The sequence below is a fragment of the Topomyia yanbarensis genome, chromosome 3, assembly GCF_030247195.1.
Source record: "Topomyia yanbarensis strain Yona2022 chromosome 3, ASM3024719v1, whole genome shotgun sequence".
NCBI classification, from domain to species: Eukaryota; Metazoa; Arthropoda; class Insecta; order Diptera; family Culicidae; genus Topomyia; species Topomyia yanbarensis.
The window spans coordinates 257075339-258110338 of record NC_080672.1 but is presented as its reverse complement, the minus strand read 5'-3'; the positions used below and the strand labels follow the sequence as shown (position 1 = coordinate 258110338).

At 39.3% G+C, this 1035000-nt stretch overlaps 2 protein-coding genes across 2 annotated transcripts; both read right to left on the bottom strand.

Annotated features, from left to right (window-relative positions):
• Positions 1-230465: 230465 nt before the first annotated feature.
• On the bottom strand, positions 230466-938663 carry LOC131688858 (uncharacterized). The gene is made up of 15 exons (XM_058973432.1): positions 938631-938663; positions 830333-830360; positions 674321-676869; positions 560140-560447; positions 456257-456428; positions 386980-387115; positions 386166-386309; positions 385783-385983; positions 356686-356754; positions 335426-335535; positions 318108-318322; positions 304843-304981; positions 271834-271939; positions 254323-254482; positions 230466-235913 (listed from the first exon to the last, which is right to left on the bottom strand). The coding sequence occupies exons 3-15, from the start codon at positions 676057-676059 to the stop codon at positions 234568-234570; spliced, it is 4845 nt and encodes a 1614-aa protein (XP_058829415.1). The 5' UTR covers positions 676060-676869; positions 830333-830360; positions 938631-938663; the 3' UTR covers positions 230466-234567.
• LOC131687883 (uncharacterized) lies at positions 883720-884094 on the bottom strand. The gene has a single exon (XM_058971973.1). It carries the CDS (start codon positions 884092-884094, stop codon positions 883720-883722), a length of 375 nt encoding a protein of 124 aa, XP_058827956.1.
• Positions 938664-1035000: the final 96337 nt, after the last annotated feature.

Genomic DNA, 1035000 nt, shown 5'->3' with positions numbered 1-1035000 from the left:
GCAGTTTATGCTACATTGCGGGATTGTGTGCCTTTTAATAGGGTGGCGCACTTATCAGCTTGCGGTTTATTATGCTAGATTTAGATCAATACTGCTTGTCTAAATTCACACGATTAAGTTTAGGTTATAGATTTTAGGTGTTTAATTAATTCAATTAGGCTTAATTACTTTAAATTTGGGTTTGGGTAGTTCATTAGAATTTCTCGAAAAATTCAAGCATCAACAGTCCTTAATGCTGATTTGGAGTTGCCTTCCATCGAGGTAGGAACGAAACCAGCGCAGAAGTTGTCCATGAATACCGAGTTTGTCCAGCTTCGCTATTGCGATATCATGATTGATTTTGTCGAAGGCCGCAGATAGATCCATGTAAATAGCATCGGTTTGCAATCCGTCAGCGAATCCATCCATTGCATATGTTGTGAACGAGAGCAGGTTAGTCGTTGTCGATCGTTTAGGCATAAGTCATAATAAGTTTGTTTTCAGTCCGTGCGACAAAGAACAGTGGTAATCCGCGTTCAATGTTATCTTGCGCATTCTCTGCCTCTTCGAGGTTTTGGACTTTTATCTTCTCTTGTGCGTGTGTTAACCGTTAGGCCGCATTCATCAGCCTTTTGTTCGCAAAGTGAGGATTGAACAATAACCAGCTATATAAGCTGGACTGGTGAGTCGTGGAAAACGAATATGCAGATAAGTGAAATCAACCTTTTTTGATACATTTACGGCTTTTTCCCGTCTGCGCGGGTGCTAACCCCGTGCGTTGACGGTGTCGATGGCTCCTTCCCCGGATGGCCAAATGGAGATCGAGTCGACTCCTAAGGCTCTTCTCCGACCCAAAGAATATCCAGAGATCTCTACTGGTCCCTTTCTGGTCTTCTTTCGGTCCAAAACAAAATCGTTGAATCTATAACAGATTTCAAAAGATCTGACGGAATGGTTCTTTGCTGTGGCCGAAATATGAAAGGTCCGCTCAGACAGGGTCAGGGTCGTGTTGACTAATTCAAAGCAGGCGAACGATATTGCTTGCTGCGAGCATTTCACGAAGTACTATTATGTGTATATTCCAGCTGTAAAAGTACAGTCTGAAGGCATTGTTCCCGATGAGAGTTTGACGTGCGAGGATCTGCTGAAGTACGGGGTTGGCCGTTTTAGAGACCGCTTGCTTCAGCCAGTGAAAATACTTGAGTGCAAGCGTTTGCACTTAGTAGTAGTTGCGGGAGATGGTTCAAAAACATATTCCCAATCAAACTCTTATCGGGTGACCTTCGCTGGTACCGCTTTGCCGAACTACATCCTTTTACACAAGATTCGTCTGCCTGTGCGTCTGTTTGTACCGCGGGGCATGAATTGCACCAAGTGTAAACAATTGGGTCACACAACTACCTATTGTAGCAATAAGGCCCGCTGTGGAAATTGCGGGGAGAATCATCTAGATGATTCGTGCAGTAAGAAAGCCGAAAAGTGTCCTTACTATGCAGAGAGTCTGCATGAAATCTCGCTATGTCCCGCGTACAAACTACGCGGGGATAAACTGAAACGTTCCCTTGCGGGACGATCCAAACATTCTTTCGCAGAAATACGCCAGCATCCTCAACAAACATCTATGCTTACTTGCCTCCTAACGAGGGCGAGGCTGGTGACCCACAAGACGGAACATCTACTAGAGTGCCTAGAAGTTATAGGTAGAGGAGGAACATTTCCTCTCCTAAAGTTCCTTGTCCCTTGACGGGGCTCCGAAAGTGACATCTATTGAAAGTGTTGCAACCAAACCGAAGCAAGTAGCTCCTGGTCTCGGAGGATTAAACTCAGAGGAGGAGTTCCCAGCACTTCCCGGAACATCAAAAATCCCAAGTGTTCCTCTGTTATAGTTCGAGAATAATCGCGGCACTGGAATTATCAAACTCTCGGACATTGTGGACTGGATAATAAAAACTTTCAATATAACTGATCCTATTAAAAGTCTGTTGTTAGCTCTTCTACCTACAGTAAAAACATTTTTAAAGCAGTTGACTGCTAAATGCGATTGTATCCTTCGATGGCTAACTCATCGAACGAGGTCACGGATTTGAACACTGTTCTACAGCAGAATTGCAGAAGTATCATCCCGAAAATCGATTCCTTCAAAATTTTAATAAATAGTTTGAGTCACGATGTATTTGCATTATGTGAAACTTGGTTAACTTCCGATATAGATCTTAACTTCCACGACTTTAGTATTATTCGCCTGGATCGAGACACCCCTATGGAGGAGTGCTTTTGGGGATCAAAAAGTGCTATTCCTTCTACAGAATTCACCTTCCCTCGATAACAGATATTGAAGTTGTCGCTTGTCAAGAAACAACCAAAGGCAAAGGCCTTTGCATAGCTTCCATATATATTCCACCCAACACCGCGGTTGGGCACAGACGGCTACAAGACATCTTAGAATCCCTGCCAGCACCACGACTAGTTTTAGGAGACTTTAACTCTCACGGTACAGTATGGGGTTGCCTCTTTGATGATAAACGGTATTCCTTAATTCACGATCATTGCGATAACTTCTATTTGACAATTTTAAACACGGGTGAAATGACACGGATTCCTGCTCCTCCTGCGGTCAAATTGCACGTGGAAGGAAATTCCTGATCCCCACGGCAGCGACCATCTGCCGATCGTAATCTTAATCAATAACGGTTCAAGGCCATTGAAATCAATCAATTTTTCGTATGATCTCACACGAAATATCGATTGGAAGAGCTATGCTGCCGCAATATCCGACAACATCGAATCTACCCAAGAATTTCCTCCGGAGGAAGAGTACAGCATTTTGGCTGGCTTGATTCTCGACAGCGCGAATCAAGCTCAGACTAAGCCAGTACCCGGCGCGAATATACAAAAACGCTCTCCTAATCCGTGGTGGGACAAAGAGTGCTCAGACGTGTACGCGGAGAAGGCCGCCGCGTATAAGATTACCCTCTAGCTATCGACAATATGCGACGTAAGAAACGCGAATGAAGAGTTTGATCAAAGCCAAAAACGTAGTTACTGGCGCCGGTTCGTTGACGGACTAACGAGAGAAACATCGATGAGCTCTCTTTGGGGCACGGCCCGGCGTTTGCGAAACCGAAACAGTACTAACGAGAGTGCAGAATATTCAAACCGTTGGATATTCGATTTCGCCAAGAAGGTTTGTCCGGATTCTGCCCCAGCAAAGAAGATTTACCGCACCGCGTCCACTCACGATAGCGCGAACGAAACACCTTTTTCGATGGTGGAGTTCTCATTTGCTCTCTTGTCGTGTAACAATAAAGCTCCAGGACCAGACAGAATTAAACTCAACTTGTTGAAGAATCTGCCAGACTCTGCCAAGAGACGCTTGTTGAACTTATTTAATAAGTTTCTTGAGGCTAACATTGTCCCACGCGATTGGAGACAAGTGAAGGTCATCGCCATCCAAAAACCAGCATCCGACCACAATTCGTATCGTCCGATCGCAATGCTGTCCTGTATCTGGAAGTTGTTCGAGAAAATGATCCTATTCCGCCTCGACAATTGGATCGAAGCAAATGGCTTACTGTCAGATACACAATTTGGCTTCTGCAAAGGCAAAGGGACGAACGATTGTCTTGCGTTGCTCTCAACCGAAATTCAAATGGCCTATGCTAGCAAAGAGCAGATGGCATCAGTGTTCCTAGATATTAAGGGGGCTTTTGGTTCAGTTTCGATCAACATTCTTTTAGAGAAGCTGCACCAGCATGGTCTTTCAGCGACTTTAAACAACTTGTTACTAAACTTGTAGTCGGAAAAGCACATGCATTTTTCGCATGGTGACTCATCGACATCACGATTTAGCTACATGGGCTTTCCCCTGGGCTCATGTCTAAGCCCCCTGTTATACAATTTCTACGTCAACGACATGGAATGATGTCTTGACAATTCCTGCACGCTAAGGCAATGTGCAGACGATGGCGTGGTGTCTGTTACGGTATCCAAAGCTGTCGATCTACAAGGACCATTATAGAATACTTTGGACAATTTGTCTGCTTGGGCTATTAAGCTGGGTATCGAATTCTCCACGGAGAAAACTGAGCTGGTTGTATTTCCTAGGAACCATCACAACTACAGCTTCTATTAATGGGTCAAACTATCGCTCAGGTCTTCACAGTAAAATATCTAAGGGTCTGGTTCGACTCGAAAGGTACTTGGGGATGCCATATTCGATATCTGAAACAGAAATGCCATCAAAGGATCAACTTTATTCGTACAATAACCGGAACATGGTGGCTCTGCCCACCCAGGAGACCTAATTAGGTTGTATCAAACAACGATACGATCGGTAATGGAATGTGGATGCTTCTGCTTTCGCTCCGCTGCGAACATACATTTCATCAAACTCGAAAGAATTCAGTATCGTTGTTTGCGTATCGCCTTAGGGTGCATGCAGTCGACCCATACGATGAGTCTCGAAGTGCTGTCGGGCGTTCTCCCGTTGAAAAATCGATTTTGGGAACTCTCATATCGATTGCTCATTCGATGCGATATCTTGAACCCGGTGGTGATGGAAAATTTCGAAAAGCTTGTTGAGCTCAATTCTCAGACCCGTTTCATGTCCCTGTACTTTGACTACATGGCGCAGAATATTAACCCTTCTTCTTACTATCCCAACGGTGTAAATATAAAGTCTTCTGCATCTACTGTTTTTTGACACAATTATGAAAGACGTGTGGTCCCAATCATTTTTTATAATAAATTCCGAGAAGTCGACTGTTCTAAGATGAACCTCTAAGAACTCTAAGAACCTCGAGGGGTCCACTGGCTTCGGTATTTTCAATCAAAAGTTCACCGCCTCCTACAAACTCAGTGACCCTGCTCCAGTTTACGCCGCAGAACTAGCTGTCATTCAGTATACCCTTGGAGTCATTGAAACATTACCCGCAGGCCATTACTTCATCGTTTCGGATAGCCTCAGTTCCATTGACGCTATTCGCTCGATGAAACATGGAAAGCACTCCTCGTATTTTTTGGGGAAAATACGGGAGGTACTGAGTGCTTTATCTGACAACTCTTTCCAGATTACCTTGGTGTGGGTCCCTTCTCATTGCTCCATTCAAGGCAATGAGAAGGCGGACTCCTTAGCTAAAGTGGGTGCCCTAGAAGGTGACGTTTATGAAAGACCAATTTGCTTCCACGATTTTTCAGTATTACTCATTAGAGAACCCTCGAAAGTTGGCAAACTTCTTGGAGCAGCGGGGAGCTAGGAAGGTGGCTACATTCGAAAATCCCTAAGGTATCGACGAAACCTTGGTGCAAGGTGGATGTGGGTCGTGACTTCATTCGTGTGATGTCCCGACTCATGGCAAACCATTGCGAGCTGGACGCACATCTCCGGCGTATTGGGCTCGTGGATAGTGGTATCTGCGCTTGTGGCGACGGCTATCACGACATCGAGCACATTGTCTGGGCGTGCACCGAGTACAGTTCCGCCAGGTCTCGGCTAATGGATACCCTGCGGACCCGAGGAAGACCAACCAACGTCCCGGTTCGAAATGAGCTGGAAAGCCGCGATGTCCTCTGTACGTTCCTTATATACACCTTTGTGAAAACCATCAATATACAAATCTAACCGCCCCTTTTTATTTTCCTTATCATTCTCAGAGCCCTCTTCCACCTGTATCAAAGCATCTCTATCGAATGAGTCAACAAACACGGGACCTACAGAACGATCATCACATGCTTTACTCGAAATGTTGCCGATCCACATCTGAGCCGTACTACGAAATCGTCTGGAGAAACCCCTGCCATCTTGAGGAGTACTACCCGGCTGCTTAACTATTATATTATAAAATAACGTTGAAAATGCCCAACTCTACTACCCACAAAAATAACTCTAATTGCGAATCTTTACAAAATTCAATCATGCCCTCTAGTTATTCCTACTTTTAAGACAGTTGTAAAAATTTTCCCCCTCTGTTAAACATTATTTGCTCCAATAATCTCACTGATAAAAATGTTAAACCATTGCCATAAAAACTAAATGACCTCCCTAATCTTACGAAAATCATATTATCCCCTTGTGTAGATATATAAGATAGCTATAAAATCTCATTAGTTTCATTTAAAAAAATCGCTATGTAATCCCCTAGTTTTAAGTAGTTTAAAATGTAAAACAAAACCAAATCGGCACCTTTAATCTAACGGAAACGTGCATTATCAAATAAATGAATTGAATAAAAAAATATTGCAAATTTGTGGCATAGTTCAAGTGAAAATTTCACGACCTTGCGCAGAGTTGCATGAAATTGAAATGATTAGGTATATCTGCTAAATATTCAATAATAGTTTATGATCTTGGGAACTATTTATCTAGTCTGTTTTTATGATTATAATCAAGAAATAATAAACCATCAATCAGTTCTTGTCGTATAGTCGGATCCTGAATAATGTCAATCTATGACTAAGATCACGAGCTTATGCATAATGTTCACCCACATTTTTCCCGAAATCGACATTTGTGCATTTTCATATAGTTCAAAGTTTTCCACTTATGTCATTTGCGAAATTTGAAAATAATTTTTGGATTTTATGCTATTAGTCAAAGTCGACTTATATATATATATATATATATATATATATATATATATATATATATATATATATATATATATATATATATATATATATATATATATATATATATATATATATATATATATATATATATATATACATATATATATATATATATATATATATATATATATATATACATATATATATATATATATATATATATATATATATATATATATATATATATATATATATATATATATATATATATATATATATATATATATATATATATATATATATATATATATATATATATATATATATATATCTTCTATTTCAGACTTCGTTTGAGAAAATCGGTTCAGTTATCACCAGAGAACCGAACCGATGTGACTTTAATTGTGGAATATGGCCGGAATTGTCGATAGTGGACAATATATTCAAAGAATGTTTGATTGGCAATCAGTGATCTAGACGTGCGAATCGAAGTAATTTGGTGACCATTTCAATAGTTTTTAGCCTCGGAGGTATTACGATTGTACCGATTTATATGGGAAATTCCAGGGTAACCTTACTAACCAACTTGTAACTCCGAAACAAAGAGTCACAACCGAATGAAATTCAGCTGCAGTCAGTGGTATTACTGTATATTTTGTAGATACCCAGTTTTGAAGAAAAACTATTGGAAAACACCAAAAATTGCACTTTTTGCTAAATTTTAATGGCTCTACCGCTCTTATAATCCAAAATTTGTACAAACTAACACACCAAACTTCAACGGGCATGAATTTGAAGTTTCAAGAACTTCAACAGACATGAATTTGAAATTTTACCCAAAATCAGCCTTTTTTTTTCAAAAAAAAAAAAAATCAAAAATTGCGGCCAGTAGTGAGCGTTCTAACAAATTCACTCCGAAGAAGAAAGTGGTCCTATTACCCTAGCCTTTCATTTAAGAAGTTAGCACGATGATTTTTTTAAAACGATGTTATTTTGGGACACCTTATTATGCAGGTAGATGTAGTTGTCTCAGTTTGATAAGCTTGTTTTAGACTAGACCCAACCATGTGAGCTAGTATAAAAACAACAGAAATTCAATGGACCTCATTATCGGTTTTAGCTAGTTTATCATTAAAAATATTTCAAAATACGGAATGTTTTTCATTGACAATATATCGCAAAATTATAAATGTCTTCTTGACTGTCGAGCTTCTATTAAAAACTTTGCGTTTTCTTGTGAAGTGTAATGTTGTGGTAAAATGTTTTGCAACAACATTACACTTCACAAGAAAACGCAAAGTTTTTAATCCTTGATAACGGTGGAATAAATCCATTGAAACGTTGGAAGTAAAAGCAATATTGTTGTTTTCGCTGTCTAATTTATGACTGATTAGCCGAAAAACTCCTCATAATATTTCAAAAATTTTCAATCATGAACGATTTTTGTAATATGCAATATAATATATTATTTTTAATCTCTTGAGGTGCCAAACTGGATATGGAAATTTTTTTCTGAGTGCTGGTTGATTAAATAGAATAATATTAAAAATTATACCTTTAATCCGAAATTTAATTCAATAATCAATTAGAATGTCAAATTAATGACATATTTTTTGTTGAAATCAACTAATTATTAAAACAAGAATTGGTTTCGTTATTTTTTTCGTCGAATGGCTTTCAGTGCACAGAAGACGCAGACGAGTAATATATTCGCGGCCAGGATCGAATAGTTTCGGCTGGAAAGTTTCTATGGCGCCAAATACCACATGCGCTAAAAAATTGCACGAAAATATAGTAGAAATTGCATATATTAACCCTATAGAAAACCTGTCAACGACACTACGTGAGCTAATAACTGCATTCAATGCAAATCACAATGCTGCGAAGTGGACCAAATGCCAGTTTTGATGCAGTGTTTATAAAAGTAAAATCGATACCAAAGAAAAAAGTGAACGCAGGTGCCTTCATAATTGCGTTTCAACTCAAAACCACTCTACCCATGAGCTGTCAGGCTCGCCCAGTTCTTTGTTTCAGCAACCATCGACCACTGCAGGGATTGAAAATTGCAGCGTTCTCCGTTACTCGATTAAATTGAACGTAAAATTGGAAAATACTCGACCAACACCACAGTAACGGAAAGCTTATCAGCAAAATAGATTCCGCTTTATGTCATCCATGGAATGACGCCATTGCAATGCATTGTTCGCGACGTTGCAGCATATTGCTGCCTGTCCCAGTTCGACCATTGTTGAGTACACTTTTTCGTGCAAACAATCACCTTTGATAGACGTGTTTGGTGTGAATGGCGTTTATACAATTTTAACGCTTTTTCTTGAAAAGGGCGATACTAGCAGTGACACCATTCAAAGAAAATCAACAGTGAATATTTCCAGACTTGGTTTTTTTTTACTATTTAGGAACTATTGTGTTTTTGCCTTTCTCATAAAAAGGGCAATCACTCTGAAAACCGCCTTTTTAACCGAGGCCCGGAGGTCCGAGTCTCATGTACCATTCGACTCAGTTTGTCGAAATTGAAAAATGTCTGTATGTGTGTGTATGTGTATGTGTGTGTATGTGTATGTGTGCGTGTGTGTTTTCAAAACTCACTTTTCTCAGAGATGGCTGAACCGAATCGCTCAAACTTGATTTCAAATGAGAGGTATAACGCTCCCATAAGCTGCTATTGAATTTTTTGTCGATCGGACTTCCGGTCCGGAGTTACGGGTTGAAGAGTGCGGTCACCCAGCAAATTTCCATATAAAATGGTAACACCATGATGTCCAAATGGTGTAATACAAACTAAAAAGGGTGCAAAATAACTCGGATTTGCGAGTCTAGATCACTAATCATCATTCTAAGCAGCTTTGACCACATTGGCCACCTATGACGGTTCTTGATGCCACCAGGTACTTTCCAAGATCGTAAGTTAATCTCACACCTTTTTCTCAGGGAATTCTTGACCGATTTTTATAAACTTAGTTTCAAATGGAAGATACAATACTCCCTTGGAATGTTATTGAATTTCATTCGTATCTGACGGTTGGTTCCGAGGTTACAGGTTGTTTATTGCGACCACATAGGAATTTCCCGTATAAACCGGTACAATCGTAATACTTCAAAGGTTAAAAATCCATTTCTATTTGCAGGTCTAGCTAACATCATTTCTATTTACAAGACTAGATCACTGATGGCCAATCAAAGATTCTTTGAATATAATGTCCACTATCGACAGTTCCGGAATTTTTGGGTTCTGGACGTATTCCAGAATTAGTCACATCGATTACTCGGTGATGACTGAACCGATGTTCATAAACCAAATCTCAAATGGTGGGTATAATATGCGGTTGGGTGTTGCATACTCCATCAGCCTCCTCTCAGCTTCCCCTCACACCATCTCTTTCTACATCAACTCAACCCCCCCCCCCCCCCCCTCCCCTTTGAGCTATATTCTCTTCATCCGCCATTTATATTTTTAGAGCATTTCGTCGCATAGCCATATATTATAAGTGAATTTGGAGTCGCTCAGCTCAAATTCGATATCGAAAAGATCAGATCAATTCATCTTATAGTGATAAATTTATTTTGTCACACATTTTGTGATATAAGTTTTGCCAATAGTTGGTAATGAATACGAATGAGAACATAAATAAACTAACGACTCTCCGATTTCATTATCGTCAATTCGGTTCTTGCGGATTAGAGTTCAACGTACTTTAGTGAACTGTAACTTTTTTACAACAAATTTTATATTAGATGATAGAATCTATCTACATTCTTACTCTAATATTAAAAGAGGCCTTTCTATCACTTATGCGCAAATTAAGAAGTATTAATGCCTTGTTAGTTTAGTGTCGACTATCAGAGATAGTACTTCATCAGCCTTCAACTTCGCAAATTCTGTAGTATAAGCACTCAAGTTAACTAGCAGAATTTTCATAATAACTTGCATCAACTTTTGACAATTCTAATACAGTGATGATCTGTTTTTAACAGCCCTTTGGTGAGTTTTAGGTTGTTAAAACGGGGATATTGACAAAATCTGAAAATATATTTTTCTTTCTTTTTAACAACCGAAGTTCTTAAAATATTCTTCTTTAGTCCCTAGATGTAGCTTCATAACACTTTCCGATTATTTAGTTTAAATTTCGCTTATAGGGTCAGACAGCGCAAAAAAAAATAAAATTAAAATTTGGGTTTTTTTCATATTAAGGATCCAAGATAACATAAGAAAAATATGCTCAAGAAAAAATTTGGTCGAATTCGACTTGGTTCGTCTGCTAGAGCCCATCAAACTACAAACTATCAATTTTCATATGATGCTGACAAAATCGTGTAATCTATCAATCGTACAATGTAATGGTACAACTACATGACAACAATGTTCCATAAATACCTTCTCGTTTCATTGCGACTGTACTCTGCGCAAAATAGATCTTTGTCACACACGTCCATAACGAACTAGTCCATTGTTCACATTGTTCTTTCAAATTGATGTTCCTTTGGGATTTCAAACAACTCGAATAATTAAAAATCATATTCGATTTTCTGTTTGCTTTCGTCCATTTCTGGAAGCCAGTTTATAAAAGGAGCAAGTTATTTTAAATCTTCAATCTTTTCCTCCTACACTAGTTATAACACTATCTGTTACTTGCATGGTCTTGTAAAATTTCGGAGGGGGTCGAAAAATTTCGACTTTAAAATGTTCATTGTACAATACGTAATATGTAATATCCTCATTCAATTGAAATCGGTTTTGGCTATCGAATCTGGTTTGGAATGATTTTGAACTTAGAATGAATTTACATGAGAATTAGATTAGAGATGGTCGGGTTTCAATTTTATAGAACCCGAACCCGACCCGAACTCGAGCGCTTGAAAATATAAAAACCCGAACCCGACCCGAGCCCGAAATTATAAAATTTGAAAAACCCGAACCCGACCCGAGCCCGAACATTATAAAACTAAAAAACCCGAACCCGACCCGTACCCGAGAATGAAAATTTTGTAAAACCCGAACCCTACCTGACCCGAGAATTTTAAAATTTGAAAATCCGACTTGAACCCGAAAATTTAAAATTTGAGAAGCCCGATCCGAATCCAACTTGCTAATACGGAGTATCAACCAAAGATCTCGAAGATTTTTAATTCTAGGCACCCGAGCTGGACCCTTGACTCATCTAAGAATAGTAGAATCACTCGAATCTGAAGTAGCACCTTAAGCATTGAGTTATATCTGCATATGGCAAAACAAATCACTGCCGAGTAGAATCCGCATTTATATTTACTATTATTGAACGTCAAATTTGTAACGTTCTGAGAAACTTATAAATCGTTGATATCTTAACCGGAAATGAAGTTAAATCGGCGGCTAACTCATTGGGAAACAGAAAGCTTAATGGTCACAGTTTCCAACAGCCTTGCCCGTCGTACTTAACCAAAATTTCTGATTTTTTATCAGAAACCATTCCTGCAAGGCAGTTTAGTATAATTTATTACATGTATTAAATTAAGCTATGGCAATTGGCAATTCGTATTCGACAGTTTACATGACGTCACCCACGTTACTGGTTGGAACGGTCAAACCTGTATCGAAGGGTATCAATCATTTTCTGACGTGTTCTTGATGTCCCATCATTAGCGTTAGGACGATCTATGATTGGGTATCTAAGTTATTTTATTCTTCAGATTATACGCGCCAATAGAGATGCTTCGTCATCTCCAATGGAGCTTTCGAAACGACTCCAAACTTTTAAAAATCCGTTAATGGCTTCAACAGGACACACCAAATTTTTGCGATCAATTCGTTAAGTTCATGGAAATTCATGTATTTTCATGAAGGAATCCGGATCATGCAACAGCTCAGCCCGGGAACAATCTGACAGAAAGTGCTTGTTTCATATATGTACCACTGATTTGATAGTGGTGCTATTATCCCATCACCATATGAGTGTCATGAACAACGAAACCTGGCGGAAGTGAAGCTTGGTTGAGGTTTGATGGAACAAAGGTAGGCTCTAGAAAGTAAATTTGGCCAAAACCATCTCCTTTTAAAAAAATAATGTACCCTTTTTAAATTTGAGCCGCCATAATGACACCAAAGTACCACCAAATTTATGAGTTCAAATCCTTAACCGTTTGCGTTATTGTTTTGTCATGTGTGCATAATTCAAAAAAAAATATTAACTAGAAAATGCGTTTGGATCGGTATCGTATTTTTTGCTTTTGCGAATGAAAGAGTCAAAACACATTCGTGAATATGATTTGTATATAGTATGCAAGACGCATCATTCGATTCGTTATCTTCTGCAGCCCAGGCTCTGGAACATACTTTATATACACGTACAATGCACCGGCTCTACCTATTCCTGTGTCATCTCTGTTACTGCATATTGCTGTATTTTTAACGTTTGTATTGGCGTTTGGTCTTCAAAAAAGCATCGGAATAAATATACTTTTTGACCGGTTTTTGGAAAAAAATTGTTCAAAAGGAAATTTAATAAGCTTTACAACGTCGTATAAATGGTCAAAATCGATTTGAAACTACCGGAGTTATAGCAATATGAAGAAAAAAGGGAATTTTGACGTATTTTCAAAACTTGTTCTATACAAAATGAAATATTACATAATTAAATAGTCAAAACATATATTTTTAAACAGGTTATTTTACGAATGATTTTAGAATAAAACTAAACAATTTAATTATAAATTTATTAAAAATTAGACATACTAGAGCGCTTTTAGTTCTGGGGTACGAATATACCCCACAAAACCCTTTACGTAGAGAAAAAGCCGCCGCGGCCTAAGTATCGGTTTTAAAGTACCTGTCGAAATTTATATTCCATTATAGAAAGTTGAACCGATATTTTCCAATAAGTTCCTGTTGACTTGGTTTATTACTAATTATCATGAAAAATAAATCGCAAAGAGATTTTAGATGTGAAACACGTATTCTTGAATGCTCTTTCATGAATGTTCGTTTAAAAAATTATATAATTCAGGGAGTTTGCGAATCTGAAGAGACGGAATTTTATGCAAGAATGAAAAAATACAATATTGGAGCACCAGAAAATACGACGAATTCTAGCGATTCAGAGATGCTAACATTTGGTACGGTTATATGTGTCATCCATTCGTATTACGAAGTATAATTCACTATTGCAAAAAGACTGTGTTTTGTGTATAGACGCTAACAGTGTCATGAAATCGATGGGTTGTTTTGTTCAAAACCCGAACCCGACCCGACCCCGATAATTTGTAATTTTAAAAACCCGGAACCCGACCCGAGTCCGAAAGTCCAAAATTTCAAACACCCGGACCGGACCCGAACCCGAGAATTTCAAATTTGAAAACCCGGAACTCGACCCGAACCCGAGAAGCTTAAATTTACAGAACCCGAACCTGACCCGAAACCCGTCGGGCTCGGGTCGGGACCGGGTTTCGGGTCCAAAAACCCGAACCCGACCATCTCTAGCCTAGATCCCTAAAGACCAATCAAAGTAGTTTTGGCCATATTGGCCACCACTTAGGGGGGTGGAGATAGCGTAATTGGTAAATTGATTGCCGGGGTTCAATTACCAATCCCGCACATAGGGTTAGAGATTTCTCTAAAGAGAGGCGAATGACCCTAACGTTAAAACCTCTATAATCAAAACAAAAAATATTGGCCACCTATGACGGTTCTTGCTACTCTCGGGGAACTATCAAAGTTCGTATGATAGTGTCACACCTATTTCTCAGCAAATTCTTGACTGATTTTTAAAAACTTGGTTTCAAATGATAAACACAATATACCCATTGACTGCTATTGTATTTCATTCAGATTTGACTTTTGATTCCGGAGTTACTACGGTTACATAGGAATTTAAATCGATGCAAGGTACCGGGCATATTCCAGATTTAAAGTCACATCGGATTCGGTGATGACTGAATCCATCTCACAATCTCTTTTACAGGTGTAATCCCTTCTCCCTCCTACTGCATTCCAAAATATGGTAACACGAAGACAACATTCAATTCATGCTGATTTATCCACTTAAATATTATATTTTTTGTTCCAAGGACGTCATCGTCAACATGTTCTAAACTATATTTCACCCTAAGGAGGAAAATTTGTTAAAAACCAAAACATGTTGCTCATCAGGTTCGTGGCACTCGTGCCCTTGTAAATATGTGCAAAGTGTAAAAAGAATGTAATAGACATTTTCACAAATATATTGAATATAGCTATTGGATAAATGAGCAAGGCACAATTACATCAATAGGTGAATTAAAACAGGTTTTTATCCTAGATTGCATGATTCAGTGATCGAAACCCAAAACTTCATAAAGTATTTGAAATTATCAAATTAAAATTTGTTTTTGCTATTTAAATCGACAAAATGATAGTATCGCACCTTTGGCGATTATTTACTTTTTCGGACCCACCTATCAGCATTGAAGTATCGCCCTTACGTTTTTACAATAACTACCTCTTTTCATTACCGATTTCGCCCGGGTTTTTTCAATAGCGATCATTGTTACTATTTACAGCTGGTATTAGCTTGATAATCTTAAAAAATACGAAAAAAACAGTTTCGCCTCTAAACTGCTAGCAAGAAAAGTATCGCCCTGTTTGTTTGCATGGAGCGTGGAGGGCGAAACTTTAAATAAACAAACAAAAATACAGTTTCGCCCGTTGTATTTTTTGCTGTAGTTTAAGAAAGCAATATCGTAGAATCCAAATTTTTAGGTTACTTTGTTGCGTTTCAAAGCCTTCATTCCCATGTATGAAAAAAGCCTTATATTTACATTTGTAAGTATCGCCCTTTTCACAAAAAAGCAGTGATTTGATTTTTATTCTATATTTGAACACTTTGATTATTCTGTGGGCATATAGCCTATCACGATGAACGAAATAATTAGAAAAAACTCACTACATGGGCTAATTCGCATCCCTAGCTGTTTCCTACCTATGTTAATACTACTATTAGGATCGACGCTACTTTATTCCTTCAATTACTCATCGCTTCGAGCGTAAACTCGAAACGAGTGCCCTAATTTTCGCCGTACCATTTTAAGGATTTTAGCTTGAAAAAGCGGCCATCTTGGAAAACGAAAAAAGCAATTTTTTCTCACACCATTGGAAAAATCTTCATGAAGATCAATCAGGAATACTCTACCAATGCTTCGAATACATTGTTTCATTTTCATGAAGATTTTTCTAACGGTGTGAGAAAAAACTGCTTTTTTCGTTTTCCAAGATGGCCGCTTATTGAGGCGTTCTCAGTTGAACCTTAAGTTAATTCCAGACGCTGCTTTAACTATTTCAAATGGGGTGGGTGATAAAGGGCGAAAATAGACTCATTGTACAGATTGTTGTAGTTTTTTACAAGGTTTTTGCTCGGTTTTTTACACGGCTTTTGACGTAGGACTGCGTCTTTGTTTTCGATACGTGGGTGTACTTTGCAAATTCTTCAAACATGGTATGTAACGAAAAGTGGTTTAATTTTTAGCGCATATAATTCAGCCACCTCACGAATTTTTTTCAAATTTTTTGCTCATCGCCCCGAGATGCTTCTAAGAATAGATTCAACCTAATCAAAATATAGTGCATTTATACAAAGAAGATAGCGCTTCCCAAGTCCGGCACAACAGATTTGTGTACCTAGGGCGCTACGCTTCTATGAATGACGTCATCATCGACTATTTATAGAACGGATTTGGCCGGACAAGCTCAGTTGCCTGTTGAACGGCAGGCGGAGCAGACAACTGCGCTGCGTGTTTTCACAGCCAGTGTAGCTGAGTTAGAAGTCCGTTATACTGGCTGTGGACTCCACAGTGTGGAAATACGCTACCTTAAAACTTGGCCACTGGGGTATGTTTGATCAATTGAGACTTTTTTCAGTAACGTACGATAAGATGATTCCCTCTAACAAAATCTTCAAAACAAAATACAAACCATATTCTATTATATTAATATTCTTGTATATTAATGAAATCAACCAACTTCAACTGAACTGATTACTTTTTTAGAAAACGTAAATATTTTTGTTCAATAATTTATTTTAAAAATCCGAGATTTTTATTGCTAACTATTTTATTTCGACTATTTTCCCGAAAAAGTTCGGTAAAAGTCGGCCTTATTCTTCCAGCCAATTTTGTTTTCTTACGAGACGACACAATATCGGGCCATAAAATCGCCTGCAGAATTTCATATTCACACAACATTTGGAGCGTTATTTCTTATTTCGATACACATATTATGCCGATCAAAGTTACCAAAAAAAACCTGTTTTAATCCACCTAGCGGTGCAATTGTGCCTTTCTCATTTCTCTAAACTATGGCACGGGGGCTTTTTATGTTCAACATAATTGTGGAAATGTCCATTACATTCTTACACAATGGCATGCCAGCCACGAACTTGATGAGCTACGTGTCGACGGTGAAACATTTGAAACAAAAAAATATCATACTCCAATAGAATAATCAGCATTAGATCAATGTTATCTGCTTGCTAACTCATTTTGTCATGCGGGGGTGGGTATGTGAGGAGGACGAAAGTCCCATGAACGAACGACTCCCCAGCTTAAATTGGTATGCTTTGTGATATAGTGGTGGTTTAAAGATAATGGGGTTGAAAGGGAGGGGTATGAGGGCTGGATGGGTGGTGGTCTGAGGGGTGATTTAAGGAGATTTTTAAGGGAGGGGAGTGAACAGTAGAGGGGGAGGTGTAACCCCTCTCCGTAAACCATCAACTACGCCCCTGTTAAAATCCAGAAACCTTCTGCGAGTCGAAAAAAATTTAGGATTAGGTTGACGTTTTTCACAGTGATTGCATAACCTTTCTATATGAGAAAGGTAAAAATGTGCCAAAATCGAAAAAAGTGAACCGTCGTCAATTTTTTTTCGAGTTTGCATCAAATCTCGACGTTTCATGCACCTTGAATACATTTAGCATCAAAAATAAAAATTCTATTTTTAATTTTTCCTATATTTTATATGAGAAATTTCTGTGTGGCCGCACTCTTAAACCCGTAATTCCGGAACCAGAATTCCGATCGATCCAAAATTCAATAGCAGCCGATGGGACGGTTGTACCTTTCATTTGAGACTAAGTTTGGGCAAATCGGTCCAGCCATCTATGAGAAAAATGAGTGACATTACTTGACACATACGCACATACATACACACATACACACATACACACACATACATACACACACACATATACAGACTTTTTCCGATCTCGACGAACTGAGTCGAATGGGATATGACACTCGGCCCTCCGGGCCGAGATTAGGTTGACGTTTTTCAGAGTGATTGCATAACCTTTCTATATGAGAAAGGCAAAAATGTGCCAAAATCCAAAAAGGTGAATCGTCGTCAAATTTTTTTTCGAGTTTGCATCAAATCTCGACGTTTCATGCACCTTGAAGACATTTAGCACCAAAAATAAAAATTCTATTTTTAATTTTTCCTATAGTTTATATGAGAAATTTCTGTGTGGCCGCACTCTTAAACCCGTAATTCCGGAACCGGAATTCCGATCGATCCAAAATTCAATAGCAGCCGATGGGAAGGTTGCACCTTTCATTTGAGACTAAGTTTGGTCAAATGGGTCCAGCCATCTCTGAGAAAAATGAGTGACATTATTTGACACATACGCACATACATACACACACACATACACACACATACACACACATACACACACATACACACACATACATACACACATACACACACATACAGACTTTTTCCGATCTCGACGAACTGAGTCGAATGGGATATGACACTCGGCCCTTCGGGCCGGGATTAGGTTGACGTTTTTCAGAGTGATTGCAAAACCTTTCTATATGAGAAAGGCAAAAAACGAATGAAAATTTACAACAAATTTATTTTATTTTTATAGTAAAACGAAATCAATTACCAAACAATTCGGACGTTTTCAATCTATGGGTACCAGTACTTGTTTTAAAAATGCAAACAGTTACATTTACCTGATTTGAAAAAAAGTTATTAGACAAAATGTAGGAAAATTGATCAATGTTTTCCCGTTTTACGGTATCCAGTGCCGTTTAACACGCGACTTAGCTTGTTCTTTTAAACACTATGCTTTCTTTTGTGTTGTCCTCGTTTCCACCACACTTTTATGTTTAATCTCGAACACAAAATCGCTATCACAGACGGAAGATTTTTAGCATTTTGATGTAAATTTCACAGATTTTAGGAAATAATTTGATTTTTCACAGATTTTCCGAAATTGTTCACAGATTTTTTTTCCTGTTTCAGTTATCACAGATGACAAAAACATATTTTTGACCGAAACGTAGATTTCAATGTGGCATCCCTGCTTGTTAGCGATTGCATGCGCAACTCGAAAAACCGTTGCAAAAACGCATCTAAGTCCATATATAAAATTGTTTTTGATTCTTGTATATTTATAGTTTCGATATATGATTAAGACCACTGCATTAATATAACTAGAAAGCTTGGTCTATATAAAATGTCTAAAATTTGAATTTTCTTCACCGGTCCGGGTTTTTTACCACACACAATTTCACAATTTTTAAAAACTGATCTTGTGCTATAAAGATTTAGTTCCAGATATTAGTTCGGTCACGGTTTTCTGTCTACTTTCTTCAAATCTTCTCAAATAAGTTTTATCGGATTCGATCACCTACTACAAATGAAATGACCTGATAACCAAGAAGGTTTGGTTCAAAATGTAACATTCGATGTTGATTGGTTGTGCTTAAATATACGTAAGAAATATATTTGATTTATCATTACTCTAAATGTACTAAGACAATACATAATTTATATTAAGTAGTATAGTCCTACGTCTACAACTCGTGCAACCCTATATGGCTGCCCGTTTTTTACTTAGTTTTTTATTTGATTTTGAGCCTTGAATGAAAATCCACTCGATGAGTTCTAGCAGACAAACCAACTCAAATTCGAGCAAATACATTCATGAGCACATTTTTCTTATCTTATAAATGCAAAATATTCATAAATGGATGCATCTTTTTGTTTTACAATGGATATTTATACTGAATAATCACAGCCAGCTTGAGTGTTAAAATGACGTCTGACGTCTGGCAACTGCATATTTGTCAATCAAATTCAAAAACACTCCACGTCTGGCTGTGTTATACAGAATATCGCAGAGCCGACAGTCACCATTTTGTATTTCAAAATGCCCTCAGACATTGATAACTATCATGCGCTCGTTAGGCCCGCTTTGAAAATATGCATATTGATTAGGTTATAGAAAATTCCTTTAGATCGGATATTCCAAATGGCCTCAGAAATCGATATTTGGCGTCTACTCGTCAAGCCCGTTGCAAAAATGCTTATATTTAGGGGTTTTAGAGAGCTCCACCGAACCGGAAGTCGCCATCTTTGTTTTCGAAATGGTCTCAAATATAAATATCTGGCATCTAGTCGTCAAGCCCGTTCCAAAAATATGATGGGGTTTTAGAGAAATCCACTGAACCGGAAGTCGCCTTCTTGGTTTTCAAAATGGTTTCCGTCCGGCTGTCTTCCGACATCGATATCTGGCGTCTACTCTTCAAGTCCGTTCCAAAAATAGCCTTATTGATTGATTGTATTCCACTTAACCGCAAGTCGCCATCTTGATTTTTAAAATGGCCACAGACATCGATATTTGGCGTCTACTCGTTAATACTGTTCCGAAGACAACCATATTGTTGAAGCGGAGTTACCTCGTACCTCTTTTCGGCAACCTTCGCCATTAATGTTGTAGGTTAAGCCAATCACCACGTAATATGACTGAATAACTCTATTCGGAAATGCATTGGACACCGCCCTTATGGACAAATAACTTAGGTTATTACTAAGGAAGAAATAAAATTAAAGATCAGTTGAAACCAAACGTTCAAGTGTAAATGATTACGATGACAGCCCATCAAACTGGATCTCAACGTTTTATGGAGGCCATACTAAGCACTTCCGGAGAAAATGCGCCTCCAGATCTGCCGATCAACTTGTCTACCACCTCAACCTCGTCGTCGCCGATACTTCTGCTTAGACGTTCGCTGTCGCGCTCAGTTCCGCCCAGGTATCTGCTACGCCGCCATGATTTCAAAGCCAAGATCTAAAACGTCGTGTTAAGGTTGATCCACAATAAACATAATCGATTACATTCGACACAACTTTGTGATTGTCCAGTTCGTTTAATTTGTTGGTATCATGGCGAAAAGTTTTTGTTATTCACTTACATGTTCAAAACAACACTTGTCTTCACTCTTCGGTCCAATTTTTTCACTTTTCGACAAACATCTAAAGATCGAGTTATACCGTACGGTGTATGATTAGTGCAGAACGAGCTTCAAGAAAATGCAGAACAATCTGAACTGTCAGTGGGGCCCATAATTTGTGTGCCCGCTGAGATGTCGACTTATGCCAGTTCAATGCAAACGGGATAGGGGTGCCATATACGTGGTTCCGCCAAACAGCATGTACTTCGTGTTGGGCACTCGTCCTACTCATGTTACGTCGCGTTTTATTCGGGACCGCGTGAAATTCGCTCTTCGCATCAGATTTTCCAGTGCAGTGGTTTTCAACCTTTTTCGTTTCCCTTTTGTTTACCATCATTACCTTGTCAGAAAAAATGATTTTCAGGTGGATGAAACCCATAATTTCCAATGCGAACAATGTTCCTGAGCACTTTCAGTATGCAGCTCAATTCTTGACACACTGAAACAATCTAGGGGAAGATGGAGTAAATGCACCCCCGAGGCAAAATGCACATCTTATTTCAGTCCAAAGTTGCTGAAAATTTCTGGAAACAGCCGGAGCTCCGTCATAGTAAACATACGCCGCCAAAGTTTCACAATCGTATATCAATGGCAGCCCGAAATATAAACTAAAACAAACTTCTCGAGTAATTATTGTGGCTCGTGCAATAATGATTTTCAACTTATATAAATACTGTTTTGCCTATGTATCAGGACATCCTGCGCTATTTTAGCTATTATTCTTTATTCTGTCGTACTTTATATGAAAAATCTTCTAAATAATCTATACTATAGTACTACTACAGTTAACTCTCTCTATGTCGATATTGAAGGGACCATCGACATAGGGAGAGATCGACATATAGAACACAATGATTTTCTTTGAGACAAACTTTTTCTTCAGGACATCATAATGTATACCGGGAAATGAAGATAGATGCACGTATTGGGGGGAGTAGGGTAGTAGACGTCGAGGTAAAGTGCACTCGCACTGCAAAACATCAAGTTTGCTGTTTGAGAAGGAATCCCTTATTTGCAGTTTATAATTCTGCCCCACATGTAGGGGAGCATGGGGAGACGACCAGATTTTCAGCTAAACCTGCATAAATCTCTAAAAAAGTTTTCAATCCTTCCAAAGTCATTGAGATATAATGTAAAAAGGTTTCGAGTTCATAATTTTTCGCGGAATTTTTAATTTACTTTTTCAAAAATTATAAAAGTTTGTCTGAGATCGTTTTTACATTTCTTATAAAAGAAATGTATAGAATTCGCTCAAACTTTCAAGATTTTTTCCGAGGCCCGGAGGGCCGAGTCTTATATACCAATCGACTTAGCTCGACGATTTGGGACAATGTCTGTGTGTGTGTGTGTCTGTGTGTGTGTGTATGTAACGGACAAATTCTCATTCGTGTTTCTCAGCAATGGCTGAACCGATCTTATCCAAACCAATTTTAAATGAAAGAACTAAAAAACAGTATGAACGCTATTAATTTGTTTTTGATTCTGATGTTTATTTTCCAAGATATGAATGTTTGAATGCGTAAAAATGGCGTTTTTTGCAGTTTTTTTCAATTATCTGCCGAAACTGACATGACAGAATTACAATTCATATGTTTTTAGACAGCTTTAACGAATACCTTTCGAACAAGCTATAGATTGTTGAAATCGGACTATTATCAAAAGAGATATTAAACATTAAATACGGACGAAAGATTTTTATCATTTCCCATTGCCAGAAATATGACCAAAAACATATAATCTATTATTAACGCCAAAACGGCTTATTTTAGGTCAATTGTATCTTCGGATAATTTAATGGAGGTAATATGCCCTTTCTTTTGGTATTGTGCTGTTGCTGATTAATCCCCCTATGAATGAGATATTTTCACAAATTTTCTTGGAAGTGATTATATCTAAATGATGCCTTCAGCAAATTTGTAGCTCTTACTTTTGCGAATAACTTTACTGAAGACTTCAAATATCTATTTTGAATACTTTAAAAGTTATGGGTTGTTGTTTGTTGCTTACTCTTTGTTGGCTATTTATTGTTCAATATAGTAATAATCCATTGAAATAAGCCAAACATTATTTCGATAAAACGAATTTTTTATTTCATTTTTCTATCTACAACCGCTAGAAATAATCACCGAACACTTCCAAGTTGTCTGGAAGGAACTTGATAACTTATCAGTGTAAAAATGTTCATTTGTGCGAACCTTCTGACTGCAATTTTTCTAACTTATAACCATCGGATCGATCTGAAACATATCGAAAAAAGAAAAGCGAAATAAATAACCCCAAGTAACGGCATAGCCAAGAGAAGGTTTTGGAGTTTAACACCATACAACCCCCCTCCCCCACCACACCCAAAAAAAAAAATATTGGATTGAAGTTGAAAATTTATTGATGCAGACTGATTTAATTCAATAATACAATAACAATTATCTGATCCGTAGATTGATAACCTGTTGTTGTAAACATCATGAGGACTTTTGATAAATTGTCGGAATGGGGTCCTGATATGTAACTGATCTATTGGTCTTGATTTCACAGTTGTCTAATAGCATCAATATCAAATTCCTGCCTGAAAACATTCCAATAGAAAATTCCAGAGTTCTGTAATCAATAATAATCCTCAGATTTCTTTTCAAATTGAGCTCGCTTTTGTAGAGATGTACTGTAATAAGGGTCTTTATTTAATAGAAAGCGAAGTTAAAATTGATTTAATGTCTATGAAACATAGAACTGCTCACCAAAACATTGCATAACTTTCAACATTTGCTAAAAATGTTCTTGCCTTTCTCATTCACTCTAAAATTCGTCAATCTAATCCCGACCCGGAGGGCCGAGTGTCATATGCCAATCGACTCAGTTCGTCGAGATCGGAAAATGTCTGTGTGTATGTATATGTCTGTATGCGTGTATGTGTATATGTGGAAAAAAATTGACCTCTGTTTCTCAGAGATGGCTAGACCGATTTGCACAAAGTTAGTCTCAAATAAAAGGTACAACCTTTCCATCGGCTGCTATTAAATTTTCTATTGATTGGACTTCCGGTTCCGGAGTTACGAGTTGAAGAGTGCAATCACACAGCAAATTCCCATATAAACTGAAATGAAAATTTTTCAAAATCAAATTTGTATTTTGGATGCCAAATGACTTTAAAATGCATGAAACATTAAAATGCATGACAAAAATTGACTTTTTTGGACTTTGGATGATACCGGCCCGGAGAGAATATGCAGTGAGGGGTTGCTACTTAAAATTAAAACTAGTTTAAAATTTGTTAACAAGTTGAAAATTTTCGGCAGGACCCGGATCTCCCGGATCTTTCTCCATAATCCGCCGCTGGTTTCAAGCGATGTTTCAGTATCACATAGTATCTCAAGATCGTAGCTGTCGATCCGTTGTATGTATGTGCAAATCGTACTGAACATGTAATATTCATTTCCAGCATTGTATTGAACATAACCAGCCATGGAATCGTAGTCTGGACAAATTAGACAAGCACAATTGCACCACTAGGTGGATTAAAACAGGTTTTTATTTTGGGAATGCGTCGAGTTGAGACGAAAACGTAATATGATTAATAACGAGGATAACACTTTCCGAATGTAGAGAGAAATTTATGAAAAATGACGATTTCCATTCGACTCTAGCAGGTCCTGATCGATTTTGATGGGCATTTGATTTTTGTTGTATGACCAATTATATGTATAGGTCAAATGTTCAAAAACAGTAATTTAAGGTCAAGATAGCATCATTTTGAAACCGCCAATTTCGGAAGTTTAGTATCTTCAATGAGTTTTACAAACGTTAAACAGCGCATCATTTGATAAAATAATTTTGACGATATATCGTCCAAGAAGTATTTATGGTGAATTTTCTCGGGTTAATATTCATGACAAGTCTCAACAAATTCGCTAAAGACACGAACTCTGTTACTATTTTCTGAAAAATTAATTCTGCATAATTTTATAACTTCAAAAATTACGGTTTCGGAATTATGCCGTTTGGACAGTAAGATCGATTTTCACCAAACCCCCACCAAACCGAATTTCTGGCTACACCGCTGACTTCCAGTAAGTAAAAACAAAGTCGTTCTACACTCGTTCACAAGAAACGTCTTCGAATGCTGAATATCTATTATAATACATTAAAACCCCGATTTTATCAGCCAAATATGAACATCTGTTTGATGGGCTCTAGCAGACGAACAAGACTGAATTCGAGTAAATCCTTTCTTGAGCACGTTTTCCTTACATTGGAGATGGAAATATGTAAAGTAAAAAGTTCATCATAATCAGAAATAGTTATCAGACTACATCAAGGGACGAGAAGAATATTTTAACAGCTTCAGTTTATTATAAAGAAAAAAATTTCCCGATTTAGTCAATGTACCCATTTTGTCAGCCTAAAATACACCATGAGACTGATAAAAATGGGTCTTTATTGCATGTATTATTCACTGTGTTTCACATTAATAGGTATATTTCACTTTTGGGGATTTTTTATTGCATCGAACTACAACAATTTTTAGGTAGTTTTCAAGGGGTTCTTCCAAAATTTGGCGAACCTATTCCAATTCGTATACCAATTAATCGGTATACTTAAGGGTTTATATGTTGCAGATAGAGAAAATACTGAATTTTTTTTTTCCTACACAATATTACGAAAGCAATTTTTCTTAATAAGTTTGTGAAAATTATAAACTATTTGAAATTTTTAAATAGTTTTATTTTTTATTTAACCGTGATTTTTTAATAAATAGTGACCATCGCTTCACAACGTAGTCTATTTCTCATGGCTTGCGGTGAGCACGATCTCCCGAATTTCTGAACTGAAAATTATGGAATAGAAATTAATTTTTAGTATTCTTTACAGATTTAACTAGCCGCGCAAATAGCTCTGAATTAGACCCGCTGGTGCCCTAAGACGATTTCGCTAGATTTTCAGAGCACTGTGCACCCAGTGTATTAACGCAAGTGACGGAAGGTTATCGAAAAGTTTCGCGAAAATGAAAATTTCAGTAATGATGATGATTTTCCCAAATGGTTCGTTTTCGAGAGGTTTTTATTTGTTCTTTGGCATTAGGATTAGCGATAATAATTCAAATCAAGGATACTACTGGGAAGTCACCTTTAGAAAAAGTCGATGTCGAAGTAAAATTTGGAACTATGCACGCATGCACTTCAGAGATAGCGTGATATCAGGAGCTGCGATTTCATTAAATTTTCTTAGTTCTCAGTCGCGTTGGAAATTTGAGTAAAGTATAAACTTCAAATCGATTAAAAAAAAATCGATTTTTTTGGCTCAGTACAATATATAAATTTAGTTTTCCCACCACAATTTAGATATTTAGATATTTTATGGGCCATTTTTTCGCTTTCCCATTGATTTGGTTTGAGATTTCTAGCACTGATGTTGTCCTATGCTGATTTGAGCGATTCTGTGAGTCCTGCCACTATCCCATGTAATATGTGTTATCAAAAACATCGCGAAGCATCACGTTCTAAATGTTCTCAAACGATATAATATCCGAAGAGAGTGATAAGAGTTATAAGAAATGTCTCATCACACTGTTAGGTGGATTAAAAGCGTTTTTTTGGTAAAGTCTCCCCACTGCGGGGAGACGACCAAGGCCTGAGGAGACTTGACCAAGAGAATTTTGAAAAATCAGAACAAAAAATAATGACAAATAATACTGTAATCCTTTTTTTTCCATATTATCGAGGTCATTAGGTAGCAGTAAAAAATATAAAAGGGTTGCATTTCATAAATTTCAACTGTGTTTAATGCATTTTCTTTTAAGGATTAACTGTACTGCTTACATTGCATATTAACACGTCACGAAATTAGCCATATTACTACTAATTTTGTTTACTAGTAGAAAAAGATAGACTGATTTTTGATGTGGGATTTTTTGTGACGTGATTAACACTAACAGTAGGTACGACAGCATAGTAAATATCAGAAAAACTTCTTCGGCTCATTGCCACTTGGTCATGTCTCCCCATAAAATCTTGGTCAAGTCTCCCCAATATTAGTTATTGCGTTCAATCTCGTGCAAATTTTAATAATAACTATTTCAATGTTCCGATTTATGTAAAATCATTTCACTAGTTCATAAAGTATAAAAAAATGTATGAGTACTTTAGAAGTAATTATTTGGCGAGTAGATATGTCCATACAAAGTTTGATACACAATTACATTATTTAACGCCAATTTATTGAATACGGAGTATTTTATATAAGGAAAGAATTTTTCATTCCAAACTTCAAAAATTACCTTGATGGACCAAAACTACTATATTTTTGAATTTTTTTAAAAAACCTAATAGAATACGTCACAGCCAATAATAGAATTCTGCGCTTGGTCAAGTCTCTCCATGTTCCCCTAATTGAGATTGTTTTGACCACGAAGAATGATTTCCGTGCTACAGATGGCTGCATTTTAAATATTTTTATAGCACTTTTAAGTTAAAATTTTGAACCTAAAAATTCATAATTTCTAGAAAACCTCGATATATGCAGTTTAAGATAAATTCGTTTTACAAATTTTCGTAGGAAAACATTGAATATCCACATTACCCCAAATCATGTCTTTAATAGCCCCTACATGCAGATTATTGATATAGGACTTAGCGCCCTGATCGCCAATTTTCATTTCATTATGTATATGCTTTGTGATGTCCTGAGAGAAAAAAAACACATCGACATAGAGAGAGAATAATTCAGGCAAATACAAAGCTAGGTACATCGAGATAGGGAGATATCGAGATAGAGAAAATGTCGACATAGAGGAGTTTTTATACGTGCGATCTGAAGGGACCTACGAAATAATCGAGATAGAGAAAAATATCGACATAGAGAATATCGACATAGAGAGAGTTAACTGTATAAGGGACCAATTCGGATCTAGCAAGGGATTATGAGCTATATAACTTGAACGTGTCATCCGATCCACAATTAAATATTTTTTCCAGAAAGCCTGGTAAATTGCGCACATTTTTTTCCAAGGCGACTTTTTCCGATCTTTTACCGTATTGTATATAAACGGTTCTGCACAAAAGTACATGAAAGGTCCGAATTACCCCAACACTGTTCCAATTCGGATCACCCATTTATTATCGATTTTTTTTAATAATAATTCCTATTTTAACTTAAGTTATTCCTACTTGATTTATTGTTTTAGACAAAAATGTGTTTTGTGAGAAAAACATTGTATAAGTCAACAGATGTAACAGATAGAAATAAACTTTCATCACAACAAATGTGTATTTTCTTGTACTGGACAAAATCTTGGAATAATTTGAAATTTAAAAAAACCTACTAGGAAACGCGGTTTTGAAAAAGTAATTTTGAGGGATGTATCATAGAAAACTCAACAAAAGTCTATTTAAGTTAACAGATAGATATAGGGTCTCTTTAGCAAAGTTGTTTCATATTGTATTTCCTACAACTTTGCTGAATCATTTTTCTTTATTTCATAAATGACCAAACAAAAATTCATATCTCAGTTTTGGGGTGATTAATCACCAAACTAATACTACTGTAAAATGGGAAATATTTAATATTCAAAACTTTGCTGAAGATATTATAACTAAAAAATCGACTTTTCGAGGTCAATCGAGGTTTCGATCACGTTTTTGCCTATTTGGAAACACTGTGCACAGGTGCGTTCTGCTCCGACAATTTTTAAAGAATAATTTATTATGCTTTCGAAAAATTTAATATTTTTCAGGGTTTTTTTCAATATTGTTCGAATCGTTATGATTGTGATTACAAAGTAAAATGTTTCTTAAATGATATCATTAATTTAATTCAACCAATTTATTGTCTATATTATCTAAGTTATGATCATATTTCTTTAGGGTGTGTGTTTTACCCCATCATCCCATATAAAGACACACATCCAACAAGTTATCCTTTATTAAGAGATATTCAGAGACGCCATCTTGACCCAGCGAAATTGTCAAATTCCAGTCGAGCCAAGCTATCTCTATTTGGGAACACTGCTAGTTATTAGCAATGGAATTGAAGGTTGCCATTTTGTCTGCTTTTCTCTCTGCATAACAGTTTAATTTTTTAAGCTATACGATACAAGTGCGTGGAATGTGTCTATGTTTAACAATTTACTACTATTAATTTAAATCAATCGAGAAAACGAAAAGAGGCGACCAGTAATAATAAATATATTAAACTACGATTTTCGTGCTCATTGTCTCAAAATCCTTGGCAACTTCCTAGTGAAATATGGGAAGATTTTTTTTTCTATATTTAGAGCATTGCTAGATTTCATTGATCTTTCGTCATAACTTTGCCAACTGTCGAAGGATTCCCATTAACATCAATGTCCCGACAAGAGTTGTAGCGTCCGCATTATTATGTCCAATTTATTATTTTTTTTTACTCGCTTATATCCTACTATCAGCTTCGCATTAATTATTTTCATGTTCAGTGAGCTAAAATCCTTCGAAAAATCATAGTTGGATGCGCGAATAAACCGAAGCTTCTGTTCTGTGAACTCGTGATATTCGCTGTCTCACGCGGCTCTCCACCTCCAGTCCGTAGCCGCATAACTCACGGCATCATTCCGCGTTAGTATGATAGCAGTCAGGTTTTTTTTTATTAATGTGCCTCTACTTCCACAATTATTTGCGGAGCATACAATGCTGATGCAGCAACCTGGGGCAGCAACCCCCACAAATTTCACATGCACCGCTGAGTCCAATTTCAGCGAATTATTTCCACTCATCATTATTCGGTGTACTCGTTATCATCTATTATCCCACCTACATGAAGGCACCCTATTATTGGATTATATTACTCGCTGATGCCAGAAACTGATCGTGCACCTTCGCACACATGAGGAGATGAATACGAGAGCTTAAATGAGCAGTGAAGTACGCGTGGAAGCCAGGAAAATGCTTCAGCTTTGTTGCGTTTTGGACGGCACCAATATCACCAGAACCAGAGCACAGCCATCACGGGAGCGAACATGTGAGCCATTAGATAACGTTCGGCATTAGTGGTCCTTAATATGATTGCCTTGAATACACAGCACCGTAAAGTTTCATAGAAAATACGAATATCCATTATAATGAAGCGCTTAATTCTAAAAACTCCAATGTTACAAGGGGTCAAAGTCTGCTTTCTATTTCCCGGTTAGTGTGCTTCCCATGCTCTGCTGCGTCATGGTGTTTCTCGGAGTTGCCAAATTGAGCATGTTTCCTGGTAAAATATCTAATTGAAGTTTCCGTTGTTTCCATTATAGGTGCAATGATCCTGCCAGACCCCGACTTTATCAGAATTTTTCAGTGGGGATACTTGGCCGATAAAAAAACGATCACATTAAAACTTTCATAAATTTTGAAAATCAAATTGAAAATTCCGCAAAAAATCATGAACACGCACAATACTATTGCACATTACCTATCAATGGTTTTTGATGATTGAAAGACTTGTTTAGGCAGTTACGTAGGTACAAGTAAAAACCTCAAGTCCCCTCATCTTCCCTTACATTATTCACAGGTTCAAACTGAACACTTTAATTGCCTCGATCCACTATATGTCAATAAATCTTATAGTTTGAAAGCAAAAGAAGGCCCCTTTTAACAGAATTGAAATTGGAAATGCATTTGCCGTGGGTTCGTTTGAGTATATCATTTGACCGTATTTTGTAAATTGGGTTTAATACTTCTCATCAGCGTTTGGTAACCACCTTGAATGGTGATATTGACGTTTAGTCCAATATTGCAAACAAAAAAAATCAACGTCTATTCTATTCGGTAAGTTTTTAGTCTACGGATCATACAATAGCACGCTATTACATTGTCCCGCTTAGATTTGTTTGGAAATACTTGATTATGAACAGAACAACATTCCTGAAGTGATGAAATTGAACAGATACGACTTTTAACCTTGAAAAATTCCACATATTCTTTTCCAAATAACATGTTACTGCGCCAAATCTTGCTTGTTTTGAAATCAATCGATATTACGTTAGTTATTTTTATATGGGTTTTAACCATATTGTCATTCGTCCTTGATTTTATATTGATTCTAAGAGCGTGGTTTACCTTGAGATTCCCTAGTGTTTCTCCTAGCATTTCTTCCTGGAGGAATAGAAATAACGGTTCTTTGTAATATCACAGATAACAGTAAATGTGTAAATACCCGCTACTGAAATTCCGAATAAATTAGACGTCTGAAACACGTTTGGCAAACGTTTGCAGATGGCGCAGTGATCGATACAATGCAGTTAGAGTGCAGCTGTCAAACACGTGTAGCAAACAGCTGCGCAGATGTCAATAGTGAAACACGGATTTCCAACGTTTATCAATTTGAAAGTTTACACAGGTTTTTGAAGAAATTTTGTTCTAGCCTAAAAGTCTGTTATCTGTGGTAATATTATCTTGTTTTATTAGAATTGTTGTTAAGATTGTTTATTTATATTGTAGAACTCATGTAACGGGGGGTAAGACGGACCGACGACTGAATTAGGTTACAGCCTTCACTTATGCGCTAGGCAAGCTTAGTCTTGCCGTGAAGGAGCGAGTTATGACGCTAAAAGTTCATCCCGTGCCCGGCTGGGAGACCTCAGGGCGAGTTTTTATTGACGACAACCGAATTCGATCGAAATATCAGCGAACACCAAACCGAACGAATGACAAATTGTTTCAACCTACAGGGTGGATTGGTTACCGCTGTGGGATTCCCTCTCCATAGCCTATTCTACCGATTTCAAACCGTGAATGAATGAAATCGCCCCAACATCTAGACCGAGGATCAGCAGAGTAACGCAAAGGTTTTACCACCAACGAAGCGTAATCGGTCAGCTTAGTTTTGGCTATTATTGTTGTGCTCGCTTGCTGATTGTGTTTTGGTGATCTTGTTGGCTTCTGCCTGAACCGGAATAATTTTTATTAGGTGACCTATGGAGACTTTGAGTGAAATGTGGCTTACTTGGTTACAAAATGGCCAATCGGTGGCGAATATTGGCCTTGGTTGGTTCCTACAATTTTGGCCGTAGCTCTACCTCTTCTTCACCATTCACAATTTTTATCATTTTCTCCTAGCTTTACTCCTTACTATAACACTTCTCTTATTTCACAGTAACTTCCTCTACTACCCTTACTTTTCTATTTTAACGATTTTCGGGCTAACTTTTCCCGAACCTTCCTTGTCTGTGGTCAAGATTGTAAAAGACGACTTCTTCTCTATTGGTCTTCAACTGGTTATTCGATTTTCCCGATATCATCCGTTCGACTTCGGGGGCCGACATCCACTTACGAACGTCATCTAAAGTCGCGGAGTTGTCTCTACCTGGCGTCTTGCAGTCGTAGGCTAAAATCAGAGACCCGGAGCGCGAAGTTGCAATTATGAAAATTGTAATTCTAATTCTAATCGGTTTATAATTAATTCTGTAACCTCAATAGACATTTAGATTGTACTCGTTCATTATAACTGGCTCGGAAGATCTTGAAAAAATTTAAATTTTAAATAATAAAAGCAAACTTCCTACTCAGACGACGCCGGTGGATAATTAATAATTCTGACATTGATTGTGTTCCGAATGGTTTATGCCGAAATTTCAATTAAAATGAAAGAAGCGATTTCGAGTCTGAATCTTTTATAATGTTTGAGCAGGAATTCCAGCCAAGCAAATTCCAACGGACGTTACTAGGGTATATAGAACGAACACATGACATTGACACAAATTGAAAACAGTGCGATCAAACGTATTAGTATGAAATATGTTCTACATGTCTTTATGTAAATTTATATATCGCACAACAATTTAAAAACAATTATCAACTTAGCTATGAAATTTTTGGCCAACGTTTTATTCTTAATAAGTTGTATCTGATAAAAATTATCAATTTAGGCCCTCACAATTTTTCTTGAAAAATTAAGTCACCTCCCATACAAAATCTTTGAAAAAATCAGGGGCCAAACATTTTTTTTTCTAATTACCGAAATAAAAAATTGTCACGTTTTATAAATAAAACATTAGCTTTCATAGAATTTTCGTCATTGAAAACTATTATGGTAGTTGAGGAATTCCACGAAGATCCGTCGAGAATCTTTAAAATCGTGACAGACTATCTTAGCTTCCAATGAAACTTTACGCATTTCACCGGCATGGAAGATTAAACATTTTCCATTATCAGTAAGATTATTTTGACTCAAGAGAAATTTTTTAAAAGGGCGTAGACATTTCTACGTGTATAATTTCAATTTTTTTTGTTGACAAACCTATTGTTATTGATGCAAAAATGCGAATAACTTCTGAAATGGTCGTAATAAAACAAAAGAATTGTGTTTGTTAAAACAAAATTCAAAATTTCTCGAGAAATACCATATTTTAGAAAATTTTTGCTATGAGCATTTTGATTTAAAATGACGCTTAGAAACATATTCGAAAATAAAATTGTATTTTGGATTGCAAATAGTATGAATTATAATAATATGTCAAAAGTTGTTGTCAGGAATGAAAGTATTTAAGTATTTTATATTTTTTCAGAGTATATATTTTTCGTACAGAAAGTTTTGCTGTATAAAATACAGTAAACGAACAATTTTTTTTAAATAATGCACGTAGAAATGTCTTCGCCCTTTTAAAAATTGCTCTTGTATCAAAACATTGCAATTTCAATAAACCGAACTCAACTTCAAAGTTTCGTTCGAATCGACAATAGTAATTTGTAATTTGTAATTTTATTGAGCACGATAACCTGTTAGTACAGACTTTGAATCAGGTCAAGGAAGTTATATTAGTCATATTTTGTGGTCCGAATAAAATCGTTGATCCGATATAACATCAAACGAATATGATTAACGTTAGAGGTCGTGTTCTGGCATCACTGCACCAATCCTACCGTATACTGAGAACCTTGGGCCGAATGACAGCAGTGTGACACTAGGACAAGAGGCGGGAGCTGACCAGGTGACACAGCAAGTCGATAAGAAACGTGTAACAGAAAATTGCGGTTAACATCATTTGTGAGCAGATTAAATTTTAGTATTTCATTATTATAGTTAAATATTTCTTAAAAACAATTAATTTATAGGTGTCGATTTATAGATATTAGTTATTTACACTATTTGAGGGGAATTGAACTAAGGAGAAGACTAAATGTAAGCAAATTTACGCTATTCTGAAATTAACCTAACCTAACAATAAAATTGAATTATAGCTTTGAGCTACCGAGAAACTAATCGTCGCTACGAAGAATTCTTCATCCCTTCGAACAATCTCAAAGATTTACTCCAATATGGATGATTTGGAAGCGTGTGTATGCGGCCGACCAAATACAGCCGATGTTGGAATGGTAGCATGCGATACCTGCAGCACTTGGTATCATTACTCATGCGCCGGTGTGACACCTGGAGTGGAGAAACGTCCCTGGATGTGCTCAAAATGCCCTCCAAAATCTCCACCACAGCCTCCGACCACGGGAGCAACGAAAAAAAGGACGACTAAGAAGTCTTCAAAACTGGAAGGCAATGTTGACAGTCGGAGTATTCGGAGTGGCTTTCAGCTAGCAATACCCGGAGGAGTGGCTGGAGCGGTTTCGGAAGGAGCGACTTCTATAGCGAGTGAATTCACACCGAAGAAAAATCCTGATACAGCAAGATTATCCAACATCGACATAAAATCGTTCGCATCTAGTACACGTATTCGAGCGCAGCAAGCGCTGCAGCGATTAGAAGATGAGCGTCTGCTAGAAGAGCGGAAACTGGCAGAAGAGCAGATTCGTCTCGACGAGGAAAGGGCACTGCAAAAAAAGGAGCGCGACCTCCGAGCTAAACGAATAGCAGCACATGAAAAATACCTTAAAGAAAAGGGCGAATTGGAACAAAAGCTCGAAGATGATGACGGAAGGACACGTATGAGCGAGTTCAGCGGAGCCGATAAGGTGAAAGGATGGGTCGAGAATCAGCGCGGGAAAATCGAACGTCACATGGATAAAACCTTAGTGTCGGATAATGATTCGTATGATTCCGAGGAAGAGGAGAGATCCACTTACTCGCGAACCCCCAAAAATAATGCTTTGTGTGCAGCGGGACCGAACAGAAATCAAATAGCTGCGAGGCAAATTTGGCCTAAAGGTTTACCCACGTTCTCAGGAGAAGCGGAGGAGTGGCCGATATTTTTAAGCAGCTATGAAACTGCCAACGAAGTATGTGGTTTCACAAATGTAGAAAATTTGATTCGATTGCGTGAGTGCCTCCGTGGTCCTGCCCGTGAAGCAGTAGTCTCTAAATTGATGTTTCCTCACTCTGTACCATCTATTATTAACACCCTACAACGGCTGTATGGGCGACCAGAATTGCTCGTAAAAACATTACTGGCTAAAGTACGGCGAGTAGAAGCCCCAAAACCTGAGCGTCTCGAGACATTGATTAGTTTTGGGATGACAGTACAGCAACTGTGTGATAACCTTGAAGCGGCGAAGTTGCAGGAACATCTATCAAATCCGACAGTACTTGAGGAACTCGTGGACAAGCTTCCGGCAACTATAAAGCTGGATTGGGTACGTTTCAAACGCGCAGTCAGAAAGCCCTCATTAAAACACTTCGGTGAATTTATGGATATGCTAGTTACAGACGCGAGCGAAGTGACTACGCTGATACAGCCAAAATGCGATTTTCCGAAGCCAGATAAAATGAAAGATAAAGGTCACTTTCATATGCGCAACAACGTAGACGAAGCAACGAACAGCGAGACGGAGAGGTACCCCTGTCCAATATGCGGGCAAAAGGATCACCGGGTTAGAAACTGCGAACAGTTTAGGCGATTGAATTTGGCAGAACGCCTGAGAATAGCTGAACAGTTCAAATTATGTGAAGTTTGTTTACACAACCACGGTACGTGGCCGTGTAAGTCAAGATACCGATGCAACGTCGGTGAGTGCCGTGCACGTCATCACCCGTTGCTCCACCGAGCAGAATATGCTAAACAAGCGAACACACGCAGTACCTTGTCTGAGTGCCACACTCATGGGCAAAACGATAAAGCAGTATTGTTTCGAGTGGTGCCAATAACATTATATAATGGCAATCGTAGTTTGGACACATTCGGATTCCTTGACGAAGGCTCGTCTTTGACTATGGCAGAATCGAGTATATTCCAAAGTCTTGGCATTCCTGGAAAACCTGATCCTCTACAGTTAGTGTGGACATCAAACGTTGTTCGAAATGAAAAGTCATCGAAGCGAGCTGACATAGTAATTGCTGGCAGAGGTCAACAACAGCGCTTTATTTTAAAATCTGTCCACACTATTGACGAACTCAATCTACCCACGCAAAGTCTACCCATCCAATATTTAACGCAACGTTTTTCCCATCTCAGGAATATCGCCGTGGCTGGGTACACTGATGCAGTACCAAGAGTGCTTATCGGTTTGGATAATTTGGAACTGTTCGCTCCACTCGAAAGCCGTACTGGTAAATCGGGAGATCCAGTTGCTGTACGATCGCTGTTAGGTTGGACAGTGTATGGACCAAACGGGACACAGCACTCAAAGCAACAATATGCTAACATGCACGTTTGCAAATGCGAATCCGACGAAAAATTAAATGAAATGATTCTACGGCGGTTTGTTTTGGAGGATATTGGGGTATCTCTGGTCCCATTGCTAGAACCAGCTGAAGAAAAGAGAGCGCGAGACATATTAATGAGGACAACGATTAGACTAAATGGAAGATTCGAAACCGGGCTTCTTTGGAAAACCGATGATATACGGTTCCCTGATAGTAAACCTATGGCAATGCGAAGATTAAGAGGCTTGGAGGTTAAACTGTCGAAGGACCCCGAATTGCGCGATAACGTACACAGACAGATACGGGAATATGTTCAAAAATGCTACGCACACCCGGCAACTACCGATGAGCTTGCTAATGCAGATCCGGACCGAATATGGTATTTACCACTCAACGTGGTTGTTCACCCAAGGAAGCCAGACAAAAAACGGTTGGTCTGGGATGCGGCGGCACAAGTCAATGGTGTGTCACTGAACTCCCAACTCTTAAAGGGTCCCGATCTACTCACATCATTGCCAGCGGTAATCTGCAAGTTCCGCGAAAAGCGCATCGGATTTGGGGGTGATATAAGGGAAATGTTTCACCAAATCCAGATCAAACTCGAAGATAGACACTCCCAACGATTTCTCTTCCGATTCGACCCTAGTCATCCCCCTGATGTATATTTAATGGATGTTGCGACCTTTGGTGCTGCCTGTTCTCCTTGTTCCGCTCAATATGTGATGCACCAAAGTGCCGACGAATGTGCCCACATGTTTCCTGAAGCCGCGGCTGTTATTAAAGCTAGAACTTACATGGATGACTATTATGATAGTGCTGACACCCCAACAGAAGCAGCTGAACGAGCGATCCAAGTCAGAACTATCCACGCACGAGCTGGTTTCGAGATGCGGCACTGGGTCAGCAATAGCAGTGAAGTTTTAATGAGACTCGGAGAAGTTGATGAACAAAAACCACTTCCGTTAAGCAGTGAACCTGAAGAAGGTTGGGAACGAGTCCTAGGGATAATGTGGGACCCAATTGGTGATAGGTTCACGTTTTCCACTAACTTTCATCTCGACTTGATTCCGTATATTGAAGGAAATCTCAGACCTTCTAAACGGATAGCGCTCAGGTGCATAATGAGTTTATTCGACCCATTGGGATTGTTGGCACCATTCCTAATTCACGGGAGAATGTTAATTCAGGATCTTTGGAGATCCGGGATACAATGGGACGAGGAAATGCGGGATCCAGAATATGAGAAGTGGATGCGTTGGACGAAACTCCTCCCTGAGATTAGCAAACTACAAGTGCCTCGATACTATTTAATGGATGTTGCGACCTTTGGTGCTGCCTGTTCTCCTTGTTCCGCTCAATATGTGATGCACCAAAATGCCGACGAATGTGCCCACATGTTTCCTGAAGCCGCGGCTGTTATTAAAGCTAGAACTTACATGGATGACTATTATGATAGTGCTGACACCCCAACAGAAGCAGCTGAACGAGCGATCCAAGTCAGAACTATCCACGCACGAGCTGGTTTCGAGATGCGGCACTGGGTCAGCAATAGCAGTGAAGTTTTAATGAGACTCGGAGAAGTTGATGAACAAAAACCACTTCCGTTAAGCAGTGAACCTGAAGAAGGTTGGGAATGAGTCCTAGGGATAATGTGGGACCCAATTGGTGATAGGTTCACGTTTTCCACTAACTTTCATCTCGACTTGATTCCGTATATTGAAGGAAATCTCAGACCTTCTAAACGGATAGCGCTCAGGTGCATAATGAGTTTATTCGACCCATTGGGATTGTTGGCACCATTCCTAATTCACGGGAGAATGTTAATTCAGGATCTTTGGAGATCCGGGATACAATGGGACGAGGAAATGCGGGATCCAGAATATGAGAAGTGGATGCGTTGGACGAAACTCCTCCCTGAGATTAGCAAACTACAAGTGCCTCGATACTATTTTGGAAGCGCTCACGCCAACCAATGTAAATCCTTACAACTACATATATTCACAGACGCCAGTGAAACTGGGTACGGATGCGCAGCATACTTTAGAATTGTAAATGGTGATGAGGTGGTGTGTAGTCTGGTGATGGCAAAAGGTAAAGTCGCACCGCTTAAGCATCAGTCTATTCCCCGACTCGAATTACAAGCTGCTGTGTTGGGCGCTAGGATGCAAAAATATATATGCAATAATCACGCATTAGAAATCCGCGAAACCTATCTTTGGACTGACTCGACCGTAGTACTTTCGTGGATTCGGTCAGATCATCGGAAGTACAAGCAGTATGTCGCTCATCGTATTGGGGAAATCCTTTCGCTAACAAAACCCGAAGATTGGCGGTGGGTGCCCTCGAAGGATAATGTGGCTGACAGCCTAACTAAATGGGGACGAGATACTGAGCCAAATTCAGAAGGAAGGTGGTTTAAAGGTGTGTCATTTCTGCACCTTACGAATGAGAACTGGTCTCGGCGAACCGTCGTCACTGAAGACACGACTGAAGAACTACGCGCAACATTTCTGTTTCATCATATTGCTCTGCCAGTATGCCTAATAGACGTAAACAGAATATCATAATGGAACGTTCTGGTACGTACGATGGCATTGGTTAGAAGGTTTATCACTAACTGTCGACGACGAATGACAGGACTACCAATAGAAGCTGTGAAAGCCTCGAATCTACAAGATCAAAATTTGCAACATCTAAAGCCATCAGTGAGGGTCGACATACGTCAATACGAATATATTAAAGCGGAACAGTATTTATGGAGGATTGTACAAGGAGACTATTACCCGGATGAAGTTAAGGTATTGATAAATAACCGGGACCACCCAATCGAAAATTGGAGCAAACTGGACTCCTCTAGTGAGCTTAGCAAATTAACTCCGTTTGCTGACGAGTATGGAGTCCTAAGAATGGAAGGTAGAACAGCGAACACGGCCTACGCAACGTTCGACGCTAGGTTTCCAATAATATTGCATAAAGACCACGTAATCACTCATAGACTCCTTGAACATTATCATCATCAGCTCGGGCATCTAAGTAAAGAAACGGTGGTAAACGAGGTACGTCAGCGGTTCGAAATTAATCATTTGAGATCGGCCGTAGAAAAAGTGTTCAGAAACTGCCAGATGTGTAAGGTGAAAAAGTGCAAACCTAGTTTTCCGAGGATGGCCCCACTTCCAGAACAGCGATTAACACCCTATGTTAAACCATTTAGTTACGTCGGAATAGACTACCTGGGGCCACTGGAGGTGACGACTGGAAGGCGAAAAGAGAAGAGATATATTGCTGTATTTACTTGTTTGGTCGTTAGAGCTATCCACCTCGAAATTGCATATGACCTATCTACAGCGTCATGTATACAAGCTATTCGGCGATTTGTTTGTACGCGAGGACCACCTATAGAAATCTTCTCCGATAATGGCACTAATTTTGTTGGGGCAAGTAGACAGCTAAAGGAGCAGATTAACAAAATCAACATTGAATGTTCCGCGACCTTCACCGATGCGAGAACGAAATGGTCCTTCAACCCTCCCTCAGCACCTCACATGGGCGGTGTATGGGAGCGCATGGTGAGAAGTGTTAAAACAGCTATGAAAGCATTAGATGATGGGCGAAAACTAAGTGATGAGATATTACTCACAACTCTAGCAGAGTCAGAAAGTTTCATAAACTCGCGTCCATTAACTTACATGCCACAAGGTCCAGGTGTCGGAGAGGCACTCACACCCAACCATTTTATCCTTGGAAGTTCTGCTGGAACCCATGATCCTCTAAGGGTCCCGGTACGACTAGCCGAAGCACTAAGAAGTAGTTATCATAGATCGCAATACCTCGCAGATGCGATATGGAGTCGCTGGCTGAAAGAATATTTTCCCACCATGAACAAACGGTCCAAGTGGTTCAACGATACTCGGCCGGTGAAAGTTGGTGATCTGGTCTACATAGCGGAAGGTCAAAGGAGATCATGGCTTCGAGGAAGGGTCGAAGAAGTCATCAAAGGAATGGACGGCAGAGTGCGACAGGCTGTTGTGGAGACCGTAGTTGGAAAACTGAAAAGGCCGGTTGTGAAACTTGCAGTGATGGAAGTAGGTGAATCCAGCGATCACCCACAGGAGGTTCCCATGGATTCACGGGGCGGGGGATGTTCTGGCATCACTGCACCAATCCTACCGTATACTGAGAACCTTGGGCCGAATGACAGCAGTGTGACACTAGGACAAGAGGCGGGAGCTGACCAGGTGACACAGCAAGTCGATAAGAAACGTGTAACAGAACATTGCGGTTAACATCATTTGTGAGCAGATTAAATTTTAGTATTTCATTATTATAGTTAAATATTTCTTAAAAACAATTAATTTATAGGTGTCGATTTATAGATATTAGTTATTTACACTATTTGAGGGGAATTGAACTAAGGAGAAGACTAAATGTAAGCAAATTTACGCTATTCTGAAATTAACCTAACCTAACAATAAAATTGAATTATAGCTTTGAGCTACCGAGAAACTAATCGTCGCTACGAAGAATTCTTCATCCCTTCGAACAGGTCGTTTTACTATTCGTGGAAGGAAGGACTCACCTTGTAAAACAAACATCTCATGGAAAAGCTAATACAGAACGATTCCTGAATCGATTCCATTTCAAATGCAACAGTCGATAGAGACAGAATCGGTTACTGCATTCCAAATTTATTTCGATAAGAAAAACAATTTCAAACTCCTGGCGATTTTTGAGTTGTTCAGTATTCAATATAAATGAGATTTGCCAAAAGGCTTTTGACATTTAAAGATTTCTTATAGGTTCGTAGTGTTCAGACCGTAGTTCCGCAGTCATATGTGCGATTCGTATGAACATCACCAGCAATCTTCGAAGATACTGAACCTTGCATTTGAGACAAAGTTTGTAAAAACCGAAGAAGCCTTTTCCGAGGAGCCGAAGAAACTTTAATTCTAAAATATTACAAGAAACAGGATCTTGCAGGATTGTCGGAATGGACGCTGGATTCAAAGAGTCTTCGACTGGCCATCAGCGATCAAGAAGGCTCTAGCAATGCTAATTTTAGATCTTACAAACAAAGCTACCATCAGCACTTACCGCAGGGAAAGCCGGGAATCCATTATTGATGTCAATTTTTATAACCTCAGAATGACAGGAAAGATGAACTGAAGAGTGCGAGGAGATACCCACAGCGACCATCAGGTGATCTGCACAGCATTGGTAATAGGACATAGTTTGAATAACCTGGGAGACATATAATCGAGTGTAGTTGGAAAATAGCAATGTTTCACAAGGACGCGAACGTCGAAAAATTTAAATTTGAGGGCATCCTCTTCAACCTAAATGCGAACAAGTTGACAGCAGTATTAACAAGGGCGTGCAATGTGGCCAAATCGAGAAATGAAAAACCGAGAAACGGTCGTCTGGTGCAATACGACGATTACCGATCTACGTATAAGTTATCTCCAAGCTTGAAGGCTCATTAATTACGTAACAAAAAATTGCCAAAAATTGACTACCTTCTCTCCCCATGTAACAATTTGTCACAAATTTCTCTGCCCCTAGAGGTGTAACGATTGTCGGTTTCGCTGATGATGTGGTGTTCCAAGTAGTCGGGGAATCACTAGAAGATGTGGAGGCACTCGCCACGGAGAAGAGGCACCAGTGAGCAGGTTAGTTTCACCACAACAACAAGCGAATTGGAAATTTCGACAAAGGAACATTCTGTTTGCAATATCTCGTGATGTAAGGATAACTTTCTAAGATCAAGAGCTAGCCTGTGAAGACCAAATAGTTTTCAATTCTACCACTAGGTAGTGTCAGTGATCGTGCTATTTTTTCGCTATATATAGCCTATATCTCAAGACTCAGCCTCCCACGATGTAACGCTTTGACACAGCCTTGTGGGACAAAAGGAAGAAGGAAAGGAGGGACTGTTTTAGGAGTCTCACCCAGTGTCAATGCACTTATGAAGGATCCCGGAATTCGCTGGAAATTTTGAACATAAAACGCAGTAATTGATTTGCTTTGTCATTAGTCGCTGATTACTAATCAGTGATTAGTATAAATTAGCCTTCACCAAGAATAGCGTACAGCGAATAGCTCCAGCAATGTTGTAGTTGATATTGAGCATGTCCCTTGTACGACGAAAGCTGATGACAAAACATTTCGCAACACTGAGGATCAACATGTTTCTTTGACACCAGTTGTAAAATGTATCAATGAGACACTGTATCTCATGTCAATCGGTTTCATTCCTTGTGGCAAGAAATCTTTTCAAGTCATCGCCGAAAAACAGTTCCGTTGTAGTTATCTTTCGTGCTACTTGTGATCGGCTGGTGTAGCTGCTTGAGGCGGAGTTGAACTTCAGGTTCATCTCCCTTAGATACAAAATTATATAATGAAATTGCTGTTACACGATGCGGAACAGCGTAACATACAATTATAATCACCGCAACATTTCTTTCGACAATGCTCGCATATGCACTGCAGCGGTTATGACTTTGCACGATTGTTGCAGTCTCAACTACGAACCACTATCTACAAATTAATTGACAGAAAACGAGAAACACACCCCCACAAAAACACGAATGAGGCAGTGCAGTGTTTTTCAGCATAACAATGCGGATAAATTTGTTTCTTCTAATCTTTCTCAACTTGTTTAGTTGGATCGTTTCAATGCACTTTGCAGGAAAGTAGGTTTCCGTATTCCATGAATAGGGGAACCCGGACCTAGTCGGTAGATCGCTGTTGGCACGTCAGCAGTAGCAAACCACCTACCACTGCAAGAGTGATGCAATGGCATAATAAAAATCTAAAAAAATCTTAACACGCTTTTTTAATTTTTTTTTAAATATCGTAACTATTTTTTCAATGTCTATTTTTTGCGAAGAAGAATGAAATTCTTTCAATTTAACGAGATCTTTAGTTAGCGTCGTAAAAAAAGTTTAGCTCACACTCTTTTTATATTTTTTAGTTTTACCAATAAATTTACGCGACTACTTAGCTCCACATTTTAAGCTTGATGAAATCTGTTCTCTCCCCAAATAATCTCATATAAAATCCTTCAAATTTTCCAACCGACAAAATCGGTTTGCATCGGCACAATCAGCCGACTGTACAACCAATTAACTGGCCGATTGTTGCGCTGACTCTATATATGGGTGACAACTGGTTAAATATGATCGACGAAATCAGTTGAAATCGGTTTATTTTAACTAATTAAACCGGTCGATTAGTTGGTAGTTTATACGACGATCAACATGCAGACGTAAATTGCTCACTTATGGAACTCGACATAATCGATTGATTAATCAGATTCGTTGGGGAATGGGGAATTGTTATACATACTGCGGTGAGTCTGTGCCAATAAAATTCGAAAAAACTTTACTTTTCTAGATAAATTAATACTTGCGATACGAGTACTAGTATCAATTTGCAACAACCGACGGACAGGTTAAGCGATGAAAGAAATGCAACAAAGAAGGACATCATTCTATTTCACTGTGGCCGAGATAAAAGTAACAGCCGTTCGATTTTTACTATTACTTGACGATTCTAAATTAGTGTACCTATAATGCGCACGCGCCTCAAGAGCCACCATTTCTCTCACTTGCTGTTATCTCACTTTGGATCTATTTCTTCCAAATTTGGATGTTATCAATCAGCCCACCACGATTTATGATGTAAGCTCCAATCGCTATCCTGTTTCCCTACAAATCAAGGGCAGTATTGTGTGCAGAGCGTACCAGGCAAGGTAGGACTAGCACACTGTAAACTGGGTAGAGTTCGCTCGTAGAGTAGACCAGCGTATTAAGGTTCAACTTAGCGGACATCTTGAAAAACAAAAAAACATTTCTCGATACTCTCGAAGTATTTCAGCAAAAAAATAAGTGGGTTTCAGTTCCTATGTCGGTGAAGGCAACCAACAATAGTTCTGGATGTGGGCCACTAGGTGGGTGATTACAATCCATTATTTTTCTCCGGATAAAACCAGCCTAGAGACCGTGTGGGATCAGGCGGTTAGAAATATTTCAGCCATGTCATTTAAGGCGACCTTAAGCAGGGGTCCTCAAATCTAGGTATTTCTCCTTGCCGATAACTGAATGGATCGCAGGACCAAAATATATCGGTCACGCACGGAATGTCATGGGTCTTAAGTCAATCTCTGCCCATAGCACGTTTGTCTCTTCATAAATTGTGGAATTCAAATGATGAGAATCTACCTAATTTTGGAGTTCGCTATAGACGATTATAAACCAACGTGTTTGGTATCTTCTTGGTACAACAAGTGCTGTTGATGAAATGTGTTGTGCTGTAATCGAGTATGGTTGGAGTAGCACAAATTAATCTTCAGCATAAACGTACAGCCACTATGGATCTATCCCGCTTTGTGCAGGAAGGAACTTCCTTCCTTCCTTTCCTTCCTTCAAGGAAGCTACCATAGTTTTGGTTCAAGAACCGTATTTCCATAAGGGGAACTTATATGTTGGAAAGCTACTTAACCCCGTCTTCGAAGCTTTCAACAAAAATGGCATGACAAATCCACGTGAAATGCCTCGTGCATGTATACTTTCGAATAGTGCTATTGACGCATGTTTTATATCCGACCTCACAACTCGCGATAATTGTGCTGTCACGATAAATAGACTGTTGATAACCTAAACAAGAAATACGTCTATTGTTCGGCATATTTGCCGCTTAAAGAACCATCACCTTCTGATGATTTCAAAAGGGTTGCATGATATTGTGGCAGAAATGGGTTTCCCCTCATAATCGCCAATGATGCAAATATCCACCACATAATTTGGGGCAGCACAGATGCCAATTTTAGAGGCACTGAATTAATGAAATACTTAAGAAGTACAAATCTGCACATTCTTAATGCAGGAAACTGTCTAACATTTACAAGGGCTGGCATAGAAGAGGTGTTAGATGTATGTCTCTACTCTGATTGTATTACGCATGAGCTGGCAAACTGGCTCGTACCAAACGAGCTCGAACTGTCGTTATCTGACCATAAGTACATCGTCTTTGATCATTTAAACGTCTCGCTAGATATCGTAATCTACGAATTGGGATTTCTATGAAGAGGGCTTGGCGACTAGTTTTCAGGTGAATAGACGATTGAATTTCCAAGGGACTTGGATGAGGTCGTGGAAAAAACAAACTCACTCATATCAAAAGGCTTGCCCGCTTCGTGCTATGCGTGCTTCTAGAGGAACACCTTGGTGGAATACCGAACTTGTTCGGCTCAAAAGGTTATGTAGAAGAGCTTGAAATCGCAGACGTAGGGATGGTCGGAGGCATTTAAGCTCGCTTGCAAAGCATACAGAAATGCCCTTCGGTCCTCTAAGCGAAGCTGTTTGAAAAATTTCAGCGAAAATGTTTCAAATCTCAACGAGGCTTATTAATTATGATTAAATTAAGATACTTTCAAAATCGAAAGATTTTCACATTGATTAGAGCTGCTAATGGAGAATATTCATCTGACGAAGATGTAGTATTCAACTGTCTTTTTGACACACACACACATACACACATTTACTTAAGATGAGTATACAGTTGCTTTTAGAATTTTCAATGCGAGAATTTCCCTTCGCGAGGAGTTGCTGTCTGGCTAAATGGAACGACAAGTTGAAGAATACGTAGTTTGTTTTACTGTAGTTTGTTGTACGGTTCTTTATTGGAGGTCCGAACCGGTTTTGGTGTTTATTATCGTGAAATGAGATTAAACCAATCTCTTTCGCTTGGTAGATACTGTACCGTATTCCAAGCAGAAATCTTTGCGATTCTGTGTGACGCACAATCGGCACTTCAACAGGGAATTTTCGTTAAAATTATTTAGTTTTGTTCCGACAGTCAGGCTACCCTAGAAGCACTTAGTTGGACAGATTCGAGATCGCAATAAGTAATCGCATATCGACCTCAAATCAAACACCTAGCATTTCAAATGCTATCTAGCTTTTATGGGTACCTGATTATTCCGGTATTACTGGAATGGAACGGCGGACGTATTGGGTAGTGGTATTACTGGAAATGAAAGGACAGACGATTCTACCACTGTTGATAAGTCGGATAAAGCACAAGATTCGCTCTAAGGATGCATTCGAACAAGCCAACCATTGGCCTAGCTTGCAAACCTGCGGTCAAACAAAAACTTTTCTGCCGGATGTGAGTTCGATAATATCAAAGAATTGGTGCATTTTTACAAGCTCGGTTGCAGTATTGTAGTCAGGACTCTGACTGTTATTGCAAGTATGACATGACAACTATTCAGCGCGTTGAGTATTATTCGGGTGATCTTTGTGGATCCGATTACGGAACCTCATATCATTTGATATGAAGCTGCCCAGCAGTAATGCAATTGCGTATGCGGATTTTTAATTCTACGTGCATAGATGAACCTATGCACAGTAGAGTCGCTGGCAGTTGAATGGGAAAACTTCAAAATGATTTAAACTAGCGGGTACAGCACTTTTTGAGTTCCTTTTGTTGTTTTTGTTTGTAAAGGTTTACACAAGCACAAGTGCACAAGCCCCCTCTTGTTTGCATTTTCTGATTATTATTCAGCAATTCATTTGGAACATTTCATTCAAAAGTACCAAGGCTCTGCGATGACTATATCCTCATTTATTTAAGTTTAAAGTATCGATGTCGTGGTGTACTGACAGTGTTGGAAGAAATAATGAATTTCTGCATTTGGATTGAGCCATAAGTGTTAAAATCGTTATAACTACTTTTTGAAAACTCATAACTAGTTACCATCTTCGTTGAAATTGTTAACCAAGGTATGAACTATAATTTTATAAAGCTGGTTTTTCATACTGAAAAAATAGCGATCTTTATTAACTTAAATGCAAAATATTTACTTTCCCCTTATAAAATCCCATAAAATTTGAACGCAATGTGCAAACCCGGGAAGTAACCGACTACTACCAAATTTTGCACATGCATTTGGGACCACAAAAGGAACTCAAAAAGTACTGTGCTTAAAAATGTCATATGTCGAGCCACTCTTATGTACAGGTAACAAACTCAAGGATGTGCTATTGTTCCTAACCCAGTGTGTAAAGTGATATTGACCTTATCAGTAGAGTTCATTAAATGATGTCCCACATCAAATTGCATCACGGAAAAAAACGCTGTAGAAAATATCCCATTGGGTATTTTCTCTTGAAAATTTGGGTAAGTAGTTTAGAGTGTATTGTTTACACTGTATTTTTATCGCTGTAAGATTTTTCGAAAATTGGAATGAATTGATTTTGCACAACTACATACCTGGAAAATCCTTAACTCTCTCATTAAGACATCGGAAAACGACTCGGAAGTAAGTTGTGATCAAACGTTACTACCAAACTCGGAGCATCGAACTGAATAAGAAATGCGATCAAAATGGATGTTCTATTAGTGATCAGGATCAGAAGCGTATAGTGAAAGCATTTGAGTAGAATTCCAATGCTTCGGTCAGAGATGCGGCCAAAAAGTTTGAAGTCACGGACTCGGAAACTCTACACCCAGATGCCGAAGCCTCAATGTCTTATCATGGATAATGAGGCTTATTAACAACTAGTATTTCAAATGCTAGTTATGTTGGTATTTGCACGACGTTATTGCGTTCCTCCGTTGTGTCTCTGAAATCGTGGAATTTTCGGTGTTACGGAGCTTTTAAAGTGTTTGAGTCAAAGCATCTTTTAGTTTGTGATCCTGTTCACATGTTCTAAATGAAACATTGTTGGGTTATTAGCTGAATTTAGTGATTTAAGTAAAATCGAACCGTGATCGTGCTGTAGTAATAAAGAGATCTGCAATTCAGAACAGTCATCACTGCTACCTACACATATAAAAGATTGCTAACGAAATAACCGCCAAAATCGACGAAATGAACTGTAGTAAATGTACTTCATACATTTCACCTATCGAAAATAGCATTATGTATGGTGGTGTTTGCCCAGAATAGTATCATCCAGAATGTGTTGCATTAACAATTGCAGAAGCGTTGAGCTGTAATAAGCATCAAAACATCCAATGGATGTGTTCACCGTGTACGGAAATATTGCACGATGTTTATCGTATACAAACTTTCCGCGATAAGCGTGAGCTGCTGTCCGATGCCGCTGCTGTCATTCCTACCCGTGCTCAATCTATTGCTATCCACACACAATCGCAAACAGATGATTGTGGATCGAGTTTGATCAATGAGGTGTGTGAAATGAAGAAACAAATTACTGATATACAGGAAGCAGTAGCTGAAATTTCTCGCTCGAGTGTTGTCTGCACGTGATGACACACTTCCTACAGAATCCACTCCTTTATCTTCAACGAGATTGATGCAAGGTGCTGGAAAGGTATCTAACCATGCCCACCACACACTGCCCAATACTTCCGAAGTACCTCTTTGCTGGTAGTTTTTCACACGAGTAAAAAATACTGTGAGCGAAATAGATATAGTAGATATTTATTTATTTATATTTATATTTAACAATTTACGTCCATCTGACAATGAGTCTTAATGAACTAAATTACAAATAGTTAACCTAAAGTGATAACAAACGATTTCTAAACTGTGCAGAACTAATGACGAAGTCGAAGTTGTTGGTAAAATCGTTGAAGCGACGGACCATTGCTAGTATCGGGCTGTTGGCAGCGTAGTTAGTGTTACGCATTTCAGTCTGCAGCAGTGTTCGAGGACGAAGGACATGGGTTGGTGCGTAGAGGTTAATTTGTGATAGGAGATCGGGAACATCATATTCGGCGAGAAGAAGCTTAGATACGAAGGTAGCTTGCGACGCGTGTCTACGATCTTCTAAAGTGTGCAGTCCTAGTAATCGACAACGGTCTTCGTATGGCGGCAAGTTCAGTGGATCATTCCAAGGCAATTGACGTGACGCATATCTCATGAATCTGCGCTGGACGGCTTCAATTCTTTGACTCCAAGTTGCTTGGTAGGGGCACCAGACAACGTTTGCGAATTCCAACTGTGAGCGCACCAGCGAACAATACAACGCTTTGAAGCACAAAGGGTCCCGGAATTCGTTGGATATTTTGAACATAAAACCTAGTAGACGATTAGCTTTGTCAATGATCGCTGAGAAGTGATGGGTATACGTTAGCCTTTCATCAAGGATGACGCCCAAATCTTTTACATGATCAACGCGTTGTAGCTGAGTTCCAGCGATGTTGTAGTTGAAAGTAAACATGTTCCTCGTTCGATGAAAGCTGATAACAAAGCATTTAGCAACACTAAGAACCATCATGTTTCTTTTACACCAACTATAAAAGGTATCAACGAGATACTGTAGCTCACGGCAATCGGCTTCTTTCCTTATAATTAGAAATATTTTCAAGTCATCGGCGAAGAACAGTTTTCCTCCACGCATTAAGACGAAAGCCACATCATTCACGAACAATGAAAACAGTAGCGGACCAAGTGTGCTACCTTGAGGAACTCCAGAATGGTTGGAAAAGGACTCAGATTCATTGTCACCAATTTGAACAACGACTTTACGGTGAACAAGGTATGATCGAAGCCAACGGCAGAAACGGGCAGTGCATCCAAGTTTATCAAGCTTCGTTAGCAGTATCTCATGGTTAACAGTGTCGAAAGCAGCCTTAAGATCTGTGTAGATCGTGTCCACCTGCAATTGTTTGGACATTTGTTCCGTGCAAAAGGATGTGAAGGAGACCAGGTTCGTCTCCACCGATCGACCGGGAAAGAATCCGTGCTGACAAGTGCTTATGTAATGTTTACTAGCAGAGAACAGCACCTCGTTGACAAGTGATTCGAAAAATTTTTGACTCGACTCTCAGCGAAGTGATTCCCCGGTAGTTCTCGATGTTGCCTTTGTCACCTTTCTTGTGTACCGGAAACATGACTGAACACTTCCAATCATCGGGGAATTTTTGCTGCTGAAATGACGCATTGAAAAGGTGCGTCAGTGGAATCGCTAAAATATCCGAACATTTTTCAGAACAGCTGAAGGCATTGCACTTAGTCCTGGAGCATACGACGATTTCGTTTTTTGTATTGCAGAGTGAACCGATTGTTTGGAAATGGTGAATACATCCATATCCACCGCACCAACGGGAACATCACGGGACGCGTTTTCGAGCTCGATGGCAGTTGGCGCATCAGTAGTGAAGACACTCGAGAAGTAACTGGCAAATAGGGAACACTTTGTCGCCGTCGTAGTCGCTACTTCGCCATTGTAAACCATCCTAGACGGAAGACCCGTTTCCTTCCTCTTCGTATTAACAAAAGTCCAGAAGCCCTTCGGATTTCGTCGTAAGTTTTGTTGGATGCGGTTCACATATCCTTTGTATAGCAATTTATTATAACAGCGGTACTCATTACTGGCTATTGCGAAAAAGCGCTTGAGAATAGGGCATCGTCGATTTGTGTACGCACGTAGAGCTTTGGCACGGATGCGTTTCAGATTCCGAAGTATTGCGTTCGAACAGGGAGGCTTCCTGGGAGGTTGATAATTTGGAACAGATTTTTCAACACAGTCAAGGAGTAACCGATTGTAGAGATCAACTGCAACATCTACATCCACTTGATCAAGTAGTACACTCCAGCCAATCAGCAACAGTGAGCGGCGTACAGCTATTAGATCAGTTTTGCGAAAATTACGACGATTCACAGCTAAAGCTTCTTCATATAGTGGTGAACTAATGGCGGAAATGGATATTTCTAAAGCGGGATGATAGTTATCCAAAGGAACGATCGCACTGGAAGCTTCACTCACAGAACACTCAGGCAAAGCATTCTCATTGACGAAGACAAGGTCAAGAAAACGAGATTGATGGTTGGAAATCGTGCTTACTTGACTTAGTCCGTGAAAAACTATCCCGTCCAGAAGTAAGCGGCTGGCAGGATTTGTTGTCGAGGATAACGGGTTAGGGTAAGCGTACCCACGTCCAGAAGAAACCCACATGAGTCCTAGTTGGTTGAAATCGCCAAGGACTATCATCACATCGTTTGTATCTGCCTGAGAAGAAGCGCGCTCTATGGAGTCTAGGTGGAACTGCGTAATAGAACAATCAAGTCGTTTTTCTGGAGGAATGTAAACAGCTCCAATAAAGTAGTTCTTCGTTTGCGTAGTAATCTTCGTCCAAACTGCTTCAATGCTTGATGAACTATCCACACCAAACTCACAGGAGGCAAGTGCGGAAGAAACAGCGATTAAAACTCCCCCGCCGCGACCATGGATACTGTTACGAGCACCTCGATCCGCACGATAAACCGCGTAAGAATCCCCGAAGAGCTGCATCGATGTAATACGATCATCAAGCCAAGTTTCCGTTAGAACGAAAATATCGTAGTCGCCGTCAAGATGGTTGCTGCTTCACTCTGGCATACCGCCAAGGTTGTGAAAAAACTGGTGCCCGAATGGAAGGACGAGACGATGATGCCTTTTATTTCGTTTAAAGTGGGAGTCGACGCCAAACTAAAACGAACTGCATTATGTCTATCGACATGGCCACGGGGGATCTGCTTTCGAGAATTCCATGATCGACATGCATTATGGGAGCCAAATGTTAATCGTTTACTGTAATATTTGTTACTGTTTTCGTAATCTGCTGTGTAAAGTAAAATGTTATTGTTATGAATTGTTTTATGTTGCTCTTAGACCTATGAATTCCAGTGTAAATTTGTATTTTAGGTTAAGTTGTAGTCTGAATTTGCTGTCGCAAAGACGAAATAAATACATTACGTTAAGGCGAGCTTTCGGCAGCTTCAGGGGCTATTGTTCTTTACCGCCCAGTACAAGTTTCATTTTTTTTTTTTTTACCATTTTTTTGTTAACCATTTTTGTTAACGACCTATTGAGTTAATTTGTCAACAGTTTTTTCGGCATTTAATTAGCAAGGGACTGGAAGGTGAAGTATATTTTTTCAATATTTAGAGCCATAGTACTCAAGGGAGAGCAAGGTGTTGAAAGGAGAAAGTTTAGAAAAGCGTGGAAGGATCATATATGCAAGCTTAGAGCTCACCGGCGACTTAACCCTTTGTCTGCTACCGTAGTGGTCAAGGTCTTTTGGCATTAGAAATGCGAATCACCTGAGTCTACGGCATGTCCGAACAAGCGTAAAGTAACTTGTTACTTCATGCTGTCGGAACCGTCGGTTCCGACAGCATGAAGTAACAAGTTACTTTACGCTTGTTCGGACATGCCGTAGACTCAGGTGATTCGCATTTCTAATGCCAAAAGACCTTGACCACTACGGTAGCAGACAAAGGGTTAAGTCGCCGGTGAGCTCTAAGCTTGCATATATGATCCTTCCACGCTTTTCTAAACTTTCTCCTTTCAACACCTTGCTCTCCCTTGAGTACTATGGCTCTAAATATTGAAAAAATATACTTCACCTTCCAGTCCCTTGCTAATTAAATGCCGAAAAAACTGTTGACAAGTTTCATGTTCCGCAGGAAGTAAGGAAGCAGAAACTTTCGAAGTTTGCCAATAAATACATGATTTGGCAAACGATTTGGTCATGTAGTAGACGGTTCGTAACTACCGTGACTGCAAACGGAGATATTCACCTCAAGGAGTGTCTACAGAAGCGCCTGCTGTCTCTGTTGAAGCAACACGAGGGCCCTATGATCTTCTGGTCGCATTTAGCTTCGTACCATTATTCAAATTTTGCCCTGGAGTGGTACGAAGCCAACTGGGTTACTTTCGTACCCAAGGACATGAATCCCCCTCCCCTCTTCCCATCGTAAAATAGTAGGCAAGTATGAAGCAGGCATTACGGTTGCACCGCAAGGAGGCCAAATCTGAGGAAGACATGAAGAAAAAGTGGGTTTTCGTAGAGAAGAAGCTGCAGCCAGATGTTGTACAGAACCTAATTAGTGGAGTTAAGCGTAAGGTGCGAGCGTACGGTTATGGTATTAAAGTTGAATGAAATCAATATGCCAAAAGCTTACTAATGCGTTATATTTTATTGTCTGAAAGATTGAAAAGGGTCGGTTCACTAGGTAATTTTACACGGGGTTTTTTCGTGATGCTATTAGATGTAGGACACTCTTTATTCGTTCGGGAGTGTTGCTAACAGTGAAAACAACCACCTTGAAAAAAGGAAAATCCAACAAATGCGTTGTTAACCGCTATGTGTCCGACGCAGTACCCGGGTACTTTTTTAGGTTTCAATTAATGAAATTCTCATGTTTTATCCATAGCTGGAAATTGAAACTTTGTGACATCTTAGAACTTCACTAAGTTAAGCTTTTCGGTTAATAATATTTTTGATTTAGTAAGAGGGGGGAGTGAGGAGGGGTTCCTGAATTGTTTTACTACGTAACAGGCCGACGCACAGTGGCTGGAGGCTGGCCAAAACCTCAAAAAATTATTTTTGAAATATTGATATTTTATATTTTTTCTAAATTTCTCATGTATTGAATGGTGTATATTCAAAATTTTGTGATTATTGGCTAAGAATACGATTTTTAAGATGAGTTTAAACGTAGCAAAGTCCGGACTTTTTAATGATTTTCATTTCCGAAACCACCATTATTCTGTTCACTTCAAATGCATGTTGCTCTTTTGATTTTGGTCCGATTTTAGCACAACTAGTTTCATTCTGTAGAGGAACGAAAAAACTTGGTTAGTGAATAAAATACATTTGGTAACTTTGCTTGGACTTATGACTTTTTAGTTTAAATATGTTTGAGGTGGTCAGATCAAAAATACTTCTTTCCCTAATGTATTGTGTAGAAATTTCGGAATCATTTCGGAACGGTCACATAGTACACATTCTATGGGAAATAACCTCTACTTTTCGAATATCATGGTCTCGTTCTGCGCCTACGTGCGCAAAAAGGTTTAAGGAGATTTCGAAGCTTTGTTGCTGATATGGAGCCGCATGGTGTTTTGTGTAAAATAGTTAGACAATCTACAGTAAACCAACACGTTATACAATGGATTTAAAGTAGTGTTCTTCATTTTTTATGATATTGCTGACATTGGTGTACAGTAATGGAAAATTTAGCATGAAAACAGGATCTTAGTTACAAGAAAGGTTCAATGACACTGTATGGAAAAATGCATTTAATATTTTTCTACTTTTGACATCAAAAATGAGCTCAGCACCTCAAAATTAGCTTAAATTGTGATTTTCAGCCAAATTAGGTAACATTTGAGGTTTTGACCGACTTTTGTTTGAAGACCCACCACTGTGCGACGCACAGTGGCGTAACTATATCAAATCCGTGGCCAAAATTATTTCACATGTTTTTAAGCTTTTTTATACGATAACAAGTGATGAAAAATGGGTTTTCATGATTTTAGACAATTTATGACCAAAATATGAAAATATTAAACCTCCTTGCAGTGTGATGCAAAGCCGAAAATAAACGAATTCCACGAGCATTACTATTTTTCAATGAAAACGTGTTTTTAGAGTAATCTATCAGTTTGAGGAAACTTCGCATTGAGATTAAGTCTGTTTCAACTGTTTTCATAAATTAAAACATTCTGTGTCAAGTTCATATGTTTATTTTGCTTTTCTGGTTTTCTTATAGTAGAAAAAATATTCTAGTTTTTGTAAATTCGGTAATAGAAATCTATCCAAGTTATTATCGTATTCTATCTGGATTATTCACGTTAACACTTGCAATCCGGAGACAAGGAACTGGATTGAGATTGAGATTGCATAATTTATTTGATGCTTCGCTTACGTTTCCAAGGCAACTTGTGTACGTTACGTTTCATATAGCAAGGTTAGTGGAAGTTATATTTCACACTCTTTTATATGAATATCGTGGTCATAATAGCTCAATTTGGTTAATGGACGCAATCTAACAAAAAATAATATGAGGGACTCAATTCATTCTTGTCATATAAGCTTGAGCTTGTGCGACCACCCCTGGCCGCTACTCCGTTATCGATCTGGACTAGCTGAAGTTGCACAGGACATAAGTAGATTATTATATTTGGGAGTAGCGAAACATCATTCATTTGTGCAACTCCTGGTAATCCTAAATTGTTACGTAGATCGCGGGAGGAAAGTGAAGGAATGGTTAGTCCGATACTTGCTTTTGCTAGAGGCCGCACTACAGCGCACTCCACAAGTATCACGGGAGGAGGATATTTGTTAGTAAGTAGAGACGTTGGATACAACTTCTTCTTTACCGACCCCAGAGAGGTGACTTCACTTCTGGACTAGATATCGATCCATCAATTCATGGACCGGGGACTAACCGCTTTACTTCCCTTCTGAAGGAAGAGGTCACCACAGATTTTTTCACCTCAGAAAAATCTTAATGACCTTGGCTGGAATTGAACCCAGGCCAACTGGAATGAGTGGCGGTCACGCTTACTAATCAAACACCGGCGCCGTCTCAAATTAATCTTTTCATATAAGATCTTTTAAATAGCCTCAATACTGATTTTTTTGTATTCTCTTAAATTTGAGCAAAAAACACGACATTTTCAAACAGCTGTAATAAACCGAATGGGATTAATTGGGAATGTTTTCTTCGTGGAACAGTGAGAAGACACTCCAAATAATCTTCTCCTTTTAGCAGATTTACCCGACATTGCCCGACAAGGTAGTTTTTTTTATTAATGAATATGTGTAAAATTGAAAAAAGTGAGCACTTTTATAAAACCTACCCAAAAATGACAAATAAAAGCTAAAATTGACCCCAATTGATTGTAGTTGCTGGAGTTTGCTATGAAAAGTACGATTTTGATTTATATATTGACTTTGGGTAATTAGTTTTTGAGCAATCTAAAAAAAAAATAGGTATAATGGCTTTTAAGCTAATAAAATGTGAAAAAATCACTGATTTCAAATTATTGCATACCAAAATTATCAAACGAAAACGCTTTTCTTTTTAAGCTAAACGTTAGAGTATGTTTCGAAAAACAATTTAAGCTTAAAATATGGACAAATAATCAAAAACTATATTTTTTCTATTTTGGCCAGGATTTGAAGTTAGTTACGACTTTGTGCGACGTGGGTACCCGGGTACCCACAAAACTGAAATGCAAATAACTAAGGTAATTTTTAACCGATTTTGATACTTTTAAGTATTTTGGATTCAGGAACTCATACACTTTTAGATTTGGTGAAAATGAATATGGTTACTTGATTTGGTTCCCGGGAATCCGGATTTCCGGAAGCTTGTTCCGGTGTTGGGATACTGTTTGTGAATTTCAATGAAATACTAGCAAAATGGGTATCAACATTCTTGGAATTGCATCAGTAGGTTGTATCTCACGGTTTTGGGTCCATTTGGTGATTTGATCCCGGAACGGACATTCCGGAGCAGGTTCCCGTGAGGCCGTGAGTGGCCATTCCATTCCAATTCCACTTTTCAAATTGCCTTAGGGTCCCTTATCAATAAATAACAAACTTTCGAGACAATTTGAAGAGTTTTGATACTCATATTGCTAGGACATTATTAAAACTTACAAATCATACCCTAGTACTGGAACACTACTCCGGAAAATCCGGATTACCAAGAACTAGATCCGATCATCCGGTTCTATTCTACAGAATCAAAAAGTGGACGAGTTTCTGAATCCTAAACATCTAAAAGTGTCCAAATCGGTTAAAGCCAACCATAGTTTGAGCATTTCAATTTGTGGGTACCCGGGTACCCTCGTTGGCCCGTTAAAGGTGTTTTTTTTTTGTTGGACACATAACTGTTAACAAGATGAAAAAACCCATGTGTTTTGGCATGAAACTACAACGGATACCTAATCTCCCGGAAGTCGTGTAGTACACAACAGTACGAAATGATAGCGAGCTTGTGTTCGACCGAGAGGGGACGCCTAAATGTAGATGATTTCGTTATCACGCGAGCTCCGTAAGGTTAAAACATTTCACATATACTATCTGGAAATATAATTAATTGCGAAATTGTTGAGCACATAAATAATACAAAAAGTACGAAAGGAGGAAAATTTACATTTAATAAATAGAACTATGTATTGGTTATTGGACAATAAATTTATTAATTGGATGCAATGTAATTTATTTACATAATTTAATATAAAACAACATAATTAAAATTAAAAATCACTGTTATTTAAAAAAAACAATGATTTTGTAGTTTGATGTAATTTATTGATTAATGATTGATATGATATAAGTCTATAAAAGCTATTATGGTTTCAGATATGCAAAACTTCCCCGCGCGTGCCTGCAAAATCGCTTATAACTCTCACAAATCAAAATTAGTTTCACCATGAACATAGTGTTTTTCGCATCACGACGAGAGACAGATCAACCTGTCAAATTGAAACGCAAATAAAAGGAATCGCCAACTCACCCTACCGCCAACTAGCCTCGAGCTTTCCTACCAATGTAGAGTTCCATGGTAGATAGCGATAGGAGTGGCAAATATACACCAGTCGTAACACCAACACAGCTCGCGAATGTTATGTCGAAAGCTCATTATCACGGCACGTACGTGAAATATGCTGAAGCTGCAGGATAAAGCAATTAGTGCCTTCACAGTTCACTCCTAACTTATTCGGCAGCGAAGCGTATGTGTGCATAAGTACTAGCACTGTCAGATGAATGTAATTGATATGCAAAATAATGCAATCCTGGAACTGGGTAATGAACAAATAGCGAACATTCCGTGGAACGCCATCACACGGTTGATGGCATTATGATGTCGATTTGTCTTACGGCACAGTGAATCTTGAATTAAAATATAGTTATGTCTAGCTTAATGATTATTATATTGTTTCAGCGATATATCGCTGGAAAGCATTTTCCACAAATTTATCTACTGTGGCGGAAACCGTGTGGTTTTTCAAGTAGAAAGCACAAGCATTTTGTTATTAGAGCATTTTTAATGCAATTCGATATACTCAACAAAATAGTGGGTAATCGTTTCACGAAACAGTGCAACCCTGTTCGACTACAACGAAATTTTGCGCACGGTTTGGTTATGAAAGATGTTATATTTTTCAGCGACTCTCTTGACTCGAGATTAACGTTTATTTTTTGCCATATAGATAAAAAAGTTTCCTGAAGAGAAATTGTGTTCATTTTTGAAATCAGGTGTTTCGGGTAAAGAACGGTCGATTTTTCACCGAAAATTAAATTTATGTCCCTCTTTTTCAAATTTTGAGAAAAGTTTTTCAGAAGATCAAAACTTGACTAACATATCGTTCGAACAATAAAAAGTTACAGCTAGGTTCCCCATAAAATACGAAAGGCTCTTTCGGTTTCACCGCACGAAGCGCCTCGATAGAGCTAAGGCTGTCCGAAATGAAGGCGTCTGTGGGCGTCTTGCTAGTAGTAGAGCTGAACAATATCAGTGAAATCAGTTGATAGCTGATATCTTCTCGTTTTGAGCTATCACCTTTTCGGACGAATATCAATTCAACACTAATATCATTTCACTTACTGAATGATAGTCAAGCAAGAAAATTGGAAAACGATGTTGGTGGATATAAGATGGAATGTTAAACCAAGGTTGGACTAACGTCGGACCAAGATCGGGCAATATTGGACCGACATCGGGCCAATATCAGACCAACGTCGGGCCAATATTGGGCTTGTATCGGACCAATGTCAGACAGTATAGTATATAAGCAATTAATATTTGTATAATGTAGTCTACAATTGATTGACGAATAAATAAATAAATAAATTAAAAAAAAAAAAATGTCAGAACGATATCGGATCATTGTCAGACAAACATAGGATCAATGTCGAACGGTATGTTGTTTAAAATATCACTTCGCTGGCAGTCAATGTCACTGCAGTGATTGATGCATTCAACTGAAAATTCAGTAAAATGAGTGATGGTTCAGTTTGTTCGCATATCAATTTCACGTGTTCTGATACAACTGAAATGATATTGTCCAGCAAGTTGCTACTATCGATGATCCCAAAGGGAATACTGAATAGCAGCTAATCTGCGATGTAAACTGAAGCAGGAATATTGAGCTTGAATGAAGCGGTGATATTATCATTGGAGATACCAAGGCCAGTGCACCCATCGAGACTTGATTAATCATTGTAAGATATTTTGTCACGGTCGACTTCTCGAGATTTACTATAAAATATATTGAGGATCACTCGCGGGCGTGTATGATCCGGGATTCCATGAATTTCTTTCTTCATGGATATAGCAAAGAATGCAGTTGAATGAGAGGTATCTAAGAAATAGATACGGTTCGGATTATTTGAAGAAAAATTGATGGTTTGTGAATTGTAGTCGAAATGCAAGAATAAAAATTGGGTTCTAAGAATTAGGATAGACGACTCTTTAAGTTGTCAAACACCAACGGTTACAAGATGTCGCATTGGATGAGCAATCGATATGAGAGTTATCAAAATCTAGTTTTCAACGGAAAAAACGTCTGCCAGCTCTTCTAGACTCATTGTATGGGTCGAGTGCATGCAAACCAAGGCAATTCGCAAGCAACGATACTGAATTCTTTTCAATTTAATGAAGTGTATGTTCGCAGCGGAACGGAAACAGAAAAACCTGTACTCCATCACTGATAATATCGTTGTTTGGTATAACCTGATCAGGCCTCCTGGGTGGAACCCCCCACTACGTTCTAATTATTGTCCGGAAAAAATTTATGCTTTGTTGGCATTTCTGTTTTAGATTCCTAATGACTCATCCCCAGGTGCCTTTAGAGTTGAACTAGACCCCGAGTTATTTAAATGTGAAGACCTGATTGATCGTAACACCCATTAATCTTCCGGCAATCGCGCTAGTGCACTGAGTGCACGTTGCTCTGAAAATCTAGCCAAATCGTCTGACGGCAGCTGCGGCTGCTCGTTCAGTGAGTCATTTGCGCGACTTCCGGAGGAGGGTTCATAGAAGCTGGAGTTGCGCCGACTCAGGCTTGCTAGAAAATACGACCAGCTCCGTTTTCTCCGTAGAAAAGTCTATATCCAGCTAAAGAGCCTAAGCAAATAAATTGTCCAACGTATCTTGTAACAGTCTTTGTAAAACGGCAGCTTTGGACTATTTAACAGAATGGCGTCTGAATGTTGCCATAGTGTGCTTTAATTGGCAGGACAATCGTCATTATCATTCACGTAAAATTTGTAGGGGAGGGGAGTTAGACATGAGCCCTGGAGAAGACCCATGTAGCTTTATCGCAATTTTGCAAATTTAAGATTAAGAGAAACGAAAGCAATGAAATTGAAAGGCGGATAGGCATTCTAAAGCGAATCAGTATCGAACTCTTCACATTTCCTTTCGATCATGTCCATATGAGCCATCCTGGTCCTAGTTTTCCGTTCTAAGTTTATAACTGATTCGCTCTAGAATACCTATCCGTCTTTCAATTTCATTGCTTTCGTTTCTCTTAGACTTAAATTTGCCGAAAATAGCCAACAAAATCGATACAATTATTTTTTTTATAACTAGTAAAGGTTCTTTGAAAAAAGAATTAAAGAACTTTCAAAGCAATAAGAAACAAATCGAAAAGATGAAAGGAGTACAGCAATGGTAGGTTTATTGTATCTTTATTTATCCTATTTCTCAGACTACCTTTAAATAAAAGCCTTTTTCACATATTTAACAAATTTTTTCTCTCTCATTTTCATTTTTTTTATAATTTTTTTTAATTTTTTATATTTGATTGACATGATTTAGTTAATTTAATATATTTTGTAATAATATTGATTTAGTTAATATTATTAATTTAATTTATACATTTCGTTCGTTTTATTCGTTTCCTTTTTTTCGTATTATTTGTTTTATTTATATTATTCATTATATTCACTTAATTAATTTCAGCTATATTATGCATTTCGTTGATTTCTTAATTTAATAATTTTAATCATTCATTGACATTTTTTATGTATCAAAAGATGAATGCGCAAGTAGTTATATAAGAAACGTCTCATCTTACTGCCGTATGGATTGGGTTTTTTCATTAACGGTATAAATCTTGTTCAGAATACTTACATCGTCTTTCGGTGGATTGCACAACTGGCAAAAATAAAGTTCCAGATTTTCTCTTAACTACTTGTAGATGGCAATACTTTTCAAACTCACTAACTTGGACAAATAATGATATAAAAAGAGCCTTGCTTTAATGGTTCTTAAAACTTAGAAAAAGTTCAATTATAACTACATTTAGTATTTCACTATTATGAAACATTTTTAAAAATCAATAAGTTTCGATACCCAAGCGTTCAATCGATCACTATTTTCACTCTCCTTCTGCTTCCAGAAATCAGCAGTAATGTTAGTGTATGAAATATATTTCGCTCAAAACGCACGCAAATATTAACTCGGAAGAAACCGGTGCTATAATGTAAAAAATGGATCCCTCTTGGATGCTGGGAGTTTATCGTCTAGCTAGCTTATTTATGAACAGGTCAACGTCGGGTATCGTGAATTTATGACATGCTCTGCCATCTATTTCAGTTTGTTGGCTTTAATATCGTTGTTTATGCTACGTTATTGCGACTCAATGTAATACGCTGCGCTTCACTAAATAATGGAAACGAATCCTTTGACTAAAAGGTTGGAAATCTATATTTCCTTTCATGTATGCAATAGGAACACAAAAATTTTATTTTTTATTTCGAATTTTTGACAAATGTGCCTGTTGCTAAATTTCACATTATTTGGACAATGATTGAACTTTTTGACATTGTCACTATGAGAAACTATGTGGGATAATTAATTCTCAGAAAATTAGAAAGTGTATTTTTAATGGAAAAACATTTAGATTGTAAATATATTGGTCGCTAGAAGAATACGGGAAGTTTTAGTTTTGGGATACTTTATCCCCAAAATCCCCTATTTTCTATAATTTCCTACCCCCCTAATCAGATTTTAGTCCAAGTTAGAAACATTAGAAGCTTTGCGAATGAATAATCGTTATGCTTTCTCTTATTTGGTACAGTGCTCTTTGTGGTCGGTTTCGGAAGCTCTTGAATGCAATTGGCTTACTATGCCTTTCTCTTAGGATCTCGAAAATTTTTTTTAAAAAAAGTTAATGTTTTCATTATTTGCCACGTGAAGGATAAAAAAGAGAATAAATTCTGCACAAAAGAAATGAAAACCCGAGAATTATGATCACAATGGCCAAACCTCTATATGTGCAGTACAAACAGATGAACATGAAGGCTTTCAAAATTAATCCAGGACTTTCGGGCACGGATGTGGGAAGATGTATGGTCTGAATCTGAACAAATTCAATAAATGCATCTAAAAGGATGATGAAAAGTTTGCCAAATTTGAATTTAAACAACTTCCGGGATAGAAGCTTTATGTTGCCAAAAATCACCGAGGTATTCCCAAGGAGTATAAAATTGTTGTTGCGGACAAGTTTGACGGAAAAAGTGTAAGATCTGGCAGTAAATTTGCAGTTTTTCCGTAAAATTCCGTAAAATTCCGATTGTCATCACAACCAACAATATAAACCGATTTATACATCAACAATTGCTTGAAAAGCGTTCAGTAATTAATTAGGCTTCACTGGGACACTCAAGTTTTTGCAGGATTTGTCGAAAAACCACTATAGTAAGAATGCAACGTACGTTGATAACATCATGAGTTCCATATCATCGGGAGTTTATAAAAACGGGTCGAATCTGCATTCGTAAAAAAATTACAAGTTTACGAATTATCTGGGATCGAAAAATGATCAATTTTATAAATTTCAAATTATATTGCAAAAACGTGAGAATTATTTTGCTCCAAAAAGTTAATTTTAAAGTCTTTTTAAGATGGGATGATAATTTTTAAGCTAATGGAAAAGGCTGCGCACGCCTATGGTAGAGAAGTATTCACAGGGCCAATAAAATTGAAAATGAATGGAAAATCATTGAGCAGCGCGGCTGTTTGAATGAATGATGCAAACGAAAAATTGCGAATTGAACATAGGACATGATTTGAGATTTGTTCTTCCTTCAAGTTCAAAACAACCTGTTGAAAATTTACAGCCCTGTCCCGGTTTCTCATCTTGCTGAGACCAGAAGCTAGGAATTGCTCCGCTGCTATAGCAAGGCAAGTAATCAAATTTACCCAATGCATTGGGCCATTGACTAGGTTTTTCAAGCAAAACTACTCTGAACATACTTCTTACTGTTTATGTAAGCTTGAAAACGCAAAATATGTCAACATGTGACCTAAACTGGCCACTACAAAGCAGATGATGCAGGGTGGTGCAGGAAAAAGCAACAATACGAAATGAAGAACGTTTAGTTATGAAAATCCCGCAAACTAGAAGGTGAATGATTTTGAATCATGGTTGTGGTAGATTGAACTGAAAGTTGGCATTTGAAAATGAAAATTTGTATCACTGATTGGGATTGATGTTACCATATACCGGTTTTTGTCATCCGAAAGGTTGTTTGGAGATTTATATGGTTCTTGCAACGATCACTCCATTTTTAAGAGAAAGAGACTTTTGTCAGGATTTTTGTCAAAGTTTGTGGTAAAAATTAAATCGAAACAGCTAATCACCTTACATAATGGATTTGGATCTTCTTTAACTTAAATGAAAATACATTTTATCATTCTAGTATAGATGTAAAATATGAAAACATCGATTTTTTATAATTTTGTTCAAGGCGAAATGATTATTAGATTGAGTCTGGGAACGAAGAAAGAATATTTTATAAGCTCTGGCCCGGATAATGTCAGCCTAAACCTCGTCTTGGTGCTGACAAAATCGGATCATTACTGTATACACTGTATAGTCCATAAGTGTTCAACCGTATATCTGCTGCATACCCTCCTACATGATTGGTAAAAAGCAAAAAAACTTCGACTGTTCAATTTAACCGTGTTTCCCGTTTCGACCAATTGACTCTTTCCGGCTTTCTTTTTGCTAACCAATGGGGCAAACTGTCTGTTTCAATTTCGCTGGTAGATTTATAACAAATCGTTTTCGTTTTTTTGTTTTTTTTTTGCGCTTCGCAGCAATTGCTTCCGCTTGGTAGTGTAATACAATTTGCAGTTTCTTACACCAATAACACCAGTAAACCGTAATGCAAAGTTTTTATCAATATTCTCCAGATAGAAAGGTTGTACATTTCGGCCATAGATGGGAAATCGCTTCCAAGATCTCGGATGAGGGTAAAAGTTATGATTTGCTATACTCGAAATATGCTCCGGGCATTCTAGTATCGATCGTTTATGTAAATTGAAGTGGTCGTTTACTGTAAACGATTCTATGAGAATGTACATACATGCAAAATTCGAAGCTGTTTGTATCAGGAAAATGGAACCAACAGAAAGATAGTTCTGCCAGTTGCACTCCACAAAACATGATACTTCGTTAGATATCACCACCCTTGATGTTTCGTTGTGAATTTTCTATCATTTTCAATCGGAAGCGTTTTTATTTCTAGCAACATTCTCCTAAGAGATACATATTTTCAGTCCTTTCTGTGTTTCTTGGAATATTGCAGCATGTGTACGGTGAAAATATGTTTAATTCCATATCGCATTCCAATCGACTATGAAAAGGCTTATTGCTGGCAAATGGAATGTGATTTGGTTTTATGTTCAGCAAACCTATTTGCAATTCGTTTTGAATAGAACGAACTTGAAAGTATCGTTTTAGCAGGAATGATTTCAGGAATGGAAGATTGTTAGATAAACATTTACAAAGGGATCTCTTTTCAGTTACTAACACAGGTAAGCGGCTCCTACTTGTTGATAAAGGAGGTCACGCCTTTCTAACGAAATATATTTTATTCATGATTTGGGAAAAGGAATTTCGAAATTTTGGAATTTCTTCTCATGGCAATGTTCATACGCAGAATGGCTTTGAAATCATTTTCTGTTGTTTTTGGTTATTGACAGAATCAGTATTGGAGTAAGCACAGAGAACAAAGGTCAAGCTTTTAACTAGTGCAAAAAGTTAGGGTCTAATCAAAAGTAATTGGGATACCCGCCATTTCTTTTAGTAGGTGAGTGTGACTGAATTGACAGCTGAACACGTAGAGATTTCAAAATTGCCGACATAATCAGTTTCGGGTTATTAGATCCTCAACCTGTACCCGATCCAAACGGTTCCCTGTATTCAATATTCTCGGGTTCGAGTCGGGTTTCAAAACTTTCTAGTTCGGTTTTTGAAGTTTAGAATTATCTGGTTCGAGTCGGGTTCTTGTTAAATTAAACCCAAACATTTTTGCCGCTGTTTAATTCTATACGCTACATTTAGCAATAAATCGCTTGAATTTGTGATCTTTCCTGGCGTCGAAATATAGCATTTTTGCATTTATTGATAAAATTCTCTATGTTCAGATTCACAACCTGCTTGAATTGAACACACGAGACTGCAAGATGTTTTTAACATCGAAACCTTTTTATGTTTTACATTTCTTACAAAAGAAATGTATAGAATTCGCTCAAACTTTGAAAACTTTTTCCGAGGACCGGAGGGCCGAGTCTCATATACCAATTGACCCAGCTCGACAAATTGGGATAATGTCTGTATGTGTGTGTGTTTTTAGTAAAATTAAAAAAGCTTCAAAAGCCTGGCCTGTAGTGTATTGGCACTGTGTAGGACTCACGACTCACCTTCGTGCCTAACCACTAAAAACATGCCTTCCCTTCTTTCCCAACGGAACCACGTCATCGTATTACTTCGTGGGGGGGGTGGGTTCGTTGTGCTTCCGTCGTTTGGTGCATGGAGTGGCTCGACCTATGAGCTTTGATTTAACTCTCGACTCTTCTCGTGCTTGTTGTCTCCATCTATCCACGTCGCCGTTTAGCTCTCGTCCCCGTGAGCGGTTTAGGTGCTGATTCATTGAGCCATTTAGCTCGTGTTTCCGTGAGTCATTCAGCTCCGACCTTATCACGATCTACTTGGATAGTCCCCAACGATGAACTCACACTCCTCCGACCGATAGTTCCCCGACGGAGCAATTTCCCCCGACACCGATACCCGCTTCCTTGAGCCATTTAGCTCCCAGCGTTATCGAGATGAACTCGGATATTATCCTACTCCGACTGAGAGTTCCCCGGCAACGGAATTTCTCTCTGTACCGGTGTTTGTCTCGTGAGCCAATTAGCTCCCCTTTTCGTCACGATTCTGTCGGGTAGTCCACGGCGGCGAATCTACCCTGCCGTGAATTCCCCGGCGGTAGATTGCTCCCGACCCGATGTTCCTTTCTGTGAGCCATTTAGCTCCCCGCTTCGTCGAATCGGTCTAGTACCCGGCGTTGGAGCTAGCCTACTCAACGGGCCAGCCAATAGGTGCTGAGGTCCATCCAGCGATTCCGGGTGGAGCGTAGCTTCCGGTTCACTGGCGCCCCAACGACCCACTGCTAGCTATTCGACACGGTCTACTCGGTCTAATCCCCGACGGTGGATCTAGTCTATTCACGAGCTACCCGGTAGCGGTAAAACCTGAGGTCTGGTTCGCTGGCGCCCCGACGACCCTAACCTAGTGCTATATCGCGTACTACTCAACTGGTCCCCGGCGATGGACCTAGTCTACACCGTCGGAGAGTTCCCCGGTGGCGGAATTTCTCCCGAAACCCGATTGGTGGTTTCCCGGCGGCATTCTAACCAGTGGTGCTACTTTGCTGGTCCCTTCGCCACTTCCTCTGCAGCTCGGAGAGTATACTCGTAACCACTCTATTGACAGCGTGCCAGATACGCTCGTCGCGGCACATCTCTTCGACGATATTGTCCACTGTCACACCAGGCATGCCCCTTCGGACTTCCTCGAATCTAGGGCATTCGAAGACTACATGTTCCGGCGTCTCTTGCACGTTCACACTCCGGGAAAATGGGTGACGAAGCGTGTCCAAACCGATGCAGGTACTTCCGGAAGCATCTGTGCCCTGACAAAAACTGCGTCAAATGGAAGTTTATCTCTCCATGTTTTCTATGTACCCAAGCAGACACATTTGGGATGAGTCGATGGGTCCACCTTCCTTTCTCCGCGTTGTCCCACTCTTGCTGCCACTTAGCCAACGAGTTCACTCGGACCAGTCTCCTTGCATTACGTTCATTTCTCCGCTGGTAGCATTCCACGTCCTCAGCCAGAGAGATGCAGATGGGAATCATCCCGGCAATTACACATACCACCTTCGACGATATCGTTCTATACGCACTCGCGACACGAACAGCCATTAACCGAAACGTGCTTGTCAACTTCGTCCGGTTCCGTTTTGAGTTCAACGCCAGCCCAGGCCGGTACTCCGTACCTCAGTATTGAGAATGAGACTCCCGCCAGGAGACGTCTCGTGCTGTGTGTGTGTGCGTGTGTGTGTGGGTATGTATGTATGTGCACTAATGTCATGTAACTATCTCAGTAACCGCTGAACCGATCTTAACGAAATTAGTTTCAAAAGAAAGGCCCAACGTTGCCATTTGACACTATTTCTTTTGTTTTTCGATATGTCGTTTACCTTCTGAGATATGGATTGTTTTGTCAAAACACAAAGGGGTTTAAAACCAATAACTTTCGAACAAAGCAATGTAGTCGTGCTACATGCACATAATTAGAAAGCTTGTAAAAATACCTTTCGAATAATTTGTAGATTGTCAAAATCCGTTCACGAACGGCAAAGATATTAAACATTTTGTATTTTTATTCCTCGCTTATAAATTTCCACTAACTAAAAATGAGATCGTTACATATAGAGTATTGCTTTACGGGGGTTTGAGGGGCAAAACTAAACCGATTTCGAATATCGGGGTATGAAAACACATCTGCGTGATCCAAGGAATTCGACTCCGGTAACATTTTGTGAATTTACTTTATAATTAACTCTTTCTCAAAAATGAATACACAAGTATACTTCAAAGACAAAACAATGTGTAAATTCACTTCAAAATAAAAATTTGTCCGTTGGATTAAGCATTGCGTTCAGTCGTGAAATAGACGTTGGATGGTATATGAATGCACAGATCACCAAGAAATCCACCTAGTAGTGAGAAAATAGTTTTCTAACATAATTCATATTAATATTATGCTAGTAGCCTCACCGAGAGCAACTGTATTGTTGAATAACAAAATTCTAGTGAAAATGTATCTTCTTTTGCAAGATTTATGTTATACTAATTATGGCGTAAAAATTATCAGTTGATTTATGTATAATAAAAATGTAAGGAATCAAAATTTCTCCCTATATACAAAAGATAATGTCACAGCATTAACCATTATTTACCATTCCTCATTTGCCGCGCCTCCCCACCCACGATCTCGCACCAATCGTGTTCGTGACAACTGTCACGACTCAGATCTATTCTGATATTTCCAAATTTATTTTCAAGATGTGTCATAAGATCTTCAACTAATCTGAAACATTTGTTAGTATCCAAGCTAATTTAATCTTGCGATGTATTGTTCAGGTTAAAAAAAACAAACCCATTTTTGTCCTCTGTTTCCATTTTAGTGTAGAACAGAGTCACTTGCGGAAACAAATTAAATATTACATTATACTTGAAAAAGAAAATATTCGTGGTCCTGGCAAAATTTGCAAAATATTTGTATTATGAGAAAACTATAATTAATTTATGTTCAAACCCTGCCTTCCTCTGAAGATGAGGGGCTATTCCTTTGAAACGTTGCACTAAGGAGAGTCATATGACCGAAAACTACATTAACTCCAATTTAATTGAATTATATACTGAGCGTTTGTATATAGACGAATTTCGCGACAACTCTAACAAATGTTGGCAGCACCCTCTCAGATTTTAATAAGACTTCCTGTACATGAGAACTTTGTCACAAAAAGCCGCTTTGCATAGTTTGTTTTTCCAAAAATGTCTGTCTTTTGAAAAAATGGCTATAGTCTAAAAATGACAAATCTTATAAAAAACTGTTGTAGGAGTGATTTTCACAAAATTAGTCAAATTTTTAATAAAAGTATTGAAAAAAATCTTCATTGACTCCTACACTGAAAAAATCGATTTTAACCCTTAAATGCGCAAACAATTTTTTTTCAAATTTTCTGAAAATTGTCTCACAGCTTTTATACGTTACTATGATAATTTTGAGATGGTTTTCGTAATGTTGTTTTAAAACAACATTGCGCATTTAAGGGTTGAAAATTTAAAGTCGATTTACAAAAAAACCCATTTATTGAAATTTTGTTCCAAGATAGGTAATTATATTTCCTACCGTCAAAATTTTAAGTTGGGCACTTTTAAGGAAAAAAAAGTTATATGAAAAAAACTTTTCCTTGTCGAAACTGATTTTTTTTCTTCAGTGTATTTTTATCGAAAACTAAACCAATGAAAGTCATAATCATCTCAGAATCCATTTTCCCAACTGCTAGTTGCCTGATACATGCAAAAAGTAACGAATTTGGTATATATTCATAACAAACTTGAATGAAGACTGACAGACTGGAAGATTGGAAGACTGCCATGTTCATTTGTTCATCTCAAAAATTCACCCAACTTAAAAAAAAAAAATGACAGATAAACTGATTTTTTTTACGCTGGACACCTTACCCCCCTGTATTTTCTCGTCTACACTAAGAATCCGCTAGTAACTCGGGTGCCAAAGGCCATTATTGAATGCGATATTTACGAAATTTCTCCAGTTGTTCTTAAAAATTACCACCAATTGACCAAAATTCGAATGGAAATTTTTAACTCGTAGTCACGGGTCACATTCACCTAGAAATATTTCAAAACAATAAGTTGTGGTGAATATGCTACAAGAGTACACAAACAGCAGTGGTTGTCGATGGTTTTTTGTGCATTTCATTTCAATTTAAAATTGTAAGAAATGTAAAAAGATATTAAAAAAAGTTCTTTATTATTTTGGCCGGTGTTGTTTTTATTTGAGTGAGGTTCTTTAGCATGGTTCACTTCCATAAACAGAGACGATGCTTGTGTGAGGTTGGTTTTCAATTGAAGCTTAACAGGTAAAAAGCGAAGACTGCATATCAAGAAGACTGGCAACTCTGTCCAGAAACTGGAGACAGGAACAGCAACGCCACTTGCAGGTAAAGGTGGTACTTCCCATAGTGATGTGATAGTGATTCCTACCTTTATACAATAGAGGTGCTGTAACCTCTGTCGCTTCTCATTTGTATGGGGGAAGGAAGGAGATATTAGTCTTCTTGATATGTAGTCTTCGTAAAAAGTTAAATGACCAGAAGCCGTTGTTCAATTGACAGTGAACTCCGAAGACTCAAATAAAGACGGCAGCACAAGTCAACTGATATATTGCCGGTATGCTTACAGTTTCACTTTCAACGTATGCTTTCGTTTGAAATTGTTGTTTTACCGCTCTTCATACAAGACCATCTATTCCGGTATGTATGTAAAATTCTAACTCAATATACTTTGAAAATCAGTGATTCATTACTATCATCTATTGTCATCTTACCAACTACGTTATTCCACCCATTTCCAGCAAGCATACCATTCGTAAAACTATCATATTTACTGCTGATTGCACTAGAATGAAATATGTCTTGTACACTATGAATCGGTCGCCTAGTCTACCGAAAGAGAAGCTCAAGTCCCGCCGCAATAGTCCATTGCTGGGAAAAGATAGCAGTAAACTTTCTACAAAAATTGTGCCTGTGGCTAAGAGTATTACTCTTTGGCGGTAGGCTTCTTTCAGGGCAGTTAGGGTAAAGAGACTATTTTGGCACTATTAAGAAGAGTGCCGCACTAGTTCATTACATGCGCGGCCTACAATCGATGGAATGCGTATACTTTTGAAACTATATATTTGCTTCATTCATAAGAACCCATATTATAGAGAAAATGGTCTGAGGAACAAGAAATACCTCCGTTTGAGCGCAACAAAAACTCGCAATACAATTTGCGAATGCTTTGTACAAGATGGCAGACGCTACTCTAATCAATGGCACCAAATCGGTTAGATGCAGTGCAAAAATAGGTTCATTAGTCTACTTCCTAAACCGATTTTCCTGGTTTACAGTTTGTGCCTTTTCCAAACTTATTATTCACAGCTTTCTGAATGTTCTACCCGTGAATGGGCGGGCGAGCTGGTCGACTGATGAAATATCACAATTTGCACCATTCTGCTAGTCAGTTCGGGTTTTCAGAGCACCATCTGCAACCGGATTCGGCTTTTTTCGTCTGCTGACAGGAATAATCCCAAACATCAGCAATAATGACGTTTAGTGCCAAGTTGAATCTATCCCGTTTACCATCCGAATACAACCCTTTTTTTTCGTTTTCCGCTGGATGCTGTGGATCATCAGAAAAAGGCACGTTTATTCATTATAACAACCATCACACTGGCAGCCGGGAGTCATATTTCATACCGAATCTACTGACCGGGCGGGACAATGCTGTACGTTCTACTATATATGGGGATTGTGTTTCTTGTCACCGCTGAACTAGCCCGAAACAAGGGTTTCAATTCATTATCCCTATAGCAAAAAGTTTACGGAACCGTTTTTTGTGAGGCATTTGTGTGAATGACGAAATACTATTTATAGAAGCACACATTTTGACTATTTCATCCAGGCTTCCAAATAATTAGACGCTATAACTCACCGTAAATAAATCATCGCTATTCGAGACCGAATGTGTATTCTCAAGCCCCAAGCGAGAAGGACTGTAACACAAGCTATGCAATTGCCATTTACTCCAATATTTGGCTGCAAAGTATCTAACAGCCAGTTTTTCAAAAGTGGCCACTACTTTGTTCGAGAAGTTGTACTGATTTTACCCGATTTTAATGAAACTTTTTGCGTTTGTTTATGCATGTCCTGTGGCCGAATATTAGCGTAGTATTTAAACGGGAAGTAAGGTAAAACGGGCATCGAAAATTAGACCGTAGAAATTGAGCTAAATTTTAAAATCTCTTTAACTCTGGTTCAACTTCATATAAGGTAATTCTATTTTATTTCATTGAATGGGCTTTTGGACGGGTTAGAATATACCTTCCAGCATTGAAAATGTTTTACGTTTAGCATAAATTATCATATATCAGTTAATTGAATTTATTATTTTGAGGTGATGACCTCGAGTGGTAAGATCGTGAATGTTTGAACTTCTTTTTATGTTGTAGAATTACTCTGGAAGTTCATCAAACTTGATCGACATTTTATTCTGCTGTGTTTACTTGAAGAAATCTTTCTCTCGTTTATTTTACGAGCATTTAAGCAGCGATGAACCTTTCCAGTTGGTTTTATAATCGGTACAACATTCGAGCACCAACCTGAGTGGGATCTCTCAATTATTCCAATCGATAAATAACATCCTCTCCAATTCATCCGTTACCTTATGTTGCACCTAAAGGGAAAGAGAATACGGATATTTGCGTACTGCCGTTTTTCTTTCCCATTCTTCGGCAATCTTGATCTCGTGTTCGATCAGAGGTGTTACAGTTTTTGACATAGGACTATGCCTTTGTTTTCGATATGGGGGTGCACTTTGCACATTCTACAAAAATGGTATGTAACGAAAAGTGGTCCAATTTTAAACGCTTATAATTCAGCCATCTCATGATAAATTTTCAAATTTTTTTGCGCATATCGTCCCGAAATACTTCTAAGAATAGATTCCAATAGATAAACCCAAATATTTTTGATATCATGGCATTAAAAATTTAAATAATGTGCAACCTAGTCAAAATATCGCGCATTTCCACACAGAAGATAGCGCTTCCCACTTCCCATTTAGAACGTTCGTGCATACAAGAAAGCTACAAGAATAGTTTTAATCCCTATACAACCTAATCTTTGGTTTTAGAGGTACTGAATTTGGATTGCTTATTATAGATAGTGGGGTATCATATCGCTCCATTTCAATATTTGTAAAATGTAATTTATAAAAATTAAATTTTATTTTTACGGTAAACACATATTTGAGGCCTGGATGTCGGTAGATCCCACATAAATACCCCAACATAATCGGATTTAGCGAAGTATGCTTAGATGTCAAGTCGGTCTACTTCAATTCATTTAGTATTGTGAATTGCCGTATAATTGACCGGAGCTGTTACTCTTCAGTCGTTCTAAACAATTATGTTTTCATTCATGTAACTTTGAAACTCTGGACGATAATCCCCCTGCGAGAAGCGAAACAATTCTTCACTACCACGGTCGTCCATGCTGCCACCATCAACTAATAATCATTTTTACATATAATTATAAAATCGCAGATGGGTGGGTGGGTGTAATTGTCATTGAAAAGAATATTATTTTAATTTAACTCATATCTTAGTCCATCGAATTTAAACACGCAATGTGTACCCAACAGATGCTTTGACTTTGTGTGTAGCAAGAGCGAATGTGTAGGTAGGTATATCTAATTTGTTCACCTGCAACAATAGCAATCTGTGCTTTCGTTGCGCAAAGACGAAAACTTTCTTAGCAATAAATTTACGCGGATCGATGGAAAGCACAACGAAAGTTTATTATTTACGTTCGATCAATTCATTGATTCATTTCCACTTCACGTGATTTATTTCCACTCAGCATATCCCATTTTGATTTTGCTAATAGGTACATACTACAAAGCCTATAAACGAATGAATACACTGCCACTCGAAAACCGTTGCAAAAACGTACCATATATATAATTGTTTTCGATTCTTGTATATTAATAGTTTCGATATATGATTAAGATCACTGCATTCGCTACATTTGTATGCGTACTTTGGGAAAGTTACGAAAATGACAAAATATAACTGGAAAGCTTGGTCTATACATGAAATGTATTGTCTATATTGTCTAAAATTTGATTTTTCTTCATCGGTCCGGATTTTTTACCACACACAATCGAAAAGTTTTTACAATTTTTAAAAGCTGATCTTGTGCTATTAAGATTTAGTTCCAGATATTGGTTTTCGGTCACGGTTCTCCTTTCTTCAGATCTTCTCAAAGAAGTTTAAACGGATTCGATTACCTACTATAAATGAAATGACCTGAGAACCAAGAAGGTTTGGTTCAATATGTAACATTCGATGTTGATTGGTTGTGCTTAAACTATACGTAAGAAATATATTGTACTAAGTAATATTTTTTTCATTAAGTAGTATAGTCCTACGTCTTCAGTTCGTGCAACCCCATAGGGCTGCCCTGCTGTGAGTTGATTCAACTTCGACTCGGTAAACGAGTTCCGGTTCATCTCGTCTGTGGCAGTAGCAGGTATTTCGAGAGTAGCGCAGTCGCTCATAGTTGGTCATATTTGAGATTTCTGCCAAAAGTCCACACGAAGTATGCAATTAGCAGCTAGAGTTTTAACCACTAGGGTTTGGATTATCTTAATGCGACCTGTGAAATTGAAAGGAATGTAAAGCTGACCCAGTACTTCTAGTTTTGACCTATTCGAAGAGCACACCACCGCGGGTCGGTTCAATGGTCTCAGCCTTTGATTGTTAAGTTTGCGGAAAAGGGGGTGGGTGTAGCGTAGTTGGTAAATCGATTGCCTTGTAGGCAGCGCACTTGGGTTCGAGTCCCGACACCGCACATAGGGTTAGAAATTTTTCATCAGAGATTTTTATTTCGATTATAAAGGTCCCGCCAACTTGAAAATGAATGATTAAGGCAGGCTTTGAATTTGAAACATAGTTGGGTTTGATTGAGCTGAAAGTTGGCGTTTGAAAATGAACATTTGCACCACTACATCCAACTCATCTCTGTAAAAATAGAAAAACATTCTACACTTCTATGGGGGCCATACACTAATTACGTAAGGGCATATGGGGGGAGGGGAAGTTTCTAAATATCTTACAAATTCTTATCCGACGGGGAGCGAGGATTCGTCCTTTCTTACGTAATATCACAGTGGCGTAGCCAGAAATTTGGTTTGAGGGGGGGGGCGGTTAGGGTTGACGAAAATCGTTGATTTTTCGAAAATGCTTCAATATATTGTAAATTTGATACAATATTGAAAGTTCACAAACAAAAACCGTTCAGTGGTTACCATTCCATTCTAAAAATAAGAAGAAAAAAAAAGAATACCGTAAACCGGGGTGATATTGATCACTTTTCGAAGTAATCATTGCATATTTTTAGACGCAACACATTTTTTTCAAGTTTAATATTTTTAAACCATGTACTGATGTAAGGAGAACAAGATTGGATGGTTTTACCTAAAATTGTCCGCTTAGGTATTCCGGGGTGACTTTGATAACCTGCATGTTCACCCACATTAAGTTATTGATGTCAATGTTTTTCATTCAAATGTTTGTTTAAACTAATTCTGGAAAGATACTCATTGTTCAATAGATGTTAATTGGTATTATACAAAGTATTTCAATGTACTGCAAAATTCGAGTAACCAAAATTTATAATCGTATAATTTGTTTTCAATAAAATAAATAAAAGATTCTGAAAATTACACATGCTCAAATCTGAGATTTATTTGTTTTATAAAAAATAGACACTATATGAATCTTTGTAAAAATAAGGATCAGTCAAATTTCGGTTTTTTGTAGTTTTTGTACCCAAAAACCGAACAATATACTCAAAAAGTATAACAAATCAGTATTTTATAAGTTTAGAGTAAAAATCATTTCAAATTAAAATGATTCGGTAGACTATTCTGGTTTAATAAGTGATCTACGAAAAAAGTTTCGAGTGATCAAAGTCACCCCGGTGTCAAAGTCACCCCGGTTTACGGTACCTTCAATATCTTCATAGAGTTTTAAAATGGAATATATCTTACGATTAACATCACAAGATTTCGAAACCATCAACATTTTGAGGCAAGATTTGCTGCCTTTCATTTGAGTAATTACAGTTACAAGGGTCAGCTCTACAACTGAAATTATTGCAATTAGTCTGATTGGATTTCGATGGAGCAGTGCTGCCAGGAACAGTTTACGTTGATGACGGAAAATGATTTTTTCATATATCTTCGTTATGTTGCAATATTATTGAAAACTGATAAAACTTATTAACCATACGAAAATAGGAATTATAAATTGATTCAAATTTTTTAAAAAAGTTGAATATTTCGTAAATGATCAGGAGGGGGTTAGCAAGGTTCTGAACTCGTCCACGAACAGAAAAACAATTTGTTGAAGTTCACAAAAAGAAAGAAATAATTATCTTCCAAAATTAAAGCGTAATGCATGAGTTACGAAAGCAAAACGATCACAAAACAAATGATTTTGTTCTCAGCACTGTTTAGGTACATATAAACGTGGTATTTCCAGAATTCATGGCAAAATATAATGGTGGTATATCTCTTATGTATCTGTGGTTGTAACATAATATGGCACATCTATCGTACTTTGCTTCAAGCTCACTTTTATCAGTAGATGAATCACGAATATACGAATGGGTGCTGAATTAATGAAAATATGACAGTGGAAACCATTGCTGATTTTAATTATGCAACATCTGTTATGATAAATTTTCCGTCAAACTGGTTTGAAAATAAAATAATTTGAATGGCGCAACAGCTTCACTTCGCTTATTACACGTAATAATTAATCCGGCTTTTTCCACGTCGATCGTTTGATACAAGAGTATTTTCCTATTGTGAAATACAGCAGTAATCCAGCGATCTAAGAAATTTCATGGAGAATAAAATGGAATCAATGTTAACGGTAATTCAGCTTATAGTTTATTTGAAATATGAGTGTAACCAATGAACTGAAAAAAAAATTTGGAGCGAACGATTTTGGAAAAAAAGATCCCATATTTTTTACTTACTTCTACTTGCAAACCAATCTGAGTCGTGTATAGACCAGCAAAACTACAAAACATTCCATTGCACGATTTGCTGTTGAGAATGCTGGCATTAAATCCCGATGACCATATTTCATTCAACTCAAGCGTTGTCGAGTCTTGCACAGTCTGGGCTCAACATCTTCGAATAATTTACATTTTTCTTCTTGCTCTCGGGCTACGAAACACTGCTCGCTTCGATCGTGACCGTCGAAAAAGTTTCTGTGCTGGTTGGGAAATACACACGGACTGTTTATGTTCGTGATTTAATTCGTTTTCCGATTTTGTACAGAAAAAAACTACCATAAATCATACCAATGCTCCGACCACTGGGTATACCATCGAGCAGCGATACTTCAGTGTTGTATTTAGAGGAAGTGTACCTAAAATGGACACTTCGGATAAGGTACATTTATTCTGCTTTTTCAATTTCAGAGAAATTTTTCAATAATCAATATAATTTTGTTACATAAAGATATAGAACTTAACTGTCTTCGACAACTTATCGTATTTTTGAACGTTGCAGAAGACACCAAACCTCTATGATGCGAAATACAAAAGTTAGCATCGCAGCGCCACCTATGCGGTGAAAATCCAAACTAATTTACATCCTCAAACCAGTACTAATTTTCATTGAATGATGTTTTTACGTACTACGTATTGGACAATGTTCATTTTAAAATCTAAATTTCGAACCCCTTCCGAAATTTTTTTCTGGATCTGCCCCAGTTTCAGGCTCTTGGTTTATTTTAGGCTAAAAAAATGTGGACATTGACAAAATCGGAACGTACTTTTTTGAATGTATCGAAGCTGTAAAATATACTACTTTAGTTCTTAGACGTAGTCTCATAATTCTGTCTTATTCTTTAGTACAAAGTTTCTCTGAGAAGGTTTATTAATGTAAAATTGAAAAAATAGATTGTTTTGTTTATGGATCCTGAAGATAAGAAAATTATGCCCAAGGAAAGATTTACTTATAATTTGCCTTGGTTAGTTTGCTACAGCCCATCAAGCATGCTTTCGATTGAGGCTGCCAATATGCAGTCAAAAAGCTGACAAAATCTATGGGCTAATTTCGGGAGAGATGCCGTGTCGGGTGACATACCGCACTCTCTGTATCTCGTATATAGGGTTACTTTTATATGGTAATATGATATTATGAGTTTGTCTTTCAAAGAATTACAATACTGGAGATGTAAAATAATCCATTTGATTAACTCACCCAAATTTTATTAATGATTTTATGCTTCCAGTTGCATTACAGAGTTCCGAAAATTTTTCAGCGCCTCATTAAAATTTCGTTTTTTTTAAACTGTTCGATTTTTTTTTGGTAAATCATGTATTGGTTGAATAGCTGGATGCTTTTAAAAGGCATTCTGATCACGAGCACGGTCTTCCATAATTTCAGAGGAAAATGTCGTCGTGCGGCATCTCTTCCCTACAATTGGGAGAGATACCGCTTAAAAATTGCGGGTGAGATGCCGCACTCGATGGAGGAGGATGCGTACCTAATTTTTTTTTACCTCGGAATGTCATTAAATGATCATTTGCGTCAGGTATAGGTTTCTTATAAGGTATATCCACAAACTAACGGACCTAACACAGTGACATATAGGATTATGAATCTATTTATCTACATTTTTAAACGGGCGCTGTGTATTTAAGTATTAGTTGCTTCGGTTTAATCTTTAAAGTTTCAACACTAATTTTCGTGAACGCATTGATTTGTAGTGATGTCAATATTGGGATAAAAGCGAAAGTTTCAACGAATTGATGCTTTTTAAAAGTAAATCTTTCAAAAACGAACCTAAGTTAAAAAACCGCTACCAACACATAGATATATATCGCTCGTAAAAACATACAGATAAATAGTACCCTTAATTAAGTTACTCAAACTTAACCGTTACACAAGGTTGCGAAAGAAAAATATTTTTAAAATGTTGAATAAAAAAATGTTTCTAGAAATGGGAGTACTCCTTTAAGAAAAGTGAAGGTGCTAGCCAATTTATAGGTTCTCGGTTCATCTCTTCCCGAATTACCCTAGCTGATACAATCGGGTCTTCGCAGTGAGGCTTCTAGAATGACGATTATAATATTTTTTCGGAATTTTCTCGATGTCATTCTATTAAAAATTCAATTGAATTTATTTTGATCATTACCCGGATAGAATTTTACAATAGCATTTACCCTACAAACAATCATAAAACAATAAATATTATAGTTATTACTGTTTCAACATTGTTCGATGCCAAGTTCTTACAGTAGATTTACAATAAAATTTCATGTAACAATAAATTTCACTGTTCAGTAAAAAACTGATACAGTGCATTCACATTAAGTTTTACTGTTTTCGAGAAAAAAAATGTATGGAGAAAAATTGTTTTTTTTAATGTTAAGATACATAACCACCCCCCTTTTTCACTGTAAAACTCTATTTTACATTTAAATTTACTGTAAAACGTTAAAGTTTATTGTTTATGTATTGTAGCATAACACTAAAACTTACTGTAAATTATTGTAAAATTACTGTACTGTCACAGTGAAAATCATGGTTTTGTTACTGTACATTTCTATTCGGATAAATCTTTGAAACCGGTTGAGGTTTGAAGTTTTGAATTTAGAGGAGTTTTATGAGAAAACTGCCGATCACAAAATATGACCATTGCCGATTTGAACGAAACTTTGCAGTTGTCTTAGCTTCAGGAATCTCCATGATTTTTTCTGACAACTGCAATATTTTGATACAAGAGCCATTTTTCAAAAGGGTGTAGACATCTCTGAATATTTTACTTTCATTTTTTTATTCGCTTACCGTACTTTAAATAGAAAAATCATCTTAGAACGAATTACAGGGAATCAATACTATGTGGTATGTTGAACATGAAATGGCAACCCTGTACGCGTGCACTCATCCCGGAGTGCGAGCTCAACACGCTCAACATTGGAACCGTTATTTACAACATCCTCTTTTGGCTTCCAACCTTCAAGCAGGTAAGACGTGCGGAGACATAGTAGGCTGGGCGGTCCATTTTCCGGTACCGATTAGAGAATACACAAATACTTCTGCACGAAAAGATATACTCTAATGATAATGTTGTGTCATTTTCACAAAAACAAAAAAAAATATGTTAAGGCGATATTGTAAACCATTTGAAAGCTACCCGAAACCTGGCTACAAAGAACTGCGTTAAGTTGTACACCGATAGAAGTGATTATTTTAATATGCATTGCGATGAAAACTGGATAAACAATTGTGTTGGTTTAGTCAAAAAATCAATACCAGCCTATGATTGTTATTAGAATATTAGAGATTATCGTTCGGTTTGACTCAGTCGTCTAACATCGGTATGGGTCTGATCATCCATACCGCATTGTTGCGTATATGTAGGTTCTGTTGAAAAATTCTCAACATTAAAAGACACAAAATCTAGCCTTCAGAGAGAGAGAGAGAGAGAGTTTCAGCTTCTGTGTACGAAATACAAATAAACATATGATTTCGGTGGGAATTAATGCCAGGAAAATATTTCTACCATGAGGAATCCATGTCGGGTACAGTTCCCCTACAACTTGAGACACGAGCTCAAGTTTTGCATGAATAAAACATGAATCGTCAGTAATGTGTAAAATTATTTCTCTCCTTTGACGTGATGTTGATTGCGGTTAAGACAACTGTTTTCCCAACGGTTTTGCAAATAACATTACCTGCCTTCTATTATTAAATGGAAATGCTGTGGAAATCTACTAGTGCACGTTTTACCTACATGAGACATATGCTACGAGAGTTGTTGTGATTGAAACATTTTGGAAATCGTGCATTCAATAATAATAACCCAAATTTTGTGGCTTTCAAATCTAATATACTGGTTAGTGTTCGATGATTATATATATTCTTCTTCTTCATAATCACATATCGCACTGCATTTTCAAATTTATAGACTTAGATTTTTACTGTTTTCAACCTGCTGAAAGATGGAAGCATTGTTCGGCACCAGAGTTAAAACAATCGAAACTTATTTTTGACGCCTATGAATTAAAATGATGCGACACGCGATGAAAAGAAAAAATATTCATTCAAAAATCTTTGCTATTCATTCAATTGAACATCACCCAATATGATCGATTTTTATTCAATGAATTCGAATATATCTGTCTGCTACTATCTATATTTTTATTCAGCTCGTTTATTTAATAAAGCACGCTTACGTTAGCTTGAAATTGCTAATTTCTTTGTTTTACGTTTGAAATTTATTAAAACTAGAATATTATATTTATTGTAATGAAACTACGAGAATTTTACATCTATCTTAAAGCTAGGGGTACGTATCGATGTATAAAAGGGGATAGCATAATTTTATTAAGATTAGGGGAGTCAATAAGAGCTATTATTGTGAGTAGTAATAAAGTTTGGTTTTTCGAGTAAGAAAGATATTAGAGCACTTAATTATGTTAAGGAGAACAATTTTAATACGATTTTAAAACTGGGAATACCATTCGGTATACTTGCATGGTAGGGGGAAGCAGGGATAGAATTTTGTTAAGAATAAGGGGGTCAATTAGCAATATTTCTATGAGTAGTAGTACAGAATGTGTCAAGTTTGCTCGCTTTCGCGACACCGTTTCCTCGCTTGGATGTGTTATCGCTGCTATCGCTGGGAAAACGGATGACGTCTGCGCTAAACTAAAGGCAGAGTTATCAAAAAATAACCAGCAAATTTCGCACCTCGCCAGAAAGGTTTCAACAGCCACTCCAGTCCGGCCAAATTCCGGTACATCTCGACCACCTCAGAAACGTCGTCGCGAGGATGGCCCTGATCCGAGCAGTATTCTTGTCGGCGGTCGAAAGCTAGTCGATAATAGCAACATTCTCACGGTTCCACCTCTGGATGTATCTTTCCCGCTTTCATCCCAGCGTTAGCAAGGAGACAGTCGAAAAAATGTCCAAAGAAGGGCTAAACTGCAACGAGGAAATAAAGGTTATTCCGCTTGTTAAAAAGGCATAGACGTCAGTACTCTGAACTTCATATCTTTCAAAGTTGGAGTTCACCCAAAGTACCGTGAAGCAGCTCTTAACCCTGACACATGGCCGCAAGGCATATTGTTCAGGGAATTTGAGGATAGCCGTACCCAGAACATTTGGTTCCCACCGACTGATTTTCCTACGCCCTCGGAAGCCGCATGTATTCCGCTAAGTCAACCCGGCCCATCAACCCTACAGAGGACTCCGTAACGATTGGCAATGCCACTATACCAAGCTACACCGCCATTGTGAAGGAGTGTCGACGCTGATCGCATACTGGGACGCAACGCAGTTGGTATAATTGTTACGTATTGTTTTCGTAACGTTATTATTGTGGTGGTGGGGCCACACTGTACTCACCAGCTATTAGGGTCGTTTCACGGTTGTCTCCTGGAGAAATTCACACTGGGCGGACTTTTCTTCCCACACTATGGTCACTGAGCGAATCGTAATATCAAGCGGAAACAAGTACCGAAAAGGACTACACTATAAACAAAATGGACGACACAGCTTGAATATTCAGACCATACACTTTTTATTTATTAACACTATTTTTTTTTATCGGAGCCAGAAGGGCTATTGAAAACAGTCAAATTAGTTTTACTTGCGCTTTTATTTGATGAAATTCTCTTCTAGGTACAACGTTGCGGCCGTGATGACGTTGGTCGACTTGCTGCTGGCTGGATGCGGGGCGGGCTTCGATGTTGATGCAGGAACTGACGGACGATGGCGACGGGGGACTCCAGACGAAGCAGCAACTCGGCCTATTTGTAGCGGAGGCCTGCGTTTCACTATTGGGCCCGGAGAGTGGTACAATGCGCACTTTATCTTCTACACGAGTGTCTAACACTAAGTCGAGTGGGATGTTTAGCTTTTACGGTCACTACCACCAAAACCCTACCGGTACTTAGGGAATGGTGTCTTCAACGGCGTTCTTTGACTTCGCCAAACACTGACCTTTTGTTGCACTCGCGACGTACTCGTACTTCTGTAGTACTATAAAAACCGGTAACCACACTTATCCCACTCGACTGGCCGAACAAAACTTTGCGTTCGTGTGGCGGTTCTGAACGGCGGGAAATTAGATCCTAAGGATCGACTGGCACAAATACCGAAAACTTTCAACGAAACGCGCGGTCACTTTGTGGTCGGTGGCTATCGCTGCTGCGGGTCTTCACTCCTCCGGGCCGGTTAACTATTAGAGACCGCATTACTTTTTCGCGGTAGATTTTATCCTTGCCCTGTCCGTTTTCCAAAATATACCCACCGCGCCTCCTCGCATCCCACCCCGCATTTGATGACGGTGATGATGAGATGACAGGACGATGACGGTTGACATTTACAAAAATTTTATCGTTTTGGTTGGTGTCTCGAAATATGCTCAAATTTTAGTACAATGTATTGACATGATTAACGTGCGGTACTTGTTTCCTTGATTTTTTTATAATGAACAATTATAACGAATATAATAACAAAATGAATAATAAATACACAAGCAAAATAAATAACAAATATAAATAAATAAATAAATAAATAAATAAATAAATAAATAAATAAATAAATAAATAAATAAATAAATAAATAAATAAGCACATAAATATATAAATAAATAAATAAGTAAATATATCTCTGAACAAATAAATAACGAAACCTACATTTGACACCAACCTGGGCTATTAAGCAGAACTTAAACGCGACTCAAACATGCAAGCACGGAGTAGTAACGGTTTGACGTTTAAATTCAACTTAGACATTTACGAACAATAATTTCAAAGTATAAACAAAGAACAGGCGTCGTCAAATACACGCGATAGACCGTACACTGTTATTTATTTATACGACAAAAAAAATAACAATATTTACAAATATATACAAGCTGGGCTCAGTGACCAAAGCGACGATATTGTGACCTAAGAAATCACAGGTCACAATTTTCCCCGACTCGGGTAAAAAAAAACCCAAATGGTTTTTTTTTTAATGAATGCCGACTTCTAACGCGACTACTTCTTCCCGAGTGCCAGTTTTAATTTCGTGGAATGATTTTTCCAAAGGCCAGAGGAATCTGTCCCACGAAATTACGTGACGCTGAGGAAGTGAGCCTGCCCGTTTTTAGTCTCGCACACTCACCGATTTAGCTGTCACAATCAGGTACGATTCAATCCATCCATCAATCCCAAAACAACTGTGAAAGTTTCACTGTCAAAATTGCCTATAATGCGCCAGAATAAAAGCCGTTGCTGCATTGGCTGAGTAGAATTATTGATCGGATACGCTTCAAATTGCGGAAAATTACCAGAAAGAAATCAGACGGAATTTGACATTTCTTTCTGCTACCATTACCGTCACAAGGGCTATCCTTGGACGAAACATCTAACACTACCGCTTACATACCGCACACACTCACTCAGAATTCAATTTGCTAGCCTTTCATTCCTCTTCATTTACTCTCACATTCATACCATAAATAACACTAAACACTAACTTTTAATTATGCTAGGGGCCCCTAAATTTAAATTTGTGCTTTACCGGACTCTTTTTCAAGAGTCGGAAAGACTATTACTTTTGTGAAATGGTTAACTCATTGCGAACTTCTTTTACTCTCTCGACATGCGAGAGAAAACTAGCTGAAGTTACGCAGAATTAACCAATTCACACTTAGAGTGTAAAGTCGACTTAAAACTGGCGGCGGGCAAACGTAACCCCGTCGTAACCCAGCACAACCCTGTCGTCAGATTGTCTATTATCCGATCTGTCACAGCTACTCATACTCAGCTGACTAATGTTGATTGTTTATGTAGTGATGAAAAAAAAGGATGATTCGTGATGTGGGTAAGTATTTTTGTTGCTAATTATGTTTTTTTTGTTTTATTTTAGATATAACGTCGAAGTTTGCACCGTTATCTTTGAGATCGGTGGAGGATACCGGAGGACTCTGAGTGTTGGTAGATAGTGCAGCTGCCTTTTCGTTTTATTTGGACGTGCGAATAAAGTGTTTCAGTTTTTCTTTTTTTTTTATACTTTTTTTTTCGAAATCGTACAGCTGCAATGCGGAAATGATGCTAACCAGGTTTTAGATGGGCAGCCGGCCAAATCCCTAAACATTTGCCCTTCAAATCTTCCAGCTCATAGGAGGACGACCCAATTTTCGCCTTGATGCGGCATGGGAGAAATTGTTGGCCGTACTTGGCATTGTAATTCTGGGCCGCACTTGACGGTTTCATATTTCTCCGATACACCAACTGGCCGTCTACAAACGATTTGGAAAATTTTCTGTGACGTAAGTTATAGCGATGTTGGGAAGCATTGTGAGCTTTCACCAGATTTTTGCGGACAAGGTCGTAGATTCGCTCAAACATTTTCGATCGTCGTTCTTCCATCTCTTCCGAAGTCAGCTTTACATCGAGACGGGTGAGTAAATGATCGGTGCCAACTTCAGAGTACTCGTGACCGTGATTAATGAAGTATGGTGTGAATCCAGTCGACGAGTGAACACTGGTATTCAAAACCATCTCGATCTCCGACACACGAGTGTCCCAAAGGCGTTGGTCCTCCCTCACGTATGTCCTGATAGCAGCATTGATTGTTCGGTTGACTCTTTCGACCGGGTTTGCCTGTGAGTGATATCGTGAGTTGAGCCAGTGGGCAACTTTGAAACGATCCAACAGCTCCTTGAACTCTTTGGAAATGAAACTGCTTCCGTTGTCAGTGATTATCACTTCAGGAACCGAGTTTCTCAGGAACCATTGGTCTTTCAAAATCGCACACATGGGGGCACTACTGACATTCCTCACAGGCTGAACCATTACCCATTTCGAAAAGTAGTCACAAACTACCAAAATGTGCTGACTACCGCGACGAGTGCGGGGGAGAGGGCCAATGAAATCCGCTGATACGATCTGCCAAGGGCGGGTGGCAATTTTCATGTTTCCCATGGCAGGTGCAACAGGGACGGAAGAAGCTTTGACTTCCTTGCACATTCCACACTGTTGAACGTACCGCCGTATTTCAACTGCCATCTTAGGCCAGTAGAATCTTTGACGGATCCGTGCAAGGGTTTTGTCGTAGCCTGGATGAAAGCAATCGTCGTGGTACTGACGAAGAATATTTGGAACTTCGGTGGGCGGGGGAATCATTTTCCACTCGAAGCGAGTATCACAGGGATTATCGTTCACGGTGATAAACTTAAAGAGTTTACCATCGTCGATCTTGAAATCTACAAAATCATCGGGCCGGCGGACCACTTTGTCGGACATTGACGCGTACCACGACGATTCTTGAACAGCTGCGATGCTTCGCGAGAGGGCGTCCGGAACCACGTTCTCCTTGCCCTTGCGATGCTTGACGGTCATATCGAATTGCTGCAGATTCAACGCCCATCGGCTGCATCGTGACCCGACCTTCCATTTTGTACTGAGTATATGGGTCAGCGCGGAAGAATCGGTTATTAGGGTGAAGTGGTAACCCTCAATATACCCACGGAATGCATCGATGGCGAGAAGGGCTGCAAGCGCTTCCTTTTCTGCGGCATGGTAGTTCTTCTGGGGCGTTGTCAGTTTATGGGAGTAGAATGAAATGACCCGCTCTACACCATCCTGTTCTTGTGTGAGAACCCCAGCTACCGCCACGTCACTAGCATCTGTTTGGATACAGAACTCCTTGCTGAAATCAGGACTGCCCAAGACTGGTGAAGATATCAGCCGCTCTTTGATTTCGCAAAATGCCTGTTCGGCGTCATCGTTCCAACGGATGGTTTTCGTTTTGCTTTGCAGAAGGTTTGTGAGTGCAGCGGTCACCCCGCTAAAGTCTAAGATGAAGCGCCGATAGTAATTAGCCATTCCTAGGAATCTCCTTAGTTTTGTTACGGTATTGGGCCGTTCGTATTCGACAATAGGACGAACTTTTTCCGGGTTGGCTCGAAGACCGTCTGTATTAAGGAGATATCCCAGGAAGGGAATCTCAGACACTCCAAACTTAGACTTTTCTAGGTTTATGCTTAAGTTTGCTTCCCTTAAGCGACGTGCAATCTCCACTAGAAGGCGTTCATGGTGTTCGAATGTCTCCGTCACCACAACAATGTCGTCGAGATAGACGAAGACGTACGGTTCAAGCATCCCGTGGCCCAGGACATTGTCCATCAGTCGTGCTAACGTAGCAGGACTGTTGATCAACCCAAAAGGCATCCGTGTGTATTGGAATAGCCCTTTGCCCTGTACACAAAAGGCCGTGTACTTCCGCGATTCTTGGTCCAATGGAACCTGGAGAAACGCTTCAGACAGGTCTATCGTGGACAGGTATTTAGCCTTGGGAAGTTGACCTAAGATTCGACCGGGATGAGGCAACGGATAAGCATCCCGAACAGTCCGCTCGTTAATCTTGCGCGCGTCCAAACAGAGCCGAACTTTGTTGGGCTTGATGACCGGCACGCAGTTAAGCGACCAATCCGAGTTGCTCCGTTCCAAAATCCCTAAACCCAACAATCGTTCCAGCTCGACGGCTACCAGATCCTGCGTCTTCGGAGACATCACGTATGGAAACTGGCGGACTGGTGGTTTATTTTTCCATTCCTCTCCCAACACGATACGATGCTGAGCTCGGTTGGTCAGGGTCAATTTCCCTTCTTGAGCAGGAAGGAAAAGTTTTTTGACGTTCTCGATCACCATAATTTCATCATCGGTCAAAATATTTGCAGAACTACGGTGTTCGGTAATAGATGCCGACGCCGTGGACTCAATCCCTCCACAGTTTTGCATCGCGGGCTGAATTTTGAATTTCCTCCAAAAATCCATTCCGCAGATACAATCTATGGACAGATTTGCAACTACCAAAGTAGGAACTATTTTTACACATCCTTGGAAAGCAAATGGAAGATGAGCCTGACCTTGAATTTGCAGTTCGTCTCCACTTGCAGACCGTAGAATCACGTTTTTGGAGGGACGATGCAACTTTTTGAATTTTAATTTAGAGAAAAGAGATTCGCTGAAAAGCGTGTGATTGCTACCGCTGTCCAAGAGAGCCCGTACCAGGTAACCGTAAATCTTTACGTGTGCGTACGGTCGGTTATCGTGGGGGACAGGGTAGGTAATTTGAAGAATTTCTGTAGATTCAGCGTAAATATCTCGGGTGGCCTGTACCCAGTAAGGGGGAGGCGTACGTTGAAGAAAACGGTCTTGACTTACGCGTTGGGTGTCTGCGAACGACGATTTTGGTTCGCGTTTGGTCCGTTTTTTAAACAAAACGGGCAATAGTTAGTCGGAAAACCGCGAAGACCGCACGTACTGCAAAATATGCCCCGGGGCTGTCTACACATCGCTACGTGATGACCAATCCTCCCGCAATTGTAACAGGTATTGGCCGGTGGGGGAATGTGCGTGTTTATCAATTCTTCCAACGTGAACTGTGGACGAGAATTGAACCCAGATGGCACCGCGACCGGGTCTGGTCGGGCGGTATTTTGAGACGAATTTTGACTCGTTTGGGTGTTCGGTAAGGATTGGTTGTTTTTGTTGAGAAGTTGATTGGGACGAGACGAATTAGTGGATGTGTGTGAATTGTTTCTATTTTGGTTGACCTGAGACACTGCTGCGGTTTGATCTATCACCTGTTGAGTCTGGGATTGGTTCTTGTTTTTTTTCTTCGAATTGTTTTCAGAGCTTTCGACCACTTGGACATTCCTGTCCGTCCCGAAAACCCTGTTGTATGCCGAGAAATTTAATGCATCTAATTTCTGTCCAGCAGCAACAAGTGTTTCAAGGTCGACTATCGGAATAAATGTCATTTGTCGCTTGTAGTCTACTCGCATATTCTGCTGTAGAATTTGTACTTTTTCGTAATCGGGAATCTGAACACTCATGGTTCTGAACAGTTTTTCGATTTCGAAATAGTACTCGTGGAAGGATTCATGTTTTTGTTGACGACGCTGGTAAATTTTCATTTTGATCAACGCGTCCAAATCAGGGTGCATGTAGGTGCGTTTTAATTCAAATACCAAATGCTGCCAATTCATCAATCTACCAGTGGTTCTTTGTGCCATATACCACTTGAGCGCTGAACCAACAAACAAATGCACAGCCGACTCGAAAAGCTCGACCTCCGACACATGCTCAGCTTGGGATAAAGCCTGTACAATTTCCAAAAACTCATTTAGCTTCAGCCCTTGATCGTCACCACTGTATTTAGTGATGTTCCATTTGGACACAGGAAGAGTGTGACGGTTGTGGTACGGTGCGGGGTACGGATTGTGTAGAACACCACTATACATGGGAGGTGAATTTCGTTTAGGAAAAGATGGGATAGCCGAAGCATGGTTGTACATCTCGGGATATGCTCCAGTAGGATTAGAAATTCTCGTCGGATGATAGGGAATATTGTATGTATTGTTGGGAATTGGTATATTGTTAGAATGTAATGTACGATCTGGGATATTTTGAAAATTATGGTAACTAGATGAAGTATCGAATGAATTGGAAGGCTTTGTTGGCGGAAAATTATAGTTTTGAAATGTTCTGAAATTTGTATCGGGGTGTTGTGAATATGAAGTAAATTGAGCATGATCGGGAAGAGTTTGAGTTACAGCATCTTTTACTTCTCTTCGTCGAGCTAAATCGGCTTCTAGATCCGTAATTCTCGCTTGCAACGAATGGATCCAATCAAGGTCATCCTGACTAAGAACGGAAACTCTCGGTCTAGGATTTTTATCTGCTTTGTCTGCATCCAACAGAGCTAAAATATCATTTCCCTCTTGCTGATCACTCTGCAAAGACGAAGCAGAACCCCGAAAGAAATGTTCAAGAACCTCCGCTAATTCAACCACCGTATTTTGCAATTGACTGTGCAAGTTGGGCGACCCCCGCGAGTCCCTCAACACAGTCACTAAACGCATACCGACGTGTACCATTCTAGTGGAACAAACCTTCTTTTCCTCATCATCCTCCTGTTCCAAACACGATTTCAACTCGGTAAACTTATGCGTACAAACCTCGACTTCCACAGTAGGATCACCCACTACTCTTCGTGGGCATTTTCCCGACGGATCATCCCTTTCCACCTTCAACTGGTCTCGCAGCCACTTGCGTTTTCGTGAGCGATCGAGACCGATAGACAAACTGACAGAACGGGCAGTCAGTTCATAATTCAGTTCATCGTCGGCTAAAAACTCCACACTCATATCAAAATACCAACCTTGGATTAGCTCACTAGCTTGATCGAATGTGAGCTGTGCCATTGCCATTGTATAAAAAGGCAAAAAATAACAAATTTATCACAAACCACAAATAGTTTTAACACCCGCTAGAAAAGTAAACAAAAACCCGACAAGAAACAAATGTAATGGTATTCGTAAATGTCAAATTCAATCCGATCAATGCTACCTGTGTATGAAATATGTTCAAAACAAACGATCAATTTTTCTACTCAAGCACTAGCAAACGACGGCGTGCCAGATATACAATTTTTCATCACTCGCAACAATTCGCAATTCCACTAATCACAATTAAATTTCAGAATCAACTTCCAGATTGGATATCGACCCAATGACTTCGCGATTAATGAAGTGAACAATGTGAATTGAATTTCTCCGGGAGACACAACGAAAAAGGGATTTGCTTCTGGTCTTGGAAACAAATCACTTTTTCTTTTATTTTGCGTTGGGCGCCAATTGTTACGTATTGTTTTCGTAACGTTATTATTGTGGTGGTGGGGCCACACTGTACTCACCAGCTATTAGGGTCGTTTCACGGTTGTCTCCTGGAGAAATTCACACTGGGCGGACTTTTCTTCCCACACTATGGTCACTGAGCGAATCGTAATATCAAGCGGAAACAAGTACCGAAAAGGACTACACTATAAACAAAATGGACGACACAGCTTGAATATTCAGACCATACACTTTTTATTTATTAACACTATTTTTTTTTTCGGAGCCAGAAGGGCTATTGAAAACAGTCAAATTAGTTTTACTTGCGCTTTTATTTGATGAAATTCTCTTCTAGGTACAACGTTGCGGCCGTGATGACGTTGGTCGACTTGCTGCTGGCTGGATGCGGGGCGGGCTTCGATGTTGATGCAGGAACTGACGGACGATGGCGACGGGGGACTCCAGACGAAGCAGCAACTCGGCCTATTTGTAGCGGAGGCCTGCGTTTCACTATTGGGCCCGGAGAGTGGTACAATGCGCACTTTATCTTCTACACGAGTGTCTAACACTAAGTCGAGTGGGATGTTTAGCTTTTACGGTCACTACCACCAAAACCCTACCGGTACTTAGGGAATGGTGTCTTCAACGGCGTTCTTTGACTTCGCCAAACACTGACCTTTTGTTGCACTCGCGACGTACTCGTACTTCTGTAGTACTATAAAAACCGGTAACCACACTTATCCCACTCGACTGGCCGAACAAAACTTTGCGTTCGTGTGGCGGTTCTGAACGGCGGGAAATTAGATCCTAAGGATCGACTGGCACAAATACCGAAAACTTTCAACGAAACGCGCGGTCACTTTGTGGTCGGTGGCTATCGCTGCTGCGGGTCTTCACTCCTCCGGGCCGGTTAACTATTAGAGACCGCATTACTTTTTCGCGGTAGATTTTATCCTTGCCCTGTCCGTTTTCCAAAATATACCCACCGCGCCTCCTCGCATCCCACCCCGCATTTGATGACGGTGATGATGAGATGACAGGACGATGACGGTTGACATTTACAAAAATTTTATCGTTTTGGTTGGTGTCTCGAAATATGCTCAAATTTTAGTACAATGTATTGACATGATTAACGTGCGGTACTTGTTTCCTTGTTTTTTTTATAATGAACAATTATAACGAATATAATAACAAAATGAATAATAAATACACAAGCAAAATAAATAACAAATATAAATAAATAAATAAATAAATAAATAAATAAATAAATAAATAAATAAATAAATAAATAAATAAATAAATAAGCACATAAATATATAAATAAATAAATAAGTAAATATATCTCTGAACAAATAAATAACGAAACCTACATTTGACACCAACCTGGGCTATTAAGCAGAACTTAAACGCGACTCAAACATGCAAGCACGGAGTAGTAACGGTTTGACGTTTAAATTCAACTTAGACATTTACGAACAATAATTTCAAAGTATAAACAAAGAACAGGCGTCGTCAAATACACGCGATAGACCGTACACTGTTATTTATTTATACGACAAAAAAAATAACAATATTTACAAATATATACAAGCTGGGCTCAGTGACCAAAGCGACGATATTGTGACCTAAGAAATCACAGGTCACATAATGGAAGCACTCGATACCCCCGCTACAGTCGAGCCCTTGCAGCCAGCGTTCAGCAGTCGTCCCGGTCCTGTATGTGTGGGTGGAGAAGGGGTCTTCCAAGACGCCTTTCTCGGCAAGTATTATACAAATTGTAACGATACAACGGTTAAACCGATTCACGCTTCTAGTTCATCGTCCAACTCTCGCCGTAAGCTACTACCGTCCCATTCCTGCTCTCCGCATCGCTCCATCGAGGTTCAACACATACTGGGACGCACCGCAGTTGGCACTATGGAAGCCCTCGATCCCCCCGCCACAGTCGAGCAATTGCAGCCAGCGATCATCAGTCGTCCCGGTCCTGTGTGTGGGATGGGTGAAAGGGTCTTCCAACTCGCCACAAATGGCAAGTATACATCTGATCAAAACACTTCAAGCGCTGATGTATTCTTCGCTTCCAGTAATTTGCCTTTTGCTCTAACATCTTGTGACCAGATGTCAACTATTTCTCTCGCCGATGATGATCGCTACATTCTGGGGCGCGATGCAGTTGATTCGCTCTCTACAGAACCTGATTCGTCATCCAATAACATCGAGATTTACTACCAGAATGTTGGTGGCTTAAATTCATCAACGGACAGCTATTTGCTCGCGACCACGGGCTACTGTTATGACGTCATCGCCTTAACCGAGACGTGGCTCTGTCTCGCCAGGTGTTGGGTTCAACATTTGATGTCTTCCGCTGTGATCGCAATGCCCTCAACAGCCACAAGACATCAGGTGGTGATGTACTCATCGCCGTTCGCCATGGTATAAAAGCCCGAGTGATCAACGATGAGCGGTGGGAGAGCTCCGAGCAAGTGTGGATATCAATGAAACTTGCCGATCGCAACCTCTTCCTGTGTGTCGTGTATTTTCCACCTGACCGAATTCGTGATTTCAGCCTAATCGATGTACATCTTTCCTCCGTTTCTTTCATCACCTCGATCGCTGCCCCGTCTGATAATATTGTTATACTGGGCGACTTCAACTTACCTGGCTTGACCTGGTGCCCAGCAAGTAAAGGATTTCTACGATTGGATATCGAAAAGTCTGTGCTTATCAACAATGCCAGTTGTATCTTGGACAACTACAGTAGCGCAACTCTTCGGCAAATTAATAATATCATCAACGAGAACGGACGTACATTGGACCTCTGCTTTGTAAGTGCCCGGGACTACGCTCCGTACTGCTGCGCCGCTCCGACACCTTTAGTCCAGTATGTGCGCCATCATCCTCCACTACATCTTGTACTCGCTGGTAACCTAGGAGTGAATTTTGAAGACGTCTCAAACTCTATCGTCTACGATTTTAAAAACGCTGACTACGACAGCATCGTTAGCACGCTGTTGGATATAAACTGGGACGAAAATCTTAACAATGATGACGCGAACGACGCAGCGATGACGTTTTCTAATATTCTTAACTACCTAATCGACCGTCATGTGCCAAAACGAACAGTCAGCACAAATCAACACCCTCCCTGGCAATCAACAGTGCTTAGACGATTAAAAACTGCCAAACGAGCCGCATTTAAAAAGTTCTCGAAGCATAATACACTTGCATTACGAAACCACTACTTTCAACTCAACCACGAATACAAACAGCAAAGCAGACGTGCCTTTTTTAGATACCAGCGAAACGTCGAACGTCAACTGAAATCCAAGCCCAACTCGTTTTGGAAATATGTGAACGAGCAGCGAAAAGAATCCGGGTTACCATCTTGTATGTCATTAAATGGAGTTTTAGGCACCGACACTAAGGAAATTTGCCAATTGTTTTCCGGCAAATTTTCAAGCGTTTTTTCCGACGAGAACCTTTCGCCACAACAAGTCGCTGCCGCTTCAAATCTAACTCCTTCTCTAGGACGAACCATCAACCGAATTTGTGTCGATAATGCTGCCATTCTTGCAACAAATTCCAAGCTGAAAGCATCTAGTTCCCCGGGCCCAGATGGCATTCCTTCGATTTTTGTCAAAAAGTGCATCAGCGGGCTTCTTGAACCACTTCGGCTAGTCTTTGTGTTATCACTCAATACTGGAATATTCCCTTCCTGCTGGAAAGCAGCGCACATGTTTCCAGTTCACAAAAAAGGAAACAAATCGAACATTGACAATTATCGGTGAATCTCGTGTTTAAGTGCAGTATCAAAACTGTTCGAGCTGGTTGTCTTAGACCCTCTTTTCTTTCACTGCAAACACTACATTGCAGACGATCAACACGGCTTTATGCCTAAACGATCGACAACGACTAACCTGCTCTCGTTCACAACATATGTACTCGATGGATTCGCTGACGAATTGCAAACCGATGCTATTTACATGGATTTATCTGCGGCCTTCGACAAAGTCAATCATGATATCGCAATAGCGAAGCTGGACAAACTCGGTATTCATGGACAACTACTGCGCTGGTTTCGTTCCTAGCTCAATGGAAGGCAACTCCAAATCAGCATAAGGGACTGTCTATCTACACCATTCTTCGCTACATCCGGCATCCCACAAGCAAGCCATCTCGGTCCAGTGATATTCCTCCTCTACTTTAATGACGTCAACATCAAATTACAAGGACCCCGCCTTTCTTTTGCCGACGACATGAAAATTTTTCAACAAATACGGGATAAAACCGATGCCGAGTTTCTTCAGAGGGAACTGGACAGCTTTAGTACGTGGTGGTATCTAAACAGAATGGTTTTAATCCCGAGCAAATGCTCAATCGTTACGTTCACGCAGAAACGCCATCCGATTCAGTTTAACTACCATCTCTTCGACTCGAGTATTCCAAGACACTCTAACGTCAAGGATCTCGGAGTCATCATGGATTCGGCACTAACGTTCAAACCACATACATCATCCATTGTGGATAAGTCTTCAAGACAGCTTGGGTTCATCTTCCGAATAGCGAAAAACTTTAAGGACGTATACTGTTTAAAATCTCTATTGTGCGCTGGTTCGCTCAACACTGGAATATTGTTCTGCTGTTTGGAACCCTTACTACCAGAACGGTGTCGACAGAATCGAGGCCGTCCAACGCCGGTTCATACGCTTTGCACTCCGACATCTTCCTTGGCAAAACAGATTTCAGCTGCCGAGCTACGAAAACCGTTGTCAGTTAATACAGCTCGATACTCTAAGCATCCGGAGGGACTGCTCTCGAGCCCTGTTTGTCTCGGACTTACTGTCTGCCAGGGTGGATTGCCCTACAATCCTCGGACGCCTCGATCTTCAAGCTCGCGTTCGAGCTCTGCGCAATAACTCTCTTCTGCGAGTCCCGTTCAGGCGAACTAACTATGGGCGCCAGAGCGCTGTTACCGGACTCCAGCATGTGTTTAACAGTGTGGCGACGGCGTTTGACTTCAACCTGACAAGGAATTCGATAAAAACTAAAATAATTCGTATTCTGAAATGTAATTAGTTTAAGTAACCACCATTGGGGCCAAGGGGTCTGTTGGTGACGGTACAACAAATAAACAAATAAACAAATAAACAAATAATTTTAAATAGTTGCCAACTAGTTTCACAACAAATAAATAATTCAAAATAAACAAACTCTAGAAACTAAATTTGCCACATCCCAATCTAAAGGAAAATAAAAAGTAGCTTGTAATTTTTTACTCTTGCTCAAATCTGAGATTCATTTGTTTTATAAAAAATAGACACTTTACGAAACTTCGTAAAAATAAGGGAAAGTCAAATTTCGGTGTTTCGTAGATTTTGGACCCAAAAACCGACAAATATACTCAAAAAGTATATCAAATCAGTATTTTATAAGTTTAGAGTAAAATCATTTCAAATTAAAATGATTCGGTGGACTATTCTGGTTTAATAAGCGATCTACGAAAAAAGTTTCGAGTGATCAAAGTCACCCCGATGATCAAAGTCACCCCGGTTTATGGTACATGATAAGAGAGCAAGTGTGAACTTCACCATCGAAAAAAGTGTTTCGTACGCGGTATCACAGCAGCGCAGTAGATATTCTGTTCCGGGTGGAATCCTTTCAAATTGCCTTGGTGAAATCGAATAAATAGCTGGTTGAATATTCCACGATCTCGTTAGTACTATTTCGGTTTCGCCGTCGGGCCTTAAAGAGTGCTTGTCGATGTTTCTCTTGTTAATCCATCAAAGAACCGCCATTAACTCAGTTGTATGGCTCTTCATTTGCGTTTCTAACGTCTTGTACTGTCCATAGCTAGCTGGTAACCCATCATTCTGGAGGATCTAGTACGCAGCGACCTTCTCTGCGTACACGTTTGAGCACTCTTTGCCCACTACGGGTTGGGATACCGTCTGCGAAAGTTTAGTCTGAGCGTGAATCGAGGTGTCGAGAGTCAAGCCAGCCAAGGACCCCTTTCTCTTCCTCCGAGGGAAGCTCTAGTTTATTTGTTTATTTGTGGAGCAGGGAAAAGCCCGCTGGAGTGAAGCTCATTGTCGCCTCTTCTCCAGTAGGTATTAAACCTTCTCATATTTTCATTGTCAAGAGGCAATATGCTAACCATAATGACAAAAAAGCTAATTACTATATAATCCACAGAATATAAATAATATACAATGATAGAACATACAAGTAAGTTCAGTACCTATTAACTATGTCTAACACAAACTCGAAAAGTGAAACTTGCTTAAGTACTACTTACAACATAATACAAAAATTTTATAAACGAAAGCAACTAAACAGTGGATATGACTGGCTTGGGACAAATTAAAGTCGAAGGCATCAAAGAGTTGATTTAAAATACGACTCATACTGGCTATGGGTTCGTTATAGTGTGGATTTGATTTTGCCAGACATCACGGACGTTGTATTCGTTATCCCTGAACCATTAGCAATAGTAATTACGGTTGGTAGATGGTCGCTGCCGTAGGGATCAGAGATTATCTTCCACATGCAATCTAACCGTTGCGATGACAAGTAGAAGAACAAATCAAAGGTTCTGTGGCGTGCTGGGGGGGGGGAGGGATTGTGGCATTTCACCCATGTTCAAAATGGTCATTTTGAATTATCACAACGCTCGTGGAGTGAGGTAGTTCGATTGTCATCATGAAGACAATGCTTCGGGAGTTAAAATCATCTAAAACTAGCATCGGTGCGGAGAGGAGTTCCGCAATATCGCACAGCCGTTGGGTCCAACTGAGGCTCTAGGAGGAAAGCAGGTGTAGGTGGAAGCAATGCTACCGAGATGAGGTCGACTCTATTGAAAGAATAGCACTTGTTGATCCTCGAAAGTACTCCTTAGTAAGCGATCTTCCCGATTCAAGCGAATAATATTGAAATTGTGACAGTTGGGGTTTATTTTTGAAGTGAGTTATGTTTCGCATAATGTAAATGCATCGCACGTCAAATTACTTATTGAAATGTTAAAAGAATTGTTTTTCGAGGTAACGCGTCTGTAATTTCACTCTAAAATATTGATCAAATCTGTGACATCGTTCAAAGAATTAGCTATGGAAAGATACAATCGCTGAAAGGGGGGATGCATTTTGCAGTCAACTGCATAAAGAATGTTTCGACTGCGCGGAGAAAGCTTATCAGGATGCGTTTGAGAGGGTCTCACATATTTAAAGCTGTGAAAATACGGTCCACAATATCAAAGAATTTTATAATACCAGCACTGGTTTCTTTCTCTGACTGAAATGAGGAAACACTTGAACTGCTTTTCTGAGCTCAGGTTTGTGAGACCAGTAGCTGTTTGCTTCGGTTTTTTACTTCCTCGATCTGTTACTTTTGGACACCTTCTGGCCTTTACAACGAAGTTTGGGAGATGAAATGTTGTTCCTTTTTCTTTGGCTTCGAGGTGCAGAAGGAGATGTTCCCTCCTGGGGTTCGTCAGAGTCGCGTTCATCAGTAGACAAGTTAGTATAGACATTCGTAGAGACCGGCTGCGTAGCTATCTTTAGCAAAAGATTGGTTAGAGTGTTTCTGGAGAGAACGCTTCAGTTTCTCTTCACGCTGTTTGTACACGGGACATTTAGGGATATTATTCACAGTAGAGACACTAGTCGACATCCCATCCGCAGGAATCATCGACATGGTTTCCTCCGCATATCCCAGCAATGGCAGGCTGCGTGTCCCCATTGTTTGCAATTAGTACAGTTCATGACCCGTAATGAGCCCTATCAGTCCACCCCTGATTCGATTCCTAGTCCCACTAGGAGTACTCCCAAGTAACAATTTTGGTTATATTGAAGTTTTATAGCGTTTAATAAAACTAATACAATTTAAAACCTCCCATGCTAACTTTATGGTCTTATGTACTTCCTGGAGGATGCTATAAACCCATGTTATGACAAATTGGCCCAGTTTTATTGTAATCAGTAGAACTTGTTATGCAAACTATCATATGAGTAATAGTTTTATTACAGTTCTATTCTACTCTATTAAACCAACAGCATAAATCCTTCTCCTGACCTAGCAGTGTGCAAAACCACTATATGAGCGCTATTTAACCATCATAAAACTGTAAAGTCTTCCTGAAGAAGTCCATAAAAGTTCGTATGCTATCCATGTTAGAACTTTCTGTTTTAACCTGAATTTTTACACTGATGAGATGTATTCAATAAAATTTTATCGTGGTTTTATCCCTTAACATCGCATGATGCCAATCATCGAACAAAATGCCATATTGTAAGACATACATTTTTTCAGAATAGTGAATAAAAGAATTTTATTATTGTTCATAACACACCCATGCGTGTTTGAAGGCATGCCGTTAAGGATTTATGGTGAAACATCATGAAAGAGCAACGCAAAATAAATGCGCCCCATGAATTCTACTAAAAAGAACATTCGGTAATATTTTTCTGCAAATATTGAAACAACACTTAACCAAGTTTTAGTAAAAAATGTTAAATTTTTTGTTAAAAAGTGCAGATTCTTTCAAAAAAATGTCTCAAAACGTTTAATTCCACCCTTCATACGAACAAGAAGGCGTATATTTGAGAAATTTTACTTCGCAATTTGCTATTTTTGCTTCAAGGCGACATTTTTTTAATAAAACTTGGTATACTTGAATAATTCTTTCATAAGACAACTTCTCCTTAAACGGTCATAACTGAGCAATTCATATAGCAAGCGTGATTATCATGGCACTTCTGCATCTATGTTGTTCTCGCACAAACAATCGAAAAACCTCTTGACAGCAGTTCAGACAGCTTCAAGCTGAAATTTATTGACGTAATTTATATGCTTCTAATGTGTCGTATTTCAGGAACTTACATTTAGTGTTTTTCTATTGTCCAAGACCTTCGTGCTTGGGAACTTACTTCCGTTCAACCTGTTGTCGATTATTGGCTCTGAAATTCATTTCAATAGTGTAACAAATTCATTTTTGTATAAACTAAACCTACAATTAGCGAAACTCACTGTCCACTCAACAGATCCTTTTCCAATTAAATTGGAAATTATAACTTGTAACTATAACTCGCTTCCTGACTTTTAAAGTAAATCCTAATAAATATTCAAACAAATATAATAAATCAAAGGGTTTTATATAAATTTTACACTTAATACCGCAAATTCAATATCGCCTCGGGCTTCACCTTGTTATTCTTATTCCTAGATTTGCTTGACAGTAGAATTGTCATTTCGGTGGACGTCCGGGACTAACACCATGATTTACAGCTATGTGCCCATTGGTTGTGCTTAGGGTTGCGCTAACATCCTCCTTCCTGTGTAGTTCCGGAGGTCCTAACGAATCCCGTCTAGAGTTTACAGCATCCAGTACATCTAGCTTAGCTATCTTAACCGCGGGACGAGACATCATCCCATTTGCAGTACGAATAAGCGCTTGTCTTACTTGGCCATCTGGTCCAACAACAACGTTTACTATTCGGCCTCGCAACCAACCGTTCCGCTTGTTCTCTTCAATCACGATTACCAGGTCGTCCGGTTTGAGGGGTGTTATTGGTTCAAACCATTTCGTGCGTCTAGTTAGCATCGGAAGGTATTCGCGAACCCATCTTCTCCAGAACTGGTCAGCGAGGTATTGCGCGAGTTTCCAACTGTCTCTTAACGTATTACCGCTAGCAGTGGCGTTTTTCTCTTGTTGTACCACTCCTTCTATACCGTACAGAAGGAAATGATTAGGCGTCAATGCTTCTTGCTCTGACGATTCAAGTGGAACATATGTAAGAGGCCTAGAGTTGATTACCGCCTCCGCTTCCAATGCGACAGTTTCCAAAACTTCATCGCTTGGATGACGAGGATGATCTACTATTGTTGTCATCGCAATCTTAACCGAACGAACCATGCGTTCCCAGCACCCTCCCATGTGGGGCGTTGACGGGGGGTTAAAGTGCCAGTTGGTTTTAGCGTTAGTGAATGTGTCTGCGCATTGTCGGTTGATGCTTTGTATCTGCTTATTTAATATGTTATTGGTGCCAATAAAATTGGTTCCGTTGTCTGAATAGAAAGACATTGGTGCCCCCCTTCGAGCGACGAACCTTCGTATAGCCATCACACACGATTGAGTTGATAGACTATGGACGATCTCCAAATGCACTGCTCGTATGGTAAGGCAGGTAAACAGTGCCACCCAACGCTTTACTAAACTACGGCCTTGTTTTACCATTATTGGACCAAAATAGTCGATTCCTGTGTGGGTGAATGGCCGAATGAAGGGGGTGAGACGAATTTTCGGCAGGGGAGCCATCATCGGCGGGCTTGGCCTTGCCTTATAAATCCGACACCGTTGGCACTGTCTAGCTACCTTTTTTATTTCTGTGCGCAAACGAGCTATTCGAAATTTCAGTCGCATTTCGTTGAATACGGTTTCGTTGTACCCGTGTGTATACTTGCAGTGGTAGCTATCAATGAGGAGAGCCGTTAACTTATGATCTCGTGGTAGAATTATTGGATGTCTTGCTCCGAATGTGAGACACGGAGCGTGTTTTATTCTACTATTCATCCTTATAACGCCGTGTTCGTCCATCATAGGTGATTCTTGGTACAAGACGCTTGAAGAATCTATTTTTCCTACCTCATTAGGGTGTAATTGATTATAACGCAGAATCGCATATTCATCTGGGTAGGCCTCCATTTGAACTTGTATCCATAAAAGATTTTCGGCATAACGTAATTCCTCTCCTGTGAGTGGACCTTGCATTGGTTTCCCACGAAACAATTCCACTGCCCTGATAACATAACCAGTAACTCGCAATAATCTGATCCACTTTGAAAATCTGGATACATCTATTAGCGGTTTCTTCATAAACTCACGGTGTACCATTATGGGTCGCAGCTCCTCTTCAGTAGATAGTTTCCTCTTGGGTTCGGAGGGCCAATCATGTTCTGTTTGGTATGCAAAATTTGGAGCCATGAACCACCGGCTGTGATAATCTAAAAGAGGACCACAGCCCCACTTCGTAGCTTCATCAGCCACATTATGTCTCGATGGTACATATCGCCATTCATCGATGCTCGTCGCGGTTAATATCTCTCCCACACGGAACGCCACAAACTGGTGGTATCGACGAGAATCGGATCTTATCCATGAGAGGACCGTAGATGAATCAGACCAGAGGATCCGTTTTGATATAGGTAGAGTTACAGATTTACAAATGTTATTCATCAGCCTGCTGCCGATCATAGCTGCTTGCAGCTCCAGTCTCGGGATAGTGAGCGGTTTAATTGGCGCAACTTTGGTTTTCGCTGCTATAAGTGCACATGAAACTATTCCATTATCGACAATGCGTAGATAGGCGACGCTGGCATAGGCGATTTCACTGGCATCCACGAAGACGTGAAGCTGTATGTTCTTCAAAGAATCCATGCTCGCGCCACCGAAGTAATAACGAGGAATTCTTATTTTATTCAATTCAGGAAGAAGGCTGCTCCACCTGTACCAGCTCTCGTGTAGGTGTTCTGGAATCGGTTCATCCCAATTCGTTCCAGACCGCCAAATATCCTGCATTAGTGTCTTCCCATGAATGATAAAGTGTGCAACTAACCCCAGGGGGTCGAATAACGACATGACAGTCCTTAAGACTTGTCGTTTCGTGGGTATAGTTTTGATGTCGTCCCTTGAGGTATTTTCGAAGGTAAATGTGTCGTCTGTAGGGTTCCATATCATGCCAAGAATTCGCTCCGTTTCATTACGGTTGTCTAAATTCATTGATTTATGAGATTGACAAACCGATTGGCCTAATTGTTTTAGAACTTCATCGGAATTTGAAGAGAAATTACGGATCTCGAAACCACCTTGCGCATGTACATATTTTACTTCGTTACACAACCTAACCGCCTCCTCTACTGTATTCTCGCTGTCCAAAAAATCGTCAACGTAATGGTTATCAGTGATGGCCCTCACTGCTCTCGGAAACTTTGACGCAAACTCTTGGGCATTTTTGTTTTTGACATACTGTGCGGAGCAGGGGGAACATGTCGCGCCGAAAGTAGCCACATCCATCACAAAGATTTGCGGTGTCTGTTCCGGTTGATCTCTCCAAAGAAATCTTTGTGACTGTTTATCCTTCTCGCTTATTCTATTGGTGGAACATTTCTTTAATGTCCGCCACTACAGCTATTTTACGTTGCCTGAAACTCATCAGGATTGCTGGCAGCGACGTTATCATATCCGGTCCTTTCAGCAACATATCATTAAAGGAAGTACCGTTCACTCGCGCGGCTGCGTCCCATATTAGACGCAATTTCCCGGGTTTTTTTGGGTTAGTCACTACTCCGAGGGGAAGATACCATACACGATTGCTAGGTGTCGATTCTAGCTCGGCTTGAGTGATTCGATGTGCGTACATTTTAGTTTCATACTCGGCAATTTTGGCTTTTACTAATTCCCTGAGTGGTGGATCACGAGATAAACGCCTTTCTAGACATTTCATTCGGCTTACCGCCATGGGGTAACTATCTGGAAACGAAAAGTCGTCGATCTTCCACAATAAACCTGTTTCAAATGCACCATCTACTCTTCGTGTGGTTTTCTCCAGTAATTCCTGGGCACGCTTTTCGCATTCTGCTATGGGTTTGATTGTAACGCTTGCCTCCTCGACACGGAAGAACTGTTTCATGAGACTGTGCAGCTCTCGATTTTCTATGTCTGGTTGAGAATGAGTGTGTAGCTGTTCTATGGTTTTATTCTCCCTTGATTGTCTCCCATATACGCACCAGCCTAAGCGCGTTTTCACGGCTACTGGATCATTTTCATCGCCTTCGCGTGTCTTTAGTGTTGTTAGCAACCGAACATGCTCAATGCCTATTATCATTCTTGGTACTACGTCGGAATAACCGCGAACTGGAAGACCTTTCAGGTGAGGATAAATCTTTTTTAGTTTTTCGTAATCGAATGTTTGACTAGGAAGTTGCAATCTGTTGACAGTTCGAACGTTGTTTAGTTTGAATCGTTCTTTGGCCGGACAGCCAGATAACACTATTGAAATTCGCTGAGAATCCTTCTCCTCACGTGTTATGTTATCCGTCCAACTTAACCACAAAGAATCTGCTGGGCCAGATATGCCTAATTCTATCGCAACTCCAGCCTCTAGGAGAGTTGATGTAGAACCTTCATCGAGAAAGGCATACGTCTCAATTCGTTTGTCTTTCCCCTCGATTACAATCGGTAAGTATCGGAACAGTGAGTAAGGCATTGAATAATGGTGGTTTTGATGAACTACACAGTTGGCAGTCGTATCTCGACTAGACGTGGTTGCGTTTTCAGCAAGCGAATGTAAGAGTGAATGGTGATGGAAACGACAGCCTTCTATTCCACATTCTTTACCTGAACGACAAGGCCATTTGCGATGTGGTATCAAGCAGCTTCTGCACAGTCTCTTCTGGCGCAGAGCCTTCCACCTGTCGTCAATATTCAAGGCAAGAAACTCTGGACAACTAGCGATTTCGTGGCTCGAGCTCTCACAGTGTGCACATTTTTTGTGCAATGGCTCATTTGCTGATGGCTCCGCTTTAATATTTGCTTTCGTCTCCGCGGAATGTATGCACAAGGTTTGGTCGCTGATTGGTTGTGCTCTGTCTAAATCAAACACGGCTTCTGTCGATGCTTCTTCAGAGTGCATATATAGACGACCAGCTTTGGTGGACTTAGATTGGATGGATGGAGTATCGCTATGTAACTTTCCAGGAAGTGTAACATCCGAAGCAATGGTTACTAGCTTTCCCATAAATAGACTAAATGCTGCTAAGTTGACCGATGGACATGTATCTTTGAAACATGACCACTCCATTTTCAATTGAGGAGGAAGTTTTTCGACCAGCTCATAAATTAGCATCGGGTTGCTCAGGTGGTCTTGAAGATTAGCTATAGCCATATGGTCCACAAGATTCTGCACTGCAAGTCCAAATGTGATGATTGATGAAAGATTCTCGATCTTCGGTGCCGGTACAGAACGTAATCGGTGGAGCAAAGTATGTATTAGGACTTCTGGTCTACCATATAATCTTCGAAGCGTCTCGATAACGTGTGGTACTGACTCCGGCATCAATAAACGGCTTTTAACTGACTCGAGCGCACAGCCCTTCAAACAGCGTTGTAATCGGGCTAGATTTTCAGCATCTGTGAAACCACACGCCTCTGTACTGTTATGGAATGAGCTACTAAATAGGGGCCAATCTTGAGGGTCTCCGGAAAACGTGGGCAGCTCTCGTGGCATAACTTGCCTAGCAGCAAGTTGTGCGGGTGATGGTCCGGAATTTTGAACAGGTGCGTTGGATACAAACGGTGGGTACGCCTGCGAATTAAGATTCGGTGCACCTCCTGGATACTGCGATAGATTGGAAACGCCGATTCCGTATGAGTACGGTCCTGGTGGATATTCGTCACGGGGAGCGGGTGTTTCGAATGCTGACATACGTGGAACGCCGCTTTGCAATCTTGCCGATGAACTAACGATCGGTTGTGTAAATGAATTCATTGATGGCCAAGTTTGCGTGTTTACGAATGTTGTGTTGGCTGTCATCGTGTTTACCGCACCGTTCCTCGAATAATAAAACGGTGGAGCACGGCTGACAGATTCGTTCGAAAACGGTGCAGCTTCATTTAGGTAATGTAAATTGGCAATACATACTGGTATATGTGCTTTCGATACACAGGTCGATACATTTTCGATAGGTGCTATCGTCAAAGATACTGGGTTTGGAACATGTGTATTTGTCAGTGATCGTATTGCTGGTTGTGCACTTGTTGGATATTGAACGCTTGTTGGGTACTGCATCGAATATTGTCGTTCGAGTTGACACGAATACAGACGAGGAGGGTTCGCGAGTGCGGCTGATTCTCGTATGTCTTGTTTAGTGTGCGTTGGGAAATACATCGAATTGGATCCATACAGCATTGTTCCTGAGCCTGTTGTAACGTTTTGCGCTGAGAAATTTTTCGGTGGCACACCTATGACGTGATCAAACGAAACTCCGGGAGTCATGTTTTGATAATGTAAACCAGCGGAATAATTCTGAGCCGCAATGGCAGTGGTAGTCCCGATATTTACCGGTACAGTTGAAGCAGAAGCCTGGTTTAAAAGTGGAGCAGAAGATGATTGAATGTTGTTCGGCGTTGATGTGGATTTCGGCGTGCTAGTGGCCTGAGAAGTTTGCGTTTGGGCAACTGTTGCTGTAAAATAAACTTTGGATGCCGGATAGGTAGTTTGGTGGGCACCTGTCTTTACTTCGCTGTTTGACAAAACTTCTGCTGGTTGTCGTGTTTTGTCGAGTTGCGCTTTACTAAGCCACGTTTGTACCTTGTTTCTGGCCGCCCTACTACTCAAACTACTTTTTCCACTGGCTCCGTCTTCTAATTCTCCCATTGCAGCAATGGCTAGCTCATACCTCTTGTTCAGAAACATCTCCTCTACTTGGAGCCGTTTCTTGCGCATATTTTCTTCTAACTTGGCTTTCCTTTTTCGATTTTCTTCCTCTTCAACAAGCTGCTGCTTCGCATTTTGCTCTTCATCCACCAATAGTTTCAACTGTAACCTCCGTTGCTCTTCGAGGAGCTGTAAACTCAATTCAGCTCGCGTGGATCGTTTGCTTGCCCGCGAACTAGCGATCGAAATCTTACTGAATGAATCCACTATGTCTATACATTCATTACATTTCCAACTACGATCTGGGTTAGCTATCGAGTCCGTAACCCCTGCGCACATGAAGTGCATCCAACAATCACATTTATCGCATGCGACCATGTTATCCTCGGAGTCGGAAAGATCGCACTTCTTGCAATGTTTTGCAGCGACTTGTTCCATTGCTTAGACAAATTATCCGGCACGGTTGAAACGGGTTCTACTAATATATTATAAATCTTGAAGTTTGTTCTCGCACAAACAATCGAAAAACCTCTTGACAGCAGTTCAGACAGCTTCAAGCTGAAATTTATTGACGTAATTTATATGCTTCTAATGTGTCGTATTTCAGGAACTTACATTTAGTGTTTTTCTATTGTCCAAGACCTTCGTGCTTGGGAACTTACTTCCGTTCAACCTGTTGTCGATTATTGGCTCTGAAATTCATTTCAATAGTGTAACAAATTCATTTTTGTATAAACTAAACCTACAATTAGCGAAACTCACTGTCCACTCAACAGATCCTTTTCCAATTAAATTTGAAATTATAACTTGTAACTATAACTCGCTTCCTGACTTTTAAAGTAAATCCTAATAAATATTCAAACAAATATAATAAATCAAAGGGTTTTATATAAATTTTACACTTAATACCGCAAATTCAATATCGCCTCGGGCTTCACCTTGTTATTCTTATTCCTAGATTTGCTTGACAGTAGAATTGTCATTTCGGTGGACGTCCGGGACTAACACCATGATTTACAGCTATGTGCCCATTGGTTGTGCTTAGGGTTGCGCTAACATATGTTGAGAGTGACAAGTTTTATGCTGGACTAAATCACAGCTTGCTGGTTTTGATTATTTTGACAGTGACTTTGTCCAAGATGGTAAATCGAAGGAGGGGGTTTTTACTATGTAACGGTGCGCTTGTCAAATTTGAGTAGCGCAATAGATTAAAATACACACACTGAATTCTCGCCATCTCTACAGTGTGTTCACCATTTATTGTCAGCGTCATTCCAATCGAGCACGAGATTTGTCAATAGTCCTCGTTCGATAAAGATTCGCAGATATTTTCTTTAAATTATGTTCCGAAATCTAGGGACAGATCTTGAGATGCATTTTGAAGAAACAACGAAATTAAACATTTACTTTCCATCGAAATAGGAATTTGAAATGCATTTTGCGTTGCGTGTAAGACGTCAAAGCCCTGCCACAAACTAATTCTACTCCAACAAAGTTTCGAACGAAGTAGATCAGCGTAAGACGCTTGTTGAACAAATGTTTCGGCAAAAGAGTGAAAGTTGATGCAATAATGGAAATGAAATGCGTTTTTTCAAATTGGATTCAAATTTGTTATGCATTTCTAGAATGATCTGACCCTAGACCGAAATGCATTTGTATGAGCTTATTGTTTATAGTACTAAAACGCAGATGGGCTTCCTTTTTTGTAATATAATGTGAGAAGTGGTTCTTAAAATTGTTGCAACGGCTGTTTTTGTCGGCAAAGTCAATTTTTGTAAACAGCCAAAAAACAAATCATTGCAACCCTCTCGTGATTGACAACTGCAACAGCACGCACAAAAAAGTTCTCACCTTTATTTACCATCTTGATAATCATCCTGGAAAAACGAGAAAAACAAACCAATCCTCCAGTTAGTGGTTGTTCAGAAATTCTTATTAACATGCAAAGACGAAATAATCCTGACTTGGTTTGTCTTCTGCTTTGGGTCAAAAGAAATTGAGGAAGAATTCCATTTCCAAATGGAATTTTCGAAGTAACTTAGTTGCACTACAGTTACTATATTACATGCAAATGAACAATTAGATTCGAGCTTCTGATGACATTTTTATAAATCCTTAGTATGCCTTTCATAAGAGTAATTATTTTAAAGAGGTTTTAATATAGATATTCCAAAACCTGAATACGTGCAATAATCTCCGATAAAACTATCTTATAACTTAATTTCTTGTTGTATGTTAGTTTTATTCCAGTTTTAACAAAGTATATAGAACCGTTTCACAACCACTATATAAACTTGTAACCTAAAGCTTTATCGTGGAAGTCATAACATAGTTTTATAGTGAAATTTAGGAACAAATGAAATGACATCTGCATAAAACCAAAATAAAATCACCGGTTTCAAGGATTCCTTCATAAAACCAGGATAAAACAATGATAAATCCCCGAGGCATTTTAATTGTTACTTGGGCTTACTTCAAATTTGACGCAAATCGAACAAGTCTAGCTACCGGACCAACGTGCCTGAAGTTTGCATGGGATTTTTCGACAATTTAGGGATAATCCATAAATGACGTAGCAATATATGGGGGAGGGGGGAGTTTTGCATTTTGTGATGATGTGTGACGACAGGGTGGTAGGAGGTCATGTCATGCTACGTAGCTTTCTTAAAGGGGAATAGGGGTTGACTTAATGTCACGACAACCTTACCCATTTCATCTAACTGACATCGATTTTTTTAATTTTTCACGGGGACAGGGGGATGTTTACCGTCAAGCTACGTAATTACCAGGGGGTATTTGAAGGTTTGTTACGAAATGCTACTATGGGGGAGGGGGTGTTTAAAATCACTCAAAAATGCTACGTCATTTATGGATGATCCCTTTCATGGAGAAACCCCTCCAGCACGCATTTTCGCCGCTAGGTGGCACTCTATGCATCGTATTATTACTGTAAGTAAAAATAAGAAAGATAATTTAACCAGAGACTAATTGAGACGGAGGACTCAAGGATTTCCCATGGTTCAAGTAGTACTAGCACGGTCCCCCGAAATGTCAAAGAAAGATCGGTACTCAGCACTCATTCCCTTACGTTATCATAGTATGCCTTTGATATAGGCAATCGTCTTCGCGTGACTATAGTAACATTAAACAATAATAAAGAGGTCAGGCAAGTAAAAATTTTCTGCACCAAATGCTTCACATATTGTCAGGATCAAATACAGAAGAATATTAATTTTGAACTTCATTTTAGCCGACGAAGCGGTGTTTCTTAATTAGTGAAAAATTTTACACGGTGAATGCAGTATCGATTTTATGCATGGGTGCCCTTAGCGATGGCCAGGGACCCCGCACTAAGGACGACACTATTCATACTAAAACTTGTAATCGGTGGCCAAAACTTCCGCAATTAAGCTGTGCCGGAAGCAGAACAAAAAGCATTCAAACTGACAATTAAATCTTTCACTCGAAAGCCTCTTACGGATTTGGCCAGATGACAGCAAAAGAGTATAACTACTAGAGGGAGCAAAGTGCTACTGTCTCAATGTATTCACGGACTTAAACATGGAGTCTCGCTCTAACATATTGTATCCCATTAGTTTTACATGTGTGTATCCGGGACAATATGTGTCTAGCATATGTAAGAGCGAGATGATAAATTATCAGCGTTAACAGTGACATGCGACCTCTAGTAGTTATAATCTCTTTTGACACAGCTCTTCATCATATTTGGATCATATTATAGAGAAATCTATAAGGACAAATTTCTCTGAAAGTAACTTTTGCTAGGCCTAACACCTTTATGACCGGTGAAGCATTTTACACTATATCCGGACTGTTCTAAATGGACTGGTGCAGAACCCACAATATTGTTTTTGTATTAAAATGGGTAAACCAACCAAAGAAATATATTTACATTTCCCAATATCAAATTCATGATGACAATAGATTCTGCATCATTGTATATTTCGTTTATTCAACAATATACTATACCAGAACTTAAGAACATTATTGAGACTCAAAATACAATCAGCCCTTTTTAACGAAGACAGATTGCCTTTAAAGATGTATATATGTTGGATAGAACGGTTTGCGGAGAGTTCGGTAACCAAATTGCTTTAATGAATTGGTTACAGAACGGTTTGCTGTTCAAAACACCAGTAAAATTTTACTGTACCCAGTAATTCAAATTCAATGTGTATGAAAACACTTTAGGCACGAGTCACAGCAGATCCATCCAATTTCTGCTTCAACCTTTTTCGCTTGTTTGATTGTCTTCTTTGTCTTACTGGGTGGTTCCTCAAAACCACAGGCTCCACGGACGTCTGCAGTGATAACGATGACCAACACGCTAACGATTCTATTTGGAATTACTGCTACCCCAACAGAGACGAATGCGCGACACTTCAAATATCACAAAACTACCACTTTATGGAAAAAATGAAGGCGAAAACTCTTGATTACTTAATTAATCCGCTTGATAAAAAGTCGTCGTATTCCTTTGAAAATAGAGGAATGAGAATCAAGACGCAAAATAGGATAAGTTCGTCATACGGTTGACTTTGACTTCGGTTCGTTCGAAAACAACGGAGATTTTTCAGTACTTTAACTGCTACTCTCAGGAATTCGTTGCGTCAGTAATAAACAATAACTCTAAATACCATCGAACACTAGATTAAAATTATTAAAAGCTTGTTGTGCCAAGGACTGAGTGAGGTGAGTGAAGTGACATATCGAGGGACCAAAGTAACTCATTCTATTACACTGTGAACCATAAGTTTTCAGGGATTTCTTCGGGAGTTGGGAGTCTCGATTAGTCTCTGATTTAACTGTCTACAACTTTGGCGACGACTGCTAGTCAATCCGGCTTTGTTAAACGAAGTATTAAACTTTTAACGAAGTTATGTGTGAGTCAGTTTGCATGGAGCTTAGCAGTGCCTGGTGTGTATCGGTAGGTACTCGATTCCCACCAACTATACATTTTTGTGAGATAATGGTTAGAATGGTTATCATGTACTACATGATACGAGTTATGTATTGGTTAGAAAATTTTAATTCCACTTGTGACTGCATAGAGGGCGCTAGCACTAACTTTTCAATCGTGAGAGATAGGAATTAGATGTCTTCTACAAAGTTGTAGAACAGACATTTTTCAGTAATTCTTCCGAGCATCTCGATATTCTATCTACCTTATATGAAAAGTTAGTGTTGCTGCCCTCCTTGCGGTCTCAGGTGGAACTAAAATTTTCTAACCAAAACGTAATTCGTATCATGTACTACAATTATACAATATATTTTCTGGAAGCTACACGAGGGTTGAGCTTGAAAAAATGAAGTGGAAGCTTTTCCGCTTTGTAATGTTAAATCGTTTACGGGAATCTTCTGGTTTAGCTTGAATGAACGAGATACGAAAGGAGCTTGAAATCTGGTTGTTTTCGGCTTATTGAGGAAACACAGCGGCTGCGGTTTCCTGACGGTTACCAAACCTTTTGCATAGGAATAATCTTTGGCTTAAAACTACAAGTATTAAGAACTGTTGAGCTGCGGTATGTACAGTTAAAGACTGCAGTGGATCTTTTCACGAAGAAGTGAACAAGACTCAGGGCTCGTCCCTTGAAGTTCTTTCGCTATGAGTTACTATGTGCGGAATTTCGAATTGAACTGGTCTACTCACATTGAGTTCATAATCAAGAAAGAGTACATGGCCTTTACGAAAGGGCTTATGCAGTGGTGTTGGGATTTCAAACCCAAATATTGGATTTATACGAGAATTGTACGTTTAATAAGTGTGATGACAGTGAGAAGATGTGTAGACTAGGTCCACCACCGGGAACCAGTTGAGTAGTACGAGACGTAGCGCCGGGTTCGGGTCGTCGGAGCGCCAGTGAACCGGATGTCAGGTTTCATCGGAATAGCCGGACCGACCTTGCCACCCTATCGGGTAGCTCGTGAGTAAGCTAGATCCATCGTCGGGGATTAGAGCGAGTAGATCGCGTCGAATAGCTAGTAGTGGGTCGTTGGGGCGCCAGTGAACCGCAGGCTACGCTCAACCCGGAATCGCTTGATAGACCTCAGCACCTACTGGCTAGCCGGTTGAGTAAGCTAGATTCACCGCCGGGGACTAATTCGGGACGAAGTGGGGTGCTAAATAGCTCATGGAAACGAACATCGTTATCGGGAGAAATCTACCGACGGGGAATTCACAGTAGGGTACATTCCGGTAGATCCGACAGAATCGTGACGAAAATGAGAGCTAATTGGCTCATGAAACAAACACCGAGAGAAGTTTCGTTGTCTGTGAACTCTCAGTCAGAGTAGGGTAGTTCACCGCCTGATAATCTCCAAGTAATTTCGATGAAGGTGGGAGCTAAATGGCTCAAGGAAGCTACGGGTAGAAATTACTCCGTCGGGAACTATCGGTCGGAGTAGGGTGAGTCCACCGTTGGGGACTATCTGAGTAGATCGTTATAAGGCAGGGAGCTGAATAACTCACGGAAACAGGAGCTAAATGGCTCATGGAATCAGCATCTAAACGGCTCACGAGTACGAGAGCTAAAATGGTGAAGTAATAGCTTGTGGCAAGAAGCGAAAGGGCAGTCGAAAATGAAATCATAGCTCAAAGGTCGGGCTATTTCGTGGACCAAGTGAGGATCCGCGATAGAGCAAAAGAAGGAGGTGTGATGAAAGCACAATGAGCTCCAAACGAAGTGGTACCTTGTTGTAGTTCCGTGGGGAAGGGCGAAAAAAAAGAGTAAGGAGTGTTGTAGTTATTTTTTTTTGCATTTACATGAGTGTCGTTAGGGACGTTTCGATAATAAAATACATCGATACTTAGAATCGATACTGGTATCGAATGCAAGTACTGATACTTTCGATATAATCGTAGTCGTAGTATCGATACTTGAAAGTATCGCCATTCGATTCCGCTCTTTTACCACAGACTAACAGACATAACACTATGAGTGAATTCCCACAAAAACATCGATCCGGCAATTTTCCCAGAACACTAGCTCCACCTTTTATGCACAGTCCCAAACACTCATTTGCTGATGGGTTACTACTCAGGTTTGGGAACAATTTTTCACTAGTGGTCTATCCCCCATCTGCTTGTTCATAGGTCAGTGGCGCCGTAATTTCAAATGTGGGCACAGTCCCAACTACAAATATATTTAAAATGACCGTTAAAGCGGGCGAAGCATTGTTTTCGAGTGTTATGTCTGTTAGTCTGTGCTTTTACAGTAGCTTAATTCCCTGAATTAGGTTATCTGCAGACCGTTGTTTGGAAATTCAGTAGTGGGTTTTGTCAGTTAACGTTTTGCTCTGCTCCTGGGAACAGAAAAACCCATTCGACAAATATATTTTATTGATCTGATTCGTTTGATGTTGGATCCAGTCGACGATTATGTCAGACGTCGAATGTCAGAAAAGATAAACAATAAATAATTTGGCTGATCAGAAAGTCTCATGGACTGTCAAATAATGGGCAATGTTCGGAATCGATGTTTTCATCAAATGCGATTGGTGCTCCAGTTATTGTAGCAACTCAAATGTAACAACCGATTCCGCAATGGTTTAGCCTGAATAGGTTATCACATTCCACTCGGAAATAATTCCAAAATCGTTCATAATTCCGAATCGAATACTTCCAACTACTGGTTCATTCGATTCTTTTCGATATCGTGAAGATTGTATCGATATCAGTAAAGTATCATGATTGAAGTATCGATACCAAAAAATCGAGCATCGGAAACAGAAGTATCGATTCCGTACTAGTATCGAAAATATCGCAACGTCCCTAAGTGTCGTTCCTCGTTCGGCCCCTTATTAAGACAGCATCTAGAATACACAAACCGTCAGTCTACCGTCGTTTTCGTTTTTGACTGTGCACTACACCGGTGTAGTCGGTGCTACACTCATTCAAACTCAGGGTGTAATCAGTCTGTCTCTTTTTTGCACTACACTGGTGTAGCACCAGGAAAAAACGAAAACGCCATTAGTTGCATATAGTTTCTATGGAGTCATCCACACACAAGATCAACAGCACGTTTTGATGTGGGGGACATGTGAATGTGCACACAAGAAATGCTTTCAACTTATCCTGACGGAACGGTGATGTGACGATGACGTTCTGTTCCGTTGATGGAATCTGATGTATCGTGTATATCGTACTTTGTGGAACGGCGGTCCGAGAAATTTCGACGATCGGTTTTAGGGGATGTTTGGTCCATCTTTAAATGCCTGCTGTTTGTTTTTGGGATGTCACTTATAGACCCTCCCCCCCCCCTCCCCCTCTTCAATTCAACTTCCATGCTTTTCCTTCTCCATTCCATCCAATCAAGGAAATAATGAGAAGATACGGCAAAGCAAAAAATCTCCAACTACAGACGTGAAACGTACCATTTGAGCCAATACATTTCTGATCCCTGATTACTCAGGATTTGTACATGATCTGATTTTGATTTCCGAGTGTCATGGATGATATTTTTAGGAGAATGAAAATCGTTGCCTCCAGCGTTACACGTATGTATAAGATTAGAAAACAAAACTATAGATCCCAGTGCGTCAGCTGTTTGCTCGTAATCTACAACAAATAACAACGACCTTTCAAACACGTGTCATTCTGGTGCACCCAATACCGTCGAGTCTGTGTCATTCATTTCACAACAACTTACGAAAACCAAATAAATGAAACTATTACATTTCACTGCCCGTTGGTCATGTTTGCACAACTTAATCGTTTGACTTGGATGAATTTCCAAAGTGCTACTATGTTTCATTATGCACCGCAGGTATCGTTCTGGTTGGGTGGATATGGTCTCATATCCTGTGACATATTGGTCGTTACGAATGTATTCGAAATAATTACTGGCGCAATGCACATTGTTTGTGGGTGAATCGCACATTTAAATCAGTCAGTCTATCGGGAAATGTTAAGTCCATGAACACAAACTAATGTTGCTATTACAATAACCCATAAAATAGCCACCTCCAATGGTCATATTGGCAATCAATATGACCACACGATTATGAGCAAGAGCAGTAGGTACCGGGTGAAATCCGTTCCAGTTCCATTGCTTCTCGTTTCGCAGCTATTTACTATAATGGGAATTGTTGCGTTTTGGTGGTTGAGTTAATGGTCTTGCTTGTTGGTTGATGGTTAAATCGAAACATGCCGAGGACAATGAAACCGCACCAGATCGCATACATGTCCAGGATGTGTCAAAATAATTGGAGGGGAAATTATCGTAGTCCGGTGGGTGGTGGGAAAATCTTATGTCGGTGCATGATTTATTGATCACAGGTGAGCAAGTCGTTTGCATAAATCTCTGCAATGTCGTTTATCTATTACCTTGGCTCAAATTACAGTACGGGTGCAGTGGGTAGAACATGATGCACGGAATTGGTAGAATAATTTAGTCATCATCTCAAAGATATGCATATTATGACACACAAAAAATAAACCGTCTAAATCAATAATGTTTTGTTCATAACATCGGACAAAAAATAATATTGAAATATGATGAGGAGGTTATTCATCATGATTGCTGCTTACCGTGGCGTTAAAGAGATTTTTACTTTTCTTGTAAAGATACGGAAACAGCTTATGCCAATCAACAAATTGAAATAATTACGCTGTGTTGTATGGGATAAACCAAAATGATCCTTATTAGCAAGTGTAGCCCAGAATACCAAATACATTTTGGGATCTTGATTTCTCACAGTATTATTACGATTTTAATATGGAAAGATCAAAATAATTGCAAAAAATATCGTTTTTGTCTACACTCAAAATGCACAAACAATTCAACCTGAATATGTAGGAATATTTTCAAAGCAAACACTTGGAATCCCGAAAAAAATATTTAGAATGATTATGTAATCATTTTGGAAAACGATTTCTTAACGAGTCCCGGAGGGCCGAAAATCTTACATCCATCCACTTACTTCGTCGAGTTCGGTAAATGTGTGTGTATGTTTTTTTACTTGGTGGTAAAGCTTTCACGTTGGGTTCGTCGCGGTTGCGGTAATTACCGCAACTGCGCGGTATTTACCGTACCCGCACCGCAAAATCTGCGGTGCGGTGAGATGCTTTTTCCCGCAGATGCGGTGCGGGAAAGAGCTTTTACCGCGCGGTTTTACCGCAACCGCAAAAAAAATTGATAATATGATAATTTTGATTATTCTAAATTGATAATCAGACTGCTATTACGAAAGAAGCTGTGTCCGAAATATTTTGACGCTATTATTTTTACGACATATTTTGGACTAGTTATTTTATACTTCTAAGTAAAACTTCACAAACTAATCATTTCAAGTACATAAAATGCAAGATCCAAATAGAGAAAAAATATTAGATCATTTAAAAACAATAAATTTGTACTCTTAAATCCAATTTAAAAGTGCATCACTTCTCCCGATTTCTGATGGAAATCGCGAAATTATGAATCGTTTTCGATATCAATTTTTCAACTGTGAATTTTGACTAATTTAAAGTAATTAGAGATGAACTAATTATGCTGGGACTTAAACACAACCCACAGATTCAATGTAAATTCAATGTGAATTTATCTGCAGTCAATTTTATTGGACTCTTTCTCAAAAAGTATGCTACATAACTTTTTTTCGCGTACTTCCATTCAAATTTACTATAATTTTCTACCAAATTAAGTCCTAATATTTTTCAGTTAAGCTTCAGCTTTTTTGAAGCTTTTTTTTGTCAAATACCACAACGCATTTCGCTTGATTCCAAATCCAGCTGGTCGAGCTAGTTCACTGGTCTCATAACCGCCATGTTAGTCCTACACGGCATGATATTCTACATGAGCTCCTCTCTACGTTGAACCAAGTGGATGATCTGGTCGATCCAGCGATTCCGGTTGGAGGGTGGCTTCCGGTTCACTGGCACCCCGACGGCCCTATACTGGTGGTTTGTCGCGTTCGGTGCTACTTGGCATAGTCCCCGACGGTGGAGCTAGCCTGCCTCGGCGGAGAGTTCCCTGACGAAAGAATGTCTCCCGCAACCGTTGATGGATTATTCTGGTTCTCATTACGTTTTCGTTTCGTATTCGAATCGAGGGCATTCAAAGACCACGTACACCGTACGGATTTGACTTGGCGTTGTGGTAAAGTTCTTCTAGAAAGGCTTTCCCAACAACATTTCGTGGTTTTTTAAACGTTTTAACAGTTGCTTTATTCAGCTTTACCTGAACATTGGAGGTATACGTGTAATCATATATCGTTTATTCCACCCTTAAACATCCGGGATTTGGAGAATTTATTCAGCTTGTCAGATTAAGACACATTAAAGAACAATTCTTCAGCACCTTTTCGTTACCGCTATTCAGCTGAGAAAATTATCATTAAAAAATTATTAAAAAAGACATTTATTTCAAGTTACACACGCTATCAATCTCTTTGGAAGCCATATACTTTTATTAGTATTACGTTACAATTAGAGAAAAATTGTATTACCTTGTTGGAAGTCGTATCACGTACCTGGATCCGAACCAGCAACCTGTTGAATACTAAGCACTTGAATAGAGTCTGTACAAAGACTACACTAGCCTTTAATAGATTTGAGTGAATCTAGTTGGCTTTGGTTCGAATCCCAAACTACGATAATTTTTTTATGCGATAATTTTTAGAACATTCGGAAATTTTAAATTAGACAATTTACTAATTTCAAAAACTAATGATTGTAGATGTTTTTGTATCCAAGATGAGAACTTATGGATGTCACAAAACTTTTAGACAAGTAAAAATGAGTGTCATATGAAAGTGGTGGTAACTGAATGATGGATTGAAGCCATTTATAATTCTAAGGTGGCAATCTCCTTGATTTATTTGCCATACCATTTGGCAAATGGTCCATGGAAACAATTCTAGTGTCAAAAATTTACAGCATCGTTCGAACAAAAATTTTCTCTTGTGTTCAATAAGTAAACAGACCATTTTGAATCAAAAGGTGAATTTATGTAAACAAGGGCGCGTAAGATTTGGCAAGCTTTTACATTGAAAAACTGCAAATCGTTGGTTTCACATGCTGAAAACTCACTGACTCCGCTAGCGAATGACGGATCTCAATAGTAGCATGTCTGTAATAACATACGTACATGCAACTATTGAGAACCAGAGCTACAGGTCCAAAGCCCTGGTAAAGGAGGATGGTTGTGATGATCCGGGCCGAGATCACCACATAAAGCAAGGTAGGGCATAACCCCAATTCCAAGGCGTGAAGCGACCCGTGCCGAGGGATGAGTGATCGAGGGGGTGAAAAAGATGCTCGATCGTTAACGGAGCCTGTGGGGTACCTGGGCAACCCCCACAGTAAGCGTCCCTTACCACGCTAATGCGGAGCTCTGGCGTGGCGGACATATATTTCTCGCGCTACTCGTGGGATTATACATGGAGATGAATAAAAATAAAAACAAACAGACGGAGGTGCCAAACCCTTTCGCTAGAGGTGGTTTGGCGAGGTCTCCCCCCCGTGGGGAGAGTAGTGGAGCGATGAGTGCTGCACCCGAAAGCACCAGTGACCCCCCAGCAGCGGTAGGCAATATCCCTACCAATGCATCGGAGGGGCCAATAGCTGCGATGCGCAAAGTAGCGAAGCAACTCGATTCTATAATCGACTTCGCTAGCGCAAAGCAGAACATAGCCAAGGAGTTGAAGTTTTCCCTCGAAGGGAAAAGGAAAGGGCAATCGCAAGACGGCATCGAATGCGAAGCGCCCTAGGAAGTCGCCAGGCGAGGGTGCCAAAACCGACACCACTCGGCGTGCAACCGTCAAGGTCAAACGCCGCCTGGGTGAGGTAAGCGAGGGCGAGAGTGACCTCGCTGTGGAGAGCGATGGTACCAGCAACCCGGCACGACCGGGGCAGGGGGGCTCAAACCCCTGGACGCTGGTCACCAAGAAAAAGCCGGCACCGAAACCGGAGGTACCGCGGCCTGTGAGGAAGGCCAAGGACAGAGGCGAAGCCTTGTGGTTAAAAACCGAGAGGTCCTTGGTGAGGGCGCCCAAATCAGGTCGCTAGGTGCGGAAACAACTCTCCAGTGCAAGCACTTGGACGAGTTCACGACCGCAGAAGACGTCGTCGCAGCCGTCAAGGAGCACTGCGGCGTCACAATCGAGCGGGCCTCTGTGCGATTGAGGGACGGACCCTCTGGCACCCAAGTAGCCTACCTCAGGCTACTGAATGCGGATGCCAAAAAGGTAACCGAGAAAGGGAAGCTGAAGATCGGCTGGTCGGTATGCCCTATTAGTATACCCCAGCCGCCTTCAGTGGACAGGTGCTATCGGTGCCTAGAATCCGGCCATAAAGCTTACGAATGCAAAGGCATAGATAGGAGCAAGCTATGTCGTCGCTGCGGCGAGGAGGGGCATAAAGAGCGGGGGTGCACTAAGGCATATAAGTGCCTTATCTGCACCGCTAAGAAGCAAGCCCATAAACATGCTATGGGCGGACCTTCGTGTCCCTTCGGCGAGTTAAATAAGAAGAAGCCGTGAGAGTCACACAGCTAAATCTTAACCATTGTGCAGCAGCCCAACAGCTGCTGTGGCAGTCGGTCTCGGAGTCGAGGACAGATGTCGCCCTCTTATCAGACCCGTACAGCATCCCTGCCGGCAACGGCTATTGGGTGTCGGACGGGTCTGGAATGGTGGCAATCTGTACAACGGGAAGGTTCCCGGTTCAAGAGGTAATACACCCCTCCGCCGATGGTGTGGCGATTGCCAAGATCAATGGTGTGTTCTATTGCAGCTGCTACGCCCCACCAAGGTGGCCAATAGAACAGTTCTACCAGATGATCGACAGGCTCTCGTCGGACCTCGTGGGCCGGAAACCGGTAGTAATAGCGGGAGACTTCAACGCTTGGGCAGTGGAGTGGGGCAGCCGCTGTACAAATAGCAGGGGTCAAGCGCTAATGGAAGCGTTTGCGAAACTCGATACTGTGCTAGCTAATGATGGCTCCGCTAGTACATTCCGTAGAAACGGAGTGGAGGCGTGGATTGATTTGACCTTTGCCAGCCCGAGTCTGGCTCCAGGCATGGAATGGAGGGTAGACGAAGGCTACACCCATAGCGATCATTTAGCAATCCGCTTTAAGATCAACTATGGTGTGCAGCATCCGAGGGCGGGAGATCCCTGTCAGGTACGCGGGTGGAAGTCCAATCACTTCGACAGCGAAGCTTTCACCGCGGCCCTGGGACTGGAGGCCAACACCGACAGTCTAAGCGGGGATGCGCTGGTAGCTGTTCTATCACGCGCGTGCGACGCCACTATGCCGAGAAAAACACTGCCAAGAAACGGTAGATGCCCGGTATACTGGTGGAGTGCCGAGATTGCAGCTCTACGGTCAGCCTGCCTCAGAGCTAGACGTAGGATGCAAAGAGCTCGCACCGAGGATGCAAGAGAGAACCGCCGTGAAGTGTTTCGAGCTGCGAAATTAGCCCTTAACAAGGCTATTAAAAGCAGCAAGAGAGCGTGTTTCGACAACCTGTGTGAGAGTGCCAACGCGAATCCGTGGGGTGACGCCTACCGGATTGTGATGGCCAAGACCAAAGGGGGCTCCTCACCCCCAGAACGGTCTCCGGACCGGTTGGAAACGATTATCGAAGTACTCTTCCCGTCTCGAGCCACAAGCCCCTGGCCACCTGCACTACGAGACAGTGCGGGCACGGTCGAAATGGTGGCTCCAGTGACGAATGAAGAACTACTCGCAGTGACTAAATCCCTAGCAATGAACAATGCTCCAGGGCCGGATGGAGTTCCAAACAACGCTCTCAAGGCAGCGATCATAGCGAACCCGAACATGTTCAGGCTAGCTATGCCGTTTCCCCGATAGATGGAAAAGGCAGAAACTGGTGCTGTTGCCGAAGCCCGGGAAGCCGCCAGGCGACCCATCGGCGTACAGACCAATCTGTCTGATAGACACGACTGGCAAACTGCTTGAGAGGATCATCCTCAACAGGATCACCCCGTACGCGGAAGGTACGGACGGTCTGTCAAGCAACCAGTTTGGCTTTCGGAAGGGTAAGTCCACAGTGGACGCTCTCAACTCAGTGATAAATACTGCCGAGATAGCGATCCAACGAAAAAGGCGAGGTATTCGATACTGTGCGTTAGTGACACTTGACGTGAAGAACGCATTCAACAGCGCAAGCTGGGATGCCATCGCGCTCTCGTTACACCGGCTTAGCCTACCGGTGGGTCTGTACCGGATCCTGGAAAGTTACTTCCAAAACCGCGTACTGATATACGAGACCGATGCCGGTCAGAAAAGGGTTCCGATTACCGCCGGAGTCCCGCAGGGCTCGATCCTAGGCCCGGTGCTATGGAACCTCATGTATGACGGGGTTCTGAGACTGAAGTTCCCTCCTGGGGTCAAGATCGTCGGCTTTGCTGACGACGTAACCTTGGAGGTCTACGGGGAGTCAATTCCTGAGGTAGAACTAACCGCAGAACACGCGATCAGCACGGTGGAGGAATGGATGAGCGCGAGAGGCCTGGAGCTCGCTCATCATAAGACGGAGGTAGTTATCGTCAACAACCGCAAGTCGGCACAACATGCAGTTATCCATGTGGGAGAAGTCGCGATCACTTCACAGCGAAGTCTGAAGTCTCTCGGAGTCATTATAGATGACAAGCTGACCTTCGGCAGCCATGTCGACTATACGTGCAAGAGAGCGTCGACTGCTGTTGCGGCACTATCGAGAATGATGTCCAACAGCTCAAAGGTGTGCGCCAGTAGACGTAGGTTACTGGCAGGCGTTGCCGTATCTATCCTCAGGTACGGCGGCCCGTCATGGTCAAGAGCACTGAGGGTAACCAGTTACCTACAGAAACTGGAGAGCACCTACCGCGTGATGTGCCTCAGAGTGATATCTGCCTACCGCACGGTATCACACGATGCATCCTGCGTGATAGCGAGCATGATGCCAGTCGGGCTGGTCATTCGGGAAGATGAGGAGTGCTTTGAGCTACGTGGAAATAGGGGAGCCCGCGAGCGCACCAGGGTGACCTCGGTCGCCAGATGGCAGCGTGAGTGGGACAACTCCTCGAAAGGTAGGTGGACCCACCGGCTGATACCTAGCATATCGAGCTGGGTGGGAAGACCCCATGGGGAAGTTCACTTCCACCTGACACAATTCCTGTCAGGCCATGGCTGTTTCCGTCAGTACCTCCACAGGTTCGGGCACGCGGAGGTCCCAGTCTGCCCGGACTGCCCAGGTGTAGATGAAACTGCCGAACACATACTGTTCGTATGTCATCGGTTCGACGTCGAAAGAAGAGCAATGCTTGACGTCTGTGGCTGGGACACAACCCCGGATACCCTTATTCAGCGGATGTGTCAAACGGTGGAGAAGTGGAACGCAGTCTCGGCTGCTACCATCCAGATTGCCAGTAGGCTACAGGTAATCTGGCGAACCGAGCAACAGACGGCGGGCACGGCTAACTAGTGATTGGTTAGCTGGAGCGAAAAAGGCCAAGCGCAAAATAAGAGAGTGAATGGTCTGTTCATGCCGAGGTAGGTTGGCGCAGCGAATGGCAACCGCGTAAGGGGTAAACCCAGCCACCCCGAAGCAAGACAGAAGAGTGAGTGTATAGGCGTATAAGTGGACTGCCTCATGCCAAGACGGGAGGGTCGTAGCGTAGTATGTTGGAACTAAGCTATCGATGCCTCATGGCGTGGCAGAGGAGTGAAAGGGTGAGCATCCAAGTTAGTCTCACATTGCATGTTAAGGGTGAGCATAAAAGTCAGCCTCACAGGTTGGTAGAGGCTAGCACAAAAGTCAGCCTAGCAAGGAATGAAAAAAGTGAGCACAAAAGTCAGCCTCGCATGGTATGTCAGAAGTGGGGCCTAAGAAAAATGTCCCACATGGGATGCCAGAGGGAGTGACAAAGGTACAATAGAGTGGCACGATTGAGAGTGAATCAGGTGATAGGGTGAGCACCCAAGTCAGCCTCACATGGATGGGTAGGGCGAGCACAAAAGTAAGCCTAGCAAGGAATGAGTAAGGTGAGCACAAAAGTCAGCCTCATGTGGGAGTGTTTGAGAGTGAATCAAAGTGTGATTGAGAGAGCACCCAAGTAAGCCTCATACAGGATGTATGATCGCGCGAGTGAGAGTGAATGAGTACATTCAGTACAGCCATCCCCCCAGAAGTAATACCGAGAGGTAGTTCCTGGGAGGAATGATGGCGGAGCCCAATGGAGTTTAGTCGGTATTAATGGCTGGTCACCATTCGAGTCCGACACGCCCCCAGTGCACCCCGTGTGGTAGATTGGACCCTACCGTTAGCACGTGTACTGGGCTAGGACATAAAGGTCTTCTCCATTGTAAAAAAAAAAACATGCTGAAAACTCAGTAGATATAAAACAACAAAATAAATTTGCTGTTGTTATTGCTTCTAAACCATAATATATGAAAACATCTCGATTGGAATATACCGAAACACTTAGAAAATATACTGTTTACTTTTAGTCTTCCATGGTGATGAAACCCGTAAAGTTTCATTAAAATCTAAGATGGTCGGGCACGATCTTCATGGAATTCCTCACATGCCTTCAGCCTATCTTTTCTGGACAACATAAACCTAATAAAATTATTTATCTTCACAATAAAAAAATTGTGCATATTACCAAATGCTCGTTTCCTAAAAAATATGAAAAATATAGGTTCCCCCCTTTTGGAATTTAGCAATTGAGATTATAATCATGATTTCCTTATGAAACACTATACTGCATCAACGAATGTAACTTGAATATTTCTGAGCTGGGTCTTCGAAATACGTCTGAAATAACAATTCATATCGTAAATATAATAAAATGATTATCATATGGTCCTCTAGGGAGAAGGCGAAGAATGTACTCTTGAATGCTGAAAACGATACCAGGTTGAATCCAGTGTTCACTAAATAGATAAACATTTTTGTTTACGGCAACGGAATTTGCTTCTGCATCGATTATGAAAAATTTTGCTTTTGAAATGGTGAAATAGTCCCACCTGGTGTCTCATTCTAAACCGGTAAACAATGTTGGTAGTCCCCTGCATAAATAATGGGCTGTTAGAGTAAACCGTTCGATGACTTTGGCGAACAGAGTTCCCCCAGCAAAGTAAGTGCCATTGACAAATCAACAGATGTTCCTCGAAGCTGAGTGTTTCCCATATCGTTTCTAAAATGTTTCGTGTTATATGGTAAAGATGCATGACACCTTACTAGTCAAAGGGATTTTAGTGAATATAAATATCAAACAGCGGAACAAATTTGTTGATTCAGCTACACTACTTTGTTTATTTGAATAGTTAGGTTGATAGAGAGTTCTGTCATCGTCATGTTCTGTTCGAGTAACGATTGAAAAGGAGGAATATCTTCTGACAAAATAGCGTTCTCGATCTCATTAAGTTTTTTTTTCTACAGATTGACGGAGCATTTTCAATCAATTTCTAATAATGAGTCAGTTTAAAAATGACAGATTTGACAAACTGCTGTATTTTATCAAGCCACATTACCTTATAAACCTGAAGCATTACTCACAGTTATTAGTTTACCACAAGGATATCATTTCAATCTTCACATCATAGTACTGCAAACACTGGCTGGTAGTCGAATGTTTTTTAGATCAGTGCACCATTACGCGTATAGATTTTATTCGAGCAAACAGAAAAAAATTAACTGCAATAACACGTAAAAGCAACATTACTGACGGGCCCTGGAAATACTGGTCAGATTCTTATTATGCTAGTATATAGTGCTTGTAGAGGTGTGGTATATTATTTTTATTTTCTTCATAATACATATTATGTGAAAACAAACTAAAATTCAGAATCAACTCACTTTTGCTCGATATGACCACCTTTTACCTTGATGACGGTCTTGCGACAATCAAAACACGAATCGGAAGTTGCCCGAATGTTTCGGCTTTCATTGGATTTGCGTCTGATGAAAACGAGAGCTAGAAAAGTCGCATAAAAAACCGCAAAAAAAAACTTCTGTGTATTTTTCCTGCTAACCACCAAAAATTCAAAAGCACCAGTCACTCTCGCGGTGGAGGATAAGGTTAATGATAATTGCTCTCGTCTACAGAAGAGAAGAAGAGTGAAGTAAGCGTAGCAGAATAGCGTAGTGGAAATTAGGTTGGTTCCATGTTTTTCGTGTTACGTTCGAAACACTTGGTGGATGTATCTTAGCAAGAGGTGGTACCCAGTTAAACCTTTTCCGGAATCGGTTCGGAATTCTAAATGGAGTCAGTATTGATTCCTACTCAAATGCGTTGAATAGAGATAGCAGACACTGCTCTAACTACTGTGTTCAAAGGGGTGGAATAAATACAGGTGCTAAGATGAATTAGAGCGCAGGAGCCCTAATATCCTGCAAATATATGAGGGATGAATGCCACATACCACATTCATTTCGCTCCTGTTGTAAATTTCGTTGGCAACAGTTGTAACGCAACGGCGGAGGATAAAATTTTTACTAAGTCACACACAACACACGATTACTTTTTAGGTTAGAATTTAGTTCTGTAAGGGTTCATTTTTAATTCAAAGATGGTTTTTAATTAAAACGTTGGTTTAGAAGAAAATAAGAATAATTCAAAAGATCTTCAAAAGAACTAAATTATAGAAAATACTGTTTTAAAAGCTCACGTCCACTCTACCTCAATAGAAACCGCGTGCTATTTTGGTGCTCGTGTAGCATAAACAAGATCTTTTGTTTTTCGAGTGATCATGTACTTGAAAACTAACTAAACTACTACCTAATGAACTATGCTTTACAGTTTGCATCGCTTGCTCGGGGCGAATCCTAGACCTCATACCCTTCCCAAACACCAACTCCGCGGCACCTATGAAAGAGTCTGATGAGCCGTTTACCTTCCGTTAAGTAGGCGGAGCATCAACACTTCTCGTCTATCTTATCCTTTATCTTGTTACCGATTATCTGGTACGGCTCTCTTAGCCCTCGAGGATTGTTCTCCGAGACCCAGAAGGGGAATCAGTCTAAACCCCAAGCTACTGGTCAGACCAACGGCAGCCGGCGGGGCGGGCGCGAAAGGCCTCTTTTGGGTCCTCGAGTCCCAGGGTCGTTAAAGAGGTGGTGGGGAGGCGTTCGGACTTTGTTAATAACGAGATTCGGGGGTTAGTTTTAAACGTTCTATTACTCACTCTCAAACTCCAGATGACGATGACTTTATTGGTTAATTGTTGGGCACGGCGGCGGCCGTGACGGTGTTGAAATGGGTCGATGGCGGCGGAGCGGGATGCGTAGCGGAACGGTTACAGACGGCTGGCGGGTGAGTAGCTTTGGTCCTTGTAGCGATGGCCACCGTAGCACGCGGCGGTGCAATGTGAGGGCCTACGCTGGGTGGCGGATGGTTGCTGCGAATCACGACCACGAGGCGAACGGGTTCCTCCAGAGGCACCAATACCGGGTAAGTTGACGACTCCCGGGACACAATCTAGCACGGTCCGCAGACCACCTCGTCCTTGGCGATTAGCAGATGGAAGTTTTGGCGAAATTCGCCACCGGGATCTGCGACGACGGTCTCCTTTACTCGTTAGCCGTTCTGGCACAGGGCACGATTACGGCGAGAAGTCTCTTTGTCCGGTCTTGGCTAAACTTCACAATTACCAGTGAAGTGACCGGGGCATTCAGCCTATCTAGCCGTCCTGAATATGCACTTAGCGCAAAACTTTGACTCGGTTGGTAAAACGATGCGTTCACTTCCACGGTCTAGATACAAGAGCTCTACGTCTCGTTTTCTTGGCTCCAACTAGGCTTTCGATCCTCTCCTTTCAGTCCTGTTCCCCAACCAGCATCCGGTCCACTTGTCTAATTTTCCTCTCATATCATCTCACTCCCCGAAAGCCACCTGTTGGGGTTTTTAATTTTGCTTCCCACTGGTTTGCATCGCCGTGAGCAAATAGGGTTCTAAAACCTCATCCCTACTCCCGCGCATACAAAAGCGTTGAAAATTGCTATTCTGTTTTCTTGCAATAATTTTGGTAAATTGTAACACTTCATGGTTACAATCCGCCTGTGGTTGGTGAGAAAAAGAGATATTCACACAATATTTCTTTTTCAATTAAACATGCTCACTTACACATTGCAAATCGAACTTGTGCATCCACTCATCTTGTGGTCTTATCAAATAAACGCACGTATAGACCGATTTTGTATAAACATTTCTTCCAGGACAAACTTTCCGAACACTTAATATATCTACAACTTTTTTTTCGAAATAATGACGATAAATCACATGCATTCAAGAAAATAATGGCTTAACCTATGGGTTTTGAACTTAACGCAACAAATTACCTAACACTACAAAATTTCCACTTAAACCTAATATATTTATCTACGTAACCATGCAATAACTATTTACACACGCAACGCACGCGACGAGACGGCGATTCTAATTTGCGAGACCGATCCGATTTTGCCAACGGTTTAGTTGTAACTAAGGATATCGATCGAGTCTGAATTTCTGCCTACCTACTTTGATCTTCGTTCTACGATCGAACGCGAGACGATCTTTTCAAACTCAGACGAACACTGAGAAAGTGATTGCGATGAATTTTATTACCTGTAACAAACTGCTCGAATTCAGAATTTTCGAACCATACTCTATTTCTTCGGTTTCCCTATCAAATCGTACCTACGAAAGTATTTAGTGGAGTTCGGTTATTGATCCGATTTCAGTGAGTGATCGTTTGTCGAACCCGTCGGTTCATGATCCACGCACATGAATAATTTTGGGAAGGTGCACCTATTATTACTCGGATCTGTTGTCGCCGTTTGGACAGTTCGCGATATGTACCGATGGAAATTATGCTGCTTTTGGACAAAAAGAGCCATAAATGGACTGCGATACCAGTGGGAGCTAGATTTCATTAGATCGGTAAGTATCCTATTTGATCATTAGCGACACGAAACGACCATGAGCTTCTACTGAATCCTTTGTTCTTTCAGGTCTGACCAGAGACTAGGAACGATGGGTTTTACTGGAGCTATGGCCGCCAACCTTTTACTATTCTATTGTTGGAATTTATTTAAGCTGGTTTGATTAAATTTGCGGGCCAGACACCTATGTTTCGGCCAGAAGAATCAACCAGCTCGTATGACGAAGAGCCATGTTTTTTCAGCACAGTGCATGGTAGGTATTGACTTCCTAACTTAGCATTGTAGTGCTCACTGGCACTCGATTGCTTCATGTTGCGCTTGTATACTTTATCTCCCACATTCAAGGGCTTTGCTGCCTTACAATGGCGCAAATTGTAATTCCGGCTTGACGCATCATATGCTTTTTTGAGGTTTTTTGATACGAGATCAAATATTCTCGGATTATATTCTTTAATTCGATTCATTCTTGCTTCCAATGACTGTTCATCGTCGGTTTGGAAACGATGATAGTCTTCCCCATCCACCATTACTTCGTGTCCCTTCGCTACGAAGAAAGGTGAATAGCCAGTCGCCGAATGGACGGTTGAGTTTATGACTCGTTCTATCTGGGACAGTTTAGTGTCCCACGACCTTTGATCTTCCCGAGCATAAGATCGGATGGCCGTATTTATCGACCGGTTGACACGTTCCACAGGGTTAGCTTGGGAGTGGTAGCGGGACGTAAGCCAGTGCTTCACTCCAAAGCTTTCGAGGAACGCGCCAAATTCTTTCGATGTGAATGTACTGGCGTTGTCGGATAGCAAGATTGAAGGGACCGAATTACGGAAAAACCATTGATCGCGCAAAACGGTTTTAAGAGAAGAGACTGAGATGCTCGGAAACCCATGTATTTGTGTCCACTTACTAAATAGGTCCATCACTACGAGGATATACTGCTTACCAGACCTCGTTCTTGGCAAAGGACCAATGTAATCAATGGCTATTATGTGCCAAGGCTGGTTGGAAGTGCGCATATCACCCATTAATGGAACCGTGGGAACATTAGATGGTTTAATTTCCTTGCACACTGTGCACTTTTGCACGTGTGATCGGACGTCGTTTGTTAGTCGGGGCCAATAATACTTTTGACGTATTTGGCTTATAGTTTTGTCGGTTCCAACGTGCATTGCATCATCGTGAGCAGACACAATAATTTGTTTTCTGGATTCAGGCGATGGAACAATTTTCCAATTAAATCGGTGATCAGATGGATCGTTAGAGAAAACAAATTTCATTAATTGTTTCTCCTGTATTCTAAAGTCAGAGTAATCTTCAGGGGAATCTTCCACCTTTCTTTTTAAAGTGTTGTACCAAGACGAATCTGATCTCAGCGAGATTGCAGCCACACTTCGGGACAATGCGTCTGGCACTACATTCTCCTTTCCCCGACGGTGAAGGATAGTGAGGTCAAATTGTTGTAGTGTCAAACTCCAGCGACTTAATCGCGACGATGTCTTCCATTTGGTCCGCATAATAAATGTTAACGCAGATGAATCCGTCACCAACGAGAAGTGGCTTCCCTCAACATAACCCCGAAAATGCTCGATTGAAAGAAGGGCCGCTAATCCTTCCTTCTCTGTTGCATGGTAGCTACGTTCGGGAGTGGTCAGTTTTTTTGAATAATATTCTATCACATGCTCCCGACCATCTATTTTCTGGGTTAAAACACCCGCTATAGCCTGATCGCTTGCATCGGTATGAATAATAAATTCGTGATCGAAGTTGGCACTTGCGAGGATTGGAGTGGTTATGAGCTTTTCCTTGATATTTTGAAAAGATTCCTCCGCTTCCGAATTCCATTTCAGATTCTTCGTTTTCGATTTCAGAAGCTCTGAAAGGGGGGCGGTGATGTGACTATAATCGGCGATAAAGCGCCGATAATAGTTTGACATGCCGAGAAACCGGCGAAGCTTTGTTATGGTGGTGGGTCGCTCATATTCCACGATTGGCCTGATCTTATCCGGGTTAATTTGTAAACCACTGGAAGACAGGATATATCCCAGGAATGGGATTTTCTCCACGCAGAAGTGCGATTTTTCCAATTTTACTGACAAATTGGCATCTCGTAAACGCCTTGCAACCTCATTGAGCAGACGAATGTGTTCTTCACACGTCTCCGAGACTATGATGATATCATCTAAGTACACGAAGACGTTTGGTTCCAGTACACCTTGCCCCAGCACTCGATTCATTAATCGGGCCAGCGTGGCCGGACTGTTGATGAGGCCGAATGGAAGCCTGGTGAACTGGAACATCCCTTTCCCTTGTACGCTGAATGCACAATATTTTCGTGAGCCACGAGACAGTGGAATCTGAAGAAAAGCTTCTGTCAAATCGATTGTGCTGAGGTAACGAGCTCGTGGCAACCGACCGAGGATGCGTCCAGGGTGGGGTAAGGGATAAGCATCACGAATCGTCCGCTCATTAAGTTTGCGAGCGTCAAGGCATAATCTGATGTCCCCCGAACTTTTTCGAATGGGGACTATATTCAAGGACCATTCCGAATTAGACTCCTCAATGATTCCACGGGCCTGTAGGCGATCTATTTCTGCGAAAAGGCCGGCCTGAATTTTAGGAGCGATTGGGTAAGGATATTGTCTGACTGGTTTAGTCTTTTGAAATTCGTCTCCGAGAATAATCTCGTGCTCGACTAGGGGTGTAGTATCTAAATTTTTATGAGAAGCCACCTTGAAGGTCAGCTTTACTTGTTCTAAAATTTTCTGCTGGGCTTCCGTCAAGATTGGGGTTTCCACCGTCTTTGGATGACGACTAGTGGAGAGAGGAGATATTGCAAATGTGGAGACTATCGGTCGAATTCCATAGACTCGCCAAAAGTCGATTCCACATATGCAATCGATTGCTAAACCAGGGACATAAAGTGTTGGTATCACTCGAGTTTTACCCTGGAAGGAATATGGTACCAATGCTTCCCCGGCTATTTCCAATGTGTCCCCGCTGGCTGTGACCAATTCTATGGGTTCGGCAGGATGCCGCAGACGAACGCTGGAAAATTGATTATATATTGTGGAATTGATGATGGTCCTGTGGCTTCCACTATCTAGAAGTGCACATACAGGAACACCAAAAATGGATATTTTTACATGCGGTCGATCGTCTTCCCCATCCGGTGAGGTAAGAGTGATCTTATTGACTTGAGGCTGTCGGGTTTCCTGTTGAGTGTCATCAGATCGAGGCTCATAGCGGTGGGCCAGGTCTGAGATTAGGTTTTGGAAATTTTTATTTATTGGCGCTTGGTAAGAATCCTGCGACTTTAGGACTCCCTTATTGGGTTTTTTGAACAATACGGACAGCTTTTGTACTCTACTCCAGGAAATGCACAAATTTGGCAAAATAGTCGTCTCGGAAGGGGACATTCACCGGTTTCATGTTCGTTTCTGCAGTTGAAACACTCCCCATGTGGGGGTGGGCGATAATTGCTCACGAGTTTTGTGAATGGATCCCTCGACCTTCGAGAATCACTTTTAGGTGGTTGTTGATCTACTTTTGATTTAGGTTGTTCGCTCGGTTTTGATTCTGATTTGGGTTGTTTCGAGGTGTAGTTTGACTTAGAGTTCTTGTCGTTTTTGGCGTTTTGATTAGTTCTCCCAGCCTGATGGTGTTTGTTGGAGAACACTCGTGTGTTCTGTGGACTAACTCTTCCATTACTAAGTGCACAAGTCTCCTTTTTCGGATTACCGAAAACTCTCGCAAAGGCAGATGAATCTGCTGCATCGAGATCGTGGCCAAGATTAACCAGCGTTTGGAGGGAGGTAATTCGTTTTCCCACTAACAACTTACGATAATCAAACCTCAAATTCATCTTAAGTACTTCCATCTTGTCCAACTCAGACATGGGTTGACTCATGCTACGGAAAAGCTTTTCCATGTGCAAATAATATTGCTGGAAAGTTTCATTCCGTTGTTGGCGGTATTGGTAGATTTTTACTCTTAATACTGCGTCTAGATCGGGGTGGCGGAATGCCCTTTGCAATTCCTCAACCAGATGGTTCCAATCTCTCAGTCGATTTTGGCTTCTAGTTGCCGTGTACCAACTGAGGGCAGGTCCATCAAATAGATGAATTGCGGAATCAAATAAGTCCTCTTCTGAAACATGTTCTGAGAGAGCCATCTGATTCACATTTTCAAGGAACTCGTTCATCCCAAGTCCTTGGTCATCGGCTTTGTATTTTTGAATCTTCCACTGCGATACTGGGATTACTTTCCGAGGGTGGAAGGCAGACAGGCGTCGTTCTCCCTGATGAAAATTATGATATTCCGAGGACATCGGCCGAGACGTCTGAGTACCAGAAACGGGTTGGTGCGAACGATAGAAGGCTGTATTTGGGAAGTTCCAATGCTCCGGCACTGGTAGAGTTTCGGACTCTGACCACCGGGGGTACTGCATGGCTTCAAAAGTTCTTCTTGAATCTACCGCACTAGTGTTCGGGTTGGATGAATGACTATAAGACGACAATACGGGGATAGCCTCTGGAATTGTTGCAGAAGGTACGGCGAAGGTGATTGTCGGCTCTGTTCGAATCGGTTCGACAGTCGAATGCGTACCGAGACAAAAATCTGACAAAAAGGGATTTGTTGTGTTGAACGGATGGTTACTGGTACCGGACGTCAGTGATACGGGTGTTTGAGTAACCAGTGCGGTGCCAGAGGATTCGTGAATCGCAAGGGCCGGGAATGGTATGCTTTGACTGATGGCCGCTGTTACATACGTTGAAGACCTGGAAACAGGTCGTGTAACAGTAGCCGGAACAATAATATCGTTTCGATAGTATTTACTGGAAGTCAATACAGGGTCGACAAGTATGGCCGAAATATCAAACTCGCTTGATGCACCCGACTTTCGGGTTTGAAGTTCCGTTTTTATCTCTCGTAGTTCCAGCGTCAAATCTTTAAAAAGATCTGCAACATCTTTCATCGCGAATGTAAAGTCATGCTTCGTCACATACCTTGACTTGGCACGCTTAGGTTTCGTGCCAGTGCAGGGCGCTGACTGAGGTGTTTTCAGTGACGGCGCCCCCAGTTGAGATTCATTCCCACTTGAGGGAGACGAATCGTCGTCGGTGACAAAGCCATTCTCGTTCCCAAAATGCTCTGAGAATAAGGCAATCACGTCTTGAAAAGTCTCACTGCACTTCGAAATTAACTCTTCACTGCAACGGTTTTTAATTAATGCCAGACGGTGACCTAAATGGAGTAATCTAGCTTTACAGAAATCGCTGTTCTTGTCTCTAGTTTCTAGTGTACGCTTTATATCTCGAAATTTTGTCAAACAATAATCAAGATCCATCTCTGGATCGTGATCAAAATTCAGAATAAGTTCATGACCCTCCCTCTCTTGTTTTAGAATTTCGCTCAATCGGCGTCGACGTTTATACCGGGACTCGTCATCGGCGATCACGGTATTTCGAAGAAGCAGCTCATAGTCCAGCTCACCGGGTTCGAGATGGTCAACGCGCAGGGTACGGTACAAGGAGCAGAAGGACTCTTCGGAAAATCGCGGCATTGTAATGATTTAGTCACGTGTTAAGTTCACGAATATGGACTGAAGAAGGAACGATTTATACCGCACACAAATAAAAATGGCGTTCTTTATCAAAACTTCAGGTATAGTCCGATAAGTCTTAATAGCATGTAATTTACTTTACACCTCAAAAGGTTCGCGAACAATACCGAAAGTGTTCGTGCCGTTTCGCCTAAGAATATCTCTACTTTATCAGCCTATAATGTGCTTTCCTGCTAACGAACGTGAAATAAAACAATCACACACCAGTTCAATCCGAAAACACTTTTTTTAAGTGAGGTTAACCAACCAGGGCGAATTTTTAATTAAACTTGCGAGAAAATACAATTTTCGCGAAAGCTCCCCCACACCTCAAAAGAAAAAATATTCTAGGAATATTTTTACTTGCTGGGAAACTCCCAGGATTTTAGTTGGGCGCCAAATGTTACCGATTATCTGGTACGGCTCTCTTAGCCCTCGAGGATTGTTCTCCGAGACCCAGAAGGGGAATCAGTCTAAACCCCAAGCTACTGGTCAGACCAACGGCAGCCGGCGGGGCGGGCGCGAAAGGCCTCTTTTGGGTCCTCGAGTCCCAGGGTCGTTAAAGAGGTGGTGGGGAGGCGTTCGGACTTTGTTAATAACGAGATTCGGGGGTTAGTTTTAAACGTTCTATTACTCACTCTCAAACTCCAGATGACGATGACTTTATTGGTTAATTGTTGGGCACGGCGGCGGCCGTGACGGTGTTGAAATGGGTCGATGGCGGCGGAGCGGGATGCGTAGCGGAACGGTTACAGACGGCTGGCGGGTGAGTAGCTTTGGTCCTTGTAGCGATGGCCACCGTAGCACGCGGCGGTGCAATGTGAGGGCCTACGCTGGGTGGCGGATGGTTGCTGCGAATCACGACCACGAGGCGAACGGGTTCCTCCAGAGGCACCAATACCGGGTAAGTTGACGACTCCCGGGACACAATCTAGCACGGTCCGCAGACCACCTCGTCCTTGGCGATTAGCAGATGGAAGTTTTGGCGAAATTCGCCACCGGGATCTGCGACGACGGTCTCCTTTACTCGTTAGCCGTTCTGGCACAGGGCACGATTACGGCGAGAAGTCTCTTTGTCCGGTCTTGGCTAAACTTCACAATTACCAGTGAAGTGACCGGGGCATTCAGCCTATCTAGCCGTCCTGAATATGCACTTAGCGCAAAACTTTGACTCGGTTGGTAAAACGATGCGTTCACTTCCACGGTCTAGATACAAGAGCTCTACGTCTCGTTTTCTTGGCTCCAACTAACGATGGAGATTGGGGCGGCCGGCAATGATGGCTATTATGCTGTTGAGGTTTTAATATGAATCGGATGAGTATGAATTCCTACTTACCATTTCCTTAGCATTTTTTGATAATCAGCAGTCCAACATGATGACGTCAGCGTGCAATTCGCCAAAATCATCGTCAATACGCAACGCATAATGATTTTTATTTGGAATCTGGCAAAAAATGAACACGCTTTATCTCCTTTCTAAAAAACTGAAGAATGAGATTCAGCGGTCAAAAATAATGTTTTGGAATAGCAGTTTCACGAATATCTACGACAGTCTTATGATTTTCTGAGAAATCGAGGTGGTCCGAATTACCCCCACGATCTTAATAGCCCCGGGTCCCCCTATTCTAAAAAGTAGAGAATGGAGGAAATTGTGTAACCCGATTGGCAGGAGGAATGGCATTCACCATCATTACGTTCATCCGTGCACTCGCATTCCTGTTTGGCGCTCCTTTGCCTTCGGCTCTGTATCTTCAAAAGTACATTGAAAAGGTTTTCTGAATTTATTTCATAATGGTATCCTTTTTTTTTTTTTTATTCATTTCGTTTATTTGATAGGCACAAATGCGTTAGCTTGGCGGTGCCAAATGCTTTTGTTTTTACATTTGGATATCTTAAAACTAGGAGGTTACAATGTTGAAATATTTTTTTTTTACAAAGGAAAAGAAAGTTTACAGCTATCTTAAGACTAGAAATAAGATTCAATATACAAAAGAGGGCCAAAAGATTTTTTTATGAAAAAATTTAAAACAAGGGATTCACTTTGATATACAAGAGGGGGAGTAATAGTATTTTACGAAATATTTTACGGTTATCTTAAAGCTAACAATATAGTTTAGTACACAAAAGGGGGGAACAAATATTTATGAGAAATTTCACAGAAATCTTAAAACTAGGGATTCAATTCTATTTACAAGATGGAGGACAAGAGTTTCAATAAAGAGTAAAAATTATAGCTATCTTAAAACTAGGAATACAGAATACTAATTTGAATTTTTTAACTAAAACTTATGCTTGGTCAAGATATTCAAAGGGTGGCTTATTTCCGCATCAGTGTAGCAGCAGTTGTATCAAGGACAGGGGAGAGACAGGGAAAGAAGAGCAAAACTTGCAACTTTCGCTCGAACGGCGGGGGGGGGGGGAGGGGGATCAGCGAATCAAATTTGCGCCTCAGTATAGTAAGTCGTCGAGTACCGGATTGGCGGATGGTATTCTTCGGACCCGCGGGGAATCCTTCAAAAGTCATCGGACCTCGAGTCGCTCTCGCTTCAGTTTCCTTCTATGCAGGCGTAGTGGTAAGGGCGATGGCGGTTACATAGTGGCACTCTGGAGCTGATCGGTTCCACAAGGCAGGAGGAAACTCTAAAAACGAGAAATAAAAGAGAGGGGCTAAATTGGGATATTTATCGTTTTTATGAAGGTATAAATAAGGGACATATAGGGGAAATCACGAGTTGCCAGCATATCTCGGACTGGTACATTGGGTGGTCTACCTCGGGCCCGAAGGGATTCCTTTAACTGAGACCTGGCGTCACAATACCCGGCGCACACCCAGACAACGTGTTCGATGTCGTGATAGCCCTCGTCACAAGCGCACAGACTACTCTCCGCAAGCCCAATACGCCGCAAATGCGCATCCATGGTGTAGTGATTGGACATAAGTCGGGACATTACACGAATAAAATCCCGACCCACATCCATCCCCCCGAACCAAGGCTTCGTTGATACCTTTGGGATAATCGAATGTAGCCATCGTCCAAGTTCCCCATTGCTCCACGAGGTTTGCCAACTGTTGAGCGTCCTCTGACGACAAATACTAAAAAATTCGTTGAAGCAGACTGGTCTTTCGTATATGTCACCATTTAATGCGCCCGCCTTTGCTAATGAGTCGGCCTTTTCATTGCCCGGGATAGAACAATGAGAGGGGACCCAAACAAAGGTAATCTGATAAGATTTTTCAGATAACGTACACAAGGACTCCTGTATCTTCCCCAGAAAATACGGTAATTGCTTTTTAGGCTTCACCGCACGAAGAGCCTCGATAGAGCTGAGGCTGTCCGAAACGATGAAGTAGTGATCTGTGGGCAGAGTGTCGATGATCCCAAGGGTGTACTGAATTGCAGCTAACTCTGCGACGTAAACTGAAGCGGGATCATTGAGCTTGAATGAAGCGGTGATAGTATTGTTGAAGATACCGAAGCCAGTGGACCCATCGAGATTTGATCCGTCAGTGTAAAACATTTTGTCGCAGTCGACTTCTCGGAATTTATTATAAAATATATTGGGGATCACCTGCGGGCGTATATGGTCCGGAATTCCACGAATCTCTTCCTTCATGGATGTGTCGAAGAATACAGTAGAATCAGAAGTATCTAGGAAACGGACACGGTTGGGATTGTACGAAGAAGGATTGATGCTCTGTGCCATGTAGTCGAAGTACAAGGACATAAAACGGGTTTGAGAATTAAGCTCGACGAGTCTCTCGAAGTTTTCAATTACCAACGGGTTCAGAATGTCACATCGGATGAGCAATCGATATGAGAGTTCCCAAAATCGATTTTTTAGCGGAAGAACGCCCGCCAGCACTTCGAGACTCATCGTATGGGTCGAGTGCATGCAACCCAAGGCAATGCGCAAGCAACGATACTGGATTCTCTCCAGTTTGATGAAGTGTATGTTCGCAGCGGAGCGGAAACAGAAACACCCGTACTCCATCACCGACAATATCGTTGTTTGGTAAAACCTGATCAGGTCTCCTGGGTGAGCACCCCACCATGTTCCAGTTATTGTTCGGAGAAAATTGATCCTTTGTTGGCATTTCTGTTTCAGATACCTAATGTGACATCCCCAGGTACCTTTAGAGTCGAACCAGACCCCGAGATATTTAAATGTGAAAACCTGGTTGATCGTTGCACCCATTAATAGGAGCTGGAGTTGCGCCGGCTCACGCTTCCTAGAAAAAACAACCAACTCAGTTTTCTCCGTGGAGAACTCAATACCCAGCTGAAGAGCCCAAGCAGACAAATTGTCCAAGGTATTTTGTAATGGTCCTTGCAAGTCGGCAGCTTTGGGCCCTGTAACAGAGACCACCCCGTCGTCTGCAAGTTGCCTTAGGGTGCATGAATTGGCAAGACAATCGTCAATGTCATTCACGTAAAAATTGTAGAGCAGGGGACTTAGACATGAGCCCTGGGGAAGACCCATGTAGCTAAATCGCGATGTTGTTAAATCGCCATGCGAAAAGTGCATGTGCTTTTCAGACAACAGGTTTAGCAAAAAGTTATTTAAAATTGGTGAAAGACCATGCTGGTGCAGCTTCTCTGACAGAATGTTGATAGAAACTGAGTCAAAAGCCCCCTTAATATCCAAGAAGACTGATGCCATCTGCTCTCTGTTAGCATTTGGATTTCTGTAGAAAGCAACGCAAGGCAATCGTTCGTCCCTTTGCCTTTGCGGAAGCCAAATTGTGTATCTGACAGTAAGCCATTTGCTTCAACCCAATTGTCGAGGCGAAACATGATCATTTTCTCGAACAACTTCCGAATACAGGACAGCATTGCAATCGGCCGATACGAGTTGTGGTCGGAGGCTGGTTTTCCTGGTTTTTGGATGGCGATGACCTTCACTTGCCTCCATTCATAAGGGACAATGTTACCCTCAAGAAACTTGTTAAATAAATTCAACAGGCGCCTTTTTGCAGTGTCAGGCAGATTCTTCAGCAAGTTGAATTTGATTCTGTCTAACCCTGGGGCGTTATTGTTGCACGATAAGAGAGCAAGTGAGAACTCCACCATCGAAAACGGTGTTTCGTTCGCGGTATCGTGAGAAGACGCGGCGTGGTACGTTTTCTGTACCGGGACAGAGTCCGGACAGATCTTCTTGGCGAAAGCGAATATCCAACGGTTTGAATATTCCACGTTCTCGTTGGTACTATTACGGTTACGCATACGTCGAGCCGTACCCCAAAGAGTGCTCATCGCTGTTTCTCTCGTTAACCCGTCGACGAACCGGCGCCAATAACTGCGTTTTTTGGCTTTCATTAGACTCTTCATTCGCCTTTCTAACGACGCGTACTGTTGATAGCTAGCGGGTAACCCGTCTTCCCGGAAGGCCTTATATGCAGTGGACTTTTCCGCGTACAGCTCTGAGCACTCTTTATCCCACCACAGGGTGGGAGACCGTCTATAGGTATTCGCGCTGGGTACTGGTTTAGTCTGAGCTTGATTCGCACTGTCGAGAATCAAGCCAGCCAAAAACCTGTACTCTTCCTCCGGAGGAAGTTCTTGAGTGGATTCGATTTTAACGGATATCGCGGTCGCGTAACTCTTCCAATCAATGTTTCGTGTGAGGTCATACGATACATTGATTGTTTCCGATGGTCTTGAACCGTTAGCAATTGAAATCACGATAGGCAAATGATCGCTACCGTGGGGATCAGGGATCACCTTCCACATGCAATCTAACTGTAGCGATGTCGAGCATAGCGATAAATCCAACGCGCTTGCGCGTGCTGGTGGTGTAGGAATCCGCGTCATTTCTCCCGTGTTTAAGATGGTCATGTTGAAATTATCGCAAAGATCTTGGATTAATGTTGATCTATTATCATCATGAAGACAGCCCCATACCGTACCGTGCGAGTTAAAGTCTCCCAGAACTAGCCGCGGTGCCGGTAAGGATTCCGTGATATTACAAAGCGTTCGGTGCCCTACCGAGGCTCTAGGAGGAATGTAGATGGAAGCAATGCAAAGGTCTTTACCTTTGATTAAAACTTGACAAGCGACAATTTCAATGCCTGGTGTCGAAGGGAGGTTAATTCGGTTGAAAGAATAGCACTTTTTGATCCCCAAAAGTACTCCTCCATAGGGGTTTTCTCGATCCAGACGAATTATATTAAAGTTGTGGAAGTTGAGATTTATATCGGAAGTTAACCAAGTTTCACATAATGCGAAAGCATCACATTTTAAACTATTTAGTAAAAATTTAAAGGAATCGATTTTCGGGAGGATACTTCTGCTGTTCCACTGTAGAACAGTGATCGAATCGGTGACCTCGTTCGATGACTTAGCCATCGAAGGATACGATCGCTGCAAGGAGGGGCCATTTAGTAGTCAACTGCTTCAAAAATGTTTGCACTATAGGGAGAAAACGTATCAGAAGGCTTTTAAGAGGATCAGTAACATTGAAAGCTGTGAAAATTAAGTCCACTATGTCAGAAAATTTCATTAGTCCGCTACTGGACTGAGTATCTGTTTGAAAAAAGGGGACACTTGTGGTTTTGGATGTCCCTGGAAGTGGTGGGTACTCCTTGTTAGAATTAATATTTCCAAGTCCTGGAGCAAATTGCTTCGGCTTTTGTGCATCACTTCCGGTGGATTTATTGGTTGTAGATGGCGCACTCTGAGTGGACGACACCTTGGCACCCTTACGAGGCAATGTAGGGGAGGCTGGATTTCTCCTTTTCCTGGATTCCCCTGGGTTAACCAAAGATGTTCCCTCTCGTGGGTCGTCAGATTCTTGCTCAACGTTAGCCAAACCAGCATAGGGATTTTCGGACAGGACAGATGGCGAAGCATTCTTTAGCATTTCTGCATAAGAACGCCTTGAGCGTTCCTTAAGGGAGCGCTTAATTTTATCCCCGCGCTGCTTGTACGCAGGACATGATTTAAGAGCATGTGAAGGGCCCCCGCAGCAAATACACTTTTCAGTTTCTTTGTCGCAAGAGTCATCCTCATGCTCTCCTTCGCATTTGCCGCATCGTTTCTTATTTCCACAATATGTGGCTGTGTGGCCCAACTGCTTGCAATTGCTGCAGCTCATGACCCGCGGTACAAACAGGCGAACTGGTAGGCGAACCCTGTCAAGGAGGATGTAGTTGGGAAGAGAGGACCCGGCGAATGTCACCCGAAGCGAGCCTGATAGAGAGTAGGTAGTCTTACCTCCCTCGGTGTTTGCGGTATACAATTGTTTGCATTCTAAGATCTTAATCTGTTCAAGAGAGGGGTCCTTAAAGCAGCCAACCCCGTGCTCCAACAGTTCTTCGCATTTCAGGCCCGGTTCGGACACTACCCCATCGATTTCACAGGCCACACAAGGCACGTACGCTTTAAATTCCCGCGTAAAGCGCTCACAGCAAGCAATCGCGTTTGCCTGGCCGAGATCACTCACTAGAACACGTATCTTGTTTGCCCGAACACGTGTTATCTGAGTTACGGCCGGGTAATTAGCAGTCAGATCTCGAGAAAGTTTTAATATATTAACCGGTTTCTCTCCGGTCCGAAAATATACCACCCATGGCCCAGAGGAACCTTCTGGGTACTGCTTTATACGGGGAGCAATGCGAGTATTAGGGGGATCAGGGACTTCCATGATTACATCAGATGGTATTTCGCCCTCGGCCATTTAAGCACGAGGGCAGAGCGTTATATAAACGGGAATGTGTCTTATTATTTGATTACAAGGTAGAGTAAAAGTAGGGAAAAGGAAAGAAAGCAAACGAGGAAAAAAAAAATAAAGCAAAACTTATCTGCAAACAACGTCGATTGTTCCGCACCAGCGAAAACAATGTACTGGATTTACTGTCGGCACCAGCAGAACGGCTGCTAACGAACGAACAAAGGATGACCTTGACTCACTAAAATTTACACACCGAGCACCACTGTGAAATATAACGATCCGTTCCGTTCAAAGGTTGGGAGACGTATATGATAATGGTATCCTTGACAGTTTACCAATTAATTCAAAATATCGATTCAAAAACTAATATTTTAACAAACGAAAAAAATCGAAATAAAGTTATGGTATCTACAATATGAAGTCGATTTTTTTAGTTATAAAATAAAGTTGTATTTTTTAATCGCATAATAATTGAATTAGGCGAATGAATACAACTAGTATTATTACTGAATTTGTATGAATACCTAAATTTTTCTTCCAGCATCCATCCGGTTGCCATTGCTGACCTCCTCTCGTTGGGCCAAATGACACTAAAGTTCATCAGGTTCTTCTCTATATTGCTCGGAAATAAATAGAAAGATTAGTTGTCCATTTATATCAATTAAAATACATTCAAAACTCAAACGACCCTTAAACTGTAATCAACTGGCGTCACCTGCTAGGCTACCATCTTTAACCATTGCGGTGAAACTAACTTTAGCAGAACTTCTACATCGTCATAGGGGTCGCCGTGTAGCAGCAACAAGAAAACCAAAATGTCCAAACATTAAGCAAGTGTTATGTGCACCATTCCGGGACGCAGTTTCATCAGTCGTTGACCCATTATCATCACCATCATTATGATCATAATCCAAGCCGGCCCTATTGGTGTTACGACTTTTGCAGTTTGCTAAATGATATCAAAGTGGGTGTACGTGCTTTCGGGGAAGAGATAAAAGTGGATGACATCCGGTTGGCACTTTCGCTCGGTAAGATTATTATGCCTCAGGTATTTTGCCTATCAAGCGCTCTCATGTGATTCCGGTTGGTATAATAGTAAGAAAATCTATGGTAGATTAAGTGATTAGTGGTTAGTTTGATTAACGAATATAAGACTAGATAAGTTTGTAAATAATTGAGCAATTGTTGCATTTGTTATAAAATTACTGCAAGATCTACAAGGAGACTATCGAACAAGTTTTAAAAATACATAATCAAAAAATAAATTATAAATTGAACATGAAAAATGTATTATTCACTACTAGATGAATATGAGCCAAATTTTGCTCGGGACAATTATTGTTGTGTTGTTATGGTCACGTTTATAACTATTGGAGAATGAAAAACTCATTAGTATCAAATTTGAAAACCAATCACAACCAGCCAAATTCGTTAACCATTTTCTCGGTGCTAACTAATAAAAACCTCTATATACATATTGAAGTTTATACTGGAACATACGGTCGCAGCCTGTTCGACACGCGAGAATTTTGCAGTTCTGCACTTGATGTGATTTCGAATTGAAACGTAGCCCAGATGGACCGTGCTAAATTGCCGCCGCAAATATTCGGATAACTTTTGATGCGTGTGTCGGACGGAGTAAAACCCGCCGGAAGCAACCAACTAGCGAATAGCACGTTCATTCGATTCGTTTCAACAGTGGCCAACAATTACATACCGCGCGTGAAACTACTGGCAGGACACAAGCTGTGCGTCCGAAAGCGAGTCAAATCACCACCATATGCGGATTTTATTTGACAGGCTAACAAAATTATTAAAAAAAAGTGCAAACAGGATTTTTGTCGCAATCAGCATGGGACTGTTTTTTTTTTAAATGGATTTTCAACTATTCGTCAGTAGGGGAGATCCACGAGAATTGGTACAGCCTTTTGTTTTGTAATTGAAATCTACTGAATCTGTTTTTTATTTGATTCATTAGTTGACATGGCTCAATGCAGTACTAATAATTACAATTGTTTAGAAAAATTTCAAGGGTATTAAAAAAATTTTAAAATTAGATTACACATTTTTTCCAGTTCGTTTATATGACACAAAACATTGTAGCTTAAAGGGATTTTTTATTCTTTTGGAAGCATTTTAAGGTTTTTTGTGAATACTTGCATAAAAAAATCTTCTTTTTTAAAATAGTTGGTTATTTTAAGATGAATATTGATTAGTCAAAGTCACTTTGGCCACATTGCACAGTGCTCCAGAATGTAAATTTAGCGACATTTTTTGCTAAAATTAAAAGACTTAGCCTTACAATAGGTTCGACAAAGTTGTTGTACTTTGCAATGCCCTTCTTTTTAATTGTAGCAATATTTAAAATCTTGTTTTGGCAATATTTAAAGTTGAACTTTTTAACGGTTCGAGATAGAGCTTGACTATCTTCGCTGAAGTTGTAGAACAACACATTTTGGACAAATTTTCTGAAACACGCTAGCTCTAGCTTTTTTACCTACTTTAAATTGCACGACAAATCCAAATATAAGCTTTAGGGTGTCCTTAAAAACCGGTTTTATTCTTATATATTTTGTAGTTTTTATCATTATCTCATTTTTGTACGTTTTGCTACTAGGTCCGGTCTGATTTAGCACCGACCATGTAATGATCAATGATTGGCTGAATTTTAACACACATGTCGACTATGCCTGCGAGAAGGTGACCAAAGCTATCAACGCTTAAGTCATAATTATGTCAGGCAATGCTGGGCCAAACAGTAGCAAGGAACACTTTCTGGCTAGCGTATCATCGTCTATACCATGCAAGTACTATAGGTGACAGGGGGAGAGCGGAATACGGAAAATACTGAGAGCTAATTCGATCTTCAAATCGTCGCAAAAATTGGTTTTGGCGGAAAATGGTAGTTACGAACACAGGCGCATACATTATACCTTCTACTTGGCGCAGTTTCTTTTTGGACATAATTGTTTTATTCCTTACATCGGATCAGATACGCGGTGTCCCCGAAAACACTGGATCGTATGATGCTCGTCTATGCTAAGTTCGGAGCAGTGCGAACATGTGGATGAGTCACTCCAAGTCAAAGTCCAAGATAGCTACACTGACTACTACGAGGACATAGATGAGTAACTCCAAGTTAATTTGAAATCCTGCGAGGGTGATTGTGAGAGGATGCAAGTCAAGTTATTGGGCATCTCCAGATCGGTTCACGTCTCGACGGGCTCCGACGAGAGTAGCAGTCATAGTACTAGTTACACAGAAAACTGGCGGGTGACTAGAAATCAATGCGACCTAAGTACGCATATGGGTTAAGTAAAAACATTACGAGTTCCGACATTGGTATCAGTCGCAGACGGATTGATTACGCAACGAAGGTTGAACGGGCACAACGTACGCAGAGGAATCAACAGGTTCGACGTGCACGAAGTCAGTGAAAAAATCTGTAAGGATTATTGTGGAGGAATACGAGTCAGGGTTTTCGGCATTTACGGATTACAATTTACAATTTACGTTTACGTTTACAATAAAAACTGCTGGAGATTAATGTAACGCCTGAGACAGTTCAGTGGATGAAAAGGTAAATGATAGGGACAAGTGGAAAATGAGTGAGGGAGGCCGAGTACTACCGGTTGAGAATCAAGATGGTCTGTTTCCATCCAAATCTCGAGGAGAATAGTCGACGATTTAGAAAAAAAACCGAGTGCACCATAATCGAAAATTTTATAAATTTTATAGCGCAATAATTACAAGCGCAATCGTATATCTGTCTAATTCGACTAGGCCTGTGATCCAAGAAAAGTCCTTTGTCGAACGCCACCAAGATTCCCGTGGTGAACTCCGTTGGTCCTCAAACCTTCGAAAAAGGTATCCAATGCCCAGGAGCCCTATCGGATACGCGAAGTACCCACCAAACGATCAGCATTCATCCACCGACAGCATGAAGCCGCCGACGATTGCGATCATCAGGAGATACGGTGGTCGTCGAGCATTGCCGCGCCGTGCAGTATCGGTAAGGAAATCACGTGCGGGATTGTACACGACCCAGGACGAACAGAGAGCTGACATCGGCCGGCCCCAGAACATTAACACTAACACACACACATGTAATATTAAAGGTATGAATAAAGTAGGATATTGTAATCAGCTTGTATTGGTTCCATACACTTTTCACAGCCTTGAGTCCCTGATTAGCGATTTCCTCCTTGAATAAAGCCGACCTTGAGACAAAAGAGACTCCAGCTTAGGGGTGGGCGTAGTGTACTTGGTAAATCGATTGCCTTGTACGCAGCGCACCTGGGATTGAGTCCCGACCCCGCACATAGGGTTGGAAATTTTTCATAAGAGATTTTTCTAACCCGAAGAGGCGAATGACCTTAAAGTTAAAACCTCTATAATCGAAATTAAAAAAAGACTCCAGCTCGAGCTAGGGCAGAAAGGAGGTCGTTGTGTGATCCACCCTCAGGTGACCTGCCGTGGCTTGACCAGTAGATCGAGAGCTTAGAGAAACCTAAGCGGTCCTTCCGACTGCCACCCTAACAAAAATCGTGTTTTGAAGTAATTGTGTAGTCGTTCTTTATTTGAGAAACGTAAAAATAATTTTATATTTAAAATTCTTTACCTCAGGAAAATGGACTAAGTTAGGTAAGTTTATACATTTACAACAAACAATATGTCCTTCCGGTTTCAGCTCTAACCAACATGAAATTCATCATTGTGATACAGATCGATACCTGGATAAATAACACGATAGTTCGATGGAACCCAAATTGAGGAGGTGATGTAGGTGTTTTATAAGCGATGTTTACACGGCGTGTTCTGCATATTGTCCCAAAAGAGATAGTGAGAAAGTTGATTTCGAGATCCTGGTACGAAGAGAAAATTTCATCTATTGCGAAGCGACAGCAAACATTCCCTTGGGGATCATCCATAAATGACGTAGCATTATATGGGGGAGGGGGGAGTTTTGTATTTTGTGATGATGTGTGATGACGGGGGGTAGGGGGTCATGTCATGCTACGTAGCTTTTTTAAAGGGGAATAGAATAGAATTTTTTAAAAATTTTACGATGACGAGGGGGGGGGGCAGAGTTACCGTCAAGCTACGTAATTACCAGGGGGGTATTTAGAGGTTTGTGACGAAATGCTACGATGGGGGAGGGGGGTGTTAAAAATCACTCAAAAAATGCTACGTCATTTACGGATCATCCCTTGCAACGAAAATATCTGACCAACGAACGGATGGTACCAAAAACGTGACATATCATGTGGAAAGTTTCAATAACGGAATAGACACAAGATGCTTCGCTAAATGGCATCAGTGGTGATGGCCGCAATAGTATCGCCTGTTGGTGTCTAAAATAACGCTACCGTTGTTTCGAACCAAGAAAAGAACAACTTGGCAACGAATTTCCATTAGGGTAAACACTGAAAAATAATGTTCTGGGACAATGAGTTATACGATGGACGATAGCGACAATGGGTATTAAGATTGGGTCAATCGGCACTGTTATTTCTATTTCCTGCAGTTTTGCCCGCGCAGGAATAGTTCCAGCTGTAAATCGACACTTATTCATAGTTATCGCGAGAAAAGGGAATGTAAATGGCGATTGGTTTGTATTTGCAGTTGCAGTTCTCTCTCTCTCTCTCTCTCTCTCTCTCTCTCTCTCTCTCTCTCTTCGCAATTCAGTGAAAAGCATAACAGCTATATTTTTGAAAATTTGCCAGCAACCACATATATCTTTTGAGCTCAGCCATCTGCCAGCACTAACAGTAACACTCAGTCGTATTCTGCAACGCGCGAAATGATTTTTCGAACAAATGAGGATTGTTTGAATCCGACCCCCGTTTGGTTTGGCTGAGTTTTAATATAGGTAGGGTGGGTGCTCCTATAGTTGAGGTGTACCAATAGTTGCAGTAGTGGGTTATACGTCTAACTAAGGTACCAACCATCTACAAATATTTTTCATCGCACTAAAATTATGCGACAATAAAACTTATCCTTGAAATTTGCTCAAATAACTATTGAAAAAAAAAAAATTTTTTTCTTTGAATTTTGAGCTCCCTTGCACTTATAGTTGATATATTGTACCTATAGTCCCATAAGAAATCAATGGGATTTGCAACAATAGGAACCGAAATTAGCGATTGCACCACTATTAGTACATGTGTGCCTATAGTGGTACAAGCGGTTTTGAATACATAAATTGGTTATTAAACCATCTTTATATTTTTACTATGAAGTAGGGGTTGAAAGCTTTCGTTTAATGTATTAACATTGCCATTAACATTCATCGATTTTTTAGCAAAAGTTTTCCTTAAGTATGCAACTAATGGTACATCCACCCTATATATTTATAGAAGCGGCCAATTTCTTTATGCGAGACTATACTATTAGTGTCCTAAAGGGCACGCAAAATGTAACACTTAAAATTTGTTTTTCTGTTTACGTATCAAAAATATTTGGAATGTATTTTTTCATACATGACAGTTTTTAGATTTGGTTAGATTATTTTCTAACTTAAAATAAAGTATATGCTAACAGGCTGTTGTTGCAAATAAACATACAAATACAAATACAAACAAAATACAGATCGCGAGTGCCGAAAGAAGTAAGATCTTATTAGAAACGTGTTCTGTCTCAGACTAGCAGGTTTGCAGCTTGCGCGATATTTTATCTATTAAAAAGTTGTATTTAAATGTATTCAAATTTAAGAAAAGTAAGTCAGTTTTTTGAAATTTCCTATATTGCCTTGATACCTTATATGAATTTGAATATCTTACTTGAATTTGATAACATATACGCAATTAAAGTTTACGCTTGTCCATGGGAAGAAGAGTGGGGGTATTGGAAATGTCCACAATGAGCTGATAGACTCGGTATTCTACTACTGTACTACTGTAGTCATATAGTTTATGTTTTTTATATCGATTATAGAGGTTTTAACCTTAACTCTAACCGATTATTGAGAATTAGTCTCAAGCGCCATTTTGAATTCTGAACCATCGATTTCCGTTGTCTACTCTTCAACCTTATTGCGAAAATGCACATATCGTTGAGGTTATGAGAATTTATCGAAACAGGAAGTCGACATTTTGGTTTTCAAAATGACCTCCGACATCGATTTACGTCATGTACTCATCGACTCCATTCCAAAAACACTCAACTTTTATCATTTATAGTTATCCAGGAGTATGTTAATCTGTATAAGGGAACCTGGGGCCTAATAACCGAGGGAGTAATTCGCGATTTCTCATAAATTTGTAAGACTTTCTGACTGTCATACCTATTCGTGTAACCGATATTATAAAACATAAATTTTGAGAGCTGAATCTAATTATTTGGTATTTTTAGAAAGAAGATACTACGTGTTTTATCTTTTTACCAAAAATCATAATAACCGTGATTAAAGCAACAAATAAAGGTGCAAAAAATAACAGGTAAGTGTGTTGGAAAGCTCGAGGCTTCTATTTTATGGTATGATTTTTGCTTTGGTGAAAGAAAACAGATATTTTTAAGACGCTCACCACTTTTGTGCGAAAAGAGCGCACGTGGCGCCCTATTCCATCAGCCACCGTTCAGTGGCTTGCGGCAACGCATACGATTGTACACGACACAGCAAAGAAAATACATGATGGGCCAATCGACAGCTGTGACTAACCAGATTAGGTTTTGTAATGCAATTTATCTTAAGGAGTTTCTCCAATAAATATTTGGTAAGTAAACATAATTCCATTGTAAAAAAATGTCGGTCTGAATTTCCCCGTAGAAGGCTCATACGAATTACTCCTATATTTTAAAAGAATGGAAAAACGTAGAGTTTTGCTAATCGTCGCCTAGTGCTGCCATTGAGTGGTTTAAATGAACTTTTAGGTGTGTGTATACAATTCATTTCCCACTGACCGGCAGTGCTTTTATGGAAGAAACTTGTCTGCATATATGTAATGATATATTTGTTTTCATCGATAGATGTACACATGTTTAGCCCTGGAAATGAAAGGCGACAGCTCTACTGTACATCCAACGAACCATTCCAAGAATGCCTGTTCCAACACGTACATTCTGAAGCCGCCTTCATATACAATAAGCCCCGCGCGAATATATCCACGTATCAATTGGATATTTGCAATGTATTCGTGCTTACAGAATGAAAAATATTTTTGATTTTTGCTCGTATTTATTAAAAGGAAAATATTTGGGAAAGTATTTTTTTTTGTTGGAGATGAACCACTGGGAAAGTATACAAGCATTGAAAAATGACCAAATGCTCACCAGCAACTACACTTTTCTCGTGAAATTTCAACCTACTAACACGTAACTCAAAAGGAAAAACGACCTACTAAGCGATTGACTTAATTTTCCGGTTGAATATACTGTATATTACTGTAAAACTTTAAAAAATATTGGACGTTAACAACAGCACGTCCGAGCGAGTGGCCAGTGTTGCCAATCCATGGTTCAAATGAACTTTTAAGGTACCAAAATGTAGCTGAGGTTTCAAACAAACAATTAGGATCTTTGGCCGATAAATTCTTTCACATATCCACCCAAAAGGGCAATTTGCTTAAGTAGGTCCGAATAGCCCGAGTTCCTCTACAACTTCATACGGTACTGCACGTACTAAAAGTTTTCTTTACGAACTTTGGTCGTAAAAAAGAGAGTTCGTTATTGCGAATTTAGTTCATAAAAAAGTTACCGTTATCAAATAGGGTATCAAATAGATGGGATGAATAGGGGTGCTAAGATGATTTAGGGAACTGTTACCCTATTACGTGAGAAAAGAGTTCGTAAGTGGAGATTTCAGTATACCTGTTAAGAATCTACGCAAATGGAATATAAGGCACTTCATTTCAACCAGAATGGTTTTCGATGCCTTCAAATGTGGCACGCCCAGAAGACGATAATTAGAGCGTTGAGATGAGAATAGATGCACAGAGTAGAATATCTGTTTTTGGGCGTCTGTCTTCCGGATCGGTTTTTTTTATATTTATCTTTCTTAGTCCTAAATCTGTTTCAATGTAACACTTTACACTTCTGATGTGTGGCTTGTAAAAATGTATTACGATTGGGTTTATTTTTCCGCCGCATCTATTTTTATGGTATTTTCGCGTTGGTGCTAAACATTGAGATGTGTTTGTTTTTGTTATTTTAAGTCCATTTGATCTTTCATAAGTCATTGAACTAGTCGGCATAGCTCCAGTAGAGGGTTATACGCCTATTTAAGGTAGGCACCGACCGTCATCAAATATTGTTTGAATAGTACATCACACTAAAATCATGCGACACAAACATGCTTCAAGGTTCAAAGACCTTTGGGTGAGCGTGTATAAGAATTGAACGCTTGATAGAATGCGTCGGAAAAAAAGAGTTCAGTTTTGCCATCGGTTTACCCATACAAAACCTATTCAAAAAGAGTATCAATCGATTCGTTAGATCATTACAATTCAAATGATACAAATTATGCTGGGGCACCCAACACAACTGCGTAATAAAGAAACCACAACCACTTTTTCAAAAGCACCATTCCGCCCGGTCAATTGCTTTTTTCAACAACTATTTTGCATATTTTGAATCGTGATAATCTAATAAATCGATTGATTCTTCTGCACATAATTTCTCCTATACATACTACCAAGCGTTCGATTCTTACATATGCTCAAAGAAAGTAACTTGAGCCTTAACAATAATTGAAACAATTATTTTTCTTTGAAATTTGAAAGTTGAGCTAATGTTGCATGTTCCAACATAATAGCAGGTCGGTGAAAGTAGATCTTTTCATCGATCGAAAAGTTCTCCTTAAGTATTCGACTCGGCATTCGGTATTCGGCATGTTTTATTCATAGGTACATCCAGCAACCTTTTGTGAGCTTCGCTAACGGAAACGACAAACGTTCTCGAGAAAATCTTCCACTCTATTCGTAGAACTTAGAGCTTTATTGTTCGTTCGCATTTTCGCATCTTGTGACGCACTGTGAAACTTATTCAACCCTTTTCGCTTGGTGCGTTATTCATGGTTAATGAGTGAGCTCAAAGTTTTGGCTACTTTGTGATCCACCGTAAGATAACTACCGTGCGAGGGAACGAAATTTTACAAGCTTGGTCTCAAGCTTCACATACTTTGCACAAGATGCTCACATTATGGAATAAAGCAGACCCTATTGAATGGAAAATAGAAAATACATAAATCATCCAGTTATAATTGCACGTTAACTCTCGTTCAAACATGGGATGGCACATGCGAAAAAGGTCTTCATTTCAATCTAGGTTTTGATGTTATTTTACCAGGAAAAATTGGCTTATAATGTAATTTCAGGAAAAGGTTGATAAAATAACCGTTTCGCGAAGTAAAGATTTGTGTCTTTTTACAATATTTTTTTCTGAATACCATGGATTCTCTTTTTGCAGAGCTTTAATTCGCGACATAGTACTACAGTGAAGACCCATTTTTATCAGCCCCTTGGAGAATTTTAGGCTGATAAAATGGGGACATTGACAAAATCGGGACATATATATTTCTTTCTTTTTAATAAACCGAAGCTCTTAAAACATTCTTATTTAGTCCCTTGATATAGCGTCATAATCCTTTTTGATTTTTTAGTATAAATGTCCTTTGAGGGGGTCTGACACAGCAAAATTGAAAAAAAATTTTTTTTTTGCGCATTTCGGATCTCAAAGATAAGAAAAATGTGCTCGAGAATGGATTTAATTGAAGTCGTCTGCTAAAGCCCATCAAACTTCCTACTACCATTTTTCATGAGGCTGGGTCAAAAAGCTGGCATAATCGGGGGCTGATAAAATCGAGTCTTCTTAGTAATAGATATAATGAAACAACACGATTTTGAAAGTAAATTATGAATGATGAAAAAGCCACACCTGAAAAGAGAAAAACGCGCAAAAAATGTATTCGATCGTTCATAACAAAAAAATCGCATCCTAACCTTCCGTCAGTCGTGCTAGTGCACTGAGTGCACGCTGCTCCGAAAATGCACGACTTCTGGAGGATTAATGTTGTGTGTAATTTTTTCGCGATCCAGTCCTGTCTCAATACATATGTTTGGGCTCCGCTTGAATAAAACGAATTAAGCGCTCTGTCGGTTTTATGCGTTATTCCCGGTTTTCGTTAAGATTCTGACTTGTGGTCCACTGCACAGTGGGGCCGGGCCGGTCAAAACCTCCAAAATTTATTGAAGATTTTCATACTTTTTATATTTTTTCCTAAATGTACATTACCTAAAGCTGCATTCGCCAAATTTTTGAAGCAATCGATTGAAAAATATAAGTGCTACATTTTTTTATACCGCACAGGGTCTTGAAAATCTGCAAGAATTTGAGTGACAAAAAGTTTTTGTTCATTCTAATTCATCTCACTTTAATAGGTACTACAATGATAATTTAACAACACATATTGGCATTTCCAATAGAAAATCATCTTAGGAATTCAATGGTGTATTTCGATTTGAGAAATAATGATTATTTAAAAAGTTATTAATAAAATCAATATAACTATGTTGTTCAACGCGGACTTATTTACATTCAGAGTGTCATCTCTTTATCGGTAAAAGCGTGTTAAAGGATCTGAACTAGTACAACTGACGTAGAATTTTATCTAGTTTTCAAAAATCATAGTGCCATCTTGCTCCGTTTTGCGCCGAAGGTTGATATTTGGACATTTGTAAAATTAGTTTTTTCATGGAGACGCATGGTATTTCTTGATTTCATGAAGTTTTGCATTATTATTCACCGGTGGATTTCTTTTTCTGAACGCTGCTTGTAAATTCAGGGTTTGGGGCGATTTTCTTGATACAAATATAAGTATGCCTTAACCGTCTTGCAACTATGACTCGTGTTTCTACATTTTCACAGTTATCTGCAGTATAGAAAAATACAAATATATGGAAGCCAACGAGGCAAACTAACTGCAACTATTATTATATCTTTCCATGAATCCTATCTCTTTGGTAGGTATTGGTCGTTAGCTTTACTGGTGGCCGATGAAAGGTAAGTATATGAGTGTGGGAAGTGTTCTTTTTTACCCGATTTTTAGTTATTGGCCAGTAATGCAACATTTATTTTCAAGTGAAAACTCCCTATTGAATCTATCACAATCAACAATCAAATTCAAAATCTCTATCAATAATTCACTTTCAAATTGACGAGAGTTTCAGGCAAAAACGCTCACGCCTCTATTTCAAAGCATACAAATACAGTGCAAAGTATGCTCAGGATATTTTCGTACGAAAAACCAAGTCAGTACCCACAAGGAGAGATATTCATATCATCATTGGAATTGAAAATCAATGGAAAAGTATTGAGAGGCTTAGCTGCAGTATGCATCGTATGAGCAACTGTGAATAGAGCATAGTACGGCATGTTTTGAGAACTTCATCATAATCAAATAAACCTGTCATCTTTTAATAGCTTTGGCGATAATTATAAATAAATAAACCAATAAAACAAAAATTTAAGGCATTCTATCAAATACCTTAGATATGCTATCTTTTACAACTATTCTTAACGCATACGTTTATAAATCAGTACATGAGGATTACCTCTTAAAGAGCTGTGAAGGGATGATTTTTTCTACGATGATGTTCAGATTGGACTGAAGATCTACAAACAAATTTATAAAATTACATCATTTTTTATTCACCAGATTTCGATAAATTGGAACCACCCTAGCTAACTCGTTACTAAGGACTACCCTAGGAAATCAAAATGTTTCTGTTCACTTACGATGTATCTGTTTTGAGAAGTTAATAAAATTCACTTTTGCGAAATTTAAAAAAGGCTTTTAGAGCAACCTAGGCTGTTCAATTTTCATTTTAGCATCCTAATTTAATCAAAATCGAGTTCAGCGCACCAAAATTACCCTTAGATGATATTTTCAGACATTTTAAACTACTTTTGAAGTTTTGTCCAGCTTTTGTATGGAGCGGATCCACTGTGCTCTGTCATCCACCTCTGGTATCTGTCGAGGGCCTTTGTGATGGTCGCGTCTTGAGACTAATGGGTATACACTCAGTCTCAAGACGCGATGCGACAACCCAGAGTTTTGCATGTTGATGAACAAAATGTTTTCACGAACGGTTTGCTAATTTTCTTGCATCACGACGATCACTGACAACTGTAAAACCTAGCGGATCCAAACAATACACTCTAATGGCAAACTCAGTGACGGTATCGAAGAGTCAATAGAGACAAAAATCAATGATACGAGCAATGAACGACAACAATTGACCTCATCACAAGATAGAAAAACATTTTTTGTGTTGCTTAATTTTTAGTATTCAGAACAACAAATGACTGAAAAGGGTCGGCAAAAATACAGCGGTTTCCCTGCGCTCCTCAAATCTGCCAAATGCAATGGAACCAGGTATCTGCTACGCCGCCATGATTTCTATACCAACATCTAAAACGTCGAGTTAGGGTCGATCCACAATAAACAGATTCAATTTCACTCGACACATTTTTTTGATAGTCGAGTTCGTTTAATTTGTTGGTGCATCATGGTGTAAAGTTTTTGTTATTCACCGAAATGTCCAAAATAACACATTTCTTCAATTAGCTATCCAATATATTCGTTTTTTAACAAATGCCTAAAAATTGAGTCATGCCGTACGGTATCTGACTAGTGAAAAGCGAGCTTCGAGCAAAACAAGCAGAACAATTTGAACTGTCAGTGGGGCCCATAATTTATGTGCCCGCTGAAATGTTGACTTATGTCAGTTCAATACAAATGGGATAGGGGTGCCATATACGTGAATGGAACACTCAAGTACGCTCAAGTATTTCGCTCATCAAACCCGACAACTGCAAAAAGGCCCCCACCTTACATTTGCAAGAAAATGTATAACCTCACTTTTTGACAACTCAGAGCTTGTTTATATGGACTTTGAAAATTTTTGATTCCACCCAGTACTAGAAACTCGGTTCCCACTGGCAGCTTGAGATGCTCCTTTTGCCCGTAAACTCATCTGCGCTGCCTATGCCAATTCAGCTGCTTCATATGAAGCACGTAGGTCTGCAGTTTTACGCCTTTTGGATTGTTCACTCGATACTTCGAAATGCTTAAAAGGACGGCCTATTGACACAGTTTCCTCGCAATTTATTGAAGACCCGGCTGAGCTTGTCGCTGAATCGATAGTATAGTTTCGGCAAGCCTTTTTCTGAAAAGATCTTCAATAAGTAAGTATAAAAGTGCACGAATTTCTTTCAAATTCATTGTTCTATTCATTTATCATGAAATAAATTTTATATTTGTGCTAAAAACTTTTAAATTCGAATTCTCGGTGAACTATTTTTAAAACAAGAGGTACATTTTTACAAATTATAACGTATTCAACTATTAAATTAAAAATATGAATGCATACCTTTAGCGTGATAGTTTTCTCTAGCCATTCCACGTTACTCAAAAATCGACCAGTTGTACTGTTGCAGTCACTCCATTTTTTCATTTATGTCAGTGTCAATCTCAATATTTCTGTAACATTTGCATCGATCTAATAGTTGATTAAAATCGAGGCTGATTGTTTTGGGTATTAAATGTTCTCGTACCCCTACTTACTTCTTGTATTTTTGTATATTGCAAACAAAAAAAATTCAACAATGCGCACGGAATTAACTTTTCTTTATAACGAATAAGGTGTTAGCGGGTCATACTGCCCCCATTTTTTGCTCAGTTTTAACACACATTTTCAGTCAGATCTATATGACCCTGTACCCAAATTGTGTGTTAGAGTTTCAATTTTCAGTTTCTGGTAAATATTACCGTTTTTGACCAGGTTGGCTAGCGGGAATCGGTGCCGAATGGGGTCATGTTTAGCATACATAGAAGTATGCAGAACCGTCATCATAAATCACAGTTTTATTGACAAAATACTAATAATAAACATAAACAAAACATAAATAAGAATGTATGCCAAATTTATAGATGATACGACCGATCTTGGATGTTCCGGATCTCGATTCCTATGTCGATTCCGGCATCTATATATCACAGATGTTAACCATCCATATACAATGATAAGCCTCTTGTGACCCTATTAGCAAGGGCGCCACTCTAATTCGGCAATCACTTGGCTTGCAATCTATGGAATTCGTACAAATTAATATCTTCCCTTTGTATTCGTCCCTAAGAAACGGCATAATAACGAAAAATCGCCTGATAGCGAAAAGAAAACCCGACTCGAGTGCCGCAATTGTCATCTTTCCATTTGAACTAAGATGTTGAATAAAAATGGCAGATACTGCTTTAATGAACTGCTTCACATGGGTGGCTGATAGAGCAGACTAGTTTTCAACAAGCTTTCGTAGTCCATCGGTTTAAATCTGACCTCCGTGGCGGCACTGTTTCTTCAACTAGAGAAAGTTATTTGAATAAACTCCCTGCGGGCCCAATTAGGTAGTATTGTAGAAAGGATCGTAGCAGAATTAGACATAAAGCTAGCAATAGCAGCATAATGATAGCTACAGAAAGTTGGCGGAAAATCGCTACAAACACGAAAAAAATCAATTTGCACGTTTTAACTCGCTAGGGTAAATGTGATTAATACGTCCTACCGTTTTACTTTTATTTGAAAGAGGAGATGAGTAGGGGAAAAAAAGTATTCATCAAACACGTAGCCAGAAAAAAACTTTCGGAGGGGGCCCGAGAGTTTGAAGTAAAGTAAATTAATGTTATAAATTTAAAGGTTTCAAAACATCTTTAAAAAACGGCGTTCTAATTGGGCGGTGTTAAGTTAGGCCGGACATTGTATTGAATTTGAGAAAAACGAGTTTAAAGTTTGAATTGCAGCATCCTTTACGTTATAATTCGAAGTTCATTTTTGTCACAATTGTTGCTTATTATAACATATTTGAAATCTGGTAAAAGTCAAATGTAGTCGAAGAAATTCTTGATCTAGTGCTATCATTATCTCAGTTTTAAGATTTTGTGATTTAGTCCGGTCTGACTTAACACCGACCAATTGAGTGCCGCTCTTTTCATTCCTAGCCACAAGCTGCGCGATTCCGACAGAGCTTTTACTCCGGGACTGGTGGCAAGCTGCATTTGGAGGTGCAGGTTCTAACGGAAAATAGCAAAGTTAGCCCACTGAATTCATGCAGATAAATATTATTAGGTATGCTAAATTTTTGTTATGCCAAGTGTTACTGCAGGAACGTGGAACGATGTGAAAATTCGTTCACTGCTGCGGCAGCGGCTAACTGTTGATCCCAAAGTACTCCAAACCATGTGTTCACTAATAACTTTGATGGATACATGAAGATCACAAAGCTTAGTAGATGCAAGAATAAGTTTTGATAATGTTCAAAATGAATTGTTAATCGATCTTTAATCTCTGTTTAAATTCACCTCGGAAAGAGAAGAATTAAAATAATGACAACCTGTTTCATGTTTATTAGAATATTTCAGTAGTATTCCTACTATGGCGAATATTATATGAATTGCTTGGAAAAAGCTATGGTATTTATATGGGAAGGTGAAATCAACCACCGTTGCCACTAAAACCAAGTGCCTGTAGAGCACAAACCTGCGAGCCTGCGTTTGGGAGGAAGTTTTTATCTTTCGCGTTTTCTTGAGGTTCCGCTTGACGATTGCCCAATATGTATGTATTAGGCGGAACTCTGATGTATTAGGAGGGTTCATGTTCTTGGGCCCCACATGGATGTTGTTCGCGGTATGCCATTCCATGCCTTTTGTTGCCATTCCATGGCAATTCCCAAGTAACATTTGGGGTTATCTAGCACACTACAAGTGTATTCAAAGTTTTAAGAGCAACTTCAAGAGTACCATAAAACTTGACTTGTTACTTGGGTGGCAAGCTGCCAAATCATTCGTACCGTAATTCTCAGACAGTTCGGGTGTATTTTTATTTTTGGGCGATGCACAATTAGACGCTTTGTCTCGGAGTTGCTTTGCGGCTTATTCTCAAGGCCAGTTCTCAGTTTTTGATCCGCGCGTGAGTATTAAACAATGGTCATAGCGCATAGCAATCAAACGGTTTACAATATCGCCCTGATGTCAAAGGGAAAGTTACAGGAAATGGGCTTTTTGAAAAACGTATTGTTGTTGAAGGAGAAACGTGAATAACATACGAAAAGGTCGTAATAAAATAAAATAATTTTGTTGTTGAAATAAAATTTAAAATATCTCGGAAACTACAAAATCTCAGAATTTTTTTGTTAAGAGCATTTTGATTTTGAATGGTGTTTAGAATCATATTTAAAAATAAAATTTTATAAAAACATGTCAAAAGTTGTTTTTAGGAAATTAAAAGCTTCTGCATGATCCAAATACACTAAAAAGTTTCTTTCACATCTTTTAAACGATAAATATTAGATTTTTGACATTTTATGATGGGGTAACGCGAATAAGTTATAAAAAGAGCATAATTACACGAATTGATTATTTTTGTTGGAGCGAAGTTCCAAATATCTCGGAAGCAATTGCATTTTGGAAGATTTTTGTTAAATGCATTTTGACTAGAAATGATTCTTAATATATATTCTGTAACAAAGTTACAGTTTTGTTTGCCAAATAGTATGACATTTAAAAACATGTGTAAAGTTATTGTTAGAAAAACTTTTTTACCGATAATTTCTCCATCATACACTTATATTCAAAATGTTTTTTTTCTCTAAATGTTTTTATTGACAAAATATAAAACAATTTAAAAATGAGTGTTCTTGCAATTTAAATTTTTGGCACAAATGACACAACATTTTTTTCAGTGTATATTTATCCTTCCCTTTTCATTCCCTGTAACTCGTTCTCAGATAGTTTTGTTGTCAAAAGTTTCATCGGAATCAAAAATGGTCGGTCACGATTTTAACGATTTTCGGACGGATGTTCGTGGATATCCTCAGGAGATGGTTCAAAACCATACCCCCAATCAAACTCTTATCGGGTGACCTTCACTGGATCCGCCTTACCGAGCTACAAAAGGTTCGTCTGCCTGTCCGTCTGTTTGTACTAATTGTAAACAGTTGGGCCACATAGCAAGCCCATTGCAACAATAAGGCCCAGTGATGACAATCGGACACTAAGAATACTGAAAAGTACCCTTACTGTGCAGAGAGTCTGCATAAGATCTCGGCATGTCCCGCGTACAAACAACGCGGGGGATAAACCAAAACGGTCCCTTGCGGGACGTTAAGCGTTCATTCGCAGAAATGTTGAAGCTACGCCACCACCATTAACCACCGCTATGCTCTCTTGCCCCCTAATGAAAGCGAGGCATATGACTTATGAGAAAGAACATTTCCTCTCCTAAACTCCGTTGTACGAGCCAGAACGTGTCCCTTGGAGGGGCATACATACAATAATTTGTGATTAATCCACTTTTGATATTATTTGACTTGGGCCGTTCTTGCACTGAGCCCTTCAAATGTACATCATATACGTGTTTACACAAAACACATATATACAAACATTACACACACGTATGTTACATAACATTCGTTAAAATTGGTTTTCGCAATAAAGAAATGCAACAAAAAAGGTTTTCTTTTCCGCCCAACCTACTATATATAGTAGGTGTATAAAAGTAAGTTATAATAAATCCACAAACAAAAAAATCGTCATGTGCATCATTTACAACAATTTGGTTACTGCTATTTTACATGACTGTAGCTGGATTTAAGTTTTTGTAATGAAAAACATAGAGGAAATACTCACCGAACACGAGACGTTATCTCTTTTCTTTGACCTCTAAGAATCGAATCAAAACAAAACATAAACACCGATTTATACACTCTAAACTATTTTGAAATATTCTGCAAGAATATACGCGCAGTATATATATGTTGGGAACCCCAGGACTGCGTTATTATTAGGGTATTTGGACTTATTTTAGGCACCCACTATATATAGTAGGTTGCGCATTAATGGGTTAATATTTGATCCCCCATGTATTTTGAATTGTATTCTTAGTTTAAAGTAGTCTAAAATATTCACTTATTTTAAGAGAGTCCAAAAATTTCTCCTGAGTTTTTAAATGTAGTTTTAATAATCCATTATTGTAGTCCTAGTTTTTTTTTTAAATTTATAATGTAAAATGCAAAAATTGACACCTTCAAGCTCAATAAACAGTCTGAGTAACAAAAGACCCCAAATACGGCTAAAACAGACCGCAGCAATAGTGTCTTGCCGATTTCCTTTGCTTATCGTCGCGATTTGGAGTTACCACCTTCTTGTAAGTCGACAGTCCGGGTCGTTTTTAGCACGATGCACGGTTGTAGACGCACTCTCAGATTGCTTGCGACATCTCGGACGGAAAGGTTGGGGTTCCATTTGAAACAACTTAGTTAGTTAGTCTTTTTGTCGTTTTGCGGTCTCCAGCTTTCAATTTACCACCTCCCCCCCGATTTAGTCTTCCTGGCTGCCTACAAACGTGTTACAATCACTTCTATTGTGTTGCATAATGGCCCCTCTCTATACAAAGTTGTAACAAAATTATAAAAATTGGTTAATGTGGCTAAAAATTAGGGTTTTAACAAATCTTGGGTCGCCGAAGCCATTTCCGTTATCAGTTTTGAAATTCAATAGTTCTTTTTTCGACTATTTTTATGTAAACCCATTTGAAGGCGTTGGTCGTTAAAGGGTTATTATACACATTCATAATAACAGCCATTAGATATCAGGAATGGTTGACAAAACTAGTCAAAATTTTCAGTTACATGATGTTGTTTAGGCAATCAATTTGTAAGAAGACTTATGAGCTAACTACAGGGTGTCTCCATATGGGTATTTTCAAAAACATAGATATAAAAGTTTCGGCGCAAAAATGCGATGAGGCCTGCATACCTCGAATAATACAATAAATTTTTAGTCGATTTTATGATAAGTGACCTATGGGAGACCATCTTAAAAATTGTAACAATTTTTTGGCTCCGTTGCTACTCTTGCTATTTTACATCCGAGGAGCATATATCCAAATCTCATACACTTTTAAAATGAGGAATGTGCAGATTGTCTTAGTGCACGATGAAAAACAATGCGTCAAGTTGAAGTTGACCAATTTGCGATCGTAATACCCTTTAGTTCTTTCTGTCTATTTCCACGCTGTTCACACTAGCAATTGGAAGCTGTTGATTAGCGTAATGCATTGACAAAAATGGTATTTTCAAACTACTGATATTATGGTACTGGTACTTAGGAACGAAACATTGATATTTATGTACGATAAGAACCACTACGACCAGTATTAAGATCTATTGTTGTAAAACAAATACTAATGTTGTAAAACAAAACTGTTCGTATTTATTAATTAAAATAATTCATCTGACAAAAGAAATAGTCTTAATGAATAGTCATAAAAATAGCAGTCTGCGAAACTTTCTGTGCGAACTTGGGCGATGGTTCACCAAACTCGAACAAATCCTCGACCGTAGAGAAAGTTCGAATACATGCGGTTATCGGTTCGTTGAATCCAAACGTCGTGCGGTGGAATCTAGGTTGTAGTAAGCCAGATGAGCGTAGAGAGCGTTGTGAGGCACGAAAATCAAGAAGGGACAGGATCTTCGGAGAGTCAATTTCAGCGTTAGGAATCTTTGCTACGAATACTACTTGCTGAAGCTGTCTGCGTTGTTCCAGTGTGTCGAGACCGATCAAGCGACATCGAGCAGGATACGGTGAAAGATCTAGAGGATTCCGCCATGGAAGGTCACGGGCGAGTCGGACAAATCTCTTCTGCACCCGTTCAATCCGTAAGTTCCATGTAAGCTGATGGGGGCTCCAAATCAAAGAAACATTTTCCAGAAGTGGGCGAACCAGCGAACAATACAACGCCTTCATACAATACGGGTCTTTGAAATCCCGGCCGATTTTAGAAATGAAGCCGAGTTGTCGGGTTGCTTTAGAGATTAAAGCTGAGCGATGCTGATTGAATGTTAGCTTCGTATCCTTTGCCCATCGATTTGGTAGTCGTAACGTATCGGACTGAACATGCGGTGAAAAGTTATGACTTGGCATTTTGCAACGCTAAGTATTAAGATCAAAATAGTCTCATAACCCCATCATAATCTCCCAACAAAACAGTTATGGTAATATGAACATCATACTTGCATGGTCATTTGAGAAACTGGCGGACTATGGAGAAAAAAATGCCACAGTGTGCTCCTAGTATAACGGCAGTGGAACTGCAGCAGGAAATGTTTACAATTCTTCGAAAAGGTTTAGAGGGAACTATTCAAAAGCGAATTTAAGGCGTTAACCAAGAGAGATTTAAACAAGATAGGACTGTATGTTACCATGCATCCAATGCTATGTTAGTGCTAGTGAGGAGGTTGCGGTATTCGAAAGAGTCTGAGGATGCATAATATCCTTTCATGTTTGCTGCAGAGTGTATGTCAACCAAACAACGCCACTACCATTCGAAATTGATGCACACTGGATCACTGCATTAATGTTGTGCACTTTTCGGCAGCAGCTTTGACCTTTTGGGGGAAGAAAGGTATGAGGTGGTGGTGTGTCATCAGTACATGCATTGTAACCGCATGAAACCCAAAGCGACGAAGCAGTTTATGGCGAAACTATCAGCACACCGAGTAGCTGTGAGATACTTTCCGATAACGGGTGTCGATTATTTCGGACCAGTTTATGCGACCAGAGTACCAGCGAATGGCAATTAAGGTGTATGTGGTCGTTTTTGTCTACTTCTCCACAAAGGTAGCTCATTTCGAGATGATTCACTACCCATTGAGAGCGAGTTTCATCGTGCACCGTGTGCCGAAGTAATCACTTGACTTAATTTTATGTAATATTCAAATAAACAGCTTAGTTTGGAAAGAGTCGTTTGAAGCGTAAATGAAGCGTTTATTATGCCACCTCGATTATCCAATCTACGGTAGGCAATTTGTGGGCCAAATACAGGGAGTTATCAAGCACTTTTACGTAGTTTATTTTTTTCTATGAACTGCTTAAAGCAACAGGCGCGGAAGTGACCAGTGCGCGTCCCGAAATTTTACAAAGTTCGCAAGCGGTGATAATTCTACCGCTGAACGAATATTTGCACAACTCTATTATGTGTGAGCATTCAATTAAAATATAAATCAGTTCGAAAATACACCCGATGATAAATAATTATAAATCAATTATTTATTGTTATTTGCAGGCAAATTCGGTGTATTGCCTTAAATATACTGCGAGAATACGCGACCAACAGCAACAGCGAGGGTTTTCTGTCAGCGAGTGTGCATCAAGTAATGGTGCATCCTTGGGATGGGACGTGCAAAGTGAATTAAAGTAACTGTCACCGCGAACCGGCAATGGCCTGTCACTGCGAACCGGGCCTTTCTGGATGATTTTCAATTTCTTGTAATAAACAGTGTCGTGGTAGTATCGTAATATTCTGGCTATATACAAGGTGTTTTTAGAAAATATATTTTACATGTTGCTTAGATGCATGTACATTAGAGTGGCCCAAGGTTGTATGAAAAAAGCGCAAAGTTTGGAATTTCAAACCTTACCCCCCAAAATGATAGTTTGGGTCCCCAACAAGCTTTCCTGAAAATTTCAGCTCAATTGGTCCACTGCAAGGGGTTCCGCAAACTGCGTAAAGTTTGTATGGAAAAAAGAGACCAAATGTATGGAGAAATGCATCAGTTTCACATTTTCAGCTCTAGGTGGCGCCGTAATCGATGAAAGTCTTTCGTGTGAAAAAATAAGAATCTTCATGTAACAATGAATCGACTCGTGAAAACCGGAGTTCAATCCGATGTCAGCAGACAAAGTTATAAGCGCGCAAAGTTGAGGGTGTCTGGTACTGCAGTTGGGGGGGCTCTGTCGAAAGTGCTAAAAAACCCTTGCTTATGAACGCACGAATTACATGAGGTAGAAACACTCGATTACATGGTTTTACAACTTCTAATAACTCAAAATGCTGGCTATTTGGAAGAGTGGTACCTTCGGCAAACTGGACAAGTATGTCAAGGGCTTTCCGGTAAAGACCTGAATAATTCAGAATTCTCTCACTAGGTGGCGCTAGAGCGAATGAAAATGCCCTATACTTTTTTAATAGTGCTATAGCTCGTGATCGGGAACACTTGGCTGACCGTAGTCTTCTGCAAAGTAGATCATAAGGTCAAGGGTTTTTCGACTGAGAACAGTTTAATTCAAAATTCTTTCTCTGGGCGGAGTTGGAGTGCCTGGAAAATTCTTACACTCCCTCATTTTATATTAAGCCATATCTCGTGATGGGAATCATTTAATGGGGCGGAGTCTTCGGCGCAGTAGTACAATTTCATAATTCTCGTACTAATCGACGTCGACATTCGACGCGCTTCGATGCGCTGTAACTTTCAATCTGTTTCTTGTATCTCTTTAAAAATTTGGGAAAATATTCTTAAGCTGTTGTACTTTCAGATGAAATAATAAAAAATTTCGATTTTCTGAAAAAGGGTATGTAACCCCTTACGCATTGTACAATGATCACTTGGTCGGTGTTAAGTAAGACCGGACTAAAGGACATTGTATTGATTTCGAGAACAACGAGTTTAATGTTTGAATCGCAGCATACTTTATATTTTAATTTGAAAAGAATTTACGCCATAATTCTTTCTTATGGCAACATTTTCAAACCTGGTAAAAATCGAATGTAGCTGAAGAAATTCTTTATCCAATGCTACGTTTTGTGACTTAGTTCGTAGTTAACACCGATCATTTAAAAATCAAAATTTCAGACCCCGTATAAAACCTTTTTGGTGCCATACATAAATGACGTAGCATTTTAGAGGGTACGGGGGGTATACCAAATTTGTGACGAAGTGTGACATGGGAGAGGGTAGTGTCAGAAGTAGGGTTCGCAGTACCGACCCTTCTTGGCGAGAACCGGTACTACGGTACTGAAGCCCTCAGTACCGGTAGTACCGGTGAAGTACCGGTACTCGATTTTTTTTTTAAATATTCGAAATAAGCTTCAAAGTGAAATTGAATGCTCAAATTGATGACCTTATTCTCAGATGATTGATTTGTGCTGATCAAAAAAGTATGTTTATTGTTTTCAATTGATTCGGATTGGCATGACTCATTTCAACAGAAAATATGTTTCGTATGCGACACCTTCTTTTATTTAGAAATCTAGGCCACTTTGAAATCAATAACTGCTAAGCGGTGCGATTTTTGTCGACTTCAACAGATGGTAAATGTAAGAAACACTATTAACAACAGTAAATCAAAGCGAGAATGGCAGTAAATCCGAGCAGGTTATTCGCAGTTCCTCTCTTGATTTTCTGTAAATTGGTTTCGACCTGCATACCAAGGCTTCTTGCTTTCCCGTAAACTATGGAGTTTTGCTGAATTTTCTGATAACCAATAATTACAAATCGCTCCATTTGGAGTAGTTCACCAATTCTAAAATTGTTAGCTATTAAATCGCTATTCGTTATATTATAAATAAAGGTTAAAGAGCAAACCAAAGACACGACTTGACCACGCGCCACCCAGTGAATAATGAAACCTATCAGAATGTCGCTAATAAAAAAATTCAAGGCAAATTTTTACGTACGATTTGAATATATTGAAATTTAGTACAAAATCGTTTAAATTTAATTCCGACAAAATAAAGCAGGAATTTAAACATACCGTTCAGTACAACGGGAGCTAGTAATGTTTAACTTATAGAAGGTAATTAATATAATTATAAGTCATCTTGCGACCGATATTTTGAAACAGGTACCATACAATTTTTTTATGAAAAATATGTGGACCCTAGAGAGTCCACATATTTTTCATAAAAAAATTGTATGGTACCGAAAATACCGGTACTGGCTTTTGTTCAGTACCGGTATTACGGTACCAAAATGGGTCGGAATTCCCGGGATTTTCAGTACCGGTATTACCGGTACCCAGGGCCGCCGAGAGGGGGGGGGACCGGGGTGTTTCCCCCCGGGCCCGGAGTTTTGAAGGGGGCCCGGATTTTTAACAGAAACTAAAATTTTGACAAATACTATTTCGACAAAAATTTATTTGAGAATGCAATTGAAAATTCAATATCTTGTGCATGAGGTAACTAGAATAGCGAAAATTCTAAACTACTGCATATTTGATATCAACTATATTTATACCAACCCAATTCTCGCATCGAAACAAGATCAGACTCGAGTGGGCATAGCGGAATTTGTACATTGAATGTCATGTACGCAGTTCACCTGGGTTCGAATCCCAACACAGGAATAGAGATTTTTTATAGGAAAATTCTTAATCTGAACTAAGAAGCGAATGACCTTAAGATTAAAATGTGTATAATCGAAACAAAAATATGATCAGACTTGTAAGGGTTAAACAATTAAATGGTTTGATTAGAAGTCATGAGGTTGTCTTCAAATTTCGCCAATATGAAATCGATTTTTAGCATTGAAAATGCTTTACTCCACTATATGGGGCTGAGACTAGGTGTAAAACTAAAATCTAAAACTCGATCCGCGTCGCGAAAATGTGGCATAATTTTAAACGACTGCAGCGTTGTTAATTGTTGATGGAATTGCATCATTTACATACCAATCGATTCAGAGAAGTCCAACTTGAAAAATGATTGCAACTTTAAATTGGTATTTCAACTGTACACTATTGAAAAATTCGTATTATTGGAAATGCTTTGGAAAAATGTAAGAAGACATACCAAGTTTTCACTCACATTTTATTAATTGTTGAAAGATTTTCATGATTCGAACACCAATCGATTTAGAAAATTGGCAGTAAAAAATTGTTATCAAATTTATCTGTGTGTTTTATTAGCACACTATTGAAAAATCCGTAAATCCGCAGGGAAAACATATACAATTTTCACAAATGTGCGCAACTCTTTCCTTAACACAGACCTCATCTCGACACTCATAAACGTCTTACACATTTCATCGCATGACATAAAAGGAATGTTTCTGACCGAATTAATTCACTGCCATACCTACTCTGCTGATGGAACAAGGTAGGTTATTGCTACTGCGGCTGGTAGGATCTCAGATACATCTTTCATTTGATACGAGCCGTGGAAGGGGAGCGTTTCTGTGTGCTGGGAGGATTTTGCTCGCATTTCCAAGCGACGATGGCGGAACAAATGGCGAATTGCTGGTTTATGCAGTGCGTTTAGTCGTATCGGCAAGTCTCAAATCGTTTCATAGGATTCTCGTCCTGTATCACAAAACAGTTATTGGAAAATCGTCCTTATTATGACGAATATATAATGGAAAAAGAATTGATGAAGAAAATTCCGTTTATTAATTTGTATTAAGTTTGTGCTTGTCGATTCTGTATCTTTACCAGTAAATTATAATATAAGCAAATATTATTCAAATTAATAATTTACAAACTAGAAGTCTTTTGCAAAATGAAAAAACGTGGCAACCATGCCACTAAGCGAAAGCCACCCCAAAAAGAATGATGAAAATATTTTTATTTGTCGTACAAAAGGATGGCCTTCTATCTGCACCAAAATTTATTTATTTATTTTCGTCAAGCATATGTAGACTACATAGAATGGTTTTACAATATTTACTTATATACTATACATTATTTCTACGGTTTAGTTCAGATTTGATTTGTTTTCTAGACATGGAAAGGTCAATTATTACACAATTTTCATTATAATGACGCATCATTCTATTGATGGGGCTATTTTTAGCATAGTTTGTCCTAAAAGATTGTTCTTGGAATAAATTACGAGTTCTTAGTTGTCGGCTAGGTACATAAAATTTTATTTGCGAAAGTAATGATGCGGATTTTACACGTTGAGAAATAATGTCGTTGATAAAGTAAAGCATGGAAAATTCGCGGCGTTCTTTGAGTGTTTGTATATTAATGAGCATGCAACGTGCTTTATACGATGGAAGGGGAAATGTCGTCCAGTTTAGTTTACGAAGCGCGTACAAAATAAATTGTTTTTGGACTGATTCAATGCGTTCTTCGTACAGGACAGTGTATGGGTTCCATACTATGCTGCAATATTCCAAAATTGGCCTGACATATGTATTGTATAATGATTTTATTGTGTAAGGGTCTTCAAAATTGTAGGTGAAACGTTTAATAAAGCCCAGCATACTATTTGCTTTATTTATTATTGTATTATAATGTTCAACAAATGTGAGCTTGGAGTCTAAGATTACGCCTAAATCTCGTATAATTTTGCATTTTTCTACAAGTTGATTGCCTAAGTGTATGTCTATGGGAACATTTGAAATTTTTCTGCTGAAGGTTATTGAGTTGCATTTCTTTACATTAAGTTGGAGTAGACTTTTGCTACACCACGTGTGGAATATATTTATTTCGTTTTGGAATATTTCAGTGTCTTTGACATTTCTTATTTCCATGAAAAGTTTCATGTCATCTGCATATATAAGCACTTTAAGATGTTTGAGTATAATGGTAATGTCATTTACGTACAAAATAAAAAGAAGAGGGCCTAAGTGGGAACCCTGGGGTACGCCAGTTGATTAAAGAGATCACCTTGTTTCAGTGCTTATTTGACAAAAAATGTTCGTGTGTGTACGTAGCAGAAGCGAATCGCCGGCAAGGTTCGAATCGTTTCAAAGGATTCTCGTCCCGTATCACAAAACATAGTTATCAGCAAACAGTCCTTATTAGGACGAATACATAATGGAAAAAGAATTCAATTAGAAAAATCCTTTCATTAATTTGTATTAATTGTGCGCTTGTTAATTCTGTTCAATTCCCTAGTAACAAATTAGGTTTTAAGGTTGTTTTATAGCCACTCATAAAACTTATATTGCACTTGTAGCGTGCTATAAAACTTCAATTGTTACTTGGGTTACCAGTGAATCATAACATAAACAAATATTCATACATTATACAAAAATCCCTTTTATTAGCTTGTCTTAAATCTGTGCTTGTTAATAATCAATTCTGTATCTTTATCAGTGAACAATAACAATAAAAGTAACAACAAGTAACAAGTAGTCGTGTCTTGTAGACAACCCTCTATTTTTTTTTGATTTATTGAATTTCCAATCTTCGAAAGCGTTGGATTAGTATCGAAAGTAATTATTGAAAAAAAAACCCTGCTTAGGGTTGCCACACCGGTTTTTGGAGACGAATTTCGTGTCTTCGTTCAGGTAAATCCGAATTCGCCCGGAAGAATCCATTGGATTATTTTGCTATTTTGCGTTGCCCTTTTCTTTACCAGGAATCGTCCAGCCCTAATTGTTAAGGAGGGCCCCTATTGGTATTGACAAAAAATATTATAAAAGTGCCATTTGGGTTTACTTTACCCCACTGAACCTTCGGTTCAATGGATCATTGTTCCTCACAAAGATTCTCGAAAGAAACTGAAGTGTGATTTCACAACCCGTGTTTGTTTATTGAGGAGCAGAGCAAAGCTCGCTCGGGTTATCCTTCACAGCGAGAGTGGCTGGTGCTTTTAGATTCTTTGTGGGAAGGAAGGAGAGCGAAGTACTACACCCAACTACATAAATCGACAAAACTGTTAACAAATGCAAAAACATACAACTAAATGTGAACGGCACAGAAAGGTGGAGTGCTTTAGCAAAACATTACACTCTATGGTGAATGTGAAGAAAATAAGATATATTTCCTCCTAGTGCTACGAGCTGCATAAGAAATAAAACAGTGCATATTTAGTTGTTTTTAAGCGTTTTATACAATAAAAAGCAATGGAAGCGCTCCAAACTTCTGTCGAGTGATCACTTTAATTCGAAATTGTAATTGATACCCATGTGTCTCTTGAAGTCTATCCCCTGCACAGTAAAACTCTACTGATGAAAGTACTACTAGAGGCGGTAACCCTACCTCTATTTGAGAGCTCAATTGGTCAAATGAGTCATCAAAAACTCTTGATATACCTAAATAATTCGAAATAATCCAAAAATTTAAATTTAAAATTTAATATATTTTGTTTGCCGTTCATTGTTACATAATCCATAAAAAATCATATTCAGATACGAGATGATACCGAAACATTTTTGTCTAGGAGTCGTAGTCAAATGAAGTGGCTTTTTTCGAAGATTTTCTTGCAAGGAATGGAAAAAAGATAAATACGTTTTACAATTCTTTCAAATACGGCCTTTTATCAACATTTTCATTATAACAGCAAATTGCGTACACAACAAGCCCCTTTTATGAGGAATATAGTGTTAATAGTTTTGTTTTGAATTTTATATGTCATAGAGCATGAAGAGATGATCTCTCAGTTCACAATCTTGCAGCTGCCAATTATTCTAAGAAGCATACGTTCAACTAAATTACTAAATTGTGTTTGATTGATTTCGAACAGAAAATTTAACTCTGCTACCAAACTAAATCAACTAGTTAGCAAGATTAGCTAACTAATGTAGCAAGTTAAATCCGCATACAAAATCTTTTCGTTTTGGAGGAGCGAGCGTGAGATTTTGAACGTCGCTTCCTGAACGTAACGATTTTATTTTTATTTTTGAACTATTTACTAGAAATCAGTTACAACATTCTTGTAAAATATTTTAAGGTGTGCTAACACACCAACACAAATAAAGAATAATTCATGTTTTTATACGATTATGAATGTTTTCGAAACCAGCATAGCGTAAAATCCAACCCCAACCCTTATTTGAAATTTGATCCATGTTTCTCATTTTTTTTATTTTTGCATGGATTTTTTTTATTTTGTTAAAATTTCATTTATCTATTTTTTCAATTTGTTGTTTGTATTTGTATTTCTACAATTTTAAGATTCTGCCTTTTTTATCTATTTCCATTCTTTTATTTTAGCCATCTTTTTACGTTCCTTACATTTGCTTTTTTCTATTGCTATCACTATCACTTACTTTAATTTATAGTTTTTTCTCTGTTATTTCATTTTATTCACAATTTTTCGAGAAAATTCTGCTTTCTTTATTTCATTTTGCTTATTGTTTCATATTTTAATACCCTGCTTTTTTATTTGTTTCTTTTTTCATTCCATCCAATTTTTAGAATTTGTCTATTTACTACTTTTATTCTTATCATAGCCTTTTCTATTTCCGTTTTTTTCATATTTTTTTGCATTTCCATAAGCAATTTTACTTATTCAAATTCATTCCAATTTGTCTTATTTTTTAATTTTTTACCTTTCTCCTATTTTCTTCCTTATGTTTTTAACTTTTCGTTTTTCGTAGTTTTTTTTTCCAATTGATCGTTTAATATAATTTTATTTATTTCTTATACCTTTTTCTTAAGATTTTATTCGTTATTGTTATTTATTTATTGTTTCCATTTAACCTATTTTGAAAGTACTTTTTCTGTTGACCATTTTCTTGTACGTTTATATTGATTTTTTTTTATTTTCCTAAAAAACATTTGATCTTTTTTTTTGCACTATGCGCACTTTTCCTTGATTTTACATTTAGTTCGTTGTTTTAATTTATTTCAAATTTCATTTCTAGTGTTTTTCTATTCTTTAAATAATTTAATTCATTTTATTCATTTTCTTAGTGTTAATTTCTCCATTTTTTGTGTTTCTATAGTATACCATGTTGGCTTTTTCCTACTATCTTTGTTTTTCATTTTGTCTGTTTGCTCCGTTTTTATTCATTATCCAATTTTCTTTACTTTTTGTCTTTTTATCATTCCACTTTTCCAGTTTTTCAAAATTTTCCGGTTCGTTCATTTATTTTAATTTCTCTATGGTTATTTTATTCTTGTCTTTTATATACACTCCTGTAATTTTATGCATTCTTAACGTTCTTTTTACTTTTTCTATTGCTTTAAATATGTCTTGTTTTAAATGTTAAATAAATTTTATTATTCTTGATTTATCGAGTTTTTCAGTTTTATGCATTTTTTATATTAATGTTTGTATTCTTTTTAGTAGTTTTTCTTTCATTTTTATTTATTAATAAATTTTTTTCCACTTTCTTATCGATTTTTCATTATTTTTAACATTTGTTCAATAATGTTCGAATATGTTTTTTTCTAGTTTCCTGTTTTCTTTTATCAAATTTTTATAGGTTTTATTTTGGTTTTTCTAGATTAAACATTTTTTGACAATTGACATTAATTTGTTTATTTGGTTGATTTTGTTGTTTTTAGCTCTTTTTTACATTCTTTTAATATTTAGTTTTCTTATTGTTTTTCTTTTATTTTATGTTTCTTTGCCGTTGATCGCCGTTTAGATATTTTTAATTTTTGTAATAACTACATTTTTAATCTTTCCATTTCCGTACTTTTATAAATACTATTGACAAAAATGACGCTTTTCAAAGTCACCTAAACTGTCGAAAAGGTATTTAAAAAAACTCCCACAGTAATGAATTTCAAACATTAACTTTTTTGTACTGTACACAGTGGTGGGGGCCCGTACGTTGGACCCCCTGGGCCCGTATTTTCTCTCTGCGGCCCTGCCGGTACCACAACCCTAGTCAGAAGTTGTGCGACGTAGCATTAAGTTTAATTGTTTTTAAGAGCTTCAAAACTCATTGATTAGAGAAAACAATTTAATGTCCCTCCATTCCCAAGAGAAATAAATCAACTCTCACACAATTTAATTTTCATGTGGTTTCTGATGTGGCAAATTTTACGATTCGCGGAATCGCATTTTCGCAAAAAAAAGAAAAGATGCGGAATATCTTGCATATTAGTGAGCTTATGTTGCAAACTAGTAGATTTAGTTTGGTAGCTGAATTAGATTTTCTCTTCAGATTCAACCAAACATATTTTAGTAATTTAGATGAACGTGTGCTTCTTAAAATCATTGGCAGCTGCAATATTGTTAAGTGAGAGAACTTCTCTTCATGCTCTATGACATCCAATTCAAAACAAAACTATCAACACTAGGTATATAGTTGTCATGAAATGGGCTTATTTTGTACGCAATTTTCTGTTGCAATTAAAATTTTGATAAATGTCGTCAAACATGTTGTAAGGATATGTATTTAAAAGAATTGAAAAAAATATGTATTTTTTTTTCATCCGCATGCCGTGTTGTGCACAGGGGTGGGGTGGTGGTGTTGGGAAATGCTACGTTATTTACAAGGGGGAGGTTAGAATTTTGTGACCAAATGCTACGAGGGGGGAGGGTGGTGTAGAAAACCGTCGAAAAAAAGCTACGTCATTTGTTTACGGCCCCTAACTTCACTTCTAGAGCTGATCCTGGTAACTGTTAACACTCAAATTAAAGACAACAATCACGTTAATGAGCCTTACTTGTTTTTATGAGCAAATCTCGCCTCAATCAAAAGTTATAGCTGTTTAAAAACGTTGTTGTCCACAAACAACATGGGCATGAATGGGTTAAATTCACACAAGTTACTTTTCACGCGGTTTTTGATGTGGTGAGTTTTACGATTCCCGGAATTACAAGCTCGCAAAAAACAACGAAACATTTTGTATGCGGAATTAACTTACTACATTAGTTAGCTTATGTTACTAACTAGTAGACTTAGTTTGGTAACTAAATTAAATTGTCTCTTCGGATTCAACCAAACAAAATTTAGTAATTTAGATGAACGTATGCTTCTTAGAATCATTGGCAGCTGCAGGGTTTTTAACTGAGAGAATTTCTCTTCATGCTCCATGACATATAAAACTCAAAACAAAACTATTAACACTATATTTGTCACGAAATGGGCTTATTTTGTACGCAATTTGCTGTTATAATGAAAATGTTGATAAAAGCCGTCAAACATGTTGTAAGCCGTCAAACATGTTGTATTTAAAGGAATTGAAAAACATATGTAATTTTTTTTCATCCCCCGGCCGCGTTGCGTAAGAAGGAGGGGGTGTAGGGAAATGCTACGTTATTTACAAGGGGGAGGTATGAGTTTTGTGACCAAATGCTACGAGGGGGAGGGAGGGGCCAAAAAATGACGAAAAAGCTACGTCGTTTGTGTACGGCCCCTATGCTTTTTTCCTCGCTGGTTCTTTGGGCGCCCCACAGAGGAGTAACTGAGGTCGAATCCTGGGCAAAATTATTTACTGCTGCTATTTCTGTTATTATGCCTTAATATGAACAAAAAATAGACAATAACTTGTTTTTGGAACAATTTGGCATCTATCATCCTATCAGTGCAGAGGTCAATTTTCTATATACTTTCGAATACTAGTAATCTCGAGGAAATCGTAAATACATTTATTTTCTGGTTGCATAAACAAATGATCAATGGAAAAGGAAGAGGGGAAGGGACGTCTGTGCACGTATTCGTAGAGAAATATTTTTCCAAACATAGTATTTGGCCCTACAGCATTTCGGTGTACCCAAATCAGCAAAAATTTCAAAATTTTCAAATCGCTAGGAATTTGTGGATCGGACAAGTCCGGAAGAGTTCTTATGTTTTTTAGATAGCTGGAATCTTGTTTTGTAACACTGCTTCAGCAAAGTTGCCGGATCTAGCCGTATAATATAGCTTTTTTATCAAGTTTGGAATAAAATGCTTAAAAAACGTATTTTCTAGAGTTGGTGCAATGCACAGCAACACTATTATTTTCAGTTAGTTTTAGGCTGAAGTTATACAAATGGTTGTGTTCAACTGCGTTTGTAATAATATTGTCTTATTTAATACAGTCATCATCACTAGAAAGCGATATTGCTGGATATATAATGAAAATGATTAAAAAACCCTTTAAAATATCACCATTTTGCATCAATGCAAAAATTCTTTAACAATTTTCGACATGTTCATAATTTTGCCACGTTATACAGTAGGCTACTAGGTATATAAAAAAATATAACGAAACAAAAAATCTAAAAAAAAAAAATTGTTTTTTATTGGCCAGGAATTTGTTCTAGGTATTCCTCTATGCGCCCTGCTGGTGGATGCTTGGATGTCTGAAAATGATAAAAGTATAATAGTTTTTTCAATTCAATGCGTATTGATGATCTTTCGACCTTCGTGGATTGTGAAAACGCTTGTAGTGAATTCTGATGCCAACGATGGTTCAACATCTGATACTTCACAATCTTTCTGCCTTTTAATCGTTGCCAGAGCGGTCCCTGGTCGTCCTTTTTGTCGCTGCATGATCAGAAATTGTTTGTTTTTCTCGTTCTGTATCATACCAAGCGCATCGTGATGAGCGATATCGAACAAATCGTCCAAATTGCTTCCGATTATTAGCTCCTTTACTCTCTGGTGCGAACTGGCATGCAAAGAATTTTTCTTCAAAGCTTGTATTTCCTTATGCAATCTCTCCAGTTTTACTACTGTGTTGTAGTCCTGTTTCGTTGCTATACCATACTTACTCCAAAGCTCCTTCACTTCTTCCATAACCATTTTTGCGGCTTGATGAACGCTTTCATGCTGGTTAATGATTACATGCTCTAATCGACCCAACACATCTCTCTTTGACGGTAGTTTTGCTCCCATTAGCTTATCTACTGGTAAACCCGTACCGAAATACGTATTCGTTCTCCGTTTAGACATTTCCATGCAACCACTTATCGTAACTTCTTAAAATACTTGTAAATTTATTTCACACTCAAAATCCTAGCCTACTGCGAAAGTTGTTTCATCCTACTTATAGTAGTCGAGCATTTCATGTATTCCGATGCATGGTCGAAAGACAGTTAGTCGTGCTTCCACCCGAATTACCTAGCGCAGCATTTGTTCTGACATTTCTGCACATTGAATTTAATTGTGATATTTAGAGATCAATTTAAAATGCACAATCAGGAGAGAGAATGTATTCTACTTATATGTTTGTTTATTTTGCGTATTTATATTTTTTTCGTGGTTTAACGCCTCTTACTCCCTATCAGCGGCTCGAAATGATATAAACTTGAAGCCGAGTTGAAGTCATACGAGTTGTCAAGCTGCGTTTCTCAAAACTCAATGATTTTTTTCGAAATTACCAGAATATCCGCGAATTTCCTTCTGAAAGATCAATTAGCAGATTTTTTAGAAGGCAGGAAAAAAAATTAAAGCATTACTAGTAGTGAACGATTGCGCGGAACGAGGTGTTAAATTGATCCAGGAGTATTGTGGAAAATTGACGAAAAATGAAGATCAAGTGCAATTCCTGCTGCAAGTAGTGCAGCAGCATAGACAGACTTTTCCGGAGACCACACGCACTAAAATAAAGGAAGGTTTTGTAGCACAATAAAATTAATAAAAGTAAAATAGATGTGTAACTCTGGTGAAATGTTGAGAAAAAAAACCACTCTACATCTCCACCGGATAATTTCACTTGAGAGAAAATAAGCCAAAAAGAAAAAAAAGTCGATTAGTACGAGAATCATGTTCACCATTAGAAATTGTACTACTGCGCCAAAGACTCCGCCCCATTAAATGATTCCCATCACGAGATATGGCTTAATATAAAATGAGGGAGTGTTAGAATTTTCCAGGCACTCCAACTCCGCCCAGAGAAAGAATTTTGAATTAAACTGTTCTCAGTCGAAAAGCCCTTGACCTTATGATCTACTTTGCAGAAGACTACGGTCAGCCAAGTGTTCCCGATCACGAGCTATAGCACTATTAAAAAAGTATAGGGCATTTTCATTCGCTCTAGCGCCACCTAGTGAGAGAATTCTGAATTATTCAGGTCTTTACCGGAAAGCCCTTGACATACTTGTCCAGTTTGCCGAAGGTACCACTCTTCCAAATAGCCAGCATTTTGAGTTATTAGAAGTTGTAAAACCATGTAATCGAGTGTTTCTACCTCATGTAATTCGTGCGTTCATAAGCAAGGGTTTTTTAGCACTTTCGACAGAGCCCCCCCAACTGCAGTACCAGACACCCTCAACTTTGCGCGCTTATAACTTTGTCTGCTGACATCGGATTGACCTCCGGTTTTCACGAGTCGATTCATTGTTACATGAAGATTCTTATTTTTTCACACGAAAGACTTTCATCGATTACGGCGCCACCTAGAGCTGAAAATGTGAAACTGATGCATTTCTCCATACATTTGGTCTCTTTTTTCCATACAAACTTTACGCAGTTTGCGGAACCCCTTGCAGTGGACCAATTGAGCTGAAATTTTCAGGAAAGCTTGTTGGGGACCCAAACTATCATTTTGGGGGGTAAGGTTTTGATTTCGAGATTTATGCCATTTTGGGCCAGTCTAATGTCCATGCACAGAAACAAATATAAAAATACAACGACAGCAAGTGCAATTTTATTATTCTGCTCAACAGTTATGGTTAATGTTGTTTTACATAGCACAGAGAAACGATAACATAATTCATGTCATATATGAGCTCTATTATTTTCGGCACAAATCTGTGCCTCATCGGCAGAAATCTATGCCGCATCGGCACAGCACTATCATCGACATTTGCTTGAAATTATTTTGCAAGCTGTTTTTTCCCTGCAAAATAACATCAATATCGGGAAGGAAAAAGAAGACCGTCTTCGCATGTCCCGTCCCAGGGTAGTACTACTCGTACTACCCACGTCATCCGCCGGCTTTGCACTGGACCACACCTCTCACTTTCTCATAGCATCTGCAATGCTGCTGAATAGTGTAAGGTAGGGCAAAAGTACGCACCAAACCGTTTTCGACACATAACTATTGAAAGAAAAGCACAAGAAAATCGGCATGATTACAAATTAGTACCTTCATCGCACACCTTCAAAATGTAGTACTGTAGTTTTGTTTGTAATTCACGAAATAATTATTTTCTTATAAATGCACAAATGCGCACTTTTGCCCCATGGTCGGGCCAGAGTGTGCACCGATTTATGACCATCCATGAATTAAAAGAAGATTCTCGTTCAATTGACCAAGAAGTAAACAAAATTTTAAATTTTTTAGGAGCCAAAGAAAAGACATAGAAGGAAACAGTTTTAGGATTTTTCGTCTTTGTTTACAATTTCAAGACGAACAAACAAAATGGCGCCCGTGGTGACGTTATGTCTAAGGTTAGGTGCGCTTAGAATTTCCAAACTGCGTACAGCCTGCTGCCTCAGGATCGATTTGAAACACAAAGCTGATAGTAAGGTTCCAAAGTAAACTAAATTTATTGGGGGAATGACCTAAGAACGGGTAAAAAACTTCAAAGTTGACAATGATGCGATCTCAAACTTTGAGATCGATTTTTGAGCCCTTTTTCCATTTTAAGGTTTCACTAAAAACAGTGGATTTAAAAAAATTGTAGATTTCGTAGATCATTCCTCCAATGAAAAAGGTTTTCAGTCAGAAGATGAAGTCTTTCAATTGAACCGTTTTCAAATGAGATTGCACGATGTTTTGAAAATTCATGTTTTGAGATACACGCGTTTAATATTTTGATAACACTTTCGATGAATTATTCGTGGTAGAACGTCAATATTTTGTAACAATTACATGGAATTATCGTTCATTACGAGTCTGAAATCAGTTTTTCGAAATTCAAAATGGCCGATGTGTGATTTATAAACACGAATTTGTGTTAATATGTATGAAATAAAAAAATACAAATGGCGAATCTTATATGGCGGACTAAAATGCGACTGAAAATTTGCCAATTTTTTCATTTTCACCGTTTAGTTTATTGTGGTTGTTTGATAACTCACGATTAATCTGCGATGTGTCTACAGATCAAGCCATGAAATGCGTTCTCGAGACTTATACACACATACAGTGCAACGCAAAGCATTCTGGAAACGTGCATAATGCCATGAAAAGGTTTCTACCTAAGGCTTTCGTCTCGAGCCGAGAGCGTCCCATGGCGGCCAGGACGCTGTTTCGAATAATAGCCTGTAGAAACTTTTTTGATGCGTGGATCGAAAAATCCGTTTAACCCTCAGGTAGGCAAATCTACTCAATATGTATTAAATAAACATGATCTGGCAAGTATTCAAAGAATATTGGAACCATTTCTTTTGATAAAAAACTGTCGAATATGATATAAATATAATAAAAACCGAAATCGGCATTCATGTCTATCGCTGATGTTAAATTCGGCATGTAGAATATAAGGTTTTTGAGGTGAATTTTAACTTTCTTTTGAAAATGGGGTTACATCATAGTAATTCAGGCTATTACAGAAATTTCAGGGCAATAAGTAGGCATCATGACAAAAGGGCTCAATCGGCACGGCTGTTTAAACATAAAATGCCTTAGTTGGTGAAATGAACAGGTAGAAGTGGGGGCAATATCAACAATTTTAACACTCCAAGTACCAAGCCTCAAAATTAGTCGGAACGCTAACTTAAAGCTGCTATATCTTCACTGTTCTTCAACAGATTCTAAAAATTTTGACAGTAATGGATAACCCCAAGTTTGTAGATGTGTTTATATATCACTAGATTGAAAATCGGTAAATATTACGGCCAGAAAATTTAATTTTCACGTGACAAGTTTTTTTACCAACAAAATATCCAGTGTGTATGCAATTCGCATGTCCCGCTGGGACATCAACATTGCTCGAAAAATCAATATTGCGCATTGCATACATAGAGGACATTCTATACGAAACAAAACATTGTCACTAGGTGTTCATTTTACCCACACGCTATAAACATGTCTCATTTTTGGACATGTTTTGAAATCAAGAATAATAGTTGATAAAACAAGATATCGGGTTCAATTCCTGATCAATCCAGGGTATTCCCGGAAAGGAATATCGCTGGATTGCCTTGGGTTAGTGGTACGCAACTTTCAATAAAGGGGCCTGATGTGGATGATATAACTCGATTAGACTCTGCACTGCCACTAGGTTCGTCACTTCTCACCTTAGCAGGTGGTAGTACCGATGTCTTGGTCAGGCGGGAGGAGTCTTACAGAGAATTATCAGAAATGGAAGCTATTGGGTTCAATTCCCGATTCTATCAAGTATCTTCCCGGAATGGAAATTTTCTTGATGGACCCTGGTTGTTGATGAAATATTCGAAATATATCTGGTTACGTTCTTTTGAAGGAAAGGCTATGTCTGTAAATTGAACCAGTCCGTTTTTTTGTTAACTGGTCTTGTCATGATTTAAAATATTTATTTATTTATCGCACACATCAACAGGCCGCACTCGGCCCCAATGATGGAAACTTAAACTAATTACATCTAAAAAACTGCAGGAATCGCTTTCTTAAAGATATCCGAGACAAATGAAAGTCGAACAGGTCCGACACACGATTGAAGAGGCGTTGTAGTCCCGTGATAGCAGCATTAGCTGTTTGAATAGTTCGTCGAAACGGCACGCTCAGAAGAACGTTTCCGCGTAACGTTCTGGACCTTGCTTGGATGTTGACTCGCTCTAGTAAATCTGGGGAATCGATGCGTCCTGACAGAAGGTCAGAGATCAATAAGGCTCTTGCAGTTTCTCTACGACGCTGAAGGGTATCGAGCTGGATGAGTTGACACCGACTCTCGTAGCTTGGTAGACGAACAGGATCGCGCCAAGGCAGGCGTCGAAGAGCATACCGTATAAATTTTCGTTGAACGCCTTCAATTCGATCGCTGCTGTTCATGTAATTCGGGTGCCAGACTGCCGAAAAATACTCCAGCGTGGAGCGCACTAAAGAGCAGTAGAGGCTTTTGAGACAATAAATGTCTGTGAAGGATTTAGCCGTACGGAAAATGAAGCCCAGGCTTCGTGATGCTTTACCAACAACATACGAAATCTGATTCTTAAATTCTTAACTCTTAAAGATCCTTAACGCAGCTCACCCGGGAAACAAGGGCTCCAGACAAGTTATATTCAAACTCAATGGGATCTTTTTTTCTGGAGAACGATATCACAGAACATTTCGCTGGATTCAGAATCATTCGGTTGTTTTCACACCATCTACTGAAAGTGTCAAATTGCTGCTGCAAATAGAGGCAAACAATTTGCATATGGCTTGTGAATCATGACCAGCCTCACCATTCAAAAGCATTGTAGCATTTCGTAATGCTGCTCTTTTTGCAGTTTTTAGCTGACGTAACTCGGCTGTCTGCCAGGGGAATTGATCACTTCGTTGATTACACTTTGGGACACGACGATCGATAAGGTAGCTCATTATATGGCAGAACGTTTCAGCGGCGGAGTTCACATCATCCTTGCTTAGCACAGAATCCCAGTTAATGCTTTGTAAAATATTCAGAATGCTGCTATAGTCGGCCCGCTTATAATTGTAACACGCGGTGGGCGCGTGGCTCGAAAAGCTCATAGGCGGTACGTCCTGGAGTGTAAGATGTAGAGGCGGATGGTGGCGAACATACTTTACTAGCGGGGCGAGGGCGGTGGAAATATGCGGCGATTGATCTCTGGCATTAACGAAGCATAGATCTAAAACCCGGTCGTTCTCGTTCGTTGTGCTGTTAATCTGCAGAAGTGTAGCCGTGCTATAGCCATCCAGAAGAGTAATGCGTCTGGGTCGGGTTGTAGAAATCCGTTATGAACGGAACGCCACTTTACTGTAGAAAGGTTGAAATCGCCGAGAGTCATGATTTCGTCAGTGAGTTGCGCCATCGCGGAAACAGAAGTCAATGATTCAGAATGAGAATCAACTAGTGCAGAGTCTCGAATTTTATCGGGAGGGAAATAAACCACACATATATATAATTTCCCAATTTTATCGCTGCCCATACTTGTTCGATGCTGCTCCAAGCATCATTTGTTATATGTTGAACTTTTAATCCACGACGCACAGCGAGCAAAACACCGCTTCCGGAGGATTTGTGGCTGTTGAGAGGGCTCCGATCACATCTGAGAACCTCGTAGTCAGAGCAAATCACCTGGCTGGAAAGAGTCTGCTCACTTAGCCATGTTTCTGTCAATGCGATAATGTCGTAACAGCAGTCCGAGGTAGCTAGGCGATAGGAATTTGCACAGGAATTCATGCCACCCACATTTTGATAGTATAAGTGGAAGGGCGACGATTTTAGACACGGAAGGCTGACCGGCACTCCTTGATTCTTTCGTCTGGAATGCGCACCGGGGCGACTGGAATGACTGCTAACAGCAGAAGGCGCGGGTGAACTGCATGAATTGGTAGCACCCGTGATGGAAGTTGGAGTGCTCCTCAGGAGGCTTCCAGCTGACGGCTGACAGCGATGACTTATTAATTGACAGTCGGAAGCATTCGAGCTAGAACAAACATTTCCATCAGGAAAAACGGTTGATTCATCAATATCATTTTTAAAATACTTGCCAAAGAGGGCAATTAGGAAGTCCCCCTCTCCACTCCCAGACACAGGACCGGGACGACTGAAGATACTGCTGACTGCCAGAGGCACGACTGTGCTGGGAGGATTGGGGGATTCCATATTGCTTTCTACGGTGCGTCCCGGATGCCGTTGATCTACAGGCGAATTGTCGGTGCGCAGTCTAAAATAACTGCTATTTGCGATGGATTTATACCAGTCGAGGTGTTTTCCGAAACCCCTGCTTCCCGTCATTAGTACGTTCTTGCCGATAGTCGATGAACTCGCGGAAATACATCCCATCCGGCCAGGTTTCGGCATTGAGGGCCATTTCACGAAGTTGAGGGTCAACACCAATTTTGAAAGAAATGAAATTAAGCCCGCTCAAATTTGCGTCTTTTTTCACTAACTTCTTCACTTCGACCGGATCGTCCGTTGAAAGGCACTCCTTAATCATAGCACCAACCTCAGCTTCGGAAACGGTGGTAGCAATTCGCGACAAGTAAATCCAGCATTTACTAGTATCGGGTTGAACAGTGATTGTGGGTACCTTTGCTACATCACCCTTTTTCTTGCCACACGTTAGACTGGACACATCGGATTTAGAAAGAAATTTATCACCCTCCGTCTCGCGAGGACGTTTGGCTCCAGCTCTATTTGGAACGGGCCATGATATGGGAGTTGCAGGCAATGTCGTTGCAGATTCCACTGATTTTCTGGTTTTCTACATTTCAGCCTTTAATGCTTCATGCGCTGTTTTATGTGTGTCGGTCAGCAAACGGAACGCTTCACTCAATGCTGTAAACGCTGCATTCACTGCGGAGGATTTCATCAAATCCACACAGCTGTCGCATTAGGCCGGGATTAGGTTGACGTTTTTCAGAGTGATTGCATAACCTTTCTATATGAGAAAGGCAAAAATGTGCCAAAATCCAAAAAAGTGAATCGTGGTCAATTTTTTTTTCGAGTTTGCATCAAATCTCGACGTTTCATGCACCTTGAACACATTTAACATCAAAAATAAAAATTCTATTTTTAATTTTTCCTATAGTTTATATGAGAAATTTCTGTGTGGCCGCACTCTGAAACCCGTAATTCCGGAACCAGTATTCCGATCGATCCAAAATTCAATAGCAGCCGATGGGAAGGTTGCACCTTTCATTTGAGACTAAGTTTGGGCAAATCGGTCCAGCCATCTCTGAGAAAAATGAGTGACATTATTTGACACATACGCACATACATACACACACACACATACACACACACATACACACACACATACACACACACATACACACACACATACACACACACATACATACATACACACACACATACAGACTTTTTCCGATCTCGACGAACTGAGTCGAATGGGATATGACACTCGGCCCTCCGGGCCGGGATTAGGTTGACGTTTTTCAGAGTGATTGCATAACCTTTCTATATGAGAAAGGCAACAAGTACTGATATCCATAGATTGAAAATGTTGAAATTTTTGTGTTTTGCTCTGAAAACCGACTTTTTAATGGAGGCCCGATTCAGTTCGTCGAGTTCGGTAAATGTCTGTGTGTATGTATGTGTGTGTATGTGCGTCTGAGTGTATGTGACCAAAAATGTCACCCATTTTTCTCAGAGATGGCTGAACCGATTTCGACAAACTTAGTCTCAAATGAAAGGTACAATGTTCCCATAAGCTGCTATTGAATTTCTTATGGATCCCACTTCCGGTTCCAGAATTACAGAGTGATGAGTACGATCACGCAGAAAATGTCGATTTTAATAAATTCTGCAATGAATGTATAAAGGTGAAAATGTTTCCAAAATGTAAGCACAACTGCTTCTATTTGTAGTATTAGGTCACTAACAGCCATTCAAAGTCTCTTTGGCCACATTGGTCACCATCATCGGTTCCGGAAGCCCCAGCGGAAGTATCTAAATTCAGAATGACAGTCACATCGATTTCTCGAAGATGGCTAGACCGATTCAACCAAACTTAGTCTCAAATGAAAGATGTTGCGCCCCCGTAAATAGCTATCAAATTTCATTCCGATCCAACTTTCGGTTCCGGAGTTACGGGTTGTGGCGTGCGATCACAAATCGCTTATATGCTTCCGGAAATATAAACCGCATATGTAATTGATGCCAAACATCTTTAAAAAGCATGAAACGTCGAGATACACTAACCCGGCGTCTCAATCACTTTTCTGAGATTCAACCCTTCAATCACCGTTACAATTTCATCATTAGAATTGATCAGCAAAACACGTCCACGCGACCCACTGCACTGCTCATATCAAATTACTTCGATTGGCAGGCCTAAATCACTGATGGCAAATCAAAGATTCATAGAATATGTTGCTCACTATTGATAATTCCGTGTTTCGGGCATTTTCCAGAACTAAAGCCACTTCGATGATGACTGAACCAATTTTTAATAATCTAGTCTCAAATGGAAGGTACAATATGCCTTTTCCAACAATAATAGATTTGACAAAATTATAGAAGTTTGAATCAAGCGTTTTGGGGAGCAAAATCTGCTCGACATTTATTTTGCACCATTTTACGTTATTGACCAATACATCGTTCGCCATTGCCACGTTCACTGTTACATCGTTCGCCTCACGTTGTTCGTCTTACGTCGCTCGCTATTACATCGTTCGTTATCATTACATCTTACATCTTGCTATTACATCATTTCGCGTTGTTGTAACCAGTCGTGTAAAATGTAATAATACAATGCTGAATTGAGGACTCATTCGTGTAATATCACAGATTTTTTTGCTGTGTAGGCAACTTCAAGGCCCGATATTGTGACGTCTAGAAAGAAAACAAAATTACCAGCTGAACTTTATCGAACTTGTTCGAGAAAATCGGTTAGTTTAGTTGAAGTTTATTGATTTCATTAATAAACAAGGGATTGTTTAAACAGATTAAAACGATGCAGAAAAGTTTAATCATTTTCAAATTAAATTTATGATCATACAAGATACTGACAAAAAGAATCATTGCCGATGGATGCAGAACATTCGTAGAACATGGTTTGTTTTTTGTTTTGATGATTTTGTTAGAGGAAATTATACACTGAAAAAAGTCTCATTTCATCAAAGTTTTACGGTATGAGTTGCAACCAATTGAAAAGGTCGTATATTCGGTTTGTATAATTATTTTTATTTACTTTAAAGTGCAGAATGTATGAAAATAATCAAAAATTCAGAAATAGTTCACTTTTGTTTGATATGATTACATTACCTTTTACATTTACTATGGCCTTGAGACGGTCAATAAACGAAACGAAAGCTGCTCGAATATGACTTGCCGATATTTTGGCTCATTCACGGACTATGGCTTTCTTTAAGGGAGTACCGGAGTGGGAAATGAGCATAAAAAGTAATAAAATAAACCAGCATCACTTGACACGTTGCGCAACATACTAAATGTTGTAGAGTATGTCGTGGGTAAAAAGAGCAAGAATGCAACAAGTATAACACATTTTTATCAGTGGTATAGAGACCCATGAATAGTCTTCTTTCGTAAATGCAATATGCTCGATAACATAGTTTCATTTATCTGATCTGATTAGCGTTATTTTATGTTTCTATACAACAAATCAATAAAATACACACCTACTACAAGGTTTCAACTGTTCAGAAATAATCCAGCATGCTTCTGATTTTATGAAATATGAATTGAATTGCTTGCAAAAAGTATGTCGTTATGTTATTTAGGAATCAATATTGTGATGATGGCGCCCTATCAGTGCTGGCTCCTAGGTAAACCACTGGTTATACAAACCGAGTATTATATGTATGCAATGACCAGGCTGGATTCATCGATTTAGTAGAGTCACTTCATTATACAAGGTTCATCTGCTACATAGTATATTATAACAGAACCCAAATAATCCGCCAATGTATGAACTACTCCAGCAGCGATTCTAAGTAAATCATGATTGCTAGCAGGAAAAACAATTAGGTATGGTGTATCGGTCAGATAGATAGTTGATCTACCAAGTTTGGAACTATCACAGAGATAAAGCAAAGGTTTGATTCACCAATTCCATTGTGGAACTCCAATCTTCTCCTGACAATCCTATTGGCACTAAAACACATACCGATTTCACCTCGTGGCAATATAAGATCATTTTCCCTTGATGCCATCAGACCAGGAAGCGTACACTCTTCGTTTTAGCACCTATACGTCTTCTGAGTGTCCTAGTAAGTATATCGATACACTGCCTATAATCGCAAGTCAGTCCCATGTAGATAGGGGATCTCGTAAAACATGTGACTGTCTTGCGATTATAGGCATTTTTAATATAACTCTTATCGAATATAAACGATTTCATTTCCGAAGACCATGTGCCCACTTTTCAATTTGCTTAGGTTAGCTTAGGTATACTGCCCGTAGTGGCACTTCGTGATTGCCCGAATGAGTAAAAATGCACAATGAACCAACAGTAGTCATGTGCCCAGTTTTCAGCTTGACCCACAAATTTGCAACGAAAAGGAGATGCATTTGTGTAAAAAGAAAGTGTGGAAAACTTTGCATTCATCGGGAATGGTTTATGTTCATATTGATTTGAAGCTATCAAATCTCCATAATTCATCAGAGTTTTTACATACTCAGATCGCTAGGAATATGCTAATACAGAACAATCTTCAAACAAAATGTTGTTGACAATAAACGCCTAAATGTATACTTAGTACATGTTGCGCTAATGTTGTTCGCAATCTGAATATATTTACGAAAACTCGCAGTACAATATAAAATATATTATATACGTCACAGAAAGATAGCCTTTGGTCAGAAATTTGTGGCACTCCATAGTCCATTGACCCAACTTAGTATGGAATGACTCAGTATAGAACGACTGTAAGAGACAAACTAGTTTCTCTGCACAAGCACATTGTTGAGAAATCATTTCTAAACGGTCAATGGATAATATTTGTTGAAAATGTAGAATTTACTTAGTGACTTTTACTTATGAATTGTTACATTGATTTGGAAAACAAAATAGATAATTCGTTTGGTTTATGGAACAATAGATAAACTTCAAATATATGTTGTTGACTAACATCTGCTGATTTTTCATTCAGTTATGACCGCATGTTATATATCATATATGAAAGTGGGCGAAGCGGCTTAGGAAGTTCATTTGAAATACTTGTTGCTACCTACGATATTGATTTGTTTTCTTCCGTAGTATTTTCAAATGTATGTCATGCCTTTCTTGTATGCAATCAATACAAACCTCAATTTTATAACCCAATCCTTGCAGTAATATCTTACATAGGTACGTTAGCGCGTATTTTCATTCAACAAAATATTTCCACAAATGAGTATTGTAGCAACCTCGAAAGCTGCAATTATTTTTTTTTCTATAGGAAAATCCTTATTCCTTGAATAAGGATTTATAATTACGGTCACGTATAAAACATGAACCAGAACTTCCTATAGACACTGTTTAAAAAACATATTGGAATATTAAGTGAATATTGGAATATTCTTTAATCCTTTATCAATAAGTCTGAGGAACATAGGATCAATCCGAACTTACACATGAGATTGCACGGAACCATGCCATTGGCTTGGTGAGTCAAGCATCAAATAGTCCTTGGAACCGGTGTCGCTGGACAGTCTTGCGCGAATGTTTCACCACCATCAGAAAAGGGTCAAGTTGTCAAACTTGCGTAAGATCCCAAATATCGCAGGCTACTGCAGATTTCCTTATGGAAATATTCTTGAGCCGAAAATCTGTAAGCTTCGCCTCCCTTCAGAATATTCATTACCTGGCATGGAGCAATACGAGGGAACCCAAACTAAGGTAATTTTGTGCGATCTTACAGACAAAGCACGCAGAAGCTCCCATAATTTTCCAGAAAATGTGGAATGTGATTTCAAGGTTTCATCGAACGGAGAGTCTCTATTGGGTTGAGGCTGTCCAATAAAATAATAATCTGTGGGCAAAGTATCAATAATCCTGAGGATATACTGCATAGCAGCGAGTTATGCGCCGTAAGCTGAAAAGGGATCATTGAGTTTGAATGAGGCGGTGAGGTTTTGATTGAATATACTGGAGCCAGTGGAGCCGTCGAGGCTTGACCCGTCGGTGTAAAACATATCGTTGCAGTCGACTTCTCGAAATTTACTATGAAAGATGTTTGGGTTCACTTACGGACGTATGTGATCTGGGATTCCACGAATCTTATCTTTCATGGATGTGTCGAAAAATACAGTTGAATCAAAAGCATGAGAGATTGACACGTTTGGGAATTGATATTTTGTGCCATGTAATCGAAGTATAAGAATGAGCATTCGATATGAGAGGTCCCAAAAATTGATTGTTCAGCGGAAGGACGCCCGCCAACACTTCTAGACTCATCGTATGGGTCGAATGCATGCAACCCAAAGCAATGCGCAACCAAGAATACTGAATTCGCCCCAGTTTGGTGAAGTGTATGTTCGCAGTGGTACGAAAACAGAAACACCCGTAATCCATCACCGACAATATTGTAGTTTGGTACAGCCTGATCAGGTCTCCTGAATGGGCACTCCGCCATGTAACGGTTATTGTACGGAGAAAGTTGATCCTTTGTTGGCACATCTGTTACAAATCCTTAACACAAGAACGTTACACTTACTTTTTCTACCTTAGAACATTGCACTGGGTACAAACGTACCCCAAGCGTTCGATTGCAATTTTCGCAGGGTAAAAATGCAAACAAAAGAAATATACATGTTTTATTATGTGGAATTTATTGAATCAATGATACATAAATTAGGTTGAACAAAAAAAGTGAAAAAATCGCGCTTTGACTTTTTTCACAAAAATTATTATAAATTTGCGAATTTTCAACCGATTTGAAAAAAATCAAATGATTCTAGTATAACGGTATACAATGTAATTTCGATATTTCTGAAAAAGTGCAATTATTTGGAAGAGTGAAAGTTGAAAAATCGGGTTTTGGAAAATACCACGAAATGGAGCGGAAATTGAAATGAAAAAAATATTTCTGACCAGTAATACGTTGGTAACACACAACGTTACTGTTACAGCACTTACTGTGCGCAAATTATACTTGCGAACCATTGTTTTGTAAAACTATAAAAAATAAAAATCAAAACAATAATAAACAGCGTAAATGAGAATGAATTTTTTCTACTTCTAAACAAATTGACAAATTTCCAAGATATCTTGCAATAGTCCTTCCAAATCGACAGCTTAGGGACCTGTAATAGAGACCACGCCGTCATCTGCAAGATGCCTAAGCGTGTAGTAATCGGCGAAAGATTCGTGAATGTCATTCACGTAAAAGTTGCAGAGTAGGGAGCTTAGACATGAGCCCTGTGAAAGAGCCATGTAACTAATTCGGGACTACGCGAGAAATGTATGAATTTATCAGACGACAAGTTTGGCAAAAAGTTGTTTAAAATCGACGAAAGACCATGATGTTGCAGCTTCTCAGAAAAAAATCTTGATAAAAATTGAACCAAAAGTCCCCTAATATCCAAAAAAAACTGATGCCATCTGCTCTTTGCTAGCATAGGCCATATGAATTTCCGTTGAGAGCAACGCAAGGCCATTCGTCATTCGTCGTCGGAAGCCAAATTGTCTATCTGATAGTAAGCCATTTGCTTCCCAATTGTCAAGACGGAGTAAGATCATTTTCTCGAACAACTTTCGGATGCTGGACTGTAGCAATCGGTCGATACGAGTTGTGGTTTTCTTGGTTTTTGGATGGCGATGACCTCCACTTGCGTTTTTTGAGCTATAGTGTCTTCAGTTATGTTCAGAAAAGTTATGTTGAAAAAAGTGATTTTCAGGGGTGTATCATAGAAAACTCCACAAATGTGTATTAAAATCAAAAGATAGATACATAGTCTCTTCAGCAAAGTTGTTTCTTATTATATTCCCTATAACTTTGCTGAATACAGTTTTTTATTATTTTCATAAATGACCAAATAAAAGTTTGTTTCTCAGCTTTAGAGGGATTAATCACCAAACCGATAGTTTAAAAAGATGGGGAGTATTTTATAGACAAACTTTGCTGAAGACACTATAGCTCGAAAGTCGTTTTTTCGTGGTCAAAACAATTTCGATTACATTTTTACTTATTTGGAAACGCTGTGCATCGCCTACTGATGATTTTAAAAGGGTTGTATCATATTGTGGCAGAAATGGGTTTTCTTTAATAATCACCCACCACATAATTTGGGGCAGCTCAGATATCAATTTGAGAGGCACCGAATTAATGGGATACTTATATTACATATACATATTATATTACATAATCACGTTGAAAATGTCCAACTCTACTATTACTCATAAAAATAATTAATCTCTCCGAATCTTTACAAAATCCAATCACGCCCTCTAGTTATATTCTTAGTTTTAAGATAGTTGTAAAAATTGTCCCCCTTAGTTAAAAAATATTTGCTCCAATAATCTCCGTGCTAAAAATGTCAAACCATATTGCCATAAAAACTAAAGAACCCCCCGAATCTTACGAAAGTTATATTACCCCCTTGTGTATATGTATAAGATAGCTATAAAATCTCAGTTTTATTTGAATAAAAATCAATATGTAATCCCCTAGTTTTAAGAGATTTAAAATGTAAAACAAAACAAAATTGCCTAACGCAAACGTGCCTTATCAATTAAACGAATTGAATAAAAAAGCAAATTTATAGTAAACAATTACAAAAAAATCTATTTTTTGTTTTAATTCTTTATTTACTTATTAACGAAATTTCACTGACCAGCAACCATGACATAGTACGAGATGACTGTACGATGCATTCCACTTTCCATTGCTGCGCAGACACGTTTATGGAACAAAGATAGTCCACGACATCAGCTGATTTTCTCTAGCAAATATATCATACGTATATTCAGTGTTCCGAAATTTCAAAATCAGTTACCTATTTCTGCCTTTATTTACCGAAACCGACATTCAGATTCAACGCCTCCCTCATGCATTTACTTTCCCACTGACTGAAATTTCATGCAGAATCGAATGCTTGAGTGCAGAGGAAATATAAATTCATTCACCAACCAAAACATTCATTTGTTATTATGTCGACAGTTTGAAGGTAGAATTTAGCATCTTCTACATTTTCGAGCATAAGTGAACTGCGTACTTTATATCTGGGTGCACCTTCGATCAATAATCCCTCTCAGAGCTAGCATAGAAATAAAATTCACTTTGCTTCTGAAACTGAACATGTCCGTACCTGAAAGCGCTGCGTCGGGAGAACGAATGACGATGGAAACGAATCAAAAATTTCATTCATCGCAGCGGGCGTGAATTGAATTTCGTTTTCTTTCAAGTTCATGCAGCTATGTCAATTTTTTTACGCTCTGCGTATATTTATACAACTATACGAGGAATAATTTTGGAAACTCCGCAGCCCTATAAGCATGTTATAGTTCATACTGTGTTGCGTTTCGGCTTCGCCTCATCGGAAACCAACACTAACTTATTGTCGGAATAGATTAGCGCCGCACAGTGGCGGGTCTTCAAACGAAAGTCGGACAAAACCTTAAATGTTACCTAATTTGGCTGAAAATCACAATTTAAACTAATTTTGAGGTGCTGTGCTCATTTTTGATGCCAAAAGTCGTAAAACATTAAATGCATTTTTCCATAGTGTCATTGAACCTTTCTTATAACTATGAACCCATTTTCATGATAGATTTTCCGTTACTGTTCACCAATGTCAGCAATATCATAAAAAATGAAGAACACTACTTTAAATCCATTGTATAACGTGTTGGTTTATTGTAGATTGTTTAACTATTTTACACAAAACACCATGTGCCTCCATATCAGCAACAAATCTTCAAAATCTCCTTAAACCTTTTTGCGCACCTAGGCGCAGAACGAGACCATGATATTCGAAAAATGGAGGTTATTTCCTATAGAATGTATACTATGTGACCGTTCCGAAATGATTCCGAAATTTGTACGGAATACATTAGTGAAAAAAGTATTTTTTATTTGATCCAAACATACATATTTAAACGAAAAAGTCATAGTTCAAAGCAAATTTACCAAATGTATTTTATTCACTAACCAAGTTCTTTCGTTCTTCTACATAATGAAACTAGTTGTGCTAAAATCGGACCAAAATCAGAAGAGCAACATGCATTGGGAGTGAACAGAGCAATGGTGGTTTTGGAAATGAAAACCATTAAAAAGTCCGGACTTTGCTACGTTTAAACTCATGTTAAAAATCGTGTTCTTATCCAATAATCATAAAATTTTGAATATACATCATTCAATGCATGAAAAATTTAGAAAAAATATAAAATATCAATGTTTCAAAAATAAATTTTCGAGTTTTTGGCCAGCCTCCAGCCACTGTGCGCCGGCTTGACGCAAATCCCTTAAAACTAAAACACACTTTGTGTTTCAATCGAACGACTGATCAAACGTGATGTCCCGTTCGAGCAGAAGTTCTGTTTATGCCGATGAGACAAAATGTTATAGTTTATGAAGCAGACTTATTAATTTTATGGTGGAAATCATTCACCTTAAAATATTTTGATTTGTTTGGCAACGAGGTACTTCGCGAAAATCTGTAAAAATGTTTCGATTTTCGGCGAAATTGATTTCCAAAATTGAGCTTCGTATGAAATCGTAATATATTCCATATCGTTTTCGTTATGAATAAATAAAACGACACATTTTTTAGTTTTTGTGCAGTGCAAGGCCGATTGAATTTTTTTCTGTAAATCAGCATCATTGATCGAAATAACCCCATTTTTCTCTTGCAGTTTAAACTTAGATGATTTCCGAATAGCCTCCTTTATTGTGATAAATCCTTTTAGTTTTATTTGTTCGATGTAAAAAACTTCCTCGCCGTCGTCGCTTATACCTAGTTCAGAATAAATTTGGGTTAAACATATTTAAATTTATAATTATTATATAATTATTTACTATTGATTACAAAATTTCGCGACAACAAATCTTGAATTCTGAACAATATATCGATGTGATATTCACTCTATCGGATTCCCCAATGTCTCAATTAGGGAATGAAGTATTTTGGTGTGGATCTGAGCTGCCGTTTACTAGCTAGGGCGATCGGAACACAGCGCTGTCCTGTTTTGCCATACAAAATCAGAATTTTGGATTTTGACTATTGATGTTCAAATTTATCGACAACACGCCGAGACTTATACTGAACCAATCTATGCGGAAAAGATCTCAAAAATTGCGTAATATACTAACTTAGGGAATGAGTCATTCTGGAGAAGAAATTTGCTATAGTTTTTGTGAAAAATGAGTTTAACCAGCACAAGGTCGCCATCGGATTTTTTCCGCTCCGGTACTGCCTTAACGCCTCAAGGCTGGTGTATTTTCTACTTCGCTCTCCAGAAAGGTCCAGAGAGAATAATCTGTTGGATTTGCATCTGCGGTGAATTCGAAAGCTATTGTGTGATCTAGGAGAAATATGGGAAAAAACGACACCCCACAACTTTCCCTAGAAATCAAATTTTATTCATTTCATAATGACACTTTATTATTAGTACGATTATGTAGAACATTTGAAGACAAATTGGATTTACGTTAGTACGCCGAATGTCATAAAATAAACAAAACTTACGACAGTTGCTTTTATGCCCGTCTGGATGTAAGATTTTGTTGGTAGATTTTAAGGTTTTAAACTTTTCAAATCACTACTTTTTAGTACCCATTATTATCGGCCTTTTGTATGATCAACTGGGTGCATTGAAAACGAGTTTCAGGTATTCAATATTTTTTTATTGCTTTTTTGAAAATAAATGTTCGCTGTTGGGGTAGAACACGCTGTTAAGATGGTCGTGTTAAATTGCGATTCGTTACAAAAGGCTGGGGATCTTTGTGACACTTCAATTACACTATTAGCACACTATAGTAAAAGCAGAAATGCACAGAAATACTTTTATTGTGTTTATTTCTTATAAGTCTCTCTGAAAATCAATGATTAGATTTTTTGCTTATCAGATTCTAGCTTCGAGCTTTTGCTATTTCTGCAAAAAGCTCAGCACACCGAATTTCTAGTGTTCTCTTGGTTTGTCATAGCCGAACTTTATCACAATGAGACAATGATCTTTTGTATACCCCGGTAGATCGTTAATGATCAGAGTCCCGAAAAATCTAAGTCTGAACAAAATAGTTTTCCTAAGAAGTGCGTGTCACTTATAAGCGAATGAATCCTATTAGCAGAACGCTTGCAAATCTTCTCGTGCGAAATAAAATAACACTGAAGATTGCAATGATGTGTGTAAGGATTATTTGGAAATATCCATACCAAGAAATAATCCTATAGTATAAAATACTCTTTGTTTATAGCACTACGCTTTCGAACTCTCTTCTCCTCACTACATGATGAAGTTACAAAAAGCACATGTTTGCATCGTAAATACTCACACTTTATTACTCACGCATATATCATAATAATTTACATTTTTAATAAAAAAGTGGATAGAAAATAAATTAAAGGGGATGTCGATTTTTCCCATATGGGGTGTTGGTTTTACCCGCAGTGCCTAGAAGAAGTCACTATGTTTTCCTAGTTTTGCAGCCAATAATTTTTAATGAAATTAATTTTTTGAAGCAAAGACAAAATTAAGCCTTGTTAAGAATTGTCTGAAGAAGAATTCTGCGTAGAAATCATAATTTTATTGGTTTTGTGGCAACTCAGAAAATGTGTTAAGCTTAGGGTGTCGGTTTTAACCATAATTTACCTAAATGAAGGTCGGAACGTTGATTTTCAGTCATTCCTGGCTCACTCGTGCTTTGTGAGACGGTGTTGGGTCTTGGGGAAACGTCCATGGTTTGCGAACGAAATGTTTGTCTGCCCACGGTTTTCAAAGCTGCCTCCAAAATACTTTCTCGATAATATGTCGCTTTTATTTTGACGCCAGGCTCGATGAAAACGATTAGAGAGAGGCAATCTGGGTTTACAGCGGACCAAACCATTATCTGTGAAGGGTCGTCACTCACCTGGTAGCCAGTCGATGACTCAAATCTCATATAATTGGTTGGTCAAGTAAACTCTATCGTTTTGAGAGTTTACGAATTGCTTAATTTGAAAAAAAAAATCGTGAGAAAACATGATGTTCCGAATTTAACCGCTTTTTTCTCCTTCTATCGAATTCCATCACATATCACTTTTTTGCGATCATTTATGGTAAAATGCTTTTGTAAGTTTGTTAACAACCTACTCTGAACTGTTATTCAACCATTTTATAGACAGCTAATGCCAGTGCCAGAGCAGCTGCACGAACGGTCTGAAGTTGGTTACACTTCAAGTTCCGCTACTAATTTCCCTAATTTCGTAACCAACATTATGGAGTACTGTTTAAACATAGTTCAAATGTCTATTTTTTCTTAAGGGAGACGTTTTAAAACATTTTACCCTACCGGTTCTCTATCACTCGAAGACGAAACGGCTCGAGGCGTTGTCGAAGGGACGAAGGCCATTCATTATTTACTTCGAATTAATTAGCATGGATGAGAATCCTTTTCCCCAGAAGAATAAAAAATCTTTTCTTTGGCTCTGCTTTATCGAATGCGCGTTCGGAATTCCTCAAGTTCAATTTGTTTCTTCCCCCTTTCAATTTGACATGCAATCGCTATTTGTCCACTTATGAGAAAAAGAGCAATAAAAATCAAGCAGGACTTACAATGGATCAGGAACTGCTTAAATTTAATTTAATCCTCTGCTGCTCGGCCTCTCAGCCCGGTCGCTCGGTTGGGAAAGGAAAATCGTTGTAAAACATTTAATACACAATTTCATCTTAAGGAGGGAGGTAAGGGTTTCAGCGTAAAAAAAAGACTTTTTCCGCGATTTTTTAGAAATTCGGGTGAAGCGAATTGATTAAAAGTTTTGTACTGTAAAACGGGATATCTTTGGTTACCGAGGTAAGTTTCAAATGAGCCTTTTTCAGTAACGTATGATAAGATGATTTCCTCTAACAAAATCGTCGAAACAAAAATGAAATATATTCTAATATGTTCAGCATCCATCGGCCACGATCATTTCGTCATTTAATGTACCTTTTATGGATACAAATTCAAATGGAAAATGATACTACTCTCATGCAACGTTTCAATCTGTTCAAACAATCTCTTGTATGTATATTAATGAAATAGACCAACTTAAACTGAACTGTTGTTTTTTTTGCAACCTTAAATATTTTCGTTCACAATTCATTTTAAATATCCGAGATTTTTGTTGTTAACTACTTAATTACTACTATTTTCCTGATGAAGTTCGATAAAAATCAGCTGTACCGTAAAACGGGGTATCTTTGATCACCGTGGTAAATTTGATTAAATGAGACTTTTTTCAGTAGCGTACGACAAGATTATTCCCTCTAACAAAATCATCGAAACAAAATACAAACCTTATTCTAAAAATTTTGAGCATCTATCGGCAACGATTATTTCGTCATTTATTGTACTTTTTATGAACACAAATTCATATTGAAAATGATGCAACTCTCATGCATCGTTTCAATCTGTTTAAACAATTCCTCGTATATTAATGAAATCAATCAACTTCAACTGAGCTGATCACTTTTATAGAAACCGTGAATATTTTTGTCCAATAATTCATTTTAAAAATCCGAGATTTTAGTTAACTATTTAATTTTTACTATTTTCCCGAGAAAGTTCGATGAAAGTCAGTTGTATCCTTCTAGGCTATTTTGTTTCCGAGACGACACAATATCGGGCCATTAAATTGCCTACAGATATGCAACTTACAACACTTCGAGCGTTATTTCTCATTTCCATACACATATAGTCATTCGAAAAACTTTTGAAATAGTGATCAATGTTCCCCCATTTTACGGTACATTGTAGTGTATCATTTCAATAACATTTTGTAATTTATCTATGCAAAAATAACAAGCGACGCGGTGACGAAACCTTTTGTAAAACGTAATGTGTCCAGCGTCGATGGATTCCCTGCTTGTGTTATTAACGTTGCGTCATCCGGAAACTGCACCGTGTAGTGTTCTAACTGAGCATGTTCGAAGAGATGATGGCCGTTTTGATTGCGTTGATAGTTGATAGTTCGTGCTTGGGGTTCAGATCCCCTTCGATGACGAATTTTGCGTTGCTCACTGAGATGTTTGTTAAGTCTTTCTTGAATTGAGCCGCTTTCCCGTTACTGGAGTAGCATTGGCGAGGACAGTAGGCTGCCACCATTCTATTACCAGTTGACGCGTGTACTTCGACTCCCACTGCTTCAATGACTGTCGTTTTGAATTGCGGTAGGATTAAAAAACGGATGCCTTTATTCACGATGATCGCGACTTCACCCCTCCTGGCGTTGATGCGATCAAGTCGTATGGTGTTGGAGTTTGGTAACGCGGATTTATCGTTGGCCGGTAGGCATGTTTCTGTTAGCAAAATTGCGTCGATGTCATACCTGCTGCTACTGCTAACTTTTTTGGTTCTTACTGAGCAAGCGTTCCAGGTTGCCACCTTTTGAGCGTCAAACACCATATCTAATGATGAATGTACCCTGAATCTGTTCAGGTTTGCTGCGAAAATGACGAAGAGCAGTTGTCATGCTCACAAAGATCTCCATCAACTCTTCAGCCGAGAGAAGGGACGGTGCTGGCTCGATGTCCAGGGGGAGAGCCAATGACCAGCGACGAAGCTTGCACCGGTAGCATTGGGACCACTGGACAGCGGTGGGAAATTTTCCTGGTTAAGGATTGGTGCCTTTGCCTTGCGTCCAGGCTGATTTGTTTGCTGATGCCTGTCTTCTAATATATTTATACGTCTCACCTTTCGGGCACTGCTTGTCCGATGCCAGATGTGTACCTTAACAATTGGCACATTTGTAGGCGACTGCTCCTTCAATCGGGCAACCAGGCACGCACAAGAACGGTGCTGCTCAGTGTCCTATTCCTGTGCACTGGCTCATAATGTGACAGAGCTAAATTCATTGAGCTAGTGCTAGTAGGATAAAAAACAACGCATTAGTGAGAGTAATGATGCCAGCATCATTTTTCAGCAACTTGTCACACATTTACCAACGAATATATCTTACTTTGTCCTATTCTTTCGTTCACACTACTGTACCGTTCTAGATCATCGGACTAGATTACCGTGCCAGCTCATTGAGTTAACTCGTACTAGCTCACTGAGGAAGCTCACCATGCTTGCTCGTTGTGCTAGCTCTTCGAATCCTACAGCTCGAGCACGAAGGTTACCTAGCACGAACGGAATCAGTGCTTATTGCATTTGGTTCGTTCAAAGCGGCCGCTCAGCTCGTGTTGTCGTTTTTGCTTGAAGCAGGAATTAACTCAGTTTCTGTCACTGCTGTTAATCCGTTTGTTTGAAGCCAGTTTCGAACCTAGGTTATGCGCCACTGCACTGAAAACCGAATTGGGTTCCAACCTGAAATATCCTGCACTGATAACTGAGTTGGGTTCCCGCTGTTTTGCGGGAACCCAACTCAGTTCCATTAAAAACGTTTGTTTGAAGCAATTAACCTGGGTTAGTGTCTAGGTTCTCAATCGAAAACGACATTAGGCTCACGTGCTGTGCTTGATGCACCCCTGCGGGCAACTGGATGTCCTGTGGTTTATATTGCAGAAATTACAGCGAGAGGCCATGTTGCAGGTTTTGGTCCAATGTCCAAAGTTTAAGCAACGCTGACATTGGGTGACGTTGCGTCCGCCACCCCGATACGGTTCCCAACGTATACGATAGCACAGAGCGTGCGAATAGCTCGCAGAGCATTGAGTGTGACTGTTCCTCTCGAAAAGTGTACTACACACCAAAAAAATATGAATTTTATCGTTGACGTAATTGTAAGCATGACATAATTTAGTAAACCGTAATTCACAAAATGACGAAATATAACCGCGCTCCGTTTAATTTTACATGAAACATATACTTTACATGCGCAATGACATAAAATTACATGCACTGCCATTTAGAACAAACGCCATATGTGGGGTAAAATTACATGATTTGCGAAATTCAACGTCATGTAAAATTAAAATGAAACGTAAAAGTAAGTCATTTTTGATGCTCGTATATGTCAGGGTTAGGAGACGTAAATTTACACGATTTTTTCTAGGTGTGTAGAAATAGGTGATCTCGAAACATCTGCTTTTTTCCGTCGCAGCATTCGAAAAACATTAAAATGTTCTCCTAACTCGCTCTTGATTTCCTCTGGATCAATTCCCGGTAAGCCCATAATGACGACTTTGAAAGATTTTCCACTGGGGATGTCGTGAGAGAAAAACTCCGCTTTGCAGCCTCTCAGCCAGCTTATGGTTTTGGTGTAGTCAGCTTTAGTACGAACCATCTCTTTGATTCCGATTCGACACAATTTGAATTCGGCAGCGACACCGGCCACCTTCAAGCCATGAGTGATCTGGTCGATTGGAATGAGCTTTACCATAACTGGCGGTAATTTCACCTTAACTACGTCTACAATGGAATCACCGAAACCATTCAACGTGCTTGAACTGATTGCTGTACCGTTTCCAATCACACGGCTAGACTGGATTGATGTACGGTTACTTCTGACGGATCCTGCTCCGTTATCCTGGACGGCGACCTCACGTTGCCGTTTTTTCGGTGTCGTAGTGATTGGACTGCTTTCGACTGGTAGTCCACTACCCTTTGGAACGGCAGGACTGAGTCTCTTCTTTTTCTTACGCTTGGTCACGCTGGTGCAAGAAAACTTTCGCAATTTATGTTTCAACTAGTAAAAGTAGCTTGCCATGTAAAACACATCCACACTTTGGGACAGACCAAATACTTATCAGCTGACAATTTTTTTTTCTTATGTACTATTTTTATACGTGGCGAAATTCCTTGGATAACAAAGGGGCAGTCCTAGCGATGCTCGCTGCTTGATTGAATTGTACGGACTAATCAGCGCAGATAGTTACCACTTTCACAAAATACATTTTTTCGTTATCTATAGTAGACATACATTTTATGGAATCAAATTCAATATACGTGCACATATTTACAATCAGATACAAAAATATAGCTATTTCGATTAGTACAAAGGTAGTTATTCGCATTTCAAGACTGGGAAAATATATCATCAGAAATTTTTGAAATAAACCCCATATTGAAACGTAAGAAGTATCTCAAAAACTCGATGTAGGGGTTAGGTATTTTCTACGTAGAATGTCTCTAGTCTACACACATACACAGCCAATACATGGAAAATTGCAGGATCCTGGAAAATTTCAGAAGTTCGCCCGCAATTTGTCTTGTCATTATTAATGTTTGTGGCACATATTCAATATGACACAAATATTAAAGCGGCCAGGCCAACTGTACAGCGTACAAAATAAAGATGTTTCAAAATTACACGACAATCAAATTATTCATTTAATGAATAATTTAATCAATGGATTATTTTGAACCTTGAATAAGGAAGAAACGTCGACACCCGTACACAACCGTTTCAATTTGATGGAGATTTGATAAATCGTTGGGAGTGACTTTGCTAAGAGGGTTAATGTCACTCCTTTGGTCCTGAGTTCCTGGGATGGGGCTGAGGTTATTAGCCCTGTCCTGGCTGATGAGCCAAGGTTATAGTGCCTTTACTCGTTCTCTGAAATAATGATAGAGAAAATTGGCCGAAACGGTTAGGTATTGCTAAACATAAAGACAAAAGGCAAAAACGCCTAAACAGCTCTGAGAGCCGAAAAAAAAATCCAACGAAAACACTTCCACAAAAACAGCACAAAAAGATAGTGCTAATATAACACATAAATGATATCTATCAGAATGTCCATGTCTACTTTTTGTCAAAATTTACGTAGGGGTGCCGACAACCGACCACTTTCCCCTATAATGTTCAATAAAAGCAAGATTAAGCCCCAGTCCGACCTTAAGGACCGTAAAAGATTTCACAATCATCGTAAAACCGTATACTGGTGTTAATGTCCCATAAATACACTAAAATATAATTAGAACGGGCTCACCGGTATGTTTGTCCAGTCCTTCTGAAGCTTTTTACGTAATTAATAGGCTTGATGCTTTGCCCAACAATTCGTGACAGCTCCTTCGTCTTATGTTCTCGTGACGTCGGTTCGCAGCTACACTGCTTTGTAGAAACACTCACACCGAGAAAATGTGCCATCCGACCGTGCAATGCGCTGTTTCTTCAGAAGTAGGAATAATCGCAACAAATTTCGCCTTCACAGTCTTTACGTATTTCTTTCCTCTTTTCACGACCGCATTTCCGGTCTTCTGTAGTTCAGCATCAGACTGTTTTCCGTCGATCCCTGCCCTGGTAATCTACACACCAAACTATTAATCCTGGAGGTTTCCAGCGTCGACTCCATCAAGATTGAAAAAGGCTCGATCGGACAGAAAGGATACCAATGCGATTGTCAACATCGCTCAAGGAATAATATCAAATAAAAATACTGGGATATTCAGGGACTGATGGTAGAAATCAAAATAACCGAAAAAACTTGACGGGAGAAAATTTTTTTCACGTCTTGTGCCAGTGACTGCTATGATCTATCCTAGGTATTTTCTACGTAGAATGTGTATGCACAGTTTAAAATAAATCGGTTAAGTAATTTTTGAATGGCAGTTATAATGGTCATCGATATCCACTACAGCGTGGAAATTCGTATAAATCTCCTCAACCTTTATCCTGCCTTGTTTTGATGCAATAAAATCAAATGGAATGAACGATCTTAGGTTAGCAGGCCTTGGTTGTTGGGGCAGACAATCAAGCTTTGGTTTTTTGGAAGGAATGTAGATGAGAGCAGACGCAAAAGCTCTGGTTACGACCAACTGGTCGAACGTAGTAAAGTGAGAATGACAATACCTACCACAAGAAAAAAATTGTAACACATCGAAGCATTTGTTGACTAGAGATGCGAGATCTAATAGGTTTAAAATGTAAGAAAGATCCTTGTGTTGATCCTAGGCAAATTTGTCATCATGTAGTTATATTTGTATAAAGTAAAAAACAGACAGTTGTTGTTTTGACAGAATATATTTTTTACAACGTTATTTTCTCTCTCATTCAAGTCCGTGCACAAATATAGAATCACTCATACTCTGAACTGAGATCGGCATTTGAAGCAACGCTTTACCTATAGTTTGAGTTGAATCTTATATTTATATACGTCGCTAAATCGATTTATTTACAAAAAATTTACTATCTCGTTGGGCTGGAGAAGTGACTTATTTACATTGGTATTTCACTATTTAGCTTATTGGAATATCTCTCTCTACACAAAATACGAGTACTACATGCAAGAATTAGTTGCGATTTTTTTTTTCGATTTAGGATTCTATATTGCAATTATATTTCAGTAGTAAAAATAGTTTTTTTCTATTTATAATTCACATTTTATAAAATGAAACAAATTCAACAGCACAGCAATTATTTCTATAGACGGCAGCAAAACTTAACATGACTTTTCTCATCTCATATCAACAGCGATTAAAGCACAACCAAGTTTTTCTTGAAATTATGTGTCTGCAATTTTATTTGAGCTTCTACGAATAGTTTAGTCCTACAGGTTCTAATTCTTTAGAAATAATGCGCTAGATTCAAATGTTCTGACGTTTCGTTCTAGTAGTAGTTAGATATGTATCATTCAAAACCATTTTTTTCTTTATCAAGACTGTGCTGTTTTCGCAGTGAACGATTTTTTACTCGGCGTTGATAAAATCATTCGGGTTACCATTAGATGAAGATTTTTTCTTTAATTGCTTAATATTGGAACTGTTTGAGTTTGGTTTATAAATAAGTCGATGAATACAGGATGTAGTTAAAGTTTGGAATCGAATGAAGACCGATATATATTTTTTTTTCAATGGTGTTCTTGTCTTTGTACAGCCGGTCCGGAAACATTCATATTTAAGCATTTTGGGGAAATGTTCGTATGTTGATCGCCTGTGTCATAAAATAAATGTTACGTTAAAAATTGGTTTTCCGTCTAAGGCTCACAAGGTACAGATAATAGCAGGCCAACTCAACCTTCTCCTTCCGAGGTTCTATTTCATACTATTTTTGCTCTAGAAGTTCAAAGACATCGTAATCTTGAAAATAATATTCTTATGTCGCTAGTGTACCTCAATTTATTCAATTAAACAAATGAAAAATATTTCGCAATGAATATAAAATAAAATATATTTAAAGCCATTGAAATTAAGGTAAAAACCTTTGATGCAAAATGTTATGCGATTAGAAAAGTTGAATTTAATGTTTCGGACTCAACTCGTCAGTAATTAGCACTAACTTGGGCCCAGCTAGAAGTCAACTTCAAAATAACACCACAAGTAGTGTGACTGGACCTAACATCTAACTAACCCCTAGTTGGTGTAAGAAATTCAGAAAATGCAATCCAACTCGTAAGTTTTGTGTTGCACCCTTATGTATAAATTGTTTCAATCCAATGTTTCTCCCTTAAGAGTGTAAATTTTGCACAGTTATGAAAAATTTCTAATTTACTGCTTTTTAATCGAGACCCGAACAGAAGAGTCTACAATACCCTGCGCTGAAGTTGGATGTTTATGAATGTGTGCGATTTTCACAATCCGTAATGTAAATAATGTTATTGTAATATCTATATAAGCCATTGTATAATTTTATTTGGATCATAGTAGGGGGTACAGCTATATAAATTCTCCAACATCTTTCCGAGCGGTCAAGGGTTGTTTGTCAGAACGTCGACATTTGAGAATACGTGTTGTAGTTGACTACGAATAGGACTTTCCATATTTTGCGTAGTCAGTTCTTGTTATGCAGCCTAAGACGCGAACTTGCTCTATGCAAATCGCCAATACTCCCTGTTGCTCTGGGCGTTGAATGAGGTTAACTATCATGAGCACGATATGTTTGAGAGGAGAATTCTTCACTTAAAACAGAATTGCGGTGAATGCCGCAGAGGCATGGTCCAAAACGCGGTACCAAAGATACAGATCACGGGAAACTACAGCGCCCCGATAACATCTTAGTGTGGATGTTACTCTTGAAGTTTCTCTTGAAAATGAGATTGCACTCCTAGTGTGCTATACAACATCGATTGCTGCTTGGGATTGCTGGTGGAATAGCGCAAAAGACAGAAGAATCACCAGCGGTAGCGGATCAAGGGAGAGGACCCTGGAGGTCCGGGAAGCCCATGAAAATTTTAACTTGTTGGGAAATTTTAATATAGTTTCAATTTTGAATTTGTTCCAATCTCAAAACCATTCAAAATCAAATTTGACCACGAATACTGTTGATCAAATACTGTCAAATCCGCCGCAGCAGCCGCCGAATGCGAACAGATGGCGTTACTGGAGTGAGCTGAAAACGCACAAAAGACACTGAAGGCAGAGATAGCGAAAGCGGAAGCCTACCGGATGCCGAAGGTTGACCGGTTATCCGGCACTGTAAAAAGTGAAGAAAAATCAAGAAACCTAAGAAGGTGAAGGGTAGCGAAACTGCCGACAAATGGAGAGTGGATGGCGAATCGTAGAAACCGTGGAAGAGAGGAGGAAAAACAGAAAAAAATGGATAAAACGAAGAAAGCAGACCGCGGCACATTCTAGTCGTCAAGCAAACGACGGCGTGACGTACGTTGCGATCCTCAGAAGGGCGATAGTGCTGAAGGAGCTAGGGAAAAATGTAGTAAGAACCAGGCGCACTCAGAATGGTGAGATGCCGTTCTAGCTGAAGAAAGATGGACCTATCGAGAACTTGTAGTATAAGCAGTGGGAGGAGAAGCGAACGTGAGAGCTCTAGTTCAAGAAGCGGTAGTCGAGTGCACGAATCTAGACAAGATCACAACGGAAGAAACAACTATTGTGGCAGTTAACATCAAAAGCGAAGTGTGGCGTTGCAATTATTGCAGAGCCATATCACGTTCCTCCTGATAACGGTAAATGGGTAGTAAATAGTGCAGGGATGGCGACAAATCAAGTGATCAGAGCAGTATAATGGGATGTTAGTTAGTCGGACGAACGCCGGTTGTTATAGGAGGAGATATGAACGCTTGGGACGTGAAGTTGGTAGCAAGCTGACCAGCGCAAGAGGTTACAACCTTTTGGAAGCCCTGACGAAGCTGGATGTAAGGTTCCGCTAGCCCATTCCGTAAAGACAACAAAGAATCCATCATCGACGTAACATTCTGCAGTGCATTGCTGATTGATAGCATGGTGAAATGATGAGTCAGTGAGCAGTACACACATAGTGACCACTAAGTGATCCACTACACCATTGATCGGCGAAATTGTTTTGTAACGCGGAGAGTGAGGATTAACGAGCGGAGTGGTAAGTAAAGGACTTCGACAAAGGCTTTTTTGTGGAAACACTGCGTGCTGATAGCGCCAATTCCGAATGCCGATGCACTGTCGGACGCATTAGCGAGGGCATGTGATGTAACAATGCCGAGGAAAATGGAGTCCAGGAACTGCCGACGTCCGGCGTATTGGTGGAACGAAAGGCTCAACATACTCCGTGCTGCAAGCCTAAAAGCCAGAAGACGCGTTTAAAGTGCAAGATCTGAGCCCGTCAGAGAAGAGTATAAGGTAACATTCGGGCGGTTAGCGTCGTTTTAAACGCAAGATAGTGCTTAGTAAGTCCACCTGTTACTATAAGCTGTGCAGGGAAGTAGATGCTAACCCTTGGGGCAACGCTTACCGTATTGTGATGGCGAAGATCACGGAGTCCAACGACGCCAGCTGGAACGTGTGCTGACAAGCTGAAAATTATCATGGAGGGACATTTCCCGAAACAGTACCCAACAACATGGCTACATACGCCGTACGTTGATGCAGACGATCGAAATGCTGGTGAAAATCGTGTATCCAAAGACAAGCTTCTTATAGTGGCAAGAGGGCTGAAAGCGAAGAAAGCTCCCGGTCTAGACGGTTTCTCCAACGTAGCACTGAAGGCCGCGATCCTGGCGTTTCCGGTCTTTTTCAGGATAGTTCTACAGAAATGCCTGGACAAAGGCTACTTCCCGGATAGAATCCAGAAGCTGGTGTTGCTGCCAAAACCAAGGAAGCGATCAGGAGATCTAGCATCGTACCTAAATGCCTGCTGGATATTCTTGGTAAATTTCCGGAAAGGGTCATGCTCAACAAGATGACGAAAGTGAGAACGGACAGAGACAGTTCGGATTCCAGAAAGGGATATCGACGGTAGACGCCATCCACACAATCGTCGCGAGCGCGGAGAATACGTTGAAGCAAAAGAAAAGGGGTAATCGTTACTACGCTATGGTGACGATCGATGTTAAGAATGCGTTCAACACTGCCAGCTGTATGGCTATCTCTGTAGCGCTGCGCAGAATGCGGGTCCCGAACAATTTGTGAAAGATTCTGAGAAGTTATTTTCAGAAGCGAGTAATGGTCTACGAATCGAATATCGGGCAGGGATCGATTAGGGTCACGGCGGGAGTACCTCAGGGCTCCATACTAGGCCCAACGCTCTGGAATATAATATTCAACGGAGTGTTAACACTAGAACTGCCCAGGGGAGTTGAGGTCCTCGGTTTTGCAGATGATGTTTTCCTGATCCTTGATACCTTTGAGGAGGTGTAAAAAATTTAAAGGCAGAGACAATAGACATAGTGAAAACCAGGATGGCTGACGCCAAGTTGCCTGGCTCACCACAAGATGGTCAGCAACCTTAAAAAAAATCAGCGTGTCGTGATCAGAGTCTGGAGACACTCAATCTCATCAATGAGTGCGCTGAATCACTTGGATTCAACAACATGTGAGAAGGCTGCGATAACAACTAACGCATTGGCACTCTTTTCTTCTACACTTATCATAAAACATTAAATCAATTCATTTCTAGTAAACTAACAGCTCATTTTAACATACTTCTGTGTTTTCTTCACCAATTCCTCATCAAACAATTGAAGGTAAATCTTCAAAATGATGTGCCGCTAAAGGGCTCTCCTAGCTGCACATTCCAGTACCGAACTCACCAGACTGAGAGATAATCGGTCAATAATGAGACCGGGAGAAATGGTAACCCGATGATTTTCCGTTTCCCGTTCCGATTCCACTTATGCATCTTTTTGCGATTCTCGTTTATCAATCAACCTCATCGTCATCAAAACGATCAACAATAATATCGTTGCTGTTTTTTATTCACCGCGACTTTTGATGATCATCCAATTGAAAATAAAATTGTGCAATAAAACTCAAATTCAATTTACTGTCTACCAAACAATGTCGCAACCATCGGAAAAAAAAACTCCGGAACGCAGAACCGTTCAAATTGAATTAATCTCATATGCCGTGTTGTCTACCGAAATCACGTGCACACCGCCGGAAATGCTGCAATTAGTGGATTTTGCTTTTGTCCGGGATCCCGCCGGAAATTATGTATTTTTAAATGATTCCGAGTACGTAATGTCATGTCGCCGTTCACACGCAACCATCACAACATCATCAATCAAGGGGGTACAGGAGAAAGGGGAAGAATGAACATGTACAACACCACCTACATGAATGTGAGTCTGGCGTGATTATCGGATTAACCAACAAGCGCCCAGGCTCGATTTTGGATCCACTGAGCTGGAACGAACACTTTTTTTCCTGTTTCAAATGATCCGATTCGCCGGGCTAAGCTGGAATAACAAAAAAACCTAAACACAGTAGTTGGTAAGAAAGGTACTAAATCATAGAATAGGGAAAAGTTTAACCAACTGGAGTTTGATGATATCCTGTATGCTTTTGAATATTTTTCCGTCCTCGTCGATAGATATCATCCGCAGCGGAAGCACGTATAACCAGGGCATGTAACAGCGGCGATGGGATGCTACATAGGCGTATGAAGCGCGGCTCAATTGTTTACCGCTGTCTAGCAAGGGACAGCTGGAAGAACGGAAGGGAAGGGAAAATCCCATCTTGCAATCCTCCTCTTCCCATGTAGCACGGAAACGGAAGGAATTATGGTAATCTTTTGGTTATCAAATTGCTATCTGCTGCGTCAAATGGTGTCAGACTAGCATGAAAAAGATTTCATGGATCGATGGACGCTGAGGTCGTCGTGATTTATTAATAAATTGATTGCATGAGCCAGTAAATCAATTATTTTGGAGAAACGAAACCGTGCTCCGCCACACTTGGTGTGAATGTCCGAACTGACTGGGGCAGCATCAGAGCCAATTTGAAAAGTTTTCAAGCTGCGGATCAATGTGGCTTGACACAGAAAACATTATTAACCAGATTGAAATCTGGGTTTGACAATCTGTCAGTGAATCTGTTTGTTTGGGTAACTTATTCACTACGAAGTTAGATTCGAGCCTTAATGGAGACCGACCAGCTAGAGCGAAAAAGACCCGAGCAAACGAAAAGCTCATAATACCCCCATATTCATAAGGTTTGACATGGGTGTTTGAAAAGGGTGAAAACAGCATCACCATGGTCCGGTAGATCCCATAGAAAAACCATATGTTGGTATATTTATGGATTATTGAGATTATTTTCTGTTGTCTTGATGGTGAATTTTGGCACGGACCATGTTTATGGTCTTTTAGAGGGGTTCTATGGTGATTGAACCCATGAATGATTTAGGGGAATCGATGGATGTGTTATCAGAGGATGCCAGTACTGCATGCAAATCGGAAAAATCTCAACGCTATGTGTCGAATTGATGTTATTGAAACATGCGAGCTTGATTAAAAAAAACAATAATAATATTCAACAATTCAGGGATCTGTGAAAACAATTCGACAAAGACCTAAAATCGGTTAAAAACCATTATTTATGGTAAATGTTTGGCAGAAAAAATCGTCAATTTTCCTGTTATTAAATTTTGTTTTCTTCATGTGATTATATTTATCTTTATATTTCTGATGCTTTTGAGGCTCATAGGCGTCAATAGAGTATTATGTAATGGAAAATTCCTCATATTTCTGACCATAATTATTAACGAGCAACCTGCGAGAAAGTGTTTCATGGCACCAGGGTCAATAATATAGGGTCAAAGGGTTTTTCAAGGGTTCCCCGCGTCAAATTTCATCAGGGAAAAACGCTGTAGAAAATAGCCTAATGGATCCTTTTCATATAATAAAATATAACCCATTAGTAAGCTTTTGGCATATTTATGTCGAAGTATGTGTGACTTCTATTAACAATGTAAAAACAGATTTTCAGAAAAATTTTCAGGAGCATCCGACAAATCAAAATTCTTCAGTTTATTTCTGACAGAGTGGTCAATATGGAGCACCTAAGAGACTTAAACAAATATTGGGCAGTTATGCATTTTTGTGAGTCATTGGATTGTTGCTAGTCGAAGGAAAAGGATGTTGGTCATATGGTGCAGTAAGAAGAAATCAAAATTTTCGTCGCCCATTTATTGCTGCGCTCTTTCGAACGAATGTGATCTACATTCTCAATTACGACAGCAAAATCTAACGAGTATCGGATTCGGTAGAACATTTTATATACGATAAACTACGCTTTGTTTATGCATTTTAACACACCTTATTGCGTTGATTTTAAGGTAAACGTTAATCACTAATATTTGGGAAAATCACTTCTCGGTTGCAACACTATATTCAGTATAGAAAATGCGAATAGATGTCGGTTCGGAGTGCACTCATAAACTAGCTCATGTTAATATGTGACGTAGTGTAAATTTTCACAGCACTAGCAAAACGAACATGTCCAAAACGGTAGGTGGCCTACAACCAGGGACACTATCCGGATATATCGTAAACCCGGGTGATTCGCATTCGATAAAAATGCCAAAAACAGCCCAACTTCTTCGGTATAAAATAAAGCGCTAGACCATCGGAGAGCTTTAAGCTTACTCACATGACCCTTCTTCGTACTTCGTATTATACTTGCTTTACCATGAGTAGTGCGGCTCAAAATAAACTTTTCATATCTTCTAGTCACATGCTAATTTAATGCCGTTTGAGTATAAAATTGAGAAAAATGGCCCAGTCAGTAAAAAAGAACTATATAAATTCTCAAAGGCTGAAGCCAGCTGTGGTTGCAATTGGTTACTTTGAAAAGACAATCTGTACGGTGCTGGTGTCACACATCCGACAGACGCTGTTAGGTGAACAGAGATAAGAAAATGTTCGTCTCGTTTCATCTACATATTTAAATTTGTCTAACCAGGACACTGAATAACGTGCAGAGAAAGCTGTACGATAACCACACCACAGGTAGAGCTGAGCTTATGTCACACTCATTTTCTATCTTCGTTTCTCATCTGATTTACCTAACCTCCTCTCGTTTAATTTTACTCAACCTTGATGGGAAAAACTGAAGAATTCTAGAACAAAAAAAGCTTTTTTGCCTCAAACTGCCAAGAGCTTAATTTTTTCTTCTTCAATGAATAATTTGCGTCCTGGGGCTAAAATTGTGGTTCAACGGCAGTTTCGCAAATTACCTTCAAAAATAAAAAAAAAGCCAAAAATATTATCCTTTTGAGTTATTTAGAAGAGTCTCAAGAAGGTATTGTTTAGCCAGTGCTTCAGAAAATTTATTCCATTAAACATTATTGGTTGCTAAAAAGTGACGTCTACGAGACAAGCGGGGCAATCGACATCCCATAGGGGTAAGATCAATATCCCTTTTGATTAAGTTTCTCTTCACTTTTTTGATTGAGAATTTGATGTGTGTGTGTTAGTAATGAAATGTTAGTATGTGTGATGCAAGTATGTGCCTTTTGTAGCTTCAGTAGATAGTACGGGATAGAGCGTTCTAATGTGTGTGATGTTATAAATAGATATGTAGACTATAGGTCTATTTCGTAGCATCAATATTCACTGATTAGCTTCATAGTTACCTTGAACATTATTCTAATTTGTCGTTCCTACAGCACTATATCGGACGCGGGACTATACACCCAAAATCCGATGGGTTTATTTTTATTACTTTAAGGCAATATTCTATTGTCTTTTTGGTAACAGACCGTACAATTGCGCATTGCGGTATTAAACCCATATTACAGGTAATAAACGGTGGAATGACGAACTTTGGTAGCTGTATATATATAAGCATAACACAATCAAACACTTTTTCAGTATGTATCAACCTCGGCTCTTTTCGTGTGTAGGATAATTTGATCGATTTCTATGGTAATATTAGTACCGAGTCAAACCAACTGGAAGTCTGGCTGATTTCGGCTGGAATTCAGGACGGAATCTGCCCCTATATTGGCAGAAATCAGCCGGAATTACTTATTTTTTGATTAGGTAGGTTGGAAGAGAAATAAAATTTTTTAATCGATGCGATTGTACCGGTCTGATCTAAGCCCAGACCCAGACTTCGAGCAAGGGACAGACCACGGACCCGTCGAGTAATACGAACTAGTTTAGTCTAGATCAGAACCAGTTCCCAGAACCGGACCATTTCCCGAATCTAACCCATCCCGTTTCCCTTGATCCAGGGCCAGACTTGGCGCTTAGATCCACACAAGTGTCTGGATTCGGTTCAGATACGTGGATCCAAACCGCATTTTTTTCTTATTACCGTAAAAGGGGGCAAACTGCTGGGCAGTTTCATATCAGATGATAAAAGGTTCCGTAATCGGATTCACACAGATCAAATGGCCTAGCGCGCTGAATAGTTACCATGTGACAATTGAGTCTACAGTGGCCGGTTAAAACCCTGGTCAGCATGCCGTAGAGGAGTTTCGAACAATATAGGAGATTTTACGAAATCACTAGGTATGGTTGTTTTAGAAACGCTTTTGATTGGCGACACGTTTTGTAGATTTCTTCAATAATTGCGGTGCTCGGACAAAGCCCAGGACCAGATTTTTTCTTTTATCCTACTTGTCGCAATTGCCCTGAGCACTGACGACGGCCATTTATTTTCAGTAATACCGGAATGTCCGGGCACCCAGACAAGGTAGATAGTGTTGACAACGCTTAATCCTGCGATTTGGGTTCGGCACACAATCATTAGCTTGGAGCGTGATTTGTCTGAGCTAAGGGCCTTAACTGCAGCCTGATTATCGGAGCTGAAGTTTATAACTTTGCCGGATTAGCTCTGTTGAACGGCTGATTGTATCCCGAACATAATCGCGAAGATTTCTGCTTGGAATGCAGTACAGTATCTAGCTAGCGAGTGAGATTGTTTCAATCTCATTTCACGACAGTAGATATCAGCACCAGCACGTATCTCCATCAGAGCGCGGTCAGTGTAACAGGCTACTTGCGTTTGTTGTTGTCTCTCTATATAGCCAGACAACCACTCCTCTCAAGAGAGGATCTTCATATGGAATGTCCTGTAAGGAAAACTACATGTGAGTATAATATCGCAGGGAGCAAGAATATCTTCTCCCCATGTAACCATTTGTGACCACAATCGTGTATGACTGGTAGCAAGATCAACATGGTAACTGTTCAAAATCCCAGTAACCTACAGTCTGATTGCACATTGCACGTGATAGTCAGTATTGGATGTACAATTGTAGTCTAAATCCAATCGATGTATTTGGGTTTGAGACCCCAGATCTTTCCAAAAGTTCGCCTGTACTGCCCATGCACGCTTTCTTGACTCCGAACACATTGTGAGCCGACCAATTCAGTTTGGAATTCAATAAAACTCCACCGTATTTGACTTGATCTGCATACAGTAGCTAGGTATCAAAGAACTGCAAGGGTCGAACCTCAGTTGTTATTCGCTTCCTCGTCAAAAGAACCATTGAAGTTTTGTTCGGAATAAGTGTTAATTTACCTTGTCGACATCACTGTTCGACAGCTCCTAATGCTTGCTGTATTAAGTCAAAGATTGCTCCGATGCAAAGTCAGTCAGCATTAGTATTAGGCAATCGTCAGCATACTTGTAGGACGGAAATCCAAGCTCATTGAGTTTCCGCAACAAGCCATCGGCTACCAGCAATGCAAAGGTGACAGAACGCTCTGAGGACAGCTGCAAATACCCAACGTCCTTATCTCTGTCTGTCGCAGTGACGAGCAAAGAATACGGTTACAAAGCATTGCGTTTATCCAACCCGAGATACCTCATGACTGCGTGTCGCTTCCAGAATAGACTGGAAGGACACATTGTCAAAAGAACCCCCAATATCTAGGAATATACTCAAGCTAGATTGCTTGAGCTAGAAGTCCTTTTCAATGTTGTAAACAACATCGTGAAGCAGAGTGATCGTGAATTTCCCACAGTGATATGCATGTGGCATTTTGTGCAGTGGATATTCAACTAAACTAACATTCCTGATGTGATGATCGTTTATGCGTTCCAATGCTTTTAGGAGAAAAGAACTTCAGCTGATAGGCAACTCTTGGCTTCTTCATAGCTTGAGCACCTCCCATTGGGAATAAATCCAACTGTCATTTACCCGGTAGCAAGACTGGAAAGCATAATCTTTTTCAAGACATGTTTGAAAATGTTAAATCCCTTTAGTAGCAGCACGGGAAAGATTCCATATTTGCCGGGCGATTTGTATGAAGCAACCTGCCCACTTGACCGTTTCAGTGGTAGCCAATGTGAGAACCAAGAGTCCCACCAGAATGAGATCTGTGGATTCGAGTCGATACATCCTGGAAACACCGACACCAGTTTGAGCGATTCGTGATCTGTTCTATTCCTATAAGAGCTCATTACAATCACTTCATACTTTCTTTGGGTCCCTAGCCACGCACAAAGTTAAGGTAATGAACTAGTCGATAGTCTGCCAAAAGCGAGTGAAAAAGAGCCAATTTTTGATTTTCAGAAATCGATATTAGATTTGAAAGCCATTGTGAAAAGAAAGTTGAGGTCACATGACTGAAAAGGACTGGTATATCACAAAAGGAAAATAAATTGAAACTAATTAAAAGCGTCCTATACAATATTTTTAACACGGATCTTCTGTCCGTAGGCTGCAAAATGTGACTTTTCTGCGATGATACTAGCATTTCGGCTTCAGCTAAGAGCCTTAGAGTCATTTACAGTCGATTGCAACAATATTTTCAATGATTGCCTAAAACTGATCATTGATTGATCAATTTCACATTGTTACTATGTTTTAATTGCCACAATGTTCTACTATATCGATTTTGTAGGCTAAGTGAAACGAAAGCAATAAAATTTAATATTGAGAGAAAGACTACAGGCCACAGGAATGCTGTGATTTGTTAAAACTATCTTTTGCCGGCTATGCATACAAGAGATGAGAAACATGGGTATGAATTATCGTGATTGCTGTTGGCCTAGATCATTTTCAATTGTGTTTACCTGTGCTCAAGTGAATCTCAGAGGAACTATTCCACTAGATTATACTTGCCTTATGAGTTGTACCGACATGTTTACAATCTTCAATTCAGTACTCCAACTAATTGCATTGTCAAGCACATGGAAAGATCAAAGACTAGCGAGAACAGTTGATTAATTAAGTACTAGTATAGAGGAAGTGCGTCGAATTCGGGCACACAGGGTTTCAGTATAGCATAATTTTAAATTAATTTTGCTAGCACCAAAAAACCCATCTGAACCACGCGTCATAAACCTGTTACGGTAGCTATGTCCAAACATAGAGATGCTGATATAACCACATTTTCCTTTCAGATTCAGACACGAGCTTTTTAATTTCTGTTGATTCATTTTATTATTTAAAGAATTCTCCACTACATTGTTAAAAAGGTTGATTATCTTTCAACATTTGCTAGGTAAGTTAAATTCATTAAAAAGTGTTTTGATGAGGGTAAGATGTACCCAGTTGAAGAGAAAAGTGTTTACGTATTAATTTTTGATTGGATTTAGTACAAGCTCTCAATTATATCATGCTATATAAAATTCGAGCGTATTAAATTACCATCTAAAAATTCTAGAAAGCTAAGACGTATTTTCTTCAACATTGACACCTGAGGGATAACGTTAGTTTTTTTATCAAATATCTTTTAAACGTTAAATTAATCAAGACTACTCATTATAACCAAGTGTTCACCTTTTCCCCATTATTGATGAAATACAGTATTTTTGGGATTTTTTTTTTAATTCAAAGGTACAGGCGCCTTTTCTAGATTTCAAGGGAAACGTAGCTTTAAGAAACACTAATAGAACTATCATTTCTGTATGAAAAAGTATTATTTCGCTATGAAAAATTGAATATAAAGCTTAAATCATCTTGAAAAAGGTATCAAATCTTAAGGTGTCCGTCTAGGGCACAGTTCCCCTACCCAGTCATAGCCTCGTTGTTTTTGTTTGTTCTCTCCCGGTAAAAGAAATATCAGTACCCTTTTTCATGCAGAAAAAGATGTTCGGTTGCTTCGATGAAAACATAACAAATAGTTTTAGTTCGTACATTTGAATTTTGAAAAAAGTGTTTCATCTATCACATATTGGGGCGTTATCAATTTTTCAGCAGTGGGGCCTATTCTCACCATTTGTCAAATCTCTTGGTTACGCTGAAAAACACCATTATTATTAATTCACAATTAAAGTAAACTTCAAATGTTAGGATAGGGCTAGCGTTATAATACGCGATTTAGAAATCCGGCTGATCTAATTATTGCCCTATTTCCACCATACCGAATCAGTAGTGCAGCCAAATTAAAACGAAAGCGCAATTTTTGATATAGGTAACAAGGTGCTACAGAAAAACAAACAATTATAATTACAACTTTTCAAGTGATCTAGTATATGTTAAGTAAGTCTAGTCAAATACAGCACAACAAGTTATGTTGAAACCTCTTTTTCTATCCCGGACGTCAATAACCCAGTAGTAACTGCACAAAATATACGAAAACAAGACTTATGGTATGGATCCGCGTATTCGTACCAGGGGTCCGGATCCAGACACTAATCACAGAGTTCAGACGACGCTTTATATACACCATACCGTCTATTTAACCGTTGTGTGTCCGACGCGGTACCCGGGTACCTTTTTAAGTTTCAATTAATTAAATTCCTATGTTTTATCCATAGCAGGGAATTGAAATTTTGTGACATCTTAGAACTTCACTAAGTCAAGTTTTTGGGTTAATAATATTGTTGATATAGTAAGGGTGGGAGTGAGGAGGGGCTCCTGAATTTTTTTACTACGTAACAGGCCGACGTGGGTACCCGGGTACCCACAAAACTAAAATGCCCATAACTAAGGTAATATCCAACCGATTTCGATACTTTTGGCCGTTTTGGATTCAGGAACTCATCCACTTTTGGACTTGGTAAAAATAAATCGGGTTACTTCATTCGGTTCTCGGGAATCCGGGTTTCCGGAAGCAGGTTCCAGTGCTGGGGTACAATTTGCGAACTTCAATGGAATACTAGCAATATGGGTATCAAAATTCTTGGAATTGCATCAGTAGGCTGTATCTCGTGGTTTTGGAACCATTTGGTGATTTGACCCCGGAACGGACATTCCGGAGCAGGTTCCCGTGGGGCCGTGAGTGGCCATTCCATTCCAATTCCATTTTTCAAATTGCCATAGGGTCCCGTAACAATAAAAACAGACTCCCGAGACAATTTGAAGAGTTTTGATACTCATATTGCTAGGATATTATTAAAATTTACAAATCATGTCCTAGTACTGAAACATTACTCCGGAAAATCCGGATTACCAAAAACCAGATCCATTATTCCGGTTCTGCTGTACATAATCAAAAAGTAGACTAGTTCCTGAATCCAAAACATCTAAAAGTGTCCAAATCGGTTAAAGGAAGCCATAGTTATGAGCATTTCAATTTGTGGGTACCCGGGTACCCTCGTTGGCCTGTTAAAGGTGTTTTTTTTTGTTGGACACATAACTGTTAAAAGAACTGTAAAGTTAATTCGGTAATAAATACACATTTTTTCAAGAAAAGGTTATGGCGAAGCAGCAAATGTTAGAAATTCCATTAAATTTTCATATAATACTTGAACACGACTAGAAGAAAACCAGTATCTAACAAATTATTCCTGACAAGTTTAATGAGATGTGGTGTAGCAGCGAAAATGAATACTTTATGATTTCCGTTGCTATGAAAAAATGTCTTCTCATAAAGGATGTTCAACTCCCTCCACAATCCTAAGTTGGTTGGTCGCATATCACAAACCATGGCAACAACTCTAAGATTTATATCCTCCAACGCAGCGATGCTGTCTTTGCGCAGTCGAAGTCGTAAAGAATAATCGGCTTCTAGTTTTTATATAAACCACGAAACATCGCTTTCTGGACATATTTTGACGGGCTTAGTATCTTATAAGTTCGCCGTTGATATTCGTATACTGATCGTACTTTCACTTCATCACATGACAAGACACTCACTCACTCTTTCTCGTTGTATGCAGTCGATCGTAACAGTGCAAGAACTGGCAGTAAAAGTTCTCTGGTGAAATTAATTTTTTCAGCCCTTTCAGCGACTTCCTTTCGTTGTTAGATATCATTTTTCTTCTATGAACGAATGTTTCCGACTGGAGAAAAAGGACTCGGAAATGTACTTTTTCTGCAGCATTCGTTCGAAAAATTCAATATTTCGCAAAATATCCCTAAGTTTGTAATCTTTTTCTAAAAAGTGATCCGAACATATTTTGGCCGCTTTTGTGTTTACTTCCTACTCCGTATGTTTTTATCCACAAAGCCCACATCAAGGAGTTTGTATTCTCAGGTGATACGATCCTCAAAAACGCCGATCAGCCGTGTTGGCTTTAGAAACGACAGCTAACAACATTGTTTACTAGTTCTCCTCATATGTTTGCTTGGGTGGTGGGTAAACAAAGTTGTTCGCTGTCACACCCCGCAGTCTGCTGCACGCTTACCTCACTTCTCACCTAGTTACGGCCAATCACATTAGAACTCTAAAAACCTTGGCCCACATCTTTTTGCTTTAGGAAAGCGAAAAACTTTTCTTTTAGAATGATTTTATCGTCCTCACAACTTGTACATCCTGACACAAGACACCTCACCATTTCATAATTGAATTTAAAAGTCACAAACTGATCCGATCACGCGTATGCTGCAAAGCAAATAAACGCCTACTATAATAACGCTAACGATCTCTATGACTTTGTTCCTGTTTTATTTCGACTTATATTTAGTCACATTTCCTTTTTTCTTTTTCACGACATTGAATTAGCTAGAGATTACTGGGTGGGGAAAGTTATGAAAATTTAGAGCCATAGTACTCAAATGAGAGCAAGGATGTGAAGTATACAGATCGAAAAACTAGAAGTGGCAGGGTAATTAGAAACTGGCTTAATATCGTACAGGCTCTTCTTTTGTCTTCTGTTGGTGGGGGTTGAGCTTGGGCAGCATAACTACGAATTACTGAAGTTCGCCACCATGCTTCCTGGTAATGACAGACTTGTTCCTCTACAGCTTGAGCTAATTCGGACGAGTCTTGCTACCGGACCAATGTGTCCAAAATTTGCATGGGATTATTCGAAAATTTATATGCATATTACATGCACTTGCATTTTCATCGCTGGATGGCACTGTATACATCAGTTTATCACTGCAAGTGAAAATAAGAAAGATAATTCTATTGTTTACAGCTTTGTCGAAGACTGCAAATCAATCCGACTTCGTTGGGTGAAGGTAGTAAACTTTTAATGTCTGCGTCAGTTTTACTTGGGCGTGACGTGACTCGTGGCAGGCGATTGTTTGCGACGAAGTTTGCGTTGGACTGCATTTCGTTTTCGGCGAAGGGTTTGCAGTACTGCGCGCCGGGGAAACAAACTGTCGGTTTACTGGGAGTAACCAGTCCTGAATTATTTTGCAGAAGTTTACAGTCATCTGTATCGGAGCGGGTGGGCGTAGCGTAGTTGGTAAATCGATTGCCTTGTACGCAGCGCACTTGGGTTCGAGTCCCGACCCCACACATAGGGTTGAAAATTTATCGTAAGAGATTTTTCTAACCCGAAGAGGCGAATGACCTTAAGGATAAAACCTCTATAATCGAAATAAAAAAATCTGTGACTCTATGATTGTGCGAAGCTTGGGAAACCTCAAGGCAGCTCTCTTGATAGATTTCGGCCTTCGCAGCGTACTCGTTTGCCATGGAGGGCCGGTTTGCTGATGGTGAACTTTCTTCGGAACGTGCCTGTCAATAACGTACACCAGAACGTTGGAAAAAGTTTGCACTGCGGCTTCGAAATCTTCGAGTTCCAAAATATTTTCCCAACCTATGGAAAAAAAGATGGGTGGGTAATGTCTGTGACATAACCGGAGCGTCGTGACTTCACTTCGAGACGTTAATTTAAATCTAATGATATTCAACGGAATCACGTTTGAATGGGAAATTTTCAAATAATTCTCTATGGTAATAATGGTGGTTCTGAAAAGAACCTTTGGTTTCGGCGTTGGTGTTGATGGTGATGCGCTGGATCGTTGGATGCTGCTGACTTCTGTTCACTATGCTCAGGCTCATCTGTTGTTCATGAATGCGATTCTGATATGATTGGTGTAGGTGTAGGTCGTCAACCGGTTATAATTTTACTGTGTTGTATATTGCAGATTACATATTAAATCACTGGATCAATCAAACAAAGTATTGGTCTGTGATATGAAAAGTACGAAATATATCTTCGGCTTTCTATATTAACGTTTTTAACAAACACTAAATCAATGCATGTACCTCCAAGTGTAGTAGCTTGTGAGGGATCAGAGATAAGACGAAGCTTGAGGCATTCATTCATGAAATGAACAAATTTCATGTTTTCCTGCTTTGAAATGTCTATATTAAAATCTCCTGAAACAACAATCGGCATATTTTTCCGAGCATACGGAAATAAATTACGCGTTACGAAAAATTGCTTTTCTTTTAATGTTGTATCTGGCGAAATGTACACAGCAACCAGCAACGTTTTAATACCTTTTAGCATAACTTCCGTTGCACAAATGTCTCCGTTATTATCCGCCAAGGACAAATTCTCGTCATGCTCTTCACTGACTTGTTCAATTTCATGAACAATAGCCATAGTAGATGCAGTAGTACGTTGATAAATTGCAACACCACCAGCTCTAGAATGGGGACGCTTGGATTCGGCGATACAACTGTAACCGATTATATCCACAGCAGAACAATTGTTCAACCAAGTTTCACTGATGGATAAAATGTCAACTTTGGTAAGCAAATTATCAGTTGATATGTCTGAGGAATGAGCATTCAAGCTTTGTACATTGAAACTTATTAGGCTACAACTATGATCTGCCTGTTCAATGAAATCCACTAATACGCCACTAATCGTCGGCAACTGATGATTTGATAGACGTTCTAGCTCTGTTCTCAGCTCAACAATACGGGGTGTATTACTACTCTTACAATGATTAAATTTAAAATTGTTTTTCGAGTTAGTTAAATATAGACCATCCATTGATGTGACTCGCGACAGCCCAACATAAACCAATTGTTGTTCTAGACTTTTGTCGTAGTCAAATACAACTTCAGAGAAGGTACCTCCCTGCGATTTGTGTACTGTAAGTGCACATGCACTAACAACCGGAAATTGAATACGTTTGCAAGTGATGCTACCAAGCTTAATGCTAGCTGATCGCTTCGTAAGAGGAACCCAACCAAACTGCAGTTGACCTGGTTTAGAATACACTAAAGGACGAGATTTAATTTTCAAAGTGGTACCAATAACATCACTTTCGAATTTCATCCAAAGTCGGCTAATATGTTCACCGGAATCATCTTCGCCATGTTCGATAAATTTGAGTTCCCCTATAGCACCGTTAACCATTCCATCTTCAACGTCAATGTTGGTGGTGATCATATAGGGCATTCCGATTGTCAATCGCAATAAATATGGTAAACCACCTGTTTCCACAACGCTCATTTTATGAAGTTTACTACGAGCGCTTGCTAGCTGTTCAGCGTTCCTGTAACCTGTGAAAACATCGTCCACAATGAAATCATGCCCCTCCCGATCACGTAATGTTTCAGTATTATACTTTTCTACGTCTATATTACGATGAAAGAGACGTATTGCGTTCGGTACATTTTGTCTACACCAGTCGACTGTTCGAAATCGGCTCTCAATCCGCTCAGTTTCAGAGCTAGTAAGGGCCTCGCCATTACCAATTTTGGTTAGTATGGTGGAAAATTCAACATCGGTTTAACGCATAACTTGCACTAATGGAAAGAAATTTAAGGATTGCCATAGTACAGGCCCTTGAAAAGAATTTCGACATGGTTTGAAAACTGGTCGAGCATTAACAGGTGGCAATTGCCGAAGATCACCACAAAATATAATGTGAATTCCTCCAAACGGATCATCAAAGTTACCAGTGATGTCTTGCAATCGAGAATGAATGGTATTAAGTACATCTGCACCTATCATACTCACTTCATCAATAATGATTGCTTTTATTCCTGCGAAAACATTACGATATAGTTGAAGAGTTTCAAATCCAAGTTTCGAATTATGTCTACGCGCCATTGTAATACGAAAAGCGGAATGAACTGTAGTGCCGCCAATAGCTACCGCTGCTTTTCCTGTGGAGGCGCAAGCAACATATGCATTTTTTAGCGAATTATGGGATTGACTGAAACGATTATACGTCTCCATCAAAATACGAAGTGTGAAGGTTTTACCACATCCTGCAGGACCAGTGAAAAATATTTGCAAAGGTATGTTCATCCCGTCGAAACTATGCAAGATATCAATTAAATGTAGAATCAAATTACGTTGTTCTACATTTGTAGCCCTCACCATAGCGCAATACTCTAACTTGCTCATAACATTGGTACGTTTCTTAACAACCGCTGGTAGAGCACCAGTGGGCAACTGTTCGATATCATCATCGTTCGGCTCCATGACAATAGCTCGAACGAATTCGTTGTGTTTATCGTTGGTTTCATTTTGTAGATCGTCAGATTCAATTTCTTCGTTTATACGAAGATATTCTTCGACGATATGCTCGAGATTTATATTGCAATCATATTCTTTCAGTTTATTCAATATGAATGCCTCATTTTGGTCATACCATTCAATAAAGTTGTTGCGATCGAGAATATCGCAAGTTTCATTCCGGAATGGTTGAAACAAAAGAACCATTTCACGCTTGAAATCGTGTAATTCGGTCATTTTATATTTTCTCCATCGCACTATTCGAGGGATATTTCGCCGTTTATAAGTGTTTATACTACTTCTATCCTTAGTATAACAAGATACAAAATCAGCCAAACAAATGTCGTCAAGACCCTGACGCTTTTCATACTTTTGTATTATGTTAAGTGTCCACACATCGGTCGAGTCATCATTAATACCTTCTTCGTCCATTCGTTTTGTGTGTTTTCTTGATTTTATTCGTTCATGTGGCCACATTGTTGGTATAAATTCAACTTTTCTGCTGGCTTCTGACATTGGCTGTCGCAGTAAATACCAAGCAGCTTCTTGGGCACACATTTCTACTGAATTCAGCATTTTAATACTGACTTTCTTCAGTAATGAACAATAATCTTGGTCAGGGTATTCTTCTTGCAGCTTGATTAATTCGAGATGCAAGTTACTAATGCCTCTGTTTGTTTTATTTACATATTCCACAACATACGCAGCACATGAATATTCGTCCATGATAAATTGAAGATCCATGTTTGAGAGTAGTTGGTTAGCAACCCATGGATTGTAAGGATTAGTCCATAGTTCTTCCATGGATCGCTTCAAGAGAACGGGTGGGTCTTTGTAAAGAAGCACGAATAACATCCAGGTAGTTATCGTACGAACAATTACAATCAGAAAGATATTCATCCAGTGTTGTATACACCTTTATGTTCAATCTTTCGTGCATTTCCCTACCTTTCGCTTTTAGTTGGCTACGACGCGAATTAGTCGATTCCATTGGCAACAACATTCTAGTTCGATCCATTGGCCAATAAGGGATGTTGAATCGACATTCTTTGTCATTTCGCTTGTAACAAGTGAATGTATGTTTATGGATTTGATTTCCATTGGTACTAACGGAACAAAGTAAATTTATAAGTTCCACAGTAGCGGGCATGTCCTCTGAATGTATTTCTCGAGGATCATTTTTCAACCATAACAAAATGTGAGCATGGGGACTGCCACGGTGTTGAAACTCTATTCGTTTGAAATAATCAACAACATAGTATTTGCCAAATGGGCTAAATCTTGATGAGGAAAGTATATTTAATAAAGTTTCAACTAACCTATTGAAATAAATGCAACAGGTAACAGGATCATTATTTACGAGCATAGTTCGCTGAAGAGCAGTTAATTGCTCTATAGGATCGCTCAAGTCGATAGTATGTTCGTTAGCGAGTTTATATAAAATTCGCAACAAATTAGGCCATCGAGTTTCGTTGGCACTCAATGTTATGAACATTGTTGGCTTTCCGAGTTGGCGAATCATTGCAAAAACGTCATGTTTGCGTTGTTGCCAATATTGAACTGAATTTGGAATAGACTTGAGGAACGACAAGTTACGCTCAATGCAGGATTCCAAGAATTCTCGGTCCTTTAACATTCCACGGGTTATATTTGCAGTTCCTACACATTTAAATGTGTTTTGCAAACCTTCAGAAACGCGTAGCCGTAGTATTTTCATAGCCATGTAAAGCAAATGTTGTGGTTTTGCGCCTCGTCTGTCGCGGCGTCTAAGTTCACTAGTAGCCATCATAAATGGCGTAACATGAACGTCGGTATTGAATGAGCGTGGATGTCCAAAATAAATGTCAGGAAAAGAAAGTTCTTCTGCAAATTCATCAAAAATTAGGGACAAAGGTACTCTGTTCTGAGCGGGTGCAATCTCCAAACACTTGTCTTCGTTCCAAAGCAAAGTTTGTTGTTGCCCTATCAAAAGCTCATAGTCGTTTGTGGAATCGACCGTTTCCAACTCACTGTCAGCTTCAAGTAGCCTTGATGATGATTGATCAAGACCATTCAACTGACCTTGATCGATAACTATGCCGTATCTACGATATAACGGAGTGTCAACGAGATACTGAAGCCACTTATAAACTGTATCCTTCTTTATAAACCCATTCAAATAAGAAGATTTATGAATAGAATGCTTCTTGATGCTAACATTAAAGGCATAATCATCATCAATGTTCCTTGGGAGCACGCGAATCATTTCAGGTACATCCACTGGTACATTGATGACTTGTCCCATTATTGAATGACTACCTGCAGAATGACGCAAACGTCGGATCTGCATAAATGGTAATCTAGGGGAAATCAATCTTTCACTTATGGGATCAAGTGAAGGTAAACCCGAAGGACGATTAGGATATATAAATCCATTCGTTGAAGCCAGTTTAGGTACTACCCCTCGATTCAAACTGCTACGGCAAGTCTGACAAACTCTGAAACCCTCCACTGACTCAAATAATCCCATTGTTAGAAGTACATTTTCTTCTGTCCTGCCGACATTTTTCAAATCACTTGTAAACCATAAACGGTCGCAAACACTACACGCTACACCAAAATCATTACCAGTAAATCGCTTTTTAAACTCTCTACTAGCCCTTTCATAGTTACGCGTCATATCTATAACAAAAGTAGAGAAAGAAATAGTATTGAAATGAACACTGAAGTAGTCACACTAGTATTTGAGTAATTAAGCTATAACACCTTCTATCTAATGTAGCATGACATTTGTGCTAGTTGTCAACTGATGGTAATCATCGTGCTGGCAACAACTACCATCATAATGTAAACCCATGCCATCTTCTGGTACCAGCTGCTGACAAGCGTTTACATTATGCTGACAGCATGTTGGTTGCGGCATGCTGGCACCAGTAGATGTAAACTGTGCATAAAGCAATATAATGTATTAAAATGTTGAGATTTCATATGGTATAACAATAATGTACATGAATAAACACTTTTTATAACAAAATTTACTCATATAAGTATGCATTGACAAAGGCTGCGGCCTGATAGCGATGGAAGAAAAGCGAAGTGAATCATAGGAGACAAAATGTAAGTTTTCAAACATTCAAACATCTCCATATCGCTGCAGTCTAGCGCAACCCTTTACTTTGAAAATCTGAATGTAATGAGTCTATATATATATATATATATATATATATATATATATATATATATATATATATATATATATATATATATATATATATATATATATATATATATATATATATATATATATATATATATATATATATATATATATGTATATATATATATATATATATATATATATATATATATATATATATATATATATATATATATATATATATATATATATATATATATATATATATATATATATATATATATATATATATATATATATATATATATATATATATATATATATATATATATATATATATATATATATATATATATATATATATATATATATATATATATATATATATATATATATATATATATATATATATATATATATATATATATATATATATATATATATATATATATATATATAAACGAAGTTGGCGTACATAAGACCGTGCATTACCTAAGAACGACTTGATGAATTTATGCTATTTGTTATTTGTTGTGTTGGTATCGTGAATGCTCGAAATAAATTTCAATCATGAATACTCTTTTGGCCAGGCGAAGTTTACCAGATTAGTTAGTAAAAGTGTATATAAAAGAATTCTATCAAAGAATTCAGTAGTGAAATGCGCTTCCAGTAGAGCTGTATTAAGGCTCAAGCAACTTTCTTTGAGCATGTCAAAGAATTGAACGCTTGGTGGTATGCGCAGGAAAAATTGCTTACAGCTTTGCCGCTGGTTTATCTACATAAAGCATTTATTAAACTCTAAAATAAGAAAATCAGTCAATTTTTAAATTATGACAATTCAAATCATACAAAATAGTTGGTGGAAAAATAATTGACCGGGTGGAATGGTGCTTTTGAAAAAGTGGTGGTGATTTATAACAATATAAGCGCAATTTATCTGTTATAGACCCAATCTATATTTTGGCTTTTTGTAGAACCGTTCGAGGCCTTGTTATATAATATTATCACAACTCCATATAAAAATTCAAATAAATCGAAAATTGACCAAAGTATCCATTGAATTTTTGAAATTGATGAAATATTTAAGCGGATTCCTTATATTGAAAAACCGTACGCACTTCTACTTAAATACAAAATATATGAAATTTGTTTTACAAGTGGTTGAAAATCCTTGTAATTTAAAAAAAATCTAAAGTAAAATGAGTGCTTTGGTCAATTTACGATAGAACTACTAATAAATTAAATAAAACATACCAGTATTGCATCCAACCGAGCCCCGTTCGTCAATCGCACCTAGATCCGAGGGGCCGCTTGACACCTCTACAACTGCTGCTAAGTGACATCCTCCTCCTGTTTCTTCTGTCACTCTCTCTGCTGCTTCTTCCAACACTCGCCTCGAAAGGCCACTCGATTCGCCTGCATCACCATTTCGCCTCAAAAGACGATTCGGTTCTCCTTCACGCACTGAAGAAGTCTCCTGACGCTTCCGCTTGCGGTGGTTCGCGGTATACTTTGTCTGCAAATGCCGAGATCGTGCCATTTCTAACACTTTTGCCAGACAATTCCAAAAACGGATAGTTATAAGACTGGTGCTCGTTATTATATAGGAAAAGCTATTACAACCAACCGAATAAAGGCGTGGTTTACGTTGCAAACTGAGTATTTTGGCGCGCTGCGAATAACCAATCAGATCATCGATTTCTAAAGCTTTAATGAAATGCAATTACTCCCATCATCTTTGCTAATTATGCATACTTTAAATGTAATTGCGATAATTAGTTAAAATTGTCTATCATATAGTGCAAAAACTCCATTATTCCGTTTAGTTTGGCGGTAGTTATTATCATTTATCATTTAACACTGTCTTAATGTCAAAAGAATTTCAACATAGGATTGTGATTATTGAAGTTACGAAAAGATAAATGAAAAGTACAGAATTAACAAGTGCAAACTTAGTACTAGTTAATAAAAGAAACTTTCTAATTAAATTCTTTTTTCCATTTTGTCTTCGTCCTGATAAGGACGGTTTGTGGATAACTATGTTGATACAAGACGGGAATCTTTTAAAACAATTCAAACCTTGCCGACGATTGTTTTTACTGCGTACATCCATACCATCTTTCCCCTTTCGCAGCTCACATCGAATGAGCACGGTTTTCATCATGGTGTTCCTATTTATTGACTTTACAATGCAGATGGAAGGACGTCCTTTTGTTCGATAAATGAAAATATTTTCATCATTCGTTTTGGTGTAGCTTTCGCTTAGTGGCAGAGTTGCCACATTCACTGATTTTCTTGGAAGGATTTGCAAAAACCTTCGGGTTTGTAGATTAGAAAAACATTTTCTTATGATTCACTGGTAAAAGTACAGAATTACCAAGCGCAAACTTAATACTAGTTAATAAAAGAAACTTTCTAATTAATTTCTTTTTCCATTTTGCCTTCGTCCTGATAAGGACGGTTTGTCTATGTTGATACAAGACGGGAATCTTTTAAAACAAACATACGATCTTTCCCCTTTCGCAGCTCACACCGAATGAGCACGGTTTTCATCATGGTGTTCCTATTTATTGACTTTACAATGCAGATGGAAGGACGTCCTTTTGTTCGATAAATGAAAATATTTTCATCATTCGTTTTGGTGTAGCTTTCGCTTAGGGGCAGAGTTGCCACATTCACTGATTTTCTTGGAAGGATTTGCAAAAACCTACGGGTTTGTAGATTAGAAAAACATTTTCTTATGATTCACTGGTAAAAGTACAGAATTACCAAGCGCAAAATTAATACTAGTTAATAAAAGAAACTTTCTAATTAATTTCTTTTTCCATTTTGCCTTCGTCCTGATAAGGACGGTTTGTAGATAACTATGTTGATACAAGACGGGAATCTTTTAAAACAATTCAAACCTTGCCGACGATTGTTTTTACTGCGTACATCCATACCATCTTTCCCCTTTCGCAGCTCACACCGAATGAGCACGGTTTTCATCATGGTGTTCCTATTTATTGACTTTACAATGCAGATGGAAGGACGTCCTTTTGTTCGATAAATGAAAATATTTTCATCATTCGTTTTGGTGTAGCTTTCGCTTAGTGGCAGAGTTGCCACATTCACTGATTTTCTTGGAAGGATTTGCAAAAACCTTCGGGTTTGTAGATTAGAAAAACATTTTCTTATGATTCACTGGTAAAAGTACAGAATTACCAAGCGCAAACTTAATACTAGTTAATAAAAGAAACTTTCTAATTAATTTCTTTTTCCATTTTGCCTTCGTCCTGATAAGGACGGTTTGTCTATGTTGATACAAGACGGGAATCTTTTAAAACAAACATACGATCTTTCCCCTTTCGCAGCTCACACCGAATGAGCACGGTTTTCATCATGGTGTTCCTATTTATTGACTTTACAATGCAGATGGAAGGACGTCCTTTTGTTCGATAAATGAAAATATTTTCATCATTCGTTTTGGTGTAGCTTTCGCTTAGTGGCAGAGTTGCCACATTCACTGATTTTCTTGGAAGGATTTGCAAAAACCTTCGGGTTTGTAGATTAGAAAAACATTTTCTTATGATTCACTGGTAAAAGTACAGAATTACCAAGCGCAAACTTAATACTAGTTAATAAAAGAAACTTTCTAATTAATTTCTTTTTCCATTTTGCCTTCGTCCTGATAAGGACGGTTTGTCTATGTTGATACAAGACGGGAATCTTTTAAAACAAACATACGATCTTTCCCCTTTCGCAGCTCACACCGAATGAGCACGGTTTTCATCATGGTGTTCCTATTTATTGACTTTACAATGCAGATGGAAGGACGTCCTTTTGTTCGATAAATGAAAATATTTTCATCATTCGTTTTGGTGTAGCTTTCGCTTAGTGGCAGAGTTGCCACATTCACTGATTTTCTTGGAAGGATTTGCAAAAACCTTCGGGTTTGTAGATTAGAAAAACATTTTCTTATGATTCACTGGTAAAAGTACAGAATTACCAAGCGCAAACTTAATACTAGTTAATAAAAGAAACTTTCTAATTAATTTCTTTTTCCATTTTGCATTCCTCCTAATAAGGACGGTTTGTAGATAACTATGTTGATACAAGACGGGAATCTTTTAAAACAATTCAAACCTTGCCGACGATTGTTTTTGCTGCGTACATCCATACGATCTTTCCCCTTTCGCAGCTCACACCGAATGAGCACACTTTTCATCAAGCTGTTCCTATTTATTGACTTTACAATGCAGATGGAAGGCCGTCCTTTTGTTCGATAAATGAAAATATTTTCATCATTCGTTTTGGTGTAGCTTTCGCTTAGTGGCAGAGTTGCCACATTCACTGATTTTCTTCGGGTTTGTAGATTGGAAAAACATTTTCTTATGATTCACTGGTAAAAGTACAGAATTACCAAGCGCAAACTTAATACCAGTTAATAAAAGAAACTTTCTAATTAAATTCTTTTTCCATTTTGCATTCGTCCTAATAAGGACGGTTTGTAGATAACTATGTTGATACAAGACGGGAATCTTTTAAAACAATTCAAACCTTGCCGACGATTGTTTTTACTGCGTATATCCATACGATCTTTCCCCTTTCGCAGCTCACACCGAATGAGTACGCTTTGCAGTCTTCGATGTTTTGGTCGCATTTTTAGTGGCAGTTACTACCGCTTTTTCAGTGACTGCGTTTCTTAGCCTTTGGCTTTTTGGCTTTCTCACCGCCACCACCTCCACCAACGTTTTTCTGCTTCTCTCCGATGGTAGCTGATTTGATTGATCGTCCGATGCAGCTTCTCACGACCACGCACGTCTGTTATGCACTGCGTCTTACACACGTCTGGTTTTGAGAAAAGCTGTGACACCCCTATTTATAGGTTTTATCATTAATGTTGATTCTCATTTAAAGTAGTTTTTGAACTATTTAAACAAATTTTATATAGCAAACAACGTATCGGTAGCAAGCGTTGAACGTTTTCCTTCCGATTTATGAAACAAGATTGGCAATCCGTTTAGTAGAAGAAAAGTTATTAAGGTTCAAAATGTACGTAACGCTTTCGCTAATATGCACTACTATCGCTTTCTCGCTCGTTCTCGTGGCGTGCATGAGCCTTTCCTTTCCGTTCGGCTTCTAATGGCATAACCAAAACTAATATGCCGGCTTTCCCCCACCAACTGCTCTCGTCAAGCAACCCAATACGAATAATCAAAGGAACAAACATGTAGTGAACCTATATATAAACTTTTCATTATTTTATTGTTCATTTGCTGCACCATTTTGACGGCTCTGTGCGGGATGGGCTGAAAATTTTCACTTTTCCGAGTCGTTTTCGAAAGATTTTTCAAAACACTATTTTTCCGTTGATAATGAATGTCCTACATATTCCAAAATTTAATACAACATTGGTACAAATATTTTCGACAAAATGCCGAAGAAATTGATTAAATCCATTCAGTACAACAAAAGATATAAGCGTTCAAAATCTTACATCATTTTTCTGCCGAAATTTTGAAAAGGGGCCCCTATATTGAAAGGTAAGTCGTTAGTCACGACAAAAGGTCTGCGATACTGCGATGGTCGGCTTTACGGAAGTCGCAGGAGACAGAAAGAAATTTCGAAATCATGCACCACAAACCTATTAATCGTGGCGATCAATGGAGGATGATGTGCCACTGGTTTTACTAGAGGGAGCCATCACTATTGATGTGGCGGAAGCCTGATCGCTAGCAAAACAAAGATCGAGATTTGTCGTAACGTAGCTGAGCTATAGCTGTCAAGTAGTCTCGCTACACTTGGGTGGAGAACGGAATGGCTCGAATCCTAATAAAGAAATCCGTTGGGGATGATTTCCATGAAATACTAGGAAGATTAAAATCTCCTAGTACCAAGATGTCACGAACTGCATTAGCGTCTTCGAGGATAGTAAAAACTGAGCTGCATACGACGCACACAAGTACAACTTACGGTCGCAAAGCTAGATAATCATGCAAACCTGCTCTAGCCAAACCCAAAAAATGTTCTCGACAATTATCGACTGCTACTAATACGCCATATTCGGTGGATTTTCGGCTATTGCTAAGGCTCCGATCATAACGAAACACCTCTTATCTAGTGCCGAATACCTGAAAGCGTCAAATGATGACCATGTTTCGACGAATACGAAACTCTTATCGGAGACTGCAAGGCGGTATTGCTCAACGATTGAGTTTATACCACCAACATTTTGGGAGTATAGCAGTAGTTTATCCCGTCGTTGACCAAGGCTGTTGCTTCGAGGCAAGGAGATCAGAGACGCATTGTATTAGCTTGAGGTTGGTTTGCAGAAGACCCCTCGTTCCATCTCTACCGCCCGACCGGGACGGCTTTTTGTTGCTGGTAGGAAGGGCTCTATTATGATGGCAGTAACAAAGGTTCGACAGACGGAAAGTGTGCGTCCCAGTGACCGAAGAGACAAGATTACGTGAGATATGGATGCAGCGGGACTAAGTGCCTCTTGTAAACAGCTGCGGTTCGCCGGCATATGGTGCTGATACGACGCTGCTTTCCAGCGCTTGAATTATTCAGAATGGATGGATACTTGCCGCAGTAGGAAGTTTGGAAGACCTTTTCTTCACTCCACAAGCAGCAGTGAATACAGCTATCCCATTAACGAATGTTTTGACCGCTCGAAATAGAATTCACGAATGAGTGCTCTAGTGGGCAAGAACACACTTTGAGTGCAGTGTCGTTTAGTTCGCTCGGAAGCTCAACTCGGAATGAAATGAAGTCGAGTTTCGTGATATCGGTATTTTTTATGACCCAATATTGCTTTCGATTTGTCGTTTATTCCTAGGCATTCTTGGGCAATAGCAACAATCTCCTCCACTGTATGGCTCGGGTCGAGGCGGCTCAGATAGACCCAGAACTGATAACCAGGAACACAAGTGCGGAGGAATCGCATGACTAGCAACTGGAATTCATGGTTGCTTTCCATGCGCCCCATGTCCGGGTTTTGTGATCTCGTCTCGCTGTGGCACACAAATTAGAGTGTGGGAAACACGCCATTCGCGTGCAGATGGCGCAGCGAGCGCATTCAATTTTGTGGAAAACTACACACAAGTAGCGGCGTTGTAAACAACATCACAAATTGAGCAGATTTATTGCACAAAATATTCGATTTATCTCGATAATTTTTCAAACCAACACAACACCGTCCAGGAGATTAATGCGGGAAGCAACCTTCGATCCTAACGGGAGTAAGATGAATATTTTACACATTAAAAACACTTTGAGGTACAGAAACTCACGAGCAGTACTTCAGTATGCACATGTGATTGCAGTATCAGCTTCGTGAAGATATAGTCTCAAGTTTTTTTTTTACCTGGCGAATCAGAGTCGGTGGTTTCCTTTGCGAACAACCACATTATTGCGGGTAATTACGAGTAATCAATCCTCGATCTAGCCATCTTCGGGTGCCTTAAATAAAGTGGACAATCCAAGCTTCACGCGGCGTGACTCACGTTTGTTTCCTCGGTGGCAGACTAGGCTCGGCTGCATTCATTCTAACATAGTTCACACTCTTCGCCTTAGCTACTCTGCAGTCCTTGGCTTTGTGGTCTTTCGCACTGTACAAGTCCAAAAGTCACAGACTAATAAACTGATACCTCTATTCAAGATATGGAGCTTCAATCATTGTTGCAGCGTGAAATAAACAGTGTTTGACAAGGAATCATGCTTTTAAAATGGTAACGTGATGTAGTTTCCATAAAGCTTTAAAACGTTTGAGAGGCCATACACGCAAACGATTAGTATCATATTTTGTATAGGTACTAACGACTCTACATGAAACTCAGCAGCACCTGGTGAAATGTTTGTTAGGGTACCTGTTCCCCAATTCATCTTAGTACCAATATTTATCCCACTCATTCAAGCACATTAGTGAAAGCAGTGTCTGCTATCTCTGCTCAACGCATAAGCTTAAATGGTGGGATGAATAAGGGTGCGTTGCACTCGACTTCTCACTTCACTCAAACGGGAGTATTTTAAATTTTGCAGGCCAGATTTTTCATTGTATTACTTCGAATAAGGGCTCGTCTACCCTAGCTGGTGGCACACGTAACCCTTCATCGCTGTTTCCCCAACCGACCGACCAACCTAACCTATCTAATATAGATTTGATTGTAGAAACTCTGAACATCAGTTAGTGTCTTCAACCAGCAGAATTGTTGGCTGCCGAGACTGGAAAGCCTCAAGCTTTTGAAGAACCCCTTGAAATGTGAGACACGAGACACAATGAACGGTATAGTTAGTAAAGATACCGATAGAACAATAAGCTGTGGTAATTGAAAATAAACGGCGAGCCAGTGCATACTAATTTTGTCGTCTCTTTATGGCATCCGATACGGACGAAGCCAACAAGACCGAGAAAGTAAACGGAATCATCGGCTTTGACCTTATTTCCATATCAATTCGAAAACAATAATATACGATTGGATAGCTCGTTTGCTTTTATATATACGTTCAGCCAGTAAACGACAAAAGATCAACTGGATATTAAGAAACCGATTCTGAGTTTGCAGTAGGCTTTGTGTCCCCGGATGTGAAAGTTTTTTTTTTCTTTTTTCAATCCAAACTAAATAAATCCACCGAGGATTTTAATTGTCATCCGACTGCCATGTTCCATACAGTTCTCTCGCGTGTACATACTTGCAAATCTATCGCAATCAGCATACTTAAAACAGCAATTAATTTAATTGACAGACTTTGTAAAGCTCCTCGCTGAAGACATTTTCAGTGGCAGTCATGCGCTTTCCTCGAAGCGACAGTGGGAATCTTCGTCTTGTTGAAGTTGTAAAATACGGTATAAGCTTACAAACGAAAACCGGACACTTTTTCCATTCTTCCGTTATCCCAGCACAGCTATTTAGTAGAAGGAAATGTTATTTTTACGAACGACGTGAGCGCACTTTGCAACTGAGAATACTTGTCTATAGTAGAAGTGTTTTATCTTATTTTATGACTCCCCAAGGTTCGATTCACATTTTGCTTAGTTCGAGTTTTGCAAAAATCGTGCGGAACCCACCCTTTTGGGCAACAAAACGGCAAGGATGGAATTTACGATAATGATGCGTTACGTGCGACCGGGACGACGTGACTTTGTGAATATTGATTGATAAAAAGAGAAAAAAAATGAAACCAACTGAAACTCCAATCGTTTACCGGACAGCAGGCAGATGCTATCGATGATGACTGTTGTGGATTATATACAAATTTACCCAGACGTACGTGCGTATGATTTATGCGACCCCATCGACATGATTTACTGTTATCCGGATTAAAAAGATATTACGGTCCATCGTAGGAGCATGTGTTGAATAGCAAAGTTTTCCACTATTTGCAGCATTTCCGATTCAGTCAAACATGTGTAGAAGAACCAAATTTAATCTACTTACCGTTATCCTAGAACTAGTTAAACGATTTGGTTTAATATTTTTTTTACCAACTACTTTAAAAACGAAAAGTTTGAATAATTTCATTCTTACAATTTACAAAGATAATTCCACCAGCAATTTAACTAGCTTCGAAAGTTTCTTCGCCACGATGGTCCAACCCTTCCCGTTTCGGGGATGGTGAATCACAATTGGTTTCGGAAAATCCTACCGATTCTAGCAATCTCAAACGGAAACCTCTTCGGTGTACTTCGATCTGTCGTTCAAATCGATAACCAACCTTTTCTCCGGGGATTTTTTCTTCTTCCCCAATTGCTGACTGCCGGTGGCTGAGGAACTGGTCGGGTTAGCTTCAGGATCCGCGTCGCTCTGGATAGGCGCTATTGCGCTCGAGGAGGACGTTGCTATCGTAGTTGGTGTGCCCGATGAACTACACGATGGAGTTGGTGTGTTGCAGTTGTTGTTACCAGTACCGGAACATACTGTAGTGGTCGTAGTGGTGGTACTGGAGGTAACTATTGTGGTACTGTAGCAAGAAAAAAATGGCCGTGATTGGTCGACCATTGGCGGTAGCTGTATCGATTCCGCGTTTACTCGTTTGCTGCGTGATCGATTCTCGTTCTCCAGATTGTGCAGTGCGGTGGTCAGTGCAGTTCTCATTAGGAAATTTTCTTTCAAACTATCTATTTTGTTGTTGTGGCTAGCGTACAATTTGTTAAAGTTCTCCAAGTTTACATTCCTAAAGTTGTTTTCGTCCACACTGAGAGAAGAAGCCGTCGTCACTAGGCCACCTCCACCCGAAGTTGGCCGCTGATTTAAATGATTATCTACGCTATCACCGTATGTGGCCAATGTCTGTTTCTGTTTTTGCTGTTGATGCAACAGGTTATCACATGATTCGAAATTTTTCACTCTCAATTCGACGAATCTATTACTACTACAACTACTACTACACTTTTCTTCTGGCTGACTGCCGGAACAATTCCGATTTATTCCGCTGCAACAGCTTGTACTGGTCAACGCATGTTCCGAGATTTGCTTCACTAGAACTGCCCTCGTGTGCCCTTGGTCACTATCACAGACATCAGCATGCTTAAAACTACAAATGGTTTTGTTACAGGAATACGTCACTTCATTACCACGACACTCACATGCTTCCCTTCTATCCTCCACCTCATCGTCACTACACATACACTTTAGCTGAAGAATGTCCGAGTGGAAGTTACTACTGTCTATCGATCGAGCATTATGAACGGAATCGTCCGTAATCAGGATTCGTGTGTTGGGCTCCAATGCACCGTTCCCGTATTTCCCGTTCGGAAGCGTATTAGTATTGGTGCCTTTGTCCAACTTCGGTTTTCTGCTTTCCGAGGCAGCCATGATTGCTTTCATGGTTCCCCCGGTTGGTGGAGGAGGTTTTAGTGACGGGTTTTTGCATGTCTCCATCAAACTAGCGATCGTTGCCACTGCCACTCCCCGTTGAGGAATCCGATCGTACAGGCGCTGCAGTTGGTTGTACAATTCCTTGATCTCCTCGGTGGCTTCCTCCTCTGTTAGGCGTCCTTCGTTTGCTGCAAAGGGAAACAAAACGATGAATTTTAGAAATAATTCACAATATCGTTGAAGAGATCATCATGTTTTTTTTTATCAGAAATAGATTGTTGATGTGGTCAATATGACATTCTCCAGCTCCCCTAATATCAAAATGATTCTATTTATATTCAAATGGCTGTATAAACTCTTGGACTCGAACATTTAGATGATTAGTGGTTAAAAGAGTGAATATGAGCACATTGACCACATAAGACGAGCAGAAGTGGCGTAAAATTGTTACGATCAAAGAGGTCAACTTTAACTTGACGCATTTTTTTTCTAATCATGCTCGTGCATTAAATAACCTGCATAAATTCTGCTCGCCCGTCGCGAAAATTCGAACACTGCACGCCACACTGCCGAAATTGTTGAATGTGGTTATATTAACTGTCACCAACATTCGTTTGGTGACACTCGGACCGATAAGTCGATCCTTCCAGTCCGTGTAGTGCAACGTTTTAAAGAATAGTACTACCACTCTATTAAGTTTCTCTTGCGCATTCTCCGCCTCGTCGATGTTTCAGCAGTTCCCTTTTTTGTATGTACGCGTTTACCGTTATTCAGCCAGCAGATCAGTGACGTGTTCCTTTTCTAGTAAGTCGCTTGTATACCGTTATACAGTTATATCAGTCCCCGATTTTGTCTAGCCCCGATTTTATCAGCTTTTTGACCAGATTTTGTGAGTCTTATAGAAAAATTGATAGTTGGTTGTTTGATGGGCTCTAGCAGACGAATCAAGTTGAATTTGAGTTAATCCTTTCATTAGCATATTTTTCTTATCTTAGCGATTCGAAATATGCAAAAATAAAAACGGGCCTTTTACAAAGAGGTATGGAGTATATGTTCCATCTAATCGAGTTAAATGTGATGGGGTCGTCTCCGATTCGAGTTAGAATTGCGCGTATCTGCTGGCACATCGAGTTGGTTGTGCTTAATGACTAAGTCAGTGAAGATACTGGACTGCAAACGTTGGTATTCAGCATCAGTCGCAGCTGACGGGGAGATATGCCAACTCAGATTCTTATCAAGTGACCTTCGTCGGTGCTACTCTACCTTACCATCTCTTTTTGACAAGGTTCGTCTACCTGTTCGCCTTTTTGCAGACGGGATGCCGGAAAGTGTCTCTACTCTACTGCCGGGAAACCCACATGATCTCCCGACATGTCCCGCGTACAAAACAGTGCGAAGAGAAACTGAAGCGTTCCCTTCAGGGACTCTCTAAGCGTTCATTCGCAGAAATGCCGGTCTTTACGAATATCTATACTAAATTGTTTTCTATCGAAGGCGATACTTATAAACTCCAGGAGGGAACATCTTTTGCTGCACTTAGATGTAATAGAAAAAGAAGGAACATTTACTCACCTAAGCTTCGTTGTAAAGCCGCAAAAATAACAGCTTTTGAAAGTACTGGTGCAAAACCGAAACAATCAGCTACTGGTCTCAGAAACCTAAGATCAGAAAAGGAGTTACTAGCACTTTCTTCGGTAACTAAAATCTCAAGTGCCCCATGTCCCAACCAGAGAAAGAGACCAGTGTTGGTTTAATAAATTTCTCTGATATTGTGTACCAAATTTTTACAGCTTTAAATATTTGTGACCCTCTTAAATGCATCTTGATAAGCTTTCTCTCCACAGTAAAAACACTCTTGATGCAGTTAACTAAAACATGACCATCCTTTCAGCGATTGTATCCTTGGATGGCTAATCCATCGAACACTTCAGAAATAGACCTCAACTTCCACGGTTATAATATTCGTCGCTCGTGCTATTGTTTCAATCGAATTGACCTTCCCTCGACACCAGCCATTGAAGTTATCGCTTGCTAAACTAGACCTTTGTATCGCTTCCACCTACATTCTCCCTAGAGCCGCAGTTGGCCACCAACATTGTGGAACTCCTTCCCTCACCGAGGTTAGTTTTAGGTGATTTGAACTCCCACGGCGTTGCATGTGGTTGCCTTCGTGATGATAGTCGATCTACATCACTACACGAACTTTGTGACATCTTTTATATGACCATTTGACTGCCAAGAAAAATAATGATTTTTTGGCCCACCCCTGAGTCGATTTCTAGTCCCACCAGGAGTACTTGCACCAAATTTGAAGCAAATCGGACAAGTCTAGCTACCGGACCAACGTGCCTGAAGTTTGTATGGCACTTTATGAATCGTATCATCACTGTAAGTGAAAATAAGAAAGATAATTGGAGTAAATACTCCTGGTGGGACAAGAAATCGACTCAGGTGTGGGCCGATAGGGGTCATTTTTTTCTTGTCACTCTAATGACCATTTTGAACACTGGTAAAATGACACGGAACTCGGCTCCCCCTGCGCTCCCGAGTGCCTTAGGCTAGTCCTTCTGCTCGCTCCATATCGCTGCGGTTAGATTACATGTGTTACCGTTAACGGAATCGCGGATGCTTTCAGCCCCCAAGGATGGACTTTGCAGTTCCTGAAGGGAACTCGCTTAAGCCCCAGCGCATGGTATAGGTGTCGGTAGGCCTCTTTTTGGTCCTCGGGTCGTATATTTTTGTGGAAGGGGTTTTCGGATCTGGCCGAAGGGTGTGGATCGAATTTAATTTTTTTTAGATTTATTCACTTACTCTATTCAATTGTTCAGATTACAAATTTGTGGTGATGGGACGGATGGGCTAGTTGGGGCGTGGTGATGGCGATAGGATGTCTCTGGCGTCAATATTTCTGCTACGGCGGGCCCTCGAGTCACGCGGTCATCCTTGGCGTTTAGCGGAAGGAGCAATGATCGACACACGGTCGATGAAACACGCGACGATGGCCTGTTATCTCTTTTACGGTTAGACGTATCAGCACTGATCAGGGCGAGACAGGCAAACTGGTCTTTGCTGGTCCTTGATAATTAACCGGCGACTTCAGTCAGGCCGGCAACCAGGGCTAAACAAGCCGGTTTCACCACTTCTGGTTCACACTAATATCTTGAACTTTTTAGATTTAGATCCACTCGCTTCCATGGTTGAAACCCCAGAGACCGTCTTCACATCATGCAGCTACCACGAACCTCCTCATCTCAATTTCATGGCGTTCCTTCATCCTCTAAACCATCCCAATGCAGCCAACCATAGTTGACTCCTACCAGATTTCCCAAATTCCGCCCATTGAAGTTGTACTTACAAGGCTGATAGGGTTTGGTTTTATTTTTATATAATATTGTTTGCATCGGTATAGAACCTTGCACCAGATGAATTAAAATTTCATCTCATAAATATTTATTATTTGTAACCAAGCGGTTACACATGTTGAAGGTAAGCGACCATCCGCCAATCGTAATTACTATTGCTAACGGTTAAAGGCTACCGAATACAATCAGTGTTTCATATTACCTCGCACGAAATATTGATAGAAAGAGCTACGCGTATACGATATTCGACAGAATCAATTCCACCGCAAGAACTTTCTCCGGAGGAAGAGTATGGATTACTGACTGGCTTGATTCTCGACCGCGCTTTGCACGCTCAGATAAAACGTGTGCCAGACGCGAATTCTTGCGGACGGTTTCCGTGGTGGGACAGAGAGTGTTTGGTTCGACGTATGCAACACCGAAACAGTACTAACGAAACTGAAATATTCAAACCGCTGGATATTTGATTTCGCCAAGAAGGTTTGTCCGGATTCCTCCACGGCCAGGGGCGGCGAAAAACTTTACGCCCGAGTGGGTAGAAAGCGTAGGGTGAGGGGTCCATTAGTAACGATTTTTCCCTTTTCGCAATGCACACGCTTACATTACATTCACATTAAATCACGTTCTTTTATGCGAATGGAATCTACCGCGCCGCTTCTCGCGATACGGCGAAAGAAACACCTTTTTCGAAGGTGGAGATCTTCTTTCTCTTTCTGTAACAATAAATCCCCATGGCCAGATAGAATCCTAATACTTAATACCTTATATTTCATTAAGACCAGCAAGGTCAGATGATAAAACAAATAAATTTAATTTGTTGAAAAATCTGTCAGACGCTGCCAAGAGACACCTGTTGAATTTATTTAACAAGTTTCTTGAGGTTAGCATTGTCTCATGAGGGAACTGTAGGTCATCGCCATCCAAATGCCGGAAAAATCCGCCTCCGACTACAACTCGTATCGACCTGTCGTGTACTCGAAAGTTTTTCGAAAAAATGATCTCGACAATTAGGTCGAAGCAAATGGCTTACTGCCAGATACACAATTTGGCTTGCACAAGGTTAATTTTAACAAAGAGCAGACATATCAGTTTTCTTAGATATTATTTTGGGGTTTTGATTCAGTTAACATTCTTTCTGAGAAGCTGCTAAATTTGCTGTCTGAAAAACATAGGATAAGTTTCGTCTTTTTTCGTTACTTTCGTTTGGTGGTAAACGGAAGCCGACATCTTGGTTTTCAAAATGACGCCAAGTGTCCATGTTTGATTCCACTCGGGACCGGTACCGGAATGGTCATACCGAGGTTCAGGGAGCTTTGGACCGTACGGTTGAAAGAACTTCGCATTTCGTATAAATTTATGAAATCAAAAGGTTGTAATGATAGAGAAGTATACAAAGTTTTTAAGGTCTACGGGAACAGTTTACCGGTGGTCAAGATTGATCTAATTCATGTCTATTGGGAAGAAGCTATGGAAAATAGTCACATTTCAAAAAAATACTTTAATTTATGAGATGGTTCTTCAAAACTCGTTCTTCACCACACTGGGATGCCAGATATAGCTCAAGAAAATTCGAAATAATTACCGAACCGGTCAACGGATTTGAATGCTAGTAAGTACACAGAAATTAGACTAAATTTCAGATCTTTTGAAGCAAGTTTCATCTAAATCGATCAAAAATTGAAGAAATGAAAGCAAAATTAAAATAAAATTTTCACAAAAAATTAACCTGGTACTGTAAAGGTTAAACACGGATGAAGTGAGATGGATTCCACCAGCGCATGCATATGGTACAATCGAATTACATGTGAAAGGTAATCCCAAATTCCCACGGTAGCGACCACCTGCCTCTAGCGCATTTCAATGCTAACGGTACGAGACCACCGGAAATGTCTCCAATGATCTCATACGAATCATTGCTTGCAAGAGATACGCCCTCGAGATATCACATGTAATCGAATCAAAACAAGAGCCTAAGGAAGAGTTCGTGGTTGTAACTGTCGTGACAATCTCTCATCTCGTGGTGAGACAAATAAATAGTGCTAAGACTTGTACGCTCCCGACTTCCAGGAAAACGAAAATGAAAAGCTAGATGAAAATAAAAAAGGGGGCTATTGACGCGGATTCGTCAACGGGTTAACGAAAAAAAAAATTCGATGAGCACTCACAATTTGTATCGGCCAATAGCAAGGTGGTCGTATTCGAAAGTTGTTCGAAAAAATGATCCTATTCTACATCGACAAGTAAACAGATTTCTATCAGATGCTCAATTTGGCTTCCACAAAAGCCTAGGAACGAGCGATTGCCTGACGTTGCTTTCACCAGCAAAGGAGTGTTTTTGACTCAGCTTCTATTAACTTTTTTTTGAATCAACATGGCCTTCCACCGATTTCAAATATCTTGTTATCTGAGAAGCTCATATGTTTTCGCAAAGTGATTCAACAACAGCAAGAGGTCTTCCCCAGTGTTCATATCTCAACCCCCTATGCGACAATTTTTAAGTGAGTGACATTAACTAATGTTTTGTCAGTTCCTGCAAGCTGCAGATGACGGGCAATTTTTTTATTTACTACTATATTTTCAAGAAAGTGTGATCCAGTGCAACTTCATCTTCTATTGATGGGTCAAACTATCGCTCAGGTTTTAAGGTTTAAATAATTCTGGGTTTAGTTCGACTCCAAATGTACTTGAGGATGTCACCTTGGGTATCTGATTTTCTTTTCTTTTTTCTCATTCTCAGAAGTCCCCCTTTCTGGACTCCCTTCGGGCCCGAGGTAGACCACCCAATGTCCCAGTTCAAGATATGCTGGCAAATCGAGATCTTCCCTATATGTCCCTTATTTATACTTTTTTTCCTTTTTTATTAACGACTTATAGTGAGTCAATCTTTTTCCTTTTTGCCTTTCTCATATAGAAAGGTTATGCAATCACTCTGAAAAACCTCAACCTAATCCCAGCCCGGAGGGCCGAGTGTCATATCCCTTTCGACTCAGTTCGTCGAGATCGGAAAAAGTCTGTATGTGTGTGTGTATGTATGTATGTGTGTATGTGTGTGTGTGTATGTGTGTGTATGTGTGTGTATGTGTGTGTGTATGTATGTGCGTATGTGTCAAATAATGCCACTCATTTTTCTCAGAGATGGCTGGACCGATTTGCCCAAACTTAGTCTCAAATGGAAGGTGCAACCTTCCCATCGGCTGCTATTGAATTTTGGATCGATCGGAATTCTGGTTCCAGAATTACGGGTTTCAGAGTGCGGCCACACAGAAATTTCTCATATAAACTATAGGAAAAATTAAAAATAGAATTTTTATTTTTGATGCTAAATGTGTTCAAGGTGCATGAAACGTCGAGATTTGATGCAAACTCGAAAAAAAAATTTGACTACGATTCACTTTTTTGGATTTTGGCACATTTTTGCCTTTCTCATATAGAAAGGTTATGCAATCACTCTGAAAAACGTCAACCTAATCCCGGCCCGGAGGGCCGAGTGTCATATCCCATTCGACTCAGTTCGTCGAGATCGGAAAAAGTCTGTATGTGTGTGTGTATGTATGTGTGTGTATGTGTGTGTATGTGTGTGTATGTGTGTGTGTATGTATGTATGTGCGTATGTGTCAAATAATGTCACTCATTTTTCTCAGAGATGGCTGGACCGATTTGCCCAAACTTAGTCTCAAATGAAAGGTGCAACGATTCACTTTTTTGGATTTTGGCACATTTTTGCCTTTCTCATATAGAAAGGTTATGCAATCACTCTGAAAAACGTCAACCTAATCCCGGCCAATTTTTTTTTCGACTCGCATAAGGTTTCTGGATTTTAACAGGGGCGTAGTTGATGGTTTACGGAGAGGGGTTACACCCCCCCCCCTCTACTGTTCGCGCCCCTCCTTTAAAAATCTCCTTAAATCACCCCTCAGACCACCACCCCATCCAGCCCTCATACCCCTCCCTTTCAACCCCATCATCTTTAAACCACCACTATATCACAAAGCATACCAATCTAAGCTGGGGAGTCGTTCGTTCATGGGACTTTCGCCCTCCTCACATACCCACCCCCGCATGACAAAATGAGTTAGCAAGCAGATAACATTGATCTAATGATAATTAGGCTAATGGAGTATGATATTTTTTTGTTTCAAGTGTTTCACCGTCGACACGTAGCTCATCAAGTTCGTGGCTGGCATGCCATTGTGTATAAGTGCAAAGTGTACTAAGAATGTAATGGACATTTCCACAGTTATGTTGAACATAAAAAGCCTCAGTGCCATAGTTTAGAGAAATGAGAAAGGCACAATTGCACCGCTAGATGGATTAAAACAGGTTTTTTTTATATTGTAACGACATATAATTAGCAAGGGACTGGAGGGTGAAGTATTTTACAAATATTAAGAGCCATAGTACTCAAGCAAGAGCAAGGATTTAAAGTAAGAATGTTTAGAAAAGCGTGGAGTAGGGTCAATGAACAAGCTTAGAGTTTCCCGGCTACTTAACTCTTTGCCTTCTGCAACGCAGGAGTCAGGAACTTTTGTCATTAAATGCGAATCACCTGAGTCTGTGGCATGTCTGACCAAGCGCGAAGTCAATTTAATAACTTTTACTGTCGGAACCGACAGCATTAGTTATTAAATTACTTTCATAAAAACGATAAATATCCCAATTTAGCCCCTTTCTTTTATTTCTCGTTTTTAGAAATTTCCTCTTGCCTTGTGGAACCGATTAGCTCCAGAAGTAACCGCCGTCGCCCTTACCACTACGCCTGCATAGAAGGAAACTGAAGCGAGAGCGACTCGAGGTCCGATGACTTTTGAAGGATTCCCCGCGGGCCCGAAGAATACCATCCACCAATCCGGTACTCGATGACTTACTAGACTGAGGCGCTAATTTGTTTCGCTGGTCTCCCGTTTGCGTGAAAGTTGCAAGTTGTGCTCGTCTTTCCCTGTCACCATCTACGCCTTCTCTCCCCTGTCTTTGATACAACTGCTACTACACTGATGTGGATATAAGCCCCTCTCTGAATATCTTGACCAAGTATAAGTCTTCGTTAAAAAAATCAAAACTATTGTTCTCCATCTTGTAAATAGAATTGTATCCCTAGTTTTAAGATATTTGTGAAATTTCTGATAAATATTTTCCCCCCTTTTGTGTACCAAACTATATTGTTAGTTTTAAGATAACTGTAAAATATTTCGTAAAATACTATTACTCCCCTTCTTGTATATCAAACTCCCTTGTTTTAAAATTTGTCATGAAATTTTTTTTTGCCCCTCTCTTGTATATAGAATCTTATTTCTAGTCTTAAAGTAGCTGTAAATTTTTTCTCTTTTTTAAAAAAAAATATTTCAACATTGTAACCTCCTAGTTTTAAGATATCCAAAATGTAAAAACAAAAGAATTTGGTACCGCCAAGCTAACGCATTTGTGCCTATCAAATAAACGAAATGAATTAAAAAAAGTCCTCTTTTCCTGCTGTACCGAATATCACCGATAGTTTTAAGAGTCTCCGTCGTATAAGCCAACGGCTCTCAACTTTTTTCGTACCACGGACCCCTTATAAATCATCCTGAGTTTATGCGGACCCTCTCTTCCCTGGTTCTGGTGCTGTTGCTACTTCTCTGATATTCGGAAATGAACCCCCTTCTGCATGTCTTCCCGAAGCCCTCCCTTACAAAAGGCACTGTTTTAGCATTCAATGGATTTTCTAGGATCTGCTCCGGATGCTTGTAGTTTTGTTTGTTTACATACTCCTCTATCCAAACATGAGCCACGTCTGAAAAAAATGGTTCTTAGGGGCAACTTGTGTAAAGTTTGCTTGACGGAATGATCATTTTTGTTTGAAAATTCCAAAGCGTGGAAACGTTGTTTATGCGGATATTTTTGTATGATAAAATTGTAGTGAAAATTGAAGTATTTGAAATATTTTGTTATAATAAAAAATGCATTTGTTTGCATTACTCAAATCCGAAAATACAATCCATAGTTTGCACTGCATTCCTGATTCAGCCATATAGTTCAAAACTTCAACTGCCATCTATTGTCCACTTCTCGTAAAAACAAACAATAATGCAAAATCCAATTTGTTAAAATTGCTTTTCAAACATGATTCAGATACCCTAGAAAGAACTCGATGCTGAATTCACGTTCGTGTAATAAATTGAGTTCTTGTTTGCGTTCCTGGAGCATTCTCTCAAAACTACTACGTGCCACCTGGACCCAAAAAAAATACCATATGACATAGATTAAAACTATGCGCATCCCCTCCACAAGGTTGGACATATTCACTAGGTTGGTACTTGCAAATAAAAAAATTGAAAATTAAACTTCACTCCTGGTTGGCACATTCCCGCTGCTGGTGCGTTCAGATAGCCAAACATACCTCGCAGCTCATGTGAGCAGCCGTCGAACTTTCAACGCTATATCAAGCACACTAGATTGAATTAATTTGAATTGAAGCAATTCCCGCTGACATGACATACGGTCAAGTGTATACCGTCGATCCTCGCCCACGTGACCTTTTTTTTGGTTTGAATATATTTTAAACCTTGAAGCTTGCAACTTTGAAAATTAAATAAAAAGTTTAGAATAGTCTCTTCTATCATACGGTCAGGATTCTGCTGCACTTTGGAACATAAATATCAATGTTTGGTCGAATACTGATCTAACTATCAATTTTATAGTAACTGTTTATGTACACACTTTTGATTTAGATTTTTTCTTGATTTTTTTATAATGATAAAGTTTTATACCAATTAAGTTATGCAAATATTAAAAAAAATTAGTGATAATGACATATTAATGAATTGGAAAATGTACACTTTTATCCATCCTTACTATAGAAAGTAAGTAGTGTTGTATAAAATTATAGTACACTCAGGCAAAAAATACAGCGAATTTCATAGGAATATCGTAGAATTTTTAGCCACAAGTTGCACGTATGTAAATCATAAGATTATCTTATGAAACGGTATTTATTTGGTCAAATCGGTTTTCTATGATTTCATGTTCCATAAGGCATCTTTGAATTATCATAAGACAATATTATACATTTATTTATGTTTATGAGAATCATAAGATGCTCGTATGAAACTCGAACGACTGGCATATGCAATAACTTGTAAAATGTTAAGGTAATCATACAAGTCGTATGTTTTTCATATTAATCTTATGAAAACATAGTTTTGTTACTTTTCTACTCATCATACGATGAATCTTATGAATTTCGCTATGCATTTTGTCTTAGTGTATATTACCCCTACTAAAAACGTGCACCCCTGCTTAACCTAAGTTATAGGGTTACGGTTGTGTACAAAGAAGTATACTTGACCGCATAAACTTTTTTCTATCGCATATAGGATTCCAAAACTATTTTTGCCTGAAGCTGATTTGGGACAAGAAACACAAAAAAACCTGCTTTGATCCCAATACAATTCTTCTATATTTTTTACAATAGTCCGATTTACTGGAGTAGGTTAGTGACATTCGTAATTGAGAGGATTTATCAGTTTTCAATAATATTTCAAAGCAAAGAAAATATTTTTATTTAATTTGTTTCGGAACGTTTGCGTTAACTTAAAAGTGCTAATTTTTTTGCTTTACATTTTGAATTTCTTAAAATTAGGTGATTACACATTTAAATATTATTTGTTTTTGCCTTTCTCAATAGAAAGGTATTGCAATTGCTCTGAAAACCGACTTTTTAACGGAGGCCCGGAGGGCCGAGTGACATATACCATTCGATTCAGTTCGGCAAATGTCTGTGTGTGTATGTATGTGTGTATGTATGTATGTGTGTGTATGTGCGTATGTGTGTGTATGTGACCAAAAATGTCACTCATTTTTCTCAGAGATGGCTGAACCGATTTTGACAAACATAGTCTCAAATGAAAGGTGCAACGTTCCCATAGGCTGCTATAGAATTTCTAATGGATTCGATTTCCGGTTCCGGAATTACAGGGTGATGAGTACGAACACGCAGAAAATGTCGATTTTAATAAATTCTGCAATGAATGTATAAAGGTGAAATTTTTTCCAAAATATTTGGCCACATTGGCCACCATCATCGGTACTGGAAGCCACGGCGGAAGTATCCCAATTCAGTCACATCGGTTTCTCGGAGATGGCTAAACCGATTCAACCAAACTTTGTCTCAAATGAAAGGTGTTGCGCCCCCGTAAATGGCTATTTAATTCCATCCCGATCCGACTTTCGGTTCCGGAGTTACATGTTGTGGCGTGCGATCACATAGCAAATTGCGATTAAAACCGATACTCCGATGAAAGCAAAAAAGGTAAAAATTTCGCTAAAATGTCTCTCAAACAACTTAAATTTGCTGTTCTAGGTCACCGACGGCCAACCAAACTTTCGTTGACTACATTGACCACCATAGACGGTTCCGGAAGTGCCCGGGAAAAGCGGCCATCTTTCAAAATTGACGTACTCACATCAGTTTCCCGGAAATGGTTGGGCCGATTTTCACAAACTTAGTCCCAAATTATAGTATCCCCACAGATGTCTATAAAATTTCGTACGGATCGCTTGGATGCGTCCGGAAATATAGACTAAACCGTCCGGTCACATATGAAATTCCCATATAAGCCGGAACTCAATTTTTTTTCAAAGGGTGGACCCCATGAAATTTCAGAAATCGAATTCGTGTTTTTGATGCCAAACATCTTTAAAATGCATGAAACGTCGAGATTTTATGTTATCTCGAAATTTTTTTTTATGAAAATCGACTTTTTGGGACTGCCGATTTCGCACCTTTTTTCAATTTAATATTAATGTAGCTGTTTTTTTCTTTTACAAAATTTTAGAACTCGAATAGTGATTTTTTTTCTTGTATATTTGTCATGTCATGTATAATAATAAAATGTAATATATTCATTTGAAAGCTTTTAATGAATATAAACAACGCAAACATTCACGTGTTCATGATTGAGAAAGGCACAATTGCACCGCTAGGTAGATTAAAACAGGTTTTTTATAATGAAACTAAAGACAATTTTCAGCTATGTCATCTGTATACAAGGGGGGATAATATAATATTCGTAAAATTAGGAGGGTCATTTAGTGTTTTTTTTAATATAGTAACGCACTTTAAGAATTTTATCAAGGAGATTTTTGGAGCAATTAATCAACTAAGCGGAGCATATGACTATAATAACTAGAGGGAATGATTCAATTTTATTAGGATTTGGGGGGGGGGCAATCAGGACTATTTTTATAAGTAGTAATTCTGTAGGGAATTTTTAGGCGAGATTATATATATTTAACAACTAAAACTAGAAAAGACAGGGGAATAGGTACGCAAATCCATGTCAGCCTACCCGTGCTTAGGAAATGCCTACAGAAACATGTTGTCAGATGATTTAGTGATACAAAACGCATCAGGGGACGGGTATAGCGTAGTTGGTAAATTGATTGCCTACGCAGCTCACCTAGGTTCGATTCCCAACCCCGCACATAGGGTTAGAAATTTCTCGTAAGAGATTTTTCTAACCCGAAAAGAGGCGAATGACCCTAAGGTTAAAACCTCTATAATCAAAATAAAAAAACGCGTCACGTAGACCCAAGATAGGAAACGTATGTGTCAATGGGCCCATTGTTCTGCGTTCCTACGAACCGCCGAAAACATTTTGGAATGAGAATTCTAACCCAACGCACGCACTAGCATAAAAATAAATAAATTTATACCAACGAATCTTACAAGTATCACACACCAGTTACTCCCTGCTATGTTGAACTCAATCTAAACCCATCCTACTCACCCATCCCACCCACATCACAAATCATCGTGCATACACGACTCGAATCTATTGCATTTGGCACCGTGTACTGACGTTTGAGGCCATAAAGTCCAAAGGGTGGAGCGTCATGACGTTCGGGACATTATGACGCAGCAGATTGTGTAATTGCTACCGAAAACGGATGTGTGTCATTATGTCCCGCATTTTACGACGCACATTTTGTACATCATAATATCTATGACATTATGACACACCTTCCATTTCGGATCTTATGTCGCAGACAGCATCCTGGACACTGTGAAGCATAATGTGCGTTATAACGTCAGGGACATTGTGACGAACGAAGGTGTGTCGTAAAGGCCGTAAATAAAAATATGTCTTAAACTCCACAATAGATTAAAATGTATGGGATATTATGACGCACCATGCTGCGTCATAATATCCAAAAACGGGTGTGCCGGATATTATGACGCACGTTCGTCTTCGGGGATACTGTGATGCACTTAAAGTTTCGGATATTATAACGCATAAGAACTCCGCCATAATGTCCCAACCCTGTATGACGTGGGACGTCCGAACGCATTACCTGCGCGTCAAAATATCTGAAACAATGAGTGCCTCATATTCTACCGGACTTTATGATAAGATTCCACTGCGTCGTAATATCCCAATATCAGTGTGCGTCATAAGATCTCAGACATTATAATGCAAGGCTACTGACTTCGAATCTTATAACACATTCCTGCTTTCGGATTTTATGACATTATGATACGCCCTGCTTTGGGACTCTATGGCCTAAGATATTATGGCGCAGTATCTGTGCGTCATGACAAACACTCATTATTGGATTCTATAGTGCACCCCTTGTGCGTCATAACGTTCCAGACGTTATAACACGCCCCCTCGGGAAACCTTATGACCTGGGACGTTATAACGTGTGCCTGTGCGTCAAAATATGCGAAAATATGAGTGCATCATATAGTCCTGGAGATTATGATGCTATACCTTTGCATCATAATATCGTAATACAAGGGCGCGTCATAAGATCTTGGACTTTGTAACGCAGTACCTATTTCGGGAATTGTAACACAAGTATGATTTCGATTTCGGATGTTACGACCCTTGTGCGTCATAATGGACACTGTGCCATCGCATTTTCGTACTCAATATAGTCATGATGTTGTTCATTTGGCATGCGAGCATCGAATGATTCAAACGAACTCGCGGTATCTTCATTTATAGCTTCAGGTATATGATTGAGTGACTTAGGTGGTCCCTGTTGTCGACTCTACCCGGGACAGGCTGCCTCATGTATGGGAGTTTTTGCGATTTCCGAGATTTATTATTTTAATGGATTTTTTTAAATGCCAAAACGTTGTGGTTTGTAACTAACACAGACGTCAAAACAAAACATCTGGCAGTTGCATGGGAAAAAATTAAAATAATTTAATCTTGCGGGCACAGAACTTTTTGAGTTCCCGTCGTGGTCCTAAATGGTTGTGCATAATTTGGTAGCAGCTAGCTGTTTCCCGGGTTTGCGAATTGCGTCCAAAGGTTGCATGGGATTTAACATGGAAAAACCAATAGCGAAAAACAATATTCATTGTTTTTCGCTATTTTCCATTCGCCGAAGAAAAGATGTTCATTGTTATATCGCATAAAGGTTAACATTCACACTTCAGCGCAAATGTAAAATTATCTTAATGTGAAATCACCCCATTTGCACTCATCTACCTGTTGTGGTTGCGGTCTGGTGCAACGACGTCCTACAGTTTATTTATATGCAGCTATTTTGCGACGATACTGTTTCGCTATGCTTATGCTTGTTGGAAAAGCAGCTAAGTACACCGAGAGCAATCTGTGTGCAGCAGAAACTCGAGCTCGGATTTCCCATTTGTCGGGTGATGACTAGATTTATGTTTCAGTGAAGGGTAACGAGAAGAAGGTAAATACTGCAGAACCTTGCTTGTATTAGGAAGATAAACTGTCAAATATAAATATTTTATCCGAGCAATACGATATCACAGACAGACAAGTGACTGTGTTTGCTCACCAAATTCGTGGGAGGATTTCTGCTCCTAGTTGGATTTTAATTATGTGTCTAAATTTTACCGGGAATTTACCGACTCTGGTTTATAACAAATATTTTATCGTTCGAATGCTGATTGAAATTTATTATTGAGAATTCTGGCAGCTCATTTACAACCACAGATGCAAAGTAAAACCAAAACAGTTTCGTTTGTTTTTTTTCACGCAATACACGAACCTCAATCGGTGTTTACATAGCAAAATGTTTTATTTCTCACGAAATAATTCGGAACCATTTCTCTTTTAATGGGAATGCAAGTCTAGTCTAGTTTTAGAAGCAAATATTTAACTCGAACATATATACTACATTAATTACCACTAATGGATTTGACCGTAGGCTAGGGTAACCATACCATATGACTAAAAATGCAAAACAGTCGTAACCGACTTTTCTCAAATGTTGCAAACGTATCCTAGCGACTGGTTTGATTTGATCTTTATGAAGATCTAACATTCGGTGTGGAAAAAAACTGCTTTTTTCGTTTTCGATTTTGGCCCATTCTCTCTCCAACCTTAACTCATACTTTGACTGGAATCTACACAAGCTTGAAAAGTTTTTCTTATTTTTGTATTGTGCTGCTGCTCCATCAGACATAAAATAAATTTTAGAAAAGTTTGTCAATTGTTTCATAAAATTTATCAGTTTTGAGAACTGCAGTCTTCAAGACTTCTTGTCTTCCAGTCTTTTAGTCTTCCAATCTTCCAGTCTTCCGATCTTCCAATCTTCCAGTCTTCATTCAAGTTTGTTATGATTATATACCAAATTTGTTACTGATACTTTTTGCCTGTATTAGGCAACTAGCAGCTGGGGAAATGGATTCTGACATGATCATGACCTTCATTGGTTTAGTTTTCGATAAAAATACACTGAAGAAAAAAATTCAGTTTGAACAAGGTAAAGTTTTGAAGTAGAATACTTCTAACGTTTCAATATGGGGTTCCGTTTCAAAAATTTCAGTTGAGAAATTTTCCCAGGTTTGAAATGCGAATATCTTCCGTTCTACTGGACGAAATCGCAATATTTTTGCACTATCTGATCGGAAATTTGTGCACGTATTTCGTATTAAATTTCGGAATTACTGCGACTACTATAAATAAACCGAAACAAGGATTTTCATAAAATCCTTCGAAAACAGCGAAGAAAATGCGCAATTTGCCAGCATATCCCACGCAGAGTCGTCAAAAAGGAGCATGTAAGCGTTTCATTACATACGGGAATGTTTTATATACAGGTCACGCGAGCTTGTTTTCTATCAGTGGGTCCTCGCTTACCACACGAGCAACATGCTCGTCCGGACGGTACTAAGAGCGGTATCATGTTTGCGTTCCCGTACCAAGCGTCATCGCAAGGTTCTTCGTGATAAAATCTAGGGAATCACCAAATCCGCAATTTGGCGTCTGGCTCGTCGTGGTGGTGTAAAATGCATCTCCGATTTAATCTTCGAATGCTGATCGTGTACAGGAAAATGTCACCCGAGATGCCGTGACCTACACTGAACACGCCAAGCGCAAAACCGCAATGAATGTCGTCTATACTCTGAAACGGCAGGGACGCATTTTGTATGGATTTGGAAGTTGAAAAGGTAGAACTCACTTGTATCATTATAAAAAAGGCCCTTTTCAGGGCCACCAAAATCATTTCAAAGAATAAGTTTGCATTTTCTGTTTCATGGACTGTTTCTTCCTGGAGAGCAATTTGGGTTAAATCCTAAATTATGATTTATTTCAGTACGCAAATTGCAAATATGGTCAGAAAGAAACTGGAGTGAAGTGGAAAACATTTTTACTAGGCGCATTCAAAAAAGGTTTCAATTCTCAAATATTTTACCAAAGTGCCGCCTCTCTTTACCCTGAGTGTTCGATAATCTCCGTATTGGAAACACAATTTCAATTTTTTTCAAATAACTTTTTTTCCTCAAAAGTGCCCAACATGAATTTTTGACGGTAGGTAGGGAACATAATTATCTATCTTGGAACAAAATTTTATCCAAATTAAAATGGTTTGTTTTGTAAATCGATTTTAAATTTTTAAAATCGATTTTTTTCAGTGTAGGAGTCAATGAAGAATTTTTTCAACATTTTTATTCGAAAATTTGACTAATTTTGTGAAAACCACTTCTACAAGATTTTTTTGTAGGATTTGTCATTTTTAGACTATAGCCATTTGAAAAAAAAATTGATATAAAAGTTTGGACCTTTTCAAAAGACAGTCTAGATCATTTTTGGAAAAACAATATATGCAAGGTGGCTTTTTGTGACAGTCTTCATGTACAGAAAGTTTCATTAAAATCTGAGAGGGCGCTGCCAACAATTGTTCGAGTTGGCGCGAAATTCGTCTTTTGGAGAACCCGATCGGGTGTATCAAGAGAGTAAACGTGCAATATTGAGATTATTTTACATCAAAATATACTAACAAATTAAACTATTAATATTATAGTTAAAATATTCTATAATAAGAAGTGTGTTCTACGTTAACAGTTTGTGCAACCCCATTGGACTGGCCTTTGTAGTTTTTTTAAATTTCATGTGTGTCTTTTTTGAGCAAGAGACGAATAAAGATTGATACGGTTTTACAGATGCTGGGAATGCGTTCATACTCTGTATTATTGAACTTTTATGGTCCGTTGGGGTACACCTCATTGTATTTCAACCCGTTTTTTTTAAAATGACATGAAATTATGTACACCAATGTCGTAACAGTTTAATTCATGGAGAGACAATAGATCTACGGAATAGCAAATTTGTTTTCATTTCGTGGACCATTTTGTTAAATCAAATCTATGTCATTTAAAAGTTTGAACAATATTCTATCGATGATTCATTCTGTGACATAGCGTTGATAGCTTTGCTTCGATTTGAAGTTATTTTTATTATGTGTAGCGATGAGCATTAAAATATTCATTCACAATTCATGCACAAGATTTTCAGGTAAGTTCAGCTAATAGTATGGGACTAAATTTAAGGAATGAATATAGGTTTTCAATTGCACAGTAAAACTCCCAAAACGTCCACCTCGACTTCCAACAAAATATTTTCTGATCGTTCCCATTTTTGCCACTCGTCGAACGATTTTTTCCTAAAAGGCAGTTGTCAACGATACACGGTTGAAAAAACTTCAACCTAGCAAACGATACCGTCCTAGCATATTTTTCCCGTGACGCCTGACGAAATACCATCAGGGCTGGTATTGTATTCAATCGTGTTCGAGGCACCGGTTGGATACCTACTGTTCATGTACACCCAGCCATTTAACACTAGATTGCTCTTACGGATCATTTTCAATCCATTTATCCCGACTGCTGGAGCCATTGTATGGACGCGTACGGGTATCGCATATCGTTACACATATACGTATATAAAGTGGCACACGCACACCCAAACACATTTCGTGGCATGAGACTTACCCGCATTTCCGCCCAGTTGTGCGGTCGACGTCGTCACGCTGCTGGCATTGGCGAACGTTCGTCCGTGAGTACGGCTAATGAATTTTGCACCAGATGGCTTGATGCCGAGCCCGGTTGAGTCGTCCTGGTGCTTACCACCGCCCCGGAACACGAGGTAAACCTATTTTCGGATGCCAAAAACAAAGAAGATAAATTTTTGAAAAGTTAGAGCTTGGTTTGACAAACGACGTGTAGAATGTAAAAGCAAAAGTTTGCTCTATTCCCCATTGTTCACCGCTCGGGATCGAGGCCGCTGCTGCTTTTTCGTTCGATTTTCCCGGCAGAGGAAAGGTTCGTTGGGCACAAGGTGTCTGACTTTGGGACTGAGCTAAATTTAAAAAGTTTATTTATTACTCACGCGGTAGCGTAACTCATGGTCAAGTTCAATGTATTATGCTTGAAAATATGTGTTCAATAGCACGGAATTGGAGCTCATGGGAATATAATCTGCGCTTCGAAAAGCTAGATTTGGAAATTCTTCATGCGAGCAAATGATAGGATGAATTTATGTTGCAAAGTTTTTGTCCCATTGGTGGAAAACGGTTTTTACAATCACTTGGCGTAGGGCTTATGTCTTTCTTTACTATATATAATGGGTGTCATTTCAATATTGTCAAAATGTAAGTGTTACACTTCGAACTAGTCTCCGTCGCGGTAGCGTTAAGGTTGAACAGACAGACAACAATCGAAAGCGAAAAAAGCAGTTTTTTCCACATCGTTTGTTAGTTCGTCATGAAAATCAATCGGCTTATGTAGAATATTTTACAGAGCTGCTGATTGATTTTCATTAAGATCTAACAAACTTGGAAAAAAACTGCTTTTTTGTTTTAGATTTTTGTCAGGTTCTCGGTTCAACCTTAATTTACTTCAAGTTTACCTTTTTCTATCATACCTTACTATCATACATTTCATAAATGAAGTTGCAGATTTTGATCTTTATTATCCAATAAAAATATAACTACAATTCCATATCAACTTTTGAATAGGGCTAAAGACATTTAAAATTTGTTCTACCAAGGGTAAAGATGTTGATTCATGTGTATCTTTCATGAAATTTAACTCGACAGCGGAGTAATGAGCGAAATAAGTTTGTTTACAAAAATCGCATTAGCCCTTTTGAAGAATTGATATTGAATTATAAGTTAAGAACTTGCATAGTCAGAACTTTACATTGTCAAAGATATTTTTTTCTGAAAAATGTTTCATTCAGTTGGTTTCTTTTATTTTAGGCAATGTACCACTCTGGGTAATTGTCACGCCGGAGACCAATTTGTTCAGCTCTTGTCACGAGATTTTGGCATTCTCTTCACCTTTCCTACTTTACCTTGTCCAGACATAGCAAGCGTTTGTGTGGTGTAGAAAGCACGAATGTAACACACGAATGATGCCGCACACGTAAACGACCCACAGTTTTGTACTCGGTTCATTTTATTTTCGAAGCGAAAGAGGTTGGCCATTGAATGGAAACAAAATGACGCGCGCATTTCTCCTCCTTGTACACCATACTCACAGTGTGTGCTGTGTTTAGTCCAGTGTTCAATGCAGAAGGGGCCGTCCATCGAACGAAAACAGTTTACTTCCATCGTCAAAGACGAAGAGCTTTGAACGAAAACTGGTCTGGCTCGCATGTGGTGGAATTGTACGGACCACTAATGGTGCAGATAATAACTGCTTTTACAATATCCATTATTTGAGCTTTTTTCAGTGATTGTACATTCTACAGAATTACTTATAAACTTGTTGTACATATTTCCAATCAGATAGAGCAAAAATATATTTTTTTCTCAAGGGCGGATATGGCCGCCAGAGAGTCAGACAGTACAACGATGGATCTGTCTTCCGGTTTCTAAACCAAAACAAGCGCGATAGCCGACGCTTCGAGAGAGAATACCGAGCATAGCGCCGGTAGACGGAAGGAGAGCCCTTCCCCTATTCCGCTCACTCCTATTCCGAACTCATCACCAATCTTGGAGCCAGTGATGAAAATCCGCACGTGATTCTTGTACTTGGTAGCCATCAGTCGGTTATATTTGGCCCTGGTCTCACTTCTGACAGCACCGGTCCTCAGCTCTATAGGCAAGCTTGTGTTCAGATTAGGTCCGCGGTCGTGCCAGGCCAGTTGTTGTAGTACTCTATGATGCCACACTGTATTATAATCCTTCGCCATGTCGAGTATAGCGATATCGGTGTGCAGGCCGTCAGTTATGGATAGACGCACCACCTCTCCAAAGCTGGCGAGATAGGCACCTGATCCTGCTCCATGTCGGAACGCAAATTGTCGTTGATCCAAGAGTTCACGCTCCTCCAATATGTGCATGAGCCGTCTGTTGATCATTCGCTCGATCGTCTTAGCGAGGCAGAGGAGCAGGCTGATTACGCGGAAGTCATCCGGTGTTCTGTTCCCCCGGCATCGCTTTGGGATAGGAATTTCTAGAGCTTCCTGCGCATAGGCGGGCATCGGTTCATTACTCCAAATGCGGTTAATGCTTTCCAATATCGCCCGCTTGGCTACCGGCGGAGAATTTTGCAGTAGGAGATAGGCATCGTCGTCCAGTCCGGCAGACCTGCCGTGTACCGATTCCAATGCCGCATAATGTTCACATCTGATGAAAGGTCGGTTGTACACTTACCATGAATCGGATCCGAAGCGAACGGGGCTACTCTCAGTCCTTTGCTTGATGCGTAGGAACACAGGTGGGAGGGCGGCGTCTGCAGACAGGGAAGCGAAGTGCCTGGCTAGCTTGTTACCGGTAGCCGTGGGATCGAGCGTCGTATACCCGTTGACGGTAATGGCGTAGCCACTATGTCGCTGCTTTCCGTCTAGGGCGTTGATTCTCCGCTAGAGCTCTGATGTCGAGGAGTCTGGGGAAAAACTTTCTAAGAATCTGGTCCAGCTGGCATTTTTTGCCTCTTCTATGGCTTTCTTGGCCTCGTTTCTGGCCTTTCAGAAGTCATCCGCTCGATGGCTTTGGCGAGCGTCGTCCGCACATCAAAGCGTCTGTATGGTTTGTCGGTGAAGATTCTTTTTCTGCCTAGTAAAACTCTGGTACTTTCTGGTTTACACTTTTACTGTTTATTGGAGCGGATTCTAGCAGACTATCAGACACGGAGGACGGTTAGCGACCGAACTTGGACTGTATTGTAACGTGTATAGACGGACTAACGGAAACGGAATAACGAATGACTGTACTAACTAAACTGTATTCACAAAGTAACTTAAAAAAGTATAAACGAAACGGAAAGAACGTATAAAACGTAAAGAACGTGAAAACGTGAAAACGTATCTGATCTGGTGTGAGCTGGGCTTATATAGTCCTGATACACTTTTGGACGAACGCTATTGGTTCAACCGGAAACCCTTTTCTGACCCGGAAACATATACTGACTTGGCAATACTGCCAACAGAAGCGTAAATTATGCTTACTACAACTACACAAGATGAATCTAATCTAAACGGTATACAGATTGCACATATGCTATGTGTACAGTGAAACCCTATTATTCTGACGACAATAGATTAGAAGTAGGCGCAAACATACCGCCCGCCTTGAAAGACTTGCCTTTCAACTATACTAACCTGTACTATTTATGCTGATTTCTTTGCAACTAAGAATCTATCTTGCTGACACTAATTCTATCCAGGTGGTACACTGTAGTTATTGTTGATGTCATCACAGATCAATTCGAAGATGTTGATTATGCCGCCTGCCTTGCGATCTGATGCTCGATGTTCAGTGGTGTACCATGGGCGTCGAGGACGGGAGACTTGAATTCGACTCCGTCAATTGCTATGCAGCCGGCGTCGATAAGACAAAACCCGAGCGACTCCGCTGGTCTCACCACTCGTAGTCTGCTTGTGTTGGTTAATGATTGTGATGGTTATATGCTGGACGCTGTAATCATTGGACCACGTTGCCGATGTTAGCTGTGACGCCTGTCGTATCCACACGGTAGCGAGCTGACGACCTCGCATGCTATATGTTGAACTCCGCTCAGTTTCATACTGGACGGATTTGGATGATTTGATGATTCAAGAATCTATTCGCAGTTGATTCCATCCGTTGGCCACCTCCACCCCTCGCAGTGAAGATCCATGTACTGAATCGACAGTGATTACGTAGTTCTGCTGTTTACTCCTGTAGCCTGATGTGTCGTAATCTGCATCAGTACCTGTATGGGAAAGTGGATCAATTCCTGTTGTATTGGTACCGATTGAAAATACTTAGCTTGGGTTTATGTTGGGATGGCAGTTCCAGTCACTTCAACCAGAACCGCGCCATCCCCAGTTGCTTTGTTGCTGGCACCTCGAAGCCACTTGTAGTGTGTGGCTGTAATTTCATGAACCTTATGTTGTGCTTGCTGCTGAATGTTGACTGGCCCGTGGCCATCGAGTGGACGAGGAGGAGGGGTGGAGTGGTAGCATTACATTGTTTCTGATTTCCAGGTGTGTTAGGTGGATTGGTAACTTGATGAGGTACTTGTGCTGCTGACGGGCTGACGTTGGTATCGATGATTTAACGGGCTAATGCCGCCAACTGGCTGACGACGTACTGAATGATGGAAGATGGTTCATTCATCTAATCAGCGGCTCTGAGCCGCCGACTGGCTTTGTATTCGATGTTCTGGTTATCCTGTCCAGCTGATTGGCTGATGACGTTATATTCGCTGGAATATAAGAAAGGGTGCTTTTTAAAGAATAAAAAGTTATAATAGAAGGACTTCCCTGGAACGGAGGCCTCGTGGCCTCCGCGGTCGCTCTCGGCGATGTTGACTGCTGCGACGACTGTGCTGAAACTTGTCCAACTAAGTAGGACTGATACCTGATCTGCCTCTTCTCCTTGCTGTCCATCTGCTGAGTAATTCGATTTCTGCTGATTTTCCTGCGCTCGATGGTATATTGTTGTGCTACGACGATTTCATGAAGGTTCCAATGGTATTGCCCACGAAGAGATCAGAAGGGGTTCAACCCCAGACTTGTTGCTGTATACAATGGTGCTTAGATTGGTTGCTGTACTACGATGATTTTCGCGAAGGCTCCAGTGAAAGTGTTCACTGGACTGTTGCTGTATTACCTTCCGAAAGAGCTCCGGCGGGTCTCGATCCCCGAACTCAATCCCAACGTTTCCTCTGTGTTGGAATCATCAACAGTAGCTTGTTGATGCGATGTTTACGTTGGCGGTATTGGGGGTGCATTTCCAATTTACTGGAACTCAGTCCAGCTCCGGTACACATCATGTGCAACGGACTGCAGGGGCATTCACAGCCGAAATAGTTCGACACCGAACCTGGTTGAATTGCGCTAAATTCAACCCGTGAAAATGCACCCGAGATGGGTGAGGACAAATACCACCAACGCTGTAGTACCGTCTGCATACCTTCTTTTCTTAGACCAGTCTGTTGTTTAAACTGGTATTGACCTTGCTTGGTTTCCAGCGACCTGAACTGTAATGATGTTCAAACAAACCGAAGACCGAAGTTCGTTAACAAAGTTGCAGGTACACTTTCTTCCTTATGACTCGATATTGGTAGCATCTGATGTACTTGTTTCTTCCGACAATAACTGATCCTTGATCCGATTGTATTTGTTTCTACTTCAGTGTTGTTGAGTTGGTTCGAATGTGAAACCCATTCTGATTTGCTGCATTGTATAGGATGGACTCACTGCTGGATTGAATTGGCTGCTGCGAGCCTTTTCACTGATGCTTCATGACGACTTTGTGCGCTGTATTTCAGAGTAGCCGACGAAATGAACAGAATCCTGATCCACCGTGCGTGGATTAAGGTGCTACCTGATCCGTCTTCGCATGCGGCGAAGAATTGTCTCCCAAAGATGGGCAGACAGCCGAGCAATCATTCCCGCGAATGTCCGGAAAAGATTGTGCTTGTTATGTGAACAAGCCCGAATGACTTACTGGCGCGCAGCGCAGTAATGTCATTGCCATTCTGCTGAATGGACCTTGATGTAACTCCTAATACCATAGGAGCGCCTGACTTATTGTAAGCAGGCTGGATGTCATGAAGCTGCAACGAATCGACGACCGAAATTCGTTGCCGTAGCAGAAGGGCCGCTCCCCTGCCTGCACTATTCCAACAGTCTCCGTTTACTGACGATGTAATTAGCACGATTTCCCAACAACAATGTGCACGCGCTGTGCAACCGCAGTAACGCTTATTTATCCATTCTGGTTAGAGTGAACCGTATCCGGAATACCACTTTTGTAGGGCTGCCGACCTATACAGATCGGCCTGCTAGGACTTCATGAAATGTTCTCACTAAACGTTCTGACTTTTATGTATTGAAAACGTTATCTGTATATGTCTATGGTAATGACTTTTTACGGTCAGTAAATTGAAGTTCCAAAATCTTCGCACTTTAACTACTGGTACACCGATTTCTGTTTAGAACTGCATATGCATTTCTATACTGCTTACGGTTTTTCCACGACTGTTTTGACCGCAGTATTCTGGTACCGGAATTTGTCCAAGGTGTCGGATGTGGGCAGCACGAAACACACAACCGAGTAATCATAATTCACAATAACATCGAATTACAAAATGCCGTAGATGACATGCCCAATCTGATTAAACGAAGGCTCCGTCTTAAACGTACAAAATGCACTCGATTCCGATCAAATCACACGGTCGAGCAGGATGGCTGATTACTGTTGTTATTCGTTGAGTGATACCGTTTGACGTGTCTTAGATAGCTGTTCTGTTATACTGAATTTCGCCCGGTAGATCGGGTCAAGACGATATAAATTGCGGGTGGGCACATTTGATTACGAAACTTTATATACTGATAATTTAACTGATTTTTCCCACTGTGGCACTTGCAATTTCCGTGCCGCATGGTTACGACCAACTTGGAATGCAATGGCGGCGTCGCCATTCTGTTTTTCAGCAGTTTTCACGGTGGCATTTTCGAGTCACTTTTCACCGATCTGTTTTTTCTGTGTACCGTACATAGTTTTTTCGCCGCTTTTCTGATTACTGCAGCTAACACACCGAGACAGATTTCCACACCACACAGAAGAGTTTATAGTGACGCGCGTCGCCAACACTGGCTTCTTTTCGCCAACCGAATACGAACGGCAATGAAGGCTGATTTATCGCTTTGTACTGACCGATTTTTTCTTCTTTTCTTTCGCGTCGCGATCGCGGGGAACCAATACATTTCCGAAATCTTACACCGACGATCCGGCTCGAAGGACCAAAATGTTTTCGCACATCAAAGCGTCTGTATGGTTTGTCGGTGAAGATTCTTTTTCTGCCTAGTAAAACTCTGGTACTTTCTGGTTTACACTTTTACTGTTTATTGGAGCGGATTCTAGCAAACTATCAGACACGGAGGACGGTTAGCGACCGAAATTGTAACGTGTATAGACGGACTAACGGAAACGGAATAACGAATGACTGTACTAACTAAACTGTATTCACAAAGTAACTTAAAAAAGTATAAACGTAAAGAAACGGAAAGAACGTATAAAACGTAAAGAACGTGAAAACGTGAAAACGTATCTGATCTGGTGTGAGCTGGACTTATATAGTCCTGATACACTTTTGGACGAACGCTATTGGTTCAACCGGAAACCCTTTTCTGACCCGGAAACATATACTGACTTGGCAATAATGCCAACAGAAGCGTAAATTATGCTTACTACAACTACACAAAATGAATCTAATCTAAACGGTATACAGTACACATATGCTATGTGTACAGTGAAACCCTATTATTCTGACGACAATAGATTAGAAGTAGGCGCAAACAGTCTTTCATACCACCAGTGCACCGCCTGTCGCAGAGGGTTCCCACTTATCCTGGGAATGCAAGAAACGGCAGCCTGATTTAATTTTTAGCCCGCACAGTGACACGACCAGTGAAAAACCCCCACAAATCAATGATTTGTAATTCTTTTGTATTTAGGGTGATGAGCCTATTTGCGCCATGTTTCTATTATCACCCTACCCATTTGAAGCCGTTGGTTAGAGCAGTGTCTGCCATCTTTGTTCAACGCATTGAGTCAAATGGTAGCGCAACAATAGGGGCACTCGATTCGAGTTTTCATTGTGCTCAAACACGAGAATTTTACTATTTTCAACGCATTTGTGTTATTATATTGGTTTTTAACAACGAAGCAAAGCGGTTGATGTCATTTTTTACGCATTCCATTGATTGTAAGGCAAGAAATTACCGAATTAGTGAGGCACCTTGCTTAGTATGGTGAAAATAGGCTCATCACCCTATTTAATTTTTCTCTTAGCTTGTGTAAAATCATCTCAAAATTTTACGATAATCGAATGAAAAATGAATTTGCAACATGTTGTTGAAGCAAGTGATGTCGAGGATTTCTGTTCAATTCAATTCATAAGAATTGTTCGTACCTTCGTGCTTCCAATGGTGATATCTCAAGAAATACACGGCCGATTAGAGTAGCTTTGAATTCTCTAAAAAGAAAAATGAATGTAAGCTTTTTGTACAGAAATCATTTACGTTTGTTCTGCATCAAGAAAAAACAGTTGAGAAATTCAATGTCATATCAGTAATTTATCTTTATACGATTTACAATCTAGGAGGTGGTCTCCCATGGGTTACTTATTATGAATCTGACTCAAAATTTGGTGTAGTGTAAGAATTTAAAGGCTTGCACATCTTTGCGCCGAAGTTTTTATATCTATGTTTTTCAAAATACCCATGTGGAGACGCTCTGTAGCTCATAAATCTTCTTACAAATTTGTTGCCTAAATAACAGCGTATTACTGAAAAATTTGTGTTTTTTTCTAGTTTTTCTGCTATCCGATGTGAGTGGCTACTATTTTAACGTGTATATAATCCTTTAGCAACCAATGCCTTCAAATGGGTTTACATACAAGAAGTCGAAAAGAAGAATTATGGAATTTCAAAACTGATGGCAGAAATGGATACAGTGACCCAAATTTAGTTAAAACCTCAATTTTTAGCCCCATATACCAATTTTTATAATTTTTATGGAGACGTGTGCCGGGGAGTTCGTTCGGGGTGTAGAACTCCTCCCGATCTATGAGATTGTCGACGGTCTCCTCGTAGCGGGTCCTGTCTGCCCGATCGTAAAACCACCAGCGTCTTCGGCGGTTTGTTGAAGGTGGTGTATCATTGTACGTAACCTGGGTTGGGAAGTGGTCACTAATGCATGGTTGTTCAAGATTCTGCTAGCGCCCCCGAGCAGATTGAGACGTCGATGGTGGATTCCATCTGTCCGCGGAGAAAAGTCGAACTGCCACCGTTGAGAACTACGGCGTCATTGTTTTCGAATACTTTGGCGATGTTGTTTCCTCTCATGTTTCATGTTCGCGAGTCCGTTCACATCTCCCATGCTCAATGAGCTTCTTAAGTTTGTTGCCCACATTCAAAGTACTGACGGGGATATAAAGGGACATAACGGTGCACTGAACTGGATATTCGATCCTCCTGGCGACGGCAATTAGTTCGTATCCAGAGATATCGGTCGGGATGGCACATCGATTCTGGTGGTCAGACCTACCGTCTGGTAGATCTTATCCCCACTGCACAGTGGTCCCCCCATAGGCCAATAATACAACAAAATATGTTTCGGCAAAAGCGTGTTTTTATTTCGCGAATATATGGTTATGGATGTATATTTTATTGTTGCAAACTTGATTTTACCAATAATGAACTGAGTTTTTTAGTATATAGAAGAATGCATAGGGTGGTTCGTTATGTACCGATAATTTAACTAATATCGATAAAATTTTTTGTCGAACTATAATTATCAATATCAATATTTTTATCACACAACATTACTATTAGTTGTGTATTTAGCGGTAATTATCGGATTTTGGTGAATATGGAGTGCAGAAAAATGTGTATATTTGAATAAGTATTCGAAAAATTTAACTAAAAATATTGAACCTGGCTTGAACTAACTTTTTCCCTGGATATCCCTCGCCAATTCTTTTTGAAAATGATCATTAGGCTATTCAGCTTCACTTAAACAAGGGTTCAGCTGCGCATCTCTGCGCCCAGAATGCCTAGAGAATTTAAGATGTTGTATATGTTTGACGAGATAATACAAGACGAAAAAATTGATTTCATATTTTAAAATTATATTGTTCTATTATTTCTTCAGATCTTGGAGTTTTGAAGTATAATTCCTATTTTTCCAAAATTTCTTTCTGATCGGATCATTACAATTTGAGTTATATTAATTTATAGTACGTTACTTTTTGAAACACATGTCGGTACGGAATATTTGATGTACGAGGTAAATGGCTTCGTGCCACAACCATATTCTCCAGCACGTTTTTTTTGAGAAATTCCTTTGCGATTAATGCGATATTCGGAGTTACAATCAGCCAATAAATTCGTCAATGTCAAAGTCATGAGCTGTTGCTTTTTTTGAAATAGTTGGTACCCAAATGAGGGTATTTCTATTTATGCGGGAATTTTTATTTTCGCGGTGGGTAAGCTCTTTTTATTCTTATTAACCAACTTAAAAATTACAATTAATTTCAAATTTTGTCGTGAACTTGCTATTATAGTCTCGAACAACATTCCAAAATTGCTGATTGGTCTGTGAGTTGGTTTAGAGATATTATGCTTACCAGAAACGTTATTAAACTATTGGCGTTCCAGCAAAAAAGGTGCAGTTTCTAGAATTTTCAATGAAAAACCATGAATTTTTTTTACAAGCTCATCGTAATATGTTCTATTTGATTCTCTGAAAAAATGCTAGCGCAAAAATAATAATTGATTTATAACAATGATTAGTGTAATAAGAAAGGCTATATCACACTGTTAGGTGGATATAATCAATTTTCTAATGCGAAATTCGGATTCAGCTACCTAAATTTTACTAAATAAGTGTAGTTTTGTATCGATATTTTGATTGCATATATTTATGACCGCCTCCCTTAAGGAATCCGGTTTCCAAACTATGATGCTGAGTTCGTCTTATCACGGATGTGCGTCTCCTGCAGCGCCAAGAAGATGGGCTGCATCCTCACAATGAACCTTTGCAATTCACCTAGGCATCATTGCAGGCCATTTGTGTTCCACTGGATGGACAGTGTTATTGCTTTTGTCGTCGGAGCAGAGGAGTGGAGGTAGCCAAAAATCTCTGACGGCGTTGTTGTGAGAATGTCTGTGGAAGATATAGGGGCAGCAGATGGTTCCGGGCATAGTGTACCAAATGGCGAGCTTATCCGAGGAGAGGCCGGGTCTCCCGCACCAGCAGCCGGCAGGGGAGATCGCTACATGGAACGTCCCCGGTCAGGGCTAGCAGTTGCTGCTGTTGGCGGTCTGTTTGCTAGGTACTTCCATGCTATAAACCTTTCCGCTGGCTGTACCTGTTAGCGAAAGTTTTCCGGTAGGTGGTTTCGTTTGGGGTTAAGTGTGTTGGTTTTTACCCGGGTGGTGCCCAGCGCGCCCGCACAAGCAGCCGCCGAGGGGCGCATCTCTACATGGCGGAAGATCCCACGGTAAGGGCCGGCACGTGGATGGGGGTGTCATGGTTGGTGATGATGACAGAGGTACTGAGGTCTGGTTTGGTTGGTGTGGTACTCTTGTTGGATGGTTTAAATAGTACCGAGCAACCAGGAACCTGTAGTCTGTAGGTGCTTGTAGTCATTCCGGATGAGAATTCTTCCCGGTAGCCCGCCGGGTGCAAGGGGATCGGGAGACAGGAACTGGTTCTCGCTGTTGTTGAACTGTTTATCTGAGGTCGCTGTGTTGGTGGATTTTCTGTTTTTTTATCTGATTTATCTGTGGTGAGTGTTTGTGAATCGATAAGAAAGTTAGGTAGTTGGTAAATCAATTTCCTTGTACGCAGCGCACCTGGGTTCGAGTCCCGACCCCGCACACAGGGTTAGAAATTTTTCATAAGACATTTTTCTAACCCGAAGATGCGAATGACCTTAAGATTAAAACCTCTATAATCAAAATAAAAAAAGAATGCTAATTGGGGTATTAATGATACTTCCCTGTGGGGTTTCCAATGGTCCTGTGTTGACAGCCGCCGGGGGTGCATTGGATGTGTCCGGAACTTCCCCGGACACAGGTAGGCTCCGTTTTATATTACAGTCTAAGTTTATGTTGTTTATTGTCATCCCAATTAATATTCTGTCGTTGGTTCAGAGTTATTCGGAAATATCGAGGGACACTTGGGGCACGGGGTTTTGTAGTGCTTCGTGGTCCTAAATGTTCCAAGTTCTGATTAATGCAGGGCTATTGTTGCGGGAGCTCGATCGGGTTATCTTTTGTGTTTTTGGTGGAGTTGGATCTGTGGTGCTTTTTATCGGGCTTCTGGATTTTTCCCCATCGCATGCTCAGCTTCGGCTTTTTTGTTGCTTACGTTCGTCACGTAGTCTGGGGTCTCGCTGAGTAGCGATGCTCGTGCTGGCTTTGTTGGCGTTTTCTTGATCTCCCTTCGCTCCAGTGTGTTAGTTGGTTCTGTTCGTTCCATTCATTACTTCACGTAGTTGTTGTTTGGAAATTTTGAGTTTGCGGATTGCATCCGTCAAGTGATTTTTCAGACGTAGTATCTCGACGTCCCGGTCGTTTTCTGCCTTTAGTTTTATGATTTCCATTTTTAGTTTGACGATAGTGCAGTCTTTCTCGTCTTCTCTCGAATCCGTGCGGTCTCGAGTCTGTTTGGCGTAGCTGGATCCCCTGCGTTTTTGCGTGAATAGAACTGGAGACTTTAGATTTAATGATGGCCTCTTCCTCCATATATAGAGACACTTTTTTGGTTAAGTTGGGTGTTCGCCGGTGCAATTTATGCACTTTGAGCTGTTCGTACATGGGTTGTCTCGGTCGGATAGGTGCTGCTGACTGCAGTTTAGGCAAGTTTCCTTGTTGGGGCACACCCTCGTACCGTGCCTGTATATGCTACAACGGTAGCATAACATAGGAGAAGGGCACTAGAGTCGGACACTGGTGCGTACCAAACTGAGATATATGTATTCGGGAAGGACTGAATCGTGGAACGATATCACCGCTAGGGGGATACTGCTTAAAACTCCGCTGTAAAACTTGGTGATCCTACGGACCGATGCATCTTCTTGGCATTTTAGCTTCTTGAGAAGTTGGTCATTGGCTATGTCCTTGGTGTCGATGTCGTAGATCACACCATGGGTGATGCTGAGCGTGGGGTGAGAGACCACCTTAACTTTTTAATCCTCGATTAACTCGTTCATGTGCAGCACAGCGCAAAATAAGCCTTTTTCGAGGTCGTTCTTAAAATCAGGCTTCTCTGCCCTCATTAGTGGCCGTAACCACTTTTGAAGGATCACATCCTAGTACGCCATGTACCGATTTCAAACTCGTGAACGGGTTTGTAGTCAGTCGGGCATTGGACTCACCGTCCGATGGTATAGCTCTCAATAGCGGAGTCTGTTTATCGATTATATCACCTGAGTTTAGATACTTAGGCGTGCGCTTTAAAGGGGGGTGTTGTTCCTCTGTTCGGGGGGAGGGGGATCCCTCATTGGGTTGGGGGGTGTTTGTGACTCGTCGGTGGGCACTTTGGGAAAACAACACAAAACACAGCACTACCCCGTCACCGATGCATCTAGTGGAGACGGACGGTGGTTTTTACCCACCGATGCGCGTTGTGGAAACGGACGGATGTTGACCGTTTTTCGGTTATATTGATTTGATAGATGTTATGAGTCTATCACTTTGCTAGAAATATTCTACTTCCTTTAAAGATGACCTAATATTACTGCCTTTGAAGGCAATCAACACACTTAGTTTTCATTACTGGGTACGGTAAAAATTTGTAAATCACCCAGTAAAATAATTTCCCTATCGACTCCACAGCAATTAAAATATAAACTAAATGTCAAAAAAACCGTTCAGTCAGTAAACTTTTTGGTAAATTCCTGATAACAACAACAAATAAATACTGACTTGTTCTGTAATTCGAAGCCGAACTACGACAAATGTTCAGTTAAAGTTAAGTAAATTTTCTGAAGAATTATGATGGAAAAGATTCAGTTTATTCAGTAAAAGGGTGTAGATGTTTCTGCGTTCATTAGTTTCCATTTTTTTGTTCTATTACTGTATTTTAAACAGCAAAACTACCTGGGAACGAGTTACTGGGAATGAAAACTTCTTTACAAAAAAATATACACTGAAAAAAATGTTGCATAAATTTTCACAAAAACAAATGTTTGTGGTAAATACTTAAATTGCAAAATTAAACCCTATTTTTGCCGTTTAATATTTTGACAACAAAAACCTAAAGAGAAAAGAAACATTTTGAATGTGATCGCATGATGAGGAACTTATCAGTAAAAAAGTTTTTCTAACAATAACTTTACATGGTTTTGAATTTCATACTAATTGAAATACAAAACTGTAATTTTATTACATTTTAAATCTAAATGAATTTAACAAAAATCTTCCAAAATGCGATAGCGAGATATTTGGAATTTTTCCCCAACAAAAAACAATCAATTCGTGTAATAATGCTTTTTTCGAAAGTTAATCGCGTTGCCCCATCATAAAATATCAACAATCAAAAGTTTATCGTTTAAAAGGCGTAAAAGAAACTTTTTTAGTGTATTTTGATCATGGAGAAGCTTTCAATAAAAAAGATTTACTACCAATTTGTGACATATTTTCCTAATTCATACTATTTGTAGTCAAAAATACAATTTTCATTTTGAATATGATTCTTAACTCCAATCAAAATGCTCATAACAAATAAAAAAAATACTGAGATGGAAGCTCTTGTACTGATTGAGGCATTTTGTAGCAATATACCTACTTTTTTACGGTAAAGCATGCGCAAATATTTCCATTCTTTACTATGATTAAACTCAATTTTATCACAAATGATAGCGTTAGACATAAATGGAGATTTTAACTTTTATCACATTTATATCATTGCACTATATTTTTGTTTCTGAGGAAACCCCTAGTCCTACGTGCTGTCCCGCAAGAAAAGTAGTTCTGAAAAACAATCAATTATTTATTAGCTCTCAACAGCTTAATAAAAATTCCTTTGCTTGCAGGATTCCACTAGAGGGTTGCTTAGAAACACAAATAGTCCTGTCACTAAGTTAGTGTCGGATTCTGATGAAACATACTTATCTTCTGATTATAGGTTTTGTGCACTTTACACGCAAAGATTGTTGTAAACAATTTTATTCTCCCTGCAGAAAAAATTGTTTTAACCCAAATTTTCTCCACTAAGGAGAAATATAGCATAGTGACAGGTAAGGTTTCGGTGAGATTCGTACTGCATTTAACAAATATTGTCGTGAGTTTGCAAGCTGTTTATTTTATTCCCTGATAATATTACCCACTTCATCCTCTGAGATAAGTACTGGAACTAACACCCGATTTGCTTGCATCATTGACATCGGATTTACAATGCGGTGTAACCAGCCTACTCCTCTATTAATTTATTATAATTTAATCAAATCGCCATCGATTTATATTGCCCTCAGAAAACATGAACTGCAATAGGACACATTAACGGATGATTTGATAGTATTAACGAGATTCCCGAAAGGTCTGCCCCCTACTTGGAGATTTGCATATTAAACGGCTCACAATTTAGAGACGCAACACCCACGGTCTTAGTACAATGCTCAAACTTTTCTCACAGGAAACCCATTTCTTGTTGATTTCCTGTATGTATAAGAGACAGCTAGGTGTATAACGGCTGGAAGGATTACGTATGGATCATTGGTCACCAAACTGCGGCACGCGGGGCGCATTCTTGAGATGCTCTTATCCGTTAGAACGCCGACCACGCTGCTCTAGATGGACTATTAAAATGGACCATGAATAGTCGCTCGTTTAGTGCAAATAGAAATTGTTTTATGAGGTGTGAGACATACGTCCATAAAGCCCGGCAAAATTATGGGACCTCTATTTGACTTGCGAAGGCCATTAAGCTGCTCTACGGATTTCATTGCGTGATTGTAATTATCTCCAGGAAAAAGGATGTACATTTTTCTCGGTTGATTAATGGTTTTGTAGTAGCATTAATGTTCCAGCGATAGTGGTTGAACTTATAAGGCAGTACATATTTCGATAGCAAACCACTAATAAAATTATTTTGTATTTATTCAGAAGAAAACTTTGTTCTAATTTACCTGAAAGAACGCTATACAATCACAAACCTGATTAGCTGACCTAACAAACTGTTATCAACCTTCTAGTGTATCACAGCCATCGATGGCGTTTATTTAATGAAAAGATTGATTTAAAACATCAGGTCCATGTTCACTCTATTTTTTAGGTTGTATTTGGGATAAAAACAATTGAATTTTTGTGTCTAATTTGCCAAAAAAACTACTTTTTGTAAACAGTTGCGGAAGAACAATAGAATCAGACAACTATGGCAGAAAAAGATTTATACTCACAATCGACATTGATGTGCATCACTTGGGGCCATCTCAAGTACCAAATATATACACTTATTTCGATATACTCAATAGGAAAATCGCTAAACATTTGCACGATCTGGGAGGAGAGACGTGTTAGACGTTGATGTGTTCCTGTTAAGGTTTATCAATAATTAAGATTTATGCAACAATGTGTAAGTTTTAAAGAACAATCAAGTACATTGAATATAGATGTCAACAATTACCATATAATTTAAACAGTAGATAAATGATATAGCTTTCCCTTCTTCACACATTTGAACATATATTGTGCATGAAACTTCATATTTGCTCGGTTAATGTTTTTAATAGCCTCATAATTCATATGAGTACAACCAATGTTGTAAATGTGGTATGTTACAACGGTCGGATAATAGCCCTTCCCACTTCATAGCAGCATTGATAATAAATTTATAATAATGAAGCATTTTACCGTTTCCCACATACAACTTATACAAAAGTGAAATATTTGCATCATTTAATGAATGCCTTGTGATAATTTATGAGTAAATCCACAGGACTAGCTTGTTTCGCAATTGTCTACCTGAGGTATTTACAGTCAATTAAATCTTTCAGTATTTTTACAACATCCACAACAAGATTATGTTTGTATGCATTTCGTCACATCACAAAAATAGCATTACCTCTCAAATAGATATTTGGCCTTTTGGGTTGCCATAATCCCTGTTATTGGGAACAAAATCATTTTCATTCAGCTATGGTTGCAACAGAGAATTGAAAAATAATAAAAAGAAATCAAACAGCCAAATCGGATTTGGGAAACACAATTTTTCCAAAAAGGATTATTTTGAAGCCCTCCCGCTTGGCCTACTCCGAATGTGGGAGGGGTGGGGGTAAATAAATGCGCGCAAACCTGCATGTAAGGGCTTTATTCCAATGTCTAGGTACTTGACACAGTCTACTTCGCTTCCCAACATGGTAGGCAGGCATTACAGCAGCGCTCAGCCTCTACGGTTACTCGGTGAGATGAGTGCAGTTCAAACAAGCCCCGAACTATATTACGATGGAGGTTGGGCCGTAAAATGGGGAAAGAATGGTAGCAAAACCACTTACCTTGCTGCCGAATATCAGCCCCAAGAGAAGGGTGACAGTAAGCTGTGTGTGGCAGAAAAATATGATGTACAATAAATCTGGATTAGCGGGCGATTGCAGGAACAGCCTGAAAAGAGCAACAAAAAAAATGGTGTTAGGAGATTGTGCGAGAAAAGTTTTGTGCGGAAATCAGGAAGCTACGAAAAGCCTGCTCATAGAGGACAGGCGATTTCGCAATTTTTTTCACGTACAATGCTGTATTTTGTATGTAAACGAAGTTGAGTCAAAATTTCTCAAATGGGCATTAGTTCATTAGTAACTAAACTTGTGGTAAAAAGTTCAGAAATCGCTGAGAAAATTGAGTGACATTATTTGATACACATTTACATACGCACACGCGATCTTGACGAACTGAATCGATTGATATATGACACTCGGCCCTATAGGTTTAGGTTGAACAGTCCATTTTCGGAGTGATTGCATAAAGGGCGAACACGAAATTATTGCGACACATTCAACAGGGCATAACTTTTTTACCATTGGGTAAAAATCAACCAAATTTTGGACACTTTCTCATTGATGTGTACTGTTTACATGCTGTCAAACTCGAAGTCGTGTTTTTCGATTCAACGAAAATGGAGGTGAACCGACGCGAGTCGAGAGAACAAATTCTTTCCAAACACCTGGAATTTCCTGACCTGTCGCACCGGCAGTTGGGAAAAATGTTGAACATTCACTATTCAACCGTCTCCAAAGTGTTGAAGCGGTTCCAGGATCGGTTGACGTTGGACCACGGCAAAGGAGCTGGAAGAAAACCGGAACCGGAGAACAAAAAGACGGAGCGAAAGGTGAAGCGGATGATTAAAGCAAATCCCAACGTCTCTAGCCGTGATTTGGCTAAAAAGATCGGCATGTCGCAGAGCTACGTCCAGAATGCAAAGAAGAGAGCTGGACTACATACATACAAGGTACAGAACTTCCCAAACCGCGATGAGCAGCAACAATCGACGGCTAAAACTCGGGCACGGAAGTTCTACGAGAAGATGCTGACAAAATATGGCTTCTGTGTGATGGACGACGAAACGTATATAAAAGCCGATTTTAAGCAAATTCCGGGGTTGGAGTTTTTCACCGGCAAGAGCAAGTTCTATGTTGACGAAAAATTTAAGAAGAAGGAAATGTCGAAGTTCGCCTCCAAATATCTCATTTGGCAGGCCATCTGCTCTTGCGGACTGAGGAGTGAGCCTTTCGTGACAAAGGGCACAGTAAATGGCGAAATCTACAAATCTGAGTGCCTCGAGAAGCGCCTTTTGCCGTTCTTGCAGCAGCACGACGAAGCTCCGCTATTTTGGCCAGATTTGGCATCATGTCAAAGACGAGAAGGACATGTTAAAAAAATAAAAAAAAACTGAGAAACTGGTACCGGATGACACTGTAAAGACTTTGATGGAGGGCATAAAGCGTAAATGCGTTCAATTTTTCACTCAAGGCTCCATCGACACAACTCGTAGCAGAAACGGTAAGAGGAGAAGCGAACGTGTTAGAAGCGTGTTAATTCAGGAAGCAGTGGTCGAGTGCAGGAATCTGGATGAGATCACAACGAAAGACGAAGTGAGGAGCGTCCTAATAGAGCAATGTAACGTTGAGAAAGAGCAGATGTAAATTATGTTAAGGAAGGCGTATAGTGGCAGACAGATAGGTTATCGCCAGCCGCAGCCAACCAGTTTATGTGGACCGGTACTATCAAAGTCGGATGGTCGGTGTGCTCGTTACGATTGATCTCTAGAGCTAGTGTTTCAGGTGCCTGGGTTTCAGCCATCAAGCAAGAAACTGTAGAGGGCCGGACGGATCTGATCTTTGCAGAAAATGTCGGGAGAAGGGACACATTGCTAGAGACTGCACAATGCAACCGAAGTGCTTGCTCTGCACAAATGAGGGCGGAAAAGACCATATGGCGGGGGGTTTCTTATGCCCAGAGTGCAAAAAGATGATGGATATACCTCAACTTAATCTCAATCATTGTGATATTGCACAGCAACTGTTGTGGAAGTCAACAACAGGAACGAAGTGCGAATATCAATGCTCCTCCACGATGCACACCAGAACAGTGCACCCGGATGCTGGACGCACTAACCGACTCGTTAATCGGGCGAACGCCGGTTGTTATAGGAGGAGATCTTAACGTTTGGACCGTGGAGTGAGGTAGCAGGCTGACTAACACAAGAGGTTACAGGCTATTCGAAGCACTGGTGAAACTGGACGTAAGGCAATGCAACGCAGATTCCACTAGCATATTTGAAACATAATAACAACATGAAATATTATCTTGTGATGCCAAATCAAGTCAAAGGAAACCGATTTGATAAAAAAAACGCTTTTAATCCACCTAACAGTGTGATGAGACATTTCTTATAACTCTTATCACTCTCTTCGGATATTATATCGTTTGAGAACATTTAGAACTTGATGTTTCGCGATGTTTTTGATAACACATACTACATGGGATAGTGGCAGGACTCAGAGAATCGCTCAAATCAGCATAGGACAACATCAGTGCTAGAAATCTCAAACCAAATCAATGGGAAAGCGAAAAAATGGCCCATAAAATAGACATTCCAACGAATTATTGTTAATGCTCTGTTAATAAAATATCTAAATTGTGGTGGGAAAACTGAATTTTCCTAAAGGGGTTATTTATTTATCATTCGCATGTATGAAAAAAGCCTTATGTTTACATTTGTGAGTATCGCCCTTTTCACAAAAAAGCGTTGAAATGAAATCGCAGCTCCTGATATCACGTTATCTCTGAAGTGAATGCGTGCATAGTTCCAAATTTTACTTCGATATCGACTTTTTCTAAAGGTGACTTCCCAGTAGTATCCTTGATTTGAATTATTACCGCTAATCCTAATGCCAAAGAACAAATAAAAACCTCTCGAAAACGAACCGTTTGGGGAAATCATCATCATTACTGGAATTTTCATTTTCACGAAACTTTTCGATAGCCACATGCTCAGTCTACTAGTGATGTGTGCGGGGACCGTCTGTTGTAGATCAGTGCGTTGTTTTTTCCGTCTGAATGTTCAAACCAACTTGACTAAGATAATATTGTTCGTGTTTTTTGCCCAGAAGATGAAGGCATAGACCTTCGAAACCAGGCCCGTAGCCAGGATTTTGTTTCGGGAGGGGCTTAAAAATTATTGCATAAATGTATTAATTCTGATGACTTGAAACAATCACTGGAAACTGAACGTAATTATGAAAAGTTCTTAGTGAAAACAATTCCAAAAATAAGACAATAGACACTAAAAACTCTAATAATATGTTGCCTGTTACAAGAAAGGTTATAGTGCATCGACGAATTAAATTTGATTATTTTTGATTTACAAGTTAGAAATTTCTCTAGTTACAAAAATGAATAGTCAAGAGCTCAAAGTATTAAGGGCTGCTTGAAAATGATACGCTGCATGCTACGCTGCTTGAAAATGCTACACATTCGATACACCTTTACAATTTGTAGAAGACGCTAAATTGGAATGAGTAGAAAAATATCCAAAAACCCGTCTCATGAAACTTTACACGCATTTGCTAATCAGAAGAACGAAACCAACGTCAAGGTTGTCCCCATGAATAGGAATATATCAGTGTGAAATCAAAGTTTACCGTTGCAAAGAATGTCCGAACAAAGTGAATGTCGAAATTTGCTTCAAATCTTCTGATAAGGCAGGCGATTTGTAGATGCAGAAAATAGGTTCAACTCCTATTTTCATGATCAGGTTTCTTTCTACTATTACTAGCTCTTTGACTTCATCCGAAGTTTGCGTTAACTCGACTTTATGAAATTTTCAATTTAAATGATACTGATCATGTCGTAATCAAAACAATCCTGAAAAAAACACATGTTTTTTTCATTTGACTCTCATAGGTAATGGGTTAAAGACTATCTTCGACAACATTATCAGGCAACTCAGAATAACTATCTTTTTATCTATTTAAGTTGATTCTTTTTAGGTACTTTTTATATCATTGTACTTATGAATTAAAAATATCGTAGACTGATTTTCCTAGATCCCTAAAACTATAGTAAAAGTCAAAATGTAAAGTGAGTGCAAAAACTACTGATTTCACTACAAAGCAAGAATGCCTTAGCTCTATTCACTTTTGACAATCTTTCAAAACCGTTGTAACTTGAGAAGATTACCTAGATTAAGTAAATATTATATTTGAACATTTTGGTTTTATTTATTTATTTGAAGGTTTTATTTCGGAATTCGTGGGGTTTTGGACAATGTCAAATATATATTTCAATGATTTAATCTACTAATGGAAACTACCCAGAATTTAATCTACTGAGCGAAACTGCTCAGAATCTATTCACAAATCGAAAGAAAATTACTTAGCACTGATTACTCAATGCTTCTAATTTACATAAAATTTGGTAAATATAACTTTGATGACACCACCAAAATAACTAGAGACTATAAACATAGATAATAATTTCAGCATCACTTGCTTCCGACACATGGAAGAGAACACATCGCACTTGCACCTAATTTGCCGAGGCTTTCTTTTAGAGTTGTCTGTTTTAAATTACAGCAAATTATCCGTTTCCTGTAAAACTTTTGCAAAACTCTTTGCCAATTCATTAAACAAATATGAACACTAATCTGTTTAGTAATAGGTTTGTTTGTGAATAAAAATAATTAGCTCTTGATTTTTTTCAATCATCATCAAGATTGGAAGAGATGTATGATTTCTTGAAGAAAGTTGTAATGTTTGTCTGATTACATGTTTGTTTTATCACTATTTGGGAAAAAGTTTCAATTAAAGTTGTTGCACCTAACGCAACGAAGACGAAATGAGAAGATCAGAGCGCAATTCGGAAAGAACTCGTGTTGAGTGTATAGTAAAGATAGAAGAGTGATCTTGAGTCGATTTAGATTGGTTGATTTTTTCCTCTCTTTGCTCTTTTATTTAAGATTATCTCTCTCATTTTATTCCACGACGAGCAAAAACGGAACGAAAGACTGTCACATACTTAAGACATGAAATCGAAACTGTTATCCCAACTTATTGACTTATAGATTCAATCAGTCCCAACATTTTAGTCCCTCTTCGTGATTGCCTATTATTTTACCACTTTTTGCCCGGTCCACTTTTAAAAGAATTTTTTTTGCACGTTTGTCGAAGATATCACGGATTTACGGATTAACAGTGTATTAGTACGGAACGAATTACTCGTAACAATGAAATGAAGCGTTAATAAAAATGGTATTGCGTTAAAATGACGCGAAATGAAAATTCTATTCTCGTCTCAATCGTTCTCAGATAAATTGAAATACTTTTTGTGTAGCGCAGAGTAGTGTACAGAGAACAAAGTGTACAGTGTGCACTGACCTAATACAGAAATTCAAAATTGTGTGCAATTCAAAAACTTATCATTTAAAAATAACAAACTGGGTCGTGGGTCTTTTATATATTTCCTTATGTAAACAATAAAAATAATATAACGAGTTTATGTGGTTGTCCTACAGATCTCGCGCAAGCGCTTAGCCATTGCACTTGGAAACCTGTTTACGAGGCGAGGAAATATTTTTTTCCTCACCCACTATGTCTTGGGGGGGAGTAGTTCATTTCTATCTCGCTATTGTACACTTCCGTGTCATCATCGTAGTTGCTGCCTTTATGTTCGCGAATATCTTCCATGCTTTTCGCCCTCAATAATTGCCCTTCCAAATAGATTCCATTTCTCCCAAATGTGATATTAATCTGCGAGTAAGCGGTATCCGATCTTGTAGCGGAACATTCATTTTCTCATAGTCCATATACAGAAGGATCTTAATTATAGCATTGTCACACACAACCTTGTGCTTTAAGTTGTGCGAAATGAATGGTTTCGTCTGCACTAATTTGTTGAGCGCTAAATGCCTGCCATGGTAGAACTGGATAGAGCCGGTTTCCGAAAGTCTAATCTCTATTTACACCTTCAGGATGCGAATGATCAATAATTTTATAATCACCGCATTTGGCTGGAGCACCAATTCTTGCTTCTGCTAATCACTAATCTCGACAGATTATTACAGCTACAATTAAAGTAACAGTCTCTTGTATTCTTCAGACAAGGCACACAATATAAAAGTTACTTTTTTGTTATTCGCTTCGCACTGGCTCGAGCAAAAGCATAAAGCACACTGAATTTCGTGACCATTGCCTTCGGTGGTTAGAAATAGCCTTCTTTAACTTTTTCTCAATAATTTGTTCAAATCAAATATGCAACAAGTTTTGTTAAAAGTCACCGGTTTTTTAAATTTATTTTTGAAAAATTTCGGGGGGGGCTTTAGCCCCCTAGCCCCCCCTCTGGCTACGTGCCTGTTCGAAACGTTGGTAATAGACGCAATAAAATATTATTGTAAGAAATCCGTGACCAAACGCCATCTCTCATTACTGAAAACAAAGTGGTCGTTCATCTTTCTATCATACATACAATGGATCGACAGCCACGATCTTGAGTTATTATGTGATACTGAAACATCGCTTGAAACCAGTGGCGGATCATGGAGAAAGATCCGGGAGGTCCAGGTCCTGCCGAAAATTTTCAACTTGTTAAGAAATTTTAAATTAGTTTTAATTTTAAAGTAGCAACCCCTCACTGCATACTCCCTCCGGGCCGGTATGATTGACGATTTTTAGAGTGATTGCATAACCTTTCTATATGAGAAAGGCAAAAATGTACCAAAGTCCAAAGAAGTCAATTTTTGTCAAACATCTCAATGTTTCATGCATTTTAAAGTCATTTGGCATCAAAAATACAAATTTGATTTTGAAAATTTTTCATTTCAGTTTATATGAGAATTTGCTGTGTGATTGCACTCTTCAACTCGTAACTCCGGAACCGGAAGTCCAATCAATAAAAAAAAATTCAATAGCAGCCGATGGGAAGGTTGTACCTTTCATTTGAGACTAACTATGTGTAAATTGTTCCAGCCATCTCTGAGAAACAGAGGTCACATTTTTTTCCACATACACACATACACACACATACATACACACACAGACATTTTCCGATCTCGACGAACTCAGTCGATTGGCATATGACACTCGGTCCTCCGGGTCGGGATTAGATTGACGAATTTTAGAGTGAATGATAAAGGCAAAAACATTTTTGGCAAATGTTGAAAGTTATGCATTTTTTTGGTGAGCAGTTCTATGTTTCATAGACATTAAATCAATTTAAACTTCGCTTCCTATTAAATAAAGACCCTTATTACAATACATTTTTACAAAAACGAGATCAATTTGAAAATAAATCTGAGGATTATGATTGATTACAGAACTCTGGAATTTTCTATTGGAATGTTTTCAGGCAGGAATTTGATATTGATGCAATTAGACAACTGTGAAATCAAGACCAATAGATCAGTTACATATCAGGACCCCATTCCGACAATTTATCAAAAGTCCTAATGATGTTAACAACAACAGGTTATCAATCCACGGATCAGATAATTGTTATTGTAATATTGAATTAAATCAGTCTGCATCAATAAATTTTCAACTTCAATCCAATATTTTTTTGGGGCTTGTGGGGGGGGGGGAGGGGTGTTGTACGGTGTTAAACCCCAAAACCTTCTCTTGGCTACGCCGTTGCTTGGAGTTATTTTTTTCGCTTTTCATTTTCCGATATGTTTCAGATCGATCCGATGGTTATAAGTTAGAAAAATTGCAGTCAGAAGGTTCGCACAAATGAACATTTTTGTACTGATAAGGTATCAAGTTCCTTTCAGACAACTTGGAAGTGTTCGGTGATTATTTCTAGCGGTTGAAAGATTGTAAAATGAAATACAAAAGTCGTTTTATCGAAATAATGTTTAGCTTATTTCAATGGATTATTACTATATTGAACAATAAATGGGCGACAAAGAGTAATCAACAAACAACAAGCCATAACTTTTAAAGTATTCAAAATAGATATTCAAAGTCTTTAGTAAAGTTATTCGCAAAAGTAAGAGCTACAAATTTTCTGAAGACATCATTTCGATATAATCACTTCCAAGAAAATTTGTGAAAATATCTCACTCATAGGGGGATTAATCAGCAAAAGCACAATTCCAAAAGAAAGGCCATATTACCTCCATTAAATTCACCGAAGATACTATTGACCTAAAATAAGCCGTTTTGGCGTTAATAATAGATTGTATGTTTTTGGTCATATTTCTGGCAATGGGAAATGATAAAAATCTTTCGTCCGCATTTAATGTTAAATGTCTCTTTTGGTAATAGTCCGATTTCTACAATCTATAGCTTGTTCGAAAGGTATTCATTAAAGCTGTCTAAAAACATATAAATTGTTAATCTATATTGTCAATTTCGGCAGATAATTTCAAAAAACTGCAAAAAGCGCCATTTTTACGCATTTAAACATTCATATCTTGGAAATTAAACATCGGAATCAAAAACAAATTAATAGCGTTCATACTGTTTTTTAGTTCTTTCATTTAAAATTGGTATGGATAAGATCGGTTCAGCCATTGCTGAGAAACACGAATGAGAATTTGTCCGTTACATACACACACACAGACACACACACACACACACACACACACACACACACACACAGACATTGTCCCAAATCGTCGAGCTGAGTCGATTGGTATATAAGACTCGGCCCTCCGGGCCTCGGAAAAAATCTTGAAAGTTTGAGCGAATTCTATACATTTCTTTTATAAGAAATGTAAAACGTCGTTTCATGAAATTATCTTACGATTTGCCTTAACAATTCTTGTAGCAAAAAATTTAAACGATATTCTTGTTAATTTCTTTATTTTTTTCGCCTGAGTGTAAAAGTTGCACCCTGTGAACAATCAAACGTTAAAAATAAAATATCAAGCATAATTAATTATACATTTTGGTTTTGTTATGATAAATTCGCAGCCGTTCATGACAATCGGCAATAATAGTTACTTGATGACAAAAAGTGTATTACGCTCGTAATAGCATTGATCGGATTGAAACCATGTTTAATCGATTTGAAAATCGGCAAACGTTCAGGTCAACTTTATACTTTACTGGTTTTTATAGATTCCGCGAATCGTTGTGTGCGACGCTCTTAGTGTGTGTCTCATATAATTTTCTGTTTTTTACTGGTCTGGCGGTTCAATGCATGGTTTGGTCGCTTTCATACCCAGCGGTCAGAGGAATTGTAGCGCTAACCCTGTAGACTGTAATTCGGCTGAAAAGTCTGTAGAAACAGAAGGTTTAGTTCCTCAGTGAAATGTAATACTTTTCGTAACAATTCTTTTCTAAAATAAAAACAATGTCGTTTTCTCCCATATAATCACAGCATGAGCACTGAAATGAAAAATAATTGTTATGGTCCTGAACGAAATGTTTAGCTGATAAAATGGGTGGAACTGATAACGGTGGTGCATTACCAAAGCAGCTATTTTGACCTTATTAGTGAGTGTGCTGCACTAGTTCGTAGATTACTTGGCCTATATCCCTGGTTTGAGACATGTATTGATTTTGGGCCCAAACTTTTATATAAGTGGGTGTTAATTCCAGAGATATAACCAGGGAGGAGAATACACTTTAGGATGTTAATTGAAATACAACGAGGTTTACTATTTTTGGATAAAGCGTTATTTGCGTAACGATTCCTTACTCACTCAATACCTAATATATCGCAGCGGCGTGTTTGATGGTCTCTAGCTGACGAACCAAATCAAATTTGAAGGAAATCACTTTTAAGGACCACATTGAAGGAATCCAAACAAACTGCAACAAATATATGAAATGTTTATACCCTCTTATAAATAGGAATTCTAGGCTCTGCCTAAAGAACAAACTATTAATTTATAAACAAATATTTAGAGCGGCAATGCTATATGCTGTGCCAATCTTGGCAAGTTGTTGTGCTACTAGGAAGAAAACCGCTTCACAGGATTCAGAATAAAATTCTGAAAATTATTTTGAAGCGTCCTCCCTGGTTTAGCACAAATGAGTTGCACAGACTCGCAAACATAGAAAGATTAGAAATTATGATGAACAGTATTATAAGCAACTTCCGACAAAAATCACTCTCTTTATAGTTTATAAGTTAGTTTATAAGATTTGTTTAGCTCCTTATTCACAAGACAAGTAGGTTTAAAACATCCTACTGAGAAAAAAAATACTTAACTGCGAAAGCATATTATATCTTAATAATAATAAATTACTGAATCATGTAAACACTAGGGATGAAAAGTCACCACTTGTGGCTGAACACCCAATATACTAAATTAGAAATGTAATACAAATAAAAAAAATATAATCAAATAGAAAATAATATAAAAAAAAATTTAAAAAAATTGAAGGAAATGCTTTCATAAGCATATTTTCGACTCAGTTAAAAAAATCAATTATGTTAAAGTTGGGAACTACATTGACAAGATTCTTCGATGAATAAATTATTCGTTCAAAAAAATTAATCGTTTACGAGGTTTGTCCCCTAGGTGGCACTCTTCAATAACCGTGCATATGAACACGCCAACCATAAACTAATTACCGATTACAAACTGCAACAGCGGTTGAACATTTCTAAGTAACATAACCCTAACTTTATCTTCACGCCCCCGCAGGCGGCTTGTATGATTTATGAAGACAAACTATAACAACTCTATTGCACGCGATTGAAATCAATCCGCCTGTGATGGAAATGAGCTCACGAAGAGCTACTCCACATGTTATTGCGTGAGGTCAGCTCCTTTCTCCATCACCGGATCGTGATGGAATATACCTTTTGGATTGCTATTTGGCCGGCGTGGCAGTAAAACGAAGTTTTTTTGCGCGGAAAAATTCAACAACCGTCATCAGTTCCATAATCGTCCAATTATAGACGTGCATACAGGACTTCGACCTTTCGAATGAGGAACCTTGCTTCAGACTAAAATAAAAAATAAGAAATGGTAAGGTAAAATAGTATTTACGATGCAAATTTCCGTTGAAGTGAACTCAGAGAATAAATTACAATCACTTATCAAAATTAAGATTGAATTAACTTAATTTTCCATATAAAATCAACTTTCAAATAAATCAAACTTATACTTTTGTATTCCTTCTGGATTTTATATCAGGGTCGACGGAAATTTACATGTATCTATCATAAATCGCTGACGTTTAATTTATTAACTTCGGAAACCATGACGGTGCATGAGTTTGTACAAGGTTTGTGAAAAGGTTAAAAATGCTCTTGAGTTCTATTAAAATATTCAATTACATCGAAATATTTCATTTTTCAAGTTTCGCCTTAAATTTACGCGATTGAGTTTAAGGCGTGTATATCCTTCCGAAGGCATTTTAGGCAGTATAATTGCAAGAAGAACCATGCTTATCATCTACGATGTGTAATTTTGTACATACAGATCTAAAAAACCTCGTCAAACATGCATAGAAATATATATCCAATTACTGCTGCTTGAAAAATCACCTGTAACGAGCAGCACTCATTAAGTATAATGAAACATTACGTGCGAAATGAAAATAGCATGGCTAAAAGTGTAGAGCTGGAAATTTACAGCTCCGTGTGTAATTTTCATATCGCTCGTAAAATTCTGTTCTATATGATGGGTGCTCTTTGTTATAGCAGATTTAACGAAAATTTACAGCTTTCTTCGGAACTGTGTATAATATACACTCTATATGCTTGATCGTTTTAATTGCTTACAATACAACAGTAAATACAAAAAAAGATAGCGGATGGTGTTTGGATAAGTATTTGAGCTAATTCAATCGAGTTTGTTTGGACGAACCGGCTGGCTGTGAGCTTCTGATAATAGGTTACAGTTGCTGCATCAATTGTGAAAATAGCAAATTACATAAATAGCTAAACATGGGATAAAAAAAAACGACAAACGATCCGTGAACTTCAGATCATGAATGGTAATGTTCTTCCAATGCACCTGAAATTAATGCAGAACATAGAAGATCTGCAGCTAGTAATGTTCTATGCTACAACGGCAACCGTTGGATGTTTAGGATGCCGACTTACACCTAGAGGGGACCTGCCTCACCATCACCGGGAAAAGCGGCTACTTCCATGGTAGCGGAGCTTGGAGAGTCGGATCTCGAACAAACGTGCCGCTATTGGAAGGCTGACCGTTTACAGAGACGACAAAAGGTAGGCTAAATTTTGTCGTCATGTGGCTGCGATCTTTGCTCCTACTGAGCTTTGCATGCTAGGAACATACCAGCTGACGGAAAAACTCAAAACACTAGTAGACCAATTGCGTGTGTTATTAAGAACGCTAAGGCAAACTGATTCCGCGATGCGAGGACAATAAAATTGGATGTTCAGTGAAGGAGCGTTCTATGACCACGTCACGAGAAGTCCGATTTCAGCGAAGGTCTACCGGATATTGGCGATGTCGCTAGTTTTTGAACCAGTATTTGGGAGACATCCGTATAACATCGCGAAGGGTAACCATAGCTAAGGTGAGAGGAGAAATAAGCAGGTGAAGAAATTGACGAGATGTCGGCTGTCTCCGTCGAAACCAATGATGTACACGGGGCTAGGCGGAAGCTTCGGAATATATTGGCTTGGATGGCACTTTCAAATGTTTTGGTATAAGAAGCTGGCCAACGTACACTCCACGATGGCTGATTGTTTTAACACTGGTGGCTACAAAATCGACGAAGGTGAGATGATTCTGGACATGGTTCGTGGCGAATTGTATAAGAATCTCGGATTACGGTAGCTCCTCGGGATTCGCCACGCCGACATCAAGTTTGAGCTCCGAGATAAATTCTTGAATCGAGTAATAGTCTTAAAAACTTTCCTGGACACGGGGAATAAGGTCATCACAATAACCATGTTTGCTGTTTCCGTATTGACCTACAGATCCGACGTCATCAAATAAAGCCGGACTGGCCTGGAAGATCTTGAAAGAAGATTGAAGAAGGCGTTTAGACAAGCAGGAATGCACCATATTCAGTCGGTGGTGGAGAGATTCATATCGCCACGGAATGAAAAGGACAAGAAATAGTCGACATCCTGGCACTAAGAGTAGCGCAGGTGCCACAATTGCAAGAATACTTTGTGGAAGTGCTAACCAACATGGAGTATATCAAGCAGTTTTTTTCTGCGGACCGCAACTATAGTGCGCTTCACCTAGCGCAAGCGAACTACAACCAAACAGCGCTCTCAAGGCAGCAATCCCAGCGAACCCGTACATGTTCCGGCTAGCTATGCAGAGATGCCGTTTTCCCTATAGATGGAAAAGGCAGAAGTTAGTACTGTTGCCGTAGGCCGGGATGCCGCCGGGCGACTCATCGGCGTACAGACCAATTTGCCTGATCGACACGACGGTCAAACTGCTTGAGAGGATCATCCTCAACAGGCTAATCCCGTACACAGAAGGTACGGACGGCCTGTCAAGCAATCAGTTTGGTTTTCGAAAGGGTAAGTTCACGGTGGACGCTATCAACTCAGTGGTAAAGACCGCCGAGATAGCGATCCAACGGAAAGTACGAGGTATTCGACACTGTGCGTTAGTGACACTTGATGTGAAGAACGCATTCAACAGTGCAAGCTGAGATGCCATCGCGCTCTCGTTATGCCGGCTTAGCCGGCCGGTGGGTCTGTACCGGATCTTGGAAAGCTGCTTCCATAACCGTGTATTACTATACGAGACCGATGCCGGTCAGAGAAGCGTTGCTATTACCGCAGGAGTCCCGCAAGGTTCGAATCCGAGGCCGGAATTATGGAACCTTATGTGTGACGGGGTTCTGAGACTAAAGTTCCCTCCTGGTGTCAAGATCTTCGGCTTCGCCGATGACGTAACCTTAGAGGTCTACGGGGAGTCAATCCCCGAGGTAGAATTGACTGCAGCATACGCGATCAGCACTGTGGCAGAATGGATGAGCACGAGAGGCCTGGAGCTCGCTCAACATAAGACGGAGGTAGTTATCGTCAACAACCGTAAGTCGGCACAACATGCAGTTATTCAAGTGGGAGAAGTCGTGATTACTTCAAAGCGGAGTCTGAAGATTCTTGGGGTCATCATAGATGACAAGCTGGCCTTCGACAGTCATGTCGACTATGCGTGCAAGAGGGCTTCGACGGCTGTTGGGGCATTATCGAGAATGATGTTCAACAGCTCTAAGGTGTGCGCCAGTATACGTAGGCTACTGGCAGGCCCGTCCTGGGCGAGAGCACTGGGAGTAACGTGTTACCTTCGGTAACTGGAGAGCACCTACCGCTTGATGTGTCTCAGAGTGATATCCGCCTACCGCACGGTATAATACGATGCATTCTGTGTGATAGCGAGCATGATGCCAGTCGGGCTGGTCATCCTGGAAGACGAGGAGTGTTTTGAGCTGCGTGGCACTAGAGGAGTCCGCGAGCGTACCAGGGTGGCTTCGGTCGCCAGATGGCAGCGCGAGTGGGATAACTCCTCGAAAGGCAGGTGGACTCACCGGCTGATACCTAACATATCGAGCTGGGTGGTTAGACTTTATGGGGAAGTTCACTTCCATCTGACACAATTCCTGTCAGGCCATGGCTGCTTCAAACAGTACCTCCGCAGGTTTGGGCACGCAGAGGCCCCAGTCTGCCCTGACTGCCCAGGTGTTGACAAAACTGCGGAGCACATATTATTCGTATGTCCTCGTTTCGACCTCGAAAAAAGAGCAATGCTTGACGTCTGCGGCTGGGACACAACCCCTGATACCCTTATCCAGAGGATGTGTCAAGCGGTGGAGAAGTGGAACACAGTCTCGACTGCAACCACTCATATTCCCTGCAGGTTGCAGAGAATCTGGCGCGCCGAGCAGCAGACGACAAGCCTGACTAACTTGTGATTGGTTAGTTAGAGCGAAAGGGCTGAGCGCGGAGAAGTGAGTGAATGGTCTGCTTATGCTGAGGAAAGGGTGGCACATGTTCGTATGTATGGACTGTCCATGCCAAGATGGGAGGGTCGTAGTGTAGCGTAGATTGTTTATACCTATCGCTATTGATATCTCGTGGCGTGGCAGAGGAATGTAGCGTGAGCGTGAGTGCGAACATTAAGCGAGAGTGAGCGAGTACATTAAGTACTGCCATCCCCCAGAAGTAATGCCGGAGGGTAGTTTCTGGGGGAAAGATGGCGGAGCCCAATGGAGTTTAGTCGGTATGACACCCTGGTCGAGCACTACTAAGTACGTGTACTGGGTAAGAGCGTAACTGCATTCTCCATTGTAAAAAAGCACAAGTCAGCCTAACACGGTATGCAAAAGGTGAGCACCCAGGTAAGCCTCACATGGTATGTCAGAAGTGGGAACCTAGAAAAAATTCCCACATGGGATGCCAGGGCGAGTGACAGGGTGTACTAGAGTTGTATGACTGAGAGTGAATCAGGTGATAGGGTGAGCACACAAGTCAGACTCACATGGAGTGTCAGAGTGAGCGTCAGGGTGTGACATAGCTTGCACCTAAGTAAGCCTCATACTGGATGTGTGCGTGCGTGAGCGAGAGTGAGTGAGTACATTAAGTACTGACCCCCCAGAAGTAATGCCGGGAGGTAGTTCCTGGGGGAAAGATGGCGGAGCCCAATGGAGTTTAGTAGGTATTACCCGTTAGGTAGTTTAGTCCTGGTCGAGCCCGACACTCCAGTACACTTCCATGTGATATCTTGGCAACTACTAAGCACGTGTCAGTGCGTAAATGCATTCTCCATTGTAAAAAAAAGAGTGAACTACAACCTTGACTGTAATCTGCAGGCTGTGTAGGGAAACATTGTCGAGAGGAAGCAGAAAGCTGTACACGGGGTCCACTTCCACCAGTTGGAGCAGCCGTACGACGACAAGGCTGCATCGAATCTGTGGCTCGAGCAAGGTTAACTTTTTTTAGTGATCGAGGCCGACATGATAGCCATCCAGGACAGGATAATGCCGACGAGGAATGGCAGGAGGTATGTTTGGCACCAAGACGTCGAGAATATATGCCGGATGTGTCATTCGCCACTCGAGATCATAGACCGCATTATGGTATACCGAACGTCACAACAGCGTTACTAGGATTTTACACCAGTAATAGGCGCTGCAACATTGTCTTTTGGAAGAGACTGTGCCGAACTACCTTTATCTGCTTATTCCTGTTCTGGAAAATGCCCTTTTCAAGCTGTATTGGGATCGCACCGTTATATTAGACCAATTCCTACACCACAATCGACCAGATATGACAAGGGACGACGCCTAGTCGACGTTGGACGACGTCAATAATCTGTTAGAAACTCACGGTGGAAACTTTCCAGATATCACCCACTGGCCGTACAGTTGAAGGAAATGTGGAGGTTGGGTGCGGCTCGGAGAATTATTCCTGTCGTACTATCGATGACTGGAGTCGTTTCGAGAAAACTGCTGGAGACGCTGAAGATAATGAACTTGGAGAAGAAACTGGCTGCTATCCAGAAGTCGGTGATAATCAGCATCGGCATATTGCATCCAGAAACGTCACTCACTGATAGCGGTGAACCTTCTCAGATCACTCTGAGAACGGAATTAAATTCATTTCTGAGCAGGTTTAAGTAGGCAGTATCAGCGGAATCCTTACAACTCAGAGCGATCTAAGAGAGTTCACTCAAAATTGCTACAAATTTTATCGCCGCAAATTGCAACAACAAAACGCGGCGCGCGCATTTATGTGTTGGCGCTAACACATACATGCGCCGCGCTGCGTTATGTTGTGACAATTTACGGAGGTGAAATTTCGGGCCATTACTAATTAATACAGTGTTAAGAGAACTCTTAATTGCTTTTTATTTGATAATTCTTTATTTTTTTCTTCATCTCTATTATCTTCAATTCCATATGTGAGGAAAATGCGCGGTCTGGCGGAAAACGCGTGGTGGCCCCTTAGGTTGCTACGGCTCTGAAATTGACGTTTTTGTGCAGCTTTTTCATGCAAGCGCTCACTGGAATGCCCAGATGTTCAAAAAAGTTACGCGGACCACCAAGCCTCAAAATTAGTTGTAACGCTAATTTGAACTGCTATAATTCTATCTTTCTCCAACATATACTAAAAATTATAACACTCATTAATAACAAGATGTGTTCAGATGCTACAAGATTGAAAATCGGTTATTATCACGGATGGAAATTATGTTGTACTTTGACAAGTTTCTTTTTAACCCTCTAAATATACTGCTTGCGGCAGCATATTTAGAGGGTAAAAAACTTTACGCATTTGCCATAATATTAACCGATTTTTAATCGTGTGACATCTAAAAACATCCACACAATTTGGGCTATCAACAAGTGTCAAAAATTTACGATCTGTTGGAGAACAGGAGAGATACAGCAACTCAAAAAAGCAATGCGACTAATTTTGAGGCGTGAACATTACTAATTTTGCACGTTCTACAAAAAGCTTCGTCACCGAGTCGCTTGTGGATATTTTTTTTGAGACTTGTCCTACTGGAGCTGTAGAGCTAGGTTCTCGGAAGGACTCCCCGTCAGAATCACACGCTTCAATTGCAGGCAGACAGGGAGACAGGCAATGCCGCCCACTAAAACACTGCTTACGGTCACTTGTAGCGGGCCGTGATTCTGAATGTGATATTCATTGTACGATTCAGATATGTGCGGGCGTAGAGACTTCGCGATCTCGTGTATCATCGCGAACGGCTCGAGCATTTGTACGTTAACTTGTTCAATCGCTTTTGCGTTTGTATGTCGCTTATACTAACTTGTATGTAAATTCGCGTGAATAAATTCTATTTTATAACCGTTTGTCTTTCGCATCTTTGCGTGTGCTCTTGGATGATCGAGCGCGGACCGTGAATCTAATACTTAATTTTTGGTGTACGGCTTAGATGCTAGAAAAAAGTGGGTTCTTCCATAGCACTAGAATTCCCGGTCATGTTGCGATGGAAGGTTTATTTTTTATTTAAGTTGCTAGGACGGAGGTAAACGATTTTCGGACATGACAGATTCATGATCGCGCGAACACGGACTTTTGCAGGTTCGCGTTTGAGACCGCGTTTAAAACGTTTACCTTATTACAAGGGTGTTATCATTTTTGCAAGATCGCGAGTTTAGGTGCCGTGGATGGTCACGAAGGGCTCAAGCATTTGTATGTCAATGTGTTTGTCGCGTGTATGAATTCAATTTTATAATCATGTGGCGTGTATTCTTGAATGATTGCGCGTGGACCGTCAATCTGATGCTTAATTTTTATGGTATGGTAAAGATGGTAGAATAGAGTCAGTTTTCCCATATCACTAGAGTTCCCGGTCATTTCTCCATGAAACGTGCTGTCTAGAGAACATGAGCGTCATTTTTTTTGATTGATCTAACTGAAGGCTGCTAGGACCGAAGTTAGACTTCCGGAAGTGACCGTTTCATGATCGCGCGAGTGGTGGGTTAATGTTTGAGAACGCGTTTGTAAGTTTGGTGCTACAACGTTTACTTAACTAGCGGGGTATTTTAGTGTTGGAGAAATTACGCGCGTAAATATGGGTAGATGATTACCAGCGCGCATAGGATTGTAGTTGCGCGTTAGGATAGGCAGGTGCAGAGTATTAATAAACACAACGCATAAAAAAGCCAATAAGCCCTCTTGGTCTTCTCGATGCACCACTATGGAGATGTAATGCAATAGCTATCTTAAAGCAATTTTCTGTTAGTGGTTCTTTAGCACTGATGCACGCAACATGTTTGATGCTGTTTGCAATACCGTTAAAACCCTCAACCTAGGGAAGGGAATGACACTCAGAAAAAAATTACAATTATGCATCATAATTAGGACTGACTCAAATTACTGGAGCTTTTCAACGTTCCTTAGAAAAGTTCTTGGAACATGCAACAAACAAACTAGGATGAAGCAGATCGGTGAATGAGATCCTTTTTCGTCGCATTTCTAGTAGGGGAACTGGTGGTAAGCCCGACGCTGTGGGTAAGCCCGACACCTCACGACTTTTTCCAGATATCAAATTTTAAATCATACAATAATGATGGGGTATTTTTAGTACGAATATTTTGAATATTTCGAGACACATCGATGCTACATAGGTTCATCAAACGTGAACGAAATAAACAAAACATGCTAAAGCAAAGTTGATGCGCACTTGGATGTCATTTTAAGGTTTTAACAATACACAAGTTTTGAAAATGACCAGTTTTTTTGTCGCACATTCTAAGCTTCTTTCCATATCATTATTTGTGTATGTTGAAGATAAGTTTGAGTCAGTTTTTAATTACGTTTACAAAAAACGGTAGAAAAACGCCAAGCAGAACAAACCTTGCGAATCCGGATTCGTTTCTCGGTCATTGATCCGTAATACTGCTGGAGAGCTCGCTTGCAGCAGCAGTATGGATGGAACAGTTATGGCAGTATCCAATTCTCACGCATCGAATAGAAGAGGATGTCGCTTTGACGTAGAAAACTCTTAGATTTATTATCGGTGAGCTCGTTCTGATTTTATTTAATTATTCAAATATTATGAATTATTGCCATGATGTTTATTCATTTCATTATTTGGGCAGGGAGGGTGTATAAGGGTATCATAGGAATTGTGTCATGGATTAGGGTACGTGAATCGCCTGTCTCTAGTTAGAAGGTAATAATATCTGCACTGACTTCCTAGTTCTTCGGAATTATGTAATTACTGTCAGTATTCCTATCTGTCGTGGCATTGTAAGTTTGACGCGCTCTTCTTACACAAGCCATAAGACAGTGCCTTAACGATTATTGTAAATGCGGTTATTCAAACTTCTGGATTTTATTGTTATTGTCTTTGTCCCTGTGGAGTGCGCATAAAAACTTCTGCTTATGGATCGAACTCTTTTTGGCCCTTCATTCAGCGATAAATTGAAAATCGTCTGATAGCAAATTTTGACTTTGCTGTTAAAAGCAACTGCAGCCACTGGAGTAGCCCTTGCACTGATGGTGGGTTCGCTACATCATCATGTTGAAGATAAGTTTGAGTGTTTTAAATACAGTTAGTTCAATATTTAACAAAAAATGGGCACTGTTGGGATAAGACCAACAGTTTTTGGGTGGGGTAAGATCGACACGGTGTTTAGATGGTTGAGTTAATTTTTGATTCGATTTAAACGACTGGGAATGTTTGTTGTGCTCAATTATACCCTAATCATGACATGTTAATAATTGAAATAAACGGAACCCCATTTTTTGCATTTATTTCTTGTCAGTATTGCCACAAGCAGACCAAAAGAATTAAAAATTAAGTAGTGCTTGATTCAAAGTTATATTATAAAACGAAACGAAAAAGTAAAATCTAATTTAAGATTCTGACATGATATTGAAGCACAATTTTCATCGACCGAAATATCATAACACGGATTGAATAGCTAACTACGAAGCGTACATTACTTCTAAGTGAATAAATCGTAGTAACAGGTGATACATTATGCTTACAGAACTGATCTGACACCTTAGAATAGTTTCACAGGTAATAAAGATCGAAAAGATTACCTGAGAAAAACTATACCATTGCAAAAACCAAGCGTTAAATATTATTTATTCATAATACCACGCATTCGAATGCTTTTCCTCTTGCTACGCAATGAAACTCCAGAAAGCAAGCATTTGAATCACACATACTAATGTACACATAATTACACTATATCACACATACACAACAGATTCTTCAATGAAAAAAATTGGACTAAAAGAAAGCCCCTTTGGGATGTCGATCTTACCCGCAGCGTTTTCAAAATGTCATTTTTCTGGATTTTATGGCAACCAATAATTTTCATGAATCCAATTTTTTTAAACTGATAAAATTGTATCTGGTTAAGAACCGGCGAAACAAGGATTATGAACAGAATATGCGATTTTAGGAGCTCTATGGCATTTTAGAAAAATGATTGCACTTAAAGTGTCGGACTTGCCCCCGGTTCCCCTAATATTGCTGAGAAGTGCCAAGTTATTAAAATTCCATTGTAATAATGGCTACCACGGTAGAAATTGTTCAATAGCAAAAGATTTAAACTGCTATCGACCAGGTCAATTCGGTTTCATTCAGTGCATTAAATTGGATTAGCCTCAAAATACTATTCGCATGAAATCACACAGCAACGTAAAGATTTTAAATATCATGATTATACCATGCCTTGGCAAAGGTTTATGGCCGGATTCACGATTGTGAGGGCCCTAAGGCCAGAAACATGCGTGGAACAAACAGTCCTAATAAAATTTCAGAGTAGAAACACAAATCGCTATTCAAAAACCTAAACGTCTTTCCCCATTCTCTTCTATTTCCATAACCTATTCCAATTATTAAAAACAAATAACTAAGTTAGCTAAGTTATAACAAGAAAGTTCTCCTTCACAAGTACCAACCATGCTACTCATTTCCATTATGATTGCGACTGTGCTAGCCGTGTAATCATTGCACCACATCATTGATCTAATGACAACATGGTTATATGTGTAATACACAAAAGGTACCGGCACAAGTTAATTGCCAACATAGATCGCAGAGAAGTCGATTCTTCGCAAACCTGGCTCCGATTGAGATTTTATTAATGCCCATGAATCCTTTGTGCGGTTGCTGGTAATTGTAGACCATTATCCCATTATTGTGTGTGGCTATTCCGATTGCCCCTGCTCCAACAACATATTCTCCACTAGCACAGAATGCTATTCAATCCAATGAACGTTTATTTGTGGTCGTAACGTTCCTAACACTTCTCCTTATCCCATTACAATTAATCTTTAGCCTTTTATTCTTGACTGGGTCAAAAAGCGTCGGTGGATGTTCGAAGCATCCCAAACACGATCAAATATTTACAACCATATTCATCGTAAATCCGTTTTTTTTCATTCACTGCCTTCTATTTTCTGGCTCAATAAGAATTTTCCCATCCACTAATGGTTTCCTCGATTTATGTGCTTACAAGGCAAGCAGCAGCGGTGGAGGCGCTGTTTGCGCATTGGTTTTTCGCCTTTGCTCCTTGTATGAACTACAATATCTTTGTCGAACATCTGCTTTATGGAATAAAAGGAAAGTGGAAACTCTCCAACTCCTCGCCCCCCCCCCCCCGTGGTTCCCCGCCAACCACACACCAGCTGCAACGAAATGACAATTACCTACCAGCAATGCTATGTTGTGTAGCTTGGATTGGTTTTATTCCTGTTCGGAGCGGAAGCGAGAAACTATTTTCTCCCTTTTAGTTGCATTGCCACCCGCACCCAAACACCCAACGAGTCCTAATGGAATTGTAAATTCAATTTATGCAATGCAGTTCGAGAGAATGGGGATGGGGGAAATGGTGAACGCGGTGTTTCTTTCACAGTTGTTTTAAAAAAAATCATCCAAGCTAAAGCGTCGCTAGATTCAGCCCGTTATTCTATAGGGGAACACGGGGAGACTTGACCAAGTGCAGAATTGTATTATTGGCTATGACGTGTTCTATTAAGTTCTTAAAAAATTTTCAAAAATATTTTTGTACTTGTTTCGATTCCTCAAACTAATTTTAAAAGTTTGGAATGAAAAACCTTTCCATATAGAAAATGTTCCGCAATTAATAAATTTGAGTTAAATTATGTAATTTTTTATTAAACTTTGTATGGACATATCTACTCGACTAATAATTACTTTTAAAGTAGTCATATACCATCTTATTCTTTATGAAGCAGTGAAATGATTTTACATAAATCGGAGCATTGGAATAGTTACTAATAAAGTTTGCACTGCATTGATCGTAATAACTAATGATGGTGAGACTTGACCAAAATTCAATGGGGAGACTTGACCAAGTGACAGTAAGTTAGTATTAATCACGTCATAAAAAAAAATCCTAACTCAAACATCAGTCTATATCGTTTAGTACGAATAAACAAAGATAGAAGTAATATGGCTGATTTCGTGACATATGAACACGCCATGGAAGCAGTACAGTTGGTCCTTTAAATGAAATGCAATTAAAAAATCGCAATTAATGAAATGCAACCCTTTTAAATTTTTTACTGCTACCGAAGGATCTCGACTACATGAAGAAAAGGATAACAGTATATTTTATGTCATTATTTTTTGTTCTGATTTTTCAAAATTCTCTTGGTCAAGTCCCCCGCAGTGGGGAGACTTAACCAAAATAAAAAGGCAGTAAAATTTTCATAGCATTTGAAAAAGTAAATTAAAAATTCTGCGAAAAAATCATGAACACGTACAATACGTTTGCACAGTATATCTTAATGACTTTTGGAGGATTGATTTTTTTTAGAGATTTATGAAGGTTTAGTTGAAAACCTGGTCAAGTCTCCTCATGTTCCGCTACCTCTGGGTAGACTTAAAAAAATCTATGAAATTATATTTGGAAAACAAACGAATTGAAATCAATGTATCCTGTATATAAAACAAAATATGCAATTAAAGCAATGAACTCTGCTTATTCTTTATGTTATTTCACAGCTTTATGTGGATTTTCCAGGAAACTGTTGGGCAAATGATTTGTTTCGCCATTTTAAAGCATTATTTAAATAATCGCATTAAGGCCAATATAGATTCACAAAACACATACACTTTTAAACCGATGTCAGCCATATACTTCGGTGTGCTGTTATACACCTCTGGGTTAATTTTCGAGAAAATAAATGTTAATAAATGTTTCTGCCTCTTTAAAATCATGATTGTAAAACAAATATTCGGAAACAGAACTAACCTAACATGTACCACCGAAACTACCGCTTTGACGTTCTGCATTTCTTGGTCGCTTCTTACAAATATATTTAAATAAAATTTCTTTTAAAAAATAATATTAACCAGATACTCTAGGAGTACAAATATTTAAGGAAATTTTCTGAAAATTTTATCTGAATCAAAGCTCTACAACTAGAATTATCAAGGGGCAGGCATAGCGTAGCCGGTAACTCGATTGTCTTCTACGCAGCTCACCTGGATTTGATTCCCAACACCGCGCAGAGGTTTGGAATTTTTTCTAGCCCGAAAAAATGAGGCGAATGATCCTACGATTAACACATCAGTAAAAAACAATAGTTACAATTAATTGTAGCCCGCTCCTGCAATACTCGATTATTCCGCAATCTCAGGAACCAATGTACCGATCATTTTAATATTTTAAATAATCGTTCCTAATTGCAACAGTTGGTTCGTGAACGAAAATATTTTTATTTGAAAGGTCATTTCTATGTTTCCGACTTCAAATTTGAAGCCCAATACTGGCCACTGAGTTAATACGTACCCGTTTTGTGATCAAACTGCACTTTACGAGTATTAGCACCACTTTCTTGGTGAGCTATTCAGCTCTCGACTTGTTTGCGAACTACTCGGCGAACGTCCTCGACGAAGGACCTAGCTTACTCCCATGGAGATTTCCCCGGCGAGAAAAGTTCTCCCGCAACCGAGTCAACCAACCAGGTGCCAAGGTCAGTTCGGCGATTCCAATGGAGCAGGGCATTCGGTTTGCTGGTGCACCGATGATCCGCGACTGGTGTTGTATCGTCGCGGTCTACTCAGTCTAGTGCCCGGCGTTGACTCTAGTTAGCGCCGACGGAGAGCTCCCCGGCGAAAGAAATTTACCCGATACCGATCCTTCTTTGGTTCTCGCTATATTTCTTTCGGGCCAACCAGTGCCGTGGCGGTGAGGCGATCCCTAGTGGAGCGTGGCGTCCGATTTGCTGGCGTCCCGACAACTCATACCAGGTTCTCTGTCGCAATGTACTCGTTTAGTCTCTGGCCTACTCCGGCGGAGAGTGTTTCGGGACTAATTGCACTCTATTGACCGCGTGCCTGTGTTTCCATCGCTTGTCCGGGATGATGTCCGGTCCTCTCGTTTCACGCAAGCTTCAAGCGTGTCACTTCGAACCTCGGGCATGCTCGTTGATGTTGCGTTCCCGAACCGATGAAGATACTTTCTTTATCAGCCGTTCTATTACCCCACGTCGACAGGTTTGGGATGAGCCGGTAGGTCCAGCTTCCTTTCTCTGCATTCCTGCTGTCACCTCGCCACTACCTTCCTCACGTTTCTGGTGTTTCTTCGATTGTAGCACTCGATATCTTCCTCCAGGATGATGCAGATTGGGATCATACCGCCGGTAATGCATACTGCTTCCGACGATATTGTTCTGTACGTACTCGCGACTCGTACGTCCATCAACTAGAACACCCTGTTCTGCTTTTTGCGGTTGCGTTTGATTTTCAGCGCCACACTACAGACAGAAACCCCATATGGTGGTATCCATGACGAAACACTAGACAGCAGACTTAACGTGGTTGATGAAACTCAACCGGTCGGCGATGATCACACCTAATTACTTCATTGCACGCTTCGACGCGATCACGTGCCTCCGACGTCGATCTACATCCGCTGAACCGCTTTGCAGTTGCTGACTAACAACACTCTACCGGCTCTAACGGCATCTATACTTTTCAATCGTTCCCTCGCTGAAAATAGTTTTCCTACTAAGTGGAAAAAGGCTGTGATTAGCCCTATCCACAAAACCGGTAATGTACACGATGTCACAAATTACAGAGGGATTTCTATTCTAAGCTGCCTCCCAAAAATCTTCGAGAGCATGTTGTTAGATGTTATCTATCCCGCCGTAAAACACATCATCAGCTCCGATCAGCATGGTTTTGTGAGAAAACGCTCTACAACTACTAACCTCATGAGCTGACAAGATGGAAAAACGACAACAGATCGATGCGGTGTATGTTCATTTTTCGAAAGCTTTCGATCGTGTTCCTCATCAACTTGCTGTAGAAAAACTAAGGCGCAATGGATTTCCGGACTGGCTGACAAATTGGATCTCATCGTACCTTTCAAATCGCAGTGCTTCTGTGCGACTTGGAACTACACTCTCAGATCCATTGCATATTACATCGGGCGTTCCTCAAGGAAGTCATCTTGGACCTCTTCTTTTTGTACTTTTCGTGAACAACCTCTGCAGTGAATTGTCGTCATCTAAAGTCATGTTTGCAGATGATTTGAAAATGTATCGTGTTATAACAACTATGGTGGACTGTTGCGCATTGCAAATGGACCTCGAAAGGGTTATGGATTGGTGTGACGGAAACGGCATGACTGTGAACATTCAGAAATGCAGCATAATTACTTTCGCACGAGTTCGATCGCCCATTGTTTTCGAATACCTGATGTGTTCTGCTCCTGTACAACGAGTCGCATCAGTCAAAGATCTAGGTATCACTCTCGATTGTAAACTACGGTTCACCGCACATGTTTCTTCTGTCATAGCTAAATCCTATGCTGTACTCGGACTCATCAAGCGCAACACTTGTGATTTAAATGATGTTTACTGTCTTAAATCTCTATACATCGCACTGGTACGCAGTGTTCTGGAATACGGAGTTACCATTTGGGCCCCGTATCACATCGTCCACATTAATCGTCTCGAACGGGTACAGAAGAATTTCATCAGGTTTGTCCTTCGTCGGCTGTTCTGGCAAAATCGATTACTGCTACCTCCATAGGAAGAACGCTGCGCTCTCATCAATCTCTCCACGCAGCGAAATAGGCGAATTTTTCTGCAACGACTCTTCATCTTCGACTTGCTTGCCGACAACATAGATTCCCCTGCGCTGCTAGCAAAGCTTGATTTCAACGTTCCGGGAAGGTCTTTCCGGAGAAATGATTTTTTTCCGGCGCTCAACACATCGCACGCTATACGGCCAGGATAATCCGCTAGATGTTTGCTGGCAGCTTTTCAACAATGTTTATCATCTCTTTGATTTTAGTATAAGCAAAGAATCTTTCAAATTACAAATAGTTAGTTTATAGTTAGATTATAGTTATAGTAGTCTGTGCGATGTAATATTTTTAGTCGAAGACAATATACAATACAGACAATACAAACACCTCCGTTTTGTCGTGAGCTATCTGCAGCTTGACCCCGCTCATTCAGTTCTCGATCGCGTCTATTGTCTCCGTCACCGGCACCACCAGCTCTTAAAGTTTCTCACCCATCACCTTTAAATACACGTCATCCGCGAATCTCACGATTTTCACTTTCCTGAGCAGCTGCAGTGTTAAGCCCCCGTCGTACGTTTCGTTCTAAAGAGTTGGACCGACAACGGAGCCCTTAGAAACTCCCGCTGTGACTTGCTTTGACTTCTGTCCTTCGTTCGTCTCGTACAGCAGCATTTTGCTCTGGAAGTAGCTTTTCAGCATTGGGTCTGGATAGTCGAGGACCGTCATTCTGTGCAGCGCTGCGTCGATGGCTCTCTAGTTGGCGCTGCTAATGCATTCTTCACATATCTATCGTAACCAAAGTGCAGTATCGATTTCCTCTTCGCTTCCGTTTAGCTGCCTTCTCAACACTCTCAAGCACTGTCCGGATTGCTTCCAGTGTCCTTTGCGGAATCCAAACTGCATCGTGGACAGTCCGCGCTAATCCTTCATGCATTTTGTCAGCCTGTTAAGAATGATTCTTTCCAGCAGTTTTCCGAGCGTATTCGGCAGACATATGGGAAATAGCTAACATTGACATTGACATTGCACATCAATAACGATAGACATCAAGACCGTTTTCAATGACGCGAACAGTGATGACATTGCTGATTCATAGCAGTTATTTCTAGAACCGGAATACAAGCCAAACATGGAACATATCTTAATTTGAATCGCTTCAGCAGGAGGCCATATCCTTGGGCTAACACCCCAGAAAGAGACGTGCAACGGCGTTCTTTCACTAAAACTGCTTAGAAGTTTGGGTGCTTTGTGGATAATGTCGAATTTATCCACTTGGTGCTTTTACTTCCAATAAACCTTTTTTTATGATAATAACTATAAATGGAACACCGTTGTGCGAATCGTGTGGTTTTCAAACCGAGAATTTATTTTTAACAGATAGGGTAGCGGAGCTATTTCTAAATTTATAAAACTGGATCGTAGCGCATGGATAGCCTGTACTGCTCTAGCACTACTGTTAAAATTAATATCGAATAAGTAAGAGTAAGCGCTAAAATACGATATCTTCCCTGTGCTGTATTGATAGCTATAAATTATTGAGCAGTTTGTTGCAAGACAGAACGATATTTGTAAAGCAGGTTTAAGATATCATCGAATGGTAGAAATAACCCCCAACTATAAATCCAATTCTGATTGCAGTATCGTCCATCGTGTTACAGACTATTAAAAATTGGTTATCTAATCGATCTGCTAATGCTTTTTGGACCGTGCAGTGCATAAGTTTAGATTTTCGGAGTATTTAGCTGATTGAATCGGCACCGAAACAAAGTTCGTAAACAGGATGCATGACTAATTTTGGCAGTAAATAACATGTTCTAGAAAAATTACACTAGTCAATCATATTTGCGATAAAAGTTATGTGGTTTATTTCCTGTCATACTGTATGGTAGTTTTGAACTGTATAATTAAAAAAGTCACCTTTATTTTTGATGACTGTTGCGGCCACTACGGAAAACTGCCGCATACATGTTTTACCATGTTTAAATCCAACGGTGTCACCCCCACCTTGATTTTACTTTTCGGCTACCTAAGTAAAGCATGAGGGGTTCTATTAATGTCCCGTTCGACAACGTCCCTCACTAAATAACCCAAGGGATTGAGACCGGGACTACTTGGAAACCAAATCACGTTCTTCCAAAAGTCCGGAACATTTACCGCAAGCAATTTCTGCATTTTTTGTACCATTTTGAGAAGATGTTCCATTTTGTTTACAGATGAAACGACGCACTATGGGGTAACTAGGCCTAAAACCTGGACAAAATTATTTTCTGCTGTTCTATATATTCTTTGCAATTATAATTCAAGAGAAGCTTAAATATTTGATCTTGAGCACATTTTTCATAAAAAATCCACCTAACAGTGTGAAATTTGTTTTCTTCTAATAATTCTTCAAAAACTCAATCTAAATGAAACCATTGTGAATGATGGCTATAGTAACATTCGAAGGACGATTTTCTAACAAATATAATTTTCTAGATTATATTTGTTCATTGGAGACAATACATAAATTACCTTGTTTTATTGATGATCATTCCAAAACTTGTATGTTATTTTTCTCAAAGCAAAAAGTAATATTTTGAAAGGAGACGATATTTAACTGATTACTACAGAAACAGCTGCTTTGTATGCATGCATTCAATATTACAGTCACAATAATGCTGTTCGTCATTGTGTATGTATGTTTTGTTCAAAGATTGAGGTGTGGATGTAAATGACCGCCCAAAGAAAATATTTGTGTCGACATAGATGAAAAATTACTAGGAGAATCTCATTCTCATGGTAAATAGTAAATTCAAGAAAAAGAAAACACTTTCAGTTTATCAACTATGAACAAAAGCAATAAAAAACTTTTTTCGGAAGTGCTGCTGTATACTGAAGAAAATGGGTAACGTTAACATTTCTCGATGACTCTTTGTTCCTCATCTACAAGTTCTACCGCTGGTTTGAAAAGGTGAGGAGGGAGGGAGGTAATGGTTTGTCATCGAAAATTTATGACTATTATAAACGGTAAACAATTTACGAAACTGATAAGAAATCTTAGCAGGCGATTCAGTTAAATAAGACTTATAGTTGCTTATAATGTTTGATAAAAAGCACAAACATTATGTAAAAACTACAATTTTCAAGTTGCTCTTAAACCAACGGTCGGACGCGGTCGGATGAGTATCCACTTGCGATGGACTGACAATAGCCGATAATTTCGAATGCTTTCAACCTTTTATCTTAATTTGACTTAATTTGATAACTTTTTCAATTGCGAAATAGTACTAAAATCGCAAAACAAACAATTACCTTTTTTATCAAAACAAAATAGTTTGCCTTTTTTATTTCGATATATCCAGCATTACAGTAGTTAGAATAGGTCATTAGCATCGTTTCCTAGTATAATAATACTACATTGATTGTATTGTTCAATTTTACTAGAAAGTGTTTCCTATTGCCTGATTTAGTAGAAAAAATGTGTTTATTTTTAATAATGTTTGACCGTGTGTCACAAATTTAGACCAAAGTTTTTAGTTATCATTTCAATGGTACACGATGTAGAAAATATTGAAGAATGTTTAAAAAATATAGTTTGATTAAAAAGTTAGAAATTTTTTTTCCCTATTTTGTCCAACTTTTTGTTCTAGCCACCTTATAGTGCGACGGCTAGCAGAAACCATCCGCATCCATGGTACAGAAACATCCCACAGAACTTTAAAGTCTAAATCGACTGTCATCTTCAATCCCTGATTAAATAAATGTGAAGATCTCTAGAGACTATGCCTAGAAGCATCACATGAGGCGGAAAATTGATTGGCACGACGATATAAACCTGACTACTGTCTAGTTATAGTTACTCATTCATCATAAAAATGTTAAAGGATTCTCCTGAAGTGGGTGCTTCAACCAACTCAGGTGCTTTTTGGCTTTCTACAATCGCCGTGATTTGGTTTTAGTATTCATTAGTTGGCCTCTGCGTAGCGCATACGACTTCTATCGAAAGTTTTTCGTCATAACTCGCCGGATTGACCCAATTACCCATGCCATGAACCTCATTGACATTACTGGATTCTTTTTAATCATATTTTTTGACTCGGCACTTGTATTTCATCCGGGCAGATGTATACGTCAGTTTATCACTTTCCCAAGCCTGTTATTTCCGATCCATTTATCGACCGAACTATTTGATTTACGCTTGCACCGGCGTACAATCAAACAACAACGTCTTACCGATTGCTTTTTTGTTTCGAAACCTTTGGGGCCATTGCCCGTTGGTAGAACCACCCAGATAGGGAAAGATAATATTATAGCGATTCTTATCTTATTGGTGCAGAAATAGCTATGATAGTCCTGACAGGTAGCTGTTGACCGCTGGAGATAACGTTCATTGTGGCTGCTTTAGACGAAGTTCCAATGACTGATCGCTTGGTGACTGGCAATTCACAGTCGAGTTGGGACCCCATCGGTTCCGTATTTCAATCCAGTGCCCAACAATGCCGACGAAGCATCCGTCGCACCGACTTGTGCGGCTTTCTGGCCGGGCGCAAACTGTGACTGAACTTAACACACGGACACGGTTGAAAAAGAAATGGCGGCTTAACTTCACAGTAATTGGCAAATAAGCCACATGTTTTGAATCCCTTACCTACAGCAACTTTTAACTTTTATAATGTTACCTTTTTATCCTGTTTTACTTTGTATGTTTCGTGCGCTTCCGTTTTTAGCTTTTCTCACTTTTACTAGAGGAGAGTGGGCACACTTTATCCTACTTTTGTTTTTTTAATAACTTTTCAATGAAATATAAATTTTAGTTAAAAAATTCGCCATTTTGTAGTCAATTCGAATTGTAAGAGCTATGAATAATGCGTAAATCCGAATATTATGTTCTGTCAGCAATATGAACAGTTTTGAAAATCTTGATCCCCCGCCTACTAGGGCTTAAGAAACAAAGCACACTATGACCTATAGACACGAAAGTTTAGCTAACCACCCATCTTGACAAATTAATTAATAAGACTACCTTTTTAGATACACGACAAACTTTAACCGCAGTAGAAAGTCAAGACAAGTATTTCCGGTAAATCAGTGCGGTTTAACTGGATTTTTCAATCTTTAATAACTTAACTTTTGTCTTCTGCTAATGAGGGTCGAGCTTAGGCAGCATAACTACGAATCACTCGAGTTCACAGCATGTCTCATCGCATAGACAGACTTGTCCATCTTTACCGTGAGAACCGACCAAAGGAAAACCACGCAAGATCACCACTGAAAACCTGTCGATGATTAGCATCAATCAATGATGATTGCTGCTGTTCATCTCTGTAAAGATGGACAAGTCTGTCTAGGCCAGGAGACATACTGTGAACTCGAGTGATTCGTAGTTATGCTGCCTAAGCTCGACCCTCATTAGCAGAAGACAAAAGTTAAGCCCGTAAGATATTAAGCCTGTTCTAATGAGCCTGCCACTTCTAGTTTGCCGATCTGTATACTTCACATCCTTGCTCTTACTTGAGTACTATGGCTCTAATTACCATTCCATGTCGCTAAAATGTAAAAAGGAAAATGTGACTAACATAGTCGAAATAAAAAAGGAAAAAAGTAAAAAGAACATTTCTAGCTAAGTACGACTATGATACCGAGAAAATTTAAAGTTTTGCAATATCATTCGATCTGACATTTACATTGTCTAAGCCTGGCAGCCCCTCTAATGGCTGCAAGAGAGATGAATGACATGTTGCGCGACATCATTCGCTCTAACCGTTGTGATTGAGTACCCTAGCTGAGAGCGTACCTGCGCGAGTGACTTCTTCATATAGTAGACGAAAACGTCAGACATGGAGGTATCTTTTCATTGTGGAAAAGCCAACAATTACCACTGTAATCAGCGGTCATAATGCTTTTGTTTAACAGATATGCACATGCCCACACTATCCTGCCAGAACTGTTTAATAGCATTTTCGTTTTTGACAGTGCACTCCACCGGCGTAGTCGGTGCTCCATTCATTCAAACTTGGATGTAATCAGTCTAATTCTTTTTTTTCACTACACCGGCGTAGTACAAGGTAAAAAGTTTTTCATTGTTCTTTCAGCCCCCTGTCATGGAAGACGTCTCTGTACAGCCAGCATCACTGCCATGAAAATAAAACAATTTTCGATCGAATCTTGAAAAGCTGTATTTGGTGACTAAGTGTCGATTTTCTGTATGATACGGTATTTAATTATCCCGCAAGATGAAAAACGTCGATTTTTGTATACCTCCAATCCCGCTAGAAAGTAAAACTACATTGCCAAGCATGGTTTAAAATGGGCATTTCGTGATCTCAATAGGTCCTGGTCAAACGCGGAGCACACGGTCGGTTTCTTATGTTTGATCTGACAGTCTATAAAACGTGCACAATCAATGAAAACGATGGTGGATATCAGTAAACAAAAATCAAAAAGAAAAAAAAACTAACAACCTTCGCCAATAGCTTCAAGGATAGATTTTCTCTGGAAACATATCTTCGTTATCCTGTCCGCAATATCCATATCCAGTGGACTGAATGCATACAAGTTTCCAACCACGAAGAGATACACAGCACATATAGGAATATGTAGGAGAAGCAAACAAATTGTACTTACATGGACACGTTGAGGAAGCACGTCAGAAGGAATTCGTTGTAGATTGCCATCGAAATGAATCGACTTTCATTAAACTCGGACGGAGCCTTTCGCACCATGATGCACAAGCGGACGCCCCACGCCAGGAACAGCACTTCCACTGTTGTTATTGATGGTAGCCAGTGTTGACGTCGTTACACGTTGCGTAAAAAAGAACAGTGGTGATAGACAGAAGCAGGGAAAAAATGATAGTATACAGTGTTAGTAAGAATGAGGATGATATCTAGGAAAAGATATAAATTATGATATATGTTCGCTACAGCAGCGCAGCGCAATGATTGCATCTAGTGAGCGTCTCAGGAAAGATGGTATCCTGTTATTAGACGTTCTTAGAAGATCCTACACATATACAAGGCGAACATAGTCGTTACTGAACATCCGTTTGGTTGAACAAATCAAATTAACAATCAAATTCAAACACTCTTTCAGTAAATGTAGAGCAGCAATCAAACAGTAAGCTGGCTTTTTTTCAAGGGTGAACGGAATCAAATCACATCACTTTCAAATTGCTGTAACTTTTTTTCTATTGATATTTTGGGTGAAATTAGTTTGATGTGTACTGTTTATATTGTGTTTTACTAGCAATTGTGCAACCTTGGGAGGGGAAGTCGGAAGAACATCAGCGGCGTAAGCAAATTCTGTCCACGATAATTCGTGTTATAGTATTGTGAAACACAATGTATTGCTACAAAGTCCCTCGTCAACAATTAACCTTATTCACCCGTAACGTGCCTGTAAATTTTAGAGTGAGAGCAAGGGTGTGAAATATAAAGATCGAAAAACTAGAAGTACAGGCTTATCTTTTGTCTTCTATTGGTGAGGACAACAATCCATTTAGTAATAGTGGAGTTATAATGATGATATACGTTTGTTCCGAATCAAGAAAAAGCAATTAAGAAATTCAGTAATTTATCTTTATACGTCTTCCAATTTTTGAGATGGTCTCCCATGGGTCACTTATCATGAATCTGTCTCTAAATTTAGTGTAGTTTCAAGATATATAGTCCTCATCTTGCGCATTTTCGCGCCGAAGTTATTATATCTATGTTTTTGAAAATAGGAATATGGAGACGCCCTGTAGCTCATAAAGCTCCTTACAAATTGGTTGCCTAAACAACATTATATTACCGAAAAATTAGCGATTTTTACTATTTTTGTCATCCATTTATGCCATCCGATGTGCTCGGCTACTACGATTAACGTGTAACCCAGTGGTTTTCAACCGAGGGTGAATTCACCCCCAGGAGTAAATTGGATGATTGTTAGGGGTGAATTATGCGGCACAAATTTTAACTTGTTATCCAAACATTCCCGTCGGGTATTTGTCTTTATATATTGTTTCAGTGTGTCAAGAATTGAGATGCTTACTGAGAGTGCTCTGGAACAGGTTTCTTATTGTAAAATTATGGCATTCATCCAATTGAAAATCTTTTTGCCTTTCTCATATAGAAAGGTTATGCAATCACTCTGAAAAACGTCAACCTAATCCCGGCCCGGAGGGCCGAGTGTCATATCCCATTCGACTCAGTTCGTCGAGATCGGAAAAAGTCTGTATGTGTGTGTGTATGTGTGTATGTATGTGTGTGTGTATGTGTGTGTATGTGTGTGTGTGTATGTATGTGCGTATGTGTCAAATAATGTCACTCATTTTTCTCAGAGATGGCTGGACCGATTTGCCCAAACTTAGTCTCAAATGAAAGGTGCAACCTTCCCATCGGCTGCTATTGAATTTTGGATCGATCGGAATTCTGGTTCCGGAATTACGGGTTTCAGAGTGCGGCCACACAGAAATTTCGCATAAAAACTATAGGAAAAATTAAAAATAGAATTTTTATTTTTGATGCTAAATGTATTCAAGGTGCATAAAACGTCGAGATTTGATGCAAACACGAAAAAATTTGACGAAGATTCACGTTTTTGGATTTTGCACATTTTTGCCTTTCTCATATAGAAAGGTTATGCAATCACTTTGAAAAACGTCAACCTAATCCCGGCCCGGAGGGCCGAGTGTCATATCCCATTCGACTCAGTTCGTCGAGATCGGAAAAAGTCTGTATGTGTGTGTGTATGTGTGTATGTATGTGTGTGTATGTGTGTGTGTATGTGTGTGTGTGTGTATGTATGTGCGTATGTGTGAAATAATGTCACTCATTTTTCTCAGAGATGGCTGGACCGATTTGCCCAAACTTAGTCTCAAATGAAAAATGCAACCTTCCCATCGGCTGCTATTGAATTTTGGATTGATCGGAATTCTGGTTCCGGAATTACGGGTTTCAGAGTGCGGCCACACAGAAATTTCGCATAAAAACTATAGGAAAAATTAAAAATAGAATTTTTATTTTTGATGCTAAATGTATTCAAGGTGCATAAAACGTCGAGATTTGATGCAAACACGAAAAAAATTTGACGAAGATTCACGTTTTTGGATTTTGCACATTTTTGCCTTTCTCATATAGAAAGGTTATGCAATCACTCTGAAAAACGTCAACCTAATCCCGGCCCGGAGGGCCGAGTGTCATATCCCATTCGACTCAGTTCGTCGAGATCGAAAAAGTCTGTATGTGTGTGTGTATGTGTGTATGTATGTGTGTGTGTATGTGTGTGTGTATGTGTGTGTGTGTATGTATGTGCGTATGTGTCAAATAATGTCACTCATTTTTCTCAGAGATGGCTGGACCGATTTGCCCAAACTTAGTCTCAAATGAAAGATGCAACCTTCCCATCGGCTGCTATTGAATTTTGGATTGATCGGAATTCTGGTTCCGGAATTACGGGTTTCAGAGTGCGGCCACACAGAAATTTCGCATAAAAACTATAGGAAAAATTAAAAATAGAATTTTTATTTTTGATGCTAAATGTATTCAAGGTGCATAAAACGTCGAGATTTGATGCAAACACAAAAAAAAATTTGACGAAGATTCACGTTTTTGGATTTTGCACATTTTTGCCTTTCTCATATAGAAAGGTTATGCAATCACTCTGAAAAACGTCAACCTAATCCCGGCCCGGAGGGCCGAGTGTCATATCCCATTCGACTCAGTTCGTCGAGATCGGAAAAAGTCTGTATGTGTGTGTGTATGTGTGTATGTATGTGTGTGTGTATGTGTGTGTGTGTATGTATGTGCGTATGTGTCAAATAATGTCACTCATTTTTCTCATAGATGGCTGGACCGATTTGCCCAAACTTAGTCTCAAATGAAAGGTGCAACCTTCCCATCGGCTGCTATTGAATTTTGGATCGATCGGAATTCTGGTTCCGGAATTACGGGTTTCAGAGTGCGGCCACACAGAAATTTCGCATAAAAACTATAGGAAAAATTAAAAATAGAATTTTTATTTTTGATGCTAAATGTATTCAAGGTGCATAAAACGTCGAGATTTGATGCAAACACGAAAAAAATTTGACGAAGATTCACGTTTTTGGATTTTGCACATTTTTGCCTTTCTCATATAGAAAGGTTATGCAATCACTCTGAAAAAAGCCAACCTAATCCCGGCCCGGAGGGCCGAGTGTCATATCCCATTCGACTCAGTTCGTCGAGATCGGAAAAAGTCTGTATGTGTGTGTGTGTATGTGTTTTTTTTTTTTTTTTTAACAATGGAGAAGACCTTTATGTCCTAACCCAGTACACGTGCTATTGGTAGGGTCCAATCTACCGCACGGGGTGCACTGGGGGCGTGTCGGACTCGAATGGTGACCAGCCATTAATACCGACTAAACTCCATTGGGCTCCGCCATCCATCCCCAGGAACTACCTTTCGGCATTACTTCTGGGGGGATGGCCGTACTTAGCGTACGCTCTCACTCGTGCCTTACATTATCGCACACTCACTCCCATCTTGGCATGGGTAGACCATACCTTCGTCTATCATCCGCCAATTCACTCACTCTAACTCCTCGCCTGCTGCTCGGCGCTCCATGCTCTCTGCAGCCGGCAGGCAATCTGAGTGGTGGCAGTCGAAACTGCGTTCCACTTCTCTACCGCTTGGCACATCCCCTGTACAAGGGTATCAGGGGTTGTGTCCAAGCCGCAGACGCCTAGCATAGCGCCTCTTTCGACGTCGAAGCGGGGACATACGAATAGTACGTGCTCCGCAGTTTCGTCGACACCTGGGCAGTCTGGGCAGACTGGGGCCTCAGCGTGCCCAAACCTGTGGAGGTACTGTCGGAAACAGCCATGGCCTGACAGGAATTGTGTCAGATGGAAGTGAACTTCCCCATGGGGTCTTCCCACCCAGCTAGATATGTTGGGTATCAGCCGGTGGGTCCACCTACCTCTCGACGAGTTGTCCCATTCGCGTTGCCATCTGGCGACCGAGGTCACCCTGGCACGCTCACGGACTCCCCTATTGCCACGCAATTCGAAACAATCTTCGTCTTCCCGGATGACCAGCCCGACTGGCATCATACCCGCTATCACGCAGGATGCATCATGTGATACCGTGCGGTAGGCAGATATCACTCTGAGACACATCAAGCGATAGGTGCTCTCCAATTTGCGACGGTAACTGGTTACTCCCAGTGCCCTCGCCCAGGACGGTCCACCGTACCTAAGAATAGATACGGCGACACCGGCCAGTAGCCTGCGTCTACTGGCGCACACCTTGGAGCTGTTGGACATCATCCTCGATAATGCCGCAACAGCCACCGAAGCCTTCTTGCACGCATAGTCGACATGACTGCCGAAGGTCAGCTTGTCGTCTATGATGGCCCCAAGAATCTTCAGACTCCGCTTAGAAGTTATCTCAACTTCTCCCGCTTGGATAACTGCTTGTTGTGCCGACTTGCGGTTATTGACAACAACCACCTCCGTCTTGTGATGGGCGAGCTCTAGGCCTCTCGCGCTCATCCATTCCGCCACTATGCTTATCGCGTGTGTCGCCGTTAGTTCTACCTCTGAGATTGACTCCCCGTAGACCGCCAGGGTGACATCGTCGGCGAAACCGACGATTTTCACACCCGGAGGGAACTTTAGTCTCAGAACCCCGTCATACATAAGGTTCCATAGTACCGGGCCCAGGATTGAACCTTGCGGAACTCCTGCGGTAATAAGAACACTTTGCTGACCGGCATCGGTCTCGTATAATAGTACACGGTTCTGGAAGTAGCTTTCCAAGATCCGGTACAGGCCCACCGGCAGGCCAAGCCGGTGTAACGAGAGCGCGATGGCATCCCAGCTTGCGCTGTTGAATGCGTTCTTCACGTCAAGTGTCACTAACGCGCAATATCGAATGCCCCGCCTCTTCCGTTGGATCGCTATCTCGGCAGTCCTTACCACTGAGTTGATAGCGTCCACCGTGGACTTTCCCTTTCGAAAACCGAACTGATTACTTGACAGGCCCTCCATACCTTCTGCGTATGGAGTTAGCCTGTTGAGGATAATCCTCTCAAGTAATTTGCCCGTCGTGTCAATCAGACAGATTGGTCTGTACGCCGATGGGTCGCCAGGCGGCTTCCCGGCCTTCGGCAACAGTACCAGCTTCTGCCTTTTCCATCTATCCGGAAAACGGCACTCGTCAAGGCATCTCTGCATAGCCAACCTGAACATGTTCGGGTTCGCCATGATTGCTGACTTGAGAGCGCTGTTTGGAACTCCATCAGGCCCTGGAGCTTTATTCACCGCTAGAGAATTAGCAACTGCAAGTAGCTCTTCGTTCGTCACCGGGGCCACCATGTCGTCCGTACCCGCCGTGCCTTGCGGCGCTGGGGGCCAGGGACTTATGGTTCGGGACGGGAAGAGTACTTCGATAATTCTCGCCAACCGTTCTGGCGACCGTTCAGGAGGTGAGGAGCCCCCTTTGGTCTTTGCCATCACGATCCTGTAGGCATCGCCCCACGGATTCACGTTGGCCTCCTCGCACAATTTGTCAAAACACGCTCTCTTGCTGCGCTTGATGGCCTTGTTAAGGGCCGATTTCGCAGCACGAAACACTTCACGTCGTTCCACTCTACCCTCCTCAGTGCGGGCTCGCTGCATCCTACGTCTAGCTTGTAGGCAAGCTGACCGTAGGGCTGCGATCTCAGCACTCCACCAATATACCGAGCGTCTGCCATTTCTTGGCAGGGTCTTCCTCGGCATAGTGGCGTCGCACGCGCGTGATAGAACAGCTACCAGCGCATCCCCGCTTAGACTGTCGGTGTTGACCTCCAGTCCCAGGGCCGCGGTGAAAACTTCGCTGTCGAAGTGATTGGTCTTCCACCCGCGTACCTGACAGGGATTACCCGCCCTAGAATGCTGCACACCAAAGTTGATCTTGAAGCGTATTGCTAGGTGATCACTATGGGTGTAGCCTTCGTCTACCCTCCAGTCCATGTCTGGGACCAAACTTGGACTGGCAAACGTTACGTCAATCCACGACTCGACCCCATTCCTACGGAATGTGCTAGCGGAACCATCATTGACTAGCACTGCGTCGAGTTTCGCAAGCGCCTCCAGAAGCGCTTGGCCCCTACCATTTGTATAGCGGCTGCCCCACTCCACCGCCCAAGCGTTGAAGTCACCCGCTATGACAAACGGCTTTCGTCCCACCATGTCAGACGAGAGCCTATCGATCATCTGGTTGAACTGTTCTATTGGCCACATAGGTGGGGCATAGCAGCTACAATAGAACACACCATTGATCTTGGCAATCGCGACACCCTCCGCAGAGGACTGTACTACCTCCTGGACCGGGAACCGACCCGTTGCACAGATTGCCGCCATTCCAGACCCGTCCGCCACCCAGTTGCCGTTGTCGGCAGGGACGTTGTACGGGTCGGATAGAAGGGCGACATCTGTCCCCGACTCCAATACCGACTGCCACAGTAACTGCTGAGCAGGTGCGCAGTGGTTAAGATTCAGCTGTGTGACGATTGCCATTACTTCCTCTTTCCCGCCTCCCCGAAGGGACAAGCAGGTCCGCCCATAACATGGTTGCGGCCCTGCTTCTTGCTAGCGCAGATGAGACACTTGGGTGCCCTCTCGCATTTCAGCGCCTTGTGTCCCTCCTCGCCGCAGCGACGACACAACTTGCTCCTGTCTGGGCCCTTACAGTCGTATGACTTGTGGCCTGGCTCCAGACATTTAAAACATCGGTCCACTGAAGGCGGCTGGAGTATGCTAACTGGGCATACTGACCATCCGATCTTCAACTTCCCTTTGTCCGTTACTTTCTTGGCTTCCGCGGCCGGTAACTTGAAGTAAGCTACCTGCGTGCCAAGCAACCGCTCCCTGATACGTACAGAGTTCTGATCGATCTCGACGCCGCACTGCTGCTTAACGGCCGAGACGACGTCCTCTGCGTTTGTGATCTCGTCCAGTTGCTTACACTGGAGAGTCACTTCCGCTCCCAACGACCTCACCTGAGCGCCGTTTCCCAAGACCTCTTGGGCCAACCTCCTATACGTTACTCCATTGGATTGTGATCCACGCTTCAGCACCAAGATCATTTCGCCATCTTTGGTGCGTCTGACGCTTCGCACATCCTGTCCTAAATTCGAGAGGCTTTCGGCCGCCCGCATCGATTTTAGGACATCCGCATAGCTGCCCCCGTTGGTTTTCACCAACAGGGCCTCTCCTCTATCCCTCGCCTTCTTCTTAGCGGGTCGAGGTGCGTTGGACTTCCGCTCCCTGCTAACCACCTGCCATTCGCCATCTTGTACCGATGGCGCCGGCAGGCTGGTGCCAGGTCGCTCCGCCGTGCGCGCCCGATTGGCGGCTTTCGCCTTTTTAGGCTGGGAAGTCGCCTTCTCGGGACGCCGCCCTGCGGGATCCTTCGCACCCGGATCCGCACCACCCAAGCGACGTTTGGCCTTGTTGGTTGCCCGTCGTTTGGCATTGCTGCGCGTGCCTACATTAGGCCTAGGCCGCTTCGCAGTCTCCCCCTCCATTAAGCGTTTGGTGGCCGATAAGGCGAAATCTATCGCCTCCTGCGCCATCGTCGCTCCGCCATGGAAGGAGAAGGCCTCGGTTTGGATACCGCGGTCGGCCTTTTCTCTTTCCGTCCACCTCTTCATGTAGGCTACTTGTTCTTGTCTTGCGACTCGAACAGCCTGACGAAGCACCAGCAGGTTCTGTTTTAGATCCTTACTGATGTTACTCCTCCCGCTCGTGAATTCGATGATGCTATCCAGCTGCTTGGCAACTTCCTGCATCGCAGGTAGTGGTCCGCCAAGCGTGCTGGTAGTATCATCTCCTACCACCTCCATTTCACCATTGGTGCCGTTATTTGCGGCCACCTTCACTCCGCTGTCAGCCCCTGTTGGGGGAGACCTCGCCAGACCCCCTTTGGCAAAGGGGTTCAGCGCCGTAAACACTTCCGCCTCCTTATCGCATACTTTTTTATTGTTATTGCAAAGACTCATATTAAGACCCACGAGTTGCGCGAGAAAATAGGTCCGCCACGCCAGAGCTCCGCATTAACGTGGTAAGAGACACTTACTGTGGGGGGTGCCCAGGTACCCCACAGGCTCCGTTAACGATCGGGCATCATTTTCACCCCCCCGATCATTCATCCCTCGGCACGGATCGCTTCACGCCTTGGAATTGGGGTTACCCCGTTTGGTGGGCCCATATCACCGGAACGGGTGGTCCGTAGCGCTATTGTATGCCGGCAACTACACGGCCCCCCTTCCCTGTCAGCATACGACCATAGTCCCAACGAGTTGGCTACCCGAACATTCCTATGGCTACTCGTATCCCAGCCGGTTCCGCGGGGAGGTAGAGATAGGAGTTCCTGGGCAAGAGGCTAAGGACCACTGTGGCTAACCACCGGGTCTGTATTGCGCATTGCCCAGGCATTTGCCGGCCTGTGTGTGTGTATGTGTGTGTATGTGTGTATGTATGTGTGTGTATGTGTGTGTGTATGTGTGTGTGTATGTATGTGCGTATGTGTCAAATAATGTCACTCATTTTTCTCAGAGATGGCTGGACCGATTTGCCCAAACTTAGTCTCAAATGAAAGATGCAACCTTCCCATCGGCTGCTATTGAATTTTGGATTGATCGGAATTCTGGTTCCGGAATTACGGGTTTCAGAGTGCGGCCACACAGAAATTTCGCATAAAAACTATAGGAAAAATTAAAAATAGAATTTTTATTTTTGATGCTAAATGTATTCAAGGTGCATAAAACGTCGAGATTTGATGCAAACACGAAAAAAATTTGACGAAGATTCACGTTTTTGGATTTTGCACATTTTTGCCTTTCTCATATAGAAAGGTTATGCAATCACTCTGAAAAACGTCAACCTAATCCCGGCCCGGAGGGCCGAGTGTCATATCCCATTCGACTCAGTTCGTCGAGATCGGAAAAAGTCTGTATGTGTGTGTGTATGTGTGTATGTATGTGTGTGTGTATGTGTGTGTGTATGTGTGTGTGTGTGTGTATGTATGTGCGTATGTGTCAAATAATGTCACTCATTTTTCTCAGAGATGGCTGGACCGATTTGCCCAAACTTAGTCTCAAATGAAAGATGCAACCTTCCCATCGGCTGCTATTGAATTTTGGATTGATCGGAATTCTGGTTCCGGAATTACGGGTTTCAGAGTGCGGCCACACAGAAATTTCGCATAAAAACTATAGGAAAAATTAAAAATAGAATTTTTATTTTTGATGCTAAATGTATTCAAGGTGCATAAAACGTCGAGATTTGATGCAAACACAAAAAAAATTTGACGAAGATTCACGTTTTTGGATTTTGCACATTTTTGCCTTTCTCATATAGAAAGGTTATGCAATCACTCTGAAAAACGTCAACCTAATCCCGGCCCGGAGGGCCGAGTGTCATATCCCATTCGACTCAGTTCGTCGAGATCGGAAAAAGTCTGTATGTGTGTGTATGTGTGTATGTATGTGTGTGTATGTGTGTGTATGTGTGTGTGTGTGTGTGTATGTATGTGCGTATGTGTCAAATAATGTCACTCATTTTTCTCAGAGATGGCTGGACCGATTTGCCCAAACTTAGTCTCAAATGAAAGATGCAACCTTCCCATCGGCTGCTATTGAATTTTGGATTGATCGGAATTCTGGTTCCGGAATTACGGGTTTCAGAGTGCGGCCACACAGAAATTTCGCATAAAAACTATAGGAAAAATTAAAAATAGAATTTTTATTTTTGATGCTAAATGTATTCAAGGTGCATAAAACGTCGAGATTTGATGCAAACACAAAAAAAAATTTGACGAAGATTCACGTTTTTAGATTTTGCACATTTTTGCCTTTCTCATATAGAAAGGTTATGCAATCACTCTGAAAAACGTCAACCTAATCCCGGCCCGGAGGGCCGAGTGTCATATCCCATTCGACTCAGTTCGTCGAGATCGGAAAAAGTCTGTATGTGTGTGTGTATGTGTGTATGTATGTGTGTGTGTATGTGTGTGTGTATGTGTGTGTGTGTATGTATGTGCGTATGTGTCAAATAATGTCACTCATTTTTCTCAGAGATGGCTGGACCGATTTGCCCAAACTTAGTCTCAAATGAAAGATGCAACCTTCCCATCGGCTGCTATTGAATTTTGGATTGATCGGAATTCTGGTTCCGGAATTACGGGTTTCAGAGTGCGGCCACACAGAAATTTCGCATAAAAACTATAGGAAAAATTAAAAATAGAATTTTTATTTTTGATGCTAAATGTATTCAAGGTGCATAAAACGTCGAGATTTGATGCAAACACGAAAAAAATTTGACGAAGATTCACGTTTTTGGATTTTGCACATTTTTGCCTTTCTCATATAGAAAGGTTATGCAATCACTCTGAAAAACGTCAACCTAATCCCGGCCAATTTTTTTTTTCAACTCGCATAAGGTTTCTGGATTTTAACAGGGGCGTAGTTGATGGTTTACGGAGAGGGGTTACACCCCCCCCCTCTACTGTTCACTCCCCTCCTTTAAAAATCTCCTTAAATCACCGCTCAGACCACCACCTCATACCCCTCCCTTTCAACCCCATCATCTTTAAACCACCACTATATTACAAAGCATACCAATTTAAGCTGGGGAGTCGTTCATTCATGGGACTTTCGCCCTCCTCACATACCCATCCCCGCGTGACAAAATGAGTTAGCAAGCAGATAACATTGATCTAATGCTGATTAGGCTAATGGAGTATGATATTTTTTTGTTTCAAGTGTTTCACCGTCGACACGTAGCTTATCAAGTTCGTGGCTGGCATGCCATTGTGTATAAGTGCAAAGTGTACTAAGAATGTAATGGACATTTCCACGATTATGTTGAACATAAAAAGCCTCCGTGCCATAGTTTAGAGAAATGAGAAAGGCACAATTGCACCGCTAGGTGGATTAAAACAGGTTTTTACAGGGTAATAGGATTACCACCTTTGGTAAGCTTTTCACTCGGAGATTTTTACTGACCTGCGATAGGTTTTTATAGAATCACTTTGACCTTTCTGACTTATTTGCTGAGTTTAAATTAGACAAGTATAAACTCTTTGATTCTTTTTGTAACTCGTCGAGGTATCAATCACCAAAATTGACTCACATTGAGCTTGACACGGCTAACGACAAAAATCCAAAAGCACCGTCCACTCACGCTGTGGAGGAGCAGTCGAAAAACCATTGCGCTCTGCCACAGATAAGTACCGTGAAGCAAACCCCCTGTAGGGTTGCTACCCCTCCGGGTTTGACCCAGAGACTTCAGATTTTGGAGAGGATGCCAAGGCCTCCGAGTTTTGCATCGATTTCTCCGAGTATAGTGATACGATGAATAATTTTAACTCAATATGTTCAAATGAGTTCCTCCGGTGTTAATGATGACTGCTCCATAAGCGCACCTTAACTGTTGGCCAGGTAGAAAAAATGTGCTACTTTGTTGGAACCTTCCTAGCGACTGTGATGACGAATAACCGAATATTTTGTGCCCAGTAAAAATTTCGGAAGACACCGCAGTGTGCTTCACAGATGCTACCGCTTTCCTGCCTGCTTCACGGTACTTAGCTGTGGCAGAGAGTAATGGTTTTTCGGCTGCTCCTCCACAGCGTGAGTGGCCGGTGCTTTTGGATTTTTTGGCGTTAGCCAAAAAACCTCGACGAGTTACAAAAAGAATGAAAGAGTTTGTACTTGGCTAATTTAAACTCAGCAGATAGGTCAGATAAGTTCAAAGTGATTCTATAAAAACATATCGCAGGTCAGTAAAAATCTCCGAGAGAAAACCTTACCAAAGGTGGTAATCCTATTACCCTGTAAAAAAAAAAGATTTCCAATTGGATGAATGTCATAATTTTACAATAAGAAACCTGCTCCAGGGCACTCTCAGTAAGCATCTCAATTCTTGACACACTGAAACAATATATAAAGACAAATACCCGACGGGAATGCTTGGATAACAAGTTGAAATTTGTGCCGCATAATTCACCCCGAACAATCATCCAATTTACCCCTGGGGGTGAATTCACCCCCGGTTGAAAACCACTATTGTACAGTACTCATGAAAATTATCATGAAAATCAATAATGACTTGCAGTGACAAAAAGTTTGCTTTACTTTAATATGCGCTCCCGTATTACAATAAAATGTTTTCGGAAGTGCGTAGGAGGATTTCTACTTTCAACATTTCGAAATGTCAAGGGCCTAGCTTGACCTTTTCCAAATATTAGTAAACAAATTATGTCAAAAACTCTACTCAGTTTGAGGAAGGGGCTCCTTGAATGATTCGGAGTGGTGACAGACGTTTTAGGAAATGGTTATATTGTGTTGCATAAGTTTGGAAGAGAACTGTTGAACTTTTTTGAAAAATATTGGAGGTTACAGTCCGGCCCGATTGAAATAGTGTTTTGGGGTCTGCATTACGTAAAAAAACGAGTTCAAAAAAACTTCTGAAAATTGTCATAGATAACGCTCAAAATTTCTTCTTTCACGGTATAGTTGAACAACTAGCGTAACAATATTGTATAATCACTTTGGATATTGCAGCAAAGTTATGAACAACTAAACACGTACCAAATTGGGTGAGCTTACAAGCAAATGCTGTGACCGCACGTGAGATGAACCATATACGTTTCTATTTTGGCTTAGTTCTCATGCTCTAACCGGACAATGTACCGGACATAACAATAACCGACCAGGTAACGCCATTTACGTACAGCATCACCTATGCCACGCGTGCTGTTCTGTCGCATGCAAAGCAATTAGTACGTTGTACCGATGTAATGTCCAAAACTACACAACTGGCCCAGTTCCGTCCTGCTGGCTGCATGTGCCTCGTTATATTTCATTATGATGTTGTACTTACTCGATGTGAAGGTATGATCCCACCAGTCGGTTTTGCAGAGGAAGGCCTTTAGATTGTCCGCCGTGCGGCCGACAATTACCACGGGAGGCGCCACAAGTGTCCTCACCAATAATGCGATTCCGACGAAACCGCACAGGACTCCCAGGCGCTTGAGCAGATATGCATCGGTGATTTTCACCGCTTTCGCCGAGCGGACCCGGAAGATGACAGATATCCTGAAAATAGCAGGAAATGATAATTTCATTCTTCACGTCGATACTGGTTACTTGGTGGTACTAGGATTTATGTAGGCAGCGAACAGCGAACGATATGCGTTTCAACTGTAGTCTGAATTCTATGGGAAATTAATTTTGAATTTGATTTGCTAGTCCCGTTAAGTTAGACATCCCGGAAAAACTCACTTCCATACTTGATGCTAGAAATCTATCACGATAATATACCCTAATTCCGGACAAACGTCTGATATATAATGCGCTCAGCTTCCTTACTACAATTCAAAGCTGTAAAATTCGACATATGAACATAACATGATTTATATTGAATTACAGTATTTTCTCTCTAGCAGCGGTTCTAATTTTTTCGCCATTCTCATACACCTGCACCTAATAAAAGTCCGCAGAGCCGAATCTCATGTGTCATTTGACTAATGTCATTTTTAGCTTGAGGCTGAAACTGACTCGCTATCGTAGCGAACTACATCAAACCATTTGGTTGAAGCCAGTATGTGAGAACCAGGCGCAATTCCATTACGAGGATGATTTGAAAAGCCCCGGGCCCGAAAATAAAAAAAGCACATACCCAGAATGTTTATTTTTTATCGAACGAAATATTATTGGTTTTTAATATGCCCAGTTCATTTGAAAACCAAATCCCATCCATCCATCCCAATAGAATTTTTTGTTCCAGTCCACAAAAAACTGAGAAACGGTGTATTTGACATGTTCATTCGGTGAAAATTTCTCTCCACTGAGGTGAGATTTGAATTTGGGTAAACAAAAAGAAATCACATGTAACCGGGGCGGGTGAATATGGTGCATGGTCGACGATTTGCTATCGTAGTTTGTTCAATTAAACGTCTCTTGCAACCGAGGAGTTCCACGAAGATCTGTCCGAAAATCTTTAAACGTTTCACCGGCATAGAAAACTAAACATTTTCCAGAGTCAATTAAATTATTTTTACCCAACAGCAATTTTTTTGTGAAAAAGTCTATGTAGCATTTTAGAAAAAAAAATTGTTCTGAGAACGAGTTCCAGAAAATGAATACTTCTATATGAAAAAATATACACTGAACAAATACAACATTTTTCACAAAAACAATAATTTTTGTTAAAAATTTAAATTGCAAAAAACCCATTTAAAAAAAATTATAAGAAAAAAAAATATTGTGAATGTGATTGCATGATGGAGAACTTATCGGTAAAAAAAAGTTTTTCTAAAGCAAATTTATGCATGTTTTTAACTTTCATAATAATTGACAAACAAAACTGTAACTTTATTACAGAATATAATTCAAAATGTTTTTTTAAATCGAAATGCATTTAACAAAAATCTTCCAAAATACGATAATTGTTGAGATATTTGGAATTTTGCTCCAACAAAAACAATTAATTCGTGTAATTATGCCTCTTTGAAAGTTATTCGCGTTAACCCATCATAAAACATCAACAATCTAATGTTTATCGTTTTTAGACGCAAAGCAAACTTTTTCAGTGTATTTGGATTGTGGAGAAGCTCTCCATAAAAAAGTTTTCCTAACAAACAACTTTTGTCATATTTTTTTTTAAATTCATGCTATTTGCTATAAGATTCTAAACGCCATTTTAAATCAAAATGCTCATAACAAATTTTTTTGAAATGTAGTAGTTCTTGAGATATTTTAAATTTTATTTTAACAGCACAATTATTTTTATATCGATTTTATCATAAGGTATTCGCGTTTCTCCATCAACACCAATAGATTTTTCAGAAGGTCCATAACATTTTCTGTAACTTTCCCTTTGACATCAAGGCGATATTGTAAACCAACTGAAAACAATCAAAATATGATTCAACTATATAGTTTAATAACACTAGGTTACAAAGTAAAAATAAAAATCTGAACTTTAATATTCGAACACCATTTCTGATGTAAAATTTCATGCTGAATCCGAAAATGAGGTCCAAAAAATTTACAATAGAACAGTTTTCGAGTTACAGTAAAAAAATGAATTTCATCTTTAAAATTAAAAGTGCGGTCAGTAAAATCCAAATACTTTTGGTTGTAGTGCATCGATATGAAATATTCTAAAATTGAATTAAAGGTAATTGAATGCACTTTTGATCGTTAGAACGTTTTGTTTTAGTGCGACTACTGGTTCTGGCGTAATCTATGAATCTATTGAACTGTTTCTTAATTTTTCGTCATTTTTTGAAGAAAAATGAGCGTTTGGTGCCTACTGAGCCAACAATAACCAATGAAAATAAGCATTAATTAGTTTAAATCGGATGGAAATTGTGAAAGTTATTCAATTTTGGTAGAATGGAGATTTTTGAGTTTCTCTGGGTCAACTTACTGAACCGTTTCGATTCCAATTTTTTCTAGGCTTTGTTTCATAATATATGAGGGACTCTCTGTCAATATTCTGTAATACTTTTAATTTGTTATCCTTCACAGAACATCCAGTAGTAATTATGTAGGACATCAAATAATACTTATTTTAGGTTTAAAATCTCAAAATCTGAACTTCAGAATGATTTGAAGAACGTAGAATATTTTGTAATTGCACTTAGATGTTTTACGCTATATATTGTAGTATATTGGAATTTTGTGAACCAGCACAGCAAAATTGGTACATCGTAGAAGCCAATGTGAATCCCATATAATTTCAAATTATAAACTTCAAGACGTTTTAATAACGTAAAATAAATTGTTAGTTGAACAAAACGTGAAGAATTCGGTGGATAAGTCATCATTCGTGAAGCTAGTGTCCGAATTTAACATTTTGCACCGTCAAAAGCTTCCGATATGTGTATCCAGGCGTTGTGGAGCGTGCAGTTTACAACGTTTCTTGAACATATGCGATTCTGTATGACACATTTGAACATTATGCGTATTTTTTAATGCCAAATTTTTGATGACATTACTCCACTGAGCCTGAACTTATTGTTTTAAGAAGTCTTGAATCATTTGGATAAACGAGTTCGAATATTACCCCACATTAAATTTTCTCAAATTTCTTCCACTTACTTTTTAAACAGAATTCTGACAGAGAGTACCTCATATATTTTGAAACAAAGCCTAAAAAAATTGGAATCGAGACGGTTCAATAAGTTGACCCAGAGGAACTCAAAAATCTCCATTCTACAAAAATTGAATAACTTTTACAATTTCCATCCGATTTAAACTAATAAGTGCTTATTTTCATTGGTTGGTAGGCTATTATTTTTCATAAAAATATATTTTTTACGATTGCATTATCTTGCCCAAAATATTGATCAAACGCTCATTTTTCTTCAAAATATGACGAAAAATCAAGAAAAAGTTCAATAGATTCGTAGATAACGCCAGAACAGGTAGTCGCACTAAAACAAAATGTTCTAACGATCGAAAGTGCATTCAATTACCTTTAATCCAACTTTATAATATTTCATGTCGATGCACTACAACCGAAGATATTTGGATTTTACTGAAGGCATTTTTAATTTTATAGGTTAAATTCATTTTTCTACTGTGACTTGAAAACTGTTCTACTGTGAATTTTTTGGACTTCATTTTCGGATTCAGCACACGATTTTATATTGAAAATGACCATCATCTTATTTTGTTCAGAAATGCTGTAAACTAGTGTAATCAGACCCCACGATTGAGTAATATATTGATTGTATCGCATTTTGGCAGATTGTTGTTGAATGCATTGTGATTTAAGATGACATTTAGAATTACATTCTGTAATAAAATTACAGTTTTGTATGTCAATTACTATGATATTTAAAAACATGTGTAAAGTAATTATTGGAAAAAACTTTTTTACTGATAAGTTCTCCATCATGCTATCACATTAAAAATGTTTCTTTTCTCTCTAGATTTTGTGGGAAAAATATAAATTTCTTTAAAAAATGAGATTTTTGCAATTTAAATTTTTAACAAAAAAATTTGTTCTTGTGAAAAATAACACATTTTTTCAATGTATGTTTTTTGTTGCACAGAAATATTCATTTCCTATAACTCATTCTCAGATAGTTTTGTTGTTCAAAATACGGTAATCGAACAAAAAAATTGAAATCAATGCACACAGAAATGTCTATACCCTTTTGAAAAATTGCCCTTGCATCAAAATGTTGCAATTGGCAGAGAAAATCATGGAAAATCATAAACCGAACACAACTGCAAAGTTTCGTACGAACCGACGATGGTCATATTTTGCGGCCTGCCGGTTTCTCATGGAATCCCTCAACTGTTTACTCGTCGTTTAAAAAATCCTATGATGTCGCTCGAAAAACCTTACTGAATATTTTAAATGTCTTAACACAAGCTTAATGTTATGTGTTCGTTGATTTCCAAGTTGCCCTTTCATTCTGGGAGGTGAAAATGTCGCGTTAAGGACAACAGAGCAAAATATGAATTTTCCTGCCACATTTGCATTTATTAAAAGGCCTGATCTCAATTTCAAACTTTAGAGCATCCATATGTTCTAGAAATACAATCTTCGTTATATACAGAACAATACTGCATATGTATTTTGGTTTTCGAATTTTCATGATTTTTTTTCAAGATCAGTTCATCAGTGCTCGGAGTACGGCTATAAAGCTGACACATGCAGGAAGTCCCCATGCTGTGCGATTTGCGCCGAAGAGCACGAGCACAAAGAGTTCAGACATCCGAAATTGCATTAATCGTCACAATGCAAATGTGACGAGAAAGCTCGAAGGTCAAACCCAAGCTGATCATGCTTCCTGGAGTTCTGAGTGCTCCTTGTATCAAATTCGACTTAGACAGTCACGCCGCACCATCGACTACAGTACATAGCAACTAATGCAACACGGCGAAGCCGCGCTGGTTTCCAACCGATGTAATCAGCTGGATCCCGCCACCGGCGCCTATCTGTTTTCCATGGAGCCTGGATGTTATGGCGGCGACCTCTCTCGGTCAAATAAAACTACACTGATAATATAAATTCGTAAATATAATGAAATCGATCATAAAATGCACGAATTCATTCGTCGTTTTCTGCAACGAAGTATTTCGTGCATTCTAAATAGGGACCATTCATAAATTACGTAACGCAAAAATTGCCCAAAAGTGACCCCCTCCCCTCCCCCTATGTAACAAATTGTCACAATTTTTTCCATCCCCCCCCCTCCCCTGTTACGTAACAAATTCCAAGAAAAAATTTTTTTTCTACGATGAAAACATGTTACGTAACGATCCAGTTAACACCCCCTCCCCCCTATGTCACAACTTGTCACAACTTATCGTACCCCCTCCCCCCTAAAAGCGTTACGTAATTTATGAATGGTCCCATAGTAGGTTTCGTTCAATTCATGAACAAGAATGGAACGACATCTTTCGTAAATTTTACACGTTTAATGTATACTGCACGAATGTTATCGTTGATAACGACATTATTTTTCGTGAATGAAACGAAATGTTTTGTTTATTTTAATAAACGTTTGTGTATATTACGAACGATTTCGTTGGTCGCACGAATTAATTTCGTTTATCTTAGAAAAGTGTTCGTATTTATTATCCTCTTATTGTTTTCAGTTGATCTTTTGGGATCGATGTTTGACAACATAGATTCAAAAAAAAAATCGACGCGATTTTATTGTGGTAAGAAAAAATGGCCGCTTGAAGAACGAAAGTTTTCGAAAAATTTTGCTTATTTAGTTTACATTGCACGAATGTAATCGTTGATAACGACATTATTTTTCGTGAACGAAACGAAATGTTTCGTGTATTTCAATAAATGTTTATGTATATGATGAACGATTTCGTTGGTGGCACGATTTCATTTCGTTCATCTTAGGAAAGTTTTAGTATTCATTAGCATATTATTTTTTCAATCGATATTTTAGGATCGATGTTTGACAACAACGATTTTTCAACTAACTAAAAGGATCGATTTGGCAAAATCGATTTTAATTCAACCTGCTCCCTCCTATTGATGACTAAAAAGATTGTGGTGTGAAGGAATGACCGCGTGATGAACGAAAGTTTTCGTAAATATTACATATTTATATTTACATGAATGCTATTGTTGAAAACGGCATTATTTTTCGGGAATGAAACGAAATGTTTCGTTTATTTTAATAAACGGTTGTGTAAATTACAAACGATTTCGTTGGTCGTACGAATTCATTTTGTACATCTTAGAAAAGTTTTCGTATTATTAGCCTCTTATTGTTTTCAGTCGATCAGTCCATTTACATTGCACGAATGTAATCGTTGATAACGACATTCTTTTTCGTGAACGAAACGAAATGTTTCGTGTATTTTAATAATCGTTTATGAATATTACAAACGATTTCGTTTGTCGCAGTCGATCTTTTAGGATCAATGTTTGACAGCACCGATTTTTTATTAATTACAAGGATCGATCTGGCAAATTCGATTCTATTTTAACCTGCTCATCATTATTAAGGACTAGAAAGATTGTGGTGTGAAGAAATGGACGCTTGATGAACAAAAGTTTTAGTAACTTTTACTTATCTAGTGTACATGGCACGAATGTTATCGTTGATAACGACATTATTTTTCGTGAATGAAATGAAATCATTCGTTTATTTCAATAAATGTTTGTGTATATTACGAACAATCTCGTTGGTCGCACGAATTCATTTTGTTTATCTAAGAGAAGTTTTCGTATTTAATAGCATATTCTTTTACATTGCTCCGGCAGAGAAAAACTCAAAATTATTCATGCAAAACCATGGAGCGATGGCTCAACTGAATCCGTACTGCTCCGGATTCTGGATCAACTAGAAGCGGAAGAAGTTTAGAAAATCTTCCTGAAACCGGCAGACACGGATACGGCTACTAAATAGTCAGACCGAGACCGTCGTGATCATCAATAATTATCTGACGTATAGCAACAATGACTTCATATTGAAGCTCTGTTGACGTTGACGGTTCGACGAATGGTGCTCGTAAATATTATAAAGATATTCGTATATAGCAGCGAACATTTCGTTTGCCGAACGAAGCTGTTTCGTAATACGCCAACGAAAGTCGTTTCGTGGTTTTCACGAAAAACTCGTATTAAAAAATAAATGTGTTTCAGTAGAACTACGAACGATTCATCATATGTACGAAAAATTCGTATATTTTATGAAAAGTATCTGTACGAAACTAATGCATAGCGATTTACGAATATATTCTATCAGTGTAAGGAGGGTATTTCTCCTCCCGAAGCTATTCGAGATACTGCGCACCCTGAATTTGTTGTACAATTGCAGTTTGCCAACCAACGTAAAATAAGCTTGACTCCATCACCGAGGCTGTTCTGTTTGCCACGGGACTTGGATGTTATGGTGGCGACCTTTACTGGTCAGGTAAAGCTGAGGAGGGTATATGTCCTCCCGAAGCTACTCGAGATGCTGCGCACTTTCATTTTGATCGATTATTGCAACTTGTCAACAAACGTAATCAGGTCGATTCCGTCACCGACACCTATCCGTCTACCACAGAACTTGAAGGATAAGACAGCGACCTTCTCCGGTCAGATGACAACGCTCAAAACTAGTCAGATCAACTCGAAGGACATGGAACCCCTGTATCCGTTTACACAGGTAAATACAATGAATGTATACATTCTTCCGAAGTAGGACATACAGATGCTGCCTCCGTGAAAATTCACCCCGATTACAGGCATTTGTTTCCACTACAACTTGATCTACCGTCGTTAAACCGTTAGGAGGCAACTTGCAGGGACATCTTAAAATCTACTATCAGAACGTGAGACGACTACGCACAAAAATTGCTGTTCATCGCTGCTTCAGTTGTTGATCATGATGTTATTGTTCTGACCGAAACGTGGCTGAATGATCAAATCAACTCGCTCCAATTATTTGAGTCAAGGTACTCGGTACATCGCAACGATCACGATCCTAATAGTGTAGGGAAGAAACTTGGTGGTGGTGTGTTCATTGCAGTCTCGAACCGACTCTCATACAAATTAAAAAATGATACTCACAATCTCGAAATGGATAAATATTCGTTGCCTCAATACAAGTGATATCGAAATTATTCAGAAGCACATATACTCCGCACTTGACATCGCAACTTCCATTGAACCCAGAACGACACATATACTATTTGGTGATTATAACCAACCTGGACTTCATTGCAAAAGTACCCCCCCCCCCCCCCCGGGTATGCATGCACAGTACTATCTTACTGGCTGGAATGTCAGTACTGAACAGGCGAAATCAAATCCTGAACCTCCTGTTTATAAATAAAGAAGCTCCAATGAACTGCACCGTTTCAGAAGCACCGGAGTCGTTAGTTGCTGTAGACGTACATCATCCTCCACTTTTAGTAACGCAGAGTTGTCCGCAGCTGATCCTTTACGACGAGATGGAGGATGTTAGGGAGTTCAACTTTTCGAAGACTGACTTCTCTAGATTCCATAACTCACTACAGACAATCGATTGGGAGACTTTCTTGATTTTCGCGATCGATGTAGATGTTGCCGTAGAAAAACTTTCACTGGTGCTAAAACTGCTTTTCAGTGTACATGTCTGCACCTCGTCCCAGATCAAAACCAGCATGGTCCAACAAGCAGCTACGTAAACTGAAAAGATTGTGAGCAGCTGCGCTTCGACATTACACTAGGCGACGAAACTACAAAAAGGGAGTTAACTGTAGCTCTAGTAACAGCTACAAAACATATAATCGCTTTCTCTACTCAAAACACGTAGCACAAACCCAATCCAACCTAAAACGAAACCCAAAACAGTTTCGGTCTTTTGTAAATGAGAAACGTAAAGAAAATGGGCTTCCTTCCAGTATATTCCTCGCAAATGACACGTCCAACGCTTCCAGCGGCATCTGGAACAAAACATTTCTCGAGTGTGTTTGAAAATAAATCGACTAACTCAACTTGGGTGGATTGTGGCCTTCAAGATGTCCATACATTCTGACAATCTGGTACGACACTGGTAATCGAAATTATGCTACAAGCACCAGGATCTGTGGAAGCACTGCGTGCATTCTTCTAACTTTAATGAGAGTTAAATGCCAAGGATGATCACCAGTTTACTTCCTTTATTTTTTTCTAGTATACGTATAGTCGAATAATTTACCTCGAAAATCCGTAGTCCCGTAGAATTCTTGCACAAATATCTATATTAAGCTGATATATACGGCTAACAACATAAATAATAAACGAATACCATCTAAAAATACTATGAAAATCGACTAGAGCCAAAATAGGTACGTACATCTAAATTTAACATTTACCCTTCCCATTTTCTTTTTAATTTCTCGGCGAAAACAGCTTAAATTAATAAAATAACACAACAAAAAAGTTTGACCCGATTATCTGGGATGAGATTTTTTTAAATCCCCGGATAATCAACTCTAACCTGTAATTGATATATGTAGACAATTGCTGAAACCTATGGTAAAGTGAATTGCCCTGCTAGTTTAGGTACTCACGATAACAAAATCATCCTGCGATATACCTCATTGTGAACTGATTCAGTAGAAAGAGGTTTTGCCGACCTGACCTCAATAACGAATACAAAAGAACCCTCATTAAAACTCGACGTCGATTTGATTTTCCGTCAATTACTGCCACCTGAGAGGTTTTTTTTTCCTCGTGGCTTTTATTCCCGTGGCTTTCCCAGCTCATGAGGTGATCTCATCATTATTTAACATTTTTTCACGTTCGTCACGTCTACTGCCTGAATGGTTATTGATTGCTTTTGTTCGACCGGAAAATAAGCCGTTCCATTGAATTTGAAATGAAGGTTGAAATTATTTGTTTTGGAACAATAGGTTAATTTTTATTCCAAATTCTTTAAATAAATATCAGGTCATGCCATTTGACCGACTCCAGTAATTCTGAAGTTTCGATTTCTGGTGCGCTCTTAGGATTACAAGCTTTCTCAGAATTTTGCTAGACTTGTGTTTAGTATTCTGATACAATCCTTCTCAGGATTTGGTAGGAACCATTTTCGGGATTCTGGTGGAATACTTTTTCTCATTCCAATGGAAATCTTCTTTGTATTTCCGCGTGATCTTACTAGGGATACTGATGAAATATTTCTCAGGATTATGATAGTCTTCGGATAGTATACTGATCTGGATTTTGATAGAATGCTCGGGTTTGAATATTACTAATGTTTATGATTTATTCAGGATTCTGATGGAATCGAGTTCCTAATTAACCTTCAAAAAGGCAAGTTAAAATTGTGACTTCAAGAAGAATCACTCATAAGACCCAATGGAATCAAAAGCCTCTTTTTATCGTATTATCAGTGAACGAATCGAAAGCCCGAAAACGCTCGATCATTTGTATTTCAAATTACAAGTCCATTGAAACTAGAGAACTATAACTAGCCGGGCCTCTGGCACCCCTTGCCTTTATGAGGGTTCAATCTTGCGTATAGCACCTAATGAAAATCCTGCTCAGAATTCCGATGGAATTCTGTTCAGTTTTGTTTGCGACGTAGTCTTGTTCATAATTCTACCACTGTTCATCGCAACATTCTGATGGAACACTTTTCAGAATTGTGACTGTACACAGCTTATTTTTTATATATTATTTTCTATTTGATTATTTTGTTTTGTTTGCATTACATTTCTAATTTAGTATATTGGGTGTTCAGCCACAAGTGGTGACTTTTCATCCCTATTGTTTACATGATTCAGTTAATTATTATTAAGTTATGATATGCTTTCGCAGTTAAGTAATTTTTTTCAGTAGGATGTTTTAAACCTACTTGTCTTCTGAATAAGTAGCTAAACAAACCTTATAAACTAACTTATAAACTATAAAGAGAGCTAATCGTTACAATTGAAGATTGCAACGATTTTTGTCGAAAGTTGCTTATAATACTGTTCGTCATAATTTCTAGTGTTTCTATGTTTGCAAGTCTGTGCAACTCATTTGTGCTAAACCAGGGAGGACGCTTCAAAATCATTTTCAGAATTTTATTCTGAATCCTTTGAAGCGTTTTCTTCCTAGTAGCACAACAACTTGCCCAGATTGGCACTGCATATAGCATTGCCGGTCTAAATATTTGTTTATAAATTAATAGTTTGTTCTTTAGGCAGAGCCTAGAATTCCTATTTATAAGAGGGTATAAACATTTTATATATTTGTTGCATTTTGTTTGGATTTCTTCAATGTGATCCTTAAAAGTGAGTTTTTTATCGTAAATCAAACCCAAGTATTTAACTTGATCTGACCACGTTAAATTCAAACCATTAAATTTAATAATATGGTTATTATTTGGTTTAAGAAAATAAGCTCTTGGCTTATGCGGAAACACAATCAATTGTGTTTTTGCCACATTAGTGGAAATTTTCCATTTTTTCAGGTAATCATTGAAAATATTCAAGCTTCGTTGCAGTCGACTGCAGATAATACGAAGGCTCCTCCCAGTGGCTGAGATGCTAGTATCATCACAGAAAAGTGACTTTTTACAGCCTGTAGGTAGATTTGGAAGATCAGAGGTAAAAATATTGTAAAGTATTGGTGCGACGCTTGATCCTTGAGGGACGAATGCTTTAACGGGTAGCTTATTAGATTTACAATTCTGATAAGAAACCTATAGGGTACGGTTAGTAAGATAATTTTTAATTATCTCTATTATGTAAATTGGAAAATTGAAATACCAAATTTTGGCAATTAAACCTTTGTGCCAAACACTGTCGAAAGCTTTTTCGATGTCTATAAGAGCAACTCCAGTGGAATAGCCCTCTGAGATATTTGCCTTTATCATGTTAGTTACTCTCACAAGTTGATGAGTAGTTGAATGTCCAATACGAAATCCAAACTGCTCAAGAAGAAAAATAGAATTCTCATTGATATGTGACATCATTCTAGTTAGGATGATTTTTTCGAATAATTTACTAATAGAAGAGAGTAAGCTAATTGGTCGATAGCTAGATGCTTCTGCTGGGTTTTTATCTGGTTTCAAAATAGGAATAATCTTGGCATTTTTCCATCTTTCAGGGAAGTATGATAATTCAAAACATTTGTTGAATACTTTGACCAAGTATCTCATGGTGATTTCGGGAAGGTTTTTAAGAAGAATGTTGAAAATTGCATCATAACCTGGAGCTTTCATATTTTTTAACTTTTTTATGATGGATTTGATCTCATCATAGTTTGTTTCAACAATATCGTCTAGAGACAATACTTGATTTGAAACGTTTTCATATTTTTGTAAGACTCGCAACGTTGAGATTAAAATTATGGACGCTTTCAAACTGCTGAGCAAGTTTTTGAGCGTTTTCTTCGTTTGTAAGATGTATGTGGTCATCTTCCTTTAAAGCTGGAATTGGTTTCTGAGGTTTCTTAAAAACCTTAGAAAGTTTCCAGAAAGGTTTAGAATTTGGCTTGATTTGTTCAACCTCTTTCGCGAAATTTTCGTTTCTTAAGAGTGTGAATCTATGCTTAATTTCTTTTTGTAGATCCTGATAGATACATTTCATAGCAGGATCACGAGAACGTTGATAATGACGTCTTCGAACATTCTTCAAGCGAATCAGAAGTTGAAGATCGTCGTCAATAATAGGAGCATTAAATTTTGTCTGTGTTGTTGGTACTGATAAATTTCTAGCATCAACTATAGAATCACTTAAATTTTGTAATGCCGTATCAATGTCAGCTTTATTTTGTAAATCAAGGTCATGATTAAAATTATTCTCAATATAAGTTTTGTACCTTTCCCAATTCGCTTTGTGATAATTGAACACTGAGCTAATGGGATTGGAAACAGTTTCTTGAGAAAGGGAAAAAGTTACTGGAAGATGATCAGAATCAAAGTCAGCATGTGTAATCAATTCGCTGCAAAAGTGACTTTGATCTGTCAAAACCAAATCAATTGTTGACGGATTCCTTACAGACGAATAGCACGTAGGACCATTCGGGAACAAAATTGAATAATAACCAGCAGAGCAATCATTAAAAAGTAGTTTACCGTTGGAATTGCTTTGAGCATTATTCCACGCTCGGTGTTTGGCGTTAAAATCGCCGATTATGAAGAATTTCGACCGATTTCTTGTAAGTTTTTGTAAGTCTCCTTTCAAGAAATTCATTTGCTCGCCAGTGCACTGAAAAGGCAAATAGGCTGCAGCAATAAAAATGATACCAAGATCAGTTTCAACTTCGATACCCAAACTCTCGATCACCTTGGTGTCAAGAGACGGCGTAACGGAATGTTTGATCCTGCGATTAACCGCTATTGCGATTCCTCCGCAAAATCCAACAATTCGATCAAATCGATGAATAACAAAATTAGAGTTACTCTTCAATTTAATATTTGGTTTTAAAAAAGTTTCGGTCACAACGGCTATATGCACATTATGTATCCTCAAGAAGTTCAAAAATTCGTCTTCGCACGTTTTTAATGAACGAGAATTCCAATTTAATAAATTTAAATGATTATTTAAAGTCATTGTTAAACTTTAATTCATTACAATTTTGTTAACAAATTCCCAACCCGCTTGAAAAGCTTCAAACATGGAGGTAGAATTTAACATGGCACTCATCATAGGTAACATAGTCTCCTGTAGGCATTTTAATTTTTCTTCCGTTACGCTACCTAGATCCATTGGACTAAAGGAAGCGTTGGGTGCAAACGAGATTGAGGGCGTGGTAGTTGTAGCCGTTGTTTTGGCATTGCTACCTGCCACTGAAGCATAAGATGACACACCATTGTAGGATGGTGTGACGGAGGTAGAAGAAGTTGTTAATCTATTTTGAATCGGATTAACACGTTTGGGCGTGTTTTCTTGAAGTGTACCTGAAGAAGTAGGTACATTTTTGATTTGTTGTTTTTGTTGTCTAGAACGAGAATTTATAATTTTTTCTCGAACAGGACAACCCCAGAAATTCGATTTATGATTTTCGTTACAATTAGCGTATTTGAAACTTTTTGTGGTTTTTTTCACCGGACAAGTATCTTTCGTGTGCGATTTATCACCACAGATCATACATTTGGAATCCAAATGACAATTTTTTGTGCCGTGCCCAAAGCCTTGGCATCTACGACACTGGGTCAGATTTTGAATTCTGCCCCCATGTCGTCTATAATGTTCCCACTTTACTCGCACATGGAACATAAAACGTTCTTTTTCAAATACTTTCAAATTATTAACCTCATTACGGTTAAAATGAATTAAATATAGCTCCTGGATAATTCCAGAGCGTACTGGCGTGTCATCGCCTATAGCCTTTCTCTTCATAAGAATAACTTGTGAAGGAGAAAAGCCAAGTAAATTTTTCAATTCGTTGGGTATTTCATCCAAACTTTGACCTTGAGGTAGCCCTTTCAAGACAGCCTTGAATGGTCTATCTGTCTTGAAATCATATGAATAAAATTTATATAACTTCTCCGTAAGATACTGGAGTAGTCGTTTATGGCCAATCAATTCCTCCGCTGTAACTCGACATTCTCCTCTTCGGCCAATCTGAAAAGAGACTTTTACGTCCGGAAGGAACGTCGAAAGCTCAGTTCGAAAAGCTTTGAAGTCGGAGATCATCACTGTTATAGGCGGAGGAGATTGCGTTTTCTTCTCATTGGCATTATGCGCAATGCGAGTAAATTTAGAAATTTCATCAGCTTCACATTTGGATAAAACATCGAATGAGTTGCTGCAGTCAATTGAATTTTCGGGTGGAGAAGATACCCTTTTCCGTATAGCTTTATTTTTTGGCACACGGCGTTTCTGGGAGGACCCAGGCATGTTAGAAGAATTAAATGTTTCTTTAGGCTGAATTGTTCTTGAAAAATGTTTTAGTCTTGAAAAAGACTGATTGAGTAGAAAAAGTATGTAGTCTTGAAAAAGACTAATTGTCGAAAAAATATAGGTAGTCTTGAGAAAGACTGATCGAGCGAAAATATAGAAAGCCTTGAGAAAGACTGTTGCTGTTGAAAAACTCTAAGTAAACCAGGAGTTATCAAGATTTGTGACCGGTTCGAACGAAGGTTCAAGCCGGTATGATACACAGCTTATAATTCCAATCGAATCTTTAGAATTCTGATGGCATCCCAAACATATTTTTCTTTACATTAGAATTCTTGGCAGAAATTTATTAAATTCCTGACTATGATTTCTTTAGAAACATGAGCAGAATCCCTCAGAATTCTGAGCAAGCTCTTGCTGGAATTTAGAATAGAATTTCGTCTAATTGTTATGCAGGACTTCGTGATAAAGAAATCGATCTCTGCAAAATGACATTGCATTTGCCAAAAAAGTCGCAGTTTGATACTTAAAGCTTACATTCCACGATCGAAAAAATCGAGATTTTTATTGATTATACTAATTAGATCAACTATCTAAGCATGTATCAGAAACATTTCAAAATCGAAGATGTGGTAATATCTGTTAATGTTTTTTAACATCTCGGACGGGTTATTCACATACATGTTTGTATATTTTTCTTTTGGATTGTATTCAAACATCAACACGGCATGCATGTTTGTTATGAATATTTTCCAACTCGATCTAGTCCCCTGCGGTGGAACTAGCGTTCTCACGGGCTTTCCGATAGGGTGCCATGGTCTGTCCGACGATTCCGGGCAGAGCATGGCATCCAGTACACTGGCATAAAGTGCACTTTATCAAGTATTTCGATTTGATTAATCGATGAAACAAAGGATCAAAATACGTCAAATAAAGGTAAAATGGTCTGAAAAATCCGAAAATGATATAATTTTGAATAAGAAAAGGGTCGGAAAACAATCCCGAGCAAAAAACCATAATAACAAAAAATACAAACAATACGGTATTGTTTCGCGGATTTGAAGGATTTCCAAAAAGTTTTTATAACAGGTTTATAACGCTATGTTAGCCCAACATCTTATTTATTTAAGTCTATTCAAAAATGGATAGGTGCGAAAAATTGTAAAGTTTTATAGTATAGTAGTATATTGAATGTAAAATATAATAACATTTTAGGAATTGATCGCAAATCCAAAGAGAAAGTAATGAGAGAATTTTGAATTTCATCCAATTTCGGAAGGTTAATTCACAAAGATAGTTTTATCTCACTTTCCATTGAAGTAGGAAGCAGATTTTAGGTAGTAGGAAGCAGACATTTTTGCCAATGTTCTTCTAATATATGGTCGGTGTTAAGTCAGACCGAACTAAGTGACAATATATTGATTTCGAGAAAATCGTGTTTAAAGTTTGAATCGCAGCATCCTTTACGTTATAATTGGAAATTTATTTTTGCCATAATTCTTGTTTATTGTTACTTATTTCAAATCTAGCAAAACTCGAATGTAGCTGAAGAAATTATTTATCCAATGCTATCATTATCTCATTTTTTTATATTTTGCGACTTAACACCGACCATATGTATTAACAAACACTGCAATCATTGAAGTCGATATACATAAAATTGACTTCTCGATCAAAGGGATGTTCGATTGTGAAAAAAGTTATCTAAATTTAAATATTAAACAATACATACACATAACCAATTGAATTTAACGAGCACAAATACATCATAAAGTGAAAAATTATATTCTGATACCAATTATTCATAAATGTTAAAAAAATTAGTTTCCTAAATCGACGAACGAATGAATAATAGTATCCATATTATATAATCTTAGATATTTGCTTTTTCAAAATAAAAAGTTCTAGACCCTTAGGGAGAACAATTCAAAACTTGTTCCGTTTAAAAGAGAAGCAAGTTTCTGAATAGTGAGTACATGAGTGATTTGTAGGTAGTACTATTGTTCTACCAGAGGCAAAAAATATACCGATTAAAATATTATCCAAAATTAAAGTTTGAATTAACCCGAAATTGGCTAAATATCGGTCATTGGTGTCTTCGGAGGTATTTATTGACGTAACAAGTCCCTCCTTCTGATACTGTATGTCCACAGATTCATCCCCTTAAAAATGAGATTGAAACGCAATCATTAAAAATAATCATCCAAATGTTTAAAAAAAATAATAATTGTTCTAGACCCCCGATAGAACATTTCAATTTTAGTCTCAGATGAAAAAGGAGTATCTAAGCTTTCGATTAGTGAGTAAGCGATACTGATTTTTTTTGTCTAAATATTGTTCTACCAGAGACACCGTGACCACATAAAACATCATACGTTATAGAACACAGTGATATATTTAGGACACAGCACTTACCTCCAGGTTTTCAGCATCAGCGCACCGTATGTCAACGAAAACCCAATTTCACGTAGCCAAACTCGGGCAGTGCATGTATAGAGTGAGGGTGGTGGATACATCACGATTGACTGAAAGTACAAATATATAAATAGTATTTAGTAAAAACATGGATGAAACAGAAAGATGAATTAGTCAAATAGACTTTCTTTATTCACTAGATTATCGCGTCTGAATTTATTTCAGGAATTAAATTTCCTGCAAATTTACACGAGCTACAAATTTAAGACCTTATTTCTCCAACTATATTAAACTGGTATCAACAACTTGATATAGTGATTTAGCAACAAGACGTTAATTTGCTCAATTCAATATGTAAATAGTGGCTTATCCATAATCTTAGATAGCGGGGGGGAATATTAGAAAATAAAAATCCGGCGAATACAACAGACGAGCTAGTACAATGAGTGCTGTGTGCACGCCACTCTAAAAGTCCAACGAATGCATTTTTGAGCACCAGTAGCTTCTTGTTCAATGAGTCATTCACGCAACAAAGATTTCAACAGTGCTCGGAAAAAAAGATCACAATTTCTTGAACTGAGCGATTTACGAAAACCGTGACGTCGTTTCTGAAACTAATGATAGTAATCCTCATATTCATGAAACTATTTGTGTTTCCTAAAACTATTTCGCGCCGAATATATACATAGCGTTACATTCGAGAGTTTGAGTTGTTTAGTTTTTGTTATGACCCATGCTCATGATTTGGGAATACACAGCCGACAGTTAAACGATGCTTATAATTGCAGGAGCTCATTCGCGATTTTTGTGATTTCTCAACACGTTACCGTGATATTATATTTTTGAGTTTACTATCGTATCTTTCGATTATACTAGCGTAATTTAAGTTCATGATTGCAGGATCTTAGTCGCGATCTTCGTAATGTTTATTCACGTTATTCTGATATTTTAGTCACGAGTAGAGTGATTTATGTTCATAAATTCATGATCTTAGTTGCGATGTTTGATATTTTTATGAAGAGTGGTGTGATTTATGTTTTTGATTTTTGTATATTAGTAACGATTTTTGTAATATATTTGCACGTTATCTTGATAGTGTATTCTAGAATCTTCTTTCAAATTTTACACGTGATGTGACTCATGTTCATAATCTGTTATTTTTTGGTTCTTGTTTTTTTTTGCTCGGAATAACGTGACAATACGAACAAGAACATAAAAATGTGACTGATTCGCGGTATCTTGTTCTGTCAACTATATCACGAACACAATTTGTAGCTCTATTATGTATTTTTGGAGCCCAGCGCAGTTTTTTTCGGTTTCTAATATCTACTGTTCGTACCTCTTACTGGTCGCCAGCAGCTGGACATATCGTCGCTGTTGTGCTATCTTATGACAAGCGCCATTTAGCACATTTCGAGAAAAACGATTTTTAAAGTTTGAGATTGAATATCTTAAAATTTATAAATATTAGAAGCTTTTCGAAGAAGGCATTCGATGCTTCAATCTTTTCTGAAGTAAACTCTCGATTTGCGCGAAGATCGGTTGACTATATTTACAGTTTTTGTTTAAAATGTAAACCAAAGTCGCTCACATACGTGTCATAAGTGTGTATTGATGATAAAATATGTATGACGTGTCACAAATGTGTACAGAAGATTTCATATAAAAATGAATTATAACTGATTCGTAGAATTATGCGTTATAGATCACTATGTCCAATATTATACTTTCCCATGCGCTAGCAGCAATATCAGGTTACAAAATGATGGTATTAGAACACAAAGTTTTTCCAATTTTCCTCCTTTATTCAGGAAAAACGATGAACAAAAATTGGTTTCATTGACAATTTAGAGACAATGTATATCAAACAATGTTAGTGTTGACAGGTGACTAGACGAAACAAATGTTCTTCTTGCATAATCCATCACTACATTTCGGTATACTTTCCAAAACAAGTGGAAATCTCAAAAGGAAATCTGTTCAATAATCATGAATATATAAGCCAACCATTCCCAGAAAAAAACCATGGTAAGAAAAGTTTTGCTCCCGAGACAAGAACCTAGCTAATGCTTATGGTTGATCTGCATAGGAATTACCTATGTCATCAGAGACATCTGTTGGCTTGCTATAAGCTTTTCGGCTTATAGCAAGCCAACAAACTAAGAATGTTGTCTCTTTTTTCTTTGTCATAAGATAGCACAACTCGATCACTCGAGACATTGGCGCTTGTCATAATCGTGTTTCGCTATATCTCAGTAACCCAGCAGAATTTCAAAATTCTGAAAATGCGACATTATGGAGATTTTAAAACTTAGTAACATGGCATATCTAACTCAGTTCACCCCAAAATGGCGTTTGTCATAAGATAACAGCGACGATATATGACATGTCATGGGTTAGTGCGTGGAACAAAAATGATTGTAGGAATAATACTCCAAATTTTGCGAAATAGTTCACGTCAAAATTTCATTACCACGTTGCATGAAATTGATTTGGGATATCTTCTAAATATCACAAGCACGCAAGATAGATCCTAAGTCATGCACTAGGAATCATGAACTAGTTCACGATTCCATGAATAATATTTTATGTTTTAGTTAACTATTTCACGAGCACAAATGGTAAGTCGTGACTATTAGGGGAGCCAGGGGCTAGTTGGCGGTTGGGGTAAGCGGCGGAATCCCTTTTTCTCCGTTTCTTTAGACATATAGCGCTGGCTATCGTTGTGTACCTCAAGTGTTATGAAACCCATTATCAAATGCGTTTTTGTTGCAACACATTTTGTTTCGTAGAAGTTGTGGGCGATATTGTGTTTTCGAGCATACCAAGTAAATTTTCTAAATTTTAAATGCTTTGTGTTATTCACGTTAACTTTCAATCTATGTCCCAAATGGTTATATTTTTCGATAGTACTTTAAAAGTATCCGTATAGATATTTATTTATTTATACTGGTCTTCGATTTTCTCGTACAGACAGCTCCTTAATTAATAATTCTATGTTTAAAGGTAGTCTTAGTAATGTTAAAATCATACTTGTCAGCTACATCATTAAAATTACGACAGCATATATTGAACGGATTGTTTTGAGAAAAAAGAGTACGATACATCGGTAACCGAAAGAAATCAGTTCGTCTGGTGGGTCTAGGTGGTACGTTGAATCGGAGCTGGCTCAGCAACTCCGGGCTCTCTATATTGTTTCCCAGAAGATCGAATACGAAGAACCGTTGCAGCATTATCCTCCGACTTGCAAGAGTTTTTTTTTTTTTTTATTCATTTCGTTTATTTGATAGGCACAAATGCGTTAGCTTGGCGGTGCCAAATACTTATGTTTTTACATTTTGGATATCTTAAAACTAGGAGGTTACAATGTTGAAATATTTTTTTTACAAAGGAAAAAAAAAAGTTTACAGGTATCTTAAGACTAGAAATAAGATTCAATATACAAGAGAGGGCCAAAAGATTTTTTTATGAAAAAATTTAAAACAAGGGATTCACTTTGATATACAAGAGGGGGAGTAATAGTATTTTACGAAATATTTTACGGTTATCTTAAAACTAACAATATAGTTTAGTACACAAAAGGGGGAACAAATATTTATGAGAGACTTCACAGAAATCTTAAAACTAGGGATTCAATTCTATTTACAAGATGGAGGACAAGAGTTTCAATAAAGAGTAAAAATTATAGCTATCTTAAAACTAGGAATACAGAATACTAATTTGAATTTTTTAACTAAAACTTATGCTTGGTCAAGATATTCAAAGGGTGGCTTATTTCCGCATCAGTGTAGCAGCAGTTGTATCAAGGACAGGGGAGAGACAGGGAAAGAAGAGCAAAACTTGCAACTTTCGCTCGAACGGGGGGGGGGGGGAGGGGGATCAGCGAAACAAATTTGCGCCTCAGTCTAGTAAGTCGTCGAGTACCGGATTGGCGGATGGTATTCTTCGGACACGCGGGGAATCCTTCAAAACTCATCGGAACTCGAGTCGCTCTCGCTTCAGTTTCCTTCTATGCAGGAGTAGTGGTAAGGGCGACGGCGGTTACATAGTGGCACTCTGGAGCTGATCGGTTCCACAAGGCAGGAGGAAACTCTAAAAACGAGAAATAAAAGAGAGGGGCTAAATTGGGATATTTATCGTTTTTATGAAGGTATAAATAAGGGACATATAGGGGAAATCACGAGTTGCCAGCATATCTCGGACTGGTACATTGGGTGGTCTACCTCGGGCCCGAAGGGATTCCTTTAACTGAGACCTGGCGTCACAATACCCGGCGCATACCCAGACAACGTGTTCGATGTCGTGATAGCCCTCGTCACAAGCGCACAGACTACTCTCCGCAAGCCCAATACGCCGCAAATGCGCATCCATGGTGTAGTGATTGGACATAAGTCGGGACATTACGCGAATAAAATCCCGACCCACATCCATCCCCCCGAACCAAGGCTTCGTTGATACCTTTGGGATAATCGAATGTAGCCATCGTCCAAGTTCCCCGTTGCTCCACGAGGTTTGCCAACTGTTGAACGTCCTCTGAAGACAAATACTAAAAAATTCGTTGAAGCAGATTGGTCTTTCGTATATGTCACCATTTAATGCGCCCGCCTTTGCTAATGAGTCGGCCTTTTCATTGCCCGGGATAGAACAATGAGAGGGAACCCAAACAAAGGTAATCTGATAAGATTTTTCAGATAACGTACACAAGGACTCCTGTATCATCCCCAGAAAATACGGGAGTTGCTTTTTTGGCTTCACCGCACGAAGAGCCTCGATAGAGCTGAGGCTGTCCGAAACGATAAAGTAGTGATCTGTGGGCAGAGTGTCGATGATCCCAAGGGTGTACTGAATTGCAGCTAACTCTGCGACGTAAACTGAAGCGGGATCATTGAGCTTGAATGAAGCGGTGATAGTATTGTTGAAGATACCGAAGCCAGTGGACCCATCGAGATTTGATCCGTCAGTGTAAAACATTTTGTCGCAGTCGACTTCTCGGAATTTATTATAAAATATATTGGGGATCACCTGCGGGCGTATATGGTCCGGGATTCCACGAATCTCTTCCTTCATGGATGTGTCGAAGAATACAGTAGAATCAGAAGTATCTAGGAAACGGACACGGTTGGGATTGTACGAAGAAGGATTGATGCTCTGTGCCATGTAGTCGAAGTACAAGGACATAAAACGGGTTTGAGAATTAAGCTCGACGAGCCTCTCGAAGTTTTGAATTACCAACGGGTTCAGAATGTCGCATCGGATGAGCAATCGATATGAGAGTTCCCAAAATCGATTTTTTAGCGGAAGAACGCCCGCCAGCACTTCGAGACTCATCGTATGGGTCGAGTGCATGCAACCCAAGGCAATGCGCAAGCAACGATACTGGATTCTCTCCAGTTTGATGAAGTGTATGTTCGCAGCGGAGCGGAAACAGAAACACCCGTACTCCATCACCGACAATATCGTTGTTTGGTATAACCTGATCAGGTCTCCTGGGTGAGCACCCCACCATGTTCCAGTTATTGTTCGGAGAAAATTGATCCTTTGTTGGCATTTCTGTTTCAGATACCTAATGTGACATCCCCAGGTACCTTTAGAGTCGAACCAGACCCCGAGATATTTAAATGTGAAAACCTGGTTGATCGTTGCACCCATTAATAGAAGCTGGAGTTGCGCCGGCTCACGCTTTCTAGAAAAAACAACCAACTCAGTTTTCTCCGTGGAGAACTCAATACCCAGCTGAAGAGCCCAAGCAGACAAATTGTCCAAGGTATTTTGTAATGGTCCTTGCAAGTCGGCAGCTTTGGGCCCTGTAACAGAGACCACGCCGTCGTCTGCAAGTTGCCTTAGCGTGCATGAATTGGCAAGACAATCGTCAATGTCATTCACGTAAAAATTGTAGAGCAAGGGACTTAGACATGAGCCCTGGGGAAGACCCATGTAGCTAAATCGCGATGTTGTTAAATCGCCATGCGAAAAGTGCATGTGCTTTTCAGACAACAGGTTTAGCAAAAAGTTATTTAAAATTGGCGAAAGACCATGCTGGTGCAGCTTCTCTGACAGAATGTTGATAGAAACTGAGTCAAAAGCCCCCTTAATATCCAAGAAGACTGATGCCATCTGCTCTTTGTTAGCATAGGCCATTTGGATTTCTGTAGAAAGCAACGCAAGGCAATCGTTCGTCCCTTTGCCTTTGCGGAAGCCAAATTGTGTATCTGACAGTAAGCCATTTGCTTCAACCCAATTGTCGAGGCGATACAAGATCATTTTCTCGAATAACTTCCGAATACAGGACAGCATTGCAATCGGCCGATACGAGTTGTGGTCGGAGGCTGGTTTTCCTGGTTTTTGGATGGCGATGACCTTCACTTGCCTCCATTCATAAGGGACAATGTTACCCTCAAGAAACTTGTTAAATAAATTCAACAAGCGCCTTTTTGCAGTGTCAGGCAGATTCTTCAGCAAGTTGAATTTAATTCTGTCTAACCCTGGGGCGTTATTGTTGCACGATAAGAGAGCAAGTGAGAACTCCACCATCGAAAACGATGTTTCGTTCGCGGTATCGTGAGGAGACGCGGCGCGGCACGTTTTCTGTACCGGGACAGAGTCCGGACAGATCTTCTTGGCGAAAGCGAATATCCAACGGTTTGAATATTCTACGTTCTCGTTGGTACTATTACGGTTACGCATACGTCGAGCCGTACCCCAAAGAGTGCTCATCGCTGTTTCTCTCGTTAACCCGTCGACGAACCGGCGCCAATAACTGCGTTTTTTGGCTTTCATTAGACTCTTCATTCGCCTTTCTAACGACGCGTACTGTTGATAGCTAGCGGGTAACCCGTCTTCCCGGAAGGCCTTATATGCAGTGGACTTTTCCGCGTACAGCTCTGAGCACTCTTTATCCCACCACAGGGTGGGAGACCGTCCATGGGTATTCGCGCTGGGTACTGGTTTAGTCTGAGCTTGATTCGCACTGTCGAGAATCAAGCCAGCCAAAAACCTGTACTCTTCCTCCGGAGGAAGTTCTTGAGTGGATTCGATTTTAACGGATATCGCGGTCGCGTAACTCTTCCAATCAATGTTCCGTGTGAGGTCATACGAGACATTGATTGTTTCCGATGGTCTTGAACCGTTAGCAATTGAAATCACGATAGGCAAATGATCGCTACCGTGGGGATCAGGGATCACCTTCCACATGCAATCTAACTGTAGCGATGTCGAGCAGAGCGACAAATCCAACGCGCTTGCGCGTGCTGGTGGTGTAGGAATCCGCGTCATTTCTCCCGTGTTTAAGATGGTCATGTTGAAATTATCGCAAAGATCTTGGATTAATGTTGATCTATTATCATCATGAAGACAGCCCCATACCGTACCGTGCGAGTTAAAGTCTCCCAGAACTAGCCGCGGTGCCGGTAAGGATTCCGTGATATTACAAAGCTTTCGGTGCCCTACCGAGGCTCTAGGAGGAATGTAGATGGAAGCAACGCAAAGGTCTTTACCTTTGATTAGAACTTGACAAGCGACAATTTCAATGCCTGGTGTCGAAGGGAGGTTAATTCGGTTGAAAGAATAGCACTTTTTGATCCCCAAAAGTACTCCTCCATAGGGGTTTTCTCGATCCAGCCGAATTATATTAAAGTCGTGGAAGTTGAGATTTATATCGGAAGTTAACCAAGTTTCACATAATGCGAAAGCATCACATTTTAAACTATTTAGTAAAAATTTAAAGGAATCGATTTTCGGGAGGATACTTCTGCTGTTCCACTGTAGAACAGTGATCGAATCGGTGACCTCGTTCGATGACTTAGCCATCGAAGGATACGATCGCTGCAAGGAGGGGCCATTTAGTAGTCAACTGCTTCAAAAATGTTTGCACTATAGGGAGAAAACGTATCAGAAGGCTTTTAAGAGGATCAGTAACATTGAAAGCTGTGAAAATTAAGTCCACTATGTCAGAAAATTTCATTAGTCCGCTACTGGACTGAGTATCTGTTTGAAAAAAGGGGACACTTGGGGTTTTGGATGTCCCTGGAAGTGGTGGGTACTCCTTGTTAGAATTAATATTTCCAAGTCCTGGAGCAAATTGCTTCGGCTTTTGTGCATCACTTCCGTTGAATTTATTGGTTGTAGATGGCGCACTCTGAGTGGACGACACCTTGGCACCCTTACGAGGCAATGTAGGGGAGGCTGGATTTCTCCTCTTCCTGGATTCCCCTGGGTTAACCAAAGATGTTCCCTCTCGTGGGTCGTCAGATTCTTGCTCAACGTTAGCCAAACCAGCATAGGGATTTTCGGACAGGACAGATGGCGAAGCATTCTTTAGCATTTCTGCATAAGAACGCCTTGAGCGTTCCTTAAGGGAGCGCTTAATTTTATCCCCGCGCTGCTTGTACGCAGGACATGATTTAAGAGCATGTGAAGGGCTCCCGCAGCAAATACACTTTTCAGTTTCTTTGTCGCAAGAGTCATCCTCATGTTCTCCTTCGCATTTGCCGCATCGTTTCTTATTTCCACAATATGTGGCTGTGTGGCCCAACTGCTTGCAATTGCTGCAGTTCATGACCCGCGGTACGAACAGGCGAACTGGTAGGCGAACCTTGTCAAGGAGGATGTAGTTGGGAAGAGAGGACCCGGCGAATGTCACCCGAATCGAGCCTGATAGAGAGTAGGTAGTCTTACCTCCCTCGGTGTTTGCGGTATACAATTGTTTGCATTCTAAGATCTTAATCTGTTCAAGAGAGGGGTCCTTAAAGCAGCCAACCCCGTGCTCCAACAGTCCTTCGCATTTCAGGCCCGGTTCGGACACTACCCCATCGATTTCACAGGCCACACAAGGCACGTATGCTTTAAATTCCCGCGTAAAGCGCTCACAGCAAGCAATCGCGTTTGCCTGGCCGAGATCACTCACTAGAACACGTATCTTGTTTGCCCGAACACGTGTTATCTGAGTTACGGCCGGGTAATTAGCAGTCAGATCTCGAGAAAGTTTTAATATATTAACCGGTTTCTCTCCGGTCCGAAAATATACCACCCATGGCCCAGAGGAACCTTCTGGGTACTGCTTTATACGGGGAGCAATGCGAGTATTAGGGGGATCAGGGACTTCCATGATTACATCAGATGGTATTTCGCCCTCGGCCATTTAAGCACGAGGGCAGAGCGTTATATAAACGGGAATGTGTCTTATTATTTGATTACAAGGTAGAGTAAAAGTAGGGAAAAGGAAAGAAAGGAAACGAGGAAAAAAAATAAAGCAAAACTTATCTGTAAACAACGTCGATTGTTCCGCACCAGCGAAAACAATGTACTGGATTTACTGCCGGCACCAGCAGAATGGTAGCTAACGAACGAACAAAGGATGACCTTGAATCACTGAATTTACACACCGAACACCACTGTGAAATATAACGATCCGTTCCGTTCAAAGGTTGGGAGACGTATGACTTGCAAGAGTTGGCAAACGTAGAAGATTGCATCGATGTTCATAGGGCGTTAGACGAATAGGATTGAATATTACAAATATCCACAAACAAAAGTTATTTTTTAAAGAGTTTTCTATAAAATATGCGGTTGGGGTGCACACAGGACAAGTTGGCGGTACTACTTACAATGCAAAAATAGTCATCAATTTTTTTTTCTAGTAATCACTCCAAAGTAAGAACATCTTTTTCTTGTGTATCTCGTCAATGCAGAAGGCATTTACTTCGGTCAATCACCTGAATAATTTCGAAAATTTGCTTTTGAATATGAAGTAAGCATCAAAGTCAAAATGTCTGGGTATTGAGACTGGAATATAATATTAAAAGTTCAGTTATATCGTTTTATGTAATGAAAGAAGAATTTTATTTTTCGTTTCATGACGCAATTGTCAGTTTAAATCGTGGAAAAAGAACAGCTATTGCTAACGCTTCGTTGATGACTTGCCTAAAACACAACCGAAAGAATTCGGAATCGAAGCATACCTAATGGTTGGGAAGAGTTCTCGAATCGTTGGATTTTAATTTTGTCAGAAAAGTTTGTCCACAACATGACCCTGCGCAAAATATCATTCACGGTGCTCCCAAAAGTAACGTTTCCAGCGTTTCACTCTTGACAATGATGGAATTTTCAATTAAACTCCTCCCATGCAACAATAGTGCTCCGGGTCCGCACAAAATTAAATTCAACTTTGTGAAAAATCTGCCTAAGCTTTGAAAAAGACGCATGTGGAATTCGTTAAACAAATTTCTTGGGCAGAATATTGTCTCCTGTGACTGGAGACGAGTGAAAGTTTTCACCGTTCCTAAACCCCAACCACAACTACGATTACAATTGTAATTGTTGGAAAAAATTAACCTACGATTTCTCGACAATTGAGTTGATGCGAGCTGCTTATTAACAGATAGCCAGTTTGGTTTTCGGAGAAGGCACAAGCCGCCGGAGTACCCAACAATATCCAACTCATTTGCGTAAGAAAAAATGGTATCACAGCTGTGTTCATAGGCATAAAGGGGGAATTCGACTCAGTTTCCATTGATGTTCTTTCGGAAAAGCTACTTCAGTATGAGCATCGCCAATATTGAATTTATTCGATTTATTGTCGGCAAATTACATGTATTTTTCGTATGGTGATTTGGCTACATGCAGAAGACCCTACATGAAGCTTCGAAAATTTGCACATTTCCAACAATTTTTATATGAATGATATTGAAGACATCTTGCAGATAATAGAGTAATTACTGTTGCGGGACCCAAAGCTATAAATTCGCAAGGAAAATTATTGTAAGATAGCTTGGAAAATCTATTAATACAATATTAATTCATCAAAAGGGCTAAAGAGATTTTTGAAAACAAACTTGTTTCGCTCATTATTCCGCTGCATAGTAGAATTTCATGAAAAATGTACATTAATCCACATCTTTCCCTTCGTAGAAGCAATTTTAAATATTTTCTGTGTTGAAATTATAGAGAATTAAGGGGGGCGTCCGCTGTAATCGACTTCTGTTTTACTCGCTTACTTGTTAGTATTAAACCTCTAAAAAGGTCTCCCGCAATTTCGGTGGCCACGCTGAACTTTTTTTGTTTTAAACAGCCATGTATTGCACGCGGGTATTTGCTATAACACACACAGATTTCAATCTATCGGCAACAATTTTCGAAAAACTGACAGCGATAAAAATACAGTGTAAACAATACACTCTATACTACTTCTACCCAAATTTTCAAGAGAAAATACCCAATGGGTCATTCTCTACAGCGCTTTTTCCGTGATGCAATTTGATGTGGGACACCCTTTAATAGCGTTTTTCTCGAAACCGCCTTTTTTAAATTGGGGAACACTATAACTCTAAAACTAATCAACGAATTGACTTGATTTTTTTATGAGGATGCCCAATATATGTAGCCTGTCGATGAACCACAGAAAACCGAAAACTAAATTTTTCTTCTTATTATTTTGAAGATGAGCGAATTTCATAATAAAATATGAGATTTTTCGGTTTTATTCAAGCTATTTTCCGAAACTCGAGCTTTCTTCTATTGTTTTGTAGTTCATCGACTAACTAGAAGCCTAAGCTTTACAAAACTTGTTGAATTTCATTTCGTATCAGACAGTTTTATCGAAAGTTATCGTGTTCGTCGCGGCGCTCCTCGACTTGGAAATGGTTGGACGTCTACTCTTGGAATGCTTGTATGTGTGGCTCTGTGTGACAGAAAACATTTTTTCTTCGTACACAATAAATGTATAAAATGATCCTAACATCACACAAAAGTTCCATTGTTGCCTTGCCTTCAAAATCGTAAACAAAATAACTTTCGGTTTGAGCACTTTACACCAGACGCTCCCCTTAAGAAAAATCAGCAAAACAAAAGTTTGTTGACAAATCTTATTAGCTCTTTTCTAAAGTTATTTTGGGTTTTGAAGCGGGGTACAGATTTCCCTACGAAGAAATTAAAGTTGAGGAAGCTTCATTTGGCTCAGCTTTTGCTTCAGTTACTTGGGAGTAGATCGCTCTACCAGAAAAACTCGGGGATAGGCTTGGCTCTTAAGGCACATGGGGAGGCTTCAGTAGATATCCGATAAAATGCCAACAAAGAATTTATTTAACGATTACTACTAGATCTTGGTGACCTGCCAAGATTGTAATAAACAACGATACTTCGAGTAATTGAATATGGGTGCTTCCTTTCCCGATCAGCTACTATCGGGGACCAATTCTGGCATCTCTTCTCTTATTTACTTATTCGATGTGAAGTTATGAGCCCACTGGTAAAATTTTGAAGAACTTGTCGAGCACAATTAAGGCGCTGTGCCTATTGAAGCTTGATAACACTGCTCAATACTTGTTCGGGGAGCAGATAAAACGAAAACTACCCTAAGTTTGGAGTCCCTGAAAACCCGATTAAGACATGTTTGAAATAAAAAATTGATGCGGAGTTTCATAGTTCAAAAGAAAAATTTGAATGGAGATTAGGGATGTTTAGTAAGGAAGGTCCTATGGCCATATGTTAATATCACATAAAACCATGTAGACATTTTTTGCTTCGAAAAAGGAATCGACTCAATTTCTAAGCTTGGTTGAATGCTGTGTTTGAATTTAATTTTTAATATATAAAAAATTCAAATGAAAGGTTTAAAAACAAACAAAAATCGACAGAAAATTTTGTTCTGCTCCCAAGCTTAGTTCGTTGGGAAAATTCGATCAAAAATGCCCATTTTCATCTAAAAGATGTTATTTTTATTAAAATTTCACAAAACTTTGGTTTTAAACTGTGCAGTCCCGCTCCAATTTTTTTTCAAAAATTTCTTCGCGATGATTTAGTTGGAACCCTAAATCCCTTCCATCTTTTTATTTGTTCTGCTCCCAAGCCCAGCTCGATGGGAATTTTTTTGCAAGCGTAGGGCATTACAATAAACTTTTCGATCTTCAAACCATTTTTTCAATACACAATCCATGGAACTAAAAAAAATTGAATTTGTTTTTGGCGGTTTTCGTTTGTTTTGACACTAGATGCCGATGTTTCATACTATTTTTAGACATATTCCGACAAAAAAAAATCGATTTTCAACATTTTATATACTCCCCCTCCCCCCCTTTGGATTTTTTCTTATATTATGAAATCAATATTCAACTGCCGCATCCCCTTAATGATGTCCGATTGAGCACTTGAATAGGTTACTTTTTCGATGCATTAAGCATTTTATATAAGACTTTTGCGAAAATTTAAGATGACCATTTTCATTGATGATTGATATCTTCCCTCTTGGACACCCCTAGCTCTCCATACAAACTTTGGTTTTAAACTGTGAAGTCCCGTTCCAATTTTTTCAAAAATTTCTTCACCAGAGGTTTCCTGGGACCCCAAACTTTCGCCATTTTTTTCGTTCTGCTTTCAAATCGTGTGTTGAACAGCGTTATCTAGATTACAATATGCGACATCTTAAATTAAATTATATTAAATTGAAGCTGGAAGTATTCTTTCATGAAATTATAATACAATATAAATAATCCTAAATATTTAGAAACAATTTAAATAATATAGGGGAACCCGGGGATATTAAGACAGTGGGAGTAATTCGGACCCCCTCGATTTCTCAAAAAATAGTAAAACTTTTTTAACTTTCGTACATATTCGTGGAATTGCTATTCTGAAACATTAATTTTGAGAGCTGAAATTGATTCTTTGTTCATTGTAGAAATAAGATACAACGTGTTTCGTTGTTTTGCCATTCTCAAAACAAAAATCATTATAATGAAAAAACCGTGATTAAAGCAACAAATAAAAGTGAAAAAATAAAAGGTTGGTGTTTTGGAAAGCTTGAGGCTCCTATTTTATGGAATGATTTTTGTTTGGGTCAAACAGAGATATTTTCGAGACGCTTACCACTTTTGTGCGATATGAGCGTACGGGGCTATTCAGACCCCCTATTCTGTCAACCACCGTTCAGCGGCTTGCGGCTGCGCACACCATTACACACGTCACAGCAAAGAAAATACATGGGGCGCCAATCGACAGCTGTGACATACCAGATTAAGTTTTTGTTAAGAATTTTTTTTTGCTTCTTAAGGAGTGTCTCTTGTAACTACTTCATAGGTAAACATAATTTCATCGTAAAAAATTAAAAATATAAAATGATGGTCCGAATTACCCCTACATTGTAAAAGGCTGAAAAAACGTAGAGGTTTGCAAATCGTCGCCAAGCGCTGTCATTAAGTCATTGAACTTTTCATGGCACCAAAATGTAGCTGAGGTTTCAAACTAACAATTAGGACTTTTGACCGGTAATTTTTTTCGCATCTATCCACCTAAAAAGGCGATTTGCTTAAGTAGGTCCGAATAGCCCCGGTTCCCCTACACGAATTTGATGGATAGTGGAAAAGTGAGGTTAATGAAATGTGAGTAATAATGTTTATTTGAGATCCAATTAACTAACTGAATTCCATAGCTTTTAGCTAAGTCACCCCTCATAAAACGTGCGTAACTGCTTTGATCATCCTAAGCTCTATCTCTATCTAACAACCATCTCGGGGTTGTTCATATGTCGTTCTATTTCAATAAGTAGTATTTCTAATGCCTCTGGGAGTGAAAGTATTTCTGGTCACTTCTGTTCTGTTTGCCTCCTCTTCCCTAATCCCTTCCAATCACAAAACTAATGAGGCGATATTGCAATGTTCGTAACACTGTAACTGATGTAAATGTAAATGTATAAAATGATCCTAACATCACACAAAAGTTCCATTGTTGCCTTGCCTTCAAAATCGTAAACAAAATAACTTTCGGTTTGAGCACTTTACACCAGACGCTCCCCTTAAGAAAAATCAGCAAAACAAAAGTTTGTTGACAAATCTTATTAGCTCTTTTCTAAAGTTATTTTGGGTTTTGAAGCGGGGTACAGATTTCCCTACGAAGAAATTAAAGTTGAGGAAGCTTCATTTGGCTCAGCTTTTGCTTCAGTTACTTGGGAGTAGATCGCTCTACCAGAAAAACTCGGGGATAGGCTTGGCTCTTAAGGCACATGGGGAGGCTTCAGTAGATATCCGATAAAATGCCAACAAAGAATTTATTTAACGATTACTACTAGATCTTGGTGACCTGCCAAGATTGTAATAAACAACGATACTTCGAGTAATTGAATATGGGTGCTTCCTTTCCCGATCAGCTACTATCGGGGACCAATTCTGGCATCTCTTCTCTTATTTACTTATTCGATGTGAAGTTATGAGCCCACTGGTAAAATTTTGAAGAACTTGTCGAGCACAATTAAGGCGCTGTGCCTATTGAAGCTTGATAACACTGCTCAATACTTGTTCGGGGAGCAGATAAAACGAAAACTACCCTAAGTTTGGAGTCCCTGAAAACCCGATTAAGACATGTTTGAAATAAAAAATTGATGCGGAGTTTCATAGTTCAAAAGAAAAATTTGAATGGAGATTAGGGATGTTTAGTAAGGAAGGTCCTATGGCCATATGTTAATATCACATAAAACCATGTAGACATTTTTTGCTTCGAAAAAGGAATCGACTCAATTTCTAAGCTTGGTTGAATGCTGTGTTTGAATTTAATTTTTAATATATAAAAAATTCAAATGAAAGGTTTAAAAACAAACAAAAATCGACAGAAAATTTTGTTCTGCTCCCAAGCTTAGTTCGTTGGGAAAATTCGATCAAAAATGCCCATTTTCATCTAAAAGATGTTATTTTTATTAAAATTTCACAAAACTTTGGTTTTAAACTGTGCAGTCCCGCTCCAATTTTTTTTCAAAAATTTCTTCGCGATGATTTAGTTGGAACCCTAAATCCCTTCCATCTTTTTATTTGTTCTGCTCCCAAGCCCAGCTCGATGGGAATTTTTTTGCAAGCGTAGGGCATTACAATAAACTTTTCGATCTTCAAACCATTTTTTCAATACACAATCCATGGAACTAAAAAAAATTGAATTTGTTTTTGGCGGTTTTCGTTTGTTTTGACACTAGATGCCGATGTTTCATACTATTTTTAGACATATTCCGACAAAAAAAAATCGATTTTCAACATTTTATATACTCCCCCTCCCCCCCTTTGGATTTTTTCTTATATTATGAAATCAATATTCAACTGCCGCATCCCCTTAATGATGTCCGATTGAGCACTTGAATAGGTTACTTTTTCGATGCATTAAGCATTTTATATAAGACTTTTGCGAAAATTTAAGATGACCATTTTCATTGATGATTGATATCTTCCCTCTTGGACACCCCTAGCTCTCCATACAAACTTTGGTTTTAAACTGTGAAGTCCCGTTCCAATTTTTTCAAAAATTTCTTCACCAGAGGTTTCCTGGGACCCCAAACTTTCGCCATTTTTTTCGTTCTGCTTTCAAATCGTGTGTTGAACAGCGTTATCTAGATTACAATATGCGACATCTTAAATTAAATTATATTAAATTGAAGCTGGAAGTATTCTTTCATGAAATTATAATACAATATAAATAATCCTAAATATTTAGAAACAATTTAAATAATATAGGGGAACCCGGGGATATTAAGACAGTGGGAGTAATTCGGACCCCCTCGATTTCTCAAAAAATAGTAAAACTTTTTTAACTTTCGTACATATTCGTGGAATTGCTATTCTGAAACATTAATTTTGAGAGCTGAAATTGATTCTTTGTTCATTGTAGAAATAAGATACAACGTGTTTCGTTGTTTTGCCATTCTCAAAACAAAAATCATTATAATGAAAAAACCGTGATTAAAGCAACAAATAAAAGTGAAAAAATAAAAGGTTGGTGTTTTGGAAAGCTTGAGGCTCCTATTTTATGGAATGATTTTTGTTTGGGTCAAACAGAGATATTTTCGAGACGCTTACCACTTTTGTGCGATATGAGCGTACGGGGCTATTCAGACCCCCTATTCTGTCAACCACCGTTCAGCGGCTTGCGGCTGCGCACACCATTACACACGTCACAGCAAAGAAAATACATGGGGCGCCAATCGACAGCTGTGACATACCAGATTAAGTTTTTGTTAAGAATTTTTTTTTGCTTCTTAAGGAGTGTCTCTTGTAACTACTTCATAGGTAAACATAATTTCATCGTAAAAAATTAAAAATATAAAATGATGGTCCGAATTACCCCTACATTGTAAAAGGCTGAAAAAACGTAGAGGTTTGCAAATCGTCGCCAAGCGCTGTCATTAAGTCATTGAACTTTTCATGGCACCAAAATGTAGCTGAGGTTTCAAACTAACAATTAGGACTTTTGACCGGTAATTTTTTTTCGCATCTATCCACCTAAAAAGGCGATTTGCTTAAGTAGGTCCGAATAGCCCCGGTTCCCCTACACGAATTTGATGGATAGTGGAAAAGTGAGGTTAATGAAATGTGAGTAATAATGTTTATTTGAGATCCAATTAACTAACTGAATTCCATAGCTTTTAGCTAAGTCACCCCTCATAAAACGTGCGTAACTGCTTTGATCATCCTAAGCTCTATCTCTATCTAACAACCATCTCGGGGTTGTTCATATGTCGTTCTATTTCAATAAGTAGTATTTCTAATGCCTCTGGGAGTGAAAGTATTTCTGGTCACTTCTGTTCTGTTTGCCTCCTCTTCCCTAATCCCTTCCAATCACAAAACTAATGAGGCGATATTGCAATGTTCGTAACACTGTAACTGATAGCGTTTTTGATTTTTCCTGGTGCTACACCGGTGTACTGAAAAAAAGAGATAGACTTATTACACCCAAGTTTGAATGAGTATGGACTACACCGGTGTAGTGCACTGTTGAAAACGAAAATGTCACAAGAATCGACTACGAAGGCTGTCGAAACAGATGGTCAGGCTCCGCAACGGAACGCAGCACCAAGGTTTTGCGTTTTGAGAAGTCTGTTGTTTTCTCGGCAACGGAATAGCAGCCGTGCAAACTCGTTACTGTGACACTAATCTCGGACGAATTCGAATAATGTTCCATGGTCCCACTATTCCTGTGGGTATTCTATAATAATTAATTAGCTATTTGACAACTACGTTGTTACAATGAAATTTAGCATCCTTCATCTTGTTTGTTTTTAGTTTGTTTTATGTTTATGCTGCCCAATGGGTGCAAGCTGAGCTCTGTATGTGACTGTGACGAAGGGACTCCAAAAGCCGGATCTTAGTAACGGTGGCGCTTGGAGGGCAATACAGGAAAAGTCACAATCAGAAGAGAACAGTGATTATATGTTGCCCAAAGCGTGATAATGCTTTTCTTCTTGTCATTACAAATTGAATTCAACGTTTCTGATCCAGCTTTTATTTTGTCAGTTCCTTATGTATCTGTATTTGAAAATACATATGGATAACCAGTGCCAGATCGGCGTATTACACTCCCGGTAAACTCTCCAACTTCATAGATTCGATGAGATGAAATCGAAAATAAATTCCTGTTGAAAGTTACCATCTTGTTTTGGGACTTACCGGGAACCATTGCTAGAGAGACTTAAAAACTTTTATCAACAATTAACAATTTGTATCGGTCAACTAAGCGAGTACGTCAGCAAAACCAACGAGATCCCAAAGCAAAACAAGGATACCACTATACATAGTGTAACACACACAGCAAGGCAAAGTTTTAATTCCATTGTGAAAACTTGAATTTTGGCAGAATCGATTTCCCCCAGGTCCCAGTACCGACGAGTGAGAAAGAAAACTAAAAAGGAAACTTTCTCGTTATTCCTTTTGAAAATAATGTAAAAAATCGTCTTGTTTGAGTTGGCTCCCATTTGAATTCATTATCGATATGGGAAATAGGGAACCATTTGGTTACTTTCGGTAAACTACATGATGTTTTACAGTTTGCAGTATGGTTAACTTCACCGCAGTACCTGAACGGCATTAGATTATTTTGCTGCTTGCGGGATCTGGACGGAAAAACAGCAAACGAGTTTTGTTGCACATATTTTCCGAGCAATGCAAGATAAACTTTGGCCGGCAACTAACGAAAATAAATCAATGACTGTTGACTGACCACAACTGGGTGTGTATGGTTTAGATTTACATGGCAGACTAGCTTTGCATAAGCTGGTGGAACCATTGCTATCGAAAAATTTGACCTCAAATCTAATGCAACATGACGGAACTTTTGGAGTTAACTAGAGGGATATTTGAGTGTTTTGAAAGTTTACTAGATGTTGGCAATCAGTAAAATGATATGATATTTGGTTTGGTTATTCTACGGATTGGCTTGTAATGACCTACGCCCAACCGTGTACTGAAATTATACTATCGTTTGTGTTTGAAACCAATGGTTCAAAACCAAATATTTTTATTGAAAGTGAGTTAAAGCAGAAACCAAAAGTTCCAATCGAACCCAAAACATACTAATTCTAATAGAGCGGTGAAAACAAATATGGCAGATTTAGGAAGTAACGCGTGGGGAGTATTGAGATTGAAATAAAAAGAAATGCATTTAATTATATTTACATACCACAAACGAAATTGTATTCGTATGAAATCAGTCGTGATTTGCTGATTGGACTACCACCTCTGTCCAACTAAAAAATGAGATTCGCTAGTTGTACTGAAACTTATAAATAACTAGTAAAACGAGATGTAAGTATTATAAGGGCATCTGTTCACATCTCGATATGTTGTCCGTTTGATTGTCAAAGTGAATTTGACACATTCAGCTGCTTTTAGTTGGATGATGGTGCAACTTGCGGAGGCTCAAGTCGACTGCGCCGGTGGTTGAGTGGTACGCGTAACCGCCACTCAACACAGTTGGTTTTGGTTCAATCCCAGCCGAGGTCATTGAAATTTTACTGAGGTGAAAATGATGGATAGGTAATGTCTAGGAAATAACCGGAGTGTCGTGACTACACGTTTGACTTGTAATTTAAATCGAATGATACTCAATAAAATATGTGGGAATGTTTCAAATTACTCTTTTTAATAATTATGGTGGTTCAGAAAAGAACCTTTGTTGTTGGCGACGGCGTTGATAGGTGATGCGCTGGATTCGAATATGATTGGTGTAGGTGTAGGTCGAGAACCGGCTATAATTTTATGATGTGTTATGTTGTAGATTTCAAATTAAACGACATTTATCTATACTGTTTGGCCACTTCGCAAGAGATTTGAGAGATAAATTGAGGTTTCTTTTGTACATAATAAGAGAAAGTTTAAAATTTTGTATATAATTCGACCGTCAGCAGCAGTGATGCTATGAAAAGTGAAATTTTCATCAATCTTCAGGGCATCAATCGGTTTTTGCTTAATAACTTTTTCCACAAGCATCAGATCGTTTCGCAGTCTTCTAAACTTTGTTTCCTTGTCAAATTATTTTTTGGTGTGTAGACTTATTACACCCAAGTTTGAATGAATGTGGATTACACCGGTGTGGTGCACTGTTGAAAACGAAAATGTCATAAAAATCGACTACGAAGGCTGTCGAAACAGATGGTCAGGCTTCGAAACGGAACGTAGCACCAAGCTTTGCGTTTTGAGAAGTCTGTTGTTTTCTCGGCAACGGAATAGCAGCCGTGCAAACTCGTTACTGTGACACTAATCTCGGACGAATTCGAATAATGTTCCATGGTCCCACTATTCATGTGGGTATTCTATAATAATTAATTAGCTATTCGACTACTATGTTGTTACAATGAAATTTAGCATCCTTCATCTTGTTTGTTTTTAGTTTGTTTTATGTTTATGCTGCCCAATGTGTGCAAGCTGTATGTGACCGTGACGAAGGGACTCCGAATGCCGGACCGGATCTTAGTAACAGTGGCGCTTGGAGGGCAATACAGGAAAATCCTCTTCTCTTCTAGACTTTGTTTCCTTGTCAAATTTCCTATAAAAATCAGACACCAATTTAGTTTCAGGAAGTAATGGGCGACTCTTGGAAGAATTATTTTGCAAAAGACGATTCTTCCATACGATATCCCATGTAAACTTTAAACCGTGGGCGCAAAAATATAGTTTCACTGATCGAGCTAAAAATTTGCAGAGTAGTTCTGGGAGCTACATGGGACCCAAAAAGTTACTCGGAGCGAAATTTTATTTTTTAATTTTAATAATAATTTTAACCATGTCCCACTCTGATGCCTATTAGACATAATATGCATTCGACCTATTGTCCATTCGGCCTAATGCCCATTCGGTCTAATGTATTGTATTGTATTAAATTGTTTATTGGGGCTTTAACCTAGATGGGTCATTCGCCTTGTCGGCCTAATGTCCATTCGGCCTAATGTCCAGTCGGCCTGATGACCCAGCATCGTTTTTTATAAAAATGTTATTACGTTATTAGGATGAAACGAAAAAACTTACCGTGCAGTATATACAAAAAGCCCCGAGCGCAATGACTCGAAGCAATGCAGGACTGGCAGCACGAACCACCTGTAATTGGGAAGATCAATAAATCAACCATTAATATTCAATCACAATATAACATGATTTTTCTAAATGTAATGTGTGCCAAATATATAATAAGACATCTTATTATATATTTAGTAGGCGACATAACAAACATTTAAAGACTTTTGTTTTCAATAGGTCCAATCTACAAAAGAGAGCCTCTCTTCGTTCACTTTCTCTTTTGCGAATTACTCGGTCACCTTTCTGATTTCCCTGAACTGTTTGCATAATAAGCTAGTAAAAACCTTGGTCTTTCTAAACATACTGATTAATGTTTAAAAAGGTTTATGGTTTTGCAGTAATAAACGAAAGAAAAAGCGAAAAGAGGGCTCTCATTTGCAGATTGGACCTAATGAAAAAAAGTCTTCATTTATTCGTTCATGTTTCTTTATCATCATTGTCATAAACTAAGAAAAGTTTTACACAATTTCATGAAGAAATTTTAAAGCATTTTCAAAGAACTAATTTATTACATTTTCGGAACTTACTCTTGTTTAACTAGTGTGGTTTCCCCAGTTGTAAATCGGGCTTTGTTTTCCTTTCCTCCTACGAAGAGCTCCCCGGCAGTGGAAGATCTTCCGAAACGGATGCTACCATGGCAGGTCGGTCCTGCGATTCTGGGAAGAAGGTGACTTCCAGTTCACAGGCGCTCCGACGGCCATTTGCCGGTGCTACTTCACGATTTACTCGTACCAATTCCGAGAACCAGTTACTCCTTGGAACTAGTTGGTTACTCCCCGGAACTATTCGTTGGTTACTCGAGCTTCTTCTTCGTAGTCATCCTGAGCCTTGGCGTGGTCAGCCAATGTGGAAATAATGTTGCTACGATGACTCTCATCCTCTTCGGGCACGCATCTGGTGGTACAGCCGGTCCTCTTATATTCGCCATGGCAACTTTCTAGACATTGCCCCACGGATTTGAATTAGCATAGCGGTAAAGCTCCTTGACAAGCTTTCTTACTAATTCTGATTTCCTTGTTAAGTGCTGCTTTTGCCGCCCTGGTCTTAGAGCTGCTCTTTCAACGACGTTGTGGGTTCTCTGAATTCTTTCCCGGGCTCGGTGGCAACATGCTCGTAGGCCAGTAATCATCAAGTTTCACAAGAAGACAGGGCGGTGACTATATCTTGGTTTGCCCTCTCTTGGCATGGTTGCATCACATGATGTTGCTAATACCATTATCACTTCATCTGCACTGAAGTACAGGAAGTACAGGCAATTGCACAAAAATCTCAACGCTTCATCGAAGAATCTGTTGTCGAACTTTGTTGTTTCCCACCTCTGCTCATTTGATTGAGTCACATGCGATTCCGACTGTCTATTGGTGGTCGTTGTGGGTGTACTCCTTGTACACTCTCTAATTCAAACATCCTGTCAGCCCGGGGTTGCAGAAGATAACGTCAATAACCGATTCTCGACCTTCCCAGCGGTAGGTGCTGGTTGGCAATATCTACGTTCAGCTTTGCAAGCGCCTTACGTAGAATACTCCCCTTTAAGTTGGTGAAGCGGCTGCCCCATTCTATTGCCCAAGCGTTGAAATCGCCGAGTATGACAACTGGTCTCCGATCGATAAGCTCTTCTGTCAGCTTATCGAACATTTCTATTAATCGGTCCATCGTCTACCATGGAGGAGCTTAGCAGCTGCAGAAACAGACTCCATTGCATTTGGCGATAACAAACCCTTCGTCTGCGCGATAAACTACTTCCTGAAATGGAAATTTTCCGTTGTCCAAATCGCCTTTTATTTTGCGTTATCTGATATCGCAGGCCGAGACACGGTATGCCGCCGAGATGATAACTACATCGCACGTAGATTTCGCTGCAGATTACCGCAGCAAGTGTTGTCTGTCTCGCAGTGACTGAGGTTGATTTGATATGGCTTCGTTGCAGTCGCCTGTTGGAAGCCCCAACATCGTTAGCCTTCTGTAGCGTGGTTGTTACCTTTTTCGTTTGCACAGATCAGGTATCTCGGAGCCTGTCTCTAGTCTTTTGCTTTGTGGCCTTCTTCCCCGCACCTTCTGCGTAATTTGCTGCTGTCAGGTCCACCGTAGTTTCTAGCCAGGTGGCCGAACTCTTGGTATTTAAAGCACACTTCCGATGACCATAGCGATCAGCAAACTTTGATCGTTCCAGTTTATAGTACCGTATTTGCTGCTTCTACTGGAAGCCTATCCGAAGCTGCTTGCGTGCCGAAAGGTCCCTTCCTCATCCGGATCGTCATCTGCATTTCTCCAAGCTCGCACAGTTCTATCGTAACTTCTCTTAGCTCTTCATTCGAGGATACTTTATCCAGATCGTTACAATGGATGGTTGCCTCCGGGAAAAATGCTCTCATTTTCACCCATGACTTTCTCGGTGAGCTCTTTATAAACATAGCTATTTCGGATCCTTTTTCAATTCAAGGATCTCCGGTGCGGGTGCGCCTGAATTTCTTAACGTCTGCGCCCAGCTCCTTGAGTGTCGAATTTATCCGCATTGCGCGCAGTACCGTCTCATGCGAGTCATCGTTAGTTTTGACTATGAGTGCTTCACCTTTATTTCGTGGGTGTTTTGCCCACTGTAATAGCTGCTTCGTTCGCTACGCGTACCACGGTGCCGAGAATCTCTTTGTATATCTTGAAACCTCCTAGTCTCACATCACCTGGTGAAGCTCTTGGTCCCTTCGGCGTAGAGAACGACGCGGTTTCCGCTTCCTAGGGTTAGTCTTTTGTCTCGAAACTACCACTATTTGCCTTATTTCCAAGGACTTCTTCGTCTTACTTACAAAGACTTTCTGGTTAACTACGCTTTATACTCCAGGTTTCTCCATTCGATGACGGTCAAACCGAGGTTTACTTGTATATTCAGACACAATGTCTTAATGTCTTTGTGCACATTGCTCCAATTTTCGACGAAGTTGTGCAGTTCGTCCAGCAGTTTCATAGCTGCCATTACACTCGACAAGCTTGATACTTTCAACCAGTCACTGCTCTCATGCGTTTGCTGCTTATATTGAAGCAGCGATTGCGGCTGCTGCAGCTGTTGAGGCTACTACTCCTGTTTTTGAAGCTGCGGCTGCTGTTTCTCCTGGTGGGGCTGTAGTTGATTGGCTTTTCCGAGGTGGTGACTGCGTTAAACCACTTTTGGCAAAGGGATTTGCCGCACCTACTCCATATGTGTGCATTCCATGCTTATTTCTTTATTCAATTGGATCCCAACTCCGGGTCACTATCTCCATTAGTTGTACGTAGTCGCATCTTGTGACCCCATGATTATCTATGCAAGAAAGGAGGCCATGCTAGGGTTAACATGAGGACCCGTATTCAGAGCCGGATCGGCGCAAAATCTATTACCACAAACTAATTTGTGACGAGTTGAAAACGTCACGAAACGGAGACTTGCTAAGGTTTTAATGGGACAGAGGAAGGCGTGCTGTTAGCCCTCTCACCATTCCAAGTGTTATCCTTCCTTACTCAGGGAGTAGAACAGTACACCTGTCAGCCCAAAGTCACCGTTCAATTTGTGATCCGTGTCCTGTTCGTGGACGTTCGCCATGACCAGTATACCGTAATCAGACTGTTACTGGCGTCGATCCTAAAATGCCGGTCGGCACTCCGGTTGGGTTAGGGTACTTTTATTGCCAAGATATTTGATTGGTAAAATCTTGGGATCTTAGCAAAAGCGCACAAACTCTTATCGTCGTTGCTGCGTTAGGAATTATGGTCTTTTATAGAGGTTTAACAGAGCCCAATGCTGCACAAACCCCACCATATCCTAGCAAGACTCCTCAACTCACAGTAGGTTCGGAAAGGGAGGGGGGTCGTTAAGCTTTCGTCGCACCTCTTCCTTTTGCTAATGATTCTATGAGCCATTTAGCTCTTGTTCCCGTGAGTCATTGAGTTTCCAGCCTTATCACGATATAATCGGATAGTCCCCGGCAGAGAACTACCATACTCGGGTAGTTCCTCTCGGTACCGATGTCTGTTTTGTGAACCAATTAGCTTTCATTTTTGTCACGATATAGTAAGATAGTTCACGGTGGTGAATCCCCGGCGGTAGATTTCTCGTGATACCGATGTTCGTGTCAGTCCCGTTCTACTCGATCTAGCTAACGAGCGTAGCTAACGGTTTACTGCCGCACCATCGGCCCACTGTCAGCTATTCGACGCGATCTACTCGCTCTAATCCCCGGCGGTGGATTTAGCCTTCTCACGAGCTACCCGGTAGGGTATCGGTGTCGGTTATGTGATTTCGCTGAAGCCTGACTTCCGGTTTCCTGCTGTGTGTGTGATTGTGCGTCTATGTGTGTATGTATGTGACCAAAAATATCACTCACTTTTCTCAGAGATATCTAAACCGATTTTCACGAACTTAGTTTCAAATGGAAAGTACAACGTTCTCTTCAGCTGTTATTGAATTTCAAATGGATCCTACTTTTGGTTCCGAAATTGTGGGATGATAGTACGATCACTCAGCAAATCCCTATTTCAATGTATTTTGCGATGCACGTTGAAAGGTGTTCTATACAATGTGAACACAATTGCTTGGATTTGTAGTTCTAGGTTACTAAGAGCCATTCAAAGTCTCTTTGGCCAAATTGGCCACAATCGCTCGGTTCCGGAAGCCTCGCATAAACATTCTAATTCAGAATAACAGTCATATCGTTTCTCAGAAATGATAAGACCGATTTGACCAAATTTAGTCTCCAATAAAAGGTATGGTATCCCCCTAAACTTCTACTAAATTTCCTCTTGATTCGACTTCCGGTTCCAGAGATGTGGAGTATGGTTACGTACAAAATTCCGATTCACACCGATACCGCGGAGAAGGCAAAAAGATAAAAAGCAACAAGTAGGTCACTTCCGGATTTTTCAGCTTTTTTATTTCAATTCGCAATTATTATTTTCCAACAAGGCAAATAATTGTTTACATCTCTCTCTCTCTCTCTCTCTCTCTCTCTCTCTCTTATCTTCTCGCTATCACAACGTACGTTTATATGGTTACTAGTCTTCGTCGCTGGATCGGTATAAAAATGCAGTTGGTGACAGAATCATTCTACGACGAATAATCTGCTAAGATAACACACTAATTGGCTAAATTTAGGGAATCACTAACCAATAAATATCAATAGCAACTAAGCAATTCCTATCTGTACCGCAAAATGTTCAATTTTCAGATAAAAGTAATATTTAAGCAATAGCAAGATACGTTACTTCTTCACATCCGGCTCATTAGCACAAGGTTGCTGATGAAAGAAGGCGTGTTCACCGTCGAAGGGGTGCGGAGCAATAATGGAGTGATCGATGTTGATGGTCAAAATATTAAATTTGGATCGCTTCCACTTTGTGTCTTGTTATTTTTAAGAAAGTCCGATTATTCGTGAGATGGTGTGCGTGGCAACAAAAGTATAATTTAACCTGCTCTTCCCTAAACTAATTCCTGGTTCCATTGCATAGTTCTATAACAAAGCGGTCGATGTCCCGTGCATAAAACGTAGCTATGAACTAGTATCAAAGTTAGTGTATGTAATTGAGTGAAAAATCATTACAGCTAGAACTTCGGTATCGTGATATGAAACGATGGCAAACTATGAAAATTGTGTAACGTATTTGTCTATGGTAGAATAGAAACATTTCCTCGAATGTTGCAATTCTGGACAATAGACAATAGTAGGATTAACGCAAAATTAGTTTAACGGAGTGAAATAATTAAATTACACACCCGTAAAAAAAATTCCAAACTCAACCCTGAACACGAAGCGCTTGTCCGCCGCGCCAGGAAGCGAAAGGTGAAAGAGGAAAACATCAAAATTAATGATGCCTTTTGTCTTTCTCGCGTGGGAAAATAGTAATGAAGAAGGCAAAGAGGCACAAAAGTAGAAGTTATGTGGTCCCGCTGGGATTTATAAGAAAGTTTTCCAAATAAAAGTTAGTCTCGTTAGTTAGGAAGATATACTTCCGCTTGACTTGTATCATTTCCTACTGATGATGAGGAGTTAGTTTCCACTGTGTCGATGAATGCGCGGTTCAAGAAAGTCTCAAGTTTTAGTGGTGAGAATTTGCATCCCGGAACGAGCCGGAAGTTTAAGCTCAAACCTGCAGCATCTTCTATAAATGTGGAGGGGCAAGGATGTGGATACGAAACTAAATTGGTCGAATCTGAACAGACTTCGTTTGAGGTGTTGAATACTCTTTAAAAAAAATTTAAAAAAAATATGCAAGTTAACAAAAAATCTTCGACTTATCCCAATAATCGGGTATCTTAGCATTTCTTAACAAGTTTGTGTCTAATGGGTGTGCGAAAAAAAGTTCGAATAAATTTATGTGAAAATGTTCATTTTTTATGCAGGCTAATTACTGTAATTACCGCAACCGCGACAAACCATAATTAAATGCATTCAAATATTTAAGTTTTGAATTTTTCAAAAACTACGTGTTTCAGATTAATAGTTGTAAATTGCAAGAAAGCTGTAAATTTTTCTATGATTGATATCTCCTAGTTATAACAAATTTATAATGCGAAGCAAAAAAAATGCGCCTTTAAGCTAACACAAATGCACATAAAATGCACATAAAATGACGGATTTTTTTCACAAAAATAACATTTTTTATTAGATATGAGTAAAAACCCCTTAAGTGCAAAATATATTTTAAAGGTGTGCTACCAGGACTTAAAATATCGGTAACGTCGTTACAAACAGCGAAAATAGCGATGGTGCGAGTGTACTATCTTGTGAAACTCCAGTGTTATCCAGTGCCAATACAAACAAAAACTTGGCGATGATTGAGATGTGATCGAAGTCAGTAACAGAACATATTCGTTTCTGCTATCAGGACCTTTGTGAGACACTCCTGCTTATACAACTTCGACTCCATCGTGTTGTGGGTTCTGAAAAATTCGGTTTTGAGTCCACAGCCACTAATTCTTTGTCAGATCATCAATTTCCGGGCGAATTTATCGGCGAAAATAAACTTGGATTTACTGGAGACATCGCCTCGTGCTGCGGCCAGAAAAATATGTGTCCAGGAATCTACAGAAACGGCGATGTTCAACTTTTCGACCAGGTCGGATTGTCGGCGATTTCTTTTCTCATGTCTACCGAAAAATTTTCAATAGTACGCGTGTCAAGACGACACTCCACTGAAATACGTGTATTTTTCAAAGAATTCGCTATCGAAATACTTCCTAGAGGTGCTGCTACAGAATAAATAAAGAGTCCAAATTCTAATGGCGTTTTTGGTTGAGGCGAAATTTACTTAGGTTCTAACCCCAACTGCTGTTAAAATGTTTGAACTGACAGCGCACAGGGTCAAAACAACATTTTGAGGTACTTGGTTTATTCGAGTCGAAACTGTCCATATTAGCGATTTTAAAAATTGCACAAAAACAAAATAAATTAGCATATCTACGATGTTTGTATGTGTAAAGCGCCATATTTTGGCAACATTATTTTTGAAAAAAATTGAAAGTCTATAGAAAATTTATCTTTTAAACCTGAAGAGATAGCGCTTGACTGTCTTCGACAAAGTTGTAGAGGAGAGTATTTTTATAAATTTTGCAAAAGACATGTTGTCACTCACGGTAATCGAGTTACAATACGTTTTCTATGATGAGCTTCTTAAATCCCATCCAAAATTTTCATTCGTTTTATGATTTTTGAGAAAAGATGGGTGAAAGATAAATATGCTTAACCCTCCGGAAGTCGCGCTTATGGCCCACTGAACGAGCAGCCGCTGGTACTAGATTTTCAGAGCACCGTGCACTCAGTGTACTAGCGCGAATGCCGGAAGGTTAAAGATCCTTTTCGATTTTTTTTGTTTTCGATGAACATATGAGTCCCAATTATTGATATTGAGTTTTAACTTCTAAGAGCCGGAGGAAGTCGAAAAGAAATTTTCTCATGATACTAAAAATGCTTTTAAACACTAAAGCGTGTGTCGATGTTGTAGGGCGCAGGAAAAGACCGTTTTGATAGCGAACTTTTCAATAGGCTTCAACTGTAAATTATATATAATTAGTACAAACTTTGTTACAAAACTATCTTCACTTACAATTTGGTGTTGAAATTCCTTTTAACGCCCTATGCTAACTGATTGCCTCGTTCTCCCGGCGGACCTTACGGCGGGGTATACGGGTGGCTGATTAAACATAATTAATTATTATTTCTTCTTTCCTTTCAGGTATTATTTAACTTACTTTTATTTTACAGGTATCAGAGGACCGTTCAACTATTAATCTACTTCTACTACAATCTTTATTTTCTTCACTGTATAGTAATCTTTTATTTTAAGAAATAAACTGCTAAACTGATCTCCGTTGATATCCGTTCACCTTCACGTCTTATTTGGAATAGACCGATTACAGAAACACGCGGTCTTACCGTTGACAGTTCGGTGACGTACCTCCACTGTCATCAAATGACGTCTGTCACCCACTGACGCGGCGCTTCACTGTTGTCGTGTTGCTTTTGACGCGGACGCGTTGCCTTTGCTAGGCCGTGTTGCCAGCTCGACGGTTTCTGCGTTGACAATCTCCCCCGGGTGTAGTCCGGAGCAGGGATGCCAAAGGTACTGGTAAACTACATTTTTTTCGGTATATTTACATTTGCACAAGCCGTACAGCCCGCTACAGCGACGCATCACTACAGCTCTTGCCAGAAAGGTAGCCAAACTGAGTACATTTTCCCGTAGAGCAGTAGAATACATTTTTGTTTTGCTGCTGTACTCCGACTGCTCGGTGAGAGTGTGGCGTAGTAAAGTTTGTTCTCTCGCTTTGTACACTTTTCTCTGCGTAGCCAAAGGGAGAGGTTCGCACACGAAAACGATGATGCCGGTCTTGGCGTAAACGAACCGCATTTGTTGCTGCCGTTTATGATTGAAAATATTGAATAGATTAAAAATATTAAAAAGTGTAAAATAAGGAAAGAGAAGCTGTACCGCTCGCGTCTGGTGGCTGTACTGGGGGCAGTATTTCTTTGTCATGTTACTGCTTTACTTACAGACTGCCGTACAGCGCTGGGCGTCCTGCAATAGCGAGCGACAGCAGCGTCAAAAGAGAAATGAGAATGTAGGCAGAAAAATTACAGCCGCAGAAAAGGTAGGCATTTTGCATCCTTGGTCCGGAGTCCACTGGAGCTCCACTCTTCCTCACGTCGAGCACAACCAACCGCGACACCGGTCGAACACAGGTCTTGTCGCCTATCTTCACGACCGCTCGTCGATTTCTGCCGTCCGCATGCTGCTTCAGGCAAACTATTCGCCCTCGCTCCCAGCCATTCCGTCTCGTCGGCTCCGCGACCATTACCAGGTCGCCTGGTTTCAATGATGGTGTCTCGCTGAACCATTTCGGTTGCCGGCGGATCACCGGCAGATATTCCACCAACCAGCGCCCCCAGAATACATCTAGCTGATGCTGGATGTGCTCCCAGGAATCCCCCAGGATTCGACACCGAACTGATTCGCTGATCTGTCTCGGTCCTTCATCTTCGTCGTTCATTTGCTTCATCCCATTCGAACTTAACAACAGGAAGTGGTTCGGGGTGAGGGCCTCGGTCTCCTCGCTCTCCAATGGCAGATACGTCAGAGGCCTTGAGTTTACGACACTTTCAGCCTCCACGACCAACGTCTGCAACCCTTCGTCGTCAAGCTTCCCCTCGGAATACGCTTCTTTCATTGCAGCTTTAACGGACTGTACTAGGCGTTCCCACGCTCCGCCCATGTGTGGCGCTCCTGGTGGTATGAAGTTCCACTTCGTGTTTGCACTGGTAAACGTTGTGGACAGTCCCTGGCTTATCTGGTGCTGCAGTACTCGATCGGCTCCTTGGAAATTCGTTCCGCTGTCGCTGAAAAACTCGGCAGGTGGTCCGCGCCGTCCGACGAATCGGCGGACGCACGAAATACAGGACTCTGTTGATAGTGTGTATGCGATTTCTAGGTGTACGGCACGAATCGTTAAGCAGGTGAACAGTGCGACCCATCGCTTTACATTGGATCGCCCCAACTTCACCAGCAGTGGTCCGAAATAATCCACCCCTGTGTATGTGAAAGCTCGCTCGTGATGGGCTAAGCGGGCAGATGGCAGTGGTGTCATTGGAGGGATCATTGGTCTAGTTCGCCGTATTTTGCAGGACGGGCATTCTCTGGCCACTTTCTTGACCACCAATCGAAGCCTCGGGAAATCGCTGCACCAGAAGTTCCGTGACGCGATGTCTTCATGGTAGAATCACGGGATGGCGCACGTTGTAGGCGACGTTCTTAACTGCCGCGATTCGACCCTGTTCGCGTAGCAAACCATTCTCGTCCAACTTCGGCATCATTTGGTAGATGGAACTGTTTTTCCCGATGACTTCCTGTCCGGTCTCATTGGGCGCTTTGTTTGACAGCGCTGCAACTTCGTCCGGGTAGTGTTCACGTTGCACCAACTTGAAGATGGGTTCTTCAGCAGCCTTCAGCTCCGACTGTTGCAACTGTCCACTATATTGTGGTTGTTTCTTCGATCCATTGTGCAGAAAACGGAGAACGTATGCGGTTGTACGTTGCAACCTGTCCCAGGAAGAGAATCGGTCGAAATCTATCGTTGGTTCAAACTGTGATGTAGTGTCGATGCGCGCATTTCTTCCGTGGTAAGCATCACCGGTTCTTTGCGACAGGTCCAATCTGCTTCCAGGAGATTCAGGAAATGCGGTCCTTGGAACCACTTGCTGTCGTGGTTGAAGTACGGTCCACTACCCCATTTCGTTGCTTCGTCTGCTGGATTGGATTTGGAAGGTACCCATCTCCAGTCGCTTACCGAAGTATGCTCAAGTATCTCACCTACTCTACAGGACACGAACTGTCGATAGTTTCGAGGGTCGGCATTAATCCAGGATAGCGCCGTTCTGGAATCGGTCCAGAAAACCGTCTTGGAAACTGGGACGTCGAGGTTTTCCTTGACAAATTTTGACCACCGTACGCCCAGTACACACGCCTGCAGTTCCAGCCTGGGAATAGACCATGGTTTCAGGGGAGCGACCTTTGATTTTGCCGCTACTAAGCTGCACTGTGGTTTACCGTGTTCGTTGAAGGTGCGTAAGTAGATAGCGCACGAATAGGCTACTTCGCTTGCGTCGACAAACACATGCATTTCAGCCCCGAGGTAGGTCCTTCCCGTAGCGTTGGGGAAGTAACATCTGGGAATTCGGATCTCTGCGATATGGTTGATCATCTCGATCCACCTCTGCCACTTCGCATAGACTAAATCGCCTAGTTGTTCGTCCCAATCGGTGCCTTCGCGCCACAGGTCCTGGATCAAGACCTTTCCGTGAATGATAAACAACGAGAGTAACCCCAGTGGATCAAACAACGTCATGACGCAACGTAGAATCTGCCTCTTCGTCCGTCGGGTTGCCATGCGAATCAGTGTTTGTACCTCGTCGCTCATTTGAGTAGAGAAACTCAGTTCATCGGATGATGGGCTCCAAAGTATACCGAGCACTCTCTCGGTTGTCGACCCGTCGATCAGGTTCAGCTGCTTCTCAGTTCCATCTGGTACTTCGCCCAGTTGCTCGAGGACCGTGCTGCTATTTGACCGCCAGTTGTGCAATTTGAAGCCTCCTTGGCCGTGAATGTATCGCACGTCGTTTGCTACCTTTGTCGCCTCTTCTGCGGATCCGAAACTCGACAGGTAATCGTCAACGTAGTGATCGTGGACGATCGCTTTCGATGCCTCAGGAAACAGTTCAGCGTGCTGTACTGCGTTCCGATTTTTGACGAATTGTGCCAAAGCTGGTGAACAGGTGCTCCCGAAGGTAGCGACATCCATCAAGTAGATCGTAGGTTTCTCCGATGGACAAGCGCGCCACAAGAAGCGCTGGGAATTCTTATCTTCCTCTCGGATACGAATTTGGTGGAACATTTCCTGAATATCCGAGCTGACCGCCACCCCATACTGTCGAAAGCGGAATAGCACGGCTGGAAGTGACGAGAGTTGATCCGGACCTTTGAGAAGAGCGCTGTTAAGTGAGACTCCATCGACTTTGGCGGCTGCATCCAAAATAACTCGGACCTTTCCTGGTTTCTTAGGGTTTATTACCGCTCCCACCGGGAGGTACCATACCCTTCTTAGGTTCGCTGCATCTATCTCCGCTTTCGTAGCCCTGTGCGCGTAACCCTTTGCCTAGTATTCGCACATCTGTCGATGGAGGTTCTCTTTTAGCAGCGGATCACGATCCATTCTGCGTTCGAGACATTCTAGACGACGTACCGCCATCGTGTAGCTGTTCGGGAATTCTACATTGTCTTCTTTCCACAACCAACCCGTTTCGAAACGGTTCTCTACTCGTCGGGTTGTAGTTTCCAGGATGGTTAGTGCTCGTTGTTCTTCCTTAGACACTGGAATGTTTGACGGGCGCACGCCTGCTTCTTCGATGGCAAAAAACTGCTTCACCGTATCGTGAAGTTCTTCGTCGCAATCGCACCTGCTTACGTGGAAATTATAAGCTTCGGTGTCACCGCTTTCTCGCGGACCGTAGACACACCAGCCCAATCTGGTTCTCGCAGCTATCGGACCGGTACCATCGCCCTCTCTTACTTTAAGTGGTAGCGCAAGTCGTACGTTGTCGATTCCTATGAGGATCTTAGGCTTTGCGTTATGGTAGCTGCTAACCGGAATCCCCCTAAGGTGCGGGTGTTTTGTCGCTGCTTCTTCCACCTGGAAACTCTGACTCAGCAGATTGAGACATTGAACCGTTCTTGCGTTCACTATCTTGTGCCGTTTGTGCTGTCCTTCCTGTCCTTCAGCTGCGATCTCGAAAGTGATGCGTTGCGATTCCTTTTTCATGCGGGAAGTGTTTCCCGTCCAGCGTAGACACAAAGGCTGAGGGCTACCTTTCAGACCCAACGATACAGCCAGATCATGTTCCATTAGTGTCAGATCTGATCCCTCGTCCAAGAATGCAAAGGTATCAATCGAGACGTCGCTTCCATGTAGGATCACGGGAATTATCCGAAACAGCGTCGACGAAGTCAGAAGACGGTGGGTGTGATTCTCCGCCACTAATGCATTCGATGCTGGAGCTTTTGGAGGCCCACGTAGAGAGTGAAGCAGTGGATGATGGCGGAACTGACAACCCTCGATATCACAACTACTACGAATCCGACACGCCCTGCGTCCATGGCTGAATAGACAATTCTGACAAAGACCTAAAGCTCGGACTCTTCTCCAGCGGTCGTCGACGTGCAACGCTTTAAATGCAATACACTCGCGCACTCGATGACCAGTTTTGCTGCAGTGTGCGCAGTCAAACTGTTTCGCTGCGCCGGTTAGCACATTCATTGACCGTACAGAACTGACTGCTCCTTCCATCGCGTGAGTGTTCACGAACGCTTTGTTCTTCGGACGATCGCGTGGGTTGTTCCTTCTGGACTCAGGTTCGAAGGTTACTACGCTCGACGCGTCCTGCACCACCGACGTCTTGTAATCGCCGAAGGTTTTTAAATCGACGACTTGAAAACTACGCTTATATCCTGCCCACATCATCCTTTGATCTGCGGGAAGCTTCGCAACGAGTTCCTGTAGTAGTGAAGGATTCGATAAATGAGCGCGTTCGTTCGCCGCTTCGATGTGGTCGCATAACGCTTGCACCGCCATCCCGAAATCGATGAGACCTTCCAATCTGTCGGACCGTGGTGCTGGGATGTCTCGCACCTTGCGTAGCAGAGCGTTGATCAGCAACTCAGGACGTCCAAATCGCATACGAAGTGTCTCGATCGCTTGGGGCACCGCTGCTGGTAACACCAGCCGACTACGTACTGTTTCAAGCGCAGGACCAGACAAACATTGTTGCAGGCGAAGCATGTTCTCACCATCCGAAAAGCCGCAGGCTTCTGTTGTGTATCGATAGTTTGAAATAAAGATCGGCCAATCCGCTGGGTCTCCAGAGAATCGGGGAAGTTCCTTAGCCAGGGACTGCCGCGCTGCTAGCTGCTGCTGCGTTGGACCTCCTGGAGCTCGAGGGGGAATCACTTGGTCTTGATACACATTTTCTGACGGACGAGGGGGCAGGGGGAATTTATTGAATTCAACCGGGTATATGGGGGAATCACGCATTCGTTCATCGGTTTTATTCTTATATTGACTCTTGGGCAGAGTTAGTATTTGTGTTACACCCGGGCGCGCGTGAAAAACTTGCTGCTGCTCGCGGGGAACTTCAGGAGGTATTTTACTATTTCCCGGATGCTCGAAATTTCGCGACTGTTCACGGGAAATTTCATACATATTGGCAATATTGAGAAGTGTATTTGTTTGCATTTATTGAATAATTACTCAAGGCTTGACGCTTACCTGGGGGTTCCATATAGCTTGTGTTTAGGTGCGCATTTTTACTGTAGCTAAGACAACTGATCTAGATGAAATTTTTATGTTTAAGGTGGGTTTAGATCTTTATACGTGGGATATACAATTGCGCGCGATGATTGTTACAGTCAGCATTCAGATCCCAAGCCGTCTTAGCGACCAGACGCATTTCTGGAATAAAGTTTCTCCGTAATAGAAATCTCCATTAATACCCAATAAAATGAGTTTCAATTTATAGAAAATAAATTAATTTCGTGGAAGAAGAGTTCCTACCGTTTGTGATATGCGGTTTTGGTGAAATATTCGGTGGTTTATTGTTCGGTACATTTTTGGAGATAATCGGTGTCTGCGAGTAGCATATCGGACCCAAGACCCCTCGAGCTCGGTTTCCGACAACGCTGGCCACTAGACGTAACAGCTTGGATTGCTTTCCGTTGCTGCGATTGTTTGACTTACCGCTGCCAAACTAGTATGGCTTACCGGTTCCCTCACAGGCCAGCGACGATTCATTGGGTCGATTCCACCTACTGCTTCAGCTTCGGAACCATTTTTAGACCGAATTCGTTCGTCCTCCGGGACAGTTGCTAACGTTCGGCCCGCCTTGGGAATGGCGCCGGTCTGCTTCTCCATGCGCGGCTGGCTTGCCGCTGGCTTTGGTAGCTGCTCCGTCACTGTACTACTTGCTTCCGGTTGTCCGACTCGTTCGCACATTTCCGCACTTGATTGAAATCCCTCAAGTAGGTTGCGGCACAGTTCCAACTGTGCTTGTAGTGCTGATAGCTGTTCGTGTGTCGGTTTTGCTCGTCTTTCGCATTGCTCCACTCGGTTCCTGAGTTCCAACAATGCATCCTCATATTTCGTTCCCTGCGGTAACTGAGACGCAGACGGCTTCAACACTGCTAGGGGAATGGTTACCATCGGTGACGCTACCGATCTGGGTGTACCCGGCGCCGGTACCGAACGACGAACAGATGATGCTAGTGGGGCACCGGGGGGAAGTGGAGTAGAAAGACGCTTACTTGAAGTAGGTGAAGCCGCTTCAGTGGTACCAACTGCGCGCTGAAACACCACTGCGATGGCTGCCATTTTCTTCTCCTTCCAGCACTTTGTCGATGAGTTTTTGTTGCTCATCAAGATGGCGGCGTTGCAGCTCTATTTCCGCACGTTTTCGTTCTAGCTGCTGCCTTTCCACCAGCTGGCTCATACAGACGGAAAGCGCCGACGCTGCACTGGCACGACTGGAGCCGCTCTTCAATGAAATTGCATCCTCTTGCATGGAGGTGCAATCACCGCACACCCATGACCGGTTCATCACACTCGCATCCACCCCGGCGCATGTATAGTGCCACCATCCGTCGCATTGGTCACACTGGACCATATTGTCCGCACTATCCGGACGTTGGCAGGCCACACAATTGGATTCCTCTTGTTCCAACTCTGTTGTATCTCCAATTGGCGTCTGTTCGGCCATCTTACCTCAAATTTTGAAGATTGTCGAGGTTGTAGGGCGCAGGAAAAGACCGTTTTGATAGCGAACTTTTCAATTGGCTTCAACTGTAAATTATATATAATTAGTACAAACTTTGTTACAAAACTATCTTCACTTACAATTTGGTGTTGAAATTCCTTTTAACGCCCTATGCTAACTGATTGCCTCGTTCTCCCGGCGGACCTTACGGCGGGGTATACGGGTGGCTGATTAAACATAATTAATTATTATTTCTTCTTTCCTTTCAGGTATTATTTAACTTACTTTTATTTTACAGGTATCAGAGGACCGTTCAACTATTAATCTACTTCTACTACAATCTTTATTTTCTTCACTGTATAGTAATCTTTTATTTTAAGAAATAAACTGCTAAACTGATCTCCGTTGATATCCGTTCACCTTCACGTCTTATTTGGAATAGACCGATTACAGAAACACGCGGTCTTACCGTTGACAGTTCGGTGACGTACCTCCACTGTCATCAAATGACGTCTGTCACTCACTGACGCGGCGCTTCACTGTTGTCGTGTTGCTTTTGACGCGGACGCGTTGCCTTTGCTAGGCCGTGTTGCCAGCTCGACGGTTTCTGCGTTGACAGCGTGTTTTACCATATGCAAAAAACCTCAATATATTTTGCTATCCCGCGTTCGAGAATAGAATTTTTGAAAATTAGTAAGGGAACGTGATAATGGAGCGAGCGAGTAAAGGCGCTTTAACCTAGGCTTATTAGCCAGATCAAGGTGAAAATACCTTTGTCCCATCCCAAAGGACCAAAGGAATGACATTAACCTTTCTTAGCCAAGTCACTTCCAACGATTTATTATATCCCCTTCAAACTGAAACGGTCGGTACGGTTGTCCTCGTTTCTTCCTTCTTTAAAATTAAAAAAAATCGTTAATTAAATTATTCATTAAATGAACAATTTAATTGCCGTCTAATTTTGAAATATCTTCAAACACAATTCTGCACAGTAGGCCTGGCCCTTTTAATATTTGCGACATATGAAAATATGCTTCAAAAATTGACAAGAAAAACACTACAGAATAACTGCAGTGTTTTCCAGGATGCTTTTCAATACTGGCTGTGCAAGCGTTAGAATAGAACAGAATAGAATAAAATTAGTAAGGAAACGTGATAAAAACTCCAATGCATATTTAAATTATGTTTCGAAAGTTCAGTTATAGGGGAGGGCCAAAAATACAAAGCGGGCGGTAAACTGAAACCCCGCCAAGGGCACTAGAATTCCACGGTATGGCTCTGCCAATAGTGTTACAAGCTGTCGTGGTTCGAACAGTGAGACAACTTATTTCGATTCCTCCTCCGCTTGTAGCGGCGAGAAAAACTTCCCGTGTCAGATCACGCGAGTCTAATTTAATTGTTGGCAATAAAAGTTTCACTAGACAACTAATTGAATGCTCCATTCATGTCGGGAATGAGGATTAGTTTTTTGAAATTATTAGCGGCACCGAGACTTTTTAAGCTTTTTATTTCAATCTTACTCGCAGAACATATTGCCGGGTTTGTATGGAATGTTATCAAGATTGAAAGCTCAACTTATTTCTCCGTACTTTCGAGAACGATCTAATAATGATATAAAAATATGTCAGAAGGCATCGCATTTCTTAGAAATGCAGCAGCGACTAGACTAGGTATGAAGGATGAAAGGCAAATTAATCAACTCTGATGTGGCACAAGTGCACTTGCAGGGACGACAGATATTTCTCATGAATGAACGTGATGGTAGCAACGTTCGTATCTGAAACATGCCACTTGCAGCAAAACGCTATTGCTATATAGCAAACTGAGCTACACCTGAAGCCATTGCAATAGTGAAGAGCACATCTTCCGGGTGGCACCATGCCTCAATTTGCACAAAAACAAAATAAATTAGCATATCATCTTATGCCCCTTGCTGATGGCGTTATTTTCAGCCAAAAGCTGCTGGCAGGATGGCAGGTGTTGCTGGAATTGCAATCCGACACTTTCATCCCTTTTATTCCGTCGGAGCACCACGGAGCGGCCACTGGCTGATGGGATGCATTCAGTTGGAAAAACATCTTTGTCCTATCTATGTAGGTAGGGTTGGGATAGCGAAAGCACACCGGTTTAGAGAATTGAGAAAAACCACTTTGCGCTCGTTAGTCGTCGACGGAGAAACAGAATGAGAAGGTGTATTGCAGTACATATTTGAAATTGATTATGTTGGGTGTACGATGTTTTTTTTTTCGAGCACGCACGGCTGCAGGTTTGAATAGTGGATGTTTTCTCATTTAATTGCTGTTTGTTTGTTAGAATCTAATACGGATTAAATAGATAAATGAATATCGTGAAACCAATGAAATTATTTATCTCTTATCAAACAAACCAGTACAACACCTGATGGACTGAGGTATCGGCGGTAATGCAAGTATCACGCACAGAAGTTTTATACAATTCCAGGTACATCTACCAAAAACTAGTCACCAGCGTTAGTGAAACAATCCAATTGACACTAAGAATCTATCCTAATTGGAGATTTACCACAGTCATCTTGCAAGATCAGGTGGAATTGTCAGAATTGGATTTCATCCAATTTGGCTCGGATGTGCCGAAAAATGTAAGTTGCATAGAAATGAGAAACTTTTCTACCAATCCGTTCTATTTCGAACATTCCTCGCTTTAATCACGCATTTGTTTACTTTACTACTTTACTAAGAGTTGAGTTAAGGTGGGTAAATTGTTTATCTTCTGCGCTGTTTTCAGCTTGTCAACATCAGACGAGCGAGAAGTACTCTAAGATCTTTTGTTCGCAAGTGTGCACGAATACCTTGTCTAGCACTAAGAGAAGAGACAGCAGGCTTCTTGTTCATCTTACATTTGTATACTGGGTCCTGCAGAAAATGTAAAGACAACAAGCAACCATCATTGTCAGATTCCTTTTGCTTTTCTCAATAGCTGATGGCACCTAAACTAAGAATTCGGTGCGTCGTTGGAATCCTATTATTAAAGATAAGTGATTCTTTTTAAATTCCCCACTACCCAAACGATACCCAAAACACTCGAATTTTCCATTTGTGGTTCTCTTTTGATTTAAGACTTGCTACCTTTTTGGACCTGACAGAACTCTTTTTGGCTGTGACCGAATTATCAAAAGTCCGCTCGAATAAGGTAAGAGTCTTGTTAGCCAACCTAAAGCAGGCACTCTATGCGGGACTATTATGTGTATATTCCAACTGTAAGGGTTGTGATTGAAGGAGTCGTCAACGTTGAGATTTTGACACGCGCGGATCTGCTTAAGTACGGAGTTAGCTGTTTTAGAGACAGCTTACTTCAGCCGGTAAAAAAATTGATTGCAAGCATTTGAATTCAGTATTAGTTACGGTGGATGATTCGAAAACAAACTCCCAATCAGGTTCTTATCTAGTGACTTTCGGTGGAACCGCTTTACCGAACTATAACAATATACACAAGGTCCGTTTGTTTGTACAGGTGGTAAAAAACTTGCACTAATTGTAAACAATTATTGCTTCTACAAGATTATCTTTCCCTCGATAACAGGCATTGAAGCACTTGTCAATTGAAAATTAACGGCACCTGTGCACAGTTCAAGGCCATCGAAATTAATCAATGGTTCGATTAAAGAACTATTGATTGTAAAAGCTCCGCAATATCCTAAGAGTTTAAGATCTTGTTTAACTTGATTTTCGATACCGCGATTCAAGCTTAGATGGAATGAGTAGCCGGCGTAAAGATCCAAAAACGTTCTCCGAATCCATGACGGGGCAACGAGTGCTTAGACGCAGAGAAAATTGCCGCGCGTAAGGTCTACCGGGTCGACGGGTTACCGCTAGCTATTTACACTATACGACGTTAGAGAAGCGATTGAAGAGTTTGATGAAAGTCAAGAATCGTAGTTACTGGAGACGTTTTGTTGACAGATTAACGAGAGAAATCTCGTTGAACACTCTTTAAGGTACGACCCGACGTATGCGAAACCGAAACAGAGCTAACGAGAGCATGGAACATTCAATGCGGCATTCGATTTCTCCAAAAATGTTTGTCTGAATTTCGACCCGGAACACAAGATCTACCGCACCACGTCACCCCATGATAGCGCAAATCGGAACACTTTTTTCGATAGTGGAATTCTCATAATGTGTCAATAAAACGCTAGGGCCAGACAGAATTCGACTTGTTGAAGAATCGGTAAGACTCTGTCAAATGACCCCGTTCAAATACCAGGAAAACCAGCCTCCGATCACAACTCATATCGACCGATTGATGCTCTCATGTATCCGAAAGTTGTCCGAGACAATGATTCTGCTTCGTCTCGAAAATTTAAGTCGAAGCAAATGGCTTACTGTTACACAATTTGACTTCCGCAAAGGCAAAGGGACGAACGTGAAATCGTGCTGATTTGATAACGTGCGCAGTTATCAACAGAAATTTAAATGGCTTATGCTCGTAAAGAGCAAATGGAATCGGTTTCCTTTGACATTAAGGGCGTTTTAACTCAGTTTCTATCCTTTCTTTTTTAGAAACTGCATCAGCATGGTCTTTTAATAACTTTTAACATTTTGGGCCAATTTGTTGTCTGAAAAGTATAGGTACAGCTGAGATTCAGCTACATGGACCTTTCTCAGGGCTCATTGTCTATACAAATTTCACGTCAATGACATCAATGAATGTTTTGATTATTTCTGCACGCGACGGTAATTTGCAGACAACGGTGTATTTAGTATCTTTAGACAATTTGTCTACTTGCTCTATCAAGCTGAGTATCGAATTCTCCACGAACAAGCTGAAGCTTCTATCAATGCTCCAAACTGTAGCGCAGGTCTTCACAGTGAATGATCTCAGCATCTGGTTCGACCCGGAAGGCACCCGGACTGCCACATTAGGTATCTCAAATGTAAGTGCCACCACAGGATCAATTTTCTCCGTACGATAGTCGAAGCATGGTTTGGTGGCCACCCAGGAGATTTGATCAGACAGTATCAAACAACGATACCGTCGATGATGGAATACGGATGTTTCTGCATTCGCTCCGTTGCGAATATACCTTTCGTCCAACTCAAAAGATTTCAGTATCATTGTTCGCATATCGTCTTAGGGTGCATTCACTGGACCATAAATCTCGAATTCCTCTCGGGCTTTGTCCCGTTCAAAATTTTTGAGGACCGATTGCTCATTTGAAGTGATATCTTGAACCCACTAGTGATTGAAAACTCCGAGAGCCTTGTCGAGGTCAATTTTCAGACCCGTTGTATTTCTTACATTATTTTGAAAGCACTGCTTCCTTCGACACATCCATAATAGATAAGATTCGTCCGGACCACATACGCCCGCAAGTGGTCCAAACACTTTCTGTAAAAAAATTCGAGAAGGCTCTATCATGTTTTTACTGATGGATGCAATCTCGAAGGTTCCACTGATTTCGGTATTTTTAATCAAAAGTTCACTGCTTTCCGCAAGCCTAGTTACCCTCCTTCAGTTTAAGCCGCTATGCAACATACTCTTTGCGGTCGTCGATACTTTGCCCACAGACAAATACTTTGTCGTTTAGGATAGCCTCAGATCCATTGAGGCTATTTGTTCAATGAAACAAGGTATTTTTAGAGAAAATACGGGAGCTACTGACTATTTCATCTGAAAAATCTATCTAGGTTACGGCAGGCGACCTCCTTAGCTAAGGTGGGTTCTTCAGAAGCTGACATTCAAGGAAGACCAATTTGTCTCGGAGAATTTTTCCGTGGTGCTTATCGGAGGACTCTTGAAAGTCCGAAAACTTCGTGCAGCAATGAGGAACTAGAAAGACGACTACATTCGATGGCGCAGAAGGTACGGACGAATCCTTGATTCAAGAGGGTCGTGATTTCATTTTTGTGATATAACGACTGCCATGTCAAACCATCACAGGCTGGATTTTCGTTTTGATTATGATTCTTAACGCCATTTCAAATCAAAATGTTCATTACAAAATTTTTCTGAAATGTAGTAGTTCTCGAGATATTTTAAAGTTTGTTTTGACAATACAAATATTTTGTTTTATTACGATCTTTTCATAAGTTATTCGCTGTTCTCCATCAACAATATGTTTTTCAAGAGGCCCATAAAATTTCCTGTAACTTTTCTTTTAAACTACCTTGTACCTTGTACCTTGTAGGCTACAGCATCATCTCGCCAATGCCAGTTCACCCGTACTTTTCCATTGCGTATAGCCAACGTGTTCTTGGCCTCCCACGAAGTCGGCGTGCTATTCCTGTCTCTCTGCTGAATATTGTTCTCACAATTCTTTCTTCCGACACTCGTACCACATGATCAGCCCATATCAGTCTGCCGTATTTTATCTGTTTAACAATATCCGCAGTTTTGTATACTTGATAAAACTCATGATTCATGCGTCTGTGCCACATTTTCGCTGATCCCGCCGAATATTGTCCATGCATCTGAAGTGCTGCGTGGACAATATTCGGCTCGAAGACTACGAATGCTCTCCTATCTGCCTCTCTCGATGTTCATGCTTCGTGGCCATAAAGAGCAACAGGGAGGATCAGTGTCTTGTGCAATATGCCTTTTTACCTCACGGGAAACATCGTTGTTGCAAATCAAAAGTGTACAAAGATAAACGAATTCTTCGTCCACTTCAAACACGTCACCATCAAGCACTATCGCGGAACCAGCACCACTGGACCTACCTCTCTCCTTATCTGCGACCATGTACTTTGTCTTGGCTAAGTTAATAACTAAGCCTCCTCGCTGTCTCTCTCTTAAAAGGCAGGCAGGCCTCTTCCACTGTTCTACGATCGATTTTAATTACATCAATATCGTCCGCAAAACCATGGAGCATTTGCGGCCTTGTGATGACAATTTCGTTCCTTTGCACGCCAGCTCTCCTGATAGCTTCTTCAAGAGCAATATTGAACAGCAAATTGGAAAGTCTTGCTTAAATCCATCTAAGGTCACAAATGAGGTTGAGATCTCATCTGCCAACCGAATAAAGGGCGAACACGAAATTATTGCGACACCGAAAATGTCATGCCAATTTTCTTATAATGTTTAAAATCAAACCAAAATTTTAGGGTAGTTTCATATATATATTTACTTCAAAAATCAAAAGAAAAGTTAATCGATGGAGCCTTGAGTATAAAATTGAACGCATTTTCGCTTGATGCCCTCCATCAAAGTCTTTACAGTGTCATCCGGTACCAGTTTCTCAGTTTTTTTTCCATTTTCTTAACATGTCCTTCTCGTCTTTGACTGTCTTCTTGCTCTTCCGAAGTTCCCGCTTCATCATTGCCCAGTACTGCTCCACCGGGCGCAGCTCCGGACAGTTTGGCGGATTCATGTCCTTTGGAACAAAATGGACAGAATTGGCCTCATACCACTCCAGGACACTTTTAGAATAGTGGCATGATGCCAAATCTGACCAAAATAGCGGAGCTTCGTCGTGCTGCTGCAAGCACGGCAAAAGGCGCTTCTCGAGGCACTCAGATTTGTAGATCTCGCCATTTACTGTGCCCTTTGTCACGAAAGGCTCACTCCTCAGTCCGCAAGAGCAGATGACCTGCCAAATGAGATATTTGGAGGCGAACTTCGACATTTTCTTCTTCTTAAATTTGTCGTCCACATAGAACTTGCGCTTGCCGGTAAAAAACTCCAACCCCAGAATTTGCTTAAAATCGGCTTTTATATACGTTTCGTCGTCCATCACACAGCAGCCATATTTTGTCAGCATCTTCTCGTAGAGCTACCGTGTCCGAGTTTTAGCCGTCGATTGTTGCCGCTCATCGCAGTTTGGGAAGTTCTGTACCTTGTATGTATGTAGTCCAGCTCCCTTCTTTGCATTCTGGACGTAGCTCTGCGACATACCGATTTTTTCAGCCAAATCACGGCTTGAGACGTTGGGATTTGCTTTAATCATCCGCTTCACCTTTCCCTCCGTCTTTTTGTTCTCCGGTCCCGGTTTTCTTCCAGCTCCTTTGCCGTGGTCCAACGTCAACCGCTCCTGGAACCGCTTCAACACTCTGGAGACGGTTGAATGGTGAATGTTCAACATTTTTCCCAACTGCCTGTGCGATAGGTCAAGAAATTCCAGGTGCTTGGAAAGAATTTGTTCTCTCGACTCGCGTTGGTTCACCTCCATTTTCGTTGAATCGAAAAACACGAATTCGAGTTTGGCAGCATGTAAACAATACACATCAATGAGAAAGTGTGCAAAATTTGGTTGATTTTTACCCAATGGTAAAAAAGTTATGCCCTGTTGAATGAGTCGCAACTTTTCACAGAATCGTACGCCGCCTTAAAAACAATGAACAGAGTGTGAGTCTGCACGTTATTCTCCCGGAATTTGTCTAGGATCATCCACAGGCTGAACGTCTGATCCGTCGTTGATCGGCCTCACGAAAACCAGCCTAGTATTCGCCGACAAAGGACTCCTCAAGCGGTCTCAGTCTGCTAAACAGGATACAGGCGACACTATGTTGTACGCCAAGTTCAGAAGAGATATCCCCCTGTAATCAGCGCTCTCAAGTCTGTGTCCTTTCTTGTAAATGGGACAAATGAGTCCATTCAGCCAACTTCGACCAGCCATATTCTTTAAAATAATTCGGTGGATTTTTTGGTGCAGTTGCTCACTACCTTGTTTGAGAAGTTCAACCGGGATCTCGTCGTTCCCTGCAGCTTTACCGGTTTTCAGTTCACGTATAGCGTTTTTAACCTCGTCTAGTGTTGGTGGATCCACAGCTTGTCCGTCATTATCAATGCTTATCCTGTTCCTAGATACACTTTCACTTCCGCCATTCAACAAAATCTCGAAATGCTTCTTCCACCTGGCAGCCACCATTGTTTTGTCTGTCAGCAAATTTCCCTCTCGGTAATTGCCCATAACGGCACTGTCGCTGATTTATGCCGCGTTCCGATGACAGTTGCATAAAAACTCCGCTTATCATTCTGGTCCATGTTTTCTTATGCTTCAGCAATCACACTTTCTTCGTGCTGCTTTCCCTTTCACGGTGGATTATTTTCCCGGCACTTCTCTCTTCCCCGTACCGGTCTCTGTTGAGGTGTGTACCAGCCACTAGCATCCGGCTCTTCTCGTTCGGCACTCTTCATCGAAACAACCGCATCGTTGGCGTTAACCGTTGTGTCTCCGACGCGGTACCCGGGTACCTTTTTAAGTTTCAATTAATGAAATTCCTATGTTTTATCCATAGCTGGAAATTGAAACTTTGTGACATCTTAGAACTTCACTAAGTCAAGCTTTTGGGTTAATAATATTGTTGATATAGTAAGGGTGGGAGTGAGGAGGGGCCCCTGAATTTTTTTACCACGTAACAGGCCGACGTGGGTACCCGGGTACCCACAAAACTAAAATGCCCATAACTAAGGTAATATCCAACCGATTTCGATACTTTTGGCCGTTGTGGATTCAGGAACTCATCCACTTTTGGACTTGGTAAAAATGAATCGGGTTACTTCATTCGGTTCCCAGGAATCCGGGTTTCCGGAAGCAGGTTCCTGTACAGGGGTACTATTTCCGAATTTCAATGGAATACTACCCAGGTAACCAACAAGCATTAGTGTATGCAGTAAAGTAGCGTAAAATTTGCATTTCAAATGCTTCTTGCAGTACGATAGCATTCGTTATGCATAACTGTTGTTAATCAGCTTGTTAAACTTGTTAAAAACTTCTTGCCAGTAAGCAGCATTCTGAATGCACAACAGCAGTAAAAAAGCATTTTCATAGCACAGCAGTAATGTAGCCGTATATTTTGCCAAAGGCGATTTTTAAATAGCATTTAAAAAGACTTAAGTGCTTATCAAGTAGCCGTTAAGACGCATTCAGCATGCTTATTGGTTACCTGGGTAGCAATATGGGTATCAAAATTCTTGGAATTGCATCAGTAGGCTGTATCTCGTGGTTTTGGAACCATTTGGTGTTTTGACCCCGGAACGGACATTCCGGAGCAGGTTCCCGTGAGGCCGTAAGTGGCCATTCCATTCCAATTCTATTTTTCAAATCGCCATAGGGTCCCGTAACAATAAAAAATAGACTTCCGAGACAATGTGAAGAGTTTTGATACTCATATTGCTAGGACATTATTAAAATTTACAAATCATATCCTAGTACTGGAACATTACTCTGGAAAATCTGGATTACCAAAAATCAGATCCATTATTCCGGTTCTATTGTACAGAATCAAAAAGTGGACGAGTTTCTGAATCCAAAACATCCAAAAGTGTCCAAATCGGTTAAAGGAAGCCATAGTTATGAGCATTTCAATTTGTGGGTACCCGGGTACCCTCGTTGGCCTGTTAAAGGTGTTTTTTTTTGTTGGACACATAACTGTTAATGAGATGTACCTCGTCGCTGTTGTGCTATCTTATGACAAGCGCCATTTTGTACATTTCGAGAAAAACGATTTTTAAAGTTTGAGATTGAATATCTCGAAACTTATAAATGGTATAAAAAATTCAAGGAAGGCAATTGATGCTTCTGTCTATTCTGTTTTAAACATTCAAATTTTACAAAGATCAGTTGACTATGTTGCGAGCTTTTAGTATAAATGTAAACAAAAGTCGCACTCACACGTGTCATAGATGTGTATTGATGACAAAATTTGTATAGCGTGTCATAATCGTGCATGGAAAATTTTCTATAGAAAAAAATCTTCAACTATCAACTTTTATTCATATCTTTGGCTTCATTTGGTCTATAAACAATCAGTGAGATGCATTTTGAAGGAAATAAGTCAGGGAATCTAGCAAAAATAGTTATTTTTGGTTACAGTGTTGCCAAATATGCTATATTTCCAGTTTAAAACTTAAATTGCATTTTTTTCACAATTCGCGCATTTTTGTTTTGAAAATGATTATGCCATTGTGTTTCTGAGATAGTTTTACATATAAAAAACATCTTATTCATCAAGATAATTTGAGCCAATCCCACTACACAGTCATTTGAAGCAAAAAATTAAAAATTTCTCACACATTTCTCGCTATATCTCAGTAACCATGCAGAAAGTCGAAATTCTGTAAACGCCACTTTGTAGAGATTGTTTAGATTGTTTGTTTAGTAATGTGGCATATCTAGCTCAGTTTACCCCAAAATGGCGTTTGTCATAAGATAGTACAACAGCGACGACCTATCACCTCTCGCGCCGTTATAGTCACAACTTCGTGGACAGCCTCCCACATGCTGTTGACATTGTCAGGTACATTGGTCTCATCTATACGCTCATTCAGCGGATACTCAGTTGCTACACCTTCAGCCGAAAGACATTGGACATATTCGTCCTGTTATTTCTTGGACTCGTGAAGCTAGTGTACGAATCTTTGCTACTACGAGATAACGATCAGAGTCGATGTTTTGGCGTCTGAAGGTCCTCACATCAATAACGTTGAAGAAATGACGTCCATCTACTAGTGCGTGGTTGGTTTGGGAAAAAGTACTGCCACTTGGGTGTCTCCAGGTGTGTTTTCGGATATCCTTACGTGAAAATTACTAATTTTCATCCTCCTAGCAGTAGAGAAAGCTACAATCCGCAGGCCATTATCATTGGTAGCAAAATAAAAGCTCTGCGTACCAATAATTGGTTGAAAGAACTGCTCCCTCCCAACCTGTGCGTTAGCACTTCCGATGCTTATTTTAACATCTTGTCTTGGGCAATCTCCGTAGGCTTTATCTAAGCTCCCATAGAACGCGTCCTTCATATCATCGGGCTTTTCGTTAGTTGGCGCATAAATACTGACAAGGCTGTAGTTGAAGAACTTGCCCTTAATTCTTAACACATAGATTCGGTCGTTTATCGGCTTCCATCGAATAACTCGCTTCATCTGCTATCCGATCACTATGAAACCAACACCATGTTCTGCTCTTTCACCACCACTGTAGCAATCACAATCGGGTCCACTGCCCTGAATTAGCGTTCTCCGGTTTTCGGCCATCGTACTTCCGGTATTGCTGCCATGTGCACGCCAACTCTACGCAGTTCGCGAGCCGGGAGCCCTACATGTGCGGATTCATTCAAAATTCATACGTTCCAAGAACCGAGTTTTTAATCGTTATCCTTTATTCGATGCGGAGTCGTTTGCCGTAGATCCAGTTCATTTTTTGCTCTACTTTTGCCTTTCTAAAACTGTCAAAATATTATTCAACCATAGGGTCTGATTATTAAACTATATGTTGGTTGTTTTCATGTAGTTTTCAAATGGTTCACAATATCGCCTTAATGTCAAAAGAAAAGTTTCAGGAAATGTTATGGGATTTTCGAGAAACTTATGATTGTTGATGGAGAAAAGCGAATAACTTATGAAAATATAATAACAATAAATAATAAAAAAAAATTGTTGTGTTCTTAAAACAAAATTGAAAATATCTTGAGAACTACTACATTTCAGAAAAATCGTTGATTCTCCCCACATACATACAATGGATCGACATCCACGATCTATGAGATGCTAGCGGCGGATCAAGGAAGAGGATCCGGGCGGTCCGGACCCTGCAGAAAATTTTCAACTTGATAAGAAATTTTTAACTAGTTTCGCCGGGATTAGGTTGACGATTTTTAGAGCGATTGCATAACCTTTCTATATGAGAAAGGCAAAAATTTTAACATAAATTTTTATTTTTGTGAAAAATGACTCAACATTTTTTTCAGTGTATATTTTTTTCGTACAGAAGCAGTTATTCCCTGTAACTCGTCCTCATATAGTTTTGTTGTATAATATACGCTAATCGAACTTTCCTTTTTTCAAAAATGCCACATGTGAACACTTTTACGCCCTTTTAAAAATTGCTCTTGAGTCAAAATAATCTTATTGATTGTGGAAAATATTTGGTCTTTCATGTCATTGAAACGTGTAAAGTTTCATCGGAATCTAAGATGGCAGGTCAGGATTTTAAAGATTTTCGGACGAATCTTCGTGGAATTCCTCCTCGCATTTCTTTAATGGTGCCGTTTCGCACCAGAACTAGAGACAGCTAGAATAGGGTTAACCCCCGAGTTTATAAGTGGAGTGTACTTAAAGTTAAGTCTGGTTTTTTTATGTTTGAGATTCTCCCCGTCAGTGGATTCAGTGTTTACCTAGCAGCCCAGTCAGCTGTTACGTACTGACGAGAAATATTCGAAATACTAAAATCCTGACAACTTAGGTGATAATAGAAACGGGATGAAAACAAGCTCACTACCCGAAATCAAACATCAGTCTGAATCAATCTCCGTTCACTCACCTTGACTTGTTGGTAGCGAAAAGTGAATAGTGCCGCGGGTGGTAGCAAGCCGATGACTGTGCAGGCTAGCACCAGAATTCCTGTGCGCATTGTCCAGTTGAGAGCAGCCACGCACGGTGAGGCGTCCAAGCAAGCATCACACCCCTCGGCGCACTGGAGGCATTCGTACGATGCTGGGACATTGTAGCTGCTGAATTCGTTCTACGAAAGAAAAGCAAGGTTTTACTAATAGTATTAAATCTTATCCTCATCTGCACAACAAATTGTCTCTACCAGCTGTGATTCCACCGTACGGAAAACAAAACCAACATTCAAACAAAAGTAAGCGGGACCTCGCATATGATAGACGACCGCTAATTTACGGCAAATGTTTCACTACTTACCAGCATTAATTTTTCATACTCCTCCTCGAGTGTCGTTCCGTTGAACCACTTCTGCTCGTGACTGGTGTCTGGAAAGTAGAACCCTTTTCGGCACACGCACCGATAGGATCCACGACGGAAGCCTAGTCCAGGAATGGGCGTGCACTGCAGGGAAGAGAACCCGAAAGCGGGAAAGGAAAAACAATTCCATGACTTAGAAGCAATTGGAAACGGTAAATTGTGGTGCACGTCTGGGTGGTGAGAAAACAATGACTTGATACTGAGTGAAATTAGTTGACGCAATGAAGATTTATGGTGCAAAATTTATTCTCACAGTTAGCCAAGCTTGGGCAAGCAGAGTAAGCATTAGAAGTCACAAACGTTGGATGTAGCTTTTAAAGGTGAATTTACTACATATTGTGTCGGAGATTGTTTTCGCCCAACGTAATGTGTCTCAGTGACTAAATTCTGTAGTTTTGCCATATACGGAAAAGGTATGGACAAAGTTTTATGTTTTCGTATCGGTTTGCAGTGTACATTCGCAGTTGGGTAATACTTTATCAAACTAACTTTTAATTGAACTATATTTGAGCAACATTCCGCTGTCCAACAGCAATCATGCAGGGGGCAATTCGGAAACAAACCGAAGTCAAAAAGCTCCATATGTTTATTTTTTTAAATGAACCACATCCTCTTCAACTCGGCTTGATTCACCTAACAGTGAGACGAAATCAATCTCACAACAAAGTAAGTATTAATTGTATCTTGGACTGAACCATTCATTCGTGTAAACCGAAAAATAAAACTGTTCTCTTAAAACTCGTGCAACACTTACCTCCGTCGTTCGCTGTTTGCATTTATCCGTTCCGGCGAAAATGTTGAGCGGTTGCTGAGTTCCGGCAGGAGAACTCCTCTGCGGGCACTGATCGATATCCACGCGCCGCAAATCAATATCGATGCCGGATGTTCCTCTGAAACAAACAACAGAAATTTATCAATACAAAACTTTTACACCAGCTTTGTGTATCTTTCACTGCGTCAATAGCAATTACACTGCCTTTCCATGCACGATCAATTAATCGCACTCTAAATTGTCCCCGATTTTAGGTCATTTTTTTCCTTTCTTATATTTTATAATTTTAACTGGATTCTACATTTTGTCAATAGAAAAAAGAAACACGAGAACACTCTTTCTTAAAAATATCCTACCTAATTTGTTTTCAAATCCCGAAATTGATGCATTTGGCAAACCCCCACAATTCAACACCATTTAATTTTGACAAGTACCCAGAAGGCTTGCTGAGTGAAGGGCAAAATGTGTAGAAGGTTTCTCATCCAAATCAAAACGGAACCTTCCCTGCTGTTGGCTAAATCTAGTATACTCTAGTCTCATACACAGCCAATACATGTAGGGATCCTGGAAAATTGCAGACGTTCGTCCACAATTTTTCTTGTCATTATTAATGTTTGTGGCACATATTGAATATGACACAAGCATTAAAGCGGCCAGGCCAACTGTGCAGCGTACAAAATAAAGATGATTCAAAATTATACGGCAATCAAATTATTCATTCAATGAATAATTTAATCAACGGATTATTTTGAACCTTGAATAAGGAAGAAACGTGGACAACCGTACACAACCGTTTCAATTTGATGGGGGTTTGATAAATCGTTGGGAGTGACTTTGCTAAGAGGGTTAATGTCACTCCTTTGGTCCTAGGCTCCTGGGATGGGACAGAAGTATTTAGCCCTGCCCTGGCTAATGAGCCAGGGTTATAGCGCCCTTACTCGCTCTTCCCTGCTGTTGGCTAAATCTTTGTAAAAAACAATCATAATAATGCTCGATGGTCTAATTTTGGATGCTTCCAGTTTTCCCTTCAGTTGAACATTTCGGACGAACAGCGGTTGTTGTAGGAGGTGACTTTGGCGCTTGGGTTATGGAGTTGGGTAGCAGGCTGACCAATGAAAGAGTTCACAGATTGTTGGAAACCCTAGCGAAGCCGAATGTAAGGCTGCACGGAAAGCAAGAAATCAGCTCTAGTGCTAAATCCATTTTCTGTTTTCAAATTAGTTGAATTTAACAATAAAGTCGCAAAAACAACAAAATGATTAGTTAAAATTTAACTCATATATTTCTGAAAAATTTCTTGTTTTCAAGAGAATGTTTTAGCTGAATCAAATCCTGGACACAATCCAGCAAAACAAAAACTTAAGATAAATTTTGCGATTTCAACGTTGTTTTGAGTTGAATTCAGGAATTAAAACAGCATTTTCAAGTAAAAAGGTGAAAAATGTCATTCTATTATTCCTGAGCTGTGTAGATCTGCTGTAAGATTGTAGCACAGAAAATAACAAGAACCTCTAGTGAAATTTGTAACTAAAAACATTATTAAAAGCAGAAAAGTTATGGCTTCTGTCAATTGAGTTGAGCTCACATAGTAACTTGTTTTCTGAATAAACTCAGTTCCAGTGTAAAAGGATTGTTGCAAATAAGAGATAGTACCGGATTACTACAGTACAGAACTACAGAAGTAATTACTGCATTGTATTACCCAGGAAAAGTGTTTAATACTTCGTTTTGGTTGAAAATAATGGTAAGATTTGATTTCTATGTCTATGGAGAAAGGTAGAATATATAATTTACCGGCTCTAAATGTGAAAAATTTCGATTATCGCATATGAAAAAAACTAAGTAATTTGTGAACATAGCTCAGCCCTTTCTATCAAGATTTTTTTTTTTATTTTGATGCCTGCAAGATTAACCATTTGACTAATAAATACCATAAATACCTCAGCTATCATCAAATTAGTTTGAGTTTTAGTAATGTACCCTTCATGGAAAATCATGATCCAGGGGTAAAAGGAAACCGTCTGGCGACGCGGATACGATCTGAGCGTTGTCCATTTTTATTTTAAGACTCGTGAGAACTAGCAAGCAGTATAGCCGTTCTAAGAATACCTAACCCATACATATATGGAGTCCCATAGAATATAGGTCAAATATGTATATAATGATGAAATACTTTGTAATAAATCAGTAAACAGTTGTTATAGTTTTCTTGTAGATGTTACTAAATGTAATGTTCCACGTAAATTAAAACTTCTACTACACCTGCGTACTTACAATCTATCAGAGAAGTAGGTAATCTGCAAGTGTGATTTACTATCGATACTAATAACTGAGTTCAGTTAAAGACTATCCTTCTGAGGTAAACCACAATGATTCGTTTGATTTTAATCTGGAAATAGCAAATTACTTTATTGGGTTATACAAATACCTGCAGCTTTTATTAGTGTCATACAGCGAGATGTGTCCAAAGCCATTGAAATTTTTCATGTTAGAAGCGCCCTGTGACAGCAATCGTACAATAATTTATCAATATAGCGATGTAGATTTGAGTCAAAACTTGTAATGAACCTCTGATCTGTCTACTTATAGCTTGGTACTAGTTTACATGAAATATCTTGGTCCGTTTCTAGTTTTACTCATTCTTGGCCTTTCCATGTTGGCCAAGCAAATATGCCCACAAATTGGATGTCCTGATCATTGCCAGCATCAACATCGTCTGACTGCGCATCAAATCTAACGGTGTTTATCACGAAATCTACAGCTTCTGTACAGTTTCCGGTTTGTGATATTCATAGCTAACCTTCACCATCCGCATTTCTAGAATTCTATGGTGATCAACGATTCCTAGGGTACGAAAATAAATATCTTTTAACTGTTAATATTTTCAACCGGGCCATCAGAATCTGCCGCGGTGTATTCAGTGTAGCAAATAATGTTAGAACAAATCCGGCTAACATTTTGAACTTGTGTGCCTTTAACGATTCACATCAATCACTGGCAGTGGATCAATCGAATCCTCGCTGTTGTATTCATCCGATGCAACTGGTACCTGCTGACCTAAGCCACTGTTATGCGAAATCTTCGGGTATTTATTGAAGTGTCTGATAATTCAGCGAATCAGATGGTATCCAACCAAAGCTTTTGCTTCGAATCGAGTAATTCATTGGGCACACCCGGCTCGGCTCTTTGAATAGCAGTTCCAGAAGCGTAGATGAATATAATAAAGTTTGGACGTTTGATGAACCGTTCCGCCAATGCGAAGGATGTGCTATGGTATTGGTATTGTAAGCATGACCTGGGAGTAAACCAATTACGCAGTTCATACTGGGGTCGAAATGTGTTTAAATATTATGGAAATTCTCAAGGCAACGAGTAATCCAACTCGACAAATCGTGGGAGAAATTATTCGCGCCCACGATCTCCAACAATGAATATTTCTGCGATTACTTTTACAGGCTTTAATTTCTGAACAGGTTCATCTATGAAAAATACCATAGTTGCAGCCTTTCATTTGCCAAAGAACATGTCCAATATTGTATATAACTTCGCACTGTCTTCCGCAAGACAGTCATTTAATATACGACTGGCCAACTGAAGCTCACGTCCCGTGAAGATGCTACGTTTCCTGTTCCAGACAAATCATAGTCAGACAATGCATAAATGGGTTATCAGCATGTTACTTACTGGATTTCCTCAACAATATTCGTTTTCGCGTATTCACAAGGTTATCCGGTTGCGGCTCTTACACATTCAATATTTAGGTCAATACAACCTACAATAGAGTATTGACAAAAGTATTAATGGTTATGGAAAGAAACTTAGATTGACGACGTGCTTTCAAATGGAAATAGCGTATTGAGAATTCCATCAATCCGTATCTCCGTCATGTACGTCAATATATTGAACGTGTGAAGCCCAAAGGCGTTGTTTATGTTTAAAGGTGCGCCGATAGTGAAGCCAAATCTCCCTAGAGTCTGTGAATTATTAAAGTCCCGTACAGAGAAATACGCAACACTGCATAAAATGATGATTACTTTTTGTTTCTGGCAACCACAATTTCTGCTTTAACTTTGAGTGACATCTAACGAATAAACTCAAACGGAGTGAATTGAAAAATTACTGCACTTGAGCAGTATCTTTTCAATTCTCTCCATATGAATTTATTGTGTAATTCAGATGAAGTCACTCAAAGTTACAGCAAAAACTGTGGTTGCAAGAAACAAAAAAGTACCCAGGTAACCAATAAGCATGCTGAATGCGTCTTAACGGCTACTTGATAAGCACTTAAGTCTTTTTAAATGCTATTTAAAAATCGCCTTTGGCAAAATATACGGCTACATTACTTCTGTGCTATGAAAATGCTTTTTTACTGCTGTTGTGCATACAGAATGCTGCTTACTGGCAAGAAGTTTTTAACAAGTTTTTTGGATGCTGATTAACAACAGTTATGCATAACGAATGCTATCGTACTGCAAGAAGCATTTGAAATGCAAATTTTACGCTACTTTACTGCATACACTAATGCTTGTTGGTTACCTGGGTAGTCATTGCTAACGACGCTGAACCCCTCTGGATATAAAGACTCGCCATCTCTATCATTTGTTTGCCATTTATCTGTCATTGTCATTCCAATCGAGCACTAGGCCTGTCAATAATCCTCGTTCGAGAAGGATTCGAAGCGATTTTCTTCGGATTGACTGTTTTGACAGGTCTCGTCCTCGATTGGAATGACACTGACAGATAAATGGTAAACAAACGATAGGGATGGCGAGTCTTTATCCAGAGGGACTCAGCGCCTTTAGTCATCACTTTATGCAGTGTTAGGCAATCCTCAGTACGGGACTCTAATAATACACAGACGAGTGAAGCACACTATACACTTTCCATTCGTTCCAATTGAATTCCCCAGCAGGGATACCAGATATATTTTTGTCAAGGTTTTCGTAATGTTTACTAGGGTTACCAAATGGGCTGAAAGCGAAATAAGGACATTTTGAATTTTGACCGAGACTAACAAATTTTACTAATCTTTGACTAAATGTGTTTGGTTGAGTGGTGTTAAGAAAAGATTTCCAATATTTTTTTTAGAACAGCGCTTTTTTGTTCTTCTGGGGTGCTAAGAAACTATGCAGAATATTAGGTCGTGGCATACCGTGTTACATTTGAAATTTGTATGGATATTATTGCGAGAAATCCTATATTTTTCATCTTCATTTCCGAAAATCAAAGTTTTTCCTTAAGAGAACTTATTGATTAAAATCCATGAAGTTACTAAGAAATTTGCCGACTGTGCTAAAAAGTGATAGCTGTTTAAAATTCGATGGTTCGAATTAGAGGACAAATTTTTTTTCTGTCAGCGCTCAACAAGATGAGAAACATGAAAAGTATTAGTTTGTAACCTTTCTTCAGGCAATAAAATTTTTGGCTGAACTAAACTTTTTGAATCATTAATATGAACATAACAAATCAAAAGACTCTAAGGAAGTGAACAACTAAAATGCCGAGTAAAATGTTTCATTCGCTTGAGTGAATTTAATCTAATTGATTTCAAATATAACATGGATTGAGATTAAAACTAAGGACATTTGAAGTAAAATTAAGGACGCTTTCCCAAATCATTGAAGTTAGGGACATGTCCTTTAAAATAAGGACGGTTGGTAACCCTATGTTTACACATTTTAAAAAATGTCTTTATTTGTCTCCAACTCAGTCAAAGCCGTTAACTGGTTCGGAATACTGAATGGGTTCAGTATAGATACCAGATCAAACAGTAACAACCGATTCAAACTCAGTTTCAGAAGCGGTTGTTGCAACAGATTATGAAACAAAACTGTAAGATGTCTTTTATCTACTGGAAATTCAGTCTCCTGGCAGGATCGCCAATGTGAATAATCGCCAAACTTGTAGAATCACCCAACACGCTCCATGATATTTTATTAGGTCTTACCTTTACTGGTACCAGCGAACGAATGAGGAAATTCGGTTGATCGTTGCTATTGAACTAAATAACACGAGCATAGTAACGGAGACGCATGGTAACATGTTACATTCATAATGGTGCACTGCAAATGGATGCACGGAACCACACAATGAGCTGGAATCAATACTGAATCCTCTTAGGACTCCGAATTGTTTGACCTAGAAAACATTGAAAGAGAACTGCGGAGACTCCATTTTGGATGGATTGGATTCTAAGTTAGCTGTCAAAATCCAATCGAACACTGTTTTTCTCTCCGCAGTTCTCTTTCTAGAGTTTTTCTACACACCAAAATTTGGTTATCGATTTCAGCAAAATTTTGCTGAATTTTCATCAATTGAAAATACTTAGTACTCGGAATTATAGTCACTATAATAAGAGTTAGGTGTAGAAAATAGCTGGAAAACTGGCGCTCCTATTTAAGAGATAAGAAACTGAAATTACATAATGTTCAAGTCTAGCTGAATATTTTTATTGTCAACATTGTTGTTTGCACGTATAGTGAAACGAATTCGTGTCACTTAAAAATAAACTTTATTTTCGTTTTTAAAAATAAACTTTATTTTCGTTCCTTTATGCTCGATAACACAAGGAAAGAATGAAATATTTATGACCATTTGTAATACAACTACGACCTGGATCCAAATACGTGACATAAGGCTCGAGTGGCTCCGGTAACAAAAATTGTGCCAGAAACCATACAGATTTCCAAATAAAGTTCTAAATCGGTGCGCGAAAATGTAAAAAAAGTCTTAATATAATGTTATGTAACAATACAGAAACAATAAACTTTTGCGTGTCAAAGTAAAATCGACTTTCACGGTAAAAATCCGATCTAGTTTGCCTAGCAGCAGGATAAGACATTTCATGTTACTTATTGTGCTTATTTATTAGTTTGCAGAACTCATGTGAAGTACGCATCCATATGGAGAAAGGGAGAACACAGTCTCGAGTCCTGCACGAATAAAATGAATAGATTGTAGTAATCACAGCAAAATAAATGAAATTAAAAAAAAGTTATATAAACAAAGTGAGTAATATGAAGAAAAATAAATAAAATAAATATATTCATAAAATGTGGAATGGATTTTATAAATCAAACTAATAAAATATATAAAACCAATAAAAAATTACAAAAAGAGCAAAACTAATGAAATGTGCAAAATCAACAAAAGCAATCAAATGAATGTAGTGGGGGTTTGTCCTTTGCCGAGTTGGTAAATCAATTTGCCTTGTACGCAGACCACCGATTCCCAATCCCACAAATAGCGTTAGGTTTTTCTAAAGAGATTTTTCTATCCCGAAAAAATAATATCTAATCAAACAAAATCAATAAATGAAGGGAATGAAACGATTTAAATGTATAAACGAGTAAAATAACAAAATATGAATAAAGCTAATTCCATAACAGTTTTTGCAACCGACCGAGACGGTTGTGCCTCCAGGTGGAAGGATTTGTTCTCGAGAGAGTGACGGAGTGCGAGACGCTGTATGCGTTATTGTGGGAGAGAGAGAGACCAGTTTGTTAAGTGTGAGTCGACAGTTGATACGTCGGAGGCGTGGTCAACGGCATCCTCGACAAGTGGTGTTTTGACAGCAAACCGCGGGTAGACGAATTTGCCTACCGCGGTGGCAGAGATCGACAGTGGTCGTGCCTGTACACACAGAAAAAAATATAGTGTATTGGTGTCGTCGGGCAATTCTAATCGACGAGAGGGAAGCGTCACAGGTAGACCCATTTGCTCTATTTGTCTACCGCAGAAGTGGTACGACGAATAAGGAAAACAAGTGGCACTGAAAAGTGTCGCATCGACAGTGGGATTTTCGCAGCAAGCCACAGGTAGCCACATTTGTCTACCGAGGTGGTGGAAACGGAGAGAGCGCGCTTGTGGTGGTGATACCGACGAGCAGCTTAATCGGAGAGAGTTTTGAAGTGTTGCAGGTAGGACTATTTCTCTACTGAAGAAGCAACGCGACGAAGAAGAACAGCAGGTGTCACATTGTCAAACAACGGGCACCGAGTTTACAACGTAACACATGAGGTGTGTTCTACAGGTATAACAGGTATATTTTTCATTCCTTCTTGTGATAGTTTTTCTTGCTAGGTAAAATGGATGAAGAGATGGGAGAACGAGTAACAGACCCTCCCCCTAAGCCTTATGCTGAAAATGTAAATCCGACTAGAATTAAAATTTACCCAGAGTCGTCAACGGGACCATGGATTGTATTTATTAGGCGTAAAGTAAAGGCGCTAAATATTATTCAAATTTCTAAAGATTTGACTTCGCGATTCTCGGATGTAAAAGAGATCGTCAAAGTCAATAAAGATAAAATACGCATTGTCGTTGGTAGTTTCAAACAAGCCAATGCAATTGCTTCTTGCGAGCTTTTTACGCGTGAGTATAGAGCGTATATTCCTTCAAAGGAAATTGAAATTGATGGGGTCATCACAGAATCGAGTTTGACTGTTGATGACTTAGTTAAGCATGGGGTTGGTCGTTTCAAAGACACCATACTTAAAGACGTAAAAATACTTGAATGCAAGCAATTGCATTCAGTATCACACGAAGGAGATAAAAAAGTTTATCGACTGTCTGACTCATTTCGAGTGACTTTCGCTGGGTCTGCGCTGCCCAACTATGTCATTATCGATAAGATTCGTCTCCCTGTTCGCCTTTTTATCCCTCGTGTAATGAATTGCCTTAATTGCAAACAGCTTGGCCACACAGCCACTTACTGTTCCAATAAGGCACGGTGTGGCAAATGTGGGGGTTCTCATCAAGAGGATACATGTAATGAAAATTCAGAAAAATGTTTAATGTGCGGAGAAAACTCACATGAGGTCCCTGCATGCCCCATTTATAAATTGCGTGAGGATAAAATTAAACGATCCTTGAAGGAGAGGTCTAAGCGCTCCTATGCAGAAATGTTGAAAAATGCTACCCCTAAACCCATCTTCTTAGAAAACACTTACACATCTCTATTTTCGGAACAGTCTGACTCTGACGGAGCGTGCGAAGGTACATCATTTGTTTTACCCGGAAATTCCAGAAAAAGAAAACAGTCTTCTTTTCCCAAGCTGCCAAGCAAGGGCCTTAAAATTTCTCCACCAATAGATAAACTGCGCCCAAAACCGAAAAATTCCGATTCAAAACCGAAATCAATTCCGCCCGGTTTTGGGAACGTACAATCCAAACAGAACACCATTACTGGAAATAATAAAATTTCGACTTCCTCTGAGCCTCAGCCGGGGGTAGGATTATTGAAATTTTCTGAAATTGTTGATTGGATTTTTAAAGCATTCAATATTTCTGAACCACTAAAGAGTATACTTTCAGCTTTCCTCCCAACAATTAGAACATTTTTAGAGCAGCTGATTGCTCAATGGCCCATCCTTGCAGCGATTGTATCTTTCAATGGGTAATTCACCTCCTCCAATGAAAGATTCCATCACTGTTTTACAGTGGAATTGCAGAAGTATCATACCTAAAATTGATTCCTTAAAAATTTTACTGCATAATTTAAAATGCGATGCTTTTGCTCTATGTGAAACATGGCTTACCTCAAACATTAATTTCAACTTAAATGATTTCAACATTATTCGCCTAGACCGAGACACCCCGTATGGAGGAGTGCTTCTAGGAATTAAAAAGTGCTATTCTTTCTATAGAATTAACATCCCCTTGTTTGCGGGCATTGAGGCTGTAGCTGTCCAAACGAACATTAAAGGCAAAGACATGTCTATCGCTTCTATATATATACCTCCCAAAGTTCAAATTGGACAACATCAAATTTTTGAGGTAGTGGAATCCATGGCTGCTCCGCGTCTGATACTGGGAGACTTCAACTCGCACGGAGTATTGTGGGGTTCCCTCTACAATGATAATCGATCCTCTTTGATTTACAATGTTTGTGACGAATTTAATATGACAGTTTTAAATACTGGCGAAACAACACGCATCCCCAGACCTCCTGCACGTCCAAGTGCATTAGATCTATCTCTGTGCTCGACATCACTTCGGTTAGACTGCACGTGGAAGGTTGTACCTGATCCTCACGGTAGCGATCATTTGCCAATCGTTGTTTCAATTAACAGTGAATTAGGCCTTACGAATTCAATCAATGTTCCTTATGACTTAACACGAAATATTGATTGGAAAACATACGAAACATTAATTTCCACTTCTCTTGCTTCGACAGAAGAGCTACCCCCTACCGAAGAATATGAATTCCTAGCGGGTTTAATTATTGAAGCAGCAGAACAAGCCCAAACGAAATGCAATCCTGGAATGACAATAAATAGACGGCCCCCTAATCCTTGGTGGGACAAAGAGTGCTCTGATGCATATGAAGCTAAACAAGTTGCCTACAAAGAAATTATGAAACAGAAAGGGGGTATACGTGAGAACTTTGAAAATTATTTCATTTTGCAAAACAAATTTGACAGTATACGTCGTGCCAAAAAATCTAGTTATTGGAGACACTTCGTTAATGGCTTGTCAAGAGAAACATCAATGAGTACTCTTTGGAACACAGCCAGAAGAATGAGGAATCGAAACGTGACTAATGAAAGCGAAGATTTTTCGAATCGTTGGATATTTAATTTTGCCAAGAAAATTTGTCCCGATTCTGCTCCTGCGCAGAAAATCACTCGCGATGCTCCCACAAGTAACGATTTCATAGATTCGCCTTTGACAATGATGGAATTCTCAATTGCACTCCTCTCATGCAACAATAATGCTCCGGGACTAGACAGAATTAAATTCAACTTGGTGAAGAATCTGCCTGACCTAGCAAAAAGACGCTTGTTGAATTTATTCAATAAGCTTCTTGAGCAGAACATTGTCCCGCACGACTGGAGACAAGTGAGAGTTATCGCTATTCCAAAACCGGGAAAGCCAGCCTCCGACCATAACTCGTATCGACCGATTGCAATGCTATCCTGCATCAGGAAATTGTTGGAAAAAATTATCCTACGACGTCTCGACAATTGGGTTGAGGCGAACGGCTTGCTATCAGATACCCAGTTTGGTTTTCGGAGGGGAAAGGGAACGAATGATTGTCTGGCGCTACTTTCGTCAGAAATCCAACTCGCTTACGCAAAAAAAGAACAAATGGCGTCTGTGTTCTTAGACATAAAAGGAGCATTCGACTCAGTCTCCATTGATGTTCTCTCGGAGAAGCTACATCAATGTGGTCTTTCACCGATATTAAATAATTATTTATACAACTTATTGTCAGAAAAGCACATGCATTTTTCATATGGCGATTTGGCAACATTCAGAATAAGTTACATGGGCCTCCCACAAGGTTCTTGTTTAAGCCCCCTTCTCTACAATTTTTACGTGAATGATATTGATAATTGTATTGTCAGCCCATGCACTCTAAGACAACTTGCAGATGATGGCGTGGTTTCTGTTACAGGACCAAAAGCCTTAAATTTACAACAACCACTGCAAGATAGTTTGGATAATTTATCAAGTTGGGCTTTGAAGTTAGGCATCGATTTCTCTACGGAGAAAACAGAGTTGGTTGTTTTTTCAAGGAAGCGTGATCCAGCTCAGCTTCAGCTTCAGTTGGTTGGTAGAACGATAGCCCAAGTCCTGACTTTTAAATACCTTGGAATTTGGTTCGATTCTAAAGGCACATGGGGAGGCCACATTAGGTATCTAATAACGAAATGCCAACAAAGGATAAATTTTCTGCGAACAATAACTGGATCATGGTGGGGTTCTCATCCAAGTGACATGATAAGATTGTATCAAACAACAATACTTTCAGTAATGGAATATGGGTGCATCTGTTTCCGTTCAGCTGCGAACACTCACATTATTAAACTGGAACGGATACAGTATCGCTGTTTACGAATTGCCTTAGGTTGCATGCAGTCGACCCATACGATGAGTCTTGAAGTACTAGCGGGAGTTCTTCCTTTAAAAGACCGATTCTGGGATCTTTCTTCTCGTTTACTTATTCGATGTGAGGTTATGAACCCACTGGTAATTGAAAATTTTGAAAGACTTGTCGAGCTTCAACCCCAAACCAGATTCATGACAGTGTATTTCAATCACATGTCACAAGAAATAACGCCTGCTAGGTATGTTCCCACATACGTCAATATACTAGATATTCCTGAATCCACTTTATTCTTCGACACGTCCATGCAAGCAGAGATTCGTGGAATTCCGGATCATCTACGCTCGCGGGAGATCCCTAAAATATTCACAAGTAAATATCAACACATAGACTGCCTTAAAATGTTTTACACTGATGGGTCACGAATCAGTGAGGCCACTGGTTTCGGTATTTTCAACAATAATTTTTCAATTTCTCTCAAACTTGCAGAACCCGCCTCTGTTTATATAGCGGAACTAGCAGCAGTTCACTATAGTTTGCAAATAATTAATACTTTACCCCCGAACCATTACTTTATCCTCACTGATAGTCTCAGCACAATTGCAGCTCTACGCTCAAAGAGGATTGATAATCACGATCCATTCTTTTTGGGGAAGATACGAGAATCTCTGAGTAACCTGACAAGAAAATGTTATAAATTTACCCTAGTGTGGCTCCCCGCCCATTGCTCTATTGCGGGCAATGAGAAAGCTGATAATTTAGCCAAGATTGGTGCACTAGATGGTGAAATATATGAAAGACCCATCGCTTACAATGAATTTTATAGCGCTTCTCGACAGAGGACACTTGCTAGTTGGCAAACATCTTGGGACAATGGAGATATGGGACGATGGCTACACTCAATTACCCCTAAAGTATCAACGAAGGCATGGTTCAAAGGATTGGATGTAAGTCGGGACTTCATCCGTGTGATGTCTAGGCTCATGTCCAATCATTATACTTTAGATGCGCATCTCCGTCGTATTGGGCTCGCTGAGGGTAATCATTGTGCTTGTGGAGAAGGTTACCATGACATTGAGCATGTTGTTTGGTCCTGCACTGAATATCGTGAAGCCAGATCACAATTAGTAGATTCTTTACAAGTCCGAGGAAGACCAATCCATGTTCCTGTTAGAGACATCCTGGCGTATCGCGATCCTCTATACATGGAACTTATCTATCATTTTCTAAAAACAGCGTCTGTCAAAATTTAATTAAATTCATCTCCTCATACTCTCATCCAAGGCTAATCATTCACCAATTAAAGGAACCTAGAATATTTAGTTTTTAAATTTAGACAATAACAGAAAAAAAAGTAAATAAATACACCCGAAAATACTAGATCAGTATGAAATACAACAATGTAAGGAAAAAAGCAAACAATAAAGTGATTTCAGTGTTAGTTTTAGACAAAGTACTAGTATAGTTAAAATTAGTCTTAAGGATTTTTGTAACGTGCTATGTAAAAAAAGAAACTGGCGTAAAAAGCTATTGCAAATGCCGTGTCAAATAAACGTATGAAAAAAAAAAAAAAAAAAAAAGCTAATTTAACGGGTAAAATTAATTAAATGTTCAACATGAATAAAAGAGATAGAATCAATTGTGTGAGTATTGAAGTCGAATGAATAAAAGTAATGAATGAAATGAATAATATGAGTAAAATGAATCAAAAGAATTAACGCAATAAATCGAATAAAAAGTGCAAAATGAATTAAAAATCAACTAATTGAATTAAATACATTAAATGAGTCAAATGAATGAAAGGGCAAAACAACAACAATAATAAAACGCATTAAATGGAAACAAATGGAAAGTTATATAAATAAAACGAAAGAAAGCGATGTAGTAGGTGAAACAAATAATATGAACATTATGAAAAAAATATAATGCGCAAAATTTATATAATAGACGAACATTTTCAATAGACAATACAATTTTTTTGAAATTTCAATTGACAATGTTTTTGGCGGAGCCTTCTGGCGGCCATTTTCATTAACAATCGCACACTTTTTAAATTCTAAAAAATTAAAGCTATTGCGCCGGGATAAGTACAGATTACTTTGAAGTATTCAATTTAAATTCCTTTTTAATGCTTTAATTTATAATGAACAATCTTCTAACTTTTTCACGCGCATCAATTATCAAAATTCTTTTTCTTCATTTTTTCTTCATGTTAGTTTGGTTTTAACTTGACAAAATGTGCCTCCACAGGTCTATTACTACACTGAAAATAATCGACACGATAAAACCATAGTCAATTAAACATCACTTTCATGTGCGTTTTCATGTTAAAAAGTAAAAGAAATGATTTCCCTTTGAATTTCACATGGAAATCTATTAAAACGCATTTCATGTGGTGTTTTAAATTAATTTCAAACAAATTTCATGTGAATACGACATATTTATCCATTGAATGTTCATGGCCATGCTATTGAGTCGTAAAGTATGAACATTCCACATGTCTTTCGCATGAAAAACATGTAGTGCATTTCCACATGTAAAACAATTGATTTCGCCGATTCTTCTGCCAATGAAAGCTATTGGCGATTTGCGGCAAAACCAAAATTAGTCATGCGACACCTATGATTCAGCTCATGAACTGGCAAAGTGATACAGTTTGCTTTTTTTCACCCGTAAGTGAGTCGTAGCTTACAACAAAATCTTCATTATCTTCTCGGAAAAAGTTTACCACTGCCAAAATATGAATCAAACGAGTAAGAAATTAAGTTTTATTTGCAATTATTCTGAAATTACAGTCATTTGCAACTATTTCACTCATATATTTCTTCGAAATGTAATCGGGGTATTATTGTGGTTATAAAAAATCGTTCCATAAATAAAGTTCCAACTCGAAACCGAGACCCAATCAGTACCAATGTCGAACTCCTTCATATTTTGAACTACGTAGGAGATTCAGTGAAGACTATCGGAGAGAAGGATCGGCTGTGCATGATACAAAGCTGACACTTTCCTATTAGCCGGATATATTCTTTCCTCGCCTGATCTGGAGAGTTTCATGAATTTACACCATCTCATGAAGGTTTAGCTTAACTTAGGACGAACGGGAAATGCTGTTGCGGCGGCTACGGTGCTCAACAAATTACATTTCGAAACAGCGCGCATATAGCTCTGCGAATAATGTTAGAAACCACTATGTTTTACACTCTTTTCGCAAGATGTTTACTCATCATCTTATAAAATGATGGTTTTCCTTCATTTTCATAAACAATTATCAACAAATTGATCGGTAATTTGGTGTTTAAAAGTCATTTTTTACCAATGTTTACATAAAATATATGCACTATGACAGAACAGAATAAAATCAGCAACACTTTCCTTCCAGCGCTATCTGCGAGCGGTTTCAACATAGAATCGCCAATAAGTAAAACGATGTGATATTCACGTGTAATTCATTTCGAAATTTTAGTCAATAGTATTTCTTATGATGTTGATGTGCTTTTCACACTATGTTCGCATGAATTCCATTTGAAAACCATATTTCCGACACTCGAATGGATATTCAAATGGCAACCGTGTGCATTTCATGTGTTTGTGGATTGAAATAATTCAATAGCTTTGCACATGATGTTAACGTGTAAAGTTTTTTCAGTGTAGGGAGTCTCTGATCTAGTAAATGTAAGGGGAGCTTAATAATTCCATTTCCAACTTGTTCCATTCTTGACATTGTCAACGACCTTTCTCTGAACTGACTGATGACCTTTCTCTGAAAGTCTGAACTACGGGAAGTGGAAAACAGGAACGTGGAAATCAGTGTTGCCCATTCACACATTATTGTAATTTTGCATATAGATATTACAATATTTAAACAGATTCTTTTTAACACATGACAGATTTTTGCAGATGTTTGTCAATAAGGCCATTACAAATATTTTTTAAAAATTATGTCACCCCCCCCTTCAAAATCGCTGAAAAAAATCAGGGGGCAAATAATTTTTTTAAATTAACCAGAATTCAAAAAATTGTCATGTTTTATAGAACAACAATAGCTTCCATAGAGTTTTGCTTTTCGTAACTGAAAACTATTATGGTAGTTTTAGAAATTACCATCCCATGATAATTTTTATTTTGACCATTCTCGGGTAAATGTGAAGTTTAAATGAGATCATCGATCCAGTCCAACACCAATTGAAACGTTTGCTGGTCGCAGAAGGAAGGACCCATCTGTGTATTATCAAACAAACATCCCGAGCAGAGTCTGATAACAAATTGAGAACTAAACTTGATGTTGTGATGTAGTAGGGAATGATTGCTCAGGTTGTTATCATTTTGGTCGTTTTAACGGTTAAAAGATCAAAATCGAAAGCAGAAAAATTGCACTATGACATCAAACAGAAAACTATTCATGCTATCAGTGAAAGCAAATTGAAAACTCATTGAGATGGTGAAATATTTCATTGATAACAAAATAAGTAATCAATTTGATGAAATAGAAACAAACATTTTTTTCTAAAAATGTAAGCACATCAAAATGAGATCAAAATATGATGTTATATCTGAAAAAGTTTAAACTGATATCAAAATAAGATTTCAATTTGATGCTTGATATCAAAATATGTTGTCTATTTGCTGTAATTTTGATGTTGGACTTTGCTCGGGATCTCATGGAAAGGCTAATACAGACCGACTTCTGAATCGATTCCATTTTAAACGCAACAGTCGATAGAGACAGAATCGATTGTTGCATTCGAAAATAATTTCGATACGGAAACAATCTGAATTCAAATCAAACTCCTGGAGATTTATATGTGGTTCAATATTCAATATACATGAGCCTTACCGAAAGGTTTTTGACATTTAAAAATTTCATATGGGATCGTAGTATTCATACCGTATATCCGCAGCCATATGTGCGATTCTTATGAACTTGATCAGATCAAAATCTGCTACTAAACCTTCCATTTAAGGCTAAGCTTGTGAAAATCGAATAAGCCGTTTTCCAAGAACTCGAAGAGACATTAATTCTGAAATATTCCAAGAACCAGAAACATGCGAAATTTTCGAGATAGACGCTGGAATCAAAAGAACTTTGTCTGGCCATCAGCAATCAAGAATGCTCTAGCAAAACTAAATATAGATCTTACAAATAATGGTATCATCGGCACTTACCGCAGGAAGAACCGGGAATCCATTATCGATGTCAATTTTTGTAGCCTTGGAGTAACCGGAAAGATGGACTGAAAAGTGTGCGAGGATATATCCACAGCGACCACCAAGCGATTTGGTACAGCATTGATAACAGGACTATGAACTACACATGAATATGAATATGTAGGAGATATATAAACGAGTGAAGATGGAAAACAGCGATTTTTCACAGGAACGTGTCCGTCGAAGAACTTGAATTTAAGGGTATCCTCTTCAACCTAAATGCGAACAAGTTCACGGCACTACTAACAAAGGCGTGTAATGCGACCATACCAAGGGATGGGAAACTGAGAAACGGTCGCCGGGTGCAATACGACGATTATCGATCTACGTATAAGTTGCCTCCGAGCCTGGAGAAGAAGTCGGAGATCACTTCTCATCTCGCTCAGTTCAGAAGCTAGAAATCGCTCCGCTGCAATAGCAGGGCAAGTAATCAAATTTATCCGCGCGACGCTTGGCAAAAATTGATTCCTTCTGCCTAGTGTGTGATACGTGAACAAACAATGAGTGATAATGCCAAGCAAAAGTATATCACGATGCAGGCAAACTGTGTTGCTGTTGACTACACGAAATATCCGGTAATACCATCAACTCATGAAGGGGAGCAAATGTTGAAGGTGAACTTGAAGTTCAACGTAGCTTGCGGTACTTTATGCGGTGCAATTCCACCATTTACGTCATGCGGTACTGAATATGTTAAAAAATATTAGTCAATCAGAATCATTCGCCTCCCAGAACAACATGAAACACATCATCGAATGTAATAACATTTTATACAGTATCCCAACGTATATAGATGTTGACAGCATTGAAATAAAGATACATGACCTGGCACCACGTACTAGTTCCTTCGCTATCAAACAAATCCTGTCAAAATACGGAGAGGTGAATAGTGTTAAGGAAGATAGTTGGAGGAACTACTTCCCAAGACTCCGCAACGGAGTTCGTGTGGTGAGAATGCGTCCGACAAAACCTATTCCCTCTTACTTGACTTTCACATGCAAATCACCTGATGGTGTTGAATATTCTCAACGAACACTAGTCACGCACCCAGGACAGATTCCTACCTGTCAATATTGTGATCATCCGCTACACCACGGGAAACCTTGCGCAGAGACTGCTAAAGAAATTCCACCTGATACGACCAAAGCCGGTATACAATCATTGTATGTTAAACCACAACCAGTTGGTAAACCAAAGGCTGCAGACCGGAAATTCACAAACACCCAACAACGATCTGCCCCAGTACCACTAAACCAACTGCCGTTACCAACATCGAAGTAACAACGATTACAGCAAATGTTTCCAAACCAACAACCAACACCACCAATAAGGAATCTAATACCGATGAAGAAGGATTTACAATAGCGACCCGTAAGCACAAACAACAAATAAGAACATCCGACGATGAGCAAGATGAATGCAGTACCGATGATGACATGGACGTAAACGAAAACGCGAGAGAAGACGGACCAAATGATCCCCAAGGTGCGCTCCACGGCTCAGTTGTGCTCACGCATTGTGCCGTGTCAAATATATTTAAAATTAAAAAAGAAGTCAGAAAGCTCGAGGGAAGCGAGCTGCAAGAACCGCTCTCAACAAAGCAGTCAAGCTGTACAAGAAAGCCTTGCCACAAAGCCAACGCGAATTTCCTTAGGAGAGACCTACAAAGTTGGCATAACAAAGATAAAAGGCTCAGTTGCACCACCTGAAAGGTGCCCGGAAAAGATGGAGGTCACCATCGAAAGGTTTTCCCCCACAACATGAATCTATTTACGCTGTACAGTGAGGAGGATGATCACAAAGATGAAGATCGATTTACCAACAAACAGCTTATCGAGATGGCGAAAGCCATAAAAGTGAAGCGATACATAAGAGCCCGGATATGTTCAAAACGATCCGATAATTGGAAGCGACAAAAGCTGATGTTGCTTCCGATGCCGGGACAACATGGAAATCTTTCAGCGTAGTCAATATATCCCTTGGTAATGTTAGAGAGAAGGAGTAATCCTGAACAAGCTAACGAAGTACGCGGACCGTGAGAACGGCATCTCATGTAATTCGGCTTCCTTATAGGCAGGTCTACAATGAAATCCATCCAAACGGTTGTGGGAGCTGTGGAGACAGCAGAGATAAGGATTTCGTGGTGGTTCCCTTAGGCGTGAAGAATGCTTCAATAGTACTAGCTGGGAAGCAATCGCCCATTCACTGTACAGCATGAGTAACTCTGCAGGATATTATAGAGCTACTTTCAGTACCGAACACTGATCTACGAGACAGACAAGGGGGAATCACAACTACAACTGACGTTCCTCGACTCGACGCTGTGGAACGCAGTGTACGATGGAGTATTGAAGCTGAACCTTCCCAGAGATATAACGATTTTCGGCTTCACGGATGATGTGGTGTTCCAAGTAATCGGACAATCGCTAGAAGAGGAGACACTCGACACGGAGACGATTGCCCATCATAAAACAGAGTTGGTGAAGACTAGCAGCCGAAAGACAGCGCGGTCGGAAAATATATCATCGACTTGAACTTTTAAAGTCACGACGATTATGTTAAGGGGAAGGCTGTGAGAGCAACCACAGCTTTGCTTGAGGCGCCAGTGTAGTGGGCACCACGAACCAGCGGAAATCGCTGGACCGAAGCATGTGAGCAGACTAGTTTCACCGTCAGGGACAAGATCGAGTAGATCGAGTGAAGCACCAGCGGTGGGTCGTCGAGTTTTCAACGAACCGGAAGCAGCGAACCAGAAGCTACGCTCCATCCGGTATCGCCGAACCGTCCTCGCCAAGTACTGGTTGGCCCTTTCAGTAGGATTTATGGACTATGCGAGTAGATTGCGACAAAACTGGGAGCTAAATGACTCGCGCAACAGGCATCGGTATCGGGAGAACTTCCGACGAGGAATTGAGATGGCTCGCGAAAACAGGAACTAAATGGTTCACAGAAACGGGTGCCAAATGGCTAACGGAAGTTCACCACTGCGATTAGCCGGATATGTGTTCGGAGCTAAACCGCTCTAATGTATCATTTTGTCTTAAGACTGAATCAGCCTCCCCACGATATAACGCTTCGATGCAGTCTCGTGGAACAAAAGGAAGGAAGAAAAGTGAGGACTGTTAGTAGTGGTTAGGCACAAAAGTGAGTCCCACCTAGGGCCAATGCAGTTTTGAAGCTATTTAACCATACTATAAAACATACAGACATTTTCAGATATCGACGAACTGAATCTAGTGGTATATGACACTCGACACTCCGGGTGTAGCTTAAAAAGTCGAGTTTCAGAGTGATTGCACAGTCTTCCTTATATGAAAAACCTTTGACCGATTTTCATGCCTTGTGTGTACAGTCGGTCCTTATGCCGCCACAACGGAACGAAAACTATTCAAGCAACCAAAAGTTAATACCTTAATGTACTCTTAAATGTTTACATTAAGTTCATAGAGAACTTTCAAGCTTTTATTGGGAATTTAGAAATTGCACTGTTCGGAAAATTATTTAAAACGAAAACTTTAGCATCCCTTTCCTATGTGAACTTTTGATTGATTCAGTAATGTTTGCTTGAATTTTTCTAGTAAAACAAATAGCTCAACCTCGAAATCACCCTGCGGAAACGTCCACGAGAACAATCGAAAGAAAATGTAAAAAGAAAAAAAAATTGTGTTTATTAAAATAAATATTTATTTTTTGTTTGCCCCCCCCTTCAGAAAAAAATTTGTACTTGGACATAATTTTTAAAAAAGATTTGTAATGGCCTAATTCGATGTTTCCATGGTGTTTTCAGAAATATATCACACAATCTGTTAACAAATCTTATTCTAATTGAAGCATCACTGATGGTAAAACGACTGGAATGCCGATAGAAAAGTGGCACCACTGTTAAAAATAATAACATTACAATTTTCTCACAATTTCTCCAAATTATTGTGCTCTTAGTTGACAAAGGTAAAATTTCCAAATTTAATACTCAATTATTTTAATAATTTATATTTTCAGAACGGTTTATAAGGGAATGTTTTGGTGTTGATTATCAGATAAGTACATAACACTATTTGCGAAAAAGATTGATTTCTTTGTTTAAATTCTATTTCCAGCATTGATGATATATATGAAAAGTATAGCACACTTCATCACAAGTGTTTCTTAAATTAGAGACTACTGGTACTACGCATCGAACAAATTTTAAGTGACAGGCGAAACACCATCCAGATGCAAGTATTTTCATTTGTTCGTTGTGAGATTATCACTGGGTAAGCTTAGTGATGTTAAAAGGTTATTGCTGACAATTTTACATTGGTCTTAAATTTTTGAGGAATAGTTAATGAAGGAATTATTACTGCTAAGGATCATAGCATAGAATTAGTCAAAGATTTAATTGGTAAATGTTCCCAATCGCGATTTTTTCGGAAAATGGGTTATTGGCGAAAACAAAATGTCACTGCCTAATGTGGCTACGCAACATCGCTGCCGCTCTGTCAAACCTACACTAGGGATAGCCCCTATGTTTGAGTATACCAGGCAAACGAGTGAATCACAGGTTTGTTTGTACTTCCAACGGCGAGCCATACACAAACTCGTCTGGCGGATACTCAGCGGTTTGCGCCGCTTCGGATCCTTGAACTCGGCTATGCGGTCAAGCCGAATCACACTACCTTCGCCCTAAACGTTTCTTTCTCATGCGCAATACCTTTGTTAGTAAGGCTAGTAAGAACAACTTATTTTTTCAGATTAAACCACTTTAAAGCTTTCCGATTTTTTTCAAGGATTGTTATAAAATAGGAAATTTAGAACCTTTTCCAAAAAATTCAATCCATTTTTCGAAAAAGCTGCAATTTGGAACATTTACCTTTTAATTTTCAGTGGCACGAAATAGATTCGTATGGCTTGCATTAACAATCATAACGGATCTTGTTTAATTTACGTGTTCTTGTCAGATATATGCTTGAGATTGATGCATAGACATGTGTATGTTCATGTGCATATTTTACAATATTCAATTAACTTGTGAAATGATATCGCCAATAAAATAATCCACTGAAGGTTGTACAAAGGTTTTAGTAATTTATCTGTCTGAGGATTGTATATTCCTTAAGCATTATCCACAAAATACCTTATCTTTATTGTGTGCGCCATGTCTTGTTCTTGCCTGATAATACATACCGAGACGCTAGTCTTATAAATCAGTTTTTATATTCAAGTTTCGGCTTAAATAGATTCATTTTGATAAAAATGATAGCATTACAATTGTCCTGTGTACTGCAAGTCGCTCACATTTGTCGAAAGAAAACAGGCCCGTAGCCAGGATTTTGTTTCGGGAGGGGCTTAAAAATTATTGCATAAATGTATTAATTCTGATGACTTGAAACAATCACTGGAAACTGAACGTAATTATGAAAAGTTCTTAGTGAAAACAATTCCAAAAATAAGACAATAGACACTAAAAACTCTAATAATATGTTGCCTGTTACAAGAAAGGTTATAGTGCATCGACGAATTAAATTTGATTATTTTTGATTTACAAGTTAGAAATTTCTCTAGTTACAAAAATGAATAGTCAAGAGCTCAAAGTATTAAGGGCTGCTTGAAAATGATACGCTGCATGCTACGCTGCTTGAAAATGCTACACATTCGATACACCTTTACAATTTGTAGAAGACGCTAAATTGGAATGAGTAGAAAAATATCCAAAAACCCGTCTCATGAAACTTTACACGCATTTGCTAATCAGAAGAACGAAACCAACGTCAAGGTTGTCCCCATGAATAGGAATATATCAGTGTGAAATCAAAGTTTACCGTTGCAAAGAATGTCCGAACAAAGTGAATGTCGAAATTTGCTTCAAATCTTCTGATAAGGCAGGCGATTTGTAGATGCAGAAAATAGGTTCAACTCCTATTTTCATGATCAGGTTTCTTTCTACTATTACTAGCTCTTTGACTTCATCCGAAGTTTGCGTTAACTCGACTTTATGAAATTTTCAATTTAAATGATACTGATCATGTCGTAATCAAAACAATCCTGAAAAAAACACATGTTTTTTTCATTTGACTCTCATAGGTAATGGGTTAAAGACTATCTTCGACAACATTATCAGGCAACTCAGAATAACTATCTTTTTATCTATTTAAGTTGATTCTTTTTAGGTACTTTTTATATCATTGTACTTATGAATTAAAAATATCGTAGACTGATTTTCCTAGATCCCTAAAACTATAGTAAAAGTCAAAATGTAAAGTGAGTGCAAAAACTACTGATTTCACTACAAAGCAAGAATGCCTTAGCTCTATTCGCTTTTGACAATCTTTCAAAACCGTTGTAACTTGAGAAGATTACCTAGATTAAGTAAATATTATATTTGAACATTTTGGTTTTATTTATTTATTTGAAGGTTTTATTTCGGAATTCGTGGGGTTTTGGACAATGTCAAATATATATTTCAATGATTTAATCTACTAATGGAAACTACCCAGAATTTAATCTACTGAGCGAAACTGCTCAGAATCTATTCACAAATCGAAAGAAAATTACTTAGCACTGATTACTCAATGCTTCTAATTTACATAAAATTTGGTAAATATAACTTTGATGACACCACCAAAATAACTAGAGACTATAAACATAGATAATAATTTCAGCATCACTTGCTTCCGACACATGGAAGAGAACACATCGCACTTGCACCTAATTTGCCGAGGCTTTCTTTTAGAGTTGTCTGTTTTAAATTACAGCAAATTATCCGTTTCCTGTAAAACTTTTGCAAAACTCTTTGCCAATTCATTAAACAAATATGAACACTAATCTGTTTAGTAATAGGTTTGTTTGTGAATAAAAATAATTAGCTCTTGATTTTTTTCAATCATCATCAAGATTGGAAGAGATGTATGATTTCTTGAAGAAAGTTGTAATGTTTGTCTGATTACATGTTTGTTTTATCACTATTTGGGAAAAAGTTTCAATTAAAGTTGTTGCACCTAACGCAACGAAGACGAAATGAGAAGATCAGAGCGCAATTCGGAAAGAACTCGTGTTGAGTGTATAGTAAAGATAGAAGAGTGATCTTGAGTCGATTTAGATTGGTTGATTTTTTCCTCTCTTTGCTCTTTTATTTAAGATTATCTCTCTCATTTTATTCCACGACGAGCAAAAACGGAACGAAAGACTGTCACATACTTAAGACATGAAATCGAAACTGTTATCCCAACTTATTGACTTATAGATTCAATCAGTCCCAACATTTTAGTCCCTCTTCGTGATTGCCTATTATTTTACCACTTTTTGCCCGGTCCACTTTTAAAAGAATTTTTTTTTGCACGTTTGTCGAAGATATCACGGATTTACGGATTAACAGTGTATTAGTACGGAACGAATTACTCGTAACAATGAAATGAAGCGTTAATAAAAATGGTATTGCGTTAAAATGACGCGAAATGAAAATTCTATTCTCGTCTCAATCGTTCTCAGATAAATTGAAATACTTTTTGTGTAGCGCAGAGTAGTGTACAGAGAACAAAGTGTACAGTGTGCACTGACCTAATACAGAAATTCAAAATTGTGTGCAATTCAAAAACTTATCATTTAAAAATAACAAACTGGGTCGTGGGTCTTTTATATATTTCCTTATGTAAACAATAAAAATAATATAACGAGTTTATGTGGTTGTCCTACAGATCTCGCGCAAGCGCTTAGCCATTGCACTTGGAAACCTGTTTACGAGGCGAGGAAATATTTTTTTCCTCACCCACTATGTCTTGGGGGGGAGTAGTTCATTTCTATCTCGCTATTGTACACTTCCGTGTCATCATCGTAGTTGCTGCCTTTATGTTCGCGAATATCTTCCATGCTTTTCGCCCTCAATAATTGCCCTTCCAAATAGATTCCATTTCTCCCAAATGTGATATTAATCTGCGAGTAAGCGGTATCCGATCTTGTAGCGGAACATTCATTTTCTCATAGTCCATATACAGAAGGATCTTAATTATAGCATTGTCACACACAACCTTGTGCTTTAAGTTGTGCGAAATGAATGGTTTCGTCTGCACTAATTTGTTGAGCGCTAAATGCCTGCCATGGTAGAACTGGATAGAGCCGGTTTCCGAAAGTCTAATCTCTATTTACACCTTCAGGATGCGAATGATCAATAATTTTATAATCACCGCATTTGGCTGGAGCACCAATTCTTGCTTCTGCTAATCACTAATCTCGACAGATTATTACAGCTACAATTAAAGTAACAGTCTCTTGTATTCTTCAGACAAGGCACACAATATAAAAGTTACTTTTTTGTTATTCGCTTCGCACTGGCTCGAGCAAAAGCATAAAGCACACTGAATTTCGTGACCATTGCCTTCGGTGGTTAGAAATAGCCTTCTTTAACTTTTTCTCAATAATTTGTTCAAATCAAATAAGCAACAAGTTTTGTTAAAAGTCACCGGTTTTTTAAATTTATTTTTGAAAAATTTCGGGGGGGGCTTTAGCCCCCTAGCCCCCCCTCTGGCTACGTGCCTGAAAGAAAAGGTCAAATTATTTAAAAAAAGTTTAACATTTTTTTTACTATATAAAAATATGAGATATTGTAACTAACTATTAGGTTAATGCAAAATAAAGATACGAAATAACTTACATTATATACAAATAAAACTGCTTTTGCAAGATTGATGTTGAAGCGTTATTAATCAACAAAAAATCGAGTGCCCAATAAATAGTAGATTTCAACAAAAAAAAAATGCTAAATTCAAAAACTTGTTTGTTGCAATCAACAAAAAATTTTTACTGAATTTAATAATAACTTTATACTATTAACTATACACTATAGTTGAAATCAACAAAAACCAATACTGAATACAACAAGGACCTTTGTTTAAATTAGCAATTGGTATTAGTTGAATTCAACAAAATCTGTTGCTGAATTCACCTAGCTTAGTGGTTAAATATACGAGAGGTGTGTCTTGGCTAAAAGTGACAGCACATTCCATTGGCAAAAATAACTAAATAAAAACAGTAATTTCAACCAACGTTTTAGCTTTATTTAGCGAGATGAAAAACAACAAACCCAATTTAGCAAAATGAGAATTTTATTAGTTGTCTCAAATAATAACTAATTAAAATCAGGAAATCAACTAATGTTTTCGCTTTTGAGCTGAATTTTCGTTCTCCGTGTACTCAATGAAATATGTGGGAATGTTTCAAGTTATTCTTTATAATAATTATGGTGGTTCTGAAAAGAACCTTTGCTGTTGGCGTCTGCGTTGATAGGGGATGCGCTGGATTCTAAGCTCGTTGAGACATTCATTCATGAAATGAACAATTTTCTTGCTTTGAAATATCAACGTTAAAATCTCTCGAAACAACCATTGGAATCTTTTTCGTACAGAAATGAACACGCTTAGCGAAAAACTAGGGGCGGGTAATGTCCGGGACATAACCGCGATGATCATATTCTTAAAACTCTGCTTGTATCTCTTTCAAATGGCTAAATTTTACGCATGTTCGATTCACCGGGCTCAGCGAAATTTTCCTGTGGATCCCGTTCTATAGTATATTCAGCAAAAGAGATTTATTACCGAGTTCTCCGCGTTGAATACAGGTCAATAATTTCATATAATGATTTCAACAAGCAGACAATGTACAATGTTCCTTACACATATCTTAACATGTTTGAACAGGTGAACATAGCTCTAATCGCAATAGAAAATTTGTTAACTGGATTTTTATATAGAAAAGTATATCAAAACCAAGGAAAATTAGTAGTATTTTTTCTTGGTTTTGGTATTCTTTTCTATATAAAAATCCAGTTAACAATTTTTTTATTGCGATTAGAGCTATGTTCACCTGTTAAAACATGTTCAGATATGTGTAAGGAACAACCTGTGATAATATGTGGGCATGTAGGGTCTATCAAATCAGAGTGTAAGTGATCTTCCCATGGAAACATAGCAAAAACACGATTTTTGATTGGAGACACCTCTAAATCATGTCCAAATTAAGCCATTTTTGGCAAAAGTTCTTAAATTCACACCTAGAACAAAAATTTGAGCTGATCCATGTATATTTCAAAACTTTTTCAAAATGTGGAGAGGTCTAATGTACATGTATGACAGGTGGGAGTGTTCTGAAATGGTTTTAGTGGTGGTAACAACATAAAATCATGTATTGGATATTTTACAATGATTCTCGTTCACCCTGCAAAACCACGGGGTTGGCAGCAGAGGGTTAAGTTGTTTGGAAAAGATGACAGTTAATATATGATAACTATAAATATAAAATTGTTCTATAAATTGCAAAGTTATTGCCGCGTTGACCTGAAAATTTGTCATTTCATTCATAAAGGAACAATCGTTGAAATTATGTCAATTTATGCTTTGCAAGATTTGAAATAACTTCGAAGTGTGGTCACGACACCCCTGTTATGTCATATACATTACCAACCCATCTTTTTCCATTTTGCCTTCGTCCTGATAAGGACGGTTTGTCTATGTTGATACAAGACAGGAATCTTTTAAAACAATTCAAACCTTGCCGACGATTGTTTTTACTGCGTACATACATACGATCTTTCCCCTTTCGCAGCTCACACCGAATGAGTACGCTTTGCAGCCTTCGATGTTTTGGTGGCATTTTTAATGGCAGTTACTACTGCCTTTTCAGTGACTGCATTGCGTTTCTTAGCCTTTGGCTTTTTGGCCTTCTCACCACCACCACCTCCACCAACGTTTTTCTTCTCTACGGTGGTAGCCGATTTGATTGGTCGTCCGATGCAGCTTCTCACGACCACGCACGTCTCTTATGCGCTACGTCTTACACACGTCTGGCTTTGAGAAAAGCTGCGACACCCCTATTTATAGGTTTTATCATTAATGTTGATTCTCATTTAAAGTAGTTTTTGAACTATTTAAACAAATTTTATATAGCAAAGAACGCATCGGTAGCAAGCATTGAACGTTTTCCTTCCGATTTATGAAACAAGATTGGCAATCCGTTTAGTAGAAGAAAAGTTATTAAGGTTCAAAATGTACGTAACGCTTTCGCTAATATGCACTACTATCGCTTTCTCGCTCGTTCTCGTGGCGTGCATGAGCCTTTCCTTTCCGTCCGGCTTCTAATGGCCTAACCAAAACTAATATGCCGGCTTTCTCTCACCAACTGCTCTCGTCAAGCAACCCAATACGAATAATCATAGGAACAAACATGTAGTGGACCTATATATAAACTTTTCATTATTTTATTGTTCATTTGCTGCACCATTTTGACGGCTCTGTGCGGGATGGGCTGAAAATTTTCACTTTTCCGAGTCGTTTTCGAAGGATTTTTCAAAACACTATTTTTCCGTTGATGATGAATGTTCTACATATTCCAAAATTTAATACAACATTGGTACAAATATTTTCGACAAAATGCCGAAGAAATTAATTAAATCCATTCAGTACAACAAAAGATATAAGCGTTCAAAATCTTACATCATTTTTCTTCCGAAATTTTGAAAAGGGGCCCCTATATTGAAAGGTAAGTCGTTAGTCACGACAAAAGAAACGAGGACAACCGTACCAAAGAGAATAGTGAAAGAGACGCAGAGTGAAAATCAGTCAAAACGGCAACACTCCCTTTACGATGATTTCAACACTAGAATTTGGCAACCGTTTCCAAAGGCAGCACTTTAAATGACTCCTGTAATATTTTGAAAACAAACCTTTTGTCGATCGTTGGATTTGTTTATCAAACGATGTGCATTTTGAAACAAAGAGATGAAATAATTCTAAAGCTTGTTTTTACTCATACATAGACTCTAGAATGCACCTTACAATCACGATTGCACTAAATTCTGACGAAAATTCAAATTTCTTTTTTGATGGATTTACAATACTTATCTCCTCCAACTCAGGCATGAGTAATGTTTATTTACATTGCACGATTGGTCTGCTCAATAAGGTATTTTTGGCTTCACACTATTCGTCTCTTTCCCTATTCTCTTTGAACCGTACCAACCAGAGATGGGAATTATCATTCATTCGCATGATTCTTGGCGAATCCGTTCATTGCTTTGACAGCAGCCAGTCGTTCATTCACGATCCGACTAAAACTCTCTAAATAACACAACTGAACGTAGGTAGAGATGAACTTCCGAAAAAGTGAGCCAGGTAAAAGAATGACACGTACTATGTTGAATGAAGAAGATTGTGGTTCTTTATTCGCGGATTGAATCGGAAGATTGAATTGTAAACATTCACAAGTGAATCAACTTTTAGTTCACAAATGAATGTGAGATTGTATTCTCCAGTTGGGTTAGGTCAACTTTATGCTGCAAATGTGCACTAAAATCAATATTGGGAAGTATATAGCACTAGAAACCACTTGAAATTGATATTGTTATATGCACGGAATCGTTTATTAAAGTTATTTCTGGGCAAATGCATGCTTGTACATGACATACATGAAAATTGTATAATTAACAATTTCGTATTTTTCAAATAATCCATGTTACGGCTCCGCGGTTAGGTTTTCTCGTTTGGCGGTGCTGGTAAATTCATTACTGCCTAGACAGCAGGATGCATTTTAAAAATGTTCCTTTTGAAATTTTCGAGAATTAGCGGTGCTTGCTTATATTTGAAATTCTCATCTGCTTTGCAGTGGAATTTTCTGGCCTCCTCCTGGATAACTTGCAACAGGATCTTTTTCTGGGTACAGCGTCGTTTCATTCTAAAAATTGTTTTTTTTTCACCAGCGCATTGCAAACTACTTACTTGAGATCACCAAGTGAAAATTTCAAAGGTCTATATACAAGAACGACAATTTTTTTTATTAGAGCGATCTGGTGAATGTTTTGAAATGAATCATTGTGAATGAAAGAATGCATTCATTTGCGATCCTTTCTGCTTTCATTCAAAACACTATATATGTGATGAAGAATGAATCATTGGGTGAACACTAACATTGCCGTGCGCTGTAACATTTTTTCAGTTTTTTGTTTTGTTTCTCGCTTTCGCACGAACGCGTAACTCTACACAAGAAGGGTTGCCGAGATCGGGTTTCACAGTAGGAGCAAGTTGGTGGATGATTTCAATTTGATCGTTTCGTGAAATGATTTTTCCCATGCCTGGTACCAACCGTTTCCGTTTGAATGGGATATAATAAATCGTTGGGAGTGACTTTGCTAAGAAGGTTAATGTCACTCCTTTGGTCCTTTGATATGGGACAGAGGCATTTACACCTTGCCCTGACTGTTAAACCTAGGATAAAGCGCCTTTACTCGCTATGGCCACAATGACATAATAATTTTCAGAAGAAAAATACATGTGTTGCGAGAAATATGCAATTTTTTCTTTTAAACTGGAAATATTGCATGTTTGGCAACAGTGCAAGCAAAAATAACCATTTTTTCTAGACTTCTTGACCAATTTCCTTTAAAATGCATCCCACCGATTGTTTCTATACCAAATAAAGCAGAAGATATGAATAAGAGTTAATAATTGATGGGTTCTTTGTATGGAAAATTTTCCATGCGCAATTATGACACGTCGTACAAATTTTGTCATCAATACACATCTATGACTCGTGTGAGTGCGACTTTTGTTTACATTATAGCACAATAGCAACGATTCGTGCTCGTGAAATAGTTCATTAAAATATCAATTTTATTCATGTATTCGTGAACTGGTTCATCATTCCTAATACAATAGTCACGTCGTGCTCGTAAAATATTTCACAAAATCATGAAATATTATTCATGGGTTCGTGAACTAGTACATGATTCCTAGGACTTGACCCAAGACATATCTTGCGTGCTTGTGATATTTAGAAGAGATCCCTAATCATTTTCAATTTCATGCAACGTTGTCATGATATTTTCACAGCAACTGTTTCGCAAAATCTATAGTAAAATCTGTTATTGGTAGAATCATTTTTGTACCATGCACTGTTCCATATATGTCCAGCTGCTAGCGACCAGCTAGAGGCACGAACAGTAGATATAAGAAAACTATTAGGACCTAGAACATCGTTACTCATTCAAACTGCGATCATTGCGATACACCAAGTACAAAAACCGATAATTACAAAAAAATTGCAGATCCCGATAAGGTGAAAAGAAATTACGAATAACATAATAAAACTGCTGATGTCATGAAGATCATTCACATCGCTCCACGTATAAAATTCGAAAAAAAGCTCTAGAATAAAATATCATGATAACGTGCAAATAAATTACGAAAATCGTGACTAAGATCCTAAAATCAAGAAAATAAATCATACTATTCGTGACAAAAAGATCAAAAATCGTTACTAAGATCCTGAGATCATGAACATAAATCACTTTACTCGTGACTAAATTATCACGATAACGTGAATAGAAATTATGCAAATCGCAACGAAAATCCTGAAATCATATATATATATAAATCACATTACTCACACAAAAATCGTGACTAGTATCCTGAAATCACGAGCATGAATCACTCTACTCATGACTAAAATACCACGAAATAGAAATTACGACAATCGTGACTAAAACCCTGCAAGCATGAACATAAATCACGCTAATCTGATACAAAAATCCGATTTACTCATGAATAAAATATCACGATAACTTGAGAAATCACAAAAATCGCGAATAAGCTCCTGCAATCATGAACCTCGTTTAACTGTCGTCTGTGTATTTCCAAATTGTGAACAAGGTTCATAACAAAAACTAAACATGTCCAGGGAACAGCAACAGTAACGAATGTAACGCCAGGAATATATTCGTCGAAAACTAGTTTTTTGGAAACACAAATAGATTCATGAATACGAGGTTTATTATTCACAATTTCAGTAACTTAGTCACGGTTTTCGTAAATCGTTCAGCTCACGAAATCGTGATCTTTTTTTTCATGAATTTATGAACACCATACCATACTATACACCATTGGTTGGTGGAACCGTACTGCAGACTTCGACAAGGACCGAAGCACTTCGTGCAGACTGCACCGTTCCAATTTTGAACGCCAATGAGGTGTTGGAAACGATGTAAAAATGCCGAAGTAACTGGAACCGAGGAACTGCCGGCATCCGGCGTATAGGTAGAGGAAAGGCTCGGTGTCCTCCAGGCTGTCTGCCTAATAGCCAGAAGAGGCGTTGAGGGGGGCGTCTGGTGTAGAGGAAAAAAAAATCAACTTCTTTTTTATCCGCTTAATTGTAGTATTGAACGTCTAGAAAGGTCTCCCGCAATATTGGTAGACACGCTGAACTTATTTTGTTTTAAACAACCATGCATTCCACGAACGTATTTGCTATAATACACGCAGATTTAAATCTATTGGCAACAATTTTCGGAAAACTAACAGCGATAAAAATACAGTGTATACAATACACTCTAAACTACCTCTATCCAAATTTTCAAGAGAAAATACCCAATGGGTAATTTTCTACAGCGTTTTTTCCGTGATGCAATTTGATGCGGGACACCCTTTAATAGTATTTTTCTCCAAACCGCGTTTGTCAAAACGGCGAACACGATAACTCAAAAACAAATCAACGAATTGACTTGATTTTTGTCGTGACTAACGACTTACCTTTCAATATAGGGGCCCCTTTTCAAAATTTCGGAAGAAAAATGATGTAAGATTTTGAACGCTTATATCTTTTGTTGTACTGAATGGATTTAATCAATTTCTTCGGCATTTTGTCGAAAATATTTGTACCAATGTTGTATTAAATTTTGGAATATGTAGGATATTCATTATCAACGGAATAATAGTGTTTTGAAAAATCTTTCGAAAACGACTCGGAAAAGTGAAAATTTTCAGCCCATCCCGCACAGAGCCGTCAAAATGGTGCAGCAAATGAACAATAAAATAATGAAAAGTTTATATAAAGGTCCACTACATGTTTGTTCCTATGATTATTCGTATTGGGTTGCTTGACGAGAGCAGTTGGTGGGGGAAAGCCGGGATGTTAATTTTGGTTAAGCCATTAGAAGTCGGACGGAAAGGAAAGGCTCATGCACGCCACGAGAACGAGCGAGAAAGCGATAGTAGTGCATATTAGCGAAAGCGTTACGTACATTTTGAACCTTATTAACTTTTCTTCTACAAAACGGATTGCCAATCTTGTTTCATAAATCGGAAGGAAAACGTTCAATGCTTGCTACCGATGCGTTCTTTGCTATATAAAATTTGTTTAAATAGTTCGAAAACTACTTTAAATGAAATCAACATTAATGATAAAACCTATAAATAGGGGTGTCGCAGCTTTTCTCTAAGCCAGACGTGTGTAAGACGCAGTGCATAACAGACGTGCGTGGTCGTGAGAAGCTGCATCGGACGACCAATCAAATCAGCTACCATCGGAGAGAAGAAGAAAAACGTTGGTGGAGGTGGTGGCGGTGAGAAGTCCAAAAAGCCAAAGGCTAAGAAACGCAGTCACTGAAAAGGCGGTAGTAACTGCCACTAAAAATGCCACCAAAACATCGAAGGCTGCAAAGCGTACTCATTCGGTGTGAGCTGCGAAAGGGGAAAGATCGTATGGATGTACGCAGTAAAAACAATCGTCGGCAAGGTTTGAATTGTTTTAAAAGATTCCCGTCTTGTATCAACATAGTTATCTACAAACCGTCCTTATTAGGACGAATACAAAATGGAAAAAGAATTTAATTAGAAAGTTTCTTTTATTAACTGGTATTAAGTTTGCGCTTGGTAATTCTGTACTTTTACCAGTGAATCATAAGAAAATGTTTTTCTAATTTACAAACCCGAAGGTTTTTGCAAATCCTTCCAAGAAAATCAGTGAATGTGGCAACTCTACCACTAAGCGAAAGCTACACCAAAACGAATGATGAAAAGATGGGTTGGTAATGTATATGACATAACAGGGGTGTCGTGACCACACTTCGAAGTTATTTCAAATCTTGCAAAGCATAAATTGACATAATTTCAATGATTGTTCCTTTATGAATGAAATGACAAATTTTCAGGTCAACGCGGCAATAACTTTGCAATTTATAGAACAATTTTATATTTTTAGTTATCATATATTAACTGTCAACTCTTCCAAACAACAACCCTCTGCTGCCAACCACGTGGTTTTGCAGGGTTAAGGAGAATCATTGTAAAATGTCCAATACATGATTTTATGTTGTTACCTCCACTAAAACCACTTCAGAACACTCCCACCTGTCATACATGTACATTGTCTGCATGTTGAAATCATTATATGAAATTATTGACCTGTATTCAACGCGGAGAACTCGGTAATAAAATTGTTTTGCTGAATATACTAACGAACGGGATCCCCAGGAAAATTTCGCTGAGCCCGGTGAATCGAACTTAATGCGCAAAATTTAGCCATTTGAAGGAGATACAAGCAGAATTTTAAGAATATGAGCATCGCGGTTATGTCCCGGACATTACCCGCCCCTAGTTTTTCGCTAAGCGTGTTCATTTCTGTACGGAAAAGATTCCGATGGTTGTTTCGAGAGATTTTAACATTGATATTTCAAAGCAAGAAAATTGTTCATTTCATGAATGAATGTCTCAACGAGCTTAGAATCCAGCGCATCCCCTATCAACGCAGACGCCAACAACAAAGGTTCTTTTCAGAACCACCATAATTATTATAAAGAATAACTTGAAACATTCCCACATATTTCATTGAGTATCATTCGATTTGAATTACAAGTCAAACGAGTAGTCACGACACTCCGGTTATGTCCTAGACATTACCCACCCATCTTTTTTATGAGGATACCCAATATGTATAGCCTGTCGATGAACCACAGAAAACTGTATACATTTTTTTCCCCGTATATTTTTTTGAAAAATGAGCGAATTTTACAGTAAAATATGAGATTTTTCGGTTTTCATGAAGTTATTTTCCGAAACTGGAACTTTTTTCTATTTTTTGTGGTTCATCGACTAACTACAAGTTTAAGCTTCACCAAACTTAGTGAATTTCCCGTATCAGACAATTTTATCGAGAGTTATCGTGTTCGCCGCGGCGCTCCTCGACTTGGTTGGACGTCTACTCTTGGAACGCTGGTATGTGTGGCTTTGCGTGACTGAAAATATTTTTTTAGTACACAATGAATGTGTAAAGCGATCCTAACATTACACAAATGATTGATTATTGCCTTGCCTTCAAAATCGTCAAACGAAATGACAAAACCAGCCAGTCATAGTTTGAAGAATTGAGAATAGCACACTAGGTGGATTAAAATAGGTTTTTAGGTAAAAAAATGATGAAGAGATTTTGTTTTGATTTAAACATTTATAATTTTGCGAAATATTTATTTTTCCAGAAAGCTTTTGTCGTGCTATAGCCAATGGAATTACCATTATAGAAATAGTTTCAACTATTCTAACCTAACAATTTAGAACTGGGTGATTTGGATATTACCAAATTATACTCACATTCTCAAAGTATAATTCAGAGCCGTTTAGTTTGGTATATAATCTAACTTCCCCAAAGTGAGAATAGAATAATACAAAAGCACCAGCGACTCTCGCTGCGGAGGATAGGCTCAGGGATATCAGCACTACCTGGGAATCACACTGCGGTGTCTTTCAGAATTCTTTACAGGGAGCGAAGAATCCAGTTTTTCGCAACAGTCGCTAGGGAGATCACTGCAAAGGAGCAAAGCTCACCTTAGTAGCCTATATCTAAGGACCGCCAAAGGAGCAGCAAACCTTAACACAAGAAGAAATCGTTAGCTGTTGACACGGCCGGTTTAATTAGATCAACCGCCATCCTATCTAGCAGCAGCTGCATATAAGCATCAGCAATAGTAAGATGATTTGATGGAATTAAGGAAATTTAACTTTTTCAAACTTTGTACGATGTAAAATAATAAATTTTAGCAAACGGCGGAATATTTTTTTTCTAAAATGATGGACAAAATTATTTGTTTTTCATACAAATTTCGAAATAGTTCATGGCATCTTGGCTACCTTGAAACTAAGGGATAGTCGAGCAAATAACTTTTAACTCTAGAGCGGGCCCGGATAAATTGATGTAAAACACGGAGGTCCAGAGATCACCCTCAAAATTCAGAGTCTCCGGGTCAAATCCGAAGAGGTGGTAACCCTAGTCATGATTGTACATCGTTGCTGTTGTGCTATCTTATGACAAACGCCATTTTGGCGTAAACTGAGTTAGATTTGCCACATTACTAAACTGAAAATTCTCTACAAAATGGCGTTTTCAGAATTTGGAAATTATGCTTAATTACTGAGGTATAGCGAGAAAAATTATGAGAAATTATCAGTTTTTTGCTACAAATCACTGTATCTTGAGACTGGCTCAAGTTATATAGAAGTTTTAGACGTTTTTATATGTAAACATTTTTGAGGAACACAATGGAATAATAAAAAATATACATATTTAAAAAAAATATGCAGTTTTAGCTTTTAATTAAAAATATTGCATATTTGGCAACACTGTAACCAAAAATACTATTTTTTCTAGATTCCTGGACCGATTTCTCTTAAAATGCATCTCACCGATTGTTTCTAGACGCAATAGAGCCGAAGATATCAATAAAAGTTAATAATTAATGCTTTATTTGTATAGAAAATTTTCCATGTACAATTATGACACGTCATACAAATTGTGTCATCAATACACACCTATGACACGTACTAGTGCGACTTTTGTTTACGTTTTTAATAAAAACTCAATGTAGGGTTAATGTGCTAGTGATGGACTCTGCAGTAGACGGTGCTAACAATTTCAAAGAATTTGTATAAATCCAGTTGTACTTTTAGTGTAATATTCTATCAATTGATGATACCAAGTCTTTCAAACAGTATAATGCAAATTTAAAGCATTTCAACTTGATTCCCTTCGTAAAATTCGATATTTCGAACTAGTATCCATATCCCTATAATGGACCCGTTTTCGTATTATGGACCCAGGGTCGAATATGCGCATTATGGCCCCGGGTCCATTATACGCATATCCAACAATTAATACATAAAATTGTATTTTTTCAGTTTTCTGGTAATATCAAGAGTCATTTTAGCACAGCATTATAAGAAACATTTAAAAGATGAAAAATAACAAAATTTTGTTATTCTTTCCTTTCATTAAATATTTCAATGCCACTCGAAACCTTTGACTAAAGAATTAACTTTTTAATTGATCTGATGCTGATTTCAAAGGCGAACATTGCCTTTATATCAAGCAATGTGATTTGTATGACGCTTATGAGTAAGGTGATGAGGTCTGCGTTACAGAAAGTCTTACACAAGTTTGCGAAAATTGTAATTGGGAATTGTTTGAATTGATTGGTGGTCGAATTATTCCATCAATAATGCAGTGGATTTGCAATATTAACAAGTCGGCTCTAAACATGTTCAGTGTCTAAAGACAACGAATATTTTGTCATTTAATAATATTTTAAGATACCAAATACAAATTAAAAACGACACAACATCTTGCATCATTTTGATCAGTTCATACAATTGCTTGTACATTCATGTATAGCTATATCTGAAGCGTTTTGAAGAAACCGTAAGTATTTTTAGCTGACAGCGCCCATGATTTACATTTACATTTACATTTCCACTATTTTCCTGAAAAAGTTCGATAAAACTATTTTGTATTTTTAGTTTTGTTTTATTTCGGGACGTAACAATAATGGACATGAAATTGCCTGGATATATGCAATATATATTATCTTACTTTAAAAATGAAATGAATTACAGCTCGTAGATTTCAAGAAAGTTATTCAAAAGAAATTCGAAACAGTAATCAATGCTACATTTTACGGTATTTATTTTAGTATTCCGTATAATCAAACTTTAGTAAAGCTCCTTGAACGTTTAGCACCACCTTTTTTCTAATTCAATATATTTATTCTATTACTATTCAATAGAAGGATATTAGTGAATAAATTGCAATCATTCTGCAACCCTGTGCACGACGAACTTGCTAAAGTATTGCTCCATAATTTAATTTTTCGTGGTTATTAAGTAATCTTTCCGGGCTGTCCATCTCACTATTTTATTTGATTCTATGGTGGGAAGCGTGGACCTTTTCTTGTTCCTTCAGGCCAGTTTTTCCATATTCTCCGCGATATTTCTCAGTAGAGCGTGATACATCAAATTACCTGCCACGCTCGAATGAACTTTTGCATGGCAGCCTTCATGTATTTGTACCTACTGTTATTAGTTTTTGTCTATTGATTGGTGTAGGAACCACAAATTTTGTTGATCCAATACTGAGAAGCTGCAAAATTTTCAATATGATGGTTTCAATCAATGTTACACTGAATCCTCAAAATGTTGATAACTCTTTTTAATTCTATTAGTTGCTATTACAAGTTACTAGTTATATTAATATGTCAGGGGTTCATAATCCGCAGATACCTAGTTTCACTTGTTCCCATAATGGACCCTAGAATTTCAACATAAATTTTAAATTATCTTAGTCTGTTAGATTTACATCGCAAAAGATTGTGATAGTGTTAGGTATTAATTAGTAAAACACTATCTTTTTCGTACGTAGTTTATTTGTATCAGAGCGAAGTGTTCTTTTTATAATAGTAAAACTATCACTTACAAACCCTGTGTCATGCTACACTGGATTGAAATTGAGTGCAAATATCAATTTTGCATTGAATTATGGTGAAAAAACACATTCTAATTTCTGTCTAAGTCTCAAAGCTGTCTTTTAACCAACAGTATACGCTAAAAACAGTTATTAATGAGGAATAAAGGCCAAAAAAGCGTCAGGGGGTCCATTATACGCAAAGGGTCCATTATAGGCATACAAACCCTAATTAATTGATCTTTGTAATATTTTAAAAACTAATACAGAATAGATAGAAGCATCAATTGTCTTCTATGACTTGTTTTTACTATTTATAAGTTTCAAGATGTTTAATTTCAATCTTTAAAAATCGTTTTTCTCGAAATGTTGCTAAATGGCGCTTGTCATAAGATAGCATAACAGCGACGACATGGAAAAAACGCTCGAAACAGCTCATGTGTACAACCAGAAAACAATAGTATAGGTAGCATCCGCAAAGAACAAAAACCTTTCATTGGAATCGTTTTACTTTGACAAATGGGTTATTGAAGAATTCCACTAACTTTATCATTTATCATTGGTAAAGCTATAGGAGAAGGGGTAGTCAGCATATTCTCTTAATCAATTCAAAGTTTTTGTCCGCTTGTACATCTTGTAAATAAAGCTGTTTGAAATAATGGGTTCGAGATAAGCGGCGCCTCAGCAGCTTTATCAAATCGACAAAGGAAGACTTTCAGCTACAACCAGACTTTCCCACAGCGTGGTTTGTTTACATCGACGATAAACACAAAAGTATTCTCAATAACAATTTTCTACTTTTCCCCGTAAACTTTTGTTACAAGCCTCGGCAAAAGAAACCACTTAAGAAAAACATACATTTCATACTTGATTTCAGGCGACCGATTCACCGACATTCTAATGCCAAAAAGTGGTCATTCAGCGGAAAAGGCGGTAGATATCTCTGCACATTATTTTTTTTCTCTCTCTCACAAACATAGTTGAAGTGGCTCTGGTCATAAATAATGGTCTCATTTAACAAGTGGAACCCATACTACTCACTGGGGCTTACGTACGAAACCATGTCGAGGAACTGAAGGTTGTTTTATCGCTGTCGTTCCCCGGGCAAACAATCAAAGGTATGTTGGCTGTGCATGTCTAGAACAAAGGAAAAGAGATCTTTGTTGATTCTTCGTGGTCGTGGTGTCCCTTCCCACCACAACCCGGTTTAGTTTTCGTCGTCATCGAGACGAAGCTTAGTCTTTGGACCATGCTGTTGGTGTTCCACGCACTACTGCTCAACAAGAAGGACACGTCAGTCTGGTTTCCCCTGAGGTATAATTAACTTTGTTTTCTTCTAATCTGCTTACATCCAATTTCCAACGAGAGGATCATAAATTGTGGTAGCTGTGTATGTACATGTTTACGTTTAAGTACGGCTCCGATGTACTGTTGAAGTTGCTGTCGAGAGCGTTCGTTACCTAATCCCTAATCAATATCGCCACCAAGTGGCAGTTGAGACGTTTCAATCTTTACAGAGACAAATTATGCCAATTTTGTCGGAAGAGTAAGTGGAAGTGTAAGTGGCTACAACGGTAATGCGTATTCCTTGGCGGTGTATTATCTGCTTGAGTCTAAATGCGAGCACGGTTTCACTCAAGAATGTTGGTTATTTATTCCGGATAACGGGAATCATTTGTCCGAAAAACTCAGCATTTACCTATTAGGATGAGAAAAGAAGGAACATTCACAAACTTACGATTTTGTTGGCGAATAAAACAAATACCCAGTTATGGGAATAAGCTATAGCGTTAGTAAGTATGCTTCACCGCGATCGAAAAGATAGGACTGTAACCAATTATTCAGCCATGTTGGAAAGTCGCTATTGCAAAGGATTTTGTTGAAAGCTTTTAAAAGACTTTATAAATTGTGTCCACCCGATGACGAGGAATAAATCTTTCGTTTAGAAGCGGAAGATCTGTTTTCAACATTTTGATACTCACACAGATTACATCCCACATAACGTAGACTAGCTTTTAAAGAGTCTTATCTCCTCGTTGGAGTGGTTTAAACTCCTGGAAGCCGCATAATTGGCAATATCGTGAAGAGTTCATGATTACTAACAGGAATATGCTGGGGTGAGCGAGAATTGAGAGACATTGGGGTGCGGAATGACTTGCTACGCGACACATACTGATTCTAGCTTCAAAGTGCAAGAAAATATTCGTTTTTCTAGCCGCTTTGCGCATTTTTTCTGAGGTTACAGCTACTAGGAGAAAGACTGAGACTTTTCCTGTGACTGGGGGAAGCTTTCAATCGCTCTCTTACTTTTGAATCGTTGCGCTGGATGGTCAATAGTCCAGTTTAAGTAATTGGCTGTTTTTGTGGTTTTTGCGTTGGCTGTCGTTCTGTCTGTTGAAGAAATTTGATGTACCGTTCCAAATTCCGTCGTTGTGTCGTGCGTTTCTCGGTTTGTGAAGTGTGAAGAAGTGGACCCTAGAAGCGAATTTTCGCCTAGCTCTGGATCCTGGCAGTAGCGAAGAAAATGCGCAAAGACCGCTCGAGGACGTATTTGGCGGTCCGTGGTAAGTCATATTTTTATTTCCTTTGTTTCTTGGTTTTCAGTATTTCAGTGTGTTTTTGGTGGTGATTTTGGGCATTCCACGGTTTTACCAATAAGTAAATAGAGCGTGAATCTGCACGGAAAGATAGAAATCAGCTCTAGTGCTAAATCCTATTTCTGTTTTCAAATTAGTTGCATTTAACAACAAATTCCTAAAAATAACAAGCGATTTAGTTAAAATTCAGCTTTTATTTTTCTAATTAAGTTTTTGTTTTTAAGAGAAGGTTTTAGTTAAATAAAATCCAGGACACAATCCAGCAAAACACAAACTAAAAATAAAATTTGCATTTTCAACTTTGAACAGTTTTTGCTCATGTCAAATTCACTTGAGCGAAAAACATAAATTGTTAGTAATTGGTGTTGTGGCAGATTTTTGCACGAAATATTTTGTGAATTAACGTTGTTTGGTTTTAGTTCAAAAGGATTATTGTCAATAAGTAGTGCACAGATAAAATGAGAAGTTAATGTTGCATGAAATTGTCCACGAAAAGTGTAGTATTTTGGTTGAAAATGGTGGTAAGTTTTTATTTTTCTCTTATATTCTGGCCTGGTGGAGTGAAATTGTGGCAATGTATGTATTGTCAAGAAAGAAGACTTAATGTCAGTGAAACAATTATAGTATCATCGCATAATGTATTTATTTAGCATGTTTACGTCCGTTTAGTTCCCTACGTATAGGATGTGTCAGAGGTGGATGTTAAGCGCCATTTTGAAATCCAAGATGGCGACTCCCGGCTAATCAAAATTTTTTGCAGCACAATCAGCATAGGAATTTTTAAAAATGACTGACGAGTGAGTGTCGATGTTTAGCGCCATTTCAAAATTAAAAATGGCGATTTTCGGTTTAATGAAGTTCGGAAAAACCTAATCATTATGGTTATTCTAGGAATGGTTCGGATGAGTTGTTTCCAGATACAGATGTTTTACGCCATTCTAAAATCCAAGTTGGCAACTCTACACGCAGAAAAATTAAGCATATTTAAACCAAAAATATGTGTTTTTGAATCCTATCATTTATTGTTTATTACTTCAAATAATAAACTTATTGGTCTGAAAATATTTTTTTTATCGCAACAACAATAAAATTTTGTTTTCAATAAAATCATTTTTAATTTCAGTAATTTTGGTTTAATTTCAATAATATATTTATTAAAAAAATGGAATAATATCTTTTTTGAAACAATAAATAAATTTTATTGAAAAAATAAATAAATTTATTGTCTCTCGACCAATAATTTTATTATTGAATTTAATCCATATTTTTATTGAACCTACAAATCTTTTTTTCTGCGTGTAAGTTAAGTGAAATTCTATAATCTAATCACAATTCTAATTTTTTTCGAAATGGAGGTGACAAATAGGTATTAGAGGTCGATGTTGTTTGGGGTTTTATGTCATTAATCCAGAAATTATGACAGATTCAAATAAGGAATATTTGTCAAAGTTTGTAGTTTACTACGAAAAATTTTAAATTTAAAAACAGAATGGCTTAAATTCAAAACTGACATTTGTTGAAATCAACTGGGGAAGAAACTAGATTGAACAAAACAAATTCCCTAAAATTAGCATATGTTTCAGGAATTCAACTAAATAACTAGATAATTTTAATGCCAAAAAGTTTTGAATTTAGAGTATATATTAGTTGAAATAACAGAAAATAGCACTAAATTCAGCACAAAATTTAGTTGAGAAGATGGAGAATGTGTCTCCGCTAAAAATGACAGCATTATTTTCTCGCCAAATCAGCAGAGAAAACAGAAATTCCAACTAGCATTTTAGCTCTTTTCAAGAAGATCGAGAACAACTAATCAAAATCAGCAAATTGAGAATTTACTTAGTTGTCCTAAATAATAACTAATTCAATTCAGTAAATCAACTAAGGTTTTCGCATCTGAGCCGAATTTTGGTTCTCCGTGTGAATGTTCCCTCCTGGGGTAAAAGTCCGGACAAATTAATTAGAAAACCGCTAACACATCTAAAGGCGCTAAAGTGTTAGTGGGTAAGGTTCGCGTCATCTTTCCATTAAACTGGCAGAGCGATAGGCCACACGTAGTATAGTTACCATATTCATAGTTAGGCGGAGACACTGTGCGGAGCTAATTGAACATGTCAAATGCCGGAGCCAATCGAGCATGATGTCACATAACATGCTCTTTTCGGATGCTTATGGAAAAGGTATTGTGATTATGGTTATTAATTATTTTACTTTTTCCTTGTGTTATCAAGCGTAGAGAAAAGAAAATGAACAAAAAAAAAATCTGTAGCACCAAGACATGTTCGTACAAGTTAGAAACCACATCATATCATCGGATTCGTGCATGTAAAGTTCTTGCTGACGACATCAATAATGAAACTATTAAGCTCGAGCTTGAACATAAGGTTTTACACCAACCGACATAACCCCGCAAATTGAGCCGGATGAACTTCGTTTGACAATTCTCGGTGGTTTGTTTACATGTGGGTTACGTGAGTTCGAATGTATCAGATGAGCACCCGTTGCACTCACTCTCATGCAACTGACAAAGTAAACAAACCACCGAGAATTGTCAAACATAAACTGTATTCATCTTGAGTTCATTCGTGTCGAGTAGAACTCAATTTGCATGGGATGCCAGTGTTTTCTTCCTGGAATAAGAGCTGCCAGTTTTCCGGCTTTTGTGTCCGCCTAACTATGAATATAGTAACTATACACATGTAGCACGTCAATGCCCCCAACATCGAACGAAGTGGATCGGTGTAAGGCGTTTGATGCAAAAATGGGAATTAAATGCATTTTTTTTAATTCGATGCAAATTTGATGTACATGTCTAGAGTGATTTGCTCCTAGGTCCAGCAGGTCTATCCAATAACTATCCAATGCAATTAGTAAAGTGTCTGAAAACGAAATTTCGCAAATGGTCTGCCATTCTATCGGTATTAACAGTGTCAGCGATATCGAAAGGACTAAGCTTTATTCAAAGTGGAAGAACAGCGATTCGATTGATTAATTATGCGTCCTTGAAAGCTGTTTTGTGCTCGATAGTTGGAAAAATAAAGCTTTGCAACCGTCGTCGTGGCCTAGTGGATTAAAGTTCCGAGAATTTGTTAGTTGCGAAACTTAGAATCCTTAGATTAATGGAAAAATGTGTACCTGTATCGTTGTTGTAATATGCCGGTGTTTCAAGTCATGATGATGTAGTTTAATTTTTTATTGTTGATAACATATATGTACTATAACATGATTTGTATCATACTTTTTTCTGTATAAGCAATATTTTCAAGAGGTCCGTTGGAATAATAAATACAAGTACTAATCGATCACGTTTCTACATACATTGGAATTATGTTCGTTTCTATAGTCGGTGATTTAATATCAAATTATTGAAACGTGCACTTAATGCATTACACGACTGTCAAATTACTGGATATGCACTTACTCGTCGATTTTATGTACAGATAATTGATTCCTATGAGCCGAACTTATTATTTACTGGTATTTTTCCGCTCCCGCATGGTAGGCAACTCCCGAATCAATATGAATTTTGATTTTCCTCCTCAGGCGCATTTTGATTAAATTAGTTAAACTTCAAAGCTCAGTTTCGTACGCAAGTATGAAAAAAACGAAGTTTCGCCAACTGCATTTGTGAACTGATTGAAAGAGTGCCTGGTACGTTTACCTGTCTTTATTTGAAAAACCTGAAATCTACTAAAAAATGAGTGGTTGCATAAAATGGAACAGCATGAACGCCGTACACTATTCTAACATATGTATCATTATTTTCCATAAAGCTTAGTAATGTTCTTTGTGTTATTCCCTTTCTGAGAAATTATCCATATTTTCACTAGCTTGTAAAAAATGGAAAATAATTGCAATTTCATTATTTAATAATAGGTTGTTGCTAGTTGCGACAACCAAATCTCAGAAATGTAGCTTATGTGATGTTGATGCTCGCTACAACTCTGAACTAACAACTAATATCAACTCTTTAAAATCGTTGATGATCGTTGTTTCATTGTGATCAGATACAGACAATATTTACTACAACGTGTGCATTGCTGTGCTTACAACGATATTCATATTTACAGTATTACCGCCTTGACTAAACCACAAAGCCAATACTGCCGTGATACGTACAATAGTCCCGCCTACATGGGGGCCGTACACTAATTACGTAAGGCTTTTTTAGAGCTTTTCAACCTCCCCCTCCCCCAGATAAGAGTTCGTAAGATTTTGGTGAACTCCCCCTCTCCCTACATAAGATCTTATCATGATTATCGTAATTAAAAAATCGAATTGTTAATTCATCATATATTAAGATAACGAAAACGATATGTATAGAATTATTACAAGAAAACTCATGACAAAATTTAACTGTAATCATCTGCACAATTTTAATTGCTTGCGAATCTCGCCCAGTAGAAAGAATAACTGTTGTCAGATATTCAGTAACTCCAATTTGGTCCACATGATCTGCTTTGCTATATTCCACTTTTTTTGTTGGAGACGAACCACTGCGACCAGTATTTTGATCTATGTGCTATATTCCACTTCTTTTGAATCTATTTTCTTGACATGTAGAATTTAAAAGAGTTTATAACCTCTTCTGGCATGAATTTATTCTGAGTTCCAGCTGTGACGCTTATCGTACGCATAGCTCCGAGTTAACTATCTTCGAATTTTCTTGAATTAAAATACAGTTTACACTCTGGCAGTGTTTCAAATAAACCACACATTTCACATCAAGGAGCCTGTTTCCAAAGGAGCGGTGGAAACCAATCATTATTATGCACGTTTCTGGGAGTGAGTAAAAAAATCAAAGCAATCCAAGTGGGTTTTGACTCTTAGGTTTTCACTCCTGGTTTTGGCTCCTCCTGTCCACTACGGTTTGTGATTCTTGTTCTGTCGCCGCTTATAGACCGAATTTAATTTTAAACTTTGTTAACTGGTCTTCAAGATTTGTATGTTTTTTTTTTCTGAATTATCCCAGCAGTAGGTACAGGCTGCGCCAGCTGGATGTATCCTTTTACAACATTGAACAACTTCTCCATTTTTAGCCGTTTTCACAAGTAAACAAGTTTTTTAGGATATTTTATGCCATTTAAACCAAGTTTACTATACAACGTAGATTATATAACGACCCCCATTTAATACATAAAAAGCAGCTCTTTTGCGGGTATTTTGCATGACATTGGACAGCATATCGGGCTCAATCGCAGCAATTTCAGCTCGTATATTAGCTTTGAGTTCGTCATACCTTAGGTTTGCTAGAATACACTTTACTTTTCAAGTAACCCCGCAGAAAAATATCTGGCGCCGTTAAAGCCGGAGAATGAGGAGGTCATTCCAAATCATCATTTTTTGAGACAACGCGTCCTGGGAATTTGCTCTGCAAGAGCTTGATTGCGGTGTGGCAAGGTGCCCCGTCTTGTTGAAAATAGAAGTTCTAAGTGACAAAGTGCGCCAAAATCCAACGGTAGCGTCCGTTGTCGATGGTCTCTCCCTCTTTGAAAAAATAAGGACCCATGCTTGTTTTGGAGTACACTCCGGCCAAAACAGTTACTTTCTGGTCGTGCAGTGGTGTTTGATGTATAACGTGTGGGTTCTGTGTCCCCCAAATTCGAAAATTTTGTTTATTTACTCCGCCGGCAAGGGTAAAGGGAGCCTGCCATATTTTTTACGATAAACGAACAGTTTTAATGTAAAGTGCCACAATTTCAGCGCGTTCTTTTGGTGTAAATCGACTTATAGCTAAAATGGCCCTCCTTCGAGGTCTATCGAAAAGAAGCTTTCGCCATGAACTGTACCAAGGATCTGTTTTGCTTTTGTGCTTGATAAAATGAAAATTGAAAATCTAAATTGAGCTCCGGCTTTTAAACTGTATGCTGCAATTATAATCTAGTAACCTGTTTTCACTCCTTGGCGGTTTTCACTCCTCAGGAGCCAAAAAACCATGAGTGATGAAATCATGGATTTTAATGATTTGTCAAACTATGGTTTTTTCAACGCATGCTGATTGGAGTGATTTTTGAAACACTGCACTCTGGAAATATTCGACATTCAAGATCTTTGACAATCGCATGTTAGAACATTTTTCAGATAACTTGTGGGTTTAAATCGAACGTTTGAAAAGGACAAAGTCTAACAACACAGATGGTATCAACACTTCTTAACTTGTAAGGCATATTGTGACTCCAGTTCCCGAACAGAACAATGTACAACCAAGAGCCAAAAAATTACTCATATTGTTTGATATACAAGGATCAGGCATTACATTTATCCTCTCGCGGAGAGGATAAGCAACGTTTTCCACCATTGATGATAACTTGTGGATTTGAAGCAAGGATAGAATGCCTTATACCTATTCAGTGTCTATCGTTAACATAGTATGCGTGTATTTTTTCCTATATTGTTGGAGGAACGATTTTAATTTTTCCTTTTTTCGTTTATCGCTTCCTTATGGATCTTATCCTCCTTCCGTAAGAGATGATAATTCTTATTCTCCTTCCGTAAGAGATGATAATTCTTTATCATCAGTCTAGAGTTGACGATAAAGTCAAATAACGCGCAGTATTGTGGACTAGCTAACGAATTGAATTTTTTAGCTCATCTGATAGTAGCAAGGTTTTGCTTATCTTTGTATATTATGATGTCATTTTCGATGGCTGCGCACCGGAGTAGTTTGCCAATGCAAACTGTAATGTTATTCACTTCTGCTCAAAAGTGCACAAGAAATTCAAAACCGCACTGGTACCCATTAATTCATATTTTCCAATCTTCCGGGAGAGAGGATAAACTGTTCTCGAAGAAAATGGGCTGCTGATAAAATCAACTCTCTGCATGGAAGGCAAAAATATTTCTCGCTTGCTTTGGACGGGAGGATAAGATACTTGGTCGTTACCATGGAGTAATAACATGCGAGCGACCTAACTGTATCCTACGTGTGAATGATAATTTTAACCACTGACAAGGATTATATGGTACAAATGAAAACAGTTCCCTTTTCTTATTAAAAAGAATATTTTCCTTATGGATTTAATTTTTTAAACTTGTTTTATGATATTACGTAATAAAGGACAAACCCTCTCTCCCCCTCAGATAAGAATTTGTAAGATATTTTGAAACTCCCCCTCCCCCCATATACCCTTACGTAATTAGTGTATGGCCCCATAGAACCTTCATAGCAAATGGGACCGCTAAGTTATCCGCAGATGAAGCAACGGGACACACGCCACATAAAATAGTTACTGTGGATTTTGTTCCCACTCGGCAACAGCAACAGCCTGTGAATAGAACCAAGTCCCGAGCAAATATTTTTTTTTGTGGCCTGTATCCTGTCGTCTCGTCTACGGACAGCTTTCTGAGTGGCACGACAGTACATTGTGCTATGTTATACGATGGTTTCATTCCATAATTTAGTCTGTGGGCTCCGGTGTTTAGATTTGTACTCAATCATTTACGTATAGTGAAATGGGTTTCCGGTTCAGATATTTCAGGCAACATGCATATTCACAGCAGCTGCACACGCGCTTCATGCAAATTTTCATTTCAACTCGGAATACCCATGATGAGCGCGGGCAGTGGTCGGATATAATATATAACATTTCAGGATGGGGAGTGGGCGTAGCGTATTGGTAAATCGATTGCCTTGTACGCAGCGCACCTGGGTTCGAGTCCCGACCCCGCACATAGGGTTAGAAATTTTTCCTAAGAGATTTTTCTAACCCGAAAGAGGCGAATGACCTTAAGGTTAAAACCTCTATAATTGAAAAAACATTTCAGGACCAGGGATTAAAACATGGCTAAATTACTAATTATATGAAATAGTGGTTCATACCACGAATTTAATCAGCACTTAGCACCGCAACCAGTTGCAACAGCTATAGAAAATAGATTCCCTAGGAGTGAAAAGCATGACATGTGGAAAAGAGTAATCTGATTATGGCCCTTTAAATACACCTGTACATTAGGGTGGGACAAAAATTAGATTCCTGCTACGAGCAACTTTTTGGATATCTTTCGGGTTCTAGAACAACTGTTCAAATTCTTAGTTCGATCGGTGAAACTATATTTTTGCGCCCACGATTTGAAGTTTACATGGGTTTTCGCATGGTGAAATTGTCTTTTGCAAAAACAATTCATCCAGGGATCGTCTATTACCTCCTAAAAATAAACCGATATGTGATTTTCATAGGAAATTTAACAAAGAAATAAAGTCTCGAAGATCGCAAAATGATCTGATGCTTGTGGAAAAAATTATAAGGCAGAAACCGATTGATGCTCTGACGATTGATAAAATATTCATTTGTTCTAGCACCACTGCTGGTGGATCTCGACTTAGATGCAATTTTCTTTTACTTGCTCTTATTGGGTCCAAATTAATAACCTGAGCTATTTGGTACTACCACAATAATTTTGTGGGATAAACTTTTTGTACACAATAAGAGAGAGTTAAAAATGTTGCATATAATTCGTCCGCGATTCTATGAAAATTGAAATTTTCATCAATTGTTAAAGCATAAATTGGTTTTTGCTTAATATCTTTATCCATAAGCGTCAGATCGTTTCACGGTCTTCGAGACTTTGCTTCCTTGATATGAAGAGATGGCTTTTTGGTCACGGTTTTCATACGACAATATCTATATTTCGTCTAATACGTTGCTTCCTTGATAAATTTCCAATGAAAACAATCTATTGATTTATTTTTAGGAGGCAATGGGCGGCTCATGGAGGAGTTATTTTGTAAAAGTAAGTTATCCCATATGAAATCCAATGTAAACTTTAATCAGTGGGCGCAAAAATATAGTTTCACCGATCGAGCTAGGAATTTGCACAGTTGTTCTAGGGCCTAAATGATACCCAAAAAGATGCTCAGTGCAAAATTTTATTTTTTTCGTACAACCGTGTCCCACTCTACTCCGGCAGGATCGACGGAAGCCTTGATGGGGTATAGTTTTCGTGTCTGTTCGACATCTGAAAGAGCCAAATACATTTTCAAAGGGGTGAGGGGTAAGGTAAAAAGCAGACATTAAAAACATGTTGTGGCGTTACAGAGAGTGTTTGTATTGCACTTTGAAACCAAAAATCCCATTTTCGCGAAAAAAAAAATTCAGTTGATCTACTATTATGTAAAAAATGGAGGGAGAATGTCTAAAAAAGTTTTTATTTTAATTAGTTCAGAAAATAAATTTCGTATATCACTTATAGGTGAATTAATCAGTGAACGTTATACTCCTGTGGATGCACAATCATAAGGGCAACGACTTCTCCGAACAAAAGTTATAGTTCTAAAGTTAACGGTTATCTTTTTAGGTTGTGTCCAGCATACGGCAACTGCGCGTCGCATCATCGCTGTTGGCTCTATGATCGGGTGGATTGGCCCACCTACGAAGATAACGTTTCGGATGCGTCCGTTTAAAACCGTGACTATTCGCAAGAGGAACTTATAAAGGTCATGACACAGGCTGCAAAGCTATTGCAACCAGTGGAGCACCACCAAACCGACCGTATAACTTGTGGCCTGAACCCAGAAGTAGCGAGGGCAATCAAAGATCGACGAAAAACTCTTTGAGCTCTTAAAAATACCCCCCTTGACCATCATCGATGAGCTAAGAGATCGTCGGATTTTCCCCGCTTCAGGAACCGGCCCACAGTGGTTTAAAACGCGAAAAACGTGATCATGTTGAATCACTTCGAAATGGCTAGTTAGAGCGATTTGCTACCATTGGAAGAATTGATGGCAATGAGACGCCCCATCTTTTTAAGGCAAAAGTTTGATGATTAATCCTCCTGTTCAATACTCACCTTTAATCCACAACATTAACCTGAAACGAAATAAAATTTTATACATTGTACATACCTGTAAATACTTACCTAGCCCTAAGAAGAAGTGAACTAATCATAGAATTTTATAAACAAAAATGCAATGTCGAATACTTACCATACTATTCGCACTAGGGTTCGTCGCGGTTGCGGTAATTACCGCAACCGCGCGGTATTTGCCGCACCCGCACCGCAAAATCTGCGGTGAGACACTTTTTCCCGCAGATGCGGTGTGGGAAAGAGCTTTTACTGCGCGGTTTTAAAGGGCGAACACGAAATTATTGCGACACCGAAAATGTCATGCCAATTTTCTTATAATGTTTAAAATCAAACCAAAATTTTAGGGTAGTTTTATACATATATTTACTTCAAAAATCAAAAGAAAAGTTATTCGATGGAGCGTTGAGTGTAAAATTGAACGCATTTTCGCTTGATGCCCTCCATCAAAGTCTTTACAGTGTCATCCGGTATCAGTTTCTCAGTTTTTTTTCCATTTTCTTAACATGTCCTTCTCGCCTTTGACTGTCTTCTTGCTCTTCCGAAGTTCCCGCTTCATCATTGCCCACTACTGTTCCACCGGGCGCAACTCCGGACAGTTTGGCGGATTCATGTCCTTTGGAACAAAGTGGACAGAAATGGCCTCATACCACTCCAGGACACTTTTAGAATAGTGGCATGATCCCAAATCTGGCCAAAATAGCGGAGCTTCGTCGTGCTGCTGCAAGCACGGCAAAAGGCGCTTCTCGAGGCACTCAGATTTGTAGATCTCGCCATTTACTGTGCCCTTTGTCACGAAAGGCTCACTCCTCAGTCCGCAAGAGCAGATGACCTGCCAAATGAGATATTTGGAGACGAACTTCGACATTTTCTTCTTCTTAAATTTGTCGTCCACATAGAACTTGCGCTTGCCGGTGAAAAACTCCAACCCCAGAATTTGCTTAAAATCGGCTTTTATATACGTTTCGTCGTCCATCACACAGCAGCCATATTTTGTCAGCATCTTCTCGTAGAGTTTCCGTGCCCGAGATTTAGCCGTCGATTGTTGCCGCTCATCGCATTTTGGGAAGTTCTGTACCTTGTATGTATGTAGTCCAGCTCTCTTCTTTGCATTCTGGACGTAGCTCTGCGACATGCCGATCTTTTCAGCCAAATCACGGCTTGAGACGTTGGGATTTGCTTTAATCATCCGCTTCACCTTTCCCTCCGTCTTTTTGTTCTCCGGTCCCGGTTTTCTTCCAGCTCCTTTGCCGTGGTCCAACGCCAACCGCTCCTGGAACCGCTTCAACACTCTGGAGACGGTTGAATGGTGAATGTGCAACATTTTTCCCAACTGCCGGTGCGACAAGTCAGGAAATTCCAGGTGTTTGGAAAGAATTTGTTCTCTCGACTCGCGTTGGTTCACCTCCATTTTCGTTGAATCGAAAAACACGATTTCGAGTTTGACAGCATGTAAACAATACACATCAATGAAAAAGTGTGCAAAATTTGGTTGATTTTTACCCAATGGTAAAAAAGTTATGCCCTGTTGAATGTGTCGCAATCATTTCGTGTTCGCCCTTTACCGCAACCGCACCGCAAAAAAAAATATTAAGTGATAATTTTGATTATTCTGAATTGATAAACAGACTGCTATAATGAAAGAAAATTTAGCTGTGTCCGAAATATTTGGACGCTATTATTTTTACGACATATTTTGAATTAGTTATTTTATACTTCTAAGTAAAACTTCACAAACTAACCATTTCAAATACATAAAATGCAAGATCCAAACAGAGACAAAATTATTAGATCATTTAAAAACAATAAATTTTTACTCTTAAATCCAATTTAAAAGTGCATCACTTCTCTCGATTTCTGTTGGAAATCGTGGAATTATGAATCGTTTTCGATATCAATTTTTCAACTGTGAATTTTGACTAATTTAAATGAATTAGAGATGAACTAATTATGCTGGGACTTAAACACAACCTAAAGAATATAATTATCTTCATCAAACCAAACGAATTTGGAGTAATTGGCAGTAAAGGATACAAATGTATGCAAGCGTCCAAAATAAGGAGGGGTCCAAATTAGAATGATTAATCTATCATTCGTTCATCAACATTGTATTTCTATCTTCTTTGATTACTGTGTAATTTCAATGTGAATTTTTCTGCAGTCAATTTTATTGGACTCTTTTTCGAAAAGTATGCTACATAACTTTTTTTTGCGTACTTTCATTCAAATTTGCTATTATTTTCTACCAAATTAAGTCCTAATATTTTTCAGTTAAGACTATTTTGTAGCTTTTTTGCTAAATACCACATAGTTTAACTCCCGTTCACTTCAATTGAAGTTTTTGCCATTGACTCTTTGGGAAAATATTAGAGGAAAATACATTAAATGCTAGAACTTTCGAACTAGCCTTTAGAAAATTACACATCATACATTTTTGAATGAGAATACATCTGTTTCTTGAAGAATGCGGAAATTAGAGTTTTGGGATATTTTGTCCGTAAAACCCCCTATTTTTAAAAATCATTTCTGCTGTATGCTACAAATCATACATTTTTTGCAGTTTTTCTAATGCTCAATAATTCTGTACCGGTTGAGACTGGATTCCTGATTAGGTATAATGTATAGAGCAATTTTTTAGTCAAATATGGCGTCGTTCTTATTGATAAAATGCAATATGTTTTTATTTTACTGTATTGGAATATATGCGCTACTATATAGAAGTACTGCTATTTTGACTTTAAATTTTTTTTGTGAAATTCCTTGAAGAATGAAAGGTGGTTTACTACGTAAATGCGAAAATCATCCATTTCATTTTCATATGTCAAAAACATTGGAAATATGAAATTTTAAAGAAAAAATATGCAACTTCATTTCTTATTACATTTTTATTCCACATTTTTCAATTAACTGAAGGGATGCTAAAATAAAAGTTTTCCTACTACTGCAGTAGAACGTTTTTGAATGTATAATGTTTGCCTTAAAATGTACGGAATTTTATTAACCCTTTCATGCCCAACTTTTTTCTAGTGCATGTAGGGTATCAAAACTATTTTTCCTTGAAAACAGTGGAGTCAAGAAACACGAAAAGCCTTTTTTATAAAGATAGGTACTTCCCTTGCAGTGCTAGAAGCTGCTCAATTTTTACCTTCTAATGCTCAATGCAATTCTTCTAGAATATCTACAGTAGTCCAATTGTGTGGAAAACGTAGCCAAAGACAGTCAATATTAATAAGTTTTATCAGTTTTCAAAAATATTGCAACATAACAAAGATATATGAAAAATTCATTTTCCGTCATCAACATAAACTGTCCCTGGCAGCACTGCTACATTGGAATCCAATCAGACTAATTGCAATAACTTCAGTTCTAGAGATGATCCTTGCAACTGTTAATACTCAAATGAAAGGTAATAGTCACATTTATTAGCATTACTTGTTTTTGTAAAGAAATCTTGCCTCAAACAAAAGTTATAGCTGTTTAAAAACGTTGTTGTCCACAAACAACATGGGCATGAATGGGTTAATAGAAAATGCAAAAGTTGATTTTTTTCATAAAAATTCTGAGGAGTCTCTTAAAGTTAAATTTCGTCTGAATAAGAATAACGTTTTATTATATATGGCTACACAAATGTACAATTTTTCAACACTATTTTTAAAAATATAAAATTTTTACCGCATTTACCGCATTACCGCGCGGTGCGGTGCGGTAAATAAAGTGGAAAATATACTTTTGCATATAAAATATTTAAAATAATCCATAAAGAATTGTAAAACGATCCATAAAAAAGTTGTCCATGTTCCATAAAACAAAACTGAAATTCCATAAAACAGTGTGAATGATCCATAAAAATGGGAGATTTGACCCATAGATTATGTAAAATTGAACCATAAAATGGTCGCAAGAGAGCACTAAAATAGTAATAAAAGAGCAATTAAAATCAACCAATGCCCCATAAAAGTATTGGAAATGTTCAATAAAATGTTAAATTTTGCGCCATAAATTAACTGACATTGATCCATAGGATATTTACAATGTACATTAAAACACGTCGATATGTTCCATAATATCGACAAAAATGTTCCACGGTATTACAAAATGGAGCAATAAAATGTTAGAAAAAGTTCCATAAATTTGATGAAAATGTTTGCTAAATAACTTTTCTTGGTCCATAGAAAATGTAAAAATGAACATTAGAAATGTTATGTATTAATTCATATATCGAACGTTAAATTATGGTTCATGGATATTTACAAAACGATCGATAAGAAGAAAAAATGTAAAACGATCAATTAATATGTGCTTATGCACCAGAAAAATTAAATTTAATGAATTCATGCGAATTTTTTGCTATTCGAACTAATAATAAAGTATATTACATTTGGTTGAAATTCCAAACTACAACAAACAATGCATACATTATAGTTAGAAAACTTAAGCTTCCGTATCCCACTAGTCAGGTAACTGACCTTCTAGCCTGAAATCATTGTGGACGCTATTTTAACCTAAATAAACCGAATCCGAGAGCGGAAATGTAAAATTATTAACCAAAGTATGGTAAACTGAAAAAATAAGTTGTGCTAAATAATACTCATAACAGTGACAGTGTTTTAACAAGTGAGCTTATACTGGGAGCTAGTGTGATTGGCCTTCAAATCCTTGGCCGCATATCCGAGGCCAAGGATTTGAAGCGGCGCAAAGCCGCTGAGGATCCGTTGGACGAGGCATTGATTAACCCGTAGCTGGAATTGTAAGCGAACCTGTGATCCTCTCGTTTGGCCGGTGTACTTAAACATAGGGGCTATAGCTAGTTAAAAGCCGACTGAGCGGCAGCGAAGTGGGACAGTGCACTAGAAAGCGATGTGGCGTAGCCACATTAGCCAGTGTTCGTGTATAAAGTGTCCGTTTTCGCTTCAGATAGTTGGTATTTGCGACTCATGCCTGCCTGTATCAGTGGTCTAATAACTCTCTGCGCGCTAATGTCATAGATACCCTGCCCTTTAAAGAGTTGCCACAATGTATTCAAGTTAGCGAAGGTCAGTTACCTGACTAGTGGGATACGGAAGCTTAAGTTTTCTAACTATAATGTATGCATTGTTTGTTGTAGTTTGGAATTTCAACCAAATGTAATATACTTTATTATTGGTTCGAATAGCAAAAATTTCGCATGAATTCATTAAATTTAATTTTTCTGGTGCATAAGCACATATTAACTGATCGTTTTACATTTTTTGCCTTTCTCAATAGAAAGGTATTGCAATTGCTCTGAAAACCGACTTTTTAACGGAGGCCCGGAGGGCCGAGTGACATATACCATTCGATTCAGTTCGTCGAGTTCGGCAAATGTCTGTGTGTGTATGTATGTGTGTATGTATGTATGTGTGTGTGTATGTGTGTGTGTATGTGACCAAAAATGTCACTCATTTTTCTCAGAGATGGCTGAACCGATTTTGACAAACTTAGTCTCAAATGAAAGGTGCAACGTTCCCATAGGCTGCTATTCAATTTCTAATGGATCCGACTTCCGGTTCCGGAATTACAGGGTGATAAGTACGAACACGCAGAAAATGTTGATTTTAATAAATTCTGCAATGAATGTATAAAGGTGAAAAATTTTCCAAAATATGACCACAACTGCTTCGATTTGTAGTATTAGGTCACTAACCTCCATTCAAAGTCTATTTGGCCACATTGGCCACCATCCTCGGTTCCGGAAGCCCCGGCGGAAGTATCTAAATTCAGAATAACAGTGACATCGGTTTCTCGGAGATGGCTAGACTGATTCGACTAAACTTGGCCTCAAATGAAAGGTATTGCGTCCCCGTAAATGGCTATTTAATTTCATCCCGATCCGACTTCCGGTTCCGGAGTTACAGGTTGTGGCGTGCGATCACATAGCAAATTGTGATTCAAACCGATACTCCGATGAAAGCAAAAAAGGTAAAAATTTCGCTAAAATGTCTCTCAAACAACTTAAATTTGCTGTTCTAGGTCACCGACGGCCAACCAAACTTTCGTTGACTACATTGACCACCATAGACGGTTCCGGAAGTGCCCGGGAAAAGCGGCCATCTTTCAAAATTTACGAACTCACATCAGTTTCCCTGAAATGGTTGGGCCGATTTTCACAAACTTAGTTCCAAATGATAGCTATAATATCCCCACAGATGTCTATAAAATTTCGTACGGATCGCTTATATGGGTCCGGAAATATAGACTAAATCGTCCGGTCACATATGAAATTCCCATATAAGCCGGAACTCAATTTTTTTTCAAAGGGGGGACCACATGAAATTTCAGAAATCGAATTCGTATTTTTGATGCCAAACATCTTTAAAATGCATGAAACGTCGAGATTTTATGTTATCTCGAAAAACTTTTTGGGACTTTGCCGATTTCGCACCTTTTTTCAGTTCAATATTACCGTGGCTGTTTTTTTTTCAAAATTTTAGAACTCGAACTCTTTTAATGAATATAAACAACGCACACATTCTCGTGATTCATAATTGAGAAAGGCACAATTGCACCGCTAGGTGGATTAAAATAGGTTTTTTTTCTATTGCTTTAAATATGTCTTGTTTTTAAAGTTAAATAAATTTTACTATTCTTGATTTATCGAGTTTTTCAGTTTTATGCATTTTTTATATTAATGTTTGTATTCTTTTTAGTAGTTTTTTTCATTTTCATTGATTCTAAAATTTTTTCCTACTTTTCTATCGATTTTTCATTATTTTCACCATTTGTTCAATAATGTCCGACTTTTTTAATCTTCGCAATATGTTTTTCTAGTTTCCTGTTTTCCTTTATCAATTTTTTATAGGTTTTGTTTTGGTTTTTCTCGATTAAATATTTTTTGACAATTGACATTAATTTGTTTATTTGGGTGATTTTGTTGTTTTAGCTCTTTTGTACATTCTTTTAATATTTAGTTTTCCTGTTGCTTTTCTTAATCTTTTGCCGTTGATCGCCTTTTAGATATTTTTAATTTTTGTAATTACTACATTTTTAATCTTCCATTTCCTTACTTTTATAAATACTATTAACAAAAATGGCGCTTTTCAAAGTCACCAAAACTGTCGAAGAGGTATTAAAAACTCCCAAAGTATAAAAAACTCTACCGTTTTTTCCTTCATTGGCACTACAAACAACTAGAGCAAAAAAATGGTACATGAACAAAAAATTTCAGTGTATTATACATAATATCAGTGAACTCCAATGGATTTCAAACATTGACTTTTTTGTACTCAGACAATACCCAGTGGTGGGGGCCCGTACGTTGGACCCCCCGGGCCCGTATTTGCTCTCTGCGGCCCTGTCTCTGGTGGTACTGCTCTAGCAGAGTTGTATCAGTCCCAGTTACTGGTCTTCCTTGTTTTTGTGAGTAAATTCTGCCTAAATCAAAAGTTTTAGCAGTTTAAAAACGTTATTGTTTACAAACAACATGGACATGAAGGGGTTGATGTGATTTATTCATATCTTAATACAAAATAGATTGATTTCAAACAAGAGTATTTAGCCTATTTTAGAGATGTGCAATTTGTTCATTCCTTCATTCGATGTTCATTTGTTCTGCATCTTTTGTTTGAGTCAAGATTTCTTGAGGTATATACAATAGAATAAAATGTTGATCGAGTTTTATCAGCTTCCAGAATAATTAAAAAAAATTTCTAACATTCGGTGGTAAGAACCAACCGAAGCTGTCCCTACCAAAAAGTTATTTCCTTAAAGGATACTTCAATATGATAATTTATGCCTATAGTCCATTATGCCAATCGTCCATTATGCCTAACGTCCATTATGCCTAGCGTATATTATGCCTAACGTCCATTTTGCCAAACGTCTTTATGCTTAACGTCCATTATGCCAAACGTATTTATGCTTAACGTCCGTTATGCCTAACGTATTTATGCCTAATGGGGTACACCCGTATTAAAAGGTCAACATTCAAATTGGCATGGACTGGTACTTGCATACTGTGTTGTGTTGATTGGGGTGTATTATAGTGTATCCATAAATACCGAAACACGGTGTTCCTAAACCGTTATTAACAAAAAAATGACCATAAATTTGTCATACGGCATTCGAAAGATACAGTATCCAAACATCTTCTCAGTGAATTTCAAAATGATCCATCGAGAGATTCGAGAGAAATTGCAATTTGAAGTTTTATGACACGTTTCATAAGGCTACCAGCAAACACCCACGGGTTTGGTCCTATCTCTATAAACAAAAAATATTTATCTACTTAATTAGTACATGGCATTAAAAAGATATAGTAATTAAGTATATCCCCTGCAAGTTTGAAAGTATTTCATTGACGGAATCGAAATTTATAACGGTTTGGATGGATGCGGTCATAGATGAGTTTTCTACCAGACTTCAAGCGTGAATCCATGTTTGTCCATTGACTATTTAGATCGTTTATACGTGTCGCGGTCTTTGAAGGAAAACCTTACCATTTAATTACATAAATATAATGTGAAAAGGTGTTATTTATATGGTGCACTGAAAAAATATGAAAATAGGGTTGTCTACCAAACGTTTAATATAATGTGTAAATTAAAAAAAAAATGGATGAAAGTTGGAATGTTTACTTCAAAAGGCCATATCTCAATGGTTTGTTGACCGATTCTAATTATTTTTTCATTATTGAACAGGTAGACGTAGGGTTCGTCGCGGTGCGGATGTGGGCGGTAAATGGATTGTCCGCACCGCAACCGCAAAAAAATTATAAAGCCGCACCGCTTACCGCAACCGCAATTTATTAACCGCACCGCGCGGTAATGTACAAACCATATATAATAAAATGTTATTCTTATTCACACGAAATTTAACTTTAAGAGACTCCTCAGAATGTAATGTTTATGGAAAAAATCAACTTTTGTATTTTCTATTTATAAAATTCCGTACATTTTAAGGCAAACATTATACATTCAAGGACGTTCTACTGCAGTAATAGGAAAACTTTTATTTTAGCAACCCTTCAGTTAATTGAAAAATGTGGAATAAAAATGTAATAAGAAATGAAGTTGCATATTTTTTTCTTGAAATTTTCATATTTTCTATGTTTTTGACATATGAAAATGAAATGGATGATTTTCGCATTTACGTAGTAAAAACCACCTTTCATTCTTAAAGGAATCTCACCAAAAAAATTAAAGTCGAAATACCAGTACTTCTATCCCAAAACTCTAACTTCCGCATTCTTCAAGAAACAGATGCATTCTCATTCAAAAACTAAGATTGCTCCCTTTAAAAATGTATAAAGTGTAATTTTCTAAAGGCTAGTTCGAAAGTTCTAGCATTTAATGTATTTTCCTATAATATTTTCCCAAAGAGCCAATGGCAAAAACTTCAATTGAAGTGAACCGGAGTCAAACTATGTGGTATTTGGCAAAAAAGCTTCATAAAAACTACAAAATAGTCTTAACTGAAAAATATTAGGACTTAATTTGGTAGAAAATTATAGAAAATTTGAATGGAAGTACGCAAAAAAAGTTATGTAGCATACTTTTTGAGAAAGAGTCCAATAAAATTGACTGCAGAAAATTCACATTAAATTTACACAGCAATCAAAGAAGATAGAAATACGATGTTGATGAACGAATGATAGAATAATCATCCTAATTTGGATCCCTCTTTATTTTGGACGCTTTCATAGATTTGTATCCCTTACTGCCAATTACTCCAAATTCCAAATGATGAAGAGGGTTGTGTTTAAGTCCTAGCATAATTAGTTCATCTCTAATTCCATTAAATTAGTCAAAATCCACAGTTGAAAAATTGATATCGAAAACGATTCATAATTCCACGATTTCCAACAAAAATCGGGAGAAGTGATGCACTTTTAAATAGGATTTAAGAGTACAAATTTATTGTTTTAAATGATCCAATAATTTTGTCTCTATTGAGTTCTTGAATTTTATGTATTTGAAATGGTTAGTTTGTGAAATTTTACTTAGAAGTATAAAATAACTAGTCCAAAATGTGTCGTAAAAATAATAGCGTCAAAATATTTCGGACACAGCTAGATTTTCTTTCGTTATAGCAGTCTGTTTATCAATTTAGAATAATCAAAATTATTACTTTATCATTTTTTTTTTGCGGTGCGGTTGCGATAAAACCGCGCGGTAAAAGCTCTTTCCCCCACCGCATCTGCGGGAAAAAGTGTCTCACCGCACCGCAGAGTTCGCGGTGCGGGTGCGGTAAATACCGCGCGGTTGCGGTAATTACCGTAACCGCGACGAACCCTAGGTAGACGTTTCATCGTTAATTTTCATTAAATAATATAGATAATAAAATAGAGTCATCTACATCAATAAATAGACAATATAATTGATCTCAACTATATATTATCATTATTTAGTGAATATTTTTGTTTTAAAAATAGCGGCCTATCCATTTTTATATACTAGTTGATTGCAATTGCTGTATAAACATCTGAATGTCAAATTCTCATGATAAGTTTAATTCGACAATAAAACTGACAATAGTTAGAGATATGAGCAGATGAACTTGTACTAATAACATCCCCTTTGACCAGTTTTAACATCTGTCAACCCAACCAGCGAATCACGATTGTACAAAATTTCCAACAAAAACCGTAGCACAACATAAATTGATCTGGCTCAGCAAATACCTTCATATTTTTTAAATTTATAGTTTTATTTTTCCATGATTTGTAGTTTGCGTTCGTTGCATTCAACTAATGTATAGAAATTGATAGGTTGTCTTTATTAATATAAAGATATTCACTAAATAGTGATAATACCTATAGTTGAGATCTATTATATTGTCTATTTATTGATGTAGACAACTCTATTTTATATTCTTCTTATTGAAAATTAACGATGAAACGTCTACCTGTTCAATAATGAAAAAATAATTAGAATCGGTCAACCAAACCATTGAGATATGGCCTTTTGAAGTAAACATTCCAACTTTTATTCTTTTTTTTTTTTTAAATTTACGCATTATATTTAACGTTTGGTAGACAACCCTATTTTCATATTTTTTCAGTGCACCATATAAATAACACCTTTTGTACATTATATTTATGTAATAAAATCACTCTGAAAAACGTCAACCTAATCCCGGCCCGGAGGGCCGAGTGTCATATCCCATTCGACTCAGTTCGTCGAGATCGGAAAAAGTCTGTATGTGTGTGTGTACGTGTGTGTATGTATGTGCGAATGTGTCAAATAATGTCACTCATTTTTCTCAGAGATGGCTGGACCGATTTGCCCAAACTTAGTCTCAAATGAAAGGTGCAACCTTCCCATCGGCTGCTATTGAATTTTGGATCGGAATTCTGGTTCCGGAATTACGGGTTTAAGAGTGCGGCCGCACAGAAATTTCTCATATGCACTATAGGAAAAATTAAAAATAGAATTTTTATTTTTGATGCTAAATGTGTTCAAGGTGCATGAAACGTCGAGATTTGATGCAAACTCGAAAAAAAATTTGACGACGATTCACTTTTTTGGATTTTAGCGGACAATCCATTTACCGCCCACAAACCCGCCCGCGCCGAACCCTAATTCGCACAGTGCGCCTACTGTGTAAACCTTCAGCAGAAATGGATTCTGCAAACCATAACATAGCTGTCAAGCAGCCGCAGCATAAACACACATAGACAAATGTACACAAAAAACATACAATAAAACAGATAGTAAAATGCAATCATTCGTGTCGGTCGCAGAAAAATTGATTCCGAGTTCTTCCATTTCGCGATATCCAAAGTTCCCTACAAACCCGTTTAACTCGTGTGCGATCTCCAGCGGAAAGTGCAGTGTGCGACGAAGATCGAGCAGGTGAAAATAGGAGCAAAAGTTTTCTACGAGAAAATTTAAGTTGTTTGAGAGACATTTTAGCGAAATTTTTACCTTTTTTGCTTTCATCGGAGTATCGGTTTGAATCACAATTTGCTATGTGATCGCACGCCACAACCCGTAACTCCGGAACCGGAAGTCGGTTTGGGATAAAATTCAATAGCCATTTACGGGGACGCAACATATTTCATTTGAGATTAAGTTTGGTTGATTCGGTCCAGCTATCTCCGAGAAACCGATGTGACTGTTATTCTGAATTTGGATACTTCCGCCGGGGCTTCCGGAACCGATGATGGTGGCCAATGTGACCAAAAAGACTTTGAATGGCTGTTAATGAGCTAGTACTACAAATCGAAGCAGTTGTGGTCACATTTTGGAAAAATTTTCACCATTATACATTCATTGCAGAATTTATTAAAATCGACATTTTCTGTGTGATCGTACTCATCACCCTGTAATTCCGGAACCGGAAGTCGGATCCATTAGAAATGCAATAGCAGTCTATGGGAACGTTACACCTTTCATTTGGGACTAAGTTTGTCAAAATCGGTTCAGCCATCTCTTAGAAAAGTGAGTGAGATTGTGTTCGCGTACACACACACAAACGCACATACACACATACATACACACACATACATACACACATAGACATTTGCCGAACTCGACGAACTGAATCGAATGGTATATGTCACTCGGCCCTCCGGGCCTCCGTTAAAAAGTCGGTTTTCAGAGCAGTTGCAATACCTTTCTATTGAGAAAGGCAAAAACTTTACTGAAGGTGGTAATAGTCTATCTTTGATAATCTTTGAGATATAGACCATTATTAGAGAAAATACCTAAAAAATCATTTTTTTCATTATAACTTCTTTCCAAGATTTTTTGGAAGTTCAAAATGTTCTAAAAACTGTCAGAATTAATGAGATACAAAATTTTGGTGAAGGAAGCAACTTAATATGTTGAGCAGTTTCTGAGATATTTACGGTTTTTATTCAAAAAATGGCCTACGTTTCACTCAAATAACCTATGAACGGGCAAAAACGGGTAGACCACTTAGTATGCATTTCAAAGTACAAAAAGATGCCACAAGATTCTGTATGAGTCACTTGTATCCATGGCTCTGGTAGCAGGATCTAAAGAATATGATTTATTAGTCTAAAATGATGATACGAAATATATTCGGTGAACTGAAGAGATAAAGTGGTACTATCTTGGGCAAAATTTTGAGGAATATTATCGCAAGAACCATTGTCAAAGACAGTGGCCTATCTTGACTTTTTTTAGATACAATGCATTGTTCGGTGGTACAGAGAGTAATGCGCTGTCTTATGAGCCATATAGTCGAATCCTAACCATGAACGATTTTAAGTATAAGTAGGCGGTGCATTAGCCCTGAAATCGGCTGCAAAGTTTGTCAACACAGAAGGTTTAGTTCCACAATAGAATGTATTATCAGGCCTTGGATCATTAATACACTCAAGTTTTTTTTTACGCGGTTTTTTTTTGCGCGGTATTTTTTTACGCGGTTTTTTTTACGCGGATTTTGAAATTTACGCGGTTTTCATTTACGCGGATTTTGAAATTTACGCGGTTTTCATTTACGCGGATTTTGAAATTTACGCGGTTTTCATTTACGCGGTTTTTGAAATTTACGCGGTTTTCATTTACGCGGATTTTGGAATTTACGCGGTATCCATCAATGAGGTTCCCTTTATCGCGGATTCTTAAATTTAAGTGGTCTTCATTTACGCGGATTTTGAAATTTACGCGGTTTTCATTTACGCGGATTTTGAAATTTACGCGGTTTTCATTTACGCGGATTTTGAAATTTACGCGGTTTTCATTTACGCGGATTTTGAAATTTACGCGGTTTTCATTTACGCGGATTTTGAAATTTACGCGGTTTTCATTTACGCGGTTTTCATTTACGCGGCTCGTATCCCCCGCGTAAAAAAAAACCTGAGTGTATAAGCAAATCGTTTACGTTTGCCATGAACGACTTGACGGTTGAATTTGCATTGCTATCAATAGCCTTATTCAAATTTGTTTTTTGTTCGCCATCGCGATTACTGCATATACAAATCTTTCGAACTAATAAACTAGTTTTGTTGCTTATGAAGTCTGACGTAACACTATACAGTGACAATGCTAAACAAGTAATCAAAGCATGCGCGATTACCAAATGAATCGCTTTTAGTAGGTTGTCCATAAATATTGTAACGCATCTAAGCAACTTGTAAAGATTGAAAACCGGTGTCTTTGGCAATGTTTCTAAGAACAACATTCCCCAACACTTTGCCGAATGTAGTACCACTTTATCTCAACAGCTTTATCGAATATGTTTCGTATCAACATTTTAGACTAATAAATCATATTCTTTCTGCTACCAGAGCCATGGATACAACCGGATACAAGTGACTCATACGGAATCTTGTGGCATCTTTCTTGTATTTTGAAATGCATACTGAGTGGTCTCCCCGTTTTTGCCCGTTCATGAGTTATTTGAGTGCAAAGTAGGCCATTTTTCGAACAAAAATCTTAAATATGTATGAAACTGCTCAACATATTAAGTTACTTACTGCACCGAAATTTTGTATTTCAGTAATTGTGACAGTTTTGTAGAACATTTTGAACTTACAAAAAATCTTGGAAAGAAGTTATAATGAAAAAATATTTTTTTCAGTATTTTCACTAATAATGTTATATATCTCAAAGATTAATTAAGATAGATTATTACCACCTTCTGTAAAGTTTCTTGTAGATAAATTTACTATAACTTTTCAGAATACACCAACTCTCTATCTCTAATAGTACGAGAAATAAATTTTGAATCTCACTTACAGGAGGATTAATCATAAAATTTTTGACTTAGAAAGATGGGGCATCTCATTACCATAAATTCATCCGAAGGTAGTATATCGCTATAATTAACTATTTCGAAGTTATCCAAAACCAAGATGGAGAGAAAGGTGGGAACATTTGACACTTTTGAGTGTATTAGTATTATACTTGCAAAATTAAGTATGGCGGCCGGGGCCCTTGAACATCCGAACGAGCACCCTGATTCTTTGGCGCACGATGAAAAGTGAGAAAAGGTCGAGCTTCACCTCGGATCTACCGATTAGAACACTTATGGACGCTTTTTACCTCGAAAAAAAACCGATTAAATTAATTATGACCGAACCGAAATAAAACTTATGACAACAGAAAGGCCCACTGCGTCATTTGTTTGTGCTTTTCTTCTTCGTATCCTCTTGTTTTTCGGCTTGTATGTAAAAACCCTTTTTCCTTCGGTACTGTGGGTTTTCCTTGGCCAACGTAGGTTAGTTCACTTGCTTCTTCGACCAACGCTTCCATAAAATCACCGAAAGTACGCAGCGTTACGTGGCTAGCCCTTCTCTTGTAGCGAACCCACTCTAGCTTAAAAGAAGCAGATAACTTCTCAACCAGTTCTTGTAGGAGCGTTGGATTACTAAGATGGTCATGTTGATTGGCGGCTTCGATGTAATCACATAGTTGTTGCACAGTTAGTCCAAAATTGATGAGAGTATCTAAGCGTTCCGTTCTCAGCGGATCTACCTTTCGAACTTTCGCGATCCGCGTACGTATAAGAAGCTGGAGTCTACCGTAAGCCTTACTTAGAGTATCAATAATTTTTGGTACATTCCTTGGAAGCAGGAGTCTGCTACGCACGGCTTCTAACGCTGATCCTTTTAAGCTCTCTTCGAGTCGAACTAAATTCTCCACATCAGAGAAACCGCAGGCGTTGTTTGAGTTTTAATAAAAACTGATAAAAAGTGACCACTCCTCAGGATCCCCAGAGAATGTGGGTAGCTTTTTTGGCCAAATTTGCCGAGCACCAATTTGATCAGATAATAATTCCTGCGCATGAAGTTCTTCGCTAATAGATGATCTGATTTGTGGTACGTTTCATGTTATAACCGACGTTTTCGATATTTTGCTGTTATGGTGGTTTTCCGAAAACACAGAGCCGATTGATTCAACTCCCTGCTCTGCTAATGTGAGTAGTTGTGCTTGCGAGTTCTGCGCAGACCCTACATTGGGACGACGCAACTGCACCTCATTGTACAAATGAGCCCTCGCAATATGCGAGGAACGTCGGTTAGAAGGTATTGGATCGGAGTGATACTTCGGCAGTAGATTGGACGGCCTGTTCGAAAGTTCAGGATTACGCAACGGGGTGCTCACAGTCAGCCTTTGAATACCGCCCTCCACCGTGTCTTTAGGTTTAGAGATAGCACCGAGATTCTTAGCCTTGAAGACTTCTTTTCTTCCTTTATCGGCTCTTGAATTCACTAGGTGTTGCTCGCCCATGCCGCATGCTACCACGACTCCCATCATGCTCCATCATAACCGATGCTATTACATCGTAGCGCTTTCTCATATATTCCTGTTGTAAAGCCCATACCTCATCTAAACGCTGCAATTCTAACTCCGCTACTCTCAGTCGAAGTGAAATCGCATTTGATGCGATTGACATGGTTGGTTTCAGTAGTTCATCTGGAACATTCGTGTCACACGTGTTACAAACCCAAGGCCGCTTCTCGAGGGACTCATCCACTCCAACGCATTGAGAATGATACCACGCGCAGCATTTATCACATGCAATCATGTCACGATCTAACGACAGAGAATGTCCGCAAGCTCCACAAACACCACAAGTGTCGACCATTCCGTCAGCCGTAGCCATCGTGAGAACTTCTTCCGAACTATTCTAAAATTCTTTGAGAATTGTTCGGGTTAAGAAAACTCCTGTGTAGCATTTCTGGGTGAATACGCTCAAAGCTAAAATTTATTAATTTCATGGATAGGAATTCATTTTTGAGGTTATACAAACTTACAATTTTAGTTTTCTCCCAAACGAGGTTAATCAAAAATTCTCACTCCGTATCGATAGCTGCCTAAATACTGCTGGAAACTACATATGAATTCAGTAAATGTTAACAAGTTTTAACACAATTTGCTTACATGGATCGAATCAATTTGCACTCCACGTTGCCTGAACCACAAATATTTCAAGATCCTATAATAATAGTATAATTAGGTTAAGTTCACTTTAATTATACCTATTTTACTTACTTTCTTCTAATAAGTTAACTTTAAGACAATTTGCATGAGTATACTTTAGATATAGTAGGATTAATGTTAAGATATATTAGACTACACGCTGTGCTTCTTCTACTCTAAGATAGGAATGGTATGGTTATGTGGTTGACAGCTCACAATTGGCCTTTGTTGCAAATCGAGGGGCAATCCAGCGGCGTATGCCCAGCGGTTTTAACAAAGGGTATTACGTATTGTACATTGAACATTTCAAAATCGAAATTTTGGACCCCCTCCGAAATTTTTTTCTGGATCCGCTCCTGGTTCGAGGTGTTTGTTAAAAATGCTGTATTTAGAACCGAATGTGTCCGTGGTAGAGTCTTGTCTTTAATTTTTTCACTAAAAATACCGTACCTCCTTCCTCCTTAATTGAATCACTCGTTACTCTACAGATTTATTGCAAAATCATCCAAAAGAACTGCGACTTTTTCGTAGTCAAAACACAATAATTACGCATTAAGTTTCTGTTTTATATATAAGCATTTCAACATCACTATTTTACTCAACACATAGGTTCAATATTGCTTTCGCCGGTCCCTAATGAGGACATGTTTCATGTGTCTTCCAAAAGTTTCTTTTTATCCAATTAATCATTATCAATATGCATTTACTAGTAAGAAAATTGTGAATACGCACGTGTTCGCTTAACCAATGAATTGCGGTGTAATTACGGTAAATTAACTCTGCTCGAAAATTGAAACAGCAATGTGCAATTTCCTTAATTAAATTGTTAGATATATAATTCAGTATCTTGAACCCAATTCCATCTACTTGCACAACTTTTCCTCCCTATGCACTAAGCATCCCCAAACGCATTCTCCTACAAAACGTAGAACTACGTTTGCACTCACATTGGCTAAATTTCCCGCTGCGGGAAATATTGGCGATAGATTATTCGTCGTATGGCATGAGATCTGCGTTCCTGGAATTAATGATTCAGTCATACCATGCGTCACTGTCATGCAGAAAATTACTAACGCTCCAAGGCACCGAATTCCGAAACATCGATCATTTTTTCTTCATTCGAACAACGGCAAAATCCTCCCCAAAGACGTTCACTTTATTAACGTAAACCCACACTGGTTCGGCCAAGTCGTCTATCTTCAAGTCGATTGACATTCGCCGAGGTCCCAACATCGTTGGCCTGCAAAACCATTAACCATGATTCGGTCGCGTGATTGACGCTGCAACAGACAACGCTTAATTGAAACGGGACCGGCGGGGCTAAACTTGGAAGAGATTGCCTATTCACGTTTGACTCCCCCGGTGGCGTCAATCTTCCATACAAGCGTTCGGTTCGAACAGGGAGTGCGGAATCACAATTTCGAATGACAATTTACCGATTATTTACTCACTTGAAAAAGTACGTTCCGTTCTCGAAGCCGAAAAATGGCACCGTGTACGTCAGCATCCAGATGTTGCCGCCACCGCAGTCGTAGTATGGCTTGGACCAGCGACCGTCCTCGTATTTCACCGACAGGATTTCGTCCGCCTGGCGTACCGAGTTGTTGGAGTAGATGTGGAATGCTGTCGGTCCCAAAATGGGGGGGGGGGGTGTGCATGAAAAGAGACATGAGAAACAGATATCGGAATTATTACATTGCGTTGGCTGGATTTAGGAGACGCTATTTAATTTATTTTGCAGGCAAATCGGATGTATTTCCTTTGATATTCACGATAGCATTGAATGGACCAGGAACCGGAATGGTTGTGGATTGTAGTGTCATTGATAGCCAACTAGGCTTCGCTGGTTGATTTTCAATTCTAAGCACTCAAATTTTTTGCTAATGTTGGGTTTTAGAATTCATTAATCGGATATCAGATTTGTTATCCAGTATTTATTTCTTCCACGGTTTTGATTATAAATCTGTTTGCAAGCGAAGGTCGTTAAAGGATTTATATACTTGCCGAAAATTGAAGCCTGATGTCTGATAGTAGAAATAAATTCCGAAACTATTAAAAATCCAATATTTCAAAATATGAACCTAAAGTGTACAAATAACTTTGAGCTACATTGCGGTATCGAGTTTTAAAACAATTCCCATATGTCTATTATTCTATAAATTATTGATGTAACTTGTTTTTTGTGAAGTACCGTAAACCGTGGTGACTTTGATCATCGGGGTGACTTTGATCACGAAACTTTTTTCGTAGATCGCTTATTAAACCAGAATAGTATACCGAATCATTTTAATTTGAAATAATTTCTACTCTAAACTTATAAAATACTGATTTGTTATACTTTTATATCGTTCTGTTTGTTGTCGTTTTTGGGTACAAAAACTTCAAAAAAACCGAAATTTGACTTTACCTGATTTTTACGAAGCTTCGTGAAGTGTCTATTTTTTATAAAACAAATAAATCTCAGATTTGAGCAAGAGATTGGGATATGCTAAATTTAGTTTTAAGAGTTTGCTTATTTTTAATACATTTTTTGTGAAACTAGTTGGCAATTATTTCCAATTATTTTAAGCTAAAATTCGCAACATTTTTTTTATTGTTCAATATTACAACGTGTTAAAATGGATGAAACTTTTTGTACATTGATAAAACACTGAAACAAAACATTTTTAGCAGTTTTAAAGGTTTTCAGAACCTTTTATTCTAGTTGGACACAAATTATACGAATTTTTGTTACTCGAATTTTACAGTACATTAACACTCGGAATACCAAGGGGGTAAAAAAATGGGAACGCTTACTTTGACCGGTCATATCTTAGCCGTTACATAATCGATTTTAAATCTGTCATCACCAATAGAAAGGTATGTCTTTTGTGAATACGTCGAATTAAAAAATAGAAGAATAGAGTTGTCTACCGTAAGTTACAGTAAAAAGAGTATAACAAAGTCAGTGAGAAAAAAATGGGAACGCTTCTTTGACTTGCCATATCTTAGCTGTTTGCTCACCAATTTTATATCTCTCTTCACCATTGGACAGGTAAATTTTTTATAAAAACAGTGAATAAAGAATGATGGAAAACAAATTTGTATAACCGAAGTAATTGTAAAAACAGTAATTGAGAGTCAGTACAGACGAAATGAGTTTTCCTGTTCAAACAATCGTATCTCGACCGTTTGTCAACCAATTTCAATTTTCCTTACACCAATGCAATCCATAGAGCTTCTAGACTTGTAATATATGCAATTAAAAGTAGATTTTCAAAAATTACTATACTTTTCGAGTTTTTAGGAGATAGGATTTTTACAATGTACGTGGCATACGGTTGATTGAAATTCTTTGCGACTTGTTAGTTTTACGGTTTGAAAATTACCTGTTTACTCAATAGTTCTACATATTATACATGGATATTATTATACCAAAATGTTTGCACAAACGTGGAGAAACAGAATATTGTATGTAAATTACTAAATAATAGAGTGTGTTAGGACGATTCAGTAAATACGAAGAAGTTCAGAATTTTAAAATATAAGTCATATAACTTTAAATTTGAAGCGATGACCTATACATTTTAATACACCAATCTGTTGTAATTTATGGCGGCTACAATTTCTGAAAAAACACATTTTTATATTTTCTCAAAAAATAGCCAAAAGTACGTAGAAGTACAGAAATTTCATTTAGTTGGCAAATAACGTCGAATTCAAAGCGATGGCCTATACCTTTTTATATACCAATCGATTGTAATTGATTTTAGTTACAATTTCTGGAAGAAATTTTTTTATATTTTCTCAAAAAATAGACAAAAGTACGTAGAACTACAGTAATTTCATTTAGTTGACAAATAACTTCAAGTATTCAAAGCTATCACCTATGCAATTTATACACCAATCGATTGTAATTGATTTTGGCTACAATTTCTGAAAGAACAAATTTTTATACGTTCTCAAAAAAATAGCCAAAAATACGTACAAGTACAGAAATTTCATTTAGTGGGTAAATACGTCGAATTCTAAGGGTGTAGCGATCACGTGTATCAGAAGTCAAAATAACTTCCAAATTCAGTAACCCAAGTTCCCTGTTGCAAATATGTGTTTACTTCTTCCATTCCGTAGGAGGAAGAATGAACACTAGGCGGCTAAAACATACTATCCGCTCGCGCACGCACGTTTTTTCTCTTTCCCAATCTGTCTCACGATTGCACAAACTAGAGCAAGTGGTTGAGTTTCGGTCGCCAAACGGACCTTGTTGTCGTTGTCTTATCAACCGCCCGACCAGAAAAACTATTTGAACGCAAGTGAGGGTATTGGCGCGTAATGATCTGATGCAAATGTTTCGAGAGGGAATGAGATAGCGATTCAGAATCAATTGTCCAAGAAGTTCGTTTTTCGAAATACGAGTTTTACTTCGGTAAAATTACGTACTTCCGGGTATCTAAAACCAAAAATCGTTTATCTGAGGGTTTTAGGAATAGCTTCTCATCCATTTCAATCTAGACTGTGAAAGAGGCTAGAGTGCGTGTTAGTTAAATTTGTCCCGCGGTGTCGAAAGGTTTGTCTAGCTTAAAAATGTGAGATGCCTTGCCGATTAGTAATTTTCTGTTCTTAGGTGTTGCGTGAAAGTTAGCAGTAGGAAGTGCGGAAATTTGTGTGCGTTAGGAAACCGAATAAAAAGGTAAATTAACAATTGGTGCTTATAAAAAAGAGACAATGCGTTCACGGTGTCGATAGCCGTGCGACGGCTTTTATTCTCCTATTTAGTTTGGTGCTATTCATCGGCTCACCACACCGCCCCTTCGACCACCGACGCGGTCTATACACAAGTGCTAGCTTTGGAAATTCTGGCGCTTCAGCCAAAAATCAGAAGTGCGACGATTTCTGCAACGCTTTGCTCACTGGAGCTGCACGTCACAACCATCCGGTGTGCACGTTTTTTGTTGCTGGCAGCTTGTCCGGCGTACCGACAGTGCCAGCAGTTATCTAATCCCGTACGCAGGAAGACATCCGGAGATCCTTAATCGCCGCCTGCGCAGATTCATCACCGCCCGTGTAGATACATCGCCGCCACCGCATCGCCGCATCAGGACAGTCTTCGCAGTAGTGCGAATGTGAGTGGGCAAGCAACGAAAAAGACTGTAAGTACACCTACCACAAAATCCATGCGCATGGTGAAAGTTTAGCCGATACACGCACCCGGCAAACAAAAGTTCGGCAACATTATGGCACGTTAGCCCGGTAGGAAATAGCGATCGCTCATCCGCACACAGTAGGGAACAGAAATAATATATGCAACATCGCAGAAAAATCCTAGGTTAAGTTTTTGAAAATGCCAGTTACTTAAATAAATTAGTCATGTTAATTGTTCTTCCGGTAAATAATGTTTTAGTGTTAATGTCGTCATGTTAGCCAAGTTCCCATAGAGATTACGAATTTGAAGAGGTATCTCATGTTTCGCGTCGTTGTAGTTTTGTAGTTTTTTGGTGATATTTACTCCAAGTTGGGCTACTTGGGAATCTTAGCCCCACCACTCGTATCTCTTGTACGCTTTATTGTTTGGTTTTTGAGGTATTCTTCCAGTGATGAGACAATACGAGTGGTATTCTTAGGTATTTTGGGATAGGAAAGCGAACTTCTTTGGGTTAATTCGTGGGTAATTTGATGCATGAAACTGAGTACCTCTCGATTCAGTTGCGTCTGCTAGGTCGTTCCTCCAAACCTTCACTATATCGACCCGCCCTGAGGCTGGGTTTCTGGTCGGGCAACCCTAAAGTACGACAAATGATCCTCGAAACAGATGGCGCTTAAGCCATTTGTTCGGAAAGGTGGGACGATTGGGCAGACTGTTTCCGTTGCAACGTCGTGCGCGCTACAAGGGTTGATTTATACTTTTTTATACACCAATCGATTGTAATTGATGGCGGCTACAATTTTTTGAAAGAACACATTTTATATTTTCTCAAAAAATAGACAAAATACGTAGAAGTACGAAAATTTGATGTAGTTGGCAAATAAGGTCAAATTCAAAGTGATGGCCTACACTTTTATATATACCAATCGATTGTAATTGATTTCGGCTACAATTGTTGCAAGATAAACTTTTCATATTTTCCCAAAAAAACGACAAAAATACGTAGAAGTACAGAAATTTCGTCTGAATGGCACATAACTGCAAATTCAAAGGGATGACCTACACTTTTTATATACACACCTGTTGTAATTGATAGCGGCTACAATTTCTGAAAAACACATTTTTATATTTTCTTAAAAAATAGCCAAAAGTACGTAGAAGTACAGAAATTTCAAAATATAAAAATTGTTCTTCCAGAAATTGTAACCAAAATCAATTATAATCGATTGGTATATAAAAAGGTATAGGCCATCACTTTGAATTCGACGTTATTTGCCAACTAAATGAAATTTCTGTACTGCTACGTACTTTTGGCTATTTTTTGAGAAAATATAAAAATGTGTTTTTTCAGAAATTGTAGCCGCCATCAATTACAATCGACTGGTGTATTAAAATGCATTGGTCATCGCTTCAAATTTAAAGTTATATGACGAATATTTTAAAATTCTGAACTTCTTCGTATTTACTGAATCGTCCTTACACACTCTCTTATTTAGTAACTTACATACAATATTGTGTTTCTCCACGTTTGTGCAAACATTTTGATATAATAATATCCATGTATAATATGTAGAACTATTGAGTAAACAGGTAATTTTCAAACCGTAAAACTAACAAGTCGCAAAGTATTTCAATCAACCGTATGCCACGTACATTGTAAAAATCCTATCTCCTAAAAACTCGAAAAGTATAATAATTTTTGAAAATCTACTTTTTATTGCATATATTACAAGTCTAGAAGCTCTAAGGATTGCATTGGTGTAAGGAAAATTGAAATTGGTTGACAAACGGTCGTGATACGATTGTTTGAACAGAAAAACTCATTTCGTCGGTACTGACTCTCAATTACTGTTTTTACGATTACTTCAGATATACAAATTTGTTTTCCATCATTCTTTGTTCACTGTTTTTATAAAAGATATACCTATCCAATGGTGAAGAAAGAAATAAAATTTGTGAGCAAACAGCTAAGATATGGCAAGTCAAAGAAGCGTTCCCATTTTTTTCTCACTGACTTTGTTATACTCTTTTTACTGTAACTTACGGTAGACAACTCTATTCTTCTATTTTTTTAATTCGACGTATTCACAAAAGACATATCTTTCTATTGGTGATGACAGATTTAAAATCGATTATGTAACGGCTGACCGGTCAAAGTAAGCGTTCCCATTTTTTTAGACCCCCTTGGTAGTCCGCGTAACTTTTTACCCCCTTGGTATTCCGAGTGTTAAAATACTTTGTATAATACCAATTAACATCTATTTAACAATGAGTATCATTCCAGAATTAGTTTATACAAACATTTAAATGAAAAAAATATTATCCGGCGATGAACTGCACTACTACGACCTAGAGTTCCCCGGCAGCGGCATTTCTTTCGGTACCGGAGTTTATTTCGTGAGCCAATTAGTTCTCATTTTTGTAATGATATAATCAGATGTAGTCCTTGGTGGTGAATCTACCCTACTGTAAATTCCCCGGCGGTAGATTTCTACCGATACCGATGTTCGTTTCCGTCAGCCATTTAGCTCCTAGCTTCGTCCCGATCTACTCGATATAGTTCCCGACGGTGAATTTTGCCTACAACGGAACAAGCAGTAGGTGCTGAGGTCTATCCAGAGATTCCGGGAGAAGCCCAGCTTCTGGTTCACTGGCGCCCCAACGACTCGCTGGTAGCTGATCGACACGGTATACTCGGTCTAAACCTCGGCGGTGGATCTAGTCTACTGATGAGCTACCCGAAAGGGTGTCGAGGTCGGTTCCGCGATTCCGGCGAAGCCTGACGCAGCGATGTCAGATCTACGGAAATCTCCGTAGATCTACGGATTTGTAGGTTTTCTACGGATCTACGGATCCGTAGATAACATCTACGGAAATGCAATTTTTTCTACGGAAATCTACGGATTTATCTCAGTGTACTTTTGAAGAAGGTTGCCAATGATCGACAGTTATTTTTTCTATTGGAAAATCATCTTAACAAAATGGAGAATCCGCAAAACCACATTGTGCGATATTAAATACCAGCGATCGAAAATTCAACTCGAGAATATGGACCCTGCTTTATAAAACGCCTTTTAAAAGTTATACCCCATTTCGGCGATAATGAATCGGGAAAATTATATGTAGTTCAAATCAATAAATCCAGTAAAAGTCGTATTGAATAGAATTTAATTTATAGTCTCATCTGCAAATGATAAATTGTTTATTTCATAGAATTCAAGCAACGTTTTCTCCACTCTGAATCGATATCTTGGATCCTGATAACTGTTTTAATTCGTATATTTGATTCGTGCACGTAGCCTGACAGCTGATTTGTCGATCGATTGGCGTTGGTTCAGGTAAAAGCGAAAAGGACACTGAGTATCGTGACAGCTGTCTTTGATAGTTGGAAATATTGGTTGACCAACCTCGGCGCGGCCCGATGTAAATATGAATATCTGTAGCACTTTTTAAGACGAAATGCTATTAAGAAGCACAACTGGAAATCCCGAATGGCAAAACGCAATCCAAAATCAGCTGGGTATTTCTCTGATGTCAATGATGTCAGGACCTTCTGAGAAACGAACGTCGCCTCTGACCATGTTCTGGTGGTATGTGGGATTTGTACTAGACCAAACTAGAAGGCGAATGCTCACAGCGGTTATACGTCAAAAAGGAGCGATATGGTCGTCCACATCGTACGAATGAGGGTACAACAAAAATGAGGAAAGCTTTGCCATGAATGACACGTGAAAGCGATCAACAACACGAGAAGGAAAAACTTTTATTACTAAAGCAATTAGAGTTATCTAAATCTGTCCAGCAACCAACGTCACGTTAAAAGGGAATATGTGTATTGCCAGATATAACGTTAATCTCATTCAGCTTCAACATGTTCGAAATTTGGCTCTGGTATGCATACCTCGTACCTAACTAGATCAATTTATCTACAGTAGCAGCATGACACATCTTTATGAACAGGATTAAGTTAAGATTAAGGTCCCCGTCTACAAGGAGGGCGGTGCAATCGACGGAAGACTACATGATTTGTCTCCTGATGGCGTTATCCGTAGATTCATGTCGCAAGACGACGAAGTTGTTGCCGATAAAGACGTGTTCAGGAATTTGTTCCCCATTTCCTACGCTGTCCGGGTTGTGAGAATGCGGATAGAACACTCCATTCCTTTCTTCGTTACCCTGGAAAATGTAACCAACTGGCACATATAACCAACAAACTGTTACGTTTCAATTCTACGAACAACTATGGAAAACAGTGGTATAAAATCTCTCTTTTGTTGCCCATTTCTGCTGCATTAACCGCAACCAGGATTCAGTTTCAACGCCTTATTCATTCTTTAATCTGCATCTTGACTGAAGTTTAAAGTAGAGTCTAAAGCCTTCAGCTCGGAGGCAATATTAATGCATTCACCCACCAAAACATTCATGTGTTTTATATGAGCTCTGTGAAATTAAAAGCAGAAAGTGGCATCTGTTACATTTTCGAGAAAAGTGAATTGTGTAATCTATGAAGTTGAATTTGAATCGAAAATAACTGAATGAACGCGCTGCCTCAAACGAACTAAGGACGAGGCAAACAACTGCAATATTCCCTCCAGCGCGGCGGGCATATATTGAATTTTGCCATAACCAACAAAAAAATCTCGACTTCAACGCCGAAAGCAAAAACGCAAGCAGTGGTCCAACCAGCAACGACAGCTAAACCAGAATCTTATATTGAATCATCAACGATTACATCCAGTACTTTTAGAGCAACAAATAGCACCGCCAAACAAGATGCAAATGGTAGATAAAGATTCATCAAATTGCATCATGAAAAAAACGCTGCACAACACAACACATCGGGATGTTTTCTCTTGAAAATGTGGGAAGAAGTAGTTTATAAAGTATTTATTACATTGTGTTTTTATCACTGTCAGAACGACGCTGAATCCCTCTGGATAAAGACTCGTCACGTCAATCGTTTGTTTACCATTTATCTGTCAGTGTCATTCCAATCGAGCACGAAACCTGTCAGTGTCATTTAGTTGGGATAAGATGGCGAGGCTTTATTTAGTAATTCAGCGGCTTTAGCTGTCAGTTTTTCGAAAATTGGAACGAAAAGCAACGTCGCGAATTCATTTTGCGACACCCATCGGGACATCGGAAAACAATTGGGAATCGTGCAATCAACCGTGAGTCGTATGATTAAAAGGTACTACTAAACTGTGAGCATCGAATGGAAGGAGAAATACAGGCAGAATGGATGTTCTATTAGTGGTCAGGATCACAAGCGTGTAGTGAAAGAGTTTAAGCCAGGTATCTGGCATCCCTATCTCTATATACAGCGTTTGACAATAGGCAACATCGTTTTTCCACCGATCGATCGGGGTCAGTTTGACAACGTCAAAATCGCTTGAAATGTCATAAGCAAACGACAGCAGGAGTAAACAAAAGCAAAATTTGTACTCTTTTCGAAGCGATAGAAACCTGATAGCCATAAATAATGATGAATAACGTAAACTTCAGGATTGTTGTTTAAACAAACGGAATGGATAAAAATGGACTAAATTTTACGACTGCAGCTGCTCAAACATAAGCAAAAAACTCTGCAAGCACGAATGCAGAAACATTTCGGCGACGGTTTTTCACTGCGATTTTCATCCCTCCGGTCAAAAGCTACACGTATTCAGTAATAAATTGCGAAACAAAATTGTCCAAGGTAAGTGCTTAGATTATGAGTGAAAATTTATTATTTATGGCGGAAACAATTAGGAAAATGCGGCTCAAATCAAAAACAACTGACGACGGATCCGGCCAACGAAGACAGAATTTTTGGACTACTTAGCAAATTGATTGCGATAGAGATGGCATTTATTGGCGCCCCAGTTGTGGAATCTATATCAACGTGTTCTCGTAGATTAATCCCAGTGACTGATAACCGCATCCATATCACCAAATGTAGGAGTACAGCAAAACTTGTCCGGGCATTTTCACACCTACTGGAGTTTCAAAAGGAGGAATACGGATCAAACCAGGAAGTAAGCCGCCTCACGTCGTTTTGCGTTGCGTTGCATTGGCGAAAAAGATTTTTCGACTGATTTGGTTATCTGAACTGCAGCAAGATTCGCTTCCTTCCGGGCCAACAGCTTTTCAAAAATCAACAACGGCATAATTTTAGGTGAAATTAAACGTGCGGCCTTGACGAAGAAATGGGCCATTAGTTTCCGGAACATGTTCCAACTATGTATTTCGTGCTACGAATGTACGTATTTGTATGGTTGTGTTAATAGTTCCACTGTTCTTTTCCGGCCGACCGGAATTGATGAGAGTGTGGAAGCACATGCACTGTCCACACCAGCATCACGAGATATGCGAGCAACTTTGAAACAGGACGATTTTGAGTTTATTATGGGCTTGAGGGAGGCAACGAGCGCCAAACAGGATTTGATGGATATAGCACCAGACGGAATTGAAACATTCTTGAAAGAAGTTCAGTAATTGTGATGGATGGTAAACAAAATGTAGGGGAAGCAACGATGTAATTGCATACAATTAATTCAATAACAGTAAATCGCGGTTGCGAACTGAAAAAAATAGTGCAGCAACTAATAATTTGAATGCATGGATTGGAAGAGCATAATGCTAAATGTTCACCATAGTCAACGAATAACGTACAAGTGATATTTTTTCAACGTGCCATAAAAAAACATTTGTATGTAAAAATGTTTATTTTGAAGATTAATACCAATAAAGATCGGTAATGGTACTTGTACTCATCAGTTGAACATAAAAGTGTGCCTTATTTGTTACAAAAGCTGAACGAATATCTCACATAATCAGGTTAATTTCCGCTAAACAATATCAATTTTGTTAGTTTTTGTCTGTTCGTTGGTTTGGATGATACCATCGCCTTGCAATACAGCTTTATCCGGATGTTGAAATATATTTCGGCAATTCGATAAACAAAATCTCTCTCGTAACACTCATGGTACTCTGACCTTTCGAATATGTATTGGAAACTAGATGTAGTACGTGAAACTGTTGTGGACATCAGAAGCTCGTAATAGTTTTGAATGTGCGCATTGTTGATTTCCCCTATAAGTGTCTAAAAGTGACCGTTAGTTTTGATATGCATAAATTATCATTTCAGATCTCACCTTAAAACAAAATTCGGCAACTTTGCAGACAGTAACAATAGATTTCATTCCATCTTGGGCCAAATTTTGAATACAGCGTTGACATTGAATGCTCTCTACTAGTTTCTTTCGAACATCAGAGGCACAACGCGTAATTGAAGCATGTATAAATGAATCTCTCATAACCGTTTCAACGCTGGTTTCCTCCAAGATCAAAACTATTCTCGCATGCTCAACGGGATCGATCGATTGTCGAAGCTCAATATCTACCTTAGGCTGTTTAACTGCTACCAATGTTGTTGTTTCTGAGAAGTTTGTACAATTTGCACTAGTTGAGCAGGTAATATCGTTGTGTGTTATGAGTCGTTTATAACTTGCTTTGAATTGGCACGCATTAGGGTTATTGTTCGATCCACCCTTCGCACGAATTGCACCGAAAAATGTTTCTAAATGATCTTGGCTTAATCGGTAGGTGTACAAATCTTTAATAGCACCTTGTTGACAATATTCATAAAGACCCCGAAAGCTGTAAATTGCTACCAAAAACCCCAGAAATCCAGTCTTTCTTGGTGAGTTGAGAATAGAGATACCGGTAGCTAATTTGATTGATTTGATATACGTTTCGGCGTATGAAAACGCTGGCCAATACACATCAATATTTGCATCAGATAATGGTCTTTTGAAATGTACAGCCGATTTATTCATACTATTTCCTATATCGAATAGATCGTTGAAGAAATGCAGAAATTCAGCAGTAGCGGTACAACCCACAAACTGTTCATTAGAAGATGCAAGATACTCTAATGATATAGCTACGCTATTACTGATGGTTTGTACTGCCAGCGAAACTTTCATTTTTGAATTTTCAAAATTAATATGCTTGTCGCTTAGTTTGTTCGATAGCTTGATTCCGTATAAATTCTGATACTCATTTAGAAGGACAATATGATTCCAGTCAACAGTTCCGTTCATTGTGAAGAGTTTTTGCTGTGAGTGGAGAGCATTTCTAACGAGCTTTATCATATGAACTATATCGAGGAGGACGTACACATTGTAGTCTGCACATGGATGTTTGAAGTATGTTACTAACCCATTTTGAGAATCGGTTCGCAAGTTGCATCCGAGAGCATTTGCAGTAGATATATTTGTTCTGGTGCCATCGAAAGTGAAGGCAACTATTTTTACTCCAACATCATGAAGATGAGTTAGAATAGTTTGGATTAAACTTTTTTTTTCTTGAGCAGTAATCCCATTGATTAAAAAATAACCAATTGGGACCTTCCACGAACTTTGTATTCCGGAAACCATGAATACGAGTGCCTCTTTGGCCACTGGCAATTGATCCGTGGAAACTCCAGCAAACGAATGAATCTGAGCAACTCCCTCAAACTTTTTGGTATATTCGTTCCATAAAACTTGTTGGCGTATAGCCATTTCATCCATAAGCAAACAACCTATCAATGTTTCTCCTCGAGTAGCCATCTCCTCTGATTTCGCTTTTAACGCTGCTATAGTTTCGCTGGTTAAACCAGGCTCTCCTCCAACGTTCACATACCACCTTGAAATTGTTCTGGTGCATGGAAGGTTGTTGCCAAAACATCTCCGCACAAACTCATACGCCTTAGCTGAGTAGAAGTGCAATGTGGTTGCGAAACTACGTAAAACTTCGCTATAAGGTTGGCCTTTCTTTCTATTTTGCAGCTCTCGGAAAAGAATTTCATTGTTTGAGTTGTTCTGTGAGTGGATAAAATAATAATAAGTTTTACTATATCTATTGTTTAGGAAATATTAACCTTTAGAATATTTCCATACGAAGGAGTGATTAGTCGTTGATCTTCAAGTTTGGCCAATAGGTGCTCCATGCTTTGAATTTTGTCCCGCAATCGCTTGTTTCTAGCCCGTAACCGCTTAATCGTTTTCTGCGATCGACGAAGCTGTGACGTAACTTTCGGGAAAGCCAGGGACATGTCCTCAGTCGACAAATCAACTCCCTTGATGTCACCGGCATATCTAATCCGTCTAAATATAAAAAACGTGAAGTATTCTCTGGATCCAACGTATATCAGAAGTAGATACCTTTTATACTGTTTTATGTGCCGTTGTGAACGCAAGCTTACATTTACTTTATTAACCTCGGACTCGAGAGGGTTCGTGGGATTTACATTAAGTGAAATCGACGGGGTATTTCCGGTATTCCCTATAGTTCCCTTAACTTCGGACATGCCACAGTTATTTTTTTCACACATATGTTGGAAAATATATTTTATTTGAATGATAAAACTCAGACCCCATAAGCATTTCACCTCTTAACACTCAATGAATTGGTTGAATTTGTATTTCTAGTGTATTTAAAATTTTGAGATCCAAAACGTCCAGAATCAATAAATCTACAATCCAAAAAACAAAAACGATTTGTTTGAAAAGTTTGTTTACTTCATTTATTTACAAACAACGTTCTCATGTTGGCTACGATAATATGACGTCATGTCACCCCCCTGGTTTAAGCGTAATCCAATGCTTCGGTCAGGGTGTGCCTAAATATTTGAATCTTTCCAAGTCTTTGGTTCAGAGAGCCAAAGGCCGGGAGAAACAAAGTACAAAGTGCAGAGGACTCCAAATCGTGACGAACGGAAAAATTTGGTGGGAAAGTCATGGACGTGAAAACTGTACACCCAGATGCTGACGAAGCCTCATTATATCACCATGGATGATAAGACTTGCGTCAAGGCGGGCATTCTGTAGTTTCCGGGGCAACTATTCTTCACCACCCAGCACAAATTTGATGTTCCGGAGGAAGTAAGGAAGCGGCAAACTTTCAAAGTTTGCCAATAAATACATGATTTGTCGAGCGATTTGCTTTTGTGGCAAACGGAGTAAGCCTATTCTGACTACCGAGACTGTAAACGGGGAGATCTATCTCGAGGAGTGTCTTCAGAAGCGTCTGTTTCCTCTGTTGAAATAACCCGAGGGTCCTACGATCTTCTGGCCGGATCTAGCTTCGAGCCACTATTCAAATGTTGTCCTGGAATGGTACGAAGCCAACGGGGCTACTTCCGTACCCAAGGAAATGAACCGGAACTAAGGCACATCGAAAAATACAGCAGGCACTACGGAAGCATCCCAAGGAGGTCAAATCTGAGGAAGACATGAAGAAAAAATGGGTTTCCGTACAGGAGAAGCTGAAGCTAGATGTTGTACAGAAACTAATGAGGGGAGCTAAGCGTAATGTGCGAGCGTAAGGTTGTGGTGTTGTAGTTGAATAAAATAAATACACCAAACTCTTTTTTTGCACGGGGGATGCGTTCCGTGCAAAAAAAAAACCGTGTAAAAAAAATCCGTGTTATTTCGAGAAACCGTGTAAAAAAAATCCGTGCTATTTCGAGAAACCGTGCAAAAAAAATCCGTGCTATTTCGAGAAACCGTGTAAAAAAAATCCATGTTATTTTGAGAAACCGTGCAAAAAAAATCCGTGTTATTTCGAGAAACCGTGCAAAAAAAATCCGTGCTATTTTGAGAAACCGTGCAAAAAAAATCCGTGTTATTTTGAGAAACCGTGTAAAAAAAATCTGAATTTTTTATTAACAGCTATTTGGTTATCGTATTTAACAATGAATACTGTTGGACATTTTAAATGCACAAGGGGGCTGTCAATGTGCCCAGTAGAAGTTTTTTAATTTTTCGAGGAGTTTTTTTAGAAAGATGTAAATTTTTTTATTCGTTAAAAGAAGTTATTGTCCGTTGAAAAGCAATAGTTAAAATAGTAAAATGTTTCAACTATTTAGAGTTTGTTAACTTTTTGTAGATTACACTGTGCTACAGCGATTTTAAATTTTTAAAATGAACTAGTATAGCAAATGCGATACAAAGTAATGTACACACGAAATTTTGAAGCAAAAAAACATTTTTTTGGGACCTTTGTCACAACAAAATTAGCTACGTTGTCATTTTCAGCCGATTTTCGGTTTTGTAACATTTTTTTAACGAAGAAAACTAGACCTTTCGAACAGTATGCGGTCATATACAGTTTGGTACGAAACATTGTTCAATTCTGGGACAACAATATCAAAATTGTCATTTTTTGCGATTTTTTCATGTAAATGGTTATCTTCTCATTAAAAGAATTTTCATGAAAAGTAAAAAAAAAATCATATTGATACAAAGACTCTCTTGCGCAATTGAAATGTCAGAAATTGTCAATTTTCAACGGCCTATTGATTGGCTTTTACTTAATTAAATACTCTTTCCTGATAAGAGGCAGCAATTGCCATTTTGCAATGTTGACAGACCCCTTCTTTGCAATTAAAATTTCCAAAACTGCACTTTGATGAAAAATTCTTTCCTGCAAAGCTGAAAATTCGCTACTTTACACTTAGCGAATCTAGTTTTTTTAACGACTGCAACCTGTGCCTGGGTGGATATCGGTCCGTCCCGCGAGGCAAACTTTGCAAAATCGTACGAAATGGCGACTATCTGCCAATTAAACACCGATCTTTAGGAGGACGATAAAGTTTTGTGCATGTGTGTCTCAAAAAGTGTGATGTCCTCTAATTTGTCTAATTCTGAAAAATTTTCTCCTGTCAGTGCGTTTGAGTCGTCTGTATCTATACTAAACCAATTTAGAATTAGAACCGCCTTTTGTCTTGTACCTATTCTTTTCTTTCGTCTCCTAGGTCTGAAGCGGATCAATCGACTATTAATAAATATGATAAAAGATGCCAGCAGTATTGGCCCTTATTCGCAAATACTTTATTCACTACAACTGTGCTATATTTCTTCTCGATCTTATAACAGAATTTGAAAATTTCTGTTCTAAATAGTCGATATTGGTAGTTGTTATGATGTACCAATAAGCTAGAGTAGTGACAATATTTTTCAGTTCCACAGATAGAATCTCCCTTTATTGGATACTTCAGAGTTATTCGCATCTGCTCTCGGAGACCACCAATCCTCCATTCTGCTCGAACCGAATGCACATTTATACCACTGAGCATTCAACTCGAACATATCACACCGAGGAAGCGATTTGTTATTTCCAAGAACCAAAGCTCGAGTAAAACAATCAACATTCTCGTAGGTGCCAGTCCTGCACAACTTCTTGGAACCAGCTAACATATCCAAGCTCGACAGCTAGCAGAATTCACATATATCTCCGCCCAAGCGAAGTGATCAGTTCACTTGTAAGTCCACAAACCAGTCATCCACATCCACAAACCAGTCATGAACACATCCGTACCAACGAGAATTGGTCATACCAGACGAAGGCCACAGGTCCAGCACCAACTTGTCCCATCTCAGTAAAAAATAGACTTGTGCCTGTTCTTAACTCTTTGAAAGCTCTATTTAACAAGAGATCACTAATTGGTTGATAAAAAGAAACATCAGTCGTTATCTACTCAGACCAAACAATACGTATTGCGTATCCCTGCATATTAAAATCTCCGCTATCAGTGTCTAGCTTATCAAACTGAACAAGCAAAATTAATATACTTTGTGTAGTGGCACTACCCGGGGGAACTTAGCCATATACCAATTGCTCCATTGCCAATGCGATGTGATATATGAATCGGAATATTATTTGATGATATCTAAAAAGCATACAATCCTAGAAAAACCATTGCCCAAAATTATTGATTTTCAACTACCATAACTTGAATTTTGAATAACAACTCATTTCCTAAAATTGAAAAATACGCGATTTTTACACATTGGCAGATCATCCCCATTTGCATTGCAAATATCCAATGCCATTTATTTTCATCTGCCGTTACTAAATGCCTATTAATTTTTTTTTTTGCACGGTTTCTCGAAATAACACGGATTTTTTTGCACGGTTTCTCGAAATAACACGGATTTTTTTTGCACGGTTTCTCAAAATAACACGGATTTTTTTTTGCACGGATTCTCGAAATAACACGGATTTTTTTACACGGTTTCTCGAAATAGCACGGATTTTTTTTGCACGGTTTTTTTTTTTCACGGGATGATCAAATCATTAAACTTGTATATCGAAATAAGTATTTTATACATAAAAATCGTATTATTTTGCAAAACCGTGCAAAAAAAGTCGTGCAAAAAAAAACCGTGCAAAAAAAGTGCGTGCAAAAACAGAATCCGGTGTATGCCAAAAACTTACTAATGGGTTATATTGCATTGTCTGAAAGTTTGAAAAGAAGCGGACAAACTTGGTAATTTTTTACAGCGTTTTTTCCGTGGTGCAATTTGATGTGGGACATTTCGGAAGGTTTCACGACCGTAGTCAGCAAATCGAAGAAGCATACAAAGCCAACCGACCGTTAAATTCTAAGCAACTGCTGCGTTGTTAGCATGGACGAAGTGACGATCAAAGAAGCAGACTGAATGACCGTCAGGCATTGCTACAAATGCCCCCCACAAAAAAGCTCCGCGCGCAATAGTTAATTGTGCGCGAGGGAAATACTACTAGCCTATAGAAAAAATCTTTATCTTTATTTGTTGTAAATATATAAAAGGCAATGGCTCCGCATTGAATAGCGTCATATAAACGAACAATATAACAAAAATTGGGGACAGCACAATCAGCAATAAGTGTTAAGAATAAGTGGCCAGATGGCAATAACAGAATCCCGTTCGAACATCTAAAAGACGGGAGTGACAAGCAGGACGAAGCAATCCACTGCATGATCCTCAATATCGCATAACAATCCTCAATATCGCCTATGGATACCCTGTTCTGTTTAAAAGACTGCGCCCGTTGGCTGAATCGGGTGACGGTGAATACCAAAACAGACGATTTACGATGGACCAGACGTTTACTCTGCGATATATCTTCAAATTTCGAAAATACGACAAGCGGACTCAACATCAGTTTGTGAATTTCCAGGCAGCGTACGATTAAGTGAAACGAAACGAAAAGGACAGATAACGATGGTTAAAAAAGAATAATCAGAGAGATATCTCACATTAAATAGGTTGAAACCAAGCGATGGGATTTCAAATTTGTTGTTTCATATAACGCTCGAAGGTGCGATACGGATTTGTTGTGCAAAGGAACGGAACTAATATCACGATATCTCACACTTACTGGCATAAAAAAATATTTTGAAAACATGTATTCTTACTGTAGAAATAACAAGAATGGTTCCTGAACGAACAACATGAGCGACGTTAGAACCCTCGACTAGACTGAACAATTCTATAGATATTGTCAAATAAAATTTTTGGAGCTTTACAAGGACAATGTGGACTAAAAAAATACTTTTCATCCATTGTGTAATGTAATTTTAAGAAATTTTTCAGCATTGCTAATTTTTAGGTTACAAATAGGCCTTAACAGTGCGTCTTGAATAAGTCGGTTGGACTGCTATTTTAAAATGCTTTTTACTGAGAGGAATTCCACGAAGATCCGTCCGAAAATCTTTAAAATCGTGACCGACCATCTTAGATTCCAATGAAACTTTACACGTTTCACCGTCATGCAAGACTAAATATTTTCCACAGGTAATAAGATTATTTTGACTCAAGAGCAACTTTTCAAAAGGGCGTAAACGTTTCTAGGTGTATGAATTTCAAAATTTTTTTGTTCGATTACTGTATTTTATACAGCAAAACTATCTGAGAACGAGTTACAGGGAATGAATACTTTTGTCTGAAAAAAATGTTGTGTCATTTTTCAAAAAAACAAAAATTTATGATAAAAATTTAAATTGCGAAAAAACCCATTTTTTTAAATTTTTTATATTTTGTTACCAAAAACCTAAAGAGAAAAGAAACATTTTGATTGTGATTGCATGATGGAGAAAAAATCGGTAAAAAAGTTTTTCTAACAATAACTTCCTACATGTTTTTAAATTTCATACTAATTGACATACAAAATTGTAATTTTATTACAGAATAAAATTCTAAGCACCATTTAAAATCAAAATGCATTTAACAAAAATCTTCCACAATGCGATAGTTTTCGAGATATTTGAAATTTTGCTCCTTCAAAAACAATTAATTCGTGTAATTATGCTCTTTTTAAAAGTTATTCGCGTTACCCCATCAAAAAATGTCAAAAATTTAATGTTTATCGTTTTAAAGACGTAAAAGCAACCTTTTTAGTGTATTTGAATCCTGGAGAAGCTTTCAATAAAAAAGTTTTCCTAACAACAGCTTTTGACATTTTTTTATAATTCTTACTTTTTGCAGTCCAAAATACAATTTTCTTTTTGAATATGATTCTAAACGCCATTTTAAATCGAAATGCTCTTAACAAAAATTTTCTAAAATGTAGTAGTTCTCGAGATATTTTAACTTTTGTTTTAACAACACAATTATTTTGTTTTATTACGACCTTTTCATAAGTTAGTCGCGTTTCTCCATCAACAATAATAGGTTTTTCAAAAGGCCCGTAAACTTTCGTGCAACTTTCTCTTTGACATCAAGGCGATATTGTAAACCATTTGAAAGTTACATGAAAGCAACCAAAATATATTTCAACCATAGGGTCTGTTGATTAAACTATATAGCTGAATCATATGTTTTTTTTATTTTTTTGAAAAATGACACAACATTTTTTTCAGTCTATATTTTTTTCGGACAGAAGTATTCATTCCCTGTAATTTGTTCTCAGATAGTTTTGCTGTATAAAATACAGTAATCGAACAAAAAAAAATTTGAAATTCATACACGTAGAAACGTTTACGCCCTTTTGAAAAATTACTCTTGTATCAAAATATTCCAATTGCCAGAGAATATCATGGAGATTCATACAGCGAACGCACCTGCAAAGTTTCGTTCGAATCGACGATGGTCATATTTTGCGGTCGGCCGGTTTCTCATGGAATCCCTTTGTGTATTGAAAATGCTGCTTACTAGTAAGAAGCATTTGTAGAGTAGGTACTAAATGTCAATTCATTAATGAAAATAACTTTAACTTGGAATGGAGTTTGGGCACACAATCCCTAAATGGGGTGAAAAACACTATTGAGTTCTGCAAGATAACGACATGAATGAACTCTTGCTGAATGAAGTTCACGTTTGACAATTCTCGGTGGTTTGTTTACTTTGTTAGTTGCGTGAGTTCGAGTGCAACGGGTGCTCATCTGTCACATTCGAACTCACGTAACTCCTATGTAAACAAACCACCGAGAATTGTCAAACGAAGCTCATCATTTTGTGGGGTTATGCCGGTTGGTGTAAAACCTAATTTGTAATACTTTTGTTTCTTTGTTGTGTGCAGAGCAAATCTACGGATTTAATGTCGCGAGAATCTGGCATCGCTGGCCTGACGTCCGCTTCACTGGCGTCCCGACTACCCAAATCCGGTGCTACGCCGTGTAATACTCATCTGGTCCCCGGCGGTGGACCTAGTCTACACCATCAGAGAGTTTCCCGGCGACGAAATTTCTCGCAAAACCTGATTTTTGGCTTCTCGGCGGCTTTCTAGCTGACGGCACTACTTTGTTGGTCCCTTCGTCACTTCCTCTGTTGAAAGTATCCCAGCTATGTTCGTCGTGGCACATCTCTTCGACGAAATTTCTCGCAAAACCTGATTTGTGGCTTCATGGCGGTTTTTTAGCTTACAGCACTACTTTGTTGGTCCCTTCGTCCCCGCCCCAATGTGCGGGATTGGGAATCGAACCCAGGTGAGCTGCTTACAAGGCAATCGATTTACCAAAAACGCTATTCCCGCCCCCCACACCATAACATTTTGAGAGTTTCTTCGGGAGCTAGTGGTCTAGATTCGCCTCTCAGTCAACACTTACTCGTATCTGAGAGCATCAACGGAAAAATGCGTTTAAAAGAAAGAAATTTCTTTTGAAAGCATTTTTGAAAAGATTTGGCATCTTTCCATTGTGTCTCGGATGTGTAAATATAAAATTTCTAATATCGTTTTTGTACCACGAAACGTCAACCCTTCAAATAATCAGGAGTCCCACTTTATCGTATGGTTTGGACCATCGTGATGGCTACATTGTTGAGGTCTTAAGAAGGTTTGTAAAACGCCAATAATGTGTTTGGAAGTGAATTAAGTCCTAAACTTAATAATATGGGACAAAGAAAAGACGCAGTGAACATATCGTTTACAGATTACAATAGTAGATTGATTTCTATAATACAAGGCCTTTTTTGGAGGTAAGCAGTTTCTGGTTTATGCACGGCTAAGCTCATCTTCAACACACGAGCAGCACTGGTACTTATTTTCAGGAAAGAATTTTTTTCCAAGTAGACGTACTTTATTGTGTTCAAAAGGCCATATAGTTGAACTTCTATTGCACTATCATCCATAGATGTAGATGGAAATCTTGTGTTTGACATTTTGCTGTTTGTTGTCGTGTCTATGATTCTTTGTAGGGGACTTGTGGGTAAAATTAACACGGGGGGGGGGGGGATAAAATTAACAGGTAGCCAAATCAAGTCAATGTTAGTTAAATTTAGAACAAACTTCACAGAAACGTGACCTGCCAAGTATTCAAAGGATATTGAAATAATTTCTTTTAATAAAAAGCTGTCGAATGTGAAATAAATATGATGAAAACCAAAATCGGCATTCATGTTTGTCGCTGATGTTAAATTCGGCATGTAGAATATAAGGTCTTTTGTGGTGAAATTTTAATTTTAATGTGAAAATGGTGACATTAAAATTAAAATTTCACCACAAAAGACCTGACAGTAGTTGAACCTCTTGCAGATATTTCACAGTAATAAGTAGGGATCAGGACAAATCGGCTCAATCGGAACGGCTGTTTGAAAATAAAATGTCTTAGGGGGTAAAATGAACAGGTTGTAGTGGGGGTAATATGAACCATCTTGCTGCTCCAAGTACCAAGCCGCAAAATTAATCGCTAAGTTCAAGTTGGTATATCTTCACTGTTCTCCAACAGATCCTTAAAGTTTAAACACCTATGGATAGCCCCAAGTTTGTAGATGTGTTTCCATGTCACAGAATTGTAAATTGGTTAGTATAACATGAAAATTTAATTTTTCCGTGACAAGTTTTTTTGCCTACAAAATGCCCTGTGTGTATGCAATGCTCATGAGCCGCTGGGACATCAGCATTGCTCGGAAATTGCTTTTCAACGCTAAGCATTGCATACATACAGAACATTTTGCAGGTTACCAGAAGGTGTTCATTTTACCACCAGAACATGTTCATTTTACCCACACGCTATAAACATGTCTCTTTTTTGGACATGTTTTGAAATCAAGAATAATGTTTGAAAACTTGTGTTTATGTCGAAATATTTTCACCAAATATGTACAAAACATATCCAACAAGAAACGTATAAGGTGATTGTAGTATATCAATCACTTATTAGTTAGAAAATAATGACTTTGCTTAACATGTTCATTTTACCACCAGTTCCCCTAACAATAATCTATGTGGTGATTTCCACGTTAGATAACTTTATGAGCACGCGAATTGTCACACTTTTCCTCAGTATAAGCTAAGATGTTCAATCGCCAATGTATAAGTATAAGATGTTCAATCGCCAATAGTTCGACGGGTAGGAAAGCGTTTGAAATCGATCAATTATTGTTCCGCAGTCACAGGTTTTTTGTTCCTTGAATTCATTCACCTCTTCAGAAGCACTATAAACTAGAATAATATGACTCTGATCACCAGAAACAGCAACAGATTCAACATAGTTTGGGAGTTCTATTGAGGAATAACACAATGAGACGACGAATATAAAAGGATGGTTGTGGCGGACATAGCGTAAATCGATTGCCTTGTAAAATGAAAAATGTAAAATAATCGAAATAAAAACCTGTTTTAATTCACCTAGTGGTGCAATTGTGCCTTTCGCATTTCGTCGCTGTTGTGCTATCTTATGATAAGCGCCATTTAGCACTTTTCGAGAAAAACGATTTTTAAAGTTTGAGATTGAATATCTTAAAATTTATAAATGTTAGAAGCTTTTTGGAGAAGGCATTCGATGCTTCTATCTTTTCTGAAGTAAACTCTCGATTTGTGCGAAGATCGGTTGACTATATTTACAGTTTTTGCTTAAAATGTAAACCAAAGTCGCTCACATACGTGTCATAAGTGTGTATTGATGATAAAATATGTATGACGTGTCACAAATGTGTACAGAAGATTTCATATAAAAATGAATTATAACTGATTCGTAAAATTATGCGTTATAGAACACTATGTCCAATATCATACTTTTCCATGCGATAGCAGCAATATCAGGTTACAAAATGATGGTATTAGAACACAAAGTTTTTCCAATTTTCCTCCTTTATTCAGGAAAAACAATGAACAAAAATTGGTTTCATTGACAATTTAGAGACAATGTATATCAAACAATGTTATTGTTGACAGGTGACTAGACCAGGCCCGTAGCCAGGATTTTGTTTCGGGAGGGGCTTAAAAATTATTGCATAAATGTATTAATTCTGATGACTTGAAACAATCACTGGAAACTGAACGTAATTATGAAAAGTTCTTAGTGAAAACAATTCCAAAAATAAGACAATAGACACTAAAAACTCTAATAATATGTTGCCTGTTACAAGAAAGGTTATAGTGCATCGACGAATTAAATTTGATTATTTTTGATTTACAAGTTAGAAATTTCTCTAGTTACAAAAATGAATAGTCAAGAGCTCAAAGTATTAAGGGCTGCTTGAAAATGATACGCTGCATGCTACGCTGCTTGAAAATGCTACACATTCGATACACCTTTACAATTTGTAGAAGACGCTAAATTGGAATGAGTAGAAAAATATCCAAAAACCCGTCTCATGAAACTTTACACGCATTTGCTAATCAGAAGAACGAAACCAACGTCAAGGTTGTCCCCATGAATAGGAATATATCAGTGTGAAATCAAAGTTTACCGTTGCAAAGAATGTCCGAACAAAGTGAATGTCGAAATTTGCTTCAAATCTTCTGATAAGGCAGGCGATTTGTAGATGCAGAAAATAGGTTCAACTCCTATTTTCATGATCAGGTTTCTTTCTACTATTACTAGCTCTTTGACTTCATCCGAAGTTTGCGTTAACTCGACTTTATGAAATTTTCAATTTAAATGATACTGATCATGTCGTAATCAAAACAATCCTGAAAAAAACACATGTTTTTTTCATTTGACTCTCATAGGTAATGGGTTAAAGACTATCTTCGACAACATTATCAGGCAACTCAGAATAACTATCTTTTTATCTATTTAAGTTGATTCTTTTTAGGTACTTTTTATATCATTGTACTTATGAATTAAAAATATCGTAGACTGATTTTCCTAGATCCCTAAAACTATAGTAAAAGTCAAAATGTAAAGTGAGTGCAAAAACTACTGATTTCACTACAAAGCAAGAATGCCTTAGCTCTATTCACTTTTGACAATCTTTCAAAACCGTTGTAACTTGAGAAGATTACCTAGATTAAGTAAATATTATATTTGAACATTTTGGTTTTATTTATTTATTTGAAGGTTTTATTTCGGAATTCGTGGGGTTTTGGACAATGTCAAATATATATTTCAATGATTTAATCTACTAATGGAAACTACCCAGAATTTAATCTACTGAGCGAAACTGCTCAGAATCTATTCACAAATCGAAAGAAAATTACTTAGCACTGATTACTCAATGCTTCTAATTTACATAAAATTTGGTAAATATAACTTTGATGACACCACCAAAATAACTAGAGACTATAAACATAGATAATAATTTCAGCATCACTTGCTTCCGACACATGGAAGAGAACACATCGCACTTGCACCTAATTTGCCGAGGCTTTCTTTTAGAGTTGTCTGTTTTAAATTACAGCAAATTATCCGTTTCCTGTAAAACTTTTGCAAAACTCTTTGCCAATTCATTAAACAAATATGAACACTAATCTGTTTAGTAATAGGTTTGTTTGTGAATAAAAATAATTAGCTCTTGATTTTTTTCAATCATCATCAAGATTGGAAGAGATGTATGATTTCTTGAAGAAAGTTGTAATGTTTGTCTGATTACATGTTTGTTTTATCACTATTTGGGAAAAAGTTTCAATTAAAGTTGTTGCACCTAACGCAACGAAGACGAAATGAGAAGATCAGAGCGCAATTCGGAAAGAACTCGTGTTGAGTGTATAGTAAAGATAGAAGAGTGATCTTGAGTCGATTTAGATTGGTTGATTTTTTCCTCTCTTTGCTCTTTTATTTAAGATTATCTCTCTCATTTTATTCCACGACGAGCAAAAACGGAACGAAAGACTGTCACATACTTAAGACATGAAATCGAAACTGTTATCCCAACTTATTGACTTATAGATTCAATCAGTCCCAACATTTTAGTCCCTCTTCGTGATTGCCTATTATTTTACCACTTTTTGCCCGGTCCACTTTTAAAAGAATTTTTTTTGCACGTTTGTCGAAGATATCACGGATTTACGGATTAACAGTGTATTAGTACGGAACGAATTACTCGTAACAATGAAATGAAGCGTTAATAAAAATGGTATTGCGTTAAAATGACGCGAAATGAAAATTCTATTCTCGTCTCAATCGTTCTCAGATAAATTGAAATACTTTTTGTGTAGCGCAGAGTAGTGTACAGAGAACAAAGTGTACAGTGTGCACTGACCTAATACAGAAATTCAAAATTGTGTGCAATTCAAAAACTTATCATTTAAAAATAACAAACTGGGTCGTGGGTCTTTTATATATTTCCTTATGTAAACAATAAAAATAATATAACGAGTTTATGTGGTTGTCCTACAGATCTCGCGCAAGCGCTTAGCCATTGCACTTGGAAACCTGTTTACGAGGCGAGGAAATATTTTTTTCCTCACCCACTATGTCTTGGGGGGGAGTAGTTCATTTCTATCTCGCTATTGTACACTTCCGTGTCATCATCGTAGTTGCTGCCTTTATGTTCGCGAATATCTTCCATGCTTTTCGCCCTCAATAATTGCCCTTCCAAATAGATTCCATTTCTCCCAAATGTGATATTAATCTGCGAGTAAGCGGTATCCGATCTTGTAGCGGAACATTCATTTTCTCATAGTCCATATACAGAAGGATCTTAATTATAGCATTGTCACACACAACCTTGTGCTTTAAGTTGTGCGAAATGAATGGTTTCGTCTGCACTAATTTGTTGAGCGCTAAATGCCTGCCATGGTAGAACTGGATAGAGCCGGTTTCCGAAAGTCTAATCTCTATTTACACCTTCAGGATGCGAATGATCAATAATTTTATAATCACCGCATTTGGCTGGAGCACCAATTCTTGCTTCTGCTAATCACTAATCTCGACAGATTATTACAGCTACAATTAAAGTAACAGTCTCTTGTATTCTTCAGACAAGGCACACAATATAAAAGTTACTTTTTTGTTATTCGCTTCGCACTGGCTCGAGCAAAAGCATAAAGCACACTGAATTTCGTGACCATTGCCTTCGGTGGTTAGAAATAGCCTTCTTTAACTTTTTCTCAATAATTTGTTCAAATCAAATAAGCAACAAGTTTTGTTAAAAGTCACCGGTTTTTTAAATTTATTTTTGAAAAATTTCGGGGGGGGCTTTAGCCCCCTAGCCCCCCCTCTGGCTACGTGCCTGGACTAGACGAAACAAATGTTCTTCTTGCATAATCCATCACTACATTTCGGTATACTTTCCAAAACAAGTGGAAATCTCAAAAGGAAATTTGTTCAATAATCATGAATATATAAGCCAACCATTCCCAGAAAAAAACTATGGTAGGAAAAGTTTTGCTCCCGAGACAAGAACCTAGCTAATGCTTATGGTTGATCTGCATAGGAATTACCTATGTCATCAGAGACATCTGTTGACTTGCTATAAGCTTTTGACGTAGGACTACGTCTTTGTTTTCGATATGGGGGTGCACTCTGCAAATTCTACAAAAATGGTATGTAACGAAAAGTGGTCCAATTTTAAACGCATATAATTCAGCCATCTCACGATAAATTTTCAAATTTTTTGCACAAATCGCCCCGAAATACTTCTAAGAATAGATTCCAATAGATAAACCCAAAGATTTTTGATATCATAGCATTAAAAAATTAAATAATATACAACCTTGTCAAAATATCGCGCATTAACACACAGAAGATAGCGCTTCCCAAGCCCTGTACGACGGTTTGGTGTACCTAGCGCGCAACGCTTCTAAGAATGACGTCATCATCGACTATTTAAAGAACGGACTTGGTCAGACACGCTCAGTTCCCTGTTGAACGGCTGGCGAAGCAGATCACTGCGCTGTGTATTTTACAGCCAGTGTAGCTGAGCTAGAAGTCCGTTACAATGGCTGTGGAGGGACGCTACCCTGTGTCGTCCAACAGGCGACCGCTCCAACTGCTTCCTAAATGCCGCTGTAATGTTGCCAGTAAATTTTTGGTTTAACTAGCACATGTATTTGCTATTTGCGCTTGAAATTAAGTAATGTAGTGGTAGTAATAAGCTTCCCATTTTGGTTTAAACGCAAGGACAGTTTTTAAAACAGGATTTGATTAATTAGTTTAGCTCATCTAAGCAATTTTATCAATTCTGTAATTTAAAAGGAATTTTACGGAACCACTTGCAACTGGTATAATCAACCTGCACAAAGTGTTGCATAACGCAGGGCTGTTTTTTTGGAACAAAATCATTCAGCCCTTCGCTATGCAAAATCACGATATTATGACAGATGGGCTAAGCGCGGCCGTTCGTTTCAATCGGGAAAGGCCGCGTGGAATTTTGGTGAAATTCGCTAAATGTATCGTGGTGGTACTAGTTGTCTCTTTCGCTCTACTCATCATCATCAGCGTTAACTCATTTTGCATTGTACGCTTGGGTTCAATGTTTGTTGCGAATGTGTTGGTAGGTAGGGGAACTGGCGGTAAAATGAACACGTTAAGCAAAGTCATTATTTTCTAACTAATAAGTGAATGAGATATTACAATCACCTTATGTTTCTTGTTAGACATGTTTTGTACATATCTGGTAAAAATACTTCGTCATAAACACATTTTTTCAAACATGATTCTTTATTTCTAAACATGTCCAAAAATGAGACATGTTTATAGCGAGTGGGTAAAATGAACATGTGGCGGAGGTAAAATGAACAGCTTCTGGTGACTTGCAAAATGTCCTGTATGTATGCAATGCGCAGCGTTGGAAAACATTTTTCCGATCAATGCTAATATCCCAACAAATCATGAGCTTTGCATACACACAGGGCATTTTGCAGGCAAAAACAATTGTCACGGAAGAATTGAATTTTCATGACGTAATATTAACCATTTTACAATCCTGGGGTTAACCATAGGTGTTTGAACTTTTAGGGTCTGTTTGAGAGCAACTAGAAAGCTTGTTCTATACATGAGATGTGATTATATTGTCTAAAATTTGATTTTTCTTCACCGGTCCGGGTATTTTTTCCCACACACTAAGTACTAAGAAAATAAATATTTTACATTAAGTAGTATAGTCCTACGTCTACAGTTCGTGCAACCCCATAGGGCTGCCCCTTGTAGTTTTTTTTAAATCAAGTTTGTAAACATCGGTTAAGAGTTTGCTGGCAAATAGGTGTGACATTGGCTCGGGAACTTGGCGAGTTCCTAGGGGGCATCAAGATCCGTCATAGGTGACCAATGTGGTCAAAACTACTTTAATTGGTCATTAGTGATCTAGACTCGCAAATCCAAGTAATGTTGAACGTATTTGTATATGTATTACATTATTCGGACATCATAGGGTTACCAGTTTATATGGGAATTTGCTGTGCACACTCTTCAACCCGTAACTCCGGAACCGAAAGTCCGATCAACTAAAAATTCAATAGCGTCTTATGGGAGCGTTCTACCGTTCATTTGAAACTGAGTTAGTGCAAATCGATTCAGCCATCTGTGAAAAAATTGAGTGACATTATTTGACACAAACATACATACACACAGACATACATTTTGCGATCTCGACGAACTGAATCGAATGGGATATGACACTCGGCCCTCCGGGCCTCGGTTTGAACATCGATTTTTGAGTGATTGCATAGCCTTTCTTAATATGAGAAAGGCAAACGATGGTTCAATTTCTTAGTTTCAGTATAATAATATAGCCAGGGACTGTACAAAATTGGTAAAAAGATTTCCGCTCCGTATAATGACAGTCATTACCGTTCAAAAATTATCATTACATGTTTTTTGAAATTTTGAGGGTATTCGGTGTGCCATACTGCACATAGAACACGCGTCCAACGCCGGGTTGTGTTTTGGGGTACATGTTAGACTGTCCAGCGTTCGAATGTTGAATTCGGAAATACCGACTCACTATACTACTGCTCCGATATGTACTCAACTGCTACGAGTAAAAAACGAAAAACTAATTTAAGTCGATGTAGAAAATCTCACGATTACATTGTGCCTATCAAATCAATCAGAACCACGAGTAAAACGTTAACCACTCCTGCCTCTTCCACGAAACAGAATTTCAATTTGGAGTTGAAGCAAAATCTTCGTAACCGGAACAACGTAATCATTTACGAGGTTTGGTAAGTTTTCCTGGAGCCTTTCGGCTTTAATTACCTTTTAATATCTTAATGCATCAACCTTTCACAAAATCTCGTACAAATCTCAGAAACAAATAGTAGTTATCTCCTCCACCATCGTTGTACTTTAGCACACCCCCCACCCGTTAGAATCCTACTTATCTCTATTCAACTTATTAGATAATGAAAAGCGACAGAAGTGTTCCAAAAGTTTATCGAGCATTCGAGTGAACTCGACTTTCTTTCTGATTTTCGCACGTACGCATGTTTCTCCCGGTCAGTGAAAATCCTCGACAAACTCTAAAGATAACAATTGTTTCTCTAATCAACGGTTTTAAGTCGTTGGGGTGGCATTAGAAGTAGAACAAAATGAGCCCAACAATCAAACTACGTAATATATTGATCAGCCAATCAAATTAAATTAATGTGAGAAACACTCCGGTTCATTTAGTGCAAGCTTGATTCTCCTACCAATACCAATTAATTAAAGCCAACCAATTGCACAATAAAATTGATCCTACCTCGATAATTGTTATTTATAAATGTTCGCTACATTTGCACTCACTTACCATTTAACTTCATTAAGATATATTACGCAAAGAAGGGAGAATCCATTTAAATTGCCATCCGTTCACGGCAACAAAAAAACTCGTTGTCTTCAGACTCGATGCCAACCCGGATCGGCATATATATTCCAATGAATGGTACTGATTCAGGTAGAACCAGATAACGAGCACTCCTTTAGCCCCCCCCCAGAGGACGTGTAAAAATGTCGCAATGTCCTGAGGACACCCAAGCTGACATGGGTATACAATATAAATATGATTATGAGAAAAAGTTTAATTACCAACGTCGGTAATGATTGTCGTAGCTGTTCAAAGGTGCGAAAAGAGGTGTTTTCCCCATGTCACTTTCAGGTTCACCTTTTCGCCCAAATTTGGTCCTGTTCCACATCAGCCCCAGCAGAAGCGTAGAAGGCGTGGATTTTCGGGAAATTATCCAACAGCTGCAGGGCTCAATGGGATTAAATGTGAATTTGCGCACTAATGACCGACACAAATCACAATATGGAAAGGTCTGCAGGAATGATAAAGCTTTCGTTGCTGGTTCAGTGCCATAATGTATTTTATTACACTATGAACTGGGCCAACATGAGCGGCTCATCACAATGCAATGTCTTGGGTAATTAAATTTAATGAGCAAAGATTTATCGCCTGATAAGCAAGCGTATTGAAATTACGCTTTGCTTCATCACATGAAGCATACTGATGTTATGATTAGGAATCACAATTCAGCGGGTTGCCATTGAATAAGTTGTATTAACCCATTGTAGGTTCAATGAGGGGCCGTTCATAAACCACGTAGACTCATAGGGGGGACGGGGGGGTCTAGCAAAAGTCTATGTTTGTCTACGAGGGGGGAGGGGGGGTCTTTGAAAAAATCTACATGGACTTTTATTTTTTGTTATTCTTGTATTACTAATTATAAATAGGATTTAAAGAGAGTTGTATTCAAAATATCGGTCTATTCAGCTAGGTGTATTTATGCAGACACTTCAAAGCTAGTACAATGTTGAGGTAACTACTCGTTAAGCGACCGCTCAACCCAGAACCCACGATTTTTTTTGGACCACCACACACGTTGTTGTTTCTTGCGTATATTTTGACATAGTTTTGATCTAGGAATAATACAAAATGACAGTTCTAAAGGCGATCGCTCAAAATACCTCTCGACGGAAGATTTTGACTGTGTAATCATCTGAGACACCACTAGTTAGCAGACATGCATGGACCATTAAATGCATGAACCATAAAAAGTTCAAAAATGGTCAAAGTTAAGCATTAAAACCATCATTGTAACAACAAAACACCCGATTTTTAACAATAAGTGGATAATTTTTTTTACTTTTTATAAATTGATTTCGGTGGTTAAAGCAGTAGTGTAGTTAAACTTCTACAACAAAGTGTTTAGTCGAGTTAATCAGTTTCTCTTGCAATCATTTACACTGATTTCAAAATCTTTAAACACCCGTTAAATTTTATGTCTTGACCCTACGGAACTCCGTGCAAACCGGAGTTAAGCTTTGATATTCTGCAATAATACTTTCAGATGACATGGCTATTAATTACAAAAATAAATATTTTTGGGAAGATTTGAAAAGTTTCGTTCCCTTAATCAAATAAGACAATTTAGATTACCTTATTATCTTAGAAATATTGAAATTTGTTCACGAAAAGTGAAATTTGTGTACATGTTTGGTTTAATATTTTAGTCTAGATGATAGTACACATCGACAGTATTATTTTGTAATTGTTTCTTATATTTTAACAATTTTGAATGTACCCGTAAGGCCCAAAAAGTGTTTAGCAATTCTGCATTGCAGTTCGGTCTTGACCATCGTACGAGACAGTCTACTTCTATTGGTTCTGCTTATCGACACATCAAAGGTTATCTCTCTATTGTTTCGAAAGATCTATACATCCAAACAAAAGGTTATTGTTTGCTGCTGAAGTTTTTTTTTTCACAACCGTGCTGACGGGTAAGTGCGAGAAAATGATCCACGATCCGGGAGGAGGAGGGCCATCTACATCATTTGGCTCTCGATTCGAGTGGTTAAACAACGACGAAATCGATAATAACGACACACCTAACAAAAAACAAAAAAACGACTGGCAAATCGAGAAGCCACGAACGAGACGCAGTTCACCAAATATCTTAGGATAGATGGAAAAAATAATGGCCCCAGATATCTAATTCTTTCGCGGGTAGATCCAGACACAAGTATGAAAAACGTTTCCCCTTTTTTCATAAAGAAGGCGATTTATGCAATTACTCCGAATGTGAGGATCACTAGAATACAAGACGGAACACTTCTGCTGCAAACGGTGGACAAACAACAGGCAGATAAATTATTAAAGCAAAGTTTATTAGGAAACCAGATAAAAATTAAAATTACCGATCACCCCACACTGAATACTACGAAAGGAACAATCAGCTGCTACGACCTTAAATTCCTAACGGACAAGGAAATTCTAGAAGGATTGAGTGACTCCCATGTCGTGGGGATCCAGCGAATAAAACGAAAGAACAGTAATAAAGAATTGGAAGATACTTCAGTATTTGTACTGACCTTCAATTTAAGCTATTTACCAGATTCAATCGATATCGGTTTCTACCCATGCAGAGTAAGACAATATGTTCCAACACCGATTAGATGCATGAACTGCCTTAAGTTTGGACACAAAAAAGATCGTTGCCGTGGAAATAGGATCTGCGCCAACTGTGCTGAGCTCTACCACGATGAAACTAAGTGTAAACAAGAAGAAAGATGTGCTAACTGTCGTGGCTCTCATTCCGCATTAAGCAGAGAGTGCCCTGTTTTCATGGATGAATTCGAAATCCAACGAATTCGAGTCACTGATCGCGTTAACATGAAAGATGCGAGAAGAAAACGAAGGCTCCAGGCCCCTGCCGTATTCGTTCCCCAGCTGAACCAAAGCTTCTCCGAGGTCGTGAGGCACCGCTCCAATGATATGAACGTTCAAAGCTTCAAGCAGCCCCAGTCACAAAATATCCCGGACCAAACACTCCATCATCATAAGAAACAATCACATGGAACAACACCACCATCAGGATTACATAAAAATCAAGAGACGCAGATACGAAGTCCTACAGACAGAAACAACCAGCTACATCAGCCGATCACAAGTAACACGATCGACAACTACAGCGACCAGCCGATCCAACAAAATGAGAAGACCCCGAAGCAACAAATACAACCCCAACCCAACAAGCAATCAGACGGAACAACACTACGACCAGAGATAAGACAAGAGACGACAACAACAATAGCAATGAGGTGCGAAACGGACAGCGACGATCAGCTATACCAACCGATTTCGAATACAACTAATGGAGTAAACACACACGAACGAACGCAAGGTACGGACAATGAAAGCACATATGACAGAGATAGAAATATAACTGAAACCATTTATGATAGTACGATAACGATGAACCCCTTAACTACACCAGCAAACAGTTTTGACACAGTATACCAAGCAGTTAGAAACTCAATATTCCTCAATGACCCCCCCGATCAATGAACGCTACCGCTAGGGATACTAGCTCACCACTAATTTTTATCTTATGAACCCTACAATTATACAGTGGAATACGAACGGCTTCTATAACAAATTCAATGAAATTAAGTTATTGGTCAATGAACTCAATCCGTATGTGCTATGCATACAAGAAACACACTTCGATCACTCGAAAAAACCAACTTTGAAAAATTTCTGTATCTATTATTCAATTGATAATTTCCACCTCCGCGCTTCTGGAGGCGTAGCAATCTGTGTCCACGAGAACTATCATTCTATTGAGATACCTTTAAACACGAACCTTCAAGCAGTGGCAGTTAAAGTATTTTACCCGTTAGAGTTGACTATATGCAACCTGTATTTACCGCCTAACACAGACATAGCCAAATCAGACATTCAAAACCTTATCAATCAACTAAATCCTCCTATTTTATTCACTACGGATGCTAATGCACATAATATAATGTGGGGCTCTCAAAAAGATGATTGTCGCGGAAAACTCATTGAATCGCACATTGAAGATAATGATCTAAATCTTTTAAATGACGGTTCAAATACACATTATTCCTTGGCGAATAACTCATATTCAGCAATCGATCTTTCCTTCGGGTCTCCTTGCTTACCAACACATTTTAGATGGACCATACATTCAGACTTATGCTCTAGTGATCATTTCCCAATTATTATCTCACCACTGAAGTGTTCCTTGCAAATAAGCAGACGCCCGAGATGGATCACGTCAGCCGCAGACTGGAAACTTTCCAAGATCAAATATCGGCAAATATTGCTCCAGAGAACGATGTGAAAATTAAAGTCAAAACGTTTTCTAAAACCATTGTTAACGCGGCTCAAAACTCTATCCCTAGAACCTCGTCAACTGTCAAAAGAATTAAACCCCCTTGGTGGAATCAAGAAATCGCACAGGCAATTAGAGAACGGAAAAAAGAGTTACGAAAATACAACAAATATATGACTACAGAAAATGAGATGTCATACAAATTAGCGAAGGCCAAAGCTCGTAGAACGATACGTGCAGCGCAAAAAGAATCCTGGCAGAAATTTGTTCCCTCAATTTCCCTGAATACGCCTTCTAAAGAAATTTGGTCTAAAATACAAAAAATATCCGGAAAATTCGCACCCCAATTCATAACTTCTTTGAAGATCGATAACTCAATAATAACAGACACCCAAAGTATAGCCGAGGAATTAGCTAAATCCTTTGCATTTACGTCCAGTTCTCAGAATTACACCGCACAGTTTCTTCAGTTCAAAGCACAATCGGAAGAAGTAGACCCTATTGGAATATTGCCAGATCGGTGCCCAGAACTCAACCATCCTTTCACCATGAATGAACTAGACAATGCTCTGCAAAGCTGTAGTGGATCTTCCCCAGGACCTGATAATATTCAGTATGACATGATTAAAAACCTTACTGTTGACGTAAAATACTACCTCCTAGAAATGTATAATGAACTCTGGACATAGCAGAAATTCCCCAAAGAGTGGCAAGAGTCTTTGATTATCCCAATAAAAAAACCTTTTAAAAATGCATTGAATCCTTCCAACTACCGTCCAATCTCCCTAACATCATGTTTGTGTAAAGTCATGGAGAGAATGATAAACAAACGTCTTGTATGGCATCTTGAATCACAAAATTTTTTCGATCCCAACCAGTCCGGTTTTCGAAAATACAGAAGCACACTTGATAGTATAGTTTCCCTCGATTCCGCCATCCAAGAAGCATTTGCTGCAAGAGAGCATTCAGTCTGTATATTTTTTGACATAGAAAAAGCCAATGACATGACATGGAGGCATAACATAACCAAACACCTATCGGATCAAGGCGTCACTGGAAATATGTTGGCATTTGTTAAACATTTTCTGCAGAATAGAACCTTCAGAGTTTCATTGGGAAATACATATTCATCCGTTCACACGCAAGAGAACGGGATACCCCAAGGGTCAGTTTTGAGCGTTACTTTATTTTTGGTAGCAATCAACTCAATAAAATCATGCTTTGCTCCCCCTATCCTCCGCTTGATTTTCGCAGATGATTTGGTAGCATTTTTGAGAGGGAAGTCAATGATAGAAATCCAACAAACTTTACAGAACCTGTTAAACCAACTTAACACATGGTGCATGGAGACGGGCTTCAAATTTTCGGTTTCCAAGACCAAAATCATTCATTTTTGCAAATTGACCAGCTGCAATTCTGATCCAGCGCTATATTTAAATGGGCAAAAAATTGAGGTCGTAAATACCCACAAGTGCCTTGGTATGATATTCGATAACAAATTGAACTGGGATCGCCATATACGACAGTTGAAGGCAAACGCGCTTGGCGCGTTAAAAATTTTGCATACACTGTCCAATACAAATTGGGGAAGTGACCGAAAAACACTGCTAATATTACACAGAACACTAGTGGTCTCTAAACTTGACTATGGATCCGTAATATATTGCACAGCTAGGAAGACGTTATTAAACCAACTCAACTCAGTCCACCAGCAAGGAATTCGTCTTGCAACGGGAGCTTTCCGGACAAGTCCCACAACAAGTCTGTTGGTAGATGCTGGAGTAATGTCGTTGAAATTACGAAGAGACTTTCAAACGTTGACATATGGTATCAGGATCCTATCGTTAGAAAACCATCCCCTCCACCTAATACTAAAGAATCAGATCAATAATTTCAAACAGACGAAAAAACGTCACTTCGCTGCTCGCTTCGATACTACTCGACAACTATATAATTTAAACATATCGAATATTCAAAACAGAAATTTTCACGCTATTCCGCCATGGAGCGGTCAAAATATACGAATCGATTACTCGTTGACCACTCATCGCAAAGACACTACACCGTGTGCGGTATTTAGATCAGAGTTTAACAGAATACGTGAACGTTATAAAAATTATTATTTCATCTATACTGACGGTTCGAAAATTGGGGAATCAGTTGGATATGCGATATAGAAAATAGAATTTTGAAAAATCATAACAAAATATAATGACATAAAACATACTGTAATTATTTTTTTCCCTATTGTCGAGATCCGTAGGTAGCAGTAAAAATATAAAAGAGTTGCATTTGATAAATTTTGATTTTTTTTAAATGCATTTCTTTTTAAGGATTAACTGTACTGCTTGCATTGCATGTTCACACGTCACGAAATCAGTCCTACTATTGCTAACTTTGCTTGCAAATTTTAAAATATAAAGACTTATGTTTGGGGTGGGATTTTTTTTATGGCGTGATTAACATTAACAGTAGGTACCAAAGCATAATAAATATTAGGAATTTTGTATCTTTCTTCAGCTGATCGCCATTTGGTCAAGTCTCCCCATAAAATCTTGGTCAAGTCTCCCCAACATTAGTTATTGCGTTAAATTTCATGCGAATTCTAGTAATAACTATTCCAATGTTCCAGTTTATGTAAAATCATTTCACTACTTCACAAGGATTAAGATGGTATATTAGTCCTTTAATAGTAATTAGTAGTCGAGTAGATATGTCCATACAAAGTTTGATAAAAAATTACATCATTTATTGCAAATTTATTAATCACGTAATATTTTCTGCAAGGAAAGGATTTATCACTCCAAACTTTGAAAATTACCTTAAGGGATCGAAACAAGTATAAACATATTTTTGAAAAAAATTTAAGAATCGAATAGAAGACGCCATAGCCGAAAATAGAATTTTGCGCTTGGTCAAGTCTTCCCATGTTTCCTACAGCCAAAATTATGAATATAAAAGGAATCTACCAAAAGTTTGTTCAATCTTCACGGCTGAACTGATAGCAATTGAAGAGGCAGTGAAATCTGCATCTTGCTACGACTTGTCTTTATTCATTATAGTATCAGATTCCTTGAGTGCTCTCAGAGGATTGGAAAATTTGTTTTCCGAAAACCCAATTGTGCAAAGAATTCACGACTTGTTGAACTCTCCCCAATATAAACTCAAAAACCCAGTTTTTCTTTGGGTGCCTTCGCATAAGAAAATTGAAGGAAATGAGAAGGTTGATCGTTTGGCAAAAGAATCTCTAGATGAGCAGGAAATGCAGGTTGCAACAACAACTTACGATGCCACTAAAACCGCGAAAGCTATAATCAAATTGAAACGTGATAACGAATGGTTAGATGTCACCGACAATAAACTTAGAAATATCAAAGCCATAACTCAAGAATGGATCTCCTCTAATCGGAAACATAGAAGAGAAGCCGTCGTTCTTTCACGATTAAGGATAGGGCATACCAGATTGACTCATAGTTACCTATTTAACCAAGACCCTCCTCCTCATTGTGAAGAGTGTGACGTACCACTAACAGTGAATCATTTAATGTTCCTTTGTAAAAAATATCAGCTACAGCGAAATACTTTCAAAATAACAGAACAGGCTTTAGGAGATAACTCACAAATGATTGATAGCGTCATGGAATATTTAAAAGAGATCCAATTATACTCAGAAATATAAAAGTATTTATTCGCACTGTAGGGAATAGCGAGAGTTTAATGATATTTAACATATTGTAAGCAGATTCCATTATATGTTGTATTTCTAGTAGTTTTTAATTAGTATTAGTTTCAACTTTGTATACAAAAGTAATCAGGCGCTGATAGCCTATGAAGTGCTGAGTGCCTTTAAATCATATAAATAAATAAATAATTCTGCATTGTTGGTGTAGGTCGCACTTCGGTCAAAATTTGAACTAGTTATAGCAATATATCTGTTTACATATACTTGAGTGCCTAACCTTGAAAAGAAATATTCCGCTACACAAACGTTGGAAAGCATCTTGAATTGGCGTCAATTAATTTGATCAGTCATAGACAAAAAACCTTTCTTTAATATTTAAAAAGCTTGAAATAAATCTGAATACTAATTTTTATTTGAACATTATAATGTGCTTTTTGCTAACTTCACATTTCCCGCGAATAAAAAAAAAATTAAAAGTCTACGTATACTTTTGGGATGGGGGGGGGGTTGGTTAGTAAAAGTCTATTATGGTCTACTAGGGGGGAGGGGGGGTTAAAAATTCTCAAATTTCGGTCTACGTGGTTTATGAACGGTCCCTGATGAAGGCTAGTACAAAATGATGTATTAGATGGGGACGAAAAGTGTGTACGTACGTTAACGCGCTTTACAACTGATGTTGCCTGATGATGACAACAACAGAACATCAAGAAAAAAAAACGACACTTGCCAGAAGTTTTTGACCGTGCAGCAATGCGGACGTGTGGCGACAGCCGCTTTGATCCTTCTGGACTGAGATGCAAACAGAATGAAAGTGTGGCAATGCGAAGCACTCGTACGGGTTGACAAAGAAATTGGCTGGAAACGTGCCTCCCCCGTGCGCACAACAGTGCGGACGTGCAATGTTTCAGGAAAAAACTACAAGGGGCAGCCCTATGGGGTTGCACGAACTGTAGACGTAGGACTATACTACTTAATGTAAAATATTTATTTTCTTAGTACTTAGTGTGTGGGAAAAAATACCCGGACCGGTGAAGAAAAATCAAATTTTAGACAATATAATCACATCTCATGTATAGAACAAGCTTTCTAGTTGCTCTCAAACAGATCCTAAAAGTTCAAACACCTATGGTTAACCCCAGGATTGTAAAATGGTTAATATTACGTCATGAAAATTCAATTCTTCCGTGACAATTGTTTTTGCCTGCAAAATGCCCTGTGTGTATGCAAAGCTCATGATTTGTTGGGATATTAGCATTGATCGGAAAAATGTTTTCCAACGCTGCGCATTGCATACATACAGGACATTTTGCAAGTCACCAGAAGCTGTTCATTTTACCACCGCCACATGTTCATTTTACCCACTCGCTATAAACATGTCTCATTTTTGGACATGTTTAGAAATAAAGAATCATGTTTGAAAAAATGTGTTTATGACGAAGTATTTTTACCAGATATGTACAAAACATGTCTAACAAGAAACATAAGGTGATTGTAATATCTCATTCACTTATTAGTTAGAAAATAATGACTTTGCTTAACGTGTTCATTTTACCGCCAGTTCCCCTACCTACCAACACATTCGCAACAAACATTGAACCCAAGCGTACAATGCAAAATGAGTTAACGCTGATGATGATGAGTAGAGCGAAAGAGACAACTAGTACCACCACGATACATTTAGCGAATTTCACCAAAATTCCACGCGGCCTTTCCCGATTGAAACGAACGGCCGCGCTTAGCCCATCTGTCATAATATCGTGATTTTGCATAGCGAAGGGCTGAATGATTTTGTTCCAAAAAAACAGCCCTGCGTTATGCAACACTTTGTGCAGGTTGATTATACCAGTTGCAAGTGGTTCCGTAAAATTCCTTATAAATTACAGAATTGATAAAATTGCTTAGATGAGCTAAACTGATTAATCAAATCCTGTTTTAAAAACTGTCCTTGCGTTTAAACCAAAATGGGAAGCTTATTACTACCACTACATTACTTAATTTCAAGCGCAAATAGCAAATACATGTGCTAGTTAAACCAAAAATTTACTGGCAACATTACAGCGGCATTTAGGAAGCAGTTGGAGCGGTCGCCTGTTGGACGACACAGGGTAGCGTCCCTCCACAGCCATTGTAACGGACTTCTAGCTCAGCTACACTGGCTGTAAAATACACAGCGCAGTGATCTGCTTCGCCAGCCGTTCAACAGGGAACTGAGCGTGTCTGACCAAGTCCGTTCTTTAAATAGTCGATGATGACGTCATTCTTAGAAGCGTTGCGCGCTAGGTACACCAAACCGTCGTACAGGGCTTGGGAAGCGCTATCTTCTGTGTGTTAATGCGCGATATTTTGACAAGGTTGTATATTATTTAATTTTTTAATGCTATGATATCAAAAATCTTTGGGTTTATCTATTGGAATCTATTCTTAGAAGTATTTCGGGGCGATTTGTGCAAAAAAATTGAAAATTTATCGTGAGATGGCTGAATTATATGCGTTTAAAATTGGACCACTTTTCGTTACATACCATTTTTGTAGAATTTGCAGAGTGCACCCCCATATCGAAAACAAAGACGTAGTCCTACGTCAAAAGCTATCCATTTTAAACCCGTTTCACCTGCTACTTCCCTAGAGCACGAGTTCGCGTACTCGTATTTTTTGCGAATGGGATACCGAAATCGTGGTAAGAAACTATGCGGGCGTGTGTCGGTTTTGAAAAAGTCTCGTTTTTTCCTGTTCTACCACTCTGTGCCACAAGGTGATTCCCCGTTCCAGAGGCTACGACTGCTGAAGGATCAGCAAACGTGGTGCCTGCCGTCCTCATTGAAAAAAAATCGGTGGAAATTGGCCGGCAGAAATTACTAGCAAATGTTGACCCAGCAAAACCGCCGAACAAGTTTTTTGTTGGATCACGTAGCGGTGCTAATTTTCGCGGTGGAGAACGTACCGGAGCCACGGATAACCATTGACCGTCAGAGAAGCTTACCAGCGAAGAAGTTATGACTGTCATTGGGTAAATTAGCATCTTATAGTGTCACTCAATTAACTGAACCGATTTACACAAATTGAATTCCGAAGGATCGGTTTAACGCTCCTAAAGCTGCTATTGAAGTTTTAGTTGATCAGATTTCTGGTTCCAACTTCCATATAATCTGGCAGAACCATGATGTCCAAATACATAATACAATAATACATAATACATAATACATAAGCAACATAACCTTGATTTGCGAGTCTAGATTAAGAAAACGCTTTTAATCCACCTAACAGTGTGATGAGACATTTCTTATAACTCTTATCACTCTCTTCGGATATTATATCGTTTGAGAACATTTAGAACTTGATGCTTCGCGATGTTTTTGATAACACATACTACATGGGATAGTGGCAGGACTTAGAGAATCGCTCAAATCAGCATAGGACAACATCAGTGCTAGAAATCTCAAACCAAATAAATGGGAAAGCAAAAAAATGGCCGTTAAAATAGACATACCAACGAATTATTGTTAATGCTCTGTTAATAAAATATCTAAATTCCTCAATCAATGCATTGTGGAGGGAAAACTGAATTTTCCTAAAGGGGTTATGTATATTGTACTGAGCCAAAAAATCGAATTTTTTTTTGAATCGATTTGAAGTTTATGCTTTACTCAAATTTCCAACGCGACTGAGAACTAAGAAATCAACGCTTTTTCTTGAAAAGGGCGATACTAGCAGTGATACCATTCAAAGAAAATCAACAGTGAATATTTCCAGACTTGGTTTTATTTCCTATTTAAGAACTATTGTGTTTTTTACATCCTAGATTGCATAATTCAGTGATCGAAACCCAAAACTTCATCAAGTATTTGAAATTATTAAATTAAAATTTGTTTTACATTTCTTATAAAAGAAATGTATAGAATTCGCTCAAACTTTCAAGATTTTTTCCGAGGCCCGGAGGGCCGATTCTTATATACCAATCGACTCAGCTCGACGATTTGGGACAATGTCTGTGTGTGTGTGTGTCTGTGTGTGTGTATGTAACGGACAAATTCTCATTCGTGTTTCTCAGCAATGGCTGAACCGATCTTATCCAAACCAATTTTAAATGAAAGAACTAAAAAACAGTATGAACGCTATTAATTTGTTTTTGATTCTGATGTTTAGTTTTTAAGATATGAATGTTTGAATGTGTAAAAATGGCGTTTTTTGCAGTTTTTTTAAAATTATCTGCCGGAATTGACAATATAGATTAACAATTTATATGTTTTTAGACAGCTTTAACAAATACCTTTCGAACAAGCTATAGATTGTTGAAATCGGACTATTATCAAAAGAGATATTTAACATTAAATGCGGACGAAAGATTTTTATCATTTCCCATTGCCAGAAATATGACCAAAAACATGTAATCTATTATTAACGCCAAAACGGCTTATTTTAGGTCAATAGTATCTTCGGAGAATTTAATGGAGGTAATATGCTCTTTCTTTTGGTATTGTGCTTTTGCTGATTAATCCCCCTATGAGTGAGATATTTTCACAAATTTTCTTGGAAGTGATTATAACGAAATGATGCCTTCATCAAATTTGTAGCTCTTACTTTTGCGAAAAACTTTACTGAAGACTTCAAATATCTATTTTGAATACTTTGAAAGTTATGGCTTGTTTTTTGTGGATTACTCTTCGTCGCCTATTTATTGTTCAATATAGTAATAATCCATTGAAATAAGCCAAACATTATTTCGATAAATCGAATTTTGTATTTCATTTTTCTATCTACAACCGCCAGAAATAATCACCGAACACTTCCAAGTTGTCTGGAAGGAACTTGATAACATATCTGTGCAAAAATGTTCATTTGTGCGAACCTTCTGACTGCAATTTTTCTAACTTATGACCATTGGATCGATCTGAAACCTTTCGAAAAATGAAAAGCGAAATAAATAACTCCAAGCAACGGCGTAGCCAAGAGAAGGTTTTAACACCATACACCCCACCCCCCCCCCCCCCCCCCACCACACAAAAAAAATATTGGATTGGACTTGAAAATTTATTGATGCAAACTGATTTAATTCAATATTACAATAACATTATCTGATCCGTAGATTGATAACCTGTTGTTGTAAACATCATGAGGACTTTTGGTAAATTGTCGGAATGGGGTCCTGATATGTAACTGATCTATTGGTCTTGATTTCACAGTTGTCTAATAGCATCAATATCAAATTCATGCCTGAAAACATTCCAATAGAAAATTCCAGAGTTCTGTAATCAATCATAATCCTCAGATTTCTTTTCAAATTTTCAGCTTTTTTCCTACACAATATTACAAAAGCTTATTACACAATTTTTCCTAATAGGTTTGTGAAAATTATAAACTATTTGAAATTTTTTAATAGTTTTATTTTTTATATAACCGTGATTTTTTAATAAATAGTGATCATCGCTTCACAACGTAGTCTATTTTTCATGGTTTGCGGTGAGCACGAACTCTCGAATTGCTGAACTGAAAATTATGGAATAGAAATTAATTTTTAGTATTCTTTACAGACCCGCTGGTGCCTTAAGACGTTTTCGCTAGATTTTTAGAGCACTGTGCACTAGACTGCCCAGAAAAATGATGAATTTTTGAAAACTCAATCGGCCCACCCCTGAGTCGATTCCTAGTCCCACCAGGAGTACTTGTAACAAATTTGAAGCAAATCGGACAAGTCTAACTACCGGACCAACGGGCCTGAAGTTTATATTGGATTTTTCAACAATTTACATGGAGAAAACTCACTAGCTCGTATTTTCGCCGCTAGGTGGCACTGTATACAACGTATTATCACTGTAAGAGAAAATAAGAAAGATATTTTAATTATCTACAACTTTGTCGAAGACTGCTAGTAAATCCGGCTATGTTAAAAGAAGTTATTAAACTTTTAACGAAGTGATGTCTGAGTCAGTTTTGCATGGGGCCTAGCAGTGCATGGTTGTGTATCAGTACTCGACTCCCGCGAACTATATATTTTTGTGAAATAATGGTTAGATTTAGCCGAATAGTATGTTTACAAGAATTATAGTAAATAATACGAGTTATGTTTTGGTTAGAAAATTTTAGTTCCACCTGTGACCGCCTAGAGGGCGCCACTACTAACTTTTCATAGAAGTGAGATAGAGTATCAAGATGTTCAGAAGAAATACTGAAAAATGCCTGTTCTATAACTTTGTAGAAGACACCAAATTTCTATCTCTCTCCGTTGAAAAGTTAGTGTTGGCGCCCTCTATGCGGTAACAGGTGGAACTAAAATTTTCTAATCAAAGCATGACTCGTATTATTTACTATAATTCTTCTGAACATACCATTGAGCTAAACCTAACGATTATTTCACAAAAATGTTTAGTTCGTGTGAATCGAGTACTGATACACAACCATGCACTGCTAGGCCCCATGCAAAACTGACTCAGACATCACTTCGTTAAAAGTTTAATAACTTCTTTTAACAAAGTCGGATTTACTTGCAGTCTTCGACGAAGTTGTAGACAATTCAATTATCCTTCTTATTTTCACTTACAGTGATAATACGATGCATACAGTGCCACCTAGCGGCGAAAATGCGTGCTGGTGGGTTTTCTCCATGTAAATTGTTGAAAATTCCCATACAAATTTCAGGCCCGTTGGTCCGGTAGTTAGACTTGTCCGATTTGCTTCAAATTTGGTGCAAGTACTCCTGGTGGGACTAGGAATCGACGCAGAGGTGGGCCGATAGGGGTCATTTTTTTCCTGTCACCCTACTGTGCACCCAGTTCATTAACGCAAGTGACGGAAGGTTATCGAAAAGTTTCGTGAAAATGAAAGTTCCAGTAATGATGATGATTTTCCCAAACGGTTCGTTTTCGTGAGGTTTTTATTTGTTCTTTGGCATTAGGATTAGCGATAATAATTCAAATCAAGAATAGTACTGGGAAGTCACCTTTAGAAAAAGTCAATGTCGAAGTAAAATTTGAAACTATGCACGCATGTACTTCAGAGATAGCGTGATATCAGGAGCTGTGATTTCATTTCAACGCTTTTTTTTGTGAAAAGAGCGATACTTACAAATGTAAACATAGGGCTTTTTTCTTACATGCGAATGAGGGCTTTGAAACGCAACAAATTAACCTAAAAATTTTGATTCTACGATATTGCTTTCTTAAACTACAGCAAAAAATACAACGGGCGAAACTGTATTTTTGTTTGTTTATTTAAAGTTTCGCCCTCCACGCTCCATGCAAACAAACAGGGCGATACTTTTTTTGCTAGCAGTTTAGAGGCGAAACTGTTATTTTCGTTTTTTTTAGGATTATCAAACTGATACCAGCTGTTAATAGTAACAATGATCTCTATTGAAAAAACCCGGACGAAATCGGTGGTGTAAAACGGTAGTTATTGTAAAAAACGTTAGGGCGATACTTCAATGCTGATAGATGGGACCGAAAAAGTAAACAATCGCCAAAGGGGCGATACTATCATTTTGTCAATTTCAATAGCAAAAACAAATTTTAATTTAATAATTTCAAATACTTTATGAAGTATTGGGTTTCGATCACTGAATCATGCAAGCTAGGATGTCAAAAAACACAATAGTTCTTAAATAGGAAATAAAACCAAGTCTGGAAATATTCACTGTTGATTTTCTTTGAATGGTATCACTGCTAGTATCGCCCTTTTCAAGAAAAAGCGTTGATTTCTTAGTTCTCAGTCGCGTTGGAAATTTGAGTAAAATATAAACTTCAAATCGATTAAAAAATCGTTTTTTCTGTTTCAGTACAATATATAACCCCTTTAGGAAAATTCAGTTTTCCCACCACAATATAGATATTTTATTAACAGAGCATTAACAATAATTCGTTGGTATGTCTATTTTATGGCCCATTTTTTCGCTTTCCCATTGATTTGGTTTGAGATTTCTAGCACTGATGTTGTCCTATGCTGATTTGAGCGATTCTCTGAGTCCTGCCACTATCCCATGTAATATGTGTTATCAAAAACATCGCGAAGCATCAAGTTCTAAATGCTCTCAAACGATATAATATCCGAAGAGAGTGATAAGAGTTATAAGAAATGTCTCATCACACTGTTAGGTGGATTAAACACGTTTTTGCTATTGAAATTGACAAAATGATAGTATCGCCCCTTTGGCGATTGTTTACTTTTTCGGTCCCACCTATCAGCATTGAAGTATCGCCCTTACGTTTTTTTTACAATAACTACCGTTTTACACCACCGATTTCGTCCGGATTTTTTCAATAGCGATCATTGTTACTATTTCGCCCGTTGTATTTTTTGCTGTAGTTTAAGAAACCAATATCGTAGAATCCAAATTTTTACGTTAATTTGTTGCGTTTCAAAGCCCTCATTCGCATGTATGAAAAAAGCCTTATGTTTACATTTGTAAGCATCGCCCTTTTTACAAAAAAAGCGTTGAAATGAAATCGCAGCTCCTGATATCACGCTATCTCTGAAGTGTATGCGTGCATAATTCCAAATTTTACTTCGACATCGACTTTTTCTAAAGGTGACTTCCCAGTAGTATCCTTGATTTGAATTATTATCGCTAATCCTAATGCCAAAGAACAAATAAAAACCTCTCGAAAACGCACCGTTAGAGAAAATCATCATCATTACTGGAATTTTCATTTTCACGACTCTTTTCGATAGCCTTCCGTCACTTGCGTTAATGAACTGGGTGCACAGTGCTCTGAAAATCTAGCGAAATCGTCTTAGGGCACCAGCAGGTCTAATTCAGAACTATCTGCGCGGCGAGTTAAATCTGTAAAGAATACTAAAAATTAATTTCTATTCCATAATTTTCAGTTCAGCAATTCGAGAGATCGTGCTCACCGTGCTCAAGCCATGAAAAATAGACTACGTTGCGAAGCGATGGTCACTATTTATTAAAAAATCACGGTTAAATAAAAAATAAAACTATTAAAAAATTTCAAATAGTTTATTATTTTCGTAAACTTATTAGGAAAAATTGTTTAATAAGCTTTCGTAATATTGTGTAGGAAAAAAGCTGAAAATTTCAGTATTTTCTCTATCTGCAACATATAAACCCTTAAGTATACCAATTAATTGGCATACGAATTGGAATAGGTTCGCCAAATTTTGGAAGAAGTCTATAAAATAACCCCTTGAAAACTACCTAAAAATTGTTGTAGTTCGATGCAATAAAAAAATCCCCAAAAATGAAATGTACCTATTAATGTGAAACACAGTAATAATACATACAATAAAGACCCATTTTTATCAGTCTCATGGTGTATTTTAGACTGACAAAATGGGGACATTGACTAAATCGGGCAATTTTTTTCTTTATAATAAACTGAAGCTGTTAAAATATTCTTCCCATCCCTTGATGTAGACTGATAACTATTTCTGATTATGATGAACTTTTTATTTTTGCATATTTCCATCTTCATGATAAGGAAAACATGCTCAAGAAAGGATTTACTCGAATTCAGTCTTGTTCGTCTGCTAGAGCCCATCAAATATATGTTCATATTCGACTGATAAAATCAGGGTTTCAATGTGTTCTAATAGATATTCAGCATTCGAAGAAGTTTCTTGAGAACGAGTGTAGAACGACTTTGTTTCTACTTACTTGAAGATATTCGGTTTGGTGGGGGTTTGGTGAAAATCTTAATGTCCAAACGGCATAATTCCGAAACTGTAATTTTTGAAGTTTTAAAATTATGCAGAATTAATTTTTCAGAAAATAGTAACAGAGTTCATGTCTTTAGCGAATTTGTTGAGACTTTATTGTAGTCATGAATATTAACCTGAGAAAATTCACCATAAATACTTCTTGGACGATATACCGTCAAAATTATGTTATCAAATGTTGCGCTATTTAACGTTTGTAAAACTCATCGAAGAAATTGTCGGTTTCAAAATGATGTTATCTTGACCTTAAATTACTGTTTTTAAACATTTGACCTATACATACAATTGGTCATACAACAAAAATCAAATGCTCATCAAAATCGATCAGAACCTGCTAGAATCGAATGGAAATCGTCATTTTTCATAAATTTCTCTCTGCATTCGGAAAGTGTTATCCTCGTTATTAATCATATTACGTTTTCGTCTCAACTCGACGCATTCCCAAAATAAAATCCTGTTTAATCCACCTGTTGCGGCGAAAATAATTATTAGTAGTTTTAGAACCACCATATGTTTCACAACACAGTATCAGTTGTCTTCTCGCTCAGCCGTATGATAAGAAGATACCTTTCTCATTGCGCTTTACCTATCTATCGTTACACATATAGATGATAAGCAAAAAGGCCTTTTGATTGCCGATCGTATGATCGTGCCACTGAAACTTACTACCTACAGATGTAGAAAATATCAGAGCAGTTAGTCAGTAATAAAACGTTATCGAAAGCAGTCGAGTCTTTCTTAACCGATTTATATTCGTTACATTCTTTCTCGACAATAAAAGAGTTTTGATATCCACTAAATCGTGCCGCGTGTGATTTGTTCCGCCGATATCACCTCCCTGCTAGAAAATTCCCGGTACGTGGACACATCAAAGAACTTGCATGAACACCACCTACTGGTGCAATTGTGCTTTTCTCATTTGTCCAGACTGCGACGATTCCATGGCTGGTTATGTTCAATACAATGGTGGAAATGAATATTACATGTTCAGTTCGCTTTGCTCATACATCCAATGGATCGACAGCCACGATCTTGAGATCAGGGTTGATAATTCGGTAAATTCAACGTTATCGTTTCAACGCGATATCGTTGAATCGATAATTTTTCCGTTGAAATCAATGGCGATAATTTTGGCGTTAATTTCATCGTTTATCGCCAACGCACTTCGATGAATGTAACGTTAACGTTATCGAAAATTTTGCGTTGATTTCTATTTTGAACCCTTATTGATCGGTGCTAATGATTAATAGATGTATACTTACGGTATTTTCATACATGGAGGATTTTTTTTAACATGGTAAGCCGAGCAAACCTAATTTGGTAGGCGAAACTTTTATGAATGGTCTTGGCGTTATTTTAGTAACTTCAGTGAGAACCAGAGTGAATTCCGAATTCACAGGTAACATAACTTTCTAAATTTGTGAGACTTTTGTTCATACCCAGCTGAATTACTTGAGATATGCAGACTTTTAATAAAGATCCGAAACAGTTCCTCTTTACAATTGCTAATGTAGGGCACCTCAAGATAATACCATCTGAGATACTATACTGAAGAAAATATAGCTAGATTACCCAACATGCGGTATATTCGCTTGATATTTTTAAAATGAAAAGAACATTAAGGTTGATATTTTGAAATTGGGCCTCCACATTAAAACTTTACAAGGTTCCAAATTATATATGTTTATGTTAATATTTGAGCTATGAGAAAATTACCATGAATAACGTTCCACTATAATACTAGTTGAATATACCTTATACTAAGAACACCCTACACCATCCCTCCATGACCCTGCATTTCAAAATATGTTAACATGAAGACAACATTGAACTCATGCCGATAAAGCTAATTAGATATTAGTTAGAAGTGTGCATCGACATATTACTCATCAAGTTCGTGGTAGTCGTCCGCTTGTATATAAGTGCAAATTGTAATAAGATTGTATATTTGCATTTGAATTTAAAAAAAGTGCTAATCTGACAATAAGTTTTAATGAACTAAACTAAAAATAACACTAGTTTACAGCATTTCTAAACACTTTAAGCTGGTGGTCATTTTCAATGTAAAATCGTGTGATGAATCCGAAACTAAAGTTCAAAAAAATTACAGTAAAACAGTTTTCGAGTTAGACTTAAAACTGAACCTTTAAAATAAAAAGCACTTTTAGTAAAATCCATATATGTTCGGTTATAGAGCGATGATACGAAATGTACTTATGTTAAATTAAAGATGAATGAATGTACTTTTGGTAGTCAGAACATTTTGTTTAAATGTGACTAATGGTTCCAACGTTAGTTACGACTTTGTTGATCTTTTATCTTTATTTTTCCTCATTTTCAAAGAAATATAAATGTTTCGTCAAGGTTTTGGGCGAGATAAAGAAATTCTAAAAATCATATTTTTATTGAAACTTAAATCTTACTAAAAACCAATAAAAATAAGCTCTTATCAGTTTAAATCGGATGAAAATTGTGAAAGATATTTATTTTTTTGTGGAATGGAAATTTGTGAGTTTCTCGGGGTCAACAAACCGTTTTCCCAATTTTTTGTTTGTTTCATAATATATGAGAAATTCTATGTTAAAACTCTGTAAAATTAATAAAATGAAGAGTTTTGAGAGAATTTAATCTGTGATAATATTCGACCTCCTTTATCCAAATGATTTAAGTCTTCTGATAATAATAATTCCAGGCTCAGTAAAGTGAGAAGTCAACAAAAAATTGGTGTTAAATAATACGCATACTATTTTCATATGTCCAATAGGATCGTATATGTTCAAAATTCAGTGCTGCAGTCTCCACAATGCCCTGATATACACATCGTATAAACTTATGACGGCGCAAAATGGTAAATGCTCTAGTTTTACAAATGGTGACTTATCTGCTTTTCGTCATGTTTTGTTCTACTAACAATTTTTTTTTATGTTATTAAACCTTCTAGAAGTTTGTATTTTGAAAAATAATAGTGGATGTACATTGCACAGTGGTCCAGAATGTAAATTTAGCAGGAATTTTGATATTTTACTGAAACTAAACCACTTAGCCTCACTAAATCTTTGGAGAAATTTTCGTAGTTTGTGAGCTTTGTTTTTGTTAAAACCACAGAACCACACTGACTTTACCAAGATAAAAAAATTAGCTTTTCAATCATTCTAGCTGGAGTCAAATGACCTACAGCGAAATTGTACAACGAAAAAGTTTGCTGAAGACATGTATGCACTAGCTGTCATACTTTTCATCTTACAACAAATTTAAAATCGAAGGTTAGGGTGTTTCTTAGAAAAAACTATTTTATTCAAATAACTTTTGCGGTATTGATTTAAAACAGAAGTAGGGTGGGTGCTCCTATAGTTGAGGTGTACCTATAGTTGCAGTAGTGGGTTATACGCTTAATTAAGGTACCAACCATCAACAAATATTTTTTATCGATTCATCGCACTAAAATTATGCGACAATAAAACTGTTATCCTTGAAATTTGCTCAAAAATTGATTTTCTACGGATTTTGAGCTCCCTTGCACCTGTAGTTGATCTAATGTACTTATAGTTGCAAGTCCCGTAAGAAATCAATGGGATTTTCAACGATAGGAACCGAAATTAACGATTGCACCACTATTGGTACATGTGTGCGTATAGTGGCACAAGCGGTTTTGAATACATAAATTGGTTATTAAACCATCTTTATATTTTTCCTGTAAAGTAGGGGGTTGAAAGCTTTTGTTTAATGTATTAATATTGCCCATAGGTCTATTCATCGATCTTTTAGCAAAAGTTTTCCTTAAGTATGCGACTATATGTACATCCACCCTAGTCTTCAAATAACCTTAAGATTGTTTTAAGGCGAATAATTTGTTTTATGGCACCACATATGTAACTATTACCGTTGAAAAGTGACTTTTTCGCCAAAAATGGGGCTTTTTGAAATAACAATATAACTCATTTGGGCAAACAAAAGATAATTATTTTTCAACTATAAATAAGGTCATGATTAGAGTTATGATTGAGCAAAAAATGGCGAATACGTAATTTTTTTAAATTTCATAAAATTGAGTTAAAATAATCTATTTTTGACATATTAAGTGCTCATATCTTTTGAACGATAGAAGCTATAGTTTTGATGTGTTAAAAGAAAATGTTCGTCTTCAAAAGTTTCAAAAACATCAGAAGGATAGTTTGGAAAAAATGAAAACTGAAAAATTCATATTGAAAAAATTGTTTTTTCCTATTGACCCTTTGTAATATGTTTAAATTACTTTCACGGCGGACAAAATAAAATATATACTTTCGTTTTCATGATAAAATATTGCACTTTAAAATGCTCTACTTTTATTTGAAATAGTTGGTAGGGTGGTTCTAAATTTATTAAAATCAGAAAATTAACTTTTTAATGGTTCGAGATAGAGTTTCGCTGTCTTCCAGAGAAGTTAGGAAATTAAAATTTAAAAAAACTTTGTCGAAGACCCTGAAACTCTATGTCAAGTACTTTTCAATTTATAGGAACTTTTCCAAAAAAAATAGAGTGCCTCTTAAAAAAATTGTTTTCTTTGTATAACTTTTGCAGTTTTGATTTCTCATTAAGATACTTTCAGATATTTTGAAGGAGAATAATTTGTCTTGATATACCGAATCTCTAGCTTCTCTCGTTAAAAAATTATGTATACTTTTTACTAAAAATAAACTATTTATTGAGTAAATATTGCAAGATATAAAAAATATCGTTTTTGCCATTTTTTGGTGATCTATACACTACAAAACGTGCTATTTCATATGGCAGCAACGGTATTTAATGTTAATTGCTCTAATCGAAGACAATGCTATTTGAAAAAGTTATATTTTTTATATAAAAGTTCTCATATCTTTGAAACGAAAATAGTTTAGTAGTTGGGGTTTTAAAGCAAATTTTGTGCCCCAAAATAATCTTCAAGTTTCCGAAAGGGTACTTTAGTATAAAATAAAAACTACAAAAGTTATAAAAATAAAACCGTCTTTTTAAGAAACACCCTAAAGATTACATTTGGATTTCTCGTGCAATGGAAAGTATAAAAACTGTCTTTAGCAAATTTGTCTAAAATGTGTTGCTTTACAACCGTAAAGCCGTACAAAATTGCATACGTTGCATACATTGAGTTTTCGAGATAAATTTATAATTAAGTGTGTTTTTTGCCAATTGTAAATAAAAACTCCGCATTTGTATGAGCAAACACCCTCCTTACCAAAAATTAAATTAAAATCAAAACCCAACGTTTGGGTTAGGCTTTTTTACATAGAATGTGTATGAAAGAAATCGGGTATGTAGTTTTTGAATGGCAGGTAACACCGCAAATCATGTTTCTTTTTCAAAGAGGTTTTACAAAAAAGCTTCGTCACCGAGTCGTTTATCGATATTTTTGCATGGTAAAATTACAGCATGTTGTTGAAATGATACGCTATAATGTACAAAAATTTTGATCGATTCGCTTCACACACAGAGTTCTAAAAAATCCCAAAAAAGTGTTTTTTTTCACACTGAACCACAGAAAACTAAATAAAAAAAAATTCTTATTATTTTGAAGCAAAATGAGCGAATTTTACAAGAAAATATGAGATTTTTCGGTTTTCATGTAGCCATTTCTCGAAAGTCGATCTTTTTTCAATTTGAGGTTCTTCTACTAACTACAGATCTAAGCTTTACAAAAATTATTGAATTTCCCGTATCAGATAATTTTATCGAGAGTTATTGTGTTCGCCGTGGCGCTCCTCGACTTGGAAATGGTTGGACGTCTACTCGTGGAACGCTCGTATGTGTGGTTCTGTCTGACTGAAATTTTTTTTTTATACACAATGAATGTATAAAGCAATCCTAACATTACACCAAAGATTCATTGTTATCTTGTCTTGGAAATTTACACGTGGACTTTTCATTATACTTTTGTCTATTATAAGAAAATGAGCGCTTACCTTAAATTTTTTGCCTTTCTCATATAGAAAGGTTATGCAATCACTCTGAAAAACGTCAACCTAATCCCGGCCCGGAGGGCCGAGTGTCATATCCCATTCGACTCAGTTCGTCGAGATCGGAAAAAGTCTGTATGTGTGTGTGTATGTATGTATGTGTGTGTGTATGTGTGTGTGTATGTGTGTGTGTGTATGTGTGTGTGTATGTGTGTGTGTATGTGTCAAATAATGTCACTCATTTTTCTCAGAGATGGCTGGACCGATTTGCCCAAACTTAGTCTCAAATGAAAGGTGCAACCTTCCCATCGGCTGCTATTGAATTTTGGATCGATCGGAATACTGGTTCCGGAATTACGGGTTTCAGAGTGCGGCCACACAGAAATTTCTCATATAAACTATAGGAAAAATTAAAAATAGAATTTTTATTTTTGATGTTAAATGTGTTCAAGGTGCATGAAACGTCGAGATTTGATGCAAACTCGAAAAAAAATTTGACGACGATTCACTTTTTTGGATTTTGGCACATTTTTGCCTTTCTCATATAGAAAGGTTATGCAATCACTCTGAAAAACGTCAACCTAATCCCGGCCCGGAGGGCCGAGTGTCATATCCCATTCGACTCAGTTCGTCGAGATCGGAAAAAGTCTGTATGTGTGTGTGTATGTATGTATGTGTGTGTGTATGTGTGTGTGTATGTGTGTGTATGTGTGTGTGTATGTGTGTGTGTGTATGTATGTGCGTATGTGTCAAATAATGTCACTCATTTTTCTAAGAGATGGCTGGACCGATTTGCCCAAACTTAGTCTCAAATGAAAGGTGTAACCTTCCCATCGGCTGCTATTGAATTTTGGATCGATCGGAATACTGGTTCCGGAATTACGGGTTTCAGAGTGCGGCCACACAGAAATTTCTCATATAAACTATAGGAAAAATTAAAAATAGAATTTTTATTTTTGATGTTAAATGTGTTCAAGGTGCATGAAACGTCGAGATTTGATGCAAACTCGAAAAAAAATTTGACGACGATTCACTTTTTTGGATTTTGGCATATTTTTGCCTTTCTCATATAGAAAGGTTATGCAATCACTCTGAAAAACGTCAACCTAATCCCGGCCAAAATTTTTTTTCGACTCTCATAAGGTTTCTGGATTTTAACAGGGGCGTAGTTGATTGTTTACGGAGAGGGGTTACACCCCCCCCCCCCTCTACTGTTCACTTCCCTCCTTTAAAAATCTCCTTAAATCACCCCTCAGACCACCACCCCATCCAGCCCTCATACCCCTCCCTTTCAACCCCATCATCTTTAAACCACCACTATATCACAAAGCATACCAATTTAAGCTCGGGAATCGTTCGTTCATGGGACTTTCGCCCTCCTCACATACCCACCCCCGCATGACAAAATGAGTTAGCAAGCAGATAACATTGATCTAATGCTGATTAGGCTAATGGAGTATTATATTTTTTTATTTCAAGTGTTTCACCGTCAACTCCAGTTCGTGGCTGGCATGCCATTGTGTATAAGTGCAAAGTGTACTAAGAATGTAATGGACATTTCCACAATTATGTTGAACATAAAAAGCCTCCGTGCCATAGTTTAGAGAAATGAGAAAGGCACAATTGCACCGCTAGGTGGATTAAAACAGGTTTTTTTTTCAATATTTTGAAATAGTCAAAGTGCTTATACCAGCATAGTGTGTGATGTTAACTATCATCAGAAAAAATCAGAGAAAATCGCGCGAAGCAAAATCCGAGAAAAAAAATTATGCCTGACTCATTTGATTCAATCTTCCGTGACTTGGCTAAATACCACTCATTTTGGATTTGAAAGCTTGTGGTGCAAATTAAGGGCCAATTCGAGAATCCATAGGTTACTTCAATTTATAATTTAATTGCTTCAATAAGATCCTAGAAGTCCGTTGAAAGAAAAAAAAAACTAAAAAAAAAATAAAAATTGGTAAATAGTGTTAGTATGATGAATCTTTTAAACGTAAATATAAAAGATCATAATGTCGTTCAGAAATGAGATATTCCCATGGAAATTTCCCAAAAGACTAAAGTGTATGATATTCTATGGTTGAATTTTGGACGATTTTCATTAAGTTCTTCTTCGCCATAGTAGTCTAAAACATAGGAAAATTTTCTGAAACCCCATTTTCTATGAAATCACCGAAAATTTTTTAGAAAGTCCACGTTGGCATCGCAGGAGGGGGGAGGGGGTAGCAGTAGAGGAATTGACCACGCTTGTCCACGAAAGGGCAGAAAGGGATTGAAAACGAAAGTTTTTTGTCCACATGGTATATGAACGGCCCCTAACTGATTTCCCGGCGAGGTTAAACTGCAGAAGATTGAAGTACGAGTAACTACACTCTTAGCAAAAATGAAAATTACATTTGACGTAAACAACATAACGACGCATTTTTCCATCCGATATTAGGATTTTACATGCTATGGTATGTAAAATTAAATATTGTGACTCTTTTGATGTAAAACTTAGGCTGAATGACCTAGGAAAAGCCGAACAACTCACATTTTTACATGTAATTACATGTAAATTTATGTGAATTGGGACGCTCCTTTTATGTGTATCTGGCAAGACGTAAAGTTACACAACTTTTTGTACGGTGTAGCTCATCGGGTGGAAAAAAGTATATCACCATTCAAATGATTCATGCACTTGATAAAACAGTATATTGTTCCCCGTTAAGCAGAATTCTCAGCTCTGTTCAACCATATTGTATATACGGTGACGAGTCCATTTTTGCCAAGTTTCTATTGTCACCATACCCATTTGAAGCCGTTGGTTAGAGCAGTGTATGCCATCTTTGTTCAACACATTGACTCAAATGGTAGCGCAACAATAGGGGCACTCAATTCGAGATTTTATTGCGCCCAAACACGAGAATTTAACTGTTTTCAGCGCATTTGTGCTATTATGTTGGTTCTTAACAACGAAGCAAAGCTGTTGATCTCAATTTTTAGGCATTTCATTGACTGTAGTCCGCGAAATCAATGAATTAAGGGGGAACCCTGCTTAGTATGGTGAAAATAGGCACTTTACCCTAGTGTGCATGATATTCCGTTTGATGTTTCTTCCTGAATCCCTTCTAAAAATACCATCCGGATAATGTTATTCCACTGCATGGCATTACTGCTAACATCTGCTTGAATAAGCAGGCATGACAGGCACTCGTAAAGAGAATCATAAACAATCACTTTCAGTCTGCCATAATATTGAATACACAATAAAACGACACAGTCGTCTGCTTACATGATCTGCCACAGGATATCCTGCCCGTCGCGTGTCGTCTTTCGGGTGACTGGATTTCCAGAGAATTTTGTCTTGTGCCACTAGAGATAGATGGGGTAAACGGCATTCGCGGATCCTACTTTTTTCCAAAAATGGCTGGTAGTGTCTAGAAAAATCATGCCAACTGCAAGTTTGTGAAGTTCTGAGAGATATTGCTTGCATTCTGCCACATTGTTGAGGTACATTTTAAATCACCTATATTTTAAAAAGGAGTTTGTTTTTTCATGTTTTTGGATATTTCGAAAATCAGTATGATCGCGGTTACAAAGAAAAACTTGGGTTATGGTGTTAAGATGTACAATTTCCTTAAATTTTACCCTTTCTTTCCCTGATGTCACTGCCTTGGCCTCGGCGATGGTTGTCGAAGAGAAAACACCAACAGCTTCCATGAATGCATATACAAGCTACTTTAGTAAGACTATTAAAACAACGATAAGGGAGCTCTTTCGCTTATGTGTATTACAATAGAAGACAATCAACATTCAAAAATGGAAACAAGAATGGAATCCAGATCACATAGCATAATGAGCCAATTGTAGCCTACGGTGAACCTATATCGTGGCTGTTGTGCTATCTCATGACAAACGCCATTTTGGAGTAAACTGAGTAAGATATGCCATGTTACAGAATTTTTAAATCTCAACAAAGTGGCGTTTTTAGCATTTTGAAATTCTACTAGGTTACCGAGATATAGCTAAACACGATTATTGTGTTATTAAGTGTTGGAGATATGAGTGTGCTAATTCTGTGCCCACCACTGTATAGCGTAGTGTCGAAAATACTTTCGATTGTTTTCTTAATATTTTGTAGTGTATTCCATTGAAGTAAGTAATAACCGCGTTTTTTACCTTCTACATAAAGTAGACAACTTTCTCACGAACGCTAGTTTCAACAAACGTCAAATACCAAGTAAAGTTAACGAGTTGAAATTTTCAAGTTCGTCAATTCAGTTTTTCTTTCATGCAAAAATGCAGGTCTTCAAACAGGACCCGGGCCTCCGGGCGACTGACCCCTCTCTAATCGGGCCTGGTCACAACAAACGCTACGACCAATTTAATTGGTTGAAGTAGACTTATTTCAACAGGTTTTGTCAGTCACATTTGACCGGATGTCGCATCGGCAGGACGCCTTGTCAAACCCCCATAAGAGTCGGTGCAACAATCAACCGATTAATTGGTGGTGTAGTCGGCCGATTGTGCCGACGCAACCCGATTTGGTCGATGGGAGAATCGGGAGAATTTTCTAAGAGGGTTCAATCAAGTGAACCTTGACGTACTTTATGAGGTTATCAGTTGATGTAAAGCGGAAATATAGTTCAGATGATATCGCCAGAAACATGTGATATTTATGGTGCATATGAATACTACTGAAACGAAAGTGGAGTAATTCTATTGGGTGACGAGGTGTACCAACTGATTTCTTGGCTCACTAGGGTTCGTCGCGGTGCGGATGTGGGCAGTAAATGGATTGTCCGCACCGCAACCGCAAAAAAATAATAAAACCGCACCGCTTACCGCAACCGCACTCTATTTACCGCACCGCACCGCACCGCACCGCGCGGTAATGCGGTAAATGCGGTAAAATTTTTATATTTTTAAAAATGGTGTTGAAAAATTGTACATATGTGTAACCATATATAATAAAATGTTATTCTTATTCACACGAAATTTAACTTTAAGAGACTTCTCAGAATGTAATGTTTAAGAAAAAATCAACTTTTGCATTTTCTATTAATAAAATTCCATACATTTTAAGGCAAACATTATACATTCAAAAACGTTCTACTGCAGTAATAGGAAAGCTTTTATTTTAGCAACCCTTCAGTTAATTGAAAAATGTGGAATAAAAATGTAATAACAAATGAAGTTGCATATTTTTTTCTTTAAATTTTCATATTTTCAATGTTTTTGACATATGAAAATGAAATGGATGATTTTCGCATTTACGCAGTAAACCACCTTTCATTCTTAATGGAATTTCACTAAAAAAATTAAAGTCGAAATACCAGTTCTTCTATATAGTCGCGCATATATTCCAATACAGTGAAATAAAAACATCTTGTATTTCATTAATAAGAACGACGACATATTTGACGAAAAAAATTGCCTATACATTACATCTAATCAGGAAGTCCGGTCTCAACCGGCACAGAATTATTGAACATTAGAAAAACTGCAAAAAATGTATGATTTGTAGCATACAGCAGAAATGATTTTTAAAAATAGGGGGTTTTACGGACAAAATATCCCAAAACTAACTTCCGCATTCTTCAAGAAACAGATGTATTATCATTTAAAAACTAAGATTGCTCCCTTTAAAAATGAATGAAGTGTAATTTTCTAAATGCTAGTTCGAAAGTTCTAGCATTTAATATATTTTCCTCCAATATTTTGCCAAAGAGCCAATGGCAAAAACTTCAATTGAAGTGAACGGGAGTCAAACTATGTGGTATTTGGCAGCAAAAGCTTCAAAAAAGCTACAAAATAGTCTTGAATGAAAAATATTAGGACCTAATTTGGTAGAAAATTATAGTAAATTTGAATGGAAGTACGCGAAAAAAAGTTATGTAGCATTATGCTATATTTCACCCTAAGGAGGAAAATTTGGTAAACACCAAAATTTCTCACTAGGGTGAAAATTTGTTGGTAAAACCATTCTTTGCACTTGAGGGCACAAATCCTTATTTCTTACACAGTTGCGTTTTGGCTTCGCCTCATCAGAAACCGACACTAACTTTTTGTCGGAATAGATTATCGCCGGCTTGACGTAAATCCATTAAAACTAAAACACACTTTGTGTTTCAACCGAACGACTGATTAAACGTTAAGTCCCGTCCGAGCAGAAGTTCTGTTTATGCCGATGAGACACAGTGAAGCCGAGACTTGTCTTGGCTTAGCAGGCCTATGCGAAAGCACTATGCTATATTTCACCCTAAGGAGGAAAATTTGGCAAACACCAACATTTCTCACTAGGGTGATCACGTTTGATCACGTGTTTACCAAATTGATATCGAAAACGATTCATAATTCCACGATTTCCAACAGAAATCGAGAGAAGTGATTCACTTTTAAATTGGATTTAAGAGTAAACATGTATTGTTTTTAAATGATCTAATAATTTTGTCTCTATTTGGATCTTGCATTTTATGTATTTGAAATGGTTAGTTTATGAAGTTTTACTTAGAAGTATAAAATAACTAATCCAAAATATGTCGTAAAAATAATAGCGTCAAAATATTTCGGATACATTTTCTTTCATTATCAATTAGAATAATCAAAATTACCACTTTATCATTTTTTTGCGGTGCGGTTGCGGTAAAACCGCGCGGTAAAAGCTCTTTCCCGCACCACATCTGCGGGAAAAAGTGTCTCACCGCACCGCAGATTTTGCGGTGCGGGTGCGGTAAATACCGCGCGGTTGCGGTAATTACCGCAACCGCGACGAACCCTATGACTCACGACATGACACAGAATTCCAGTTTGTGATGTGCGTAAGACATAGAGGGTGGTATCTTGAAAGGGATACACATAAAATCTGTTATAAAAACCTCTATTCCACGAGCAATAAAATGTGAAGGTAGTCAAGATACAATGTATTTGATGTTATTGAAATATTGTGTCCTGGTATTTGATTACGAAATTTAACCAAAACATTACCAAAACCATTAATTACCAACCAGCTATTATCTGACAGATATGAGGTGCATTTTTTTCGCTTTCAAGTGTTAAATAGGATTGGAATTGCAAATTTCCCTGGCATTTTAAGACAAACAAATCTATTGCCGAAGAAGTTCAATAACGCTGTAACGGTTGAGATTTGATGAATTTATTTTTTTCCAAAATATGATTCTCTCTCATTCCTCAAAAGCTTCTCAAACGTGAACCAAGCGTTTAGTATATGAAACGCAATTTTATTTTAGTTTTTACAGTCGGTAGAGTTAGTGCATTTAGAATAATTTATTAGATACCCTTTCGTCGGACAGCGACCAACAAAAGACTTTGGTAAGATCATATTTTTAAACAGAATTTATGTTGTTAGGTTTTCTCTAACAACAAAATATCCATTAAGATCAACGGTCGAAACATCTGGTAGTAAGCAACCATTGTTGTGATTTTGAACCGACTTCATATTTCGAACATTAGCCACCATCCCAGTCGTAATCTAGATGGCATTAAATCGAAGTTTAGGGCCCGCTGTGTTTGTCTGTACTTTGTTTGTGATACAGAAAGCAAAACAGAGTGCGAACAAAACAATGTTAATGGTTAGTTGCTAGCGCCAGGAAATAAACCGCATATGGCTCCAATGATTTGTTCCCTTTGGTCGGGGAGTTTAGAAAAAATCTCGCAAAAGACACACAGCACAAACGATCGCATACCTACGTGCTGTTTTATCAGCAAAAAAAAAAACTGGATTAGCCGTCGGTTCAGCAAGACGACGATAGTTCAGAGTAGCACAGCAAAAACTGAAGGCACGTAAAATAGAGGAAATGATCATCGTCCTTTGCGATAACAAACTCGTGCGAAATTGCTTTATTATGCCAAAAATCCAGTCACGTTGCTCGAGAGGTAACGAATAGTATCTGATTATCTTCGTTATGTGGAATCATTATGGATTATGAAAAGTGTCTATGTTAGAAATTGCTTGTGATACGTGTAATGTTACAAATTACGAAATGGCGTAATTAGAGGAAATCGCTGAGGTTTTCTTTCAATTACTAGATTTTGTTCTCAACGTTATCATTATTATCTGCCTCGATAAATTAAATACTCTGTTAAAACTCAGTTGCAGCCCGTAAAATATGTATACCGTACACAATAAAAACTTAGAATAATAGTTTGGTAAAATAAAGAAAGATCTCATCATTCATCATAGTTTGCTGTTTCCATGAATGAAAGTATTATATGCAGTGCTATGAAACATGACTCTTTACATTTTATTCAACTTTTCAGTTTTGTACTCACATGGTTTAAACGATACAGAAATTTATCCGTGATAATCCAAGTAGTTTCAGCCTGACATAATTTTCAAAAAAAAACAGTTCGAAGCACTAAAGTGGCTAAAATTTTCTCTAAAAGAAGCGCCTGATAAAAAAAGCTCTTTTGTGTCCGATTGACAGCCATGAGGACAAAATATATCTACACACCTAGAAAAAATAGTGTAAATTTAGGTCTCCTGACCCTGACATATACGAGCATCAAAAATGACTTAGTTTTACGCTTGATTTTAATTTTACATGACGTTTAACTACCTGAATCATTTAATTTTACTCCACATATAGCGTTTGTTCTGAATGGTAGGAAGTGTAATTTTATGTCATTGCGCATGTAAAGTAAATGTATCATGTAAAATCAACGGAAAACGGTAATGTTCCGTCATTTCGTGAATTACGAGTTGTTGAATTGTGTCATGTTTGCAATTACGTCAACGATAAAATTCAGATTTTTTTAGTGTGTATAACGAGCAGAACAGTAAAAGAAAATAAATTACTTAAAAAATACGTGCCATTCCGATAAAAGCAAAGCTATGCAATCTATGCACTCCAAAGGGTTCAGAATAGAAGTCGAATATCAGTCGGTCATTTATTTCCAATCAATGAACGATAAAACTTCCCGGAAGTGAGATGGGAATCCGTCATTCTACTCCTAAGCTCGGCAGTACCGTCGTAGTAGATGGAAAGTTCTTTCAACATCATCGGTTCAGTTATATCCTTCTAGTGAATAAACGTCCCAGAAAGAAACCAATTTGTAAAGGAAGCAGTTTGTTCTCATGCTATACGGACAATTTGCTGCACTTAGGCGACGCTTGCAATTCCTTCTACTTGCGCTCTTGAATGCCTTTTGTGCTATGCGAAAAAAAATTCTTTTATGACTCCTGCTCACGTAGCAACTAGGGGATTAAGGTTCAACTGAAAAAGCATTATCACCTTTGAAAACAAAAAATGCAGTTTTCCGCTACCTTTTACAGAATCAATCAATATGTTCGGGGCCTTGCTAGAATACTACTGATTGATTTTCACGAATATTGTTCCAACGGTGTGCGAAGAAACTACTTTTTCCACTATTCTATATTCCTCCTTGGTGGAAAAAACTACAAGAGGCAGCCATATGGGGTTGCACGAACTGTAGACGTAGGACTATACTATTTAATGTAAAATATTTATTTTCTTAGTACATTTAGAGTATTAATAAATCGAATATAGTTCTTACGTATAGTTTAAGCACAACCACTCAGGAATCAGGAATGTTACATATTGAACCAAACCTGTTTGGTTACCAGGTCATTTCAGCTGAAGTAGGTGATCGAATCCGATTAAACATATTTCAGAAGATCTGAAGAAAGAAGACTGAAAACCGCGACCAAACTAATATCTGGAACTAAATCTTTATAGCACAAGATCAGCTTTTAAAAATTGTAAAAGCTATTCGATTGTTTGTGGTAAAAAACCCGGACCGGTGAAGTAAAATCGAATTTTAGACAATATAATAAAATTTCCTGCATAGACCAAGCTTTATAGTTTTATTTTGCTATTAAGGTATCTTGGCTAAAATACGCATATAAATGTAGCGAATACAGTAAATAATCATATATCGAAACTGTAGATATGCAAGAATCGAAAACAATTTTATATATGGACTTAGATGCATTTTTGCAACGGTTTTTCAAGTGGCAGTGTATTCAGTTATAAATAGGCTTTGTAGTATGTACCTATTAGCAGAATCAAAATAGCATAGGCTGAGTGGAAATGAATCACGTGAAGTGGAAATGAATCAAGGAATTGATCGAACGTAAATAATAAACTTTCGTTGTGCTTTCCATCGATCTGCGTAAATTTGTTGCTAAGAAAATTTTCGCTTTTGTGCATCGAAAGCACAGATTGCTATCACGCAGGTTACGAATGCAACCGCTAACAAACAGGGATGCCACATTGAAATCTGTGTTTCGGTCAAAAATATCTTTTTACCATTTATGATAACTGAAACAGGAAAAAATCTGTAATAAATTTCCGAAAAATCTGTGCAAAATCACAATATTTCCAAAAACCAGCGAAATTTTCATCAAAATGCCAAAAATCTGCCGTCTGTAAAAAATAATCTGTGATCGAAAATTGTGAAAAAATCTGTGACATCACAGAAAAATCTGTGAACATGGTAATACTGCTAACAAATTAGATATTCCTACCTACACATTCACCTCCTACATTGAACCCAAGCGGCGCACAAAGCAAAATGAGTCAACGTTGATGATGATGGGTAGAGCGAAAGAGACAACTAGTACCATGACACTACGTTAACCGTGTTTGCAAATGAAGCTTGAATATGCAAGCGATTTTGGGTACGAATAAAATAATTGTGTTCGAGATTGTACATAAAAGTGTGCTGGAAATGAGCACAATACAAAATAAAGTGTTTGAACGGACAAGCTCAGTCGCGTGTTGGACGGAACTGGGTAGCGTACCTCCACAGCCAGTGTAGCTGACTTCTAACTCAGCTACACTGGGTGTGAAAACACAACACAGTTATCTGCTCCACCTTTCGTTCAACAGGCAACTGAGCTTGTCCGGCCAAATCTGTTTTTTAAATAGTCGATGATGACGTCATTCATGGCGTAGCGCGCTAGGTAGACAAATCTGTCGTGCTTTTTTTTTAAAACCGAGCATTTAAAAATTATTGCAATAAACGATAAATCTACCATAAATTCTCGGCAACCGGCTGCCCAGATCAATAAATATATGATAACACTTCAGAGAGTTTATGTATCACTTTTGTCCCTCTTCCTACTAACAAAAACTCCTTTCCGTGGCAAACGTGGGGATGCAGAGGTATATACTAAAGACGGGCGAGTGAATTGTGAATCGATAAAAAGAATCGACTCTTAAAAAAGAGTGAATGAACCACGATTCTTTTTTAAAGAACTGCTATTCACTGTATGAGTGACAATTTATTATAAACTTAACGAGATCCAAAAAGAACCGAATGAGTTTGCCATGATTATGAATCCCTCTAAAATAAACGAACACGATGAATTGTCGTACACGGAATAAAATATCAACTCATAGCTAATTTATTTAATAATAGTTGTAATTTCAAAGGAGAAACCAATCTTGAAAATGGCAGAATTTTTTGCAAAAAATAAAATTTTTTATTTCAAATGAAAAATTATCTCGAAAATTCAACGTAGGAAATGTGGGATGAATGGTTGCTACGTATACTGTAGTTATCAATTACAGGTATGTTTCTTTACGATGAAGCGTTCATTTTTGACATTTTTTTTATGACAACAATGACTTCAATTGTTCTGGTGTGAATTTGGTTATTTTCAGTGGTGTGTATGAAGTATGGCGAAGGGGATCAAATCTCCACGAATTTGAAGGGATCAAGTGAACCCATAGCATCTATTTCAGCAAACTTTAGTAAAAATATAGTTGAACAAAAGAATCAGCTCAATCATAACGTATTCATATAATTGACATTCTCCTGTAATTCTGTATGCAAAAGTAGAGTATGTAGTGGGTGATTTTATCAATTTTATAAAAGTTTGAAAATTTGAAAAATAAATCTTCTTCAGTTCTTCTGAGACCTTTTTTTAAATCGGTAAAAATTCGGTTACACAAAAGTCCAATTTCTTTTTTCTGTGTTAATGAAATTTATGTTTAGATAAAACTACGCAACTTTATAGTATATTCGATTAATGTATTCTGATCCGCCTTTGAGTTACAATGATGGGATCAAGTCTCCCCGGGGATCAAGTCTCCTCAGTCTCCCCTATAGAACTCTCTAAACGTTAGAAGATGGATAGCTACTCCCAGGCCCCATTCGTTATTTTCTGTGCTCATGCTCATCCAATCTGTTAGTTTGAAACAATTTATTTTATTCTATTAATTTGTAACATGTAAATTAACATCTGCTGACCCTGACATATACGAGCATAAAAAATGACATAGTTTTACGTTAAATAGCATAATTCATGTAATTTTCATGCACATATGGCGTCTGGTTTAAATGTTGATAAAGGTCATTTAATGGCACTGCGCATGAAAGTTGGTTCTTTCATGTAAACGGAAACGGAACACGCAACACGGCTATATCTCGTCATTTACATCAACGATAAAATTCATATTTTTTGGTGTGTAGAATTCTCTGGCGTAACGGTATTAAGATCAATAAGCGTAATTAGTTACACGGTGCTACAAAATAAAAATAATTGAATGTACTTTTAAAGTGATATAGTAAAGGTTGTAGATCTGGTCAAATATAACACAAAACCATGTTTGATCAATTTAATATACCCTCAAAATCTTGATTTATAGCAAAAAACCTGTTTTAATCCATCTAGTGGTGCAATTGTGCCTTTCTCATTTGTCCAAACTACGACTCCATGGCTGGTTATGTTCAATACAACGGTGGAAATGAATATTACATATTCAGTACGATTTGCACATATTTACAATAGATCGACAGCCACGATCTTGAGATGCTATATGTCGACACTGAAACATCGCTTGAAACCAGCGGCGGATCAAGGAAGAGGATCCGGGGGGTCCGGACCCTGCCGAAAATTTTCAACTTATTAAGAAATTTTAAACTAGTTTCAATTTTAAAGTCAAAAAAAAAATCGCCGGGCCGGGATTAGGTTGACGATTTTTAGAGTGATTGCATAACCTTTCTATATGAGAAAGGCAAAAAGGTGCCAAAGTCCAAAAAAGTCAATTTTAGTCAAAAAAATTTTTTTCGAGATTTCATCAAATCTCAACGTTTCATACATTTTAAAGTCCTTTGGCATCAAAAATGCAAATTCGATTTTGAAATGTTTCCTTACCTCCCCCTTTGAGAATTTTTCATTTTAGTTTATATGGGAATTTGCTGTGTGGACGCACTCTGTAACCCGTAACTGTGGAACCTGAAGTCCAATCAATAAAGAAATCAATAGCAGCCGATGGAAAGGTTGTACCTTTCATTTGAGACTAAGTTTGTGCAAATCATCAATCAGTCATCAGTCATCTCTGAGAAATAGAGGTGACATTTTTTGCCTTTCTCATGTAGAAAGGTTATGCAATCGGTCGGAATTTCGACTTTTTAACTAAAGCCCGCAGGGCCGAATCTCTTATACCATTCGACTCAGTTCGTCGAGATCGGAAGAAGTCTGTATGTGTGTGTGTTTGTGTGTGTATTTATGTATGTTTGTGTGTATTTGTCAAACAATCTCCCCGATTTTCTTCAGAGATGACTGGACCGATTTGTACAAACTTAGTCTCAAATGAAAGGTACAATCTTGCCATCGGTCGCTATTGATTTTTTTATTGATCCAATTTGAAGTTCCGGAGTTACGGGTTGAAGAGTACGATCACACAGAAAATGCTCATATAAACTGGTACCACCATGATGTCCAAATGATGCAATACATATTAAAATGTGTGCAACATTACTTGGATTTCCGTATCTAGATCATTAATGACCCATCGAAGTCGCTTTGACCACATTGGACATGGCTGGCTGGCTCTTGAGGCCCCCGGAGAACTTACCAAGTCCTAAAGTTTATGTCATAACTATTTCTCAGCGAATTCTTAACCGATTTTTACAAACTTGGTCTTAAATGTAAGGTACAGCATTCCCATTGTTTGCTATAGAATTTTTAACTGATCCGAGTTCTTGTTCGGGAATTACAGGGTGATAAGTACGAATACGCAGCAAATCATGATTTCAACATATACGGTGATGAATGTAAAAAGGTGAAATTTTTTCCAAAATGTTACCACTACTGTTTGGATTTGTAGTTCTAGGTCACTAACAATCATTCTAAGTCTCTTTGGCCACATTGGCCACAATCGACGGTTTCGGAAGCCCCAGCGGAAGTTTTCAAATTCAGAATAGTTACATCGATTGCTCAGCGATGTCTGGACCGATTTGATCAAAATTAGCCTCAAATGAACGGTTTTGCTCCCTAAAAAGTATTATTAAATTTTATTTCGATCCATATTCCGCTTGCGGAGTTACGGGTTGTAGAGTGTGGTCACAGAGAAAATGTTATTGGCGGCCCATCGAAATCTTGTTGGCCACATTGACCACCGTAGACGGTTCTGGAAGTTCCCGGAAAAATGGAAAATTCAAAATTAAAAAACTCACATCAGTTTCTCGGAGATGGTTGGGCCGCTTTTCACAAGTTTAGTTTCAAACGTAAGGTATATTATTTCTATAGACTGCTATGAAATTTCGTACGGATCGGTTGTATGGTTCCGAAAATACAGAATGAATCGTCCGGTCACATAAGAAATTTTTAACGCCAAATGGCCTTAAATTCATGAAATGTCGAGATTTTGTTATCCCCAAAAAATGAGAAAAATTGACTTTTTGGGGCTGTTGATTTCGCGCATTTTTGCTCTTCTCATAGAGAAAGGTTCTGCATCGAGCGAAAATTTCGACCTTTTAACCGAGGCCTACAGGGTTGTGTCTCTTACACCATTCGATTCAGTTCGTTGAGATCCCAAAGTGTCTGTGTGTATGTTTATGTCAAATAACGTGACTCAATTTTCTCAGAGATGGCTGAACCGATTTGCACAAACTTTGTTTCAAATGAACGGTATAACGCTCCCATAAGCTGCTATTGAATTTAGTTGATCCGACCTCCGTTTCCGGAGTTACGGGTTGAAGAGTGCGGTCACACAGCAAATTCCCTTATAAACTGGTAACACCATGGTGTCCGAATGATACATATTCTAATAGGTTCAACATTACTTGAATTGGCGGGTCTAGATCATTAATGACCAATCACAGTAGCTTTGACCACATTAGCCGCCTACGATGGTTCAAGAGGCCCCCGAGAAACTTGCCTAGCTACTCAGCTAATGTCGCACCTATTTTCTAGCGAACTCTTAACTGATTTTTACAAATTTAATTTCAAACGAAAGGTATAATACTTCCATTGACTACTATTGAATTTCATTCAGTACTGAGCTTTGGTTCCAGAGTTACAGGTAGGTTATTACGTATGGCGCCGGTGGTTGAGTGGTAAGCGTAACCGCCACTCATTCCAGTTGGCCTGGGTTCAATTCCAGCCAAAGTCGTTGAGATTGTTCTGTGATGTGATATTAAGCCACCATCAGCTCAAGGTTTTTCCAATGGATGCGGGTGGACTTACGGTAGCCCCGAAATAGTTGATCGTGAAACCTTCGCATTAGTGCTGTTAGTGAAGGGGAATCAAAAGGTTCGAACTGGTCCGTAAGCAGAAGCACTTACAAGCACCATTCCAGTCCATTCCAACAATAATACTCGTCATTTCGCTATACCTGCTTTACCCACCTGATGGTTTGTTTAGAGAAGCATCATACTCATATTAGACCTTTTGAAGAAAACAAGTTTTCTTCAGGTGACTTAAGCTGGCTATTCACGTTCCTTCGTCCAGTCCTTAATTTATGTGATACCCTGATGCTGATGCCCCTGTCCGGAATCCCTCCCAAAGCAAATCCCGCCAGTACGCCTAACGTTCCTCTCAAATAAAAACGCAAGAATTATACTGCAATGGATGTAGGAATATAATAAAAACAATGTACATGACGATATAGAATAACCTTTATGAATATGAATTTGGAAAATAGCTTAAATGCCATCATTAAAATGAATATGTACAACGACTATAATAAATGTAGTGAATATTACGAATTTTGTGTAGCAGTCATAACCACTGTAACGTGTGCGGATGGAAAAGGGCCTGTACTAATCATTGAAAGTATTTCCATGGTAGAAGTCTCACTATTACAGCCATTTGAATAACTCAACTATTGTGAAGCAATATTGTTAAAAAATATTTAAGTGCAATCCAATTACTATATGCCGTTTCCTCTTAAAGACCCCTAGTGACATCCACTCCATCATCCAGCATTCCACTCGTACGCTGCCCTAGTACCATATCTCGTTTTCCAGGCAATAATGTACCATTTAATTTAGTATATAGCACGGTTATGTATTTAGGTCGGTGAGATTTTTCTGTGGTGAAAAAATCTGTGGTGGATAGATATCTAGTCCATATAGTGGAGTAACATCTCTGGCGTCGGTAAAGAAGAAATAGATCCAACTTCTATACTCGTACAAACAAAAATATCCTCCTCCTGTGATACTTGTGGAGTGCGCAGTAGTATATACGGCCTCTAGCAAGAGCAAGTATCGGACTAACCATTCCTTCTCTTTCCTTCCGCAATCTACGTTCGGGCCGGGCCGGCGCCGGTATTGATCAATTACTACTAGGAGTTGCACATGTTTCGCTACCCCCAAGCAAAATTATCTACTTATTCCCTGTGCAACTTCAGCTAGTCCAGATCGATAACGGAGAAGCAGCCAGGGGTTGTCGCACAAGCTCAAGTGAAGTTACAGGTAGGTTATTAAGGTCACATGGGAATGTCTCATATAAACCGGTACAATTGTAATACCTCATAGGTTAAAAGTCTATTCATATGAACATCAAATTACTTCGCTGGCCTAGATCATTGATGGTAAATCAAAGATTCTTGGAATAAATTGTCCAATATCGATAATTTCGGAAGTCCCTGGTTCCGAACATATTCCAGAACTAAAGCTACTTCGGTGATGACTGAACCAATTTTCACTAACCTAGTCTCAATTGGAAGGTATAATATGCATTTGGGTGCTGCACCATCCCATCCAGCCCTCCCCCTTCTTCCTCCCACACCCCTCGCAAATCTCTTTCGTACTCCCCCCATCGCAGACCAACCTCACACCCACATTCCCTTCACCCATCCGTATACCAAAATACGTTAGGTTGTTCCCAACATTACAAAATGTGCTAACATGAAGATAACGTCGCACTCACGCTGATTAAGCCAATTATCCTTTTTTGATTTGTTTCAAGTATGTTAGCGTCGACATGTAGCTCATCAGGTTCGTGGCAGTCGTGCACTCATATATACTTACTAACTGTAATAAGAATGTAATAGATATTTCCACAATGTTATATTGAACGTAACCAGCTTTTAAAACATAATGATAGCTTTAATAAATGAGAAAGGCACAATTGCACCACTAGGTGGATTAAATCAGGTTTTTCCACATACACACACATACGCACGCACACATACAAACGGATCGTGATAAGGCCGGGAGCTGAATGACTCACGGAAACATGAGCTGAATGGCTCAGGGAATCAGCACCTAAACGGCTCACCACAGGGACGAGAAATAAACGGCGACGTAATGGATGGAGACAAGAAGCAGGAGAGGAACCGACAGTTAAATCAAAGCTCATAGGTCGTGCCACTCCATGAACTAAGCGAGACTCCGAGATAGAGCAGCAGAAAGAGGTGCGACGAAAGCGCAACGAACCCCCCCCCCCCCACGAAGTAATACGATGACGTAGTTCCGTGGGGAAGAAGGGCGTAAAAAGTAAGGAATGTTTTTAGTGGTTAGGCATGAACGTGAGTCGTGAGTCCCACACAGTGCCAATACACTACAGGCCAGACTTTTGAAGCTTTTTTAACCTTACTATAAAAAAACATACATACACACACACATTTTCCGATCTCGACGAGCTGAGTCGAATGGCATATGACACTCGGTTCTCTCGGCCGGGATTAGGTTGACGATTTTTAGAGTGATTGCATAACCTTTCTATTGGCAAAACGATTCTTTTGTCAAAAGTACTATGCGGTTTTGGGACAACAATATGAAAATTACCATTATTTTTCTATTTTTTCATAAAAAATATGAGAATTGCCCAACATTTTTATTAGCAAGCGTCTTTGTTTTAATAAAAATCTAAGGAGAGCATTAAATTCCGTATCAAACGACCTATTTATGATCAAAATCGGTTGAAAGTTGGTAGAGTTATTATTTTTTTCACAAAATAGAAACTTGCTCGCATGAACTTTTAAGGAGGCGGTTTCACATAAAATTAAAAAAAAAAACGATTTTTTTACTCGATTTCGTATATATTCAAAAGTATGTATGTGAATTTTGAACTTGGATAAAATAACGGAAGATATAATTATAGCATCTTATAGTGCGAGACAATACCTCACTAACTCCTTAGGGATCATCTATAAATGACGTAGCATTATATTGGAGAGGGGGGAGTTTTGTATTTTGCGATGATGTGTGCCGTCAGGGGGGTAGGGGGTCATGTCATGCTACGTAGCTTTTTTGAAGGGGAATAACTAACATCGTTTTTTTTTTAATTTTACGGGGACAAGGAGGAGGAGAGTTACCATCAAGCTACGTAATTACCAAGGGGGTATTTAGAGGTTTGTGACGAAATGATACGATGGGAAGGGGGGTGTTAAAAATCACTCAAAAATGCTACGTCATTTATGGATGATCCCTTAATAGATCATAATTTGGAAAAATATTAATAACTCAGCCATTTCCAACAGATTTTGATCAAAAAATCTGCTTCCAAAACACTCAAAAAGTCTGTTGAAAAAGGATCACGCAAAAAAAATTATTGCCGGAAGTTTCGAAAAATCGTTTTGCCTTTCTCAATATAAAGGTATTGAAATTGCTCTGCAAACCGACTTTTTAACGGAGACCCGGAGGGCCGAGTGACATATACCATTCGATTCAGCTCGTCGAGTTCGGCAAATGTATGTGTGTGTATGTGTGTGTGTATGTGCGTCTGTGTGTGTACGCGAACACAATCTCACTTTTCTCAGAGATGGCTGAACCGATTTACAGTCCCAAATGAAAAGCGCAACGTTCCCATAGGCTGCTATTGAATTTCTAATGGATCTGACCTGCGGTTCCGGAATTACAGGGTGATGAGTACGATCACGTAGAAAATGTCGATTTTATTAAATTCTGCAATGAATGTATAATGGTGAAAATTCATCCAAAATGTGACCACAACTGCTTCGATTTGTACTACTAGGTCACTAACAGCCATTCAAAGTCTTTTTGGTCACATTGACCACCATCATCGGTTCCGGAAGCCCCGGCGGAAGTATCCAAATTCAGAATAACAGTCACATCGGTTTCTCGGAGATGGCAAGACCGAATCAACCAAACTTAGTCGCAAAAGAAAGATGTTGCGTAAATGGCTATTAAATTTCATCCCGATCCGATTTCCGGTTCCGGAGTTACGGGTTGTGGCGTGCGATCACGTAGCAAATTCCGATTCAAACCGATACTCCGATGAAAGCAAAAAAGGTAAAAATTTCGCTAAAATGTCTCTGAAACAACTTAAATTTTCAGTTCTAGGTCACCGACTGCCAAACAAACCTTTGGTGACTACATTGACCACCATAGACGGTTCCGGAAATGCCCGGAAAAAGCGGCCATCTTTCAAAACTAGCAAACTCATATCAGTTTCTCGGAAATGGTTGGGCCGATTTTCACAAACTTAGTCCCAAATCATAGCTATATTATGCCCACAGATGTCTATAAAATTTCGCACGGATCGCTTATATGATTCCGGAAATATAGTCTGAACTGTCCGATCACATATGAAATTCCCATATAAGCCGGAACTCAAAATTTTTTTCAAAGGGGGGACCTCATGAAATTTCAGAAATCGAATTCGTATTTTTGATGCCAAACATCTTTAAAATGCATGAAAGGTCGAGATTTTATGCTATCACGAAAATTTTTTTTTATGAAAATCGACTTTTTGGGACTTTGCCGATTTCGCACCTTTTTGCCTTTCTCATATAGAAAGGTTATGCAATCACTCTGACAAAACGTCAACCTAATCCCGGCCCGGAGGGCCGAGTGTCATATCCCATTCGACTCAGTTCGTCGAGATCGGAAAAAGTCTGTATGTGTGTGTGTATGTATGTGTGTGTATGTGTGTGTGTATGTGTGTGTGTATGTGTGTGTATGTATGCGCGTATGTGTCAAATAATGTCACTCATTTTTCTCAGAGATGGCTGGACCGATTTGCCCAAACTTAGTCTCAAATGAAAGGTGCAACCTTCCCATTGGCTGCTATTGAATTTTGGATCGATCGGAATTCTGGTTCCGGAATTACGGGTTTCAGAGTGCGGCCACACAGAAATTTCTCATAAAAACTATAGGAAAAATTAAAAATAGAATTTTTATTTTTGATGCTAAATGTATTCAAGGTGCATAAAACATCGAGATTTGATGCAAACACGAAAAAAATTTGACGAAGATTCACTTTTTTGGATTTTGCACATTTTTGCCTTTCTCATATAGAAAGGTTATGCAATCACTCTGAAAAATGTTAACCTAATCCCGGCCCGGAGGGCCGAGTGTCATATCCCATTCGATTCAGTTCGTCGAGTTCGGCAAATGTCTGTGTGTGTGTATGTATGTGTGTGTATGTATGTGTGTGTGTATGTGCGTCTGTGTGTGTGTACGCGAACACAATCTCACTCACTTTTCTCAGAGATGGATGAACCGATTTTTACAAACTTAGTCCCAAATGAAAGGTGCAACGTTCCCATAGGCTGCTATTGAATTTCTAATGGATCCGACTTCCGGTTCCGGAATTACAGTCGATTTTAAGAAATTCTGCAATGAATGTATAATGGTGAAAATTTTTCCAAAATGTGACCACAACTGCTTCGATTTGTAGTACTAGGTCATTAACAGCCATTGAAAGTCTCTTTGGTCACATTGGCCACCATCATCGGTTCCGGAAGCCCCGGCGGAAGTATCCAAATTCAGACTAACAGTCACATCGGTTTCTCGGAGGTGGCTAGACCGAATCAACCAAACTTAGTCTCAAATGAAAGATGTTGCGTCCCCGTAAATGGCTATTAAATTTTATCCCCAACCGACTTCCGGTTACGGAGTTACGGGTGGTGGCGTGCGATCACATAGCAAATTGTGATTCAAACCGATACCCCGATGGAAGCAAAAAAGGTAAAAATTTCGCTAAAATGTCTCTCAAATAACTTAACTTTGCAGTTCTAGGTCACCGACGTCCAAACAAACTTTCGTTGACTACATTGACCACCATAGACGGTTCCGGAAGTGCCCGGGAAAAGCGGCCATCTTTCAAAATTTACGAACTCACATCAATTTCCCGAAATGGTTGGGCCGATTTTCACAAACTTAGTCCCAAATGATAGCTATAACATCCCCATAGATGTCTATAAAATTTCGTACGGATCGCTTATATGGGTCCGGAAATATAGACTAAATCGTTCGGTCACATATGAAATTCCCATATAAGTCGGAACTCTAATTTTTTTCAAAAAATTTCAGAAATCGAATTCGTATTTTTGATGCCAAACATCTTTAAAATGCATGAAACGTCGAGATTTTATGTTATCTCGAAAAAATTTTATTTATGAAAATCGACTTTTTGGGACTTTGCCGATTTCGCACCTTTTTTCAGTTCAATATTACCGTGGCTGTTTTTTCTTTTACAAAATTTTAGAACTCGAATAATGATTTATTTATTTTGTCATGTGATGTATAATAATAAAATGTAATATATGCATTTAAAAGCTTTGATTGAATATAAACAACGTACACATTCTCGTGTTCATGATTGAGAAAGGCACAATTGCACTGCTAGGTGGATTAAAACAGGTTTTTTGTTATAAATATAAAGATTTCGGGGGCATGCAACATTTTTCATACATTGTTTTGTGTTGCATTTGATAAGATCTACAACCTCTTGAAAAGTACAAAATCACTGTAGCACCCTATTATCTTTCGGTCGATACATACTCATGGACTGTGTCCAATTGTTGTTTATGGTCATTCAAAAACTTTCTGAAATACAGAACTTAAGATCTACAAGTACAATATATAATATGCTCCCTGGGTTGCTACGGCTCTGCATGCAGTAATCCAATGAATGATATTTGATACTCAATATTGCATATGTGTAAAATGTATGGTTTTCTTAAACCGCATCTTATATCTTTATATAAATAGAAAAATATGATTCATAAACAAAACAAAACGCAATGGCAAAACGTATGTGGATTGTCTTATGATATTATTATGTAAATTTTCTTTGCGTTTAACAACAAGGCCCATGGTGATTTCTGCCAAATCCCATAAAACCACCATAAGATGCAATCAGTAGAATGTAGTACAAACAAGAATTTCTGCCTACCAGCGAACCAGACGATGCAGGTCTCATTTGTGGCTATGCGCCGTTTCGTAAAATTTTCCAATCCGGAGCCGGTTTATATTTATTGGCACTTCCCGTTGTTGTGGGAAACTGAAAATATAGCAATCCAACGGTGAAAAGCTATAATTCCAAAAAATGTCTATCGTTGGTTGCGGTATACCGCTTTTTACTAGGGTTTATGGTCAATAAATGTCGGAAAAACAGCAAGCGATTTACCAAGCAATCTCACCTTTGCCACAGCCGTCAGTACCATTTATAAATATACCTATGTACAAGGGTCCTTGTTGCTATTCCCGATCCATCCGTTCCGCCAAGTAAGGCGCAAAACTGTCAATATGGCGATGAGGGTTTTCCCATTTCTTACAATATTCGAGCAGCCACTTAGAGGGTGTGGAAAAACCGGTAAACACACTGACACTAAACATAGCTCGCAATACCAACGAAAAGGTAGCAAACCTACCGGTAAATTGCCAAAGTGTGCCCTTTACTACAACTTATCTGTGGCGGTTGTAAAACATGTACCATAATAGCAGCCAAATTGCTCCATACTTTCGATTTTCCCGTTTCGGTGTTTTTTTCCTTCTCTCCCCCACCCGTCAGCCGATTTTATAGGCAACCATATGCGATAAATATTTGCTGCAGAGCGAAAAGATGGATAGCGGCAAAAAGGGTGCTAAAGCGCCAATCGGGTGCGAACATTTCGCCAGAGGTTTTCGGCAACGGGAGCAGAAGGACGCAAGCAGACACGAAATATCGAACCTGCATTTACTATCGCTCGTGGATCGTGGTGGTTGCTTATTTCGAAGCATACAAATCTAGAAGTTGTGGATTCAGTTTCTTTGATGATTGGCAAACAGTTTGGAACTCGAGAGCTGTATCGAATTCGCTGCGATTTCAAGCGTGTCTAATTAGAATATTTGTTTGATCCTTTGATGTAGGATTTGCAAAAGTGGGTGCGATTTTTTGGAATGTATTGTGTGTTAAATACAATAGAATTGAATAGTAGAGTTCAGAATGATTTCGGAGACAATTTTTGGCCCTGCCTAACGTATGCTGAATGAAATTTGGACAACGCTTCCAGCATTAAAACAAAAATGCAACCGGTTGCAAGGCATCATACTAAGCGTCATACTCTAGGCACACTTATTTTAAACATCCAGTGTTAATTTCGACCCGCTAGGAGATACCATGTGAACGAAATGGCAGCGAACGCCCAATCTGGCACCTAGCTATTATGCCAAAAAAAAGTTTTGGCGCATTGGAGGATTACGACATACTTTTTGTACCAAAGGCTGATAAACCTCCAAATGTACCAAAATTTCGCCCAAATGAGGATTTCTGGAATAATTTGAAGCAGAGAGTATATGCCAATAATTTTCGACCTAAAACAAATAAACGTGATAATCAAAATTAAGAAAGAAATTAAGAATATGCCAACATCAATTTTTTTGACTCCTTTGCAAAAAGTTCCTGCAAACTATCATAAAACTTCTCGAATGGGCTCATTTTTTTTCTATATTAAGTTAATAAGCTGACAAATGTTTTCATACAGAGAGAACATTTAATAAATGGTTTTCTACAAAAAAAAAATTGCCTTTTGAATTTTGTCCAAATTTTATTCCGCATACGTTAAAAACAATTGCATTTTTTAACGTGAAATTATTCAAGCCTGACAACTGTTTCGTAGTAGCGGCTTACGCAGTACCGATCATAGTAGCTGGAAAACAAGAAATACATCACAAAACACTGCATTCTATACTAGGACGGGTATGGGGAATGCCGCCACTTCATACAATAAGCGAACTGCACACCTGGACCATTACCGTGGTATGAACGTAAAATAATACCGTGACCTTCGGTGCCAGACACGTAACGGAATTTTTTAGAAATCCATGCAGGTATTTCCGAAAAGTCCGTTTTGATGATTATGTTCTGGTACAACATTTACTACACAGCCATTCAGTCATCAAATTTAAAAACTGATCCAGCAGCAGTGATATTTGTTTACAGTATTTCAGTTTTTCGAATCTCAGCAAACAAACGCTACTTTCACTGAGATCTCAATAAACAATAATTTCCCGAGATCTCAGCTCAGCATGTCTTCACGAAGCATAAAAAAATTCTGATATTCGGCAGAAAAAAATAAGGTGTATATGTTTTAAAATGAGTGTTACTTGAAACGTTATCATATAAATTTTAACATTACCAAACACTAAACAACCATTTCCGCTATGGATGACGCCGTACTTGACTCTTTAATTAGGTGGGTCAAGGAAAAAGGAAACACACACCTAGGTCAAACCCATTTATTTTAATAGAAATAGAGTACGTCTTAAATCTTGGCTAACCCAATGGACTTTAATGGCTGGTAGAGTACTCTCGCTAGTTGGTGGCACTGCATTGGATGCACCGCCTTGGTCGAGCCGTTCGTTGCTCGTTGTGACACAGTTGCCGCCAGAAGGAAAGCTAAACCACCGTGCACATATGCTCGCATGGGGCGGAAAACCACGAGTCAGTAGAGAACGGTTTCTGATAGCGGAAAGAGAGGCTTAAAAAATACTTTCGTTGCATGTCTTTCACTCTTCGAACGCAGACAGACGGTAGCGTTCCATGCAGTGCAACGGAAGGAGTCTTGCACCGGGCAACCGGCAGTGATCATGGAGAAGTAGCTTTGCTATAAAAAAGAGATTCTATGAGAAATCCCTTTGTGATACTTGAAGAGATATACGCGGACGTCTTGGGGAGGGGAAAAGGGGACACGGGGCTGGTATAAGTGATACTTTATCTTCTTCCACATCCTAGTACGAACATTTACTTTAATGTTTAAACATTATCTCTGTACCTCACCTCTATGCTCAATGGTGTTGCAATGAATTTTATAGTTAAGATGAATCGAATTTTCTGATAATTGAAACACGAGTAAGAGAGTAGAAAATAGCAAATTTACTTGAATTCAGGAGCTTTTGGATGGAGCGGGTATCAGTAAGAAATGTAACATTCTTTAATTTCATACATTTGACATAAAGTGGCAAAGTAAGAACATATTTTTTGGGCAATGGACGTACTACTTGGGTAATACGGGTACTACCAGCTTAAAGACGGTGTGGTATCTCAAATAAAAATTTATTCACTGGGTTTCTCCATCCGTGTAGCAGAGGGCGACATAAAAAAGATTCTATTAGTTAAGATACTTAGTGGCTGAAAGGAGTATAGTATGTCAGCCGGGAACGGAGTATCATTTTTTGAAGTAGAATATTTCTAACGTTTTAATACAGGGGCCCGTTTCCAAAATTTTACTGGGGCAGTTTCCCAGTTTTTAATGAAGAATGACTTTCGTTGTACTGAACGAAATAACGAAAATAATGTATTTTGTGAAAGTAGTAATTATCTGTGCTATGATTGGTTCATGCTATACAATTTGCGCGCGAACATATTGTAGCGTTGTTGGTACCGCCCTTTTTCATATATACGAACGGTGCCTTAAAAGCCATTTAACTGTTTGAGAATAATTCAGTTTGTGGGGAAAGATGGAGCAAAATGCGTCTATTAGTTTTTTCAAACATTGCAGAAAATTTGTGAAAAACAGTACATAAATGAAAAAAAATCCAGAAACGTTTTACAAAAAGCTTCGTTAGCGAGTTGCGTGTCGATATTTTTAAATAGAAAAATTACCGAAATGTTATAGAAATGGTCCATTATAATGTACAAAAGTTTTGATAAATTCGCTAGACCCAAATTTCTAAAAAAATCGCGAAGGAAGCATTTTTTTCACGCCAAGCCCTTACCCCCCCCTCCCCTCTTACGAAAGCCCATTTTTTATGTCTGCCTCATATTTGACATCCTTGGGATGCTTCCGTAGTGCCTGCTTCATAATTGCCCAGTATTGTTCGATGAGCCTTAGCTCCGGTGCGTTGGGGAGTTCGTCACTCCCTTGGCTTCGTACCACTCCAGGATAAACACGAAGCTAGATCCGGCCAGAAGAACGTAGGGCTTGCATCAGCAGAGCAAGCAGATACTTCTGTAGACACTCCTTGAGGTAGATGTCCCCGTTTACAGTACCGGTAGTCACGACCCGCGCTCCGGAGTCCGTCTTGACGTAAGTCTCATCATCCATGATGAGACAAGGAGGCTTCGTCAGCATCTGGGTGTACAGTTTTCGGGCCCGTGACGCACACTTGTGATTCTGATCAGGCCCGTAGTCAGGATTTTGTTTCGGAAGGGGCTTAAAACTTTTTACATGAAGGTGTTATCTGGAAACTGAATATAATTTTAAAAAGTTATTAGTGAAAACAGTTCCAAAACTAAGGCAGTAGACAATATGTTATCTGATACAAGAAAGGCTGTAGTATATCGACGAATTATTGCTTTTGAATTAGATTTTCTCTGGTCTGGTGGGTGCCACTATCATGCAACTTTGTTTATTTGTTTATTTGGAGTAGGGAAAAGCCTCCTGGAGCTGAAATTCTTGCAACCTTCCAATCTCGCTCTCCAGGCGGCATAATACCTCCTCATATCATGCAACTTGGAGACAAAGTTTTAAAGCTGCCCAGCGCAGATTCATATGATATGCGTTAAGTCAATTGCCTTCGAACAATCCGCTAAACCTGCCAACATACGAAGGCCGTAGTCTATTATTAGGATTACATACTTTAGAATATCGTACACACGCGTTACAGACTACCTTCGTGTCGTAGTTTCTTCTGACTGAATATGATGTTCTCTATCTCCTATCATAAATTTAAATTTAACCTCTGCGCACCAATCCGTGTCCTCCGTCCTCGAACACTGCTGCACCGCAACACTAACTACGCTGCCAACAGACCGATATTAGAAATGACCCTTCACTTCAACGACTATATCGACATCTTCGACTTCGTCATTAGTTCTACACAGTTTCGTAACCGTTTGTTGTCATTTTAGGTCATTTCTTTTTAGTTTAGTTCATTAAGACTCAGTGTCAGTTGGACTTCAATTATTTAAATACAAATACAAGAAAATGTCGAAATTCCCTACAAATCACCTGATCGGGCAGGCGATTTGTAGAAATGGCTTATTTATATTATTTTCAATAATATAATACATTAAAAACTATGTTCGGCAATATGATCAGACAGGTGAGAACAACTAATTATTTATTTATTTACATCATTAGACACGCTGAATTTTCTAGGCAATTAAATCCTTGAAACTACGGCAAAAGATAATACAGTAATTTTGCTTGTTAATATGTGAAGTGTGTGCAAAAAAACTACTCATTTCTCTACAAAGCATAAATTAGAACATTCGCTCTTAAGACTTACAATCTTGCAAAACCATTGGGACTCGATAAGATTACCTTGATTAAGCAAATATCATATTTGAGCACACAAAGCTTATAGGATTTATTTCAGAGTTCATGAATTTTTGAACAATACCAAAAATATGTGTCAGTCCTTTAGTCCGGAATTTTATCTATTAAAAGACTAATCACTAATCGGAAGGGAATCCTTCCACTGATTGCTGTTATCTTTTGATTCACGTAAGTTTTGTTAAATGTAACATTGATGACACCACTAAAATAACTAGAAACTATAAATATGGGTGAGTTCTTTAATTTTAGTATCAGACTTGCTTCCGACAAATCAAAAAGAACACATCGCACTTGCTTCTCTTGTGCCGATAAAACTTTCTTTAGATTTCTCTATTTTTAAATTACTGCCATTTATCCGATTCCTGTGAATCTTTTGCAAAATTTTTGCCAGCCTCAGTATGCATGGCTTACTGTCTAGTTCCTTCTGGCAGTTGGATTTGCTATGAGTTAGTTGCAGTTACACTTTGTAAGTAAATTGACACTAGTCTGCTCAATAATTAGTTCGTTTTTAATTAATTTTTTTTACACTCATTGAGATTGGAAAAGATGCATAAATTCTTGATATCGTTCCGCCGAACGATCTTACACCGCAGAAGGGGGTGCTGGGTCTAGTTAGAAGCATCCTGCGGTACAAGCCACTTCTAATTCTAGACTAAGTATAGTTTGTGGCACCTGCGTTACAAATACTACATGCTATAGCTTAATAAGCCGAGAATTCCTCGTCCAGTTAGTATCGTTCTGCGTAACAAATCAATACTAATTCTGGTCGTAAGACAATTTGCTTCCCCGCTTGCGTTACAAACAAGGAAGTAATTTGACTTGGGATTTATCAAAGTGGAAAAACCAACGAAGAACTCCAAGGTCTGTGCACGAAATAAAGGATTTGTGACTGGAGTGAAGTACTACTCACGATTGCTCGTTTTCAACATGACTTTATTATACATTTTTTTTGGTTTATATACCTACTTTCCTAAAGCTAGCTATTAACAAATAATCGATTTTTTGAATCGATTTTATTTGGTTTTGTTTTGGTACAGAATGTTAACAACAAATCTTATTGTCAACTATGCACAAATGTTTTATTATCCAAGCCACCGCGCGAAGGCAAATATCGATATAATTACTGTCCTCGCTGTGCACTGTGACCGGCAACGGCACCGAAAATGGCGATGAAGCATATATGACCCTTGCGTGAGCGCGCATTGACTCATCGTTGGGCGCATTCGAATGTAATTTAATTAATGATTTTTCTTCTGCCTCTTTAGGTCAGAACGAACTGTTCTATGTCGCGGCGGTTTGTTTTGATTCTGCCGAACGGTTTTTTTGCTCGCTGCGAACAGCTGTTTGTGATGTTGCGTCGGCTACACTTGAAAAAAGCTATAATGCTTTTTGATTACCGGTTTGTTTTACCAAAATTTGGGAAACAATTTCAACTATTTTTTTTATTACAGAGGTTTAACCTTAATGTCATTAGGCTCTTTGCCGTTTTTTCACACCGAATTGAGCGGATTAGAGCGCAATCCCGACAGCACTCGTTCTGAGTGCATAGAAAAGATGGAAGAAATGCTCTTGAGGCGACTTAGATTAGCTGATTTTCTTTTTCTCCTCCGTGATTTCTGATCATCTCTCTCATTTTATTCCAAAACGAACAAAAACAAATCAAGAAACTGCCATATAGAGTAGAGTGGGGTCAAGTAGGTCAGTTTTCTTTGGCGAGCTCGTGCGATGGTATTTTTGCACTGATTTTGACTAACAAGCACTTGTTGGAAAGGTTATACATCTGGCAACGTTTGGCAATAATGGTTTTATGCCTGGCTAAGTATTTTTCAACCTAAATTCAATAAGACGAAGCTACTTTTTCGATGTTTTTATAATCTGGGGGTACGATATGTCACTATATTCGAGGTTAAATTAAACAATGTACACGCCTAGAAAATCACCGGTTCAACTTTTATTCGAAGGGAATTAATACTGCATATTATTTAAAAATCAAATTGGCGTCTTCAGGTAAGAAAATGAGATGTTGCAAATGATGTCAAAAATCATGAAACTGCGAAAGAAAATATTGAAAAAACATGTTCCTTCGGCAGCTGCGTCTGCAGGGGCGGCGAAACACTTTACGCCCGAGTGGGTAGAAAGCATAGAGTGAGGGGTCCATTAGTAAGGATTTTTTCTCTTTTCGCAATGCACACACTTACATTACATTCACATTAAATCACGTTTATGCAAATGGAATTGTGGTACATCGATGTTTTCAAATGTGTGTAGTGCGAGATACATGCGTTGCACATCTAAATTTTTTGAAATGGTTCAAAATTTCGAGTGGGTAATTACACACTCGGTTATTTTCGAGTGGGTAGTACTACCCATACTACCCTCGCTTTCCGCCGGCCCTGTGCGTCTGGCCAGGCTTGTTATTTGCTCGCACAATGAGCCACAAAGAGCGAAATACACCGAATAAAAATAGAGCAGCATAAAAACACTGCGACGTGCAGAACGACCGCACAAAGAGAAACTTGAAAACAAAAAAGAGTAAGATCTGTGCACCAAGAGCTGCACAATTTCGTTCAAAGAGTCACCTTGAAGAGCCACTTTTTTGTGCCTCCCCTCACTGGAAAGCAGGTAAGAAGGCGAATCAAACTACAATTCAGATAAAGTTTGATCGGAAGAACGTTTTAAAAATGTTTTTGGTTACCTTCTCTACTCACGTGCGCGTGGGACCAAGATACACACTAAAGAGCCTCTTTATTTCTACTCTTTGTGGCATGCAGCCATGGCGTAGAATACACGTGTGGGAGCAACACGCATCGGAGTGAAGAGGTTTATTGTGAAAGAGAAGAGCGGTGGTTCGCATGAAAAGTGCAAAGAGCGTTTGTTATTCTTCTCTTTATTTGCTCTGAGGTGCATAACACCCCGCGTCTGGCTTTGTACTTATGAATGACTTCTTTGGTATCCTCGCCGTCGCCAGAGTGTGTAATTGAAGTTGTTAATTCCGGCTCACTTTGTTGTTTAGCTGACCTATCGTGCCCCCAAACGTATGTTTCATGTTGATGTCCGTAATTTTTTTCAAAAAACGAACGCAATACTCGTGTTCAGCATTAATTTTTACGTAAGAAAAACCCCACTTGACATGTTATTACATTGATTAAATGTACTGTACTGAGGGTGAAAGACAATGCGTTTTCGCAGAACAACACGCGAAAACGTAAACGACGGCGTAACTAATACACCTGATCCATGGTAACTGCCGATATGACTGTCGTCAACGATGTTCTCTACCGTGTATCTAATTCACACAAGATGAGCAACCTCTGCAATAATATAACTTTATCTTTGCTACAATATTTGCAGAGCCCTATATTATATTGTTAGCCCTATACCTATTGTACCCCCATACCTATTTAACCGCATTCTACTCTACTAAAGATATGAAATCAAATTTAATGGACTTATAGATTTAACCAGTCACAACATTCTAGTCGCAGTGCTTTAATACGGAACGAATTCCTCGCATGAAAATAAAATTGAATGTCAATAAAAAGATATTGCGTTAAAATGACGCAAAAACAGAAACTGTCGTTTCGGCTATATCATTCTCAGTAAATTGAAATATATTTTTACCTAATACGCTTGAATGTAATTACTAGTAATTATATTAAGAGTACAAAGTGCACAGATCTAACACAGAAATTCAAATTCAGTTCAGTTCAGTTAAACAACTTTGCATTTAAATTGAAAATAGAGTTGCCAATATCAAGTCTTACATCTAAGTTTTGTTAAATGTGGCAATCACTTGGGATGAAGCGTTCAATTTTGATGAGTTTTAGATCTGAGTCGTCCATAAAACTTCTACCATTTTTTAAATAAATTTAAAAATTCGTTTAGTGGACTCAGTTCAATGCTGTAGCAAATCGGAGCAGTGGTTCTTGGTTTCTTTCTATCTATTTTCATCAATAAAATAATAAAACGAGTTTCAATGGTTAATATTGGCTCTTAGGCATTGCACGTGAATACCTGTTTACGATGCGTGGAAATATCCTCACAAACTGCGTAAAGGAGGTCGTCCATATCTATCTCGCTATTGAACCCTTTCCGTGCCTTTATTTTCGCGAAGAGATGAGTTCTTCTTTGCTTGTTGCCTTTACGAGTGTGAATTTCCTCAATGATTTACTGGCTGTAGGTTTTGAGATACTTGACGCAGCTTTTGCCGTTGTCAATATTGCCTAAACAGGTGCCACAAATTTAATATTTTTGGTGTTCAGCGGCTTCTGATGAGGGTAAACCATAATGTGCCGTTTTTTACAGAACTATAACGTAATAGTTTGTCCGTGATATGTGCAAATAAAATACTATGTGTGATTGTACTATCGCATTATGTTTTGTACTGCATTCCTCCCAAATGAGACATGTATCTGCAAGTAAGCGTGTAGCGGTCATGTCATATTCAGCAATATTTTTCAAATTTTGTAGAACCGGTCTGATTTGTTTGCGCCAAGAGTTAGACAACCTACCGTTGATCGACTCTTGCGCAACACCCTAGCAAATACTCCTCTCCGCGAGGGGAAGAAATTAAATTGCCTGTTGAGATTCTCCTGAAGACGAAAACCATGACGATCCTTCGCTTGGAATGCATGATGGAAAGGGACAGATAGAGCCAAAGGTTAGCTGACAGAATAAAACAGCTAGTAGGGTCGTTGATTTCCGAACTTGTCCGAAGAAATTTGCGGGAAAATACGCGCTTCCTGTAAGTACGTACGAAATTACCTTCCCTAATCTGAGGATTAACGCTGCTAGTCCATTTCGTCCCAGTCCGCCAAACGTTTTGGAAGCTCGCGTGATTTGTCCGGTTTTAGTTTGTCCAAAGTAATTAATGTGACGTGATAGTACTGTGAATTTGTCTAATTCTTTGCTCTCCCGTCCAAATAGCTCAGGTCAAGTTGCAATTGAGTAGATATTGCGTGCATAGGAAAGTGTGTGCAGAAGAAATAGCAGAAAGGTAAATGTGCTCAAAGTTTCGTGCCATTGACCCCCACATGTGCTAATGACCCTGTTGTGCAATAGCCACACGGCACTTTTCATTTCGCACAGATTCTACGAACGAGAGGAAGGAGAGAGGACAAAATCACACGCGCGCAGGTCCAAACGCAGGACGAAGTTGAACCCGACACCGATACGCCGCCGGAAGGAAGAACGGTCCATCGACAAACCGTTTCCTTCAGCCACCGGAAAACCATCGCAACTTTTCCGGCCGATTAAAGCATCAGCAGCAACAAATAACCGCTGGTCAGAAACCGGCGCGGCGATCGATGTGATCGCCCATCATCGCCCGTCATCGCAGCAGAACGATCGACAGCAGCAGAAACCAACAGCAGCAGATTGGGTGAGTCGTATCGTTCTTGCTAATTAACTGTGAAGGGTGGCGTCCGGGGAGGACGCCACAGTGATTTAATCCGGAAGAGCGCAAAACGCTCGAGAAGTCGTCCGCGGACGGCTAGAATTAGGGACGCGTCCATGATTTGAGGTTGTGTGTCGGCCATTACGTTTTAGTCCGTCATTCACGAACGCCACACACAACCCATTTAATTAGTCACCCGGGTGCAAAGCAATAGCTGATTGATACGCTGGAGCCGTGAGGTGACGTCACCGAACTTTGGGAGGATTTTGGAAATGAGAAGAAAAGCACAAGCAGGTCAATGAGCACAGTAGGGAGAGAGTACACGCACACCATCAGAAGATAGGCCTAGAAAGTTAAAAGCTAAAAAAATACAAACATGAAATAGAACATAAATCTGCCGTTTTGTACCGTAAATAAATGTTGTTTAGTGTAAATGTAGCGAATGTTTTGTAGATTCATGTAGTACTCCCTTATGGTTTTAGTCTCGTTCTAGTATGGTTACGTCACTTCGTTCGGTGTAGGTTTCGTTTCGTTTCACTGTCTTCCGCTTGGCGGAATTTGATGAGTGGTGAAAGCTTCGCTTTCAGTATGTTTGGGCCACCTGGCGGTGAGTGGCTACAGTTCCAGTGATGATAAGTTAGGTATGGGGAGCTTCTTACCGCGAATTATTTGAGGGTGATGAGGTTTTTGATGATTGCTGCTGCTGATAATAGGGTCGTCTACCCGACTTTTGGAGGCTAATTTTTGATAAGCCTGTCTGGTTCGATCCTGATTAATTTCTTTTAGGTGAATCTTCTTCAGGGACTCGCCCTAAGAAGAGTCTCATCCGGGCAAACAAATCTTGGCGTGCAGTCTTCCTACGGGAAGTGGCGCATAAGCTGCACGCTTGCTAGGGATCGACCAGGGCTGGCTACAAGCGGTATCCGATCTTGTAACGAACATTGATTTTCTCACCGTCCACATATATCAAGCTCATAATTAAAGCAATGTTACACACAACTAAGTGTTTTAAATTATTCAAAATGAATGGTTTAGTCTGGGCCAATTTGTTGAACGCGATGAGCGCTAAATAACTGATATGGTAGAATTCGACAAAGGTAACTATCGTAAGTGTAACCTCCATTTTTACCTTCAGAAAATTTTTCTCATTACGAATACCAGGTCTGATGCGAGTCATCAATGATCACAGTATTTGGCCGGAGTACCATTTCTTTCTTCTGCGACTTACTCATCTCGACAGATTACTAGGGCAAGAAGTATAGTAGCAGTTTTCCTTGTTCTTCAGACAAGGCACACACTATAAAAGTAACTATTTTTGTCGTTCGCTTTGCACTGGCTCGGGCAGAACCATAAACCACCCTGAGTTTCGTGACCGTTGTTTTTGGTTGTTGGAAACAACAATCTTCTTTAACTATTTCTCAATGATTTGTTCACAACAAACGAGTTTCAAAATGGTTAAGTCGTTGATAATCAAGTTTTTGAAATTTATTTTCAAAACATTTCGGGAGGGGGGGATCTTTACCCAATCAAATTTTTAAACAATGCATGTCCAGAACCGTACTTTTTCCTGTTAGGGAAAACTTTGCTACTGCGACCACTACTCAGGTTATTTTTTGTGGCTGCACCTGTTTGTGTTTCTCTTTTTTCGAAAATGTTCTTTATTTGGAAAAAAATATTCGAGTACCGTTATTTTATCGGTACTACCGGTACTGAGGGTCACAGTACCGAAGAACGTTAAAAAGGGTCGGTACTAGGAACCCTATATACGTGTGTAAAGCAGACGCCATTTGCAATAATAAACGATTGCAGCATTTTCTTCTGTTATTCAAAGAATATGCTTGAATATTTCAGATTTCGATGTACGTGTACTGTTACTTCGGTGTTTCCAGGTTTTAATACAACCTTTTAGAAGGTAGCAAAAACTGCATCATTTGTATCACCAGGCTACAGTGCATTCTACTTCATTTCGGTTATGTCTCTGACATTACCCATTGATCTTAGGAGGAGGAGCAATAATTTGGACAGTATCTCCGTAGTGATCGCATGTAATTTCACATTTTCGTAAAAATAATTTAAAACAATATATTGCGCTCCTTGTTCGGAGCGGATGCACTTTTATGTCTTCCACTTAGCGATTCCAAGGTCTGCTTTGTTTAGCATCTCTTGTGAATTTGGCATGGTATGAAAAACACTAAATCTTGATTACCACATCACCAGCAGCTATCCCGTTTTAAAACGGTTACAAACTGTCGAATGTAGGATAAGTTATAAGCAGCAAAAACAATAGAAAGATAAAGTGTATCCATTTCATCCTATGCCACGCGCTGGTGCAGTGCTATGTATGAAACAAGAAATTACCCGCTTCCGGGCGTGAAAGATTACTTCCTTCCGCTGTGGTTGAGGCACAAACGATGAATTGTTCCTTCAGTAGTTTCGCAGTAGTACTTGTCTAAATTGAATTTCGCACCTGCTGGCGAAAAAAAAAACAATTGGTGAACAACCATTTTCACTGTTGGCTGACAACAAAAGCTGTAAGTAGCAGTCAAGCGAGTGGGTTATTTATGGTTCTACCAGAGGTACTTACCTCCAGAACACCTCGTGAATTTGCATTCTCAGCCTGCCCTGAACGAGCATTGTTTATTATGGTACAACAGCAAACAACGCAAGCAAATCCATAGCTTTCTCAGCAGAATTTTCCTAGGTTTTGGGAAGGTATTTTGTTCCTTCAGGTTTTTACATTTCCAGCTTTGTTGGTGCAGCTTACAAAAGCAAGTGTAGACATTCTGTGAAGTAGCAATATTTTAATTACCTATCTACCTCGCATTCTGATGGGAATTTTTTCGTCTGTTGGCATTTTACATGGTGCAGGTTGCGTACGTGTGAAAGTGTGTAATGGTGCTCATGAATCGAAACGAGAAAACAAACATTACATTGTTGTTATACAATACCGACGGGTGTCTTTCAAACACACCGGTAGTGCTCTCCAGTGTCTCAGTGTGAAATGCATCGTTTTTTTTGCACATCATCCTTCTTCGACTGGCGGTTGCAGTGTGGTGCGGTTGCCCCATAAAAACAGCCACCTACTGGACCAACATTGTACACTTCTCGTTTCATCTGAAGTGCTGTTTCGAGAAAATGGATGATAGTCATGATACAGTGAAATGAAATGGAAACTGAAATCCTCCTATGTGCGCTTTTGCAGTAAGTGAAGGGACGCCATCAGAATATAAAAACTTTCAAACACTATTTTCGAAGAGGATATATGTAGGGTTCGTTGCGGTGCGGGTGTGGGAGGTAAATGGATGTACCACACCGTAACAGGGAAAAAAAAATCTAAATCGAACCTGCACAGCATTTACCATACCGCAACCGCGCAGTAAAAGGATTAATTCGGTAAAGATGAAATATGACCAATCTGGATGGTAAAAGCAAAACTTTCATAGTTCTTAATTTAAACTGTATTTTTTGGTTCTTCATTGAGGTTCATTGAGATCAGTTGTATCCGTCATACAAAATAAAACATTCGATACAGATAAAGCTAATTTGAGGCCGCTCAAAATTATTTCATTATCTATTTACAAATAAAACCGAGTTTTCTGTTGCAGCGTCGGTTTGTTTGCTACCCTCGAATATTTTTTCGAGATTATTTCATTCATTTCATTTCCAAAAAAGTCTGGAATTGATCATTGAAGTGTAAATAAGAATCAACATTTCCGATGGCCGGCTGTCCAGAGATAAAGTTGCTTGTTGAAAATTTTCGGATACTGATCGCGAGCGACTTTCGTTCATATTGTTAAGACCATATTGTCTTCCAAGACATACCTCCTGATCTTTTACCTTTCCTAATTAACTAATTAACGATACCCTAATAGGGTCAAAATTGGCATTTACCAAAACTGAAAAATGTATATGTCGATGCACACTATAGTAATTTAAAGTAGGTAGCGCGACCCCGGTAAGATAGTCAACCGAAATACCCAAAACACCACGAAAGGCGAGAAGGGAGCAAATATAGAACAAAAACAAACATCCCTTGAATATGACGTACTAGATATAAATCAAACCAATTTGTATTTTTATGTTTGGCAGTAAAACTGGCCGTTGGAATGAAAAACCCAATTTTCGTGCACTCTTCCTATACCAACTATCCATCATTCGATTGTACAGCATGCTTTCCAGCTTTTCCATTTTCAAAATCTTTGCTTCGAGTCGGTTTTGCTCCGTTCAAACAATTCACCTGCCCTGATTTCAACAAACTGTTTTGGGAAGTTATTGCACTAACTATATGTGTTATTGCAAGTTATTAACTATAGGTGTTATTAGATCCTCCACTACTACGGCTGGATTTTCGACAATACGATTAGTGCCCTTATCTAAGTCCGTAACAACACAAAGAGAGCGTAACGGTTTCATGTAGTATCGTGAATGATTGTTGTTTGTACCCTTTTCCATTGCATCGTAGTTCGTATGCCCTTTTAAACACGCGGTTAATATCTGTCTTTGATGGTTCATTAAAGAAAAATGCTCTAATATCATCCACCCTGGTGCACTTCATGATGGCCACTCTGTGGGCCGCATTGTGCGCTGCGATGAAAAATACCATGAAATAGCGTTCGTTCGAAATTACATGATCCCATAGCCAACCCCAATGATTAGTATTGACTTTGCCCGCAGAAACAATTGCCATCATTGTCGTCGCATAAATTCGCGAAGACACATTGCGCTCGCGGTAAAACAATATCAACTTGGGCTCATACTCGCACAGGATATTCTTTATCGTGTACAAATAATTGAACGGTTCCAGTCCGAATTTAAATCCCAACTCCATATCAACTTTTGTATAGGGCTAATGAGATTTGTAAACAAACTTTTGTTTTGCTGATTCTTCTTAATTTTTTATTATTTCAACCGAGAAAAAATTTGAAATGGATTCAACCAAGAGTATATATGTGGATTCATGTGTATATTTCATGAAATTCAACACGGTAGCGGAATAATGAGCGAAATAAGTTATCTTTAGTCCTTTTGAAGAATTAATTTTGAACTGACATTGTGTTCAACAAAACTGTGACAACGGTTTCGAAGGAAGTAACCGAATCATTGTGGTAAACAAAGGGAAACACGAAAAACGACAGGAAATCGCAAACAGCAAAAACCGAACCAGTGAGCGAAACAGGACATACCTTTTCAACATTTCGGACATTCCGCGCCTCAAAGTTCGAAAACTATCTATCTCATATCTGCAGTGGAGTAGTAGCGAAGGGGAGGGGGGTTATATTAGAAAAAGAAATGTGCCTAATATTTTAACATACTTATTTTAAACATACATCGGTGCAGCGAGAAATCTCACCATCGCTCAAGGAAACGGGTATCGGCATCAAGAGAAATTCCGCCACCGGGAAACTCTCAGTCGGAGTAAGCTAAGTTCACCTCTGGAGACTATCTGAGAAGATCACGACAAAGCTGAGATCTAAATAAATGGTTTTCGGTAAATTACAGCTGGAGATTTTCCGAGTAACGTGGCTCAATGGCTTAAGTGCTCAGAGGATTGAAACGACGTAATAGATGACAGGAATATTGGGAAGCAAGAGGAAAATCGGGAGCTAAATAGATCAAGCAAAGCGTATAGAGGTGATAAGAAAGCACTACGAACCACACTTTCGCCCGCGAAGGTATACTTTAATGTAGTTGCGTGGGAACAGAGGAAGAATAATGAGTGTTTTAGTGGTTAGGCTCGTATCTGAATCCCACGAAGCACTACAGGCCAGCCTTTTGAAGCTGTTTGAACCTTACACTAAAACACACATACATACATATATACATACCACAGCAACTCTTGTGGTAGACAAAAACAGAAACGAAGTGCGATGTTGCAATTTTTGTGAAGCCGTATCATGTTTCTCGATGGTAACTGGGTGGTGGATAGGGCAGGGATGACGGAAATCCAAGTGATAGGCGGTTTCCCTTTCCAAGAGGTGGTGAATAGCGCACACGAAGGCTTCGTGATCGTCAAGATCAACGGTGTATTCGTATGTGGCTGTTATGCTCCCCTAGGTGGACACCAGAGCAGTACAATCGGATGATGGACACACCAAGCGACTCGTTAGTCGGACGACCACTGCTTGTTATAGGAGGATACAGTAGCACTTGGGCCGTGGAGTGAGGTAGCAGGCTGACCAACGAAAACGGTTTCAGCTTGTTGGAAGCCCTGCCGAAACTGGATGTAAGACTGTGTAATGAAGGTTCCACTACCACAATCCATAAAAGCGGTCGGTAATGCATCATCGACGTAACATTCTGCAGATCGTCACTGATGGATAATTTGAATTGATGAGTCAGTGAGCAGTGCACACATAGGGACCACCAAGCGATCCACTACACAATTGATCCGCGGTATTGTACTGTGATGAGAGTACGAAATGACGAGCGGATATGAAAAAAAAGAACCTCGACAAGGACCGTTTTGTGAAAGCACTTCGTGCTGACAGCCTCACTCCAATTTCGAATGTCGGTGAGCTGTCAGAAGCAGTATCGAGGGCATGGGAGGTAACAATACCGAACAAAATGGAGTCCAGAAACTGCCGGTGTCCAGCGCACCAGTGGAAAAAAGGCTCAGCATCCTCCTGGGTGCTTTACTAAAAGCCAAAAAACGCGTTTAAAGAGCAAGTCAGAGAAGAGTGTAAGATAAAATTCCGGACGGCCAGAGCCGCTTTTAAACGCGAGATAGTGCTACAAGGAGCTTTGCAAAGAAATACACGCTGACCCCTGGGCTAATGCTTACCGTGTCATGTTGGCCAGGACCAAAGGTCCAACGACACCAGTCGAAGTGTGCGCTGATAAAATGAACACTATCGTGGAGGATCTTTTCCCGAAGCACAACCCAACCGCATGGCCATCTACACCGTACGTCGATGCAGGCGGTGGAATCGAGTTTCCAACGACGAGCAACTTTTAGAAGCAAAAGGGCTGTAAGCTCCCGAACCGAACGGTATCTTCAACGTGGCACCGAAGACCGCAATCCTGGCATTTCCGGAAATGTTTAGGATAGTTCTACGGAAATGTCTGGACGATGGCTACTTTCCGGCTTCCAAAACCAGCTGCCAGCTGGATAGTCTTGGTGAACTTCTGGAAAGGGTCATTCTCAACAGGCTGGCGACCAATACTGAAAGTGAGAACGTACTATCGCAGAGGCAGCTCGGATTCCGGAAAGGGATCGCGATGGTGGAAGCCATCCGCACAGTCATCGCGAGCGTAGGGGCAGCATCGAAGCAAAAGATGCGCCCTAGTAACGGTGGAAGTGAGGAACGCGATCAACAGTACCAGCTCGGGGCCGAGTGTTGTCGATCGCCATAGCGCTACACAGAATGCGGTTTCCGGACTATCTGTGCAAGGTTCTGAAATGTTACTTCCAGAACCGAAGAGGGGAAGGGGAAGAGGTCAATAAGAGTCACGGCGGGAGTACCTCAGGGCTCCATCCTTGGCCCAACGCTGTGGAATATAATGTACAATGGAGTGTTAACACTGGAGCTGCCCACGGAAGTAGAGATCGTCGGCTTTGCAGATGACGTTGTCCTGATGCTTACTAGCAAAATCGTTGGGAAGGTGGATATGTTAAGGCAGAGACAATAATCATCGTGGAAACCAGGATTGCTGACGTCAAGTTGCAGATAGCTCACCATAAGATAGAGGCAGTGGTGGTCGGCAACCGTTAAAAATGTAGCGTGTAGTGATCCGCGGTGGGGGGACAATCCATCCCATCGATGCGTGCACAGAAGGACCTGGGTGTGATGGTCGACGATCGGTTAAATTGCAACAGCCATGTCGACTATATAAGCGAGAAGGCTAAGGCATGAGGACAAGTAATGAACTGGTAAGGATTATTTTGAACAACGGAGGAGCAAGATGCAGCACAAGACGTATCCTGGCGGGTGTCTCATCCTCAATACCAAGGTATGGCATACCAGCTGGGGCTGCAGCGCTGAGCTCAAAGCGGTCACGAACGCAGTTGACAAGCACTTTTCGCCTAATGGTTGTTCGTATCGCAAGTGCGTACTGAACGATATCGTCGGAGGCGGTATGCATCATTGCTGGGATGATTTCCATCTGCACAACTCTGGCTGAGGACGTAAAATGCTACAGGTGGATAAATGCACGAAATATAAGGAGACTGCTCGGAGCAGACTCGTAGGCCAAGTGGCAGCAAGAGTGAAATAACGCAGAGAAAGGAAGGTGAATCCAACGACTCCAAGGAAGTTTAAAGTGGTGAACTTTCATTTAGAGCAATTTTTTTGGGCATGGATGCTTTCGGAAGTACCTGCATTGGTTTGGACAAGCTTCGCCATCCCTTTGCCCGGAGTGTGTGAAAGTGCAAGAGACGCTGGAACACGTGGTCTACTTCTGGAATGCCCTTGATTCGAAAAATTTCGAAAGGTATGCCTGGTGTGACAGTTGACAATATCGTCAAAGAGATGTGCCACGATGAGCATATCTGGGATGCTGTCAACAGAGTGATTACGAGTGTAATCTCAAAGCTACAGAGAAAGTGGCGAAGGGACCAACAACGTAGTGTCATCGATTAGAAAGGAACTCTCCGCCGGTGGAGATTAGGTCCACAACCGGGGACCAGTCGAGTAGTACGCGACGTAGTACCGGATTCGGGTAGTCGGAGCGCCAGTGAACTGGACCTCAGGCTTCGTCGGAATTACCGGATCGACCTCGACATCTACCTTGTAACTCGTGAGTAAGCTAGATCCACCGCCAGAAATTAGAGCAGGTAGACCGCTCCGAATAGCTAGCAGTGGGATTTTATGGCGCCAGCGAACCGGAAGCTACGCCTCACCTGGTATCGCTGGACAGATCTCCGCACCTACTGGCTGGCCCGTGGAGTAGGCTAGGTCCACCGCCGGGGACGAAGCGGGAAGCTAAATGGCTCACGAAAACGAACATCGGTATGGAGAGAAATGTACCGCCGGGGAATTCACAGTAGGATAGATTCACCGCCGTGGATTATCCGATTATATCGCGACAAAAATGGGAGTTAATTGGTTCACGAAACAGGCATCGGTACCGAGAGAAATCCTGCTACCAGGAAACTTTCAGTCGGAATAGGGTGCGTTCTCCACCGGGTGCTATCCAAGTAAATCGTGATAAGGCTGGGAGCTGAATGGCTCACGGAAACAGGGGTTTAATGGCTCATAGAATCAGTATCTTAACGGCTCACTGGGACGAAAGTTACATGGCGACGTAATAGATATAGACAATAAGGAAGGCTCCACGAACCAAGTAAGGCTCCAAGATAGAGATGAAGAAATAGGTGTTACGAAAGTGCAACGAGTCTCCCACGAAATAGGGGAAAAGGGCGAAATTGTTTTAGTCGTTAGACACGAAATTGAGCCATGAGTCTCACACAGTGGCAATCCCTACGGGCCAGACTTTTGAAGCTTTTCAAACCTTACTATAAAAACCTTACTATAAAAACGCACACACACACATACAGTTTTAAAAGGTTGAGCGAATCCTATACAATTCTTTTGTAAGAAATGTGAAAGAAAAAAACAATAGCTCTACGACACTTATTTCTGATTAACATCGCCTTACTTTTAACAGGATTCTTATGTTTCGCCGCGATTAATTAGCAACGTATTTGAGATCCGCGTTTACCATTCTAATAGGCTCGCGAGCAAAGGGCTCAAGTCAACCTATACAGAGTTGTATATCATCGGCGTATATCTGTATGAAACAGCACTTCAGAACCGTCGGTAGGTCGTTTAGATAACAACTAAAAATCAGATGACCAAACTGTGAGCTTTGGCACACTGTCAGCACTGTTTGAGAAGCGATTTACACAGAAAGCCGTATGTTTCCTATCACACAAGTGTGATTCGATCAGTCACACGGCAGCAGCGGAAAAATTAAACTGTAACTCCCCTTTTCATCAATAAATTCTATGTAGGATAGTATCGAAAACTGTGATTAGTCCAATAATAGCAGGAGTGGCATTCCGTATCTCGATTCGTAACTTTATGAAGTCGTTTCGACTAAATTGCGGCTTTACGTATCTCATTGGACCAAGTGCTCGAGCTCCTTTTATCGCAGTACTAGATTTCGACTATAAGTCCATATCAACATTTGAATAGGGCTAATAAGATTTGTAAACAAACTTTTGTTTTGCTGATTTCTCCTAATTTGTTATCATTTCAACACAGAAAACATTTGAAAATGATTCTACCAAGGGTAAAGATGTTGATTCATGTGTATTTTTCATGAAATTCAACTCAGTGGCGGAATAATGAGCGAAATAAGTATGTTTACAAAAGTCTCATTCGCCCTTTTGAAGAATTACTATTGAAGTGTACCAGCTGCTCGAGTGGAACTTGTCAAATAAGAGTATAAACGAAATTTCAGTTCGTTTTGTTTATTGCCGTTAACCGCCAAATTGACAGAATAGAAGCGAATAAAGTAATCAACGGGATACGAGCCGAGCAACATATTCTATCGGATAGATTCACTTGTGACAGGATGAACCTAAACGACCCACTGTAGCTGAAGGGTCGTAAACTTTGCTAAACGAAAGTTTCTCCGAAGATGAGGCCGTTTTCGGTTTGATTATCAGTCTAATTTCCTACAATGGGATCTTCAACCACTGGTATGTCGTACCAGTATGGTTTCTTGTGCCGACAAGGGTGACCGTAATTTGCAGGACTATATGTATAATTGGCGCTCCTCCAGTGTGCTGCCAAAGGAAAAAGGTTTGATTATGCCATAGAAGAAATGCTGGATTGGTGGTGGGTTTTTACTATCTATTTTTAGGACTGACTAAAATCAAAAGACAGTGTCAATTGTGAGTAGAAGAATTCAAAGGGGTATTTCGTAGTTCTGTTCAATTTTGTTCGCTGTACGTTCTGTTATCTTGTATGTGTAAGGACAGTGTCGCGGAAATTCGTCATTATGCCAAAATGATCATAATATATGTCATATATTATGCTGTTCGTTTAAATAAACATAACTTTTCAAGGACACATCTTAGTTCAGGTACTTTCCCTTTCATGTACTGCATGAAATGTATCTGTCAAGTGTCAAATTTGGATATCGCGCCAGTTTCTAGTTGGCTTTTTTACGTTTTTGATAGTGTTATTCTCATTCATTCCGTTCTGTATCCGACGTATTCGGAACTACCTCTGATGCCATCCTATAGTGAAAGTTTCTCGATATTATGTTTATTTTTCTGTTTTTATGCTGTTTGTACAGTCATCTTTAAGTGTTTTCCCGCATTATCGACCGCTAGCACCAGCCGTCGTAAATTTGTTCTTCATCCAATGAAGCCCTCTGTGTCATCCACTTATCTACTGGTTCGCGAGTGCTGAGCAAAACAAACATGGAAAAACAACAATGCGGATTTTGTCATGATATCAACGATTTGGAACCTGTGCGTTGTGGCATGTGTGAAACTCCTTTCCATATTAGCCAAAATTGCTGTGGTTTCAATCTTCGCCCCTGTAAGGATGTCTTTGCCCAAGGCAAGCACCGACAATATCTCAACACAAATACAACAACTGTCTGGTATTTTTGAAGCGCTAAGCAAAAAAGTGGACAGCATTGCGATTACTTCAACTCCAAAACCTCCATTCGCGTGAAATGAAGACACCCATATGGACAGGATTGAGCTCGAAGCGCCGTTGCGAAAATGGCCAATCGGTTCGCCCAGCTACCGATCGTGGCATTAATCCAATTGATTTCGGCGACCTCTCTGTTGCCTTCATCACACCGGTCGCGCCCCCGCCAAGATTTTGACTTTATTTGTCCGGCTTCCAACCATTGATCAGCAATGACGATGTGCAGAAGATTGTCGCCCGCTGCTTAGATTTGGATACTCCGTTCGAAGTTATTCGTCTTGTACCAACAGGAAAGGACGTGAGCAATATGAACTACATCTCGTTTAAAATTGGCCTTGATCCAGCAACAAGAACAAGCCCTCGACGCAGCATGTTGGCCCACCGGTCTGATGTTCAGAGAGTTTGTCGAGATTTCAAAAAATACCCGATGAGACGACCATTTTTTATCACAAGGGAACAACCAGCAGCAACACCAACACAGCAGCAACCGTTTCCAGTGACAATAGTTTGAATGCAGTGCGATTTTCTGCGGACGGTGGGAACCCTTGTGCTAGGGTTCCCTTCAGAGGCGAGTATTTGAATGTTTCTTCTTCTCTTTTACCTGCATTCAATGATTGTCCCTTGCCGCATCTACCCGATCGCGATAGCAGAATTCTGTCGTATTACCAGAACGCGAGAGGATTAAGAACGAAGATTGAAGTCTTGTTCCTGAACTCTGCAGATTGCGACTTTGACGTGATCATTTTGACCGAAACTGGACTGGACGATTGCATCACCTCACTTCAACTGTTTGGATTGACTTACAACGTGTTTCGCTGCGATCGTTGTCTGCGCAATAGTTTCGATTTGGGGGTGTTTTGATAGCGGTAGCACAACAGTATGCCAGTAAGTTAGTGAGAACGATGAATGGACAGAATTTAGAGCAAGTCTCTGCGCTGATAAAAGGGAAAAAAATACTGATATGCGCTATTTATATTCCACCAGATCGTAATCATGATCTAAATGTGATCAATGAGCGCATTAGCTCCGTAAATGAATTGTCTGATAAAAGTTCGCCAGGCGACGCAGTGCTCGTGTGTGGTGATTACAATCAGCCACGTATGCATTAGGCTCAGAGTGATTTTGGTATTGTATGCAATAGTTCGCATTTGCCACTTACTAGCCACACACTGCTAGATGCCACGGAGTTTCTGGGTCTTGCACCGAAAAATCTTGTATGTAATTTGCTCGGACGTATACTTGATCTTGTTTTCTGCCCTTTCGATTGTGATACTAGAGTTGATAGTTGCGTTGCCCCGCTACTACCCGCAGATACCCATCATCCACCGCTTGTCATTTCAATCCATACAAATAGTGAAAGTATGCAATCGTCGACAATTAACGACATTAGCAATAGGCGCCAATTGAATTATCGGTTGATAGATTTTGCTGTTCTTTCTGATTATTTGAGCAATATTGATTGGGACTCGATGTTTGCAAATGGAGATGTTGATGATATGGCAGAAAGTTTTTGTGGTGAAATTAACCGGTGGCTTGAATTTAATGTTCATCGTGTCAAACCGCCCGTTTCCCCTGCTTGGAGCAGTTACGTCAGTTAAAGCGTGAGCGGAACGCTTATCAACGTAAACTTCGCCGCCAACGGGTCCTTGCCAATGCTTGCAACTTTCATCGATCTGTCAATGCATATCGTTCTCTAAACGCCAGTTTGTATAAATACTATGTGCTTCGCATGCAGACTAACCTACGACGAAATCCACGATGTTTTTGGCGATTTGCAAATTCCAAAAGAAAAAACTCATCGATACCGTCAATGTCTTTCTTGGTAGTGCGGTCGCTACTTCAGCTTCCGAATTATGTGAACTATTTGCGAGGCATTTCGCTGAAGTCTTCTCGAGCAGCTTTACTTCAAGATGAGAGGCGGAAGATACTGCTATCGACGTTGCCATCGGTGTAATTGATTTGGGAACTTTTGTTGTTACGCCTGAATTGGTTGAACATGCCGCAAAGAAACTAAAAAGCTCTTTTTCACCCGGAAATGGTTTGCCGGCAGTTGTTCTACGCCGCTGCATCACTGCTTTGGCAGGTCCATTGAGTAAGATTTTTAATCGATTATTTGAGCAAGCTAAGTTCCCTCGCATATGGAAGCAGTCATACATGTGTCCTATTTTTAAGGATGGCGATCGGCGGAATGCTGCAAATTATCATGGAATAACCAGTCTTTCTGCATCCTCGAAACTTTTTGAGATAATTGTGAGTGCTGCCATGTTAGATTGTGCAAAGAATTACATCTCGTTCGATCAGCATGGATTTATGCCAGGAAGATCAGTCGTAACAAACATGCTAAGTTTAACGTCCAAGTGTATCGCGGGCATGGAGGCCAAAGCACAGATGGATGTCATATATACAGATCTAAAGGCAGCGATCGACAAAATTGATCACAGGATACTTCTTTGCAAGTTATCTCGACTGGGAATGTCTTCTCAACTGGTTGCCTGGTTGGAATCGTATCTTTCTGGAAGAGTATTACAAGTAAAATTGAATGATAGCATATCATCGCAGTTCTCGAATAAATCAGGTGTTCTGCAAGGCAGTAACTTAGGACCCTTGCTATTCGCAATATTTTTTAACGATATCGCATTGCTTTTGGGAGCTGGTTGTAACTTAGTTTATGCAGATGATTTGAAACTGTACCTCCTAGTTCGCACGGTAGAGGATTGTTGGCGCTTACAAGGTTTGCTGCAACTGTTTGTTGATTGGTGCTGCAAGAATAAGCTTGTCATTAACGTGGCCAAATGCCAAGTAATAACGTTTCATCGAATCCCACGGCCCGTTATGTTCGATTACAGCATTAGCGGCATCGTTTTGACGAGAGTCGATCAGGTGTGCGATTTGGGAGTGTAGTTGGATGCAAAGCTGATGTTCGATTCACAACGCTCGTTGATCATCTCAAAAGCTTCGTGTCAACTGGGTTTTATCTTCAAAATTGCTATAGAATTCACGGATCCGCTTTGCATGAAAGCTCTGTACTGTTCACTCGTTCGCCCGATTTTTGAAAACGCCTCAGTGATCTGGTTTCCACATCAAGTTTCGTGGTGCATTAGAATCGAACGAGTGCAGAAACGCTTCGTTCGCATGGCACTTAGAAGCCTGCCATAGCGAGACCCAGTTAATCTGCCACAATATCAGGAAGGTGTGAGTTGCTGGGACTTGAAACATTATCAAGTCGCCAAAAAATTCAACAGGCGGTATTTATCGCAAAACTAATCAACAGGTAGATTGAAATAGATTTTCGTATACCAAATCGATCACTGCGAAACGGAACCCTACTTCAACACCGATTCCATAGAACTATATTTGGATACAACGAACCAATTGCTGCATGTATTCGCGCATTTACCGCCGTGGAAGAGCTCTTCGAATTTGGTGAGCCGTCCTGCCGCTTTGCCGACAAAATTAGACGATCTGCTGTGTTTTGATATTACTTTTTAATGTGAAGATTTGTGTGTACTAGGACTTAAGATAAATTGTAGTTATTATTGTTCTATGTGTTTGTGATTTTAAAAGATGGTGGTTTTTGCGCCCGTCTGAGAATAGCATGAAAGGTGTCCAACTCAGACAGGCTTTTTCCCATCCTGACTGTCCATGTAGACTCTAAAGTCCGATGGACATAATAAATGAATAAATAAATAAATGATATGGTTCCGAGACATTTAAAAGTAGAAGTGGTCTCTGATATGTATATATATATATATATATATATATATATATATATATATATATATATATATATATATATATATATATATATATATATATATATATATATATATATATATATATATATATATATATATATATATATATATATATATATATATATATATATATATATATATATATATATATATATATATATATATATATATATATATATATATATATATATATATATATAGTGATAGAGAATTCGTTGTTGTTTTTATAATGTTGCTCATTAATATTGAAAAAGTCGATCCTATCTTTTTAATTGAACATCGCAGTATAAATATTTTCGTCGCATTTTGAAACCTTATTTTTAGCATGTGCAGTATGACCAGGTATTATAAGGCTTTAAAGTAATACTGATGGTGGTTAACCCATTCAGGCCCATGTTGTTTGTGGACAACAACGTTTTTAAACAGCTATAACTTTTGATGGAGACAAGATTTGCTCACAAAAACAAGTAAGGCTAATGAATGTGACCATTGCCTTTCATTTGAGTAATAACAGTTATAAGGATCAGTTCTAGAAGCGAAGTTATTGCAATTAGTCTGATTGGATTCCGATGGAACAGTGCTGCCAGGGACAATTTACGTTCACATCGGAAAATGATTTTTTCATATATCTTCGTTATGTTGCAATATTATTGAAAACTGATAAAACTTATCAATTTAGACTGTCTTTAGCTACGTTTTCCATGCAATTGGACTATTGTAAGTGTTCTTGGAGAATTGTAATGAGCATTGGAAGGTAAAAATTGAGCAGCTTCTAGCACTGCAAGGGAAGCAACTATCTTTATGAAAATAGACATTTCTTGTTTCTTGATCTCATCGTGTTAAAGAAAAAAATAGCTTTGAAACCCTACATGCACTAGAAAAAAGTTGGGCATGAAAGGGTTAAGAGATTGACCGAAAAATGTTCACAATCTGTTCACGTCACTCAACCTTACCAACTCTTTTCAATATTTGAGCATTGGCTTAGTTGGATATCGCCTGAGAGATATAACTGTATTTTTGAATTTCTTTCTTGTTACAAAATTTTAATATATCTCTGCATTTAATTTATTTAGTGAATGCTGCGAATATTGTACCAAAGGCACGTATTACACTCTTCTACCGTATTAAAGGCATAAGCATTTTTATTATACGGCAAATGGTTTACAGATTTACTACACATCATTACACTTGAATTCGTTTATCATCATTTCAATATTTTCATCAATCAACCGAATCGTTAAGTGCAGTCTCTGAACCACACTGTGCGCTGTTATTAACGCTATTTCACGACCTTTTTCCTAAAGCATCAATTTGTATTCAGGCATCAAATTTAATACCAAATTTGCAAATGCCTCGTGTTGTCGTAAAAGAGTTTTATTGGATACACAACACATCACTGCACCGATATTGGAAAGCGAAAAGCTTAGAATTGAAATCAATAAAATATCCGCACACGACCCAAACCCGCCCGCATAAATATTTTACGTTTCACGAACAGAATATTTGCATAAAGAAGTGAACCAGCGAATGCCTACATGGCGAACGGTGGTGTTTTCTATGCTTCTAATAACTGTGTGAATTTTGAAATCCAATCGGAAGAATGCGGTTCGTTTGATCTCCTTTGAATAGGTTCGTGTCAAAACCGAAAGCTATCGCGTGTTCGTATAGTCTATATGGCAACAATAGTAGATACCCACTGTAACTAAAGTATTGTATACGGCAAATTTGAAAGATCTAAAGAACGTGGATTTCAGATGGTTTGGATCGCACAGCAGACAACAGGGAGGTTGTCATATTGTAATAGCATTTTATGCGAGTATTGAATAAAAGCGTACCTACTTGATAGACAGTACAAATGTCGCTTATGCCAATGTGGTTGGAAGAAATGCAAAATTTCTCAAATTCTTCGACCCGAAACGTTCAACCAACCGTGCGTTACTTTATTGAGTAATAACAAGTTGAACCAAATTGGGAAATGCGAAAAAAATACTCACATTTGATATACTGCTCGTTCCGGGATATAACCTTCTCGGCGTTCTTTCGGGCGAGGAAAAACCACTCCGATGTGTTGCCCAAGTAATGATACTCGGCCGCCAGATCCTTGGCCAGGGAAGCTCCCTGGTCGGGTGTTGGCAGCCGATAGGCGAACGGGCAGAACAACCCCTTCTTCGCCGGATGCTGGTTCCAGTCGAAGCAATTTCCGGCGGCGAAGATGTCATCGTCAAATTCCACCATCGACAGAACGGATGCGTGGAGCAGATGTTCCGACGCTTGCACTTCGGGTGCGGCAAATTTGAAGATCCTGCAATGAAAAGAAGCGGAAATTTGCGCCAGCATTAGCAATCGATAAACGGTGATTATGAAGGCTGCTCCCGAGAACACACGCACGCACACGCTCACATAAGTAAGATTTTCGCCACGATGGAAATGAGTGCTTTTCCGTTAGAATCATGAAAAGGGATATTGAATATGGACACCGGTTCCGGGATTAGACAGCGTGCTAATAGATTAATGTCTAGTGGATGAATGTCCAATTATATTGTAATCGCTATAATAATCTGTTGACGGCTGACAGGTGGTTTTCTTTCTTCTTAAGTATACCGCCTGCTACGATTTATTTCACTTCCATAGGAAGGTATATTTATGCGTCAATTGGATACTTTGCATATCGTCGGTTTATATCAATAGCGGTACATTTCAAAAAAATTCAGTTTCGAGGTGTTGATGGTAAATTACGTCTGACAGCGCAGAGTTTTACTCTGCAAAACATTTTTAAATTAAAAAAATTAGAATATTACATAGCTTTTAATAATGCAGTTAGGTTTTGTATTGCCAATATAATATTCGGATTCGGACAATAGAAATGTTTTGCTGTTTCAGAATAAAAACGCTTATTCTGAACCTTCACAAATTTTGAGATGTGCCCAAGGATGTGCCTCCGTAGCACGAAAGTGACGATATGTACGATGTTAGCTAGTTCAAGGTTTAGGTATTTATACTGGATCATCAGGGCTTAGAAAATGAAGCCATTAATATGAGAATGGGAACTTCACGCTCTTTCGCCATCCCGCCCGTACGTATGTCTTCTGCGTATACCCAAGCGGCTCACACCGGGTTTCTACATTAGTTCAGCGGTTTATAAAGATATGTGCCAGCTGAACACTGCTCTTCGTGATGTAACCGCTAGGTGAATGTTTCACGGGGTTCAGATATGAGAAGCACCAGAATAAATAATTTTGGCGAAGATGAATTTGCTAATGTGGTGCTTTCATAGAGCATCATTTGTATGTAAATAAAACGTTCCATAATAATGCATATCGTTATTGTAAACTTGTTTATTTGGTGGGAATCTAAATCATATCGAAGTATGGCAAACGACACATGGAAAAACTTTTTTTACTGGCGTTCTCAACGGAGTCCAAGCGCGAAGACGACTTTACCAACCTTTAGTCTGTTACTTGACTTACGAGAGCAGATAATCTCTTGCATTAATTATATCCAAAGAACGCTTTGCACATACCGCGAGCCATTTCTGTAACCAGACGAAACACTACCAGAATCTATGCGCCAAAAAGAAGTAAAGAAATAAATTTGTCCACTACAACCAATACTAACAAACAACCTTCGACATCGGGGGATATACCACAAACAGCCGGTCAAAAATAATTACCAGGAAATAATTTTTTGCAGTATCACCAAACCAATCCAGCTTTTTACGTACCATAATGGCGGTCTAAATTGTTTAGTTCGTAATATGTTTAATTTCCCTTTTTTGACTATAATCGTTTACGCCAGCTTGACAGCAACGCCCAGTCGACAAAGTCCACGAGAAAGGGAAAAAGTGCAAAATCGGCAAAGTCCCAAAAAGTCCATTTTCATGAAATTTGTTTTTTTAGGTAACATAAAATCTCGACGTTTCATGCATTTTAAAGATGTTTGGCATCAAAAATACGAATTCGATTTCTGAAATTTCATGAGGTCCCTCCCTTGAAAAAAAAATTGAGTTCCGGCTTATATGGGAATTTCATATGTGACCGAACGGATTAGTCTATATTTCCGGAACTGTATAAGCGATCCGTGCGAAATTTTATAGACATCTGTGGGAATAATATACCTATCATTTGGGACTAAGTTTGTGAAAATCAGCCTAACCATTTCCGAGAAACTGATATGAGTTTGCTAGTTTTGAAAGATGGCCGCTTTTCCCGGGCACTTCCGGAACCGTCTATGGTGGTCAATGTAGTCAACGAAAGTTTGTTTGGCCGTCGGTGACCTAGAACTGAAAATTTAAGTTGTTTGAGAGACATTTTAGTGAAATTTTTACCTTATTTGCTTTCATCGGAGGTTGAATCGGAATTTGCTATGTGATCGCACGCCACAACCCGTAACTCCGGAACCGGAAGTCGGTTCGGGATGAAATTGAATATCCATTTACGGGGACGCAACATCTTTCATTTGAGACTAAGTTTAGTTGATTAGGTCTAGCCATCTCCGAGAAACTGATGTGACTGTTATTCTGAATTTGGATACTTCCGCCGGGGCTTTCGGAACCGATGATGGTGGCCAGGGTGACCAAAGAGACTTTGAATGGCTGTTAGTGACCTAGTACTACAAATCGAAGCAGTTGTGGTCACATTTTGGAAAAATTTTCACCATTATACATTCATTGCAGAATTTATTAAAATCGACATTTTCTACGTGATCGTACTCATCACCCTGTAATTCCGGAACCGGAACGCGGATCCATTAGAAATTCAATAGCAGCCTATGGGAACGTTATACCTTTCATTTGAGATTAAGTTTATCAAGATCGGTTCAGTCATCTCTGAGAAAAATGAGTGACATTTTTGGTCACATACACACACAGACGCGCATACACACATACATACATACACACGCACAGACATTTGCCGAACTCGACGAACTGAATCGAATGGTATATGTCACTCGGCTCTCCGGGCCTCCGTTAAAAAGTCGGTTTTCAGAGCAATTGCAATACCTTTCTATTGAGAAAGGCAAGAAGGGTAATTAAACGTATTACGAACTAAACAATTTAACCGCCATTATGGCACGTAAAAAACTGGATAGCTAACAGAGTTAGAGAAGTAATAAACAAACAAAAAAATAATGTTCAAATAATTTTTTATGATAATAGTTAAAAGTTAAAATTGGAGATTCTTTCACTTCGTCAACTATTTTCGTTCTTTACAAGTCTGCAACATTCTTCGTAAATATTTTTGGGATGTTGTTCATAAAAATCTGAAAATGCATTTGACAAAACCGGTCACTGAATGGATGAAGGGAAAAGACGCATATTCGTTTTGGTTATGACTGCAGAAAGGAATGAAAAGGCGCTACTACACTAAATATTGATTGGTCGGTTTTTCTCTCCATTCGTTTGACCGTCGTTGTACTACCAGCTAGCAGAAAAACATAATGTTTCACGGCATGGCCCGTACCAAACAGACCGTCCGCAAGCAGTCAACAACGAAGGCCATCCACAAAAGTGGCCCAACCCCTGGTGGCGTTGAGAAAGCCAATCGCTACGGAATAGGAACTGTCGCCCTGTGAGAAATTCGCCGCTATTAGAAGTCAACGGAGCTACTAATCCACAAGCTGCCCTTCCAGCTTGTGGTCCGTGAGATTGCACAGGATTTCGAAATCGATGTACGCTTCCAGAGCTCAGCCGTAATGCCCCCCCCATACGGCCAGCGAGGCTTACCAGGTAGGTTTGTTCGGGGATACGAAATAATGCGCCATCTACGCCAAGCGAGTAACCATCATGCTAAAAGACATCCGACTGGCTAGCCGGATCTGCGGTGAACGGACCTCCATTGTTTTTCCTTCCACGGTAAAACAAACCAACGGTCCTTTTCAGGCCCAATCAAAAATATCACTTACACCGTACGTCGATGCATACGATGGAAATGATGGTGACAATCGAGTCTCCTTCCGACGAATTCCCTATGCAAAAGGGTTGAAAGCGAAGAAAGCTCCCGCACAGGACGGTATCTCCAATGTGGCACTGAAGACCGCGTTGCTGGTGTTTCCTGAACATGTTCAGGATAGTCCTACAGAAATTCTGCCAAAGCCGGAAGCCACCAAGCCAAGAAACACCGCAACACGTGGTCTTCGAATGCCCTAGGTTCGAAGAAGTTCGAAGGGATGTTACACAGTACAGTACCTGGTATGAAAGTTGACAATATCGTTGAAGAGATGTGTCACAACGAGCGTATCTGGGATGCTGTCAACAGAGTGGTTACGTGTATACTCTATGAGCTGTACCAACAAAGTAACGTCATTGGCTAGAAAGTCGTCGTGAAACCACAAATCGGGTTTCAAGAGAAATTCCGCCGCCGGGAAACTCTCCGTCGGTGTAGACGTGGTCCATCAACGAGGACCAGTTGAGTAGTATGCAACGTAACACCGGGTTCGGGTCGCCGGCTCGCCAGCGAACCAGACGTCAGGCTTTACCGAAATCGCCGAACCAACCTCGACACCCTACCGGGTAGCTCGGGAGCAGGCTAGATCCACCGCCGTAGGTTAGAGCGAGTAGACCGCGTCGAATACCAATGGGTCATTGGGACCTGATGGCGTTCACAAGCCACCCAGAATCGCTGGACAAACCTCAGCATCTACTAGCTGGCCCGTTGAGTAGGTCGACCGCCAGTCACTATATCGGGAAAAAGCGGGAAGTTAAATGGCTCACAAAAACGAACATCGGTATCGGGGGCAATTTAACACCGGGGAATTCACGGTAGGGTAGTTTAACCGCCGTGGACTACCTGACAGAATCGCGACGAAAAGGGAAGCTAATAGGCTCACGAAGCAAACATCAATTCCGAGAAAAATTCAGTTGCCGGAGATCTCTCAGTCGGAGTAGGATAATGACCAAGTTGATCTCGATAAAACTGGGAGCTAAATGGCTCAAGGAAGCGGGTATCGGTGTCGGAAGAAATTCCTCCGTCGTGGAACCATCAGTCGGAGTAGAGTAAACTCACCGTCGGGGACTATTCAAGTAGATCGTGATAAAGCAGGGAGCTGAATAGCCAACGGAAACAGGAGCTAATTAACTCAAAGAATCAGTACCTAAACGGCTCACGGGGACGAGAGTTAAACGGCGACGTAATAGATGGAGAGAAGAAGCAAAAGAAGAGTCGAGAATTATATCAAAGTTCAAAGGTCGAGCCTTTTCATAAACCAAGTGAGGCTCCGAGATAGAGCAGAAGAAAAAGTTGCAAAGAAAGCATAACGATCCTCCAACCCCCCCCCATAACAGTTTTAGCCTTCGCCTTGAAAGGTTGTGTTTGCTGATTGGTTGTAGCAACCAAGGCTGTGCAAGCCGTGAATAGGCTAGAAGTTTGTGTACCGTGTCAGTATTTGATGCCGTGTTGGTGCGGAGACAGGCAGGATTGTTGGTTGCGAGAGCGGTCGTTTGGTGGTGGTACCACGCGATAAGCGAGTGTTGGTGCGAAGGCAACGAAGTCTCAGGTAAGCGGCGCCCCACCTTGGTGGTAGTAGTGGTTGCGCTGCATACAACCGACGCTTGCGACGGAGTGAGACAGAGCTGCATCTGGTTGGTGAAGCGGCTCGCTTCATCATCATTCATTCATCCGTATTAGTGCAGATACGGGATTTTGAGTATTTGTGTACCTAACCACGCTGCGTAGCAGGGGAATACCTCTGGACCCACAGGTAAGCGGCGGCCCCACCTTGGTGGTGGTAGTGGTTACGCTGCATACAGTCGGCGCTAAGTGAGACAGAGCTTCTTGTTGGTGAAGCGTCTCGTTTCATCATCACTTATTCATCTGTGCTAGTGCAGAAACGGGCTTTTGTGTATTTGTGTACCTAGCCACGGTGCATAGTAAGGAAATACCCCTGGACCCACAGGTATACAGCGGCTCCATCTTAGTAGTGGTGGTTGCGCTGTGTTCAACCCGAGCGTGACAGAGGGAGACAGCGAGAATCTGCAACTCTTCGAAGGACAGGTAGATTTTAATATAATTTTGCTAGTGTTGGTATTTAATTTACTTACTGTGTATGGTAGGCGAGATGGAGGATAGTGAGATGGAATCCTCCATTTCACAAGAGCAAAACTCTTCTGATCCCCCTCCCTCAACTCCCCTTAGAATAAAATTATACCCCCAAGGGTCTTCTGGACCTTGGCAGGTTTTCTTCAGGCGGAAAGGAAAGCCATTAAACCTTGTGCAAATTGCACGGGATCTGACTTCACGATTTTCTGCTGTAACAGAGATCGTGAAAGTAAATAAAGATAAACTTCGAGTTAGCATTGATAACATTAGACAAGCTAACGAGATAGTAGCATGCGAACTCTTCACGCGTGAATATAAAGTTTATATACTTTCGCGCGATATAGAATGCGATGGAGTCATCTCCGAACCCAGCCTCACTGCCGAGGATATACTTAAGCATGGTGTTGGTTGTTTCAAGAACACCCTGCTTAATAAAGTAAAAATACTCGATGTTAAGCAATTGTACTCAGTATCAATTGAAGAAGAGAAAAAAGTTTACCGACCATCCTATTCATTTCGTGTAACTTTCGCTGGGTCTGCTTTGCCTAGCCATGTTCTCATTAATAAAATTCGTCTCCCCGTTCGCCTTTTCATCCCTCGTGTGATGAATTGCCTCAATTGTAAACAGCTTGGCCACACAGCCACTTACTGTTCCAATAAGGTACGGTGTGGCAAATGTGGGGGGCCTCATCAAGAGGATACATGCAATAAAAACTTAGAAAAATGTTTACATTGCGGAGAAACTTCACACGAGCTCCTTGCATGTCCCATATATAAAATGCGGGAGGAGAAAATTAAACGATCCTTGAAGGAGAGATCTAAGCGCTCTTATGCAGAAATACTGAAAAATGCTACTCCTGAACCCACGGTCCCAGAAAACAGATACGCTATTCTATTGCCGAAAGAGTCTGACTCTTACGAAGCGTCCGAAGGTACATCATTTGTTTTACCTAGAGGATCCAGGAAAAGAAAACAATCCTCTTTTCCCAAACTGCCAAGCAAGGGCCTTAAAATTTCTCCTCCAACAAATAAATTGCGGCCAAAGCTAAAGAATTCCGATGCAATACCGAAGCCAGTCCCTCCCGGTTTTGGTAATGTACAATCCAAATAGAACACCATTACTGGAAATAATAAAACTTCAACTTCCTCCGAGCCTCAACCGGGGATAGGTTTATTGAAATTTTCTGAAATTGTTGATTGGATTTTCAAAGCATTCAATATTTCTGAACCACTAAAAAGTATACTTTCAGCGTTCCTCCCAACAATTAGAACATTCTTAGAGCAGCTGATTGCTCAATGGCCCATCCTTGCAGCGATTGTATCTTTCAATGGGTAATTCACCTCCTCCAATGAAAGATTCCATCACTGTTTTACAGTGGAATTGCAGAAGTATCATACCTAAAATTGACTCCTTAAAAATTTTGCTGCATAATTTGAAATGCGATGCTTTTGCTTTATGTGAAACATGGCTTACCTCAAACATTAATTTCAACTTGAATGATTTCAACATTATTCGCCTAGACCGAGACACCCCATATGGAGGAGTGCTTCTAGGAATTAAAAAGTGCTATCCTTTCTATAGAACTAACATCCCCTTGTTTGCGGGCATTGAGGATGTAGCTGTCCAAACGAATATTAAAGGCAAAGACATGTCTATCGCTTCTATATATATACCTCCCAAAGCTCAAATTGGACAACGTCAAATTTTTGAGGTAGTGGAATCCATGGCTGCTCCGCGGCTGATACTGGGAGACTTCAACTCGCACGGAGTATTGTGGGGTTCCCTCTTCAATGATAATCGATCCTCTTTGATATACAATGTTTGTGACGAGCTCAATATGACAGTTTTAAATACAGGCGAAGCAACACGCATTCCCAGACCACCCGCACGACCAAGTGCATTAGATATATCTCTATGCTCGACATCACTTCGGTTAGATTGCACGTGGAAGGTTGTACCTGATCCTCACGGTAGCGATCATTTGCCAGTCGTTATTTCAATTAACAGTGAATTAGGCCTCACGAATTCAATCAATGTACCTTATGACTTGACACGAAATATTGATTGGAAAAAATACCAATCTTTAATTTCCACTTCTCTTGTTTCGACGGAAGAGCTACCACCTACCGAAGAATATGAATTTCTAGCGGGTTTGATTATTGAAGCAGCAGAACAAACCCAAACGAAATGCAATCCTGGCATGATAATGAACAGCCGGCCTCCTAATCCCTGGTGGGACAAAGAGTGCTCGGATGCATATGAAGCTAAACAAGTTGCTTACAAAGAAATTATGAAACGGAAAGGGTGTACACGTGCAAACTTTGAAAATTATTCGATTTTACAAAACAAATTTGACAGTCTCCGTCGTGCCAAAAAGTCTAGTTATTGGAGACGTTTCGTTGATGGCTTGTCAAGAGAAACATCAATGAGTACTCTTTGGAACACAGCCAGAAGAATGAGGAATCGAAACGTAACTAATGAAAGCGAAGATTTTTCGAATCGCTGGATATTTAATTTTGCCAAGATATTTGTCCAGATTCTGCTCCTGCGCAGAAAATCATTCGCGATGCTCCCACAAGTAACGATTCCATAGATTCGCCTTTTACAATGATGGAATTTTCAATTGCACTCCTCTCATGCAACAATAATGCTCCGGGTCCAGACAGAATTAAATTCAACTTGGTGAAGAATCTGCCTGACCTAGCAAAAAGACGCTTGTTGAATTTATTCAATAAGCTTCTTGAGCAGAACATAGTCCCGCACGACTGGAGACAAGTGAGAGTTATCGCCATTCCAAAACCGGGAAAACCAGCCTCCGACCATAACTCGTACCGACCGATTGCAATGCTATCCTGCATCAGGAAATTGTTGGAAAAAATTATCCTACGACGTCTCGACAATTGGGTTGAGGCGAACGGCTTGCTATCAGATACCCAGTTTGGTTTTCGGAGGGGAAAGGGAACGAATGATTGTCTGGCGCTACTTTCGTCAGAAATCCAACTAGCTTACGCAAAAAAAGAACAAATGGCGTCTGTGTTCTTAGACATAAAAGGAGCATTCGACTCTGTTTCCATTGATGTTCTCTCAGAGAAACTACATCAATGTGGTCTTTCACCAATATTAAATAATTATTTATACAACTTATTGTCAGAAAAGCACATGCATTTTTCATATGGCGATTTGGCAACATTCAGAATAAGTTACATGGGTCTCCCACAAGGTTCTTGTTTAAGCCCCCTTCTCTACAATTTTTACGTGAATGACATTGATAATTGTATTGTCAGCCCATGCACTCTAAGGCAACTTGCAGATGATGGCGTGGTTTCTGTCACAGGACCAAAAGCCATAAATTTACAACAACCACTGCAAGATAGTTTGGATAATTTATCAAGTTGGGCTTTGAAGTTAGGCATCGATTTCTCTACGGAGAAAACAGAGTTGGTTGTTTTTTCAAGGAAGCGTGATCCAGCTCTGCTTCAGCTTCAGTTGGTTGGTAGAATGATAGCCCAAGTCATGACCTTTAAATATCTCGGAATTTGGTTCGATTCTAAAGGTACATGGGGAGGCCACATTACGTATCTGATAAAGAAGTGCCAACAAAGGATAAATTTTCTCCGAACAATAACCGGATCTTGGTGGGGTGCTCATCCAAGTGACGTGATAAGATTGTATCAAACAACGATACTTTCAGTAATGGAATATGGGTGCTTCTGTTTCCGTTCAGCTGCAAACACTCACATTATTAAATTGGAACGAATACAGTATCGTTGTTTACGAATCGCCTTAGGTTCCATGCAATCGACACATACGATGAGTCTTGAAGTTCTAGCGGGAGTTCTTCCCTTAAAAGATCGATTCTGGGATCTCTCCTCTCGTTTACTTATACGATGTGAGGTTATGAATCCACTTGTAATTGAAAATTTCGAAAGACTTGTCGAGCTTCAATCCCAAACCAGATTCATGACAGTGTACTTCAATCACATGTCACAAGAAATAACGCCTTCTAGTTATGTTCTGACATGTGTTAATATACTAGATACTCCCGATTCCACTTTATTTTTCGACACGTCCATGCAAGAGGAAATTCGTGGAATCCCGGATCACCAGCGCTCTCTGGAGATCCCTAAAATATTCATAAGTAAATACCAACACATTGACTGCCATAAAATGTTCTACACTGATGGGTCACGAATCAATGAGGGCACTGGCTTCGGTATTTTCAACCATAACACCGCGATCTCTTTCAAGCTTGCAGAACCTGCCTCTGTTTACACAGCCGAACTAGCAGCAGTTCACCATAGTCTGGAAATCATTGATACTTTACTTCCGAGCCATTATTTCATCCTCACAGATAGCCTCAGCACAATTAAGGCACTACACTCATTAAAGCTTGATAATCACGCTCCGTTCTTTTTGAAGAAGATACGAGAATACTTAACCAAATTAACAAATAAATCTTATCAAATTACCTTAGTGTGGATTCCCGCTCATTGCTCCATACCGGGTAATGAGAGAGCGGATAATTTAGCCAAAATAGGGGCGCTGGACGGTGACATCTATGAAAGACCTATTGCCTTCAATGAATTTTATAGCGCTTCTCGTCAGAGGACGCTTACTAGTTGGCAAACATCATGGGACAATGGAGATCTGGGACGATGGTTGCACTCAATTATCCCTAAAGTATCAACGAAGGCATGGTTCAAAGGGTTGGATGTAAGTCGAAACTTCATTCGTGTGATGTCTAGACTCATGTCCAACCATTATACGTTGAATGCGCATCTCCGCCGTATTGGGATCGCAGAAGATAATCAATGTGCTTGCGGAGAGGGTTACGAATTGAACATTGAACATGTTGTTTGGTCTTGCATTGAATATCGTGAAGCCAGATCCCAATTAATAGACTCCTTACGAGCCAGAAGAAAACCACCCTATGTACCTGTTCGTGATATCCTCGCTTTACGAGATCTTACATACATGAGCCATATTTATCATTTCCTGAAATCAATAAATATTCAAATATAATTATCCCCACAATGTGTCTAGTTTTTTTCCCTTGCTACCCACAAACAATTTAGATTTCTTCGCAGTTAGTTAAGTTAGATAAAACGATATAAATAAAGAAAAAAATAAACAAAGATTACAGAAAAACTATCAATAGGTTTACAATGAAATTCAAGAAAATCGCGTATAAATAAAAATATTCAAAATGATGATTATCCTCAGTGTTAGCATTAGAAAGTGTTTTTTTTATAACGTGATTGTCTTAAGAACCTTTGTAACATGTTATGTAAAAAAACCCCGGCGTAAAAAAGCTTTTGCAAATGCCGTGTCAAATAAACGTTTTATGAAACCCCCCCCCCCTCACGTAGTAATACCTAGTCGTAGTTCCGTGGGGAAGAAGGGCGTAAAGAGTAAAGAGTGTTTTAGTGGTTGGGAACGAACGTGAGTCGTGAATCCCACATAGTGTCAATACACTACAGGCCAGGCTTTTGAAGCTTTTTAACCCTTTGCAACGCGATTTTTTTTCATTGTTAATACTTATAAGGCTCTCGCCTCGGAAGGTGCAAAGTCCCAGATGGGGGTTTTGCCTAAGCTCCGACTCCTGGTATGGGAGTCCTGGAGTGGGCACTCAAGGCCTCTTTAGTTCCGAGTCCCAGGGCGTTGCGGATGTGTGGCGGTCCTAAAGAAAATAGCACACTTCCTACCTTACGTACAAATTTATTCCGGTTCGGGTGCGGTGGTGACGATGGCGTGAGTTTTCGATGGCGGCAGGCAGCGGGCGACGATGATCATGAATGACACGTGCGGCAGGCAGGTAAGTTGAGCTGTTTTGTGGGCTACGAGGCCGGGAGAGCCACGGGGATTTCAATTCACTGTATCCGGGACCACGAGAAACGGGTGGTTTGGGCGTATACGGGTTTGGGCGCGCAGGGCTTGTCGTCCTTGGCGTTTAGCAGGCGAAAGTGCCGGAATGCACGAGGCAATCGTGTCCTGCGACGGAGTCCTTGACGGTGAGCCGTTACTTTTAGTTTTAGGGGAAACGGCGACCCAATTTGGAAAAGGACGTAGTGGTAACTGTCCAGCTAATAATGTTCGTTTAAACTTTTTCCACGAGGGCCGTAGCGATGGCACCTCGAACACGTCTTACACTTGCTATCGTCCAAGTCCAACTCTCCAATCGCCTTCTCTTATCGTAGCCTTCTAACCAACTCCCGCTCGCTATCTCTCTCGCTCTCACTCTTTCCGTTTCATTTTCCGCGCCAATCCACTGCATTTTTCACCCAAACTCTGTGTTCTAATCCACATCTCTTCTTTACCGACCGCCCACTTTAAATTCACCGTTGCTCCTACACAAACTGATTATAATTTATCCCTACGGTTCACACATCTTTAATAAAACTAAGATGCGTTACGGTAACACTCCCCCTCTGGTCAGCGAAAAAAAATGAATGATACACAAATACATTATATTGAAATAACAAGAAAAATAAACCATTGATAATCACACATAGAAGAATAGGTGGCCACCATAATATACCAAAAACGCTTACACTAATATAAATAAACGTTTGGCTATTCTTACATCGATCATCGGGTGCATTCCGAGTCTTATTTACTACGGTCAAAATTCTCGATCAGTTTAGGCACCAGAGACAGTGCCAAATTGTATTGAGTAGCACAGACGGATTACGCAACGAGAATTAAGTATATGCCTGTTTCACCACATTTGTTAATCTTTTCACGGAAAGGGTACGAAACCGACGCGCCGCGAGTATTCATATTCATATTACGACGTCTAAGGTTCACGTGAGACTAAGGATGAAAGCCAGATTCGTATCTTACAACACGTCGGGTGAAATCGTCACGATGATCGATCGAACGAGATAAGGATCACAGATTAGGTGATAAGAGCTCTCGCTTCGAACCTCGTAGGATTATAATAGGGGTTTGAATACTTTTACATGGTCGGTGTTAAGTCAGACCGGACTAAGTGACAAATTATTGATTTCGAGAAAAACGAGTTTTAAGTTTGAATCGCAGCATCCTTTACATTATGATTGGCAATTAATTTGTGCCATAGTTCTTGTTTATTTGTTACTATGTTTTAATTGCCGCAAGGTTCTACTGTATCGATTTTATTGGCTATTTTCGGCAAATTTGAGACTAAGAGAAACGAAAGCAATGAAATTGAAAGACGGATAGGTATTCTAGAGCGAATCAGTTATAAACTTAGAACGGAAAACTAGAACTAGGCAGGCTCATATGGGCATGATCGAAAGGAAATGTGCAGAATTTTTTTGCCTTCTGCAGAGTAGGAGTTGGGCGTTTCACCCAAGTCTACCGCATGGTCTATGGTAGAACATAACTCATCATCATGTTTTACCGCCGACGCCGGCGTCCATATGAGCCTGCCTAGTTTTAGTTTTCCGTTCTAAGTTTATAACTGATTCGCTCTAGAATACCTATCCGTCTTTCAATTTCATTGCTTTCGTTTCTCTTAGTCTCAAATTTGCCGAAAATAGCCAATAAAATCGATACAGTTCTTGTTTATTGTTACATATTTCAAATCTGAAAAAAGGCAAATGCAGCTGACGAAATTTTTTATCCAGTGATATCATTATCTCATTTTTTGATGTTTTGCGACTTGGTCCGGTCTGACTTAATACCGACCACATGTCACTGTTAATTAAATAAATTTCCCATGGGATCGGGTTTTCGTGCAGTTAGCCAAGGGCAATACTAATTTCACTTACACAGCTTTGTATTAGTTGAAATCATATCCGGATATCAGTAGTCGTTTAACTCTGAACCTATGAAGGTCAGAGTCCGCGCGCGATTTCGAGAGGATTTCCAGGGCCATGATTCGCAGACGTCTCCGCGATTTGGAGCTAGGATATCCAATACAACGTTCATCTCCACGTGTAGACCAGCTTTACCGCCATGAATGATCTCCCAGTCACCGTTCTGGATAGGGAATTAGATGCTACTTTGGCTAAGTTGAGGCCTTTTATCATCAAGGAGTGTTGAAGGTCATGAGGTAATTATCACTATTGTTGGTCGAAAATATGAATAATAGCAATCTGCTATACGATAATCTTCTCTTGTTCTATATTGTTAGTTTCATTTTAGGTTTGGTCTACCCGGTTTTCAGCAAATTTGCTGGCCAGACACTAATATTGCGGCCATTAGAATCAGTTAATTCGTACGAAGATGACCCGTGCTTGGCCACAACAGTGCAAGGTAAATATTGAGCTCCGAGTTTGGCGTTATAGAACTCGCTTGCGTTTGACTGCTTCGTATTTCTTTTATAAACTGTTTCGCCTATCTTGAAAGGTTCGGCTGGTTTACGGGTTCTTAAGCTGTAGGTTTTTGCACACGCAGTGTGTGCCTTTAAGAGGTTATTTTTAACAATGAAATATAACAGAGGAGAATCTTCGCGAATTCGCGTTAGCCGGGTTTCTAGTGAGGTTTCCTCTTCGTCAACTAACCGTGAGTGATCGGTTCTCTTCAAGATGACCTCTTCACCTTTCGCCACCCGGAACGGGCTGTAACCAGAGGAAGTGTGTATAGTGGAATTGATTATAAGTTCGATCTCAGACAGGCGCGTATCCCACTCGCGCTGATTTCCTCTCGCATACGATCGGATAGCCGGATCGGAAGTTTTCCACTTTGACCTCATGATAAAGGTTAAAGCGGATGAGTCGATCACTAGCACAAAGTGACTACCCTCCACGTACCCGCGAAAATATTCGATCGAGTGCAATGCTGCCAGTCCTTCTTTTTCTGTCGCGTGGTATGATCGCTCTGGCGTGGTTAGCTTTCTTGAAAAGTATTCAATGACTCGTTCCTCCCCCTCAACCTTCTGGGTTAGCACACCAGCAATGGCGTAGTCGCTTGCGTCAGTATGTATAATAAACTCACGGTCAAAGTCAGGGCTGGACAATATCGGAGCTGTTATCAGTCTTTCTTTTATTGTTTGAAACTCTTCCTCCGCCTCTACAGTCCATTTCAATGATTTAGACTTCGAGTTCAGAAAGGGCTGCGGTAGTCTTACTGTAATCCGCGATAAAACGTCGGTAGTAGTTCGACATACCGAGAAAGCGGCGGAGTTTGGTTATAGAGTTAGGACGGTCGTACTCCACGATGGGCCTTACCTTCTCGGGATTAATTCTTAATCCCTGCGAGGAAAGGATGTATCCTAGAAAGGGTATTTCGTTCAAGCAAAAATGGGACTTTTCTAATTTAATCGATAAGTTCGCTTCGCGGAGGCGCGTCGCGACGTCATCGAGCAAACGTATGTGCTCCTCAAATGTCTCCGTTACGATGACGATATCGTCTAAGTAAACGAAGACATTTGGTTCTAGTGCTCCGTGCCCCAAGACGCGGTTCATCAAACGGGCTAGCGTCTCCGGGCTATTAATTAAGCCAAAAGGAAGTCGCGTGAATTGGTACATGCCCTTCCCCTGTACGCTAAAAGAACAGTACTTTCTAGACTCCTTCGCCAGTGGAATTTCAAGAAAGGCCTCTGAGAGGTCAATCGTCGAAAGAAACCGAGCTCGGGGCAGCCGCCCGAGGATTCGTCCCGGATGAGGCAGGGGTTACGCGTCACGTATCGTTCTCTCGTTCAATTTACGAGCATCTAGGCATAGCCGTATCGCCCCAGACGTTTTCCGAATCGGGACAATGTTGAGCGACCAGTCCGAGTTTGATTCTTCAATTATTCCCCGGTCCAGCAGTCTGTCCAGTTCAGCGAACAATCCTTCCTGAATTTTTGGGGAAATCGGGTACGGATACTATCGTATCAGCTTAGCAGTTTTAAATGCACCGTCGATAATAATTTGGTGCTCACAAAGGGGTGTGGTATCTAACCGATCTGCCCGAGCACATTTGAAGTTAGTTTTTATTCGGTTCAAGATTTTTATTTGCTCCTCAGATAAAACTGGTCCAATCGAACCTGGTATAGTATTTAAGCTTCGTGAAGTGGCACAGATAGAAGCAATTGACGGGTACACTCCAAAGGCATTCCACAAGTCCATGCCACATATACATTCCTTTGTGAGACTAGGCGCCACTAAGGTGGGAATCACTCTCGTTTTGCCGTGGAATGTATATGGGATGAGAACCTCTCCAAGGATTTCCATTGGCGATCCGTCTGCCGTCTGCAGCTCTACCAGTTCCGACGGAGTTCGAATGGTTACTCGGTGCAACTGACGGTAAATTTTGGAATTTATGAACGACAAATTACTTCCACAATCTAATAAGGCATTAACTCGTATATCAAAAATTTTAATCTGAACATAAGGTCTATCATCTAGCGTATTATGAAAGGTAATTTTGTGAATTTGGGCTGGAGAGGGTGGTTGGTAATCTCCTTCTTCGTTCAATGCTAATTCGTAAAATTGACTGACCTCAGACCACCATAAAGGGGACCACTCCTCCTCCCGCGCTATAGGAAGCACCTGCGCCTTTAGGCCTTCCTGATCGAGTTTTTTAAGCAATAGGGGCAGTTTTCGTTCGTGAAGCCTTTGAAGGCGCACACGCTACAAAAAAACTCTTCTCGGAATTGGACAGTCCTTGAGTTTATGGTTCTCCCCACAGTTGAAACACTCGTCGTTAGAAGGGGGAACGTACTTTGAGACCAGTCTCAATAAAGGACTTTGTTGGCTAGGACCCGATTCTGGAGATTGCGTATTCCTTCTATCTGTTTTATTATTAATAGATGCATGCTTGTGGTCTGTTTGTGGGGGGGTACTTTTGGTATTCTCCCTTCTGACCCTTCCACATTTTGTTCCCTTTTAAGGTTTGGGCATTATTGTCATCCGAACGGTTTTTGTTAAAGAAAGTTCGGGCAGAATGACCGGAATTATTACCTGAGTTGATAGCACAGGTCTCGCGTTTGCCCATCCCAAATACTTTTGTAAAAGCTGAAAAGTCGGTGGCGTCTAAATCCTTCCCAATGGCTATCAATTCCCTCAGAGTTCGTACGCTCTTACCAACGAGAGCTTTCTTGCCATCATATCGTAAGTTCATCTTCAACACTTCAACCTTTTCTGCATCAGCCATGCCATGATTCATAGCTGAGAGCAGTTTTTCGATCTGCAAATAGTATTGCTGGAAGGACTCGCCTTTCTGTTGCCGGGTTTGATAAATTTTGGTACGAAGAACAGAGTCTAGGTCTGGATGCCTAAACTCGCTTTTAAGCTCTTGTACCAAATGTGCCCATCCGAGAAGGGAACTTTGATTACGCTGAGACGTATACCAATTTACCGCCGCTCCCTCGAACAAGTGAACCGCCGACTCGAAGAGATCGGACTCATTGACGTGTTCTGAAATTGATAGCTGTTGGACGTGATTGAGGAACTCATTGAGGGCCAACCCTTGATCATTTCCCGAGTACTTCTTAATTTTCCACTGTGAAACTGGAATCATTTTTCGTTGCGAAATTTCTTGGGAAATCTGCGAAGGGTGTCTAAAATTACCGTATGCACGGGGAGTTGCTTGTTGATGCACATAACCAGGATCAAATGGACTAAATTGTATTTCATCAATTCTACGATTGAACGAATGATTTTGATTATTGGTGCCAGAAAATGGATTTGGGTTGCTGGCTGGGATAAAATGTGAAGTCGCTGTAGTGGCGGGTGCTGGATATGGTATACACCTACTAATGGCAGTAGTGGTTATGGTTGAAGATCGAGACACCTTCCGGAAATCATAGCTATCATACCTCATACCTATGCATAGGTAGGGGGTACTGGGTTATTATTTGATTGGAAATCGTCCCGAAACAGGAAAGGATTTGTTTCATTCACACTCTGTACGGTCTTTGTAGGTTGTGGCGGAGTTAATTGTTCTTTCAAATCGGTAATTGGTATAGCCATTGATTGAATGAGTGAATTGATATTGGTCATAACTTGGTTAAAATCCTCTTTTGTAATAAAGCCAGTTTCTGGGTGAATTTTAGGAATTGTCCCTGTGCAGGTTGTGACTGTCGACGTTATGATAGGAGGTGTTTCTGTGGTTCCTGCGGCTTCATCTAACAAATCTTCTTCGTCAGACCCTTGTTCATCTGATTCGGAAGACCAATTTTCATCGTCCCAAAAATGCTCTGAGAATAGTCCAATCACTTTGTTAAACTCACAATTAGCTTTCGTTTGTACCTCTCCTACTGAATGGTTTTTAATTAGAACTAATCTATGACCCAAATGTAACAACCTCGCCCTACAAAAAAAGTTTCATCTTTTGGCGATGCGGATATAATGCGATCAAGTTCATTGTATAGCAGTCGGCAGATACTAAGATCCACCTCCGGGTCTTGATTATAGTGAATAATAAACTCATGACCTCTCGCTCGTTTTTCAGGATTCCGTTCAACCGACGACGGCGCCTACACCGAGATTCGTCATCGCTAATACACACGTTTCGGAGTGCTAATTCGTAATCAAGTTCGCCCGCGGTAAGATGATCAACCCGCAGGTTGTGATAGAGTGTCCCGAAATCTGTACCCGAGACTGAACGTGACGGAGGCATTGTGGATGGTTGATACGATCGCGGAGAAGGAATAAATGTGGTTTAGATGGCACTTATTAATCTGTAAGAAAACGATCCGAACATCAAACGTCTCTCTACTCGATGCACTTCAAGACTGTTCGAGGTTAACTACACTTCATCGAAAATGACTTATAAGCTTTTGATGCCCCACTGACCGATCAGAATTTACCACGTGGTTCAACTACCGCGGCGGAATTACTTATAAATGGCCACCAATTCTTCGTGTGCGATGTGACCTGAGTGGATTTGAGAGGTTAAAGCTCGAAAACTCCCCCACAACTGATTAAGAAAAAATATTCCATGAATATTTTTTCTCTCCTAGGAACCTTTAATTTACGTTGGGCGTCAGATATAAGGCTCTCGCCTCGGAAGGTGCAAAGTCCCAGATGGGGGTTTTGCCTAAGCTCCGACTCCTGGTATGGGAGTCCTGGAGTGGGCACTCAAGGCCTCTTTAGTTCCGAGTCCCAGGGCGTTGTGGAAGTAGGGGAGCTTTCGGATGTGTGGCGGTCCTAAAGAAAATAGCACACTTCCTACCTTACGTACAAATTTATTCCGGTTCGGGTGCGGTGGTGACGATGGCATGAGTTTTCGATGGCGGCAGGCAGCGGGCGACGATGATCATGAATGACACGTGCGGCAGGCAGGTAAGTTGAGCTGTTTTGTGGGCTACGAGGCCGGGAGAGCCACGGGGTTTCAATTCACTGTATCCGGGACCACGAGAAACGGGTGGTTTGGGCGTATACGGGTTTGGGCGCGCAGGGCTTGTCGTCCTTGGCGTTTAGCAGGCGAAAGTGCCGGAATGCACGAGGCAATCGTGTCCTGCGACGGAGTCCTTGACGGTGAGCCGTTACTTTTAGTTTTAGGGGAAACGGCGACCCAATTTGGAAAAGGACGTAGTGGTAACTGTCCAGCTAATAATGTTCGTTTAAACTTTTTCCACGAGGGCCGTAGCGATGGCACCTCGAACACGTCTTACACTTGCTATCGTCCAAGTCCAACTCTCCAATAGCCTTCTCTTATCGTAGCCTTCTAACCAACTCCCGCTCACTATCTCTCTCGCTCTCACTCTTTCCGTTTCATTTTCCGCGCCAATCCACTGCATTTTTCACCCAAACTCTGCGTTCTAATCCACATCTCTTCTTTACCGACCGCCCACTTTAAATTCACCGTTGCTCCTACACTAATTGATTATAATTTATCCCTACGGTTCACATATCTTTAATAAAACTAAGTTGCGTTACGGTAACATACTGTTAATTTTAGCTTTATATAGGTTTACAGGGACGCTGATTCTGATTCTAAGGTCGAAGATGTAAAATTCAAAATGGCGGATCCAATATGGCGACTGTGCTTGGCTAAATTTCATGTTTTTTTATATTGGCCTAAAACGTCTCACAAGAGGGTTTTCGGGGTCACTGATTCTGATACTGACATAGAAATGAAAAATTCAAAATGGCGGATTAAATATGGCGACTGTGCGACCCAATAAATCCCCGTGAATCAACTGTACCAAAATTTGCCAAATTCGTAAAAAATGGTTGCCATTGTGTAGCCGTTTTGAATTTTCAAATTCTGTTATCAGAATTGTAGTCGGCGATCTCAAAAACCACATAATCTATTTTTATGTTAGTTGAGATGTTATCACTATCTCTCAGAAACTTTTACAGACCAACATTTTATTATGTTGGTCTGTAAAAGTTTCCGTTTTTGCATATTTATATCTATTATTTAGTTCAATGTTTGAGATACTTGCAAACATTTTTTTAGATCTGTATGACTTTTAGTTCAAACGCAGCTAAATTTAGCTTAAAAAACGAGATTTTAGAATTTCAATTGTTTAAAACTAATAAGTATTTAATAAAATCACATAATTTTTTGTGCTACTTGTACTCCTTACATCCCTAAGAGGTGATTAAAGGAAAGAATTCGTATTTATATGTCAACGCTAACTAAAAATCCAATACAAACTTAGTAGAAGTATGTGAGACGTATATGTCCCACTGCGTCGCAAAGGGTTAACCGATTCGAATTTCGAAGCAATTGCTTTCTATTGAGAAAGGGAAAACTCCTAGAGTAACCATGCGACTCCACTGCAAAGAACTATAGAGTCGCTTAGGTGAATATTGGTTTATGTTTGGGTGATATGTGATAGTAACTATTTGAAGCTACTTTGTTCCTTATTACATTTTTGACAGATATCTGTTTGTCACCACTGATTTTTTCGAAAAAAGGCCTCCATCATCTCCGTCCGCCCGGTGCGCCAAATGTTGATAAAATTGTTTAATGCCCTGGCATATCCTGGCACTATATTACATGACCTTGTTCCACGATTTCCTAGTTTCTTCTTTACTCCCTTGCACTACCTTGAGTACTCTGACTCCCAGTAATGAAACGTTTCATATCTTATTGCTCCTTACTAATGAAACTTCGTTACAGTAGAGAAAAGTTTGTTTGTGGACCACAAGTGGCACACAATTTGCTTTTGCCTGTCATATATCTTCATACGTTTGTTAGGATAACTACTCTTTAGAAATAAAAACATAACTGAAAGTTACAAATTTGTTCTCATCCCCTTGTCATGCAATTCCCTATTGTCCCGCCCGCGAGACAGAGCAAACAACATGATGGGCACAAAGTACTCACACGGTACGCACTCAAATCTGCAGGTGTTCTTACTCAAATTGTTCACCAAGCTGCTGCATCGATTTTCAATTAATTATAAATTGTGCGTAATTACTGCTAATCATGATGACGAAAATCGTCAGAAGTATAACTTCACAACACGGAGAACGGCGGAAGTTGCAATTAAATCATTTTTGATGCACTGAGATAGTGCCAGGCAATCAGCTCATCGGGTGATATCAATACCGAACACGCCCAGAGGGGTTATGCACCCGTGTCATGGTCACGCAGGACAACGATTAACATGAAATGAAAATACCATGGAACCGGTATCAAAAAACTGAAAGATAAATAAATCCAACGGTGGTGATTACCTTAGCATAAGGAATCAAAATTCGCTTTAATTAATGTGGAATTGAAAGTGATAGCAAACAACTTTCAAAAGAAAAATTTATTTCAAATTATAATCCCCCAGTGTGATGGCGACCGTGTGTGGTTTTTATTGAGGTTCGTGTAATCAACCCTAGTGGAATCTTTGGTCACATGTTGGTAGGGAAAGAGAAAACCGAAGAGCGCTTGTCAGCCTTGTTAGGAATGGCTCGAAGTAACGCATGTCACGAAACGTCAACTATAGCCACAGCTAAGTTAATAAGCATTTCAAGCACATTCCTTTGATGTTGTGTTTTCAGTGATTAATCCTTCTAGATGCGAGATGGCTTTTTTTAATTTTCTTACGAGCAAACATTGCAGAACAAAAATAATGGAATGAACTTCAATAATCGTTACACCAATGTGGCGAATAGTGTAGATATGGATGTGACACATAAGCTATAGGAAGACTTTAGCGCTCATTTGAAAGGTTCGTAATCGAAAAAATCTACAGTGTTTTCGTTGATAGTTGATAATGCCTTGGTTCCTGAAATGGCCCGACATTGACCTTTGATTTAACTCTCGACTCTTCTATTGCTTCTTATCTCCATCTATTACGCCGCCTTTTTAGCTCTCGTCTCCGTGAGCTGTTTAGATGCTGATTCCATGTGCCATTTAGCTCCTCTTTCCGTGAGTCATGCAGCTCCCGGCCTCCATCAGATCTACTAGGATAGACCCTAACGCTGAACTCAACCTACACCGACCGACAGTTTCCCGACGGAGGTATTTCTCCAAACACCGATACCCGCTTCCTTGAGCCATTCAACTCCCAGCTATATCGAGTTCTATTCGGATATTATCCGGCGGTGATCTACTCTACTCCGACTGAGAGTTCCCTGACAGTGGCATTTCTCTCGTAACCGGATATTGTTTCGTGAGCCAATTAGCTCCCATTTTTGTCACGATATAATCGGATAGGCCTCGGCGGTGAATCTATCTTACTGTGAATTCCCCGGCGGTAGATTTCTACCTGATAGCGAACCATTTAGCTCCCGCTTCGTCCCGATCTACTCGATCTAGTTCCCGGTGCACCTAACCTACTCAACTGGCCAGCCAGTATGTGCTGGGGTCTGCCCAGCAATTCCAAGTAGCTTCCGATTCGCTGGCGCCCCAACGACCCACTGCTAGCTATTCGACACGGTCTACTCGCTCTAATCCTAGGCGGTGGATCTAGCCTACTCCCGTGCTAACCGGCAGGGTATCGAGGTCAGTCCAGCGATTCCGATGAAGCCTGACGTCCGGTTCGCTGGCGCCCTGGTGACCCGAACTCGGTGTTACGTCGCGTACTACTCAATTGGTCCCCGGCGGTTGACCCAATCTACACCGATGGAGAGTTCTCCGGCTGTGAAATTTCTCCCGAAACCAGATTATGCTCATCGTGGTACAGCTCTTTGACGATATTGTCCACTGTTACAATAGGCACACCCCTTCGAACTTCTTCGAACCTTCGAAGACCACGTGTTCCGGTGTCTTATGCGTGTTCGCACACTCCGAACAAAGGGATGACGAAGCATGTCCAAACCGATGCAGGTACTTCCGAGAGCATGCTTCCTATGTACCCAAGCAGACACATTTGGGATGAGTCGGTGGGTCAACCTTCCTTTCTCCGCATTCACACTCTTGCTACCACTTAGCCAGTTCGGACCATTCTCCTTACATTACATGCATTTCTCCGCTGGTAGCATTCCACGTCCTCAGCCAGAGTGATGCAGATGGGAATCATCCCGGAAATTACGCATACCGCCTCCGACGATATTGTTCTGTACGCACTCGCGACACGAACAGTTATTAGGCGAAATGTGCTTGTCAACTTCGTCCGGTTCCGATTTGAGTTCAGCGCAGCAGCCCAGGCCGGTACCCCATACCGCAGTATTGAGGATGAGACACCCATCTGGAAACATCTCATGCTACATCTTACTTTTCCGATGTTCCGCATGATCGTTCCCAATACGTTAGTTGTCCTCGCAGCCTTCCCACATACATAGTCGACATGGCTGTTGTAAATTAACCGATCGTCGACCATCACATCCAGGTGTTTCAACGCATGCATCGATGGGATGGATTGTCCCCCAACGCTGATCCCGATGCCCAAGATTCTTTTACGGTTGCTGACCAGCACTACCTCGGTCTTGGGGTGAGCCACCTGCAACTTGACGTCTGGATGGCTGATGTTGCCTATTGTCTCTACCGTCAACATCTCGTTATCGTCAGGACAACATCATCTGCAAAGCCGACGATCTCAACTCCTCTGGGCAGTTCAAGTGTTAACACTCCGTTGTACATTATAATCCAGAGCTCTGGGCCGAGCACATTTTCTGCACTTATCAAATCTGTCCGGGCCTCTACAGTTTGTTGCTTGATGGCAGAAACCCATTTGAAACACCTCTCCAGTTTGTTTAGTGGATCTAGGGACCAATCGTAACGAGCACACCGACATTCCGACTTTGATCTTACCGGTCGACAAAAAGCGATAAGTGTATCACTGCTCTTTGTGTGCGCCTTCCTCCACCTGATTGATATCTGCTCATTCTCCAGGTTACATTGATCTATCAGCGCGCTCCTCACTTCGTCTTCCGTTGTGATCTCGTCCAGATTCCTGCACTCGACCACTGCTTCCTGAACTAAAGCTGTAACATTCGCTTCTCCTCTCACCGCTTCTCGATCGGTGAGTCGTGGGCAGGCGCTCTCACCTCCTGACCACTCACCGGTCACCTCCTCCTTTAAATTCCCCTTAGATCACCCCTCACCCCACATCCATCGCTCATACCTTCTCTCAATCCCGTCATCTTTATACCACCACTATATAACAAGGCATACCAAATTAAGCTGGGAGTGGTTCGTTCTTAGGTTTCTCACCCTCCTCAGACATCAACCCCCGAATGACAAAATTAGTTAGTAGGAAGACATAATTGAATTAATGCTGATTAGGCTAATTAAGTGTGATATTGTTTCAAGTGTTTTATAGTCGACACGTAGCTCATCGGGTTTGTGGCTGGCGAGCCATTGTTTGTAGGTGCAAAGTGTACTAAGAACGTACTAGATATTACCACAAATGAAAGTTTTTACAATTCAAAATGCTCATGAAAAATTGTCCTTCAAAATGCAGCCGTTTTTTAGTTATTTTAGATTTTCCTTCGACATAAGGTATGATTTTGTAGAATTAAAACCTCCATAAGGTATTCACGTTTCATCTCCAAAAACAAAGTTTTTCACAAAAAATACTTCCTGTAAATACTCAATTCCCAGACAAGGATGTTTTGAGTACGACTGTCGTGATATCCTTATCTCAACAAAAAAGTACACAACTGTAACGTCACGGATTTTGGTAACGTGATAGATCATTGAGAATACGAAAAAAAGATTTATTCAGGAAAACTATATTTCAAACTACACACAAAAATATTTTGTGATTTTAAATTTATTTTCATGCACGTATTTGGAGCATGAATATAAATGTAAAATTAAATTCCACCACAAATACACACAACTTGTCGTGCTTTCTTCAACGAATTTTAATTTAATTTTACACGTTGACTGAAAATTGAGCTTCATTAAACGGAATACCAATGCACTTTTATGTAATTTTACTTTAATATTGCTGTAAAATAAGTGACATGTAATATCACACGACCGAATGTGTAAAATCATATGCTTTTTGATGCTCCCATTGAGTGCATCGAATTTAACCTAATTTTCAATCAAATTTTTGATTCAAGCTATGTATGTTTACATTCGTATTGATTTACATGTCGTTTAACTTTCATCATTTTTTTGTGTGTATGCTATATTACTCCCCAAGCAACACTTGCAACATGCAATGGCCACGGTTTGTTGCATAACCATAAACTTTTGCTGGTGCGCTTTTTGCCTTTCTCATATAAAGAAAGGCTTTGCAATCACTGTAAAAATCGACTTTTTAACCGAGGCCCGGAGGGCCGAGTGTCTTACACCATTCGATTCAGTTCGTCGAGATCGGCAAATGTCTGTGTGTGTGTATGTATTTGTGTGTGTGTGTTTTTTTTTTTTACAATGGAAAAGACCTTTATGTCCTAGCCCAGTACACGTGCTATTGGTAGGGTCCAATCTACCGCACGGGGTGCACTGGGGGCATGTCGGACTCGAATGGTGACCAGCCATTAATACCGACTAAACTCCATTGGGCTCCGCCATCATTCCTCCCAGGAACTACCTCTCGGTATTACTTCTGGGGGGATGGCTGTACTAAATGCACTCATTCACTCTCACTCACGCGTTCATACATCCTGTATGAGGCTTACTTGGATGCTCTCTCAATCGCACTTTGATTCACTTTCAAACACTCCCACATGAGGCTGACTTTTGTGCTCACCTTTTACGTTCCATGCGAAGCAGACTTGTGTGCTCACCTTACTGATTCCTTGCTAGGCTTACTTTTGTGCTCGCCCTACCCATACCATGTGAGGCTAACTTGGGTGCTCACCCTATCACCTGATTCACTCTCAATCGTGCCACTCTATTGTACCTTTGTCACTCCCTCTGGCATCCCATGTGGGACATTTTTCTTAGGCCCCACTTCTGACATACCATGCGAGGCTGACTTTTGTGCTCACCTTTTTCATTCCTTGCTAGGCTGACTTTTGTGCTAGCCTCTACCAACCTGTGAGGCTGACTTTTATGCTCACCCTTAACATGCAGTGTGAGACTGACTTGGATGCTCACCCTTTCACTCCTCTGCCACGCCATGAGGCATCGATAGCTTAGTTCCAACATACTACGCTACGACCCTCCCGTCTTGGCATGAGGCAGTCCACTTATACGCCTATACACTCACTCTTCTGTCTTGCTTCGGGGTGGCTGGGTTTACCCCTTACGCGGTTGCCATTCGCTGCGCCAACCTACCTCGGCATGAACAGACCATTCACTCTCTTATTTTGCGCTTGGTCTTTTTCGCTCCAGCTAACCAATCACTAGTTAGCCGTGCCCGTCGTCTGTTGCTCGGTTCGCCAGATTACCTGTAGCCTACTGGCAATCTGGATGGTAGCAGCCGAGACTGCGTTCCACTTCTCCACCGATTGACACATCCGCTGAATAAGGGTATCAGGGGTTGTGTCCCAGCCACAGACGTCAAGCATTGCTCTTCTTTCGACGTCGAACCGATGACATACGAACAGTATGTGTTCGGCAGTTTCATCTACACCTGGGCAGTCCGGGCAGACTGGGACTTTCGCGTGCCCGAACCTGTGGATGTACTGACGGAAACAGCCATGGCCTGACAGGAATTGTGTCAGGTGGAAGTGAACTTCCCCATGGGGTCTTCCCACCCAGCTCGATATGCTAGGTATCAGCCGGTGAGTCCACCTACCTTTCGAGGAGTTGTCCCACTCACGCTGCTATCTGGCGACCGAGGTCGCACTGGTGCGCTCGCTGGCTCCCCTATTTCCACGTAGCTCAAAGCACTCCTCATCTTCCCGAATGACCAGCCCGACTGGCATCATGCTCGCTATCACGCAGGATGCATCGTGTGATACCGTGCGGTAGGCAGATATCACTCTGAGGCACATCACGCGGTAGGTGCTCTCCACTTTCTGTAGGTAACTGGTTACCCTCAGTGCTCTTGACCATGACGGGCCGCCGTACCTGAGGAAAGATACGGCAACGCCTGCCAGTAACCTACGTCTACTGGCGCACACCTTTGAGCTGTTGGACATCATTCTCGATAGTGCCGCAACAGCAGTCGACGCTCTCTTGCACGTATAGTCGACATGGCTGCCGAAGGTCAGCTTGTCGTCTATAATGACTCCGAGAGACTTCAGACTTCGCTGTGAAGTGATCGCGACTTCTCCCACATGGATAACTGCATGTTGTGCCGACTTGCGGTTGTTGACGATAACTACCTCCGTCTTATGATGAGCGAGCTCCAGGCCTCTCGCGCTCATCCATTCCTCCACCGTGCTAATCGCGTGTTCTGCGGTTAGTTCTACCTCAGGAATTGACTCCCCGTAGACCTCCAAGGTTACGTCGTCGGCAAAGCCGACGATCTTGACCCCAGGAGGGAACTTCAGTCTCAGAACCCCGTCATACATGAGGTTCCATAGCACCGGGCCTAGGATCGAGCCCTGCGGGACTCCGGCGGTAATCGGAACCCTTTTATGACCGGCATCGGTCTCATATATCAGTACGCGGTTTTGGAAGTAACTTTCCAGGATCCGGTACAGACCCACCGGTAGGCTAAACCGGTGTAACGAGAGCGCGATGGCATCCCAGCTTGCGCTGTTGAATGCGTTCTTCACGTCAAGTGTCACTAACGCACAGTATCGAATACCTCGCCTTTTTCGTTGGATCGCTATCTCGGCAGTATTTATCACTGAGTTGAGAGCGTCCACTGTGGACTTACCCTTCCGAAAGCCAAACTGGTTGCTTGACAGACCGTCCGTACCTTCCGCGTACGGGGTGAGCCTGTTGAGGATGATCCTCTCAAGCAGTTTGCCAGTCGTGTCTATCAGACAGATTGGTCTGTACGCCGATGGGTCGCCTGGCGGCTTCCCGGGCTTCGGCAACAGCACCAATTTCTGCCTTTTCCATCTATCGGGGAAACGGCACTCGTCAAGGCATCTCTGCATAGCTAGCCTGAACATGTTCGGATTCGCTATGATCGCTGCCTTGAGAGCGTTGTTTGGAACTCCATCCGGCCCTGGAGCTTTATTCATTGCTAGGGATTTAGCCACTGCGAGTAGTTCTTCATTCGTCACTGGAGTCACCATTTCGACCGTGCCCGCACTGTCTCGTAGTGCAGGTGGCCAGGGGCTTGTGGCTCGAGACGGGGAGAGTACTTCGATAATCGTTGCCAACCGGTCCGGAGACCGTTCTGGGGGTGAGGAGCCCCCTTTGGTCTTGGCCATCACAATCCGGTAGGCGTCACCCCACGGATTCGCGTTGGCACTCTCACACAGGTTGTCGAAACACGCTCTCTTGCTGCTCTTAATAGCCTTGTTAAGGGCCAATTTCGCAGCTCGAAACACTTCACGGCGGTTCTCTCTTGCATCCTCGGTGCGAGCTCTTTGCATCCTACGTCTAGCTCTGAGACAGGCTGACCGTAGAGCTGCAATCTCGGTACTCCACCAGTATACCGGGCATCTACCGTTTCTTGGCAGTGTTTTTCTCGGCATAGTGGCGTCGCACGCGCGTGATAGAACAGCTACCAGCGCATCCCCGCTTAGACTGTCGGTGTTGGCCTCCAGTCCCAGGGCCGCGGTGAAAGCTTCGCTGTCGAAGTGATAGGACTTCCACCCGCGTACCTGACAGGGATCTCCCGCCCTCGGATGCTGCACACCATAGTTGATCTTAAAGCGGATTGCTAAATGATCGCTATGGGTGTAGCCTTCGTCTACCCTCCATTCCATGCCTGGAGCCAGACTCGGGCTGGCAAAGGTCACATCAATCCACGCCTCCACTCCGTTTCTACGGAATGTACTAGCGGAGCCATCATTAGCTAGCACAGTATCGAGTTTCGCAAGCGCTTCCATTAGCGCTTGACCCCTGCTATTTGTACAGCGGCTGCCCCACTCCACTGCCCAAGCGTTAAAGTCTCCCGCTATTACTACCGGTTTCCGGCCCACGAGGTCCGACGAGAGCCTGTCGATCATCTGGTAGAACTGTTCTATTGGCCACCTTGGTGGGGCGTAGCAGCTGCAATAAAACACACCATTGATCTTGGCAATCGCCACACCATCGGCGGAGGGGTGTATTACGTCTTGAACCGGGAACCGTCCCGTTGTACAGATTGCCACCATTCCAGACCCGTCCGACACCCAATTGCCGTTGCCGGCAGGGATGCTGTACGGGTCTGATAAGAGGGCGATATCTGTCCTCGACTCCGAGACCGACTGCCACAGCAGCTGTTGGGCTGCTGCACAATGGTTAAGATTTAGCTGTGTGACTTTCACGGCTTCTTCTTATTTAACTCACCGAAAGGACACGAAGGTCCGCCCATAGCATGTTTATGGGCTTGCTTCTTAGCGGTGCAGATAAGGCACTTATATGCCTTAGTGCACCCCCGCTCTTTATGTCCCTCCTCGCCGCAGCGACGACATAGTTTACTCCTATCTATGCCTTTGCATTCGTATGCTTTGTGGCCGGATTCAAGGCACCGATAGCACCTATCCACTGAAGGCGGCTGGGGTATACTAATAGGGCATACCAACCAGCCGATCTTCAGCTTCCCTTTCTCGGTTACCTTTTTGGCATCCGCCTTCAGTAGCCTGAGGTAGGCTACTTGGGTGCCAGAGGGTCCATCTCTCAATCGCACAGAGGCCCGCTCGATTGTGACGTCGCAGTGCTCCTTGACGGCTGCGACGACGTCTTCTGCGGTCGTGAACTCGTCCAAGTGCTTGCACTGGAGAGTTGTTTCCGTACCTAGCGACCTGATTTGGGCGCCCTCACCAAGGACCTCTTGGGCCAAGGCCTTGTATACTGCACTTGATTGTGCGCCTCGCTTCAGCACCAGGAGCATCTCTCCCGTGTTGGTGCGTCTTACGCTACGCACATCCTGCCCAAGGGCCGAGAGGCTTTCGGCCGCCTTCATCGATTTAAGGACATCGGCGTATTTGTCCTTGTCGGTTTTTAACCACAAGGCTTCGCCTCTGTCCTTGGCCTTCCTCGCAGGCCGCGGTACCTCCGATTTCGGTGCCGGCTTTTTCTTGGTGACCAGCGTTCAGGGGTTTGAGCCCCCCTGCCCCGGTCGTGCCGGGTTGCTGGTACCATCGCTCTCCACAGCGAGGTCACTCTCGCCCTCGCTCACCTCACCCAGGCGGCGTTTGACCTTGACGGTTGCACGCCGAGTGGTGTCGGTTTTGGCACCCTCGCCTGGCGACTTCCTAGGGCGCTTCGCATTCGATGCCGTCTTGCGATTGCCCTTTCCTTTTCCCTTCGAGGGGAACTCGGTCGCCGCTCCGATCGACGTGGCTGCTCCGTAGAAGGTAAAGGCCACTGTCTGTGAACCTCTATCGACCTTCTCTCTTTCCTCCCTATTGGAGGCCACTGTCTGGGTTTCTCTGTCGGGCCTCTCCCGATATTCCACCCTCTTAACATAGGCCTGCTGTTCCTGTCTTGCGACACGAACAGTTTTCCGGAGCTCCAGCAGGCTCAACTTCAACTCCTTGGCTATATTCTGCTTTGCGCTAGCGAAGTCGATTATAGAATCGAGTTGCTTCGCTACTTTGCGCATCGCAGATATTGGCCCCTCCGATGCATTGGTAGGGCTATTGCCTACCGCCGCTGGGGGGTCACTGGTGCTTTCGGATGCAGCACTCATCGCTCCACTACTCTCCCCACGGGGGGGAGACCTCGCCAAACCACCTCTAGCGAAGGGGTTTGGCACCTCCGTTTGTTTTGTATATTTATTTTTGCTCTCCATATCAAATCCCACGAGTCGCGCGAGAAATAAATGTCCGCCACGCCAGAGCTCCGCATTAGCGTGGTAAGGGACGCTTACTGTGGGGGTTGCCCAGGTACCCCACAGGCTCCGTTAACGATCGAGCATCTTTTTCACCCCCTCGATCACTCATCCCTCGGCACGGGTCACTTCACGCCTTGGAATTGGGGTTATGCACTACCTTGCTTTACGTGGTGGTCTCGGCCCGGATCATCACAACCATCCTCCTTTACCAGGGCTTTGGACCTGTAGCTCTGGTTCTCAATAGTTCCATGTACGTATGTTATTACAGACATGCTACTATTGAGATCCGTCATTCGCTAGCGGAGTTATGTATGTGTGTGTGTATGTGTGTGTGTCATTTAAACTCACACAATTTTCTCAGAGATGACTGAACCGATTTTCGCAAACTTAGTTTCATATGAAAGGTATAACGCTCCCATAAGCTGCTATTGAATTTTTAGTTGATCCGACTTCCGGTTCCGGAGTTACGGGTTGAAGAGTGCGATCACACAGCAAATTCCCATATAAACTGGTACCACCATGATGTTCAAATGATGTAAAACATATTAAAATTGATGTAACATTACTCTAGTTTGCGGGTCTGGATCACTAATGATCAATCAAAGCAGCTTTGACCACATTGGCCACCTATGACAGTTCATGACGCCCCCGGGGAACCCGCCAAGTTCCTAAGCTAATATCACACCCATTCCCCAAAGAATTCTCTACCGATTTTTACAAACTTGATTTCAAATGAAAGATACAGTAATGCCATTGACTGCTGCTGAATTTCATTCTGTTCTGACTCTTGCTTCCGGAGTTACAGTGGTGTTAGTAAGGATACACTGGAATTTCCCATATAAATCGGTACAATCGTAATACCTCAGAGGCTAAAAACTATTGAAATGGTCACCAAATTACTTCTAATCGCAGATCTAGATCACTGATTGCCAATCAAACATTCTTTGAATATATTGTCCACTATCGACGATTCCGGAAGTCCGGAATTCCGGGCATATTCCACAATTAGTCACATCGGTTCTTCGGTGATGACTGAACCGATTTTCTCAAACCAAGTCTCAAATGGAAGGCAAAATATGCAGCTGAGTATTGCATCAGAGCCCCTCCGCCCCCCCCCCCGCCTTACCCTTACATCTCCCTCTTTCATCACTACCGTCCCCTTGGACCACCCTCACGCCCGCATTTCCTTCATCCACCCCGTATACCAAAATAAAATGAAGGATTTCTGACGCATCCTCCACTCCCACTCTACTAACCCCCCATTCCCTCCACTTTTAAACCCATTCCACCAACATTTCAAAATATAATCACATGAAGATAACATTGAACTCGTGCTGATTAAGCTAATTAAATACTATTCTTTTGCCTTTCTCATATAGAAAGGTTACGCAATTGCTCTAAAAACCGATTTCCTAACCGAGGCCCGGAGGGCCGAGTCTCATATAACATTCGACTCAGTTCGCCGAGATCGCAAAATATCTGTGTGTATTTATGTGTGTATGTGTGTATGTATGTATGTATGTATGTATGTATGTATGTATGTATGTATGTATGTATGTATGTATGTATGTATGTATGTATGTATGTATGTATGTATGTATGTATGTATGTATGTATGTATGTATGTATGTGTGTATGTGCGGATTTGTTAACAAAATGTCCACATCGGTTTTTTGGAGCTGGCTGAACCGATTTTTACAAACTAAGATTCAAATGAAAGGTATACTATTCCCATAGGTTGCTATTGAATTTGATTTTCAACCGACATCTTGTCCCGGATTACGAGTTGAGTTCTGGTTCCTGAATTACAGGGTGATACGTACGATCACGCAGCAAATCTCGATTCTAACGAATTCTGCGATGAATGTAAAAAGGTGAATTTTTTGCCTTTCTCAATAGAAAGGTATTGCAATTGCTCTGAAAACCGACTTTTTAACGGAGGCCCAGAGGGCCGAGTGACATATACCATTCGATTCAGTTCGTCGAGTTCGGCAAATGTCTCTGTGTGTGTATATGTATGTGTGTATGTATGTGTGTGTGTATGTGCGTATGTGTGTATGTTACCAAAAATGTCACTCATTTTTCTCAGAGATGGCTGAACCGATTTTGACAAACTTGGATCCGACTTCCCGTTCCGGAATTACAGGGTGATGAGTACGAACACGCAGAAAATGTCGATTTTAATAAATTCTGCAATGAATGCATAAAGGTGAAATTTTTTCGAAAATATGACCACAACTGCTTCGATTTGTAGTATTAGGTCACTAACATCCATTCAAAGTCTATTTGGCCACATTGGCCACCATCATCGGTTCCGGAAGCCCCGGCGGAAGTATCTAAATTCAGAATAACAGTCACATCGGTTTCTCGGAGATGGCTAGACCGATTCGACTAAACTTAGCCTCAAATGAAAAGTATTGCGTCCCCGTAAATGGCTATTTAATTTCATCCCGATCCGACCTCCGGTTCCGGAGTTATAGGTTGTGGCGTGCGATCACATAGCAAATTGTGATTCAAACCGATACTCCGATGAAAGCAAAAAAGTTAAAAATTTCGCTAAAATGTCTCTCAAACAACTTAAATTTGCTGTTCTAGGTCACCGATGGCCAACTAAACTTTCGTTGACTACATTGACCACCATAGACGGTTCCGGAAGTGCCCGGGAAAAGCGGCCATCTTTCAAAATTTACGAACTCACATCAGTTTCCTGGAAATGGTTGGGCCGATTTTCACAAACTTAGTCCCAAATGATAGCTATAATATCCCCACAGATGTTTATAATATTTCGTACGTATCGCTTATATGGGGCCGGAAATATAGACTAAATCGTCCGGTCACATATGAAATTCCCATATAAGCCGGAACTCAATTTTTTTTCAAAGGGGGACCCCATGAAATTTCAGAAATCGAATTCGTATTTTTGATGCCAAACATCTTTAAAATGCATGAAACGTCGAGATTTTGTTATCTCGAAAAAAAATTTTTTTTGTAAAAATCGACTTTTTGGGACTTTGCCGATTTCGCACCTTTTTTCAGTTCAATATTACCGTGGCTGTTTTTTCTTCTTCAAAATTTTAGAACTCGAATAATGATTTATTTTCCTGTATATAGTTGTCATGTGATGTACAATAATAAAATGTAATATATGCATTTAAAAGCTTTTAATGAATATAAACAACGCAAACATTCACGTGTTCATGATTGAGAAAGGCACAATTGCACCGCTAGGTGGATTAAAACAGGTTTTTACTTGCTAAATCAGTTGAATAATGGTTTATGTAATCTTCTTTTCAACGATATTTGTTGTAGAAACGGCTAGTCAACAAGCGGTGCTGCTTGGGTCCGATTTTGGTAAAAACTATTTTTTCTCCATTAATGAAAAAAATGTTTAAAACCATCTTTCTGCGCGAAGAGTACAAAACCTACAACTAAATTAGTTATGGAATTTACGTTTCGACGTTCTCATCAGCTTAAAATGAGCTCCTTTTTTGCGGTACATCACGCTTGACTAGGGGTTTCCTCAGGAACACAAATTGAGTCTTTTGGAGCTAGCGTCAATGTGGCGCTAACTTAGTTCTGTCACTAAGTTAGTGTCGGATTTTGATGAGACGAAGTCGAAACGCAAAGCCCGTGGCTGTTAAATCCCGCATATAAGTTTCTACCATTACAGTTAGCATAATTTCGTATAAATTTCCGGTCTGTGTACATGCTTGTTTCCTTGTTATACCAAAACGTACAAAAGTATCACCGGCACGATGAAATTAATACAGCCAGTTCCTTTCCAAGAGGAACCGCTTATTATCACCACACCCGTGCATTTGATAAATATTGTATGAGCTTATGCACAGAAGCTGGGTGAGAACGAACAGACTGAAGTTGTGAATTATTAAAAGCTTTACAAGACTTAACGATTCCAGAGATTAGGGACTGAATTTTGATAAACTCTCGTGCTAAAACTAGCGTTTCCATGTGAGAGTGTATATGTGTGTTGTGTTATCTCGAGAAAACTGGTCCGCGTTTGCATTGAGACTGGTTTATTTCAGAATTCCAACGACGCGAATTCCACAAAAAGGCAATGGGATTTACACGGGATTGCTTTTTTTGGAAGAAGCTATTGCTGCACAGATTCGAGATCCAACATGCCTGTGTTACGGGTTGAACAGTTTAGAATACAGCTATGTTGGTGGCAGCTTACCGTAAATCCATCGCCAACGTTGGATAGCAAGAAGGGATACTATAAACGGCAACTTTGAAGATTGAATAGATGGAAGAAAATAAATAAATCGAGGATGCCGGCTGTATAATTTGTGACGAGATCAAATCAAGTCATGTGATTTCATTAATATATATTATTATTGTCCATTGTTAATTTATGGGTGATTTTATGTAGCCCTCCGATTATCACGTCATTATCAACATTTAGGCGACCGCCTGAAGCTCCAAGATGATTTCCAACTTACGCTTCCATTACAATGTGCGCTCAATGCACTACACAATTTCCGGAGGGTTGAAAATATGCTACCTACGTTGACGTACACGCACACAGCGAAGGAATGATGGGTGGGGTTACAAACTCTGGAAATAACAGAACACCATTGACAATTCTCCTGTCCTTCAAGTCGTTACAGTTTTAGCAACATCTATCATGACAGAGTGTTGCCAACACGACACGGCGGGATAGAAAAAGCTTTTTCTGTCAACCTGCCTCTCTAGTGAAGCTTGACTGATGATTGAGGAGTAGACATGCCGACGCCTATCCCGAACCGAAATATCTCGCAAATTGAATGAAAGCTGAATTTTTAATAAAGAATCGTAATTTAAAGAATTTTGGTATATATTACAGAGTGTCTTTCTGCAATAAAACATTATCAATGTTGACATTATTTTGGGCTGGCGTACCAATAGCCGCACTATTACAGACTTTCTGCAGTTCAATGTTATAGAACGTCAAAATCAAACGAATTCCGGCCTAAATTTTCTCTTTCAGTGTACATTTAATTCTATTTCACATGGATTATCGCTTTATGGGCTACATGAAGATGTGGTTCTTTTAGATCTCTGTTTCAAAAGGGTTTAAATAACACCTAACTCTCATTTTAGAATTATTTATCAAGTCTCTCATTCAAGTTGTTAAATCATTAATGTTAGTGATTATATTGCAACAACACTTTACTCGCTTTAAAGTAATAAACTACATTAAGTGTTGTTGCAATATAATCACTAACATTAATGATTTAACAACTTGAATGAGAGACTTGATAAATAATTCTAAAATGAGAGTTAGGTGTTATTTAAACCCTTTTGAAACAGAGATCTAAAAGAACCACATCTTCATGTAGCCCATAAAGCGATAATCCATGTGAAATAGAATTAAATGTACTACATTGATACATTCTAGAATGATTTGACACCATTCCAAAAAATCAAAATTGGAGTTTGACCTACGCTGAAAGTGAGAACGGACTATCGTAGAGGCAGTTCGGGTTCCGGAAAGGGATATTGACGGTGGACGCCATCCGCAAAGTCATTGAGAGCGCGGAGAAAGCGTCGAAGCAAAAGAGAAGGGGAAACCGCTACTGCGCCGTGGTTACGATCGACGTGAAGAACGCGTTCAACAGTGCTAGCTGGGGGGGGGGGGGTGGGGGGCATCGCCGCAGCGCTGCACATAATGCGGATTTCGGACTATCTGTGCAAGGTTCTGAAAAGTTATTTCCAGAACCGAGTACTGGTCTACGAAACGGGAAGAGGTCGATTAGGGTCACGGCGGGAATACTTGAGGGCTCCATATTCGGCCAAACGCTCTGGAATATAATGTACAACGGAATGTTAACACTGGAACTGCCCAGAGGAGTCGACATCGTCGCCTTTGCAGATGATGTTATTCTGACGATAACCGGCGAGACCCTTAAAGAGGTGGAGATGTTGACGGTAGAGACAATAAACATCGTGGAAACCTGGATGGCTGACGTCAAGTTGCAGCTGGTCAGCAACTGTAAAAAAATCCAGCGTGTCGAGATCAGCGTCGGGGGACAATCCATCCCATTGATGCGTGCGCTGAAGCACCTGGGTATGATGGTCGACGATCGGTTAAATTACAACAGCCATGTCGACTATGTATGTGAGAAGGCTGCGAGGACAACTAACGCATTGGCAAGGATCATGCCGAATCACGGAGGAGCAAGAAGCAGCACGAGACGTCTCCTGACAGAACGATATCTTCGGAGGCGGTATGCGTGATTGCCGGGATGTTTCCCATTTGCATCACTCTGGCTGAGGACGTGGAATGCTACCAGCGGAGAAATGAACGTAATGCAAGGAGACTGGTCCAAGCGGACTCGTTGGCTAAGTGGCAGCAAGAGTGGGACAACGCGGAGAAAGGAAGGTAGACCTATCGACTCATCCCAAATGTGCCTGCTTGGTTACATAGGAAACATGGAGAGGTGAACTTCCATTTGACGCAGTTTCTGTCAGGGTACGGATGCTTCCGAAAGTACCTGCATCGGTTTGGACACGCTTCGTCACTCCTTTGACCGGAGTGTGTGAACGTGCACGAGACACCGGAACATGTGGTATTCGAATGCCCTAGATTCGAGGAAGTCCGAAGGGGTATGCCTGGTGTGAAAGTGGACGAGTGTATCTGGCACGCTGTCAACAGAGTGGTTACGTGTATACTCTCCGAGCTGCAGAAGAAGTGGCGAAGGGACTAACAAATTAGCGCTATTGGCTAGAACGCCGCCGGGAAACCACAAATCGGCTTTCGGCGAAAATTTGCAGCTTTGATTGTTGCACAATTTTTCGAAAATCAACTACGTGTTCTTGCTGTTCCGCTTTCGTGAGTTCGTGACGAATTTTTGATGTGACCGAAACTTTCTTCCAACGAAAAGCTGGACAAACAAAGAACGGAAGGGTGCTACAAAGAAAAACCTAGTTATAGTATGTAGAAACTATAAAATCCTGCAAGCCACGGAAGACCTACCAAAGCATGAAGTGTCCGACATCAAAAACAAACGAAATTCGTAAAGCCTAAACTACTGTTTCGCGGATATACCACTGTACTAGCGATATGACCGTTTATACCTTTTGTCGTGGATTTTAGACAACCATGTTTACGGTTAAAATTTATCACACCTTTGATGAAAGAACGAACAAGAGAATCACAAATAAAACAACGTATTCAATACCATAAATCACCAACTCATGCTCTAAAAAAGGTATTAGCTCATCTATAAATGGATTTAGAAATTCAGTAGCACTTTTAGGTTTGCTGGTTCCACAATATATTCCCATGGCCATAGGGGGAATTATAGGAAACTCGTGTACCTTGAAGAGAATTGGCCAAAAGTTTTAGTACTACTTTTGTAAACTGGTGAACCGTCAATGTTAATAGTCGACGATATTGATAAAGGTCGGTCAAGCTGTTACAATGCTTTAGTAGTTTTCAAATCCCTGGTGCCAATATTGTCCATTTCCCGACATTTCTACTATGCGTATGTTCCTAAAGGTCCTCATAATGGTACGAGCATTACTCGGCAGATTCTAATTCTAGTAGGAGTTGAGGATTCCTACAATAAATTTCACTGCGGTTTGAGTGGTGTGGAACTTCGTGGACTAGTACCGAATGTCAGCAGCAAGATTGGTCCTGTCAGCTGCAAATGTTTGCCTTGTAAATAATCTTGCAATGTTGAATATAAATAAATAATAATGGCTAATAAATAATGGCTGCTATTTTGAAAAACAACCCGGTGTTCATTAACATTTAGAAATCGTTTATTATTGAATTCACACATTATTTTATATGTCTCACTTTATGCTACAAATGTGAAAACTTTAGGAATGGTTGAATTTATTTACACATTGCTACAATGATGCAACATATAATCCAACTTCAAGCGACTATTTTTATCGTTATAAACTATCAGTTCGTACGACGTATTACCTACACAATACAGTGCGATAAAGGAAACTGTTGGAACTCACGTATATTGATCAGTTTGAAGAATTCTGACGAGTTTCAGCATACATAACATGCACACATACGCACACACACATTTGCCGAACTCGACGAACTGAGTCCAATGGTATTAGAAATTCGGCCCACCGGGCTTCTGTTAGAAAGTGGATTTTCAGAGTGATTGCATAACCTTTCTAAAGGAGAAAGGCAAAAAGGTTTATATGGAGAATTGAAGTGTGATCGGATTATTTTACTGATAGCTTGGAAGCCGATACTTCCTTCAAATGAAATTCGGTATTGTTACCGAATGTAAATACTATACTATACTTAGATTATGAGAATCGAGTCAGCAATATATGAAAAACAGGTGTGAATCAAATGTCGGATTTTCCAGAAACCTCAGCGGATCTCAATCTGGTCAAAGAGACTTGTAATTTGCAATTGTTGATCAGAACAAACAATTTCAAGCAATTTCAAACTCGTTTCAATTAGTTCCGCATCATTTAGATATAATGATTATACCGTTTTATATGGGAAGTTCGTATGTGACCGTATACTTTAACCCGATACACAGGAACCAATACTCCGTTTCCACTGGAATTTAATAGCAGTCAATAGAGATACTGTAGCTTTCATTTGAGACTAAATTCGAGGAAATCGAGCCAGACATTCCTAAGAAGCAGATGTCAATTGAATTCATGAACTTAACAACTTTCCTGAGCTTCCGATAGATTGAAATCGGTGTGTATTATAGCAAATACGCACGAGAAATGGAAAGCTGTTTAAAACAAAAGAACCTCAGCGTGGCCACCGAGATTGAGGGAGACTATTCTAGAGGACCAAAACTATCAATTAAGCGGATAAAAAAGAAGTCTACTTTTTTCCCACTATATCAGACACCCGCACATTCACAGAATTTCAAGCGTAACCGCACTCTTCAACCCGTAACTTCGGAATCGGAAATCAGAATTAAATGAAATTTAATAGCGGGCTATGGGTACGTTTGGTCTTTAACCGATGTGCAATTGTTGGTCAAATACACAAACACACCAGTAACCGCTGCTGACAAGGCGCTGCACTATGGGAAGGTTCCATACAAACAGGTGGCCAAAAAGTTTTTGTCTCATATTCTTTCGCGAAAAGCTTGTTTGAGTTGTTAATAATGAACGAAACTCATAATGGACGTATCCAGGTTTAAAAACCTTAAGGGGGTGGAGAAGAGGCAGAGGTGGGGGGGGGGGGGGTTGGTGTAAAGTATTCAAGGCAATTTTTTTCAAACAAATAAAAAAGAGGCACAGAGAGGTTTAGTCAATTCAATCACTTTCCATATAATGATGCAGTATTTGAACAATATTTTCTTAAATTTTCATTGGTCAAGTGACAGTGAATTCCCGAAGGCACCTCGAAAAAATGCGGTGTGCATCATAACTCAAAATCTACTGGGCCAATCGTTTCGAAATTTTTCACAGTTCTTCTTCACATCATTCTCCAGGTTATTACAAGACCTTTCGATAAAATTATTTTTAAAACCATTTTTTACAAAAAATGTTAGTAGTTCTTTTTAGCGAAAACGGGACTTTGTCTTCAAAGTGTTACAAAAAACTCAAAAAGCGAAAAAAGGAGAAACTCAGATAACATGTGCTTTCTAACCCTCAAACTAATAGTAACAAAGAGAGAATGCATGTCGCAAAAAAGACATAAATATTTCAATTTATTTATTAAATACAAGTAAATAGAAAGTAGTTTGAAGTGCTTAGGCTATTTAGTGATTATTTCAATGTTGAAATGACCAATGAGTTTTAAAAGAAATGTCGCTCTTTCAGTTGATTGCTATGCCAATATATTTCTTCATATTTATAGTTTGCGATTAATTGTTGTTTCATTTGGAACTCTTGTTCCGGAGATATAGTATAATGAATCCTATATAAACTAATATCACGAAAACGAAATAGTTAAAACTATCAGAATAGGTATTAAAATACATTTTTGCCTTTCTCAATAGAAAGGTACTGCAATTGCTCTGAAAACCGACTGTTTAACGGAGGCCCGGAGGGCCGAGTGACATATACCATTCGATTCAGTTCGTCGAGTTCGGCAAATGTCTGTGTGTGTATGTATGTGTGTATGTATGTATGTGTGTATGTATGTATGTGTGTGTATGTGACCAAAAATGTCACTCATTTTTCTCAGAGATGGCTGAACCGATTTTGACAAACTTAGTCTCAAATCAAAGGTGCAACGTTCCCATAGGCTGCTATTGAATTTCTAATGGATCCGACTTCCGGTTCCGGAATTACAGGGTGATGAGTACGAACACGCAGAAAATGTCGATTTTAATAAATTCTGCAATGAATGTATAAAGGTGAAATTTTTTCCAAAATATGACCACAACTGCTTCGATTTGTGGTATTAGGTCACTAACATCCATTCAAAGTCTATTTGGCCACATTGGCCACCATCATCGCTTCCGGAAGCCCCGGCGGAAGTATCCAAATTCAGAGTAACAGTCACATCGGTTTCTCGGAGATGGCTAGACCGATTCGACTAAACTTGGCCTCAAATGAAAGGTATTGCGTCCCCGTAAATGGCTATTTAATTTCATCCCGATCCGACTTCCGGTTCCGGAGTTACAGGTTGTGGCGTGCGATCACATAGCAAATTGTGATTCAAACCGATACTCCGATGAAAGCAAAAAAGGTAAAACTTTCGCTAAAATGTCTCTCAAACAACTTAAATTTGCTGTTCTAGGTCACCGACGGCCAACCAAACATTCGTTGACTACATTGACCACCATGGACGGTTCCGGAAGTGCCCGGGAAAAGCGGCCATCTTTCAAAATTTACGAACTCACATCAGTTTCCCTGAAATGGTTAGGCCGATTTTCACAAACTTAGTCCCAAATGATAGCTATAATATCCCCATAGATGTCTATAAAATTTCGTACGGATCGCTTATATGGTCCGGAAATATAGACTAAATCGTCCGGTCACATATGAAATTCCCATATAAGCCGGAACTCAAATTTTTTTTTTTCAAAGGGGGGACCCCATGAAATTTCAGAAATCGAATTCGTATTTTTGATGCCAAACATCTTTAAAATGCAAAGGTGCCGATTTCGCACCTTTTTTCAGTTCAATATTACCGTGGCTGTTTTTTCTTTTTCAAAATTTTAGAACTCGAATAATGATTTATTTTCCTGTATATAGTTGTCATGTGATGTATAATAATAAAATGTAATATATGCATTTAAAAGTTTTTAATGAATATAAACAACGCACACATTCTCGTGATTCATGATTGAGAAAGGCACAATTGCACCGCTAGGTGGATTAAAATAGGTTTATATATTACGAGTGGCCAAAAAAAATTCTTGGTTACAAAACCTGCTTTTGACGATTCCGGGGCTCATTATTATAAGCATGAACATTTTTGAATTTACAAATCATGCTATTTAAAAATTTCAAATATTTAGTTACATTGATCGTGTTAACGGTAAGTTGGAAATTCCAGTACAACTCATTACCATTTATTGCTGCACAGTAATGTTGAATAGCAAAAATGTAGTCAGATGAATTATCTTTTCAATAAAAATTGTAGTCCACGTTCATTTCGTTGTGGAATATGAAGCACTCAACCGAAACATGTACTGAAGTATCCTTTTCTGGTCGACTAGTTGAGACTGCCTTTAAAACTTCAAGTGATGCGTTCTCAGTTTAAGGCAAATTCGGGCAACTAAAATCTTCACTATAAGATAGAAGATGCATTATTCTTGCATTCCTCATCGAGAATTCCGGGGGACATTGGGGGACTTTTTTTCCCGGATCCAATTTGTGGATATTTTAGGACTTTGAATTGTTATTTTTCATATAACTCCATACCAATACAATATATATGCATTTTCAATAATATAATCACAAAGATGGCATTCTTAGCTTTAAAATAGCATATTTAAACATATGTTTCATTCAAAATTCAGCAAAGATACGAACAGTTGAAAAAACGCGCGTGATATTTCTATTTTTCAAAATTTTTATCTTTAGACACCCATATACACAGTTAAGTCAAATATATTTCCGAGATACTCTGGGAATTTCTTAGCTAGAGTATATATAAACATTCAGTATAGAATTGGTTTGAATTTGAGTTGATGCAATTTTAGATTTTTGGCCACATGCCTCCCCATAGTGCGCTGGAGGTAGGGAAAGTTACGGTTGGATGGTCGAAATGCCCAATGACAGCCGGCCGACGAGTGAATAAACAAGCGGAGAAATGTTTCAAGTGTTATTTGACGGGGGCTTGCAAAGGCCCGGATAGATTCACGATGCGCTGGAAATGCGGAGAGACAGGCCATTCTGCGACATTGAGACTGCACACTAAGGTCGAAATGCATGCTTTACATTCCAGAGGACGGACATCAGCCGACTGGCTTTAAATGGCCTGCCTACAAGATGGAGAATGTAGGCCAACGGTAAAGGCAGTGGCGTAGTAAGAAATTTTTTCGGGGGGGGGATATGAAATTTTTTTTGTGTATATATGAAAAAATGTTCAAAAACATTCTGAGCAGGAAAAAATGTTCAAAAACCAACAACTCAGGGAACAGGTTTGGGTAGTCAAGGTAGGAAAGCTAGCTGTTGGTATAGAATAAATGCTCTTCCCCTACGAGGACAATCTGGGCGGCAAACTTCAGACTGTCTAATTTACTGAGCCCTTCAGTTCCCTTGTGCCATTCAGTACCACTTCCTCGTTGAGCTTCCGACTGGTTCGCGAACTACTCGGTCTAGTCCCCGACGATAGATCTAGCCTACTCCGACGAAAAGTTCCCCGGCGAGAGAAGTTAGAGCCAACCAGCCAGGTGCTACGGTCAGTTCGGCGATTCCGGTAGAGTGGGGCATCCGGTTTGCTGGTGGTGTATCGTTGCGGTCTACGCGGTCTCGTTCCCGGCGGTGAATCTGACTGTAAGATAAAGGAGAGGTCCCAGACGAAAGAAGTTCTCCCGATACCGATTCTTATTTGGTTTCAATACTACAACTTCTTGAGCCCTTTGGCTCCGTAACCGGTGCTATTTAGCACCGCAACTCCTTTAAGGACATTATACATGCGAGCCACAACATAACTCCTACGCCACCCACACCCCTCTCCCCTGCCTAACCATGTATCTGACATGAGCAAATATAAAAATACGTTTTTCAACACACTAACCTTGCTGGTGTGCCACGAAACTGCTACTTAAGGAAGCTAGAATATTTTCCTATACAATCAATCCGAGTTTTTGACGGAATGCCATCTGTAGCTCCTATTTTGTGCGAAAATATCACCCCTCTTCACTTGGGGTTTCTTTTCGAAACACTCTTCTTATCGTTTTCATTGCACTTTTTCAAATGCACTTTTTTCACACATCACTGCAAAAACACTCGCGAAACTTTAATCGTTTACTATCAAAACTTCAAATTTTCTGCCAATGTGCAGATGACCAAAGGAAAATGTTCGGAAACTCTCATTTGTGCGTTTGAATTTTCACTTCAGATTTCAGTTTTTCCTAATGTAAACAAGCGAGTCGGTGCCTAGCAACGTGGCTTCCACATTTCTTCACCTTGAGCCATTTAGTTCTCTTCTTGGGCCATTTAGCACTACTTCCTCGATGGTCCATTCAGTCCTCAACTTGTTCGCGAACAACTCGGTCTAGTCCCCGACGATGGACCTGGCCTACTCCGACAGAGAATTCCCCGGCGAGAGAAGTTCTCCCGAGATCGAGCCAATCAGCTAGGTGCCGAGGTCAGTTCGGCGATTCTGGTGAAGCTGGGTATCCGGTGCACTGGTGCGCCGATGACCCGCGACTAGTGGTGTCTCATTGATGTCTAATCCGTCTAGTCCCCAGCGGTGAATCTAGCTTACACTAACGGAAAGTTCCCTGGCGAAAAAAGTTTTCCCAATATCGATTCTGGGGAGCCATGGTCGGTCCGGCGAATTCGCATGGAGCGTGACGTCCGGTTCGCTGGCGTTTCGACGACTCATACTCGCTGCTCTGTTGCGGTCTACTCGACTAGTCCTCGGCGGTGGATTTAGCTTATACCTGCGGAGAGTTCCCTGGCGGTGATTGCTCTCCCGAAATCGTTGTTCGATGTCTATTCCGTTGTAAGACGGTCATGCCATCAGCGGTTCTCAACCTTTTTCGTACCATGGACCCCTTAGATATCACACTGGGTTGCTGCGGACCCCCACAGATAAACATCAATTTTGTATGCTATCAATATGTTATTTTCAATTTGTTAGGAAACAAGATTTGAAATTTCAATATGCACTCGGAAAATATATTTTTCTTCGCGGACTCTCAGCTATGACTTCGCGGCCCCCTGGGGCCCGCGGACCCCAGGTTGAGAATCACTGATCTACATCATATCTCTGTTTACTGTGTTCCACGTCTCTACGTCGCTTGTCATTCTGTAGGATACATTATCCGGGTTGATGTCCGGTTCTCCCATTTTAAGTAGCTCCCTGCACGTCACTTCAAACCTCGGACATTCAAAGACTCTCCTCGGACATTCAAATAATTGAAACCCCGGACATTCAAAGACGCTCCAGGCACAGTGTTGACGTTGCGTACCCACACCGATGAAGATACTCCTTAAGCAGTCGTGGCTCGGTAGAAGCTGTTTCAGGTTGAAGGTCATCTCTCCGTGCATTCTATTGACCCACGTCGACAGGTTTGGATGAGCCAGTAGGTCCACTTTCCTTTCTCCGTATTATCCCATTCCTGCTGCTACGTCATCATCGAATCGATTCTCATCATCTTCCTCACGTTTCTAACATTTCATTGATTGTAGCACTTGATATCCTCCGTCAGGGTAATCGATGACTAAACACTAGATAAAGACCCGACATTTCGCATGTGTAATCAACGTGGTTTTTTTTTATTCATTTCGTTTATTTGATAGGCACAAATGCGTTAGCTTGGCGGTGCCGAATTCTTTTGCTTTTACATTTTGAATATCTTAAAACTAGGAGGTTACAATGTTGAAATATTTTTTTTATAAAAAAGAAAAAATTTATAGCTATCTTAAGACTAGAAAAAAAATTCTATATATAAGAGAGGGGGCAAAAGATTTCTTTTTTATGAAAAATTGTAAAACAAGGAATTCAATAGTAATAGTTTTTTAGGAAATATTTACAGTTATCTTAAAACTAACAATATAGTTTGGTACACAAAAGGGGGAACAAATATTTATGAAAAATTTCACAGATGTTTTAAAACTAGGGATACAATTCTATTTACAAGATGGGGGACAATAGTTTTAACAAAGAGTAGAAATTACGACTATCTTAAAACTAGGAATACGGAATACAAATTTGATTTTTTATCGGATACTTATGCTTGGTCATTTCCAAAATCGGTGTAGAAGTAGTTGTATCAGGGACAGGGGAGAGAAGGCGTAGATGGTGACCGGTAGAGAAGAGCAAAACTTGCAACTTTCGGGCAAACGGGAGATCAGCGAAACAAATTTGCGCCTCAGTCTAGTAGGTCGGATTGGCGGATGGTATTCTTCGGACCCGCGGGGAATCCTTCAAAGGGAATCCTTCGGACCTCGAGTCGCTCTCGCTTTAGATTCCGTAGTGATAAGGGCGACGGCGGTTACATAGTGGCAGTCTGGAGCTTATCGGTTCCACACGGCAAGAGGAAACTTCTAAAAACGAGAAATAAAAAGAGAGTTTTATGAAAGTATAAATAAAGGACATATAGGGGAAATCACGATTTGCCAGCATATCTCGGACTGGGACATTGGGTGGTCTACCTCGGGCCCGAAGGGAATCCTTTAACTGAGACCTGGCGTCCAAATACCCGGCGCATACCCAGACAACGTGCTCGATGTCGTGATAGCCCTCGTCACAAGCGCACAGACTACTCTCCGCAAGCCCAATACGCCGCAAATGTGCATCTAAGGTGTAGTGGTTGGACATAAGTCGGGACATTACACGAATAAAATCCCGACCCACATCCATCCCCCTGAACCAAGGCTTCGTTGATACCTTTGGGAAAATCGAATGTAGCCATCGTCCAAGTTCACCATTGCTCCACGAGGTTTGCCAACTGTTGAGTGTCCTCTGACGACAAATACTAAAAAATTCGTTGAAGCAGATTGGTCTTTCGTATATGTCACTATTTAATGCGCCCACCTTTGCTAATGAGTCGGCCTTTTCATTGCCCGGGATAGAGCAATGCTTAATCAACGTGGTTGTTTAAGCTCAATCAGTCGTCGATTATCACTCCCAATTGCTTCAGTGCACGCTTCGATGCAATCACATGCCTTTCGATGGTGATCTGTATCCGCTGAACCCCTTTGCAGTTGCTGTCCAACAGCAACGTCTTGTGGTGAGCTATTTGCAGCTTGACCCGTTTATCCAGCTCTCGATCGCATCTATTGTCTCCGTCACCGACACCTCCATTTCTTCAAGTGTCTCACCGTTATTGACACATCGTCCACGAAACCAACGATTTTCACTTTCCTGGGCAGCCGCAGTGTTAAGACCCCACACTGATAGAATATATCCGTAAATCTCTAGGAATTAATTTCGTACAAACAACTTTCATAAAATATACGAATTTTTCGTACATATGATGAATCGTTCGTAGTTCTATCGAAACACTTTTGTTTATTATTACGAGTTTTTCGTGAAAACCACGAAATGACTTTCGCTAGCTTATTACGAAACAGCTTCATTCAGCAAACGAGTCGTTCGCTGTTATATACGAATATCTTTATAATATTTACGAGCACCATTCGTCAAACCGTCCACGTCAAAGGAGCAATATGGAGCAATTGTTGCTATTCGTCAGATAATTGTTGTTGTCTGACTATTTAGTAGTCGTATCCGTGTCCGCCGGTTGCAGGAAGATTTCCTGGACCTCTTTCGCTTCCAGTTGATTCAGAATCTGGAGCAGTACAGAATCAGTTGAGCCGTCGCGAACTGCTCGTTGATTTTGTATGAATAATTTTGAGTTTTTCTCTGCCTGAGCGATATCGGTGTTGTCAAACATCGATCCTAAAAGATCGAATGCGACCAACGAATTCGTTTGTAATATACATAAACGTTTATCAAAATAAACGAAACTTTCGTTCATCAAGCGGCCATTTCTTCGAATCACAATAAAATCGATTTGGGCAGATCGATTTTTTTAAATTAAAAAAAACATCGATCTTAAAAGATCGACTGAAAACAATAAGAGGCCAATAAATACGAAAACTTTTCTAAGATAAACGAAAAGATTTCGTGCGACCAACGAAGTCGTTCGAAATATACACAAACGTTTATTAAAATAAACAAAACATTTCATTTCATTCACGAAAAATAATGTCGTTATCAACGATATCATTCGTGAAGTGTACATTAAATGTGTAAAATTTACGAAAGCTTTCGTTCACCATACGGCCATTCTTGTTCATGAAATGAACGAAACTTACTATTTACAATGCACGAAAATACTTAGTTGCAGAAAACGACGAATGAATTCGTGCATTGCATGATTTATTATATTCACGAATTTATGTTATCAGTGCATCTTACATCCCATTCCAAAGTGTTTGACAGAGAATGGAGCTCTGAGTAACGCCCGCTGCGACTCGCATTGCCTTCTTTGGGTTTTTTTGATTTTAGTCACATCGACGCGTCTTTGAGCTCGTCGTTGGTCACTTGCCACTCGACTGTGTTACCTCCTTCTTCTTCGCCGTACGGTGTCAGTGACCAGGTAGTTGAATCGTGATTCGGGAAGAGACCCTCAACGATTATCTTTAGCTTACCCGGGCATATTTCAGCTGGTGTCGACGGACCCTCGTCTTCGTCATGACGACTCAGTACGCGTCCCCCAGGGACTGGCGTTTATTTCTCAGCACAGCTACTTATGGCAATTGGCTTGCTAAGCTTGATCTCCTGTTTTAAAGAGTCCCTACCTTCTAGATACGTCGCTTGCGCTCCTCTCTCACTCTCCGATCTTGCGCTCTGAGCCCGCCTTCTGGATTTAAGACAAGCAGCGCACAGCATACTGAGTTACTCATTTAACCAGTAAGCTGCACGCCGTCTACTACATGGCCCTAGTTTTCGTGACATTGTAACGTCACAAGCCGTCACAATCCTTCTTGTAAGCCGTCAGCCGTATCAATGTACTTGATTCCGTTGTTCGCCGAAGTAACTCAACAAAGAGGTTTTCGTTAAAGGCTTTCGTCTTCCACTTTAGCTTGCCGCCCGTCCTTCTTCGTGCTGCAGCAGGGTTCCATTTAGAGCTTCCATCCCGGGAAATTATTTCCCGGGAATCCCGGGATTTTTGGATTTCCCGGGATTCCCGATTCCCGGGAAATTGTGTTTTCCCATTCCCGAGATTCGGGAATCCCGGGAAAAAGATTTTTAATTTATTCCAAAAAGCTTAGGTTCTGCGAAAGAAATTCTGTAGGAAATATTTTTACCGGCAAGCATTTGGAGTGAGTAGTGAATGCAGATTGTAGCGTTAGTGACGCGCGGTACTTTCTTAAAAAATCGGTGAGTGTATATTACAAAACTGGGGATGGTTTTTAGTGATATCATTCTTAACGCAAACGCTATTTAAACAAGGAATGTTTCTAGAACGTCTGCAGAAATATTTGGTCGGTTCATCGAATGCATATTTCGTCTTATTTGTTATACTGTAACTATAATATCTGTAAATTTTTGGATGTATGAAAAGAAATACATAACGTTGTATCTGTCCAATATTATGCGCATCCAAACTCTTTGAATGCTTTCAAGGATGCAGGCAGGATTTTTAAAGGGATACGATCAAGCAATCCATATACTTGCTCGTAACAGGAAATCGATAATAGGCTCCATCCATCGCTGCACAGTTCGTCCATTATCTGCTTGATTTTGATTCACACTTAATTCGAAATGATGCTGATCTTACTGTGACGGAAATGGATTCCATATATCACGTTTTCTCATTTGATCGGAAATAACTGCACACTACCCTGAAGCAGCTCGATCTTTTCATTCAAGATTACTAAAGAAGGTGCTTTGCATTAAATTAATTACATTCCATCGTATCAGAACATCGAATTCGAATTTTGGAGTAACTCCAGCAGCTGTGTTTAGTCCCAATTGTAATCGTATTTACCAAAATTTAGGTTATACATATAGCCAAGAAAAATCATCAAAGGAGTTGATGTTGCGTAAACTTATTGACGAGTTATCGAATGATTGAATGATGTATAGGCCACCAAGTCGCCATTTTCTGACAACTGCCTTTAGGACAAATATACTTGAAATCAAACGGGTTTCAAAACTTTTCGATTTGTTCTTTTGTTTTCAAGAAAATCATTCACCTTTTTATTTTTCTTCTGTATTCCCGGGATCCCGGGATTTCCCGGGAAATTTATTATTTATTTCCCGAATCCCGGGAAGCTGAAAACCGTCGGGAAATGGAAGCTCTAGTTCCATTGGCCGATGCGGTAGCGAATCGCCTGGTGGCCTCTATGGGGATACTTCTCTCACACTCTCCAGTCCATGTTCGCCGTCAGTCAAGGACTACAGAATGTGGCGAAATTTCTTTCGGTACCGATATCCGTTTCGTGAACCATTAAGCTCCTAGCTCCTCGCTTCGCCGCGATCTACTCGTTATAGTCCTCGGCGGTTGAGCTAGCCTCCACAACGTGCCGACAGGTCGTATGTCGGTGTCGAGTCTGCAGCTAATTTTCACTACAAGGGAATTTTTTTACAAGATAACTTTTGCAAATGAAACTGAGAATTTCATTTAAAATATAAGGCATATTTTTGTTTAACATATTCAATTTTTTCAAATCTCTCCAAAATATTTCGGGGGGGGGTTTCGTCCCCAAAACCCCCCCCGCTACTACGCCACTGGGTAAAGGAGACTGCAACTGTTGTGGCAGTCTACGATAGAAGCAATATGTGACGTCGTTTTGATTGCAGAGTCGTATCAAGTCCTTCTTTATTAAGGGTACTGGGTAGCGGATAGATTGGGAACGGCTATGATACAAGTTATGGACACATTCCCCATTCAAGAAGCGGTAGACCACTCATACGAAGGCTTCGTGATCGCCGAAATCAACGGCGCCTTCGTGTGCAGCTGTTACGCTCCTCCAAAGTGGACGGTGGAATTGTTCAGCCTAATGCTGGAGTACTTAACCGTTCAGTTGATCAGCCGAAAACCGGCAGTCATTGGTGGCGATTTCAATGCCTGGGCCGTGGAGTGGAGCAGTAGAGTAACCAATACAAGAGAGTATATCCTGCAGGGAGCTCTAGCGAAGTTAAACGTACGATTGTGGAATGATGGTTTCGTTAGCACATTTCGAAGAGACTGGATGGTGTCTATCATCGTCATATACTGTTATATACTGTAACCCTTCACTGACGACGAACATAGATTGGAGAATAGGCGAGAAGTGTGCGCTTAGCGACCACCAGGCGATTCGATACCGTATCGGCCAACAGAACCCTGATGCAGCCCGTAGAAGGATGACCAGCGAGCGAAACTGGAAGACGAAAGCTTTCAACAAAGACCTCTTCGTTGAGGCATTTCGGCCGGACGGTAGGACCGATAACGTGGATGCGGCTGACCTAACAAGAAGGATTGTGGCGGCTTGTGACGCCACACTGCCGCGAAAACTGGTGAAACGAGACGCTTAGTACGCTACGCGCTGGTTGTCTCAGAGCCAGAAGGAGGGCTCAGAGAGCAAGTGACACACAAATACACACAGAACCAACCACGGCACCCTACCGGTTGGCTCGAGAGAAACATAGCGAAAACAATAGAAGAATAGGTATCACAAGAGTTTCTTTAGTCGAGGAACTCTCCGTCGGCGTGAGCTAGAATAACCGTTAGGGTAGACCGCGCCGACACATCACCAGCCGCTGGCCGTCAAAACACCAGGGAAATCGGACGCCATGCTCCACCGGAATCGCCGAGCTGACCTCGGCAGACGGCTGGATGGATCGGTTTCGGGAGAACTTCTCTCGTCGGGGAACTCTCCACTGAAGTAGGCTAGGTCCATCGTCGAGGACTAGACTGAGTAGTTCGCGAACAAGTCGGGAGCTCAACGAGGAAGTGGTACTAAATGATACAAGGGAGTCGAATGGCGCATTAATTTAGACAGTTTGTCGCCCAGATTGAGCTCGTAGCACTTTCTCGACCCACAGCTAGCTTTCCTACTGTCATACAGAATTTGCCACGTTGTGTGGATGGTTGAACACTAATAATGGGACGAGGAGATGTGCCGAAACCCTACTTAAAAGAACTAACTACTAGTAGTGGACTCTCCCCGAAGTAATGCCGGAAGGTAGTGCCGAGGAGGAATCAGATTCCGTGCAAGGATAATTGTTTAAGCGGGTCGGGTCCAAACCCGTTCTCTGAGTCATTGGCTTTTGTACATTTTTTTTTCATATTCAGGGTATTTTTGAAGATTAATTTTAGTTTTTGCGTTTTAGATTTTTAGTTTTTGCGCTCTAAAAAACACATACACAGACATTTGCCAAACTCAACCAACTGAGTCGAATGGTATAAGAGACTCGATAAAAAGTCGATTGTCATAAAGGTTAGGTCACCTCATTTTTTACCCAATAAGTGAAATAACAGTCTTGAATTAGGTTTTCACACCGAAAAGCATTACAATAATACAGTATCACTATAAAAGTAATGTTTTATCAATAAAATCAATAAATGAAAAAAACAAAAGCACAACGCCTTGAAGACGTCCCAAAAACGCCCAAATTCGAAAGCGAGTCAATCAGTCACGAAAACACCTGTTAAATCTTATCGCTCACTGAAGAAATGTGAAAATTGATAAAAACAATAAAAATTTATAATTGTGCATAAAAAGATATTTTAGTACATATTCCGTCGTAGTTTCTTATGACTATCCAAATTTTGAGATAATACGTCAACATTAAGATTATTCGAATACAAACACAGGGCAAATTTAGAAAGGGGCTAAACCCTGACGACATTCCCCTACTATATGCATTTTTTATCCTTTCGTGGTCATATCGTGTCTAGTACATTATAATCATAGTATCCCGTGTATTACATTTACCTTCGAATAGGGGCCGTTCATGAACCACGTAGACTCGTAGGGGGGTGGGGGGGGGGGTCTAGCAAAAGTCTACGTTTGTCTACAAGGGGAGAGGGGGGATTTTTGCAAAAGTCTACGTAGACTCTGATTTTTTTGTTGTTCTGCATAAATGACGTAGCATTTTAGGGGGTAGGGGGGGGGGAGGAGTATATCGAATTTGTTACGAAGTGTGACGTGGGGGAGGGTAGGGTCACAAGTTGTGCGACGTAGCATTAAGTTTAAATTTTTTAATGGCATCAAAACCCATTTAGTAGAGAAAATAATTTAGTGTTCCTCCATTCCCAAGAGAAATTAATTTAAATTCACACAAGTTACTTTTCACGCGGTTTCTGATATGGTAAATTTAACGATTCCCGGAATTGCAAGCTCGCAAAAAAAACGAAACATTTTGTATGTGGATTTAACGTACTACATTAGTTAACTTATGTTGCTAACTAGTAGACTTAGTTTGGGAGCTGAATTATATTTTCTCTTCGGAATCAACTAAACAAAATTTAGTAATTTAGATGAACGTGTTCTTCTAAGAATCATTGGCAGCTCAGGATTTTTAACTGAGAGAATTTCTCTTTATGCTCCTTGACATATAAAATTCAAAACAAACTGTTTAGGATTACCGTACAGAATGAGTAAAGTGACCCAGAAAATCCGATGAGAGTGTAGGGTTTACTCTGTAACCCCACTCGCGCACGCTAGCCGTGTATCACTTTCGTCTTCTATTCGTTTTCGTCACCCACACTAGGATAGTGATCAGCTTCTGCGATACGTCAGACCGCAAGGAGCTGACAAGTTGAATTGAACCGTTGGAGAGTGCACATCGCTGCAAATAAAATTGAAGTTCCACCACACCATATCTTTTTCCTGTCGCCGTTGCCTGCTGAAATTATCACCCGCTTCCAAGTTCCGTCGCGAGTGGAAGGTTTGATACCGCGAATTTCTACCGGTCACACCATAGCTGGTGCCGTGACCAGGATCCAGCTGTACACGATCACGCCAACATTTTGCGCCCACTGCGTACCATCATCATCGCTGATTTCATCCAGCACGCCATTGCAGTTCAGGAAAGCTGATAGCGGCTAATTTCGCCATTGCTGACGCTGCACGTTCCTGAACAATTGAGCGTCGCCATCGGGAATTTGGACTGGAGAAGCCGCTTTAATTATAATACAAGGCCTGATATTTTCAGGCAGAAGGTTAGTTTCTGTCCAACGTGAATTTAATTCCTTACTGGTGCGCTCTAGATTCGCCTTTTCTTTTCCATATTCGTGGTTTCTCGGACATTCTGCTCAACGCGGACGATTCGACCGACTGCTTACCGCAGTCTTACAGATTTATTACTGGACCCACGTTCCGGTATTCATCGTACGGCTATTGTTTGATAGAAACGCTCCAGCATTAATCATCAGGCCATCCCGCGCCATTTTATACTCCGTCGGCGGCCATTGCTGCCTAGACTAGTTCGCAACCTTTGGAGGACAGTTGCCTAATTTCATCGAGTGTGCTTCGGATTTCTGGCGATTTTCTGCTGCTGCTGCTGCCAATAGCCATTCAAGATGGCCGAAGAACAACAGATCAACCTACTAGTCTCGCGGAGAACAACGATGCTGGAAGCTCTGGGTCGGGCAGAGGCATTTCTTCGAGACTTCAACGCTCAACGCGATGGACAGCAGGTGCCATTGAGGCTGGAATACCTCAACCGCATGTGGACGTCACTTGAAGAGGTACAGGCTCAACTGGAGGACGGTGATGTGGAAGGTAGGGCAGAGCATGCTGCTATACGTGCGGACTTTGAGCCACGTCTATTCTCAATAAAAGCTGCATTCATTTCCTATTCGCCTCCTCTTTCTGTTAACGCTGGCAACCCTCAACCCCTGCATGCTACTTCCACTCTCTCTGGCATCAAACTGCCGACAATTTCGCTTCCTGAGTTCGATGGAGATTATAAGCAATGGCTAACTTTCCACGACACGTTTTTGGCTTTAATCCACAACAACGCTGATGTTCCACCTATTCAAAAATTTCACTACTTAAGGGCAGCCGTCAAGGGGGAGGCTGCTCAACTGATCGAATCCATCGCTATTTGTTCTGCTAATTACTCTCTGGCTTGGCAAGCTCTCGAAGGGCGGTACTCCAACGAATATCTGCTAAAAAAGCGACACCTGCAAGCACTCTTCGACATCCCACGCATGAAGAAGGAGTCTGCAGCAACACTTCACGGATTGGTGGACGAATTCGAACGTCATACGAAGATTCTTCATCATTTGGGTGAGCCGACGGACGCCTGGAGCACGATCCTAGAACACTTATTATGCACGCGACTGCACGATGATTCACTGAAGGCCTGGGAGGACCACGCATCCGTAACTGAGAACCCAAATTTCGCATGTTTGATCGATTTCCTTCAGAGGAGGACAAGAGTACTGGAATCGATCTCGGTCAACCATCATCAATCTACTAGCACGACAAACGCAAACGATGGTGCGTCCGCTAGTCATTTCCGGAGACAATCACAGTTTCGTCTCTCGTCATGCGCATCAACCGCTAACTATTCTTTCAGATGTCCCATATGTAGTCAACAGCATTCGTTGGCGAGATGCGGCAAGTTCAACAGCATGTCAGTGAACGACCGACAACAGCTTGTGAACACGAAACGATTGTGTCACAACTGCCTACGGGGGGATCACATAGTCCGCCAATGCCCATGTGACCTGAATTGCAAGAAGTGCAATCAGCGTCACCACACTTTATTACACACGAGCCAATCCGCCGGTCCTAAGAAGGTCAGCAACGACGCTGTTTCTCGTTCAACGTCTTTCGTCGATTCTGCTGACAGGGCTACGTCGTCGTCTTCTCCTGTAGTTTCCGAACAAACCATGGTAGCAGCTGTTGAAGATGATTCGATTGTCGAGACGAGTGTTTCTCTCCAGCATCCTCGTGAAAATGTCTTCTTGCTAACCGTCATCGTAAATATCGTCGATGCTTATGGACAACATCACCCCGCTCGTGCTTTATTGGATAGCGCATCGCAACCGAATTTGATAACCGACCGCATGGCTCGTATCCTCCGCCTGAAGAAGCATCCCGTCAACGTTACCGTCCAAGGGGCCGGACAGTTATCCAAAGTCATACACGAGTCCATCTACGCCCAAGTTTCATCCAGAAAGGAGCATTTTTCTTGCGGAGTTAATTTCCTAGTAATGGACAAACTAACTGCCAACCTTCCTGCGCAAAATGTCTCCATAACCGACTGGAGAATTCCAAAGGATCTATTCCTAGCAGATCCAACATTCAACAAGAGCCAACCAATCGATGTAGTGCTGGGGGCCAAGCACTTTTATTCATTCTTCCCGAATGCCGCACGAATACAATTGCATGGCAATCTCCCGCTCCTAGTTGATAGCGTTTTCGGATGGATCGTTGCGGGCTCTGCCGATCTAGTGTCCCCCAAGATCAATCCATCGTCCAATTCTAGCAGTCTCGTGTGTGTATCTATGGTTTCCTTGGAAGAAACTCTGGAACGTTTCTGGAAAATAGAAGAACTAACAACCAAGGACAACTACTCCGTCGAAGAAAGGCGCTGTGAAACACTTTACCAATCGACAGTCTCTAGAAACCCTGACGGACGGTACATAGTTCGCCTGCCTCGGAAGCCTGATTTTGACGACATGTTAGGCGAGTCGAAGGCAAACGCGCTGCGACGGTTTGAGTATTTGGAGCGACGTTTGGAGCGAAACTCCGAGCTGAAGGTTGAGTATCACAGATTCATGCAGGAATACATCGACCTCGGGCATATGCAGCCAAGCAAACTAACTGAGACCAAAGGCGCAAAATCATTCTACCTACCACACCATCCTGTTATCAAGGAGGCTAGTACTACGACAAAGGTTCGTGTTGTATTTGATGGTTCGGCAAAAACGTCTACCGGTTTTTCCCTCAACGATGCCCTCTGTGTCGGCCCGGTCGTCCAGGACGAGCTACTCACTACAATCTTACGGTTTCGGACGCATCCCATCGCTCTAGTAGGTGACATAGCGAAAATGTACCGACAGGTTCTCGTGCATCCAGACGATGTTCCACTGCAACGCATTTTCTGGCGATTTTCCTCCGATATGCCAGTACAAACCTTTGATCTACTTACCGTTACTTATGGTTTAGCTCCATCGTCATTTTTGGCAACTCGCACGCTGCTACAACTGGCTGACGACGAAGGCCGCTCGTATTCCATCGGCAGCAGGGCTCTCCGGAAAGGTTTCTATGTCGACGACTTCATTGGCGGGGAGCAAACTGTTGAACGCGCCATCCGCTTACGCATAGAACTCAGCAAATTGCTCGAAAAGGGAGGATTCGTTCTTCGCAAGTGGACTTCAAACCGGCTCGAAGTGCTACACGGCCTAGACGCCGACAAAATCGGTACCCAATCCCCTCTGGAGTTCACCCCCCACGAGACAGTGAAAGCGCTAGGAATTATTTGGGAACCAGAGGGAGATTTTCTTCGCTTCGACTCGCAAGTACAACATGACGGCAAGCCGCCCACCAAACGTTCAATTCTATCCTCTATCGCCAAACTATTCGACCCCATCGGTCTTATTGCGCCCGTTGTTGTGAGGGCCAAAATCATCATGCAGCAGCTGTGGCTGCTACCTGTCGAATGGGATGATCCAGTTCCTGAGACTGTTCGAAACAACTGGGAGAACTATCACGATGAGTTGCCGAAAATCACCGCCCACCGGGTAAATCGATATGCTTTTCTCCCATGCTCTACCATACAGTTGCATACTTTCGCCGACGCTTCTGAATTGGCCTACGGTGCATGCATCTACGCTCGTTGCGAAGACGAGCAGGGAAACGTCAAAGTCGAGCTTCTAGCAGCCAAGTCACGTGTCGCTCCACTAAAACGACTAACTATCGCACGTCTAGAACTCTGCGCTGCAGTTTTGGCTGCCCATCTCCACGATCGAGTTAAACACGCCATCGACATTGACGTCTCTGCCTCTATTTTCTGGTCGGATTCTGCCATCGTTCTCCAGTGGCTCCGATCCCCTCCGAACACATGGCAGACCTTTGTGGGAAACAGAGTTTCGGAAATACAACAGTTTACCCACGGCTGTCAATGGAGGCACGTTCCTGGTAGCGAAAATCCCGCTGACTTAGTGTCCCGCGGAATGTCGGTCGACGAGTTCCTGAATAGTAAGTTGTGGAAGGAGGGGCCCCACTGGTTGCTGCAACACTGTCGAGAATGGGCCGCCTTTGAACCGCCCGGCGTTGCTGAGGAGATGCTAGAAGTTCGACATGTTGTAACACTGGTACAATCAACGCCATCAGTTAATGCGATATTTCTCCGCTGGTCATCATACACCCGCTTACTACACGTTACCGGATATTGCCTTCGCTTTCTGCGGAACGCTCATGCCAAGGCCAGAACGCAGCCTCCTCCCAACACCACATCCGTTGTGAAATCGTTATCTGTGGAACTACTTACCCAAGCCAAATTTATACTAATACGCCTTGCTCAACAGGATGCCTTCGGTTCAGAAATAAGAGAGTTGGAAAAGGGGAAACCAGTAGCGAAACATTCGCACGTGCGCCAAATGAGTCCGTTTTTAGACCAGGGAAAAGTGTTGAGGGTCGGAGGTCGACTAAAGCTAGCCCAGCTTCCCTATCAAATGAAACATCCTGCCCTACTCCCAAGCTTTCACCCCCTATCACTTTTAATTGCCAACTATTATCACAACAAAATGCTTCACGCCGGTGGGCGAGTACTGCTGTCCGTCATCCGAGAAGAATTTTGGCCAGTACATGGCCGTCGCTTAGTTCGCAGCACAGTACGCAAATGCTTTCGCTGCACTCGCCTCAACCCGGAACCTGCCCGTCAGCACATCGGTCAACTGCCCGTTCATCGAATAGTCCCTAGCCGCCCGTTTAGTGTCGCTGGAGTAGACTACGCTGGCCCGCTGTACCTAAAACCAATCCACAAGCGCGCCGCACCAGCCAAAGCGTACATTTGCCTGTTCATCTGCTTCGCCACCAAGGCCGTCCACATTGAGCTCGTCAGCGATCTGACCACCCAGGCGTTCCTGTGTGCGCTCCGCCGTTTTATTGCTAGGCGCGGCCGCCCAACACACATTCACTCGGATAATGGCAAAAATTTCGAGGGAGCTAAAAATGAATTGCAACAGTTATTTGCCATGTTTCAAAACCAGGAGGAAATCGAAAAAATTACATCAACTTGCGCAGAGGAAGGTATCACTTGGCACTTGGTCCCGCCAAAGGCACCCCATTTCGGCGGTTTGTGGGAGGCGGCCATCAAGGTAGCCAAGAAACAACTTTACCGCCAGCTCGGTCCGTCTCGACTATCGTTCGAAGATGTTGGAACGGTGCTCTCGCAGATCGAAGCCCTGATGAATTCCCGGCCGCTGCTGCCAATGTCAGATGATCCGGATGATTTGGCTGCACTCACACCAGCGCACTTCTTGATCGGAACCAGCATGCTCGCCTTGCCCGACCCAGATCATCGGAACATCCCAGTCAACCGACTGGATCACTACCAGAAACTTCAACTTCACGTCCAAAAATTCTGGTGCCACTGGCGATCGGAATACCTTCAAGAGCTGCAAAAAGACACCGTAATGAACCGACGAAATGACAGTATGCTGCCAGGCCGAATGGTTGTTGTCGTCGATGAGATGCAACAACCAATACGTTGGCCTCTCGCCCGAATTTTGACCACTTCACCAGGTCCAGATGGAATGACCAGAGTCGTGACGCTACGCACTGTTCGGGGAATTATCACCCGGCCAATCACAAAGGTTTGTTTACTGCCGGATTCCACTACCACTGCAATTGATGGAGAAGAAGACCCGCTAGCCATCAACCCGCAACCAGCTCAACGATCCGGAGTGCTTGAAGAAGAAAATTAAATGTTATACTCACCTAGCTATTAAGTTAATTCTGTTAATTTTTGCATTTGTTTAGAAATGATATTTCAAGGGGGTGGCGATGTTTAGGATTACCGTACAGAATGAGTAAAGTGACCCAGAAAATCCGATGAGAGTGTAGGGTTTACTCTGTAACCCCACTCGCGCACGCTAGCCGTGTATCACTTTCGTCTTCTATTCGTTTTCGTCACCCACACTAGGATAGTGATCAGCTTCTGCGATACGTCAGACCGCAAGGAGCTGACAAGTTGAATTGAACCGTTGGAGAGTGCACATCGCTGCAAATAAAATTGAAGTTCCACCACACCATATCTTTTTCCTGTCGCCGTTGCCTGCTGAAATTATCACCCGCTTCCAAGTTCCGTCGCGAGTGGAAGGTTTGATACCGCGAATTTCTACCGGTCACAACACAAACTATAAATACAATATTTGTCATGAAATGGTCTTATTTTGTACGCAATTTGCTGTTATATTGAAAATGTTGATAAAAGTCGTCAAACATGTTGTAAGGACATGTATTTAAAAGAATTGAAAAACATTCGTTTAAATACAATATTTTTTTAACGTTTCTTGCGTATAATCAGATATATTTTTGATCTCATGAAAATATTATAGGAATAACATAAAATGATAGTAAGGGTGGGAGAGGGGTTGGTAATAGTCTACTAAAGTGTGCTAGGGTGGAGGGTAGAGTGCCAGAAAAATAACGAATTTTTGAAAACCCAATCGGCCCAACATAACTCGTATTATGTACTACGATTCTTGTGAACATACTATTGACCTAAACCTAACCATTATTTCACAAAAATGTTATGTTAGTGCGAATCAAGTACTGAGCCACAATCATGCACTGCTAGGCCCCATGCAAAACTGACTCAGACATCACTTTGTTAAAAGTTTAATAACTTCTTTTACCAAAGCCGGATTGACTAACAGTCTTCGACAAAGTTGTAGGCAATTAAATTATTTTTCTTATTTTCAGTTACAGTGATAATACGATGCATATAGTGCCACCTAGCGGCGAAAATGCGAGTTAGTGGGTTTTCTCCATGTAAATTGTCGAAAAATTCCATACAAACTTCAGGCACGTTGGTCCGGTAGCTAGACTTGTCCGATTTGCTTCAAATTTGGAGCAAGTACTCCTGGTGGGACTAGGAATCGACTCCGGCATGGGCCGATAGGGGTCATTTTTTTCCTGTCACTCTAGTGGAGGGGGTGGGGTTAAAACATCTCAAATTTTGGTCTACGTGGTTTAGGAATGCTCCCATACGAATCTTTTACCTCATCGACATCACAAAACACCACTTTAAGTGACACATAAATACAATTTCGAATCGTTTTCAACCAGGCGCTGAATCTTTGCCGTCTTTGCTGTTTTCCACTCTTACCATCTCCGCCGGTTATGACAGCTTTGGTGACACCCGAGGATAGTGCGAACGCAGGAAATGCGCTGCGAGGGATGATTAATTACTTGTTATATCTGATCGACCGTGACGAAGAGGCAAAGACAAGATAACATTTGTTGTCTCCATAAAATTCTGGGATCCATTGGGAGGGGATTCGATGGCCATTGTTGATGGTACGAAGCTGGTTCGAACAGTAGTACATCGTTAGTCCATGGAGGTGGAAGAATTTTGGCCTGTTACTCGCTACAATTACCGGAAAAATTTATCAACCATTGTCATATAAATGGACGTTTAAACTACTAACGAACTACCTTTTCGCTACGAGCGCAAAGCGTTGGAAGGCTCCGTTTTAGTGCTCCTGGAATGAAAATTGAATTAATGGGGATGTTTTCAAAATCGAAGCTGTATTGTGTTGTACGTTCAGTGCAAGAAATTCCAATTCGAACGTGTCCAATCAATTTTAATCGGCTACCATATAAACAGAGAATAAATGTTTGAAGAAGTAAGTAGGTATAAAGCGAAGAAAATAATATTTTGTGTTGTCTGTATGTACAGCTATTAAGTAGCTCATTCTGAGTAACGCACGTGGCAACAAGTACCGAATAACGTTTCATTGAATCGCCAAAGGCTGGTCCTGGGCAAGCCGCGCTCGGTCCAAAATAAATCACTTTAATTTTACGATTATTCAGTTAAACACAAACTTTTTGCGTTTCAACATAAATTACGTGGTTCCTATAAATCACATCTGGCAATCACATACCGGCTACGTGAATTGCACATAATTTTTAAATGACGTCAATCTTTGATAAGCCGGCTTATGTGAATTTCATATACGAAAAAATCAACCGTGGGTATGGTTGACAACTTGCTTGTTGTTGTTGTATTTTCTGAATGAAATACGGTAAGGTTTTCAACGTAAGTGTGGCATGTAGGGTAAGGTGGGGCAAATCCGACCTAGTAAATGGTTTTGGTTGTAAAATGCATTTTACATCGGATCAAGTCGTTTTATATACCAAATTAAAGGTTAGACTCCTGGGCAACTTTCTGTATATAGCATTTTATTCAACTCTTCGGAATATCTTACAAGCGTTTTACAAAAATGTTCATTTTTGCTGTTTTCAAAAAAGGATGGGGTAAACCCGACCCCCTTTGATTTTGGTTGATTTAGTGCAGATATTATTCAAATTTTATGGTTTTACATTTCTTATAAAAGAAATGTATAGAATTCGCTTAAACTTTCAAGATTTTTTCCGAGGCCCGGAGGGCCGAGTCTGATATACCAATCGACTCAGCTCGACGATTTGGGACAATGTCTGTGTGTGTATGTAACGGACAAATTCTCATTCGTGTTTCTCAGCAATGGCTGAACCGATCTTATCCAAACCAATTTTAAATGAAAGAACTAAAAAACAGTATGAAAGAACTAAAAAACGCTATTAATTTGTTTTTGATTCTGATGTTTAGTTTCCAAGATATGAATGTTTGAATGCGTAAAAATGGCGTTTTTTGCAGTTTTTTTGAATTATCTGCCGAAATTGACAATATAGATTAACAATTTATATGTTTTTGGACAGCTTTAACGAATACCTTTCGAACAAGCTATAGATTGTTGAAATCGGACTATTATCAAAATAGATATTTAACATTAAATGCGGACGAAAGATTTTTATCATTTCCCATTGCCAGAAATATGACCAAAAATATGTAATCTATTATTAACGCCAAAACGGCTTATTTTAGATCAATAGTATGTTCGGAGAATTTAATGGAGGTAATATGCCCTTTCTTTTAGTATTGTGTTTTTGCTGATTAATCCCCCTATGAGTGAGATATTATCACAAATTTTCTTGGAAGTGATTATATCGAAATGATGTCTTCAGCAAATTTGTAGCTCTTACATTTGCGAATAACTTTTTTAAGGACTTCAAATATCTATTTTGAATACTTTAAAAGTTATGGCTTGTTGTTTGTTGATTACTCTTTGTCGCCTATTTATTGTTCAATATAGTAATAATCCATTGAAATAAGCTAAACATTATTTCGATAAAACGAATTTTGTATTTCATTTTACTATCTACATCCGCTAGAAATAATCACCGAACACTTCCAAGTTGTCTGGAAGGAACTTGATAACTTATCAGTACAAAAATGTTAATTTGTGCGAACCTTCTGACTGCAATTTTTCTAACTTATAACCATCGGATCGATCTGAAACATATCGGAAAATGAAAAGCGAAATAAATAACTACAAGCAACGGCGTAGCCAAGAGAAGGTTTTGGGGTTTAACACCATACAACCCCCCCCCCCCCCCCACCACACAAAAAATTGGATTTAAGTTGAAAATTTATTGATGCTGATTTAATTCAATATTACAATAACAATTATCTGATCCGTAGATTGATAACCTGTTGTTGTAAACTTCATGAGGACTTTTGATAAATTGTCGTTATAGGATCCTGATATGTAACTGATCTATTGGTCTTGATTTCACAGTTGTCTAATAGCATCAATATCAAATTCCTGCCTGAAAACATTCCAATAGAAAATTCCAGAGTTCTGTAATCAATCATAATCCTCGGATTTATTTTCAAATTGCGCTCGTTTTTGTAGAAATGTACTGTAATAAGGGTCTTTATTTAATAGGAAGCGAAGTTAAAATTGATTTAATGTCTATGAAACATAGAACTGCTCACCAAAAAAAAAAAGCATAACTTTCAACATTTGCTAAAAATGTTTTTGCCTTTCTCATGCACTCTTAAATTCGTCAATCTAATCCCGACCTGGAGAGCCGAGTGTCATATGCCAATCGACTGAGTTCGTCGAGATCAGAAAATGTCTGTGTGTGTATGTATGTGGAAAAAATTTGACCTCTGTTTCTCAGAGATGGCTGGACCGATTTGCACAAACATAGTCTCAAATGAAAGGTACAGCCTTCCCATCGGCTGCTATTGAATTTTTTATTGAATGGATTTCCGGTTCCGGAGTTACGAGTTGAAGAGTGCAATCACACAGCAAATTCCCATATAAACTGAAATGAAAAAAAAATCAAAATCAAATTTGTATTTTTGATGCCAAATGACTTTAAAATAAGATGTTTGACAAAAATTGACTTCTTTGGACTTTGGTACATTTTTGCCTTTCTCATATAGAAAGGTTATGCAATCACTCTAAAAATCGTCAATCATACCGGCCCGGAGGGAGTATGCAGTGAGAGGTTGCTACTTTGAAAATAAAACTAGTTTAAAATTTCTTAACAAGTTGAAAATTTTCGGCAGGACCCGGACCTCCCGGATCTTTCTCCATGATCCGCCACTGGTTTCAAGCGATGTTTCAGTATCACATAGTATCTCAAGATCGTGGCTGTCGATTCATTGTATGTATGTGCAAATCGTACTGAACGTGTAAGATTCATTTCCACCATTGTATTGAACATAACCAGCCATGGAATCGTAGTCTGGACAAATGAGACAAGCACAATTGCACCACTAGGTGGATTAAAACAGGTTTTTATTTTGGGAATGCGTCGAGTTGAGACGAAAACGTAATATGATTAATAACGAGGATAACACTTCTCGAATGTAGAGAGAAATTTATGAAAAATGACGATTTCCATTCGACTCTAGCAGGTTCTGATCGATATCAAAATCGATTTGATTTTTGTTGTATGACCAATTATATGGATAGGTCAAATGTTTAAAAACAGTAATTTAAGATCAAGATAGCATCATTTTGAAACCGCCAATTTCGGAGGTTTAGTATTTTCGATGAGTTTTACAAACGTTAAACAACGCATCATTTGATAAAATAATTTTGACGGTATATCGTCCAAGAAGTATTTATGGTGAATTTTCTCAGGTTAATGTTCATGACTACAATAAAGTCTTAACAAATTCGTTAAAAACACGAACTCTGTTACTATTTTCTGAAAATTAATTCTGCATAATTTTAAAACTTCAAAAATTACGGATTCGGAATTATGCCGTTTGGACAGTATGATCGATTTTCACCAAACCCCCACCAAACCGAATTTCTGGCTACGCCGCTGACTTCAAGAAAGTAGAAACAAAGTCGTTCTACACTCGTTCACAAGAAACGTCTTCGAATGCTGAATATCTATTGAAACCCCGATTTTATCAGCCAAATATGAACATATGTTTGATGGGCTCTAGCAGACGAACAAGACTGAATTCGAGTAAATCCTTTCTTGAGCATGTTTTCCTTATCATGAAGATAGAAATATGCGAAAATAAAAAGTTCATCATAATCAGAAATAGTTATCAGACTACATCAAGGGAGAAGAATATTTTAACAGCTTCAGTTTATTATAAAGAAAAAAAATTGCCCGATTCAGTCAATGTCCCCATTTTGTCAGCCTAAAATACACCATGAGACTGATAGAAATGGGTCTTTATTTTATGTATTATTCGCTGTGTTTCACATTAATAGGTACATTTCATTTTTGGAGATTTTTTATTGCATCGAACTACAACAATTTTTAGGTAATTTTCAAGGGGTTATTTTATAAATTTGGCGAACCTATTCCAATTCGTATACCAATTAATTGGTATACTTAAGGGTTTATATGTTGCAGATAGAAAAAATACTTGCAGATAGAGAAAAAAAAATTCTACACAATATTACGAAAGGTTATTAAACAATTTTTCCTAATAAGTTTGTGAAAATTATACACTATTTGAAATTTTTTAATAGTTTTATTTTTTATTTAACCGTGATTTTTTAATAAATAGTGACCATCACTTCACAACGTAGTCTATTTTTCATGGCTTGCGGTGAGCACGACCTCTCGAATTGCTGAACTGAAAATTATGGAATAGAAATTAATTTTTAGTATTCTTTACAGATTTAACTCGCCGCGCAAATAGCTTTGAATTAGACCCGCTGGTGCCCTAAGACGATTTCGCTAGATTTTCAGACCACTGTGCACCCAGTGCGTTAAGGCAAGTGACGGAAGGTTATCGAAAAGATTCGTGAAAATGAAAATTCCAGTGATGATGATGATTTTCCCAAACGGTTCGTTTTCGAGAGGTTTTTATTTGTTCTTTGGCATTAGGATTAGCGATAATAATTCAATCAAGGATACTACTGGGAAGTCACCTTTAGAAAAAGTCGATGTCGAAGTAAAATTTGGAACTATGCACGCATGCACTTCAGAGATAACGTGATATCAGGAGCTGCGATTTCATTTCAACGCTTTGTTGTGTAAAGGGCGATACTTACAAATGTAAACATAAGGTTTTTTTCATACATGCGAATGAGGGCTTTGAAACGCAACAAATTAACCTAAAAATTTTGATTCTACGATATTGCTTTCTTTAACTACAGCAAAGTTTCGCCCTCCACGCTCCATGCAAACAAACCTTGCTAGCAGTTTAGAGGCGAAACTGTTATTTTCGTATTTTTTAGGATTATCAAGCTGATACCAGCTGTAAATAGTAACGATGATCGCTATTGAAAAAACCCGGACGAAATCGGTGGTGTAGAACGGTAGTTGTTGTAAAAAACGTAAGGGCGATACTTCAATGCTGATAGGTGGGACCGAAAAAGTAAACAATCACCAAAGCGATACTATCATTTTGTCAATTTCAATAGCAAAAACAAATTTTTATTTAATTATTTCAAATACTTTATGAAGTTTTGGGTTTCGATCACTGAATCATGCAATCTAGGATGTAAAAAACACAATAGTTCTTAAATAGAAAATAAAACCAAGTCTGGAAATATTCACTGTTGATTTTCTTTGAATGGTATCACTGCTAGTATCGCCATTTTCAAAAAAAGCGTTGATTTCTTAGTTCTCAGTCGCGTTGGAAATTTGAGTAAAGTATAAACTTCAAATCGATTCAAAAAAATTTCAATTTCTTTGGCTCAGTACAATATATAACCCCTTTAGGAAAATTCAGTTTTCCCACCACAATTTAGATATTTTATTAACAGAGCAGTAACAATAATTCGTTGGTATGTCTATTTTATGCGCCATTTTTTCGCATTCCTATTGATTTGGTTTGAGATTTCTAGCACTGATGTTGTCCTATGCTGATTTGAGCGATTCTTTGAGTCCTGCCACTATCCCATGTAGTATGTGTTATCAAAAACATCGCGAAGCATCAAGTTCTAAATGTTCTCAAACGATATAATATCCGAAGAGAGTGATAAGAGTTATAAGAAATGTCACATCACACTGTTAGGTGGATTAAAAACGTTTTTCAATGATAAATCAATGAATGTTGTGTTATTGAATTGTAACATGAAGAAAATGGAGTTCAATATTAATCTTGGAATGCTAAAATCACGAGCAGTAGCACGTAATGATATTCCCATTTGCATCGGAGCAATTGCTCGACGAATATTATAATCATCACGATTTTGTGTCTTTCGTTTGTAATTATGAACCATGTTGCATAAAATACTAAATAATAACAATAAAAATATATTTCGATTCGATAAATAAAAATTTTCTTAGCAAATAGCCGGATTTACCCCAATATTTTGAGGTCAGATTTGCCCCACCGCGTCATGTTTCATTACGATGCAATTAAAAAAATATATGAAAAAGGTTCAACTAAATTCATCTATGCACTTTGTAGGACTTAAATCAAAGAATTTAAATCCACTTACATTTATTATGTAATCACTTTAAGAATCCGAAATATCCTGTAGTCAATGATGCACAAAAGTCAAATCAAAAATTGTAAAAACACACTTTTTGTCGTATGAGCATTTTAATGTAGACTAATAAAATTTATTTATTTATTTATTTATTTATTTATTTTATTTCATCTGACCTACATGGTCTACATGAAATATAGAATGAGGAAAAGCCTATTTGGAGTCCATCAAACAACCTTCAAATGCGCGTAAAAACCTCATTATCTTTTCACATATTCACATTAAACAATATTACACATTACATTACATTACATTACAATGTGTTACTAATAATACATCTAACAAATCAAAATCCCTATCTAAATCACATCTTATGCACTAAGTTGGCCGTTTAAGCCTATTTTTAAAAACGTCACTTGATACAGAGAAGTCAAAACATTCATAAACATTATTAAATACGCTACACATCGCCCTTATGGGTTCATTCTGTCCATAATCAGTACTTTGATAATCAAGTCTTAAAAAATTCCACGATCTTATACTTCTAGCGGGCACATTTACATTAATCTGAGAAAGTATATTTGGGGCATCTATTTCACCAGTTAGAACTTTCCCTACAAACACGGCTCTGGATATATTTCGCCTTTTTGAAAGAGGGTCCATGTCGAGCAGGCGACAGCGTTCAATGTAAGGTGGCAACTCTATCGGGTTGCGCCATGGCAGGGTTTTAAGGGCATATCGGAGAAACCTAGCTTGTATAGATTCAATTCTGGTAATCCAGACATTTGTGTACGGGCACTAAATGACAGCTGAAGCTTCCCGGATGGAGCGTACAAGAGAGAAGTACAGTGCTCTCAGACAGTATGGGTCAGTAAACTCTTTGGCTATTCTAATGATAAAACCAAGGTTCCGGTTGGCTTTCGCAATGATCTCTAAGCGTCAATTTAGAATCCAGCTGTACAACAAGGTCCATGACAACTGACACTCTATCCAGTAGTTTCCCTGAGATAGTATAACACCACAAAATTGGATTTTTTCTGCGCGTGAAAGAAATTACTGAGCATTTGGATACACTGATAGTCAACCGATTTCGAGTACACCAGTTACAAAATTCATCTAGTTGTCGCTGTAGTTCAATGCAGTCCAATTCAGATCGTACAATAAGAAACAGTTTAAGGTCATCTGCATAGATAAGTTTGCATCCTGGTGGAAGGACATTACAAACGTCATTGAAGAACAAGGAGAACAGCAAGGGTCCAAGATTACTACCCTGGGGCACACCTGATAAATTTATAAAGTTATGTGACTCAACATTTCCTAGTTTGACAGATAAGGTACGGTCTACAAGATATGATTTAAGCCACTTGGTGAAGTTGAGTGAGGCACCCAATCTTTCTATCTTCACCAGTAGGAGCGAGTGATCAACACGATCGAACGCTGCTTTGAGATCTGTATAAATAGTATCCACTTGTGCTCCGCATTCAAAACTTTTAATACAGTGTGAAGTGAATTGTGCTAAATTCGTGGATGTTGATCTACCTGGGAAGAACCCGTGTTGATCTGTTGATATATATGTTTTGGCTTCCCGGAACAATACATTGCTTACTAGAATTTCAAATAACTTGGACCCCGCACAGAGAGAGGTTATGCCCCGATAATTTGCTATGTCCTGCTTATCAACTTTTTTAAAAACAGGAAACATAACCGATTTTTTCCAACAAAGAGGAAACGTCCCTTGCGACAAAGATAGATTAAAAATCAGCTTTAGGGGAGCGGAAAGGGTACTAGCACATCTTTTTAAAATAATGGCAGGAATCCCATCAGGACCAGCCGAAGTCGAAGATTTCAATTTATCAGTAGCAGCAACAATGGATGTTACCTAGGTCCATCACACCCCTGGGAACATCTCGTAGTCCGATTTCGACCTGTTCTGGAGTAGTCGGAACTGTTTCAAATGCACTCGAAAAATGTTTTGCAAACAGGTTACAGATACCGCGAGTCGTGCTAGAAGTTTCATTTGCCAAAGTCATACTAGAAGGAAGTCCACTCTCTTTACGCTTCTCATTTACAAAAGACCAGAAACGTTTGGGATTTCGCTCAAGGTCAGATTGCATTTGTAATACATGCTGAGAGTATAGGAAGCGGTTATAAGCTTTGTAATTGTTGCTAGCATATATGAATTCCCGCTTTGTATTGGGATTTCGTCGGTTGGTGTAGTGCCGAAGCGCGGCTGCCCTCAGTCGTTTAAGTTCTCGGCGACGTCGATTGGACCAAAGTGGTTTTGGTTTAGGACGCGGAGCTGGGACATATATTTCAAACAGTTGGGTCAAGATCGATGAGAACTTTTCTACTGCGTCATTTACATCGGTTAAGTTATTGAGCAAAGTTACCCAGTCAATCGTATGCAGTGAGTTGTTGAGTCCAGGAAAATCGGTTTTTGAAAAGTTATACTTCAAATCGTCAAGAATCTCGTCAAAAATAACCTGTCCAGGACAGGTCTGCTCAACTAAGAGGGGAGGGCGATACGAATCTATTTCAACGAGTGGCTCATCTGCACGATAGACATGGCAGTTCTTGTATGCATCTTCATTTACAAACAGAAGATCTAACGTGCGATTTAGTCTGTTCGTGATCGTACACATTTGCAGCATGTTGAGTAATGACATCCCGTCTAGTAAAGCAATGCTAGATCTCGAAAGGGATGAGTCGGAATGGTCGGCGTAAGCATAACCGAAAGAAGTCGTTTTCCATACAAGACCAGGCTGGTTGTAATCTCCAAATAACAAATGAGAAGCTTGGGGTTCTAGCGAATTAGCAATGTCAAGTGCGGATTGAATATGGTTCTGAATAACGTTTATGTTATCTGCGGAGTCTGGAGGGAGGTATACGACGCCCACGCATGTGTTATTACCATGGCTATTAAGGTTTACCCAGAGTTGTTCTACGCCGTTACTGTTAAAACTTTTTTGTTTAGACGCTAACCGATTAGAATCAGCTATAAGTACACCCCCGCCCCTTTTTTACCAGAACCATTGCCATTTTACCATACCACCATTATGATCATTTTCGATGCTCTACACGACAACATTGATATTAGTTCGCGTAGTGCTTCTGATTTTCGGTAACAGAAGGGGGTCGGGTTTACCTAACGGTCGGATTTGCCCCACCTTACCCTATTTATTCGTATAGTAGATACATCTGATATTACACTTACTTTAATTTCAGGGATCGATTGGACGTAGGGGAGCCCGGGTCTAGTTGGCTTACCCAAGTTGGCGGAATCCCTTTTTGTCCGTTTTTATTAGACATATAGCGCTTCTTCACGTTATGTAGCTTAAATTATGTGAAACCCATTATCCAATGTGTTTTGGTAGCAAAACATTTTGTTTTGTAGAAGTTGTGGGCAATATTGTGTTTTCGACCATAAGAAGTAAATTTTCTAATACTTTGTGTTATTTAGGGACATTTGCTTCGGTCAATCGCCTGAAGAATGTCGAAAATTTGTTTTTGAATATGGTGCATGCGTCTATGTCAAAATGTCGGGGTATTGAGACTGAAATATAATAGCAAATGTCGGTTAATATACAGTTTTCTTGAAAAGACATGCAGCACGTTACAAAGAGACCCCTGAAGTATTTGATTCTCCATTTGATTGCTTATTTTTGGGGTACCTATACTATCCGCCAACTTACTCAGGGCTGAGTTAAGGCGTGCGGGTTTTCGCGTCACATATTTTTGTCTCTGAAAATAGAGACTATGTATCAAACATTTCAATAAAATTCAGAGATGTTGCCAACAGGCTGCCCTTTCATGCCAATTGTTTTATTTTGCAAGACCTACCTACATCAATGCGGTAAAAAATGAAAACTGAAAACACCGCCAACTAGCACCGGTCTCTCTGTATGTCTAAGAAGGATTTAAGTACTTTCAGTGGTTTAGTAACAGGGCACTGCCTCAGTAAATATTGTCTTAAGCAACTATGCAAAATAGACGATGATACCTGTCGCTTCTGCAACCTAGATAGGGAGAACTCTGAACATTTACTCTGTAACTGTATAGCACTTTTGTTTATAAAAGGAGCAAATTCTTCGACAAGGGGATGAAAAGTATGGTGGATGATTGTTTCCGTCGTCGCTTCCAGAATAGTCGGTATACAAATGTCAAACTAATTTGTACTCAATCAGAGCAAAGGAGATGGAAAAAACTTTACCACCAGATACACTCCTAATATTGTGTACTATACTGACGTTTTCGTCTTGAACCGTCATTAAATTCTGACGGCAAAAACGTAATATTTTCATCCGCAAAGATCAGTTTTTAAATTTGGTATGATTACTGAGAATTATGATGAGTAAATTAAAGAATAACGGTCTTAATTATATACTCTGAGAGTAAACATTAAAAGTAAGCTTAACCTTCCGGAAATCGCGTTTAAAAAATTACCCAAGTACGCGCGCTGAGTACACATTTCATTACCTTTAGAATAAATCGAAAACTGTTGCATCTATAACCGAATGATGTTATACAAAGTTATACAGCAAGTAAATCAATTGGAGCAATAGTTAGTTCAAAATTACCCCGTCAGGGGGCGTTGGTACGTATCTAACAACCCCAACCCGCTTTAAAATAAATCATAAATTTCAAAATGATGGTTCTCAGTCGTGTGCAGGGTTGCCACTATTTTTCAAAGCATATCTTGCAAAATACAAACTAAAAATGGCTGGTAAAATCTAGCACTTGACAGCGACCTCAAAGTCATCGAAATTTGGCATACGTTTTAGTTTTCATAGAATGTGCATAAATAGATTTTTGTAAAATAAGTAAAATAAAAGCTACAAAATGTCTTCCAATGCACTTGTTTTACAAACTAATGTCACAAGACAAAATTGTCCTTCGAAACCGATGTCGAAACGCAAACACCTGGACTAATTATAGTTAGGTTTTGTGCCCTTCACGCACAAAGACGGTTTTAAACCAATTTTCTACTTAGGGAGTAATATAGCATTTGCTAGCATTCGCCTGCTAAGCTGAAAACAAGGTTCGATTTCTGTAGGTCTCATCATCAAACAGAACATCGTAAGGTGAGGTAGAAGTCGGTTAGTGTGTTCACAAGTAGTGTCAATTTTGGACTTAGCGTCAGCCTGGTGCATTGGTCAAGTTCCGTGGGTCTGAAAAAACGAAGTCGAAACGCAAACACCTGGACTAATCATGAAAAAAAAGTTTTCGTTTCATGACATACGTTTTTACATACTTTTCCGAAGGATAAAACTTGAGCATACATCTAGGTTTTGGAACAATTGATTCACGAAAAGTAACTTATTTTTGAAATTTTATAAAACCCGTAAACTGAGTGCACTAGCGCGACCTCCGGAAAGTTAAGTGTGTGGCGTCAATTGAAACGAGGAAGGATCATTTTGAAGAAATGGATAGTAGAGTAATAAGCCCTACTAGTCGCATTATTCTCTGCACAACTTTTGAGCTAGTCCAGGACTTTTGAGGTTATAGTTACCTTTCACAGAATAAAGCATCAGTGTTGTATTACTTTCTATTTTCCAATTTGCTACACAAATGTAACTCATTGCATTTATTCTTGCCACAACAAAGCAATTGTCGCCAGGCAGCATCGGCACCATAAAAAAAAATAGAAACGCGATATCTTATATTAAGTTGCGCCGAAAAAGGTCAAAGTATACCAAATATGAAAAACCTTAACATGAATTGTGAAACGAATCGTTCAACTTTCACTTCCCCGTCGAAACAAATATGTACATCAGAGTGGATGTATGGAGCTCGGCAACTACTGTGAATGTTCAAAATTGTTCCTCGGATTACCAATATCTAGAAGTTTGAGTTAAAAAGTTTGAAATAAAATCAGCTCCCTGGGTGAAGCTAAATCTATACGCTTTTGTGATATTTTTCTGTGTCAAAGACAAAGCATTTTTCAATCATTTGGCGATTTCTAAAGTATTGGCCGAGCAATATTCCGCTGTGACAGAAATATCGAACATTCACCATAATAAGCTCAGGGTGGTGGTAAATAGGTAAAAGCAGGCCAATAGTATTGCTGGTTACTGGCTTCTAACGGAGGGGTAAAGAGTCTACGTAACAGCGAATCAAGTTTAAATAAATGGCGTCGTTTACGCTTTCAGTTTGCATTGCGCGGATCTGCTGGAACACGGGGTTGATTGTTTTGAATACGGCATGATTCGACCAGTAAAGACACTAGAAAGCAAAGGATTACCGCGAGTCAATCGCAAACTATTTGGAAACACAGGTTCGTTGTGGGAAATGCGATAGTAATCATGGGGATGATTCTTATTGAAGGAATGTCGCAAAGTGTCTCCACTATAGGGGAAATGCACGTGATCGACATATATCGCGTTAAAGTAGAGTAAGGAGAAACCCTTCCCTTCAGGGACGCTCTAAGCAATCTATACTAACTTACCTACTGAATGCGGTCCTAATGATCCCCAGATGGAAACATCTTTTATTGTGTCTAGAAGCAATAGAAGAAAGAAGGAACATTTCCTCTGCTAAGCTTCTCAAGTTCCTCCAAAACGAACAGCTCGAGGAAGTACCGGTGCAAAACCGAAGCAAGTAACTACGGGTTATGGAAATCTGAGTTAAAAAAAGAAGTACCCAGCACTTCTTAAGACATTAAAAACTCCAAGTGTTCGCATGTCTCAGACGAAGAAATAAACCACCGCTGGTTTAATAAAAAAAATCTTTGATATTGTGGGCCGTATTTATACAGCTTTAAATATCTTTAATTCTCTTAACCGTATCTTAATAACCTTTCTTTCTGCAGTAAAAACGTTCTTGATGCAGTTGACTGTAAAATGGCCTCTAGTTACAGCGATTGTATCTTTCGATGGCTAATTCATCGAACGAGGTCACAGGTTTGTTCACTGTTCTGCAGCGGAATTATCCCTAAAAACTGATCTTTTCAGGTTTTAATAAATAATTTTGAATGCGATGCATTGGAATTATGCGAAACATGGCTTACTTCAGAAATAAGCCTGAACTTTCATGATTTTAATACTATTCGCCTGAATCGAGAAGACCTTTACGGAGGAGTACTTTTGGGGATCGAAATGGCTCCCCCATCGGCTCCAGGTATTGAAGTTGTTGCACGTATGGCTTTACCCGGTCAAATAAATATAGTACAGACACATACTATTTCATTGCTTCGACCTACATTTCCCTAGAACTTCAATTGACCACCGACGGCTTTGCCGTATTGCGGAACTCCGTTCCGAAACGAGACTTGTTTTAGGAATACTCCCACGGTACTGTGCTCAGAAGTGTACACGGAAAAGGTCTTCTCAAACACAGAGTGTGATGAAAGCCAAGAAACGTAGTTACTGGCACCGGTGCGTCAGTGAACTATCGAGAGAAACATCAATGAGCACTATTTGGGGCACGGGCCGACGTATGCCGAAACAGTATAAACGCAAGCGTAAAATATTTAAACTGTTGGATATTCGATTTCGCAAAGAATATCGGCCCTGTCTCTGTGCCGGCACAGAGACCTATCGCGTCGCGTCCCCACACGATATCGCAAATGAACCACCGTTTTCGATGGTGAAGTTCTCACATTCTCTCTCATCAATAATGGCGCGGGATTAGACAGAATCAAATTCAGCAGGTTAAACAATCTGCTCGAATCTGCGAAAAAGCGTTTGTTGAATTTATTCAACACACTCCTTGTGGGTAACATTGTCCAGTCTTCGATCACAAATCGCATCGGCCGATTCCAATGGCTTGGTGCACAAAATGGCTTGAGATGCAGTCTTCTTTGCATCTTCCACGCTAGGTTATTTGTGGTGTGCTATCTAATTACATTGCTTGCACGTAGGAATGTATAATATTGTTGGTTTAATACTAAGTGAAAGGGGGGGGGGGTTCGATTTTGTTCCACTCTTACGTCAGAGTAAAAAGGCTCGAAAAGAAGTATGTCGAAAGAAAAATAAGAAGCCGATTGTCACGTCTTGTCTTAGGTTTAAAAGCACCTACATACGTGAGTTTTGAGCCTTATAGTCAGGTAGGTCTTTCGACCCATATCTTCACCACAAGAGTACCGTTAGGAATACCCGTGGGATAAAATTTCCCAACGTAGCAGGTGGAACGAATTCAATTTCTCCGTATTGCGACATGCATTCTGAAATTAGCTCACATACATACGGTATGTGATAGGTCACGTAGCCTTACCTCCATATAGTCATTTTCTAAATACACGATAATCTTCATGTAACATGAAACCAATCCAAACAAAGCAAATTAAAAAAGAATCTAATTATCCTATAAACACGTTCCACTTCTATTAACAATAATGGTTTGGTCCGTTATTATATTTTTTTAACACAAATCTAAATTGAAGATAACATAATTCACCTGCATCTTTTCGATCACTTTAAACAATCCTTAAATTGAAAAGTTAAGCTTCTGTACTATATTTATTTGACCGGGTAAAGCCATACGTGCATTTGCTACCAAAGGCTAATCGTTTCAATTTCATTTCTTCAAGGTGATATCATGTCGGTACACAAGACACTTGCCACATTGAGCTCACGGAGTCAACAAAATGGAATTCTACCTGGCAAGCGTTTAACCTTGCACGAGCCATATCATATCTAAAATGAAGACGGTAATCTTGAGGGACCGACTTGCTCAGCTGGAAAGCAATCATTGTTTCGGAAAGGAAACGTAAATAAATAATGGTTGCGAGCATTCAAGATAATGCTATAAGCATAAAACCTAATGGACACTAAATCGTGTTATGCGCATTTTTTTAAGAATTTCCCAAGTAGATCTGATTTATTTTATAACGCTAATTAAGACAAATTTTTCCGTTGAAAACTTATGTAGCGGAAACCGAGGAGAGTTCAAACAATGCCCATTTCTAGCAAATACATACCGTTAGGGATTTTGCAAAAATGGCTTTGTTAAACGTGTACAAAAGATGTAAAACGAATGTATTTTGGCCAGATTTTTGACGGCATGGTTTCGCTAGAAATGGGCGTTGTTTGAGCTCTCCTCTGTTTCAACTCTCCTTGGTTTCCCCTACGACATCTCTCGAAACCTACACGTATATGTGCACTATGATGATTATCTCACTTTATGTTGGCTCCTTACTGTAGTTTTCGGCGAAACCCCCAGCTCCATCCGCATAATGGAAGATTTATTCAAGATGCATGAACGTTGCATCATATATAAATAGGGTCGATATGCCAAAAGCCGCTCTGCACTTTCAACAGGAAATACATGCGAATAGGCTTGATTCTAATGCAAACTTTGCATAACTAGAAATAATACAAAGCGTCATTGGTCCATGACAAAAATGCAAAATACATCGAGCGTTAGTATCTGAAAATTAGGATTCATCGCGGTTGCGGTTCTTACATTGCATTATACATTAAATTGATATAAATCACACAAAAATCGACGCCAACAATTATTTGTTTATTTGGTAGCGTACGGCGTACGGCAAATGTGAATATAATTTCACACAAATGTGCAACGCGATAACGTTTTACAATCTCATTAAGTCGATTCAGTTTTCAATAATTGATGAATTTTATGAATAACGCGCTAAATGTTGACCTCTAGCTCATCAGATCACAGTGGGGCCAGGTCGGTCGAAACATCCAAAATTTATTGTCGATTATCATATCTTTTACATTTTTTCCTAAATGTACATTACCTAAAGCTGTATTCGCCAAATTTTTGAGTCATTTGATTGAAAAATATAAGTGCTACATTGTTTTGACCCGTACAAGGTATTGAAAATCTGCATGAATTTGAGTGACAAAAAGTTTTTGTTCATTCCAATTCATCTCGCTTTAATAGGTACATACTGCAATGATAGTTTAACAACAAGTATAGGCGTTTCTAATAGAAAATCATCTCAGGAATTTAATGGTGCATTTCAATTTGAGAAATAATGAGTATTTAAAAAGTTACCAATAAAATCAATATAACTAAGTTGTTCAACGCGAACTTATTTACATTCAGAGTGGCATCTCTTTATCGGTAAAAGCGTGTTGAAGGATCTCATCTAGTACAACTGACGTAGAATTTTATCAAATTTTCAAAAATCATAGTGCCATCTTGCGCCGTTTTGCGCCAAATGTTGATATTTGAATATTTGTAAAATTAGTTTTTTCGTGGAGACGCATGATATTGTTTAATATCATAAAGTTTTGCATTATTATTCACCGGTGGATTTATTTTTCTGAACGCTGCTTGTAAATTCAAAAAATTAACTCGTTACTAAGAACTACTCTAGGGAATCAAAAAGCTTCTGTTCACTTACAAAGTATCTGTTTTGAGAAGTTATTAAAATTCACTTTTGCGAAATTAAAAAAAAATTTGAAACACCCTAGGCTGTCTAATTTTATTTTAGCGTACTAATTAGTCAAAATCGAATTCAGCGCACCAAAATTACCCTTAGATGATATTTTCAGACATTTTAAACTACTTTTGAAGTTTTGTCCAGCTTTTGTATGGAGTGGATCCACTGTGCAGATGTTTGATACGATTTGTCGGCGTAGATGAAAGATCATGATGAAACTTCAAGTGCACAGCGGCCAATCGTCGCTACCCTTTTGCCATATTATTCGTCCGTTGAACATCGCCTTTAATGAATCGGTTGCAACAGTAGACACAGAACACTGGATTAGGATTGTCGCAGTCATCGTGATAGCAACATCATTGTTTTGATTCCGGGTATACCTGTCAAATGGGCCAAATAAAAAAAAGCAAAAAAAATAATCCTCTATCGCCGTTTTATAGCGACTAATCATTTTTATTTCTTTTAGCCAGCGAAACAATGGTCGTTCTTAGCTGATGTATTTTCACTAATTAGAATGCACAAATTGTATAAACCTGTACTAAATTTTGATAAATTTTCATTTCATTGTGCGGTATATACAAACTCTTTCATTCATATCATAACAATAACAGTCGAAAATTTACACCGAGAAAATTCGTTATATTGCATATATTGATTTCAAACATATTTTTTTGCAATTTGTAGTAGCACATAAACATTATCTGTCACGCATATATATCATGTGAAAACTAATGAAATTATAATAGTATGCCGCATACAAACTTGTTATTTTTGTTACAGTGTTGTCAAATATGCTAAATTTTCTGTTTTAAATTTAAACTACATTTTTCTCACAATTAGTGTATTTTTGTTTTGAAAATGATTAAGCCATTGCGTTTCTCATTTAATACATCAAGATAACTTGAGCTAGACACAGTCATTTGAAGCAAAAAATTAAAAAAAAAAATCAGCGCGTTTCTCGCTATATCTCAGTAACCGAGCAGTATCTCAAAATATTATGTGACAGATTTCAGTAAAATATTAGATTTCTACTTTGACGGAGAATAGGGTGAAACAGAAAGAATAGGGAGAGAGGCGAATAGTGTGAAACCGAAAATACCTTATTGAGCAGACCAATCGAGCAAAGTAAATAAACATTACTCATGCCTGATTTGGAAGAGATAAGTAATGTACATTCATCAAAAAAGAAACTTTAACTTTTGTCAGAATTTAGTCAAATCGTGGTAGTAAGATGCATTCTAGAATTTATTTATAATTGAAACAAGTTTTAAATTTAATTTATCTCTTTGGATCGAAATGCACATCATTTACTAAACAAATCTAACAATCAAAATGCGGTTCGTTTTCAAAATATAATTGGAGTCATTTAAAGTACTGTATGTGGAAGTGGTTGCTGGTGTAGAAATAATCACAAAGAGAGTTGCCGTTTTGAGTGATTTTCACTATTCGTCTCTCCCTTTTCTCTCTGGGGTTAAACAGAGATTGTAAAAAGATCCGAACAAAATTGGTCGAAAGTTTAAAATCTCAAACTTTGATTGAACTTAAGAAAATTTAATTCTGTTTAAATTAGCTATTGGAGGCGTTTCGAGTTCCTCTCATCAGAATCCGATAGTTAAGCTAGTGTTGGATTCTGATGAGACGAAGCCGAAACGCAAATTCCATAACTAATTTAGTTACAGGTTTTGTGCTCTTCACGCGCAAAGATGGTTTTAAACCATTTTCTCCTTATTGGAGAAAAAATAGTTTTTACCAAAATTGTTCTCCACTAACGAGAAATATAGCATAGTGAAAAATGGTTATAGAAATTATGGAACTGTGATTATTGGTATTCGAGGCTGAGCTACAATTTTGAAATGTAGAATTCTACATATCTTTTTCATACACATCTTTCTTACTTTCCATAAAACACATAATTTTTTAATGATTGATAAAAACTATGTTTCCAAGCGTATTACTTTTTTGCTAAAACATCCCTAATAAGATTTACGGATTTAGATTGTTTTATTCGACCTAGTCGAAACTGAAAATTTTAGAAGCCGAAGCATATGTTAACAAATATTTAACAAAAAATTAACAAGGTTGTTTTGTGAAACGAATTGTACACCTTAAAATTAAAGTTTAAAATTAAAAAGTTTAAGAATTTTAAGATTGGAATTCCAGGCTAATAGATGGTTATATCAACTTGTTCCAAAACTACGCCAAATATGCAGAATGGGAATCATATACCTATCTTAGCCTTTTTGATCATTTTTGAAATACTTGAAAATATTACAAATCATTGGGAGAGGCCTGTAAATAGCAATTTGTTTTCTCCCGTATTGATCTCAAAGGACTGTTTTCATAACCACAAAAGCGCGCAAAAAGCTGTCTAATCGAAATATACCGTAAACCGGGGTGACATTGATCACTTTTCGAAGTAATCATTACATATTTTTAGACGCAACACATTTTTTCAAGTTTAATATTTTTAAACCATGTACTGATGTATGAAGAACAAGACTGGATGGTTTTATGGTTGTCCGTTTACAGCTATTTTTTCAAAAATGATTTCAAGTTGAAGTCCGTTTTCGTGTTCCGGGGTGACTTTGATAACCTGCATGTTCACCCACATTAAGTTATTGATGCCAATGTTTTTCATTCCAATGATTGTTTAAACTAATTCTAGAAGGATACTCATTGTTAAATAGATGTTAATTAGTATTATACAAAGTATTTCAATGTACTGTAAAATTCGAGTAATCAAAATTCCTATATTTTTTTCAACTTGAATAAAATATTCTGAAAACCTTACTAAAATTGTTTTGTTTCAGTGTTTTATCAATGTACAAAAAGTGTCATCCATTTTAACACGTTGGAATATTGAACAATAAAAAAATGTTGCGAATTTTAACTTAAAATAATTTGAAATATTTGCCAACTAGTTTCACAAAAAATGTATTAAAAATAAACAAACTTTTAAAACTAAATTTAACATATCCCAGTCTAAAGGAAAATAAAAACTCGCTTGTAATTTATTACTCTTGCTCAAATCTGAGATTTATTTGTTTTATAAAAAATAGATACTTTACGAAGCTGCGTAAAAATCAGGTAAAGTCAAATTTCGGTTTTTTTGTAGTTTTTGTACATAAAAACCGAACAATATACTCAAAATGTATAACAAATCAGTATTTTATAAGTTTAGAGTAAAACACATTTCAAATTAAAATGATTCGGTAGACTATTCTGGTTTAATAAGCGATCTACGAAAAAGTGTCGAGTGATCAAAGTCATCCCGATGATCAAAGTCATCCCGATGATCAAAGTCACCCCGGTTTACGGTACTATTGTTGATTTACAAAAAAATTTCCTAGTGCTTCTGTCAACTGTCAATGTAATATGTTTCGTTCTTTAACTTATTTTATGGCACATAAACGTGTACCCACTAAAGCAGCTACTGGTACTAACACAATACCTGGAACGCCGACCCTATCAAATATGCACGATAAAACACCACTGCGCTCATCCGTCAAAACAATTCCCGCTCGTGATTAGAAATTAGATGCGAAAGGTGCTTTTTCCTTCTCGAGATGCTTACTAGGATTGTTTTCCTCTATAGAGCACCACCAGTAGGAACAGAGAAGCGAAATGCGGAATTAACACGGACTGTCGTTTGCGAATAATAACAGATAAGGTGTGCTATTGTTTAGCAGATTATCTGTGACATGTTGAAAGTAGCATCCAGTCGGAATTACACATACTAATGCAAATTCATTGGTTTTGTATTATGGTGGGGAGCTTTACTTATTTTTACCATATTCCAGTGATTGTTTTATTTTAGTCGTTTACGATTTTACACTTTTGTTCGTGTGTACAAGTCATTTATTTTACAGCAATATTTGAGTAGACAACATTAAAGTGCATTGGTATCCCGTTCAGTGAAACTGTAATTTTTAATCAGCGTGTAAAATTATAATAAAATTCGTTGAAGATAGCACGACAAGTTGTGTGTATTCGTGGTGGAACTAATTTTACATTTGTCTTCATGCACCAGATATGCACATGAAAATAAATTTAAAATTACAGAATATTTTTTCTGTGTATACAATTCTAGGTATCATAACATTGGCAGCGCCGTTGTTTAAGTGGTGATTGTGATTGCTTCTCACTCCAGTGGGTCCGAATTCAATTACAACCGAGGTTGTTAAGATTTTCTGAGGTGAAACATCTCAGATTCATTCGGTAGGGATTTAAAGTCGTAGGTCCCGGTTCATGTATGGGCGATATCTAGATTCTAGGGTTCACATGGTGGAATCGCCTCTCTGGCGCTGGTGGTAAGTACTCAGTGAAATTAGAAGCAATCTAATGATATACAACGTAATCGAAAATCCATCAACCAGCTTGCCGCTTCTAATAAATGCCTCCTCGAAATACCGGTCTTGATATACAGCCTCCTGAATAGATGTTCCGTTCCAACTAGAGATACTGTTAAACAATTAGAGGTTAGGTATGTTCACAAATAGTGTTTCCGATTTTGGACTACTATCAGCCTAGTGCCGTAGTCAAGTGTCATGCTTCTGAACAGACGGTTCAAACGCAAAATGTTTTACTCATAATTAGATTTTTTGCCTTCCAAGCGTAAAGTGGATCCAAACAAGACTATTTACAACTCAATATGAATAATTGCGAATAACACGAACTTAATTTTTCATTCGGGCATTTCCGACTTTTCCTCCACGGTTATCTCTACAATTTATCCAGTGGCGTAGCTAGAAATTTGGTTGGGGGGGGGGGGTTTGACGAAAATCGTTGATTTTTCGAAAATGCTTCAAGATAATGTAAATTTGATAAAATATTGAAAGTTCAGAAACAAAAACAGTTCAGCGGTTACCATTCCATTCTAAAAATAAGAAAAAAAAAAAAAGAATACACATCACAAAATCAAATGGTGAATACTTCCCAGTGTTAACAAGCTCCTATCTCATGATTTCCTGTTCGTCTATTGATGACATTTAATCTGTAGTCCGGCATCGACTGGGTACTACCGTCTTGTGCAGTAGAAGCAAAATGAGAAGGTGCGAGTGAGCATGTGCGCTATAACCCTTCCCTAGACCCTAGACAGAACTGAATACGTGAGGTGGTAAAGAAACCCCGCGCGGCTGTCCGAGGAGACAGGAGATTGTGTCAAACCCAACAAGCTGCCCGGAAAACACCACGTTACGGAGAATCAGGAGGACAAGGTGGATCGGAATAATCGATCAAAACCCACGTAACAAAAACAGGACTACGATTGTAAACTTGGCATATCAAACTGTAAGTCTTTTTGCTTCCCTGGGTTCGAACGAATCCTAAACAATGAGCTGAAAACTCGCAACTTCAAGGACGTATCATTGTAGGAACTTTGCTTGGCAGGAAAGAATGTGTGGAAAATCGGGCATCGTGCGGTTACATTCTATTAGAGCGATGGTACAACGAACAAGTTGAGAATCAGCTTTGTAGTTCTGGGCAAGATGCGCCAACGCGTAATCAAGTACCAGATGATCAGAGAAAGAATGTGTGTAGCTCAAAGGCCATTTATACAACTATAGCATCGTTAACGTGCACTGCTCTCACGAAGCGTGACCCGAGAATGAGAAAGATGCATTCTACGTGCATTTGGAGCCCGCGGCAGAATGTGAAGCTCCTCATCAGCAGGGCAGGAAAATTTCGAATAATGAATTGATTGCTGTTCGAAGCTTCACGAAGCACCTTCTCAAGCATACCACATGCAATCGATGAGTTTGACACAATCGCTGCGAACATCTAGGGGTAAAACTTATCTCTGCTCGGACGAAGCGAGCTTCGCATCTAGTTCGCTCTTTACAATGTTCGAAAAAGTTCACATTAACCTTAGAAGCACACATCGTCGAACACGAGGTAAGCTCTTGGCTCGTGGTTTTTGCGTTTTTGGAACATTTCCACAGAGTTTCGAAGCGATATTCGGTGAACACATATAAAGCGAATGCCTCGTTTATTTGAGAATCGCGAACATCGAAGTTTTATATCGCTTCAAGCATCAGCATCATGAGGCCACCGCGAACATGTTCGCTACGTGACTATCTGTATTAAAATCATAAACTGTAAATCTTATTTTGAGTATAAATAAAATGGATTATTTTAAGATTATAATTTAGGATTTAGGGATTAGGTGCGTCGCATACCTTACCAATTTATGAGCCACGAGTTTGAATGAGCGTAGTGGTAGTGAAATTCAAATTCTTTTTTTCGGAATACAATTATGTTTACTAGCTACTTTGATTGCAAACTCGTCTTTTCTTCTTCAATCGGAGTATATTTTCCCTGCCAAGGAGTTTAGGTGAAGATGTAGAAAGTATGTTTAAGGGGGTAAGGGTTTCAGCGTGAAAAAATGTTTTTTGGTGAAATGACTCTTTTGGATGAAATGATGCATTATAATGTACAAAAGTTTTGATCAATTCGCTTCGCACAAATTTCTAAAAAAATCGCAAATAGTATTTTTTAACGCTAAAACCATTACCCCTCTCTTAATAATCTCCCTATCTAAAACAAATTCTTCCTAAAAAGAACAATTTTCGGATGGAATCTCACTGCTGACGTCCGAGTTCAGTTATACGGCGAACTTCAGTTATTTGCATCCACTGAGGGGTAGTTAGGCGTAGTCCGTTGGCCTTTGTTTTCAACTTGTTGCGGTTTCTAACGTTCTTGCGCAACATTGCTAAATCGGCTAGTCATATTCACTCAATAATATGCGATGATTTGTGTGTTAAACGTTATTTTTAATTTTACCAAATGAATTTATTAACAAATACCTACATACTTGAATCCATTATTATTGTCATTAATTGAATTATAATTTCTTGGCATCTGTACCAAACCAAGAGGAAAGCTTCCAAATGATTTTTATAATATTGTTTTATAAGTTTATTGGTTGATTACCTAATCACAAGAGACAAAATATTTATTTTCAAACATTTTCGACAAAATCTGTTCACTTAATAAATGAAGTGTCAAACTTATTACATGTTCCACTTTTATGAAATTTATTTCCTGACTCCTGTACATGTGTTTTGTGATAAATAATGAGAAGGTTATTCCAACTTGTTTGTATTGTATTTGTTAACTAATTACTGATGGAGAAACGCAAAGAACTTACAAACAATGTTCTAGTGATTTTTTTTGTTGGAAATCCAAAAACAATTCTGAAAAGGACAAAATTTGGTTTATCTTCTCCATGATGTAATCTTCCCTTATTTGACTTTTACTAATAAAAAATAAAAGAAAGAAATCTTTAGGGCCCCCTGTATTTTTTTATGAATCAGTTATAGCCGAAATGCTTTATGTAAGGGAAATCTCGGAAAATGAGAAGCGAAATAAATAACTCCAAGTAGAATGAAAGTCGTTCTAAACTCGAACTTTTTCGAATACTGTCTTTCCATTATTATTCGCTTTTTGTCGCATTCCATATTTTGATATATTATTTTGAAGACCCATATTTAAGATCAATACAATAGTAATTCTTCGAAAGGGCTAATGAGACTTTTGTAAACAAACTTATTTCGCTCATTTTTCCGATACAGAGTTGAATTTTATGAAAAATACACATGAATCAACATCTTTGCCCTTGGTAGAATCGATTTCAAATGTTTTCTGTGTTGAAATGATAACAAATTAAGAGAAATCAGCAAAACAAAAGTTTGTTCACAAATCTTATTAGCCCTATTCAAATGTTGATATGGAATAATAAAAGCAATCAAGATCAATTTCGATTTTTTTTAATTTTGCGGTGGTGTAATCCCTTAAGTGGTTGATTTAACGGCTTCTTTCAAAATTTATCGAACCTACTCCCATTCGTTCATTCGTTAGAGTAGTTTATGTTAAAGAGAGTGTACTAAATTAATAGGAACACTTAAATTTAGGAAGTTATGACCCTCGCTCCACAATGCAGTTTGCGACAGAATTGCTCAACTGAAAATTATTAAATGAAATGAATGAAAACAAACATTAGACTATAGCATTTTGTACGCATGCACTTCAGAGGTCCAAGGGTTACAATTTCTGTTCTAGTTCTCGGATCGCCAACACATTTTTTTCGATTTTTTGGCCCAGTTCTCAAGGGAAATCCAGTTTTTAACTTTTTGCATACATATTGCATTGAATGAAGAACTTAGATAATGTATTAGTAATAATTCGATTGTCCGTTCATTTTAAAAGGCTATTTTCTATAACTTTACAACTGATTTAATTTCACTTTCAAAATTTCTCGAAATATCATGTTCTAAAAGTTCTCAACCGATATAATATTCGAAAACAGTTATAAAAATGTCTCATCACACTGGTAGATGGATTCAAAGCGTTTTTTTAAATAAGTGCACGAAAAAACATGCGCCCTTCTAAAACATACTTCTGAATCAAAATGGTTTTACTGTTAGTCGAAAACAAGATTTACAAAACGACCAGAACTGCCAAATATGAATCAAGAATGGTCGAGTTTATTGACATTCCCTATTTATTTCCAGGATTCATCATACACATAATGACGTTATTTATTTAACTGATAATCGATTTTTTCCTTTGAATGGATATCGATATCATTATCCTCAAGAAACTGACATAACTGGATCCTCAAGAAACTGACATAGGAACATGACTAAGATAAGCGAGCCACTCAATACGTTGTGTACATTGTGTTTAACTTCATTTTCTAGCCCTAATTTATTTCATTTGAAAATTTATCCCCGCCCTGTCACGAAATCTTGATTTTATCCCTACTTGTATTATATCAGTAGGGTATCTTAAATAAACTTGTTACGTCACTTTTCAGTTAACCCCAGCATCCATAAGCTACACATTGTCACAATTATTTTTCACCTATTCCACCCTTAATACAAGGCCTCTGTCTAGAATATACTTTTTTTTGCATAACTAGTAGGTAGGTATTTGAATAAAGAAAACTAATATCGTCCGGCGAACATGTTAGCGATGGCCCTCGCGATGCTAAATTGATATAATCCTTCGGTGTTCGCGATTCTGAAATACTTCGATGTAATCTTTTTTCTGTGTTCGCGAACATCGCTTCGAAGCTCCGTGTAACTGTTTCAAAAATATCGATCACACGAACCAAGAGCTTAGCTCGTGTTCGTCGAAAACTACGCAAAAGCTTTGACATATCTCTCCGAACATCAATGAAATGAACAAGAAGCTTCATTTGTCCTCGCCGAAGAGCATGCAAAAGTATCGCCCAAATGTCCGCAATTACGATGGTAAGCGATTGTGATGCGAAGCTTGTGAATACGAACCAGTAACGCAAAGCTTCGCGCTTTGAAAGTATTCGAACATAGGTTCGGTTCGAATATTTCCTGCCCTGCTCATCAGCGACATGAACCCCGCCTCTGAGATCACCTGATCAGGCATGGGAAAAATCATTTGACGAAACGATCAATTTGAAATCATCCACCAACATGCTCTTACTGTGAAACCCGATCTCGGCAACCCTTCTTGTGACCTAACCTAACCAGAGAATACAATGTCACATTCGTTTGTGAACTAAAAGTTGATTCACTTGTGAATGTTTACAGTACAATCTTCCGATTCAATCCGCGTATGAAGAACACGATCTTCTTCATTCAACATAGTACGTGTCATTCTTTTACCTGGCTCACATCTTCGGAAGTTCATCTCTACCTACGTTCAGATGTGTTCTTTTGGAGAGTTTTAGTCGGATCGTGAATGAACGACTGGCTGCTGTCAAAGCAATGAACGGATTCGCCAAGAATCATGCGAATGAATGATAATTGCCATCCCTGCACCTGATAAACAAACTGAGAACCAAATCGACCACGTTCTAATGATAGGAAAATCCGGACCCTCTCCGAAAATTTTCAACTTGCTGAGAAATTTTGAATTAGTTTCAATTTTATATTAGTTTCAAACTTAAAACCATTTCAAACCAAGTTTGACCACCAAAACTGATTTTATTTAAATGAGGTTTTTACGCATAACGTATCGAATAATGTTCATTCCCAAGTCGAAATTTCGGACCCCTTCCGAAATTTTTTTCTGGATCCAGTCATATCAGAATAATATTTTTAAGGGTTTTCATTCACATACAGCTCGACATTCTGAATGCCCGGAGTTTCCATGTCTTCAACAAAATTAGTTATGGTATGCCTTCGACAAAGTTTTTTTTTGTAATTTTTATTATAGTGGCATAACCGTAGGGTCTTTCGGCTCTTTTTAAGATAAAAAAAATTCTAACCTGACGTACGGTGAGCTGCGTATAAGGCAATCGACTGACCAATTACCAAAGTCGTTTGAAATAGCATTTTCGAAAATTTTGATCCTGAACCATTGGCAGTAGTAATTGTGATGGGCAGTTGATCGCTACCGTAGGGATTTCTAACTACAGTCGAGCATGAGAGGCAAGGTCTAAGGCGCTCGGGTGCGCTGGGAGGTATCCGTGTCATTTCACTCGTTTTCAAAAGGGTTATATTGAAAGCTCGTGGAGTGAGGTAGATCGATAATCATCGTGGAGGCAACTCCATGCCGTGTCGTGGGAATTAAAGTCACCTAAAAGTAACCTGGGTGCGTGGAGGAATTCCGCAGTACCGCGAAGCTAGCGGTGGCCAACTGAGACTATATGGGGAATGTAGGAGGAAACAATACAAAGGTGTTTGGCAAGCGACAACTTCAATGCCTGGTGTCGAGGGTCGATTCTATTGAAAGAATAGTTCTTTTTGATCCCCCCTCCTTCGTAAGAATCTTCTCAACTCAAGTGAAAAATTTTAAAATCGTGAAAGTTGAGGTCTTTTTCTGAAGTAAGTAGTGTTTCACATACGGCAAATGCATCGCATTTTAAATTATTTATTAAAATTTTAAAGAAATCGATTTTCGAGATAATGCTTCTACAATTCCGCAGTACAATATTTGTCAAATACATTGTCCACGTTCGATGAATTAGCCACCGCAGTAAAAACATTCTTAATGCATGGAAACACGAGTGGTTTTTAATGTTCCAGGAAGTGCTGGAAACTCCTTTTCTGAACTCAGATTTCTGAGACCAGGAGCTACTGCTTCGGTTTTGCACCAGTACTTCCTAGAGTAGTTATTTTTGGAGGACCTTGAAAGGAAATCCTCTGGACTTTATAACGACTTAAGCGAAAAAATGTTCTTCCTTTTTCTATTGCTTCTAGGCGCAGCCAAAAATGCCTTCTTGGGTTCATAAAAGTTCGTTCGACAATAGTCAAGTTACAATAGGTATTCGCATGGATTGATGTCTTTAGCTTTTCAATCGCTTAGAGTGTCCCTGAAGGGATCGCTTCAGTTTCACCTCACGCTATTTGTACGCGGGACATGTTGGGAGACCATGTAGACTACCCTCATAGTAGAGTCATTTTTCGACATCTCTTCCACACGAGTCATCCGCATAGTACTAACGCATTTCCCACAACGAACCTTATTGCTACAATGGGTGGCAGTGCGTCCCAATTGTTTGCAATTATTTCAGTTCATGACTCGCGACACAAAAAGGCGAACAGATAGACGAACCTGGTCAAAGAGGATGAAGTCGGGTAGAGTCTGAGTTGACATAAGTCATCTTCCCGTCAGCTGCGAATGATGATGAATGCAATCGTTTACTTTCAAATATCTTTACTGGCTGAATCATCCGTCATTTAAAACAACCAACCCCCTGTTTCAGTAAATTTGCGGAACTCGAATCTGAAATGACGCCATTTACTTAAACATGGTTCGCTGGTATGCAGAGACTCTGTATTCCACCGTAATTGGTCTGTAACCAGCAATGTCATTTACCTACTTTAAGCTATTTACCACCACCCGAAGCTTGTAAGGGTGAATTTTCGATATTTCTGTCACGGTACGATGTCGTTCCGTTTGAACTCAAGAAATCTCCAAAATATTTTAAAACTTTTTGTCTTATGCCCGGAAATAGAGCCCGGTTGAGGAGCATGGGTATAGATTCATCCAGGAAGTCGATTTTTTTTTTCAACATCCATCTTACCTTGAGGCGGGTCAATGCCATTTTTGCACAGGCCTAGGGCCCAGTACACAATGATAGGCGAGACAAGGATAGTAAAGTAAAGAAACAGGTGCTTTATTGCTCTGCAGGCCGAATTCGCGTAAGTAACTGTGAACGCACAAAAGAAGAAAAAACGCCACAAACTAGGAGAGTCGGAGAGCGCACAAGATAACCTTGAAAGCGTATCAACAAGATTTATGGCGGACTGGAAAAAAATCAACTTATCAGTCCGGGAGTCACTGTACGACTGAGATAGCAGTACATTTGAGAAAATTTCGCGAATCATCAGAAATTAAAGAGTCGATATTTTCGAGAATTTTTTTTTCTTCGGTGAAAGCCAAAAATACGTCTATTAAATTTGTTCAAACATGACATATATTTTTTTTCAAGACGATTGAAGATGTCAATATTTATTTTTCCCAATCCGTCCGCGTGAAACTATGTCGAGTGAATCACAAACGTCGCTGCAAATTTTCTAAACGATGCCAACTATATTTCGAACGTTTTTCTGAACTTAAGAGACTAGAATAACAAAGAGACGCCATCTTAATTCAGTGAAAACAATTCAACTAGCAACCAAGAATTTAATATATTAAAGAAAAGTCGAGTCTAATTTATGTAAAATTTATTAACTGTATCATTGACGACACCACCAAAATAACTAGAGTTTCTAGTTATAAACATAAAAAATGATAAAAACACACTTTAAAATCGCTCCACCGTTCCGAAATCAGAGGCAATAACCCGCCAACGTGAGAAACCATTTAACATTCAATTAATTATACGATTGCATACGGATTGCGTTTTCCGCGGTGCTTTTGTTCGGTGATCGAATTTTCCTGTTAGGTATTGCGAAAGAACAAAAAAGCCCATCTCATCTCCGTTTTGACTGGCAGTGGCATGCAGCATGGCTTGGAATTAATTTTAATTGAAAACAATCGAAAGTTCGGTGCATCATCCATTCACCTGTTGTTCAAATATTGCGGTAATCTTTCCCAGCGATATTGCTAGCCTCACACTATTTCGCTTTTAATCTGTCAGCAATTGTGAGAATTCCCATTAATCATTACGGACACAAAATAGATAGGCCAGGCTCATGAATTTCCCATTAATCATTATCGTCACAAAATAGGTAGGCTCAGAACGCGTTCAACAGTGCTAGCTGGGGGCTATCGCCGTAGCGCTGCACAAAATGCTGGTCCCGGACTATATATGCAAGATTCTGAAAAAAAATTTCCAGAACCGAGTACTGGTCTACGAAACGAACATGGGGCAGATGTCGATTAGGATCACGGCGGGAGTACTTGAGGGCTCCATACCCGGCCCAACGCTCTGGAATATAATGTACAATGGAGTGTTACACTGGAACTGCCCAGGGGAGCTGAGATCGTCGGCTTTGCAGATGATGATAACCGGCGAATCCCTTGATGAGGTGGAGATGTTGATGGCAGAGACAATAGGCATCGTGGAAACCTGGATGGCTAACGTCAAGTTACAGCTGGCTCACCACAAAACCGAGGTAGTGCTGATCAGCAACCATAAAAAAATCCAGCGTGTCGAGTTCAGCGTCGGGGTACAATCAATCCCATCGATGCGTGAACTGAAGCACCTGGGTGTGATGGTCGACGATCGGTTACATTACAACAGCCATGTCGACTATGTATATGAGAAGACTACCAGGACAACTAACGCATTGGCAAGGATCATGCCAACTCTCAGTCGGAGTAGGATAATATCCGAGTTGATCAGAAGACTGATGCCATCTGCTCTTTGTTAGCATAGGCCAATTGGACTATAGAAAGCGACACAAGGCAATCGTTCGTCCCATTGCACTGACGAAAGCCAAATTGTGTATATGACAGTAAACCATTTGCTTCGACCCCATTGTCGAGGCGAAATAAGCTCATTTTCTCGAACAGCTTCCGAATACAGGACAGCATTGCAATCGGTTGATACGAGTTGTGGTCGGAGGCTGGTTTTTCTGGTTTTTGGATGGCGAAGACCCTCACTTGCCTCTAGGGACAATGTTAACCTCAAGAAACTTGTTAAATAAGTTCAACAAGCGCCTTTTTGCCGTGTCAGACAGATTTTTCAGCAAGTTGAATTTAATTCTGTCTAACCCTGGGGCGTTATTGTTACATGACAAGAGAGCAAGTGAGAACTCCACCGTTGAAAACGGTGTTTCGTTCGCGGTATTGTGAGGAGACGCGGGGCGGTGTGTTTTCTGTACCGGGACGGATCTTCATGGCGAAAGCGAATACCCAACGGTTTGAATATTCCACTTCTCGTTAGTACTGCTTCGGTTACGCATACGTCGAGCCGAAACCCAAAGAGTGCTCATCGCTGTTTCTCTCGCTAACCCGTCGACGAACTTGCGCCACTTACTGCGTTTTTTTGCGCTGGTTTATTCTGAGCTTGATTCGCGCTGTCGAGAATCAAGCCAGCCAAAAATCTGTACTCTTCCTCCGGAGTAAGTTCTTGAGTGGATTCGATTTTAACGGATATCGCGGTCGTGTAACTTTTCCAATCAATGTTCCGTGTGAGGTCATACAAGACATTGACTGTTTCTGACGGTCTTGAACCGTTAGTAATTGAAATTACGATAGGCAAATGACCGCTACCGTGGAGATCAGGGAAAACCTTCCACCTGCAAACTAACTGCAGCGATGTCGAGCATAAGGATAAATCCAACGCGCTTGCGCTTGCTGGTGGTGTAGGAATCCGTGTCATTTCTCCCGTGTTTAAGATGGTAACGTTGAAATTGTCGCAAAGATCTTGAATTAATGTTGATCTATTATCATCATGAATTCAGCCCCACACCGTACCGTGCGAGTTAAAGTCTCCCAGAACTAGCCGCGGTGCCGGTAAGGATTCCGTGATATTACAAAGCGTTCGGTATCCTACCGAGGCTCTAGTAGGAATGTATATGGAAGCAATGCAAAGGTTAAAACTTGACAAGCGACAATTTCAATGCGTGGTGTCGAAGGGAGGTTAATTTGGTTGAAAGAATAACACTTTTCAATTCCCACCCCATAATGCGAAAACATCACATTTTAAACTGCTTAGTAAAAATTTTAATGAATCGATTTTCGAGAGGATACTTCTGCAATCCCACTGTAGGACAGTGATCGAATCAGTGAACTCGTTTGATGACTTAGCCATCAAAGCATACGATCGCTGCAAGGAGGGGTCATCTAGCAATCAACTGCTCCAAAAATGTTTGCACTACGGGGAGAAAATATATCAAAACGCTTTTAAGAGGACCAGTAACATTGAAAACTGAGAAAATTAGGTCCACTATGGTATAAAATTTCATTAGTCCATTACTGGACTGAGCATCTGTATGAAAAAAGGGGACACTTGGGGTTTTTGGTGTCCCTGGAAGTAGTGGATACTTCTTGTTAGAATTGAAACTCCGGGAGCAACTTCCCTCTTGTGGGTCGTCAGATTCTTGTCAGATGGCGAAGCATTCTTTAGAATTTATGCATAGGGCCATTCATAAATTACGTAACGCTTTTAGGGGGGGGGGAGGGGTACGACAAGTTGTGACATAGGGGAGAGGGGAAGTTTGCTAGATCGTTACGTAACATGTTTTCACTGAAGAAAAAAAAATTTTCTATGAATTTGTTACGTAATAGGGGAGGGGGGGATGGAGAAATTTGTGACAATTTGTTACATGGGGGAAGAGGGGGTCAATTTTGGGCTATTTTCGCGTTACGTAATTTATGAATGGTCCTATAAGCGTTCGAGCGTTCCTTAAGAGAACGCTAATTTTATCCCCGTGCAGTTTGCACTTTTCAGTTTCTCTACCGCAAGCGTCATCCTCAGGCTCTCCTTTGCATTTGCCGCACCGTTTCTTATTGCCACAATAGGTGACTGTGTGGTCCAACTGCTTGTAATTGCTGCAGTTCATTACCCGCAGTACAAAGAGGCAAACATGTTGACGAACCTTATCCAGGAGCACATTGTTGGGAAGGGATGACCCGAAGAAAGTTACCCGAAGCGAGTCTGACAATGAATAAGTTGTCTTATTATTCTCAGTTTTTACTGAATACATTCCAGAATCTTCACTTGTTGAAGTGAGGGGTTCTTAAAGCAACCGACTCCGTATTTCAACAGGTCTTCAGACCCGGTTCGGCGGCGACCCCATCGATCTTCACTGCCCTACAAGGTACATACACCTTAAATTGCTTTGTAAAACACTCGCAGCGAGCAATCTGGTTTGGCTGGTCGAGGTCATTCACTATAACGCGTATCTTATTAGCTCGAACACGTGTTATCTGAGCTACAGACAGCTAGATAGCAGTCAGTTCCCGTGAGATCTCTAGAATATGAGGCGATTTCGTGTCGGGCCGGAAATAGACCACACAAGGCGATTTTCGGTCCAAATCGTATTCAGAGTTGGCAGCACCCTCTCAGATTTTATTGCAACTTTCTGTACATGAAGACTTTGTCACAAAAAGCCACTTTGCATAATTTGTTTTTCCCAAAATGATCTAGACTGTCTTTTGAAAAGAGTCAAACTTTTTTTTACTAACTTTTTTCCAATCCTACAAAAAAATTAGTCAAATTTTTGAATAAAAATATTGAAAAAATTCTTCATCGACTACTACTTTGAAAAAAAAATCGACTTTAAAAATTTAAGGTCGATTTACAAAAAAACTTTGAAAATTGGAAATTTTGTTCTAAGATAAGTAATTGACACATTCTTCCATGACGTTTACAACGATTTGATGGATTTTCATTCGACAAATATGTAAGAACTTTATCACATGAACGCCTACATCAAAACTTATTACAGATTCGGAAAGTAGACAAAATTTCACGAAAGATTCAATCGACATAAACTGAATATACTAGAATTTGACGATTTGACTTTTATTGAAATACGTTGAAAGTTCTAATTTGTCACGCGTTGTAACCTCACGTTACATTATCGGTCATAAAACAATCCTCTTTTAGTATATTCAGTTAATATTGATTGAATCTTTCGTGAAATTTTGTCTACTTTCGGAATCTTTAATAAGTTTTCATGTAGGTGTTCATTTGATAAAGTTATAACATTTGTGTCGAATGAAGATTCATCAATTCATTGTAACGTCACGAAAGAATGTGTCAATTACGTTCCCTACCTACCGTCAAAAATTCCAGTTGGGTACTTTCAATCAAAAAAAAAATTGCGTTTTTTTCCAAACTGCATTTTTTATCAGTGTATTTTTATCTAAAACTAAACCAATGAAAGTCATAATCATCTCAGAATCCAATAAAACTCAGATTGTGAGATGATATTGTCTAATTTAGCAACTATGTACACTGCTGGCCAATAAAATAGGTGTGAGATAAAAATACATGAAATTTTGAGTTTTCTCTAAAAATATTTTTTATTCCAATATCTTATAGTTAGGCACAGTCGTAAATATGAAAAAGAACACATTTATTTGTAAATTAATTGTTATGCTTTACCGGAACTCTCTCTTCCCCATGAAATTCAAAAAAGCACCTGGTCAATGAAATAGGTGTATTGTAGTCCATTGAATTACAATTTTTCAAATCCAATGATTTTAAGACTTTTAGCCTTGGCATTGAGTCATTCAAACGCTGATAAGTTTCCGTTGGCATAGTGTATCGTTCCTTTTAAGGTGCTTCCCACAAACGACCCTTATTTCTGAAATTTTGACCGGATAACTTCTTTTTAAGTACATTGCGTAGATTTTCTACGTGATTAATGACAGGAGATTGGTAGGGTCCGAAATTATAGACACTTTATTATCCCGAAATAATTCCTTTACATACTTCGATGTGTGTTTTCGATCAATATCTTGCTGAAACTGCCATATAAAGGCACGTTATCTTTGGCATAGAACTGCATGACATCCTTTAGGATGTCCATCCTTTAGCCTTGCATTCGAATCTTGCCATTATAGTGGTGTTGCGAAAAATAGGACCTGCGCCATTCCACGAAAAGTAGCCCCAAACCTCATTGTTCTCGCCTCCGTGCTTTACCATATTTTGCGTGTGTCGCAGATCAAACTTTTGGCACTTTGGACGTCTAACGTTTCGTTGTGCATCGGAGGAAAACAGTTTTATCTTTGATTCGTCCCTCCGAAGAATATATCGCCCTTTTTGATTCCTTCTGAACCAGGCCCATTAACGGCGTTGAAAAGTAAATTGCATATTTCTGCGAAGTCCTTCGCTTCGCAATAGTGGAACCTTTTTAGCAATTCTTTCTGGAAGATTGGAGTTTTACAGCCTACGGCGAACTGTTCTCGGACTTACCACATTTCCAATTTGTGCTATTTCCTGGATGACGCGAATGGATTAGATTTCGCTAATAATTTTTTGCGTGTTTCTTTTTTCAAAGGTTTTAAGGCATTTGTAAGGAAGTTTTCGGAATGCCAAAGTGTATTCGCAATTTATTTGTACGTCTTATCTTCTTTAACACAATTTCTTAGAAAAACTCGTTCCACTTGAGTACAGTGATGCTGATGCTCGACGCATTCTATAACAAATCTTTGACTTATTCAACATTTAAATACATTTATTAGCACGCAGAATACAAACTATACCAAATTAAACATATAATGGTATTGAGTAAAATAATAACCAGTTAATATATTTCACACACCTATTATATTGACAACACAAAAAAGCCTGTGGCAGTCTTGTTTTGCATCTTGACAAAGATTGCAAATATAATCAGCGCCAACAACCCACTAGTAACTTGACAGATACCAAGGCTTGTGTGTGCGGTAGGTGTGATTGAGACTGCTGTAACTTGGTATGTGTAATTGAGAGAAAAACAAAATAATCTATAACACACCTATTTTATTGGCCAGCAGTGTATATTTGACAAAAGCTTATGTCATTAAACAAATATTCGATTATTACTTCTTTATTTTCTTTAGTTCTGAGGACTGAATGATGAATGATAATTATCTCAAAAACTCAATGTAGGGGTTAGGTATTTTTAACATAGAATGTGTATGAAAAGTTTGAAAGAAATCGGTTAATCAGTTTTTAAATGGCAGGTAACACCGCAATTTGTCTATATTTTTGAATAGAAAAATTACAGCATGTTGTTGAAATGATACACTATGATGTACATAAGTTTTGAAAAATTAGCTTCACGCAATGTTCTAAAAAAATCGAAAAAAAAAGTTTTTTTATTCACGCTGAAACCTTTAATCCTACCCACCCCCCCCCCCCCCCCCCCCATCCAACCTTAAGAGAATCAGTCCGGCTATTCCACTATTCGCTTCACCAGCGTAGGTACTGGCAAACAAAGACTGACTATAACAATGGTTGACCTGCCCTGGTAATGTACAGTGCTGTTCGAAATAATAGCAGCGCAAGCGTTTTTTCGACTATGGTGATTTGGCTTTGAAAATGTTTTTCATATTCGCATCTTGTATAGTGATAAAAAATCAGTTCCTGGTGGTCGTATAACCTACTGACGCTTACCTTTCTTTAAATTAAATAATTTAAATTTAAATAATTTTAATTTAAATAACACATCAGCTCACTAAATGGTACGCCACTTTTCGACAGCCCACTTGGCGTGAAATTCGACAAAGTTCAGAAGATTGTGAAGGTACCGAATTGTGAGTAGTGGTACTTTTCTCGGACTTCCTGTGTGCAAATTGGTCTTAATCAATCGTTTTCTACTCATTGACGTTGCAATAGAATGTTCCAGGTCTTTCTAGAATTCTCTCGAAGACATAAACCAATATTATTTTGCCATCCAACCCATCAGTTTGTTAAGTTTGAGCGGATGTTTTTCGCTATCTACCGCTAGTTTCACATTTGTTTGACCAGTGCAATGCATTGTGTATCTTTGTGGCAGAACACCGTAAATGTTCCTGAACTTCACGGTATGTTTTGCCACTAGCATTCAACCGTTTGATGAGATTTCACTCCTCGACTGTACATTGCCTCGAACGACCCATTTTCGTGAAATACTACAATATGCAAACTTATAATTTCGGGTTAATTGTAAGCGTAGGAATACTATTCCGAACAAAATAGATTGACTAAACTGAAATTCCTTTTGTGGTAGCGCTGCTATTTTTACGAACAGCTTTATATCGACTTTCTTCCGAAATGACAGCTGTGTTTCGTAAACAATAAGACAATGATTCCAAATGGTGGCGTGCTCTACTCTTCGTACTATAGGTCACTTACAAAAACATATAATATTATTGTAGAATAGAACGTATTTTACATTAAACTCGAAAAATATTTGCGCTGCTATTTTTTCGAACAACGCTGTATATATCCCTTTATAAAGCAGTGGCAACTATAGTGCCACCTTTTCGTTTCGTTCAAAACGTAAGAATATGAAGTCAGAAGTGTTCCAATTTTATGAAATCTACTTGTTAGGAGTCTGGCAACTCTTCTTATTACTTTTTATTAAGATACAGTGAAAAGTGTCAGATTGGTGAAGAGTTTTTTTTTTAAAATACGGCCATTTCCTTTTGTATAATAAAATTAGCTCGATGTTGAAAAAAATACTCTAGACCTTATAAGTTTGTGATGCAAATCTGTAAACACAACTATTTTGAATACGAAAATTAGGTTTATAAGTGGTAAAAAATGCAAAGAAAAAATTAAATGAATAAATGAACGTCTGTACTCTGTGGTCTGTGTTTTCATTTTTCAACTTACCCTCAGAATCTAGGGGTTATTCACTGTTAATCAGATAAAAACCAGTAAACCACCTTAATTTCTTTTTGAAATTCTGATCCAGCTCGATATGTCTTTATATTTGCACCAATCTCATTGGAAAAACATCAAACATTGCAAAGACTGACGTTTTCTAATGGGCGGTAGCAGTATATTTTCAAAACAGTTTTTATTACGATTTAAATGTAAATATATTCTAAACTAAGCGAGAGAACGTATTTCTTTGAATATAATATTTATTAATAGTTCCAAGCCATGGGCCTTATAAAGAACCCAAAAAACAAATTTAGTTTTATGGTACACTTGAAGATATCTTCAAAATTAGCTTCATAAAATCGAACATAAAACCAATTACTCTACAACACTGCTTCAAGACAACCATAAACCCCTCTTAAGAGTAAAAAGGCCCATTCTTAAGATGGTTCTCAAGAGTATTTTCCAAGGTTTTCTTAAAACTTTTAGCTCTTATCAATACATTCTTATAGTGGTGTTCAAGAACTGCTTAAAACTAATATAAGACTACCATAGGTCTTGATAGTTTTATGATTTTCTTCAAGAACACATGTAGTGTGCTATGAAACAGCTTTGTTAGATAGAGAGCTTGGTGTATAGACGAAAAGAACCAGCTTAGGGAAAAATATATCCATCATATGATATTCCTTTACCAAAATGGATACAAATAAAAATCGATAATAAAAGTGGCCAGCTTTTTAAGCTTATAATAGAGAAAATTTGCATGTGATTGATGTGTTTTCCGATAATATACAATATAAAAGTGCGAAAAATTCAACGCGCCGTGAAACAATCTCTAAAACATTCATTTTTATTTGAAATATTAAATCGTTTCGAAAATTCAATAGTATGTGTAAATATTCATAATTGTCATATTTTGGATTAAACGCGTGCATAAACATTTTTCTAGTTCAGAAATGCATTTCAATCAGTAAGAATCAGTTCAGTATATGAAAAAAAAGTTATTATTTTAATTCTTATGCTAATGGCTACCGTTTCAAAGCGGTCAAAAATATTCACGACGCCATTACTTGGCATTGGATTTAACTGAAACCCCCTTAAGATCTTATAAAACTAATTCTTCTTGCTCAAGAGTAATAGGAGTTCTTCAAGATAGTGATAAGTTCATTTTTTTATGATACACTTAAAGAAGAGCTATTGGACTTGAATAAAACTAATAGTAATTTTTCAAGACAGAAAGGTTAGATAAAAGATCGCCATAAATCCAGTCTATTTAACATTGAAAATGTCAATGTTGAAATAAAAATGGCTATGATTAATTATTATGGTAATCACAATTCCATCTAAAAGTTGATAATTTATTTCAACAACGCATGTCAAATAGAGCTATATGACAAACGACATCTCGCTATACTGCCTATAAAAGCACAAGAGTCCCATATTGAAAAACAGCAAGCCGAGAAAAACGCTTTTCAAGATTTACATTTTCATTGAGCCTTATGGATGGGACAAACATGTTTTGATATTTTTTCGATATTTTCTAAACAAATCTGGTAATTTTACTTGTGAATTGTGATTCAGTGGTGATACAGAATACAATCCAACAGATAACTCATTTTCGACAAAAATCCATATGGGACTCTTATGCTTTTATGGGCAGTATATGTACAATACCTTTAGATTTGCAAAGTTAAATGAATAATTTATAATCATCGAGTTTGCTGTTTATACATGATTAAGCTACATGTCACGTCTTCTCCGTTGGGATACGTCACATATCCCGTCAGTCGTTACAGTTTGTTTATTATATATCGCTCTTATGCAAGAGTATTTTCACTTCGTTTAAAACTTTGAGGTTTTACGATAACATTCTTAAGATACATCATGCTTCAAAAAGAATGTCATAAAGCTATCTTTTGGTTTTAAGGAGGTATGAAAGCGATGTTTTAAGAAGAGGCTCAAGAGTCTCTTAAAACTGCTTATAAGACTAATTACTCTTATGAAAAATGTATATTTATGGATATTTCATCAAGAGTTTTTGAAGCACTTTTAAACCCCGTCAAGCATATAAAACTAAATGCCCTTTTCATAAGCAATGTCAAAACCAGATTCACTATGTGATGCTTTGATAAAACTACCATAAAACTTAAATAAAACCAATTAGCATTTGGATTTTACTTGGGGATGTATTTATTCACTCTATGTACGGCACAAGAAAACGATCTGCTTCGATCGAGAGCTCGGAAACGAATGCAAAGAATCAATTAATTTCAAAAAAGTTAAAATTATGCTTCTTCCCATCAAACCCGGATAATTCGATGTAAAACCCGGATACCCGGAAATCGTGCTTGGACGATAACGGTTTCTCCAGAATTTCTCCCCAAAGTGAATTTTGACATTTGGCTTTTGAGCCGTAATCATATGTTTGTCGAGATTTGTTTCTCTTGTTGTTATTAAAACAAATGTTAAAAACATCTTTTCTATGAGCCACTGATGAGGAAACCCCCTTAATAAAGTGTATGTTCACAGCGGAGTGAAAGCAGAAACAACCGTACTCCATCTACAACAATTTCCTTTTTTTTGGTACAGACCTACACGTTCTCCTGGTAGGCACCCAACCAAGTACCGGTTAAAGAGAACTTCTGCTTTGTGTTTGTCTGTGGTAGAATAGAAATATTTCCTCATATGTTGTTCGTAGAAGCAAAAAGCTACTACTCAACACAGATTAACACAAAATGTGGGCTGATATAATTAAATTACACAACCCCCACAACACCTAACCTCGAACACGAAGAGAATGTACGCCTGGCGGTGAAGCGAAGGGTAAAAGTGAGAAACATAATAATTAAGGGTGATTTTTGTCTTTATAGCGTGAGAGAATACTGATGAAGAAGATAAAGAGATGAAAGTGCAGAGGCCATGTGGTCCTGCTGGGCTTCATAAGAAAGTTTTCCGCATAATAATTCTTCTCTTTAGTGAAGAAGATATTCTTCCGCTTGCCTTATATCATTTCCTACGGATGATGAGGAGTTAGCTTCCACTGTGCCGATTAATGTACAGTCTTAGAAAGTCACAAGTCATAGTTTGGCAGCCGTAGTGAGAGCGAGCATCCAAAACGAGCCAAAGTTTTAACTCCAACTGGAAGCGTCATCAAAAACGAGGACAATGCAGCTGACTCGAAACTAAATTGGTCGAATCTAAACCGAGTTCATTTTAAAGTGTCAGCCATTGGAAAAAGTAACAACATAGGTATTGAAAATGTTCTCAAGAAAAGGAATAACGATTTCCGTGATAAGCTTGTCGAGTATATGCCAAAAATCATTTTCTGCTATCTTCTTGTCATTAGGGCTTAAATGGGAGCTTCATGCTATTTCGCCATCACGCCATAAAAGAGTATTAAGTGTTAGTATCTGCCGAAGAGAAATAAATAAATATAATTGTCATTCTTTCCAAGTGTGCATGCTACGTTATGAACAAGCTTACCCCTTCCATTTGTCGCAAAATATCATAATTTGTGATATATCTACACATTAAAGCGTGTCATACTGACCTAGTTTCTGTGAGTTTCTGTCTCAAAATTTCAAAAAATTGGCAGTAGGATCCTAAGATCTCAATGAACTTCCACTAATTTCTGACTCCGACACGGATTTGAAGATTTTCGACAAATCTTTTTATATGCATACAATTTAAGCGAAATTCTGAATTCTCGGAATCAAACAACCAGCATTCCGGCTGTTAGGCCGATTAAATTCATCTCCCTTGACTGATTTTAGCACAATACTAAAAGCAACGTAAACAAAGTCTGCAGGTTCTCCATAAACTTTGCATAGAATCGATTTAACAATAATAAATATTTGCTTCGTACACAAGAAATCAATTACCACTCGAGAAATATTTTCGATTGGACTTCATCTCGAACACGGCCAACTAGACAGTGAGCGAGTGAACGGTAAAAAGGAAGACGAAAATTCGACCATCCAACGCGATGCCGCTAGAGTCCTTCAACGGCATGTTTCAGGGGACTTTTGCGTAGGGCTGGAGGAAACCCCGCCAGGCATGATTAATACATATACTTCCACCCAATTAATGTCTGGTTGGAGGAAAATAATTTATTTTCCGTTCACGCTACTTTTGGCAAAACAAAAATTTCCTGGCGGTCTTCTAACGTGGCCACCACCAAACGCTGTATAGAGAGTTGCTTTCCAGCTTTTCAGCCAATTTAGGTACGGCACGTTTTCGGGTAGTCTAAGTTTGCCCATGGGGAAAAATTTGTCCGCCAGTAAGGTGTTTCGCACTGAATATGGATAAACGAAATCCAATGAGCGTAAGTTCGCCGGTGATGAGATGGGGCTTTGGAATTATAGCATCGTGGTGTCTTAAGGCAAACACTAAAAGTATCCTCACGTACCGGATTATATTTCATACGGTCTTATTAGGTCGCTTGTTCTTATAGAGCTGTGCTTTGATGGTGGTTCAGGTTGTCGATTTTTTTCCACAGTAGGGTAGTATCCACGATTTTATTGTTATTAGGTATGATAATCTTATTTATAAGGCAACCAAAATAGAATGTGCCGACAATAGTAATATTTGTTCTGGTAGATAACAAAGATATGTTTTGTTCCCTAATATGAATCGTGAGTAATATATCATTAATGTCATATGAGATAAAATGTGTGAAATAGGATAAGCGGTCCAAGTATTCAACAAAGAGTCATTTGAACCCAGATTTCAGATATCTGTTTTACTAGTGAAATCATTGATTTTCATCTGCGATGTTATGACCATGACAACAATCTGTAGAGATCTGTTATCTGTGGAAAAGAATCCGTCTTGACGAACGAATAAAACAGTCTGTGATTTTACGGAACACTCGGTGAATGTGCTTACATTGGCCTGTATTTCGGTGCACCGTTCTACCTAAAAGCACCGCGTGGCTCAAGTTTGCCTTCCAATCTCGAACACGTTTCCGGTCAGAAGTCAACAGCGAATCATCTTTGGAGTAGTAGTTACGCGGAGGGAAATCGAATATAATCCTTTCATAGCACGTATTGTGCAACTCGTGCCTGCAACGAGCGGAAACTTTCCAGTGCAAAAGCAGACGATAGTACGAAAGTCACTCTGCATAAAAGGTGCGATTGCTCAACATACCGCATTGCTATTACTCCTGCCTGCCACCCACCGCTGAAAAGCACATGTGCAGTGTGTAATGTGCATATGTAGTCTTCTCGATTTTCCACCGATGGAATTGCATTGGCGGTTGATGGGGCTATATCAAATCGGATTAGGGTCGATTCCGGCACATGGTGCAACGGACTGATTTTCTTGGCAGTATAAACTTATAGATAAAGTTTTCCGACAATGTGGTTAAGTGAACCACCGATGCAGTGATACCGGCTGAGGGCGGCCAAAACCGTTCAGGTATCTATTAGAGTGTCAGTTCTTTTTTTTTCTTGCAGCAAGCTTTGGAAAGGAATTGGCGTGATCTGGTTGCCTAATAAAAGTTTTTCCTTATTTTCCGTTGGGAAAAGTTTATGAAGTTGTTTGAGCGATTCCGAAGGAAGAACCAAAACTATCATAAGCGTACACCGGATAGTTTAATTTCGAATTCGGAAGTAAAAAATTCAACAATGCGGAACAAGATGCTCATCAATACGTGACAATCTGATTAAAAAATTCGATTAGTTTGAAAAAACTAATCGAATTTTTTAATTTAATTTAATTTGGCGGGAACAGGAAGATTTTTTTTAAAACAAGAGCCGAGTGAAAGAAATGACAGAAATTTGATGGTTCATGAAATTACTCTTCCCAGGACTATGCAATAGTTATTGAGTTTGGTTGTACCGTGTAGTACCGTCTTTACGCATGGGTTCACTGGGCCCGAGCCAGGGGCTCTGGGATTTTGGGAGCCCCACACTTAGGCGATTGATCGTTGATTTGAAAGATTTTCGAATCTGTAAGCAAAGAGGAATATTGATTGAAAGAAACATTGTGGCAGAGGCTCTGTATAGTTTCATCGTATCAGGAACATCAAGAAGCTATCATATCAAGAACAATACTAAACGAAACAATGTAAAAGGATATATGTAAACTGAATAAAGTATTCCTGAAATTAGCCGCTTCGATTATGTTTACACATTTCGGAGTATATACAATGATATTTTCGCTACTCTGGACCACGTTACAATAATGGACGTTTAACCCACCCTACTCCAACATTCCTCCTTCTTGGTGGATGCCGTCATAATCCTCAAATAACGTATTGCAACTATGAAGGGCAGATTACATCGTCTGAGCAGACTATAGCGTAGTTGGTCAGTCCATTACACTGTACGCAGTTCACCCGAGCTCAAACTCCCACCACCGCATATTGGCCTAACCGTTTTCCACTATCAGTGGGCTAGGCCTGAAAAACAAATAACTTTTTTAGATGTTCTCAGATCATCTAGCGATTTTCGAAGATATTTGAAAACTAGCATCGGTACCTGTTTGGCTGGAAATCCTAAAACGTCTTTGTTCTCCATATATTTTGAATCACATTTTAAAATGATTTTTTGATCATACTCATACACGAGCTATTTATACATGCGCAATAAAAAGGGCCCCTTAGTTCAATAGTGTCCAGGGTCCCCGTACAATCTTAAGACGGCCGTGGTTGGATGATGATGAACTGGTAAGGACTTATTTTGATCGATTTGCAAAACCCATTTTTCCTGGAATCTTGATCATTTTTTCTAACAGTAATTTATTACCAGATAAACTCTTTTGCCATAGCCTGAACTAAGACAAACCAAACAAAGTTCACAATCTCATCAAACGCTCAAGGGGTGGGCGTAGCGTAGTTGGTAAATCGATTGCCTTGTACGCAGCGCCCCTGGGTTCAAGTCCCGACTCCGCACATAGAATTAGACATTTTTCATAAGAGGTTTTTCTAACCCGAAGAGGCGAATGACCTTAAGGTTAAAATTTCTATAATCGAAATAAAAAAAATCAAACGCTCGATAGCATTAGTATATGTATATTAGATTGGCTCGCTGCTGTATTGAAAAACTTTAAAATTATTTAAACTATCAGGCACAGCACTTTTTGAGTTTCTTTTGTGGTCCCAAATGCATGTGAGTCCGCGTGGTGTCCGTCGGGCTACAATCTTTTTGCACTATTTCTGCCAAGAATAGCACTACTGCGAACCTGCTCCTATGTCGTAAGAGGCGACTAACAATATGCTAGGAGTTCCCAGGTATTGCTCCGTGCCGAAGACTTAACCTGACCGGAGCTTAAGGTTTTGCACCAAATTACAAAATAATCCAACGGATTCTTCCGGGTAAAATCCGAATAAATACTTTCTATACTAATCCAGCATTTTCGAAGATTGGAAATTCAATAAACGAATCGATTTCATATTGGCGAAATTTGAAGACAACCTCTTGACTTCTAATAAAACCATTGATTTTTTTAACCCTTACAAGTCTGATTATATTTTTGTTTCGATTACAGACATTTTAGCCTTAAGGTCATTCGCTTCTTCATTCAGGTTAGGAATTTTCCTATAAAATATCTCTATTCCTGTGTGCAGGGTTGGGATTCGAACCCAGGTGAGCTGCGTACATGGCATTCAATTTACAAATTCCGCTATGCCCGCTCGAGTCTGATCTTGTTTCGGTGCGAGAATTAGGTTGGTATAAACATAGTTGATATCAAATATGCAGTAGTTTAGAATTTTCGCTGTTCTACAAGATATTGAATTTTTCATTGCATTCTCAAATAAAATTTTGTCGAAAAAGTATTTATCAAAATTTTAGTTTCTGTTAAAAATCCGGGCCCCCCTTCAGAACTCCGGGCTCGGGGGGATACACCCCCCCCCCGCTCTCGAAGGCCCTGCCTTTAGGGGTTGGAAATTTTATTTATGCTACTGTAGCACCTGCAGATCGTTCAGCATCCTTCCAGGGGTACAGGATGTTCTGTTTTAATTGGTCTGTGTCGTTATTTTCCTTACCCCTAACCTTATTATTTCTCCAATCCTTCACATCAGGGAAATGATGAAAAAGTAGATCATGGCAGGGTACAAATTTCCGATCAACATGGGGAACGTGCCATTTGAGCCAGTCGCTACTGATTCCTGATATTAAAATATATTGGATTGTCGGGTGTAGAAGTTACCCCTTTTTCGTTTCTTTTTAATATATTTGGTAAACGGCCTTTCTGGGTGAATTATTCTTGAAAAACGGTCTTGAAAAAGACTGATTGAGAAGATTAAGTGGGTAGTCTTGAGAAAGATTGATTGTCAAAAAATATAGCAATATATATATATATATATATATATATATATATATATATATATATATATATATATATATATATATATATATATATATATATATATATATATATATATATATATATATATATATATATATATATATATATATATATATATATATATATATATATATATATATATATATATATATATATATATATATATATATATATATATATATATATATATATATATATATATATATATATATATATATATATATATATATATATATGGTTATCGGATCGTTTAGAAACGCGGTAGAAGTATTCGGTTGGGTTTGATTTAGTAAACTAACGATTTATTGCTACTGCCTACGGGCTTATATACAAAAGTCAAGAATCGAGAAAACAAGAAAAAATATTTTACACAGGGCAAAGGTATAGGGAATTTAAACAAATGATTTTTTTGATTTCGGTCTGTGCATCGAGCACAACAGACCAATAAACGATCACCACACAATGCATCTCGGTGGCTTCAGATCGCGCATCGAGCACGGCTGATAAAGATCGATCACTCGATCGATAGCCGCTGCCTGTGCATCGAGCACGACAGATGGAGAACGATCACTGCGATGAAGCCTCGTTGATATTGCAGGTGGGTTGCGAGGGTGATGATCGTTGAGGTGCTACAGTACCCCCTTTTTAGAGAGCGCGACGATTAGTGATATCGAAGTGGAATCATCACTCGTCGTCCTGATCGAGTGAATCTCGCCGGTTGGGGCTCCGATGTTGTTGCAGCTGGACGATCGCTAACGGGTGCTGATGGCTGGTGATCGTCGAGTATGTAAGCTGGTTTCAGTCTGTCGATTGAAATGTTGACGCTCCGACCATTGATGTTGACTCGGTAGTGCTTGTCGTTTCGGCTAAGCACCTGGTATGGACCGTCGTAGGGTGGTGATAATGATGGCCTTATGGAGTCGTTGCGTACAAACACGTTTGTGCACGTTTTGAGGTTGGGGTGCACAAACACATTACCTTTTCCATGCCATGCCGTGTCAGGTGGTCGCAGCATACGCATGGCATCTCGAAGTTCATTTGCGAATTCCGATTGAGTGTTGTTGCTGGGATTTTCGTGGAAGAACTCCGACGGTATGCGAAGTGTTGTTCCATACACCATCTCTGCTGGCGAAGCACGTATGTCACCTTTGTAGACGGTACGCAATCCGAGTAGAATCATGGGAAGATGTTCGGTCCAACGGTCCGGGTTGTGGCAAAGGATGGCTGCCTTGAGAGTTCGGTGCCATCGCTCGATGATACCATTTGACTGGGGATGATAGGGCGTAGTCCGTAGATGGCTTATTCCGAACGTTCGAACCAATTCTGTGAAGAGTGCCGACATAAACTGGCGTCCCTGGTCCGTGGTGATGTGTGTAGGTACACCAAAGCGGGATATCCAGCCTGAGACAAGGGCTTGAGCGATAGTAGGCGCTGTCATGTCCGGCACAGGTAGCGCTTCAGGCCAACGAGAAAACCTGTCGATGATGGTGAGACAGTATCGATTCCCGTTGCTTGGTGGAAAAGGACCTACGATGTCAATGTTGATATGACGAAATCTTTCCTCAGGTGCAGTGTACCGGCGGAGGGGTGATTGGGTATGCCGGTTCACCTTTGAGCGCTGGCACTGTACACACCTTCTTGCGTAAGCGATGCTATCCTTCCGTATGTTTGGCCAAACGAATCTCTGCGTCATCAGTTTGGCTGTAGCACGGGTACCAGGATGAGAAAGTCCGTGTGTGGCTTGAAGAAACTGGTCACGAAATCTTTTCGTGATGAAGGGCCTAATGCGATCATCCGAGCAGTCGCAATACAACTGATTTGAACTGCCTGGAACAGTAAACTGTTTGAGGTTTAATGACGATTTTAATTTACCTTCCAGAATTGTTCGCAGTTCATCATCTGTTTGTTGGTCGGCGGCGAGAGCTTCAAAATTCACCGACGGCACTGCGTGCACAGCTGCGATGCGAGAGAGTAGGTCTGCGACTGCGTTCTCTTTCCCGTTCACATGTCGGATGTCGGTTGTTATTTGTCCGATGTAGTCTAGATGACGGGCTTGACGACTGGTGGCTCTTTCAGGATTCTGCTGGAATGCATACACGATCGGCTTGTGGTCGGTGTATATGTGGCAACTTCGACCTTCCAGCATATACTTGAAATGTCTTACTGCCAGGTAGATTGCGGTTAGTTCTCGATCATACGTGCTGTATTTCAGTTGGGCCTTGTCGAACTTTTTGGAAAAGAAGCCCAATGGTTGCACGTTACCATCGACAACTTGGTGTAAAACAGCTCCGGCTGCTATGCTGAATGCGTCCACCCACAAAGATAGTTCGGCGTCCTTCGCGGGGTGTGCGAGCAGCGCTGCTTGAGCGAGTTGTGTTTTGCACTGCTCAAATGCTGTCGTGGCCTCCTCTGTCCACACTAGTTGAGACCGATCGTTGCGCTTGTTCCCCGGAGTCATCTTGAGAAGTGGTATTTGAGCCACGATGGCGTTCGGGATGAACCTTCGGTAGAAGTTGATTGTGGCGAGAAAACTTTTTAGCTCCCTCACTGTTGTCGGGCGTTTGTAGTTGCTGACTGCTTCAACACGTTCGGGCAATGGGCGAATTCCATTGGCCGAGACTGAGTGGCCAACGAAAATTATATCCTTCTTCCCGAACTCACATTTTGCAACATTGATTGCTAAGTTGTGATCTTGTAGACGGGTAAACAACTGCCGAAGATGCTCACGATGTTCCTCTGCTGACGATGATGCGATGAAAATATCATCAATATATGGGAACACGAAGTCCAATCCTCGTAGTACCTCGTGTATGAGCCGTTGGAAGGTTTGAGCGGCATTCCGAAGTCCGAACGTCATGTATGTGAATTCGAACAGTCCAAACGGCGTGGTGATCGCAGTCTTCGGGATGTCGTCTTGATGTATGGGGACTTGATGAAATGCCTTCTGCAAGTCAACCTTGGAAAAAATGGTTTTTCCTTGCAGAATGGTAGTAAAGTCCTGCAGGTATGGTAGTGGGTACCGATCGGGGATGGTTTGAGCGTTCAGCGCACGATAATCTCCACACGGGCGCCAGGTTCCATCCGCTTTTTTCACCATGTGAAGTGGGCTGGCCCAGCTGCTGGACGAGGGGCGGCATATTCCCAGTTGCATCAAGTGTTCGAACTCTGTGCGCGCTGCTGCTAGTTTGTCTGATGAAAGACGTCTCGGCCGGGCGTATGATGGCTGACCGGTGGTTTCGATGCGATGCACTGTTGATGATGCACTCACTGTACCGGGTGCTGCTAGTTTGGTGATGGATGGGAATTCTGCCAGCAGCTCGGCGTAGGGGCATGACGTGCTGAATGTTTTTATAGAGTACTCACTCGTCCGTGTCAAAACTGCCATCGCTTCCAGCTTCGTGGTGTTGTCGATGAGGCGATGACGTTTCAAATCAATCAGCAGGTCGTAGTGGCAAATGAAATCTGCACCGATGATCCCTGATGACACGTCTGCGATGAGGAATGTCCACAGAAATTCACGCCGGAGGCCAAGACTAACCTTCAGCATAACTTCTCCGTACACTTTAATCGGTGTTCCGTTAGCGGCGAACAATTTAAATGACGTTGGTTTCATCCGGGTTGATTTGAGATCTCTCGGGATGACGGACACATCCGCACCGGTGTCGATGAGGAATTTCATGTTGGTAATTGTGTCCGAGATCTTAAGGCGAAATAGTGTGGCTGTGTCGGAAAGTTCGCCAATTTCCAACGCAGGATCAACTGGACGACGTCATTGTTGGTTGCTGGGCTTGGTTGCTAGTCCGAAGGAACACGGTTTACGGCACCGTCGTGCTTCCCCTCCGTACTTAGAGTGGTACCAGCAGACGTCATAGGACGGTTCATTATCACGAAATTTACTCACTTTGCTTCGGCTGCGGGAACGTGATCGCTCCCGTGGGTTTTCGCTTGAGCGGAACATTTTGTTGATCATCCTGGTCAGTTGAGCGATTTCCCGCTGGAGCGTTTCAATTCTGTCAGGAGGCGATTCTGTTGTAACTTTAGCGGTCGCTGCTGGTGTGCTCGGTGCGCTCGCACCGATGGTGTTGATGCTACGAAGGCCCATGGATTCCACGATGGCATCTGCGATGGTAGCTTTTTCTGTCGGGTCCCCTTTGGAGGCAATCACGGCAGCTTGGGCATGCGGTGGAAGTCTGGAGGCCCACAGGTCGAGCAGCACGGGTTCACAAAACGAATTTCCAGCCACTCTCCTCATTTCGTTGAAAAGTTGGCTCGGTTTCATGTCACCAAGCGGCATATCAGACAATACGAGCTGCAAACGTTTCTGCTGACTGTCGGCGAAGTGTTCAATCAGCTTCATCTTGATATACACGTACTTGTTGGCAGGCGGGACGGCTTCAATAATGGAACGTAACTCCGTCAACTTGCTTGGTGGCACTTGTGCCATGACGATGTTGTACTTCTTGGTGTCGTGGGCATTTCCAATACCGGAAGCGGCAAACCAGAACTCCAATGACATGAAGTATGACTCGATGTTGGATTGCGTCATCACCGGCGGGCTCAGTCGTGGCAGGTTTAGGGTGTCCACGTTGGCTTCCTGCTGCTGTTCCGGTACCGCTGGGTTGCCTGCTCCAGTGCCTGGTTTGTCCTCGTTCACCATTTTTTTAAAACGGGGTCACCAATTTATGGTTATCGGATCGTTTAGAAACGCGGTAGAAGTATTCGGTTGGGTTTGATTTAGTAAACTAACGATTTATTGCTACTGCCTACGGGCTTATATACAAAAGTCAAGAATCGAGAAAACAAGAAAAAAATATTTTACACAGGGCAAAGGTATAGGGAATTTAAACAAATGATTTTTTTGATTTCGGTCTGTGCATCGAGCACAACAGACCAATAAACGATCACCACACAATGCATCTCGGTGGCTTCAGATCGCGCATCGAGCACGGCTGATAAAGATCGATCACTCGATCGATAGCCGCTGCCTGTGCATCGAGCACGACAGATGGAGAACGATCACTGCGATGAAGCCTCGTTGATATTGCAGGTGGGTTGCGAGGGTGATGATCGTTGAGGTGCTACATATATATATATATATATATATATATATATATATATATATATATATATATATATATATATATATATATATATATATATATATATATATATATATATATATATATATATATATATATATATATATATATATATATATATATATAAATATATATGTATATATATAAATATATATGTATATATATATATATATATATATATATATATATATATATATATATATATATATATATATATATATATATATATATATATATATATATATATATATATATATATATATATATATATATATATATATATATATAGTTACTATTGAAAATCTCTAGGTAAACCAGGAGCTAACAACATTTGTGACCGAATCGAAGGAAGGTTGAACAAGATCGACTGATTACTTTAGCTTTCTTTTTCAGCTTGACATGCGTAAAATAATTTTGCAAGTGGCTTGAAATGGAACACTTTTAAAAGCAGATCTAAATCAGAGTGTATGTAATGAGAGTGAAGACAACTGTCATGATTATCTGTCAGTAATATTCCAAACGAACAAACGACCTCTCAAAATACATGGATTTGACTCGCTTGGAATGACACTGACAAATAATCATTGTTCCAATTTTGACAGTGTCGTCACTCTCTTTATATGCACTCAGATCTAAATGTGCCAGCCTCCCTCCTTACCTCAAGGTTAGCGCACTTGACAGGGAATCCACCCGACCAACCGCCTGAATGCGAGCACTTGAATACCAGATCGGTGCTCTTGGCTCTGCCTTTTTTGACAATACTTTGAAACTATCGTAGCATTGTTTGTGGAATACTACAGGGTGTCTCATAATAGGAACAAAATCGAATAATAGTTTACCGAATTGAACAACTTGTCTTTTATTCAATAGATACTTGTTTTGGAAACAACTATCAGTAATTCAGTTTAAATCTGTTGCCTAAATATACAAGAACGATATGCAATAATTTTTTAAAACAGTTGCAGATGACACGCACGATTATCTACCACATTTGTTTAATCACCAAATTTGTCCTTTATGTCCGTGTAGCACCTCCATTATGTAAAAATTTAAAATTTTCAGTATCCTTGAACCGTTTCAAAGAGCGGAAGATAAGCACTGACTTCTAACTGTAGAACTAGTCCAAAAATCTGACAAGGTATAAACTTTTGCAACTTGTGTATTCATATTTGGTCCAAAACACACAAAAAAAGATTTTTTCGACCACCCTCTAAAGCTGTCAAAGATCTGAACACGGTAAAATCTCGAATCCAACCAATACTATTTGCACTCAACATCAAACCAAATCGAATCTGCCTCCGTTTGGCAGATTTTCTGCATTCCAACTTTCAGTTTTTTTCTGTTGTTTAACCTTTTGTTCAGACACCTAGATCCCGTCGAATTGGATTGAGCCACTAAATTTCCGGCCTGAGAGCTTTCCCTGACATTGATTACTATTTGCCATACATTCCATGGATACCAACCGTTAATGGAAAGCTAGCTAGGAATTGCAATCGAAAGTAATGGTACAGTTGCTCGGGAGAGTAGAAAAGTGGGTAGTGCGAAAAATCGCATTTCCCTTCAGTCAATTCAAGCTAACGGATCGGACCGGGAAATACGAAATAGAATTAGAAAGAAGATAATCAACTCACCGAGTCAGCATGTTCGCTCTGTTGACGGCAATTTCCGCCTCAACTCGAAACCGATCCTGTGCATAGCGGTCAACTACACCCTCGCCGAGATTGAGAGCAGTCCCAGCTGTACAGTTGGATCCAAGTAGATGTTGACTTTCTACGATTTGTAGAAATTGGGTCACCACATCGCGACCCTTCATTAAGTTCCGTCGATTATTCCTACTGGTTTCGTCCAATTCGCTCAAGTCGATTTCCTCCATGCGGAAAATCTCGCTTGTATCCGACGGTCTATAATTGGATTCATCATCCACCTTCGGATCCTCAGCATCGGACACCCACACTGACGGGTCACCATTAAAAATCATCGTAGACGAAACGTCCACCTCGTTTGGCTCGAAGCTCATTGTCGGCGTATCGTTGAGAATATTTATCACATCGTCGCCATTCTCCCCATCGTCGTCGACATCCTCCTCCTCCTCCTCCTCCACCGTTTTGCTACTACCGTTATTTACCGGGGATGTTACTGAGGAATGTGGTTCGAACGTTTTTGCTTTCCGCTGGACGTAATTAAATTCCAGTTCGGCACTGTTCCTAGCATTCAATCCTACTGTTTTAATTGGATCAGTTTTTTTCTCGCGATGCTCCCGCTGGCGAGTTAGTTCATTGGCAACATTTTCAGTGGCGGAATTATCCTCGCTAGCAAGCGGAAAATCATTGGCGTAATCATTATCATTGAGTCTACCGGCAGTAGCTGCCCTGACCGTGGAAATCAGTTTCCGCTTTATAGCTTTTGCTGATGGAACCAAAAAACTATCGTCATTATGTATATTGACACTTTTCCAGCGCTCGTTCCCGACAAAAACAAGGGGTTGTATTATGCTTGCGGCACCCAACGTGGTCACACTGGTGGAGGGAATTGAAATAGGCGATGACACTGGGGTGTAATCTTTTCGATTGCCTTCCACATGCCTTGCTTCGTGTCGTTCGTGACTGGGAATATCTTTACCCGACATCGTGTCAGCATCAATGGAAGTTTTTCCTAAAGTATGTCCCGGCCTGTCATCAACCACGTGTGAGCGGAAAGACTTCAGCTCTATCTTAACCTCATCTAAATTCTTGTGAGATTTGAGATATTCCAGTCCTTTATCGACCGTTTTTCTTATGTTTTCCATTATTTCTTTTTTGATAAGCTTTTTTCTTGGCTGCTGCTGTTGGGAACCTTTTGTTGGTGTTGCCATCACGGACGTCACAGCAGGTGTCAATCTGGTTGATGGCTGTATTGAATCCATCGTGTCAACTGAGAGTGGGTTCAGGATGTGATTGGTTTCCCAACTGTTGACAGCCGCCTGTCGCCGTCCCACGTTTCCGGTTTCGATAGAAATGCTATCAAAGTCGCTGATGTCAATCATTCGGTCCAACTCTTCCGATTCGCTGAATTGAATCGTAAGTGTATCGGAACTATTACCGTTTTCTAAAATAGGACTTCCGGGACCACTGCGGTTACCTTTTTCTATTCTGTTGTGCGCTTTTGAACCGATGGCAGAGCTGCTGGTGGTTTCATTTGAATCATCAACCGTGTCGTAGTCCAGAAGAGTGAAATTATCAAACACTTGCAGGCCCCAGCGGATGTGATCTTTCTCGCTTGAGTGGCGTACCCGTGACCGACCATGACGAATGATTAGGTACTCCGAAGTGGAACTCCAACAATTAGCCACAAAACAGGACAAACATATAAGCAGGCGATAATGGCATAACATGTTTCCCCCGTCCAAACACACGACCGAACGTGCTTCTCGCAGTTTCCTAGCAGCGATAGTCCCTTGGTTTGTTTCGTATTTCGTCTGATGCTGTCCCCCTTCCTCACCGCTTGTATGTAACGAATGATTCGCGTCGGTAATCCGGGAGGAAAACCACAATCAAATGCCACAGTTGCTGTCAGACGCCTCAACCGCAAAGCCTAGGCTCTATAGGTAAACGGTTTCGTTCCGGCAATTTATTCTCAACTGTGCGATTTGCTTTATCATCCTGCCCTCGATACTGTCCCGCTTGCTCATCCCGCCAACACTGTTGAATGCCAGTAAGCCACTCATATCAGCAAATAGCCAACCACAAACTTATCTACACATACACACACACACACATATATAGATGAAAACACTAGACAACACTGGCATTGTCGGTTTCCAAGTCCGCGTGATTGCCGAACATGAAAAGGAATTAAACCGCAGATCGGTTCATCAAAGTCTGATCTTTCCATATCACCGACTTAATCCAAGCAAAATGCCTTCCAATAATAACGACGTCGTCAGCAGAGCCGACTTCGCAGGGATTTAGCTCATCTCAGGCCGTTGATGATTCCATCCCAGTTTTACTAGCGCCTTTTATATTCAACCAGAAGTGATTAATGAATGTTTTCACTACCGATCGAGCTTCCGCGATAGAAGAGTTCATTTCAGTGCGTTGGACGGAAGCGGCAGAAAGTAATCGTGGTTGTTAGCATTTTTCCAGCGGGGTGCTAGCTTATCTCAAAGTGGATCCGTTTGTTTTTCGTTGATGCATTTCCGTATCTGAAAAGGAACGGTAAAAGAAAAGCTGTCATAATCGTAAAACGTGCTTTTTTTAAGATGAAACAATACAATGATGTGGAATAAATACTGCGTCGTTCGCTTCAGGTACAATAAAAGTCATTTTATGATTCTGCATTGTATTCACGCTGGTCCGTTTGACCTTTTGATTGATATTTATATGTCCCCGAGGAAGACACACTTACTTCAAAGAAAAACAGAAAGACTCTCATCCTTAATAATCCAGAAAGAAGAGCTGGCAAGAATAACATCAGGAAGTACATCGACATTCTAACAAATATTTTCACTAGAACGTACTGATTACATGTGATACGTTTGACTCCTCCACTAACTCTGGGGTCACACAATTTTATATGGCTGTTCCCGCTTGTGGGCAAACCCCTTCCACCCGCTAATTTTGACTGGTAGGGGAAGATGGGGTAAAACGCACCCCCGGGGCAAAAGGCACCCCTTGATTATATCGAAAACAGCTGAAAATTTCTAGAAAACGGTAACACCAGTCGGAAGTCCGTCATAGTAAACATATACTGTCAAAGTTTGATAACCGTACATCAATAGCAGCTCGAGAAATAAACAAAAAACAATAACGTGCTCTTCTCATGTAATTATTGTGGCTCGTGCAACAAGGATTTTCCGCTCTTATAAATACTGTTTTACTATTATATTAGAGGATTTCTGTTATATTTATACCGTTGTTCATTATTTTGTCGCACTACATATGAAAAATCTACTACATAATTCACTTTTGCTAAATGTATATCTCTGCTCCATCGGGGGCAAAATGCCCTCTTTTCTGAATTTTCTGAATTTTAATCGAAAACAGAAAAATCGTTCTGAAAACCTACCAATTGCATAACCTAAGGCTATTTAATGGCACACTTTTGTGAAATCTCGTTAGAAAACAAAACTACTTGCTTGTTCGCTGAGCATTATGCCCCGTTGTTGCGGTGCATTCTACCCCGTTGTTGTAGTGCATTATGCCCCGTTGTTGTGGTGCCTTTTGCCCCCGCACAGGTGCGTTTTGCCCCGCTTATTTTTCAAAAGGTGATTTTTATGATTTTGACAAATTGAATTATTTTCATGTTTTTGAATATTTTGCAAAGCGTTATGATTTTGATTACGGAGGTAAATGTTTTCTACACGATATCATTAATCAAATTTTCCCAATTGATGTTCTATAGCTTAGTTATGATCATATTTCCTTAGGGGGTGCGTTTTACCCCATCTTCCCCTATGGGAGCCCGAGGCTAGCTGGCAGTTGGGGTGAGTTGGCGAAGTTGTCTTTTCTTAGTTTCCGTGCTATATACCCAGGCCCGTCGAGAGAAAATAAGGGCCCAGGGAAAGCAACATACGTGCCCCATCGCACTTGTAATTATTTATTTAAGATATATGAAAAAAATAAAGTCGATTTTTTATTTTTTAGATTCTTTTTAGAACTTCTCTCCATTTCTTCGCTTCGATAATTATTTGTTCGGACAGTAAGATGACTATTGAAGTGTTTTTTCAAGTGTTGTTTCCATATTACGCCATTTGACATAACATTGATCGTGAATTTGATTATGTTCGTAAACCGGTAGTCTATCGTACAATTTTTCCATGTTCGGATTTTTGAGTATCCTTCAGGAAGGCAGAAATGAGAACGACTTGCTGCAGTAACTGAACCAAATAAACGATACAGTAAACAAAAAAAACGCTTCAAGGCTTCGACTCCAAACTAACTAATTTCTTTCGATATTTTTTTTGTTAGGTAACGTTTTGAACAGCAATGACATTGGGAAGGGATCATTTAATCCATCACGAGGAAAATTTTCCGGCATTTTTTCGTGACCATGACGAATGACACTTCAGTCAGTTGTGGATTTAAGATCATATCTTTTAATCTACCAATATCAAAATCGCACGGTCGTTCTTTTTTGTTCTATTGCATATCGTTATTTTCGATATTTCCGGTTGAGTTGGAACTTACCGCAAATAGGGTAAAGTGCCTATTTTCACCATACTAAGCAGGGTGCCTCACTAATTCATTAATTTCTCGGCCTACAATCAACGAAATGCGTAAAAATTGACATCAATAGCTTTGCTTCGTTGTTAAGAACCAGTTTAATAACACAAATGCGCTGAAATCAATGAAATTCTCGTGTTTGAGCGCAACGAAAACTCGAATCGAGTGCCCCTATTGTTGCGCTACCATTTGACTCAATGCGCTGAACAAAGATGGCAGACACTGCTCTAACCAACAGCTTCAAATGGGTAGGGTGAGAATAGAAACATGGCGAAAATGGGCTCGTCACCCTATATCTGATAGTAAACTTTCCGGTATTGATGAATTTGGTGATCTAACAGTGCTTTCGTGTTGTTCGCGCGCGCGTGATACCGGGTTCTTCGGACGCTTTGAAACAGTAATTTTTCACTACTGAAAACACTAATTTTATTGCGCGAACGAAAAACTAATTTTATTTTCACGGAGCGAAAGGTAGACGATCTTATCGTTACGGTGGTTTATTTGATCTGATCTGATAGTACATAGATCGGCTGGCCGGCTGCCGGGTCAAGCACGATAGCAGAAGGCCTATTCGCACTCGACCATTTACTACCTGCACTCGTGGAGTGAAACAGGCCAAAGGATCCTATGGGAGAAAGCGAGAACGATCTGATCGCAACGTGTGGATCACATTGGGGATGATCAAGTTTTCCTGACTGAACATTTAGTCTCTCGCTCGAACACGTGTGATACAGGCGAATCCGATGTATTGTTTGACCGCGACTGCAGAAAAAAATCAGAGTTCTCTTTTTTTCTGTTCCCCACTTATTTTTTTCGAGCGCCTTGCGTTCCTTGCGCTTCTGGGCCACCAATTCACTGATAATATAAATTCGTAAATATTATGAAATTTCATATTCGTAGTTTTCTGCAACGAAGTATTTTCGTGCATTGTAAATAGTAGGTTTCGTTCATTTCATGAACAAGAATGGCCGCTTGGCGAACGAAAGCTTTCGTAAATTTTACATATTTGGTATACACTGCACGAATGTTATTGTTGATATCGATATTATTTTTCGTGAATGAAACGAAATGTCTTGTTTATTTTAATAAGCGTTTGTGCGTATTACGAACGATTTCGTTGGTTTCACGAATTCATTTCGTTCATCATAGAAAAGTTTTCGTATTTATTAGCATATTATTTTTTCATTCGATCTTTTGGGATCGATGTTTGACAACACCGATTTTTTTTAATTTAAAAAAATCGATCTGGCCAAATCGATTTTATTGTGATATGAAGAAATGGTCGTTCGATGAACGAAAGTTTTCGTAAATGTTACTTATTTAGTGTACATTGAACGAATGTTATCGTTGATAGCGACATTATTTTTCGTGAATGAAGCGAATAGTTTCGTTTATGTATTAGGGTGGGGCATGGTTATATGGAAAAACGTAATCATAGCCACATCAACCGAGCACAGCACTTTTTTGGTTCCTTTTGGGGTCCCAAACAACTGTGCAAAATTTGGGGTCGATTGGTGTTGACCCGGCGTAGCGCATTGCGTTTGAAATTTGTATGGAGATAAGTATGGGAAAACCTACATTTTTGCATTTTTAATTCTACAGACTACAATTCTTCCTTTAGTATGCAAACAAATAGATAGAAGTGTAGTCCAGGATATACTGAACAACTTTGCCGAAGGATGTATGGTGTTAGAATGTCTCTAAGCCAAGTTATAGCTGTTCAAAGTTCGATACATCGAATTAAATGCCAAAAATCATTATTATTGCCAACACTGCCGGTGTACCAATGGTATTTCATATAACATTCCAAAATAACATTATATATTTTAGTTTTACAACATTGGTATGTTTGGATGAATTATTCAAAAGCCTTAGCTCAATTTCATGAGCGTAGGTAGTTGAGCAATAGGGCGTAGTGAGGGGGGATGGGGGGTGATTTTAATATGTAGAAATTCGAACTGAAATGTTGTCGAGTTGGAATGTTCAGATGAATTATTTCAAAACAATTACACAATGTTCTACGCATAATAGTAACGATGAAATAAAACATACTGTATCCCTTTGCCTTGACTTTTATCAATAGAAGTTACGTTACAGACTGAATCAACTGATGTCGAGTTGATATGTCAGAGAAATGCATTGATTTTATTTCAGTTTAATAGGCACTATGATTTGATGGGATGCTCATTTCGATGCTGTTCGATCACCTGAAGCAAAAATTGTTGTAGGGATCTGGTGGATTTCATGTTGAAATCCAGAAATTAGCTTCACGCTTCGTGATCGAACAGCATAGAAATGAGCATGCTATCAAATCATAATGCGTATTAAACCGAAATATAATCCTCTGACATATCAACTCGACATCAGTTAATTCAGTCTGTAACGTAACTTCTAATGACAAAAGTCAAGGCAACGGGATACAGTATGGTTTATTTCATCGTTACTATTATGCGTAGAACATTGTGTAATTGTTTTGAAATAATTCATCTGAACATTCCAACTCGACAACATTTCAGTTCGAATTTCTACATATTAAAATCACCCCCCATCCCCCCTCACTACGCCCTATTGCTCAACTACCTACGCTCATGAAATTGAGCTAAGGCTTTTGAATAATTCATCCAAACATACCAATGTTGTAAAACTAAAATATATAATGTTATTTTGGAATGTTATATGAAATACCATTGGTACACCGGCAGTGTTGGCAATAATAATGATTTTTGGCATTTAATTCGATGTATCGAACTTTGAACAGCTATAACTTGGCTTAGAGACATTCTAACACTATACATCCTTCGGCAAAGTTGTTCAGCATATCCTGGACTACACTTTTATCTATTTGTTTGCATACTAAAGGAAGAATTGTAGTCTGTAGAATTAAAAATGCAAAAATGTAGGCTTTCCCATACTAGTCTCCATACAAATTTCAAACGCAATGCGCTACGCCGGGTCAACACCAATCGACCCCAAATTTTGCACAGTTGTTTGGGACCCCAAAAGGAACCCAAAAAGTGCTGTGCTGAAAAAACGATCATTTTGCCCCACCCTATTATGTATATTACGAACGATTTTGTTGGTCACACGAATTCATTTCGTTCATCTTAGAAAAGTTTTCTTATTAATTGGAATATTATTTTTTTTTCAATCGATCTTTTAGAATCGATTTATGATCACAACAATATTTTAAACTAAAAGGATCGATCTGGCAAAATCGATTTTCTTTCAACCTGCTCGCCTCTATAGAGGACTAGAAAGTTTGTGGTGTGGAGTAATGGCCGCTTGATGAACGAAAGTTTTCGTAAATTTTACATATTTAGTGTACGTTGCACGAATGTTATTGTTAAAAACGATGTTATTTTTCGGGAATGAAGCGAAATGTTTCGTTTATTTTAATAAACTGTTGTGAATATTACGAACGATTTCGTTGGTCGCATTCGATCTTTTAGGATCGATGTTTGACAGTAACGTTTTTTTTTTAATTTAAGGGATCGATCTGGTAACATCGATTTTATTTCATCCTGCTCATCATTATTGACGACTAGAAAGATTGTGGTGTAAAGAAATGACCGCTTGATGAACGAAAGTTTTCGTAAATTTTACTTATTTAGTGTACACTGCACGAATGTTATCGTTGATAACGACATTATTTTTCGTGAATGAAACGAAATGTTTTGTTTATTTTTATAAACGTTTTAGAAAAGTTTTCTTATTTATTAGCATATTTTTTCATTCGATCTTTTGGGATCGATTTGACAACACCGATTTTTTTTATTTAAAAAACCGATCTGGCAAAATCGATTTTATTGTGGCATGAAGAAATGGCCGCTTGATGAACGAAAGTTTTCGTAATATTTACTTATTTAGTGTACATTGCACGATTGTTGTCGTTGATAACGACATCATTTTGGTAAATGAAACGAAATGATTCGTTTATTTTAATAAATGTTTGCGTATAATATGGACGATTTTGTTGGTTGCACGAATTCATTTCGTTCATCTTAGAAAAGTTTTCGCATTTATTACCATATTTTTTTCAATCGTTCCATGACAATAACGATTTTTTTTTAACTGGCGAAATCGATTTTATTTCAACCTGCTCACCTCTATTGAGGACTAGAAAGATTGTGGTGTGAAGTAATGGCCACTTGATGTACTAAAGTTTTCGTAAATTTTACATATTTAGTGTACATTGCACGAATGTTATTGTTGAAAACAGCAATATTTTTTCCGGAATGAAACGAAATGTTTCGTTTATTTTAATAAACGGTTGTGTATATTACAAACGATTTTGTTGGTCGCACGAATTATTTTCGTTCATCTTAGAAAAGTTTTCGTATTTAATAGCATATTATTTTTACATTGCTCCAGCAGAGAAAAACTCAAACTTCTTCATACAAAACCAACGAGCAGTTCGCGATAGCTTAGCTGGATCTGTACTGCTCCGGATTATGGATCAACTGGAAGCGAAAGAGGTTCAAGAAATCTTCCTGAAACCGGAGGACACGGATACGGTTACTAAATAGTCAGACCGAGATCGTCGTGATGATCAACAATTATTGACCCATATTCTACCTCTCTTTTGACGTTGACTGTTTGACGAATGATGCTCGTAAATATTACGAAGACTTTCGTATATAGCAGTGAACAATTCATTTGCCTAATGAAGCCGTTTCGTAATAAGCCAACGAAAGTCGTTTCGTGGTTTTCGGGAAAAACTCGTAATAAAAAATAAAATTGTTTTAATTGAACTACAAATGATTCATCATATGTACGAAAAAATTCGTATATTTTATGAAAATGGTCTGTACGAATCTAATTCGATTTACGAATATTTTCTATCAGTCTTTGTGTTGGTACATTTTACTGTGAATAAAATGCAAAATTAAGGAATGAAAAGTTTACATTAATTTTCCAAAAGTTTGTTCAAATCTAAATTGAGGCGAAGAGTTACCGGTCTTTTTCGTAAAATGTTAAGAGAAACGGGAAAATTTTCACAGGATCACAAATCTGCTTCTGTTGATCTCAAGCACTCGCACTTCTTTAACAGCAAGTGTTTAACGCCGTGTTTCCGGGTTAGCAATGTTGGCTCGCTGGAAGAGTATGCCGATGAACACTAAGAAACAAAAGTATGCAGCGTTTGTCTGCTTTCTATTTCCGTCTCTTATTCTGTTGTACTTTTTCGCATTTTCTGGCATATATATTTAATTTGCTTTAATAAATTGAATATCGACCGAATATGTTCAATGCATAAAAATTACAGCAGAAGAAAAGGAAGGCAGATGGAAAAATATGCTATCGATGACGAATAAAGTTCTCCGTGTACAAACTTTGACAGTAGTCATCATTAGGGTAATCAGATCAGATGAATAAAACGCCAGGACAGTCACAAGGCCCGGGACCACCACGCCCGGGTTACCATATTCACAGATTTTTCTGTAATGTCAAAGATTTTTGTGCACCATTTTTGATCACAGATTCTTTTTTACAGATGACAGATTTTTGGAATTATGATGAAAATTTCACAAATTTGCGCAGATTTTGGGAATTTGGATTTTTTTCTGCTTTAGTCATCACCAGAGTTAAAAGTAACCGAAGCTCTTTTTTGACGGCTGAAAATGAACCTGTTGCGACTCGCGGTGAATAGAAAAATATTCATTCAACTATCCATCTTATTCATTCAGTTGAATATCGTACAATATATTCATTACGCAAATTATCTAGGAAAATGTTTTCAAATGCCGATAAAGCATGTGAAACAACAATCATCATCGCTTACATTGTGCCAGGGCCTACTTTGATACGTTTGATTCGTTGCTGCACGAATGAAAATCTGCATGGATGAATGGGCGGTTTGTTCGTTTGACGTTTTCAGCTGCGTCACTGAATATTGAAAATGAATGCGGCTGAATATGATCAATTTTCATTCAATGAATTTGAATATTTTTAACTCTGGTCGTCACTAATGGTTAGAAGATTGGTTTGACCGAAACACAGATTTAAATGTGGCACCCCTACCTCCACCACGATGCGAACTCAAGAAAATGTTAACTTCCGCTCGAATGTGCCTGAAAGCATTCCTCACCGGTTTTCAGCAAATCTTTGCGAAAATGCCAGCAGAAATGCAACAATCGTTTCTGGCAGAAAATTTATCCTTGCAGTTTGTAGACGAGGACGTGACTGAATGTTGTTAGCTCGACACAAAACTCATCGAATGTTCATTCTTAAATGTCAAAGTATCACCCAGCTGGCGAAGTCGTTGGAGTTCGATGAAGACAAAAACCGTCTCCAAGAAAATTTTTATTAACCAGAAAAGAAATTTTTGATAGCAATAATATTACTTTTAATCTCATATTCGGAGATGATTCTGGGCGAGACTGCCAGATCTCTCGCAGGAACAACATCTGTCTAAGGTGCGAACAAAAGCGGAACTAGGCCGCTGAGGATCCACTCGACGAGATGACCACCACTCGCCATCGGAGGCGGCAGTTTTCCGCAAGAAAACTTGTGATCCACTCGTTTTCCCGGACATGACTGGTTTAAGTTGGACTGAGCGATAGCGAATTCCAACAGCACACGAAGAATGCGAGGTGGCGTAGTAACATTCGGTGGTGGATTGAAAATAAAATTGGCAATGCGAACAAACTGTAAACAAAAATGAACACTCCGAATAAACTTTCTTGCGTTTTGATTTGAGCCAACCCAAGAGAGTCGGAAATCAAGCTGGCTCTAATTAGTATTCGTTTTCAGTGACACAATCGATTCTAATTAGAATTGGCCTGAAAAAAGTAATAAAATTAAGAGCCAGAAAAAAACGCATTAAATAGAGGGCCTGGAGCCTTTCCATGAGACGTTTGTTTGACAATTTACTGGTGGGTTCTTCCCTCCCACCGGAAAAACCTATCTGACGAACGTCGTTCGTCAATCATAATCGTTTGACAATAACCAAATTAACGATTTTGTCGGAGGTAGAACCCACCCGTAAAACATCAAAAAGAATAAACGAAACAAAAAAAACGTGGAAAGGCTAATTCGGGAATTCTAGTGGATAAGGCCTTTTTCTTGTACACTACTGGTGTTTGCGTTAGCTTGACGGTGCCAATTTCTTTGTTTTACGCTTTAAAATTCTCAAAACTAGGATATTACAGTCTTGAAATCAGGTTTTATATCGGATCTAAAGAAAACAATTTTACAGTTTCCTTGAAATTAGGAATACATTTCGATCAAGAGGGTGAATGTTTTGACGTTTCTTTGAAAAATGAGTGAAGCCAACATAAGCTGGCTTCCTGGCTCGGCTAGTTGCCAAAAATGACAGCGAACGCGCTTTAAGCAACGTTCACATCGCTACGAGCCAATGTTGTTAACTCGACCTGAGACTTATCGAATGCAAACAAACTTCAGTTTGATGTGTTTAACTGGACTTCAGGTGATAAAAGCATTCGGATTTTGTGGGGCTGAAGCGATGCAAGAGAAAGCGTTATTTTCATATATTGTTATTAATTACTTGTTTTGAATCCAACTTTTAAACAGTGTTGTACAGTTCATATGAACGGACCTTGAACATTTGAAGCTTAGCTAGCGCTACTAGCATTTAGTGGTAGCTTCAGGCAACGAACAGTTTTCACGGGGCTGATTTCGATCTACAAGAGTGAGAACCATTGATTTTTATTACGAGTAAGTGGGAGAGAGGGATTTAGTAAAAGATATATTTTTAGGGTTAGTGATGTAGGTTTAACAAGATATTATTATTATATAATATTATTGAATTCCGCACTTGAAACTATGAATATACATTGGACTGGTTCAATTTTTCACTTTTAGCTCCACCAGGCTCTACTGATTCCTTATATGGCCGTTAGTAATTGTGCGAATTTTGGTACCGATCTACGGACCCTCCAAAAATTTCAAAGTTTATATGGAAATTAGTATGGAAAATCGGTTAAAATTGGAAATAAATTCTTAAAAAATCACCTCATTAATCAATTCATGAGAACACTATATATTTCTAAAGGTATTCTTCTACTGAACACATTCGTGGAACATTGTAAGTTTGTGAAAATTCGCTGAGAAAAGTTATTAACTAAAGAAGTAGTATGACTTCAAAACAAGTGAATTTTATTATTAATCATAGCAACCCTGTTTGAATAGCTGCAACTGCCATACGCGAGCGGTGGGTGGTAAATCTAGCTTATACTTGTATAACGATGGAGCCATTCAAACAGGGTTGCTATGATTAATAATAAAATTCACTTGTTTTGAAGTCATACTACTTCTTTAGTTAATAACTTTTCTCAGCGAATTTTAACAAACTTACAATGTTCCATGAATGTGTTCAGTAGAAGAATACCTTTTGAAATATATAGTATTCTCATGAATTGATTGATGAGGTGATTTTATAAGAATTTATTTTTAATTTTAACCGATTTTCCATACTAATTTCCATATAAACTTAGAAATTTTTGGAGGGTCCGTAGGCACAACCAATCGGTACCAAAATTTGCACAATTACTAAGGGTCGTAAAAGAAATCAGTAGAGCCTGGTGGAGCTTCAAGTCAAAAATTGAACCAGTCTAATATACATTGAAATTAGATTTTTTTGTGATGAAGGCTAGCTTGAGAATAGGGTTCATTTCCAACATCGAGGTAACATCAATTGTATAAGGGACGAATTTTCTTTTGTCTAAATGATATTTCCAATTTTCGTCTGAATTATGTTAATATTTGAGAAAAAAAAATTAAATCATAGTTCTTGTTTAAGTCCGTGCCTCCTCCAAAAATCCGGGCACGGAGGGAAACACCCCGTCCAGAAAGAGCCATCTCGGCGGCCCTGCATATACCACTGTCTCTTGTTTTGTACGTTAAGTAATGAGAAATGCATTTTCCAAAGTGTTTACGTGGGCGAACCTTTTGTTTTCGAGCATGCTAAGTAAATTTTCTTAATTTTAACCATTTTGTGTTATAGGGTTATTTTTAATATATTCCACGAAAGATTACATTTTTTATAATGCTTGAAAAGAGCTTCCACCTGTATCTATAAACTAAAGTTGTTTTGAAATACTTTTGCATAAATATGCGGTGCGGTTTCTTATAAGTAACTACCTATAAGTTACTCTCTGCTTACAAATATTAAATTCGAATGCATTACATGTTTCGTTAAATTTAGGGCACCATCTTTCTGTTGGATTATTTTTTCCATACCCACTGCGGTATCTAGGTGTCCGCAGGAAAGTGTGGAGACCACCACGAACCAATGAAAAATAGAGACGGAACCAGTTTTAGGATTCAAAAAGCTTATATTTTCGTCCTCATTTACAATTTTTTACAAGACAAATAAAACAAAATGGCGCCCGTGGTGCCGTTCTATTTATGGTTAGGAGCGCGTGGAATTTCAAAGTTGCCTACAGCCTGCTGTCTCAGGATCGATCTGAAACACAAAACCAATAATAAGGTTCTACAGTGGACTAAATTTATTGGAGTAATGACCTAAGAACGAGGAAAAAACTTCAAATTTGACGTAATGGTGCAATCTCAAACTTTGAGATCAATTTTTTAGCCTTTTTTCACTTTAATGCTTCACAAAAAATAGTGAATTCAAAGTATTTGTAGATTTTATAGGTCATTCCTCCAATGAAAAAGGTTTTCTTTCGAGAGGTCAAGAGATCAAGTCTATAAATTGAACCGTTTTCAAATGAGGTTGTAAGCAGTTTTGAAAAATCATGTTTTGGGATAAAAGGTTAAATGTTTTAAGAACACATTCGATGAAATATTCGTGGTAGAATGTCAATATTTTGAAACAATTTTATGGAATCATGGGTTTTGAACATCGCTGATTACAAATTTGAAGTCCGTTTTTCGAAATTCAAAATGGTCGATCTTATATGACGGACCCCCACTAAAAATAAGTGGTATTTCGGTTAAAATCGAGATAAAAAAGGTGTTATGATTTATTAACACAAATTTGAGTTAATGTGTATCAAAACCTAAAAAAAATTTAAATGGCGATTCCAATATGACGGACTAAAATGTGACTATCAATTTTGATCCAAATTTTTCGTTTTCCTACGTTATCTGTGGTTATATCTGGCGAAATGTATACTGCAACCAGCAAAGTTTTAACACCTTTCGACGCTGATAAAGGAGCTGATAAGACTGTTTTTTTCCTGTCGCCGTGCCGTGATGAGTTAAAGCAAAATAGTGTAAATACCTGAGCGATTTGAATAGGGCTTTTCCGCACCTAACGCTGAAAGTTTGCTATGCTAAATTCATCAATTTAACCGAGTATTCCCCACGACCATTTTAACTTTGATGTTATATTTCGGCCTTCAGTCCGGTGAAAAGGTAAACTACGGTCTACATATTCGAATAAAAAGTATACCTATAGAACGCTGATTTACAGACTGATCTCCAGACTGAAAGCCTGAAATATAACCTCAAACTTTTCCAACAGTCGAAAATCTTTCTAAAGTTAACTATAATGGCCAATAGAATAAGGATAAGTACCTGTTTGACCTAGACAATAGCCCCATTTTGGGGGTGGGCGTAGCGTAGTTGGTAAATCGATTTCCTTGTACGCAGCACACCTGGGATCGAGTCCGACCCCGCACATAGGGTTAGAAACTTTTCATAAGAGATTTGTCTAACCCGAAGAAGCGAATGACTTTAAGGTTGAAACCTCTATAATCGAAATAAAAAAATAGCCCCGTTTTAACGTTTAAGTGACATGGTACGATTATTTGTACTAAAGTGGAAGTACACTGCAAATTTACCTTACGTTCCGTTTACAATTGGCCTTGATCAAGTGCAGAAGCAGCAACTACATATGACACATTCTTTCGTGACGTTTACAACGATTTGACGAATTTTCATTCGACAAATAAGATATAACTTTATCAAACGCACGCCTACATCACAACTTATTACAGATTCGGAAAGTAGGCAAAATTTCACGAAAGATTCCATCACAATGAACTGAATATACTAAAATTTGATGATTTGACTTTTATTAAAATACGTTCAAAGTTCTTATTTGTGACGCGTTGTAACGTCACGTTACATTATCAGTCATAAAACAATCCTCTTCCAGTTCGGCAAATGGAATTTCGAAGGAAATGCGTTTCCTGGCAAGCGTGTTGAGCAGGGTTACCATATTCACAGATTTTTCCGTAATGTCACAGATGTTTTTCACAATTTTTCATCACAGATTAATTATCACAGAGAACATATTTTTGGCATTTTGATGGAAAAATCACTGATTTTCACAGATTTTTGGAAATATTGTGATTTTACATAGATTTTTTTGAAATTTATCACAGATTTTCACAGATTTTTTACTTGTTTTAGTCATCACAGATGGTAAAAAGATTTTTTTGATCGAAACACAGATTTCAATGTGGCATCCCTGGTGGAGAGCGGCGAAAGATTTGGCAAATCTTGCGCAGAAGTAAATTAAGATGTTCCTCAAGGAAGTCAATAAGGACTACTCGTATTTGTTTTATTCATCCATGATATTGATTCAAGCAGCTACTTGGTACTTTTCTACTGGGTAACTTTCCAGTTGATTAGAGAAGGCTCGGTGAGCTCATACTTATTTCGGATGTTGATACCTTCTCTAATTCATAGAAAAATTGTTAAAATTTAAACGACCTCTGTTAAGACAAAGAGTGCCAAGCGCAATTTTGTGATACATACTCAAAAATCACTATCGCATCCAATGTAAAACTAAAACCAATCACATTTATTTCGTTTTGGGAGCTCAAATAGCAAACGAACGCAAATAAGTTTTCTTTAACTTTCTATGTTAATGATATCGAAAATGATTTTTTCTGTGAAAAATGCTAGATAAAAATTATTGCGTTCAGCTCAATGTTACTTCCTATCTGTTGAATTTAAAAAGATATTCCAAATTTTACAATATTTTGGGTGTAACTTCAACCTTAAATAACTCGTTAAGGAGTAAAAAGGCGCCAACATCATAACATAGTGAAAGTACTAGCTTTTTACTTCCATATAGTGGCCCGATTTTGATTCGATGCGATTCTCTCCGAGTTTTATGTTGAAATCAATATTTCATCGCATTGGTTTAAAATGTTTAAATATTCAAGCGCACTGTGACAAGCAGGTTCACCTTTTCATGGTAAATTGCATTGAACACGTTCGTCAATGCAGTGCATATGGTTTGCCTTTTAAAAATCGAAGTTTAGATTTGGATGTGTTTAGTAATGTCGATATTTTCTTTATAAATTAGATAAATAAATTTATTTTTAATAATCGTTTTCTCCGTTATTTTCAAAGTCATTTTCTCCTTAACGAGTTATTTAAGGCGGAAGCTACCCCAAAAACATCGCAAAATTTTGAATATCTTTTTATATTCAACAGATAGGGAGTAAACAACTTTGTGGAAGATTCCAAGAAGGTAGGAAATTTATCATGAAAAAACTAATTTTAAGGTGAAAAAGTTATCATGAAAAAACTAATTTTAAGGGGTCTTCCATATAATATGTTCCACAACTTGCAAACTATTAATGCTAGCTATACGGTGCTCAGAAATTTCTTGTGTAGTAACGTTTACTACAACTTTACCGAAGACACAAAGTCTCTATCTTAATTAGCTCAGAAAGTAAATTTGGTACATCACTTATAGATGAATTAATCACTAAACGATATACTCCTGTAGATGCGCAATCATAAGGGCACAAATTCTCCGAACAAATTATACTTCTAACGTTAACGGTTTAGACGCTACATATTACGAAAACGACGTTTTAAAACACTGTGCAATGGTTCACATGGTCGGATGCAGCCTAAGAGCGAATCTTGTGCTTTACCCAGGAAGTCGATTCGACCTTCATTTGATATTTCAGAGAGGGAGCCATCGACACCATCAGTATACGGGGTCAGCACCCGCGCAGACGGGAAAAAGCAATGAATGTGTTAAGAATGATAAAAAATCTTATCTTTTAACTGTCGCCGTGAGAAACAGGCACAAAGCTATACCGAAACAAAGCGTCTAATCGCAAACAACAAAAAGATTGAAACACACCCGAACAGTCTAAGGGTTACGGTATGAATGATTTGGAACGAGATTGTCGTACACGTTTCACTGCCAGGTTGATCGTTAGGGGAGAGTGGGTACGCTTGATCCCACTTTTGTTTTTTCTCATAACTTTGCAATGAAATGAAAATTTCAATTGCAAAATTCGCCATCTTGTAGTCAATTCGATTTGAAAGAGCTATGAATAATGTGTAAATCCGAATACTATGTCCTGTCACTCATATGACCAGTTTTGAAAATCATGCCACAACGAGGTTTTTGTAAAAACGTGTGGCAACTTGATCCCCCGCCTACTAGGGCTAAAGGAACAAAGCACACTATGACTTATGGACAAGAAAGTTTAGCTAACCACCTATCCTGACAAATTAATTAATTAGACTACCTTTTTAGATGTTCGAAAAACTTTAAACACAGTAGAAAGTCAAGACAAGTATTGGCGGTAAATCAGTGCTGTTTAACTGGCTTTTTCAACCTTCAATAACTTATACCATCGTTTGTTCACGGAAAAAAATATTTTAGATCAATTAGTAGTGCCAGATACGTTATGAAAATGATGTTTTTCTATTTCTATACATTTTGAAAGTGTTTGATAAAACTAATGATAGGGATCAAGAATACCCAGTGTTACAGGGATCAAAGATACCTGTTGTATGAGGTGAACAAAATTATTTTTTTTTGCATGTGTTGTGAAATTTGTTATTCGAAAAACGTGTTTATTTAGGCAAAAACCCTTAGAAAGTAATCGTACTTGAAAATATGCATAAATTATTAGTTAGACGATCTCATACAACCGTTCAAAAAATTTGTGAAAAGATCTTCGAGATGGATTTATACATATATTTTCTAACATATTATACAACTTTTCTAAACCAAATGTAGTGCATCAGAATTCTTTTTTAAAGATCATAAACGACCACATACTTTATTTTATTTTTATATTGTGATAACTTTATGCGTATAAATTAGGATTATACCCAAGAATTAAGTGTCCTAACTCTCCCCTATATCAATTGGCACCACGCTCCCCAGCATATTTAAAACGCCAAATTATGTCCCTTAAAGAAGCCACCTAGGATCAGAAAATGTTTGTTCAATTACTTCAGGACTACTCTTTACTGTGATTCAAGGTGATATAACCAATATTGAGCAATGGTGTTTGTCATTAGGGTATGCAAATTAACGTCGATAAATTTTAGGGTGGAAAGTTTTTGGAAGCTTAACAATTGTACATCAGGCGTTACGAATATACCCTACCAGCTTATGGCATCGAGATGGCGTTTTTTTGCGGATCACATCACTGCAACATTGGGCTTTCTGAAACGGAGCAAAATGTTCAACTATGTATCATTAACGTCAGCTGCATCGGAAATGGCCTACAGCAACATATGGCTTGACGACTCAATTGTGGTGTAGCTCAAATTTACTGTTCCTGTCGAAAAGGTTAAGGTGCAGTGCCGGCAAAAGCGAAGAGCAGTGCCAAGACGAAATCTGCTGTTCTGGTTAGTGGAAGCAGATTGAATTGCTCACCGATGATCTCTGTCTGCCACCTACCACAGACGGAAGAAAACTATTCGAACGAAGCCTAACGTTAGACGCCCTAACATCAGCTTTGAGCATGCCTAAATACTAGTTGGGATAAATTCTCAATAGATTCATTTCAAGAATTGATATAAAGGATGCAAACAATCTATCCTGTTGTTATGAATGCTACCAGAGACCATACCAACGATGATTACCTCAGAATCGTCCTCAGGATTGACTTAACTCGACCACATGTAATGTTGACTTGAATTAATTGCCGTATGACAAAGAGCACAGCAAAACACACTAGTTGCCCTAAACCAAAACATGATTACTGACAATTCAAACAACATTTTCATGTATATCTAAACAACCCTTTAAAATATTTAATTTTCAATTCTAGCGTCTGTTGAAGTTAATTTCACCCAAGCACGAGATGGTTCGGAAGCAAGGGATAGAGCTGTCCTGGTGCAAAACTGACAAAGTTTAACCGCCCTCACTTGGTTGCACACTTTCATCCAAACACCCGTATGGACGTATATACTTCACAAGCAGACATGAGATAGGAACATGTGAGGACGACGTTATCGCACTAGTTGATGGCACAGTGCAGTTATTGCTGCATATATTCACCAACTACTGGACGGCCAGGGAGCCTCACTTGTGATACATTTTAAATAGTTGACACAGCTAAAAATTAAAACCCCGAAAAGCCACTACCAGCGGTTTCCGATTTGTGGTTGTGAGTTTCGGTTATTCATATCGCTACACCAGTTATAACTAGCTTAAAATTGAAACTAGAATTTCCGGAATTTTGTATCCGGAACAAACACTTTAACAATACCAAATTGAATATGCAAAACTCGTCAATCCTGGTCCGTTACCACTCTGAAGGTAAGCTACTGGTCTCATAAAGCAGTCGCAGTAGGCTCGCTCAATACCCGACCAGGAATGGATCAGGAGTTGCACTAGGAACGTGACACTAGCCATGTTATTGATACCTATACACTAAGCATCGGATACAAAGTCTATAAAGAGGAGAAGATTAAGTACTCTACCGCAAAGTAGCACCAAGGCTATGGCTTGGCTATAATACTCATCGAGCATGAATCGAATGGATACGGATGTGAAAACAAGTGGCGTACGAATGGGAAAACAGCGTGTCACTGATTCACCACATTCGTGAAAATTTAATTACCGTCGACATGCTCCTATCCCTCCTCCCTATAGGAAATGGGAAACATTATCTCTCATCGAACTGAATTACAGTTCAAAATGATCCACCGTCGCAGTAAAAAAATAGCCGGGAAATTTTCAATTTCAATTTAGTCTTTCCACGGAACGAAATTGGGTATCAGTTCGTCACAAACAGAAACGTTTTCAACGGCTTCCTCGGATGTACCTAAATCTGCCCGAAATGAGATCTGGTTTGTCAGCTTCGTATGTATCTCAAAGAGATCCTTTTATGCTGGATGATGTTTTCCTCGTTAATGATACGTTATTATGCAGATTAATATGCAGATTAGTACTGGTCTGGTAGGAGGCGATTACATGCTTGTTAGCGGAAAACCTGCAAATCTTGTAATCATTGCTTTTACTCCATGCGACACGGATCTGAGCGGATTTGGAAGATATGAAATGTGATTTCGATCACGTTCGTGACATTCCATGTGACAATATGTCCAATAAACTGACATGCAATATAGCATTGGCAATGCGTTTGGAACGATGCGCACACGCCACCAATATAACAAGCATGTTATTCAGTGCGAAGTGAAAGAATACCGCTGCATCGATATGGTTCCCGATCAGAAGAGGATAGCAGAATGCTATGAAAATAATCTCCAGTTGGCATTTATTACAATTCGAACTACATACACTGATTGTCAGCTATTCTGGCTTGAAAATTATGTTAGATTCTGGTTACAAATGCAGGAATTTCTGCACTGATCTCAAAAGTAATATCAGTAAGATACTATACCCAACCACTAATTTACTATAACTGTAAAATCAATAAATTTGACACACATTTTCTATACACTCTTAGAAAAAATAAAAATTACATTCGACGTAAACAACGTAACGACGTATTTTTCCATCCGATATTTGGACTTCACATGTTATGATATGTATAATTAAATATTGAGACTCTTTTGATGTAAAACTTGGGCTGAATGACCTAGGAAAAGCTGAACAACTCACATTTTTACATGTAATTACATGTAAATTTATGTGAATTGGGACGCTCCTTTTATGTGCATCTGGCTAAACATAAAATTACACGATTTTTTTTGCTGTGTATATTTAGTGATGTATTGTTTTTAACCACTTCCCCTAGAACATTCTGCATTCATTAAAATGGTTGATATGATCAGTGATACTATTTATGACTACAAGTGATACCAGTTTATACCAGTTTATATACCAGTTGGTTTATTTTGAATTATGGTCATTTCGCTCCAAGCTTCAGAAGCTGATAGGAGTAAACAATTAGAACAAATGCATACAGGGCCGCAGAGAGAAAATACGGGCCCGGGGGGTCCAACGTACGGGCCCCCACCACTGTGTATTGCCTGAGTACAAAAAAGTTAATGTTTGAAATCCATTGGAGTTCACTGATATTATATAAAGTACACTGAAATTTTATATTTATGTCCAGTTTTTTCTCTAATTGTTTGTAGCGCCAATGAATGAAAAAAAAACGTAGAGCTTTTCATACTTTGGAAGTTTTTTAATACCTCTTCGACAGTTTTGGTGACTTTTAAATTAACCATTTTTGTCAATAGTATTTTTAAAAGTAAGGAGAAAGATTAAAAATGTAGTGATCACAAAAATTAAACATATTATCTAAACGGCGATCAACGGCAAAACAAATAAATAAACAATAGTAAAACTAAATATTAAAAGAATGTACAAAAAAGCTAAAAACAACAAAATCAACCAAAACATAAATTAATGTCAATTGTCAAAAAATGTTTCATCGAGAAAAACCAAAACAGAACCTATAAAAAGTTGATAAAAGAAAACAGGAAACTAGGAAAACATATTGCAAAGATCAAAAAGTCGAACATTATGGAACAAATGGTGAAAATAATTAAAAATCGGTACGAAAGAAGGAAAAATTTTAAGAATCAATGAAAACGAAAAAGAACTACTAAGAAGAACACAAACATTAATATGAAAAATGCATAAAACTGAAAAACTCGATAAATCAAGAATAATAAAACTTTTTTAACATTAAAAACAAGACATATTTAAAGCAATAGAAAAAGTAAATAACACGTTAAGAATGCATAGAATTAGAGGAGTATATATAAAAAACAAGAATAAAATAACCATAGAAAATTTTTGAAAAATTGACGAGCCGGAAAATTTTGAAAAAACTGGAAAATTAGAATGATGAAAAGACGAAAAAGTAAAGAAAATTGAAAGTATTGAACAAGAACGGAGCAAACAGACCAAATGGAAAACAAAAATAGTAGAAAAAGCCAACATGGTATACTATAGAAACACACAAAATGGAGAAATTAACACGAAAAAAATGAATAAAATGGATTAAATTGTTTAAAGAACAGAAAAAACACTAGAAATAGGTCAACAGAAAAAGTGCTTTCAAAATAGGTTAAATGAAAACAATGAAGAAATAGCAATAACGAATTAAAGCGTAAGGAAAATGTGTAAAAAATAAATAAAACTATGTTAAATGAACAATGGAAAAAAACTACGTAAAACGGAAAGCTAAAAGCTAGAAAATAAAGAAGAAAATACGGGAAAGGTAAAAAATTAAACAATAAGACAAAATTAGAATGAATTTAAAGCAGTAAAATTGCTTTTGAAAATGCAAACAAAAATATGAAAAAAGGAAATAGAACAAGGCTATGAGAAGAATAAATGTAGTAAATAGACAAATTTTAAAAATTAGATGGAATGAAAAAAGAAACAAATAAAAAAGCTAGGTATCTTATATTAAAATGTGAATCAATAAGAAAAATTAAATAAAGAAAGCAGAATTTCCCTGAAAAATTGAGAATAAAATAAAATAACAGAGAAAAAACGTATAAATTAAAGTAAGTGATAGTGATAGAAATAGAAAAAACCTGTTTTAATCCACCTAGCGGTGCAATTGTGCCTTTCTCATTTCTCTAAACTATGGCACGGAGGCTTTTTATGTTCAACATAATTGTGGAAATGTCCTACGGTGTCGTCGGTGAAACACTTGAAACAAAAAAATATCATACTCCATTAGCCTAATCAGCATTAGATCAATGTTATCTGCTTGCTAACTCATTTTGTCATGCGGGGATGGGTATGTGAGGAGGGCGAAAGTCCCATGAACGAACGACTCCCCAGCATAAATTGGTATGCTTTGTAATATAGTGGTGGTTTAAAGATGATGGGGTTGAAAGGGAGGGGTATGAGGTGGTGGTCTGAGGGGTGATTTAAGGAGATTTTTAAAGGAGGGGAGTGAACAGTAGAGGGGGGGGTGTAACCCCTCTCCGTAAACCATCAACTACGCCCCTGTTAAAATCCAGAAACCTTATGCGAATCGAAAAAAAAATTTGGCCGGGATTAGGTTGACGTTTTTCAGAGTGATTGCATAACCTTACTATATGAAAAAGGCAAAAATGTGCAAAATCCAAAAAAGTGAATCTTCGTCAAATTTTTTTCGTGTTTGCATCAAATCTCGACGTTTTATGCACCTTGAATACATTTAGCATCAAAAATAAAAATTCTATTTTAAATTTTCCCTATAGTTTTTATGAGAAATTTCTGTGTGGCCGCACTCTGAAGCCCGTAATTCCGGAACCAGAATTCCGATCGATCCAAAATTCAATAGCAGCCGATGGGCAGGTTGCACCTTTCATTTGAGACTAATTTTGGGCAAATCGGTCCAGCTATCTCTGAGAAAAATGAGTGACATTATTTGACACATACGCACATACATACACACACATACACACACACATACACACACACATACACACAAGCCTCTCGGCCCTTGGGCAGGATGTGCGTAGCGTAAGACGCACCAACACGGGAGAGATGCTCCTGGTGCTGAAGCGAGGCGCACAATCAAGTGCAGTATACAAGGCCTTGGCCCAAGAGGTCCTTGGTGAGGGCGCCCAAATCAGGTCGCTAGGTGCGGAAACAACTCTCCAGTGCAAGCACTTGGACGAGTTCACGACCGCAGAAGACGTCGTCGCAGCCGTCAAGGAGCAATGCGACGTCACAATCGAGCGGGCCTCTGTGCGATTGAGAGACGGACCCTCTGGCACCCAAGTAGCCTACCTCAGGCTACTGAATGCGGATGCCAAAAAGGTAACCGAGAAAGGGAAGCTGAAGATCGGTTGGTCGGTATACCCTATTAGTATACCCCAGCCGCCTTCAGTGGATAGGTGCTATCGGTGCCTCGAATCCGGCCACAAAGCATACGAATGCAAAGGCATAGATAGGAGCAAGCTATGTCGTCGCTGCGGCGAGGAGGGACATAAAGAGCGGGGGTGCACTAAGGCATATAAGTGCCTTATCTGCACCGCTAAGAAGCAAGCCCATAAACATGCTATGGGCGGACCTTCGTGTCCCTTCGGCGAGTTAAATAAGAAGAAGCCGTGAGAGTCACACAGCTAAATCTTAACCATTGTGCAGCAGCCCAACAGCTGCTGTGGCAGTCGGTCTCGGAGTCGAGGACAGATGTCGCCCTCTTATCAGACCCGTACAGCATCCCTGCCGGCAACGGCAATTGGGTGTCGGACGGGTCTGGAATGGTGGCAATCTGTACAACGGGAAGGTTCCCGGTTCAAGAGGTAATACACCCCTCCGCCGAGGGTGTGGCGATTGCCAAGATCAATGGTGTGTTCTATTGCAGCTGCTACGCCCCACCAAGGTGGCCAATAGAACAGTTCTACCAGATGATCGACAGGCTCTCGTCGGACCTCGTGGGCCGGAAACCGGTAGTAATAGCGGGAGACTTTAACGCTTGGGCAGTGGAGTGGGGCAGCCGCTGTACAAATAGCAGGGGTCAAGCGCTAATGGAAGCGCTTGCGAAACTCGATACTGTGCTAGCTAATGATGGCTCCGCTAGTACATTCCGTAGAAACGGAGTGGAGGCGTGGATTGATTTGACCTTTGCCAGCCCGAGTCTGGCTCCAGGCATGGAATGGAGGGTAGACGAAGGCTACACCCATAGCGATCATTTAGCAATCCGCTTTAAGATCAACTATGGTGTGCAGCATCCGAGGGCGGGAGATCCCTGTCAGGTACGCGGGTGGAAGTCCAATCACTTCGACAGCGAAGCTTTCACCGCGGCCCTGGGACTGGAGGCCAACACCGACAGTCTAAGCGGGGATGCGCTGGTAGCTGTTCTATCACGCGCGTGCGACGCCACTATGCCGAGAAAAACACTGCCAAGAAACGGTAGATGCCCGGTATACTGGTGGAGTGCCGAGATTGCAGCTCTACGGTCAGCCTGTCTCAGAGCTAGACGTAGGATGCAAAGAGCTCGCACCGAGGATGCAAGAGAGAACCGCCGTGAAGTGTTTCGAGCTGCGAAATTGGCCCTTAACAAGGCTATTAAGAGCAGCAAGAGAGCGTGTTTCGACAACCTGTGCGAGAGTGCCAACGCGAATCCGCGGGGTGACGCCTACCGGATTGTGATGGCCAAGACCAAAGGGGGCTCCTCACCCCCAGAACGGTCTCCGGACCGGTTGGCAACGATTATCGAAGTACTCTTCCCGTGTCGAGCCACAAGCCCCTGGCCACCTGCACTACGAGACAGTGCGGGCACGGTCGAAATGGTGGCTCCAGTGACGAATGAAGAACTACTCGCAGTGGCTAAATCCCTAGCAATGAACAAAGCTCCAGGGCCGGATGGAGTTCCAAACAACGCTCTCAAGGCAGCGATCATAGCGAACCCGAACATGTTCAGGCTAGCTATGCAGAGATGCCTTGACGAGTGCCGTTTCCCCGATAGATGGAAAAGGCAGAAACTGGTGCTGTTGCCGAAGCCCGGGAAGCCGCCAGGTGACCCATCGGCGTACAGACCAATCTGTCTGATAGACACGACTGGCAAACTGCTTGAGAGGATCATCCTCAACAGGCTCACCCCGTACGCGGAAGGTACGGACGGTCTGTCAAGCAACCAGTTTGGCTTTCGGAAGGGTAAGTCCACAGTGGACGCTCTCAACTCAGTGATAAATACTGCCGAGATAGCGATCCAACGAAAAAGGCGAGGTATTCGATACTGTGCGTTAGTGACACTTGACGTGAAGAACGCATTCAACAGCGCAAGCTGGGATGCCATCGCGCTCTCGTTACACCGGCTTAGCCTACCGGTGGGTCTGTACCGGATCCTGGAAAGTTACTTCCAAAACCGCGTACTGCTATACGAGACCGATGCCGGTCAGAAAAGGGTTCCGATTACCGCTGGAGTCCCGCAGGGCTCGATCCTAGGCCCGGTGCTATGGAACCTCATGTATGACGGGGTTCTGAGACTGAAGTTCCCTCCTGGGGTCAAGATCGTCGGCTTTGCCGACGACGTAACCTTGGAGGTCTACGGGGAGTCAATTCCTGAGGTAGAACTAACCGCAGAACACGCGATTAGCACGGTGGAGGAATGGATGAGCGCGAGAGGCCTGGAGCTCGCTCATCATAAGACGGAGGTAGTTATCGTCAACAACCGCAAGTCGGCACAACATGCAGTTATCCATGTGGGAGAAGTCGCGATCACTTCACAGCGAAGTCTGAAGTCTCTCGGAGTCATTATGACCTTCGGCAGCCATGTCGACTATACGTGCAAGAGAGCGTCGACTGCTGTTGCGGCACTATCGAGAATGATGTCCAACAGCTCAAAGGTGTGCGCCAGTAGACGTAGGTTACTGGCAGGCGTTGCCGTATCTATCCTCAGGTACGGCGGCCCGTCATGGTCAAGAGCACTGAGGGTAACCAGTTACCTACAGAAACTGGAGAGCACCTACCGCGTGATGTGCCTCAGAGTGATATCTGCCTACCGCACGGTATCACACGATGCATCCTGCGTGATAGCGAGCATGATGCCAGTCGGGCTGGTCATTCGGGAAGATGAGGAGTGCTTTGAGCTACGTGGAAATAGGGGAGCCCGCGAGCGCACCAGTGCGACCTCGGTCGCCAGATGGCAGCGTGAGTGGGACAACTCCTCGAAAGGTAGGTGGACTCACCGGCTGATACCTAGCATATCGAGCTGGGTGGGAAGACCCCATGGGGAAGTTCACTTCCACCTGACACAATTCCTGTCAGGCCATGGCTGTTTCCGTCAGTACCTCCACAGGTTCGGGCACGCGGAGGTCTCAGTCTGCCCGGACTGCCCAGGTGTAGATGAAACTGCCGAACACATACTGTTCGTATGTCATCGGTTCGACGTCGAAAGAAGAGCAATGCTTGACGTCTGTGGCTGGGACACAACCCCTGATACCCTTATTCAGCGGATGTGTCAATCGGTGGAGAAGTGGAACGCAGTCTCGGCTGCTACCATCCAGATTGCCAGTAGGCTACAGGTAATCTGGCGAACCGAGCAACAGACGACGGGCACGGCTAACTAGTGATTGGTTAGCTGGAGCGAAAAAGGCCAAGCGCAAAATAAGAGAGTGAATGGTCTGTTCATGCCGAGGCAGGTTGGCACAGCGAATGGCAACTGCGTAAGGGGTAAACCCAGCCACCCCGAAGCAAGACAGAAGAGTGAGTGTATAGGCGTATAAGTGGACTGCCTCATGCCAAGACGGGAGGGTCGTAGCGTAGTATGTTGGAACTAAGTTATCGATGCCTCATGGCGTGGCAGAGGAGTGAAAGGGTGAGCATCCAAGTCAGTCTCACACTGCATGTTAAGGGTGAGCATAAAAGTCAGCCTCACAGGTTGGTAGAGGCTAGCACAAAAGTCAGCCTAGCAAGGAATGAAAAAGGTGAGCACAAAAGTCAGCCTCGCATGGTATGTCAGAAGTGGGGCCTAAGAAAAATGTCCCACATGGGATGCCAGAGGGAGTGACAAAGGTACAATAGAGTGGCACGATTGAGAGTGAATCAGGTGATAGGGTGAGCACCCAAGTCAGCCTCACATGGTATGGGTAGGGCGAGCACAAAAGTAAGCCTAGCAAGGAATGAGTAAGGTGAGCACACAAGTCAGCCTCGCATGGAACGTAAAAGGTGAGCACAAAAGTCAGCCTCATGTGGGAGTGTTTGAGAGTGAATCAAAGTGCGATTGAGAGAGCATCCAAGTAAGCCTCATACAGGATGTATGAACGAGTGAGTGAGAGTGAATGAGTACATTTAGTACAGCCATCCCCACAGAAGTAATACCGAGAGGTAGTTCCTGGGAGGAATGATGGCGGAGCCCAATGGAGTTTAGTCGGTATTAATGGCTGGTCACCATTTGAGTCCGACACGCCCCCAGTGCACCCCGTGCGGTAGATTGGACCCTACCAATAGCACGTGTACTGGGCTAGGACATAAAGGTCTTCTCCATTGTAAAAAAAAAAACACACATACATACACACACATACATACACACATACACACACACATACAGACTTTTTCCGATCTCGACGAACTGAGTCGAATGGGATATGACACTCGGCCCTCCGGGCCGGGATTAGGTTGACATTTTTCGGAGTGATTGCATAACCTTTCTATATGAGAAAGGCAAAAATGTGCAAAATCCAAAAAAGTGAATCTTCGTCAAATTTTTTTCGTGTTTGCATCAAATCTCGACGTTTTATGCACCTTGAATACATTTAGCATCAAAAATAAAAATTCTATTTTTAATTTTTCCTATAGTTTTTATGAGAAATTTCTGTGTGGCCGCACTCTGAAACCCGTAATTCCGGAACCAGAATTCCGATCGATCCAAAATTCAATAGCAGCCGATGGGAAGGTTGCACCTTTCATTTGAGACTAAGTTTGGGCAAATCGGTCCAGCCATCTCTGAGAAAAATGAGTGACATTATTTGACACATACGCACATACATACACACACACACATACACACATACACACACACATACACACACATACATGCACACATACACACACATACAGACTTTTTTCGATCTCGACGAACTGAGTCGAATGGGATATGACACTCGGCCCTCCGGGCCGGGATTAGGTTGACGTTTTTCAGAGTGATTGCATAACCTTTCTATATGAGAAAGGCAAAAAATTAAAAGTAAGGAACGTGAAAAGATGGATAAAATAAAAAATATGGAAAAAGATAAAAAAATCAGAATTTTAAAATTGTAGAAATGCAAATGCAATCCACATCTTGAAAAAATAGATCAATGAAATATTAACAAAATAAAAAAATCCATGTAAAAATGAAAAAAAAAATTAAAGGGTTATGTACAGGACACGACCACGGTGACATTAAAAATGTAGCTTTTTTCAAGAGCGTGCAAATGAATTTTATCTATCACACATATCGACTCACGTTCTTGTTCACTCGCCTGCTTTCATATGTTACAATTTGCTATATACCCTCCCCATCAAAACATAATTTATTGAAGGTCTTTTAACGGTAATCTATTAATTAATCAAGTATCTCACTAGGTGATTGGCATTATTTGGCTGATCCATCTAGTAAAAATAGGCTGGTCTGTCCAGAAAATATATTCAAAAGAAAAGTTCCATATTAAGAGCTGTGATGAGGAAGCCCACGCCCGCCAACGGAAATGGAGAGATTCTTCATGAAATATGAAATTTCATTTTCCATTTAAATTTTCAATAATGTACTAATGAACTTAAGTAAACAATCTTAAGTTTAAGTATTTCTTGATCGATTAGTGGTGGAAAAAATGAAATTATTTGATAAATTACATTGTTATGCAACGTTCGCACTACCAGTTAAAATGGGTTTTTATGCTATCTTGGTGACATTTTTCTTGTTGCTAATTATTAAAACGTGTAACGTAGTGTAAACATTGTATTATTAAACCAATTCTGCAGCGTTTTATGTTATATAGGTGCACAGATTTATTTTAAAATTTAAATTAGTATACCCAACCGTTCAATTTGTTGTATACTTTAAAACGCAATTAGAACTGTGTTTAAAATACATAGGGTAGGACAGATATTCTGACTGGATAAACTGGGAAAATAATTTTAAGTCCAGTAACGCTTAAGACATGGCTTGAATTTGAATCGAAAAAGAACACCCGCTTCAACTGCTGCTGGGACGGTAAGTTCTGTTTTAAAATTTTCCGTTGTGTGCAGTACGAAACAAAAGTGTTTGAAATTAGAAAACAAGAAGTTCTGCTGGGAATGTGATTGTTTCCGATGCAATTACACTCAGATTTTTCTCGCAGGGGATATAGGCCGTGTAAATGAAAACCGCGTAAATTTAAAAAAACGAGTTAATGAAAACCGCGTAAATTTCAAAATCCGCGTAAAAAACCTGAGTGTACTCTCCTATATAAAATACTACGCTGCTGAACAGTGCAATAACTACAGAAGCACGTTGTCAGATGCCTTACTGATAAAAAACATATAACCGAAATATGAAACATGAAAACCAATAGGCTCTTTACCCTACGCAACTACAAAGCGCCGTAAACATGGATTAACAAGTTACAACGCACACGCATGCATAAAAATAAATATATTTTATTCAAACACAACACTCTTAAGCAGCACACACCGTATTGAATTAAATCCAAACCACCCCGCCCACCCACTTTGCAAATCATTCTGTGACACCGTGCTGGTACCCGAAAATCCGCACACGGCCACCGCTGCCGAAAATGCATAGCGTCTATCGCTTATTGTAGTGCCCAAACGCTACAGCCATGATCTTACCCGTTCGACATAAGAACAAAAACTGATTCAAACGGGTACGCGTCACCTCTATTTATAAACTAACCGTATATGGTTTAGTCACTTAGGTGCGAGTGTGTGCAAATGCCAACGTTACCGAAAATCGATAGCGCTTATTGCATCGCCCGGAGACGATGTTACTCGGATGGGATAAGAGCAACAACTGATTTAAACGGACATGCGTTGCTTCTATTTATGACTTTTCGTGTTGCATTGAGCAACTAAGCTGCCCTCTCTTGACGGCTGTGCTGTGTCTGAGAAATCTGCCTCACGAATGGTAATTTTCCCGTTTTTCGTGAACTTTTTAATTTTACCAATTTCCAAAAGTCTACTTTTATTGGGGAGATATTAAATTATTACCAATATTTCAGTTAGGTGTTTCTAAATCGGTTGGTGTATGAATGATTAAAATCCATCTAGTAATATCGGAGTTATAAGCGTGCAAACCTTACATAGTTTCGTTACATGGGAGATAGTGTAGATTTTAGAATGACACCTAGCCCCAGATAGTGGAGTAAGACATTTTTAATGTCAAAATGAGAAACATGGATCAAATTTCAAATAAGGGTTTTGGTTGGATTTTACGCTACGCTGGTTTCGAAAACATTCATAATCCTATAAAAACATGAATTATTCTGTTATTTGTGTTGGTGTGTTAGCACACCTTAAAATTTTTTACAAGAATGTTGTAACTGATTTCTAGTAAATAGTTCAAAAATTAAAAAAATTGTATCCGGATTTAACTTGCTACATTAGTTAGCTAATCTTGCTAACTATTTGATTTAGTTTGGTAGCAGATTTCTCTCGACATCAATCAAACTCTCTTTCTCTCTAAATCAATCAAACAAAATTTAGTAATATAGTTGAAGAGCATACGCTCCTTACATTCATTGTCAGCTGGAGGAATTGTGAACTGAGAGATCCTCTCTCCATGCTCCATGACATATACAATTCAAAACAAAACTATTAACACTATATTCGTCATGAAAGGGGCTTGTTGTGTACGCAATTTGCTGTTATAATGAAAATGTTGATAAAAGGCCGTATTTGAATGAATTGTAAAGTTTTTTTTTTCATCCCTGGACGCTTTGCAAGGGGGAATTGGTAGTTGCTACGTTTTTTACAAGGGGTAGGTTAGAATTTTGTGACAAAATGTTACGAAGAGGAAGGGAGGGGTCGAAAATCGCCGAAAACAGCATTTGATGTACGACCCCTTGACAAAAATGTTTCGATATCATCTCGTATCTGAATATGTTTCCTTATGGATTTTGTAGCAATGAACCTATACGTACAATCATGTATATTAAATTCCAAATTTTAATTTCTGAATTAATCCCGAATTATTTTAGTATATAAAGACTTTTTGATGAATCATTTGACCAATTGAGCTCAAACAGAGGTAGGTTTACCGCCTCTAGTGGTACTTTGAGCAGCAGAGTTTTACGGAGCAGGGATAGACATATGGGTACCCGTTGAAATCAATAAGAATTTCGAATTAAATTGATCACTCGACAGAATTTTGAAGCACCTCCATGGCTTTTTATTGTATAAAACGCTCAAAAACAAATAAATATGCTCTCTTTTATTTCTTATGTAGCTCGTAGACACTAGGAGGAAAAATATCTTATTTTCTTCACAATCACCGTAGAGTGTAATATTTTGGTAAAGCACTCCACTTTCTGTGCCGTTCACATTTAGTTGCATCTTTTTGCATTTGTGAACAGTTTAGTTGATTAAGTTGGGTGTAGTACTTTGCTTCCTCGGATATTCACAAAGATTCTAAAAGCACCAGCCACGCTCGCTGTGAAGGATAACCCGAGCGAGCTTTGCTCTGCTACACAGTAAACAAACACGGTGAGTGAAATCACACTTCAGTTTCTTTCGAGAATCTTTGTGAGGAATCCATTGAAGCGAAAGTTCAATGGGGTAAAGTAAACCCAAATGGCACTTTTAAAATAATATTAGCCAACACCAAGAGGATCCTCCTTAACGATTTGGGCCTGCAACCCGAGGATTCTTCCGGGAGAATTCGGATTTACCTGAACGAAGACACGCAATTCGCCTCCAACAACCGGTGTGGCAACCCTAAGCAGGGTTTTTCTTTCAATAATTACTTTCGATACTAATCCAGAGCTTTCGAAGATAGGAAATTCTATTGAATTTTAAATCAAAAAAATCGATTTCATATTGGAGAAATTCATGACTTCTAATCAAACCATTTAATTGTTTATCCCTTACAAATATGATCACATTTTGTTAAATTAAATTTTAATTTTAATTTTTGGATTAATCTCAAATTATTTTAGTATATCAAGAGTTTTTGACGACTCATTTGACCAATTGAGCTCTCAAATATTTTTGTTTCGATTATAGACATTTTAATCTTAAGATCATACGCTTCTTCATTCAGGTTAGGAATTTTCCTATAAAAATCTTTATTCCAGTGTACGAGGTTGGGAGTCGAACCTAGGTGAGCTGCGTACATGGCATTCGATGTACAAATTCCGCTATGCTCGCTCGAGTCTGATCTTGTTTCAACGTGAGAATTAGGTTTGTATAAACATAGTTGATATCAAATATGCAGTAGTTTAGAATACACAAGATATTGAATTTTTAGTTGCATGCTCAAATAAATTTTCAGTCGAAAAAGTATTTGTCAAAATTTTAGTCTCTGTTAAAAATCCGGGCCCCCTTCAGAACTCCGGGCCCGGGGGGAAACACCCCGGTCCCCCCCCCCCTCTCGGCGGCCCTGAATGCATATTCCGTGGCTCTAAATGACCTATAACTAATAATCTGAGAACGTTGATCACTGGTGTCAATTCAGGAAAGAACAATATTGATTATTACTATTAGTTCAGGAACGTTAACGTGATTATAACATTACCATAAGACTAGAAGTTCATCGTCGAGGAGAGCTGCAACAAGGTGTTTCAACTCTCCTAGGTCGAGAAGTAAGGCTTGATCCACAATTTACAATTTATACATTGCAAAGATACCGTGTTTACCGTAAATACTCAACTACTCATTTAACGCTACAACGGTTTCGTGACTTTTTCTATACGAGAACGGTTTTGTGGGGTACATTCGTACCCCAGAACTAAAAACTCTCTAATTTGTCGAATTTCCATTGCATTTGTAAATAAATTGGATAGCTTGATTCTAAAATCGTTCCAAAAGGAGCCTGTTCAAAAATATTCGTGTTTTGTCTAGTTTATTATGTAATATTTCACTTTTTGCAAAACAAGTCTTAAAAATACGTCAAAATCCCCTTTTTTCCTTAATATTGCTATAACTCCACTAGTTTCTAGGCGATTTTGACCATCTATAAGGCGCTGTAAAGATTATTAAACTGCCTTTTGAAAAAATAATAAATATTCCAAAAAACAACCAAAAAGTGTATTTATTCCGATGTTTTGTTGAACACCAAACGCTAACACAAACAGTGAAAATACAGCAATATGCAGTAACTGAGGTAAAACAGGAAGGCGTCGAAGGGACAGGTACAGCCAGTGCATTGTACGTGTAGGCTAATGAGCCTATTTTAGCCATGTTTCAAAATAAATTAAACCCATTTGAAGCCGTTGGTTAGAGCAGCGTATGCCATCTTTGTTCAACGCATTTATTTAAATTGTAGGGCAACGATAGGAGCACTCGATTCGAATTTTTATTGCGCTCAAAAACGAGTATTTCACCGTTCTGAGGGCATTTATGTTATTATCTTGGAACAAAGCAAAGCTGTTGATGCCAATTTGAAAGCATTCCATCGATTGTAAACCGAGTGATTAATGAATTAGTGAGGCACCCTCCCTAATAGGGTCAAAATAGGCATTTAACCCTATATAAATCAACTGTGTTCCAGAGCCTTTACTACAGATTATGACGAATTGCGTGGTACATATTATATACAAATCATATTCGCGTGTATCACACGTGTTTTGTCTCTTTTATCCGCAAAATCAAAAATACCATGCGCATTTTCTAGTTACTTTGCTATAGTAGCCTTATTATATCAAATACCAGATTCTATTGTTCAGCAATGTTGAAGCTTATACAATTTCACATAAGTTTCTCACGTACTATGTATCGATATTTTGCTTATGAAAAATGATATAATCAATTTTCCGAATTATATACTCATGACAAAACACTAACGTAAACGGTTTTGTGGGGTACATTTGTACCCCAAACAAACTTTAAGCGGATACTGTTAACTTGGTCAAGTGAATCCAGCCCCCTGGCAACCCTATACCATCATATGGAGTTTGACAGCGACCTACATATATGGGGCGTTATAGCTATAAAGCCCCAAACAAAGAATAATGTTCGGCACTATGCTCGATATTCAAGCATTCCACACGACGTTTTGCATCTTGTGGGATGATTTAATATCATATCATTCAGAAAATTGACATTTTGTAACTAAATACAGCTTCTAATCATTCGGTTCAAAATCAATGCTTTGCCTTTCATGGCAGTGATGCTAGCTGTACAGAGACGTCGTCCTTGACAGGGGGCTGAGTGAAACAAATAGGTTGCACCTGCTTTAATAAAAGTTTAATAATCAAATTGATTTATGGTAAAGCTTGCTTGCAGTTAAAACAAACCGTAACAGAATAACAGGGATTGCAAATAGCTCTGGGGTACAAATGAACCCCACAAAACCGTTCTAGGGTTAACGTCGTTGGTGTATATTGGAGGATTTGTGGGCACAATACAGTACTTGACAATCTGTAAAAGTATTAGTGTGTTCAACGATTTGTTTTCCTCCAACTGTCATAATTTTTGATAGGTGGAGGAAAACAAATCGAAAATAAGCTTTTCGGCCGGATTATTTGCCTAGTGGATCCAACCGAACCGGTATTGTAGTCTCCAGAATAAGTTTCACAGTGACACAGAGCATTTAAACACTATTATAAATACTTTAGGAAAGCGATTTCAAACGTTTAAATTAACAGACAGTTTTACATATGACAGCTGGAGGAAAACAAACCCCCAAGTAGTGTGAGTGAAATCATTTGCATAGAACTCTATACAGGTTAAACAAATGCATTATTGTTTAATCCCTAAAGGTACTATTTCGCTAGTAATGGGCACTGTTTCAACGCTTCTCTGTTTGAAATCTACTCGCTTTCCCCTACTTGTAACTGTTAGTGCTCAAATGAAAGCTAATAGTTCCAGTCTTACCCGTGTTTGTGAAGAAATCCTGCTTTGAATTAAAGTTACAGCCATCCTAAAGCGTTGTTTTTTATAAACAACATGGACATGAAGGGATTAACCCAATTTTAACAGATATCCTTTTTGCTTCAGATAGCTTCTAGATAATTTTAGAGCTCAGAACAGAACAGCAACATGTATGCATCACCCCTCTTCTGGATTGCTTTCACCGCCTATCATCCTTCCCGGTATCTCTTTGCTGCTTGTTCGATTTGGACTGTAGAACCAACTTCTACATCTTCCATCTGTCTAGGAAGCAGCTTTCTTTCACATATTTCGTCGTCAGCGTTCTGAACTTGGCTGGAAATGCCAGGACTGCATTTTCCAGTGGGGGAATTTAACCCAAACTGGCCGTTTTCTTCACTTTTAAGCCGTTCGTCACATTCAGACCTAAGGTGCTTAGAGTTCTAAAGTGATTAGTGTTTGGCAGTAACTGGGTGAGAAGTTGAAATTGACAACTTTGTGTGCAAACTGAAATCCAAGCAATCATATATTTAGATGAATGTTTCATCACTTACTAGTGATACTAGTAAACAATGTTGCTAGCTGTCGTTTTCAAAACCAACATGGCTGATTGGCGTTTTTGATAGTAGTATCTCCTGAGAATAAAAGCACCTTGTTCAGAACCTCGACAATGAACACTTGCTTCTCTCGGAGGATTTCAGCTTATATCTCGCCGTACAGTACACTGTACACTGCAGTGTCGGTGGCCACATGGATGGATCATGCTTCAGGAAAAGGCTCTTCACGATTATCTTATCCGGACACAACTCACCCGGCGTCGATGAACCTTTGATCTGCGTACAAGCCCCCAGAGAGATGGACGCCGGTTGCTTCTTGGCTCCAGTTTTCTAGGCATTATTGTAGCACGTGCCCTTGTTAATATTTCCGCTAGCTTTTCTGCATCTATGTTCTAAGCACCACTGTCTATGTGATAAGCCTCGAAAAAAGTTCTTAGTCGAAGTTTTTCATCTTACTCGGCTTCTCACCATACGGCAGTAGGGTTCCGTTGCCCAATATTCTAATGAATCGACTGATGGTTGCTGTGGTTGTTCTCCTCACTAACTTCCCAGTTCATGGTTTTTACTAGCGACACATTGCAAAACATTACGTCGATGATACATTCCCGTAGTTACGTCTTTGCGAAATGTGCCAGAAGTACCTTGTCTTACCCCATTAATGCCGGGATATCTTAACTGTATCACAAAGTCGTCTCCAGATCCCACTTTCCATGGTTGTTTGTCGCCAGCCTCGCAGGATACGACGGCCTAGAGGAGTCCCTTAAATTTGTTCGATCCTTCATGTCAGCTATGCATCTCTCCACCTTGTACCTATCGGATTAGGTTCGACAATCATTTTACCGAGTTGTAATTCACCTTCAAAAAATAGGCCCAACCCACCGTTGCCGCTCACTTTGCGGAGTGTGAAAATTCGTGGTTCGTACGCCGTCTCCACATACCGTCATTCCATCTGCACCCAACGTAGATCGTTTGCAATACCTGAAGCATAGTCCAGGTTTCGTGGACATAGACGATAACCTGTCGAATAAGAGTTTTGTAGATGTTTAACCTCGTGCGGTGCTGTACTTTACTCAACCGAAGGGGTTTTCGAAGTTTCAATATTGAAGTACAATCGCCTCCCTGCATACAGAAACCTCCAATCTTGTGATCATCTCCGTCCTACTTTGCGCGGAGTTTGCATTTCGGTTGCTTTATGCTGTCTCTGGCAATGCGTCGCATCTCCTCGCATTTTCTGAAAATATCAGATCTGTCTTGTCTTTTGCAGTTTATTACCTGATGTCTGAAGTCTCATTTCTCATTTTTTTAAACTCTAGTAGCAGTCTTCCAACAGTTTACTAGCTACGGACGTCGAAAGCTGCAACGACGCCGTTTGCGTACCGCCGTCAGTGCGGTAAAATATCAATTTCAAACGAAAATAGTCGTTTCAAGTGAAACTTCGAGCCTTTCACTGTAAACATACCACCACTATATCAGTTGAGTTCGGCTGCCGTCTTCGTTTGAGTCACTCAAAGTTCACTGTCAATTGAACAACAGGTTCTAGTCATTTGACGTTTTTGCCTGTTTAGTTTCTATTGAACACCAACCTCACATTAGCACGGTCTCAGCTAATGGAAGTGAACCATTCCAATGAACCACTCACAAATGAATATGAAGGAACACTCACTGACATAAAAATAACTCCGACCAAGATAATAAATAATATAGGGTAAAGGCTATGATAAGACGAGACAACTCAAGACGGATATAGGTACGAGCATTTTTTCTCTGTATGAGTAAGGTTGTATTTTTTTTCGATGAAGCTGATAAATCAAGAGGATATGAAAAAGAAAAGAATAAAACAAATGACGTAGTGGGCTTTTCTGCTTAACAAACATAAAACAAATTCACTCAAAAATGACAAATGTTCCGAACCTTTCTTTCTCTTCTTCTTGGAGAGTTTTCTTTCCTTTCTTGTGCCCTGGTGAATAATTGTTGACAGATGACTGTATGCAACTAGCGAGGTTGGCAGTGCAGCCAATTTCTTTGTCATATTTAGATATGTTGCTATAATACACATAATAATGACTGTTTTATTAACTCACATTTCGCCCAAATATATCTGGAACTAATCAATCCAAGATTTTTATCATATACTACATGTTTCTAGCAAATTTGGTCAGCATAACAGCCTATTCACCAGAATCAAATTTGCCACAAACTTTGAAATAGAGATGGACGTACTACCAAAATACAGAAATATACAGAAATCGTATTACTAGTTGCTTTATCTCGTCTTAGGTGTAAACGGGCGAACTCGTTCAAGGTCCAAGATGATAGATAACGGAAATCGATGGTTAGTCATTTTAAATGAAGGCGTAGTTGGTTGAGTGGTAAGCGTGACAGCCACCCATCCCAGTTAGTCTGGGTGCAATCCCAGCCGAGGTCGCTGAGATTTTTCTGAGGTGTAAAATCTTCCTTCGGAAGGGAAGTAAAGCCGTTGCCTAGCAAAAGCAAGTATCGGACTAACGTTCCTTCTGCGATCTACGTTCGGGCCAGGCCGGCGCCGGTTTTGTTCAATAAACACTTTAGGATTACCAGGAGTTGCACATTGAAAGATGTTTCCCTAATCCCAAGCACTACTACTGATTCCCTGTGCAACTTCAGCTAGTCTAGATCGATAACGGAGTAGCAGCTACGGGTGGTCGTACAAGGTCAAGCTCAAGCTCAAGCTCGATGGTTAAAGTCATTTTTAAATCAGAGATGAGGGCAACATGGATACCATTTGAAAGGAGGTTAGGCCATTTTGAAATCCAAGATTGCGGCCTATAGTGACCAAGAAACTGTGAAAACAACTATCAATATGGGTATCATTTAAAATAATCATAAAATACCGTAATTTATGAATTTAGGCCATTTTGAAAACAAAGATGGCGGTTTCGGGTAACCACCACAGTAAAAACCATGATCAATATATATCTATATCGCTTTTGCAATGATGGTCACTAGATGACGGAAACTGATGATTGAGGACGTTTTGCAATCAATCAATCCAATATGGCGCCTTTTGGTTACCTCAAATCAATATACCCACCTTCGATATGACCTATTTATAGCATTCATATCGAGCAGAACCTTTTCGAATTCTTTCTGAAAAAGAAAAGATTCTCGTAGACTACAGACTGTGCTCGTAATGTGTTCCTATATAACCAGTGTGGAAATGTTTTACCTCTTCACCATGTCATCGGAATTGTACACAGGGAACTATTGGTAGAGGTGCAAATAAATAGCTGAATTACATATTTGATTTTAGCAATGAATTTGACAGCTTCGTACAATTATGATAGCATACTGCGGCTATCATATTTCTTTTTCAAATTTTCTTAAATTCGCAGAGTTCAGACGAAAATAATGAATCTACTAATAACAGCTTATTGAAACTGGTTGCAATGAAAAATGTTATTTGGTAGTGCGTTCATCTCTATAATATATTTGTTGCAAATTTGATTCTGATGAATAGGCTGTTATGCTGGCCAAATTTGCTAGAAACATGTAGTATGTGATAAAAATGTTGGATTGATTAGTACCAGATAAATGCGAAATGCGTGTCAATAAAACGGTAATTATTATGTGTATTATAGCAACATATCTAAATATGACAAAGAAATTGGCTGCACTGCCAACCTCGCTAGCTGCCTACACTCATCTGTCATCTGGCACAAGAAAGGCATGATAACCAAAAATACGAAGCCAGTTGTCTCTTTTTGTCTTAGGTTTACCCGGATCTCATTTGACTGGTGCTCACTGGGGAAATTGAAAGCTGATCTATTCATTTGAGAGGATCAAACGAAGGAGGTTGAATATGAATTGCGACTCATTTGAAAGCAGCGGTGAGTGAAGTGCCATGAACCCAGCTTCAGATTAACAACAACTGATGCGTTAAATGAATGTGAATGCTACTGCAGACGACTGATTGACTGCGTTCATTCAGTTTCGATTGAATGAAATGAAATTTTACTGCACTGACCGCCGTACACCTTTCTCATCCAGGTTACCATGGCAGTTTCAGCGCTTTTCTCCGCAGTTTTTATCACTTCAGTATGACATTGCTTGCGAAAATATTTTAATATGTTTTTCATTTGCTTTTCATTTTGTGTGTCGTACAAGAGATACCGCAAGTTACCAGTTTACCTACGAAGAATGATTTCTCATCTGCGTCGCCTCTGAACTGCTTCCAGACAGTTCAGCACATCAACATAACCCCTCTTCCTCTTTGCTGGGTAAACAACGAAGGGAAACCGACATACACTAACGAACACCAGTACAAATCAATCAACAAATAACATGTATCAAACCGAAATACCCGCCCATCTGGCACCGAGCTCCATCGCTGCATGCTCTTAGCAGCCAATGAGGTTTCACATCTGACAAGCGACCGAAACGCCATCTAAACTGACCCCTGCGGTCCTTTGGAAATGCGCACTGCGGTCAAGCGGGATAGTCCGCTAGTCCACCCGAGAACCACCTCCAACCGAGGTACCCCCTTTATAACCTCAGTATAGCACCAGAACCGATCGCATTCCGACCGAGGACTTAGACTCCAACACATCATCCGAAATCGATAGCTATTTAGTCAGTGAGAAAGCTTTCTCTCTTGCATCGGCTCTGTCCAGGAAAGTGCCGACTATTGTCGAAGAGCCTCCGGCTGCTGCCGGTCCAGGAGGCGCAGCTTTCTCTGAGTAAGTCGTCTCATCATTTCACACAACCTCGACCAGCAACAGCAACGATCACCGCCGAATACAAGCATTCTCCGTCTTCTGTTCCCGTTCCAGTTCACTAACGGCTGACCGTGTAGGTGAACCACCTGTTCGATACCCTACCCAGTCCAGCTATTAGGCTTGGTGAGATTGCCGCGGTTTACCGTGTCAACCTCAATAGAGTGAAGTCCCATATCACAATGTAGCGATATTTTCGGTGAGCCGAAATCTTACAGTAACCCTCCTGTCAGAGGCCGCGAGGAAAGAGCGTCCGATCGCACACCTTACAGGACCCAACTAACCGCGGACCGCAGTTCCGAAAATTGCAGGATATTAATCAATGAGCTTCACCTCCCGGCTTACACTCGCTTTACAGTGGAACCTGAATGGCCTCCGGTGTTGCTTGTGGGATCTACAGCTGTAAATCGCTCAACTTTAACTAATGTGCTAGGCTCTCCAAAAAAACCACTTTCGGGACGGGATTAATGCCGGACCGTGGCTGGGAAACTGGTACTTGTGAGATTACATCTTTCGGAGTGCGCGAGATCGGTTCGAAATTGAAAAACATGTTGAAGCAACTATACATCTCCTTTGTGGTGATGGGGGACTTCAACACCCATCTTCCTCTGTGGGGATGTGGTAGAAGCGATCAACGGGGCAACCAAACTGCCGAAGTCATGAATGAAATGCTATTGCACTTAACAACGGAAGCTTCACCTATATTAGAGACAAATACTATTCAGTCCTGGAGAAATCTTTCTGCTCCGCTGATCTCACTAGGGCCTGTGGTTGATCTGTTCTCGCAGACCCCGGAAATAGTGACTTCTCAACTTGAATAGCGTACGAACGCATGTCACCAGCCACAGCTCTGTTTATGGTTTACCTCAAAGAAAACTCCGATCATGACCAGTGCCATTTCACCTTTCGCAAGAGTGAAGGGACTGGAGCCCATCTCGGAGTCTTTGGAGAAATCGTTCGACAGGTTCTGGCGGACAATCTGAATATCAACCGCGAGGGGGAGCTCCGTCACATAGCGAGCTGGGCAGTCACCGGAAACCTTGGAAACTACATCAAGGGCCTCACAAATTGTGTCTTTCGAATGGGAATCGGAAGTTGGCAGTCTGAAACGTGTGTGGAAGAAAAAAAAATGGTATCCCTCAGGAATCCGTTCTCACCGTCACCTTTTTCCTCGTCAGCATGAACTTCCTCTTTGCTTCGCTGCCGGCGGTAGTTTATATTTTCGTCAATTCTGACGACATCATAATCGTCGTGGTGAGGTCATCGACCGCTCATGTGAAAAAAGGTTCACACCGCAGTAAACGCCGTTCGAAGATGGGCTGAAACCGTGCGGTTCAACATAGCCGCCGCCAAATGTTCAGTATGCCACTGTTGAAATTTCTGTCATCTAGCTGTATCAAAATTCCGGACAATTAATCAAAACTGTGAAAGTATGAAGCGCCTTATTAGGAACATCGTTATCCGGCATCCGACCTGAAATAGCAGAACTGCCCTGAGCGTCGGTAGTGCACTCATCAACAACCAAATCTTCTACGGCTCCCCTTTCGGTGGACGGTCGCTAACATCATACGAACTTCTGGTAGCATTTGTGTGCATTTATCCGGTTCAAAAATGATTCATAGAATATACCGGCACAAATCTCCCAGAAGCAGCCGCCGGTGTAGACGAAACTGCCGAGCACATACTGTTCGTATGTCCTCGTTTCGACGTCGAAAGAAGAGCAATGCTTGACGTCTGCGGCTGGGACACAACCCCTGATACCCTTATTCAGCGGATGTGTCAATCGGTGGAGAAGTGGAACGCAGTCTCGACTGCAACCACAGAGATTGCCTATAGGCTACAGGGAATTTGGCGCATAGAGCAACAGACGACAGGCACGACTAACTAGTGATTGGTTAGTTCGAGCGAAAAAGGCGGACCGCAGAAAAGTGAGTGAATGGTCTGTTCATGCTGAGGCAGGTTTGGCGCAGCGACTGGCAACCGCGTAAGGGGTAAACCCAGCCACCCCGAAGCAAGGCAGAAGAGCGAGTGTATAGGCGTATATGTGGACTGTCTCATGCCAAGATGAGAGGGTCGCAGCGTAGTATATTGGGATTTAGCTATCGATGCCTCGTGGCGTGGCAGAGGAGCGAAAGGGTGAGCATCCAAGTCAGTCTCACACGGTATGCTAAGGGTGAGCACAAAAGTCGGCCTCACATGATATGGTAGAGGTGAGCACAAAAGTCAGCCTCACATGATATGGTAGAGGTGAGCACAAAAGTCAGCCTCACAAGGTATGGAAACGGTGAGCACCCAAGTAAGCCTCATATGGTATGTCAGAAGGCCTAAGAAAAATGTCCCACATGGGATGCCAGGGGGAGCGACAGGGGTGTAATAGAGTGGTACAATCGAGAGTGAACCAGGTGACAGGGTGAGCATCCAAGTCAGCCTCACATGGTATGTTAGAGGCTAGCACAAAAGTAAGCCTAGCAAGGAATGAAAAAAGCGAGCACACAAGTCAACCTCGCAAGGAACGAAAAAGGTGAGAACAAAAGTCAGCCTCATGTGGAGTGTTAGAGAATGAATCAAGGTGTGACAGAGAGAGAGCACCCAAGTAAGCCTCATACAGGACGTATTAACGTCGGTATTAATGGCTGCGTCACCAGTAGAGCCCAACACACTCCCAGTACACCCCGTGTGGTAGCTTGGCATCTACTAATAGCACGTGTACTGGGCTAGTACGTAAATGTATTCTACATTGTAAAAAAGCAGCCGCCTCCGCAGCACCTGGAACCGACTCTGGTACAAGACATGTCCGAAAACTAACACCAACCTACACAGGTTGTTCCAAGCAAATCCTCCCCATTCCTAGAGCTGATGAATCAATGATTACCGCACGTCTGGATCTATACTGATGCTTCCAACCTGCAAGAAAGAGTCGGAGTGGGGGTCTGCAGAAGAGGAGCTGGACTGGTCTACCATTTGCCCAGAAGCTGCTCCATTTTCTCGGCAGAAGTTGCTACCATCAGTTTCGCGAATGCAAGGACACCAGTGACAATACCGACAATCATTTTGTTTGACTCTCTGTCGGTCATATCCGCCCTGGAAACGAAAACGTCACGCCACTCTTACATACAAGCTATAGAGGACAGTTGCGATCCGTTAACCGCGATAAGCCGGATTCCCGGACCACTGCGGGATCAACGGGAAGCAGGAAATGGACTCGTTGGCAGCTCACGAGATCTCCCACTTCAAATAAAAAACCATGACTCACTTATGCTGATTTCGGTTTTAGATCAGAGTCGCCCTAGTTTCGCTCTAATATTTACAAAATCCATACAAAAGTGACAGCTCAGAGCGAACCTAGATTCTAAAAACGAAATCAGCGTTAGTTACCCACAGGAGAAGCCAATTCGGCAACCTTCTAAAATTTCAAGGGGACCGGAAAAATGGACCGACTGGGGTAACGTGATTACTCAAAGAGCGCGGAACGTACATACAGGATAATTGCACGACCTGTGCAACAATCCCACTGATCGCTAAGAATCCTTCCTGACTGGGGCTCAAACGTATGACGAGTGACTTGTGAGACCAGCGCCTTACCCTCTTTTCCGTCAGGTCAATTTAGTGAATTTAGTGCTATTTAAATTGAAAATATCATAAAACTGAATTAGCGCAAAATCGGCATGATCTCACAGAACTAGCGCCAGATCGAGAAAATAGGACTTATACCGTTTCTTCGCATCTACGAATCGCCTGCCAGATTAGAAAATTTATAGCAAATTTCAACATTCTATTCATTTGAACATTCTCTGGATATTTTTCTAATCATTTCGATTTAGCGTTTTATACACCTTGTAAGCCTGTAGTCTTAAATACCTTGCATTCTCTTGCGCTATCAAGAACTGTCATGTACGGTTAGTTCATAAATAATTTGACTCTTGAAGATCCATAATTGTGACTAGAGTAAATTGTAACTTGAATTGAAAACAATCAAAATCAACAATTCGCTGTTGTACTATACCCTTTCTTGCACCATATTTTTTATGTTGTTCCAATTTTCTAGTTTCTAGTGACTATTTCAAGTCATCAACAGTTTTTTAAGCGAAATGCTGCAACGCACCTGAAGCTGATTCTAAGTTATTGGAAATACCATCCATACCAATTCAAAACGTAAATAGCTATAAACCATTCGCGACTAATTTTGCCATTTCCTTCTCCTCGGGTTTACACCAGTATCATCAATATACAATATACACTCAATTGCAGCTACTAGATTTCCTTGCCATTGGCGATCATGTCATAGACGCAAATCGAATCTTTCTCTCCGTTTGCAAGTACGAGTGGTGCTCGTGCAATACTGATACTTCACACTGTGGGGGTGAGGGTAGGGTTACGCTGGTGGTAAGATTGATGCAATAAAAAATAGCAACAGAAATAGTGGTCTCTTCTGGCAAACCGTTCCAGCTCGGAGTGGGACCTGAGAAACAGTAGTACGTGGCTCTGGAGGCGAGAGCATGACGCTGTGACTAATGCGTGACAAATTGCTACACCCAGCGTTGACGAAAGTGCCTTTCTCGCTTTATCAAGGTCCGAACAGAAGGTTGGGTAAATGATGCGGCGGAATCGTTCATTTTGAATCAAAATTATTTTTCGCAAATTTATTTCTTGTTTTGACATACACATGGTGGTAAGTTGGTTATTGAATTTTCTGATGCGGATTGTTGTTGTGCATTAAAATTTCACTTCTTTATTAATTTTCAAAATAATATGTAATTAAAAAGTATTTTATAGCTTTTTTGTCATTTTATAACATTAATATATGCAAAGCCCACGAGACTAAAACATATCCTTAGCGGATCGAAAAATTCAATGTTACTTGAGATTATTGACAGATACTGGATTTGAAAGCATCATACCATGTGTGTGGATAAAAGAACCATATTTCTAAGTTAAAAAAGAACGAACGTGCATGCTACCAAATATGTGCGCTATAAACCACCAATATTATATATTACATATTAGAGTTCCTCGCTTTTGCGGCAAGAACCGCAACAGCGCGAGGTTTACCGCATTCACACCGCAAATTTAGCGGGATTATAAGACGTGTTTTATCGCAATTGTGCGGGGTATAGGTATTTACCACACGGCATGACCGTAACCGCACTTTTCAATTGCCGTAAAATGTAAATGTTCATACATGATGAGAGAGATATAGTGATATAGTATTGGATCCTCAGTGTATAGTTATTTTTTAGGCCATCTAAGTTCAATCAATAACTCGTACAAAGACACGAATTAAAACTATATTTGCAGCTCTATCCATTACGGTTTCACATTCTTAAGATGTGTTTGATTCATGATAGCCCAGTTTTTCTTAATTGGTTGAAATTCCGGAGCGCTCATGTGATCAATATCCTGTGGCAAGAAATTGACCTTTTTGGCCTTACAAGTGGCTAAATCTGGCCAGAACAGTGTAGGTCCATCGTGAGACCTCAGAAGTGGAAGTAGACACTTTTAAAAGCATTCCTTGAAGTGAACGTGCCCATTGACCGTTCCGGTTGTCACGAATGGGATGTTCCGCTCTGCACACGAGTAAATTGCCTTCCAGTTCATTTTTTGGCAAACTTAGACATCTTCTGTTTTACGTTTTTCTCAGAGAAGTCAAACTTATGAGATACAGTGAAGAAAACAACAGCTTAATGTAGAACTTCCGCGCATAGTATTCTTCTTCTTCATCGTGATTCGACGTCTTCTGGACTTTTTACGTGTGTAGTCCTTCATAGTTTTTAGCATTTTGTACAACCTTTTGCATGTGCACAAGCTCAACACTTAGCTATTGACGAAACTGCATAGTCTTGCCATGAATGATGGAACTTATGTGAAAGTAGATTTTCGGCAGCTTCCAGGGCTCCTTTTTCACAGCTCATCACAAGCTTTCGTCACCGAGGGAGTTTCTAAGCAGAAGATGTCTGTGTTTGCAAAATACAAAATTTGGTTGGCGATTTGCTTGTGTGGAAAGCGAAGCACTCTGTTCGTGGCAAACGCAACGTTCAATGGGTACAACTTCAAAAAATGCCTACTAAAGCGTCTAATTCCTCTTCTGAGGTCTAACGCTACGCTTTTCTGGCCGAGTTTTGCCTCCTACCATTATTCGAGAGATGTTATGGAGTGGTACAAGGCTAAGGAGGCCAATTCCGCGCCAAAGGATCTTAATCCCTCTAGCGCATTGGAATTGCGGCTAATAAAGAAATACTAGGCCAGCATGAAGCAAGTACTAGTATCATAAGAAAGTGAAATTGGAAACGAGGAAAAAATTATGTTCCACTCAAAAACAAGTTGGTCCATACGTTATACAAGCTGTACCTTACCAACAGTAAAAGACACGTTCATTTGGATATGGTTATGAAATTGAATGAAACGAATATGGAAAAAGTTTAATTTAAAAGTTTGATAACGATAGATGGATAAGATGAATTTTGACATACCTTTTTACTTGTGATGCAATTTGATTCTGTACACCCTTTCTCAAAAACAACAGCACCAACTTATTTTCTTGTATCACGAGTGTGATGCTGTATTCATATAGATCTATTAGTAGATAAGCCAAAGATTGCAATACTCCATCGTATATTCATCGTCGTTGTATCACTCTGACGCTGAAAACAGCAAAAAGCCCCAGCTGAACATCCCTTAACTAGCCATGGAAGAAATTTGACAGATACTCCCCAAAGACTGAAGACGTCTACAGTGACAACTGGTTTTCCGACTGCAATAGCAAAACGAAAGTTGAGCAGCAAAGAAGAAATAGCAAAGCGAATCCTCTCAAATTGATTTTCCATGCACCCGCCGTTGTTCGCGTTGTGCTTTTCCAGTTGAAAAGTTTTTATCCTTACCGCCGCGTTCCATTCGGGCGACGGGCGGAGGGTGCCAATGTGCGCATCCTGATAGGTGTCTGTATATGTAATACAGTCGGCACAGATGCATACTCGGAAAACGATAGGAAACCATTAGCATTATTTCTGCCTTATAGCGGGTTTCATTACTCTGTCAGCAAGCAATTTATAACTTAATCCTCGTCGTAGTATTTGCCCCAGGACAAAATAATATAAATATTAGAGAATCGATTCGCTTGTGCATCTATCAAAGGGAAAAATTCTTTGCACTGTGCAGAATGCTGACATTGGGTTGGGTTGAATGGGGGCTGGGGAGGTGTATTGACTTTTAAGCACCTCGATGACAAGCGAAATAATATCTATGTACCTCTATATCCATATTCACTGCTCCTAGGGCATGCTTTTCTTGGAGTCGTAAAGCAAGTGCTAGTCTGGTAGAGGATCTCTGATAATAATTTATTCAAAGCGTAATTCAGTTGTATGAAGAGGTGTTCTTGACTTTTTTCGCAAGATACTTTTAGCTAACGAAGGACCATTTGTTCGTATTACACCGTAATAACTTTTATATCTGCATTTTTTGCACAGAATGCAATGCCATGCAATTACTTTAAATGTCAACATGTCACACAAGGCCGGAAAGCATATATAAAATTCACGGTGAATTGCAGATTTGTTTTTCCGGAGCATAAGCATGCAGGGCCGTCTTAAGACTACGCGGGGCCCCTAGGCACTATTGCGCTAAGGGGCCCCAATAATTGAACAGGTGTAAGCATCGGTAGAGTAGGATGAACAAAAAATGACTCCAGGCGTTACAGAATTATTTCTACTCTATGCCACCCTGCGACTCTGTTCCAAATTTATGCCAAATCAGTGAACCGCGTCGAAAATATTTAAAAAAAACAAAGTTGGTATTCAAAATGTATGTAGAACAAAGAGTATTTCAGATTTCCACAATTAGGTGTCGTTGCTGATATCCAAACCGCCAAACACACTAAATGTGGTGGTGGTAGTTCGATCTTAGGTGGCGTACATTGTAATGGACTTACGAACTACGCTATAGTCTTCCTAGACGATGTAATCTGACCTTCATAGTTGTAAGTCGTTGTTTAAGGATTAAAAGTGCCTCCATCAAGAAAGAGGAATGTTGGAGCATGGTCTGTTGAACGTTCATTAAACCAAAAACGATTATTGTCCCCCATCTTGTAAATAGAATTGTATCCCTAGTTTTAAAACACCTGTGAATTTTTTCATAAATATTTGTTCCCCCTTTTGTGTACCAAACTATATTGTTAGTTTTAAGATAACTGTAAATATTTCCTAAAAAACTATTACTATTGAATACCTTGTTTTAAAATTTTTCATAAAAAAAATCTTTTGCCCCCTCTCTTGTATATAGAATCTTATTTCTAGTCTTAAGATAGCTGTAAAATTTTTCTCTTTAAAAAATAAATTCAACATTGTAACCTACTAGTTTTAAAATATCCAAAATGTAAAAACAAAACAATTCGGCACCGCCAAGCTAACGCATTTGTGCCTATCAAATAAACGAAATGAATAAAAAAAAAACAAAAACGAATCGCACTGCAGTTCATGAATTTTGTAATACTTGGTGTAGTTTGCACGCACATGTTCATTTACATTGTTTCGTCTAGTGTTGATCTTGATAGCTTCTTGATGTTCCTGATATGATGAATCTATACAGAGTCGACTTCCGACTTTAGAAAAAGGCACATTTTTTCTTTCAATCGAATATTGCAAATTTACTTACAAGGTGCCGAAGTTGGGAATTTTTGAAATCAAACAATATTATCTTGAGTCCAAGCGCGCGAATAAATGCAATTCATTCATTTTATTCGCATTCCTTCCTGCCGGATTAGGAATTACGATTCTTTAAAATATTATTTCTTCATTGTACGAATTGTTGGTGAGGTTGATTTTTGTTATATATTCCGACAGACGTGTTGTGCATTCAATTATTGCGACCGGTTCGGGGAGGCGTGGCATTTCAAGTAAAATATTAGTATCCCTACTCAACAAATTGGTGTTTTCAAGATTGTTCTGGTGGTTGATCGGCAAGCCGGAATGTGGGTCTGGGTTCATTCCCAATAGAAATTATTGAGATCTTTTAATTTAAAAAATCTCTGGCTACATCTTCCTACGTGGGAGAAGTAAAACCGACCGATTTAATATTTAGGGTTCAATTGATGATGAAAAGGAAATGTGAATATTAACATTAGTTAGTTAGTTTTTAGTGTTTCGGATTCTTCTCATCAGTAACTAGCACCATCTTGGTGCCAGTTAGATGATAAATCTAGACTAGCACAAAAATTGGCACTGGTTTGAAACTTAAACCATCTAACTGACACCAACACTATGCTAGTTTCTGATGAGGAGAATCCGAAACGTTAAAAATTACCTTTAAGTTAGGTATGGTGCCTTCTGCAAACAACAAGGATCTACCAAAAAACTTTTTTCTGCGTACCAACAATTAAATTTTTCACTATTCAATATTAGAAGTGTTCAATACACGTAAAATAAATACGTAAAGTTTGTTTTAAATTCGTTTCAATGCTTTCATCATTTGTTCATAAACTGAGGCTTTGAATTTAGCAAGGAAAAACTGAATTTAAAAAATTAAATTATTTTATTTCAACAGCACAAGAATGTTCTACTTGTGTAACGTGTGCTTTACTTTGTGAAGCAATATTTTTAAAAAATATTGACGCTACTTAATGTCCAAGATTCTACAAATATTCTCAAATGCACGCACATTTACAGTGGCACAGATAGTCAAATCTAGGGTAAAGCATTTTAAACTTTTTTTAAAGATTTCATGCACGTTTGTATTCAATATGGATTAAAATGGTTGTGATAGGGCGGAGTATAGTGCAAAAACAACATTATTAGTTCTGTGCCAGTCAACGACTGATTGGGCAGAGCGAAACATGCCAAATCCGAACAAAAAATGTCGATTCTTCGTAAGTCCTCGCGAAGTAAATTTTTGAACGCTTCCATGTGGATTTGTCCGTAAACAGACTCAGATGTAACGAAGACATATAATTAATATTTTGCGACATCCACAGATCGCTTGCCAAACAGGATTGTCTGGTTGGCTGGAACGATCCGGTGCCTTTTAAACTTTGTATAGAGGGTGTACCAAACGATTCATTGCTGCTATTGAAAATAAATTGAAACTTGAATCGAAATGTTGGGTTGACATTGGAATTGGTCCAATAGTCATACAGTGCCTCGTTTCCTGACGCTTTTTAAACATCTTGATGACCTGGGATACAGTGCAATGTACGATTTTGAGTTGCTACTGATCTATTGTTACCCACACATTAAAAGGTGATGAACAATTGAGTGCGAATTTCTTTGAAATATAGTCTACAGAATCATCCGCTACTTGTAATCATCCTAAGAGCGGGGCCCCCAAAATCCCGGGGCCCCTTGCCCTAGCCCAATGTGCCCATGCGTAAAGACGGTACTGTAAGCATGAAGACCATACGATTCCAAGCTGGTACTTCGAAATTGACTAGAACAAGTAGAATTGTGCAGAAAATTAACAAGATGAGACTGGAAGTAGCTATGCTTGTGCGGAGAACTCCATACTTTGAGATGCCAATAACTGTCTCGTGTACGTCTATACATACTACGGCGAAAGAATGAATGTTAGCGTGACAACAGTTGTTGTGAACACTGTACATACCTTTGCATACCCGATTAAACAAAAATCTAATAATAATATGTTCATGGTCGAAATTGTTGTTATAGGTAAAGAATTCATAAACAGATAAACGAAAATGAGTCTTTCCGCATCAGAAAAAACCACGATCTTATTGTTGATTTGATCATTACCATCGGTCAATTGGGTGGCCGCATTCAGCTTTTCCCCTAAACGGCCTAAAAAGTTTAGACAGTAACATTCTCGTCGAAAAATATTTTCTTCGCGACATCCTTCTGGATTTCATTTTGTTATTGCAAATACAACCGAAAATGGATCCTCCATCGAAACTGCAACATAACCCAATTTGGGAGGCTGGTTTGACAAATTTTGGTGCTATATGACATCTGAGCCCATGAAAATTTGCTCATAGATAGTTACCACGATTATAGAAATTTTTTTTAAACTATGGGGCCCGAGTGTATTTTAGGGTCCCGCATGTTTTCTTGATAATAAAAATAGATGTGAGTGGAGATTGTAGAAAAATTTGAAAATCCCGTGCGAAAAAACAGTAATATTTAAATTCATTTAACTCATTAAAAATTTAGTATTTGAAACGAATTTAATCCTGAAATTTCAAGTAATGCAGCGAACACCTTTAACTTCGTGTTCATTGGAGAGACTTGGTATCTTCAAAAGAATTTTCCGGAATATTTTTCTGAATCTATTGGACGTAGCACTAAAAAAACGAATAAATTCACCCAACATTAAGATTGGACCATTCTGGTATAATGCATTAAAAGTGTTTTTTTGCATTTGCCTAATCATTTAGCTGGTGAACAATTCATTATGTATGTACCAATTATATAATATGACGGCACATTGCGGAAAACCATGTTCACACACCGCCAGTGATGTACCAATGGGAAAAATTCCATCTTCCCGGGTTTTTATTTTTGGGTTTTAACCGGGTTTTTTTTCCCAAATCATTTTAACCCGGACGATATATGGGTTTTTTCGTTTTATCGAATGTATAATGTTCATTTAATTTTTTTATCTTTTCGGAAGTCGCGCTAGTGCACTGAGTGCACGCTGCTCTGAAAATCTAGCGAAATCGTCTTAAGGCACCAGCGGCTGCTCATTCAGTGGGCTATAAGCGCGACTTCCGCAGGGTTAAAGAATCTTGAATTTACATTTGAGAGACCGAAAATAAAAGTCGCAAGGATAAAACATACTTTGTAAAATCCACTCCAGGTATCTTAGGGGCCGTGCACTAATTACGTAAGACTTTTTAGAGCTTTTCAACATCCCCCTCCCCCCCAGATAAGAGTTCGTAAGATATTACGTAAGAAAGGATAAACCCTCCGTCCCCCTCAGATAAGAATTTGTAAGAAATTTTGAAACTCCCCCTCCCCCCATATGCCCTTACGTAATTAGTGTATGGCCCCTTAGCATGTAAAAATCGAATATAAACATCAAGCTTAAAAATCGGACAGAGATCCTTGAGCATGACAATCTCTTAGAATATTCTCACCCGAAAAAGTCGGCAAGGATGATCCTCCAGTATAATTCGCTCAGAGGAAATTCCGTACAACGCTACATTCAAGATTAAAAGTTGGATAAAGAAAAGTCCTTTACGAAAACCGGATATACTTTTTTACGGTTTTTATTCTGTAGGACATAATCGAAAAGCTCCTGTCCAATTTTGAAACTTGAAGTTTAAATTCAATTTTCACATTCTAATATATTTAATACGGATTTTACGAAGCATTTCCTTTTCCTGCGACTTTAATGTCGGTCCATTCCATATTCCAACTGGTTTCATATAATACTGGGAACAATAGTCTTTGTTACTCTGACAAGTGAAAATTAGAATAATCGTGTGATGCCCAAACTACTTTTATTCTGCTTGTTACTCATTTTAGGGGTTGCTATACTTTTAGCGAAATGGGGTAGGTATTCACACAAAATTTAGAAAATACCTATTTAGTTCGGTGAAAAGTGAGTCATATGTAGAATGCGAGTGGCCTTGGCATTCGTCATTAGTATGAACCGTAATCAGAACTCTCACAAATCACAATCCGAATTTTTTCGTTATCAGCTACATCAGCAACAGTAGAAAAAATGTTTAGTTCGTTTAGGTGGATTCACAGTAAGAAGCACAATCGACATAGCCCAAACATTGAAAAGTTTTATCACTTATTTAACCACAATATTTGTAAAAAAAATGTTGGATCACCGCTATAACAATGATTCAATCGAGGAAAACCATTCAGAATTCATATACATGCAAAACTTTATGACAATAATGCTCATAAATAAAATAAAAATGTTTGGATAACAATACATTAATGTTCAATTACCAAAATATCAAAAAATGCAAAAAACCCAATCTTCCAGCGAAAAAACCGTTTTAACAGGGAAAAAACCTTGGGTTTTTTCCCCAAAATTATAAAAACCCGATTTGGTACATCACTGCACACCGCTAAGAAAAAAAATTCAGACCATAATGACCGAAAAAGCTGCATCTAGTACCTCAAAATCAACAACATCATTTCTAAACCGAATCCATTTACCATGTGGACAATTTAGGGAAGGATAGGCGTCGCGGGAAAATCCACGCTTGTCCACAGAGAGAAAGTTGGGTGTGTGGGAAATGTCCACGTGGATTTTTAGTTATATTGTTATTGAAAATGAAACAAATTTGTATCGTCATTAGTGTGAGCGCTTCAAAATTTTTCAAGATTTTGAAATATTAAAAGTGCTTATAACATCATAGTGTGTGAGTGTGCATGCATCTGTGAAAACTGAAAACATCGATGGCAACTATCATCAAAAACAATCAGAAAAAATCGTGCGAAGCAAAATCCGAGAAAAAAATTTCTGCCTGAATCACTTGATTCGATTTTCTGTAATTCACTAATTTTGAATGTGAAACCATGTGATTGAAATTACAGTTGAAGAATCCATAGCTAACTTCAATTTTGTACTATGTTATATTGTAACAAGTTCAATTTTGTGTGATTATGATTAATCTTTAAAACGTATTGGTTGCGTATACGACTGTCGGATTTTTATGTATAAGGTTTTTCGGCATGCAGTCTTAATACTGTGGACAGATTTTTACCTTCTCTCCTACGTTTCGACAATGTATTTTTGTCTTCCTTATTCAATCCCTGAGGAAGACAAAAATACATTGTCGAAACGTAGGAGAGAAGGTTATCTGTCCACAGTATTTTAAAGACTGCATGCCGAAAAACCTTATACACTTTAAAACGTAAGTACGTCGTTCAGAAATGAGATATTCACATGAAAATTTCACAAAAGACTAAAGAAGTGTATGACATTATGTAGTTGAAGTTTCAACGATTTTAATTAAGTCCTTCAGCATCCTATTAGGAATCATCCATAAATTACGTAGCATTATATGGGGGAGGGGGGAGTTTTGTATTTTGTGATGATGTGTGACGACAGGGGGTAGGGGGTCATGTCATGCTACGTAGCTTTTTAAAGGGGAATAGAATAGAATTTTTAAAAAAAATTACGGGGACAAGGGGGGCAGAGTTACCGTCAAGCTACGTAATTACCAGGGGGGGTATTTAGAGGTTTGTGACGAAATGCTACGATCGCTCAAAAAATGCTACGTCATTTATGGATCACCCCTTAGTCTATCACATTGAAAAACCATTTTTTATGAAACCACTCGAAAAAAATCTTAGAAAGTCTACGTGGACATCGCGGGGAGGGGGAGAGGTACAGGAGTTGTCTACGCTTGTCCACGGAGGGGAAGGAAGGAGTCAAAAATGAAACTTTTTTGTCCATGAGGTATATGAACGGCCTCTTATTTCAGTTTATATACGTCCGGTACGTTTTTCTCAGATTTTTTTCCATTTCATTTTTCATTTCCATTTTTGTCGCCTTTTCGTCCCCAGCCATTCGTTTGGTATTTCGAAGTTCGCGCTTAATCATGGCAAATTGGTTTCGATCGGATGGAGTTCCAGAGACAGTTTGGTGGATTCATTGCACAAAATCCACCGAATTATCGGCATACTACTCACGCACGATTTCGAAATAGTAGGATGACGTCAAAATGGCCCAAAACAACTGCTTTTGATCGTGCTGTCTTTATAACGGGAAAGCGGTTTTTGGCGACACACGGTTCAATAAATCTCATCTTTCACGGAGATTTTGGTCAAGAATGGATCACTACGTTTTCCACAAGTGCATATTGCCTGCCAGAACAGGTACTTCAGAGCGAATTTCGATAGCTTCTTCCATTTGAAATGGTTATCTACAGTCCTTACCCGTGAAATATCCCAGTCCGGCAATTGCTTGATATCCGCTTAGATGGTGGTCTCATCCTCAAGTAAGGTCGTGTAGAGTTTTTGGTCGCGCGTTTTGGCAACACTGTGCTGGTGTTCGTCCCGATTGGGGAAGTTTTGCATCTTATACGTTTTCAAGCAGGATCTTTTCTTAGCCCATTATACGAAACTTAGTGAAATATCTAATGATCTAGACAAGCCTCGTGTCGAAATATTTGAATTTCGCTTGAAATGAGCAATCAATGCTCTGTCGGTTTTTACACGTCGTTTCCGGTTTTCGTCCAGGTCCTGAGTTGGGATCCACTGTCACCCGTTCCAGGAAGCTTAAGAGAACATTTAAGATGATCGAATGATGTATATCCATAAGTTTTCCTAAAAACGTGATTCGACAACCCAGGATTTTGCATGTAGGTGAAAAAAAAATCTTCGCAAACAGTTTGCTGATTATCTTCCATCTCGACCGGAATCTCACTGACAACAGTTAAACTCTGCGGATGTAAACAATACACTCTAAAAAGAAACTGGGCGAATTTTTGGTTTTTTAGGTCAAGTATGAGAAAAAATAATGCAAGTTTAAAGACATCGGTTTTTGAGAATGTTTTATAAGCTGCCGACATAATTAGTTTGAGAATGTCGCTGTGTGCCGACATAATTAGTTTGTAGTGTCACGTCTAGTTTCAGATTGCTTTTTAATCTTTATCTATAAAACAATGTACACCGTTTTGTAACGCTATTATTTATTAGGTATCCGCTCCAATCACTTTGATTGTTGAGGAAGGAAATAGGGTTTCTAGTATCCACCAGCTTCAAATGCGAATAATGTAACGGATGTTTAATGAAAAATGAGATTTTTTTTCAGTCACATAGTTAAAACCCGGTTTAATCCACCTGGTGGTGCAATTGTGCCTTTCTCATTTATCCAAACTACGAAAAAAATAAACAAATAAGTGCAGCAAAATGAGAACAAACTTTGATATCCTATTTATGAAAAATTGATATCTTTTTTCTGTAATTTTGATGTTTGGTTTCGCACGAAAAACTACACGATTGTACGTTGACGCTACTGAAAATGATTTATGAGTTTGAATCGCTAACATACCTGCTAACGCTATAGCGAAACCCTCCAGATCACTCATTGTATTGGGATCAGCTTCGTCTGCTTGGACATGACCAACTGGAACAACACAAAAAGATTCACCACGCCGTGTTTTTTGCAAAAAAAATCAATCAAATCAAGGATGGTGTGATTTACCCTATTATTATCTCTAACGTATGCGGAATGAAATTTGGACAACGCTTCCAGCATTAAAACAAAAATGCAACCCTGTGCAAGGCACCATACTAAACGTCATACTCTAGGCACACTTATTTTAAACATCCAGTGTTAATTTCGACCCGCTAGGAGATACCATGTGACCAAAATGGCAGCGAACGCCTAATCTGGCACCTAGCTATTATGCCAAAAAGAAGTTTTGGCGCATTGGACGATTATAGCATACTTTTTGTACAAAAGGCTGATAACCCTCCAAATGTACCACAACTGCGTCCAAATGAGGATTTGTGGAATAATTTGAAGCAGAGAGTATATGCCAATAATTTTCGACCTAAAACAAATAAACGTGATAGTCAAAATTAAGAAAGAAATTAAGAATATGCCAACATCAATTTTTTCAACTCCTTTGCAAAAAGATCCTGCAAACTGTCATAAACCTTTTCGAATGGGCTCAATTTTTTTTCTACATTAAGTTAATAAGCCGACAAATGTTTTCATATAGAGAGAACATTCAATAAAGAGTTTTCTACAAAAAATTGCCTTTTGGATTTTGTCCAAATTTTATTCCGCATACGTTAAATACCGTGTTAAGTAAATGAGTAAAGAGAGAGAGTCCCCCGCTTTGCTGGCCGGCTGGAGCCGCCTATGCCACTCAGTACAAAGATGACTTCCGTGATGTACGATTTGTGAATCATGGTTATGGATAATTCGTTTTATCACAAATCGCAATTCTACTTGGAAACAAATTGCGATTTCGAGCACGAATTACTTAGCAGAAAAGTAGCCCACATTCGACGAAAACCAAAATTAAGTTATTGTTTATTTTCGTAAATTTTGTATGTTCCCTGTATGCGCGCAATTCTTGCTCTTACTTCCAGTGATGCTGTTGAACCAATAACAATTTCTCATTTTCTTATAACCAAAGTGTATACAACCGACATGAAACCGTTGTTTTGAGTTTTCGTTTGTTCACCGCAAGCAAAACAAATCATATTCCCGCTTCATGTGCCGTACTGCAAATCGGTACAACGTCGCCGACGCGCAAAAGGCCGAGTGCAAATACTAAATTTCTCCGTTACGGTGCTACCATTACCATCAGGAAAAAGCTGCTTACTCTGCAATTTCTGAATAATTCACGACTGTTTACCAAAGCTCGAGTTTGCTTGAATAGCGTACGGCTGTTATGTTATGATATGAAGGCACACGAAATTGATGTGAAAAGCAATGGCCGCCGGGTGGTTTGTTCAGTAAGCCAATAAGGTGCCAAACGGACTCCTGAGCATTAGCGGCAATCCGCACAAATTCGAGACTAACCCTACCCTTCTGCTTGGTCGAGCAATAATTTCCTATTATTTGCGATCCCGGGCTGATTATGTACGCTCCGGGTGGTAGGAAATTCTAGAAAATCGCCTGTTTATATTAGACCATCTGGTGGATGATTTGAGGAAAGTCCACGGAGCAAAAAAAAATATTGCGTGCCTAAAAATGCGTACCTGAGGCAAAAAGCTTTTCCGTTTGTAGCTATCCATAACTGAGGACGGGGCACGTGCAGCGCTTGAAAGCTTGAAGAAGTTTTGGTGGGAGAAAGCGAAGCGGAGTTTTTTTTTAAACACGACTTGATTGAACTACGGCGAGAGACAGAATGAATTGAATTTAGTTTATTGCTTAATTTGACCCCTAGCTCCTGACCTGAGCTACTTTGCGCATATAAGACTTTAATTCTCTACCAACTCCGTGATATTTTGTAGGATCGTTCCTTATCGAAAAAACTAAACCTGCTTTTTTATCTCATCATTAAAGTGCCGCTTTTCATGATAGACTAGTGCAAAAGAACGTGATTTTGTTCAAAAGTTGAATTTTTAAAAAGCTTATAAGTTCTGAACCACTGAGCCGATTTTTACTGTTAATAACTCAAATTATTTAATTTAGTAGTTCAAGAAAAATGGGATAAGAAAAAATTGATTTTGCATGAAAACTGCATATTAATTGGTTTTTCTTGACATCCGCTGCTAGGGGTCGTGAAAACTACAAACTTTTATATCTTTAGTTGAAATATTATTATTTCTACATAATATATCGAAAAATTAGACCGGTGCGTCAGGTGGAAGTGAACTTCCCCATGGGGTGGGAAGACCCCATGGGGAAGTTCACTTCCACCTGACACAATTCCTGTCAGGCCATGGCTGTTTCCGTCAGTACCTCCACAGGTTCGGGCACGCGGAGGTCCCAGTCTGCCCGGACTGCCCAGGTGTAGATGAAACTGCCGAACACATACTGTTCGTATGTCATCGGTTCGACGTCGAAAGAAGAGCAATGCTTGACGTCTGTGGCTGGGACACAACCCCTGATACCCTCATTCAGCGGATGTGTCAATCGGTGGAGAAGTGGAACGCAGTCTCGGCTGCTACCATCCAGATTGCCAGTAGGCTACAGGTAATCTGGCGAACCGAGCAACAGACGACGGGCACGGCTAACTAGTGATTGGTTAGCTGGAGCGAAAAAGGCCAAGCGCAAAATAAGAGAGTGAATGGTCTGTTCATGCCGAGGCAGGTTGGCACAGCGAATGGCAACTGCGTAAGGGGTAAACCCAGCCACCCCGAAGCAAGACAGAAGAGTGAGTGTATAGGCGTATAAGTGGACTGCCTCATGCCAAGACGGGAGGGTCGTAGCGTAGTATGTTGGAACTAAGCTATCGATGCCTCATGGCGTGGCAGAGGAGTGAAAGGGTGAGCATCCAAGTCAGTCTCACACTGCATGTTAAGGGTGAGCATAAAAGTCAGCCTCACAGGTTGGTAGAGGCTAGCACAAAAGTCAGCCTAGCAAGGAATGAAAAAGGTGAGCACAAAAGTCAGTCTCGCATAGTATGTCAGAAGTGGGGCCTAAGAAAAATGTCCCACATGGGATGCCAGAGGGAGTGACAAAGGTACAATAGAGTGGCACGATTGAGAGTGAATCAGGTGATAGGGTGAGCACCCAAGTCAGCCTCACATGGTATGGGTAAGGTGAGCACACAAGTCAGCCTCGCATGGAACGTAAAAGGTGAGCACAAAAGTCAGCCTCATGTGGGAGTGTTTGAGAGTGAATCAAAGTGCGATTGAGAGAGCACCCAAGTAAGCCTCATACAGGATGTATGAACGCGTGAGTGAGAGTGAATGTGTACATTTAGTACAGCCATCCCCCCAGAAGTAATACCGAGAGGTAGTTCCTGGGAGGAATGATGGCGGAGCCCAATGGAGTTTAGTCGGTATTAATGGCTGGTCACCATTTGAGTCCGACACGCCCCCAGTGCACCCCGTGCGGTAGATTGGACCCTACCAATAGCACGTGAACTGGGCTAGGACATAAAGGTCTTCTCCATTGTAAAAAAAAAGACGTTTCGGAGACACACTTAAAAGCACTACTTACACTTTTTAAATATATTGCACAGAAAAACTCCATTGTCTCGCCAGACCCGGAAAAATTGATGTAAATCCAGGAGACTCGGCATTCGCTTCCAAAAATCGGAGTCTGGGGGTCTCCGGAGGGGTGGCAACCATACCATACGGGAAAACTCGACCGACCGATTTTTTGCATAATCGCGCGAATATACACTACTATCGCACTCTTGCTCGTCTTCGTGCCTACTACTACTAGCATCACTAAAACGAATATGTCATCTTTCTTCCGCCGTCCGGCATTGTACAGCTCTTCGAGGAGATGCTCTGTTCGCTTCAGTGTGGCACAACATTAGAGCTTCCATCCCGGGAATTTATTTCTCGGGAATCCCGGGATTTCTGGATTTCTCGGGACTCCCGATTCCCGGGAAATTGTGTTTTCTCAATCGAATTCCGGGAAAAAAGATAATTAAGGTACAGGGTACGCCAGCTGGATGTATCCTTTTTCAACATTGAACAACTCCGCCATTTTTTAGCCGTTTTCACAAGTAAACAAGTCTTTTTAGGATATTTTATGCCATTTATTATAAGCCAGGTTTAGAAAACAAAGTTGATTAAATCACCACCCCCATTTGATACACAAAAAGCAGCTCTTTTGCGACCATTTTGCATGACATTGGACAGCATTTTGGGCATAATCGCAACAATTTCAGCTCGTATATTAGCTTTGAGTTCGTCAAGGTACTTAGGTTTGCTAGAATACACTTTACTTTTCAAGTAACCCTACAGAAAAAGCCTGGCACCGTTAAATCCGGAGAACGAGGAGGCCATTCCAAATCACCATTTTTTGAGACAGCGCATCCTGGGAATTTGCTCTGCAAGAACTTGATTGCGGTCTGGCAAGATGTCCCGTCTTGTTGAAAATTGAAGTTTTTCAGACCTTTTTTCTGCATTTGTGGGCAGACAAAGTGCGCCAAAATCCAGCGGTAGCGTGCGTTGTCGATAGTCTCTCCCTCTTTAAAAAAATAAGGACCAATGATTGTTTTGGAGCACACACAGTTACTTTCTGGTCGTGCAGTGGTGTTTGATGTATGACGTGTGGATTCTGTGTCCCCCAAATTCGACAATTTACTCCGCCGGAAAGAGTGAAGTGGGCCTGCCATATTTTTTACGATAAGCACGAAGTTTTCACTATTGAACGATCGTTTTCAATGTAAAGCGCTACGATTTCAGCGAGTTATTTTGGTGTAAATCGACTTATACCCAAAATGGCTTCAGAATTTTTTTTTATCTGTCAAAATCGGCTGGAAAATGGCGGAGTTGTTCAATGTTGAAATAGGATACATCGAGATGGCGCACCTCGTATATATTGAAGCAACTCATTTGTTTTCAATTTAATTTTCTTTAACAAATGTATATTTCTAACAATAATCACGGGCAAACATTTCTCAAATCTGGTGTAAAAATGTTTCTGCTGAAGTGATGAAATCCAAAAGTTCAAATGCATAGTGGAAGGATGCAAAACAGGTGTACTATTTATTACTGTAATGGCCTAAGCCTAGCCTAGTACGCTAACCATTAAATGCTGATCTTCGAGGTCTATCGAAAAGCAGCTTTCGTCATGAACTGTACCAAGGATCTGTTTTGCTTTTGCGCTTGATAAAAAATTGAAAAGTTAAATTGAGCTCGGGCTTTTAAACTGTATGCTGCAATTATAAACTAGTAACCTGTTTTCACTCCTTGGCGGTTTTCACTCCTCAGGAGCTAAAAAAACCATGAGTGATGAAATCATGAATTTTAATGATTTGTCAAACTATGGTTTTTTCAACGCATCTGTAAATTATTAAATGTATGAAAAGAAATATATAACGCTGTACTTGTCCAACATCATGCGCATCCAAACTCTTTGAATGTCGCTTTCAAGGATGCAGAAAGGATTTTTGAAGGTATAAGATCAAACGATCCAGATACTCACCCGTAACAAGAAATCGATGGTAGGCTTCATTCATCGCTGTACATTTCGTCTGCTTGATTTTGATTCACACTTTATTCGAAATGATGCTGATCCTACTGTGACGGAAATGGATTCCATATATCACATTTTCTCATTTGATCGGAAATAACTGCACATTTCCCTGAAGCAGCTGGATCTTTTCATTCAAGATTACTAAAGAATTTGATTACAATCCATCATATCAGAACAACGAATTCCAATTTTGGACAGTAGCTTCAGCAGCTGATTTTAGTCCCAATCATAATCGTAATTACTAAAATTTTAATTATAAATATAGCCAAGAAAAATCATCAAAAGAAGTAGATGTTGCGTAAACTTATTGACGAGTTATCGAATGATTGAATGATGCGTAGGCCACCAAATCGCCATTTTCTGACAACTGCCTTTAGGACAGATATACATGCAATCAAACGGGTTTGAAAACTTTTCGATTTATTTTTTTGTTTTCAAGAAAATCATTCACCTTTTTTATTTTTCTTCTAATTTCCCGGGAAATTTATTATTTATTTCCTGAATCCCGGGAAACCGTCGGGAAATAGAAACTCTACACAACATGACTGATAATAAAAACAAATTTGTAGCGGACCTATATTGAAAACTTTTCTTCAGTTTATTGTTCGGTTGGTGGATCATGTTGAGGGCTCTGACCGAGATGGACTGGAAATTATCACTTTTTCCAAGCCATTTTCGTAAGATTTTTCAAAACACTATTTTCCGTTGTTAATGGATATCCTAGTTATTCCAACATTTAATACAATATTACTACACATATTTTCGAAAAATCGTAAAGAAATTGAATAATAGCATTCAGTACAACAAAAGATATAAACGCTCACACCACTTTTCTTCCGAGATTTTGAAAAGGGGCCCCTTATCGAAAGGTAAGTGAAAAATAAAATTTGCATTAATAAGTGAACATTTCAGATCAACGAAAAGTTTAATTTAATGATTATTCTGGCGTTTCTTGCAAGAGTATGCTTCGAAACGATGGAAATATAAACTAAATACTTTATGCCTATAACCAAATTCAACATATATGTATTTGGTACAAACAACAGGCTCCGGTCCATCTTACCTCGCCGGGTGTTTCCTAAACCGTCTTTCCCCAAGTGCTGTTTAGATAGTAGCAGCGGTAAATTTGAATCAGGATTAGTCTTTAAATGCTGTTGCCTATTTTGTATAAACAGTATTATCCTGGTTTCGCTTTGCAGACACGCACAGTCTAGTGTAGACGACGATATTATCGCAAAAGCAGTGCGTAGTTTCTTCTTCAAGTTAATTAGTCCTTCGATATGATATTTTTAATTTTAAAATCCGCTGAAGATGCTATGACCTAAGCAGGAATATTTTCGCAAAGAAGAAACTTTCTAACTGAGAAAGATGTACAGAATTAATTCCTGTGCTGGAGATTGTTCCTTTTTTCTAACAGCCAGAGAACGTATCTCAGTGTAATAATCTCTAGCTTAGGCACCAAATGTATAACGGTAATCTAGTCAAACCATACTCTTGGCAAACCATGTTCTGAGCTACCAAAAGTAGTAAGCTATAGGGCTCCTAATCAGTGACAATTTTACCGAAAACAGTCGGCGGTTTTATAATTAGCGCAGGGATGAAATTAATTAGGCCCATTCTTCGACGTTTGGCCATGATAACCACTGTAAAGGCCTGATTTTCATGAGGTGATTTTGTTCTTTTGAAGAGACGCAGTGTGGGTTGTAGATCTCATCAAATGCAACACAAAAAATGTGGTATACCCGCAAAATCTTGATTTAAAGCAAAAAAAAACAATTTGTCGAGACATTCGGCACTAAAAAATCAGTTTTTTTTGAAAATTTTATGGAGCTCTGGGAACTGGGATAAAACGGATACACATGTTTCGCGCGGTCGTTTTAATGATCTGCAACCGACTTCGGACTTTTTTATATAAGAATTAATACATTTGATCAGTCGCATTCAGCCTCTTTCTGGAGTAAAGCGTCAGAGTAAACTTCACACTTGAGCAGGCATGGTAATTCTCACTCACTCACGCGAGAAGAAACTTTTCCGATGTCCAACTTTACCTAGATAAGATGAGTCGCAAAGTTCTCCGTCTCCATAAATAGTGTGAGAATAATTTTCCCGATAAAATGTATTTAATTTTTTCCTTCGCACCGAAGAAGATGATTACCTTTTTATTTTCATGGAAATCAATAAAGTGCCCAAATATACATTTGCTTTCTAAGAAAAGCGGCAAATAGATATGATGGATTTGTTTTTTCGTATTTTGGAATAGATAAACTCATTCGCTCATTCTCCGGCGGATTTATTTATCCGGAGAAATAATGCGTTGTATTTATCCGGAGAAGTTTTGTGAGTGCCAATATCTTTTTGTGTGAAAATGTGAGTTTTTAATGTCTATGGCAACTTATCCGGACTCATTTACACATATGAGTGATAAATGAAATGCCTGCACTTGAATAATAAGAAGAATTGGGGCAAAACAGAACGCTTCATGTGGTTTTCTAATTATCTTCGATCGCCGGGCCTCCGGGTTTTACATCAATTTCTCCGGGTTTGGTGGGAAGAAGCGCAATTTCAATTTTTGTGGAATTATTTTATTCTTTACAAAATATTTAAAAAGTCTAAGTTAACTATTACTCTGGTTCAGATTTATTTTGTCCGACTATCTCTTCGTTTCAAGGTGGCGAGGATGAGTTCACCAAATATTGCTGATTTTTTTCACGAAGCAATGAAAATGAAAAATAAATCAAATTTACCTCAAATTAAGGAAAGTAATATTTCGCTATATGCTACAATTGAAATGTTGCATCCCACTAAGTTGCTCAAAATGGTGTAAAAAAGTTATTTTGCTGCAATTTTACCAAATCACTTCATCGTTAGTGGTGTTGCACCAAGGTATGGCAGATTTGTTCCACTGGCTAGAGCAACATCACACGAGTTCTTCCGGTATTGTTGCTACTCCTGCAGCGACCCTTAACCAGAGCTGAAAATTTTCACCAGGTTGTTTTGAACTTGAAGGAAAAACAAATCTCAAATCATACCCTACTATGTTCAATTTTTTGTTTGCATCATTCATTCAAACAGCCGAGCTGCTCAATCATTTTCCATTCATTTTCGATTTCATTGACCCTATGAATATCTCTGCACTGGGATATTGACGAGGGTTTTCAAGCAAAACTACTCTGAACATACTTCTTACTGTTTATGTAAGCTTGAAAACGCAAAATATGTCAACATTTAACCTAAACTGGCCTCTACAGAGCAGATGACAACTTTGGTTGGTGCATGAAAAAGCATCAATTTGAAATGAAGACGTACGCTTTGGTTATGAAAATCCCGCCAACTTGAAAGTGAATGATTAAGGGAGGCTTTGAATTTGAATCATGGTTGGATTTGATTGAGCTGAAAGTTGGCATTTGAAAATGAAAATTTGCACCACTGCCCTTAACTGTTGGCTTGAAAGATGAGTTTTGCGCCTTTGTTGCGACTTCTAGTGTTGAATACCGCTGCCCTGCCTACTTTGCTCGCCTTTTCCTGTTAGTTGTGGAGGAGAGTAATGCTCGTTCCACTAATCCTCCACAGCGAGAGTAGCTGCTGCTTTTATATTCTATACACTTAGTCGGGGAAATGAAATACTACACCTGATTTAATCGACAAAATCGTTCTCAAACGTGAACAATTTACAGCTTTACTCTAACGTAGTAATAAAAAGCAATTAAACTGCTCTAAAATGCCGAGCAATCGCTTTGATCCTAATATCTGTCTAGTTCCACCCAAAATCCACCCCCCCCCCCCCCTTCTCCGGTCTGTGAAAATCTCCAGGTCAAAGCCTCTCCAGATGTGGCAACCCTACGCATAATGGTTGGTGGTGGTGAGTTACTAAGCTATTTTTTAGAACTTTTGCAAAATAATAGCGGGGCGTGGTGAGGGACACTCTTCCCATAATAAGTACACTTTTCAACACTTTCAATGCATAAATCGTCATCATGACAGCCTCAATGAACAAACAGCCGAACAGACAAACGATTCTTGTTGAAGAAGAGGTAATTAAACATTCGTTTTCGAGCTCTCCATCGAGACAGAGGTTGTTTTTTCTAGTCCGTAGTGCTGTGTGAGGCGATAAAGAATAGTGTTAATCCGCATTCAAGGTTATTTTGCCAGTTCGGTTCGGTCCTCAGTCTTTTGTTCGCGTGTGAGGATTAAACAATAGCCAGCTGTATAAGCTGGATCGGTTCGTCGTTGGACACCAGTTTAAAGCTAAGTGGTTTTTGTCTTTTGTAACACATTTATTACTTTCTTCCGTCTGCGCGGGCGCTGACCCCGTGCGTTGACGTTTTCTATGGTTCCCTCTCCGGATGGTCAAATGGAAGTTGAATCGGGTTCAACTTCTAAGGCTCCCCCCGGCCCAAATGCTATCCAGAACTCTCAACTGGTCCATTTATGGTCTTTTTTCGGCCCAAGACTAAATCACTGAATCTTCTTCAGATTTCTAGAGACCTGACGGAACGGTTCTCGGCTGTGACCGAAATTTCAAAGGTCCGCTCGGACAAGATAAGGGTGTTGCTAGCCAACTCAAAGCAGGCAAACGATATTGCTTGCTGTGAGCACTTTACGCGGGATTATAACGTGTATATTCCAACTGTAAAAGTACAATCCGAAGGCGTCGTAACCGATGAGAGTTTGACGTGCGAGGATCTGCTGAAGTACGGGGTTGGCCGTTTCAGAGACCGCTTACTTCAGCCAGTGAAAATACTTGAGTGCAAACGTTTGCACTCAATAGTAGTTGCGGGGGATGGTTCAAAAACGTACCCCCAATCAAACTCTTATCGGGTGACCTTCGCTGGTACCGCTTTGCCAAATTTCGTCCTCTTGCACAAGGTTCGTCTGCTTGTGCGTCTGTTTGTGCCGCGGGTCATGTATTGCACAAAGTGTAAACAACTGGGTCACACAGCCACCCATTGTAGCAATAAGGCCCGCTGTGGAAAATGCGGGGAGAATCATCTAGATGATTCGTTCAGTAAGCAAGCCGAAAAGTGTCCTTACTGTGCGGAGAGTCTGCATGATATCTCGGCATGGGATAAACTGAAACGTTCCCTTGCGGGACGATCCAAACATTCTTTCGCAGAAATGTTAAAGAATGCTACGCCACCATCCTCAGCAAACATCTATACTCACTTGCCTCCTGACGAGGGCGAGGTTGGTAACCCACAAGAGGGAACATCTACTAGGGTGCCTAGAATTTATAGGAAGAGGAGGAACATTTCCTCTCGTAAAGTTCCTTGTAAAGGCCAGAAGGTGTCCCTTGAAGGGGCTTGCAACCAAACCGAAGCAATTAGTTCCTGGTCTCGGAGGATTAAGCTCAGAGAAGGAGTTCCCAGCACTTCCAGGAACATCAAAAATCCCAAGTGTTCCTTTCAGTTCGAGAGTAGTCACAGCACTGGAATTATAAAACTCTCGGACATAGTGGACTGGATAATAAAAACTTTCAGTATTACTGATCCTATTAAAAGTCTTATGTTAGCTTTTCTCCCTACAGTGAGAACATTTTTGAAGCAGTTGACTGCTAAATGGCCCCTCCTCTCAGCGATTGTATCCTTCGATGGCTAACTCATCGAACGAGGTCACGGATTTGATCACTGTTCTACAGTGGAATTGCAGAAGTATCATCCCGAAAATCGATTCGTTCAAAATTTTAATAAATAATTTGAGTTGCGATGCATTTGCATTATGTGAAACTTGGTTAACTTCCGACATAGATCTCAACTCCATTCGTTATCGAGCACTCAGTCGAGATAGAAGTCTTTTGTCATCGGTCCGTACACTCTATAGCGACAAATAGTGTTAATCCGCGTTCAAGGTTATTTGCACACTCTACGCCTAGTTGAGGTTTCAGTATTTTTTCCCTTCTTTTGTTTTTCTGTTTCTGTACCGTTAGCCGGTCAGTGAAGTGAAGCAGTGTTATTCTAGTAAGCCGTCTGGATACCGTTACCTACACAAGCTAAGTATTAGTTTTCGTTTCCCTCTTCTTGGTTGTCTTAATAACGTGCACTGGGCAATAGGCCCGTGCGTAAATGACTTCCCCTGACGGCGGTTCATCTCAAGGTGAGATGGACGTCGAAATAAAATCGGCTCCCCGGCTCAAGGTATATCCGACCTCGGCCACCGGGCCATTTGTGATCTTCTTTCGGACCAAAGAAAAAAAGTGTTTGAATCTGTTGCAGATTTCTCGCGTTCTGACAGACCGGTATTCGGCCGTGACAGAAATATCGAAAATTCGCCCTGATAAGCTTCGGGTGGTTGTTAACAGTTCAACTCAGGCAAATGATATTGCTGGCTACGAGCCCTTTACGAGGGAGTACAGGGTGTATATTCCAGCTAGCAGGGTTGAAGTCAGTGGGGTCGTTTCCGATTCGAGTCTGAATTGCGAGGACCTGCTAAAATATGGGACTGGCTGTTTCAAAGACCCCATGCTTAAGCCAGTGAAGATACTGGAATGCAAACGTTTGCATTCAGCATCAGTCGCAGCTGACGGGAAGAAAACATACGTCAACTCAGACTCTTATCGGGTGACCTTCGCCGGCTCTGCCCTTCCCAATTACCTCCTCTTTGACAAGGTTCGTCTACCTGTTCGCCTCTTTGTGCCGCGGGTCATGAACTGTACTAATTGCAAACAATTGGGACACACAGCCTCCCATTGTAGCAATAAAGCCCGCTGTGGGAAATGCGGTGGGAATCATGCGGATGATTCCTGTGGTAGAGATGTCGAAAAGTGCCTCTACTGTGGGGGAAACCCACATGATCTCCCTTCATGTCCCGCGTACAAACAGCGCGAGGAAAATCTTAAGCGTTCCCTTCAGGGACGCTCTAAGCGATCTTTTGCAGAAATGCTTAAGATAGCTACGCCACCTGTCTCTACGAACATCTTTACCAACTTGTCTACTGACGAAGGCGACTGTGATGAACCCCAGGAGGAAACATCTTCTGCTGTGCCTAGAAGTAGTAGAAAAAGGAAGAACATTTCCTCTTCCAAGCTTCGTCGTAAAGGTCAGAAGGTGTCTCTTCATGGTCCCCCTAAAATAACTACTCAAGGAAGTACTGTTGTAAAACCGAAGCAAGTCGCTCCCGGTCTCAGTAACCTGAGCTCAGAAAAGGAGTTCCCAGCACTTCCAGGAACATCAAAAACCCCAAGTGTTCCCATATTTCAGCCAGAGAAAGAAAACAGTGCTGGCTTAATAAATTTCTCTGACATTGTGGACCGTATTCTTACAGCGTTGAACATTTCTGACCCCCTTAAAAGTATCTTGATAAGCTTTCTCCCCGCAGTAAAAACATTCTTGATGCAGTTCACTGCGAAATGGCCCCTCCTTTCAGCGATTGTATCCTTCGATGGCTAATTCATCGAACGAGGTCAAGGATTTAATCACTGTTCTACAGTGGAATTGCAGAAGTATTATCCCGAAAATCGATTCGTTTAAAATCTTACTAAATAATTTGAAATGCGATGCATTTGCCCTATGCGAGACATGGCTCACTTCAGAAATAACCCTACACTTTCACGATTTTAATATTATTCGCTTGGATCGAGAAGACTCTTACGGAGGAGTACTTTTCGCTTGCCAAACCAGAATTAAAGACCTTTGCATTGCTTCCAACTACATCCCCCCTAGAGCCTCAGTTAGCCACCGACGGCTTTGCGATATTGCGGAACTCCTCCCCGCACCGAGGCTAGTTTTAGGTGACTTCAACTCCCACGGCACGGCATGGTTGCCTTCATGACGATAATCGATCTACCCTACTCCATGAGCTTTGCGACAACTTCAATATGACCATTTTGAATACGGGTGAAATGACACGGATTCCTGCCCCTCCAGCGCGTCCGAGCGCCTTAGACCTGTCCCTCTGCTCGACATCGCTGCGGTTAGATTGCATGTGGAAGGTAGTCTCTGATCCCCACGGCAGCGACCATCTGCCAATCGTAATTAATATTGCTAACGGTTCAGGGCCACCGAATACAATCAATGTTTCGTATGACCTCACACGAAATATTGATTGGAAGAGCTACGCGTCCGCGATATCCGAAAAAGTAGAATCGACACAAGAGCTTCCTCCGGAGGAAGAGTACGGGTTCCTGGCTGGCTTGATTCTCGATACCGCGATTCAAGCTCAGACTAAACGCGTACCAGACGCGAATTCACGCGGGCGTCCTCCCAATCCATGGTGGGACAAAGAGTGCTCAGACGTGTACGCGGAGAAGGCCGCTGCGTATAAGACCTTCCGGGACGACGGGCTGCCAGCTAGCTACCGACAGTACGCGATGGCGGAAACGCGCATGAAGAGTTTGATAAAAGCCAAAAAACGTAGCTACTGGCGCCGGTTCGTCGACGGACTAACGAGAGAAACATCGATGAGCACTCTTTGGAGTACGGCCCGGCGCTTACGAAACCGAAACAGTACTAATGAGAGCGTGGAATATTCAAACCGTTGGATATTCGATTTTGCCAAGAAGGTTTGTCCGGATTCCGCCCCGGCACAGAAGATCTACCGCGCCGCGTGCCCTCACAATAACGCGAACGAAACACCGTTTTCGATGGTGGAGTTCTCACTTGCTCTCTTATCATGTAACAATAAAGCCCCAGGGCCAGACAGAATCAAATTTAACTTGTTAAAGAATCTGCCAGACTCTGCCAAGAGACGCTTGTTGAATTTATTTAATAAGTTTCTTGAGGGTAATATTGTCCCTCATGACTGGAGGCAAGTGAAGGTCATCGCCATTCAAAAACCAGGAAAACCAGCCTCCGACCACAACTCGTATCGACCGATTGCGATGCTGTCCTGTATCCGAAAGTTGTTCGAGAAAATGATCTTGTTTCGCCTCAATAATTGGGTTGAAGCAAATGGCTTACTGTCAGATACACAATTTGGTTTCCGCAAAGGCAAAGGGACGAACGATTGTCTTGCGTTGCTCTCAACAGAAATTCAAATGGCCTATGCTAGCAAAGAGCTGATGGCATAAGTTTTCCTAGATATAAAGGGGGCTTTTGATTCAGTTTCTATCAAAATTCTTTCTGAGAAGCTGCACCAGCATGGTCTTTCACCGACTCTAAACAACTTTTTGCTAAACTTGCTGTCTGAAAAACATATGCATTTTTCGCATGGTGATTTATCGACATCACGAATTAGCTACATGGGTCTTCCCCAGGGCTCATGTCTAAGCCCCCTTCTCTATAACTTTCACGTGAATGACATTGACGAATGTCTTGTCAATTCCTGCACGCTAAGGCAGTTTGCAGATGACGGTGTGGTCTCTATTACAGGTCCCAAAGCCGTCGATCTGCAAGGACCATTGCAAGATACCTTGGACAATTTGTCTGCTTGGGCCCTCCAGCTAGGTATCGAGTTCTCCACGGAGAAAACTGAGCTAGTCGTATTTTCAAGGAAGCGTGAACCAGCGCAACTACAGCTTCAATTAATGGGTCAAACTATTGCTCAGGTTTCAACTTTCAAATATCTCGGGGTCTGGTTCGACTCTAAAGGAACCTGGGGATGTTACATTAGGTATCTGAAACAGAAGTGCCAGCAAAGGATCAACTTTCTCCGTACAATAACCGGAACATGGTGGGGTGCCCACCCAGGAGACCTGATCAGGCTGTACCAAACAACAATATTGTCGGTGATGGAGTACGGGAGTTTCTGTTTCCGCTCCGCTGCGAACATACATTTCATCAAACTAGAGCGAATCCAATATTGTTGTTTGCGTATTGCTTTGGGTTGCATGCACTCGACACATACGATGAGTTTAGAAGTGCTGGCGGGCGTCCTTCCGCTGAAAAATCGATTTTGGGAACTCTCATATCGATTGCTCATCCGATGCGATATCTTGAACCCGTTAGTAATTGCAAATTTCGAAAGGCTTGTCGAGCTCAATTCTCAAACCCGATTTATGTCCTTTTACTTCGATTACATGGCACAAAATATCAATCCTTCTTCATACTATCCCAACCGTGTCAATCTCTTTCATGCTTCTGATTCAACTGTATTCTTCGACACATCCATGAAAGACGAGATTCGTGGAATCCCGGATCACATACGTCCGCAAGTGATCCCAAGCATCTTTCATAGTAAATTTCGAGAAGTCGACTGCAACAAGATGTTTTACACCGACGGGTCAAGCCTCGACGGCTCCACTGGCTTCGGTATATTCAATCAAAACCTCACCGCCTCATTCAAACTCAATGATCCTGCTTCAGTTTACGTCGCAGAACTTGCTGCTATTCAGTATACCCTTGGGATCATTGATACTTTGCCCACCGATCATTACTTTATTGTCTCGGATAGCCTCAGCTCAATCGAGGCTCTCCGTTCAATGAAACCTAGAAAGCACATTCCATATTTTCTGGGGAAAATCTGGGAGCGCCTGCGTGCTTTGTCTGTAAGATCGTACAAGATTACCTTAGTTTGGGTTCCCTCGCATTGCTCCATTCCAGGTAATGAAGAAGCGGACTCTTTAGCTAAGGCGGGCGCTTTACAAGGTGACATATATGAAAGACCAATTAGCTTCAGCGAATTTTTCAGTATTACTCATCAGAGAACCCTCGAAAGTTGGCAAACTTCATGGAGCAATGGTGAACTGGGAAGGTGGATACATTCGATAATCCCTAAGGTATCGACGAAACCTTGGTTCAGAGGGATGGATGTGGGTCGGGATTTCATTCGCGTGATGTCTCGGCTCATGTCCAATCACTACACGCTGGACGCACATCTCCGGCGTATTGGGCTCGTGGATAGCGGTATCTGCGCTTGTGGCAACGGTTATCACGAAATCGAACATGTTGTCTGGGCATGCGCCGAGTACTGTTCTGCCAGATCTCAACTATTCGATTCCCTTCGGGCCCGAGGAAGATCACCCAATGTCCCGGTTCGAGATGTACTAGCAAGCCGCGATATTCTCTACATGTCCCTTATATACACGTTCCTCAAAACCATCAATATCCAAATTTAAATGCCCCTATCTTTTCTCTTATTATTCCCAGAAGTGCCCTCTTCCGCCTACCGTAAACATCTGTCGAATGAACCAACAACACGAGATCTACAGTACAACATCACACACGCAGCGCGGTATGTTCCCGATCCGTATCTGAGTCGTACTACGAAATCGTCTGGAGGAACCCCTGCCGGCTCGAGGAAAACCGCCCGGCGTTCCAATACTTGATATATCCGTTCGAATTTGTAATCCTGGTCGTTGATTCCTGATGCCGGAAACTGAAAGTTTATGTCCCCCCCCCGTTCAGCCTTGTCCACCCTCTCTCCCATGTCTCTGATACACAGATGTATGACTTCACCGCTTCTCCCCTTGAATATCTTCCCAAAACTTATGTGCCCCCCTATCTTCTAGTGTTAGTTGATCAATCCGTTCGAATCTGTAATCCTGGCCGTTAATTCCTGATGCCGGAAACTGAAAGTTTATATCTCACCCCTCCCCCCCCCCTTCAGCCTTGTCCGCTCTCCCTCCCATGTCTCTGATACACAGATGTATGACTTCACCCCCTTCTCCCGTTGAATATATTCCCAAAACTTAAGTGCTAAGTTTTAGTTGATCAATATTTAATCTCGTTAAGAAATGCCCAACAGTACCACTACTTTAAAATAGCCCTAATTAATTCCCCTTCATCTTGAACCACTCTTTCTAGTTATTTCTAGTTAATAAGCTTGTAAAATGTTCCGCTTAGTTAATAATTAATTTCTCCTACAATCTCCCTTCTAAAAATCATAAAGTGAATTACTATACAAAGAACACACAAAATGACCCGTCCCCCTAATCTTACGAATATTATATTATACCCTCTTTTATATGTATAAGTTAGCTGTAAAGTTTTTTTTTAGTTTCATTATATAAAACAAAATAATATTGAAATGTGTAACCCCCTAGTTTTAAGAAATTCAAAATGTGAAACAATGAAAAAATGGCACCTTTAAGCTAACGCATACGTGCCTTATCAAATAAACAAATTGAAAAAAAAAATAGATCTCAACTTCCACGACTTTAATATTATTCGCCTGGATCGAGACACCCCCTATGGAGGAGTGTTTTTGGGGATCAAAAAGTGCTATTCCTTCTACAGAATTAACCTTCCCTCGATAACAGGTATTGCAGTTGTCGCTTGTCAAGTAACAACCAAAGGCAAAAGCCTTTGCATGCATAAATAAATAAATAAATAAATAAATAAATAAATAAATAAATAAATAAATAAATAAATAAATAAATAAATAAATAAATAAATAAATAAATAAATAAATCAATAACGGTTCAAGGCCATTGAAATCAATCAATATTTCGTATGACCTCACACGAAATATCGATTGGAAGAGCTATGCTGCCGCGATATCCGACAACATCGAATCTACCCAAGAACTTCCTCCGGAGGAAGAGTACAGCTTTTTGGCTGGCTTGATTCTTGACAGCGCGAATCAAGCTCAGACTAAGTACCCGGCGCGAACATACAAAAACGCTCTCCTAATCAGTGGTGGGACAAAGAGTGCTCAGACGTGTACGCGGAGAAGGCCGCCGCGTATAAGACCTTCCGGGACGACGGGTTACCCGCTAGCTATCGACAATATGCGACGTTAGAAACGCGAATGAAGAGTTTGATGAAAGCCAAGAAACGTAGTTACTGGTGCCGGTTCGTTGACGGACTAACGAGAGAATCATCGATGAGCACTCTTTGGGGCACGGCCCGGCGTTTGCGAAACCGAAACAGTACTAACGAGAGTGCAGAATATTCCAACCGTTGGATATTCGATTTCGCCAAGAAGGTTTGTCCGGATTCCGCCCCGGCACAGAAGATTTATCGCGCCGCGTCTCCTCACGATAGCGCGAACGAAACACCTTTTTCGATCAAATCAACTTGTTGAAGAATCTACCTGACTCTGCCAAGAGACGCTTGTTGAACTTATTTAAAAGTTTCTCGAGGCTAACATTGTCCCACTCGATTGGAGACAAGTGAAGGTCATCGCCATTCAAAAGCCAGGAAAACCAGCCTCCGACCACAATTCGTACCGTCCGATCGCAATGCTATCCTGTATCCGGAAGTTGTTCGAGAAAATGATCCTATCCCGCCTCGACAATTAGGTCGAAGCAAATGACTTACTGTCAGATACACAATTTGGCTTTCGCAAAGGCAAAGGGACGAACGATTGTCTTGCGTTGCTCTCAACTGAAATTCAAATGGCTTATGCTAGCAAAGAGCAGATGGCATCAGTGTTCCTAGATATTAAGGAGGCTTTTGATTTAGTTTCGATCAACATTCTTTCAGAGAAGCTGCACCAGCATGGTCTTTCAGCGACTTTAAACAACTTTTTACTAAACTTGTTGTCGGAAAAGCACATGCATTTTTCGCATGGTGACTTATCGACATCACGATTTAGCTACATGGGCCTTCCCCAGGGCTCATGTCTAAGTCCCCTGTTATAAAATTTCTACGTCAACGACATTGATGAATGTTTTGACAATTCCTGCACGTTAAGGCAACTTGCAGACGATGGCGTGGTGTCTGTTACGGGACCCAAAGCTGTTGATCTACAAGGACCATTACAGAATACCTTGGACAATTTGTCTGCTTGGGCTATTAAGCTGGGTATCGAATTCTCCACGGAGAAAACTGAGCTACTTGTATTTTCAAGGAAGCGTGAACCAGCACAACTACAGCTTCTATTAATGGGTCAAACTATCGCTCAGGTCTTCATAGCAAAATATCTAGGGGTCTGGTTCGACTCGAAAGGTACTTGGGGATGCCATATTCGGTATCTGAAACAGAAATGCCAGCAAAGGATCAACTTTCTTCGTACAATAACCGGAACATGGTGGGGTGCCCACCCAGGAGACCTAATTAGGTTGTATCAAACAACGATACTGTCGGTAATGGAATACGGATGCTTCTGCTTTCGCTCCGCCGCGAACATACATTTCATCAAACTCGAAAGAATTCAGTATCGTTGTTTGCGTATCGCCTTAGGGTGCATGCAGTCGACCCATACGATGAGTCTCGAAGTGCTGTCGGGCGTTCTCGCGTTGAAAAATCGATTTTGGGAGCTCTCATATCGACTGCTCATTCGATGCGATATCTCGAACCCGGTCGTGATTGAAAATTTCGAAAGGCTTGTTGAGCTCAATTCTCAGACCCGTTTCATGTTCCTGTACTTTAACTACATGGCGCAGAATATTAACCCTTCTTCTTACAATCCCAACCGTGTGCATTTCATAAATACTTCTGAATCTACTGTTTTCTTCGACACATCCATGAAAGACGAGATTAGTGGAATTCCGGACCACATACGCCCACAAGTGGTTCCAAACATTTTTTATAATAAATTCCGAGAAGTCGACTGTTCTAAGATGTTTTATACTGACGGATCAAACCTCGAAGGGTCCACTGGCTTCGGTATTTTCAATCAAACGTTCACCGCTTCCTACAAACTCAGTGACCCTGCTTCAGTTTACGCCGCAGCTGCCATTCAGTATACCCTTGGAGTCATTGAAACATTATCCGCAGGCCATTACTTCATCGTTTCGGATAGCCTCAGTTCCATTGACGCTATTCGCTCGATGAAACATGGAATGCACTCCTCGTATTTTTTGGGGAAAATGCGGGAGCTACTGAGTGCTTTATCTGACAACTCTTTCCAGATTACCTTGGAATGGGTCCCTTCTCATTGCTCCATTCCGGGCAATAAGAAGGCAGCTCCTTAGCTAAGGTGGGTGCCTTAGAAGGAGACGTTTACGAAAGACCAATTTGCTTCAGCGAATTTTTCAGTATTACTCATCAGAGAACCCTCGAAAGTTGGCAAACTTCGTGGAGCAGTGGGGAGCTGGGAAGGTGGCTACATTCGATAATCCCTAAGGTATCGACGAAACCTTGGTTCAAGGGGATGGATGTGGGTCGTGACTTCATTCGTGTGATGTCCCGACTCATGGCAAACCATTACACGCTGGATGCACATCTCCGGCGTATTGGGCTCGTGGATAGTGATATCTGTGCTTGTGGCAGCTATCACGACATCGAGCACATTGTCTGGGCGTGCACCGAGTACAGTTCCGTCAGGTCTCGGCTAATGGATACCCTGCAGGCCCGAGGAAGACCAACCAACGTCCCGGTTCGAGATGTGCTGGCAAGCCGCGATGTCCTCTATATGTCCCTTATATACACCTTTGTGAAAACCATCAATATACAAGTCTAACTGCCCCTTCTTATTTTCCTTATCATTCTCAGAACCCTCTTCCACCTGTATCAAAGCATCTGTATCGAATGAGCCAACAAACACGGGACCTACGGCACGAACATAACACGCTTAAATCGAAATGTAGCCGATCCACATCTGAGCCGTACTACGAAATCGTCTGGAAAAACCCCTGCCATCTTGAGGAGGACCACCCGGCGTCCCAGTACATGATTCCCCTGATGAAGGCCACCCGAGTTTGTAATCCATCCGTTGATCTCACGATGCCTGAAACTGAAATAATTTTCTCTCCCTGCCATCTTTGTCTACCCTCCGTCCCCTGACTCTTATACCCAGAAGTAACACCCCTACCCCCCCCCCCCCCCCCCCAATATCATCACGAAGCATTTAGCTCTTCTTGTCTCTTCTAGTTTTAACTATTATATTATATAATCTCGTTGAAAATGCCCAACTCTACTACCCACAAAAATAACTATAATTACGAATCTTTACAAAATTCAATCATGCCCTCTAGATATTCCTACTTTTAAGATAGTCGTAAAAAATTGTCCCCCTTAGTTAAACATTATTTGCTCCAATAATCTTACTGATAAAAATGTCAAACCATATTGCCACAAAAACTAAATGACCCCCCTAATCTTACGAAAATAATATTATCCCCTTGTGTAGATATATAAGATATCCATAGAATCGCATTAGTTTCATTTAAAAAAATCAATATGTAATCCCCTAGTTTTAAGCAATTTAAAATGTAAAACAAAACAAAATTGGCACCTTTAAGCTAACGCAACGTGCCTTATCAAATAAACGATTTGAATAAAAAAAATAAGAGGTAATTAAACGCAATGTCCCACCAAAGGTCACCCACCCCAATTTGAAAAGGGACACCATATTATCTCATCCAGTTCGTTTGACATTCAAAATCTTTACTCACTGTAGCAAGGAGTACATAAAAAAAGTCAACTCCGTACTTTAGTAGATCCACCCATGACAAACTCGAATCGGTGGCTACACCGTTGCATATAACTTTGTGAGCAGGAATGTAGACGTGGTAGTTATTAATAAATGGCTTGTCGCCAGTAACGTCATTAGCTTGCTATATAGAGAATATCGCAATTCTGAGCTTATCTGGGTTAACTTGGGAGATATCTGTAACGATTAAATATTTCTGAGTGAGTTCATTGAAAATCATTAAAGGATTGTCTTTGATCCGAAACAAGATCAGATGGACTCTGACCGTGTTCAATTTAAATGGTTTTAAACGGGAAGTCGGAGTCATTGATGATAATTTTTGTTCGACATCCATTTTACCATCAGCTGAGTCTTTTCAGGAGAGTATGTTTATGCTTTCCAGTGTTGGGAAAAAATCAAAATATCAATGTTCACAAAAGAATCTCTTCATCGCCGATTTTCTAATAAAAAGTCCACTGATCTAAAATATCGCTAGGGAAAAAATCGTCAGTGAATTTCAAGAGTGCCGATATTTGGGAACATTATTCGGCTCAAGCAAATATCGGAAGAAGAAAAGATCGCTTGCGAACTTTTATATCGGCAAAAATATAGAAAAAAGTTCACCTTATGAAAACATCTTGCACAATCTTCGAACAATTGATTCCCGAGGGATTTCCAAAGTTTGTAGATTAACATGATACAAAAAACCTCGTCCATCAATACTGCGGCGACAGCTCAATGGGATAAAGCGTCAGTCTACTTTTAATCCCGACAAAGCTTTCTTCAGAAGCCGGTGTGTAAAAAAATAAAACTTATCAATCGACAGAATTAAAATGGGAAAGAGAAGAGATTTCTTTGTCCACCTAATATTTTATGCATCGCTAGATCTAAAATATCCACAAACTGTATGGTGCTTGAATGGTATGTTGTCAAAATATATATGGAAAAAGCAAATTCTGGTATGGTGACCGTTCTTTTAACAACCCGTTGTTTGTATGGTCCAGTATGGAAGTTTCATATAGAGTAAAGTGCCTATTTTCACCATACTAAGCATGGTGCCTCACTAATTCGTTAATTTCTCGCACAACAATCAATGAAATGCGTGAAAATTGACATCAACAGCTTCGCTTCGTTGCTAAGAACCAATATAATAACACTGATGCGGTGAAAAAAGTAAAATTCTCTTGAGCGCAACGAAAACTCGAATCGAGTGCCCCTATTGTTGCGCCATTTGACTCAATGCGTTGAACAAAGATGGCAGACACTGCTCTAACCAACGGCTTCAAATGGGTAGAGTGATAATAGAAACATGGTGCAAATGGGCTCATCACCCTACAATTATATTTTCGATATGATGTGCACATCACTAAAAGCGTTTTTCGCTACCGAATGTCTCTTTTGCGATGTTGCTTTGGGTGAACATTCTTTCAAGAGTTTCACTGAGGCAGAAGTTCGCGTGCGAACTTCGATTCAAACAACCATTGAATATTTGTCTCAAGAATGATACACTCGGATGCGATGTTTGGTTTCACAGATTTTTGTTTGGAAATGTTCTGGGAAAGATTAATTCGCGAATGAACCTGGAATGAACTTTCATTGATAATGATTTTCCTAACACTGATGCTTTCACTCGCATACGTGCAAAAGATGGATGGGTAATGTTTGGAACATAACTGGAATGTCGCGATGGTACTTGAACTTGTAACCAATGTCTCATGATATTTGTCATCATAAAAATTTAGAGCAGCCTTCCTAAACCCAAGTCTCAACTTAACTCCAAAATTTTCAAGCTCCCATAATTGCTTGAAACATACGAATTCGATGTTTCAATATTCAGAAGCACTTTTGGTGTTTTTTTTTGACGTAGGACTACGTCTTTGTTTTCGATATGGAGGTACTCTTTGCAAATACTACAAAAATGGTATGAGCATAAGCATAAGCATAAGCATAAGACATCGCCCGTAATTGATACTCCGTTGTTGACCAGAACCAAATTGGGTTGCAAAATGTTCATTGGGACAACATACTTGGGAATAACATGATGAGCCACATTGTACAATCTATATTGATCCCTGCATGCTGATCAATACCGACGCCGGCCACGTCCGAATGCAGATCTTCTGGGAAAGGTAGGAATGTTAGTCCGATACATGTTGCTACTACAGACCGAGGAATCCTTTGCATCTACACATGTATCACGGGAAGGGGAGAGTTGTTAGTAAGAGTGCCAATAGCGTTATCATAATTGCTCTGGGCAGCCTGCTGCCGAGAATTTGGGAAATTTATCATTTGGCTATAAGGCGCACTGCTTATATATTTTAAAAATATTCAATCACGCGACGAATTTTTTCGTGGTTTCTGTCGTGTCGGTGCTGATTTTCCCGGCGATCGTTTGAGTAAAATGCGAAATCTTATACAGAAAGTATTTGCGTGCGTCTTTATTTTTTCTTGTGTCGAGTACTATTCTTGTAGATAGTTGGAATTTCACATGTATAATGATTTCGTAATCATAGAGGCTTTCATTAATATTAAACTTTATTAAGTAGTGTGAAAACAGGAATGCAAACTAATTTATTGCCGTTGTTGCGTTGCGTTGTGACGATGATTTTAGCGAATACACACTGACTTCATCATGGTTGACGACTGATTATCTAATATGAGTTGCTTAGGAAGTGGTAAGTAGGAATTCATACCAATCCGACCCATATTAAGACCTTAACAGCATGATAGCCATCATTACCGGCCGCCCCCATCTCCATCGTTCACGGGGAAGGATAAAGGACTAGGTAGACGGGAAGTGTTGATGCTCCACCTACTTAACGGAAGGACGACGATTCATCAGACTCTTCCATAGGTGTCGCGGAGTTGGTTGTGTGGACGGGAATAGGATCAAATATTCGCTCCAAGCAAGCGATGGGACCTGTAAAGCATAGTTTATTAGGTAGTAGTTTAGTTAGTTTTCGAGAACGCGATCGCTCGAAAAAGAAGATCTTGTTTAGTTTTTTATTCTTTTTAAACTCTGGGTAGCCGGCTACCGCGAGTATCCTATGTTTTCTAAACAAAAGCAATTTCGACTCCACACAGCCGACCGTGGGAGTATTGCTTAGAGAAGCTAATCCTTCTCTACGATATAGTTTTTGGGTTGTAAACTACCGAGTGATAACACTTTTTACAGACAAAGAGTTATGATAGCTCCAGATGTTATAAATCAACGAAAGTATTTCCTATTTTCCACATCGGATTGTTTGTTAAATACACGTATTCGAACGATTATATCGAACATCGTTAACCTGATGCACGGGCTTGTTGCCAACTTGAAATTAGATCCATTAAAACAGACGCGGCGAATTTTCAGTACGTATTGACCCGCGATCATTGATACTAGTCAAATTAAAGTCTTATTGGAGCTGTTTTCCGAACAACTATTCATTTTTACGGTATTGTTTTCTCGGCTAGATCTGTTCGCACCCTCTCATTCTGCTACTATCTGCAGAAGGCTGATAACATCCAGTCGTCGCCGGTCTAAGGACCAAATGTCATCAATAGACTTAGACTCGCGTGGAGGCATGAGATTGAATTGAAAGCTAATCAATGAACATGACAGCAAAACACTTGTTCTTCGTGCTGACATAACTGAAGATAATTGCCAACCGGACCCCGAACCCTCTCGCGAATTGTCAATTCTCAAACCTTGTACATAATTGAAGTCATCATTCCACTCAATTGAGAGCATGTGTTTTCTCTATGCACATTGAATGCTCTGTGGATTAGTTCCTTGGTTGGAAAAACAAACCCTAAACAAACATAGATATTAGTTTGTTAAGTCCAAAGAAAAATTGGCCAACCGGCGGATACGTGTTCCCTTCACATCAACGAACACCCAAAATTTACATATCAGCAATCCCGAATATAAAAGAATCAAAACCCCTACACATTTTAATAAAATAAGAAAGTAATAAGCACCGCCGATGAAACACCCAATAAAATAGGTGACAAGGGACGCGGACGAAAATAGCTGAGCACCGACCGGCTGGTTTGCCACCTATTTTTCGGGCGAAGAATTATGGGGCGACACCTGGTAGTCGCTGGTAAAACGCCAGTTATTTGAATATGCCAATTTTTCTTATTGCCGTATTTTACTCTTGGGATCGAATTTTTTTTCTCTGAAACACCATTTTTTACTATTTTTAGAATGTGTTTATTGTCCTTGCATCGGGAATCGACAGCCCGTAATGCGGAGAAAAGATTTTTTTTTTTCATTTGCCGGAATTTGATTTTCACCACTCGCGTCAGTCGAAAATATGCCGAAAATGCGTTTATAAGCCACTTCACTTTGTATGATCGTTAAATTACACCGTTATTCACACTTTCGATAACCGGGAGGCAATAAACTGTACCGAAAATAATGAAAATTAACCGACTCGAAGGGAGCTCTACGAGAGTCAACCGCTCGCGACGAAGATACACACTCGAATCTCGCAAAGTCTACAAAAATGGTATTTGAACGCATATAATTCAGCCATCGCAAGATAAACTTTCAATTTTTTGCACATATCGCTCCGAATTACTTCTAAGAAGAAATTCCAATAAATAAACCCAAATATTTTTGATATCATGGCATTAAAAATTAAAATAATGTACAACCTGGTCAAAATATCGCGCTTTTACGCACAGAAGATAGTGCTTCACAAGTCCAGCGCGACAGATTTGTGTACCTGACGCGCTACGCTTCTATGAATGACATCAACATCGATTATTTAAAGAACGGATTTGGCCGGACAAGCTCAGTTGTGTGTTTTCACAGCCAGTGTAGCTGAGTTACACTGGCTGTGGAGGTACGCTAGTTACGTCCAATACGCTACTGAGCTTGTCCGTTCAAACACTATGCTTTCTTTTGTGCTGTGCTCGTTTCCAGCACAATTAGTACAATCCCGAACACAATTATTCGTACACAAAATCGCTTGTACATTCCAGGTTCCATTTGCAAACATGGTTAACATAGTGTCGTGGTACTAGTTGTCTCTTTCGCTCTACCCATCATCATCAGCGTTGACTCATTTTGCTTGGTGCGCTTCGGTTCAATGTTTGAGGTGTATGTGTGGGTAGGTATATCTAATTTGTTAGCAGTGTTACCATATTCACAGGTTTTTCTGCAATGTCACTGATTTTTTTCACAATTTTTGATCACAAATGACAGGTTTTTGGCATTTTGATGAAAATTTCACAGATTTTTGGAACTATAGTGATTTTTCACAGATTTTTCGGAAATTTATTATAAGTTTTCATAGATTTTTTTTCCTGTATCAGTTTTCACAGATGGTAAAAAGGTATTTTTGACCGAAACACAGATTTCAATGTGGCATCCATGTTTGTTAGTGGTTGCATGCGTAACCTGTATGATAGCAATCTGTGCTTTCGTTGCGCAAAGACAAAAACTTTCTTAGCAACAAATTTACGCAGAACGATGGAAAGCACAACGAAAATTTTTTCGGGTTAGAGAAATCTCTTATGGAAAAATCTATAACCCTATGTACGGGGTTGGGACTCGAACCCAGGTGAGCTGCGGCAATCGTTATACCAACTACGCTATGCCCGTTCCCCATTGTCTTACTAATCCGAATCATGTTTCATATTCGGCGGTCTCATTTGCTTCAACGAACACTTCTTGTCTTTCGGGACATTACGCCTGAATAGTTGTTTTCCCAGGAACACAAGTAGTGTCTCGAATTTTGCAGCTAGCTTAGTCCGGTCACAAAGTTGGTGTCGGACTCTGCTTAGAGAAACTCACATCTCTATAACTAACATAACTGGTTTAATGGCATTCAACCCATTTTTACGCAGCACAAGGTAGAAATGCTTAAAATGAGGTATGACTTTTTCCTTTCCGGCCTTTCCATTTCCTTCGCAAGCCGTAGTAAAAGCTAACTACCATTCGCACCAGGACTTGCTTCCAGCGGGGGGACATTTTTTGTGTTGGGGATTTTTGTCAGTCAAACTATAATGGAAAAAATGCCCAAATTTTATTTCCGAATTGCGATGTATCGCCAACCTATATTAAACAATTAGTATGACGGCCAGATAGATTTCAATCAGTTGTCCTTTTCTTCCAAACATTTTTCTCATTTTTCACATTCTCCATTTGTTTTACCATTCGTTTTTGAACATACTAGATACGTTCTTTCTTTTTAACTGCCACATTTTCATAGATATCAGAATTTTTGTTAGCAGTGAATGTTTTGTAGTCACCGTCTCCGAAATAATTAGCATATTATTTAACGTTATGTTAATCGTCCGACCGTTTAAACATTTCCAGCACTGCATCCACCTTCATCTGACTAGCTGATTCCTGGAGATTTGCACGGCAATCAGGTTGAGTTTTCCATTCCTTATACTCGGAGTTTTTCTCGTTCTCTGACAACTGACGCGCTTTACAAAATGCTAATGAAGTTGATATGGAAAATCTTCCCAGAAAATATCCAATCAAGGACGTAATCTTGAACGATGATGTGAAACCTTACTTCTTGAAGCTCTCGTCTCCAAATATTTTCAAATCATTGTTATTCGGCACGGCATTTTTCTCGATTTTCTCCAGTACAGTACAGCTCGTGAATAAATTAAATACCTGTTTCACAGTTGCAAGGATATTTGGCACGATCCGGTCGTACGATAATTGTTTCAACATACTATTAAGCTAAATCTAACCATTATTTCACAAAAATGTGTAGTTCGTGGGGATCGAGTACTGATACACAACGATGCACTGCAAGGCCCCATGCAAAACTGACTTAGACATCGCTTCGCTAAAAGTTTAATAACTGCTTTGAACAAAGCCAGATTGAATAGCAATTTTCGACAAAGTTGTAGACATTTAAATTATCTTTCTTATTTTTACTTCCAGTGATAATACGGTGCATACAATGCCACCTTGCGGCGAAAATGCGAGCTAATTGGTTTTCTCCATGTAAATTGTCGAAACATTTGGTACTATTAGAAAGTTTAACCGGTATCAATTACAACCGATTTTTTAATTAAAGTATATAAGGACATTGCAATGAACTAAGCTAAGCTTCACGAACTAAGGGAAATTTCCGTATTTTCACATAATTTATTGAATATTTTAAAGAATATAGAATTGCGTATTTCTAAAGCTTGTAGCGTTCTTTCTGAGTGTTAGGCCGTTAATTTGAAATTGGTTTGAATAAACCGGTACAGCCATTGCTAAGAAACTCATAGACATTGTCTCAAATTGTCTAACTGAATTGGCATGTGAAACCAGGCCCTTCGGGCCTAGCAATTGTTGTTGTAAATTTTAGCAAATTTGTAAGAAAAGTAAAAATTGCTATCTAAAACAAACACACAGTGAAAGCCATATTTCAAAATAGATAGGTATAGAATTCTGGTGACAAGAATTAAAACTATTATTAAATGCGATGTTTTATATTTTTCAATTAGCCTATTTACTATACATAGAGAAAAGTACATGCCATAACTGATCACTTGGGACCGTGCGTCGCTTTGATGTAAATGAGAGTTATATTTGTTTATTCGAATGAATTAATATGTGTTATTTCGATTATAAAAGTTAACCATCGTCTCTTCGTTTGGGTTAGCAAAATCTCTTTAGCCAAATCTCTAACGCTAGGTGTGGGATTGGAAATGAACCCAGGTGAGCTACGTACAAGTCATTCGACTTACCAACTACGCTTTGCCCACCTTTGTGAATAAATTATAATTATTATTGCTTTGATTATGGAAATATTTCCATTTCCAGCTACTTACATAGCGACATATCTCACATGTTTAACAGCATCACGAATTTATTTCAATTTATAAATTACTTCGTTACAAGGTCCGAATATTTTTTATTAATCTTTCATACTTTTAATTCAATCTTTCATTGGTTCCAGCTCTCGAGTTAATTTTGTAGATGTTCATTTAATGGAAGGGGATTTAACGTTATCAAGTGCAGATCGCGTCTGCTGCCAGTCAATATAGCATCGACGTTGGTTCCACTAGTGCTGGCTGGCTGGAAGGAGCAGTGAAATCTCTATAACCTACCTTCCTAGCTGCAGTGCTGAAGACGAAGCGGAAGCTGGCCGATATGCACTTCCGACTGAGCTGTCAGCATTGTGCATCTGATGGGGCACCAGTCCGGAAGAGAATGGTGACAATAATTCTTCACGCGCTCGCAGCACAGCTGAACTAAAACTCCATAACCTGAACCATTGAGCGCTGCTGTCAGCAATATCGGAACAATCGGGAAGTTTCTTTTCGACTAAGAAAGATTTATTTGAATTCAAGCTCACGATGTATTGAAAACTGATACTAAACTACATTTTTATCTTGACTTGCGACTAACTATAGAAGCTCCTGTTTCAACATCTCGGAAAAAAGAAGTGGTCGTTTTTGAACGTTAGGAATTTTCATTGAACTGAATGAAATTACACAACGTTTCGCTAATAAGTTGGATTTGCATTGATCTTCAAAATATATACATCACATTACAGTTACAGTGACTTAAATGCTTATTCATAAACCATAAAGATTATACAGTTTGTTTACAAGTCTAAATTCAACATCTTTGATTTAAATGGCCGTTGTTTCCCGGAAAATCGAACTCAGACCTTAATGTAGAATGCCTTACAGCAGCAGCAACGCGCAGTGACAGTGGGGTCATAGTATGGGGTATTATATGGCCACTAGAAGCGCTGGAAAATTTGGTATTCATTGATGGAATGATGATTCAAAATGTTTATTTTAATAAGGTCCTCTACTCGCGAGACCTAAAATTGAGCACTTTTTTGGGAATGAATTGTAAAGCATCTTGGGGAAGATGGGGAGACTTGACCAAGCGCAAGATTCTATTTTTGACTATGACGTCTTCTATTCGGTCCTTAATTTTTTTTCAAAAATACTTTCATACTTGTTTCAATAATTTTGAAAGTTTGTAATAAAAAATGCTTCCCTTATAAAAAATATTCCGTAATTAATAAATTTGCATTAAATGATGTAATTTTTTTATCAAACTTTGCATGGGCATTTCTACTCGACTACTAATTACTATTAACGCACTCATATATCATCTTATTCCTTATGAAGCGGCGAAATGATTTTCCATAAATCGGAACATTGGAATAGTTGTTACTAAAATTTGCACGACATTGAAAGAATAACTAATGTTGGGGAGACTTGACCAAGTGACAATAAGCTGAAGAAAGATACAAAATTCCTTATATTTATTATGCTTTGGTACTGTTAATGTTAATCACGCCACAAAAAAATCCCACCTCAAACATCAATCTATATATTTTAGTATTAGTCAACAAAGTTAGCAGTAATATGACTAATTTCTTGACGTATGAACATGCAATGTAAATAATACAGTTATTCCTTAAAAAGAAATGCATTTAAAAAAATCGAAATTTATGAAATGCTGCCATTCTATATTTTTTACTGCTACCTAAGGATCTTGACAATATGGAAAAAAAAAATTACAGTATATTTTAAGTAATTATTTTTTTGTTATGATTTTTCCAAATTCTCTTAGTCAAGTCTCTCCAGGACGATCACAATTTTTTTTTAATAACTTTTGAAAAATTAAATTAAAAATTCTGCAAAAAAATCATGAACACGCACAATAACTTTGCACATTATATCACAATGACTTTTGAGGGATTGAAGGCTTTTTTAGTGATTTATACAGGTTTAGCTGAAAATCTGGTCAAGCCTCCCCATGTTGCCCTACTCAATGGATTTTGAAACTTTTTTTTTATTTTGAGGATACATGTTTTGACTTTCGAATTTTACATTTGAAGACGAAAAGAAAAATCTCTAGCGACCTTGAAAATTCATTGATGACATTGATGTTGAAACTGTATGAGTCTCGCTTAAGTAAAGTTTTAGCAAATTGGGTGATCTATAATCAGAAAACTCATATTTTTATAATCATAGTCACGTTGGCTATGTTTAGACGAGAGGGATTTCTTTTATTTTACAATTTGTAGAATTTATGCAACGATTTGCGAAAATTTTCAAAAAAATTATTTTTTGGACTATTAGGGGCCATAAAAATGGAACAAATTGACATTTTGCCAATCCCTTTCGACCGAACATAGCGGTATATTTTTTGAACAGTCGGAGAAAAAACTATTGAAATCGGACTAGTACTTCTATGAAAAGTCTTACTTGACCGCTTGAAAACACTACTTTCGGGAAAACGCGTTTAAAGATAAAGTACGGTGTATAACTCGATTGTAGTACCTTACTAGATAATCTATTATACCGGGTCGGCAGAGCTCACCTTCCTTATAATGAAAAGGTTCTTGGCTTTGCATATTTTGCTCTCTCTGTTGACTTTCGGGCCAGTTTTGCCGCGACACCCACTATGCGTTCAGAACGAGTTATACGTTCACTGTCGAGTCGAGTAGCACATCTTTCTGCTTCAGTCCTCAAGGTAATTCCCATCACCTCCATAGCTTGTAAGATCCTTGGTTGAAGATGCTGACTGCGCATGTGTTTTGGCGCCAAGGAACAGATTCCACTATTCAGAGACTCATTGATGTTTTGGGTTTGAGCTCCTAAGCACCTTGCTTATAAATCATTAGATGATAGACTTTCGTAGATCCTGACATGTTCGAAAGTTTCCAAATTTCCTTTACCTCAGCCTGACGCCACTTGAACCAACTGTTCTTGCCGGGTGATCACTTTGAGTGTTGGGAATTTTAGTTCGATGAAGAGCAGTGTTCGAGGGAAGCCCAGATTGCATTTCGCATATGGTTTAAAGAATTTGAGTTTTTCCGAATCGCCAGCCCATAAAATTTTGTTAGCTGGCCGATTGATTTGTCCCTCAACTTTCCCTTTCCTTTCCCACAGATACCTTTGTTTTCTTTCTTCAGTTTTCGTAATCTCGTTCCCATACGCTTCTCAACATGTCCGACGCATTCTTTCTTCCGTACGATAATCTCGTCCCAAAAAAGCAAGAAACCATTCACAGACGCTCACATATACAATATACATAAATCGTGAAGAATGGGCCGGTGAATTCTTTAAACAATGATTTTTCCATAGACAAGCGCCATCGTGGTCCCGCCGTGCTTGGTATCACAGAAACGGCCGGAGATGGGTACCTTTCGGTTCACAGAAACATGCCAAGGAATATGATTTTCACCAAATCCTTTCAGTGGCGTATTTTCAGATACATATAGATTGAAATTAAACAAAGAAAAAAATGATTTTTTTGAAATCATGAGAGTAGAAGACCCCCTTAATATGAACATCTTAAAATAAATTTTAAAGCGAAATTCCCGTATAATGGTACTTTTACTTGAAAATGGTGGATATTAGAAATTCGACCAGGAGAAGAACCTAAAGCATGACACATGCAAAAAACATTTATGGTAAATTCAGAATTGTTTAAATCCAATGCAGTCCCCGTTTTTTTTAATTATTAGAAAATACATGGAAGTATCTGTTAGAATAATACGAAACTAACCTGTTTCTAACGAGAATGACCTTAGAAATTACTATCTAGAAGAATGGCAGAAAATTTTAATTAACCCTCTTAAGATGTGTTCCGTTTAATTCCACCATAATACTAATGATAAACAGTTGCTTTTTACTATGAAACAACAGATACCGTCATCGGGGGTTACTTTGCGCCACGGGGGCTACTTCACGCCAAAATTAAAGAATGATACTTGAGCTTCTAGTTCAAATTTAACGTTATATTTTGTCAAAAGCAAAACACAGTATTATTCGCTGGTTCAACACAAATATAAAAATTGGATGTAGGCTAAAAAAAATGCTTGCAAGTAATCGTTGTAGGCGCTGAAACTGAAATATAAAATATACGTAAAAAACCTTGTAACTTAAATTCCCTTTGGAAAGTGCGATATACTAGTCAAATTATTAGATAAGAGGATATAGAATACGTGAAATTAACCTGGCAATGTAATGCAATTATTTGTGTTTGTACTTGTTATCCATATTTTTGTTTGTTTGGTAATTAGTGACCATATGTCCATTTCATCTAAAATTGGGGCTAATTTACGCCATGCTTTATTTAAGTCTATATTGCACAATCTGTATATTTGATCTAAAATTTACTCTTCTTTTGGGATTTGATTCTAATTCAAAGCAGATTTTTATTAGCGTACTAGTTTGACTGTTTTGAAAAATAACAGTAATCGATAATTTGCAAGTTGAGTAGTGTAATTGCAATGGCGCAAACATATTAAAACGCTATCGTTTCTAGAAGTATTTAAACTACGTGTATTGAAGCAATTTGTTGTGGAATGAAAGAAAAAGTAGCGGGAAATAGTTCTGCAGTGGGGCGAATGACCTTATGGTTAAAACCTTGCTAAACAAAAAAGTTCTCAATATATTGGAAATGAATATCCAAAGATGGATGAACTGACCTGATCATTAAATATAACAGTACCATTCGAGTTTCTGATGGAAAAGCCTTTGCACTCCGGAACACAATTAAACTGCTTATAGAAAAATACTAAAACAAGGTTGTCTAATTCATAAGGCTCAATAAAAAAGTATATCATGAAGAGCGTTTTTTTTCGGCTTGTTGTTTTTCATTGTAGGACTTATTGACTCTCCAAAAACAAGGTAATTGGAAGTGTGGTACGCAGTTCTTGAACATACCCTTTCATTTTTACGAGCACGACATTCATTTGCATTCACACATAAATAATTAGCATAATCCATAACAATAAATCAAGAAGTTAACATGATTTTGAAAAAAAAAAACTTTTTGGCGTAATGTAGCCCCCCTATGGGGGCGACTTTACGCCAATTTTTAGTTCTTTATATCTCATATTCAATATTGATTTTCCAAAAGTTTTTTTTCCTTAACTTTTGAGGTACTTCTGCCATATGTAAAACATCAAACAGATTCAAATTTGAAGTTGTGTGATCGTAGTTCTTGAGTGTAATGTACAAAACGTTCTATTTTTGGCGTAAAGTAACCCCCGATGACGGTACTAGTATTTCGACTACGACGTAAAATCTTCTTCAGTGTTCATATTAGCCTCTGCTGCACCTAATTTGGGTGGCCCGTTTGATAAATTTTTACTCTATTGCTATCTATTAGGCAGACGAAGATAAAGTAAAAATCACGCATTGCGCAACCAGATAAACGTTATATAATCATTGTAATTCATAATTTTGGATAGCCTGTTTGTTGATTCATACTTATGGGGTTTTATTCTCTCTCCTCATTATGTTTATTTGAATTGTTTAACTTTGCATGGGAATTAGGAAATTAAAAAAAAATATCAAATAGGTCGTTAGGCTATCCCAATTCCCAATTACTGACTTGTCTGTATTCAGCGATTTAATTTCATTCGCAGTAGTGTAAACGAGTGTACTACTCTGCCAATCCACGCATGATTATGGTTTATTATGCTATAATTAACATAGTTAATTTATGAGTACCTACTCTACTTGCGAGAGACTGAAGCACTACAACGGCGCTCGTAAATTAATGTTTAATGTCATATTATGCACATAATCAACCATATATTTGCAGATTACTACACTACTGCGATCAGACTCGTTTTCACTATTGTTAATCAACTAAGTTATCACTGAAAATAGACAAGTCAGTAATTCGAAACAACCAAATAACGTACCCGAACAAATTCGTGAGCCTTGCATCGAATATTAATGTTTTTATTGATTCAATAATTAATTAAATGTAAGCATGTACGTTTAGGGTGAGAAGCACCCCGGGGTCCACACATAATATGGCGGTAGCACGCACAGAAAGTTTGCCGATACTGCCACATAACTTAAGCTTGGCATGAATAACCCCATACTTTATGGGGTTATTCATGCCTCAGCTTTTGTTTTTTATTTGTGTGTGGCGAAAAGAAATAATCTAGCTCAATTTTATCAAAATATCCAACCTGAAGCACGCACAGAAAATCATCCCAAGAAGGAACCACCTCGTACGGATAGCAAGTGTGTTTTAGAATTGGAGAAAGGAGGATTGGATGTTTTTCCCATTGTCAACAGCTTATCAACACTCAACCGAGTTTCACTCGAAAGCAAACGAGGGTCACCTTATCGCTTCATTTCAAGAGGAAAATGCTTTCTATTGCAAACATCTTATAGGGAACATCGCCATATAATAGCTTTAACGCTCTGCTGTCCAACTCCGTCGTTTGACTGGGAATTAAGGAGAATCGTTGTAAACACGATTTTATGTAGTCAGTTCCACTAAAATCTCTTCAAAATATTCCAACTTGTCATACAAATACATATGCAACATATTTTTTGTATACAAATACATAGTTTGGTCCAGCGTGAAAAAACGCTTTTTCGCTATTTTTTTTAGAAAATTGGGTGAAGCGAATTGATCAAAACTTTTGGACATTATCATGTATCATTTCAATAATATTCTGAAATTTTTCTATTCAAAATATCGCCAAGTGACTCGGTAATGAAGCTTTTTGCCTTTCTCATATAGAAAGGTTATGCAATGGGTCGGAATGTAATCTGTACGATATATATATATATATATATATATATATATATATATATATATATATATATATATATATATATATATATATATATATATATATATATATATATATATATATATATATATATATATATATATATATATATATATATATATATATATATATATATATATATATATATATATATATATATATATATATATATATATATATATATATATATATCGAAGATGTTATATAAAAATGTCGATTTTTTGACCGAGGCCCGCAGGGCTGAATCTCTTATAGCAATCGACTCAGTTCGTCGAGATCGGCGAAAGTCTGTATGTATGTGTCAAACAATCTCACCGATTTTTCTTAGAGATGGACCGATTTGGACAAACTTATTCTCAAATGAAAGGTACAACCTTCCCATCGGTCGCTATTTTTTTTTATTGATCGGACTTCCAGCTCCGGAGATATGGGTTGAAGAGTACCATCACGCAGCAAATTCCTATATAAACGGATACCACCATGATGTCGAAATGATGCAATACATATTAAAATGTGTGCAACATTACTTAGATTTGCGTATCGAGATCATTAATGACCCATAGAAGTCACATTGGTCACCCATGACGGTTTTTGATGCCGCCGAGGAACTTGCCAAGTCCCTAAGTTAATGTCATACCTATTTCTCAGCGAATTCTTTACCGGTTTTTACAAATTTGGTCTCAAATGAAAGGTGCAGTTGTCCCTTTGGCTATTATTGAATTTCTAATTGATCCGACTTGCGGTTCCTGAACTACAGGGTGATGAGTACGAACACGCAGCAAATTTCGATTTCAACGCATACGGCGATGAATTCAAAAGGTATTTTTTTCCAAAAACCTGTTTTATTCCACCTAGTGTTGCAATTGTGCCTTTCTCATTTGTTCAAACTACGATTCCAAGGCTGGTTATGTTCAATTCAGCAGTGGAAATGAATATTACATATTCAGTACGATTTGCACACCCAAGGTTATCCAGGGATATTCCTTTCCGGGAATACCTCTGGATTGATCAGGAATTGAACCCGATATCTTTTTATATCAGAAGAAGTCACCAAGCCCCACACTCAACGAACCAACTCCGTTACTGCCACTATCGCAGCAATAACCGAGATTAACTCTATTGTCGAGCAAAGCCAACATAACTCCATCATCAAATCAGACCCTGATCACAACAAAAGTCTAAAAGCTTCGATTCAACCCGATGAGCTCTTAGTACTTAGAGAAAGGCAAAAAGGTGCCAAAGTCCAAAAAAGTCAATTTTAGTCAAAAAATTTGTTTTCGAGATTTCATCAAATCTCAACGTTTCATGCATTTTAACGTCATTTGGCATCAAAAATGCAAATTCGATTTTAAAATTTTCCCTTTGAGAATTTTTCATTTTAGTTTATAGGGGAATTTGCTGTGTGGACGCACTCTTCAACCCGTAACTCTGGAACCGAAAGTCCAATCAATAAAAAAAATTCAATAGCAGCCAATGGGAAGGTTGTACCTTTCATTTGAGACTAAGTTTGTTCAAATCGGTCCAGCCATCTCTGAGAAACAGAGGTGAACTTTTTTTCACATACACACATACGCACACACACACATACAACTCCGCTAGCGAATGACGGATCTCAATAGTAGCATGTCTGTAATAACCTACGTACTTGGAACTATTGAGAACCAGAGCTACATGTCCAAAGCCCTGATAAAGGAGGATGGTTGTGATGATCTGGGCCGCGGTCACCACGTAGAGCAAAATAGGTCATAACCCCAAGTCCAAGGCGTGAAGCGACCCGTGCCGAGGGATGAGTGATCGAGGGGGTGAAAAAGATGCTCGATCGTTAACGGAGCCTGTGGGGTACCTGGGCAACTCCCACAGTAAGCGTCCCTTACCACGTTACTGCGGAGCTCTGGCGTGGCGGACTTTTCTTTCTCGCGCGACTAGGGGGATCAATGAGCGACGTGAAAAACAAAACCAAACAAACAGCGGTGCCGAACCCCTTTGCTAAAGGTGGTTTGATGAGGTCTCCCCCCAGTGGGGAGAGTAGTGGAGCGACGGGGGCTGCATCCAACAACACCAGTGGCTCCCCAGCAGTGGTAGAAAATAGCCCTACCAACGCGCTGGACGGGCCACTATCCGCGATGCGTAAAGTGGTGGAGCAACTCGATACTATAATCGAGTTTACTAACGCGAAGCAAAATATCAGGAAGGAGCTGAAACAGAGCCTGCTGGTGTTCCGGAAGGCTGTTCGTGTCGCAAGACAGGAACAGCAGGCTTACGCCAAGAGGGTGCAGTATGAAGAAAAGCCCGACAGAGGCACCCAGATAGTGGCCTCCAAGAGGAAGGGAAGGAAGAAGGCCGACATAGGTACCCAGACAGGGGCCTTCCCCTTCCCCTTTTATGGAGTAGCCAAGTCGCTCGAAGCGGCGGTTAAGTTCCCGTCGAAGGGTAAGGGCAAGCGCAAGACGGCGTCGAACGCGATGCGCCCTAGGAATTCACCAGGCGAGGATGCAAAAACCAACACCATACTGCGTGTAACCGTCACGGCCAAACGCCGTTTGGTCGAGGTAAACCGGGGCGCAAATGACCCCGCCGAGTAGGAAGAAGGCACCAGAAACTCGGCGCAACTAGCTGGTCACTAAGAAGAAGCCGACACCGACACCGGATGCACCGCGGCACGCGAAGAAGGCCAAGGACAGAGGCGAGGCCTTGTGGTTAAAGATTGACAAGGACAAATACGCCGACGTCCTAAAGTCGATGAGAGCGGCCGAAAGCCTCTCGGCCCTCGGGCAAGCCGTGCGCAGCGTGAGACGCACCAATACAGGCGAAATGCTTTTTGTGCTGAAGCGAGGCGCACAATCCAGTGCTGTCTATAAGGCCTTGGCCCAAGAGGTCCTGGGTGAAGGCGCCCAGGTGAGGTCGTTAAGGGCGGAAATGACTCTCCAGTGTAAGCATCTGGACGAGTTCTCGACCGCAGACGATGTCGTCGCAGCCGACAAGGAGCAGTGCGACGTAACAATCGAGCGGGCTTCTGTGCGCTTACGATGGGGACCCTCCGACACCCAAGTAGCCTACCTCAGGCTACTAAAAGCAGATGCCAAAAAGGTTATTGTGATAGGTAAACTGAAGATCGGCTGGTCAGTATGCCCAATTAGCATAGCCCAGCCGCTTTCAGTGGATAGGTGCTATCGGTGCCTAGACTCCAGCCATAAATCGTACGAATGTAAGGGTACAGACAGGAGCAAACTATGTCGTCGCTGCGGAGAGGAGGGGCATAAGGAGCGGGGCTGCACTAAGGCGCATAAATGCCTTATCTGCACCGCTAAGAAGCAAGCCCGTAATCATGCTATGGGCAGACCTTCGTGTCCCTTCGTTCAAGAGGTAATACACTCCTCCGCCGAGGGTGTTGCGATTGCCAAGATCAATGGGGTGTTCTACTGTAGCTGCTATGCTCCGCCAAGGTGGCCCATAGAACAGTTCAACCAGATGATCGACAGGCTCTCGTCAGACCTAGTGGGCCGGAAACCGATATTTATAGCGGGAGACTTTAACCAGGTTGACTGTAGTCTCCAAATAGTAAATGAGCTGCCTGGGGTTCCAGACAACTTGCAATATGAAATGCGGAGGCAATGTGTTTCTGAATAACGCTTACCTCGTCGGTAAAATCGAGAGGAAGATAAACGACACCCACACATTCTAGTATGAAATTTGTTGCATACGTATGACCCAGCGTAAAAATGCGTAAAGGCAGTACTGGATTTTGGTCTTTATTATTATCAAACAAAAATGTCGTTATATTAATAATTATGAATTGAAATCTTGCTCAGGCAGAACTTCTCATTTTCAATGAAAGACATGCATTTGTTCAGCACAATATGAATTTCTTTGGACTCTCAAAAATATATGATATTATTATATAATACTGACTGATTTCAGAGTTAAAGTATTGTAAAAACTCTGCTCCAGATTAACAATATTTGACTTCTACAGCTTTATCGCGCGGTTGCAGTACGTCCATTTACCGCCCGCCTCCGCACTAGGGTTCGTCGCGGTTGCGGTAATTACCGCAACCGCGCGGTATTTACCGCACCCGCACCGCAAAATCTGCGGTGCGGTAAGACACTTTTTCCCGCGGATGCGGTGCGGGAAAGAGCTTTTACCGCGCGATTTTACCGCAACCGCACCGCAAAAAAAAATAAATTATGAAGTGATAATTTTGGTTATTCTAAATTGATAAACGGACTGCTATTACGAAAGAAAATCTAGCTGTGTCCGAAATATTTTGACGCTATTATTTTTACGACATATTTTGGACACAAGTTATTTTATACTTCTAAGTAAGACTTCACAAACTAACCATTTCAAATACATAAAATGCAAGATCCAAATAGAGACAAAATTATTAGATCATTTAAAAACAATAAATTCGTACTCTTAAATCCAATTTAAAAGTGCATCACTTCTCCCGATTTCTGTTGGAAATCGTGGAATTATGAATCGTTTTCGATATCAATTTTTCAACTGTGAATTTTTATTAATTTGAAGAAATTAGAGATAAACTAATTATCTAAGTCGGTTCCGACAGCATGAAGTAACAAGTTACTTTACGCTTGTTCGGACATGCCGTAGACTCAGGTGATTCGCATTTCTAATGCCAAAAGACCTTGACCACTACGGTAGCAGACAAAGGGTTAAGTCGCCGGTGAGCTCTAAGCTTGCATATATGATCCTTCCACGCTTTTCTAAACTTTCTCCTTTCAACACCTTGCTCTCCCTTGAGTACTATGGCTCTAAATATTGAAAAATATACTTCACCTTCCAGTCCCTTGCTAATTAAATGCCGAAAAAACTGTTGACAAATTAACTCAATAGGTCGTTAACAAAAATGGTTAACAAAAAAATGGTAAAAAAAAAAAAAAAAAAAAATAATAATAATTATGCTGGGACTTAAACACAACTCAAAGAATATAATTATCTTCATCAAACCAAACGAATTTGAAGTAATTGGCAGTAAAGGATACACATGGATACAAAATAAGGAGGGGTCCAAATTAGGATGATTATTCTATCATTCGTTCATCAACGTCGTATTTTTATCTTCTTTGATTGCTGTGTAAATTCAATGTGAGTCAATGCAGTTAATTTTATTGGACTCTTTCTCAAAAAGTACGCTACATAACTTTTTTTCGCGTACTTCCATTCAAATTTACGATAGTTTTCTACCAAATTAAGTCCTAATATTTTTCAGTTAACCCTCCAGCACTCGCGCGAATGGTTCCCCGAATGAGCAGCCGCTGTTGCTGAAAGAAGATTTCGCTAGAGTTTCGGAAGGAAAATGCAACTGCGCGTGTGCTGGAGGGTTAAGACTATTTTGTAGCTTTTTTGAAACTATTTTTGCCAAATACCACATCGTTTGACTCCCGTCCACTTTAATTGAAGCTTTTGCCTTTGGCTTTTTGAGAAAATATTATAGGAAAATACATTAAATGCTAGAACTTTCTAGAACTAGCCTTTAGAAAATTACACTTCATATGTTTTTATAGGGAGCAATCTTAGTTTCTGAATGAAAATACATGTGTTTCTTGAAAAATGCGGAAGTTAGAGTTTTGGGATATTTTGTCCATAAAACCCTCTATTTTTAATAACATTTCCGCTGTATGTTACAAATCATACATTTTTAGCAGTTTTTCTAATGTTCAATAATTCTGTACCGGTTGAGACCAGACTCCTGATTAGATGTAATGTATAGAGCAATTTTTTTTTCGTCAAATATGGCGTCGTTCTTGTTGATGAAATACAATAGGTTTTTATTTCACTGTATTGGAATATATGCGCTACTATATAGAAGCACTGGTATTTCGACTTTAATTTTTTTTTGTTGAAATTCCTTTGAGAATGAAAAGTGGTTTTTACTACGTAAATGCGAAAATCATCCGTTTAATTTTCATATGTCAAACACATTGAAAATATGACAATTTAAAGAAAAAAATACTTCATTTCTTATTACATTTTTTCAATTAACTGAAGGGTTGCTAAAATAAAAGTTTTCCTATTACTGCAGTAGAACGTTTTTGAATGTATAATGTTTGCTTTAAAATGTACGGAATTTGATTAATAGAAAATGCAAAAGTTGATTTTTCTTAAACATTACATTCTGAGGAGTCTCTTAAAGTTAAATTTCGTGTAAATTAGAATAACATTTTATTATATATGGTTATACAAATGAACAATTTTTCAACACAATTTTTTAAAATATAAAAAATTTACCGCATTTACCGCATTACTGCGCGGTGCGGTAAATAAATTGCGATTGCGGTAAGCGGTGCGGTTTTGATATTTTTTTGCAGTTGCGGTGCGGACAATCCATTTACCGCCCACATCCGCACCTCGACGAACCCTACTCCGCACTACGATGAACCCTAGACACGTGTCCTCCTTCCCTCTAGAAATACCATTTTTCATATATATACTACATATATCATCCATGTTGAAATACAACGGTAACATTTATTGCTCAACTGATTTGCATCCAGCTCATTGAACAATATCTGGAAATTGAATTTCTACAGAAAATCGACAGTTACTTGCATCATCTCAGGGCCAACGTAATGTATGTATTACTTGGTCGTTCGCCTGAAGCGCTGAATTCTGCCCTCCTGCCCCTACGCTTGTGAGCGCGTAATGTAGCGTAAGTGAAACGTAAAAAATGATTGTAATCGTTTCGCCTTCTCAAAGCCCCTGCGCAATATTACGGTATCCAAATCTTCGACTTACCTTTGATCTTTCGCCTCTCCCACCAGCTAGGGTAAAAGAACTTTTATTGATCTCGGCAGCCATTAGTATTTAGTGAGTTTTCTCTGTTAACGGTACGGATTGGTTTGAAGCGGTAGGGCAAGTCGAATTTCCATTTCACCCAAATCCGGATAGTTTATGCCAGCTTTGTTACCATTTTGTTTCTTAGTCAAGATACAGATTGATACGCAACACATAGATTGTAGATCGAGTAATGAGATGAACAATGGATCATCTACCCTATATTGTTTTTTAAACAAAATCAGTATGCCACATGGTTCATTCGGGACAGGACATCCTATTTAGAAGATGACAACATTTCCTTTTCCCTGAATTTATGATTCAATTTGCGACGAAGTGACTCTGTTGATGAAGACAACACAACGGTAATAGGATAAACAATAGGAAGCTAATAATTCAAAAAAAATAAGCGCTCCAAATAATTGAAGGGGAGAGAGGCATTATATTATCAAATTAGATGAAAGCTTATTACGTTTGTGTTTAATGCATGCTTTTTGAGATAGGAGCAATATTATTATTTATACCTGGGTGATGAGCTGAAGCAAATCTTTGATTTTTAGTTGTTTCGATTATTTGTTTTGTACATGAATCAATCTTTATATTTCACACCACTCGAACCGTAAGCTGCATTTCTTTTTTTTCGATTATGTAGGTTTTAACCTTAAGGTCATTCGCCTCTTCGGGCTAGAAAAATCTCTTATGAAAAATTTCTAAGCCAATGTGCGGGGTCGGGAATCGAACCCAGGTGCGCTGCGTACAAGGCAATCGATTTACCAACTACACTACGCCCACCCCCGCTCCTGCATTTCTTATTTAAGCTAACAGAAGCACTTATAATGTGTCTTGTTAGTTTTTTTTCATGACTAGATTTAACCATTCAACATAATTACCTATTTTCAAACTTTCGAAGACACGGGAGTTAGTTTTCAAACGTTAGTGGCTTTTATTTTACTTACGAGAATCATGTGTTCTTTCTGGGACGTCATCATATCCCAGGAATTGCTTAAGGGTTTATTCATTGAGCCGGAGTCCCAAGGGTTGTAGGTTCGAATCCTGTCCCTTGAGTGATTTTTTTACATAATTACATTCATTTAACTCACCATTTCGATCTGTTTACCCCGTTGGATACCACTAAAATTTTTATGGGATTCCTACTACACAGATTGCTTTATCACGCCCCGGTCAATATGGAGGCGCACTGAAGGTCCGCTTTATAAGACTGTTCTCATGGTAGCTATAAAAACTAAAAAATAAGTTTAGCTATATTTTTTCCTTCGCGGAGACCACGATTCTCTCCAATCAATGGTATGATATACCCGAGAGTCCTTTATATGCTCGAGGACCGATAAACTAGGTTCCGTCCGGCAAGCGGAATACCACATCATGGGCGTAGAACCTTCCACAAACAGGCTCAGCACCAAACTCTATTATCGGTTACCCTACACGATTTTCAACCCGAGTGTTGCCTTGAAATGATATTTTGTAAATAAAAAGGTTAACGCAAAAATGACAAAGGATAAGTACAGCATATTTCACTATGTTTTTCATATATTGTTGTATTGAATTGAACAGAATAGAATAGAAACTGGTTTAGTCTGAAAACCAACTTTCAGACGAACAAAGATTTCGGCCGATGGGCAGACATCGTGTAGTAATAGAGGATTAGGACAGTAGCTACATTCTATTATACCGAAAGTATCAACGAAACCTTGGTTTAGGAGAATGGATACATGTAGGGATTTCATTCGGGTGATGTCTCGGCTTATGTCAAATCACTACACGTTAGACACTCATTTTCGACCCATTGGGTTCGCAAATAATGGTATCTGCACTTGTGGCGACGGTTATCACGATATCGAACATATTGTCTGGTCATGCGCTGAATATTGTTCCGCCTTTTGGATTTCCTTCGGGTACGAAGAAAAACACTCAATGTTCCGGTTCGGGTTACACTGGCAAGCTGCGATCTCCCTTATCTGTCTCTCATATACACCTTCCTAAAAACACCAATATACAGATTAGACTGCCCCTTTCTTCCTATTCTTACCCTCTTCCTCCTTTACTGTACACCATCGGTGGATTGGTGCGACTTAAAGGTAACATGAAACATTTCTGTCATATGAGGAAACAATCGCGCGACATACAGCTCGAAAATTACAGGCGCAACTCGGTGTGTTGCCGATCCGTTTCTGATCCGTAGTACGAAATTGTTTAGAGGAAACCCTACTGGTTCGAGGAGAACCAAAAGGCGTCTCAGTTCATGATGTCTTCTGACGCAGGCCGTTTGAGTCTGTAATCGGTATCGTTGCTCTGAAGCCTGGAGCTGAAAGTTAGTAATTTTCTTCTCCTGCTCATCATTGTCCACCCTGTCTCCCCTATCTCTGATGCCCGAATGTAGGGATTCACTCCCTACCGAATACCTTCCTGAAACATTTTTGCCATCACTACGTTTTTCGAGTTTTCATTGCTACATTCGATAAGCTCCTTAAAAATTTCCCAACTGTACCCCACTAATCTTACTGAAATCCAAGCACTCCCTCTAGTAAATCAAACGGTATTCCTAATTTTAAAATGGTTGTAGAATTGTTCTCCTTAATTTAATATAATTAAATGCTCAAATATTATTTTTTGCTAAAAAATCGAAACTGTATTACCACTCATAAAACAGTTATTTTGACCCCTCCCATAATCTTAATACAATTATAGTATCCCCTCTAGCATATCGAGTTGTATTCCTAGCTTTAAGATAGCTGTAAAATTTCCTTAGCTGCAGCATAAAAATACTTCAATGCATAAATTCCTAGTTTTAAGAAAATAAAAATGTAAAAATAACTAGGCACCTTCAAGGTAACCCAAACGTGTCTTATCAAACACACGAACTGAATTAAAACTACAAGGGACAGCCCTCTCAAGTAGCATTTCTAGTTTTATAGCACTCTACAAGTGCATTATAAGTTTTAAGAAAGTCTTCAAGGGTGCTATAAAACCACAATTGTTACTAGGGCTATGGGGTTGCACGAACTGTATATGTACTACTTAATGTAAAATATTTATTTTCTTAGCACGTTTAGAGTAATCATAAATCAAATAAATTTCTTACGTATAGTTTAAGCACAACCAATCAACATCGAATATTAAATATTGAACCAAACCTTCTTGGTTATCAGGTCATTTCATTTGTAGTAGGTGATCGAATCCGATTGAACTTATTTGAGAAGATCTGAAGAAAGCAGACATAAAACCGTGACCGAACTAATATCTGAAACTAAATGTTTATAGCACAAGATCAGCTTTTAAAAATTGTAAAAACTTTTCGATTGTGTTTAGTAAAAAAAACCGAACCGGAGAAGAAAAATCAAATTTTAGACAATATAATCACATATATATATATATATATATATATATATATATATATATATATATATATATATATATATATATATATATATATATATATATATATATATATATATATATATATATATATATATATGTATATATATATATATATATATATATATAAATGTAGTGAATACAGTGGTCTTAATCCTATATCTGTGCTTTCCATCGATCCGTGTAAATTTGTTACTAAGAAAGTTTTCGCCTTTGCGCAACGAAAGCACAGATAGCTATCATGCAGGTTACGAATGCAATCGTTGAAATCTGTGTTTCGGTCGAGAATGTCTTTTTACCATCTGTGATAACTGATACAGGAAAAAAATCGGTGATAAATTTCCGAAATTTTTTTGAGAAATCACAATATTTTTAAAAATCTGTGAAATTTTCATCAAAATGCCAAAAATCTGCCATCTGTGAAAAAGAATCTGTGAGCAAAAATTGAGAAAAATCTGTGAATATAGTAACCCTGCCAACAAAGTACCTCAAACATTGAACCCAAGCGCACAAAGCAAAATGAGTCAACGCTGATGATGGATAGAGCGAAAGAGACAACTAGTACCACGACACTATGTTAACCGTGTTTGCAAATGGAGCTTGGATGTACAAGTGTACAATGTACGAATAATTGTGTTTGAGATTGAACATAAAAATGTGCTGGAAACGAGCACAACACAAAAAAGCGTAGTGTTTGAACGGACAAGTTCCGTCGCGTGTTGGACGGAACTAGGTAGCGTACCTCCACAGCCAGTGTAACGGATTTCTAACTCAGCTACACTGCCTGCGAAAACACACAGCGCAGTGAACTACTCCGCCTGCCGTTCAACAGACAACTGAGCTTGTCCGGCCAAATCCATTCTTTAAATAGTCGATGATGTCGTCATTCATAGAAGCATAGCGCGCTAGGTACACAAATCTGTCGTGCCGGACTGTGTGATAATGAGCGATATTTAGACTAGGTTGTACATTTTTAAATTTTTAGTGCCATGATATCAAAAATCTTTGGGTTTATCTATTGGAATCTATTCTTAGACGTATTTCGGGGCGACAAGTGCAAAAAATTTGAAAATTTATCGTGAGATGGCTGAATTATATGCGTTTAAATTTGGACCACTTTTCGTTATATACCATTTTTGTAGAATTTGCAAAGTGCACCCTCATTTCGAAAACAAAGACGTAGTCCTACGTCAAAAAATAGCCGATTTCCTTGGAATAATTTCCAAGAACTTTTCCGCATAATATCAACAACTATCGAACAGTATGATTTGGAATGTTTTCAAAGCACACTAAAGTCATGGTGCTAGGTTTCAAACTTGACCTACATACTTCCGTAGCCGTACAGCATAATTGCAACTCTAATGCTGTGAAACCTTTCTGATCGGAACTTGCAGATAATACAAACGGTTTGTGAGACCAGTGCCGTTGCCTTCTGTGTCACCAGATCCGGGCGCAAATATTATCATTCGTATCTGCACGTAATTAAGAAGTGTTCATTCTAGAAGCACAACAGAAAACTGTAGCAAAAGTTTGTGATCCACCACAATCTAGCATCAGAAACCGCTTCCTGCTAATTAGCAGAGAGAAATTTACTTTTTGAAACAATTATTTATGATGGAAGCATGTCGAGGCAAAGTCGCAGTTCGTGGAAATTCAAAAACCAATTCCGGTTCTCCATGATTCTGCTCAATTGATTGTCTGGTTCATTAGAAGCAAATTGGGACAAATTAGAGGCGTTGTGACTTCTCGACGCAAAAGTAGGACGACATTCATTTGAAACTATGTCCGTTGAGGGGGTTTGTCCGCTAACGAATTTACACCTCCATGGTCACGGCCGCAGCCCTCGCAGCAGTTCAAATTGTCACATCGCACAGAGTAACACTGTGGGGATGACATCGCCTGATGAACTGGTCGTGTTTCCAGTTGTGTTGTCAGAAAATTGCATTGCACTAGTTGCTATGACGTCTGCCACATTCAACTCACATTGGTTGGTGGATACCAATTGTCCTAGAGAATTGTAAATTGGAGGAGGAAAGGAACATTAACAAACCAATTGGTTTAACCCCCGGGGAAGGGACCCGAGGATACGAAAAAAAAATTAACGTCAAATGTAGTTAGTCCGTTTAAAATAAGTGAGAGGAATGAGAATTGAGACGAAGGCTAAAATACACAGGAAGAAATCAAAAGAAAGCATCTATCTGTGAACCCCTTTCTGGGCTTAAGCATTGTAGCAAACAAACCAGTCAGGTAGCACTGATAAATACTGTCTTAAAAATCTCAGGTCCGGTCTTGATGTACACTTTCGGAGGGAAGAGTTTTTTGCCTTCAAATAGATAGTGAATAATGAATACATATGAAACAACAATCCTTTGGTGTGCTATTGCATTTTTTGTCAAAAAACAGTACCTGATCATAAAGTCGCTAGTGATGGATATTTTGAAAATTTCATTGACAGAAACACGCATCGGTAGCAACTAACATATTTTCAAAGTTTCATACAGTAAAATAAGGCAATTTTATTCTCTATTTGACCTGGAACATCTCTATGGTATAAATTGATTCGAAATTGCCGACAAAAAGCAATCTTCTGTTCCACGGTACTTTAGAATGTCCAAGTACTCAACATGTACCAAGCGTCTCCATCAAATTGAGTTTAGAGTAGAGAATTTGCATTCGAGCAAAAAGATGTCCTCATAGTCATGGGAACATTTAAAACCGTATTTTTATTACGCATATCTGCAGCAGTACAATGAACATGAGTCCAAAGAAAAGAATAAAGAAAATGGATACACTTTTACAATTGTTTTATCTCATTGCAACTGTTATGTTGCTGCAATACCACAAAAAGAGCATTTTCCCAAAATAACCATTATTCGTAACATTATGTTGGTCAGTAAAACCAACAATAGCTTAAAAAAAACAAAGTAGCAGTTTTCGGCCTCATCCCACGCTCAGTAACACTGGAGTGAAATAAAAAGTAACTAAATAAAAAGGCAGACGACTCTACAATCCCTTTAGGATTGTTATTTTTTAATTTTTTGCTCCAGTGCCTTCCCTCTTCGAAGAATTTGGACTTTCATTCCAACTGGCATTCGGTGGCAGTCACATCTTTGCCCGAGAGGTAGGTATTTTTTTTCCTGGCGCAAAACCAAAGTTTAATTTAGCATAAAAGGTACGTCGTAAACTTTTTCTTCACCTCACACGAGCTCATTTAGCAAGGTTACACCGGGATTCGGTTAGCCGAGTTCCGCCATCAGCTGAGGGCTTGGAACTGCAACTGAAATGTTTTCCAGTGTGCTAGTCGTTGTATTTTTCCTATGAAGAGTGAAGAATGGTTACGTACGCCTTTGGCTACCAGACCTTTGGTCAGTTGATCTGTTTGACTCTGTGTGGAATTTTTTATTCACATGACGACCACATATGCTTTATAAGAGAAAAAGCTTGTTCTAATCCACCTACCATGCAGCTATACCTTTCTCATAAATCCTAAATTTGAAAACTATTGTAACGGCATTTTATTAGCAACGAACTGGAAGGTGAAGTATATTTTTCAATATTAAGAGCCATAAGAGCCATAGTACTCAAATGAAAGCAAGAAGTTGAAGGAAGAAAGTTTAGAAAAGCGTGGAATAGGGTCATATGAGCAAACTTAACGTTTCCCGGCGACTGTAATTTTTTGTCCTCTACTTCAGGGGTCAGGATATTTTGGCATTTGAAATGCGAATCATCTGAGTCTGTGGCATGTTCTGGACGAGCGTAAAGTAACTTTGAACTTCATGCTGTCGGAACCGACCCAAATTTGAAAGTGTCTTGCATTTTTATAACACAATTATCAAGCGTATGCGTGGTATACCTTGAAACATCCACGAAATTTATAATTTTATATTACTATTAATGTTGTCATTTCGATTCGATTGATTAAACTGCAATTAGGCAATTAAACTGCTTATGTATGCTGAAGCGGAAGGGAAAGATCTCACGCGAAAATGTCTCAAACGAACATGCTACATATTCAAGATGATTGTGCAAGAAGTTTTCATAAATAGCATAGCATAACATAGCATATACGATTGCACAAATCGTAGGTGGCTGTTAGAAATGGTCGGGTTTCAATTTATTCGAACCCGAGCCCGACCCGAACCCGAGAGCATGAAAATTTAAAAACCCGAACCCGATCCGAGCCCGATATTATAAAATTAGAAAAACCCGAACCCGCCCCGTACCCGAGAATGAAATTTTTTTAAAAACCCGAACCCGACCCGAACCGAGAGTTTTAAAATTTGACAACCCGAACCCGACCCGAACCCGAAAATTTAAAATTTGAGAAACCCGATCCGTATCCAACTTGCTAATGGAGAATCAACCAAAGATCTCGAAGATTTTTATTTCTAGGCACCCGAGCTGGACCTCAGATCACTCGAATCTGAAGTAGCACCATAGCATTGAGTTATATCTGCATATGGCAAAACAAATCACTGCCGAGTAGAATCCGCATTTACATTTACTATTATTGAACGACGAATTTGTAATGTTCTGAGAAACTTATAAAACGTCGATATCTTAACCGGAAATTAAGTTAAATCGGCGGCTAACTCATGGGGAAACTGAAAGCTTAATGGTCACAGTTTCCAACAACCTTAACCAAAATTTTTAATTTTTTATCAGAAACCATTCCTGCAAGGTAGTTTCGTATAATTTATTTAAATGTATTAAATTAAGCTATGGCAATTGGCAATTCGTATTCGACAGTTTACATGACGTCACCCACGTTACTGGTTAGAACGATCAAATCTGTATCGAAGGGTATTAATCAAGATTTTCTGACGTGTTCTTGATGTCCCATCACTAGCGTTAGGACGATCTATGATTGGGTATCTAAATTAGTTTATGCTTCAGATTATACGGTAAGCGCGCCAATAGAGATACTTCGACATCTCCAATGGAGCTCTCGGAACGACTCCAAACTTTTGAAAATCCGTTAATGGCTTCAACAGAACGCACAAAATTTTTGCGATCAATTCCTTAAGTTCGTGGAAATTCATGTATTTTCATGAAGGAATCCGGATCATGCAACAGCTCAGCCCGGGAACAATCTGACTGAAAGTGCTTGTTTCATATATGTACCACTGTTTTGATAGTGCTGCCATTATACAATCACCATATGAGTGTCATGAACAACGAAACCTGGCGGAAGTGTAGCTAGGTTTAGATCTGATGGAACAAAGATAGTCTCTAGAAAATAAAATTGGCCTAAATTATCTGCTTTTAAAACAAGAATATGCCCTTTTTAAATTTGAGCCGCCATAATGACACCAAAGTACCACCAAATTTTTGAGTTCAAATCCTTATTTTTCCGTTACAGTTTATTTTAATTGCATGCAATCTTTATCATAAACCTATATGATTATTAAACTTCAGTTCAAGCAGGTACAAACTATTTGTTTCATTTGACCAACCAGTACTCGCTTAAAGTTTGTTTGGGGTACAAATGTACCCCACAAAACCGTTCGCGTTAATGTTTTGTTATGTGTACATAATTCAAAAAAAAACAACAGCAAAATATAGATACATAGTAAGCGAGAAACTTGTGTAAAATTGTACAAGTTCCAACTCTGCCGAATAATAGTATCTGTTATTTGATATAACAAAGCACTATAGCAAAGTAACTAGAAAATGCGTTTGGATCGGTATCGTAATTTTTGCTTTTGCGGATGAAAGAGTCAAAACACATTCGTGAATATGATTTGTATATAGTATGCAAGACGCATCATTCGATTCGTTATCTTCTGCAGCCCAGGCTCTGGAACATACTTACTTTATATACACGTACAATGCACCGGCTCTACCTGTTCCTTCGACGCCTTCCTGTTTCATCTCTGTTTCTGCATATTGCCCAAATATTGTATTTTTAACGTATGTATTGGCGTTTGTTTTTCAAAAAAGCGTCGGAATAAATATTTGTCCGGTTTTTGAAAATAAATTGTTCAAAAGGAAATTTAATAAACTATACAACGTCGTATAAATGGTCAAAATCGATTTGAAACTACCGGAGTTAGAGCAATATGAAGAAAAAAGGGAATTTTGACATATTTTAAAGATTTGTTCTATACAAAATGAAATATTACATAATTAAATACTCAAAACAAGAAGATTTTTAAACAGGTTAGTTTACGAATGATTTAAGAATAAAACTATCCAATTTAATTATAAATTTAATAAAAATTAGACATATTAGAGCGATTTTAGTTCTGGGGTATGAATGTAACCCACAAAACCGTTTACGTAGAGAAAAAGTCGCCTCGGCCTAAGTATCGGTTTTAAAGTACCTGCCGAAATTTATATTCCATTATAGAAAGTTGAACCGAAATTTTCCGATAAATTCCAGTTGACTTGGTTTATTACTAATTGAAATGAAAAATAAAACGCAAAGAGATTTTAGATGTGAATCACGTATTGTTGAATGCTGACGGCGCCGGTGGTTGAGTGGTAAGCGTGACCGCCACTTATTCCAATTTGCCTGGGTTCAATTCCAGCCGAGGTCGTTGAGATTTTTCTGAGGTGAAAAAATCTGTGATCACGTCTTCCTTCGGAAGGGAAGTAAAGCCGTTGGTCCCCGGTCTAAGAGTTTGGTGGATCGATATCTAGTCCAGATAGTGAAGTCACCTCTCTGGCGTCGGGAACGAAGAAGTGATCCAACTTCTATACTCTTACTAACAAAAATATCCTCCTATTTATTTCATGGACTTGTTGACTTTTCTCGGTGAAAATGAATACTTCAAATTTTCCCATTACCACACGTAACGTTTCGGCTACCACTCTCACCAGTCATTGCGAATGTGGTGATGGAGCGATTGGAACAGAAGTGCATAGCATCATTAGAGAGAAAACAAATACCTCTAATGATGTACCGTCGGTACGTAGACGATTGCTTCTGTGTGGGCAAAAGGGAGCACATTCAAGAAATCTTAGACTCGTTCAATAATTTCCACAGTAAACTCCAGTTCACCATTGAAGAGGAGGACAACGGGAAATCGAGATTTCTTGACATGATGCTAACCAGAAACCATGATCGCATCGAAAGAGTTTGGCTACCCAAACAAGCGGATGGTAGATATCTGGATTTCAATTCAGAGAGTCCCTATTCGCATAAATGCAACACGGTAATTGCACTCGTAGATCGAGCTGTTAAGCTCTCCGACTGTAAAAACCGACCATCGGCAATCGAAACAGCCAAAAAGATATTGCGAATAAACCATTACCCCTACTGGTTTGTTCGCAAAATTCTGAAAGATCGGGTCCATAGACACTATAATGGCCTACAGCAGAATAAAGATGCGACTGCTGAAATGGCATATGTAGCTGTGCCATACGTCCCGGGACTCAGTGAAAAACAAGAGAAAATTCTGAGAAAACACGACACAAAACTTGCTTTCAAGCCAAAAGATAAAATAAAAAACAGAATTTTCTCCAAACTGAAAGACCCGATGCCACCAGGGAAACAGAAGAACGTGGTGTATTCGATTCCGTGTGGAACAGGCGATGGCAAAACGTATGTACGACAAACGGGGAGAAGGCTGGAAACGAGAGTAGCGGAGCACAAGAACGACGCGAAGAAAAAAGATGCGAGAACTGGTTTAGCCCAACACACATTGCAAGAAGAACACATCTTCGATTTCGCCAACACCCAGATACTGGAAAGAATCGAAAACCAGGAGAGCAGACTAACTGCAGAGATGTTTCACATCGAAATTCTCGGCGAGGAATAAACGGTGAACCTACAAAGAGAATGTGGAACGTTCTGCACAACATACGACGGTCTGGTTACCAAGCTTCGACAGTGTTGGAATAGCGAGGAACGCAGACAGTCGAAGAGTGATCGCTCGCCTAGCGGTGGAGAGTGAACGAGAGTGAATGGAGATGCGTGATATAAGTTTATGTGAGTTAATTGTAAATTGTGTTTAATTTGTGAATGCTAGCTTTGTAATTTTTTGTGAACAAATTGATGTTAACGTTAATGCTAAATAAATGTTTGTAGGCGTCCGACGATGGCTGAAGAGCAGTAAGCCGAAACGTTACGTGTGGTAATGGGAAAATTTGGACGGTGACCATAAAATCTTATAAAAATATCCTCCTCCTGTGATACTTGTGGAGTGCGCAGTAGTATATACGACCTCTAGCAAAAGCAAGTATCGGACTAACCATTCCTTCCCTTTCCTTCCGCGATCTACGTTCGGGCCTGGCCGGCGCCGGTATTGATCAAGAACACTAGGATTACCAGGAGTTGCACATTGAAAGATGTTTCGCTACTCCCAAACATAATTATCTACTGATTCCCTGTGCAACTTTAGCTAATCTCGATCGATAACGGAGTAGCAGCCATTGTTGAATGCTCTTTCATGAATGTTCGTTTAAAAAATTAAATACTTCAGGCAGTTTGCGATTCTGAAGAGACGGATTCAGAGGTGCTAACATTTGGTACGGTTGTATGTGTCATCCATTCGTATCACGAAGCATAATTCACTACTACAAAAAAGACTGCGATTTGTGTATAGACGCAAACAGTGTCATGAAATGGTTGGGTCGTTTTGTTCAAAACCCGAACCCGACCCGGCCCCGATAATTTGTAATTTGAAAAACCCGAACCCGGCCCGAGCCCGAAAGTTCAAAATTTCAAAAACCCGGACCCGACCCGAACCCGAGAAGCTTAAATTTACAGAACCCGACCCGAAACCCGTCGGGTTCTGGTCTGGTCCGGGATTCGGGTCCAAAAACCCGAACCCGATCATCTCTAGTGGCTGTATAATGATCAGCTAATATTTAACAAGATATCTACCATACCGTGTCGCAAGAAAAAACATTGGGGATTAACGCTTTTTCTTCTTAGTGGAAAACCATCACAGTGTACACCTGGCCACGTGCTTACAATCGTCGAGGAAGGGAAGGAACGTTAGTTCAACATCTGTCTTCTGTTAAGTAGGAGCTGGGCGCATTGTTTTTGATAGAACATAACTCATCATTATGATTTGCTCTAGAATCCCTATCCGTCTTTCGATTTCATTGCTCTCGTTTCTCTTAGTCTCAAATTTGCTGAAAATAGCCAACAAAATCGATACAGTATAGAACCTTACGGCAATTGAAACATAGTAACAGATAATGGAATTGCACAGCATTAACTGCTGCTACGTTGAGCTTCATATTCACATTCAACTATTGCTCTACTTCACGATAGAGGTGTGCGCCGCGCCGCTGATTTCAGGTAAAAATCGGCAGCGCGCCGGCGTGGCGCACACCTTCACGGATCGATGATCTTCTTACTGGACATTTTGAAAAGCAACACAGTTTGATCGCAGCGGAGAATAAACTAACTTTGTATTGTCACTCATTGTTTGTTCACGTTTCACACACTGGATAAAAGGAACGAAATTTTTCGTTGGCTAATAGACAAAGCAGCACACGGGTAGATTTGATTACGTGTCCTACTATAGCAGCGGAGCGATTTTTGGCTTCTGAACTGAGTGAGAGGAGAAACCAGACTGATCTCTTTATCTCCTCAATTTTAATGAAAGATTTATTCATGGATTAATCGTATTCTTGCAATTTGGTCACCACCTTATCCTGATGCAAATAGTTGTAGTAGTTGTTTGGAGCGTGGAAAAGTCGAGACAGAGAATAAATGTAAATAACTATAACATTTTAAAAGATAATGAGTTATATATTCGGTTTTATGTATTTTTGCGATAATAACTCCATAGAACAAACCAAACTTCAAACTAATTTTAGGTAGAACTGTAATTGAAAAATGTTATGATAATTTTTTTCACGAATATTGTCCTAAATTTTAAAGATCATGAGACAAAGATAGTTAGTAAAGTTCCTTGTAGAGGAATTTACTACAGCTCTGTCCAAAGCGAAAAGTATTTTTCAATTTATGTACCTAAACAATAAATTTCGCCTCGATTTATATAGTAAATTACTGTGTGACCGCACTTTTCAACCCATAACTACGGAACCAGAACTTCTATTCAAATAAAATTCAATAGTAGCATATGGCGAGGTGGCAAGTTTAATAGCAATGTAAGAGACACATTCACAATTATATTGAACATAAGCAGCCATGGAATCATAGATAGGATAAATAAGAAAGCATAAGCATAAGAGATCGCCCGTAGTTGCTACTCTGTTATTGACCAGAACCAAATTAGGCTGCAAACTGTTCATTGGGACAACATGCTTGGGAATAACATGATGAGCCACATTGTACAATCTATTCTGATCCCTACATGCTGATCAACACCGACGCCGGCCACGTCTGAATGCAGATCTTCTGGAAAAGGTAGAAATGTTAGTCCGATACATGTTGCTACTAGAGGACCGAGGACCTCTGCATCTCCACATGTATCACAGGAAGGGGAGAGTTGTTAGTAAGCGTGCCAATAGCATTATCATGTAATAATTGCTCTGGGCAGCCGGCTGCCGAGTATTTGGGAAATTTATCATTTGTTGTATTAATACGATTAGCAAAATAAGCAACTTCAACTTCGGATAGTCGGCTATAAGGCGCACTGCTTATATATTTTAATGATATTCAATCACGCGACGAATTTTTTCGTGGTTTCTATCGCGTCGGTGCTGATTCTACCCGGCGATCGTTTGAATAAAATGCGGAATCTTATACAGAAAGTATTTGCGTGTGTCTTTATTTTTTCTTGTGTCGAGTACTATTCTTGTAGATAGTTGGAATTTCACATGTATAATGATTTCGTAGTAACAGGGGCTTTTATTAATATTAAAATTTATTAAGTAGTGTGATACTGCAAACTGAGTTATTTCCGTTGTTGCATTCATATATAGGATAAATGAGAAAAGGCACAATTGCACCTTTTGGTGGAGTGGAGGATTGTCCGCTTCGAGTTGGAAGTTATGTAGATGAACTTAGAATCGCGGACGCCGATGCGGATCGGAACCCGGGTCATCTTAAGACCACTCGGGGCCCCTGCACACCAAAAAATAATGAAATTCAAACGACATGTAAATCAATACGAATGTAAACATACAAAACTTGAATCAAAAATTTGATTGAAAATTAAGTTGAATTCGATGCACTCAATGGGGACATCAAAAGACATCTCATTTTACACTTTTGTTCGTGTAATATTACATGTCATTTATTTACAGCAATATTGGATTGAAAATATATTATAGTGCATTGCACAGTGGTCGGAAACGCCAAAAACGTGAACTTAATTCACTAAAGGCCAAACCATCGAATATATTCACAGGGTGTCTTTGGAGGAATTGTTCGTATGAGTATTCCCCACAATCTGAAAACAATTGAAATTAGGCATGGATTACTATGATCGAACTAAAAAAATAACTTTTTATCCTGACGTAGTTGGTGTCTTCAACAAAGTTTTAGAAAAGCTCATAGTGAATAATTCCGTTGAAGAACTTGAGCTTGTTGCGTTGCGTTGCGAAGCACGGTGCTATTCGTAGATTGCATACTAACGATTATCATGTTGCCTATAGGTAGTTCAACTCATCTTGCTTGTGAGATAAATGATCGGGAATGAACTTTATCTCTTTTGAGTTCAGTAAACCAATAGCATGAGAATCATTATTGCCGGCCACGACCATCTTCACCGATACTTAGGATAGGGTAGGAAATGTTGATGTAATACCTACTTAGAGAAGGCCCCCGACTCAGCGACGCTTCCATAGGTATTACGGAGTTGGATTGAAGGACAGGTATAGGTCTAGGATTCGCCACAAGCAGGCAATGCGACCACGAAATGAATGTTTTTATGCGGTGGGATGGTTAGTCTTTGAGTATACAAATGCTCAAAGCAAAAAGACATTTATTTATGTTTTTCTTGTGTTTAAACTCTGGATAGCCGGCCATCGAGAGTAATTGCTTTTTTCCCTAAACTACAGCAATTTGAACTCCAAACAGCCGGCCGTAGGAGTATTGCTAAAACTGTGAGTTAATCTTATATCTTTACTCGATATTCGGTACGATCACGCGTGATTGGCGAAAGACTAAGTAAAGTGGGAAATGATCGAGAAGCAATATCAAGAATAAACAATTTGTGACATTCTAGAGTGAATCGCATGAGTGAATGAAAACAACGTCTATATGTGTACGATTTTTACCGGATACAATACTGATCGACGTATATTATTATGTTTCCGTACCCGAATATATCGGCAAATTCACATTTCAAAAATTTTATGATAGACGCGCCAAAAAGCAAAATAAATTGCGGTCTTGCAAGCTAAATACGCGCGGCGTTCGGTTTCCGAAGTCAAAGGAGAATGATAAAAATACTGCGACGACATGGATTAAAATCTTATTCTGGGCACCCGGCATCATCCCATCGCTCGCTTGAAAATTCTATGAATCAAGTTACAATTTGTTAGAAAAAAACCAAATAAACGAATATTTATTAAAAAATTGGAAAAACTGGCTCAAATTTAAAAAAACTGGAAGATTCCCCCAATTGTCCGCCTGACTGGATGTTGCAAAAAAACTTGAGGAATCCAGTCCAAACTGGAAGGTTGGCATCGCTGGGTGTCACTGGTCCCCAGCCTTTGATGCTATCAATATATTGGCGATAATAATATCTTCCTACCTTGTTCGTCTGCATTTCACACCGGTTCATACTTACGAGAGCCCTTCTTACTCTTTGCTTGCTTCTCTCGATTCCGTCGCTGAAGTATGGTATGTGAAAAACCACCACTACTACCCAGCTTAATATTGCTATCCTTCCTTTTCACTGCACATTTGTATATCGAAATATTTCAGTCATACGTCAGATCTCACAAGTTTCTCTCTTCATTTCCGATTTAAATTCACACACACATACATCTACTACTATTCGCACTAGCGCTAGAGAAGGAGCAAAGGAAAGAGAAAAAACGGAGAAAAAAAATCGCTGGGTCTCGTCTCTGTATTCGCTCCGCTCGTCGCCGTCCGTCGCCTTCGTCCCGCGTAATAGAGGCGGAATTTCGTTCTCCTCTCCCATCAGCTGGCGGTACTGCTCCCTTGATGTAACGCGTTCTTTCGCGTTTTTATTTTGCCAATTTTAGTGGCCACTTCACTACATTTAGCAAAAAATCTTCCGTTGAAGAACTTGAGCTTGTAGGACTAAAGGTTAACGATTTATAAGGCGTTTTCTATGGCAACCCCCTTAAATCTAGTTTTTTTTAATATAACTTTTTCATTGTGACTTTTCGTGCAAACTATGTTCTAGACAAATGTGTAGGTATCAAAACTACATAATATTGCCGAAGACTGCATGTAAAAATACTCATTCGTTTAAAAGTTATTGAAGACTTTTACATTTTTTTACACTAACTTCAACCATGTATAAGAAAGAAAGGTGCAAACCAAAATGCACGAACAGGCACTTTTTTCACTGTATAAACTATATGCACAATAAAGGTAAGAAGGTTTGGTGCGTGGTACTCTAGAACCCTATGAATAGGGTAAGTTTATTTTATCTTGTTTTTACATTTCTTATAAAAGAAATGTATGGAATTCGCTCAAACTTTCAATAATTTTTCCGAGGCCCGGAGGGCCGAGTCTTATATACCAATCGACTCAGCTCGACGATTTGGGACAATGTCTGTGTGTGTATGTAATGGACAAATTCTCATTCGTGTTTCTCAGCAATGGCTGAACCGATCTTATCCAAACCAATTTTAAATGACAGAACTAAAAAACAGTAAGAACGCTATTAATTTGTTTTTGATTCTGATGTTTAGTTTCCAAGATATGAATGTGTAAAAATGGCGTCTTTGCAGTTTTTTTAAATTATCTGCCGAAATTGAAAAAGTAGATTAACACTTTATATGTTTTTAGACAGCTTAAACAAATACCTTTCGTACAAGCTATAGATTGTTGAAATCGGACTATTATCAAAAGAGATAATAAACATTAAATGCGGACGAAAGATTTTTATCATTTCCCATTGCCAGAAATATGACCAAAAACATGTAATCTATTATTAACGCCAAAATGGCTTATTTTAGGTCAATAATATCTTCGGAGAATTTAAAGGAAATAATATGCCCTTTCTTTTGGTATTGTGCTTTTGCTGATTAATACCCCTATGAGTGAGATATTTTCACAAAATTTCTTGGAAGTGATTATATCGAAATGATGCCTTCAGCAAATTTGTAGCTCTTACTTTTGCGAATAACTTTACTGAAGACTTCAAATATCTATTTTAAATACTTTAAAAGTTATGGCTTGTTGTTTGTGGATTACTCTTTGTCGCCTATTTATTGTTCAATATAGTAATAATCCATTGAAATAAGCCAAACATTATTTCGATAAAACGAATTTTGTATTTCATTTTTCTATCTACAACCACTAGAAATAATCACCGAACACTTCCAAGTTGTCTGGCAGGAACTTGATAACTTATCAGTGTAAAAATGTTCATTTGTGCGAATCTTCTGACTGCAATTTTTCTAACTTATGACCATCGGATCGATCTGAAACATATCGGAAAATGAAAAGCGAAATAAGTAACTCCAAGCAACGGCGTAGCCAAGAGAAGGTTTTGGGGTTTAACACCATACAACGCCCCTTCCCACCACACCCAAAAAAATATTAGATTGAAGTTGAAAATTTATTGATGTAGACTGATTTAATTCAATATTACAATAACAATTATCTGATCCGTAGATTGATAACCTGTTGTTGTAAACATCATGAGGACTTTTGATAAATTGTCGGAATGGGGTCCTGATATGTAACTGATCTCTTGGTCTTGATTTCACAGTTGTCTAATAGTATCAATATCAAATTCCTGCCTGAAAACATTCCAATAGAAAATTCCAGAGTTCTGTAATCAATCATAATCCTCAGATTTCTTTTCAAATTGAGCTCGTTTTTGTAGAGATGTACTGTGATAAGGGTCTTTATTTAATAGGAAGCGAAGTTAAAATTGATTTAATGTCTATGAAACATAGAACTGCGCACCAAAAAAATGCATAACTTTCAACATTTGCTAAAAATGGTTTTGCCTTTCTCATTCACTCTAAAATTCGTCAATCTAATCCCGACCGGGAGGGCCGAGTGTCATATGCCAATCGACTCAGTTCGTCGAGATCGGAAAATGTCTGTGTGTATGTATGTGTGTATGTGGAAAAAATGTGACCTCTGTTTCTCAGAGATGGCTGAACCGATTTGCACAAAGTTAGTCTCAAATGAAAGGTACAACCTTCCCATCGGCTGCAATTGATTTTTTATTGATTGGACTTCCGGTTCCGGATTTACGAGTTGAAGAGTGCAATCACACAGCAAATTCCCATATAAACTGAAATGAAAAATTTTCAAAATCAAATTTGTATTTTTGATGCCAAATGGCTTTATAATGTATGAAACATCGAGATTTGATGTAAACTCGAAAAAAATAATGTTTGACAAAAATTGATTTTTTTTTTGGATCGGAGGGAGTATGCAGTGAGTGGTTGCTACTTTAAAATTAAAATTAGTTTAAAATTTCTTAACAAGTTGAAAATTTTCGGCAGGACCCGGACCTCCCGGATCTTACTATGTGATACTGAAACATCGCTTGAAACCAGCGGCGGTCAAGCGATGTTTCAGTATCACATAGTATCTCAAGATCGTGGCTGTCGATCCATTGTATGTATGTGCAAATCGTACTGAACATGTAATATTCATTTCCACCATTGTATTGAACATAACCAGCCATGGAACCGTAGTCTGGACAAATGAGAAAAGCACAATTGCACCACTAGGTGGATTAAAACAGGTTTTTATTTTGGGAATGAGTCGAGTTGAGACGAAAACGTAATATGATTAATATCGAGGATAACACTTTCCGAATGTAGAGAGAAATTTATGAGAAATGACGATTTCCATTCGACTCTAGCAGGTCCTGATCGATTTTGATGAGAATTTGATTTTTGTTGTATGGCCAATTATATGTATAGGTCAAATGTTTAAAAACAGTAATTTAAGGTCAAGATAGCATCATTTTGAAAGCGCCAATTTCGGAGGTTTAGTATCTTCGATGAGTTTTACAAACGTTAAACAGCGCAACATTTGATAAAATAATTTTGACGGTATATCGTCCAAGAAGTATTTATGGTGAACTTTCTCAGGTTAATATTCATGACTACAATAAAGTCTCAACAAATTCGCTAAAAACACGAACTCTGTTACTATTTTCTGAAAAATTATTTCTGCATAATTTTAAAACTTCAAAAATTACGGTTTCGGAATTATGCCGTTTGGACATTAAGATCGATTTTCACCAAACCCCCACCAATTGTAAAATTAGTATTGTAAAAAAAACGTAAGGGCGATACTTCAATGCTGATAGGTGGGACCGAAAAAGTAAACAATCGTCAAAGGGGCGATACTATCATTCTGTCAATTTCAATAGCAAACACAAATTTTAATTTAATAATTTCAAATACTTCAAGAAGTTTTGGGTTTCGATCACTGAATCATGCAATCTAGTATGTAAAAAACACAATAGTTCTTAAATAGAAAATAAAACCGAATCTCTGTGTCCTGCCACAATCCCATGTAGTATGTGTTATCAAAAACATCGCGAAGCATAAAGTTCCAAATGTTCTCAAACGATATAATATCCGAAGAGAGTGATAAGAGTTATAAGAAATGTCTCATCACACTGTTGGGTGGATTAAAAGCGTTTTTACCTTTTCCATACAAAAATAAGCAAAAAAAAAATTTTTTTTGGCGCATTTTTTGAAATTCTTGGTTTGATATTCAATTACAAGTATTATTTTCACATATATCTGAATATATCAGATTTTATAAGCGTGGGAGCAAAAATGTGAAGTTTTTAATATCATTGGAGATCCTAAACTGATATACCCAGTTTGACATGTCATAATGAATTTAATGCTTACAAAAGGATGTCATACCATTAATTACTAAATTTTACGGAAAAACGCAATGGCGACGGAAGCGGAACGGCAACGGTACGCGGAATTGTCGCGGTTTGTACTAAAAAAACCGCGACCATTGCCGCGTATTCAAAACGCAATGAACATCAACGGTTAAAGCGCGGTTTGCGCTTGACATTTCTTTGTTGACAAATTTGGACCAAACCAAAGCGACTTTCCTTTTACAAAGCTCATCGCAGCGAATGTCTGCTTTATCAATCGTGGTCGGTCCACTCGATTCCTTGATTAATACAGCAATGTTGTAGTAAATAATGGCACAGGACTACCGATACTATCCATCCGAACTACAATGCGACAACCTTGTTCACGGATTCTAATACAAAAATTGGTTTAATCATTGCATGCTCGAATAATATAAACCTGGTTTAATCATGTGAAATATTTTTGTTAGACTGTCCTTGATGCTTTCACTGAAGGGGGAATAGATTAGAGATCTGGTGATTGATTGCAATCGCTTCATCTGCTGCGGGGTCGCAATGTAGATTTCGATAAAAATATAAATTATGGATAGCGTAACGCCAAATATTCAGGTCATGCCAAGAAATTAGTATAGCCATGTCGGAATTCGGTAGAATAATTTGCATGACATCTATATTTTTTAAAGAAAAACGGTTGTCAATTCTACCAAGTGGGTGCTATCGAAAGACATAGACATTCACATCGCATTTTTCAAAATAGCTGGTCATACAACTTCTTTGCTGCGTTTAGGGAATCCGAACCTAAACTGATTAAAATAATGAAGAACGCCAATAAAAAAACGAACAATGAAGAACGCCACCGATTCGAAAGCATCCAACGCACCGACTTCAGATCTTTTGACCAAACCTGTAACCGAATCTTGAGAACATTAGAATCGCAGGTTTGATTATATTCAAAACTTTCTACCAAAGACCCAACCATGAACCGGTATCTTTGATATACTGCAGATAAATGGTTTACGTATCGTATCCGGTAGCGGGTTTCGCCTTTTCAATCAATGTCAATTGGTTTATCCTGGCTAACGCTTACTTTGTACACTTGCTTGCAAAGTGGCTTACGAAGTTGGTCTGTGCATCCAAATGATTTTTCGCATTCGTCAGAACGTAAACTGTGAACAAAACTAGAGGAACAAGAAACGCAGTTGTCTAGTAGATAAAATAACCACGGGTTCATAGTATGCCCACCGACGAACCGACGTGCCAAAGAGAACAAATAATGCGCCAGTTGTCCTAATTGTTTAAATTAAAATACGTTGTTACACTAGTGGCATCTGTATAATGGTTCGTGTGGTAGACGTCGATAAATCAACAGTACGCAAAATCCAAAGTGTATTGACGTTGTACCAGATATGCTAGAACGAACAAACTATCTTTTATTCTTGTTAAACAATCGTTTCTTATCTTTCCCAGCTTTTTATTATCTTTTGTATGCACTAATTCACAAAACTGTTCGTTAAAAGAACAAAAAGTAACAAAGATCTTTTCTAATGCGTACAGTTTCAACAGTGAATTTCGTTCATGTTTTGCATGCCGCCATCTTTGAATTTCATCTGGTCCATTAGTAGGGCACACGAAAATTACTTACTTGGGTTCGATTCCCAAACCCGCACATATGATTGGAGATTTTTAGAAAAAAGCTTTTTCTACCCCAAAAAAGAAGAATGACCCTAAGGTTAAAACCTCTAAAATCGAACGAAACAAAAAAGCTGCTATTAAGTTCACTATCTGTCCAACCTAAATATCCGAAATACAATTCGTTAGATTCCACTGAATATGGAATCCGGTGAATTTGAATTAAAACAATCTATTTACCGCGTTTTCGACTGCCGCTCTTTTTGAATTTAAAAAAACGCGGTTTTGTTCTTTTAGTACAACGCCGCGTTTACCGTTCCGCCATCTTTGCGGACAACCGCCTTGACTTGCATGTATTCAAAATTATGATTGACAGCCGCTTTCCGTTGCCGTTCCGCTTCCGTCACCATTGCGTTCAGGCCTTTAAGGAGGAAAACACGAAGTTGGAGAAAATCGGGATATCGTTGTCTAGAGAAATTTTACCGCCAATGATTATTCCGTTAGAGTGGCAGTAAAATGGATCGCGAAAATGGGCATCGGTATAGGGTGAAATACTGCCGCCAAGAAGTTCTCAGCATCAGCTAGCAGATAAATAGGAACGACCAGCGCTGTTGTTGTAGAATATTTGCTGGTTAGTCGCCAATTTAAAGCTGGGGCGCAACGACTTGGATAGGGCGCAACAACCTGGATGGGGCGCAACAACCTGGATGGGGCGCAACGACATTGATGGGGTACGAAAACTATAACGCCACTATACGTAAAGTGGACCGGAAAATGAGCGGTGTGAATGCAAACATAACGAAAAGTACCAAATTGGTGCTTTTTGCTATGAAGGGTGCATTCCACATAAAAATTAATATCCGATTTCTTCGAAAAAAATTTCTCACACCCTTTAACAAAAAAAGTGTGTCAGTTGTTATTTGTTAAGCTTATTATTCAATAAATTGTACATATACCATAATAACCATAATGATAACTCGTAAACTTTACAATATATGGAAAGAAAAAAATTAAATTGAATTTGAATATTTTTATATCTCGAACCATTTTTTACTTTCTAAATATTTAGAATCATGTTGGAAAGATGGTGTAAAAGATTCATATGGAAGTCTGAATACTTCATGAGATATTTCAATAATACCAATAAAGCAAGGCTACTTTATAGTAGACACCCTGCGATTCAAAAATTCAAAAAAATATTCAAGATTGGCGGAGTTCTGGCCCATCCCCGAAGCTTATTTTTTGGCAGAGGTTTGCAATGAACGGTCTCCAAGCCGAACCGCTCAACTGAAATCAAAAAAGTAAACTGATTATTTAAGAAAAATGTATTGTGGTAAACTTGAACGGAGCGGTTTCCCAATAAAAAAGAGTTTCTTTCAAAAAAAATATGTTGATCAAAAAATGGAGTTTTAAACAAAAAAATCATTGCAAAGAATTGATAATTTTTGGATGAAAAAGCAACGTTCAAGTACAAGTGTAAATACAAACAATTCCAATATGAAAATCGGATGAGTAGTTTTTGCGATGTGTTCTTTCAGAATATTCAATAATTTTTATTCGATTTTTTGATTTTCAACTTTGTATATAACCCCTTAATGATGAAGGTGAAAACTTCTTGATTTTTTAGTGCATGAGCTAAATAATTTCATTTTGTTATTTTAAAAATCGAACGTTGCTTTTATTATAAATTCTAAAAAAACAGATGGAGAGGGGGGAATAATTCCTTGGTATTAGAAACAGGGGTTCAAGTTAACGGGAGATCAACGGCATCGATTACAGACTCGGGCGGTCTTCGTCAGATGACGACCGGCAACATATCGAGTTGCGCGTGTGATATTTGTGCTGCAAATTCCGCGTTTGTTAACATTTTCGACAGAGATGTTTCGTGTCACTTGCATCAAACCATCAAGGATGTACGATATATGTGGAAGAGGACACTTTGGAGAATGATAATAAAAATAAAAGGGGCAGGTAAATCTATATATTGATGGTTTTTAGGAAGGTACATACGAGGGACAAATAGAGGAAATCGCGGTTTGCCAGTACATCCCGCACCGGGACATTGGATGACCTTACTCGGGCCTGAAGGTAATTTAATAGTTGAGATCTGGTGGAACAATGCTCGGCGCATGTTTCTGCGATTGGCTCAGTTTTCTCCTTGGAGAATTCGATACCCAGCTGGAGGGCCCAAGTAGGCAAATTGTCCAAGACATCATGCAATGGTCCTTGCAAATCGACAGCTTTGGGATCTGTAATAGAGACCACAACGTCATCTGCAAGCTGCCCTAGCGTGACGGAATTGACAAGACATTTGTCAATGTTATTCACTTAAAAATTGTAGAGAAGGGGGCTTAGACATGAGCCCTGGGGAAGGCCCACGTAGCTAATTCGTGATGTCGACAAATAAATTTGCGAAAAATACATATGTTACTATGTTTTAATTGCCGCAAGGTTCTACTGTATCGATTTTGTTGGCTATTTTCGGCAAATTTGAGACTAAGAGAAACGATCATCATGTTTTACCGGCGTCGGCGGTAAGCTACTCTGCAGAAGGCAAAGAATTCTTCACATTTCCTTTCGATCATGCCCATATGAGCCTGCCTAGTTCTAGTTTTCCGTTCTAAGTTTATAACTGATTCGCTCTAGAATACCTATCCGTCTTTCAATTTCATTGCTTTCGTTTCTCTTAGTCTCAAATTTGCCGAAAATAGCCAACAAAATCGATATAGAAAAATACATATGTTTTTCTGATAACAAGCCCCCTGAGTCAGTAAGAAAACTGATGCCATCTGCTCTTTGTTAGCATACGCCATTTGAATTCCTGTTAAGAGCAACACAAGGCAATCGTTCGTCTCTTTGCCTTTGCGAAAGCCAATTTGTGTATCTGACAGTAAGTTATTCGCTTCGGCCCAATTGTCGAGACAGAATAGGACCATTTTCTCGAACAACTTCCGAATAGAAGAGAACATTTCAATCCGTCCATACAAGTTGTGATCGGAGGCTGTTTTCTTGTTTTTTTTTTGGATGGCGTGGACCTTCAATTGCCTCCAGCCATGAGGGACAAGGTTACTCTTAAGAAGCATATTAAATTAATTCAACAAACGTCTCTTGGCAGATTCTTTAACAAGTAAAATTTGATTCTGTCTGGTCCTGGGGCTTTATTGTTACATTATCGTCCGCGGGGGGAAGCGGCGCGGTAGATCTTCTGTGCCGGGGCGGAATCCGTACAAACCTTCTTGGCGAAATCGAATATCCAACGGTTTGAATATTCTACTCTCGTTAGTACTGTTTCAGGTTCGGTTTCTCTCATTAATCCGTCAACGAACCAGCGACAGTAAGCGTTTGTTGGCTTTCATAAAAATTTTCATTGGCTCAACTAACCCGCCATTCCGGTTGATCTTGTACGCCGGTGGCCTTCTTCGCGTACACGTTTCAACACTTTTTGTCCCACCACGGGTTGGGAGACCTTCCACGAGAGTTCGCGTTTGGTACACGTTTTCTGAGCTTGAATAGAGGTGTCGAGAATAAAGGCACCCAAGAAGCCGTACTCTTCCTCCGGAGGAATGTCTTGTATGGACTCGAGTTTACGGGATGCCGAGGATGCTTAGCTCTTCCAATCACTATTTTGTTTGAGGTCATACAAAATATTAATTGTACTCGATGGCCTTAAGCCGTTAGCAATAGTGATTAAGATTGGCAGAGGCTCGCTGGGATCCGTGTCATTTCACCGGTGTTCAAAATGATCATCTTGAAGTTATCACAAAGTTTTTGGAGTGAGGTAGATTTCGATTATCATTATCATGAAAGCAATCCCATGCTATGCCGTGGGAGTTAAAATCAACTAAAACTAACTTCGGTGCGGGAAAGAGTTCTGCAATGTCGCAAGATCTTCAATGCCTGGTGCCGAGGGAAGGTTAATTCTATTGAAAAAATAGCACTTTTTGATCCCCAAAAGTACTCTTCCGTAAGAGTGTTCTCGATCCAAGCAAATAAAATTAAAATCTATTTCTGAAGTACGTCATTTTTCGCATAATAAATTTTGAAAGGATCGAGTTTCGGGATAATGTTTTTTCAATGCTACTGTTAAACAGTGATCAAATCCGTGACCTCGTTCGAATTAGCTATCGAAGGATACAATCGCTGAAAGGAGGGACTATTTTGCAGTCAACTGCATTAAGAATGTTTTTATTGCAGTGAGAAAGCATCCTGCTTTTAAGAGGGTCAGAAATGTTCTGTAACAATACGGTCCACAGTGCTGGGAACTTCTTTTCTGAGCTCAGGTTTCGGAGACCAGGAGCTGTTTGCTTCGGTTTTGCACCAGTAAGTACTGTTATTTTTGGAGGACATTGAAGAGACACCTTCTGAACATTACAACGAATCTTAGGAGAGGAAAAGTTCCCCCTTTTTCTATTGCTTCTAGGCGCAGCAGAAGATGTTCCCTCCTGGTGTTCATCAGAGTCACCATCGTCAGTAGACAAGTCAGTATAGATTTTTGTAAAGACTTGTGGCTTAGCTATTTAAAGCAGCATTTCTGCGAAAGATCCCTTAGAGCGTCCCTGAAGGGAACTCTTCAGTTTCTCTCCACACTGTATCATCATGTCGGAAGATTATGTTGATTTCCCCCACTGTAAAGATACTTTTCGACACCCCTCCCCCAGGAGTCATCCACATGATTCTCATCGCATTTCCCACAACGAACAGGTAGACGATCATTGTCAAAGAGGAGGTAGGTAGAGAAAAACCGACGAATGTCACCCGATAAGAGTCTAAGTTGACGTATGACGAATTCCCGTCAGCTGCCACTGATGTTGAATGCAAACATCCTGTATCTTCCCTGACTGAAGCATGGGGTCTTTAACCCTTGATAAGGCCGAGAGTTTGGGGCTAATAATGAATGTTATATTAATGGAAACACGGTTCTTTCACTTAGTTTAAAATCTACATTTATTTCGTAATAAAAACTGTTTTGAAAAAGGTGGCAATATAGTTGCCACCGCCCGGTAAACACATTTTATGAAACTCTATTTCTTAAGGATAGTATAGGAAGAAACCCAAACGAAAGCTTAAGCTAGCTACCGTTATGCCCGTTTTTATGTAACCATTTTTGTTATTGCTAGATTCACTGTTTTTACCTCCACCTCTGTGCAGGCCAGTGCTCAGGACATTTTTAAGGGGGTTGGTTTTATTCGTTTCTTACAAAAGAAGGGTATAGCAACCCTCAAACTTTGAAGATCTTTTCTCAGGTCTGGAGGGCCTATTCTTTTGTATCAATCGACTCAGCTCAACAAATTGGGACAATGCCTGTTATCGAGAAGGAATCTTGAACAGACAGCGCTGCCTGTGGCTCGTGGCAGTGCGGATTACTGCAGTGATTTGTAGTAACCTTACCGACTAAACCTAAACCTCTTGTTCCTACCAGCCTTCAACCTACGCAGTCACCGTTAGGTATTACCTCAGTAGGGATTGTGTGTTTACTCTTTTTATTTTGTGTAAATTGTTCGTAGATTTCCCATTGCTGTTGTTTTTTAGCTTGCTGTCCAACTTTCGCGGTATATCTAACTTGCTGATGTCTACTGTAAATATCGTCACCTGCCGAGACGCGAAACGATCCAGAGGTGCTGACCTTAATGACCGACATGTCCTTACAACTACCTTTCTTGGCGCTAGTCGTTTCGAATTATCCTATTTAGCTGGTGCTGAGCGGGGTACTCTCATAGGAATAGGAATTTTTGCTTACTGACAGACCACAGGCGGTGGCATTTTTCTGGATGATCTTATCCCGATTTCTCTGACTTCGTGTTGCGTATTTGTTGTTTTTCATCCATAGCTGATGTTGCAAGCTCAGAAAGAAGAGAAACATTTCAAAAGTAATTCAAAGCCTTCATTGGAATGGGTTTGAGCCCCCCTCCTCCTTACTTCGCTCCTTTGCGCACGGGCCTGTCTCTATGTTATTAATTCTCAACTTACATCGATTTGAAACTTTACACTAGTTTTTAAATAACTTTCGTTCTGGACTGTACGTCTGTAATCTGTGGTCTCATTTTTCAATTTCTTCTCAAAATTCAGGGGTGATTTATTGTTAATCAGGTAATAAGCAATAAACCACCTTCGCTTATCTGTGAATTCCTGATCCAGATCGATTGGTCTTTATATTCGCACCAATCTCGTTTGAAGTACATCAAACATTAGGAAGACTGACATTTTTTAACGGGCGGTGACAACTATATTGCCACCTATTTAGATTCATTTAATTTGATCTTTGTAATTTTTGCAACTCAAGAACCGCGTTTTCGTATAAAAAATACTTGTTTTTACAAATTTTGATCACCAACTTATAGGGTGTAGAGTATTTTATTCAAAATCGAGTTAATTGTATTGTCCATGCAGGAAAAGAAAAGGTGACAATATAGTTGCTACTGTCTTATAAAGGGGTAAAACAGCTAACACGGGGACAACCGCGTCACATTCAACCCGATTGGATGGTACATATACACTATACTCCTTTGCAAAAGGCCCGTAGCCAGCAATATAATTTGCGTGCTTCAAATTAATTTCCTCCACCAGAAGCTTATCAGGGCTAATTATTGATGTTTCTGTCACCGCCGCATCGGGACATTGGATGACCTTACTCGGGCCTGAAGGTAATTTAATAGTTGAGATCTGGTGGAACAATGCTCGGCGCATGTTTCTGCGATTGGCTCAGTTTTCTCCTTGGAGAATTCGATACCCAGCTGGAGGGCCCAAGTAGGCAAATTGTCCAAGACATCATGCAATGGTCCTTGCAAATCGACAGCTTTGGGATCTGTAATAGAGACCACAACGTCATCTGAAGGCTGCCCTAGCGTGACGGAATTGACAAGACATTTGTCAATGTTATTCACTTAAAAATTGTAGAGAAGGGGGCTTAGACATGAGCCCTGGGGAAGGCCCACGTAGCTAATTCGTGATGTCGACAAATAAATTTGCGAAAAATACATATGTTACTATGTTTTAATTGCCGCAAGGTTCTACTGTATCGATTTTGTTGGCTATTTTCGGCAAATTTGAGACTAAGAGAAACGATCATCATGTTTTACCGGCGTCGGCGGTAAGCTACTCTGCAGAAGGCAAAGAATTCTTCACATTTCCTTTCGATCATGCCCATATGAGCCTGCCTAGTTCTAGTTTTCCGTTCTAAGTTTATAACTGATTCGCTCTAGAATACCTATCCGTCTTTCAATTTCATTGCTTTCGTTTCTCTTAGTCTCAAATTTGCCGAAAATAGCCAACAAAATCGATATAGAAAAATACATATGTTTTTCAGATAACAAGCCCCCTGAGTCAGTAAGAAAACTGATGCCATCTGCTCTTTGTTAGCATACGCCATTTGAATTCCTGTTAAGAGCAACACAAGGCAATCGTTCGTCTCTTTGCCTTTGCGAAAGCCAATTTGTGTATCTGACAGTAAGTTATTCGCTTCGGCCCAATTGTCGAGACAGAATAGGACCATTTTCTCGAACAACTTCCGAATAGAAGAGAACATTTCAATCCGTCCATACAAGTTGTGATCGGAGGCTGTTTTCTTGTTTTTTTTTTTTGGATGGCGTGGACCTTCAATTGCCTCCAGCCATGAGGGACAAGGTTACTCTTAAGAAACATATTAAATTAATTCAACAAACGTCTCTTGGCAGATTCTTTAACAAGTAAAATTTGATTCTGTCTGGTCCTGGGGCTTTATTGTTACATTATCGTCCGCGGGGGGAAGCGGCGCGGTAGATCTTCTGTGCCGGGGCGGAATCCGTACAAACCTTCTTGGCGAAATCGAATATCCAACGGTTTGAATATTCTACTCTCGTTAGTACTGTTTCAGGTTCGGTTTCTCTCATTAATCCGTCAACGAACCAGCGACAGTAAGCGTTTGTTGGCTTTCATAAAAATTTTCATTGGCTCAACTAACCCGCCATTCCGGTTGATCTTGTACGCCGGTGGCCTTCTTCGCGTACACGTTTCAACACTTTTTGTCCCACCACGGGTTGGGAGACCTTCCACGAGAGTTCGCGTTTGGTACACGTTTTCTGAGCTTGAATAGAGGTGTCGAGAATAAAGGCACCCAAGAAGCCGTACTCTTCCTCCGGAGGAATGTCTTGTATGGACTCGAGTTTACGGGATGCCGAGGATGCTTAGCTCTTCCAATCACTATTTTGTTTGAGGTCATACAAAATATTAATTGTACTCGATGGCCTTAAGCCGTTAGCAATAGTGATTAAGATTGGCAGAGGCTCGCTGGGATCCGTGTCATTTCACCGGTGTTCAAAATGATCATCTTGAAGTTATCACAAAGTTTTTGGAGTGAGGTAGATTTCGATTATCATTATCATGAAAGCAATCCCATGCTATGCCGTGGGAGTTAAAATCAACTAAAACTAACTTCGGTGCGGTAAAGAGTTCTGCAATGTCGCAAGATCTTCAATGCCTGGTGCCGAGGGAAGGTTAATTCTATTGAAAAAATAGCACTTTTTGATCCCCAAAAGTACTCTTCCGTAAGAGTGTTCACGATCCAAGCAAATAAAATTAAAATCTATTTCTGAAGTACGTCATTTTTCGCATAATAAATTTTAAAAGGATCGAGTTTCGGGATAATGTTTTTTCAATGCTACTGTTAAACAGTGATCAAATCCGTGACCTCGTTCGAATTAGCTATCGAAGGATACAATCGCTGAAAGGAGGGACTATTTTGCAGTCAACTGCATTAAGAATGTTTTTATTGCAGTGAGAAAGCATCCTGCTTTTAAGAGGGTCAGAAATGTTCTGTAACAATACGGTCCACAGTGCTGGGAACTTCTTTTCTGAGCTCAGGTTTCGGAGACCAGGAGCTGTTTGCTTCGGTTTTGCACCAGTAAGTACTGTTATTTTTGGAGGACATTGAAGAGACACCTTCTGAACATTACAACGAATCTTAGGAGAGGAAAAGTTCCCCCTTTTTCTATTGCTTCTAGGCGCAGCAGAAGATGTTCCCTCCTGGTGTTCATCAGAGTCACCATCGTCAGTAGACAAGTCAGTATAGATTTTTGTAAAGACTTGTGGCTTAGCTATTTAAAGCAGCATTTCTGCGAAAGATCCCTTAGAGCGTCCCTGAAGGGAACTCTTCAGTTTCTCTCCACACTGTATCATCATGTCGGAAGATTATGTTGATTTCCCCCACTGTAAAGATACTTTTCGACACCCCTCCCCCAGGAGTCATCCACATGATTCTCATCGCATTTCCCACAACGAACAGGTAAACGATCATTGTCAAAGAGGAGGTAGGTAGAGAAAAACCGACGAATGTCACCCGATAGGAGTCTAAGTTGACGTATGACGAATTCCCGTCAGCTGCCACTGATGTTGAATGCAAACATCCTGTATCTTCCCTGACTGAAGCATGGGGTCTTTAACCCTTGATAAGGCCGAGAGTTTGGGGCTAATAATGAATGTTATATTAATGGAAACACGGTTCTTTCACTTAGTTTAAAATCTACATTTATTTCGTAATAAAAACTGTTTTGAAAAAGGTGGCAATATAGTTGCCACCGCCCGGTAAACACATTTTATGAAACTCTATTTCTTAAGGATAGTATAGGAAGAAACCCAAACGAAAGCTTAAGCTAGCTACCGTTATGCCCGTTTTTATGTAACCATTTTTGTTATTGCTAGATTCACTGTTTTTACCTCCACCTCTGTGCAGGCCAGTGCTCAGGACATTTTTAAGGGGGTTGGTTTTATTCGTTTCTTACAAAAGAAGGGTATAGCAACCCTCAAACTTTGAAGATCTTTTCTCAGGTCTGGAGGGCCTATTCTTTTGTATCAATCGACTCAGCTCAACAAATTGGGACAATGCCTGTTATCGAGAAGGAATCTTGAACAGACAGCGCTGCCTGTGGCTCGTGGCAGTGCGGATTACTGCAGTGATTTGTAGTAACCTTACCGACTAAACCTAAACCTCTTGTTCCTACCAGCCTTCAACCTACGCAGTCACCGTTAGGTATTACCTCAGTAGGGATTGTGTGTTTACTCTTTTTATTTTGTGTAAATTGTTCGTAGATTTCCCATTGCTGTTGTTTTTTAGCTTGCTGTCCAACTTTCGCGGTATATCTAACTTGCTGATGTCTACTGTAAATATCGTCACCTGCCGAGACGCGAAACGATCCAGAGGTGCTGACCTTAATGACCGACATGTCCTTACAACTACCTTTCTTGGCGCTAGTCGTTTCGAATTATCCTATTTAGCTGGTGCTGAGCGGGGTACTCTCTCATGCGTATTTGTTGTTTTTCATCCATAGCTGATGTTGCAAACTCAGAAAGAAGAGAAACTTTTCAAAAGTAATTCAAAGCCTTCATTGGAATGGGTTTGAGTCCCCCTCCTCCTTACTTCGCTCCTTTGCGCACGGGCCTGTCTCTATGTTATTAATTCTCAACTTACATCGATTTGAAACTTTACACTAGTTTTTAAATAACTTTCGTTCTGGACTGTACGTCTGTAATCTGTGGTCTCATTTTTCAATTTCTTCTCAAAATTCAGGGGTGATTTATTGTTAATCAGGTAATAAGCAATAAACCACCTTCGCTTATCTGTGAATTCCTGATCCAGATCGATTGGTCTTTATATTCGCACCAATCTCGTTTGAAGTACATCAAACATTAGGAAGACTGACATTTTTTAACGGGCGGTGACAACTATATTGCCACCTATTTAGATTCATTTTATTTTGATCTTTGTAATTTTTGCAACTCAAGAACCGCGTTTTCGTATAAAAAATACTTGTTTTTACAAATTTTGATCACCAACTTATAGGGTGTAGAGTATTTTATTCAAAATCGAGTTAATTGTATTGTCCATGCAGGAAAAGAAAAGGTGACAATATAGTTGCTACTGTCTTATAAAGGGGTAAAACAGCTAACACGGGGACGACCGCGTCACATTCAACCCGATTGGATGGTACATATACACTATACTCCTTTGCAAAAGGCCCGTAGCCAGCAATATAATTTGCGTGCTTCAAATTAATTTCCTCCACCAGAAGCTTATCAGGGCTAATTATTGATGTTTCTGTCACCGCCGAATATTGCTTCATCAGAACTCGAAAAATCTGCAATAGATCCAAACATTTCTTGTCTTCTGTCCGGAAAAGTTTACAAATGGCCCGGTTGCGGAGGGTGGGTTCATTTTTTGTCGGGGAGGTGATTTTATTGCGACATCTATCTCGCCTCGAGGCAAACCATTATCAACGAAAGCCGTTTTTGCACGGGTTGTATTATAGTCATAAATGAGGAATATACAGTCGTGATTCACTGGTTGGCCCACAGCCTATGTCCAACTAACGAATTTGATTCGCTAGTTGGACCAACTGACAAATGTCAAAAACTCTCCAAAGAAGACGTTAGTATCGTAAAAGATTAATAAAATAGATTGTCAAAGCAAATTTGACATGAGATTTTGGCGTTCAGATGTTTTTCAGTTGGACAAAGGTCCAACGGCACGGCACGAAATATTTTTCTGTCATTCTGCCTGAGACTTGCGCGCTATTCATTCAACTTTCTGCCAAAATATCTTATGAAGGTTGCAATGATGTTCGGAAGGATTATTTGAAAACATCCATACCATGAAAAAATCATATAGGATGAAATATTCTTGCTTATAACACTAAACTTTTGCACTCTCTTCCTTTTACTACGTGATGAAGCTACAATATGCACATATTTGTATCACACATACTTATCTATACGTCACACTTACTTTCACTTTGAACACACGTACATATTACATTTTCAATGGTAAAGTGTAGCGAAAATTATTTTTTATTAAATTAATTTTTTGAGGACCTCACAAAAATAGGTCTTGCCAAGAACCTTCCAAACAAGTATTCTACACAAAAAATATAATTTTATTGGTTTTGTGACAACTCAGAAAAAAGGTATCTAAAGCTTTTGGTGTCGGTTTTAATAATACTTCTCCTACAGCTTAAATCATTTAAAATTTTATTAGCCAGAAAATTATTATGAGATGTTGTTCCTCTGTCATAATAATAATTTTATGAAAGGTTGGTTAACTTGATTGCAATATCAGCCAGGGTATTCAGATAAATTCAATTTTCTTGAACGATATAGACGCTGTGGGTAGTCATATGTTTGTTAAACATGTATGTGAAAATAGTGAACACTGACGAAGCTACGACATTTATCTTGAAATATATCCAGTAAAAATGTAATCGTAAACAGAGCTTTCGCACGATTGATTTGTTCAGAAATATTTCCTAAATTATGAACAAAGGGTTTTGCATGCAAACTTTTATAAGCATAAAACATTATTTTCATCCTAATTATTTCCCCAAAATTCCACGCGGCCTTTCCCGATTGAAAAGAACGGCCGCGCTCCATGATACGCCGCGCTTAGCCCATCTGTCATAATATCGCGATTTTGCATAACGAAGGGCTAAATAAATATGGACCAACAGGTCTGTGCCACAAAAGGAGAAGGGCTAAAGGATAACACATATTGTTCCAGAAAACAGCACTGCGTTATGCAACGTTTTGTGCAGGTTGATTATACCAGGTGCAAGTGGTGCCAAATTCACCACGTTCATTCTGAATTCAAAAGTCCTTTTTAGAATACAGAATTGATAAAATTGGTTAAATGAGTTAAACTAATCAATCAAATTCTGTTTTAAAAATTGTCCTTGCGTTTAAACCAAAATGGGAGGCTTATTACTACCGCTACATACTAAATTTCAAGCGCAAATAGCAAATACAATTGCTAGTTACACCAAAAGCTTACTCGAAACCTTACAGCGGCATTTAGGAAGCAGTGCGGCGTGTACGTTTCAGTGAATCTCAATAAAAATTCCAACGTATAGGACGAACTTGTTAATAATTATTGGAGTATACCAAATATCAAACGTAGTTAATTTAATCGTGCGTATAAACGCGAAAAAGACGGGAGCGGACTTAGTGGGCTCAATGTCAGAACCACCACAACGAATTCTATGGACTATAAATGGTATTGGCTTTAAATTTCCAAGCAAAAAGTGATTGGAACACTTCAGCGAACCACCTGTTTTTTTTCTTTTTTTCCAATGCGGGGGGGGGGGGCATGTCATGTTTGTTCTTAAACGACTTTTTTCTTCACTCCAAAGAGCGTTGCGTAAAAGTTTGAGCTTAGAGATACAAAGAGGCATGAGTTTCGGGCTTCCGAGTTTTGTTTTTTTTCATGAGCTCTATGAGTATAGTCAAACATGAAATTTCAGAAACAACTAACGTACCGCGTTAGTAGCACAGCACCGACTGGCTGGCTTGATTGCAGAAGGGGAAAGGAGCTCTCTGACCAAGAACTTATTTCTCATAACAGTTCGCGGTATGGCTTAAAGCCGCAGGCAAATTACTCTTACGTATGTGTTGGTGACCATACTGACAAAAAAAATTCGCGGTAAATAATTTACCCAAGACTTGAACCGACAATCATTGTCTCACCCTTTACTACCTTTACTATCTGAGCTAACGCGATACATAACAGCGTGATGGCAAAGTGGCATACATAAGTTTCACTTGAGCATGAACGATCCAATCGCAGAGCTCCTGCTCGTGCATGCATGGGTATGGGACATTGCAAGATGACGTCGTATGAGTAAAAATGCTCGAAAAAATGACAGCTCAGAGAGCTTGTTTACAAGTTTACAAGCTCTCTGAGCGTGTCATATCTTCGAGCATTTTTACTCATATGACGTCACCTTGCAATGTCCCATACCCATGCCATGCACGGGCAGCAGCTCACTTTGCCATCACGCTGTTATATATCGCGTTAGCTCAGTTAGTAAAGGGGTGTCTTCGGTGAGACAATGATTGTCGGTTCAAGTCTTGGGTAAATTATTTACCGCGAACTTTTTTATGTCAGTATGGTCACCAACACATACGTAAAAGTAATTTGCCTGCGACGTCAAGCCATAACCGAACTTTTGAATGAGAATGAAGTTCCGGGCCAGAGAGCTCCTTCCCCTCTGCAATCAAGCCAGCCAGCCAGCTGTGCTACTAGCGGCAGGATGGCCAGATATAATTCCTTAATATCGGTAGGGTCACTAAAAGTTTATCGGTAGTTATCGGTAGGCCGGGTTATTGTCCCAAAAACGTAGTAATGACATAGAACTTTAAAATACTGACAACACAGATCTCTGAGCAAATCCAACCCAAAAAATGAGTGTTGAGTAGGATGTGTCCAAAATCAATAAAAATCGGTAGTTTTCGGTAGGAATAACAAAATATCGGTAGTTTTGCCTTGGTCGTCCGTGAATCGGTAGGGAAGACCAAAATCGGTAGGACTACCGATAAATCGGTAGGTCTGGCCACCCTGACTAGCGGTATATTTATATTTTGTTTATGTTAGTTTTATGTTTGACATATAAGCTGATGAAATTTTTTTAACAAAACTCGGAGGAGCGAGAACTCATGCCTCTTTTTATCTCTAAACCCTAACCCTTACACAGAACTACTGCAACGCTCTAATGAACGAAGAAAACAGTTGTTTAGGGACGATTCATAAATTACGTAACGCTTTTAGGGGGATTATTATTGAAAATGTAATATGTACGTGTGTTCAAAGTGAAAGTAAGTGTGATGTATAGATAAGTATGTGCGATACAAATATGTACATTAGGGTGGCACGAGGATGTATGAAAGAAATGGAATACCGCAGAACCAAGTTAGAAAAATTCGTATTTCTTCAACGAACTCCTACGCCAAATCTGAATCATATCTGTTGGAGCATATTTTAGCACAAATGATTCTAAGTTTGTAAGGAGTTTACTATGGGAAAATAATAGATTTTCATTGAATTCATAAATATACCGCGTGGTGCCCCTGAAAAATATATTGTATGCTACATTCTATAGATTCAGTCACGTAGAACAACTTTTTCTAAAGACACTTCATAGCTATGACAACTGGTTCATGAGTTATTGCAAAATTAAACTTTCGTTGCCCTGAAAGTTATGAAAATAGTGCTGAAGCTTCAATCAAGTGAACCTTGAGGTATTTGTTGTGGTCCCCAGTTGTACCGTTGGCTATAAGCGGAAATATAGTCCAGATGGTATCATCCCACACATGTGATCTAAAGGGCTTGGTATCGAATTGTAACAGAATTATTTTTATGTATTTTTTGTGTACAATAATATACGTTGAGCAAATTAAAATTGAGACGAGACTGAAGTGGGAAAGATTCCCGTTATTTTGAAACTCGACTGATGTTCATCACATCCCTGTGGAGCTGGAACTGCTATAGAGTGCCCCATGAACTTAAGGCGGGTTAATTGAGTAAGTGGCTAATATCTATCACTATATCACTATACGCCAGCAAGAGTGTCTCCGGCCATGAAGCACGATTTGATTTTGACCAAAACTTTTGAACGAATCATCCAGGGATTAAGATTGGAGTAGCATCGTGAATATAACGTTAGAACATAACTTTGCCAAAATCAAATAACACGTCAGAAATAACAGTTATGATCTCCCTTATTACTTTATTTGAAACTAAGAATTCGACATAATAACGTTCCCGCTTTACAGGCATTGAAAAAAAAATTTAAAATATCAAAAAAATTAAGAATCGAACTCATGTCCTTCAGATTATCTATTTACGACGCTCGCATCTGAACTATAAAACCACCTATGTTGATAGCTGCCTAATTCGGTTTATAACTGGCATATCACGTTTGACTTGATTGAAGTATCAGCCAGAGTATCCAGATAAATTCAATTTCCACCAACGACGTAGACACAGCATTGTATAAAGAATAACTTTTGAACCAGAAGTTGTAGCCTATTACACTCTTCGGGGAAGTTGTACATGGTAGCCGTATCTACCGAAATTAGCATAGCATATATTTTTAGAATACATGGGAACGTGTCTACGAAATATTGAACAATGTGGATCGTTTATCCATGTTAAATCACATACAAACTTTAAACCATTTGTGCTAAAATATAGTGCAACCTATCAAATCAACATTTTTCATGGTGGAATGAGGTCGTTTAGCGAGTAGTTTTAGATCGGTTCCAGTGAATTCTAAAATTTGTGCCACCCTAATATACATATTGTAGCTTCATCACGTAGTAAAAGGAAGAGAGTGCAAAAGTTTAGTGTTATAAGCAAGAGTATTTCATCCTATATGATTTTTTCATGGTATGGATGTTTTCAAATAATCCTTCCGAACATCATTGCAACCTTCAATGTCTTTTTATATTATAAGAAGAGTTGCATACGTTGTACATTCTTTGCTGTTAAAATTCATTCACGCGGTAAAGCTACCTACTTCAGGTTTTGACTTTTCGGGATTCTGATCAGCAACGACCCAACGATGTATACAAAAGATCAACGTCTCACTGTGATAAAGTTTATCCAGGATAATCCTAGAACCAAACAAAACAATTTTTTTTAATTCAAAGGGGACTGATAAGCAATACACATAATAAAAGCCTTCCTGTGCATTTCTGCTTTTGGTATAGTGTGATAATAGTGGAATTGAACTATCACAAAGATTCCCCCAGTCATTTGTAATGGATCACAAATATACATAACCATCTAAACAGCGTGTCGGTTTTATCCCAACAGCGAACATTATTCCAAAACCCAACAAAAATATAAAATGGTTCAAACCCATCTTCAATGCGCACAGTTGATGATACAAAAAGCAGATTTAATGCGTACTCAAAAATGGCGTTTTGAAAAGCTTTACTTTTCACGTTTTCATAGAATTTTCAACTTTGATCTTCAATTTCCTTTAACAGAAAGCTACGATTATTCAAACAATGTGTGTGTATGAAAGGTGTGAGCGTTGGGAAGAAATACTAGTGCGGATGACAACATACAGTCATGTTTTAGTAGTTTAATTTAGATTTTTAAAGAGACCGCCTAGAGGCGGTGTTGGGAACTAGGGGGTTAATTTGGTTAAAACCATAACATCCACCAGCAAAATCTAACATCCAGACGATTAATATTGCTGTCGTTTGTTTTTTTTGTGACATTTGACGTACTAATGAAAGTTTAATTTGTCTTCAAATGCTGTACATAATCGTACAAATAATAACCTGTCATAAAAAACGAAGAAAAAAATTATATATGGAGAAAGTCGCAGGGGATCGGTTTTGTTGTAATTCCCCTAAAATTACTAGTCGTAACTCGGTGCACTTATGATTGATGGCACTCAGAAGAAGTTCATATATGTTATATTTCAACCAAGTGACTGTCTGTTAGTACGGTATGGTTTGAAAACGCGCTACGGAGTAAACAAATAGTTGGTAATAACTGGCCGGTTCGAGCCCATTCGCTACCTCCCTGTTTTTTCCGGTTCTTTTTTTTCTAATTACGATATGATGTTCATATCGCGATGTTATATTTGAAAGATGCTTTTTGTTAGATATATTTGAACGACACGTTTTATTGCATCAGATTCAATGAAAATTTACAGGTTTCTTTCAAATTGTTGTAAAATGACCGATGCAACTAGCAACATAAGTGACCTTAATGTTCAGATGTTATCGTCATAAACAGCCAGATTTGAAGGGTATTAGTTTTGGCTCTTGATTTTTTGCTGCCTGTAAGCGGAATCGATAGTATTAAATAAAATAATAAGGGAAAGTTCCCGGTTATGGCATATCTGTTATTTCTGGCGTGTTGCACGCTTTATAGCATTTTTGACAAAGTTAGTATTACTATCATTATCGCTGGATGCTCCGTTCAAACATTTTTGGGTTCAATCAAAATGCGCTCCAAGTCCGCAGACTCTGTCTTTCTGGTGTTTAATGACAGATATCGCCAAAGTTACTCACCTGCAATATACTGCTCATGATCACATATTTGTCATATATTTGGGATTATTAATTTTTATGGAAATGATTTGTGATCATGGACAGTAGAACTTACTGCAGTTTGGCTGAATTTTCTATTGAATACTCATTAGCTCTGAGATACTTACTATATCTGAAATTTTAAGCAGAATAATATTTTTTCTAAATTGCCTATTGTAAACGAAATTGTAAACTTTTGGCTGGTTAGTGAATATAAACAGTGTAGAGTTTTAAAATGTTATTTTTGTGCTCTATATTAATAGCGTCTAAACCATTGGTTTTGCGGTTAGTTCGGAAAATTTTCGTTATTTCCAAACGCGTTTTTTCGATTCCAAACAAATTCAAATAGAGACTTACTCTATTCAGTAAATTTGTAGCTAATTGTAATACCAACAAAGGAATTTGTTGAGAACACTTGTAAAGTCATGAAGAGACTGATCATGTTATATTGATGTCGAGATTCCATGTATGAATAAATGTTGGGTTAACCAAATCGGTTATAATATTGTAATGATTTAATCACTGAGTAGCGTAATGTATTGTTTGATTAGCAGCACAAGTTACAGTTTTCTAGCTCCCACTCCCCCAGACCGCCAAAGCTTTGGGTTTTTTTATGACAAAGTTATGATTTTTTCAATATTCAAACCGCAAGTCAATATATTAATGTGATGTTATGTAATATATTTTTGCATTTGCGAAATTGTTAATTACAAATACCTTCAAACTGATCTAATTGTACTTTGAGGAATCTAATTTTTCGAATTTGTCCAGTATTCATTTTGTTAACATCTAATTTTATCAGATTGTCATATCACAAAATAATTAGTCTACAGCATCGAAATAGCAGGTCTAGGTCGTATTTAATATTCCAAATAACAATTGGCTTATTAAATAGAATTGGTCAGTAAAATGATTTTAAGGAAACATGATTTTGTGAGGCTAAAAAAGTCACCTTTCTCCTAACGTTACTAGAGGCAAACACTGATTGTCTACCTTTTGAGATACTGCGCGCCATTTGTGGAATTCTGCAGAAACGGTTAGAGATACGATCAAACCGACTAAAAATTCACCCTTTAGGGTAACAAAATTGCCTATTCACCCTGAAAAAAATCACATAATTTTTTTTTTGTTGGTCGTTATTGGGATTCAATCGTTCACACCTTTATAATTTTAGCGCGAACATAGCGTTGCTGTCTCTAATATGTACCGTTCGAACCGTTCTGTCCCGCCCCAACGCCCCGTTACCCAACCTTTAACTTATAGGGTAATGAGCTTATTTTCACCATGTTTCTATTTGCCATCTTTGTACAACGCATTGAGCGACAATTGAGGCACTAAATTCGAATTTTCGTTGCGCTCAAACACGAGCATTTCATTGTTTTCAGGACATTTGTGTTATTAGATTGATTCTAATCAACGAAGCAAAGCTCTTAATGCCAATTCATACGAATTCCATCGATTGTAGGCCGAGTAATTAATGAATTAGTGAGATACCTTCCTTAATAGGGTGAAAATAGGCAATTTACCCTATGTAAAAGTAATGGTAGTGGGCCTTCTTGTAGATGAATATACTGGATATATTTTTTTCCTAGAATTCATTTTACATTCAATATGTTGAACACCCAGAATTGGAACCTGAAATCGCAACGAAAGACGTTGTAACAATGGGAAAAATTGACAAGTGCTCTAAGCATCAAATGCTCGAGAAAACATGAAAACCGAGTGACTGTCAATCGAGCCAGTAAGACACAAAACTATTCTGAAAGAACAACATTGCTGCATTGCCTTACAAGTTGTAAGTTACAATATTACATCATCACAATGTGTTAGGAAGTTGATAGAACTGCTGATCATCGGCAATTGTCGCGTCTTCGCGTTTGAATAACTAGATACTTCAATGGTTATCAAAGTTGCTAAACTTTCGTATTCTTTAGTTGCTATTACCATTCAGCTCTCCCTTGCCGAACACCTGAAATGAATTAATGATAAAATAGTTTCATACTTTACTTGATGTGCTATATCGTGTCGATTTCGAAATGTATATATAGTTTAGTTAGTAACGTTATAGCAGATCAACTCAAAGGTCGTGAGTTCAAATCTATGTTGTTTTCTCTCGTTTTTTATATTGCGATTTTTTTAAAAGCTAAAATAGCTCAAGCCAGTTTACTGTGTACTCCTTTTTATGTGTTCATTACAGCAAATTAAGTTTTCAAGTGCCGCCCACGCATCATTGTGCAGTCTATTTTTTCTTTGGACGGTCTTAATCCTCAAAAAGGCAAGCTAAAATCGTGGCTTCAACAAGTATTGCTCCTAAGACCCGGTGATATTAAGTCTTTTTTGGCTTTCTATCAGTGAGAGAATTGAAAGCCCGAAAAAGCTCCATCATTTCTGTTCATAATTACAAGTTTATTCAAATTAGAGGATAATTATTGTAACCAGCCGTGCCTCTGAGACCACTTGCCTTTCTGAGGGGGAAAGAATATTAGTAATACATATATTTTAAACATGGTATACAACACATAAATGATCTGATAGAACGTTTGACAGATGAGTAATTATTGTATTCATCATTAAAGTTGTTTTGAAAAAGGGATATGTTTAAATCAGTGTATCAGTGATTATGCAATGAGAGCAGATGCTTGCCTTAAGAGACATGATCTTCTACAATTAACAAAAACATCAAAGCTTTTTGAGCGATTTAGTGGAGGGGCTAAGACATGGTCTTTATTAATCACATAATAAAGGTTCAAGTAAATTTTATTAATACCTCGGCATGCAAGAAATGGATTGCGTTAAAATCGTTATCAATATGATGACTTCATTCGTCAGTACAGTATTAAAATTCGCACAAAAACGGGTGTTACACGCAAGCCAATGATTAAATTTCATAAGCATTTATAGTATGTTTATAAAAGAGCACGACAAACCTACATGATGGTTGAATCAGTTTATTTGTACCCTGCGTGTTTGGCTAGCGTATCATCTACTGCCCCCACAAACATTCAAACTATTCACTATGAACACCATAAAAGCACCTAACAAGAATTCTTTTTAATCAGTTTGATTTTTCATTGCGCCTGAGCTAGAAAATATACTAGCTTCCCACAGAAATACGCCATATGCACCTTGGAGAGCTTGGAAGCGCCCTACGAGTTAGGATAGACTATCCACAACCATCTCACGAGCTCAAATACTCATACCAACGCCCCAAAGAGATACAGTATATGCGCCCCAGAAAATCTGAAAGCACCCGGCAAGTTAGGATATACTATTCGCATAACGCCCCATGAGCATACTACCTACCCGTTAGCCCAACATACTCATACTACTGACCCATAGAGCCTAAAAACGCCCTGTAACTTAGGATAGATTATTACCGCCTCATAACGTTAAATACTCATTTATATGCGCCCCAAAGATACTGAAACCGGTTGAAAGCGCCTTGTAAGTTTGGAATGTTTATTGCCCACCTATCTAATTGCCAGGCGAGCCATGGGAATATCATACTAGCTCTCCAGCGAGTGTGGAAGTGCTCTGCAATATATGGGAACATCATACTAGCGCCCAATACAGTCTCGGAGTGCCGTGCGAACTATGAAAATATCGGACTTGCGCCCTAGGTAGTTTAAGAGAGCCCTGCGACCTATGCGAATATCAAACTGGTGCCCGAGAGACTCTGAGAGCGCCCTGCGAGCAATGTGAATATCATGCTAGCGCCCATAGAGTCATACTAGCGCCCTGTGAGCTATGAGAAGCACCCCAGCGACTGCGGAAGCTTTCTCCGAGCTATGGGAATATCATACTAGTACTCCAGAGAATCTTAAGCGCCCTACAAACTATGAGAATATTTGTCTAGCGCCCTAGCGAGTTTGAGAGCGCCCTGCGAACTATGTGAATATCGTAAAAGCACTCGAGAGAATCTAAGAGCGCCCTGCAATCCATGAGAATATTAAACTAGCTCCCCAGAGAATTTGTAAGCGCCCTGTAAACTAAGAGAACATCAGACTAGTAACCTAGAGAGTTTGAATGCGCCCTGCGAGCTATGGGAATATCACACTAGCGTCCCAGAGAATCGAAGAGCGCCCTGCGAGATATGTGAATATCATACTAGCGCCCCATAGAGTCTCGGAGCGCCGTGCGAACTATGAGAATATCGGACTTACGCCCTAGGGAGTTGAAGAGAGCCCTGCGACCTATGCGAATATTAAACTGGTGCCCGATAGGCTCTGAGAGCGCCCTGCGAGCAATGTGAATATCATGCTGGCGCCTCATAGGGTCATATTAGCACCATAGGGAGCTTTAGAGCGCCCTGTGAGCTATGAGAAGCACCCCAGCGAGTGCGAAAGCGCTCTACAAGCTATGAAATATCATATTAACGCTCTAGAGAATTTTAGAGCGCCCTGCGAACTATGAGAATAACAGACTAGCGCCCCAGCGAGTTTGAAAGCGCCCTGCGAACTACGTGAATATCGTAAAAGCATTTGAGAGAATCTTAGAGCGCCCTGCAAACGATGAGAATATAAGACTAGTCCCCTAGAGAGTTTCAGATTTCCCTGCGAGCTATGGCTCAAGAGAGTCTGAGAGCGCCCAGTGAGCCATGTGAATATCATTATAACGCCCCATAGAGCCAAATTAGCGCCCTGCGAGCTATCAGAATACCATACTAGAGCTCCAGCGAGTGTGGAAGCGCTCTCCGAGCTATGGGAATATTATACTAGCGCTCCAGAGAATCTTAGAGCGCCCTACAAACTATGAGAATATTAGACTAGTGCCCTAGCGAGTTTGAGAGCGCCCTGCGAACTATGTGAATATCGTAAAAGCGCTCGAGAGAATCTAAGAGCGCTCTGCAATCTATGAGAATATTAGACTAGCGCCCCAGAGAATTTGTAAGCGCCCGGCAAATTAAGATAACATCAGACAAGTAACCTAGAGAGATTTGTGAATATCATACTAGCGCCCTGAAGCGCTTGAGAGCGCCCTGTTAGCTATGATACTACGTATCATACTGGGGCCCTAGCGAGCATGGAAGCACTCTTCGAACTATGGGAATATGATACTGGTACCCCAGAGCACCTGAGAGCATCCTACGAACTATGGGAATGTCAGATTAGTGCCCTAGCGAGTTTGGGAGCTCCCTGCGAGCTATGGAAATATTATACTGGCGCCAGAGAGAATATGAGAGCGCCATGCGAGCGATGAGAATATAAGGCTAACCTAGAGAGTTTGAGAGCGCCCAGCGTGCTATGGGAATGTTATGCTGGCGCTCGAGAGAATCTAAGAGCGCCCTACGAACTATGTGAATGTCATACTTGCGCCCTATAGAGTCATACTAGCGCCCTAGAGAGCCTGAGAGCGTCCAGCGAGCTATGAGAATATCATTATAACAACCCAGCGTCGAAGCGCTCTCCAAGCTATGTGGATCTCACAATAGCACCCCATAGGGTCTCGGAGCGTACAGCGGGCTATGAGAATATCAGATTAGCGCCAATGTGAGTTTAAAGTACCCGGCGAGCTATGGGAATATCACACTGGCGCCCCAGAGAATCTGAGTGCGCCCTGCAAACTATGAGAATATTAGACTACCCTACAGAGGTTGAGAGCGCCCTGCGAGCTCTGGGAATATCATGCTGGCGCTCTAGAGAATCTGAGAGCGCCTCGCGCGCTATGTGAATATCATACTAGCGCCCCATAGTCATACTAGCGCCCTAGAGAGCTTGAAATCGATTTGCGAGCTATGAGAATATTATACTAGCGCCCTAATGAGCATGGAAGCGCTCTCCGAGCTATGAGAATATCATACGAGCGGCCCAGAGAGTCTAAAAGCGCCCTACGAACAATGAAAATATCAAACTAGCCCCTAGTGAGTTCGAGAGTGCCCTACGAGCTATGGGAATATCATGCTGGCGCTCGAGAGAATCTGAGAGCGCCATGCTATGCTGGCTGCGAGATATGTGAATATCATTCTAGCACCCCATATAGCCATACTGGCGCCCTGCAAGCTATGAGAATACCATACTAGCACGACAGCGAGTGTGAAAGCGCTCTCCGCTATGGGAATATCATACTGGCGCCCTGCGAACTATGAAAATATCGGACTACCGCATGAAGAGTTTGGGCGCGTTCTGCGAGCTATTGGAATATCGTACTGACGCTCGAGAGAATCTGAGAGCGCCCTGCGAGCTATGGGAATACCATATTAGCTTCCCATACAGTTATACTAGCGCCCTAGAGAGCTATGAGAATATCGAACTAGCACCCTAGTGAGTTTGAGAGTGTTTATGCTAGCGCTCCAGAGAATTCGTGAGCGCCCTGCAAACTAAGAGAATATCGAACTAGCGGCTAAGAGAGTTCGAGAGCGTCCTGCGAGCTATGGGAATATCATGTTGGCGCTCGAGAGAATCTGAGAGCGCCTCGCGAGCTATGTTAATATTTTATTAGCGCCCCATAGTCATACTAGCGCCCTAGAAAGCTTGAAATCGATCTGCGAGCTATGAGAATATTATACTAGCGCCCCAGTGACCAAGGAGGCGCTCTCCGAGCTATGGGAGTATCATACTAGCGCCCCAGAGAGTCCGAAAGCGAGCTATGGGAATATCATACCGGCGCCAGAGAGAATCTGAGAGCGCCCTGCGGACGATGAGATGCTTAGTAACCGCATACTTTACTCGTCACTGCGACAGGCTGAGATACGGAAGTTGAGTATTTGCGGTTGTCCTCAGGGCGGCGTTCTGTCACCTTTGTTATGGAACTTAGTAGCTGACGGCTTGTTGAAGAAACTCAATGAGCTTGGATTTCCAACCTATGGGTTTGCTGACGATTACCAAATACTAATTACTGGATTTTGCACCGGAACAATCTTTGACTTGATGCAACAGGCATTAAGAGCTGTCGAACAGTGGTGTCGACAAGTTAAACTATCAGTTAACCCAAGCAAAACTTCAATGGTTCTTTTCACGAAGAAGCGAATAACAACCGGGGTTCGTCCCTTGCAGTTCTTTGATTCTGAGCTGCTGTGTGCAGATCAAGTCAAATACGTTGGGGTCATATTGGATTCCAAACTGAATTGGTCTGCTCACATTGAGTTCAGAGTCAAGAAAGCGTGCATGGCCTTCGGGCAGTGCAGACGAACTTTTGGAAAGACCTGGGGTCTCAAACCTAAATACATCTATTGGATTTACACGACAATTGTACGTCCAATACTGTCATACGGATGCCTTGTGTGGTGGCAGAGGGGAGAGGTGGTGACAGTCCAGTCAAAGCTAAACCATCTGCAAAGAATGGCGCTCATGGCGTTGACTGGTGCTTTCACCACGACTCCGACTGCTGCTCTTGAGGCACTTCTAAATATCAAACCATTACACATACACTTAAAACAAGAAGCACTATCATGTGCATACAGACTGCAGGTTACTGGGCTTTGGAACAGTAATCATGTTGATCTTGCTACCAGTCATACACGATTGTGGTCACAAATGGTTACATGGGGTGAAGATATTCTTGCTCCCAGCGATAATACACTCACTTGTAGTTTTCCTTACAGGACATTCCATGTTAAGATTCCCTCTCGAGAGGAGTGGTTGTCTGGCTTTATGGAAAGACAACAACAAACGCATGTGGTTTGTTACACTGACGGTTCTCTGATGGAGGGACGTGCTGGTGCTGGTGTCTACTGTCGTGAAATGAGACTGGAACAATCTCACTCACTAGGTAGATACTGTACTGTATTCCAAGCAGAAATCTTTGCGATTATGTGCGGGGTGCAATCGGCCCTTCAACTGAGTTTGTCCGGCAGAGTTATAAACTTCTGCTCCGATAGTCAGGCTGCAATCAAGGCCCTTAGCTCAGACAAATCCCGGTCCAAGCTAGTGATCGCGTGCCGAACCCAAATCGAAGAACTAAGCATTGTCAACACTATCTACCTTGTCTGGGTGCCCGGACATTGCGGTATTACTGGAAATGAATGGGCTGACGAATTGGCCAGGGCAGGTTCAGCGATTGACTTCGTTGGTCCTGAGCCCGCGCTGCCAATTTCGACAAGTTGGATAAGGGAAAAAATACGGTCCTGGGCTTCGTCCGAACACCGCAATTATTGGAGAAATCTACAAACGTGTCGCCAAACAAAGGCGTTTCTAGAACAACCATGCCCAGTGGTTTCGAAAAATCTCTTACATTTTTCGAAGCTCCACTGCGGCATGCTGACCAGGGCTTTAACCGGCCACTGCAAACTCAATTATCACATGGCAACTATTCAGTGCGCTGAGTCTTTTTCATGTGATCTTTGTGAATCCGACTACGGAACCTCATATCATCTGATATGCAACTGCCCAGCGCTAGCGCAATTGCGATTACGAGTCTTCAGCCGTCCTTATATAGACGAAACCATGTTTGGTCGACTGAAACTCAGAGACATACTAAAGTTTCTTATCCAATGTGGTAAAGAGCTTTAGGCTTATACGCAGGCAAGTTGAACTACTTGTGAGTTTAACTTACCTGTTGTTTATTTTTTGTTTTGTGCTGTTATTTTTCCCACCCTTCCAAGTCTACTTCCCCACACCTCCTTGTCCTTTCCTTCCGCTCAGGAAATGATGAAAACACACGGCAAGGCACAAATCCCCGACTATGTACGGAGAACGTGCCATTTGAGCCAATATATTCTGATTCCTGATTCCTGAAGAGAGTTCGAGAGCGTCCTGCGAGCTATGGGAATATCATGTTGGCGCTCGAGAGAATCTGAGAGCGCCTCGCGAGCTATGTTAATATTTTATTAGCGCCCCATAGTCATACTAGCGCCCTAGAAAGCTTGAAATCGATCTGCGAGCTATGAGAATACTAGCGCCCCAGTGACCAAGGAGGCGCTCTCCGAGCTATGGGAGTATCATACTAGCGCCCCAGAGAGTCCGAAAGCGAGCTATGGGAATATCATACCGGCGCCAGAGAGAATCTGAGAGCGCCCTGCGGACGATGAGAGTTTCATAATATCCTAGAGAGTTTGAGAGCGCTCTGCGAGGAATATCATGCTGGTGCTCAAGGGATTCTGAAAGCGCCCTGCGAGCTCTGTGAATATCATACTAGCGCCCTGAAGAGCTTGAGAGCGCCTTGTGAGCTATGATATTATATATCATACTGGGGCCCTAGCGAGTATGAAAGCATTCTCCGAGCTATGGGAACATCATACTGGCACCCCAGAGAATCTGAGAGCGCCCTACGAACTGTGGGAATGTCATATTAGCACCCTGCGAGCTATGGAAATATCATACTGGCGCCAGAGAGAATCTGAGAGCGCCCTGCGAGCGATGAGAATATAAGGCTACCCAAGAGAGTTTGAGAGCGCCCAGCGTGCTATGGGACTGTTATGCTGGCTCTCTAGAGACTCTGAGAGCGCCCTACGAGCTATGTGAATACAATACTTGCGCCCCATAGAGTCATACTAGCGCCCTGGAGAGACTGAGAGCGCCCAGCGAGCTGTGAGAATATCATAATAGCACCCCAGCGAGTGTGGAAGCGCTCTCCGAGCTATGTTGATATCACCATAGCACCCCATAAGGTCTCGGAGCGCCCTGCGAGCTTTGAAAATGACAAACTAGTGCCCCTGCGAGTTTGAGAGCACCCTGCGAATATCATACTGGCGCCCCATAGAGTCATATTCGCACCCTGTGAGCTGTGAAAAGCGCCCCAGCGAGTGCGGAAGTGCTCTCCGAGCTATGGGAATATTATACCAGCACTCCAGAGAATCTTAGAGCGCCCTACGAACTATGAGAATATTAGACTAGCGCCCTAGCGAGTTTGAGAGCGCCCTGCGAACTATGTGAATATCGTAAAAGCACTCGAGAGAATCTAAGAGCGCCCTGCAATCTATGAGAATATTAGACTAGCACCGCAGAGAATTTTTAAGCGCCCGGCAAATTAAGATAACATCAGACTAGTAACCTAGATAGTTTTGTGAATATCATACTAGCGCCCTGCGAGCTTTGAAAATGACAAACTAGTGCCCCTGCGAGTCTGAGAGCACCCTGTGAGCTATCGGAATATCATACTAGCGTCCTACGAGTTTTGCAAATATCATATTGGCGTCCCAGAGAGTGTGGAAGCGCCCTGCGAGCGATGGGAACATCAGACTATCGTCCGAGAGAATCTGAGAGCGCCTTGCGTGTCTTGTAAGTATCAAACTATTGTTAAAACACTCTGCGAGATGTGGGAATATCATACTAGTGCTTTCAAGTATCTGAGAGTATCCTGCGAGCTATGAGCATATCATACTAGTGCCCCATGCAGTCTGGGATCGCCATGTGAGTTATGAAAATATCATACTAGCGCGGCAGGGAGTTTGACAATACCCTACGAGTTTGAATAGATTCACAAAATTCCAATTAGCTGGATGTTTTTTTCACGAGCATAGGGATCATTAAATTTGCCTTCCAGAATGATAAGGCCAACGGAATTTTTTTTTGGTCCAAAAAAAATTTTTTTTTCGGTTCCAGGAGCTGGTTAGTCGCCGACTAACCGTGACTAACCGCAACTACAGCACTGGGAACGACTAGCACCAAGAAGGATAAGAAACCCGGCGAAGGTGATTGTAAGCAGATGTAAATCCTTATGGTCGACACTTCCGGATCGGTTCATGAACCAACAGGGTACGATATTTGCAGCAGACTTGAGCAGGTCGTCGCTGTTGTGCTATCTTATGCAAGCGCCATATAACACATTTCGAGAAAAACGATTTTTAAAGTTTGAGATTGAATATCTTATAAATGAAACTTATAAATGGTATAAACAATACAAAGAAGACAATTGATGCGTCTATCTATTCTGTATTAATCTATCAAATATTACGTATATTGGTTGGCTATGTTGCGAGTTTTTACTATAAATGTGAACAAAAGTCGCACTAACACGTGTCATAGGTGTGTATTGATGACAAAATTTGTATGGCGTGTCATAATCGTGCATGGAAAATTTTCCATAGAAAAAAAATCATCAATTATTAACTTTTATTCATATCTTTGGCTTCATTTCGTCTATAAACAATCGGTGAGATGCATTTTAAAGGAAATGAGTCAGGGAATCTAAAAAAAATGTTTATTTTTGGTTACAGTGTTGCCAAATATGCTATATTTCCAGCTTAAAACTAAAACTGAATTTTTCTCACAATTCGTGTATTTTTGTTTTGAAAATGATTATGCCACTGTGTTTCTCAGATAGTTTTACACATAAAAACGTCTTATGCATCAAGATAACTTGAGCCAATCCTCAGACACAGTCATTTGAAGCAAAAAATAAAAAACTTCACAGCGCGTTTCTCGCTATATCTCAGTAACCAAGCAGAATATCAAAATTCTGGAAACGCCACTTTGTAGAGATTTTTTAGACAAGGTATGTGTCATATCTACCTCAGTTTACCCCAAAATGGCGTTTGTCATAAGATAGCACAACAGCGACGAGGTGAGATATATCGCGAAGGTTTGACAGCAAGTAAGGAAAAGTAGCTATGGATAAAAACATGACGATTAACACAAAACAAAATAAGCAAGAACACAATCCTTACTAACAGTTATGTGTCCAACAAAAAAAACACCTTTAACAGGCCAACGAGGGTACCCGGGTACCCACAAATTGAAATGCTCATAACTATGGTTTTCTTTAACCGATTTGGACACTTTTAGATATTTTGGATTCAGGAACTCGTCCACTTTTTGATTCTATACAACAGAATCGGAATAATGAATCTGGTTTTTGGTAATCCGGATTTTCCGGAGTAATGTTCCAGTACTAGGATATGATTTGTAAATTTTAATAATGTACTAGCAATATGAGTATCAAAACTCTTCAAATTGTCTCGGAAGTCTGTTTTTTATTGTTACGGGACCCTATGGCAATTTGAAAAATGGAATTGGAATGGAATGGCCACTCACGGCCCCACGGGAACCTACTCCGAAATGTCCGTTCCGGGGTCAAATCACCAAATGGTTCCAAAACCACGAGATACAGCCTACTAATGGAATTCCAAGAATTTTGATACCCATATTGCTAGTATTCCATCGAAGTTCGCAAATAGTACCCCAGCACTGGAACCTGCTTCCGGAAACCCGGATTCCCGGGAACCGAATGAAGTAACCCGATTCATTTTTACCAAGTCCAAAAGTAGATGAATTCCTGAATCCAAAACGGCCAAAAGTATCGAAATCGGTTGGATATTACCTTAGTTACAGGCATTTTAGTTTTGTGGGTACCCGGGTACCCACGTCGGCCTGTTACGTAGTAAAAAAATTCAGGAGTCCCTCCTCACTCCCACCCTTACTATATCAACAATATTATTAACCCAAAAGCTTGACTTAGTGAAGTTCTAAGATGTCACAAAGTTTCAATTTCCAGCTATGGATAAAACATAGGAATTTAATTAATTGAAACTTAAAAAGGTACCCGGGTACCGCGTCGGACACACAACGGCTAAAGAAGTACTTTACGGTTGCCCCGGATGAATGAGGATTACGGGATATAAGAGATTTAAGTTTAGTCGGTTGGTTTAACAACTACTACAAACCAATCCGAATCCACCACAAGCCAGCAGGCAACGCACAGTGGTCGGAAATGTCAAAAACGTCACTAGAGGACAAACCATTGAATATATTCATAGGGTATCTTTGGAGTAATTTTTCGTAAGAATATTCTCCACAATCTGATAAAAATTAAATTGAGGCCTGGCTTACTATGATTGAGCTAGAAAAATTAACTTTTTATACTGACGAGGTAGAAAGTATGTGTCTTCGACAAAGTTTTAGGAATGCTCATAATGAAGAATTTTGTTGAACAACTTGAGCTTGTAGGACTTAATGTTATCGATTTTTAAAGCGTTTTCTAAGGCAAATCCCTTAAATTTAGCTATTTAATATAGCTTTTTTCGCTGTGACTTTTCGTGCAAACGATGTTCCAGACAAATGTTGAGGTATTAAAACCACATAATATTGTTGAAGACTGCATGTAAAAATTAAATTATTGTTGAAGACTGCATGTAAAAATATTGTTGAACACTGCATATAAAAAATTTACCTGAAATCGGCGGCGCGGCGCACACCTTTTGTAAAAATACTCAGTCGTTTTAGAGTTATTGAAGAATTTTATTTTTTTTTACACTAAGTTCAACTGCGTATAAGAGAAAAAGGTGCAAACCAAAATGGACGAGCAGGCACTATTTCCAATGTTCGGTTTTCGCATACTAAAGGTAAGAAGGTTTTAAGCACATTTTGTAATGTTTTTTTATTTGGGTATTTTTACTGACAGTCTTCAACAATATGATGTGGTTGTAATGCCTCCACATTTGTCTGGAGCACGGTTTGCACGAAAAGTCACAGTGGAAAAAGTTATAATAAAAAAACTAAGGGTGTTGCCATAGAAAACGCTTAACAAATCGATAATATTAAATCCTAAAAGTTCAACTAGTTCATCAAAATTCTTTATTACGAGCATTTCTAAAACTTTGTCGAAGACACCAACTTTCTACCTCGTCAGTATAAAAAGTTAATTTTTCTAGCTCAATCGTAGTAAGTCATGCTTAATTTTAATTTTTATCAGATTGTGGGGAATATTCTTACGAACAATTCCTCCAAAGATACCCTATAAATATATTCGATAGTTTGGCCTCTAGTGAATTAAGTTCACGTTTTTGGGGTTTCCGACCACTATGCAGCGGTGTCTTTTGATAACTCCTTCTCGATAACAAACATTTACCCAATTTGTTGAGCAGAGTCGTTTGGTTTACAAGACTAGGTCCAGGTCTCCGTCAAAATTTTTAAAGTTTGAAGGTTTCTGTACGTTTCTTTTAAAATAAACTTCAAAATTTGAGGGTTTCTGTACGCTTCTTTTAAAATAAACGTAAAAAAATCAAACCCCCCCCCCCCCTTGAGAATTTCCAGCGTACGAGCCTGGCGCAAATGTATCAAGTCTCAACGAGATTAGCAGACCAAATAAATCCGAAAACGAAAGTCGTTCATGTCAGATCGATTAGAACTGCTAATGATGAATACTCGTCTGACAACGAGGTAATACTCAACTTTTTTGATACGGACACCAGGCTGTGCAGAGTCATCACTGACGACTCTCACTGAGTTCTTTACAGGTAGTTCTGATTCTGATTCTGATTCCGAAGAACTTTAAAAAAAAAAAAATTTTGACCAACGAACTGCGGAACAGATCAAAATCAAAAATTACCAGGGGTTTAGGGTTTCTACTAAAACGTTGTGAAGAAAAATTTCCCATACAAACGTTGGTGTTAAACTATGAAGCCATGTTTTAATATTTATAAATAACTTCACCTCGGAGTTTTTAGGAACCCCAAGCTTAGTGTAGTCTCCATTTATATTCAGCTTCCATTTTTAAAATTTTGTTACTAGAGCGGGCGGTCCTATCGAGCCCTGTGGCTGGCTACGTCCTTAGTTGGCTTATCAAACATGCTCCGTTGCTCTTGAACATCGAACATAAACGAAAACAATAATTTAGACAGATTTTGATACTCTAACATTTAAACGTGACTACAAAATTGTGAGCATATTGCTGCCATATAACAGAACAAGTTATTTCGTTCAGAGTAACTAAAGTTTTTTTTATAAACTGTGGTACTATCCCAGCACATAATTTATTATACTTCAAAAGTTAATTTCAGTGGAAAACTCGGTCTCAAAAAATATTGTAATAAAATATATAACCTTGAATAGCAACCATAACTTCGTGGTAATCGGAAAATTTATGAACCTGTGTGGCATAGTTCGAATATATAACTAATGCGTAGCATGTCAAAATTCATTATTTATTAGTCTATTTGGAGTAGAACACTAAACTTTCTTCTTAGCGAAAATATATTCGAAATTCCCAAGGGTGCTCTGGTTCCCATCTAATGAATTAATCATATATTTTTTTTTACATCTGGGAGTACAAGTTTCTATATGCTATAAGTTCAACAATCAATTCCCTTGATGAAGCAATGTATCTCGAACAAAATCAAGACTATCCTATTCCTCATGTCTGAAACATCTCTACAAAGCTCGGATAGTAACAAGATAAAATTTTCAACAAATTGAATTCAACGTTTTGCCCTGTCCGCCGTATGGCAGACAACCCTTCAACAAGTTTGTACTAATTAAGTCTTTGCGAAGCGTCATCGGTTCCCGGATCGGAACTTTCCTGACATGGCGAAGATACGTCGCCGGGGAGTTGTAGGTTCATCAACAAGTTTATACGAAAGTTTGCGCACCCGATGGGCGGAAACTTTCCACCCTTTTTCAGTGAGCATATCTTCAATCCCGCCATGGTCAGGCCAATTTGCGTTCATGTTGATTGAAGAAGTTTGCTAATTAAATAATGATTATTACCGTAATTTGAAACTTTTCTGTCTTTTGTTAAGGTAGATCTGGTTCGCTAATTTTAGAATAAATCAATATGTTCAGCTGCTGCTCTGGAAACCTACAAAGAACATTCATATTGCAGTAATCGGCCAGCTCCTGATGCAAAAGAGGAACTTTCACCATCGATATTAATTCTGTTAGTCTCAATAATTGAATGATTGTTGGATGCTGATAATACAAAAGTGCACCCGCTTGCGAAAAAGCCTTCTCTAGTCCTATGGGAATGTAATTGATTTAGGTGAACCCGCCGGTGATTATTAATCAAACGCATTATTGCTCGACAATCAATTGTTAACTTCGTTTAGAGTTATGCTACACAGTGAGATAAATATATGACGTGTTACGTGGAAACATGATATGTACTTACATTTAATGCAGACAAATTGTTTCCGTTCCTGAAAATAAATAGAGAAATTTTATATAAACGTTAAAACATATTGGAAATACGAGTGAAATAGGAAATGGGTATAATATCAGCGTTTTCGAATGCCATAATGTATTGTTGTTACTATGCATAACTTATCGCCGTCGTCTGTACGATTCCCGGCTTGAAATTTTTAGTATCAATTGAAAAGTCATTCGCTATGCAAAGAAGTCAATTTAATCTACAGGCCTCGACTAAGGCATACCAATCTGTTCTGTTCAACAACATTCGGAGGATAGGAGAGCTCTTTTGTGAGCATTTCTGCCAGTCTGACTGTCTTTGATCTATCTTTGCTTGAATATTTACCATTCCATCTTCTGCGTAATTTTGGGTCTAGAAAGTTTTGCATTCTATCACAGAGTTTCTCAAGTAGCACTTTCAATTCAAAGCAGACAATTGTAATTTATACTCAACAATGCTTGAAGACAGCTAAACTATTGAAATATCTGTATTTGGAAACAGTGCACCTAATTCAATCAAACGCAAACGCATTTCAACTTTTGTTAATGTCTATGATCGAAACAAACGTTCTTTTAATCACTTTACCATGAATTAGCACCAATTTTTCCACATATCAGTAATATTGCAGTTATTAATTCGCTCACAAACACATTAGGGAAATGTTAAATATATTAGTATCTAATATGTTTCAATGACTTTTTGCAGATTACAGTAATGGCATTATTGTAGCCTCTAAAAGTAAATTTGCTTCAGATTTGTCTGTATTATTAATTATATTGTATTCCTGCAATGCTTAAAATCATTTCGCATATTCTAACGCTCAATCATAAAATCCATTTTTTTCTAGCGAGAATAAATATCACCATTTTTAGTTTTCAGGAAAAAGTTCTCTACAGGTATGGCTCTATTTACGATTAAAATACGTTATGAAATATTACTGTTTAAATAAATGCAGTTAGTACAATTTATTCGTCTTAGTTTGTTTTTAGATCTTTGTCGAAAAACCTGTTTTAATCCACGTAGTGGTGCTATTCCTTTCTCATTTATCCAAACTCCATGGCAAAAATTGTTCCCAAAATCGTGCCATGAATCCTGAAACAATCACGTTTTTACGTTATGAAAACTGGACCATGGCCATAAATGATGTGTTTTATATTTATGTTCAATTTCCCTTCAGTAACGCCCGCATAACGCTTATTTCAGTGGAACTATTCGTTTTTGTTTTGAGAACTTCAGTCACGGTTTCCGCCAAGTCATTTCTAATGCGATTTTCAGTACGCGAACTAGTTCACAAGTTTATTCCATAAAACCAATGATTTTCATAGATATAGGAACCTTAGTTCACAAAAGCAAAATATTCTGGATATGTTCTCGTGAACTATTTCACGAAATTTAAAATTTTACTCATGAATCCATTCAATACTCGTGAACTAATTCATGATCTCTATTATATTAGGTACGATCCAATATCCGTGCTCGTGAAATAGTTCACAACATCATTCAATTATTCATGTATTCGTGAACTGGTTCATGATACCTAGTATAAGTCACAATTCACGTTCAGTTTTGTGAAATAGTTCACGAAATCATAAAATATCATTCATGTATTCGTGAACTGGATCATGATGCTTAGTACATGATTTACAATCTATTTTGCGTGCTGGTGATATTTAGAAGATATCACTAATCATTTACAATTTCATTATTATTCATTACAATTAGAGAATTATTCATGGAATCATTTTTATTCTTTGCATTGTTTCATGAAATTCCCAGCTGCTAGCGACCATAGTAATAGACACGAGCATTAGATTTAAAAAAAACTATTAGGACCTCGAACACCGTTATTCGTTTGATAAGGTTAATGGTGACGTCTCGATAGAAAACGAAAACTGCGCTAAGAATCCCAAATAGTGTGCGTGATATAAGTCACAGAACAAGATATCGCGAATCAGTCACATTTTTATCATCCAGTTCATATTGTCACGTTATTCCGAATAAAAAAAAACCTATAGTTACCAAAAAATAATAGATCACAATTAGGCGAAGAGAATTTACGAATACTATGATAAAAATGCTGATATCATGAAAATTAGTCATATTACTCTTCGTGTCAAATTTAGAAGTAAGTTCTAAAATATAATATTACGATAACATTAACAGAAATTACGAAAATCATGACTAAGATCCTGAAATTATGAACATGAACTATTCTATTTATGACTGAAATATAACGATAACATGAACAGCATTTACAAAAATCGCGACTAAGATCCTGAAATCATGAGTTTAAATCCCGCTAGTCTGACAAAAAATTCGATAGTAAACTCATGAATAAGATGGCACAATAACGTGTTGAGAATTCACAAGAATCACGAATAAGCTCTTGAAATCATGAACAACATTTTACTGTCGGCCATGTATTTCCAAATCATGAATTAAAATCACAAACGAAAACTAAACATGTCCAGAGAACATTAACAGTACCCTAACCAAACATTCTAATGTAATTCCATGTGCATATTCGGGGCGAACAAGTTTTTTGAAAACACAATTAGTTTCATGAATTCGATGTTTATTATTCATAATTTTAGGAACTTGGTCATGCTTTTCGTAAATCGTTCAGTTCACGAAATCGTGACCTTTTGTTCATGAATTTATGAACGGATTTTTTTCCGTGCGCGATTCGATGGCTGGTTATGTTCAATATAATGGTTCAAATGTCCATTACATATTCAGTACGATTTGTACATACATACAATGGATCGACAGCCACGAACTTGAGAAACTATGTGTCGAAGCTGAAACACTTGAACCCAACAGCGGATCCAGGAGGAGGGTTCGGGGGGGTCCGCGGACCGCGCCAAAAATTTTCAACTTGTTAACAAACTTAAAATTAATTTCAATTTTAAAGTAGTTTTCAATCTCAAAATCATTTCAAACCAAATTTTTCACTGCTTTAACAGACCCTCTCGGGAAGTTTATTTTGAAGGAACAAAGAAAAATTTTGTTCGGGGGGTGGGGGAGGGTTGGTAAGTGATGAAGGAAGGTGGGATTAGGGAAGGGTGGTGTGTGATGGGAGGAGGGATGGGGCCCCTAACTACTCCTCTGTTAAAATACAGGAAGCCTATATTAGTCAAAAAAATAGACCGGGATTAGGTTCAGAGTGATTGCATAACCTTTCTATATGAGAAAGGCTAAAAAGTAAGTTGAACTTATAAATATGAGATATCACTTTTTTCACTTAAACTACCATAACAAACGACCAAAACGCATTAGTGTTTCTAAATTTCGAGAAACATCGTTGATTAAGCTTCAAAACAAAACCTAAAATTTTGGTGTAGTTTGAAAAAAAGTTATTCTGAAAAATTAGGATGACCGTATTAAAGTGGGACACACTCTATTTTCCCATGGAACCAATGTCAAAAACTTCAAGCAAAGTGGGCGGAGGTCTAAAACTGCCCAAATGATATGAAATTTGACATCTTAGCTTACTTTGCAATTTTGTTACAATAGGAGAGCTTTGAGATTTTTGCAATGCCCTAATGTGTGTGCGAGGGTGGCCAAGGGAAGGGGGGTTGATGAAAGGTGGAGGTGTTTGGGTAAGTGGGAGGAAGGGCGATACTACACCCAAATGCATATTATACCTTCCATTTGAAACTTGTTTTAAGAAAATCGGTTCGGTCATCTCCGAGTAACCGATGCGCAATTGTTGGTCACACACAGGCATACACACATACGAATACGCACGTTTTCCGAACCCAACGAAGTGAGTTGAATGGTATAAGAGTCTCGGCCAACAATTTCAAGCAATGTGTAACTGATTTTAATTATTTTTGTATCATTTATACAAATATTGATTACCGGTTTATATGGAAATTTCGCATGTGGCCCCATACTTCAACCCGTAACACAGGAACCAGAGCTCCGATTCAAAGGAAATTTAATGGCATTCAATAGGAATATTCTAGCTTTCATTTGAGACTGATTTTGTGGAAATTGAGCCCGACATTTCTGAAAAGCAGATGTCAATTCAACTCAGGAACATAACCACTTTCCCGAAGCTTCCGGTTCCGCCGAAGTTGTCCCATGTGGTCAACGTGGGTTTGATTCAGTGAGCTGAAACCATAAATTCAAACATTTTCGAACACATTTTATGAAGTTTTGCATATTTTAGATACCATGCTGATTCCGATTTATATGGGAATTTCATGCGTGACCTCACTCTTCAACCTGGAAACGTTGTACCTTTCATTTGAGACTAAGTTTGAAAATACACATACTCACACACGCACAGACATTTGCCTAACTCGACGAACTGAGTTGAATGGTATAAGAGACTCAGCCCTCCGGGCCTCGGTTAGAAAGTCGGTTTTCACAGTGATTGCATAGCCTTTCTGTAGGAGAAAGGCAAAAAGGTCAGATCGCAAAGCAGATGGAGTATTTGTAATTGTTCTACAAGGGTCGCGAAAATTGGGTAGGGGGCGAAGAATGATTCTTCTACCCTATTAGGATGCTTTAATAAAAATGAACTAATTTCTTACTAATATAGTAACACATTAGAGTAGTTGATGCAGTGATCATTGTGTCAAATGTTGAAATATAACTATTTTTGGCTTAAGGGGGCGTATAAAACTTGTTTACCCTATCTTCGCCCCGTTCTCAAAAATTAAAAACAAGCTGCCAGAATGTGTGTAAGAGGAGCATCGACAACTGTCAATAGACTTTTTTACGGCTCATGTACGTACACGTCACATGACACAAATACTACATAACTAGCTGGTGGAAAATAATAAACAAAGACAGCAAATGTAAATGGGATTGCTTTCAACCAAGAAACCGCATTAGTGTTCGTGAGACCGGCCGACAAGAACTCAATGATTATCGTGTCAGTAACTTTTTACCGAACTAACGACCTCTCAAAATACATGGATTTGATTCGATTGCAATGACACTGATGGATAATCATTGTTCCATTTTTGTTTTTTTTTTTCTTACCGACACTCTGCCAACTGACGCTGACGATAAAATACACCAGAATAGATTTAGCTGCAGTTCGGCAGTCGTTTACCATTTCAACTAATGGATGTTACGGTAAGCTTGTGAGGATATTGGGATCTTCATTTGCACTAGTGATTTATTCTTCTGATATTGATTTTAGAGACCGAAAGAGTATGCAAAAAATACAAACCAGTGATTCTGTTCACCGCTGGGACAAACGTTCAAAATCACGATATCAGCACCAAAAAGGACACGAAATATTTCGGAATTCTGCGTTCTACCATTCGCTTACGCCTCTCGAACAAAAATCACGATCAGGTCCGTACTGGCCCGGGCACAGCTTTACCAACAAAGGAGGACAATGGCGTGGATTGTTGACCTGCAGAATTAAGAGTAATCTATTGCACAACATTTGCAGCTGGATAGCGTAAAGCAGTATACGGATGCAGCACACCGAGAGAACCGATTTGTAAATAACAGATCAGAAAAGTGTACTCATGAATTCTAAAGTAGCTATTGTTTTCAGTACCATATTTCATCTCAATTGGACAGACGTGCCTTCAGTTATTTATGCGTAGGAACCTTTAAACTTATTTTTGATGAATGGAATGCGGGTGTGAGAGTCGATTGAAGGGTGTTAATTAATGGCACGCGCAACATCCAGTCGCAAATTACACCTTCCATTTGAGCTTTGATTTATGGTTCAGTCATCGCCGAAGAACCGATGTGACTTTAATTGTGGTATATGTCTGAAACCCAGAACTTTCGGAATTGTCGCTGGTGGACAATATATTCAGAGAACCTTTGATTGCCTATCTAGACCAGTGAATCGAAGTAATTTGATGTTCTTTTCAATAGATCTTGTACCGGTTTGTATGAAAAATGTTTATGTGACCGCAACCTGTCCGGAACCAAAAGTCAGAACCGAATCAAAATTCAATGCCAGTCAATTTAATTCATCAAGTTTGGAAAAAAAATCGGCTTAGAATTCGTTGAGAAATGGGTGTTGAACTAACTTAGGAGCTTAGCGAGTTTCCCGGGGGCATCAAGAACCGTCACAGGTGACCTATGTGGTCAAAGCTACTTTGATTGGTCATTAGTGATCTACACACTAAGTAAAAATATAATGTTGATGTTAGCGGAATATATTATACTCCCACTGTGAAATGAAGGAAGATTGAATGAAATGTCCCTATGGTTACGTACAAGAGAAAGAAGATAATAATAATGTAAGAAAGATAGCATTGGAAAGTTTACATGTGGATAGAAAAGTAAATTAAATTATGAATATGAATAACTATTTTACTTTTCAGATCTTAAATTGGAATTGTTGTCGATAGAAGAAGTGAATTTGCAGACTAAAATGTAGGGATATAAAATTTAAACTAAAATGAAATAATAAAATTCACTCCTTACAGCTTTGAGCAGACTCAAATATTAAAGCTGAGTTTGCCATCCAAAACTACGAAAGGCTGTTGGCAACAGACCAGACGAAGGAGGATAAATGTCATTGGTTGATAGGATTCAGCAACCGTTAAGTATGTTGCAACGATTGAACACCCGTCAGACACGAGAGTACTCACAGTAAAACCTAACCTACAAATATCGGTCGGTGTAGAGGTTAGAGGCATACTAGCGGATGCGTCAGAGGTTGATACAACAGGGGGTGAGAAAAAATGATTGCGGTACATGTGGTCGGCCAGAAAAAACCGAAACTTATATGGTTCAGTGCGAGGAGTGTGGTATTTATCACTTTTCTTGTGCAAATGTAAGCTGTTCAACGGTACAGGAGACAACATATTCCCGTTCAAAATGCATCACAACTGTTCCATTTCCCCTCGGTTCTAGAAGCAGCAGGTCAAGCACGGCTAGTTCATGTCTAGCATGAGTCTCTTTAGAGCTACAGCGGCTAGAAGAAGAAATGAACCTTCAGAAACAACGACAGTAGGGACGGTTGGCGAAAGAAAAAGCCTTGATGGAGAAGTCCCAGCGTGATCAGTTGGACCTAGATAAAATATACATGAACAAGAAATACGAACTGGTAAACCAACAGAATGAAGAGGTGATGGGTGTACGAAGCCATTGTAGTAACTGTATAGCAACAGAGTCAAAGAGTGGGTCGGGAAATCGATAGGAGAGACTGGAATTATCGGTCCAGGCGTCGTTGAAAAGTTGTCCGACTTTGAAAATTCCAGTCCTGCTCAGCTGCCAGTTGTGGTTCCAGTCGAGAAGCTTGGTACCAAGATCACATCGACACCGTTGGCAAAGCAGTATATTTCTACGGACATGAGTATGCTTTCTATGCAGAAGATAGCCGGGAGTACCACTATCGGCGAACCTGCGAAAAAGGAGCGATCAGGTGCTGTAATAAATTTGCCCCAGAAACTAATTTCGCGAACCATACCGCCTGTCAACGTTCGAAAGTTTATAGATTTGCTTAACGAGTCTGTGCTAATCAATGAAGCGAAGTTAGTACGAAGTATGCCTTACGAACAATGGCAAAAGAAAACTTTAGCAAGTTCATCAAAAGCGACGAAAATTAAAAAGTTCGCCATTTTGTTTTTTTCTCGGTGAAAATGTTTCATTGTAGTACCGACCAGCAGTTTTCCCAAATGAGCATCGTACACAATATTCGCTTTGGTTCTGTGCTCCTATTATACCCACACTTGGTGTACAAACTCAAACACGCTGTTTCGTACCAAAACAGGTGCACATGTTCACCTGCACCACGGAACCCCATGTACGTTCCCGGTGTACGTACATATAGGTTCATGGCACCAGTTTTCTCTTTCTCACTCTCATCATTACTAGCGTTGACTCTTTTTGCCTTGTGCGAATCGTTCTCGTGTACGCACCCGGTGTACGTACATGGATTTTTTAACTAGAGTTATCAGCTGTTGAGATTTCGTCAAAAAATGCCAGAAAAGTTGAGATTCGGCAGAAAAAATTAAGTGTGCAGGTTACAATGGTGACGAATGTAACAATCTTCGGAGCGACATGCTCACCTGCCCATTTCCAGTACGTAAAAAACCTGCTGAATGTTACGGAGAATGAAGCAGATAGTCCCAGAGCAGAGTTGGCTATAAAAAATAAACACTACGTTGATGGCTTCTTACACAGTGTTGAAGTGAAGATACATGCCAAAGCAGGATTCCACATTCGTCACTGGCAATCAAATAGTACAAAGATATTGGAAAAAATTGGCGAAACAAAACTGAGCAAGGAAAAGCGATTCGTGTTGGATGAAGAAGCGCCTGTTAGGGATGATAAGTCACGTTCTCATTCTCAATGATCTTCAGCAATGGCGTGCAAAAATAGTCGAAGGTCGATAGTATTCCTACGAAAAGGGAATTGCTGAAATTAATGATGAGCATTTACGATCCGCTCGGTTTAGTCGCGGCGTTTATCATTCATGGAAAAATTCTTGTCCTAGATGTATGGCGCACAAATACTACATGGGACGAGAAGATACCGCATGACCTGATACGCCGATGGACTGAATGGTTAACGATGCTTCAAAAGCTGAACACTGATTCCTACTTTCCCGGTTACAACCCTGCAAGCTATAATACCTTGGAACTACACATTTTCGTGGATGCCTGTGAGGAAGCATTTGCAGCAGTAGCGTACTTCCGTGTTGTCGATCGTGGACGTACAAGATAAGTTTTGGTTTCTTTCAAAACAAAGATTGCTCCACTACAACTACTCACTATATCCCGTTTAGAACTACAGGCTGCGGTACCAGGAGCTCGCCTAAGGAAAACGTTGAGGAAGGACATCCACTGTAAATTAAACGAAGGTATTTCTGGTTCAAGCACGGTGAATTCTTGAATCAAGTCTAACCTACAAGCGATGCGACCTGTAAAGCATATTTTATTAGGTAGTAGTTTATTTAGTTTTCGAGTATATGATCACTCGAAAAAGAAAAGATCTTGTTTAGTTTTTAGTTCCTTTTAAACTATAAGTAGCCGGCTATCAAGAGTATCCTATGTTTTCTAACCAAAAGCAATTTGAACTGCACACAGCCGACCGTGGAAGTATTGCATAGAAAAGCTAATCTTATCTGCGCAATGGCCCGGATCACTATCCATTGCGACAGTATTTAGACAGATTACACTATTTCTTCTCTACGATATATTTATTGGGTTGAAAACTACCGAGTCATAATATATTATACAGACAAAAAATACACGTGAACGAGCGAAAATATCGATCATTGAAGAAAAATACAAGGAATTGTTAACCTGATGTACGGGCTTGTTAACAATAACGGAACTTGAAATAGGATTCACGAAAACAGACGCGGCGAATTTTAAGTACCCGTGATCATCGATACTAGTCAGAACAAAGTCTCATTGAGGCTGATTTCTGATCAATTATTCATTTTACGGTAGTGCTTTCTCGGCTAGATCTATTCGCACCCTCCCATTCTGATACTATCAGCAGAAGGCGTCAGCCGTCGCCGGTCAAACGTCATCAATACACTTACACTCACGTGGAGGCATGAGATAGAAAACTTGTGAGAACTATGTTATCCCACCGTTTTGTAACCAAAATAAACAATACATTGAGCAGCACATTTACGGATTCCCATACGAGGTGGCGTTTCAATCCTGCTCCAGGAGCACCTCATATGGGTGGCTACTGGAAAAGGATGGCGAAAAAAGATGAAACGAAATGTCACTATGGTTATGTACAAGAGAAAGAATAAATTACTAATGTAAGAAAGATAGCATTGAAAAGTTTACACGAGAAGATAAAGGTAAATTAAAAATATATTAAGGTTTGAATATAAATAAATATGTTAACTTTTAGATCTTAAATTGTGTAGCGTTGTACATAAAATATTTAAGAAATAAAATAAGCATTACCATGAAGTACTAAAATTATTAGAGAATAGCCCCTCGGCCATTCAGGTAGTACAACATAAAATACTGCTCCTTTCTCTCATTCTCTTCCAGAGAGTGAGTGGGGTGAACCTAGAAGCTAGGGCTCCGCGCTTCGAGAGCTCATACGTTGCGCGCCTGGCAATCTTGTCAGCGCACAGAGGAGTAATTAGAACAAATTCCTGGCCAATAACCAAAATATTTTTTTTGTTATATTTTTTTTACATACCTGCTCGTTATATTTTTTTTAAAAGCCTGCTGAATAACGTGGCAAAATTAGGAGTATGTCAAAAATAGTTAAAGATTTTTTGCATGGATATAAAATGGGGATATTTTAAGGGGTTTTTTAATCATTTTAATTATATATCCAGCAATATCGCTTTCTAGTAATGATGACTGTATTAAGTAAGACAATAGTATTGCAAACGTAGTTGAATACAACCAGTTGTATAACTTTAGCCTAAAACTAACTGAAAGTATTAGTGTTTTTTTTTTTTTTCAATTTGTTTATTTAATAAGGCACGTATGCGTTAGCTTAAAGGTGCCATTTTTTCATTGTTTTACATTTTGAATTTCTTAAAACTAGGGGGATACACATTTCAATATTATTTTGTTTTATATAATAAAACTAAAAAAAAACTACAGCTAACTTATACATATAAAAGAGGGTATAATATAATATTCGTAAGATTTGGGGAACGGGTCATTTGTGTGTTCTTTGTATAGTAATTCACATTATGATTTTTAGAAGGGAGATTGTAGAAAAAATAATTATTAACTAAGCGGAACATTTTACAAGCTTATTAACTAGAGATAACTAGAAAGAGTGGTTCAGGATTAAGGGGAATTAATTAGGACTATTTTAAAGTAGTGGTACTGTTGCGCATTTCTTAACGAGATTTAATATTGTTCAACTAAAACTAGAAGATAGGGGGGCACATACATTTTGGGAAGATATTCAAGGGGAGAAGGGGGTGAAGTCATACATCTGTGTATCAGAGACATGGGTGGGTGGGTGGACAAGGCTGAAGGGGGGGGGGGGGGGGGTGAGATATAAACTTTCAGTTTCCGGCATCAGGAATTAACGGCCAGGATTACAGATTCGAATGGATTGATCAACTAACACTAGAAGATAGGGGGGCACATAAGTTTTGGGAAGATATTCAAGGGGAGAAGGGGGTGAAGACATACATCTGTGTATCAGAGACATGGGAGAGAGGGTGGACAAGACTGAACGGGGGGGGGGATATAAACTTCAGTTTCCGGCATCAGGAATCAACGGCCAGGATTACAGTTTTGAACGGATGTATCAAGTATTGGGACGCCGGGCGGTTTTCCTCGAGCCGGCAGGGGTTCCTCCAGACGATTTCGTAGTACGGCTCAGATACGGATCGGGAACACACCGCGCTGCGCGTGTGATGTTGTACTGTAGATCTCGTGTTGTTGGTTCATTCGACAGATGTTTTGTCTCGTCTTGGAGTCGTATCAAACCATCGTTGGGGTACGGTAGGCGGAAGAGGGCACTTCTGGGAATGATAAGAGAAAAGATAGGGGCATTTAAATTTGGATATTGATGGTTTTGAGGAACGTGTATATAAGGGACATGTAGAGAATATCGCGGCTTGCTAGTACATCTCGAACCTGGACATTGGGTGATCTTCCTAGGGCCCGAAGGGAATCGAATAGTTGAGATCTGGCAGAACAGTACTCGGCGCATGCCCAGACAACATGTTCGATTTCGTGATAACCGTTGCCACAAGCGCAGATACCGCTATCCACGAGCCCAATACGCCGGAGATGTGCGTCCAGCGTGTAGTGATTGGACATGAGCCGAGACATCACGCGAATGAAATCCCGACCCACATCCATCCCTCTGAACCAAGGTTTCGTCGATACCTTAGGGATTATCGAATGTAGCCACCTTCCCAGTTCACCATTGCTCCATGATGTTTGCCAACTTTCGAGGGTTCTCTGATGAGTAATACTGAAAAATTCGCTGAAGCTAATTGGTCTTTCATATATGTCACCTTGCAAAGCGCCCGCCTTAGCTAAAGAGTCCGCTTCTTCATTACCTGGAATGGAGCAATGCGAGGGAACCCAAACTAAGGTAATCTTGTACGATCTTGCAGACAAAGCACGCAGGCGCTCCCAGATTTTCCCCAGAAAATATGGAATGTGCTTTCTAGGTTTCATTGAACGGAGAGCCTCGATTGAGCTGAGGCTATCCGAGACAATAAAGTAATGATCGGTGGGCAAAGTATCAATGATCCCAAGGGTATACTGAATAGCAGCAAGTTCTGCGACGTAAACTGAAGCAGGATCATTGAGTTTGAATGAGGCGGTGAGGTTTTGATTGAATATACCGAAGCCAGTGGAGCCGTCGAGGCTTGACCCGTCGGTGTAAAACATCTTGTTGCAGTCGACTTCTCGAAATTTACTATGAAAGATGCTTGGGATCACTTGCGGGCGTATGTGATCCGGGATTCCACGAATCTCGTCTTTCATGGATGTGTCAAAGAAAACAGTTGAATCAGAAGCATGAAAGAGATTGACACGGTTGGGATAGTATGAAGAAGGATTGATATTTTGTGCCATGTAATCGAAGTACAAGGACATAAATCGGGTTTGAGAATTGAGCTCGATAAGCCTTTCGAAATTTGCAATTACTAACGGGTTCAAGATATCGCATCGGATGAGCAATCGATATGAGAGTTCCCAAAATCGATTTTTCAGCGGAAGGACGCCCGCCAGCACTTCTAAACTCATCGTATGTGTCGAGTGCATGCAACCCAAAGCAATACGCAAACAACAATATTGGATTCGCTCTAGTTTGATGAAATGTATATTCGCAGCGGAGCGGAAACAGAAACTCCCGTACTCCATCACCGACAATATTGTTGTTTGGTACAGCCTGATCAGGTCTCCTGGGTGGGCACCCCACCATGTTCCGGTTATTGTACGGAGAAAGTTGATCCTTTGCTGGCACTTCTGTTTCAGATACCTAATGTGACATCCCCAGGTTCCTTTAGAGTCGAACCAGACCCCGAGATATTTGAAAGTTGAAACCTGAGCAATAGTTTGACCCATTAATTGAAGCTGTAGTTGCGCTGGTTCACGCTTCCTTGAAAATACGACTAGCTCAGTTTTCTCCGTGGAGAACTCGATACCTAGCTGGAGGGCCCAAGCAGACAAATTGTCCAAGGTATCTTGCAATGGTCCTTGCAGATCGACGGCTTTGGGACCTGTAATAGAGACCACACCGTCATCTGCAAGCTGCCTTAGCGTGCAGGAATTGACAAGACATTCGTCAATGTCATTCACGTAAAAGTTATAGAGAAGGGGGCTTAGACATGAGCCCTGGGGAAGACCCATGTAGCTAATTCGTGATGTCGATAAATCACCATGCGAAAAATGCATATGTTTTTCAGACAGCAAGTTTAGCAAAAAGTTGTTTAGAGTCGGTGAAAGACCATGCTGGTGCAGCTTCTCAGAAAGAATTTTGATAGAAACTGAGTCAAAAGCCCCCTTTATATCTAGGAAAACTGATGCCATCTGCTCTTTGCTAGCATAAGCCATTTGAATTTCTGTTGAGAGCAACGCAAGACAATCGTTCGTCCCTTTGCCTTTGCGGAAACCAAATTGTGTATCTGACAGTAAGCCATTTGCTTCAACCCAATTATCGAGGCGAAACAAGATCATTTTCTCGAACAACTTTCGGATACAGGACAGCATCGCAATCGGTCGATACGAGTTGTGGTCGGAGGCTGGTTTTCCTGGTTTTTGAATGGCAATGACCTTCACTTGCCTCCAGTCATGAGGGACAATATTATCCTCAAGAAACTTATTAAATAAATTCAACAAGCGTCTCTTGGCAGAGTCTGGCAGATTCTTTAACAAGTTAAATTTGATTCTGTCTGGCCCTGGGGCTTTATTATTACATGATAAGAGAGCAAGTGAGAACTCCACCATCGAAAACGGTGTTTCGTTCGCGTTATTGTGAGGGGACGCGGCGCGGTAGATCTTCTGTGCCGGGGCGGAATCCGGACAAACCTTCTTGGCAAAATCGAATATCCAACGGTTTGAATATTCCACGCTCTCATTGGTACTGTTTCGGTTTCGTAAGCGCCGGGCCGTACTCCAAAGAGTGCTCATCGATGTTTCTCTCGTTAGTCCGTCGACGAACCGGCGCCAGTAGCTACGTTTTTTGGCTTTTATCAAACTCTTCATGCGCGTTTCCGCCATCGCGTACTGTCGGTAGCTAGCTGGCAGCCCGTCGTCCCGGAAGGTCTTATACGCAGCGGCCTTCTCCGCGTACACGTCTGAGCACTCTTTGTCCCACCATGGATTGGGAGGACGCCCGCGTGAATTCGCGTCTGGTACGCGTTTAGTCTGAGCTTGAATCGCGGTATCGAGAATCAAGCCAGCCAGGAACCCGTACTCTTCCTCCGGAGGAAGCTCTTGTGTCGATTCTACTTTTTCGGATATCGCGGACGCGTAGCTCTTCCAATCAATATTTCGTGTGAGGTCATACGAAACATTGATTGTATTCGGTGGCCCTGAACCGTTAGCAATATTAATTACGATTGGCAGATGGTCGCTGCCGTGGGGATCAGAGACTACCTTCCACATGCAATCTAACCGCAGCGATGTCGAGCAGAGGGACAGATCTAAGGCGCTCGGTCGCGCTGGAGGGACAGGAATCCGTGTCATTTCACCCGTATTCAAAATAGTCATATTGAAGTTGTCGCAAAGCTCATGGAGTAGGGTAGATCGATTATCGTCATGAAGGCAACCCCATGCCGTGCCGTGGGAGTTGAAGTCACCTAAAACTAGCCTCGGTGCGGGGAGGAGTTCCGCAATATCGCAAAGCCGTCGGTGGCTAACTGAGGCTCTAGGGGGGATGTAGGTGGAAGCAATGCAAAGGTCTTTGCCTTTAATTCTGGTTTGGCAAGCGACAACTTCAATGCCTGGTGTCGAGGGGAGGTCGATCCGATTGAAAGAATAGCACTTTTTGATCCCCAAAAGTACTCCTCCGTAAGAGTCTTCTCGATCCAAGCGAATAATATTAAAATCGTGGAAGTGTAGGGTTATTTCTGAAGTGAGCCATGTCTCGCATAGGGCAAATGCATCGCATTTCAAATTATTTAGTAAGATTTTAAACGAATCGATTTTCGGGATAATGCTTCTGCAATTCCACTGTAGAACAGTGATTAAATCCTTGACCTCGTTCGATGAATTAGCCATCGAAGGATACAATCGCTGAAAGGAGGGGCCATTTCGCAGTGAACTGCATCAAGAATGTTTTTACTGCGGGGAGAAAGCTTATCAAGATACTTTTAAGGGGGTCAGAAATGTTTAACGCTGTAAGAATACGGTCCACAATGTCAGAGAAATTTATTAAGCCAGCACTGTTTTCTTTCTCTGGCTGAGATATGGGAACACTTGGGGTTTTTGATGTTCCTGGAAGTGCTGGGAACTCCTTTTCTGAGCTCAGGTTACTGAGACCGGGAGCGACTTGCTTCGGTTTTGCACCAGTACTTCCTTGAGTAGTTATTTTAGGGGGACCATGAAGAGACACCTTCTGGCCTTTACGACGAAGCTTGGAAGAGGAAATGTTCTTCCTTTTTCTACTACTTCTAGGCACAGCAGAAGATGTTCCCTCCTGGGGTTCATCACAGTCGCCTTCGTCAGTAGACAAGTTGGTAAAGATGTTCGTAGAGACAGGTGGCGTAGCTATCTTAAGCATTTCTGCAAAAGATCGCTTAGAGCGTCCCTGAAGGGAACGCTTAAGATTTTCCTCGCGCTGTTTGTATGCGGGACATGAAGGGAGATCATGTGGATTTCCCCCACAGTAGAGGCACTTTTCGACATCTCTACCACAGGAATCATCCGCATGATTCCCACCGCATTTCCCACAGCGGGCTTTATTGCTACAATGGGAGGCTGTGTGTCCCAATTGTTTGCAATTAGTACAGTTCATGACCCGCGGCACAAAGAGGCGAACAGGTAGACGAACCTTGTCAAAAAGGAGGTAATTAGGCAGGGCAGAGCCGGCGAAGGTCACCCGATAAGAGTCTGAGTTGACGTATGTTTTCTTCCCGTCAGCTGCGACTGATGCTGAATGCAAACGTTTGCATTCCAGTATCTTCACTGGCTTAAGCATGGGGTCTTTGAAACAGCCAGTCCCATATTTTAGCAGGTCCTCGCAATTCAGACTCGAATCGGAAACGACCCCACTGACTTCAACCCTGCTAGCTGGAATATACACCCTGTACTCCCTCGTAAAGGGCTCGTAGCCAGCAATATCGTTTGCCTGAGTTGAACTGTTAACCACCACCCGAAGCTTATCAGGGCGAATTTTCGATATTTCTGTCACGGCCGAATACCGATCCGTCAGAACTCGAGAAATCTGCAACAGATTCAAACACTTTTTTTCTTTGGTCCGAAAGAAGATCACAAATGGCCCGGTGGCCGAGGTCGGATATACCTTGAGCCGGGGAGCCGATTTTATTTCGACGTCCATCTCACCTTGAGATGAACCGCCGTCAGGGGAAGTCATTTTTGCACGGGCCTATTGCCCAGTGCACGTTATTAAGACAACCAAGAAGGGGAAACGAAAACTAATACTTAGCTTGTGTATGTAACGGTATCCAGACGGCTTACTAGAAGAACACTGTTTCACTTCACTGACCGGCTAACGGTACTCAGAAACAGAAACACAAAAGAAGGGAAAAAATACTGAAACCTCAACTAGGCGCAGAGTGTGTAAATAACCTTGAACGCGGATTAACACTATTTGTCGCTATAGAGTGTACGGACCGATGACAAAAGACTTCTATCTCGACTGAGTGCTCGATAACGAATGAAAGTATTAGTGTTGCTATGCATTGCACTAACTTTAAAAAATACGTTTTTTAAACATTTTATTCCAAACTTGTATGATAAAAAAGTTACATTATATGGCGAGATCCGGCAAAGTTGCTGAAGCAGTATTACAAAACCAGATTCTAGCTATCCAAAAAACATAAGAACTCTTCCGATCCACACATTCCAAGCGATTTGAAAATATTGAAATTTTTAGTAATTTGAGGTACATCGAAATGCTGTAGGGACAAATACTATGTTTTTCAAAATGTATCTCTATGAAAGTATGCTCAAGCGTCCCTTTTCTTCCCCCTTTTCCACTGATCAACTGTTTGTGCAACTGGAAAAACGAATGTATTCACAAAGATCATCTCGAAATTACTAGTATTCGAAAGGAAATAGAAAATTGACCTCTGCACTGGTAGGTGGATAGATGCCAAATTATTCCAAAAACTTGTTATTGTCTATTTTTTGTTCATACTAAAGCATAGTAAAAGCAATAGCAATAACAAATAATTTTGGCCAAGATATGACCCCAGTTACTCCTCTGTGCAGCGGTTGGAATCTCATTTAACGGGTGTATGCGACGTCGGCACCGCGTCCTTTTGTTTTAGTACGTACAATGTATGAACATTGCGAGAACTTTGTCGCGAGAACAAAAGGAGACAGAGAACGGAGGACAAAGGTTGTTTCTGATTTCGGGAAAAAAGACAACCCAATTTGACCTGAACTTCTGAGGTTGAAAGTCAATGCCCTAAAAATGGTTTAAGGGATTATATATGTTGAGGTCGGCCAAAAAATCAAAAAAAAAATTAATCCTTCTATCGTAAATTTCAGGCTCTTAAGAAAGTTATCTAAAATTTTTATAGAGATCGGTAGACGCAAAGTTATAGCGTTTTTCATTTTGCTCCCTTACGGAAGCGTGGCATATACTTGAAACTTTAAACGCGATTATTTCGAAATAATATTTTCTCAAAAACGTCTTCGCTGTGACTACGATTCCCTAAAAAGTTTTCAACCGATCTCAAAACTTTTTTTTCGGATTGTTCGTAATTTAACTGCCGTGTCCTTGAACGATTCCATTTTGTCGTTAAAATTTTATATTAATATTATGAATTTTTTGATTATTTTTTAAAGAAATCTTTAATTTATCGTTCAAGGACACCACAGGTACATATACTAATGATTTTTTTTAGTTTGATGCTTTCAGTTGAGCTGTTGGACTAGAATCGTAGTCACGGCAAACCTCTTTGAAAAAAACGTGTTTTGCGGAAATTGCTATAACTCCGACAATTATTGATATTTTTTATGTTCTCAAGTGGATTTTGCAAATTGATCATTGTACTACGCTATACGTATAACAAGTATTTCATAAAAATATGGCTACATACCTTTACAAAAATTCAAACTTTTCCATTTTTCCCGCCTCTCAACATATATAACCTTAAGGAGGTTTTGTATCGGTAATGAAAGGATGACTTCGGCACAAAATTTGTGGTGAGAAACTATTGCATTTCATGAAATAGTTAACCATTTCCGGTAACGAAGTTTGCATTAAACGCTTATTCTGAGGATATCACAGTTTGTTGCATTCACTTTGTTCTGGATCGTGGAAGAGGCAGGAATTGTTCGAATAGTTGTGCCGCGGTGTGAGACTTAAGAATTAGCTAGGTCAAAAAGTGAGTGCGTAAGTTCATTCGCACGGAGAGCTAAGAATAGATCGTCGAATTAAGGCAAATTGTGATCAAGATCCCGCCACACTGCATTCGTAGCCATAGACGCTTCTGATCCCACCATCCAGCTTCAAAGAACCCGGCAGTTCGATCCACGTGCCCGAAGAACAGTGAGACTGCTAGGCAGGGAAGCTATCAACGAACCGTCAGCACTACGACGACGGGATGAAAACTAAATTCGCCATCTTCGGTTCAGAATCGCCAACAGACCGTGAGCATCGCCTTCGAGTCGTTGAGCATCGCCCGAATTCCGCTGAACAGCCAACCACCACGCCTCACGTAAAACCATGGTTGTAAGTACGTTCCATATTTTTACTACATGCGCATGTTAGGGAACAGTACACAACACACGCTAAGACCTCAGGACCGTAAATGTGAAAAAGGGATCATCCATACATGACGTAGCATTATATGGGGGAGGGGGGAGTTTAGTATTTTGTGATGATGTATGACGAAAGGAGGGGGGGGGGGTAGGGGGTCATGTCATGCTACGTAGCTTTTTTTAAAGGGTAACAACTAACATCGTGTTTGCCTTTCTCATATAAAGAAAGGCTATGCATGCATGTCATACACCATTCGACTCAGTTCGTCGAGATCGGCAAATGTCTGTGTGTGTGTGTGTATGACGTGTGTGTGTGTCATTTAAACTCACACAATTTTCTCAGAGATGGCTGAACCGATTTTCGCAGTTTCATCTGAATGGTATAACGCTCACATAAGCTGCTATTGAATTTTTAGTTGATCCGTCTTCCGGTTCCGGAGTTACGGGTTGAAGAGTGCGGTCACACAGCAAATTCCCATATAAACTGGTACCACCATGATGTTCAAATGATGTAAAACATATTAAAATTGATGTAACATTACTCTAGTTTGCGGGTCTGGATCACTAATGATAAATTAAAGCAGCTTTGACCACATTGGCCACCTATGACGGTTCATGACGCCCCCGGGGAACCCGCCAAGTTCCTAAGCTAATATCACACCCATTCCCCAACGAATTCTCTACCGATTTTTACAAACTTGATTTCAAATGAAAGATACAGTAATACCATTGACTGCTGCTGAATTTCATTCGGTTCTGACTCTTGCTTCCGGAGTTACAGGGGTGTTAGTAAGGATACACTGGAATTTCCCATATAAATCGGTACAATCATAATACCTCAGAGGCTAAAAACTATTGAAATGGTCACCAAATTACTTCTAATCGCAGATCTAGATCATTGCCAATCAAACATTCTTTGAATATATTGTCCACTATCGACGATTCCGGAAGTCCAGAATTCCGGCCATATTCCATAATTAAAGTCACATCGGTTCTTCGGTGAACCGATTTTCTCAAACCAAGTCTCAAATGGAAGGCAAAATATGCAGTTGAGTATTGTGTCGCCGCCCCTCCCCCCGCCTTGCCCTTACACCTCCATCCTTCATCACTCCCTGGCTAGACCGATTTGATCAACTTAGTCTCAAATGAAAGGTGTTGCGTCCCCGGAAACTGATATTATATTCCATCTCTATCCGACTTCCGGCTCCGGAGTTACGGGTTGTGGAGTGCGATCACATAGAAAACTCCGATTCAAACCGATACCGCGATGAATGTACAAACGTGCTCTTATATATACTTACCAAGTGTAATAAGAATGAAAACAATTTCCATAATGTTATATTGTACGAACCAGCTATTAAATCATAGTTTGGAGAAATGAGAAAGGCACAATTGCACCTCTAAGTGGATTAAAACAGGTTTTTTTTATTATTTTGGGTGAAAGAAAAAAACTATTATTATGGGTGAAAGAAAAAAAATTAGAATTTAGACACCTCTGAAAAATGTTTAATAATACTTGTATCAGGATGCTTTTAGTAAAAATAAAACGGGAACCAATTTCTAACTAATATAACAATAAATTAGAGTAGTAGGTGCGGAGATCATAGTGACGAATGGTGAAATATAGCTTTTTTTGCTTAAGGCGGGCGTATTAGACCTGTTTACCCTATCGGAAGTGATATGAAGGCTATTTGAACATCCTAGCAAAGGTGTATTTTTTAATGGTTCTGGTGAAGATTTCTCACGCTGTTCACGTCGTTAGTTTTTCCCTTTTGCGGGTTGGGTTGACCTTTATGTTTCAGCCTCGTCTCCCTCTCTAAAGCGAGCAGCGCTAAGGACACCCAGAGAATTGTGCCAGTTGCCTTGAAGCTCTGGGTATGAAATTTCTAGCGACCCTTTTAAATGTATTGGTGGCTTCCTGAAGTTGTTTGGGGAAAGTCGGATTGTTTTGGAACCGTTTCCGAAACAACCGAAACCCGCCTTCGGACAGGGTCTCTAGCTGGGCAAGCCACCAAGGTGAATGGTCTCCTTCGGGAGTGGCGTGAAAATCATTCACTCGTTAAATGCAGGTTCTGGTCCCGATTCCCCCAGATTACATTTGGAATTGTTGTGGATAGAGTTGTTGCCGATAGAAGAAGTGAATTTGGAGACTAAAATTTAGGGATATCAAACTGAAACTAAAATAAAATAATAGAATGTGCTCCGTACAGCTTTGAGCTGACTCTAATATTACAACTGAGTTTGTTAGAAGATTCCGAAAGGCTATTGGCATCATCGATTTTGTTTCACCACGGCTCATAATCTGACTTGGCGTCTCCGGTTTGCTTTGAGTTTAACATGGTAAACTAGGTTCGATTATTCTAATTATTTCATTTCATCAGCAAAAAATCTTTTGCTTGTGTTCTGTATATTTTGATGCACTGACCCAGTGTGTCAATGTGCAAAGACTGTGCTGTCACAACCCAGCTTACAACTCATTTCACCATATGGGTATGCAATAATCTAACGACATTAATTATGCTATGTGATTTTCAGCGTATTGCTGAGCATAATAGCTCATAACAAAAATAACATCGTCCCACTCTCAGTTTGCCTTCGAAAAGCGAAGCGCGTGCTCACAGATGTGACACAGTCCCGCGAAGCTAAGAAAATTAATCAGTCCCTCTTCACTTACCGTTGACGATGGATGAATGTTTGCAGGTAATCACGCTCTGACTACACTTCCCAGTTGGAATTATTATTTCATTTGCTACTATCAGCGAGAATGGAATGAAAAAGGCCAAGCTGATGCAGACATGCAAGTGTTTTTCCTGCTGGCATATTATTAGAGTGGTTTCGCGTTAAAGCATTTGCTTCACGCTTGGCTTCCACTTCGACCCAAACCTAGAGCTAGAGTGCTAACATCTTGTGAATTCCGTTGACCTTCGTTTCCGTCTTTGGCGTGACGCTGCCTATTTATTTGCATTCCTCACCTGTAAAACAATTTACCAGTTGGAAATTGTTCCATTGCAGTCAAGCATACCTACTAGCAATGCACGGATCCCTGACTGACATGCAACTTGTTTAACGAAATTACTTCCCTGCGACGGTAGTTTCGCGTGGATTAACATCATTATGAAAAAGGCTTTCAAATTTGCATTGCATGTGAAGGTGTGATTTCTGATATGGTGGTCATATTGAAACCACATGTTACTTGGATAAAACCCATAACAAATTCAAACGTAAGTGTAGAATTAATTATGTGTTTTGGTTCCGGTTGTTCGTCTATAACATTAAGGAGATTCTGGTTCTTGTATACTGCACAAATGCACAATCGATTGACCCGAATGGGCTGGGATGTTTTTGAAAACGAATCTGTGCAAAGTTAGCATTAGGGGATTGCAAAATTTTTTTTTAATTCTCAAAGGCCTCCGCTTCCATATTGTGACAAATGTCAAAATTAGCTCAGATGCAAAATTTCACATCATTTGTACAATTCTACACCCCCGCCCACTTCGCTTGAAATTACCATTTACAATTCTACACCCCCGCCCACTTCGCTTGAAAATAGCATTTAATATATTTTTCCTCTCCATTTTTGTGAATGAAATGTGAAATTTGGCATCTGAGCTTGCTTTGACATTTGTCACAATATGAGAGGAAGGGGGGAGAATTAAAAAATACTTTTTTTTTGCAAGCATACCTACTAATAATGGATTCCATGAGAAACCGGCCGACCACAAAATATGACCATCGTCAATTCGAACAAAACATTGAAGTTGTGTTAGGTCTATGAATCTCCATGGTTTTCTCTGACAATTGCAATATTTTGATACAAGAGCAATTTTTCAAAAGGGCGTAGACATTTCTATGTGCATTAATTTCAAAAAAATTTTGATCGATTTCTGTAATTTATACAGCAAAACTTTCTGAGAACCAGTTATAGGGAATAAACATTTCTGTACGAAAAAATATACACTGAAAAAAATGTCGTATCATTTTTCACAAAAACAAAAAAAATTGTTAAAAATTTAAATTGCAAAAAAAAACCATTTTTTAACTTTTTATATTTTGCCAACAAAAACCTAAAAAGAAAAGAAATATTTCGAATGTGATTGTATGATGGAGAACTTATGATGATGATAATGATGATGATGATGATGATATAGTGAACCCACCATCAGTGCAACGGCTACGCCAGTGGCTGCAGTTGCTTTTAACAACAAAGCCAAATTTTGCTACCAAACGACTTTCAATTTATCGCGTATGAAGAGCCGAAATGGGTTGGATCCATCAGCAGAAGTTTTTATGCGCACTCCACAGAGACAAATAATCTCCTTCCAACAATAAAATCCAGACGTTCGAATGGCAGTATTTGCAATGCTCGTTAAGGCACTGCCTGATGGTTTGTGTGAGAAGAGCGCGTCAAACTTGCCGTGCCGTCAGGCCCGTAGACAGGAGTTTATTTCGGGAGGGGCTTAAAAATTATTGTATAAAGCTTTTTTTTATTTTGATTATAGAGGTTTTAACCTTATGGTTATTCACCTCTTTTTGGGTTAGAAAATTTCTTTAGAAAGATTTCTAACCCTATATGTGCGGGATTGATGAACGAACCGAAATGAGCTGCGTACAAGGCATTCGATTTACCAACTACGCTTTACCCGCCCCTGTATAGAGCTTTTAGATCTACTTACTTCATATTGTCATTAGACACTAAACGAAATTTTGAAAAGTTCTTAATGAAAACAAAGCCAAATCTAAGACAATCCATGTTCTTTGTCACAAGAAAGGCTATAGTACATCAACGAATTATTGATGTTCAATTTGATTTTTATTATTTATTTTTATTTACAAGTTACAATTTACTCTCGTTGCAACAATGGATATTCTAGAGTTCTCAGTATTTATGCGCTAACCGAATATGACAATCAATGACGGTTCAGGAAAACGCAAGGTGTTCTAAGCTACACGTTTAAAAGGTGTAGAAGACGCTAAATCGAAAAGAGTAGAAAAATATCCATAAAATGTTCGATCGAAGAGAATGTCGAAATTTGCACAAAATCTTCTGATTTAGCAAACGAATTGTAGATGGTTCAACTTCTATTTTCTTGATCTGGCGTCCTGTAACTATTACCAGTTCTAATGCATCATGCTAACATAATTTTTGGCATACCCCTGTTAGGAAGGAGGATTTTTGGTGATCAATAGGATCAAAATATATGGGTCATTCCACGTCTGATTTACAACCAAAATTTGAATTCCTTCCAATTTTTTTTCTTGCATTCATTAAAAATAATTGACACGTATTTTTTATTTTGGCTGAATATGATTTTTTGTTTCAAGTTATTAGTTTTTGAACTTTTGAAGTTTATAACATTGATCATTTTTCAGTCACTTATAACTCGGAAACGATTCGATATATGGAAAAAATATTAAATAAAAAAGTTGCGTACTCAATGAGCTTACTGAAAAAAATTGCAATTTCTTATTGTTATAAAACTTGTAAAATTTGCAATTGTTTGAAACAAATTGAATTTTTTAAATTTGGACTTATTTTTTACTTATTATTTTCTTTAAATATTAAGAATCATGTTAAAATGATTGTGCAAAAATTTGGGAGTGGATATCAAAATACTTTGCGAGATATTACAATTATAGTCTTAAAACAAGGCAATTTTACACCAAACACCTAGTGATAGGCCTATTGTAATTGAAATATCTCGTAAAACGCTTAGAGTTCCATTCTGAAATTTTCACATAATCTTCTTAATATAGTTATGTAATCAAAATAAATTTAACAATTGTAATATCTCGCAAAGAATTCCACTGCCAAATTTTTACACAATCTTTTTAACATGATTTTTAATACTTAAAGAAAATAAAAAATAAAAAAATTGGTCCAACCTTAAAAAAATTCAATTTGTTTCAAGTAATTGCAAATTTCATAAGTTATATAACAAAAAAAATTGTGATTTTTTTGGTAAGCTTATTTGAAAACGAAACTTTTTTACTTAACGTTTTTTTCCATATATCTAGTCGTTTCCGAGTTATCAGTGATTGAAAAATGTTCAATTTTATAGACTTCAAAAGTTCAAAAGCGAATAACTTGAAAAAAATATAATATTTAGCCAAACCAAAAAATACGTGTCAATTATTTTTAGCTAAAGAATGTAAGAAAACATTTGGGAAGGAATTGAAATTTTGGTTGTAAAACTGACGTGGAATGACTTATGTATTTCAATGATTTAATCAATTAAAGGTAACTGCCCGGAATTTAAGCTATTCAAGAAAATTGTCCACAAATCGAATGAAAATCACTTAACACTGTTACTACTATCATCTTATTTACGTAAAATTTTACTAAATGCTTCATTGCTGACAACATAACTAGAAACTATAAATGTGAACAAGCTCAATAATTTCAGCATCTCTTAATTTCGACACATAGAAGGGAATACATCGCACTTACTTCCCCTCGATTTCAATTTATTGATTCCTTTTTGCTTTTTTTCTCCGTGATGTCTTATCATCTTATCTAAAATGCTGCTTGTGGTTGCAACATTTAGTTTATTATGGTTGATTGACTAATATGTGGTTTAGCATCAATTGATTAATTGACATCCGAAGGGAAGTAAGTGTAAAATCACGTCAGTTAGTCCTACCGTTACTGTGTACGTTTCTGCATATCAACAAAATTAGTAATATACGATTCGTGGGTTGATGAACACCTCAGGAAAACCGCTGGTTTACCACTTTTTGGCTTGTTTACTTTTTCACGTTTTTCTTGCTTATTGTTCGATTTTACAGACTAACAGTGTTTCAATACGGCCCGCATTCCCCACATAAAATGAAATTGAGTGTCAATAGAAATACTATTGCATTAAAATAATGCGAAAATAAAAAAAAAACTGTCGTCTCGGCTACAACTATGTCATCAGCTAATTAAAATGTTTTTGTTTAGCACGCTTGAGTGAGATGACTGACGTTTATATTAAGCGTACAGTACTCTAATCTATTACAGAAATCCAATTTGCGTATGATTTAACTAACTTTCTTTATTCAGGCCAATATCTAACATAAAATGAGTTTTGTTAGATGCCATCACTAGCGATACATGTTAATTTTGGGACAGTTTTTGTACTCAGTTTTCTATGAAACTTCTAAATTTTTAAAATATAATTCGTTTATTTGAGTCGGTCCAATGCATTAGCTAAATGAAGCCTTGAGTCTTTAATATATTTCCACGATGTAAACAATGAAAATGATAAAACGCTACTGGTTGTCCAACAGATCTCGTGCGATTGACCTGTTTACTGACTGAGAAATATTTTTCATAACCAACCGCGTCTTGGTGGTCGTTCTTATCTATCTTGTACACTTCCGTATTATTATCGTGGTAACTGCCATGTCTATGTTCGCGAATATCTGATTTCATTTTTGTTTTGTCCCCTTACGGGCCACCAGTGTCGACATCCTCAATGATGATGCTGACTGTTAATTTTGAGATACTGGACGCAGTTTTTGCCGTCAATATTATATGAACAGCGGCCACAAATTTGGCAATTGTTTGTTTTTATGTAATCGTATTGGAGACTATGGATATGCAAAGATGTAACGTGGCCTAATTCCTAGATGTGTCCTTTATAATAAATTCCAATTTTTCCAAATGTGACAGGAATCTTTTAATGGCCACGGTTCAAATAAGTTAAGTTTGTTTATTGGGGCTTTAACCTCCTGGTCGTTCGCCCGCGGTTCAAGTAAGTGGTATCAGATCTTGTAGCCGAACATTGATTTTCTCATCATCCATATATATGAGAATCAACCACGTGTTACAAGTTGCAAAATGACTGGTTTCGCCTGGGCTAATTTGTTGAATAACATAAGTACTGAATGCCTGACAAGGTAGAACTCGTTAAAGGCGAAGTTCGTAAGCATAACCTCTATTTTCACCTTCAGCAAATATTTCCCACCATGAAATTCGGTTATGCAAAAATTCCGGATGTCAATAGCCTCCACGTTTGGCTGGAGCACCACTTCTTGCTTCTGTGATTCAATCATCCCACGGATCACCCCAGCAAAAATTCAAGTAACAGTTTGTTTTGTTCTTCCGACGAGTCACACAATATGAAAGGAAGTGTGTTATCAGACTCGGAATACTGAGTAGATATAGTGACCGATGTCTTCGGTGGCTCGAAATAGCAATCTTCCTCACCATTCTCCCATTAATTTGTTGAAACCAAACAAGATACAATTTTTTTACGAGTTACCGAAAAACATGTTGCTTTTTAATTTATTTTTGAAAAATTTCGGGGGGGAGGGGGGCTTTAGCCGCCTAGAACCCCCCCCCCCCCCCCCCTCTGGCTACGTGCCTGCGTGTCGCGACAGATAGGAATATTAACAATAACTACATAATTCCCAAGAATTAGGAAGTTAGTGTAGACATTATTATCTTCTGACTAGGGACAGGCAATCCACGTACCCTAATCCATGACACAGTTCGTATGATGCCCAATGCACCCTCCCTGCCCAAGCAATGAAATAAATAAATGTCACGGAAAAATACGTATAACGAATGCAATGAATATAGTTCAAATAGTGAAAATAAATATTGTTGAATGCTTAGATGGAATACACGAATATAATCAAAATGATATAATATATACTGCCCATTAAAGCATAAGAGTAAAACAACAAATCGAGAAATATACTATTCAAGATTTGCATTGTCATTGAATCTTATGGATGGGACAACCATGTTCTGGTATTCTTCTTGGTAATTTTTAAACAAACTTGTTAGTCTTAATTGTGCACGGTGAATCAAAGGTGATTCAGAATACAATCCAACAGATAACTCATTTTTGAAATGTAACGAATGTCTTATAACACAAAATTATAACGCGTGGAATTATTTATTTTTATAAATAAAATAAGAAAATATTATGCATAGAATGCAATCAATATAATGAAAGTAGATGATAACATAATGCACGTGCTGCTGAAATAAAATATTACTAATAAAAGTTATTATTTACTAGACAAAATACAATGGATGCAATACATCATACTTCTACATATAATAAATGCAAAGAATATTATTTATAGAATGAACATATCACAAATAAAATGAAAAAAAATACACAGATAGCAATTCAGGAAATCATGAGTATGCAAAATTTAATGAATATAATCCCCATGTATATTATTCTATATAAACGAAAAAGTGTTGAAAAATAATGAATATTAGTAAGCACAAGTTAACAGACATGTCATGTAATGCATAAAATGGCGATGTAAGTAAATAAAATGTTTTGAGTGTCGTTAGCATATTGGACATCATGAATTGTATACATGAATATAGCAACTGTATGTAATGAATGTAATATATGCTGTACCTAGTAAATATAAATATTAGAATAACATTTTTCCTCTGTACATTCTCAGTGATGCATGGAATATTCCTAATGAATTGTGGAAAATATAGCGTAAAGCAATTTTATAATGAGCAAAATGCATGCTACTTATACGATGAATGAAAGGAATATGATAATAAAATACAATATATTATAATGATGACCACCATGCACCAGTTCATAAAATGCTTTTAACGAAAATTTTCCGAAATGCGATAGTTTTCGAGATATTTGGAATTTTTTCCCACAAAAATAGTTAGTCATAAAATGTCATAAATCTAATATTTATTGTTTTATGGACGTAAATGAAACTTTTTCAGCATATTTGGATCATGGGGAAGCTTTCAATAAAAAATTTATCCTAACAACAACTTTTGACATATTTTTGTAATTCATACCTCATTTGCAGTAAAAAAAAATACAATTTTCTTTTTGAATATGATTCAAATTGCCATTTTAAATCAAAATACAAAGCAAATTTTTTTTGAAATGCAGTAGTTCTTGAGATATTTTAAATTTTGTTTTAACAACACAATTATTTCATTTTATTACGACCTTTTCAGAAATTGTACGCGTATCTCCATCAGCAGCAATAGGATTTTCAAAACGCCCATTACATTTTCTGTAACTTTCTCGTTGACATCAAGGCGATATTGTAAACCATTAGAAAGCTACACGAAAACAATCAAAATGCTATTCAACTATATGGTCTGATGATTAAACTATATTGTTCATTCATATTTTGGTTGTTTTCAAGTTGCTTTCAAATGAGAAAGTTACAGGAAATGCTTTGGGCCTTTTGAAAATCTATTTTTGTTGATGGAGAAACGCGGACAACTTCTGAAAAGGTTGTAATAAAATAATTGTGTTGTTAAAACAAAATTTAAAATATCTCGAGAGCTACCACATTTTTGAAAATTTTTGGTATTAGCATTTTGATTTAAAATGATGTCAAGAATCATATACAGAAAAAAAATTGTATTTTTTTCTGCGAATAGTATGGATTATAAAAAATACGTCAAACGTTGTTCGAAGAATTTTTTTTTATTAAAAGCTTCTCCATGATCCAAATATATTGAAAAAGTTTACGTCTATAAAACGATAAACAAGATTTTTGACATTTTATGATGGGGTAATGCGAATAATATTTAAAAAGGGCATTATTAAACGATTTAACTATTTCGGTGAGAAAAAATTCCAAATATCTCGAAAAATATCGCATTTTGTAAGATTTTTGTTAAAAGCATTTGTTATTTTGTTATAAAATTATAGTTTATAAAATTAAATTATGTCCTTCAGTAGGGAATTTAAAAACATGTACATGTATAAAGTTATTGTTAGAAAAACTTTTTTACCAATAAGTTCTCCATCATACAATCACATTCAAAATATTTCTTTTCTTTTTGTTGGAAAAATATAAAACATTAGAAAAATGGGTTTTTTGTAATTTAAATTTTTAAATTTTTTGTGAAAAAAACGTTTTTTTCAGCGTACATTTTTTTGTGCAGAAATATCAATTCCTTGTAACTCGTTCTCAGAATGTTTTGCTGTATAAAATACAGAAATCGATCAAAAAAATTGAAATCAATGCACGTAGAAATGTTTATGCCCTTTTAAAAAATTGCTCTTGAGTCAAAATAATCTTACTGATTGTGGAAAATGTTTAGTCTTCTATGCCGGTGAAACGTGTAATGTTTCATAGGAATCTAAAATGGTCGGTCACGATTTTAAAGATTTTCGGACGGATCTTCGTGGAATTCCTCTAATGGAGGAGCAGTCGGTATTTTGGCGAAATTTGTAAATTTAATTCAAAATAAATATCTGGTCAATGCTCCGAAAATGCCAAACGCAGGCTATTTTTTTCGAAATTTAAGCGCAATAGTTTATTTTTTCGTATTTTAATAACATGTAGTAGAGAAGATTGGAATTGATTGAACCATTGTGAATATTTTTCATTTTATTTTTTGGCAGCATAAAAATGGCCTAATTTTACGTTTGATGGAAATTTTAAATTACATTGAATCTCGTAAATCACGTAATTTTCTTCACATAGGGCATTTGATTTAAATGTTAATAGGTGTAATTTTATAACATTGTGCATGTTAAGTATATCTTTCAAGTTAAATTAAATGAAACACGATCTCATCATTTCGTAAATTACAACATGTTAAATTGTGTCAACTTTGGAATTACGTCAACGAAATAATTCATATCTTTTTGATGCGAAATTTTACAAAGGTAAAATTTTTGGCTGTAAAAATGGCCACCTAGCAGAGGGCTGGAAAAATTACAAAGTAGTGGAAGCGGCGAAGGATACTGGTGAAAATAACTCCCAGCCAGACAGACGTTTTGCATGCCAATAATTTCTAGCCCCATTGTACGAGACTGCGGTGAAGATTAGAGAAACGAGGGTACCACTTTTTTGTGCAATCCTCCGACTGATTCTGTGCATAGTGTAGAAGAGCTATGGTGATATCACGACGTCTCACGTACGAGGCGCCACCCTCACTGCCCTAAAAAGTCATCTGAACCCAGTGAAGTAAGTGAGTGCTATTTCGCACTGCAGCCAAGCAACAGTGATCGAAGAAAATCGTTGCCTCTGGCAGCAAATTCATTTAGATAAAAATGTAAACCGTCGGTTTGTGTAGTTAAAGAAGAACAACTCAACTATTCTCAAGCCGCAACTATCTCTTGCTAAACTCATTTCCACGGTCTATCCGTTCTATTATATTTCCTATTCATTTTCAATTTCATTTGCGGATTGAATATCTCTGCATTGCGGTACTGACTTGGTTTCTGAAGCAAAAATACCCTAAACATATTTTCGCTGTTTCTGTACTTTCGAAAATTCCAAATATGTCAACCTTTAACCTTAACTGGCTGTTGCAGAAAAGATGAAGGCGTTGAATTGTGAACGAAAGAGCATCCATTTGAAATGAAGGCATTCGCTTTTACATTTTGCTTTGCGCCAACTTTAAAGTGAATGTTTGAGGTAGACTTTGATTTGGAATCTTTGTTGCGGTTGCGAGGTCGGTGACGAGACATGACGATTAGGTATGCTCCCCTTACCGACCATGCGGTAAACTCAAGTGGAACACCAGATTCTTACCAGGGCAAAGATTCTTTACATTTACTTTCGACCATATGAGCCTATCTAGATGTAGTTTTCCGTTCTAGGTTTATAATTGATTATTGATATATTATAGTATACATTTCTGTCTTTCAATTTTAATATCTTTCATTTCTCCTACCCTTCGATTTGCCAAAATAACTAACAAAAATGGATACAGAATAAATGTTTTAAGATTGTAATTGATCGTTCCAATTCTCGATAATCCTGCCATTATCTAGTTAAGCAACGGAGGGGGAATTTTGAGACATTTACAAATACTTCAATCATACCACCACCAACCATAGCCTCCCACAATATTTGCAATTACTCACCGCTGCTCGCCTTTACCACTGCTCACAATATTTAGTTATCAATAAATTAGTTTCAAGTAATTAAGAGTATAGTACTTCCTTTAAAAAGCAAACTGAAGTCTCTCAAAGTATTTGGGAATGTCCCAGCTTCAGCTTTTTTGATCCGCTGATGGTGATAAGACTCTTCCGGATGTTGTACAATAATGAAAAAACCAACATTTCGAATTCTCTGAGAACCTCTCTTTCCAGTATGAACATATATCACATAGTTCAGCTGTGGAAATACACAATAAATACTTCTGTTATAGCAATCTACCTTAATTTGCTTTATTTTGCGGAATCGAACGCGTTGTTGGCATACACATGTAGATGATCAGTCCCCTAGTTGATAAATAACGGATCGTTGCTTAATCATCTGATCCATCCTCGATCGTTCTTGTCGGAAGCAAACGAGCGTAGTTTGCTGAGCTAGACATACTCCGTCGACAGTATTAAGAAGCGGCACGCCATAATTCTGCACTCAAGTATGTGACGTTTCATGAGCCCAGTTCACTAGTCCCGATACTTGATTTCAGTTCATTCCGATTACCTTGTGTATTCTTGCTTCAATTTAGTCAGGCTATTTCGACTTTCAGAAAGGCAACACAACCCACATCCTCAATGTTATTTGTCCTTTGGTTATCTTCAACGTGTCATTCTGCATTTGTTGAATTCTTGTTTGTTACAGTTACCTGTGTGTCTAACGCTTGGAACCAGTGACGCTGCACAATCTTACGCTCAGTGGCGTAGTAGCGTGATGGGGGGAACAAACCACCCCCAACCCCCAAATTTTTTGAAGGCATTTGAAAAAAATGAATATGTTCAACCAAAATATGCCCAATATTTTAAATGGAATTCTCAAAGTTTCATATGTAACAGTTATCTTGTAAGATCGCGGCGAAGCGAGGAGCTAAATGGCTCCTGGTATCGTGACAAAACTGGGAGCTTATTGGATCACGAAACGGATATCGACAAAATTTCCGCCACATTCTGTAGTGCTTGACTGACGCCGAACATGGACTGGAGAGTGTACGAGAAATATCCCCATAGCGACCACCAGACGATTCGCTAGCGCATCGGCCAATGGAACCCTGCTGCAGCACGTCGAAGGACGACCGGCAAGCTAAAGTGGAAGACGAACGTCGTTAACAAAAACCTCTTTGTTGAGTCACTTCCACGAACAGCGGAATCAAGTACGTTAATGCGGCTGATCTAATAAGATGTTTGTGGCGGCTTGTGACGTTACAATGCCACGAAAACTGAAGCCATGCAATAGACGGCGTGCAGCTTATTGGTTAAATACGTAGCTCAGTACGCTACACGCTTCTTGTCCTAGAGCCAGAAGGCGGGTTCAGAGAGCAAGATTGAAGAGTGAGACAGGAGCGCAAGCGACGTTTCGAGAAGTAGGGATGCTTTCAATCGTAAGATCAAGCTTAGCAAGCCAGTTTGCAATAAGTAGCTATGCTGAGAAGTAGACGCCAATCGCTAAGGGACACGCTAATCGCCAATCGCTAAGGACGTCGATATGACGAAGATGAGGGCCCGTCGACACTAGTTGAAATATCCCCGGGTAAGCGATTATCTTTCGTTGAGGGTCTCTTCCCGAAGCACGAAGCTACCGTACGACGAAGAAGAAGAATTTAACACAGCCGGCAAGCGACTAACAACGAACTCAAAGAAGCGTCGATGTTACTAATATCGAAGAAAACCCCCGATCCGGATGGAATACCAACCGTGGCGCTGAAATCTGCGATCCTGGCATATCCGGACATGTTCAGGATGCTACTGCTGAAGTCATTAGATAATGGCAATTTCCCCGAAATGTGTAAGGTACAGAAGCTAATGTTGCTGCCAAAGTCAGGGAAATCATCGGGCCATCCAGTCTCGTATAGGCCAATGTCGCAGCGCTGCACAGAAGAATGAGCCAGATCCTGAAGAGCTACTTCCAGAGTATAGTACTGCTGTACGAGACGAACAAAGGGCAGAAGGCAATGCGTGTCGCAGCGGCCGTTCCTCTCTGTCAAACTCTTTGGAATAGAATGTACGATGGGGTCTTAACACTGCGGCTGCCCGGAACAGTGGATTTCGTGGACGACGTGTCACTAACGGTGATGAGTGAGACACTTGAAGAAATGGAGGTGTTGGTGACGGAGACAATAGATGCGATCGAGAGCTGGATGAACTGGGTCAAGCTGCAAAAAGCTCACCACAAGACTGATGTATTGTTGATCAGCAACTGCAAAACGGTTCAACGGATACAGATCACCGTCGAAGGGCATATGATTGCATTGAAGCATGCACTGAAGAAATTGGGAGTGATATTCGACAACTGGTTGAGCTTCAACAACCACTTGATTACACCTACGAAATGTCGGTCTATTATCTAGTGTTTCCTAATCGATACTACGATATGGGGCTCCTGCCTGGAGTGCGGTGCCGAAAACCGGAAGCGGAATCGCGAAAAGCTGAATAGGACGTTCTGGCTGGTGGTCGTACGAGTTGCGATTGTGTAACGGAAGCAGTATGCGTTATCGCCGAGATGATCGCCATCTGCATCAATCTGGCGGAGGATATCAAGTGCTACCATCAATGGAACGTCAGAAACGTGAGGAAAATGATGAGAATCGATTCGAAGGTGACGTGGCAGCAGGAATGGGACAATACGGAGAAAGGAGAGTGGACCTACCGGCTCATCCAAACCTGTCGACGTAGGTCAATAGAAAGCACGGAGAGATGACCTTCCACCTGAAACAGCTGATACCGAGCCACGGATGCTTCAGGAAGTATCTTCATCGGTTCGGGTACGAAACGTCACCATTGTGCCCAGAGTGTGAGAACATCGAGGAGACACTGCAACATGTGGTCTTTGAATGTCCGAGGTTTGAAGCGACGTACAGGGAGCTACTTAAAACGGGAGTACCGGACATCAACCCGGATAATGTAGCCTACAGAATGACAAGCGACGTAAAGACGTGGATTGCAATAAACAGAGTTTTGGTGTAGATCATGACTGTCTTACAGCGGAAACGACATGATGAACATCGAGCAGCGGTTTCAAGAGAGCATTCACCACCAGGGAACTCTCCGCAGGAATAAGCTAGATCCACCGCCGAGGACTAGTCGAGTATATTGCAACAGAGCACCGAATTTGAGTCGTCGAAACGCCAGCGAACCGGACACCAGACTCCACCGGTTGTTCCGATAGAAATATTGCGAAAACCAAAGAAGAAACGGTATTGGGAGAACTTTTTTGCCAGGAAACTCTCCGTCATCGTAAACTAGATTCACCGCTGAGGACTAGACTGAGTAGACTGCGATGAGACACCACCAGTCGCAAGTCATCGGGGCACCAGTGAACCGGACGCCCTGCTTCACCGGAATCACCGTACCGACCTCGACAGTAGTGCTAAATGGCACAAGAAGAGAAGAACTAAAGGACTTAAAGGAGTTGCGGCGTTAAATGGCACCGGTCACGGAACCAAGGGGCTCAAGAAGTTGTGGTACTGAAACCAAAGAAGAATCGGTACCGGGAGAACTTCTTTCGCCGGGGAACTCTCCGTCAGTCAGTCAGATTCACCGCAAGGAACTAGACTGTGAACATAAAAAAATCTCTTCCCGAAGTAATGCCGGGGAAGAATAAGGTTTCCGTGCAAGATTAGTCGTATTAGCGAGTCGGGTGACTACCCAAATCCATTCCCTGAGTTGATGGTTTTTGTACATTTTTTCCTTGCTCAGATTGTTTTTGACATTTTTTCATATATATACAAAAATATTCATGTCCCCCCCCGAAAAATTTTCTTACTACGCCACTGCTTGCGCTAATTTTACCAGCACAAATCGGTCCTTCAAAGGTCATTGTTGAGATTGTATGCATCTACGAGAACGTGAATATCCAAGTTTCTCTAAGTGGTCTTCATAATCATTCTCCGTATAAAATATCATAACCCCATTCCTCAAGCTGAAACTAATTTAAGTTGTCTTTGGTCCTTGCCGTTGGTAGTTGAATGAAATCCTAAAATTCTAACCTCATCTTCGCCGTGCAGATACAGTCACTAATCGACCACGACCATCACCAACTTAATACACACATTTTAGAAATAATACGATTTGTGTTGATTCCATCAGTGTGTAACCTGCCAAAACATAGTAACTGTTCTCTTCGGATTGGAGTAGCGCACAGTGTTTCAAAACGCGGTTTTCACGACCAAAGCTTCTGAACCATTTGTTTTGGATATATTAGTTTCTAGATATAAATAGACACATCTTTTGATATAATGATTTGAGTGATTAATTCCATTAAAAGTGAGATAGGAAATTTATTTCCCCAAATAATTTAGTCAAAAGCTCACGGTCTTCAGCAAAGTTCTAGAAAATGTCATTGTGAACAACTTTGCTGAAGACACTATACCCTTTACATACCAACCGTAGCGAGATATGTAAGGTTACTTGCGATAGAAGAAAAAACTTCATAGATTACTAATCATTTTTCAAATTCACCAAATTCACAAAAGACCTTTGTCTACTCCTGGCAGAACGCTCCCTCCGGCGAAACTGCCCCTACCGGAATAAAACCCAGGAAAAAGAAATTCACCCAAACAGCCCCCGTAACTGTAGCCCCCCACTGGCATGTCCAACCAACCAGAGCCTAAAAGATCAAGCCGCCATAAAGACAAAGACGCCTGGAAAACTGGTACTGGAACATCTAGAAGCCCCAACCCCAAAACTATCCCCCATATAACACTGCTTTCGCAGGTCATGGACTGTACCATGTCCTGGTCTCGCTCCAGCTCCAGCTCAACAGCATCACTCAACACGCTATGCCAAGAATTTCCATCAGATGTTGACTACTCGAATCTTATCTCTGAATAAACCCAACAACACTCAACCCAGCAGTCCGAAAACAACAATAGAAACAACATTCAATAGACGTATCCAAACAAACAACCCTCTCGCATCGATTCTGATCGGAAACGCAGTTTACCCAGGCAAGTACCTCCAAATAAAATGCAACAGTCAACGACCGACTGTCTCCAAATATGTTCAGCCAATACCCGCCAGACGGCACTCTGCCGGTAACCATCGAAACAAAGAACAACAATCCCTCGCCTGACCCGTTGCTTGCGGCTTATGCTGATTTCGTTTTTAGAATCGAGTCGCTCTAGGTTCGCTCTGAGCTGTCACTTTTGTATGGATTTTCAAAATATTAGAGCGAACCTCGGGCGACTCTGATCTAAAACCGAAATCAGCATTAGAGTAACTAGAATCGACCCCCAATCGACTATACCACAGCCACACCAACTGTCGGATACGCAATGTAATCCCTGTCCACGGTTGCTCGTGGCACCTAACTCGGTTCCGCTACAAAAGAAGCGAAAAAACACTGAAAAATACAACAACTACACCGCATCTGCAGGGTCCGTGCACTCGGAATCACAATAAGGTCTATACATCGTAAGTGGAAAAAGACCCCGGGTATGTTCTACCAGCACCGTAATCCGACCTGTCTCATCTATCACATTATACCTTCCTACAGGGCGCCATCTTGCAAAATCAGTCGCATTAATGCCAATCCTCAGTCACCAAAGCAAACCTCAATCTCAAAACAGCTTACAACAAATTCTGCTCACAGTGCATCAAAAAATCTCCTTCCTCGCGTCGCCCTCGACTCTGGAAGTACTAGAAACATCCGATGAGTCCTCAACGGTTGCTAGCGTGGGAAACCTGGGAACTTTCCCGGTAGGTTCGACCAATCCTGCAACCCGATTGGAACCATCTTTCGCATTTTGCCTTCCTTCAGGGTCCTACGGTACAAAACCAGTCGCACCAACGTCAAATCTCAAAATCTACGAAGGAGCTGTCAGACCCAAAAATGTTTACAACAAAGCCTGCTCACTGTGAAGCAAAAAATCTCCTTCCCATATCGTCCTTAGATTTGGGAAGTACCGGGGACATGCAATGAGTCGTCAAGGGTTGCCAGCGCGGGCTACCCTGGGCCCTCCCGGGAAAGTTCCGCAATAGCTAGGATAGTTCCAACGAACCGGTGACGTTAAATTACATCAATATCACCTTTCTCCGGGGCAGATCCACATCCGCCTTAGATTTCATAATATGTTCTAGCTCCATTGCTGGAACCTGCGGATGATATTTGAGGACTATTGAAGCTATGTTACGATTTCTTCAGTAATTTTGTTTGTAATAACTCATGCTACAACTTTGCTAAAAATATAATGTTTCTATCTAGATTACTATGATGAATTGATTCTGTATTGAACTTGTAGGTGAAATAATCTCTGAACCTTGTATTTCTATGACGGCGACAATTTCTTCGGACGAATTATACTTCTAAAATGATCGGTTTGGACGCTATTAATTTTGACCACGAAAAAGGCGTTTTAAAACACTGTTCAACGTAGGAATAACATATTGATTGTTGTATTTAGTGCAAAAATACAACACCCATTACGCTACGCCAAACTCACATAGACTTTTGCAATGCTGATTCGTATGCAACGTACCAATTAATTCATAGTGTGTACAAAACATTTAACCACATTTCGCAGCTTTTTACTGATTCATTTCGCTGATTCTGTGAACACGTGTCAAGTGCATGTAAAACAAAATAAATTCCCGATTTATGCAAGTCAAACAAAGTAAGCGTGTTTTGCTTGTAATTTTCTCCAATTTCGAGGCACCAGACTAAATCGCATACGGTTGAATAAGCGAAGCCTAACTTCGGTAACCGAGAGCGCCGCAACGACTGGTGCCGGCAAGTGTGGCATGCCTCCAAATTTTCACATACAATTTATTTTACAACCGTGCATAGACCGCTACACACCCAGAATCGACTGCCGAGTGGATGAGTGGTTTTGCTGCATTTAGGACTAATGCCATCACGCTTAATAATGAAGCAGCAATCATGCGGTTAATCTCGACCGTTTTTTTTCCTGTTATCCGTGGAGTCGGCACCAAATTATGCTGCGAGTACGAGTTGAACTCATAATTTTGATAAAGTGGCGAAATTTTGCATATGTGCAGTTTAGCTAGCCACAGTAGAAAGTACTACACGTCTAAAACTTATATCGTCCCCGTCAGCAATGTTGGTTTTGGCTGTGTGTCAAAATGTGTGTATGCAGTTTAACAAATCGAGCAGAAAACATAACATTATGTGAGTTGTTTATCACCAACGGGAACTCCCGGTTCAGTTTAAGTTAACCAACAGTTTCGCTGTTTTGTGTTGATAATAAATCATGTCGACAAAGTTGGGAATTCACAGCAAATTAATATTGATGCAACAGTTTAAAATTTAAACGCGTTTTCTAGAACCACTCATTAATTACGGCGAGCTTCATCACCGATTTTTAGCGCACATCGTCGCTGTTGTGCTATCTTATGACAAACGCCATTTTGGGGTAAACTGAGTTAGATATGCCACATTACTTGTTTGAAAAATCTCTACAAAGTGGCGTTTTCAGAATTTTGAAATTCTACTTGGTTACTTAGATATAGCTAGAAATATGATAAGAAATTGTGAGTTTTTTGCTTCAAATCACTATATCTAGGGATTGGCTCAAGTTATATTGAAGTTTTAGACGGTTTTATGTGTGAAAATGTCTGAGGAACACAATGGCATAGACATTTTCGAAAGAAAATTATACGAGTTGTGAGAAAAATACAGTTTTAGTTTTGAACTGGAAATAAAATATATTTGGCAACACTGTAATCAAGAATAGCCATTTTTTCTAGATTCCCTGACTCATTTCCTTTAAAATGCATTTCACCGAATGTTTATAGACCATATGAACCCAAAGATATGAATAAAAGTTAAAAAGTGATGATTTTTTTCTATGGAAAATTTTTCATGCACGATTATGACACGTCATACAAATTTTGTCATCAATACACGCCTATGACACGTGTGAGTGCGACTTTTGTTTACATTCATAGTAAAAACTCGCAACATAGTCAACCGATCTTCGTAATATTTGAGAGATTAATGCAGAACAGATAGAAGCATCAATTGTCTTCTTTGGATTGTTTATACCATTTATAAGTTTCAAGATATTCAATCTCAAACTTTAAAAATCGTTTTTCTCGAAATGTGCTAAATGGCGCTTGTCATAAGATAGCACAACAGCGACGACATGTTGATTTTGGGGGCGCTTCGCAACCTAAACTGTTTGAAGTCCACGTAAAACAATGCCTTTTCGGAATCGATATTGAAATTAGATTTCTTCCGAGATGTATAGCGACGTTCGGACGTGTACAGGGCACCCCTTTAAAATGCCATGCACAAAAGCGATGCCACACAGTGGGACAAAATAAAAGAATACCGGACATTGATATATCGTCGCTGTTGCGCTATCTTATGACAAACGCCATTTTGGGGTAAACTGAGTTAGATATGCCACAGTACTTGTCTAAAAAATCTCAACAAAGTGGCGTTTTCGTAACTTTGACATTCTGTTTAATTACTGAGATATAGCGAGAAACGCGCTGAGATTTTTTTTATTTTTTGCTTCAAATGACTGTGTCTGGGGATTGGCTCAAGTTATCTTGATGTATAAGATGTTTTTATGTGTAAAGCTATCCGAGAAACACAATGGCATAATCTTTTTCAAAGCAAAAATACACGCATTGTGAGAAAAATGCAGCTTAAATTTTAAACTGGAAATAAAGCATATTTGGCAACACTGCAAGAATTTCGCGCGGAATTTCGCACGGAATTTCGCACGGGATTTCGCACGGAATTTCGCACGGAACTACGCACGGAATTTCGCACGGAATTTCGCACAGAATTTCGTACGAAACTTCGTACGTAAATTCGCACGGAATTTCGCACATCCTTTCGCACGAAATTTCGCATGGAATTTCGCACGGAATTTCGTACGGAATTTCGTACGGAATTTCGTACGGAATTTCGTACGGAATTTCGCACGGAATTTCGCGCGAAATTTCGCACGGAATTTCGCACTAAAATTTCGCACGGATTTTCACACGGAATTTCGTACGGAATTTCGCGCGAAATTTCGCACGGCATTTCGCACGGAATTTCGCATGGAATATCGCACGGAATTTCGCGCGGCATTTTGCAGGGAATTTCACACGAAATTTCGCACGGAATTTCGCACGGAACTTCGCGCGGAATTTTGCACGAAATTTCTCACGGAATTTCGAACGAAATTTCGCGCGGAATTTCGCACGAAATTTCGCACGGAACTACGCACGGAATTTCGCACGGGATTCGCGCGAAATTTTGCACGGCATTTCGCACGGAATTTCGCACGGCATTTCGCACGAAATTTCGCATGGAATTTCGTACGGAATTTCGTACGGAATTTCGTACGGAATTTCGTACGGAATTTCGTACGGAATTTCGTACGGAATTTCGTACGGAATTTCGTACGGAATTTCGCACGGAATTTCGCGCGAAATTTCGCACGGAATTTCGCACGAAAATTTCGCACGGATTTTCACACGGAATTTCGCACGAAATTTCGTACGGAATTTCGTACGGAATTTTGCGCGAAATTTTGCACGGCATTTCGCACGGAATTTCGCACGGAATTTCGCACGGAATTTCGCACGGAATTTCGCACGGAATTTCGCACGGAATTTCGCACGGAATTTCGCACGGAATTTCGCACGGAATTTCGCACGGAATTTCGCACGGAATTTCGCACGGAATTTCGCACGGAATTTCGCACGGAATTTTGCACGGAATTTCGCACGGAATTTCGCACGGAATTTCGCACGGAATTTCGCACGGAATTTCGCACGGAATTTCGCACGAAAATTTCGCACGGATTTTCACACGGAATTTCGTACGGAATTTCGCGCGAAATTTCGCACGGCATTTCGCACGGAATTTCGCATGGAATATCGCACGGAATTTCGCGCGGCATTTTGCACGGAATTTCACACGAAATTTCGCACGGAATTTCGCACGGAACTTCGCGCGGAATTTTGGACGAAATTTCTCACGGAATTTCGAACGAAATTTCGCGTGGAATTTCGCACGAAATTTCGCACGGAACTACGCACGGAATTTCGCACGGGATTTGCGCGAAATTTTGCACGGCATTTCGCACGGAATTTTGCACGGCATTTCGCACGAAATTTCGCATGGAATTTCGCATGGAATTTCGTACGGAATTTCGTACGGAATTTCGCACGGAATTTCGCACGGAATTTCGCACGGAATTTCGCACGGAATTTCGCACGGAATTTCGCACGGAATTTCGAACGGAATTTCGCACGGAATTTCGCACGGAATTTCGCACGGAATTTCGCACGGAATTTCGCACGGAATTTCGCACGGAATTTCGCACGGAATTTCGCACGGAATTTCGCACGGAATTTCGCACGGAATTTCGCACGGAATTTCGCACGGAATTTCGCACGGAATTTCGCACGGAATTTCGCACGGAATTTCGCACGGAATTTCGCACGGAATTTCGCACGAAAATTTCGCACGGATTTTCACACGGAATTTCGTACGGAATTTCGCACGGAATTTCGCGCGGAGTTTCGTACGGAATTGGAATATCGTACGGAATTTTGCGCGAAATTTCACACGGAATTTCGCACGGAATGTCACACGGAATTTCGCATGGAATTTCGCAATTTTGCACGGAATATTGTACGGAATTTCGCACGAAATTTCGCACCGAATTCCGCACGAAATTTCGAGCGAAATTTCGCACGATATTTCGCGCGGAATGTTGCACGGAATTTCGCACGGAATTTCACACGGAATTTCGCGCGGAATTTCGCGCAGAATTTCGAACGGAATTCCGCGCGGAATTTTGCACAGAACTTCGCACGGAATTTCACACGGAATTTCGCACGGAATTGCACACGGAATTTTGCGCGGAATTTCGCACGGAATTTCGCACGGAATTTCGCACGGAATTTCACACGGAATTTTGCGCGGAATTTCGCACGGAATTGGAATATCGTACCGAATTTTGCACGAAATTTCGCACGGAATGCCACACGGAATTTCGCACGGATTTCACACGGAATTTTGGGCGGAATTTCGCACGGAATTGGAATATCGTACCGAATTTTGCACGAAATTTCGCACGGAATGCCACACGGAATTTCGCACGGAATTTCACACGGAATTTTGCACGGAATTTCGCACGGAATTGCGCGCGGAATTCCGCACGGAATTTCGCACGGTATTTCGTACGAAATTTCGCATGGAATTTCGTACGGAATTTCGCACGGAAATTCGCACGGAATTTCGAACGAAATTTCGCGTGGAATTTCGCGCGGAACTACGCACGGAACTACGCACGGAACTACGCACGGAACTACGCACGGAATTTCGCACGGAATTTCACATGGAATTTCGCATGGAATTTCGCGCGGAATTTCGCATGGAATTTCGCGCGGAATTTCGCATGGAATTTCGCATGGAATTTAGCACGAAATTTCGCACGGAATTTCACATGGAATTTCGCGCGGAATTTCGCATGGAATTTCGCATGGAATTTCGCACGAAATTTCGCACGAAATTTCACACGGAATTTCGCAGGAAATTTCGAACGAAATTTCGCATGGAATTTCGCGCGGAATTTCGCACAGATTTTCTCACGGAATTTCGCACGGAATTTTGCACGGAACTACGCACGGAATTTCGCGCGGAATTTCGCACGGAATTTCACACGGAATTTCACACGGAATTTCGAACGAAATTTCGCACGGAATTTTGAAAGGAATTTCGCACGGAGTTTCGCACGGAATTTCGAACGGAATTCCGCGCGGAATTTTGCACAGAATTTCGCACGGAATTTCGCACTGAATTTCACATGGAATTTCGCACGAAATTTCGCACGGAATTTCGCGCGAAATTTCACACGGAATTTCGCACGGAATTTCGCACGAAATTTCGCACGGAATTTCGTACGGAATTACGCACGGAATTTCGCACGGAATTTCACACGGAATTTCGCGCGGAATTTCGCACGGAATTTCGCACGGAATTTCGCGCGGAATTTCGCACGGAATTTCACACGGAATTTCACACGGAATTTCACATGGAATTTCGCATGGAATTTTGTACGGAATTTCGTACGGAATTTCGCACGGAATTTCGAACGGAATTCCGCGCGGAATTTTGCACAGAATTTCGCACGGAATTTCGCACTGAATTTCGCACGGAATTTCGCACGGAATTTCGCACGGAATTTCGCACGGAATTTCGCACTGAATTTCGCACGGAATTTCGCACGGAATTTCGCACGGAATTTCGCACGGAATTTCGCGCGGAATTTCGTATGGAATTGGAATATCGTACGGAATTTTGCGCGAAATTTCACACGGAATTTCGCACGGAATGTCACACGGAATTTCGCATGGAATTTCGCAATTTTGCACGGAATTTTGTACGGAATTTCGCACGAAATTTCGCACCGAATTCCGCACGAAATTTCGAGCGAAATTTCGCACGATATTTCGCGCGGAATGTTGCACGGAATTTCGCACGGAATTTCACACGGAATTTCGCGCGGAATTTCACACGGAATTTTGCGCGGAATTTCGCACGGAATTTCGCACGGAATTTCACACGGAATTTTGCGCGGAATTTCGCACGGAATTGGAATATCGTACCGAATTTTGCACGAAATTTCGCACGGAATGCCACACGGAATTTCGCACGGAATTTCACACGGAATTTTGCGCGGAATTTCGCACGGAATTGGAATATCGTACCGAATTTTGCACGAAATTTTGCACGAAATTTCGCACGGAATGCCACACGGAATTTCACACGGAATTTTGCACGGAATTTTGCACGGAATTTCGCACGGAATTGCGCGCGGAATTCCGCACGGAATTTCGTACGAAATTTCGCATGGAATTTCGTACGGAATTTCGCACGGAAATTCGCACGGAATTTCGAACGAAATTTCGCGTGGAATTTCGCACGGAACTACGCACGGAACTACGCACGGAACTACGCACGGAATTTCGCACGGAATTTCGCACGGAATTTCGCACGGAATTTCGCACGAAATTTCGCATGGAATTTCGCGCGGAATTTAGCGCGGAATTTCGCACGGAATTTCGCACGGAATTTCGCACAGATTTCACGGAATTTCGGACGGAATTTCGCACGGAACTACGCACGGAATTTCGCGCGGAATTTCGCACGGAATTTCGCACGGAATTTCGCACGGAATTTCACACGGAATTTCACACGGAATTTCGCATGGAATTTCGTACGGAATTTCGTACGGAATTTCGTACGGAATTTCGCACGGAATTTCGCATGGAATTTCGCACAGATTTCACGGAATATCGCACGGAATTTTGCACGGAACTACGCACGGAATTTCGCGCGGAATTTCGTACGGAACTACGCACGGAATTTCGCACGGAATTTCGCATGGAATTTCGCACGGAATTTCGCACGGAATTTCGCACGGAATTTCGCGCGGAATTTCACACGGAATTTCGCACGGAATTTCACGCAGAATTCTGCACGGAATTTCGCACGGTATTTCGTACGGAATTTCGCATGGAATTTCGTACGGAATTTCGCACGGAAATTCGTACGGAATTTCGCACGAAATTTCGCACGGAAATTCGCACGGAATTTCGAACGAAATTTCGCGTGGAATTTCGCACGGAACTACGCACGGAACTGCGCACGCAATTTCGCACGGAATTTCACATGGAATTTCGCGCGGAATTTCGCACGGAACTACGCACGGAATTTCGCACGGAATTTCACACGGAATTTCGCATGGAATTTCGCACGGAATTTCGCACGGAATTTCGCACGGAATTTCGCGCGGAATTTCACACGGAATTTCGCACGGAATTTCGCACGGAATTTCACGCAGAATTCTGCACGGAATTTCGCACGGTATTTCGTACGGAATTTCGCATGGAATTTCGTACGGAATTTCGCACGGAAATTCGTACGGAATTTCGCACGGAATTTCGTACGGAATTTCGCACGAAATTTTGCACGGAATTTCGCACGGAATTTCAAACGGAATTTCACACGGAATTTCGCATGGAATTTCGTACGGAATTTCGCACGGAATTTCGTACGGAATTTCGCACGAAATTTCGCACGAAATTTTGCACGGAATTTCGCACGGAATTTCGTGCGGAATTTCGTGCGGAATTTCGCACAGATTTTCTCATGGAATTTCGCACGGAATTTTGCACGGAACTACGCACGGAATTTCGCGCGGAATTTCGCACGGAATTTCGCACGGAATTTCGCGCGGAATTTCGCACGGAATTTAGAAAGGAATTTCGCGCGGAATTTTGCACAGAATTTCGCACGGAATTTCGCACGGAATTTCACATGGAATTTCGCACGGAATTTCGCGCGGAGTTTCGCGCGGAATTTCGCACGGAATTAGAATATCGTACGGAATTTTGCACGAAATTTCGCACAGAATGTCACACGGAATTTCGCACGGAATTTCGCATGGAATTTCGCAATTTTGCACGGAATTTTGTACGGAATTTCGCACGAAATTTCGCACCGAATTCCGAACGAAATTTCGAGCGAAATTTCGCACGATATTTCGCGCGGAATGTTGCACGGAATTTCGCACGGAATTTCACACGGAATTTCGCGCGGAATTTCGCGCAGAATTTCGCGCAGAATTTCGAACGGAATTCCGCGCGGAATTTTGCACAGAATTTCGCACGGAATTTCACACGGAATTTCGCACGGAATTTCACGCAGAATTTTGCGCGGAATTTCGCACGGAATTTCGCACGGAATTTCACACGGAATTTTGCGCGGAATTTCGCACGGAATTGGAATATCGTACGGAATTTTGCACGAAATTTCGCACGAAATTTCGCACGGAATGCCACACGGAATTTCGCACGGAATTTCGCACGGAATTTCGAACGAAATTTCGCACGGAATTGGAATCTCTTACGGAATTTCGCCCGAAATTCCGTACGGAATTTTAATTCTTAAATATTATATGTACAACGTTACAACCTTACTGAATACCTCCACACAGTGAATTTTGTGATTTGAAGATTGACAAATGTTTTATCATTATTCAAGTACACTGAAGTTTTTTTATGCGGGGGATACGCACCGCATAAAACACCGCATAACTTTGAAAATCCGCATAAAAAAGCCGCATAACTTTGAAAATCCACATAAAAAAAATAAACATTTCTCGACAAACATATGATTACGGCTTAAAAGCCAACTGTCACATTTCTCTTTGAAAGAAAATTCCGAACAAACCGTTACTGATTATGCACAGTTCATAGCATTTAATGAAAGAGAAAACTTTTCTCTTTTGTTTACTATCAACATATGTGATTGGTGAGTAACTAGTTGTCCGGAATTTCCTTTCAAAGAGAATTTTGACAGTTGGCTTTTAAGCCGTAATCATATGTTTGTCGAGATTTTATGTATTTTGTTTATGCATGTGCATTCACGAGGATCTATCTTTTGATAAAAGTCGCTTCAGATGATGCCCTAAAAATTAAAAGGAAGCTGCATAAAAAGAGTCGTATAACTTTTAAAATCCGCATAAAAAAGTCGCATAAAAACCGCATAAAAAAGTGTATAATAAAAACACGTTTCATCATCAACTAGTTATTTGTAGAACTTGTCACTGTTACTATATGTGGTATTTTATCTCTTATGTAGAGCCTATTAATATTATAGTGTGGCATTCTGTCGTTGGTATGGAATCCCGATCAGAATGAAATAACAAGATTATAACAGAATACAATTTTCGAAACATATTGTGTTATAAATTTGGTCTCGTTAGTAGTTAAAATAACAGAAAATTATAACAAGTACACCCAAAACAAAAATCTCTTGCAATAATTGCAAGCGACAATCACTTGCAAATAATGTTAGCATCGCTTGCAATTTTGCAGTGAAAGCCGCTGGCAATTGTTGCAAGCAGATAAAACCACTTCATCTCTCTCTATACGTACATACTTTTCTTCAACACACTGTCAAAGGATTACCACCGCATTCACGTGCCTATGCTGGTTGGTATAGCAACGCAGGGCGAGTTTTTATTTTCCGTCTACTTTTTATTCATTCCTCACCAACATCATCAAACGCAGTTTTGTGGTTTATTCATTACACACGAGACGGCATCAAATGGCGGATGTGACGATTGTACGAGTTTTAACGTTCTGTTCTTACGTGTAAGGACAGATCAGTACTTATAGTTAGAGCTATGATGCGCAAGAGCCTGAGTTCAAATCTGGGTGGGTGTTTTACTTTTTTCATTAATCGTAAAATCATCCAAGTGTTTATATATGACTTTTATCCACTTATTGCTATCTGGTAGTATGGTTGGGTGGATAAAGTATTGCTTAGCGATCTGTTTGTGCGGGGTTCATGTTTCAATGCCAACAGTCTTTTTTTATAAAGCATATTGGTCACCAATACACATACATCGCTAATACATAGGCAAAATTCGTTTTTTCTGTTTCTTGCATTGCATGCAAGGAAGCTTCTTGCAATTTTCGCACATTACCAGAACGCTTGCAATTTTTGCTCGTATTTATTGCATTAATGTAAGCGAATCTTACCGGGTACGTTTTGGGTGTAGCAATGTGAGATATTGTTTTGAAATCTTTTTGTTATGTGTTTCTTATCGGGATACCTGAATTTAGTATTCCGCTGTTATTTTCTTCTGCTCGGGTAGCATACCTATTGGCGAACACCCGCCGACGATCTCTCGCCCTGTAGTGGGCCGAAGAAACTCTGCTCAAACTGGTACGTTGAGAAGATCTCGGCGTATAAAAACGCGACTACTATGCGACAACAGAAACGAAAAAGCAGTTATTGGTGCCGGTTCGTCGGTGAGTTAACCTCTCGTTAGTCATCGATAAGCACCAACGAACGAAATCGTGGAATAAACAAAAACTGTATAAGAGTGTTTGTCTGGACTTAAGCATAGTAGTAGGTCGCTTGTCCTAACAATACTGTGGACGATTCACGACAATTTTTCGACGGCATACCGTGAACAACCGTGTTTGTATTTTTCAACAATCGACTAAAAATATCGACCGTCCATTACGGATGCCTTAAATAGGTGCTTTAAATAGTCTAAAAATTTCCTGCAAAGCGAAAAACACAATTTTTAAACAGTGATAAATAATGGCAACATTTCTCATTACTCATTTCAGGGTCAAACGTGTATGAAGCACGAAAAGGAAAATACTGCGAGTGAGTTTCGTTAGGGTTAAACGATTTTACAAAATGCCATTCTTTCCACCAGCGGATTGCAGTGATTAGTAACTTTGCCAATATTTCAAAAATACGCTCTGCTCAGTTCGAGATCATTTGTCTTCTTGGTGGTGCTGTAAGAAAAACTTTGATTTTGCACCGCAGCAAAGCTAAAAACAATTGTATTGTTCTAGTGACACAAATCATGCGGATTGAATAACTTTCCGCGTTTAATTTCTCATACTGCTCGAACGAAGTTACTTCTATCATTAGACTATTGCAATATATAGTTTATTCAGATGCGCAAAACTACTTAAACAAACTTCGAAACGTTTTGTTTTCTGGTTCCAAAGATTAAACCATCTGCTCAAGAAATCAAATAACCGGGGTAAACATAAACATCCATTACTCGGCCATAAATATTATCACTCTCCTGAACAAGCATTCCTTGCTCGACAACCATCTCGCTCGTTCTAAGCTGGGAAAACTTCCGGAACCAGCGGAACGCTTTACGGCGAAATTGAACGTGAAACGCAATTTATCTCCCAGTCTTGCACGTCAAAGTTTTCAAACATCGCCAGGCAACAAAAAGTCCCAGCTCTTCCGAGTAGAGCAGCATAGTTGACATGGTTTCCCAATTTCATAGTTGAGGAATATTCTGCATGGGAAAGTTTCCTTCCTTTAGTTGCATTCGTCGAATGATCTTTAAAAGAAACAGCCCCTGCTCATATTTTTTTTTCCTTCCCGACTCAGGATGTCAGAACGTTAAATTGAAATACACTACCGTGGAGCACAAGTCAAGCAGCTTATTTCCAACTTTTCAAGTTTGCGGATGAGAAACAGGATAGCAGTTTCGAAACACACAGCAGCCGGAAATGCCGATGGCCATTACATCAGCTCCTCGTATTCGTTATTATCGTTCCTTTTTTTGATATGGGTTAGCAGTGCTGGCGAAAATTTGGAGAAGGTGTAAGTTGCAAAACTTCAATCTTATTAAGTTGATTTTTTTCGGGGATGGTGAAATTTGGAAGATCTCTTTACCACTACAATGCGCCCTTTCCATCCAACGTGGTGTTATTTTCCTTGCTTCCGCAGGTCTACGTTTGCTAGCGAGCGGTAATAATTTAAGGGGTCCTGTAGCAAAACACCAATTAAGATGCAATAGATCAAAGCTGGAAATTATAAATTTATTATAATAAACAATCATGGACAATACTTTTAACGCTTACCCACATTCAGTCTCCTAATTCAATTCAAATGCTCGCAAACAGGGTGAACTCCTAGCTCAGGAACTGTATTTTTAGATAGATTTATTATTTAACTGTAATTATCGCATAGTATTTCAACTGAATATTTCAATAACACCTCTACCGAACGATTAGTTAACATATCTACTGACATGTTGAGTTTTATCTTATTCTACCTAGTCGTTCGTCTGACAGCCTAAATTTCAGCACGGTGGCTCTTGATATCGAGGGGTAAAGTTGTTACAGTTTTCTCGCCACATTCTCCCCCATCTCGCTCGATTTCCTGTTTCGGCATCACCTACAATATCTAACAGGCGGCTTTAGCCAGCTATCAAAGGAGGGCACATCTTTCTGACAAAAAATGTCGAATTTTGGCAGTTTATTTCTTAACACGATTCGTATTTAGAGGTATACGAACAGTTAGACGAATCAAATCATCCTTGAATGCTAGTAATTCTTTTTTTTTCTACTAATCGTCAGGGAGCCCATTTCGCTGTTGATTTTGTTAACATAAACAACACATAGTGAATGTTTTTGTTTTCCAGATAGTCAAGCCCAATTTTACGCAATCGATCAGAATACAATGGGCATTATGAAGAGTCACTATAGCAGGTCTGTTCGCAATACAAACTCAGAAAGCATTTACAGAAAAAGGAAATAACACTTTACTTAAATGTTAATTTAATTTTGGCTTATAGTTGATATTTAGGATATCAAATTTTGTTCTCATTTTGTTGCGCTTTTTTGTTTATTTATTTTGCCTCGGCAAAACATCAAATACATGCACCATTGTCAATAGGAAATTTCAACATCTCAATGAATTTACTTTCACTGATTACACAAATAGAATCACTATTTGATGTCATGGGGCATTTTTTCTGACCAACATTGTCCCAGCATTCATATTAGAGCTAGTATTTTCAGAATAACCGCAGAAAACGAAATCAGGGACCAACTAGCACAAGTCCAAGTCCAATACCATAATTGATTAAAATCTAATATATTAATGCAGCCTTTGAAGGGTTAGAATAACTCGGGCAATCTCAGTTGAAATGCTTATAGGTTTCACACAAGGAAGTCACTTAGGACAATTGATTTTTGGTTTATTCGCTAAAAATCTATGCCATTATGGCGAAAAAACTGAACACTGAACTGTGCGGCAAATCCGTCTTCGAGGAGGCATAAATGTCACCGAGCAAATAAACAACCTAACAGTAGCCCCAAACAACACGAACTGGTGCTGAAGAAATTTGATAGATGTATCTTGATAGATGATAAAATTTATGCGAAAACCCATTTCAAATGAATCCAGGGCTTGAATTTTACAAGGCTGCTCACGGTTTCTAGCAGATAAAAATTTGTTCTCGAAACAAATGGTGTAACAAGGGAACTGTTCCTGTGGCAAGAAGAACAGCATCAGCAATTCCATGGTGGCCCAATTACATAATGGCCTAAGGTCATAACAGCAAGGACTTGCTTCAATGATCGACAATGGGGTCCAGTTGTCTATGTTTTTTTACTTCGTGGTAAAACTCTTACGCTGATCCAGCGCACGTTCAATAGTTAGACCACACTGCCGATTTCGTCCATTGTGTGCCGGAGCGAGGGACTCTGGACAGAAAAGATAACCTTGAACCCTACTCCTCAAACCTCCACCAAGGAGTCCGACATTTGCCTGATCCCCCGGATTCCATTAGAAATGACTACTTCGGGGGGAAGCTGTGCTCATGCACTTCATTGGATTCCAGGTCTAGTTGGTCGTGCTAATTCGCTGGTGTCATAACCGCCATATCAGTCCTGCACGGTATAATATTACTCATGCGCTCTTCTCTACTTTGGCCAGTTGGATACCGTGGTCGAACCAGCAATTCCGGTTGGAGGGTGGCTTCCGGTTCACTGACCCTATACTGCTGGTTTGTCGTGTTCGGTGGTGGAGCTAGCCTAAACGGAAAGTTCCCCGACGAACGAATGACTCCCGCAACCGCCGATGGACGCGTTATTCTTGCTTCAAAACAGTCCGACAGAATGCCGATGACTGTCTGGCGATTCTGGGTGAAGGATTGCGTCCGGTTCACTGGTGCCCCGACGATTCAAGCCGGCGATTCGCTACGGACTGCTCAGAATAGTCCCCGATGGTGGATCTTTCCTACTCCGACGAAGGGTTCATCGGAAGATTTTCCGAAACCGATGCTACCCGGGCATATGCCTAGGTCGGTCCTGGGATTCTGGGTAGAGGGTTGATTTCCAGTTGACAGGCGCACCGACGACATTTTGTCGATGCTACTTCACGATCTACTCGAGCTAATCCTCGGCGGTGGGCCTAGCCTACCCCGACAGAGAAATTTCCTGACGTCGAAAGTCCTCTCGAAACCGTTATCTCGATGCTGATCGGTTAAGTGCGAAGGTCAGTCCTGCGATTCCGGGGAAGGATGACTTCCGGTTCTCTTGTGCCCAGACGATCTATCGTCGACGATGCGTGTGCTCAGTCTAGTCCCCAGAGGTAGATTTAGCCTTTACCGGTCGTGCCTGCTGGTCTACCTTCTCTCTCTTCAGCAAACTGACTTGTCGAGTGCCAAGGTCGGTCCGGCGACTTCGGTTGAAGTGTAACTTTCGGTTCATCGGTACCATCTTCGTTGCAACGCTGGCATGATCTGAATAACTGTTCTATTCATCGCATCCCATTCTTCTTTGTCCACGCTCACTTTTTGGACAATATGGTTCATGTTAACGTCCTCATCGACAATGGTTCTCATTTCGTTTTGCTCTTGCTCGAATCGCGGGCATTCAAAGACCACGTGCTCAGGCGATTCCTCTGCATCACTGCATGCGATGCAGTGCGGCGATCTCGCGTGGCAGAACTTTATTCTTGAAACAGCCATGCTCATACAAGAACTGTGTCATGTGGAAATTCACTTCACCATGCGCTCTGTTCATCCACACCGACAGGCATGGACTTAGTCGATGTGTCCATCTACTGTTTACTGTGTTATCCCACTGAAGTTGCCTTTTGTTTGAGGCATCAGTTCGGGCTTGTTTACGTACTCCTCTTGTGCATCGATCCCTATAACACTCGCTATCTTCTTCGAATAGAAGGTTTATGGGAATCGTTACATGGTATGGTATCCCGATCAGAATGAAGTTACAAGTTTAAAACAGAACGCAATTAATGTAATATACTGTATATGTTACGTCTCTTTAATAGTTAAAATAACAGAAAATTATAACAAGTAACAACGCTAGATATAATTATGAAATCTTTTTGTTATGTGTTTCTGATCGGGATCACGTAGGCTGCCTCTGACGAGACAGTTCGATACGCGCTAAACACGCGTATGGCCATCAGCCTGAACGTGCTGTTCAGCCGAGATGTATTACACTTCGTCTGCAGTGCTGTCACCCATGCAGGTCCTGCCAGTAGTCGCTTTTTACTGCTGTTGACCGCCCAATTGTTGGGCGTGGTCCGAATTAGTGACGAGATTACTACTAGTTGTCTAACTTCTCGCTTTGAGTTTATGATACACTCTCCGACCGAACCCTGCTGCACAACCTTGTGGTTGCTTATCAACAGCATCTCAGTTTTGTGGTGTGCTAACGTCAGCTTCTTTTCACGCATCCAATCGTCCACAACATCTATCATCTCCGTTGCGAGTACTTCTACTTCCTCTAGTGATTCGCCGATCACTTGGAGCACCACGTCGCACAGTGGCCGGAGGCTGGCCAAAACCTCAAAAATTTATTTTTGAAATATTGATATTTTATATTTTTCCTAAATTTCTCATGTATTGAATGATATATATTCAAAATTTTATGATGATTGGATAAGAACACGAAACGTACCAAAGTCCGGATTTTTTAATGATTTTCATTTCCGAAACCACCATTGCTCTGTTCATTTCAAATGCATGTTGCTCTTTTGATTTTGGTCCGATTTTAGCACAACTAGTTTCATTGTGTAGAGGAACGAAAGAACTTTGTTAATGAGTAAAATACATTTGGTAAATTTGCTTGGAACTATGACTTTTTAGTTTAAATATGTTTAAGGTGGTCAGATCCAAAATACTTTTTTCACTAATGTATTCTGTACAAATTTCGGAATCATTTCGGAACGGTCACATAGTATACATTCTACGTGAAATTACCTCTACTTTTCGTGAATTACCTCTAGCATGGTCTCGTTCTGCGCCTAGGTGCGCAAAAAGGTTTAAGGCGATTTTGAAGTTTTGTTGCTGATATGGAGACACATGGTGTTTTGTGTAAAATAGTTAGACAATCTACAGTAAACCAACACATTATACAATGGATTTAAAGTAGTGTTCTTCATTTTTTATGAGATTGCTGACATTGGTGAACAGTAACGGAAAATCTACCATGAAAACGGGATCATAGTTATAAGAAAGGTTCAATGACACTGTATGGAAAAATGCATTTAATATTTTATGACTTTTGGCATCAAAAATGAGCTCAGCACCTCAAAATTAGCTTAAATTGTGATTTTCAGCCAAATTAGGTAACATTTGAGGTTTTGTCCGACTTTTGTTTGAAGAGCCGCCACTGTGCGTCGTCCGCAAAACCGACAATCTTTATGGTCCTGGGGAGGCTCAGCTTAAGCACTTCGCTGTACATAGTATTCCAAAGAGTTGGGTAGAGTATTGAACCCTGTGAAACGCCCGCTGTTTCGGTTACACTTCTTTTTCCAGCATCAGTTTCGTAGGTCGGTTTGCCGTTTCTGAAAGTAGCTCCTCAGAATCCTACAGAGGTACTCGGGAACTCTCAGCATATGCAGCGAATCATTGTAGCCGAACTTGCACTGTTGAAGGCGTTTTCTACGTCTAGTGTAGCCACTGTTAACTTATACTGCGTCATTCTACTGATGAGTGTGTAATTTCACTTCAGTTATCACCGGAGAGATTTCTGGAGACGATGGTATTTTGATTCTCGTCAAGTTTTAACTCTACGTTAGTAATATTCTATAGAATCGCGACGAGCAAGAAACGGGACACAACGTCCCATAGATGAACAACAACGAGCCCGTCGGGATTCGCGGATTTTCGTTACCGGTATTACCGGTACCACAACCCTAGTAGAACTATACTTTGCTGGTTATTAGCACAAATTCTAAATTACGTTTGTTACTAAATTTAATTGTCTTTTACTTGGTTAAAGTGTTACAAAGAACAAAATAAACTGATCACCTTGTTGATCACTTCTAGAATATTAGCTTGTTGAAGTAGGAAAACGCAAATTTCTTTTTACCAAAACAATTTCTGGTCGAATTCTTCCTGAAACCACCAGTGATATCCACTCGACGTACTCTGCCATCCTTACCTGGATAAGCTTTCAATACGCGCCACCGAAGCCAATGATTACGAATACCGTCATCTACGAGCTACTACCAACACCACATCACCTTCGTTGATTGGTTTAACATCATGAAACCACTTTGTCCTCCTCGAAATCGTGGACATGTATTCTGTGACTCAACGATGCCAAAATCCAACCTGTGTATGCTAAATCTTGTTCCAGCTACGTCTTATCGCAGCTTCCGCTCCTACTAATTTCTTCACTGGTTGTTGTACGCCCCTAGAACTCAGCATCAGGAAATGGTTGGAGGTTAAAGGTCCTTATCTACATTTTCCAGTGGAACGAATGTCAGAGGTCAGGAATTTACCATATGCTCCGCCTCTGATAATAGTGTGAATAGAGACTCCTCATCCAATTTGCGTTTAACGGGAATTGCACCAAATGAAAATTTTTAAATGTACTGCGTGGATCGTTAAGCAGGTAAAGAGTGCTATTCACCGTTTCGCAGAACGGCGTCCAATCTTAATAAGAAACGGGCCGAAATAATCTACGCCCGTGAAAGTGAATGGACGCACGAAAGGAGACAATCATGCACATGGAAGGGGTGCTATCATGGGAGCTACCGGAACAGCCTTGTAGACATGACACCAGCTACATTGTTTCGCAAGTAATCGAACTAGAACTCTGCCCTCTGCAATTCGGCGCACTTTGAACAAACTGCACATGGTTTCTGCTCACGGTGCAATTTGCGACCGATGTGACGATGGACGTACGCAGTAGTTAGTAAAAGTGTACTCCATTTTGAAAAGGGCTGTGCCACTGGTTTCGTCACGAAATGACAAAGCGCAACAGCTGGGCGCAGTTCCTCGACGCAATCTTGTTGCCGTTGTTCTTAATGGTCGTATAGAAACCTATGGCTTACATAAAACTGGGCTTTTGGCTCGAATTATGGCCCTTTTTCCTCGTTTCATGGCTTCATCTGCAACGTTCATTCGTGATAGGACATATCTCCATTCCACTGCTTTCGATAGCGTCAGAATCTTGTTCACTCGAAAAGCAACATACGGTCTACACCGGCGAAGATCCGCTGGAGTGTGGTTTTGGAAACTATCCAGAAAACCACCCGTGACATTAAGAGAGAGAGAGAGAGAGAGAGAGAGAGAGAGAGAGTGGCCGTCAACGAAATTTTTCTGCAAACGGGATCCTATAGTAGCTGCTTGGAGTTCGAGACGTGAAATTGAAGGTGGTTGTAGAAGAGCGACCTTTGCTTTGGATACCACCAATTCACACCGTACATTTTCGCGTTTCATCAAACAGAAGTAGGCCACCGCAGAGTATGCTTACTCACCACTGGTATTGACTTTTGTCCAGTTCCAACCAATTTAGGCTATCCGGATGGTATTTTTTGAAGTACCAGCGAGGAACCGGGACCATTTCTATCTAATGCAGTAAGGCGCCCAAAGAGTTTGTCTAGAATGGGGTCGTTCCGACCCACGCTTGATCGCCAAACATCTTGGTTAATTATCTTTCAATGAACAACGAGCACAGCAAAAAACCGTTTGGATTGTAAATGTTCATCACTATACCCAGCAATTGATTTTTCATAGGGACCACTCCTCTAGTCAGCAGCTTCATGTTGTCCACTCGAATATTCAATGAGAATGAGAATACGTCCTGTTCCGGTATCCATACCATTCCTAGCTGTCATTCGATGCAATTTTCCTTTTCGATCACGAAGCTTTCCGCTGTCGCAGGGCTAACGGTCCTGATTCTCAGCAACACCGTTTGATCATTCAAAATCCAGTTGCGGATGTACTTCTTCTACTTCCAACGCTTTTGTTAACGCCTCGTCTACTGTATCGACATTATCGAGGTGTTCATCGACGTAGTGTTTGGTACGAATTGCTATAGCTGCCTTAGGATAGCTCCTTTCGTTTTGAGTTCCGTTAAGGTTTTTAAGGTACAGGTATACCTCGATAGTACGTACACCTTCGCTTCGTTTAGTGTACGTACTATCGAAACGTACGTACTATCGAATTACAAAAATAAATTTCAAAATATTACTTTTTATGTTTAATATTGCATAAAAATTTACAAAAATAATATTTATTACTAAATTAATCCCCATATTAGTCTTTAAATTAAGAAAAATGGTTTCCTACAACCAGAACGGTTGAAAATGTACAAAGCATTTTCTTGGACTCGTATTTTCTTGGACTCGTATAGTTTCTTGACGCATGAACGATTTTTTTGAAGTTCGTTTAAAATATTCCGAATTTGTAATTAAGACTGAAAGCAATAAGACGCCTCTGAATATTGCAGGTTCTTCGAGAGTTTCTGATAAATTCTGTGGATTTGGTAGCATTTCTTTGCGTGCTATGTCATTAACAATGCTTCTCCGAAAAGGATTACATATTGTTTTCTATTCCTTATATTTTTGGTCGAAAAATGTATATTTAAATATATTTACAAAGACGATTTGATTACAAATATAAATTATGACAACATATGAGCTTATATAAACCATTCTTCCGTGTCACACCTTAACCCTTGAACCACGCCAATATTTTGAATACTTTTTTTAATCACTAGCACAGGATTCACAAAAGAGGTGTAGAGAAAAAACGCTGCTTTTTTGTCTTTATCTGTGAGTCATACGAGCCTCCATCGAAGCCGATCGGCGTGCTTGATCCGAATCTCATCCATTCCATTCAAAACATTGTGTAACGACGCACTCACATTTTATGTACATACTATTTGAAAATCAATTAGCAAATTTTTTTTTTTATTATTTTTATTACCCACAAAGTTGCTAAAATCTTGTTTGATGTTCGGAAAAATTCTTTAAATTTTACAGGTTATCTAGAAGATAGTAATACTTCTCTGATACTTTAGGAACATACCATACATAAAACTATGCAAAAGCTTTCGGTCAGACTTTCTTAATTTTGTTAGATTTACTTCATTGAAGTTAACTGTGAGTTTGTAAAACTTGCAGACACTCCTTGATGTTTGAAAGATCTTCCAGAATTCTTTAATATATTCTTGAAGCTTCGTAAACTTTCCAGATATTCTAAAGATTTCATTCAAGGTTGAAGGATTTTTTTAGGTTCGCAGAATTACCCCGAGTTTTGTAAAATGTGCGTGAACAACATTGTTTATAGAAATTGTTTGAGCGCACAAAAATTCTCTGAAGTTTGAAATAATTTCCTAAATTGTATACAACCTTCGAAGTGCCAACCTTAACAATAATTGGGATTCTCTGAAGTTTGACAAAAAAGCTATGTATGATCAGAACTTCGTACAAATTGTCTAAAGTTTTAAGGACCTCCTTGTAAGTTTATCAAGCTCCCGAAATTTATAAGACTTTCAAGATACTTGAAGGACGTCCTTAAAGCTTTTAAAATTTTGATAAATTGATAAATTTTCATGATACATTTGTGGTTTACTTAAACTTTGGAATACTTTGCTGGAGTTTGCAGAATTACTCTGAGTAGCATAAAACTCTTGACAAAAACCTATGTTTAGTATGCAGTATGCAGAAATAACATGAAACCCGTAAAACTGCTATAAAAAGTGTCACATTTTGTTGAAGTTTACAAAATCAAACAAAAACAATTTTTTTTCGGTAGGTGTACGTACTATCGAGGTAAAATGTACGTGCGTACATTTTACCTCGAGGTAAAATGTACGTACTATCGAGGGTACGTACTAACGAGGGTACGTACTATCGAGGTATACCTGTACTGCGAATGGACAGGCGAACATGTTGCACCAAATACGGCTACATCAGTAACCGTCGTTTCCAACGTTTTATCTGGCGAGTCTCTCCAGTAGAGCAATTGAGTGCTGCGATTGGCTTCTCGAATCATCACTTGGTGGAACATGGCTTCGATGATGCTGACTGTTGTGGGATGTTATTACCTGCGACGTTATAACACAGTTCCTCTGCGTCTTAATATGAGTGCGTCACAGTGTCCAAGACGTTCATTGCGACATAAAATCCGAAAACGTCCGGGACATTATGACGCACAACAGATGAGCCATAACATCCGAAAACGGATGTGCGTCATGAGGTCCTGGATTTTATGACACACATTTTCGGAATCTATGACGCACCGTTATGCGTCATAATGTCCCGAACGTTATGACGCACCATCCTTCGGACGTTATGACACGGTGCCACCAGAGATGATATTACCACAGTAGCGGGGCATAAATCGAAACCGCAACACGGTTCTGCTGGGCGCACTACCGAAAGAGCAATTGATGACGGCGTCTAAGAGAGTATAGTTCGAGTACGTCCTCCCAGAGGACTATCCACAACGGGGTGTGATTCTTGGTGTGCTAAACGTGATCGGTTATCGTTAATTACATCGTTTGAGGATGTAACTTCATAGGGGCTTGCTGAGGGATAACTATGTTACGACGAAGTGTTACTTTTAACCTTAGTTTTGTTGATGGCTGCTGACGACTCCTCACAGGATTGTAGCCGGTTTTGCAACTCCTTCATGTACCAATCGCCCACTGGTTGACTGATTACAGGCTTTTGTGCCCGCTGTGCTGCTTCCTGCTGAATAGTCAGTTGCTGCTCCGATTTTCGTAGTCGTTCTAATTTACTTTTCTGGTTCGCGTGTTCTTCTTGTTGTTTCTGCAGTTGCCTGCTCCTTGCTGCGATGATCTTCCAGTTGCTTCACGCGTGTCAGTAGGCTTTGTTCGTGGTGTTTGATATCTTCGTTTTTATTCTCCAAAATAACATCAAGATCCTTCTACTTTAGTTTGCTTCACCACTCCTCAAGTGTTGATGAGGCAACTTTAAGAATCTTCAGGTTTTCGTCTTAGTAAGACGTTAGTTCTGTAGAGACGATATTTCAAACAGGTTCAGAATGCTTTCAATGCTAACAGGTGAAACAACGGGGCCGTCGAAAATTGTCTCGGCAGTCGTATTGAAACAAGGGGCGTTTAACACGACTTTAGGAGATTTAGGAATGGCCTGACAGGGAACAACACTTGCAGCGTTGATTTCTGGTTATTTTGTCGATTGTTTAGAAACAACTTTCGAAATTTTTGCTTTTGCCAATGGAATGGATGTGAAATTGGTTGTTAAATCAACCAGTGGTAGACAAGATCAGCGGATTCGGTCGTCTTTTTGTTGATGTCCAAGTTGGCGCTGTCAATCTGTATCTGCTATTTGACCCAGTTCTCAACTCTGTGTGGTGATGGTTGTCTATTACTGCTACGGAGACTCAGCTTCTCATCGTTATCTGCATGTTGGTGGAGTAACTCGTACTTCTTCGAAATGTACAGCTTTTCCTTTCTAGTTGCTTCAGTTTCTCTTGCGCGATTTCCTCCTGCAGCTTAAAGTCTTCGTCCATCTGCTGCAACTCTCAAGCGATTCTTGCTGAACGAGTACTGCTAATGTGCGAACCGAAGGAACGACTTAAGTAGAATACCCAACTCCTACCAGCAGAAGGCAAAGGATTCTTCAAATTTCCTTTCGATCATGTCCATATCAGCCTGCCTAGTCCTAGTTTCTCGTACTGAATTTATAACTGATTCGCTCTAGAATACCTATCCGTCTTTCATTTTCATTGTTTACGTTTCTCTTAGTCTTAAATTTGCCGAATATAGCGCACAAAAATCGATACAGTAGAACCGTGCGACAAATTAAAACATAGTAACACAAAAAACAATTCTGAATCTACTCTAACATAAACTAACCACCCACCCACCAACATCTTCAATTCACCCCCGTATTTCATTAGACGCAAACTCAATTAAATTTTTCCATGCTTTAGACATACAGAAACATGCCAGGTGCCTTAAGGCCTAAACGCATCACGTATATCCGAAAACATGTGTGCCAGTAGGCTCATTACCCTACGTTTATATAAACCAAAAACATTTGGCATCTTCTTAACCACAATAACGCGCACACGAGTACAAAAATAAATTATGCCAACACTACCGTGTCCTACCCTCCGGACATTATTATCCAGGTGTTGTTAGTACGAAAAGCGAGCAACGACTGATACAAACGAATATCCGGTACCTCCATAAATAACCTTCCGTATCTAATTGAGTCACTTAGGAGCTCTCTATTGACGGAATAGATTGACTTATGTATGGGAGTTTTCACGTTTTTCATGATCTATTATTAGCGTGCCATTGAAATACAAAATATTGCAATTTATTTAGTAAAAAGACGGAATTCCGTCTATAAGTAACAAAGTTATTAGCGTTCAAAATAGTGACGCAAAAACGATACACCGTTTGATTTTAGATTTTAGAATTACACCCTACCCGGAATAATGCATCAAAACCCGGTATAATGCATCAAAACATTTTCAATTTCAAAAATGGTGCTAAAAATATTGTCAAGCGTTAGAATAGAGAAATTTTGTCTTATAACCTTTCCCTCTGCAAAATTGCCGGTACGACCCCTAAGTACTATTACGAAAAACCTAGCGAAAACTTGCTGTTTATCATATTTTTACATTTTGATTGACAAAACCATAAAACAATTAGTGATAACCAAATTGAACGGCATTCCATTAAATTTATTTCGCCTGAACCGTTTTGTTTTTGTGTGGTTTCTCGGAATAACTCAGATTATTATTTCACGGTTTTGCAATATAGCACGACTTTTTTGTATATTTTATTTTACATCGGGTGTAAATCAATTACCGTTCCATGCCACCTGATGCCCCGAACCGTTCATCCCGTAGCCGGTGGACGGAAGCAATCCGACCTCAGGAAATTAATTTAAAACTCACCAATCCTTGTTTCTTCAATTTAGGACATCTCGCCTACCGCGACGACAGTTTGGATTACAAATTTCTGCGACCGGAAGGCAGTTACTGACACAAGCTGCAGCAAGATTGGATTTTCTCAAGGCAGCAAGCCAAGCTTCTTATTATTTCGATGCTTAGTCTGTTTTTCTGGACAACCTTCCTTCCATCTATTGACACCCTACAAAATTCCCGCAAATTGCGTTAGTGGGAAGAAAACTGGCTGTGTTGGAAATAAGCGAAATTCAATTTACGAGCTCAACAACAAGACAAAAGGGTCTCCCGGAAACGATTTTTTTGTTTTCTTTGCCTTCGCAAAAAACACGATTTTTATCTTCATCTTTTTCTGGTATCTTTTTACCGAACCACATTTTACATCAACAAGACTTGACAAACAAAACATGGCATGTTATTAATGAAAACAGACCGTAAAATCTGTCACAGCCAACTAATCAGATCGTGGGAGTGAGCACCATTGCTACGAAATGCACATTCGAGGTTTTTATTTCTCGTTAAAGAAAAATCGTTTATCGCTTGAAACAAAATCTATCGGGATATACATATATCCAAAACTGCCATCGGAGGCTTGTTCACATGTGGCGTGCGTGCAACTGACAGGTACAAATAAAAGCCGAATATTTTCTTTGGCGTGCTAGAAGAATCGCCACCAGGATAATGTAAAATTTCATTCTAGACTGGGTCACTAAGGATCCATGCGTAATCTGGATTGTTTCTGCCTGGAAACTAATTTAGCCATAAATAACCTGTAATAGGTTCAGCCTGCTCCATTTACTGCTCTTTGACCCACAAAAGTCGTGTTCGCTCATGTGTGACCATATTGGACCACATATCAGCTAATCACACCAGATTTCCTTCGGTTTACTTACCCACAAGGGAACATCCTAGGGCTGATTCCGATCGTAGCATGTCTTACTGTGTGGCTGGTGGTTATTTCTGTTGACATGGACCTTTTTGGATGGTCTCCTGCCATGGAAGGTAAAAACTAATAACGTTTTCGTTTATATTTGGAGCTACACCGGTGTAGGCCAGCCAAGTTTGAATGCGTGTAGCTCCGACTACATCGGTTTTGTGTACTGTCAAAAACGAAAATGTCATTAGAGATGTTTAACAACAGCGACACTAAAACAAGCATTCCCGAAAAAAAATCAATGTTTTTATTTGCTTGCAGTAACTACGGCAAAACGTCAAAAATAGTCTTTCTTGTTGACCGTCTGTCGCATCCTTGCCATGTTGTTGCGTTGCCTTCGGGTTATTCTCGTTTCATCTTGAGATTTTTCCTTCATGGGTATCACGACATCAAAGCCTCTCAAGGTTAGAATAAGAGTTGAGTGGGGTCAAACGCTCGCTTTTGCGAACGTGTTCGTGTTTTCCGTCAGTATATATGCGACACTGCTTCAAAATGGGACCCGTTCGATATTTTCGTGTGTTACAGAACATAAGAGGATGCGTTTGTAGCCCATAAGATTCGTTCTGTTTGGGTTATTTGTATAAAGCTAGCGAGGGTGGGGTGCGCGTGCAGGAAAAAACTTTGACTAACAAGCCTGCGGGGTTTCAAAGGAAAAAATGTTTGACTAAATATGCGAACGAGCTTTGCTATCTAGACTTGTTTTAACGATGGTATTTCGGTTTATCACAACCGTCGCTGCTATATACAGTTACAAGTTGTAACTTACAACAAATCTTGCTACTTTTCATCTTGTATGAAGCACAAAAACATAAAAGAACTTAAACCGTATGTAATAGTCCCGGAAGTCGCTCACAATGTTTTTTTTGTTAAGTGACTTTGTTTTTTTTTCATTTCATAGAAAAGTGTGGCAATTGCTCTGAAAATTGGCTTTTTATCGAGGCCCGGGGAGCACCATTCGATTCAGTTCGTCGAGTACGGCTAATTTCTGTGTGAATGTATGTATGAATGTGTTCCCGCAAATTTATTTAATGGCTGAGTTCTTACTTACGTGATAGAACCCTACGTATGCAGCTTGGCTCTCGTGTCCCTTTTCAGTTTACGAACAAATCTGGGGTCTCACAGGGCAGCAACATGGGGCCATTACCGTTTGTGTTGTTCTTCAACGATGGTTTACGCTGATGACTTGAAGTTGTATCTTTTAGTTCGCAATATCGATGACTGCGTTCGGCTTCAAGAGCTTTTGTATACATTCGTCGGCTGGTGTCGTAGAAATTGGCGTATCATTAGCATAGCTAAATGTCGGATTATAATTTTCCACCGCATGGTCAATCCGATACTTCACGATTACTAGATCGAGGGGCAAAGCCTCAATAGAGTTAATCACATCAGCGACCTTAGCGTCTTGTTGAATGCAAAGCTAACCTTCAATCTGCATCGCTCAACTTTAATCTCGAAAGCAACTCAACAACTCGGTTTTATTTCCAAAATCGGCCGGAACTTCAAGGATCCACACTGCTTGAAGGCATTATACTGTTCGTTGGTTCGCCCACTATTCGAAAATGCTAGTCTGATTTGGTGTCCTCATCAGCATTTTTGGAATCTTCGTACTGAACGTGTTCATAAAGGATTTGTTCGATTCGCTCTACGATACCTTCCTTGGAGGACCCATTCGGATCTACCACCCTACCTAGACCTGATCGCCATCGACCCATTAGAGCGGCGCAGAAAAATTGATCAAGTAGGATTTGTGGCGAAGGTGATCAACCCCTAAATCGACTCTCCGCAGATTCTATTCCTTATTCACTTCCGCCCTTCGCAACGACCTCTACGCTCAACTGGCTTGCTTCAACCAAGATTTTATCGTACGGCGTTTGGATCTGTTTGGTGGTTGGTGAGCCCTCTGCACTTTTATGACTTGACTCCGGCTATTCATTAAGACTATTTTTTGTCAGATGAATTATTTTAATGAATGAATAAATAAACAAATATGTATGTCATTTTACCGAGGGGAAATCTTTGAGAGACCACTACCGACTTGGCCGTAGTATTTTCGGATTCTTGCAGCAGTTTTTTCCCCAGCAAGCCTACCGACTATGCCTTAACGTCTTTTATCTCCGTATCCGTAACTCTTCCTACCGGGACCACCGTTGGGTATTACTTGTGCTCTTGCACCTATTCTTTCCTAAAGCTCTTTGGCTCCTGTGATCCAATTCGAAGACAGCGAAAAACTTGACTCTCATCTCTTCACAGAAACCCTCGTGCAATTTTTCACCGACTTGAATCTACCAGTTCGCGTTCGCTAACTTGCTGCCCGGTTCTCCGCTCGTCGACCGGATTAGTGCAGTAGTCAGTAGCTCCCCGCTTTCTTTGTGTCCGTTGCCCCCCTCTATATACGTTGAGCCAGCTTTCTGGCAAATTCTCGCTGCGTAGCCCATCGGCACAATAACCGATCTGGAGGATTCGATTGTTCGCCCTTTTTCGCTGAAGTTCCGACAAACTTAGTGTCACTACTCTGCTGACGGTATTCCATGTTGATGTTGGGGATTCCATCTGATCTGGGCACCTTCATCACCTTTAAACCCTTTGCCAATGCGACGAGTTCCTCGAACATATGATTGGATCGTACTCAAGAATGAACCTTTCTACGATAACCACGTGTTTATCAAAGCACATTTCAAAAGTTTGGCGTCAGCACCCTGGCACTACTCTTTAAAGTAAATCGAGTTGCTTTACTATATCTCACGTTTCAATGCCCTTGCGGCTATAATACGCTCCTCTCTGTACGTTTCGGTGCAAAATTTCTGGGCGTATCTACTGCTCTAAGGCAGCTTGCTCGGAGGGCTCCGAGCTCCACCAGCACGCTGGGCGCCGTCTGTTGCTTGGCTTGGCATTGTGGTGCCACATGCTCCTACTAGCGTTTCTGTTAACTTTCTCCCCATTCATGTCAGAGGATTTGCTCGCTGCCTGAAGTGCTTCCACAAAGACATCGTTGCTAAATGACATCACCTTCCACTTCGCTCGTGGGCTCTCGCCCTCTGTATTGACGCTTAGTATCATTGACCAAAACTGTACCGGATTTCCAGGTGGTCACCATACGTGTAGTCGTCGCAAACTCTCCTGTTCGTGTTTGCCTCTAATGACGCGTCGCAAAAGTTATCGCCGATGATGGATTCGTGTACATTTCTGTGGAAAGTTGAACTGGTGCTCTCATTGCATAGCATGACAACTAGCTTGGCTAAAGCTTCCAACAGGCTATACCCTCTTGTGTTGTTTTGTTTGCTTCCTCACTACACTGCCTAAGCATTGAAATCCTCTCCGATCACTACCGGTCTTCGTCCGGTCAGCTAGGCTCATCTAGCAGCTAAATGAACTGCTCTACCGTCCATCGGGGGTGCGTAGCAACTACATATAAAGATCCCATTAATTTTGGCAATCACGAAACATTCGCATGGGTTTAAGGCCACCTCCTATACGGGGTATTTGAGCAGCACATGAATTGCACCCATTATTGTTTTTCGGTAGGGTTTCGATATGGCTCCGCAATAATTACAACATCGTATTTCATTTCAGTTGTCGGTTGCCGGTTCAGTGAACACACAAACCACTAAACCTTGATTCAGTCTTTATCCATCAGTTTATTAGCTATGGTTCTGGAAAGCCGCATCGAAGCCGTCTGCGTACCGCCGTACGCCTTTCTCATCCCGATTACCATGGTGTATCTCTCAGATTACATTGTTCTTTCAGCGCATTTCTCAGATCATCTCCTGTTGTTATCTCGTTCAGGTTCCTGCACTCAATCATGCTTCCTGGCATAGCGACTTTTCAATGAGTGTCTCGAAGGCTACGCTCTTGACCGTCAGGTCTTTTTGCCTTTCTCATACAAAGAAAGGCTATGCAATCACTGTAAAAATTGACTTTTTAATCGAGGCCCGGAGGGCCGAGTGTCATACACCATTCGATTCAGTTCGTCGAGATCGGCAAATGTCTGTGTGTGTATGTATGGGTGGGTATGTGTGTGTGTCATTTAAACTCACACAATTTTCTCAGAAATGGCTGAACCGATTTTCGCAAACTTAGTTTCATCTGAAAGGTATAACGCTCCCATAAGCTGCTATTGAATTTTTAGTCGATCCGACTTCCGGTTCCGGAGTTACGGGTTGAAGAGTGCGGTCACACAGCAAATTCCCATATAAACTGGTACCACCATGATGTTAAAATGATGTAAAACATATTAAAATTGATGTAACATTACTCTAGTTTGCGGGTCTAGATCACTAATGATCAATTAAAGCAGCTTTGACCACATTGGCCACCCATAACGGTTCATGACGCCCCCGGGGAACCCGCCAAGTTCCTAAGCTCTACGAATTCTCTACCGATTTTTACAAATTTGATTTCAAATGAAAGATACAGTAATACCATTGACTGTTGCTGAATTTCATTCGGTTCTGACTCTTGCTTCCGGAGTTACAGGGGTGTTAGTAAGGATACACTGGAATTTCCCATATAAATCGGTACAATCGTAATACCTCAGAGGCTAAAAACTATTGAAATGGTCACCAAATTACTTCTAATCGCAGATATAGATCACTGATTGCCAATCAAACATTCTTTGAATATATTGTCCACTATCGACGATTCCGGAAGTCCGGAATTCCGGGCATATTCCACAATTAAAATCACATCGGTTCTTCGATGATGACTGAACCGATTTTCTCAAACCAAGTCTCAAATGGAAGGAAAAATATTCAGTTGAGTATTGTGTAGCCACCCTTCCCCCCCCCCTCGCCTTGCCCTTACACCACCCTCCTTAATCACAGCCCTCCCCTTGGACCACCCGCACGCCCGCATTTCCTTCATCCACCCCGTATACCGAAATAAGATGAAGGATTTCTGACGCATCCTCCACTCCCACTCTACTAACCCCCAATTCCCTCCACTTTCAAACCCATTCCACCAACATTTCAAAATATAATCACATGAAGATAACATTGAACTCATGCTGATTAAGCTAATTAAATATTACTCTTTTGCCTTTCTCATATAGAAAGGTTATGCAATTGCTCCAAAAACCGACTTTCCAACCAAGGCCCGGAGGGCCGAGTCTTATATAACATTCGACTCAGTTCGCCGAGATCGCAAAATATCTGTGTGTATGTATATGTGTGTACGTGCGGATTTGTTAACAAAATGTCCACATCGGTTTCTCGGAGATGACTGAACCGATTTTTACAAACTAAGATTCAAATGAAAGGTATAATATTCCCACAGGTTGCTATTGAATTTCATTTTCAACCGACAGCTTGTTCCGGATTACGAGTTGAAGAGTATGGTTACAAAACAAAATTTTTTGATTTGTCCACATCGGTTTCTCGGAATTTTCTGAACCGATTTTGACAAACTTGATTTTAAATGAAAGGTCCATCAGCTGCTGTTGAATTTTGTGTGGATCCGAGTTCTGGTTCCTGAATTACAGGGTGATACGTACGATCACGCAGCAAATCCCGATTCTAACGTATTCTGCGATGAATGTAAAAAGGTGATTTTTTTTCCAAAATGTAAACACAACTGTTGAATTTGTAGATCTAGGTCACCAACAGTCATTCAAAGTCTGTTTGGCCACACTGACCACCATCGACGGATCCGGAAGCATCCAAATTTAGAATAACGGTTGTATTGGTTTCTCGAAAATGGCTAGACCGATTTGATCAATTTAGTCTCAAATGAAATTTGTGGCGTCCCCGGAAACTGATATTAAATTCCATCTTCATCCGACTTCCAGCTCCCGAGTTACGGGTTGTGGAGTGCGATCACATAGAAAACTCCGATTCAAACCGATACCGCGATGAATGCAAAAAGGTGCTCTTATATATACTTACCAAGTGTAATAAGAATGAAAGACATTTCCATAATGTTATATTGTACGAACCAGCTATTAAATCATAGTTTGCAGAAATGAGAAAGGCACAATTGCACCTCTAGGTGGATTAAAACAGGTTTTTTCTGTTCGAAGAGCTGAGTACGATGGGTAAGTACCATGAATTGATCTATTTTCTTAATTTATTTTATTTTCTCATTTTTCATCTGACCCGTGCTGGTCTATATGAAATTTAATGTTGTTGTTTATGTGAAAAGCCCATTTAAAGGTTCACTTCAGAAGCAGGCCTCGAATGCGCGTAAAAACCCATAATGTGGTTTTGACCACAATCAACTCCAACTGTTTCACACTCCGGATCATCTCTCACTTTCCGAAGTAGCTCAGCGTACGTCCTTCCTTCCTTCATCTAGATGATTAATGCTTTGCCTCTACTTTTTGACGGGGCTTAGAATATCTTTCATTTCCTTCTGCAGTTTTGACTTCTCCCTTTGTTCTACGACCGTTCGCCAACCGCTGCCTTGCTCCCGATCGACTTCTTGCTCATTCTTCGATTTTTCTCTTCCTCCTTTTAGGCTGTCTCCCTTTTTAGTTTCTCTGGACGTGGATTCTGGGAACACTTTGGCGTCGCTTTTGCTTTCTCCAACACTACTTTCAGCTTGGCCTCGTTAAGTAATTTTTCGGTGGGTGCTGCAAGCGTTCTCAGCGTAATCAGCTCTCGTTCGACTCGTTCATTCATGGCGGACTTAATACTCGTCACTAGATGCTTGATCTTAGTGTAGACGTTGTTCCTGTCCTTTATGAGATCGCAGGGCTCCTCTATTTTCTTCTTGAGTTCCCCCGTATTGGTCCTCACAAACTGCAGTTCTACTTGGGGGGTGCTATTACCAGTTTTTGGAGGAAACGTCAGGCTCGGATGGGCGCCTACAACTCCTAGGGGCTCCAGTTGCATTTCTTGACGCTTGTCACTATTCGAACTCAATGTGGCCACCTGGTTCGATCCTGGCGATCTTACAACCTTTTCGCTTTTCGCGAACACGATCGCCTCTCCGTCTGCTACTGGGATGCAGCCGCCGTCGTTATTTTTTTCTGCATTTGTTTATGATTTCTTCTCTCCCTTCCATTTTGCTGGCTCCCAATTCCGGCCAGCTATCACCTCTCGTGATCCAATGATTATCATTGTGACAGTGAGGTCATGGTAGGGTTCATGGGCAATAGTGTTCAGAATGGTTTATCCGACCCTAGTACCACCACATTTGGCGACAAGTAGGTCAGGGTTTTAACGAGACGAAGGCAGATGCACCACTAGCTAGTCTGCTCGCCATTGCGCCTATTGAGGGAGCAGAATAGTGTAACTTCAGCCCTGCAGTGAAGCATCGAGACCATTATTTGTATTTCGTGTCCACTTTACCGTGCCATTACCAGTGTACCATAATTAGGAACACAGGGTATTTTTCGGGGATTAGGATTCGACTCAGGGGTGGGCCGATTGAGTTTTCAAAAATTCATTAATTTGCTGGTCAGTCTATTATACACCCTTCCAGTAAACATAATTCATTATTTGCCCTCCGACAATAGCAAAATTAAAAATTCTAGTACAACACCATGCTCTCTGCTATGCTTGAAATCTAATCGATTATTTCAATTATTCAATTATCTCTTAGCATTAATCGATTATATTTAGCAACTTTGTGAAACATAATCGATACACTCAGCGCTCTATTGAGGGTAAGCCCACGCTCTCTAAATTAAATATTTGCTTTGGCAACGAAATATCAAATATTATTTTCCAGTCTACTTTCTACTTCTGCCTAAGTCAGACGTACAATCGAACCAAGTGAACAACAACTAGCAACCTCTCGATCTAGTGAGCATTATCTCGATAACAAAGGAAACATTCAATTTATTCGTGCCGTCATGAGTAAAGTTGACGAAAAAGTCTGCTCCGACCCAACACAGCGGTCGTTGACTTTAAATTCTGCTCAATACGATTGAGTTTTAGTGAAGTGGAATACCTGCTGAAGGTGAAGATGCAGCTTAGGCTCAAGGAGGTTATGTACCTTCAGTATCATCATCTTCGCAATGTAGTACTCATATCATTCAACACGTTAACCAAAGCTGAACGTTTCGTTCTGTAGAACAACTTGAAGCACGTGGCTGAAAGTGATAAAGTTGGAATTAAGATTCCCGTGTATATAGAAAAAGATTATGTAGATGTTACATGACCTATCACCACGTACCCCTCCTGATCTAGTTGCAGAATACATGTCGCGATACGGAGAAGTAGAATCCGTTACACCTGATACGTGGAGAAATTTCTTCCCGGGTACACCTAACGGTGTTCTTGTGGTGAGGATGCGGATCGAAACGCCTTGGAATTGGGGTTATGACCTATCTTGCTTTACGTTGTGACCGCGGCCCAGATCATCACAACCATCCTCCTTTACCAGGGCTTTGGACCTGTAGCTAAGGTTCTCAATAGTTCCAGGTACGTATGTTATTACGGACATGCTACTATTGAGATCCGTCATTCGCTAGCGGAGTACTCTAGTAATGTGTAACGGAGTAGCGAACTCTCTAGTATGTGTAACGCATCAAGTGTTGATTTGTTGCTTTGATATGTGAATTGAAATTCGCCCCTTATAGTAGAGTATTGCAAGTACTCTAACGTGTAAGTCAATCATTTTCTCTATTACTTCCAGAAATATGGAGGTTAAGCTAATTGTTCTAAAGGATTTTGAAAGCGATGTATCGCACTTCCCCTGCTTTTGGTATGGATATTAGTCTTGTATTAGTATTAAACTTGCCCTAAAGATTTTCGTCAGGTGTGGAATAATATGCTGTTTACTTTTTGTTACATTATTGGCAGTAATTTATCCATCCCTGGCGAACTTGTACATAAGGTATTAAAAGCAGTTCGAACGAAGCTTTTTGTTTTGGGGTGGAATAAAAAAATCGAAAGTCCTTTTTGAGCGGTAAAAACAGTGACGTTAAACTTCTCATGCAATGCTCCATATAGTGGGTCGAGTGAGATAGTTATGCTTACCTCGACAGTTAAAGTATAAGTATCTGTTTTGTGATTCTCTCGAGTCTCCCTCAGTTAGATATCTACACAGTTTTAACTTTAATAATTGGCAAATCAATTGATCTCGTATTTATCAAAAGTGCCTATACAGAGAGCCCACCGTATGTTTCGTACTATTCATATAACAAACGGAAACCTGCTATAACTGAGCCTGTAGTTTAATTTGTGGTCTTCAATATACAACACTTGGTAAAATTATCTACACCTACACAAATCATGTCAGAATCGCATCCATGTATAACAGCTAAACTCGGAAATAGGGATAAGAAATCAGAAGCATCCAGTGACAATCAAATCAAGCGTATCCCTCTTATCAACGCCAACGCCAACGGTCCCATTCAAGACGACCATCATTATCATAGGAATAATTTTAGATGAATTTCAAATTTATTTAATTGGCCCCAGACATCCCACCCATCTTCTTGGATCCAGTGTTCTGGTATGAATAGATATTGGCAGTCGTATCTATTTTTAGAAGCCAGTTACATACCTCCTGACCTATCCATCTACTCTCCATAAATTCTATATACCTCACATATTCACGACACTATTTCCCATCAGGGAAACAGTAAACGAGAACACTATTGACCTGTTTGACCATAAACTAATCACAATCGTAAATCAAATTACTTCATTAAATATTCAAATTTGATTTAGAGCCGACAGTTAGCGGTGGCGAACCCAATTCCGGACTAGAAATAACAGAAGACGTTATCAGGTTCAAACATTTAGATAATCTACAAGCTTAATATGTTCAGCAAAGTTCACTTTCCTCGTGGAGAGAAAATTGCTATGCCGTATCATTTATCGTTCAGATTTGAGTGTGAAGAAACCGAGTGTCATGGTTTTCTTGAAAAGTTATGCTGCTCGCGCCCCTCCTACCAATCCACTGGAATGTATCTCTCTCGCTTGGTAAATCAGATTCGCCACCAACAGCTTGTCGGTTTGAGCCCACAAGAAACTTCGATTCGCTCACAACACCGCAAGCACGAACTTCAGAGGTTACCTACTCAAGTTACAGCGTGTTTTTCTAACCACACGGATTCCAGTTGTTCGCTGAAGTGATATTTTCCAGCCCTCTTCCCACCGACCACCACCCGTCAGCCGGAAAGCGCGCAGCAACACTTTGATCCGGTTTTGTCAGAATCATATTCCATGCACGTAAGGAAGATTGAGCACAAGTTTTTCACAAGGCCGGGGAAAAGTTCTATTCGCTGAGATCAATCGGCTGCAAACATTGATATATGTTGGGTAGCAAAATTGTTGGAATCTTCGCAAGTTTTATGACATTCGGAATTCAACTGAAAGATGATAAACATTATGTATTTGGAGGTGTTCGTTTTTGATTGTAACATTTCGTTGAATAGATTACCGTCACACCGTGCGACGATGCGTTATTAAATGCAATTTTGTAACCACCATTATCGCACAATCCAGTCAACTAATATAATTGATTCAGATATTCATTGAGGTCTTATAGTTTTCGAATGGTTTACAGTATCGGCTTTGTGTCCATAAATAAAATGGAGAAAATTTCCCATTTATTTTATCAAACATATTCTTACTGATGGAGAAACCTGAAAAGCTTTCCTTTCCATATTTTTTCTATATTATAGATTGATGAAAAATTCAACATCTCCCATATTGAAGACATGTTCCAAATTTCAACAAAAATTTAATAGGACCGTACCTACTCGTCTACGCGATTGTTTTGCATATGTGGGACGGACTTCGGTCAAACATTGGATTCCTACGGGGAAGCGGGGAAGACGGGTAAAAGTTAGAAATCGGTCCGAATTTGTTAAATTTGAATTTTAATTACTTTAATCACACTTCTCATATAGAGCAAATTACCTGCCAAATCAGGTATATTATGCTTTCTAACTTCCTCATGGATATCAAATTTATGACTGGAAGTAAAGAAAATGAGTTCAGACAGCTGGCGAAAATCTTTAAAAATGGAGTTTTTCCAACAGCTGAGTTTATAGCTTCTGCACACGTGGTTTCCCTACTGTATTCCGCTATATATTGTCAAAATTTGTTCACGAGAAGCGGATATATTAAACATTTTGTATTTTCATTCCTCACTTACCAATTTCCACTAACTAAAAATTAGACCGTTTCATACAGAGTATTGCTTTACTGGTGTTTTAAGGTCAAAACTAAATCGATTTTGAATATCCGGGTATGAAAACACATCTGCGTGATTCCAGAAATTTGATTCCGACAACATTTTGTGAATTTACTTAATCATTATTTAACTATTTCTCAAAAATTAATGCGCAAGTTTACTTCAAAGAACACCCAGTAATCCTACTAGTAGTGCGAAAATAGATTTCTAATATGATTCATATTCATATTATATTCGTAGCATCACCGAAAGCAACTGTATTTTTGGATAACAAAGTTCTAGTGAAAATTTATCTTCCTTTGCGTGATTTATGGTATACTAATTATGGCGTAAAAATACCAGTTGCATTATTGATAATAAAGATGTAAGGAACCAAAATTTTGCCCTATATACAAAAATAATGTCACAGCTCTAACCATCATTTACCTTTCCTCACTTATCGCTCCTCTCCACCAACCAATTTCTCCCCAATCGTGTTCGTGGCAACTGTCATGACTCAGATCTATCCTGATATTTCCAAATCCATTTCTAAGATGTGTCATAAGATTTTCAAACAATCTGAAATATTTGTTAGTATCAAAGCTAATTTAATCTTGCGATGTATTTGTGAAGGTTAAAGAAAACAAACCTATTTTTGTCTTCTGTTTCCCTATAAATAGTTCTCTATTTTAGTGTAGAACAGAGCCACTTACGGAAACAAACTAAATATTACATTCTACTTGAAATAGAAAATATTTGTGGTCCTGGCAAAAATTGTCAAATAATTGTATTATGAGAAAACTATAACTAATTTATGTTCAAACGTTGCTCCAAGGAGAGTCATGTAACAGAAAAACCGAAAACTACATCAACTTCAATTTAATTCAATCTATACTGAGCATTTGTATATACTATAATTAAGAACATCCTTGGGTATTTGAAACTGGGTAATATGCTTGTGTGCATACGAAAATTTTGAAAAGAGATTTCCCACGTGCATTTTTCTAAACTTTTCGTTTCTCTACTGAATTCAAATCAAACTAATATTCAAAATCGAATTGGCATTTTTGATGCCAAATGACTTTAAAATGCAAGAAACGTTGAGATTTGATGAAATCACGAAAAATAATTGACTTTTTTGGACTTTGGCACATTTGGGGTTGCTACTTTAAAATTAGAACTAGTTTAAAATTTCTTAACAAGTTGAAAACTTTCGGCAGGGTACGGACCCCTCAGTTCTTCTTCATTGATCCGCCGCTGGTTTCAAGCGATGTTTCAGTGTCGACACATAGCATCTCAAGATCTTGGCTGTCGATCCATTATATGTATGTACAAATCGTACTGAATGTGTAATATACATTTCCATCATTGTATTGAACATAACCAGCCATGGAATCGCAGTTTGGACAAATGAGAAAGGCACAATTGCACCGCTAGATTAAAACAGGTTTTTTCATTTAGCATTGTTTTTATTCATTTTGTTTATTTGACCTAATTTTATCTATTGTATTCATTTCATTCTTTGTATGCATTCGGATCAGATTATTATCTCATGCATCTTATTCGAATCATTTATTTAACTTATTTTATTCACTTTTTTCGTGTTATGCAATTTTATAATATTTGTCCGGTTCACACTTTTATCCACTTTAAAAATCTGACTAATTTTGTTCAGTCATTCACTTTATTCATTTCGTCTAGAACATAAATTTCATAACAGTTTTTGCAACCGGCCGAGACGGTTGTGCCTCCAGGTGGAAGGTTTTGTTCTCGAGAGAGTGACGGAGTGCGAGACGCTGTATGCGTTTTTGTGGGAGAGAGAGACCAGTTTGTTAAGTGTGAGTCGACAGTTGATACGTCGGAGGCGTGGTCAACGACATCCTCGGTGTTTTGACAGCAAACCGCGGGTAGACGAATTTGCCTACCGCGGTGGCAGAAATCGACAGTGATCGTGCCTGTACACACAGAAAAAATATATTGTATTGGTGTCGTCGGGCAATTCTAATCGACGAGAGGGGAAGCGTCACAGGTAGACTCATTTGCTCTATTCGTCTACCGCAGAAGTGGTACGACGAATAAGGAAAACAAGTGGCACCGAAAAGTGCCGCATCGACAGTGGGATTTTCGCAGCAAGCCACAGGTAGCCACATTTGTTTACCGCGGCGGTGGAAACGGAGAGAGCGCGCTTGTGGTGGTGATACCGACGAGCAGCTTAACCGGAGAGAGTTTTGAAGTGTTGCAGGTAGGCCTATTTCTCTACTGAAGAAGCAACGCGACGAAGAAGGACAGCAAGTGTCACATTGTCAAACAACGGGCACCGAGTTTACAACGTAACACATGAGGTGTGTTCTACAGGTATAACAGGTATATTTTTCATTCCTTTTTGTGATAGTTTTTCTTGCTAGGTAAAATGGATGAAGAGATGGGAGAACGTGTAACAGACCCTCCCCCTAAACCTTATGCTGAAAATGTAAATCCGACTAGAATTAAAATTTACCCAGAGTCGTCAACGGGACCATGGATTGTATTTATTAGGCGTAAAGTAAAGGCGCTAAATATTATTCAAATTTCTAAAGATTTGACTTCGCGATTCTCGGATGTAAATGAGATCGTCAAAGTCAATAAAGATAAAATACGCATTGTCGTTGGTAGTCTCAAACAAGCCAATGCAATTGCTTCTTGCGAGCTTTTTACGCGTGAGTATAGAGCGTATATTCCTTCAAAGGAAATTGAAATTGATGGGGTCATCACAGAATCGAGTTTGACTGTTGATGACATAATTAAGCATGGGGTTGGTCGTTTCAAAGACACCATACTTAAAGACGTAAAAATACTTGAATGCAAGCAATTGCATTCAGTATCACACGAAGGAGATAAAAAAGTTTATCGACTGTCTGACTCATTTCGAGTGACTTTCGCTGGGTCTGCGCTGCCCAACTATGTCATTATCGATAAGATTCGTCTCCCTGTTCGCCTTTTTATTCCTCGTGTAATGAATTGCCTTAATTGCAAACAGCTTGGCCACACAGCCACTTACTGTTCCAATAAGGCACGGTGTGGCAAATGTGGGGGTTCTCATCAAGAGGATATATGCAATGAAAATTCAGAAAAATGTTTAATGTGCGGAGAAAACTCACATGAGCTCCCTGCATGCCCCATTTATAAATTGCGTGAGGATAAAATTAAACGATCCTTGAAGGAGAGGTCTAAGCGCTCCTATGCAGAAATGTTGAAAAATGCTACCCCTAAACCCATCTTCTTGGAAAACACTTACACATCTCTATTTTCGGAACAGTCTGACTCTGACGGAGCGTGCGAAGGTACATCATTTGTTTTACCCGGAAATTCCAGAAAAAGAAAACAGTCTTCTTTTCCCAAGCTGCCAAGAAAGGGCCTTAAAATTTCTCCACCAATAGATAAACTGCGCCCAAAACCGAAAAATTCCGATTCAAAACCGAAATCAATTCCGCCCGGTTTTGGGAACGTACAATCCAAACAGAACACCATTACTGGAAATAATAAAATTTCGACTTCCTCTGAGCCTCAGCCGGGGGTAGGATTATTGAATTTTTCTGAAATTGTTGATTGGATTTTTAAAGCATTCAATATTTCTGAACCACTAAAGAGTATACTTTCAGCTTTCCTCCCAACAATTAGAACATTTTTAGAGCAGCTGATTGCTCAATGGCCCATCCTTGCAGCGATTGTATCTTTCAATGGGTAATTCACCTCCTCCAATGAAAGATTCCATCACTGTTTTACAGTGGAATTGCAGAAGTATCATACCTAAAATTGATTCCTTAAAAATTTTACTGCATAATTTAAAATGCGATGCTTTTGCTCTATGTGAAACATGGCTTACCTCAAACATTAATTTCAACTTAAATGAATTCAACATTATTCGCCTAGACCGAGACACCCCGTATGGAGGAGTGCTTCTAGGAATTAAAAAGTGCTATTCTTTCTATAGAATTAACATCCCCTTGTTTGCGGGCATTGAGGCTGTAGCTGTCCAAACGAACATTAAAGGCAAAGACATGTCTATCGCTTCTATATATATACCTCCCAAAGTTCAAATTGGACAACGTCAAATTTTTGAGGTAGTGGAATCCATGGCTGCTCCGCGTCTGATACTGGGAGACTTCAACTCGCACGGAGTATTGTGGGGTTCCCTCTACAATGATAATCGATCCTCTTTGATATACAATGTATGTGACGAATTTAATATGACAGTTTTAAATACTGGCGAAACAACACGCATCCCCAGACCTCCTGCACGTCCAAGTGCATTAGATCTATCTCTGTGCTCGACATCACTTCGGTTAGATTGCACGTGGAAGGTTGTACCTGATCCTCACGGTAGCGATCATTTGCCAATCGTTGTTTCAATTAACAGTGAATTAGGCCTTACGAATTCAATCAATGTTCCTTATGACTTAACACGAAATATTGATTGGAAAACATACGAAACATTAATTTCCACTTCTCTTGCTTCGACAGAAGAGCTACCCCCTACCGAAGAATATGAATTCTTAGCGGGTTTAATTATTGAAGCAGCAGAACAAGCCCAAACGAAATGCAATCCTGGAATGACAATAAATAGACGGCCCCCTAATCCTTGGTGGGACAAAGAGTGCTCTGATGCATATGAAGCTAAACAAGTTGCCTACAAAGAAATTATGAAACAGAAAGGGGGTATACGTGAGAACTTTGAAAATTATTTCATTTTGCAAAACAAATTTGACAGTATACGCCGTGCCAAAAAATCTAGTTATTGGAGACACTTCGTTAATGGCTTGTCAAGAGAAACATCAATGAGTACTCTTTGGAACACAGCCAGAAGAATGAGGAATCGAAACGTGACTAATGAAAGCGAAGATTTTTCGAATCGTTGGATATTTAATTTTGCCAAGAAAATTTGTCCCGATTCTGCTCCTGCGCAGAAAATCACTCGCGATGCTCCCACAAGTAACGATTTCATAGATTCTCCTTTGACAATGATGGAATTCTCAATTGCACTCCTCTCATGCAACAATAATGCTCCGGGACTAGACAGAATTAAATTCAACTTGGTGAAGAATCTGCCTGACCTAGCAAAAAGACGCTTGTTGAATTTATTCAATAAGCTTCTTGAGCAGAACATTGTCCCGCACGACTGGAGACAAGTGAGAGTTATCGCTATTCCAAAACCGGGAAAGCCAGCCTCCGACCATAACTCGTATCGACCGATTGCAATGCTATCCTGCATCAGGAAATTGTTGGAAAAAATTATCCTACGACGTCTCGACAATTGGGTTGAGGCGAACGGCTTGCTATCAGATACCCAGTTTGGTTTTCGGAGGGGAAAGGGAACGAATGATTGTCTGGCGCTACTTTCGACAGAAATCCAACTCGCTTACGCAAAAAAAGAACAAATGGCGTCTGTGTTCTTAGACATAAAAGGAGCATTCGACTCAGTCTCCATTGATGTTCTCTCGGAGAAGCTACATCAATGTGGTCTTTCACCGATATTAAATAATTATTTATACAATTTATTGTCAGAAAAGCACATGCATTTTTCATATGGCGATTTGGCGACATTCAGAATAAGTTACATGGGCCTCCCACAAGGCTCTTGTCTAAGCCCCCTTCTCTATAATTTTTACGTGAATGACATTGATAATTGTATTGTCAGCCCATGCACTTTAAGACAACTTGCAGATGATGGGGTGGTTTCTGCCACAGGACCAAAAGCTATAAATTTACAACAACCATTGCAAGATAGCTTGGATAATTTATCAATTTGGGCTTTAAAGCTGGGCATCGATTTCTCTACGGAGAAAACAGAGTTGGTCGTTTTCTCAAGGAAGCGTGACCCAGCTCAGCTTCAGCTTCAGTTGGTTGGTAGAACGATAGCCCAAGTCCTGACTTTTAAATACCTTGGAATTTGGTTCGATTCTAAAGGCACATGGGGAGGCCACATTAGGTATCTAATAACGAAATGCCAACAAAGGATAAATTTTCTGCGAACAATAACTGGATCATGGTGGGGTTCTCATCCAAGTGACATGATAAGATTGTATCAAACAACAATACTTTCAGTAATGGAATATGGGTGCATCTGTTTCCGTTCAGCTGCGAACACTCACATTATTAAACTGGAACGGATACAGTATCGCTGTTTACGAATTGCCTTAGGTTGCATGCAGTCGACCCATACGATGAGTCTTGAAGTACTAGCGGGAGTTCTTCCTTTAAAAGACCGATTCTGGGATCTCTCTTCTCGTTTACTTATTCGATGTGAGGTTATGAACCCACTGGTAATTGAAAATTTTGAAAGACTTGTCGAGCTTCAACCCCAAACCAGATTCATGACAGTGTATTTCAATCACATGTCACAAGAAATAACGCCTGCTAGGTATGTTCCCACATACGTCAATATACTAGATATTCCTGAATCCACTTTATTCTTTGACACGTCCATGCAAGCAGAGATTCGTGGAATTCCGGATCATCTACGCTCGCGGGAGATCCCTAAGATATTCACAAGTAAATATCAACACATAGACTGCCTTAAAATGTTTTACACTGATGGGTCACGAATCAGTGAGGCCACTGGTTTCGGTATTTTCAACAATAATTTTTCAATTTCTCTCAAACTTGCAGAACCCGCCTCTGTTTATATAGCGGAACTAGCAGCAGTTCACTATAGTTTTCAAATAATTAATACTTTACCCCCGAACCATTACTTTATCCTCACTGATAGTCTCAGCACAATTGCAGCTCTACGCTCAAAGAGGATTGATAATCACGATCCATTCATTTTGGGGAAGATACGAGAATCTCTGAGTAACCTGACAAGAAAATGTTATAAATTTACCCTAGTATGGCTCCCCGCCCATTGCTCTATTGCGGGAAATGAGAAAGCTGATAATTTAGCCAAGATTGGTGCACTAGATGGTGAAATATATGAAAGACCCATCGCTTACAATGAATTTTATAGCGCTTCTCGACAAAGGACACTTGCTAGTTGGCAAACATCTTGGGACAATGGAGATATGGGACGATGGCTACACTCAATTATCCCTAAAGTATCAACGAAGGCATGGTTCAAAGGATTGGATGTAAGTCGAGACTTCATCCGTGTGATGTCTAGGCTCATGTCCAATCATTATACTTTAGATGCGCATCTCCGTCGTATTGGGCTCGCTGAGGGTAATCATTGTGCTTGTGGAGAAGGTTACCATGACATTGAGCATGTTGTTTGGTCCTGCACTGAATATCGTGAAGCCAGATCACAATTAGTAGATTCTTTACAAGTCCGAGGAAGACCAATCCATGTTCCTGTTAGAGACATCCTGGCGTATCGAGATCCTCTATACATGGAACTTATCTATCATTTTCTAAAAACAGCGTCTGTCAAAATTTAATTAAATTCATCTCCTCATACTCTCATCCAAGGCTAATCATTCACCAATTAAAGTGTCCTAGAATATTTAGTTTTTAAATTTAGACAATAACAGAAAAAAAGTAAATAAATACACCCGAAAATACTAGATCATTATGAAATACAACAATGTAAGGAAAAAAGCAAACAATAAAGTGATTTCAGTGTTAGTTTTAGACAAAGTACTAGTATAGTTAAAATTAGTCTTAAGGATTTTTGTAACGTGCTATGTAAAAAAAAGAAACTGGCGTAAAAAGCTTTTGCAAATGCCGTGTCAAATAAACGTATGGAAAAAAAAAAAGAACATAAATTTGACACAATATAATTTCTTCTATAAATTCTATTACTTTTTAATATCGCTGATTTTTTTATTTTAATAATTTAACTGTTTTAACTTTACCTTTTTTATTTTTTGCTTCATAATTATTTTAAATTTTTATTTGTTTTATTATTTTTCTTTAATTTATTCAGTTTATTCGAAGTGTTATTCGTGCAGGACTCGAAACTGTGCTTATCACACATCTAGTTGCTTGCCAACTTTGCGTGTGTTCGGCAAACTAATGAATAATACAACAGTGATATGTGTAAGAAATGTCTCATCTCACTGATAGGTGGATTAAATCGGATCTTTTAGAAGAAAGGTAAAAAAAATTCAAGGTCTGTGGGACAATTGACTCATCTAAACAAATTGGAATAATGGAAAGTCGACGGTGTCTCCGCCTGCAGGCTTGTTATAGTCTCGGATTCTTACTGCAGTGGTTTATTTGAAGCGTACCATCGAAACCTTAATTTATTGTTACTTAGAATACTCGTATTCCGGGTACACCATTAGGTACTACTTCAGGAGGAATTGTACTTTTTCTTTTTTCATTTTGTGTTAATCGTTTATGGTTTTCTTGGTACAACTGATCTGCTCAGGTGTACTGCAAATGCCGAGACGCGAACCGATCCAGAGGTACTGATCATAATACCCTATATCTCTTTACAACTACCTTCGCAGGGTTTCTTATCCTTCTTGGCGCTACTCGTTTCTATTTATGTGATAGCTGGTGGTCAGAGCTTATCCCTAGAGGAATTCCCCCCGATACCGATGCTACATTTTGTCCGACTTTGTGAGACTCCAGCTCTTGGAAGCAATCTCCGGGCCTACGGGTTTTACATCAATTTCTCCGAGTTTAGTGAGATGATAGAACTTATACTTTTAGAGTAATGAATTTTAAACGAGTTCTTTTGGTGTTCACGTTGGCTTTCCTAGCTACTATGATGGTGAATAACCGGATTCTGCGCCCCGCAAAGAATTTCAGAGTACACCGTACTATGACGCTTTCCTCTTCTTTGACTTAGCTTTGACGGAGAGCAATGCTTGTTCGGCTTATCTTCCACAGCGAGAGTAGATGGTGCTTTAGGATACTTTACGGTTAGCCTGGGAAGTGAAGTTCTACACCTACTTAAACCGACAAAAATGTTCGATACCACGAACAATTTGCAGCTTAATGTGATAGCTATAGGCATGTGGTGCGCGTTATGATTTGCCAAAACAAAACACTCAACGGTGAATATGGCTTAGTTTGGAAATTTTTCAACCAGTGCTAAATTGAAAACCTTATGGGTTACAAAAAGATTGACAGGGTTTGAACCTTATTTCAACCTGCTCAGAAATGAATATGAAAGAGCTCTCGGAGTGATCTGAGAGGGTGCACTCGAAAAGGCTATCAGTGAGTAACGTTCGTGCACGCAACATGCCGCTACAGAATATTACCGACTTCTGGATAGCAGCCAGCTCCATCTCCAATTCGAGCTCTTTCAGTGCCTATAGTAGCTTTATCGGAACGACTCCACTCCTCGAAAACACAACAGGAACAATTTTCGGATTCTCATTCAACCTTCACACTCCCTTCAACTCTACAACCAGTGAGCGATATCTGCCAATTTTTCCACAATGAGTTTTTAACAGATTATTTTCCAATGGAACGGCGATGTCGATTATGGTGACATGGCGTCGTCCCTCATCATAACTGGGCGAATGTGGTGTAGGAATTGGTCCGATAGATAGCTTGGCAAAATCTCTTCCAAAATACCATGTTGCAGCGCCCATTGCTGTTGCAAAATTTTTGTAACGCTGTTGTGACGCTCGGTGTAGGCCGCGTTGGCTAGTATGCGGCAGCCTACCATAATGTGGTCAATGATCTCGAGCGACGAAAGACTCATCCGGCATATAACCTCGACTTCTTGGCGCCAAACATATCTCCTGCCATTCCTCGTCGGCATTATCCTGTCCTGGATGGCTCTCTTGTCGGCCTCGATCACTAAAAAGAATTCACCTCGCTTGAACCACAGGTTGGATGAAGCCTTGTCGACCTCCGCAGTCTGCAGGTTGTAGTTTGCTTACGCTAGGTGAAGAGCGCTATAGCTGTGATTCGCTGCACAAACTACTTGATATACTCCATGTTAGTTGGCATTTTCCACAAAGTATTCTTGCAGTCGTGGCAATTTCGCTACTCATAGTACCTAGATGTCGACTATTGCTTGTCCCCCTTCATCCCGCGACAATGTGAATCTCTCCAGGGCCGACTGAGTATTGCGCATTCCTGCTTGTCTAAACGCCTACAATCTCCTCTCAAGATCTTCCAGGTCAGTCCGTCTTTATTTGATGACGCCGAAGCGGTAGGTCAACACGAGGACATGTTCATTGCTGTAACCTTATTCCCCACATTCAGGAAAGACTTCAAGACACAATTCACTGGACTCAAGAACTTATCTCGGAGCTCAAGCTTGATGTCGGTATGGCGAATCCCGAGGAGCTACCGGAATCTGAGATACTTATACGATTGAGCTTGAGCTTGTGCGACCACTCTACACCATTATCGATATGGACTAGCTGAATTTGCACAGGGAATCAGTAGATAATAATGCTTGGGAGTAGCGAAACATCTTTCAATGTGCAAATCCTGGTAATTCTAAAGTGTTTTTTGATTAATACCGGCGCAAGCCAGGCCCGAACGTAGATCGCGGAAGGAAAGAGAAAGAATGTTAGTTCGATACGTGGTTTTGCTAGAGGCCGTATATACTACTTCACACTCCACAAGTATCACGGGAAGAGGATATTTGTTAGTAAGATTAAAAATTAGATTCCAGTTCTTCATGATTGACGCCAGAGAGATGACTTCACTATCTGGACAAGATATCAACTCATGGACCAGGGACCAACAGCTTTACTTCGCTTTCGAAGGAAGGCGTGACCACAGATTTTTTCACCACAGAAAAATCTCAGCGACCTCGGCTGGGATTGAACGCAGGCCAACTAAAATGAGTGGAGGTCACGCTTACCACAACCACCGGCGCCATCTGAATCCGAGATACTTATACGATTCGCCACAAACCATGCCTCGAATCATCTCGCCTTCGTTAGTGTCGACCAATCGCTCTAATAGTAGCTGAACAGTTCGGCACTTTCTTTCGACTAGTTTGCTGACTACACCCAGTCGCTCCGTCGAATCAGCATAGATCTTGAGATCGTCCATGTAGAAGGTGTGAGTCACCTCTTCCGACGAGCTTTCTCCATACCTTATCTGTTAGTCATGCTCATTTCGATTGAGTGTCCTACTGAGCGGGTTAAAGGAATCGCCTTGAAATGTCTCCCTCAAGATGCGTTCTAGACCGCAACATGTCTTTCCACGACTACAGCATCAACTTTATACCTGAACTTGATAAGGGACGAGTACGGTATGGAGTCGAGTACATTCTTGTAATCGATATAGGCCATACTAAGGTTCCGTTGGTTAGTTGGTTACATACAACTTGTCCAACAATGACTGCATCGGTTACACTAGTAACAATTGAGGTTTTATGGTAGTTTTATAGCCCCTCATAAAACTTGTAGTATGCTATAAAACTTCAATTGTTCCTTGGGTATGGCCGTTATATGTGTTTCTCTTACATCCCGTAAGTGGTGATAAAGATTTTAATGATCTTGTGTAGACTTGGTAGACTTTGATGGGTTGAACGTATTCCTGTCCTTTGGGAGGAAAATTGTGGTACAATGAGTGACGAAATCCGGCAATAAGCCTGGTTCGCGTAATGCGCTGGTGAAACATTCAACCATCATGGGATTTACATCGGTCAGCTTATTGTTCCAAATGGTTTGGGTACCGTCTGGTCCAGGTGCCGTCCAATTCAAAAGGCACCGTGTACGTCATTGGTTCCGAGGGAGACCACTAATATCTCATCGATTTCTTCGCCTGCCATTCCTCCTCACGCCTTACTCATAGTTACGATTCGTGATGTTTTATGGGGCCCTCCCAAATACCGGCCTAAAAGCTTGTGACATCGCCGATGCCCGGTAGACCTTCGCTGAAGTCGGGCTTCTGGTGGCTGATTTGGTCATAGAAGTGAAACCCCTTTTTTACAATGGAGAATACATTTACGTACTAGCCCAGTGCACGTACTATTAGTAGATGCCAAGCTACCACACGGGGTGCACTGGGGGCGTGTCGGGTTCGAATGGTGACGCTGCCATTAATACCGACTAAACTCCATTGGGCTCCGCCATCGTTCCCCCCAGGAACTACCTCTCGGTATTACTTCTGGGGGATGGCTGTACTTGATGTACTCATTCACTCTCGCTCACGCGTTCATACGTCCTGTATGAGGCTTACTTGGGTGCTCTCTCTATCGCACCTTGATTCACTCTCAAACATTCCACATGAGACTGTCTTTTGTGCTCACCTTTTTCGTTCCTTGCGAGGCAGACTTGTGTGCTCACCTTTTTCATTCCTTGCTAGGCTAACTTTTGTGCTCGCCCCACCCATACCATTTGAGACTGACTTGGATGCTCACCCTATCACCTGGTTCACTCTCGATCGTACCACTCTATTATACCCCTGTCGCTCCCCCTGGCATCCCATGTGGGACATTTTTCTTAGGCCCCACTTCTGACATACTATGCGAGGCTTACTTGGGTGCTCACCATTTTCATACCTTGTGAGGCTGACTTTTGTGCTCACCTCTACCATACCATGTGAGGCTGACTTTTGTGCTCACCCTTAACATACCGTGTGAGACTGACTTGGATGCTCACCCTTTCACTCCTCTGCCACGCCACGAGGGATCGATAGCTAAGTCCCAACATACTACGCTACGACCCTCCCATCTTGACTTGACATGCGGCAGTCCACATATACGCCTATACACTCGCTCTTCTGTCTTGCTTCGGGGTGGCTGGGTTTACCCCTTACGCGGTTGCCAGTCGCTGCGCCAAACCTGCCTCAGTATGAACAGACCATTCACTCCCTTTTCTGCGCTCGGCCTTTTTCGCTCCAACTAACCAATCACTAGTTAGTCGTGCCTGTCGTCTGTTGCTCGGTGCGCCAAACTACCTGTAGCCTGCAGGCAATCTGGGTGGTTGCAGTCGAGACTGCGTTCCACTTCACCACCGATTGACACATCCGCTGAATAAGGGTATCAGGGGTTGTGTCCCAGCCACAGACGTCAAGCATTGCTGTTCTTTTGACGTCGAAACGAGGACATACGAACAGTATGTGTTCGGCAGTTTCGTCTACTCCTGGGCAGTCAGGGCAGGCTGGAACCTCCGCGTACCCGAACCTGTAGAGGTACTGTCGGAAACAGCCATGGCCTGACAGGAAATGTGTCAGATGGAAGTGATCTTCCCCATGGGGTCTTCCCACCCAGCTCGATATGTTGGGTATCAGCCTACCTTTCGAGGAGTTATCCCACTCACGCTGCCATCTGGCGACCGAGGTCACCCTGATGCACTTGCGGGCTTCTCTATTTCCACGGAGCTCGAAGCATTCCTCATCTTCCCGAATGACCAGCCCGACTGGCATCATGCTCGCTATCACGCAGGATGCATCTTGTGATACCGTGCGGTAGACAGATATCACTCTGAGGCACATCACGCGGTAGGTGCTCTCCAGTTTCTATAGTTAACTGGTTACCCTCAGTGCTCTTGACCATGACGGGCTGCCGTACCTGAGGATAGATACGGCAACGCCTGCCAGTAACCTACGTCTACTGGCGCACACCTTTGAGCTATTGGACATCATCCTCGATAGTGTCGCAACAGCAGTCAACGCTCTATTGCAAGCGTAGTCGACGTGGCTGCCGAAGGTCAGCTTGTCGTCTATAATGACTCCATGAGACTTCAGACTTCGCTGTGAGGTGATCACGACTTCTCCCACATGGATAACTGCATGTTGTGCCGACTTGCGGTTGTTTACGATAACTACCTCCGTCTAATGCTGAGCGAGCTCCAGGCCTCTCGCGCTCATCCATTCCTCCACCGTGTTGATCGCGTGTTCTGCAGTTAGTTCTACCTCAGGGATTGATTCCCCGTAGACCTCCAAGGTTACGTCTTCGGCAAAGCCGACGATCTTGACCCCAGGAGAGAACTTCAGTCTCAGAACCCCGTCATACATGAGGTTCCATAGCACCGGGCCTAGGATCGAGCCCTGCGGGACTCCAGCGGTAATCGGATCCCTTTTCTGACCGGCATCGGTCTCGTATAGCAGTACGCGGTTCTGGAAGTAGCTTTCCAGGATCCGGTACAGACCCACCGGTAGGCTGAGCCGGTGTAACGAGAGCGCGATGGCATCCCAGCTTGCGCTGTTGAATGCGTTCTTCACGTCAAGTGTCACTAACGCACAGTATCGAATGCCTCGCATTTTTCGTTGGATCGCTATCTCGGCAGTCCTTATCACTGAGTTGATAGCGTCCACTGTGGACTTACCCTTCCGAAAGCCAAACTGGTTGCTTGACAGGCCGTTCGTACCCTCTGCGTACGGGGTTAGCCTGTTGAGGATGATCCTCTCAAGCAATTTGCCAGTCGTGTCGATCAGACGGATTGGTCTGTATGCCAATGGGTCGTCTGGCGGCTTCCCGGCCTTCGGCAACAGCACCAATTTCTGCCTTTTCCATCTATCGGGGAAACGGCACTCGTCAAGGCATCTCTGCATAGCTAGCCTGAACATGTTCGGGTTCGCTATGATCGCTGCCTTGAGAGCGATGTTTGGAACTCCATCTGGCCCTGGAGCTTTGTTCATTGCTAGGGATTTAGCCACTGCGAGTAGTTCTTCATTCGTCACTGGAGCCACCATTTCGGCCGTACCCGCACTGTCTCTTAGTGCAGGTGGCCAGGGGCTTGTGGCTCGAGACGGGAAGAGTACTTTGATAATCGGCGCCAACCGGTCCGGAGACCGTTCTGGGGGTGAAGAGCCCCCTTTGGTCTTTGCCATCACAATCCTGTAGGCGTCACCCCACGGATTCGCGTTGGCACTCTCACACAGGTTAGTGAAGCACCTTAGCCATTTTGATAAGGCACTCTATTTCTGTACTAGTGAGTCGAGTTTTTCCGTCAACTGGTGAGCTCCCAGCGTGCAAAGCTCAGTACAATCATCGCAGTTACATGGCGGCATAATTTCGCCGATCATTTGTCATCTCTGTACGCGGTCAGCCTTTCAATAGCGGCACGTTTGTCGAAGATCCGACTCTCCAATCTCCGCTACCATAAATGTACTCGACTTTCCCGTTGATATTGAAGCGGGTCGCCTCTGTGTCTAAATCGGTATCCTAAACATCTACCGTTTGCCACTGTAGCACTTCCAGGTTCTGTAAAAATTCCAGGTGCATTGGAAGAACGATACCATTCATGACCTGAAGTTCACAAGTCCACTTAAAAGAATACTGCGACTTCTGTATCCTGGAACGCGGCATTGGGTCTGTGTCGCGATACTGCGCAACCGCAACGTCCATAGCTGCCGATCAAGGGATGGGTCTTCTGGCAATGATTCTCTTTTTCCGAATGAGACGGTGAAGGAAGAAAGTTTAGTACAGCGTGCAATAAAGACATATGATTAAGCTTAGAGTTTCCCGACTATTCAACCCTTTGTCTTCTACCGCAGGACTCAGACTCTTGCGAATTGAATGTCGTTGCAACATAAAAAGTTTAAATCTACGTTATATTTAATTTGTACCGTGGATGTAGAAGGTTGACGATGGCCGTTATTTCATCATTTCATAATCCAGCACAGAGATAACGTCAACGCAAGACATCGTCTTTAGGAGACCATCCAGAAAACAGCTCAAAATTAAAAGTCCTTCTTTTTCAAAATGAAAAACTTAAAATAAAATAAAAGTGAAAGTGATATGCGCATTTCAATTCAATTAATTACATTGTGTTTGCAAGAAACAAGCAAGAAAACTCGCTTTGTTGCCCCTCCCTACAACTCATTCAACTTTCATAGTGGTTTTCCGCTTCACTTTTCACCAAAATCCGACCCATTCAGCATGGATGAAGTGCCTTGACCACATCCTGTCAAAGTCAGATAAACTCGGCATTGAAATGGAACGGCGCTCGCTAGCCTTTAATGTGATTAGAACTTATTCTATGTGAGTTTTTCTCTTCTTGCTACATTGCAGTCGGACCGAAAAAAAAGTTGGTACCATTTCATCAGACGAATGGGTTTTCAAATAATCAGAGGTTTCTATCTCATTGAAATTGTCTAATTTAATGCATCTAGAAGAAGAAAAAAACATCGACAGAAAATTTCAAAATATTACAGCATGTTTGCGTTTCGAATTATAACTATATAAATTATAAAGTCCGAACACACTTGTATAATATTATTTTCCTAATATTATGTGTGGAATTACTTCGCTGCATATCATCCATTGCTCCCCATTATGTATAATTATGTAGTAACACGTCTATGAATTTTGAATGATGGGTTAAGCAGCAGCACATGCAAGGCTACGCGATTAAAACAATGTTGCCCTAATGAATAGACACAGTGGGCTACAGCCCAGGTTATTGTGGGCACAGTAATTATGACAGAAAATTTACCACAAAATCGTATAATTTAAAAAAAAACTTTCAGGACCCCCTGATACAGCTGTGCTCACATAATCATTAAAAATATTGCTTTAGGTGAATAATAAACTTATTGCAGATGAATAGGAAACATATTACACTTTCCAGTGTTGGAACTCCTCGAAAGACAATCTCGCAGTACACTGTCATCCTACAAAAGCGACTTTACACACGGGATGTAGACAGTGCGGAATCTCTCCCGAAGTTTCCATATTTGTAAAGTTATCCCGGAGTGCTTGGAAGTGACTAGAAACTTCCTCCTATCAAATATGTAGCCCCATTACGGATACAGTACCTCTCTCTCTCACAATATGAAATTGAACATTGTTACAAGAAAGAGGTGTGTTTGACGACAGATATGCCACTCTTTCGGATATGTTGGCTTCCTTTAAACCCCTTAGTAATATCAAAACAAAAGCATTTTCGACAACGTTGCTCACTGGTGACATTCCTTTAGTAGGAAACCAAAATTCTACCAATATATTTGGCATAATTGTTGACATTAAATTTTCATCTTTCTCCAAAAACTTGGTCCGTTCTTGTGTGGTGTATTAATTGCAAGCCCGATCAAAATCCCAGATTGCCGGTTTCGAGGGATTGTATTAGAGTAGCATTTGATTAATTCTCGAAATTTCAAGCTAGGTGCACACAAACATCTGCTTTCAGTTATGTCCTAGAATGGCTAAACACATGTTGCAATGAGCAACTTGCTGCAAAGAGATTATAAACTTGAAAAGCCGACAATCTTCTCTACCACGGATTGAACACCGAAGCTGCACTGTTCTACCGTATGCGCGATAAAAATCATGATCTTAAGTAACTCATTTGGGTAGATTGTAATGCAACAGTAATATAATGAAATATTGCTTTGTAGAGGACGGCGATATAAAACCGGATAAATGAACTTCGAAGCTTAATTAATAGCTTTTGACCCGAGGCATGAAATTCCTTTTAATATAACGAACAGGGTACACGTAATGCTTAACAGACGATATCTATGTTCATCGTCAAGACAAGTAGAGATAAGGACCGTTTCGTGATTAAGGGTCGAACGACGCCAGCTGAAATGTGCGTCGACAAAATGGAAATAATCATGGAGGGTCTTTCCCGAAGCACGGCCCAATCGCATGGCCGCCAACACCGTACGTTGATACAGACGGTGAAAATGCTGCTGACAATCGAGTCTCCAAAGACGAGCTCCTTACTCGGCCCAACGATCTTGAATGCAATGTACAATGGAGTGTTAACACTGCCCAGGGAAGTCGAGATCGTCGGCTTTGCGGATGACGTTTTCTTACGATAACTGACGAGACCCTCGAAGAATTGGAGATGTTGACGGCAGAGTCAATAGGTATCGTGGAGACCTGAATGGCCGATGTCAATTTGCAGCTGGCTCACCACAAAACGGTGGTTTTGATGGTCAGCAACCGAAAAAAAATCTAGCGTGTCGTGATCAACGTCGGCGGATACTCAATTCCATCGATGCGTGCGCTGAAGCACCTGGGTGTGATGCTCGACGATCGGTTAAATTACAACAGTTATGTTGACTATGTATGTGAGACGGCTTCGAAGACAACTAACCTAACTAACTTTGCCTGTAGTATGTGAACGTGCAATAGACGCCGGAACACGTGGTTTTCAAGTATCCTAAGTTCGAAGAATTTCTAAGGGTATGCCCTGCGTGACAGTCGAAAAAATCGTCGAAGAGATGTGCCACAATGAGCATATCTGGGATGCGGTCAATAGACGAGAACGCTTTCGGAGCTACAGAGGAAGTGGCGAAGGGACCAAGAAAGTAGCGTCGCCGATTAGACACCGTGAAACAACAAATCGGGCTCGGAAAAAAAATCCGTGCCATCTCTCTGTCGGAGTAGACTTGGTCTACTAACGGGGACCAGTTGAGTAGTACGCGACGCAGTACCGGGCTCGGGTCTTTGGAGCGCCAGAGAGCCAGATGCCAGGTTACACCAGATTCGCTGGGGCGACTTCGGCACCCAATCGGGTAGCTCGTGAGTAGGCTATATTCACCACCAAAGACTAGCTCGAGTAGATCGCGTCAAACAGCCAGCAGCGGATCGTTGGGGCGCCAGTGAACCGGAAGCTACGCTACGTCACAAAAACACGTCGGTATCGGGATTAATCCCCTTCCGAGGAATTCAAAGTAGGATAGATTCTAATTAGCTGGGAGTACTGAGTGGACATTGCAAACTAAATTATCAAATGTATCTCTTCAGCATGCTGAGTATAATTCGCGCGATCTTTGTGAATCCTGATACGGAACTTCATATCATTTGATTTGACATTAATGCAATTCTACATACATAGATCAACCTACAGGGAGTGAAGAATCTAGGTTATTTATTGTTCTGTGTTGGCATTCTCCATTTCCCTAACTTTCTTCTTCCCTCACTTTCCCTTCCCGTCAGAAGAGTGATGAAAGGATATGGCAGGGCACAAATTTCCGAATAACATGGGGAACATGCCAATCGAGTCAATATATTCTAAGAATATGAAATTATGAAAAAGCATTACAATCTCTTTGTAAAATTTTGTCCTTCTTACGGGCAATTTCAAGGTAAGTGCTACAATCCTGCTGACAGGTTGAATTCGAACATGTGATGTCTGACTTATCAGACAGCTCCTTACCCTCTGCACCGATACACCCGAGTGTAAAACTTAATTGATCTAGATTTGAACACCTTCTTGCGTAGTATAATGTTTCCAGGTTTTTCGCAGTGAAATTGGTACTGTATTTATTACATGATGAAACTGAATACAGGTGAAGCGGAATTATCTCAAATATTATCTCACATGAAATATTTCACTTCACAATTTTAAATTATCTTAAATCACCCTAAATCAATTGCAACTGTGGCACCAATTCGTTTGTATACTTGTTCAAAAATATATTCTTCATCGTACTTTTTGAGAGACTAACCATTAAACTTCTTTTACAAAGACAATCTTCAATTGTAAGCTCAATTTGCGATCGGGGAAAATGATAAGTTCGGACTTCATAGTAAGTGTCTTCGTCAATCTTTTCATTCCACTATTATTTTTATTTAACAAATTTCAATAATTTTGAGGTCACCACGACATATTATGCGGCTCCAGCCGGATGGTAAAGAGGGCACGCTTCCCTGGCCTTCGTGTCTGATGCACGATTTTGAAAGTGGAATTATGGTAACACGTTTGCTGGCATGCGGTGAAAGTGACGAAGAATTCGTTAAATTCTTTTAGATATTCCTCAAGGAAGCCACTACGGACTGTACATACCTGTTTCATTCATCAATAATCTTTATTTAATAACCTACAATGTGGCAAATAAACAGCTTAACACCTCAACAAGATTAATGAATACAAAAGTACTCACGAAATGGTAGTTCACACGCTTTCTACTTCAACACTTTTCGATTGAATAGAGGAGGCACGAAACTACCTCCGTGCCTCGCTTTGGAGCTACTACACAGTGCAGTGGGACGAAATCAAAAAAGCTGTACATTGATGTTTGCGACGAAACTATTAGTCACTTCAATCTCTTCAGGAGGGTTTCATTTCATTTTGAGAAGCTTTGTCGAAGATGAAAAATGTCTATCTATCTTCTTCTGGCAACGTCGCCGAACCATTTGCAATACATCCAACGGGAGTTTCAATATCTTAACGACTTCATGGAATATACGGTAGCATTTCTGTTTCACCTTCACCGGGCAACCGATCCGGTCAGTGAACAGCGCACTCAAAGTTGAAGGCAGCAAACAGTATGGAAAACTTACGCCCTTCCATCGAACAACCATAAGCAAAGTTAAATTCTGGGAAAATTAAGCATCGGCTCATCGTCCCATTTCTCATTTCAAGTTTCGCAATCGGTGAATAGTAGTTCTGCTAGTGAGAACCTGTCATTTCGAATTGCACATGCATCGTTGATAAACTGACCCCGAGAATGTTGTTATGTTACTGCGAACACTGGCGTAGGTCTGTGAGTGATGGGTTCGATATCATACGAAATTTGAAACGAAAATACCGTTAGCTGAGTATTTGTGGCTGTCAACAATAGGAACATTTTTCTTTTTTTATTGCGGAAGGCCTAGTCCCACGTTGTGATTTATTACCATGAGTGATTGCTTTGAGTTCGGTCATAAAAGCCATCGCCGAAACGATCCAAATGTTGTAATGACATACGGTACTGAGGAGCCTAATCCCCAATCAGGAAGGGCCCAGACTAATATCTACTGCCTAATCACACATACCCACGATAGATTGCCAATGGTCGAGATGTTTTTAGGTATATGTAGACACGGTTCTTTGAGTGGCGGCGTAAATCCATACTGGGGTAAGGTGGCCCATTAGGGAGATGTGCCTCGACTGATTGAGAGACGTACTGTGATTGACATTGTCGTTAGTTTGACATGCAATTTTGTTGAAATCTCAGAACAGAGCTCCGTACCTCGTACGTACCTGATGATTGATTGCTTGAGGTTGTTTCGAGAGCAGAACTATCCAAGTCAATTTGACGTTCTTTATTGAACGATGCAATTTCAGTTTGACAATTTTTGACATTAACTGCAAGATAACGAAAAGAGTATAGTTTGAAGAAGGGTAATATTCAAACCCCAGTTTAATTCCTTATTTGACAACATATAAATTATTACACACAAAAATATAACAAGAAATGGTGCAAAACAAGTAATTTGGTAACTGATCCGTTATGCCATTAGTATCCGAGTCGTCGACGGGTTTATTTGTTTATTTGTTTATTTGTTTATTTGTTTATTTGTTTATTTGTTTATTTGTTTAGTTGTTTATTTGTTTATTTGTTTATTTGCTTATTTGCTTATTTGCTTATTTGTTTATTTGTTTATTTGTTTATTTGGAGTAGGGAAAAGCCTCCTGGAGCTGAAATTCTTGCAACCTTCCAATCTCGCTCTCCAGGCGGCATAAAACCTCCTCATCTTTTGTATCAAATTTCCAAATGATACATTTCATTGACTAATACAATTAACATTAACAGAACCTCATTTATATCTAAAGACTAGTACTAGAGCTATGACTATCGAGACAGGGAGCTTAGAAATAATTGTTTTACAGCACTACGTGACAGGTGAAAATCGAAAACATTGGAGCAACGATTGAATTGACGGCACATGTTAATGAATGGCTGATGATAGCCGTAATTAGTTCTGGCTCGAGGGATTCTTAAAAATGAATAAAATCTAAGAATACGACGATGACTGTCAAAATCCACAAGTTGCAGAAGATCAGAACAATCGATTCTTGATTGAAGCAGATCAGCAATGAAAACTGCCTTAGCAACGTCTCGACGAACAGACAGCAAATCAAGGTCGATAAATTGACAACGGTCTTGGTAACACGGTAGGTTTAGCGGGTCCCTCCATGGTAGCTTACGAAAAGCAAAGTGAACAAACTTTCGCTGAATAGCTTCAATGCGCTGGACATTGATTTGGTAATGAGGTGACCAAACCACTGCTGCATATTCGGGAGTAGAGCGAACCAGAGCACAATAGTGCTTTCAAGCAATGTATATCGCTGAAGTTTTTAGTAACTCGAAAAACGAATCCAAGGAGCTTGGATGCCTTTGAAATGACGTATTCCATATGATCCTTAAAACTTAGTTTGGGATCTAGAATAACTCCTAAGTCCTTTACAGAAGATTCACGCTTAATAATATTTTTCGAAATATTGTAGTCGTATGTAATTGTCGAGCGTTTGCGGGTGAACGAGATAACAGAACACTTTGAAGAATTTAAAACCATCCTATTCACTGTGCACCAATTAGTGAATATATCTAACTGTGGTTGTAAGAATTCAGTGTCTTCAGCATTTTTGATTAGATGGTATAACTTAAAGTCATCGGCGAATGATAGTTTCAGACAATTTACTGAAAGGTTCAAATCGTTGAGGTAGAGCAGAAATATGAATGGCCCAAGATGACTGCCTTGAGGAACTCCAGAGCTGACAGCGAAATAAGCAGTGGTGCAGTCTCCAATTTTTACAGCCATTTCGCGACTGGTAAGGTATGACTGAAGCCAATCCAATAAAGATCCACTGAATGCGAGCCTATCCAACTTGGCAACAGTCATTCTATGGTTGATCTTATCAAAAGCTGCCGAGAAATCGGTGTATTTAGCGTAAACCTGTTGACGATTTTCTAATGATCGAATAATGAATTATGTGTATGATGTAAGGTTCGTGGAAGTTGATCGACGAGGCATAAATCCGTGTTGAGTCTCGGATATGTAATTAGAGCAGTTGTGAGTAATGAAATCTAGAACGATTATTTCAAAAAGCTTTGAAACAGCACACAATGAGGCAATCCCGCGATAATTAGAGATAACGGATTTGTTGTCCTTTTTAAATACTGGGAAGATATACGACTTCTTCCATGTATAAGGGAAAGCTCCCGACTGTAGAGAGCTGTTGAACATGATTGATAATGGTATCAGTAGACTACTAGAACAGTTCTTCAGTACTACAGATGGAATTCCATCGGGAACAGAGTTTGACGATAATTTTAGCTTAGAACATGCTGTGCTCTCAATGTCGCATGTAATAATAGGATGGGATCCAATTGCAGAACGAACAGGGACGTTTCTGGCAGCCTCAGAAATCTGTTCATTGGTTAATGTTTCTTCAGTGAAAACACTGCTGAAGTGCGTTCGGAATAAGCTGCATATGTCGGGCAAAGTAGATGATTGAACGTCATCGAGTATCATGTGAGTTGGTAGTCCAGTTTCATTTCTCTGTTCGTTGACGTGGTTCCAGAAGCTTTTAGGGTTAGTTTTCAGATTATTCTGGATGCGACGAAGGTAGGCAAAATAGAGGGCTTTATTCAATCGCTTGTAGCGGTTGTTAAGGTGCAAATAATGCGCTCTTAAATGAAGAGAGGGATGCTTCGTGAGTTTCTTAAGTGCGGACCGTTTGGCACGTTTATAGCCTTTCAGAGTTTGATTGGACCATGGGGGATGAATTGGTTCACAACGGGTTTTTTTTGTACGAACTGGTCGATAGCATATAATGTTATGTGCGTCCATAACATAGCTGCAGAGTTGTAGTCGCAGTTGGATAATAGAGAGCTCCAGTTTAGTAGTGTCAGAAATTGATTCATGACATCAAATTTTCCATTTGTGAAGTCGTAGTATGTTGTCTCGTCGACATTATTGAAAACGGCAGAAGTACCTTCCGAAATAGCCATTAGAAGGGGAGGATGATGGCGACAAGTTTTAGCTCTCGGGGAAGGAGTAACGGTTATGGTACAAGTATTTGATTACTCTTGACTGGCAAAGCATAGATCTAGCAAGCGATTGTTATTGTTTCTATTATCATTCGATTGAACTAGACCGCCAGTGTTGTAATCATCTAGGAGTTTTGAAGTAGCTGGTGCTTTTGTAGAACTATTTGCATCAGGATATAAATAATTTGAAGAGCTGCGGACCCACTTGATACCAGGGAGATTGAAGTCGCCTAATATAATTATCCTATCATTGAAACCAATTTGATCAGTAATCAATGAAAGAGAGTGCAAATGTTGATCATTTGGATCGGCATCGTTAACGCGATCAGGTGGAATGTAAAGCACACAAATATACTGCGTACAGTGTGTAAATGTGAGAGCGATCCAGGTTTGCTCAACGCTACCGCAGTTAGAAAGCGACACCAGACGGGATTTGAATTTTGTGCTGCAGGCGATCAATACGCCCCCACCACTCTGTTTGCTACTATTATCATTGTTTAAATCTTGCCTGTATACCGAGTAGGAGCTACCAAAAATTTGTTTGGATAAAGTATTACTGTTTAGCCAAGTTTCAGTGAATACATACATGTCATAAACGATGTCAGAAATTGCCAAATTCTATTCAGTAATAACGCCGTTCATGCCCCCGATATTCTGGTAATAGATGATTAAACCAGAGTTGTCTGAATTACCCGAGCTGACTGGTAACATGTGTGTATAATTGGGAGCCGTGTAGGAGTGCGAGGAGTGGGTTAACTAACTAACCGTGGGCCGATTGGGAACAAACGTGGCGATTGTATTTGACTGTTGATGCGAATGTCTTGCATTCGTTGTGGCAGTGCTCGGGACGAACTGGATTTGCGTTGTGTTATTTGTTGCATGTCGGGTTGATTCGAATTCGCTGGGTAGAAACCTGGTCAAATAGTACCAATTTCCATTATTGTAACTTTCAGACACTTGTATTGCAGGAGGTGCTACCAGAATTTTGTTGTAATTTGTCTATTGGACTGATCAATTGGATGTTCTTTGGGGAGGGTGCCAATATTAATCACGATTTCCTACTTTCGATGCTACTATTTATTTCTCTGCTATATATGTTTATCATCACAGATCTTCTATCAATCTGGAAAGGGCTCGGCCGATTTGGCACATTAGTCGAATTGGCCATATCCAGTGTGCCCAGCGTTATTGACATCCCAGCCCGTAACATCCGGTATTTCCTCGGAACTTCTTGATTTACCATAATTGATTAGATAGCACAGCCAGATTCGCAACGGCCCGTCTATGGATCCCTGCCGCAGCCCTAACTTTCGCTTCTCGTGTTCGACCATCGGACCCTTGAACCACCTCCTCGATAACTCCTCTAGACCAATTCTTCCGGTCCTTACCACCCACGACGAAAACAAGGTCGCCTGCTTCCAGCGGCCTTCGTTCGTTACCACTTTGTGCGACGCCGGTTTATCGTTGACAAATATTCCTTGCTCCAACGCTCCCAGATCCGGTCTGCCAGGTACTGCGATCGATTGTACACGTCACGCAGAACCTCCGCTAGATTCACACCGCTGTCCACAATTAGATCCGCGCCCTTTAAAAAAAAATTCTTCAGTGTTCGTTTTCGGTGGACGCCTGAGGCATGTACGTGATAGGACGTTGTAAGTGGTTGTAAGCAGGGGTTTCAGAATATATTGGCTTAAATGGCACGTTCCCCGTACATAGTCAAGGGTTTGCCCTCTACTCGGGTTCTTGTTTGCCCGGCAGACCCTTCTTTTCAGGGCGATCTAGGTGTCTCTACAGAATTTCGGATTTTCGTAACAACAAAAAAGTAAACAAACAAATAAAATAAATTTACCGATTTTATTTCCTCCACTTCACTGCTTTTGGTGACTCACTGATGCGGACGGAAAGGCAGGCGATTGCTTCCGTCCGGCCGGAACAGCAACGGACGAGTTCTCCCTATTTGTCGTTGGCTGCTCCGGCAGTGGTCCTTTGCGTTTAGCTAGAGAGGTGAGCTTGGCTCCTTCCTAGGGGGAACCTTTGTCCACCCTGCTTCGTTCTCCTTGTCAATTAGCTATAGAGGAGAGCTTGGCTCGTTTGACTTATCCTCTATAGCGAGAACGGTCGATGTCACAGTTCCTTTTCGTTTAACCGGGGAAGCGAGTACACTCCTTAACACTTTGCTAACCCCTGTTGGCGAACCGACATCGTTATTGTCATTGGTACCCGAACCACATGCCGGCACTTTTCGACGGTCTTAGTTTACCGTCGCACGCGCGCACTGATACCTTTTCGAGTGGCGGAAAACTGTCCCGGAAAAAAACTTGTAACGGTCGTCTGTCGATTGCCGTGGTTCGTCACTCACTCTCGTATCACGACGGCCGCCTTTCGCACTCGACCAAAACAAACACCAACCGCCTCGCCGCCGATTCGTAGCATTGTCAGCACACATTTTTCAACAAAAAGAGAGCGGGGGCCTATCTAATCCCTATGTTACTTATTCGCCTTCCGCTTCCATGCACCACCCATAGGCGGACTGCCGGGCGGAATGAATTGCCAGACCATTATTGCAGTTGTGACTGCCTCCTCGCAATCACCATTTAACTTTTTCAGCATCTCGTTGTTGGCACCCTTGAAGCAAGTGGTGTTGTCGGAAAATATAATATGAGGAGCACCCCGCTTACAGGAAAACCGGCGGATGGCCATCAAGCACGATTGTGTTGTCAGACTGTTCACCATCTCAAGACGCACCGCTCTGACGGCGAGACACGTAAACGCGGCCACCCATCGCTTCTCCTATCTTCTTTCTACTATACATGTACTGGTCCCATATAGTCTAAGCCGACCGAACTGAAAGGACGAAGTCTTCCTCTGATGCGTCGAGTCGGAAGTGACGGCATCATCGGTACTTGTGGACGACATCTAAGGTCTTTGCGTCACACGCACTATCGCACTATTTCCATGATCGCTGCACGGAGATTTGGAATTCAGAACTTCTAGCGCAACTCGCTGCAAACCGTTTCTCGATTCACAGGTCTGAACCTTTCGTGGTATCATTGAATCAATTTCTTGATGATTTCGTGCTGCCGAGCAAGAATGATAAGAAATTTGTGTTCGAACAAGATGTCGTCCGATTTTTCGAGTCTTCTGCCATCCGCAGCATACTTTCATAATCGAGTATCGGAGTCAGCTTGACCAGGGTACTTGACCGCTGTATTTTCTGTCCCGGCTCCAGATTGAGATTCTTGGTTAACGCACTCATTTCCGTCGGGAAAATGTCGAACTGCGCCTGCTTCCACAGGATCGTTTCGGCTTCCAGGAGCTCCTTCTGCTGGAGCGGTTTTACAATCGCCAAATACTTCGACTTAATTGATCGCTGTTAAGACTCCGTGGCTTTCGACGTCACAATCGGCTATCTCATTTTTTCATCGACAATTCGCAGGGAAGCGAAACACGCTTGCAGTCACTCTGACCAGTGTCATCTACCGCGAAGTAGGCGTAACGTCGATCAGTTCTTCGAATAGTCCTACTACTCTCTCCTCTTCGCTCGTTTCCTCAAATGGCATGACCCTCCGTCCATAAAATGCAATGTGTAATCTCCAGAGAGTGCATCCCTTGAACAGCTCGACTCAATCGAGCACCGACGTTTCAGCGGAGTCACTTTCGCTCGTGAACTCACTAACGTGCATGGTACGTTTCCATTAATAACCGCTCGCAAGTACGATACACATCCGTATTCGTGCCATTAGTATTAGCGACTCAACGGCTGAAGACGCAGCATTCCCGAGATAGTAGCGTATCATCCGAACTGCCTCCACCTCTAGCAGCAGGCCAGTTCATCGCATCCATAAGCGCCCGCTCTCGTCGTCGATCTCTTCCTTCCTGACGCAGCCCGATAGCCAGAGGTGATGGATTATTACTTTACCGTGGATTGTGATCGGAGACAGCAATCCCATCGGGTCAAAGAATCCCACCACGAAACTTCATGCAACTTGTACTCCATGCTTACATTCGCCTAGCAAACGTCTGCCAGTATTTCGGACAGAAACTCTGATTCCAGTTTGCAAACCTTCTCCAGATGACTGTACAGCTGTTGTAGCCTGATACTTTCCCTCGGAATGATCCGCGGAAGGTTTTCCGGATAAGCATGGAAGCTTTTTGTGAACCTATTTCTAGCTGCTAACTGAGCTTTCAGCCCAGCCCGTATTGGCTTCCATCATTTGCTTGCTCAGATCATATCCGAGTACGCTCAACCCTTTTCGCCGATTGAATCTCCGAAATTACCGAATAAGGTTGTTTTTCTTCGTCGTCTTGGTCGCCGACATTTTCGTCGCTTAGCGAAACAGTTTCGCTTTCACTGACCGCTTTCTCCAACTGCTCGACGTTTTTCTTCGTAAGATTCAGAACGTCGGGTTTCCGCAGAGTAGTTTGCTGTTTGTTTCGAAGGATTTCGATGGTTCTCAATTTCACTTCAATTTGGAAACTTTTATCGGTTTAAAGTTCTCAACATTGAGTTCTTTCAGCTCTTCATCTGTATATGTTTCTGCTTCTTCCGCAACGCTTCCGCATTAAGGATGCTCCTTTCCTCCAGCTCCTTTTCGCGCATTTTCTCCTCGAAAAGCATTCGATTTTTCTCCAACGAACACTCCATCTTGCTCTCTTCCTCTTTCAGCAAAATCGCATCTGTGAGCTCCTGCTCAAGACGCTTTTGCATTTCCTGCAAAGCCTTCCGTCTCTACTCCACAGTGAGCGTACCGCACTTCGAAACAGAAGCTTCCGACGACACCGATGCCTTCTTCGACCGAATCTTTTTGTTCTTCAGGTACTCCTAAGCAAGTACTTGACAAGCACCATCAGTGCAGTACCACCTCTTTTCCTTTTTCACCGTAAGCAAATTTCCAACTACGTTTGGCTCTCCTTTTCCTTATCCTCTTGCTGATCCTAGATTCTTCCGTGTTTCCTTTCTCTGCTAAAGATTCCTTCCCTGCTACAGATTCCTTCTTAAGTGCGGAGTTCGACACAACTCAAGCGAACTACTAAACTTTGTAACTGGCCAGCCTAAAGGGCTGCCGTGGTAGGTAAGTGGATGGTTTATGCGCCACTCTCAGTTAAGAGACCACTCACCTGTTATAGAGCTGCCCGGCCTAGTGAGACCCCTCGGGAGAAGGTACTGGTTTACCTATCTTTAGGAAGGAAGCAAGCTAGCTGAAGACACAGTCCGTCCGCGTCAATGATCCGCGTGCTATAAGAGCCAAAGATAATCCAAAACGCTTTTAATCCACCTAACAGTGTGATGAGACATTTCTTATAACTCTTATCACTCTCTTCGGATATTATATCGTTTGAGAACATTTAGAACTTGATGCTTCGCGATGTTTTTGATAACACATACTACATGGGATTGTGGCAGGACACAGAGAATCGCTCAAATCAGCATAGGACAACATCAGTGCTAGAAATCTCAAACCAAATCAATGGGAGAGCGAAAAAATGGCCCATAAAATAGACATACAAACGAATTATTGCTAATGCTCTGTTAATAAAATATCTATATTCCTCAATCAATGCATTGTGGTGGGAAAACTGAATTTTCCTAAAGGGGTTATGTATATTGTACTGAGCCAAAAAATCGATTTTTTTTTGAATCGGAATGAAGTTTATACTTTACTCAAATTTTCAACGCGACTGAGACCTAAATATCAACGCTTTTTTCTGGAAAAAAGCGATACTAGCAGTGACACCATTCAAAGAAAATCAACAGTGAATATTTCCAGACTTGGTTTTATTTCCTTTTTAAGAAATATTGTGTTTTTTACATCCTAGATTGCATGATTCAGTGATCGAAACCCAAAACTTAATGAAGTATTTGAAATTATTAAATTAAAATTTGTGTTTGCTATTGAAATTGACAAAATGATAGTATCGCCCCTTTGACGATTGTTTACTTTTTCGGTCCCACCTATCAGCATTGAAGTATCACCCTTACATTTTGTTTACAATACCAATTTTACAATTGGTGGGGGTTTGGTGAAAATCGATCTTACTGTCCAAACGGCATAATTCCGAAACCGTAATTTTTGAAGTTTTAAAATTATGCAGAAATAATTTTTCAGAAAATAGTAACAGAGTTCGTGTTTTTAGCGAATTTGTTGAGACTTTATTGTAGTCATGAATATTAACCTGAGAAAATTCACCATAAATACTTCTTGGACGATATACCGTCAAAATTATTTTATCAAATGATGCGCTGTTTAACGTTTGTAAAACTCATCGAAGATACTAACCCTCCGAAATTGGCGGTTTCAAAATGATGTTATCTTGACCTTAAATTACTGTTTTTGAACATTTGACCTATACATATAATTGGTCATACAACAAAAATCAAATTCTCATCAAAATCGATCAGAACCTGCTAGAGTCGAATGGAAATCGTAATTTTTCATAAATTTCTCTCTACATTCGGAAAGTGTTATCCTCGATATTAATCATATTACGTTTTCGTCTCAACTCGACGCATTCCCAAAATGAAAACCTGTTTTAATCCACCTAGTGGTGCAATTGTGCTTTTCTTATTTGTCCAGACTACTATTCCATGGCTGGTTATGTTCAATACAATGGTGGAATTAAATATTACATGTTCAGTTCGATTTGCACATACATACAATGGATCGACAGCCACGATCTTGAGATACTGACCGCCGCTGGTTTCAAGCGATGTTTCAGTATCACATAGTAAGATCCGGGAGGTTCGGGTCCTGCCGAAAATTTTCAACGTGTTAAGAAATTTTAAACTAGTTTTAATTTTAAAGTAGCAACCACTTACTGCATACTCCCTCCGGGCCGGTATGATTGACGATTTTTAGAGTGATTGGATAACCTTTCTATATGAGAAAGGCAAAAATGTCCCAAAAAATCAATATTTGTCAAACATTATTTTTTTCGAGTTTACATCAAATCTCGATGTTTCATGCATTATAAAGTCATTTGGCATCAAAAATACAAATTTGATTTTGAAAATTTTTCATTCCAGTTTATATGGGAATTTGCTGTGTGATTGCACTCTTCAACTCGTAACTCCGGAACCGGAAGTCCAATCAATAAAAAAAATCAATTGCAGCCGATGGGAAGGTTGTACCTTTCATTTGAGACCAACTTTGTGCAAATCGATCCAGCCATCTCTGATTAACAGAGGTCACATTTTTTTCCACATACACACATACATACACACACACACAGACATTTTCCGATCTCGACGAAATGAGTCGATTGGCATATGACACTCGGCCCTCCCGGTCGGGATTAGATTGACGAATTTTAGAGTGAATGAGAATGGCAAAAACATTTTAGCAAATGTTGAAAGTTATGCATTTTTTTGGTGAGCTGTTCTATGTTTCATAGACATTAAATCAAATTTAAATTCGCTTCCTATTACATAAAGACCCTTATTACTGTACATCTCTACAAAAACGAGCTCAATTTGAAAAGAAATCTGAGGATTATGATTAATTACAGAACTCTGGAATTTTCTATTGGAATGTTTTCAGGCAGGATTTTGATATTGATGCAATTAGACAACTGTGAAATTAAAACCAATAGATCAGTTACATATCAGGACCCCATTCCGACAAATTTATCAAAAGTCCTCATGATGTTTACAACAACAGGATATCAATGTACGGATCAGATAATTGTTATTGTAATATTGAATTGAATCAGTCTGCATCAATAAATTTTCAACTTCAATCCAATTTTTTTTGGGTGTGGTGGGGGGTGGGTTGTATGGTGTTAAACCCCAAAACCTTCTCTTGGCAACGCCATTGCTTGGAGTTATTTATTTCGCTTTTCATTTTCCGATATGTTTCAGATCGATCCGATGGTCATGTGTTAGAAAAATTGCAGTCAGAAGGTTCGCACAAATGAACATTTTTGCACTGATAAGTTATCAAGTTCCTTCCAGACAACTTGGAAGTGTTCGGTGATTATTTCTAGCGGTTGTAGATAGAAAAATGAAATATAAAATTCGTTTTATCGAAATAATGTTTGGCTTATTTCAATGGATTATTACTATATTGAACAATAAATAGGCGACAAAGAGTAATCCACAAACAACAAGCCATAACTTTTAAAGTATTCAAAATAGATATTTGAAGTCATCAGTAAAGTTATTCGCAAAAGTAAGAGCTACAAATTTGCTGAAGGCATCATTTCGATATAATCACTTCCAAGAAAATTTGTGAAAATATCTCACTTATAGGGGGCCTAATCAGTAAAGGCACAATACCAAAAGAAAAGGCATATTGCCTCCATTAAATTCTCCGAAGATACTATTGACCTAAAATAAGCCGTTTTGGCGTTAAAAATAGATTACATGTTTTTGGTCATATTTCTGGTAATGGGAAATGATAAAAATCTTTCGTCCGCATTTAATGTTAAATATCTTTTTTGATAATAGTCCGATTTCAACAATTTATAGCTTGTTCGAAAGGTATTCGTTAATGCTATCTAAAAACATATAAATTGTTAATCTATATTGTCAACTTCGGCAAATAATTCCAAGAAACTGCAAAAAACGCCATTTTTACACATTCAAACATTCATATCTTGGAAACTAAACATCAGAATCAAAAACAAATTAATAGCTTTCATACTGTTTTTTAGTTCTTTCATTTAAAATTGGTTTGGATAAGATCGGTTCAGCCATTGCTGAGAAACACGAATGAGAATTTGTCCGTTACATACACACACACACACACACACACACAGACATTGTCCCAAATCGTCGAGCTGAGTCGATTGGTATATAAGACTCGGCCCTCCGGGCCTCGGAAAAAATCTTGAAAGTTTGAGCGAATTCTATACATTTCTTTTATAAGAAATGTAAAACGGTTGATGCGAATTTATTCCTTCCGAAACGAAGATTACACTCGCGGGTTGTTATCATCACTGCCAAATCCAAACCGCCAATTCGATCAACCAGAGTTTGATGGTTCCGGATGGTATCGGGGCCAACCTCCCCAGAAAAAGACAAACAACCAAAAAACTAACACGATACGATTTGACTAGAACTGAAAAACTTCACCAAGACGTAATCAGTACATTTACCCTACGGGATGGATTTTTCTGCTATATCTCAAACAGCACATTTTCGCTACATCAATACATTTATTTACAGTTTTCTTTTCAGTTCTGTTGCTGCTGCTGCTGATGCGACGCGCGATCACTCCTGATCGCGCCTAATGGATGACAATAGTCTCCGCCGCTAATTCGTGGATCTTCTGCCGGCGGGGTACTGCAGCCGAATCTTCCAGTCGTCGGTGGAAAATGTAGTTGGTGTGTTGGTACTGCGTTTCGGCTGTCGAAGGGTCCTGGTAAGGCGCGATTTGACGGATGCGGCCTTCTTCTGGCCACGTGTACCACCGGGACCAACCTTGAGACAAACCGTGGGGTCAAGAGTGGTTACCAACGAGAAGATATGATGCTTTGGACGTTTGACGGCTGCCACGAACCTGTGAAATAGATTGCCGTTGCACGGGATTAAAAAAGCACAAGCTCATTTTTTTGGTAACAAAAACTACGGCTTTACCTTAAAATCTTTTTCGGCGCACACACAAGAATCGCCAGACTCTTCACCGAAGGGTGCAAGGTTTCGTGAACTCTTGATAAGGTCGATAGCCTCTTTCGGTAGCCAAATTAACCTCTCATCAGTAGCGACGCTAGGCGAAGCAAACTACAAATTGGCGCGAGCGAAGAACGGTGGTAACTTAAGTTTATAGCAACTCCATTTTAAAGAAGTCTCTCTCGCGCTACTGTACCAATTCAATTTTATGAACATAGTATAATGTTGAATGAATAATGAAACAATCAAATATTAATAATATTATGATTTTAGTAAACTAAATAATAATTAAAAAACTATATACATTTATATATGTACAATAATGTGCTCGTTACAAATTGTTCCGCAGATTCACTACTTTTTTTTCAAATATTAAAACTTCTCCCTACACTTTGCCAATCTTAATCACGATTTTCTACTTTCGATATTCCTTTGCTATATCTGTTTATCATCACAGATCTTCTGTCAATCTGGAAATGGTTCGGCCCATTCAGCACATTAGTCGATTGGGCCAACTCCAGTGTGCCTAGCGGTGTTGAAGGTATGAAACAAGTTCATGATAGGTCTGAAGGAGGCGCATGGTAGTGTTTGATTACTCAGTGTTATTATTATTTATAAATGCCTCTCAGCATTGCCCACAATTGAAAAATATTATATTCTGCTAAAAATTTGCTACGCTTGTTTTCAAAAAAACATTTGTAAACATTAAATTTTCAAACCATTCTAAGTGCCAAAATTTGAAGTGAAAAAATGAACATCAAATGTGAATTAAGCGTCACAAAATTACCATAATGTGAGTACAACGCGTATGTTTCAATATTGTAAGGCAAAATTTATATTACCTGAATAATATTACCGCAAAGTTTGCTTTACTATTGTTATGTTAATAGGTAATTCGTATCTACGATACCTACCTTAATAATTCATGGAAGTTATCTCGATCACCTGAAATAAAGCAAAAATATTATTAATCAAATGTTATTTCTGTTTCATATATGATTTTATTTTTGGATAGTCCGTGAAAAGAGCTTTCAGTATCCGTATAAATATTATACCTATCCACAATCAAAAGTTATTTTTAACTCCTTTTTTATAAAACATGCGGTTGGTGTAAGTTGGCGGTGACGCAAGCGGGGCAAGTTGGCCGTACTATTTACAGTGCAAAGATAGTCATCAAATATTTTCATTTCTGGAATTTACTCCAGAGCAAGAAAATCATTTGCTATTGTCTCTCTTCAATGCAGGGAACTTTTATTTCGGCCAATCGCCTGAAGAATTTCGATATTTTTGCTTTTAAATATGAAGTACGCGTCGAAGTTAAAACGCCGGGGTATTCAGACTGAAATATGAGGGCAAGTATCGAATAATATACAGTTTTATTGAAAAGACAATCAGCCCATTTCATAAGGACCACAGATGGAATCGAATTTTTGTTCGATTGCTTATTTTCTGGCATTCCGCCAACTTACCCCATACATACCACCAACTTACCCTGGGGTGGGGTAAGTCGGCGGGTTTTCGCGTCAAATATTTTTTGTCTTTAAAAATGGAGACAATGTATCAAACATTTCAATAAAATTCAGAGATGTTGCCAACAACCTGACCTTTCAGGCAAAGTGTTCAATTTTGCAAGATCTACAGAAATCAAAGCGCTAAAAAATGAAAACTGAAATCACCGCCAACTAACCCCGGTCGCCCCCTAGTAGATTTACATTTTATACCTAGCACGGTATTATGTGGTATAACTGAGCGACCGAGAATAAAAGTCGCAAAACCGCTTCGTAGAACCTGGTTTAAATATATTAGAATGTAACAATCGGAAATAAACTACAAGCGTAAAAATGGAATTGACCGCAGCATAATAATCGTTTAAAAAGATATCACCCGCAAAACTCGTCAAGGTATAAAAACCGTCTAAAATGAATCGTACGCAGGAGCATCTGTATACCATGACGTTAATGAATTAAAGTCGATTAAAACACTACTTAATTTGTAAGAATCTGATATAGTTATTTCTTTTTTACATACTAAAGGCTTTTTAATCCGACTCTTACAGAGAAGAGTCTCAGTCCAATTTTTATGCTCGAAGCTTATATCCGGTATTTGCATTCTAATTTTTTGCCGCTGGTTTTTCGATGTATGTTCTGTCCTTGCGATATTTATTTTCGGTCGCTCATTTGTACCCCAGCGTTACTTGAAAATCTGAAAACCATAAATCAATTTGATGTTTAAACTTTCATTAGAGCATGTGATCAATATTAGTTTCGTTCAACCAACTTAACAAAGACCGCTTGTCTGGGAAACGAATTTACCACAGAAATACATTTTTTCTAGAAAATTTACAATAGACCAATTACGTGAAAAACGTAGTCGAAGACAGTATAAATTGATCGGTTTTACCAGTTTTCAATAATCTTGCAAAGTAACGAAGATATATTAAAATTTAATTTTTGGTCGCCATCGTAAACTATCCCTGGCAGTATTGTTCCTTTGAAATCCAATCAGACTAATTGCAATAACTTCAGTTCTAGGGCTAATACTTGTAACTGTTAGTGCTAAAATTACCGGTAATAGCGACATTCAATAGTCTTACTTGTTATTGTGAGCAAATCTTACCCAATACAAAACTTGAATCTGTTTAAAAACGTTGATGTTTATAAACAACATGGGCATGAATGGGTTAACGAAGGATTTTGAAATAAGGGGCCATGCATAAATGACGTAGCATTTTGGGGGGTACCCTACCAAATTTGTGACGAAGTGTGACGAGGGGGAGGGTAGGGTCAGAAGTTGTGCGACGTAGCACTAAGTTTAAAACCCATTGTTTATAGAAAACAATTTAATGATCCTCCATTCCCAAGAGAAATAAATTTAAATTCAAAGAAGTTACTTTTGATGCGGTTTTTCATGAGGTAAATTTTACGATTCGTGGAATTACAAGTTCGCAAAAATACGGAAAAATTTTGTATGCGGATTTAACTTGCTACATTAGTTATCTAATGCTGATAACTAGTAAACTAATTTTGGAAGCTGAATTAAATTTTCACTTCGGATTCAACCAAGCAAAGTTTAGTAATTTAGATGCACGTATGCTTCTTAGAATCATTGGCAGCTGCAGGATTGTGAACTGAGAGAACTTCTCTTCATGCTGCCCTTGACATATAAAATTCAAAACAAAACTATCAACTCTATATTTGTCATGAAATGGGCTTATTTTGCACGAAATTTGCTGTTATAATGAAAATGTTGATAAAAGTCGACAAACATTTTGAAAGGGCATGTATTTAAAATAATTGAAAAACATGTAATTTTTTTCATCCCCCGGCCGCTTTGCATGGGACGAGGGGTAGGGGTAGGTAAATGCTACGTTATTTACGAGGGGTAGGTTAGAACTTTGTGACCAAATGCTACGAGGGGGGTGCGGGGATTCAAAAATCGCCGAAAAAAGCTACGTCATTTGTGTACGGCCCCTAAAACTATGAAATTTATTTATAAATTCGTTAAACATTAGCCATTTTAGAGCTATTTTAATGCCAAATGTTTCTAGCATGTATTGTATATCTTTCAAGATACGCAAACTCTAACTTTAAAAAGCGTTTAACTCGAAAAGGGTGCTATATGTCGTTTGTCACAAGGGTAGCACAGAAGCGACTGCTTGACATTGTGATCGGATAGCAGTGAGCAGCAGTGGATTGAATTTGTCAGCGTAATGTGTTTCAATTGAAAAATCAATGTCGAGTTTATTCGCCATGACCACCCAATGAATTGCGGTGCCCGGGAATATGTGGCAAAAAGTATTATCACAACATCCCATGAAACGCAGAACCGCTGTCCAGCTCGTAAAATATCGTTTCTCGTTCAGTGATGTTCGTATTGCTGTACCATCACATCGAATTAATACTTCATTGTTTCGAACATCATGTTTCTCGATTGCAGTGCAGAAGTTGCAGCTGGGTACGGGTGATTCGTTTTTTTTGCAATTCTCTTAGTTGGATATCCTCTTACGTGGAATTCACACATACAAAACTTGTTCTCTTCAAATTCGCATAGCCAACGTATCGCCATGGACTTTGGAGAAATACTTCATCAACATCATACAGTTTTCAATAAAAAAAAAACTTGTTTTAATCCACCTAGCGGTGCAATTTTGCCTTTCTCAATCATGAATCGCGAGAATGTGTGCGTTGTTTATATTCATTAAAAACTTTTAAATGCATATATTACATTTTATTATTATACATCACATGACAACTATATACAGGAAAATAAATCATTATTCGAGTTCTAAAATTTGGAAAAAGGAAAAAAAGCCACGGTAATATTGAACTGAAAAAAGGGGCAAAATCGGCAAAGTCCCAAAAAGTCGATTTTCATAAAAAAAATTTTTTCAAGATAACATAAAATCTCGACGTTTCATGCATTTTAAAGATGTTTGGCATCAAAAATACGAATTCGATTTCTGAAATTTCATGGGGTCCCCCCTTTGAAAAAAAAATTAGAGTTCCGGCTTATATGGGAATTTCATATGTGACCGGACGATTTAGTCTATATTTCCGGACCCATATAAGCGATCAGTACGAAATTTTATAGACATCTGTGGGGATATTATAGCTATCATTTGGGACTAAGTTTGTGAAAATCGGCCCAACCATTTCCGGGAAACTGATGTGAGTTCGTAAATTTTGAAAAATGGCCGCTTTTCCCGGGCACTTTCGGAACCGTCTGTGGTGGTCAATGTAGTCAACGAAAGTTTGGTTGGCCATCGGTGACCTAGAACAGCAAATTTAAGTTGTTTGAGAGACATTTTAGCGAAATTTTTACCTTTTTTGCTTTCATCGGAGTATCGGTTTGAATCACAATTTGCTATGTGATCGCACGCCACAACCTGTAACTCCGGAACCAGAAGTCGGATCGGGATGAAATTAAATACGGGGACGCAATACCTTTCATTTGAGGCCAAGTTTAGTCGAATCGGTCTAGCCATCTCCGAGAAACCGATGTGCCTGTTATTCTGAATTTAGATACTTCCGCCGAGGCTTGCGGAACCGATGATGGTGGCCAATGTGGCCAAATAGACTTTGAATGGATGTGCATTCATTGCAGAATTTATTAAAACCGACATTTTCTGCATGTTCGTACTCATCACCCTGTAATTCCGGAACCGGAAGTCGGATCCATTAGAAATTCAATAGCAGCCTATAGGAACGTTGCATCTTTCATTTGAGACTAAGTTTGTCAAAATCGGTTCAGCCATCTCTGAGAAAAATGAGTGACATACAGTGACGCACATACACACACATACATACATACACACACAGACATTTGCCGAACTCGACGAACTGAATCGAATGGTATATGTCACTCGGCCCTCCGGGCCTCCGTTAAAAAGTCGGTTTTCAGAGCAATTGCAATACCTTTCTATTGAGAAAGGCAAAAATCATTTATTTCATAGCCTCGCATCTCGCACGTTGCCAGAACCATTTCCCAACGGGATATACGAGTGCTCAACTACTGACGAGAATATTGTTTATCAAATAAAATTTTTAAAAACCTGTTTTAATCCACCTAGCGGTGCAATTGTGCCTTTCTCATTCCTCTAAACTATGGCACGGAGGCTTTTTATGTTCAACATAATTGTGGAAATGTCCATTACATTCTTAGTACACTTTGCACTTATACACAATGGCATGCCAGCCACGAACTTGATGAGCTACGTGTCGACGGTGAAACACTTGAAACAAAAAAATATCACACTCCATTAGCCTAATCAACATTAGATCAATGTTATCTGCTTGCTAACTCATTTTGTCATGCGGGAGTGGGTATGTGAGGAGGGCGAAAGTCCCATGAACGAACGATTCCCCAGCATAAATTGGTATGCTTTGTGATATAGTGGTGGTTTAAAGATGATGGGGTTGAAAGGGAGGGGTATGAGGGCTGGATGGGGTGGTGGCCTGAGGGGTGATTTAAGGAGATTTTTAAAGGAGGGGAGTGAACAGTAGAGGGGGGGGGTGTAACCCCTCTCCGTAAACCATCAACTACGCCCCTGTTAAAATCCAGAAACCTTATGCGAGTCGAAAAAAAATAGGGATTAGGTTGACGTTTTTCAGAGTGATTGCATAACCTTTCTATATGAGAAAGGCAAAAATGTGCCAAAATCCAAAAAAGTGAATCTTTATCAAATTTTTTTTCGAGTTTGCATCAAATCTCGACGTTTCATGCACCTTGAACACATTTAGCATCAAAAATAAAAAATCTTTTTTTTAATTTTTCCTATAGTTTATATGAGAAATTTCTGTGTGGCCGCACTCTGAAACCCGTAATTCCGGAACCAGAATTCCGATCGATCCAAAATTCAATAGCAGCGATGGGAAGGTTGCACCTTTCATTTGAGACTAAGTTTGGGCAAATCGGTCCAGCCATCTCTGAGAAAAATGAGTGACAATATTTGACACATACGCACATACATACATACACACACACATACACACATACATACACACATACACACACACATACAGACTTTTTCCGATTTCGACGAACTGAGTCGAATGGGATATGACACTCGGCCCTCCGGGCCGGGATTAGGTTGACGTATTTCAGAGTGATTGCATAACCTTTCTATATGAGAAAGGCAAAAAGGTTTGATAATTGATAGCACTACCTCACCAATGCACAGAGGAGTAACTAGAACAAATTCTTGGCCAATAACCAAAATATTTTTTTTTTTCGATTTTTAAATTAGTTATATTTTTTTACATACCTAAAAGCATACTGCATACTGTGGCAAAATAAAGAGTATGTCAAAAATTGTTAAAGAATTTTTACATGGATGCAAAATAGTGATATTTTAAGGGGTTTTTAATCATTTTTTGTTATGTATCCAGCAAAATCGCTTTCATATAATGATGACTGTGTTAAATAAGACAATATTATAACAAACGTAGTTGAACATAACTATTTGTATAACCTCAGCTTAAAAATAACTGAAAAAACAGTGTTGCTGTATATTGGATCAGCTTGAAAAAAACCTTTTCAACATTTTATTCCAAATTTGAATGTGAAAAAAGTTACATGATACGGCACGATCCGGCAATGTTGCTGAAACAACATTACAAAACAAGATTCTGGCTATCTAAAAAACATTAAATCTCTTCCGATCTTGTCCGATCCACAAATTCCAAGCGATTTGAAAATATTGATATTTATACTAATTTGAGGTACGCCGAAATGCTGTAGGGCCAAATACTATGTTTGGCAAAATGTATCTCTATGAATATGTGCACAGGCATCCCTTTTCTTCTTGCTTTTCCACTGACCAATTGCTCATGCAACGGGAAAACAAATGTATTCACAAGGATCACCTCAAAAATACTAGTATTCGGAAGGACATAGAAAATTGACCCCCGCACTGGTAGGTGAATATATGCCAATTTCTCCCAAAAACTAGTTATTGTCTATTTTTAGTTCATATTAAGGTAAAATAACAGCAATAGCCGCAATAAATAGTTTTGGCCAGGATTCGACCCCAGTTGCTCCTCTGTGCAATGGTTTGTGTTAGTAGAATGATGTGCCTACGGTTGAAATAGATTCTCGGCTTTCTTATAATTTTATCGTAAAACTCAGCTGTCACAGTATTTTATACCAGTTGGTGAATTTTATTTTAAAGCAGGCGACGATAAAATTGTTTATATCAGCCATGAGCAATCGGACCAATTGAACTGATAAGCATTTTTTTTGTATGCACTATCTTAAACACAACGTTGTTAAAAAACCGTACAGCAGAAATATCTTAGAATGAACTGCATGGATCCTTCTCAACTGATAAAGTTGAGATATCATTTTTTTAATTTTACATTTATTCTCTCTGATAATAAACAAATGATAAAACCAAACCATCATGGAGAAAAAATTGGGATCGCGCGAATAATACTCAGCACTCTTAAAAGTAGCCAGTCAAAGCAACTGCTAATTCGTCAACCCTTTAATTTTCAGTAATATCAAGAAGATGCACAAATGATAGGTAACATATTGAAGCTTTCAATTTGAGTTCGCCATACAACGAATTTAGATCTCGAATCTACCGATCTAGGAATCAGGAATCAGAAGATATGGGCTCGAATGACCCGTTCCACGTATGTATACGGGATTTGTGTGTTGACGTGTCTTCTCTTCGTTTCGTGGGCGGTAGGAAAGGAAGAAGTAGAATTGGAAGGGTGGGTAAAATAAAAGCACAAAAACAAACAGCAGGTAAGTGAAAATCATAAGTTGTTAAAATCGCCTACGAGAAAGCTCTTTACCACGTTGGATTAGGAACTTTAGTATGTCTCAGTCGTACAAACACGGTGTCGTCTACGTATGGACGGGTGAAATCTCGAAACCGCAATTGCTCTACTGCTGGGCAGTAGTATATCAGATGATATGACGCTCCGTATTCGTATTCACAAAGATCACTGGGCACGGCTGTTCTCGAAACACCTTTGTTTGGTGACACGTTTGTAGATTTCTCCAATTCGATGCTCGGATGAAGCCCAGTACCGTATTTTTACTATTATCAAACTTGTCGAAATTGGTAGGGCGGTCTCAAAACCAACGAATTCAATCGCTGCTGCTACCCTGGCTAATTCGTCAGCCCATTCATTTTCAGTAATACCAGAATGTCCGGGTTCCCAGACAATACAGACTGTCTACATGACAATGTTTAGTTCTTCGAGGGCCTTGATTGCAGCCTGACTGGCGGAGCAGAGGTTTATAACTTTGCCAGACAAGCTCTGTTGAAGGGTCGATTGTACCCTATACATAATCACAAAGTTTCTGCTTGGAATACGGTATATTATCTACCAATGCGAGTGAAATTGTTACAATCTTATTTCACGACAGTAAACACCAGCACCAACACGTTCCTCCCACAGAGAGCCGTCAGTGTAACGGGCCATACATGTTTCTCCATATAGCCAGACAACCGCTCCTCTCGAGAAGAAATCTTCACATGGAATGTCCTGTTAGTAAAACTAAATTTGAGTGTAATTTCGCTGAGAGCAAGAATATCTTCTTCCCATTAGTGACTACAGTCGTGTATGACTGGTAGCAAGATCAACATAGTTACTGTTCCAAAGCCCAGTAACATGCAATCTGTATGCACATGATAGTGCTTTTTGTTTGAGGTGTATGTGTAACGGTTTAATATTTAGGAGGGCCTCAAGGGCAGCAGTCGGAGTTGTGGTGAAAGCACAAGTGAACGCCATGAGAGCCATTCTTTGCAGAAGGTTTAACTTTTACTGGACTGTCATCACATCTCCCCTCTACCACTACACAAGGCATCCATAAATCCAGGTTTGAGCCCCGAGGTCTTTCCAAAAGTTCGTCTGCATTGTCCGAAGACCATTCACGTTTTCGGGACTCTGAACTCAATGTGAGCTGACCAATTCAGGTTGGAGTCCAATATAACTACAACGTATTTGATTTGATATGAACACAGTTGCTCAGATTTAAAGAAGCATTGAAGTTTTATTTGGGTCAACTGACAATTTATGTTGTCAACACCAGTGCTCGACAGCTCTTAATGCTTGCATTTAGTCAAAGATTCTTCCGATGCAAAGTCCAATAGTTAGTATTTGGTAATCTTCAGCAAACACGTAGGTTGAAAATCCAAGCTCATTGAGTTTCTTCTACAAGCCGTCGGCAACCAGTTTTCATAACAAAGGTGACAGAACGCCACCCTAAGGACAACAACAAATACTCAACTTCCGTATCTCTGCCTGTCTCAGTGATGAGCAAAGAATATAGTTACTAAGCATTGCATTTATCCAACCAGAGATACAACCAGATTCCCCATGACCGCGCGTCTCTTCCAGAATAGACTGAAAGGACACATTATCAAAAGTACCTTCAAAATCTAGGAATACACCCAAGCAGGGCTGCTTGAGCGAGAAAGCCTTCTCAATGTTGTGAACAACATCGTGAGGCAGAGTGATCGTCGATTTTGCACATGCTTGTTGCATTTTGTGTAGTGGATATTCAACCAAATTAACGTTCCTGATGTGATGATCGATTATCCATTCCAAAACTTTTCGAAGAAAAGTACTTAAGAAAAGATGCCTAACAAGCTTGAGCGCCCTAACAGTTATTTCTCGCCATGCTTTCGGAATATACCCGGTAGCAAGAGTGGATAGCATAATCTTTTTTTAAGAGATGATTAAAAAAATCAAATCCCCTTTTGTATTAGCACACGAAAGATTCCATCTTTTCCAGGCGATTTGAATGGAGAAAAGCGGTTCCAAACTATTTTCTATCCGTCTTCATTCTTTCAAGCAAAGCCATCCACCAAGGCGTTCTCCTAGTCGATTTAACAGTACGAAGTGGACAAGCTTCTTCGTAGGATGCTACGATTTATGAGTTTGTCGTATCCAGGACGTCATCTAAGTCGTCTAGTTAACTAATTGTTGGAAAATATCCATGAAATTTAGTCACCAAGTTTTTCAAAAAGTGGACCCAATTTGTAAATTTGGGCTTACAATATGTTACCACATTGAGGGTGATCGGATACAGACGGTTTAGTTTCATTTGGAACCTTCCAATTTTCCACCTCATGCGAAATTCTTTCAGAGCAAAGCGTGATATCTAACTCTCCCTCTCTCCCAGACCTTGCAAAAGTTGGTCGTCGCAGATTGATGTCTAAGCTATCCCAAATGATGTGATGAGCATTTGCATCACTGTCCATATTGAGCGGACCCCTATTTCTGCTGCAATAGTATACAACGTTTTTTTCGTTATGCGGTAAATATACTGAACAATATATAAAAATACTTTCTTATATGCAATAATGCAATCACGAGGCATTTCACGTGGGTTAGTCATGCCTGTCTTGTTGTAAACAATGAAGCAATAGGCAATGTTAAGTAACTTTCCAATATAGAAGTACGGTTCTTGAACCAATGTACAGATAGATTCATAGTTACTGTACGCTTATGCAGGAGATTGATTATTGAGATTGAGCCATATCAGAATTAAATGGGACACGAGCATATGATTCCCATGATTTGTGAAGAAAATACCTAACGGTTCACTGTGTCAGAGATTCGCATAACATAGTAAAGGCAAAACCTAAAATGCTCCGTGCACGACTGACATATTTTAGATCCTCCAGCCATCAAGTCGTCGACAGGGAACTACAGCTTGACTGAGAGACTCCTGCTTTCAGTCGCCTCCTACGACATGGGAGCAGGAACCCAGTGGCTCAATTATTGGCCAAATATCACACGGCCTCTATGCAGGTTCGTCTGTACGCAACGAAATTTGATAATGTGTAATTCAGCGTATGTACTAGGGAGTTCGCCAAGCGCTTCTAAGACTCCGTTCGCTATTGAGAATATTTTAAACTTTCTCAATAATTTCAACCACAGCACAGGTCACATGACACTCTATGGAATTGGGGTTCCCTGTTTGGTGGGTTTCTGCCACCGACACAGGTGAACCGTAGTTTATTTCTTAGTCGGTTGAAACAACAGCTTCCATTGAAGATCGAACAGCCGGTTTATTTGAAGTGAGAATCTCAGAAAGATAAGTGAAATAATGTTAATAAAATTAAGCTTTCGAACGTCCTAAATTTCACAAGGATCGTTTTCCATTTTCAAGACTACCGAACTTAGAGCAGTATTATTCTAAACACGAACGTGAGAAGTACAATCACGTTTTGTTTCTCAACAAATATTTCACTTCGCCAACAGGCGGCCGAATCTGGCATCACTTGAAGACAAATAATGTTGTGTTAACCCCTTTCGTAACTAATTCAATTTCGAAGGGGGGCATGCTAGATCCCGGGGCTTCTGACCCTGGCGCAGTATGTTCATTCGTAAACACGGCGCTTCTTTGGATAGAGGAATCTTCTCCGATAGCGACTAAAGAAGCAGCAGTTGACGATAAGACAAATTCAATACGGTTATAGTAATTTGAAAGTGAGGCAATTTAATTCCATGCACCCTTCAAGTGTGCGCGAGATACATGTGTGGCAGTTTTCAAATTTAAAGTTTGTTCAAAGTTTCGAGTGGGTAATTACCCACTCGGATATTTTCAAGTATATATTACCGAGGGCCTTCCTATGATCATTCTCAGGGATAGACCGTTCCAACATCAAATTATGGTCTTGTCAAATTTTGGTCTTGTCAAACTGCAAATGACGTGAAAACCCAAGATGGTACCAGATAAGGTATAGGCATACATAAAGCGAAATTTTTGGTTTTACGATTGGCAAGATGGACATTGCGTAAGTACTGATTCACTTCCCAAAAAAGAGGTTAATAAAAACGAAATTAATTAAAACAATGTTTTGAATATAGAAACTAGTGCTTTCAGCCTCTCAAAGCGTTTATCACCAAAAATATTATTGTACACACATGCATACACCTTATGCAGATTATCTTGAATCTGTTTTGCGTTTGTCAAATCTGCCACTCTTCTTATTCTTATCCGGACACGCTCTTTTTCCCTTTGGGGCAGACCCTCGGGTATTACCCATACTATCCACGTCATCTGGCGGCCCTGTCTTTTTCTCGAGATCTTCTCAAATAAGTTAAATGTGATTCGATCGCCTACTACAAATAAAATGAGCTGATAAAGTTTGGTTCATTGTGCAACATTCGATGATGAGTGGTGCATTTAATTTATTATCAATCCAAATATACTGAACAACATAATTCACATTAATATAATCGTCGAGCATTAACATACGTGTGAATGGAAATGTCGAAAAAAGTGTATAACTATGCACAACCCTAAACAAAATTGCGAACAGTAAAGGCTGTCCCTAAATGATGATGGTAATACAAAACGGATGATAGCAAAGCACACCGAAACGAATGAATGGGATTCGACTAACCTTGCTCCGCACTGGTTAAACCCTCTGAAAGGAAAACTTCGTCATTTTGTAGAGCTATAGTTTATACTTACGTGAAAGCTATTGACAAACTCCATCATCATCATCACACGTACAGTGAAAGTTTGCCCTTCATTGGATTTGACAGCACACGCATGGAAACTTTGCTTCCACCAGGAGCAGATTGCCTAAAATCGTCCATTGCCGAACGGAGCCTTCCTCATCCATATAATAGGATTTTTCCGTCCGGATCAACTCAAACATCACCATTTGCTACTGAATACGAGCGCCAGCCAATCAAGTTAAAATCTATGGGCTATTTCAACGTATTCCGTATCAGATCGCTCTCGTTTTCGACCTGGCAAAGTCTGATGGAAAGGTAACCGAGTTCACTATGTAGATTGAATGCTGACGAAACGAGTATCACAAAAGCTCTTATTCGTATGAGGTGAATTTTAAATAATGAACATACATACACATATTGTTCGTGTTGCAGATTTTTTTGGATATTATCTAAATCTATTTCTAGCTCTATTTCTGTATCTGTATGTATATAAGCAATTCTGCGACACTTTTCAGTGCACCCACTGCTGGATTCAACCAGGTGCACATCAGCCGAAAAGTCAAAGGAAGCACTGAACTACTGATCTGCAATCTACCCTTTCAGCTGCAGTAGCTCTCCAAGAAACCAGTGAGGCCCTACTTGTTTGCTTCTATTTGTTTTGAAGACACCGTAGGAGTATTCGCGCCGAAAGACATCCAATTAGGTTAGAGGAACGGGCAAAAATATTTGCTCCTGTCTTTTTCAGGACAATAAAAAGTTTACTAATAAGAATTTCAATTCAAATTTACAACTTCCTTCTCATCGGCTTTTTCAATTCTCTTATAATCTAAATGTGTGGAATGGATTACGGCGACTGCGTTCGCTAGCTCCAAAATACTAGAAAAAGCAAGACGAAAATTCTGAAACGTGTTTCCAGCAAACGATTCAAGAGAATTTTGTTTCGATTGTTTTCCACAGCATAAAAAATAGAGTCAATAGTGGTTGTGACATAAGCGGAGGGTCGTGACTGCACTTCTGACTTTTATTTTAAACCTATTGATACTCAACAGAATCACGTTTTCATGGAAGATTTTCATATAATTTTTTACGATAATTATGGTTATTTCCATTTTTTATTAAAGGGGGCGTCTGGTGTAGTGCGCGAAAAAAATCGGCTTCTTTTGTATCCGCTTAATTGTTAGTATTGAACACCTAGAAGAGTCTCCCGCAATCTCAGTGGCCACTCTGAACCTCTTTTGTTTTAAACAGCCATGCATTTCTCGCGCGTATTTGCTGTAACACACGCAGATGTCAATCTATCGGCAACAATTATCAAAAAACTAACAGCAATAACAATACAGTGTAAACACTACACTCTAAACTACTTCCACCCAAATGTTGAAGAGAAAATACCCAATGGGTAAGTTTCTACAGTGTTTTTTTTTCGTGATGCAATTTGGTATTGGACACCCTTCAATAGCGTTTTTCTTGAAACCGCGTTACTCAAATTGGCGAACTCGATAAATCAAAAATTAATCAACGAGTTGACTTGATTTTTTTATGAGAATTCACAGTATGTGCAGCATGTCGATGAACCACAGAAAAGTGTATAAAAAAAACTCTCCCTATTATTTTGTAGACAAGTGAGCGAATTTTATAATAAAATATGTGATTTTTCGGTTTTCAGGAAGTCATTTTCCGAAACTCGAACTTTTTTCTATTTTTTTGTTCATCGAGTAACTACAAGTCTAAGCTTTACAAATCATATGGAATTTCCTGAATTAGAGAATTTCATCAAGAGTTATCGTGTTCGCCGCGACGCTCCTCAGAGTGGCAATAGTTGGACGTCTCTTCTTATAACGCTTGTATCTGCGGCTCAGCGCGACTGAAAATATTGCTGTTTTCGTACACAATGAATGTAAACAAATCTTAAAATTACACAAAAGATCCATTGTTGCCTTGTCTTCAAAATAGTAAAACAAAAAAACTTCGATTTAAGCACTTTACACAAGACGCCCTCCTTAACAACTAAGAGCGAGTGAATTTTCCTTTTTTATGTTGTAACGACATTTAATTAGCAAAGGACTGGAAGGTATGAAATATTTTTTTCAATTTTAAGAACCATAGTACTCAAGGGATAGCAAGGAATTGAGGGAAGAAAGTTTAGAAAAGCTTGGAGTAGGGTCAGTTATCGGTTCCGACAGCATAGAGTACATAGTTACTTTACGCTCGTCCGCAGACTCAGGTGATTTGCATTTCAAATGCCAAAATATTCTGACTCCTGCGATAGCAGACAAAACGTTAAGTCGCCGGGAAACTCTAAGCTTGCTGATAAAAATTACCCTACTCCACGTTTTTTCTAAACTTTCTTCCTTTAATTTCTTGCTCTCCCTTGAGTACTATGGCTCTTAATATTGAAAAATATTTCATACTTTTCAGTCCCTTGCTAATTAAATGTCGTTACAACAGAAAAAAAATATGGTTATTCGGAAAAGAACCCTTGATGTTTGCGTTGGTGTTGATGGGTGATGCGCTAAATTAAAATATCGTTGGATGCGGCTGACTTTTGTCAGCATTACATGATTGGTGTATCGTAAGTTCAAAGTATCCACTTAGTCTAATAAATTATTTCCCTTAATAACATGCGCCACTATGTTGAATGAGACAATGTTAGAGTCAAAATCCCCGTGTATTATAAAGATAACGCAATCAAGATACGACTATATGATCTGTCTCCGCATATACTCGATAGCACCATTCGCCAATACATGTTGAAATACGGACAAGTTCCTTCCATTAAAGCTGATAAATTGAGAAACTTCTCCCCAGGCATTGACAACGATATGCGAGTGTTGAAAATTTTGCTGAAGCACAATATTCCATCTTCGGCGACTCTGCGACCTGTCTCTACCTGTAGCCAGGCCACACTGTGTACTTATAATCGTCAGTCTACTGCATATCAGTATTGCAAACTATCTGCATACTATGGGAAGCTCTGCGCAGGATTACCAAGATCAAATACCTACAACAAATGAAACAAATCATCATTATCATCAACATCATCGTCATCGCCGAACAATCCAGTTACACCGAATCATGAGCGAATGTCTTCAATCTCCTTGAACTCCCGCTGCACTTCGTACCGTACCCCATCGATTTCCATCTCGGAACGAACACCGTTCGAACTGCCTTGTTCCCTACCGCACCTACTTTGCCTTGACAGAGATTATTCAGTCCTATTCTCGCAGCGTCCCTTTTACAATGCAAAAATGCCTCTACCACTGCTCTGCGATCTACGCCATTCCGTCCTATTCCATTGCACATCAGATCTACGTATCACACTTTCATGTGCTATGATAAACAGGAGATTAGAGAGTTCCTCGCCTTGCTTCATTCTATCTAACATCCATCCGGCGTCATACGAATCAGCTTAATCCGTTTTGTTGAAAAACCATGCTCGATCATTATCTACCACAGTTCATTTTGTTTCACTGAATCCTACGTCGCATTGAAATACAGATGGTGAGTCCGCCAATTGTATACCCGAAAATTATCCAATCTTAGTTTCAGGCTTTTTAGGAATGTTGGGTCTAGTGATTTAAGATTAAACTTCTGTCGTAATACCTCAAATATCTATTCGATATCCATGCCTATATTCACACCACTTTCAATCAATCGAGACGTATTATGAGCACCAATTTTGGTCGGATTCAATAGTCTTTTATAGTCAGATCATAAACCTGACAAAATTGGTGCAGACAGCATTGGAATCACATAAAACCGCTCAATATGCACAAAACTTAGCAACATCTTGCTCATAAACAAACATGACTTGTTCCTATCGTTCCATTTAGTATCGCATCGAAGCAAATTTGGATGTTAGGCAAACTGTGCAATGGTTTTCCCAACTCCAAACCCTATATAGACGAGAATTCCAATGCAGCAAAGCTTCACCGATAAGTAATTAAATCTACAAGTGCATTGCATATCTAGGAGAAAAATTCCACAACTACCACCCGTGCGCACTCGGTTTTAGGAGTGACTACTAGTATAATTAATTAAAATAGAATCTGATGATACTGCTACTGGGGGGTTTCCCATTCTTTAAAGCGGCATCCGCATTCGGATGAAAGCAATTAAATTTCTGTACCAGTACAGTATTTACAGACTCTCTATCATTGGCAGACGATCTGGATCCGATGTTGGTAAAAATGTTTTCATTTTGCGTCAAACTTATCGTCCTTGTTGCTATTCCAGCTGCTCCTGTTGGAAGACACTTTCATCTGTTAGTTATTCGGAACGAAGTATCACGAAATATTTGGTTTGTCTTGGCTAGTACTCATTTAACCGTCGATCCTTGCAGTTGGATGTTTCGACATTTACAAATAGATTGAACTACATAACTCTATACTCCTCCTTAATCCACAAAAAACCAAACGGGAATTTCGATTTGCACTAAAACTAGGCTAAAGTACATTGTATAGACAATTGTAACATCATTTTCCTGATAGCCTACATCCATGCCATACTTGAATTAGCTCTGTCATTCGATTAGCGAGATTTGATGATTATTTACACTTGCAGAGATATTTTCACGATATTCTTGTACTTCACCGTTGAAAAAGTTAGGTGAGGAACATGTGGTAAACAGTAAACCGTAGTAAAGTATTCCTGATTAAAAAACTTTTCCATAAAAAAATGTCGTTGGCGGAAAATCGCGACAGAGTTACAACAGTTACCACTTACAGTTTGCCTCCTATTTACTGGCTAGTCGAGTTTTTTCACCCAAGTCGGTATGTAGCCCCCGCCTGTTAGCAATTTTTATCTCTAATTTGAGATCCAGATCGTTAGTAGGAGCAGCATTCTCGGTTATCGTAACCGCTTTCTCATTTGGTAGAATCGCTAAAACCAGTTTTGAATCAGATTGTGGAAAGCTTTTTAGTCATAACCAGGACCGGATTTGTAGGAAAACCAAGGGACATATGATCATTCAATGTTTTGTTTATATATTCTAGCGACCAAAGAAAGATTGAAAGTTGGGAAAGTTCACTTGGTAAGTTTAAGAGAACAACGACCACTGGTCAAATCTAGGTCTAGAAAATGAAAGTACCAAGAAATGGTCCTCAATTTGATTGCTCGGGATCTATTATTTCTATCACGTAGGGTAGACGAGCCCTTACTCATCTAACTAGTCGGAATGTCACACTCTTTCGCTGATAACTCGGCTTTCAATGATTGGATTGCTCTTAAAGCGCTATCAACATCTTTGCTTCATTCCTAAGAAGCAGTAGCTCGTCGTGCAAATGTGAAATTATCGCGTTTGAGCGTTGCGTTGCGTTGCGTTGCGTTGTGACGATGATTTTGGCGGATTGCACACTGACTTCATCATGTTTGACTGCTGATTATCTAATAAGAGTTGCTTAGGAAGTGGTAAGTAGGAATTCATACCAATCCGACCCATATTAAAACCTCAACAGCATGATAGCCATCATTGCCGGCCGCCCCCATCTCCATCGTTCACGGGGAAGGATAAAGGATAAGGTAGACAGGAAGTGTTGATGCTCCACCTACTTAACGGAAGGACGACGATTCATCAGACTCTTCCATAGGTGTCGCGGAGTTGGTGGTTTGGAAGGGTATCAGGTCTAGGATTCGCTCCAAGCAAACGATGCGACCTGTAAAGCATATTTTATTAGGTAGTTGTTTAGTTAGTCTTCGAGTGCACGATCACTCGAAAAAGAGATGATCTTGTTTAGTTTTTGGTTATTTTTAAACTCTGGGCAGCCGGCTACCGAGAGTATACTATGTTCCCTAAACAAAAACAATTTGAACTCCACACAGCCGATCGTGGGAGTATTGCCTGGAAAAGCTAATCTTATCTGCGTAATGGGCCGGATCACTATTTATTGCAACAGTATTTGGACAGAACTCGCTACTTCTTCTCTACGATATATTTATTGGCTTGAAAACTACCAAGTGACAGCATATTATACTGGCAAAAAAAGCGCGAGATGTTATACATCAAGGAAAGTATTTCTTATTTTCCATATCGGATTGTTTGTGGAATACAAGTATACGAGCGATAATACCGAACACTGAAGGGAAATATAAAGGATTGTTAATCTGATGCACGGGCTTGTTAGCAATAACGGAGCTTTAAATTAGGTTCATAAAAACAGACGCGGCGAATTTTCAATACGTATTGAGCCGTGTTCATAGATACTAGTCAGATTAGTCGTATTGGGGCTAATTTCCGATCAACTATTCATTTTTACGGCAATGTTTTCTCGACTAGATCTGTTCGCACCCTCTCATTCTGTTCGCACCCTCTCATTCTGCGGTCTAAGGACCAAATGTCATCAATAGACTTAGAATCGCGTGGAGGCATGAGATAGGAAACTTGTAAGAATTTTGCTATCCCACCGTTTGACTACCAGAATGGATGGGAGAACAGTAATACTAGCAAATATCGACTACCATAAGAGCGGTGCAAATTTGAACGAGTGACGTAGAGTACTGCACTGAAAAAAGGACCAGGAGTGCGATTTTACGAAGTTTTAGCTTCCGATGGCCCTACATTTTCTGACAAAGTGAAGTTCTTGAATGTTGAGATTTTTATTACTGTTTAGAAAAGCAAAAGTATCATAAAGCTAGTGTCAGGCCTTCATGAGACCTCAAGAAGTCACTTTTGGAGGTATTCGTAAATGTAGATTTGTCGGTAGACGGTTCCAAATATAATAGAAAAATACCTAATTTAACACAACTACAGATCACTTGCAACATAAAAAGCTTTTTGTGAAATTCGACAGCTCCATCTTAGGCCAATTCAATAAATTTCCTGCATGAAAGTTTCCATTTTTTAAAAACGGTTTTTAAGCCAAAGCTTTGGAAGTTAAACCTTGGCGTGGAAGTGCCGGTATATTAATATATTCTGTTACTTAGTGTATGTCAGTGATTCACTAAATACAGACTGGAAAGAGGGTAATATGGAAAACCTTAAGGTCCGCCCAGATTAAGTCTTCGGTACGGAACAAAACCTCGGCCTAGGAACTCCTAGCATGTTGTTAGTCGCCTCTTACGACATGGGAGCAGTTCCCAGAGGTTCTATTCTTGGTTGAAATAGTGCAAAAAGATTTCAGCCCGCCGGACACCACACGGCTTTGTGAAATTATCGCGTTTGAGCGAAGCGAAAAGTCGAGTACAACGCACCCTTATTCGTCCTACCATTTGAGCTAATGCATTGAATAGAGAGAGCAGATACTGCTCTAACTAATGTGTTCAAATGGGTGGGATGAATAGAGGTGCTAAGATGAATTAGGGCACAGTAACCCTATATGGAGGACAAAAATAGAATTTAAATTTCAATTCCAGGAGCTTTGCCTCTATAGGGGAGTGTGGGTACGCATGATCCCGCTTTTGTTTTTTCTAATATCTTTACAATGAAATAAAAAATTTAATTGTAATATTCGCCATCCTGTAGTCAATTGGCATTGTAAGAGCTATGAATAATGTGTAAATCTGAATACTATGTCCTGTCAATATCATAAACAATTTTAAAAACATGCCAAAACGGTATTTTTGGAAAAACGTGTGGTAACTTGATCCCTCGCCTACTAGGGCTAAAGAAAACAAAGCACATTATGATCTATAGACACGAAAGTTCAGCTAACCACCTATCCTGACAAATTAATAAAACTACCTTTTTAGATGCATGACAAACTTTAACCACAGTAGAAAATCAAGACAAGTATTTGCGGTAAATCAGTGCTGTTCAACTGGCTTTTTCAACCTTCAATAACTTGTACTATCCTTTGTTCACGAAAAAAAAACACTTTAGATCAATTAATAGTGCCAGATATGTTATGAAAATTATGTTTTTCTATTTCGACACATTTCGAAAGTGTTCGAGAGAACTAATGAGATCAAGAATATCCAGTGTTACAGGGATCAAAGATCAATTAATTTTGTCTGGTATGTGTTGTGAAACTTTTTATTCGAAGAACGTTCTTTTCTAGACAAAAGCCCTTGAAAAGTAATCGTACTTGAAAACATTCATAAATGATAAGTTCGACGATCTCATACAACCGGGCAAAAAAAATTGTGAAAAGATCTTCGAGAATGATTTAAATACATATTTTCTAAAATATTAAACAACTTTCTCAAACCAAATGCAATATATCGGATTTGTTTTTTAAACATAATAAACGATCAAATATTTCATTTTCATTTTCTTTTTATATTGTAGTAACTTTATGCATAAAGATTAGGATATTTGGCTAGGGAATCAAATATCCCCAAGGATCAAGTGTCCTCACTCTCCCCTACAGACGCTTCATGCAAAAAGACAATATTTAGAGCATTCCAAACTACAAAATTACAAAAATATCAAGTCAGCATTGGCGGTTCCATGGGGAGGCACGGGGAGGGACACGTGCCCCTTCCCCCCTTATTCCATCGGAAAGTGATCAAGTAGAAAAGAAGATGTATTTCATGAATACACATTCTCGTAAATTATGAAACGTGAACCCTTTTTTGCCTTTCTCATATAATGAAAGGCTATGCGATCACTCCAAAAATCGACTTTCCAACCGAGGCCCGCAGAGCTGAGCGTCATATACCATCCATGTCTGTATGTGCGTATTTATGTGCATGTATGTGGGTATGTATGAGTGTGTCAAAAAATAGCACTAAATTTTCTCAGAGATGGCTGGACCGATGTGCACAAACTTAGTTTCAAATGAGCGGTATAACGCTCGCATAAGATGCTCTTGAATTTTTAGTTGATCGGACTTCCGGATGTCCGAATGATGAAATACATATTTAAATTGGTTCCAAATTACTTGGTTTTACGGTTCTAGATCACAAATGACCAATCAAAGTAGCTTTAACCTCATTGGCCACCTATGGTGGATCTTGATGCCGTCTGGGGAACTCGTTAAGTTCCCAAACTACTGTCACACCTATTTTCCAGCAAATTCTTAATCGATTTTTACGGACAAGTTTTCAAATGAAAAATATAATACTCCCATTGACTACTATTAAATTTCTGTCAGTTCTGATATTTGGTTCCAGAGTTACAGGTTGGTTATTGCAGTCATATTTGTATTTGTAACTAAACTAAACTAAACTAAGTTAAACTAAACACAATTAAACTAGTGACAATACACGACGACGAAACTGCGAAGAATTCACGACGAAGTCGAAAATTTCAGCAAACTCGTTGAAGCGACGACTCATTGCTAAAATCGGACTATTGGCAGCGTAGTTAGTGCTGCGCATTTCAGAATGCAGCAGGGCTCGTGGGCGAAGAGAACGGGTAGGCGCGTAGAGGTTGATTTGCTCTAGTAGCTCCGGATCATCATATTCAGCCAGCAGAATCTTTGACACGAAAGTAGCCTGCGCTGCATGTATCCGATGCGTTAAAGTATTAAGTCCTAAAAGACGACAACGGTCGTACGGTGGCAGGTTTAATGGATCGTTCCACGGCAATCCACGTAACGCATATCGTATGAATTTACGCTGGACTGCTTCGATCCTATAGGGGCACCAAACGACGTTGGCAAATTCCAACTGCGGGCGCACCAATGAGCAATAAAGAGCCTTGAAACACAGAGGATGCCGAAATTCACTGGAAATTTTGAAAATAAATCCCAGTAATCGATTGGCTTTGTCGATGGACGCAGAGACGTGATGAGTATACGTTAGTTTTTCATCAAGAATGACTCCTAGATCCTTCACGTGGTCAACGCGTTGCAGCTGAGTTCCTGCGATGTTATAGTTGAAGGTAAGCATATTTCTCGTTCGAAAATTGCTGATGACAAATCATTTTGCAACACTAAGGACCATCACATAGGAATTTCTCATATGAACATGTACATCCAATCGAGTACGGGATCTGTCAATGGCCCTCGCTCAAAAAGGATTCGAAGGAATTTTATTCGTGCTCGATTGGAATGACATTGATAGATAAATGGTAAACAAACTATAGAGATGGCGAGTCTTTATCCAGAGGGATTCAGCGTCTTTAAAGAAGACAACATTGAACTCACGCAGATTAAGACGATTAAATATTATATTTTTGTTTGTTTCAAGTTTGTCAGTGTCTACATGTTGCTTATCAGGTTCGTGAAAGTCGTGCACTTACCAAGTGTAATACGAATGTAATAGACATTTCCACAATGTTATATTAAACGTAACCAGGTATTAACACCTAGTTTGGATAAATGAGAAAGGCTCGATTGCACAATGAGGTGGATTAAAACAGGTTTTTCTATCGTGGTTTCGAAACGATTTTTCCTTAGAAATGTTGGGGTCATCATGAAACACTAAAAAGCTGTTTTGATCAAAATAGGTGCTTCTCAGTATACACTCGATCCTATCACAAACGTAATAATATAGAGAAAGGTTCAGTCTATTGTCAGATCCCACTATGTAAACAACCTACAAAGTACAATAAACCCAGACTGTACACAGCAAAAAAGTCTTACCAGATGCACATAAAAGGAGCGTCCCAATTCACATAAATTTACATTTCATTACATGTAAAAATGTGATTTGCTCGGCTTTCCCCAGGTTATTCAGTCTAAATTGTTCATCAAAAGAGTCATAATAATTATTTTACATATCAGAACATGTAAATCCCTATTATCGGACAGAAAAATGCGTCGATACGTTGTTCACATCAAATGTAATTTTCATTTTTTCTAAGAGTAGTATCCAAGATAAAAACACTTACCACCACAAAAACAAATGCACAGACTAGCATCTTCAATAAAATACAAACCGTAGTCCAAACGACTGCTAAATCCAGTGAGTTTGGGGATTTATTCCTCCACAATCAAAGAAATTTAATGTAGAGCAAAATGGTAAAGTGATTAAATAAAATTACATATTATTACAATTATTTACCAAGACAATTGCCTGATAAACATCTTGTCGACCTTTCCTTTCCTTTAGAAAACCATAAGTGCTTTCGTAAATGTTGGGGCAAGATTTCAATTCGGGACGGAAATACCTTTTTATTTAGCAGCACTTGTTCCTAGGAACAAAGTATCATCGACGGTACGGGTGCAACCAATTTGCTTCGTTCCGCAGCTTTTCTTTTTAGGAACAGCGGATCATCGACCGGAGCAGCCAACGGGCAAGTAAATTTATGGTCTTTCAGAGGGAAGTTCAGGCACGGGTAAGTAGGGGAGAGAGGGTAACAATGAAACACATTTTTTCTACAATTTAATTTTGATGATAATACATGTTATTTGTGTAATCAAAAGTGATACATAGTGCCACTATGTTGTTAACTAATACATATATTTTTTCCAGCTGGTAAAATTCACGGGAAATAACATTTTTTGGATAGTAAACAGTTGGTGGTAAAATGTATCAGTGTGCCCCATGGGTAGGAACTATGAAACACGATGTCGTCTATAGTGAAATATTCTACTTATAAATTTTATTCTTTTGTTTTGACGAAGAATGATCCTAACGCTTTGAATTAAAGTTATATTGAGGCGAAAATCGTTTGTTTACGAAAGAATCCACTATATCATCGCGTAACATCGAACCACCATATATGCATATTAGCTGCAATCCTGAAATAAGAGACAATTTCTACAAAATTTGGCCAAATTTACTAATTTTGCACTATATGAGTAGTATTTAGTGTGGAAAATCGGAACCCATTGACATTTTGAGACAGACCACAAAACCAAACAAAAATCACTGTTCCCCATATGCCATCGTTTCACAGTTACCCAATGGGTCTATTCATGAAAATTGTGAAATCACACAGAACCATGAGTAGTTACCAAAAAACTTTGTTCGCGGCAAATGTTGAGCATAAAATTTGCAATAAATAGCAATAGACTAAACATTTATTCAATGAATGGTAATTCATAAAGATGGAATAATGTTTATCATTGCAAATTTACTCTGGCTATCACAAAACAAACAAATATCCATTAAAAGAGATAGAGTTATCAGATCTCTTCCAAAATATAGCAACACGTGTAAAGAATTAGAAATTGTGAAATATGAGGGAATTAGACGATTCTGATCATGCATTGTGATTTTATTGCGAATGTTTCATAGTTCCTGCTGATCCACTGTTACCCTCTCTCCCCTATACGATATATGGCGATGAATATCACTACAAATTAAACTTCCTTGTAGACGATTTATATTGAAATAAACACGCGAAATCGGAGCCGAAACGTGTGATGTTCGTCGAGTGGGTAAGTTGTGACTGCATTTGAAAGTATAGTCCTCCTGCTACTACTTATATTTTTTCTTCCATAATAGGAAACAATCGAAATAAATATTATTTACCAACCAAGAAGCGAGAAGTGTTTTCGAATGTCAACAAAGCAACAAAATATTCATGCTGTTTTATTATGCCCGAGGTATCTGTACCGCTAATGATGACGGTGGAATTGAAAATATGCGTGGCCGCCATGTAATCTAAAATTACGCTAGAGCAGACACTATATTGAATCAATCAGCAAAAATGTGGGAATACGCACTGATATCGTAGTGAACGCATAATTGTACAAATTGAATAAAAAATAATGCCATTAGAAGACTAACCAAGAAGAAAAAAACCTGTTTTAATCCACCTAGAGGTGCAATTGTGCCTTTCTTATTTCTCCAAACTATGATTTAATAGCTGGTTCGTACAATGTAACATTATGGAAATGTCTTTCATTCTTATTACACTTGGTAAGTATATTTAAGAGCACCTTTTTGCATTTATCGCGGTATCGGTTTGAATCGAAGTTTTCTATGTGATCGCCGTACCTCCGGTGCCAGTAGTCGGATGGAGATGGAATTTAATATCAGTTTCCGGGGACGCAACACCTTTCATTTGAGACTAAGTTGATCAAATCGTTCTAGCCATTTTCGAGAAACCAATATAACCGTTATTCTGAATTTGGATGCTTCTGGATCCGTCGATGGTGGCCAGTGTGGCCAAAGAGATCTTGAATGACTGTTGGTGACCTAGATCTACAAATTCAACAGTTGTGTTTACATTTTGGAAAAAAAAAATTCACCTTTTTACATTCATCGCAGAATTCGTTAGAATCGGGATTGGCTGCGTGATCGTACGTATCGTCCTGTAATTCAGGAACCAGAACTCGGATCCACACAAAATTCAACAGCAGCTAATGGACCTTTCATTTAAAATCAAGTTTGTCAAAATCGATTCAGAAAATTCCGAGAAACCGATGTGGACAAATCAACAAATTTTGTTTTGTAACCATACTCTTCAACTCGTAATCCGGAACAAGATGTCGGTTGAAAATGAAATTCAATAGCAACCTATGGGAATATTATACCTTTCATTTGAATCTTAGTTTATAAAAATCGGTTCAGCCATCTTCGAGAACCCGATGTGGACATTTTGTTAACAAATCCGCACTTACACACACATACATACAAACATACATACATACATACATACATACACACATACATACATACATACACACATACATACATACATACACACAGATATTTTGCTATCTCGGCGAACTGAGTCGAATGTTATATGAAACTCGGACCTCCTGACCTCGGTTAGAAAGTCGGTTTTTGGAGCAATTCCATAACCTTTCTATGTGAGAAAGGCAAAAGAATAATATTTAATTAGCTTAATCAGCATGAGTTCAATGTTATCTTCATGTGATTATATTTTGAAATGTTGGTGGAATGGGTTTGAAAGTGGAGGGAATGGGGGATTAGTAGAGTGGGACTGGAAGATGCGTCAGAAATCCTTCATCTTATTTCGATATACGGGGTGGATGAAGGAAATGCGGGCGTGAGGGTGGTCGAAGGGGAGTGATGAACGAGGGAGGTGTAAGGGCAAGGCGGGGGGAGGGGCGGCGACGCAATACTCAACTGCATATTTTGCCTTCCATTTGAGACTTGGTTTGAGAAAATCGGTTCAGTCATCACCGAATCCGATGTGACTTTAATTCTGGAATATGCCCGATACCTTAGTTCGGTTTAAATTCCTATGTAACCGTAGTAACTCCGGAATCAAAAGTCAGATCTGAATGAAATTCAATAGCAGTCATTGGGTGTATTGTATTTATCATTTGAAATCAAGTTTGTAAAAATCAGTTAAGAATTTGCTGAGAAATAGGTGTGACATTATCATACGAACTTTGATAGTTCCCCGAGAGTATCAAGAACCGTCATAGGTGGCCAATATTTTTTTTTTGCTTTGATTATAAAGGTTTTAACCCCTGGGGTCATTCGCCTCTTTGTCGGGTTGGAGAAATCTCTTTAGAGAAATCTCTAACCCGATGTGCGAGTTTGGGAATTGAACTCAGGTGAGCTGCGTACAAGGCAATCAATTTACCAACTACGCTATCTCCACCCCCCTAAGTGGTGGCCAAAATGGCCAAAACTACTTTGATTGGTTTTTAGGGATCTAGGCCCAGTAATCCAAGTAATGCTAAATCCGTTTCAATATGTATTGCATCATTTGCACATCTTCATGTTGCAAGTTTATATAGAAATTGCTCGAATATTTTATCATTTCCAATAAGAAATTATTCAGTTAGTATACTACAATTGATATAGATACTTTCAGCTAAAATATACCTCTGATGTTTAATTTTCTGAGTAGTGAAACAGCTTCAACTGGAGAATCAGAATCTTTTTTGTTAGGCGAAACATTGCCACTGTGACCACTACTCAGTTTATCTTTGGTGGCCGCCCCTGTTTTCTGTACATGTTACAAATCTCCCGAATCCAATGTAGTTAGAAGCGTTTGTTTGTCCACATGTGTCGTCCCAACCGGGTACTACATTATTAATGTAGCTGAGGATCCGTTTGGGACAGGTTTGCCATACCTCGTGAGGCGTCATAAGATGCCTTCCGAAGTATTGCTCCCTTCGAAGAAATAGTACTGTACAATGGCAGAGAATATGTTCCGAGATTTCGGGTTTGTAGTTGTAGAATCAACAAATGTCTTGCTTTTGCCAATTTTTTCCAGATGCTACTTAGCAGAACAATGTCCCGCAAATAAGCCTGTGATAATATATAAATCTTTTCGTTTTACATACATTAGTTTTTTAGCTCTCGTCGTATCTAGATGTATGAATTTCTTATCATGTCCAGCGCCTTCTTCGTTACGCCACTCGTTTAGTAGTTGGCCTCTCGCCTAAGCCGAAAGTTCTAGTTTGATGGCACAGGTAGATATACCTATAAGTGGTTCTGGTCCAACAAACATGTTTGATGAACCACACCTGGCTAATTGGCTGTCCGAAAAGATTGCGATTTTTGCAGGTCTGTAGTTTCGTTTCCTACAGACCTCCAAGCAGGTATATATACCACTGTCTGGAAAACTGTAGGCAACTTTCCCATTGATATCGCTTCTATATTTCTTGGTCCATAGACTCCCGAACCAGTCAGCTCACCCATTTTAGGACCATCCGTATATAGAATGATGTTGTACCTTGAGGTAGTATGAGACCTACTACATCCCATATCTGACGATCCACTATGTGGACCTCATATGAGATGTCTAAGTTCGATTAATCTCCATTTTATCTTCAACTGTGGTCAAGGCATGCTTTAGTGTGAGTTCCTTTATTATCCTCATCTGAAATTTAGTTAGTTTAGTTTGGATGGTCTTTTGTTTATCTTTGGGCCACCATACAATGGAAGACTAAGTTAACCGTGGTGTAGCGAAGGATGTGTAGAGCCAATAATCCAACCTCGGTTTGTAGTTCCCCTGAGAATTGGGGGAGCCAACTTTAGTTTTTTCCTATTGAAAAACGATACACTGACCGTTTTGCAAGGTTGAGTCCCTCTTTTGAAGACCATGTTATCTGCATATCCTGCAATCTCGAAACCCGTTTCAGTCACATCATTGAGAAGATCGTTTATTACTTGTGACCGGAGCAGAGCTGATAGCACACCTTCCTGGGGACAGTCTCTATTGGCAGTTATATTTGCTTTCGTGGCTGTGATCTCTCCACTCTTGCGCATTGTAAGAACATTTTTCCACTCCCCTTTTTGCCATGCCATTGTGCATTGATATGCATGATTTATTATCAAAAGCACCCTCGAAGTCAAGAAAAGCGCAAATTGCTATTTCCTTGTGTCACTACGGTATGTTTCCGTAGATTTGGCCTTTTGATATGCAAATTGGTACTTGTTTAGCGGAGCTTTCCGTAAGTGCTCCGTTCGAATATACTGATTGTCAAACTGATGGGTCTGTAGACCTCGGGTAGTGTTGTTGGAAGTATATTATCAGGACCGGGGGATTTGAATGGTTCGTAGATGTTGATAGCCCATTTTCTTTTCGTCTGTTCCAGTTACGAGTGAAGTACACACAAATTTGTTTTCCTTATTTTCCTGTATACACTGTCACTATTGGCCGCTATGACCAAGTTTTTCCATACAAAAATCTGCAAAAAAATTTTTTTCGATTTTTTCCGTAAAATTTTGTAATTAATAGTATGACATCCTTTAAGCATTAAATTCATTATGACATGTCTATTTGAGTATATATCTCGACAAACATATGATTACGGCCTAAAAGTCAACTGTCGAAATCCACTTTGAATTGAAATTTCGGATAAACCGTTACTAGCCGAACACAGTTCACAGCAGTTTATGAAAGAGAAAACTTTTCTCTTTCGTTTACTACCAACATCTGTGATTGGCGTGTAACGGTTTGTCTGGAATTCCCATTCAAAGTGAATTTTGACAGTTGGCTTTTAGGCCGTAATCATATGTTTGTCGAGATATTAGCTTGGGATCTCCAATGATATTAAAAACTTCACATTTTTACTCCCACATTTATAAAATCTGAAATATTCAGATACAAGGGAAAATAATACTTGTAATTGAATATCAAACCAAGAATTTAAAAAATTGGGGCAAAAAAGTAAAAAAAATTTTTTTTGCTTATTTTTGGATGGAAAAGGTAAAAATCATGATACCCTATTCATAGGGTTCTAGAGTGCCACACACCAAACCTTCCTAGCATTATTGTGCATAGTTTAGACAGTGAAAAAAGTCCCTGTTCGGGTATTTTGTTTTGCACCTTTCTTTCTTACACGCAGTTGAAATTGGTGTAAAAAATGTAAAAAATCTTCCATAACTTTGAAATGAATAAGTATTTTTACATAGTCTTCGACAATATTATGTTGTTTTGATACCTACACATTTGTCTTGAATATAGTTTGCACGAAAAGTAACAATGAAAAAAGTTATATTTTAAAAAAAATTAGATTTAAGGGGGTTTCCATAGAAAACGCCTTGTAAATCAATAACCTTTAGTCCTACAAGTTCAAGTTCTTCAACAAAAATTCTTCACTTTCAGCATTTATAAAATTTTGTCGAAGACACCAACTTTCTACCTCGTCAGTACAAAAAGTTTTTTTTTTTGGTTCGATCATAGTAAGCCATGCCTAATTTCAATTGTTATCAGATTGTGGGGAATATTCATACGAATAATTCCTCCGAAGACACCCTGTGAATATATTCGATGATTTGGCCTCTAGTGAATTAAGTTCACGTTTTTGGCGTTTCAGACAACTGTGCTGTGGCATCCTGCAGCCAGGCGATTTCGAGGTTACTTGTTTGTATGTGTCTAAACTTGGGTCTCGTAATGCTAGAGCGCTGCTCCATGACACTGTCAATCAGTGCGCGTCGAGTAGCATTCAGTTGTTCATGGCTGAGGGTGTTCGCAGGGTACCCAACCAGAATGATGGCCATCGAGTTCGGCTTGACCATTTCGTTGAAGATTGGGTGCTACTCAGTTTTTCGTGTCGATCTTGACTCCTTCCTGCACCCACCATTTTTTTTGGCAAATCGATGTCCGTCAAACGCTGTCGCTTGGTTGGTGTCTTCCCTATTGGGATTTTTTTGTCAACTCTAGTACTTCAGCGGGCTTGTGACCGTTTCTCAGCAGCCACCCGTAACGTTTCATCGATGCTCCGCTTAAGTGTTGCCCTTGTCTTATTCTCGGAGCCCTCCGTCCCACAGGTTGCTCCGCCGGACTTGCCCGTGTCCTCTTAGACCATTGTTCGATCATCGTCTCTTGCTAGAGAGTTGAATGCATGATACAAATTGTTGCAATGAGCCACTATTCAACAGTTTCCCAAGCTTGTTTTTAGCTCAATCCTTCTCCTCCACCACCTCAATCGCCGCAATTTACTCTAAACTCATGTTTATAGTGTTTTCCGTTTTATTCCCTCGAATAGCGACGGAAAGAAAGTCAACCCTATCAGAGCCGAGCTTGACAAGGTAAGGGCAAAAATACTGTGGGGTATGTCATGATGCCCCACAGGCTCCGTGCTTAGCTTGTATTTGTTATCACTTCGAATCCCAGTCACAGTTTTACGTAGGGCTGGGGTTCAAAGGGGTGAGGTGTCCCCATCATTCATCCCACGGTACGGGTCGCGTCACACCTTGGATTGGCGCATAAATTTTACGGTAGTGGTTTTGAGACCCGTCCGTTAGCACGCACCCACCATACTTAAACATTAAAAGCAGGGCCGTCTAAAGACCACTCGGGGCCCCTGGGCACAACTGAGCTGAGGGGCCCCTATAACTGAACTAAACTGCTGTAGAGTAGGATGATCTAAAAACGATCCTCAGCAAATCATTCAACCATATAAAATTATTAAACATACTGTAGAAATCAAAATATATGGAGAGAAAATTTTAGATTCCCATCGCTATAGGTGGCATACTAAATGTTCAGATACCGTCGAACAACGGAAGATGATTTTGATAGATCTTAAAAAGATATTAGCATTTCTGACCAATCTGACCGAAAGTGGCAAAGAGCCTAAGACACTATATGCGCTAGTTGGGTGTTCGAGCTCCGTACAGTGTAATAGACTTACTATAGTTGCGTTATTCCCTCCACATATGATATAATCTGACCTTCATTGTTCTAAGACATTGATGTCGACGACTCATTCAATAATGGTCCTTACACCAGAGTTAATAATAATCGAAGCTCTTTGACGGCTGAAAATGAATCTTTTGGGACTCGCGGTGAATAGAAAAAATATTCATTCAACTATCCATCTTATTCATTCAGTTGAATATCGTACAATATATTCATTACACTTATTATCTAGGAAAATGTTTTTAAATGCCTATAAAGCATATGAAACAACAATCATCATCGCCAACATTGTGCCAGGGCCTACTTTGATGCGTTTGATTCGTTGCTGCACGGTCGCTTCGTGTAATAATCGGATCCGAATGAAAATCTGCATGGATGAATGGGCGGTTTGTTCGTTTGACATTTTCAGCTGCGTCACTGAATATTGAAAATGAATGTGGCTGAATATGATCAATTTTCATTTAATGAATTTGAATATTTTTAACTCTGCCTTACACTATGACAATCTTGTAAAAATATTTAGCAATATGTCAAGAAAATTCAACAGGTGACGACTACGTGATTTACAGAAGTTACATTGTTTCGTACAATGTTGTTCTCAATTTCTTACTGTTCCTGATATGATGCAGCTGGAAAAAGTCAATTGCCAGCTTAAAAAAAGCCAAATTTTTCAATCATAATTTACATCTACAAATGACATTATTGAATATTACAGCCATTGAAATCAATCGATATTATGTCGAACCTAAATGCGCGATTCGAGGTTCATTCATTTTTGATATTCGCATATTTCGCTGCAGGAATAGAACGATTCGTTGAAATAGTGCCTCTTCATGCACAAATTGTTGGTGAGGTAGATTTTTCTCATTTATTCTGACAGAAGTTTTGTGATTTCTCTTAAAGTGAGAGGCGACAATAGTAAACAAGTACATTATAAGTAATATTAATATTTTCATATTCAACGAATTAGTATCTCAAAGACGGTGCTGGTAGTTAAGTGGCAAGTCTGGGAATTTGATGGTAGAGTAGGCTCTCTGGTGTCGGTGATAGGGACTCAGTGCAGAAAGAGACCGAAGGAAACAAATTAAATAATTAGCCACATTCCACATTTCAGAAGGTACAAATGTTCAATACCTTCATTGTTACGTAAACAAATATACATAGTGAAACATCAAAATTACTCCAAACTATTAATATGAGCAACACAATTTAATTCACTACCACAACTTTTAGGAATTCATTCATAATCAGCCACAAATAGAAATGCGACCATCTACTAACGAAGCTCATCAAAGACGAAAGCAAATGCAACACAAAAAAATATTTTGTATTTTACATTTATTTTCATGCACATATTTGGAGCATGAATATAAATGTAAAATTTAATTTCAATACAAATACACAGGACTTGTCGTGCTTTCCTCAACGAACTTTATTAGGTTAAGATGGGGCAAATCCGACCGTTGGGTAAACCCGACCCCCTCTCTGTTATCGAAAATCGGAAGCACTACGAGAACTAATATCAGTGTTGTCGTGTAGAGCATCGAAAATAATCACAATGGTGGCATAACAGCATTTTATTAGTCTACATTGAGATGCTCAAACGACAATAAGTGTGTTTTTACAACTTTTGATTTGATTTTTGTGCATCGTTGACTACAGAATATTTCTGATTCTTAAAGTGATTGCATAAAAAATGTAGGTGGGTTTGAATTCTTTGATTAATGTCCTAAAAAGTGTATAGATTAGTCCAACTTTTTTCATAACTTTTGTTAGTTGCATCGTAATGAAAAATGACGCGGTGGGACAAATCCGACCTCTAAATAGTGGAATAAATCCGATCCCTTTATTGCTAAGAAAATGTTTATTTATCAAACTGAAATATATTTTTATTATTTTTTAGCACAATGGTAATGTGCTTTTATTATTTTTTTTTTGCACACAATTATAAACGAAAGACACAAAAACGTGATGAATATAGTATTCGTCGAGCAATTGCTCGGATGCAAATGAGAATAAAAAGTCGAAATAGGAAACACATCGAATGCACGCAGCCGCACAGTGTCGCCTAGCCGGACAAAACTTCAAAATTTTATTTTAGACTTTTCTCTGTTTCTTAACAGGTCGAATAGAGTATTCTCAAAATATTAAGTCCCGAAGACGAAAGTTCGATTTTTTACAGGACTTTTAAGATGAAATAGATGATGAACTCTGAGAAAAACTGTTTTCAGACCTAAGTTATTCAAATGAATATATCTTTTTAGCAAAAGCAGATTAGAGTCGAACTGGTTTCATTTGATAGGTTATTCGCTGGACTTATAGTTGCCATTCGAGTTAGTCGATACAAGCCCTTCTTCTCGCTCACACATGAGGAACAAATAATAAATCGTGAAATAAATTAAAGTTATAATGTTGAAAGTGGCTGTACTTTTTTTGAAACAGTTCGGAAAGATCGCTTGTTGTTCATGATACTTGAAAATTAGTGTACTTTCCGAAAATAAATATCTTGTTTTGCCCCTTTCTGCCCGAGGTATGAAAAAAGGTGATTTTTCATAATATGTCTGAAGTAGACGCATGGTAGCCTTTGATTACCCAGGGTTCGAAATATAATTTATAGATGTGTCTTATCATTATCAACAATTGAAAAAATGTGTATTCTGCTAAAAAATTCACCACACCTAATTTTTTAAAAGTGAATTTTCGGATATGAGGGATTCCATGAGAAACCGGCCGACCGCAAAATATGACCATCGTCGATTCGAACGAAACTTTGCAGGTGTGTTCGCTGTATGAATCTCCATGATATTCTCTGGCAATTGGAATATTTTGATACAAGAGTAATTTTTCAAAAGGGCGTAAACGTTTCTACGTGCATCAATTTCAAATGTTTTTGTTCGATTACTGTATTTTATACAGCAAAACTATCTGAGAACGAGTTACAGGGAATGAATACTTCTGTCTAAAAAAATATACACTGAAAAAAATGTTGTGTCATTTTTCAAAAAAACAAAAATTTATGATAAAAATTTAAATTGTTACCAAAAACCTTAAGAGAAAAAAAACATTGGGGTAACGCGAATAACTTTTAAAAAGAGCATAATTACACGAATTAATTGTTTTTGAAGGAGCAAAATTTCAAATATCGCGAAAACTATCGCATTTTGGAAGATTTTGTTAAATGCATTTTGATTTTAAATGGTGCTTTGAATTATATTCTGTAATAGAATTACAATTTTGTATGTCTATTAGTATGAAATTTAAAAACATGTACGAAGTTATTGTTAGGAAAACTTTTTTACCGATTTTTTCTCCATCATGCAATCACATTCAAAATGTTTCTTTTCTCTTTAGGTTTTTGGTAACAAAATATAAAAAATTTAAAAAATGGGTTTTTTCGCAATTTAAATTTTTATCACAAATTTTTGTTTTTTTTGAAAAATGACACAACATTTTTTCCAGTGTATATTTTTTCAGACAGAAGTATTCATTCCCTGTAACTCGTTCTCAGATAGTTTTGCTGTATAAAATACAGTAATCGAACAAAAAAAAAATTAAAATTCATACACGTAGAAACGTTTACGCCCTTTTGAAATGTTGCTCTTGAGTCAAAATAATCTTATTACCTGTGGAAAATATTTAGTCTTGCATGACGGTGAAACGTGTAAAGTTTCATTGGAATCTAAGTCGGTCACGATTTTAAAAATTTTCGGACGGATCTTCGTGGAATTCCTCATATACAGTGACCGAAATTCCTATAAGCGCATAGCAAATTTTCAGCCACAAGCTCGATTAAAAAATCAAACGACGTCAATAATAATTACTGTATGCGGTATGTATCTGTAATATATGCTGTTTGAAGTAGTAAATATTTATTTTTATTTATCAATGCTTGGATTGAAAAAATAAAACATACTTTGTGCATAGAAATTCCTATAAGCGCAGCTTTAATTTTATTTAATATTAATGTAATAAAAACAATAAATCTCAACTTTAATATTTTGTTTGTTTTCCATTTTTCAGAATTGTTTCGTAAATTCGTTTCGGAATAGAATCGACGAGATTTTCCAACATATTTATTGGAATTTTTGCCACTCCTCTCTGACAGCCAATTGAAGCTCTCTGACTGTTCCAAACTGGCGTCCACCACTGTATACTCGTCTTACCAGGATACCCCAAAGGTTTTCAATGGGATTCAGATCAGGACTTCGTGCTGGCCACTCTAGCAACGAGATATCTCGCTCGGCAAACCACTATTTGGATGCCTTGCTGACATGAATTGCAGCGTTATCTTGTTGGAAAATGAACTCATTGTTCATTACATCTTCAGTACATGATATTAAAACACTGCCTAATAAATCAACGTAGCTTTCAGATTTCATTCTCGTAGAAATGCGGCCCACATTTCTGCTAAGTTTTACCTCCGAATTCTTCCGTAGATCGTGCCAATAATATGCACAGCAGTCGGGACCGTCGAGGTTGAATTTCTTTTCATCAGAAAATATTACGTTGTCCCATTCTGTCTTCCAAGACATATAATTTTTTGCGAAATCCAACCTTGCCTGAATGTGTCTTGGCGTCAGATTGGGTTTTTTGGTTTTTTTGTGTACACCATATGTCCAGAGCCACGCAATATTTGACAAACTCTCCTGTTTGTAATGGGAAGTTCCAGTTCTTCCTTTATTCCTGAAGAATTGAACTTTCCTGTCTCACCCAATTGAATACTTCGTTTGCGTTCCCGGTTGGTAATTTTGGAATTACCTCTGTTTTTCTTCCGGATGCCGTATTTTTCACCTTTCATCAGGAAATTTCGTACTACGGTTTCACCTCTACCGATCCTCTTCGCTACTGCACGGTTGCTTAATCCGACATCCTTTAGTTCAGTTTCATCCAAAAATGTCGCTTTAGGCATCTTGAAACTTAAAAAACAATCCCGCTTCGGACACGTTGGTTATTATCAGCAAGCACTCACTTACAACTGATACACGATATAATGACAGATTTTAATGGTGTGTGTGAATGCAACTCAATAAGTGTTGCCAAAATGGGTGTGCGCTTATAGGATTTTTTTTGTTCAAATAAAGAGATTATGTCACAATAAATCGGAAAAGCAACCATACGAATTCAACAACACACAACTACAATGTCATGACACATGTAATGTTTTCAATATTATAGAAAATGAACGTGCGCTTATAGGAATTTCTGCCACTGTAGTGTACTTTATATTCGTAAATGTGGAATTTTCGAACGGCCCCAAGTGCCAAAATTTTGTGGTAATAAATATGAATTCAGCGTCACAAAATTAACGTAATGTGCAGTTTTCTTCAAATTCGGGCCACTTTTGTGGCTTTGTCCGACTTTTGTATGGAAGGTGTTCACTGTGTGCCGAGAGGCACAAATACTCGACTACCTACGGAATACATTCCATTTGAGCCAGTATATTCTGATTCCTGATTCTGACGGCCTAGAATATTTTTCATAAGGCGGAGTGTCGTACAAAAATATACTGATTGGTACTGTACCAGACTACGACGGCATAGTGGAAAATGTCTAATCTGGCCGCGAAAATAAATTGATACCACAAGAAGTTCAGGAGTCATTTTTAGATGTTTTCGTGTAGATTTGTCCATTCACAATCCCTGATGTGATGAAGAAATGAAAATGTGTCAGATGCGCGGATTGCTTGCCAAACAATGATTGTTTACCGAATTTCGACATCTTCTTTTTCTACTTTCTAAAAAAGCTTTCTTGTGCAATTTTTGTCACCTTGGTTGTCGCTCCTGCTTGGTGCCTTTCGAACTTTCTATACGTGTTGTAGAAAACATTTCATTGTTTTTGCTCATAATGGATTGAAACTTGAATCGAAATGTTGGAATGACGTTTGAATTGGTCCATTACCATCCTGGTTATGCAGTGTCTCGTTTTCTACCGCCACCATCGCTCCGCTTGATTGTTTGATGCTCTTAAAACGCCACATGGGTTAAGGTGCAATGTGCGAATACGAGCAACTGATTTATTACTACCCACACGCAATACACTATTTTTTGGAACATAGCTTTCAGAATGATTCTATACTCATCCTAAGGCGGAGCCCACTGTATCCATGCGTAAAGACGACACTGATTAAAAGTTGAATTCAATTCAAACCAAAATCATCCGATTAATAATATCGTAAATCATCATGCTAACATCCCATTCAACAAACACTACTAAAATCTATCCAATTTGCGCACACTCATTCGTGTATGCAATGTTTCACGACGTTCAGCAGAGTGAAGAACTGGCGATATACTTTGCACACTGCTAGGAAACGGGTGTATTTGGTATTGGAATCTGAAAAATCTGCACTCAGCTTAAATTTGTACGGGCTTATGCCAACACTGCTGAAATTCCTTCCCAAATAGTACTACAGTCGACCTGTGCGTTGATAATCGGTTGTAAAGCCCATTGAAACAATAGTTCAAATTTTTGAAAAGGGATTGCTGTTCGCTGTTACGATTTCACATCGTTTGATCCCATAGATTTAATAAAAATATGCATGTCGCAATAAAAAGCAATGGAATACGTTGCAAAGTGAATTTTTGTACCAATAGAGAAGCACTCAAAATTAGCTTTGTTGAAACAAAAGGCGTATATTCCTCACCGGGATTACTGTGCCATTAAAGCTTCCCCATTGACCAGTGTCTAATACACGCATATAAATGTACCATTTTGATGAATACTTAATATGTACAAAAGCACTAACCCAAAAAAACTGGAAACAGTTGTCGTGTGTCCAAGCGATTCATTAAATGAGAGAGTACAATAAATTTGCATGAATCTTTCAGCGTGTGGTTTATTGCTGCGAAGCGCTTGATCCCATTTAAATGCTTCGAGGCAACCATGGCCCAGAATGCGGACTTTGGGTGTCCCTGTCTACATTCCAGGGAGAAGTGTTCTATAAAGATAATTGCACTGGTTTTTATTCAGCTCATGTTCCTCAAACCTAGCCTCTTCGCTTCTAGTGGTCTGGCAGTATTTTTCATGGGCACAAACAGAAATGATTAATTGTGAGTTTCTAGCACAACGATGATTTTTGCCCTGAAAGAAATCTTCTTCCTTGCGTTGGCCAACGAAAACGGTGCACCAAACGTGAATGTCGCCAAATGCTATTTATCTCAATGTATAAACTACATAGGGGAATTGTGGGAAAAACCGACACTGTGGGTAAAACCGACACCCCACAACTTTTCCTAGAAATCAAATTTTTATTCATTTCATAATGATACAATATTATTAGTACGTTTATTTAGAGCATTTGAAGAAAAATTGGATTTACGTTAGTGCGCCGAATGTCATAAAAATTAACAAAACATTCGACAGTAGCGTTCATACTCGTCTGGATGTAAAATTTCGTTGGTAGATTTTAAGGTTTTAACCGAACGAAAGCTTTTCAAATCACCCCATTTTTCAGTACCTATTATTATCGGCCTGTCCTATGATCAACTAGGTGCATTGAAGACGAGTTTGAAAAATTCAATATTTTTAATTGCTATCATAAAAAAATGTGCGCTGTTGGGGTAAAACCGACACCCTATGGTTAGGGTAAAACCGACACCCTGTTAAGATGGTTGTGTATAGTTGCGATTCATTTCAAAATACTGGGGATCTTTGTGACACTTCAATTAGCCTATTAGAACACTATAGTATTAGCAGAAATACACAGAAATACTTTTATTGTGTTTATTTCTTGTAAGTCTCTTTAAAAATCAAAAATTGGAATTTTTGCTTATCTGATTCTAACGAAGCTTTTGCTATTTCTGCAAAAAGGTCATCAAACCGAATTTCTAGTGTTCTCTTGGTTTGTCATAGACGAATTTTATCACAATGAGACAATGATATTATGTATACTCCAATAGATCGTTGATGATCAGAGTCCGAAAAATCAAATCTGAAAAAGATAGTTTTACTAAGAAGTGTGTGTGTGTCACTTATAAGTGAATGAATCCAATTAGCAGAACGTAGAACGCTTGAAAATCTTCTCTTATGAAATAAAATGACACTGGAGGTTGCAATGATGTGCGCAAGGATTATTTGGAAATACTCATATCAATAAATAATCCTATAGCATAAAATACTCTTATTTATAGTACTACGCTTTCGAACTTTCTTCCCCTCACTACATGATGAAGCAATAAAAAGCACATATTTGCATCATACATACTCACACTTTATTAATCACGCATATATCTCATTTTTAATAAAGATAAATATTTTAATAAAGTGGAGAGAAAATAAATTAAAGAGGGTGTCGATCTTACCCCTATGGGGTGTCGGTTTTACCCGCAGTGCTTACAAAAAGTCACTTTGTTTTCCAAGTTTTATAACCAATATTTTTTAATGAAATTAATTTTTTGAAGCGCTGAAAAAATTAAGTCTTGTTAAGAATTTTCTGAAGAAGAATTCTGCATAAAAATTATAATTTTATTGGTTTTGTGGCAACTTAGAAAAAGTGTTAAGCTTAAGGTGTCGGTTTTAACCATAATTCCCCTACCTGCCATTTCAAGATTGCAGCACTACCTTCTCGGTTACATTCTGGTGCACCATGAAATATGTAGAGGATTTGCTTGCATGCTTCCTACACAGGAAGCTTAATTTTATATGCAACAGGCGAGCATCAAAATTTAAGGAAGCGTGGCGGACATCTAGAAAACCAGAAAAAAGGTGCTTTTGTATAATTTTGTGGTAGTATGAAATCAGCACAGTTTATCCTAAATCCGAATTCATTTGAATAATTATGAATACTTACATGAATACAAGGTACTTTTACCATTCACTTTTTGGCTGTTATAATCATCAAAAACTCCGAAAAAACAGATTTTAAATAGGCTATACATCAGAAAAGCAAACTCAGATTATTAACAGCAATTTGGACGGTGTTTATCTACAAATAAAATACCAATTTACTAGGTGACAAATAAAAGATAACAAAGAAGGTAGAAAAATGAATAACTGGTAAGTTTTCTAGTATACATGTGTGAATTCATATATACAAATCGAAGCATCGATTTCTTCCTTCCTGTAATGAATCGAAGGTTTTACTGCAATATTAAAAAACAGTTCTTTTTGTGATTTTGTTTAGAAATTTTGATGATGCGAATTGACCAAGGCTTTTGTATTTTATAATGTGTCATTTTAACAAAATTGTGTTATTTTTCTATGCAAAAACATTGACAGCGACTCGATGACAAAGCTTTTTGTAGAACATCTCTGGAAAAATACAAGTTGCGGTGTTATCTGCCATTCAAAACTACTACACCGATTTGTTTTTATTAAACTTTGCATGCACATTATATGTAAAAATACCTAACCCCTACGTTGAGTTTTCGTAATAATTTTTCAATTAAGGGGTGTTTTACTAATTTGAAATAAACATTGCTATCTGTCACGAAAAATTCCGCCTTTTTCTGCGTAAAATACCCTTAATTATAAAAATCACTCGAAAATTCAACGTAGGGGTTAGGAATTTTTACATAGAATGTGTGTGCAAAGTTTGAAACAAATCGGTGTAGTAGTTTTGAATGGAAGTTAACACAGCATTTCGTATTTTTTCCAGAGATGTTCTACAAAAAGCTTCGTCACCGAGTCGCTTGTAAATATTTTTGCATAGAAAAATTACAGAATGTTATTGAAATGATACATTATAAAATACAAAAGTGTTGATCAATTCGCTTCATCCTAATTTCCATAAAAATCGCAAAAAAGTATTTTTTCCACGCTGAAACCGCACATAAGAGGGAGCTGGTTGATGGAACGATGGCCTCGAAACATGTCTGGCGCTATATACGAAACGGGTCATCGGAAAGTCAGTTGAACTAACACCTACCTAAATCCGTGAACCAAGTTATTTGCATGAATATGCAACCTAACACATGCAAATAATAATTCAATACATGCAAACATATTTTTTCTGTATATCACTACCGGTTAGTGGAAGGTAGGATAGTTAACACACACACACACACATTTTCAATTTTTAACACGAATACTTCTCAATACTGACATTTGGCTGAGTATACTGTAATGATCAATTTATTTACTTTTTTGTATTTCGCAGCAATTGTTTTTTCCTTATTTCCCACTTACTCTCAGGTTCTATATTTTATTATTTGGCATATTGGTAGTCATCTTGGTTCGATATTAGTTCAAGTCGGTGTAATTCAAATATTTAGGATTAATGTGCAATTATCTGGCGTAAATAAAACAGAAATTTTGTCTACTCATCTGACGTTTCGGCTCACTGTACTTTGCCTTCCTCTGGGAATCATTGAGTTATGTCTGTTGTTAATTTCTCTTGTATTTCAACATTCGTTCGTTTAATTTTTGTTCACATCTGTTTTAAATATTTTGAGATGGAAATTTTGAGTGTGCATATACACTGCTTCGGCCATAATACGCTACTCGCATTAATGGCGAACCAGCAAACTTCGACAGTATCATATGACAGTGACAGTTGATTTAGCCACTCTTAACGGTTTCGCTAACTCGCCGTGCAAGTAGTACAAATTTGCTATGAGCAAAATTTTGTTGCCTTACTCCCCTGACTAGAACATCATTTGTGTAACTGATTAGCCAATATCGACGTCAAAATAGAAATATTATTCTGCATGCACGCACCTACACAACGAGGATTGTTCAGATTTTTCAAACATACGATGAAAAGAAATGCGCCAAGTTTAAGTCGATCAAATTTAGATCGTGACACCCTTTATGAAAAATTGATAAAATTTGCTCTTTTCGAAGCTATTAAAAATTCGAAAAGATTAAACTCCATAGCTTTACACGATTACCAGAAAAGAAAAGGTTCAAGAAAAGTTTAAGTAGAAAAAGTTTAAGTTTCCGAGAAAATACTTGGTTTCGCAGGCGAACTGCACATATGGACTTAAAAATTAAACTGACACTCAATCAAGAAATTTATGTCAAGGAAAGTTTGCAAAAAAGCTTCTTGCCTTTTTTGGAGAAACGTAGTTGTTCCGTACTGTTTTAGCCAGACCAAGCTTTCTGTCACTACAACAAAATGTCTCAGGAATAGTATACGTCCCACAATGTTTATGTCGTACCCAAGAACGAAAACCCTGCACACTCATCAGAATAGAATCCAACGAAAAATGTTAAGTAGAACATCAAAAAAATCGTAAAATAGTTGGAAATGACAAACATTTTAAAGCAAATGTTCGTTCGGCATCAACTAAAGTGTATACAACAACAGTACAAAATCTGATGGAAGCCCGATAATTCGCAATGGGAACATCGGAAGCCTAATAAATACGAATAAATTTTGTGGCCACTGCACTTCAAAACGCAACAGAGCTTACGTGAACTTCAGCATGCTTGCCCAATTTTTGACCATTCCACTTTTTAGTTCCATCAAAATCGATTCAACCATTGCTGAGATAATTACACGAGTGCAATAGATTGGTGTATAATACTCGGCCCTCGAGGCCTCGAAAAAACTCTTAAAACCTACATACCCTCAAATCCATAAGCTATCTCAGTTCGTAATACAGTCAATTAATTAAAATCGCTATCAGATTCCATTGATTCTCACTCTCTTCTGACCATTTTATTGTAGGTATTGTTCGGTTTTTAAGTGTCCACACTTTGCAGGATCAAATACTGCAGTACTGGTAAATAGATATCTAATCGTTCTCGAGTCTCTTATTTCCAATATCATAATTGCCTCTCACTCTCGGTGCATACGTTTGTTGAACAAACATAAAAGGACCGATTCAAAACGTTTTAATTAAATTCAATTTCATTTTGCCTCGAACCTCTGCTCTTGTTTTCTCTATGTCTACATGGATAGTAGGTTCAACCCGTTTGAATATGTGTGTTACAAAGACGTCGTTCGAATGATATTGGGAAAATATGGAAAATAGTCAAACAACCCCAGTAACTTTTGCTGATGGCATCTTAACAGCAGATGCCAAATGTGAATTTCATTCAAATGCAGAGTTCTGATTGAGCCAGTTTCATGGTATCGCTGGAATAAATAACGATAGTGAAATTTGATTATATGATTGGCAAATTATTTATATTTCTCGAGTGTCAACGATCGAACATCAGAACTGACGAATTACTTGGGCAGTGGAGATAAAAATATCCACTCGGAAAACCCCCTTTACTCCCACCCCAAAATAGTTCCCGATATCATTTCTTTTTCGTATTATATTACTTCTCAGCAGCGACTAGGATTGAATCAAATATCGGACACTTGAACTGGATTCGATACACTAATTGAATGGCTTAAATTTTCTCATTTCTCTGTCGTAACGGTATTGTGAATTTACGAGACAATTAGAGCTTCCATTTCCCGCCGGTTTTCAGCTTCCCGGGATTCGGGAAATAAATAATAAATTTCCCGGGATCCCGGGAATACATAAGAAAAATAAAAAGGTGAATGTTTCTCTTGAAAACAAAAGAATAAATTGAAAAGTTTTCAAACCCGTTTGATTGCATGTATATCTGCCCTAAAGCAGTTGTCAGAAGATGACGATTTGGTGGCCTACACATCATTCAATCAGTTGATAACTCGTCAATAAGTTTACGCAAAACTTTTACTTGGCTATATGTATAGCCTAAATTTTTGGTAATTACGATTACGATTGAGACGATATACTAAACGCAGCTGCTGGAGTTACTGTCCAAAATTCGAATTCGTTGTTCTGATACGATGAAATGTGATCAATTTAATGCAAAGCACCTTCTTTGGTAATTTTGAATGAAAAGATTGAGCTGCTTCTGGGTAGTGTGCAGTTACTTCCGATCAAAAGAGGAAAGTTTATACATGGAATCCATTTCCGTCACAGTAGGATCAGCATCATTTCGAATTAAGTGTGAATCAAAATCAAGCAGATAATGGACGAACTGTGCAGCGATGGATGAAGACTATTACATATCGATTTCCTGTTACGGGCAAGTATCTGGATTGCTTGATCGTATCCCTCCAAAAATCCTGCCTGCATCCTTGAAAGCATTCAAAGAGTTTGGATGCGCAGGATATTGGACAGATACAACGTTATGTATCTCTTTTCATACATCCAAAAATTTACAGATATTACAGTTACAGTATAACAAATAAGACGAAATATGCATTCGATGAACCGACCAAATATTTCTGCAGACGTTCTAGAAACATTCCTTATTTTAAATAGCGTTTGCGTTAAGCATGATATCACTACAAACCATCCCAAGTTTTGAAACAAACACACATCGATTTTTTAAGAATGTAACGCGATTTCCATTACTAATTTGATTGCAAGCCCTTTCATTCAAGATCTAACTATTAAAATAAACTATTAAAAGAATTGTTAAAAATCTGATCAATCGGTTCATCGGTGGCAGAGATATCGTGCGCATCACTAACGCTACTGTAAGGAAATGGTTCGGTATAAAGGCCGGCAAATTAATCCATTTTTGAATGAAAATATGAATGAATGCAACATTCTTTAGCAGTGTTTTGAGTATGGCGTGGACTATATACCTAAAAAAAATCACGAAAACATCAGTGAGCCTAAAAATATATAGTCCATTGATCTGCAAATCAGTTGGAAAAGCACAATCTGCATTCACTACTCACTCCAAATGTTTGCCGGTAAAGATATTTCCTACAGAGTTTCATTTGGAGAATCTAAATCTTATAGAATAAATTAAAAATCATTTTTCCCGGGATTCCCGAATCCCGGAAATGAGTAAACGCAATTTCCCGGGAATCGGGAATCCCGGGAAATCCAAAAATCTCGGGATTCCCGGGAAATAAATTCCCGGGAAATAAATTCCCGGGATGGAAGCTCTAGAGACAATTGTATTAAGCACTTCAGAAAGGATTTTCCACGAAGTAATTAATACTTATTTGGCCTTTTTTGCTGAAAATAAAGAAATATTCTGTATGATATGCAGTATTGTGAAGATATTGTAGAATTAAAAACTAATTAACAATATTCTAAAACTTGTCTATCACATACGAATATTTTAATTTCGAAACAATTTAAATTAAATTTGACACAAAACCGATGGTACGACTTAAAACAAAAGGTGGACTAAAGTCAAAACATTGCCATCTCGGTTCAAATAGAACGGTTTCATGTAACTTTGGTACGCTGAATTCGTTTTTGATATTCGAACATATTGAAAATAAACATTCACTATTCATTAGGGTGTCTAAAAATATCTATTTTATCGAAATTATTCTTAAAATATTTGCATATCAATTTTGTGCGCTATATCGTTTTTGATATTAACACTTGTTAAAAAAAACCTTCATTATACATTAGGGTGGATCAAAAACAATTCTTTTGTTGGAAAGGTCATAATTTCTTTAAAAAAAATTTGGTTATTTTACGATGTAATATATTGACAAATATAATTGTTGTTAAGAAATCCAATGCATAAAATCAACTGCTTCTTCGAACAAACGAAAATAACCGTATGTAGCTCTTACACGGAAACCCAATTCATCACTATTTCAAATAAAAAATAGTTGAGTTTTTGGTTTCGTCTAGTTAATATTTGGGTGAACTAATTTTTGTTGAAAACAATAATCCAACGCTGTTGGTTTGATGCTGTCAGTTTCAGTCTGGACACGAACGTTTCAGCCTAGCACAAAACATTAATAGCGGTAAGCTTGAATCTAGTTGGTACCGCCACACTGTACTATCTTTGATTTTAGGCCTGAGTTTAGTCCGGCCTAAGACGTTAGTACCTGTCATTGCAGAAATGGCTGCATCCTGAAGCCAAATGAAAACAGTGTAAAAGGCCGCCATGTTCCTCTTGCATACATCTCAATAATTTGAATCAACTTTTCGAACTTTATGTACAATATTATGGCCCATGTTGCACACAAACCATGTGAGGGCAAGTAAGCAAGTATTTTCCCGTACGAAAATCAGGTGTAATCGAATTTTAAATGCATTTTTTTAAATATTCTTTATCGTCCTATATCTAGAAGGTGCTACACGCTCATTTCAAAACGCCACATCGAAGAGTTATATTGCAGGTTAGCAGAAGTCGAATCATATTGAAACAAACTGTCGAACGAAATTTTATAATTGGATTCAGAGATGAAAATTGTTTTCGTTCGTTAGTTTACCTATGGCTATCAAAATGAGTGAAGTTTAATTTGCTCACAATTTTTTAGTTATTTTTACATGAGGAAAAGAATATATAATCACAATTTGTTCCCTTTTCTAGTTGTATCTTCTCACAAAGAACACCATAAGCAAGTGGAAGTTTATTTATATTTTGCTGCTTTTGAAAGAGTTCAAAACTAAGATTGAATAAAAAATTGTAAATGAAGCCATGCCATATAGCCTAAGTAACACTTTTAAATATGACGGCAAACAAACTGTTACAAATATTTTCATTTTGATCGTTATTTAAATGTTATCGGAGCTTGCTTGTATTGTTTCGTAATTTATAATTTTCTAGCATATCTTGAACGATTTGCATTTCCGCTGTAGTACAAATTGTCGTTTAATTCTTTATGATAGAACAGATATGCACAGGGTATGAAAGAGCTGTGAAAGCTGAGACTAAACAGATGACTTGGCAAAATGACGCAAAAAGTTGAATATGGAAAAATCGCCTAAATCGTGTCGGAACTTAAGGGGGGTTGTGTAAGGTATTATCGGCAAAAAATTGGATACTTTTTTAATTTTTTTCGATGCAAATTTTTTTCGATGCAAAGATTCTTTGTCTTTTCAGTCAGGCGCCACATCGAAATCTTGTTTTGCAGTATACACCATAACTCAAAATCTACTGGACAAACGTTGAGACATTTGCACAGTTGCTTTTCACAGCATTTCACAAGTGATTAAGGGAGCTTTTATTTTTTGGTCAATTTTCGATTTTTTCGTAGTACTTTGAAACCAAAGTCCGATTATTGCTAAAACAACGATTAACATGTTATTGTAAAATAATAATATTTAGCAGTTTGCAAAAGGCTCTTGTAGTTGCCTGGGCAATGATGAGAAGAAGAAGAATTGTGCAAAATTCAGAACGGTTGGTCCAAGAAATTTTGTCTGCATCCAGTATCAGGTTCAATTTGTAAATTTATAATTGTTAATTCATTATCAGACAGATGGCAGACTATAAGAAGTAACTAATTATAATTTTTATTAATTAAAATTACTGGACTTTTGGTATTTCAGGCATGATTGGATATTCGCGCTGATAATTTGAATTACTTCATTTTCAGCAAAGTAGGTCTGCCAAATTCTATATGCATGGTTAGTAGACTAGTTGGGTAGGATAGTATAATAAGCCCCACCAGGCTAAAATTTCATATCCCAAAACATGGAGAACGAAAACAATTCAAAAATATAATTTTCAATTTTGCCGCAACGCTTCTTATGTATAACCCATGTGTACTGCCAACTTTAACCGCGTTTTTCTCGAAACCACTGGCCGGAAATGTAACTGGAGCAAATGATTTTTGGTCGCTTTGAAATTTTCACAGTATATTCAAAATTGATTTTTCTAGTTACGTTACGCAGGATTAAATTTTTTATTGCTTACCTTTTTATTGATTAACGATTTTGTGTAGATTTTTATGACATTCACTACGTTTTTTCACTCAAAACTGCGCCATTTCGCTTAAAATCAAAATATCGAAAAAATCCTATGTACATCGCTATTGACATAAGGAATCAGTAAAATTTTGGCGCTAGGTCAAAAATCACGGGAGATAGATTTCCGACCATGGACCCCTTCCAAAAAACGCGCATGAGGTGAAAATGCTGCAGAGCCGCCATCTTGTGATGAAATTGCTCGAAAAAATTATTTTATTTGATACAATACTTATGTTATAAATCCCATTCAACAAGATGTCGATTCACCATTTTATTGAGCAATAAAAAAATTCTCGAAATAATCAGAATATTAAATGGCATAAACAGTGAATTTTAAATTAACTTTACTGTACAGTTTTTTAACATAGCCGTGTATTGCTGATCAGAACGCAGCAATGCAAATGGCAGCATCATGTTACCGGAAGAAGACAAAAATATGCTAAAATTTGTCATGCTTCTCTTGCATACATTTCGTTATTTTCAATCCTCTCTTCGGCTTTCTTCTGGATAAATATGGCTCTCTTTGCTCGCAATACAGATGGTAATAAATAAGCCAGTTTATTAGGTAGGAAAGACAATCACTGTCGAACTACACTAATAAAATAAAATACCAATTAATGCGTAGAAAACTACGCATTTTCAATAAAAGTGGAATAACCCATTAAGTGGGTAAAGAGTTCGTATCCATAAATGAATACAGCTCTTGTACGTCAACCTGGGTATGTTTTACCCTTTATTTTTCGCAGAACTGTTACAACAAAATGCGTGAAAAATATCCATTCATGAAAATCGTGCCAGAATGAAAAATACTGTCAATAGAATTATTTCTGAATTAAAAAAACATATCACAAATCTCCGATCAACATGGGGAACGTGCCATTTGAGCCAGACGCTACTAACTACTTAACAAAATAAAACCGCCAACTTGATATATTTTTAATGGCTGGATCTTTTGGCTGCTCTAAAAATGCCAAACGCATATTTGCAACATCCTCAGTAGTTTAAACAGCCGTTTTTTATGAGCATTGTCGAAATGTTCCGTTTCCGCCACGTACTCAGATGCAGGCCGGTAATTTGCAGCTTCCGCTCATTATTAAGATCAGTATATCCATTGACATTATCTCATCGAGTAGTTGTGAAATGAATAAAAAGCACCAATTGTTATAAGCAATAACATACCCATTTTTTGACAGCTCATAAAATGGGTAAAGTTTTTTTTACCGTGTTTATCTACCCGCATTTTTTTATTTCCTCGTTCTTTCCTTTTCTCTACACGCTTGATTCCAATTGCACATCAAAGGGTTACAGTAGAGCACGTTTGGATGAATTGAGATCTATTCAATCAATTTAGATCAAAGTTGTCTTTGTGAATTAGAAACAGAACTACAATAAGAATTGTTTTGATTCTTTTCTTTTTGCTTATCGCTAAGAGAATAAGCGGGACCATTTAATTCGTTAATATAAATCGATAACATATTTCCACTAAAGATTGCCCATATATCTATTGTACCACACATCAAAGAAAGTAAATAACGGAAGAAAATTATTGTTTTTACAGGATTGATCCAAACAAATGACAATTGGATATAGATCGTAAAATGCAATATTTTATTAATTTACTTACACTGGTCGTTAGCAAATTGAATCAGAATGTTAACAGCTTAGAAATTAGCTCCACAAATACCCTAAGCTAAGTGTAAATAATTGATTTTAAATATGTGCAATGTTCCAATAAGAATAAAATCACATAAAACTTCTGAATACAAAATGTTTTGAAATTTATTGTGAACACAACGGTGATCAATATATTTATTTCGATTTTTGGCATAAATCATTCCAATTTGCATTGATGCATTATAGAAACATATCTATATTCTGCCTGCCACAGTGCAAAAAAAAAATTAAATATAACGCTCGTGAATATAAATGATCATTCTGTCAAAGTTTAATTTTCTGTTTGATCTTTGTTTACATTTTATTTAAACCTCGCTGAAAAACGTGTATAATTTTAATTCGCAGACCCTCATTGATAATTGATCTTTATTCCAAACTTGTGAAAATTCACTTGAAACGAAAATAAATGTTCTCCCCACGTCGATAGGTATCATGTTCAATTAGAATGACACTCACAGTTCATTTTAAATTCAAATTGAAATATTTTAACCAATTTTTTAATCAAAGTATGAAATCTCAACAAACATATAATTCCGGCTTAAAAGCCAACTGTCAAAATTCTCTTTGAAAGGGAATTCCGGACAAACCGTTACTCGCCAATCACAGATGTTGGCAGTAAACAAAAGAGAAAAATTTTCTCTTCCATTAACTGCTATGAACTGTTTTTATCCAGCGACGGTTTGTCCGGAATTTTCTTTCAAAGAGAATTTTGACAGTTGGGTTTTAACCAGTAATCATATTTTTGTCGAGAAATAACTATCATGGCACCAATTACAACCGATGGTTTAGCCACCTCCAACGCGACGAGCGCCTATTCAAACTGAATAAAAACATGCATACGTATATCAATTTATTGTCTTTTGTGCATATTATGTCACTACAAAGTACTGCACATCATCGGCCAACTTTCAACTATCCAACACATTAAAGTTGTATGTTCAGAAACATATCGGCAACAAGTTGACAAAATTGTTCTCAAACCCTATGGAACGAGATATTTGACGAAGAAAAAGCTATTTTACTCCAAGAAAATATCGGTATGAATTTACTCATTTTCTTTAACTTGAATTTGTTGTTTTTTAACATTGACGTGTAACGCAGATCAGAACGCAGCCATATAAATGACAGCATCGTTTGATTAAAGCTTACCAAATATTTTAGGCCGGTTTAAAAGTTAGTCCAGTTTAAAAACAGTTAGTACGGCTTTGTGCTTACGGCTATAAAAGCCTACCGGAGCTAAAGCTTGAAACGCTTGTCTCAGCTTGTTTTAGTCCGGACACAATTGCATATGCCGGTACACTACCTTTTCAGCCAAGACACAAACGACTAGAATTCAACTAATCTCATTGTTGAATTAAACTGCTTCATCGTAAAATACAACATAGGATATTTCAAACGTTTTATTTCACCGACCGACGGATGAAGGTATGGAATTAAATTGTTGAATTACTCCGTATGCCAGTAATTCACACGTAAATATGATATATAGTTATGTTTCTCATAATGTTATCTTTTTATAAACTGCACTCTTAAATGAGACGAAATAGCCAAAGGTATTTAAGGATTGTTGGTAATTGATTGATGATTTCAATTTTAGATGAAAGATATATTTTTTTCTATTTTGTCAGCCAGCACTACAAAAAAACTTCATACTTATTCCACATCTAGTTTGGAATCTCAAAAGATGAAAAATAATTATCATATTGCATGTTACATTTGTTAATAGTTGAAATTTTACTATATATTCGACTAAATCCGAAATAGAATGATTTTGACAACTTTTAAAAATACTTTCAACTTTCAGTATACATGTATTGAAAAAAATGTCAATCAAAATCATTCCTTTATTGAAATGTTTTTAAAGGAAAAGTAGGTAAAACTAGAGATGGGCGAATGAATCGCGAATCAATCAAAAGAATCGACTCTTCAAAAAGAATGAATGAACCACGATTCTTTTTTTTAAGAACTTCAATTCACTGAAAAATTAACTAATTATTATGAAGCCAATGAGATCCAACTAAATGAGTCGATTTAAGAGGTTGGCATGATTATGAATCTTTAGAGCGAATGGAACGAAAAGAATGACAAACATTCAATACTGTTTGTCTAAAACGCCAGTACCTTCAACATATACGTTCTCTCTAATAGTATTCGAGGAAAATAAAATGAACTGAGTCCATTATTGAGAATGGAACAGAAGCGGATCCAGAAAAAAATTCCATTCGGGCCCGAAATTTCAATTTTGAAATGTTTATTGTACAATACGTAATATGCAATATCCTCATTTAATTAAAATCAGTTTTGGTGGTCAAATGTGGTTTGGAATGATTTTGAATTTAGTACGAATTTAACATAGAAACAATTTTAAAATTTCTCAAGAATTTAAAAATTTCGGGGGGGGGGGGTCCGGACCCTCTCCCTGGATCCGCCGCTGGAATGCAACTATGATAGAAAATTATTTCAAATATGTGTAACACGAAAGCGTTTCTTAAAGCCCTGGATTTTTTTTCCATTTTATCTCAATCATTTTTCAAAGTACGAGTAACTGAATCGATCAAAAGAGTCGATTCATTTTAGTGAGTGAATCGGATACGGTTCACTCACCGAACTGAATCGGTTTGCCCATCTCTAGGTAAAACCAAAATGAGGTCAGTTGAATTTATTTTTTTTTATTTTTTTGTCGTGACTAACGACTTACCTTTCAATATAGGGGCCCCTTTTCAAAATTTCGGCAGAAAAATGATGTAAGATTTTGAACGCTTATATCTTTTGTTGTACTGAATGGATTTAATCAATTTCTTCGGCATTTTGTCGAAAATATTTGTACCAATGTTGTATTAAATTTTGGAATATGTAGGACATTCATTATCAACGGAAAAATAGTGTTTTGAAAAATCTTTCGAAAACGACTCGGAAAAGTGAAAATTTTCAGCCCATCCCGCACAGAGCCGTCAAAATGGTGCAGCAAATGAACAATAAAATAATGAAAAGTTTATATATAGGTTCACTACATGTTTGTTCCTTTGATTATTCGTATTGGGTTGCTTGACGAGAGCAGTTGGTGGGGGAAAGCCGGCATATTAGTTTCGGTTATGTCATTAGAACCCGGGCGGAAAGGAAAGGCTCATGCACGCCACGAGAACGAGCGAGAAAGCGATAGTAGTGAATATTAGCGAAAGCGTTACGTACAATTTGAACCTTAATAACTTTTCTTCTACTAAACGGATTGCCAATCTTGTTTCATAAATCGGAAGGAAAACGTTCAACGCTTGCTACCGATACGTTGTTTGCTATATAAAATTTGTTTAAATAGTTCAAAAACTACTTTAAATGAGAATCAACATTAATGATAAAACCTATAAATAGGGGTGTCGCAGCTTTTCTCAAAGCCAGACGTGTGTAAGACGCAGTGCATAACAGACGTGCGTGGTCGTGAGAAGCTGCATCGGACGACCAATCAAATTGGCTACCACCGGAGAGAGGAAAAACGGTGGTGGCGGTGAGAAGGCCAAAAAGCCAAAGGCTAAGAAACGCAGTCACTGAAAAGGCGGTAGTAACTGCCACTAAAAATGCTACCAAAACATCGAAGGCTGCAAAGCGTACTCATTCGGTGTGAGCTACGAAAGGGGAAAGATTGTATGGATGTACGCAGTAAAAACAATCTTCGGCAAGGTTTGAATTGTTTTAAAAGATTCCCGTCTTGTATCAACATAGACAAACCGTCCTTATTAGGACGAATGCAAAATGGAAAAAGAATTTAATTAGAAAGTTTCTTTTATTAACCAGTATTAAGTTTGCGCTTGGTAATTCTGTACTTTTACCAGTGAATCATGAGAAAATGTTTTTCTAATCTACAAATCCGAAGGTTTTTGCAAATCCTTCCAAGAAAATCAGTGAATGTGGCAACTCTGCCACTAAGCGAAAGCTACACCAAAACGAATGATGAAAACATTTTCATTTATCGAACAAAAGGACGGCCTTCCATCTGCATTGTAAAGTCTATAAATAGGAACACCATGATGAAAACTGTGCTCATTCGGTGTGAGCTGCGAAAGGGGAAAGATGTATGTACGCAGTAAAAACAATCGTCGGCAAGGTTTGAATTGTTTTAGATTCCCGTCTTGTATCAACATAGACAAACCGTCCTTATCAGGACGAAGGCAAAATGGAAAAAGAATTTAATTAGAAAGTTTCTTTTATTAACTAGTATTAAGTTTGCGCTTGGTAATTCTGTACTTTTACCAGTGAATCATGAGAAAATGTTTTTCTAATCTACAAACTCGAAGGTTTTTGCAAATCCTTCCAAGAAAATCAGTGAATGTGGCAACTCTGCTACTAAGCGAAAGCTACACCAAAACGAATGATGAAAATATTTTTATTTATCGAACAAAAGGACGGCCTTCCATCTGCATTGTAAAGTCTATAAATAGGAACACCATGATGAAAACTGTGCTCATTCGGTGTGAGCTGCGAAAGGGGAAAGATGTATGTACGCAGTAAAAACAATCTTCGGCAAGGTTTGAATTGTTTTAAAAGATTCCCGTCTTGTATCAACATAGACAAACCGTCCTTATCAGGACGAAGGCAAAATGGAAAAAGAATTTAATTAGAAAGTTTCTTTTATTAACTAGTATTAAGTTTGCACTTGGTAATTCTGTACTTTTACCTGTGAATCGTAAGAAAATGTTTTTCTAATCTACAAACCCGAAGGTTTTTGCAAATCCTTCCAAGAAAATCAGTGAATGTGGCAACTCTGCCACTAAGCGAAAGCTACACCAAAACGAATGATGAAAATATTTTCATTTATCGAACAAAAGGACGGCCTTCCATCTGCATTGTAAAGTCTATAAATAGGAACACCATGATGAAAACTGTGCTCATTCGGTGTGAGCTGCGAAAGGGGAAAGATGTATGTACGCAGTAAAAACAATCGTCGGCAAGGTTTGAATTGTTTTAAAAGATTCCCGTCTTGTATCAACATAGACAAACCGTCCTTATCAGGACGAAGGCAAAATGGAAAAAGAATTTAATTAGAAAGTTTCTTTTATTAACTAGTATTAAGTTTGCGCTTGGTAATTCTGTACTTTTACCAGTGAATCATGAGAAAATGTTTTTCTAATCTACAAACTCGAAGGTTTTTGCAAATCCTTCCAAGAAAATCAGTGAATGTGGCAACTCTGCTACTAAGCGAAAGCTACACCAAAACGAATGATGAAAATATTTTCATTTATCGAACAAAAGGACGGCCTTCCATCTGCATTGTAAAGTCTATAAATAGGAACACCATGATGAAAACTGTGCTCATTCGGTGTGAGCTGCGAAAGGGGAAAGATGTATGTACGCAGTAAAAACAATCTTCGGCAAGGTTTGAATTGTTTTAAAAGATTCCCGTCTTGTATCAACATAGACAAACCGTCCTTATCAGGACGAAGGCAAAATGGAAAAAGAATTTAATTAGAAAGTTTCTTTTATTAACTAGTATTAAGTTTGCACTTGGTAATTCTGTACTTTTACCTGTGAATCGTAAGAAAATGTTTTTCTAATCTACAAACCCGAAGGTTTTTGCAAATCCTTCCAAGAAAATCAGTGAATGTGGCAACTCTGCCACTAAGCGAAAGCTACACCAAAACGAATGATGAAAATATTTTCATTAATCGAACAAAAGGACGGCCTTCCATCTGCATTGTAAAGTCTATAAATAGGAACACCATGATGAAAACTGTGCTCATTCGGTGTGAGCTGCGAAAGGGGAAAGATGTATGTACGCAGTAAAAACAATCGTCGGCAAGGTTTGAATTGTTTTAAAAGATTCCCGTCTTGTATCAACATAGACAAACCGTCCTTATCAGGACGAAGGCAAAATGGAAAAAGAATTTAATTAGAAAGTTTCTTTTATTAACTAGTATTAAGTTTGCGCTGGGTAATTCTGTACTTTTACCAGTGAATCATGAGAAAATGTTTTTCTAATCTACAAACTCGAAGGTTTTTGCAAATCCTTCCAAGAAAATCATAGAATGTGGCAACTCTACTACTAAGCGAAAGCTACACCAAAACGAATGATGAAAATATTTTCATTTATCGAACAAAAGGACGGCCTTCCATCTGCATTGTAAAGTCTATAAATAGGAACACCTTGATGCGAAGCGTACTCATTCGGAGTGAGCTGCGAAAGGGGAAAGATGTATGTACGCAGTAAAAACAATCGTCGGTAAGGTTTTAATTGTTTTAAAAGATTCCCGTCTTGTATCAACATAGCTATCTACAAACCGTCCTTATTAGGACGAATGTAAAATGGAAAAAGAATTTAATTAGAAAGTTTCTTTTATTAACTAGTATTAAGTTTGCGCTTGGTAATTCTGTACTTTTACCAGTGAATCATGAGAAAATGTTTTTCTAATCTACAAACTCGAAGGTTTTTGCAAATCCTTCCAAGAAAATCAGTGAATGTCGCAACTCTGACACTAAGCGAAAGCTACACCAAAACGAATGATGAAAAGATGGGTTGGTGATGTATATGACATAACAGGGGTGTCGTGACCACACTTCGAAGTTATTTCAAATCTTGCAAAGCATAAATTGACATAATTTCAATGATTGTTCCTTTATGAATGAAATGACAAATTTTCAGGTCAACGCGGCAATAACTTTGCAATTTATAGAACAATTTTATATTTCTAGTTATCATATATTAACTGTCATCTCTTCCAAACAACTTAACCCTCTGCTGCCAACCCCGTGGTTTTGCAGGGTTAAGGAGAATCATTGTAAAATGTCCAATACATGATTTTATGTTGTTACCTCCACTAAAAACACTTCAGAACACTCCCACCTGTCATACATGCACATTGTCTGCTTGTTGAAATCATTATATGAAATTATTGACCTGTATTCAATGCGGAGAACTCGTTAATAAAATTGTTTTGCTGAATATACTAACGAACGGGATCCCCAGGAAAATTTCGCTGAGCCCGGTGAATCGAACTTAATGCGTAAAATTTAGCCATTTGAAAGAGATACAAGCAGAATTTTAAGAATATGATCATCGCGGTTATGTCCCGGACATTACCCGCTCCTAGGTTTTTGCTAAGTGTGTTCATTTTTGTACGAAAAAGATTCCGATGGTTGTTTCGAGAGATTTTAACATTGATATTTCAAAGGAAGAAAATTGTTCATTTCATGAATGAATGTCTCAACCAGCTTAGAATCCAGCGCATCCCCTATCAACGCAGACGCCAACAATAAAGGTTCTTTTCAAAACCACCATAATTATTATAAAGAATAACTTGAAACAATCCCACATATTTCATTGAGTATCATTCGATTTGAATTACAAGTCAAACGAGTAGTCACGACACTCCGGTTATGTCCTAGACATTACCCACCCATCTTTTTTTGTATGCTGATTCAGGTAGTTGCGTCCAGGCTAAAACAAGCTTTCCAAGCTGCGACAACACCTACGTGCATAACCGTTATGCCCAGCGTGTATGAACATAGTTGCTGTCGATACCTTGATGTATTTCAGTCATTTCGTATGATGTGCGTCTTGAATCAAAATCAATAATAATTTTCAATAACTATTATTTGATAATCTCGCAAAATTAAGAGGAAATTTAGTTACATTTTTCATTTTTCTGTTGAAATCAACTAATTAGGAAAACAAGAATTTGTTTTGTTATTTTCTTCATCGAATGGTTTTCAGTGTATGATCAAATTATGCGAAAAGAACACTGGAGTTATGCCTTTCAAAAAGCTGTCAAAAATTCTCGCAGAAATGTATCTTTCATAAATAGCCTGAAATGCGAGTTCCGATTAACGATTATATCATTTTCGAGATAATCGAGTTTAAAACTTCAAGTTATCACTGCTCTTGGTAGATGAAGCGGCAGCAAACGACGGAAAATTCAACGGCTTGACATTCACTTTTGATAAAAAAAAATCAAAATTCGAAGACATTATAATGAAAGCTGATACAATTAAAAAAGCTGATCAAATGTCATCTCAGTTGTCAGAAAATGCCAATTGAAGAAAAAACTAAAAAAACACTCTTTACTTCAAACATTTCTGGTAAATTACGTAACTCGTCACTGTTGTGCTATTTAGCACATTTACAGAAAAAAACGCTTTTAATCCACCTAACAGTGTGATGAGACATTTCTTATAACTCTTATCACTCTCTTCGGATATAATATCGTTTGAGAACATTTAGAACTTGATGCTTCGCGATGTTTTTGATAACACATACTACATGGGATAGTGGCAGGACTCAGAGAATCACTCAAATCAGCGAAGGACAACATCAGTGCTAGAAATCTCAAACCAAATCAATGGGAAGGCGAAAAATGGCCCATAAAATAGACATACAAACGAATTATTGCTAATGCTCTGTTAATAAAATATCTAAATTCCTCAATCAATGCATTGTGGTGGGAAAACTGATTTTTCTAAAGGGGTTATGTATATTGTACTGAGCCAAAAAAATCGATTTTTTTAATCGATTTGAAGTTTATACTTTACTCAAATTTCCAACGCGACTGAGAATTAAGAAATCAACGCTTTTCCTTGAAAAAACCCACCATTCCACTATGGGTCACAAGGGCGGTTTTTCGGTACAAAAATCAATAACTTCCAAACCGTTCATTTTAGAGAAATTATGTCTGAGAGAATATTTTTGGAAATTAAATTTTCTTACTTTTAAAGCAAAATGTAGCTATGGTGGTCCTCTCAAACATTATTTTCGAAAAATTATGTTTAGAACTAAATGGTGTAGCAAGGTACTTACTTCAGCAAAGTTGTAGAAAAATGTTTTTCAAGTAACATTTTCAAATGCATCAAAGTTATAGCATTATAGCATTATCGGTTTTCATGTTATAATTATTTTTCTTCTTTATCTTAGGGTGTCATTTTAGTGTTTCTGAAAAAGTCAGTGTTTTAACTATAACTTTTTAAATAGTTAGTCTATCTTCATACTCTCTATGAAGCAATTTTAGTACTTTTCATTGCGCATATTTCTGCTGAAGAATGTGAATCGATATCATTTTTCGTTATCGAGTTACGATCATTTTTTTAAATAAAAATGATAGTTTTCAATGACCTCTAACTCAGAAGGTTGCAAAAACTAGCAGCTAAATTTGTACTCTTTCGAAAGTGCATCAAAAATACTGTAAAATATCTCAAAATCAACTTTTGCCTTTTTGTCATTCAGCGAAAAATGTTGACATCAACATTATGATTGAATGACATCAGCATACGGCTGTTTTTAAGGGTCTGGTCATTGCCATTTAGAACCTGCTTTACTAGCTCAAAAAGTCGAGTTGTTAAATGATTTTTTGAGCTTGTCAAATATATGTACACAAATATTGAAAACGTTAGGCTCAGACAGATATTTATTTTACTATTCTACGTAACTACTTTATTATCATCGTCATCCTCATAATTATTATAATCACAATCATCAACATCATCAGCATCGTCGTCGTTATAGTTATCTGAATCGTGTCTCTTTTCTCAAAGTGCTAACTCATTTAATATTGAACTTATTTCAGTGCGTTTACTGTATCGGGATCTTCTAACTGCAAGAACCGGATTAGACGAGTCCATTGCTCTAAAGAAAACATCTTCCATGTTCGCGACTCTTGAACAATTTCTACCATGACTCAGTCGATCGTTCCGAGCCTCAGCTCCTTGTTCGCTCATGAAACTTGTTGGTAATGGAAGTGTTGACATAATATAAAATGTAGCGCATTTTGCCTTAAAAAGCAAATGAATTAAGGATTACCCTTCATTCTGTTCTAAGTAAGCGACGAATTTTTGTGAATGCTGGTTTGGGAGGAAGTGCAGTTTGAATCTTTTGTAGGAAACTGTTAACGACTTCTCAAAATATTTCGAATTTTTATCGAGCACTTTCGTCTCAATTCGATTACTGTCTTTCCAAAATTGATCAAACCTTTTACATGTTTTAATTGTTACAGCTTTTGCATTCTGAGTGAACTTATTTTGTCGTGACTAACGACTTACCTTTCAATATAGGGGCCCCTTTTCAAAATTTCGGCAGAAAAATGATGTAAGATTTTGAACGCTTATATCTTTTGTTGTACTGAATGGATTTAATCAATTTCTTCGGCATTTTGTCGAAAATATTTGTACCAATGTTGTATTAAATTTTGGAATATGTAGGACATTCATTATCAACGGAAAAATAGTGTTTTGAAAAATCTTTCGAAAACGACTCGGAAAAGTGAAAATTTTCAGCCCATCCCGCACAGAGCCGTCAAAATGGTGCAGCAAATGAACAATAAAATAATGAAAAGTTTATATATAGGTTCACTACATGTTTGTTCCTTTGATTATTCGTATTGGGTTGCTTGACGAGAGCAGTTGGTGGGGGAAAGCCGGCATATTAGTTTCGGTTATGTCATTAGAACCCGGGCGGAAAGGAAAGGCTCATGCACGCCACGAGAACGAGCGAGAAAGCGATAGTAGTGAATATTAGCGAAAGCGTTACGTACAATTTGAACCTTAATAACTTTTCTTCTACTAAACGGATTGCCAATCTTGTTTCATAAATCGGAAGGAAAACGTTCAACGCTTGCTACCGATACGTTGTTTGCTATATAAAATTTGTTTAAATAGTTCAAAAACTACTTTAAATGAGAATCAACATTAATGATAAAACCTATAAATAGGGGTGTCGCAGCTTTTCTCAAAGCCAGACGTGTGTAAGACGCAGTGCATAACAGACGTGCGTGGTCGTGAGAAGCTGCATCGGACGACCAATCAAATTGGCTACCACCGGAGAGAGGAAAAACGGTGGTGGCGGTGAGAAGGCCAAAAAGCCAAAGGCTAAGAAACGCAGTCACTGAAAAGGCGGTAGTAACTGCCACTAAAAATGCTACCAAAACATCGAAGGCTGCAAAGCGTACTCATTCGGTGTGAGCTACGAAAGGGGAAAGATTGTGTGGATGTACGCAGTAAAAACAATCTTCGGCAAGGTTTGAATTGTTTTAAAAGATTCCCGTCTTGTATCAACATAGACAAACCGTCCTTATTAGGACGAATGCAAAATGGAAAAAGAATTTAATTAGAAAGTTTCTTTTATTAACCAGTATTAAGTTTGCGCTTGGTAATTCTGTACTTTTACCAGTGAATCATGAGAAAATGTTTTTCTAATCTACAAATCCGAAGGTTTTTGCAAATCCTTCCAAGAAAATCAGTGAATGTGGCAACTCTGCCACTAAGCGAAAGCTACACCAAAACGAATGATGAAAACATTTTCATTTATCGAACAAAAGGACGGCCTTCCATCTGCATTGTAAAGTCTATAAATAGGAACACCATGATGAAAACTGTGCTCATTCGGTGTGAGCTGCGAAAGGGGAAAGATGTATGTACGCAGTAAAAACAATCGTCGGCAAGGTTTGAATTGTTTTAGATTCCCGTCTTGTATCAACATAGACAAACCGTCCTTATCAGGACGAAGGCAAAATGGAAAAAGAATTTAATTAGAAAGTTTCTTTTATTAACTAGTATTAAGTTTGCGCTTGGTAATTCTGTACTTTTACCAGTGAATCATGAGAAAATGTTTTTCTAATCTACAAACTCGAAGGTTTTTGCAAATCCTTCCAAGAAAATCAGTGAATGTGGCAACTCTGCTACTAAGCGAAAGCTACACCAAAACGAATGATGAAAATATTTTTATTTATCGAACAAAAGGACGGCCTTCCATCTGCATTGTAAAGTCTATAAATAGGAACACCATGATGAAAACTGTGCTCATTCGGTGTGAGCTGCGAAAGGGGAAAGATGTATGTACGCAGTAAAAACAATCTTCGGCAAGGTTTGAATTGTTTTAAAAGATTCCCGTCTTGTATCAACATAGACAAACCGTCCTTATCAGGACGAAGGCAAAATGGAAAAAGAATTTAATTAGAAAGTTTCTTTTATTAACTAGTATTAAGTTTGCACTTGGTAATTCTGTACTTTTACCTGTGAATCGTAAGAAAATGTTTTTCTAATCTACAAACCCGAAGGTTTTTGCAAATCCTTCCAAGAAAATCAGTGAATGTGGCAACTCTGCCACTAAGCGAAAGCTACACCAAAACGAATGATGAAAATATTTTCATTTATCGAACAAAAGGACGGCCTTCCATCTGCATTGTAAAGTCTATAAATAGGAACACCATGATGAAAACTGTGCTCATTCGGTGTGAGCTGCGAAAGGGGAAAGATGTATGTACGCAGTAAAAACAATCGTCGGCAAGGTTTGAATTGTTTTAAAAGATTCCCGTCTTGTATCAACATAGACAAACCGTCCTTATCAGGACGAAGGCAAAATGGAAAAAGAATTTAATTAGAAAGTTTCTTTTATTAACTAGTATTAAGTTTGCGCTTGGTAATTCTGTACTTTTACCAGTGAATCATGAGAAAATGTTTTTCTAATCTACAAACTCGAAGGTTTTTGCAAATCCTTCCAAGAAAATCAGTGAATGTGGCAACTCTGCTACTAAGCGAAAGCTACACCAAAACGAATGATGAAAATATTTTCATTTATCGAACAAAAGGACGGCCTTCCATCTGCATTGTAAAGTCTATAAATAGGAACACCATGATGAAAACTGTGCTCATTCGGTGTGAGCTGCGAAAGGGGAAAGATGTATGTACGCAGTAAAAACAATCTTCGGCAAGGTTTGAATTGTTTTAAAAGATTCCCGTCTTGTATCAACATAGACAAACCGTCCTTATCAGGACGAAGGCAAAATGGAAAAAGAATTTAATTAGAAAGTTTCTTTTATTAACTAGTATTAAGTTTGCGCTTGGTAATTCTGTACTTTTACCAGTGAATCATGAGAAAATGTTTTTCTAATCTACAAACTCGAAGGTTTTTGCAAATCCTTCCAAGAAAATCATAGAATGTGGCAACTCTACTACTAAGCGAAAGCTACACCAAAACGAATGATGAAAATATTTTCATTTATCGAACAAAAGGACGGCCTTCCATCTGCATTGTAAAGTCTATAAATAGGAACACCTTGATGCGAAGCGTACTCATTCGGAGTGAGCTGCGAAAGGGGAAAGATGTATGTACGCAGTAAAAACAATCGTCGGTAAGGTTTTAATTGTTTTAAAAGATTCCCGTCTTGTATCAACATAGCTATCTACAAACCGTCCTTATTAGGACGAATGTAAAATGGAAAAAGAATTTAATTAGAAAGTTTCTTTTATTAACTAGTATTAAGTTTGCGCTTGGTAATTCTGTACTTTTACCAGTGAATCGTGAGAAAATGTTTTTCTAATCTACAAACTCGAAGGTTTTTGCAAATCCTTCCAAGAAAATCAGTGAATGTCGCAACTCTGACACTAAGCGAAAGCTACACCAAAACGAATGATGAAAAGATGGGTTGGTGATGTATATGACATAACAGGGGTGTCGTGACCACACTTCGAAGTTATTTCAAATCTTGCAAAGCATAAATTGACATAATTTCAATGATTGTTCCTTTATGAATGAAATGACAAATTTTCAGGTCAACGCGGCAATAACTTTGCAATTTATAGAACAATTTTATATTTTTAGTTATCATATATTAACTGTCATCTCTTCCAAACAACTTAACCCTCTGCTGCCAACCCCGTGGTTTTGCAGGGTTAAGGAGAATCATTGTAAAATGTCCAATACATGATTTTATGTTGTTACCTCCACTAAAAACACTTCAGAACACTCCCACCTGTCATACATGCACATTGTCTGCTTGTTGAAATCATTATATGAAATTATTGACCTGTATTCAATGCGGAGAACTCGTTAATAAAATTGTTTTGCTGAATATACTAACGAACGGGATCCCCAGGAAAATTTCGCTGAGCCCGGTGAATCGAACTTAATGCGTAAAATTTAGCCATTTGAAAGAGATACAAGCAGAATTTTAAGAATATGATCATCGCGGTTATGTCCCGGACATTACCCGCTCCTAGGTTTTTGCTAAGTGTGTTCATTTTTGTACGAAAAAGATTCCGATGGTTGTTTCGAGAGATTTTAACATTGATATTTCAAAGGAAGAAAATTGTTCATTTCATGAATGAATGTCTCAACCAGCTTAGAATCCAGCGCATCCCCTATCAACGCAGACGCCAACAATAAAGGTTCTTTTCAAAACCACCATAATTATTATAAAGAATAACTTGAAACAATCCCACATATTTCATTGAGTATCATTCGATTTGAATTACAAGTCAAACGAGTAGTCACGACACTCCGGTTATGTCCTAGACATTACCCACCCATCTTTTTTTTTTTTCATTTTGTCCCACATCAAATTATCTCATTATTTCCTCAAACACAACTTTTATTTTATTTTTATTTTCACCTTTGGCCACTTTCCAGAGATCGAACAACTTTATTTTATGCATTTTAACAGCACTAATAATACAAAGCACTACACGCGTTGATCAAAGCAGTCGTCGGCTACTGCGATGCGATTCATTAATGAGATTGATACCAATTAAACTGTCACGACTCGTGGTGTTGTTGTTTATATTTGACATCGAAGGGCAAAAATGCTGACTTTGATTTTGAAATATTTTATAGTATTTTTGATGCACTTTCAAAAGAGTACAAATTTAGCTGCTAGTTTTTGCAACCTTCTGAGTTAGAGGACATTGAAAACTATCATTTTCATTTAAAAAAAATGATCGTAACTCGATAACGAAAAATGATATCGATTCACATTCTTCAGCAGAAATATGCGCAATAAAAAGTACTAAAATTGCTTCATAGAGAGTATGAAGATAGACTAACTATTTAAAAAGTTATAGTTAAAAAACTGACTTTTTCAGAAACACCCTAAGTTAAAGAATAAAAATAATTATAACATAAAAACCGATAGTGCTATAACTTTAATTCATTTGAAAATGTTAACTGAAAAACATTTTTCTACAACTTTGCTGAAGTAAGTACCTTGCTATACCATTTTGTTCGAAAAATAATTTTTCGAAAAGAATGTTTGAGAGGACCACCCTAGCTACATTTTACTTTAAAAGAAAGCGAATTTAATCCCCAAAAATATTCTCTCAGACTTAATTTCTCTAAAATGAACGGTTTGGGAGTTATTGATTTTTGTACCGAAAAATCGCCCTTGTGACTCATAGTGCATTCAAAGAAAATCAACAGTGCATATTTCCAGACTTGGTTTTATTTCCAATTTAGAACTATTGTGTTTTTTACATCCTAGATTGCATGATTCAGTGATCGAAACCCAAAACTTCATGAAGTATTTGAAATTATTAAATTAAAATTTGTGTTTGCTATTGAAATTGACAAAATGATTGTATATATAGTATATAGTCCCTTTGGCGATTGTTTACTTTTTCGGTCCCACCTATCAGCATTGAAGTATCGCCCTTACGTTTTTTTTACAATACCAATTTTACAATTGGTGGGGGTTTGGTGAAAATCGATCTTAATGTCTAAACGGCATAATTCCGAAACCGTAATTTTTGAAGTTTTAAAATTATGCAGAATTAATTTTTCAGAAAATAGTAACAGAGCAAATAAGTACCAAAGTCCAAAAAAATCAATTTTTGTCAAGCGTTATTTTTTCGAGTTTACATCAAATCTCAATGTTTCATGCATTATAATGTCATTTGGCATCAAAAATACAAATTTGATTTTGAAAATTTTTCATTTCAGTTTATATGGGAATTTGTTGTGTGATTGCACTCTTCAACTCGTAACTCCGGAACCGGAAGTCCAATCAATAAAAAATTTAATAGCAGCCGATGGGAAGATTGTACCTTTCATTTGAGACAAACTTTGTGCAAATCGATCCAGCCATCTCTGATTAACAGAGGTCACATTTTTTCCACATACGCACATACATACAGACATACATACACACACAGACATTTTCCGATCTCGACGAACTGAGTCGATTAGCATATGACACTCGGTCCTCCCGGTCGGGATTAGATCGACGAATTTTAGAGTGAATGAGAAAGGCAAAAACATTTTAAGCAATTGTTGAAATTTATGCATTTTTCGTTGAGCAGTTCTATGTTTCATAGAATTAAATCAATTTTAACTTCGCTTCCTATTAAATAAAGACCCTTATTACAGTACATCTCTACAAAAACGAGATCAATTTGAAAATAAATCTGAGGATTATGATTGATTACAGAACTCTGGAATTTTCTATTGGAATGTTTTCAGACAGGAATTTGATATCGATGCTATTAGACAACTGTGAAATCAAGACCAAGAGATCAGTTACATATCAGGACCCCATTCCGACAATTTATCAAAAGTCCTCATGATGTTTACAACAACAGGTTATCAATCTACGGATCAGATAATTGTTATTGTAATATTGAATTAAATCAGTCTGCATCAATAAATTTTCAACTTCAATCCAATTTTTTTTGGGTGATGTGGGGGGGGGGGGGTTGTATGGTGTTAAACCCCAAAACCTTATCTTGATTACGCCGTTGCTTGGAGTTATTTATTTCGCTTTTCATTTTCCGATATGTTTCAGATCGATCCGATGGTTATAAGTTAGCAAAATTGCAGTCAGAAAGTTCGCACAAATGAACATTTTTGTACTGATAAGTTATCAAGTTCCTTTCAGATAACTTGGAAGTGTTCGGTGATTATTTCTAGCGGTTGTAGATAGTAAAATGAAATACAAAATTCGTTTTATCGAAATAATGTTTGGCTTATTTCAATGGATTATTACTATATTGAACAATAAATAGGCGACAAAGAGTAATCAACAAACAACAAGCCATAACTTTTAAAGTATTCAAAATAGATATTTGAAGTCTTCAGTAACGTTATTCGCAAAAGTAAGAGCTACAAATTTGCTGAAGGCATCATTTCGATATAATCACTTTCAAAAAAATTTGTGAAAATATCTCACTCATAGGGGGATTAATCAGCAAAAGCACAATACCAAAAGAAAGGGCATATTGCCTCCATTAAATTCTCCGAAGATACTATTGACCTAAAATAAGCCGTTTTGGCGTTAATAATAGATTACATGTTTTTGGTCATATTTCTGGCTATGGGAAATGATAAAAATCTTTCGTCCGCATTTAATGTTAAATATCTCTTTTGATAATAGTCCGATTTCAACAATCTATAGCTTGTTCGAAAGGTATTCGTTAAAGCTGTCTAAAAACATATAAATTATTAATCTGTATTGTCAATTTCGGCAGATAATTTAAAAAAACTGCAAAAAACGCCATTTTTGCGCATTCAAACATTCATATCTTGGAAACTAAACATCAGAATCAAAAACAAATTAATAGCGTTCATACTGTTTTTTAGTTCTTTCATTTAAAATTGGTTTGGATAAGATCGGTTCAGCCATTGCTGAGAAACACGAATGAGAATTTGTCCGTTACATACACACACACAGACACACACACACACACACACACACACACACACACACACACACACAGACATTGTCCCAAATCGTCGAGCTGAGTCGATTGGTATATAAGACTCGGCCCTCCGGGCGTCGGAAAAAATCTTGAAAGTTTGAGCGAATTCTATACATTTCTTTTATAAGAAATGTAAAAACTATTTTTAAAGTTGGAGGTTGAATATCTTCTATCTATTCCTTATTAATTCCTCAAATATTACGAAGAACCATTGACTATATTGAGAGTTATTGCTAAAAATGTAAACAAAAATCGCACACACACGTGTCATTAATGTGTACACTGAAGTCTTTTTTATGCGACTTTTTTATGCGGATTTTCAAAGTTATGCGGATTTTCAAAGTTATGCGATTCTTTTTATGCAGCTTCCTTTTAATTTTTAGGGCATCACCTGAAGCGACTTTTATCGAAAGATAGATCCTCGTGAATGCACATGCTTAAACAAAAGACATAAAATGTTTTTATCTTTATTTTGGATTATAAATTACTAGTCTTTGGGTTAAGGATATGAGAAGCATTCTTGATGCAGTGAAAATAAAAACAGAAAATGACTGATTACCTTTTTACCTTTCTCATAATAAAACTTATGTAATCGGTCGGAATTTCGACTTTTTAACCGAGGCCCGCAGAGCCGAATCTCTTATACCATTCGACTCAGTTCGGCGAGATCGGAAAAAAGTCTCTGAGCGCGTATATTTTTTACTTGGTGGTAAAGCTTTTACGCCGACCCGACACACGTTCAGTAGTTAGACCATACTACCGATTTCATCCATCGTGTGCCAGAGTAAGGGACTCTGAACAGAGAAGATAACTCTGAACCCTATTCCTCTAAACTCCACCAAGAAATCCGACATTTGCCTGATCCCCCGGATTCCATTTGAAATGACTACTTCGGGGGGAAGCGTGCGAATGCACTTCACTTGATTCCAGGTCTAGCTGGTCGTACTAGATTTCGCGTTGACCAGTTGGATGCAGTGATCGATTCGGCGATTCCGGATGGAGGGTGGCTTCTGGTTCACTGGTGCCCCAAATACCCTGGTGGTTTGTCGCGTTCGGTGGTACTAGGCGTAGTCCCCGACGGTGGAGCTAGCCTACCTCGACGGGGGTTTTCCCCGACGAACGAATGTCTCCTGCAACCGTTGACGGACACGTTATTCATCTTTCGATGCAGTCCGGCAGAATGCCGAGGTCAGTCCTGCGATTCTCGGTGGAGGATTGTGTCCGGTTCGCTGGTGCCCCGAGAATTCAAACCGGCGATTCGCTACGGACTACTCGGAATAGTCTCCGATGGTAGAATCTTCCTACTCCGAAGAAGAGTTCCCCGGTAGTGGAAGATGCCGAGGTCGGTCCTGCGATTCTGGGTGGAGGGTGACTTCCACTTGACAGGTGCCCCGACGAGCATCAGCCGGAGCTACGTACCGATCTACTCGAACTAGTCCCCGCCGGTGTACTTAGTCTATTCCGACGGAGATATTTCCCGACGTTGAAATTTCTCTCGAAATCTTTATGTCGATGCTGGTCGGTTAGGTGCCGAGGTCGGTCTTGTGATTCCGGGGAATCATGGTTCCGACAGCATAAGTCATTAAGTGACTTTACGCTTGTCTGGACATGCCGCAGACACAGGTGATTCACATCAGTGGCGGCGCTAAGGGGGGGGCGAAGGGGGCAACCGCCCCGAGCGGCAAAATCAGGGGGCGGCATTTCCTACTCAATAAATTTGTATTGTGTTTTTAGTAATTGTTCCAGTTTCATTAATCACGATAAAAATCAGCTATTGACGATTAAAAAGGTTGGGGATAGGGAAGATGGATGCGATAGAACAAAACTATATACATTTTGCAAGGTATTAGTGGGAGTATGCAGACTAATTTGTTGGGATTAAACCAGGGAGCATTATCATATACAGGTGGCTTGGTTCATGGTTAAAAGTCTCTCATTCTACACGAATAATCAAATTTCAATTGTTACGGAATTATTGAACGTTTCTGTGAACTGTTTGTTTTTCTTTTAATGCCTCTAACTCAAAATGAATACTTTGCATTTTCAATCTTTTAATTCCATTGGAGAGGTGTTTTCTTTCCTATTAAATTGCGGGTACGGTACCAGCATAGTAGATAAGACAAACGATCTAATAAGTGTTTTATAGAAGTTGTTCGACCGAAGATTTTTTTTGAGTAAGTAGACCCGGCGATTAGCGAGGGGTAAACAAACCTGCAATTTCTTTTTGTTCAGTGATTTCTAGACGGGAGGTTATGCGAAAGCTTAAAAACGATAAGATCGTTGGGAAGGGCAGAATCCCGGCTGAACTTCTGAAAATTAGGAGTGACTGGCTGTGCGAAGCAATCCACTGCGTGATTGGGATGATATGCGTGGAAGAAAAAATGCCTTCGGATTGGTTGAATGGCCTCATATGCTCAATCTTGGAGAAGGGCTGTAAACTTCCGAGGCATAATCCTCAATGCTGCCTACAAGGTAGTTTCTCGTGTACTGTTGGGTAGACTGCGACCGTTGGATGAATGCTTTGTCGACGAATATCAAAGCGGGTTTCGAGAAGGACAGTTAACGACGGACCAAATGTTTATCCAGCGACAAATTCTGGATATATTCCGGGAAAACAATTCGCGGACTCACCATCTGTGTATTCAAGGCGGCATACGATACAGTAAAACAAAACGAAAACGTGGCAGATAATGCTTGAGCGTGGTATCCCAACAAAACTGATGAAGCAGATTCGTATGATGCTGGATAGGTTAAAATCAAGCTTTAGGAAGATCTGATGTGAATAGGAACGGAACCGTAATCACGAGATCTCACGTGCTTCTTGACTTCGCGAACAATTTCAAGATCATTGGTATTGATCGCAGAGCATTGCAAGAAACATTGTCACCTTTTAAAAGGGCAGCTGCAAGAATCGGACTGACTATAAACTCTGACAAGACAAGACAAGGTACAACGTAGAGAACGTAGTAGTTGTTTTGGTTTCGAGGTGGAAATCGGTGGGGTGCGGTACAACGAATTCATATACATATCTTCAAATACTTACCTTGCCGTTCAGGCTTTCTTGTCTCTTGATGTATGCAGAAGCCGTGTCCACTTCACTCGGTCCATTGCTGCTTGTCGCCAGCCTCACAGTCTTCGAAGAGTCCGCAGGTCGTCTTCTATCTGGTCGAACTACCGTGCTCGCTGTGCGCCTCGTCTTCTTGTTCTTGTAGCGTCGCCTTCAAGAACCATCTTCCCCGGATCGTCGTCCGACATTCTTACGATGTGTTCAGCCCCCCCCCCCCCCAGCGTCCTATTTTTGCGGTATGCGCGATGAATGGTTCTTCCAGCAGCTGATGCAACTCATGGCTCATTCGCCTGCGTTACGTTCCGTCTTCCATCTGCACGCCAGCATAGATGGTACGCTACACCTTTCGTTCGAAAACTGCAAGGGCGCGTGGGTCCTCTACGAGCATAGTCCAGGTCTCGTGGCTGTAGAGGACCATCGGTCTAATCAGCGTCTTGTAGATTTTGTTCGATCGGAGTGTCCTCCGGAGTCCAAAGTAGGCACGACTTCCCGCCAAGATCTATCTTTGAATTTCTCTGCTGGTATCATTGTCGGTGGTTACCAGTTAGCCCAAATACACGAATTCGTCAACCATCTCGAATCCGTCACCGTCAACCGAACTCGGGATGAGAGGTTCACAGTGTCGCCTCTAGAACCTCTTCCTCTCATGTATAAAATACATGAGAGGAAGAGGTTCTAGAGGCGATACTGTGAACCTCTCATCCCGTCTTCGAAACGTTGATGGAAAGTCCAATCCTGCTGGTTTCAGCTTTCAGTCTGATATACGTTTCCGACATCGCCTCAAATTTCCGTGCCATTACGTCAATGTCGTCGGCGAAGCCAAGAAGCTGGACGGACTTCCTGAATATCGTGCCACTCGTGTCTATCCCCGCTCTCCTTATTACACCTTCTAACACAACGTTGAACAGCAGACACGATAGACCATCACCTTGCCTTAACCCTCTTCGAGATTCAAAGGGACTCGAGAGTGTCCCTGATACTCGAACAACGCACATCACCCGATCCATCTTCGCTTTGACTAATCCTGTTAGCTTATCCGGAAAACCGTACTTGTGGATTATCTGCCATAGCTGATCTCGATCGATGGTGTCATACGCCGATTTGAAATCAATGGACAAATGATGTGTGGGCACGTTGTATTCGCGGCACTTCTGCAGAACCTGCCGAATTGCGAATATTTGGTCCTTGGTGGCACGGGAACCCATGAATCCCGCTTGGAAGTGCCCCATGAACTCCCTTGCAAATTGTGACAATCAACGGCAAAGAATTTGGGAGAGGACCTTGTAGGTGGCGCTAAGTAGTGTGATCGCACGGCAGTTGCAGCAATCCAACTTGTCACCCTTTTTGCAGATTGGGCAAACAACACCCTGCATCCACTCCTCCGGAAGAATCTCCTCCTCCCAAATATTGGCGATTACCCAGTGCAGCGCTCTAGCCAGTGTTTCACCACCGTATTTTAATAGCTCGCTGGATAGTTGATCTATACCAGCAGGTTTATTGTTTTTCAGCCGACCGATCTCCTCTTGGGAAAATGTACTTTTGAATATAAAATATTTAAAATAATCCATGAATAATTGAAAAACGATCCATAAAAAAGTTGTCCATGTTCCATAAAACAAAACTGAAAATCCATAAAACAGTGTGAATGATCCATAAAAAGGGGTGATTTGATCCATAGATTATATAAAATTGAACCATAAAATGGTCACAAAAGAGCACTAAAATAGTAAAAAAAGAGCAATTAAAATCAACCAATGCCCCATAAAAATATTGGAAATGTTCCATAAAATGAAACATTTTGCGCCATAAATTAACTGACATTGATCCATAGAATATTAACAATGTACATTAAAACACGTCGATATGTTCCATAGTATCGACAAAAATGTTCCACGGTATTACAAAATTGAGCAATAAAATGTCAGAAAAAGTTCCATAAATTTGATGAAAATGTTTGCTAAATTATTTTTTTTGGTCCATAGAGGATGTAAAAATGAACATTAGAAATGATTCATATATCGAAAGTTAAATTATGGTTCATGGATATTTACAAAACGATCCATAGGAAAAGAAAATGTAAAACGATCCAAAAAATAAATTTAATGAATTCATGCGAAATTTTATGGTAAACTGAAAAAATAAGTTGTGCTTAATAATTCTCATAAGAGTGACAGTGTTGTAACAAGTGAGCTTATACTGGGAGCTATGGTGATGCGGCTTGGCCGCATATCCGAGGCCAAGGATCCGAAGCGGCGCAAAGCCGCTGAGGATCCGTTGGACGAGGCATTGATTAACCCGTAGCTGGAATTGCAAGCAAACCCGTGGTCCTCTCGTTTGCCCGGTTTACTTAAACATAGGGGCTATAGCTAGTTAAAAGCCGACTGAGCGGCAGCGAAGTCGGACAGTGCACTAGAAAGCGATGTGGCGTAGCCACATTAGTCAGTGTTCGTTAGTATAAAGTGTCCGTTTTCGCTTCAGATAGTTATTCAGATAGTATTTGCGACTCATGCCAGCCTGTATCAGTGGTCTAATAACTCTCAGCGCTCTAATATCATAAATACCCTGACGTTTAAAGAGCCATAACGATTTCAGGTTAGCTAAGGTCAGATAGCTGACTAGTGGGAAGCTGAAGTTTAACTATAATGTATGCATTGTTTGTTGTAGTTTGACATTACAACCAAATGTAATAAACTTTATTATTGGTTCGAATAGCAAAAATTTCGCACGAATTTTAATTTTTTTAATTAAATTTTCTGGTGCATAAGCACATATTAATGGATCGTTTTACATTTTCTTTTCCTATGGATCGTTTTGTAAATATCCATGAACCATAATTTAACTTTCGATATATGAATCATTTCTAATGTTAATTTTTACATCCTCTATGGACCAAGAAAAATTATTTTGCAAACATTTTCATCAAATTTATGGAACTTTTTCTGACATTTTATTGCTCAATTTTGTAATACCGTGGAACATTTTTGTCGATATTATGGAACATATCGACGTGTTTTAATGTACATTGTTAATATTCTATGGATCAATGTCAGTTAATTTATGGCGCAAAATGTTTCATTTTATGGAACATTTCCAATATTTTTATGGGGCATTGGTTGATTTTAATTGCTCTTTTTTTACTATTTTAGTGCTGTTTTGTGACCATTTTATGGTTCAATTTTACATAATCTATGGATCAAATCACCCCTTTTTATGGATCATTCACACTGTTTTATGGATTTTCAGTTTTGTTTTATGGAACATGGACAACTTTTTTCAATTTTTTATGGATCATTTTTGTTGCTTTAGCGGCGCAAACTTAGGGCTGCCTCTCCTCTTTGACTTCTTGGAGATCAGGGGCCGGCATCCTATCATCTTCTGTGCATTCTCCAAGATCCGTTGCCATACCGCATTCGTCCTCTGCTGCTTCTTCAAATACTAGTTACATATGATAACGATGTTAGCTACAAAGGAAAAAGGCACGTTGCTGTTGCGAGCATGGTTTACGTAGTCAGCTAAAAACCAATAGCCTAAGAATGCGCGCAAAACTTGATTATTCAAATCACTGATACTCCCGGTTGCTTTATACAACCATGAAGCTTGGATGTTGAAGGAAGTAGGTTATCGATTACTCGGTTTCTAGAGAAGAATTCTGCGTTCAATACGCGGCAGCACAGTAGAAAATGGAGAATGGCGCCAGTTAAGTTATGATCATAGTATTTTAAATAAAAGAATATAACACATACTGTTTTGAAGGTCATTTCTCGTTCGTTCCAGAACACAGAAATTGAAAATCGGTTAAAAATTACCGGGCAGAAAAGTTTTTAGCGCTGAAGGTCCCGAAAAACATTATATTTTTTGCAATGAATCAAAAATGGAAAAGGTAGTCGAAGACAGTCTAAATCCCTGACTACATACGGGGAACGTGCCAGTTAAGCCAGTATATTCTGATTCCTGATACGTTCCCGTCGGATGTTTGTCTTCATAAATCGTTTCAGTGTGTCATAAATTGAAATACTTACTGAGAGTGCTCAGGAACATGTTTCTGATTGTAAAGTTAATGTTTTCATTCAATTGAAAATCTTTTTTTCTGACAGGGTTATGATGGCAAAAAAAATTTCAGAAAGAGGTACGTTGAACGAAAAAGATTGAAAACCACTGTTCTAAGAAATCAATTTCAGGTAAATTTAATAGATTATCACCAAAATGCATTTGTGATGTGAAACGATAAGCCGCAAATATTTATACAATGCAGCTTCCAAACTCAATTTTTGTTTCCTGTTGTTTTGATGATTTATCACCGAAAAATATCAACTGAAAAACGGCAACAAACTCAATTTTTCACATAGACAAATAGGGTAAAACTTTTGCATGAAGCGAAAGTAAGAAAGATACGATTTAAAAATTTAATAATATATAAACAATTGATGGCTTCACAATGAATATTAATAACAAAATATTGACAATAAAATGTGAAGATTTTTATGGAGATATTTTCGAATACTTTTATCATATTTGTTTCATATGAATAGGTGGAAAATAATCGAACTCTTAAAAATTTATTATTGAAGAGGCGGCAAATTTAATTTTTGGCCCCGAGCGGCAAAACACCTCGCGCCGCCACTGATTCACATTTAATACCAAAAGATCCTGACTCCTGTGTTCCAGAAGAAAAAGAGTTAAGTAGCCGGAAAGCTCTAAGCTTGCTCATATAACCCTACTCTACGCTTTTCTAAACTTTCTTACTTCAAATCCTTGCTCTTCTTTGAGTACTATGGCTCTTAATATTGAAAAATATTTCACGCCTTTTATGATATGATGATTTCATTTTCGGATTCTCAAAATTATGCACTTTTTTATGCGGATTTTCAAAGTTATGCGGTTTTTATGCGGATTTTCAAAGTTATGCGGTGTTTTAATGCGGATTTTTTTTATGCAGTGCGTATCCCCCGCATAAAAAAAAACTTCAGTGTATTGATGACACAATTTGTATGACGTGTCATAATTGAGCAACCGAAAATAAAAGTCGCAAGGACAGAACATGCTTCGCAACACCAGTTTCAAATATATTAGAATAAATAAAATCTGAAATAAACTTCAAGCGTAAAAATTGGACAGGGATCCTTCAATATAATAATCGTTTAAAAAGTTAGTTAGTAAACCTCGGCAAGGATGAACCTTCAGTATAAAAACCGGTTAAAATTAAATAAACCGCACGCAGGAGCATATGTATATCGTGATGTTCAAGATTAAAAGTCGGCTAAAAACCCTACTTTGTAAGAATTGGATATATTTTTTCCGGTTTTTATATTGCACTGCACATTGCACTCTTACAAAAGAGAGTCCCAGGTCGATTTTTCCTCTTGAAATTTATATCCGGTTTTTGTATTCAAATATCTTTGAAGCGAGTTTAACGAACCATGTTCTGCTTTTGCGACATTATTTTCGTTCGCTCATTTGTGCATTTTTCTATACAAAAGCATCAACTATAATTATTACATTTTATCCATATCTTCGGCCTAATGTGGCCTAGAAACAATAGGTTAGATCCATTTTGAAGGAAATTGGTCTAGAAAATTTCAATTACACTGTTGCCAAAGATCCCATATCTCCTGTTGAAAAGTAATACTGCATCTTTCTAGCAATACATGTATCCTCTTTCTTATAATTATACCATTGTGTTCCTTAATTATTTTTACACATAAAAGCATCTAAAACTACAAATAATTTGAGCCAATCCCAAGATACAATGATTTAAAGCAAAAAACTCACAATTTCTCATCATGTTTATCGCTATATCTCAGTAACCAAATAGGATTGGAAAAATCTGAAAACGCAACCTTGTAGAGAATTTTCAAACATGAAATATGGCATATACCTAACTCAGTTTACCCCAAAATGGCGTTTGTCATAAGATAGCACAACAGCGATGACCTATGCTTTCATATCTATAAATATATAGCTTCATAGGATGATAATTTTATAAGTTTTATAAGATCCTAAGGAGCAAGAACTGATTGCTGTGCATTTGAATATTATATATCTAAAACAAGTCAAGTTTTGATAAAATCATTTATATCTCTAGAACAAAAAATCGTATATACGAATCGCGCTCACTAGGCTTCAGAGCAAACTTTCAAAGACTAAGCAAACATGTAAGAAATGTAAACATAGACTAAACCTTTGTTGGAATGGCTATGATCGATACTAATTTCATATAGGTTTTAAAATAATAAACATTTTCAAAAATTCCCTACCACTGCAGTCTTTAATGCAGTCAATCAATTAAAATCAATATTGGGATCTAGCTTTCATCGCTTCCGGCAAATTCATGGCACGCTTACGCTTTTAATTAACCACACTTTCCAGGATCACATACTGCAGTACTAGTAAATGAATACGTAAACGTCCTCGAATCGATTACGTCCAATATCTTCATCGTCTCTTACTCTTGGAACATACCTATGTTGAACAAATAGAAAATACCGCTTCAAAACGTTTTAATTGGATTCAATTACACTTTGCCTCTAACCTGATCTCGGTTGTTCACTCTAGTTGTTCGTATGCTGCTACAGGTATGGTATTGAACACATTTCCACTATGATCAACCCGCTTGAATATGTGGCTGATTTCAATTTTATTCGAATTGTAGCATACACTACCATAACCGATCGTAATCAAACAGAGCTGCCTATACACATAATAACATGCAATATTGTACACACTCTTACACGAGAGAAATCAAAACACAGCCGAAGAATGCAGTTATGACATCAACTACATTATGACAAGTTTTAACCATTAGATTCCATTCTCATTTTTCATTCTCTACTTCTGACAACCATGGCATCGTCCACGCGCATAGCGAGGCCCACTCTAGTTTACCGGGTGTCGGAATAACCGCATTATACTTTTTACCCAGATTGCTTACAATTTATTCTTTCGCCGGTTCAATGCTATCCCCAGCTTCACACTCCACAATAATCGAGCCATCTTTACCGTTTTTAAAGTTGCTAATTTTCCTCTTCTTGGATCTAATTTATTTTTCAATTCCTTCCCCGTGTTACGACTCGCGATGGCAACGGCTCGATTGGTTTAATCACAGTGGTTGTTTCGTTTGATTTTTAGTTCTAATTTTATTCGTCCCAGTAGCTCCCAACAAAACATTTACGTAAGTAATTCTATTATTTTTATCAAAACCCTCGTCATTACTTCATCGCCGTCAATTTCAGTTGGCATCGGTTCGTCTTTATTCGTCAGATTTTTTTCTTTTTCTTCTGGAATTTCCGTCAGATTCAGGATGAACCTTCCTATCAAAAAAAAATTCTCTTTCTGTTCATTCCAACTAATTCAATTTCGCGCGTAAATTTTAATTAAATCAACTTTTCAAATCTTTTTTGCAACACTGTTTTCAAAGCAAGCCAATTTACTCTCAAGAGCGCTGTTTAAGGAGCCGATCAGTTTCTCTATTCCGTTATCTAATGCTATGTTTATCTGTGCATTGATGTTTTTCCGGGCATCAGTGAGAGATTCTTCTTATACAACTCAATGATTATCGAACTGACATTCTGCACACCAGAAGACTGGTCTGATGAACACTTCACACACTTGTAGCAAAGACTAGCAATATCAGCCAATCAATTTACCATGGCCTTTGTTAACACGTTAAAATGATATGCATCGTGCAGAATGAATAAGATATAAGTCTTCTGCGATAATCATATTGGCCGTACAATTTGCACAGAGACCGTTTAAACGACAGAGACACAGACAAATTAAACTACATCTGGAGAAGCGGGACAAAACAAAAACTACAAGCATGAATCACCTCACTGCAGGCACGCTTAACGGACCACTTCAGAGTCAACTGTGGATATTACCTTAGTGTAGAGAACGATTTTTTTCACCGAGCATATGATAGATGCAACCTTCAATTCGCTTCATATCCTAAAGCAAAGCATAACAAATATTTTAGAATGAATATAAAATAAGTATATTCATTCGTACGGAAGATATCCTGTCGAGAAAATTGGAGACCTATGACAGGTTCATATAGTATGACGTTATCGTGCGCTGCTATTTTCTAGACAGGTTATCTTTACTAGTACCCTAGAGAAAGCACTCAACTCACCTTGATCCCTTCGTGACAACCGAAGAAAGCTTTCCCAATTGATAGAAACTACAAAAACGGCATTAGAGTCGACTTTTCCTATCCGAGAAAATTATGAAAATATTTCAATGTTTACCTTTATATCGGCAACACCATGAAATGTGCATGCACTGTGTGCATTTTGTAGTAATTTGGTCAGAACTCCATGTTGAATACGTCAAGCCAGGATTATTAGAGCATAATTAAGTATTTTTGTATACTACAACTTAGACAGCATGCTTTATATTGAACAAAACTGCTTTGACACACATTCATTTTTATTATCGCTCAATAATTGAGTGAAACATACTTGCGTTTCTGGCCATTTATAGTAGCTCATTTATTACATTGTGAAAACGTTTTGCCTAAAACTTTATTCCATGGCCATCTAGCTAGTTTTTCTCGTGTTTGTTGACACTAATAGCATCACTTGCATTGCTGTCATGCATTTTATCTAGCTAGCTAATTGAAAAAGGGCAATTTCAATTTCAGGGAACCGATACGAATATAAATGAAGAAATGCATTAGACGATATTTCAGATTTTAGTAGCGCCCGTATCTAATGGGGGCAAATAATCAAAATACTTCATTCAGATATAAGTATAATCGTTGCTGTTGAAAACTGTGAAATCCAACTAGTGACAATCGTATTTTTTATACTCTATGCAATCAAATCACTACTACGCACCTGTACAAAAGAAAAATGGATCGGCGCTAGTTGGATTTTCTAGTTTTCATCTGTAACGACAATAAATTGGTCCTAAAGGTACTACTTCAATGAAAATAGCTGACTATTCAGTCTGCTCAAAATCGTTATTATCCAATAATAAATAAATAGATGGTGTCAGTCTACACCGAATCTAATAACGGGTTGGAAACGACGAACAAGGATTATGATCTTACGATCGTTCCTAGGCGTGATTTATGTTCACGATTTATATATTATACTAGGAATCATGAACAAGTTCATGAATACATGAATAATATTTGTTGATTTTGTGAACTAGCACTGATATTAAACCGTGCCTAATATATTAGGATTCATGAATTATATTTACGTTCTTTACACTTCTTCTCTGTCATGTTTGTGATTCTATGTATTCCAAGTATATTACTGATTTTATCATATCTTTGATTATTATTGCGATATCTTTGATAAACTACATGTATGTTATACTTATTTGAACGAGTTGAGTTTTTTAACTAACAGGTGGTAAACGTAAAATTTGTCAAAATTTACCACCAAACTGAGTCAGTGTCTAAACACAACTGCTGTCAAAATGTATGCACTGACAACAGTTGGGGTTAGAACCTGACTCAGTTTCGGGGTCAAGCAAAAACGCCAAACAAAACCATGACAGTTTCTTAAAATAAATGTTCCATGAAACAAAATTAGGTCCTTACAAAAAGGGCGATAGTGATAATATACTAGTTCTATAGCGATATAACTAGAACAGGCACTAGCACTGAAAACGCTGTGGCAGCAATCGAATCAAAACAAAACAACATTATTTGATCAGCCACTTTTGACTTTCACATTTTTTAGGGTTTGTAAAATGAATTCTTTGAAACTTGTGGCAAAACAGTTACAAAAATATGCTTTCGAATCGTGAATCTTTTATTCTTTAGGGTATTATTGAATTTCTCGAGCCTTGAATATAAAAAAACTTCATCAGCAATTCACCGTGTCATACACTAAGGCAAAATGCATAGCGAAATTCATAAGATTCATCTTATGATAACTAGAAAAGTAACAAAACTATGTTTTCATAAGATTAATATGAAAAACATACGACTTGTATGATTACCTTAACATTTTACAAGTTATTGCCTATGCCAGTCGTTCGAGTTTCATACGAGCATCTTATGATTCGCATAAACATAAGAGAAATGTATAATATTGTCTTATGATAATTCAAAGATGCGTTATGAAACATGAAATCATAGCAAACCGATTTGACCAAATAAATGCCGTTTCATAAGATAATCTTATGATTTACATACGTGCTACTTGTGGCTAAAAATTATACGATATTCCTATGATATTCGCTGTATTTTTTGCCTGAGTGTAGGTAAACGAGTTATAATTTTCACTCCCTTTTCTTGTAAAATACAAAACGAATAGTTTTGCACAAGCAAGGTCTTATTCATCCACTACAGACAAATGTGAAAATACGATGACTTTGCGAGAATAGTAGAATATGGTAGATGAATGCTGAAAATGGAAACAATTGACAGCAGAAAACACGAAAAGGCCACCAGGATCAAATGAATTGAATGGATGAAATGAATTTAACAGATTAGTCACTTTTGAGTGATTAATTTTTTAATTCATCTACGTAGAAAAATACAAACTTACTACAGATTTCGTATAGTAATAAAATAAAGGTTGTATTTTTGGTATTTAGTATTACTTTGCCTTCTAGGAAAAGTTCTAGTGTCTCTTTGCATGTACTGATGGAACTCTGTCTCTCTTCAGTATACCGTTATCTATTACTTTGCCTTGTATAAATCCAACAAAATAAGTAACAAAGTATGAGCCACACGATGCTTTGGTCGGTGTCAGCTACGCAATACTCAAATTATTTTTCGTGCCGTGTTTGTTGCTGAACATTGTATAAACAATTGTCAAAAACGACTTTTTCAAATGAAACGCTAGATTTTTGCCTAGCATGGTTTGTCAAAATAATCATAGTAACCAACAGTGTTCCTAGAATATTTTCGCTGTCAACATATTTTTTTCCATTGAAGTGGTCCCTTAAACAGGTGGTCGTTGCAGCAAAATGAAAACCGGAAATCACACAAGCTACCATATTCACTATCCCAAAAGCAAAGAAGAGATCTTTTGCATGAAGAAATCGACAAAATTGCAATTTTTCATTTCATATTATTGTTCCAAAATCGCGCAATATTTCTTATAAAACAGCATAATGTAGCAAGTCGTTGGAAAGATCTATTTTTCTTCTTTCCAGAATTGTTGAAACATTGAAAATTGGCTGAAAAAATGATAGCATAGCTAATAATTTTTGCGCCAAATGCCCCAAAAATTGTTTTTTTCTTTTGTTTGACTACACCCACAACCCATTCTAGATCGGTTGAAAAGTTCATTCAATTAGTTTTCTGTAGCACCGTGTAATCTAGTTTTCTCGAGCGACAAGGATCGAAGTTCAGTGCAAGCGAATAATGTGGGCACCAGGGAGAGAACTATCCACACGGGAAATCAACCTCTTATCGGATTCTATCCTCAGACTGCCACCCCAAAACATTTACCGATGTCATTTATTGTTCGTAATGAATTACTTTTCAGCAGCGGCTAGGATTCAATCAAATATCGGACACTTGTCCTTGATTCGATGCACTGATTGAATGGCAATTGTTAAAATTCTTTCATTTCTCTGTCGGCATGGTATTGTGAATGTCCGGGAAAACTTAATTAAGCACTTCAGAAAAGCATTTGTTTTACGAAGCAGAACAGTGAAAAGTGATTCTATAAGCACAAAAGATAAAAGTAATCAGTCTTTTTACCTAGGGTTACCAAATGGACTGAGAGCAAATTAAGGACATCCCTGCCAAATCTTTTCGGAATTGAAAAATTTGAAAAATGGAGTAAATGGCTAAATGTTTATTCGTCAATCGAAAGAACATTTTTTGCCATTTATTGTATGAAAACCATTTCTTTTAAATGTTGACCATGTTGGCGCTTGGTTCAATTTTTGATGACGGATTCGAGTATTTCAAGTGGTATCTGGCTAATTAGTCGAGTAATGTTGGTTTCTAATGCTTGGGAATGTTACCGCCGCTATGTTTTCTTCAATGCGTGCTGGATGTGGTCGATTTGTTTGCTAATCATCCAATAACGAGAACTGCAACTTTTACTCTTTGATTGTATGACGAATAGTGGAGTCAGTTGGCAGATTATGTCGACCATATTATGGTCGGAGTGCACGAGATCGCTGATTTTCGAAATATAGTTGAATAATTTGAAAAAGGTGAGCATACTTTGGTGGCAAACAATACTAAACTACAATAACATGACATGCCCTGTTAAAAAACATCATGTTGAACCACCCTGTATATGCCAAGGGTTGAGACTAAAAATAAGGACATTTGAATTAAAATAAGGACGCTTTCCAAAAACTTCAAAAATAAGGACATGTCCTTTAAAATAAGGACAGTTGGTAACCCTATTTTACCTGAGGCACTTACAGTAATGTTTCGATTATATCACGGTCGGTCTGTATTTTAGCGTGATATATTTGAAGCGTGATATATTCAAAACAAAACAAAAAATTACATTCAAGCATTAATCCATGTTTTTCTATCAACAAAAAGTATTAAAAAGTTAAAGTTAGTCAAAAAGGATAAATCTTAGTAGGGTAATGAGCCTATTTTTGCCATGTTTCTATTATAACACTAACCATTTGAAGCCGTTGGTGAGAGTAGCGTCCGCCATATTTGTTTAACGCATTGGGTCAAATGATATGGTATCAGCGGATAATTTTTCCCCACACAGCTTCACTTTACGTATCCCGTACTGTTTCTTAAAATTGTTAAACAACCCAAAACTAAACTTGAAGGATTCTGGCACGTTAGGGCATTAAGGAATCTGGCACGTTGACTATTGAAATCAGCGTATTCAAAGGGCCTACGATTCAGTTCTCGTTGTTTCAACATCCATAGAAATAGTCCCATATCCTATCGTTGATGTTATCCTTCCAAAAGCGAAGTATTCACATCAATTCAAGAGAAAATGCATGTCTCGGCATACCTACCATATCTTTCGTATCTTGTTTTTCTCATTATTTTGTTAGATTTTCCTGCGGATAACTAACAGTTAAGCGAATAAAAAAGAAGTAGCTGCACCAGACACGGCAAATAAGTTACGAAGAATTTGATATACAAATTGGAATCATCCGAAAGATATTTCGGCAATCCTAGTCTGCCCTCTGCCCACGGTGAACAGCTACTTTGCTTCTACTGCTTAGACCTCTATAAAAATTTCAGATATACCCGAGCAAACGAAAAGCCCATAATACCCCCATGCTCATAGGGTTTGACATGGGCGTTTGAAATGGGTTCAACCTATGAAAACACCATCACCATGATCCGGTAGATCGCATATAAAATACCATATGTTGGTGTATTTATGGATTATTGAGACCATTTTATGGTGTCGTGATGGTTGTGAATTTTGGCACGGACCACGTTAAAGGTCTTTTCAAGGGGCTATGTGGTGTTTAAACCCATGAGTATTTGCTCGGGTATTCTATACTTTAAGATGAAAGAAAAAGTTCGACTTTTTGACCGACCTCATCATATATAACCCTTAACGCAATAGTCCGAAACCCAATAATAGGCTCATTACCCTACAAGCAAATAAGTAAATCAATTGCAAAAATATCTTAAATGTGCCAATACACAACATGTTGCTTAATTGGATCAAAACGTAGTGTGCCTTGTCTGTTTTCCAAAAACCGTGATATAATCGAGGGTGATATAAGCGAGTATTGATATAAACGCATAGTGATATAATCGAAACATTACTGTATTATATTACGGTATTTGGGTTGCTTCAAGGGGTAAGGTATTTTCGGTGAGAAAAATATGTTCACCCAAAAAAAATGTTGGTGAAAAAAGTGTTAACGTTTACAGTCGATTTTCATCCAACAATGCAACATTTGCACATTTTCCTAAATTTTCACTGCAAAATATTAAAAAGTGGATGACTGGCGGTGAATTTTTAAGATGAATCTCGAAAAGAATTATCATATCTCAAAATCTACTAGACCATTATGAAATTCTGCACAGTCCTTCTTCACCTCATTGTTCAGGTAACCACATTTCATAAAAATGTAGTATTATTATTTTTCCAATAACATGTTAACTGCTTTTTTAGCAAAATTCGGACTCAAAGTGCCACAAAAAATTAAAACTCGAACAAAAAATAAAAGTTGTGAAGAACTATGTAAAATTTAAAAACGATTGATGCAGTAGATTTTGAGTTTCGATGTACACCGCAAAACCAATTTTCGATGAAGCGCCTCCAATGATTTACTGTCACTCGTTCAATTCTCAGTGTTCTGCATTTAAATTTTATGAAAACATAGTTTTATCGTGGCATTATTTTACGGTAATAAGTTACCTGGAAACCGCCACTAGTAATATTGAATTTTATTCGCACTATCTTTCTCTTGTGTACGCTCATAATGGATATCCAAAAAATCACAGAAGAATTAATTGTGCAAACGAAAAGAGTAGGAAAACTTTTAAGAATTTGTCGAGGTCCGGAAAACCGGTTCCTATATGCAAATTCACTTAGCTCGACAGTAATTATGGTCCTCAACTGTTCTAGCAGTGGGTAACGGAAACTAAGTTCGATTATTGGTAAATGAACACGTCACGCAAAGTCGTTATTTTCAAACTAATTATTAGTGATTGAGATATTATAACCACCTTACATGATTCTTGTTAGGCTTTTTTGGAATTAATTACTAAAAATACTTCCAAAGATTTTTTTATTCTTGACTTCAACGCATGCCCAATAGAGTGGCTCGCGGTTGTATGAGAAAACTTCAAAGCAATTTTAACTAACGGGCACAGCACTTTTTGAGTTCCTTTTGTGGTCCCAAACGCCTATGCAAAATTTGGTAGCGGTTGGTTGCTTCCCGGGTTTGCGCATTGCGTTCAAAGTTTGTATGGGATTTTATATGGGGAAATCAATTATTTTGCATTTACGTTAATAATGATCGCTATTTCACTCAATACGAAAAACCGGCTTTTTAAAGCTACAGTTCAAACCATGACTAACGAATTTGTTGAAAACGGTAACTAGTTACGATTTTAAAACTAATGGTTCAAACCAAATGCAGAAATTTATTATTTTTTCCAACACTGCCAGTGCACCACCAATCGGCTGAAAATGGCAGAGTTATTAATTTTGTTCCAAATTAGAAACTTGTTCGCATGAACTTTTAAGGGGACGGTCTCATATAAAATTTTCAAAGAACGATTTTTTTTGCTCTATTACGTATACATTCAAAAGTATGTGAGTGAACTTTGAGCATGCAATTGGATAAAATAACGGAAGATATAATTATAGCATGTTATAGTCCGAGACAATACCTCATTAACCCCTTACAAATTCATGCGAGGTTTCTGATTTGAAATAAAATTAAAACTCAGACTTTTTAAGCCAATTTTTATCAAAAATAGATCATTGGATGCGGAATTAAATGCTCTCCTTAAATTTTTAATAAAACAAGGACGTTTACTAATAAAAATGTTGAACGTTTTTCATATTTTCAATAAAAAAAATTGCAAAATAATGATAACTTTCATAATGTTGTCCCAAAACCACATTATTTTTTATTCATTTCGTTTATTTGATAGGCACAAATGCGTAAGCTTGGCGGTGCCAAATGCTTTTGTTTTTACATTTTGGATATCTTAAAACTAGGAGGTTACAATGTTGAAATATTTTTTTACAAAGGAAAAGAAAGTTTACAGCTATCTTAAGACTAGAAATAAGATTCAATATACAAAAGAGGGCCAAAAGATTTTTTTATGAAAAAAATTAAAACAAGGGATTCACTTTGATATACAAGAGGGGGAGTAATAGTATTTTACGAAATATTTTACGGTTATCTTAAAACTAACAATATAGTTTAGTACACAAAAGGCCCAAAACCACATAGTACTTTTAACAAAAGAACATAACATAGCATATCGTTGGAAAGGAAATTTTTCTTTTTTTTCCAAAGCGCTCAAAAAATCTAAAATCGGTTGAAAAATGATCACACAAAAAAATTAAGAGCCGAAAGTTTCGAAAAATAGTTTTGTTTCTATAAATCAAGATTTTGAGGGTATACAACATTTTTCATATATTGTTTTGTGTTGCATTTGATGAGATCTACAACCTATACTAGGTCTGTTGAAAACTACTAAATCACTGTAGCACTGTATTATCTAACGTATAGCAACAAGGAATTCTACTTCGATTGAAGCTCTTTTGACGTTAACGCTTTGACGAATGGTGCTCGTAAATATTATAAAGACTTTCGAATATAATAGTGAACAATTCGTTTGTATATAATAGCGAACAAGACGTTTCGTAATAAGCCAACGAAAGTCGTTTCGTGGTTTTCACGAAAAACTCGCAATGAAAAATAAAATTGTTTCAATAGAACTACGAATAATTTATCATATGTACGAAAAATTTGTATATCCTATGAAAATTGCCTGTACGAAACTGATTCGTAGCAATTTACGAATATATTCTACCAGCTATATTACACTCACATCTAGTTTTCCTGACAGGACATTTCATGTGAAGATTCCTACTCAAGAAGAGTGGTTGTCTGGCTATATAGGGAGACAATAACAAACGCAAGAGGCCAGTTACACTGACGGTTCTCGGATGGAGCGATGTGCTGGTGTCTACTGTCGTGAAATGACAACAATCGTACTCACGAGATAGATACTGACTGCGCTGTATTCCAAGCAGAAATCTTCGCAATTATGTGCGGGGTACAATCGGCCCCCCAAGAGAGCTAGTCCGGCAAAGTTATAAATTTCTGCTCAGATAAAAAATGCAGACCCATAAAAAGGGACTGAAATCCGTGGCCGTTTGCCCCACTGATCACCCGACTCGTCGTGCCAGGCTATTATATGAAAACGGTTCAATTTGCAGTTTATTTTTATTATAATTTCAAAGAGTTCAATGTTTGTAAAGTTTAGGCATTTTTTACCGATTTAAATTATTTAAATGGAAACTCTTTCTTGTAGACCGAGTAATTAATCAAATAGTTTGACACGCTTCCTAATAAGATGACTAGGGGATCATCCACCCTATGGCTTACTAGTTAATTGACTGCGCAAACTAGTTTTCCCAGCTGCAATATGTCATTTTGCCGCTTTCTTCGCGAAGCATTTTACGATTATTCACTGGGATTACATTCTTTTCTGAACACTGTTTTTCATGCAAGGTATCCTCAGTTGCAGGAAAAAAGCGCCGTGCTAACATTTAATCACAGCAAAGTGGTGGATAACTTTTCAACTTTATAATTTACATACATTTTTACTCAGATCACAGTCCCGCATCAACACAAACCCCACAGCACGGTTAAGGTTGGCAAGATTTCGACCCTCTTTTGCACAGAAGCGGTTTTCCTGAATGGGAAGGAAGAAACATAATGAGATTCCGCCAAGTGGAAAATTAGAAGACAGATCTCTTTTCGGTGGCTCCACTTGAAAGACTGTCCCTATTCGCACGCCATCAACCGTCCTCGTGAACCTTTTTGCTCCTTTTCGTCTCGGGTAAAAGGGAAAACGAAATAAGAATTATTTCATGAAAGCTAACGAGATGATGACTAATCCTTGTATGCACAAGAAAAGATCAAATTTAATTGAAGTGGAGCCTCCTGTTTGTTGTTTATTTGATCCTTTCAATGGGTGTGGATGAGATTGTTCATGGCTGGGTTCAAGGCGAGGAAAAACGTGATTGTTTGATAAACGATAATGTCTCCATTGAGTTCTTGCCAATCGGACGCACGAACACTAATGAAGCTTCTTGGTTGAAATTAATCTCATTTGATTTTGCCATCTTCGTTTATTATTTTTCTTGTTAGGATTTTCTAGGTACGTGCGCAAAATTTATTTAAGCAACTGGTGTTGATGGAGTTGGAAACTCCATTTTCGCTACGGTTGAACAATTGCTAGTGCAACTTATTCATTACAATCTCCCTCATCTCCGGTGGACGCTCGATGACGTTTTACTGTGAAAATGCAGCATTGGAACAAAGCACGGCCATCACAGGAACGTTGGTTACTGGAGGATTTTATCAAATTATCCTGTTTGAGCCTCCGACTTCTATACTCTAAGTAGACTCTCATCACAAGCTTTCGTTTTAAAATTTGATGAGAGTACGGACAAAGCAGAAACGTTACCTGCTCCAACTAAGGACGATCTCAACTTCGACTTTACTAAGCAATATTGAACTAAGGGGCTGGGATTCGGCAGAAACAATTAAGTGTGTAATAGTTCGACAAAAAATTATCCAGCGTATCAGCCACTTCACTGGCGACTCCAGGGAGGGGCACGTGCCCCCCTATTTGGCCAGAAACTATTTTGGTATAAAAATATTTGCGTTTTCCTACTTCAACATGCTAATATTTTAGGAGTGATCAACAAGATGATCAGTTTGTTTTGTTCTTTGCAACACTTTTTAACCAAGTAAAAGACAATTAAATTTGTTAACAAACGTAATTTCGATTTTTCGCTAGTAACGAGCAAAGTATAGTTCTACTAGGGTTGTGGTACCGGTAATACCGGTAACGAAAACCCGTGAATCCCGATGGGCTCGTTGTTGTACATCGATAGGACGTTGTGTCACGTTTCGCGCGCGTCATGATTCTATAGAATATTACTAACGTAGAGTTAAAACATGACGAGAAACAAAATGCCATCGCCTCCTGAAATCGATCCGATGATAACTGACGTTAAATGACACACTCATTAGTAGAATGACGCAGTATAAGTACACAGTACTTACACTGGAGGAGCTACTTTCAGAACCGGCAACTGATCTACGAAACTGATGCCGGAAAAAAACCAAAACAGCGGGCGTTCCACAGGTTTCAGTACTCTGTCCAACTCTTTGCAATGCTATTTACAACGGAGTGCTGAAGCTGAGCCACCCCAGGGCCGTGAAGAGTATCGGTTTTGCGGACGACATGGTGCTCCAAGTGATCGGCGAATCACTAGAAGAAGTAGAAGTACTCGCAATGGAGCCGATAGATGTTGTGGAAGATTGGATGCGCGAGAAGAAGCTGACGTTAGCTTACCACAAAACCGAGATGGTGTTGATAAGCAACCGCAAGGCAGTGCAGCTGGGTTCGGTCGGAGAGTGTATCATAAACTCAACGCGGGAAGTAAGACATCTGGGAGTAATGATAGACGACCGGCTAAGCTTTAATAGCCACATCTACCACGCATGCGGAAGGGCCGTAAAAGTGATCTCGGCACTATCTCGGATCATGCCCAACAATTGGGCGGTCAACAGCAGTAAAAGCGACTACTGGCAGGACGTGCATGTGTGACAACACTGCCGACGAAGTGTAATACATCTCGGCTTAACAGCATGTTCAGGCTGGTGGCCATGCGGGTATCTAGCGTGTATCGAACTATCTCGTCAGAGGCAGCCTACGTGATAGCTGCAACGATTCCCATAAACCTTCTATTCGAAGAAGATAGCGAGTGTTATAGGGATCGAAGCACAAGAGGAGTCCGTAAACAAGCCCGGGCTGATACCTTAAACAAGTGGCAGTGGGATAACGCAGTAAACGGTAGATGGACACATCGACTAAGTCCATGTCTGTCGGTATGGAAGAACAGAGCGCATGGTAAAGTGAACTTACACATGAAACAGTTCTTGTCTGGGCATGGCTGTTTCAAGAAATAGGTTCTGCCACGCGAGATTGCCGTACTGCATCGCAGAGAAAACGCCTGAGCACGTAGTCTTCGAATGCCTGCGATTCGAGCAAGAGCAAAACGAAACGAGAACCATTGTCGATGATGACGTTAACATGAACCATATTGTCCAAAGAATGTGCGTGGACAAAGATGAATGGGACGCGATGAATAGAACAGTTGTTCAGATCATGCCAGCGTTGCAACGAAGATGGTGAGATGAGCAACGGCCAGCAATGTAGCAGTACACGGCTTCAGGTCATCGAGGCACCAATGAACCGAAAGATACACTTCAACTGGAATCGCCTTGGCACTCGACAAGTCAGTCTGCTGAAGAGAGAGAAGGTAGACCAGCAGGCGCGACCGGAATAGACTAAATCCACCGCTGGAGACTAGACTGAGCGCACGCATCGTCGATGGTAGATCGTTGGCGCACAAGAGAACCGAAAGTCACCTCACCCGGAATCGCAGGACTGACCTTGGAAACTAACCGACCAGCATCGAGATAACGGTTTCGAGACGTCGAGAAAATTCTCCGCCGGAGTAGGCTAGGCCCACCGCCGGGAATAAGCTGGAGTAGATCGTGAAGTAGCACCGGCAAAAGGTCGTCGGTGCGCCTGTGAACTGCAAATCAACCTTCCACCCAAAATCACAGGATCGACCTCGGCATATTTCCGGGTAGCATCGGATTCGGAAAATCCGAAACTCTTCGGGGAACTCTTCGTCGGAGTAGGAAAGATCCACCATCGGGGACTATTCTGAGTAGTCCGCAGCGAATCGCCGGCTTGAATCGTCGGGACGCAATCCTCCACCCAGAATCGTCAGACAGACATCGACATGTCGGACTGCCTCGAAACGAGAATAACGCGTCCATCACCGGTGGCGGAAGTCATTCTTTAGTCGGGAAACTCTCCGATGAGGCTAGCTCTACCACCAAACATGACAAACCACCAGTATAGGGCCGTCGGGGTACCAGTGAACCGGAAGCCACCCTCCAAACGGAATCACTGGATTGACCACGACATCCAACTGGTGAACGCAAAGAAGAGCACATGAATAATACCATGCCGTGCAGGACTGATATGGCGGTTATGAGACCAGCGAACTAGCACGACCAACTAGGCCTGGAATCCAGTGATGTGCATGAGCACAGCCTCCCCCCCGAAGTAGTCATTTCAAATGGAATCCGGGGGATCAGGCAAATGTCAGACTCCTTAGTGGAGGTTTGAGGAGTAGGGTTCAGAGATATCTTTTCTGTTCAGAGTCCCTCACTCTGACACTCAATAGACGAAATCGGTAGTATGGTCTAACTATTGAACGTGTGCTGGGTCAGCGTAAAAGCTTTACAACGAAGTAAAAAAACACACACACACACAACTGGACTGAACTGAATTTAAAATGGGTTTTCGCATAAATTTCATCGTCGATCAAGACACATCCATCAAATTTCGTCAGCACCTGGCCGTACAGCTAACGGGCCCGGGTTCTGGCCAGTTCGTGTTGTTTGGGGCTACTGTTAGGTTGTTTATTTGCTCGGTAACATTTATAGCCTCCTCGACGACGGATTTACCGCATAGTTCAGCGTTCAGTTTTTTCGCTATAATGGCATAGATTTTTAACGAATAAACCAAAAATCAATTGTCCTAAGTGACTTCCTTGTGTGAAACCTATAGGCATTTCAACTGAGATTGACCGAGTTACTATAACCCTTCAAAGGTTGCATTAAGATATTAGATTTTAATCAATTATGGTCAACGAGTGAGAATCGACGCTTCTCAACAGACTGACCTTTATTGAATATGGTTGAATCAACAGTTGCACTTGAACTTGTGCTAGTTGGTCCCTGATTTCGTAAAGTAGGTTACTGTGCCCTAATTCATCTTAGCACCTCTATTCATCCTATCCTTTTGAACACATTAGTTAGAGCAGTATCTGGTCTCTCTATTCAAAGCATTGGCTCAAATGGTAGGACGAATAAGGGTGCATTGTACTCGACTTTTCGCTTCGCTCAAACGGGAGTATTTTACATTTTCCAGGCGAGATTTTTTATTGTACTGCTTATTAGGAACGAAGCAAAGATGTTGATACCGATTTAAGAGTATTCCAATCACTGAAAGCCGAGTTATCCGCGAAAGAGTGTGACATCCCGACTAATGAGATGAATGGTCTACCCTATTATTTCGTTTTTCTGTAAATGCTTTCTGAGTTTGTATTGCTACCAGACCTGCTATAGTGAAACTCTTCATAACACCCATTGTATCCTGATCGATTGCGTAAAATTGGGCTTGACTATCTGGAAAACAAAACATTCACCACGTGTTGTTAATCTTAACAAAATCAATAGCGAAATGGACTCCCTGACAATTAGTAGAGAAAAAACAATCACTAGCATTCAAGGATAATGTGACTGAACATGAAATGAATAAAGTTAAAGATATGAACCAAATGAATCAAATGAATCAAATTAATCAAATGAATCAAATGAATCAAATGAATCAAATGAATCAAATGAATCAAATGAATCAAATGAATCAAATGAATCAAATGAATCAAATGAATCAAATGAATCAAATGAATCAAATGAATCAAATGAATCAAATGAATCAAATGAATCAAATGAATCAAATGAATCAAATGAATCAAATGAATCAAATAAATCAAATGAATCAAATGAATCAAATGAATCAAATGAATCAAATTAATCAAATGAATCAAATGAATCAAATGAATCAAATGAATCAAATAAACTAAATCTAGTTATAAGTCAGTGATTAGAAAATTTTAACACTCTAACAATAAATCACTTATTCTGTACAGTATCTCCTGAAGATCAAATAAATAAATAAATAAATATCCCGTCATTCTATTCGATATTTGTATTTTAATATATTTAATATGGGGTTTACAAGAATGTTCTGTTCTTCCAACTTTTATTTTCAATTGCTCGGTCATAATTGATGTTTCTCTTGATGCACGAAAATTCCTCCTGTAGCAATTTCTCTAAGTCAAGCCTTTTTAACAAACATGACAACAACAGCTCCCCAAGGTCGAACACGAACCCAAAAGAAACATAAATCAAGCGTAGGGCTGATCCACTAGGGTACATTACATAACGTACATATATCGCAGATGACATATTTGATTAAGTATTTTGCTGTATGCTACTTCCCTACAGCTTACCCTTTGAAGACTGGCTCAGGAGGATACCAGTCGAGTTCCAACAGTGTGGGATTAATACAAGATAAAAAATCTAAATTGGAATGCGTATATTGAACAGATTATAAGCAAAAATTTAGTGCTCTTTCGGTGTAGCGGTTGAACAAGTGGTAAAATCAGGGGTCTCATAACACGTGCCTCACTAGTCTGGTGACCAAAACATGCCAAGTGCTCCATCGAATGCATTAGATGCAATGTTGTACCTCTTTCCACTTCAACAGGAAATCAAGCGAAGATAAGCGCAATGAAAATGATTCATCACATACATTTACTATCGGTTTTTGTAGATTTGTTTTTGATAACAGTTTAACAACTGGTTGTAATAGATCTGATATACTGGAAAGCCGTTTAATATGATCATTGCCCTGTCAAAAGTTGATCAGCCACTATAAAATAAAGTATTGCAATCATCTTAGGAGCCGAACATTTTATTACTGTGATTTTTCTTTTTTCGCAAGCATTTTTATATAAGTCTTCCGTTTTTGAAACACGATTTATTTATTTATTTATTTATTTATTTATTGGTTTATTTATTTATTTATTTATTTATTTTGTTATTTATTTATTTATTTATTTATTTATTTATTTATTTATTCATTTATTTTTTTTTATTTATTTATTTATTTATTTATTTATTTATTTATTTATTTATTTGTTTATTTACTTATTTATTTATTTTGTCTCTGTGCGAGGATAGAGAACCTTTTGGCGGCGGTGGTGGAAAAATGTAAAGATGAATTATGCGCATTTACCGACCATGTTGTTAGACTCTAGTTGAAAGCGCGATTTCTAGCAAGCAGAAAGCAAATCACAATATTTACTTTCGACCATATCACTATGAGTTTCTCATTTTAATTTTATAAGTGTTTTCTTATTTTTCAGTTAATTAGTTTTAATTATCTTTTAGTTGTAAAGTAGTTAAAAGTTGGCGTTTTTGATAAGGTTTTTGTTAATTTTCTCAAAATAAAGAATTATGATTTAGAACTATTCAAAATTTGTTCTTCAACATCATATTCCTATCTTTTCTCGTTGTCTTGTAATTTCATTACCAAATTTTTCCTGTAATCGACTTGGAAGTGCTTAAAAGACTCTAATCTCAAAAATATGCTTTAGGGGAACATGGGGAGACTTGACCAGGTTTTCAGCTAAAACTGCATAAATCTCTAAAAAGGTCTTCAATCCATTAAAAGTCATTGAGATATAATGCGCAAAGTTATTGTGCGTCTTCATGATTTTTTGCAGAATTTTTAATTTAATTTTTGAAAAGTTACAAAAGTTTTTCAGAGGTCGTTTTTTTTGGTCAAGTCTCCCCACTGCGGGGAGACTTGACCAAGGCGTGGGGAGACTTGACCAAGAGATTTTTTAAAAATCATAACAAAAAATAATGACATAAAACATACTCTAATTATTTTTTTCCCTATTGTCGAGATCTTTAGGTAGCAGTAAAAAATATAAAAGGGTTGCATTTGATAAATTTAGATTTTTTATAATGCATTTCTTTTTAAGCATTAACTGTACTGCTTGCATTGCATGTTCACACATCACGAAATCAGTCCTACTATTACTAACTTTGTTTACTAATACTAAAATATAAAGACTTATGTTTGAGGTGGGATTTTTTATGGCGTGATTAACATTAACAGTAGATACCCAAAGCATAATAAATATCAGGAATTTTGTATCTTTCTTCAGCTAATTGCCACTTGGTCAAGTCTCCCCATAAAATCTTGGTCAAGTCTCCCCAACATTAGTTATTACGTTCAATTTCATTCAAATTCTAGTAATAACTATTCCAATGTTCCAATTTATGTATAATCATTTCACTGCTTCACAAAGATTAAGATGGTATATTAGTACATTATTAGTAATTAGTAGTCGAGTAGATATGTCCATACAAAGTTTGATAAAAAATTACATCATTTAATGCAAGTTTATTAATCACGTAATATTTTCTGTAAGGAAAGGATTTTTCATTCCAAACTTTTAAAGTTACCTTAAGCGATCGAAACAAGTATAAAAATATTTTTGAAAAAATTTTCAGAATCGAATAGAAAACACCATAGCCAAAAATAGAATTTTGCGCTTGGTCAAGTCTCCCCATGTTCCCCTATATCGTTATTTCCAAAGCTTCATTGGAAAGCTCCTTTCGATGTATGTACAAATATCTTTTAGTTAAGTGCGCTAAATGACTTTTCACTAGTAAAATAACTCAAAATTAGCGTTTTTTCGAGAGTTTTGAAATTATTCTAATTATTAATCAACTAAATTTATTGTTCATTTGGTGCTCCTTACCATTCTCTATAATTTGTTGTTTGACGCTTTATCCACATCTCTTTTCCATTCGCTGCTATTTAATAGTTAATACAGCATGACCTCACCACAAATTTAGTGGGTTCGAAATCGTTGTTTTTGCATATGAAACGAGGTAATAAAAATGATTTTGCTTCGAAACTAAAACAGATAATGGAATGGAGTCAAAGAGAGAATTGTAGAGCTTGCTGAGATGCATTAATTCCATGATAATAATGGTGACGTTTATTATTTACTATTTTAAGAAGATTACGAAAATGCTAATAATAACATTAACTTTAAACTAATTAACTTTTAAAAGAATACTAAATATTATTAATATATTCTTCTCTGAAAATTTTTCTGGCTTTCGAATAAAAAAAAGAAAAGCTATAATAAGTGTGATACTTTTTCCATAAGAGCTGGTATTAGTGAAAATGAGATAAAAATATTCAAGTTCAATAACCCAAACACATGAAAACAAGAAAAGATAAGTGTATCATGTCAAAGATCAAATTATGCAGCTCTTCACGACTAACAATCTGAATCATTGAAATTGTGATGTTAACTATTAAGATTTTCGCGAAATGAACGAAACATCGATCAAAATCGTTAAATTTTAAATAAATTTCTGTGAAAAGGTTACTTATCCTCATTAGCTGAAACATGTGAGGACATCATTCAATGGAAAATTTTCTCACCGATCCAATGGATCTAAGAAATTTGAAAAACAAAGTATACTTTTTGAGTTAGAGTTATTTTAAGAAACAAAAAGTTCAATAACTTAGCAAAGGTTGAGATTTGATGGTATGTGTAGAACGATTTTCTTCCTCCAAATATGACAGTCAATAAACCCTCGAGAGGTTCTTAACGATGAATCAAACACCCTGTATACTAGCATAACAAGAATCTAATCAACAGAAATAGCAACACATCCAACATAGTTTGATTTGAACAATTGAATTCATACAAATTGGCGGTCCTGGCTACAACATTCAACTTATGTACACCACCAGACGTTACAAAACGTTACCACGAACCTTTTCCACCTATAAATATACAAATACTATACGAATTACACACACTTAAACTTGAACAACCAAAAGAAGTACACGCGTTTCATTTATATTTCTTGTGCGCTGATAACGTTTTTTCGCTCATTTCCTCTGAACGAGGTTGAAATTATTTTTCGGACATCGATGTTCCAACCAGCACTACCGACATCGTCGCTCACAAGATACATCATCCGTCCCATCGTGAAGCTGTCAGGATCACCTTCAGAACCTGACATTTTTTTTCCAATATATGATAAATCATCATTGTGCAATTATAGAATAAAATTGATAAGTTAGCACCTCCTTTATGAAAGAGATCGAAATAACAAACCGTTCATCCGTCTAGCCAAATCAAAATGGTTATTATTGAAATAATTCTGTATCAACTCACATGTTTTCCGCACGCACCCGCTCAATGCTATTTAAATTTTCAAACAATCTTAAGTCTACAAAAACCAACACTTCTCGTGCATTGAAATATGGTATGATAGTTGGATATCTATCCTCGCTTCCCTACATTCGCGTGAACCAACCATCCC

Bases quoted from the DNA above. Each gene is read 5' to 3' on its own strand.
- LOC131688858 (XM_058973432.1), bottom strand. From the start codon at position 676,059: ATGTTATGCCATTATCGCCTGCTTATATGTTTGTCCTGTTTTGTGGCT. The intron at 456,429-560,139 runs GTGAGTATTTTT...TGGGACCGACAG, and splicing joins GAACGAGCAGTATATCAAAT to CATTCCACATCTACTCCAAC. The intron at 304,982-318,107 runs GTAAGTACAACA...CAATAACAACAG, and splicing joins GGATCATACCTTCACATCGA to TGGAAGTGCTGTTCCTGGCG.
- LOC131687883 (XM_058971973.1), bottom strand. From the start codon at position 884,094: ATGATAGATGTTGTGGACGATTGGATGCGTGAAAAGAAGCTGACGTTA.